We start from the raw sequence: 1153433 nt of genomic DNA on the forward strand, positions 1-1153433 counted from the left end.
ATCACCACATACCTGTACCTTATCTGAGTATCAGCACCTGAGCACATCTGTACCATGCCTGAGTATTGGTATCACAAACCTGAGCACATCTGTAGCATACCTGTTAGTATCTTCACCACGTATCTGTACCTTACCTGAGTATCTGCATCACACACCTGAGCACATCTGTACCTTACATGAATCTGCACCATAAACCTGTGAGTTGCGGAGAAGCCCACACTATTTTCATACAGGAACTGCTCTCTCTGCCAGTGAGGGAAGGAGACCTTAACTCACCTACAATCCCATCTTCTCTTTGTAAGTGTCCGTCTCCCCTTCCCTAATCCCGTTCGACATCATACAATCTCCTCAGTGGCTGGTACAATGTGAGAACAGGTCTCTCAGCATCCAGCCTGTATGGCATCGAGTGATCCTTGAAGATTGAACCCGCGTACCTGAGGGAGGGTGTCTTACCAAGGCCTTGAACTGCCATTGCTCCAAGACCAGCTCGAGGAGTCTCCAGTTTTGTGGGAGTCGGGCTGAATCCAGGACCCAAGGCGCCGCAGGTGCAGGGCGGGTGGGGGAAGTGGGTGGACTGGGAAAGCCAGCATTTGGAGGATGAAGCACAGAGCACAGTGAGGCTAGGCTAGTGGTGATGCCTGCTGCCCTCACTCTAAGCTTGGGGTCTTTACAGGCCTGGGATCAAGGGAGCAATGGGAGTGGTGTCACCCACAGGCACCTCCAGTGGCCCTAGTGTGTGGCACGGGAATGGGGACAGGGAAGCAGCAGAAGGTACTGGTGCAGGGGGTGTGGGTATGGGATTAGATGGAGATGTTGAATCCAACGTGTTTGTGAGAACCCAAGAAGTCACCTGAGCACCTGGATGTGTGGGGTTCACCAAGTGGGTTCTAGGGTCTGAAGGCCACTTGTTGCAAATTTGGGGTTCAGGGTCAGGGGACCGACATCACTAAAGCAGAACTTGGGGTCATGTGCTGGTGCTGTGTCACGAGTGTCGACATCCAGAGAGGCACCCAATGTGAAAAGGAGTGGAAATCCTCAAGAGACCCCTGTGGACCCTCCTGCACTGAGCTCACAAGGCCAGTCTCCGAGCCCCACAGATTCTCATCAGTGACGTCCTCATCCCTCCATCAAGCACCACAGATAAGAAACCCACACCCTTCCCAGGTACCCATATCCCAACCTGCAAGGTGCCCAATCACGGACACGCAGGGCCACCCAATTTCTGACAACCATCCAGAACCCAAATATCCACAAATGTCCCCCAAATTCTGGTTTGGGAAGCACACTTAGAAGGGGGGAGTGCCCTGGCCAGTGTGGCTCAGTTGGCTGAGCACTGTCCCATGAACTGAGAGGTCACCAGTTCAATTCCCGGTCAGGGCACATGCCCAGGTTATGGGCTCGATCCCCAGTAGGAGGCAGTCGATTGATGTTTCTCACAACCATGTTTTACTCTCTCTCCTTTCTTCTCTAAAAAAAATTAACAAAAACATATTTTAAAAAGGGGGGAGGGGCAGAAACAGCCTAAAGCAATTCCACGAGTGGCAGGGCCAAGGGTCATGGGCTGTCAGATCACACACTCACTTCACTTTCATGTTTGAAAACAGACCATAACAGGGCAGAGTGAATCATTAGTAAATGACAAAAACACGCCTCTAAACTACATTTGGATTTTTATGTTCAAAGTTGTTCTATGAAATTTAAACACACTCCTGTAAGAGGACCAATTATATCTACACATTTCCACAAGTGAGTCATACGGACAACCGAAAATGACCTCAAGGTGTCCAGAGCCCCTTGAAGCTCCCCTCATGAGCACATCAGAGATGGCCTGGGACAAGGGGAATATTGCTTTATTGCATACCTTGCATATTCAAATGAATACAATAAACCCCCTTTAAAAAAGTAAGGCACATGAAAAGCCTTCTGTGCAAGTTCTGTATTATTTTAAAATTCCTATTGGCTAATTAAAGTATTTCCACTATAGAATTGGAGCTACATAGAAAAGCACATGATAAGTGTTTGACATGCAGAATACCTGAAACATTATCATATCTTACCTCATGGCACAATTAAACAGTCCCAAATCAAATGTCTGTATCTGAACAGCAATATGACTATTGTTACAACTGCAAAAATGTTAATCAGATGATCCACGTATGTACAGTTGGGTCCCCAAGTATTAACTATATAAAGACAACAGCATTTGTGCTCCGTTTCACTAACGGTAAGAGATTTGGCATTTTCAGTCTTTTTTTTCCGTAAGTCATGTTGCTATTTATAAAAGGCCAGTGTTATACGATGCTGAAGACCATGGAGAGATACTGTTCATATGACACCTGAATCCAGCCGTCCTGATCTGTATCGTAGCGTCTGAATATATCTGTCAGTCTCTGAGGAAGAAAACCACAGGCATTTAGATCTTGATATTAAAGGAACAGAATAAATTTGGCAAAAAGACATTTAGGAACCCAATTTCAGCAGCACTCATGTTTCCACATTCCCTAACTGACAAAACCAGCACAGGGAGGCACATGTGGAGGATCTTTGTCTGATCCCAAGGCCCAGCAGGTGAGGGCCAGCGCACATCATGCAAGGGCAGGTCTCCCTTCGCCAGCTCAGGGTCCATCCTGCCCCCCACATCCTCCTGTCTGCCGATCCCCCACCCCAGGGCTCCACCTTAATTTATTCATAAGCCTGACCATCTAGGTCAGGTCAGGTCAGAAGCAGGAGACCACCAGTACTCAAAGGCAGGGACATTCAGGTAAGGGCTGCCCCAGAGGGCAGGGCTGCAACCACAACAGATTCTGAAGAATTATAATGACAAGATAAGAAAACAACGCCCAGGTTCATGACGGCCTTGGTGCCCAGCCAGCTGCCCAGGGCGGGGCCTGGAGAAAGGCTGGAGCCTGGCCATGTGGGCTGCGCCTGCCAGTCTCCTCAGGGCTCCCTCGGTGTCAGCCAGGAGCATCCCAGCATGTGTGCGAGACAGCGGCAGAAACCACCAGTGGCTTAACTCTGGCTTGAAGAACAATGGGCAATCTTTCTTTCTCCTTTTGATTTTTTTAAATTTATTGATTTTAGATAGAGAGGAAAGGAGGGAGGGAGCGAGAGGAAGAAAAAAAGAGAAAGAGGAAGAGAGAGAAAGAGACATGAATTGTTGTTTCACTTATTTATGCATTCACTGGTTGATTCTTATATGTGCCCTGACAAAGAATCGAACACACAACTCTGGCATATCAGGACGACACTCTAGCCAACTGAGCTACCGGGCAGGTCTGGGCAATCTTTCTTTATGTTTTAATTGTATTTTTCCAAGATTTCTACAAATTTTCATGTTATTTTATCAGAAACAATTTTTGAAAAGCTTTTTCCTTTTCGAAGAGGCAGAAGGAGGAATATATTTTCAAGGCTTTTTGCTCATGGCCCGCAGTTTTCTTTTCGATGCCCCACCCCTTTCCAGCATTCAGGGTCATTCTGGAAGGGTGGGTGGGACTAGAAACTGGCAATGAGGCCCTAGGCATAGCTGGAAGCCTGCCTGGAAGCAGTGGCTGGCCGGGGCGAGCTTCTCGGGGAGGGGCGGCGGGGGGGGGAATTCATCGCATCACCCCAGCTGCTGAGCCTACCAGTATATGCAGTAACCTTTGCTTAGGCAGAAATACAAAGATCAGATGTTTACTACGGGCCCTAACCTCAAATGAAAGTCCTTATTCTAAAGCAAATCAGATACCGACTCTAATGAGATTTTACACTGCATCTTTCCTAGGGTGTTCAAACTGCTAACACGTCACCCAGCCACACAGACCCCGAGGCAGAACGAGGTCAGGCTCTCCTGTCCCAGAGATCTGAAGCGTACGAGTTAATAAACCTGGGTCTGAAGAGACCAACACACCAGATTTCTTCACTGGTAAAGAAATCAGAAAAACTTCACTTTTGACTGACCTATCATTTGAACAGGAAAATTTAAAAATGTGAGAATGTTTTCAAAAATTTCAAATTACATTAAAAAACCTCATGCTGTTCAGTGGATCCTAAAGCTGACAAGATGGAACCTCAACTTGGATTCAAGTTGCAATGACTTATCTTCTAGAGATGGGCTCTACTGAAATATTAATGGAAAAACACTCTTTCCCCTAAGTGGAATTTGCTACAGAATAATGCCGGGTGGGGGTTACAGTTATAATAATTCAATGGCCATGGGTGATAATGTTGAATCTGAGACATTGGGTTCATTTTACTGCTGTCTCTGCTACTATTATTTTTGGGGGAAATTTGTCATAATAAAAATTTTTAAAGATATAAGTTTATTAGTTCTAAAGCTTAAAATATATGGAACTCGGATCCCTACCTAGAAACAGGAGCAGGGACCTAGAAACAGGGTGGGAACAGCAGCACAGGATCAATTACTGTTCTGTCTTAAGAGGGCGTCTCTGGGTGAGCTCGTTAAGCTCTGCACTTAGTTCTCTTAGAGGGAAAGAGTGAGACCATAGCATGGACATCTCAGAAAGGTGTGGGGAAGTGGGGTGGCCAGCGGTCAGCAACTCAAAGGTTCCACCAAGACCGCACAAGGACCCAAGGGTTTGGAGCCAGGTTGGGGACTTAGAGCTCACCTCACACAGGAAGGCAGGACAGAGGGAAGACCACATGCAAAGTTTACCCATTTCCTCAGAAAGAAAATACAACAAAAATAGCAGAGTAAACAAGTAAATAACCCACTGTTTATGGGAAAACAACCTCTTCTGAATGGACTGCTTTATAATATTTGCAGGTGGAGGAAGAGCACTACTGTTTACACCTCAGTGTAACAGAAAAACATAGATACTTCTCCAAAGACAAGACTTTTAGAAGATCCAGGAACTAATTTTATACGTGTCTGACTCCATTAAATCCCCGATTCCAGAATGGCCCTTCCCTTTCTCTCCGAGGAGCCCAATTACCTGCAAGACGATGCAGCCCTGGATGAAGTCGTCAAAGGCGATCTGTCCCCGTCCTTGTCTGTCAAACTTGCGGATGAGGATGTCATGAAACTGGTCAGAGAGCCGGTAGCCTTGAAAGGGAATCAGAGTAAATAGCGTGCCAGGGGAGGGCGCTTCCTCCAGGGCCCCGCTGGCCTCAGACACATGCCTTATCACAGCTCAGGATAAGCGGTCTGGGCTGGGGAGGGAACACACAGCACACATTCATTCCAACGCACTGTGAGCTCCGCGAGTCACCCAGTGGTGACCACTGCTGGCAGGCCAGGGCATCTCCCTGGAGGGGGAGGAGTCACTGGAGGCAGGACCACACTGCGATCTGAAGGATCCCGTGAACTCACTAGTTCGCATCACACCCGAACTCCGGAAGGTGGCTACTCTACAGACCACCCCACAGGGCAGCCAGGACCAGCTTCTTGAATGCAGCGCAGTGATCATTTTGAAAAGCCCTATAGCTAGCTGGGGCGTGATTCCATACACCAGGAAGGTTGTGGGTTCCATCCCCAGTCAAGGCACTCATGGGAGGCAACTGATCAATATTTCCCGGTCACTTTGATGTTTTCTTTCTCCCTCCCCCTTCCTCTCTCTAAAATCAATAAAAACATATCTTCTGCTGAGGATTTTTTTAAAGCCCTTTACCGACAGATTTTATTACAGTTATTAACCTAGACATGAACGTTCTGAATAATTCAGCTGCCCTGGGTTAACTCATCACTAGAGAATCTCGTTTTGAAAGATAAAATATCACTGACATCTTCCAATTAAACAAAATGTAAACCTAAGGAAACAGATTCAGTGATAGGTACTTCCCCATAGAAATGAATTGATTAGGAAACTGAACATTACAAGGAGTAAGGTAGCCTCACAAAGTTCAAAGCCACTACAGGTTCATCCAATGTTACGCAGAGGGTCACCGATTCCATTTTCAATTTACAAATGTGTCTTGAAAAGATCTCCAGCAGGAAGGTGGCTCTGAAGATGGGGGATACCCCTGGGGGCAACTAAACCAGGACACCTACTGCCCTCCCCTCGTCACCCCACTACCTGTATGACCACGGTATCCTTACTTAGTCAGGAGACAAGATCCAGGTGCCAAAATATTTTTACTGATTTTCAGTCTTGCTGCAGTCTTTGCAAGGAAATGTACACCCACTGTCTGAGTGAATTTCACAGTTAATTACCTGTATGAACACTTAACACTTTACTGGAAAAGATTCAAGCATGCAAGCATGTGATGGTACCTTTCTGAGTGGCCAGTGTGCTCTGCACGCCTGTGACTTACATCCAGGGTCCCCCTCCCTGCAAGCTGAGTAGAAGACAGGATGCCCGACTGAGTCAGAAAGAGACAGCTGCCACTCCTTCTGCCCCTATGATTCTCATCTCCTCACACCAGCACCTGTGCCTGTGGTCAGGTAAGACCGGCCAAGGCTGGTGAGGGCTGAACTTAGGACACAGTGACAAGGCCATGCCCATTCAGGGTGCAATGGTCTCCTGCCCGACTGGAAGGACAGATAAGATAGTAACAGTGACACAGTAACTCCGCGATCCACGACAAGGAAGCGACTTGTGTCACTCCTGGCATTAACTCCCAGTGTCCCTGGTCCTCAATATTACTGCAGGGAAAACAAAAGTGAAGGAAGTCAGACTAGAAAAATAAATGATGTACAAGCCGTGGAAAGAATATCTGAGAGGCCAAAATCTGGGAGCAGTCAGTTCTCTACGAGGTCCTTCCAGTGAAAACCCAAGTAACAATAACTAAAAGGAGGTGCCCTCTGCTCATGGCCCTGCCCCCACAGCCTGGGGCCCTGGTTGGGACTGGCCGCCCTTCAAATCTGGAATGCTGGCCCAGTGCCTCACCCTGACCTGTGGCTGAGCACCTTTCTGCTTTAGCATAAAGGGGGGGGGAGGAGGGGAATGCAGCAAAAAGATAAGTTCAAGGTTCATTACATTTTCACAAAGTTTTCATAATAAACACTGCACTGGCTCGGTGGCCGCCAAGGCCGCGCGGAGGAAAGGGGAGTTGGGCCCGGCGGAGCGGCCCCCGAGGCCTTAGTGCTGAGTAAACTCCGCCCCGCGCTGGCGAGAGTGAGGGCTGGGCCTCGCGCACCTTCTCCTTTCCAGGTCTCTGTTCATGGCATATGGCACCTACTAATAGAAATTTTTAAACGAATGGACTATCAAATCCAGAATGTGTGCTGGTCAGTCACACAGCGTTGCCAAGGTTGGCCTGGACACCCCCCTGGAGCTGACAAAGGCCAGAGGGCACTGAAGTGCTCAACCCCGACTCCCTCAAGCCTATGCCGAGCTAAAATCATCCCCCTCTGACCCAAGGCAAGATACTTATTGTTAGGGGTCAAGGCCGAAGGGAACGTTTTGCTTCTGTGGCACATTTCCTAAGTTACAACAGAAAATCTTCCAAAATAATCAACATGGGAAAATGACAACACTGTTCCTTTCACAGAAAACAAGGCTTTGGAGAAGCCCTAGAAAAAAAACAATCAAGAACCAATCACAGGAAGAAACTTTTTGGAATAACTGAAGAAATGCTGCGAAAGAGTATTTACTCTCCAGAAAAAACTCAGCAGTCAGGAAGGATCTCAGCGCCGACAGGAGGGCCCGCCAGCCCTGACGGGGGTCTCGCGGGGCCTGCGCAGCTCCGCCGCAGCTGCAGACACCCCGGGTCTGACCTCGACTGGGAGGCCTGAGAGTCTTCCCACCCGGAGCTCCGGGGACCCGGTGGTCACAGCACTGAGTAAAAAGAGGGCTCTGGGCCTTGCCAGGTTAGAAAATGCTGTTCGGTGTGTGTGATCTACCTGAGGTCACAGGGCTAGGAATCACTCCGAGGATCTGGGCTCCTCCCAAGTTCTCCCAGCCTGCAGGCCCCTGGCTGCTTCCCTAGGCCCCCATCAGTCTCCCACATAAGGGCAGAGCAAGATTAGTTGCATTCTGAGCTCCAACTCTAAGGACCTGAGGGCCACGTCTTGCCCAAACTCTGACCACACCTAGTGAGCTCCAAACAGCCTTCCTGTGCCATCAGACAGCCTCCCCCGGTACTATGTCTGAGCTCCTAAGGCAAGAAAAGAAAGCGACAGAAAGAGGAGACAGTCATAGTGTACATAGCCAGAGAAAAATGGAGCGGGCAGGACCATGTTCACCATACTATAAAACTCGCAACACCTAGAAAGTAGTACATTATAATCTAAGTTTTATTTTCTTCGGTTTCTTCGGGAAGGCATTTATAAGCAGCCTTTTAAGAAAAACACAGAGCCCTGGCTGGTTTGGCTCGGCGGATGGAGCGTCAGCCTGCAGACTGAAGGGTCCCAGGTTCGATTCCGGTCAAGGGCATGTACCTGGGTTGTGGGCACATCCCCAGTAGGGGGCGTGCAAGAGGCAGCTGAATCAATGTTTCTCTCTTATCAATGTTTCTAACTCTGTATCCCCCTCCCCCTCTCCCTTCCTCTCTGTAAAAAATCAATAAAATATATTAAAAAAAAGAAAAAGAAAAGAAAAACATAGAAGGGGTTTTGTAATATGGGCCCAGTGAACACTAAACCAAGTAAAATTGTCTCAAATTAGAATCTCAGTGTAACTTCAACCTTGAACAAGACCCCAACATTTCAGTTTTTCCTCTACAAAAAAATCCTAACTTCCCTCAGATCCATGCATGGGTATCAGAGGCCCGCTGACCCACTCTGGAAAGGTACCATGTGCACACTCCTCACGGCACGGCACACGCACACCCTGACACGCACTTGAGAATGGGAGCTCGTGCTGACTTTAATGTTCTACCTGAGGCCCTCGATATGCGCTAGAGCTTAGGGAATCGTTACTTATGGGTATTTTATCATCTTTCTGTGTATTTTGCTGTTTCATGAAATATGCTACCCTACACTATCTTTTTCACTTACTTTAAATTGTTTCAAAGCTACATTCTCAATGTGCTTGTGATGTCATTTCAATTCACAAAAGATAAACGATTGCATAGCCCCTATCTCATTTTGGATGAAAAACTGCATTTAAAAGATGCATAAAAGTCTCCTCCAATAATAACAAAATATAAGTCTGTGTAATGTAAACAAAAATTTCACAGAGTCTGGGTTAAAAAATCAGTAAGTTGAACAAAGTAAAAGAACTTCAATGGTACCTAGGTTCCAAAATGAAACATGCTACACAATCAAGGTAAGTGAATTACCAAAACCTGAAAGTGCTTGCTTGAGCTCGTTCTTGTCAATCATCCCCGAGTTGTCCCTGTCGTAGGTGCGGAAGACATTCTGCCAGTCCGTGATGTACTTCCAGACGCCTGTGAACTCGCTGAAGTTCACACCAGCCTTGTTCTCACGGTCAAACATTGCTGAGGAAAAAGGAGCATAAGTGGTGCCCAATGAATGGAATCTCGATGTTAATCAGCAAGAAGCACAGCCGCAGCAGTTACCTCCCCAGCATGGACTCAGCCAGCAAAGCCCTGAGTGCTGCTAATCATGCTCATTAGCTGAGTCAGGGGCAAGATCAGCTCTGCTGGGGTGGGCAGGGGGCCTGTCACCCAGCCACAGCCCCCCATGAAAAGGAAAATGGAAGCAAAACACACTATTAGAGCCACAATATAAAGGATTCTTTACACTAAAGTGGGTTCTACAGAAGCACGGCCACTTGCGGGTGCTCTGAAGATGCCAGGGCTAAGTGCCCCTTACTCCCAGCTCCTCGTTCTGGGCCTAGAACATGGGGCCCCCTCCATTTCCCAGGACCGACATCCTCCAGCGGAGGTCACTCAATGAGAAAGAGATTCTACTGGCTTTAATGTTTTCTTAGAACTGCCTTTCATTTTTTAAAATAATCATCCCAATTCCAGGTCCAAATACAAAATAACTACCACTACGCTTACATAAAATTGCAAAATGGCTGCCCTGGCTGGTGTAGTTCAGTGGCTAGAGCATTAGCCTGCACAACAGAGGGTCTCAGGTTTGATTCCCGGTCAAGTGCACATACCTGGATTGCAGGTCCGATCCCTGCCCCCAGTTAGGGCCCACGTGGGAGGCAACCAATTGATGTGATGTTTCTCTCTCTCTCCCCTCTCCCACCTCCCTTCCATTCTCTCTAAAATCAATGGGAAAAAATATATCCTTACTCCTCAGGTGAGGATTTTAAAAAATCTATTAAAAAATTTGCAAAATGGCTAAGATATATGATATAAAAACTGTATGAATTATTGCCATAAAGAAAATGATAAATCATTTGGTGTCTCTTCAGGCAAGGTGATGATGGAAGCCTATAGCCTGAATGCTCTCAGTTTGGTCAGAAGTACACTACATTCAGTGAAGCTTCATGTAATAAAAAAGCTGGGGATGGCTCCAGTCAGTGGTTACACAGGATAAGGGCTGCGTGTGGGGCGTGCAGTCCGGTGTGTTCATGAAATCTTCAGGGTTGGAAGGAACGATCGGATGTAAATTGACAGTAAAGAGTCAGTGAGGGGACAGAAGGGCGGGATGAAGGCCCACACCTGACTGGAGTTGGGGGAGAATGAGGCAGGAAGCACACGCTGCACCAGCAGCCCACCCGTCTGCCTGCACAGGCAGGACACCGTCACCCTTACTTACATATGATTGACCTGACAGTCACAGGATTAAATGGAGTCCAGGTGCCTGAAAACAAACAGGAACTAAAGTAAAAAAAAGCGATTTGTACCTTCACTGATTTTTACATTCAGTAAAAACAAAGTCAAAAAATGCTTTTAATGTGGAGGAAAGCCGTATCTCTGCCCATCCCCGACTTGTATAAAAAGAACCCTTTTTAAAATACACACACACACACACACACACACACACACAACTGTTTCAGTTCTGGGTGGGACATAGAGAGCCACTCTCGACCTCTGAGCTGCAGAGGGCTGGAGAGTCTGCAGGTGCCATGCTTCACACTTAGGGACACTGGGCCCTGCAGCACCTCCCAAGTGCCACTCTCACCCAACTCAGGGCTTGTGCAGGCTTCTCTCACCCTCACATGTACCCCTCCAAATGCATGCACACCCTCCACCCAACTCCTACCTCCCCTTTAAGCCTTGGGTGAAATGCTTCCTCAGGGAGCTTTCACTGAATGCCCCACTCCAGGTCGCTAAGATAACTCCATATGCTCTGCCCGCACCTCTGACTGCCCCTTCAGACACCTGCAACGGCCATTACTCCAAGGCCAGTCCTCCCAAGAGAATAGGGGCCACCTGTCCCCGGGCATGACACACGAGTGCTGGACAGCACCTGTCTGTAGGTGTCACAGACCTTTGGGGGGAAGGTAGGCAGGAGTATGTATAGAAAGGTATGAGGAAAAGTCAGTATTATTGGAAACCAGTATAAAAAGAAAACTGTTAGAGGAAAATTCCACATACAGGGGACTCTCACTGCTTCCCTCATGCCTGCTGCCCCCTCCCTCCTTTAGTGGCTCCAGGCACTGAACTGGTTTTCACAGAAGATAACCCTTCACTGACCAGAAGCCCGAAACCACAGGCACCCACTGGAATCCCTTCCTTCCGCCCTGTTCCCTCCACCTGATGCAGACCAAGTGGCCATAGGGGAAGAGCTGTGAGTTTGGGCTAAACTGAGCTGACTCTGCAGAGCTGGAGGGGTTTCAGAGATGAGGCTGCACCCACAGTCCAACCCAGGCCGTCAGCAAATGGCTTGGGGAACAAATGTTAAACAAGAGCAGTACAAGTAAACTATTAAATACGGCTGCAAAGTCACTCTCGTGGTGAGTGCACAGATGGAGCACCTCAGAGAGGCAGGCCCAGGGGACCCAACTGTGCGGGGGAGCCTGAGGATTGGAGGGTCAGGGGCTGAATCAATGACGTGACCTGGAAGGTGGAGCCAAGGCTATAGACATCCATTCGTCCTTGTTAACCAAATGGGACCTAACTTTCTACAGCAGTGGTTCTCAACCTTGGCTGCACATTAGAATCACCTGGGGATCTTTTTTAAATCCTGATTTCTGGGCCTCATCCTCCAGAAATTCTGTTTCTTTGTTATGGGGTGGGGCCACGACATTAGTAACAAAGAAACAGAATTTCTGGAGGATGAGGCCCAGAAATCAGGATTTTAAAAAGATCCCCAGGTGATTCTAATGTGCAGCCACGGTTGAGAACCACTGTTCTACAGAAACCAGGGGCAATAACAACAGCCAACAGGTAATTGACTCCTTGTTGCGTGTTAGTTCTGTGGCCTGGTTCCCAGGCAACATCAAAGCTTACCAACCCACAATGAAGCCTAAACGCAATGTGCAGACATTTCACATTTTGGTTAGATTAAACATTAAATGCACCTGAGTGTCAGCCTGGAAACCTAAACAGGTTTCTGCAGGAAATCACACTGCAATGCCAAGAAAGCAATTCCAACAGCACTTGCTGAAGGCAGAGGACACATCTACAGGTGGGTTTTGTCCACAAGCCCTTCTCCTCCAGCGAGCCTCTATCCCAGGTTTCCTGGGCCAGCTGCACATTCAAACATTCCCATCTGCTCCTCCCAGTAACCACCGTGTCCAGGAATAATTGAAGCGATAGATTTCCTGTCAGACTTTTCCATAGAAATGTAAGTTCACTGTATAAGTCTTGTCTCAACTTCATCTCAACCAAAGAAAATAGAAACATACTATTATTTCCCCTGTAAGGTGAATACTCAACATTTCACCGATAATTTGGGAACAGTACTAAAACCTTACGAAGCAATGCTGCACGAATGGTGTGCTTCTGGAACACGCTGCCATCTGCGGGGTGGTCGGTCAGTCATCACCGGGGGCTTCAGTGTTTTCCCACTTAAACTCCAAGTACATAAATGAGTTTAGGAATTTATATCTGCTCCCTTCTCAACAGGGGGAATCCCACTCTGCTCTGGGATAATATATTCTGTCTTTTTACTCTCCAAAGAGTTTTCTTTCTTGAAATTGTGTCCTATTTACCACAAATTTTGGTTGGTGTAGACTTTAGAGATGGTGAAGGGTTAAGTCCTTATAACATCTTGCATAGGAACAACTGAAACACCCAAGTACTTGGAATCTTTTCTGGGGGGAAACAGACTTCCCATCATCACTGGCGATCTCTGCACTTCCCTACAGCAGACCCGGAGTCCAGCTGCCCTGGGCTGTTTTGCCAGAGGAACTTGTGAGGAGGGGGTGGAAGCACCACAGGGTCCAGATGCGGTTCAACGCATGGTTTGCGAGGACTTTGGTGCCGCTTCAGGTTCAGCAAAATCCCACGTTTCACCAGTCATCTTCAAATAGCTACGACTGGAAATATGGCCTTTCTGAAAAGCCACCTGAAGACTGACCAACAGTACAATGCCTACACCCTTTGATCTGATAAATGCCCCTTCTAGAAACCTGTTCTATGAAACTCTGGGTCCAATCACTGCAGTAGTTACATTAATGAAAATGAAAACAATCCAAGTGTCTAAGGTGAACACTGTAAACTCCACTCCGGTAGATCCAACAGTGTCTTGCAGTTCTGGACCAGGCAGGGTGGGAGCTGGTGGAGATGGGCTTGGCTGGAGGGGAAAAGGGATCTCAACTTCCAGTCGCCCTGTTTTTACACCCAAAGACAGACCAGGAATGCTGTGACCTGCCCAAGTCCAACCCTTCTTGTTTCTATCTGCAACTCTGGTGGGTTTCTAGGAAGAGCAGATGTGACAGGCTGCACTGAGGGTGCCCAGGCCTCTTTCAGGCTCCACAACTAGCTAGGATGACAACGTTCACGGTCAGTTTGTTAGAGCAAAAGGACAGAGAGTAAGACCAGGAAAGGCATGAGGATAAGTCTGGGGGGGAACCAGGCACTGCTTCCAGAGCCCCCCGTGAACTCACACAGGACAACAGCTGACAACATACATGCAATGTTGTCCACCTGGGAAGCTCCCCTGAGCCTGGGAGTCTGGGGTTTCTTTTGGGGATCAGTCACGGAAGCTTCAGTTGCCAAGAGAAGTCAGGTGTTGCCATCCCCAAACTCTCAGTGTGAATTATCCAAGCAAATGGATGCAATGCGCTCAAGGCCTTCAGTGGGCAAAACACTGAACAGTCAGAACATTCCAGAGGCAGCCATCATCCAACAGACCCTTTCTGGGAACGTGCAGGCTCTGAGTAAGAGCCTGCTGAGTCAGCCTCACCCCCATGCAGGCAGATGGGGCTGGGGCGAATCTCACTCCCTCTGCTGCATCTGGGCGACAAGCATCATCACCCACGACACTGGGCTGGGGCAGGAGAGGGATGCAATGTAGGGGCTATCTGCTAGGATGGTCTCATTTCTTCAAATATGGCTCCTCAAGATAGCTGGAACTCTATTTTGGTAAAAATACCTTAAAAACATGAATTACTATTTTTTTATAGCATAGTTAAAAATGCCTCCTCAAAAAACATCAATATCTTATGTTAAAGCAAACCTTAAAGCACAAAAAAGGGACTAGAGCAAATTTTAAAAAAACACCTAAAAGTCAAGATAGTTTGTGAAAGGTTATTTTAAAACGAAGGCACAAGAACAGCCTTCTCTCTCTTCAAACCCACTGACCACACACGTCCTGAGAGCAGTCATTTTTGGAGGCTTTTGTACAAAGGACTCAGTGTGTGGGACCTACAAAAGCCCTTTTCCAAGGTGGTTTCAGCTCGACTTTAACAGAGAGCATGCCAAACCACAGGTCTAACTAAAGTGAGAGGCTATGCTGTTCTGTAATTTGTTTCCCACCAGCAATAAACTAATAAAAATGATTTTCTGAAATAGCCCAAAGTCCAGTTCTAATATGAAAACAAAACCCCATTCCTGCCCTAACCAGTTTGGCTCAGTGGATAGAGCGTTGGCCTGCAGACCAAAGGGTCCCAGGTTCGATTCAGGTCAAGGGAATGTACCTTGGTTGCGGGCACATCCCCAGTAGGGGGTTTGCAGGAGGCAGCTGATTGATGTTTCTCACTCATCGATGTTTCTAACTCTCTATTCCTCTCCTTTCCTCTCTGTAAAAAAAAAAAAATCAATAAAAAAATATATATATATAAAAAAAAGCGCATTCCTGGGAGAAAAATCAAAACAGAAAATAACTTCTATTGTATCAGCTACAGGAACTCAAGGAGGAGTGAAAAGAACCGACGTTGTCTACCCAGTAACCCGCTGGCCCTCATTTAGGAGACAGCTACAAAAATGCTTATAGGAGCAGGAGAGAAAGGAACACATAAAAGAAAAAGAAATGCTGTTCACAGGGGCACCCACTGATGTGGGAGGAAAGGGGTTTGAAGACTGGTGGGATGGGTGGAGTCCACCTCACAGCCAGGAGAGGCCGGCACTCTAAACAGAAGGAGCAGAGACTCGAGGCACTAGAAGCATTAGGTGGTCACCTACATGAAGAGATGGTGGGAAAGCACCAGGCTCAGTGAGGGCCTGACTGAGCAGTAAACCTGAGTGGAATGTGAGCGGCAGCCCTGCTGTGCACCAGCGCTGTGCCCACATGTAGTGGGTGTTCAGTAGGTGATAACCATCGTCATCACAGTCATTAGGAAAAGAAAAGCCATCAAAGACTCCAGCTGGCTCTTTGGCCAGGAACAGTGGCAGTAACACCACTATTCCCCATCCCAGCAACAACACTGAGGCTTGCTTTCTGCCAGGCTCACACCAGCGTTCTGCATGCATTTTCTTGATTTACCGGCCCATTAACTGTGGGACACAGATCCAGAAAGGTCAAGTCCTTGCTCAAGGCCACATTCCTAGAACTGGTAAAGCCAGGACTTGAATCCAAGCAAGCTGACCCCATGACCCCATCGAGCCCACCCCTTGCAGCAATTTAGAGTATTTGACCATCACTCTCAACTAAACAGATTTCACACAAACCTGTGCCGCACTCTCAAAACTTATAGCAAATGAACAAAAGGAGATGTCCAAATGGATCACAAATCAGTCCTCACTCACTGCAAAAAAGCTCAAAAGAAAAGCCTTACTCAGTAGGGCACTCTCACTGTGGTGGACAACATCTGTAACATCTGATCGCAATTAACATATGATGTGAAGAAATCACCCATTTTGGTCAACACTTAGGAAGTTTTAACCCAGGATTTGCTGGACTGTGGCCTGCTGGTTTTCAGTGCTCTGGATATCTCTCTAGATAACCCTGTCTTCTCCTGGGCTAGTGTAACTCTGATAGTACTTCCCCAATTAATCAAGTTGAAATGGGCAAGAACTCAACTCCATTGAGAACTGGCAACACATCACCCACAAGGGCTGTAACCCTCATCCCTAGCTGAATGCCTACAATTCTGCCACTGACAAGACCACCTCCCCACAGTCTGGTGGCCTCTGGGACCTTTGTAATCCTCTCCATAAAGGTCTCAAAAATTACCTAAGAAATTCAATGATCTTCAAGACATCAGAAGGGCATCTGTAGAAAGCTAAACTTCCTATCCCTCCCAAAAACCTACCCTCCAACCCGCGTTTCTCAGCCAGCGTTTCCCTATGCTCATCCACACAGTCGTTCCGAAAGGCATTTGGAGTGGCACTGACAAAAACCAAGAAACCGCTTGGCAAATAAATCAGAAGCACCTCCACCACGTGCCAATAACAACAGTTAGGTGTGTCAGGCTTGCAGTGCAGAAGTCCCGGTGGCCAGGTCCCACTCACCATTGGAGAGTGCCTGCTGAAGCTCATTGTCGGATATCACCCCGCTTCTGTCTTTATCAACCCTACAAAATGAAGACCAATTCAGCTGGTGATGAACAGGGTATGAGAAGCAAATCATGGCGAGCACAAACGCTGAACCCCACTGACCATCCTGCATTAATTCTGGCATGTTCCTTCCTGCCACTTCGTTCTGCTGGGGATTCAGCAGCCCCTGGAGCTCCTTCACTCCACCTGCTCCAGCCCGCGTCGGTTCTCCCCAAAGCGGCCTAGTCATTTTTTCACTCTCCTTTTCCTTTCCCAGGTCTTTCTCTTTGATTATCCCTTGACCTGAGTTATGCCTGCACCAGTTTCTCTCTTGTTCCTTTCTCTCAAGTCATTCCGTGACTATGAGTCACTCACTTTTCCTCATTCATTCACCGGAAGGACGGCCATGGTCAGAAGGAGCCCAGGTAAAAGATCACCTGTCCCGGCGGCCATCACGTTCCAGCTTCTTTCCTGACCGCTGGCATTTTAATAGCGCTGGAGCTGAGTCTTGTTTCTGTTTATCTAAAACTAGCATCGCCAGGAGACTGTCCCGGAGGAGCAAGAACCCGCCCCTCAGCTGCGGGCACTCGGCTGTTAGGGGGTAGGGGGTGAAGGCAGAGCTCCAGGGAGTCTACGGAAGGCGCCACACCTCGGGAGGGGCCGGTGCGAAGGAGGGGCCCGCGGCGAGGGAGAAGCCCTGAGACAAAGTGGGACACTGGGCGTGGGACAGGAGGGGAGTGAGCAGAGCGGAGGCCTCGGGAAAAGTTGGGGGGGGGGGGGAGTGGGGGAAGAATGGGGCAGGAGGCCAGGGGAAAGCTGGGGGAGGCGGAGCAGAGACCGGGAGACACGGGGAAGAGGAGAAGGTGGAAAATGGAGCAGGAGACTGCGGAGAGGCCGGGGGTGGCCCGAGTGCAGTCTGGCCGGGGGGATGGGGCAGGAGGCCGGGAAGAGGAGCGGAAGCCGGCAGACTCCCGTAAGCGCCCGCGCGCCCGATCTCACCTCTGGAAGACGTTCCACAGGAAGCTCTGGTCCGGCAGCGCCGCGCCCACGGGTGGGCCGGGGCTTGGGCCGGTCCCGGGGCCCGGGCGGTAGGGGTAAGCGGCCATGGGCCCAGGGGTGCGGCTAGAATGGGGAGTCAGAGGCGACACGGAACGCCTCGGGGTAGCTCCACTTCCGCCTCTGCTGGGGGCGTGGCCTACAGTTACGTCACTTCTGGGAGAAACAGGAAGTGCGAGTCTCCGGGAAGGTCACGGGGCCTGACGCTGCCAATCCCTTCGCGGCCCTGTTGCCAGGCAACTCCGGAGTCAAGCTGCTCTGGGGGCCAGCGACCTCTGGGTACCGCTTGCGTCAGCCTTGCAGAGCGCACATGAGGGGAGGAAGGAGCTCCACTCGGGCACGTGTAATTCCTGCATTCAAAAAAGGCGTGAAAGCGTAGGATATCGAGGGGAGAACGTGTGTGGGATACCCTTGCGCTTCTCAGGGTTTTCCAGTCCCTGTCCCCGCGCGCTTCCTCAGGTCGGGTCACCGCGCGCTCTTCCCGGGCCTCACCAGCGGCTCTCAGTGCCTGCGTACCCGGGAACCCTCACGCTCCCGGCCGGGCTTCTCCCCTTCTCCCGGTAATTGACACCGACCTCAACTGGACGGTGGTAGCACTCGGAGCGTTTTTAGCGAGGTCCCCGCTTAAGGGCACTCGCGTCCCTGTTCTGTGCGCCAGCCTCGCCCCTCCCACCCAGGTCCGGACTCTGAATTCGTTCCAGTGCTTCCGTAGACTTCCAGCTTCGCAGGTTTTTAAATTCTTGACTCAGTGATGGCTGACTTGTTTCATCCTCAGAGTTGGGAAGCATTTCTTACCAGAATGCGGAAGGACCAGGAGCCAAGGGCATGGCGCTTTATCGGAGGCACCTGAGACTTTGCTCCCTGTGGACAGGAATCCATTATTCAGCACCCTGGGCACAGCTGCAGCTCATTCTCCTAACTGTCACCCTCTGTCCCACTTAACACAAGGCTACACGCTGGAGAGTTCCTTCAAATCCTACAAAGAAATTAAGATATTGTGTGCCTTTGGCAGTCACCTAAGGCAGCGGTTCTCAACCTGTGGGTCGCGACCCCTTTGGCGGTCGAACGACCCTTTCACAGCGGTCGCCTAAGACCATCCTGCATATCAGATATTTACATTATGATTCATAACAGTAGCAACATTACAGTTATGAAGTAGCAACGAAAATAATTTTATGGTTGGGTCACAACATGAGGAACTGTATTTAAAGGGCCAGAAGGTTGAGAACCACTGAAGGTATTAATCCTCAAAACTCTTCAACAGTGTGGATTTTTTCTGATTCAGTGAATTAAGTGGTTTCTGGTTTTCTCACATTCACATCACTTGTGGAAGAGGCCTACCTTTGACTTTCCAGTCCAATTTGTAAGTGCTCCGGTACAGTATACATGGGGAAACCTCAGCAAGAAACGTCTGGGCGGCTGCAGAGGGCCCCTGCCTCCCTCCCTCCAGCGTCACTGGCTCCACCAACCCTTGGCCAAGTCTCCAGCCTGGATTGGCACAGCCAACACCATCTGTGGGGCTTGGAAGGACCCCATTCTACTTTCTGTTTAGTTCTACGGGTGGGAAACGATTCCTTCGTGGTAAGAACCACTTACTGGAAGCTTACACTGAGCTAGATTCAGTGGTTCTCAACCTTCTGGCCCTTTAAATACAGTTCCTCATGTTGTGACCCAACCATAAAATTATTTTCGTTGCTACTTCATAACTGTAATGTTGCTACTGTTATGAATCGTAATGTAAATATCTGATATGCAGGATGGTCTTAGGCGACCCCTGTGAAAGGGTCATTCGACCGCCAAAGGGGCCGCGACCCACAGGTTGAGAACCACTGAGCTAGAATCTACCCTAGTGTTCGTTGCTTTATGTAATCCTCATACCAGCACCTTGTAGTACCAAGGTCCACATTTTACTGAGAAAACTATGGCTGGCCTAAGGTCGAACAGGCAACTGATTCTGCCCTCTCTTCCTGCATTACCTCAGTGGTGGCAAGACTGACTCTTAAAAGGGACAGTACTAGGAAATAAAGGTTTCTATAAAAATCACCCCTGCCCCATACATATTCACCAGGCTAGTCCGGTGCGCTTGCAAACCAGGCAGCCTCAGTCCCTCCCATCACCGAAGCCCTGATCTCCAAGGAACCTCAGGCTCTGAGAGGCTAAGTCTGAGCACTACATGTGGGTTGCACTCCTGTGCTGCACTGCTCGGCACAATCAAGCCTTAAGGTCCTCACCATGGACCTTTGCCATTGCTGAGAGGTGTTGCCTGGGGTCCTGTCACCACATCACAAAGATGTACAGCACAGCACCAACAATGATCACCTTCTCCCAATAGAAAGAGGCAGATCATCTGCCCCTGGTCCTCCTGACTCAGTCACTTAAAGTATTGATGCACTTGCCACTATCTCCTTGCCTATCTCAGGATTCAATTCCCTCCTAACCAGGTCTGGTCTAAGCTTTCATTTAGGTGGTGCTCCTGGATAGAGGAGGAAATAAGCTGAAAGACAACACTGCTTTCTTCCCTACACTAATGTTTCTCTCTCTCCTCTCTCTCTCTCTCTCTCTCTCTCTCTCTCTCTCTCTCTCCTCTCTCCCCCCCAGAGAGTCCAATGGAATACTTAAAAAATAATAAAAAATAATAACTTTCTGGAAAAAGAAGAAAAAAGCCTGGCCACCTTGAGAATCCTTCCCCTCCTGGGAATGTCCCCCTCGCCCCCAATGACCCTCTCCAGCCCACCCCTGCTCTCTGCCCCATGCCTTCACCACCCTATAGTCTGTGTCCATGCGTTGATTGCATATATGCATACAAGGTCTTTGGTTGATTACCACCCACCCACCAACTCTCCCCCATCTTCGCTCCGAGATTCCACACTCTGTATGAATATTGTTGTTTCATGTTGTTCCACAGCTCTCTTAAGCTGTCCTGTTTTTTGTTTTTTTCTTTTTGGTTCTCTGATTTTTTTCTTCCCTGTCCTCTCACTCACTGATCTGATCCTCAGTTTCCCCTAATATACTGTGTATTCCTCCCAATGTGTTCTTTGTTTATGCTATCTTATTATTTCCATTTTCAGATTTACTGTATCTTTTCTCATGCTATTGAGCATCTTTACCAACATTATTCTGAACTCCATGTCAGATAAATTTCTTAACTCCATTTATCTCTTCTTCTGGAGAATTTTCTTGTTCTTTCATTTGTATTTTTTTTTTTTTTTTTGGTCTCCTCATTTTGACTCTTTGGGTTTGTGACTGTGTATTAGGTAGATCTGCTATGCCTCTCAATCTCTAGTACACTACGGTGTCAAACACTGTTTCTAATTAGATCAGGCAAAGACTCAAGAACTTCAGTGACTGCCTCTGTCTGCAGATTGATTGGATTCTATTTTGAGTAGTCCTCAGGCAGTCGACCCCAGGTATGGTGAGTTTTGTCAACAAGGTGAAGCAATTGATTCTGCCTGGAGGCTAATTGTTATTCTCAGTCTCTTAATGGGCCTCAGAAACTCCACACTGTGGGGCAAGGTGTTTTCCAATAGGGTGGGTCAACAGTCTTCCCCCAAGCAGAACCGATTGGATAGCAAATATCTGCATGAGAAAGATGACCTTCACAGCATGAGGGAATCACTCAGCACAGGAAACTGAGGTGTCTGCTTTCTGAGCTTCTACACCAGAGCCCCCGCCCTGGCTTCTGCTCACATAGCTCCGGTCTACTCTGCCCTCCCTCTGCCAGAGCACAAGGTGAGTGGCTGAACATGGAACTTTGTGTGTTGGCCCTTTCAAAGGGTGCCTGCATTTCCCAGGCTACTTTCTCTGGCAGACAGCAACCCTGCTGCTTTTCACAGCCAGATGTTATTTGGGCCTTTCTCAGTTCTGGTGCTCTCTGCTTGGTGGCCCAGCTTGGGGGATTAGACCCAAGAGTTCTCAGTGGCAGCCCCCCACAGCTGAGATCTCTCTTCCCTGGAACTTCAGGTATCTATGGGTTACTAGCCAGCCTTTCCTGCCTCTGTCCTTCCTACAAGTCTCTATGTGGTCTCCACTTTCTGGCCTTGGTTATCAGGGTTCTCTCCAGCTAGTCTTCAGTTGATTATTCAGGATATGTTTGGTGTTTTTTTTGTATTTTAGTTGTAATTCCAGTTTGGTCCTGGGAACATGTCTGTAGCATCCAGTTACTCCACCACCATTTTTAATCTCCTCTCAATTACCTCCTTCATGTTTGTTGGACCACATCATTCTGTGAAGGTGGTTTTCAAAGTGTGGTCCTTGGACATGTTAGAAATGCAGGATTTACTAAAGTTCTGGGGGGCTAACGACCCCTCAATGTGATTCTGATGCATACTCAAGTTCCAGAACCACTGTATCAGGGATTGCAAAGTCGCGATGTTCAAATCCTATCATTCCTTTTATTTACAGGAAATCCTCTGTAAAGAATTTTCACTAATCAACTATGTTATTCTGGATTGCAGTTTATAGAGAAAAGGCAGGATAATTGTTCATTTTCCTTTAATTGTCCATTTTCAGTGTTAGGAGTTAGTGCCCTAGTTACTTCCAAGAGTGACAATTACGTTTTTGTTTGGTTGGTTTGGCTGTTTTTATTTTTAAACTATTATACATTGTTTTTAATATGTTCAGTGTTTCAATCAGATGTGATCATTATTGTTGGCTAGCTCCCAGGCGCCTGAAATGGTTCCAGCAGTCTTTGATGGTGTCCTGGCTCTCTGAATCAAAAAAAACATTTTAGGCTCATGTTGCAACTGCCCCCCGCTCCCCCTTCCAGGAACCAGCAATTCTTCAAGGAGTCCTGGTTTCTTTCAGTGGGATATGATATGCAGGTCACAATCCAGGTGCTTGGGGTGTCCACTGTTACTAGGGCAGAGCTAGGAAATGTGTATTTTTTAAAAGAACAAAGAAAAGGATGAGTTGACACTTATTTCTGTGCCAAATTTAGTATTACAGGGTTTTCACCTGTTTTTGAACATTTTCTTTCTTAAAAAATTTAGTTTTAACATAACATTAGTTATGAGCTTTAACCCACACTATACAATTTCAAAAGATAAATACCAACATTACTACCAATAATGAGATTACTGATTGAAATTTAGGATTTCTTAGTGACTCTATTGTAGTTAATTTACTAAATTGTAGACTCAATGAACCTTGAAATAATGTTCTCCTCTGTGTGGCTGTCACAGCTGGATTTGCATTTGGGTTGCAGACACTTGATGCTGTCCCTCAGCACTCAGCCCCTAGCTTCTTGCTGAAAGAACCTGCAACTCAGCTGAGGGCTCTGTCTGGTGGTAGAAGTGTGGCATGGAGCAGGGCCAGGAGTTCTGGCACGCTGGATGCAGCCCTCAACCCATGAAACACGCCAGTCTCCTTTCTGGTTAGCTGTGCCGAGCCAGCTCAGCCAGGTTTGGTGAACCTGAGAGGGGGCGGTGAGGGATTGAGAAAAGACAGACAAGAGAATAAAGCTGGGTCTGGGTGGGATGCTGTCCTCTCTGATGGAGAGCTAGCGACAGTGCCACGGCCCGAAAGCCGTCTTTATTTTATAGCCAGATTCCAGGAGGCAAAGTAAGGGCGTGGTTACAATGTTCTTGTGAATTTTGAATCTACTCAATTACTTGCACCTGATCAAGCTTTGTTTACTTGCTGCACCTCCCTTAGCCTATATCACTCAGCCACGTGCGATCAGGTTCGGACCATAAGGTCAAGCTTACAACTATAGCCTTTGGCTCTAATTGTGCTGGGAGGTCTTTGCCCTCCAAGCTAGGACTTGCACGTGGCTTTGCCACGAGAGGACTGTGCCTTTTCATTAGTCCGAGGCTTGAACCTGTCCAAACGCTGTGTCACAGCCCTAAGAAAGGGAATTTGACAAAAGGTGACTCAGCAATTCTACACCTAGGACTCCACCTCAAAGAAACTGTCAATGAAAAACGACTTCACACACAGTTATTCACTGTGGCTTTGATTACTGGCAAGCCACTGATCTTTATTAAGATGGCACTCCTTATTCACTAGCGTACAGAATTTTATTTAAGCACGTCTGTGAGCTATTTATTATACATAATTACAAAAGCGGGTCAACTCCGGTCTCATCAGTAGGAGCGAATGGCTGGGGGGACTGTGGCGCAGTCAGACTCATTTAAAGTTTTGTCGATTACAGGTCTGTATTTCAGAGAAACCTTAAACAGAAGAGTAGGTGGTAAGTTGAGGCACAAAAATGTACTAACAGCACTATCATATGATCCTGAAAAATTAACCATAAAAGTAGATTGCAGACAAATATGCAGGCACTTAGATAAAATCCTGGATATGCTGTCATACTTAAAGTATCTCCGTACTGTGTATTTACTTCCATTGTATTCTACTTGCAAGTGAATATTTACATATACACACATAAGGAAAAAATTGTACACATTCACAAAATGAAGGAAATATTTCAAAATTACAATATTTCTAATTGGTGAACTTGTAAATGTCAATTTTCTTTATTCTTCTTGTACTTTCTAACATGAGCATGTATTTCTTTTATAATCATCAACACCCCAAACAGCCCTGGCCAGTGTGGCTCAGTTGCACAGAAAGGTCACTGGTTCGATTCCCCAGTCAAAGCACATGCCCAGGTTGCGGATTCTGTCCCCAGGCAAGGTGCGTGCAGGAGGCCAGCAATCAATGTTTCTCTCTCTCTCCTTCCCTCCCTCCCTCTCAAAAACCAGTAAAACAAATTTTTAAAAAATAGGGTTGTACTGGGAGAGGGAAGTCTGACTTCTTCCTATATAATCATAAAATAGCCTTCATGAAAAATTATGAAAATGACTGACTGCCCAGATTAAACAGTCATAGTGGGCTCTCTATATATGCATATATTTAATCCTCACCCGAGGACATGTTTATTGATTTTAGAGAGAGGGAGAGAGGAGGGGGAGAGGAAGAGAGGGAGAGAGAAACGAGAAAAAGGGAGAGGAAGAACACTGATCAGTTGCCTCCCACATGCACCCGACGGGGAATCAAACCCGAAACCTTTTGGAGTACAGAACAATGCTCCAAACAATTGAGCCACCTGGGTGTAGGCACTCTTATGTATTAAATGATGACCACAAAACACAACTTAATTTCTGTAGACCCAGATAAAGGATCAAGACTATGCTTACAAGCTATTAAAAGCTTAGGTGTAGCCCTAGCTGGTTGGGCTCAGTGGATAGAGCTTCGGCCTGTGGACTGAAGGGTCCCAGGTTCAATTCCAGGCAAGGGCACGACTGGGTTGTGGCTCAATCTCCAGTAGGGGGGGGATGCAGGAGGCAGCCAATCAATGATTCTCTCTCATCATTGATGTTTTTATCTCTCTCTCTCTCCCTCTCTTTGAAATCAACAAAAACAGATTAAAAAACAAAAAAAGCTTAGGGGTAAACACTTTGTATCTTAATTTCTACCTTAATGGTGACAAAAATGCCCAATGGGTAAGACCAGAAGCTTCTATTGCAATCTCAGCTGGCTCACCCCATCTGCTTGCTCCCTGAATCCCCTGGGCTTCCCGGAAGCTGCTTCCAGGTAGTCCAGCCAATGGAAGGGAAGTGGTGAGGGGTGTTTTCCTTTCCCAGACCCCACTCTCCATGGGCTCAGGTTTCACCATTTCAGACCCTGCCACCGAGTCATGGGGGCTTACTCCCTGACCATCGGCAATGCTGTGGAAGACCAGTCCTGCTGAATGATGCGGAGTTCTGTTTTCAGTGGTGTCTCAAATCTATCAGCAGTCCATTTAAACCCACGGTGCTTCTCCCAGTTCATTAAATGCATGTGTCACTGCACATATGAGCAAACCACATTCTCCACCTACCTTCCCAGTCCCAACATCAACATAGGAAAGGGTGTGCTTCCTCCAGTGCTGCTCAAATGGCTTCTTCTGCTGCCCCTGGATGGGCTTGGAATAATCATATTCATCAACCCGGTCCTGAGGCCAAGAAAGGAAATTTATTTCAGAAAGCATCGACAATTACATTCCAAATTCCTTACTGCTCTAATAGAGCAATAACCACAAAACATGGCAAACTCATTAAACTGATACATGAGAGACGGGTCTAATATGAACCCCACATCCCACTCAACGAGGAGGTCCCACTGTCCCAAGCAGACCTTGTTCAGACAGCCAGGACCTTCCTAGTCATGTTCTATCCCAGGTATGCCCCTCTACAATGAAAACCACTTGTGTACATCTCATCTAAAAGAACATGTAACACAGTGCAACTAAGTATCAGACACGGGAATGGAGAAGCGAGATGTGCCAGCCATTTATCAGCCATCAGCCTCAGTTACTGGTAAGCCCCTCATTTGGTACCAGCTCATCCCAGAACCCCACTTTACTTATTCCATTTCCACCACAGCCCAAGTCCTGACGAAGTCAAGATCCCTGAGGTCAGGCCACACAGCTGGGCAGTGGGCTTCTGCAGCAGGGAGGGCCCAGAGTTCGGTTTACGTGCTTTTATGCACTTAAACATTTATCAAAAACTTTATCTTTTTGCTCTGTACTCTGGGAGATTTCACCTTCTTTCAGCCTTTTTCATTTAAATGTTTCAATCTTAAAATTATATTAAAATTTTCCAAATCTCCTAAAGAGAAGCTATTAAGCACATGGTAATGGATAGGCCATACAATAGCCTCTTTATATAAAACCCCAAAGATCCAAACACTTGTTATTTCTTCGGGGTGGGGAAATGTGGGGGTGGGCAGAGGCAAGACCTTTCACCGAGGGGCAAGCGAGGCATAGCACAATGTCTTACTTCTAAACACATAAGGACAAGACTTGCTCTCCTGGGGTGAGTGGATTCTACGTGCTGACTAAATGAAATGAAGATTTCATTGCAACAAGAACTGCCAATCCACAGCCTGGAGAAGCTTCCAGTTCTCCCGTACACATGATGAATGTGCTTACCAATCTCTTACTTCACATCAGGTAAACAGCAAATTTAATCCAGCCCCAATCAGTACAGAATCAGTCAGATTCTCAATAAATCAAGATCCTCTTGCTGGGCCGGTGTGGCTCAGTGGTTGAACGTCAACCCATGAACCAGGAGGTCACAATTTGATTCCTGGTCAGGGCACATGCATGGGTTGTGGGCTCAATCCCTAGTGGGGTGTGTGCAGGAGGCAGCCGATCAATGATTCTCTGAGATCACTGATGTTTCTGTCTCTTTCTCCCTCTCCCTTCCTCTCTAAAATCAATAAAGATATATTTAAAAAAAAAAGAGAGAGATCCTCTTTACTTAGCCAATCTCCCACTAACCCTTTGGGTAGACTGGTAGGCTGTCAGCAGCCCAAACACTGTCCTAGACAAGAGTCTGTGTGCCTGTCTGGGGGAACTGGCCCACGGCTTGCTGATATTGTTCATCCTTAAATGGCACTTGCCCCAAGCTCCTCCGCCCACAATTTTTTGCTCTCATAAGCTGAGTGCTCTTTCTGGCAGAATCTGACAAGTGTGCTCTGCAGAAAAACCAGCTTCTTTAAAAAGGCTGTGGCCCCAAGATACGGACCCATAATCACAGGCCCAAAATGATGATTTATTCATCATTTTAAATCACTAAGGTAGCATTTTCTGGTCACAGTACTCGAGCTGCAGCCTAACCTTCGCCCTAATGAGGAAAACTCTACTCTGCTTAGAGATGCCACAGTTAGTAGCAAGAGATACTGACTCAAAGCCAGAAAAAAGTCCTGTGGTACAAATACCTTGAGAACACAGCTATGGAAGTTACCAGGAGGAAAGAAAAGCATGTTTCTCAATTTACTTCTCTGACTTTACTCAAAATGGAGTAAACGTGGAGAAACTGCAGGGTCAGTTAGGGGTGCCCTGGGGAGGACATGTGGTGCACGAGTGTGTCATGAAGGCGCACCTTGTAATCTTCCCGGGCATGAGCACCACGTGACTCCTTCCGGGCCTCTGCTCCATAAATGGTCTGAAGCGCACAGAGCATCAGGTTCTGCAGCTCCAAGGTCTCCAGCAGGTCTGTGTTCCAGACCATTCCTGGGGACACAGAAGCCACCCATGAGAGACCGCCAGGATGAGGCGAAATCATCACTGAATGGGAATCCTGCACCCCAGCTATGTGCAGGGGCCTGGGAACTGCTCACCTCTGTCAAACGTCTTCAGATGTTTTAGCTCCCCGTAGAGCTGGCTGATTTTCTCACAGCCCTCCTGTAACACACTGCCCACACGGAACACTGCGGCATGATTCTGCATCGACTGTAACACACAATGTCATCAGGCTATCAAACAAAGAAGCCATATCAAAACTGCTAAACCTTCAGATTTTCCTCCTGTGCATTTCATTTTCTGTAAAATATTTATGTAAATTAAGTAGAAAAACTAGGAAATTCAGACTGGTTATTACTCTGAACTTTAAAACGAAACTTTGTGAGATACCCTCTCAGCAACTTTCAAATGTGCGATAGTGTTATTAGCTAGTTACCATGCTGCACATCACATCCCCAGGACTCACTCACGATTCCGCATGAGAGAAACGGTAATTGTCTTTCTCTGACTTACTTCACTTAGCATACTTTCCCTCCAGGTTCATCCATCTTGTTGCACATGGCAAAAGTTCCTACTTTTTTATGGCTGGATAGTATTCCACTGTACATATGTGCCACATCTTTAAACATTTATCTGTCAATGTTTCCATGATTTGGCAATTGTAAATAGTGTTGCAGTGAACACATGAGAGCATGTATCTTTTTGAGTTAGTGTTTTTCTTTGGATAAATACCTAGAAGTGAAACTGCTGAATCAATAGTTCCATTTTAACTTTTTGAGGGACCTCCATACTCTTTCATAGTGGCTGCACCAATTATTTACATTCCTACCAACAGGGCACGAGGATTCCTTTCTTCACATTCTCGCCAACACCTACTTCTTTTTTATAACAGCCCTTCTTACAGGTGAGGCAATATCATATTGTGGTTTTGATTTGCATCTTTTCATGTACCTGTTGGCCATTTGTATGTCTTCTTTGGAAAAATGTCTATTAAGATCCTCTGCCCAATTTTAAATTAGATTTTTTTTTTTTTTGCTATTAAGTTGTATGAGTTCTTTATATATTTCATATATTAGTCCATTAGATATATGATTTGCAAGTGTTTTCTTACATTCCATAGGTTGTCTTCTCAACACATTTTGTTGGTTTTTCCCTTTCCTGTGCAGAAGCTTTTTTGTTTGATGTAGTCCCACTTGTTATTTATACTTTAGCTGCCAGGGCCCAACAATCTTCAACCAGATCAATGTCAAGGAGCTCACTCCTTTTCTTCTAGGAGCTTTATGGTGAAGTCTTACATTCAAGTCTTTAATTAATTTTGAGTTAATTTTTGTGAACCATGTAAGATAGTGGTTTAGTTTCATTCTTTTGCTTGTGGCTGTCCAATTTTCCCAACATCATTTATTGAAGACTGTCCTTTCCCCATTGTAAAATCTTGGCTCCTTTGCAATAAATTTATTGGCCACACATGCATGGGTTTGTGCTCCCTCTATTCTGTTCCAGTGAGCTATACGTCTGTTTTTATGCCAATACCATACATACTGCTTTGATTACTGTAGCTTTGTAATATAGTTTGAAATCAGAGAGTGCTATGCATCCAGCTTTGTTCTTTCTTCTCATTATGACTGTGGCTATTTGGGATCTTTTGTGGTTCCATACAAATTATAAGATTAGTTTTAAATAAAAATGCCATTGGAATTTTGATAGGGATTGCACTGAATCTAAAGATTGCTTTGAGCAGTATGGACAACTTAAAACATTAATTCTTACTATTCATAAGCACAGAATCTCTTTCCATTTATTTGCCTTCTTCAGTTTTAAAAATACATATTTTTTTATTGATTTTAGAGAGGGAGAGAAACATAAATGGTGAGAGACATCTTTGATCAGGTACCTCTGCACGCCCCCTACTGGGGATCGAGCCCACAACGCTGGCATGTGCCTTGACTGAAATCAAACTGTGACCTCCTGGTTCATGGTTTGATGTTCAACCACTGAGGCACACCAGCAAGGCCTTCTTCATTTTCTTTCATCAGTGTGTTATAGTTTTCAGTATACAGATTTTTCATTTCCTTGGTTACATTTATTCCTATGTATTTTGTTCTTTTTGCTGCAAATGTAAATTGGATTATTTTTTTAATTTCTCTGATAGCTCATTATTAGTATATAGAAACGCAACAGATTTTTGTATGTTGATTTTGTATCCTGCAACTTGAGTGAATTTATTTATTGGTTCTAGTAGGTTTTTTTTGGTGGACACTTTAGGGTTTTCTATATACAGTATCATGTCATCTGCAAATAGTGAGTTTTACTTCTTCTCTAATTTAGACATATTTTAGTTCTTTTTGTTGACTTACTGCTCTGGCTAGAACTTCTAATACTATATTGAATAAAGCTGGTGAGAGTAGGTGTTCTTGTCTTGGTCATCATCTTAGAGGAAAAGTTTTCAGCCTTTCACTGTTAAGTATAATGTAAGCTACGGGCTTGTCATTTATAGCCTTTACTATGTTGAGATATATTCTTTCTATACCCACTTTGTTGAGAGTTTTGATCATAGATGGCTGTTAAAATAAAGTTTTGATTAAAGCTTTTAATACATAGTGGCAGAAAGGACATAAGCTCTCTATCCTTGAATATCAGAGGAGACAGCAGCTCCATGAAGGCTATAGAACACCTCACCCCACTCACAAGGCTTGGTGTTAAATGTTACAAGAGCCAGTAGGCACCCCTTTGGTGAAACAAAGAATTGCTGAGATAATGAGATGGTTAGCAGTGAGTGCTGAGGTGGTAGATCACAAGAGGCCTGGGAACACTCACTGCTTGCTCTGTTGGTTATTCTGTAGAAGCTCCTCATATATTAAATACCTTTAGAGTGTTACCGTTTATGCTCATAAGAAATGTGATATGAAATAAACTTGAAAATTATTTTAGGCATGATGAGAAGTAGAATCTACCTGTTTCCTATCATTTACAGAATGACCTTTCATCACTCTTGAAAAACCCCTTTATCATATGCTAAATCCCCACATGTACTAAGAGGCCTATTTCTGGACTTGATTTTGTTCTACTGACTAGCTGTCTCTTCCTCTACCACTGTCAAAGTAATGTAGCTTTATAATTTAATTCCATTTAATAGGCATCTCACCTACTTCCTTAGAATGATGCATCAATGTACGATTATAATGTACACCACCAATGTCACTGTTCTTCAGGAAGAGCAAATGGAAAAAAACTGTCTTAGAATCTAGTAAATACTAGTTAATACATTCTTTATGTTCTCAGTAGTCCTATTTTTTTCACACCCCTTTTACATAGAGTAAAAAGGTTAGGTTTAGCCCTTTCTGGTTTGGCTCAGTAGCTAGAGCATCGGCCTGTGGACTGAAGGGTCCCAGGTTTGATTCTCAGTCAGGGCACATGCCTGGGCTGCGGCCGATCCCCAGTAGGGGGTGTGCAGGAGGCAGCCAATCAATGATTCTCTCATCCTTGATGTTTCTATCTCTCTTCTTCTCTCTTCCTCTCTGAAATCAATAAAAATATATATTTAAAAAAATCAAAAATAAAGGTTAAGTTTATTCAAGGTATTTTAAACTCTTTTGGCTGTACTGTGAATAAGATACTAACTTTTGAATGGATTATTGTTGGCATCTTGGAAAGCTACTGATTTTTGTAAACAAATCTTCTATCCAGACACATTATTTCATTCTTGCATTGTTTTTATTAGTTTTTCAGTTTATTTTCTTGGAATTCTTAGGTAATCATCTCTCTTCAATACTTAGCTAATTTCCTTTTTGTTTCTTATTGTATAAGTTGGAATCAGCAAAAAAACTACTCCCTGCCCCTCCCCCCCACCCCCAACTCAAATGTAAATTCCACCAGGGCAGGAATTTTTGTGTTTTGTTCAATTCCGACTCTGGCATCTAGAACACTGCCTGGCTCACAGTAGATACCAGTACATGCCTTCTTTGGTGGGAAGAGTGCTTCCTATTTCAAAGTCTCTCATGGATTTGCCATTTCCATTACCCATATAACACAACGGCACATCTGTCCTAGCTGGCCCCCTATCTCTGATATCAGCACCCTACAAAAGTCCTGTAGAGGATCACTTGACTGGTTTTCCATAAACGTACTTGTTCCCTCACTCACGCTATTTTCCTTACCAGTCCGTGAAACCTTCTTGAAGCCCAGTTTCACCTGAAGATGGAAGTTGCATGGCTATATGCAACTTTTTTTCTTTTGGTGGTATCTGTGTGTATATGCCACTGGATCCTTTCCAGAATATGACTGAAGTAAGGGCTTCTTTTCAGAAAATATCTCTATACAGAAATTCTTGCAAATAATTTCAAGTGGACAGAGAGTTCATTCATAGACCAAGAATCCCTGTACTAGAAGAATTGGATCAACAAAAATGTTATTTTTTACTGATCTAAATCTGTGTTATCCAATACAGTAACCACTAACCACATTTACCTACTTACATTAAATTAAAATTAGATCCATTTAAAATTTAGTTCCTTAGTCAGACTGGCTATATTTCATATGCTCTAGTCACATGTGGTTAAAGATAAGGAATGTTTCCACCCTCACAGAATGTTCCACCAGACATGCTGATCTAGAAGGTAAATACTCTAACAGTAATCAATGCACAGACTAGTTTCCATCCTCGATCTGTGCACACCTCTTCCTGATTTTATTTACAGCCATCAGTGGTCCAGTATAAAGACAGTTCCCAGAACTGCTGAAAGCTAGGTGTGATGATGAGATTAATTTATCAGCAATGAGATATGCTGGGCTTTCAGGAAGCCTGCTAAAAGGAAGCGTCCCGCTGTGAACTGAGCTTGGACCTTCCACTGTCCCTCCTCCTTCGGGCTGTGATGTATACAGAATGGCCAGAGATGGTGTGAGGAAGGAAGCCCACACGCAAGCATCCTGGAGCATGCGAGAGAAGGCTGAGTTCCCTGATGCTGCAGTCGCTATTCCTGCCCTTGGCACTCTACGTAGAAAGACATACACTTCTATCTTATTTGATCTCTTTTGTACTTCTACTGGATACAGCAAAAAGTATGTCCTTCTGCTACTTACCCCAACCCCCAGTGCAGGGCTGTCAATGCGGCTGGTCTGCTTACTGCAGTGTGTGTGAAGGTTCTTACCTTCTGCATGTTGAGTCGTAGCTCCGATGTTCTTATGCTTCCATCAGCAAATCTCAACTTGTCAAGATTCATGACAGATTCTTCCCCAGCATTTGCTTTAATAGGGGGAACTTTATCTCCTAAAGAATAAAAAGGCTAGAATTTAACTTCTGAAAAACACTGAGAAAAAAAAGACAAATTTAATGACACCAAATGTGTCATTAAAAATGCACCTGAAACTCTACCTGACCACCCTATACCCGAGGTTCTGTTGACTTGGGGTCAAAAAGTAAACATAAAGATAAAATGCCTGGCAAAGAGTAGGTGTCCAATAAGTAATTTTTGAATGCACAAAAGATAAACCATTTAAAACTTTGCACCATTATTCTGTTATGGGGGAAAATGGCATCCTCTGAATGGCGGTTCTCCGCAAATCTGCCAACCTCCTTCCAACAGGCCTGGCCAGCTGTGTTTATATCTCCTGCTGATCCTGACCCTTGTACCAACGTACCTAACCGATACCTCAAGGTCTGCTGTACTCGACTTTCTGAGAAGATAATGTTTTGAGAAATTTTAGGGCTTTTTTGGGATGACGCTTTTAAATGTATTTTCTTCAGCATGTAATATACACAGGAGACAAAGGTCTGCAAATCAAGCAGGGCACTGGCCTCTCTGATCTTCCTGAGCTCTTCTAGGCAGGCTGCTGTTCTGGTTTGCTTTTATGTTTTAAAAAATTGTCATTTAGTAAAATTGACTTTTTTTTCTTTAGGTGCATAGTTCTACACATTTTAATAAGCATACAGATTTCTGTAACCACCATAATCAGGATACAGAATAGGGTTTGAAAACTTTAATTTTTAAAATATTCTGAGGGAAGTAGTGGTGCAAACATTCTCTCCTTTCCTTTTTGCACTTTAAAAAGTAAAGTATAATTAAAGTACAATACCAGTTTTTGTGTGGAGTTTTTAAGTTTGGGCAAAGAGTTACATAGCCTTACCCACAACCACAAGCAGGATACAGTCCCTGGCAACCACTTTGCGGAATGTCATATATATATAGAATCATACACATGTAGTCTTTTGAGTCTAGATCAGTGACGGCGAACCTTTTGAGCTCGGCGTGTCAGCATTTTGAAAAACCCTAACTTAACTCTGGTGCCGTGTCACATATAGAAATTTTTTGATATTTGCAACCATAGTAAAACAAAGACTTATATTTTTGATATTTATTTTATGTATTTAAATGCCATTTAACAAAGAAAAATCAACCAAAAAAATGAGTTCGCGTGTCACCTCTGACACGTGTGTCATAGGTTCACCATCACTGGTCTAGGTCATAGAACCTAATACATTTGAGATTCATCAATATTGTTGAATGTATGGGTAGTTTGTTCCTTTCTATTGCTGACTTTAAAAACATTTTTAAAAGTGTGTATTGATCCTCCAGATATAAAATTATAAGGTATTCTTATAAAACTTCCTTTTTGTTTTTCATTTTCAAAGAGTGAGCCTCAAATTTTCTGCTATGCTTTTGAAGATTTGGTATCAGGTTCTCTGCTAGGAAAATGAGCACTAGATCTGGGTCAGACCAGGTGGGTTAATTCCTGCCTTTGACACAATGACTGGAGGCAAGGCCCTGCTTCTGCATTTCAGCCTGGAGTTGTGTTGGTCAGAGCATGGAAGTGTCTCTGTGAAGACAGACCCTTGGGAAGGTCCTGTTCTCAGTGGTATATAGTATTTTTTCCTCTGCAAATATTTAAAATTACCACACGGAGAAAATCATTGCTTAAAACCCATTTTATCACTGAAGTGGAGCCACAACCCCATCCTTTGTTTTGTTTGCATTCAGTCAGCCCTTTCTCCTTTAGCAGACTATACTTTTAGAATGGCCTAAATTACTTTTCTATAAGTACCAAAAAATTACATATTCACTTATGTCTATGATTTAAAATATTTCATTGCGCCCTAACTGGTTTGGCTCAGTGGCTAGAACGTCAGCCTGCGGACTCAAGGGTCCCAGGTTCGATTCCAGTCAAGGGCATATACCTTGGTTGCAGGCATATCCCCAATAGGGGGTGTGCAGGAGGCAGCTGATCGATGTTTCTCTCTCATCGATGTTTCTAACTCTCTATCCCTCTCCCTTCCTCTCTGTAAAAAATCAATAAAATATATTAAAAATATAAAAAATATTTCATTGCAAGCAAATAATTTATATCAGGCAAGTAATATGTGATAAACTTCCCCTCAAATTAACAATTTTCTAATAGAGATTTTTCTAAGCAGAACATAGTAATTGCAAAAAAATTTTTTGCCCGAACATGTTACTCTCATAACTGTTAAGCCCCTGACCCAGCCTACGTCCAGTCTTAAGTCTGCCACCATGTAAACCTCTGAATTTGTTTCACTTCCAGGGAGAAAACAAGACCACCGCTATATGACCACTAAGCAAATCTTCAATTACAGACCTTGACTTTGTAACCTTTTGCCCCTGAAACAAACTGGGTAGCTACTTGAAGAAAACATACCGGGTCTGCAGGACTCTGCGATACTCAAGGCACATGCCCGGCCAAAGACGACCAGGTCCAAGAGTGAGTTTGCCCCAAGACGGTTGGCACCGTGCACCGAGGCGCAGGCGGCCTCCCCACAAGCGTACAGGCCAGGCACAACCTGGTCCTGGCCGTTCACATGCCTCAGAACCTTCGGAAAAGAGGAACAGATGTAAGAGCACAGTCTGCATAGGCCCTTCCCTGCAAGGAGCAGCTGTGCTATAGGTCAGAGCAAGGACAGGACCTTCTCTGTCTGCAGGGAACCTCCTGTGCTGACCCCGTCTCTTCCCTCTGCCTCCGGATACTAGGTTACCCTGTGCTGAGGTCAAAGGACCCCAAATAGCAGCACCTGTAATTTCAATCCCACACTAATTCCCATCAGAAACCTCACCCACCACCTGATTTAACCTCCTGTATTCCCATTCTCTGATTCTGGATTCAGATAAAGGGAGCATGGCAGGGTTTGGGAACATTAAACTATGAGGTAGAAGACTTGAGTTGTAATTCAGAGTCTTCCAACTTATAACTCATCTATGAAGTGAGAATATAATTCCTACTCACCTCACATGAGGAGGGACTAAAAGCAACTGATTGAAAAGCTCTTTGTGAACTGCAAACCACCCAAACATATACATTATAAAGAACACACAATTTACAAGGTCACTGTAAAAATAACGAGATCATATAGGAAAAAACTGCAAATGATGGGTACGACTATTTACTAAGAAGGGACTAATAAATTATTAAGAATTGCTATTAAGGAGTGAACGCAGTATTGCTGTCCAGTAACAGCAATCTAAAGGAAGTGCAGCCTATAAAACAACAGGTACTTTTTTGAGAAAGACATCTGCCTTTTCCTCTAAGATCTACAGGAACAACTGTGAGGTGGGCCCACTGTCCCACCCTCTTTCCAGCTGTATAGTCACCTGTCCCTTGAAGTTGGTGGGAATGCCACCCATGTTATAGTGCACGGTGGGAAGGACAGGGATCGGCTCCTTGGTGACGTCCACACCCGCAAAGATCATGGCCGTCTCTGAAATGCCAGGCAGGCGCATGGCGAGCTGCTCCGGGGGCAGGTGGTGCAACTGCAGGTAGACGTGATCTTTCTCAGGGCCACAGCCTCTGGTAAAAAAGAACAGTGTAACATAAGGCAAAGAACAATGATTACAGAAAACATGAGATTACAAAATAATCGAAGCATATGAGGCTCCTCATTTTTTGATACTGAAAAAACCCATTCATTTCTCCTTTTCTAAGCACCTACTGTGGGCCAGGGTGGACTCCATACACTTGATACAGCCATGAACAACACACAGACACACATCCTGGCCTCACAGGGCTCACAGTTTGCTACGCTTTCCTTGGTAAGTGCATCAGAAAGCCCTTTTATGCCAAATACTCCCAAGTAACATTTGACTTCTCATTTTTTAATGGAAAAATGTAAAACCTCCAAAGGTCACACCAGCAGATATCTGATGTGTTACCACAGTATAGCAAAGTATCAGAATAGCCCACACACCGGAAGGTCCCCAAACAAGGGTTAAAACACAATACAACACCAAAGGCTCCCACACTATTTTCAGGTTGGGGGTGTCATGTCTCACTTCTCCAACACTGACTGTCTCTATCACATGCACATACTTTCACACACAAATTATGTTCCAAAGATTAAAAAAAAATCATCCTTGGGTGAGAATTTAGAAAAACAAAAACAAAAAAACTGGCTAACTTCTCAAAATATAACTCTCTAGAGCAGTGGTTCTCAACCTGTGGGTCGCAACCCCTTTGGGGGTCGAACGACCCTTTCACAGGGGTCGCCTAAGACCATCGGAAAACACATATATAATTACATATTGTTTTGTGATTAATCACTATGCTTTAATTATGTCCAATTTGTAACAATGGAAATACATCCTGCATATCAGATATTTACATTACGATTCATAACAGCAGCAAAATCACAGTTATGAAGTAGCAACGAAAATAATTTTATGGTTGGGGGTCACCACAACATGAGGAATTGTATTAAAGGGTCGCGGCATTAGGAAGGTTGAGAACCACTGCTCTAGAGAGACATAAGCTAACAGACAACAGTCAGAAGAAGCAGAGGCAAAAGCCTGCCTGCCTAGGCAGAGGTGGGGGTGGGTGCTGCAATTCACACAGAAGCCATACCAGCCCATGTTAGAATGTAGACATGAACAACAGCCCCGAAGAGAGAGGAGGCTCTGTGTGCCTGCATGTGCACTCAGGCCCATTGGGAGATGATCACAAACCTTCCTTCACGGATTTCCAGAGTCATGGACCGGGACACGACGTCTCTGGAGGCCAGGTCCTTGGCCACTGGGGCATAGCGCTCCATGAACCTCTCGCCTTGACTGTTAATGAGAATGCCTCCCTCTCCACGGCACCCTTCTGTGATGAGACAGCCAGCACCATATATGCCTGCAAAGAACCCAATTAATTGAGTATTTATAACCTGTCGATGCTAGACCTATCCAAGTATTTTCTAAAAGATATCTGGGGGAGTGGGAAGCAAAGGGTATGCAAAGGACATTAAAGTCAGAGTAAGACAGAAGAAAAGTTAAGGAATAGTAAGTACAAACTTTCTCAATAACAAAAGCACTGAGTGAGGAAGAAAGACAGCTGCAGTGCACAATGATACAGACCTGCTGAGTACTCTAATTTTAACTGCATTTTAACCTTGCAGCATAGCTAAGTGTATGTTAAATATCTCAGCTTTTAATTTTTGAACATCCTTTTGCACACTGAAATTGTGGTGACTAGTTGAGGTAAAAAAAAAATAACTTGGAACATTTGTATCTAAAGTAACCAAATACGTTACAATAGTAATTATTTTACAGTTAATACTTATACTGTACTTGCTATGTACAATTCTAAGTTTCCCAATGACTGCAGGTAATATTATCCCCATTTTTAGAAAAGTACAATTAAAGCTCAGTAAGTTGCCCAACATCCACCTGGGAAGGACAGAGGCCAAGTCATGCCTGGCAACACACAAGGTCTACACCAGGGGTGGGCAAACTTTTTGACTCGAGGGCCACAATGGGTTGGTTCTTAAACTGGACCGGAGGGCCGGAACAAAAGCATGGATGGAGTGTTTGTGTGAACTAATGTACATTCAAAGTAAACATCATTACATAAAAGGGTACGGTCTTTTTTTTTCTTTTTTCTTTTAGTTTTATTCATTTCAAACGGGCCGGATCCGGCCCGCAGGCCGTAGTTTACCCACGGCTGGTCTACACCCTTCACCTCAACTCGGTCCCTCAATGTAATGAAAATGAGGAATGCCACACCATGCTTCAGTTTTAACAAAGGAGAGAGATACATAATGTAATTTTACAGCTAACACTTTCACTCCGACATCGAGAGTCATCTTGCTTCTATAAGAATGTAAATTCCTGCGTGTTCCTAGTTTCAATGGCATTTTTTCCAAGAGTTTATTTCCCACACATTGAAAAGGAAGCATGAGAAATAGAGCTTACTCTTAGTTAAAATTAGTAATTATAAAACCACCTAATACATTTTTTTTATTTTTAATCCCTTTCAGGGATCAGAAAGAACATACTGATCAGAGCAAAGAGAAAACACAGGTCTAGCTCTTAGCATGGTGGCCACTGCCACCACATGTGAAGTCTCCTCTGTTGACAGGTCAGAAACGCAACTCAGAAAGAAAAGGTCAAGATGAGTTCATCCCCCAAGAGAGATTCTCAGATTCATTTATGGATAACATTTCCCCAACTCTCTCAAACCTGCAACCCCAGCCGAGACCACCCCCCTTCTGAATCCCACACCTGTACTGTCTGATGACCCAAGATGAGTTCATCTCCACCATGACTGACATCCTCACTCATTAGCACCTCATGGATCCCTACATGTCAGAGCTGCATCCTGATGGCACTCTGTCACTAAGGCAGCCTGATGTTCTCCCTAGAAACTGAAATCTGCCCATGACACATTTCTAGTCACATGTTCTTTCCCTCACTTTCAGTAAATACTGACTGAGGTCCTACCAGGTGCCAGGCACTGAGAACACAGCAGTAAATGAAACAGATCTGCCCCTACCTCCCGGAGCTGACAACCCAGTGGTAAGGGGCACTGAACAATTGCTGCTTTATGAGTGGGATAAGTATACCTGGGCCAGGTGTAGCTAAGACAGGACCTCCACTACCTTGGGGGAGCTGGGAAAGTCTCCTGAGGAAATGACAAGTTAGGACCCGAGAGATGAGAAAGCAGGGAAGTTTGTATAGGAACTGCAGGAAGCATTCCATGAGTACTGAGTGCTTATAAGACACAAAAGCCTCAGTTCCTCGAAAGTAGCCCCATCCTACCTGTGGGGTGGAACTGAACAAACTCCAAGTCCTGGCAGGGAAGGCCTGCCCTGGTGACCATTGCAGTGCCATCTCCGGTGCTAGTGTGGGCAGACGTGCAGCTAAAGTAGGTGCGCCCATAGCCTCTGGAAAAGATAAGCCAGCAGAGAGAGAGTGGTGACTGCATGCAGCACCCCATTGGAACCTCCTTTCTCTAACAGCGCTCAGTGGACAGCAGCCTACCCACCACCACAGGTGCCCTCTGCACACACCTGGGCAACAGTGAGGGAAGCCTGGGACAGAGAAGGTACTCTCATTTGGACTTCAGTACTTTTGTGCTGTTTGAGCAATTCCTCTTATGATAAGCATATATCACTTTTATAATGAAATTTTTAAATGTTTATGGATTCACCTTTTTAAAGAGTTAAAATAAGAGACTGATGATATAAAATGGAATCTACTTATTTTCATCAAATAAACAAACAGCATTTATCTATCTGAGAAGTCAGTATAAAACAGTATACATTAGCCTGGCCAGCATGGCTCTGTGGTTGAGTGTTGACCTATAAACAACGAGGTCACGGTTCCGTTCACCATCAGGGCACATGCCCGGGTTGCAGGAGGCAGCCGATCAATGATTCTCTCTCATCACTGATGTTTCTCTCTCTCTCTCCCTCTCCCTCCCTGAAATAAGTAAAAATATATTTTAAAAAACACACCAGTATCCATTAAAAGAGATATTATTCTAGGAAGTGTCATGTGACTCTCTAGGCCTCAGTTTCCCAAGGGTCCCCCCCCCTGCAAACTGTAGGACACTTTCTTGCCCACCATAGAAGCGGATGACATTGTTGCCCTCTTGATGGCCTGTGTCTGAACCACATGTCCAAAATGCCTCTACTTTTATTAGGATAAAGGACCTCTGAAACTCAACTTCCTTATAGAGAAATTAAATACAATAAAAATTAGATTCCTACCCAGTAGCTATAACTGTGTTCTTTGCTCTGATGCGGTGGATGTACCCGTCTTCTATACACAGTGCGATAACACCACGACATTCCCCATTTTCCATCAGAAGATCCAAGGCAAAATACTCCACAAAATAGCTGGTATCATATCGCAAAGACTAAAACAGAAACAAAAATAGAGCCCCCATTTAGGGTCTTAAACCAACATATAAGGCGATGCTATTTATGTGAACTGGTTGAAAACCTTGATGTGGGGTATGTAACAAAAAGATCAGGTAAACCATGGGAGAGTACCAGGCTGGAAACAAGTCACAGACGCCAACTCACATCAACCCAGTGCTGATACTATCATGAAACACAAAAGGGGCTCTACTCCTGGCTGTATAAACAAACCATAAAAAGGTGCACACACGTCAGTGCATGCAAGGAGGAGACTGACTCCAGAAGCGACTGGTAATGTGCTAACATATCCCTTATTTGTACACATCCTAATAGGCATTATACGCTCTCTGGCACCACATGCAGCTTGACACTAGAGTTGGGGCCCACGGACCACAGGGTCTCGATTTAGGCTGGGCTGAATTATACGGGATCTGTTGGCCCTATGCAGCCACATTTGTCTAAATAAAACAAAACTTTCAGCCCCTCAGAACATCAGCCACATTTGTGATGGTCACATGCGGTGGGAAGCTGCTGGATTGGACAGCCCAGATAAGCATATATCTATGGCAGAAGGTTCTACTGGACAGTGGAGGCCCAGACCCTGGATCTGACAGTCCTCTTGGCTAATGGGAGGGTCTCTCATGAAACTGTTAGCTTCCCATGTGACACATAATTCCATCGGATGAGCAGGTCCTGTTACATATTTGTCATTACACTTGGCCAGAAAAGCCGCTGGTGTTCTAATACTTGTAAATCAATGGCCTGTCCCATTTATAAACAAGAGTTCAGAATACTGATTATTCTGAATCAACATTATTCAGAATATTGATTACTGGGCCACGCCGAGGTTGATCCTGATTATCCAGTGACTGCTAGCCCTCAAGTCTTAGTCCAGTTTTAACAGTCTATTAAATCAATCAGTTCATGAACTCAGAGGTGGTAAAAGGGCCTTAAAATACGTGCTTTGCTCTTAGACTTTCAGTGTGACAGATTACAAATTTAAACCTGGTATGTAATGATTATCAATTCAGTTTTCTAAAATAGATACTTTCCAATTAACAATTACTACACATGGCCTACCGGTATTCTGTTGCTTTTTATGACACTCCTTAGGCTGACATTCTGATACTCTGACACATCCCCAGGGTGGCCTGTCTTCGGCTCATCACATGCTTGGCCAGGCTGGACCATGTCCCATCACCCCGGGCACCCAGGGCGGCCTCACCCTTCCATACAACGTGTGCAGCAGTGAGTGGCCGGTGCGGTCAGCGACGCAGCAGCAACGATGGGCTTGTCCACCTTTCCCAAACTTGAGGCTCTGTCCCCCAAAGGCCCGCTGGTAGATCTTCCCATCCTTGGTTCTGCTAAATGGCATGCCATAATTCTCTAGCTGTGAAACAAAAACAAACACCTATTACTTTAGAGGAATCAAGATACTCATGGCTAATTTATTCCAAGCAACTTAAACCTAAATCTGCAAACCCAACACTAATATATTCTATGAAAAGGTCAACACTTCAGAAAAGATAAAAATTTCCTTGTTAAATTAATTGAATGGTTAATAGCAGAAAATATTTCCCTGTTATATTGGCTCGACACCATCCTTTTCTGCTGACCACACCTGCCTCAATCCCATTAGAAACAGACTGTGAGCACCTTACCTCAATCACAGAGGCGGGGGCCTGCTCTGTCATGTAGTGGATGGCATCCTGGTCTCCCAGCCAGTCAGAGCCCTTCACGGTGTCATAGAAGTGCCACCTCCAGTTGTCCTCCTCCATGTTCCCGAGAGCAGCATTGATTCCTCCCTGGAAACACAAAGCAACTTTATGAGCTACAATGGGAGCCCCATGGCATCTTCCAGGCTCATCTCTCCCTGGCCCCTCCCCGGGAACTGGATTTGGAGGAAGCTGAGTACTTATGAGGTAACTATCCGTGAATGATCTGACTACAGACCAATCCCAGGACCTTCCTTAGCAGAGGGAGGCAGCACTGCATGACAGATTCCAAATCACCCTTCCTCCCCTTAACAAGCTAATGTTGTGGGCCAAGTTACTGCATCCCTCGGCCTCAGTCTTGTGAACGGGACTTAAAGCTAACCTCTTTGAAGAGTTATCTGGAGAACTAAGTGAGAGGTTACATGTGCAACCCTTCTTACCAAACCTGGCACATAAAAGGTACTCAACAAATCTGGATAATTTCATGACAAAATGTTTGTAATAGTAATCTGTAGACATGTGTTAAAGATGAGAAGCACTTACTGCCGAGTAATACACTCCAAATTCAAGAGTCACACTCCCCACATTCTCTTCCATTTGCTGTGCATGGTCACCCCATCCCTGCCTTATCCCCACTGCCCCCACCCCTCACAGGCACAGAAAACGTAGCACAGGGACAAATGTTAAGGCTCGCCCTTTCCCCCCACAACTTAGAATTGGATTCCTCCTCTTTAATCTTTTTTTTTCCACAAGTAAAGGCACATTTCCTAACTTACCTCTCTTTTTTCCAACTGTTATTCAATCGCAACTTTTGAACCAAGCACACCCACATTGGATTCCTTCTCCACTTGGTGCTGCTGTGCCTCAGTTTCCCAAATTATGCGTTAGGACAAAGTGACTCACTGCCAGACAGTGAGGAACCTTGTTACTTCCTCCCTCCCTTCTCCAACCCCTCCAACTAAAAACTCAAACGCAATTCTGATAAAATATGTTAAGTATTATAGTGCCAGGTACAGAAAGCTGGTTTAAAATATCACAAAAATACTTGGCCCAGTGCATGCGTAAGTGCTATTTATTTTATTGCTACTCTTTGTAAGAATCAGGGCCACAGATGCCTGGTCTTCTGGGCATTCCTAGTACTCTTCAGACTTTCTCAGGCCGTTGCCTGTCTTGTCCTTCAATTAAACCTCTTTTCTCAAGAACCAACATTCAAGTTAAGCTTTCCTTTCCTTATTCTTTTTATTAAAACCACACTACCTGAACATATTTTGTAATATTATTTAGAATTATCTATTTGTATTTTTCCTTTTAGACAACAAATTCTCCAAATTTATATATTAGTTCTTTAGTTTACAAAGCATAGCTTAGAACAAAGTATCTGGACAGCCAAGTTCCTGAAGAACGCTGCTGGATACTGAATACAGGCTGCTCCAGATTAGGGTGGCTTGATCCCCAGTAGGGAGTGTGCAGGAGGCAGCCGGTCAATGATCCTCTCTCATCACTGATGTTTCTATCTCTCCCTCCCTCTTCCTCTCTGAAATCAATAAAAAAAAAAAAAAAAAATATATATATAAATAATTAAAAAAAAGAAAACTAGCCTAGAGACAAACTCATTTCAGACGGTTAAGTGCAACAAAGAAAGTTAAACCAAGAAGAGGGGAAGGGATGTAGGTGGAGTGGTCAGAGAAAACCATGTGTGACTAGAGCAGAAAAAGAATGACAAGGTTCCAGGCAATGAGCAGGGGTCGTGTGGCCAGAGATCCCTAAGGGAGTGAGCTGAGTGAATGCAAGGGGCATGGTGGGAAGATGGCCTGTGGCAGGAAGTTGTTCAGGCAGAGTCTGGACAACACAGTACCTTGCAGGTGCCCAAAGCACTGAGAGAGTCCTTTTCTCTTACCTGGGCTGCCACAGTGTGGGACCTGGTGGGAAAGAGCTTTGTAACACATGCGGTGCTAAACCCTGCCTCAGAAAGGCCAAACGCAGCTCGCAAGCCTGCCCCTCCAGCGCCAACCACCACAGCGTCAAATTCATGATCCACTACTGGGTATTGCGTAGAAATCTGGAAAAGAAAAATTCACCTGTCAGTCACCCATTCAAATATGTCAAACACTGAGCCTGTAGCTGCAGTCAAAGATCTTAAAGCAGGGGTCCTCAAACTACGGCCCGCGGGCCACATGCAAATACAAATATTGTATTTGTTCCTGTTTTGTTTTTTTACTTCAAAATAAGATATGTGCAGTGTGCATAGGAATTTGTTCATAGCTTTTTTTTAAACTATAGTCCGGCCCTCCAATAGTCTGAGGGACAGTGAACTGGCCCCCTGTTTAAAAAGTTTGAGGACCCCTGTCTTAAAGGGAATGAAAAGAAACACAAAAGAGCAAATGCCCAAAGAGCCTCCCCCTGTGTGAGGCCGAATACCTACAACTTGTAATCCTGAGATGTGGTGGGCACACCCTCAGTGAAAGGGGCCAGCTCTGCCCATACCAAGTAGAGCCATCTATCCTGTGGAGCTAGGAAACCATCATTAACTGGAATGCTGAAAACGTAAAGGTTCACCTCCAAGCAGGGAGATGTATGGATGCAAAGGAAAGCACCAACACAGACCAAAATACCAATTCTAAAGTTGGCTTTTCTTTTTAATTATCATCTTACTTATCTTTTTTTAGTTATACCTATATACATAGGCTTAAATGAATCTGAGCTTATAATATGGTGATCACGATTTTCCATCTGTGATCTGTAAGCTTCTCATGAAAATGTTAAAATTAAATACTGTTTCCATGTAGATAAGCTTATCCCAGTTCACCTGGGTGACCTCAGAAGAACCAAGGAAACTCCATTTCAGGCCCAGGTTTGCGTTTCTAACTGAGAAGGTGCCAACTAGCACTCAGTAACTATTGTGAGGTTATGAGAAAAGAACCTGCAAGCAAATTTCCATCTCTTCCACAGAGAGCAGACGAACTCACTAAACAAAAAAGAGCCTTCAGGGTCCTGTGTGGAGTAGGGTGTCAACTTCCGCCCCTGTAAACACTGCTCATTTGTCATTTGTATTTTTTTATTTTGCTGCTTTACTTGATTTAAATTTTGGTCTGGTTTACATAACAGCTGTAAGAAAAAAATGTTAGTATCTATGTTTATAATACATTAACTACTACTACACTAAAAAATAATCTGGGCATGCACTGGAACGAGAATTTTTTTCTTTAAATAAGACCTGTGTATTAACCAAATGTATTAAAAACTGGTATAGATCACTATCCCTCTAAGCCAAGATAATAATTTATAATGTAACAAAAAGTCATGAACTTACTGAATCTGAAACTTTAGCAGACGACCTCTTACTCCCATCAACAGTGAAGTCAAAACCACGGGATCCCGATGATAACGGCCGCTGGTGAGAGAGAAGGATGGAGAGCACTAAGTATCTTGAAGAAACAGGGGACTGGTAATTAAATTTCCTCTCCTGAGTTTTTAACCTTTGTATGTACTTGGATGCTCCCCCTCACTTAGAAACCTCACCTGGGAGCCTGTACTGAACCTGAAGGGTAGAGCAGGGGCTAAGGACTCAGACAAGCCCAAAGGGGACCTGACACTTTAGGGAAACTACTTCTAGATGAAGCTGGTTCCAAACAGAATACTTACTGACTCAGCTAGGAAATGAACAAGGTATACTTTCACATTAATTTCTGAATTTATGTTACTTTAAATGGACAACGGGGAAGACATCTACATTGCGTAAGTGGTAGTTTTGCAAACAAGGAAGCACTTTTTTTGAATCACTGAAGCTACACCCGTCTGTGAGGCTTTGCGGTTCACTGGGTAGACAGGGGACCTTGTGGCAGATCAATGCTCTAGAACAGACTCTACTGGTGGCTGTGACACTTAGGCACCAGGACCGTTATCCCTGCACTGTACACTTGAGGATTCCAGGCCCTGCGATGCTTCGCCACTCTTTACATTGGCACTGGGCCTCAGCCACATCTCCTCTCATCTATCTACACCACAGCACCTGGACACTTGTTCCTGGCCGATCCCTAGGGAACCTCTACAATTCTCCAAGTCTCGGCTTAAAGGTCCCATCCTATAAACATTTACACAAAACTGGTATTAATGAAATCACAGCGGAGTATGAGAAGCAACATTCTTCATATACTAAAATGGCCAGCAACTGGCTGGCATGCTCAGTGGTTAGGGCGCCGGTCAGCACACGGGAAGGGTCATAGGTTAGATTCTGGGACAAAGCACATACCTGGGTTGCAAGTTTGATCCCCAGCCCTGGCGTGACCCCAACCTTGGGGCATGTGTGGGAGGTATCCAACCCACATGTCTCTCTTACATGGATGTTTCTCTCTCTCCTCCCTCCCTCCTTCCCACTCTCTCTAAAAATCAATGGGAAAAAAAATCCTCAGGTGAGGATTAACAAAACTAAAGAACAGTTTTAGAAAATAAGTACATTCAATAATGACAAAAGGGGATATGAGAGATGCCTTCAAGTATTCTGCAATTTAGAAGAGAAGTTATTTACTATGTGGGTTAAAAAAATTATTCTGTAGGGCAAACAAGTGAGGATTATAGGGAAGAGAATTTGACAAAACACAAAATGAACTCTCACTGAGCTGTTGTAAACTAAGTGGACTTTGCTCTAAGACAGTGGTTCTCAACCCTTCTAATGCCGCAAACCATTAATACAGTTCCTCATGTTGTGATGACCCCCAATTTCATTGTTACAAATTGAATAATAATTAAAGCATAGTGATTAATCACAAAAACAATATGTAATTATATATGTTTTCCGATGGTCTTAGGCGACCCACAGTTTGAGAACCGCTGCTCTAAGATGCAAGGACTCAGGCCAGGCTGGATGGCTTAACCACCTGTGAGGAAGTCAGAGGTGGCTTCTACCTTTAAAGCTCCCTCTAACCCTGAGACTGAATGATGACTGGCACATATATTTGAGTTTATTTTCATTGCTCCAATTACAAAGTAGCTTCTTGTATTTTCAAATAGAGATGAACTTACAAGAGCGATATTCTTCTCCAATTTATTTTTAAGCACATTTGTTTTTACCTACATAGGGCAATTTAGTTTTTTCCTTCAGAAAATGAATTAAAAAGAACAAAATTCCTCTGCTTCAATTTAATTTTTTAAATGGCAAAATCATATTTTAACAAAGAATTAAGTCACTGAAATAATTTTAGATATAGGTAATTAGATATCTATAATATAGATATAGGTAACAGTACCAATAAGAACGATACATTTTGTAATACAAAGTTAGAACATTGAGATTCCCTAAGTACTTATTCAGATGTTCATGTTAAATAAAGAAACACACTTAGCCCTAACCGGTTTGGCTCAGTGGATAGAGTGTCGGCCTGCGGACTCAAGGGTCCCAGGTTTGGTTCTGGTCAAGGGCATGTGGGGAGTGTGCAGGAGGCAGCTGATCGATGTTTCTCTCTCATCGATGTTTCTGACTCTCTATCCCTCTCCCTTCCTCTCTGTAAAAAATCAATAAAATATATTAAGAAAAAAAGAAACACACTTAAAAAGGGGCAGCTACTATAATGAAATCTTTAACAAATGATTACACTGTCTCCCTGTGGAAAATAGTAACACTAACTTTTGTATTTAAATCTGATTGGAGAATTTGGAGAGTCCAATTGTAATCCAATTTCTGCCTTTAGATAAAACTAATTTTGTGCCACTTACTAATTAATTTTTTTTTTAAGAGAACCATCAAACATTTTCTAACAGGGCAGGATGACGAATAGGGAAATCTACCTAAGGTATAACTAAAAGGAACACTCAGACCTTTTAATAGTATAGTGACTGAATTAGGAGGTAAAAGGGAGAGCAAAGAAAGGAGAAGAGTAGAGATACTGATATCATCAATCTAGCAAAGTGGGGGAAATCCTCAACTAATAGAACCTACAAATGATGAACAAGAAACTTATTTGCAAGTATAATCTATACAATTACAAAAGAAGCCAACAGAGGATCTGAAAAGTGATTGCATAACTATATTGGGAGAGCTGAGACTGTGGTTTAAGTAAACTAAATCCTTACCAGCAAAAGTCCATGTCTAAAATGGATAAAAATGCACCTGCATGTTAGCTAGAGAAAAGGAGGTAAATACCAAGAGTCAATACCAGAAACAATTCAGAATTGATTCCATTGGGGAACAGGTCTGTGGAAAGGGGTGGTGGGGGTGGTGTGTCTTACTCATTTTCATTTATAAGGCCTTCTGCACTGACTTTTTCTTTTTTTTAACAACTATGTGTAATTATTTTCATTAAAAATTTAAAAACAGGATGCTTAAAATACAGCTGACAAGGTTATAATATAGTTCACAAGGTTACTGAGCACAGGCTGCCAGCTGTGGGTCCTGGCTCAGATGAACACACACACAGATTTCACATATTACATCAGAGTCCTCATTAACCCCACAGAGAAACTGAATCTATCCAGGGTACCTGAGCTTTGGACTTGGGTCTGCCCGGCTAACTCCAGATCCTGTACTTTCCCTCCTATCTAAGGACCCTTGGGGGGAAAAAATCTCTGGAACTCCAAAGTAAGATGAATATCCAGGTTATATATAAAAGCCAAACCATAATTATTCAAGTGAATCAGGAAAAACATTACACACGACACAAAACTCTATGGGATTGGCACTCTTTTACACCAAGAAAAAAAAAAGTAATTTTAGACACACCATTAGAACATATTCAGAACAATAAATGCAAAGAAAATAAGTTAGCTTAGACAGGACAAGGGTCTCCAAGTCTGGGCAGTTCCAATTGTGTCAGTCCATTAGGACAACTGGAAAGGAAATAAAGGCAAAACAGACTTGATAATTCTGTAATGTGAAAGCATCTGTAAATATTAAATGACTTGGAAACACCACAGAATTGTACAAAATGAGATACAGAAAACTTCTCTGTGGACTTGATTCAAATTATCCTCATCATCTACTTTCCATGGACATGTCTCAGTTGGCATCATAAATTTCTCTTTCTTTTGTTCTGTCAAATTGATGCTTTTGTTCTTGACAGCCAGTCTTAATCTCCAATAAATATATTGTTTGAGGGCAGAATTAATTTCCATAGGAAAACCTATCTTCATCACGGCCATCTTTTATAGGCCTACCTGGTTCAATTTTACTATCTCTATGTTTCTCTATGTTGCCATCATGTTTAGAACCACCTAAACACGGGAGAGTGGTGAAGATTCAAGGAGAAAATGAAGGTAAGTAAAGTGCTGGCAGCTAATTGGTGACTTCAAAAAACATCACTTCCAATCAATACCAAAGATTTACACACACTGACCTCTTGTGCTTAGAACCTCACCCACTTTCAGCTATAAGCTGGAGCCAGAATTCTAGCCCAGCCCGGATAAAGAACAGCTTTTGTTTTCATAGACTGACACAGGATAGGTGATGAGTGAAGGAAATTCCACAGGCTGGAGGGTCTTAGTCTGCACAAGGAATGCAAGGGTTCAGGACAGACACTTTAGCCCTTTTTTAATCACCACCAGTTACCAATCTGCCATTTCACCTAAGAAGTAAGAAGCACAAGCCTGCTCATGTTTGGCCGACTAAAAATACTCCACAGACTATGAACTTCATTTGGACTCCCCACCTGTATTTTAGAGCCCAAAATGGGGGTGGGGGGGTGGGGGGTGCCTCTGGTCAGTAAGCACGTTGCAAGTATTTAAAATATTTTTGGCCCTGGCCGGTGCTCAGTGGTTAGCGCATAGGCCCTGGGACCAAAGGGTCTCGGGGTTCAAGTCTCAGTCAAGGGCACGTACCCCGGCCGGCCTATCTGGGGGGTGGGGGTGGGGGAGAATGTTTCTCTCTCTCTCCCCCTCCTCCCCTCCCATCACTCTGTAAAATAAAATAAAATGCTTCTTGTATTGGCAGGAAAGGATGAATGGTTGACTAAACCCTCTCATATTTAACGTCATTTTTTTAGTATATACCTTTCAAGAAGACAACTGCAGGTATAATTACAGGCATACGTCATGTCAACACTGTTGAATGCCTTGGTTCCTACTGGAACTTTTACGCTGAAATTAAATTACTAAGTAGGTGGGTGAACAAATTAATTTAAAAGAACCAACAACTAAATGCTCTAAATTTAGTGTGCTTACAGAATGCATGAAAGATGGACTCTGAGGACGGACTTTCAAAGAGCACGTCTGACAAACCCGGCACGGAGAGCAGCGGAAGGGACCCTCTGCAGGTCATCCGTACAGACCGGCAGGCTGAGCCATGTCCTTCCCGACCCTCCTCCGCAGGTAGCGCAGGAACACGAACGCCCGGCGTCCTCTCCCAAATGCGGTTCTGCAGTCCGTGTGTCCACATTCTTCGTCCAATTTTCAAACGTGTGCACAAAGGCCACGATACAAAACCCAAAACGAAGGGCCTAAACTTACTTGCCAGGCCTCGGTGTGGACACACAACTGCGCTTTCTCGAAAGGGGCCCCGATTTTGCAAACGGTTGCAAGGCAAGCCGAGGTGCGGCTGTTAGACACGCGTCCCACCTCACCCCGCCTTGGGCGGCAAAGATGGGGCCCGCGGGGAGCACGGGCTCGAACCCCACCGGGGCCTCGGCTGCAACATCGCCCCACCGAGGGACTGCGAGGATCAGTCCGGACTGTAGGCAGTGCCCCGCCCCGCCGGCGCCTCCGGCCAAACGCAAGGTCCCACCTCCACCCCAGTTCCTCGGGCCTTTGGGGATTCCGAGGCCTGGGGCACCGGCAGGCCGCTACCTGCCGGCGTGACCTTGGGCAGGCCCGCCTCCTCTCCAAGTGCGGGGTGCGGAGGCCAGGAGACCTTGGCCCAAGGGGCATCCACACCCCGGACAGAAGGGGATCCCGAGAAGGCTCGCGGGAGCATATGACCTTCACGGGGACGCGGCCCGGCCGGCTTCATAAAAAGTCCAGCTGCCGCCCTGATGGTGTCCGACCCTCTCGGGTGGGCCCCACGGATCCTACCCGCTCCGGTCCGCAGGCCGTCCCCAGCCCGTGCAGATCAGAGACGGGGGCGCGGGGTTCCAGCCTCTGCTCCACCCAGGCCTGCAGGGACCATCTGCACAGACCTCGGCCCCGCCCGCCCGAGCCCAGACGGACCGGGCCCGGCCCGCGGTATTGACTCACCGTCCCGGTCAGAGCCAGGCGTCTGGGGCGCAGCAGCCTCGACGCAACTCGGAGCCCCGACATGTCCAACTACCGCTGCGCAGTCTCACCAGTCCCCACGATCAGCCGCACCAGTCGCGCCTGCGCAAGTCGCCGCGCCCGAGGTCGAAGCGGGAGGACACTGCGCCTGCGCACCACGCTGACCCCGGGGTCCGGGCTGGAAGAGAAACTGCGCCTGCGCACCTGGCGGGGACCCGGGGCGGGGGCTTGTGTAGGGGCACCGCGCCTGCGCAGAGAAGACTCGTGGACCCTGCTGTACTGAAGTTCCTCGTTCGGCGCTCCGGGCTAGGGGGTAGGTTAGGGTTCCGCGCGCTCGGGAAGCTGGAGGCTGGGCTGTGTGCGGGGGCGGGCCGAGCCTCTCCTGTGGAAGCCCCCATGGTGAGCGGGTTGAAGACCCGACCGGGGTCCGGTTCGGCTCCGGGTTTAGGTGCCTTTACGCACTCGCCTGATGTCACCAGCGGTCCAGATGATGTTTCTGTTTTTTGTTCTGTTGTGAGATGTCTGAGACCTTTTGTGGAAGGAGGTGGCGGGGGAATAATAATAGCATACTCAGAAGTAGTATGGTCATCATCCCGCTTTTCACATAACTTTGGATTACTATTAAGATCTTTTTGGGGCGCAGTTGTGTGCAACGTAATTTTGAATTATTTTGAGTAAGTTTACAAGCGACCGTTCCAATTTTATTGACATTTAGGTTGTTTCCAAATTTTTGCTACTAGTAAATAAGGCCATGAAGAATATATTTGTGCCTAACCTGTGTCTATATGTAGGACTACGTTGCTTTTATTCGAATCACATGTTTCCTCAGGCCACAGGCCCGAAGGAATGAACACTGCATTTCCCACATGTTCTTTAAAGTCATGCAGTTCAGTATAACTTTTTTATTCCCTGTTACCGTAAACTTAACTTGAAGTCATGAGCCATATTTTTTGGCACCTCTTTATTGCCAATTAGAATTTAGGTTTTTAGGTGTTAAACAAGGGCTTATTGAAAAAACCCACTAAGATTTTTCAAAATCGAGTTGAACTTTTTCCTTAACTATCCTTTGACTATTTCTTTTGTCATCAGTCTATGATTTGTCACTGGCAGTCAACATAGAAACAGGCCGAAAGCCCTCATGACTGTATTTTGTGAAAATGCCCAACCTAGTGTAGGCACTCAGTGACGTGCCAAATGCATATTAACCAGCCTGGTGATGCAGAGAAACCAGCTTCCGGCAGAAAGGTCTGCCAGCTGCTGGGCTTCAGCCCTCAATGCCTGTCACCTTTCCTAAAGCAGCCAGTGTTTTGACACCTTCCTATTTACATGTCTTAATGTACCACCATAATTTTAAACATTTTTAACTACGGCACTTTCCTCCTTCTGCTCGTTATTTCAGTTATTGAGACATGTCTGTCCCCAACAATACTGTGAGCTGCTTTTATCTGAGGTCTTACTGCTTTCTTCTTTTGACCCTACAGGATTCATTGATGTGCAGCACATACATAGTCCGAATAAAATTTTCTGGAAGAAAAAAAAAGGATGCCTATGAGCCAAGTAGATGATAAAATTGTGACAGATGTGTTTTATTCCTTTTGTATGGTTAATGGTTTTATTGTTTACTTCAGGTATATCTTCATGAATAACTTAAATGACCCCCCAAATTGGAATATCCGGCCCAATTACAGGGATGATGGGGGTGATGGAAGCAAATGGAATTATGCCCTGTTGGTTCCCATGTTGGGATTGGCTGCTTTTCGTAAGTCACAATTTTCCTGAGCTGGATTTTCTGGGCTGATGGTGTGGAGTCTAAAGACCTGGGGCTTTGAGACCTGATAAATGCAAGTGTATGCCCAAGTTTGATCCCAAATGGTGTGTCTTGGGAAAATTACTCTCTGAGCCTCAGTTTCCCTGTCCATGGGAGGTAGCAAATCCGAATTACTTGATGTGTTGTGAGGGTTAAATATGACAAGATATTTAAGAGCATTTTGTGTGGCGTGGGTATTAATAACCGTTGTCTTCCTTTCAAAGGCTTTATTGCTCTGAAGCGGGTTCCCTTGCTTCAGTTGCCCTCATAAAGACTGGAGGTAGGGAAGATAAATGGGCCAAAAAAACAAAAGCCCACACAGCAGCTGTGGATGTCTGCTTAATGTTTAGCAGTCAGTCTCTGGCAAACTTCATCTGTGGAACCTGCTCACCTGGCCAGAAGTTCTCTCTGGTTTGAAGTAACTTTGCACCATTTTGGGGAAGTTACCTGTCACCAATCAGTTGTAATTATCACTACATGATAAACTGATATTTAGAAGTTGGTTTTATATTTTGTCATATCCCGTGGTTCTGCATTGGCATTAAGAATATGAGAAAATGGCCTGGCCAGTTTGGCTCAGTGGATAGAGCGTCGGCCTGCGAACTGAAAGGTTCCAGGTTCGATTCTGGTCAAGGGCACATGCCCGGGTTGTGGGCTCCATCCCCAGTGGGGGACTTGCAGGAGGCAGCCGATTCATGATTCTCTCTCATCATGGATGTTTCTATCTCTCTCTCTCCCTCTTCTTTCCTCTCTGAAATCAATAAAAATATATATAGATAAAAAAAGAATATGAGAAAATGAATATCCAAATAAAAGAAAAGCAAAGCTTCCCTCTATTAGCAGTGATACTTTTTGTGGAGAAGCTTTATTACAAGCCTGGATTTCTTGGGTTCATGAGCTGGCATAGAGGAAGTGGAGGTTGACAGGAGTAGAGTTTATCAACATCATTTATCTGCCTTTACTTTTAAACTATTCTGGGGGTCTAGTTAACACCCTTATATTGCAATATAATTTCTCAACCATGTAATTACACTTTGGAGAATCCTTATAAGAATACTCTGATCACATTACCTAAGCAAGACAACCAAGCAGAAAAAATAAAATATTCCTCAACCCATCTCAGGGACAGAAAGCATCATTTCAAAAGTCCCAGAGCAAGAAGTTCAAAAGTAAAGGTTTTTCTGAAAAGCTATAAAAGCTAGAGGTGAGTCTGAAAAACAAACGGAAAATGAATGTCCCTTCAGGGCTTCTTCCAGTTTCAAAACTAATTATTACATTAGCATTAGTAATTGTAACTTTAAACCTTTCCATTCACTCACCAAGTTCATCATCCTAGCCACAGGCAACAGGTAGTCTTTCCAAGCAGTTAAGTAGTGTTTTGCAGGATGGCAGGCTGGTGAACTTCTAAATGTCAACGCCTTAGGGCTGGATTTAGTCTCATGGAGAAGCAGGCACAGTGCAGATCACTGAGTCATAAAAACCACCTAATTTTGTCAGCTTTCATGAAAGTCAGTCCATGTTTAGTTTTTTAAGGAAGTGCCAAAATGTTTTTCAGAGTGGCTGTACCATTTTACAGTCTCACCAGCCGTGTGTGAGTGATCCGGTTTCTTGGCATCCTCGCCAGCATTTGGTGTGGTCGGTCACTTGTTTTTGCCTCACCCATTCTTGTAGGTGTGTAGTGATAGTCCGCTGGGATTTTAATTTGCATTTCACTAACGGCCAGTGATGTGGAGCATCTTTTCGCCGCTTACTTGCCATCAGTGTATCCTCTTCCATGAAAGGTCCGTTCCTGTCTTTCAGCCATTTCCTAATTGGATACTTATTTAATATTGACTTTTGAGTTTTTATTATATTCTAGATTCTAGTACTTTGTTGGATCTCTCATTTGCAGACATCTTCTTCCAGTATGTAGCTTGTCTTCTCAGCCTCTTAATGGAGTATTTCACAGAGAAAAAGTTTTAATTTTGATGAGGTCCAGTTTATTAACTTTTCTCTTATGGGTCATGCTTTTCATGCCAAGTCTGAGAACTCTTGCTTAGCCCTAGGTCCTAAAGATTCTCTCCTATATATTCCCTAAAGTTTTAGTTTTACATTTTATAAAAAAAAAAAAAAAGGATTAACTCAAATCAATTGGTTACCTCCTGCCCTTGCCCTGGGGGATCTAGCCTGCAACCGAGTTACAATGCCCTTGACCTGAGTCAAACCCAGGACCCTTCAGTCTATGGCCAACACACTATCCACTGAGCCAAATGGGCTGGGGCTACTGATTATCTTTTTCTAAGTCAATTTGAGATCTTCCTGATTCTTGGTATGAAGAGTGATTTTCTATTGAAACCTGAGCATCTTGGATATTATGTTATGAGAGTCGTTTTCATTCACACCTTTTTGCCTGGCTTCTTGGGCAGTGCTCTGGTAGAAGAAGGGTGGTGCTGCCTCCTTATTTTCAGGTTGGCATGGAAGTCAGGCTCACCACCCGGACTCTAGCCCATTGATACCATGTCTTGACATTGAACTTCTCACTCCAACTTACTTTTATGTACCCCTGTCATAACAATCAAACATTTGGGGCTTCAGCTATTTATTAGTGATGACCAGGCAAAGCTGACACATTTTAAAATTTACTTTAACTTGGCCAACAATATTTGAAGTATACCCATATTTATTTTTTTCAACAAATAACCTATATTAATTTTTAAACCTTGCCAATAGTACGTGGGGGCCCTGTGGCTAGAGTAGAGAGCGAAAGGAAAGCAGTGGGTTTTCTTGGCCATGGAAAATTAGGAGACTGAAAGGGGGACTCCCTGCTTTCAGCCTGTCATACTCATCTTTTGGGAGCCCTTATCTGATTTAAGAACTTTGCTTATTATATAGTTTCATACAAAGTGGTATATTTTTGTAACTCTCAGGGCGTAAGAGTTTATTGAAATCATGTCTTAGCTGCTTTATGTTTTCTTTAAAGATTACAGAACTTCAGCTCTGGGTTTTCATTATGTGTGTTTGTCTCCCTCAATTTACTCATGTCAGGTTGGATTTGGTCTAGGGAGTCCCAAAAAGAAATAGAAAAAGAGCGAGAAGCATACCGTCAGAGGACAGCTGCTTTCCAGCGGGATCTTGAAGCCAAGTACCATGCCATGATCTCAGAGAACCGACGTGCAGTTGCTCAGTTGTCTTTGGAACTTGAAAAGGAGCAAAACAGAACGACTAGTTATCGAGAAGCCCTTATCGTTCAGGGACGCAAACTGGTGGAAGAAAAGAAGCTTTTGGAACAGGAACGGGCTCAGGTCATGAAAGAAAAGCGGCAGTTGCAGCCCTTGAGAAGTGCGTATCTGAGCTGCCTGGAAAAGGAGGAAGACTGGCAGAGGAGGGCCCAGCTGCTGCTGAAAGAGTTTGAAGGCGCTCTTTCAGAAAGACAGAGTATCTACTGCAGCCTGGTTCTCCCTCGCAGCAAGCGGCTGGAAATAGAGAAGAACTTACTGGTCCGAGCATCCACTGACCCAGTTGCTGCTGACCTAGAAATGGCAGCTGGCTTGACCGACATATTTAAGCATGATACCTACTGTGGTGATGTCTGGAACACCAACAAACGCCAAAATGGGAGACTCATGTGGCTCTATCTCAAATACTGGGAACTAATTGTCGAACTGAGAAAGTTTAAGAAATTAGAGAAAGCCATACTAGAAGAGTAAGACAAGAATGAAATGGAACTTCTTTTAATGACTCAGGTCAGACTGTCATTGTGACATTCTGGGTTATCCGATGGTTTCTTTTTTCCCTTCCTTCCGTGCTACCTGTGTGTGGCCACATGCACTGAGGGGCCTTGCAGCCTGCACCTCTGAGCGGTACAACAGCCCTCAGCAGACACGGGGTTTCCTCCCCATCCCCACAGTTATTCAGGAGGCAGTTTCTCAGAAGCAGTCTTTCAGCTATCAGCATTTTATTCAGCGGAGAGTATAACCTCATATCTTAGCTTTAGGGTAAAATTGTTTTTAGGAAAGCGAAATACAATAGTGATCCCCACTATAAGAAATTTCCTGTCTGCTTTTATCACTCCCTAAATAAATACTGTTTTTCCCTCGAATCATTTCTCTTCCAAAATTACATTTAGAAGTTGTCAGGTAGTGGATTAGAACTGCCTAACAGATGATAATAGGAAAATACTAATATTGTCAAGGTTTTGTATTGTTTTAAAGATCTCTCACCAAAGGGAAAGGGGGTTTCTTGTATCCAGTTGATACCTTAGTGAATGTTTGGAATTTGACGTGTGTCTGTGTTCATTAGATATTGTTGACTGGTGGTGACATATAATAAAAGGTACCTGCAATTTAAAAAATATCACTTCTTGTGTAATTTTTTTACTCTTTACAAAATGTTTTTACATAAATCATCTCTATTTTTGCCACAGACTAATAGGTAGGCAGGCACTCATGGCCCTGTTGTTCACAAAGCATCCTTTAGTTTGATATGAGTCATCCTTTACTATGCTTTACACGTCACTCAAGTAATCCTATCCCCCATCCTGTGCAGTAATGTTACTGCCCCCCGAGACCACCCGTAGATTTGATGACTCAGCACAGAGCTATGCTTATAGCTAAGACTGAGTACATGGAAAGGACACAAAGAAAGGGCATGTAGGCGAAGTGAGATCAGGTGTAACCCCCACGTGAGTTGTTGCCAACCAGGGAACCAGGGACACTCCTTAGAGACAGCACCCAGGGATTCTGTTGAGGGTTGATCACATAGGCACCCTCTGCCTGGCATGGCACGTACCCAACAAATTCCACACTCCCACAGGAAGTGTTCAGTCCAAACTGTACAAAGTTTAGGCACAGTGAGCACTCTTACTAGTTAACGGTGGGAACTCTTCCAAAACACAGGACCCCGGATGCCAGCCAAGAGCCAACCTTGTAAGCAGACCTTTCAGAGGACCCCAGCCTCGAGCCTGCTGTGTGAACTCTTCTGCACGTCCTCATTCTACAGGGGAGGGAAGTGGCATGGAGGTCAGGAACGGTTAGCCTGCCCAAGGTCACCCTGGCGGTATGTTGGAGCCAGTATGAATGCAGGCAGCTTGGCTCCAGAGCTGCTGGTAACTTCTGTGCAATTATGGAAGTGGCCTTGCAGTGCCTGGGTTGAGGTCCATCTGGTTTCAAATCCTGCCTCCACCCTGCCTGCCTGCTTGTCTGTCTATGTGGCAATAAGACGTACATTAAAAACATTAAGCTTATAGGGGACTTCGGTTAAGTTGTAGGGTATAATCATTAGAGCTACTCTTCATTGGGTACATACCGCACACTGAACCTTACGTATTTTATGCTGACATGTTTAAATCTTCAGAACCATTTTAGAGATGAGGAAGCTGCCTCAGTAAGTTCCCTAAAATGGGTGCTGGGGGGGTGGGGGGTGGGGGATGGGAGATATCTGTAATACTATCAACAATAAAAAAACACATTTAAAGAAATGGGTGCTGGTCCTCTGCCCCTGGCTCTGCCCGGAGCTCCTGGGTTCTGGTCACTGTGGTCTGACACTTCTTTAAAGGCTCAGAATGTCTTTCTGCTATGTTGCCACCATCTGAGCAACTGATGCCTTCAGTGAAATCTGGTGCATATCCTAGATCCTGTTACTCCATTGATTTGTCACATGTCCTTGGGTAAACTGCTTAATGCTCTTCTCTTGGTTTTGACTTTAAGGAAAATACACCCAGGCATTTAGTAGATGAATGGGTTTCAAGGAGAATTGTTAATCCTCATGGTGTTTTCTAATTTCCAACATGCTCTCAGCCTCACCCCCTTCAACAGCTAGATATGTTCAGATAATTCAAATCAATTTAGGTTGTAAGATTAGGAGGACGAGTTTTCTTCAGAAAATTAAATTCGGCCATGTTGTATTTGCATGGCACCGCCGCCTTCCATCAGAAAACTTAATTGAGTGTAAATTTGAAGCCATCTATCTTCCTAAAATTGATATTAGGTTTGAAATGTTTACACAATGTTCAGGTGGCATTTGATGGCTTCACAGATGTACCAAAAGGTGTCTGGATAAAGTGAGATTATGGTGAAACACTATTGAACTGAAATGGTTTCAAATGGAGAAAAAGAACTGCCCAAGAGCCGTCTGAATATGTAAATAGAAAGGACGGTCTGGAACAAGGTCGTTAGGATGGACCAAGTGGAAGCCCCTGAGTCTGCGCCCTCTCTCTGCCAGGATGGGGAACAGGAAGTAGTGCTGAACTCCAGAGGAAAAACAATGCTTAATCCACCTCAGAGGACGAAGGGGCAGCATGGCAGTGTCCCGTGACCCAAATGGCGGTGCCCACAAGTCCAGGAAGGTTGACCCCCGGTGTCCATCACAGTGGTCCTTCAGTGTCCATCAGAGTGGTACCCCCTGGTATCCATCACAGTGGTCCTTCAGTGTACAGGATGGTAGTCTCACCACGTCCATCACAGTGGTCCCCACAGTGCAGGATGATAGTCTCACCACGTCCATCACAGTGGTCCCCACAGTGTACAGGATGATAGTCTCACCACGTCCATCACAGTGGTCCCCACAGTGCAGGATGATAGTCTCACCACGTCCATCACAGTGGTCCCCATGGTGTCCAACAGGGTGGTCCCATCAAGTCTCCATTCGATTCACCTGTCTGGTCCCTGGTACAGCACAGTGATTAGACATTTCTGGGTGCATTTTCTTATGCCCAGTTTGCTTTTGTGTGGGGGCCACATCTTCTGCTCCTGGACCCTGGCAGAAATCTACCACAGTTGCTGCCATATCAGGCGTTGTCAGAGCCACAAGGTGCAGGCTGAGCAGGTGCAATGAAAATCCTTCGTGGCTGGAAGTGGCACGTTCAGGGTCGGGGCTGAGCAGGTCCACAGGAACACGTTATTGCTGCACTGGGACTGGGCAGAGGCATGGTCCCGCTCAGGCTGCTCCTTTGGCTTCCTGGTGGCTCTCCTGAGCCTCTCAGCCTCTTGGGCTTCATAAGAATGGGTTGTTCCCTAGGGCCCCAGGGCACATTTGCCACTAGCAGACACCTGTGTGCCTGCCCTTCCCCAAATCCCAGGTCACCGCAGCACCCCTGGGCCCTTCTGTACCACAGCTGCCGGGCTCAGCCACACATGTGCTAGGGTCCCACCTGGCTGGCACTCAGAGGCCAAGTCTGTCATCAAGAGAATTCCACAGACCCAAACAGTGCAACCTACTCTGCTCTTCGCATAATCAAAGCATTAAAAAATTTGCTGAGAGCTTCTTACAATAGCAAACTCCATGTGCCTGAGATAGGATTCCAGAGACTACCAGCATGACGGAGCTGAGACATGCAGCAGGTAAGCTGAGAGCAGATCTGATGGGAGGTCACCCCTTCCCTCCCGCTTCTGCCCACTCAGTGGAAGGAAGGTTCCTGCCTCCCTCACCAGGCAGACCCCTGAGATGGCTCTCACTCTGGAGACCCAACCCCAGAGGCCCCACTCCATTGTGGGAGAAAGGCATGGAAGACACCCGGAGAAAGGGGCAGGAGTACCTGGGTGGGGACACACCTGGGGAGGGGCATACTAGGGGAGGGAGCAGCACCTGTTCATACAGTGATGCAAACCCTCATGGAACATTGGGATGGTTGTGGCATGAGGAGGATTTGGCCAGACCAGGTACTAGCTTCTATCGTGAGAAAAATGTTTTATTTCATAGGTTCCTTTAAAAATTCTGAACTTAAAAATCACATTGAAATTAAAATTAAATCGCATTGAAATTAAAATCATATCTGAATAAGACACATTTCTGTTTTATTTGTATTTAATCATCCTAATAATCACCTTTGCACTAATCAGAGCTCGTGGAAACCAAGTCCACCTGCGTCCTCCTCTCCAGCGCCAGGACAGCTCCCTTAGATCAGAGCAGAGCGTCCTCCTCAGGGCCCGAGAGTCTGAGGGCAGCGGATGGGGTCCTGCAGGCACTGTGGTTTCCCTGCGGCGGCAGACACCCTCCCAGCAGGCCCTGTGGTTCCTTCACCTTGTGCTCTCAGGCTCAGCCAGCAGCCGGGGCACTGCTCACCTCCTCAAAAGTAGACAAAAGCCATTGATAACCAAAGCCCATGGTCCATGCGATTGGCTGCTGTAAATATTCAAACAGACATCACCTTGTAAGCGTCAGCACTGTGGACAAGCGAGGGGGTGGGACAGCATGGGGCTCCCATGCTCTCCACTTTCACTCTTTTCCCAGTTGGGTGTGACATATACTCTCATTTCTTCCCTCTCATGCCAGCTGATGTCCTCTCTCCCACCTCCTCCTCGCTACCACTACCAGCCTGCACCTCGCACGCAGCGCGGGGTGCACCATGACCAGGACAGCCCCCTCAGTCCCCTGGTGCTTCTCTGTGCCCGCCGCTGTGATGGGTGCTTCTACTGACCCCGGGGCATTTCCCCTGCATGCCCGCTGTGCTCTGAGCCTAAAGTGACCTCGTGTCACATCTACGGGAAGGCAGGGCTTCATCTCCTATAGCGCCTAACAGATGCCAGGACTAAGAAATGCTTTGGATGATGGTAGTGAGGGTGCAAACACTGGGCCCAAGCTGCCGGCCCCGGGGTCACGGATCCATCGGCTGAAAGGTGAGACCCGCTGTGCCTGCTGCAGGGCCCACCTACTCCATTTGTTTCAGAGCCCTGGAAAAGTTTTCCAGGGCCGTTTTGAAAGCTTGCAGCAAGAAAACACCAAGTTCATTGCTTGTTTCTTGAATATCTGGGTCGAAACTTCCAAAGACTGGTGTGGAGACCTGGATGTCATCCCGGCCGGCCCTCAGCAGCACCCCACGCAGGTCCTCGGCAATGAGCTCGTATTTCTGCTGGTCGAATTTGGACATGGCCAGCTCGTCCTGGGGGTAGGCGGCCCCCTCAGGGTAGCAGTCCTTGGGCACCGGGAACTCCACCCACCGCAGCTTGGGGAGCTCACAGAGAGCCAGGAAGAGGCGCCTCAGGGCGGAGGCCGACAGCGGGTTCCCCAGGAAGCGGAGCTCCTGGAGCTGCTGGCAGGGGCTCAGGGCCAGGATCAGGGTGCTCAGGTGGCGGTCCTCGATGCCGCACTCCTCCAGGGTGAGCACCCTCAGCGTCTGCGCGGCCCGGCCCAGCAGCCTGAAGAAGCTCGAAGGGAAAAGGTGGATCAGGCTGTGCCCGCTGAGGTCCAGCACCTCCAGGTGGGCGGCATGGGTGCAGCCCGCCAAGAAGGCCATGTCCGCGTGGTTCAGGGAGCAGTTGGCCAGGTCCAGAGCTCTCAGCGGGGTCCTTAGGGGGCTGCAGGTGGGTGGAAAACAGCAGAGGTGAGAGGCTCCCCAGTAAGGAGCTCTGGGGGCGGTTAGGTGACTGTCCCAGGGGTCAGCAGCCATGACTGCAGGGCCAAATCCACCAGCTGCCTGCTTTCGCTCAGCCTGGGAGCTAAAATGGCTCTGAGAGTTGAACAAATCAAAAGAATAGCTTGTGACATGAGAAAATGATAGGAAATTTCAATTGCATGAACAAACTGTTATTGGGACGCAGCCTCACTCATTCATCTACTGTCTGTGGCTGTTTTGGGGCCGGAAAGGCAGACTGCAATCCATTTTTTAAAAAACAAATTTATTTTTTTAATTGATTTCAGAAAGGAAGGGAGAGAGAGAGAGAGATAGAAACATCAATGATGAGAGAGAATCATTGATCGGCTGCCTCCTGCACGCCCCCCCACTGGGGATAGAGTCCACAACCTGGGCATGTGCCCTTGACCAGAACTGAACCAGTCCGCAGGCCGATGCTCTATCCACTGAGCCAAGCCGGCCAGGGCCAGACTGCATCCTTGAGACAGTGGTGTGGCTGCGTGCAGTGAAGAGTTCACTTCACCAAAGACAGGCCTGGCCTTGTCCACAGCTCCTACAAGGATGCATCGGTTGTTCACCGCTCTCAGTGACCACAGAGGTCTCTGTAGAGAGGGTTTGCTCAGAAGCTGGCTGGGGCAGTGAGATGCGTGTGAACTGGCAGGCAATGAGATGCCCGGGTTTCATTCAAGAGCAAACGCCACACAGTTTTAGGGTCTTGGAGCCATCTAGTCCAGGCGTGGCCTTGCCTGGGACCTAACAGCTCTCCCTTTCTGATGTAGGTGGCCCCACAGCAACAGACAGAGAGCCGGGGTGTGACCCTGCTCGGGGCTGCGGTCCTCAGTCAGGAAGAGCATGCACCAGGGTCCTGTGAGAGACGCATGTTCTTGGTCCAGCCATACCCGGGACTCAGGACGTGCCTGGTGTCACCAGGTGAGCGCTGAGCACAGGAGGATGCCCGGGGTCCAGTTCTCTGTCCTGCCCATCCCCCTGCTGGAGCTGCCTCCCCTCCCACCTCCTGCACCTCTACTATGTGTGCGCTCAGTGCCTGGCGTCTGCCCATGGACCTGCACAGCTGAGCACTTGCTGTCTACCTCACAGCGCCCTCTCTGCATCCTTGCTGGGCTCCATGGGTGAATGTTTCTCTCATGCCACACCCACCCATGAGGAAATCCTGTCAATCCTCCCTCACATCAAGTCCAGGCCTGAGCTCTGCTCACCACCTGCCCTGCTCACAGATGGTCCTAGCCTAGTCCTCTCCTACCTGGACTGGCAGGGCCTGCTGTGTACCAAAGGGCCAACAGTACGGGCCTGACTGTCGACCTTGGGAGGCCTGCATCTGGGGATGGGACTTGGGGCTGGGTGGTCCCTGGCCCTGGATTGTTTGTACAAACAAGCTGGTTCATACCAAGCCCCTGCTTCCTTCTGGGACCTGGAGTCTGGGTGTGCGCCCAGCTGAAGAGCCCGCCGACCAACTCCCACAACACACCCTGGGCGTGGCTGTCTAATTAGCTCCCTGGTAGAGGGCCCCACACGGTGCTGAGGGATAAAGCGAGTCCAGGGACTCCACTGGGAGAGGACCTGGGTGCTCCTGCCAGGCCTCCCAGTCCTGTCCCACGTGCCTTTCCCTTTGCAATTGAGCTGTGTCCTTTTTCTTAATAAATCACAGCTGTGAGGACTACTCTGCGCTAAATCCTCCTAGGACTCACCAAACGGAGGTGGTCGTGGGTGCCTGACGCCTCCTACGTGGGTCTCCTTAACCCTCCACCCAGGTGCACTGTGTGCGCCAAAGAGGTCAGAGTGACCCTTGTCACACAGATAATACACACAGATCATCCACCTTCCTGCTCAGAACTTCCAGGACTTTGCTCACTCAGGAAAAGCTGGAGCCCTTCCCTCTTTGCCTCCTTTCCCCTGCCACCTCCCTCATACTGCCCTCTCCCTGCTGACCCCTGACCCTGCCACACCCGGGGTCCCCTCTCCACTACTGTGCAGAAGCCTGTTCCTCAGCCTCAAAGTGACCTCAGGAGGGTGCGTTCCCTGACCCTCCACACCTGGACCTTCCACGGACCTCAGGTGCTCAGCAGCCAGCCGGACTGAGGTACGCTATGGAGCACGGGCTCCACCCAGTGGAGGGTCAGGGTGTGCCGGGCGATGAGAAGGCAAATCAGGGGCTGAGCTGACATGACAGCCCTGCCAGGCCTGTGACGGGTCCCTCTGGCTGTGGGACATTCCCCCAGGACAAAGGCACATCTGGGCTGAGGACCAAGCCAGCCAAATGTAGGACTGTCCTGAAGGTCCCAGGGAGCTAGTCACCCATCAGAGTTTACTAGTACGTGGGCTTGGCAGCCACCTTTTCTATGTAGGAGATTGATGTCCTGTGGAAGCCAGGAGGAAGGGAGCCCTCAGTCCTCTACCTGGCAGACTGGGGTGGAGGAACAGAGATGGGTGACCTGGGGGAGCCGGGGTACCTGTAGGAGAGGAGAGGGAGTGTGACCTGCAGCCACCTGGGTTGGCAGTTCTGGGTTAACTTGCATAAAAGAGAAACACCTGTAAGCAAAGGGCTCCCTAAACTAGGAAAGGGCTCCTCACGCTCCCCGGCTCAAGAAATGAGAAGCTCTATTTTCTATAAATTTTTATAAGTATATTCATGGCAGGTGGCCCCACAGCCCCCCTGGTGCTCCCACTCTTGTGTGGTGACTGGCTCCTAACCCGCACAATATGCAAAAGTGAGGACACAGGAGAGGAGGACAGCCCTCCCCCCGGGGCGCTTTGGCTCTGGGAGGGCAGCGTGGGCGGGGGGCGGGGAGCCAGAGGCTTGTGGAGAGTCTGTGTGAGGGGGAGCCTAGGCCACCTGCCCGGGGCCACAGTGAGTGAACCTGGAGGCAGCTCGCCCACTTTTCCACCCACCAGGCCTTCAAGGAGACCACAGTCCACCAACAGCCGGAGACAGCCCAGAGGCAAGCTTGTTCAGCCCAGTGTTGGGGTAATTTGTTACCATAACAAGTAATAACACACTAATATAGTTACTTCTGTGTTATTGGTTTGCTAATCAGTAATTTTCTCTGTAGCTTACTAACTGAAAACAGTCCCCTGTGAGTTCCCAGTGCTCCACTCCCAACCCTTTCCCATGTCTGCCCCCTCCTGCTTTGGGCCTCTTGTAAGTAACAAGGTCCCATCCTCTATCGGGCTCTTGGTGCATCTTTAGCTTTAGAGGGTCCCGTGTCACCCTGACCCAGGTAAGAGGCTGTGAGCCGAGACTGCACCCACCCTGCCACCTCCCTCTGGTCACCCCAGACTCACCCGAGCAGTTTCTGGACGTTCCCGGTCAGTGTGGAGAAAGCCACACTCAGCTCCCTGAGCTGGGTCATCTGGCTGAGCTCCCAGGCGATGGAGGTGAGGAGGGGGTCCTCACCCTCGGGAGTTGGGGCGCAGGCAGGGGGCGTGTCAAAGGCCTTGGCAGGCAGGGTGAGCGAGACCAGCTGGGGGAAGTGCAGCTGGGCCAGCAGCTGCTGCACGTGGCCCGCGTGCAGCCGCACGTTGTGCACCACCTGCAGCCGGCGCAGCTCGCCAGGCCCCGCCAGACACAGCACCTGCAGGAGCTGGCTGGGGTCCAGGCTGTCCGCCCGGAAGGAGAGGCAGCGCAGGCGCAGTGGGGCGGGAGCGGCCGGCCCCAGGGCCTGCACCACCAACTGGAAGTTTCCATCCGTGACGAAGATATCAGCCAGGACCTTGACAGAATGCTGGGCGGCCTGGGGGTCCGCCCGCAGCTCGCAGCAGGTCCTCGCCAGCAGCTCTGTGCGGCCCCACCGGCCCAGCGGCCTCCCGCAGGGGCACTGTTGCACCTGCACATCTCGGACTCCCGTGAGGTCAGCCAACTGCAGCCGCCGCCGGCCCCTGCCCTGGAGCACGTGGTCCGCCAGGCCCCTCAGGCAGGCCTCCAGGCAGGCCCTGCAGGCCCGGTCTCGCAGGTCGCCTGCGTGGTCCGTGCTGGGCCCCAGCAGCGCGCCCAGCCGGAACTCCTCCAGTGGCCACCGCTGCAGCAGGGCGCGGATCACCTCCGCCCGCTCCAGCAAGTAGCTGGCTTTGAAGAGGAGTGGGTAGAGGTTGTGGGCCACGCTGTCCAGGCTCTGCAGGGCCACCTGGGGGTGGGACGCCAGGGCCTCGGCAGAAGCAAAGCGCAGTGACTTCATCCTGCCCACCTGCGGTGGCAATGGCAGGACAGGGCTCTCCCCTTGTGATTCTCCCGAAGACACGTGTATGCCCGCCACTATTTTTAGCTGCAGCTGCTGGAAGCAGCTTGCCTTTGGGAGGGAGGTGGCCGGCCAGCCCTGTGTCATCTGATGGTTATTTTGGTCCTGGAGGCCTGTTTGGTTCTGGGCGAGGTGTCTGGGGGCAGCTGGCATGTCTTCCTGGAGCTCGGCTGGTGAAAGCAGAGCTGAGTGCTTAGGTCAGGGAAGGTCTGGGCCCCAGAAAAGTGCCACCTGTGCCCACTGCAGGGGTGGGTGGCCTGTGCTTGGGAGCCGCAGTAAGCTGGTCCCAGGGCAGTCTCCTGGTGGAGCACCTCTGCCCCAGCTCTAACCCCGTCCACACTTATAGGAGCACAGAACAAGGTCAGCCTTGGGCTAACAAACCTTTCACAGAACCTCTGGGGGCTGGAGTCCCCCCTGGCCTTACTTCTGGGAACAGGGACTGGTACCAAGGATGGGGGTAGGCACCTCTGACAACTGTTGTGCCAGCCCATAGGCATCGGCACTTTGCTTCGTCCCTTCTCTTCATTTATTCTCTCCGAGGATCCGGTGCAGCCTGTGGCCTCCCCACTTCCACGGGAGGGAGCCATGGTCTGAGTGAGCTGGGAGGACATGCAGACAGTCCCTTGTGGGCCTGGCTGACAGCAGCTGGGAGATGCAGGCTCAGCACCCTCCCTCCCTCCCCTCTGCAGTGTCCTCATCGCTGACCCTAGACCAGTGGTTCTCAACCTTCTGGCCCTTTAAATACAGTTCTTCATGTTGTGACCCAACCATAAAATTATTTTCGTTGCTACTTCATGACTGTAATGTTGCTACTGTTATGAATCGTAATGTAAATATCTGATATGCAGGATGGTCTTAGGCGACCCCTGTGAAAAGGTCGTTCGACCGCCAAAGGGGTCGCGACCCACAGGTTGAGAACCGCTGCCCTAGCCTAGACCAAGGAGGCAGGCGCTGCTGCAGGTCGGGTGGGAGTCCCGGGAGCCATGCTGCCTCCCTGATTTGGAGTTCAACTCTCCACTCTGAAGGGTGGCAGAATACGATGTGCCAAATACGCCACGTTGGCATCAGGATTATTTTGAGCAAAAGGCACGTGAACAACAGCAGGTGCTAACCTCCCCCTTTCTTCCTAAAAGCAGGAGCTAAAGCTTCATGTGAGCCCGGCGGGTGTGGCCCAGTTGGTTGAACATCGTCCTGTGCACCAGGAGGTCGCTGGTTCAATTCCCATGCCTGGGTTGTGGGCTCGATCCCCAATAGGCGACGTGCAGGAGGCAGCCGATCAATATTTCTCTCATTGATGTTTCTCTCTCTCCCTCTCCTTCCCTCTCTGAAATCGATAGAAACATATTTAAAAAAATAAAATAAAGCTGCATGTAAGTCACCCTTCCTGCACCAGGAGGGAGGGGTCAGGCCAGAGAATTTGAGCAAACAGACCTCATTAAGTAACTTGTCTTCCTTTACTTTCCACAGTTGCCTCTACTCAACTTGATAGAGAAATGCTTGGGCTTATCCCCGTTGGGTCTTCGCTTCCTGTGAGGGCTCCATGTCACCTAAAATTATGTTACATAAACCTGTTTGCTTTTCTCTTGTTAATCTGCCTTTTGTTACTAAAATGGGTGGAGAAATATTTCCTCCCTACAAAGCCTGGGCATTGATGGCTGTGAAATAATTATTAAATGGCTATCTCCCTCCTATCCCCCAACACACACACACACACCGCTGTCATTTGGGGCAGGGCTGGAGCAGTTAGCTCACAGGCCATGTGGACAAGCTCTGGGCTGGGAGGGTCACATCTGGAACAGAGATAGAGAGAGAGACACACACACAGAGAAAGAGGACAGGAAGAGAGAGCAAAAGAAGGAGGGGGAGAGGCAGAGGGCAGTGGGAGGAAAGGACCTGCCGAGGTGCGTGGCATGTGAGGGAGTGCGTGGGGGGTGTGGACGCTCCCTCCGGGTCCTGCAGGCAGCTGTCCCCTCACAGCCTCCCTCGGGGGGCTGGGGGCGCCTCAGCTCCCAGGGTGGAACCCACCACAGTCAGGCAGGTGAGGGGTGTGTGAGCAGTGGGACTTCGCCTGACTTTACCAGAAGGTGTTTGGCGTGGATGTGGACCTCAGAGCGAGGCCCTGCTGTCCCGGCCACGTGCCCTCAGGTTGCAGGAGCTGGGCTTCCCGGTGACGTAGGTGACATATGCAGGAGATGTCCTTGGACACAACAGACCTTGTAGAAACACGCAGCCACATGGTAAAAACACATCCTATTTATTTCTGTACCTAAGTTTGGGACAAGTCAGCACTAAACATGTAACAAAACAGTCTCCACAGCTGGCAAATCACAGAGGCGTGGCCCCTGCCACCACCGCTCCTAGTCCTGGAGGTCCATGTGGTGGTGGTGGTGGCGGCTGGAGTGTGGGGTGTGGGGTTGGGGGGGGGGGGTGGGTTGAGATGTCTGCGGCAGGAAGCTCATTACGGGTCTGGAGTCTCCCAGGCTCTTCCTGCTTCTGATTCAACTCATCTGGTGAGGGGTTGTCTTCTCGGGCAATGTCCACACCAACCGACCTCCAGCACTGGCTCCTCAGAGCTGCAGGCCCACCTGCCGTGCCCTGGCCCCACCCTGGCGCCTACCTGGGAAGCAGGGTGCAGCCTCCACCCAGCCTCCACAGGCTCCCCCTGTGACCCCTGAGCCTGACTCTAGTATCGCTCTGCTGACTAAGTACAACTTGTTACACAGGAAACAGAACTGAGGATCCCATTGTACTCACCCTGCACCTGGGACCCCACCTGGGGACCGTCACCCACGGCCTGAATTGCCTGGAAGGTGGGGAGACACAGTCCCAGAGGGCTCACCCTGCTCTGAGGCCCACGTGTGTTTGGGCCTCCGCATGGGACAGGGGGTCTGTGTGCTCTGACCACAGTAAGAGAAGCTGGGCCGCATGGGGTGTCAGTGCTGGACGGAGGAAGAAGAACCATACAGGAAGGATGAAGCGGAGGCCTGGCCATGCACAGGCTGGGCGGGGGCGGGGGGTGCCATGATGGGAATGACTTAGGTCCCAAGGGGCATGTGACCAAGAACCCGTGGCTGGGGGCCGTGTGTCAGGAGTGCCCAGCTTGTGTTTCATCCTCAGACCTCATGTACAGGTCCAGGCTGAGGTTCGTCTGCCTGGAGTAGCCACATCCCATCCAGGTCTCAGAGCTGTCAAAAGAATGACCCTGTTACCTCCCCTGGCCTCCTCCCACCGGCCTTGAGCCCCCAGGTCTGTCAGAGCATTGAGTCCTTGTCTGTGAGGCTCTACAGGGGTCCTCACACCACAAAAGGCACTTGGGGCTCATGGATACAACTTTCTAAGAAGCACTTGGGGCCAGGCAAGGTCAAGGACAGGGCCCCATGAACGAGCCTGTGAGCTGACTTCTCTGTGGCAGGTGCAGCGCTGGTCTGAGCTGCAGGTCTGGGCCTGGATGGGAGTGGCTGCTGGGCAGCCCTCAGCTGGCATCACAGGGCGTCCATGGGTGAAAGGGTTTTGGCCCTGAAATGTGTCCGTCTGCGCTTGCCATTCTGATCCTGGAATGGGTGTGTGAGTTTGTATGTCTCACCAGCAGCTGCTCATATGAACTGAAATCACAGATGATTTCACATGTGTTTTGTGGAAAAGAGTCTATTTTATAGGCACAAAGGATTCACATGGACTTGCAGACTTGTCAGTGGCTCTGGGACCTACACACACACAGACGGTGGTCAGTGCAGGGAAACTGCGGGAGGCAGTGGGGATGGCGGCAGGGGTGGGCAGGGGTTCTTCTCCGGAGTCTGAGAATGGAGCTCAGGCCGAGATGTCCCCTGCACTCCTTTGTGCCCCACCCCCCCCTGCCCGGCCGGACACCGAGGCCTGAGATCTTGGTGGAGGAAGTGGCTTCACACCCAAGGAATCTGCTGCCACGTCCTCCTCCTGACGATTGGACTGTGGCTCCAACCCATGGCAGTGGTGCCCGTGCAGCACCTCGTGTCTGCTGCGACGTGGATTCGGTGTGTGCATGGAATTCCCGCACGGAGTATTGGGCAGAATGAGTGGCAGCCTTGTCTGAGGACAACTGCTGGCGAGGCACAGGGCACGGGCAGGTGGGAGTGGGCGTCAGGGAGGCCCCATTCTCAGGAGAGGGTGCCAGGTCCCCTTGAGCCACTGCTGATAGGGGGTGCTCTGAAGGACACCCTGGAGGCAGGGCGGGATGGGTGGTCTCCATGCCTTGGCTGGGCCTCTGGGGGAGACTATCTGCAGTAGGGGCTGAGGGCCTGGCCCTCCTGTTGGACAAAGGCCTGAGCTCTCCGAGCGGCCAATCCTGGCCTCTTGAGTCTGCTGGTCGCCAGGGGGTTTAGGCAGCGAGACAGAGGGCGGTCAGATGGGAAGATGGGGGAGCAGCCCTGTCTGGCCGGTGCGCCCTCTCGTGGTGCTGTCAATGCCGGCTGTGCAATCGCGATTTGGAAGCATCTGCAACAGGCAGAGACTGGGTCAGGCAGCCTGGGGGTGGCGGGGTGCCCAGGGCCTTAGGGAACACGGTGGGCAAGAGAACCCCTGGTCCGTGGGGGAAGCTGGGAAAACCGTTACTTACAGAGTGTTTTGCCTGCCACTCAAACCGCTGTCCAGACGCCGAAGACCTGAGGGGTGTTGTTCTGACAGAAAGGGAGGGAAGTCACTACAGAACCAGCGTCACTGGGCCTCACCAATGATCTGGGGCAAGGGAACTAAAGACTCGTTCCCTCGACTCTCGGCTCAGGGCACCCTTAAAATCAGACCTTCCCTTCTGAAGCTTCTGGGAGGCGGGCTGAGGGCCTCTCTCTAGCCCTGGGGATGTGCCGGCAGACGCACGGGGATGATGTGGGGTAGGCAAAGGCGCTGACCCCACAGGCCCAGCACGTCCTGTGAGAAAGGCCTCTTTGCAAAGGTAACGTGTATGCTGACTGGCCCCTCTCCTGGCCACGTCAGTCCCTCCCCTTGAGGAAGACGTCTGAGTGTACATCCCGGGCAATGTTCGGGGCCTCCTCCTACAACAGGCTGGGCCCCAGACACCCTCCCGAGATAAAAACTCACATTTGTATCAATTTGGGGAAACACTGATTTGCCAGGTATGTGATCCCTTCAGAAGGGCAGGACTGGGGGTCCTGTGAGTGTCCCAGGAGGGGCTGGACTCCAGGCAGAGCCCCTGCTGACCCTCCGCCCTGCATCTTCCGATTTCAGCTTGCTCCTCGGCAGGCTGCTTGGAAACGGCTTCTGCTGACCATCAGCCCTCTTACACCTAGGACTGCAGGGACCTCGAGTGGGGGCACCATTGCATGGAACCAGTGAATGCCCAACGATACAGGTCAGGCCTCCAGGTGGCCGGCCAAATCTCAGCAGTGAGGAGGCCCTAAAACTACCCTGGCTAAGGGACTCCAAGTGTCCAAGAACTGAGCCAGGCCTTTGGTTTCTAGACAGCCTGCCCAGCGTGCAGTGCTGGGTGCAGGCGGGGAGCAGATTCACGTGCATAATGACCCCTCGGGGTGGGGTCTGAGTGGTCCTGGGCGGCCCAGCATCACTTGGGCAGGTGCTGACTGCGCCCTAAGCACCTGGGCCTCTCGTGTGGGGTCTCAGAAGAGGGGACACTTACGGTCGTGGTGAACTGGCCTCTGTCAAGCTGTGGCTGCAGGTCCCTCTGTGGAAGGGGGGGAGATGTGCTCTGGGGGCCTTTATCGGAGAACAGGGGCTGTGACAGCTCGGGTTGGCCAGGGCTGCTGTCCCCCGACTTGCACGGGGAAGACTCCGAGCTCTTGGCACCTGTGGAGAGGAGCGGAATTAGGGCGGGTCCATCAGGGTGAAGCTGCCCGGCCTCTTCCATGCTCAGGGGCCTCAGAGCCTGTCAATCAAAAGCTAGGTGTTTTCTGCTCCATGTGCGAGCTTCTAGCAGCATGTGAGGCTGGGTCAGAGCAGGATGGTGCGGCAGGAAGGTAGATACCACCTATGCTCATGGACAAGTGTTTCCTGACCCGCTTCTCTGAGCCTGTGTAGCTAACAGACCAGGGTGGGTGGCGCCCAGACAACCTCTCCACCAGTAGGTGGTCTCCAGCTCATGCTGGGGGCTCCGTGACCACTGGACATGCAAGTCAAAGGGGAAGCAGGAACTGAGACCAAAGAAGGCCCCAACCCTTAAACAAGGAGCCAGAACAGGACAAACAAGACCTGACACCCTTCCCTTTCCCTCTGTACCCACCGCCCACCCCGCCCCATCTCCCCTGCAGGACTGTAGGGCCGGCCTAGCTGAAGCCACTGGGTCCAGGCCCGGGGTGTTCTAGGCCACTGCCTGGGCAGTCTCAACCTCCTGCATGGGTGGCGGGTGGCTTTCCCCTGTAATTCTCTGCAGGATCACGAGTGCTGTTTGGGCACCGAGCTGAGGATGGCCAAGATGAGCCCTTAACACAGGCCCTTCCACCTTGTCCTCACATCCGGGCTCCCCGGCCTCAGGCTCGGCCTTGACTGGAGGCTGCGCCAGCCCAGATGCGAGCTACCTGCAGTCCTGGAGCCAGAAGTATGAGTCCAGGAAGTGCAGTTGCTCTGAGCTGGCAATGCCACATGTTCCCATTGTACTCCAGGGGCCCAGCCTGCAGTGGCTGCTGCTGGTTCTGATCAGGTGTGCAGCATCTGCGCTCCCCGGCAATGCCTTCCATCGGGCACAGAGATGGCTTGGAGTCAGCTGCAGAGCCCTCAGATGTTGTCCTGCTGGGCTTGGGAAGGTACTTGTCCCAGGCAGTGTGGTTGAGGATGGGCCCCATCTGGGCAGGAGGCCACACGCCAATAACCAACCATGGTGAATTCCAGACACACCCCTTCCTCCGCGTGGAAGTTGTGCAAAATACTGCTTCATTGAGATGTAAGCAACACAAGAACGTGCACACCTCTAAAGTACAAACGGACATCTTTGGACATGTGTGTGCACCGTGAGGTTACATGTGTACACACCAGTCAGAGAGAACACGTGTGTCGCTCACCAAAAGCTGCTGGTGCCCATTATGTTCAGTGTGGTCACTGACACGCTGAGCACGGGTCCGCCTCTGACCAGTCAGCCAGCCCTCTGTTCTCTGTTCCCTCTTCTTCTTTCTCTACATTCTTTGGACTTTTTTCTTACAGTTTCATTTTGTCTCCTTGGTTGGTGTTTCAGCTGTCTCTTTGCTTTACTTTAGTGGTTGTTTTGGGTTTTATAATCTAACAGATCACAATTTGCCTTCAAGTGATATCACTCAGTTCACCAACAGCACAGAACCCCACGTCCATGGACACTGTGCCCCTCCTCCTTCTCTCTGCCTCTCTGTGTTTCCACTGATGTGCCTTCAAATTCACTAACATTTTCTTCTGTTACCCCATCCGGGCTCATTTTCATCTCAAATATTGCAGTTTTTGCCCCTCTATGTCCTTTCTTGCTGTTTTCATATCTTCCATGTCATTAATTAACTTCTTAGACATCAAGAATGGCTATAACAATGGTTTGAAGGCCACCATGGATAATTCTAACGTCCATGTCAGCTACGGCTGGTTTTCCTGGATTGGTTATTCTCATTACGGTTTGTTTTCTACTTCTTTGCTTGCCTGTTGCTCTGATTGGATGTCATAGAATGTGAACTGACCTTGTTGGGTGCTGGATACTTTTGTGATTCTATAAATCTCTAGGAACTTGGTCCTGGGATGTAGTGAGGTTACCTGGAAATGAGTCCTCTTGGGTCTTGCTTCATGATCTGGTGGGTGGATCGGGGGCAGAGGTCAGTCGAATGCTCCCTCCTCCTTGAGATAGGCCCTTCCAACGGCTCGCCCAGCACCCTGCGAACCACACGTGTCCTGTCCAGCTGGTGGGATAGGTACCGGTGTGACTGTGGAAAGTGCTCTCTCAGCCTTTCAGAGGTTCCCCAGCTCTGGGGGTTCTCACGTGCTGGGCTGACCACGTGATTTGGATTTTGGAGGGGAACCATCTGTCAGGCTCCCAAGGCCTCTTGCTGCACAGGCCTCACCTACCCCGTCCTGCAAACCCCGCCACCTTGGTCTCCTCCACGCGGGGAGTCTGTGCACCATGTCCGGGGACACTCAAGGCAGAAACCAGGGCAGCCGCAGGGCTCACCTCATCTTTCTGCCTCTCAGGGTCACTGCTCTTTGTTGTCAGATGTTCTGTGTTTTGAAATCTCTCATTCCATATACTTCTCCTGGTTTGGTTTTGTCTGTCTGTGTGGTTTTTTTAAAATTTGTTTTAAACTGTTACTTCATTTTGGGTGGAAGTGAAAGGTTGGTTTATTTAAAGTAAAAGAAACATGCTAATTTGTTCGAAAACATTGGAAGTATATAAAATCAAGCGAAGCAAATGAACACATACACTGGCCCCGAACCACATCAGCCGTCAGAGGCTGGAGCACAGGCGGCCACAGCGCACAGTGCACTCACGTAGCGCAGGCTGGCTCCCCGTCTCCTGCTCCGGCTCGTCCTCCTCGATGCAGGCGTGGACGTCGTGCGGCCAGGGCCAGTGGGCTTGGCTGGTGGACACGTGAAGGGCGGCAGAGGACTGGCTGCTGGAGGAGGAGGTGCTGCTGTCTGAGATGGTGGAGTGCGGTCTCTTGAAGGGGGTGGGGTGGCTACGGGCGGGCACAGCTGTGGATGTGTGGGCTCTTGACTCTGGAAGGAGACAGAAAGCAAGTCGTCGGCCCCTGCTGCAGAAGTGCAGCCTGGACGCCAGAGCCAGACGGGGCACTCAGGAAGACTGGCCAGGTTCTCTGCCTACAGCAGCCGCCCTGCTAAGTGCTGCCCTGGCGCTCTGGGCCTGGGTTCCAGCTGGCAGGGCAGAGTGCGGGAGGGCTGGGGCCGCCTTACCTGTTCCATTCATGTTGTACTCGGCAGCTTGATCACTTAGGGCTGCATCGCTGGGCTTGATGTCCAGGAACGGTGTGCTGCCCAGCCCCATTGACACTATTTCTTGCATTCTGAGTTCTGAAATAGAAGAATGTAGGACACTTTTCCAAGCAACTCCTTGGGTTTAATACCACCCTCGATGGTGTTCTGCACCCAACACCCTCAGTTCAGACCTGGCTCCCCAGAGTGATGATGGGGGGCCAAGCGACCTCACAGTGGCCTCTCCCAGAAAATATGGGGTGACAGAGGCCTCCAGGAGGCACATGGCCACAAGAAGGACACACTGACAGATATCTGTGTGTCTCTGAATACTGAGAGGAGACCTAAGCATAGGGTGAGAATCTAATAATGAATTACTTCTTGGTAAAACTAAAAAAGAAAAGCAAAGAAAGGAAACAATTATAGTTGGTGGGAGGATGTAGAGGAAAGGGCAGGAGCAGAGGAGCCTGGGGAGGGGATGGAGGCCCAGCCATGGGCCTTCCACTCCTTGTAAGGGCTGGGTCCACTCCAAGGGATCAAGGAGCCACCAGGCACCCTGAGCAGAGCTGCCTTGTGCAGCGTGAGCACATGCACATGTGCATGCATGTGGGTGCACACACATGGGGGGGTACATGCTTGTGCGCACATGTGTGTGCACATGTGTGTACACGTGTGCAGGGGTGGTCTATGCTTCAAAGGAGATGGCAGTGGGGGGCTTTGGAGCATCTCTATGATAGGTTAAGGCTCTGGGCATGGGACAGCTACTGAGGGGACAGGTGGCTGTGTTAGCCATTTGGATGTTAGAGCCTGTAGTGTTCCTCAGGCCCTGCAGGGTCCAAGCTGCCACAGGAAGGCCAGGTTAAGGGGTCGCTAAGAAAATGGCATTTATAGTGGCCAGACTGGATGGATGGCTACTTGTGAGTGTAGACAGAGGTGTCCCAGTGACGGAATCGGTGCAGAAGAGGGAACAAAGGGGTGAATTGAGAAGGAAGAAACCTGGTGGGGATCCCAGCAGAAGGGAAAAGGTACCTTATTGAGGAGGGGCCCTCATGGGCAGGGAGACCACAGGCTGACCATCAGCCCAGGACCCGGTCAGTCAGGAGCCTTGACAAGCCGGGCAGGGCAGACAGCTGACCTCCATGGCCTGAGGGGTTGGGGAGCCTATGAGGTACTGCAATGCAGGGTATTGTTTATATTTGTTTTAAGGAGAAATAAGTGTTGTGTGCTGATGGGATGGGTCCGGGCCCTTCCTGGTAAATGGTGCTGCCTGAGGCTTCCCGCGGCCCCTCCCCCCCCCCCCCCCACAACACACACCCTCTCGAGCCCCCTCGCCCACCTCTGTTCCTCAGAACCTGCCGCCACAGGATCTTCCCTATCACATCAGTCCACATGGCCTTGACCTCTGGAGAGCTCGCCTGGAGGATGTAGGAGTCCTGGGATTTCCGCCGCCTGCGGAACCAGATCTCAAATTTCACACCACTGTCCCCGACGGTCTCCGTCAAGCCGATTTCAGCCATCTGCAGTCACAGCATGGGAGTGAACCTCAGAGATGCCCTCGGAACAACGGACCCCTTTCGGGCTGACCCTTGACCCCAAGGCCCCTTCAGTGCTGTAGGCCCCTTCGCCAGGACACCAAATGGTGTGGACGAGGCCGGGTGGAGGGCAGCTCTGGACAGGACCGATCAAGTTTTCACCCCATCCACACTGGGCTCCCTCTTGGGGCCTCAGTTTCCCCACTGGAGAAATGGGGACAATACTGGAAGGTCTGTGGTGCCCTCTGGCTGTCACACACTGGGTGGGGTCTCACACCATCACACTCTGACATGTTCCTCAGTGCTGGCAGGTAAGGGATTATGGGTTTGGGCTCCTCCCAGGAGCCCCCAAAGCTCTTTACTCTCAGGGCCTCCTGTAGGGGCAGGAGGGCCACCCCAAGACCCACCAAGGGGAGGGCTTCTCTGGTGTTTGCTTTTATCAAAATCCAAAATGAACTGACTGAGGAGACACTGTTCTCCAGCCACTGACCCAGCACCCAGAAAGCCTGGAAGCTTTGGGAGTCACAGGTTTTCAAAACCCAGTCAAAGAACCATAGGAAAGAACATGTACTATGAAGACCAGCAGGGACCAGCCCAACGCCAGTGGCATGAGGCACTAGGCGGGCACATTACCTTGAAGGACTGCTTGTATGTGTAGATGTCGTAGCTTCCGTCCACCTTCCTGGTCTTGCTGAACAAGATGAGATCTTCGAAAAGGAAGACATGCCTCAGGTACTTCTTTCTTCCACAGTAAACAATGAACTCATCCCGGCATCTCAGTTGCCCCTGCTCCTTCAAATTCACCTGCAGACAGAGCAAGCAAGGCTCCCTCAGGGACCCTGGGTTTGATCTGAGGCCACCCTGACCTCTGGAGGTGGGTGGGGGGCGGGGTGGGGGAAGCTGAAGGCCAATCATCCAATCAGTCACACCGATGTAACGAGACCTCCACAAAACCCCATGAGGACGGTTGCAGAGCTTCCTGTTGGTGAGCACATGAAGGTAGGCGATGCTCTACACCCTTTTCCCTGTGCCTTGCCCTGTGCATCTCTTCTGTCTCACCATTCCTGAAATGTACCCTGTATAATAAACCGGTGATCCAGGAAGGGAGCTATTTCCCTGAGTTCTCAGAGCTACTCCAGCAAATTAATGGAACCCAGGAGGGGGTTGTGGGAACCTCCCGTCTACAGCTGGTTGGTCAGAAGAACAGGTGACAGCCTGGACTTGCGATTGATCAGCATCTGAAGTGGGAAGGAGTCTCCTGGACTGAGCCTGTGGGGTCTACGTCATCGAAGGGTAGGTGGTTTCAGAAGTGAGTGGAATTACAGGACACCCAGCTGCTTCCAAGAACTGCTTGGAGGTGTGGGAAAAACCCCACATTGGAACTGGGTGCAGAACCCTCCCGATGGGGTCCCCTCGTGCCCACATTCATGTTCATCTGTGTGGATGTTACAATACAAGCCTCTGCCTTCAATTTTACTAAACTTTCCACTTCAAAGCCCTTTTCTTCATTAAAAAAAATGTTTTCACTGATGTTAGAGACAGAGGGAGGGAGAGGGAGAGAAATATTGATGTGAGAGAGAAACATCAATTAGCTGCCTCCTGCATGCCTGCTACTGGTTACTGAGCTGTCAACCGGGGCATGTGCCCTAACTGGGAATTGAACCACCAACCTCTTGATGCATGCATCGGCTCAACCAACTGAGCCACACTGGCCAGGGCAGCCCTTTTGTTAATTTTAATGGAAACCCCCTTGTTGAAGTGCTGGAATCTCACTCACTGTGTATAAATGCCCAACATGGTGGCCCCAGGAGTTACCACACCTGAGCTGTCGCACACCATGGACATCCCTCTGAGCTGATACTTGGGGGTGTACCTGCTGTGCCCCAGCCAGGCTAGCGCTCTTTGTGGATGGATCCCAATGACAGACAACTTAGCACTGTCTCTCCTCTGACTTTCCCTCTGTGTATGGCCCTGTCCTGGGTGATGCCTGAGGATGCTGCTTGGATCCCAGTCATCCCAATTGCTCAGCCAAGTGGACTGGGAGAGTCTGAGGGGCTGTGGGTTCTTGGTGATGATCCCGTGGTTTGTTGCTCTGTTGTCCTCTTGAAACTCTTGTAAAAAATTTATCTTGCTTTCCCTAGCCAGTTTGGCTCAATGGATAGAGTGTTGGCCTGCAGACTGAAGGGTCCTGGGTTCGATTCTGGTTAAGGGCACATGCCTGGGGTTGCAGGCTGGATCCCCAGTGTGGGGCATGCAGGAGGCAGCTAATCAATGATTCTCTCTCATCATTGATGTTTCTATCTCCCTCTTCCTCTCCCTTCCTCTCTGAAATCAATAAAAAAATAAATTTATCTTTCTTGTTGAAAGTATTACAGATGTCCCCTCCCCCCTTTCATTGGCCCTTACTCCCCAATCCCACCCTCTTCCCAGGCCTTCACTGCACTATTGTGTGTGTCCACAGGTTAGAATGCTGCTCTTAGCAATGTGCCCGCATTTTCACTGTGATCTGGAAATTCTACAGCCGTCCATCTGACAACCAGAGACAAGGAATCCTGCCTAATCGGGAGTCTCCTCTTCCTGCCCATGTGGTCCTGCCACGCCCAGGTGTGGGGGATGTGGACGCCAGGCCTCGGCCCCCTAGTAGAGACCAGCCTATACATGGCCAGGCCAGGCCTCAAGCCCAATGGCCCAACTCAACTTTCATGCATCCAGTTGTTTTCAAATAGCCCTGGTACCTACAACTGTGTAGCATTTGGAGCCCACCCGATCTCACACCCTACTGCTGCTGCTCCAAAACTGGACACCGAGCTCCTCTCTGCTCCCCTCTCCCCCTTGGGTGGGGGCCTCTAGGGGGTCTAAGCTTTGGGAACATCCCTAAAGAGAAGTTCTGTGCTCCTGACCCCAGGCACGTCCTTCCCCTTGATCGACCCAAAGCCCTGAACCACGAGAGCCTGTTGGGGCCTCGGGGAACTTACGTGGCAGCGGCGAACAGCATCCAGGGCCAGCAGATCGTTGCCGTGGCGCAGCTGGAAGCGAACCATGTCCTCGGCGGCCTTCAGCTCCACCAGCTCCTGCTCGTGGGTGGGGCAGCGCCCGGCTTCCTTGACCAGGTCCTGCAACAGCAGGGCGTACTTGCCCATGCGCTGCACGGGCTTCAGCAGGTAGGAGGCCAGGTCCATCTTGTCGCCCAGTGCCTGCTGCTTGTCCTGCAAGGGCCGGGGGACAGGGTCAGTTTGGGCCAGGCCAGGGGTGGTGCAGCAGGCTGGTGGGCTGAGGGATGACCTTGAAGAAGGTGAGACCATGGCTGCAGAGCAGGGCATCCGACTGGGGCTTGTTCTTGCTGTAGAGCGCGTACATGCCAAATTGTTCTTCCTGCAAAAGGGAGGGCACGATGCACCTGAGCCGGGGCTCCAGCCAGAGCCTGGGCCGTGGCCCCAGTCTGCAGCTCAGTTTTTAACACGGTCATGAGAAAAGGGTCATGAGAAAAGGACACGGTGTTCCATTAGGGCCACCTCGGCTCCCCCTGCATGTTGAGTGCTCTGGGGTGCAATGCCAGAGTCCTGGATGGGTCTTAATACAGTGTTTGGGGGAAGAGGCATGAGGAGCACTCACAGGGTGGGCAGGGGAGGAGCATGGGAGTGCTGAAATTTATCAAAATGCAAAATGAAGTGACTGAGGCTGTCTCAGTGACCATTTTTGTTAATGGTCAAGAACCAAAGTTGTCCAAACATTTAAAATTCTTACAAATATGAAACACTAGAGGCCTGGTGCACAAAATTCATGCAGGGGGGGGTCCCCCTCAGCCGAGCCTGTACCCTCTCCAATCCGGGACCCCTCGGGTGATGTCCCTCTCTCAATCCTGGACCGCTGGCTCCTAACTGCTTGCCTGCCTGCCTGGTCGCCCCTAACTGCCCTCCCCCTGCTGCCCTGGTTGCTCCTCACTGCCTCTGTGTGCTGGCCTGATCACCCCTGCCTCCCGTTGCTGGTCAGGTTGCCCCCAACTGCCCCCCTGCTGACCTGGTCACCCCACACGGCCCCCGCACCAGCCTGGTCGCCCCACGCAGCTTGCTGTTCAGTCATTTGGTCGTCCCTCACTAACTCCCTGCCGGCCTGGTCGCCCCATGCAGCTTGCTGTTCAGTCGTTTGGTCATCTCTCACTAACCCCCTGCCGGCCTGGTTGTAGGCAGCCATCTTGTGAGGGCGTGAGGGTTAATTTGCATACCACCTCTTTATTATACAGGATTATACAAGTTGCACCTTATGGATAAAAGTGCCCTTTCAAAAATGGCTGAAAAGGCACAATGTGGACTTTCTGTCATCCATGGAGTTTCTGGTGGTCACTTGTATTTAACACCACCGAGGCAAACGTGTCCTCGCCCACAGCCCAGCCCAGTGCCTACAGCTGTGCCTCGTAGCTACTCGTTGAAAGAATCTTCTTTTCAGGGTGAATTAAGAATTTTATCAGAGACCCCAACAGGGAGCTATTCCATATTCATGGTTGAGAAGAGACTTAGCAAAGAAGGGCAGCTCCCTGCAGGTGGTCTGTGCACCCCGACCAGGTGCTCTCAGAACTCAGGCTGGTCCTGGGGTCTGTCTGGAGGGACCAGCTGGCTGGGCCCCAGGCAGGGGTCAGCTGGCTGGGCTGGGGTCAGCTGGCTGGGCCCCAGGCAGGAGGGTGTGAAGGGACCATGGGCTTCACCGTGCAGGAAGCAAACTGATTTTGGGAGTTCTTTTTGGCTGATTCGGTGAGGAAGTGGGGCTGTCAATAGAATTAAGTGGCCGATGTGGATGAAGCCCCCAGCACCCTGTGGCTTTCAACAAGGGTGCTGCCAGGAGACCTGGGAGTATCATGTCTGTGCTGTTGGACGTACAGGCTTATTGTCTGCTCTGGGGACACATGTCCTAAGCCTGGACTGCGGGCTCCCGATGGGCTGGAATGAGGGTGGGCTCTCCAGACCCTGCTGCTCCGAGGGCGAGCACTGACTGCCCACCACAGGGGGGGACTTACGTGTCTCAGAAACCCGCGCCCGGCGGCCAAGGGGCAGTGCCGGCAGCGCTCCAGCTCTGTGAGGAAGTGCTGTTGGTGGAAGTTGTAGAGCTTCTCCAAGTTCCCAAAAATGATGCTGCGCTTCCCTCGCAGGTCCGGCGGCAGGTCCACTCTTTCCATCTCTGGAAAATAGTTGTCGACGACATATCCTAAGGACCTAACATACTCCCTCTCCGTGGAGATCATCTCGGCCATTATGTGCTGCAGGCGGCTGCTGGAAGACACAGAGCAGGTGGGGTGCTGAGGGATGCACATGGGTGCACGGACTTTCTGGATAAGATTTCTGTCTTCGGCTGTGAGTAAGGTCAAGCCTGCCCCACACCTGAGTCATGCTTTGCCGGAAGCCAATTCCAGCATGTCAGCAGGGCTGAATCATCTGGAAATGGCTGAGGGCATTTCCCTAAACCTGAAAAGGATGCATAATGATTGCTTGCTGCCAGACAGCTGAGGGCATTTCAATTTACATGTTATTGCCTCCTACTGGCCAACACCTGAAGAGCTATAGGCAGTTTCTCCCAAATCTGACAATGGATTCTGTACACTAAACCCTGGCCTTTGAGACGTATATCTACCTTGCTTTAGGACAATTTGTGTTAATAAAAAGCAAGGGGTCCAGAGAGACAGTAGAACTTGGGTTCTTTAGCTAAGTCTTCTCTGGCTCCCCAAAATGCCTTCCAAAATTATGTTTCGTCTCTGGATTCTTTATTAATTTACACACAGCCGCCTTCTCCAGATTCCTGAATCCCTTCTAGATGCTGGATCAAGACCCCTGGCATTAATGCTTGGTTCCTGGGAGCTGCTTCCCTGATGTAGAGTGAGAAAAGGTAAGAGGTACAGGGGAGAGGTGTGTGTTCCCATGTTACTGGTCATGGCCTTTCCAAATGAAAATCCTTTAGGAAACGGAAAAGGGGAGACTCGTAGGCTCCCTGACTGAGTCCTGCGGGTTCTCATTCCCAGACAGCCTGGTGAGCGCCTGCTTGGGGGTGGTGGGGTGGCTCCAGCAATAAGAAGACTTGACCCTCAGCAGCGAGCCCTGTGCAAGGAAGGCTGAGCTGGAGATCAGTGAGAAAACGAGTTTCTGATGCACCCCGACTGCTAAGCTATCAGAAGAGATTTCTGAAAAACAAAACAGCTTTAAACTGCAGTGACGTCCCACCCAGGGGCTGAGGAGAAGCAACTGGACACCACGCAGGGCCTGGGGCCCAGGACAGTGAGGAGACAAAGCGGGGGAAGGGCTCCTGGCGCTCCTTCGGTGTGGCGAGCTAGCACTTACGTGCCACCCATCAACTGCACCAAAGGCACTTCATCAGGGAAACCAGAAGGGGTCTGTGGTGGCCTGGCCCCACCCCCTAATAGCAAGGCACGTGCTTTCTCCCTACTTGATAGCATGCTATTGTCAACTTCCTTAAATTACTGAATCCCACCCTAACCGGTTTGGCTCAGTGGATAGAGCGTCGGCTTGCGGACTGAAAGGTCTCAGGTTCCATTCTGGTCAAGGGAATGTACCTTGGTTGCAGGAACATCCCCAGTAGGGGATGTGTAGGAGGCAGCTGGTCGATGTTTCGCTCTCATCGATGTTTCTAACTCTCTCCCTTCCTCTCCCTTCCTCTCTGTAAAAAATCAATAAAATATATTTAAAAAAATTACTTAATCCCAATGACACTAATGGTGAATGGCAAGCTTTTTTGTTGTTGCTGTTTTTGCCTGCTTTACTTTTTTTTTTTTATTTGGAAAAATGTTAAAAGCAAATAATGATGTCAATACACCTGTGGTCAGAAATGTTCCTGACTGATCCCGTTTATGAGCCTTCCCTGTCCCCACCGCACATACCAGAATTTATAAACACTTATTGTTCCTAAGAAGGCAGCACATCTGGCCAGCCGAGGCACCTGCTGCCGGGCAGCCTGGACGTGCCCCTGGAGGTGCCCCTGGTGCACAGCACAGGCCTCGGAGAATCACCTCCTGCCAACACTCACAGAAAACAAGTGTTCTCCTTAAATGCTCAGACACACAATTAAAGGGAGAGTAGTCTGGATAGCTGGAACAAATTAAATGGAAACAGACTCATGAGGCCGTAATAGCTAGAAATTTCTGGGGAAATGATGCTGATTAGGTGACAGGAGCTCCCCCTGGACACCTAGCAAGTCTGGGTCTTCAGGAAAGAAGAGTTTGGTTTAATCATCACCCACAACCCCCGGGCCCTGGCATTTGAGAAGGACTTGCTCCCTCTCTGGGTATAGCGTGGACTCCTCCCTACTAGACCCCGGGGTGGTAGTCTGGGGCCTACGAATGGTGGGAGAGGAGACCTGTCCCCAGCGGCAAAGGCAAACCTGCTGCCTTCCCCACCCAGGATGTCCATTCCGGGTGACCAGGGGCAGCGCTTGTGAGTGGACGGCTCCACCCCTTCGTTCTGCTGCCCTGGAACTTTCTACAAGAGTACAGTGAAGCTGGAAGACCATCCACAAACCCGCGTTACCCACTGCCACCTTCCCATGGAGTCCAGCCACAGCGAACACCCCTGCACTGCTCCTGCCACTGTAAGAATGAGCCCTTTCCCTTTAACAGGCACACTGTATCTGCCCTAGGTTTAGACACTTAAAGGTGTGTTTCAGAAGAGTATTTTGTAACCATCTCAGTTTAGATGAAAGCTGCTTTGCATGAGGAGGAAACACAGGACAAACCAGCCAATAAACTGGGATGCCCCGCCTCCAGGCTGCAAGGCTCGCTGGGAAAGAGCAAGCAGCACAGTGGTGCTGTGCACCAGGCCAGTGTCACTGTCAGGCATGGTGGGGGGTGGGGGTGAGGGGGGGACGGTGAGGGGCGCGGAATTCCTGCCATTTTATCTAAACAGTTAATAAAAAGCATCATTTTACAAAACACATCTCAAAGATTAACAAGTTAAAATGGACATTTATCTTCATTTGGGCAATACATACACACTTCTGACCCGGGCACTTAGAGACTTTTTAAAAAGCAATTTTTAAGGTAATTTCTTGGTATTGTGGGCTTGATTTGCTCATTGTAATTTTCTATAAATGGGCTCCGAGTTACTAGACTTGGTTGTTTAACCATCAAAGTGGGTGTGCCAGGTCACCACATGCCGTGAGAAAGAAGGCATTTCCAACGATTCTGTTCTGAACACTGGAGGTAGTCAACAACTTGCTTAAGGTCAAACACGAGTCTGTCTGGCCTGGACAGGTCAGGGTAGCCTGGAGGGACATCTATTTTGCAGAGCAAATGTAATGGCTTTGCATTTCTACATCCCCACTGACCACTAGGCCCTAAGTCTGTAGGGCGTCCACCTCACCTTCCTGCTGGCCTCCTCCTGTCCTCCTCGGAGGCGTGGATCCTGGAGGGAGAGGACAGGCTCTGGTTCCGAGTGACCAGGGGGCTTTTGGCATGTGGCCTCAGGGGGGGCTTCTTCTCTGAGGCCACCGTGCTGGCCACCTCCAGGTCTTTGATGAAGCCTCCAGTGTGGGCTGGCCAGTGGGAGTCCCTGGGGCTACTGTCAAGCTGTGTCATCGCCGAGGTGAGTGTTTTCTTCATCATTTTCTTCAGGGGCTGTTTCCTGTGGTGGATGATGGGCATCTGGATGGGCTCAGAGGAGCAGGTGGAACTGTCGTCTGGGGTGTGTACACCTGAGTCCAGGTGCTCACCGTCCTGCCCGCAGAAAGTGACCTGTCCGGGGAGGCTGGACAGCAGTTGTGCCCGCTCCCCAGCGTAGCCCTGAGGGTCCATGAGGGGGGTCCAGGATGGCTCGCGGAGCCTCATCTCGGCCCCTTGGATGAGCTCATGCTTCAAGGGCCCCTGGTCTGGAGGGGGGGCACCGGGGCCCAGGGCAGCCTCAAAAAGGGCTTCTTGGGAGCAGAGGTGCATCTGCTGGCACTGTAGCCACAAGGCGTGCCACTGCTGCAGTGCCTGCTGGCTGCCCAGGCCCAGCACCGCCACGCTCGCCGACACCCCCCTGGCATCCTGGGGACAGCTCTTCAGACACTCGGCCACCAGCTCTGGGCCCAGAGGTTGCAGGCACTCACCGCTGTGCAGCATCCCCCTGTTCACCTGTGCAGCAAAGGGGGGTGCAGGTCAGTGCAGTGACGGGCTCGCACAGCCCAATGGCTCTGCAGGCCCCACCCAATGTTGTTCTGCCATCCAGGCACCCACATCGCAGAGCAGGGTGAGCCAGGCAGCCAGAGTGAGAGGAACATCCCTCTGCCCATGGGGGCAGCTGCCATCTGGACTCACCCAGAGGGCTCACACAAGTCCTCCACAGCCCCCAGGGCACCGTGACGGTGTCCCAGGACCAGGGGATGTCTGTGAAATCAGCTATTCCACATCTCCGCCTGGTGCGGGGGCCCCAAGAGGCACGGCAGCAGGCAGAGATCGCCTGCCTCTGCCCTGCCCTGGGCTGGCCTCCCATGACCCCTCGGATTCTATCAAGAGGGGCGGTGCTCCTGAGGGCTGTAGCCCCAGGGTCCCCAGTGGCCAGGCAATTCCAGGGTGCTGTGAGGTCACAGCCGCATGCTGTGCTGTGGCGATACTTTTGGGGACCTTGGCAGTAAGTGGACTTTTATAACTGAGCTGGTAAACAAGCAGAAAAGTCCACATGCCCATTTGGCCCATGTGTTCAGAACAATGACTGAACACTTCACAGGTCTCCTGAGAACCAGGGGCATGGTCTGACAGGAGTGCTGGCCAGCTGTCCCAGCGCCCCGCCCACCCAGACCAGCAGGGGACAGCACTCACTAAATGTCCGAGGAGTAAAGGAGGGCAGCACACGTGGGTCCCGGAGTGGAACTCCGCTGGGTCTCTTACCGCTAGGCAGAACTGGGAGTGGCGGGCCCGCTGGGCCAGCTCTCCCTCCGTCCGCTCCTGGCCAGCTGTGGCGCTCAGATACCCCCCGGCGTCCTGCACCGTGTCCTCTGTGCCCCTCGAGTTGTTCTCTTCCTTCAGCTGTCGTCCTTCCTGACGGCACTGCTGGAGCCCAAGGAATCAACCATCAGCACAAGCTGGGCACTTACTCTGGGGTCCTGGAGCGAGGACTGGGCTGCACCCACCGTCGGCCTGGGGTGCCTGGCCCGCAGCTCTGGCTGCAGCAGCTTCACGTTCTCAACAGGGAGCAGCTCCAAAGGGCTCGGCCACGTCTCGCGCTCTCCTTCAAACCATGCTTTGATCTACGTGGGAAAAGAAGATTTTACTTTCACACGTGTGAAGGAGTCCGGCTCTGAGACTGTGGAGGAAGGAGGCGTCAGGTGCCACCCCGGGGGCTGGCCCGCGCGTTCCGACACTCCTTCTCCTGATGCACACACGGCATCTCACTCGAACACTTGAGTAGCTACATCACAGTGAGGGCCACAATGAAGGCTCCAGTTTACAACTATTTTCATTGCTTGGAACTGGAAATTGAGATCATTGAAAAATAGATCCAGAACTCTCAAGTGTTGATACTTCTTACTACGCTAAACATACCCAGGAAATAGTCTTCAGGCTGGTGGTGCTTGGACACCGGCGGCAGCCCTGCACCTGACAGTGTGATGAGGTCCAGGTTTTCATTTTAGACACAGATTTCATGGCACTATCTTGTGGTTCAGACTGAACATGTCAGAGGGAAATGCTTCTTCCTCATTCACAGTTCTCACTGTGAGGGACCCCTGGATGCCAGGGACCCCTGGATGTTAGGTGCCCAAGAAGAGAGGTCTGTTATTAAAAACAGTGGGATCAGGCTGCACCATGACCACAAGGATTGGATTCAGTGCTCCCAGCTGTACAGGCAGAGGAGAGAGATCATTGGACATTATTTGTGGGGAGAGTCATGGAGAAAAATATCAAGACAAGAATTCTATTTTATTATTTGTTAATTTTTAACATCTTTATTGTTGAAAGTATTACATATGTCCCCTTCCTTGCCCCCTCCCCCATTGATCCCCTTCACCCTACCCCCACCTCTCACCCCAGGCCCTCACCTCCCCACTGTCTGTGTCCATAGGTTATGCATGTATTCATACAAGTTCTTTGGTTGATTACCTCCCTCCCACCTACCCTCCTAGATTCTGCATTCTGTTCCATGCTTCCATGTCTCTGGATTCACTTGGTTCATCAGTTTATTTTGTTACTTAGATGCCACATATGAGTGAGATCATGTGATACTTGTCTTTCTCTGACTGACTTATTTCACTTAGCATGATATTCTCCAGGTCCCTCCACGCTGTCACAAAGGGTAAGAGATTCTTCTTTTTTACTGCTGCATAGTATTCCATGGTATAAATGTACCACAGCTTTTTCCCCCTGACTCATCTACTGATGGACAGTTGGGCTGTTTCCAGATCTTAGCTGCTGTAAATTATACTGCTATGAACATAGAGGTACATACATTCTTTCTGATTGGTGTTTTCAGGTTTCTTAGGATATATTCCTAGAAGTGGGATCACAGGGTCAAATGGCAGTTCCATATTTAGTTTTTTGAGGAAACTCCATACTGTTTTCCATAATGGCTGCATCAGTCTGCATTCCCACCACAGTGTACTTTTCTCACATCCTTGCCAACACTTGTCCTTTGTTGATTTTTTGATGGTAGCCATCTGACAGGTGTGAGGTGATACCTCATAAAACAAGAATTTTATAAGGAAGCACCGGTGATGTCAGAGCTGCTGGGGGCAGGAGCAGGAAATGGACAGCATAGCAGAGGCCTCTCGGAGGTGGAGTGCGCCCTCCAATCATGTGAACAAATTTAATTCTAGTTGGTTTGAAGATTTAAATGAGAAAATTAAAACCATAAAGGTCGTATGATGGAATACATTAGTTATTCTGTAACCTTAAAGTAGAAAAGGCCATTTCAGTCATAAGCAAAATTAAAAGACAAATTATAAACCGGGGAAATTATTTGCAACATAATGAAAGGATCAGAAGAAGTGACACAATGAAACTATTACAAACAGTAGAGAAACTGACCAAGTGCAAGATAATGAAACTTATTAAAGAATAAATACAAATAACCAATAAATGCATGAAGACAGAGCTCCACTACAGCATAAAATCCCAAATGCAATCACTGGTGAGATCCTGAACTTGTACTCGTCAGATGAACGTGATGATAATCCACGCTGGGCAGGCTGACTGGGGCCACTTGCCAAATGTGTAAAAACAGTGCTGAGCCGAGGAATTTGTCCACAGTGAACAACCCAAAGAGTGAGAGAGGCAGGCATAGTGATGTTTATGACAGCAAAAAGCAGGGCTGCTCGGGGTACTGGGCATATAGCCCACCAGACAAAGCAGGTCAGAAGCAACTGTGTGCAGCATGATCACACTTAAAAAAAACAATCCTCACCCAAGGATGGATGGATGGATGGATGGATGCATGTGTGTGTGTGTGTGTGTGTGTGTGTGTGTGTGTGTGTATATATATATATATATATATATACACACTAGAGGCCCGGTGCACAAAAATTTGTGCACTAGGGGGAGGTCCCCTCAGCCTGGCCTGTGCCCTCTTGTAGTCTGGGACCCCTTGGGGGATGACCACCTGCTGGCTTAGGCCCACTCCCCGGGGGATTGGGCCTAAGCTGGCAGTCAAACATCCCTCTGGCAGCCCGGGAGCCCTCGGGGGATGTCCACTTGCCAGCGGGGAGCAGGCCTAAGCTGCAGTCGGACATCCTTAGCGCTGGTGAGGAGGCGGGAGAGGCTCCCACCACCACAGCTGTACTGGCAGCAATCAGCCTGGCTTGTGGCTGAGCAGAGCTCCCCCTGTGGGAGCGCACTGACCACCAGGGGGCAGCTCCTGCATTGAGCGTCTGCCCCCTGGTGGTCAGTGTGTATCATAGTGACCAGTCATTCCCAGTCATTCTACTGTTAGGGTCAATTTGCATATTACCTTTTTATTATATAGACTAGAGGCCTGGTGCTTGGGTGGGGGCCGGCTGGTTTGCCCTGAAGGGTGTCCCGGAGGAGGGTGGGGGTCCCGCTTGGGTGCCTGGCCAGCCTGGGTGAGGGGCTGAGGGCCGTTTTCAGGCTGGCCACACCCATTTCAGGGAGGGGGGGTCCTGCTCGGGTGCCTGGCCAGCCTGGGTGAGGGGCTGATGGCTGTTTGCAGGCTGGCCACAGCCCCTTCAGGGTGAGGGTCCCCACTGGGTTGCCTGGCCAGCCTGGGTGAGGGGCTGATGGCTGTTTGCAGGCTGGCCAAGCCCCCCAGCGGGGACCCTCACTCCATGAGGGTGTGGCCATCCTGGGTGAGGGGCTGATGGCTGTTTGCATGCTGGCCATGGCCCCCAGCCACCCAAGCTCCCAGTGGAGGCTGGCTGGAAGCAGGTATCTGGGATTTATTTATCTTCTATAATTGAAACTTTGTTGCCTTGAGTGGAGGCCACAGCTGGCCAGGGCAGGCGGGAAGCTTGGCTTCCTCCATCCCTGGGGCAACCAAGCCTCCTGCTTGCTCCAGCTCCATGGCTGCTGGCCGCCATCTTGGTTGGGTTAATTTGCATATAGTCATTCTGATTGGCTGATGGGCGTGGCTTGGGCATAGCAGAGGTGTGGTCAATTTGCATGTTTCTCTTTTATTAGATTAGATATATGATTGCTTTTTGGAGAGGGGGGAAGAGAGAAACATCAATTGATTGCCCATTGCACCACCACCACCCCCCCCGCCCCCACACACACACCATCCCCTGTACACACCTGACCTGACTGCAAACAGAACCCTCGAAACCTTTAGGTGCTCAGGACGACCACTGGCAAAGGAGCAACCCCCAGCCCTGTGGTCACTGGGGCCAAAGTGCCCCGAGGAGACCAAGGTGAACAGGCGTCCAGTGAGATAAAACAGGGCCCAGACAAAGGTCACGAGCAGAACAGAGAAGGATCCTCTACTGCAGCGGTTCTCAACCTGTGGGTTGCGACCCCTTTTGGGGTCAAACAACCCTTTCACTGGGGTTGCCTAAGACCATCGGAAAACACATATATAATTACATATTATTTTTGTGATTAATCACTATGCTTTAATTATGTTCAATTTGTAACAATGAAATTGGGGGTCGCCACAACATGAGGAAATGTATTAAAGGTTGGCAGCATTAGGAAGGTTGAGAACCACTGCGCTACTGCAATGCATGAAGGGAAAGACATGAAACGGTGCCTCCAAAATTCGGGAGGGAAATTTTAAAGCTACCGTGAAATGTGAAGGTGGAAAAAGACAGTCAGATATCCAAGATCTCAGAAATTTTCATCCCACCGTCCCTTTTTCTGGAAAATCCTGGTGGGTATTCTGTTCAAAACAACAGGAAAAAGAAAGAGGAAAAACTGGCATATGGGAAATAGCAGTCCCCACAGGACAGAGAGGGGACTCTGCAGGATGGAGGAGAAGGAAGCAGAGACTCCACAGGGCGATCCACAGGTCAGAGGACCCCAGGCAGGGCAGCCCCTTCAGCTTGGGGTGTCCCAAGTCAGCCATCCTCCGGGCTGCCACCACCCAGAGTCCCGGCGAGCTGGCTCACTCCTGTCTGTACCTGCCTTGCCCTGGCTGTGCTGAAGGTCTTCTGTCCCTGCCCCCTGCCCCTGCTGGCCCATGACTGGAGCTGGGGTTGGTTGTGGGGAGACTGAGAAGGGGAAATAGTAGCCACACCCCATCATGCCTGCTGACCACCCTGGGGCCCCCTGGCAGTGGCAATCCTCCACCCTGACCGCCCTGGGGTGATCTGACAACTTGAGGATCCAGGGACATTTTCCAGTCATCTTCACCTTGCCCTATACACCTGGCTGTGCAGGCTCCCGTCCTCACAGTATTTGCATGCAAACAGTGGTTGATAAAATAATAAGGATTTTACTTAAAAGTAGGTAGTCATGTGCAGCATAATGACTTTCAGTCACCAACAGACCACATATTTGATGGTGGTCCCCTAAGATACAATGGAGCTGAAAATCTCCTCTCGCTCAGTGACATCATAGCCATGGTAACTTGTAGCACAAGGCTTATGTATGTGTGCTGATGCTGGCTGACCTGGTCCCCTCCCTTCGGGAGCACTGACCTGGTCCCCTCCCTCCCAGATGCTGGCTGGCCTGGTCCCCTCCCTCCCAGATGCTGGCTGGCCTGGTCCCCTCCCTCCCAGATGCTGGCTGACCTGGTCTCCTCCCTCCAGATGCTGTCTGACCTGGTCACGTTCCTCCCGGAGCACTGACCTGGTCCCCTCCCTCCCAGATGCTGGCTGGCCTGGTCCCCTCCCTCCCAGATGCTGGCTGGCCTGGTCCCTTCCTTCCCCAATGCTGGCTGACCTGCTCACGTTCCTCCTGGAGTGCCCTCAGTTCCCGCAGACTCTCCAGCTCCTGGAGACACCTGTTGGAGGTGAGGACCAGCCTGTGCACCTCTTCATCCACTTGGTTGTACAGTCGGGAGGCAGCCTCAATGCTGTCTCTGGAAGAGAAGGCAGCTGTTTGGGGTCGCGTCCTGATCACTGGTTTGTTCACAGGCCGTCCCCTTAGGAACATGCTGTTGGCGACAACCTACTTAAAACACACAACTGCACTCTTCTTATGTCCTTCCCGTCTGACAAATGGAAGGCCCAGATGGGGCCCAGGGCCTGAGCTGGAACTTAAATGTACCTATAAGCGGTGACACCTGCTGGCCACATCCATGCAGGCACCTCCAAGGTGGGGTGAAATGTGGGTGGGTGGACACAGCACCCCAGGATGGAGGAAGCACTTGGTCAGGACTCAATCCCACTATAATGAGTTTTGTCTTCCACTCAAGCATTCCAAGGACTCAGCTAGTTTTCCTTGCAGTCCCTGAATGAGACGCGCTCTGGTCCAGTCAAGCCTGTCTGTCAGAGGAATGGAGGTCTGGGCCCCTTGGATGCTGCCTATGACAGAGAGGGCTTCCCCTGTGGGGCAGAATGCTGTGCTTCACCCCAGCGTGCCCCAGCGTTGACACTCACCGGCTGTCTTCACTGGCCCCTTGCTCTTTCCTCCTTAGCCGTGCCAGCACAGTGCCACCTTCCAGGCGGAGGGTGACCAGCAGTGCATCTTCCAGGACTCGTTTCATTATGGCCTTGTGCTCACTGATTAACTCTGTGACCTCCTGCGGGGGTGGGAAGAAATGTGCATAAAAACCCCCTCCTCCAGGCAGTCCTCCCAGGTCTAATGTTGGGTAGGAATTAGATGTGACCAATTAAGCTGAGAGCACAGCAGGGTGGCCACACCCACCACTCAGTCCTAGCAGGAGGATGGATAGCAGATTCCAGAATCCTCACCCAGGGGAGGGGAGTCTGAGACTGAGACTCATGGGCGGGGCCAGAGGGAAACTGAAACTCGGCATAGGAGAACCTGGTGTCTGGAGGGGCGCACACCCTGGGCATCCATGAGGTGTCTCCTGGTTATTATGGCCCCTCCGCCAGCCCTTCTCTATATTGTGTTTGAATTGCTTGCTCCCAGCAGCACTCACTCATGCCTTGCTGGCATAGCATCAAATGTGGTGGTGCTGTTTCTCTTTTTGGCAGGGTGGGGTTTTTTGGTCATAAGTGGGGAGGAAGTGGTCCTCTGGATGTTGTTTGCTAACCAAAAGGGATCTACAAATCCAAAGGGTTTGAGAATCTCTGCTATGGATGGTGGTGAAACCAAATATTAACTTTCAAGTTTTGACTAAACTTCTATGTTTCTACCATCAAATCAAATCAAATACCAAGGACCTACCTGAGCCGTGCGGAGGGTCCTGCGGGTGCTCAGGGAGCTGACTAACTTCTGTAAGAAAGCAATGGCGTCCTGGCAGTCCGTGACGAAGGCCTCCAGTTTCTATTGTGGTTTGAGAGGAAGAGACGGAAAAGACACAGTCTGTCAGAGGCTGAAGCAAGCAGCTGTGACGTCCTACATTTAAACTGACCTCAGGTAGTAAGCCTGTCATGGTGTCACCCAGAGACTCATGGCTGTCTCAGAAGCTGGGAGCAGCACCCTCCCCGTCCAGGGCTGGATTTTAGCGGCATTCTTAAGCCCGTGCAGCATGGTCGTTAGAAACAGGCTACAAATGGCACCTGTGAGAGGTGCGAGGCCAGGGGTGGCGATGCCCTTTCAGATTTGAGTAAAAACATCCATTAGGTGGAGTCCCCTGGTGACTGTGGTGCACGCAGCTGCTGTGAGCTGCTCCTTACCCGGCGGAAGCAGATCCAGTCACTGTGGCTGTAGGGAAAGGAGCCCTCGAGGTCTGCGGTCAGCTGGGAGCTGTCGACAAACTTGTGCAGGGCCTTCAGGGAGCCCACCACCTCACACTGCCAGGAGAGGGAAACACCGCTGGATGGCTCCTTCCTGGGGGAACCGCTGTTGATGGGTTCCGCTACGCTGCCTGGCTGGTGGCATTAATGGACTGTGTGTGGTTGGATACAGAATTGAAGGGAAGAAGAAGTGAAAGGAGAGGGTAGAAAAGAGAAATGAAGGAGAAATCCCATTTAAGAAAAGACAAAAAAAGGGGGGGGGGAACTGGGAAGGAAGGAAGGGCAAGATGATGAGGGGGAAGGGAAAAGGCAGGAAAAGGAAAGGAAACGTGAGGAAGAAAGTGAGGATGTGCTGTTTCTGGCAGGCAGAGTTGACCCTTCACAGACAAAACCACACACTCTGGGCAAAGTGCAATGGCAACTGTTTGAAAGCTCTGAAGGGGGAACAAAGCCGGGCTTATTGTGAGCAACGGAAAGTGGATGAAGGAACCAGCATGGAGGGAGCATCCCGTTTTTATGGCTTAGGCAGGAATGCAGGCTGCTAATGGTGAGACTGGAGTGGCTGAAGCTCTGATAGAAAATTGGCATCTTTCTGGCCCAAAGAACCAGAGGATAGATGGGGTGGAACGTGAAGATCAATTCTCACAAGGGAGAAAGTGGGGGAAGGGAGCTCTGGAAGTCTGTTAACTGACCCTGAACCATGTGTACACGGGAGGACTTTGAGCAACTGAAGGCAAAATCTGAACTGAACCTATGCAAGGGACGGTTTTCAGTTTAGAGCAGGGGTGGGCAAACTTTTTGACTCGAGGGCCACAACGGGTTCTTAAACTGGACCGGAGGGCCGGAACAAAAGCATGGATGGAGTGTTTGTGTGAACTAATATAAATTCAAAGTAAACATCATTACATAAAAGGGTACGGTCTTTTTTTTTTTTTTTTAGTTTTATTCATTTCAAACGGGCCGGATCCGGCCCACGGGCCGTAGTTTGCCCACGGCTGGTTTAGAGTCTAACCAAGTCAAATTCACACTACAATAGCACTGTGTGGAGGTTTATAACAGCATCTAGAGTCTTTATAAAAGAATGTTCACAATGTCTAGAATACCATCCAAAATTACTTGACACACGAAGAATCAGGAAAATGTGACTCATTCTCAAAGAAAAAGATAATCAACAGAGGCCAACACTGAGAAGACCCAGATTATTAGACAAGCACTTTAAAGCAACTAGTATAGCTATGCTCAAAGATGTAAAGGAAAAACACTTGCAATTAATGAGAGGATAGGAAACCTCAGCAGAGATTATATTTAAAAACCCACTGAAAATTTCATAGCTGAAAAACACAATATTTGAACTTAAAAATTCACTAGATGGGATTAATAGCTGACTGCAGATGAGAATATGGAGTCAGTGACCTTTAAGATAGACCAGTGGGAACAATCTGATCTGAAGAAGAGAGAGAAAAAACATTTTAAAAAAGGCATTCTCAGAGACCTACGAGATGGCATCAGTGTGTGTAACTGAAATCCTAGAAAGAGAGGATTGCCCCAAGTAAGCAGAAAAAAACATTTCAAGAAATAATGACTGAAAATTTTCTGAATTTGGTGACAAACATAAAATTTCAGCCATACCTAGTGGAATAAATACGATGAAAACCATACTTAGTCATATTATAGTCAATTTGCTGAAGAAAAAAAGAGAAAGTCTTAAAAGTAGCCAGAGGAAAATGTCATTTCCAATAGATGAACCATTACCTGAAATACCACAAACTTTTCATCAGCAAATAGGAGGGCCAGAAAAAAACAGAATAACATCTTTAAAGTGCTAGAAAAACAAACAAACAAACAAACAGAAAAACTACTGTAAAGCCAAAAGTCCATATCTAGTGAAAACATCCTTCAAGAAAGAGAGCAAAGAAGTTTTCAAATAAAAGAGAAAGAAGCAAGAAAGAAAAGGAAAGAAAACAACTGCGGTGGAGAAGAAGATCCGATTTTCAAAGTGTTCTGATGTTATGCTCTGCTCGGCTCCAGCAAGAACTGAAGGGCCAGAGACAGGTCTCCAGGCTCCTTTGTGGCTGAGACCAGAACTCACATAAATTCTTTCAAATGTTGTATCTCATCTGGGTGCCTTACTATTTAATCTTATGCATCACTCAAAGTCAGATCTAATGCTGAGGGTCTAAAACCATTACCTGAATTGCTGCATCCTTGTCAGGCCTGAATGCGGAATCTTTATCCACCAACAGCAAAATACTATGAATTATGGTTGGAGATATGTTCTGAAATAAGTAAAAAAAAAAATTACCTTTCTAATTTTTAACTTCATTGAGTTGACAGAATTGTCCAATTTTGATTGGTGCTACTTCCACTTTGATATTTTGCCAAAATATCTAGAATGCCTTTGCTCTAAGTGTAAATTAGTTGCCCTTATGAATTATTTAATTTATTCAGGTTTATTGGTTGTAATTTACATATAATAAAGTTCACCCTTTTTAGTGTACAGTTCTCTGAGTTTTGACATAACTTACAGTCATGTAACCACCACCACTATGAAGATAAGGCACAGGTTAGCATTCCCCAAATTTCTTCACACTCTTTTGCAGTCAAGCTCCTTGGCCCCTGGATACCACTGCTCTGCTTTCTGTCTCAATAAATCTACCTTTCCAAGTTGTCAGGTAACTGGGATCACACAAGTATTGGCTTCCTTCCCTTAGCATGGTGCACTTGAAATTCATCCATGTCGTGAATATCAGCAGTTCACCCCTTTTCATTGGTGAGTAGTATTCCACTGCACAAAGGTACAACCCGTGTTTGTTGTTCCATTTACCAGTTGCAGGACATTGCGCTGTTTTTAGCTTTTAGCAATCATACGTAAAGGCACGATACACACTGTGTGAATGTACGTTTTTATTTCTCTTGGGTAAATAGGTAGCAGATTGCTAGGCCCTATGACAAGTCGTGCTGGACTTCTGAAGAAACGGCCCATTGTTTTCCAGAGGGGCTGGACCATTCTGCATTCCCACCAGCAATACCAAGCCCTTGTTCTTGTCAAGTTTTGCTGTTGTGGTATGTGTATTACTCACTTTGGTTTTAAGTTGCGGTTCTCCAATGACTACTGATGTTGAATATATTTTCATATGCTTATTTGCTATTCGTACATCCTCTTTGGTGAAGCGTATTCAAATCTTTTGCCCATATTTTATTGGGTTGTTTGTTTTTTTGGGGTTTTGAGGCTCTATATATTCTGGGTACAAGAATATCAAATATGTGTTTTGCAAATGTTTTTTCACAGTCCATAGTTTGAATTTTCATTTTAGTAAGTGTCTTTTGAGAAATTTTTAACTTTTGATGAAGTTCAATTTATCCTTTTTTCCTTTTATGGATTATGTTATTGGGGTGAGAGGTAAGAAATTTTTGTGTAAACCAAGGTCATGAAAATGATCATGACCTTGTGTGACCTTCTGGTGGTTTTGTAGTTTTAGATTTTATATGTAGGTCTATGACCCATTTGTAGTTAATTTTTATATATAGTATGAGGTATATGTTGAGGATTTTTTTTCCTTATCTTTTGCATACAGATGTCCAATTGTTCCAATCCTATTGACTGAAAAATCTTATTTTTTGATGTGTTTATGATTTTAATCAAACCTCCTTGGTTTCTGTTTGCTATTATATTGAGGCCAGATTATTTAGCAATAAAGCACTTTTTATTAGTGCTTCTTCATTCATATTCTCTGAAGCTTTACTTTTTCAAAGTTTCATGTAGTGTGATAAACAGGTTTTAGGTAATTTCTTATGTTGAAATGAACTTACTGGATGGGCCTCAGAACTAACTGATATTTGTATTAATTTCATCTGATATACTTCTACTTTTGTTTAGTGGCTTCTTATGGAGGACATTTTATAAATATTTATTGAATAAATAAACCATAGAAAGCCCAAAGAAAAAAAATCATTCTTGCTTTCTCATTATAGAGCCATATTCTATTTCTCTCACTTAATTTAGCTAAACTTTTTGATTTATCATGCATTCAAAACAGTTTTGCAGAGTGTTTTATATTTCTCATAGACTCCTATTTGTTCTATTGCAAACAAATTAATATTAATTTTCAAACAAATGAGAACAGAATCAATGCTTGATAACAATTACCCCAATTAGTGTTTAGTAGTTATGTGTTGTGTGTGAGGGATGAGCAAATTCTTAGGATTTTCTTCCACCAAGGGAAAAAAAAATCATTACTTCCTTTTAAAATGGGATATTTTTTATGGTATTTGAACTTTAATAATTTAATAATTTGAAGTATAGTTACTTGAGGGGCTACCTGTAGACAAGGGTGAGTGTGGGGGGCTGGTCCCCATGAGGAGGAGACAGGCCAGGACCCTCCAGAGGGGCTTGGTGGGGCCATGAGCAGCTGTCTGCTTTGGCCTTGGGGGTTCATCAAGGCTTCCACTGGGGCACTAGCATTGGAGTGTCTGAAACCCAGGTGGGTCATGGGTATACCCAACCAGGACTTCCTGTGTGGCACATGGGTCTGGTAGCTCTCACAGCTCTTTCATGATTATAACACTTTTCCCAACAAGCTACATGAAGCAAATAAAAGGATTTCTAGGAATCTGCTCAAAGCTTCTGGTTACATTTTTCAAAATATTTGATCAATGGTGACATTTTAGTTTGGGTTTGGAGGCAAAACAAAATTGCTTTACTCCTAAGTTGCTATTTATATGGATGGTGACCTGATGTTATTACCTGAGGCATTCAACCACTAACTTTAGGGAAATGCATTTCTGAGTTATTAACACATGTTGTCTTATTGTCCAGTTGGCTCACAACCAACCAGGAAGTTCATATTAACAATCTTTTAGCAAAATCGAAGGACTCAGAGGACATCTTAGGGTCATCAACATTTCCATTACATCTTTAAACAGAACTTCCTTCAAAATCTTTCTGGAAAGCAATCATCTATCTATTCTCTTAAAAAACTTTACTTGGCAATTTCTCAGTCATTACTATTATATAAAACTGCATGTAATTACGGAAGGCCAGGATCTCTAAGGAATTTTCCCAGTCTTGAGCAGAATATGAACACAAAACTGGATGACAACCTGGTTTCTGACTTTTGAGCCCAACAGCTAGTTGACAGCAGGGGATATGAGCAAACAGATTGTATGCTTCTAAAATGTCTCATGGAAACTGAATTTTGTCACGTCAAACCTGTGGCTGTGTCAGAGGAGATAACGCAGGCTTTACAGGAATGCAATGTGAGCCTTTTTTGCAGAAAGCTAAGACTGAGCACGTACATCGCTCTAAAATGCAGACTCACCCATCAGGTTTGCTCTGAGACCCTTTCATGAGTGCTGGGTGGCCAGCAGCCTTGTTTCCCCTCCCAGAATCTGCTCACTGGCTTTTCTTCCTGGGTCAGGCCAGGAGCAGCACCACCGCCTAGATGCCCGGACCAGGGATGTCCCTGCTCCGCTAACCTGTCCATCCCGCTGCCTGGCCTCAGCTCCGGGCCTCGTGTCTCCAGCCTGGAGGTTTCCATCATCTCCCCAGTCTCTCTGGCCTGGCCTCACTGGCCCCAACACTTACACTCAGACATCTCCCAACCGCTCTTCCTGAGTCCTTCCTGGGAAGAACTTGCACGTGGCATCACTAAATTTAAGAAACTGGGTGAGAACAGCGGCTGGTTCTGTCTCCGCACCTTTAGCAGAGACAGAACGCAGGACACTGGTTTTGGCTCAGGGAGTAGCTAGGGCAGCTGGAGAAGATTCCAGGAGCCTCGATACTCAGTCCCCAGCACAGTGCTTGGCACACAAGGGGCCCTGTGTACATACGTCTGAGGGAAGCTGATGCTCTTTGGTTCCTGTCTAGCCCTGGGTACCTGGAACATCCCAGCGGTGCCTTTATCCCCGTTTCAGGGACTCCCCAATCCTCTCTGGATTTTATTCATAAACCAGAATCCAGGGTGCGGTCTTCCTGGGGGGGACTGTGAACCTGCTGGACAACCTCCTTGAACCAGTCCCAGAGGCACCCAAGGTCCAGGACCCTCATCCTCACAGCAAGTGGCAGCCACCCCTCCAGGTCTCCATCCTGTCTGGGCTGTACCCTGATGTAGCAGCTGTTGGATACAGACGTGCTATGAAAGGAAGGGGTCGTTACCATTCCTGCTGAGACAGATGACACCACAAGGCCTGCACAGGCTGAGCCTGCTGGTTCTGCTGTTAAGGTTTGCAGTGAGGACTAGGGGATGGGCTGGACACTCCTTCCAAGAGGGCTCTGTGCCCACGGCCCACCTAGCCCTGAGACACTCAGGCACTGAGGATGGAGTGACCCCAACTCACCTGCAGAGCTGCCAGGGCCTGGGAGAGGGCAGGGACGGCCAGACTCTTGCGTGTGTCCACCAGGATGACCAGCCCCAGGTCCCGCACCTCCTTCCTGGAGAGAGGAAGACAGATGGTGTTAACCATGCAGATTAAGTCTCTTCCCAGATGTGTTTCTCCATCTCTCAATGAGATGTCCTCACCCAGATCCTCCCGTCTTTAGAACTCAGAAGTCTTGACTTTACACATATCATTCTCTGCCTCCTGAGGAATCAAGCTGCTCATCGGTTGGAAGCAGGCAACAGGCTTCAGGTCCATCAGCATCTCCAGGCAAGGGGAGCTGCTGAAGTCTCAGGAACTGTCTTCCCACCACTGCTCCACTTCTCCTCCCACTGCACGTTGAGGTCAGCATGCTCTTCTGGCCCAGGGGACCTGCTCCCTTTGCACTGTCTCTGGTCCTCACACTCCTGACTTGCTCGATGCCACCAAAAAGTGGCCGACTGCCATGGGGCTGTGTGTGCTCTTCCTTCTACCTGGAAAGCCGTCCTCTTCTTGTCTGCACTCACCTTCCTCCAGGACACAGCACGTGGGGCAGCCTCCTCCCTTGCTGGGGATGCAGCTCCTTCCCAGCACCGTGGACTTGTCTTATGCCGGGAGCTGCGGTAAACTGGGTTCCCGGGTGTGTCTCCTTGAAGGCAGGAGCCATATTCTATTCTTTTGTATTTCCAGAGAAGCGTGGATGGATGGATGGATGGATTCCTTCACTGCATAGGTCGGATGAATGACAACCAACATTCTTCCTAATTTTAAGATTTTTGTGTATCTAAGAGTCTCATGGTGGTGCATTTATAAGGCACACCCACTGCACAAATGCTCCTCGTCACACACCTGCAGTAACAAGATACTGCTGGGTGCTTTTCCTAATAATGTGGACATCTCAAGTACCTCATTCAGAGAGCTGAAGGTGGGTGTCACGTCCCACGATGGTGAGTGAGTGGATTTTGGCTTCTCAAGGTGTAGTATTCTACCGAGATGCTAACAAAATTACGCTTGTAGGGAAAGAACCAGCCAAACCAGGGGCCCCAGAACGAGTTTGTCCTGGTGCTTTAGGAATGATCCTAACAGAGGCTTTCTCCCAGAGCGTCGTGGGCTGGCGAGGACGCCTTCTCTGATGAGGAGACGCGGGCTGCCCGAATTTGCGGTGGCAAGGCAGAAAAAGCAGAGCGCTCAATTTCCAGGTTCAAGTCCTGGCCCTGCTGACCCCATACGCACCCTCAGCCTCAACTCACAGATGCTTCGTTATAAATGGAGAACCCAGCACTGCTCACCAGTTTTGTGAGGCTAAGGATGCTGAAGGGCGGGCACTCCCAAAGCGCACAGCTCTCCACTGCGGCTCCCACTAAAGAAGCTTCTGTTAACAGAAAGCATCATTATCTGAAGGCTTTGGCGGTGTTTACCTGAAGCTTACAAGGTATAACTAAGGTGAGAGGGAGGCTATTCTCTTTTTCAGTGTAGTTTCAATATATATTGAAATCTGTGCTTAAGGACAAATTTGAAATCCCAGGCTCCCCCAAAGGCAGCGAAACTAGTGCCCTGCAGGTAACGGGGAACCTGCTCTGTGCAAGGAGGGTTAGGGAGAATATTTTAATTCTTTTTTCTACCTTAATGTTCCCGCACTGATTCTACTTACGCTGTTTCAGAAGAAATTAAAATAGAAAGCGACACACCGCCAAGAACATGAGATCACAGGTGATGATGCACCCCGGGATGTGCCCATATGAGCTCACATCACGTGATGGGATAGTGTGCCATGGAACAGGTTCTCATATCACATGGCCATGTGCCACATAACATGTGCCCCACAAGCTCACATGTGCATCACATGACATGTTTTCATATGTGATCACATCGCATGATGTGTGCTATGTGGCTGCCGTGATATGATGTGGTAGAAGACGATACTCTGGATTCAGCCCAGGTACATCAGGGAGATTATTTCTAAGCCTCTAACGGGCTTCTGAGGCAGCTGTCACCATCCTGTTTCATGCTCAGCCAGGATTTGGAGACGGGCCGGTGCCCTTATGACTGAGCCCATCCTCCTCTGGGGGTGCTTCCACCCGGCATCCCGGGGGACTCTTGGTCTGGCAGCCATGAGGACTATCCAAAGTGTGTCAGCATCTGATGAAATCAGGCGGGGGGGGGGGGGGGGAGGAGGGGGGCTAAATAACGCACTTGAACCATCCTGGGCTCTAGCTCTCCCATCTCTGTCCTTGGTCCATAGTCAGACCCGAAATCACCACCCCGGAGAAGGCCTCAAACATGCTGCTTTCCAGGCAGACCTGCTCCACACCGTGACCTTCCCAAGGACCCAGGGGGCCCGGTCCTCTGCGAGTTCTGTCAGGAGGGTGCGTCTCTCTTGAGGAGCTGGCACACTTCTTTCTGGCCTTTGGCATTGGCCGCTGAACGTAAGGCTCCATTAGCACGAATCGGTCTTTCCTCCTTCCTAGTACCAGGATCTACTCATTTGAATGATTTCTTCACCCGTTTATTCTAAATATTATCTTCATATCAGTTGATATCTTTATCCAAGGCCACTTCAAGTATGTTTTAGAAAGAGGTGGAGTATAAAACATGTAAGAAAGGAATGCTGACCAATGCAGAGCGACACAGAATTCAGGGCTTGAGTGTGTGACAGAGCCTCAGTTCAGAGGGCAGAGGTCTGGGGGGAGCAGAAGGGACTATGTGTGGGGGAGGGAAGTGGGGAGATGGGAGATGGGGTGGGGCAGAGAGCAGCCAGACAGCAGGACACTGAGGGGCAGGTGGGAGTGTGCTATCCAGGTCACAAGGGTCCCGGAGGCGACAGACCAAAACGCTTGCGTGAGGACACACACTTGCATGGGTTTGTCCCCAAAGGGGTCTGAAAGGTGGAAACCTGGCTCAGTCCCACCTGGGGATGCCATGGAGGTACTTCAGCAGGAGGGTCAGCTCGGCACTGGACATGTGTTGGCTGGACCAGAGTGGGCCTCTTGTGCAGACCTGCACTACTGCTCTCCCCTGGCGGTCTCGGGTCCCTGCAGGAATAGAGGGCATTGTGAAAGGGGGCAGCCCCAGTGGGGCACACATGGCTCCAGGCTTGAGAAATAGTGAGCTTGGGTCTGCAAACAGTTATTGACTTAGATGTGAGATCGGCCAGGAGAGGAGAGCCTGGCCTACACCTGGGCAGGTGAAGACCATGTGCACCTGAGAGAGCGATGGCCACTGTTATCATCTGGGTGTCCGTGTTCCCCCACATTCACATGCTCTAACCCTGAAGCCTGATTTGATGGTGCTAGGAAGTGGGCCTTTAGGATGTGCTTCCACGAGGAGGGTGGGGCCCTCGTGAGTGGGATTAGTGCTCTTATAAGAGATCCCACAAGGCTCCCCTGCCTTTCCCATCACATGAGGATAGAGTGAAAAGGGGCCGGCCATGAACCAGAACCTGATGTTGGCACCTTGATCTTTAACTTTCAGCCTCCGGACTTTGTGAAATAAATTTCTGTTTTTAGAAGCTACCCAGTCTGTGGCATTTGTTATAGCAGCCCAAACAGAGTAAGACAGCCATGCTCACCTGGGAGGATGACGACCCCAGACTGCAGCAGCTCCGAGTTGATCTCCAGCACCTGCCTGGGCACCTGGCTGGGCAGGTCTCCTGTGCTGGGGGGCTGTCCCTCATCCTCGGAACACAGCAGCTCAGCAAGCAGGTCAGGAGACCTGCGGGGGTCATGTCCTCGGGAGCTGCAGCCACCTGTGGGGACACCGGCTGGACAACAGAAAGAGACCTGGTCACAGATGAAGAATTGCTCTGGTTTGAAGGCAGATGCTCAGCTTGCTACAAACGTGAGGATAAAAACGTGAGTGGAAACAGTGGGTTTCCACGAGAACTTCCCCCATTGCTGGTGGAACTGCAGGCGTGCCACACCATCTGGGGCAGGTGTGCTCCTGAGAAACACGAGCAGTGAAATATTTCCAATCCACCGGGAGTGCTCACTGCCTGAAGACCTCAGGGAGGAACATTTTATGCTGGATGGTGTCATACTCATTTATTTTGTAATACAGTGGGGCCTTGACTTACGAGTTTAATTTGTTCCGTGACAGAGCTCGTAACTCAAATTACTCATATGTCAAATCAAGAAGTGAACGAGTGAGACACGTGATGCTGGGCTGATGTTGTGGCGTTCACTGTGACATTCGCTGCTCCAGCTAGCGGTGGGGTATCTGAAGCTGGCTCGTAACCCGAATTTTAGCTCTCAACTCAAAGCAAAAAATCGGCCGAGAGACGGCTCGTATCTCGAAAAACTCATTAGTCGGGACACTCGTAAGTCAAGGCACCACTGTACAGGCTTTGCTTTCCTGTCCCTAAGCCTCGTCCATAACTTCCTTCAGTGCTAACATCATGTATCTGCACAGCTTTCTCACTAGAGCTAGGCCTGAGAAGTCCACAGCATTCCTTTGTACATAGTGTTTTAAAAAAGCTTTATTGAGATATATTTTACATATGATAAAATCCATCCACTTCACGTGTGTACAATTCAGAGACACTTTACCAAGTCTGCAACCATCACCATAAATCAGTTTTAGAACATTTTTGTCCCTTGAAAAACGCCTATTTATGATAAACCTCTTCTCCCACCGCAGCTCCAGGACCTGCCTGTCTACCTTCTGTCTGTAAATCTACCTGTTCTGGATCCTTCATATCAATGGACCCAAACACGAGGTGGTCTCTTACCTGGCTGCTCTCAGTCAGCAGAATTGTTTGTGAGGTTCACCCACAGTGTTGCCTGTGCCAGAGCCTCATTCTTTCCCGTGTGGGTCTCACTCCACTGCCTGATGGACCAGTTTTGTCTATCCCTCCACTAGCTGATCGACTCCAATCGCACAGTGTCCTTGAGAGTGAATTTTTCATGTATGCTCACATGTTCTAGGACACATCACTGGCCAAGGGCAAGACCAATTCTGCAGCGAACCCAAGCTTTCTCACATGGACAAGGGGAGCAGACATCACCTTCATGTGAGCCTTTTCTCATTAGACATCATCCTAGTTGAGATGGTCATTTGTGTAAGTTTGTCCTGCATTCGGCTTGCCCCGCGAGACAGTGGGAGGAGAGGTCTGAGGTAGGGGCTATAATATTAAAATGGCAGGGAAGGGAAGGGAAGGGAAGGGAAGGGAAGGGAAGGGAAGGGAAGGGAAGGGAAGGGAAGTACCCACATGTGGCTAACGAGAAACAGTTGTTCAGTTACCACTGGTTGAATAAACAATGAATGATCTGAGTATAATATTCTTAAAATAAATTCTGAAATGCTAAATTATATTAATTTTATGTTTAAAGAGGAGACAAAGTAAAGTCTCAGGAGCTGAAGCAAACCAGAGCAGAGGAGGAGCAAGCCAGAGGAGGGGAGAAGCAAGCTGGAACAGGGGAGAAGCAAGCTGGAACAGGGAAGAAGCAAGCTGGAACAGGGGAGAAACAGGCTGGAACAGAGGAGGAACAAGTCAGAGGAGAGGAGGAGCAAGCTGGAGCAGGGGAGGAGCAGGCTGGAACAGAGGAGGAACAAGTCAGAGCAGAGGAGAAGCAAGCTGGAGCAGGGGAGGAGCAGGCTGGAACAGAGGAGGAACAAGTCAGAGCAGAGGAGAAGCAAGCTGGAGCAGGGGAGGAGCAGGCTGGACAGGGGAGGAGCAGGCTGGACAGGGGAGGGGCAGGCTGTGCCTGTGGCTACAGAAGAGTGAATGTGCTAAACGTCACTTGTTTAACTGAGGCGTCAGCAAGGGGTTCCACTGAGGCATTTTCCCATATTAATGAGCACACGGTGTCTGGGACCGCACTGCAGACTTGACTTCTGGGACAGCAGGGTGTGAAGGGAAGCAGGTACCAATGGTCCACTGGTCACTGGTTGGGTAATGAATGGTCCTGGCCCTCTGACCAGACCTTTGGTACCACTGTCCACCTCCTCATGGGTAGAAGCAGCCTCCACTTATTCAGTGTCTTCCTTCCTTCCTGGATGTTGGACACCACACAGGTGGGTTCTGCTTCATCAGTGAGGAGGGAGAGGAAGTGGAGTAAGTAGGGAAGGGGCACTGTCTCCAGGCAGTAAACTCTGAGGTCAGGTCCCCCAGACAGCCCTCGTGTTACCTCACAGGGAGTCTCTGGATAGTGAGTAGACGACACCCACTAGGCCTGAGAGAAATGATTATACTTGAGAATACCACATTTCTGATCATGAGACTTGAATCTTCTTAGATGTGCTACTCTACACCCAGGGAGTCAACTGGCCCCGTTTCTGCTCGGCAGTGCTGAGTTGTTTAAACTAAACCTGCCGCCTTCGTCACTGTGTGATATCATCTGTTTGTCGTCGAATGTCTGTGACCCTCGCGACAACACTGTCAGTGACGCTGTGCCTGGATGTCCATAGAAGCATCTGCACAGCCAGCATTTCTCCGAGGGGAGAAATTTACGTGATTATGTTTTACGTGGACACTTGGGGTGAAAACATAAGCTCTGTCTCCTATTGCGGCTCTGCTGCAGACAGGAGTTTTCATAGTGTCACCCAGTGTGTGTGGGAAAATGTGTGTGTTTTCTGTCCAATATGAATGGGAAAGGAAATGGACAATAAAGGACAGGCTAGGACCTAGAAACAAAGGTCAGGGAGTTACTGCTTCATTTTAATTTAATTTTAATTGAATTGCAGAGAGGCAATAGAATGTTTTCTGTGTCAGCCCTAAGTAAATAATCGTACTCTAAAACTTTGTAGTAAGCCAGTGTGTGTGCCATGCTATCTGAATCCTGTCAGAATTCCCGGCAGGAGCACACAGCCTAATTTCTGGAGAGGCCCTGTACGGGTGTGGCAGACAGTCCCACCCAGCACTGTGAGGACCCCAAAAGCCCTCGAGGCAAACAAGATCAGAGCCCCCACACTGGGCCAGCTGGGAGGCCAGGTGGGGAGACCAGCGAGGGGCCCTTACACCCATTACTGTATTTATTGTATGGGGCTGCTAGCACTAAACCTGCTGAGGCCTACGGCACGTTTATATTTTTTGCTTCTTTCCAAAGTCATTGTTTTTGTTCTCCACAGAACATTATACAAAGAAAGAGAGAAAGAAAGAAAGAAAGGGAGGAAGAAAGAAAGAACGAAAGAAAATATCTGACTTATAAATAGGTTGCCATTCTTTCCTTACCTTTCTTTATGCGCCTCACTCGCTCCTCTATATAATTATTTTCCCTCCAGAGCCTAAGGAAAAGTTCTCTAGGAATGGATGCTCAGAAACTTACTGAGGGCCTTCAGGTGAGTGTAATGAAGGAGCATAAAGTCATCGACCCGGTGCCACTAAAAAATGAACATTACGCCTGATTTACCTACACGGACAAGTATTAATACAACGTTGGGGTGTATGGTGACCACAAAAGGATGTGTCCACTCCCAGAACCTGTGAATGTGACTGTATTTGGAAGAGGGTCTTTGCAGATGTGAATCCATAAAGTTTAGGGTGGGTCCTAAATCCAACGACAAGTGTCCTCATACGAGAAAGGAGAGAGTCGTTTGAGGCATGGACAGACGGACAGGGAGAAGAGCCAGGCGTGCGCCCACAAGCCCAGGAAAGCCTGGACCCCCAGCAGCAGAAAAAGCAGAAAGGACCCTCACTTAGAGCCTGTGGCTCTGTGAAGCCAGACTTCTGGCCTCCAGGCTGTGAAGGGATGAATTTCTGTATCCTCAGACAGCATATTTATGGTACTTGGTGTAGCAGCCACAGGAAAGGAACACCTGTGAGCATTATTTTCTACCGTCAATAGGATGTGGAGACAGGCTTCTTTCTACTCAGCCAAGTGACCAAACTAAATGAGACAGGGCGCCGAGGGGAGGGGAGGAAATGAGGAAGAAAGGGGATAGTGGGGGAGGGGAGAAGAGCGTTTACCTTCCTCCTTGGTGCAGCCAGAGGGGTGGCTGCAGCCCAAGTCTCTGGTTCCCACAGCTTGTCCTCCTAGGTGACCTCTAGGTCCGGTGCTGGCCGAATGTGGGGCATCACCTCGGTAGCTCTTGAGGGATCGGTCCCAGGATTGAGACCTCCTGGGAAGGGTCCTCCCAGCGGCTCTGGGACAGCTCTGTCGTCTCCGGATCCCCTGGCGTTCTCCCTGGGGGCCGGGGGTTTCTTTCTGGGGCTGGCTGGACCCTGGCGCGGTTCTCTTGCTCCGGGTGCTGCAGGCATCATCCACGAGGGACTCCTCGGAGCTGGAGCCCAGGGGCATGGGGTTCTGCAGGGCCTCCATGTAGGAATTCCTGAACCAGCGTCTGGCCTCCACAGCGGCAGGAGCCCCAGGCGTCTGCCTGCTGGAGCTCAGGCTGCCTGCGTCCTCGGGGGAGGTGAGAGCCTGGGGGCCATCCTTCTTATCCATGGGGTCCAGTCTCTCTCCTGGTCCTTCAGGGCTTGCACGGGGCTCCCACGGGCTGACATCAGAGCTCCTGGGCAGGGTCCCGGGGCTTTGGCACTCAGCTCTTCTCAGGGAAGGAAGGTGGCTGGGCTGGTCACTGTCCTTGTGCCCCCCGCAGTGAGGCAGGGTCCGAGTGCTGCTGGCCATGGCTGGTGCTGGGGCCGGGGCCTCAGAGGCACTGCTGAGTGGCCGCTCAGGCCCGGGATGGCTGGAGCAGTGGGGCAGGACTCTTCCGCCGATGGGTACAAACACAGGGACTGTGACGTTGCTCCATGGGGTGCGGTAGACGGCAGAGCCTGAGGTCAGCAAGCAGTTTTTCAAGAGGACACTGTTGCGTTCCCTGTTCACCCGGTCCAGGAACTCTCCTGTGAAGACACAGCCATACATGGCCTCAGGCACAGCAACTTCCTCTGAGCCTCGTCCCAGCCGAGAGAGGCATTTTAAGACCAGCCTGGCTGACTGCTTCCCCACCGATGTGACCTGCAGGTAGAAGTCCCCGGGCCTGAGCCTGACTCCGCGCAGGGACGCCAGCTGCACCACCACCTTCCCGTGGATGCACAGTGGCCAGCCTTCGTGGAAGAAGATGAGGCCTGTGTACCTGGCCTGGACAAGAAGGGGAGGGAGATTAGCGGCTGGCATGGAACCTGTCAGGACCCCTGGTCTCCATGCAGCAGGGAGAGTGACCAGTGCCCCCCTTGTACCCCAGAACCCCAAATAAATCATCAGGGCTGAAAACAGGGGGGTTCTTTTCGATTCAGTGAAGTCAGTCAAAACCTCACTTTTACAGCGCCTTCTGGGAGGCTGGGGGAGGTGGGCAACAGGACAGGAGGAAGGAAGCCACCCAAGCACAGTCTCATGCGGCCGAGCCCAGGGGACCCTGCAGGAAGTGACTCCTAGGGTGGTCCCACTTGGACTTCAACACCCTCGCTCCCCAACCCCCACCCTCTGTCTAAACTCCAGAGGCTTCTGGGCGCCCATGAGCACCCCGCCCCCTCCACCCCTCCTGCAAAGAGCATGGCCTCTAGAATCACAGGGAAGGAGGCACAGTGAGAAAATGTGGGACCTGCACACGACACCATATCGGCCTCCAACTCCCACATAATGGAATGGGCGGTCCCTACTTATTAAGGAGTCAATGAAGCCTACAGCAAGCGGTCGGTTACCAGGAGAGTTCTTAAGCACTCTTGAAAAGAACTTGATCTAGAAAAGGTTTCAACTTCCGGACAGACGAGACACAAACATGGGCTACGTCTGCATGGGGCATGGGAGTGTCCAGCAGCTAGGGAACAAGGGGTGGGACCCTGACTTGTCAGAAGCTTCAGGTACACGTTCTAACATGAAACCACATTCCACGGTCAGAGTTTAGTTCCAAAATATTGTGCTTTGCAACTTACTTTTCCCCATCCCAGCACTGCCTTACCGCATACACGTTATTACAATAGAGAAAAGAAAAAGAAAAATCTCAACCCAATAGATCTCAAGAGATTTTAAACTTTTCTTTGCCCTTATCACATAGGAAATAACTTTTCTAAACTGTAACAATAGCGTAGATGTAATCTGACGTTCTCATCTGCAGTCACCTTAGCAAACATTTCTCTATGTCACTCTCAGTTACCATCTTGATGGCTACTTAACTGTTCCTCCGTTTTCCTAAATCTACGATGCTTCTTTTTCTATTTAAACAATAAATGCAAAGAACAATTACATGATACAGTGTCTTTTTCCTGTAAATGACTGTTTTAGGATATGTTTCTGGGATTAGGATTCCAGGATCAAAGGTTATGAACATCTTGTATGATTCTTCCCACTTTGACCAATTTGCCCTCAAAGGAGACACACTGTCAGCAGTGGCGCTGTAACAGGTTTGCCATCATTCAGCAGCATGAGGCTCTGCCATGAGATCATTATCTAGCCCGGCAGGTGTGGCTCAGTGGTTGAGCGTTGATCTATGAACCAGGAAATCACGTTTCGATTCCCAGTCAGGGCACATGCCCAGGTTGCGGGCTCGAACTCAGGTGACAGTGTGCAGGAGGCAACCAATCAATGATTATCTCTCATCATTGATGTTTCTATCTGTCTCTCTCTCCCTTCTTCTTTGAAATCAGTAAAAAAAAATACTTTTTTAAAAAAAATCATTCTCTAAATTGGTGTGTATACTGTGGAATACTGTTGCTTTAATTCACATATATGTGACAGTGAAGTCAACCCTTTTTTGATGTTTGTTTCCTGTAAATATTCTATATGTATTTTTGCTCCAATTGTTGTCTTGTTTTTGCCTTATGAGGTACTGTGGGTTTTTAAAAATTTTTAACAATTTTCTGCACTTCCCATTAGCAAATGTTTCTGTAATCTATCTACTGCTACACATATTCCTCCCAGTTCATTTGCTTCATGGTTTAGTTAAGTTCTTTTCCTCTCTATAGAAGTTTAAATTCTATGCAAGTTTCATTTCTTGAGTTTTTTGGTGATATCGTCTATTGCCTTAAAACTTAGAACTGCGTATCTTACCAAAATTTGCCTTTCACATTTATTTTATTTAGTTTTTCTAAGGGTTCAGGTTTAAAAAATATTTAATATTTCATATATCTGGAGTTTACTTTGAAAATTATATCTCAAACACACCAGTGTGTTCTTAAGCGTGAAGGTCTCATTAGATATGTCCCTGCTGACTTATGAGCTCGCTGTGCGCATGCATGTTACACAGAAAGGAGGAGCGGACGGTCTGGACGAGGAGCGGAGGTGGACGGCCTGTGAGGAGGGCAGCACAGGGCGCTTCTGATGCAGGTGCCGCTGGCATTAACCGGGCACCTGCCAACCGCCCTCACACCTGTGGCCACATTTGATTAAAAATTAAGATTTTCATATTGAAAAAAGAATACTGTGCATTGCACACTGGAGAATCCAGAAAAAAAGAAAGAATAAAATAATCCCAAGACCAACCCCCAGGTCAGCATTGTGGACATTTACGTGCTTCACTTCATTACTTTTTCTGGGCATTTTTAATGGTTGAGATGACATCACAAGTATAGCTGCGCATCTTGATTTCACATGTAACATGATTTCATCAGCATTTCCTGAGCCACTAGAAATTCCTCACACAGATCACTGCACTGCTGGATCCCAGCTCCCCCGAACTTTGCTCTGACAGGTAAAAATACCACAAACATCTCTGGGCTTGGAGCCCAGCCCAGATTTCAGATGCTCCCGTGGAATCTGAGGCCTCAGAGCAGATTAGAGAGTATGGTTACCTCCAGGTCCCTGGGGCGAGCCAGTGACCACTGGTGTGGGTAGCTGCAGATGTGGGCCCGCGCCTTGCTGAGTGACCAGTGACCTCCCACCACTGGACATGAAGACACAGGACACTGCCAGGCCCCTCAGTCAGCAATGGTGAGATTTCCAGCCTGGCAGTGAAGGGAACCCAGTGGCCATCAGAGAGAGAAATTCAACCTGAGGTGTGGCCTAAAGGTGTGCAGCTGGGGTCAGTGTTTTGAGCCCCAGGAATGTTCTTCATGACAGAAAGTTCCAGAATCAGAGGGTCCAAGGCCAACCGAGGTGACTCCTTTTTGGAGGGGCTGAGCAGGGCCGGGGTGGACTGCCCCTTGGTGGCCCATGACCGTGCAACCCTCACACCCCAGTCCTGCTGATTCCCCTCCTGGTATGAATTCAACTCCACTGTCCACATCCTGGGTTTGCTCCCACCACCCAAAGGGCCATAGACAGGAAGCTCCAAGGTGGAGGCGGAGAAATCTGGCCCCACAGGAGCAGGAGCTGGGCTGCCCTGCCAAGGGGAGGAGCCTGACATTTGGTGCTCCAGCCACAGGTCTCCTGTCAGTCTCCAGTCCAGTGAGAACCTCCCACACCACACGGGGCTCCCACACTCCTTTCCGACGGGGCGCAAAGATCCGTCCTGTGTGAGCTACGTCTCCTAGGTCTTGTAGGAGAGGCACGCATTTCCCCATCTTTGTGAGAAAGTTATTTGCTTTCAGCAATAAGCAATTGTTTAAAAGTTTTTAAATTAAGTATGAAGAGACACAAAAGAACGCTTTCATTATAGGAGATATAAAATATCACGATACAGCAGTCTAAGGAAAAGAATGTTGCCATCATCATTGAGGTCTGCTGCATATGCTTGTGACCTGTCAGAGGCAGGCACTTTCCCAAACTTCTTTATTAGTCCCCTTCTTTTCTTTGTATTTGCCACATGTTGACTCCGACAATAAATACTTGTTATGCATGTATCTGAACTTTACCGAAATGGAGTCACACAGTCTGTCTTTCTCCGACTTACTTGTTAATCATCGATACTGTCACACACGGCTGCAGTTCATTCATTTTCTTTGCTATGTAGCAATTTGACCTATTACTATCCCTAGTATAACCAACTATCCCCAAATTTAGTGGCTTAAAAACGCTATTTGGCTCACAATTCGTGAGTCAGGAATCAGGGAAGGGTTTGGCTGAGGGGTTTGTTTTGGACTCAGGGTGTGAGATGTATGATGCTCAAGGCCCTCACCGATGATTTTAGCGCCGACTGTGTGTTCTAAATTCCCTCAGCTCTGAGTGATCAGGACGGGTAGTTGGCTTGTTAAAGCAGATTATCACTCATAAGAATGGTCATACATCTCTAAACGTTTAATTTTTGCTTTACATATATAAATGCACATTCACACACCCATCCTGGTGGGAGCTAGGGAGGGGACCCCCTTTGAGGTTTCTTTCTCCTGGTGCCCCCCTCAGCCTCAGGGGCTCTTCACAGTTCTTGTTGTCCCTTTAGAGTTAATCCCATGTCATTAGATAATAACATTAATAACATTAAGCAGCCCTGATTAAATGTCTGTGTGGTTTCTGTCTCTTGATGGGACTAATGTGCACAGGAGGCCCAACTCCTCTCTGCTGACTTGGAGGGCTCCACTGTCTTCCTTGGGCTGAGCACACCCACACTGCCTTGGTACCTTCAGGGAAGACATAGGAATGTAGAATTCTTCTGGATTCCTCCTCCCCCAAATATCCCTGTCTTCTCAGCTGTCTTGCTTATACCTAATGTGACAGCACTTTTTAAAAATATATATTTTTATTGATTTCAGAGAGAAAGGGAGAGGGGAGATAGAAACATCAATGATGAGAGAGAATCATTGATTGGCTGCCTCCTGCACACCCCCCACTGGGAATCGAGCCCGCAACCCGGGCATGTGCCCTTGACCGGAATCGAACCTGGGACTCTTTAGTCCACAGGCCAATGCTCTATCCACTGAGCCAAACCAGCTAGGGCTGTGACAGCACTTTTCAAAGTGACATTTCATAAATCTTTGCAGAACATTCAACTTCATTTTCTCAGAAAAAGCTTTCTTTATGATTGCACTCATATGTAATCAATTTTAGGTTTCAATTACATTGGATTTATTTACCTCTTCTTCTCCTAGCTTAATGCAGAAATTTCAGTAATTAATATTAGAATCCCCCTAAAACTTATACATCATACTTTAAACATTGCTTAAATGTATATAAAAATTTTCTACATGTTGTGTTTCATTATGATTCAGTTACAATAATTTTCCTTGTGATTTATTTAAACCATGTGTTATTTAGAAATATGTTACTTAATTTCCAAATATGTTAGGCATTTCTAGTTATCTTTTTTTGTTATTTAATTCAGATTTAACACCACTGTGGTTAGAAAAAATATTTTGTATAATTTCTTTGAAATTAATTGAAACATTGATTTCATTATGAATTATGAAATTGTAATTTGCTCCATTATGCTTCAAACATTTTCATTCTATGTTGTTAAGTGTTTACAGATTTTTATGTATTCCTGGTTGTGACTGGTACTAATATTGAATGACTCTCTTTAGCCCTAACAATGTATTTTGCCTTTTACTATATTTAGTTATGAATACTGCGATATGAGTTATTGTTTGGTTAGAATTTGCTGGTCTACTATTTTTAATAACTTTACTTTCAACCTGTTATGTAAGATGTGCTTTTTATTTCCCATGTCTTTGTTTTGCTTACTCCCTCCTTTTATTATTTCTATATTCTTCATTTTCTTTTCCCCACTCCCCTCCTACTGCTTTCCCCTCTTAGTAGAAACATTCTACTTTTATATCTTTCCAATTTCTTTTCTTTAAACTTCTCCAGACATTTTCTGATCCAAACTCCAAACTGTGATGAAACAAAATTATAAGTAAGTCAATGAGAGATTTTAAGCATTTCTTCTATCTAGAGAAGAATGGTGGTCATTGAAATATTAGTTTAAAACAACTTATCTTAAAGGTAATATGATTAATAATGATTCCTAAGCCACATACTCTGACAATAGTGGCTAAACGAATAAAAACGGCTTTGAATTTATGTTAACTAAAATATATTTATGTTCATAGTTGTTAGGATATATTCATTTTCTCCTATGTCATAAAGATCAAATTTTATGTTCTTTATTAAAAAGTAAAAAGCTCCTAACCAGATAGCTCTGTAGTTGAGCATTGACCTATAAACCAGAAGGTCACAGTTTGATTCCTGGTCAGGGCATATGTCTGGGTTGTGGGCTTGATCCCCAGTGTGGGGCATTCATGAGGCAGCTATTCAATGATTCTCTCTCCCTTCCTCTCTGAAATCAATAAAAAAAGTTTTTTTTTACGTAAAAAGCAATAGCAATAGTAATATGCAAATAGTAAGGTTGTCTCTAAATTTCATTTTGTGCTTATTAAACACTTGTAAATATACATCCATATTAAAGGGTAATATTATTCACACTAGAGGCCCGGTGCATGAAATTCATGCACGGGTAGCATCCCTAGGCCGGGCCTGCAATCAGGGCCAATCGGGGCCTTCCTTCCCCGGCTGCTGCTGGGGCCTTCCTTCATTCCGCACTGCCCCCTGGTGGTCAGCTCATGTCATAGCAAGTGATTGAACTCCCGGTCGAACTCCTGGGGGGATGATTTGCATATTAGGCTTTTATATATATAGATGGCTTTTTTTCAGAAAATAGGCACTTTTGTAAATGAGAAGGGATGGCATGGTTAAAAAGAAAGAAAAAAACAAACTTAGAAGAATAAAGGCAAAACATTAGGTCAGAATAACTTTTCAAGTCAAGACACTCCTTAGAAAGGGACAGGTATTTTCTGATCTGACTTAAAGCAGACTGGTTCCCTGTGCTGCTGTTCACCTCTCCCGAGAGGCACCTTTCTCTACTGCTGCTCTATGCCAATGTGCAAAAGGTACAGAATCACAAAGGAAAATATCCTCTGGGTAAACTACCTCAAACAAAGAATCAGATTTAGGGTATCCTTGGTTATTTCTCTACCATACTCATTCTAGCTAAAAGGTCTTCAAAGAGTTTAATAAATCAAAGTAGCCCAATGGTAGTTGTTTTTTTTTTTTTAAGCTGTAATTCAATATCAATGGAATAATAAAAGGTGCTGATAAATAGATACATTTTTTTTAAGATTCAGCCATAATCTTTCCAGCAGTTCACTGCAATATACCCACAACTTGGCTGTCATTAATTTTAGCACTGTTTCCAAAATAACCTACGATAAAAATATCCCAAGAAATAAACTAAACATATGAGAAATTAATTAAACAGAGTTTATTTGTATGTATTGGAACTGCTCCAATAAGTTGGCTCTGAGATGATTACTCCAGAGTGTGACTTACTTCCTGTGTTCAAGTGGAAGCTCACTGGGGGGAGCCAGAGTGGATGCCTGTGGACTCAGTGGGCTCTATGCTCCCTGGCCGGCCCGAGAAGCCTGGCTCCTGGACACAGTCTTATTTCACCCATCATTTGGGACGAGGAAAAGGAGGAGCCAGAAGCTAGAAAGGAGATGAGCCAGTGCCTGATGGACCATCAAATAGAGGAGAGGGGGAAGATTTCTCCATTTATGTGTTTAAACTCTGTAAGAACATGGCTGAGGTTACAATACAGTTTTGTTTTTTCATTATGTCACAGCTTTTTTTTTTTTTTTTTGAGAGAAAACGACAAATGCTCACTTGGATTATGTTGGGTTTAATTTCTGGCTTAATTTCGAATGCTCTCCCTCGCCTCCATCAGTGGCATGTTTCCCTGGTTCTGAAATTCCACTTCCTCAGCTTAAATATTTTCCAGGTACCAGGTATCTTTGCCTGAATCTTCTCCAGGTAAAGACCAGTTAAGGTGTTCCCTGCAGGGGAGGTCTTCACACTGGATTCCTTCTGCAGGGAAGTCCTCACAGGGCTCTGTCCCCTGAGGGCAGGTCCTCACACAGGCTCTGTTCCCTGAGGGCAGGTCCTCACACAGGCTGTACCCTGAGGGCAGTTCCTTATACAGGTTCTGTCCCCTAAGGGGAGGGTCTCACACAGGCTCTGTCCCCTGAGGGGGTGTGTGTGCCTCACACAGGCTCTGTCCCTTGAGGGCGGTACTCATGCAGCTCGGTACTGAGGACAGGTACTCACACAGGCTTCCTGCTGCAGGTGCTGCAGGGCCCTCGTGGCAGGGATGAGGAAGTCAGTGAGGCAGCGCAGCCCATCGCCTCCGTGGAGCCTCTCAGCCACGCTGAACACCTGCCAGAGCACCGTGGCCGCCGTGGCCTCAAACGGTGGGTAGAGGTCAGAGAGTGTGTTCTGGATGTAGGTGTCGAGGGATTCCAGATCCTGAAACGAAAGAGAGGATCCTGTGTTATATTTGTGAAATAGGGAAGGTATAGGTGAGTCCTCGGCACAGAGGGAGTGGAGTCCCTGTTGGGGACCATCTGCTGTCCTTGGCGCTGTCACTCAGCAGTAGCACAGGGAAGTGCCCGCAGCTGCACTGGGTAGACTGGAGACCTCTGCCTCTGGGGGTGGCCCTAAATAACATTCTGTAAGTGAGAGTTGTCACCGTCACCACACGAGGCACAATCAGGTTTAGATTTGGGATAAGTTCCATCCCATCAAATTCTGAAATTTGCACGTTAAATGCTACATCTTAGGATCTTCCGTGGAGCATGTGAAATTTCCAGGGGGTCTTCCCCTGCCGTGGCTCCCCCCTCCCTGGCACACCTGGGTCTGCACATGGAATGGAGGGGCCTGTGGGGAGAACAGAGTTGGTCCACATACCATTTTATGCTTAGAAATAAGTGCTTCTGCAGCAAATACATTTAAATTGTATTGATGATGTTTTAAAATTTTAAATAGAAACCATTAGGGCATCCTTCGTCAAAAATCACAGAAGTGTGCCCTTTCAGTCATTCTGAAAACAGTATCACTGGTTCCTGATTCCCCTTTACATTTTTGGTACAACATGCTTTTATGTAAAGATGGAATGCTTTTAGTTTTTTTAAAAAAGTTTAATGCTATTTTTAGATGTAACATTTCCTGAGGAAATGCCACAAGGTTCATTTGTTTAGGAAATAAATGCAAGGCTACAAATAACAGTTAAAAGCCAAAGAGGTTAAAATTGCCAAGTGGATTTTTAAAGGGACAACGGCTACATCTGAGATTCCTCTGACCAGCTAATCATATCAATAATTTCCTAAGGAAATTGAAGATAAAACCTCGAATCCTCTGGGCCTGACGTGGGTGGGCTCAGGGGGAAGATGCCTGTCCTATCCGAGGAACCAGGCCGAACAGAGACTGGGCCGGTAAGTGCTGCAGTCAAGTCAGCCTCTAGAAACCACATGACGCCAGGCACACAGGAGCCAGCTCAGCTCCCACCTCTGAGTTACGGGGGGTGATGCTCTCTGGAGCTCCCACACCCCTCACAAGGCTTCCCATGCCTGACTGCTCCGTTTCCTCCACATGCCTGGCTCTCCTGGCTCTTCAATAGGAATTATCATAATACTGATTCTGTCCACAAAAGGCCAATGTGGTCTGACTTCCAAAAACTCAAATCACACCTGATTCAGAAGCAAGCATTGAGTCCATGAGAATAAGTGGCAGGAACCACCCTCCAGAAGCAGTGCAGCTCCTTATAGATATTTGAAGCAAATGCTAACTGTAACACGAGAGATTGCTGGGAAGGAAGTAGAATGAAATCCTAGGGGACATGTCTCTAATGACCTATGTTGGAGGAACTCAAATGCAAACTTTGGAGTCTCCCAGGGAGAGAGCTGTCCTTCCGCTGCTCAGATGCCCAAATCCAGGCCCATTCCTCTCCAGACCCACTGGGCAGGTCCTGACCTCTCATGTCCAGCAGCCTCCCAATGGTGGGTCTCCTGGCCTCCACCTCAACTAGTTTATCTTCTCAAAACTGTCCAACATTGAAGGAGAGGAGGAATCGATGTTTGCTGAGATCCTAGAGACAGCCCAGGGCACTCACAGGGCAGCCCAGCCTCCCTGGCTGCTTCTCTGTCCTTCAGTTCCCACTGGGACTGCGTTCGGCCCCCACACATGGCCCAGGTGGGGGATGCCCCTCCCCTGGATCCAACTCCCTGTGCAGCTGTCCTCACTAAGAGCCTGGTTCTGGCAAGAGCTGCCCAAGGGAAGTTGTCTGCTGGCCAAGAGGTCAGTTCCCAGGTCAAGTATGTTGAGGAAGCCTTGGGTAAGCCCAACTGAAACAACTTCAGCTTCTTTTTTAAAAAGTAAGAAATTTCAAGTACAGCTGACATGCAATATTATATTAGTTTTAGGTGTATAATAGTGGTTAGACACTTATATTAGTTATGAAATGATCACCCGATAAGTCTAGTACCCATCTCACAGCATGCATAGTTATTACACTATTATTCACCACATTCCCTACACTGTACTGTACATTCCAGTGACTTTTATAACTGCTAATTGTGCTTCTTAATCCTTTCACTTTTTTTCACTTATCCTCCTAATCCCCCTCCTATCTAACAACCATCAAAATGTTCTCTACATCTATGAGTTTGTTTGTTTGTTGTTTATTTTGTTTTCTAGATTCCACATATAAGTCAGATCATATAGTATTTGTCTGATTTATTTCACTTAGCATAATACCCTCTAGGTTCATCTATGCTGTCACAAATGGCAAGATTTCATTCTTTTTTTTATGGCCGAGTAATATTCCATTTCATATTGTACCACATCTTCTTTATCCAACTGTCCACTAATTAGCTTGCTTCCATATCTTGACTATTGTAAATATGCTGCAGTGAATATAGGTACATATATCGTTCCAAATTAGTGTTTTGAGTTTCTTCAGATAAATACCCAGAAGTGGAATTGCTACGTCATATTCTAGTTTTAATTTTTTGAGGAATCTACATACTGTTTTCCCTAGTGGCTGCACCAACTTACAATCCCATCCACAACTTGCTATTTGTTGATTTCTCACACCAGCCATTCTGACAGGTGTGAGGTGAGACCTCACTGTGGTCTTCTCTAGCCTCACATGCTAATGTGCCCTAACTGACATAAGAGGGCCTGGCCCAAACTTCCTGGAATATATTTAAGGCAGCTTCAGAAAACAGGAAAATATACAGTATATTTTAGAAAGGATTCCATAATAAATGCTTAAAAATGAGAACAATGTCTTGGCATCTTACAGGGTCCAATTCAATCATCTGGAACATTTACTCTGTTTGGCATTTTCTCCCCTCGTGTTTGTGTGAGAACCTGTGTGTGTGTGTGGGGGGGGGCAGTGTGTGGGTGTGTGGGAGGGTCAGTGTGTATGTTTGAGGCCAGGTGTGTGGGTGAGGGCCTAGTTGTATGGGAGGCCACATGTGTGTTCAAGGGCTGAGTGTGTTGAGGACCAGGGTTTGTGGACAAGGACTTCTGAAGGCGTGTGTACGTGAGTACAGAAGTGGTGAGTCGAGAGAAATATGTGTTGGCAAATTCTTAAAATAGTTCTAGGCCTTTGTGTGCAGAGGAAGAGAAAGAGGTGGACGCAGGGTCAGGACGAACGTTGTGTGAGCACGGCTAACCATTTCAGCCTGCCCTCACATTCACCAAAACCTCAAATGCCATCAAAACATGCAAAAATAAGAGGAGAGGAGACAGACAAATGTTGATGACTACGTTGACAGTAAAGCACTAATTTCTTTTCCGTATATAGCTCAGGATTCCCATTTCAACCAAACCCACACATGGAGATAGGCTGGCTCCAAAACGCAGAACCTTTGCCTGTTTACTTGATGATAAACCTTACCGTGACTTAGAATGGGATTATGTGCTGCACATGTTGGTGGAATGGCAGGTACAGTACTTGCATAAAAGCATTTAATCACCATTTGCTGATCTGTGAATTCAGTGTGTTATTTGGCCAACTGCAGGACTGCCTTTGCATTTTAACAACAGAAAATTTATGCCTGTAAAGACATTTGAAAGCTTCACTCTTCAACAACAGATTTATTTTCCCTATTAACTTTAGGTGAAATTTTATTGAAATGAGGATTTTTTTTAAATCAAGACCTTTTAAAAAATATATTTTTATTGATTTCAGAGAGGAAGGGAGAGGGAGAGAGAGAGAAACATCAATGATGAGAGGGAATCATTGATTGGCTGCCTCCTGCATGCCCCACACTGGGGATTGAGCCCACAACCCAGGCATGTGCTTTGTCCGGGAATCGAACTGGGACCTCCTGGTTCATAGGTTGACACTCAACCACTGAGCCATGCTAGCCAGGCTAAAGTCAAGATCTTTGTTTCTCATCATATCTCTGCTCTCCAAGGGACTAAGCATTTTCTTCCTGGCATTGGGCTCTCAGGAGATGATGGTCTCCATGCGACCCTCCAGGCCTCACATGTGCCAAATGAGAAGGCAGAGCCTGGGGTCAAAGGTCCATTGGTGCCCACCCATTGGAGGCTGGTCTCTGGAACTTGGGAAAGCCACACCCTTCCTCATAGGAAAGGTGTGGTTGGGGCAGGGGGCGGGTAACTCACTCACCGTCAAAGCAAAGGGAATTTCTTTTTTTTTTTTTAATATTTTTTTATTGATTAAGATATTACATATGTGTACCCTCTACCCCCCCCCCCCCGCTCATCCCCTCACCCCCCCCCCCCCCGTTGTCCGTGTCCATTGGTTAGGCCTATATGCTTGCATATAAGTCCTTTGGTTGATCCTTCCCCCTTGCCCCCACCCTCCCCTACCTTCCCTCCAAGGCCCGACAGTCCAATCAAAGCCTCTCCGTCTCTGGATCAGTCCTTGTTCATCAGTTTATGTTGTTCATTATATTCCACAAATAAGTGAGATCTTGTGGTATTTATCCGCTCTCCAGTTCCATCGATGCTGTGGCAAATGGTAAGAGTTCCTTTTTCTTCTTCCTCTTCTTAAAGAATACCTTTCAGCATTTCATATAATGCTGGTTTGGTTGTGATGAACTCCTTTAGCTTTTTCTTATCCGTGAAGCTCTTTATCTGACCTTCCATTCTGAATGATAACTTTGCTGGATAAAGTAATCTTGGTTGCAGGCTCTTGCTATTCATCTCTTCGAATATTTCTTGCCACTCTCTTCTGGCCTGCATGGTTTCTGTTGAGAAATCAGCTGACAGTCGGATGGGTACTCCCTTGTAGGTAACTGACTGTCTTTCTCTTGCTGCTTTTAAGATTCTCTCTTTATCTTTTGCTCTTGGCATTTTAATTATGATGTGTCTTGGTGTGGTCCTCTTTGGATTCCTTTGGGAATTTCTTTTTGAAGAGTTTGCTGACATACAGGAGGCCAGCTCCAGCTGAATTGGGCAGGGAAAAGCAGGGGTGCCCTGTCTAGGGCCTAGCAGGCTGGAGGGATGTGGCTGAGGCTGTCCCAGCAAGGAATGCCCATCTATGCTCACGTTTTAATTCAAGCACAATATCCTGAAGGGTGAGTGAAGGTGCACGCCCAGGACGGAGCCAGGGCTTCGGGAAAGGCTGTCAGCAGGCTGAACCTAGACCTCAGCACCCCTTTAACTGCTGAGAAGGTCTGCAGTGGCTTACTGAGCCCGCCTCCCCTCCCTGAGAAGGACACTTCAACATGACAGAATGCTGAAGAGTGAGGCATCACACAGACAGGGCTGGAGACCCTCTCCCCACCCTCCCTGCAGACACGAGCCGGTGGCTGACCCACCAGCTTGGGGACGTCCTCCCTGTGGCCACCCCCATTCTTGTGGGTGGTTTCTTGATGTTTGGGTCCCTGTGCCCCAGGGACAGTGGGGTGTGTGTAGGACAGGATCACAGGGCACTTAGGACAAGGTCCCGGGTAGGGCGAGGGGAAGACCAAGCAGCAGTGGTGGCGAAAGGTGGCACAGTCCTCTCCACCCCCCATCAGCGAGGCTAGGGGGCTCCTCTGGGACCCTCATATTGTCTCACTGTGAAAATCCACAGTAGGCTGACGTCAGGATGTAAAGAGCAGATAGAATGTGGGGCTGAGGCAGGGGTGGGCAAACTTTTTGACTCGAGGGCCACAATGGGTTCTTAAACTGGACCGGAGGGCTGGAACAAAAGCATGGATGGAGTGTTTGTGTGAACTAATATAAATTCAAAGTAAACATCATTACATAAAAGGGTACGGTCTTTTTTTTTTTTTTTTTTTTAGTTTTATTCATTTCAAACGGGCCGGATCTGGCCCGCGGGCCGTAGTTTGCCCATGGCTGGTTGAGGGCTCGATGGGAATGTGGGCTGGGATCATCATCCAGGAGGCAAGGCTTGGGCGGGTGGACGAGGGTGGGGGTGGCGGTCACAAAGGCCCCTAATCTGGTCTGGGAGCTTGGCTCCGCCTGCAGCCCCAACACCAGCCCCCAGTGATAACATGCTGCAGCCCAGGGGGAAGCCATCCTGAGTGAGGGGTGTGGTGGCGCCTGTCACCCAGACACTCCCACCCCAGAAGGTAGAGCCGCCTTTTAGTTCCCTGCTGTGGCCTTTGCCTCTGGCCAGAACTTATAAACAAAACCCAGGATGTGCACTGGAGCATCCTGCAACCCCTCCAAGCAGGACCCAGGTCCAAAGGGGCCTTGCGCTGCCCCACTTTCCATCAATAGCCGCTTTCTCAACTTTGTAGGCGAAGGAGCTCTGTGTGAAACCCACACTCCCAGGAGGCTTGCGCTGCGCAGCCAACCTGGTTAGAGCTGCTCAGGTGCTGTTAACAGGGGCCTCCTTCCTGAAAGGGCCCAGTGACGGCACCCGGCGTCCTGCCCAGGGGATCGATGGCCATCGCTGGTTTCCTGTGTGCACAGACCCAGAAACCACCTGTGAGTCCAAGACACCTGTCTAAAAAGGCTGGTCTCCTCATGGACTGGTGTGCCGGCCTGTCTATACCCGGTCTGTCTACATCTAGTCTGTCTACACCAGGCCCGTGCACATCTAGTCCAGCGACACCCATCTCCTATACCGGCCCTGCTTCCACTCACAGCTGCTGTGTATGTGGGACTCCTGACCCTCACAGCTGGAGGCTGAGATGTTTCTAAGGAGTGAAAACTCCTTTGTCCCAAAGCTGGTGCCCAGAGAGAAGGAGAAGGAAAAAAAAGTGGCGGTGCCTCTTTAGGTCTACGAGTCTACACACTTGGAAGAGCTCGGTGATTAATAAAAGCAACACACACTACTAATTCTGCTGAATGTAGAGATTCCCAGGCCCTGGTGAGAAGCCTCACCTGACACATAATTTTTCCAACCCGTAATTGGCACAGGAGGCCTAGCAGACACGTGAGACGCCAGCAGCTGGGGGCAGCTCTGGGGACTCCTCTATCAATGAGACTCTTTCTCTCCTGATTCCACAGCCTCCTTTTAAACCTCTCTGTTATAACGGAGCCTGGGGTGGTGACTGCTGCAGAAAGAACCCCACTTTACCCCTCTCACTCCAATGTCTGTACTCCCTAGAGCCCAGAAACAGGCACACCTGGTGCATCTAGGTCTGATGTCCAAGCCCCACCTGGACCACGCAGCCAGGACCTGGGGGTGGCCCAGGTGAGCCTCTAGGCCTTGTGGAGATGTTTCATGCTGGTGACAACACCACTGTGATCTGGCCAAAGCCTTCCTTCCCACACCAGGGAACGTCTGTCAGCTTAAAGTCCCAGGAAATCCCATGGCTGGTCCAGTTCACTTCTTCTGAGCCCCTGCCCAGGGTGACCCAGCCCTCCACTAACAGTGTAAGGGTCAGAGGACCCAAAAGGACTGACCACAGACCAGGGAGTAAGGCCAGTCCAGGGCAGGGTGAGAGCACAGACTGAGCAGACAGGCCAAGCTGGATCCAGGCCAGCTTTGCATAGACACAGGCCATAAACGTGAGCAAGGTCTCACTGGGTGGGCAGATCAGGGAAGGAGCCTTCTAGTGATTCTTTCTTCTTTCTTGCAGGGTGCCCACCCATCCCCTTTGACAGGAAGGGGCTGTATGGGCTCTCTGGAGCAGCCCACAACAGAGGGACAGAATGAGGCCAAGCAATTCGAATGAGGAACAAGCAATCCAGAATAGAGAGCCCAGCAGGCCAGGCAGGGTGTCTGTGGGACCAGGTTCCCAGGAGGAAGTGAAGATCTCTGAAGAGTCAACAGTGAGAGGGTGCTGTCCAGTGGACCCTGGAGGCTGACCCCATGGGCACCTATGGACTTCCTCACCAGGGCTGGCGCCCTCCTCCAGCAGAGAGAGCTAGGTGGGGGCTAAAGCTGGCTTTAGAGCCACTCAGCACTGATAATGAGTCCATTATCTTTAACTCCCACAGCCTGAGAGAGATGGGTCTGTGACAGCAGGTCTCAGTGGACAGCCTCAGAAAGCTGCACATTCCAACCTGCTGAGACGGTGCCTTGCACTTTGGTCTCCCTGCACGCACACGTGTGTGCACACACATACACAAACAGATGCACACACGCAGACATGCATGCACAAACATACACAGAGACAGATTCCCACATGTGTGTACACCCATACGCACAGGCACACACATGTACACACATGCTCAGAAAGTGCACGGAAACTCACCCTGCTCCTGCCTGTGCACCCCCTGGACTCAACCTCTCATTTTTTCGGCCTCACTGCTCACCCAGATCTGTTCTCAGCCCCTGTTCAACAGCAAGCATCAGAGTGAATCTCAGCACAGCTTGAAACTTGCATAGCAGTCGTGAGAAAAAACTCTCTAATTTGAAACTTATTTGTAAAGTGCAGTGCTAAATCTTCATTACCTGGGATACTAAATACTGCCTGCAGATTTTTCTTGCAAACTAAAAATAAATATATTAAAATAAATATGTAAAGTATTTAAGAACAACACCGTGTATTTAGATCTAAGTTGTTTTTTTAAAATCCCAAGAGCAAAATTTCTAAGGACTGGAACTTTCACCTGAAAAAACAGGGAGCTGGCTGTGGAGCCACCCGTTTCCTTCAAGGACCTGAACATAATTAAGAAAGAACTGCAACAGGCTATTCCCAGTGCTTTCATATTCAAACAAGGGTTCTTGACATTTTACAGCAGCTGAAAGGCAAATGCAGAGGAAGCCACTCCTTAAGCTGTGACTGCCCTTTCAGTCCCTTTCTCCCTTTTCCTGATACTTCCAGGTTAGGGTCCTGTAATGAGTGCCTCCTACCCTATTTCCCGCCCCCCCTCCCCCCGCCCCCACCAGCCCCACAACTGGACCTTCAAGCTATTTGTCAGTCAGTGACAGTGGTATTGTTAAGGTTACCAGCAGGCCTAGCAGACACAGGTCTCTAAACATCTATGGGTGTCAAGATGGCCTAAGGGCAGAATGATTCTGCCAAAGGCAGTTGCTTCCAGGAAAATTCTGGCCACTCCAGCAGATGTAACTCACCTCACACCTTCCAAAAACACTCTTGGCCTTCCTAACCAAGGTAAGGGCTTCTTTCTCAAGTTCAAAATTGCTCACTTGGCACATGGCTTCGTCTTCTTGTATGTCTTCAAAACCAGACTCTGCTTTCAGGCCCTGCATGTATACCAAGGAGTTACACAAAGGAGTGTTTACTAAACACTCAACCTGTGGGTCACAACCATCGGAAAACACATACAGCATATCAGATCTTTACATTATGATTCAAAACAGTAGCAAAATTACAGTTATGAAGTAGCAACGAAAATAATTTTATGGTTGGGGGTCATCACAACATGAGGAACTGTATTAAAGGGTCGCGGCATTAGGAAGGTTGAGAACGACTGGTTTAGAGGATTCTTAGAAGAGAGAGACAGGGAATGTTTGCCCAAGCGTCTACCACAAAGAAGGCCGGGCTCCAAAAAGAGTGTCATTATATGAACATGACTCTGAGGGACAGGAAATGCCTGGATTCCACTAAGGCACTGATCTGGCATCAGACAGAGCAAACACTGTGGTGGCTGTGTTGTTCATAGAATCCCTGCCCACTGGCATCAGGCATGGCCATGAGACAAAGAAATGCGGTGGCCGTGGCAGATGCTAGTTCTGGAATAAGCTTTTCGAGCCAGCACATGTGTCACCATTTGTTAGTCAACACCCCAGAGAGAGGCCTGAATCACTTGATGTGATGAGTGTGATGGCTGGGTAGCCTGAGTGGGTCATCACTGTGCTGGTCACCGAGACTCGGGGTCATTGGTTACTGCAGCATCACCTGCCCATCCTGACTGATGCTCTCCAGGGCCTGGAACATGGATCCAGGGGACACTGAACTCAGGCCTTCGCCCAGTAGGGCAGCCACAGCACACACCTTGGCACAGGTTACACGTCTACCGAGGAGCCCTCCTAGACTGAGCTGCCTACAGACATGTCAGTGCATCCTGAGCAGGAGCTGGTTCTCAGAGGCTTCCTGGATAGATCAAGCCCCACGAGGTAACTTGAGGAGTAGGACCTTGGGGCTCTGTCCCCCAACAGTTGGCACGGTGGCTCCAGGGTGAAAGGTCCATTTGGCATTTCTCGATCTTGTCTGTATTTCCAGACGGCTGAGACTGTTCAGAAAACAACTCAATTCTGAGTTTCCTCACCCACAGATTTTGCTTTTCCATGGTACGAATGCTTTACAGTTGTCAGGGCCAAATTAGGAGAATGCCAAAAGAAAGGAACCATTTGGGTCATTCTTCAGGGCTGTACCTTGTGTAACAGGCCCAAGAGGAGAATCTAGAAAATAATGTCTTCAAATATAACCCTGAAAACATCTTCTCTGAGTTTATACAAAACTTACTAAATATGAAACATACAGCCACCTGACTTCAGCAACTTAAAGCTGGTGTGCGGATTACAGTGGATTATGGGGTGCCAGGGATCACTGACAATGAAAATCCGTTAACAGTGCTAAACACTGAGCCCAGCCAGTCTCCACCGGCCAGCGTGTTAGAACAACTCCCCTTTGCAATCTTATGCCCAGAACCGTGCTGGGATGGTTGCCAGAGGGGCTTCTTTCAAGTTTATGAGCAGACTGAGGCAGTACTGCAACTTTCTTTTCTTTTCTCCCTCCTCAGATGCTCAGATCCACCTGGAGCAAGGACTTGCCAGGTGGCTTATGCCCCAATTTATTTTTAAACTGATCTCAAGTTCTTCCTTCTATCCCAGCTGCCCAGACTAAACTTCCTGTTGTGGAACTGGCAGGTGCAGCTGGGGTTAGACTGGTTTTTGTTTGTTTGTTTTAAATATAATTTTAATTAATTTCAGAAAGGAAGAGGGAGAAATAGGAACATCAACGATGAGAGAGAATCATTGATCAGCTGCCTCCTGCACGCCCTCTACTGGGGATCGGGCCTGCAACCCGGGCATGTGCCCTTGACCAGAATCAAACCCGGGACTCTTCAGTCCACAGGCCAACGCTCTACCCACTGAGCCAAACCAGCTAGGGCTAGACCAGTGATGGCGAACCTTTTGATCTCGGCGTGGCAACACTTTGAAAAACCCTAACTTAACTCTGGTGCTGTGTCACATATAGAAATTTTTTGATATTTGCAACCATAGTAAAACAAAGACTTATATTTTTGGTATTTATTTTATACATTTAAATGCCATTTAACCAAGAAAAATCAACCAAAAAAATGAGTTCGCATGTCACCTCTGACACGCGTGTCATAGGTTCGCCATCACTGGTCTGGACTGTTCTTTTTTTATTGTGGTTGCTTGTTTTTAATTTAATAAAGTTTTATTTTTCAAAATGTACAGCTGGTGGGACCTGTTGTTCACACATCTTCACCAGTAGCTGGGGCATCCCCACCCTTGGTGTTTCTGGTGTAAATTACGTGAGCTCTGTGCTTTGAAACTAGTGTAATGAGTCCTTTACTAAGGAGCTCCTGTAGGGCTGCCCTGGCCAAGGAACCACGGACCTTCAGTCTCTCAGAGACAACCGCTGGGTTTATGAGCTTATAGTTGGGAACTTCTTACAGAGCTTGTCAGGTGTTGCTTTGTCAAACAAGACTAGGTTGTTGAGCTTGTCCCGAACTTTGCCTTTGGACCACTTCTTCATTTTGGCCTTGCCCCAGATTTGTTCCCTGGGTCTTTGTCTTTCTTGGCCAACCTTCCAGCATCTTTCTTCTTCTTCTCCTTGGGCAGCACAGAGAAACTCAAAGAGCAGCTGCTACTACTGCAGCCTCAATAGGATGAATGGGTTAGGCCAGTGGTTGGCAAACTCATTAGTCAACAGAGCCAAATATCAACAGTACGACGATTGAAATTTCTTTTGAGAGCCAAATTTTTTAAACTTAAACTATATAGGTAGGTACATTGTTATTAACTTAATTAGGGTACTCCTAAGGCTTAGGAAGAGCCACACTCAAGGGGCCAAAGAGCCACATGTGGCTCGTGAGCTGCAGTTTGCCAACCACGGGGTTAGGCTCTTCTGAAGGAAGAACTCGGACCCTCCCAGGCGGCCATCAGGTCATCCACATACTGCCCACCATGTGGCCTCTGAACCTCCAAACTGTAATGCCACATCCACCATAGAGGTAACTGAGGGCACTTCACAGTTTACCACCACATTCACACATTTAACTTCTACGACTGGCAAAGCAACCCAGCCCCACAACTCTACATTAACTCTGCAATTACATCATCAGCCATTCTATCAAACCTACCTCCACAGAGAATGGGCCTTGACCTGATGGGGTTTTATCTCCTGGTGAATCTGCCTGTACCTGGCACACTCAGGATCTTCCTCTGGCTGTTCTTTGGAAAAGCTGCCTCAGGATCTCACCTGGATGTGTGGGGCACCCTGTGTCACCCCAGGTCTGTCCTTGCCACTCTCTACGAAATGCTCAGCAGTCGGCAATCTATGACCCAGTGGTTGAAATATAAACAAAAAAGAACACTAGTTTGTGGCATGAAAATTATGTGAAATTCAAATTTCAGTGTCCATAAAGTTTTATTGGCACACAGACACCCTCAGCCTATGGCTGCTTTTGTGCTATAAAAGGAGAGTTGAGTAGTTGTAATCAAGACCATGTAACCCTTCAAAGCCTAAAATACTGTCTGGCCTTTCACAGAAAATCTGCTGGCCCCACTCTCAGGGAGGGAATTCCTGTCAGGCAGCCGAGGGGCAGCCCCACCCACCTTCTCATCTGTTGCCCCCCCATGGTGTGGAGCTTGGCTCAGCATGACTGCAGTTCTGGGTGAAGGCGTGGAGAAGGGAGGGCTCTGCTCACACCATTCTTTTTTTTTTTTTAATTGTTTTTTTACAGAGAGGAAGGGAGAGGGAAAGAGAGTTAGAAACATCGATGAGAGAGAAGCATCGATCAGCTGCCTCCTGCACACCTGCTACCGGGGATGTGCCCGCAACCAAGGTACATGCCCTTGACTGGAATCGAACCCGGGATCCTTCAGTCCACAGGCCAATGCTCTATCCACTGAGCCAAACCAGTCAGGGCTGCTCACACCATTCTAATTCAACATTCAAGTTTCAACTAATTGTCAGTGACATGTGACCCTTCATGATTCAGCCTAGGACAGCTCTGCTCCGTGTGCTCTGAGGCTGGGCAAGTCGATGGTCCCAGCCTGCGATGGAGGGCATGGCCACCATGGTTCTGACTGTTGGGGCTCGCTCATTTTTACTCATGGTCAAGGAAATGGAAAGTGTCTAAAGCAGTCATTTAAAGTCTGTTATCCTTTTTTTTTTTTTTTTTGTATTTGAAAGCCTAATAAGCTACAGGAGAGTTCCCAAACGGGGGTGGGAGAGGGGGGCTATGAAAGTCTTGGGGTGTCCCTATTGTGTGGCATGTTAGGGAATGATGGCTGAATATGGGAAGTGGAGCACAACCCTCGCCACCTGTTGTAGGATCACTTGGTCTGTACACAGGACAAAAGCAGCTGCAGGAACTTTTTAACTCCCAGACCAAGGCCTGCCGTGGGCACAGGAGCCCATCACGCCAGCAGCGACCAGGAAGTGACTCCATCTTACAGTTCACTTGCCGATCCTGCAGTGGTTGGTCAATAGACCCAGTCCTGCTCTCAGCAGACAGAAGACAGAGCTGGCAAGATGAGAAACAGGCCACAGGGCCCAAGGGGGTCCGAATGGACGTGCCAATGAAGAGGAGGCTGGCTAGGCAGTGGCAGTGTCCCCAGGGCCGAAGGCAAAGGTGATGGTGGTGGGGGTGGCGGGATGATGACACCACATGTAAATGTCACCTGGAGTTCTATAGTACAAAGTCCCCAAGATTTCTGCACATCTGGTTTCTTCACTTGTAAAACAGGAAAATTACTAAAATAGAATTCATCAATTATTCCACCATGGTAACAATTTATTTTATTTCAAAAGGACTTTAAAGCTTTTTTTTATATATATATATATATTATTGATTTTTTACAGAGAGGAAGGGAGAGGGATAGAGAGTCAGAAACATCGATGAGAGAGATACATCGATCAGCTGCCTCCTGCACATCCCCCAGTGGGGATGTGCCCGCAACCCAGGTACACGCCCTTGACCGGAATCGAACCTGGGACCCTTCAGTCCGCAGGCCGACGGACTGAGCCAAACCGGTTTCGGCAGCTTTTTTTTTTTTTTTTTTTTTTAATACAAAAGGCAAATTGACAATGAGATGTTGGTTTTCAAGGATTTTGGCCGACTTTAATTCTTTTAGTTCTTTGAAGGTATTTGATAAAAGTGTACAAGACTGTTATTAACCACAATCAGCCCAGACTGGGTTTCTCCTGTCGAATGTAATTTCAGCTGGAAGTAAGAGTTCTGTCTGTTCCAAACCATGGCCGGACCATAAAGATTATATCAATTTAAAACATCTCCTGTACTACTAATTACACCAAACTTAACTTTCTGCACTGGGCCGTCCATCAAGGCCTGGTCTATTCTTTGCTGCTTCATTTACCTGAAAAGCCCTTGGTCAGGAAAGGAAAGTGCTCTTGATATGTGTCAGTGCAATGAGATGTATAGTTTCTCAAGCATAAAGAGCAAAACTTATTCTCATCCTCCAAGTGTTCTGTTGTCCTTTTTGGTTCACATCACTGTTAAAATGAGCCACAACAAACCACTTCAAAAACAGACTAAGTTCCCTTTTGTCTGAGTCCAGCTGCTTTGCCAGCGTCTGCCTAGCATCCGGTCTTCAGCCAGCACACCTGGCGTCCCCACACCTTTCCCATGCAATTTCCAACAGAGAAACAACGAATTCCAGTTGATATTCTTGTGGGAGGGTTGAAACTAATTTTTCTAAATTGTAGATCTGACAGCAGATTCCACCGAAATCACCAATTACAGGTGTGATCCTCCCCCACCCCCAACACACACTCTTTCAGATTACATGCCAACATATATAAAAAGGGCGTAGGTACAAAAACATTGAGTGGGGGTGTGACACTGTATATCTGCACTGCTAGTTTAAAAATGTCACCTAATATCTTTCCTAAGCATTCTGTGGACAGGGGTCCCGGCCACAGCTGGGATGTTACAGCTGTGACTAAAGTCAGGAATCGATCTGATTTGGGGTTCTTCAAAATGGGAGTACAGGAATCCTAGAAAAGTCCCTCTCAGACTGGCAGTGTTTCTCTGCTTAATGGTGCCTTTAAGGTACCTGGTACCAAGGTCCTAATTTGATTTTAACAATTAAGGTAAGGAGGACCCAATGTATGGCATTAATGGAAAGCACAGATGGGCATGCACTTTAAATTACCCATGATGCCTGTGCTTTTCCTAAAGGACCTCATGCTTTCGACTTAATCGTTCATTTTGGTGGGACAAGTGATGACTGCTGACCCTGGGCTGAGGTTGTCTGGGAATTGGTGCTGGACCTGGACTGAAGCACCTTTTGTTTTTTTCCAGAAGGAGGATGGAGTGAAGGCTTCAAAATTGCATGTCTGGCTGGGAAAGCTGTGCAGGAACACCTCAGGAGGTAGTATGGGAGTGCAGGAAGTGGCAGATGGTAAAGCACAATTTAAGGTATTTTATGGAAAATGCAAACTCTATACACATGATAATAACCAAAAGTTATTCTAATGAGAAACCTATGATGTATGTACTTGGAGTGCTAGGTAGTCCTTTGCATGGCCTCCCTGCCCAGGAAAGCCACCAGGCAAAGGCAGGCCTGGCACGTAGGCTGCACATAATGTGGGTAGGCTCCTGACATTTCCAATGTGGGGCACAAAGAGGGACCGAGAAAGACATGCGCAAAAAAACTGTTGGGGATCCTGAGTCTAAAGATGAAGCCAGAAAACCTGGAGCCCAAACCCACACTCAGAATGGGCATGGCAGGAAGCTTACCAACTGTTGGTATTCCAGAACAGGGGAACTCTGATGCAAGTAAGCAAAACACACATGGAGGAAAGGTGTTGGTGAAAACTGGAAAACCACTGACAGGAGGTGTATGCCCAGGGGCGGCCAGGCTCAGTGTACAGGCGGCCTGGACCTGGCAGAGACCTAAGAGTGGGCTGGCTTGTGAGGACAGAGGGGATGTCCACATCTGCTGGGGGCTGGCTGAATGCTGTGTAGTTGGCATGTCTGCACAGCATGGCTCTGAAGTGCTCCCACCGGAATTACAGCACCTAGCTTTGGAAGGGACTACAGAGACACCCAGTTTATGAGCACCCCCATCTACAGTTGGGACCAACCTTTACGGTTTACAATGCAGCACCAGGAGGAAAAGATGCCCCAAGTCACAGGGTTCCCCAGACAATTTGGGTTTTTCAACTGTGATCCTGGCATTACCTCTCTTTTCCCCCTTCAAAGTGTTCAAATTTGGACAATAAATAATATGACCACTCTGCTTATAAGATGTGGGCTTTCTTGAGCCCATAAGGTGGTAGTTTCAGCTCAAGTGACCACAGGTTAATTACCCCGTATTTTCACAATTTGCTTCTCTCCCAACTGGTCTAACCTTTGAATGAAGGGTGGGAGGCAAATGCCAATAGAGATGATTGAGAGGTAGAAGTGAGTAGAAGTGAAGGTGAGTGAAGAGTCAGGGTAAATGAGGGTAGAGGTGAGTGAGGGTGGAGGTGAGTGGGGAGGAGGTGGGTGAATGAGGGCAGAAGTGGGTAAGGGTGGAGGTGAGTGAGTGGTACAGCTGAGGGAGGGTGTCCTTGAGAAAAGATGGAGGTAAGAGGGAGGTGAGGGAGGGTGGAGGTGCATGAGAGGTGCATAAACCTACTGGCTGGGATTTTAAGGTTTCTCTGTGATGATGATAATAGCAACCTTAATGCCTCAATTAAGAAATTGAATAAAGAAATTTCATACAGCCACTTAAAATGAATGCAGATCTGTATAAAATGAGTGGCATCCATGACACAGTAAATGAAAAAAGCAGGTTATTAAATAGCATGTAGAGTGTGATCCCATTGTTAACAATGAAATATATTCACATGTACATAGAAAAAGCATGAATGGATCTACCTCATAATATGCAATTGAACTCTGAATAACAGATTTAGCATATCACTTTCTGTATTACTTGATTTATTTTTTCTCCTCTTCTTTCCCAGTGAAATGAGCATGCATTAGTTTAATAATTAGAAGAAATTTTCTGTCATCATTTTGAAAAATTAAATGCCTTGGAAAGAAAATGAAATTAAACATTCTACCATCGTCACCATCTTCATGGATTTGTGTTTGTATCTTTGCGATTGTGATTAGGAGATAGTCTAAAGACTGAGCACACCAAAGGGATATTCCTGTGGGTATTTCTAAGCATACCTTTTGCCACCTGCATAGATACTCAATGCATTCCTTAATACATCACACCATACACTGTAGTTGAACGAATAAACACTGAAAAGTGAGACTGACAAGCAAAATATTGCAAAAGATGAACAGTTTCATAAGGACTGGAAGAAGTCATAACAATGGAAAATAATAACTTCCAATTTCTTCTTCTTAGATTTGGATTAACTTGTGTTCAAGGTGATTCAATGGATCCTAGAATCAAGGCAGAGCAGGACAGGGGCTAAGTCACTGTGAGCAAAGTCCCCAAAAGGTGTTTCCCATTAGCTTGTCTACACCATATCTCTCCTCTTCACCATTGTTGCCTTTGGTGGCTGTCACAGATAGGAGGGCTGAATGATGCTTCCCCAGAGCACACACCATTGCTTTTTTGTCCGTTGCTTGTGCACTATAATAGGACTTTCCTCTAGAGATACGGAACAGATTACTGGTTCTAAGACAGGTTTCCCAACCTCCAACCTGGCTTTGATGACTTTAACCATGATTCAGGGGAATTTGCTCTTGGTCCATATAAGACAATGCCAATTCAGGGACCATTCCAAATTTAGCAATTGGATGTCACTCATACGAGAGGAAGGTTGGGATGCAAGAAGGCAAGACACCTAGATTAGCAGGAAGGCTGAACAGATTTGTCCTGACAGCTGCAATAGGTGCCTCAGTAGCCATGTGACAAATAGGAATGATCTAGCATTGGACATTAAAAGAAAATCAAACAAACATTCAGTGATCACCTACTCTGGTCCTCAGCAGGCAGAGTGTGAGGCAAACAGAGGCACTGCTGGTGACCTTCTGGGCACCACAGCCCGTCTGTTCTCATGCCCCTGAGAGGCAGAGATGCACCAGCAGCAACCCCATAGGCCTTCTTGGGAGCCACATTCAACCTGGATGTCAGGTAAACCAACAGACTAAAGAACAAAACACAAAGGCGGTCCTCAACCTAAACCTGGTTGGCTGCTGAAGGTGTTTTGGCAGAGCCTGGCTTCCCTGTTGTTCCTTCTGTAGCCTCTGGCCTGAATTCCTTCCTTGCTGCTAGCAGCTTATTTCAGCTCTAGCACAAAAGTTTTACCAGGAAAGTGTTTAGATCCCACGGAGAAGGAGGGACTGAATGTTCATTCTAAAGGGACAAACACAGTCAATTTAGGGGCTTAATTTCAGCCCTTACATGTGAACATCAAGCCAGGAGCTTTGGAGCAGAGCCTTTGGGCAATTTTTTCCTTGAGATCCATAGGGAGCTAAAATGGGGGGAAGAGAGGGATGGTGAAGAAATTAAAAAGATGAGCAGGTCTAACGGCCTGGTGACTACTTAGCCTAGTGGTCGGCAAACCGCGGCTCGTGAGCCACATGCGGCTCTTTGGCCCCTTGGGTGTGGCTCTTCCACAAAATACCACAGGCGGGCGCGCACGTACAGTGCGATTGAAACTTTGTGGCCCATGCGCAGAAGTTGGTTTTCGGAAAGGAGATAGACGAAACAAGTATACAAGACAAGTGTGGATGGGAGAGTTGGAAGGGGTCAACCTCAGCGAACATACCTCAATCAGATTGAGGATGTTTTTAGCAAAGGCCAGCTTAGGAGTACCCTAATTAAGTTAATAACAATGAACCAACCTATATAGTTTAAGTTTAAAAAATTTGGCTCTCAAAAGAAATTTCAATCATTGTACTGTTGATATTTGGCTCTGTTGACTAATGAGTTTGCCGACCACTGATCTAGACGAGCCTCAACTGGGCTGACTGGCCACTTCAAGTCTTTGCCACGTAACTGTTCCATGTCAGTAGGCTACCTCAGGAAATGTTCTCATGGAGATGACAGAAACACAAGAAAGAGCAAGGCCTCTTGAGTGGTAGACTTAGAAGCACCATACTTGCAATTCTGCTTCATTCTATTACCCAAAGCCAGGCGCATGGTCAAGTCCAGAGACAGAGGCAGAGGACACTTCAAAGTTAAATGCCCAAGGGGGTGGATGCAGAGAGGGTAAAAGATCATTCAACTCATCAGCAAGACCTATCAATTCTACCTTAGAAATACTTTCCACACCTGTCCAATACTCCTTCTATCTTTTGCTACCACCACTTCAGTTCACCATGATCTCTCTTACCTATCACCACCTGACTGCTCTGTCCAAATCTTTCTTGTCCATTCCTTCTCAGACCATTCTCAATGCAGCAACGAGAATAAACTTAAAAAGAAAACCTGCTCTGACCACTCATTTAATTAAGTCTGCCAAATGGTTTCCTATTGTTCTCAGGATAAAGGTGAAAATCCTGACTAAGGCCTGAATTGTTTTAAATTTTCAATTGAGGGGTTATTTTAAAGCAAATAGGTGAACTTGGTGAAAGGGAGAAAGAGAGTGAAGAGGGAGTGTGGGAAAGAGAGGCTTTGTAATGACTTCCACGTGAGGACAGCCTGGGACCCCCCTTTCTCCAACCTCATCTCCTTCTATCCTTTCTTTCACTTTATGGTTGGAACGCATCATAATTCCCCAAGTTGTACACTATTTCAAGCCTCTAGGGCAGGGATGGGCAAACTTTTTGACTCGAGGGCCACAATGGGTTCTTAAACTGGACCGGAGGGCCGGAACAAAAGCATGGATGGAGTGTTTGTGTGAACTAATATAAATTCAAAGTAAACATCATTACATAAAAGAGTATGGTCTTTTTTTTTTTTTTTTAGTTTTATTCATTTCAAACGGGCCGTAGTTTGCCCACGGCTGCTCTAGGGTCTTACTTGGACTTCTCTGTGTCCATGTAGATTTCTTTATCCCTCCTTTTGGTACGGATTCAAAACCCTCTGCCTTTCTCCTTTCCTTCTTCTAGGGAAGAGAGGAGAAGAGCCCTGAGTGGTCTGGCTCAGTGGACAGAGTGTCAGCCTGCAGACTCAAGGGTCCCAGGTTTGGTTCTGGTCAAGGGTATGTACTCCAGGAGAGTCTTTCTAATTACCTTTTCCTGTCTGTGCCAGGTCCTCTCCCCTGGGGCCCAGTGCTATCCTGTGCTTATCTCTGTCATGGTTCTAGTCATATTGGATGGAAACAATCACTCTGATCCTCTTTTCTAATTACAGTGCTTCTCAACCTTCCTAATGCCGTCACCCTTTAATTCGGCTGCTCAGGCAATAACAGTTAATGGTGCTTGCTATAGCGACATGATAATCCATTTACCAGAGATCTATTCAGTACATAACCCTATACTGTATACTTTATGAATCAATAAAAAAAATTACAATTTGTAATTGTAAACCTGTGTTTTCTATCAAAATTACTTCTTGCGTGAATTTTGGGACACCCTTATTTCGTAGGCTCAGGCTGAGTCATGTATCAATCCCAGATCCAATCACTGTGGAGACCATGAGAGGTCTCGAATGAGTCAAGTGCTCTTCTTATTCCATTATAAAAGTCAAGAAGACAGGGTCAAGTAAGAGAATGGCTGCTTCCAGACAAATCACATGACTGCGTTTTTGCTTTATGTGTAGGTGTGAGAGGAAGGTGGGGGAAAGAAAAAGGATTCCCCAGAGAAAGGGGTGAGTTATTAAGGGTATTTTCAACGAGAAGTTTACTGGGAACCAACAATCCACCTACTTATGTCCAGCAAAAAGATTAATAAAATCGACATATATATAATCCAACTCAGAACCTTTCTTTCCAAGCTGTTCATCCACCCTATTTCTGTTAAGAGAACCCCATATTCTCAGAATCTAAGGGCTGACTTTTTCACAAGAAGGACATAATGTCACCTTCCTCTCCCTTTCAACATGATTTTCCTCCTCTACTGGCAGGTCTAAGCAGTCTTCTCCCTCCCACCCCACCGTCAGAGTTTCATAAAGTCTTAGTAGATTAGCATTTCAGAAGGGAAGCTCATTCTTACAGGTGAGAGGAGATCCCAGTTCCTTCTAATTCAACCAGTCACACTGGAGTTGCAACAGGTGGGTCATTCCAAAAAGAAAAAGGGAAAAGAACAAGAGAAAGAACCATTCTTTTAAGGTTTTGTTTCTCCAATTGCTACCCATTCCCACTGAACCCTCTACCATCCATCTACCCTGTTGTTTGTCTTTGACCATCAGTGAGAGACTCCATCTAGAAGGAGTACCTCAGGGGAGGGGGCATTGCACTCTTTGTTTCTAATAGTTACACTGTGCATTTAACACATTACAGTCCCTGTAGAGTGGGTACAGTCAATGGTGAAGTAAAGGGGCAGGGAAAACTTCAGAGAAAAGCACAGCAAAATACTAGTGTTCTGAAAGAACTGCAATAATAAATTAGAGATTAGGATGAGATAATAAGTAGTCAATATACCCATCTCTCTCCCAATATTCTCTCCTGATGTTCTCACCATCTTTTAATGTAAATAAACATGTACACGTGGTTATGCTAGGGTGAGGTGATAGTAGTATACAGGTGTGACAACTCATCCGAGAGGTTTTTGAGCCTGAGTCTGAGATACAACTGTTAAATTGGCTTTGCAGAGAAGAAATCTAAGAGGATGAGGTCAAAGGAATGGGATGGAAAACATACACATGGTGCAACCTGCTCTCTGGAAAAGGACTATTAAGCGAAGACTTTCTTCCAGACCGAGGCTGACCAGAGATGCCTTTTAGTCCACAGGGAGCTATCCTGTTATTCTTTCAAAGTTTGAGAAGGCTTATCAGCAGCTAGGCACACATAACCTTATTCCCTGTCTCTTCTCCCCAGTTTTCTCAGGGGAATATTTCTGAATATTAGAGACATGGAAAAAAATGACATATTCTCCTTTTCTCTCTCCTCATGTAGGGATTTCACAATTTAACTACAGGGGCCCTCTGGAATTCTTTCTCTCTCAATGATCAACAAGAGGCAAATGTGAGTGCTTTAACCTCAAACACTGGTCTCAGCTGAATCTACCAGAAAGAAAAAGGTGTAAGAGTGAACTTTGTCCTATCACAATACTTTGGATCTTCACCCAAAACCAATACTTCCATCCTTGGAACACATCATAATTCCCGAACTTGTACACTATGTCAAGCCTCTGGGGTCTTACCTGGACTGCTCTGTGTCCAAGTAGAGTTGTTTTTCCCTCCATTTGGTGCGGATTCCAAACCCTCTGCCTTATGCCCCGCCCAAAAAAAAAGAGAGAGGAGAAGAGTGCAGATTGGTTTGGCTCAGTGGGTAGAGCGTTAGCCTGTGGATTGAAGGGTCACACGTTCGATTCCAGTGAGAGAGAGAGAGAGAGAGAGAGAGAGAGAGAGAGAGAGAGATTGATTGATTGATTTTTGTTGTTAATCCTCATCCCGAAGATATTTTTCCATTGATATTCAGAGAGAGTAGAAGGGAGGGAAGCTCCAACCACTGAAACCATACTGGCCAGGGTTGAGTGAGGAATTTTTATTAGTCACTAGTAAATTATTTGACCTGTGAACCCTTTCAGAACAGTGTGTCAACTGCAGAAGGCATGATCAGGCTTGCTGAACTCTCACAAGGATCTGGCAGGAATTCCGTAAATAATGGCAGCAAATACAGAGTGATGGTGGAACACAGTGCAGAGATGTGTGGACATGGGCAAGTTGTGAGGATGTAGAGATCACGTGCCTGCATCCAGGGACATTTGGGGAAACAGAGGTGTGTGCTTAGAACATGCACCTGGGTTTTCTGGTCAGTGCTGTCCAAAGCCCCTCTCCTCCCAGGGCGGGGGTGCTGTTCTCCCATCTCACATGCTGATTCACCAACAGTATTTAAATTTAAAACCAATGAGCACTGAGAAAGGTGTTGTCTATGAACAAAGTCTGGGGAGGAAAACTGAGAATGAAGCACTCAAATTAGAAATGAAGAAGTAAAACTGTCTCTTTTTGCAGATGATCTTATATATAGAAAATCCCAAAGAATCTACAAAAAAACCTACTAGGGCTAATAAATGGATTCAGCAAAGTTGCAGGGTATGTGTTTGACAGTAGGTTCAGGTAGAGGGGGTGCCTAGGCAGGACTGATACCCTGTGTTCTACTCGGCCATGTGAAGAGACCCATGCTGGCTGCCGGTGGTCATGGGGAACAGCCAGATGAGATCAACCAGATGCACTGATTTTGAGGCTTTGTGTTCATATTGCCCTTGGCCCCTTCTCAATCGACTTCCCAATGTCCTTGCCTTGGAGCTTGAGGTCGATGGCTCTCTCAAATTTGCTCAGAAGCTGATTATTAGAAATGGCCTGTCCATTCTTATAGTCTGCAATGACCTGTGGCTTCTCATTGATTTTCATCCCTAGATCCTTCTGCATCAGTCCCTGGCCCTGTGGATCACCCTGCCGACCTCCAGGGCCACCCAGTTGTGGTGCAGCTCCTCAGTCTCCTGGTCCGGCTTGGCATGTTCTTGGTGATCGAATGCTGTTTGTTCTGGCCGGCAGCCCATTTTGTGGAAGTTTCCACATCTCCTCTTCTCTGAGCCACTAAGATGGCCTGCCTGGACTTGGCATGTGCAGCTCTGGGGCCCTTCCTGTGCAGCATCTTCACTGTGTCCCCGTTGCTCTCAGCCATAGTAGGGCGGGCAGGTCCAGTGGCTCTGTGGCAGCTCCATGTTACATGTATTTTAACACAATTCAAAGAGTCACATAGTGTATGATTCCATTTACATGAAATATTCAGAGTAGATAAATCCACAGACAGAGAGCACATTAGTGCTGGGAAAGGGTGGAATCGGGGGAAACTGCTTAATAGGTGTGGGGGTTTACTTTGAGGTGACATAAATGTTCTGAAACTAGATAGGGGTGGTTTCGCAGCATTGTAAATGTTACTAAATGCCACTACACTGTTTGCTCTAAAATGGTTAATTTTGCCGAAACCGGTTTGGCTCAGTGGATAGAGCGTCGGCCTGCGGACTGAGGGGTCCCGGGTTCGATTCCGGTCAAGGGCATGTACCTGGGTTGCGGGCACATCCCCAGTGGGGGATGTGCAGGAGGCAGCTGATCGATGTTTCTCTCTCATCGATGTTTCTAACTCTCTATCTCTCTCCCTTCCTCTCTGTAAAAAATCAATAAAATATATTTAAAAAAAAATAAAATGGTTAATTTTATGTTATGTGAATTTCACCTTATAAATTATTTTTTTAAATTATTTATAGTACCTTCCAGAAATTGTGCTAAGATCTTTTTCCTCCTTTGCTGCTGTTGCTCTCTGTACCCAACCCTTGTACATGCTTTTCCTATGTAACGTTGTGCTTTGGGGACAGGTCACATTAGTCTCCGAGGATAGTCAGCACATGGCACTGGCCACTGTGAGTCTCTGTGCTACAGTCAAGGATGGTAGAGTCTCTGGACACACAAATGTCAGTTTGAGAATGAAATGCTCACACCTTTGCCCACTGTGGTGCTCCACACTGACCAAATGCTTGCTCCAATTAGGTTTTCTGTCTTTATCTTTTAAATATATTTTTATTGATTTCAGAGAGAGAGAGAGAGAGAGATAGAAACATCAATGAGAATCATCAATCCGCTGCTTCTTGCATGTGCCCTGACCAGGAATCCAACTGTGACCTCCTGGTTCAAAAGTCAGTGCTCAACCACTGGGTCACACCGGATTAGTCTCTGAATAATCCAGAAGAAAAGCTCTGAGACCTTGGAACCAAGTAGAGTTCATGGCCTATTGATTTGGGCACTTTCACAAGACATTTCTTTTTTTAAAATTGATGATTATGTTGTTCGAAACTGCACATAATTGCAATTATAATCCCTCTTCTCAGTTGATATCTTTGAATACAAAAATGCCTTGAAGATAACTTCATTGAATATTTTTCCTTAAGTGATTTGACAACAAATTAAAACTTAATCCTCTTTACCTCTTATTTGAGGTAAAATCTCTCTCTATATAGAATCACAGAATAGCAGCTAACATTTTTCAAGTACTGCAGATGCTCTTCTAAGCATATGGTAATGCTGTTTTCATCCCCATTCTAAAGATGGTGAGTGGAGGGGCTTGCCTGCTCACCCACTCATGGGGAAACCAGGGTTGAACCCAGGCCCCTCCAGCTGCACAGCCTACATCCAAACCACTGAGCCACTGCCTCTGTACCACACTGCCCTTTGTTTCATTCTAGCAGGGACAGAGTCAAGAGCTCTCAGAAACTCTTGAAATTCCAACCCCTTCACTCTCCAGGCAAAGTCACCTGATGGCCACAGCTCATTACAGGTCAAAGAGTTTGTACTAAGCCAAACCACATCTCCTCCACTTGACAATGAAGGGAGGGGTCATCCTCCTAGCTGCCCTTTCCATTCATTTGAAATTAATTCAGGCATTTCTTTTCTGCTCTGTTCACCATCATCCCCACCCCCAAAACACACACACAAAGCACACTCATTACGTCACACCAGGGTTTACCGAGCCTTTCTCTGTAATTGTCTTGGGTCGGCTTTGACTATATCCCACTTAGACAAACAAGGTTTCCCTGGCTGCTCCCTCAGGTCCCACAGGGCAGGCTCTGCATCTGTGTGGCCCAGAAAAATTGGGGGCTGGACAGAAGAGTGAAAGTGGGCTTTAGAAGAGGGGGAAGGGTCACCATCATGTGACACCTACTGTGTGCCATGCACTATTCCAGGCATCAGAGAAACAAGGAGAATGAAACAAAGCCTGGGAGACAAGCAATTAAGGAGAGCCAGACACTGGTGATTTTTAGACCCTCGTATGGAGAAGACCCACATATGGAGAAACCAAGCAGGAAAGGGGCTGGGCGGGGGAGGTGTGAGGGTGATGCCTACCAGGATTGGGGGTCCCTGGGTCAGGGGGCTGTGCGCAGGTGAGGTACATCTACTTATTACCTGGCTGACTTGACCAATTCTAGTGTAGAACTTGAAATTAGCTAATTCCTAACTGTTGTTGCATTAGATTTAACCCCATTCCTCAGTCTCAGAAACATAAGTAGTTTTAAAGTGACGTAAAAGAAATTCACCACAAGGTATCTTTTGCACAATCTGATTTTCTGAGTTGGGGAAAATTCTGTTAGGTCAGACACTTGTCTAAAAGTATCTGAATGCTCTGTGTTTGAGAATTTGGGCCCAGATGTGAACAGAGACACCTGGAAAGGTGTCCCAGATATCAGGACAGAGGCAGCTTTTAACTTGAGGACGTTTAGCTAAATGATGAACTGAGTTTCCTATCCAGAAGCATCTACAGATCCAATTTTAAATTAGACCCTCTGGTGCTCCAAGAGGTACTGGGGCCATGTGTTATTCCTATACACGATGCATGGACTGAAGCTCAGAGAGGCTGAACTACTGGGCCAAAGACCAACAGCTAACACAGGGTGGATGTGGATGCACACCCAATCTCTAAGACCCCAGGCATGTTCTCTGGTGCCTCTTTCCCTCTCCACAGGCACCTGTTCTCCTGGCCCTTTGTAAGGTACATAGTGAAGGTGGGATGCCGTCTCCTCACAGAACTCCAGATTCCCCACAAACCCCAGGATCAACACGTGTAGGACAAGACTTTGCACCTCTCAGCCCACCCTCTGCACCCCCACCTCCCTCACCCCAGCCTCCTCTCTTGACTCCCCACACCTCACAAGTGTGCTGGGTTCATTCTCCTCAGCTGGACCATGAGCCCCGGCCCAGGGATGCAGTGAGGAAGCCTCAATCCCGACTCCCCAGAGCTTCTGGACAGGACACAGAAGCCCCGAGCTCAATACTGAACTGTCACCTCACTGCTTTAGGGCTGCATCTTGGCTGGGAGACACAAGGCAGCAAAAAGCCTCGCTTTCCACCATCTGTAGAATGGGTATCCCACCTGGGTGGGCTGCTATTAGGGCCTAGCAGGTGCTATATCAGGGGTGGGGAACCTTTTTTTTTCTGCCAAGGGCCATTTGGATATTTATAACCTCATTCACAAGCCATACATAATTATCAACCTAACACATTGCGGACAGATCACGAGAATTCTCGTGTTTTCTGTTCTAAGGTTTGTGGCCTATCACGAGAATTCTTTAAAAAGATATTAGCTTGCAAGAACATGTAATAAATAACTTCAAAATGCAATGGGTATTTAATTTTAAAGCGTGCCTTTAACATTTATGTAAAATGTTTTTTGTACTTGTTCAATAGAAACTTAATCTGGGTAAAGCTAGCAATAAAACTACTGGTCCGCAATGTGTTAAAAATTAGCCGGCTATATTTGATCAAACATTTAATTAACTCACCCTTAATGCCTTGGCAGGGCCAGACCAAATGATTTCTCGGGCTTTACATGGCCCTCGGGCTGGAGGTTCCCCACTCCTGCTCTACATGACTGCTCTACAAGCATAAAGAGAGGACACATTAGTTTTGTGTGCAAGGAGGGAGGCAGTGGCATGTGAACTGAGCTGGAATGATTCTCTAAAAAGAAACACTGCGATCCAGGGAGCAGGGGACTCCTATGTTGGGTTGGATGATTCAACCAGTGACCACACATCTTAGCTCAAATTCAAGGCCGACTTTATTTCCTTAGCTTTCACAAGTATTCATGTGAGACCACCACCGTGAACGAACAGACGCCACAGACACAAAGGTCTTAATTTCACCAAGGCCATTTGGACTAGACCCACACCAGACCCCTCCGATGGAATCAAACATGAGGCTGTCCTGCTAGCCACAGGCTATCCAGCATCCAGGCCCACCACCCAGCGGGAAGGGCAGGACTCTGCTCTCTGGGGCCCATCTGAACAGTCCACTCTGCTCCCCACCCAGGCCTCCTGGCACATTTGCAGACTAGACCCAGCACAGACAGACCAAAACGCGGCCCCACCTCAGAAGCAAAAGTGGGTTTGTTGTCCGGGTGGCAGATGCCCAGCTCTGCCTACAGGATCCCATCCCGTGAATGGAAACGCGTAGTGGTTAAACATCTCCGCCTCCGAACATGCTTCAGAGAGCAAACATTTCCCATAAAGTGCCTGGAAAGTTCCTCCCGACCGAGAGACCCGGCCTCACTTCTGTCCACTTTGAACCCTGCACGAAGCTGAGAGGCTCACCCTCCTGCCAGCGCCGGATGCCCGGTTAGCACAGCCATCTCGGAAGGTATTAATTACGCACAGTTTCAACTCCATTTAATTTAATTTTGAATTATATGTTTTAATTGTTAATTAGACGCCCGAAAGTGCCAACTAAACTTTTTAAGTAAAAGTGCTGTTGGGTAACAGGAGTCGAGGGTAATTACTTCGCCGAAACTCTCCCATCTCGTTTCACAGGAAAAAGGGAAGCACAAACCCGATCCACTTTCTGCATTGCGCGCGGAGCCATGCAAGCAGCTTCCACCGCACTTTCCCAAGTCGGAAACGGCTGTCTTGTTTGACTCGTCAATGATCATTATTTAAATCAGCTGACCTCCCAGCCGGAGTCAATCCTGGCAGTTCTCTCGGTGTAGATTCTGTGCCCGGTGCACCGCCGTTCACCGGCTGGTCCCGCCGCTGGGCTAAGGAGTAACTTGGGAGATTCCCAGCCCCGGCGACACCCCCACAGCATCTTCTGGTCCCACACCCCCACCTCCGCACTCCCTCCGGACCCCGGGAACGCACAGCCGTCTCGGAAAGCACATTTTCCTCATAAATATTCATGAGGCGAAGGGAAAAGTTTGCTAAACTGCGTTCCAAAGACCGGAAAGCCAAGGTTCCTCCCCTGCGGCGGCGGCGGCGCCCAGGACCCTCTCCCCGCTCTCCCCACCCGCGGCCGGCCCCTACCTGCGCGCCCGCGCCCTTGTCGCCGGAGCCGTCTGCGCTCAGAGCCATGGCGGGGCCGCCTTTGTCCGGCCTCGGGGGCCAGTGTCCCCGCGGAGGCGGCCGCGGGAGCCGAGGCGGGAGTGGGGCCCGCAGTCCGCCGGCGGACCCTCCCGGCCGCGCCCCCGGCCCTTGCGGCGGCGGAAGCGGTGGGCGGGCCCCGAGGGCGGAACCTCACCTCGAGGGGTCTCCCCGGCGGGGGCGGGGTCTGCACCCCCGCACCCCGCGGCTCCCAGGAGGGGGCGGGGCTCCCTGGAGGGAGGGGGCGGGGCCTGACCTCCCACCCACCCGGGGGCTTAGCGGGTGCGGGGCGACCCGGAGTGCCAGCGCCCGGACCTGGCGCTCTCCCTGGGCGGGGCCGCGGGCTCCTGCCTCTTGGAGCTGGGGAGGGGGGCGGGGGAGGGGGGAAGAGCGGGGGAGGCGGGGTGGCGGGACGGGGGCATTTGCTTCTACTTTGTTCTCCCAAAGACTCGGGACTTGCCATCTTATTATCAGATTAGTGGCTGTGGCTCTGCACCCGGTTTCTGCCCGTGTAGACCCAACAGACTCTTGATTTCTAACAGTGAAGACTATTGAGCCCTCGTTTCCCCCAGTGTAGACAGATGGGCAGGGGAAGGCAGTTGGACCCCTGATTGCCACCGGTATAGATGGTGTAGATGAAGTGGACTTCGATTGCGGGCCTTCTCTTCCCGTCCCAGTGAGCACATGGCTTACGGGGATTCTCCACTGAGCCCTCCGGGCCTTGTCCCAGAATAAGGGGCTTGCCCCCCAGAGCAGGTGGCTTTGTCCCTCAGCAGCTCCTCCAGGATCCGGAAGCTGACTTTAGGCAGGTCAACAGTGACCTGGACCCCTGGTCAAGGTGCAGTCCTGGACTCTCATTCTTTTAATTTTTAAAATATATTTTTTATTGATTTCAGAGAGGAAGGGATATATATATATATATAAACATCAATGGTGAGAATCATGAATGGGCTGCTTCCTACACGCCCCCTACTGGGGATTGAGCCCCACAGTGCCCTGACCAGGAATCCAACCGTGACCTCCTGGTTCATAGGTTTACACTCAATCACTGAGCCACTGGCAGGGCTGGGCTCTCACCCTCCTGGAGACTGGGGCCTGCCGGTGGAGCCCGTCCCGCCACTCCTCTGCTGTGCAGAGGGAAGCTGGACCCGCACAGGGCAGGCCCAGGAGTCCTCCATGTGCTGCCTCCAGCCACAATATCTAGGCATCTGTTTCCTTCCTTGCTATGTCCACAAAGGCAAGGATGTTTTCTAAGAAGTTTGTCCCAAAACCTGGGCAACTGAGATGGTTTCATTTATTCAAAAGGTACTGACTGATCACCTACTTTTGGCTAGTTGCTGCACAGCCCCCGTCAGGTCCAATGGAGGGAGACAAATAGTAAACCAATGAACAGAGAGCATAAGTCTGGATCAAGCAGATGGTCAAGGCAGGGCAGACTGTGCAGGGACCGGAAGAAAGCGAGGGAGCTGCTTGTGCAAAGCCCTGGGCTGGGAACGGATCTGGTGTGCTTGGGGCAAGCTGGTGTACATAGGGGCACGGTGAATGAGGGCTCCTCAAAGCAGACAAGCTTGGAAAGGCTGCAGGGATAAGTAGGTCGTGGTTATGGGTTCTGTTTTATTCTGAGTGTCGTGGGAAACCACTGTGGGGAGAGTCTGGAAAGGAAGTGACACTATTTGATTTACATTCCAAATATCTCACCCCTGTCTGCAGTGTGGAGACCACAGATGGTTGAGGCAGGGAGTGCAGTCAGGAAGCAACTGCCACAATCTTGGTAAGAGTGATGGGGCTTGGTCAAAGTGGTGATGACAGAGGTTGTGAGAAATGGTCAAAGCAGGATATGCTTAGAGGCAGAGAGGATGGAGAGGACTGGCTGACAGCCGGCTGTGGAGAGTGAGGGAAAGAGAAGCCAAGGAGGACATTGAGAGGCATTTCGAATGAGCTGCGCGTGACCCATGCCCACTGCCTCTAGTGTGCCCTCCTGCACGCAGAAGCTGGAGACTGCAAAGCTACATGCCTCGGGTCACTTGCGTTTGAGGTCACAGATATGCCTGTTTTTGCTAAGACATGCACCACATAAGATGTGGAAGGAGCCACGGGAAGTAGTTGCTGTCACAGCTGATGGTGGTAGACGTGTTTGGTTTGTTTGGGGCAGTTCAGGTCCTGGTCCCAGCAGCAGCAGTGCTGAGCAGAAGGGAGCAGGCAGTGGGAATTTTCCTAACACAGTCCCACAGCATGGGCAGGTGTTTCTCCAGGTTGTTGATGTTTCTGGCTGTTCTTGTTACCTGGCCCTCCCATTGGTGCTATAATCTACATAATATCTTCTATTACATCCCTTACTGCATAAATTAGCTCCAGTGGATTCTCCCATCTGCAGGTGAGAATTAGCACCAAGACAGCAATTCAAGGATTCAGGGACTGATTGGCAGCTGGAAGTTGGTGTTACTTACTCACATAGGAGAGACTAGGGGGAAAAGCAAGTTTTGGAGGAGAAGACATATTAACATTGAGAAGCCTGTTAGACCTGTAGAGTGGACTAGTTACTGAATGAGCTTGGTGCTGGGAGGAGAGGTAAGGTTGGAAATACAGATCTGGAAGCATCTACACATAGCTGTGTAAAGAGATGAGGAAACTGAATGTGTGAACAGAACGAAAAAGGGACCAGGACTGAGCTGGGGAACATGCCAACACTTAGAGGTTGTAACAGTACATGGGCCTCTGCAAACTCCTCCCAAAAAATGCAAGAGGAGGAAACACTTCCTAATTTATTCTATGAGGCCAGCATCACCCTGATACCAAACCCAGATAAAGACACAAGAAAATGACAGACCTATATCGCTGATGAATATAGATGCAACAAAAATTTAACAAATAGATTCCAACAGTATATTAGAAGGCTTATTCACCATGAACAAATGAGAATTATCCCAGAAATGCAAAGGTAATTCAATATAGGAAAATTAATCAATGTCATACTTCTCAGTAACAGAACGATGGGGGGGGGGGGGTGGAGGAATGATCATTTCAATGGATGCAGAAAAGGCATTTCAAAAATCCAACACTCTTTCATAATAAAAGTTCTCAGAAAACTAGGATTAGAGAGAAAATTCTTTAATGTGATAAACAGTATTTATGGAAAAGACAGTTAACATCATAAACAATGATGAAAGAATGAAAGCTTTCTCCTTAAGATCAGGAACAAGACAAGGGTGCCTGCTTTCACCACTGCTATTCAACATTGTACTGGAAGTTCTAGCCAGAGCTGTTAGAGGAACAGAGAGAAAGAAAAGGCATTCAAGTTGGAAAGAAAGGGGTAAAACTATCTCTATTCACAGTGACATTACCCTATACATAGAAAATGCCAAAGAATCCACCACAATGTTGCTAGAACTAATGGATGAATTTAGCAAAATTGCAGTGTACAAGATCAACACACACAAATCAGTTGTATTTCTATATACCAGCAATGAACAATTCAAAAAACTTAAGAAAATAAATCCATTTATAATAGCATCTAAAAGAATTAATAGCTTAGGAATAAATATAAACAAGGAGGAGAAAGATTTTTATGCTGAAAACTAGAAAACATTGTTGAAGTTTAAAAAGACCTAAATAAATGGAAAGACCTGGTGTTTATGGATAGGAAAACAATGTTTTCAAGATGTCAATTCTATCTACAGTGATCTACAGATTCAGCACAATTCCTATCCAAATTTCAACAGCCTTTTTCATCAAAATTGAAAAGCTGATTCTCAAATTCACATGGAATTGCAGGAGGCCCTTAATAGCAAAAACAATCTCGACAAAAAGAACAAGGTTGCGGGACTCACACAACCTGAATTCAAAACTTAACAGCAATTAAAAGTGTGGTTCTGGCACAAGGACAGAGATATAAATCGATGAAAGAGATTAGCCCAGAAATAAACACTCACATATATGGTTAAATGGTTCTCAACAAGGGTTCCAAGGACATTCAATGGGGAAAGGACAGTCTTTTCAACAAATGGTTGTGGGAAAGCTGGATATCCACATGCAAAAGAATGAAGTTGGACCCTTACTTTATACCATATACACAATTTAACTAAAAATGGGTCAGAGACCCAACTGTAAGTGCTAAAGCTATAAAATTCTTATGAAAAAATTATAGGGGTAAAATCTTCATATCCTTGGATTTGGCAGTGGTTTCTTAGATGTGACACCAAAAGCACATGCAACAGAAGAAAAAAATACATAAATAGGACTTCATAAAAATTAAAAATTTTTATGAATTAAAGGATTATATCAAGAAAGTGAAAAGACAACACACAGAATGGGACAAATTATTTTTGAGTCATATATTCAACAAGGGATTAAAATCCAGAATATATAGCCCGGCTGGTGTGGCTCAGTGGTTGAGCATCCACCCGTAAACCAAGTGGTCACAGTTTGATTCCAGGTCAGGGCACATGCCCAGGTTTCAAGCTCACTCCCCCATGTGTGCAGGGGTGTGCAGGAGGTGGCTGATTGATGATTCTCTCTCATCATTGATGCTTCTTTTTCTCTCCCTTCTTCTCTCTGAAATCAATAGAAGCATATTTTTAAAAAAATCTAGTATAAAGAACTTCTAAAACTCAACAGAGAGACAAATAATCCAATTGAACAATGGGCAAAGGACTGAAATAAATATTTCTTCAAAGAACTAATACAGATGTTCAACAGCATCATTAGTCACTGGGAAATGTAAATCAAAATCACAATGAGACACCACTTCATACCCACTAGGATGGTTGTAATAAAAAGAGGAAAATAGTAAGTGTGAGGATATGGAGAAACTGGAATCCTCCTACATGGCTCTTAAGAATGTAAAATGGTTAATTTTACAGTTTTTTATTTCCTCAAAAAGTTAAACATAGAGCTACCATTAACCAAGCAATTCCATTCCTAGGTGTATGCCCAAGAGAAGTGAAAATATAAGTTAACACAAAAATTTATACACAAATGTTCACAGCAGCACTGTTTACAACCACCAAACGGTGGAAACAATGCAGTGTGTATCCCCAGATCAATGAATAAACAAAATGCCATTTACGAGGAAATATTACTTAGCCACAGGAAGGAATAAAGTTCTGACACATGCTACAGCATGGATGAGCCTTAAAAACATTTCGCCAACTCCAAGAAGCCAGACACAAAAGACACATATTTGTACGGTTCTATTTATATGAACTACCTAGAGTAGACAAATCCACAGCGATAGAAAGGAAACGATTGTTGGCCAAGGGCTGGGGAGAGGGCCTGATTGGTACAAGGTTTCCTTTTGGGTTAGTGAAACTGATGGAATGCGATAGTGATGGTGGTTACATCACATTGTGACTGTACTAAATACCACTAAATTGTACCCTTTAAAATGGTAAAAATGGTGACCTTGTACGCTATATAAACTTTACCTCAATAAAAATCAGTTGCAAGTAGATCAAAGGACTAAATATAAAAAGAAAAATCTTAAAGCTTAAAAAAATGACCATTATGAAGTTGGGATAGGGAAGTATTTAATAAATGAGATGCACAAACCACAAACTATAAGTAAAATGATTGATATATGTGACTACATTAAAGTTTTATACTGCTGGCTGATAAATTTAAAAGATGAGCCACACAATGGGAAATGTTTGAAACTCTTATAGCCAATTAATGACCAGATTCCAGAATATATAAAGAGTTCCTAAAAACTAACAACAACAACAACAATAGAGCCTAATGGGATATTTGGCAAAGGTTATGAATCGGCATTTCAAAAGACTAAACTCTAATGATCACTAAAAAATGTTCAATCTTTCCAGTAATTAAAAAAATGCAAGTGTAAACAATTCTCATTTTTAAACCTTTCCTTTGGAAAAGTGTTTAAGGCCTAAAAACATTTAAAATTTAAACATTTCTATAAAATAGAAAGCTACAATATAAATAGTTTAAAATATTAAGGTCTAACACTCCCAAATGTTTGCTGTTTGCTGAGAGTGTTGGTGGACGTGACCATGAAACTTCACATTTACCAAGTCCCCTGACGGGGCAGAGCGGAGAGGGACAAAGTCCTCACTACAGCACAGTGAAGGCCCAGGATGAGACACCTAAATGCCCACCCAGCTGGGAATGGAAAAGCGAATTGTGACACTTACACGAAGGAGCGCAGCAGGTAGAACAAATGAACACAGAGAGGCCTCAAAGGCCATGCTGAGTGAGAAACACCCAGCAAGTTACAGAAGGATCAGAACGGTGGCCGTATTTATGTAAGCCCTAGAAATACCCCAGGTTCTCTGGACTGTGTATCAGCACATGCTCAGACTCTTAAAGCATAAAATCGTGACAGAATGACAACACACGGAGGTTTATCCCAAGAGGGTTCTGTGAGATCGGCTGCGGGTACCGCGTGCAATGCTCTCCTAGGTGCGGGAAGTTTGCGCCGGTTCCGCTGTGGGAACTGCCAAAGGCTGGGCTCAGGGCTCCAATTGCTTTTCAGCCGCTCATTATTATTCTTTTTTTTTTCTTTCTTTTCTTTTTTTTTTTTTTATTAGTTAAGGTATTACAAATGTGTCCTCATCCCCCCACCCCCCAACCTCCCCCCCACACACAAACTCTGCATTTGCTCCAGCTTCTAGTTTTAGTGTTAATGAGTTTAAGTTTTAACCGGAGATTATGATGGGAAATATACTGTCACAGACAGCAATTACGTGTGCGATTGGTTGTTCTGGGGAGGACACGATAGCCCCCGCGCCTGACAAAGGAGGGTGGCCTTGGAGCCGCGCACAGTCGCGGGTGTGGAGAGTCGCGTGGAATCCGTGGAACCCGTGCGGGCCTTGGTGCGCTTTGTGGAGCTGCTGCCTGCTCCCAGCCCGCGCCAGCCCCATCCAGGTCCAGCCTTCCTCAGAGGCCTTTCCTCCCAGGCCCTCTCTATCCAATGAATTTTTAACCGTTTATCCCCCACAATAAAGGAAATGCAGAGAGCAGCAAGCAGAGGAAGTGTGTTGGGGAGTGAGTGTGAATGCAGCTCACCCATTACCCCCACACACACCAGGCCGGCCTGGGGTCGGCCTCCCAGAGAAGCTGCAAGGAGATGAGGAAGACACCTGTGGGCCCAGCACCTTCAGCTGTGCACCTGCAGCTCAGAGAGCTCTCACTCAGGGGCTCACCGCTCCGAGGCCTGGAGGCAGAATGGACACAGCTTATTGTGGGACTTAAGGGCTAGTGTGGCTGCCAGCGGAATGGGGTGGGGTGAGGGGCTGGGGACATGGCCTGTGTAGCGTTGGGCTGTCCTTGGGGAGGTGACCCTGGCTATCCCTTGGCTGTCTGTGGCAGGAAGAGGAAGTATCTGGGAATGGGGGGCTCCTTGGGACAGGGCTGTGGGCCAAGCTGCTGCTTGGCTTTCACTTTCGGAGCATTTAGGTTCTGCTGTTGAGCATATAGAAGTCTTACAGAGAAGTGTTGAGCAACCAGGACCCAAATCTGTTGTGAACTCTGTCCTTTACATACTTTTCATAGAATTTTTTTCCCCCACATTTTTTATTTCACAGATACCATTTAAATTTACAAGGGGCATATTCATTTCATGTTTTTCTATCCTTTGTTGTTCTCGTAGGTTACAGTAAAGAACAGGGGTCCCCAAACTTTTTAAACAGGGGGCCAGTTCACTGTCCCTCAGACCGTTGGAAGGCCGGACTATAGTTTAAAAAAAAAACTATGAACAAATTCCTATGCACACTGCACATATCTTATTTTGAAGTAAAAAAACAAAACGGGAACAAATACAATATTTGTATTTGCATGTGGCCCGCGGGCCGTAGTTAGAGGACCCCTGGTAAAGAATATAATAACAGAAAATGTTAGTTTTCCAGAGGAATGTTCCCACAGAAAGCACCTCTGACAGACAAATAGGAGTGCTGCTCACGGTCCCAGCAGCGCAGCGATCTTAGGCCTGGGGTCTGTCCCTGTCCCTGGCGGTGCTGGCCCCTGACCCCATTCACGGGTCACCGATCACATTGGGTATTCTGTGAGAAGGTTTGTCTCTGAGAACCCTTTTCACACAGCTCACATGGAGCCCGGAGAGGAACCCTTTATGCCCTCTGTTACCCGATTATGCTTGTTTTAAAAACCACTTAAATATGTGCTCAGTGCGGACAAAGTAGGTGCCAAGCCAATGCCTGTCTGAAGCAGTGAACGTCTCACTGATATACAGGAAGAGGGGCACCTCTTAAAAGTCTTGCTGTGATGTTTAAATAATTGTTCTCAAACTATTGGTATTTTGCATTTAAATATTAAAATTCTAAATCCAATGAGATAAATGTTGGTGTGACAAAATCTTTTAACATGTTAATTTGCTAATTCTTCTGAGAAACAAAAAGGAGCTATACCACTCAATCACTAGCAGTAAATCATGGAGCATATGAATTAAAATTGTTTTCAGTTCAGAAATAGTTAAAACCAAATCTTAGGAGAAGGTTTAGAAAAGCCACCTGTGCTAGTCCCGCACACCCATGGCCCCTCCAGGGAGCTCGGTGGGAGATGGGGAGCCGTCTGCGGCGGCTGCCCACACCGATTCCATTATACACAGGATTTCACTCGGACGGAATCGGGCAGCAGAACACAAAGGGAGACTCAGGCCCTGCCCGCCCTGGAATGTGAGTTATTTCAGAGCAGGGCCTTCTGTGTCTCCCCCCAGGGGCAGACCTGCCTGGAGGACAGAGAGGCCTGTGTAAATGAACACTGTGCTGTGGGCTCAGACGCTGCCGGCCCCGGCCAGGGCACATCAGCCAGGTCTGAAGAGCAGAGACAGGCGATGACCCACCTCCCATTCCTACAGAAGTTAGTTTACTGCCCTAAAGTCAGGTCTGAGTTGCTGGTCCTGCCAACTTTGGCTGCCATTAGTGCAGCATGAGGGGGAGGAAACAACTGGAAGGGCTCACAGAGCCTGCAGACCAGCACACTCTGTGACATGGGGACTTTGCATAGGCTGTTCCTGCTGTCCACCCCTGCCCTCACCCAACTGCAGGTCTCAGCTGAAGCTCTCTGCAAAGTACGCCCCGCCCCCCCCAACCAGCCTGCTGCAGTGGCACAGGCCTTGGTGTAATTTTGCACATTATTTCTGTTGTTGTCTGACTAACGCAGCGGTTCTCAATCTGTGGGTCGCGACTCCTTTGGCGGTCGAACGACCCTTTCACAGGGGTCGCCTAAGACCATCCTGCATATCAGATATTTACATTACGATTCATAACAGTAGCAAGATCACAGTTATGAAGTAGCAACGAAAATAATTTTATGGTTGGGTCACAACATGAGGAACTGTATTTAAAGGGCCAGAAGGTTGACAACCACTGGACTAATGTCTGCCTCCCCCTCTCGGACTTTGGCTCCAGGAGGGCAGCACCTGTCCTCCCTCCCAAAATCCCAAGTACTTAACGTGGAGGGAGGTGTGGCAGAAATGGAACCTTTGCCGTGTATTTTAAACACCCCCTCAGTTAAGAATGTGACCTGTTTGCTGAGCTCAGGGGGGAGGCCAGCTGACACCACCCCTGAGAGAGGGAGTTGAGAGAGAGCCGTCAGCCCAGGCAAAACAAAGCCCAGGTGGCAAGGGCGGCAGTGCCACCTTCCAGACGGACAGCTGTGGTCGGGAGGGCCTGACCCCTGACTGCAGGCCTGGGTACTCAGCCTTCTCCAGGAGCACAAAGGTGGGACAAGAGGCATCTGGAGAGTCAGACTTCACGGCAGAGGGGTGGGGGGTTGGGGTGGGGGCTGGGAGAGGGGGGACCTGCGTGTGTAAACACAGGAAGTGGCTCCTGCATAAGGGGCAGGGAGAGCTCACGTCCTGACTGTACAGGCTTGGCTGTGAGGAGCCAAATTCAGAGCCCCATTTTTGTCCCTGTTAATTATCTTTTCTCTTTTATTGTGACATGTCATGGAATCAAAAAAGTACATAACTCGATCCATACCTCCTCTGTTAGCCATCACTCAGGGGAATGCACCGTGGTCCCAGTTCCCTCTCCCCACAACGAGCCATCACTGTCCTCAAGGTGGAAGCCCTTCCTTACCTCCCCACCCACACATGCAGTCACACAGTAGCGCCCTCTGCTGTGTCTGACTGATGTGATTATGTGACATGGATGTCTATGAATCCACACTGAGCTGCAGCTGCTCCTTCCTCCTCAGTACCTGCACAGCCCATGATACGAGACACAACACTCTGTCCATCCTCCTCAGAGGCAAACTTGTGTCATTTCCATTTCTTGGTTGGTAAGAATAGAGGCACCATGAATACTCTTCACGCAGAGTGACAGACACCTCACTAGGGGAGGCCATGAGAAATTAGATTTCTGCACAGGACAGACGACTGCTCCTTGGAACAGGTGGTTTGAGAACCAACCACAGGACAGACAGAGACCAGTTGGCGTGGTTCAGTGGCTGAGGGTCGACCTATGAACCAGGAGGCCGCGGTTCGATTCCTGGTCAGGGAGGTAGGTCAGGGCACATGCCCAGGTTGCAGGCTCAATCCCCAATGGGGGGCAAGCAGGAGGCAACCAATCAATGATTCTCTCTCATCATTGATGTTTCTCTCTCTCCCTTCCTCTCTGAAGTCATTTTTTTTTAAAAGAAAGGGACAGAAAGGCTGTGGCTTCCTGCATGTTTTTTCACGAGACCAAAATAGTTTGTAGTGGATTTGGGATGATTGATTCTTAGAGGTTCTTTCATGGGGAAAGTGGTGGGAAGTTAAAATAGATGAAGAAGGGAGATGAGATAAAGGAGGAGGAAAGATGGGTGAGGAGCAGTGAGGTGAAGGGGCTGCTGGAGAAGGAAGTCAGGAACACACTGAAAATGACCTTGCAGGGACGCTCCGCACACATTCTGTCCACAGGCCACTCTGACTTCAAGAACGTATGTGGAGCCCAGACATTCATGTTGAAATTCTGTGGGAACCTGGCATTAGCTTCCATGACACAGTTGCAGTTTCTACAGTATGATTATAATGTTGTGAGTTCTTATCAAGTAAAACAGGTGCTCCAGGAAGATGGCCATGGGGGTAAAGGAGGTTAACAGAGAGATGCTACAAGCCTCACGGGGTGGACAATCCGAGAGGCATCTGGTGGCTCCCAGTGGCAACCAGCAGTGTGTCCTGGGGCCCAAGTCAATCAACACACTGATGTATACACTGACCTTCGGTCACTCAGAAGTCATCCTAGCTGGAAGCATGCACTGCGATGACCTCGGGTGAGGGAGTCAGGCCCTTCACCCCAGAGCAGGGTCTAGAAAGAGAATGCACCACAGCTGTCATCTGAAAATGTGTCAGCCACATTATAAAAAGGTCAACAGAAGTAAACATAAGCAGATGTGTTATAATTGAATAACGTATTTTATATAACATAACAGCCAAATAACAGAATTCAGCATGTGGTCAATACAGAAATGATTTAGCTCTTTTGTCCTGTTTTTCACACTGGATTTGAAAGTCCATGTGGCTCTTACATTCACAGCTGGGGCAGCCACACTTCCACTGCTCAGCAGCATGTGTGGCTGTGGCTTCATCCTGGATGCTGCACTTCAGATTGCCCATGACACTTGGCCTGGAGCCACAGAGGCACCCCTCGGCCATGCCCACCTGACCCATTCCTGCCTCCTGCTCTGCTGAGGGGTAGGGGTCCTGCCTTGACTTTAATCCTTGGTTGCGTACTGAGGACATGCCCCCCCGCCCTCCCCCCCTTCCTCCCACTGTCTGGCCTTGTCCCTTCCCCACTGCCAGCCTCCAGGATCCCACCTGAGCTTACTGACACCTGGTCCTGTCAATGAGTCAAAAAGGAAGGAATTTTCATGAAGCTACGAAACTACCTTGACAGTTCAATCTGACACTCTCAACTAAAATACAATTTAAAAGCCAACTCAGTGCAATGATTTGAACATTCCTACACTATAACCATTTTATTCATGAAACATGAGTTTAACGATTTTCATTAAAACCGTTATTGCGTGGCAATTACGTATGATGCTACGTGAGGAAACAACTCCTTTCTCTCTATTAATTCTTTCAAACAGTCCCTCTTGAACTTCTTGAACGTTTCTACTCTGGAAACATTGGTTCTAATTATGCGACGTCAACACTTCCCTCTGGATTTCACAACTGGCTCCTGTTTGAATGAAGCTAAAAAAAGAAGAAGAATGAAAAAAACTCTGCCGTCAAAGGCGGGACCGTCCTGTAGAGGTGCCCATTAAAGGTCCCAGAGATGGGAAGTGAGGCCACTGGAGTGATGATGGGACAGGAGCAAGAAAGGGACAGAGATGAAGCATTTGAACTTTAAGCTGCTGAAAACCTTTCCATAATCACGTGTCTAGAGCAGAACAGGCAAGTGGATCAGTATGCATTCCTAGAGCAACCACATCATGCAAAACATGTCATAACACTGAAAATCACCTCGGATTTCATGCTGACGGTTTGAATCAGCACCGTGCTGCTCTCCAGTGAACTGAGAAATGTTGCCACTGTCCTGGGTGGTAGTTTTGATGCTGTTTCCTAGCACAGTTTTCTCCCTCCCCCCACATGTACTGTTTCTTGCTCCCTTTCACAGGGCCCTTTATCCCCTCTGTGGTCCTGTCATCCAGTCTTTATCTTCACAACAAGCCCTTGTGGGTTCCTGAGTCTCTCACAGAAGCAGAATGCAGGCTAAGCAACCAAGGAAAGGCTTTGCAAAAAAAAAAAAAAAGTGTTCAGTTCTCTGCCCTGTTTCCCCTCTTCACTGTGGAAAACAGCTTCTTTCTTTGTTTCTTTTCTTAATCCTCACCTGAGGATATTTTTCCATTGATTTTTTAGAAGGAGTGGAAGGGAGGAAGGACAATGGGGAAGGGAGGGAGGGAGGGAGGGAGAGGGAGAAAGAGAGAGAGAGAGAGAGAGAGAGAGAGAGAGAGAGAGAGAGGGAGAGAGAGAAATCAGAGAGACACAGCAATTTGTTGCTTCCCAACCGGGGCCAGGAGCTGAACCTGCAACCGAGGTACGTGCCCTTGATTGGGATTTGAACCTGCAACCCTTTGGTCTGTGGGCCGAGGCGCTAACCACTGAGCAACTGGCCAGGGCAACAGCTTGTTATTTCTACAGAAGCTTCACCCCACTGCACCTGGGATCTACAGTGTTTCTTCTGACCCAGGGGCTTCTGCTGTCCTTCCCAATGGTGTTCTTCCCTCGATGATACCCGCTCCGTTCCTTAGCGGCACCTCCATGGGTCATAGTCAACCTCACGCTAGCCACTCCGCCGCAGAGCCCAGCCGGTGTGCCTCCTTTCGGGACATGCTCAGAAGCTGGAGGGATGCTCCTCCCATGGGGGTGGCATTGGCACGACCCAGTGCACCTCGTGAGTAGTGAGGGGGGAGGAGAAGGCCCAGACAGAAACAGAACCTGCAGACCCAGGAGGAGATGATGGGACCAGCGGGATGGAGCGACACTCCTGCCCAACAGTCCCTGGGGCCTGGGAAGACCAAGTGTGGAAACTTGTGGACGTTTTGTGAGCTCCAATCTGGTGGTGGTCATGTTTCCTGAAGGAAGGGGGCAGGGAGAGTCGGAAAGACAGGACAGAGATCTCCTGGTGAGCAGAGCCCGACAGGCTCTCCTTGGAAAACCCCAGTGCTAGCTTACAAACACGTGTTCTGAAGGCAAATCAATAAAATGGTGGGGAAGAAAATAGGACAAGGAAAAGATCAGGGCCCAAACAGAGAAATGACGAAAGAGCACAAATTAAGACTCTGCCCAGTTGTGAAGCCCCAGGCACATGTGCTGCAGCTGGACAGGCAGGACTGAGGCCACTCCTCCTCCCAGGCCCAGGCCTGTCCCAGCCCCTGGAGAATCCCAGCCCTCAGGGTGCGCCCTGCTGAGACCAAAGCTGCAGGGATGAAAAGCAGCACAGCTTTCTAGAACTGCTACAACCTACACCTTTTATGGGGCCTCCAGGCCAGGCCCACCCCGCTTTCAGCAAGGCTGGTCCCAGAGGCCATAAGGGGAAGACCCCAAAGTTCAGGGGCAGCCAAGCCAGCCAGGGCAGCCATGTGCTAAGGCTGGGAGCTGCCCCTCTCCAAAACATACACAGGGCACATGCAAACGTACACATTCACACAAATACACAAGTGCATACACAAACACACATGCACATGCAAACACAAATGCACATACAGATAGACGTACCTGCCCTCTGGGCTGGAACGTGGGGGGCTGATACCACAAACTACCATCCCCCTCTTTGAGTGGCCATCCTGGGAGCCCCACGTTGTGGGAAAGAAGCCATCCCCTCTTCCTGTCTTGTGTCTCCTCCCTCTTACCCTAATAGAACTGTGGGTTTCCCCTAACAGCCAGGTGTTGGTCTTATACAGACCACTTTTTGTGCACCGTCAGTTAATTCCCGCAACTCCCTTCCTGAGGAAGCGACAGGGGAGGCTCTGAGACTGTGGGCATCACAGCCAGAGTCTGAATGGCCAGCTGTTCCCAGGGCCTGTGCCTTGCCTCTCCCTGCACCAGACCCCCACCGGGCCCCAGCCTCCTCTTCTCACCTCCTCCTGGGTGGCTCCCCAGCACCCAGCAAGGATCCTGGCCTGAGAGAGTGTTGAAAGGTGTTAGAGCTGCAGGACTTAGCCATTTTATCATCTGAACCCCTCCTCTGAGAGATGAGGACTCCAAACCTGCACAACTGTCTACCCACATCAGGAAGGAATCTTTATTTTCTTGACTCCAGACTCAACACTCCTTCCAAAGGTGCCTTGGTTTGAATACCATAGCCCTGATTCTGCCTAAGCTTGCCCCACACTGTACCTGCAGACCTTGGATCACAGCCACGCGCCTGTGGGATCACACACAGGCCCAGCCAGGAGGCATGGGGAAGTGGTGACTTGCAAGTTAGGAAGGGAAGAAAGGCTAGATGGGAGGGTCGTGGCCCTGACCACACAGGCACCAGTTCCAGGAATGTTTTCTGGTGGGACAGAGCTTCGGGTCTGGCCCTGAAATGGGAGGTCCAGTGAGATGAGGTAGGAGCGGATGTCTCCCCAATCCCAAGAGGCTACAGCAGGGAGTGATGTGTCTCTTTAACTGGGTGACTTTCTCTCAGCTGTTTCCTGAGGCTGACTCACAGGAATGAAAACTGCAATGAAAACTAAGTTACACTGAAATAGGAAATACCTAACTCACTGCCTGGCACCTGGCCCACCTGAGGGAAAATCCCATTCCTCCCTTACCCAGGGATCGGGGGAGGCCCAGGATTCAAGAGTCTCCCCAAACTCCCCTCGATATCATTCACCCACCCTGGGAAATATCCTACCCCACAAAACCCACATAAATACATTGGCCTCCCTTAGGATCATGGATTTGATCATGTAACCACATGCACACAGATTCTCAGACACTGGCCCTCCCGCAAATCCCTGCCTCATATACATGCTAGACAAGCACATTCCTTAGACACTCCTTCATAGTAACAAGGCTTATAATCACCTCCTTTCACATGAGTGTGAAAACATGAGTGTGCAAAAAGTATGGAGAATTAGAAAGAAAAGAAATTGAGGGAAGTTAAAGCAAAAATAAACAAACAACAATAACAACACCAAAAACCCAGGACACAGACCTTGGGAGAAGGGGAGCAAGTCAAAGAAAAGACAGAACCCAGAAAGACTATATCATGTCGGGGGTTGGGAGAACAGGGAGGGCAACCTGGAGATTGTGCTGTCCTTGCGTAGACCTCGGGGCCACTGGTGCCCTCTCAGGGAACTCACCACTCTGAGTAACTTGGTTCCCAGGACAATGTGGCCGACACCACGAGTGAGAGAAATGGGAGACACAGGAGACAGGCAACCCCTGGCTCTCTAGCCTCACTGTAGCCCCAACGATCCCCTTGACCCAAAGTGCACTGTGCTTACAATCCCGAGGCAGCCTCAGCTTGCTGGCAGCAACCAACCAGCAGAGAATGTGGATGCCTTGAGTCACTGGTGAGAAGTACAGGCTCACCTCAGGTAACCAGCAGTGTGGACGAGAAAGGGGGCCACCTACTAAACCAGACAAACTCAGGAGAGGCCAGCATGGTGGGCCCTACAAACTCAAGGACCAAAAATAACTACATAGGATGGTCTTGTTGTAGGAGGTGGGAATGGCACCAGGCATTAGACTGGTGGAGTCAGACCAGACCTGGGTTCAGCAACCTCTGTACTTGAGCTCTGGCTAAGAAAGAATTCAGAGCCAAGACTTAAACTATAAAAAAGCATCCTATATAATAAAAGGTTAATGTGCAAATCGACCGAATGGTGGACCGACCAGTCGCTATGATGTGCACTGACCACCGGGCGGCCAACGCTCAATGCAGGAGCTGCCACCTGGTGGTCAGTGTGCTCCCACAGGGGGAGTGCTGCTCAGCGCTAAGGATGTCTATCAGTCCAACATCCCCCCAAGGGTTCCCGGACTGTGAGAGGGCACAGGCCAGGCTGAGGGACCCCTGAGTGCACGAATCTCGTGCACTGGGCCTCTAGTTTATTTATAAAATCACAGAGGTAGAAGAAGTAGCTTGTAGAAGAACTGGGTTTAGGAATAAATTATAGAAATAAAGGAAGTGCCCTTGGAGCTTATAAGTGAGGAAGATAAAGGTAACATGCCTGGGAGGATGGGAATGGGGAGGGGAAGGAGGAAGAAAAGGGGAAAGGGAAAGGCACCGGTGTGCTCCTGGGATGGAGAGCGCACTGGGTTCTTGTCCTAAGGGTTTTCAGGGTGGAGATTTTAGGGGAGGTCCCAGGGGAAGATCTCAATAGAATATTCAGCAGCTTTACAGGTATGTCCTTTCAAAGTCAGGGTCTCCACTGATTGACTGGTCGGTGTCAGGGCTGGGGGTCATTATTCAATGCAGCTGGTCCAGAAGTCAGCCTTGGTGTGGCTTATCTGGTTTTGCTTCTTTTCTGGGCCTGGAGCTGAGATACAACTGAGGCCTAAATGTTATCTCTAGGGAGGAAAGGTCAAGGGTTCCAAACCAAAGGACCAGTGGTATGCTAGGGGAGGAAAGGTCACCCTGGGGCTTTTGTTCTTTGCTAGGCACCTGGGGCTTTCCATGCTGGTGACCTTATGTACTTGGCCTATGTCCTTGCTCTGCTCATGTCTATCTAACTGCCTACCACACTACCACCCCCTGCGCCCCCCGCCTCACACACACACTAAAGGATCTTGGCTCTGAATTCTTTCAGAGAAAGGGGGCACAAGCTCCCTTTTGTAGCTGCTCCCTGATGAGAGGGTAAAGTTTTCCTTCAGAGCCAAGAGATCCTTGCTCTCTGTTAGAGGGACAATGAGGCCTGGGTACAGAATGAGGTGGCTATGGTGCCTAGAGGTGGTATTCCCTGAGTGTGAGTAGGACTTGTAACCTGGTGGAGACAAACTGTTATAAATTTTAATTATATTGGGGCAAAAGCTAGAACAAAAAGAATTTTGACAAATGGTTCGACACATGGAAAAAAGTTTTAGTTCTAAGTCAAAGAATGGGAGAAAAAGGAAGCATTAGTTTGCAGGGTTGTAATCAAATATTTAAGAAAATTAGAAAAATTCTGGATCCAGTTTACTTTATAGGTGAAAAATAAAGCTTTTAATTGGACTGGAGTCTTGAAAGGGCGAGGGCTATGCCCTCCATCTTACCCTGGATCCTCCATTTTTGGGCAGCAGCCCTAGCCATGTGCTCAGCAAGGAGCTTCTTCCCGGAAGCCCAAGCCTCTGCTAGCCACACCCAGGATTTCTTTAAACTAACCAATGACAATCAAGGGACGTGCGCACCATAGATATGACCACATCCTGTGTAACAAGACACCGACTTGCGCCCGGCCAATTGGCAGGGCCCACAGTCCTCTCTCCTCCCCTTACTCCAACCCCCCTATTAAAACCCTCTTCCCACAGGGCTCTTGCGCTCTCTCGGCCGCTTGCTGCTGCGTCGGCAAGTGTAGCTGACAGGGGGCCCAAACTAGTTTGAATAAAGACTCTCTGCTTTTGCGTCGGATTCGGCTGGCTCCCTGGTGGTCTATTGGGGATCTTGAAATCTGGGCATAACAGTCTAATATTTACAAGTTTGTATTATAGAAACTATTGAAACACAATTTACCCCTAAAATTACCCTCATTTTTATTAGAGCGAAATTAAGAACAATTTACTGCATTAAATCTAGTTTCAATTTGGCCTGATTATTTGCATGAACACAATAAGAATAGCAATTTATTATATAGGCTCCTTTAAATCAGCTTTGCTGGAATCTCATGATTAAACTTAACCTTTCAGGGCAAAGACAAGCCACCTAGTTGCCATCAGGTTTGCCTACAATACAGATAGACTTGGGTGAATTCCTCAAGTTCTTGAGGTTCCCAAAATGTCTTGAGGTTCCTTCCTTGCCATCTCTCAGGAAAATAACCTTCGCTTCTTATCTGGAAGGACTGTCATGAACCATATGACCAAGCAAGGTACCAGGCTGTTTCTCTAATCTAAGGGGCTTTTATTGGTTTTAAAGGGGTTTTTATTGGTTCATTCCTTAAGACTTTCTGAGGACATCCAGAGCCAGGCATGTCTTTCTCAGACATGACATTCCAGAAAAAGTCTTGGTTAATAAAACCACAATTGGAAGCCGATCTTATTGAATTCATGCAAAGAAACATATTGCCATAACTCACTCATTAAGATTTGCCAAATTCTGAAGGGATCAGGTAGGGAGAAAAATCCTATATAATAACAAAGAAACATGCAAATTAACCATCCCTCAGCTATGCTCAAGCCACGTGCATAAGCCATACCCATAAGCCATGCCCACCATCCAATGAGGAGTGAGTATGCAAATTAATCCAACAAAGATGGAAGGTAATTTGCATACACAGAGCAGAGTGGGAGAGCCGCCAGCTTGGGGGGATGTGGCTCCCTCGGTTGCTCCCTTGGTCGCTCCCTTGGGGGGACATGGCTCCCTTGGTCACCGGACGGAGAGCAGAGCAGGAGAGCCAGAGGCTTGGGGGAATGTGGCTCTCTTGGTCAGGGAAAACCCAGAGTGAGGGGAGCACCAGGAATGCTGGGAATCATAGTTCTGATGACAGCCCCAGGACCAGAAGCGGAAGCCCAGAGCGCAGGGAGCACCACTAATGCTGGGAATCGTAGTTCTCCTAGACACTAGAGCAGTGATGGTGAACCTTTTGAGCTCGGCGTGTCAGCATTTTGAAAAACCCTAACTTAACTCTGGTGCCATGTCACATATAAAAATTTTTTGATATTTGCAACCATAGTAAAACAAAGACTTACATTTTTGATATTTATTTTATATATTTAAATGCCATTTAACAAAGAAAAATCAACCAAAAAAATGAGTTCGCGTGTCACCTCTGACACATGTGTCATAGGTTCGCCATCACTGCACTAGAGCAAAGTGAGCCTGGAGCAAGCTACTGTTGCAGTTGGGGATGGAGAGAAAGCAAAGGTGAGAGACATAAGTAAAATCAGAGTGTCTAATAAAAATTAAAGGGAAGATATCCTAAAACTCCAGCAAATCTCCACCAATGGAGCAAAGTAAAAAAAATGCCTCTATTATTCTGTGAGCAACAAACCAAACTGGGTTGGGGGTCTCAGACAATTCGCTCATATGATTGCAAAGACAGACAGAAACTCCTGGATTGGAGAGGGCTCCCCTGAGGGCTCCCAGATTGGAGAGGGTGCAGGTCAGGCTGAGGGACCCCCCTTTACCCCCCCACCAACCCCCCCGACCAGTGCATGAATCTTCATGCACCAGGCCCCTAGTAAAATATATAATCTATAAATATATAAATTGCTTTAAGAAAAGTCTTCTTATAACTGAAAAGCTAGAGGAAAAGTCTTGTCCTTTTAACAAAACAAAACAAAACAAAAAAAACAAACTCTAATTCTGTATTAGTTTACTGTTCTTTATAAATTTATTTACTTAATTAAACTTATTATTCAGATTATTTTTTAAAAATTTTTTTTAATTGATTTCAGAGAGAAAGGGAGAGAGAGTTAGAAACATCAATGGTGTGGGATAATCTTTGATTGGCTGCCTCCTGCACCCTCCGCACCAGGGATCAAGCTCACAACCTGAGTATACGCCCTGACTGGGAATCAAACCGTGACCTTCTGGTTCACTGGTCAATGCTCAACCACTGAGCCATGCTGGCTGAGCATTCAGCTTATTTATAACTAGAGTCCTGGTGCACGAATTAGTGCATGGGTGGGGTCCCTCAGCCTGGCCAGCGATTGGGGCCTTTTGGGGCCATCTCACTCAGTCCAGAGGGCAGGACTGTGGGAGGTGGCTGTGGGAGTGCACTGACCACCAGGGGGCAGCTCCTGCATTGAGCGTCTGCCCCATGGTGGTCAGTGCACGTCATAGTGACCGGTCGTTTGGTCTACCGGTCGTAACAGTTGCTTAGGCTTTTATAGATTTCCTTTTAAGATTTTTCTTCATAAACCTTTCTACAACTCTGAGAAACCTTTCTATAACTTTTACAAACCTTCTTATCAATTCAGAAATAACAACTTTCTTCCTTTCAAAAAAAAAAAAAAATCTCCATACCTAATAACTTCTATCACCAAAATCATACAATTTATTTCCAATTAATTAGAATTCTTAATTCTTGGAAACCTTAATTTTTTTTAGTGCCCACTAAAAAGTAAGCAATTAGCATTTTTCAGATTGGCAAATATATTTTACAACTTCTAGAAACATACGTTTCCTCCACTAGCAAACACACGTTTAAAAGACACTTCTAATAAAATATAAGACATTCACTAAAAGCTCCAAATTTATTTTCTACAAAAGTAGGTGAACTTAAGACATGTCTAGCAATCAATATTTAACAGTTGAAATAAGCTAATTTGATTTGCTCAGATGGCTAAGGTTTTTTTGCTTTCCATAAGGTTTACCTCCCAGAAAATGGCATTTTAAAAGATGGTCCAGATAAGAGTTTTTGAAGAAGACCAGGTATTTGTATCTCGAAGGGACAGGGGAAGAAATGCAAGCTTTTCCTAGAAGGATGCTGGTTTCATAAAGACAATTATAAGCATTTTGAGTCAAATAGGGGAGGTGAAAGGATTTACTGAGCTTTGATGTTTTGGAGCCACAACTCTGGCCCTGTAAAGGCTTTATTTGTAAAAATAAAGGAAATTTATTTATAATACCTTAAAGATTGGAAAATGTTGGCAGAGGACTAACAAATTTATTCAGTCATTTTTGGAACGTTTCTTTCCATTTGGGCATATTTTTATTTTGGGCTTTGTAGCAATTATAGAAATCTAGTTTACAGGTAGCACATAGCTGGGGGTCATTTCTGAGAGCCATACAGCTTGCGTGTATGCAAGACACTTGGAGGCCTAAGGAGGTCTCATCCCCTGCTCACTTCCCCGGGGATGGCAAAACAGGTCTAGCTGTAAGATAGTCTGAGCATAAAAATTCCTAAGTGAAAGCAAGTCAGTGATAGTCACATCCTAGGCCTGTAGCTTCCTTGATAAAGGTCAATCTTTGCCTTAAGTGAGCCTGTCTACTATCCTTTTGCATCTAAGATAACATACCCTTGGAATGTCAGAGGGGGTCCCTTTGTTCAGGACCCCTCAGGGTACATCCACTGCACCAGAGCACCAGACCACAGAATCCTTCCTTGTTATCTAGTTCCCTGAATACCATCTCTATGCAAATGTTGTTAACCATCACAGGATAGTTACCCACCAATCTATATATATAAAAGGCGAATATGCAAAGTGTCCCCATGGGAGTTTGACCGGGAGACTGGGAGTTCGCTTGCTATGACGTGCGATGACCACCAGGGGGTGGTGTGGAATGAAGGAAGGCCCCAGCCAGCAGCTGGAAGGCCCCAATCAGCCCTGATCACTGGCCAGGCCTAGGGACCCTAACAGTGCATGAATTTTGTGCACCGGGCCTCTAGTATAAAATAAGCACATGTGTCTCCATGTTACTTTATCCAATCTCAGAGATTTCTCCATTTTGCTTTCTCCTGCCTTCCTAATCTACCACCAGTGAATTTCATATAACCTCCCCTTATATCTCCTCCTTTGAGCGCAATATATAAAGTAAGCTGCAAAACTGCCATGCCCTGGAGCATTTTCTCAATCTATTGAGATTTTGCTCCCCATCAACTGTCATCAGTTTGGCTCAAATAAAGTCATAAAAATCCTCTACAAGTCTGGAAGTTTCTCACATGGACAGCCCCCTCCATGTCCCGCCATTGGTTCAGCACATGCTGCATGTCCACAGCACTTTTATTTTCTTACACTGCACTGAGAGATGCTTACTGGCTACGGGGAGTTGGAAAGTTGTCTCCATTCCTTCAAACAGTGGGTGGGGAGCACCGTGCTCCCAGCGATGCAGCCTTTCCTTTGCTGGTAGACCTACCAGCAGGGACGCCCTATAATAAGGTCAGATTTTGTTAATTTTCCAGGCCTTTCCAGACCAGTTCTTTCTGACCCACGCAGTGATGGCACACAGTGTTTCTGCCTCTCCTAGGCCCTATAATTTCCACAGAAAAATGGATTCTGAGCTCCAGCTCCGCACCTCCACCCAGTTACAAGGAAAAGGGTTACAAGTTGCCTGGAGATGACCCTGGGGTTTTCTTCCCCAACGACCCCACACGAAGGCCGAGGTATTAGGCTGACACAGTGACCTTGCTCCACAAACTTCTGATTAGGAAGGCACACTGGCCCCCGACTTCCTCACCCCATGCACTCTGGCCTCAGGTCACCGCTCCCTAGGGTCCCTACCTTTCACCCTCAGGTCCTTCCGCAGAGACCCAGAGGAGCAGGAACCTGCGCTATTCAATCAGGTGGAAAGGAAAGGCGGTTGCTCCGAGGGGGAGGACGGAGGGCGGAGCTCTGGTCGTCCACACGGAGGTGGCCACAGAGGAACTGCTCTCTAGGCGGTCACCTACTTAGGGGCTTTCATAGGTGGTGGGAGAGTTCTGGCCCCTGGCCGCAGACCCTGGCTAGGGCCTCCTCCATGGGGGTTCCGGGCTCCCTACTCTCTTCTATAATGCCAGGTGCATGTCCCTGGGGGAGGGTGGGTCTCTGTGCATTCAAATCCCCACTCCATGAAACTCCCCCCGAACCCCTCCCTCCCGCCAGCACCTACCCCATCCCCAGCACAGCTCTGCTCCCCAGCTCGCCAACCGACCTGCCCCTCACCATCACCATTCAACCCCTCACCCCAGCCCCACCCTCCAAGAAATGACCTGGTCCTTCAGTCCCTAGGTCCCTGGGTCCCTAGCAGGGAGGGACTGCCTGACTCCCACGGGTTGGTGCAGATGCAGTGCTAGCGGGGCACGCCTGGACCCCTCAGGCAAGCACCGTGAGGTGACCTGGGCACACGCAGGAGTGATTTCCGAGGCTGGGTTATCAAAAAAGGAAGAGCTTCTGCCTGGCTCTGTCTTTTAGGGCCACTATGTGGACACAGTGAGGAAGGTCACGTGAGCCCATGTGGACAGGAACCCATGCTCCCAGCCAGCAGTCCGCAGTAACCCCCAGGTACGAAAGTGAGCAGGCCTCTGAATGACACTGCCTTCAAGCTGGTCTGCGAGCTTTCCTGATGAGGACTCACATCTGGGTCCCAGTGCAACCCGTCCGAGTTCCTGCCCCACAAAATCCATGAGCATAACAAATTGTGGTTTTACACCACTATGTTTTGACATAATTTGCTACACATCGTAAGTGGGACTCTGACCATAGCCAGCTCCGTATTTAAGTTCAGCCAATATTCAGTGAAAATTCTAGAGAGAAAAAAGTTATCCAAAAAGGAAAAGCAACTTATCAGTGCTTATTAAACTGTTCCACCCAAACTACCCCCAGGCAGAACGAACTGAGCAGACCCCCCTGTGAAATGGGGTTTTGTCCAGTATCTTTTTATTTGTTTGTTTTTAATCTTTACCATCAGGCCCAGCCTGTTCTCCAGGAATGTGCGCCATGTTGTTCCCTGGGAGGTCGCATTGGAGCACGATTACCTCAGTGAGGAAGCATGGGTTTGAATACCCTCCCTTCCAGAGCCATTCGCATTTCCATATCAGACTGTGCCTCAGAATAAACTGCCAACTGTAGTGTAATATCAAGGATGGGAAGGCATTCTGAAAGGCAGGTGTATTGTTTACTTTTCTGCAAAATCATGAAAGGGAGGCTGACACCCACTTCACTCCAGCATAGAGCACAGGTTCAACCAAGCCCTGGTGGCTTCTAATATGGAACAAAAGGAATATGAGCAATTATCAATCAAATTATTCTTGATTGGCAAATATGGATTATTCAGAATTAAATCTTTCTGATACAGTAAGACCCAATAATAACTTGACAACCTGAACCCCATATTTTAGGCTATCTAAGCTTGGTGAGAAACATTTTTAGTATCACTGTGTATATCGGGGACATGGTATTGCTGTACACATGGAAGATATACAACAAATAGATGCATATTAAAAGTATACAGCTTATTTTTTATATTTTATTTACTTCTTACTCAGTTTTACTGGACAATATCTTTTGGATTTTCTAGACATAGTCATATCACCAACTTGCTGTGTGAGCTTAGGAAGGTCAGATGACCTCTCTGGTTCCTGCCTACTCATAAAAAATAGGGAGTTTGTAGACTTACTGTGATGATCATTTCACATATATGAAATATCAAATCATTTTGTTGTACATGTGAAACTAATATAATATTGTATATCAATTATAACTCAATAAAAATAGGGCATCTGACACTATAGTTTTGTTTTAACTGATTTTGTATATGTAGCATGTATTTTTTTATATTCACTTCCTTTGGGTAACATTAGGTTTGAAGATTCATCTACATGTTTGTGTGTAGCTGTAGTTCATTCTTTTTTGTTGCTGTATAGTGTTCCATTTTAGGCTTATATCATATGTTATTGATCCTGGTGGTGATGGACATTTGGATTATTTCCATGAGCTAGGACATCCTCATGCAAGATGCTTTCCAGGCCTCTCCCAGCATGTCCCCTTGCCCTCTCCAAGCATGCTCACCTTTCATAAGCACTGGCTGTTTCACAGTTCTTCTTCCATTAAACAGCAGTGCGTTGGTGATATCAAACTGCTGCTCTATGCAATGGCTCTCAGCCCCCTGCCCCCGAATTTGGCACTTGAATCATATGGCAAGTCTACCACTGTGTCCAGGACCCAGACTTCGCCTTCACCAAAGCCACAAGAAGTCTCTGACATGGCCCCAGAGACAACCACAATAGAAAACTCTCCTTTGACTTTATGCCAGAATGAACTATATTCTGCTGTGTCATTTAGAGTGCGTTTGGCTGCAAATAACAAAATCTAACTCAAAGAGGCTTTCAATATCAATTTAGTAAAAATCCAACATAAAAATCTCATAAGTAGAATGGGCTCCAGAGCAGGTCAATATAGTGGTTTAACAATGTTATCAAGATGCAGGGTCTTCTGAGCTTTGATGTTTACTCCCTCCATAGGCGGGGAGCCAGAGAGCCTTGGTGGAACCAAACATCAAATCCAAACAAATTTCATGAGGAAGAAAAGAGAATATCTCCATCAGGGACTTTCTCTCAGGTGAGAGAGACCTTTCCAAGAACAATGCCGCTGGTCCTCAACTAGCAGCAGCAGCAGCAGCAGCAGCAGCAGCAGCAGCAGCAGCAGACTTCTCAGGTCTCACTGACCAGAATTGGGTTCTATGCTCTACCCTGAGCTTGTCATGGTCAAGAGAATGAGGGTCCCCTGGTTGGCTGAGACTAAGCATCTAGAGTGAAATGGATATTGGGTGTCAATTGTAATGCCCACTGTATTCCCCCTCCAGCTCTGCCTCAGTCTCTCCTTTCATAAGCACTGGCGGTCTCAGAGCTCCTCTTCCATTACACAGCAGTGTGTCGGATACCAAACTGCTGTTCTGTGCCATGGCTCTCAGCCCCGGGTACCTAGTAGAATCACTTGGGAAGTGTTTTTAAACATATTGAGCTGAGGCCTCACCCAAGATCATTCAATAATAATGGGATCTCTGAGGGTGAAAGAGATGATCCTAGTTTGTCCAGGGTTATAGCAAGTTAGGGATGGAACTAAGTCTCCTGACTCCTTGTTCAATGTTTCCTTGCTACTGGCTTTTACTTTCTCTGATCCCATGTAATTCCACATGGGATTGCAAAGTGATTTGACTAATAACTGACATTCCAAAAATCTTTCTTTCTGTGAGAATAAGAACAAAAGTCAAGTTTTATATCAACACTTTCCTCCTCAACTTTTCCTCTTTTTAGATTTTCTTCAGAAATAACTGAAGAAAGACTCCTACCTGATTCTGACTTGTGTTTGACAGCCCCCTAATGTAGTTTTACGGTAAATGCATCTTTTGCAACATACTTGAGTAGCAAGTTCATGTTTTACAGTAATCTAACATATTATGACATGCATAGATTCACCACTTTGTTGATAAACATGAAAAAAGATGTTCATTCCTTACTGTGTTTTTTTAAAATACATTTGTATTGATTTCAGAGAGGAAGAGAGATAGAAACATCAATGATGAGAGAGAATCATTGATTGGCTGCCTCCTGCATGCCCCCTACTGGGGATTGAGCCTGCAACCTAGGCATATGTCCTTGATCAGAATCGAACCTGGGACCCTTCAGTCCACAGGCCAGCGTTCTAACCACTGAGCTAAACCAGCTAGGGCCATTCCTTACTGTGTTTTAAATGAATCTTAGTAGCCCTCACCTTTGTACCATTGTAGGACAAAGAAACAAGCTACAGAATCCCTTCCAACTATCTCCTCAGGTGGACAATAAAGTAAGCATATAAAATCTTAATTTCATTTTGAAATCAAATATGGATTTTAAAATATCAAAAGTCAACAATGTTCTGCCCACAACACCTGATATGTTTAAATTGTTTATTTCAACTTCTATTTGTTATCTCACCTCAAGATAGGTATAGTTTACATAAAGCAAAAATGTTGAAAAGAAAAGGAGTACTATTTTGTAAATGAAAGTGAAAAGTGCTGGGCCAAATTAAAAAGAATAACATAAATAAATAAGAAGGACATAAACTGGGGTAAAGCATGCTATTTCATCCTTCTAGAACTCACTCCAAACCAAGAACACCTTCTGTAAGCGGATGGAGTTGTAAAAGAAAGGAGAAACTACTTCTCACTCAGGCTCGCCCAAACCCATGTGGGAGGAAGTTGCCTACTTAAGTAAAAAGCCTACTAAATATTTAACGAAACAAGTTTATAAAACAGTTTCTATCTTTACAGTTTTGATTGCTTCCTGCCTTTCGCTTTCCTTCCTTCCTCTCCTCCATAAAGAAACACTCCAGCTCACTAACTCTCCTACTGCTAAGCAGCTGGTCCCTGGTTTTACAACTGCCTGCTCGACCTTGCTTCAGCCTCTCAAACACAACTTTTCTTTTCTTTTTCTAAAAAATGATTCTTTATTGTTGAAAGTATTACATATTACCCCCCCTCCCCCATTGACTCCCTCCAGCCCGCCCCAGGCCCTCACCGCCCCATTGTCTGTGGCCATGGGCCATGCATATAAGCATACAAGGTTCTTGGTTGATTACTTCCCACCCTTCCACCCTTCCCCACCTTCCCTCCGAGATTCCGCACTCTGTTCCATGCTTTCATGCCTCTGGATCCACTCTCTTCATCAGTTTATTTTGTTACTTAGATTCCACATATGAGTGAGATCATGAAACACAACTTTTCTTATTAGCCAACTACTCAAGGTTTTCCTCCTGATTTTGAAGCCACTAATTGCCCCATACCTACCTACTTCTTCCTTATCCCTAATGCCTAGGTCTCCTCCCTCCTGCCACTGCCATCTGCCTAGGGCGGGAGTAGAAAATGAAAGGCAGGTACATGCCCTCCGCCTAGGGAGCCTGGCGTCATTCCCATCCAGTGCCCCCTGGTGCTCGGTGGATGGCCACCGGGCAGTTATTTAACCTCCCTGTGGCTCAGTTTCCTCATCTGCACAAGAGACATGGTATTCATAATAGGTACTCACCTCAATGAGCTGTTTTGAGGATTAAATTATATAACACACAGAGCACCAGAAAAGTAAACAGTAAGTGTTTGCTACCTTTTCAATGCGGGCCTTTCTGATTAAACACCTGAACCTCTGTACCATCCTCCTAGCTGAGCTGACTCCTTAATCTTTCCCCAATGCAATTCCACATCCCAAAGTTTAACCCTGCTAATCCCACGTCACTGCCCACAAGCTGTCAGTGGCCCCTGCTCACGGAGAGGCTTTGTTTACCCTCTGCCAGCAGCACCTACCACAGGCCCCATCTCAGTTCCAGCCACAGGTCCTTCAGCCAGCATCTGCCAACCCCGTGCTCGGGCTCCATCTAACCACAGCCCATTCCTTTATTTAACTGAAATATTTCAAGCAAATAAAACAGGACATAGCAAAGATATAATAAACTTAACTTCTACTCAATGCTATCAAGTCTAAATATTTTGCCACACCTGCTTCACATCTCTTTAAATAGATAAAATATTACAGATGCATGTGAAGTACCTATGTATCCCTCCCTTGATCCCAGGGCCCTGACAACCTCCCAGAGGTAACCAATGCCTGTGACTTCCTTGCACTTTTAAATACTGTTATTGACCAAGAACAGGAAAGTCTGAGGTACTGTCACAGCAAAGAGGAGCCTAAGAAGACGTGATGACTACTAATAAATGTAATATATGCTAGTTGGATCCTGAAGCAGGAAAAGGACTTTAGCAAATGGCAAAGAAAATGTCAATAAACTATGGACTTTAGCTAATAAGAATTCATCAATATCCATTCATTATTTGTGACAAATGTACCATGCTATGTAACATGTTAATAAGAGGATTAACTGGGCACAGGTATATGGAAACAATCTGCACTGTTCTCATAATTGTTCTATCTAAATGTATTCTAACATAAAAAGATTATCTTGAAAACATTACTACCACCTATGGATACAACCATTGACAGAATATAGCGCTGTTGTAAATGTTCCATATATCTTCTAATTTGTGTAAATTATATTATACTGTAGAATTATTTCATTATACAAGTAGCTTTTTTCAGTGGTTAGACTCCAGCTCTTTCCTTTAATTCCATTCCAAGAAGGTGACCTCCACAGATTGCATCTTCAGGCTTCCTTGCCTTCTGCTGCTGGTTGAAGAGAAACAACAGAAGACAGAAGAGTGGCAGAAGAGCAAGTATGATGTGGTAGCAAAATGATGATCCACTAAAGATGTCCATGCCCTCACCCCCAGAACCTGTGAGTATGTTACTTTATATGGCAAAGGGGGCTTCACAGATGTGACTAGTTAAGGACCCTGAGATGGGGACGATTATCCTGGATTACCATGAATGTCCTTATAAAAGGAAAGCAAAGGAGTCAGTTTTAGGGCGAGAGATTGGAGGATGCTACATTACTGGATACTTGGCTCTTAAAAAAAAATTATTGATTTTAGAGAGAAAGAGAGAGAGAGACAGAAACATCAATGATGAGAGAGAATCATCGATCTGCTACCTCCTGCACTCCTCCCACTGGGGATCAAGCCTGCAACCTGGGCATGTGCCCTGACCAGGAATTGAACCGTGGTCTCCAGGTTCATAGGTCGATGCTTAACCACTGAACCACGCCGGCCAAACCATTGCTGGCTCTTTAAGATGGAAAAAACCCCCCCATGAGCCAAGAAGTGCAGGCAGCGTCTAGGACAGCGGTTCTCAACCTGTGGGTCGCGACCCCTTTGGCGGTCGAACGACCTTTTCACAGGGGTCGCCTAAGACCATCCTGCATATCAGATATTTACATTACAATTCATAAGAGTAGCAACATTACAGTTATGAAGTAGCAACAAAAATAATTTTATGGTTGGGTCACAACATGAGGAACTGTATTTAAAGGGCCAGAGGTTGAGAACCACTGTTCTAGGAGATAGAAAAAGGAAAAGAATATATTCCCATCTAGAACTTCTAGAAGGAATGCAGCCTTGCTGATACCTTGATTTTAGTCCAATAAAACCTAATTTGGACTTCTGACCTCCATAACTGTTAACCGAATAATTTTTAAGTTTTAAGCCATTAAGTTTCTGGTAATTTGTTACAGCTCCTATAGAAAACGAATACAGACAAGATGTTTACTCCCTCCGCTATCTCCCTGCCTGGCTGCATATCTGGCAGTGGCTTCATTTTTGGCAGTCACCCTCTTCCAGCAGGTTCTCTTCTATGGCCTTAGCTCCACCAGGTTCCATTACCTCTAATCTCTCCCTTTACCACTTGAAGCCTAGAAGTAGTCAAGCCTTCCCTTTGTTACTAGTTCCCTAGTGTTTTACCAACCTCTTGTTCCCTTAACCCATCCACGACCTCTGGATATAGTCTCTTCACTGAATTATCTTCAATTAAACTCCATGAGAGTACCACGTTTTCTGATGAGATGGATATTTTTTTTCTCACTACAAATAATTTTATGGTACATCCATGGTGATAACATGAAGCTTTAGTTTATTTAATTTAGGAGGTATGTAGTATTTTATTGTATGAAACACAATGTAGATGGACATTTGGATAGATTTCAGTTTTATTCATTAAATTTTCTTGTGTATGTATACTTGTATATATAAAAGTCATGTTTTCTCTAAAGTGCAAAATTATAGGTGGAAATGCATGTTGATGACCATGTGCAATTTTCAGTTTTACTAGATGTGACCAACTTGATTTTCCTATGTCTTCTTTCAAATATGTATTCATCAAAACCCTCCCTATTCTTCAATGCCTAGCTTAAATCCCACCTTTCTGATGCAACCTTCTCTCTCAGTTATAATATATTCCATTTCCTTTGGATTCTCATAGCAATTTTATTGTGCCACTCATATGTCATTCACCAACCTCTACTTTTTTGTCCTGTTATATATGTGTGCCTCATCTCTCCTAAAAGTAAAAACCATGTTGTTGGATCTTTCCGCAAAAGATTACATTTGTAAACTGAGTATTAACTACCAGCACATCTTTTTTTCCAACTAGTTTTTCTTCTTGGCTTGTCTCTATTAATTCATCATAATTCTCCTAGTCCTAAAGCCTGAATCTTAAATTCTTTCCTTGCTAGGTTGTCATTTGCTAAGGACTTATGGCACCTATGGCTGGTGGCCATAAATCCATAGCATAAAACCAGCCCCTCATTTCATTCCCCTTTCTGCTCCCTTGGTCCAGGCTCGATTTACTTGTTATTTGTACATTTGGAATGACTCTGGACTGAACCCCAGCTTCACCCAAGATGATGGATTCCCCTTTCAAAGCATCCTATAGTAGCATCCTTTTCTAGCTCATGTACTTTCAGGACTCAAAGTGAACTGAATCTGAAACTCTCCACCAGGCATTCAAAGTGAACAGATCTGAAGGTAGAAACAGACAGCAAAGCAATAACAGTAGGAAACTTTAATATCCTACTCTCAACAATGGATAGGTCAGACAGAAAATCAATAAGGAAATAATAGACTTGAATTACACTTTTGATCAAATGGACCTAACAAACATATAAAGAAAATTACATCTAATAAGAGCAGAATATTCTTCTCAAATGTACAAAAAGCATTATCCAGGATTAGCATATGTTAGGTCACAAAAGAAGTCTTAACAAATTTAAGATGATTGAAATCAAGTCAAATACTTTTCTGACCACAATGGATGAAATTAGAAATCAATAACAGGAGGAAAGTTTGATAATTCACAAAAAATGTGGAGATTAAGCAACACAAACATGAAGAGTCAATGAGACAGAAAAGAAATCAAGAGGGAAATTAAAAAATATCTTGAGACAAACAAAAATGGAAACATAATATATCAAAACTATGGGATGCAGCAAAAGCAGTTCAAAAAGGGAAGTTCATGGTGACAAATGCCTACATTAAGAAAAAAAGAAAGATATCAAATAAACAACCTAATCTTATATCTCAAGGAACCAGAAAAGGAGGAACAAACTAAGCTCAATGCTAGCAGAAGGAAGGAAATAAAAAAGGTCAGAAAAGAAATAAATGAAATAGAGAAGAGAAAGGCAATAGAAAAGATCAATAAAAATAAGAGTTGAGTTTTTGAAATGATAAAATGGACAAACCTTTATCTGGACTAGGAGAAAAGAGATGACACAAATAAAATAACGAATGAAAGAGTAGACATTACAACTTGCACCACAAAAATACAAAGAATCATAAGAGACTACTATGAAAAATTATATGCCAAAAAATTAGATAACTTAGAAAAAAGTCTATAAATCCTAAAAACATAACTTACCCAAACTGAGTCATGAAGAAATAGAAAATCTGAACAGACAAATAATAAGCAAAGAGGTTGAATAAAAAATCTCCTAACAAATGAAAGCATTTCTATACATTACCAACAAATGATCAGAAAGAGAAATAAAGAGAGCAATCCTACTTACAATTACATCAAAAACAATAAAATATTCAGGAATAAACTTAACTGTGGAGGTGAAAGATTGGTATAGTGAAAATTTTAAGACACTGATGAATGAAACTGAAGAAAACACAAATAAATGGAGAAATATTCATGTTCTTGTTTGGGAAGAATTAATATTTTTTAAAGTGTCCATACTACCCAAACTGATATACAGTTTCAATGCAATCTCTATTAAAATTCCAATGGCATTTTTCACAGAAGTAAAAAAAATTATAAAATTTATGTGGAGCTACAAAAGACACTAGACAGCCAAATCAAAAACAAATAACTGAAAGAACAAAGCTGGAGCCATCACATTTCCTGGTTTCAAACTATATTACAAAGCTATAGTGATCAAAACAGTATGGTATTGACATAAAAACAAGAATATCAACCAGTGGAACAGAAAAAAGAGCCCTTAAATAAGCTCATTGGATATAAGATCAACTAATCTCTGACAAGGGCATTAAGAACACACACTGGGAAGAGCAGCCTCTTCAATAAATGGTTTTGGGAAATCTGAATATCCACAGGCGAAAGAATGAGACTGGATCCCCAGTCACACCTCTCACAGAATTTAACTTGAAGTGGGTTAAGGGCTGAAATGTAAGTTCTGAAAGCACAAAAGTCTTAGAAGAAAACACAGAGAAAACCTCCTTGACATTAGTTTTGGCAATGATTTTTTGGATAAGACACCCAAACCACAGGCAACAAAAGCTAAAATAAACAAGTTGGACTTCATCACACTAACAAGTTTCTGCAGAGAAGAGGTTAGGAAATTAAAGGCAACCTAAAGAATGGGAAAAAGATTTGCAAAACACATATCTGTTAAGGGGTGAATATCCATAATAATCCATACAACTCACTAGTAAAAAAGAAATAATCCAATTAAAAATTGGGCAAAGGACCTGAATAAACATTTTATCCAAAGAAGACTTACAAATGGCCATTAGTTACTTGAAAAGGTGCTAAACATCACTAATGACCAGGGAGATGCAAATCAAAACCACAAGGATATAGCACCTCACACTTTTGGATGATTATAAAAAAGACATAAGATAACAAATGCTGGCAAGAATGTGGAGAAAAAAATCCTTTATACACTGTTTATACAAATATAAAATTGATACAGCCATTATGAAAAACTGTATGGTGGTTCATAAGAAAATTAAAATTACAACTACCATATGATCCTGAAATCCCACTCCTGGGTATATATCCAAAGGAAATGAAATCAGATCTTAAAAAAATATCTGCACTCCCATATTCAGTGCAGCATTTTTCACAATAGCCAAGATGTGGAAACAACCTAAATGTCCTTCAAAGGATAAATGAAAATTTTTAAATTGTACTAAGTATATTTTTACCCATCCATAAAAAAAGAAAAAAATCCTGCCATTTGGGACAACATGGATGGGCCTGGAGGGCATTATGCTAAGCGAAAAAAGCCTGAGAAAGACAAATACTGTTATGGTAGCACTTATATGTGCAATAAAAAAGAAGAAGAAGAAGAAGAAGAAAAGGATGAGCTCATAGAAACAGAATGGTGGTTGCTGCCAGGTGCTCAGGGAGGGGGAAATGGGGAGAAGTAGGTCATCAAAGGTACAGACTTTGTTATAAGATGAATAAGTCCCGAGGATCTCTTGTGCAGCATAGTGACTGTAGTTAATCATAGAGATGCTATTGTAGACTTGAAAGTTACTGAGAGTAGACTGTAAGTGGTCTCACAACAAGAAAAAATAGAATAAACTATGTAAGAAGATGATTGTGTTAATTACCTTGACCTTGGCAATCATTATATATATCTCTCCATATGTTGTACACTTTGAAAACAAACTGCAATCATATTTTTCAATTATTCTTCAATGAAGTTAAAAGACACACACAAAAATACCTAGAGGCTGAACTCACTTTAATCCCTTTTCACCCAACCGTCCACAACTGGGCATTTCCTCCTTCTCCAAATGCGTTTCACCATATCCTGTACCAAGCCTTGATTCATGTTCGTTTATCTGGAAAACCCTCCTTTCTACCTGCTGAAGTTTTCCCTTCCACTAAGATATTTTCAAATGTCACCCAAGAAAGAAGGATTACATCCTGCTGGGCTCCACTTCCACTTCTGCCCAGAGCCATCCCCACTGGGGTTGGGTATCTCCCCTCCCTCCCTGGACTCCCCCAGCACCTGCCGCTTATGATTCCTTTTACAGCACTTTGTTTCTGGCCCCAGCATTGCCTCAGGTATAGATTCTTATAAATCCTTGTTAGTTTATTGACCACCCAAGAATATGTTTTTATTGATTTTTAGAAAGAGAGGAAAGGAAAGGGGGTGGATGGTCTCCATTTGCCCCTCCACAACCAATACTCAGTTGCTCACGGCATGGTCTGCAGGACACCCCGTCTCCAAATGTCCGCCTCCTCCCTGGAACTCTGGCCTGACCCCGCTCATTAGTGGTTCCCGGAGGAACCCTATTCCTGCCTCCTTGCCCTCTCATTCTATAAAACTTAATCATGAACAGCCACACAGACTCTGGGCTTTGCCGCTTTTCAGAAGAGGCTGACTGTGACTCAAATACGAAAAAAGGAGGAAACTCCTTTTAAAGGAACACATGTTGCCTATATTATTGTTCATATACTGTGGGTTTCGACTGTGCACAAGTAACTGAAGAACACATGTAGCTATGTACATATCAGTGTTTATGCCCTTGGGCCTGGAGAATGTATTCCAATTTCTTTATGTTCACGTGAACTACTCAGAGACTGAACAGGGGAAATTCCATTTCTACCTTGAGATTCCTTATTGGAATCCCAACCCAGTTAGCCCATTTCACATAGGGATCTAGACAATAAGGAGCTAAATGTATCTGAATCTAGAAGATAGAGCATGCGGTGCAGTAAATCCTCGCTTACTGTCCTCAAGAGGCTCTGAGGCTCTGAAACACTCATGTTTCTCTAATGAGTGTTTGCAGGAGAAATGTGTCTAGGTAAAAGGACATACAGGCAAACCTCATTTTATTTCACGTCGCTTTATGGCACTTCACAGATGCTTCATTTCTTACAAATGAAAGGCAAGACCCTTTACCACCAAAACGCCCTTTTTTTTTTTTTTGGTTAATCCTCACCCAAGGTTATTTTTTCCATTTTTTTTTTTTTTTTTTTTTTTTTAGAGAGCATGGAAGGGAGGGGGAAAGACACACAGAGAGAAACACCGATGTGAGAGAGACGCATCAACTGGTTGCCTCCCACATATGCCCCGACCAGGGCCAGGGATAGAGCCTGCAACTGAGGTATGTGCCCCTGACTATATGCAATTGGACCTGCAACTGGACCTGCAACTTTAGTCCACAGGGCAATGCTCCAACAACTGAGCCATATCGGCCAGGGCCCAAAACTCTCTTTATTGTGGTGGCCTGGAACCAAACCCACAATATCTTTGAGGTATGCCTGTTTAAAGAGATTGATCATACCATAGACTAAGTGATATAAACAAGAGTTAAGTTCTTACGGCATCTCATCAACATTTGAGCTAAACAATATTCCACGACCTGCTGTATATAATTGCATGAGTAAAGTTATCAACATCTGCTAATCATTACATTATTGTTCTTAATATCTTTGCTCTCACAACCAACCAACTCACAACATTCCACTAATAGGAGGTTTAAAATTCATCTGGTTAAATTCCTTCATTTTATAGATAAGGAAACGAATCCAGAAATGTTAGGTTGCTAAAACACAAAGCCAGATGCAAGCTTGATTTTATTTGGCTCCCAAACTAGTATACTTTCAAATCTCAGGAATCTAGCTCTCCAAAGAACAGGGGAACAATATAGCTTCAAGTCTTTATTTAATAGCTGGCCCTTCAAAAACCAAAGATTCATTAAGTTTTTCTATAAAACATATCTGTAGGGGAGAGTGGGAACAATGTGTTATATTACATTATGTAACGTACCACCCTTATAAAACACATAAAATTCTTTAAGTTTGAAGTGCTTTTTGCTATAGTAGCAAAATCAAACCTAGAGCCTTGTCCATGGAGTTTGCCTTGTAAAGGGAACCATCTTTTGACAGTAAGTGTGGCTACACATTAGCTTAAAATGGTGATTCACAAGGAAACCTAAGTACTAGTTACGGAATCTGTTGAGTGTCCCTCCGTTGAAGGCTGAGTGTCTGTGCGGTGAGCTGGCATCCCGGGCTCCGCACACAGCGTAGGGAGGGAGGGGAGGGCTGCGCTGGGGCCCGGGCTCTAGAGCAGGGCTGCTCAGAGCCGCTCCAGCACTTGGTGTGCTGCTAACACATTAGGGAGCTTCTCTGCGCCTCCATCTCCTCCTTTGTAAAGTGGGGAGACAACTGTGAGGATTAATACATGTAGGGTTGGATAGGCAATTAGTGTTTTAAAAAGTTATCAATTGTCGTGATCAATGAAAGAATCTGAACAGAGATCTAGGAGCTCACACAGGGGTTGTCTTTGGAATTACCTGTTTCTAAATTTAATGGCTGGCAATGAAAAGAAGTGCTCCAACGAGCCACTAGAGGGAGCACAGGGGTCAGACTGGAATTGCAGAGGCTGGTGTTTCTGGCTGCCACCCACAGAGATGCACAGGCGTTGTTGTTGGGTACCAGCAAACATAGGTCCACAGAGAGCACCCCAAACCCTGAGGCTGCGGCCCATGGATTTACTGATCAGAAGTCCATCCTGAGCCAAGGTTCCTGTGGTTCTCTGTTGTTGGAGTTTGTCTCTCCTTTTTTATTTTAAATATATATTTGATTTCAGAGAGGAAGGGAGAGAGAAACCTCAATGATGAGAGAAGATCACTGATTGGCTGCCTCCTGCATGCCCCACACTGGGGATTGAGCCTGCAACCCAGGCATGTGCTCTGGCCAGGAAATGAACGTCACCTCCTGCTTCATAGGTCAATGGTCAACCACGGAACCACACCAGCCAGGTTGTCTCTCCTTTTCAAGTTGCCTGAAGCTGGTCCCCACTGTTGTCAGGACTGGGTTTGAAGAGTGTTATTGATCATACACTGAGATACTTTGAAGGAGGTGGTGTGTGTGTGTGTCTATTCTCTCAGAAAGAGAGAGAAAAGGCAAGTCACCGCTACCACCCAGGGCCGGGGCAGGGAGAGCCATGCTCATCTGCAAATGGCACAGCACCTCCGAAAGGCACGTCAGCAGCCTGGGTAGGTTCCCGTGAGGCCAAATGTGCCTGTTCCCTCCTGATGGGGCGAGAGAAGCACCCTCGGCCAAGGCTGAGGAGGCGCGCACTGTGGTCCCGGCCTGCCGGCACTGCCACTTTCCTGCCCCCTGAGGCCCAGCCCCGGGTTTAATCACAGTTCTCCCCCCACATACCCAAAAGGTTGGGGGAGGGGGACCTGATTTAGTTTTTTCACTCTTCAGTTTGATTTCCGGATATCATTGGCTTTCCAGGAGCATTTGTTCTTTTTAAACTCAGCTGTAATTTTGACTTAAAGGTTATCGTGTTTTTATCGTGTCGTCCCTGCTTCTGTGGGTTTCTCAGCCGAAAGCAGGGGCGGGGGGCGGGAGGGGGGTGTTTCTTCGTGGAAGGCTGCCCTGGACTCCCTTTCTCTAGCACACCCTGTCACCAGCTCCTGTCCGCAGCTGGCTTGGTGGGTGGGTGGGCGGGTTCTGGTGGAGGCAGACGCAGGTCGCAAGCCCACTCCAGGCCGGGTTCAGAGCTTCAGGCGGCCTCTGACACAGCCTGTGCACCGTCATTCCCTCCGAGAGGGCCCACACCTTGCCGTGGGGTGAGGGGTCACCCGTAGCTTTCCACCCTCTAATCTGACGGCAGAACTTTATTCTCTGACGTGGCTGAACCTTTCCCTGCTGGCCTCACATCCAAGCTCTTTGACGTTGGGGCACAAACGCTGTCTGGGCAGCCACTGGCCTTTCACCCTGGCAGCCGGTCTCTGGGCTCTGCTCCCGGAAGCCTGCCTGTCTGTGTTCCATCTCCTCTCTCTTGTCCACACCCCGCCCCCAGCCTCTGACGCTGGGCGGTCCCTAGTACCCCTTGCTGGACCTATTCAGCCTCTCTTTGCCTCAGATAAATCAGTTTTATTATTATTTTAAACATATTTTTATTGATTTCAGAAAGGAAGGAAGAGGGAGAGAGAGATAGAAACATCAATGATGAGAGTCATTGATCAGCTGCCTCCTGCACGCCCTACACTGGGGATGGAGCCCACAACCCAGGCATGTGCCCTGACCGGAATCAAACCACGACCTCCTGGATCATAGGTCGATGCTCAACCACTGAGCCATGCTGGCTGGGCTAAATCAGTTTTTTAAAAAAAGCCAATTAACACCCTGACAAGAATTCCTCCCCAGTCATTAGTGTCCCTGATTAGGGTGTCCAAACCCAGTTACAGAGCCTCTTCCTCATGTTTCTCTAATGGGTGTTTGCAGGAGAAATGTGTCTAGTAGAAATGCATGTGGAGGACAACCATCCTCCTCCTCCAAAAGTCCTGATATCTCCTCTCGGGGTTTTAAAAACATCGGAACAACTGCATTGTTGACTGTTTGTTTCCAACCACACATCCTTTTTCCTCCTTCAAAAGCCACAACACACACACACACACACACACACACACACACGCCATACAGTGCTGGGTATGCCCCCCTCCCACCGCCCTGGAGGTAGGCCAGTGCTGGTGCTGTCTTATTTGTCTGAAAATCCCTCCATCATCCACCCTAACGGATGACCTATTCCCGGCCACTCTGGGATCCACACGCGGAGGCCAGGAAACCAGGGATTCTGGGCTAGAGCTAAAACAGTCCTCTTCTGGAAGTGGAACTAGCTCTGGAAAAAGAAAAACACGAACATTGAGCAAAGTGGACTTACTGCTTTTTTGCCTCAAGTAGCAGCTTACTGTCATTGATTTTAGGGTAGATAATTTTGTCAGCCTTTAAACCCCAGTTTTAACAGATGAGATGACATTGAGCACAACATTTTTGAAAGTATCATAGACGTCTCCTAGGCAGCCCCCAAACCGAGTGTTCTCTCTTTCCCTTTCAAAAGCTACAATGGCTCACTTCTGTGCTCAAACAGAATCACTTGTGGTCCACTCCTGGCCACAGCCCGCGGGGACAGGGCTCAGAGGCTGGGCGTTGTAGTGCAGCAGGGAGAGTGTCTGCTCCAGTTTGCAGGTGCAAGCCCAGCGTGGACACGGAGAGTGGGGTGACCTCGGCTGCAGGCGGTTGTTCCTAAACCTACGATACTTCCTGGTGGACCTGCTAAGCCTTAGGTTAGAAGCAACCTCAGAGAACATGTGGCCAAGCACACCCGTTTTCCAGGCAAAATGGCAAGCCTGTGATTACCCAGGGGTAGAGCGGAGGGTGGGAGCCTGCGCTCTGGTTCAGGCTGTCTGGGTTCAAGTTCAGACTTTCCCACTCTTAGCCGACGTGTGCCCTTGGCATGGTGCTTACGGATCCTGTGTTCAGCTTCTTTCCTTGTGAAACGGAGATCATGCTAACAGTGCCCCCAGAGGGCTGTGGGAGTGAGTCCATACATCGAAGTGCCCAGGGCTGGGTGAGCACTGGACACAGGGCAGAATCGATTCACTGTCCAGGCCTAGCATGGAGCAGAGTGCGCATGTGGCTGCTGCTCACTGGTCAGTCAGGCACGAGGACATAAGGAGACGAGGGGAGCGTACCCAGTCTGCAGATACAGAGGCGAGGCTAGAGGAGTTATGAGACAGACAGGGCTCCAAACTGAATGCGAGGTGAAGCAGTGGCCTGCGCCCAGATCCTGGTCCCCACCCACCACACCACTGTCTCCCTTGGGTGATGACCACAGTAAAACTCAGTGAGCGGGGACCCTGGAGGTCACCTCGACTCTGTCCTGCTGCCCACCCACACTCCGCAAGGCCAACGCCCTCCTCCCTGTGGCTCACAGGAGACTGTCTGCACATCTAACCCAGCTTTCACCCTGCTCCTGCAGCAGCCCCCGCAGGGCCAGGGCGAGCCACGGACACTGAGGTAGGAACCCCCATCTGCTCATCTCCAGCTCCGCCTCCAGTTTTAGACCCGAATTGCCAGCCCGCTGCCTCTGCTCTCCTGCAAACTCCCACGGGGCTGTCACAGAAGCCGGAGGATCCCCAGATCTTTGTTCTCTCTTTGTTCTGAAGGTGATTGTTTCTGCAGGGCCCTTCTCCCAACCCCCTCCTCTCTCCTACTCCTAATTGCTATTCTGATGAAATTCTCTATCTTCAAGAACAGGGACTCCTGCTGTGCTGTCCCCACCCCGCCCCCCCTTCTCTCTTCTCCTCTCACCCTCGGTCCCTCCCTGCCTCCCTTCCTCCCTCTCTCAGACATCACTTCCCTTCTTCCCTGGCCTGCTTTTCTCTGCCAGCTTCCCTTGACGTACTTTATCCCTCTGTGCTTCAAAGGGGAGGGGAGACTCCTTGTGATAAGCCAATGCATCTTAATCAAAGCAGACAGTCCTGACACCTCATCCTGGGACCATTCCAACCTCTGCGGTTTCACTCCGCAGCGGGCAAATTAAGGACACAGGCATCTGTTGGGAAGCATAATTGCCATTGTTCAGTTCCATTTTCCCAAGGAGCAGCTTCCTCTGACGTTATGGCGAGTGACCTTGAGCTGCCCAAGAAAACCGCTGTGTCTGTTCAAACCTTCTGGCGGCCAGAACTCCCCCAGAGGAATAGCTGGTCAAGGATGAACAGGATCGGGAGCAGCAGAAGTCACGCCATTCCTCCGGCAGAGAAGAGCAGTTCAGGCTCTGCTCTCTGCGATTAGGTAGCAAGTTTTTGAAAGAGAATTTCTTTCTCAGGGAGGTGAAGGTTAGCCATGTGCATTCCTGTTCTGTGATGATACCCTGGACGCAGGAAGCGAGATGGCCCAGGCCTGCTCCATTCTGGCTGTTTGGTTTTTTGGTGATGGGTGTGGCTAAGTAGAACCCAGGAGGCAGTGTCTTGGTCACACTGAGCCCTTTAAGTACAGATTTGTATTTTTGTAGCCATCGGTCTTGCTCTTCTGTCTGCTGTCTCCCCTGTTCTCCTCTGCCTCTTGCACCCTTTTGTTGCCTTTGGGCCACTCTCTCCTTCAAGCATTGCTGTGTAATGAGTTTACCTTTCTCTCTGGAATTGTTCCCTAGGCCTGAAGGGGAGACCTCTGATACAATAACAGATGGTTGTCCCAGAAACAGTGGGATCAATGCTGCAGTTCTACGGAGTGACCGCCAGAGGGCACCCTCTAAGCTCTCTGCCGATCAGGCGCTAGTGAGGATTTTCTGGTTTTAAACAACCACGGGAAAGCAAGCGCCAGGAGCGCTCACTCAGCCCTGTAGCCTCCAGGAAGGCGGAGCCCCTGCCTAAGAGAAGAGACCGAAGTGCCAGGTGAAGGCGAGCCAGGGCCTCCTGCCCAAGGTCGAACCGTTTGTGCCACGGCGTACAGTTTCTGCCTTCACCCAGGAAAGGGTCTTTTTGTAATGCACCCCCTTCCTTACATGCCTTTATGCAGTTTGCACAAAGATGCCATCTGTCTTTCATTGGCCATCGGTGGGTTATCAGTGGCCCTGGGGCAGATGGGGGAGAGGCTTATTTAGAAGTTCAGAAGTTTGGATGATGGGTGACTGTTTAGGATTTTCAAAAGGAGAGTGACAGGGTTGGATTTAGGTTTTGAATGATCCCTCTGACTGCAAAGGTTTCTACGGAGCACGCTGACTGACCGGGGTGTAAATGACTCCGCACTGAGAACACCGCCCTGGCTCCTGGGGCGTGAGGCCACAGAGTCCTTTCCCACCCCTGGGACCCGGGGTTTCCTCTCGTCCACTCCCAGAATGCCCCCCTGCTCCCACCCCCCATTCGTTCACATGCTAAGCTCTTTACAGGGCATGGCAGTTCATCTGTACAGCTACACTTACACAGAAAGGATCAGAGGGCCAGAGGGCTTAAGTAATGTGCCCGTGGCCACACAGCCGCAACGGCGAATTTGAAACCAAGTATTTTTTTTTTATTCCAAAGCCTGCACTGTACTCAATTGCCTCCAGGACAAAGCCAGACTCTCCTAGGGTTCCTATGTGATAAAACCCACATGGGGAATCGGAAGCACTCAATTTCCTCCTCAATTTTTCAGGCCACGGAAAGCTATGAATGAATCAAAGTTACATTATTAGATAGAACAGGACTCAAACTGGCTTAAGCCAGGAACTTACACAGCTTACGTAACTAAAAAGCCTGGTTTTGAGCCCATGGGTCACTTTCACTCCATCTCCGCTTTGCTTTCTCTCTGTGTGGCTTCATTCTAAGGTGACCACAAGGACAGACACTAGCAACTCCCGCTATAACGTACCTATCTTTTCTCAGCTGGAAAAATGCCTCGCACTGGATTCAGAGAGAGTTCCGGCCAGGGACCTCGTTGACCAGGTCTGGGCCCTGTGCCAGCCAATAGAGGGGGGATGCAGTCAGCCCATGTCCATCACATGATCTGAGAGTGGGAAAGTAGCACCCCTAAAAGGAAACCGAGATGCAGTTTCTAAAGGAAGAACTGGATAGTAGGCAGAGCAAACAGGTTTTGAGAGCCCCATAGAATCTTTGAATCTCTGCTATTTAGACCCGGTAAGATTACACTGGCTTCACTTTTACTATAAACTTCTAGTCCCCTCCAAATACAGTGATAATTTGAGACCCTACTTAACGAGAATTGCCAGCAAAGAATGTTTGAAATTCTCCTTTTGGTTTCATGTGCTTTAACTAAGAAACAAATTGATTTCATGGGAAATATTAAATAACGTTTTTAAATAGTTGGAAATTTAATAAGCAAGTAACAAACATGAAAGATGAGAAGATGATGTAGTTTAACAAAGATCTGAGGTCAAAGAGAATGAGCAAAGTTGAAGGATAGAAAGGAAAAGGAAATCCTTTTGGAAAATTGAGATGTCAGAGAAGGAAGAACTAGTCAATGATGGATGTTTCAAAAAAGCAGAAATCTATCAACTTAATCAAGATCTCTATGTTAAAGTTGACGAGCTAGTGAGTATGCTGCTTTTTCCAACATGACAGGTGATAGGATAAGCCAAACAAGAATGGAAAAGGTTTTACTAGCTAACTGGTTCCTCCATCACCATGGCAACATCACAAGGGGAAGCAAGTGATGGTGACAACGTCATAAATCTAATTATTTTCTCCACCTCCATTATTTTCCGTGTTCAGAGTGACGATAGTAAATTTTTTTCATTTACTTTATTTCACATAGATTTTTCCTACTTTAAAGTTGGTGGAAAATGTAGGTGTTATTCTGTTTAGTATTTGATTCAGAGATAATAAACACATTATTCAGAGAAAATTTTAAATGGTGTGAGAGAAAAATATTTTTTTCCATGATTAACAGCACTGTATCATTTGGGAGTAATTCCACCTAACTGTACAGGAAACATGGGCTCAGATTTGTCTGCTACTGTCCACCATAGAAGATGAACATTGCAGGTGCAGCTAGGATCTTTTTTTTAAAAAATATATTTTATTGATTTTTTACAGAGGGGAAGGGAGAGGGATAGAGAGTTAGAAACATCGATGAGCGAGAAACATCGATCAGCTGCCTCCTGCACACTCCCTACTGGGGATGTGCCCGCAGCCAAGGTACATGCCCTTAACTGGAATCGAACTTGGGACCCTTGAGTCCGCAGGCCGGCACTCTATCCACTGAGCCAAACAGGTTAGGGCTAGCTAGGATCTTAATATCTGATGATTTAAAAAATTTTAGGATAATAAAATAGGTGGTAATATTAATTCAATCATAATGATCATTATTTTTGAAATCATCAAAATAGCGACTGTTTGAAGTGCTTTCTGTGTGCCAGACACAGTATCAAATGCTTCCCGCGTCCCATTGCATTATATGGGGCACTGAGGCTTAGAGAGCGCAAGGGGATGAACCTGCGAAGCCACAAAACCAAGATTCACACATGAGGCTCCTTATCCTGGTTAGCACCCCACATTCCTGCAGGCAAACCATAGACTAAGTGCATATTGGGAACAATCAGCCTCCCAATATCCTAAGGCCAAGAGTTCATTCTTGTCCTTTGCCACCGAAGCAATTACTCCAAAAGAGAACTGAGCAAGAGCATGTTTTCGGCGACTAAAAGCCCAGCTCACGATGTGCACAGATGATAATCTGAGCAGCATCTTCCTTATAGGTGAGGCCTAATATATGATTATTTTATATTCACCAAATTATATTGTCTGGGAATTTAATGTATCGACTGCCCCTTCTGTGCAAGGTACGAAGCCCATCCCTTCAGGGACAATAAGTATGAGTTAAGATGGAGCCATCGTTTCAAAGAGCTTATAACATGGCGCAGGGGTGGAAAAAGTCCAGATGAGTGCTCTATGAGTAAAATCAGCCATAATGAGAAGAACACCATAAAAGAGCATTACTCCAAGTGTTACAGGAGGAGAGAGAGAGAGAGAGAGAGAGAGAGAGAGAGAGAGAGAGAGAGAGAGGAACCCCATCTATTCGTGGAAAGGCTTCACAAAGAATTTGGGATTTGATGTGGTCCTTGTAGATTTAACAGGATGTCAGCATGTACAAAGGATGGATAAGAGGATGCATCAGACAGAAAGAACAGCATAATAAAAGGCAAGCAACCATGAGTGTGTGCTCTGGCACACACACTCATAATGAGGTATCGTGGTCTGATTGGAGATAAATGTGTGTATGGGGAGCAATGAAAGGCAAGGCTAGAAACATAGGCTTCAGATATCATGCCCGACCTTAATGGCCAAACCAAAAACTTGGGCTTGGTTTGCCGGCAATGAGGAGGACATGCAGACTACCCAGCAGGGAGTGATCGTACTGGATCAAAAATCAGTTCTATTGGAGTTGATGTGATCAGGTTGTTCTGAGAATTAATAAGGCATTGAGGGCAGTGCTTCTCAAACTCTAACATGCTTAAGAATCACCTGGAGAACTTATTAAAATGCAGATTTGTATTCAGTTGTGAGATGGAACCTGAGATTCTGCATTTGTAACAAGGGACCAATGACGAATACTTCTAAACTGGAACTCAGAAACATTAAGTCTACACAAAATGATTTATTGGACAGTCTTAAGCATTTTGCCGTCAGTTGTTATTTCCAATTTTCTACCCAGACACTTTTTCATTATTTTGCATTTTCAACTGCAAATGCAAATTTCTACCTGCATCTCATCCTGGCCACCCCCTGCCCATTTTTAACTCTTTAAATACAATCTTGAAGAACAAGCAGCAGCAAGCAGATGAAATGAGGTCATGTAAGCCATTTTTGCTATGCTGAAAGGAAGTAGGAAACGTGGATGTATAAATAGAGGTGTAGAACACAAGTTCACAGAAATGTATTCTCTCCCTGTGTAAGGATGAGCTCACATTGAGAGCACAGGGCTCAAAGCTGATTGCCTCCGTGAGAAGAGGGATGCTGGTTACACTGAGGACAACCTGAGAAATGTAGGTCTTTCTGTCACTTGCTGTGGACCAGATGCTGGGGCATCGGCCTCTGGAGCAAATTAAACGGAAGATATTTAACAGCAACCTAATTCTTAACGGCTGAAATAGGAAGCCCAGCAAAGGACGTAAACTAGGTCAAGGAGGAAACTCTGATAAACCTCCTGAAATGGCTGACTTTTCAAAACATTATTCTTTATAGCAGTCATTTTCAAGAGGACAGCATGTTTTCCCAAGTGGTATCCTTCCTGACCCCCAAACAAGATATGTAGGAAGCCATGCAAGGAGAAATATAAGAAAAAATCCAAGTCTGCCATGCACACCTGGCCTCGGCACTGCCCAACCTTCCGTCCCTGCCTTTCCCGTGTTTTGCTGCCTCCTGGCCATATGGTGCAATGAAGGTGGGAACAAACTAACCTGGAATGAGAAACACCCATAAAGACACAGATTACTTCACAGTTTGAGGTCATTATAATTTAATCCCGTTTAGGTGGACTGTTGGACTAAACAGATGGTGACAGTGTCCATGCATAAGCTCACGCGTCAGTCTCTTGTCCTACGTCCACTCACACACCAAGGAAGAGATTAGCTAAGTGTAACCAGCAATCTAAAGCAAGATTAGAGGAGGTCTCACTAACATTTTTCAAAATCCCATTGGCATTCTCTCACTTGAAATTGTGTTCCTTTGTAAGTAAAGAAATAAAATCTTGCCTCCCTTTCTCTCCCCGCCCCACCCCCCCTCCCGAATATTTCCTTCAAGGAAGCTTAATGAATCACTAAAAGGAAATGTCATAAAGTGAATGAACAATCATTCTTATGTCATATTAAAACATATGGGACAAGACTTGTCCAAGCCATGGGCATTTTCATTGAAAACTGTTATTTATGGCAGTCATTGTGCAAGACTCCCTGTCCCTTTGAGAAAAACTGCCCCACTGAAGAAAGGAGCCCTGACCAGTAATTCCAGAAGGACTGGCAATGCTCAGGCCACATGACTGACTGGCATAGATATTACCAATCCCCCGATTGGCCCGGGACCTGTGATGTGGTCTTGCACAAAAACCTGTGAAAAGAGAGATGATGATAATTAGATAGCCAGCCAAACCTTCCTTAAGATATGGAATTGGAAAATGTGGAGAGAATCAGCAGCGGGGAAAAAGCCAGAAGACACAAGGATAAACAGAATCTGAGAACAGCAGAACCATAGGAAAGCCAGCGTACACAGTGAAGAAACCTTGCATGCTGCTGCTGAGGTGCCTGGGGGTGTGTGTGTGGGATCCAAACTGCTATCCTGACCCCTCCTATGAGGCTCAGTGTTGCCAGTCTTCCTGTTCTCTTTGTGGAGCCTGATGATTCAACTCTTCCTGAGTTTCCATAAGATCCAGCTAGCTATTGGCTGAGATTCCCACTGGCAAAACTTGAAACTCCATTCCCAACCCATATTAATAAAAGAGGACAAAATGCTTAACTAACTGGAAGAAAGGAAGAAAAAGGAGAGAAGGAAAAAAAGAGATAAGAATGAAGATCCTGAAAGAAAAATTCAAGTAGTTTCAAGAAATTGTTTGAGTAGATGTTCTATCAATATCTCTATCAGGCAAGACCCTTGCATTCCAGAGACCCCTCACTAAAACGAATCATTTATTGAAAGCAAAGAATAAAAGGGTAAATTTATGTTACTTGAAAAAAATCATTCCAGATTATTTTTATTATATTTTGAATAAATTTCAAAGTACCTTAAAAAAACCCCACAACTTTCTTTATTTGGCCTTCTCAGTCTCCTTTTTTGAACTCACAAGTCAATTTTATTCCATTTTTCCATGTCTTGTCATCCAGAGAAAAGGAAAGCTCTCTAAGATAAAAGAAACCATTATATTCCCACCCTTTTATAATTCTGAAAAACAGAAAAACACCCCAAAACAACCCACATTCATTTAGTTTCATGCCTCAATCTTCTTTCCCACTCAATTCATTCCCCAACTGGGAGCTCAGGGCAGATTTTTGTTTTTTTACCAGGACCTCAGAGGCATGATCGTAGTGAGAACAGGAAGAAAAGATAGGAAGTTCTCTCAAACCCCAGGGTTATTCCTAGTTCAAAGGAAAAAAATTCTTTACAAAATTCCTTTTCTTTTTTGTCACTCCATGACAGCGCCACCTTCTATTCAAAGCCATTAATGTCATTATCTGAATGCAGCCTGCATCATGGTGAGCCCTGTCATTGAAATCTCTCGTCGGTTGTCATGAGGAGAGGATCATCAATGAGTTCGAACACAATTGTCTCTGGCTACTGTGACTGTAGAGACCAGATTGCCATGGTAACATGAACAGGGCAAAGAGCAGTGTTTTTGTTCCCTCATGGGTGATGCTAGAGAAAAGGCCTTGAGTTCTCAAACTCAGCCTCTTCCATATCCTGTGAGGCTGGAAGTCACCCTCACCTTCCTTGTACCTAGACTGCATTCCCTGTACCACAAAATACTATATATAAAATAGATATGTCAGTGAGTCACCAGCTACTCATCTGAACATTCCTAAAACACTATCTAGATAGGCTTAAAACGGAGCCCTCTAAGAATTGGAAAGGAGGAATCTAGGAATTGGAAATCATTTTTCCAAAAGCCAATCTTTCAATTCCCTGAATAAATAAAAGATAGCAAGACCTTAGGTTTTGTGTGATATAGCATCCTGTTTTTAAGACTTCTCAAGATTTAAAAAAATTATTATCAAATTCCAAAGACTAATAGAGTTTCTTGTTATCAATAAAGAATGAACTGTGGTTAGGTGGAAGAGAATAGTGCCTACCTCTTGCAGTGAAATCTGAAAGAAACATAATTTATGTCTTCTCCTTTGCCTCAGAGAAAGCAAAATTTCCTAAATTGGCAAATCTAACTCAAAAGGGATAAGTTCCTCCTCTTATTCGACCTTCTAGCTTGGTATGAGACAGTATGGTATTGTGTTAACACCTAGCTGTGTAACCATGGTCAAATTAATAACTTATTAAGTCAGGAGGACAGGATAACTTTGGTTAAGTTACTAATCTCTCTAGATAGGACAACTCAGTTGTAACTACAATATAATCACTAACTCATAATGTGAGCATGAACAAATCAATCATCACAACTCATTTTCCACAATTGTTAAATTAAGGGAACACTCTTGCTTCCCTATTATCTTAAAGCCATACTCCCAGTCATTTTGTTCCTCAGGGTCATACTGTAGACAACAATCAGACCTTGGATATACTATGACAAGACAGTACAGCTCACCAAAGGGTTAAGCGAGTTAGACTACCGGTTATGCTCAATCCCCCCAAGTGCCATTAACTCCTCTTGCTGATACCAGATTTACCAGTGTGGTAGGAGCTTCTAAGATGGTCCCCAGTGATTTCGCACCTATTGGTATTCACACCATTGCATAATTCTCTCCCCTTAGGTGTGGGCTGAGCCTAGTGACTCTTTTCCAACTAGAATACAGAAAATGTGGTGGTATATCACTTCTGAGACTACTAAAAGCCTAGCATTGTCTTGCTCACTCTCTCATTTACTCACTTTGATAGAGCCAGCTGTCCTGTTGCTAATTGCCCTGTGAGGTCCATATGGAAACGAACTGAGCGAGGCCTCTGGCCAATAGCCAGCAAAGAATTGAGAACCTCAAAATCCATAAGGAACTGAATCCTGACAACCAAGTGAGTAAGCTTGAAAGTGAGTCCTTCTGCTCTTTAACGGAACCTTCAGATGAGACAACAGCTCTGCACAACACTCTGCAGCCTTGTGACAGACCTTATGGCAGATGCGCCTACCTAAGCAATGCACAGATTCTGATCCACAGAAACTGGGATTATAAATGGGCACTGTTTTAAGCCAACAAGTGTTGGGATAATTTGTCATATGCAGCAATAGATAACTAATAAACCGAATAGTCAGATCATGACAGAGAGTATTTGCACTGAAGTGGTATTTTTCAAATGTCCATGTCTCAAACCACTCTAATGGTCACGACTCAATTTAGTGAGCTAGTGAGCCTCAGTCAGCATTTTTTAATGAAATGGAATGGAATAGAATAAAAAAAAAATCAGACCTCATGGGTGTTAAAGAGAAATGTTACCTTATGAAATTTTTATTTCACAAATATATTTCAACACTCAGTCATGATGTAAAATGTATTTCTTAATATGAGCTGGGACAAAAATGTTTGAAAGATACAACCCTGAAGGGCAATTGTAAAAATCAAATGAGAAAATAAATTGAACTCTTACTATAGCCTCAATGTTACTGTCTCCCCAAATTCACATCGAAACCCTAAAGCTCAACATAAGGGTGGCAGAAGATCATGAGGGTGGAATGGGGTTACTAATCTAACAAAAGAGACTCTGTAGTTCCTTCTACCATGTGACGATACAACAAGAATTCTGTGACCTGGAACAGTGGTCGCCAACCTTTCGGACCTCAAGGACTACCAGTGGTCTGCGGACCACCAGTTGGTGACTGCTGACCTGGAAGACAACCCTCATCTGACAGTGCTGGTGCCATCATCTTGGACTTCCAGCCTCCAGGACTATGAGAAATACATTTTTGTTGTTTATAAGCCTCCCCGTCTGTGGCATCCTATATAATAAAAGGCTAATATGCAAATTGTCCACTCAGGAGTTCGACCACCCGCTATGACATGTGCTGACCACCAGGGGGTGGTGCAGAACAGCAGCCGGTAGCCGGAGGAAGGAAGGCCTGCCCAGCAGCCAGAAGGCCCTGATCGGCTCTGATTGCTGGCCAGGCCTGGGGACCCTACCTGTGCACGAATTTTGTGCACCAGGCCTCTATTTTTGTTATTGCAGCCAAAATGGATTAAGAGACTCTCTTTCCCTCTACATAGCCAAGTTCAACAAAATGTTAAGGCTTGGTTCAAGTCTTAACTCTCTAAAGCAGTGGTGCTCAACCTTCTGGCCCTTTAAATACAGTTCCTCATGTTGTGACCCAACCATAAAATTATTTTCGTTGCTACTTCATAACTGTAATGTTGCTACTGTTATGAATCATAATGTAAATATCTGATATGCAGGATGGTCTTAGGCGACCTCTGTGAAAGGGTCATTCGACCGCCAAAGGGGTCGTGACCCACAGGTTAAGAACCGCTGCTCTAAAGCCTCCCTTGACCATTCCAACCCACTGACTTTCTCTACCTCCTCTTGGAATATAAGGACTATAAGAATCCAGTGTCAATGGAAATTAGTTACATTAATTTGAGTACTTATTGCTGAGCATAGGGTAGTTCTCCTAAAATAGATGGCAAGGTTCCTGAGAGGAAGGGCTGTGATTTCGCGTCTCTGTATCCTCCATTGTATGTAGTGTGGTAGGAATAAAACGTAAATAAGAGGCTTTTGGTGATAGAGGTTTGTTATGAAGGAGCAGAGAAATGCAGAATAGCCATACAATTGTCTCCTTGTGTTGGGCTAGAAAGTGTCCTCCTCCCCCAGTGACGTCCATATTTTAATCCCTGGAACCTGTGAATGTTACTCTGTATGGAAACAAGATCTTTCCATCTGAGATTAAGCTAAGGATCCTGAGATGAGATTATCCTGGTTTATCATGGTGAGACTTAAATCCAATCACATGCATCCTTATAAATGGGAGGCAGCAAGAAATAGGGCACAGACAGAAGATGGAAGGCACTATATCCACAGAGGCAGAGATAGGAGTAATGCAGTCAGTGAGTACTGAATACTAACTACCTCTGAGTGTGAACTCTGGGTTCCCTTACTGGTAGCCTGTCACATGGCATAGGCAGTCTAGTGAGTCTCAATCAGGCTGCAAAAACAAACATGACCATCAATCAGTACAGCAGCAGTGGGATGATACTCAACTGAGAGAATGCCTTTAAAAAGCATTACATAAAGGTGGCAGCATGTTCTCGCAGGCCCGTGGAAGGACCTCTCTACGGCAGGTGAAGTCTCCTACCAGGAAGGCAGCATCTGTGGGGTTTGTGTACACTGGGATCCTTGTTTGAGCCCCAGATAAAAGGCATGATCCGAACATGGCCTAGGTGGAAGTGGGTTGCTTTGTTTGTTCTTCAGGCAGACGGTGGGGAGGGGGTGGGGGGGGGGCAGAGAAAAGTATCTGAAGAGGTGTGAACTCTGTTTTTCATGTGGGGAAACATGTGACTTGTAAAGCCTAGATTCTGATCACTTAAATCCAACACTTCTGAGCACGTCCTTGAAACTTGGAAAACACCTTGTGATTTTCAAACAGCTCTGAGACCTGCTAGACGCTGCATTTGTTGACGTCAGCTTGGTGCAAGGTCCTGGGCAGAGCCCGGGAACAGTGAAGAATGAAAACCATGACCGTAGTGGGGCTGGCCAGTGTCAGCAACCCCAGCCCACAACACCATCATCTCTGCGCTTACCCGGTATTTTCCAAACAGATTCTTAGACGTCACTGACTGGTTAAGATAGATGAGTGGAAGAGAGGGACAGACAAAGAAACAGAGATTGAGACAGACAGAGTCACAGACAATGACTGAAATAGCACTGCAGACTCTTTTTATTAGATTTAAACACAACAAAATATTTAAAAAATTATCCACTACAACCACAATTTAAAAAGTAAAAACCATTTGACTATCGAAACAAAAAGAAAGCACCTGATGTCAGAATAAAGGGTAGTCCTTTAAGTTGACTAGATGTAGTTTTAGGAAAAATTCCTAACCTTATGCTTACTTTTCCCATGTTACTTCCAATCAGCGCTGTGGCTCTGACAGGCACAGCTGGAAACTTCAGCTCCTTTAAGTGACCCAGTCACTCCTTTTAAGAGGCTCCCTCCTTCCTATATAAATCGAAATGAGCTGGGCTCCTTTTGGCCCAACACAAATCAAGAAAAAAATTAAACATCTGCCACAAATCAAAGATATCTAAAGGTCATGAAAACTTTTAAATCAACCACTCCCAACTCTAGTTCCTTTCTTTTTTCTTTTTACTAGCCTAGGAATTTTTCATTATCTCAATAGCTGCTAGGAAAATGTCAATAACCTACAACAAATTAAAGTTTAACTTTTGTTTTAGGTGTTTGTATCATTTAACACTTACAAAAATAAAGATGACGCTCAACATTTATTGAGTGCTTGACTACATGTCAGATGTTGTGCCAATGACTTAGGGTTACACATATAAATTTTCCCATTTAAAAATATTATGTACAATAAAGCTTAGACATTTTTACTTTGAATTCTAGAAGTTTTGACAAATACACAAGTTGTGTAACCACCACCACCACCACCACAATAAAGATATAGAACAGTTTAATCAAATAGAACAAATTTCCATCATCCCTCTGTAGTCAAGCCCTACCCCTACCCCCAGCTGGAAAACACTGATCAGTTTTTGTCCCTAGAGTTTTGCTTTTTCCAGAAGGTCCATACAATCTTCTCCAGATTTCCATATAAATAGAATCAATAGTATGTAGCCTTTGAGTCTGGTTTCTTGCACTTAGCATGGTGCATCTGACATTCTTGTTGCACCTAATTAATAGTTCCTCCTCCTCCTTTTTTTGTTTGTTAACCTTCTCCTAAGAATATTTTTCCATTGATTTTTAGAGAGAGTGGAAGGGAGGGGGAGAGACAGAGAGAGAAACATCGACTGGAAAGATACATGGATTGCTTGCCTCCCACACATGCCATAACTGGGGCTGGGATCAAGCCTGCAACCAAGGTACGTGCCCTTGCTGGAATCAAACCCAGGACCTGACGCTCTATCCACTGAGCCAAACTGGCTAGGGCAAGAGTTCTTTCTTTTTTATTGCTGAATACAACAGTTTGCGTTTATCCATTCATCAGTGGAGGCACAGTTGGGTTGTTTTTATTAGGGGGTAGAGAGACTAAAATAAAGCTGCTATAAACATTCACATACTTTTTTGTATGAATAAATTTTCACTTCTATTGGGTAAATATCTAGTAGTGGAACGTCTGAGTCTTAAGGTAAGTGTTTTTTGAAACCATTAGAAGGAGATCTGAGTTTGGATTTTGAGACTCCTGAATTTGATCTTGTCAAGTAACTTTTGGACTTTACCTTTTAACCAAGAATTTGACAATATGTTAGGATTTGTAATTAAATTCAAGGAGTCTCCACTTTGGTGTTGATTTATGCATTTTATATTAATATTTCCATTTGCTTTCTCAGCAAATCATCAGGGCTAACTAGACAAAATAAATTGCTGCAAAGAAAAGGATCAGATCTTAAGTGTTCAAAATATTTCCCAAGCATCTGAAATTAATGTAATAAAACACCACAGTAAAAAAATAAAAAGCAGTTTCTGACATGGGACTTTATGTATGATGGTGCCCTTACCCCAGCAACAGGAACCTCAAATGGGAAACCACCCGACTGGCTGGTGACAGAGGTACACTGGCTTTTGCCAAGTGCTGCCTCCATGTGGGGCCTGGACTTTCACAGCACCTTCTCTTCATATGTCCTCAACCTTGAAAATCACCTTTGCTCTCATAAACAAGAGAATCCCTTTGCTGCTTTGCTCCTCTTGCAACAAGAAAGGACTCCAATTAGATGGTGCATCTAAGTGCTGTGATTAGACAACATGGATTATAAAACCTAAAACATTTGACATTCTGTCTGCCAAACCAGAATTAGTTACTTCCATGAGTCACAATAACAGCTTTTAATGTATGAGTTTGCCAGTAAAGAAAAACATAATAGGGTAATATTATTCTCTACATTTTTACTTATTTATCTGCAGTCTGATTGTTTGGGGGCCAGTTATATTTCATCTTGAACCTTACCCAGAAGTATCTGTCACTAAAGGAGACTTTGGGGGAAAAAACATTTTCTCTTCCTTTTACCTAAAGTCCTTCCTCTAAGATCTACTTTCTTCAAGAAGACTATTGTTTGCGTTGGATCCTCTGACTAGGGTGACCATATAATTAATTGTCAAACCGGGACATTGGACATGAAAGGAGGCAATGGGTGCAAACCAAGACTTCCAGGCAAACCTGGTCCCCATATGCATGACATTGCTTTGATGACCTTGCTGTGTTTATGGCTTGCTTTATGAGCATCATGCATTATTAATTATCCTTTCAAGTATAAATTCTAAATCAAGTTGTTCTGGTTGAAAATAACTGAAACACCTTAAACTAGCTTAAGCCAAAAAAACAGAGGGGGAAGGAGATTTGTTTTACGGCTGTGGACAAGCCCATGAAATCCAAGAGAGAGCACAACAGAACCCACAAGATCCCCGTGAAGCCAGCGACCGGACGGGGCTGGGACCCAAGGATGAGCATCGGGCTGTGGTCTGAATATTCTCTCATCTACCTCTCCCTGCACATCTACTTGAGTCTTTTCTTTCTCTGAGCCCACAAGTAAGATAACGTGTGGCAAACTATAGGGTGCAAAACTCCTGGGCTCAGAATAATGCCGCCCAGGAGACACCTCCATGCTGGCTGCTTGGTGTCCTGACTGTTCAGCTCTTCATACTCAGCTATGAAGGAGACTTGAGTTTTTATTATTTGCTGATTTATTTTTATTTGTTTTTTAATCCTCACCCCAGGACATTTCCATTGATTTCTAGAAAGAGAGGATGGGAGAGAGAGAGAAACATTGATAGGTTGCCACCCATATGTGCCCCAACCAGGAATTGAACCTGCAACCCAAGTATGTGCCCTGACCTGGAATCAAACCCATAACGTTTTGGTGTACAGGACAATACTCCAGCCAACTCAGCCACCTGGCCAGGGCTTGCTGATTTATTTTTAAATAGTTGCTTAACTGCATTTCTTTTTCCCAAGGGGACATTTGGAAATGTGTACGGGGGCGGGGACATGTGTACGGGGGGGGGGGGGGGGGGCGCGAGAGGACTTGCTGGTACTTGGTGTGGGGGAGGGGCAGCCAGGCTACTCATTCCTTATTGCCCTATATAGCGAACTGCCCAAGTCCAACCCAGTTTCTCCCCTTCCCTTCTATATCCTCCCAAATTTCAATAGTGTTCCCATTGAGAGATGCTAAAAAAACATAGTCTGCTGTCTGCAGGAGCCTGGACGGTGGGGCTTGACATAAGAAATTGTAGGTCACTGGATTGAGACAAAGCACAGCACTCTAGTGTTCAGATTCTGTCAGCAGGCTATGATGTCAGAAAAGTACCTTCAGTAGTCCTCGGTGGAAAGATAAAAACTGTAGAAGAGATTTTTGTTATGTGCCCTTACAAACCAGGTAAATGTCACTAAGAAACATTTGTGGTTATAGCTATACTAAATGTGGGCCACTGTAACAAAACCTCGAATAATAGCACTGAGATTGATGTCACTCTCACACCTTCCGGACACTCTGACCTTCTTCAGAAAGCAAACGTTACAATCCCCGAGATTAAAGAGAGTGTCCTGTGTATGCTGACAAGGCACCGGCTGTTAAAAATAGCCTATTTTAGTCGCTGGGATATTTCAATCAATCTTATCAAAGCATTTTTAAACGTCAGAGGCTTCTATCACCTGGTTTTCATCAGCTCCCAATCTGCTATTTCCCACATTAATTTTAGGGGATGTTTGGTCTTATAAACCATAAATTTTTTTTAAAATATATTTTTATTGATTTCAGAGAGAAAGAGAGAGGGAAAGAGAAAATATCAATGATGAGAGAGAATCATTGGTCGGCTGCTTTCTGCACACCCCACACTGGGGATGGAGCCTGCAAACCAGGCATGTGCCCTTCACCAGAATCAAACCGGGGACCCTTCATTCTGCAGGCCGACGTTCTATCCACTGAGCCAAACTGGCTAAGGCTAAACTGTAAGGCTTTGACCCTTAGAATCTAGACTAAGTTGAACTGGTTTGGTTAGGAAGTCCAAGATGGGATTTTTGGCTTTTCATGTCCTAAATTCTAGAGCAGTGAGCTACTAAGCTAGGGCCCTGATGGGAGCTTGGAGCCTCAGCAGCGGTGCTCTTTCCACCTCCAGGCACACTGGCCTTCCTCCTGTGACGTCACTGGGCCCACCACATGGTTATGGCTGGAAACTTGGCTCCCTGCCCTGAGCAGATCCCTTAGGGATGACTTCAAACTGCTCATATCTTGTGTCAGGAGACAGGGAGGAGGTTTACATTGACATCTTTCGACGTTATCTAATAGCTTTCTTGAATGACGGAGGAAAAAGAAATCCTGAGGTATAAAAATAAAACTCGTCAGCATCATCCACCTCACAGCGGAAGAGTCTCTTTCCCCCTCTTCATTATTAATGAAATCTAAAGAGAGTCTGAAGTTTCAATCCAGTACGTACCAAGGGTAAATGTGTAAACCATCTTTGTCTACGGACTCAGGCTGACATCTGCCATGGCAGGCAGCTCCGTGTGTCAGCATCTGGCCTACATCTGGCCTGAGACCCAGGCCTGACATGGAAGCTTAGCAGCTCGCTGGCACATCTTCCTGGCAGAATTCAGTTAAGAACCAGAGACAGATGTGCACAGCCATAGAATTTTCTGGAATGTAACTGTTGGTGTCTTTCTCTTCTCAACCTGATAAGCACTTTTATTAACACCGAATTAAACTATTTTTATCTTTATCCCATGAACTCATGTCCTTCGGACAGCAATTGTAGTCATTGCTACCATTCAGTTCATTGGACAATTGAGATCTTTTGGCCTGTTTTAAGACAATGGTGTTGAGAAGAAAGACAATGTAGGTATTCAAATTTATTTCAGCTGAAGTCATGCTTTGTTTTTAGCTCTCCTATCTTTTTCTCTGAGTCAGACATCAGTACATTTTTAATTGCCTTAGTTAAAAATGCCTAATATGAAATTCATGGTACGTGAAATGTGTCAAGCCCATAAATGGAAACTGGCGGTCGTGCTCAACTGGCTCCTGATGTAGTAGTTAGAGCTAGAATCGAAGCTGGACTATGAAACATAAAGACGTATTTTATATGCATAAATCCATTGTTGCAGACATGTCATTCCTATTTAGAGGATTCCCTGGTCCCTCCTCAGTGGGTCATGTCTTTCCTGCAGGTTGAGCCTCCCATAGTGTCCTCTCTGCACCTTCTCCTGATCAGAAGTCAGTGAATGACTTGCTGGTGGAGGGGTACAACCTAGCTAAATAATAGTTTCTCTGAGTAAAGCTGGAAGGTCTCAAGGAGATGTTTATTCCCCAGCCTGGCATATTTAGCACCAGTGAGCTAACTGATGCAGAGACTTAACTTGCTCCATATATGACCACCTCATTCTCACTTTCAGAGCTGACCATGCTTCTTTAATGGTATCTAAAAATTGGCCAGCTAGATTGTTTTGAATCAAGGAAGTACAATTTAGGGGATCATAATCTAGGCGATGTTCATAGGTATTTCTAAAAAAACATCTTACATATGCTGTAAAGAGAACCATTTGGGTAATTTTACTGGTTCCAAAATACAATAAAAGGAAGGTGTACTGGGAGTAGAAAGTTTTTATTTTTGATCATTACTCTCTTTGCTCTGTGTCTTTTAAGTTACTAGTCTTCCCAGCATGGGTCTGGTGATATAATCGGTGGTTAGATTTGCACCAATCAGCCTTAGGGTATGGTGGCCCCGCCACGGTACTCTGAGCAAAGACATCGTGTGGGTGGGCACACTGCACGGCCACCTGGAAGCCAGGCAGTAGATCAAGGGTAGCTTTGGCTGTGTGTCTGGAGCAGTGCCCAGGAGACCTCTGCTGTGGTTCCAGCAACCTGGGGAGATCTGAAGCTTCAACTGCTTCTATGCTTTAAGAACTACTAGTCCAGTGCTTCCCTCAGCTGCCAGTCCTTTCCCTGCTTACCAGCCCATTTGGATGTAAAAAGTCTGTTAGCTAGTCACCTCAATATTAACTTCACTAGTTGATATTGAGGTGACTTCACTAATATCACCAGTTCACCTCAATTATCAACTTCTTTTAGAAAAGCTATTCTTAGGTACATGAAGAAGGCTAGAAGGTAGATGCTAGTACAAATCAATACTTTAGAATAAGATCCTGCTTAGGTATCTTGTCACTGAAACAGGAATAACAAACTTCAACTGAGTTAGGATGAATGGAAAATTGCACAAGATAACTACATCAAATAGGAAGAACCACCAGCAAATCCGCATATCTTTGCTCTCGTATATAACCTTTTACCCAACTCCATCCTCTCACCGGAGTGCCTTGCTCCCTGACCTTGCCAGCCAAGTATGAACTCAAGAGTATTTAAGAGAAAGTCTCAGTTTATTGGGTAAAGACCAAGCATGTCAAACTCAAGGCCTGCAGGCCGCATGCGGCCCACAATGAACATTTTTGCGGCCCAGCCAATATAACGGTATCTAAGAAACGTTTTAATAAAAATTTCATATCTTATTTTTTACAATATCCTGTTGTACATAATTATTAATAACAAACTACAACGTTCGCTAATGACTGATTACTATAATTGTGTTGCATTCATTTCCCTTACGTGCCTTAAGCGCAGGCGTCCATTTCTCTCCACTAATACTAGCAGAGAATATTTTAGTTGCCATGTCATTAGTCTTGTACTGACTTGTTTGGTGTGCGCGACAGGAAATATTTCACTTTCGGAGAACAAGAAAAATAGGTTTATTTGCGTTACACTTATTAATTTCTGCAGTTATTCAGTGTCTGGTAAGTTAATGTTCAAGAAAAAATATTAATTTTTATTAGCATGTTCTATTATTTTATGTTAACGATTACTCATTTATTTCAGCCCTTTGTATTCAGCATGTCTCTATGGAAACAAACCTACCTTTCTATGAAAATTGAAGCTTTTGTTTTTTTGTGGCCCACATAAGCTTAAACCTTGTTTATTTGGCCCGTGTTAGCCTTTGAGTTTTGTGCCGAGCCTTCACAACATTGAGGGGAGTTATGGACCTGGTGGCACTGCACGTTCATGATATGATCTTCTCTTTCATCACCCCCACCTGCTCAACTTCCCCAACTCCCCCCTCCTCCCCACACCTAGCCCACTCCTCTATCTCAAAGTGGTAGATTAGAACCATGGATGCTGAGGATTTACAAACTCATTGCAGGATGCGTAGTTGTGGAATAGTCTTGAACTCTGAAGTAAATTTGGCTTCTAATTAGTATGGAAGAAAAAAGTCACTGAGAGGATTTACTTTGTTGGCGCTTTAACAAGGAGCTAAAGCATGGCTTTCTAGTGATTCATTTATATCGCCTGTAGATGAAATTAAATACAATGAAAATAGGATATATTGGGAGACAATGATCCATGGTCACAGTCTCGCCTGTAACTTTGTACCTGCAGCTACAGCTAACACCAATTTGGATTTCTAGAGGCATGGAGCCCAGCCTGGTGCTCGGAGTCAGCCTTGTACCTTGGGTGAGAGGAGCTAAGGAGTTAGGGCCCTCCATCAGAAACTCCCAAAAAGGGACGAGCCATCACCAGGAACAACAGCTGGCCCAGGAGGTGATGGGCCATCCCTTCTCCACCAAAGTCTCCATTTGCTCCCCATTTTTACCCTGCCCGCTGTCTGTTATAGTGCCTGGAATTCAAAAATTAAAGATTCACTTTTTAGTGTATTGAGGAATAAATGATTTTAAGATTTCGTTGGGAGTGTAAGACCAACCAAAATTATTACTGGTTAAATACTTCCCCCACCAGCCTTCTGTGGGAAGACCTTTCAGGCTATTCTGCTTCATTTTGATGAGTAAAAAGGCAGAGGGTCCAGAAGCAGAATGATGAAGGGCAGAGGCAAGAAAATCACTTTGTGAAAAGGTCGATCTGGAAAAGGCTGGGTTAAAGAGCTGGAGGAGAGGAGCGGGAGGAGAGCGTGGGGAAATCAGCTGGGGGGAGAATCTTTAGGATCAGTTTCAGATGTTGTTTTCTAGAAAATGTTTCCTGCTCCTCATTTTGCCACTTTATTTGAGATTTCAGGAGACTCTTTCAAGGCTTTTTGTTGGGTTTTATTTCTTTTGAGAGAAATGTTAAGGATGGAGCAAAAAGGCCAGGTTGACTTCGGGTCTGCCTGCATCTTTCTCATCAATGGCAAGAGCCACCCAAGTGAGAGTGAGGTTTTGCCAAGATGGGCTGAGGCATGAAATGGGCTGAGGTGCTGGGAGGGAGTGTGAGTGGAAGACACCCCGACACACTCTGCCTGTCCCAGTTCTGCCCTGGACCAGCCCCACGAGCTCCTTGGTTTTGGCTTCTGTGCTCCCTTACTGCGTCAAAGGAGTACCCAGGCAGCTGCCACCAGGGAGTGGAGTAGCAGCAGCTGAGAGACTGGGCAGGAGTCCACGGGCTCGAGGCTGCCAACATTCGGGGCCGGCCCACCCTCTCAGCCCGCTAGCTCCTCATCAGGGAGTCAAGGGCAGACCTGAGTCCCCCCTAGCCCTCCCACCCCCCGCCATTGTCCCGAGGATGACCTCATGGGATGGTTCCCAGGCAGAAGCATGTTGCCAGCTCCTCCCCTGAAGCCAGCCTCAGGCTGTACGCTCCATGGTGCCCTCTGGACTAAGCCTCTGAGGGGCGGGCAGAGTTGACTTGGGAAGAGGACGTTGGCACTTAATGGCAAATCGTGCTCCCCACAAAGAGATGTATAGCCAGGGATTTCACTGCCTGTGTGGTGCTTTCATAAAACAGTTCCTGGCTTGCCTGAGGAAGAGGAACTTTTGTGGAAAATGCCTGTCATTCATGCTCCTGGCAGATCTGCAAGCGTTTTTACGCCACGGGGGTAGCTCTGATGATTGCTCACCCTACAAACGCAGGCAGACTCTTCGTCAGGACACTGCGTACGGTGTGTGCCAATTGGCAGACAAACTTGACAGGGCTCAGACTAAGAGCAAAGGGGAGGATGTGTGCCCTTTCCAACACTCCCTGATCCCACCCTGACAGTGTACCTTCCATCGTAAGGATAAAGTGCTTTCCCTAAAGGTCTAAGACTGGCAGGGAGCTAAATTTATTCCCAACGTTATGGGTTGAATCATGTCTCCACAAAAAGGTGCGCTGAAGTCCTGACTCCCAGCCAGTCCCTCAGGAGGTGACCTTTAGTTTGGAAATGTGTCTTTGCAGATGCAGTGAGTTAAGATGAAGTTGTATTGGAGTAGGATGGGCCCTAAATCTAATATGATTGGTGTCCTTAGGAGACAGAGAAGGAGGAGACAGCTGCGGGCTGGGTAGAGGCAGAGCCTGCAGTGATGCACCTGCAAACCAAGGGATGGCATGGATGGCCAGGAACCGCCAGAGCTGGGGAGGGGCGAGGGAGAACTCTCCCCTAAAGCCTCAGAGAGAGCATGGCTCTGCCTACACCTTGATCTCAGATTTCTAGACTCCAGAACTCAGAGAATAAATTCACGCTGTTGGAAGCCGCCCAGTTGTGGGTACTTTGTTACAGCAGCCCTAGGAAACGAGTCCCCCCCAACAGCGTGTGCTTGGTAACTGTCACCCCGAGCTGGCCCAGATGCCCAGGTAAAGTCGCGGACACCCCAGTGAACCCCCACCAGGAGCACAGGTACTACATGCACTCCAGGAAAACGCTGTCATTATTTTCTAGCTAAAGATGCTTCTCCTTCATGGTCCTTGGGGGGCTTTGAAAGCCCTTTTCATATCAAACAAAATAAAAGTGTCAATGGTTATCACCCTGTCCAATAATAAATGTGCTAAGTCCTTGCGCTTTTGCCCTGTGATTTTGCCTCGTGGAACAAGAAAACAGTCCTGCAGAGTAGAAACTCAATCATCACTTTTTGGTCTCACGAGGAAATGCCCCATCATTCTAGAACAAACAAATAAACAAACAAACAAACAAACAAACACCAACCTAGCTGCCTGGTTAGGCTCAAGGACTTGAGAAGCTGGGTTTTAGTTTTAGTCCCTCACTGCCGATTAAGGTTTTGGGCTAAATGAACAAAACCTTAACCTTTAGCCACAGCAGTGAATGACCAAGGCGACCCTGGCATCACTTTGGGGGTTAGATGGAGGGGAATTGTCTAGGGAGAATGGCAGGATGGAGCATGTGTAATCTGGGAGAGACAGCTAATATGTAAGCCAGGACAGGATGGTGACAGTTAAAGGGACAGAGTGGTTGCAGAGAAAGAAGCCACTTGCACATCAGGTGACAGACAGTTTCTAAAGACAGGCAAAATTCTGGATCTGGCAAGGAAATATTTAAGGAAATTTACCTCATTTCATCTAGGAAAGGGATGTTTTATTCAATTGATTTCAAAACATCTAGATTTCCAGAAATATCCCACGTACCTCATAGGACAATTAAGGATTAAAGAACAGACAAGAGATGATATAAAAGAGACACAGGGTTAGCTATTACCAGACACCTGCATAAAGGGAACCATTGCAGTTGAAAGCTAAGGCAAAGAGAGAAATAACGTACCCTGGCTTTCATTGCATATACATACAAATTCATCTGACTAACTTTTTCCTGGAAGAGACCTTGAAAAGATTTAACCCCATTAATTTGTACTCATTTTATGAGAAAAAAGTGATTATATATCATTGCCTAGGGATGTGTGTGTGTGTGTGTGTGTGTGTGTGTGTGTGTGAGATTTCTTTAAAACTCACTGGGCTAAATGAGGTTCAGCTTAGAGTTTGCAAATGGATTTTCTGACTTCTGTGTTTATCATCCTATTCTTAAGAAATACAAGGTATGTGATAAGGGGTCAGATAAAACGTACATATGATTTTATACATAAATATATCCTCCCTTACCAACTGTCAAGTCTTGGAGCCAGAGATATAGCTAGGGTGGTCACTGAAAGACAATCAGTCCCATGATTTTTCATAGTAAGAACAAAGATGGTACCTTTAACCCTCCCCCCCACCGAAATGTAATTAACCCATAAAAATCCCAGCTAGTGGAGAACTCTCTTTGCTATTATTAGATTTCTTTGCATTTGGGATGTAAATATATGCTGAAAGCCATTCCCTGACAATGACGGGTTTCTCTACTGGTGTGTTTGAAGTCTGAGCTCTGTGGTGATTAATTTGGTCCTTGAGCTCGGTGAAGCTTCATTTTGGCTCTTCCTTAGTGCAAAGCTTGATTTGGCATGGGGCCCCTCTATCTAGTTTTGTGTGTGTTCCCAGAAAACAGCAGGACTGTTATGGTTTCTCTAAGTTCAAGACTCTGTTCCACTGACTGTTCTTTCCTGTAACAGCTTCAAAGGTTCTTAGTGGTATTTCTTTTCTAATGTCATAACCAAAGTTGTGAATGCTACCTAGTTACCTGGTCAAAAGAAAGCACACTCATCATGTCACCTGATTTCATGTGACCCCTCCCATGTCCCCTTTGAGAGATAAATTCCCCAGAATCAACTGTTCCAACAATGGGCAAAACAACTGATCTGTAAGTCCAAAAGAATGAACAAAATTAAAGATGAGAATTTTATATGTAAATGAAATACATGAGCAGTGTTAATGGTCTCCTCTCTGCCTGCACCTGTACACATGCACTTATTGGCTAGAAATATAATGAAATTCTGCATTAACCAAATGACCAACTAAAAAATAATATGGGGAAAGACCCAACATGTAGTGGATAATGTTACCATTTGCTTCACCTCTGTAAACCAGGCATTGCATGATACTTTATGTACTTAATCTAAAATATCCAAAGTAACTCTACTAGGTAACTGCTATTACATTAATCTTACCACAAGGAAAGAAAGGCATTGAAAGTTTAAGTGCCTTGCCCAAATCTGTACATCTACAAGTACTAAAGCAAGAATGTGAGCTTGCATCTGCATTGTTTCTAAACTATTCTCTTTCTCTTCTATCATACACATTGACAGTAGCCAGCCAAATACAGAACAGACTTCTATAATACATATACTATATTATATGGATACTAGAGGCCCGGTGCATGAAAATCGTGCATGGGCAGGGGGCAGGGGGCAGGGTCCCCTCAGCCCAGCCTGCACCCTCTCCAATCCAGGACATCCCTCTCACAATCCTGGACCGCTGGCTCCTAACTGCTCACCTGTCTGCCTGCCTGATTGCCCCTAACTGCCCCCCCGCCAGCCTGATCACCGCTAACCTCCTCTGCCTGCCGGCCTGATTGCTCCTCACTACCCCCTCCCCCCCGCTGGCCTGGTCATCCCTAACTGCCCCCATGCCGGCCTGGTTGCCCCACGCAGCCTGCTGCTCAGTCGTTTGGTCGTCCCTCACTAACACCCCTGCCAGCCTGGTCGTCCATGCAGCCTGTTCGTTCGTGTGTTCAGTTACGATGGTTGCTTGGGCTTTAATATAGATAGATATTAATCATTAGGCTAACGATATTCACTGTAGCCACTTCAGAATTTACTAGAGCATAATCAGTATTGAGGCCCTTGTTCCCCTTTGCTAAGTCAAATGAGACTTGCTAAACCCTTAACCCAAGTAGTGTTTTCTAGCAAAACAGTCTTCAGACTGATGAGCCCACATCTTCTTACTTCTTTCATCCCCAGAGCAAGGCAGAGTTAGAGTTCACTTCCACTACCCATCCTCTGCTTTTTCTGGGTTTGAAAATGAGAATTTGAATGATTCACTGACCCACAGATTACTCAGCCTTGGAAAACCCTGCCCTTTGATCTCCCATGTCATTGACTTGGTACACTTTAAGCAATTGGAATTTCTCAGTGACCAGAAGAGAAACCAGTAGCCAAGCTGACCTGTAACATCAGAGGCCAACTCTGCTTCTTTTTGGTGGTTTCCTGAGACTATTGAGAAAATTGCCCTCAAGTCCTGGAACACCCTGCAACTCACCTACTAGTACATGCGTGATCACTCCCCAGACTGCTCCCTGAGAACTCTCATATTGCCGTAACCTGTGCTACCTTTCTTTCCCTCTTTGTGTTTTCTTCCCTCCCTCGTCCTTCCCCTCCCTCCCTCCTTTCTTCCCTGTTTCTTTCTTCTGCTCTTTTTCTTTCCTTTTTAAATGAACCTCACATGCACAGGATTGCCTTAATCATATGTCTCACTTTATGGTACAGTTTATGATCCGTATCATTATGAATCCCCACAAGGACTCTTTCCTGTTTCATATAAATGTCAACCTTCCCCTTTTATCCTGACCCTCATTCCTTTCTCCTCAGCCACTACAGTGGCTACAGTGAATGTCATTCACGTGGCTGATTGGTATCACTTGCAGATGTACATGTTTGTAGCAGGCACTGCTCCCTGTCCTCCTTACATACTAATGCAATTTATAGCAGGGTGCTCGCCATGACGACACCACATAATTTTGGCCAACGGGGTATGAGCAGAAGTGATGTATCAAATTCTAGGTTGCCCCGTAGGCAGAGATGTGTCCTTGCCTTTCCTTTCCTCCTTCTCCTTCCACACAGGAGCCAGAGCTAAAAGTGGAGGGTGGCAAAGCAACGTGATTGAAGCAGTTTAGGTCCCTGATGATTTGGAGCCACAATACCCCCGCTGAATTTTTACAGGAGAAAAAAAAATTATCCAGTTTAATCCACTGATATACAATTGAGTGATTCTGTTTTGAACGTTGATCCAATTTCCTAGATAGATACAGCATCTTTGCAAAGTATGCAGGAATATTTAATATGCCTGCACGTGTTTCAAACTTTAAATGGCATTGTTCGGTTTCATAGGTTTTTCACTCAGAACTATCTGAAAAAATCTATCCCTGCTGCAATGATCACACCTCGTTTTTGCTGCTAAGTGCTGCAGAAAAGGCCACTGCGGGCCTCTAGCATATTTTCATTTTTTTAAAAAAACTTCTAATATTTACTTTTTTTCAAATCAAAAGTTTATTTTGAAAGTCACAGAGGTGGACCTGAGCCAGCTGGGCTGCCTAGGCTCAGGAAACAAGTGACAGAAGCGGAAGAAGGGCCCTTGGAGCTTAGGAGAGAGAAGAGAAAAGGCAACGCCCATGGGGAGAAGAGGAGGAAGGGAAAGGTGCGGGCATGCCCCGGGTTAGGGAGAGCTCACCTCCAATATTTACTGTTCTCCCTGAGTTTAAAATGTAATGCATAACTGTCATGTAAAATATTACAGTGCTATGGAATATAGAGAAAGAAAATTTGCCTTAATGCCAGCTGTCCCTCATCCCTCACCATATTCCCCTCCCCCCTCCCAGTGATAGATGCCTAGATTGCTTCCACCTCCCACTACCATCAACACCACCATGGTGATATCTTTATGAAACTTTAAAATATTTTTTTTCTTGCCTATATAGAGAAGAGAACATTTGCTGGTCATACAGTGGTCTCCTGTTTAATTCCATGGAGTTTTGCCAAAACACTCTCCAGAACGGCTCTGTGAGTCTGCACCTCCATTAGCAATGTCTGAGGCTCCCATTCCTCTATATCCTGCCCTGCATCTTGTGTTATTTAAGTTTCTAATTTTTGCCAGTCTCAAGTGACTCATTTTTATTTGCATTTTATTAGTGTTTGTGTAACGGTTCATATACTTGTTAGCCATCTGGGCTTTCCCTTCTGTGAACTGCCTCTTCATACCCTTTTCCTAATTCCTGCTATACTCTTGATATTAATTCATGTTGGTTTTAGCTGCTTCTATTTATGATCTTTCAAGGCAGATATTCTTAGCTTTATTCATCAAGACCTTGTAACCATTTGATATTCATTTTCACATTGGTCTGCAACCCATATCCAGTTCCTGCGTGAGTGTGCACCCCCACCTGAAGCCAGTCATGCCCTGGACATTCCCAGTGGCCCTGAGCTGCTGAGTACCCTCAGCTTCCCACAGCTTCACTGGCAAACCACCCCCCCCCGCCCTCCCTTCTCTCTCTATTTTAGTCCCCACATCTGAATATGACTGTCAAATGGTGACCCCCTTCCTTTCTTGCAGCCACTTTGCTTGCTCTGCAGTTAAGGAGCAGAGGGGGACGGGGTGCAACTGGGATCATGCAGCCAGATGCTAACACTCAAATCTCTGCCATTTGGAAATGGGCACTTGGATGGAATTTGGGGGAGAAACTTGTGAAGTCCCTCTTAATTCTGAAACGTCGAGTCTTCAGAGGACATGTGGGAATTTATAGAGCTTTTCTTTTCCTTTTAAACCAAGAAGTTTCCGTTGGCTACACCTCTTGTTTCCAGCTTAATTTTCACTGACTTTCATCAAAAAGCCACTCTCCCTCTGGGATTTGGTAACACTGGCCTTCTGCACCTGAGCAAAGCCTGCTGCTACCTACATTAGGAGATCACAAACGCTGTCGAAGCTGCATTTCTCCTTTACAGAGTCACGGGAAAATGTCAGCTCATGCAATTCAGCGCAAAAGATTTCACCGCCCACTCACCAGCCAGGCAGGGAATAAAGCTGATTTCATTCTTGGAACAGAAAGAGGAAAGATGCACCCCTGCGAGGGCTGTTGGGCTGACCAGAGGCCCTTGTGATAGAACAGCCTCTTGGCTGTCACTTCTGGCCCTAATCATAGCTTATGGCCAAACTAATCTGTCTGGTAGTCTATGTGCTCAATGCCCCCCGCCCCCCTTTTTAAGGGCACGATAGCTTATTTAAAAATATTGTACCACACTGATCAGAATGACCAGCACACACATTATGATGGTTTTTCTGTTGGGTATTAACACTGCAGTATTTTTGTAGAAGATACTAACCAAGAACGTTAGAAAAATAAAGATCTTAAATGAAAATTAACATTAATAATTGTGGTGTCTAATCCCACAGAACTAATGTAAGCCCCTCATGAGTCAGAGAACTCTTAACGTGTTGACCCTTTATTCTCCTTTTCCTGCTTAGGAAAATGCCAGCGATGGATTAACTTGACGGCCCTCTTTCCTTGTTCCCATAGAGAAGCACTCCCGTTGAGCACCTCTGGCAAAGGCCATTCCATAGTGCTGACTGAGGCTCTTGACAAATTCATGTCCCCAACATCCACTGGGCTTTAAGTGAATACCTTCTTGAACTGCTGCCCCACCTTTCATCTGCTTCTTCTATTCAAGCTTCAAGGTATAATAACTCAGACATCCCCCTCCTCCAGGAAGACTTCCTTGATTTACCTGTCCCCAGACTGCAGCAAAGTTGGGTGACCGTCCTTTGGTTCTCCTACCATACAGCCTCTGTCAGAGCACTTAGCACACTGCATTATAACTGCTTCTCAGGACCTCTCCTTTACTAGAGAGATTCTCTGTTTCTTCCCTCTGCAGTCCCGGTGTCCAGCACAGTGACTGGTACTTAATAAAAGTTTGTGAAATAAATAAGCAAACAAACAAATGAACAGAGTCAGAATTCGTGTCTACATCAGCGGACAGGACCAAGGGTGCTTACAGTAACCTAAGAACAAGTCCAGAAGCTTGCTTGCTTAAGAGAAATAACAACAAAAGTGCCTGTGTCAGCCCCCGAAGGCTGTCGTGGTGGGCCAGATGTTCAGCAGGACAATTGTCCACACCAACCCCACGTGTACACTGTCCCTACTTGAAAGCAGGGTGCCCACCACCTTTCATAAGGAGCCATGAACTTAGTATAAAGACGTGAGAATAGTCAGCTGACCAGCCTAGAAAGCCCCTCGGAAAGTGGCTTTTCATGATTGCACAAACACATCCTGCAGAAGACAGATGTCAGGAAACATCTCAGAGAGGGCCCACATTAACACTTGACTGCAGTCGAATTGTAGCTAAATACAGAATGGGGAGGGTGTTCATGTGGGGGGAGGTGGACATATTGGGAAAAGGAGACAAGTTTTCATAAGATCAAGGGCCTTGTTTCTTCACCTCTGTATTGGTAGCCACTAGAATAATGCTAGGTATATCTCAATAAATATTTGAAGAATTATCAAATAAATCCTTGATTGGTAATACAGCAAAGTATTAACATTAGTTGGCTCTGGGCGTGGTATTCTGAATCTTCCCCCCTGTCTTACTATGTTTTTGGCTCTATCCACATTTTCCACATGAGCATGTATTCCTTTTATAATTCCTTTTATAGTCAGAAGCGTTTCATGGAAACAAAAGGAAGTGATTGTGTAATATGGCCTGATGGCGGCGGTGTGGTGGTGCAGGTGGTGATGCTAGCACCGAAAAAGGTCCTGCCCGCTCATCATTTCTTCATGCCTCACTCCTCTGCAAAAGAGTGTACCTTACACAGAGCAGTTCAGAATGAAAGGTCATTTTAGAAGCCAAAGCCTCCTCTGTGGTCCCTCCCTCCCTCCCTCCCTCCCTTCCTCCCTCCCTCCCTCCCTCCCTCCCTTCCTTCCTTCCTTCCTTCCTTCTTTCCTTCCGTCCTTCCTTCCTTCCTTCCCCCTGCCTGACCTCACCTCCTTTCCTCCCTCCCATTCTCTGTCTCACTTTCACTTAGAGAAGAGAATTGTGTGGGCTGCATGTGAAGATGGTAGAGAGACAGGAAAATGATAGGGGTTTTCCATGCATTCAAACAATTGTGTGGGAATCCATTCTTTCAAATCAAATGAGAAGTAATTTAAAAGACAAGCCCTGCTGAGAATGGTGCCTTTGGGTAGATCTCAGCACATTCCTAGTGTGTTCACATAAACTACTCCCCAGAGCCGCTGAGCGCCGAGAATCCCCGTGCACTGCCACTGAACTCGATTTAAAGGCCACTGAGTTGTGATGATACCACTGCTCCCCCAACATCATCATCAAACACTTGATACAACTGCCCGTGAGGATACAATCAGCAAGAATACTAATTCTAGGCAGGAACGAATGAAGCCACAAATTAAGGGATATGGGTAAGAGAGATAACTAAATGTTTGCAGCTGGAATTTGAGAGGAACTGGAGCTGGTGGGGGGTGGGGGTGGGGGAGAGATCTCACATGCCAAATCACAGGGGAAATTATCAGGTAAATAAGCTGTCATCAAATGGCCTGTCCACATCTGGGTACAAGCTTAAAGTCACCCCAACCCATTAGGATCCTTTGCTTTTATCTTCCAAGAAGCCAACAAGAGTCCCATCAATTTTCAGGTGAAGTCTCTCAGAAGGATGAAAAGGAGAATCCTCCCACTTACACATATCCGGTGCTTCCCCCAAATGAAATCTGCTTTTCCAACTATTCAAGAAACCAGCTCATTATCAACAAGATAAGAAATAACAAGTGTTGGCGAAGTTGTGGAGAAAAAGAAACTCTCATACACTGCTGGTGAGAATGTAAATTGCTACAGCTACTATGAAAAACAGTATGGAAGCAGTGGTACTTAACCTTCCTAATGCCGCGACCCTTTAACCCTTTTCGGTCCAACGTGGAGGCTGACTTGACAGACCAGGCACTAGGAGCAGGTCCAACGTCGAGGCTGAGGTCGACACCGCAAACTGGTTCAACATTCAATCCCGTCAATTAATTTGGATCAGACTGTTTGAATTCCAAAAATAAAATTGGACCGCAAAGGGTTAATACAGTTCCTCATGTTGTGGTGACCCCCAACCATAAAATTATTTTCGTTGCTACTTCATAACTGTAATTTTGCTACTGTTATGAATCGTAATGTAAATATCTGATATGCTATATGTGTTTTCCGAAGGTTGCGACCCACAGGTTGAGATACTATAGGGGTTCCTTAAAACAACAACAAAAAGAAATCAGTTCATCTGTGACTTTCAGGTCACCACTGCTGTCACCTTCTGCCACTAGTGTCTAAGTATGCTCGTTGGTAAATTTCCTAACAGATTTGAAAGGCATCTGCTTCCATCTCATTCCATTCCAAAATCACTGAGTTTACCCACATCCCTGACCAAATGCAAACCTCTTTTTCCCACTGTTGTTTTTGGTTTCTGCCCAGATTTGTCATCCATGAAATACTGCCTGACATGGGATCCCAGGGTAGGTTGCTCTCCTTATTCTTTCTTCCTAGTTTCCCTGGCCACTACTTTGGGATTTTGACACAAGAGGCTCAAGAAATACTGTGAATTAATAAGTTAAAAATTTCCTTTCGGATGATTCTTTTCTCGTTAACTTTTGGTGTCTTCCCCTTAATTCTTTTTTTACTTTTACTCAGTAAAGTGACTCTGAGATATTATATAATTCCCATAGTTTTCATTATCAACACTTAGGAATGTGAATGGCAGACTGGCTTGCCTACCCTGGAATTCTGATCTTCATCCAGTGCCTCCAAACTCCAGTCGCATTGCTCTGAGTGTCTCTCCTTCACGAGGTAAGCTCCTGTTCAAAATATTTCTGTAGCCCTCATGAGGCCGTTCTCCTCTCGCTCATTGTAGTTTTCGTCTCTAAAGTTTGATTTGAAAGACAACGTAGATATATTAACAATATATTTAATTATATCCCTTGTTTATAGATGTTGTTATATTGATTAGATATGTAGCTACATAACCATTTATCATACAGAGCCCAGAAATATTGCTGAAGTGGGCTTTCTGGAGGCTGAAGTAGAATAGCAGATTATGGCCAGGTACTGAGCTAAAATCAAGGTCTGATGAATTCCTACCTACAGACTTTTCTTTATCAAAGACATAGGCATACATCCATGGGTCTGGAAAAGGCAGGCTCCAGCACAATAGGAGATACCTATATTTGAAAGTCTAACCGTGGCTTAATTACTGAGACAAGCTGGCCTCCATTTTTTTCTTAAGATGCTTTTGAGTCATCATGCAAAGATTGCTTGCAGACCTTCATATCTCTGAGTGTGTTTCAATCCGTTAGCCCTCTGCTACACAAATATTAACACATAAATATTAATATTTGAGTATCTGATATATAACAGGTACCATATGTTATGTCAACCAATTGGCATTGGTGCCAATTCAGCGCTGACAGGAATCCCCAATTTGGGGTTCAGTGAAGAAGAGAACTCGATTCAGTGCAAAACAGCTCAATTGTGATAGAGCACAGCTGTGCACCAGAACGGCTGTGAGTTAACCCCAGGACCAGGCCCCTATCCCAACTCTGCTCCTCGCTGGTCTGTTCTGCACCAGCCTGCTCCTCCCTAGGGGGGTCTCCCCCACTCTGCTCTGGTGAGACAGTTTTGGTGTTTTCATCTTTAGTGTTTCAGCCCCAGCCAGGGAAAGGCGATCTGATATCCTGAATGTAAAGGATGGCATGTAGCTCAGGGTCTCTTGGAAACAGAGCCAGAGGCACGCAGCAAAGTGACAGTAGTTTACTTGGGAGGTGCAAACCTTTGGGTAGGAGGATGAGAAAAATAAAAAAAAAAAGGACGAAGGCAAAATGTAGCAAGTGGCTTGGTAGGGTCTTTCACTGCATAGGAACTCAAGGATTGTCCCGGTGGCCTTCAAGGGAAAAGCAGGCCTCAGAGCAGTCCAGGGAGAGAGAAGGAGAAGAAATTAATCAGCCGGGTTCCCTCCCATTTCTGGATTCCTAATGGTCAAACAATCCCATGGGTCAAAATTAATCCCCTGAACTTCTGGGTTGTGTCCTTTGACCCCTTTGGTGACCCCTGTGATGCCAGATCCTAGGCTCTGTGTGTTGTGTGTTTTCACCCAATTAGAAAAGCAGAGGGGCAACGCGCTGCCTGTGTGACTGGAGAGAGCGACAATGAGGCAGGTGAGGAAGGTGCTCAGCCCCTGCCCATTATACTAATGGACTTTCAGGGAAAACATGAAGTGATTTTCTGTTAGTCTCTTCTCTCCTTTGAATGACATTTTAATCTTTACACCCTTTAGCCCATGCCAACTTGTGATGTGTGATTTATAACAAGAAATATATATTTGGTCTTCTTCCCAGTTTCTGATACAGAGCTCCTAACACCCTTGGAATGCCCTGACAACAGCCGTGAAGGTGTCTTGTTATGGTAACAGGTGACTGGAAAGCACCAAAGGATGGGCACTGGTAGCAAGGGGAACCAGCCATGTGATTAGAGGACCGGAACCCCACCCCCTTGACCTCCAAGGATGGGATAAGGGGGAGATTGAATTGATCACCAATAACCACTGATTTAATCAATCATACTTTTGTAATGAAGACTTCATTAAAACCCAAAAAGGACGGGGTTCAAAAAGATGCATGGAGATTTGGAGAGTCTGGGGTGTCTGGAGAGGGCATGGAAGCTTCTGCACTTTCCCCATACCTTGCCCTATGCATCTCTTCCATATGGCTATTCCTGCATTACATCCTTTTATAATAAAACAATAACATTTAAATAAAATGTTTCTCTGAGTTCTGTGAACTGTTCGAGCAAAATCAATCGAACCCAAGGAGAGGGTGTTGTTGGGACCTCCAATCTAGGGCCAATAAGTCAGAAGGTCAGGTGACAACATGGGCTTGCCACTGGCATCCGAAATGTTGGGGAGGCAGTCTTGTAGGACTGAGCTCTTCACCTGTGGAATCTGATGCTATCTCTAGGTAGAATCTGACACTATCAGAATTAAGTTGAATTGTAGGACGCCCAGCTGGTGTAGGAAACCACACCCACCATATTAAAATTGGGTCCAGAACCCTTACGATGCCAATGGATGCCATGATGGTAAGAGCTGATCCTAGGTTTCCTCTGCTGCTGAAATGAGGCGATAGCTGGCTTCATCATTCCTTTCCTGCTTGGTGAAAATTGGCCACACATGTGATTCTATTGTTCCTTCAATTGCCTTTAGCCCTCACCAGGTCACCTGTTGCAACTTTGGTAGTAACATGCATCCCTTTGCGTAAATGTAATGCGTTAGAAAGGGGGTGGAGATTACTTGTGCTTTTTTGAAAAACTGAAAGAGGGAAAAAAAATAACTCCATGAGGTCTGAACAATGTTTTCCAAACTTTATGGCACATAAAAGTAACAAGAGAACTTGTTTAAACATAGATTCTGGATCTCACTCATAGAGATTCTTATTACAAAGACCTGAGTTGGGGCTTGATAATTGGCATTTCTAACAAGATCCTAGTTGATTTTGATGTCAGTTCAAAGGAACACATTTTGAGAAGTGCTGGTGTTGGAAGGAAAAGGATAGTCAACTATTAGTATCCTGACTTAAACCTTTACTAGCCAGGCCAAAAGGAGTACATTGCCTTAAAAAAATATCATAATCTAGTGAGAGAGACAGAAAGTAAAAAAAAAAAGAATTATGAAATATTAAGAAAAGAAAAAGCCATCATAGGGGGCCTAATATGGAGCTGCTCCTGCGCAGGGTACCATGTCATCAAGCTGACACTTAGATAACTTTTATGTCCCCATAGAGTTCTGCTTGGTCGGAAGTGCAGTATATTCAGTCAGCCAATCCCCAAACACCAAGCCAACTCTGGGCCTTCTCACCCCAAACAAGGTTGACTGTGTGGCCCCAGCCAATCCGATAATTTCTCTTTATCTCTTGTTCTTTATCCTATAGAAGCTCTTGCTTTCTGCCCCATTTGATGGATCAAAAGGAAACTGCCCAGTTCATGAAGTGATCAATGTAGCTTAAATCACCTGAGTTGTCTTCAATAATTTTTTTAGTTTTTTTTTTGTGTGTGTGTGACAAAGTACATTGTAAAACACCACAAAACTCCCAACCCAGTAGCATAGCCCTCTCAGGCATTAATTTCACTCCAAAAGACCCAAAAACTTAAAGTAATTGGAATCCTGAACTGACTGCACCACATCCCAGCACAGCTGTGGGCCTGGATGCTGTAGCTATCTACAGAAATGACAAAATTTTGTAAGACCGAGTCTAAGACCACCTAGGATCTAGGTCCGACCTACACTTACAGTGACCATTATGGGGAATGTTCCAATTGGATATGCACTTTAAAGCAAGGGTTCTCAAACAACATAAAAATGGGATACCTATTTTGACTGGAATGCAGAAGCCTCAAAAAGCTTCAAAATGCCAAAACAGCTTCATTGCAAAAGGCTAATGAGAAACTGATGACATGAGAGGAACTATAAGACTGACTTGACTCCTCCTACTCCTTCCCATCTTCCTTCACCTGAGTACCCACTACCCTCTTCTGAGTTGCCTTTCCACGCTGAGGAGACCACAAGGCAGTAAGCCAGTGGTTCTCAACCTTGGCTGCACATTAGAATCAGCTGGGCCTCTGGAACGAGGCCCAGAAATCAGGATTTTAAAAAGATTCCCAGGTGATTCTAATGTGCAGTCAAGGTTGAGAACCACGGCAGTAAGCAAAGCCACTCAGTTATCTGGCAGCTGCAACAGGTTCAAAATCAGAACCCTAAAAACACCTGGGCCTCCCGCTTTGCACGCTCCTATTCGTCCATCATCAAAACACTGGCTCAGAAATCTGTGTGTCAATTGCACTCAACCAGGATGCTGGAAAAAAGATCTACTCAAAGCTTTTGTTAAATCCTTTCACACCAACTAAACGCCCCCCCCCCCCAGCCCCCCATCTATCCTGGAAGGAGGGCCCCTCCCAGTGCTGGTGGCACTCCCAGGGACTCCCCAGTAAACTGCTATCATTTATGCCCTTAAACAGCCAGGGGGAATTAAAATGAAAACTAATGGAACATCTTGCCACATTCTGGTAGAGAGTGGGGCTACACTCTCTACTTTAAACCCCACTCACTTTGGAACTTGCACATGGGATCCTAGGGAAATGGCGGAAGCCATAAAAGGGTGAGAATTCTTACCAGAGTCAGCTCTTCGGGATCTCTGTAGTGTCGGGTTGAGAGAGGAAGGTAAAATTTCAAGCGGTCCCTTTCTTTCCAAATCCTGATCCACTGGTTGTTCCCCCCTTACTCCCCTCCAACAACAATTGCTTTTCGGCACAACATGTAGCCCATAAATGGAAACACATTTCCCATTCCTGTCTTCCACCCCCAAATGTAGCGCCTTTTCCATCTTAACTAAGCACGTATCATACACTGTGGTCATACCTTTTGCAGTTTGAAGTGCGACAGCAAAACGAGCACGAATTTTTTTTTCCTTCACCACAATTTCACAAATAGAAGACTCATTCTTACTGCAGATCTTAGCAACCTCAGCATACGATTTTTTTCTTTCCTTATCAAGAACTTTCACCTTTCACTCAAAGGAAGCACTTTACAGCTTCTCTTTGGCATATCTGAATTGCCCGCCTCACTACTCTTACACTTTGGGGCCATTACTAAGTAAAATAAGTGTTCTTTGAACACAAGCACTGCGACACCTCCACAGTCGATCAGATAACCTGGATGGCTACTAAGCGACTAAGGGGCAGGAGGGTACGTCCAGGAGACACGATTCACGTCCAGGGGGCAGGACAGGCCAGGACTCGCGAGATTTCATCACGCTGCTCAGGACGGTGTGCAATTTAAAACTCATGAATTGTTTATTTCTGGATTTTTTCATTTAATGTTTTCATACTGCAGTTGACCACAGATAACTGAAGCTGCAGAAAACAAAATTGTGAGTAAGGGGTGTGGGGGACTACTGAATCCTTAGTATTTAAGATTTGGGGGCTGAGTATTACATTTTTGCTGATTCCTTCTCGTTAAGACCCTAAAATGTTTTCTCAGATTGGGCTATGTCCACTGTTAGGTCGCTGAAGGAGGAACGCACGAGGCCAGAGTGGTGAGGGATTACGAACTTATTCGATCAGCCGCACCCCAGGTGGCTGAGCCTGGATGGCTCCAGCACCCAGTGAGGGGAGCCAGCGGCTTTTAAAGGACTTTTGGCGGGCTTTTTCTGGGCGGAGCATTCTTTGTGCACACCCGGAGGGGAGATCATGGAATGTGGTCGCTGCAAGTGAAATGAGGTCTCTGCAAAGGGAACGTCCATGGTGAAATGGCCTGAAAAGCCAGTTCCTGGGGGAAGGATTTAAACTCAATTGCTCCATCAAACCTAACATCCACTATCAACTTGGTGGCTTTACTTAGCAAATATTAAGCACCTACTGTGTACCAGGTATTGTTTTAGGAGCGAGGGATACCGCGCTCTCAGAGAGCCATGTTCTGGTGGGAGAGATAGACAGCAAACACACAGATGTGTATGCCAGTTTGTGAAAAGCATTATAAAGAAAACAGCAGGGGAAGGAACAAAGAGAGACGGACCAGGGGTGCTTCCCTTCCATTTCTCCAGAGGTCTTACTTTCCGTTTGTACCTCAGGACTGGAGCAAGTGGTTTCCTTGTCTGGATCCCCTGCCTCCTCCTTTAAACCCTCCCTTTTGCTTGCTTTCCTCTTCCTCTTCTTCATGCTCAGCCCCAACCCACCTCCTTAGGAGGCCTTCTCTGGGCTGTCAGGAGGGAGCAAGTTCTTTTCATGGAGTCACAGCGCCTGAGGTTCTTCCCAGGACATTCACAGGGGCGGGTGGATGAAGCCTTTAATGCCTTGTCCCCTCCAGACTGTAAGCTCGTGTGTGCCTCCTTCACTGTCAGAGGAGCTACCCAACAAAGAAATGTTCGCTGTCTGGCTAACTTGCAGTGTGCCAGACTAGTCAATTAAGTAGATAAGACCCTTCCCAAGCCTGTTTACAAAATACTGTGCTTAATCTTTTTTAAAAAAATATTTTAAAATATATTTCTTTATTGATTTCAGAGATGAAGGGAGGAGAGATAGAAACATGAGAATCACTGATCGGCAGCCTCCTGTACCCTCTCCCCCGTCCCCCCCCCCCCCCCCCCTTACTGGGGATGGAGCCTGCAACTCAGGCATGTACCCTTGGCCAGAATCGAACCTGGGACCCTTCAGTCCGCAGGCTGATGCTCTATCCACTGAGCCACGCCAGCTAGGGCTGTACTTAATCTTGTAGGCCATTTAAATGACTTTGGCCAATTTTTTTCTATAGGAAGATTAATCTCCATAATTTTGTTTCATTTGATTATGAATATCAATACTAGCTTATGATGTCATTTTCACTTCACTTTTACAATCTTTACTCTTGGAAACCTGTGCTGACTGAACTAGTTTTAAATGAATCATCTTTGATTTACAAAAGATTGAGTCATAAATAGGCAGAATCAACCCATGCTTTTATTTCCATTGCATATAAAAATTTCATATGAAGGTATTGATGTACAGTACTATCCCCATGGGCTGTAAGAGAGGCTAAGAAACCACTAAAAGAATCATCATTTATAATGCTCACACACAATTTACCATTCTGAAAACATTATCTAATGAAATAAAAAACAACTAAAATCAGTAAGGATGTGTTTTTGTAATTATAGTGTCCCCTTTGTACTGTTTAAAAAACAAAAGTAATCAAATTCCTTTGGGCCAGGGCTGCTAAAATCTACAGTTTGTGTCAAAACAAGAAAACAAAATAACAGGAGGCTCATTTTTCCTAAAAAGAGAATCTCTCCTTTCACTAAAGTCACATTTTCTGAGGGCTGGGCAGTAGTGGAAGAAGGTTTCATCATCCACTGTGTCATAGCGTTGGGAGCTGGCCATTGTGAAAGGTTATGTTTTAAAATTCTAAAGCAATATAAGTTTTGCAGAAACAAATTCTAGAGAATGATAAATCCTTTATGCTATGTCAACTAGTATCATATAAAACATATCTTGTACATCGTACACATGGACTCACATATTAAAAATTTGGTTGACTTCAGTTGAAGAAAATTTCCAGGGTTAAAAAATGACCTTTTTCATATTATATATTCTCTTAACATGACAGGAAGCTGACGAATAAAGGACTAACCAGCACTCGAGACCTTTGGCTCTAGTTTCAAATCAAGTTCATTTACCTATGTGCTCTAGAAGCTAAAAATACTTCTTATAATCACGGGACAATATATTTTCCCAGTAGTGTTTGAAAGTAGAAAACAAATGTGGCTAACTCAAGTAGCTCCTGATCAACAGATGGGGAAAACCATCACCATATAAACAATGCTGCTTCATGGCAAGAAGTTCTTAAGCTTGTATCTCAAAAGGGTCTCAGAATCTTCCAGAGGTTGTCTGTGGTTTTGTAAAATCCAGCTACTGCCAGAAAACCAATTGATTCAAAGCTTGGATGTGACATGCCCAGCCCTAGCCCCACCATAACCTTACTTTCAAATGCAGCAAAACAGAAGAAAATATTGGTTAAAGTTAAGGCACAGCCCTGGGACCAAAGACCTGCAGCTATGTTTTTTTTTTTTAAATTTATATATCTTTATGTATTTTATAGTTTTTTTCTTGAATTTTCCATAAACAAGCTCTAAGGTGACAAGACTATATTACAGGAGAAAACAAAATGTACAAGGAGTATGTATACACACCATTCATTCTCTCACCAAGAGCTTCCAAATATATCAGCACCATCCCATCATGGGATGATGTTTTAATAAGAACTGATAATTTACAATTAACATTACAATATGTACATTACAATAAATACATGGTTGTAAACAGACAAACAAGACTGTATTACAGGTAAGGTCATTTGGTGAGAAAAAAAATGCATGGCACAAAAAAATAAATAATGCATTCAAAAATTATCATAAAGCTTTCTGTGAAATCCATTTCATTCAAGTTTTTTTTCCCTTATCTGCAATTTGTTCTATCTACATTATTTTCTTGTGAATTTTAAGTGATGTAAAAGAAAATAAAATCAAAACAGCATTACTATGTTTAGTAACTTGCAAGCTGAAATGTACTGGTTATATGCAAACTTGGACATCTTTTCCCCATACAGTACCCAGATATTGCATTTTCTTATGGCATTTTAGGAAATGTAAAGCCACTTGTGAAAGGATGTTATTTTTAAAGCGGTGTATGATACTGAAGCACACTTAGGCAAGAGAGACGGAGATAAAGGAGGAGGAAGGGAGAGGATCAGCAGATCGTACAGAGCATTAGTCCCTGTCTCTTGGATAGTACGCACTTTCTACAATTTGATTGTCAATCAGTGGGTACCCTCACAACATGTGACCATTAAAACCCAACAAATGGGGGAAAAAAACCCTCTTTTTTTAGTGCAGTTATAAACCCTTTCAGGTCTGGATTTGTTTGTGACATATTGCTGCTTTAATTTTTTTTTGTTTTTCACTATTAAGATTCTAGGCACTCTGTGGGGAAAATACCAAGTATTAGGGAGAGGAGGGAATGAGACTATTTTGGAAAAAGGAATAAACCCTAGATTCTTTGTCATTTCTTCTAGACCTCCATTAGGGAGAAATGAAATTAAAACAAGTTTCCAAGTGTTCTTGTGAAACCATTTGGACAAATATAGGACTTTGTCTCAAAGGTTACTGTCTGATCTTTACAGGGAAAGGAGGGTGGAGATCTGATCATTAATCAGTTGATTCCTACTCTGCTCTGTGTAAAGATCGGAACTACACAAGTTTTCCCTCAGGGGATCTCAGGAGATTAAAACAGGAACTATCTTCAGCATAGGCCATTTTTCTGGCTGATGACTTTGTTATTCATCCTCAGAAGGCTTCCTGCCTTCCTAAATATCAATGTTTTTCAGGGTTACACTTTTCGTTAAGTGTTTATTTATTTTCCACTTAGTCAGACACCCCCCTTTAGTTCTATGCCAATTCTTAGATATCAATTTGAAAATGATTATTTGGGTTCCAATCTTTTCACAGAAAAGGTAAACACTTTGTTCAGAGCTAAAATGGAAAAAAAAAGTCCAAAGTAAATAAATGCCCCAAGATGCCAACTGATGATAAATACTGGAAATTAATCTCTAAAATTGCAATAGTTCTTGGTGCCAAATTCAGCCAAAAGTGATCTCTCATTTTTTTTTTTTATTTCAGCAGAATCTTTTTACTCGACCCAGTATTTTAGGAGGGCATTATATTACCAAACCACTGGTGCTCGTGGCATCATCAATGACTTTCCTTCAGGATATTACAGAAGTTCTCCTCTACAAGACCTACCGATGAACCAACGATAAGCAATAAAGCAATTTCTACATATTAAGTACTTGTCTATTAAGGAAGGGTAGTTCCTACATTTAAAATCACTTCTCCAGAATATTCCTTATATATAGTTCTTACTCCCATGGTAAAATCATGAAAACAAACACACATTAGTTGTACTGGTGGTGTTTGTGAATATATTCCGCTAATATTGTTAACACTGCCTAACTAGCTGTTAGCTTTTCTCTGTAAATCAAGAGTAAAAGCTAGTCATTCTACATGACCTCGCAGTAGAAATGAATGCTAGCCCTAACTTGACTATCTGCTTTTTCCCCATCAATCAAAATGGCAATGATATATTTGATAAGACCCTATCTAGTGAAGGTGGACAGAGGTTCAAACACACGCTAAATGATAGAGCAGCACAAGGGGCAAAAGTTTTTCATCCTATGACTGTGAAAACAATGAAAATGAGCATGACATATGTGGGTCATTACAAAGACATGCACTTGTGAAATGAGGGTCTACCGACATAGCAAAAAGTTATCAGAAGACACTACATAGGAAAATATCTAAAAAAGACTGACCATTTTAGCTACTGGGTATTTATATATCTCTCACTTGCTTCAGACAACACCAATGGATGATTGAGTGTGCATGAGGCTTAAGACACATTAGAAAGAACGCACATCAAAGTATTACCGAACAAATATTCACTTTGCACACCATGAAGAAAAACAGTGAAGAGCAACTCTGCTTATCTGAAAAGAATGAAACAAAAAAAGTAAATGAAGACCTACAAAGTTTCCTGCAACATAAAATTTGCTTTTGTTTTAAAATATGGAAGTCATTGGTATATAAAACAAGGAATCACTACAAATTAGTTAATTGCTATGAACTATAAGGTGCAAGTAAAATTTGTAAATTAGATTTATCCAGTGTAGCACAGATTGGTACTGAAAACTTGCAAGTTACTCCTTAGAAAAAAATAACCAGTGGCAGATGAAGTTCTGAACATAGTTTTTTTTTTTTTTAAATATAATACTTCAATACATTTAATAATAAAAGTAAGCTCTACAAAAATTCTGTTTTACATATCATACAAAATATAGAGGTCAGTGCAGCTCACTGAACCACACTATTCAGTCATGTATCAGGAAGACTTGAAATTAGAAAATTATGCAATTTCTGTGGCTCATCTTCCTCCTGGTAACAGATTCGCGCGGTGTCCTGTTCCTGACCCATTTGTTGTTTCATTCACGAGTTCACTCTGTCTGTGTAATACCTTCTTTCTGCTGAAAATATTGCAAACAAATAAAAAGAAAAGAAACCCCAAGTCCTATCGACTTCTGGGCTGCCTGATGAGCCACACTCCCTTGGAAATATTTTGGAATTGATTTTTCTCTGCTTTGTCAGCTCTACCAAGCTGACATCTTGTTAAAATGCTGTTCGTGAAGATGCCCCCCTCGGTCTGATGACATGGAGGTGAAAAAACTGGTTACAATATTCCTGAGCTCCAGACTGAGTAGTCAAGGTCAGTTTTGTTCAACAAACGTCCTGGCAGATGACAGTGAGGTGTGACCATGGTTGTGGCATGTGACATGCACTTTGGAAACAATTTTTTCTACTAAAAAAAAAAAAGGCATGAAGGTCCTTTGCACTGTTACGTGTCGGGAGAGCGATCATCGGTGACGCAGGCTTCGGGCTGGCTTTCCTCCTCATCCCCCACCGCTTCTTCTTCGACCTGCTCGTCAAGGGGAACCTCGGTCGACTCCGAGTCTTGGGTGCAGAGAGTCTTGGAGTCACTGCAGCTAGTGTCTTCTTCTACTTGACTTCCACTGTCCTTTTCAGTGTCGGACTCGCCATCCTCCTCTAACGTGAGTTCAAACTGGAACTTCTCAGTCTGGCCCTGCCGGCCCTCCTCCTGGTCGTCAGGTGCTGGGGAGGGGCTCTGAGGAATTGTGCTCTGGTACCATTCACGATTGTCCTCCAAAGTGTCCAAAATGTCCTGGGCATCAGGATGGACAAGGTCTGCCCACGTCTCCCAGAGGGGGTGAACGATATAGTCTATGAAGCCCACCTAGTTAAAAAGAAATCCAGTTTGAGTATAGGACTTGGGACGAAGAAACTATGGAAAAGGTTAACTAGATCCCACATATATATCCGATTTATATCAATTTATAGATATAACCTAAAATTTAAATAGAAACACATAAAATATAACATGGCCTGCAACTACAACACTGAACAGAAGACTATTTACTTTGGTAAAACAGTCACTGTTTTAGGCAACGGTGAAAATTAGCTTCTAGACCTTTTTACAACATAAAAATCCTACAGCTGTTGACATGGTAGGGCTTGGCTTGAGGCCTGGACTTCATTTTAGAATAGCCAGTAATAGGTAAATCGAGATAACTGAAATATTGTCATGTATTCCATATGAATTCATATAACCGAATTCACTTATAAATTCATATAAACTGTCTCTATACCTATGAATATACTATGTGAATAATAGTCATTAATGAATATAATTCCATAAGAACATATAAATGACTATAGGAATATAGAGCATATGAATAAAAGAGTCTTTTGAGTTGTAGAGACTAATGTGCAATTGAGCTTGCAAACATCAAGTACTCATGTGAAAACCACTAAAATACTGTGTGATGCGGGCACAATGGAATCCAATGTTCAAGCTACTGTTTTGCTCTCTCGGAAAGCTTTGTGCGTAGTGTGTCACCTGTGATTTCTCCACAGATGCATTGTGCTTGTCACACATGGGACTGATCTCCATGCCCCGCTCCCGCTCGCGGTCTCCTTGGCGGAAGAACTCCTCCATTATTCGGTCCGTCCACTGGCGGTACAGCTGCAGCGGCTTTGTCGGGTTGCTCAGGTCCGCACAGTGCACCATATTCTGGAGGACCTAAAACAGACAAATGCATTCTCGACTCAGCACCTGTTCCTTTTTTCCCTTTTTTTACTAGAAATTCACATTTAATGACTGCGACACTTAAAAATAGATGTTGTGTAAGACTCATTCCAAATAGTTCAACCATGATGTGTCTATGTGTGGTTCACACTTATATTAATAGTCCAAAGTTATGACACCTCTGCTGCATCTAAATACCAAGCGCTGTTTATGTGCATGGCTGATTAAACTCAGAGCTGCTTAAGTGGCTGGTTTTGTGGGATGTCAGGTGTGTTTTTTTTTAAGTGCATATGCAAATGAAAAGACTAAGCTGGTTAATTCATAAGTTGGGAAAAAGGAGACATAAATTTTATCAAAGCTAGACACACAGACACATGAGAAAATTCAAGTCATGCTTTACCTGAATTCTGTCAGAATAATTATCAAGAAGAAGAACTCCAGAACTGGTCACTTTCTTAGTTTCAACCATAGTTTTCAAATCAGCCAGTAGATTCATGTGTTTTGACATGTCTGTTGCAAGTACCTTAAAAGCAAGGAGTATTTTATTAAGTAAAAAATGTCCAGAGGAAAAAAGAATTTGCAAATAAAAGTACTATGCAGAATGTGAGAAGAAAGGGAAAACCACTCTGTCCTCTAACAGCGTGTATGGCAATTCTTTACTATGTCTTGGGGCAGAGTCCTTTACTCTTTGTTGTCAAGTTTTCTGGAAGCCCAGATATATGTGTGCAATATACAGAAATGTTAGGCACTGATAACCACTTTTGTGACAGAAAAAAAGGCATATCCATGATTAAGACATCATTACATATTTTTCCCATTCCTTGGACTAAAAAACGGTTAGTGAATGCTGATGAACTGATTCAAGACTGCTCACAGGGAACTTCAGAAAGAGAATATTCTGGGCAATTTTCTGCTTATTCAAGACAGATAATTCTTTCCTTTGTATATACAAAGCTTAAGAGAATGAATTTTTTGATAACCAGAGGTTTTCCCGTGTCTCGTAATCACTGTGAATAATACGCATAGAGAAAATATTAAAATCATGGATATTTTCTAAATGGCACTCTGATGGAGTCCCCCCGTTTTGAGTGGAAAAAATTCAAGCTATGGTCAGCACCCTCTCCTCTTGTAGGTCATCTTTCTGCCTTCACCAGACCTGAGGAGTTCAGAAAATAAAGCTTGAATTAGGAGAGTAAGCTGTCATTATTCCTTTTTAAAAATTTTTGTTATTGATTTTAGAGAGAGAGAGAGAAAAACATTGATTTGTTGTTCCATTTATTTATGTATTCATCGGTTGATTCTTGTATGTGCCCTGAATGGGATCAAACCCACAACCTTGGAATATCACAACGATGCTCTAACCAGCTGGGCTACCCGTCATTATTTTTAACTTTAAACTGCTAGAAGTAGAAAACCTATTACCGAACATCAGGGACAGCTTCTCAAACATAAAGGGGCAGCAACAGGATTTGAAATATACAGTTCCTTTCATTTAATATTCATTCCCCCCCCCCCCCCCCTTTAACAGTTTGCATCACAGCTTTCTTTTTTGCTTTTATCAGCTACTTACAATGTCAATGACCATTTTTCTTAATGATTGTCTTTGCTTTTTGGTCAAATTCTGGAAAATGTCACAGTTTTCTTCTTGAAGCAACTTAAAGCCCACGGCCAAATGATGGTTCTCCAAGACAGAAGAATCATTGTACATCAAGGCAAGTTCAGAATCTTAAAAGAAAGACAAGAGACAAGAGATCAGCAAAGCCATTTATTCTAAGTTTATTTTATTCTTCATATTCTGGGATAACTTTTGGTTTAGAGCTCAATTTCCCCTAAACATCTCTGCTGGCCTTATCATACATGACAACACCAAGAAGGCAATGTATCAGTTACTGTAACAGTGGCAAGAGCAATGGCATCGGGGGAGTGAATTCTAACATAAATGACACGTGGCAAGTCATTTCACACCCCGTGTGTCTCAGCTTTCTCTTTGCTAAAGTGAAAGCAGAACTGAACAGACAGTTCCTCCCCTCCAGATATGCCATAGGTTGCTCCATAAGCTCAGTGGAATATGGCATTATTCTTAACATTTGCAACATGCCCAAAGCATAAGGCGCTGTATTCCTGATAACTGTGCATCACCGACCCAGCATTTTATATAACGTAAGGATCACGTGACTTAGGATTGTTTGTGTTCAGAGAGGGGACAAGAACAGTTTGGAACACACAGAGAATGTTCGCTTTGTTCATGTTGTTCTTATTTTCATCCACAGGATAGCTTTGAAAGTAGAGGCTTTATTCATTTTTCCACTTTCTTTTCCAAGTACTGTGGCAGTCACTGTAAACAGGTATACTGCCCTTTCTACCTGAGCACTCGTGGCTTCACACAGAGAAGGATATCAGGCTGCCCACAGAACCGCACGGTGAAGATTCTGCCACCCTCACGACTGCCCTGGGCCTGTGTATTTCAGGCAGTGAGAGGTCCTGCCTCCTTACTAGTTCCTGTAAATACCTTTTAGACCCAGGTCTGTACGATAGTCATTAAAAAATTGGTGCTATTAACTGTTTCCACTTAAGTCCTTGTAAAGACTAAAAGTGCATGTGTTTGATCTTTTTACTCACTCATGCACAGAAAATACATTTGGAAATATATATTCTTTTCTAGGAAAGAAATACCCAATACTTCTTACTGAATATTTTAAAGGAGCGAGGGAGGAGAAGTGAGGTTCAAGATATATTTCTACTGTGAAATCTATGACTTCAATAATACTATAGAAATAGGAATTTACACATTGAAATATCTGTTCCCAACTACAAAAACAGAGACGTCTAGAGTACCAGGCAATGCATATGTATGGTATTACTTATTGTCTTTCTTTTTTTATTTTTTGACAAAGCAATAGTATTCATGTTTTAAAAGTCAGTATATGGTCAGTCTGACTTTTAAATAGTCTATAAAAGCATCTAATTATGAATATTTATCCATAGACAGTTAAACATATAGAAATAAAAAAATTTAAACTATAAAGGATCTTAACATATTATTGTTTCTATAGTGGAATCATATTAAATAACATATACTGAAAGGAAGTCACAATGTTTTCCAAGTGGAAGGCAGAATACATTTTCTAATTAATCTATTACAGTTCTTTTAAGGGGCCAAATGTGTATGTGGATCAGGGGATTAACAGAAGAACTGACCCGGATTAATCTATATGCCCTGTGAAGAAAGAGAAAAGAAATTCAGGCAATTGAGCTTGCAGAATAAAAGATGAGGAGCTGTTACTTGGAGGAGGCAGATCTGTGGTCTGAACTTTGAAACAAAGAATCTGAATTCTACTCAAGGTAAGGATGGCCTTTCACAGAGAAGGCTGTCTAGCTGCCCCCCAGCTTGCCTCGGTAGGCGGTTAGCTCCCGACATGTAACAAGAGTCCTGACTGGCCAGAAAGACCATGAAATGATTCCTAATTAGACTGGTGGGCCTCTATTGCCTCTCTAATCTCTGAGGCTGCTACAAAAAGGTGGCGGTGACTGCTGCGTTTTAAATGAATGCATGTTAGCATTTAAGCAACCTGTTTCTACTCTTCTTTGGAGCTGAAGGTGTGTGGCCACATCTAAAGGGGAGTAAGATTCTGTAGTTCTTGAGTAGGTTTTGAAGAAGCAGAGGTGTACACGGAGACTCAGAATCAGCCGGGGGAGGTCTGGGACCGCTCTACCATGCAAAGCCTGCAACCTCATGGCGCCTTTGCAGCCTCCTTCAAAAAGGGAAGGTGGCTGCCTCACTATGGGCTTATAAATTTGAGGATTAGAAGTCTCTAGGATTCTTTATTACAGGAAATGTAGATGAAACCTTTGGCACTGAACACGTTGCCAGCACCAGCTCTAGGGGGCTAAGTGTGCTAGTCTGAGCCGAGGATGCTCAATCCATGAAAGAGAAACATAAACTTAATGTCTACATAAAAAAGGGTTCACTGCAAACTAAAAATAATCACATAGTTTTGAGTGTATCTCACAAAGTTATTTATTACAAGTTCACAAGTTATTAGAGGGACTCATTATAGCAAGCTGTGAAGTTAAGACTTACAGTATTTGTGCTACTGGCTACTAGGCCTCTTCTGTTTCCGGAGTGGAGTGCTTGCTGGCATGATCCCTAGCCAGAAGCTAACTAGGGCAGTCATTCTCACAATGCCCTGGGCTCTGATCAACCCGGAGCTACTTCCATTACCAGGTGATGCTGCTGATTCATTCTCTCAGGAATAATATGGCCTCATCACACCCCACCCTCCAGGAAACATCAGTGATCAAAGCTCCTCTGGGAACGGTCCACCTCCCAGTGGTCCCACAGAAAAGAGATCATCACTACATTACTGAATAACAACATACTTACAAAAACAGGGTTAGTTATCCTTGGCCTCAAGCAAGTCATCAGCAAAATGACCTTACACAGACACCCTTGGCCACTGTCACTGTATTCCTACTTCTCCCCTAAATTTCTCCATTATCTGTCTCAGTGGGTCTCAAACTTTGGAGAGCATCAGATTTGTCTGTGAACTGAAGATCAGCTTCAGTTACAGACTCCACGGTACCCTGACGCTTGCCAGAGTCCTCCAGTGCCAGCCAAAGCCTGTTTGCCCTTTGAGGGTCCATAATAAAGAATAAAGCTGGTCCTCATTTCAAAAAAAAACTATCAGAATACTTGGAAACAGTGACTTTATTACCAGTTGTTTTATTTTTTTCTCTAATCTATTCTTCATTCTAATGTTATGATAAGGGAATCTACAATATTATATATAATAGGGTGAAAAAAACCATACCAGTCTGAATTTTGGCCATTATTAATTTAAATAAAAAATATGTATACCTTTCTTTAAGGCAAACATTAAATTTAAACAAAACTTTTATGAATGAGGAGCACATCAAGACACACCTAACAATCAAAATAATAAATCAGGCCAGGCTAAGGGAAGTACCAGGGCACAGTGCACTCTGTAACCCCCCGAGCTTCTCAGGAAGGACAGGGGATCCTAACCCCTGACACAATGTGAATGCAGGCAGCTGCATCTAATGTGAATCACATTTATGTGTTACTATTTAGTTACGCTTTGGTGGTTCCTGAAGGAACTCTATTATAGGTTCTTATAAGGTAGCTGGAATATGAAATGTTACCCTGTCTGATCTTGGATAAGTGAGTTCGTGAACCAAAACTCTAAAATGTACTGGGAAATCCATGATTTTCCCAATCTTCCTATACTAGTATATGAGTGAGTCACTAAAGGACAGTTTGTCATAGGGTAGTCCAGAGGCTATTCAAAGATACAAAAACAGAGCTAAATATTCTAAAGATCTGAGTTAAATCTCTCTAAGCAAAGCTACATTTAAAAATCTCATTTTAAATCTGGCTGCAGCACAGGCTGTGCAATGAAAGCTGAATGCATGGAGACTACTGAGCATGAGGAGGCTCTTATCCACAAACTCATGGCAAAAACAAAACAAAACAACAAAAAAAATCAGCATTACGCCCCAAGGGATACCATAATAATATTCAGAACTAAATTACATTAAGACACACTCTCATTAAAATGCATGTTTACACATTCCAAAAGAACTTAATGGCTCTGGAAATACCCCCAAGTACATAAAGACTCCCATTCTAAAGTGAAGATAAAAGAAATATTTTCTGCAAAAATAAATTTAACTCTACTTACTTGTATTGATCAGAAACTGATTGGACACACCAGGATGATCTACATCATGTATTGCACTGGCAAAAATTGCTGCAAGAATCTCCAAATCTGTAAACACAGCCTGGAAAATCAGACAATATAGATAACATCACTATTCTATAATAACACATATTCAGGTTTAAACAAATGGAAAATTACTTCCTAGAATTTGATGGAAAAATAAAATGAAATTTTGAAATATATTATGACTAGTGGCCCTGGGCACGGATTTGTGAACATTGAAAGGAAATTAATTAGAAGGTGGCCGGTGGGGCAGGACTGGGCGAGAGGGCTGGACACGCCCTGGAGCCAACCTCCTGCGGCCCCTCCTGGCGTCTGTGGAGTGAGCTGGGTCCCTGTGGCAGGTGGGGTCCCTTGGCTTGGCCTGTGGGGACCTGGCAGAAACCGGCTCTCCAACATCCCTCAAGGGGTCCCAGAGTGCGAGAGGGCACTCTGCAAAGTTGCTGTCATACAGGGTGTGGAACGCAAACGCAAGTGTGCGGTAAACCAGGTTGAGGGCCAACAGTGCCCCAGCAACAACATAACCCACGACTGAAGGTGGAATCACGCGGCCCCGCGAGGAATCGGGCTCCCTCCTCTCTGGTTTTGGGGTGTGTCACCTGAGAACTGCAGCTGCCAAATCACTGCAGCTCAGCAGTTCCTGCGTTGAGCGTCTGCCCCTGTTGGTCAGTGCACATCATAGCGACCGGTTGGACACTTAGCATATTAGCCCTTTGTATATATAGAAGATAATGTTTTGGGAAGAGTTCTATAGATAATGAGTTACTCGTGAACTTGGTAAGTGTGATCTTGGAAGAAAATATTTTACCTAATATTATAATTTATGATAAAAAATTTCCCATTGATGATATATTTTTAAGTATTAAAAAGGAATATCTGAAATTGTTTTCTACTCAAATCAGGGTTTCTCAACTTCAGCAGAATTCACATTTTTGGGCCAGATAATCTCTGTTATGAAAGGCACTCTGTATTAAAGGAATTTTAGCAGAATCCCTGGCCTTTCTCATGAGATGTCAGTAGCATGTACCCCTCAGTTGTGGCAGTCAAAAGTGTTTCCACATATTACCAAATGCCCATGGGGAATGGGAGGAGAAGGAAAAGGAAGGAATCACTCCCAGTTGAGAACCACTCACTCAAATGATGAAATATCAACATAGTTTTATGATGAAAACACTCTGAACTATCCTAGATAATAAAAGGCTAATATGCAAATCAACTGAACAGTGGAACAACTGGTCACTATGATGTGTACTGACCACCAGGCGGCAGACGTTCAATGCAGGAGCTGTCCCCTGGTGGTCAGTGCACTCCCACAGGGGTAGTGCTGCTCAGCCAGAAGCTGGGCTCATGGCTGGCGAGTGCAGCGGAGGTGGCGGGAGCCTCTCCCGCCTCCGCGGCAGTGCTAAGCTGTCAGTCAGACATCCCCCCACGGATCCTGGACTGCGAGAGGGCACAGGGTGGGCTGAGGGCTGAGGGCTGCCCCTCCCACCCCCGTGCACAAATTTCATGCACCGGGCCTCTAGTAAAATATATTAGAAAAAAAAGTATTTCCCCTAACAATTAAGAAAATAAAATTGCTTAAATAACAATTTAATGAAACAACTTCAAAGGATTTGGTAAAATTGAAGTGTTTCCTTGTAATCAATTCTATGAAAAACATCAATACATTGCTTATATTTTAAAATAATCATCCTTTGAACTATACATGTAAAAGCCTTCAGACTACATTCCAGAAAAACAAACAAACTAAAATGATATAAGCCAAACAGATGTGCTTTAAAGAATGTCCATTAGGTAATTTCAAGAAAGCAGTGTCATAAACAGATGAATCCCTAAATCGCTGGTCAACTTTCACAAACAAAATCATCAGACTATTTATTTACCACATCTTTTACTTTATAACTCAATATACTTCCAATGAAGCCAATTATTTTCTGCACTGCATACTCTTTAGCATACAAGTTTAAGGGCCCTTTATGAGTGACAAATTAGTGTTCTCAGTTTTAGAAACCAGATTTACCTCCAAAGCAGGTGTAGATAACAGCACATGCGTCGACTGGACCACGTCTGCAGCATGAATATTGTTGTGGTAGGCCACGTCAGCGTGGTAATGGTCTTCCAGGGTCATAAGGTATGTAACTAAAGTGTCTACTGGAATTTTAAATGTTTTCAATAAATCCCGTTCCTGAAGGAAAAGAAATTCTATTAACATTTGTCCTTACAAAAAAGGTTTTCCATAGAGTGTGTCAACAACAAAAAAATCACACCCAGAAATGGAAATAGCGCTCTCATAGTATCTAGTGAGGAAATGGAAATCTTTGGGAAGATCCAGGGACTTCAGGGATAAAACCAGAGTTGCGTTGTCCTTCTGAAGCCCAACAGTGCTCAACCCAAGATGTGTGGTGTGAGGAATGAGCTCCCAGTTCCAGAGTGTCTGTGTCCCGAGATCATGAAGTCAGCCTCAGTCTAGCGCCACTGACTCAGCCACTAGATCACATCAACTGAAATGTAACATCCTTTCTAGGGCTGGAATCTGCCGTTCCAGTCCAGGAGGTACCTACAGACTCAACTGCTCATTTAAATCCTAACCCTGCGCTGGAACAGAAGCAGCTCAACAAGAGTGAGAAACTGATACGGAGAGTTACACAAAACCATGAAGAAATTACGACTGGTGAGCAGAGGGGTGGATTCAGTTTTTATGGTTAGTATTCCATTCTCTGTGTGAGTCAGGGTCATGTGGATGACTTTTAAACTATTATTTTAATGAATTGCTTCAATTTTCCCACATCATATCTTTTCCTTAAATGGGAAAAAATTAACAACATTGGTTTATTTGTATTTTACCTACACTTCAACCTTCCTGTATTCTTATTAATCCCTAGGTAAAGGGGCAAATCTGAAAAAAGTCCAATATATGCAAAAGAGGGTGAGTAGTAAAGAAGACACAATGCATGCACAATTCACAGACTGGACATTAAGGCACAGAATGAGAGGAAAGGTGGTAGGACCACATTACCTGAAAGATGGTGTGCATGATAACAGTCAGAGGCCGGTTACCAGACAGCTCTGCTACTCTGAAAACGTGAAGACCCCATTTGTTCACCTCTTCTAGTTCCTGGGGTTAAAGAAAGACAGGAAAATTAGAAAGCAGAGGTAGAACATAATTTTACATATAATTTTTATATTCATGTAAAAATTACTGATTTTAATAAAAAAGATTGTTAAACTTAAAAAAAGTGATTCATTTTAAATATAATGGATGCACCATGTAATTAGGGGAAACTTTAGGCAGATTCACTTGAACATACTAAAAACTGAATAGCATTGCTTAACCTGGTGTCTTTGACAATACAACATTTTGACATACTTTCAATATAAATTTCAAAGCATTTCTTCAATAGATAACATCCAGTTACAAAAACCTTAACTATTCTCCTAAAACTGGAAGATTTAATAAATAGATTTCTAACTTTTTAATGTTAAACAATCAAACGTAGAAGCAAAAAAGGAAAGAACACACATCACAAACTACCTGTGTAAGTCCATGTATTAATAAAACCCAAATAATTTAGAAAGTTGTATAAAGTGCGTTCCTATCTTAATAAAACACACGCCATAAATTAATAACTTGTCCATTTACTAAAAGAGAAGGAATAAGAATTCATTAAAAGGCATTGTTACATACTGATGCTCACAATTCTTGACATTTTTCTTACCTTGGCAAGGACGTCTTCTTGTTCGGTTTTAACCCCAAACCTCGGGATGCTTGAATTAGTCAAACTGGAACTGTGCATCAACTTCTTGACCCCACTAATCTGAGACATTGGCCTTTTCTTTTTCTCCTTTTCCTTCTGAGTCGGAGAAGGAATTTCCACTTCATGTTGCTTATCTTAAAAACAGAGAAAATATTCTACACTTACTATTAATTCTACCTGAGCTTTTTGTGTTTTTTCTTTTAAAATGTAACATATATAACTAGACAGGTTTTAATTTATCATTATATAATACAGGAAATATTTCCAAGTAAAGATCCTTTTAGAGAAGTTGAATGTTTAAAACTTGATGTGGACTGAGTTTGATACTCAAAATAAATAAATAAATAAATAAATAAATAAATAAATAAATAAATCCCAAGGCAGAATAATTAACAGGTGTGAACCTGACAGCTTACTGAAATGGGTCCTCTGAATGACATAGATTGCATTCGCTATTTCACATTTCTATACTATAGTGAACTAGGTGTTATGACGTAACAAGGTTTTGTGGGAAGCATGGAGAATCTCCAATATTATCTGATAAGTGACTATCAGTTTCACAAAAGCTATTTTCAAATAAAAGACACAAGATGTATCTGTATATTCATTCCCTATTTCAAGAGAGTGAGCTCCCCAAACTCATCCTTGCACGTAGTGTGTGCTCAATAAATGTCTGTTTAGTGAATGTGCTATTAAGATAATCAGCAATTTTGTTTTGAAAGTAAAGCCAAATCAAGGATATGTTCAAGTTGTTGACTTTCACTTACTGTATTTTATTTTCCTCTGGGAATGGGCGGTGGGAGTGGTGTTGTCCCAGTACACCATACCCTTAGCTATGGTTATCAGTAAGCTTTTCTTTAGCATTTATATTCTATCTGCCTCACCAGTTTACCAGGTGTGGTGTCCATTAGGCTATCAATCCATTGAGGACAGGGACCATTTCTAACTTATCATTAAATAGCTAGTGCCCAGCAATGACTGGCACTTAACAAGAATTTGTTGAATGTATGTACAGATCTCAAAAATACGTTTCATAGGTTAGTACTTTGAAAAAACTAGCAGTATGCAACTTTAATTCATAAAACCCCCAAAGTCCTGAATAAAACGAAAAGATAAAAAAATGCATTTTGTCACTTTAGGTTCTAAAATTTAGAAAGCTTAGAGGCTCAAATTTTTAATATAATCAATGGAAGCAAATGAAATTCATAACACTTGTTTGGTTTCCAAAATCAGTTGGTACTTTAATTCACCTCCAAAAACAAACAACTCAAAAGAAAATTTAAAAGTTGCACTTTGTTATTCTCACCTAAGAACGTGTTTGATATATACTCCGACACTTGATTTCCAGATCTACTCATTTCAGAGAGATGGGTGAGCTCCCGATTAAGCATCCTTTTAAACTGAAAAACAGAAAGATAAAAAAAAAAATAGATGAAAATTTAAGTGTAAGAATATAAGCATACACCAAGATACAGAAAATATGCCCAAATAATTGTTAAACTGTCCTGACACTCAAAAAATTTTTATTTTTATTGATTTCAGAGAGGAAGGAAGAGGAGAGAGAGATAGAAACATCAACGATGAGAGAGAATCATTATCTGCTGCCTCCTGCATGCCCCCTACTGGGGATCGAGCCAGGCATGTGCCTATTTATCCAAAGAAACCCTGGAATTTACCTACCACAACATAGCATTCAACACCAGAATTCTCAGAGATGTTATGCTTTCCCATCCATCAACTGCTTCTCAATGTCTTCCTTTGACTCCCAAGATTTCCCAGTTAGCCCTTTTAAGATACCTTAATATGTCTCTTAACATACAGGAAAAAAATATTTTTCTATATATTTAGAGTAACTATACTATTAGATACTTGATCGAAAAAAATCCCGTGTATAGTTGCCCTTACAATTTTGAATTTCACCATAAATTATCATCTAAGTCTGGGGGAAAGACAGTAGTGAACTTATCATTTAGTAATGTTTAAAATATAATTCTAACTCAGTATTTAATCTGTTCATTAGAATTAAAAAATCTCACTTCTCTGCAATAATTCATACCAAGGTATTCTAACTCAAGATAATCTGGCAAATTACTTACAAAGTCAATCTTACTGTCCATCTAAATTAGGTATAAGAATTTATCACCACAAAGCACTGAAGAAGATCAATGAAAACATTTCAAAAGACTACTGGATATGAGAAATTCTTTTTTTTTTTAAATATATTTTATTGATTTTTTACAGAGAGGAAGGGAGAGAGATAGAGAGTTAGAAACATCGATGAGAGAGAAACATCGATCAGCTGCCTCCTGCACATCCCCCACTGGGGATATGCCCGCAACCCAGGTACATGCCCTTGACCGGAATCGAACCTGGGACCCCTCAGTCCGCAGGCCGACGCTCTATCCACTGAGCCAAACCGGTTTTGGCGTGGATATGAGAAATTCTTATTAGCATTATCCTAAAGCCAAAACTGAAGAACTGGCTATACCAATACAAATTCTTCTGGTTGTTAATTTACAGGTACAGGGAGTTGTTCATGCATTTGTTTTTTTAAATAATTATCTCTGATCATAAAATACATGTGATATAGAAATGTATATAGAAAAGTAGAAATCATGTATAGCCCCACTGCTCAGAGATAACCATACATAATTAGCTACATTTCCTTCTATGCATTTAAAAAATTTGTATGGACATATATCTTCAAAATTGGCATCATGTAGTATACAAGACATAGATTTCTGCTAATTTTTACTTAGAACAATATATTACGATTCATGGGGAAAAGTAAATTTTGGGGCCTTCTAAGAGTATTTATACCCTGGCTGGGTAGTTCAGTTGGTTAGAGTGTCATCCCAATACGCCAAGGTTGTGGGTTCAATCTCTGGTCAAGGCACATAGAGGAAGCAATCAATGAATGCATAAATAAGTGGAACAACAAATTGATATTTCTCTCTCTATATATAATCAATTAAAAAATTAAAAAATACTCAAGACATTTATAATAGTGTTCAAAACATTTTCTGTCATGTTTTGTAAAGTTATATTTTTTGAGTAAGTTATAGGCTATCAACTAATTAAATGAGCTAATAGGAAGTGTCTTGGATTTAGCAGCCTAGCACATCATAGATGCTCGACATTATTTGAGCTCTTTCTATATCCCTGGGCCTTTTATATTGATTTTTATTATTGTAGGAAAAATTTAAGATCTGAATATAGTTATACCCATAAAAATGCATATCTAAATATCTACCTCCTCTACTCATTCCAATAAATAACACATTATTCATGTAAGAAATGGTCACCATGCTTCAAAAATATAATAATACCATGCACCAGACCAAAAGTTAAGTAAATCCTTGCTTAACAAATAAAATTTACTTTAGAAAAAAATATTTTTTAAATTTATTTTTTCCTTTATTTTTTTATTCTTTCCATTACCATTTATCCCCCTATACCCTCTTCCCCTGCTCCTCACCCACCTCCCGCAATTAGCACACTGTTATTTGTCAATGAGTTCTTTACTTTTGTTTTTTTCCCCTCAATCCCTCCACTCACACCCCCACCCTAACCAGAGCTCTCTGCCTGCTCTCTATCTATGAATCTGTCTCTATTTTGCTTGTTAGATCAGTTTGTTCATTAAATCCCACACATGAGTGAAATCCTATGGTCTCTGACTGGCTTATTTCACTTAGCATAATGTTCTCCAGGTCCACCCATGCTACCGCAAAGGATAAAATTTTCTTCATTTCTACGGCTGAGTAGTATTCCATTGTGTAAAAGTACCATCGAAAAAATCTTTAGGCAAAACTCAGTCAAAAGAGTCTGCTGAACAGCAAATTCTGGCCTCTCTACAACCTATACAGGAACCACACTGTCTACCCGCCCTTCATTCATTTCTCTCAATGTAAGCTTAGGGGCGGGAGGTGGGGCATTAAAAAGTTGGATGGGGACCCAGTTTTTTACAGAATTCCCTTTCAACTTATAAGCAACCTGGTATAAGGAATATGTTGCTATACGCTAAAGCAGAAAAATGGCATGGTGCCTGCAGATGCCCCTCACAAATTCTTGACTTTATCTGGAAGAATATAAAGAATGAAGTATATAAAGAATGATGATTGCTTATATAAATCATCAAAATAGCCAGTTAGTACACATAACCAAGGCAAAAAATGCCAGTGAAAGTAATCTATTGTACTGACTGAAAAATTACAGATTGCACATTCCACTGATTATTTTTATATCATATATATTTCCAGACTACTCTTCCGCTTTTGTTCAAAACCCAGAAGCATGGAGTAGAGAAACCCGTCAGTGCGCACCTCTCTCCCTACAAGGCTAGTGAGGTGCTCCAAGGAAGTCCACCTTTCCTTTTAACATAGTTAGAAGAGACAATATTTTAAGCAGACCCCTTTCTTCCTAAGGGAGAGGGGAGGGAGATCTCCTAAGACAATCTTCAAAGAGTCAATTAAGTTATAAGGGCATTTTCTAAAAGGAATTAAAATCAACCCCCCCGCCCCTTTTTCTATTGATATAACACTGAGTCCAGGGAGGCTAAAATAATAACCACAAAAACTACCACCAGTGCTTTCTCAATTGGGAGTTGATATTACAATCTGGTTTTGAAGTGTATAGCTGGATATAAAGAAAATAAACGAGTCAACAATAATTTTTAAATGTAAGTGAAATTTTTCTCATTTTAAAGTTGATTAGAATAACTATATAAAATTACTATGAGGGGGAAAATAATTAAAAAAGGTAATAAAATGTATGTTATATTTTCTATTTACAGATGTAGAAGAGATAAAATATAGAACTGCTTTTCAAAAGAACTGACTGTAAAATGCAGAACAATTTAATTGAGCTTTTAGATATTTTAAAAAGTGACCTCTAAATATTTTCTGATGATGTTATTCTAGTTGTTTTTTATTTAAATAGTCTGAAATAACATGTAAGCATGGAGTAGACAAACCCTTCATGGGGTTGCAGCAAAAGAAAGAAAGAAAGAAAGATTTCCAAGTTAATGCTTTCAAATCCTTTGTTCTCATTGTGCATCAGAAAGTCTGAGTGCAGCATGTAAAATACAAAGGAAAGTGAAAATGCAGTTGAACTGAATACTGTATTTTGCTTTTTAAACTCCAGTTCCCCAATTTATATTCCACATTTAAGACTGTTGAGAAAGAAAAACAAAATAATTAAAAATTTAAATATTCTCAAATTTAATCCCTTTATTTCTGCATTCATGTCAGCGTTACTGGGGGCATTATATGGTCTCCTAGCATATAATTAAGAAGGTGGCAAAGGTCAAACATGAAGAAAATGCTTGCTCCCCCCCATAATATTCTATTAAAAATAATTTATATATGTTGCTCTGTCATACACTACAACTTTGATAGATAGCATTAAAAGCTAAAGTAAACACTGTACAGGCTGTATAATAATAAATCCTTTAACATGTATAAGACTAAATATAGTTAGCCTTAAATATAAAACAATTATGTTTGTGTTTTTGCAATATGAAACATAAAGCTGTCCAGCAAACATTTTTTTCAAAAAAATACACACTAAAATTCTATACTGAGTTCTTAGAGGTATTGTTCATAATCATAATACAAATGTAAAGCCCTTCAAAAAATGCACCAAATATGAACTGTCTAAAAGCTAAGAGATGGTTTCTGAGAGGATTGGGAGGGTTTCCTTTATTACCCTTTATCCTTTTCTATATTAAACAAATTTCAAGCCATGAAATGGTTAGCAAAATTTAAATGAAAATCTGCATAAAAAAAAAATCCAGACCATCCATAGATTAAAAGGGAGATGGGGAATCATAACTACTTGGACAATTACAACTGAAATAAGTTTTCTTAGACTGCAGGCAAATCTCCCAGCAAACAGTAACATTTCCTTTAAAAAGAAACAAAGAAAATGAAAACATATTTCAATCTGCATTCTTAAAGCAATGAAAAAGGACTCTTAAAAATAATGTACTGTGATATACTCAAATGTTCAAGAGTAAATGTCGACCTTGCAAGTGATGCTTCATTAGGACTGAAAAAGGTTTTTACCTCCTGCTTCTATTACAGAGACCACCAGGCTAGCAGCGGCCAGGGGCATGCAAGAAGCCTGCCAAGCAGGAACACAATTATACTAAAGTCAGTTATTAATTCATTTCTTGAGATGAACAAAAGCAGCAGTATCACATTAACATAATTTTTTTCAGCATTTACAAGTAATCAAGTTATCATTTTAATGGTATGTCACTTAAAAAGTCAAATAATGTCAATTTTTAATGTCATCTAGAGCTTTCCATCCAAAGGTGAAAAAAACATACCCTTCATCAGGTTAAACTAGTGCAGATTTTCAGAAAGAGCCACAAATTAATTTTTATAAACTTTAAGTGCTTCAAATTAATGGGAACCCATACATCAGCATAAGTAATTTTGCTCAATAATTCATTTCCAATGTGTTTATTAATTACCTTGACATTTACAAGCATAACTGAAATCCACAACATGACAAAGAACCCCCTGCACATTAAAAAGCAATTTTAACATGCAAACTATAACTATTAGAAGTTGTACAATTTCTCTTTAACTTGACTACTAAAAACACATATTTCTTCTGCAGTCATGTCTAAGGAGAAAAGATCACTTAGAAAGCTTAATTCCATTGTAATTTATTAAAACTATCAGTTAGAAAATATGAGTAATCAGGAGCTTATTACAAAGGCTAAATAAAATAAACCTTACCTTTATGTAGCCCCAAGACACTGACAGTAAATAGTTTGCTTCAGGCATTTTTGATTGATTATATAGAGACTGGATTCTAAAATATGTGTATCTTCAAAACCTTGATAGATTAACAATCTCCACTAGCCTCGGAGTGTGTGGGTTTTTAAAGATTATTGGGAATTAAGTATATATAAGAAAGCCTTGCATTAGATCCCATCCGACATCCAGCTGTCTTCCCATTGAACATATGCCACTTGTAAACCTCCAGAATGGAACAGAATTCAACGACTATTCTGAATAAAGAAAATTCATGTGATAAAGAAATATCTAAAGATCTAAGGGTCTGCATCTTTCTCTCCCTGAGATCCAGGGATTAATGAATAATGTATGCCAATATGCTTAGCTGCAAGAAAGATAAGTTCTGTCAAAAGCTACCAAATAAGGAACTGCAGGGAAGCTGGGGAGAGTGACAAGAAACCTGTCCTATAAAACCCCAACTATGCACCAATTGCACTCCATCCCGGCTTCATCAGGTCAGGAGGCGTGGACTAGGCCCAGGGTGCTTTGTGATTGGTTGGCAAGGGCAAACCTCTGGTAAACTTGTTTAAAAATGGTATTCCTGCAGTGAGGCTGCCCTGTGAATAGATGAATGGGGTTTCCCTCTCCCAGTGATGAATAACCACCATGAAACACTTCAACACTCATAGTTCATTCTTAAATAAGGATTACCAATCCTTCTGGAGTCACTTCTATGAATTTCAATATTCTCTGACTTCTCTTTCTTCAAAATAAAGGCTGCTCTGAAAATGGCAATCAGGCATTTTAATTGCTTTCTCTCTCAAACCCAAAACAAAACAAGTGGCTTCCCTAGTGACACAGATATAACCAAATTTTCTCCCTCCAACCAACATAAAAGCATAGTGTGATTATAAAATAATAGAGTTATGTCCAGAATTCACAAATGGAAGCGATCCATTTCCTCACTGGCATGGCATGGCTGTTCTCAGCTCCTTTTGTCATGTTGGGTAACACTGCTTAGGCTTTCACATTACTAATTTGCTATGAAGAAGGGATTTTAAAAAATAGATTTTCTGTCGATGCCACTCCTATTGTGCTATTTTAAAAACATCTTGCTCTAACCGGTTTGGCTCAGTGGATTGAGCATCAGCCTGTGGACTCAAGGGTCCCAGGTTCGATTCCAGTCAAGGGCATGTACCTTGGTTGCGGGCACATTCCCAGTAGGGAGTGTGCAGAAGGCAGCTGATTGGTTTCTCTCTCATCGATGTTTCTAACTCTCTATCTCTTTCCCTTCCGCTCTGTGAAAAATCAATAAAATATATTAAACACACACACACACACACACACACACACACACACACACACACACAAAACATCTTAGCCCTGGTTGGTTGCTCAGTGGTTAGAGCATTGGCTGCAGACCGAAGGGTCACGGGTTTGATTCCCAGTCAAGGGCATGTAACTTGGTTGCAGGTTCCACCCCACCCGGGTTGGGGTGTGTGGGGGAAGCAACCAATTGATGTGTCTCACACATTGATTTTTTTTTTCTCTCTCTCTCTCTCTCCTCCTCCTTCTCTCCCTTCCTCTCTCTACAAAAAAAAAAAAGAAAAAAAAGAAGAAAAAAAAAAGAAAAGACAAAGGAAAAAACATCCCTGGGTTTAACAAAAACAAAATAAAAAACCCATCTTAAAAGAATTTGACTAAAGTTCTACTAAGAACATAGACTCTGAATTTAAATCCTCTAGTGTATAATACTCAACAAATAACCTCACTTCTTAGTGTGTTGGGTTCCTCATTGGTAAAATTGGGTACTGCCGTAGCTGGTCTCCAAATATGCCTCTTTAGGAGTATGAGAAATGGCTCACCTGTCCGAATTTAAATGACGGACTTGGAGACAGAAGTATGGCGAAAATGAGACTTTTAATACACTCTCAAGAGTGGGCGTCAGTCCCATTGTACAGGGACATGTGTGTGTGTGTGGGGTGGGGGGACATAGCCTATTTATTTAGTCCCTCCTCCGGTTCCTCATTGGCTGAGTACTATAGGGTCATGTTTCCTCATGCATCGCCCAGGTCTTGCTGTCTCCCATTGGGCCATTTAAAAAAATTGGGCTGAGGCCTTTTTAGCTGCCTCCACCTCCCCTGTCTAGCTGAGGAAGACACGTTGGGGATTTCCACCTTGGTCTCCTTGAATGTGCTATTGGGATCCCTGAGTCACCCTGTGAGAATGTCTGACTATTCTGACACTGCCATGTTATGAGGAAGCCCATGCTAAATTTAGGAAGAAGCTGCTGGGAAAGTGACAGAGAGATGTGGTGGGGAGGACAGGCAGAGGAAGGAGGAAGGGAAGAAAGAGAGAGGGGGGTGGAAACGCTTACATGTAAAAAGTAGTTGTGTTCTAGGTTCAGATAGTCATATGTGAATTACCTACATGAATGGTTGTTGGGAGATGGAGGGATCCATCCTGGTAAAGATTACCCTGTGTATTCCAGGACATCTAGTCTCCCTGGAGTACTCCAGGAGTACTCTCCAGTAAGTGTACCCTGGAATTTCTTGAATGTCCCGCAGTGTTAAGGATTACTGTTCTAGTTGCTTCAATTACCTTGAACTGTGACTCCTAAATCAGGATGGAGGATGCTTGAGGCAAGAAAGATAGCTCATGCTTTCTTCACAGTTCTCAAAGTAGTTAGTCAACCACAGGCATAAGATTCAACTGTATGTAAGTCCCTAATCTTTTCCAGTAACGGAGATGACAATGATGATAACAAGAAATCTTTTTTAAAAGCTCTGACACAAACTAAGATTCATTTCATTTTTCCCATTATGAGAGGCAGACTAGATGCTCCTTCCCATTGCCATGGCAGTAGCAGCCTGCAGAAGAGTCTAGACAATGCAGAAGAGAAATGTGGATGGGGCCAGAGAGATACCACTCTTAACGGTCAGACTTGGCTTCTGAAAATGTTAATGAGAGCATTGTAATGGGTATGTCACAACATTTATTAAGCACCTATATGCACCAAGAGCTTTATCCATTTTATCTCGAATCTTCACAACATCCTGGTAAGATAGATATTATCCCCATGCTAAGGTGAAAAGACAGGTACTTGCCCTGTATGTGACAGGGCTGAAAGGCAAATCCAGGCTTCTGTGAGTCTGTGCTCTCCATGGTGTATGAATAGTTCACCATATAATTAGGCTGATGCAAATTCTATGATAAATGGCATGAATTTAGGAGTGGACCCAGTTATCCTTAATCCTGTGCTGACTCACAGTGTCTTGAAGTAAAGAACCACTGCTACCATCACTGTGGTCAGATCTCTGGACAGGGTGGATCTTATAACTGCTGTCAGGAAGCTGGTGCCCAGACACAGGCAGCCTCACCTGAAAGCGAGACCTACTTCTGCGTGGGAGGCTGTGTGAACAAGACAGAGATGCCCTCACACACAGGTAGAACTCAGATTCCCTGTCTGGTGACCTGCTGCTCTCAAACACCCAGATGGTTTTATATACCAACATGTGCACAGGTACTGAAATAGGAAAAGGAAACATTTCCTCCAGCACTTAGTTCTCTTTTCATGTCTTTCTCTGATAATACTCCCCAGAATCTCTAACGTCACCCCTCTTTTATTCTTCATTTTAACTGATACTTCAAGCAATCACCAATCTTTCTGGACTATTTTAGGATATTTAAAATTCTGCTGATGGAGTTGAGTCATTGATATAGTATTAACACACGCTGGCATCATTGACGTTGGAATAGAGGTCATGAGAGATAAGACACATTTTTGAATAAGGAAAAAGAAAAACAGACCAAATTATGAAGACACTGAGGCTCAGAAGGCCAAGTGTCTCCCCCAAGGTTACAAAGCCAAGCAGGAGAGTAAATCTGAACCAAGGGTGTCCGGCTTCAAAATATTCTAAATTGCCAAAAAGTATTTTAGGCATTAATCTACATTTAGCCTAGAGTCTACAAACAATATGTCTGTTAACATAATAAATTCTAATTTATACAAGATATTACTGTGCTTAAAATATTTAAGAAATATTATTTAAAATAAGTGTACTAACTCTTAGATTTCTCCAACCTAAGATATTTTCCCAGTAACAGCACTGTTTTTGGTATAATTTACACATTTGGAAAATAATTTATTCTATAATCAGTCTATATTTAATTTACACCTTTTTATTTAAGGCCAAAGTTCTGGGAGTTGTTATTAATCAAGAAGCAAATCTGCATAAAGTGGGCTCTCACATATCCAATGCTGTTCAGCTCAACACATGCAAATCTAATTGCTAAATGCTCCTTGAAGAATTCTGAGGCAAGGTTAAACTACAGATATTACATATAATAACTAGAGCATACCAGTGTCTTTTAAATCATTGAGTGTTTCTTCTACTTCAACTGCCTTAAAGTAGTTTTAGAGGCAGACAATAATCTAGAACTAATTTATAACCTATATTTTAAATAACAATTTTAAATCTATTTTTACATTATAAAAACTATACTTTCTTTAATTAATGCTAATAGTATAAAAACATTAAGTCAAGCAAGCCCACTAAATCCGTTTGTGTTTACTGCCCTCTAGTGATAATGGATCTGAATGAAATTTAAGGAACAGCTTTGTTCAAAAACAAAAACATATGTTACAAATACTACAGAGGTCTGAAATTAAGAGGAACTCGAGGTTGACGTTAGTCATTAGTAATTCTGGAAATAAAAAAAATTAAATCCAAAATGTGGTGCCACTACATACTTAGTAGGATGGCTAAAATAAAAAATACAAACAATACAAAACACTTGCCAGGATGCGGAGCAAATGGAGCCCTCATACATAGTTGGAGGGAGTGCAAAATGGTATAGCAACTTTTTAAAAACAGCTTGGAACTTTCTTATAAAGTTAATAAGTACACTGACTATATGATGCAACAATCCTACCCACCCTAGTTATTTACCTAAGAGAAATCAAAACATATATCCGTACAAAAACCTATATGCAAATGTTTGTAGCAATTCTACTCAATATCAACTGAAACCTGAAAATAGCCTAGATATCAGGTGGTGAATGGATAAACAAATTGTAATACATCCAACTGAAATACTAGAAAGCAATAAAAAGAAACAAATTAATACATGTAACATATTATTAGTGGATCAATCTCAAAAGCAATATTTAAAGGGAAAGAAGCCATTTACAGAAGGCTATAGATACACTATGTGATTTCATTCACATAAATTCTGGAAAGGACAAAATGTAGGGATATTCAGGTCACTGGTTGCCAGTGACTGGGGATAGGGGTGGGGAATGACTACAAAAGAGCAAGAGAAACCTTTTTGGGTGATGTAAAAATCTGTATCTAGATTCTGGTGGTAGTATCCAATTGTATACATTTTTCAAAACACATTCAACCATACCTAAAAAGACTACATCTTGCCATATGTAAGTTATACCTCAAAATCTGACTTTAAAAAATGAGATGATGCTATCAAATTATTTTAATTCCAAATTTGCTTAACTGTGCCTAAAGAGAAATGAAAAAAATTTCAAGCACAGTTACATACCATAAAATAACAATTTTCCTCTTTCAAAGAGCTCCACCACTATATCCCAGGCAAATAGGCATATGTTTGTCTAAAGTCCATGTTAGCTTTGAGTAATCTAATATATGGAAAATTCCTAATTAAGCAAAGCCTTTAGGCAATATAATAGCAGTTAAACTATCCTTATTAGGTATTAATATCATTGTTATTTTAATCCTTTGGAATAAAACATTCCCTGAAATGCCTTAGATATTTTCCTGCTTTCTTAAACCAACTGATCTTAATTCTTTAATGATGATCTTGGACCACATTTACTCACTCATCACTGAATAGTCAACAAATATTTATTTTATGGTATGTTTATTGTAGGCCAAGAACTATGCCAGCTGGTGGAAATTAAAAGCAAATATGGTGAAATGGGTAGAGCTGCTTGCAGAAAACTGAATGGTCCCAACTGATGCATACATTTTAAAATTCTTCTTTCACTTTTTCTTTATAGCAGTGATGTCATTTTTCATTTCTTCTTGGTTCTTCTTCATGTCCTCTTGGTTCTTACACATATTGTTGAATTTGTCTTCCATTCTTTTCATCCACCTTATGACCATTTCTCTGAATTCTTTCTCTGATAGGTTGCTTGCCTCCATTTTGTTTACTTCCTTTTCTGGTGATGCCTGTTTTTCTTTCATATGCGGGCTGTTTCTTTGTCTCCCCATGATCTCTCTTCTCCAGGTGTCTGGTTATGTAATTCTCTCTCTCCTTTCAGTGAGGGGGTGCAGGGCTCCTCCGAATCTGCGTGCTCGTGCCGCTTGGGGACCAGTGTTCCCGGGTTCACAGCTGTTCACTGGGTGCCGTTGTTGTAGATTCTCTTCTTTCACTTTTTCATAGGTTTAATTTTTGAGTCCTTGGTTGTCAGCTTTTTCTTCTTTTTTAAAAAAATATATTTTATTGATATTTTACAGAGAGGAAGTGAGAGGGATAGAGAGTTAGAAATATCGATGAGAGAGAAACATCGCTCAGCTGCCTCCTGCACACCCCCTACTGGGGATGTGCCCACAACCAAGGTACATGCCCTTGACCAGAATTGAACCTGGGACCCTTCAGTCCGCAGGCCAAAGCTCTATCCACTGAGCCAAACCGGTTAGGGCAGCTTTTTCTTTTTATGGTCAATAGAAATCAGCCTCCACATAGTCAATAAAGCATTCATTTTCTTCTTCCTATTACATTGGATTTTTGTCTAGAATGTGTTGTAAAAGCAGCTCTCATTCTCAAAGAAGACATCCAGTGTGAAATAAACTTCTGATATAGTGCTAACCTTCCTAGAGATTGTGTACAATAGCATATTAAAAGCTTTATCAGAACAGTAATGAAGAATCTTTCTAACTGTGTTTAACCTAGCATTTCTCAAACTTATTTTACTACCTAACTCTTTTCTTCCTTCACATTTATTAGCAAGCAGAAATAAAAATACTACGATTTCAATGAAAATTCTTGTGGAAAGTAATGGGCTTAAATATCAGATAATAATCACTTAAAAATGATTATTTACTTATTCACTTAACAAAATAGTAAACAGCTACTATGCATCAGCATGGCGATACAGCAATGAGCAAAAAGACAAAAACAAGCCTTAGACAAAAAAAAAAAAAAGTGACAAACATGCTATTAAGTAGTCAGGACAAGCTGCACTGAGAAAGTAATATCTGAGATGAGACCCTAATGACTAGAAAGCCAACCAGAAGATTTGGGGCAGAGCTTTCTGAACAAGGGCTGAGGAACACAGCCAGCATGAAGAAATAAGTATATCAGGTCAGATTAGAGGGGTCAAGGAAGGGCAAAGTCAAGAACAGGTAAGCTTGCCAGAGGGTGTGGAACTTAATTTACATTTTTAAAAAGTTGTCCCTGGAGAGGATGGTTTGTAGGGGGGAAGAGCAGATGGAAGAGGAAAGGAAGCACTGAGGAACTAACAAGACTTGAACTGAATGCTGGAAGTGAAGAGATAAGAATCAACGCCTAGATTTGTGACTTGAATAGATATTTGGAATCAACACCTCGATTTGTGACTTGAATAGATATTTGGGCCATTTGCTGAGATGAAGAAGGTTGGGGGAAGTACAGATTTGGAGGAGAATAAAAAGGAGAAGAGTCCTATGAATTGAGTGCAAGACAATTTAAAAAATATGAAGTTTTTTTTTTTTGTTTTTTTTAACTGTTGAGGGACATTTTACACCCCTACCCCCAATTCTTCACAGAGTTCTGGGTAAGGAAAAATGCCAGATAGTTGTTTTAAATATGTATTTACTTTCAAATCCTCTAATGACATTACACTCTGATAGAACACTTTCATCAAATTATTTTAAGATGTTTTCAGACTATCCCCCAAACCCTTTTAAGATGTTTTTAGACTATTCCCCCAAACCCATTAACAGATAATTTATTTTTAAATCCCTTCTTCACAGTAAATTAGTAATATAAAAGCCTAAGCAAGATTACATAACATAACCAAAAGCAGAATCCAGCATTTAAGTCGGCAGTATTTTTATTAAGGTACTATGCCTTATTTAAACATTTTAGTAATTAAGACTTTACTAAATGCAATCATAAGCACAATTTAAAATGGTGCAATAATGGGATTTTTTCCCCTCATAAGTGACAGTGACAGAGGAGTAGAGTATGGGAACTCTGAGAAGTACCAAGGTACAGAATGTAGGTTTCTCTAGTTGGCTTCACCAGAGTTAAAACCGTGGCCCTGTCTCTTATGAGCACTACAACATACAGTAAGGTCTTTAGGGTCTTTGGGTTGTGTGGAAGGAGTTGGAGAAATAAAGGTAATCCAGCACAGTATCAAGCAGATGTCAGGAGCCCAATGAACAATTTTTTTGTTGTTAATCCTCATCTGAGGATATTTTTTTTCCATTGATTTATAGAGAGAGTGGAAGGGAGGGAAGAAGGGAGAGAGAGAGAGAGAGAGAGAGAGAGAGAGAGAGAGAGAGACAGACAGACAGACAGACATTAATTAGCTGCCTCCTCCTGCATACGCACCCCAGAATGGGGCCAGGGATTGAACTTGCCACCCAGATATGAGCCCTTGACTGGAAATTGAACTTACAACCCTTTGGTGCCCAGGCCAATGCTCTATCACTGAGCAACACTGGTCAGGGCCCAATAAACTATTTATAGTGTGACCAGAAACACTGAAACTTGTCATAAGAAAGACAATCTGATTAAAACAACTGCATTAAGATTCCTGCAATAATATCTACCCAATAGTTTATGCAATCAGTGGTTTGTCTGCAAACTATTAGAATCATGGACACCAGCTGAAAATGCTTATGGAGATACCAAACAAATAGATATAATTTTTTCAGCATGCACTGACCTGACAAATGTAAAGACATCCCTATAATCCCAAAGGGCAATGTAGGTACAACTCCACAGGTGACTTGGGACCAAGGAGGTCAAGACCAGTACCAATGAGTATATGATGATGATTCTTTTAACTATGTGTTAGCTATTGCTTCAGCAAATCGTGTGAGCTTGCATTTAGTGTGTGGGAGACAAAATAAACGAGCAAGTGCAGGAGCCACCCCACTTCCTTCTAGTGTGCCTTCCTGAGCTGCAGAGTCTGGACAATTAAAAACTCTGTATCCCAGATGCCCTTGCTTTCACATGTGATATAATTTCTTTTAATCAGATGAACCCCTGCCACTTCCCACAAATTAAACAGCTGTCAATCTAATTTTTGTTTCCTTGTAGACAATCTGCCTCTTCTCTCTGGCTGTGCTGAGATCTATTTGTTTCTGTAGGAAATACCAGGATGTGGGTTTCTTTAAAAATTTTTTCTGCTTGGGATTCAACTGAAATCCTAGAATATTTCCTTGTCTCCATTCTCTCTATTCTCTTCTTCTGGAATTCAAATTAGATGCATGTTGCCACTTTGCTGGAAAAGGAAATCTTGCCATATCTTAAAAGTACATATTGTTATCCATAAAATACAGCATAGGTTAGATCATCATCAATAATTCTATAGCAGTCATTTTTATTCAAAATAATGCTTTTAAGCAATTTTTAAAATTAAATGTAACTGTTCTTATATCTTGAGACTAAATTACTGGCTCTAAAATACTGGAAAAACCAACGCGATTTATCTAATTGCCCCTAACATAAGATTCAACTATGTTTCTTCTAATAAATAACTCAAACTTGCCCTGGCCAGTGTGGATCAGTTAGCTGGATCAGTCATCCTGCACACCAGAAAATGGTGGGTTTGATTCCCGGTGAGGGCACATACTCAGGTTGTGGGCTTGCTCCTGGGTCAGGGTGCATGCAGGAGGCAACTGATGGATGTTTCTCTCTCACATTAACGTTTCTCTCTCCCGTTCCCTTCCTCTCTCTAAAACCAAGGAAGTCCTTAAAAAAAACACCCTCAGACCTAAAACATAGTTTAAAACATTATTTAACTCATATTTGTTCACACTTCAGGAAAAATGGTTGTTAATAACTACCTTGACATTTATTCTTCTAGGATACTGCCTAAGTTATATCATTATGATGGGAGAACATAAGTTTTGCTTCTGAAAATAAAGGTGATAGGAAAAGAGTAAAATAATACACTTATTTAAAAGTCTCATTTTGTCTATAAAACCTTTGGTGCAGATACATGTCCTATAGTTACCAGACCCCCCCAAAAAAACAAACCCCTATGTAAGCCTAAATACTGGATTGTGGTTAGCTGAAGCCAAAAGGCATAAAACAACGACAAAAAAAAAACCCTCATGATTTATTTCCCACATGAAAATGGTACCTGGTCTAGAAAATAGTCAAGTATGAAACACAAATAGTAAAGACACACCAGCCTAAAAATCTCATTCAAAAGTGATGATGTCAATAAAAGACCTAAATCAAGGTCATGTCTATCAACAAAAATTTTTGCCACAAGATAAAAGCCTTGACAAAAGTAACACAGGACTGATTTGTTCGGGGTGACTTCATCTTTTCCTGTACCTTGTTATGGCATCTGTAAAGTGAAGGAGGTGAATAGGTAGATCTCACAAACCTCGTTCACCTCTATATCCTTTCAAATTAAAAACCAAAAACAACTTTTATTAAGCAATGTTTGATTTCTCTGCAAAGTGGCTGTCAGCAAGTGGAGAAGGAAAGGCATCAATCGCCTACTCAGTGACTCATTTTCAACTCTTACAACAACTACACAGCTGGGGAGTTTCTTTTCCCTCCGGTATGGCTAGTATCAGACGATGACCAAGACTTCATCATCGGCTGGAACTAAGTTCAAGGTCATATCATCCACTCTTCTGTTTCTCAACCAGATTGTCATTTTAAATCTGTGCACTGATGAAAAGGTTTATTTTTGGTTCTTGTTCTTAGTTGTCCCAAGAAGAGACACCTAGTAACCTGATACTGATATCTGAATCATTTAGAGGGGCCTTAGAGGCCATTTAGGTAAGCAATGCACCGATTTTTAGACAAGGTGGAATGAAGATCTATCTACACGAGACCCTTACAACTCTAATAAAAGTTTCTTTTTTTGTGTGTCCGCCTTCAAATATATTCTTTCAAAGTCATCATAATTAAGTGGTCAGTGAGAGTGTAAATAAGAATATGCTATCATAGAGTGCTAGGTAACCGAGCTAAAACTAAAGTAAACAAACTCAGTAGGCCATCACATATGCAAGCTAGTGAGGTCCCATAAATCACCATGCTGAGTATCAGGATTTCAAAGGCACACGCTGTGGGCTCTGCCATCCAGGCGTGTTGATTCAAGCTCCAGTTGCATTGGGTTACTTATATGGCAGCATATAAAGTTCACCTTTAAGTTTAAAAATAGTTCCAGTCCTCATCCCTACTAAAGATAGGCCACAATGCCTACTATGTGTGTGCACCACACTATGCACTTGACACAAGTTTTCATGTCATTCTCATAATAACCATGTGAAGTAGAGTTTATTAGTCCTGATTCACAGAGAAAATAGAGGCTCAGAGAGGTTGAGGGAATTTAATTATCCAAGGTCATAACTCTAGTGTGGGGTGGATTTATATCCAGAAGATAAATTGTTAAGCTCTTTGGAATAAGGAAGATTTAAAGCGGAATCCAGATAGAGATCCATATGTGTCATTTGCTATTCTGTCCCGCCTTTCTCTTTTGGTATCCAATAATCACTCATGAAACACTACAGTGAATCAACCTACACTGATTTTGACACAGTCTCTCTTCACCGTGGTCCAGCTTATACCGTGCTGCCCCATGCTCTCCCTCCCAGGCAACAGGTTCCTTAGGGGGTAGCCCAGCAGTTGGATGTGACAAACCACCCATGCTGCTACTGGGCCATGACTCAAGGAGGCAACAGGTGAAGGAGGTGAAGCCAGCTATTGGTGCTAAAAAAGACTCAAGCCTCAGAAATACACTCTGTCTATAAATCTCCCCTCTTCAGTCAGAACTCCCACCTCCCTCATCCCCACAGCCAACTGTCTTCCCATAAACAGTCAGACCCTCACCTCAGGGGATTTCTTTTTTCCTTCAAGGCTGTCCCACAGGTTTATTCCAACCAGATTTCACCATATGAATCCTAGGTGTAAAGTAGGCAGGAACACAAACTGGTCAGCCTGCCTCCAGCCAAGGACAACTCTGATCCCAGGCCAGCGCAGTCAGATATTCCTCCTCCCACCCTTCTCCTTCACCACCTCACTGTCTAATACAGCTTTCTTCTACCTTCCTTTCCTTCCATCTTTATTTCTCACTCTAGCCACGAGTCCATCTTTCCTCTCCATTCCCCCAAAAGGCAACACCATAATAACTGTCTATTTAAAATTCTGACACCTGCTTAAACCTTCCCTACATTTATCCTATCTCCCGCTGATTGATCGAGCTTTATACTACCAATTCTACTCACCCAACCCTCCAAATCCCATCAGCTCAGAATCTCAGCTCTGCCTTAGTCAATTGGTCTTCTCATACCACTGACCCCCTCATCCTTTAGTTTAGATCTGTGGCCTGTTAACTACCTGCCTGCTAAGTTGACTCCCAATCTAATGCTGTCTCACTGGCATACTTTTCCTAAGAGCTAGGAGCTAGGAGCTAGGTCCTTTCTGCTCTCATCCCAACATGACACAGAGAACAAGGAAGGCAGACTAAGCCGCACAATAGGATTCCCTTACAGGAATTATATTTGCTGAAACTGCTCTTACAATTTTGAAATCCAGAGCTCACTGAATAAATTAAAAAATTATTAGGACATATTTTGCAAATGCAGCCTGAGAACAAACACTTGTTTTTCTATCTCCTTGTCCTCCCCCCAGATGTTACATTCAGAAAAATAATGATCTCTGCCTGTATTAAGAAGCATATGGCTCGTGGACAAGTTTAATAGAGCATCAGTTTTTCATCTTTAAAAATGTGACAGATAACATTAACAGGTTTGAACACAAGGTTAAGGTAACAAGTAAGTTTTCCACAGAATATTTCAAGTCAGTTTCAACAATATGCTCTGATGAGAATGACAATACTTAACATCTTTGGTATAAATTTGGATTTTCTGTATAATTCAGTATAATATATCATTCTTTAAATAGACTCATGATAATTTGATTTTTGTATAATCTTTGAAAAATCAGTTCCCACTGAAATGAAATATCTGTTCTTTCTCTGTAATGGGTTTACACTGGAATGATCAGGCAAAATGAAAGGAGAGTAACAAAAGGAGAACACTTCAATATATCCTCTCTAAATATTTTTGAGAATATTATTTAAGATACCTTTATTCATATTTAGGTCTAAAACAAAAACAAAGCACCAAAACACCGCTGTGCCCACCATGGAAAGCGGCCTTAAATCAGCCAGTCATTTTCTGAAACGAAGACGACAGTATCAGCTCACACTTATTCCACGGTGGCAGCCTCATCTGTGCCTGGTTGCCATGGACACTTCCCTATCAGGCCTGTGCTTTCTACGCTCCAGGCCTGCTTATGACAGACGGAGGTGTTTCCTGTTACGGTGCCTATGTCTGCACAGCACACTCCTTTCCAGTAATATAAAGCCGAGGCTGCCACCCGAGGGATCACCGTGCAGCAGACCAGAGACGCTGACGGAAACCCAAGCGTGCCTCAGGCAAAGCTGCACAGGATGCTCCCTAACAGGCAAATGCCAACCAGCACATCTTTTCTTCCCTGTGGGAAGGGGAAGTATTCAGATGTCATTTTTAGTTGAAGCAAACCTATAATAAGAATGTTACTGCTAAAGTAGATCCAGAGGAGAGAGGACTATTAAAGGCCACCAATATAGCCTGTATGGTTTTTGTCTGTATACTATAAACTTTTAATTTAAATGAGATTAGACTAATCTGAGCATAAACCATGCCAAAGTTTCTGAGCTATGAGTGTCTGTAAGCAGAACTGAGATTCTTAAATGGGAAATAATCAGGATTCTTGTCCGTGAAAGAAAAACATCTTTCTTGCAAGACATCAACTATAATGCACAGACTCCAAGGTGACAATAGCATTTACATGAACAAACATCCTGCATATAGTACTAATTTATATGGCCAATCACAAAATGATATATTGACACTCACTGGTTTTAGGTTATAAGGCCTGTAGAGGCTTCATAAATGCATGGTAGAAAATTTGCTGTTTATGAATTTAACCAGTTACTGAATCCATCTGCTTATCAGAAACATGGCTTGTATTAAATTCACACAAAGAGAAAAAAAGTGTATCTCTCACCCGTATTTTATGAATATGAGTTGAGAAAAAGGCTACACGGGTAACCCAAAATGATGCAGACACTCTAGGAAGTGAATTACATTAAGAAGCCAGGAGATTTCTAACTACACAGGTAGTACTAACACATCTCAGGCTTGGTTCTGAGATGAAAAATAGATAACAGTAACAATGATGCTTTGAAATATTGATCATGCTAAACACTACCGAAACTAGCAAAGAACAAAGTAGGCAGGAACAGATTATATTTTCATTTTATTAATTTATACGACTTCTACTCAAATGACATTACACAGAAAAATTAGGACGAATTTCTTCAATTCTTTGACCAAATGTTTAGTAATTCCCTTGGAAAAAGTCTGAAAAATAGTAAAATTGAAACTATTACTCATAAAAGAACTTTAATCTTCTAAGCCCTCTTAAGTAAAATTGACCTTAGTTCCTAAAATTGATCAGTAATGATTCCTACAGCAGAGAGCAGAAGCATTTAAAGGTGCATTTCAAGGATCACCACTACAATACCATTCACACAATTCATCCAATATTTATTGAGCACCTACTCAACAAGACCTTGTGTGTGATGTTACTGAGGCTGGAGAAATAAGACTAATGACCTAATGGACATTGTAAATGTATTAAGAATAAAAAAAGAAAGAAATATCGGACTAAGAGTTAAGAGAACCACTACAAAGTCCTGTGGAAGGTCAAAGGAAAGAGATTACATCCAATTAGGGGAGGCAGGGCGAAAGGCATGGGAGAAGATACAACAGAAAAGACTTCTTAGAGCAGGTAGCCTTCCAGATAGACCTTAAAGGATGATTAAGATTTGTTTAATAAACTTTTTGTTTTAGAAAAGTTTTAGAGTTACAGACAAATTGGGAAGATCAGTGCAGAGAGTCTCCATCTGCCTCACCCCCAGCTTCACCTATTACTAACATCTTACATTAGTATGGCACACCTGTCATACTCATTGAACAGTATGATGCATTATTAAACTAAAGTCTACACTTTACTCAGATTGCCCAATTCTCACCTAATGCTCTTTTTCTGTTCCAGGATCCCACCCAAGACAGCATGTTACATTTGTCTCCTTCGGTCCTTCTTGGCTGTCAGTTTCTCAGATCTTCTTCGTTTTTCCTGGCCTTGACAGTTTTGAGGAGTACTTGGTCAGGTATTTTGTAGAATGTCCCGCAGCTGGGAACTGCCTGATGTTTTTCTCTTGGTCGGGTGGGATCATATGCTTTTGCTAGGAAGACCATAGATGTAAAGTGCCATATTCATCAGATCATAAGTGTACCTACTACAACATGGCCTCACTGTGGATGTTACCTTTGACTGCCTGGCTGAGGCAGTGTGCGCCTGTGGGGTTTCTACAGCCTAGCGGTACTCTACTCCCTCCTTCCCTATTGCGCTTTTCGGAGGGAAGTCAATATGCACAGCACACTTGAGGAGTGAGTAGTTTTATGCTCTCCCTCCTTGAGGGTTAAGTCACTACATAAATTACTTGGAATCCTTCTGCACAGATTTTCCTATTCTCCCCATTTAATTATTTAGTCAATAAAGTATTTATGTCAATATGACCTCATGGATTTTTTTATTTTTATATTTTGGGTTATAATCCAATACTCACTTTCTTGATCGAATATTCCAAGCTCTGGTAATTGGGAGCCCTTTCACAAATTTGCTCTTTATGTCCCTTTGTAATGTTCCCATCAATGTGGAGTTTTACTTGAGTACTTCCTTACCTTCTGTCCCTACAACATGCTCCCAGTTTCAGAATCAGCTATTTCTCCAAGAACCTGTGACACCTCTGATTGGGCAATGGTATTAGAAACCAAAGTGAAGGTGCTAGGTGTATTCATTGCTACTGGGGTGTCACTCTTCAGGTCCCCTCAGGCGACTGAGCAGGGAAACATTTGTACATACACTAAGTAGTTAAGATGTTGAAAGGTGCAGTGAGATGCTTTGTCCTTAGTATATTTTTCTTTGCATTAAATATTAATAAGAGATTCTGTGCCTTTCAGTCTCATTCAGAAGAATAATAGGAATACATTCATTTATGAAAATAACTGGCTAAACTATTCTCTAATGCTATATGTATTCCTCCAAAAGTAGCACAGAGAGTTTTAGATATTCTGGCAAAACTTCAGGCCAGATTGATGGGCTGTTCTGTAAAATTACACAAGAAACAAAAGGTAAATTCCTTGAAAAGTCACTGATGGAAAGCAAAGTAAGTGAAAAATCCAACAGTCCTCTTCAGTTAGCATCACCATCATTAGGCCACCATTCCCTCTTCAAAGCTTGTAAGTGTGTACTAGTAGGTATCGGGACAGCAAAGAAACACGTTGTCTAACTCTCATCCCACAAAACAAGAAAAGACAGATGGTATTTCTTTATAGATAGAAATAAATGATTTGACATTACTGAGTACCTGCTATGTCTCTGACTCTGTCTAGACAATTTCCATCTTTTAAGTCATTAAATTGTCACAGCAACTATCTAACAGATGAGAAAACCGAAGCACAGAATTACAGTAACTTGTCCAATTTATATCTAATAAAGGCAGAGAGTGAATCCAACCCAAGGGGGTGCTCTAAATCCATAGACTGTTCTGCCTGAGGAATGAATGTCGAATGAATGAGAGATTTCTGATGATTAAATTTGGCTTTTTCTCTTCTAGTGGGGAGATCCCATTAATGTCAGAGAAGGAAAATCATAGGTTGTTTAAAACAAATTTTTCTAACCAACCATGACTCACCAAATTGTTCTTGTTGGCAATTTAGAATGGTATATCCAAAAGTATGCCAGTGTCTGTGAGTAGTAAGCAGAATGCTTTACGGTGGTGTAGATGAACATTTTCTCATTTTGTGACATATTAATTTTAATGTGTACTAGAAAAAATATAACTAGGACTTCAAATCCATGCTTTTATGTACATCCTTGCTTAAGATGAGGCATTCAGGTGGGTATTTGCAATAAAAAAGAAATGCTTTAAATAAAAACATTCAACCTGTAGCAATTGTGAATGGACACAGGAAGTCTGAGCAACACTAATTTAGACTGTTATTACAGAAGAGAAAGGTCATGTTTTCCTTCTAAGAAATATTATTTTCTTACATTGCAAGGAGTATATGGCACATGGTTTTCCTCAATCTCTTTTTAAAACACATTCTAGACATTGGAAAACTTACGTGCAATTTACTGATCACCCAGAATGTGCTATCCACCAAACTGAGCTTTGCATACATTGTTTGATGCTCTCAGCAACCTTTTGATTTTATTTTCCCCTTTTATCGTCTCCATTTATAAATGAAGAAACTGAGATTCAGAGAAGTGAGACATGTTTCCCAAAATATTAGGTAGGAAGCTGCAGACAGAGCTGGAATATGAGACCAAGATCATGTGACAAAAGCCATCTATGTTCTTTCCGCTCTACGAAGCTGCCGTAGGCATCACAGGTGTTCACGCCAGTCCAGGGAGTAAATGTCATTCATGCTCATCCAAGTGGACAAAGTGTAGCAAAATAATAACAAAAAGCCCAGAACACTAAGCACTAATAAAGAAAAGTATTTCATTAAAGATAAAGTATCCTCTCTAACCTACTGTCATCCCATTTAACTCATTTTTTAACGAACAGAGCAGAATTGTTTGTTGTTTAATCAAATAGCAAGACTCACTCCCCATCCCTGTTCAAGTGAATAAAAGAAAATGCCTTCCTGAAATGTCTTTTAAAACTAGTGTGAGTATTCAAATAAAGGGCAACCCATTTCTATATTGCCTAGAAAGATGACAGACTAATAGAGCCAATGAAACCATCACAAGTAGCCAGGTACCCCAATGCCACCCGGAGAGAGCTATGCCACCACAAAATAAGCCCCCCGCTATTTGCAGTTTTAGAGGGTTGGTCTCTTTCTGAAAAAGATCAGATTCTATATATTTTATGGATTAACTGAAAATCATAACATTTATAGCATTTCACATCTGCCAGACAGGTGTATCTTAAGTAATAGCTACAATTTATGTGACTATCAGAAATCTTCTTAAATTGAACAAATAAATGCGTTATCTATCATCCTTGCTATTTGGGGAAAAATGTGTTTAATCTATCCATAATGTTGGGGAAAGTTCTATTTTATGTTGGTCAAGGCTTTTGTTTTGAAATGAAAAAGAAAAACAAACACAAAAACACAAAACAAAACCCAAAAACATAGTTTATAACGCTCCAAGGCGCTACCTCTATCCGATAATTGAATCAAAAAGTAATAACTGAAAAGAATTTCTCTAGTAATGACTAATTTATTGAATAACAAGTTAGAAGTTTTTCGATAATTAAATTATTAGGGATATTCTCAATCCTTCATAAGAACTATGGCACACATGTAAACTACATAACTCTTCGCCAAATCTACTTTTATTAAGTAAATGAAAAAGCAAATTCAAAACATCAATAAATTTATTTTCTATAGATACAGAAAACACATTCTTTTAAAATTTGAAGTTTTCTTTAGGCATGTTTATTAATTCTTAACAATTCTCTTATGACTATGTCAACAAATTTTAGTATTTTAATGTAGAAAATGACTGTCACTTGATATTTGTTCTTCATAAAATTAAAGTACCTTTTCCAACTTAACTTCAACTTCCTTCTTAGCAAGGAAGTTTCTGTTCTGTAATACTCACATAATGCTGAAATACCTTAAGGTTTAGCTACCTCTATAAATATCCTATATTCATTCTAGCACCCCTTTTTCCCAGAATAAAATGTAAAAGCAGTTATAGAAAACTCTAGCATATATTTGTATGCACTGGCTATTAAACAGCAGCAGGGGGAGCAGACAATGAAACACTAAGAAAAAGCACCCCAGAAAGCAATGTAATTTATGGCAACAGAAGCACGAAAATTTCTTGAAAAACAAATAGACAAAATAAATTCCATAAAGAAGCAATAACCACGTTTGCAATGTTGGCCTATATACATCTGGAATGCACTAAAGAACAGCCTTCAGTCTCTTAGAAGGATGCTTGAATCCTAACTTCAAGACGTGCTTTCAGCTTGAAGCACAGTAGTTTCCAACAATGACAGGACAAGAAACTGCCCCAAAATTAGACAGAGGAAAAAACCCCATGTTTTTAGAGTGGCATATTTTGAGGAGAAATCAAAGTGATTTTGTTTCCTCCTTCAAACATTCCTGCACTTACACTGGTGAAGTGGGCCTTGTTAGGTCACAAGTGAATGAAGTTATAGGGTTCAAGTTATAGCATAATCCTTGAAACTCTGAGGCTTAGGCTCCTGGCCTGTCCTCCTTGAATCCTCAACTGACTTTTTATAAGAGAAGGTGACCAAAAACACTGTGAAACTACTTTGCATACAAACATCTGGCAGGATATTCTAGCTTTGCAAAATCTGTACAAAAGGATGGAAATATGCCCACCGATCCCAGATAGTTTTATATGTTCTAAAAATTAATAGGAACTGTTTTTTCAGTTATACAGTAAAACAAAGTGTTATTTGGCTTGTCTGTTTGGAATTCTGTAACTGGCACGTAAGAAAAGACTAAACTTCTAATAAGAACTTCAAAATGTTTATGTCTATATTAAACCAAAAAAGTGTCGATATAATTTAAGCATTTTTATAATACAGAAATGTACATTAAGGACAGTTATTTAATAATTATATTATGAGAATCCATAAACTTAAAATGTCAAGCATAAATTACAATTGAATGTTAAAAAAAAATGTTAGCCAAGTAAGCAACCAATTAAGTTTGACCTAAAACTCAAATAATAATGCCAACAACAACAGGTATAGTGCCTACTATTATCAGGCACTATTTCTTACCTAGCTATTTTATTCTCTCAACCTTCTGCATTAGCCTTTCAAAATAGATATGGTGTCCACCTTATGCGAAGGAAATTGAAGCTAAAAAAGTTAGTCAGTTCTCTGATGTAACTCAGTCAGCAAGGAACAACATTATGATTCAATTTCTAGGTCTGTCTACCTCCAGAGCTTTGAGACATCACCAAAATCTCCCTCAACTGTAGCAATGAGGTTCCAAAGGAAATCTGTACAAATCTCAAGCGGATTCATGTGTTTATGAGGGCAAATGCGATAGGTTTAACCACTCAAATTAAATGCCATCTGGAGCCTCTTACCCTACTTGGTACAAGCATCCTACATGTATTACGCCAACTCTGGCCTTGGACAAGAACTCAATAATTTTCCCATCTCAATACCATCAATAAGCATTATGCACATTACAACTCCCATCAGGAAATATAGCTAGTTACTTCTAAAACATCATTTAAAAACTGCTAATAATTTAGATTCTTTACATTAGGATTTTTAAAAACATATGAAGAATCTGTTAACCCAGTTAGCTAAACGGGTTTGAAGAATCAATTTCCTTCTTCCTGACACCCAAAGCCCTCTTCATAATAATCACCATAGAGATATAGTGATTATTTGCATAGCTCTCTATATAATCACTTACAAATCCTAGTCCTTACTAGTATTTTTATTATTTAAATCTATTAGAGTAACTTTTTTTTTTTTTTTTTTAAAAACAAAAAACCTCAAGAGAGAACAGAGAAAGATGTCATGACTTTTCAAAGCAAAAATAACCTGAACACATTGGTTGGTGCAACATGTAAAAAAAAAAAAAAAAGATGGTAAGAAATAACCCGAAGCTATGTTTCAGACTTACTCATTCATACTCAAGGGATATCAGACAACCTAGTGGACGTGTGATACAAGCTGTCACTATTCCATTTCTGACTTAGGCTCACTCACGGGGACCTTCAGATCAGCTGCTCCAACTCAGTTTACAGCTCATGTGGATGTGACTTATTCGTGCCCTTGCTATCAAACAGAAGGGTCACTTTACAACCTTTACTAAGAGCTCCCCCCCCCCTTTTATGCTAATCCTTTTTCATCTATAAAAAGTTACATGAGCTTAGCACTCATTTAGAAATGAATGGGTTAAAAAATGAATGGCTTAGACATTAAAAGTTTAAGCAACAGCTACATCTGAGTTGAAAAAAATGTAATGTTAAAAATAAGTGTCCCGTCAGTAATCATTCAACCATAAGGCGTAGACTGCTAGAATGACTATATTTTGAAGAAGTATTTTCTCAACCTAGATTGCACTTCAACCAAATAAACCTGTATATTAACACAGTCATCGTCTAATTTAGGGTCCTTCACAATGAAGATTAAAAAATAAAAATCCCTGTCTTATGGGGTGCCTTTAAAAGAAAGGAATCATTTTGAGTAATTATTGTGACAAAGTTTTATTTTTCAGATCTTAAAATGTGGATAAGGTAATTACTTGACAGTTGTCATATATAGTGGATTATTAGAGTTCATGTTAATTTTTAAATCAGAAGACAGGTTTCATCATAAGAGTATGGATTTTTGGGGAAAGTAATTGTAGCTGCGTGGGTTCATTTTGCTGAAAAATAACAGTCAAATCATCTTGAAAACATAAGCAACTGCCTTCAGGTGCCTTCAGGCTCTGCTCTTTCTTTTACTACACAGAATTAACCAGAGAAGAGAATTCAGAACGCAGGCCCACTGCAGAATGGTCCCATTCAGCAGCTAGGACAATGGAGATACCCAGCTTATGTCCACTGCTATTATGAATCAAATTATGAACAGACAATTTATGTTTTAGAAATTTAATAAATAAACTAGGAATTCGTAAGCCAGATGAGAACAATGGCACTGAATGCCACAGCGGGGAGTAGGAGAGCAAGAACCAATCATTTTAATGAAGAGTCATACCAAATTTAGAAATGAGGCCCAAATGACCAAAAAAAAAAAAAAAAAAATTACATTTGATCAGCATGCTTATGGGTAAGTCAGCATGCTTACGGGTAGGTTAGTGCCTGCAGCCAGCGACTGGAGAGTCCCTTTTATTTTATTTGCAGGTAATGTTTCATTTAAAAACAATGCTGTCTATGTAAGCATTATCGACAGATAAGACAAGTGGCTGATACGCTATGGTATTTTTAAAAACCGCGTGAGAAAAAAACAGGTGGGATAAAAACTACAGCAGGCTAAAAACAAAATAAAAAGCATCACTCTCTGAAAAATATGTGCACATAAACAGTAAAAACGGTATACACTTCCTGACCTTGTAAATAGGTGGCTCAAAATTAAGTATCTTTAAGAGAGTGTTACTAATCTTTGTGCTACTAATTGTCACACAAAGTTATCGAGTCCTTACTGGTTGAATCTCCTGGCCATTTGCATCCAACATCCTCCTTTCCTATCCCCTCAGCCAATACTCATAAAAACATACATAATCAATTATTTCCTTATACAACTAAAGACAAAAAAACCCCACAGGAATTCTGAGAAAAACAGCAAAACAGACAACACTCTACCTTGCTTTACCGCTGAGCCAGACTGAAGGTTACTTCTCATCCCCCCAAACTCCACTAACCACCAAGACCGGCACGTTAGCAGATATGGCACAAACACCCCATTGACTTTCCAAGACTCAAGGGAAGGAACAAGGTAAAGATCATAATGGTATTTTCTATCTTCGCTGACGTTTCTTCTGGACAGGTATGGCCAAGTGAACATACAAAGGGTCAGTTTTTACAGGGTACCCTGACCCCTAGATAAATGAGGGCTAAGGTTCCAAGTTCAGTTTGAGGGATGACATCAAGAGATTGCACTGACCTCCAGCCACTCTTATTTCCAGCTGGGAATCCCAAGAATACCCTTAAACATGCAATGCCCATGGACTCGACTGGGTTTCTGCAGCAAGGGCAAAGTGTCACGAGTCTTCCCATCTGCCACCCCCCCAAAAAAACCACTGTGTCCCGGAGGTACTGCCATCAACTATGTCAAAGCTACTTTTGCAAAATGTTTCCTTTATCTGGAGTGAGTGGAAGAGAGAGGGAAGGCACAGAATCAGGGACCTCCCTCGGAGGGAGCATAACTGCCAACAATCTGCATACATTTCCCGGGGCCACGGGAACCGGTGGCTTCACCGGCGTGGGAACCAGCCGCCTCCGGACCTCCGTGGGAGCGGAGCAGGGCCTTACCTTGTTGGAGGCCATCTCACTGACGGAGTGCCTGGTCTGCAGGGTCTCTAGCTGGTCCAGACACCAGTCCAGCTCCTCCAGGGTCTCGCTGGCCAGTTTCTGGTAGGCCTCCTCTGCGAAGAGATAGGGAAAGGGGGGCTCAGTTCTCAAGCGCTTCACGGGGCTGCCAGCGAGTTCAAAGGGGGCCATCCTGCCGTACCCCGCCATGCTCGGATGCCCGGTGCCCGCACATGGGGGCTGCTCCTTCATATTGCCGAGCCGGGCGCTCTGCTAGCGGGGCAGCCGGCCTCGGGACGGCACGGGCTCTCCAGCTTGGCGTCTCCGTTCGGCGTCCGGGGAGGGCGCGCGGAGTGCGGCGAGCCAACTTTTACGCGGAGGAGACACGGGCCAGGAGACCACGATGCGACTTGGAGACGGCGCGGCGGGTCGGAGTCCTAGTCCTTGGGGATGACGAAGGGGGTGGCGCGTGCGCCTCGGAGCCCGCCCCGCGGGGGAGCGGCTGGTCCAGCGCCCGATCGCCCCGGCGGCCAGCCCGCGCCGCGGCTCCGCGCCCGCCCCGCCGGCCGTGCCTCACTCGGGGCGAATGAATCAGCCGCGGCCACGGGTGCGCGGCCACCACGTTTCCTGTTTTCTTTCTCAACTCCGCGGGCGGCGGGCGCAGCGCTCCATCGCCGCGGCTTTCCGGGAACACTCCCCCTCACGCCCCTCTCGGCCCCCCGCGGGCCCGGCCCCTCCTCAACTCCCTACGAAACGGGCGCCTGCAGCCACAGCCCGGCCCGGCCCGCGGCATCCCCCCGCGCAGCCGGCGCGGCTGGCTTTGAAGCCCAGGCGGAGGGGCGCGGGCGCGGGCGCGGTGCCTGCGGGGCTGCGGTGGGTCCGCGCGAGGGGAGTGGCGGAAAACCCGGCGTGGAGCGGCCGCGGGGCTCCGGGGGACCTGGCGCGCACGCGCGGCCGCGCACCTGCCCCGCGCGGACCCCGAGCTCCCGCGGAGCCCCCGCCCCCGCCGGGTCTCCCCGAAAGCCAGAGCCTCATCGCCTCGGCCACTGGCAGCTGGCTACCTGGGGGAGTTCGCGGGAGACCCGCCGGGCTGCACCCGCAAGGTTACTTAGGACCCGCGCCACCGTTTCTGAGCGTTTGGGTTTTAGGGTGTTTGAACCTTCGTTTCTGAGGGTTTAGGATTTGCCTACTTCAATGAGGACAGGGTGGTTGTGGGAATAAAAGCATTTCTATCAAGACCTGACTTTGTCAGTACCCAGTCCCGGCTAAGCACCAGACTAAATGTTGGGGGCGGACATAAACAAGCAAACAGAAACATGCAAAGCTGTGGGTCGGGACGCTCAGACTTGACAATATGCTGTAATTTCATATTCAGAATCGCCCAAGAGTTATCTTAAAGCAGCAGCCGTGTGAATGCACCACATAGTACAGGCAATTGACACATGTCCTGCATACGTGCTCCAGTCGCCTGTGGAATTGAAAATCAGAGACCAGGATGGTCTTGGGATGCCAAGGGGAAAAGGCTGGCAGGGTATTTCTATTCACCATGCACAGAATAAACTACAAAGGTGAGAAAAATGAAAGCATTATATGTGAAAGCCGGTTCTATTTACAAAAGCTGACCTGGGGACCATGGGCACTCTCCATAAACACATCAATTATGGAGAACTTCGCTACATTAGCCTGCGGATAAGCAAACCTCTCGCGGGGAAAATAATCCAAACTCCCAAAAGTCCATCTTATAAAACTTTGTTATTTTCAGTTAGAAAGAACACATTGAAAAGCTTACAGTGAAGTTGGTGAGATGGCTTTTCTTTGTCTTGGAATCTACAAGGTAATATAGGGGAAGAAATTCTGCCTTTGAAATGTAGGCTCTGTATATGATCAGCAGCACAGTAAAGAATTTCACGGACTGAATCTCAAGTTCCTGGCATTTTCCAGGTAAGTTTTTATATATCATTTGTAAAAGTTAGAATAACTTTCAAGTATTTGTTACATGTACTGCGTGGTTCATTGTTATCAAGGATTCTTGAACTATTGCTATTCACTTTGAGAACTCTAGGTTAAAATTTGCCTCTTTTATTCTACTGTGTTTTTTGCCCCTCCTATACCAATCTCTGTAAATGTAGACTCGAGGTGAACAAACAACTGCCTAAACCTTGCCAGGTGAGTTATAAAGTGTAAGACTGGAGCTTTTATCTCTAACAAAAGGAACAACCTTAAAGATAATTTAAAATAGTAAATATAAAATATTTTATCTGTTATAGCCTTGCCCTGATTGATTATAAGAATATAAAAAACATACCATGCTTGTTATAAAAATTGAAACATTACACAAAGACATGATGTAGAAAGTCCCTTGTAATCCCATACCCTTAAGGTCATAAATTATAATTAAGCCTATGACCATAACTTATTTTCATTGTACTTAACACCTTCCATATGCAAGCACAGCAGTACCTAGTTGTGATGGTAGTATATCTACTATATGTTCCCACTGATTTAAGAGAGGAAAGGGGGGAGGGGAAGGAAGAAAGGGAAAGAGAATGAAAGAGAGAGGGACTTCAATGTGAGAGAGATACATCAATTGGTTGCCTCCCAAAGGAGCCCGAATGGGATTGAACCCACAACCTAGGCCTCTGTCCTGACTGGAGTCCAAACCTGAAACCTTTTAGTGTACGGGGCAATGCTCCAACCACCTGGCTACCCAGCCAGGGCTATATGGTTTTGGTTTTGCTTTTTTCATCTCTCTACTGTATAAAATAGGGATTTAGGATATTTTAAGAAGAAATTGACTTATTTTGGGTAATCTGCCCATTGTTAGCATGTCCAGTGGGTTAAAGATGCAAAAATCATTGTGTCAAGAATTTTTCACTGTCATCTTTCCAGTCACTGGTTACATCAGAAGCCAGGAACCCTCTCTCCATACCGCTAAGACTTGGCTTTCCATGTTCCTCTTCCCTGCACTCCAATTCTTCCAAAAGTCTGAGCTCCTATGTAAGTAATCCCCTCCCATCTTCAACTTCTCTAAGCTTTTCAGAAATACAGGCCTTGGGCCTAACAGGATGTGGCACCAGATATTATATTTCACTGTTTATTTTTTAATCATAATAGAAATGTAATTCTTGAGAGCCAATGCTTCAAAACATGCACTTCAACACAGGATTGCTCTTAAGAAGGAAGTACAGGGACAATGGGAACAACTTATTTCAGAAGATCTACTTTATGTCCAAATACTAGACAATCAACATTTGGGTGCAATCATAATGTAGTAATAGATGTATTTTAAGTTCTACCATCTTCTGCATGTACCTTATAAATCTGGAGAATGGAAAAAAAAAATGAACAGAGCCCATCTATTTACCAATAAGTAAGAAAATAATTACTAATCACAGCAAAGAACAGTTTGTTCTATAAAACTGTTACTCAAATAAAGAATTATGGTTGATATTAGCATAGAACTAATACTACTTTTTCCAAATTCCTAGGTTTATAGGCAATATGGTTAACCACAGTTTTTCAGGATCATTATTAAATCTTAACTTTTAGGAATTTTAACCCCAAATGTTCTAAGAAATTGAGTAACTGACCTTTTTATCCCTACTGAAAAGCCTTAAGGTGAAGTTGCCAACTATCTTACAGGAACTTGAATCACCACACTACACAAACACACCTAAGTGTTATCAATAGCAGCACACAAACAGTGAGCTTGTTTAATTTTGGATTTTACCAAAAGCACAAACTGTATTCCTTAATAAAATACTTGTCTCCCCAGAGAGTAGTATTCACTGTGGTACTCCTTGAAAATGTATGAAAATTCTTCTATTTAACTGTCCCAAATCTTGCTAAATCAAGGAACTAACTATAGGGAGAAAAATTCCCAATCAACAACTGTTGGTGAAATTTCTTAAAAGCTAGGAGAGTGCAATGGAGCAGCAACTGAGAAATAACTCGAGCCTTTGGAAGTCTCCTCCTACATGGTTTTCTTCAAGGCACCCTTGAACTATGGAACACCCGTGATTCTACTCGGGATCTTCTGTGAACAAACAGTTCTGAATTCTTTCAGGCTAGCACTTGGCTTCCGTCATTGTGATGCGATCAAGGGTTCCCCTGACACATGGCCTGAACCGGTGCCAGGGGCTCCGGGAGGAGATGCTGAAGCAGCAGCTTCCCTATGCAAAGGAAAAAAGGAATTGCCTCAGAGCCACAGCAGTTAGCGAGGGGTTGAGGTCGTTTTCTTGTGAAATGTTTAGCAATTTACTCTTACCCACAACTTAAGCATGTTGACCATTGAGGTAAAAAGATCCACTCTACGTGATGTGTTACTATGTGGATGTTGGCTTTACCAACGCTGGAATGACTAAAGGTCTGTATAAGTTTGTCATAATTCCTAGATAAGCCTATTGGTGTAAATGAAGAGAACAGCCTCCCCCCCCCCACCCCCCACCCCCCACTCAAATCACTTACTACGAACACCATTTGCTTACACTTAATTAAAAAATAAGCTATAATAGCTGATTTAGATTTTAATTAAAATAAAAAAAATATATCTTCCTAACCAATTCCAACTTCTCCTCCCCTAATTCCCACCAAAATTTTCTCTTTGTTCCTAAGGATGGAGTCGATGGTATCTGAAGTAGGCAAAACTGGAGAAAAATGATTTCTATTTCATGGATTGCTTTGAGCTAGTCCCTCCCTGAGTTTGCTATAGTGAAAGATTTGTGCAGGTTAGTTCTAACTTTTGCTGACGTTTCCCACCTCCTCTATGCCTTTTATCTGATGGGAAATACATGAAGGAGTTGGATTCATTTTCAATGTGTACATGTAACAGGTTTAAGCAGAGCTTGCCAGTGGCAGGCTGCTCTCAGGTCCAAGTATATTTCTGGCATCAAAGTTCTTGTTTTGAAGTATTTTAAAATCTTATGAAATATATAATATTTCACTTATTACTTCAAAAATCCTCCAAAGGGAAGATGTGCATAATTTTCTGAGTTTTTTCCTTCTAGCTTCTCACTATCTTATGCTTTTTTTCCCCCTAGTGCTTTGCCTAAGGCTCTAGTAGAACTTTAAAATGAAATAAATGCAAGATTGGGTTTCAGTGACTTCTAGTACTAACAGTAAGTCAACTTCTAGCAGCATCAGTAATGTATTTAGAATGAACTTGGTGTCATGTACTTAACAGAGTCTGTAAAAACAAGATGATTAAAAGAGTGTATCTTACCCAAGGAAACCCTGGGGTCTAGAATGGAGCAAATAGAAAGCATTCAAAAGAAGAAAACGCATGGGCTATGGGAGAATTAAAAAAACAGCTATTTAAATCAGACTGGGACAGAGGTAGAATGGGAGAAGGCTGAGTCCAAAAGAATGAAATAGGAGATAAGAGGGTAAGAAGGATTTTTTAGAGAAAAAAATATGAGCAAACATGCGGGCCTATATTCAGTAAGGTATGTGTGCATGTGTATTCGGAGAAGGGAACTGTCATGAGCAGGGCCTTGCTCAGGGAGAAAGAGGCTAGAGAAAGCCACAGACACTGGCCATGGAAGTGTTGTCAGGCATCTGCCGGTAAGGCCTTTGGCCTGAACCTCAAGAGTGGGAACTGCTGAGTGATTCAGAGTACTGTGTGATATGGGCTCTGATCTTAATTAGATGGGAAATTCTAGGGCTCTGGAATAAATAGGATTGAAGTAGGCAAGGCTGAAGTCAGTGAGACCATTATCTTCAGCCATATTATTGGTAGAGTAAAATTAATAATTTATAGAACATTTGCTTCTCTGATGATTCTTCTTATCTAAGACAATCTCAGAATTAAAAGTATACATAGGCATGTGTTCACAAGATATGTCAGGCATGAATAGAAAAGGACTTCCCAATGTGACTTGTAAGGGGATAGACTTCTTGCTCTTAAAAACTATAGTCTTCTAGTCACTGAAATTTTAATCATACTGTATTCACCATAACTTTTCATCAGAATTTCTTTCAGGGAGAGCCTGCCTGCAAGAAAGTGTTTGATAAGGTACTTATATAGAAGATGTGACTTTAAGGAGCTTTGGTTTGGATGGAACTAATCTGTGATCTCTTCTACATAGGACTATGCCGATTGTTTTAGAAGTGTGTGTGTGTGTGTGTGTGTGTGTGTGTGTGTGTGTGTGTATGTATAAGGAGTCAACTTGGCGGACAGGGTGATTCCACCCTATAAATCACTCTCTTCTTCAAATATTTAATAAAGTTACCGATGGCATAAAATCCTGAAATAAAGAGATTTTCTTTGTTTTGTTTTAACCCAGTGAAGGGACTGAGCTTGGAGGCCGAATTGGCCGAAATTGAAACGTCAGCCTGAGTTGACACTGAATAGACGATGCAAAGAAAGAGGAGAAAACTTGTGGAAGTCAGTGTTAAGAGCAGGGAGGGCTTTTGTCCAAGGAGCTGGGATTTGAGCCAAGGTTAATCCGACAATCTGGGTTGCAGACTCCACATGACCTGTGTTAGACTATAAGCAGTGTTATCCCTTGACTGACACTGGAAGAGAAGAGGGAAATTCCAATCTCTTCTACTACATACAAGCCATAATTCCTGGCACATCACTTAATCTTTCTTAAGCCTTAATTTCCTCACCTGTGAATTGGGGATAATAAAATGTACCTTATAGATTATTTTAGTTTAAGTGAGAGACCCTGAGTGAAATAACCTTGCATTGCTCACCCAATTGATTCTTTTCCAGGCACTGCATTAAATGATGGAGATTTAGCATTGAACAAGGTAGTTGAAAGCTCTGCCTAATTCTCAAAGACTTTCCACTCTACTGGTTATGATGATCTTCTTTTATTGAACACCTGCTATGTGCTAGATGTTGAGTGCCCAAAGGTAAGGAAATGACTTTGGGTCTCCAGAAGCTCATAGCCTAATGAGAAAGCAGGTATGTAAGTTGCCCACTAAAACCAGGTAGTAGGTATAGGTAAGCACAGGGCAGAGGACGGGGACATGGGAAGTGTCCTCTGCCACAGCCTGTGAGGGATCTGGAAACCTTTCTGAAAGAAGCAATGTTAGCTTCGAGTCTCTAAGGATGAACTGAAGAGTTACCTTATGTGGAGGATGGGAGGTGACATTTGAGATGGAGGGTAAACATGTGCCATTGCCAGTCGGAGAACCACTTACAAGGTTGTTTAAATAAGTTTTATCTGCAATAAGGCATTTAATACCTGAGAGGTTCCTTCTTCTCGGGTTCTCAGTCCTAAACCAATTACTATGTTTCTATCATCACCATGAACCCTCACATATCAACCAGCTCTGGGCTGCATATGAGTGAAAAATCGAAGATCTAGAATAGTCTTCACAAGACCACACCAAATCATGCAAAGTTACTATGTATAAAAAAAAATGTGGAATATATGTCATTGGCTAATGAAAGAGCACCACTTACTGTGGGTTTGCTGGGAGGCCCGTGCCAACATTTCCCAAAGAATGTTCATATGAACAGTATTCCTACAAGATTCTCTTTACCAAAAGAATTCTGTGGTTAAACAAGTTTGGGAAATGTTGACTACGTAGCCTCTTTGGCAGTGATTTGTCGTGGACATGAACTACCAAAATCTAGAAATTCTACAGCAAAGAGACCCATTTAATGACAAGTATAACCTAAATTTATTTGACATCAGATTTTTTTTTTTAAATAAAACTATCATTTCTTTTTTTTTTTAAATATATTTTATTGATTTTTTACAGAGAGGAAGGGAGAGAGATAGAGAGAAACATCGATGAGAGAGAAACATCGATCAGCTGCCTCCTGCACATCTCCTACTGGGGATGTGCCCACAACCCAGGTACATGCCCTTGACCGGAATCGAACCTGGGACCTTTCAGTCCGCAGGCTGACGCTCTATCCACTGAGCCAAACCGGTTTCGGCAAAAAACTATCATTTCTTAAAGCACACTTTGGAAAACTTTGTCCTGTACCATGCCAGGTGAGTCCAAAAACATAAACACACTACTTGAGTTCTGTAGGTTTCCATATATTCAAAATCCCACCTTCAATATCTTATTTCCCCTTCTCAGGCCTTCCTGCGCTGCTGAGAGACTGGTCAGAGGGTAATCTGCCTCTTTCCATTCCCTCCTCTCTTTCTTTTCCCCAGAAAGAGAGCAGTCAAGAAACCCCATACATATTTACTGAGCCTCTCTGATGTTCTCTTGCTTTGAAATACAAGAACATGAAGGATTCAGTGGCCTGGGCCTGGGAAGGAACTTATAATATCCTGCTGAGAAAACCAGACACGTGACCAGCTGCTGCCTAGAGACAGCGTAAGGTGACGTAGAAATCATTCAGCTCTGAGTGCTATTGTAGCCCAGAAGGAGGGGACTTGATGGACTGTAGTGCAGTGTACAGGGCTCCAGGAAGAAGGCGAACCAGGATGTACGTCTTTGACGATGAAGTCTGTGATTTGAATGGCTGTGGGAGGAGGGAGTGAGCTAGCATTCTTTTCAGGTAGAAGAAATGTCTGGAGCCTGGATAAGGGTTACATGTGTGGGCGGTAAATAGACTGGATGGAGTAGCCTCCTTGAAGGGAGGAGAAGGGGAGTAGAGTTGAATACTTAAATGTGTGGCCTTGAGCTAATGGAGATGGTGGGAACTGGGTAAGTGCACTGGTAGCAGGAGGGAGATCGGAATCCATTGCAGCAGTGCAGATGCACAGCAAGTGGTGAGCAGTGTTCTTGGGGTATCCACTTCAGTGGGCTGTTAGGACAGTTATGAGCAATAGAAAGAGCATGGCATAGGGAATAGAGGTCTAGGCTCAAATGCTGGCCTCTGCAACTTAGCAACCACGGGTGAATTATTTAGCTTCTCTGTACCTTGGTTTTCTCTTTTCTAAATAGGGCTAAAAATACATCCCACAGAAGGATGCCTCCCCCCACCCACCCCCCAGGCCATTCTTCATATTTTATTTGAATTTTAAGACTAACTTTAATTTAAAAATCACATATCCACATGCCTATTTCATTTTTGTTGGTTTGAATTCTACTTAAATGCATGACTTGTTAAAAATTATAAATATTTATCAAGTCTGTTACATGTAATACATAACAGCTGATTTTAACTGTCATTTCTCTCCTCCCCATCTTCCTTCTCCCTGCCTCCTCCTCCTCCCCCTCCCCCTCTCTTTCCCCTCTTCCTCCTCCTCCTTCTTTTTGGTGGGGGCAGTGCTAGAATCCATTTATTGCTTTCCATAAAATTGTACACTTCTCAGAAACTACATTGTGTCTAGCAAAACATAAAGTAAGATTTGCAGTGCCTCTTTGCTCTTAGAACTCGGTCTTGTCCAGTTTGGAGCAAATGATCAGTTGCCCAGAGTCCTTGGTCTCATGCAATGCCAGCCTTCCCTTGCCCAGACCCTCTCTCATACCTGGGCCCTGTGTAGCACTGCACTGGGGCCAGCAATGGTGAGTTGTCCCTGCCTGGCTGTGGGAACTTCACCAGTGCTTCAAGGGAAGGCCCCCAAAAGGGTTGATGTGTCAGTCCTCAGACGCACAAAGCAGTTATGACAGCAAATTGAATAGTGCTTCCCCCAGGGAGCACCGAGCTAGAAAAACAATTCTCTACATATTTTTGATGCTAGGTGTAGTCAGCACCTATATCTCACTGAAAATGAACACAATTTCAACTGCAGTTGTTTTATTAAGCAAGATGCATAAAGCATGCCATTCATGCTTTATTTCATTCTTAAGTAGCTTTTGAAGTGTCCACAGAAATCTGGATACTTCTTGCCATGCCTTGATCTTGTAAACCCAAATTTTATTTTGAGTATTCCAGGTTTATGCTTAAATTACAGCTCCTTGATCAGAGAAAGAAATTGCATAGCATTTTTCTTTCCATTGTCTGAACACATAATGGCTGTACATATCATATATATATATATATATATATATATATATATATATATAAATTTTTTAGCTAGAATTATTTAAGGTGTGGACATTTTGCACCGAGATCACTAGCTATTAATATGAGCAGAAGGTTTTTTATTTAAGACAAGTCTGATAGCCACTAAAATTAATTGTAATAGTATGTCCTTCTGATGACTATATACTATATTTTAAATAGCATTACATAGCTTAACTCTTGAAGTACAATTTTTAAGTTTTATGAATTTTGCTGTTTTGCTAACACTACTATGCTTTCCCACTATTTCACTGGAATGAATTTTTTTTTTTCATATAAATTTTTGTTGCAAATCTAACCAATGAAGCAGCTTCTTGATATTGGGTCCACATTCTAATTTCGGTCTTTATATTTTGTTTTCATAACTTGTTATTGCTGACCTAGTAATCATGGCTACCCACCTTGAAACTGTCCTTTCTTTATCAGTGTCAAGCCCCAGATAACCAGACCATTCCTTTTTTTCTTTCTTTTTTTTTTTTTTGACATCTTCCAAGCAGCAAAAATGATGGGAAACTTCAATGCCTGCGGAGACTGCTGTTTTCTTCTGAAGATCCAGGATGCGCCCATAGAATTTGGGGGGGAAGATTAAGTGAGATGAAGCAGTGGCTTTCAAATTTTTTAGATAGTGAGCCATTATAAGAAATATGTTTTGTACTATGACAAGTATACTGTTTCAAGTAGGTACAATGAATACTATTGTTAATTGTGCTCCTTTTTGAAGAAGTGTGGGTACTGACTCCAAGTATAAAAAATATGTACAATACAGGAATGCTTTGATACTTGTATTTGTTTAAAAGGTAGGGGAGGGAGTGAATTATATATTATAATAGCTATGGCAAAATTTGTTTATAGTCTTTGTTTAACAAATCATGAATTTAAGTGAAATAAATAAAAAGAAATATATGCAATATAAAGGGAATCTATATATAATTGAAATAGTATACACACATATATACTAATTTATATTTGATCAATATATACAGATAAATAATTGAAATAGAACTTACAATACATACTATTTACCCTTACTGCCGGGAGCTGGTCCATCCTTGCTGTTTCAAGGGACCTGGCATATATAGCATACTGTTCTTAATATGTTTGCTCCCCTTAGCGCTGTGTGTTTTAACCAAGGTCACCTCTCCGAGAAAGGTTGTTTCCCCAGGTAGGAATTTTTCCCTGAAGTCAGGGAGGGGATGCCTCTCCTAGAAAGGTTGTTTCCCCAGGTAGGAATTTTTCCCTGAAGTTAGGGAGGGAATAAAACCCCTCAACTAAGTGCCAGGCGGGTAATTAATCACTTTAACTATGAACAATCATGCTTAAGCTACATAATCTTTACTCCCTGGAATGGAGATAAGAAACACCCTAACCTTTGTAATAGAGATTGATAGGATTGAATCAACTGGTATAAATACAGATGTAATAAGACAGCAAGACACAGAACTTAGGAGACAGAAAGAAGACAGCACCTACACAGAACCTACAGACAGAAGAACTTCGCTGGAGAGAATATGGCAAAAGATCCTGGACTGAACCTGACTACAGAAATTGGCAAGAGAACCTGACTAGAACCTGGTGACTGAACCTGGCTGGAGAACCTGGACAGAACCTGGCTGGAGAACCTAGCAAGAGAACATGGACACAGAACCTGGCTGGAGATCCGAGCCAGAACTTCCCTGGAGATCCAGACCAGAACTTGGCAGGAGACCCTGACAAGAGAACCCGGCTATGATGATCAACTGAACGCTGCCTCCGTGTCACTCCTTCTTCGCCGACTCCGTCCACACCTTTGGGGACCCCTGGACCCGCTGGGGTTGGACCCCGGCACCTTACTATCTATGACTCAACTCTGATGTTTTCTATTTTACTTAATTTAAAAATCTTGACTGTGACCTACTAAATTGATTTTATAATCTCCCAGTACGTTTGAAAACACTAGCTGAGGAATCACCTAACTTAATAAAAGTTAGTCTCCCTCTTCTTTCTTCTTCCCACTTTATAATAAACACTCCCCTACTTCCCTACTGCAAGGACGAAGTAAGTAGAACACAGAGCTCTCTAAGGTATGAGCTGCTTAATATGCAGATAGTTTGTAAATCATTTCTCCAAACGTGTGAGTTTCCTCAGGGCACTAGAGGCTTCCCAGTTGAACACATGAAGCAGGTCAACCACTGAAGTGCCTGCAAGAGCCAGACAGGTCATGTGAATGAATGTTGTGGTTGGTGGGGGGTTGCTGGGACAGCAGGTGGGACCTCAGAGGGCACATGCGGGAATGCTGGCCAACTGTTGCCAGATCTTCAGATTTTTTCAACAGAATCCTCACATTTGGATATTTTAATGCAAAATGTATGTTTTCAAAATTTTGGCAACTAATTAAAAAGTTAAACATTTTAAGGACCAAACAAAAAAGTTTATGTCCTTAGCACAAGTGACAGGAACCTTCCTGAGAGCAGTGTTTTAGACAAGCCCTTAAAGACCTTACACATTCAAGGTAGAGAAATTAAGTGTTTCTGGAATCCAGAATGCTAATGTGGTGTCACGGAAAGACTATTTGATTTGGCGTCGAAAGACAGAGATTCCTTTCCTGGTTCCAACGGTTACTCAGGAATGGCCTTGGCCAAATGATCTCAGCTGTCCATGGACCAACTGGACCCTATGAAATGTCCTGTGAGGAACTTGGCCTGACCAAAAATATCTGACTCCAATGACCTAACAATTACTAATGATTCAACCAAATAGGGAGCACAGTCCCTCAAAGAGTGCCATACATCCTACTCTTTAATTGGCGACGAATAGGAAAAAATAAAATTTTCCATACAGCTCTCATTTTTTTGTCTAGCTTTTAAACTCCTACAAAAATATTACTGGGAATTCTAGCTGTTTATTTTTAGGGATCTTTTCCTCTTTCAGTCTCTCCTACATAACCTTATGTTCCCAAAGCACCTCTTGTACAATAATAATAATATATCTTCTCACGCAAGACCATATTCTGGATTTTTAATACCTACAGGTTTGCATCCAAACTTCAGTTAGACTCCTGAGAGCCCCTCTACAATCTACCTCACTGGACCCGTCTGTCCTCCCCAACCCTGGTGGTTGATGCCACCTACACATGCTCACCGCTGGTCAGGAAGTCTCCTCAGGGCCTCATCTCTGCATATCTAGTCATACTTGTCATTTGCTCATCGAGTCATTCCTACCCTCTTTCTTTTCATCTATTCTATTCCTGCCTTTCACGGGTTACTCCCTTCATGCAAATGCTCCTTCAAAGGAAGCAGATGACAAGCTGTCCTTAGGAGCAGCAGGAAAGTCTGCAATGGGGAATCCCGAGATTGCTCATGGAGGAGGGCACTCAGGAGGCGATTAAGGGTGATGGGTTCTGGAGATGGAGGGAATCCACATTATCTTTGTTTTGTTTTTCACCAGGGGGTGAGCCCCTTTCTACAGACAAAGTTAGGGAAATAGACATTGTTACACGATTCATACTTGTCAACTTAAACTTTGGTTCCATTAACTACCTAATAAGTATTGTTCAATACCTGAAGGGGTAATCTGGCACTATAAGAGGTGCTCAATGTCAGAGCTGAATTCAGATCTCTGGCTTCAGGGAGCCCACAGTCTAGAGTTTCTGATCAACAAGTGAACAATCCAGTGATTTGAAAGCAATTTGTGTGTGCTACGGTAGAGCATGTGCAGGGCGGGAATGTTGTGAGGGTCCAGCCCAGCCTCCTGGAGAGACTGCCTGCGCTCTCCTCCACCTGGTAACTCATCACCAGAGTTCACAAACTCGGCTGGGATTAAGGGAACAATGTGAGAACAACAGGAGGAGTGGGTCTGGTGGCTCGGATGGGGCAAGAATCAGCTCCTGGCACCAGGCACAAAACAGTGTTTTCCTTCAACTCTCCAAATTCTTTGCAGGGGCAGCCTAGGAGTGGGGGAGGAAAGGAGGCAGAGAGCTACCACCACCAGGGCGAAGGAGGAGAGGGTAGGCATGCGTCTCTAAAAGTGTAGAATATCAACCAACTAGAAGTGTATTGATGGAAGATCAATCATGTTTATTCAAAAAAAGACAATTAAGAAGGCAATTGTGGGAGGCAGAGGGAAAAAATTGGGGCTGTCAGGTAAGTGGGTGAGGAAAATATGATCACATTTTGCAGCTGGAATTTCCCACACGCTGCTTCCTCTGCCTGCCTCTTTCTCCCTGGGAGCTGGGCCCTCTGGCCCTGGGTCCTGTTCTCTCTGTGGGACAATGTAACTTTAGAAGTGAATTCATCAGGACAAGTAAGCATTGCTAACATAATTCTCCTTCAGGGTGAGATTGGCACCTGAATTTAAACTGGTCGGATTCTGGAGGAAGGAGTCTATTCTACCTGAATTAAGCCTCTACTCCAGCTTAGGACCCCCCCCCCCCCCCCCGCCCACACACACACACACACACACACACACACGGTCAGTTCCTTTCTTTAGAAAGAAGGCCAAAGGATCCCACATTTCTTAATCCTTGAGTGGATTATATACTGGGTTATTCTGGGCCAAAGATGGATTTATCAAGAGAATCATTTTTGGAGTAAGGTAGTCCTGGTTTCCAAACCTGAGCTTTGCCACTGACTAGTGTGAGACCCTCATATAAACTGACTTCTCTAAGCTTGTTCTCTAATTTGTAAAATGGGAGCAGTACCTACATCATGGGGTGATTTTGAAGATTAAATAGGATGATGCATGGAAAGCAGTGCTTGGAAAATAGTAAGTGTCCAGAAAATGATGAATTGAATATGCAGGTACACAGAGCATGCCTGACTGTTTCTTGAATTATTCCCAGCTCATTCTTCTCCCTGACTCCCTTATCCCCTGGCTGGCTGAGTCTCTCTCGGCTTTATCAATGTGATTGGGCACAGTAATCCTGGAGAGTGTTCTCAAAGTTTTTATCTAATTAAACAAGCAAACCTTTTAACCCATTCAAAATCTTTGTAGCCTGTCTCTGTTGATTTGGCCAGAAGAGCTCAGATGGTAGGAAAGAGCTTTCCAGGTGGAAAAATAAATAAATTAGCAGTCTGGAAAACAAGGCCCCCTGAGTTACACCCCCCTCTCTAACACAGCCCGCTCACCCTGTTTATTTTGCTCTGGTGTCTAGCATTAGTAGGGGACTAGGAAAATCCAGGTTACCACCCAGCAGGCATTCCCTCTAAAGATAGACTCTCGCAAATACCATGTTTGATGCGAGGCAGCCAAATCTGAAGTTAACTCTTCAAGTAATGAACTCACTAAACTATCACAATGATTTGTTTGCTAATAGGCTGAGTTTCTCCAGGGTTGTGACCACATCATATTTATTTTTCAATCTCTGGTGCTAAACACTGCCTGTCACAAACCAGGTATCCACTAAATGCTGGTTGAATTATCCGAACAAGCATGGGACATTCCCTTTATTAACGTTACCTTTCTGTAATGTTTCCAGAGCTGGTAACGCATCTGAGAATCAATAACTAGACTTAGAGGAATATTAACATGGTCCAGGGGCTTGTAAACCTCACAGTCGGAGATGTCACGGGACTAGAGTGGCTTTTGTGCTGGGGAGAGAAAGCCCTGGGAGAGGGACCCTTGTCTCCATTTTTCCTCCTCTGAGTGTCCTGCAGAACCATTTATTCTTTGACTACCTAAAAGCCTTATGACATTTATTTGTTTAGGTTTCTCTCTCTTATGGATGGGGGTCCATACATCCCATTGGTTTGGAATTTACCAGGTTTATGTCTGTTATCCCAATGACATTAGGAACAGCTGCCCCTCATTCTCCAAAGTGCCCTGGTTTGGATGCTAAATCACAGGGACACTATGTATGGGAGAGTTCACCTCACATCATTCAGCTGCCTAACTCCACTCCCTTGAAGGTCTGGGTACTCCGCCCTGCGCCCTGCGGAGACTTTCCTCTGGGAGGCACACCCCTCAATCACTGCATTCGGGGCTTTTGGTCCCCTCCTAAAAGAACAGACAGACGCCTCTCTTTGGAGAGACTCCTGGTGGAACAACTACAACAAAATCAGTTCTTTAAATTTAAGCCTTTCCTGTCATCGTGGACCTCTAATGAACACTAAAAACCAAAGACTCCCTAATAATTACATCCCCAAATTTGCTGAAATGTAGAAAATATGCCCATTTGGAAACTCTAACCTAGTAATTAAACTTAAGTTTCTCAGGTTAAACTGCACCTTTAATAATGCGGCTTATTTTGTCAAAATCAGTTAAGGCCCTCTAATGTGTTTTGGAGTAAATGGACAGACAAAAATTAAAATGTGGCTAGCCAAGGTAATCAAAAAGCTCCCTTTATTCAGTCAATAACAATGGCACGTTAATGGGTTCTTTTTACTATTGGGATGTAATTATGCGTGGCTTTAATTTCTTGTAATGATGGAACAAATTAGATTACCTCATACTTTTAGGATCATTTGGTACATCGTGTTTTTGTGCTTCCACAAACCCCATTGGAAATGAAATCAGCTCTGTGATTGCTCATTCTCCCTATATTGTGACATGTCTGCTCATGTCAGCAAAATGGCAACCGTTGTCTACCTTAATCCAAGGCACTGCAGTAGAGTTAAAAGAAATGATCTTCTCCCCTTTCCTTTCAGACCTCCCTATTTGTAGCTATCAAATTTTGGCATGCCTGCTGGGACATAATCTTGTTAGAACAAGCAGAGTAATTCTCAGGTGAAACTTCAGGACTCTTTCTATCATAAGTTCAAAATGTACCTGTGATTCAAACTTAAATAGAGAATGAGTTGGTAAGAACATGATGAGCATCACACAGTATTAAGAACACAAACTACTAGTTTCTTCTTCCCCTAATTCCAGGTGGACGTCATGCAAGCTTTGAGGTAGGGCATCTATGGCCACATATCATTAAAATTGATTAGTGATTAGTCTAGCACATTTAATCTTTAGGTCCTTAACCCAGCACAGGTAAGATATTTTAGTAAACCTAATGCAACTCCCCTGAACACTGCAGCGACTAAGCTCATACCGTAAAAGACCATACTATAAATGACATTGCAAATGCAGAGCGGCAGACTGACATTAAATATTTAAAACACATGCAACATTATTAATAAGCAACAATGTCGCAGAGACCGGTAGCTGTCCCCTAATATTGGTGCTCTTCCATCAGCTATATTAGTAGAGAAAATTCAAACTAGAGAAAATTCTCAGACTCCTATGTAGCCAGATGTTGTCACATAACTATGTTTTTGTAAATGGATTAATAGAAGTGTTATATGGAGTTTCAAGAGCTTTCATTAAAAGACATCTGTCATACATCTCATATCTGTCCTTCTTCATTCCTTTCTACTGATTAAAACGTGAAGTTGATGGATGGAGCAAGAGCAGCCAAATTGGGCCACGAGTTGAGTTTAGGCATAAAGGGCACATCTAACAGCTTCCAAATGGAAGGAGCATAGGTTCTTGAAGACTTTATGGAACAGTGTTGCCACATTAGCTCTAGACAGTCTACTTTCGGATTTTAACATGATCGAGAATGAACATCTATGTTCTTTAAGCCACTTCTATTTTAAATCTCTGTATTCACAGCGAAACACAGTCTCAACTAATACAAAGACCAAGAGCAACACTCCAATTTCCCTTGGTCTAGGACTATAGCTTAGTGTTGTTAAAAAGGAGTGTGTTCACATATGCCAGGCTGTACTGTGGAGACTGGACGACTGGTTGCCAGCTTACTGTAATTTGAGGATATTTTGTAGTGACAGATTGCTAGTTTAGAGCATCTAGAATGATCTGAAAAGGATTACCAAAATTAAGTGTATAGATTATGAAGCATAAGTCTCAGTTCTATTTGTTCATAGCAGTTTAAACCTGCATTAAAATTTTAGTAAATAAAATTGGCTATAAGAACTCTTTTGGGAGACACTATTTCAATGAAAGGATGATTACCCACAAGACCCCTGATCCTACTCAACCCATTTAGTACCTCCAGTGCCCTTTCACCTCTCTATTATGTACTGTGAGGTAGCAAGGTAAGGGCACTGTCTAAGTAGAAACTATTTCAATCTTTCAAAATCTGGGGTTATCTATAACAATAAAAGCATAATATGCTAATTAGACCAGGCAGCTGAATGACCTTCTGGATGTCCTTCCGGATGACCTTCCGGATGAAGCCGGGGCTGTGAGGGCTGAGCCCCTTTCACGAATTTCGTGCATTGGGCCTCTAGTTTGATTATAAAAGGAAAAACAGGATAAAAAATACAAAATGTTCTGTCTGTCCTAAAGAATATTAGCTAACCATAATGCCATTGATAAGATGCATCACGAAACAGATAAGATTTATTAAAGTAAATCTTATTTGTATTAAATCACCTATTCTCCCTAACGTCAGCATTTAGTCATTTGCCATATAGTGACATGACATGTTTGTAAATTTTAAAATGTTAGCGAGATGTCTGTTTTTAAAGATAGTTGAGCTGTTCTTTCTGGCAGTTTCAGTATCTGGATTAGAATTTGAGGTAAAAAGGTATAAATAAGTCATGCTGAAATATTCAAAGGCCATCAGATGTTTGAGACTGTATTGTCGTTATACAGAAAAGTGTCCTTGTTCTTGGGAGGTACTCATTGGAGGATGAAGGGCCAGGCATGACGTGTGCAGCTTTCTCTCAGGTGGTTCAGAGAATAATAATAGTGTGTGTGTGTGTGTGTGTGTGTGTGTGTACACAAAGAGAAAGAAGGTGCAATAAAGCACTTGAGGCAGAATGTTGACAATGGGTGAATCAGGGTGAGGAATATGCATGTGTTCTTTGTACTGTTCATGAAGCCTTCCATGAGTTTGAAATTATTTCCAAAGAAAACATATTTTTTAAAAGGCAATTGAAACAGAGACCACAAATAAATTATTTCATATTTGAGCACTCTTTTCTGCCCTCCCCATGTACAAACACTTCATACTCTCATAGGCACACTTAAGTGGCACTTCCCTGTACCTTTTGGCCTGCATAATGAGTGCTAGCACGTACACAATTGAGAAATTCAGTCTTCTATTCACGTATTCAAGCTCTAAGTGATTCTAAGAGACTTTTTAGACAATGGTTTGGTTTTTAAGGCAACAATTCTGAAGACATACTATAATGCCCTCCCTTACAAACAAGGCTGCCCTTTTGTCCTTTCAAATTTGGTTGAAACTGGCCCATGGAGTACAACTATCTGAGAACACATACTTTAAGGACAGCTGAGGCATACTGCCTAAACCAGGGGTGGGCAAACTTTTTGACTCGAGGGCCACAATGGGTTCTTAAACTGGACCGGAGGGCCGGAACAAAAGCATAGATGGAGTGTTTGTGTGAACTAATATAAATTCAAAGTAAACATCATTACATAAAAGGGTACGGTCTTTTTTTTTCAATAGTTTTATTCATTTCAAACGGGCCGGATCCGGCCCGCGGGCCGTAGTTTGCCCACGGCTGGCCTAAACCATAGACAATTGAAAATGTGGCCAACAGTGACTACTCTGCATGGTTGACTTCAAAAGTGCTGATGAATACAATGAACTGTGGAAGATGTATGATTTATTTTGCACACATTTACTATGATCAATGGTCCAGATTTGGCAAGTTAATTCACTGCCCATGGAGACGAAAGTTGCACTGCCTTGCCTCTTTCAATATTCTCGTTGAGACAGGTCTCACTCTTATGGCCAATGTACTAACAAATCTCTTTTAATTTGCATCAGGATGAACTTATTAGCTACGCTATGGATCAATGCTGTACATAATATTCCTCTTAATTAAATGTCCTTATTGCAAATGCCTCTGCAAATTTTCCTTCAGATGACCAAACTTGAAGACAAGAGTCGAAGTACCAACCAGTAATCGTGCTAGTCACATTTTGAGATGGGCCCGGGCCAAGGCCAGGGCCAGGGACAGAATTAGGTTAGAAAGTGTTGTATTATGCATGGCAGGTTATAAAACTGATATATGTAATCAAAACCACCAATAAATTGACTCAAAATATTCTATGCCTCAAGTTATTTCAACACCCAGAGCTTCAGCCTTGGAGCAAGCCAACTTCAATTACTGCCTTAAGAATATAAAAGAGAAGATAGAGTTTGAGATAATCGGTTTACTTGGTGGTGGCAGCAGTATGGGGAATGCAAAAGAAGGAAGTTGAAAAAAGTGAGAATAGTATAGTATCAATTTTTGGTATGAATCTGAAATCCTTCTTTTAAACTAATGAATATCATTCAGAAATACAAAAAGGAAGGCGAGGGAATAAGAATCCAATTCCAAGGTATCTCTAAGGAAAAGGGTATTTAAATTAAAAAGCTGACCTGGATTGTGGCCAGAATAACTGTTTTATTGTTGTTGTCATTAATAAAGAAACCTGAGAAGAATATATGGTTTCACTAGGAGAGAAGGGGAGAGGGAGAAGAAGGAAGAAGGGAAGGAAGGAGGAGAAAGAGAGGGACTGAGAGATAAAACCTGGAAAAAAAAAATCCAGCTTTAAGTCCCCAAATATGCTCTATTTCAGGTCCCCTTCGTAAGATCAACTGTTGCTAAAATATATTAGAAATGTTTCTTATTTCAAAAATCAAATTGGTAGGCCTATTAGCCAAGGTAACATTTGCATTCTTGTTACTCTTTGAAGTAAGTCCTGTGGGCTACCATTAGACAGTCCTAGCCACGCTCAAATTGGTGCACTTTGTGCGAGGTGGACTACTCAGCTCTTAAAGGAATCCATGCAGCAGCGCCAGCTCTGGCCCTCCTAAGGTCAGGTAGCCGTCAGGTCCTATGGCTACCCAGGCGCCAGTATTTTATCACAATGAACCATAAAACTATTGGCAGTAAATTTTCAATATCCCACGAAATTTGGTGATTTGTTAATTCAGTTTGGTTGTCTTTTTAAAAAATATATATTGTTATTGATTTCAGAGAGGAAGGGAGAGGGAGAAAGAGATAGAAACATCAATGATGAGAAAGAATCATTGATAGGCTACTTACTGCATGCCCCTGACTGGGGATTGAGCCCACAACCCAGGCATGTGCCCTGACAGGGAATCGAATCATGACCTCCTGGTTCATAGGTAGATGCGCAACCACTGAGCAACACTGGCTGGGCAGTTTAGTTCTCTTTTTAAATAGAGTTTTTTTTTACTTCCCTCTAAAATATCAATAAATCATCTGCTTTTACGTGCTTACCAAATAACTTTTTAAAGAATGTATTTAGCAAGAGTATCAGAAACCATGAGTTAATACATTCATTAGTGATGATCCCCTCTCCATGCTGAGTTTTCTTTTTAGGTCCTAGCTTTCTTCTATCCTTTCCAAAAATGACCTGACTACCAAGACTAAGGAGCAATTCAGTTGTAGACATGTCCGCAGGCTGCCCGGCTTTCATGATAGAAAGGGAGTAAGTTTCATTAGAGAAAGAAAAGTCAGTAGATTCTATGCTTGCCTTACACACTGACTTCAAGGTCATCAACACCTGATTTTCATATTTTGGAGATTGCTTTTTTTCTACACATAGGGCTCCTTTTATTTCCTGGCCACAAATGATAAATGTGGTCTACTTGTTCCATTTGTAATGAAAATAAAATATCACAAACTTTCCGTTGCAGAATAAACATCTTAAATCTAACATTTCCTTGGGAATTAGATCAGAAAATTGTCAAGAGATTGTACACCCATAAAACATTTTGTCAAAAAGTACACTGGAAACCTAGAAATCTTGTTCCCTCCTTTGTCTCATGCTATTTTAATCAGATGACTTCATTCATATCAATATTTAGAAGCTAATGAGACATTTCAACATAATATTATCTGTAGGATCTATGATTTGGGACTCTAACAAAGTCAATTTTACACTAATTTTTTTTGTTCCTTGGTAACTAGACCTCCTTTAACAGGATCTGAGAATTGATATTCCCATTTCATAAAAAATACAAAAGTGACCCAACTAGATGAAGTTTCAAAGGTGGTCTCTTTGAAGGCAAAGTACTTTTACCTCAACCAAACTTGTCCACATGTTGTTCCTATGTGTTTTTCAGATTCCCTATTAACTCCACTAATGAAAAGCCATTGATTCATTGATTCATTTCACAAATATTTGTTGAACATATAGTGTATACTAAACAATGGATAAGATGCTGGACAGTCAAGGATCAATAGACAAGATACTGCTCTTAAGAAGCTCACAATCTGGCCATGAATCGAGACCAACTAACAATCCTAGTGTACCACTGTGATAAGGGCACATACTGAACAGTGGCATCTAACTTGGTCTGGAGGTGGCGGGGAGGGCTTCATGGAGGAGGAAATTCTTGATATATACAAATGCAGGAGGAATTAGTTGCAGAGAAGAAGAGCGAGAGTGGAGTAAGGTAAGGAGTGGATAGGTGGGAGGGGGTCCCAGAGAGAATAACATGGACAAAGGTTCAAAGTCATGGGGACACAGTGCATTTGTTATAGCAGAGGGTGCATGTGCGGCAAACAGCGTGGGATGAGGCTAGAGAGGTGGGCAGGAGAGGGTCATAAAGATAAACGACTGGTGAAGGAAGCTGGTTATGTCCTCAAGTGGTGGGGAGCATGGATAGATTTTTATTTTTAAGATACTGATTCTTCTTTTTCTTTTTCATTCTAAGGAGAATAGGAGAGAAAATATGCCTTTATGGAGAGGTAAGTTGAAAGTAGAAAATAAGCATAAGTTTCTGAAGCGATATGAAAAGATATGTGATCAACACCCTGTCCCAATCAATACAGTTTTGTTTTGTTTTTCTTATTTATTTATAATATATTTTATTGATTTCTTACAGAGAGGAAGGGAGAGGCATAGAGAGTTAGAAACATCGATGAGAGAGAAACATCGATCAGCTGCCCCCTGCACAGTCCCCCTTGGTTGGGGATGTGCCCGCAACCAAGGTACATGCCCTCGACCAGAATCGAACCTGGGATCCTTCAATCCGCAGTCCGATGCTCTATCCACTGAGCCAAACCAGTTAGGGCTTGTTTTTCTTTTTTAAATGCAGTAAGTTATCACCTACTCTATCACATTTCTAGTCTGTATGTTGGCATTGAAATATTGACTAGGTTTCTGATATAGTTTCTGGAGTCTGAATGTCACTGCAGGGATGAATAAACCAAACAGATTGGTTTCATATGGGTTTGCCATATGACGGTTTTCCCCACATAAGATTAGAGGAAAAACTGATTTCATTCCATTTACTGCCTTACTTGGGTTAGAACTGAAGTCAGTGCTATCATCCCTTTGCCTCTTCTTTTGTATTTAAAAGCTGATGTGGGACTGTGCTGTTACAGAAGAAATAATTTAATACCTTCTGCTACATCTTATTTCTCAGGGGCTTTAATTTTTTAATAAAGGAAGAAAGTACATGAACGTTCTTCACAAAAAGCACACTATTTTTAGACTTTAAGACTTTTAAAACTTATCAAATAAACTCATTTATTATTTTTTATAATTATATAAATTATTAAAAAGTATGATAGGAAATGGTTCCACAAAGATGTCAACTCTTCTCTTTTATGTATTTTTATTTTATTGTTGACTCTATTATAGATGTCCCAATAAGCACATTTATGAATTTACTCTAATTACATTAGAATTATTTACAGGCTAAGCACCTTATAATATATGCAATCTCCTTATGTTACTCTTTTTTTAAAAATCCTCAATTGAGGATAAGTGGGTTTTTTATTTTTTTCCTTTCTTTATTGATTAAGGTATTACATATGTGTCCTTTTCCCCCCTTTGCCCTCCCTCGCTGATTCCCTCCCCACCACTGGTGTGAGAGGGGAACATCAGTTACCTCCTGTATGTGCCCCAACTGGGGATCAAACACACAACCTAGGCATGTGCCATGAGCAGGAATCGAACCCACAACCTTTTGGTGTACAGGATAACACTCCAACCAACTGAGACATTTGATTGCTCTTATGTGGTCATTTTTTAGTAACTCAACATTCATGAAAATTTTATAAGAGCAAAGGAACAAAGTTCTATTGTAGACCCTATAGTGACAAAACATGAACCCCACTGGCTTGAGACCCAGAGTTTAAACTGCCTGCTTGAGCTCTAGATTTTAAAAAAAGGTGATAAAAGCCAAAATCCAAAAGCTCTATAGATGAGTATTCTGAAATCTCAGTATCTTTGTTCATAAGAAAAGTAAAACTTGCCCCTAACACATACTAGCAGCATGCTCAGTTTCCTTTACGGCAGTGATGGCGAACCTTTGGAGCTCGGCGTGTCAGCATTTTGAAAAACCCTAACTTAACTCTGGTGGCGTGTCACATATAGAAATTTTTGATATTTGCAACCATAGTAAAACAAAGATTTATATATATATATATATATATATATATATGATTTATTTTTTTATTTTTTTATAAACCCTTGTGTCGAGGGCTGACTTTCAATAGATCGCAGAGAGGGAGCTGCTCTGCTACATATGAAACCCCAACCCAGAAGCAGGTCGTCTACGAATGGTTTAGCGCCAGATTTATATTTTTGATATTTATTTTATATATTAAAATGCTATTTAACAAAGAGAAATCAACCAAAAAAATGAGTTCGCGTGTCACCTCTAACACGCGTGTTATAGGTTCGCCATCACTGCCTTAGGGTATAGATTTCATTTGGGTTAGCATAATTGTTGATATTGGTAGTATATCTCACATGAGCTTAAGAAATCACTGTCTATTCAGACAATGGAAACAATGAAAGGTTTTTAAAAAATGTATTATTTTGCTAGGAGCTGGATCTCAGTCCTTCTGCTTCATTCATTTGTTAGTTTGTTTACTAATTAGAATATCATGGGAGGTTTCACACTGGAGGGAACATTCCAACTTAGTCTGGAAGAGCAAATAGAGTTTATCAGACAAAGTTTGTTAGGGTGTTCGAGAGAGAAAGAACCACCTGTGCAAATTCCAGTGGCCAGAATTAAAGTGGTTTCCTGGAGGAATGGCGAATAAATCTGTGCAGTTGAAACATAATGTTACCTAAATAATATGACTTTCTGTTTCTTTCCTTTAACCAAGGAAAGTATTCTAAAAATCAGCTCAAGTCCTTCTTTCTCCATTCTCCTGAAAACATACCTCTTTTATAATAACTCAGTGTTGGGAGAGTTGGTAAATCAAGATGAACAGATTTCACAGCATTGGACAAAAAGACAGATTAGTGAACAGCAAACATGTTTCATGTGAGACCCTGAATGCTCCAGCAGGCTCAGAAAGTGCAATTAAAGGATTAAAAATTGATCTAAGGATATTTCAGTGATGCTCCTACCATCATCTTAACCATTATTTTCGACCTTAATAAAAATCCATTCCTTATCACTCATTGTATTTGTGAATCTGGTTCCAGGGAGTTGTTTTTTCATCCAACGGGGAAGCCCTCTCCTTTTTTTTTCCTAGGAGATTCCTGAGCAACGATGAAAACAGCAGTCACTGTCAACACAGCTAATACTTGCACGGAGCCTCTCATCCATGGCGCTCGAATGACTCACACTTCCAGATGGCCATGCTAGCCTTCATCCAGATTCCAATCTTGGCGCTGTTAATCAGGTCTGGTTGTCTCCATAAATAACTATTATGAAGCTCAAGGTTTGTAAAAATTAAAAATGTTTACTAATATAATTTCTGAGTATAAAAGTAACCTTTTAAATTATAGATTACCTGGAAAAACTACAGAGGAGCACAAGAGGGAAAAATAGAAAAAAATCTGTAATCTTATCACCTATAATTCTATCTTTCAGAGATAACCACTGTGAACATTTTGATGCATTTCTGTCCAATCTTATTTTTTTCCTTAGTAGATCTCTAAGAGAGATTTACAAAAGGGGACTTACTAGGTCAAAGGGAATAGGATATTTTGTCTCTTGATGTGTACTGCCAAATTGTTTTTTAGAAATATACCAATTTCCACTTTTAGAAGTACTTTTTGAGAATAAAAATTCATGTGATATTCTCAACACATAATGAAATATTATAAATATGTAAAAACTGCAAATATATTATTTATTTTGTTTAAATTTGCATGTCTTATTACAAGTAAGAGTGATCAATTTTTAAGTTTAAATTTTCTTTTTAGCAAAATTATATAGGGGCATACAGAATTTAATAGTACTACAAAGATTTCTTAAAAATCTCCCACTCTGTATACATATTCATATCTTCCAGTCCCTAGAGGTAGCCACTTTCATATCTTTTGGCTGATGTATTTGCTATATTACTCTGTATCTCTAAATGACATACTTGCATTGCTACTTTCTAATATTTTAGTTTTAGGCATTGATTATTGCAAGAGATGACAATTTAGCTCCTGATCCATTCACACCTACTATCTTCATTCCTTCAAATATATGTTGTAATTTAGAGTTATTGTGTTTATATTAGTAGGACTAAAGAAACATTGTGAGCAGCCACACTATGTAATATATGTCAACTACTTCTTATTTTCTTCACAAGATGTTGTATTTATTTACTTATTTATTATATTTTTATGGATTTCAGAGAGGAAGGGAAAGGGAGAGAGAGGTAGAAACATTAATGATGAGAGAGAAACATTGATCAGCTTCTACCTGCATGCCCTACCTTGGGGATCCAGCCCACAACCTGGGCATATGCTCTGATTGGGAATTGAACCGTGACCTCCTGGTTCATAGGTCAATACTCAACCATTGAGCCATGATTGCTTTCCTTATAGTTGAAAATTCTTGTCTTGTGTTTCTTTATTTATTTCCTTGGGTTTCTACATACTTGTAAAATTAATTCTATCTCAAACGTGGTCCCACCTGCAAAGTCTCCTTTAAGTATGGGTTAAATACATTAAGAATTTTATCAAATTCATTTTCTTGAAGAAATGTCTCCCTAGGGCCTCTTCTAATCTGGATTGGTTATTCCCTAGGTTTGTTGCACAGCTGTCACTTTGGGATGTTTACTCCCTTGTTTTGTTGAGCATATTTCCAGTAGCTTCCTGAGTAAGTATGCATCAGAGGCAAATTTTTTGAGGCTATTTGCCGGGAGCCGGTCCATCCTTGCTGTTTCAAAGGACCTGGCATATATGGCATACTGTTCTTAATATGTTTGCTCACCTTCTTGGCACTATGTGTTTTAACCAAGGTCTCTGAGAAAGGTTGTTTCCCCAGGTAGGGATTTTCCCCTGAAGTTAGGGAGGGAATAAAACCCCTCAACTAAGTGCCAGGCGGGTAATTAATCACTTTAACTACGAACAATCATGCTTAAGCTACATAATCTTTACTCCCTGGAATGGAGATAAGAAACGCCCTAACCTTTGTAATAGAGATTGATAGGATTGAATCAACTGGTATAAATACAGATGTAACAAGACAGCAAGACTCAGAACTTAGAAGACAGAGCTTAGAACACAGAACTAAGAAGACAGAACCTACACAGAACCTACAGACAGAAGAACTTCGCTGGAGAGAACATGGCAAAAGATCCTGGACTGAACCTGACTACAGAAATTGGCAAGAGAACCTGACTAGAACCTGGTGACTGAACCTGGCTGGAGAACCTGGACAGAACCTGGCTGGAGAACCTAGCAAGGGAACATGGCTACAGAACCTGGCTGGAGAACCTGGAGAACCTAGCAAGAGAACATGGACACAGAACCTGGCTGGAGATCCGAACCAGAACTTCGCTGGAGATCCAGACCAGAACTTGGCTGGAGATCCTGGCTAGGCTGCTGATCAACTGAACGCTGTCTCCGTGTTATTCCTTCTTCGCCGACTCCGTCCATACCTTTGGGAACTCCTGGACCTGCTGGGGTCGGACCCCGGGGGCTATGTATCTTTGAAAGTGTCTTAATCTATGCTCATTCCTGATTAATAGTTTGGCTGAGTATATAATTCTTGGTTGAGAATCATTTTCCTTCAAAATTTAAAAGGCATTGCTCCATTATTTTCAATGTGAATCTTAAGAAGTCTGATGCCCTTTTGATATTTTCATTGAAGACTATGTAGAAATTTATTTAGAGTTTCTCAGAGATGGAGGGGGAGGGGGTAGACTTTATACATCACAGCAAAAACTTAAAAATCTTAGAATATTCCCCCTCCCGAAGTTCTACTCCATACACCAGTGGCCAATTACTTTTATTTTCTCATAAAAACATTGAAGATCTCCATCTTTCTCTTTCCTACTCCTCTCCTTTCATCTCCACCTTTAGTTCTTTTCCTCTACAACCTTTCATCCCATCACCTTGTAATTTAATCTTTGCTGTCATTTTGAATTTGCTTGTCCAGGTGGTGAAGAAGGAAAGAGAAGGTAGAAGGGAGGCAAAGTTGTGCTGGGGAAGTCAGCAATGGCTTTGGTTTGCTCTGGGCAATACTTTCATTCCTCTTAAATGAATATCTGTGTGGTTGTTTATTATTAAAATTATAAACCTGTTATATTCTTCAGCTTTACAATTGATCTGATAAAATTTTCACAAGTAAAATATTTTAAAGTAAAAAAATATCCCTCTCCCACATAGAAAAAAAAGTTATTTTTGACAATACCTTAAGCAGACCCAGGCGAGACTCCACTTAGGATCTGTAAGCATAAGCTTGAGTGCCTGTGTCCACTGCTCCTCCCGTGTTCAAGTGGGTTCTGCTGGAATAGAATTCACCACTGGCTCCAGGCTCTTCTATCAGGCCTTTCTCCACAGGGATCCTTAGGGCATGCAGAGACCTGGTTTGCCCTTCTCTGTTTCTTCCTTGAACTTCATGCAGTCCAAGAAAGCCATCATCGCCTGGTCAAACTTGTTAGACAAGAGAGCCCTCGGGCCCATGGTACAGAACAAGGGTAGTTCAGTGGAGCCTTCTGTTAAAGACTTCAGATAGGAGTGGTTGCCCCAGGGGATGAGTCCATACCTCTGAAATTCCTGACCAACTATGTTAGACAGGGCCAGGAGCAGCAATGCTGTCTGCCCCCAGGCTGAGTTAATCTCATTCCAGCACATGAGGACAGTGGGGAGGCAGCCCAATCTGAAGTCATTGATGACAGCCAAGGGGCCATCTTGGCGAATCTCAAACGTTGAACTGAAGGGGTTAATTTTCTCTAGCCAAGCTACCTGCGTCAGGGCATACCCCAGCCAGTTCTCCATGCTTCTCAGTTCGTCATGCAGTTCCAACTGTTGCCATTGCAGTTTACTGTAGTTCCTGTGATCCTGCCTTTCCTGCTGGTCCTGCATCTCAGTCTCTGCGTAGGCTGCCTCCAGGCCACAGCTGCCCTTTCTCAGTTCTTCTTCACTTCCTTCAGCTCCTGGACCAGCCTCTCTTCCTCCAGCTCCACGTCCTTCAGTTACTCGTGCAGTGTCTCCATCTCGTCCTCACTTATTCTCCTGCTCCTCTCCAAACAGCATCTGTAGCTCTGACTGTTAGATTCTGAGACAGGGAGCTGAGTGCCCAGCTGCTCCAAAAGATTGTCAGTACAGTCCTTACACAGGGGGTGGTTCAGATCTTCTTTACCAGAAAGGGTGTCAAAAATGCCCCTATTGACCTTCTGGATGTTATTGAGAGTTCTCCCAGAGCCCAGCTCCCCAAGCAGAGTGAAGTGGCTGGAACTGTACCTGGACATCTTGCCATCGCCAGGAAGGATCCTGCTAGAGGCACCATCTTGTAGTTTTTCAACCACTATCTCCACCCAGGTGGTAGAGCCTCATCTGGGGTTCTCCTGGCTCCCGAAGGGCTGAGGGGAGCTTTGAAGCTGCAGGTTCTTGGCTAGTGTCATGGCCTGAGGTCTCTGTGGACTGAGTCAGCTTCAGGGGCTAGAACATGAAGTAGATGGAGGACATGGTGGAGGTCTTGACTTTCATCTTTGATGTAAGTTTTTCCCGAGTCTAATGTCCTTTTGATTTTTGATCCTTTGTAAATGACCTGATGATGATCCTTAGAATAAGCTATATATATATGTATATGATTATTATTATTATATATCAATTATTTCCTCCTACAGTTTTCTTTCCAGAATTTCTGTTATTTGGATGTTAGATTTTTTGAATTGGCCCTCTGATTTTCTCATTTACTTGTTTTCTATTTGTCCATCTTTTTTCTCTATTTCCCTGGATATGTCCTCAAAAAGGCGGTCCAGCCGAAGCCGGTTTGGCTCAGTGGATAGAGCGTCGGCCTGCGGACTGGGGGGTCCCGGGTTCAATTCCGGTCGGGGTCATGTGCCTGGGTTGCGGGCATATCCCCAGTGGGAGGTGTGCGGGAGGCAGCTGATCAGTGTTTCTCTCTCATCGATGTTTCTGACTCTCTATCTCTCTCCCTTCCTCTCTGTAAAAAATCAATAAAATATATTAAAAAAAAAAAAAAAGGCGGTCCATTTCAACATGGCAGCTCAGTCTTCAACTGTACCTGCTGTCCCTTGGTCTAGAGACTGTTTTATGCCCTTCAGAGAATAAATGTCAAGTGTCTTGCTGGGGTGAATGAGGGACAGTCACACCACTCTTCAGAACATAAAATAGGATCTGTGGATCTAACAGCTTCCTTAAAAGTTTTCATATTTACCCCACTTTTTTAGGTACTGATTTTTGAGTCTTTGGGTTGTTTTGCACTAGTCATGGTGTCACTTTTTTGGCTTTCCCCAATGTTAGCATAGAATTCAACTTTAACTGTTCTCTAGGGCAGTTACCACTTGTCCATTTGTTTTCCAGCTTCCAGAATTCTGTTGTTGGTTTTCTTTTCCCATTTTCTTTGCCATTGTGTTTTATGCTTTAAAACTTTTATTTTATGGCTTTCTGAAGATAGAGCTGTTCAATGAATGTGCGAATAGCTCTATCATTAGCCAAAAGTCGCAATGATTTTTTAATGTTCTAACTTGTCATTTATTTATCTTCTTTTGTGAATTGTCTGAACATGTCTCTGACAATTTAACCATGATACCTTAGTGCTTTCCTTACTTATTTGCATGACCTTTTTCTTTCTTAGTGTATTTATCACTGACCTGCAATATCTATAGCAGGGGTCCTCAAACTTTTTAAACAGGGGGCCAGTTCACTGTCCCTCAGACCGTTGGAGGGCCAGACTCTAGTTTAAAAAAAAACTATGAACAAATTCCTATGCACACTGCACATATCTTATTTTGAAGTAAAAAAACAAAATGGGAACAAATACAATATTTATATTTGCATGTGGCCTGCGGGCTGTAGTTTGAGGACCCCTGATCTATAGGATGATTGATTTCAAATCCTACTGCATTATCTGTGGTTCCTGTGGTTTAGAATGTACACAAGTCACAAAATACTTAGATGGAGATGTGTTTACTCTGAATAGTTTACTAATATACATATATTTAGAATCACAAAAAAACAATCTTCAATTAGTAGGCTTTGAACTTGTGACAGGCAGATATTGATCTCTGTATTAATTCAATAAACTTCCAATGAACAATTGATATCTGTGAAGCACCATCCCTCTGAGAATACAAATTCCAAGGGTCTGAGTCCCTTACAGGATTTTCGGGAGAAAACAGATTCATAAATGATCATAAAACAATGAGAACTGATCTATGTCAGAGACACACGCTGAGAACAACTCACTTGGCCTGTGAGTTAGGAGGAATTGGGGAAGACTTCAGAGGTAATGAGCTACCATTTGAGGTGGATCTTAATGATGAATGGTGGTTTTGTTAGGTTGCAAAGGTGACAAAGGCATCCCAGGCTGAAAAAAGACAATGTGCAAAGTGTTGCAGATTTTTTTAGGGAATGGTGAAAAATCTATGGGGGTTGCCGAAGGTATAGAATAAAAAATAGAAACTGGAAAGGATTTTACAGAGTGTCCAGCCTAATCTACTGAATTTTACAGATTTGAAATCAGTCCTAGAGAAGTTATAAGTTGTCAAGATTCCATTCTTAATGAAAGAACCAGGACTAAGACATAATGTCTGACTTCTTTTAGAGAATTTTTTTAATCGCACACTTCCTTACTTCTCCCTACAGATACAGACTACTTCCCTGAGAGCTAGTATGAAAAGAACTGATCAGAAGATCTAGGGGACACAATTAGGATTCCATTCTAATCTATTCCTAGAGGTTCCTTTGATGTGAGGTCTGAGGTCTACAGATAAAGCACATTATCTTAATTATGTCTGTCTACCATGGGCATAGGATGGGAGAAATGACATGGAATAATATCTATGAACAGGAACCACCTGATGGGGAAAATAAGATGGAAAAGAATACATCATATGTAATTTATGACTATTCTTATTTTGGCTTAGTTTAAATGATCAAATTTATTCTTTTGAAAAAGTCATTACATTTTGGATTAGATTATTTAAAACCTCTCCCTTTTCAACGTTCATTTCTTTTTCCATTTTAGTTTCCTCTTTTAAATAGTGGGTATGCTTATTATTCAGTATTTGAGACTACACAAAACTATTCTTTAGTCACCTTGATGCCTTATGAGAGTCCATCAGTTTTTAACTTCCAAGTTATTGGTATGCACAATTGTTGCAAATAAAATTCACTATGTCAAATCTTGTTTATTTTGTCAATCAAGTAAGTAGATATTTATTAATATACTGCATTTTAAAAATTTATTTTGAGAGTACATATATTAAAGCTGGGGACAGTGAAACATGGTAGGGCTTAGGATAGAAGAAGCAACAGGAGAGAGCTAAGTAGGGCTGCTTCAGCTTTCTAGAAAAGTCAGAGAAAGGGGGCATGGAGATAGGTTCAGGGGTTTTATGGCCCACTGTTCCCCTTGTTGAAATTCCCTGGGGATCTTCAGAGGTTTTTTTTTTTTTTTTTTTTTTTTTTTTTTTTTTTTTTTTTTAAGTCTGTGCCTAAGAGAAGGGTATGGACTGCTCCAAGGAGGGCACACTCCAAAGAGTGCACACCAATATACTGCATTATTTTGTGTTTTGTTGTGTTAATTCTTACCTGAGGATTTTTTTCTCCATTGATTTTTTTAGAGAGTGGAAGGCAGGAAGGAAGGGAGAGAGAAAGAGGGAGGGAAGATGGGAGGGGAGGGGAAGAGGAGGAAAGAGGAGGGAAGGGAAGGGAAAGGAAGGGAAAGGAAGGGAAGGGAGAACACTGGTGTGAGAGAGGTTGCCTCTGTAGGCGCCTGGACCAGGCCGGGACTGAACCTGCAACTCAGGTTCTGTGCCCTTGACTAGAAATCTAACTTGTGACCCTTCCATGCCTGGGCCAATGCTCTAACCATCTAGCAACATTGGCCAGGGTTACATTTCTGATAAATGAAAAGAAATCAGATTTTCTTCAAACATTTGCTTGTTTGGAATCAGGTACATAAGTAGAAAAGACTTTCTATAACATGGCATGGTTTCAAAATCTATTATTACTTCCTACAAATATAGAGCATACAAAAGTTTCTCACCATTTTTCTAAGATTAACAATAGGGAGACAAGTGTTGATCTCTTAAAATACTACTTTAATTTTTCTAAATATTTTCACAACCTATTTATTTTTATCCATATTTTAAGGTTATAAATATCTGTTTGTATTGAAATTTTAAAAGACCAATATTATTTTTCTATGTGATTTAACCTAAAATGTCCTTCTATACTAATGAGGTAATTTATTTCTCCACTTTTCTATTTTCTGAGGCTGGAAGATCCTTCTAGAAAGCACTTTTAATAATTGTGCTTTACTTTGGAGCTCTTGAGCAACCACCTGAGAATTCTTGGAATAAACCAGAAGGAAGGCCAAAGAGACACAAGAACACCATAGCTCCCTTATGTTAATCAAACAGAATCCCCTGGTAAACCAAAATGGCCATTTTTACATCAGTAATTTATATTTTGCACAGTACATACTTTATACTGATATTTATAAGTAGGAAAACAACACATTTCTCTAGCTGTAAGTGGAGCCTCTTGGCAAATAAAGAGAAACTTATTCCCATTAAGAAAACATTGGAGTTGAAGTCTAGATAAAAAATATTTTAAAAATCGAATTTAAAAATTCCCAAATTTGCACTCTGTATAAGCTATTGGTTTGAGACTATTGCTACATAATTATAGAAAATACTAGTTAGACTGTTTGAAGTCTCCAATGGCAGCAAGAAAAACAGAAAAAAAATAACCTAACTCCATCAACAATAAAAATATGGAAATTGAGGAGCTCCTGGTGACCATAAATATACACCTTTATGAGCCTGACAATTTATATTCAGTTCATGCAATCAGCAAGTTTGATAATATGATTATAACTCTCAAGTTGAAACAAATGCTCTTTGCTAAGAGCAAAGAGTTGCTATTGAGCAGATGGTATTATTTTTTCTTGCCAATTTATGTTCACAGAGCTCAATCAACGCTTAGCCTTAAAAATGTCAAATAACTCAGATTTCAGGATAACACATACCAAGTAATCTGCCCGGTTTATCTCCACTGCGTCACTCCCTTCTTGAAAAGCTCAAACAAGATAGCATGATTGACACAAGTAAAAGCAAAAACCATATACTTCTTACTGCTGCACGGTCTTATCTAGAATGTAGCATTTCAATATCTTATAAAAGATACCATAATTCAAAGCAATTATGTTTCCCAAAGTACTAATCTACAACATATATAACATGGAACACTTTTTATTCTTGCTGGAATTGCTACCAATATAAAAACATTTGATTACAAACTAAAGTTCATTCCAGTGTGGTGTTAAGAGCCAACATTTTAAGTATGCAAAAACTTGGGTTCAAATTCTAGCTCTGTTACTTCTAAGCAATATGACAACTGGTCAACTTACTTAATCTCTTTAGTCTCAGGTTTCTTATTTGTAAAGTTTGATAGCTTTTATAGGGTTCTTCTGAATATTAAAAAAGCATTACCTGTAAAGCTCTTATCAAACTGTCTGCATAGAGTAAATATTTAACAAAATGATGATTAATATTGGTTCAATTATTGGTGAACTGAAGTTTTAAATACATTAAGAGTTTGTCCCTAATGTACAGTCAATGCAATCATGATTTTTAAAAATTCTTTTTTTAGGGTGGGGGGAAGGTGAAGAGGGTAAAGTGGGTCAAATAGATGGTGATGAAGGGAGACTAGACTTCGGGTGGTGAACACATAATGCAATATAGAGATGATGTATTATGGAATTGAATACTTGAAACTTATATAATGTTATTAGCCAATATCTCCCCAATAAAATAAAAAAAATTCTTTTCTGTTACTATGCTTTTCTAGGGAAAAAAATTTACCCCCAATTTTCTCAAACTTGTTTTGAATTATGCAAGGGCTTTGTAGGCATCTGAACCAGTTATACCATATTATACGTGCGCAAGACTGATAGCTGATTTTCAAGATTTGGCAAGAGTTCCTAACATTTTTCTTTTCTCAAATACACTTGAGGGCTACGATGCAGGTATGATCAGTCAGCTGTTGCAGAGGACTGCCGCAGGGCTAGGACAGGCAACTCCAGGACAAGAGCCTGTCCTTCATACCCATCACGCAGCTGCCCTGCCCTTCCCTCCCCTAATTGAGCAACCTTCTGGCTGTAGATCAGAGGAGTCTTTCTTTCTCCCCCAAAACACAAAGGCAAAAACCATATTGGTATGTGGGTTTTTACCCAAACTTTTTCTTAGGAGCCCCTGAATTCCTTTAAAATATCTCTACTTTACAGTAGAGTTGCTATTTCCTGAATGAACATCTTTTTTTCAATCTTTTCTCTTTTTTTAAAAAAAATATATTTTTATTGATTTCAGAGAGGAAAGGAGAGGGAGAGAGAGATAGAAACATCAGTGATGAGACTCATTGATAGGCTACTTACTGCATGCCCCACACTGGGGCTCAAACTCGCAACCCAGACATGTGCCCTGATTAAGAATCGAACCATGACCTCTAGGTTCATAGGTCAATCCTCAACCATTGAGCCACGCAGGCTGGGCCTGAATGAGCATCTGAATTTTTTGTGAGGTGGAATGAGACATAGAGGATGAACATTCTGTCCTCCAGAACCATTGGATTCTACCTCCTTTAAACTCTTCTTCTCTATGTCCATCTCCCTGTTTGTTGTCTTTCTTTACCTCTTTTTAACTAATCCACGGATCTAAAAATCAGTGGAATACATAAACAAGCATGCACTTCCATGTTCACTGCACTAGTTTGTAATATAAAAAGTCATAAATAGAAAAACAATAAAATATAAACTTTGAAATACATACTATGCTGCAGTTTAAGAATATTGGTATACATGTATATGTGCTGAATAACATAATCTTCAAAACATATTATATTCAAAAGCCAGTCACAGAATAACATGCGTAGTATATCACTTTAGATAAAAATTTTCCTGTAATTCTAATATATGAATATCCAGTTAAAATTCAGAAAAGATATACACCAAGTTGTATCCATTGCTAAGTGGTTACTTGCAAGGAGAACAAATCTAAAGGAGCAGGAAGAAGTTTTACATATTCTTAATGCTTTAAGTATTTTATGACATGAAAGTACTTATCTATTACTAATGTAATAAAACTATATATTTAAAAATCTCATGGTAGATATCTTAGGAAATACAGAAAAAGTTAAGGAAATGAAGAAAAAGCACATATAATTCTACAACCCAATGCTCATTACTATAAAAATTGATATTTTTTTCCTAATACATTTCTACACACATATGCCTGAATTCAATTTTTACAGCATAACTGGGTCTCATCTCATTCATCTGATACCCTAAAGAGCTTGAAATACCAAGAAAAAAAAATTCATTTCTATAAAGAAGCAGCACTAAGAAGTATTGGCTAACGTAGGCTGTGGCTTTTATCTGTATAGCTTAAAGCTCAACTGAAAACATGCTACATAGAAAAGGAATGCTACAGCCATATGTACACACACGTTTTGCTTTTTTCAAGTCCCAGTCGGGTCAGGGAAGCATAAGACTGCCTAGGAGACGGCACTGTCTCAAGCTACTGCCCTAATTCCTAGTGCTTGATTCTGGTGCATTTCCTGCATGCTCTCAGAATGTGTCACTGCAAATTCCGAAAGACAGCAGTTGCACATTTGGAATGTGGGTTTTGACACGTGGCTCAAGTAAATGTTGTGGAAATGCCACCGGAACTGTACGCCTCAGTTTCCTTATTTCTCAACTTGATCTCTCCAGCCCTTTCAGGGCAAGTCATCTGCAATTTACCAAAACCCACAAGAATTATGCCGAACTGACCACCATAATATGTCCTGCTCTCAGGCCTTAATTAATCTTCAAAGCCAAACTTCCTGCAAAATGACTTCACTTCTTTATTGTGTGGTATTTGTCTCCATGTTCCAGAATGCTCGCCAGATGGTGACTGAGTGCGTCTCTCCATCTCACAACATCTTCATTTTGCTTCTTGCCACTCACTACTTAAAGTTGTAAAACAAAACAAAACAAAAATACAGTGGAAGCAAGTACTTAGCTGAAAAATATAGTTTTCTCCTTAGGAAAAGGGCTACAGGGCAAAAACAGGGGCCGCAAACAGTTACCCTGTGAGAGCAATTATACAGATGCTCTTTGGTTTTGATCTTCTTTGAAGTTAATTGAAAACAAACTTGAATATGTACCAATCTTGACAGGCATGAAAGTCAGATTCACAAATAGGAAATGTGAAGCTTTCCCAATCTTCTATATAATCTTATACAATATACATGAAGGTCACTGTAATTCAAGATCTTCACTATTAATATGAAGGAGGTAGTACATAAACTCACAATCTTATTTCAAATATAATTCTTTAGGTAAAATCTTAAAAATAAAATCATGGTTTGATACTATTGACCATTGTGAGGAGAAGAATAACAAAGTTCTTCAACATCCCAAGAAGTTTGTGTGTTCTACCTTTCTAATAAAAGAGGACTAGATTGATTTTAAGTAAACATTAATATTCATATTATTGATTGTTTTTATTAGAAATTTATTGTCTATAGAACAATGAGGAAAAAGCATAAAGTTCGACTATATCCAAGAATTTATGCTTTGAAATGAGGCCAAGTCATCCATAGGATGAAAACTCATTTATTTGAAAAATTTTAAAAATCATTTAAGCAATATTTTATAGAAAGTACAAAACTGTTAAGAGAAATGACAGAATATATATAGATTGCTAATGTTCTCCATTTCAGAAAAGAAAGTTGAATGCTGTCTTATCTCTAGGAGTCAGAACTTCCTGCTGTTCAATTTTGCTTTTTATAAGCAGACATGATGAGCAGCAGAAAAATTGGTCTGTTCTGAGCAGTTTTGCATAAATTTTACTCAATATCAAAATAGATTTTAAATTGTATTGCTATCAAATATTCTGAATCTTATGGGCAAGAAGAAATCATATACAGAAAGTGGATTTGCTACCTCTTAAGTTCAAACCTCTTATATGTATTTCTTTTACCTTTGTCCATACAGTTATACAGCTATGACTGGGTGGTTGAATTATTAAACAGTTTTCTATATATTTCCCTCAAAATCATATTTATTCTATAATGGCATCCTATAGTATACAATTGGTCCCACAATTTTTTCCCCAATCACTCAACAATATCTGTACTGTAACCCATCACACTTATTAAAGAGTTGATAGTAAAATAGGACGCCTAGTACAATAAGAATAGAAGTATGGGTCCTTATCATGCTACTGAATAGCTTTCATTCAACATCTATAATTAACAACAAAGAAAATAAGAAACAAAACAAAGCTGCCCACTGTCTCCATAGTTAATGCAGCTCAGGAAATTCTAACCTAAGCAACTATATAAGAAAGCCAAATATGAAGTATAAATAAAAGAAGGGAGCAAAATTATATTTTCAGATGAAAATTCTATAACTAAAAATTCAGGAGAATCAACAAAATGTATAAGAAAGATGGAGCATTATAAAATATATATACACTATAGATATTTTATATACCAGCAATAACCAGTGAGAAAATGGAGAAAGTATCCCATTTACAATAATCATAAAACATATAAAATACCTAGAAATAAATGTAAAAATGTGAATATGTAAAAGTCTTGCACAAATAATACTATGTAACTTCACTGAAGGATATTTTTTAAAAACTAGAAAAAATATAAATATATTTAATTTCCTGGATGGGAAAACAATATTTTAAAGATAAATTAATGTAAAACATTTTTTTCAATTATTTTTGCCCTACAATATTGACAGATTTTTAATTATGCAAGTCTAATTATGATATCTACTTTCTTAGAACCCTGTGAAGACTCTAATTTAGGCTGCCTGTTTTCTAGGTCTGTTATTATCCTGGAATTCATTTTCATAAAACACCTGGGTTAGTTCCAGTACTTGCATCTTAGTACTTGCTGCGTCTTCTGTATATATTTTTTCTTTGATATCTTCAAGTAATTTTATTTTCATTATGAATCATCTGTAGGGAGTAAACTCTGTGAACTTGAGCCTTTATATGTTTAAATAAATCTTTAGTTTGTTGATAGTTTGACTATCAATTTTGGGTTCTAAGTAATCTTCCTTAGAACTTTGAAACATTGCCTGGTCTGTCCCATGTTACCTTTGAAAGATCCCTTTTTGTTTTCTAGAAGCTCTTAGGATCAATTTTTTTTATCTTTGGAATTCTGAAATTTCATCAGCATGTAAACAGTATGTATTTTTTACCCCTGTTGGGCAGTGGGTGAAACTTTTCAATCGAGAACTTGAATCATTCTTCAGGTGAAGTAATTTATTTTTAAAATATTTTTTCCTGTCCCTTCTCACTCCCCTACTGACATCACACTCTTCATGTCTCTTTACTTTTTCATTGTATTTTATATCCTTGTCTTTGTGCTCTACATTTCAGGAGATTTGCTTGACAAATTCAGTATTCACTAGTGTTCAGTCTTTTCTTCAATCTTCCAATTTTTTTTCCAGTATCTTGCTCCTATTTCACAGAAACTTAATCATAATTAATGTACTCTTGGCCTTACTCTCTCTGAAAATTTAATATTGTAAGAGTTTCTTTCTATACTGTTTATCATCTCTATTTCTTCTGAAAATAAATATTCTCAGAAAAATACACTTGTTTTGCTCATCCATTAGTTTCTTTTTGTTTGTGCTATTGGTTTCTTCAAATCTTTTTTTGATTGTAAGTACTTAATTTAAGAACTAAGAATTTTGTAGATGGTTTATAGGGGTTTCATAAAGTAGTTGTGTAGTACTTGTAAACTACTTAATTAGAAACTTAATGCAATTTTAATAAAAATACTAATGGAGTTTTTTGTGAGGACTTCACAAATAGATTATAAAATTAATTTTTATAATTTTAAATTAATATTTACAAATTAGCAAAACAAAGTAAGAATAACTGATAAAAATTTAAAAAATAAGATTAATTATGAGGGCACATGTTTTTTCAAGTACTAAAATGTATTTTTTAAATCTATAATAGTTATAACATGGTACTTTTGTATAGCAACAGGCTATAAAGATTAAAAACAGAACCAACCATCCTTAAATTTAGTAAAATCTAGAAGTGATATCTCAAGCCAATAAGGAAACTATGGATTATTCAGTAAATATTGTTCTGAAAATGTAGGAAATCTAGATAAAGAATATCAGAGCCCATAATTATTAAAATAAACTCCATATTTATTAAAGATTTAAAAATGTAATATAAGTTTATTAAGGACTAAAATAAAATATAGGGGTAGAAAAACTTGCTAAGGATTTACAAAGTATATTTTGTATTTTCAATATACTTATACTAGTATATAGACTATATAAATGATTTAAAACTTCAGTTTGTAAAATAAAATATCCATAAAAGTGAAACTATAAATGGGGATTGGGATGGTAGAAGGACAAAGAATAAATATTCAGAGGTGGCCAAAAACAACCCTCCTATATAATAAAAGGCTAATATGCAAATTGACCAAACAGTAGAACAACCAGTCCTATGATGCACACTGACCACTAGGGGGAAGACACTCAATGGAGGAGCTGCCCCCTGGTAGTCAGTGCGCTCCCACAGGGGAAGTGCCACTCAGCCAGAAGCTGGACTCATGGCTGAGTACAGTGGCAGTGGTGGGAGCCTCTCCCTCCTCTGTGTCAGTCGGACATTCCCCGAGGGCTCCTGGAGGGCGAGAGGGCACATGCCAGGCTGAGGGAACCGCCCCCCTCCAAGTGCACAAGTTTTGTGCACTGGGCCTCTAGTGTTGTATATATAAAACCATCCTGCAAGGGTTGTACACAGGAGAGTAAAAAATAAACAACTTAATGAGAAACGTGCTATTATTGTTCCCATTTTGCACCTGAGAAAACAGGCTTAGAAGGTTACATAACTTGCTGAGGATCACATAGCTAATAGTGGGGAGCCGGGATCTGAAGCTAAGAAGTTTGGTTTCAGAGCCCACCTTTCAGCCCTATGCAGTATTGCTTACTCCACCCAATCCTTTGGTATTCATTTTGTTTCTCTGCCTGTGAGACTTCTTAAAATGTTTCCAAAACCCAGAATCCATACTTCTTCCGTTGTGCCCTCACAGTTTCCTGTGTCTTTCCACACCCATTTCAACTAATACCTTCTCCACAAAATTCTTCCAGAAATCCCGGGTCCTTTTTGGAATGCTCTCCTTCCTCAGATTGGAGAACACCGCTCTCCTGATTTTCTGCCTACTCTTCAGTTGGCAGAAAATTTTTCAATTCCTTTGTTGGATTCTTCTTTTTCTATGCTTCCCCCCCCCCTCACCTCACTCATTGTCCCTGTGAGTAAATTTACCTCCAAAATTGAAATGTCTACCTCCTATGTTCTGAAAACTCCAGCTCAGATTGCTCTTCCTCATTCAGATGTCCACCTGAATGTGCGCAGACACCCCAAACTCCACATTTCTAACACTGATACTTACTCTGCCTACTAGTTTTGCTCTCTCACTGAGATGCCGCCGTCACTCACCTCCTCACTGAAGCCAGAATGCCAAGCGTGGGCATCGCGTCCCGCCTCTCTCAAGTCCAGTCTCCATGTTACATTTGTTTTTCTCCATAAATAGCCATTGAATCTTCCCCTCTCTTCCTAATTTCTTTAGTTCATGCTCTCTTTGGTTCTCATGTAATTATTGCAGTAGGCTCTGAACTGGTTTTCCTGGTGCCCACCTTTCTCCCACTCACTCCAATTCTATCTCCATATCAACATTTCTCAAGTTTGAGAAGTCACAGATTTCCAAAAACACTTTCACAACCCTCAGAGGCATACAGTGTTCATATGAGAAACTTTGCAGCAAAAGTTACATACTTGTCTTTAGGTAATTATGTGTGGTTAATGCAATAATTCATGTATTAATAAACACAAAGGCAAAAATTCAGGCGCATGATTCAGAAAATGTTTATATTCAATTATTTTTTAAATAAAAAAATAAAAACACAAAAAACTTACAAAGATTGCTTTAAATATGCAACTTAAAATTGTGTCAAAATTAAACAACATGATCAAGACTTAAGGCTGATATTTCTCCCATTGAATAAAATCTCCCCCGAGCTTAAAAAAAAAATCCTTATCCTAGCATGACATTCAAGTCTTCTTAGCAGTTTATGAAAGGTTGCTTCTCTTTAATCATCTTTCTCATTCCTTACTGATCACCACTGTGCCACATACTGCAACCTGTTTGGGGCTCTCTTGTGCCTTCCACACTGTAATATTTGCTTCAACATTGACCTTTAACCAGACATACCTCTCCTGTTCTAGCTAACTTCTCATCCTCAAAGCCCCAGCTCTGGGATTTTCATCACTGGGAGAATATCTGATTTTTTTTTTCCTCTTTTCTACTTTTGGAATGGTATGTGTGCACCAACAGCATGCTATGATGTAATTGACTATCTTTCTGTTTAATGCCCTTAGCTGTTCAGTCATTGAAATGTAGGTCTGTCTTTATCCGTTTTCTAGTTTTCAAGCCTAGTATAATTCTTTGGCACTTAATACATGTTTGTTAAAGAGATCAATGACTTCCATGTACATTTACCTTTCCTTCTTCTTTGAAATTCATTCATTCATTCATTCATTCATTCATTCACTGGTAACCATTTATCTGTCAGTTTGAGTGAACACAAAGATGCATAAGACATTGTACTGAGCCCTACAGAGCACTTCATTTTTGTGTCATTCACTTCTCTCCCTCTAATAGTTTAGTTATGTAGGTCTTTTCTTCAAAAGAATAGCAGGGATTCACCATAATATCTTCTCTGCTCCTCACAGTTCTTAGACCATTGTAGAGGCTCAATATGTATTTGTTGGATAGCCTAATTTTGCCTTTAGAGGTGCCTATTAATGCATACTTCTCTCAGAGGATCCTGCTGTGTGGGAACCCCATGTGCTAGACTTTAAGCAATTTATAGCTTTTCTGTCATAACTGTGCGAAGTGGACTGGGGGGACAGAATTATGAGTTCAGAAAAGAAACAGGACGTGATGTTTGATTCCAGGTTTTCAGCTTAATTCTCAGGGCAGTACTTATTCCATCAAGATAAATAGACTAATTTTCATTGAGTTTTAATCAACATAATATGTTAGTTTTACAATATTTAGAGATTATTTTTAGGGATTATTTATTTCTATATTTAAAAATGAAGAAATTAAAGCAATTCATCTAGGCTGAAAGGTATAATTACAAAATCATTTTTGGTCTAGCAATTCTATCTCATTATTTCTGGATAAACATGTTATCGCTTTCTGATACTAAAAAGAAAAATAACAGAGCTAAGATTTATTAAGCATTTATATTGGATAAGCTCAGTTTTGAGCCCTTTTATATGTATTAATTCACTGAATCCTCACAATAACTTTTATTATATTCATTTTATGGCTGGGGAAACTGAGGCCCAGAGAGCTTCTGTAACTTGTCCAAGGTAACTCAGCTGTTTAATGTGAAGCTGAAATTCAAACAGTTTGTACTTTTTACAGTTATATTATGCTTCCCACAGAAGGAGCACTGGAATGATTGTTACAAAACCAGGTTGTTAAATTTGCCATATAATAATGGAGTGAATTTAAGGGTGTCATTTTATCTTGAGTTTCATTGTTCTTGCATCCTTAACCACCTGTGAGGAGGAGGAGTCTTTTATAAACTAAAAAGTGTTATGAATTCAAGACTTTTTCTTTACAATACATTATTATTTTTAAGAGTCTGAAAAGGAGAGTCTTTCAGAAGGTCCACGTGAAGGTAGAGACAAGGTGAGGCACGGGCACTGAATGTTCAGACTCCTACTAATGATGTTAAGCTGCATGCATTATTGCTAAACCTCAGGGGGAGAGTGGGAAACAAGAGAGCATGAAGCCTGGACATTTGACAGTAATATAATTATTTTCTGATCAGTTTAAGAGCATTAAGAATTACAGAATAAGCAGAGTTAAAAAGGTTTCAGGAAGAAGTAAAATTGTAAGAATACAATCAAATTGTTAAAAATTATCAGAACCATTTTAAAGAGCGTAAACCATTTCATGACATATCTTTCTTTTTCATATTTTAGTGAGTAGTTATTAGCAATCACACAATGAACACAGCACATGTTTTATGCCTAGAACAGTTGACAGCATCTCTAGTGCATCTGGCATTAGCCTAGGAGGTAGAAAATCTGAGTTCTGTGCCTAGCTTGGTTCCAGGTCAGTAAGGAAGTGGCTATCAGGCAAAGGAAGGGGGACGCGGGGGTGGGTGAAGGTGGGCAAAGGTGGGGAAAATGGGGGACATCAGCAATAGTGTCAACATTAAAATTTTTTAAAAAATATTATACTCTGTGCCAAAACAGAAGTAGCTATCTCCCTCTGGGATGGTCTGTCTCCTCCAGTGATAAGGAACCTGTTGATGCACTTGCCTCCACTCCATTTCAAAAAGATGCTCTGAAGATTGGTAAGTCCATGTCTATTAAGTTCGTTGAGCTTTAAAGGCTAAACCATACACAGACATACTGCATGGGAAACACTACCATCACCTCTTCCATATATGAGAGTAACAATGAGGAGAAAGATATCAAAGGCAGTCTCAAATTATAAAAATGGTTGGCAGGGATGCAAAAAGTTACAGGATAGGAAACAACAACAACTGTGACACTGAATCCACATTAATATTTGCATTCTACATTTTACAGATTCTCAGAAAGGTCAGTCCTTCATTGAGTGTTACAGAGTATTATCAGTCTTTCTCATTGACATGTTGTAGCAAATATTTTAACTTATGTGGCCTTTGGTTCCCTTAAAAGTGCTCAAAAAGGCCTTTTATAAAATACTTTTCATGAAGAAGTACAATAACAAAACATTCAAAAATCTACTAAACACATGAAAGAGTGCTCACCCTCATTAGTAATCAGGAAAATACACTGATCCCATTATAGAGCCTCCATATTTAGAAAAAAAAATGGAAAGGCTGACAGTACCATATTTTTTTGGCTAGGATGTGGACTCAGAAATTCTCGTGCACTTTTCATACATGTTACCAAATACTTTCCCCTTACCTAGAAAAGTTCCAGGATTCCATTCTTTGTTACATTCCCCCCACAGAAATGCATGCTTATATGCACCAAGACGCATCATGACATCATATCTTTATTCATATTTCCAAATGGAAACTGCCCCACTTCATCCTAGGAGAAGACTGGAGGAATGAATTGTGGTTCCTTTACAGAACAGGACTCTATAATAGTCATGAGGCGGAGAAACAACAAGAACTCTCAGTCAATGCAAAACAAAATGGTGCGGCCACTTTGAAAGCCAGTGTGGCAGTTTCTTACAAACTAAACACACGCTTCCCACACGATCTAGCAGTGGCATTACTCGGTATTTACCCCAAAGAGTTGAAAACTCATGTTCCACGCAAAAACCTGCAGAAGGATGTTTACAGCAGCTTTATTTAGAATTGCCAAAACTTTTTTTTTTTCCTGTGGAAATTCATCATACTTTATTGGACGTGTTCTTATCTCACGTACATATATTCAGTGCTTTTTCTTCCCCTGATTTCTTTTTTTTTTTAATTCTTTATTAGTTAAGGTATTACAAATGTGTCCTCATCCCCCTCATTAAATCCCCTCCCCCCCCCCCCCCCCACCACTCATGCTCTCATCCCCCTGTTGTCCATGTCCATTGGTTTGGCTTATATGCATGCATGCATACAAGTCCTTTGGTTGATCTCTTCCCCTTGCCCCCTCCCTCCCCTACTTTGAAGCACTAGATTGTCCTTCAGTAGGTAAACAGATAAACTGTGGTACATCAAGGCAATGGAATATTATTCTGTGCTAAAAACAAATGAGCTATCAAGCCATGAAAGGACATGAAGGAACCTTAAATGCACATTACTAAGTAAATGAAGGCAATTTAAAAAGGCTACATACTCTTTGATTCCAATTATATGACATTCTGGATAAGGTAGAACCTTGGAGACAGTAAAAAGATCAGTGGTTGCCATGGGTTGAGGGGAGGGAAGGAAAGGCTCATAGGTGCAGCATAGAGTTATTTTAGGGCCACTGAAAATACTGTATATGATCCCCTAATGGTGGATACATGTCGTTACACATTTCTCTAAATCTGAGAATGAGCCCTAATGTAAACTATGGACTTTGAATTTGAGTGAAAATGATGTGTCAATGTAGGTTCATCAATTCTAACAAATATATCACTTTGGTAGGGTATGTTGATAATGGGGAGAATATACATGTGTGTGGGGAGGGGGCATTTTAGAAATCTCTACCTTTTGCTCAATTCTACTGTCGACCTAAAAGTGCTCTAAAAATAAAGTATATTTAAAAACATACATCAAAAACCTGAGCACTTGTGGCTTCTTGGAAGTTCACAAAAATTTTACAGTCTAAAAAAATTATGTTGAATCTTTGACTTCTCTTTTATCTATATAAGTGCTGATGAAGATCACCTGGTGAATAATTTAGAGGTTTAACATAAAGGGTCTTCTTAATAATATGCCTTTATTGAGAAAAATCACAAAGTCCCAACAGCAAAATGTTAGCAAGGGAAAGAACTGAAGACTTTTCTCTCTGAAACTGCCAAGCATGTCTGGTTTAATTGAAATTGATGGCAAAGACAACAGAGCACACGTAATTGAATTTTACTTTTAATGATCGCTAAGCCATGTTTGAAACATAAACATACATGTGAGAGTCTTTCAAGATGTTGGACATGAATCTGTTTTCATAATTCAAAAGCATACTTTGCTTATGAATCTCTTTTTAATAAGCTTTGGCTGGGAATCCTTTTCTTCCAGATGTTTGGTGTTGTATAGGCACAACATCCATCTTTCTGGATATAATTTAAACCATAGTTACAAAGAGTACATTTATATTATGAAATGGTAGAAGAGAATTCTATAGAATTATATAATGACTAGAGGCCCAGTACATAAAATTCATGCACTGGTAGGGTCCCTAGCAGCTGCAGGCCGGGTATACACCCTCCCTTTCCCTGGCCCTGCCCCACCCTCTGGTCAAACTCCCAGACAACTCCCAGTCGAGGGGACAATTTGCATACTATGCTTTTATTATATAGGATGAGTACCTAAGTCTCACAAAGTACTATAGAGGCATCTAGTCATCTGAAGTAGATTCTCTTAATACTCTTCAAACCTGAAAGAATTTTAAATTCCTTATGACATTATTAAATAGGCCAATTAATAGTTTTGGTTAAAGCCTCCTAAATCACAGACACATAAAAAGATTTTTAAATATATGCTTTCATTTAAAATCCCTCTTTAAGGTCAGCTTTAGCTCAAGTGGTTACTTCATCATGGCAGACACTAAAGTCCCTCTTTAAGCAATTTATAGGAGGCAGATAGTTTGGTGGTTGAGAGGATGGTCTCTGAAGTTAGGTCTGGATTTAAGTTCCAACTCTACCAATCACTAACTTAGATGCCGGGAGCCAGTCCATCCTTGCTGTTTCAAAGGACCTGGCATATATGGCATACTGTTCTTAATATGTTTGCTCACCTTGGCACTATGTGTTTTAACCAAGGTCTCCTCTCTGAGAAAGGTTGTTTCCCCAGGTAGGGATTTTCCCCTGAAGTTAGGGAGGGAATAAAACCCCTCAACTAAGTGCCAGGCGGGTAATTAATCACTTTAACTATGAACAATCATGCTTAAGCTACATAATCTTTACTCCCTGGAATGGAGATAAGAAACGCCCTAACCTTTGTAATAGAGATTGATAGGATTGAATCAACTGGTATAAATACAGATGTAACAAGACAGCAACACACAGAACTTAGAACACAGAACTTAGAAGACAGAACCTACACAGAACCTATAGACAGAAGAACTTCGCTGGAGAGAACATGGCAAAAGATCCTGGACTGAACCTGACTACAGAAATTGGCAAGAGAACCTGACTAGAACCTGGTGACTGAACCTGGCTGGAGAACCTGGACAGAACCTGGCTGGAGAACCTGGCTGGAGAACCTGGAGAACCTAGCAAAAGAACATGGACACAGAACCTGGCTGGAGAACCTAGCAAGGGAACATGGCTACAGAACCTGGCTGGAGAACCTGGAGAACCTATCAAGACAACTGGACACAGAACCTGGCTGAAGATCCTGAACAGAACTTCGCTGGAGATTCTGGCTAGAGATCCTGGCTAGGCTGCTGATCAACTGAATGCTGTCTCTGTGTCATTCCTTCTTTGCCGACTCCGTCCACACCTTTGGGGACCCCTGGACCTGCTGGGGTTGAACCCTGGCACTTAGACAAGCCATATTACCTCTCTTTTCCTCAGTACCTACTTCCTGGTGCTCTTACAAGGACAAAAATAAATATCCCATGTGAAGAACTTTGCAAAGCTCCAAGCACATAACGACCACTCTCTAAACATTAGCTCTTACCATCATTAGCACCTTCTAGAATCTTGCTGATCTTTTACCCAACTTGTTTTGTCCCATCTTTTTTTTCTACTCCAAGTGCTCTTCCAGGCCACCTTCCTCTTCAACTATGAAACCATACATGCTTATTTCTCCTTCTCTTTCTGAAACCTCTCCAACATGAAATTAAAGGAATAAAAACACACAAGTCCACAAAGGCATAGATAACGGGGAAGGAGAAATTTCAATTGATTTTTAGAAATCAGAGAGTAGATGGAGGGTTATAAACTGCCTTAGCACAATGGAGAAAATCATTACAGAGAGCAAATTCCAAGAGAAAGTGAACTAATGTGTTCTGCCAAACCCAGAAAGACTTTCTGCTGAAGAGGCAGCATAACTAAGGAAGGAAGGATTTTAGTGAGAGGCTGGAAGTACATTAAGATTATATGGAAACTTTGTAAAAAAAAAAAAAGATTATATGGAGACTTTGGATCCCAATGAATGATTTCCCTCTTATGCTGGAGACTGAATCTTTCTTTTCTAAAGAAAATAAACTAGAGACACTTCAAACTAAGGACATCAGGCACTGTGGCAAACAAAGTGAGGCCCCAGGCTGAAAATAGATGCTTAACTGAAGAGTTTCTAGTAATACCCCCAACCTTGTTATAGGCCATGCTCCCCAAATACTAGCAGATATATGCCCCTCAGTGGATATCTCCCAGGCAGGAATTGGAGAATCTTCTCATAATGGCATTGGAGAACTTGCCAGAGAATAAATCAACTGAACCACCAATAATGCTATAGTGAAACCCTACAGTTAGTTGACAAGTCTACCCATGTTCACAGAACTTTGATGGTGTATTTATTTATCTTTATGTTTTGGTAATCCCCACCTGAGGATATTTTTTCCCCAGTGATATTTAGGGAGAGGAGAGGAGAGGAGAGAGAGAGAGAGAGAGAGAGAGAGAGAGAGAGAGAGAGACATAGACAGAGAAACATCGATGTGAGAGAGACACATCAATTGGTTGCCTCCTGCATGTGCCCTGACCAGGACCAGGGATCAAGCCTACAGCCAAGGTATGTGCCCTTGACCAGAATCGAACCCACACCCTTCAGTCCATGGGCCGACACTCTATCCACTGAGCCAAATTGGCTAGGGCTTGATAGTGTATTTATTGTTGTCATCATTGGTATTGTCATTGACTATGTGTGTGTCTCACTTTTAAATAAGAATGGACAATCTCTTGAGGAAATTCTCCAGAATAAAGAAGAGAGACTAGAATAAGCAGACCATATAAACTGAATAAAGAAATCCACAGGAAACAGAAAGACAAAGGAAAACCTCCAAGGAACTATCATTTGTACCCCTAGAAAGGTAACATATTCCGAACATGAGAATAGTTACTATTAAAAAAATAACCAGAGAACAAGAGAGTATTGAAATTAGAAAATATATATGGCCCAAGTGAAAATTCTAATAGAAAGGTTGGAAAATAAATTTGAAGAAATCTAGAAGGTAGAATAAAACAACAAAAAAGACAAAAATGGGGGGAGTGGGGGAGTGAGGAAATGAAAGGATCTGATCTAGGAGGTCCAACTTTTGACTAATAGGAACCTCAGGAAGAGCAGGAGAGAAAATGGAGGAAGTAATATTACTGAAGGCTTAATAAAGAAAAAAATACCAGAATTAAAAGACCCAGATATCTGGAGTGTGCCCAAGACCCAGACCAAAACAATTGACCATGAAATGTAGAAACACTGGTGATGAAGAGTTCACAAATTTTTACAAAGAAACAGGTTTTGAGCAGATATCAGAATGTCATCAATGTTATAAAACAATGGAATGCTGCCTGCAAAATGTTGAGCAAATACATTTGTAACCTAGAATTCAATTGCAATTAATCCATGCCCAAGGTAACAGAGGGTTCAAATGATGGACTGTTGGAGTCTGAGTAGTATATAGGAAAGGTTCCTGAAGAGGAATTCTTAAAAGCTAGATTCTATCCTCAACTTTGAAACTAAATGTGGAGACACAGGAATAAATGAGGGGTACTCTTACAACTACTCCGAGAGTTTGAAGCTCCCGAGACAATGATTTCTGTTTTGCTTACATCATTAAGTGATGGTATCAAGAGGCTGAGTACAGTAATGAAGTCTGCCAGATTTTGTACATCTGAAAGCATGTACTATTTTTTTCTTACAGCTACACCTCTGAAGAGACAGCTCAGTGGGCAGTGTGCAGCAAGAAATGAAAGCCAAATACTCATTCTGAAGTCAGTGTTGCTTGGACTTGCTTATATATGTACACCCAATTTTTCAAGTCATTAAAAACATAACTAAGAGTGACCGTTTGCTATTAACTAATGACCCAGCATTCAACTATCGTGTATGACAAAGTGGAGAAGTATTTATTTTAAAAAATGTATGCTTATTGAACTATAATAGAAACATTTCATTAACAATCTCATAATATGGTATTTTTTTTATTCTTACCTAAATGGAATGGAACAAAAAAATAGATAAATAAACCAAGGAAGGGCGGGGGGGGGGGGGGTGGGGGGAGAAAAAGCACTTCTTGGTATTTCAGTATTCTTTTACAAAGGATCCAGGTTATCACAGTAATTGGCTCCCCTCTCTTACATTGGGGATATTACTATATTAAATGGCTAAAGGATAAACTTAGGTAACAGTGGAGCTATAGTTCTTTCAGAAATAAGATAATTAAATAGTAATGTGTGCCAAGAAAACTTTCTTTGAACATTTCTATTGTACCCTCTCATTATTTCTAGCTACCCGATTAGCAGTCAGTAAACGTGGGTAACTGCTTCCTTCTGATATCACGTCAAGTCTATTCTCGAGTTCTCCTAGCATCACTGCAACTACTGGGGAAAAAAAAGATATTTTGTTCACTATATATAAATTATGCTGAACTGTTTATAACATTCAGGGTTTTGTTTCTCTCGAATTCTCCAAGCCAATTTTTATAATTGGCTAAAACTGATATGAATAGATTAATAAGTATAAATAATTATAATAAACACTAGAGGCCTGATGCATGAACTTTGCGCACTGGGGGTAGCAGGGTCCCCCTCAGCCTGGCCTGTACCCTTTCACAGTCCAGGACCCCTAACTCCTTACCACCTGCCTGCTCACTGCTCCTTAGCACTGCCACGGAGGCGGGAGAGGCTCCCGTCACCTCCACTGCACTTGCCAGTAGTGAGCCTGGCTTCTGGCTAACTGGCTCTCCCCCTGTGGGAGCGCACTGACCACCAGGAGGCAGCTCCTGTGTTGGTCTTCTGCCCACTGGTGGTCAGTGCGCATCATAGTGACCGGTTGTTCTGGTTGTTCTGCCGTAATGGTTGCTTCGGCTTTTATTATATAGACTAGAGGCCTGGTGCATGAAATTTGTGCACTGGGGTGTGGGGGTGGGTCCCTCAGTCCAGCCTGTGCCTTCTCGCAATCTGGGAGCCCTCAGGGGATGTCTGACTGACAGCTTAGAGGAGAAGGCCTAAGCTGTCAGACATCTTTAGCGCTGCCATGGAGGTGGGACCGCCACTGCTGCTGCACTCACCAGCTGTGAGCCCGGCTTTGGCTGAGCGGCACTCCCCCTGTGAGAGTGCACTGACCACCAGGGTGCAGCTGCTGCGTTGAGCGTCTGCCCCCTGTAGGTCAGTGCACGTCATAGCAAGCAGTCATACCGCCTTCCAGTTGATTTGCATATTAGCCTTTTATTATAAAGGATTATTACTTAAAATAAGGAGAGTTTCCTGAAACTGAAACAGAATTCAGACTAAACTGTTGAGTAGGCTCAATGCATTCCGGATAAGGATAGATTGCTTTCTATTTCCCTCAAACGTTCTTTGCTCATTTCAGAAATATTTTTCAATCGTTTACCATGTACAAAGCCCTGTGCTGGTTACTGTGGAAGAAACCAAGGGGGGGAAAACATCTAGTGTTTTTATTCAAGATGGAGATGGGCAATGTGTTTGGGAGTTAGTGGTAGGGGCTCCTATAGAGGAAACTGCTGAATGGGAGGGGATGGAGAAAGTAAGGATGAGGAACTAAATTGTGCATTTTACTGAGTGGGAAAATACGTGGATAATAGCTGTTTAAGGGTGTGTAATATTCTTCACTATTATATTCCACAATGTCAAATTTTACCCTTTAATTGACTGAGGAGTAATCTCAAGTTAATAGGAGAAACAGAGTTGCCCATCAGTGAAGAGAAATATTTTAGTAAATGAAAGGTAAGCCTTAAAAATAAATTTCAAAAAGAAATTTTCTCTTTTTGAAAGTAGATATGGAACTGACAAATGACAAGGGTAGTAATTATTGACACATGCAAGTCAACAAGCAAAACCAACCCTTAAAGGAAAACATTTAAATTTGTGCAAATGAAACAGATTTTCTGATAGCCAAGAACACACATTTGTAAGACTGCCGGAGTGATATATGTTGACTAGTAATGTGTCCTGTTAGTACTTTTATTTAACCTCAGCAACGTTTGCTTTCCTAAAAATAGTTCCTGCACTCTAGAAAAGTACACTATGAAATTTCAGACTGGTGCTGGGCTTAACACACCGATAGAGCTGTAACACATTTTTGAAGTCCCTGCTCAGTAGGTTTCACTACCTCCACTCTTATTATCTCCACTCTAAACATACATGCAAACAAATCACATCACAACAAAGCATGATCACTGAAGAACATCATAACCTGCAAATCTGAAAAAGAGACTCATTGAAGCAAAACTGCAACAAAAAGAAATCAAAATTATCTTAGAAGAAAAAGTTTTCTTAAATGTAATTTTTCTTTCCACTGAGCATGCATAAAACCACCCAGGAGCACTCACATGGTTCTTTTTTAGCTTTTGCTTGTTTGTTTTATAGACAAGAGGAGAAGAATCTGCTTAAAAGCCAAATACACTGATAAATGTTTACCGATAAAATCTTCCAGATGGAACTACATTCAAGGAAGGTCAATTACAAGCCCTCGTGTCTCTCCTTTTAATGCTATCCTTTAATGATCCCCTTCCTCTCCCAGAAAATTAAGTTAAAAAAAAACACCAACTTAAGCAGAGAACGACCCAGTAATCCTCATAATCACATTGCAATGACAGACATGGAGATCAAAGCACAGGTGTACTGACATAAGAGAGGTTTCCATCCTAGTATAAAATGTGAACTTTGCTACTAAGATCAAAAATGCTTTTAGATCCCCAAACACCCAACAATTTCCAATATTTTTAAGATTCTGTGGTGTCCCTGATTAATAAACTTCCCTCAATTCTCCCAATTTCTAACAAAACATTGGCAATTCTTTACATATTATTCATAAATTCAATAATTAATTTTAGAAATTTCGTGAATTCTGTTTAGAAGATATACAAAGACAATCTGATGCCAATACATTGGTTAGAAATTGAATTAGGCAGCTAGTAGTGGCTTCAATAAGAGGTTTATTTTTGAATCATATTAAGAAATATCCAGAGATAGGCCATGAATGGAATAATGACACTGTTTTCACTGGAGACCTAGGCTCCTATTATCTTTCTCTCCATGATCCTTTACATATGCTTGGTATTCTCAAGGCCATGCAGGTAGCAAGATGGCCACTGGTACTCCAGCCATCCCATGAACATCAATACTGCAGGAAGAGTAGCAGGGTAAAAGGGAGGTCATGTAGGTAGAAGCTCTCTCTGCGTACATTTCATTAGCTACACCTACCTTTACAGGAGGTGGAGAAATACAATCTTTTGGTTAGAGAGGTACCACCCAGTATAATTCAGATCCATTTAGTGAACTTAATTATATTGGTCACTAACTAAGCAAATGTGTTGAGGGCATTTAGTCATCCCTAGCAGTTAGAGAAACTTAGAGCAGAAAGATGAAAAGGTTTCCCCCAAACTATAGAACCAATTAGCCAGAGAACTGGGAGCAGAGTTCAGACCTCTGATCTACCAGAAAAGATCCAGTCTTTTACTGACAAAGCAAACTCCAATGAGGTTAGCCCAGGAAACTCAGCTAACCAACATGAATAATAACACATCTTACTACCTGGGTCAGACCCCGTGACTCACACTTCAGGCTTTATGGTCATACTGCTCACAAGCTGTAACATCTACCCTCTTTGGTTACAAAGTGAGATTCACCATACTTACCACAAGTGACATACATGTTTTATACGGCACTAAATTACCAAGAAAATGAGAGCTGTGTTGTCCAATGTGATGATATTGCTGTTTGTAGGAGAGCAGAATGTTCCACACACATGAAGAGAAATTGGTACTTGAACTTTATGAGGGACTCTAGGTCTTTTACAGTGGTGGCTTTTTAAACACACAAACAAACACATTATTATGGTGTCTACTGAAATTGACATTCTGAAAATAGAGTCCACCATTATACAAAGGAGGTTCGAATGTTTGAGGCTTTTTTTTTTTTAAACCATTGCTCTTATCCTCTTATCTCTTTTTGGACTATGATCGTCACATCCTCACACTCTCCTCCCAGCCATATTCTCAACCCATCACAGGCCATGATGGTAACTCATATATTGTATGCTTTCTTGAAAGTTATTATTATTAGGTTCCTGCTTTCATGTTTTACTTATTTTATGTCTTAAGCTCTTTGAGATCATGGTCTATACCTTCTTCATTTTCCATAACACTCAGCATATGGTAAGATGCCAATTTTTCTTTTACAAAGTCATGCTTAGAACATTTGAATACTCTCTTAAACTGGTCTCCCTCCCTGCTTCCATTGATCCTCTTCTCTCAGCCCTACTTTGTCACCTGCCCCAACTAACTCACCTAATGATTTCTCAAAAATATAGAACACAGCAAGCCACACTTATACATAGTTGGGGGTGCACCACTGTCTGTAGATATAAAAAAAACATTTTAGGAGGCGATCCTAACATACATTAACATCAAGTCTTACTCCTTGCCATTCTAACTGTTTGTACCATATATACTATAAACTACTCAGAAACAGTCACCTCTTTTTCTATATGTCTATGATTTTACATATATTGTCCCTTCTTTCTGAAATGCCCTGACTTCTTTCATTTATGGAGAGGCCTCCAAGAAATGTTAATTACTATGTGTAAAACTATGCTATGCATATCTAGCATGTTCTAGAAGACAGGGAAGCTTGGACAACAAATTTGAGCACATCTTTACAAGTACTTGCATTATCACACCTATTCTATTAAATTTAGAAAACTCCATGAGTGTAGAACTGTGTTTATTTTAGTTCACGTCACTGTAGATCTCAGGTTCTGACACACAGGTGCTACTCAATAGACTGCTGAATGAATAAATGTCACTTTCCTTAACTAGACTTAAATAATTTTGAGAATCTACCTGTGACTATTCTTGTAGAATTTGGTACTTTATCCACAGAGGCTAGCATAATGTATAGATTGTCCCACTTCTTTTGTTTTTCTCAGTGAATCACTGTAGCCTTGAGCTGCCCTTTCAGGAGAAAATCCAGGCTTTCCCTCCTTGAAAACTCCTCCTCATTCAAATTGCCCAAGAATCTCAGAGATTATTTAGTCTAAAGTAGAATCTTGCTTCTAAACTTCAGGTAGAGAGGGTGGCTGATTAGCATAAAGGATTCCACTATTGCCATGTGGTTTCACAGTTGACCACGGGTCCTGAGAAATCTTATGTTCTGCTGCTTTAGGTCTCCATGGAATTCTAGGATGGCCAGACCTTGGACTTCAAGATTGCAGCTCTTTGATTTCATCTCCCTGGCTCACTGAGACAAAAGCCAGCCCTCAACCAACAATCTTAGGCCCAGGCTTTGAGCAGGCAACACAGGCTTCCCTTTCCCTCCCGATGTGCTAACCCCTCTAGTGCCTGTTGTATCAGCATTCTCTCCTGACAGCAGTCTACGTGGCCCTACCCTGATCCATTCTAATGAGTTTTCTTTATTTGTAATTACAGAGGGGAAATTGAGGTTCAATTTCTTTTCTCCTATTAGATTCCCAAAATTCTTAGATAATTTGGTCTACTCTCTCCTCAAATTTTACCAAAAGTAGGGGCAACTTTTAATGAAAAGGTGGAGATCTTGTCACACACTTTCTCTAGGGAAAGAGATGCCAACAGGCCTTATATTTACATTACTAAGGGACTGTACTTAGTGATTTCCCCCCAAAATAATAAATAAATGAACCCCCAGGAGGTTTTCCTATAACAGACTAGAAGTGGTGAGCATAGATTTAGAATTTGTGCCTCTCCAATCATCCTTTTACATATTCATAAAGATGCTTATTGAGATGAACAGAGTAATTATTTTCCAAGTTCTTTTTTCTTAAGAACAGTAATTTATGACAATCAGACAAGGTAGGATTAGGACAGCTGAGTAACACTTGTCCTAACTGTCCTTTCCTGAGTGGCCAAGGAAATAGTGAGTCTGATAATCAGCTATAAAAAAAAGGTGCATGGCCCTACCAATCCAATAAGACAAAAAGAGATTCATTCCATAAGTGAGGATCTGGCACTGCAGGGTCATATTTGAGTTTGAGGACAAATACAATAAAAATAGGTTTCAATTAGATTACAAAGTCAGCCATAGATCACTGTGGCAGCAGTATCTTCTCCACTAAGAACTGGGAAAGGGAGTCTTAAAATTCTTGTGTTTATTTAAAGAAGATACAATAACAATCCTTTCTTTAAATGTAGGCACCCAGTTGACTTTTATATAACATAATCCCGGAAAGATTACCCAAAACTGAGGCTTAACTGACTAAATTTCAGTGACTCTAAAAAAAGCACATATTTTCCCACATGTGTAATAACTCTCAAATACATGTGTCCTACAATCAATGGCATCTTGATTTTGATAAATTAATTAATCAAATATTTTTAATTAAATGAATGTAATAATGGACTACTTAAAAACTGTCCAAACATCCAGGTTCAAAAACTCAGAATGAGGATATTGCTATATTAGTATATCAAAGCAGAAACACAGACAATAGTGGTGGGTGAAGGTGAATTGGGAGCAAGGTGGTTCTCAAAGGGGGTTCCCTATCTAGCAGTCCATTAGCATCAACATCACTTGAGAACTTGTTAGAAATGCAAAATAATCAGGTCCCAGAAGTACTGAGTCAGAATCCTTGGGATATAAGGTCCTGCAATCTCTGTTTCAATAAAATCTCTGGGCATATATTTGAGAACCACTCCTCTAGTACAAAAGGAGACACTTAGCGTGTAGTTGGCATATCTGAGAAAGTGGCACTGTCCTAATATTTTAAGCCAGTGGCAAGGCTATCATAAAGAGAGGGAGATTCTAAGACCCAGTGCAGAAGAACACTTCTTAAAGTCCCCAATTTCCTAGGTTCTGACTCCATATGCACAAAAGCAGCTCCTGCTTAGGAGTGTGTTTCCGAGATGGCTGAATTACAAGGAAAGAATCAACTGATGAGACCAATATGGCATCCTAGTTCTTGGAAACATATTCCTCATTATACATTTCTTAACTGGCATGCTGGCTTTTGCATTGAGTTCTTGAGTTTTGAGCACCAGTAACGGCACCCAATCTAACTGTGTTCTGAGGAAATCAAATTTCTGAACCTGGGAAACTAAAGGTTAGTCCCTGAAATTTGAGTATATTGTGAAGACACTGACCAGAAGGATCCACTACATACCTTGGCCACTTAAATGGACTATTTACCAGGTCAAGTGAAGTGGAGAATTAAGGGCGATTAGGTCAAGATTGCAAACTGGCAGTCTTTTGGCCAGATGTGGTCTACAGATGTGGTTTGTTTGGGCCACACACATAGTTTAAAAATTGAGAAATTTCCATAAAATCTTGGATTTCTTCCTGTCTTATAAAAGCTAAGACTTGACAACAGGAAACCCACATCCTGGCACTTCAACAAGAGCCTGGAGTTAAGCAGAAACTGCTTCCTTCAGATGAGCTATTCCCTCCAGTTTGCCATAGTCCCTATGAGTCCTTATTGTCTTATAGCTGGCCAGCCTGTCCTCTGATATTACTCACCTGACCCCTAATGTATCTGAGTTTGAGAACCACTATCTGTGTAAGTATTTTTTCATTAAATAGATCATTGAAATGATTTGGATTACTCAAAATTAACTCATTTATGGTGTACTTTTATAGCTATTTGTATATACAGGATGTCCCCCAAAATATATACACACGTTGAATAATTATTAATTCCAATGGGTTGAATCTGAAAAAACAAAAAAAAGAAACATCAATTGAAATATCAGCTGTTAATGTGTGCATACATTTTTTGGGGGGATACCTGAAAATGTATACACACTTTAACAGCTGATAGCTATTAAGAAAATTAAGTGTATTTTAATGAACACTCCTTTTATAGCTATTCAAAGTGTGTTTATACATTTTTTTGGGACACCCTGTATATGTGTGTGTGTGGGTAGGGGTGTAGATATTATTTAAAAACAGACTCAATGCCGAAACCGGTTTGGCTCAGTGGATAGAGCGTCAGCCTGCGGACTGAAGGGTCCCAGGTTCGATTCCGGTCAAGGGCATGTACCTGGGTTGCGGGCACATCCCCAGTGGGGAGTGTGCAGGGGGCAGCTGGTCGATGTTTCTCTCTCATCGATGTTTCTAACTCTCTATCTCTCTCCTTTCCTCTCTGTAAAAACTCAATAAAATATATAAAAAAAAAATAAATAAAAACAGACTCAATGATGAAGGGCAAAGGTTGTTGTATAGAGTAGAAGTACTAGACTGGGCCTCTAATACTACATTTGAATCTGCCACTTACTAAATGTAAAATTATCCCTGAGCCTCAGTTTATATATCTGATATATAATATCTATTACACATAGGCCTTATCATGATAATGAATTGGATAATGTATGTTCAAATTCCTGACAAACCATAGACCCTCAGAAAGGCAATACAGCAATTATAGCAATACAGTGAGCTAGTATATCTCTCTTTTATACATAAAAACCAGGGCTCAGAAAGTTTAGGGAATTTACCCAAAGTCACACAACAAGTATTTATAAATGGGGTTATCTTACTCCAAAGCCTTAACATGTGAGAACTTTAGTGTTTCTCAAACTAGCCTGATTATAAGAATCACTTGAGCTGCTCAATGTAAGTTCTCATTCCTTCCCAAGCTTACTAAATCAGATTCGAAGCGTAGTAGCCTAGGACTCTGGATGTTGTAGCGAAGCCTCAGGTAATTCTTAATAATAGCAAGAAACACTGTTCAAGAAAGTTGACCAAAAAGTCAAAGTAAGCAGGGAAAGAACTGCTTTGCATCATACTCGGTAGAAGGAAGGAAGAATTGAAGGGAGGGATGGAGGGCAGGTGGCAGGCAGGGAGGGAAAGGGAAAGGATCCTGGAGTTAAGGTCTGTCTCATTTGAAGGATTATGAGAATGCACTTACTAGATGTGTGCTCTCTTTCTAACTACACCCGGGCTGTTTAATGCAAACACAGGAGCCAGCCAACAGGAAGCTCAACTTGCCACTGCAGAGGAGTAAAGCACTTTGAACTACAGGCATCTTGTACACCCAAATTACATGCTGTGATACACATAGTATTTGAGCTGTTCTGCAATACAGAAGCCAATTATTCTTGGCACGTACTTCTATCATACTATTCAAATCACCATCCCTCACATGTGGAACTGTGCCACATCAAATGCACCAAGTCATACATTCCTTAAACTCTTAGACATGAAATTCAAATGTTGGAGAAAAAGATAGTTTTGTAACTCACCATACAACAGAAAAGATATAAACTTAACTTCGTACTTCAGTTAGCTGGATCCATTATGAGAAATCGGGACAGCAAAACTCTGCCTTTGGAATTTGTCAGAGAGTAACCCAATTTTTTCAATGTAATTTAGCATAATCATTGCATTTTCACTTTTTGTTAAAGTTATTTCATTTATAATAATTGATTTTTCAGCCTCTCCCTCTAAATGTTTTTCAACACAGAGGAAAAAAAACAAAACAAAACAGGCATTGAAACAAAGAGTAGAGGCTGTGGGTACCATAAAATTCTGTTGGAATTACAGAAACTATACATATGTTTTGAATGATGGTATTATTTAATAATCTGACCAATTAGTTGACCCAATTCCCCATCTGTTACCTTTGCAAATCCTGAAGTTAAGAGAAGATTTAATCAAAACTGTAATGTGACATTAAAACAGAAATCCAATAATAATTGTTAATAGTGTAGAGAATTTAAAACACAAATCCTAAAAGGTGAAAAAACAGGAAATGAGGTATTAGTTGCAATGGTCCTGGGCTTCTTATACTTTAACTAGAGGCCTGGCGCATGAATTCATGCACGGGTGGGGTCCCTCGGCCTGGCCGGTAATCAGGGCCGACTGGGGCCATCTCACCCAGTCCTGATTGGGGCTGATGGGGGATGGTTGGCTGGGGAAGGGACCATGGGAGGTTGGCTGGCCATGGGAGGTTGGCTGTTGGAGTGCACTGACTGCCAGGGGGCAGCTCCTGCATTGAGCATCTGCCCCCTAGTGGTCAGTGCACATCATAGCTACAGGGCGGTCGTCCAGTCGTAAAGATCACTTAGGCTTTTATATATATAGATGTGCTTAAGAATCTTGTTTAAAATGCAGATTCTAATTTAGCAGGTCTGCACTTCTGAGTCCCTAGATTCTGTGTTTCTAACAAATGCCCAGGTGATGCTCACGCTGCTGGTCCAGGGATCACATGTGGAGAAGCAAGTCCCCCAGTTTTAAGAAAGTTTACTTGGTGAAGTTCCCAGAGAGAGGACAGAGAGTCTCCAGTAGGAGGTTGTAACATAATGTTAGTATTACCTAGAAGTAAAATACAAAGTTGAAAGACAGATGGAAGGGTTTATGTAAAGCTCCAATTTCTCCAGGAGAAATTGGTCACACATGAAAGAGAAAAATATCTTATTTTTTATTAATAAGAATAGTGTATGTAGATTTATAATAGATACATAATTGGGGTTCTTAAGCTTTAAAAATCTGTTGAGAGTACTGGACTATCTCCCCAGAAAAATGTAGATATGAACATGAATACACATTTCCGCATGCAATTTCAGAAGGTTCACTGAACTTCCTTCTGAAAGGCATGAGCCACCGAGGAGCCCACAAATCCCAATTTAAGACTACCAATGTACAAAGCTAGTGCAGGGGGAAAATACAGTTTTTTCCCTTTTCATTAAATGTATTGGGGTGACACTGGTTAACAAAATTATAGTTTCAGGTGCACAATTCTACAACATCAGCTGTACACTCGATTGTGTGTTCACTACCACAAGTCCAGGCTCGGTCCATCACCATTTACCTCCCTATACCCCCATCCACCTCTCCCCACTCACCTTCCCCCTGGCAATCACCACACTGCTGTCCGTGTCCATGAGTTCTTTCTATTTTTTCCCCTTTTTTAGCTCAATTTCAAATGTGCTTATATATTTGACTGATATTATTATTGTATAAAAACTAATGGTTCTTCAATCATTTCCATAAAATATATGCTGGTTGAAGTGTATATTTTTCTAAGGTAAGACATTAAACTTCTTCATGTCAGTAAAGAGGAAATCACATTATTAAGAAGTTAACTCTATACTCTTTGGGAAAAACACAAAACAAAGACCCCATATATTAAAATAACTGTATATAAAATGAGTTTCTAAAGATGTAAAGGGAAATTGTTGTTTTTTGCTATGCTCCATGTCAACTTTTTTCTCCAACAGTTTTAAGCATCTCACCTTCTATCTCTATATTAGTGAAAAATTATGTAAATATTTAGAGTTGTCATTTAAAAGACAGAGAGAATCCGTTTATTTTTAAAGAGTTACTGACTACCTAATTTTAGATAAGCAGCTTAGAATCTAGAAAGGTAGAAACAGTTCTGTGTGTGTGTGTGTGTGTGTGTGTGTGTGTAAAACACTATGCCAGGGATGATATGAAATACAGACATAATGCAATGAGAGTACTGCATACTTAGAGTACTAATAAAGGAGTGTTTATTTCCAGTATGAGGTAAAGGGGAAGTATCAAGGGTATAGTCACAGAAGGACCTTTGAGCTAAACCCAGAAGGATGGGTAAGATATCAATAGATGAAGAAGTAGAGGTGAGTGGGGTGTGGGGGGGGGGAGGAAAAAAAACAGAGGGAGAGCATTTAAGGTCATATTAGCAGAGCATTGCAGAGGTGTGGTGGGGAGAATGTGCAGTTTGGACCAAAGAGAATATGACATTCTGTTACACTTGTAATTCAACTTGTATAGTCCCCTCTCCTGAATCTGGGCTGGGCCTGGAACATTGGCAGTGTGCCCATTCTGGGCTTATGCATTAAGAAGTCCTGGCTTTTATGCTCTTGGGAGCTATGAGCTGCCAGATAAGGAAGTCTGACTACCTTGCTGGAGAGATCATTTGGAGAGACCACATGGAGAGAGAGGAAGGCCCTGAGACTACATGTGGAGAGGCAGAAGGTAGGGTCATCCTAGCTGAGTCCTCAGCCACCAGACAACCAGCCAAATGCAATCAGTCACATTCAGACCACATATAGCACGACCAGCAGTTCTGCCGAGGGAGCCCAGTGCAGAATGCAGAATAGAAGGGTTGGGTTTTAGGACACCACTTTTTGGAACAATTTCTTAGAGAACGCTGGAACAGTGTTTATCAACATTTAAATCAGTACTTTCTTTTGATAAATATAAAACACACCCATCTGAACATTCAGATGTAGCCCTGTCTTTCTACCCACACTAGTCAACACTTGTTTTGGACCTTAGTATTAGATTTTAATATACAAAATTCTAGTACTTTTTCTTTATACAGATAAAAGTTATTATAGATATTACAGGCTTTTTCAAACAACAGTCCCTGTGCCTCCCCCCCCCCCCAACCCTCCTTGACAGGGCATCTTAGCCAGATTACAGTGTGTGATGTGTGCACTGTGTGTGAGTATGTGTGCCTGTGTGTGGGTTATGTTGTGTTATATAGACATAGCCATCCTGAAACAAATTTACTTGAAGTAATTCCAAATGTGGGAGGCATGCTCATATTTTCTAATGTACTCAACTTCTTTTCTTACTGCTGGTTGTGATCTATTGGATTGGTTTCATAATGATGAATAGGTTGTGACCCTCAGTTAGAGAAACACTGTCCTAAGAGGCATTCATTATTTAATACGTATTCATCAAACCCTGTATGTGCCATGCATTATTTTAATCTGTTAGGAACAGCAGTGAAAAACCACACACAATTCCTTCTTTCCAAACAGTCACTAAATAGCAGCAACAAAATATGCACGGAGTCTGATTTAATTTCATTTGTAATAACACAGAAGGAAAAGTATGAGTGTCATGAAAAACTATGATAAGGAGGTTTCACTGATCCTGGAGCAGTGGAGTGGGTCTGTTCACAGATGCCAAAGCCACAGACAGAGTCTTCAGAGCATCTCCAGACTTTCTGGACTGCCAACGGCCAGCAGAGGAGGTGATCAGGAGGCGGCTACAAAAGCCAAGTGGGACCTAAGCCAGGCTGATGCTCCATCCAATCCTAATGGTGGTTTTAGGGACTGGTACATGCCTTCAGCCTGTTGGGCCCAGCTTGTATTTAACACTTTCCAACAATTTTTGGCTTGTTGGGTCTGGACCAGAAAATAGGCAACATGGAAATGAACAAGGTATAATTGTTCACCATATTTAAGTATTAAGTCATGAGACTGACCCAGGTTATGCAAAATCATCTTCAAGAGACTCCCCAAACTGGAACCTGAGAGAACCTGCTGACGGTGTTAGCGTATCAGGAGACATAAGGCTCCCATTCAACGGAAGGTGGACAGCAAGTCAATCCTAGAAAAAGGAGACTTAACTTGTGCTGCCCATGGGACAGAGTGCCTGAGCCCAGGGAGTGAGCCTGTCCTTCTGAAAAAAGCTGACCCTACTGCTCACGCCCATGTCCCAGCGCCTCAAAATCAGGAGACAGGAAACATTCGTATCCTATGCAATCCTGCCTATTCTCAAGCCATGCCATGTGGTGGTTTGGCTTTCTGAACTTGCCTACAGAGGGAGAATACGTGTGCTGGTCAGTCCGAACACGTATGGCTATTAAGGAATTAACTGATATTCTGGCTTAGGGCTCTTGTAAGCTTTGAGAGTAGGAGTCAGCACACTTGGGGACTGCGACAATATCGCCTTTCTAAGACCGCATGGCTGAGGGGCAGAGCCTGGAGTATACACTGCAGTTCATTCACCAAGAAAAATACTCCTCTGTAAGGACCTGTCTGGGTGGCCAAGGTCCTTCCCCAGGCAATAGTCCTAGGTAATTTCCTTTCCCGCTCCCTCCCCCCAACACCGTTTTTCATTTAACATTTCTACAAAGGTAGCAACTACAGCAGCTATGCAGCGCAACAGCAGCTAACTTTTGTTGAATTCGGCCCATGCACCATTGTGCCAAGCTCTGTGTAGATTCTCTTACTTAATCCTCATACGAAGGGAGTTGCTGTTATTATCTCTATTTTACTGCTGTGGAAGCTGGCGTTAGGAGGCCCGAGTGATGGCACAGCTGGGATTCAGAGAAGTATGATTCCAGAGCGGACACCTGAACCAAAACGTGATATTGCCTCCTGTGGATGCCCATGCACCAAGGGTTTGAGCTGTATTACAATGTCCCCTTGTCTCTCAAATTATGGTTTGAGAAGTTTGTTTTCTTTAAAGGGAGAAGACAGAACAAAGGCCCGCTGCCTGTGGACTTTGATGGCCTACACGCCTTTCTTGGGGTCTCACAGGACTTCTGTGTTTTCTCCTTTGGGTTCTCCAAGGTTTCATTCAAATCACGGAGAAGTAGCTCAGCTCCCTATCCGACTCCCATCTTTTCTCCTCTGGCTTTTCTATGGTCTCACAGGAGATAGTTCCTGCAGATTTTCAATGTGTTTCAGTTTGCCTCTTTCCAGTCTACACCTGTGTAAGCATGATCCTGAAACTAGAAAATGGTCAGCAAAATGTGGACTTATCCTCGGGGAACTTCCTATAATTTCTCAAGGTAATAATAGGAAGCTATTGTGAATCCCACTTTTGGATAGGCTCATTGCATTACCATTATCCCTCTGCATTGCTCCTATTGAAAAACCGCCCTAATGCAGGAATAGCCATGACATAAACCTCAATCAGTAACGAAGACATTATTTTTCCAAAAAACGTCATTCTTTCTTTCTTTTAAAATATTTATTAAGTGTGTGGGTGTTTGAACCTACATTTTTTTCTATTCTAAACCCAGAGGGAATGAGGCAGCCAGAAACCAAGAGCATAGCTTTCAGGGACCAAAGGACTGAAGGCCTCGATGTGCCTCATCTCCTAGCTAAACCTCTTGACTGAAGAGGTGGATTTGGTGATGAGAACAATGCTCTTAATGGGAAGCCAGTGAAGCCAAATTATCTGTGAGAGACACTGAAAAGGGTGGTTGTTGATTATTCAAGAATGTACTGAGCACCTACCATGGCTAAAGCATTGTTCTATATATACATATGTATACCAGTGAACAAATATGCAAAGATCCTTGCCCACAAGTAGCTCACAGTTTACTAGGGGGAGAGAGACTAAATATGCAGTAAACTATGTAACACACATGGTAAATTATGTGTTAGAAGTAAAGGCATGGTATGAAAACCAACAACCGGTAGAGCAGGAACTAGGAAAGGGGGTGATTCAGGATGCAGTGAAAAATAGGGTGGTCATGGCTGGCCACTTGGGAAAAATGAAACATGAGCGAAAACTTGAGAAAAATTAGGGAACTGGCCTGAAGTATTGGGCAGGCGGGTAGGGGTTGAGGGGGGAGGGGTAACACGACAAGTAGCAGCAAGGTCTTAAGATGGAAGTGTTCGCCGAAACCGGTTTGGCTCAGTGGATAGAGCGTCGGCCTGCGGACTGAGAGGTCCCAGGTTCGATTCCGGTCAAGGGCATGTACCTGGGTTGCGGGCATATCCCCAGTAGGGGATGTGCAGGAGGCAGCTGATTGATGTTTCTCTCTCATCGATGTTTCTAGCTCCCTATCTCTCTCCCTTCCTCTCTGTAAAAAATCAATAAAATATATTTTAAAAAAAAAAAAAGATGGAAGTGTTCGTGTTCCTGGTGTGCTTGAAGATCAACAAGATGTCGGTGTGGCTGGGACTGAGTAGATGAGGGAGGGAAAAGTGGGAAAGAAGACCAGAGATGAAACAGGTACAAAATTAGCTTGGACATTGTAGACCACAATAAGCACTTTACCTCTGAGGGAAGTGGGGTGCCATTACGAAGCGGTGAGCAGAGGAATGTCACGATCTGCATTGGCTCTGTCTTTAGAACAGACTGTAGTGCAGCAAGGGTAGAAGCAGAGCGACCTATTAAGAGGCTATTGCTGTTACCCAAGCCAGAGAAGATGGTGGCTTGCAATAGGGAAGTAATTGGGGAAGTGGTGAGAATGACTTAGGCTCTGGGGTTATTTTGACAATAAGGACTTTAGGAGTTTCTTATAGATTGGATATGGATGTGATAGAAAGAAGGGATACAAAGATATGTCTAAACTTTGGCCTGAGCAAGAGAGATGAGGAAGCTATGATTAGAGAACATTGTATAGGAAGAAGTTGGGAACATCTGGAGTTTAGTCATTCTTTCCTTTATCCCTTTATCTCTTCCTTCTTTTGCTCTTTACTTTATTCCCCTCTTTATTGCCTTTCTTCCACACACATCTGTAAATGCCAGACATTGTACCTAGAGATACAGCAGACAAGGCATCCTCACCAGGAAACAGACTGTGAAGACAGATGAGGTAGAGAGGTGGAACTGATGGTAGGGCTCGCCTATGTTCATTACTCACATCTTAAAATATTAGCTCCTGCTATTAGCATATTTGAATAATTCACATTTCTAATCATAACTTGAAAATGTAACAATACTTCCATATCAATTCTACTTAGGTTATTATATTAAACCTGAAATTAGGGTTCCACTGTTAATTTCCTGGTATATTTTTGCCTAACATATTTTGTCAAAAGCAAACACACTAGAATAACCACTAATGTAAAATGAAATATTCATTATTACCTAATAAAAATGGTGGCTTTTGTTTGTTTATTTCTCTAGCCAATATCCATTAGCGATCTTGACAACCTAGCCACGTTATTTACAGGTTTTATCCTAAGACGTTGAAGGCTAAGTGGTGCACTCCAGGAGAAAGGACTCCTAGGGCACAATAAAAGACCGTTCAGCGTTGTTGTGAGGAGGCCAGTCTTTGGAACAGACTTCCCAAGTTTGACTCCTGGCTCTGCTTCATATTTCCTGTGTGTCCCTGGGGTAGTTATTTAACCTCTCTGGGCCTCAGTTCCCACAACTAGAAAATAAGAACAATAATAGATCCAACCTCACAGATTTATGATGAAGATTATGCAAAGTCCTTAAAAGAGTGAAAGCACTCAATGGCATTTCTTATGAGCTACTGACTATAATTAGGCTAATTTTATGGCTAATATATATCCAAGGAATTATTTCCTTCCTTTCTAGTAGCTTATTTTTATACCTAATGTGAAATATCTTTTTTTTCCCCATTTCCATTGATCATTTCTTCCTTAAGGATAAAGCAAGGAGAGTCAGAAAATTGACGAAGATGATATACTAGTAAATGTTCAAAACCATTAGTTAAATAACACTATTGGCTAGAACATGAACTACAAAAATTATTTTAGAGGAGTGTATTTTGATAAAGAAAATGTTCATACTATTTTTGAATGAAAAAAAGTGTTATAGTGGTAAATGATCAAATGTTATGATTTCAATAAATATACATATATATGTATACACACGTATAAGTTCACAAACATATGAAAGGATATAAAGCAAATATCAGTTGATTTGTAGTTTTAATGCCTTTTGTCACTTATTTTGTTTTATTTTCTGAACAAATCTGATGTATTCAGATGACTGACTAGTGTCACCAACTATAAAGAGGAACACATTTAGGGGAAACACAATTTAATTTTGGATATGAAAAATTTGATAAACCTGTGCGATACTCAGGTGAGAATTCCAATAAATTGTTGGGTTTTAAAGCTTCATGGGAGAGGCTAAGATGGACCTGAACATGAATTTAGGGGTTATTAGCATAGAGATGGTGGTTAAAATAACAAAAATGCAGGAGTAAATCCTGGAGAACATGAAGAATGAGGAGAGCTGGGGACTGAGCATGGGATCCTGGGAATGGGATCAAGTGTTACTGCCCTTTTACAAAACCTACATAGTTTGTCGAACAACTTCATCAGTCTTCTGCAAGCCATAATCTATGATTACATAAATAATCAAAGGAAGGGAGGAGAAAGAGGAAGCTAGGAGGGAAACAGAAAGAATGTATAACCTCAAGTCAGGAAGAAGATAGTTTTAAGGAGGCAGACTGATAATTGCCTTAGAGAAACCTCGTAGGAAATGAGCTGACAAATATCTATTTTATTTGGCAATTAAGAGACCATAGGAATTGTAGGAATAGTTGCAGGGGGATGGTGGGACTGCAAGCTGACAGCAAGTGGGTTGAGTCATAAATGAGAGGAAAAGAAAATGGAGGTAGTGAGTATAAATGCTTCTTTCTAAAAGTTTGGGTGAGAAAATCTACAGAGATATTGGGGGGAGACACAGGATCAAAGTTGGGAGTTTTTTTTTTCCCCTTAGGAAGGTAGGAACTCAACCCGAGGGAGAAGCCACCAGAAAGTAGGTCAAAGAAAGAAGACGGAGAAGGGATGATGGATAGAGCAATATCCAGGGGAAGGTATTGAGAGGGATAAGGATTAGTTTGGGGGTTATCTTGCCCCCTTATTTTTAAATGCATAATATATATATATATATATATATATATATATATATATATATATATAATATTATATAAAAAACCAATAGTGATTGAGCAAAATATGTTAGTCTCCCCCCCCCCTTTTTTTTATGACTTGGTGTCATCTATTTGAAAGTGGAGTAGTGAGGGCTATGCTATTCGAGTTTTCTAAGACAGGTTCAGCCTATTATCCTATTCAAAAAGGCCCCAAACCACTGTGCTGTTGGATGATTTTGTTAGGTTTCTGCTTCTTTTGTTTTCCAGCCATCAACAGTCACTTGGTTACTGTCAGATGTGCCTTCCCCTGGAACCTGCTTCCCACTTTTTCTAACTTGGATCCACATGACCAAGTCTTGTATGAATCATCAGTACAACATGGCCATACATTTCTCTTGCTTGTGCAGTGCATTACTTTTAGTGGGTGAAATTATGAATATCTATTCTGGGTGCTCAGAGACTTCTGTTGCTTCCTTCCTGGTATTGATCTATATTACAAGATAAAGGGGACACTGTGGGGTGGGGGGCTGAGTTTTTAATAGTAGTATGTATATTGATGTTAATAATTAAGGTATATGTATATATCATGTTTGGCAAAACATAGTGAAAAGGCTGATGGAACACTATGAGCTTACTTATCAAGAGTTACTGCCTTTCCACAAAACCTACATAATTAGTTTGTTGAAGGATTTCATCAGAGTCATCTGCAAGCCATAATCTATGACATAAATAATTAACAATAGTTGTTAAATAACTTTGCAATGATTTTTGTTCTGTTTATATTCCCAACTATGTAACTCCCACAACATTCTGGCAGATTTGTAATTATTATTGGAAAACACATTTCTTACCTCAGAGAGTTGGTGAATTAATGCTTGCTGTAGTTCTAACTAATAAATATACAGCCCCAAAGTGTAAAAGTTCAGGCAATAAAAGGGGGATATTTGTTCAATTTATCAACCTGTTTTTAGCATGTATGGTACTAAGCTGTATTATAATGAACTTTTCATGGGCAAATATACTCAAGAAATTAAAATGGCATAAAGTAGACACTTACCAGTGTAGAGTCAGAATAAACAAGATGAATGGTTTTCAGAAAGCTCATCCCTTGGATTTCTTTTCAATGTATATGCTATATGTAATTTACATTGCATGATGAGGATACAAACCAATTTTTTGCCTTGTGACCTTGTTTTATTTCCCGAATTTACACAGCTCAGACCTGCTCAGACAGGTTTTGAAAACTGCGCTTGCCAAGAATGTGCAAATGTGCCCATGAGCATCTATGTACATGCATTTTACTGTGTTTCCTTTCTTTCCTCACTCTGAGTGCTTTTAAAGATCATAACTGCAATAAAAAGAAACCACCACTGCCCTATTATTGAATTACTAAGCAATGTGTGTTGGGAACACCCTTCAGAGTTTTAGGAGGGTCAAAAGGAAGATGCTCAGCACGTACTCCATGGCTGCAGGAATTCTGGTGAAAGGAGATACCAACCCAGATGACGGTGCAGGCAGGCAAGAAGCAGGAGAATGACTGAAAAGCTGGGGAAGCTGGATTGGCAGGCAGGACGGGGAGCAGGGGAGGGGAAGATGAAAGGGCAGAAAAGACAAGAGGGATGAGAAGGACTGCAGAGGTGCTGCTGGGTAGACCCCCTGCTTCAAGTGTCCCTGTTACAGTTTTTTTGAAGTTCTAAGAAAGACAATGTTCTGCAAGATGAGAGATTGCTTTAGGCACCTGGTTTTAAGTAATTAACAACAGTTGGTAATTATTCAATATAATCATTAGCAATAATAATGACAAGACTAAATACCAATAAAAATACTTTACAGTACACAGTGGGTCCTCGTGCCAACTCTTTCATCTGAACTCAATTTCTCTACAGTTAGGTACTATTATTTCTCTGCCTTCACCACGGCTTTATCTAACATGGCTAAGTTGAATTATTCTCACTTATATGAGGTAGGTCTCATTGGAATATTATTCTATTCTAGGGTCTCACTGCTATCAATTATTCATCTTATTGTCAGATAAATCTTTCTTAAATGCCACTTTTGTCAAAATGTGGCTATTCTCATCTGTGTTAAAAAATTATTAGTGACTGTCTCCAAACTTTCAGTTAATATCCAAGACATTTTAGTTTGACTAAAGTTTTCACAGCCTAAATCCCTTCTAACCTCACTCATCTGGATCCTCTGCTACCAGTCTGTCACACTTTTCACAAACATCCCTGATTCAATACTTGTGCATATCATTTGGGGTACCTGCTCCTCCCCATCTATACATTTTTTTATCCATATTACCCAACTCAAGAGTTACTTCCTCCATGGAGCATTTCCTGACTAACCTAGCTCTCAAAGGTATCTTCTTCCTTCTCCTGTTTATATCTATATGATTTATTGGTTCTATTATTTATTTGACATTAAAAATTAGAATTACTGTTGCAGTGATATGGTAGTACTGGATGTTGTCAATTATTAAATATTCAAGAATATTCAAGAATTTTGTGAAAGGACTGTTACACCAGTGGTAGGTTGAAATCAGCTATGGTGGGAATATTTACACCAATGCAATAGGCAAACACTGCAGATCATATTTTGTTTTGTTTGGTTGGTTTTTGGTGTGAAAGGGGGAATAGAAGAAAATTAGTTTACCAGAACACCACTGCAACTGGCCCTCTAATTTAATTATTCTTACTACAATTAAAGTATTTTATTAACTCTCTATTATAGCTAGAAAGTATAAATTTAAATACTTCTAGGATTTAGTAACCCATGACCTCCCAAGGAATTAAATTCCAACATGGACATGTATCCATGTATGTACATTAAATTATAGGCTACATAATAACTAGCTATCTCTCTATATTTTGCATTCCTTATGGTACCCAGCATAGTGTATAACAAAAAACAGATCCTTCTACCTTTATAGCTTCAGTTTCAAGGGTTGCCCATTGCCTTTTAACTTTTCGTCTCACGGAACCTTAGAGTGGTTCCTCAAACATATCAGATATTTCTTACCTTTGCAACTTTCCAGAGGTCACTTTCCCACTTTGGCTGGCTCAAACCTACTCAAATACTTCCTCCCTTTGAACGCCATTTGTGGCTTTAAAAACACTCCACTTTAAACATACTGTATATTAATTGTACATTGATGTATCTACCTCTTCAGTACATAGTAAGCTGATTAAATGTTAAATCTTATATTTTTCTCTTGTGTATCCTACGTCCAAGATGCCTGGCACAAAGAAAGTGCTCCAATATTTGCTGATGGTAACTAGAGCAATTCAGATAAATGAATAAAGTAGTTTATAGAAGGTAGGTCTGCTTTGGTAGGTCCACAGCATTGATTACTCTAAGCAATAGACCTCACAACTGTACTTTTGTTTGTTTGTTTGTTTGTTTCTACAAAGCAACCACCAGGACATCCATTTCAAAGAGGAGAAAGATTATTCACAACTCTATGAGTACCTTTAACTATTGCTTTCTTCTTAATCACCTTTCAGTGTGCCTGACCCCATTCTCCTGTCTCTTCAGGATCATGGTCTGGTCTTTAAGTTTAGATGTTCTTCCTTGTGTGCATGCATCTGTCCTCTTTTAGGCCATTGGACTTGGTGAGTGGGGATGGTGAAGGAATCAAGACAGAAAGGAGAAAAGATAGTAAAGCATGAGAGAAATGTATAAATTGGAGTGAGGAGAATCAAATAAAAAATGTTTGAGAACCAAATGAGGAAGCAATACTCCAAACTCCTTATTCAACTTACTGCCACCCTCCTTTTTAAAGGAAGATAGCAGCTGTTACCATATTCCTAAAAGTGAGTTTCTCTCTAAATTGCCAAAATCTTATTCTTTTCATTTTTAGATCCAAGAATCCTTCTCACAATGGGCAAGCATAAAAAAAAATTGCTTTTAGGAGAACCCTAATTAATATTAAATTCCAAGAAAGTAGAGGCAAGTTATGCCCTCTGTATAGAATATAGGGGCTATCAATGTATAGGTTTTGTCTACAGAAATATATTATTTGAAGAATTGAAATAATTCTTGAGAGAGTTCAGGAAAAAAAATTGTAACACCACAACAGAGGATATAGATTAATTATATAAGCCTGAATTTTGATGTTTATAAAACACTGGGCTGTCATTACTTTTTCCACTCTACCTCCAACATGCGTTTTTTTTCCAGTGGTGTTAATGTGACAAAGCAAATAACAGAAGACTACAATGAAGCTTAGAATTTAGTGACTTTCCTTTACATCAGTGATGAGGGAGAATCATTGAGCAGCTGACTCCTGCATGTCCCCACTGGGGACCGAGCCCACAACCCGGGCATGTGCCCTGACCGGAAATTGAACTGCCACCTCCTGGTTCATAGGTCCACACTCAATCACTGAGCCAACGCCAGCCGGGCGCACTAACACTATTTTCAATCATTGAGCTCTGCTCTAATTCTTAACATTGGATGTTCAATCATGCTCTGAAAGGGTTAAAGTGGAGACATCCTGTGATTGTCTTCAATTCCACTAACTTTGCAACGGTTCATATTCAAAGAAATTGATATCAAAGGCCTGAAAGAGAAAAGCAGGACAAAAGAAAATCCTACTTGTGATTTATAGGTCCACAGAGGCCAATGAGGAAAATGCTAAACGAAATCAAGCCAACAGCATTCTAAAATCAGAAAATGTAAAAATGCCTCCACCAATCTACTTAAAACATAAAACAGCTAACGGCACCTTTAATTTTGTTCATGATAGTGTCCTACTTTCCTTTAACATATCCCACAACATATAGTCAAACGGTTCACCCATGAAGTGGACGAGGACCTGGCCAGAACCATCCATTCATTCATTAATCAAACACATCTGATCCCAGTATGTGCCAGGCACTTTGAGTACTGGGAATTCCAACATCAATAACACATGATGTAAGTTCTCAAGAACATCACAGGCTTGCTGTAGCCAAAACCACTTATCTCCCCCCGCCCCGCCCTAATGCATAAAGCTGTATGCTGATGTCCTTATAGTGCTAAATTATTTCACTCTTTAAAAAAGAATAGTTTACTGAGGTGAGATTCACATTAAATAAAATCTAAAAATTTAAGGTAATTCAGTGACATTTATTACATTCACAACGTTGTACAACTACCACCTCTATCTAGTTCCAAACATTTCCACCCTTCCAATAAAATCCCTGACCCATTAAGCAGTTTCTCCCTCCAGGACCACTTTAAACTTTAGTGTGTAGGAAGGCTTTATAAAAAACACACATCTTGAAAAAACTTTTCTATGCCAATAGCCACTCAAACTTAAATAATGGAACCGAGAAAAAATATTAAAGTCAAAGAACTTTTAAAAATCAAAGACATGCTTCCATCTTAGGTTTTTTTTAAATGGCATTTTTAAATTTTATTTTGTTTTTTACTCTTTAAGTCTTTGTCAGTTTTCCAAATTCTCATTTCAGGAAGCCTAGAGATATCTGGTCCAGTGGCTAAGGCATTGTTGTACTGATAGCCTTCTGACACACCTAATGTTTAAAAATCAGCATGAAGAATTTTCATATCTGTGTGTTACTTATCCCCTTATGTCTCAGGACTTTATGTATAAAGCCCACATACCCTTCTTTCTATCTTCAGCTGATTTTAACCGTGTTTCTACTGTATCTTCTTTGTTTAATCTTTCATCAGCAAATTCTTCCTTAAATATTTACTTTCTATGCCAATTTCAGGTAATTTAGTTGATTACAAAAACCAAACTCATTCCAGGTAATCTTTGTTTCCCTTCCATAATCTGATATTTACAAATCCTCTTCATAATTTTGCTAAACATCTCCAATTCTTCATTTCTACACTGTTGTCTTGCCATCAAAACATTTGATTCCAAAACCTGTGACCACTCCGGTTCATTTAAAATACTAATTGCCAAGTTTCCTGCTCTTGACATGAAACCAAATGTTTTACCCTCCTCAGACACCCTGTCCCATAATACTTGTACAAATAGGAAATATGTATGCCCTTGTAAATTTAGAAACTTCTGGGTGCGGAGGCCTAAATGGCAGAAACAGACTGGAAAAAACTGCGCTGTGCAAGGAGCCTGTCCTGAGGCAGCATAGTGTAACACAATGGTTAGAAACATGCTTGTGAGAGTCTGACAGACTTGGGCCCAAATCTTGACTTTACTGCTTACAAGCCCCATGACCCTGGGCAAGTTGTTTAAAATCTCTGAGCATCAGCTTTCTCATCTGTACAATCTAAAAAGGCAGCGCTGTTCAATGGACAATCTTGTCTTTATACTACTTTTAGTATTTGTACAACTGTCAAGTCAATCAACATATTACCTCAGAAACTGTTGGAAAGGTGTAACTTTTGGAAACGTTCTCAGAGAGGAACAATTTTTCCTACTCCAAGCCCAGCTTATAATTCAGCCTTGATAGGTATCTATAAATCATAACACCTTTCTAGGTCTTCACTTCCTTACTTATAATCTAAGGGAGGTTGAGTGAGAATTTCTATTGGATCTGTGATTCTGGGATTTTATTTTACACATGAGGGTCGCTGAAGAGTAGAGAGAGGCAACCATGGGCAGTGGTTTGCTCAAGGTCACACAGAAAGGCATGCTTCAAACCCAGCTCATCCTAAACTGGTGCCCAGCAAGTTGGATTTCCGCTTGAGTGGATCATACTCTCTTAGCTCCCACAGCTGCTGCTCCTTCACCTCATTTATCTCAGCTCAGCCTGACTCTAAGCTTCTTTCCCTTCTACCTCCCTGGGTTTTGCCCTAAGAACTTTGCAGGCTACCTAGTCTCCTCCTCTGAGATCCCTTCTCAAAGTGGTTGTTCCATTAACCTTCCCGTATCAGTTACGTTACGACTATTGATCTACTGCCACCAGTCAATTAATGGGAATTATAAGGTGGAACAGGAAAGGAGAAAAGCCCAACAAACATATTATTAATTAGAAATTTTAAGCTGAAAAGTACTGAGTTTTTAAAAATCACAACACATTATTTATAAATGAATGTTTATAGTAAGAAGATAAGAATGTGGGTGTATAACTATTTTTAAAACAATTTAGGGCAGTGGTTATTCTGAAGAAAGGAAAATGGGGGTGGTGGGACAGATGTTAATATTTATTAATTATAAGTTGTGAATATATTTTTTAGATCTCTTGAGTTCCTGATATACATATATTTCTAAAAGATTTGTACCTGCTACGCAAAGAACTGAAACGTTTCAGATCTCTTGCTGAACAGTTCAAATGCTGGGGCAAAGCCTGTACTACAAATATGTGTAACCAAAGCCAAGGTGCTCTCAATGCTTCTAGTTTTGGATTACAGCAATTAGAGGAGATTGAGTTATTTTGTTTCCATGGCTCATTAAGCTAGGGTTAGACTGGTGTCCATAATCAGATTCACTGTATTTATCCTTGCCTTCTCCCTATGAAATGAGGCCAGACCTTAGGGAAAAGAAAGACTGAAAAATATCCCAATACCATGGTAATGCTGCCCAGAAAAGAAAAGTGTTGACCCTGACAGATACCTACTAAAAAGGGTTCCTGGTGGATAACTGGACTCAAAACACAAAACAAAATAAAAAAAAAAAACACAAAAAAACCAGCCTAGCAGCCATTTCTACACAGACACCTCTCATGCAAACTGCACTTTGGAGAGAAGTCTGCCTGCCCTGTTTCTGTCATCTGAGTCAGTCCTTATAAAGGAGTTCCTGGAATCCTATTTCAACCAGTAGGATGAAGACTTCCCCCATTCAATTGGAGTTGCACAGCTATAGCCCAATCAACTTCTTCACCGACCAGTCAGAACAGTGCTTTTTGGACCAATCAAACTGTGGGGATTTGGAGTCCTCATTTGCATGAGAAGAAACCAATCAGGGCCCAGCACAGGGACTCATGGTATATGTCAGCTTCCCTCTGGCTCTGGGAGCCCACTTTCCCTTTCCACACTTTTCTTTTTCTGCCAAAGATTCAAGACAGCGTTTCCTGACTGGAGCTGGAATACTGAAGATGAAAGACTGAAGATGTCTTATTGGAGCAAAGCAGAGCAGAACAGACCAGCCTGGAGCTGTCTAGCCAGAGAGGGGCCTGGCCCTAGGGCCTCCTAACTGTGTCACAGTTGAGATGTTTGCATTAAATAAAGTTTCCTTCTTCACAGCACCCCAAATTTGGGATTCCTACTGGTATTGAATTGATGTCAAAGTCAAAAGTAACACACCTGGAAAAGATTAAATTCTTTTTCCTTTTCTAAATAATCCCCTTCTTTAAGCTTCCTCTGTCAATTGACTACCAACCCTATTTGTTCATTGCCACCTTTCATCGGGTTCACTAGCACTTCCTGTTGCAAATTAGTGCTCAGTGAACATTAGCCTGACATCTTCAAAACACGCCCAGACCGGGGGCTTCCTGCTAGGGTGCCTAGTGCAAAGGGCACCCAAACATTGCCAGGGGACGATCAACTAACTGTGGCCTGGGAGTCAGCAAGGAATCGAGGCAAAAGGAACCTGTAGGTAGGAGGAAGAGAGAAAGGCTTTCTTCATTTTCCAGAAGAGGAATTATCTGGACGAAGAATAATGGAGAACTACAGAAGGGGAGAGGCGAGGCAGGATGGGGGGGATGACAGAACACCCACAGGAACAAAAACAACTTGCAACATAGCAGAAATGCCGAAGAGAATGGAAACAGTTGGCGTGTACTGTGTTGATAGGATTCATGTCAAAGTCAGTGCTTTTTAACCTTTCTGGGGACAAAGCCTTGTGCGAAGACTCATCCCCTGCCCACCCTGCCCTCCCCACCCAATGTGCCATCACACATGCAGGATCCTGCGACTGGAGAAAGGGCTCTGACCCTGTCAGACCTCAGGACTGCAGGTCCAGAACCTTCCTCTTCATTTTTGGCATTCAGAAAAAAGTAGTAATTGTAAAAAGAAAGGAAGGGAGTGAGAGAAGGAGGGCGGAAGCAAGGAAAGATTTCATACATAAGCGTCAGACAAAACCAAATCAAAACCAAAAACAAAACAAAACAAAAGTCGCCCAGTTGAGCCAAGTTACAGATTCATCTGTATCTTTTCAGAGGGTGCAACCCCAAATCCCACATGGATAATTAACCATCTCCCCATTATTACACTAAGCAAGACAGGTTAAATGTACATAGTAAATGTGCTTTGCTAAACTCCCTCTCCCGTTATTTACTTGTCACAATAAAGAGAAGAAGCTCATCTTGCCCTGGCCGGTTTGGCTCAGTGGATAGAGCATCGGCCTGTGGACTGAAGGGTCCCGGGTTTGATTCCGGTCAAGGGCACATGCCTAGGTTGCAGGCTCGGTCCCCAGTGTGGGGCGTGCAGGAGGCAGCCGATTAATGATACTCTCTCATCACTGACGTTTCTATCTTTCTCTTCTTCTCCCTTCCTCTCTGAAATCAATAAAAATATATTTAAATAAATAAATAAATAAATAAAGCCCATCTCAATATACTATTTGCTATATATATATATTTTTTTTTTAGAACAAATGGGAGGGAGAGGTGGGTTCTACTCCAAGTACTATTTGTGTATTTGAAAGAGGTACTGCTTCTTGTTTCTTCCTTTTCAAAAAGTAGCAGGTCTCTGAGAACAAAGAACTGCTATTGTGCTTCTCTCTCCGGTGGCTCCTCTGGTACCAGCCTATTTTAAATAGGAGTTTCAAATAATGCAGTTCATTAAGTCTACATTTCTGGGGGCCAGATTCTGCTTTATGTGCATATGTTCTTTTGTTCCCCTCCTAACATTTCCATGCTCAGAGACCATTCATTGTTTCTGGTATAGCTGAAGGACATGGGTATTAAATTCAGATCAGAAAAAGATCGGACGGACTTGGGAAGCTGCCAATCAATGCTGTAAAATAAAGCATGTTGTGCCCTGACACCTCAGCCTATTCTGCGTAGCTGTGATATTGCTGGAGTGAGGGTGCAGCTGGCAGAGTCATTGGGAGTAGGAAAGAGAATGAAAGGGTCAGATTAATTGTGGAATTTGAAAGTGGGGACAATCTACACTAAAGAATTGTTTTCACAGACTTCAGACCTCCAAGACAATTTCCAGTCTAGGTAACCTTTGAATTACAGCCGGAGGGATGTTCTTGGAGACGCCTCTGAGAGCTGAAATCGCAACCTGCCTGCAGTGTTCTCTCTCCAAACCCACAACTTTGTCATTTTCTCAGTCAGACACACAAACACTCAAGAGTCCACAGTAAAGGGGTGTGGGGGGGGGCGTGTCCTTGCTTTGTAGTAGCTCTTTTGAAGTGTTTAATTCCTTCTTTGTAATCTATTCATCAGCACACATTTCAAGCATATCAGTGTTAGCTCAGCAATTTCATTCTCAGAGGCTTTTGTTTTCTCCCGTGGCTCAGGGCCTCTGTCCAGCACCTGGGTGGCACAGTTTCTTTTATCTGAATTCAGAAATGTTAACTAAATTAAATTCTTTCTCTCTCCCATCCTCCCCCCTCCTTCCCGCCCTGCCTCTCCCAGTTCAGGCGATGGTACCCACTGAGGCCGAATGAGCAATTGAGTGCGCATGGGTGCTCAGGAGCACCCGTGTGCCTGTCTTTTTAAAGCACAGGAAATGCATAAAAGAAAGAGTTCAGCTAGAGCCATGGCTTCCCCATTTTTGCTTCTTTCTCCTCCTCCCACCTTCCCCTTGTTGCCCGCCCCCTCCCCCTCCCCCCAAGCACCAGCTTTTAATTTTCAAAAGCACTGCAATTGCTTGGTGTGGTTTCAAGTGCTGGGGTGCCATTCTCCCTGATGATGACTCTGCTGACGTCAATGGCATTCTTATCGTGCCTAGTGCGACATCAGAAACCAGCCCTCTGAGGCTCCTCTTATTCATGGTGCCAGGACTACAGTAAAACGTGGACTGGATTTCTGAAATGAAAGGGACTCACTCCTCTTTCCAGCAAGCCCTGAACTCAGCCAGACACCCGTCTTGTCTGTGGCAGCTTGCCAGTTAAGACTTTGTTCTCCCCCCCTCTCTCCTCAAAGACCCCTTGAAAGAGAGGACTCTGTGGATCCCAGAGATTCTCTCTCTCTCTCTCTCTCTCTCTCTCTCTCTCTCTCTCTCTCTCCCTTCACCAAGGTAAGACTGTTCAACCTACTTCTGATCATTCTTTACATTTTACTAAAGTCTTTGATAAGGTGATTTCCCCGTATAAGTGGACAAGAAAGACCCATTCGCTTTAAGTGCTCCTAGCTTACCCTCTGGGTCAGAACAGGAGCCCAGGTTCAAAAGACAAGCTCAGAGTCACTTCAGATTGCAGCAAGTAACCCCTTTCCTTTTTTTAAAAAAAAATTATTTAATTTGTTGGGGTGACATTGGTTTTAAAATCTGTAGGTTTCAGGTGTACAATGCTATAATGCATCATCTGCATATTGTATTGTGTGTTCACCACCCCAAGTCAAGCCTCCTTCCATCACATTTATCTCCCCTTTACCCTCTTCTCCCTTCCCCCACCTCCCTTTCCCGCTGGTATCACCACACTGTTGTCTGTGTCTATGACAGTGGTTCTCAACCTTGGCTGCACATTAGAATCACCTGGGAATCTTTTTAAAATCCTGATTTCTGGGCCTCATCCTCCGGAAATTCTGTTTCTTTGTTACTAATGTTGTGGCCCTACCCCATAACAAAGAAACAGAATTTCCAGAGGATGAGGCCCAGAAATCAGGATTTTAAAAAGATTCCCAGGTGATTCTAATGTGCAGCCAAGGTTGAGAACCACTGGTCTATGAGTTTTTTAGAGGAGAAGGGAAATAATCATAGCCGAATAATCAGAGCAATGAAAACAGCTGAGCACAAAAACTATCATTGAGAATTTAACATTTTCCTCTAAATATTCATGGCCTTTGAAGAGGCCTGATCTTAAAGGCTGAAGTTATAAGGTAGCCATGGGATCCTAAAATCCATCAGTCAGTTTCCACCCAGCAGTTTGGGGACAGCTGTTATGATGATGATGATGAAACTTTCTCTTGCAGTGGAGTTTATTACAGCACAAAACGACCCCAAAGCATTTCCGAAATATCTACCGTTCAAAGCGAGGTGTTTAAGGAGCCAGGCCATTTCACATGATGACAGAATGGTACACACCTAAGTGGGTTTCATCTGCCAATCTTTGAGAAAAATCAAAGTGTTCTTGGTATCTACCAACCAACTAACAAGTGTCACTTGAAGATCACTGAGCCACCCATAATAAAATTATTAGGAGCAACTACTCTAGAAAGAAGCCATTGAGCAACCTATGAAATGTACGATCATTAATTCCATCCAGAAGTACGTGGAATCATAACATTAAAGGGACATCAGGTTACTTTGGTATAACCCTCCCACCCTCCTGTGAGGAAACTGAAGCCCAGAGGTGGTTTTGTGATTTATTCAAGATCACACAACTATTAGTGACAGGACTGAAAAAACTCAAGCTGTTTCATTCTAAATGGTAGGCTCTTTCTACAACACATTGCTCCTGATTATTTAAAGCACAAACTCGTTTGCCTACGAAGTTTCCATTTTTCATACAAACGAATAATAATTTTGAATTTCTTGGTTAAAGTGAATGTTCAGGGATGTTTAGATGAACAGAGATCTAATAAATTTCATCCCCTCACCCCCAGTGTATTCCACAACTAGTGAAAACAGTATTAAATGAAATGGAACAAAATATGCATGAAATTCAGATTTATTTAATTTTTTTGAAGTAATGATGGAGTCTGGGAAGAAAGATTTACCTGTGTTCCAAATATGTGAGCCCCCTGCAACTCAGTCATCATCCTGCCTCATTTATGACCTAGATTCCAGCCATTGATTGTAATGTTGTGATACTAATGCAATTTATTTGCTCCTTAATTCAAACCACTGGCTTAATGTTTGCTCACTTCTACATCTGATTTTCATAGTTGCCATCTATACCCCTCCTCCCCAGGTTAGTTCTGCCTTCTCCTCAGAGGACTACCACTGCTTTTATAAATCACCTTTTGACACTCTCCTTTTGACAGATGAGTATCACATTCTGGTCCAGAATAGAGATGTTGAAAGATGCTGGCTTCAGAGTCAGACAGACCTAAATAGGAAACTTGGTTTTACCGCTTGCTACTATATAACTTTTACGCATGTCTTAACCTGTCAGAGCCTCAGTTTCCTTATCTATAAAGTAGGAATAATGATCCCTACCTTGCAGGGTTGTTGAAAAGGTTAGAGATAATGCTTACTGAGCTCCTATCACAACACCTGGCACATAAGAGAAACTCAGTAAAGGATAATGACACTAATGAAGATTTTTAAAAATGAGGAGAATCATCCCATTGGTAAGGACTAATGAAGTGAACAAGGGACAGACTATTTTCCCCCTCGTGTCCAGAGTTAGGTCTGAGAAGTGCTACTACAATCGAAAGGGCAATATTTCTTTAAAACATTTTTTCTCTAGGGAGAAACTAGAACCAAGTATGTGAGCATAGGCCCACATAATACATTTCTATAAACTGTAAGTGGAATGCATTTTACAGTGAGTGAGTGATTGATGTCAAGTAGCTACAAAACCTAATTGTGCTCTTAAAAATTCTTTAAGGATTATTTTGAAACTGGTTTGGGAAAGCTACTTTAAAGGTAAGCTATTGTGGGCTGAGCCCGTTTCTGGTTCTCCTGTCCCTGAGACAAACTGCCAATGCTCACCTAGGCGATAAGGAGCTTTGTGTGCACTAAGATAAAACCCAGAATTAACTCCTTAAACTTAAAGGCAGACTCGCATGAAGGACACAAGGGCTGGGAAATCCTAGCTGTCCGTTTGTGAGATAAGCCACAGTGCTCTGTAAAGAACGTTTTCACTGTATACCATTTTACCACAAAACTGAGTTCACTTCATTAACAAGAAAATGTATCAAAATACAAATACTTCCCCTTTTCAGAAATCAGTAACTTACTACAAAATAATAATAGTACCTAACTGAGAAAGAAATTATAGCCATACCTGTTTAAGGTGGCTCACCCAGATTTCATAAGCAAAAGCAGAGTGGTCTGAGTCAGTTCTAGGTTGGATATGAATCAAGGAAACCAAGAAGCCAAAAGAAGTATGTGTGATCAGAGAGGCGACTGAGTCCTGAACCAGTCATTCTGCCTCGGGCACTGGAGAAAACAGCTCTATAGTGGAATTGTCAGGTCTTACCTACCTAAGGACAGTTTTGCATGCAATCTAAGTCAACTTTGACTGATATCCCTTCCGCTTCACTCCAACAAATGGAAAGAAATAATTCAGTCGTATCTACTCCACACTAATAAGTAAAGTTAAAATGCAGATTTGATTATGTCTTTCCCTATTTTAAAATCCTTCACTAGCCACTCTCCACTCACCTAGCCATGCTCCAGTGTGTGTGAGTCGGGGGAAGGGGGAGAAGGGGGCTGTAGAAACCGGAGGAAGGGGCACCATTTCCTAATCCATCCCACTAAGGGGATGGACCTTTTGTAATCTAACTGCCTAGAGATTGTGCCTTTTGAAAGTATATAGAAGTTGCCTTAAATATACAACAGACAAGGGAAGTCCTTTCAGAGATAGCTTAATGCTGATTTGATTACGTATATGCTCTCACAAAGTTTTATTTTGCCTCCATGGTACTTCAGGCATTTCGAATCATTGTTTTTTAACTTTTTCCTGCCCTACTAGACAGTACTAGTAAAGTAGGAATTGTGACCACATGGTTCATCTATGTATCTCTAGCTGCTATTATAGTGCCTGGTATACAAGTTGATAAAAATTTGTTCTATAAGGTTGGGTTTCTATGTCATATTCAATAGTTGACATGTTTTTCACTGGGAGTTTTGGAGAGGACATGAAATGATCCTATATCCTGATGAATGACTTTATCACGGTCATTCCAAAACACCATAGACATGTGGTGTTCCAAAATAAAATCTTCCTGGCCCTTGGCAAAATAAAAACCAAACAAATAATAAGGTTAATGTGACACAGTTCTACACACACACACACACACACACACACACACACACACACACACGCCTGAATGAAAAGTTCCCACAGCCCTTTTTGGGGGGGATGACTGCCCTTTATGTCTTTTCCTATTTTTTTCTATTAAATGTATATGGGATATAGGACATAAATGTCCTGATCTGGAATCATGGTGCTAGGATATGGTACTTGTTCTGTTGAAAATAGTTTTATTGAGTTGATGAGGTAGTAACCCTATGTTGGGCCTCTCATTTTTTCTTCTTCTTGAAATTCTAGAGGCTAGGAACCATTAACTTAGATTTTTCCCATTGGTATGCAGACTTAAAGATTTTTGTGATGCCAGCTCTTAGGTTCTCATTGTGTTGGGCTCAACTTATAATCTTTCTTTTCCTCCCCACTTTTTATATTTTTCCTTTTCTGATACTCCCCATGACTATACCTTGCACTCACCCACAGTTCACTGGGATAATTAAAGGAAAAGCAAACTAAGTTTTCTTTAAATATGTTAGACTTCTCAGTGGTCTGCCAAGAGGTAGGGATCACAGTTGAGCCAAGATAGTGATTTCCCTCAACCCTTGGAACAAATGTGTGGGAGTCTGAACACACACCACATTCTTTATTTACTTTAGTATCCACTAGAAATATAATTTTCTATGTGTGTCATTTGGGAAACACTGACCTAAATGACCTCTGCATGATTCAATACATGTGTAAGTTGAAATTGAGAATACTAAATCTCAAAACCATTCAGAGGACCCTATTCAATGGGACAATAACATTTGAAATTTCATGTTTCCTTGCAGTACATTTTAGGGTATGTTTTTTTAAAATAGTTAATACAGGGAAGCGTACAATTAAAGAGCACATGAAAATAATACTAGCTTCATCCTTCCTTAAAGAAAGCTTCTTATTGCTATTTCTGTTACTTATACAGGCATGGGACTTCATGGCATGTTGGCATTATTAACATTTTCACTTGATTGGGGGAAGTGGTATTTGTTTTTAGCTCTGTCTTGATTAAGATGATGGAATGAAAATGCCCTTGTCGGTCAACCCAGAAGCTATAGAAATGATCATGTTAAATGTGTTCAACCCGATTTGACAATGGTAGCAAGACAAGTCTGCTCTAGTGAAGGGAGGCCCTCCTATTGCAGCAGGAATTTCTTCACTCCTTTTGTTAAAATGGGAATTGTGATCAGTGTATGTCAAAGAATACATTTGCATCAAACATTCTGCCCACCCACTGTTTTTCCATTTTCTTATTATTTGAAAAATTGGGAAATTCTCCACAAATCTCTCTCTCTCTCTCTCTCTCTCTCTCTCTCTCTCTCTCTCTCTCTCTCTCTCCCTCTCTCTCTCTCACACACACACACATGCACAGCTATGAAAATCTTGTCATGTGCATAAAACACAAAATAGCAAAAAGGTAGAGATTTTGTTATCAGCATGAAGAAGAGAAGAAAGAACTCTCTCCTCACTGCTAGAATTTATACTTTTCCAGTAGGGACAGTATAATAGATGCTGATCCTATGGCATAGGATTCCAATGGCTTTAGAGGGAAAAAGACCTGAGTTCAAATTCTAGCTTTGCCACTTCCACTTCCTAGTTATGTGAACATAACCAAGTTACTAGCCTGTTTAACTCTTAGTTTTCTCATCTATAAAACGGAGTTTCAGCAAGATAATTTATTTGAAGCATTTAGTCCAATACCTGGTGCAAATAAAGCACTGAAGCAACAGGAGATTCAGCACTACGCTGGATCAGGACATTAGAAAAGGTTAGTTTAATAAATCTCTGGTCTGATCCATGTAAACTCTGCCATTAAAATGTAGGCGAGCACACTGGGCCTCATCTATGGCTTTCCCTTGGGCATAGGTTGCTTCCCCAGCTTCCTGGCTGGAGTAGCCCCAGAAAGTCTGGGTTATCACTGCGACTGCCTCACCTTTCCTGCCTCCCCACCCTGGAGGGTCTGCCCTGGGCAACAGCCTTTGACTTGATAGGAATCGTTCAGCTATGTGTAAGATACATGCAGCCTCTGGCTTCCCCAGGGACTTCTGGGAAGGTCAAGGTTCTGTAGAGCAAACTGAGAGATGTGTGGGCAGGAAAAATTGCTCACGCTTTCTCCCCCAAGTGGAACGTTCTAAGACACAGTGGTTCTATACCAGCCGTGGGCAAACTACGGCCTGCGGGCCAGATCCGGCCCGTTTGAAATGAATAAAACTATTGAAAAAAAAGACCGTACCCTTTTATGTAATGATGTTTACTTTGAATTTATATTAGTTCACACAAACACTCCATCCATGCTTTTGTTCCGGCCCTCCGGTCCAGTTTAAGAACCCATTGTGGCCCTCGAGTCAAAAAGTTTGCCCACTCCTGTTCTATACAACCTCATAGGCAGTATCTTTCGTAACCTAGCAAGTAGCTGTGTTTCTTGTAAAGATGTGACAAGTTTCGTAATAAATTACCTTGTATTTACTCTCTTTTCTCCCCTACTGCTATTCCTTTACTCCCACTCCATTCTTGCTTCCTTGATAGTCCACGACTTGCCCTCCACATAAAGGTTAGAACATACTATCTCTAAGGGCTAGGACTGTGAGATTTAGGAGGAAAAATGAGGCAAGTAGAGTAAAAAACTGAGAGAGAGAAAATTCGTAATACTTGACACCAATTTTACTTATCTGTAACTCCTCGGGTTCCCTCAATAATGCAAGTTCTTAAGGCCACCTTATTAACAAAGCATAACTGATCAAATCAGTGGAACAAGGGGCCTTTGAGGAGACCCGTCATTCCTTTCCTTCCACAGAGTCTAATTTCAATTATAACCTAAGATAACATGTTTGAAAAAACTTAATGCTGTCTTTAAGGAAAGAGAGAGAGATTAAGAAAGAGTCTTTTCTCCTCGAAAAGTCATGTTGCTTTGTATTTAACCAAAATGTAACAGGATGTTAAAATGCAACTCTGGCATTGTTTTTTCCTTTAGAAATATGCCCACATTTTATAGAGTAAGCTGTATATTGAGGTTCCGCAAAAAAACCAAAATGCAATTTTCACATTAAACATACATTCTAATGTCTGGCATTTCTCCCAGTGCTTGCACGTAATTATCCATAATTGCAGTTTTTCCAACAGGGGACCCACAGTAGCCACTCTGATTCATTCCACAGTACATGACCCTCTCACATTGTGATGATATCTCTAATTCCAGTGGCCCTGGTTGCCATCTTCCTTCAATTTACATGGGACTGTTTTCCTCTTGTGCCTCTCACGACATCAAATATATGAATTCTAGGTCGTTACTCAGGCTGGTTTCATCCCCATTTTCTGCGAGTGTGTTTTTTTTATGACTGCTTTTTGCATAGGCACATTTGCTGAGTTGGCGCCTCACAGGTGGTTTGGTTTGTGGCATAGTTTAATAGCTATGAAACCATGGGCTCAGCTATTGGGTTGCAAAGAGTTGCACAATGCATGTGCAATTCAGTGCGCTAGCAAGAGGGTTTTCCTAGGACCCCAAGTGACCCAGGAAACTGACACAAGGAAGGGACTGCACCTCACCAAACACCCTTTCAAGAATGTGCTCATCCTGAAGAACATGCCCATACACCGAAGGATGGTGGTCTTTGGAGATCAGATCTGGTAATCCTCCAACTACCCTAAGGCACATTTATTTCTGTTGCTATTTGGTTCATTTTATTTTCGCTTGGTTTCTTTTCTCCTCTTAGTGATCAGGGCATTTTCTGAGTACTTGGACATGCAGTCATAGTTATTTTCTCTAGGAAATTTTCAACCTTTCAAACACAGCAGAGATGTTACGGTCATTATGAATTCCATTAAATGTGGTCCCCAATCAGAGGGTGATGGCCATGACCCTTTTCCTTTTTCTTGCCACTCCTGTTTAATTTATTTAGAACGGAGGAAGTAAGTGTGATGCTCTAGTGATATTATGATAAGTTGAAATTCTGGGCGTGTAAGCACAGCCTTCTCTGATCTGAGCTCATTTTCCACAATGTCTGTCATTGGTGCAGGAGAATAAATTAATCCACGTTCTACTTATCTCATTATTCTCATAGTTGATTCATTCACAGTATATGTTATCTTCTATGTGCCAGGTGATAGGGATAACATGTTGAGCAAGAACCCCGCCTTATGGTAAGAAGCCATGAGATTTTGTTGAAATATAGGTTTTGACATTTATTTTCCAAATCTTCATGCATTAAAAGGAGGAATAAGAAGAAGTAAGAACATTAATTTATTCAGACTTTCATTATCCACTCATTCAGAAAACATTTACTGAAGATCTACTATATAATAGATATTGTACCAAATGCCAATAAAGCAAGGATAAAAAATATAGAGTTATATGCAAACCATATGCAAAATCTGAATACAGATTCATGATTGGCAAGATATTTTGGTTGTAAATCCCAGAAGCTGTGGAAGTGAGAATACAAGCATTTCTTATGTTGGTGGTGGGAGTATAACTTGATGCAGCCTTTATGGAAGATAGCTTGAATATCTCTGAAATGTTTAAATGCAATTTTACTGCTAAATATTTATCCAATGAACACATCTCACACACAAAAATACAGAAATGTTCAGGTACAAAGAAGCTAGCAATGTCATTTGGGGTAGTAAAAAAACTGAAATGATCTACAAGTCTGTCAATAGAATTAAGGGAACTATTACACTTAACATGGGGGATGCTATGTGTCAGGTAATAAGAATGAGGTATAGATCATTATCAACATTAACACATACAAAAGAGCCCCAAGGTATATTGCTAAATTACAAAAGAGCAGAGTATAGAATATTTATAATACTACCTGGACAGATATGCAAGAAACTATTAACACTTTACTCCGGACAGCCATGCACAAGCAATTAGAATGGGCACCGGTGGCATCTCTTTGCTATCTTGATGATATCTCACATGATAACGTTTACTTAAGTAGGGCTTTCCCTGAGGAATGTGCTGATCCAAGGTCTTTGGATATTTGCCTACAGCTAGAATCAGGAAGAAATAAAGATTAATGCATGTTTTCAAAGAAATGAGGATGTGAAAAGGGAGAGAGAGAGAGAGAGAGAGAGAGAGAGAGAGAGAGAGAGAGAGAGAGAGGTAGCAGGGGTAGGTAGGAGAATCAAGTCATCACAGTTTGCCCAGGACTTTCCTAGTTTTTACCACTGAATGTCTCACATGCCAGGGAACTCTTCAGTCCTGGGCAAACTGGAAGAGCAGGTCACCCTAGCCCAGGGGTCCTCAAACTTTTTAAACAGGGGGCTAGTTCACTGTCCCTCAGACCGTTGGAGGGCCAGACTATAGTTTAAAAAAAAAACTATGAACAAATTCCTATGTACACTGCACATATCTTATTTTGAAGTAAAAAAACAAAATGGGAACAATACAATATTTGTATTTGCATGTGGCCTGCGGGCCGTAGTTTGAGGACCCCTGCCCTAGCCCATGTTATACATTAACTGTGCGCATAGGAGTAGCTGACTTACTTTCTTTCCTGTCCACATGCCAGCTTCCCTATACCTCTGCCTAGATGCCAAAGGGGACCCACAATTACTTGTAGCCCAAAGTTGCATGTCTATCCTTTACTGCAAGGATTTTGATGTTTGCTTTTTTGGCCATGTGACCTTTTGGATTAGGATTTATAAAAGTGGGGGTTTTCTGGAGCTTGTGTACAGTTTTACAGGGAAAAAAAGCTATTGTGAAAAAACTGTTGAGGAAAGGAATTTGGATATGAGGGGAAAAGTTATTTGTGGGGCTAGGAATAATACATCCAAAGAGGTTTTTAAGGTAAGGAAAACTTCGTGGTATGGGAGGGCAGGGGTAGAGCAGTATTTGTTAGAAAAAGTAAAATGGCATCTATGAAAGCAACTTAGATAGTAATGGAGGCATTTTAGGAAAAAACTTCCCGAGAACACCAACCCTTAGAACTACTGGATGTAATCAACAACTTAAACTCCCTGACACTTTCCATATGTCTTCTGGAGGGAATAGCTGATCAACAGCAGAAAACCTAAATTAGCCCCTGTGGCAGGTGCTGTGCTGTGTGCACACAATCACCCCCATCCACCCTAACAGGGTTAAAGGTCAAGTCCCTGGGGATCTCATTGTTTACAGTGTCCATGGCAAGAGGGAAGCCAAACACGGGACACATGTTACTTCAGTTTTGTCCCTGAAAGCGGGTACTGTTTCAGATTTGAGAATGGCATCAGAAGCATAGCTATTTGGTGCATGTGTTTCTCCTAACGATGTTGGTATTCCTCTCACATATGTCCCCACAGCAACCACTTACTGCAGGGAAGCTGAAGCCATTTGAGTGTGGTGGCATTTTCTAAGACTTTCTGCAGAAAGAAATCCTCAATATTATTTACAAGTGGTTTAATCTTTTGCCTTCAACATTTTTGCCCTTCTAAGGGGTGGCTGTGTTGCTTTTTACATTGATAGATCAGCAGCTATGCCACTTTTACAAAATCATATTCATTCTGCCCTTTGGTCAATTCATTCAACCGTGTCACCAACATTTGCTAGGAAATAAATGGGGGTTGGGGTTTCATAGATGAGTAAGACATATTTCACTCTCGGGAAGTAGAATACATTAGGGAAGAGGGGAAGACCAGCTAATATTTTGACATTGTAAGATGAAAGAATCCTGAGAAGGATTTTATGAAAGTACAGAGGAAGAAAGCTTAAACTCAGGAGGACTTCAGGAATCGCTATTTTAAGGGGAAAGTAGGTGCCCTCGGGGTTTCTGCAAGAGATGAGGGTGGAGAAGACTTACAAGGATAGCAGAACAAGGTAGGCAAAAGCTACAGAGGTGTGGGAGAACTTGGCTTGTTCAGGAAACTGAAAAATGTGGGCTGGAGTCCAGGAGGTACAGGAAGGCATGCCTGTGGGTGGAAGGAACCTGAAAAGATACATGCGAGCAGACAATGTGGGGAAGGTGGGAGAAAGGGCACTTACACTAACTGAGCATTTATTTTGCACCAGACATTTTATATTTGGTATTTCATATGATTCCTCCAATAACCGCCAATGTTTGTTACTCCATTATGCTGATGAAGAAACAGAAGATGAGAAAGGTTACACCTACGCTGACCCACAATTTGAGCCAAGTATATCTAATAACAAAAACCCTGGTCATTTTACTCCAGGACACTGTTTCTCAGTGAGAAGTAAAGAAGTTTAAACTTGACCTTGAAGGCAGGCACTGTTGGGTGTCTGTAAGAGAGTGATATGATCAGAACTGCATTTCAGAAGAAAAGTACTCTGGCAGTTCTACACAAGAGGAGGAACTAGAGGCAGGATAACAGGGGAGGAGCTTTTCCCAGGACAGAGAAACATTTTTTTCTCTTTCTTTTTGCAACAAAGGTCAGTGTCTAGAGCAGTGATGGCGAACCTATGACACGTGTGTCAGAGGTGACACGCGAACTCATTTTTTTGGTTGATTTTTCTTTGTTAAATGGCATTTAAATATATAAAATAAATATCAAAAATATAAGTCTTTGTTTTACTATGGTTGCAAAGATCAAAAAATTTCTATATGTGACACGGCACCAGAGTTAAGTTAGGGTTTTTCAAAATGCTGACACGCCGAGCTCAAAAGGTTCGCCATCACTGGTCTAGGGGCACGGACAGAAAAATGGAGGTTTCCTTAGGCTTTGATGCTTAGAAACAGGAAGTGTAAAATACAAGTTAACAAAACTGAAGATGATGGATCCCAGAAACTAACCCCTCTTAGAAGGGAGGAGGCTTGGGCAAGGGGCAGAGGGAAAATTAATAATAAATTTCCAAGATTGAGAAACACAATTAAAATAGAGGCAGATGCAAATAAATGGCTGGGCTGGTTAGAAGACATCCGCTCTTCTTAAGGGCAATAGCTAGAGATGCTGGGAGCAGATGAAGCAGTTGCAAGTTGCACTTGTGTAATTACCTCGGAGGGTTCGACTTCTGTTCAGTGATCCTACTGCTTTAGCAGTCTGAGATGATGCCTGGCCCAAAGCTTTCTTTAGCCACATGTCTCAGTGTAGCAATAAATTTCAGTCAAGTCACATCCTGCAAATTGGATCTAGTTAAAGAACTCAGGAATTGGGGTGGTGGTGGTAGTGACTGGCATATATACTTAGGTTTGGTGGAGTTAATTTAGTTCATGGATTGAAAATCTTATGGTCATTGTAATTCCCTCTGGGATTGAAAATATAGGTCCTTAGATATACTAGCACATTCATTTTGCATAACTGAAAGGGGTAAACAAAAAATCAGACAGTGTTAGACTAAGAACTGCTTTATCATAAGCTCTGGTAAAGAAGGCTAGCCTGTTTTTGAAAGAATTAAGAAAAAAAATTTTCATGAAGATTTTGCAGCTTCATCTTATTCAGAAATAAGAACAAGAGATCTGTATTCTATAATCATCGGTAAAAGTATTTGCACCAGAGGATCAAGATTTTGAGATGGCAAGCAAACATTCTTATCATAAAGATTTGGTTAAGGGAACTAGAGAAGCAGTAATATTCCTAGACAGGTTTCTATGATAAAAGGTTAAAACTTCTACTAGATTTTCCCCTGCGAGTCAATGAGATCGTCATACTCTGAACGGTGCAAAGGTCTGACTAGATTCAGGAATCAACAGTGTTCCTTTGAAGGTAAAAATTATACCTATACATACATGTTCTCCTTGTAAAATCAGAAAGAATCCTCCATCTATAAACTAGAAATGGTTCATACACACTAAAAATGGGTGTTTTACTTATATGGCAGAAGGAAAGTTTCAGGATCACAAGTGGGGAGAAAATGCAATGTAACTGGTAGACTAAATAAAAACCATTTGGTGATTTTTAAAACTCCTAATAAAAATACATTTTCGCCGAAACCAGTTTGGCTCAGTGGATAGAGCGTCAGCCTGCGGACTGAAAGGTCCCAGGTTCGATTCCGGTCAAGGGCATGTACCTTGGTTGTGAGCACATCTCCAGTAGGAGATGTGTAGGAGGCAGCTGATCGATGTTTCTCTCTCATCGATGTTTCTAACTCTCTATCTCTCTCCCTTCCTCTCTGTAAAAAAATCAATAAAATATATTTAAAAAAAATACATTTTCTATGAATGCTGTTACTTGAAAATTCACAATTGAATATTTCTTTATAGGCTTACAAAATAAAAATATCCCAAACAATCGATTATACCACAGTCTAAAAGGTTGTTCAGTTTCTTTTCTGTAGCTAACCTGCTTGCCCAAATAAGTTGTGGTAGCAGTTTTCAGGATGTTCACAACTAAAGCAGCCTTGGAAAAGTAGTTTAGGTGACACTTATATTTCATTGATTAGGCCCAGAGAGGTACAATATTTTTTCCCAAGGTCACGTAGTCCTTGTCTGTTATGAACAAGGTCAAGGCTATGGACAATTTCAGCATCTTGTGGTTTTTTGTTTTGTTTTGTTTTGTTTGTTTTTTTGGTGTTTTGTCGGTTCTGAGGATGTTCCTGAGGGGCTTGCCCTGAAAAGTAAATATGATAAAGAGGCAACCTGTGGGGCTCAGCCTCTTACCCTCCCATTTCATCTAGAGCAGGTCTGGGCTTTAAACAGACTTATACACTGGGCTTCTTTCTGACGTAACATGTATTTGAAGACAGACCTCTTCTGCTAAATGACATTTGTAGATGAGTGCATGCGGGACCACAGTGACACAGTGAGCCTGTCAGAAGAGAAGATGTGCCCTAGCCGGTTTGGCTCAGTGGATAGAGCGTCGGCCTGCGGACTGAAAGGTCCCAGGTTCGATTCCAGTCAAGGGCATGTACCTTGGTTGCGGACACATTCCCAGTAAGAGGTGTGCAGGAGGCAGCTGACCAATGATTCGCTCATCGATGTTTCTAACTCTCTATCCCTCTCCCTTCCTGTCTGTAAAAAAAATCAATAAAATATATTAAAAAAAGAAGAAAAGAAGAGAAGATGGTCTGGACATCGAAGGGCACTCTACATGTTTCGTAAGGCCAGAACTATGTCCTACTCATCTTGGAATTTTCCTCAGAATCTAACTTGGTGTCTTGGGGCCTAAAGGTGATAGGGTCTGGAGGTTTTTGCAGTTATATCTCCAGGGGCTTCCTTCTGACCTCAAATAGTTTCTAATTATCTCCTTGTTTTCATCCACTTACCCATGGGGTATGGTTAGCATATGTTTCTTAAGGCCAGCTGTGACTTTTTCCTGACATACCTAATTTCAGGTTAGAAACACAATCTCCCAAACTGTGCCCACCCTGCTTTCTCTGCACATGTGAAATTCATATGAATGAAGAATGAATATTAAGGTCAATAGCTACAGGGAAAGTGATACAAGGTAACTGAAAGGAAGGTAAATGAGTTCAATCTAGCTTTCCACTAGTCCTCTTGCTAGAAAAGCTTATGATTGCCTTCTCTCCTCTTTTGTTCGGTATTTTTATTCCTGAGATGTGCATCTCATCCTCTCCTGTCTATAAGGAGGCTCCACAACCCCCAGGCTCTCCAACCTCTCTCTTCCTGCTCTTTCAACTCTATATGCAAATTAGGTCACTGAGGCTTACAACTGTCTGCTGCACTATGTATTATTTCCATCCCAAAACCAACTTCAGGTTGTAATCTTCAAATTTAAAGTCCCTTTCACAATTTATTCTGGAACGCCTGACTTCAGGCAATTAGTGACTAAGTGACTTGACTTCTTGCTAAATCTTCCCTAAAGGTGAGCCCTTTCTGAAACCACACAGAGAGCGGAAACCCCGCAAAACAGCGGCTCTGAAACTGGGTTAAGGTCTGAGAAAACATTTTATATTAACACTTTTATATTTTTATATCAATGATTATTTTTAAAAGTTATGCTTCAACAGTTATAAAGACAAAAACCTCTTTTGCAGAGATCTTCACAATTAAAGGATCTTTCGTAAAATAAGATCTATTAAAGTCAATTTCTCAATCAGAGGTCTTCAGAACTCTTCCCTGAAGCTATTTTCTTGGGGAATCTGGAAGAAATTTCCCCCCATTCAAATGGGATTTCATAATGCTTATAAAGAATGATCTATAAGTAATGGATTTGGAGGGATTAGGTGGGGATAGAAAGTAGCATTGGGAAATGTGCTGTAAAATTTATATTCATAAAAACAACACAGTAATAGAGGTTCTAGAGAGATACTAAATTCCTTTTCCTTTCCTTTCTTTTCCCCATCCTTCCTTTCCCTTTCCTCTTTCCTTCCCTCCCACTTCCTTCCTAGAATCCTCAAATGCTCAGTTACCTCTAAACATTTATTCAAATGCAAACTCCAGTCAGTTTGATTGCCTTTTACAGTAAGAGTTCCATTTTGAAGAAAATGAAAATTAAATGTCACCATCAATAAATCAACTAAAGGATCAAGTAGATTTATAGCACGGGGCAGAGAAATCGATTTAACATAGGGATTAAGAGGTTACTGAGTCAGCCAGACCCAGACTGCACTCCAGCTCCACCACTCACTGTGCATGTCCCTGAGCGAGTTAATTAAGCAACACATCCTCCTATGAAAAACGGGACAAGATTATGTATCTTCAAGTGTAACTGTGAAGATTAAATGATAATACATACATGGAAAGCTTAGCTGTACCTGGAACATGGTGAGTACTCAATAAATACTATAATTAATATAATGTTACAAAACATACACTGCTGATATCATTGCAAAGCAATAAAGCAAAAGATATTCCAATATTCCACCTAATTAAGCAAATGAGTATTTAAGCAATAATTTAATACATGTGCTTCTAGTGTTGTTTACAATTATCTCATTCAAATGACATTTTGTAAAAACTGTTTGATGTTCCAGCTGCTTAGATCTTAGAACCAGTAATGAATTGCCAGGCTTTGAACTGAGGAACGCTCAAGTCTCAAGAATTCCACAGGGTTGATGTTGGTTCACAGCTTGTCACAATGTGTACCTCCAGGCCCGAAGCTGACCAGCAAAGCAGAATCAGGCAAAGGTGCTCCAACTTCCTCATAATCACATACTTCCACTTTAATCCAATCATAGATGTCAGCCACTTGTTTTATGTTTTTATTATTTTTACTTTTTAGCCACTTGTTTTAAAGATCAAAGATCCAAATAAGTGAGCCATTAGGAACTTCTCTATAGCCTATAACAGGGAAACATATTTTATGACTTTATTTGTCTAATCTTCTATTGATAAATAAGTCTCTTCATCCTTAACCAAGGCAGCTAGTTTTGCGGAAAGGCCAGGGTGCTGTGGGTCGGGAGATGTGAGTTCTGGGCACTAGTCAGCTGAATACGGAGACAAGCCACTTGCCTTGTCTCTAAAATGGAGCTTGCACTGATGATCAATGAGATCACTTCCAATCACAACAGCCTATGATTTCACACCAAGCGGTGTTTCCAGATGAACTAGAAGGCTGTAAATGGCATAGTCAGAGAAGACAATAGTGAGCCAAAGTTAAAAAAGGGTGTATGTATGTCCCCAGAAAGTAATGAAAAAGAATCATGAACACTAGTCATTAACTTGTTCAAAGAGAAAAAAGATGAGTGGTGTTTTGAAAATATTAATCTTCATGATATTTCAGCTGTTAAAGTTATCTTCATAGTTAACTGCATCTAACAGGGCTTTGTGTGTATTAGGCAAGCATTTTATGAGCATTGCCAGTGTCAAAATAATATATCAGCCTAGTTAAGTGACTAACCTGGGTTACAATTTAAAGAGTTTATACATTTTACACAGGTCTTCAGATTTCCCTTCTAGAGACACTCCTACTTTAACAATTTAAAACTCTTCTCAAAAAGCTACTTGTTGTTTTATAAGTCCTTGATCTTTTAGAGAGATGTCAAAACAATGTGTTGTTTTAATTGCAGAATATATACCCATTAAAGATATTCAGTTTGAAAATACAGAAAAAAGACTTTTTTTTTAATCTTAAAGAAAATAAAGGATGGATTTAATGGAATGACCATTTTCAAGTGCAAAGTATTATGGTATGTTAGGCACTCTCCATACAGTCTCATTTAATCTTTGCAATGAGACATGGTATTATCACCATTCTATGGGACAGATGATAGAAATGAGGCTAATGGGTGTGTAGTGATTTGCCTGAATTCACCAAGTAACTAAGTTGGGGAGGTGGAATTAAACCCCAATTCAGCAGACTCTGAAATTCTTGATCTTCCTTCCCATTCTCAGCGCTTCTCTGGAATCATGCTTGCAGCACATGGAGAGCAGGGGGCTGCTTTTATTGATCAGCTTGGGTTACTAAAAATGTACACCCATCTTCCCCGTATGATTTTAGAAAAACAGATTCCTAATAAATGAATTTTAAATGCAATTTTACATTCTCCTACAAAGAATGTACAACTCCTGTGTAGAGATATGAAATCTACTGAACTAATAAAGAAAAACTATGCCAGAGATGCAAAGGGTAAAAGATACCTTATATCTAATTTGATCAAGCCATAATTGATAATTGATAATTTCATTTAATAATTCCATGTCCAGGTGAATTATGCAGCATATATAATGAATATAAATATGTTTACAAACAGTTAAGAAAAATTTAAAATGTATGTCTGAAGACGAGCTTAAAAGGTTTAAATAAAACAAAATCCTGTTCTTATTTTTTAAAATTGTGAAAAAACCCCCACAAAAAACAAAACTTCAGGAAGCTTTTCTTTCCCTATAAAGAACTTTGAAAATATTAACCAAATACCTTGATGTGGCATTGAGGGGACGAGGAGGGATAAACCAAAGAACTTATATACTTAAATGCATAGCCCATTGGACACAGGCAATAGGGTAGTGAAGATGGGAGTTGGGTAGGGGCTGGGAGGAGGAGAGGAAAGGGAGGGAAATGGAAGATATCTGTAATACTACCAACAAAAAATATATTTAAAAAATAAAATACTAACTTAATCAGGGTAGACACTTTTTATTATGTTTTAAAATGGTTGCTAGAGAACATTTATTATGCTTGCATATGCAAAAAATGTGTTTACACAATACACAAGAAACCTAACATTTGATCCTTTGAGAACATGTTTTGAACTTTGAAGTATGAGAATCTATTATTTATTTAAAATATTTTCAATTATAAAGAAAATTCTAGATATGAGGGATAATTACTTTCGGTCATGTAGGATGAAAATGTAACACTTTTTAAGCCACTGAAGTAATTTCTTTAAAGGGAGTTAAATGAGTTAGTTGTTTCATCAAGAAATGAAAATGGTCTGATTCAATTTCCTCCAAATCAAATAATACAGTCCAGTGCCAATTGTTGAAAAAGTTTTGATACTTTTATTTCCAAATTGGATTTGAAGAAGTTCTTCTTATTTAGATTACACAGAGAGCAGAACAGTAGGACTTAAATTTATAATGTAATTGAAACAGGCCCTCTACAGAAAAACTGCAGAAAACAATTACTTATTGCTTTATTTCCCCAAATAAAAATTTTTATCTTAATAAAATAAATAGAAATGCCACACAAAAAAGTATATTCAAGTCAGAACTATCCTCTCCTTGAACAACTCTTTGTATCTCTGTCCATAATGTCAATAGGTAAGAATTCATGGCAGTTTCATGTAAATTTTAAATATTGAGTGTCTTTGCAACTTTCGTTTTAAATATTTCTTAAAATGAAAAAGAAGTAAATTCTATGGTATAGTTGAAATCAGGAGACAAAAATTATACTTACAAAGCAGAAAAGAAATACTTATGAAGAGTTTTCAGTTGAACTAGGGCAGTGATGGCGAACCTTTTGAGCTCGGCGTGTCAGTATTTTGAAAAACCCTAACTTAACTCTGGTGCCGTGTCACATATAGAACTTTTTTGATATTTGCAACCACAAAGATTTATATTTTTGATATTTATTTTAAATATTTAAATGCCATTTAACAAAGAAAAATCAACCAAAAAAATGAGTTCAGAGGTGACACGCGTGTCATAGGTTCGCCATCACTGAACTAGGGAGACTTTCTTTTTAAAACTCAAATAATGTCAAAGTCAGCTTTAAATAAATGAATAAAATTTATTGTGTGTCAAATTGCCTACATTTATCAATGAGATGGGCAGTGGTAGGGCTGAATTGGCTAACTTGGAATGCATTATGAGTGATTGACAATCTCATCTTGAAGTTGATCCGTGAACATCACAACTTTTGATTCTATTTAAATCTCTAGTCCTTTAACACATCTCTAAATAAATGACATTTATAACTTCTTAAGGCCCTGTTTTTGTCTCCACAATTCAAAATTTGATTTACAAGTATTTATAAGTAAACTCAAGAGCTTTAACCTAGTAACTACATTTCCTGTCATTGGTTCTTTTGTCAAAATTTCTGTTTCTCTCCAACAATGTCAAGTCAGATACAATATTTAAGTTATGTTTCCCATAAAATTCTATTATTTGAATAGCTTTCTTTTGATCTTCCTATTCTCTAGGCTCCCTAATATTCAAGTAAGAGACCAGCTATGAATATCACCCACACTAAATTATATTAGGCCACCAAAGTATAATTTATTGGTATGAGGAAATTTTTGAACGTCCTTCTAATTCAGCAGCAACTTTCATTATTTATATCTGAGTTATTTCCAGTGTTTCTTAGTAGAGGAATTTGGTACTCAAGCCAATAATCTTTCTTGGTGATTTTTTTAGTTATGTCACTAATGGAGGTATTTTTAATTAGAAAAAAATATATTTTCCTAAATTGTTGACTTTTACTTTGTTGGGATTTTGATGGCAGTGACTTTAGATCCTGGTTCTACAATGTACAGGTTGTGTGACACTTTCTGTTGAGGGTAAAGGAGAAAAATTATATTGGAAAAGTGGGAAAGAAACACAGGTCTAAGAGCTGAAGGAGACTTTTCTTTTTTCTTTTTACTGTAACTCCTCAAATTTTACCTAAAATCTCAATTTATTCTTCTTCTCTAAGCCTCTCTGTTCTTATCTGTATCGTAAGAGTAATGACACATCTGAGTCACATGGAATAGAGAAGCTGAAAAACAATGCAAGTAGAAAGCTTAGCTGAGCATTTGGCATAGTAAATACTCAGTACAAGATATCTGTTACTATTTTAATGGGTATGAATTGTATTTTACATATATCTTGCTCATCCTGGAATAAATCTATAACCAATGAAGACTTTCTAAAAGGTACTCCATAGATGATAGATTATTCATTGGACCATTATAAAAATATATTGGAAATAACATTTGCCAGAACCAAAATACATATACATAGCTATTAGGGTGTCCCAAAATTCACGCAAGAAGTAATTTTGATAGAAAACAAGGTTTATAATTAAAAATTGTAAATTTTTATTGATTCATAAAGTATACAGTGTAGGGTTATGTATGGAATAGCACATCGGGTAAATGGCCTCCACGGCTTTGCTGGCACATACGCAAAGCCGTGGTCTTCATTGGTCTTCATTGCCCTTGCTCCTGGGCCATAATTGCTACTTGGTAATGCTTATCAAATTGAAGGGATTGAAATCAAAGGGCAACCGATATTAGAATCTGATTCAATAAACCAAGTAAAATTAGGCTTTTATTTGTTGTTGTTGTTAATGCTCACGCAAAATTCAAATCTTGCGTGAATTTTGGGACACTATATATATATATATATATATATATATATATATATATATATATATATGTATATATACACACACACATATATATACATGTAATTTGTATATAGTATAACTGTACAAATATATTTTAAAGAATTGGTTTTGTTTTAAATAGCAGAAAAATATTTCTATTACTCTAAAACCACATGTGATTCCAATACATCAATGATGTTTAACTATTGTCTAAAGGAAAAGCTGACTAATATTAGGTTGTGGAATCCTGTGACGCTTCTGCTCAGCATGGGCCTGGGTATCAGGTTTATGTGTAAGAGATGCCAGACCTGTTTTTGTGGTGGTAGAGATCAATGACTAAACTTGGCCATCACCAGCTCATAGAATTTGGTGCTTTGAGTAATGGTATGAATTATTTCCTTCCCCTTTTCTTTAAGAGTACACTTTAAGAATACCATTTTCTCTTAAATTAACATACATCCTCAGGCTTTTAACTAGTCAGAAAAGCAAACACAGAAGAAATGATGGGCAAATGACCAGTGAATCTAAGTGAATACTCTGCATTTAAATCCCAAACCAATTTCCAACCCAATTTGATAGACACTATGTCCTCTTAATCGTTTAGGGTCAGCAGCAATTGCCAGGCCTTCCTTTCCAGAGTATTACGTTCTTTCACTAAAGGGCCAGGTTCCTTCAGGTGCTATCTTAGTTGGATTTTAATTTGTCCTAACATTCTTCCAAGAGCTATTACAGTACACCACATCCCTGTATTCCATTTAACTCCCAAACCACCAAGAGGCTGGCTGCAGCATCAAACAACACTATTAAAAATACCACAAAGGAACCTTGGAGTAGGAATTCCCGGCACAAGTTACAGCCTAGGGCTAAACAAAGGTTGTAAAGACCTTGACTACTATTGAAATGGGGATGCAAGAGAATTTCAGATTTTGAAAAACCAGTCCGTAAGCTTTTCATGTTAGGTTTCTAAGGTTGGCCCTCTAAAATTGTGCAGGTTAGTTAAAAGACAAGAGTCAACTTTGTCTCCCCCCATCGCCTTTAAATTTTCCTTGTCAAAAGATTTGGGATCAGTCATGACTCAGAATGGCTCAGCAGAGATGTCCAAAAGGAAGCCCCCCACCACTGCACATCTTGCAAAGGAACACAGACTCATGAGCATATAATTTTTTAAAAACCTGGATGTCTTTATTGTGCCTTCTAAGCAATTCCATGGAAGTCTTCAGGTGAAATCCCGCCTCTAAGGGTTTAAAGTGCAAGTACAGAAATTAGCACAGCCACAGCTGTGTAAGAGTCCCTAGGCATTTCAAATGGGAGTGAATGTTTTGAAAATCTAGCAGACTTAATGGATTAGTCTAGAGTCCTACCTCCTGGGAGGTCTAAAAGCAGAGCTTCAGAGCTGGGAGGAAGATGTTACAGTTGTGTCAGTGGAGAAAGAGGAGCCCGGTGCCTGCCTTTCAAAGAGACCTTCTCTGGGTGGGAGAAGACGAGGGAGAAAAGCCTATGGCTGCCGCTCAAGGTCTGGGTCTCCATGAGAATCATCACCAACTGAGCACAACAGAAGAAACGGCTTTTGGGCACAAACTTCCTCATTCTTCTTGATGGGACAATATGCCCCTGGAATCTTCTCAGAAGATTCAGTCTGCTAGACATAAGTCCCTCCCTCCCAACCCCCAAAGATTCCAGAAGCATGGGCAGACTGGGCTTCTTCTGGTCTGCCATCCTCATAGAGTTTTTCCTTTATATCACATACTTCAGTTTGGAGTTTTACATTTGGTACTGAGTATTTGATCACTTCATTTCTCCCTTCTCCTGGCCCCCAGACTACAGGGACTAAGGACAGGGATAATGCTTCTTCAGGTCATCATTGCATACCAAGGTCCTTGCTTACATCAGGCACATGGGAGGCCCCTAAGGAATTATTTGTTAAAAAGGTGCTGTTCATATTGTTAAACAGACCAGGTCTAGAGATCGAACCCAAAGGCAGGCAATTGACAGACTCACCAGTAGCCAAAGGCCGATAATACATAAATAGAATAAAAAAATTGTCTAATTGCATTTGTAAATTTGTAGGTTCCATTTAATTGTAATTGAGAAATTGCAAATAAAGTAACTGGTATCAGGAGAAGTAAAAAAAAAAAAGTTATCTTATATGGTCTGAAGTAAAATTTAGGCTAGAGAAGCTATGGCCAGCCATGCACAAACTGGGAAAATGATAAAGCAGAGATTATGAAGAGCAGAAGTGGGTACAGAAAACAGCCCAGATATGGAAACAAACAAATGGCAACATCTGAAGAAAGACACTATGCAAACCTACAAGCAAAAGATGAGTTGCAGGTCTCTAGAATTATGATGATTCCTCAAAACTTTTATACCCAAGAACCACGTAAGAATGACATTTATTTTGATTGAGTTATTTCTAATAACCAAGCTGATCTGCTGGCAATGTTTCTATTTGCTGATGAGGGGCCTTTGTGAATTAATGTTGGAAGAAAAGATGCTTACTCTTTGCCAGTAGCCTGGGAAGATGGAGTCCTTTCCTGGAATTCTTAGAGTGTTTCTAGGAAAAGACACTAAATTGGTTTGATTCAAAGAAATGAAACTCTCTGGTACTGGCTGGGTGAAAATATAGTTACTGTAGTAAAATGCAATTTTTTTCAAAGCACTAATATCCCTCAATGTTTACTGCAATTGAATTATACATAGAAATTCTACTTCTCTTTGATCTTGCAGTTTTGGAGTTGGTTTTTATCTGCTGCTTGGAGTTCACTTCCTGATAGTGATCATAGCGAGAGGCATTATCTTTTTCTAGTCACGAGAGAACATCTGGAGTTCAACAAAAACCCAATTTGTGAGATGTCTGGTGGGAATGAAATAGCCTTTTTAATCACTTCATAATCACACACGGAACTTCTTGTGTATGGGAGCAGAGTGACATAGGCTCTCCTTGAACATGTCCTTGCCTTGTCTGGTGCTTAAAACTGGGGTCCACTTCCATATTAGAGAAACAGATGTTTGGAAAGCAGAGATGAAAAATGACAAATGGGCTCTGGACCTGGGAGATGGTGCAGTGAGGAACGAGGAGATATGAGGGGAAAATGATGCAGGTTTAGGGAATATGGAATTAGTAGGGTGAAGAGGGTAAGGAAAGGGATGGGAGATAGGGAATTTGAGATCACCAAGAAATAAGGGAGGGAGGGGGAGAAAAGGGTGGGGGAAAAAGGCAGAGGAATAAGGAAAGGCAAAGTGGGAAAGAGCGTAATAAAGAACATGAAAAAAGGAGAGAATGTGGAAAAAACGAAAGTGAACTGTGATGAAGTGAGAGAGAAGCAATAGAGTATTGTTTTCAGGGTGTAGAATTTGAAATATTATTTCTAGGGTTTGAATCTCAGCTCTACAACTTTTCAGAATACTGACTATGAGCCTCAGTTTCTTCTTCCCTAAAAATTGTGTGATAGTCATCCTACCTACCTTACAAGGTTGTTGAGAGAATTAAACATGATCATGTGTGTCAAATCTTAGCACAGAGTTTGTGTTATTGCCCAGGTTAAAAGAGAGAGAAACAAAAGGGCAAAGAAAGGGAGAAGATGGTAGAAGTAGGAAGGAGAGATATTCAAATAATGGAAGAATAAAAAAGAGAGCAGTGAATTTCTGCTATTAATTTTAGCCTTACTTTTCCAATATTATATTACAAGTTTCTATGCCTACTGTATTATTTCTGTTTTAATGACACAGGAAAATAAGCATGTGTTGGGCATGAATACCTTTTAAAATGTATTTTTGTAGCCAACTAACACATAGTAGTTTGCATTTCCTTAAGAATTAAAACTATGCTCTGGAAATGAGTAAGATAAAGGCTAAAGTTAAACCAGTCATCCAAAAAATAATTTGTTTATCTTCCCTTCCTCTTTAATGTACTGTCAACCCAACTGATGGAATTAACTAAAATCACTGGTTATTTTGAAATGTGTTAACCCAGCTGTAGACAGTAGGGAAAATAGAGCCCCTAGTGTTCTTGGTGATGTATCTTTCCAAGTTTTTCTCCACAACACAAACCACTTCCTCTTGCTTGAAGTCAATTTGCATTTCTCATTAGTCTCACAGACCAGGGGTTAGTGTTGAGTGCTGAAGCAGCTCTAGGTCCAAGACCATAAAAACAACACAACAGAATTGGCCCAACGCATAAAAGGAAGGCACACAGAGTTGCCCTTCCCCTCTCAAGAAAAGAAAAGAGACAGCTAGAGGGGAAGGGTAGCAAAAGTATGAGAAATATATCATAGAGATATTTTCTGACTTTGGGGAGAAGGAATAAAACCAAAGCCCAAATCAGAAGGAAACTAACTCATTACACTCATCACAGAAACACTCCAAAGTACACTTGGCATGGAAGTGAAGACTTGTCAGATCACACACATGCCGCTCTACCGTTTCCACAAAGCTGATAAATAGTGTGCTCACAGACTCACCAACGGCAGTGGGACAAGAGGCCAACCGTCATAGACCATTAGGCATTTAAGGCTACCCTTAAATACCATTCAGAATAAATGGAAAGGCATTTTATCCTTTTCACAATAACATGTCCTTTTGTAAGGCCATGTGAGTTATTTAAAATATTGGCCAATGAAACAGGCCAGTAACAGTATTGCTTCTCACATTTTCCTGATTCTGTTTCAGAGGTATGACAATATGGAGAAGGTTATGCATTATTCACTGCTTTCAAGTTATTCTCTTCTATCAAAGGGGTTAAGAGGCACAGTTTTTTTCTTTTTTTAAATACTAGAGGCTCAGTGCACAAAATTTGTGCATTGCAGGGGAGGGTCCCTCAGTCCAGCCTGCGCCCTTTAGCAGTCTGGGAGCCCTTGGGGGATGTCCGACTGCCACAGAGGTGGGAGAGACTCCTGCCACCACTGTTGTGCTCGCCAGCCGTGTACCCCAGCTTCTGGCTGAGCGGTGCTCCCCTGGTCATTCGGCTATTTGGTTGATTTGCATATTAGCCTTTAATTATATGGGATATCCTTATTGATTTCAGAAAGGAAGGGAGAGGGAGAGAGAAAGAGAGCTACAAACATCAATGATGAGAGAGAATCATTGATCGCCTGCCTCCTGCACACGCCTTACTGGGGATCGAGATGGCAATCCGGGCATGTGCCCTTGACTGGGAATCTAACCTGGGACCCTTCAGTCTGCAGGCCAACACTCTATCCACCGAGCCAAACCAGCCAGAGCAAGAGGCATAGTTTTATGCCACTTTCCTTTTTGTTCAGGATAAAAAGTGTTCAATGTTGGCTTCTACTGCCCTATATTTTGTTTCTATATTCTACTTAGTATTCATTTGAGAAAGTTCTGAGAAGAGATAAATAAGGACCTTCTCAACTCTAGGTCTATTGGACACATGCAAATTGAACATGATGGTGTTGTAGCATCACACATTCTACTGTGAAGACACAACAAAAGGACTGACATATTATTGGGCAGCATGTTTGAGAATGAAGAGGCATAGACTACAATTTCTAGAACAATTTCATTAGAGTTATGTTAGAGGTAGGTATGTGGCTATGAAACCAGAGGAGAAGAGCCTGATGGTCTGATCCAGCCTTGGGAAGGGAGAGGGCTTGGATTTCAGGTGTCACCTTACCAAAGAATGAGGTAAAATTAGCTGGGCAATTAAGAGAGGGAGTGAGTTCTAGATGGGGAGAAGAGAACAAGCACATGCAGAGAATTGTGAAACATGTTTTGTTGTGAGTGGAAGAAGTTTTCAACTGAAACAGTGAGGGGGTAGGGAGTTTCCGGAGAAGATGTGTGATACATAGCTGGGCAGGGACCTTGTGTACCAATGCAAGGAGGTTAGATTTTATCCCGAGGCTGATGGGAGGCGTAGAAGGGTTTTAAACAGGGAAGTGACATTTTCAGGTTAATTGTTCAACTAGATCAATTTGGTTGCACTGTGGAAGGCAGAGCTAAGGAGCGTACTATTTAAGAAAGTGGTTCTCAAATTTATTTATAGTAAGAACTATATCTTTAAAGCAAAATATCTATGTATGTATGTAGTGATAATTTTATAAGACAATACTTATCATTGATAATATAGATGTGGTTTTATATTCCACTATTTTTAAATAAAATTCTATATAATTTTTTTTTATAAAATGCAAAATGCAACTGAATTTTCCAAAACACTATTTCACGCACTACTTCTGTAATGCAGGGAAAAGCTGATGAGTGCCTGAAATATTAGTGAGTTGGAAAAGAGGACAGATTTGAGAAGTATTTCAAAAATAAAATAAAAATATAGTTATTTATTTGAGGGCGTGGTATATGATCTCCAAGTTTCAGTCTTGTGAGACAGAAAAAACAGATTTTTCAAAGAAATATGTGAATCCAGCTTTGAATATATTGTACTTAAATGGTGGATATTATCAAGTATTGGACTTTTGTATGAATGAGTCTGATAATCAGGGAAAAGGTCTGAGTAGAGATAGAGTTTTAGGAATCTCCTTCACAAGATAGGAATAAAACTACTGAAGCACATAAAAGCATTTAGAGAGTGCACAAATAAAAAAAGCAATGAGTCAAAAATAACCTTCCAGAGTACTTATGTTTAAGAGGGGAGGAAGACAGATCATGAAGGATGGTGAGAAAGAGTGTTTGGGGAAGCAAGAAGAAAGTAGGATCACCTAGGAGAGAATGGCTCTCAATAAAGATGTGTTGAATAAATATTTACTGGGTAAATGAATGAGAGACTTTCAGAGGAAGACAAGGATGGAGAAAGCAAGTAGGAGCTCATTGGGAACAGTGGCGGGGCAGTTAAAGCAGAAGTGGTGTGAGGGTTGAGGAGTGCATGGGAGATGAGGAGGGGGGACAATCTGACTTAGAAGGGAAGGACAGAGAACTAGCTAAAGGATCAATAAAGGGTCTGTTACTGAACTTTACTATTGCTTTGTATTGTTTTTAAGATTGAGAGAGACCTGAATAGGGAAAGAGCCAGAAAAAAAAGAAGAGATTGAAGATATGAGAAAAAGAAAGGAAAATAGGTGAACCAACAACCTGGAGGTGCTGACAGGAGATAGAATTAAGAGCACAGATGTAGGGGGTAACTTAGAACAGAAAGGAAAAGGGACACATTATCTGCTGAGCCCGGAAGAAGAAAGAGAAGGATGGTTATGAAAGGCAACAGAGGATGTAGGTGCTGAGAAAGTCTTGACAATGAATTTTTTCATTAAGCAACAAGTAAAATCATTTGCTAAAAGGTGATGAGCAGATGCTGGGTGAGGAGGCTTGAGAAGGGGAGAATGTCTGGAATAGGTACCAAGAGGACTGAGAGAAAGCAAAGCAGGGATCAAGTGTCAAGTGACAGAGGGTCCAGCTGAGGTGAGTGATCTTGACTTTATTGGAATTTTAGCTTGAAGTGATGTGGGATTCCCCTCATCACTGTACCCACTCACCTGAGAAGTTCAGGTAAAGAAGTGGAGAAGGCAGATGACTTGATTGAGTGTTGGGTGTTCCTCAAAATGTATAAGAAAAACAGGATGGCAAAGAATTTGAGAGAGACCAACTGGGTGGGCAAGAACGAGAAGGAGAGGGTAGGAGGGGGGCTCATGCTTTATTTACCCATCTCCTTTGCAGCTAAACATGGCATATGGGTAAATTTGAGTCAAGGAGATGTAACACAGAAGCATTATGTGGGATTTTTGGGAAGACTCTTTCAAAAGGAGGGGCTGTGCTATTCTTTCTCTCTTCCTCCATCCTGCTGCTGGAAATTTATATGTGATGGCTAGAGCGCTCAGAGTCGTCTTGAACATGAAGGCAAAGCCCATAATCTAGGGATGATGAAGGAATTATCTCCACCCAGTAGCTGTGGGATTCTAATGATCTTAGAGCAGCCATACCAACTCTGGACTGCCCACTCTGGGTCTGTTTTCTAGAAAAGAGAAAGAAACTTCTGTCTTGATTAAAGCATAAATTTCAGGTCTTTTACTAAATTCTAGCTATTAGTGTCTACATAGCAACTGGAGCACTTACACGGCCACCTTGGAAGAGAATGTTAACCCTCCATCATGTCATGCATATGCAGAGAAAATATTTGATAGTGACCAAAGGAGCTTTGATCTTCCAGGAGATTATTGGTTGCTCTTGATTTGGTTGGACAGAAAACAATAGTCAAAGCCACATGGATGTTATTGTTTTTGCCTGTTACACCAACCAGTCAGTCTTCTTGGCACTTCTTATAAAGAAACGTATTAAAATTAATGACAACATTGACACCCAGGACTGCACATTTTCCTTGTCTTATACTCCCCGCCCCCCTCCCCGAAGGGTCAGAATTCTCATCAGTCAGCATAAAAGCCTAGTAAATCACTTATATTGCGTTGTTTTAAAGTGACTTAACAGCTGTAGTGTTCAAGGGCAGCTGAATCATCTGCCAGGGTCACATGTGTTTCACATGTCAAGTAATGTATATGGGTTCCACTCCATCCAGGATTGTACGGAAAAAGACATTTGCAAGCAAGTGACCTGAAGCCTTGTTTCCTAACAGCTGCTATGGTTTGAAGATAAGAGTTACTGTTGTAAACCATTTGAGTTTAGGACTATGTTTCCAATCACTCAAAAAAATTTTTATAAATCACAATGTTCACAGCAAGTTTCTGATCATAATGACTCTCAAGAAGTATTCAATCAAGATAAAAAGTAATAGTGTTTAATTGTAATTATCACAATGACCTGGTTCATGTGCAAGTGGGAAGAATGTGTTCTGGGTATAAAAACAACGCCAACCAGCCAGATCTCACTCATTTATGGATAATAAAGAACATTACAAACTGTTGAACAAAAATACACAGAGGCAAAGAAGGATTGAACAGACTGTCAAACTACAGCAGGAAAGTAGGGGAGGGTTGGGGGAGTAAGAGATCAACCGAAGGACTTGTATGCTTGCATATAAGCACAACCAACAGACGCAAGACAGTGGGAGCAGGGGCACAAGGGCAAGTGTGTGTGGGGGGGTAAGGGAGGCCGGGGGGAGGTCAGTGGCGGGGGTGGGGGCGGAAGGAGACATATGTACTACTATTTGTAATACCTTAAACAATAAAATAATAAAATAAAATAAAGTAATAAAACACCAACCAAACTCATAATTAAGATGGAATCTAGTTAAATAGCTGAAGAGAGAGGACTTCAAGTAAGGAGACTTCACTAATACTTCACCCTCTAATTCTTGCTCCAGGCAACACTGACTAGAAGCACAAGAGGTGACTCCGGGATGCTAATAACTTCCTTAACAAGCTGGAGTAATTGGTGTAATGGAGCCAGACTGATGGAACTGAGGGGATGACCTCAGTATTTAAAGAGTTTAGAAACAGAAAAACCTTTTTTTTTTTTTAAAAATCACATTTTAACTCAGAGCATAGTTACAGAGTATCTGGTTCCAACAGAGAGAAAGAAAGGAGTATTGATTTTTGTGAGCAGCTTTAGCACTGGGATCTCCTAATTAAAAAGATATAATTGGCTTTGAGTTCCTGAGTTCTCATAAAGTTGTTGGTATATGCTCTTCAAAGCCTAGGATCGGCCTCCCCATCTTGTTTATATTTACTAGTCCTGATGATCTTTCATGTGGGACATATGCTGGATAAAGATTGCTTCTGAGCATTGGACTCCTCTCTGTAGGTTTCAAGGTTAGTTGGCTTTTGTAAGTAAAATAATAGTTACGTCCAAGTCGGAGGAGTACGTAGTACAGACAGGCATAGACAGATACCCACTCTAGCTAAGTATGGGCTCCAGTCAAGCTGGAAAAGGTCTCTCAGCTCTGAGTCACTTATACAATTGAGTCCCTGAACATGTTTCTGTCACTAATATTTTGTTGCTCTAGGCAACCATCAAGTCCACGTGAAGACTTCTGCCAACTGGAGAGGATGACTAGCCAGAGGAGCCAGAATTTTCTTTTAACTCTTTGTTGAAAACTCAAAATAGCAAAAGTGTCAAGGGTATCTTCTAAAGATCCATATTGGGAAAAGTGGAATTCATACACTGACTTAATGTATCTTTTATCCACTTCTTAGAGAATTATAACTAAAGAAAATAAAGGCAATTCATCAAAAGCATGAATTAAAAAATAGTTAAACATTATGAAAGAGCTAGGTGGATCCTTACATATCATCTAATCCAATATCCTCCTCTTATAGAAGAAAAATCAGGTTACGTTACTGACCAAAGGTTAAGCAGGAAGTTAGTGACAGAGCTGGGATTATAGCTTTGGTCCCCAAACTCTGATGTCATTGCTCTTCCTATAAGTTTCATAAGCCCAGTGCCAGATGCAAAATGAAGGAATGATAATAAATCACAAGTAATCACCTCTCTTGTGTAATAACAAATGGCCTTGGATGAAAACCGCCACTTTGCGGGGTACTGGGAGCAATCCTGAGCCTCTGCAGCTAGGTGGTGATCATCCATGAACACACCGGTGTCACTACAAAAGTCTGGCCAGGCAGGATTTGGAACTAACTCGAAAGTATCTGGAAAATGTTCCAGGCCCATCATTGCTTATTATCTGAATTTGCTCTTTGCCTCCTCTGAATTCTTTAGACACTTACGCTCTGTGGCACAATCCTGAAGCTAGCTAAGATGCTTGGTATCTTTTTCTTTATCTTGCCAAGTTCGTAGGGGTGGGACTACGTTGTATTCACTTCTATTTTCCTGAAAGCCAACGTACGAAGGTATAGTGTTTTTTGTCGACTGATTGATGAGGAATCGATATTAAATTTATTAGCTCTAGTAGTACAGTAACAACCTACTTATTCAGAGATTAATTATCCAGGAACTCATACTATTCCACACCAGCAAATAGGTGAAAAGAACCCCAGAACAGTTCAGTAAAGGCATTTAAATTGCCAGTTATGAAAACTGTCACGGGGCTATAAAGTACAGCATAGGGAATATAGTCAATAACACTGTAATAACATGTGTGGTGTCAGACGGATGCTGGACTTACCGGGATGATCACTTTGTAAGTTATAAAAATGTCTAGTCACTATGTTCTACATCTGAAACTAATATAATATTGTACATCAACTATAATTGGAAAACATTTTAAAAGTTGTCATATGCATTAAAAATTCTAAAGCCCTGCTTCAGATATAAATCATCCCCAAACCCACTTTTATTGAATTAATTTGCTCTTCTTTTAGACTCAATGAAATGGCCTGGTAATCTGATTTGCCAAAAAGAAAGAAAAAAAAAGCAGCAGATCAAAAAGGATCCCGCTAAGGCCAGGTTCATCCATTAAAAATATCAAAGGTAACGATTGGGAGGAGCAGATGAGACATTAAAGTGCAGCAAAATTTGGGGATCTTTACTGTTGGGGAAATAAATCATGCACCATCACCTCCTTGGGGCACCTGTGAATGGCAGAGAACTATAAACGTGGATGTGAGTGGTGATGACCACTAGAATGACATTCAGTGCCCAGCTTTACGAGGTTAAGGAAGAGAATACCTTTCAAAATTTTCATTCCAAATTGTCAAAATAAGAACCTTGGTTTTCTAGAATATTTCACACATGGGACACTTTCTCCTTAAATAAAATATAGGTAATGTAGGCATGGAGATAATCCAGCCTTATATTTCACACTGGAATCCAGGTATTGACATATTTTTATCCTATATATATAATCCTATATGTACTACATCAAATACCAAGGATTTAAGGTTTCAGACATTGCCAGAACCATTTTACATCCACTCAATGAAATCATTCAGTTAGCAGTTACCAAATGCTTGCTACCCACCTGCCTTTCTTCTCTTCCTTCACACACCAGCTATCTAGCTATTTTGCTTGTGTAGGGCCGCCATTAGATCTTATTCTTGGACATTGCTATTGTCCTCTAACTGGTCTCTGAACTTTTAATGTTTTCTTCCTTCACTCTTTGAAATTTTTAGAAAGCTTCCCAGGTAATTCCAATAAAAAGACACATTTGTGACCCACTACTCTAGATGCTTAGCACACCATTCATTTGACTCTTAATTACACCCTACAATGGAACTAATTCCTTTAATGGCAGACACCATATGCCTGTGATTTCTGAGCTTAGCTGCTCTTCAAAAAATAGTTGTCTTTTAATAAAGTCACTGTTAGTGAAAAGTATGATCCCTTCCGTTTCCATTTTCTCCCTTCATTTATTGAACAATGATTTGTGAATTCTTAGGGGCCATTTCTTCCCCAAGACCTTCTGCTTCTTGCATTGGATCTCCAGCAAAGGGGTGTTAACATTTTCTCTGATCTTCTTTCTAGAGGTGCTGTACTTCTTTGCAAGGACACACAGTATCTACCCTTCTTTGAAGGTCTGATTTGGAAGCAGATTGGGCTACCTTTGCACAAAGATATTTTAAATGTGTATGTGTGACTGCCCAAAATAACAATACTTTAAACTTTACAGATCCTTCCATTAAATGATATCAAAACAATTCCACTTGTAAAGCCTTAGAAAGCTAGAGGACAAAATATCCAATTGATATATAAATGGGGATTTACTGCATTGACTGTGCTGGTGGTTTGTTTGAAGTCGCCAAGCAATGGAAGATTTAAGCAGAGCCCTGGCCGGTTTGGCTCAGTGGATAGAGCGTCAGCCTGCGGACTGAAGGGTCCCAGGTTCGATTCCAGTCAAGGGCACATGCCTGGGTTTTGGGCTCAATCCCCAATGGGGGTATGTGCAATCCCCAGTGGGGGGCATGCAGGAGGTAGCTGATCAATGATTCTCTCTCATCATTGATGTTTCTATCTCTCTCTCCCTCTCCCTTCCTCTCTGAAATCAATATATATATAGTAAATTTTCATATATATATATATATGTATATGAAAATTTAAGCAGAGAAAACTGCTTTCTGCAAGTTATATCTGCAAATAGTGACATTTAAGTTGGAAAATCTTTAAGGGAAGCTAATTCTTTTCTTTTTTAAATTTTTGCTTTATTTTAGTTAGCAGTTTGCAGACACTTAATTTGTGTTCAGACACAAATAATTCGCACCCTCCCCAAGCATTAGCTTTTATTTGATGTTCTAAAGTAAGGAAGCTCATTGGACAAAGTTAAATGGACTTTAAAAATCTAATTGATTTTTAAATGAACAAAATATGTCATGCAATTCTGTTTGATTCTTTTGGTTATTATTATTCAGACGTGTAGCCAAGTACCATGTTTTCTCCAAAAAATCTTACAAAACTAATCTTTTTCTATTTTTCTCCTGGCTTCATTCACTCCTTTTCTTCACATTTTCGTGAGCTCAAGACCACTAAGGTTCAGAGTGGAAACTGGGGAGCATTCCTATTTTCCCATATTTAAATCTCTTGTAAAGCAAATATTTGTTATAAGCAAAATGTGTCTGAGGAATGTTTATCAGACTAGGTTTTTATTTGGCTTTGTCCTAGAATATTAGTTTTTTATAATTTTTTAACCCCATTTCAATGGTTTCTTTGATGTCTTGTTTTGACCAGCTGCTGCGCTTTTTGTGGCTGTCCATTTACATCACTTTAAAAAATGGTACATAAGTGAAATTCGAACAAAATGAACAGTGCTTCCACATTGTTTCAAAATCAAACATGTTCCTAAGGAATCTGATTTGTGGCAGATGGAGAACAAAACCTTCCAGAGGGAGGGCTGTGAAATGAGTCTTAATTGCTTGCACATGAAAATATGGTGACTAAGATTGTGTGCACAATTAGGAATTTAAACATGGAGAAAAGAACTGACGTGGAACCAGGCAGACATTTTTGCAGGCGTAGCTAGTTTCTTGGGAACACAGACAATAGAAGACACATTAGTCAAGGAAAACAATGTTAAGAGAAATTTAGTTGTCTTTCCTTCATTCTTCCTTATGTCAGGCTTCCAACTCTAAAGATGATGCATTTGTCTCTAAAACTCACTGATGAGAGTGTCATAGTACACTCAAGGAACAAAAGGTTTATTCAAGAATTAGAATTTCTTTTCTTAGTTCCTACTGTGCACCAGATACTACTAGGCTTGGTGTTTATTCATCTCACTTGGCCCTTATAATGACCCTCTGAAAGAGTTGTTACTACCTACATTTTACAGATGAGAAAACTGAAGTTCAGAGATGAGCCTGTCCAAACTCAAATGGCTAACAAGGGGAAGAGTCAGGATTCTCTGTACTGATTTAGTGAATTCAAAGCTCACCCTCTTAGAATGCCTAGCTACTCCCCTGCGAAAAGACATGGACCTTTTCACAAAACTAACACTACGGTTGGCTCTACTTTCAATTTTAAGTCAATAATGCCTTCCCTTGCATTGGGTGACACAACATGGTGAGGATGGTGCACAGGCCAGAGATGGCTAGGTCTGCTCAGGGCTGAGGTGACAGATATAGAGACAGAGGCCAGGGCCTGCTACAGCTGTGGTTTAAGAAGTTTGTTCAGAGCATCAAGTGGGGAGGTCAGTGGTCAGGTCAGCGCCTTCGTGGCTCTGTAGGCAGCACCTGTAGGGGCAGTGAGGTCCTACCAGACCAGCTCTGCCCCAATGTGGGCCATTCATTCTGGGTCCCATGGGAGCTTTGGGATTGGGCCATCCTCCTTACAATGACTGACTTTCCAAGTGAGTAGGTTGCAAAGTGTTAGACAGTGAACTTCCATTGATCTTCAGAGACTTAAATCCATCTCACCCCATTGATAAATCTAAATGCCTTTTCTTGGGACCTCAAACTCTCCTTCAGATTCTTTCTCCTTTAGAAACCTGAGCATTCCTGGAATGGAGGTATACGATGGTTCTAAGGGGCCTTTGATGAATGCCAGTGTGTGAATATTCAGTGAACCATCACATGAATTTAAAAACCCAACTCATTCACATACTGGGGAAGGGGTGGGGGGTTACTTATATGTTCTTCTCAAAAAGCTGAGAGGTTTCCAAAAAATCCGTCTTTTTCTATTATTCTGTATTCCTTAAAGAAAATCTAATTAGGTAGTGACTTATGCAGTGGTCGCCAACCTTTTGGACCTCACGGACCACCAGTGGTCCGCGGACCACTGGTTGGCGACCACTATATTAAAGCAACATTTATATTACTATTAAATGAAGACCATTTATGTTACTATTAAATGAAGACCATAGGAGTGCAAATTATTCTTTGCTTTGATTCCTATATTTGTAAGTAAATCAGAAGCCATAGATCAGATCAGCTGTGGGCAAACTACGGCCCGCGGGCCGGATCCGGCCCGTTTGAAATGAATAAAACTAAAAAAAAAAAAAAAAGATCGTACCCTTTTATGTAATGATGTTCACTTTGGATTTATATTAGTTCACACAAACACTCCATCCATGCTTTTGTTCCGGCCCTCCGGTCCAGTTTAAGAACCCATTGTGGCCCTCGAGTCAAAAAGTTTGCCCACCCCTGCCATAGATTATGGCACCTGGTGTAGAACTAAGCATAAGGGAGTAATCAACAAATGTGTGTGGAGCAAATAATCAGGCAGTCAAATCATTTTTGTGATTTGGAACTGAGTTCGAAGGGATACAGTAATGAACAGGTGCCATCCTGCATCCCTAAGAACCTTAATATCACAAAGAGCAGTTTACTGAGAAATACATTAGCAAAATAAATAGTGTAGTGAGGCCAACCCTCTTATCTCACTATAATCCATGATTATTTTTGGCTCTTCAGTATTTATTTCCTCTTTTTAACAGCACTCTAGTTTCTTTCAGGAAATTACTTGGCATCTCCATTGGATAATTCTAATAACAGCAGAGCCCACAATGATCAAGTGCTTACTCTGTGTCGTGTATTGTGCTTAGTTTTTCATATATCCTCACAAATGATTTTCATGAACTCCTATGAGATAGTTACTATTATTATGTCTACTTCAAAAACAAGGGACTTGAGGATTCTGAAAGTTTAAATGAATTAAGCAGAAATATCTGTAAGTGGCAGAGCTAGAATATGAGTGCACATAATCTGGCCCCATAATTTAGGCTCTTACTACTACATTATGTTATATAGTCTGGCAGAACAGCCAGGAGCCCTGTTCTCCTTTAGCCAAGACCTAAAACCCAAACTAGACCAATTAGACCCCTTCATTGGAATTTGACTCTTAAACAAATTAACAAAGAAATTAAAAACAATTGCAGGGATCACTAGATTGCTCCTACTATGAGGCTTTCCCCTTAATTTTTGCCTTTCTGGTTCTCTAAAGATTCATAGACTCTGACCCTCAGCATCTCCACTAATTCTCAGATAACTGGAAATTTTTCCAATATTTTCCCATTAAATTCCATTTTGCTTATGTCAGCAGAGCTGGTTTTGATCCTGTAATCAGGGGATCATTGCTGATAGACCATTATCTAAGTAAAGGTGATAAGTAAGCCTTGGAGAGAATGATAGGGAATCCTCAAAGAACAGGGTGCTGTGCCCAGTCATAATTTAACAGACTCAGTGAGAGATAATGTGTGACAAAATGCCAGGCTAATTTCCTCTGCTGCCTTTTCTGTTGAAATGGTGAGGGCTTGGACATACCGGCCTTTTCCTTCATCTCCGGCACCCCAGCACTTCTGTAAATACAACCTGATGGTGAGGGTCTGTAGAAACAAACATTCTGAGGTGTGGTTGAAGGTAAAAAAATATTCCTACAGACCATTTCCCCCACAAACTGATGAGAATTCAGACCAAGCATGAATCTGCAGATGAAGCTCTCTCCTTCACAGTGTCACCTGGGAAGATGTATATATTTAGTCCATATGTTGCCATAACTCTAACAAACCTAGGACACTCTTGGAATTGCCTTCAGAGTCCATGTTATACTTCTTTCAAGTGCCTCAAAAGTCTTACCCCATGGAACGGATTCATTCCTAGAATTAGCCTCACTCTGGGTAATCCAACATCCTGTTTGGTGACTAAGGTTGATAAGCATATTGAAAATAATATTTTTGGTCAAAAGTGAAGTGTTATAGTAAGCCAATGAGATGTTTTTTTCTTGTATGGCATGTAAGTTGCCTCTAAGGCCATTTCCAGAATGCTTTCAGCAAGGGCAACAGGGCTAAGAAATATAGTTTACAAACAGGAGTACTTTGAGCGTAAAAATAATTTAATAACACAATAACCTATTGAAAGTTTTATAATGCTTATCAAAATATAAAGCACTTTTCACCTACCTATTAACAAAAGCTAATGTTTATTATTACTAGACATTGTGCCAAGTTTTTTTATATAGATTATATAATGTAATTCCTCAGAATTAGAAAGATATTTTTATTATTATTCACCTCATTTTAACTGAAAAGACTCAGGACATAGAGTAACTTGTCTAAGGTCACAAAGTGGGTGAGCCGAGAGCCAACAACAAAACCCAGATCTCCTGACTTCCAAGCCCTGCTCTTCCTCCTCTACATGGGTTCTGACTTATACAACATCAAGCAAATCAAACTTACAACAGTTTGGATTAAAAAAAAACCAAAAAAACAACCTTCAGGAAGAGTAAACCTAGGGCTATTTTATATATAATTCCAGTTAAATAGCGCAGCCAGTGCACAAAGACTTAAGGGGCAACTCACCTATTCCACAACCTACCTGTCTTTTTCTATGTCCCTCCTTGGTGATTGGAAAATATTGGTTCTTTCACTATTCTCAGTCCTCTACTTTCTCATGCTGGTAAACTTTCCCTATGTTCCCGAATTGGTTCCCCAGTCCCTTTCCAGTCTCTAAGCTAAATCCCAGTGTAGACAACTTCCCGCATCCTCTAGAGAAAAGACCCTACTCTATCCCATTTCTTCCTGCTTTCCTTATTGTATCTACTCATTTACTCATTCATTTATGAACCCTCTGTTTTCTATTTACTTAATGCTTTTTGACATTTAGTAGAACACATTTTCTCTTTCTAAATTCCATGAACCCCTAGAATAATGGTTCTCAAGCCCAGTGGAGGGTTTTATGCTTCACTGGGTCCTCAGAGCCCAAGCATCGCCTTTCACATTGCTGGAGAGGAATAAGTGAAGAAGCCGACCCAGGAGGGTCAATTCAGTGGGCAATATGCAAATGTCAGAAACCCAGCAGGAAAAGGTCATAAGCACCCATTTGTGTCACCAGGCTCATAGAATACAGTGACCTAGAAATATGTCAAGAGTGCCAACAGTGCCAAAAAGAACCACAAAAAAGAGAGAGAAGATGGTACACTCAAAATCACTAGCTACATAGACATCAGAAATACCTAGAGGAGATATTTAGGGAGTAGAGAGCTGGGAATTTCATCACTAGAAATGGTACCCAAGAAAAACAGAACAGAGATGAAGAGCCTATGGTAAGATCAAACACAGATGATGAACATCACCACTGGATGGAAACTGGTAGTTCAGGGTTAACAGTGAGTGGTCCTGGAAGCCAGGTGAGTGCACAGGTTTAAACGCTGCCTGACCCTCAGCCTTCTGACACACTAGCCTCACTTCTCACTCCAACCAGGGGGTCTCTCCTGGTCAATGCTTCTGCCCTGAGCACTCTCATGACAACAGGCATTTCAGAAGGTCGGGAAGAGCACTGTGGGGATTGAAGAATTCTACATCCCAGGCAGGAATCCCTTCTTTGGCTTCTATAACCAACTTCTTAGGTTGTCCCAAAGGGTTTCTCTATATCAATAGACCTTAGCCCCCCTCTTATCCTGCCCTCCATTCACAGACATTCTTAACAGATGACATAATTCATTTCCTGCTCTCTCTCTCTTAAGAAAAAGAGGGGGACTATCCCCAGGGATTAACTTTGGGGAGAGGCAGAGGACAGCAGATTGTGCATTTTTTTGGTGTATAGGTCAATACATTTTAAGGAGGGAAGCCTAACGTTCTGCCTTTGAGTTAGATGTAATCGATACTTTGTCATATGAAGCTATATATTGAATTATCACAAGGGTTAAAAGAGATTATGCAGGCCTGGCCGCATAGCACATCGGTTGAGCGTTGACCTGTGAACCAGGAGGTCACAGTTTGATTCCCCGTCAGGGCACATGCCCAGGTTGTGGGCTCAATCCCCAGTGTGGGGCGTGCAGGAGACAACTGATCCATGATTCTCTCTCATCATTGATGTTTCTATCTCTCCCTCTTCCTTCCTCGCTGAAATCAATAAAGATATATTTAAAAAATAAAATAAAAGCAGAACAAAGTATCACATCTAAAAAAAAGAGATTATGTAGGTAGTCTTTAGTACATATCAAATATCAGAAAATGTTACTTTTTGTTAATATTAATAATATGTCCAACCAATTTTTAAAGCATTGTCTGAGAAAGTAGAAGAAAGATGCTGTGAGTGAACTTCCCATTTATTCATAGAATTAAACAATTCAGGCCAACATTTAACCAGTAACATTTGGGAAATAGGACCCAAAGGAATTTTCATTGTTTTGCTCATCATAGTCTTATATTTCTGAGTATACCTAGAATATCTTACAAGGCATACATAGATGGAAAGCACTTTGTGGATAAAGGGAGTAACTTAAGAATGCAGCTTTTGTTGTTGTTGTTGTTTTGTTTGTTTGTTTTTGTTTTAAACAAGGAGACTTGGTAATGTGTCTAAGAAGACAAAAAGAATACAGTTACTAAACCTAACATTTCCCAAACTCACTCCCACCCCATACACAAACATGGACACATACTTCATTTTCTTCCAGGAGAGCAGCAAGCTGCTCTAACTAAAATCTTGTGTACACTTTGAGAGATAACAGCAAAGCCGGCTCAGATGATGACGACCATGATGACGAGCATTGCACAGATAATAATATCACCTTGTATTCTCTTCCACTAATTGCAGAACACTTCCCACATTATCTTGCTTACCCTAAACAGTGATTTTCCAACAAAGTACCAGCGATTCAATGGCAACTCTGTACATGGCAGTACTCTCATCTACTTTATTCAATATTCTATTATACTCCCAAATGTGGCCGATCACGGTTCACCTGGGAGAACTTGTTAATAATATATACTCTGAGCCTTACCCAAAGATTCTCTTCTGGACTGCCTGGGAATCTGTCTTTCTATGTTTGTTTTCAAGCATCCCTTGATCAGGCAGGTTTAGGAAATAAGGCCCTTATTTTAAGTCAGGGTAATGGGGAAGGAATACTGGCTGACATGAACTTTAGTAACATTAGGATCCTCTATTTTCATGGAAGTTTTTCTGATGTTGGAGGATAATAGAGCAGTCATGTCATAGGCTCAATAATCAATAGATAGAGTACTGCCCTATCTAAAGGATATTATTATTTGAAAATACAATCAGTTTTTTACTGTGGGACCCTAATGTTGAAATACACTAGGCAGTGTCTCATTAGTACATTTTTTCTCTTTTTTAATTTTATTTTGTTGTTTAAAGTATTACAGATAGTAGTATATATGTCTCCTCCCCCCCCCCAATTGACCTTCCCCTGGCCTCCCCTACCCACTGGCACATGCCCTCACCCTACCCCTCCAGAGTACCTTTTTCTTTAAAAAATAATTTTATTGATTTCAGAGAGGAAGAGAGAGCATGAGAGAGACAGAAACATCAATGATGAGAGAGAATCATTGATTGGCTGCCTCCTGCACACCCCCTACTGGAGATCGAGCCCACAACCCAGGCATGTGCCCTGACTGGGAATTGGACCCTGACCTCGTGGTTCATAGGTTGACGCTCAACCACTGAGCCACACCAGCAGGGCATTAGTACCTTTTTCTAGGTAAAAAGAGGTAAACAGACCACTGAGACCTGAGAAATCCTTACATGTTTGTCATTACGTACATTCTGTGTAAAATGGTAAAGCTATTTACCTTTGTTAATTATTAGTCAACATCTAAAAATGTCTTAAATTAATTTCTGACATTTCTCAGCAATATTTTTTTTCTGATATATCTCTTTGGTCAAGGGAATCAAAGGCAAACAATAAACAAATGGGACTATGTCAAACTGAAAAGTTTTTGCACAGCAAAGGAAACCATCAACAAAATGAAAAGACAACCACTGAATGGGAGGACATATTCACTAATGATACATCCAATAAGGGGTTAATATCCAAAATTTATAAAGAACTCATATAACAACACCAAAAAAACAAACAATCCAATTTTAAAATGGGCACAGGACCTGAATAGATACTTCTCCAAAGAGGACATACAGATGGCCAATAGACATATAAAAAGATGCTCAATGCCACTAATCATCAGAGAAATGCAAATTAAAAACATAAGAGACACCACCCCACACTTGTCGGAACGGCTATCAACAACAAAGCAATTAACAAGTGTGGGTGAGGATGTGGAGGAAAGGGAACCCTAGTGCACTGCTGGTGGAAATGCAGATTGGTGCAGCCAATATGGAAAACAGCATGGACGTTCCTCAAAAAGTTAAATTGTAACTGTCTTATGACTCAGTGACTCTATTTCTGGGTATATATCTGAAGAAACCCAAAACGCTACTTTAAAAGAATATATGCAGCCTATGTTCATTGCAGCGTTATTAACAATAGACAAGACATGGAAGCAGCCAAGTGCCCATCAAATCTGGTCTTTTTGCATATTATTGGGTATAATTCAGCTTATCTAAATAAAAGTATAGGAAGGTAAAACAAGTTTGCCAAACTCCATGCACTTAAACAACTCTTTTAGTTCATTGTTTTTCCTTGAAAAGCCTTTTTAAGGAGGGGATTTTTAAAAAAGTAATTTACTTTGGCTTAAAAATTTTAAAACACTCGAAGGTCATTAAATGTACTAAGTATAAAAGTAAAACAAGCAAAATCTCCAAAAAATTCAATGTATAAACCAGTCACATACACAAACTTTATTAATTTTTTATTAATGCTACTCAACATAATGTGTACTCAGCATTTTGCAATCACATTCCTAAAGAAGATACTGAGCACTCATTCTCTGCAATTATTAAAGAGGTGCCACAATCTTTGCTCTCATTAAAAGAAAAAATAAAGAACTAACCAATGAAGCTAGTGCCTGATAGTGGTTGATAAAGAGGGTGAGACTTCTGTGGCAAAGGCTTGGTCTCCATCATCCACCTTGTACTGTTCCAACACATTTTAGTTCAGTGTGTCCTCAGACCCTACATATATTTCTCATCTAGATCCCTTTTGCCTTCTTTATGTGGCTCCTGCTTTCAACTATATCTATATCTATATGTCTATATCTATATCTATACCTATACCTATACCTATACCTATATCCACAACTATATCTACATCTATATCTCTTTTTATATTACATACACTACTTGTTTTTATTACATACACACACACAGTTTTCAGAGGCAGACCTATATAAGGTTATGGTGTTATCATTATTGTCACCATAAAACAGATGCTGAGTGTCCTTTCTTTCATAAGCTCAGCGTATTAAATGATTACTCCAGATAATTGCTCCAGGTAAATAGCATTGTTGTTTTTCCCCCTTTGTTAGATTGTAGGAACCACTTTGTGCTTTAGGAGAACAATATATAAGATTAAGTTTCTTCTCACTTTTTGACTAGTTTTATTCAGTAGTTTACTTTTTAAATGCTCTACTTACCAACTGACTGAGTTCTATTAAAAATTCATTTTTAAGGAGTTATGAATATTCAGGGTAAGAACATATGGAGTGGAGCCACACACCAAATTATTTTGGGTCTAAAACTACTTTTGTGTTGATTTATGCTCGTCCTTCATCACATGTCTCCCTCTACAGGTAAAAAGTAGGTAATTGTACTCATTTTAACGACTTGGAGTGAACTTTTACTTTCTGATGTCAAAAGCCAAAAGTCTTTTGCCTTGGGCTGCAAATCTTTATTTGCCTGAGGACTTCTAGGTGAGAATAAATGGATAAAATCAAAACAGCTCTAAATATAAAGACCTATCTAGTGAGAAGAGATACAATATTTTCTAATTTTCAGGTCTATGTAGAAAACCCCAATCTAGTGCTCAGAAATTAGTGACCTTTAGTATTTCTTTTAGTTTCTCCAAAACGTACACTTCTATGGTGGGTCTGAAGGCTAACCTAATTTGATGGATGACTTCGCAGAGGTGTGAGAAGGTCCCTGGACTTAGAAAAAGGAATCCTATGTGTATTCCTAACTCTGCCTCTAAGTAACGTTTTCTCTCCCTAGGCTTCACCAGTCTCATCTTTAAAATAGAGAAGCTTAAATAAACGTTCTCTGACTTGCACTCTTATGTGAAAATTCTCAGTTTCAAAATACTTCCATAGAGCAATGGAAAATATGGAAATTAGCAACATTGAAAACTGGTATTGTGAAAACATGACAATGTTTCATGAGGCGGCTTTTCTTAAGTTTAACATTAAACATGAAATGCTCAAAATGACTAATGTGCCCAAAGAGACATGACTATACTTCCCCCCCAAAACAGCACAATGCAGGTATGGCTTTGGCATCTCTCTCTCTGCTGCCCTCTCATGTTTCAACACACCCTTTAGTTCTGTTACTCACTGCCTCGGGACCTGTGCAGGTGAGGCCGCTGTAATGAAGGGGTTCCTACACATGCTGCCATGGCTGCTTGAAAACAAAATCATAAATGAAATGTACTGGAAAGCTGACACAGCACCAATGCCCTCCTCCTCTACTATATCAGTTTTTAAATTAACGTTAGGAACACAAGAAGTCAGGCACAGGGTAGGGTTGTAGGAAGAAACGAAGAAACACTTGGTGAGTTACTCAGAGCCTGCTGAGCTCTGTTCTTCATCCAACTTCTCTCCAACTCCTGCAACAGCACAGAGACCTAGAGACTCCTGTCTCCCGTCTTCAAATGAGCAGGTAAAGCAAATGAGAAAGACGGGTTTACACTCAAGCTCCAAACGGCACACACCATCTTTGTCCTAAATCACACTAAAGAACAAAATAGCTATTTAATAGTACGGCTCTGTTATGAATGTATTTATATTTGGAAGCTTTAATGTAAAAGAAGTTGTTAAGTCATTCTACAGCTATGTATTTATCTGTTGTGCATGGGAAAAAACAAACAAACTGTTGTGGGACTAAAATGCTTTAACCCTGATGATATACAATGAAACTTTCCTGGCTTTACACATGTCAAATGGAATAACCTCAATGGGGAAAAAAGGTATTCTAAGTGCCAAGGGATTGAAGCGTTAGAAAACAGACATATGTACATAGTCAACATTCTTCACTCTTCTTTTTAAAAAATCAAGGAGTTGGTCTATAGAAAAGTTATGGAGTTATTTTTTTCCTTCAAAGAGCTGTGACCCAAAAGTAAGTTGTTAAGTTTTGAAAATAATCCCGAACAATAGTTGGTCATCCATATCATAAAGACACCAGTGTTGGTGGCTGTGGTGAGAGGAAGGGACCCAGCACTGGCAACAGTAGGAGGCCCCATTACGGACAGGCACACAGGAAGTGTTTCCATCTTGACCATTTGGGGCAGCGCCCTCCATAATTTTTACTCTTAGGACCCGCAATCTTGTCTTTCTCTCATTCTTCCCTGTATTTCTTCCATCTCTGATGTATTGAATGCTCACTCTGTGAAGCATGGAACTAAGTGCATCCCATCTGTGAACTCATTTAATTTAGCAACAACTGTAAGACATACAGTCACCAATTTATAAATGCGGAAACAGAGAAAGGGTGTGTAACCTGCCCAGGGCCACACAGCTATCATGATAGAGGTTGGTTTGAATTCTGGACGGGAAGAACACTCACAGTACACAATCTTCGGGCATCAGTGATGTTCCGTAAAGTTGCCCTCCAGGGGCACCCTGAACCTGGGTACCACAGCAGCCTTTTGGACCAGTCACGAACTTAACTCTATGCTACACTGTTCCTCTAGCCCCTAAACAAAATATCTAAGAAGGCCAAGTTCATCTTAAGGGATGTCCTACTGGCTGTTTTTAACACCCTTCCCTGCCCTTCCCAGGACAAGTACAAAGGTAGAGCTGGGTTCCAACACCAGGGTTGTAACGTGGTGGTAGGACCTGAGCAGTCAGCTGCCGAGGGAAGGAGTTCACAAGCACCACCTTTTCTGTGTGTCTCAAGTCTCCCATCAAAGTCTCAGCCACTATTATTATCATTATTCATGTTTTCAGGAGCCCACGTTTTCAGAATGGGCTCAGACAGGGGAACCCTCTCCTGCTGTGGCCCTCATTCCTGCCCCCACCCCCATCCACCTGCCTTCCCACCTGGGTTTGCTACATTTGGGCACTTCCATTCTCCAGTCAGTTAATGCCTGTTGTGCTTTGTGATGAACACAGCTGGACTAGACAGCTAATGGCGAGTTTATTGGCTTCCCTTCCTAGATCAGATATTTCTTTTTTTAAAAAAATATATTTTATTGATTTTTTTACAGAGAGGAAGGGAGGAGGATAGAGAGTTAGAAACATCAATGAGAGAGAAACATCGATCAGCTGCCTCCTGCACACCCCCTACTGGGGATGTGCCCGCAACCAAGGTACATGCTCTTGACCAGAATCAAACCTGGGACCTTTCAGTCCACAGGCTGACGCTCTACCCACTGAGCCAAACCGGTTAGGGAGATCAGATATTTCTATAGTTCCACTGTCCCTAGGCACCAGGCCAGGAGCTTGTGGGTACAAATTAGGCCATATTGGCCTTAATTCCCAGATTTTAGTAACTCACAGTTTTAGTAATTCACAGTTACTAAATTGTAGTAACTCACAACGCCCCCTGGCATTGCTCCTGTGCCTCCATACCATGTAACCATTCCATGAGGTCCCTCACACGTGTTTAAAACCAAGTCTGTGCCCTTTGGAGTGCAGCTACTCTCCCTTTAACCAGTGCCAAGCAACTGCCAGGGCAGTGGACAGCTGACTCGACCATTAAGTGCCCGCCACCTCTTGTTGGGCACAACAGTCTCCAATGCTACCTGCAGCTGCTCCTCTGGGAGGATGCTCCAGTGGGATGCCTCATGTGTGACCTCAAACTACAAAAGGTCTCAGGGACCAAAATAGCACTGCATTATGCTTATCACACAATGTTGGAGTCTTGCTTATTCCAAAAACAACAGGGGTGGGGAGGAGGGTTTGCCGCTCTTCATACGGGTCAGAACTAGTGCCCAGAAGCAGCACCGGGGACAAGGTTCTATGTAGTGTCTCTCACTAGAGGCCCCAGGCACATGCTCACACAAGCCTAGCCTGCTCATCCCTTAACATAGATCATGGATAGAAACAAAGGGTCTAGTTCTAATATGGCCTAATTTGTACCCACAAGCTCCTGGCCTGGGGCTTCGGGACAGTGGGACTATAGAAATATCTGATCGCCCTAACCAGTTTGGCTTAGTGGGTAGAGCGTCGGCCTGTGGACTGAAGGGTCCCAGGTTCGATTCTAGTCAAGGGCATGTACCTTGGTTGCAGGCACATCCCCAGTAGGGGATGTACAGGAGGAAGCTGATCAAAATATCTGACCTAGTTCAAATGTAAGCTAACTGACTTTTAATTTGGGTTTTTGAAGAAGAAATCTGTTACTCAAAGATGTTAATACACAGGAATTTCAGTTATTGTTCATCTCTTGATGACTGTCAAGAACAACAGTGGTGAACCAGATGTCTACTACGAAATGACAGTTGAAAGTCATCACCAATAAAAATCTTGAAATAAACATGGAAAAGAGAACCAATAATTTAATATTCACTGAATACAAGTCTCATTTGAAAAGACATTCAGGAAAAACCAGCTTTAATAAGTGCTTCAGAATGAACTCTGATGTAAAAATCACTAACAAGCCAGGTTGAAAAGTGCTGACCGGACGGACACTCCCTATAACTTAATAAGCTGCTACTCAGCGTATTATGAGTTGGAGTCCAAGGGAGACACTTGAAGCAAATGAAATATTGGTCTATTTTGGATAATATGTTAATTTCCTTCTGGTAACAATTTTAGAAAACATAGGTTTTCTTTCCTAGTCAATTATAATAATGAATCAATTGGGGTTTCAAGAAATGATTAAATGAATTCAATTCAATTTCAGGCTCAGTAAAATGAGACCATTTGTTCTGTTTCGGTTCAGTTGAGGTCAAGTCCCATGTCTAAAATGGACTAACAGGAATCGGGATAATTTTATTTTTCTGCCCTTGATGTCCCTCATACTTCTTTCCACTTTTCTTCCCCAACTTCTGCTCTGTTGATTCCATTGAACTTTTCTATATTGCATAATTCTTCTTCTCACTCCTCCCAAACTGAATTTATTCTCAACTCTGTGGGCCCAAATCAGGGACCACTGGCAGGGTGTTCTTTCCTACACACAACTGGGTTAATGATGAACCAGCAGGGTACCTTTTATTTATGCTTTCACTTGCATTAGACCAAGCTACCAAATAGTAACATCACACTGACAACAAAAAACTGGCAACAACATGGCCAACATTTTGAAGGAAATGCTATATCTCAAAATATATACGCCCAGAGCAATGCTCAATGTAGTACAAACTCACATTTAAACAGTTTAAAAAGTGGTATATCAGTGAAGATTTTCCAAGTAATAGTTCCAATGGACAGTTTGTGAGATCAATGAGAGAAATGATATATAGAGAATAAAGGATTAATTTCTTTAAAATTCTACAATTGCTGTATAAAATTGGTGTTAATATTATGTTGAATCTTGGGAAATATGGTTTCTTCCTCGACATGAGAAGAGTAAGCTCCCAGATCTTTCTTACCTGTTATGGTGGCTTTGTTGATGGACGGTTGATTGCACATGGGTGATCTTCTGACAAAGAGAGAAAAACACAAAGCAGTCAATACGGGCTGCTGTTGACTTGGTGACTCTCTGAGTCATTCCAGATATGCCATTTTAACTTACAGGATTATTTTTGTTAGGACATGCAAATAAAGATTTCTCTTCAGACTAGCCAGTGGAGTGCCAAGGTGCCCTTTGACCTAGAGCTCAGATCACACATGTCCAAAAAAGAAAAAGAAAACCCACCAGTTACATCTCATAGTTACAGACTTTGGGGTAAATAAAGCTGATGTAAATGTCACAGGCACATGATAGAAGAGGAAGTTCTTATTGGTTGACTGTATTCAATTATGCCAGGGCTCACAGAGCAAATACAGATTTTCTGAATTTGAAAAAGCAGTCAATATACAATTGGTTTCCCTAATACAGTGTTAAAAAGTTTTTATTTTTGGCATTCATGTTTATGATTGCCTGTACATTATCAGAAGTCAATATACTCCTTGTAAACTCTATAGCACAATTAGTGAAGCTACTTAAACTTTTTCCTTTCTATTTTCTTATATTGAGAAACACCTCTGATAATGTTTGTTAGAAAGCAATATGAATGATTCGTGCAAATCGGTGCTATAGAAACTTTAGAAATACTATAAACTAAATGTACTTAAGCAGATTCTACCTTGTATTCTCTAATTTTTTAGAACTTTGCCAAATTCCACAAGATGATTATGAATCCCTTAAGGTAATAAAACCATACTATCTGATTAGCCTGCATTCCCTACAGAGCCCAGTCTGATGTATGCAGTATTCAACCAGTGCTTAATAAATTATGTTGAAAAGAATAACAGTTATAGAATGTCCATTAAGTTTTTGAAACATAACTTTATAAAATTATTACATAAAACTGAAGCTTTCAAGCCTGGCTAGTGTGGTACAGTGGTTGAGCATTGACCCATGCACCAAGAGGTTGCTGGTTCAGTTCCCGGTCAGGGCATATGCCCAGGTTGTGGGCTTGATCTCCCCATAGGGGGCATGGAGGAGGCAGCTGACTGATGTTTCTCTCTTATCAATGTTTCTATTTCTCTCTCCCTCTCTGAAATTTATAATATATGTGTATATATGTGTGTATATAATATATATAACAAATATATATATATATATATACATATATATATGTATATATATATATATATATATATATATATATATATATATATATATATATATTAGAGGTCCGATGATCAAAAATTTCTGCACTGGAGGGGGGGGGGGGTCCCTCAGCCCAGCCTGTGCCCTCTCGCAGTCTGGGACCCCTCAGGGGATGTCCACCTGCTGACTTAGGCCCGCTCCCTGGGGAATCGGGCCGAAGCTGATAGTCAGACATTCCTCTGGCAGCCTGGGAGCCCTCGGGGGATGTCCACTTGCCAGTGGGAAGCAGGCCTAAGCTGCAGTCCTAAGCTGAGGAGGCGGGAGAGGCTCCCACCACCACCGTTGTGCTGGCAGCCATCATCCTGGCTTGTGGCTGAGCAGAGCTCCCCCTGTGGGAGCGCATTGACCACCAGGGGGCAGCTCCTGCATTGAGCGTCTGCCTCCTGGTGGTCAGTGTGTGTCATAATGACCAGTCATTCCCAGTCGTTCTGCTGTTAGGGTCAATTTGCATATTACCCCTTTATTATATAGACTATATATGTAACACACATATATATATATATTTTAAATGAAGCTTTCAAAATATAGTTACCTTAATTTAAAAAAAAGATACATGTAAGAATGTCTGAAAAATTTTTGGTTGGTTTTTGGGAATTATTTTTTGTACTTCTGTTAGTGGTTAACACTTAATAAGCACTTAATGTGTGTCAGACACTGTGCTAAGTGAACACTTTGGAAGAATTACCTGGTTGTGAGGACATCAAACCTTCAAGCAATTAGTCTCATTGCTCCCATTGTACCAATGAGGAAAACAAAGCTGTGGGAACCTGAAAGGTTTGTTCAAAGAGCTGAGATGTGAACGACAGTGATACGACCCCAGAGCCTGCGCTCTGCTCTGCTGCCTTATTGTCAGGGTGCTTTTGTGGAAGCTGGCCCAACAGCCACACGTCTGTGTGGGTAGCAGCCCCTGCAGAGCCCCGTTCCGATCTGCCGCCCGGAGAGGACAAAGCTCTAAGCAGGGCCGGGAGGCTCACGGGAAAGCAGTCTCGTGCTTCTGAAGTTCTCACTGCCCCGGTTCCACACAGTGTCTGGCTCTGTTCTTAAGTTTACGCATGTCAGTTTGGGACTGAAATTTTGTGTTTGATTGAAAAGGCACCAAAATTTCTTTCTGAATTATTTTAGTTCTTATTATGCAATAATTAAAACTTGACTCATGCTTAATAAAACAGGAAAGTTAATATTTTAAACTACTACTCTGAAATAGTTCTGGTCTATATACTGTTATCATCTCACTGAAAGTTTATTGTTCAAATAATTTACATAGTGGATATTCCTTTTTAGTTCTTGCTCTGTGGAAAGTTAGAAAGCATTGATTTGGTCTAGAAAAGCTATCAAATGAATATTTTAAAACTTTTCTATAATTGTGGAAAACCAAGTCATTGATATGTTACTTGTTATCTTCTCTTAACATCAATTCTATAAATGGCACTTGGGAACTTGATATTTCAACAAGAAACGGCAAACAGAAAATGTTAATTGTTTGATCCATGGCTACAATGATAAGTCAATTATGAAAAATGAGTGAGAACTCACTTCTGGGATGAAAAATCTTCAGGAATCAGTGGGGGGTTCACAAAAGCCAGGCACGTGCACCTGAGTACCCAGGGGGTCAGGGCTTCACTCTTTCTTGATTCCTCTCTCGTAGCAAACAGAAAGGTGGAGTGTGCCGGGGAGCACCCGCCTTCCACAGAATTCCAGAGTGAGCTTGGAAGTATTTCAGCGGCTCTGTGTGTGCCCAGGGTCATCACGGGACAAGGCAGAGTGACATCCACTTTGCTATCACTGAACGCAACAGAGCTTAGCTGTGTGTAGTGAACTTTGCTATTCTGATGTCTAAGGAGGCTGATTTGGTTTGAATCAGTAAAAGAAATACAAATCTGCATTGACCAAAGAGAGACCACAAAGGCCGTCGCTGTGAGTCTGTCCGATCATATTGTTTGGTTAGATGTCATCCTGTAAGTCAAGATCAGGCATAAGCTAGGACTTCCCATCTTCTGCTGGCTGCTCTTTCCCGTTTTAATCTGTTCTGTCACTGCCAATCAGCTGAAAACTTGTGTCCTGCATAGAATGGAACTCGGGTCCCCTCCTTGGATACACAAGGCCAGGCTGATCCCTTCATTCTGTCTGATCAACTGTTTGCCTCCCACAGGTTTAGATGCTGGTACCCAAGTGACCACATCTGAAGGAAGTGTAACAGGAGTTATAAAGTTTCTTGTTTACCACTTAAAACAATTTCCTGGATAAAACTTAAGACGGAAAAGGATTGGGAGAGATACCAGTAACCCATTCCTCCTGCAGGGCTCAGGCTTTCCGAAGAGGAGGTGGCTGAGCTGCCGAATGCCAAAGCCCCAAGGGTTCCTTGGAGTCAGCAGATTGTGTGTGGCCATGGGGCACAGAAGACCTGTGGCCATGACTAAATACCTCCGAGCACAAGGTCAGGTCCCAGGTACGGCGTCACCGCCTCGTTCTTCCCGACCACAAGCTCATGCAGAGTCACCACACCGCGCCGGGCACTGGGCCAGGCACAGGGAATACAAGTGTGAGCCACCACAACCCCTGCGACCGGAGACTGGCATTCTCAGATCACCGAGTTTAGACAAGCAAGCAGATGACTTGAGCACAGAGACATAGGAGCTGACATAGGAGGTGGGTACAGGACACGCTCACACAGAGACGGAAAGGCGTATCACTCAGTTTGGAGCCAGTGTGGGGAGGATGCCCCAAAAGAAATCATACTTCAGCTGTGACCTAAAGAATGAGTTACAATTAGCCCAGTGGATGAAGACAGGGAGAAGGAAGCAAGAAAAAATGTTCGGGCCGAGGGAACAGGGCTACGCAAATTCATTACCTAGAAAATAGGACCGTCAGCTGAAGCTTCTTAGTTCCATGCAATTATTTGGATTGAAGCATTTATACTGATTTCTAAGAAACCTTTTTATACCAAAGGAAATGGGTGCACAATAGCTAGAGCTTTTCTTTAAAAGAAACAACAACAAACAAAACCATGAAAAATGTGAATTTGGGAGGTCAATTTTATTATTATGGGATGCAAAGTTCAGATTTTTGTGCTTTTTAAGAAGTAGTAGCTACTATGAAATCTTATACACTTAGATAAATAATTCCAAACAAATTTCTACTTATTGTTCTCCTAATATTGATTTAAAGAAATGTTTTTTTTTCCTGGCAATTGATTAGAGTTGATATTTTAATAACATTTTATTATTAGTAATAGATTGTCAAAATAATGGCTATTTGAATAATTAACCAGTTTTCTATTTAATCTTAGAAAATTAATTTTCTCTTTTTAAATATTTCAATATTAGACCCCCCCACACACACATAATCATTTCCTATCTCAGCTTCCTTTTTTTCAAATGCTTCCCCTGTTATCACAGAAATTACAATTCTATTAATTGCTTCATGATGTGGCTGATCTGAGGGTTGGTAACAGGTGGCAGAAAAATCAACGATGTTTGCTATACTACGATGCTTCCCTCAGTAATCACTGACTTAGAATTAGGAGGATGACTTTGGATTGACATTAGGCTTGATGAGATGATTTGTCCGTGGTTAATTTATGAAGCAAGCCAAAACTATAAAGTTACCCTGAGTGTAAATAACTGGGTGGAGGACTGATTTTGCCAGGTGATTTCTGACAGGTGGAATCACCATATTTATTTGACATATTGCTTCAGTTCTGATATTATAACCGTCACTACAAAGTATTTATAGAAAATTAACAGGGCATCATATGACTTAGTGTAAATGGCTGGACAACAAGGCAAGGACTCAGAGAAATCTAATATATTGCCTCGAGTTCAATGAAACTGAGAAACAACACTGTATACAAGTTCAGGGTGAAGGACGGAAAGCAAAGGGTGACTTACTTGCTAGGTGCTCGATCTTGCATATTAGTTAATGCAGCAAAGTTGTTCCGTACAGTTCGCAGGCTGGCCAAGACCTAAGATAAAAGAAGAAAAAGATCCTTTAAACTTCTTGAAGTAGGGCCATCTTTCATGCAATTTAAAATGGTTTGGCAATTTAGCAAAATGGTTTGTTAAGTGAAAACTTGATATTGCTTGAAACTTAGTTTCATGTTATATTAGTAAAGAATCTCCATGTACTTAGTAAAGTTTACATGAGTCTGTGAAACCTAAGAGGCCAGACAGAAAGGATTTTCCAGCTACTTCTCCTCGTGGTCTGTGAACATGGGGACAGTCGCAGCAGTGTCCACGGCCACCAACACAATATCCCAAGCGAAATGCATATAGCATGATTGCATTTTTATGTAAATTTGAAACCGTGTAATAGAAAATATGACTAGAGTCTCACTTTAGAGGTAAAATTTAAAAAGATTACCCTCCAATTCTCTTCAGAAACTCACCAAGGATGTCATAGTTTCAAAGTCAACAACTAAGTGAATTTAAAAATGTTTTTTTCACCTTTGCTACATGGCTAGTCTAGCTAGTAAACAGAAATTATTTTCTTTGTTAAGATTATTTGAATCATGAATTATAAGGTATTCAGGGAGGCTTTGCTCACATAAAATCAGACCACCATGTTATGTGCACAGCGCCTGGCCCACAGAAGACACTCAATAAAATTTTGTTTAATAAATGCACAACATATCCACAACCAAAGGCAGGACCAATGGGTTCCACTATCTCAGAATTTTTTCTTGAAATTCAGTGAAACTAGAAAGTGGAAAAGAATTAGAAGTGAGACTTAGAAAAGTTACAAGAGCTCCTTACTTTCTCCTAGAATGGGCAAGTTTTCTCCAGGGTGAAACTCATATTAGGTGAGATTATAGGATCCGTGGTCGGCAAACGGCGGCTCTCGAGCCACATGCGGCTCTTTGGCCCCTTGAGTGTGGCTCTTCCTAAGCCTTAGGAGTACCCTAATTAAGTTAATAACAATGTACCTACCTATATAGTTTAAGTTTAAAAAATTTGGCTCTCAAAAGAAATTTCAATCGTTGTGCTGTTGATATTTGGCTCTGTTGACTAATGAGTTTGCCGACCACTGTATAGATAATCTGGGTGACAACCAGAATGTTCAATGATCTAAAACACAGATTACAAATATCCTGTTAGGTACTACATAACAGCTCAGACAGCGGAGTCTGCTATGTTTCCAATGTGTGAACTTAGAAAAGTCACATAATTTCTCTGTAGCTCAGTGTCCTCATCTATAAACTGGAATAGTAATACAGTATCTATCTCAAAATGTTGTGAAGATGATATGGAATGACAAGTTAGGTGCCAAGAACAATGCCTGGCAAAGGGAAGTACTCCGTGAATATTCACTCATTTTAGCAACATTCCATTTGATTAATGATTTGGTCTGAGCACAGGGAATTACAAATGCCTGTGATTGATAATATAAATTGATAATATATATATAATTTATACAAATATAATATGTCTAATTTATATAAATACTAGGGGCCCGGTGCATGAAATTTGTGCACTGGGTGTCAGGGGGGGGGGGGAGTGTCCCTCAGCCCAGCCTGCCCCCTCTCACATACTGGGAGCCCTCAGGCGTTGACCCCCATCACCCTCCGATCGCCTGATCGGCCCCTTGCCCAGGCCTGACGCCTCCGCCAGAGGTGTCAGGCTTGGACAGGGGACCCCCATCTCCCCCCGATCACTGGCTCTGGCCCCCGCCCAGGCCTGAGGCCTCTGGCCCAGGAATCATGCCTGGGCAGGGGACCCCCATCTCCCTCTGATCACTTGCTCCACCCCCCGCCCAAGCCTGACGCCTCTGACCCAGGCTTCAGGCCTGGGCAAGGGGACCATCATATCCCCCCAATCCCCGGCTCCGCCCCCCCACCCAGGCCTGATGCCTCAGCCAGAGGAGTTGACCCTCATCACCCTCCGATCACCGATCACCGGATCGGCCCCTTGACCAGGCCTGAGGCCTCCGGCAGAGGTGTCAGGCCTGGGCAGGGGACCCCCAGCTCCCCGTGGTTGCAGGCTCCGCCCCTGCCCAGGCCTAACGCCTCTGGCCTAGGCGTCCGGCCCAGGCAGCGGGGACCTGCAGTGGCAGCGGGGGGCGCCGCGATCGTGGGCTTCGCTTTAGGCCCAGGCAAGGGACCCCTAGCTCCTGGGACTGCCAGCTTCGACCGTGCCCAGCTCCCATCACTGGCTCCACCGCTACTTCCTGCTATCACTGGCCAGGGCGGCAAAGGCGCCTGATTCTCCCATCATGGCTGGGGGGCAGGGCAAAGGCGGCCCCAGGGTCGCCTTTGCCCTGCCCCCCAGCTCTTAGCTCCCCCCTGGGTTTCTGATCACTGTCAGTGGCAGGGGGCTTCTTCCTGCTTTCCCTTTCGCCTCCCTGCATTGTGCCTAAATATGCAAATTAGCCGCCATCTTGTTGGCAGTTAACTGCCAATCTTAGTTGGCAGTTAATTTGCATATAGCCCTGATTAGCCAATGAAAAAGGTATCGCTGTACGCCAATTACCATTTTTCTCTTTTATTAGTGTAGATTGTACTTATATTAAAGTAAATTTATAAAAAAAAAAATAAAGTAAATTTATAATTGCTCCAAGGTTTCCAGAATTGTTTTCAGATTTTTTTCTTCCCGTTTGGCCTGGACCTAAACAAAAGTCAGTCTGAATGCTTTCTAAGAAATCCTAAAAAATGAGATATTTTTTGAAGTTGGCATGAATTTGTGGAGGTCACGGGGTGCTGTTTATGCCCTGGGACAGTGACCTTCAGCACCAGCCCCCAAAGGAGTTAATGGTGCTTCCTAAGGTGCCAACCACGATTAACTCAGTCACTGGAAAAACCTGGCTCATTATCACATGTAAACAACTCTCAGCACGGAAAGGTCATGCTGCCTGTGACAGCGCATTCAAATAGCCTCCCGCTGACAGCGGACCGAATGATGACTTTCATTAGGCATGAAATCTTGAATGATGCAGAAATGAAGCCAATAAATCATCCCCTGCCACTAAATCATGCAGGCTTAATTTATGCTTTAAGAATGGAATATCAAATACATTCATAAAACACTTTAAATAAGATTATTCCACTCCTTAATCAATCCTTTCTCTAGGCAAAACTTTAACCTCAGAATTCTGAGAATTTTAATCTAATAAATTATACTAAGTGCACTATATTTGACAGCTGGGTAAATAGAAATTATACCACAGGTAATTCATGTCCTATGCTCATTTGAAAGAAAATATTGTCACATAAGATATTCTACAATTGGCTTTTGGTATAAAGGCTTTTGACTCTGTCATAACAACTATATTACATTACATTACTTTGTTTTGGTTTTAAATTTAATGTATTTATTTTTGTACGATTTATATCTTCAGGTGATGCAGAATTTAAACAGAAAAGGGCAAAAAGTAAAATGTCTTCCTCTCAATAACAAAGACAAAATTCAAAATTATTGTTATTTCTGAGAGGAGGCAGGAAGATGAAATTGGGGAAGAGTACTCCAGGACGTTAATATTGGGACTGTTCTATTTCTTAAAGTGTTGATTTTTGGTATTATTCTTTATATTTTTAGATAATCTCTACGTATGTTCTCTCTTATGTATATGTCAAAATAAAAGGTGGACAAAGACATTTCCCTCTCAGTGCCTCCTCTAGACATTCCGCTGTCTGTCCCCTAGACTACTTGGCTTTTAGGCTGTTTCCTAAATTTTTCCTTTGCAAACATTGCTGCAGAAAATAGCCTTGTAAATACATCGTCCCCTACGTGTGCAAGTACTAGGTCATTGTTTTTGTGGAAGGACAAATAATATTCTATAAATTTTATATTACTCTTATCTTCCACACGATGACACATAATACTGGCAGAAGTGAAAAGAAAAATCCCAGACAAATCTTAAATCTTTGACTCTAGGTATCCCCATCGCAAATGCAAATGCACTGTGTTAATCTTTTTTGTTGTTGTTAGTCCTCACCCAAAGATATTTTTCCTTTTTTTTTTATAGAGTGTGGAAGGGAAGGAGGGAGGGAGGGAGAGGGAGAGAGAGAGAGAGAGAGAGAGAGAGAGAGAGAGAGAGAGAGAGATGTGTGTGTGTGTGTGAGAGAGAGAGAGAGAGAGAGAGAGAGAGAGAGAGGTGTGAGAGAGAGATGTTGATAGGTTGCCTCTGCTCCAACCAGGGAGGGGATCAAACCCTGAAACCCAGGTATGTGCCCTTGACCAGGAATCGAACCCATGACCCTTTGGTCTGCAGGCCGAGATTCTAACAACTGAGCAAACCAGCCAGGGCCACTATTTTGGTCTTGTATAATCTCATTTGCATTGCAGAACCAAAAAGTGAGGCATCTGCTACTCTAGGCTGTAGGGGAGAACTAGAAACAGTTTGACTCAAGACACTGAGTTAGGGTCCAATTAGTTTTTGCTTCTGTTCTGGGGCAGGTCTCATTCCCCTTGAATTCAGCTCCTTATGAACTGCTGTCAGAGCTTCAATGCTCCGAATACTGGTTAACCAAAAAAGTCCCTAAGGCTTTCTCTCACACAGCTTAATGGCTAAAAAATTAAGGTTATTTCTTTCTCTTCCGTCCATCCAAGCAAAAGTGTAATAAGTCAAGGTAAAAAATATACTGGCAATGGTGAGAAATATACACACTTTGGGAAAGAAATTATAGTAGTGTTATGGGAAACTTAAACATAAAGATGGATCATGTACTAGCCCAGGAAAGGGTTTAAATGTTATTTATGCAACTCAGGTTTTCTTAGGTACTTCTGAACATTCACTGAAAACAGCAGGAAATGTGGGCTTCATTAAAAAGTTAAACAACTGAACATAACAGCCTAAAAGAAATGTATACTTGTGTAACAATAATTTATTGAAAATATTCAGAAATTTATTTTCCTTTTCTTTTTTTTAAAGATACAGCAACAATGTTACAAAAAATCCTGCCTAAAAAAATAACAAAGAAATGATTTTTGAGAATTGTGTTTTTCATTCCAACTACTCTTTATACCAATAGATGGCGCTAAAACACAGACCATGTGTTGCCACTGGCCTTGGGGGAAGTGGGAGGTAGAATACCTTGCCTTGACCTCCAGGAAAAAAACAAAACTGGAGTCAAATTATGATTATTTATAAGATAGAAAGGTCATTTTGATAGAAAATAAAACCTCTTTCCAAATTATGTGCTGGTCAAACCATACAAAATTGCTGTTTTTGTATGTCAACAAATATTGATTTATAGATTCCTAGAAGATGCTAGCTGCGATTTTATTTTTAAATGAAGGATACAGAAAAACTAACAGATAGAAGCAACTGAAATGTGATAATTATCTTCTTTCACAGCCTGGCAGGGTGAGCCTGGTGGAGTTAGCGCGTGGGGGACTGTGATGAGGCCATGGCTGCTGCTCCGTGAAACAGGGATCATGCAGGGGCATTAAAAACATTGGCAATGTTCTGTGACCAATGGAAGAGTAATCTTCCATAGGGCTGACAACTACTACATTTTAATAAAATTATCTGAGCTGCTTTATTTTGGTTAGAGTAAAGGTAAAATGACTCAGTTGTTCCTACCCTGGATTTTGAAATCAGTCATATCTCCTTAGTTTGCATGATGTGAGGGTCTAGCCAGGATCCAAGATCATATTTGGGTATTTTCTGTCTTTTCTTTGATCAAAGATACCACTTGCTTTTTTTTTTCTAAAATAGTTTGACTGATTTTAGAGAGGAAGGGAAAGGGAGAGCGAGAAACATCAATGATGAGAGAGAATCCTTGATCAGTTACCTCCTGCACACCCTACACTGGGGATCAAGCAGCAACCGGGGATGTGCTCTGACTGGGAATCGAACTGTGACCTCCTAACTTATAAGTCAACACTCAGCCACCGAGCCTTGTCAGCTGGGCTACCACTTCTTTTTAACTTCCAGATGAGAATTCCAGTTGACTTCGAGTTTTACAAGGTAGACATAACGAATAATGGGACTGGTGGGTCCAGAGGCAGCTGACTACAAAGTAGGGTTTCCTGCATTTTATCAGTGTTGTGCTTCCTTGCCCCTGCAAGGACTTTGGTCAAATTGTTCCTGCACTCTTGGGAGAAAGATGCCAGTTGCCAAGTGGTAGGACATGGCGTGGCTTTGGGATTCTTCTCAATATTTAGCCTTCGTGCCTAAGGAAATCCCCACACCAAAGATTTTAGCATGAACATAGGAGAATATTTCGAAATAGAAATAAACCCAATGTTTAAAGCTGTCACTTCTTCTGAAGATAAAGAGGATGCTGAGCTTACAAGGGAATAACATAATAAATTTAGAGTGGAAGAGAGTATAGTTTAAACACACCAGCAAGAATTTCTAACCCTGGCAGTGTTGTGGACAGGGGAGGGTTACTGTAGGATCCTTTCTGACGATGATATCCATTCAAGATGATTTGGGCTTCAGCCCTGTCCATGAACATGGGATATATCCTTGCATGACTTCCTAAATTCTCCTATAATTTAATAGTTTATTCTCTTAGCATCACAGGAAACCACAACTGGAGGAAAAATGGAGGGATCCTTTTGTGTTTTGGAGACACACTCAGGCATAGAAGAAATGAGTTCTAAAGAACAACAGAAGATGAAATGGGTTTGGGAGAAGACCTTTGTCCATGTTAGATAGTGGGAGGCTCATTTTAAAGACTTAGGGTAAAGCCCTGGTGGGTGGTCCAGTGGTTGGAGCATTAGCCCATGCACTGAAGGGTCTCCGTTCGATTCCTGGTCAAGGACACATACCTCAATTGGGGCTCCTGTGGGAGGCTACTGATCCATGTGTCTCTCTCACATTGATCTCTCTCTCTCTTTTTCTCCCCCTTCCTTCCTCCCTCCCTTCCACTCTTTCTCTGAAAAGCAATGGGAAAAGTATCCTTGGGTAACGGTTAACAAACAAATAACAACAAAAAGAATTATGGTAAAGAAAATATGCACAGAAAAATAAGCCTAAAGAGATATATATAAAAAAAAATGTCAATACTAGCTATTTTGGTGTTTGGAATTACAGGAAATTTTCTTTTCTTCCTTTTGCTTATCTATCTTTTCTATAGTCTCTATGCAAAAATAGATTATTTTGAAGGTAGAAAAATTTAGGATGACATTCCAAACCCCAAAGCATGCTGGGGAAAGCGGAGAATTCTTTGGTCTATTTGAACATGTCTCTGAGAGACTTGCCTAACATCAACTGTCTTCTGTCCATTGGCAAAAGCACTGTGGTATATTAGGCTGAATAATAATGGTATCACCTCAAGTGACATAAACATCTTATATTTTTAAGCATAATAATATTTAGCATTCAATGGTGACTATTCTATCTTGTATTGAAAATTTGAGGAGTTATTGGGTAGGTCCACAAAATAAGGTGGTTGTGCCTAATAGGGCTTAAGATAAGACTGCTACTAACCCTTCTTTCTTATCTGGTTTCCCAAAGATGCTCTATTAGTGGTGAAATTGGTCAGGGTTTTTAACATGCTTTTTTTAAAAAAAAAAAAATTCTACTGGAACTTTATAGACCACATATCCTAGAAAATTCCATTTGCGAAAACTATGTGGAAACCACTTAAAAAGAGTCTGCAGCCTTTGGGGCAATGCCCACCTTCTTCAAGGTGATATGAGTCATCAAGCTAATCATAAGCAAACTCTTCTAAATGCACTCCGGATTCCTTTCGGGCATCAGATATGCCTATATATTACCAAGTTGGTTTATCTTTAAAGTTCTAATTTCTGAGGGTGTTAAGTACACATATTTATTTAAACAGTTTACTAGCACAGACTAAGTGGTATTTTACACACATATATATTTCTCAGTGTACTGAAATTCTACTAGTTTTTTAGAAATTATAGAGGTACACTATACGAAAAATCTGATTATTTAAAAGAGGAGATTTCCTTAGAATTTAAGAGCACTAATGATAAAGACCAAGTCAAATTTATTAATATATATATATTAGAAATTAATAAATACTACTTGAAGCAAGAAGGTATCATGTGCAAAATATTTTTTCATTTTTTCATATATTTAGCTATATTCTTCTTATAACAATATCTAGAGATTTTAGTTAGAAGCAAGAATAGCTACCTGAGTAATCTCAGGTTGGGAGATTGTTTCTATATTTGGTGATGGTTATTTATATATTTTGCCTGATTATGTTTTCACTCAGTTCTCAGCTCTTAGAAAAAATTATGGGTTCTCATTAATAAGCAATTAAAAATATTTAATTTTCAATAATTTTGCTATCACAAAACATGATTAAAACATGTGAGCATACATTATTTTGAACATAGAAATATAGTTACTAGAAATAATTTATGATATCCAGTGAAACCTTAAGCAAACAAGACACGAACTATCTGAAAAGGGTGGTGGTTTTATTGTACTTTTAACTGCCTTCATTAATTTAAAAAAATTACTATTATACAGTTGTATTATTTATGGATTCATTAAATGTTTCATCTAAATTATAACCATTAAAAATTTCAGAAAACTTGAAAAAGTGAAAGAATTATACATAATTCTACTATCCAAACATTGTCATTAATCATTTTTTAAAACAACACCTAGTGTGACATTTTATAAGTGAAAAAGCCCTTACCGACAACACTAAACATTCATTAAGCATTTTGTTTTATAGAAATGATGCTACTTTACAAGCCTGGTATTATTTCAATCTCTTAACAACCCCATGAGGTGGGTGCTCTTGGCACTGTCATTTAGGAGGAAACCCCGCTTGGAAGAATTCAGTGACTGGCCCAAGGCCATTCATTTAGCAGGAGGAGGAGATGGGGTTTGAACGCGGGCTTATCATTATACAGCATTTCCCTCCAATTTTACCAACTGGAAAAAAGAAGTCTTAGAGAAGTTTAATTAGTTGCCCAAGGCACTAGAGCTAGTCTGACATGATTATTTTTTTATAATCTCTCTGGATTACCCATATTCCAATATTTAACATTTCTTGTTAACAGTCCGCGTTGGCTTGAAACCTGTCTCACGCCCCAAGTTAAATCAGTTTTACTCCATTCTGTCCTAAGTCTGCCTACAGCAGAGGCTCTCATCTTTTTCTGGAAAAATACTGGGCCCAGATTTTTGAATTCAATTGATCAGGGATGCAGCCTAGAATAAAAGCTTTCTAGGTGATTCTAATGTGTAGCTATGGTTGAGGAGCACTGGTCTATGTAAAAAAAAATATCTGGTCATCAACCATTTTATATATATTTCAAAATGCTTTAGATCAGTGGTTCTCAACCTTCGGCCCTTTAAATACAGTTCCTCATGTTGTGATCCAACCATAAAATTATTTTCGTTGCTACTTCATAACTGTAATGTTGCTACTGTTATGAATCATAATGTAAATATCTGATATGCAGGATGATCTTAGGCGACCCCTGTGAAAGGGTCGTTCGACCTCCAAAGGGGTCGCGACCCACAGGTTGAGAACCGCTGCTTTAGATCATTTTATCACCTTCTAGTATTTATGTCACGTGGTTAAAGTATTTTCATGATGTGTATATTTAAAAGGAACAAAGAAATACAAATACATCATTCAGTTAAATCTTTGTACAAATGACATGTAAAAAAAGGAGCACATAAAGCATGAGGCTGAATTGGAATATTCAATGTCAAGCACTGATCATGTACCTAATTATACTGAATGTAATTTAATCCATGATATGGCCTTCTGCTCCTAGTGCTCTGTCTGTTAAGAAAGCATGGTCCCATTTAAATGTCACTTAGGGAATCTGTGATTGGGAGCAAAGAACTCTTCAGGTGTATGGGTTTATAGGAAACAGACCAATATGGCCAAGAACTCTTCAGGTGTATGGGTTTATAGGAAACGGACCAATATGGCCAAGGTCACATTTTCTAGAACTGCCTTCGAATTACTTGAATGAACCATAGAATTTGTATTTGTACTTGTGTTTGATTGAAAATGAGGAACCAGAACTAATCCCCCAAATTAAATTTCCCATGAGAAACCTGCCCATGCACCAAACTGTGCTTACCTGAGCAAATGGAGTCACAATCAAGTCATCTCCGTGTCTGGAAAATAAAGCAAATCCAGTGTTAGAGGTTATCGACTAACTCTTTGGCCACTTTTGATCAATGTCCAATGGTAAGGTCCACTCTCCTAAATTCCCATAGAGAATTACAGTCATTCCATCCTTACTCTTCAGCACAAGCTCTTCCCAGCCACTGGGATGAAAGCATGTCTCCTGGGACGCTAACCATTGTTCAGTTTCCTGGGTGAGAAGGGGAGCTTCTTGACCATCAGCCAAGGTCACTGTTGCTTATTAAATAAGCACACAGGATACGCATTAGGAGAAACAGAGTTCAAGCAGCGGGGCCTGAGTTTTGCTCTTGGCCCCTCCCTGTGGATACCAGGAAAGGGTGCTGTGGAAGGAGCTAGCAGCGGCAGTGGCTTTGGTGAGAGGCCCCTGGTCCATCTACCATGTGAAGGGGATGAGCCTTGCGTGTTCCGCATCATGGTGTGTGAGTCTTGGATGGGCTGGGAACTGTAGATGACACGGGACTGCATCATACCCTAATAAAAACCCAGTGCAACTTTTCAACTGACTCACGTCCCAGCCGCTGTAATTACGGGGGAATGTTACCCCGTGTGTGCTGTTGCTGCAGCAACCCCCGCCACACTGTGCCTGGGATGCAAGAGCAAGGTGTCAGCCTGACGTGTCCCAGAGGGACAGGGAAAGGCAAGGAAAGTTGTGCAACTCGGAGGGAAGTGTGAAACCAGGGCCCAGAGCCCTTTTGTGGTATTGCTTAGCATGATAATTTGTGAGAAGGATTTCCAAAATCTCCATGGGACAGTTCTTGACCTGGCTCGCTGAAGCTCTTTAATCCAAAGTGAAGGCAGTTACTCGACACAGAAAGCTGGACATGACCCTGACTTAGAGCCCTGCAGCCGAACCGTTCAGTCACTCATGAACTGGGAGAAGGTCCTGAGTGACCTACAACAGCGCTCAGGAAGTCCGCTTCAGCGTGCGGGTGACGTCAGTAAACGGCTCATTACCAATAATTGGACCAGTTGTTATGATCGTCATCAAATTACACAGAGATCCTGAAATTCAGAGTGTGGGAAAGTTAAAAGCAGAAAAAGGTTGGAACACAATTTAAAGGAAACCGTGTTATTTTGCACCCCCTTAGTTGCAGAATTAACATTTTTTGAGGGGCACCTGTTCTTTGTAGAGTTTATTCAGATAGCCCAAACTAAGATAACATGAAATCTAGATATTTTCCCAAGGTACACTGTTTTCTTCCATTTTATTCTTTGCAATTGCTTGACTGCAAGGTTTATTGTCTAAGAACTAAGTCATCTTGACCAAGGCACATCACCCATGGGGATTAATCTCTGGAAATAAGTTTTCTAATTTTTTACATGAATAACATTGGTTTGAATCACTCCAAGCCCAAAGGGTGTGAATGTCTTTTAAAACACTTATTTCTGTCTTTGGTTGTATTTCATTCCCCAGCACTATAGATGTATTTAGAATATATAATATTTAAAATAATTTATCAGTCTTGCTTTCTTTCTCTGTCAAAGTACAGAGACAGTTATAATTTTAATGATGAAGATATTTTACTCTTTTGAATTACCCAGAAATTACTTGATTGTCTCATTTTAGTAACAGTAAAATTATTTCTAGCATTTCAGTGACAAATATTCTCATTAAAGGGCAGGTTATATACTATAATCCCTTTCTTTTCAAAATTATGTAATGCTTACATTATCTTTGAATATGTACTGAATATATAATTTTAAAATCTTTGCCTGAGTCTGCACCTTAATATTAAGATGTCTTATCAGGTCCTCTGTCACAAGTACAATAATGCATGTAAAATATATATTATTTTGATATGGAAGAAAACAAATATAAGCATATTTTAATTGTATCCTATTGAACCTGCCCTGGTTCCCATGTCACCTCCTCCAGCCTGGGTTTGAGGGGTGCTGCTTCTCCCCTACGCTCAGCAAGAAGAACTTGAATTACCCAGAAGTTGTCTTTGCCAAATACATCAATGGTCTCATTTTGGTAACAGTGAGATTATTTCTAGCATTTCAGTGGCAAATTTCTCAATAAAAGGCAGGTTACGTACTATGTCCTTTTCTTGCCGACTTCTTGCTGAGTGAGTCTGAGCCAGCACCACTGGAAGTAGGGGCATAGAAGGCTTCCAGCGCGCTATTGAATTTTCTGTTTTTCCAAAGTGGAATGACCCTGCAGTCAAGAATGATCCTCTGCCTTTGGCCATCCTTCTCCTATTTGCATATCACCTACGACTCTATTTTTCTATCCTGATTCTTTCTGCATGAAGAAGCCAGAAACGTTGGGAAAAACAAAAGGAGGAACATCCAACAGCAAACCCTCTTACAGAGACCTCACTGGGACCCAGAAACCTTTCCCTGCTTTATCATCACCAAACCAGAAGGAAAAGGAGATGCAATTAATTAGCAGAAAGTTTACACGTTACTGAGCAAAGAACCCCAAGCCTGTGATACAAAGAGCATTAGTGGCACAAAGTAGCTGCTGCCTCTGAACATCACGCATCCCAAATTTCAGCATGACACGTGGTCTTATGAACCAGCGCGCTGAAGAGGAGCCGCGGGCTGAGGCTTACTTTCTAAGTCCAATCTTGCGAACACTTTTTGATCTTCTGTGCTGCATCCTATTGCTATAAAATTAGAAAGAAGTTCGCCTCTGAGTTTGTCAATAGGATTAGGGAATTGGTAAACATATGGAAAATTGGTATTTTGAAATCCTGATGTCTATCTTTCCTTAGACGCAAAACTATCACCCATTTATTAATTCACCCTTGATCTACCCCTTTTAGAATTATAGGGAAAGAAGTAGGTTCTCATTTTTGATATGTACATACAAATGTTTCCAGGTGCCTAAGCTATTTGACAACACCCACGGATTAGCCATACCTACTCACCAGTCTCCACTCCCCTGTTCACTGAAGTACAGACCTGAAATAAACAAATACCTAACATAATGTACTATGAATCTAAATCTACTCTAAAAAGGAAAGTCTTAAAAAATTAAAAACCAAAAAATCATATAACTTTAGAAGTAGCTATGACCTTAGAAGTTATTAAGTCTTCTGAAATTTAAATAATTTGCTCACTTCTTATTAACAATTTAAAAATCAAAGACTGGCCTGATATTGGCCAACAAAAACCCTAAAACAAGACCCCTGAATTTTGGCCCACGTGTGCTCATATCACATACACCGATGATAAAGGAAATGAAATCGGAATTAATGCAATATAAGCAAAAAATTCTCTAATCTAAAGTATAATCTGTTCTTTACTTGTTCTCTAACAAAGCCTAAAGATTTAGGCTTTGTTAGAGAAGGTTTATGATGTCCATAAGTGCCCTCAAGCGTGCCAGTTATATGATGGCCTGAAAGACAAATTGTTTTCAAAAGTATGTATAAAAATATTTTCTAATTTCAAAAAGAATCTAATGAACAAAATAAACTGATGAACAAAATAGAACCAGAGGCATGGATACATGGAACAGACAGACAAATGTCAGGGGAGAGGGGAGTGGAGGTGGGGGCTGGACAAAGGAAGGTAAAGGAATTAGCCAAACAACATGTGCATAGCCCACGGACACAGACAACAGTGTTGTGAGGGCCAAGGTTGGGGGGCTGGGTGGAGGTGGGCAAAGTGGGAAGGAAATGGGGGACATTTGAAATAGTGTCAACAATATAAAATTTAAATAAAAAAACATGTCTTATACATGTGTGTAGATACACTCACTAAACATATTTAGTTATTTTGTTTACTAAAAGCCAACACAGTAGACTTCTGGAAGTGTTGATGTCACTGGTAACTGTCACAGAGCTTTGAGTGCTGCCTTCCATGGAGGGGAAGGAGGAGGGGAAAGGGCTGAATACACAGCAAGCATTCCCAAGTGCCCTCACTCTGTGTCCTAGGACCAGGCTCTTTCACTGTTTACCTTATTTCACAGGCCCATTCTTAGCCTCAGTGGCCCTGTTCTCTTTGTCTCCAGGATAGGTTTCTGGGGAGAAGATTTATGAGTAGCCAGTACAATAATGTTTTAAAGATCCTCATGTGGTAGATTAAAAGGAAGCGCATGATCAAGTAAAGAGTACAGAGTAGTGAGTGTGAGTGCAATACGTATATGCATGCCTCCTATGTACCAGTCACTGAGCTCTACCGATACACGGTATTTCATTCTGATGGCTCTGCATTAAATAGATGCTCATATTCCGATGCTAAGATAAGGAACTAGGCTCTGAGAGCTACAGTCTCCTTGGTGGTGCCCTTGGCCAGTGGTAGAGTTCATTGGTTTCCAATGCCATGCTGAGACTGGTGTTGCCCAACCGCACGTTCATTGGTCTGCACCAGAGAGAGAACAAACAGGGACCACGGAGCGAGGTTTTAAAAAAGCTAAATTCTTTTGAAAACTCTTTTATTCTGAGAATATACCCTTTATTTTTTACTTATAAAGTGATTGTGTATGTTGATGGAAATTTTCTTATTAGAATCCTTTACTTACAAAGTGAGCAGTTAGTAACCCCAGCTCAGTCTCCTGGATAAAGACTTACTGAGTCATGAAATCCTAAGGCATGGAAATGTGCAGTGGAGCTGGGTTTACATGCAGGCTTTACAATACTGTAGTTTCCACCACTTCATGCTGCTTTCTGCACCCTCACTTGGATTCAGCTATGCTGAAGCCACAGAGTCATACATATTCTAGATCTAGACTCTGAAACAGCACTGCCCACAGAAATTTCTGCAATGATGGAAACACTCTGTCATGCAATACATTATCCTCTAGCCACATGCGGCCACTTAGCACTTGAATGTGGCTGGTGCAACTGAAGAACTGTTTTTTTCTTTTATTTCATGTTAATTCATTTAAATTAAGAAGCCACTTGTGACTAATGGCTATCATGTTGAGCTGCACAGCTCTTGAGCAATCTTTACAAAACTTCAGTTAGATCGCTTCCAAGAAAAGACAGTATTAAAAATAATAATAAAAAATAACCCTCAAAGCGTGCAGTCAATACATGAAATCACCTCCATGATTTAATGTAAGAGGTCTTTTTATCAACTGCTTTCTTTTTAGCTTCTGTAAAAATATATTCACAACTGAAAATAGCCACGATTAGATGAAAATTTTATTTTAATGTACTTAAAAAAATCACCCAAGGGACCTTTAGGTAACATATAAATCAGAATGCTTATGTTCTGATTTTTCTGAAAACAAAACAACCCCACCAAAAACGAAAAACAATTAAAAAAAAAAAAAACAGCCAAAGAAACAAAACTGGCCATGGTGGAAATAACACATTTAATTTGAACTTCTCTAAGTCTCAACGCGGGCATGGATATGAGACATGGAAACATGAGATCTGCAGGCAGGCGTGTTCTCTGTGGAAGTGACACAATGGTCTGGGGATCATTCATAACATTTGCCAGGAGACAAAGTCCTTCACTGAACTGCGTCAGTGATTTCCGGTCCCAGTGCAGCCTCCCACATGTGCTGAGGTGCAAGCTGTTCTTTCTCTTTCTGCTTCTAACTTGTCTGTGTTCGATAAGAGGAAAGTAGGAACTAATGCCTTATATATGTTTAGACATACCTGCAGTAGTCAGGGACAGCAAATGAGTTTTTCAATCTAGTTAAGAAAAGCTCTGAAGTCTCAAGACCCTTAAGGAAACGGAAACAACGCCTGAGAGAAAGGGCCATCAGCAGATGGGATCATGGGGATGTTTCTTCAGCACACATGACCAGGACCTCAAAGCCCCATGTTCGCTATTCCTGACTTGGTTTTTCTTGAAGGCTCTCTTTTGCCATATCTGTGAAGCACATCTTTATGTCTCATATTGCAGGGATGTAGTGAGGAGGATTTAATACTCCCCAGCACATCTTGTGTCAAGAAACACATCACATAATTGTTCCAGCAGTGTGATTAATTTTTCTTATATGGCTTCAGAAACAATACAGAAGACATTAAGAACAATGCACTAAGGATCTAACACTGACAAGCAAATATTTAAAGTGATTGATGTGTAAGTGAAAATAGAGATTTATATAGAAATCTCTATATTGACTGAGTAAGCCTCCTTCTCTATCTATAATTTTTTTTAAAACAAAAGACAGAAATGCATGATCCAAACAAAACTTTTATCTTGTTTTCATGGATCTATAGTGTCTCAAACAATACACTGGCATAAATTAGGTGCTATCAATAATGCCTAAATGTGTAAGAAAATGATACTCATTAAAAATGCAGCCAATGAATACACCCCTCAGTTGGGAAAACATTTAGCAAATGATATGACAATCTTCTGAGCAGAAGCTAATGGGAACTTCTCCTCTGCTATATAGGATTTTTAGATGCTGAGTTTAGCCTTGTCCTGTGTGTGTGTGTGTGTGTGTGTGTGTGTGTGTGTGTAATCTATCTCCAAGAGTTGGCCACATATTTTCTTTATTACTTCTCTGACCAATCTGAGCTATTATCTTATTTTATTCTTAAAATATAAATGAAAACCAAATGTTCACAGTGACGACTAACTAATTTTGTCAATATATTTGGCCAACAGGTACTTCTGTTTCTCAGCAGTTTTCCTGCAATAGTGCATAGCACTTTGCTTAAGTGGCCTCATCAAAATAATGTTCTCCTAGAAACTATCAAAGTGTTTGTTGTATGTTTTGAAAAAGGTTAAGCTCTCAGGACCTTAGATCTCTCATCTGTAAAATGACATAACGAGTGTCCCTATCCATGGGACTGTGAAAAGTGCCAAATGAGAGAGCAGATGTGAAGCTACTTGGAGAAGTGAAGGGTGGCATATGCATGTAATGGACCTATGACTACTATTATAACCATCATGCATCTTACTTTCTCCTTGTGCCTCAGCTATGTAATGAGTGCCTATTTATAAACAATAAGGTGATGACATCCTGTCTATTAGGAAGTGATATTTTCCTTCTCACTTTCTCAATAAATTAAATGGTTATATTTCAATTTAAAGAGCATTTAAAGGTTCTCCAAAATATTCCATTCAAAGAGATAATCACAAACCTTCACTGGTACTGTTTGAATTTGAAATTTCTAAGGGGTTTTCTTAATAGGGAAGCGTAACTAGAACAACACATATAAAATCATCAAGAGCATTTCCTTTCATTCTCCTTCCCCACTGGCAGTGCCCCAACACACACACACACACACACACACACACACACACACACACACACACCCCGTTCTGTAAGCCCTTTGCATCTGGACCAGCCTCTTCATCCCAGCACCACTCCCTGCACCTGGGCCTCCTTCATATTTAACCTTTTTTTCTGTGAATTTCAACATGATCCACTTCCCTACAGTAACTCTGATATGTAATCATTCAACAATAGATCAATCAGAATGCAATGAAAGTAAGAATTTGACCATGTCAAATCCAGCTACAAACTATTGTGGCTTTTAGGTCCCATACACTGTATTCAAATAGTCTTTCTCTTCCGTCACAGTTCCCTACTCACACCAACCAGACTGTCATTCCTTAACTGAGCCATGATTTCTGGTGCCTCATGTTATGCAAAAGTTGCTCCTTTAGCCTGGCTTTCCCTGGATGGCAAACTCTCCTACTCCTCTCTGCTTCCATAGTTTAGTAAATGCCTCATAGATGGTGTTATAAACGTCATAAGTGTGTTAATTATGTGTAAGTGAATGACTAAATGTCTTAAGTTTCAAACCCAAGAAAGTGGGATAAAAATAACAGAGAAATAGAGCCATTGGAAAAAGGAAGTTGTTTTGGGATGAAGAAGAGTGGACCCCTTAATATAAGAAATTAATGATAAATAATGGGCAAAAATAGGTTTACAGTTGTGAGTACACAAAACAGTTTATTCTTGTATTATCCTTTATTAATTATTGTATTATTTTCCATAAGAACAACTGTAGACCTGTATGTACTAATTAATGAGTACAAAAAAGTGTCAATTTCCAGGATGCAATTAAGTGCTACAGATCTGAAGCTCATTTACGAATGATGAACATGTATTAATTAATGATTGTGAGACACAGCGGGATAAGAAAGTGCAGATTTATAGAAAGCGTTTAAGTGCTACAGAGGGTGAGGGGCTATCCTTTGGGGAAATGCAGTATGCTAAGGGGTGATAAGAGGAGCTGGTCAAGGAGAGGCCTGTGAGTAGGAGGGAACAGAGAACACAACAATGATAAAAGCTGGGAGATGAAAACCACTATGCACTTTGTCTAATAACTGGCAACATGCCTTCCACTTTATGGAAGTGGAATGTATTTATTTCAAGTCTTGAATGAATGGATTTTCAGGGGTCAATATGAATGGGAGATAGATTTCAGAATATTAAGGCAACACCACATGGTAAAGAAATGTAGAGGACAGATGTAGATCTTTGGGGAGATATAACTTATTGAAGAATTTTAAATGCAAAAAAAGGAAAAATGCATATCTTTTGAAAGATAGCATAGCCTTGTACATTATTAAAGTGGACAGTGAGATGCTTTCCCCTGTAGTCCATAAGGACACAAATTAGGGCTCACATACTGTCTTTTCCACTAACCATTTGATCTGAGATCTGTTATTTCACAGAATATGCATCGTTTGAAATCAAGAACATTGTTTTATGATTTTTATTATATTTCCTGCAATGCTTCACCCAGGGATAGCTACACAGAAAAGTTTAGTAATTCAGTATTTGAATAAAAATTGGTTGCAGTTTAGTTGCTCATTCCTAGGGAGACTAGAGCATTAATTGTATTATCACTTTACAAGTGTTAATAAAATAAAATGGCAACCCACAGCTATATGTTGTGAAAATGAGGAAAAGTACAATTTCACTTCTAAAGCCCTATTCAGACCAATAGGTGATCTGTTAGGATGCCAAGAATAACCCTAGACCCTCAGAGGCCTCATATATGTTAAGATGAATTGCCACCTGTCCTGAGTTTCTGAGATGGTGTCATGAGAAAATGGCAATGTTGTTAGATAAATATCTAGATGCAGATGAGGGAAGTGGGGATGATTACATACAGAGGGAAGAATTGCCACAGATGACAGTGCAAATACTGAGTGAGAGGAAGGTTCTATTTAGAAGTCTCCACAACTTAGAAAGCTGCAGAACATGACAATAAACACAGGATTGGATTGTGCTGAGAAAATGAGCTAATAATAGTGTATGATCTGCAAACCTGCTTATCAGTCTTAATTATTTTCTAAGCTGTACCATCATTTAAATGATATTTAAGTCTGTCTAATATTTTCTGTGCTGGCCTCTAGCAATTCATATTCCAGAAATCGTTTAATTTAAGCAACCCCCCACAAAGACCTCTCGAATGATCTGGCAAACCAGTGCTAACATCTGTATGGCACATCAATTGAGACATATTCAAAATGCTGTGCACTGTAATATCACAGGGGTTTTCAAACTGAGCTTAAAGTTTTTCGAAATTCTAGAAAATATGCATGTGACTGGGTAGCTAAAACTCAGGACCAATGTGAATATAAGCTAACTAGAGGCCCAGTGCACAGATTCGTGCACCAGTGGGGCCCCTCGGCCTGGCCTATGCCCTCTCACAATCTGGGTCCCCTCGGGGGATGTCAGACTGCTGGTTTCAGTCCAATCCCCACAGGCCAAGCTGAGGGACCCCACCAGTGCACGAATCTGTGCACCATGCCAGTTTTGGCCCGATCCCCGCAGGCCAGGCTGAGGGACCCCACCGGTGCACAAACCTGTGCACCAGGCCTCTAGTCTGCATATAAGATCTTTGGTTAATCTCTTCCTTCCCCTTGCCCTCACCTAGTCCCTCTGAGATTCATCAGTCTGTTCCATGGTTCCATGCCTGCACATTGAGTGTCTGCCTCCTGGTGGTCAGTGCGCATCATAGCTACTGGTCAAACAGTTGAATGTTCACTTAGACCAGCCGTGGGCAAACTATAGCCTGCGGGATGGATCCGGCCCGTTCGGCTGTTCTATCTGGCCTGCGGAGCCGAAAGAGCGGAGGGTTCTCTTGTTCTCCCCTCCGCTCCTTCACCAGCAGCAGTGTTAACATGGCAACGTCGGGAAACACAGCCGCAGCTCCTTCTTCTGAGTCCAGTTTAAGAACCCATTGTGGCCCTCGAGTCAAAAAGTTTGCCCACCCCTGACTTAGACTTTTATATATAGAGATTTTTAAGTGTAAATGTTTCCATTAAAAATTTAACTCTCACTTTCCCCAGACAATGTATCTGTGGGAAAATAAATGTTTCTTTTCAAGAGTGACAGTGTCCTCAAGTTAAATCTACCATTTATCTTCAGATTGCATGATTTCCCTCATCATTCTTTCTAAATTCTAGAATGATACGGCAAACGAATATCATTGGTTTTATGACATCATCAACTCTAGAGATAGATTAACTTGGTTTCCTATAGACGCTCCCTCTTCTCTTTGCCCACTCTTGTACTTACATATCACTGGCGATGGAGGAGTTCCGGGACATAGACTTTGGAGAGAGGTCATAATCGCTGTCGGATCGATACAGAAACGACTCGCGACGTTGACTGTGGACAAAGTTTGCTTGGAGAATTAGCCCAGATCCTGGGCTGGTCATGGGATCCAAGGGACTCCGTCCCGCAGATGTGCCATTGTCCACATCAAAACTGTAAAGGAAGGAGAAGAAATGGCATTGAAGTGAATACTTGCATGTTGACATTTTAGTAAAGGGAGATTTCAGTTTAGGAATTGACAGTAGGAAAATTTATAGCTGATTCCTGGTGTTAAAAAACAATAATACTACAATACACAAAAGTAAAGGAACACATTGACCTTATACTCTTGTCTTCCTAAGCTTTGGGATACTTGATACTTTTGTTAACCAACTCGATACAAGACATAGGTCTCTCTACCAAGGATGGGGAACATCCGGCCGGTGGGCTATATAAGGCCCGTGAAATCATTTGCTCTGGCCCTGCCAAGATATTAGTGGTGAGTTAATTAAATATTTGACCAAATATAGCAGGCTAATTTTTAAGTTGATAATTTTGTAGGCCCTCGAATGTTACAAATATTCAAATGGCCCTTGGCAAAAAAAAAAAAAAAAAAAAAGATTCCTCAACTCAACTTTAGTTAAAAGGAATCATTCTGAAAAGAATAATTCTCCTAAGTACAGAAGTCCTTAAAAGGACAAATACATAGTCATTGACTAAATATTTGGGTTCAATTCAACAAGTACTTCTTATATACCCAATATCATTGCTTCCCTAAACCTGGGCTGGCTTTTCTCCCTTTCTGCCTATACTTATCCAATCATCAATTTCTATTGTAGCCACTTCCCTCCATTCACTGCCAATACATTGAGTCCAGGGTTCCATCAACTCTCACCTACATTATTATAATAGCCTTTAAATTAGTCTCTTGCATCCATTTTCTACCCTGGACCAAGAGTGATTCTTCTTAAATGATAAATCTATGTCATTTATCAATTTAAAACCTTTCAGTAGCTCATTATTGTTCTCAGGATAAAGCCCAAATTTCTTGGCTAGAGAGAAAGAGTCCTATTAATCCATCTTCAATTATAGTTGACCATTTTCCCAGCCTCAATATGCAACTCCGCTCATATTGAGCCACCATGTCAGGCAACCACTGCCAAAGCTTCAGTGACCTAATTGTATCCATCCCTGAGGAGTTAGTCTTTGCTTGAAAGGCATGAGATGCCCTTCTCTGTGCTCCCAAGACACTTTCCCACTCCTTATCTGTAGCATTAACCAGGACTAGAAGGTCTTACTACTTGGTCTCCATTCCTAGACTGTGAGCTCTCTGAAAATGGAGGCTCTGAGTGTTCTTAGCACTTCAGAAACCATTACTAAGCGGTTTGAACAAATGCCTGAATGAATGAAAAGGCATTGTGCTTGGCAATACAGATTTTAGAGTTGAGGGAAAAAAGAACCACACATGCACAGTTTTTAACATCTAGATAAACGTTCCACAAAGAGCTTTCTAGTCAAACATCAACCAGTATTAAAATAAAGACACCTCGCATGTGTTCTTTCAAGACGAGGGTGATAGCTCAGGCATGTGGTTAAAGATTGTTGAGTGGATAAATAAATAAATGAATTCAAGTTTAGTTGTTACTAACGTTTTTTCTCAGTAGAACCTTTATCCAGACTATTAACCAGCTAATTTCAAAACATTATTTTATTTTATCCATTGGAATTGTTAATAAAGAGTGTTATAACACAAATATTAGAAGCCAAAGTGGAAGAAAAAGCTAGGGGTTGAATGTTACATGGATCACCTATGAATCTATGATTAAATAAGAATATTGACTCTAAATCAATCCACCTATTTTTAAAAAAATAGGAAAAACTCATAATGTAGCTTTACCAGTCACAGACAAGTCTCCCAATTTAACATTTTCTTAGAATTGTGTCACTTTATAAATGCATAGCTTTGGTCCTTGAAGGACAATGAGAGATTAATAGACTCATTTTATAGAAAAGAATACTAGATCCTAGGAAAGTTTGTTAATTGGCCAAAGTTACTGAACTAACTGGATTCAATCATCTATTGTTTCAGAAGTTCTTCCAGTTCTAATGTATATTATGTAAACCACAAATGTGTGCTAGTAACTGTGACACCCAAACTTGGGAACATCTGTTTCACCTAGAAAGGTGCCACTTCATGCATGTGGGAATTTTGGCAATCCTGAGGAAGGCCACAGGGGAGAGAGACCTCTAATCATTAAAGAGATGGATTGGGGGTCTCTGAAAAGCTCTTTATGGATATGCTTAATTAAATAAGCATTTACTAAGCACCTAATATGAGCACACCAAGATACAAAAACTGAAGAAGATAAGATTAATCCAGGCTGGGATATATGAAAAGTCTTATAAAAGAAAAGTATTTTATTTAAAGAGGGCTTTTGAAGGCATTGAGTACACATCTGAAAGGCATGCAAGACCTCTGAATAGGAGGAGGGTAGGAGGAGATTTCTGTTTTAAGACGGTAGTCATGGAAGCTCTTCAGTGTGAGGATGACTTAATCACGTGACCACATAAAAAAGAGTTATTTTTATTTCTCTTGAAAATGAAGATAGTCTTAGTGCTTTATTTATTGTAAATTTTATTATATTTATTGAGGTGACATTTATATATATAAAAGCCTAAGTGACCATTACGACTGGACAACCGGATGGCTGGCTGGTAGCTATGATGCACACTGACCACCAGGGGGCAGATGCTCAACACAGGAGCTGCCCCCCCCCCCCCCCCCCCCCGGTGGTTAGTGCGCTCCCACAGCCAACCTCCTGCAGCCAGCCAGCCAGCCAACCTCCCATAGTCCCTACCCCTGGCCGGCCCTGATCGGCCCCGATTGCAGGTTGAGGGACCCCATCTGTGCACGAATTTGTGCACCGGGCCTCTAGTTGGTTAATAAAATTATATAGGCTTCAAGTGAACTATTAAATAATACCTTATCTATACATTGCATTGTCTATAGCCATACCATCCTGAACACACACAATCTTGTCTGTTCTTCCATTAAAAAAAAGTGAGTATTCCCTCCTTGCTATGCATTATCAAAAATCAAGGAAATAAAGGAGTGCAATTTTTAGTTTAATTTTCTTCGTTCAATTGAGTAAATATCAATATAACCCCCAAATCAGCAATTTGTGTTTTTTATTATTATATTTTTCTAATGACATTAAGCAAGTCTTAACTAACAGAGACTCTCTACTATAAGATTTAGAAAAATACTGATAAATGTCTTAAAACAATTGACATTACCTATTAAGAGAAAAAATATTAATAGATCACAAAATGCTTAATATGGGATATTTTAGGGGCTTTGCTACTTTTCTTTGCAGGCTGTAATACAACACGTTGTCCACTAGATGGAGATCATTTTCTTAAATAAGGAAAATCTATTGTAAATTAACTTTAAGGCCTAAAGTTGTTCTTACAGACTCATGACAGACAGAGGGACCTAGAGTTACACTATGTGAAATAAGTCAGACAGAGGAAGAAAAGTAACATATGATTTCACTTATACGTGGAATCTGAAGAACAAAATAAACAAACAAACAAAATTGGAACAGACCCATAGATACAGAGAACAGCCTGATGTTGCCAGAGGGAAGAGGGGTTGGGTGGCTGGGTAAAAATGGTGAAGGGATTAAGAAGTAAAAATTGGTAGTTACAAAATAGTTACAGGAATGAAAGTTATAGTGTAGAGGATGTAATCAATAATATTGTAATAACTATGTATGGTGCCAGGTGGGAACTGCAAATATCAGAGGGACCACTTTGTAAAGTATATGATTGTCTAACCACTATGCTATACATCTTAAACCAATACAAAATGATACTGAATGTAAACTATAATTGAAAAATAAAATATAAAAAAGGCTCATGAAAACATCTTAAATGATATGCAAAAAATAAAATCTCACAATTTATAGGAAGTAATGACCAAATATTGATAAAATTATGTCAATCTAAAAATACTAGTGTTAGCTTTACCAACAGATTGAGAATACAGATCTAAAGAGGGTCACTGATATTTTATTAGACTTTTATTTAAAAAACAACAACAACAAAACCTTGAGAAGCCTTAATTGAATTTCCATAAACAAAAATGGAAAGCCTATTGTGTTGGGGTAAGGTAACAGCAGTATCACTAATGGTCTGGGGAATGACTCTAAATGTTGGTAACAACTTTATTCAGAATACAGTTTTTGGAGGGAGGTGCATCCAGGCTCTGAGGTTATTTGCAAGGTTGATTTCCATTACATTAAATGTTCCAATAATAAAAGTTCATTACCAAGAAAGAGTAATTCAGTAATATTATAGAATCCCTAGACAGAAGCATTAGCAAGTGCCAGTATTGGTGGATGATTTTGCAGAAAAACAGACTTTGCATTATGAAAGATTCAGTGAGCAAACTTTTATAGTTTCTCCTACAACCTTAGATTAGAATTTGAATAAATACAGATTTGAACATAGTACTTCTCCATAAGGCAATATAACATAAAGCCATAGAGAAGAAAAAGAACAAAACATGTCACATCTGTATTAAGTATTATCTATAATAATAAAATGTTAATATGCTAATTAGACCAGACGTCCTTCTGGACATCCTTCCGGATGACCTTCCAGACCAGTGGTTCTCAACTTTCTGGCCCTTTAAATACAGTTCCTCATGTTGTGACCCAACCATAAAATTATTTTCGTTGCTACTTCATAACTGTAATGTTGCTACTGTTATGAATTGTAATGTAAATATCTGATATGCAGGATGGTCTTAGGCGACCCCTGTGAAAGGGTCATTCGACCTCCAAAGGGGTTGCGACCCACAGGTTGAGAACCACTGTTCCAGACGATGCCAGGGCTGTGAGAGAAGCCCCAGTCCTGGGTGCCTGCCAGTGGCCGGAGGGAAGCTGGTACCAGCAGTTGGGGGAGGAAGGCCTACTCTTGCACGAATTTCATGCATCAGGCCTCTAGTATAAATAATAACTTATAAAATTGTGTTATATAGGCAATCAGAGAATTTGATTTAGACAATGAATATAAAGGAAGTGTAAGAAGCTGAAGGATATGTTTCCTTGAAGGGCAGATAAAAAATGTCCAGACAGCGTAGAGTTAGGGTGGGAACCATAGACGGAATATTTGTGTCTCTCAAAATTTATATGCTGAAATTTAATTCCCAATGTGGTCTTATTTGGAGATGGGGCCTTTGGGAAGTGATGAGGTCAGGAGGGTGGAGCCCTCATGAATGGAATTAGTGCCTTATAAAAGAGGCCCAGAGAACTCCCTTGGCCCTTCCAACATGTAAGAAGTGGGCCCTTACCAAACACTGAATCTTCTGGTGCCTTGATCTTAGGCGTCCCTGCCTCCAGAACTGTGAGAAATAAATTTCTGCTGTTTATGAACCACCCCGTCAATGGCAATTTGTTACAGCAGCCTGAAAAAACTGGGAGGATGGGGCGGAGGGTGTGTAGTACAAGTGAAGCAGCAGAAGCAAACCCAAGAAGGAATAAGTAAGGCATGTGTATAAAACAGGACGTTTAGTCTGGCTCAATTTGAGGGTTCATATTATTAAAGAATAGCAGGGACCTATAAAGATGGCAATTTCATATGGTTCAACCTAATAGGTAGGGCTAAGGACGTTTATAGAAAGTTTGGTGAGGAGTGTCAGAAAAAGAATCTTATTATACAGAAATACGTGGAGAGGCACATACCAACTTTTAACATTGACCTCAGGGGCGTGAGATGGGGAGGGCTATTTGCTATTCTTACAAATTTTTTATTGACTAAAATAAGCACAGTGATTTTGAAATGAAAAAGAAATCAATAAGTATAAAAATAAATAAATAAACCAAAGCCCTATCCTCTCCCCACCGAAAGGCTTATTGGCCAACTCCTTCAAATATTAGCACTAAGGAGCTCCCCTTGGGAATGGTTAGGTCTGGGGCAAAGCAAGGCAATCCTTCTTCATTCAGTGAGTAGTAATATCCGAGTATAATGATGGTGATAATAATGGCTAGAATGGCGAGAATGGTAATAAAACTCTTGGAGCACTTTCGATGTGCCAGGCATTGTGCTCTACGCTTCATATACATTATCATTGAATCTTCACAATAACCCTTTGAAGTAGGCACTACGCTTTCCATTTGACCCACAAGGAAGTTGAGGCATAGAGAAGTGGCTCTATGTTAAATGACGTGTTCAAGGTTATATAGTTTGTAAGTGGGTTTCCAGCTCAACCTGTGTGACTGTAGAGCCTGGGAGAATGGCCCTGTGTTTACGTCTCTATTGCACAAAACCATTAACCATCTCTTAGCTCCCTCACCTGGATGCAGCTTCAAATGCTAACTCTTTGAAAGTAACATTCTGATCAGCTTATAAGACCAAGGCTAATTCTGGGATGAGGTTTTAATGCAACCCCTGTTGGGAGGTGGGGAAGGACCAAAAATGTTCCCGTTAGGATGGGGGTTAGACAATGTAGGTTAAATGTCACCCCTTGGTTCTGCCACTTTCTAGTTGCGGGCTATGGGCATGTTTCCTGTACTTTTCTAAGCCTCCATTTCCTGATATCTAACTCTAGGCCACTATATGGATTAGAAGAGAAAAAAATGTTAGCCTCCTGCGTGGCAGCTAGTATATTCCCAGTATCTAGCAGCTATTGTTATTTTTATTGTGATTGCTCTCTATCCCTGAGGGGACTTGCCCTCTAGGTCATCCTCTCTACCTGAGTGCATCGCTTTGCGAACAACCCAAAGGGAGAGATGAGAGAGAAAAGGAACTGATCACTGGCCAGTCAGGTCCCCCGAATCACCCTGACCATCCATGAGGTGACAGATGCTGGAGTCAGATTGTTCAAGAAACTTTAGCTGCCTTTACATCTCCACCCCGCTCCACAGTTCCAGTGAGATAACAGTGGGCAGAGGGTGGAGACTGTTGATTTTTCTCTAGATGTTCCTCGCTGAGGAGAAAGAACAATTTCCTGCCGGGAACCGTGGAAGACATGGAGGTACCAGCAGCCTGGGTGGGACTCCACTGAATATAATGGGCAGAAACAGCCTCTCAGACCTTAGGCCTCCAGCAACTGGGTGTACCCTGGGGACTTCAGGTCACAGTTACACTGCTATTTATTTTCCTGTGCCCGAATCTCCCCTGTATAATGAAACCCCTGCAGTTGGTTATATAACAGCATCCATGTGGATGCTTGCCACTCAGGGGGAGGGGGGATGGTTCATCCTTAAGCTTAAGTGTAACCAAAGTTGGATAAATTACTAAAACATATGATTTCTCTTTATAATAGTTTATTTATTGTTATCAATGCCACAGAACTATGAAACCTGTTCCTAACTAGTGCCAGTGATATTTCTCATTCAAGATTTCCCTGAGGATCAAATAGCTTCTCTGGAATTAACAAAAACTGCTTCTCAAAATTCTTTACTTTAATATTTACTTTGATCAGATTAACCACAGAGCTGAGACTGTAGGAAATCGTATTTTACGGTGGTAGGCACAGATGGCAATCTTCCTTAATCAATAAAAATCTGCATCTCGAATTGAAATGGGATGCCCTGAGAGGACATGATATTTAGCCACGTCAGTGCATCATACAGGTGAGCGAAGTATGCATGGTAGCTTGCAGAATATATGAATATTTGCACAGAGGACTAACATTTAAGCACAGGAACATTTTACCCTTTATTTTCACAGATGGATTTTATAAACAAAAGCCTGGAACAAAGGTGCAAGGTGCATGCTTATTTATCAGTAGAAATATTAGATGATTTCTGGAAACATTTGTTTCTGACTCATCAGTGATGCTCCCAAGTAACATAAGGCAATAAAGAGATTCAAGATGAAAATCATAGCACGAGTTTGATATTTGGACTAGAAACCAGAAGGGACAAGCTGGACTTGCTTAGTGGGTTTTTGCCAAATGAGATGGGATACAGCCATTTTTTTTCCTCAAAAAATGCTTATGAGATCTAAAACTTTGAAAGCCCAAACCTAGAATTGTTTTATTTGAGGTTTATAGGTTATTTTTAAATGATTTTCTTAAATGAAACTTTCCTTAACAGAAACTCTGCTTAAAAAGGATCTCAAATGGGTCCTAATGTTTGCCTGCAGTGCAGCTGGGAGGCAGAGGCAAAGCCTGCAGCCAGCAGACTAAGGTCCATATTTGCAGCGATTCTCTAGAAATGATCCACAGCTCTAGTGGTAAATATACATTTAACTTGAACATGTGCTCACAGTGGAAAGTCTCTGTTTTTGTAGTTGTTGGTAGCCCTTCATTTATCTGAAAATTTCATTCAGGCTTCTCTGTGATTAGAATAAAGCAAGCAAGCATGCATTCCTTTCCCCTGCATCCTGTTTTCATTTGCAGATCTCACAGGAAGAGTGTGCATGGGAAGAGCAGTGCGCATGTGAGTTCCTGCTTACCGCCTCCGAATGGTTTCCCATTTTACTCAGAGAAAAAACAGTTGGGGCCAGAGCAGGCCATCCCCAAATATCCCACCAGAGCATATTGGTTACTTTGAAATAAAGTTGCTGGACTACCAGCTGATGCAAGAAGGGCACCTTCACCCTCCCTTGTCTCCTCAAATACAGGAAGTAAATCTTCCCCATGGAAGGTGCCCTCCTAGCTTGAGGGGGACTAAGAGAGACGCCCTTATTGCCAAACTTAAGCAATCCAGGGCAGAAAAGCTGACATAAACAAAAGCGGGTTATTTCTTTACTAAATTTACTATCGGAACCCAAACTTTGTTTAGATTTCTCACTAAGGAACACCCAAATCTAAGTGTCTTTGTCCTTTGTCATCTTAGCAGATATATTGTTTGCCTAAAAAGTATAAAAAGCTGCCGGTTCGCCCTGACTGGTTTGGCTCAGTGGATAGAGCGTCGGCCTGCGGACCAAAGGGTCCCGGGTTTGATTCCGGTCAAGGGCATGTACCTTGGTTGCAGGCACATCCCCAGTAGGGGGTGTGCAGGAGGCAGCTGATCGATGTTTCTCTCTCATCGATGTTTCTAACTCTCTAACGCTCTCCCTTCCTCTCTGTAAAAAATGAAATATATATATGTTTATATATATGTGTGTATATATATATATGTTTATATATATATATATATATATATGTTTATATATATATATATATATATATACATATATATATAAAGCTGCCAATTCATCCTTTCTTGGAGCATCATTTATAATCTCACATGCACACATATTGATTGGGTTTTCTCCTGTTGACCTGGTGTTAGGTCAATTTTATTATTTGTCCTGCTATAGGAATTGAAGAAGAGTAGAGGGGGAAATTTCTCTTTCTCTAACAATACAATGTCCTCACAGTGGATCAGGCCCATCCTGAGTAATGTGAGCCTCTGAGACCTCTCCAGTCTCATCCTGTACCTATACCCTCTTGCTCACTGTGCCTTAGGCTCTTACCTCCCTGTCTGTCCTTTGAACACGTGAGTATGCATCCTCCCCAGGGCCTTTCCACTTACAGTCCACTCTGCCTGGAATATTCTTTACCCAGATATCAGTTCAATGTCACCTTCATGGTGAGACAGTCCCAGGCTACCCTATTTAAAATTGTCACCTTAATCTCCTGGCACTTTCTAGCCTCCTAGTGAGAGAAACTGTTGTGCACTGTTGGTGGGAATGCAAACTGACGCAGCCACTATGGAAAACAGTGTGGAGCTTCCTCAAGAAATTAGAAATAGGACTACTATATAATTCAGCAATCTCAGTTCTGGGTATACCTTCAAAGGAAATAAAATCTCTATCTGTACCCTCCCCACATGTTCATTGCAATATTATCTACAAATAAGCAAGACATGGAAACAAACTAAGTGTTCATGAACTAATGGACAGATAAAGAAAAAGTGATTCACACACACAATGTAATATTATTCAGCTATAAAAGAAAGGAAATCCTGCCATTTACAACAATATAGATGAAACTTGAGGGCATTATGCTAAGTGGCATAAGTCAGAAAAAACTAAGACAAATACTACATGATCTCACTTATATGTGGAAAAAAACAAACTTGTAGATACAGAGAACAGGTTGGTAGTTGACAAGGTTTGGAGGTGGGTGTGGGGGAAATAGGTGAAGGTGGTTATAACGTCCAGTTATAAGATGAGTAAGTTCATGGATATAATGTATAGCGTGATGACTATCTATAATAATAAAAGTATAATATGCTAATTAGACCGGACAGCCGAACGACCTTCGGGACGTCCTTCTGGACGACCTTCGGGACGAAGCCGGGGCGGCTGTTGCAGCTGCGAGGGCCAAGGGCAGCTGCCGCGGCTGTGAGGGCCGAGCCCCTTACATGAATTTCATGCATCGGGCCTCTAGTAGTTAATAATACTGTACTGTATTATAACAAATTTCAAATTGCTAAGAAAAGAAATTTCAAAAATTCTCACCACAAAAAAAGAGTTGTCACTATATGAGGTAGTGGATCAGTTAACTAACCTTATTGTGACGATCATTTTGCAATATATACATGTATAAAATCACTAGGTTGTGTGCATAAAACTTACAAAGTGTTTTATGTCAATTATATGTCCATAAAACTGGAAAAAATAAAGTTGCCATTAAAAGATATAATTGTGCCCTGGCTGGTATGGCTCAATGTTTGGAGCCTCTGCCTGGACATCAAAGGGTTGAGGGTTTGATTCCCAGTCAAGGGTCTGTATCTGGGTTGTGAGTTTGCTCTCTGCCACCAGACAAGGTGTGTGCAAAAGGCAACAAGTCAATGTGTCTGTCTCACATCAGTGTTTTTCTCTCTCCTATCCCTTCCTCCCTTCCACTCTCTGGAAAGCAATGAAAAAAAATAATTTCCTTGGGTGAGGATGAACAAAAAAGTAAGATAAAATAATTGCCTTTTCTAGTCTCCTTTCCTTTTTATTTTTCTTCCCAGCATTTAACAGCTTCTGCTAAACTTTTAAAATTCTGTTTATCTTACCCAGGGGTCCTCAAACTACGGCCCGCAGGCCACATGCAAATACAAATATTGTATTTGTTCCCGTTTTGTTTTTTTTACTTCAAAATAAGATATGTGCAGTGTGCATAGGAATTTGTTCATAGCTTTGTTTTAAACTATAGTCCGGCCCTCCAATGGTCTGAGGGACAGTGAACTGGCCCCCTGTTTAAAAAGTTTGAGGACCCCTGATCTTACCCTTCTCATTGAATTGTAAGCTCTATAAATGCAGAGATTTTGATATACTTTGTTCATTAATGTATCCCAGCACCTAGAATAGTGTCTGGCACATGGTAGCGGCTCAATAAATATTTGTATTATGAATGCATTAATATCACTGGATTCAGCACTACTTACTACATCCTGGTTATTATTTACTATGGAAGTCTGTATGGCTCTACTTCAAATGAATGTTATTATTACTATTTTTTTTTATTTTGGCTAGGAATCACCTTTTTAAACAAAGAATCTTATCACCAATGAGGTTCATTAGTTTGTTTGAATGAATCATCTGGAAAGGCACTAAGAAGGCTGGCGTGTTAAAAGGCATTTTAATAGGGGTTATTCTGAATATACTCCTGTCTGACCACTAATCAGCCATGGAATGAAGGGTGGGTTCCAGATTTTATGGCACATGAAGGGCATGCAATTTGGAGAGTCCACTTTTCAAAATGCAAAAACATTTCTTACTTTTGCAAATTTTACAAAACTTATAACTATGTGAAGTGGCTACTACTCCTCCCTTCCCAAGCTTGGAAATAGCCTCTGCCAGTTAGGGGCCTGAGTTTGATCTTTATTAATTTCACAGTAAACCTGCATTTCTGACAATGCTAGCCAGGAAAAACAATGAAATGGCTGAAAGTGGAAAGGAGTACCATATTTTTTCCTAAAAGGTAAATTAGTATTAATAGAAGTTAATTTTCTTATTTCATTCCATCTCTCTCTCTCTCTCTCTCTCTCCCTAATTTCCAAAACCTACTCATATTTGTCAGAATTTTTCTTTATATTTGTACATTTTTATTCTTCCAGATCAGTGATTATTAACTTGTTCTGGAGGAGTGGGAAGTGATTCCAGCAGGTTGGATATTAGAGTCACCTTGAAGGTCTGAAGAGGGGTGTGCTTCAAACCACACCTGTCTCCACAAAGATTATGATTTTCTTTTTGAGGGGGGTGAATTTTTAAAATGTGGTTCTCAGTGTCACCCTAGCTATTCATGTATTTAGACTTAAGAATTAATTTCCAAATGACTTAATTGAATGAATAAGAATTATTAAATCATGAATTCCCTTGTGAAAATACTTATCATTTAAAATAATATGTAAAATAGATTAAATAAATCTAGGCAAGATAACTAAAAACAAAAACTGTAATAGTTCTACTATAATAGCCTTGAAAAATATAACAAATCTTATTCTTTCTACCCATGAATATGAAAACTCATACACATGTTTATCTCTGGGTCTGGACTCTCCCTCAAACAGGTCAGGAAACAATTCAGACTCTCTACTATTAAATCTATTTTGGAAAAGTGATATTACTCAGTTTCTAACCTCAAGGATCCAAGCAGAAGGGTTTTCTACTTCAGTGGGGATAAAAGGGAACAGAGAAGGGCTTCAGAGAGCTGTGTGGCCTGACTTAGATGTCATTTCTTTAGACCTACCAAGCTTACAAAAATCTATATATATAAAAGGCTAATATGCAAAATGTCCCCTTGGGAGTTTGATAACTTGCTATGCTGTACACTGACCACCAGAGGGCAGCGCGGAATGAAGGAAGGTTCCGGCCGGCAGCCTGAAGGCCCTGATCAGCCCTGACCACTGGCCAGGCCTAGGGACTCTACCCATGCATGAATTTTGTGCCCTGGACCTCTAGTTATAACAATTTTATCCTAGTCCATACTGCATGGCTCAGTGGTTGAATATCAACCTATGAACCAGGTGGTCATGGTTTGATTCCGGGTCAGGGTATATGCCTGGGTTGTGGGCTTGATCCCCAGTGTGGCGAGTGCAGGAGGCAGCAGATCAAAGATTCTCTCTCATCATTGATGTTTCTATCTCTCTCTCCTTCTTCCTTCCTCTCTGAAATCAATAAAAAATATATTTTTTTAAAAAGGAATATTATCCTATGACTTCCATAAACAATCATTTTCTTCTGGAATCTTTAAAAATATATCATGGAGAATAAAAACAAGGATATGAACCCTCACACTAAACAGTATACATCTTGTTCTGTTATGGGCACATTAAGATAAGCTCTCCTTGTGATTTCTTATATTGGGTGAAATATACGTGCTTGCAAATTATCCTTCAGAGGTTTTAGGACATAGGGGAGAGATGCCAAAGAGGCTGTGAGGTCTACGTCAACGATGATTTTGAAGAGTAAAGCTATTTTTCACATTTCCTTGAAATGGTTTTGTATACAATCCTGACTAAAGACAAATGATCTTGGAAAAGCATAGAAGTCACTAATCAGGACCATAAACATGGCAAGTTCTGCTTGCTGTCTGCCAGATTAGATTCTCCACTTGCTCCTGGGCATATAAGAAGTCCCCTTTTCTATGCTTCCCTTGCAATTAGACTTGACCATGTAACTGGATGTGAGCGGAAATATGGCAGCTCACTTTCAGGATTGGCTCATAACTCCTTCCATACTCCTCCCAGTGCTCTCTCCTTTGGTCGGCTGATGCCACAAGATGGGACGACCAGGTCCCTTAATGAGAGTAAGGAGAAGCACTTCCCTGTCATCCTCAATACTACCCTACACAATTACTTGGTGAAAAATGGACGTATTTTTTTTAAAGACACTTAATTTTGGAGGTTTATTTATCCGTACAATACTAGTAATACTTAATGCACTACATTACACTAAACTAAATTGGCAGGACTGAAAGTATATTCAACTGTCAAACATTTCACATTCAGTCTACCTCTGGACTGAAAAAAAAAAGTGCCCCACAGAGGCCCAAATGAAACCCACTGTTTCTTTAATTTTACCATTTTCACACTTGTTTAGCTTCCACCACCCCATACCATTTTCCTTGGTTACATATATTTTCATTAAAACATTTCTTACCATCCAAGTGCTTAATAAGCGTTAGGGAATACACTGATAACCACTGCACACAGTTGTGGTTGTTCTGTGAAGGGTGAAAGCCAGTCCAGTTCTGTTCCGCCTAATGGCAGTCGGCAAGGCTGGGGACACTTTTCTGGAAGATCAGCTCAAGCTTGACCTCTTCTTTAATCAACTCAAGTTGCAAAGCAATGTCACTGCTGACCTCCTTTGCTCAAACTTTAGCCATTAAAATTCCTTTTGTTTTCATGCAATGATGTATCTCGAATATTTGGATATATTTATCCATTTGGGCCAACTCATCTACTTTCCGGAGGATCAGCTCAACCACGAAGCTAAGGCACGAATTTGTCTCTGGATCATAGAGGAGACGCAGGACGAGACGTCACCTTCCCTCAGGAGGTGGACCCATGCTCCACTTGAGACAATGAGGTCTCAGAAGTAACAGGTCGAACGAGGCTTGCCGTAGTTAGAATGGGATTCTGGACCACATGAATGTGTACATTTCTAGGAGCAGGGACCGCAGTCTGTGGAAAAATCTAGAAACATTTCATAGCTTACTAGAACCACTCACCACTCCTCACTTATTTTTTATTTAGCTTATTTGCAATGGAAACAGGGCTGAGTTGGTTCTTTTGACTGAGGATGCTGAAGGTTGAATCAGATGCTAAAGGCCCTTCCTGTTCTGAACTCCTAGACTAATGCCCTCTAGTGCCAGGTGTGCTTCCCTAGAGGAAGGAAAGGGAGCTACCTGGGGCATTATCTTTGGCTATAGCTTCCGAAATAGTGGAGGAGCATGCGGTTTGTGCTTCCCTTCACTGAGCTTCACTGTAGGACTGGTCTGAGAAACATTATGTTGTCACCTTAGAAATAAAACTCAAATGATTATAGGTTGAAATGATGGAGCAGGTCGCAGAAACAAGTATACCCATTCCACACAAATATTCCTCAACCAGTGCTGTTGCCAGATACCACTGGGAGGGATACAGTTCACTGAGAAGACACAGGGCTATAGTAATTGCATCCAGCTTCTGCTTCTAAGTTAAAATAGGATTTCTACCCGCCGCCCTCTCCCCCCGGCCAACCAAATTCATGGTGAGACTGTTTATAAATCCTATTGACTTGCCAAATCCAAAGCTAAAAGAAATGCGTGATAGTTTTCTAAATACATTTGACCTTTTCTCTAATCATTTTAAGTTGGGAAGCGATGTCCTTGCTGACCTCCTTTGCTTAGACTTTAACTGTGTTTTCAAACTTCAGCCATTAAAATTCCTTTCATTTTATGCAATGATATATCTCAAGTATTTGGATATAATCATCCATTTGTGCCCACTTACCTATTTTCTAGATAAATTATGATAATTCAACTATGTGTATTTGTCTTTTTCTTTTTTTGTAGAAGTTATTCTGTAAAATCTTGGCTCTCATTTTTGGATTATTTCCCACTTATACTCCTTTTTAAAAATGACTTATGCTTTTTTAATGAGGAGTCCAAAGTACAGTGTAAACAAGGCCATCCATAATGGGACCGCCTTTCAACCCAGCAAAGACTTCTTCGCTCACTGGCTATAGATGGTCATACCAGAATCCTTAGATACAATATTTCCTAATAGACACAGTAATTGTTTTGACTTCTGGCCTGTAAAATATTTAGTACTGCATTGTACCACCATGGTATGTAAATAGAACCTTAATCTCCAACCTGCCTATATACAATGAGTAGATAATTTAACTTGAAAAGTACTTACTTTTACAGAACATGCACCTTATGAAACAAACTCTATTCTTTTATCATATTTTACTACAAAGACTAACAAAGGAATAGATGTCAGTTTTTAAAACTTAGTTTGGAAGGAGAAAACCCTAACATGACTACATACTTTGTTGACCTTTAAAATTTAATTCTGACCAAATTTTGAAAAGGTCTAGAGATAGCTATACTTCATGAAATCCAAATCAGAGTTTATATAAGCATTCAATCCGTGTGGGATCCTTTTTTGCTTTCCCCCCTATCTTTAGAACTTGAAAAAATCTTAAAACGTGATTTTACCCTTTTCTTTCTATTCCTGTAAAATTTAGAACTAGAAATTAAATGTGACAAATGGAAAAAAAAAATTCAAACCACGTCTATGCTTATTTTGCTCTTGGCTTCTTTGTGCACAGCTGTCCTTTAAACTTGCAATGTAATTATGAGCTTGAATTCCACGTTTGCCACTAATCCCACTCACGTACTTGCGCCCTCCCCCCTCCCCCCAGGCCACATGGAAATAATCTCCCAGGGCGCCTTGGGTTCTTTAGCAATTGGCTATGTCCATGAGCCACATCTGGGACTCTAATGATGAGTTGGACTATGGTGATCTGTCCTCTGGAAACAAAAACTAATCCTCCCCAAAGCCTTTCCCTCCCTTCCTCTCACAAAGCCCATTCAGAGCTATTGCTCAGTGGAATGCACACAGTGAACCTGAGTTAATGGGCAGTGGGGGAGGAGGGGGGGGAGAAGGATTCTGAGCCTCAGTGTCAGAGGAAACTGAAGCTGGGGGAGGGGGACAATGGTTTGCTCAGAGGCCCTCATTGATGTAAATGGCCAGATTATGACTCAACCCAATATTTCCTGATCTTTGAACTAAAGATGCAAATAGAAGATTGAACAATTGGATTAGTTTTAATTTAATAAAGCTTGAATCAAAGACACATTTTTGTTATATTATCTCCTATCAGAACTCAGAGATATTATCTAGCTGCCTTGAGCCCATGTTCAAAACCTTTGCGTAGAACATGACGTTTTGCTGAAATAAATGGATGTATTTACTTGTCTCTAAGTAATACTATGACAAAAACTGGAAAGGGATTATAGGAAGGATCCTCTAGTTTGGTACCCTTGTTAATCATTTTAACCATCTTGTAATGCCCTGTTTGGTAAATGTTTAACAATACTTGAGGGGAGGAAAAGTAAACAACCTCTCCTTTATAAACTAATTTAAATATATCAAAGACCAGTTTTGCAAGACAAAGGGGTTCCTATTTCATCTCCTAAGAAGTAGTTGAGAAAAAAGGGAAGTATATTTTTATAATTGAAATGTAAGAATTTACCCTGAGCTAGAGTACAAGGCTGGGAATTGGGAGCCCTGAATTTGCATTCAACTCTGCTAATAACTATTTTTGACTCTGGCAAACATCTTGACTTTTCTGTGACTTAGTAATTTTATTAGATGAAGAGATTGACAACAAGTCATCCTCAGTTACTGGTCTACTTTGAAAATACAGGCTTTAAAATACAGATGTGTAGGCCTCCGTTTGGGTCCTCTGAGTCAGTAGATCTAGATCTGGGGTGGGACCCAGGAATTTGTATTTTAAAAAAGCTGTCCAGGCAATTCCATGTGTTGTCATGTTGTGAACACTGGACTTCCTGATACCTAAGGCCCCTTCCAGGTTTAACGTTCCCGATTCTAACTGCACAGCACTGAACTCCGCTCATGTCCTGCACCCCATGCTCACTCCAGAGGCAGGGCATTCAGAGCCAAAGCTGTTTTCATGGGAATTGTCACACCGCGTCCTGCTGTGCCCTTGACCCTAAGTCCAACTGCGCTATATTATGTCTCCATTGCTGTTGGGATTTTGTGTGTACTTGAAAGGAAAAAAAATAAGGGAAGAGGGCAAGGAAAGGAATGAGGGAGGAAAAGAAGTGGAGGGGAGATAGTCTGGACTGGTGGAAAATGTGATTATGTTACTTCCTTGAATAACTATTCTTGCCTACAAAAGCAGGTTAACATTTTTTATCATGGCATTTAAGTTACTTTAAAATCTGTTCCCAGCTCCCTTCAAATCTCATCTCTGGCCCCTCCAAAGACACCTTTGCTCATGCTAATCTCACTATGTGGAATACATTTGCAGGTGTAGTTTCATCTGAGCCGTACCTCTTTCTGCCCATGAAATCTTTCTTATTCCTCAAAGGTCCACATGGGCTGATCAATCTCTGATATGCCTTCGATTCTGTCTCCTGTAATCCCAAACAGCTTCTTCATGTCCTCAGTAAAGCGTTCTCTGGGGCGACTGCAAATGGCTTTAGAAACACCACTGCCCTTAGTCACTGCCCCTCCCCAGCTGTTTGACTTTGGGAGGCTACATACCCTTCATTGACTTTAATCATCATAAAAATAACATTTATGTGTGCTTTACCATTTACCAAATGCTTTTACATCCATTATTCTACTTGCTTTTTATAACATTCCTGTGAAATACATATTATTGTCCCCCCTTATTTTATGGATGGTAAGACTGCAACTCAAAGAAATTTAATGGCTTGCTGGTAAGTGATGGAGCTGAGATTTGAACCTAGATCCTGTAACTTCCAATCTTACGCTTTTCCTACCCTGCCTAATAAGGAATTAGTAGATAGCAGGTGCTCAATAAATGCATATTAAGTAATTACATGAATAAATGACTGGGGAGAGGAGACATCACGGTGCGGGAAAATAACGGTTTTTGGTCACAGAGAAGCCCATGTTTGCATCTTGAATCTGCCACTTGCTGATTGGACAATGTTGGACAACTTAGTCTTTCTGAGCTTCTGTTTCCTCATCTATTGCAGGAAGAAACAATACTGCCCTCATAAAGGGGGTGTGTGTGTGTACTCAATAGTATTAAATGTACAAGGTTCTCCAGTTTGTGCTCGGAGCAAGTACTCATTATATGCTGACTTCTTTACTTTGGTGAGAGGCAATCATCGGATTATTAATTGTTCCTGAGTTCTGTGCCTATACCTGCAGAGGGTACCTTCATTTCTAAAAATTTTACCTTCTCTCATTTTCAGGGAAAAATACGAAGAGGCACGATACTGTCGCGGTTAAGAGCACATGGTCTAGAGGACATCTGGGTTTTGCACTTGTTACTCAACCTCTCCATGCCTCAGTTTCCTCTCCCATGTAATGGAGAGCACAGCATTTAGAACAGTGTCTGGCATGTGGTCGACATATGTAAACACTGGCAATTTCTTGTGTCATGGAGGCACTTAGCTTGCAAGAGGCGTGCTGAGTACAAGGAGGGAATGTTTGCCCACTGAGCTTCTCAACCAAATGTTGATAACTCTTGGAAAATAGGAACCCAAAGTAACACTTGTCATTTCCATTTGGGTTAATAGATAGTAGTAATTAGATAAGGGTTTGGACAATAGGTGAGAACTCACATGTCTAGATAACAAAGATATGGGAGTGTGCATTTTGTTCTCATGTACTTATAAATGGAATAGGAAAGTCAGTTGGCTTTTGGTGAGTAACTCCAGTTTCTACTTTGGATGTTTTCACCTGAAATAAAATCTGACTCTTGCTCTCCCTAGCCCCACCACCAAACAGAAAGAACTAAAAGGAGGAAAAGGTTGCCACACTTTAGAAACTGTTCCTCTGAGTCAGTTATCTTTATTGCATATTATATAAAAGGCTCTATTACACCTGAGAAATCTCGTACACATTTCAAAGCTGTAAAAACAAAAAAGATATGCTACCTGCAATGCCAAAACTATATCAAGCAAAATGTAATAATCCCTCTCTTTCTTTAGTCTCGCATATGGGTAAGAGCATACAGGGGTGAAGGAAGAGCAAAGGCAGTTTTGACTGCAGAATGGTAAGTAATGTGAGATCAATGTCCTTGGGAATAACTAGAAACCTGAGCTTTTTATTGCATGGAGTTAATATTTTGTGGATTCTACTGATGTTAAAATTACCTCAGGGAGATTATCTTTGGAGTGGTAGAGACTGAGTTGCTTTTGGAAGAACAGGTATTCTTGTTACCAAAATAAATACTGCCTAGGCAATGGCAAACACAGGAGAGAAACCACAGAAGAAGGGTTTTCCCCATTTCTTTGCTGAAATATTGGTTGGTAAAGTCAAATAGGCAAATAATTTTGGGGACCCAGCATTTAAATCTTCGTCATGCGGTCTATACGTCAGCACTATACTTGCTGTGTGTTGATGTACCTATGCTACCCTCTGGCTGCTTCAAACATTGGCGGATGTCCCTGAGAGAACGTGTGGTCTTTAACCTCTTTCATAGCTTTGGTAACACTGATTGCTTTGCTGAAATGTCTCTTCACTGGAGACCTGACTACATGTCAAGCTCTCCTTGACCCTGCTGCACTGCCCCCCGCCCCCCCGCCCCCCCCCCCCCCACACACACACCAATTCCCCAACAGGATGAGAACTGATATCTTAGCAGCTCCTAAAGACCAGACCTCCCCCATGGTTCTCAGGTAAGTAATTCATTGTCCATGGGGATCCTACTGTCCCTGTTCTACGGGCCTTTTTCCATGGGTAACACAATGATAACAATAATAATAGAGAATGCACTGTTCTCAGCATTTCATATCCATTGTCTTATTATCACTACATTGGATAAAAAAACCTTACTCAGAGACATGAAGTAATGTGCCTGAAGTTTGTATTTTTATCAAAGATACTTCATTGCTTCTGTAGGAGCCAGTGGTCCTTTATTGAACATATTGGTGCAGTTCGTCAAGACTAGGTCCCAAAAGGCTATTTAGCTCCCACAAATATCAAATCATAGCAGGAAACCATATGGGCTTTGGAATCAAATCTGATTTGAATACACTCTGTTTCTTGCTAGCTCTGGAGCCTTAAGCAAAGCTACTTAGGTTTTCTGAGCTTGAGATTCCACACTTGTTGAAAAGGGATTCTAAAGCATTCACCTTTAAAAAACCAAAGTGGGCTAATGAATGTCAAAGCATCTAAGACAGTGTTTTAAAAGTGGTATGGGTTCAGTAAATGTCAATTCCCTTGAAATACACACTGGAGTTTCCTATATATGTCTTTGCTATTTTAATAAGATGGCCATAATTTGGCTCCCTGCACGCATCTGGAGGCCAGTGAAGCACTCACTAATGAAATTATCATTTGCAGCCCTTCCACTTACTGAAACTAATGGCCAACATACAACTTCCTCCGTTTAGACAGCCCAGCTAGATTTTTAGTGAAGGTGGCCATATATTTATAGTTCCTAGCAGAACAAAACTCGGTTCTTCCTTTGACTCCAAGACTTTTCTTTTATGTGGCTCTGCCTTTGTTAGAGCAAGAGAGGATGTGACTTTGATCCTGGCTCCCGTCCAAAAGTAATCTCACCACAAACTAATTCATTACTATTGAATAGCATATTCCAATCCTTGCCTAGGGTAACACACCAGTTTTAGTAAGGTTTGATAAAGCTGAATGAAATATTTCAAATTGATGAGCTTTTTGCCCCTGAGCTCAACCATTTTTTATTTTCCTGCAGCTTTCCTAGTTCTCTGAATATTTGATGAGTGACTTTGAAAGCTACTATCAACCCCGTGTTGTGCCCTCAAGAAAGAAGTGGTCAGAATGTATTGGCAATGAGTGGCCCACAGGAATGAAGCACTGGTCTCTCAGCACTAGCCCTGCACCTCTTCCTGGTGAGCTAGCCAAGTGGTCCTACTAATAACACAAGTACATACTCCCCGAAGGTATGATGCAGATTCTTTTTCCCTGCTCAGATCATTCTAATACAAGTCCATACATATACAAGTCCAAACCCTATAGCAGAGGGAGATCAGATATTCCTTTAAGAATCAACTTGCAAACCTGCAAAAATGTAAGCCTTCGGAAAAAAATCATAAACATCACACACACACACACACACACACACACACACACACACACTTGGCTATAATTCTAGAAATTTCAGTATTGCTTAATGGTTAAGCCTGAGGATTTTAGAGACAGATAGCCTAGATTAAAACTCTTATTCCACTGCTGGATAGTTCTAGATCTTCTGCAAGTTACTTAACCTCTTTCAATTGCATTTTTCTCATCTTCAAAATGGAAATAAATACAGTACCTATTTTATAGGGCCATTTTGAGATTTAAATGAGATAAAGCATGTGAAGTGCTTAGCACACTGTGGTTTGTAAATTTTTGTAAATTTACTAAGTGCTTTGTAAATTTTTTTAAAAAAATATATTTTATTGATTTTTTTTTTTACAGGGAGGAACGGAGAGAGATAGAGAGTTAGAAACATTGATGAGAGAGAAACATCGATCAGCTGCCTCCTGCACATCTCCTACTGGGGATGTTCCCGCAACCCAGGTACATGCCCTTGACCGGAATTGAACCTGGGACCTTTCAGTCCGCAGGCCGACACTCTATCCACTGAGCCAAACCGGTTTTGGCTGCTTTGTAAATTTTTATTGTTATTATTTTAAGGGGGTTACCGGTCCTTAAAGCCTTTTTGTGGACTCCAGGTTAAGAACGTTGGCTATGAAATAGGGATAAAGTTCAAAACAAGTAGGGACAGTCCACTTATCATAAAAGCAACAAGAGCCTATTATAGGAATTATCAACAAAAGGGCATTAAACAACTAGGTCTGCTAGCCTGCCTGGCCCTAGCAGGCAGGACAATGGGTCTAGTCACGTCCCCGTTCTTTCTAAGGAGCACCAGCCTGTACCAGCCACAAGGGCTTGGCAGCAATGGCTGCTTTCTGCATTGAGCAAAACGGCTTCTTGGTGCCTGAACCTAAGAAGGTATTGTAATGTTCTTGACATGCTCCTTACAAGAACCTTGGTGTAAGAAAGGGCTGTTAGAAGGTTTTAATGAGAGAATATAGATGCCCAGTTTAAGGACTGACATACAAAAACCTCTAAATAAATGCCGTCCCTCTCGCTGGCTCAGGAGGAAGGGTAACTGGCTTGACAAAGTCACAGCTCTAGGAGAAATTCCACTGACATTCAGGGGAACGTCTAAGTTATGTAGTTTCAGTAAATATGACTTGAAATAAGTAGGCCTTTGAGAGGGTTTTTCTTTGGGGATTATACATAGATTTTGCTGGGGTAATGATATTTTCTCTTAAAACATTTGACTTGTGCTTTAAGGCACACTATTTTAGTCTAAGTAGATGCTTTAGCCAAATTAGTACTTTTTGAAATGATTGAAATATCTAGCAGCCAGCAATTTCTTTAGTTGGAAGTAGCCACAAATTGAACAGTGCTTAAAGGTTCTGTATTATATTGTTTTGTTCAGGAAGATTATCACAGCAAATGGTTGAGTAAAATTAATATATTCCTTTCTGTATTCCCAGCACCTAACACAGTTCTGAAACCATGTACAGGAACTTAATAACTACTCATTGACTGAATTTGCTATATATGAACTTTGTTACTGCTTAAAGAGATCTCTGTTTAACACAGGTTTTAGTGGTGAACCACATGGGCTTTGTGGAGGGGAATGTGCTGTGCTAACACGTGCTATGACTGACACACGATGCAAACTTTAGCCCCGCGGTGTCCTGGAGAGCCCACACTTCCTCATGGGGTCTTAGAGTAGATGAGCAGCAGAATCACTATTTTATTTTCAACAAGATTCACTGACACTTTTTCAACTGGTCTTACCAAACTCTTTGGGTAGCTCCTTCTGCTTCTGATCTCAATTTACTTTTAACTCCAGTTGTGTTTACGGGTGGGGAAAAGAGAAAGAGGGAAATATCTAAGAGAATTTAGCCATGTCGGAAGGGACTACAGGACAAATCACAATCAATAATCCACCAAAAAATGCCAGTCATTTAATATTAATTAAATTTGTCAATGCAGGAATGATGACATGGATATGATGCCCATGACAACAATGGGAGTAAGAGTTAGAGTGCTTTTGGAGTATGTACTATGTGCTAAAGATTGTATGAAATCATTTGGAGGGTTTTATTTAATCCTCATAACAATCCCAGGTGGAGGATACTAGTGTTTCCCTCCTCTCTTTATAGATAAGGAAACTGAGGCACAGAGAAGTTAAAGAAGTTACAGACAGAGGTAGAGCTAGTGTCAAAGCTTCAAGGCCATTCTTCATCATCATACCAATCTTTCTCTGTGTGGCCATAGACATCTACCTCAGGATTAACTGGGGTGCTTGTTAAAATAATTGTTCCAGGTCTTATTCAGAGCTACTGAATTAGCCTAGAGGATGAAGCCCAGGACTCTGCATTTTTAAAACACATTCATAGCATTTTTTATGTACATCATGGTCTGCAAACCACTCTCTGTGCAGCATGAATCTCATGGCATGCTATTCGTACATGAACCAGATTTAATAGAATGATTCTCATTTTTACTGTAGAGACCCGACTTATGAGTCAAAATATATCACCACATTTTAAAGAAACATTGAAATAGTCTCCCACCAAAAATTGCCTCAGCAATTAAAATCATTTCAACTGAGAATCCAAACTGTTCTACTGAATTGATAATATAAACGTAACTGCATTTGCCCACGTTTGGAAGACAGATTTTTGTACTACTCTGTTTTTAATGTGGATCTTAGGCCTTAATCTCCCAGAGGGAGAGAGAGAGAAAAAGAGAGAGAGAAACATTGACATCAACAGAGAGAGATATTGATTGGTTGCCTCCCACATGTGCCTTGACCAGGGAGGGGATGAACCTGCAACCAGGTACATGCCCTTGACCCAAAATTCAACCTGCTACTCTTTGGTCCAGGGGCCAATGCTTGAACCACTTAGCCAAACTGGCCAAGGCCACATATATATATCTATATCTATCTATCTATCTATCTATCTATCTATCTATCTATCATCTATCTATTATCTATCTATCTATCTATCTATCTATCTATCTATCATCTATTTTTAAAAAGTTATGCAGGAAATAATCAACGTTTTAACATGGCTATCCTGGATGCTGTGATCACAGGTTATTTATACTTTGTAACATGTATCTTTTGTAGTTCCCAACTTCTCCATGATGAATATGCATTTATTCTGTATTTAGAAAAACATGCTATTACAAAACAATTCAATGAGGAGGTACTTTTGGAAATACATGTGTGATGTAAAGTGAAGCGTGCCTGCATTACGGTCCTCGCGAACAAAGGGGCTTCTGAGTGCCTCACCTGTGTTCCCGCCAACAGCAGTTCTGGCGACAATTATGCTGTCAGGGGAGCTGCAAACTCAAATGCCACAATTATGAGGTTGACCACAGAAGGATGGATTGGAAGTGGCAGGCAATGTCGGCTTCCACCAAAATAATGGTCAAGCTAATGTGTGCTTTTGCCCAAAATGGAAAGTAACATGGCTGTAACTGGATATTGTAAATAAGTGGTCAAAGGATCCCTAAATAAGCAATATCACATAAGCCTCCTTGGAGCACATTTTTCCTTCTGGAATCCGTGTCAGGCTCATAGACATGGAGGCAGCCAGGAAACTTATCTGTTTACCTCTAATTTATTTTTATAACTGCACATACCAGCAATGAAAACATTTTGTAAAGAGAAAAATGAAAATGGCAATAAACCCCCTGAGTTCCTGAAAAATCTTAACTAACCAAATCTCTGCTTTCACTTAGTTGTCAAACCTAGCCTCATTAAAACTTTATTTTCAATTGAGTTTGCGTGTGTGTGTTGTGTGGGTATTGGAACCTTGAGACTTGGCGTCAAATCCTGGCTCTGCCAATAGCTTTGTGACTTTGGGCAGATTTCTTAGCCTCCCTGCTTCTTGGTTTTGCCATCTGTAAACGTGGACAGTCTTATGCCACACAGGCTGGGTGAGAGAAAGAGTAAAGTAGAGAGCAGAATGACAGGCACATTGTAAATACTCAGTGCAACTCAACTTGATCCCTTTCCCCACATGCTACATAAGTAAGATGATTTGAGTCCTCTTGGAAGCATTTAAAAAAATAAAGGAATGTAGTCAAACAAGTGTGTGTGTGTGTGTGTGTGTGTGTGGTGCACGTGTGTGTGCAAGTGTGAGACACACACACATATCTGTACACACAGATACACATGTATGGATAGATATATTTTTAATAGATTTTTTTTTTAAATTTCAGAGAGGAAGGGAGTGGGAGAGAGAGATAGAAACATCAATGATTAGAGAGAATCATTGATCAGCTGCCTCCTGCACACACCCTACTGGGGATCGAGCCTGCAACGGGGCATGTGCCCTTGTCTGGAATCAAATCAGGGGACCCTTCAGTCTGAAGGCTGACACGCTATCCACTGAGCCAAACCAGTTAAGGCTACAGATAGATATTTTTAAGGCTAGAAGAATAACTAGAATCTGTTTAGCAACAGCATGGATGGGCCTAGGATTGTTATGCTAAGTGAAATAAGATAGAGAAAGACATATATCCTATGATCCCACTTATATGTGAAACCTAATGAACACAATAAACTGAGGAGCAAAAAGAAAGGCATGGATACATGGAAGGGACTGACAGCTGTCAGAGGGGAGGGGGGAGGGGGGGCTGGATGAAAGAAGGTGAAGGGATTAGCCAAAGAACATACGTGCATAATCCATAGACACAGACAACAGTGTGGTGATGGCCAGAGGGGAGGGGGTAGGGGGCTAGGAGGGAGGCAGGCAAAGAGTTGGGGGGAAAGGGGCGGGGGAGGGCTGGGAGGGAGATGGGCTAAGGGTGGTGGTGGGGGGAATGGAACTATCTGTAATAGTGTCAACAATAAAGAAAAAAATTATAGATTTCTTTTAAAAAAAGAAAAAATTTCTTTATTGTCCCTGGTGAGTTCTGTTCAGGTGTTGATGCTCACCAGTCAAAAACAAAACAATCTACAGAGTCAGCTTTGTTTGAACGCCACCATGGCATCTATTCAGAAAGGTATCCACCTCTTTTCTTTTTAAATATTGAGGCAGGCCTCTAAGAGTTTCATTAAAGCCAATGGCAATAAACATGTTTCAACCTCTGTTATGCTTCTCTGTAGACTCTGTGTGTGGTTAGGTTATGAAACAAGAGCTTGACCTAACAGATATTTAAAAACAGAAAAAAAAATACACAGAATGATGTTAACTTAGTACTCATTATCCTAATAAAAAACACATAAATATCCAAAAAGAAAAATACAATTATCCATCAGACCTTCTATTTCTTATTAAATAATAGAGGTTAATGTCAGAGATCTAGTCATAACCAACTCGGACCTTAATAAATCTGATGTAAAAACATATTACCAGAGGGGCCTATATTAACCTTATATGATAGTTTCAACCATGATGACTGGCAGTGCAATAATTTTTGTTTAGGTGCTCTTATTGAGAGCAGAGTAACCATCTATGGAAGTATTCTACATGATTATTCCTCCTTGAAAGGAAGGCTAGATCTACATGCATGTCAACACACCCATAAAAAGTAAATATGCAACCAAAATAGTCAACAATCTGAAATCACAGTCATTTTTAGAGTTTTAGATGTTGATCTTTACCCAAATAAAGTGAGACTATTTTATTTTTTTGTCACAACTCTAAAAATTAAATATGTAAATCACTCAAATATAGAAGTAAATACTCTATCACAGCCTAAGTGTGTGTATATGCATGTACACATATGCATATGTTATGGGCTGAGAATCCAATTAGGTTTTGTAAAAAATAATTATAAGCATGATGCCTGTATTACACATCTTGTCTGTTAAACCACCTACACCCACAAACATATATACCCATGCACCATTATAATATGGCTTTTTAAATTACTTCATACACCTGACCTCATCTGAGCATAACAGGAACCACAGTCTATTTGAAATAAGTGCCTCTATCATAAAACGAAGTCAGTTAATTAGTGACTATAAAAGCAGTTGATTTATAGGCCTATCTATCCCACAGCCGTGCTAACTGAACTAATTAATGACACGTGTCATGCAAAGCTTGTTGAATTAATAAATGCTGTTACATTAAAAGGCATACAATAAACAACTCCTTTAAAGCACAACATTGTGATGAGTCAAATATTTCACTCAGATACCTAATATAGTGTTGTGGCAGAATGCACGGAGAACGATCAGCCAGCACTCTGAGGGAGGAAAGTTTAACCTTTCTTTCGCAAATCTGCTAGTCCAGGGGAATTCTGGATCCAAATCCTGAACTGAACTCGTGGGGAGGCTCTGGCCTCTATATCTCCTCCTGTGGCGGCCCCTGAGGGTCCCCGCAGCTTTGCCCAAGTCAGTCAGAGGGTGAAGTAAGACTACAGTTTTAATCAGATATTGAACTAGGTTGCAAGCCCCTCTCCCCTGTTTTCCTTTTCAATAGTAGAACAGATCATCTCTCAAATTTATACAGAAAACATGTCATATAAGTTTATTCTTGTTATTTATATACATTTTGAGAGTCCTTGCATATTAGCATATAGCACCTGTTCAATAAATATTACTAATGAATAAAGAAATGAAGGTATAAACATTTTACATTCTTATAGCAAACTATGTATATAAGTAAAATCTAGGAAAAAAGAAAAGAACTAATGTTGTTCATTTACCCATTATTTTAATTAAAAGTATTAATTTCCCCCTTTAATGTTATACAAAGGAAAAGCAATTTTCAAAGTATAAAAGTTATGGGTTTTATATTTTGTCATGGAGGTCTCTTAAAGAGCTAATCTCATGCTCTAGTATACAATAGATATTTAGTGGCTCCAGCTTGGATCACTGGCTATCTTAACAGAAATCAGAACACTTTAGAATATAGGCTGAAGTTTTAATTTACTTTCGACTAACACGCAATCTCAAATAAAGGTCACATATTTCAGAAGTTAAACTCTACATAAGTAGGAAATGTGATTCAATATTTTAAAGATAAATTTATGCTTTATTTTTCCTCAAATATATTAATCATAGAACTCAAAGTCTACCCTTAATTGATACCAAGTCAAAATGAAGAAAAGAAATACAAAGTTCCTCAACCAACAGCTAAGTAAATGCATCAGAGCATATAATCTTTGTGATGGTATCTTCTTGAAAACAGTATAAATATTGGGCATGATTTTTGTGAAAACAGAGGGAATTGCTGATTTTTATGTAATGCCTTTGTGTGTTCAATGCTTGTGGGCATCGCTTAATGCGGAAGAAGCCTCCACTTACCGAGTAAGACAAAGGAATAAGAGGCCCTGCCCATATTTGCTCCAGGCTAAGGGCAACCTCTGTCCTAGAGCCTCAACAATGAGCACTTCAGGAAAGGTGGGTTTGGGATAGTTTGACTGGATTTACTACAATGGCTTTTTATATTGATGAAACAGATTTTTATTGGTGGACATTTTTAAATACAAATGGAATGTAACCATAGGCCTGGGACATTATTAAGGATTCCCTTGATTATGCAGTAGTCACTTGCTTGAAAAATGAAATCTTGCTGGACAGGTGGCCTGGATGACAGTTTCTGCAACCTACTCTCTACTCCAGCATTGTCACTTGAACTTCACCTGCTGCTCTGACTCCTCCCTGTTCTCTAGAAATACTTTTTATTTTAAGCAGGGGCAAATTTAGGAGTCCTCCAGCATCAGTCTGAAGATGCTTTCACACCACCGTAGCCATAGTCACCTTGAATATAAGTCCCATCTCTGATTACTGGCTTCAGCTTTGATTCCTTGTGCCTGTCTTCCTTTCCTGAGACTCCAGTTTACATGACCTCCAGACGTGGGCTTGAGTTGCTTTGTTCCTATTCCACCCTGAACCACAAAGCTGGTATACAAGCCTTCCTGAGTCACATGATCAAGAGCAGCGATCTTATGGGAGAATATATTTCTACTAGTAAAAAAAAAAAGTACTTCTATCATGTATTTATTTTTAATAAGTTATATTCTTGTTTCCTTGTACCAAAATATTACCTATTTTACAAAATATACAACAAAAAGAAATTTTGAGAAGATGAGGAGACATATATTTTTTTTCACACTCTAATAAGTTGTCTTGTCCTCATCCTGGGCATATATTTCTAAGACTCACCTTCTCTGAGACACTTGTTAGGACACTGTTATATTCTGTCCCAAATATCAGTTGGTAGATGATCCTGCCACATGCCTGGCGGATGGAACTCTCCCCAGTGCCCACTGCTCTTGTTCTTGCCTCGCACCTCCACCCACCTACTACGCTCCCACCGATGTCTGCTTTATCCTAGTGCAGCGGTTCTCAACCTGTGGGTCGCGACCCTTTTGGGGGTTGAACGACCCTTTCACAGGGGTCGCCTAAGACCATCGGAAAACACATATATAATTACATATTGTTTTTGTGATTAATCACTATGCTTTAAGTATGTTCAATTGGGGGTCACCACAACATGAGGAACTGTATTAAAGGGTCACAGCGTTAGGAAGGTTGAGAACCACTGTCCTAGTGGGAGGGCTCATTCCAGGTTCCAATAGCGCTCCTATCGTCTTATCCTCGTGTAATGAACTAACTCCTCTCTGGGATAAGAAAGGATAAATGTTTTTCAGGGGTTACCAAATGGATACAAGCAATAAAAAGGTTTCAAAGGAAAATGTAAAAATAGACGATTATAATAGTTTGAATACAGTATGTTTCTATCAATGGGCCACACAGGTGTTTTTTGTTTGTTTGTTTTTACTGGTTTCTATTATGATGTTATATGTAAGATGTAATTTTACACCCAATAAGTGTAGACATGATAGATGATATACAAAAATTTACAAAGCGATAAATAGGAGATATTGAATAATGATCCTGAAACATATAGCTAACTATCTGGGAGTAAAATACACCTGGATCCTTATCTTAAAATAAATTTCCAACAGAGTAAAGAATTAGGTAAAAAATAAATCCACAAATAAAGAATATATAGCTAAATATTTATTTGCTCTTAGCATAAGCATAGGGGGAAAAAAACATGCCTTATATTGTTAAAGCAAAGAAAAAAGTTACTGAAGAAAAAAAATCCAATAAATTTGACTATATACAACACCATAAAAAAAGTAAAAGGAGAACTAAAAACTGGAATATATGATTATAATAAATGTGGGATAAAAAAGACTCACATATACAATATGTAAAGAACTTTTGCAAGTAAGAAAAACTATACAGTCACAGTAAAAAACACCCCAGCTAATAGGTAAGTAAAAAATTCAAAGAAGACAAAATGCTGATATTTTCACTCTTTGGAAAAATTTAGCAAAAGCCTAAATGTCCAACAATAGGCAAATAGTTAAATTATGAAAATTTTTAAGGCAGAATATTATACATACATATAAATAATGTTTTAAATGTTATCAAATGATATGGGGAAATGCTCATGATAAAATGCTGTTTTCAAAAGCTGGAAGTAAAAGTATATGGCCCATATGGCTGCTATTAGTCCTGTTTTGGCTTAGAAAAAGACTGAAAGCAAATACCTAGCACTTCACAGTGGTTATTTTGGGAAGGGGTGAGGTTATGAGTCATTTACTATATTTGTGTCTTTGTTTTTCTATATTTTTTAAAAGATCCTAGAGTGCACAAGGATTTCTTCTATAATAAAAAGTGTTGTAATAAAATAAAAGATGTGCAGTTTAATGTGCCTTCCCTGTAAATATTTTACCGATTCTATGGCAAGACATTTAAAGGTAGTAATGTTTTCCTATTTGAATAGAATATAAAGGAGTTCTCAACAACAGAAGTAGACTTGGTGAAATATATTTCATAGCTAACTTGGGGGCAAGTCACTGCTATGCTATACCTTATTGTATGAGGGCGGTTTCCCATGGGCGAGTTGTCTGCGAGGCAGTACAGCAGAGCTGTCAAGGGCGTAGGCTTTGTTGCCCAGCAGCCCGGGCTGATGTTCTCGCTTCAGTGAGTAAAGCAGTGCAACAGTGCAGAAGGCGAGTTTACCTCTGCAAGATTCATCAGGACTAGTCTTCCCTACACAGACCCACCACACCAAGCAGGAGGGGGCAGAAAATGGGGTCAACCTCATTTCTAGTGACTAAATAATGACTTCGTGGATTATTCATATCATCTAGATTATAAATTGAGAAGTGATCGTATGGAATGAATAGGATGAGATCCAAAAATAAACAATGCCCAGGTGGTTTCTTTCTCCCTCCCTCCTTCCCTCCCTTCCTTCCTTCCTTCCTTCCTTCCTTCCTTCCTTCCTTCCTTCCTTCCTTCCTTCCTTCCTTCCTTCCTTCCCTGGGTGCCTGTGCTCTCAGCATAACAGTATGCAAAACACAGTCCCAGCTCAGCCAGGGTCCTTAGCAATTGCAATTAGATCTTGATCAACAGTAGGGTCACATTCTCTAGCCGCAGTATACATAAAAATGTCAAAGCATCTTGCCTTTTATGAGGGAGAAAAGCAGGCAACTATGAAGTTTTACTACACAAAATTCTTTGCTAACTCTGTTGACATTCGGCAAATGAATTACTGGTTGCCTTGTGGTAGCAAAATCTCTCTGAAAAAAGATGCTGTGATTAGTCAGTGTCTTTTCCTCAAAAATAAACAATAGTCCTGCCAAAGGGAAAATGTATCATGATTTGAAAGGAATACATTTTATGTTGTAAGATATCCCCATATTTAAATAAAATAAAAAACATTAAGACTTCTCTTTAGCTATGATCATCTTCATAAATTAATTGTGCAGGAATAGATTGTTAATAGACAGGTTAATTGGAGTTGGTAGCATCTTTGTTAATTCCATCATTTATCCTCCATCCCCAAATACAGTCTTCATACTTAGTATATTCCTCATTCCCGTAGCAGGATGTAAACAATGATTGAAAAAAAAGTATTCATTTCTTTATCCATGGTTTTATTTCTCTGAAAAAGATGTTTTAGCTCTAAGGAATGTCTGTTTTATAAATTTCTGATAAAAGCAAATTATTTCATATTATACCTAAAGATTTAATTTTTATAGAACCTCTTCTCTACATCTTTCTTGATGTATTTTTAAACTAATTCATATTGATTGCTGACATTATCTTTTTCATTTTACAGAATAACTATGTGCCCCAGAACTAAGAGAACTAATATAATTTTCAAAACAAGGGTTGGTTAACACATGTTTTTTAAAAACAAAACTTTAAAGATGTTGAGCATTTAAAGGAGGGTAATTTATGGTTACACATCTGGAAATCATGCGTTCTGAGGCACTCCCTGGGGAGTGGTGTCATTGAAGTGTTGAATGAATAAGTGCTTAATGGATAAATAAGTAAATGCAGAAACGAACAAATCAACAAGCAAATGAACGTGGGCACTTTTCTATCATAAATAAGGCAAGCTAATTCAACCAAAGGCAGAAATCAGAATCTACTGGTGTGTTTAACACATAGCCACTATAGGTTTTGTCTGAAATAAATAGAAAAACTCATTAAAACAGCTGATGAAAGCACACTCAACGCTGTTTCAGAGCTACGCAACAGATGCTGTGCAGCAAGCATGGACTCCTTCTTTCAATTATCAACACACAACACGTGGACAGACGGTGCAGGGTACGGTGAAGGTCTCCAGTCCTGCTCTTTAGCACTGTATCGCTCACGCTTAATTCTGCTCCCCCTCCTCTTGTTTGTCAACCTCGCGATTCACTCAGATGCTCACCCTAGTCCCTTTCCCCTCCCATTTTTGCCTCTTATGTGGATTGGTTTGTATAAAACATTTGGGAAGTATTATTTTAGAATCAGAACTAAACAATGTTTTTGAAATGATACCTCGGCTCCTAAAGATAGGAGAGCAGACATTAAATTTTGCCCTAATAATTAAAAATGATGTCAAACTGGGCAGATGGCAAGAAGATGGGATGTGGAGCACTGACCACCGCACAGTGCAGGCTGACCCATAGGAAGCACAGGTCAAGAAGCCCCTGGCCTGCCCATCGTTTGTCAGCAGAGCACCAAGAAAACACATTTCTGCTTTTTTACATTGAGTCATATTTTCAACTGAAAAGTTAATCAGTACACATAGTAAGAATCTTCCAAATTCAGCCTTCTTTCACCTCAGATTCCCAAGCCTGTAGCCACCTCCTCTCCAAAGTCAGAAATGATTACCATTGTCTTGCATGCACATGCAGAAAAATGCTTGCAGATGAAAACAAATATTTTTAAGATATATTTTTATTGATTTCAGAGAGGAAGGGAGAGGGAGAGAGAGATAGAAGCATCAACAATGAGAGAGAATCATTGATCTGCTACCTCCTGCATGCCTCCCTCCCCAGAGGGCTTGTGCCCTGACCAGGAATCGAACTATGACCTTGTGGTTCATAGGTCAATGCTCAACCATGAGCCACATTGGCTGGGTGAAAACCTATTTATTTATGTCAGGAGTCTTTGTATATTTACATAAATGTGAATGGTGTGCCTTAACTTTTTCATTAAAAAATACACCTAGACTAAACTAATAATGATGCAGTTATTTGATAGATTTTTTTTTTCAGCTGTAAAACAGAATGAAAATATAGCCACATTGGAAAAAAGTACGAAAGTTAAACATAGAGGTGCCATTTGAAGCAGCATTTCCACTACTAAGCATATACCCAGCAGGAATGAAAATACAGGCCCCTACAAAAGCTTTACATAAATAGCCATAGCAGCATAACTCATAATAGCTAAACGGTGAAATAACTCAAACGTGTATCAGCTGATGGATGCAGAGACAATATTTGGTTTAGCCATACAATGGAATACTCTTTACCCATAAAAAGGAATGAAATGCCGGTACACACCACAACACAGTATAATCTTACAAACATTACACTATGTAAAAGAAGCTAGCTGTGAAAGGCCAGAGATTTTATGATTCTACTTATATGATATATTCAGAACAGGCACACTATAGAGCAGTGATGGCGAACCTATGACACGCGTGTCAGAAGTGACAGGTGAACTCATTTTTTTGGTTGATTTTTCTTTGTTAAGTGGCATTTAAGTATATAAAATAAATGTCAAAAATATAAGTCTTTGTTTTACTGTGGTAGCAAAGATCAAAAAATTTCTATATGTGACACGGCACCAGAGTTAAGTTAGTGTTTTTCAAAATGCTGACACGCCGAGCTCAAAGGTTCGCCATCATGGCTATAGAGGCATAAAGCAGATTATTAGTTTCCTAGGGCTGAGAGCTGGGCAGCTGATGGGGAACTGGAAGGTGATAACTACAGGGTACTTAATTTCCTCTAGGATGACAAAATGTTCTTAAATTAATTGTGATGATGGTCGCATGACTGTGTGAATATACTAAAAATCAATGAATCGTGCAATTCCAAAGGGCTAATTGTATGGTATACAAATTACATCTCACTTAAGATCCTCCAAAAAAGAGCAGAAAGCATCTTCATGTATTAATATACTATCAAGTGAAAAAAAATACAGTTATAAAATATTCCATTTTCGTTGTACATAAATTGTTCAATCAACCTCATACGGATTGACACTTAGGCTGTTTCTACTCTTCTAATTACAAAAAGCTGCTACAGAACATTTTTGTCCATATATTTTTGCACCTATACACAGCATATAGGTAGAGTAGATTAAAAAATGAAGTTGTTACATTAAAGAGAGACAATATACCATATTGTTAAAGTAGTGCAACAGAAGACTACTCCTTTAATTTGGTGATAGCTGTAGCTGCTGTTAAACTCCAATAGCGTTTAATTGCAATTACTGAGCAAAATGCATGTCTCTGAAAAAAATTAAATGAAAATTTAGGATTTACCCATTCTCTGTCATGAGAGCATTACAGATGAGGCACAATAAGCTCCTTTTAAAAGAAATTCAGACAAAAACCAATGGTTTATTCTATGTAAGCTCTGGAACTCAAGCAAGAGAAGCCTCCTTTTAATAGGCATGAATTTATTTGAATTCATTATGTGGTTTCCCAAATGCTGTGCACATTTAAACTGACCTTTCAGCCTTAAAGTAGGAGTCTCAGAGCAAAAGGATGAAGGGAATCTGTTTCAATTAAGATAAACATCAACTGCCAAGACTGGATCAGATTATTTGAATTCTAAGGAAACAAAATCCGTCATCTAAAGAAATGCAAAGCGTCAGGGACAGCAGTAAACTTGATAAAATGTAACCGTGTGATGTTTTCATGGTGCAGAGATATTACTGGGTGTTCATGGAACACAGGCTCTGTTGGGATGTATTCCTTCCTTTTCTTCCTTCCACCCTTTCTGGCTCATTTTGGAGTTGTTTTTGCATGATTCTGTTTAGTTGCATTATCACCTCTACTGAAATGAACATATCTGGGCAGAGTAAACTCTGTTCATTATGGTTAAAGAATGGTAGGTGATAACTAACAAAATATTATAGTCGATTGAATGTTAGTTTTCCAAAAGAATTAGAATGCAATATATTTCACACTAAAACTTTCATTTACTTATTTTTGGTTGATTCTATTGCTTCTGCCATTGTTTGTTCTTTTATGATTCACGAACTACTTGAGAACTTAGAGGATGAACACAGGATGATGGTTGTGAAGATGATCTGTGATGGGTTTTGGTTAACACAGGCCAAAGTGCATTTGCTGTTCAAGGATGATAGAAAGCATTCATGAACCCTTCAAGGTGGCCAGGGAAAAGAACACTACATATGGCAGGAACAGTCTTGTCTGCCAGAACCTCTGTCTTTTGGATCACTCATCTGTCACAGTGGGGACCCCCTACCATCAGCTGAAGGCAACATTATATCCTCTGGGAAGATTACTATAACCAGTTGGTGTAACCATTTTTTAAAAAAATCCTCACTCGAGGATATTTTTCCATTGATTTTTTAGAGAGAGGGAAAGACACAGAGAAATATCCATGTGAGTGAAACAACTCGATTGGTTGCCTTCTGCACGCTCCCTGATCAGGGCCTGGGATGGGAAGGACCCTGAAACTGAGATCTGTGCTGTTGCCTGGAATCGAACCCTGGACCCTTCAGTCCACAGCCGATGCTCTATCCACTGAGCAAACCAGTGAGGCTGTAAACGTATTTTAAACATACGTATTTTGTTAACTGATTACATTTCTGAACTCTAATCTTAACTAAATTTAGCCAATGGCGGCATTAGAACACTGAAATAGATGCACCCATAGCCAAGGAGAATTCAATATGGGTTTCCTCTTGGCAACGTGCTACCTAAAGTCAAGGTAAATTTACTGTGAGAAAATACTCTTTAAAGAGTGACCACAGGGCTAAATAGTTCTTAGTGATTTCCAAAAACTCTTTCTTTTTCTTGGTTGGGAGAGGCATTGAAAAGCAGAGTTATCTTTAGCCTAAAAAAATGCCCTTCCAGTCTAGCAAGTCAAATTTTGGCAAGCTCTTAAACTTCGATTAAAGAAGATAGATTTGCAGCATAGCATTCTGAGGGCACTTTTATTCCAGAAGGCTTTTTTTGTATACCTTGGTGAAGTTCACTTTCTCTGACCTTGGCCCATGAGGGATCTCGGGAACACATTCGTGCACCAGAAGTTGGGGCAGATAACATTGAAAACAATCTAGCCAAAGACCAACATGAGGACAGGCAGTGGGGAAACCATTATTTGAGGATTTCCAATTTTTCACTGGATATCTGAATGTGAGGGCCATATAAACGTAAGGTATTTAGAGAGCATTCTTCCATCTATTTTCTTTTTTAAATGACTCAAAAAGATGGTCTCTTTGCTCTTCATGTCTTCTGATACTCAAGCCCTTTGTACCTGCTGTAACGGTAATTCTGCTCAACTGGTTCTTTTAGTTTTCAGCTTCCCTGACTACCCTAATTAAAGTATATTTCCAGGACACACACACGCACACACACACACACACACACACAAATGTTAGCTCTGTCCTTTCTGTGTTCTCTTCATTGCATTTATTAGATTGGAAATCTTTTATTAACTTAATATTTTTGCTAAGTTAGCTCCATGAAGGGGGAAGCACCATTGTAACCCCAGTGGCTAGAACATAAGAGACTAAATATATATTTGTCCACATAGAAATATATAGAAACTACCCTATACAAAACTGTAGAATATTATCCTAAACAAAAATTTTCTCAAATGATTTTCTATAAAAAATCATATGTATCTCTATATTCTTGTGTCATCATTGTAGGTTACTATTAAAATAAAAATAATTCATGTGTATTTAAGAATTGAATCTAAAGTAACATTTCTAAATACTATAATATTGAGAAAATTATATTTATACACACATATATATATATATATATATAAAGGCTATATCAAGGAAGTCTCTAGTCTAGCTTTAGCTAGAAATGAAGTTGATTTCTTCCATATTTATATAAATTTATTTCATAGAATAATAAGTTTAGATTAAGCCAAGATTAAATGTATTAACCTTTAAATTAAACAATAATTAAGTTTTGCTTACAGCTGTAATGCCATTTTCTCAGTAAAATTTCCATTATTTCACATGTAAAAGATCTTATATGAAAATCATATACATGTCATGTCCTATACCATAGTAAATGGATAAAATTCTTACACCCTCAAATAGTAACTTGTATCAAAGAGTTACTTGTATCAAACTAGCATGAGCCCAGCTGGTGTTGCTCAGTGGTTGGGCATCAACCTGTGAACCAGGAAGTTATGGTTTGATTCCATGTCAGGGCACATGTCCGGGTTGCAGGCTCGATCCCCAGCAGAGGGTGTGCAGGAGGCAGCTGATCAAATGATTCTCTGTCACCATTATGTTTCTATCTCTCCCTCCCTTTCCCCTCCTCTCTGAAATCAATAAAAATATTTTTTAAAAACTGGTATGAAAACATACAAAAGAAAGTGTCAATAGGCCCTTTTGCCTCCTAATAATAATAAACTGGCTAATATTTATTTGATTTGCTATGAACCAGGCATTGTGCCAGGAAAGCACTTTCCATGTCTTCTTTTATTTAACCTACCGAGGAACCCCAGGGGCTATTTTTCCCCTTGTCCAAGATCACTCGGTTTGAACGTGGAGAAGCCTAGTTTTGAACTCAACCTGATTTCAGGAGTCACATCGTATCTCCTGTACATGTTGTTGCAATTCCAAGCTGCGCCTGAATTTCAATAGCTCAAGCCTATGATGTTTCCCTATGAGCTACAAAACAACAACAAAAACATACAAAGAAATACTTCGAATGCAGTCAAGAAGATAAGGTCTGACATCAAAATGATAACAAGGTTTACAACTAGCTATTAGCTTTTCCACAGAAGAAAAAAATATACCTACAAAGACATACAGGGCGGGACCATTTGCCCTACTCCCCGTGCAGGTGCAGGAAGCGTAAACAGGCTTCATCAAACTTTCTAAGTGTGCTTTTCTTTCTTTCTCTAAAATGGTTAAAGGGTTTCTTAGATAATTGAGAAAAAAGAACTCAATTCTGTTCAAGAGTACAGATCATATATTACATGCAACATAACTTTCCACCTACCCACCTATCAGTAAAAGCAACTCAGAGTTACTCAGAGTCCCTCCACAAATCTTTCTTAAAGCACCAGGCTTATTCTCAGGAATCGGCATATTTTCTATTACTCCGCTTAGTCACAACTCATGTAAAAAATATCTTCTCCTCCCCACTCGCATGCATGAATTTATTCTGGAGGCTATCCTAAGTCAGGAAATGCCAGGATTGAGAACAAACTTTATAGATGTTTTCATGGATTTAATTTTATTTCCCACCAAAAATTATTGGAATTCATAAGTTTCAACATGAGTTGATATGTAAGGCACTACTTTTTTTATTTATTTATCTGACTACTTGAGTCTACCCTATGGCAGCCAGAACAGATTGTCACCAATTTAAAACAATTATTCTGAGAGTCTTTGCTCCTTTTTCTCTTCAAATAGGTTCAATTTCTAAAGTTGGGCACTAATGAATATAGAAAATCAAAGAAGACTTTAAGGCAACTTTTTATTTAGAAATACTTCAGAAGACACAAGGCAGCGGTTCTCAACCTGTGGGTCGCGACCCCTTCGGCGGTCGAAAGACCCTTTCACAGGGGTCACCTAAGACGATCCTGCATATCAGATATTTACATTATGATTCATAACAGGAGCAACATTACAGTTATGAAGTAACAATGAAAATAATTTTATGGTTGGGTGACAACATGAGGAACTGTATTTAAAGGGCCAGAAGGTTGAGAACCACTGCATGAGGGCTTCATCTGGTATTCCATTAAGTCTTGCCTTGAAGTTGAAGGCATGCAATAGACTGACCCATTTTAGGGGATGGGGTGGGGGGAGCGGGAAGAGATTAACCAATGAATTTATATGCGGAGCCCTTGGACAGACAATAATGCAATGAAGGCCTGGGTAGGAGAAGGGAGCAGGGTGGATTAATGGAACAGAGTAGAGAGCTCTGAAACAAACCCATGCACATATGATCAAGTAATTTTCAACAAAGAAGCCAAGATCATTCAATGGGGAAAGGGCAGTCTTTTCAATAAATAATGTTGAAAAAACTGGACTGCCAAACACAAAAGAATGAAACTATTTTATACCAAACACAAAACTAACTGAAAATGGATTAAAAACTTGACTGTATGACCTGATACCATAAAACTCCTAGCAGGAAATAAAGGTGGTAAGCTCCTTGACATAGGTTTTGACAATGATTTTTTAAATCTGATACCCACAAGCAAAAAAAACAAAGTATATCATACTAAAAAGCTTCTGCACAGAAATAAAAACCATCAACAAACTTAACAGGTATCCTATTAAATGGGAAAAAATATCTGCAAAGCATATATCTGATAAGGAGTTAATATCCAAAATATATTTAAAAACTCATACAATTCATAAGTAACAACAACAATCCAATAAAAAATTGGGCAGACCTGAATTTTTCCAAAGAAGATACAGATGGCCAACAGGTACATAAAAAAGATGCTCAACATTATTAGCATCAAGAAAATTCAAATCAAATACTCACTATCAGCTCACACATGTTAGGATGGTTATTGTCAACTGACAACAACTAGAGAGCATTGGTGAGGATAGGAGAAAGGAATACCCTTGCCCACTGATGGCAGTATTATTTGCAATAGTCAAATATAAAGATAACCTAAGTGTCCATCAATAGGTGAATGAATAAAGACATTGTGATAGTGATACACACACCCAGAGGAATATTATTCAGCTGTTAAAAATGAAATCCTGCCATTTGCAATAGCATAGATGGACCTTGAGGGCATTATGCTAAATAAAATAAGTCAGAGACAGAGAAAAAAAAATATAGTTTGATCTTACAGGTGAAAACTAAACAAACAAACAAAAGCCCCCCAAACAAACAAAATACCCCTAACAAGCTCCTAGATACAGAAAACAAATGAATGGTTGCCAGAGGCAAGGGTGGGAGTGTGGGATAAATAGGGAATGGGAGTCAAAAGGTAAAACAAAACAAAACACACAATGGAAAAAAGAGACCCATAAAGTCTCATTACCTAGGGATTAATAACACTCTAGCTATATCACCCAGACATTTTTACACACATAGATACTCACGCACAGAGTATTAATATTTTAAAGTATTAATAAAATAAAGAAATATGACTGCACTCAACCATGATAATGATAAAATGAGCTCATTTAGAGAGCTGGCAAAAAAGCTAGTAGCAGTTATTTGTGGAAAGGAAAAGTTTATTTCTCCTATTGGTGAAACAGAGCCCTCAGACATTTTTCCAAATTTAACTAGGACCTATAAAGATAAAAGAATCCTAAAGATTATCTATAAAGATAGAGATTTTAGTAAGAAATTAAATTGAGTCAAATATTCATTTTGAGTTATTTTTGTTTAAGATTCACCTTTTTCCAGGTATTTTTCTGATGTTCCCTTCCTATAAATATATAACATTTTTCTAGTTCACATACTCTATGTTTAAAAAAAATTAAAGGCTAAATTAATCTAAATAAAAAAGAAATCTATTGTTTTTAAGGCTTGTATAAATATAAAACATTTAAATATTTAACTTGGCTGGCATAGCCTTATTAGGAAGTGATTAAATAAACAATTTATTTAGAATGAGAATACCTGTCTAGCCCAGGGAAAATATTTTGGTCTAAAAATAATCAAATATTCCAGATTTATTTTATATTACTCCACCCTAAATTCAAGTAGTGAGGTGTTTAAATTATTCTGTTCACCAGTAGATTTCTGAAAGCAACTGAAAAACACACTTTAAAAAAACAACAACTATAAATATACTTTCTTACCATGAAAGTAAAAAAAAAAACCCAAACATCTCAGGGATATAGTAGTAGGTGAAACTAAAACTCCTCTGTCCCACAGAAATATTTTAGAAAGTCACTAGATTGGAAATTTCATGAAGGCAAAGAGTACATATTTTGTCATTGTCTCTCTAACAGCCAGCAGGGTGGCTGGGGCAGAACTGGTTTAATAAATATTGTTAAATGAAGCAATGAAAAATGCACCTTTACTTTTACAACTAATAGAGAAGCTACAGAAACCCACCTCTCTCTCTCTCTCTCTCTCTCTCTCTCTCTCTCTCTCTCTCTCTCACACACACACACACACACACACACACACACATTCTTGCTTAAGGACTATGTACTTTAAGATAATGTTTTTGAACAACACTAAAACAAATTATTTCCTGCATGATTAAGGATTAGACCTTAATATTTTAGCATTTCAAAATACTTAAGTCTAGAGTGTGGAAATACTAAAAGCTAACTTAATAATGGGGAAAGTTCATAATACAGCGACAAACAGGAATGCTAGCCCTGACTTTGGAGATCAGAGGTTAACTCCTTTCTGGACAAATGTGACTCTTAGATCCAGTGTCCCAACTGTGAAATTTACCAGATGTGAAGCTATGTTGGCCTTCAAAATGCTCACATTGAAGCAGGAGTGAGCTTGAAATGGTGGCCTTTGTACTTACCCCCAACAGATCTCTTACATCACAAAATAATAATCATCCCATTGACAGAGTCAGAAGGCCAACCATGTTAGTGGGGTGATTAACACGTGCAACACACATGAGCATTTCTGAATGCATCATTCATTACAAGGTGATGGTACTGAGATGAGTTGCTCAGGCGGGAGAAAATATTGAGGAATACTGGGAAGTGTAGATTCTAGAATGTGAGACACGAGTATGGGGAGAAGTACTGAGACCAGAATCACCGGTGGAGGTGGTAAAATTAGGGTGAAAGCCACAGGAACCAGGCAAAAATCCTCCCAACATTACAACTCCTTGACATAGAATAGATGGTAAATTCTGTCTCCACAACTCACCCAGTGAAATACCTACCCTAGCAGAGAATCACCTATTAGAGGAAAATTAAAAATAAAAACAAATTGTCACACTCTCGCTGCTCTTCTCCATGCAACAATCATGTTGAAGACAGATGATGGGACAGGCACTACACTGGACATAGGGGCACAAAGAGAAACCTAGTATAATTCTTTTGTTATTTACATGAGAAAAACCTTAGAGTTATGGAGAAATTTCATGTGTATTTTTAGGAAAGGGTGTAATTACCATAGATATACTTACTGATCATATACAATTAGAGTCTATTTCTACAGGACTCAAATAAACAATTGGGACTTTTTTTTTTTCAAGCAAGAGACTCACAGAATCTTTTGTGGTCCAATTTTTTCTGCCCTCTTCTCCATTCCCATCCCCACTCCCGCCCATGTGCTTAACTCCACCCTCAATCACACCTTCTAACCAATGTAGTTGTCAATTATAACAACCAATGCTTTTAACACATTTTTTATTGGTAACTACTCATAATAAAATAAGTAGATGCCAGAGACTCGGGAATGCTTATTGTCTGCTGTCATTTAGCTACTGCATTTTCTACATTTCAAGCCACTATGCTCTACAGTTAATCCAAAAGCAATGCCTCAGGCCATAGGAACAGATCTAAGGAGATCTCAGTTTTTGCCTAGCATGACAAGGTACACTGAACACGATTCCTACTCAGTCTGGGGCCTGGTAGGGAGCATGAGACTCAGTATGGAGATAACAATCTGTGAATTACATAACCAAGAATGCACGTTGGGACTAGAGGAGCAGGGGATCTGGAGAGGTAGGGAAGGTCTGGCAGTGAGACGACAGCAAAAAGGAACCACCAGGCAGCCCCAAGCAGGAAGGTTACATGGAGAAACCCTTTACACGGATGCACCCAGGAATAATGCCCAAGCCCGAGGCCCTTTCTGTCAGACTAAACCCCTGCCTAGGACTGCTTCTCTGGAGGAGTCTGATCAACTTTTAATGAAGAAAATAAGAGGCATGTTAGCTTTGAATTGACTGCTTCTTGTGCTGCCACCTTCCCTATGCAGTTTACTTCTTTGACCCACCTGAACAGAAGTTTGTCTTTTTTGAATTACAGTGTTCATGGGATTTATCCCGACCACCTAGCTTTGTGTAAGTGCTTAGTTCTGAGAAGTGCCCAAGAAGACTGCCTTAGGAAAAAAAAGGTCTTGGAGAGTAAATGTTTTCAAATTTGTAGTTCTTGATCAGTTAAAATGTCCCACTGATACACAGATTGAAAAATGCATAATATAATCTAACATCTCCTGGCGCTCACAAGGAATTAGCCAATGTGCTAAGAAGCAGGCTTATTAACTCATCTGACCTATTCACATATATATCATAGCTACAGGTAATATTTTATAATTTTTAAAAGTACATGAATACATGAAATGTTCGTATTTGCCATGCAAGCTTAGGTAAACTAGTTTACTTCAGTAGGTCTCAGTTTCCTTATCTGTGAAATGAGGAATAACAAAAGTCACAAGCTTTACGATGAGGACCCCATGGGATAATGCTTGCCAAATGCACAGCTTGGGGGTGCCACACAGTAAACACTCAGTATTTAGCAACTGCCATTATTTTTAATTCTATTAAAAACTATATTGGAAGAACGGAGAGGAACAAAGAATTTCAGGACGTGAATCTTAGCTACTTAACTATGTGACTTCCTAAAGTTTAATGATCAGAGTGCAGTGTCTGGGAGAGGACTTTGATAAAAACAAGGTCTGGAATTTCCTTCAGGAGATAGCTAAGGTGTCATCCTCCATACTTCTTGCATAATCCAATTCAAGTTTTTGAGTATTCTCAAAAAATGACAGAATTATTATGGGATTAGTTAACTTCACAGACATAAGTTTAAGAATTGCATTAATGTCCCATACAAATTGTAATAGAACTGCCTTCATGCATTTGCCTGACAGATGAAACTTTAAGCTCTCTGTTTGACCTCAAATTTCATTTTTGACTTTTAAAAAATATTTCTCCAACCAAACCATTTGCCACATAAGCACTGGCATTGTTTCTAACACATTTTCTCGACCCTACTTGACCAGAAATCTCAAAGACTAGCAAAACTTTTTCCATTTCCAAAATGGGGTCAGGGGTGGGGAGAATTAGATTATAGGTTATTATCTGTACTCCCTTTCATTTCAAAGATTTTATGGTTCTACTTACTGGCCAAATGCCAGAAAGGAAGAAGACAGTGCAGTTTATTGTCTGAGCAGAGAGAGGTCAATAAACTGAACATGACAGGAACCAGCTCGATCCCTAAAGAACCGAGCTATGTCAAAGTCCATTTTCTATTTCTCCATACATCGCTATGGTCCCTGGTCAAAGCCTTGCATGTGAATCTTGAGGAAGAAAGCACACAAACACAGAAAGTAAACATGCTCTTGAGATGCACAAGGTTAAACGAAAAAACTTGAACAATCTAGAATAGAAAGGAAAAGTTGAAATAGTTGACTACTTTTTGGAATACCATGAGGCAAAACCATGTGTGGCCTATGTAGTTTAGATAGTAGAGAAAAGGAGATAAAACAAGAACAACAGTAACAATAAATGTGGGATTTCGACCATGTTATTTTCTTCAGCTCTATGATTGACAAGCTGTGTGACGTCAGCTAAATTGTGTAAAGTACCAAACCCAATATCTAACAGAATGCTCAAAATATTGTAGCTATCATCGTACCAGTGGTTACTATTCAGACTATCACTATGAACTTAGGACAGTGGTTCCCAACCTTTTTTTGGCCATGCCCTACCTTAGCACCTCTAAACTCCTGATGCCTCCTTCCCCCGCCCCTGTGACATATAATTCTTATTATTCAAAAAGTGAACTCCTATTCACATGGAGGAAGCCTAAAAGGCCATTAACTTGGTCTAAACAAGCTTCCAAAGAACGTGGCATTCATGAATGAGCAAAATAAAAGAACATAAGGACAACTAAAGTACTGAGGAATAACTCACTAAGAAATTGTTTAAAAAATATTGTTTACAAAATAATATGAAGTGATATGAAAAAATAGCAAATAAAGTTTCAAAACATATAATAGAGAACTGAAATGCATAAATGTCACAATATATATTTATATACGGTATATGAGGCCCCTAGAACCATAAGAAATGCAAAAAATTCACTGTTAATAACTCATTCTTGAATTGCCCCCCTTAAAAATAAAATTGCCGCCCCTCCCCCCTCTCCACCCCACCCATGGGGCGTGTGCCCCACTTTGGGAACCACAGACATAGGAGCTGCTGTTCTAGCTAGCTGGTGATCCAGTTGCTAATCAGTTACTTGATGTTCTTCGACAAAGTTGTAGTATCAGAGGAAAGATTACAGCAATGACTAGAATGCCATTGGTTAAGAGCTGACACATTTTGCAATAATTTACCCTACCTAAAACAGTATCCATCCTATACATTCCTTGACACAAAGAAAAAAGTCTGTCCACATTGCAATGGCATGAAATCATAGATGATTGAAATGATTATTGTCTGCATTTCATAGATGTGCAAATATTTCATGTTTAAGAATTTAAAGGAGTTGAATGTCTCACCTCATATGTATTTGAAACAGGAAGGAGAATTAGGTACAATGGGAATACTCTTCTGTGTGAAGCTTGACAACAATTACATATTGAAACTACGTTTTATGAAACATTTAACAAGTCACACTCATGCCATCTACTTTATAATTCAAAATGAGTATTGTGCGCTATGAAAGAAAAAAGACCATGGAGTTGTTTACTAGCCGCTTTCAAATGTCATAAAGGAGAACCTAATTATCTACTGATTCACTATCCGCACATCTATTGATAACTGGAAAGAAGTGGGTTAACATTTAAACAAGGGAGGTTAGTATTCCATATGAAAAAACCCCTTAATTGTGTGGGTTGTGAAGCATCAGGACCATTTCCAGTAAGGAAGCTCTGGAGGCTGCAACCCCGGTGTGCATACATTCTACACCTAATGTTCTTTCTTGTTCTCCCTCATGTGTAGAAGAGAGAAATGGAAGGATTGCAGTTGACTCCCTTAATCCTCTAGCAGAAGTTCTTGGGGTTGAGGTGAGGGGGAAATGTCTTCTACATTCAAGTCCATTCATGGCAGCCTTTGCCCAGAAGGTGGCAATGGGATTAAACAGGGTAGGGTGCTAGATGGTGGACGTCTGATTTGAAATGGGCTGGAGTTTTTCCAATATTGACCTCACCTCTGATCTTCCACACTTCTTCTGATCTTCCTCACAATTATTAATTTTTTTTCCTGACTTTTATTCTGAAGAACAGTTTACCTTAGGCTTCCACAATTCACATCCTCACCTATCACCCAGGATGCTCCTAGAAGAGCCAAACCCATGAGAAGGCCGAGGGTGGGTAATACATCTATGTAAATTATAATTCCTCTGTTATGCTAAGAAAGTACATCCATAGGTTCTGGGATTCTCCCTATTCTCTATTCTTTTGAAGTACTTTCTAGTTTAGGCCAAATGACCACAGAGTGAGGCATTCTGAGAATTAAGTATATCACAGGCATAGCCTTCCATTAGTTATCTTTACGTGGTTACACTTAACGGGACCTCACTTAGGCTCACTGTCTTTGTGCCCCTGTGGTACCCTAGCCCTTCCTGTAGGTCCTGCTCCCTTGTTAGATTTGGTGCTTTGGGCTAGAGGACACCTTACTTCTATTAACCATTTTCTAATATATCTTCAACCTCTGCTTGACTTCTTGAGAACTTGGATAATCTCTGGAAGGGCTCCTAAGAAAATCTACACAGTTTTTAAATTAAGACTCTGCTTTTTTTGTGACTCTATTCCTCATCAACCTAGTTAAATGCCTCCAGGTCTCATTCGTGTTACCTTTATCCATGCTTTACCAATTCCATATGTTTAATAATAATTATTACTCAGAATATCTATACCAGCCGTGGGCAAACTATGGCCTGAGGGCCGGATCCGCCCGTTTGAAATGAATAAAACTATTGAAAAAAAAGACCGTACCCTTTTATGTAATGATGTTTACTTTGAATTTATATTAGTTCACACAAACACTCCATCCATGCTTTTGTTCCGGCCCTCCGGTCCAGTTTAAGAACCCATTGTGGCCTTCGAGTCAAAGAGTTTGCCCAACCCTGATCTATACAGATCTTCCAGGCGTCTCTCCCTAAGGGAAATATCCTTGAAGACCTCATTAACATTTTCCCTCTTTTGTTTCATCTTATAATCTACTTTTCTCAATCTTGCTTTGACAGTTGGATGGATCCATGACTAATGATTCCTATACCCATGATTACATTCATGTCCTCATTCTTTCTGATTTAATTAAATTCACTATATGATTGGAATGACTGATAGAGGGAATAATAAGTGAGCTATTTTTTTTACCTCTCCTGAAAGGCAAGTTTTAGTGATGGGACCAAAACCATGGTAGGCCTCAGATCAATGGGGAAGTTACAGGTAGGACTATGTGTTGCACACACATAACAACAGTCAGTTTTATTCATGTTAGTTTGTACAGTGCAATGCTACCAAGGAATGTTGCATGGGGCAATGTTCTACAAACTTTATTCACCATTGACATATGAAACAAAAAAGGCTGATAATCCCATTTCGAAATATCCCAACTAAAGAAATCCCCCCCTTTTTTAAAGAACACAATACCAGTTCAGCATTTCTTTACCAACCGCCATACTGAATTGCTGACATGTCAGCTGTGCATACAGTACTTAATGAGTGAAGATTTTCCCACCTAATATAAGCGTAAAACAAATTCATAAAAAATGAGAAAGTAAAATTAATGTAGCTTGTTTTAAAATTAATGTATCTTAATTGATACAACTCTTTTGTGATTTCTTATAAATGAAAATTGCCCACCACTTTAAAATCTTTCAAAGTAGAAGTATTTGGACTATTGTTATTTGCATTTCCCAGGAAATTTAAGTAGCAGCAAATATGTCACAGTCCCCATAGGAATACAGAAAACACAAGACTCTCCAGCAGGAGGGTAGCACTACAGAACATAGAACTATACAGGATCTTCGTAGTTTATTAGCTTAGTGTTTTCCAAACAGTGTTCTTTGGAAGCCTAGGGCTCTTAGAGGTACTGCAAGGATAGAAATGGGGTGGGGGTAAAGGTGCAAACTCAGTGGCTGTTTTACTGTTATATTTTTACTTACATATTTCACACATGTGCATGTTTAAAATTATCTGTATATCAGATATACAGATAATTTTAAGTCCTTCATATGTAGTCATTTGTATTAGCATTTCATTTGTGGAAAGTACTCCATTGAAAAAACATGTCTGAAGTTCACAGATCTGTGTCACCTCCTTTATTTTACAGGAGAGTAGACCTGGCTATAGAGAGACTGGGTGGCCTCCGACACAGCAAGTTGGAAGTAGGGTGGAAAAGGGCTTTTTCAGGGGAATCTCATAATTTACAACTTTAAAGAGTATAACTACCTGAAATTCACTCTGTGCTTCCCGAGTTATATTTTAAATTCTCAAGGTATCTTAATCACTTCTCCTAAACACTATGCAACTCTAGGTCTGTTACGTAACAGCTGTGATACAAACTTAGGTAATAAGAAAAGAAAAAAATTCATCACATGGTAAAAACTCTGACCCAACCTTGAAAGCAGTCACTTTCCTAAGAAAGTCACAATGTATATTGGATAGGCTGAAAGCATGCACATTCCATTTTCCCCTTTACAAAAGCCTCTAAGACAAAACACACAGGATAGAATATGTTTCAAAGGTGACTTAAAACCCGATGAAACCTAATACAAAGCCTTACAGAGCTTGCAGAGAACAAAGTTAAACTTGCTAACTAATATAACTGGAAAGATGATCTATTCAAAACTGGGAGGCACTGACCTTTTGCTCTTTATTTCTCTGTAACAGGAACAGATGACCTTATTTTCTGCCAGTAGAGAACACACTAGCCTAGAGGCTAAAACTGCAAGTCTATCACACAGCCATGTTCAACAACCAACACCAGCCCTAAACTTCGTAGGCAATCAGACCTCTAAAACAACAGCTCCAATTTATTTCTTCAATCACTCAATAGCTAAACAAACATTCGAATGCAGTTAGATATAGTCACAAGGTAGACAGTTTTAAAGTGATTAAAAATCATAACTTTATAGGGATTTAATCAGGGCTGTAAATAAGTTAGTGTGCATTGACTTCTTCTCATATTGATTGAAGAGGGGCGGATAGGAAAAAGGAAAGGCAAACTAATCTAAAGCATTGCATCCTTCCAGAAGCCAGTGAGCACACTTCCAAAGGTAGCATCTGGCTTGGAGGCAAGTAGACAGTTTTGGAGAAAGTGGGCCAATGGAACAGAAAATAGATTTACATAAGATGAATTAAGATGTTAAAGCCAAAAGATAGGTCCCAAAGTATTCTAAAGTCCAAAATGAAATTAACTCATTGGGTAAGGGAATAAATGGCAAATCAGCAGGTCTCCCTCATGGGAAGTCAACTGTTAAAAGGATGAAGCAGATTTTGGCATTTGAAAAGAAATGGAGGTTGCGGGAAATGGGTAGTTGAGAAGTTAAAACAGAAAAAGTAGTCAGGAGAAGTCATTGTCCCATGAGCTTTCTGGGTCCTGTCTGTGCAGAGGCACAGAGAGAGAAAAGGGCTACTTTTATTTGTTTTTATTGAATATATATATATATATATATATATATATATATATACACACATACATATGTATATATACATACACACACACACATACACACATATATGAATTCATACACACATATATATTTCCCCTTTTTTCCTAATCTATCATCTATATAGATTTTACTATAAATATAAATAAATAAATGTGTATAAAGTATTTGAATGATACAAGAGATAATAAAATGGTAAAACTGTAATTACAGCAATTACAACCACAGGCCAGACAATTTAGAGGCAGCAGTGATATGCCCAATCCATTATATTATTTATAAGGCACATGTAAGATTAACAATGGGAGAGGTTTCTGTAGTATACAGTTAAATCTAGAAATCATTAGCATAAAGAGACATTTATTTCTTACATAAAAAACATTTTGACCCCAAACTACACAAAATATATAAAATTAGATGTAACAATATACATATTCACAAATCAATATTTAAAAAATATATTGTAAATTTTGGCCCTATTTATTTATGAAAATAGCTTACACAATTTGGAATAACAAAGTAGAATAGTTGTGGATAAAAATGGACTATGATAATCTCAGAGGAGTAGAGGATGTCAATATTACTAGTCTCTTGAAGTGGACTAATTATTGCCCATTGAACACTGAATTTAGAAATTAGTCTTCCAACACTTTAGGCAAAAAGAAAAATAGGTTGGTTAAATACTGTTTATTCAAGCATCCAATCCTGTTTTCACACAGGCAGGACAGAAATCACAAATGAGTAAAATTCATTTATTTTATAAATGTTGATTACCCACTTATGTTAGGGCGTTATACTATATGGTAATGAATATAATGTTTCTAAGTATGTCCCAGTATTTATTGCTTGACATAAAAGAACCATACACACTTTTCTTTAAATAAACTCTAAACTCAAGGAGGACCTTATTACATCTACTCGTTTATAAGGAATCATAACTGACTTAAGAGACAAAATCTACATCTATAATTTATTAAAACTCACAGAAATACGATTGAAGGGACAATTCTTGATTCTAAGCCACTGTAAAACACTAGTACAGTAACCACATAAGTCTGTGCTAAATTCCTTATGCAAAAATTTTGAGCATTTATGTGTGTTTGCCTGTTCATAAAATATATAATACTTTGCTTCTGCTTCCATCTTATCCCCAACCACCTGCCCTCACCCACTGCTTTTATTTCCCCCATCTGAAGCAAGATTACTTCCACTTCAAAGAGGTAATCTTAGTTATTTACAATTACTAAGATAACGTACGTTTAACTGCTGAAATAGCCATAAAAGTATTCTGTAAATAGCTATTTTAGACACAAAAGTTACTTTGTTGAAAAAATATTCCCTAAGGGCCATATGCTTACAAGCATATCAGGTCAATATAGGGGAAACAGTACCATAAAATATTAGAATATGTTGAAATTAATATACTTTTCATTAAGGTGAAAATACTAAAATGATCAGAAACACATAGTTACCAGGAAATATTATTGACAAAATAAAACATAAGCAACTTGATATGTATTGAGCCACATTGTTAAATTTGTGTTGGTCAGATGATTAAAATATATAACATTATTAATTTCTCTAACTCAATTTCACAACTGTGCTAAAAGCCAAGGTTATCATTTCTAAAGAGAATGACAAAGACTGTCAAACTACCAAACTGCTTTCAAGAAAGGTGAGAAATTAAGCAACCAAATCAGACAGTGAAAATAAGTTTTCATTTCTAAACTTCCAACATATTTGCAAGTTTCTTTTCTCCTCTCAAAACTACCACCAGATGAATCGCTCTAGTCCACATGGAGTTAAAAATATGAGCACCCCTGTGTTTAGAGCCGACAGATTGGACACAAAGGGGAGAACAAAACGGTCACCAACACCATGCTCTTTCTCACACAGCCTTCACATCAAACCTAATTCTCGAACCTCGTCAGCAATTACTAAATACTCAAGTATTACGTCAATCCGAAAAGGGAAGGCTGGGAAAGATGAGAGAAAAGCATGTTACCAAACTGCCTCTGTAGTCTTCAGGGAACTTGTAGACCGGGACCTTGGCTTCATAATAATACTCATTTTGGGAGAGAAAAAAGGAGGAAAGTCTTCTGATTAATACAGTTCAGTTGTCCTTCCACAAATATATTCCACTTTCCAGGGAGGCTGTTTGAAGAAACCCAGGGTTCCCGGAGCCCAGCTCCTGCCCAGCGTCCGGAACATAAGGAAGCTGCTAAGACACCGGAGTCCTTCCCTCTTTCTTACTGAATTCACTCCAGCACTTGGCTGTTCGGAAGTGACAGTTCTTTTTTCTGTTTGCATCGCCAAGGGAGGAACTGAAGTTTGAATCTATTCTTCATCTGGTCACAAGGGAAACCCACACAGTAAAAGAGCCACTCGATCTTGTCTTTTTTTGCAAATCCATAATCACAGGCTTAAAGTTCCCCACCAGTCTGAAAGTACCCAGGTAGAGTGAAAGGAAAAGAAAGTCACCGCCAAGCCCGCTAACACGGGAGAGCTGTCAGGGAAGTTCCATTTCAGCGCGACCACAGGAAAACACTCCTCCCCGGAGCCAAGAAGCCAGCCGGGAGCAGAGCTCTTCACTGCGCTGGGCCCGCGGTTTTACCTGCGAGTGTAATTTCAGTCCTTGTTGTCCCCCGCTTGGAATCTGACTCCAAGCCTTTGTGAATGAGGACTATCATTCAATCTCGCCAGGAAGAAACTATTCTTCAAGGCTTGTATGACGTCTGTAGGGAGGCAGTTCAAAACACCGCAGGGAAGTGAGAGAGGAAAAAAAACCAAAACACAACACCCAACCAGAGCGTCCAGCCCCGCCTTCTCCTGAATTGCTGAAACTTACAAAGCCAAGGGACAGACCAGCCCAGAGACCAGGACTGTAAGCCAGCCAAGCAGACCTCTCAAAACGTATAAACCCATTTCCTCCTCTGGGAAATGAGGTGTCTGTGTTATTCAGCGGAAGAATCACTGAGCACCTTTAGAAGGAACACACCCCTTTGCATGGAGTTGTTTGTTAATTACCCTCTTGCAAAAAAAAAAAAAAAAAAAAAGTCATTTTCTCAAAGTCCTGTACTCAAAACTCAAATTCTTTGTCAGAGCAGAGTTGAGAGAGCTTGAGGGTTTAGCAGCAGTACATGTGGAGCGCAGTTAATGAAATGCCTTGCTTAGGGGCTGGTTGTAGAGAGGCAAATTGCCTCTTAAAAAGTCACCATTGTAGCCGGCATCATGGCATCAGGTTGCGCCAGAATGTTTAACCAGAAAAACTTAATGCATTATTGCTGGACAAGTGGCTACATGTACTAAGCCTGTTCCCTTGCACAATGTCCTCAAAACCTTATTTCTTTTTGAAAATCATATGCAAACTTCATTGATTTCTATACACCAAGACCCTGAGTCTGCTAATTCTTAAGTAAGCTCTTCAGTGAGACATGAAGCTCACACCATTTCACCTTAACATCTCTTATTGTGAAGACCAATCCCTGCCCTACCTCCTACATCTAAAATAAAAGCTTTTCTATTTTAGTAGATATAATCCAAGCTGAATGCAATTGCTCTTAAGGAACATGTGACCACCCAAGCTATCCCTTTGAACATTTGTACAAAGGAGATATATTCATCTGGGTGTGTCAACTTCAGTTATTTTGGATGTGAATTATCAAGCGAAAATAATGAAAGCATTCTGATCCTTCAAATGACATTAGTTAGTACGTTGGTTCTCTAGTCTGACGTGAACTTCGTATTTATTTAGCATTTGTAGGCAGGATGTTGGAGTGCAGTTGTGTCCCACCCAAAGGACTTGGAAAATTAATGTCGTGAGGCATCCCGCCAGAGGCTCTGGCTGCTTATTAGAGCAAACCCTTCAACTCCTCCTCTGGTCACGATTTAAGGTGCAGTTGTGATTTCGTCTCCTCTGAGTGGCCCCCAGGCCTCTGGAGGCACATGCCAATCAACTGGTTTCCATAATAGCCCATCTCCTTAAGCTTTTCAGTTTTCCTATGATTGCTCAGGAGCTTTCATGCACTCTGAGCTCTGTTGCCTATTTAGCGTGTTGACGGCACTTGAAGGCAGGTTAACCAATCACATATTTTTAGGAATTCAGAGAAAGGTTTGTGAGACTACTCATGTTTGAGGGGAAGGAGGCTCACGGGAGGAGGTTTATCTTAGTTTCTTCCTGCATTTTTAACAAGGGAAACAGAATAAAAAAACAAACTGAATAAAAGTAAGCAATTACCATTATTAATTTGGAGCACTGGTCTCTTCTATGGAAGGTTGCTATTTCATGGGGAAGCAATGACAATGGTCATGGAATGGAATGTCTGAATATTATGCGTTGAACTCTCCTGAAATAATCAGCCCTGTGTTCTACCATCCCCCGGAAGGCTCTCTGTCCCAGGGAGATTACTTAGCTCACGGCCACTCCCTTCACTGTCCCTTCACTGTCACATACGCAGAAGAGGTAAGTGCTGCCTGGAGCGCTGTTCCTTACTTGCTCAATGTTCCATGCATTCCAAGAATCTACCTGTGAAAATCCTATTGGGTATCTCCTGAACACAGTATAACAGTCCCAGAAATACTAAAATATCACTTCTGTCCTCAAAGAAAACAAGTTTAAGCGGGGAATCTGATGCTCTATGCAACTAACCGGAATACTCAAAGCTTCTTGGATCAGTACATCACATTTGCTATTACAGAGAGAGATGGACAATATTAGCAGGCCATTAAGATTTAAGTTTTTAACATTTTGCTTCTTCTCCTAATACTCAAGGTAGTGACAGAATAATAATTTTAAAAAACCATGAAGAGTACTTATTCAATATTACAGTGTTTACTCTACGGCAATTTTTCACACAAACATTTCTGAAATAATGTTTTGTAATCTGTGCCATGTATTTTTTTCCCTTTGAAAAGCTGCTCAGAATGGAGCAGATAAGGCACTGCCCTCCACATTCCTCTTAGTACACAAGTGTATGATGGTGTGCAGGCTGACAAGGAAGCCCAAGGAAGCCGGGACCCAGGGAGGCTGGCTGTCAGGAACCATGTGGCCCTGGTCTGTAGGACTTCGAAGAACATGCATTTGATCCAGAGCTGCTATTACGGATAGCATGCCCTTAATATATTGCATTGTGTAATGCTGTATAAACTTCTATTTGACTACTGTCACCACAGCATTTATTTTTGTTTTGTGTTAATTTTTATTTATTTATTGTTTTTAGAGGGACAGGAGGGGGAGGGAGAGAGAGAGAGAGAGAGAGAGAGAGAGAGAGATCGATTTGTTCCACTTATTTATCCATCTGCATATAATTTATTGACCCAAACCACTATGTCACATGATATTCCCTGAACTTTAGGCATTTGGTCATGACATCTGCAGTTTTGCCAGGTTGGCATACCATCTATACTATTACTTGCTTGACATTTTTCTTCAATGGCTCAAACTTAAATAATATAAGTTCTTTTTAAAATATGTCTTTATTGATCTCAGAGAGGAAGGGAGTGGGAGAGAGAGATAGAAACATCAATGATTAGAGACAATCATTGATCGGCTGCCTCCTGCACACCCGCACTGGGGATCAAGACTGCAATCTGGGCATGTGCCCTTGACTAGAATTGAACCTGGGACCCTTCAGTCCACAGGCCAGTGCTCTATCCACTGGTTCATAGGTTGATGTTCAACCACTGAGCCACTGTGGCCAGGCTTAAGTACTATAATTTTAAAAGATAGCTTTATTATTTTGAAATGCTCTGCCCTCTTTCAAATCTGTCTTATTTTCAGACTACAAGAGATACTCTACACTTTTTAATGAGTCATGAGCAGATTTTTGAGAACCATGTCATAAACCTATAAAATATTCAGACCCATCAAATATGCTTAAATTCAGTACTGCCATTATTTCAAATAACTTTTTAGGAAAAATGACCATGGAATTGCAATTCTTTTTTACAGTGTCCTGGTATTTTACATTGTACTCTAACATTAATAAGGACAAGTTACTTTGGCCCTAGCCGGTGTTGCTCAGTGGATAGAGTGTCGGCCTGTGGACTGAAGGGTCCTGGATTCAACTCCAGTCAAGGGCACATGCTCTATTGCAGGCTCGATCTCCAGTAGGGGGTGGGCAGGAGGCAGCCGATCAATGATTTTCTCTCATCATTAATGTTTCTATCTCTCTCACTCTCTCCATTCCTCTCTGAAATAAAAAAAATTATATAAAAAAAGAAAAAGAACAAGTCACTTTGAACTCTTATAGCATTTCCTTGTTATTGAGGAATAATACATTTTCCTTCGAGCATCTTCTCTTATTATACTAGCTAACTATACAACTGGCTTCAAGGACTTTCCTATAGGCATGAACCTCCTTGGAACTAAATTCCTTAATTTCTGAGGAAAAGCCCAGGGTAATATTTTGAAGGCTTCTGACCTTCAGGTTTCCAACCTCTTTTGTAAAATTTCAAGTTACAATAATAGCTGTCACAATTTTGATGTAATCCCCTGCTTAATTTTGCTTTTGTTGCCTGCCTTTGGGTGTTATGTCCAAAAAAGCACTGTGAAGATCAAAGTCAAGCAGCTGGTCCCTATTTTCTTCCAAGAGTTTTATGGTTTTAGGGCTTATAGCATTTTACAATGTCTTTAATCCATTTGAAGTTACTTTTTAGGAGTGGTATGAAATAGGGGTCCAGTTTCCTTCTTTCGCATGTGGCTATCCAGTTTTCCCAACGCTACTTATGGAAGAGACTATTCTTTCCCCATCATATGTTCTTGGTGTTCCTGTTGAAGATCAGTTGACCATCTAAGCATGGGTTTTTTTCTGGGCTCTCTATTCTGTTCCATTGATCTACAGGTCTGTTTTCTTTTGTGTTGGTACCATACTGTTTTTATTACTAGAGCTTTGTAATATAGTTGGAAATCAGGAAATGTGATGTCTTCAGCTTTGTCCACCTTTCTCAGGATTGCTTTGACTATTCGTGGCCTTTTTTTATTTCTGTGAAAAATGTCAACGCAATTTTAATAGGTATTGATTTGAATATTTGCATGAAACTGAAAAGCTTCTGCACAACAAAGGAAACTATCAACAAAATTATTTGGGGTTCTGCACCCAATCCAATGTGGGGGATGAGGGACAGGGCACATTTCCAAACCAACAAGAAATTCTTGGACATCAGTAGGGTGTCTGAGAATTCAACCCAATCTGACACAATCTATCCAGAAATAGTATCAGATTCCATAGGGTAAGCTCTCAGTCCCAAAGGATTGCCTCTCCTCCTCTACCTGCTTCAGACACTAGCTGCAAGTCCATGTTGTTACCTGTGCTTCTGACAGACTATAAATGAGAGGTTCCTGTGACCCCCTCCTTGCGTTCCAGTAATTTTTGGCTGGCTCACAAAATTTAGAAAAGCCATTGACTCACTAGATTACATTTATATAAAATGATATAATTTAGTAACAAGCAGATGGAAAATATGCATAGGAAGGTATGAGAAAAGGGTATGGAGTTTCCAGCTCTCTCCTAGAATGTCACTTTCCCTCCCCTCTTTCCACATGTTCACCAACCCTACAGCTCTCTGAACCCCATCCTCTTGGATTTTTAATGGAGGCTTCATTACAGGCATGACTGATTAAATCATTGACCACTGGGGATCATTCTGCCTCTAGTTCCTCTTCCTTCCCCAGAGGTCCTGTAGGGTTTGGGGCTGAAAGTTCCAACCCTCTAATCACATTATTGGTTCCCCAGGCAAGCAATTCCCTATCTAGCTATCTAAGGGCTTTCTGAAAGTCATCATAGTAACTTAACAAAGGACATCTTTATGGCTCTTATCACAGGAAATTCCAAGGGTTTTAAGGGCTGTGAGCCAGGAACCAGTGGACAAAGACCAAATAATTATGAGAAATACAGTTTGGTCATCTGATGACGAATGAATACATTGATGTGCCACATAATAACCTTTATGTGACCATGGTCTCATAAGACAGTAATGGAGCTGAAAAATTCCTATCATTTAGTGAGGTCATGGAGCAATTCATTACTCACGTGTTTGTGCTGATGCTGGTGTAAACAAACCTGCCAGCTGCATGGAAGTATAGCACAGAATCCACATATGGCTGTTACAAGTCTCTTTTAGAGATTGAAAGGGGTACAATAAATTCATTACATTGGCATATTTAGATTCTGATTGAAATACTAAATAAATTTTTTTTTAAAAAAATGTATTCATTATTCTTTATTGACCCACCATTGAATTAAATTATACCCATAACAATCTTATTTGGCATATTGAAACAGATATGTTTGCTCTGTGTTCTTTTTTATTTCTTTTATTACTTAAAGTATTACAAAGGGTATTACATATGTCTCCTTTTTTCCCCCACCCTTGACAATCCCCTGGCCTCCCCTACCCCGCAGTGTCTTATGTCCATTGGTTATGCTTGTATGCATGCATATAAGTCCTTCAGTTGATCTCTTACCGCCCCCCCCCCTTCTGCCCCCCTACCCTCCCCGGCCTTCCCGCTGCAGTTTGACAATCTGTTTGAGGCAGCTCTGCCTCTGTATCTATTTTTGTTCATAAGTTTATAATGGTCTTTATTATCCATGAATGAGTGAGATCATGTATTTTTCCTTCATTGACTGGCTTATTTCACTTAGCATAATTTTTTTTCTTTATTGATTAAGATATTACATATGTGTCCTTACCCCCCATTACCCCCCACACTCCCATCCCCCCACTCATGCACTCACTCCCCTGTTGTCTGTGTCCATTGGTTAGGCTTATGTGCATGCATACAAGTCCTTTGGTTGATCTCTCCCCTTCCCCCCACCCTCCCTTACCTTCCCTCTGAGGTTTGATGGTTTGATCGATGCTTCTCTGTCTCTGGATCTGTTTTTGTTTATCAGTTTATGTTGTTCATTATATTCCATAAATGAGTGAGATGATGTGATATTTATCTTTCTCTGACTGGCTTATTTCGCTTAGCATAATGCTCTCCAGTTCCATCCATGCTGTCGCAATAATTTAGACAGGTGAAAACTTGGTGCTGGTTTTAGATGATAAAAATGAATTATTATTATTATTATTTTACATTGGCATTGTATAAGAAAATGACCTTAATTGTGTTGTTGTTGGGATGCATAGTTGAGATGTATAAGGGTAAATAGGATGTCTAGGATTTGTTTTAAAACATAAATAGAGGGATTGGGAAGGACAGAGGAAACCGATATAGCAAAATGTAACAGCCACAGAAACTGGGAGATGGGTATATGAAAGTTCATTGTACTCTCCACTTCTGTGCATTTAAAAATGTTCATAATAAAACATTTTAAAAGGTAGAATTAAAAAATGTATAGCATATACAATTATGTAGAGTACATATTTGGTAATAATAATAAATGACTATGTTACTGGTTTATGTTTTTATTACATTATATTTGTAAGTTATTTTAGAGTGTACTCTTTCTATGCATAAAAGTTTGGTGTTAAACAGTGTGCTGTGATAGGCTGGCAGCAGTCTGATGCATCTCTTGTTCATTGAGTCTCTTGATTGCATCATTTTCTCTTGTGCTTGATTTAATCTCATGTTGTTTTGTATAGTAACATGCTATGCAGGCCTATAGCCTAGGAATAGTAGGCTATACAATATGTCTTAAGTGTGCAGTAGGCTATACCGTGTAGGTTTGGGTAAGTGCACTCTATGATGTTAGCATAATGACAAAATCACCTACGAATGCTTTTCTCAGAACGTATCCCTGTCATTAAACAGTGCATGACTATATTTATTTATTACAAACTATAATATTGAAAAAATAAAAAGACAACCTGTGAGAAGATATTTTCAAATCATATATTTGATAAGATGTTAATATCCAAAATATATAAAGAACTCATATGACTCAATGGCAAAAAAATACAACAAAAAAACCCTAACCAACTCAAATCCCAAATTATATGATTAAAAAATGAGCAAAGGATCAGAGTACACATTTTTCCAAAGAAGACCATGGCTAACAGGTACATAAAAAGGTGCTTAACATCACTAATTATCAGGGAAATGCAAATCAAACCTAAGAGGAGATATAGCCTCATACCTGTATTGATGATGTGTATATAAAAAAGACAAGAGGTAAATGCTGATGAGGATGTGGAGAAAAGGGAAACCTTGGAGGCTATTGGTGGGAAGGTAAACTGGGATAGCCACTATGAAAACATCAGAGTTTCCTCAAAAAATAAAAAATTGAACTACCATATGATCCAGCAATTCTGCTTCTGGGTATCTATCCAAAGGAAATGAATTCTATATCTCAAAGAGATATCTACACTTCCATATTCATTGTAGTATTATTCACAGTAACCATGGTATGGAAACAACCTAAGTGTCCTTCCATGGACAAGCAGATAAAGAAGATGTGGTATAAAAATATAGTGGAATATTATTCAGCCATGGAAAAGAAGGAAATATGCTATTTGTGACAACATAGATGAGCCTGGAGGACAAGCCAGACAGAGAAAGACTGTACACCCTCACTTATAAGTAGAATCTAAGAGAGAGAGAGAGAGAGAGAGAGAGAGAGAGAGAGAGAGAGAGAGAGATTATAGAAACAGTGTAGAATGGTGGTATTCAGGACTGACAGGTGTTGGAAATGGAGAGATGATGGCAGAGGTGTACAAGCCTTTAAGAAGAATAAGTTCTGTAATCACATCATCTACACTAATAAAAGACAAAGATGCTAATTGTCTATACCTTCACTATGCCCTAAGCCATGCCCACCAGACAATCAGAGTGACTATATGCAAATTAACCCAACCAAGATGGCGGCTGGCAGCCAAAGAGCTGGAGCAAGCAGGAGGCTTGGTTGCCTGGGCGATGGAGGAACCAAGCTTCCCACCAGCCCTGAGCCAGCTGTGGCCTCTGCTAAAGGCAATAAAGTTTCAATTATAGAAGATAAACAAATACCAGATACCTGTTTCCAGCCAGCCTCCACTGGGAGCTTGTGTGGCTGGGGGTTGTGGCCAGCCTGCAAACAGACATCAGCCCCTCACCCAGACTGGCCAGGCACCCCAGTGGGGTCCCCCACACTGAAGGGGCTGTGGCCAGCCTGTAAACAGCCATCAGCTGCTCACCCAGGCTGGCCAGGCACTCCTATATAATAAAAAGGTAATATGCAAATTGACCCTAACAGCAGAACGACTGGGAATGACTGGTCACTATGACACACACTAACCACTATGGGGCAGATGCTCAATGCAGGAACTGCCCCCTGGTGGTCAGTGTGCTCCCACAGGGTGAGCTCTGCTCAGCCACAAGCCAGGCTGATGGCTGCCAGTACAGCAATGGTGGTGGGAGCCTCTCCCACCTCCTCAGCAGCGCTAAGATGTCCAACTGCAGCTTAGGCCTGCTCCCCGCTCCCGTGCTGCCAGAGGGATGTCTGACTGCCAGCTTAGGCCCAATTCCCCAGGGAGTGGGTCTAAGCCAGCAGGTGGTCATCCCCTGAGTGGTCCCAGACTGCAAGAGGGCACAGGCCAGGCTGAGGGATCCCCCCGAGTGCACAAATTTTTGTGCACCAGGCCTCTAGTAAGTTATAAAAATGTCTAATCACTATGTTGTACATCTAAAACTAATATAATATCTGCCAATTGTAATTGAAAAATAAAAAAGAAGTTCTGTGGCTCGAATGTGCAGAACTGTGACTATAGTTAATCCTGTATTGTAAATAGTACGCACAATTCACTAAGAGAGTAGATCTTAAGCATTCTCACCCCTCCCCCCCCCCCCCCCCCCCGCCACACAAATTGTAACTAAAAGGTAATGGATGCATTAATTAACCTGATTGTGGTAATCATTTCACAATGTATGGGCATATCAAACCATCACATTGTACACTTTATATATTTTAATTTTTTAATTACATTTATTGGGATGACATTGGTTAATAGGACCATAAAAGTTTCGGGTGTGGATTTCTATGTTACACGATCTGTATATTGCACTGTGTGCACTTTAAATACCAGTATATACAACTTTATTTGTCAATCATACCTCGATAAAGCTTGGGAAAGAAAATGAGAAAGACTGACAATATCTCATATGATATAATACCAAGAATCAAGAAAGATAACAGCTAATTATACTTTAACAGTCTAATAAAATAAAAATAAAAATGAGAGTATGAAACAATGACATAAAAACATATAAAATAAAAATCATCAAAGCCAAAAGCTGGTTCCTTATAAAGAATAATAAATCGACAAACACAAAGCAATACTGAACAAGAACTAATTTGAGAAACACAAATTGTCAGTATCAGTTTCTCTAGACATAAAAAAATGAAAATATGTTATGAACAACTTTATATCAATAAATTTGAAAATTTAAGCAATGTGGGCAAACTTCTTGAGAAACACAACAAAAGAAATGGAAAACACGAAGTCATTGTATTTAGATTAGAGATTGAATCTATAGTAAAAAATTAATTGAAAACAATAAAGTTTTTATAAATAAAAATAACAATAATCATGATTATGTAATAATCCACCTGCTAATTACTTTATATATTCTCTTTTAATTGTTCATCTCAACAATCCTGCACGTTAGGTGCACTAATACTGATTTTATGAATAAAGAAAGCCGGTGATTTGTTTCAAGTCACATCACTGGTGACAGGATCAGTATGCATGTGATGTGTGTGATGTGTTTGTGAGAAGGAAAGAGTGGAGAGAGAAGAGAGGAAAGAGAGAGGATGATTAAAAATTGCTACTATGTTTTTAGGAATGCTGTTTTTAAGCCATCCATCCTCTTCAGTTGGACAGTGGCAATGAATAAATATCCATTAAAATGGTGTGTGTGATTTTACAAGGGACATATTTAACAGCCAGAAAATTTTAGATTTTCCAGATATTCAGGATTAAACAGTCTGAGTTTACTGTCTTTGTTTCTAATTTTTAGGTTCATAAACACTATGATGAGGGTATATGTGATAATATCACGAATCTGTTCACTATACAATGTGATAAAATCTTTAGCCATACTCATAACATGAGTAATGGTGGTTGGCTCTTACCTATACAACAGATGGCATTTGATTGCCTCCTTAGGTAATACTGGCTCACAAATGATCATTTTGAAAGGTAACAATATGTGAGACCTCTGATAATGTATAATTTCAACATGTATAATTTCAATAAAGTACACTGTCTTTTATTGAAAGGTTCAGAAAACTAGTTTTTAAAACCAGCATAAACACTTCTGCATGGGATCAGTAATGTTGACAGGAAGTGCATTTTGTCATTGACTTTCAGAAATTTGTACTAATTCAAAATATTGGATTTCAAAGAAAACATTGTAGGCATCAAATAAAATAACTTATTTAACTTCAAATTTTACAAGTCCTCTTGTATTTCCTTTGTATTCTGTATTCATTACATATTTATGTGATGAAATAACTTTTTGAAAGAGAAAATAAAACTAGAAAAATTGCATATCTAAATGAATCCCTGCTTCTAATATTGTGCCATGAATTGAAGTTTTCATTAAGATAGGATTTGGAAAATAATCTATCAGAAATAAATACACACAGAATGTGCTTTTTTATTGTTTTAAGTATTACAAATAGTAGTACATATGTCTCCTTTTTTCCCCCATTGACCTTTCCCTGGCCTCCCTAGAATGTGCTTTAATGATAATTTAATACCTGACGGAATAGACAGTGAATAAAATTGACTTATTAAAAAAGCAAACATTCATCAGTTCGATTTAATTTATATTTGTTTTATAACATTTCCCCCTACCTATGTTAAAAGCAACAGTAAAATGATTCAGGCAACTCAAGCAATTTCCCTTTGACCACATACATTCCAAATAAATTTTATTTAATGTAAAAGGTCTATTATTTGAGACAATGCCTATTAATTTGGGAAGGTATACAGGGTCAGGTTAAACGTGGCCTTTGAGGCCAGATTGTGGGTGAAAATCCGGACTCCACTAATGACTAGTTGCTTGATCAAGTTAAACTTCTCTAAGCCTCAGTTTCTTCAGCTATAACATAAAGATACAAAAGAGTTTTATGAGGATTAAATGAGACATAAAAAACCTTGGCAAAGTGTCTGGCATATAGTGAGAGCTCAATAAATAATACCTACTATTAAAAATAAGTTTTAAATTCACTAAAAATTTTAAATAAGTTTTAAAAGAGAAGTTAATAAATATGGAGGAAAACAGGTTTAAAACTTAAAACTATCTATAATAATAAAAGCGTAATATGCTAATTAGACAGGACATCCTGCCGAACATCATTCTGGACGACCTTCTGGACGAAGCCAGGGCTGCAAGGGAAGCCCAGGTCCTGGGTGCCAGAGGGAAGCCATTGCTGGCAGCCAGGGTAAGGAAGGCCAACTCTTGCAGAAATTTCACACATCAGGCCTCTAGTACTAGTATTACTATAATACATTGATTAAAAATAATTGTTTTGTGTTTAATCTTAATTTAGAACCTGATCCCCTGACTCCCTTTACACAATACATTGTAAACAGTTTTCCTGCCTCGTGTCTTGCGCATCTAAGTTTTATTCTCTGTATTCTCTTTGGGTTATCTTTCAAAGACCCAAATGTTAAATTATTGATGTTAGATTAAATGTTAAATTCCCTACTTAACAACTTTCGGTAACTTCCCATTCCTTATAGAATCAATTATAGCCTTTTGTGTGTGTGTTAAATAAAAACTAGCATTTGGATGTGTACAGACTAAGTAGACCTTCTGAATACGTTTGACAATCCAATACAGAGTCACTGTCAGCCATGACAGTTATGTCAAGTGCTACGTCAAGACTGAGGTAATGGGGTGTAACGGGAACTCCCTTGGGAGGGGCCTGAAACACCCAAAACCACAAATCTGGATACTTGGATAAGAGCTCCATATGGACACTAATATGTGTGGGACTTCTGTCCACTGGGGGCTGTAAGAACTCAGAGCTCCGACCATTTGATGCTGGAGCTGTTTGGACCTCTGTTCACCCTCTTAGCCCGGCTGGACTTCCACTCCCACCAGGTGCAAGTCACCACTGTAGCTGCCTGGATTCAGACCAATACCTGCCTCTCCATCTGCAGACACTACCAGTGATCGGACTTCGTGCTGGAAGCTTGCCCTACTCCCTTCCATCACTTAAGCTCCCCCTCTCTGTGGGTAACCTGTAGGTTACTCTATTGGCTGACTGGGGGGGGGGGGGGGGGGCTGGGGTCTCCCTTAATAAACCTGGCGTTGTGGGAGAATGCAAACATGTGACTTCCTTGCTCCTGGCAATATGCAATCTATTGTTCAGCCTTACCCTTGATAACTAATTTTTCATACCCTATTACGGCAACCACACAATCGTACGTGCCTTGCCCCAAATCTGCTGTGCTGTTTCCTTTGCCTGGCGAGTATTTTACCTTCTAACCCCCTTCTCTGCGAGCAAATGTCCTACTCACCCTTCAAGATCTAACACAAGCAGCCAACTAACTCAAAGACAAATTTAGGGGTTTAGTCTTCTTGGTTTCACTCAATCTGTGAACATCTTTGGTTATTTTTGATTATTATGTTTTGCTTGGGTGTAATGTACTTACAATGCATGACAGCACATGGGATTAAATGAGAAGAGATGTTGTCTCATTTGCAATGCCAAACTATGACTTTTGGATCTTTGCGCATGCTTCACTGGAATCTCTCTCCTCTCTCTCTCTCTCTCTCTCTCTCTCTCTCTCTCTCTCTCTCTCTCTCTCTCCCTCCCCCCCCCCTTCCTTGTCAGGAATTAACTTAGAAGTCATCCTCTAGTCCTGCTGTGTGGCTGGCCGCCTCTGGCTTCTGGTGCTAATTCCTCCCAGACTGCCACAACAGGATCCCCTCCTCACCTGGCTAAGGGAGAGGGATCCGGGCTCCATAATGCTGTCTGGTCCTTCATAATGCTGTCCATGCCTTGAAAACGTGGGTGGAGTTTATTCATCTTCGTATTCCCAGTACCTAGCACAGTACCTGTCTCACAGGGTGCTTGCTTAACAACAGAATTCATCTTTTCTTTGGTCAACAGTGGCAAAAAAGCCTTTTACAATTTCCCCCAGGTTTTTTTGTGGCATTTGCCTCACCGTTGAAATTAGATTTCAAAAATTGAGGCTTGCCTGTCTTCTTTTTCATAAGCCTCTATCTCTAAAAGCTACTTTTGGCATCTCCTTTATGAAAACAGAGTTCCTATGTCCTTACAATAAAATTTTTTATACCAAAAAAAAAAGAAAGAAACTGGGTAAGAAATGCATTGGAAGCAGTCTTGGGCAGGCATTGAGCTGACCCTACGATCATTGTTTAGGAGGGAAAGATTCTCTCTGAGGTACTTAGGAGGAACAAGGCTTAATCTGGAGAAGCTCTTAGGCAATGTGCTATTCAACAGATAGGGTATTTGAATTCTAATAGGGACTTTTTGGAAGCTCAGTTCAAAACAATGGCTTTTCCAGGAAGAGTTTTCCTGCATCTTGGCAAGACAATGGGAGGGTGCTTGTGGCATCCTATAAAATCTGCCAGTGAGTCACCCATCTGCCTATAAATCAGACGGCTGTGTCTCTGGATGGGAAGGCTACATTCTGGCCAGTTCTCTAAGAACCTGTTTGGAGCTATCATAAGTATTTTACATATATTAGCACATTTACTTTTACATCAAACACATGAAGACATTACACCCATTTATCAGATGAGGGAACTGAGGTGCAGAGAGTGCTTCCTGGCTAGTTGAGTGGAAGAACTAGACCAGAACTCAGGCTGTCTGGCCCCCAAGGAAGGAATCTGAAAATGACAGGCAGAATTTCCACTCGGTGCGTGTTCACCGTGTGCCAGGCGCTGGGTCAGACGCTCTGCACACACCATCTCAGATATATTTAAAACAAGTTCATGAGCGAGGTGCTGTCATTTCCTCCATCTAACAACTGAGGAAACAGGTCTAGAGGAGGTTAAGTAGCATGCTAGGGGCCTTAAATTGGGACTTTAATTTGTCTGTTCAAAGAGCCAAATGTCTTCTGGGATAAACTAGGACCTCAAGAACTAAATAAATAGCATTAAAAACAGCATCTCAACAGAAGAATAATTTTTTTAACTCATTTAAGCAATTGTTAGATAAAGATGGTAGAAAGAATAAATTTATCACCTCTGGTCACAGGTTTTTTTTTGTTTGTTTTTTTTTGGTGTGTGTGTGTGTGTGTGTGTGTGTGTAGACATGACATTGTAATCATTAGAAATTAGTTATTATTTTCATTCTGGAAATTTAAATTTAAAAACGTTTCAAGCATTTAGTTACCAGACTTCAGGAATAATAAATGTGGTATTCAACCATAACTTTTGAAAGAAAAATACACATTTTACTTTTACTATGCTGGTTCTTTTCTCAAAATGAAGATATTTTCCTTCCTTAAGAACAATTTTCATAGGTATATTATATTTACAGTTGAATTTTGTCCTTGGAACAGATAGCTCCTGTATAAGGGAGAGGAGAGCAGACTTAGACACTATTTAACCTGACCTTGCATATCAATCTGTGCTCTTCTGGGGAGAAAGAGAGCCTGTTCATTCCAGACATGCAGTGAACTCTGAAAAAAAGAGTCAACAACACAGAACTGATTTTCAGAACTACTCTCGTGTGTGCCCTGTGTTCTTAAAGAGAGTGCTTTGTCTGATATTTTTGCAAAAAAGTTGAGTCTTGAGGCAGAAGTTGCCTTATGGAAAGTTGAAGGAAAATAAGCTAGAAGAGATAACGCCCAACCCACTCTACTTTCAGGGAAGATGGTTATTCCATATGAGGCAAGACTATGGAAAAGCTCTCCCACCCAAGTCCATGAAATCTAAGGCTTCATTCAGCTGACAGTTCTTCCTTGAGTCAGACTCCCCCAGGACCTACTTTACTCTTTGGTTGACTCACAGACTTCTCTGAAGATAGTTAATCTTTTTCTTAAGAGTTACCTTATAATAATTCTGAATTATAATTAATTACAGTGATTTACAGTATCAACAAAATACAAAATATAAATTTTTGCAAATGGGTAGTAGTCTAGGTAGGGCTGTTTTAACACCTTCATAGGCCTCATTACACATCATATCCAACATATTAAATTAGCCCCATTTCCCACTTATACAATAAGTTTGCTATAAAACTCTAGAAATGACCTTATAATTTTGCTTTTCAAATTATTTGGCTCCTACTAAACTCATTTTACTAATGGTTGGCCTGAATTCTCTGCAATCACCCCGCTTGCTTGTGAAGTAAAAAAATATTCATTCCCACAAGTTTTTCTTCAAATGCAATAAAGTTTTTATGAATATTTATTTGACAATTATTAAAATTGACATAATGTTACACTTTGAACATTCAATGAAACTTTAATCATGCTTTTATAGTTTTCTTTGGTATTTTGGAGTCAATTACTTTATTTTTCAGTTCTCAAATATTTTCATAGACCCATAAAAAGCTCACAGGCTCTGGACATTGAGGACCATAGTATGTGCCACAGGCAACAGAGTCCTGGACATGGGACTTGGGTGGAAAGGGAATTCTGGGAAGAAGTGATTCATACAGGAGATACAGTTAATATTTCCAGATAGTGTGTTATTTCCTGTACTATTTTGATAACTATGAGTTATGTTTTGCTTTGCTAGTGAGGTGAAAGAAGGCATTGAGCATTCACTGCACAGCTTACTCATGATGTAGCTCATAGTAGATATCACAGACGATAAAAAAGATGTGGTTGCAACCCTTGAGGGCATAATAGTTTAGTGGGGAGGAAAATATTACTCTCCTTAAGGTTTCCTCTATAGTAACTGAACACAGGAGATCGTTATAATCCAGGGTTTGAGTACTTGAATGACCAAACTAAGACAATAACACTCTTGTCTGGTTGTATCAAAATTATTTGTTAAATCTTCCTTTAAAATATCTGACTAGTGACTGATGAACTAAGAGAGTTGCTGGGGCCCCAGCGCTTCCCACGGTGGAGGAAGAGGTGTGAGAGTTCTGATGAGGGCCACATTTGTTTTCACTCAGTCCCAGAGATACAGTTTTGAACTGGGGTTAGGTTCCACGCAGTAAGAGAAATTGGGAACATGAAGAGAAGATTTTAGCTCTAAGAGAAACAGATACATTTGAATTTAACTCTCTGACTCCCATTCTACTCGATTGCTTCAGGGGATATGCTCAATAGTTTTTCTGTGAAGTGAACTTCGTTTTCTAAGAATAAACGGAATGTATTTGAAATAGCTGGGGACGTCTACAGAGGCTTCACTAACCAAATGCTTTCTTCACTCTTGTTGTTACCCAGCAGGTGCTGTAACAGAAATGACAATGGGTCAGTAATGCTGAGGAATTCCTGCTCTGCTGTAACCAGGCTTGAGCGACTGCCCTGACTCAATGGGAGTCATACCTCTGGGCACCATGGGGCTGCAGGGTCACCACAGTTCTATCAGAGGATGGTGAGTCACCACTTCCCTGTAGGTGCTGCCACAGCAGGCAAAGATCACCACCACTCTCTCCTCTCCCGGAGAAATAAACCAGAAGCAACCTGCCTCCAGCTCCGGAGACATCATTTTTGAGAATATTTGTCTTCAACTATTGCTTGACAGGACTGGAAGCAGAAGATATGGCAATCCAGAATTTCACCCCGAGGAAATGCCTGACAACTTTTAGATTATGTCAAATAACTAATTGTGGAAACTTAATGCTCATCTCTAATTTCCTAACGTGAGGAGAGACCTAAGCAGAAGCTGTTCGCTGGGGTGGCCAGCCTCACTAAGAATCACTTGAAACAATACCCTTTTGTGTGAGGGGTCATTTTAGCAGGGCTACCTTAAACAACCATTTAAGGTAGTTGTAATTATTCCTTATTTTGTGCTGGCTGTACATTGTACAAATACAAGGGGAAACCATTTACACAAACCACAATGTGAACTGTGTCTTTGGAATTATGCAGAATGATGGTCCTATCTTTCTGTTTCTCAAATGATGAGATGATGCAACTGTATTTTCCATCTTTAAAAAGATCCCAAAGGCTCAAGATCAGCGGTTCTCAACCTGTGGGTCGCAACCCCTTTGGGGGTCGAAAGACCCTTTCAGAGGGGTTGCCTAAATACATCCTGCATATCAGATATTTCCATTATGATTCATAACAGTAGCAAAATTACAGTTATGAAGTAGCAACGGAAATAATTTTATGGTTGGGGGTCACCATAACATGAGGAACTGTATTAAAGGGTCGTGGCATTAGGAAGGTTGAGAGCCACTGCTCAGGGTGAAGCACTGAGGCAAACCCACTGGGATATACAGAGGAAGCAGCATCCAATACCAGTAGTGGTTCGAAACACTGTGGAGTCAGAGTGGCAGGTGTAAATCCCGGCATGGTCCCACACTCCAGTCATGCTGCTTTACCCCTGTATGCCTCAGTCTGCTCATTTGGAAAGTGGGTGTAATCAGGGCGGTGGAGAGAATTATGTTAAGCAATGTCAGTAAAATGCTTACAACTGTGCTCAGCACATAGTCACGGACTCAATAAACGTTAACTCGTTACTTAAAATCAGTGTTTCTCTTTTGTGCAATTGTTAGAATTCTGGAATGAATAAAAAATTACCATGGCTGTCTTATTATGATTCTGCTTCAAGAATATTTATGGCTGCAGAAGGAAACATTTTCTGTGTGTCCTTTAAGGCTGAGGACTAGGAACAGTTTAACAGGATGCTTTTGGAGGAAATAAAAACCAGAATTTTATGACTATCATTAAGAGTTTTAAAATGTTTGTTGTAGGAGTTCTGTATGCTGGATGCTTTCAAATGTGGTTATCACTGAAGGTTAACAGAAACCAGAAATTATCGGATGTTGATGGAAAATGATAGGCATTCCCAAAATAAATGTGGGCCCAAACTACAAAAATAATATTGTCCCCTCCGTGTCTTTTTTCTTTCATCTGACACTGAAAGCACGTCAAGGGTCCACTGAACCATCTGAAGATTTTTATTGGGGAAATCACATGTCCATAAAAAGTCCCTCTTTAAGGAAGTATGGCTCATCCTCCTGGAATGAAAGCCCAACATGACTGACTTCTCTGATTTGTAAAGAGAAACTGAAAATTATATAAGAGGTCTTCTCATTTTTAATGTTGGTGCTAATCAAAATTAAAAAAAAATCTTGTCTGGCCCTAACCGGTTTGGCTCAGTGGATAGAGCGTCAGCCTGCGGACTGAAGGGTCCCAGGTTCGATTCCAGTCAAGGGCATGTACCTTGGTTGCAGGCATATCCCCAGTAGGGGGTGTGCAGGAGGCAGCTGATCCATGTTTCTCTCTCATTGATGTTTCTAACTCTCTATCCCTCTCCCTTCCTCTCTGTAAAAATCAAGAAAATATATATATTTTAAAAGTCTTGTCTGGCCAACATTGTGAAGCCAAACCAAATAGTTTTGAGGTGGGGGCTGTGCTACAAGATTTTCTTTCAACCCTGGCTTAGGACTTACTTACGGATCTCAAGGAAACTCCTTTGTGAAGACTGGTTAACGGAACAGTGGGCTGATTTCAGGTATTTTAATAGTAGGTATAGTAAATAATAATAACGAGCCACTGAGATTAATTAACAATGGCAAACATTTCAGGCCTTTAACAAGGAAAATTTTGGAGAATAAATTGCAATGAAATGGCAAGTGCCTATTCCATCCATGCATAAAACCAACCCTAGTGACTTAGTTTTTTTTTTTTTTTTAAATCTGCATTGTGACTCTTTAGCTAATTGTTAACCAAAGACTGAGTGACTAGTTGAATGAGTAATATGGTTATTTAAACAAGAGAAGGTAGAAGGAAACTAGCATTTACTCAACACCTACTATCTACTTGTTCCCACCCTACCCCCACCTTGGTTCTTTATATTTTCCCTTCCAAAATTCAAAACAACCATTTAAGGTAGTTGTAATTGTTCCTTATTTTGTAGCTGTAAGCTGATGTTTGAAGCGGTCATGCCTAACTCCTTTGAACCATGCTCTTTTTTTATACAATCAATGTTGATGTTGCCAAATATTAATTCAGGAGCTGGTACAGTTAGCAATCAGTAACACACACACACACACACACACACACACACACACACACACACACCAGGAATTAAAGGCAAGGTTAAATTCACTAGACAGGGCAGGGTCAGCTTCCATATGATAATTCAAAGGAAAGAATTTTGTGCTGATAAATAGAATATGTTCACCTTAATTTGAGTCATCATGTATCATTTTTAGGCACTGTATATGTATTGTATAAGGCATACATTAATGGGATCTCATACTTCTTTAAATCTATCACAAAAATCAATGAAGAGCTGGGAGCAATTATACATATTTAAGGACTTAACCTTTCAGATTTTATTAAAGGAGAGATGGAGGTCTGGGGTTTTTGAGTGGGAGGGGGTCAATAGAGATTAGGGGAAGATTAAGGGATAGCAAAATCTGCCTTGATTTCAAAGAAAGTTAAGGGTAGAAAGTTGAAAATAAAACTAGTTCAAATATTTCCATGACACCTTCAGTGTTAACAGCATCTAAGAGAATGTACCAACAAGGTGACATTTGTTAAGTATAACAGATGTAAAATGTGTAACATTCCACATGTGTAAAATGTTCCCTTCCAAGCAAAACCAACTGTAATTATGATATTATCAACTAATCCAACGTCTAATGAATCCAAAATGATGAAATACTATCTGAGTAGTATTACACACTTAGAAGATGGATCAGTAAAATTTGCTTCATGGAATTTACAATAAAAAAGAGGGGTGGCCTGGCCAGTGTGGCGCAGTGGTTGAGCACTGACCATGCACCAGGAGGTCACCAGTTTGATTCCTGGTCAGGGCATATGCATGGGTTGCGGGCTCGATCCCCAGCAGGACTGTGCAGGAGGCAGCCGATCGATGTTGATGTTTCTCTCTCATTGATGTTTCTCTCTATCTCTCTAAAATCAATAAAAAGACATAAGTAAAAATAAAAATAAAAGAAGGGTGCATAGTAAGAAACATATGCCCACGAAAAACACTACATTGTGTTTCATTCATTTCATAGGTCTTATAATATATTAAATTTTGGTGTTCTTCATTATAGACCTCACATGCTAGAATAGAACTTCAATGAGGGCAGGAATTGCCTGTCTTATATCCTCCCATATCTCCAGGAGGATATAAGCCAGTGATGGAGAACCTTTTGAGTTCGGCGTGTCAGCATTTGAAAAACCCTAACTTAACTCTGGTGCCGTGTCACATACAGAAATTTTTTGATATTTGCAACCATAGTAAAACAAAGACTTATATTTTTGATATTTATTTTATATAATTAAATGCCATTTAACAAAGAAAAATCAACCAAAAAAATGAGTTTGCCTGTCACCTCTGACACGTGTGTCATAGGTTCGCCATTACTGATAAGCAGTGGCTGGCCTATTGTCAGCACTCAATAAATACTGGGCAAATGAATGAATGAACATAGGCCACAAATATTCTGATAAGAAATGAAAGAAAAAAAATCCTCGTGGGATGAATAGTCAGGCATTTCAAGGAGAGAGGATTCTGGATACAGAGCTTGAGAGCTGGTAGAAAAGAGACCCTGTGAAGAACGGCATAGACCAAAAGGACAGGCAAGGCCTAAGAGATGTTTGCAGCAATGGAAAGTGTCATTCCACCAGGAAAACTTGATGAAGAGATTTTGAATTATATAAAGAAAATTTTTTTAACAAAAATGGAATGGGTTCCCTTGTGGTCAGTGGAAGAGGAATTTATGTGAGGAGAGATACTGAAGCTTTGGGTAGAAGAACACACAGCCAAAACGTGATAGTGGATAACCAGGCCCTGGGAAGGAGGTGGGACTTTTAAAGATCCCTCCAACCTTGGAATTCCAGGCCTGTGCGCCTTGTTCCTGAAATGATTTAGGAGAACTTCTTAAAATCGTTGAATGAGTCATAGATAGAACTTTGACTTTTTCTTCCTAAATCAAAAGAAAGCTCAATTAACGGCAAGGGCTATTTTATCTTTTATTTGGTGAAATCACATTTCAGCTGGTAGAGAAACCATTGTTTTACCACTTAGCTCTAGAAGTGGTAACTGAGAGTAACATTTAAGAAACATTTTCTACAGATTTCAGAAGGCAATCATTTTGCTTTGAAGGTTTATAAGTACGATGAAGTACTTTTAAAGCCCATTTTAATTAAATAGCTTGTAGAAAAATATCTTTAAATCTCATCCTATAGAAGGGCTTATTTCAAATGGTAGTCTATGGAAAACTTTAAGTAAACATATGACTGTACATGTGATTTTGTAATAAATTAAATGAATTTGTTTTATATGTAAGATTATCTTTGATGTTACATACTCAAAAACAATAATAGTTTTGTTTACGTTTTCAAACACATAGAACAAAAAGAAGGCCTGATTCAAAATAGTTGTATACACATGCAGGTGGAATTAACTCAGAGTCTCTGACCTCATAGGGAGGGTAGTGGTGCTATGTCCTCTTAACAACCACTTTTCAAAGCTGGCTATCCAAAAACCTGCAATCCCTGCCTGAAAGTTTTTTTTAACCTACGAGTCCCCACCTATGGGCTATTTCTGGCCACAGTTACATGCTTGGCCCCCCAAAATATAAACCAGAAGTGGTGGATTGTTAATAATCCCTAGAAACAGGTGACAGGTGGAGGAGCTGGTGAATACATATTCCGGCTTCCTCATCCCACGGAGGGATAACTCTGAGGACTGTTCCATAGCAACGCGTTACTGAGTGGGATTCAGCTCCCCTTTCCCACCACGTTACTGGCTTGATGATGAATAATTTGTGTCCTTCCATTCCCTGTCTCACTTCCCCACTTCTTTACTCATGTTTCATGAACTTTCTAAGTAAACTACTTGTACTACTTGTCTCAGGGTTTACTTACGGGGGAACCTAGACCAATATATGCCTCTTCTACTATTTTTTTGACACCAAAGATGACTTTTGATTGGGCTTGGAAATTATAAATAAAAGCTGATTAAAGTGAGATGGCTATGCCCTAGCTAATTTGGCTCAGTGGACAGAGCATTGGCCTGGGAACTGAAGGGTCCCTGGTTTGATACCAGTCAAAGGCACATGCCTGGGTTTCAGGCTCAATCCCCAGTAGGGGGCGTGCAGGAGGCAGCCGATTGATGATTCTCTCTCACCATTGTTGCTTTTAGCTCTCTCTCCCTCTCCCTTCCTCTCTGAAATCAATATATATATATATATATATATATATATATATATATATACATATATATATGTGTATATATATATATATACACATATATATATATACATATATATATATGTATATATATATAAAATGAGAGATGGTTATATTTGTTTGTTCTTTGTCAAACACTAACATGTTATCATTTTACTTCAATAAATTGTCAAGTTTTCTCAAGTCCCTCCTTTTTTTTTGTTGTTAATCCTCACCCAAGGGTATTTTTTTCTATTGAATTTTAGAGAGAGTGGAGGGGAAGGAGGTAGGGATCGGGGAGAAAGAGAAACATCAATGTGAGATGTGAGAGAGACACATCGTTTGGTTGCCTCCTGCATGCGCCCCCACAAGGGTGAGGGATCAAACCTGCAATCCAGGCACATGCTGTTCACCAGAATTGAACCTACCACCCTTCCATGCAGATGCTCTAACCACTGAGAACACTGGCCAGGGCTCAACTTCCTCCTTTCTTTCCACTATATCCCTCTTCTTTTTAAAGTTGTTTTTTGCTTAATCCCTTCATCCAGCCTCCAAACCCCCTCCCCTCTGACAGCTGTCAAGTCTGTTCTTTGTGTCTATTCAGCTGTTTCTCTTTTATTTGTTACTTAATGATGTTCATTAGAGTCCACATATGAGTGACAGCATATGGTTATTTGTCTTTGTCTGGCTTATTTCACTTAGCATAATGCTCTCCAGGTCCATCCATGCTGTTGAAAAAGGTAAAATTTCCTTATTTTTTAAGGCCAAGTAGTGCAAATGTACCACTGCCTTTTTATTCACTCATCTACTTATGGGCACTTCAGCTGTTTCCAGATCTTGGCTATCTATATATATATAAAAGCCAAGAGACCAGAATGATGGAATGACCGGAATGACTGGAACAACCGGTCTCTATGACATGCACTACGGTGGCGAACCAGCCCAATTGGGGCCCCAATCAGCCCCCGCAACCTCCTGGGGCACCTCCCCTGGCTGGCCCGGCCCCTGATCGTCTCCCCTACCCCAATCGGGGTTGGAGCTGGCTGGCCAACCACTCGTGGCCCCTCCCCTCAGCCAGCTCGGCCCTGATTGGCCCCCACCGGGGTGGGCCAGCAAGACCCCACCCATGCATGAATTCGTCCACTGGCCTTTAGTTGTAAATAAGCTGCAATAAACATAGGGGTGCATACTGGTATGTTCTTTTCAATTAGTGTTTATATCCCTCTTCTTTGACATTTGGTCTTTTCAGTCTCTGGTACACACCCATGACATAGGATGCCAAGGGGTAGGTTAGTAGGAAACATCAAAAATTATTCACAGTGTTTACCACATGAACCAAAAATACACATTATTTGTGTGTGTGTGTGTGTGTGTGTGTGTGTGTGTTAAGGGTTATATAGATAGATCGTATATTGGCAAGCAAATGTGCTATTTCTAAGAAAAATGGAAATGTTAATTTATTCTCCTGGGCCAAAATTGGTATTGCTCTGAATCAATGTATTTCCTGACAGTGTGAACCAACACACACACACACACATACACACACACACACACACACACCTACACATGTGCACATGTTTGACTTATGTGCCTTAATAATCTGAATACAGTAAAGGTGGTATCTCTTCACTCAATAATAAATCCTAAATTCAGAATTAATGTCTTAATCCTACCCATATCCCTTTTTAAAAAAGGGTTGATTGTCTTAAGTTAAAAAACAAACAAACTCTGGAGCTACCATAGACTCATATCAGGTTGGTCATTAGTTAACACTATTTAAACCAGATCTGACAGACTGGTTCCTGCATCTTCAATTACTTATAGCAAGTATTTTAACCTGAGGAGGGGACATGCACATATTTTTTTTTTTCAAATGTCTGAGACCAGTAAAGGATCTTTCTGACTTGTTTCCTCCCTAAATCCTTAGGAAAAGAAAAGTCCACTGTAAAATGGCGAGGCAGGGGGAGGGGGAAATAGAAATTTGGTGTGATTTTCATTGCCATTTTGCTAAGTAGGAATAAGGAAGATTTCAGAGGAGTTTTGAATGAGAGGGAGGGAGAGAAGGAGAATGAGAGCGAGAGAAAGAGAGAAGATTAGAGAAAAATAAAGTTAAAAAGTTTCAGACCTTTCACAATCACTTAACTATTTGATCAAAAGATATATAAAGATAATGGCACAAACCTCCACATTATGAATGCTTGTACCTTCAGAGGTACGGGGCTTTGCAATAATAAAGGCCTATTGGGGATCTGGATTTAGATTTGGAATTCAAATAACCATATAGTTTATGAAGTTTTGAAAATTAGGCTTTTATTTACATGTTTATGATCACTAAAATTAGTCCTTTTAAAAAATATATTACTTAGGTTTCTTCTCTGAAAAGTGAACGTAATTTTTTAAATGTTATAGACCTAGCTCAAGTAGTGAAGACAGGAAGAAAGCTCCTTGACATTGATCCTGGTACTCGTCTTTTGAAAATGGCATTAAAGCACAGGCAACAAAAATAAAATAAACAAATAGAATTACATCAAAGCAAAAAGCTCTGCACAGCAAAGGAAATAATCCACAAAATGAAAAGGCCATCTAGGAAACAAGAGAAAATATTTGCAATTACATATCTGATAAGGGGTTAATATCCATTATTCACTCAACAGCAAGAAAAAACCCAACAACAGATAATCTGATTAAAAATGGGCAGCAAACCTGAATAGACATTTTTTTCAGGGAAGACATACAAATGGCCAACAAATTCAAAAAAGGTACTCCATATCACCACTTAACAGAGAACTGGAAATTAAAACCATAATGAGATATCACCTCACACCTGGTAGGATGGCTTCTACAAAAAAACAAAACAAAACAAAACAAACAAACAAAAAAACCAAGAGATATCAAGTATTGGCAAGTGTTGGAGTAAAGGGAACCCTTATACATTATTGGTCGGAATGTAAACTGGTGCAGCCATTATGGAAAACAGTATGCAGGTTCCTCAAAAAATAGAATTACCATGTGACCCAATAATCTCATTACTGGGTATATATCCAAGAGAAATGAAATCACTATCTTGAAGAGATATTTGTACTCCCATGTGCATTGCAGCATTATTCACAATAGCCAAGATATGGAAACAACGTAAGTGTCTGTTGACAGATTAATAAAGAAAATATGGTACATGTGCACAAGGGAATATTATTCACCTATGAGAAAGCAGGAAATCCTGCCATTTGCAACAACATTGATGAACTTGGAGGGCATCGTGCTAAGTGAAGTAAGCCAGAGAAAGACATATACTGTATAATCTCATTTAGATGTGGAATCTAAAAAAGTCAAACTTATAGAAGCAGAGAATAGAACAGTAATTTCCAGGAGCCGGGGAGAATAGGGAAAATGAGGAGATGCTGGTCAAAGGGTACAAACTTCCAGTTTTAGGATTAATGAGTTTTGGAGACTGAATGTACAGGCAGCCCTCCCTCCCTCTCTCCCTCCCTCCTTTCCTCCCTCCCTCCAATTATAATGCTGTATTATAAACCTGAAAGTTGCTAAGAGAGTAAACCTTAAGTGATCTGACCACCCACGCCAAAAAAAAAAAAAATGGTAGCTATGTGAGGCAATGGACGTGTTCATTATACTGATTGTGTGTATGTGCACTGATTGAATGTGTTCTTTAGACTTCACAGTGTGTAGATGTATCATGCCATTACATTGAACACCTTAAATAAAGGGGGAGGAGCAAAAGGAGGTTCACAGTTGTGAGTACACAAAATCCAGAGTGTGTTCTTGTATTTATTACTTATTGTATTTATTACTTATTGTATTATTTTCCATATGAACAACTATAAACCTACTTTTGCCCCACTCTGCCTATGCAATTTTTGTTCGTCAATTATACCTCAATAAAGCTGGAAAAACTAGATGGTATGTTCTAGAGCAAGTGAGCACAGGTATATTTTGGGATAGAAATGGGGAAGAAATGGATTAGATGCTTCAGCAGGTTAAAGCATCATAAAACTCAGGGTAAATTGCCATCTTGCTGCTGATTTATACATAAACTGTACTCAGGTGGGCAGAAGGAGCAGTGGGGAAATCATTGAGGCTTATGTGGAAAAGGAAAAGGTTATGTCCAGTGAATTTTAAAAAAACTACCTATTCACCTATCCTCAGACACAGCTCTGCATAATGAATTCTGGAATGTGGTCAGTGTCAGCTCCAGCTGTGGATGGAGAACACAATCTTCCTCAAACTTAATTGAAGATGGCAGTGAAACCTGGCGGTGAAACCTGGCATAGTGACTGGACTGAGGTCCATAGATGCCACAATAACCCTTGGACACCTGTCTTTCTCAGCTCTGTGCAAACACCTGCTGTGTTACACATGCGCAGAGGAAGAGAAACAGGAAAACCTGTCCTTAGACACAACTTCAAGACCTGATGCCAGGTTCAAGTGCTGCCACCCTGTCTCAGTGGAGTATTTCCAAGTCTACTCTAGGGATCAAGACTATGGTCACTCAAGAAATGCTGGTCATGGCCTCAGTGCTACCGGCCAGGCACACACTATGCCCTCACCTGCCAATCCACCCTGGGAATTTGAGACCTAGCAGCTGGTGACATTCCCTGTTCACGTACCAGCTGTCTCTAGCAGGCCAGGACACATCTGAGCCGAAGGAACTGTTTCTTGCATTTGCCTAGACTTTGAGAGCATCTACTGGCTTGGTGGGCAGCAACTAGCAAGAAGGGAGACCCCCCTACCCCCCAGCTAAGGAAGGCTCGAGAAGACTTGTTCTTGCCCTTTGGAAGCTGCTGCATTCATGGCACTCGCTAGAGGCCACTGTGCATGTATTATCTGCCTTCACCAGTCTGTGGGAGGAAGGCCAGTTAAAGATTTTTCTCAACTCTATCAAAATCAATGAACATGTTGCTACACTGAGATAGTAGCACCTAGGCAGGGGACCAGCAGGCTTCCTCAAGAGCCTTTTTATTAAGGAGACTTTTTTAAGGTTCATCCGACTTTTCATGACTGCGGTATAACATGACACCCCGAATTACGGGCCTGCTAGTCTAACAAAAGGCCACAGGCCCTTCAGGCTCACAGAGTCAATTTATGTCTGACTTAATCTGTTGTTTTTTATTTTCATATTCATAAACTACTTAAGAGCTGGGCTCACCAGGCACAGATGGTGAATTAGCAGGAAGACTCGATGTGAGAACAATGGGGACCTGGGTGAGAGGAGGACAGGAGGCGCATTGCTCATAGGAAGTACTAGTAAAAAGCTGTAAAGTCCAAAGCATTTCCCTTCATTTTTTTCCACGTAGGTCCCTTGAAGTTATACGGCTGGACATTCTCAGAGCTGACAGTGAACTGGCTTATTATACACTGTTCATTCTACTTCTGATAGTCCCCAGCTCTCTGCTATGTTGGTTGATTTAATACTCAGTTATTCCTCAAACCAGAGCAGATGGCTGTCTAAGGTGTTCAATTCTAAAACCTAGGAAAGCATCAGGATTAAAGAAAGCCTTTGAGAAATTTTACTTGTCCCTGATCTTAATTCCTCCTTTAAAGAAAGTTCTTCTTTTTGTGTAAAATAGGCCTAATGTAAGTAATTGAGTTTTGTCAAGTGACAGAGGAAGAGAAGACTTTGTGAATCAGCTAATGGCATATACCTTAAGAAGAAATACATAATCAACATTTGAGTATAAGCCACCGTTTCTTCCTGTCTAGGGTACACTGGGAGGCATTTTGATAAATGTAACATGGTTTATTAAAAAAGCCTAAGGAATTGTTTCAAGTGGTCTTTTCTGTCATATTAGAGGAAGTTTTAGACTAAAAAAAATAGTAACAATAACAAACACAGACTTTACCCATCACTTACTCTGTACATTACCCACATTTTAGAGATGAGAAAATCGAGGTATAGTATAGGTGAATAATTTGCTTAGGTCACATAGTTAGAGACACATACCTATTAACTGGCAAGGACAGGAGACTAAATTCTTTTTATATGCAGTAATTAATTAAAATCACAAAGTTCTCAGCATTATCTTTAATTTTGAGAGACAAGATGCCTGTTCCCTGAGGGGCAGTTACTTATACAAAACAGAGTGGGTCGGTCAAAAGTAGAATTTTTTCACATACTCAATTGTGAGTATGTGAAACACAGAGTTTATTCTTGTATTATTATTACTTATTGTATTGTTTATCTGTATTACAACTGTAAACTATTTTTGCCCCACCCAGACTAAGCAGTAGAGTTAGGTTAAAATCCTTCAAAAAAATGAAAGAAGTCACTAAAGAAAGAAAATAAAGGTTCTGAAAGGGGAAAATTGTAGTCAATGAAATGGTGCTAAAAGTACATGTGCAGATGGGTTACAAATTATGGAAAGAGAAAACATAAAGAAATATGAAAATGTTAATTGTTTTATGGTGGTAGAATGACAGGCAAAATTTTTACTTCTTATTTTACAATTTCTAGATGCATTACTATTATTATTTTTCTTTTTATAATTAACAACAGTGTGTCAAAGAAATAGACTATGAAGTCCAGCCTCTTTCTGCACAAATGGCTGCTGTTGTCATAAAATTTTAGCCCAATATATATGCAGATTAATTTTAATGACCTTTTCATTCCAATCTTGGAGTTGGAAAACTCTATTTTCCTTTATTTTAAGACTAAGGAAGAACATAACTTTTCTGTCGATTTTGGGCAATCATTAGTGAAGACAACACTCAGGAAAAAACATGCTATCATCTATGAAAGGTATTTATTTAAAAAACCAAAGTCCCTGATACCAAAGTGTTTAGAATCTAATGAAAGAAAGTTAAACTCAATTGCAGATCCATTATTCAGTATCCAGAGACTGCACACTAATTTCAAATATGAGAGAGTATATAGCTCTATACCTATTCTTCCCCCAGAAAGCTTTCTTCTTGCTCATTAAAAAATACATATCATTTTGCCAGGGAAAAATAAAGAAAAGGAAATGGTTTGGGGCTGACTCAAAACTGTGAATATTTGAATTCTAATTTGGTCCTAAAGTCAGAAAAAAGTCTACCCTTCTGGTATAATAATTTTCAAGCAAATGGAAACCATCCTGCATGAACAACTAATCTCTGACTTTTACTGAAAAAAGTTTGAAACTCTCAGTGTGGAAAGGAAACAGAGATTTGCTCAGTCTGTAGACTCCAGCTCAGCTGACAGTAATTTTCCATTGTTGGGGAGAAAATCGTGGAAATTGCTATGGCTGGTTTTAGACTGGTCCTAAACTTCAGCCACAATTCTGCATTTTTCCTTTTGCAGGAGTAAAATATCAACCAAGTATGTATAAAAAGATGATACTAATATTTTTGAGGTTACATATAATTATAATACCTGATCTAGTTTTGTCTTTTATATTTACCAACATTGTATTGTATGCATTTGCAATACTTATGCAAGCACAGTCAACATTCTGCTGAGAAAAGCAATAAATATTCTATTCTGAAGTTCTTTGTACAAATGCTATAGTAATAAAATTTTTAAATGACCTTAAAATGTCCATATCAGGAAAAATTTGGGAAATGTATTTTTCCAAACGGACAGAAGAGCTTCTAAAATGACAAGTCAATTCTGCAGGAACAAAGAGAAATACCAAAATGTACAATAAGATAAAACTTTCCACATGATTTCTAAAGCAATGAAGCAAAACCTTTGCTAAGGGTCAGTGGAGGAACCACTGTACCCACACCCATGAATGCCTGGATAGTCTTGGTAACATCCCAAGCCACATCTTACTGAGATTTTGTGTTCTTGAATTTCATGATATCCAGAATCCCAACTGCTAAAGTAAGTGTGTGTGTGTGTGTGTGTGTGTGTGTGTGTGTGAAAACTCACTTGTTTGGGGTGAAGTGTTGATAAGGTCAGAGAAGTACCTAAGGAAGCAACCTACATGAATGAATACATGCAAAGCACTTAGAATACTTCCTGACATTCAGTCTGGAAACATAAGTAGCAATACATAATATCAAAAAGGACATTGCTAGTCTATTAAAACATAAAACATTATCTGTTTCCAGACTTTACAAACACTCTACTAAGTATAAGCTATTATTTATGAGAAAACTTTATATAGGGGGAAAATTAGGGTAAACTATTTTTAACCATAACAACTTATTGAATTTTAACTTAAAAACATTTACTTGTAATTATACTAGTACTTATTTAATATAACTTATTATCAATATTTTATCTCCAGCAATATGTTAAAAAGGACTTTAAATGAGCTAACATTGTTAATCATCTCTTTAAAATCCAAAAAACATATTATAAACACTAGTGTGCCAGTGCACGGATTCGTGCACACTGAAAGGAAAATAATTAAAAGAAATAGTTTAATACCGCTATTAGCCCTTTCTCTATAATAGAAGTGTCAACCAAATTCATGATCGACAATGACAGATCACAATACATGCGTGCAATTGGCGCCAGCAAGAGCTTTATATGTATTATGCAAGCGTGAGTCAACTTAGCCATATATATATATATATATATATATATATATATATATGGAATAAACTTGCTTAATTAGACCTGCTTTCGATTTAGCTAAACTTTTTCCAGCCCAGTGAAGCACCCCAACTTCCCTTTCAGGTAATTGTCAGCAACACAACAATAAATATCAATACGAAGCAGATTATTATTGTAGATCACGCAGGGAGAAAAAAGGGTAAAATATTTAACTACAGCAGTGCTTGACTATGTTCTGCGCAGTGAGAAAACCTGAAGTCATTTTCAAGGTCTGCCATTTCTTACTTCTTTTAAGTTGGGTCAAGTTTCTAAATCTCTGTTGTCTTGCTACTGAATATAAAATAGGATTCTAGTGAGTCTTCTATCTACCAGGACTTCTATGAGGATCAAATGAGATGAGGCACAGGAAAACGCTTCACAAACATTTGGTTGAACTGTAAAATGTTTGCACCTGGCTAAAAACAAGTTGGGTGCCTGGGGAGGCTAGTCGCTGGGGAGAGGAAGCTGGGTGTTGCTTAGTGACATCATTACCTGGTGCCCACAGCGACCGTTTCCGGGATGGGCTGGGCTGTGGGCTGCATTTTCTGCCATGGGGTCTTGACAATGTTGGCTGTGATTTGGTGGGGTGTTGCTCTGGGGTAGTGGCAGGGCCTGTGTACCCCTTGGGGGAATCTGAGTGTTGGTTTGTTGGTGCCAGGTCTGTGGTGCTGTTCATTTTTAAATGGCCAGTGCATGTCATGGCAGCACCTGTGTTGTGTGTCTGCCCTCTGGTGGTCAGTGTGCATCATAGCTACTGGTCAGAGCGTCTGCCCCCTGGTGGTCAGTGTGCACTATAGCTACCGGTCGAAGGGAAGGATGGACACTTAGCCTTATATCTATATAGACTAGAGGCCCAGTGTACAGATTTGTGCACCAGTGGGGTCCCTTGGTCTGACCTGTGAGGATCGGGCCGAAACCAGCTCTGTGACATCCCCCGTGAGGGGTACCGGTTTGTGAGAGGGTGCAGGCCAGTCCAAGGGACCCCACTGGCGCACGATTAGGGCGGGGAAGAACTACGGGAGGGCTCCAGGGAATGTCCAACCTGTCTCACCCAGTCCTGAGGGGCTGGACCCCAGCAGCAAGCTAAACTACCAGTCGGAGCATCTGCCCCCCTGGTGGTCAGTGCACATCATAGCAACTGGTCTAACATTCGAATGAATGGTTGGACACTTAGCATATTAGGATTTTATTATGTAGGATAGCACATTGAGATATAATTTATCTTATCTGTGAAGATTGAAAAAATATGGTATAAGATTTGTTAAAGAGCATACGATTTATTAACAATAAATACTGGCTTTTAAAAATAGTGAAATTTAGCCGAAACCGGTTTGGCTCGGTGGATAGAGCGTCGGCCTGCGGGCTGAGGGGTCCCGGGTTTGGTTCCGGTCAGGGGCATGTGCCTGGGTTGCGGGCACATCCCCAGTGGGGGATGTGCGGGGGGCGGCTGATCGATGTTTCTCTCTCATCGATGTTTCTGGCTCTCTATCTCTCTCCCTTCCTCTCTGTAAAAAATCAATAAAATATATTTTAAAAAAAAAATAGTGAAATTTAGCATATACTAGTATTTCCCTTTCTGATATCCCTCCCTCCTTTCCTCCTTTCCTCCCTCTCTCAGTTCTTTCCTTTCTTCCTCGTTTTCTCCCCCTTCTTCCTTTTTTCTTCATTCATTCGCCAAATAATGCACCAACCACCAATCCAGCAACAACGATTTGCTGAAGGCTGTTGTTCTAAGGACTCACCCCTACAGGAAAGTATTCAGTCAAGGTATGAAACACAGGGGCCAGTATCACTCATATTAGACTTGACCTGGTACCTTCTGTACCTTGTTCAGCGAAAGTTTATATCATACCCTTTCTCTGATTTCCCTCTAATTTGGCACCTCACTGGTTATCACAACATACCTGCTATGCTACCTAGACAATGTTTTCTCTCTCTCTCTACCTGGGAGGGCACTGCTAGGACTTGCCCTTGACCAGGACTTTCTTCCTTTGACAGGTGTAGTAATTAATCCTCAGATCTACTGCCCTGTCTGAATAAGATACTATGATCAGGGTTGGAATCTGATTTTTTAAGCACGATCCTTATGACAGCTAATATTTGAGGGTCTCAGTAGGATTTATTTTGAAAAGGATTAAACATAAATATATTTCTTAAATCTGGCCTCTTACTCATTTTCTTGTTTTTGTGTCCCCCCTCCTCTCTTCCTCTTTCTCATAGGCCTCCTTTGACAACAAGGAGAGTCTGCAATGGGAAAGTAGTCATGAAAGAGAAGCCAGAGCTTTGATCTGAAAGTCTATGGAATGGAGAGAAAAGGAGCAGTCACACATTTTCATCTTGGTGATGTGAAAGGGAACCTCAGGGCAGCACTGTGCTGGAAAAGGCACCTCTTTCTTCACTGTGTGTGGCCTTCTTGAGTCGCTGGTCATTGCTAGCAGCACAGAAGCCACAGAATAAAATAAGAAACAGTACTGAGTGGAATTTGAGAAGTACAGGAAAACAGGAAGTGAGCTCCCTTGTATACTGTATGACCATGTCACCCGTATCAATATTAAAAGATGATCTTCTCAAAACAGAGCACATACATATACATATACTCAAGCACCATGCGACTATGTGGGCTTGAGAATTTATGAATCAATTAATGCAATTAAAGTCATATATCTTTAATTGAGGAATTCAAACTAAGGCTAAAATCTCCTTCTTAGGTAGCAAGTATGTAGAGATTTAGACACAACACAATTTGAGAATGTCTTCAATAATGGGAAAATTATGCTACCTCCATGGGCCACATAGTTTATCAGAGATATTAAGACACAATAACTAGCACAATGTCTTAGCATGGCTTTCATAAATGTACCGAATTTTTGGAAGAAGGCCAAAAACTACACGTTAAGGAAAATACTGCAACCGTGTTTTATTGCTTTAGTTCTTATTCACTCAGTAGTGCTGGTGAGAGAGGTAATATCAACCTCTAATGAGTCCTAGAGCAGCGGTTCTCAACCTGTGGGTCGCGACCCCTTTGGCGGTCGAATGACCCTGTCACAGGGGTCGCCTAAGATCATCCTGCATATCAGATATTTACATTATGATTATTAACAGTAGCAACATTACAGTTATGAAGTAGCAACGAAAATAATTTTATGGTTGGGTCACAACATGAGGAACTGTATTTAAAGGGCCAGAAGGTTGAGAACCACTGTCCTAGAGGAATGGACTGACACTGTTACATGAGAACAAAGACAACTAATTGTGACCATGGATAATCATGAAGTAGCTGGTTCTAATTCTGACCAATAATCATTCAGCTCAATGAGCAGTTTTTGGGCCCATCTCATTCATTTGGAAAGGCTACGTACAAGGCATAAAGGAGGTAACTCAAATAGGGTTGCTGTCCTGAGTGTGTCTAAGAAGCCCATAGGGCACCCGTAGTTGAGAACCCCAGTGTTCCAGAAGGTTTGTGGCTGGTGGTCAAATCCTATGATATCTGAAATTCCTATCTATCCTTATGTCATGGATTAATTATTACTGTCAAAACTCACTGCCTTCGCTGTCCTTCTCCCCTTCACTGCCCCTCCCTCAATTATATTTGGCTTGGCCATTTTATGTATTTTGACCAACAGAATGTGAATATAAACGATCTGCCTGTTCTAAGCTGAGGCTTTGTGAGTTATGAAGTGTTTCCATTTGCCACTGTGGGAGTTGCCAACTATGCCATGACAAGAACAGGCCCTGGGAAAGCACTGATCCAAGAAGAAGGAGAAACACAAGGAACAAACATGAAGGCAAACTGTAGCCTGAAGCAGAGCCGTCCCAGCCTCCCAGCAGACCGACGAGCAAGAAACAAAGGCTTATTGTTACATGCTACAGATATTTTGTGGTTGGCTGTTATGCAGCATTACTATCTCAATAGCTAACTAAGACACTTTGCAAAGAAAGATCAACACAGGCAGTATGTATAATTTTCTCTCTTGGCATCCCAAAAGTTCTGACCAATTCAGCTAGCCCATAAACTTTATATTTTATTATACCCATTCAAATTTTCCCTAGCAACCTAGCCAATTACCATTTCTCAAACCTGCCTCATATAGAGTACAGTGCCACCACCCTTTGCAATTCACATCTGTCAAATCTTTATAGATTCAACTAAAATTTTGATCTCTGAAATTATGAATAATTTCAGATTCTCCCTCTCATTTAACCCTCAGGAAGAGGCACTCTAAACTTTACCCCTCTCTTGTTTTACTTAACATCTTCTGCAATAAATAATAGTACCTCGAGTACTGCCCTATATCACTTATTGGTTAATATATCCCTTACCATCTGAAAGTACTTTAAGAACAGAAAGATTGCTCTTATATTTCAGACAGAAGAGGCTCCCCAAACTCATTAGGCACAATTTAAGCCTATGCACTCCCCCACCCAAACAGGCTTCTCCTTTGTATATCATCTATAATAATAAAAGCATAATATGCTAATTAGACTGGACAGCTGAATGACCTTCCGGACGACCTTCTGGACAAAGCCGGGGTTGCAAGGGCCGAGGCAAGCCTTTGCAACTGCGATGGTCATGCCCCTTGCATGAATTTCATGCATCAGGCCTCTAGTAACTCAATAAATGCCATCTTCATCCTCATAGATAGCCAGAAATCTGAATGATCACTGATTCCTTCTTCTCCAACTTACTATTAAATAAGTCCTGATGAGTCAAAGCTCCTAAATGTCAATAAAATGTTTTCACCATTCTGCAGCTCCATCACAATTGCCCCCCGTCCCTCCCCACTCCCGGGATTATTGCAATTGGTTCTCACTTGTTTCACCTACTTTCAGGCTTAACCATATACAAACCAACTTCCCAGGCAAAGAGATATTTTTTTCAAATGTAAATCTAATTATGTCATTTGCTGCTTAAAATCTTTCATTGGCTCCCCACTGCAGGAGAAGAAAGTATGTATTTCTATATGACATTATTATCTACTCCAGTATATGCCGCCAGCCTTATTTCTGAATGATAGCCACCTTGTGCTCTATACCTTAGGCAAACTGATGTTCAGCATCCTCCCAAATCTACCATGATCTCTCTTATTCACATTCATTTGCACATGCTATTCTGTCTACCTGATACCCTCTCTCTCCTCCCACCAGCCCTCCATTGATTATCTCCTCTTGTCCTTTATATCTCAGGTCAGAAAACTCCTTAGAAATCTACTCTGATGCTCTCTTTTCCCCTTGTTCTGGCAAGCATGGTTAGGAGCCCTTCTTGTGTATTTATACAGCATCCTGGACTTACATGCTTCGCTGTAGTACTTACTACACTACACTGTAATTTCTGATTAACTTATAGCTGACTCACTCAGTGACCTAAACAAGAGTCATTTCTCTTTCTGACTAGACTCAGTGCATTTCAAATATCCACATACCTTTGTGGCCATGCACTTCCAGGGCTGTGGGCCTCAGCCCAAGACCCCATGAAGGAGACCCGATTATCTCAGCTAATCAGGAAAGCACCATTTCTGTGGTGGTTGTAATGCAGTTATGAACAACAAGACCATGAAGAGAAGCCAGGGAGAGTCTTCTGGGAAGGATGTTTTTCTCTATCTTGACAGAAAAGAAGGCCCTTCTTTTTTGCCCTAGACATAGTTATTTGCACTCACTACGTAGGGCATTGATAGACATTTTGAGATCATGGGAACAAGTCCAAAAAATCACCAACATGTGAGGATGTCACAAAGTAAAGATGGAAAGGACTCACTGAGTTACTGAGTGATGTGAACTTTCCACCTCAGGTGTAAGCCAGCTGGGCTATGGTTTTCTTTACAGCTGTAAGCATTCTAACACACTCACCTATCTTCCTCACTGCACTGATGTTAATAAGAATGCATGCTTGTCCATAGGAACTGTAAAATAGCCCTAAGGATTTAAAGAAAACGTCTTAGAAGGCTGCATGGTCTTCTGGTAATTGATAAGGAAAACTATTAGTGTGGTACCCGACAGAGAATCAGAACAAGCTTTTGAGGAAAAGGCTTTAGAAGGCTACTAATTTATTCTCTGGCCAGAGAATAAAATAAAACTGCATTTAGCCCTTTGAAGAACTGGTATGAAATGACCACAGGGGTCTCATTGTACCAAATTCAGAAGCCTCCAGAAACGTAACTGATTTTAGTTCCTTTTTCTGTTCTACCCCTTCCCTTTCTCTTTCATTCTTCTGCCAGCTCACAGTTTACTTCAAAAGCTGAAAAAGTTAAAAGGGGAAAACTCTGAGAGCATATTCACCTGAGTTCTGAACAAAGATCCAAGTAAAGGTCAAGATGATAGCCAAACCCGCATTTACATTAGCCATTTGTGGACTGGAACATTGAACAATGTAGTAGTCTCTTTATTTATGCAGAATTTCTTACTGGAAACAGGAATTTGAAGAATGACAAGGAAGAGATATCTTTTATTTTCGGTCTAAAAATAATTGGTGAGCTTCGATGCCTATGATAGGTAACTTCTTTCTACCTTCATGTTATACATTTAATATTATGTGTATGGCAGGGAGAACTATACAGTAGTGTAGTCTATTAAATAGCACCACTTGCTACTTATCAATAATAGAACTAACTCCCCATTTTCCTAAGGAAATAAAAGATAATGATAGTCAATATGGATGATGAAGATCATTGCTTAATCACATTAAAAACTGATTAACAATTAAATTTATATTAACAATTATATATATTAAAAAATAATAAAATAAGAATGTAGGATAACTTACCAACATTTTTAATTTTGATTACATGTTGGGATTATAATACTTGGGATATATTTAGTTAAAATAAATTCTTAAAATTAAGTTTACATTTTTTACTTTTCAAATGTGGCTACTAAAATATTAACAATTACATATGTGGTATGTATTCTACTTCTATTAAATTTCTGCTAATGCTGCAAATGGAACTGATTGCATACTTATGGATAGTTACTTATAAAATGAGAGATGATTTTATAAGGCAGAAATGATCTTTTTCTTGAAATTTTAGTAGAAGCATGTAGAACCATCGGAATCAATACTTTTGGTGGTTTGTTTTATTTACTATTTTGTGGGGGTAGAGAGTAAAATTTACAACTATGATTTTTCTAATGATTATAGGTCTATTCCAGTTCTTTTAATAACTTATTGAGTCAATTTGGGATGTTTTATTTTTGTGCTTTTAAATTAAAATAAAACTTTATAAATAAGCAATAAAAATACTACAGCTTCTAAAAATGTATAAAAATGTATAATCATTCCCATCTCCCCATGATTCTAGAGCTCTTCTGTCTAATAGGGTAGTCCCAAGCCACATGTAGCTATTGAGTACTTGAAATTTGTGTAGTCTAAATTTAGATGTGTCAAAAGTATAATATGTAGTCTGCATTTGAACATTTACTATTAAAATAAGAATGTAGGCCTCAGCCGGTTTGGCTCAGTGGATAGAGAATTGGCCTGCAGACTGGAGGGTCCCAGGTTTGATTCTGGTCAAGGGCATGTACCTTGGTTTTGGGCACATCCCCAGTCGGGGGCATGCGGGAGGCAGCCGATTGATGTTTCTCTCTCATCGATGTTTCTAACTCTCTATCCCTCTCCTCTCCTCTCTGTAAAAAAAAAAACAATAAAATATATATACATTAAAAAATAATAATAAAATAAGAATGTAGGATAACTTTCCAACATTTTTAATTTTGATTACATGTTGGGATTATAATACTTGGGATATATTTAGTTAAAATAAATTCTTCAAATTAAGTTTACATTTTTTACTTTTCAAATGTGGCTACTAAAATATTAACAATTACATATGTAGTATGTTTTATATTTCTATTTTCCTAGAACATTCATTAGTTCCTCTCACATGATGCCCTGCCTGCAGATATTGACATATGTGTAATCTCTGAAACATGATGCAAAAGGATAATGATAAGGCGATTTTAAATCTAAACTTCTCCCACTGTATTTAGCACTATTCTTTCCTCTTGGAAATTCCTTTAGAAATATTTATGGAATGAATGAATGCATATTATTCTGCTGTCTTACACATTAATACAGAAAGGGAAAATTCTCTCTCTACAAACACACACACACACACACACACACACACACACACACCTCCCCACCCCAAATTCTGGCTGTGAATGAATTACCCTGCTAATATTTCTTTTGAAAAACCGTGTTGTGATTCTTTAGCAGAAACTCAAGTGGCCATCTAACTGAATGGTCACTGGGTCCTGCAGCTAAAAATGCCTTGCTCCTCCTGAAAAATGGAAAATGCATTGTGATTCTAAGTAAAGAGCACTCTGATTTTAGCTGCCTTTGTCCTCATTGAGGCTTGTCTGGCTCAATAATGAGCAGTACAGCTCTGAGACTGAGTGAAGAAGAGGATGATGAAAACAAGTGGAAACGAGCGGCCTTAGAAAAGCAATGCACAGAGCAAGGGAGCGAGTGCTCCGGACCCGTCCTGTCAAGGTGTGCACCCACTAGGCTGGCCGAGATGTGAGAAGCTGAAAATCAGCAAACCAGAATCCACCGTTAACTTAATGCATTTTCACTTTCTACTTTAGTGAGGGCTTCTAAAATTACTCTGTTTCTCAAAAACTGCTTATCCCATTTTACTGGGATTCTTAAATTTCTTTTCATTCCTCCCCGCTAAACTATAAGAGAAAGACACGAGGAAACAAAGTCTAATGTATTAGAAAGACTGTCAGGCCAGGAGCTAGGAAATCTGATCTGGTTTTAGAATGGCTACACATTTGTGATGTGACACTGAACCAACTGTTCAATTTTTTAAATCAATTCATCTAAAAGTGAGGATGAAGTCCTGTGTATTCTAAAGCTTAGGAAGGGGATCAAAAGATAAGAAAAAGCAGTTACCAACATGGAAATGTTCTCCAACTGTCAAGTATTTTATACATAATCATCACAGAAGTCTTTTATGGCTAAAATCTGGTGATACTACATGTGGCCCTAGATCCAAAGGAGAAGACAAAGAAGAAACAGTTATAACAAAAATATCACATCTACTATTAGAAAGAGCACAAATCCCATACAACTATTTAAAAGCATGTGGTACGGTGGTCAGTTGTTCAGACTCTGGAGACAGACGAGTAGGATTTGAGGTCTGACTGTACCATTTACTAGCTGTATGATTTGAAACATATCACTTTACCTCACTGTTCTTTAGTTGTCTCATCTGTAAAATGGAAAAAAATAAAAGTACGTACTCCCTATCTTTACTGTGAGGACTAAAGGACTTAATACATATAAAACATTAGAACAGTGCTGGCGTTTAGTAGGTGGTATGTACGTGCAGCTGTTATTTAGGAGTTGACTCGATGGTGCTTTAAACTGTATGCATTTGTTTTATGCTGCTTGAAAAATAGGATACATTTCCCACATCAGATGCTAGAAGTATCACAAGCACATGCTGGGAGGACAAATAAAAGCAACTTCAGTACATCATGCACAAAATGAGAGCCTCGGTCATCTACACCTTTTTAGAGGGCTTATAAATATATGACGAAAAAAAATATATTCACATGGGACCTTGGGACAACTTGAGGTTCTCTTTATTTTTACATTTTCCCCGCATACTAAAATAACTAATAAAGGTGCCTCATATTTGCACTGTGATTTTAGAGGTCGCTTTCACATCCATTACCTCATTAGAAGTTCAGAGCTATTAAAGGTAGACAATGAATTTACTTTCACTCTCATATATCTCTTTGAGGAATCAAGCCAACTACCTACTTGAGAAGAAAGTACTTGAGAAAAAAGGTGGGCTTTTGGCCAAATACTTTCTGGCAGCTTCTAAGCCTGTGCTGTTCATCTGAGTCAACTGCAGGCCTGGAAGGAGCCAGAGAGGTAACTCATCTGCTCCGCAGACTGTGCTGACCCTGGACTGTGGCCGGGCCATGCCTTCCCCGAGCAGGCGTCTGTCAGTAAGTGACTATAATGTCCCAGAGGAAGGTTACTTTTGATGCTTCACCAAATCCAAGGGTGTGAGGCAGAGAAGGAGTAGGTCAGGACTTCCTCTAGGATGTTCACATACACTACACTAGGTTGTATTATTCTATTTGTTGGGTTCCAAGGTGATTTTTTTTTCATGAGACTACTAGAGGCCTGGTGCACCAGTTCATGCATGGGTGGGGTCCCTAGGTCTGGCCGGTGATCGGGGACCGATAGGGCCGTCTTGTCCAGTCCCGATTGGGACTTATGGGAGTCGGCCAGCCGGGAGGGGCCACAGGAGGGTGTGTCCGGCCATCTCGCCCAGTCCCAATTGGCTGGGCCCCAGTAGCAAGCTAACCTACCGGTCTGAACATCTGCCCCCTGGTGATCAGTGTGCATCATAGCAACTGGTCAAGTGGTGGACTCAACGGTCCACCAATTGGTTGGACACTTAGCATATTATACTTTTATTATATAGGATACTTACTTGAAAGAAAAGTCTTGGGCTGTTTATTACTTATTTTGACCAACTGTTACACTAGCACTATTGATTTAGAGCCCCAAAGCCCTGACTGGATAGCTCAGTTGGTTAGAGCTTTATCCCGATATGCCACGGTTGTGGATTCAATTCCCAGTCAGGGCACATACAAGAATCAACCAATGAAGGTATAAATAAGTGCAACAACAAATTGATGTTTTTTCTCTCTCCCTTTCTCTCTTAACAACACTAACATTTTAATTTTATCTATAGACATAATAGTCCCAAACACATTAAGGGAAGTTGATCAATATTAAATAACAACAGCAACAATGTTTTCCTTTGCAGGAACATAATGCTGAATTATAATTGTGCAAAGTCAAAAAGCAATCTACAAATTAATTACAGAGCATTATTAAATGAGGCAAAGTCATTCTAGAAATAAATAATGCAGTACTTTTCTAAAGGTTCTTGCTATTATGTGTAAGCCCTCGGGATGAAAACTGGAGACCTATTTTTATTATGTTCGTCACATTAATTAATGAACAATATAAACAATTTATGCAAGCACGTCATCTTAGCATTACTCTTGGGGACTAGCAGGACATTTCACTAACAAGAGCTAAAAGCAGGAGTACTCTCTTGATTTGGAAAATACTTCTAAATTGCTTGATTTTCCCCAAGGGGTAGTGTTTAAGCAAAATCTGGCACAGAGGTGAAACATGTAATCGAAGCAAACTTTCTCTTGGGAAGGGAAATATGATCTTTTCACTATTGTGAGATGGTTTGGGCCCTGTTCCCAAGATGACCCCAGGCAACCTATTCTTTACGGCACTCAGATCACCTCCTCCTGCACCATGTACTCTGACAGAAGGAGGGGGGCATGCCTTAATGCTCTGCCACTCCCACTAATGCCAATTACAATCTGTTCTATATTCATATTTGGCATAAGTTCAAATCATTTTACCTTTCTACAAAGTATTTGCCTATTTGGTCTTACCTCTGTGTAAAAAGACTCAACTGTAAACATTAGACATTGGGAAGATAGGATCTCTTAGTTTTCTTATTTGGTTTATTTGTCTGTCACTAAAACATATACAGAAATTTAGTGATAGTGTTTCAGCTACTTAAAAAGAAGCTACATAATTCATCCACTGGTTGTTCAAGCTGTAGCACTTCTCCGGTTATGGGCAACATTGGTTTCCTCAACCATCACCTCAGAGTCCTAATGTCTGACACACATCTCTGGCCTTCTGAGGGATGCCTCTGCCCTGAGGACCCGCCACCTCCTCCATGGAAACACAGCCACGTCCAGCCTTGTCTCCCACCAACTCACCATCCTTTCTCACTTGCCCATTCCCCAGTCTCTAGAGCTCTATTACGGCTGACCTCTTCATACTTCAGTGCAGCAGTTGCAAATTTCAGCGATGTTACACCTCTACAATGTTTCCAGAAACCACCTGTTTTCCTATTTCCATTTCTATGAATTTAGTTTATTACCTCATTACTTCATTTTAAAGCAAAAGTAATATTTGCTCATTGCATTAGTTTGTTAGGGCTGCCATAACAAATACCACATGGATGGCTTAAACAACACAAATTTATTTTCTCACATTTCTAGATGCTTCTCTCCTTGTCTTGCAGATGGCCATCTTTTACCTCTCTCCTCACGTAGTTTCTCTGTGCCTGTTCTGATCTCCTCCTATAAGGACACCATTCATAATGAATTAGTCCCCCCACCCCTCATATGACCTAATTTTACCTTCGCTGCCTCTTTAAAAGCCCTATGTCCAATTACAGTCACATGTTGAGGTGTGGTTAGGAATTCAATGCGAATTTTGGGAGAACACATTTCAATCCACAATACTCATATTTTTCCTATGGCACATGCACTCTTCCAAGAATGTCATTTTTAATGCCTCCAAACCAGTTTGATTGTCTCTAGAAAAACTGTGTCTACAACCACAGACATCCTTAAACAAAGTCACTCTCTTCAGAATCCGAGTCTGCTGTCCGTTGTTAATTTCTTTATCCCCTCATTTAAGACCCCTTCCATAACCCAAATTTCTCTTTTCAAGCTTATTTTCCTTTGATTCCAGTAAAACAGACGTTTTGGATTACTCAAACACAAGCCACTATTTCCTACTTTTCTTGCTTCTATTTGCATTTTTCTAAAAATGACATCATCCCTCCATACTTTAATGAAATGCCAGTATAATTTAGCAACACATTTCCTAAATCACATACATACCCTTCAAAACAACAATGGTTCCCATTCCTTAACCCATAGGTCATTTACCTGACCCTCTCTTATTTCATTTATTTTTTCTGTGCCAATTTCCTTGTTCTTTAAATCCTAGTACTCTTTTACAGAGGACTTGTTGAATCATGGGTACTGAGTAAACCATTTATTTAGTTGATTAAAGCCAGTCTATTTGACATTAATTGTTTCAGGGGTTAATATGATTAAATATCCCAAACGATTGTTATTTATTCTTGAGTTCATCTTATGGACATGGCAGAAATCATGGCATGATGACTAAGAGATAGCAATGGTTATTTTGGTTAATTATTTTTTCTCACCAAAATAAATAAATTTTTCACTCTAAACAATTATAGATTGTTAATATCTAGTTATCTGTATGTATATGTATTAACAATATATAATTATTATATATGTGTACATGCTTTCTTTACCAAATTTTTGTGACATTTTTGAAAATTTGAATAGTACTCTTATTATCTACATTATAAGTTAGAGAACCTTAAGTTCCATTATTAGTGACTGGCTTGCCTAAAGTTTTGTAAGATATTGCTTCAACTCACTTTTAAATAATTTCTAGTTTATTTTCCACCTACTTCACTCTTTTCAAAGTTTACTCTACATTTGGCACAAAGATATTAGTTCTTTCCTATCTTCTTGTCCTTGGGAAGTCTGAATAACTTAAAGCTTTTAAAGCAATACATTAACATAGGCCAAATGCAGCCAATTCTTTGAGAGCCTTGCTCACAGCCTTTCCAACTCCCTTAATCCTTGCTGCACTTATTATAGAGACTAGAAAGCAAAATATTAGCTTTCTAATCTCCTTCCCATTAGAGATGGCCAGATGGCATAGCTCCGACTAATGGGCTCTAACCTGATGTCTTTTAAGGACTTTGGTGAAGGCTTTGTGTTTCTGATAAATGGGATAGATACAACTCGAGCTTCCTTTTCCCCCTTTTCCCTTGCCCTCTCCCCATCACTGCATGTAATGCAGACATGATGTCTGCAGCTGCAAATGTCATCTTGCCATCATAAAGAAAAGATCAAGATAATTGCATAGATGCTGGCCTTCTGCAAATGGTGATAACATCATACAATAGTTGAAATGCCTCCAGTGGCCACTTACTTAAAAGTACCTCTATTTGTTGGAGCCATTGTAGGACAAGGTTTCTTGTTATTTACAGCCCAAAGGACTTAAAAGTAACCGAATTTAACAATTTGAGTTTTACACGAAGAAAAACTCTTCTATAGACACAGAATGTATTCCCTAATCAAAATCCAGTTACAAACCCACAAATCCAATTCCTTTGGTCAAAGGAAGCTAGAGAGAGTAAGTTGGCTGTTTTCACATAGATCACTCACCAGTAAGGGGATCTCTGTTTTCCTCTTTCTTTCCCCATGGGGATTATTATTATTAACTATTTTCTGCAGATTTCAAGAAAAGGAAAAGGTTACATTAAATTTAGATGGAAAGGAAGGGCTTTATGAGCAATCCACTGGGGAGGGGGGTGATAGTAGGGAGGAAAAGGTCAATGAGGTGGAGGGGGGAGACATCTGTAATACTTTCAACAACAAAGATACATCTATAATAATAAAAGTGTGATATGCAAATCAACCGAATGGCCGAACAGTGGAATGACCGTCCAGACTACCACGCTATGACACCCATTGGCGCCTGGCCAGCCAAGGCAGGTGCGATGCGATTGGTCGGGGCCTGGCCATCGCCCCATGATTGCCCCGAGGAGGGAGGCCCAGGCCACTGACTGGCAGGCTGCGGCGGGTCGGCAGGGCCTCCTCCTGCAGGGCGTGATCCATTGCAGAGCCCTGGATGGGTGGGCAGGGCCTACCTCTTTGGGGTGATCGATCACAGGGCTCCGGGACTGTGAGAGGGCACAGGCCAGGGTGAGGGACACCCCTGCCCCCTGTGCTAAAATTTCGTGTACTGGGCCTTTAGTAAAAAATAGAAATAAAGTAAAAGGAGGAAAAAAATTATTGTAATCTGTTTCTCACGAGTAAAGATGACATAAATGGCACAGAATATTGTTGCCCATCTGATGTATGTATGTATGTATGTATGTATGTATGCATGTATGTATGTATCTTTACATTTCCTGTAGAATTCCTCTAACTGCGATCCATAGTTGGAAAAGCATCCCACTCATTTTAAACAAACATTTAGGAAGCTGACTGTGCCTTTCTCCAGCTCATTATCAGAGCAATTAAAATGAACTGTTGCATTGCTGTTTTAAGGCTTCAGATTTTGTAACTTCTGTACCTGAGGCATTATTCATGTTTTTCAAAGAGATTTTGGTTCTAGTCCTGCCAAGTCCTAAAGAGTTCTAATTAAATATTCCTTGGGGAGTTTTTCCTTGATCTGTTGGATTCAAGATTCTTTAGTACCTAATCTGCTAGGATTATTTCTGGTGGGAATAATTTATCTTTAATTTTAATGCCTTAATTGTATTTTATACACATCATTAAATCCCAGGATAGTAATCTCATTTACAAAATTGTATGTATCATATTATAATGAAAACAATACATTGTTAAAGGATGTATACAAATCTTTAATACTGAAGGTCATATTTATTCTGATCCGAAGCTGAAAAATCGTTACATAAAATGATATTGCTGCTTATCTGAATACTGGAGGCCCAGTGCACAAAATTCGTGTATGGGTAGGGTCCCTAGCAGCTGCTAGCTGCCTGCCAACCCACAGACATTATTCAGATTTCACCGACTGCCCTACCTGTCCTCTGTAGTGAGAATATTTCAGGTCCAGGATCCAATCCAAGATCACCTGTTATATTTTAGTTATGTGTCATTAGCCTTCCCTCATCTGGATCAGTCTTACTCTTTCTTTGTCCTATCAACTTTGATATTTTGAGGAGATTGGGCCAGTTATTTTATAGAATTTCCCTCAATTTGGCTTTGTCTGATACTTCATTAGATTCAAGTTTTGCATAGATGGCAGGAATACCTCAGAAGTGATGCTATGTTCTCACTGATCCTATCAGGTGGCACATGACTATGACATGTTCCCATATTGGTGATGTTAACTGTGATCACCAAATCCTGGACATGTCCTCCAAGGTTCTCTACTGTAAAGTTACTATTTTCCCCTTTGTATTAAATAACTAACCTGTGGGGAGATTATTTAAAGTTATGTGAATATCCTGTTCCTTATAGTAACTGATGGCTTTTGTTTGAACCAAATTACGATAATGATTGCCAGATAGTGATTTTAAACTCTATCTTTCTGTCTGCATTTATTATTTAACAGTTTATTAAAAGAATATTTCCTTCTTTCTTATTTACTTCTTTTAATATGGATCTATGGATTCTGATTTTATTAAATGGGTTATAATACATTATCATCCTTGCTCATTTTGATGCTCAGATTGTCCCAGATTTGGCCAGTGGGAGCTAACTTCAAGCTGACTTCTGTGGCTGTCATTCTTTGAGCATAATCTCAGTTCTGGCACAAGATGGTCCAGGCTAATTCTCCCTGGCCCAGGGGTCTTTTTGCTGGGGATTGATATTTGAACCCAAGATCTGGGAACTACGTGTGCTCATTGCCACTGAGGTGTCATCACTCATGTCCTTCCGGTGGACAGACTAGAGAAAATTGTCATTTCATGTCATTCTTGCCTTTCAGTTTTATAATTGTAGCTACTTTCTCTCACTGCAAGAAGCCTGGCTCCCAAGAAAATCAATAAATTTACTCCTTTGCTCAATTCTACAATACATATACATCTGTTTCAGAATTACTATGTCCATACCACTATTAACAATACCTTTCTTAATGTATTAAGTCAAATTCAAGTTTTCTTTGCAGTTATTTTGGTCCTTTTATCTTCAGACTTAGAGGAGTGAAAGTACTGTAGCTAAAAGTTACTCATTTAATAAAATCAGAATCCATGGGTCCATTTTAACAGAAGTAAATAAAAGAGAAGAAAAGGTCCTTATAATAATTTTTTCTTTTCCATTTTTTTAAAACATGGTTTTTACCCATTTAATGTATAGTTAAGTTTGTTTTTAACTTTGAAGTAAAAAACAAACAATGTTGATTTAATCTTTAGCATTTTAATTATGATATATCTTGGTGTGGGTCTCTTTGTGTTCATCTTGTTTGTGATTTTCTGTGCTTTCTGAGCCTGGATGTGTGTTTTCTTCACCATGTTGGGGAAGTTTTCAGCCATTATTTCTTTAAACAGGTTTTTTATCTCTTTTTCTCTCTCTTTTCCTTCTGGGACCCCTATGATTTGAATGTTGTTATTCTTGATGTTGTTCCAGAGGTCCTTTAAACTACCCTAATTTTTAAAAGTTCCTTTTTTTTTTGCCATTTTAATTGGGTGTTTTCTGCTACCTTGTTTTCCAAGGTAGCTGATTGGATCCTTCACTTTATCTAATCTGCTGTTGATTTCAACTTATATATCCTTCATTTCTGACTGTTTCTTTTTTATGTTTCCTATCTCTTTGTTGAAGTTCTCACTGAGATCATTGAGCATCCTTATAACCAGTGTTTTGAATTCTTTATCTGATATAGTGCTTGTTCCTATTTCACTTAGTTCTTTTCCTGGAGTTTTGTCCTGGTCTTTCATTTGGAACATACTTTTCGGTCTGCTCACTTGGCTGTCTCTCTGTTTGTTTCTATGAATTAGGCAGAACAGCAACCTCTCCTGCTCTTGAAGGAGTGACCTTGTGTAGGAGCTACCCTTCACAGACTGTGTGTGTGCCAGGCATCTTTGGCAGGCCATTTGGAGTGTGTCTGGGCCACAGGGAATGGGAGAGGGTTGGAGCTGAGGCTCACCAGGGCCTGGAATTGGAGCTGCAGTTGGCTCAGGCCTCTGGTAGTCCCACGGGCAAGCCACACTGGGACCTGGGGCCAAAGCTGTAGCAGATGGGAGGTGTAGGGATTCCCAGAGGTAAGCTGCTGGGGATGAACCTAAAGCAGGTTTGATCTGCAGAAAGTCCTGGGGACAAGCCTGGGTGGGAGTTGTAGTTAGGGTGGTGCAAGCTGAGAGGAGTCCCTAGAGCAAGTCACTCGACTGAAACCTAGAGCGGGAGCAGGCTTCAGGGAGACATGTTTCTGTGTTCTCTCTCTCTCTCTCTCTCTCTCTCTCTCTCTCTCTCTCTCTCTCTCTCTCTCTTGTTTATTGTGCAGAAGCTGTTAAGTCAGCCCTCAGTTGTTCTTCAGGGGAGCTGTTCTGTCTGTAAGTATAAATTCCATGTGTTCCTGGGAGGAGGTGAGTCCAGGGTTTTCCTATGCTGCTATCTTGGACTGGAAACCAAAAAGTGGAGAAATGCGCTCCCAGGGTAGGCCTCCCCACTCTGCCTGAGTGTGAACTGACACTCTCCTTGGGAGACCCGGATGGGCACTCAGTGCTGATGTGTTTTATGTTTGTCTCCCCTGCTCATTTGTCAGGCTTCCGAGGGCAGGAACCATGTCTGCTTTATTCACCTCTGTCCAGTATAATACAAGTGCTGAGTTAATTTATCAGTAGTAAAGCACTCAGATTGCTTTCCTGGGCTCACAGATTGAAACCAGCCCTGAGATTACAACAGTAGGAGTCTTCAGATAGTAAAATACCCATTTTGCAGTGGAGACAGCTGTGAAGATTGGAAAGTGCCTAGACGCAAAAAAAAAAAAAAAAAAAAAAAAAGACAGCAAAGAAGAACTGCATCTATTTCACACTTTTGCTCAGGCTTTGCTATTGAAAAGAAAATATATTTGTTCCTAAGGGGAGGGGGCTTGTCAATGCTTACTTATTGTAACAAATTTGAAGGGTACAACCTGCATTCGTCATTTTTACCCAAGGAGATACTTAAAATAAAGAGAGACACAAGTAAATCATGATGAAGGTGGTTTTTGGTGTTGTTGTTGTTTTTTAAAGGATTCTGTGGTACCATTACAGGTGTCTCCCTCTCAGGGATGAAAGAAGAATTGCTTCTTTAAATAATATCTTTCTGTAAAACAATAGGGGAAATTCCTGAAGACGGAAACAGAAAAGCTAGATGGCAGCAGACTGCCTTGGTTTTATTACAAACTTCCCATGCCCTTATCAATGAGTAGGTATAAGTATGCTTACAATGAGTGGCAGTATTCATACAAATAACATAAATAGTTCAAAAGATTCCAGAAATAAATTCCTAAGCCACTCCCTGCCATTTAGAACAAGTATGGTTTGAAAATTTCCCCAAATTTGTAATACTCAGAAAAATGGTCTAGACTAGATATCTATGACTATATTCAGGCGATTCTTATTCAAAAAATGAGAATCAGAATAGACTAACTTTGTTACGGTGACACTGCTGGGAGAATAAATTGGCTCAAGAGGCAATAAAAAACCTGGGAAGGCACTTTAAGGTAATCAATTTAGTTGTATGGCTTTTTGGTGTGACTCTCAAGAAGGCTAATTTAGTTTCTGAAAGTAGTATCTTGCTGCCTGGAATTGGTACCCACAAGCATCAAATAAACTATTCCATGAACTTTAAGCTGCCCTTGACAGAAAGAAGGGCATGCTCAGCTCCAAGCCTTCAGGGAAGGTATAATTTCACAAGACCAGACAGCCAGAGAATGTGATCCTGAGAGGAAACCTTATAGGAAAATTTCCTTTTCCCTACCCATCAGCAACCTCATTGAAACTATTTTTATATTATTTATCATTATTCCTGTTTATGACTATTATCATATTTTTAGAAATATATTTTTGGTTGTTATCAGAAGCAGGTATGGTTATTAAAAGTTTAGCTGTGAAACCAGGCAGCCCTCGTTTGAAACCTCAGTTTACTGGCAATATGACCTTTAGCAGGCCACTTATACACACATAACTTCTGTTTTCACAGCTGTTAACAAAAGGTGATGTGTATGTAATAATAATGCCCACCTCGCAGAGTTGCTGTAAGGATTCACCAGTATACCACTCAAAATGCCCAGCACAAGAACAGGCCTACAATATGGAGCAAACTCATCTAAATCTCATTCCTTTTCTCTTTTTTAGCCCTTTCTTCTTCCTCCCCTTCTCCCTCTTCAGCATATCAGCCTTAGTAGTAGAAGATGACCTGGAGTACCTGTCAAGCCCGCTGCCCACCTAAGCTCTGCGGGCCTGATACAGGATACAGACCCTTTAGAGATTTAGTTGGTGTATTCGCTGTTCAGGTCACATTAGAATGCAAATGTTTCTGAGGACGGAAAAGCATTAATTCATGTCTAATTATTTATTTACTCTCTTCAGTCTTCATTTCGTTACAATTTATGGTGAGCAGATTCTACTAAGGAGGATATAGAAAGGACAAAGTCTTAAGGCTTGAGGAGCAGGGGGAGGTGTGGAGGGGACATAGGAAGGGAAGAAGGACGAAGGAAGAAAAAGATCTAAAAAGACAAGCCGCCTCCATCAGTCAGTCTGTTGAACCAGCCCACACGTTGGCAAATCAAGCCTACATGCTTCTTCAATTGTCTACTGTTAGATATTCATGTTTCACAGCCCAAATATTTAGGTATAACATTTTTTACATGTGGCACTGTTTTGCCTTCATAGGCATGTCTTATATATAATCAACCAAAAATTAATCCTTATCCTTCCTATCATAGTAATCTCATCCCTATTAAAATGTCTTATATATGGGATTCTTTGAAACTTCATTTCATAGCTTGGTACATATTCATAGCATTAGGAATATGGCAGCTATGTTAAAAGTTGAAAGCATGAAGTGAGGGCAATAAGTTAGATATTTCAAATATACAGATATAAAACAATAAGAATCTTATTTTTGAAAATTTAGCATATTACCCAAAGTTAAAGAATGTCCTACACTGAGATATTATCCAGAAAAATTCTGCTACAGTGAAATATTTTCCCCTTTGTTAAAATAAAAGAGTATTATTAGTATTAGTGACAGTTACCTACAGTATCTTTAGAGTAAGTTACTAGTATACCTATATGTGGCCAAGCAGATCAATTACTTGACTTATTGTGGTTTACAGATTCTAAGAGCCTCATCTTCTCCACCCTTAAAATATATCCAATCATTGTTATATTTTTGAAGTGGGCATATAATTTATGCTAAGTTTTGCATTACTTATGCTGAATACTTTCCTGAAACTATGTTTAATGCATTCTATAGGAATTTTATTTGTTAAAATTATGTAATCAAACAATAATGTTATTAAAGAGAAAATTTAGAAATCCTAAAATGCTGTTAAAAGTGCTCTTTTAACCATAAGAAAATTAACCTTAATATTCTGAGAAATAGACAGGAAAGTATGAAATTCATTGTTCATAGGTATGTATTAAGAATGACTCCATAGATTATGGTTGATCATGATTTTTAGAGTAAAAAGAAAAGATAAAAGAGTTTTAGGACTTTTAGAACCTAAGTTACTCTCTTCAAGTACAATCAGAGAATTGTGGATCAGTATCTTGAATTTAGCTAAAGTTAATTGCTTTGTTTCCTAAACAATATCTTGAGAAGCTAACATCTATGTAAACTCCTCTTAACTCTGAATACAGAAGTGATAGCTTGCCAAAAAATGGGGTCATAGCATCTATTTGTTCTATATTCATTTTTTAAAAATAAAACAAAGAACCATTTAAAACAATCTGCGGCTTTGCCAGAACAGAATCTGGTAGCCAGAAGCCTACTGTAGTTTGCCATTATCAGCCCTTTTATAGTCTCTTAATGGTAATACTGGTATATTTTAGTACAAGTATAAGGCATTCACAAATCCCCCTCTTTAATGATGATGGTTGCCAGTAGCAAACACCTGACATTTATGGGATATTTACCATATACCAGGTACTATATAAGTACTTTACATGATTATCTCACTAATTGCCACAGAAACCTTATGAGTTAAGTACTATTATTATTATTTTTTCACAGATGAGGACACTGAGGCAGGATGAGGGTACACAGCTGGTGGGTGATAGAATCAGCTAGTACACTGACCTGGTCTGACTCCAGAGACCAGGACTACATCTCTCTTGAATGAGCAGTTGAACTCAATAGAACGTGGACACAGTTATACTAGAACATTCAGATGAATTTCATAAGTTTGTTTTTTTTCCCTCCTCCAAACTGACTTCTGGAAAATATTAAGGGTGGCATGGAGAAATTTTAAGAGTCATATAGGCATTAGCTTAAAGCTAAGAATGGCATAGAAAGGGTGTTGTAGGGAAGGGACTTAGGAGAGTTCATAGGTGAAAAAATGAGAACCACTTGTTTCACATATGATTTTATGTGAATGCTTAAAACAACATCTCAAGGATTCATGAAGGTTCCATTAATCTTTGATGCCCACCAGCAAGTGTTGCAACCCATAATACTTTACATTCCTGCATTATTTCACAAACATTTGATTCTTACTGTAAACTTGTGAGATGAATAGGGAAAAAAACGAAAGTAGCCCTACTTTACAGCGGCAACGATAGGGATCCAAGGCTACATGGCACAGTAAAACACAACCTAAAACTTAGGGTCTAGATCTTCAATTCCCATCAATAATAACATTCATCAATTCAAAGGTCTTCTATTGTAATAGCCTATGGCTTGGTAAAAACAGTCTTCTCAGTAGACTAAATTTTGCACAAGGAAACCAAGGGCTCAACAATCTCATGTCCTTGTTTAGTGTATTTTAGAATTCATTGAAGTGTCAAATCTACAGGAGTTGATTATCTCAAAAGAGTGGCTAAGTAGCACTGAGAGAATGTATGTCATTAGCTCTTGAGACTTGTTACCACTGAGTTCATGTTCCTAAATTGTTTCTGTGAGGATCATATCTGGAATCCAAGATAATCAGAGTATGGTAGACATAAAAGGAGTATAATTAGGATGCTAACCAGGAGCTCGACTGGAACTTTGCAGTTTCTAAGTCCTCAGGGGACAAAATGAGTGCATAAGTGTCTCTGAGAAATGCTCAATTTCAGAATACAGAATAGTTGAATAACTTAAACTCTTAAAATATAATTTAACTCTATTTTAAAATATGTTTTTATTGAATTTAGAGAGAGAGGAAAGGAGAGGGAGAGAGAGATAGAAACATTGATGAGGGAGAAACACCAATTGGCTGACTCCTGGCATGCCTCCTCATGGGGATCGAACCTGAAACCAGGCCGTGTACCCTGACCAGGAATCGAGCTGGTGACCTCTTGGTGCATAGGTCGATGCTCAATCTTGAGCCACACCAGTTGGGTTAGTTAACTCTATTTTTCTACTGAAACTCTTAAAATTCCTCACTGCTGTAATAACTATTGAGACTGCTTTCGTGATCCTCAATGGCATTTTTAGCATAATTTATAGAAAAAAGAGAATAAAAAATAATGTAAATTAAGAAATACATTGTGAAATCTTTGTTCATTATGTAACTAGCACCTACTGTACAAGCATTTACATTTCTGGTGGTGATGATGTACTTGTTATCTTCCCATTGCTTTTCCAAATCCCAAGAAGTTCTTCAGAAGTGTATCTTTAATAGAAGTAAGCCCTACTCTGTCCAATGCAAACAGGCTCCTAGACAGTGATCTGTCTAAATATAGCTTTTATTGAATTTCTCTGGATCACATACTAAGAATAGAAGAATAACCAAGAAGTGTATCCAAGTGCATTTTTACATCCTAGGTTTGATACTCTGATTAAGCTAGAAGTAAGTCACCTGAATGTCAAATTATATATACACATACTAGAGGCCCAGTGCACGACATTCATGCACTGGAGGGGGGGGGTAGGGTCTCTCATCTGTGCCTGTGCCCGAGGGGTCCTTAGCATTGCTGTGGAGGCAGGAGAGGCTCCCACCACTGCCGCTGTGCTCACCAGCCATGAGCCCAGCTCAGGGCTTCTGGCACTGACCAACAGGGGGCAGCTCCTGTGTTGAGTATCTGCTCCCTGGCAGTCAGTATGCATCACAGTTGTCAATTTGCATATTGGCCCTTTATTATATAGGATTTTTCTGAATATTTTACATTTTTTTCTGGATAATTTATATTTTCTTTTGTATGTATATATTTTATTGTTGATGGTATTACAGATGTCTCCCATTTATCCTCCTTTACCCCTGTCCTCCCAGCTCCTACCTACTCCCTTAGGTCTTCACCACCATATTGCTCATGTCTATGGGCTATGTATATACGTATATAAGTTCTTTGGTTTATCTCTTCTTGTCCCCTGAGCCCCACATCAAGGCATGCCGGTCTGTTCCTGAATAGCCGATAATCAAAACAACATGGTATTGGCAAAAAACAGACACATAGACCATTGGCACAGAATTGAGAGCCCAGAAATAAAACCACAAATGATCTCTGATAAAGGAGCCAAAAACACACCATGGAGAAAATACAGTCTCTTTAATAAATGGTGCTGGGAAAATTGGAAAGCCACATGCAAAAGAATGAAACTGAACTACAGTTTTCCCCCAGGTACAAGGGGTTAATATATAAAGAACTCATAAAATTCAACACCAAACAAACAAACAAAAAAACCCCCACACCAATCCAATTAAAAAATGGGCAATGGATTTGAACAGACACCTCTCCCAAGAAGACATAGAAACAGCCAACAGATATATGAAAAGATGTTCACTAGCTATTAGGGAAATGCAAATAAAAAATACAATGAGATACCACCTAATTCCTGTTAAATGGCTATTAACTACACAAGTAATAACAGTATTGAAGAGGTTGTGGAGAAAAAGGAACCCGTTTTCACTGCTGGTGGGGATGTAAACTGGTACGGCCGCTATGAAAAACAGTATGGTGGTTTCTCAAAAAAATAAAATAAAATAAGAATAGAGTTACCATATGACCCAGCAATCCCTCTTCTGAGTACCCAAAGAACTTGAAAACATTTATTTGCAAAGATATATGCACTCCTGTATTCATTTCAGCATTATTCACAGTGGCCAAGACGTGGAGACAACCAAAGTGCATTTTGATAGAGGATTGGATAACGAAGATATAGTACATATATACTATGGAATATTAGTCAGGCATAAGAAAAGATTAACTACTGCCATTTGTGACAACATGGATGGACCTTGAGGATATTATGCTAAGTGAAATAAGTCAGTCAGAAAAAGCTAAGAACCATATGATTTTACTCATATGTGGGATATAAAACTGAAACTTATAGACACAGACAACAGTATGGTGGTTCCCAGAGAGAAGGGAGTGGAAGGTAAAGGGGGCCAAATGTATGGTGACAGAAGATGATTTGCCTTTGGGTGGTGAGCACACAATGCAATATACAGAGAATGTATCATAGAAATGTACATTTGAAACCTAAATGATCCTCTTAACCAATGTCACTCCAATAAATTTAATAAAAAAGTTTTCTTAAAAAGCAGGTGGAATTAATTTAATAATTTATTTTATTTAACCCAGTATATGCAAAATATTGCTATTTACACATGTAATCAATATAAAAATTGCTAATGAGATTTTTCACCTTTGCTCACACTATTTGAAATTTTCTGTGCATTTTACATTTACAGCCTATCCAATTTGTATTAGCCACAGTTCACTTGGCCTGTGGCTAGTAGCTATCATGGCAGACTGCACAGGTCTGGATTAAGAGTCGGCTTTCTTCTGAGGGCCACTTGTTTTTACACAGATACGATGTGTTTATTACTTCAGAGTTATTGCATTGGAAAGAAGAATTGAGAAGAAGGAAACCACGCTGTGATGTGGATATGGGGTGATCTACATGTTAATTCATTAGTTAAGTAACTTACATTCACAGAAGAGCTTAGTTGTATGCGAGATCAAATTATTACCTGTCATGTACCCCCAGAGTCTCATAAATGCCCAAATCACAAAAGCTAAGGGGTTATTGTAATTGTTTTGCAAGTATAAAAAGCAATAATAATGATTTGAAATGTAAAAGAAATTAAATTCCTTATACATGTGTTGAATGGCAATTACATAACACTTGGATAGGTCTTGACATTTCAGAATAGTTACTAGATATGAGCAGTGGCATGCATGCATGTACACACAGACACATATCCATAGATACACATGTATGCACACTTACACAAATGTATGTATGACATAAATCCCACCTATTTTAAAAGGGTCAGTGGTTGGTGGTTGTTACTTTCTTTTTTAAAATAACGGGCACTATAGAACAGAAAGCAGAGAATCAGTCTTGTCCATAAACAATCTTCCTATTCATACCTAAACTTACTTTCAATGGAAAGAAATTTAGAGCCTACTTTTGTGAATAATGATAACTAAGATGAGCAGGCACTGGTTTAAAGGCTATACCTGCATTATCTCGCTTTATGCTCATAGCAGTTAATGATGTAGGTGCAGAGGCAACTGACCAGACCATTACAAAAGTTTAATAAATTCCATGCAGCCTGCTAAAGGAACAGCCACAATTTGAACTCAGGAAACTCTGCTCAGTCATGAAGCTAAACTACTCACGCTAAATGATGTTCTAAACATTTTCATTCTAAGTAACGGTTTGTTATCTAACCTAAATTAGACACTTAAAAGCAATGATAATATTTCCTATGACTGAAGATCTTAATGAGAAAGAACTTTATAAATAAATAGTTTTATACTTAGCATAACCTCTCATTTTATTTTGTCCCAAGAGGCACCCAGGCCAAGATTCAGCTTCATTCCTTATCGCTGACAAATACCAGAATCTACGACATATGGCGCCTCTTATCTGCAACATTTCTCCCAGTGCTTGCATTTGTCTTTATTGTTGATATTTTGTGGGTTAGTGGCTCTTGAGAGATGACAAATACCTTTCTCCTTTGAACTGAAAATTACCATATTTGGACTTGCTTTTTCATATGATTTTTACTAGTTCCCTTTATTTCTCTCATTTACCTAAATTGAAACTTTAAAATAATGAAATTAACCTTAATAGTATCTAAATTTTTGTTTTGGTAATGTGACAGAGTTTATTTAACTCGTAGTTGCACATAAACCAGTTGAATCAAGTGGGCAAGGAAACAGCCCTTTAATTTCACACTAATCCATTTGAAAGTAGGCATCAGGGAGGTCTCTGTCTTAGAACCCCAGAATACATAATGTAAGGTAGGAACTGGTATTTATTTTCACATCCATCCTTTTGCATATACTTAGTAGCATTCAAAAGAATAATACTTATTATTCAGAAGCATAATGTTAGCAACAGTTTTACTTTTGAAAGTCTGCAAACCCCTGATTTAAATAGCATGTAACAGAGTTTAGAAAAAAAAATTTGGATTTCATATGTCTACCAGATTGTACCTATTCAATAGTGCTCAATATATACGTGTTGAATGAAAGACTCAATTGCACATAAGTTCATAGGAACACTTAACTATTCTTTGATCTTTCTGGTGCTTGGGGTTTATATCACAAATACATTCTTGATTATGAAGAATATTTAACACAAGTCCTGGGTCATTTAAAATTTTTATACCTCTATAATAATATTTCTATAAACTTACAGAGATTTAGTAATTATATAGTCTGTACATGTCATTTCACATGAGAAGGCTGAGGTCCAGAGAAGTCCAGTAACTTCCCTAATGTACAGGGGTGGGCAAAGGTAGATGTACAGTTGTGAGAATGTGAAACGCAGCTTATTCTTGTATTATATATTAACTATTGTATTGTTTTCCATATGAACAACTGTGCAATGAGCCAAGAATGGAAATCTAGTTCAGTTAGCTGCTGCTCTTCTGAGCAAAACTGGTATAGTTCATGGTATGATTGCCATATACTAGTAAATGTAACCTGAAGATTGCTGTCTGCTGGGACCTTATCATTATAATAATAAAGAAAATTTACACTAAACAGAAGAAAGTATATTTCTTGTGGTGAGTTATACAATAAATGGCAAGTAAATGAAGTTTGAGATTGGACTTGAATATTAAAAACTAGGTCTTCAAACAATACACAAAATGGTTTAGGGCTGTGGTTGGCAAACTGCGGCTCGCGAGCCACATGCGGCTCTTTGGCCCCTTGAGTGTGGCTCTTCCTAAGCCTTAGGAGTACCCTAATTAAGTTGATAACAATGTACCTACCTATATAGTTTAAGTTTAAAAAATGTGGCTCTCAAAAGAAATTTCAGTCGTTGTACTGTTGCTATTTGGCTCTGTTGACTCATGAGTTTGCCGACCACTGGTAGGGGAAAGACTTTATCACAGGTTGAACAAAAATACTTTCTATCAATTTACAATCCCTTAGTTTTCATTGTAAACTAAGGAATGGTACCGGCTCATGCCTTCCCCCTCGCCACAGTTCACTGTCACCAATAGTAAAGGATGAGTAAAAATGTTTGAAAAGTGGCCAGTGATTACTAAAATTTTAACATAAACTTTCTGATATTTCCAGTGCTATAGGATGACAGGCAGCTTTCTCAGAAGCATTATACATTTTTCTCTGAGAACAGTGGGACTGGATTTCAGACTCAGAATCTTAAATTCTTACTCTAGATTTGTCTTGAGGCTCTTTTTCAGTGGTTTAAATCATTCATGGGGAACAAAGATTCTTTAACTAACTTTTTGATGCAAAAGCAGATGCCCTGGCCTCCTCATTCTGAACAGCTCAAAAAAATGTTACATTCTCTTTCACACCCATCTTCCCTCTCAATAGTGTCCTCACAAGACTGTCTCTGTTTCTGTCAATTAAATCATTAGTAATTCATTAAAAGCTGCAGATGTCTATTTATTTTGAGAAATTACACAAAATATTTACAAAAGTCCCCATGATTTATTTTCAATGTCTAAATATTTTTGAGTGCATCAATGTATTATATTATGAAATTTGTACTATAGCAATAAGAATTAGGATTGCTTTTGAATTCTACAAAAAAAAGGACAATTAATTTTTGACTGATTTCACTTGGAGCCAGAAAGTTGTTATCTTATTTGCAACATGTACTTTGTCTAAAAAATTTACTCTAACATCTATTTCCTAAACCCCTTCTATTCAAACTGGGGTCTGAGGACCAGCAGTATCAGTATCATCTTGAGTTCATTAGATGCAGAATTTCAGGCCCTACCCTAGACCCACCTAATCAGAAGCTACGTTTTAGCAAGATCCCCAGGAGACAAGTGTGCACATCCCGTTTGAGGAGGCACTGACCTAAGCCACAGAATTTAATGTACCATTATCAACTGCCTTGTTCCCTTCAGCAAAATTGTAAGCTCCTCTGCAGTTTCTGGTGCTAGGCCTAAGCTAGATATATATTTAAATATACTAAAACAATTGAAAAAAAGAAGAAAAGAGAAACCTTTCCAAGGTAAAAATAAAGCCTGAAAAACACCATGTCCTTTGTTTATTTTCCAAAGTTTTATTTTGTTGCCAGATTCTTCTCTCAAGTGCCATCTCTAAATAGAGTTTCCCTGATGGAGGCGACCTTGATCATGTCTGGGGGGCTGCTCCATACTCAACGCACACAGGCCTCATTATCTACTTGGAGGGTGATCTTTGAACGTAGCAATCGCCCCTCTCTCTGAATTTTGAATATTTCTTATCCTGCTGTCACCCGACAGCAGGTCGGGTGATAAAGCTAAGCCATGTTGCTTTTCTTTAGTTGTTTTGCTAAAAGATTTGATAGTTTGAAATATTGGTTAACGTGAATTTTGTGGACTTTAATTTACCATGTCACAGTGCTAACATTTTAATTTATCACTGATGAAACAATGAGCCATTATAAGCTGGCATTCGTTATATATTGGAAACAATATGTTAGTGACTTGAAAGAATTAACGTGACTTCTAGTGGGGCCCAGAGAGTTACTCAGGCACTGGGAAATGTTGGTTCTGAGGATTATATTTTTAGGAAAACCGAATTTCTGCGGAATCTAAAAGTGAAACTCAAGTATAACAACTTCCAGAGCCCACTAATGTAGAGATTAAACTTTCAAAGAGAACATTATAAATCATTAACTGCATTCCCGATTTCTAAGTCAGGTGAGCGTTATACAGAAACTTTTACTTTTTAAAGTTCATGAGCTGAAGTATCTGTCTGGTAATCTGAATTATATATTGTTTTGTGTCATGCAAATTCTAGAATAAATTTATACTGCCTTATTTTTTTCTTTTTGTTCTAACCAAATTTGCCTCCCGTTAGAGAGCATGGATTTTGGAAGCTTCAAGAAATTGATGAATACAAAGAGGATTTTATATTACCAGAATTTTGACATAAAACAAAGACAAAAATGACAAAGACAGGGGGAAGAGAATAAAGGAAAAACTGCTTTAAATGCATGGGTAAAATTTTTTTTTAAAAAAGCAAAACACACTTATAGTATTCTGACTTACATTGGCTATGGATTTATTCATGTATTGAAACAAGTTCAGTTTTCCTAGGAAAGTCCAAAACAACTTTTCAAAGAAATAATTTATGGAAGAGAATACCTGATTTAAAGTGAGAGAGGATATATAACTAGAAATGAAAGTAGGAAATGTTAATGTTAAAATGGAATAAAAGATTATTAGTTGGTTTTGCTAACAATGATTATGTGCTATCCTTTTTTACTTGTTATTTGATATTTATTATTATTTATGCAGACAAATGAATCTTGATAAAATGTAAGACTAAGATCATAGATTTAAACTGAATATGGCTCAATGAGAGGGAAAATTCTATGTCTGCACAACCAGTCAAGTTCTCTACTATAGTCACTATTTTACAGTGAGGTACTATCCATCATGAAGAGAAATAGAATGTGAATGGCTCCTAGTACTCATACTATTCCTGGAGAAACAGGTCCTGTACACCAGAAGATCCATTTCCATAAAAAGGCATTATATTACATTGTTATTACTAAATAAACATTTATTAAGATGCTGTCAATGAAAATGGAATTCCTAGATGGCCTCCTCTTTGGTAAGGGATGTGGAAAATTAGAACACTGGAACACTGCTTTGGGGATTATAAAATTGGTACAATCACTTTGCAAAAGTGGTTTTAAATATTCGGCACTATCTACAAACATATGCCTAACTTACAACTCAGAAATTCTGCTCCTTGAGAAATAACCAACATATGTGCATGAATACAAACTTATACTCCATGCACATTTGTTTATCAAATGACATATCTTAGAATGTTCATAGCAGCCGTATTCATAAAAGCTTCAAACTAGAATACTGAAGTGTCCATTAACAATATAATTAATAAGTAATTTGCAGTATATTCACTCCCTGCAATAATCTATATATATAAAAGGCTAATATACTAAGTGTCTGACTATCCAGGTAATGACATCACATAGCAACGCCCGGCTTCTTCTCCCTGGTGACTAGCCTCCTTGCAGTTTCTTCAGCCCAGGAATATGACTCGCTTTATAGCCAGGTGCAAACATTTCACACTTTAACCAAATGTCTGTGAAGCATTTTTCCTGTGCCTCAGCTCATTTGATCCTCACAGAAGTCCTGGAATAGGTAGATAGGAGACTTGGTGGAATCCTATTTTCTTTTCATTAGCCAGAAAACGGAGATTTAGAAAGCGTAGAAACTTGACCTGACTGAAAAGAAGTAAGAAATGATGGACCTTGAAAATGACTACAGGTATTCTCACTGAGCAGAATATGGTGAAACACAAACACTGCTGCAGTTAAATATTTTACCCTTTGTTCTCCCTGCATGATCTACAATAATAATCTGCTTCGTGTTGATATTTGCTGCTGTGTTGCTGACAATTACCTGAAAGGGAAGTTGGGGTGGTTCACTGGGCTGGAAATAGTTTAGCTAAATCAGAAAGCAGGTCTAATTAAGCAACTTTATTCTATATATATAAAAGGCTAAGTTGACTCACGCATGCATGATACATATAAAGCTCTCACTGGTGCCAATTGCACACATGTGTTTTGACCTGTCATTGTTGATCATGAATTTGGTTGACACTTCTATTATAGAGAGAGGGCGAATAGCGATATTAAAATATTTCTTCTAATTAATTTCCTTTCAATGTGCACAAATTCATGCACTGGGCCACTGGTACTACAATAAGAATGAACAATCTGCGACAACACAAAACAATATGGATGTTTTCACAATGTTGACTGAAAGAAGCACAAGCAGAAGAGTTTATATTGCATAATTCCATTCATAAACTGTTCAAAAGCAGGGAAAACAAACCTAAGCTCTTGGAAATCAGAACAGAGGTTACTTCTGGGATCACAGTGGCTGGAAAGGAGCATTAAGGGGTATCCCTGGAAGCTGGTAATGTTTTATTTCTTGACCTAAGTACCGGTTATGTGAGGAAAAATGGCTAGGCTTTTTTTTCTTCCTGTCTCACCTATTTTCTCAAAGCAATTGACTTCTCATAGAACGGGGTAAGGGTTACATATAAATTAGTAGAGTTCCTTCCATTTTTTTTTTTTTTACCAATACTTGGAAGGCAAGATACATATTTTAAAGTCATATAGGGCTAGCACAAACATTAAGCCTTTTAAGTTCATTACAAAAACAGGATAATTTGTTTTCCCTGGCAATGCTATTTTTTAAAATTTTATTTATTGATTTTAGAGAGAGAGAAGAAGGAAGACAGAGGAGGGAGAGAATCATTGATTTGTTTTACCACTTCTGTATATAGGTTCTTGTATGTGCCCTGACTGGGGATCAAACCCACAACCTTGGCATATTGGGACTGAGCTACCCAGCCAGGGACAACCATTACTTCTTTCCCTTTCTTGACATTTCTGTAAATTAGCTTTCCCTAATGTTTCTGGTGTCTCAGCCCACTTGGATTTCTTTAAGAGGAGAAATCGGATGTTTTGTGTCCCTGAGTACCTCAGCCAAGCAAGACAAACTTGAATTTTCTCCCTCCTTGACCAGGAAGACAGGACCAACACATGCCCACTCGTCGTACCACTGGTAACTGTCAACCGCATTTGCTCAAGACATTTTGAACTTTATAACTGAACTTTATAACAAAGAGCTAAAGAAATTTATGTGGTTTTTATCTTCTTCTGATAAAAAAGATTTGCCTGATAATTTTCTAGGAAACAATAAAATATAGAAAGAAAACAGTTATATGAGCAATGAAATGTTTTCATCTTTTAGTTCACTTCAGATCAGGGCAGTGATACTGTCTGGAACCCATGGATGAGAGCTTTTTGTCAAGTACAACCCACAGATGGCAGAAGAATATTTTTGTTATGGTTTTCTTTCTTCTAAAGTGACCACCCTTTCACTAGAGAATGTACTTACGTCATCAAATTAATGTGATTCTTAAACAAGACATAAATCTTCCCTTTGGATGAGAGTGCTAATCAGATTCAGCTAGTTTTTCATGTTCTTTCTAAACACTTGCCACTATGTGAAAAGAAAAATTCCTAAAATCCAAGGATATTTTACAGAGTTAAATCTCTCCTCCTAACTTATCTATTTTGTTATCCTATATAAACAAATTCTGCCACTACATTCCTTTATCCATAGCAACTTCTGGTGGATAATTCACAAATCAAAGACAAGCCAATTGCCAAAAGGGATCAAGCAACAAGCATTAGAAGCATAATATTTACCGGCATCATGCTAAAAATTTATGTGTCAGAGAAAAGTTTGGGCTAGTAAGCTTTCCTTCTAATCTAAGATTTTAAATTTGTATGACTATTTTTGCTATTTTTGAAAATAAGTCCGTCACATAATTATTACGTAATTATTCTTAAGCCAACTATGTTTTGGGTCAGACTTGGACAGATATATCAAGCGAAAAAAAAAAAGGTACTACTATAGGACATATTACTGCTATTGAATTTATTGAATTTTAACTTCCAATTTTTAAAAAATATTTCTACATGTGAAATTTTGAGAATTACATAAAATAATGTAATACAATTTATATTGTAAACTGTTCCTGCTTTTCCTATTCTTTCTCCTCCCCCTCCTCATATGTTTTACAATAAAATGAAGCAAAAGCAAATTCACTCAAGAGAGGGGCATCTGATATGACCAAGAATACAGTAATGATATCAATATCCATATGGTTCCATCAACTTGATGCAATTCTGAGTTGGGCCGTGTCTACCTAGGACTCACATGTACTCATGGATGTGTGGAATGGATGTGTTTCAACGTATATGTAAATAAATTGTCTAGGCTCTAGAACACACTGCCAGGGTTCAAACTTGGGCAAGTTTCTTAAACTCTCTGTTTCTAGTTTCCTCATCTATCAAATTAAGGCAATGTTATATCCACCTTGTGGGGACGTGTGGAGGGATGAAATGAGATAATGCATGTACAACTCTTGAGTATGGCAAGTATCAATACAAATTAGATCTTATTATTCTTACTTGACTTTCTGGCCAAATGTGCCCTCTGATTTCTGAACTTCAATTATTCCTTTCTCATTTTGTGGTAACATACCAATCCTCTTGACTTAACTGAAAGAAGTAAATGAGAGAAGGTGTAGGGCACTAAAAACAAGTTATCACATCTGAAAATCTTTTTAAAATGCTGCACAATAGAAGGTATCAATGTGGTATTTAGAAAATTTCATCCCATTATATTGATTTGTTGTTGGCACTCATTTCCCTAAGACTTAAGCTCTAGTCCAGAATTTTCAAGTGGGTTTGTGAGGTTCATTCAATAGCCACTGATAAGCTACTGCTTAGTTTTGGTTAGTAACAAAGAATGGTTAAGAGGCCATATCTCCTGTTGTCCCAACTCATACTATAAACTCTCCAGCTCAAAACTGCAGATTTGAACATAACTTTCTAAGAACATAGAGAATAATTTAAGATCATCTAGGGCTTTTTGCTTTAGTAAATATTGCTTTATATTTTCATGGCCTGAATACCAGTTGTTCTTTTGATTCTAGATCTGATTGCTAATCCTCCTTTATACTGATCAGGCTGTTTCATATTTAAACAATTTACTTGTTAGTCCTTCTACAAGACATTTGCTCAGATGAGTTTAATTAGTCACCTATTTTTCAGCTTTGTTAAAATGCTGGGGGAGGGAAAGATGTTGAAACTATTGGAAAAAATGAGATTTGGAGATTTTACTGAAAATTTCATGATCCCTATTAGTATAAGAAGCAAGAAATCTACAGCACACATTCTGTGTCCGGCCTGTGGAATGCTATTGGAGTCCTCTCTGCCCTACACTTACGTGTACCTTGGATGACTTCTTCCGTTTGCTTGGCATCCACCCCATAGTCCTCACATAAAATGTCCCTTTTAACATCCTTTTCTGAGAAGACAGAAAACAGAAAGTATTCTTCTGGTTGGAAAACAAGACCATCACTAGAAGAATAAGTTTCTATTTAAAGTTTCCTTAAACATAACTATAATTTTAAACAATAACATTAAAAAACCCCAAAATGTCCTAGTGTTCCCTTGGGGAGTTATCAGAGTTCACCAACCTGCTGTCTTAACTCCTTGTTCTTTGCTTCTCAGGTCATTTTCTCCAATTTTTGAGGTACTATATTTAAGTCTCCAACATAAATTCACTCACATTTTCTTAAACCTAACAAGAGCAAATCATTTTCCCTCTTTCTCCTTTAAAACAGTTACAAGAGATGTGGCTCTAAAATAATGATTGGCATTCATTCTAGGGTCACAGAGGAAAACTAGCCTCCTTTTTAGGTAATTTTCTCTTCATCAAATCAAACTTGGCTTAAATATATTAATCATTTGGCTTTTTCTAAAATTTTCTTTATCCACATAAGATAAATATTTGTCACCACTGAAAAACTGCTTTCAAGTCAATTTTAAGCATCGTAATGGTCCAATGTTGTGAATATTTCTCAGGGATCAACACCCATCAAATAAATATGATTCACCTTGCATTTTGGAAAGGATCAAAACATGACCAAAGGAAAATAGCTTTGCCAGACCAAAAGGCAAGTTCTAACATTCTTTAGCACAACATGCCATTGCTTTCACTTTGCCCAGCAGTGAGTTATTCATGATATTTATGAAAATCAGACCTCAATGGTGAGAAGAGTCAGAGCCACTATCTATTGGTAATACACATAGCGAAGTTTATAAATCTTTCATGGGCATACAACATGGCACATACTAAGCATGAGATGCAAATAATAAGTATGACCTGTGCATTCAGTAGAATGCAAAGCATATGGCAGGTATGTAATTTCTAATGATAAACCATACTTAAACGGTACTTTTTTGTCTTGAAATAGAAATAAATGAAGGCACTACTTACATTTTTAGCTGCCAACTTTTATCTATTTCTTGTCAGAGTTTGCTTATGCATTGTTACTAGTGAGGTGTATAATTTGAAATTCCAGGGCACTATCTTCCATACTATCTAAAGCAATTAAGTAATTCTCATGAATTATTATCCAAATATTGAATGCTTTCTATTGAAATAAATCAGAATACATTTTAATCCAAATTTAATACACTCGTCTCTGTAGGCCCGGTAGTTTCCAGATATGTTGCATTTGGTCTAAATAAGAAAGACCTTATTCTGAAGATTTTGCAAACAATTTCACCTTGGTTTGCTCTTGCTGAAATAGCTTTCAGTGCTAGAGACTAACCAACCAGAAACATAAAGTGTGTGAGGAATCAATATTTTCCTGCTAAATACCTAGAATACTAATTAAAGCAAAGAAAGAAAGAAAAGAATTTCTCAGTGTCTCCTCATTTTTCTCGCCACTTGGTTAAAATAAGCTAACTTGGATGGAAAACACAGGTGTTGTTGAAGTCATGAGGTCAAGATTTCTCATATGATTTCTGTAGAAATAAAATACATTAACAAAATGTTTACTGTGGATTCATGGTGTCTGATTCTGGGCAATACTGAAACTCTAAATTATCACCTAGACCAGAGAGATCATTTCCACACCAACCACCACAACATACAGTGTTTGCTGTGGTGGTTGCTTGTGTGTTTAATCAAACAAGAACTACCCTGACAGTCAAAGGGTTAACTGAAAGGTAGCATGGCCAGTTCTGGCTGTATTAAGTTGATTAGGCATGCTAATGCACTTGTTTTCCAGATGACAGTGATAGGAATGCTTTTTTAAGCTCACCACTTAACTCTTGAAAATAGCTTTTAATTAACTTACTTCTTATTTCTCCAGGTTTCCACCTACCCCTGACTATTTTAAGGTTGACGTCTTCTTAGCTCACATTTTTTACACTGCCAATTTAATGCACTTTAGGAATAAAAAAAAAAAATTCAACACAGGGCTAAAGCTTATTTGCAGGGAACCTACAGCTACAGAGGATGATGACAAATATTCTTCCCAGCTATGAAAAGTAAAGAGCCAATACCTGTAGGACTTTGAGAAACGAAATCTTGATTTTGGTCTTGGAGATGGTCCTAGCACTGTGGCTCCCTGAAGATCCCAAACAGAAGCCATTTGCAAAGAAGGTGCCAGGATCACAGGAAACAGTGGGAAGTCAGGGTTGGTGCGGGGCCCTGGGTCTGGAGGGCCCCACACTGAGCGGGAGGCACTTGTGGCTGAGCGAGAGCATTTCCTCTGTGTGGTGGTATCCACTGATGGGAGGTGGCAGGTTGGCTGAAGGAGGGCTGGGGGGCGGGGGGAGTGGTGGGGGGGATGGCCAGGACTTCCTGCTGCCTGACCCCTTTGCGACAGAGCTTGCTTCACTCAGACCTTATCTCATTAATACCGCCAGTAGCACTCCCTTGCAAATTTGTTTTTAAATTTAGCCCTGATTAAACAGCACAGTCACCGGCCACTCCTGAAAAGCACAATACACGCATTGTGAAAGGTATGATTCAAACGGGCGAACCTTTCACATTAAGTGTGAAGATGGAAAACAAAAACAAACTTGGTTTAAAAAAATGAGAAGTATGTGTCTATGACTGTGAAATACGACCAAGTTTTCTAAATTGAATAGATATCATTTTCTTTACTTCAACTTCTTAATAACAGGATGAGCATCATTATGAGCACAACTTCCAGGAGGATGTAATCATCTGCAAATACCAGCACTTTCCCGCAAGTTAGTGGGAGAAAACAACAGGCAGATCACTTTCACAGCTTGTGGCAGCTTTTCCCTCAAGGAGATACTGTCACCTTGGAGTGAATCATAATGCCTGACTTTGAGAACAAAGATCAATTTTTTTGTCCACTTCCCATTCCCTAGAAACATTTCTTCACTCTCTGATAAACACCTTAAAACAACTTTCTTTCAAATTAAATAAATGATGAAAACCAAATAGGGCCTCTCATATGTTTTATGAATCCAGTACATTTTAGGGAGGCATATATTTCAAGATATTTGCTCAAGGAGTCAGAGGACCCCAATGCCGTCATCAGTCCTCACCGCTGAGTGGTATTTCATGTTAACAATGTGGCATAATGCCATCAGTCCCTGTCCAAACACTGCTCCGCCAGTGACCTCAACTGTAAACCAAGGCAGAGCTCCACTTGTCTGGGATAAGATTAGAGAGGCCTGGAGGGCCCAAGAGTGAATTTAACCCACTCTGAACTGGACAAAACCGATCAAGAGTTGAGCTTAGTGATCATCGCTATAACTGCCAAATGTTGAGTCTCCCACAACACAGAATATTTATCCAAGGGGTCCCTAATGTTCATTTAGTTTCATAAAAGCTCACAGCAATACACAACATTCCTTTTCACCACAGCAACCAGAGCACCAGGGGTCCTTGAGAACAGGACAGGTTCCATATCTGATTTGGGACTGAGTAATAGAAAACATTTTTACAGTTTCACCCCTTTGTTACCTGGCAGATGGGCTGAAAGAGTGGGTGAGTGATTGCTGACTGAACAGCAGCAACCCTGGGGAGCCAAGAGTTCAAAAATAAACACACTCGCTCTGAATCAACTGGCAATGCTTTAACGCTTCACAAACTATACCTTTTTGTTTTTGTCTATGAATCCACTGGGGCAAAATTGATGGTAAGTTTCCTGGTGATCTTTGAGAAGGATTTGAGAGGGTGCCCATCCCTATAGCAGCCTGCCCCTTTTGGTGTATGATATTCCACTATTATCCTTTTGTTCCTTTATAGGATTTAATTCCTATGTCAGGACAGCTCTTAGGAAATGCAGGCATTCCTGGCGGAGTTGACACAGAGCTGAAGAACTTGGTGTTTAGTTGAATGGCTTCATCCAAGACAGAGTCAGACAGTGTAAGAGAACGTGGAGTCTGGGTGAACAGGGAGATGTCCCTGAAAGCTGGAGAAATGGGGTGGATTGGTGTGGAGGGAGGGCTGCAGGAGGGAGGCACAAAGATAAGCCAGAGAGTAGGAGGGGAGGTACTGGCAAAGACTTATTTCTTTCACCTTCCATGCAATACAAAACCCTCATTCTATCCAGTGGCATTTCAGATTTTGAAGGTGAAACAGCATCACTGGTTTATGGAAATGCAAGCTGCAGTCCATATAGACAGCTTTGGAAGCAGAAAAATATAACTTGTATTGTTATCCTGATTGTATGGGTCAGGGCAGGATGGACCCTATCTTCCCATGCAGGCTGAGGCCAGCAACAGTCATTTTGACTAATGATTGTCTTTTCCCCCATACCAACTTACATTTTTATAAGAATGTCCTGTTAATTTTATCTAATTGATAAAATATAAGGGAATAATAATAAAACAGAATGAAGACACTATAGACTGCCCATCTTTTTCTAAAAGAAATGTGCACTGAAGAAGATGTGGAATTGTCTCTTACATTATTGCTAAAACATTTCTCGCCCCTCCTCCCCGCTTGCTTCTTGAAAGCAGCCATCTAGAATAGTCAAGATAAAAACAGTGAAACTATAAATGTGAAATTATAACCAGGAAAGTGGAAACTTTGGTCCTTTTTTAAAATGTGAAATTAGATAAAGACACAAGAAGTATTTGCCAGTGGTAATGTTATTTTTCCCTTAAATAATTCCTTACCTCCTCCTTCCCATTTCTTCTGTCCAGTTACGCATAATCCTCCTCAGGTCACGAAGCCTCAGCAAGGTCACAGAAATAAGCTGCTTATTTCTGAGATTAATCACAAGCAAAGTGAAGCCTTGATTTCAAGTATAAATATTAATGCAGGCATGGGCAGAAGTAGATTAATAATAAATAATATGATAATCAATACATAAATAATGATACAAGAATAAATTCTATGTCCCGTACTCACAACTGAAAACTCATTTTTGCCTACCTCCACATTATTCTGAGGGACAGGCTAGGACTTCACAGACTTGAGAATTTAGACAATTGGAAAAAATAAAAGTAAATTAAGACCTTTGCTAGGATCAACTTTGCTGTCATCTGTATTTCAAACATCTGTTTATAATCTTCACTTGACATATACTAACGGGTAGAAAAAATGAAGTAGAGATCTTTTAAATATTTTAATTTATAATATATTAAGCATTTGTTTTCCAGAAGAATTTTTAGTGAAAGAATGATTGAATGACAATGACGGAAGTTCCACCCCCGAGGCAAACTTTTCTTTTAGATGCTGGAAACTTAATTTATATCCTAGGGAAAACCAGATCCTGAAATTTGAACTTTGCCTCCACCCAATTGTTATCCACATAATTCTTAACTTCTCCAAAATCTCAACAACATGCCCATTCCTGCCAATAACTTAGATATTATGTTCTACAAAGCTCTAAATAAGGAGTCTTCTTTGCTTCTTGAATATTTCTGAGATTTTGGTTTTAAGATTCCAGATGTTACAAATAGCAAATTTGGGGTTTGGTGTCTGACATAGAAACTCAGAATTTCCTTTATTAGAAATAGCTACTATAACTCAAATTGAACATCCCCAATTTAGAAGTGGGAAAGTTTAAACATAATCCACATAGGCATTTACTTACAAGCCAAGTGACTATTTGACAGGTGGAGGAGGAAGGTTTGAGCTAAATTTCAGAGAAATGAACAGTTACATTGGCGGAGTTGCATTATGTTGAAATACATTGCCTCAGGAAACCCGAACAGGCAGAGATACGGGTCCAGGATAATGCTATATTTTGAAATAGTTACTAGTCACAGACTCAAAGGCAGCAAAAATTATGGTGGGAGCAAACAACTTCACTTCATTTTTATTTATTAGCTACATCTGATAAGTGTTTAATTACAATAATTCAATGATTTGTTGCAAAAGAGTGTGTTGGAAGAAAATTTTACAACTAGATGTGTGTACTTCTGAAAGCCAGTATTCACTAAATATAAGTAATTGTAGTCTAAGCAAGGCTATTTATTATATTAATACATTATCATGATCAACTAAAATTATTATTCCAAATGGAAATGCTGCAAAATAATGGTAGCCTTTTCTTGGAATTGCTTTCAAATAGTCATTCTCAATGTTACATGTATCTACTTGATTAAGAGGGGTCAATTATTTCATGTTCTGAAATAGAAGACAATTACTATTTAATGGTACCCTGTAGCCTTAAGAACATTAGGGAAGCATTCTCTGTGTAAGCTGCTGCAAATATATTCTTTATACATATATGTCCCAAGATACAAACAGAAATAAAATGTAATTGAAGAGCTTAAAATTATTAAGTCATAGGATAAAGCAAATGGCAAGAGGCATGATTAAATATAAGAACAAAAGATAAATAAAACTTGATTTTGAATCCAAATGCTTTACTATGCACTTAAAGTTTCCATCTAATTTAGAGTACGTTTTAAATGTTTAGCAGTTGGAAGATAATCAAGTCAATCCCTTTCTATCCATTAAGGCACCACATTTCTTCTACATACTTGTATAAACAGTATTAAAAGAGAGAATTCAAGGAAGTAGAAATAAGAGGGAAAGGGAAATACAATTTATGTTTATTAAGCATCTACTAAGTAATTGACAGAGTCCTAGGTAGTTTTTCTAAGTATTCAACAAGAAATATTTCTAGAGTCAAATTATTTAAAAAATTGAAATTAATAGAGGCTAATTACTTAAAATAAAAAAAAACTAAACATGATGTTTTTAAATGTGTATAAAAGTGTTCTGGGGTCAGAAATTGTCCATTTTCTGCATATGAAGATTTTTAAAAATCAGAAAAATTATTTATTTTTCAATATTGTACTCATTAATGCAGACTGAAAAAAATCCTCCTTAACTATTATCTAGTAAGTGAAAGGCTGAATGCAGAATTTCATCTGAAAACCACTTTCTCCAGGAAGCCTTCCCTGCTTTCCCACACCAGGGGAAGTCTCCACAGCACTCTGCACTTCCTCTTTGTCACTGGCAGCACATTTGTATTACCTTTTCAATATCTGGTTTCCCTGATAGACCTTAAACATCATTAGGACATTGATCATGTCTGCTTTCTCACTGAATCCCCAGTGCCTAGTAAATGGCCTGGAAAAATAAGTCACAATAATGGGTGTTTAATGAATGAGCAAATCAATAATCTCCCGGCTACTTGAAAATAAGATGCATCACCTACATGATATATTTCATGTTCCCCAATAGGAGCAAAAAATGTCACTACGGGTAATTTAGATAGGACTTATCTATTTTCTGTTTCTTTAGATGCTCTCTCTGACAAAGCATGATTGTAGCAACAGACAAACAAACAAACAAATAAAACCAGGGAAAAGCACCACCTCCATTGTTATGACCAAGTGAATTACAGAGCTGCCCCAGATTTTTTTTTTTTTTTTAATGAAACACCATTAGGCAAATATTCAGGGCAGAGGGGATCAGAGCAATGGTTATGCCATGAATTTGCCATGTGACCTTGAGCACTGTTGCCTGACCTTGCTACACTGCACTCTTATCCAAAAGAGAACCACGGCACAGAGTTTTTGAGAGGAATGAACAGGGTAATTTATATGAAACCACTGAAATGCCACACAAAATTTTAGGCACTGCTACTGATAACGTTTATAAGTATTTTGGGGGGAACTAGGAAAACTACTTTTATATTGTTAGAAACATTTCCAGTTTTAAAAACTGTCCTCTGAGATGGGTTACCTCATGAGCATAGTAAGCAGGCTTATTTTGCTGGTTCCAAAAGCAAAATGGCTTTGATAAATAATATTTTTTTTCTATTTGGGATCTTTTTATTTTAACTGTATAAGAACAGAATACCACGCTGCTATGTTTTAAAGTTTAATCCTATAACACAATCTTAATGCTTTATTTGCAGCATGAAAACCTTCTCTTGGTTCTCTTTGCTAGAATTAAAAAGGAAAATTAAGTGGCAAGGAATTCTACTAAAATTAGCGGATGGAATTTTTCTCATCATTCAAAATACTGGGTTTCACGTGAATAGAGAAGCATTTCTATTCATTTTTTTAAAAAACCTGGGATTATGAAGACAAGTTGCTTTAAGCTTTAGAAAAGCATATGCTGCACTGGCTCCAACTCATGCTGCGTGCATTGTTGACCACACACCAAATAAGGACAGAAATGGCCCCTTTCAGCTTTTTAGAGCTATGTTAACAAACAAGCAAAGGCAGTGATGAAATTGCCAGACTGAAACACACACAAACTCACTCCCTTGGGAGAAAAAGACCCCAAATGCCAAGAATCTCTAAATAACAACAATCTTATGCACTCAGCTTTGGCACTGTGAATTTTTCCATGACAGTGTTCAATATCTCGCTAAATCTGGATAGCCATTTATTAGAGCCAACATTCACAAACTTTCCCATTTCTGGGCACTGACTGCTGACCTGTACCCTGCAGGTCCCCTTTCTCCCTCTGCTACTACCTAGGCACTGACTGAGTTTGTGAAGCAAACATCACCATAAGCTCAAGGTATTTTTCTAATTCCTTATTTTTACTATGATGGTATCAATGCCTTATTTAGCACTTATTCTGTGATAAGGGCTTAACATATGTTGTGTTATCCTCACAATAATAAATCTACGAGCTTGGTCTTACCTTTATTCTGTTTTACAACTCAGGCATGGAGGCTTAGCAACTCGCCCCTAGGATCGTATAACCAATGAGAGGCAGATCTGGGATGCAAATTAAGGTATCAGATTATAAAACATATGCTCTTGACCAATATATGTCTAGAATATAAATGAATGAATTAATAAATGAGGATAGAGCCCTTTCTTTGGAGTTGAGTCAGAAAGTTTTGGATTTTCGCAGAAGGAATGGGATTCAGGTATAGTGGCTATATAATCTTAATTCATCTTCACCGACTCTCAGGTAGATATTATTATTGCCACTTTATAGATAAAAAAAAATCTGAGGCCTGGAGAGGTGAAATAACTTGGCTGACACTTCAAAATGACTAAATGATGTGAGTCCAAGTCATGTTGCATGTCTCGAATCTTGTCTTCACGGTAGCAAGCTTACAAAGCTTTTAAAATTCCTATTCCAGAAAACTGTGGTACATATACACAATGGAATACTACGCTGCGGTAAAAAAGAAGGAACTCTTGCCTTTTGCAACAGCATGGATGGAACTGGAGAGCATTATGCTAAGTGAAATAAACCAGTCAGAGAAGGATAAATACCACATGATCTCACTCATTTGTGGATTATAGAGAACAAAATAGACTGATGAAAAGGGAAAGACCCAAAGACTGAGAAACAGCGATCAGGCTATCAATACCCAGAAGGAAAGTAGGGGAGGGCGGGGGTAAGGGGAAGAGATCAACCGAAGGACTTGTATACATGTATATAAGCCAAACCAATGGACATGGACAACAGGGGGATGGGAGCATGAGTTTGTGTATGGGGGGATGTTGGGGGTTAATGGGGGGGGATGAGGACATATTTGTAATACCTTAACTAATAAAAAAAAAATTCCTATTCCAGGGACAAGATTGTTCTGTTGTTCGGGGTGGTCCTGAAGCTGTCATGGGGGCTGAATGGCTCCACTGTGATCATCAGAGAGTTACAGAGGCAGAGAGGAGGCCTGGCACAGTCTAGTGAGGCTTGAGGAAAAGGGATAATGTCAGTTTTTGTATAACCTGTGTATTGCTCTGCATTTTCCTTCTGCATATTTTACATAGAAGAGACATATAAACACTTTTCTACCCACCTTTCCTCTGCCAGTCTGTTCTTAACATGTTAAACTGGGAGGGGCGTAGGAGAGATGAATTTATAAAAAAATTCTTATTTCACGCCTGGTGCTGAGTGTGGGTCTAAGTCAGGGCTGAGGATACAAAAAAAGGGGAGGGCGAGGGGGTTTGGGGAGTGGACCTGGCCCCTCCTTACAGAGGCTTGCAGCTGGGCAAATAATCTCACACCATACAAACATCTCTGTAACCTAACCTGACCTAACTTAATCACAATGGCCGTGATTACCAGGAGCTAAAAGAGAAATCTGATATTTGAGTAACAGTGAAAGAAAACAGTTTATTTCAGTTATTTGTTTTCGTTTTCTAACAGGATGAATATACCGTAAGGCAGCATTAAGGTATATCCCTCAAGGCCACCTAAGAAGTTTGTAACAGACACAGTGAGAGCAGGAGTAAAAGGCAACAGCACAGCTTCTGGTCTTGCTTTCACGGCCATCACAAGCCTGACTTCTGTTGGTTCAGAGGAATCAGGTGACCTTCCCAAGTTTGGTAAGTGATAAGTGATGTGGTTTTCATTAAGACTCTGGCTCACCCCTTAACTTTTCAGGGTGAGACATTTCTAAATTAGGGACTTCCTCTATTAAACTTACTGCCTTTAAAATGTAGAAGTACATTTGAGAAAACACGGTTGTTTTTTTCATTGGTCAGATGATATCAAGTAAAATAATTGATTCATAGCAGATTTTTATATAAATTACATCTCTTTTAGTTTGATATAAAAGTTATGCGTGATTCAAGAAATTGAAGTTACATTTGAAAATGAAATATATTGTGATCAAAGAAACAAAACCATAACTGTGGATTTTTAAGCACTATTGAGCATTAGATAATGAAATGTTTGGGACAAGAGGCAGTTTTCTAGATATTCTAGAAGTGACCCTAACCAAATCGCAAGATTCTAAAAGATACGGTCTAGTAAATTAGTTCCCACATGAAATTTTATTAAACTGCTAATCCATCCTTCCTTGTTGCTCCCTTCTTTTTCCTTTCTGACCTCCCATCCATTCATAAATATATATCAGGTACCCACTATGTGTTAGGTGTTATGCTAGATGCATGCTGCTAATCAATGGTGAACACAATGCTCAAATGGAGCTTAGAGCTGAATGAAGTGAAGACTGAAACTCAAGGCTACTAAGAATTGGACTGGGCTTATATTTTTTAAAACATACCAGGGCAGAAGGAAGAGAAAGGATATACAATACTCACAGAAATGGAAAATTTCTTCAGTCCATTTATGGGAAAAAGTATATAATTAAGGAGAAGATGATTTTTTAGATGACCAACATTTGAAACAAGTCAAATGAGTTATTTTGCATAAAACATCTCTCCTCTGCCAGTCTGTTCTTAACATGTTAAACTGGGAGGGGTGTAGGAGAGATGCATTGATAAGTGAAATAAGCCAGTCGGAGAAAGATAAATATAACATGATCTCACTCATTTGTGGAATATAATGAACAACATAAACTGATGAACAAAAATAGATTCAGAGACAGAGAAGCATCGAACAGACTGTCAAACTTCAGAGGGAAGGCAGAGGAGTGGGGGGAATAAGGGAGCAACCAAAGGACTTGTATGCATGTATATAAGCATAACCAATGGACACAGACACTAGGGGCATGAAGGCATGAGCTTGGGGGTGGGGGTGTCCGGGGAGAGGTCAATGGGGGAAAAAGGAGACATATGTAATACTATATATAATACTTTAAATAATAAAGAATACAAAAAGGAATTCTTATTTCATGCCTGGTGCTGAGTGTGGGTCTAAGTCAGGGCTGAGGATACAAAAAAAGGGGGGTTGGGGAGAGGACCTGGCCCCACTTTACAGAGGCTTGCAACTGGGAAAATAATCTCACATCATACAAACATCTTTTTTTAAAATATATTTTTTATTGACTTTTTACAGAGAGGAAGGGAGAGGGATAGAGAGTTAGAAACATCGATGAGAGAGAAACATCAATCAGCTGCCTCCTACATACTCCCCACTGGGGATGTGCCTGTAACCAAGGTACATGCCCTTGACCGGAATCAAACCTGGGACCCCCCTCAGTCCGCAGGCCGATGCTCTATCCACTGAGCCAAACCGGGGCATACAAACATCTTTGTAAGCTACCCTAGTCACTGTTTTCTCAATAAAATGTATCAATAGTGCTCACAACATTGAAACTGAAAAAATGTTCCTTGGCATGTGTTTTTACAAATAAAGAAAAATTCTGCATGCCAAAAATAGGGCGGGCAGCTTGGCAATAGTGCAGAATGAGCTGAATCAGAGATGTCTAAAGCACAAACTTCATGGGACATATATCGTTTCAGAAAAAAAAACGGAGAAGATGGTTTTTGCTGTATTAAAAAGGTACGTTTCTTACAATAGTGTTATGAAAAATTTGAAAAATAAATAAAAGTTGAAGGGATTTTATAGTGATCACCTATGTGTCTGCAAGTAGATTTTCCCATTCTGTCAGCAACACTTAAGAGACAGTTTCTTAACAGGTGAGTAGTATATTGGACTTGAGCAATGAGAACTGTACTGTTACAAGATTCATCTGAATAATATTTATGGGTTGTATATTATGTTGAACCTAATTATAAACCTCTATGTTTTATTTTTTAGTATATTTTAAAGAGTGGACTTTGCATTAGAAAAAACAATATTGGTTTTTTTTTCCTATGTAAAGTAAAGAACATAGTAAATTTGAACTCCTAAATCTTACCGACAAAAATAAGTTAATGATGAAAAGTAAATGTTAAAGGTATGCTGAAAGGTTACAAATAATCAAAATCAATATCCATTTCAGTAATAAAACTGTCAACCATGAGGTTTTATTCCATTTTAGTCATAGGAAATGTATTCTGAATTATGTCATATCGGGTAATTCTTAGTAAATTAATGAGTTCAGTCAGGTGGTTAGGAATGGGGTGACTAGGATTATTCCATCGTTACTGATACTTTACAAAATATTCTTATAAAATCTTCAAGTCAGAAGATACTTCAATAAATAAGAACTTTTTGGTTTTTCTGTGGATTTTATCATTTGTTTCCTCTGCTTATATTTTTAAATAAATATTATGTAAATGTTATGCCTCGTTATAGACAAGAGATTCTACTTTTGTAATAAATGAAAAAACATCCCACTACCAATGAATCTATTTTTTTTTTAATTTTATTTTATTACTTAAAGTATTACAAAGAGTAGTACAGCCCTAACGGTTTTGGCTCAGTGGATAGAGTGTCGGCCTTTGGACTGAAAGGTCCCGGGTTCGATTCCAGTCAAGGGCATGTACCTTGGTTGCGGGCACATCCCCAGTTGGGGGTGTGCAGAAGGCAGCTGATCAATGTTTCTCTCTCATTGATGTTTCTAACTGTCTATCCCTCCCCCTTCCTCTCTGTAAAAATTCAATAAAATATATTTTTTTAAAAAAGAGTAGTACATATGCTTCCTTTTTTCCCCCATTGACCTTTCCCTGGCCTCCCCTACCCCCCAGTATCTTGCGTCCATTGGTTATGCTTATATGCATGCATACAAGTCCTTCGGTGGATCTCTTACCTCCCCACCCCCCAACGAATCTATTTTTCATCTACTATTTCTTACATGCCTTTGAAAAGCCAGCTTACTACCTACCTTCTCAGCAATTTGAGATGCACTCAAAATCAAATGACATCACAAGAGCAGCAGAGGAAACCTAATAAAACTTTAGTCTTCATAAAACTAAAGAACTCATACAAATAATTACTGAATTTTCAGTTCCTGTTTGGAATTGGATACTTGAAAAGGAATAATCAAGGAGGAGCAGGTCACCTTGAGGATCCAACTGATGAGGACCTTTGGGTACTAGAAGGACCATAGAGCGTGTCAGATTCAGACAATCAACTCTTCGGGCATGTTTGCAACTATAGCACCACCTGATTACGGCAGTTCAGTGACAATAGCCAATATAGCTAAATAAAGCATCATAGCACTTTCAAAAAGATGCCAGTGTTAATACTTTAAGAAGTACATATAAAGTACACACACGATAGAATATTATTCAGTCATGAGATAGAAGAAGAAATCCTGCCATTACAACAACATGGGTAGGCCCTGAGGACATCATGCTAAGTAAGATAAATCAGGCAGAGAAAGACAAATACTGTATGATATCACTTATATGTGTAATGTCAAAAAGTGAAACTCTTAAAAACAGAGAGAGAGAAATGGGGCTACCAGGTGCCGTAGTAGGGGAATAAGAGATGTGCAGTTTAACTGTATAAGTTTCAACTACTAGGTAAATAGGCCCCAGAGATCTAATGCATAGCATAGTGATTACAGACATCAATACTGTATTATGAAAGTCAACCTTGTTAAGAGCCTGAATATTTATTATTTTATTCGCAAAAGTAAATGATAATTATGTGACACAATACAAGTTTTAGCTAATGCTACAATGGCAATCATGTTGCAATATATAAATATATCAAATTCATATGCTGGTCACCTTAAATTTACAGTGTTTTGTATCAACTACATTTTAATAAAAAGTGCATCATAAAATTGCTAATACTAAGTTGAAAATAATTACTTCTGAAAAGCATTTATCCATTAATCTCAATTAATTAAAATATTGACAGTGTTATCTCTGGGTAGTAGGATCATAGGTGTTTCTAAACTTTTTTCCTGTAATATTCAAATTTTCCAGAACAAATGAGGATTGCTCTTAAAAATGTTTTTATTAAATTTAGAGAGAGAGGAAGGGAGAAGGAAAGATAGAAACACTGATGTGAGAGCTGAGAGCAAAACATCTGTCTGCTGCCTCCTGCACACTCCCACTGGGGATCCAGCCCTCACCCTGGGCATGTGCCCTGACTGGGAATCGAACTGGTGACCCCTTGGTGCATGGGTCGATGCTCAACACTGAGCTACACCTGTGGAGTAGGGGATTGCTTTTTTAATCAGATGAAACTAAATATAGGTTATTAAAAACTCAAGTAGTCAGATTTATTTCATTTCTTATCACCAGGAGCTTTAAGTTTTTAGCTTGATTAGATTTTAACCAAAGGTCAGGAATAAAAACTTGACATATTAAACTACACACTGCCTCACAGTTTACGCGTTGCTAAAGGGTCAGAGAGAGAAGAGCTGGGGAGACAGAGAAACATACACTCCATTGAAAGTGCTGTGACATTGAACTAAGGAAGACAGAATAGGCGTCCCCCAGAGGTAAGAAGAGCCAGGGCCGGAAAAAAGCAAACCGAGAAAGAAGCTGAGCTTTTTATAGTTTGAGAGACCCACTTCAAGCCAGTCTGCAAGGAAATACTCATCTTTGAAAAGAGCTGGGTGTTTGCACAGCGCCCCCTAGTGAAGAAAGAGTCAAGAGCTTCAACTAGCCATAAGGGGCATTTAGCCTTCATCGTCTGATGACTGACTTCCAATAGGATGTGCATGTGGGTGTGGGCGACATGCAGACTTGGTATCCCACTTCTCTGTTATTAAACGTGTTCAGACATATTCCATGTGCGTGTGCTTCTTAATGGTAATGCTTTAAAAAGAACTTCCCAGAATAAGAAATCAGTTTCTATGTTCGTCCCCACTACGGAAACTTGCTCTCTGGGTCTGATGAACACAGTTTCTCCATTTGACACAAAAACTTAAAAATTGGAGAATATATTAAAATATTTTTTTCAATTCATGTTAAAACAATGGAATCATTTATTTATACCTTGGAGACAGTGTGGGTCTGGTTTCAGACCACCACAATAAAGAGAGTATCACAATCAAAGTTAGTCATAATCTTTTTGCAGGTGGAGGGTCTTGCTTTCAATTTGTAAAAAACACAACATCTTGAAGCACAAACAAGTGAAGTGCAATAAGAGGAGGTATGCCTGTAAATGTTAGTATGCTTATGAGTGACATGTGGAAATGCATTAGTCACCTGAAACTTCACACAATAGCCACGAATAAAGATATTACCATTTTAGTAATGTGAGAACTGGAAGCATTTTTATGTGCTTGAATTTTGACTTTAATTAGAATAAAAATATTATTCATGTAAATGATTCTACTGATTTACAGTTATATGGATAACTGCTCAGCAGGAAAAATCAAATTCTCTGTTTCCTGCAAAGGGGAAATTACTCCAGAATATGATATAATATATGCAATAAGAGTGGTGCTTTATCTGATATTCTGATTCAAAATGTGAGACACAATAATCTATTTTCTCTTTCAGTTAAATGATTGATTGAAAGTGAGTGCAATCTCCACCTAGCCTGCTGCTGGCTAACTATGTCATACAAAACATGCTCTGAACCCAGAGCCAGCAAGTGGAAAAGTGTAGATGAGCCCAGACCATCATTAGAAAGTAATGACAATACCAAAGGATGGCTTGGGGTGGCGCTCCATAATCTCCACCAGTTTTTCCACGGTGACCCCACATCAACATATAAGAAAGTAAAAACAAAGTGCTTCCTATATAAAGGCAGAGTCAAGACAAGTCTCCAAGATCCCCTTCCTTGCAATCAAATTGTCATCACTATTCAAGCTACTACCAGGTAGACACTGTGCTGTGCCTTCTACTAAAAGCTCAGACTGTTCGTTGATGAGCATCATTGTGTCCATTTGCAAAAGAGAATATAAGGAAGAGAAGGGACAAATATGTGTAGAAACCTACCCATATTCAGATCTTGTGCAAAGGGCTTTCACACAGACTTGTAAAAGACTAATTGGCTATACTTCAATCCCTCACATTTCCCCTGATTTCCAAGATAGTATATTCACCTTCTTCTTGGATGTTGATATTGGGATGTTTAATAGCAGTGGTTCTCAACCTGTGGGTCGAGACCCCTTTGGGGGTCGAACGACCCTTTCACAGGGGTTGCCTAAGACCATCGGAAAACACATATATAATTACATGTTGTTTTTGTGATTAATCACTATGCTTTAATTATGTTCAATTTGTGACAATGAAATTGGGGGTCACCACAACATGAGGAACTGTATTAAAGGGTCGCGGCATTAGGAAGGTTGAGAACCACTGTTTAATAGCCTTAGGTTGAACTCCTCCCAGGCAAGACCCTGCAACGTGCTGGTGTGGGTACCTTCACTTGGAGAGGAGGCAGGGAGGCAATTGTAAGAAGTCAGGGGATAGAATATTGATATAGGAAGGAAGATAAGTCAATAAAGTGCGCATCAATAAGCTGGTGACCACTGTGAGCAAATGGAACTCAGTCTTCCTGGGAACCTTTGAGAGACCCTACACATGCCTCGGGGTTGTCTCACGGAAACATGGGGAGCACGGGGTGTGTGAGCATACCTTGGTCTCTCAATGTTTCAGGGTTGCCCCTGGGAGTATTAAGTCACAAGTCCTTCTGGGTCCCCCTCACACAGTCTAGCAAGCTCCTTTTTTACTGGAGAAGTTGCCCAGTGCCTGAGAAAAGAGGCTGACTGAGCATACAGGCACTTCTCACCACAGCTGCAGATGAACTCTGGGGTGCATCAAGGGGAAGAGGGTGGGGCTTAAAGTCTTTTCCCACAGAGGCCTCTCAACCTGCAGATGTCCAATCTGAATTTTTGGTTCGTGAGGATCTTTCCCCAACTCAGCAAATGGAAACATAAGGTTCTAATTTTTTTAGGCCAATACACTTGAATCAACCTTGACTCATTTCTTACCCTATGTGAAAGTCCATCATCAAATTCTGTCAACTATGTTTTCAAATTTCAGCCAGAATCTGGTCACTTCTCACCACCTCCTCTGCCACAACTCCAGTCCAGGTCACCATTGTCTCTTGCCCAGACTGTTGCAGTGACTTAGCCATTTTTTTCTTGCTGCAAGTCTGCTCACAGAATATTCAGAGTGGTCCTTTGAAAATGTATGTCATTTATCTGCTCAAAACCCTCTACTAATTTTCCAATTTACTTGTGAGAAAATCCAAACTCTTTACCAAGGTTTACAAAACCCCTCTCCTGTCACCCTGACCGATTTTCCATCTACTTTCCCATTTACCTACATTGTTCCATCTCTACTGGTCTTCTTCCTGTTCCTTGAACACAATGTACCTGCTCCTACCTCAGGACTTTTGCATTTGCTATTTCCCCTTCCTGAAATGCAGTTCCTTGAGGTATTTCCTACTTTCATTTTGTTAAGATCCCCCTGTCAGTTTAATAGAGAGGACTACCTATCCTGACTATTTAATCTTAAATAGCACTGCTATGAATCAATATTTTGTTCTGCATTATTATCCTTCAGAAAACTTATCATATATATTCTGTATGCTTGTGTATTTTACATTGTCTACTCCCCACAAAAGTGAAGTTTCATTAGAACAGAGATTCTTCTTTGTTCATTGCTGTTTACTAGCACCTAGAATAGGTCCTGTTAGTGGTAGGGGTTCAATATATATTTGCTAAGTGGATGGATTCACTGGTCTGACAGCCATATGAGGTAAATATTGATCTTATTAGTTAAATATTTCCTAAACACTGTGACTGGTATTGTCCAATAACAAGTATAAGCAACTGCTGCTCTTCAGAAGGTATGATATTCCAATACATGAGGAGAAGGGAATATGCAGCACATGGCAAAATCCCTGGAGCTCAGAGGGGGATTATTATGAACAGCAGTAGTTAGAAAAAGGTAGGGGGAAAAGGTTTCTATGAGACTCTGAAAAACTTTGAATATCATGTTAAGGCAGAAACTGTTGTTCCTTTTAGAAGTGAAAAGTCATCAAATATTTCTAAACAAGGGAGTAAAATAATGAAAGAAGAATTTTAGAACTATGAACATTTGATTCTATTTCAAAGGATTTGAGCAGGGAAAACAGGAGCCAGGAACACCATGTCATGAGTGTTTCCTCTTTATATCCTCCTTCCTATCAAGATATTGGCATATATATCTAACATATATTTTTAAATAGATGTTTAAATGATATACAAAATACTGCACATTTTTAATATATAGAATTTGAAGAGTTTGAACATATGCATACACCTGTGAATCAAAGTAATAGACATTTCCATTACCTCCACAAGTTTCATTTTATCTCTTAGTTTTTGGATTTTGTTTATTTGTTTCTTTTGTGTACGGTAATAACATTTAACATGACATCCACCATTTTAGCTATTGTTAACTATTGGCAGTATATTGCATAGTAGTTCTCTAGAAGTTATTCATCTTTTCAACATAGTTTTTAGACTATCATTCCATATTGTAAGTATTCATTTAGGAAGCTCTTTGTCCTTACTATGAATGTTAACTAACATGCTTTAGCTGAAAAGACTCTATCTGGCCATGGTTTCTCCGGAATTGAAAGTGAATCTTTTTCAGGTGTGAAGAGCTCAAATCACTCTTCTTCAGGTTATCTGAGAACTAATAAATAAAGTGGTGAAAAAGATAAGGTTGGGCATGAATGTGCCGTGGGCTATCTGGTGAGATATAGAAATGAGTAATGGGAATAAACATGTCAAAGACATCTGTAGTGATTGGCAAGGATTCTTTACTTCTTTAACTTGTTTCTTATCTAGGGCATAATGCATATGACAGTCTCTCTTTCACTGAAGGAATGTTGTGAAGAAAAAGAGTGCTATACATTCAGTGTTCTCATGGGCTGTGAACTTCCATGGGCCTTGTATCCCTGAGACTGCCCAGCACAGTATAAGCTAAAAATATATATGTTAAATGAATTGCTGAAATTTCTTAGAAAACAGATTCCAGGGAAATTTCATTATTTTCGTCTAAATTATGTTATTCCTTTGTATAATGAATATTTAATTCTGATTTGTTCCAAAAAAGGATTAAAGGATCCTGTATTTTCTTTGGTAATTAGTTTAGATAAAGCCAAGTCATCCATTTCTTGCCTATCCAGTGGACAATAGTTTATGCATATGTTTCACATCTTTATACCTTGATATGTTTGAGCATTATTTCATATACATAAAACAGTAAGTATCATTTGTGAATATAACCTAGTATACTTTAGAATGTCTGACATATCTTTGTAAAAAGTGACAATTTTGTTAGTTTATGTTAAAAGACAACTTAATTCAAAAGTTACAAATAAAGCGTAAATTGTATGGCAAAAATGAAGTCATAAGCGTTGTTTGATGACATTAGCTAGTCTCAATTCTAGTTTTTCAGTTAGCTCATAAAATAATTTTCCAGGTAAACAAGTAGACCTGGTTCTCAATCTTCTAGGTACTAGGGAATACAGCTCTAAGGAAACTTTAGAAATCCATAATGAATTAAAAAATTATTTTTTATAGCTCAGACTTTGAGCCTTGGCTCATGCCATGTTTACCCTTCTAGATATCTTTTTCAAAATTTTTATCTTTATTGTTCAAAATATTACAGATGCCCCCCTTTTTTTCCCTATTAACTCCCCCCTACCTGCTGCATCTGTCCCTCCAACCCTACCCCCCATGCCAGGCCTTCATCACACCATTGTCTGCTCATGGGTTATGCATATATGAATATAAGTTCTTTGGTTGATCAGATATCTTTTTATCCCTGTATTTTAAGCTGTAGTCACCAATCACCATGCTACCATCAGATATCTTTAAAAAAATAAAAAAGGAAAAACTGCATTTTCAGTAGTTAATTCATGATACTAAAAACAACACGAGGAAAGTCTGAACTGAAACTAGTGACAAGCTTTTGCTTTGTGCCAAATGATTGTGGCATTTTTGACAATATCATTGATGGGAATTCCTCCAGTGTTTTATGCAAGGCCATTCCTAAGGAATTCTGTGCTCAGGGCAAAATCCAACATAACATCCTTGGTCTCCCATTTCTCTACCCCTCTTTATATACACTTCATGAAATCCACTGGCAGGGAAAGGCTGCGTTAGAAGGCAGTTTTTGTAGAGGAGTGTGTGAGTGTGTGTGTGTGAGTGTGTGTGAGTGTGTGTGTGTGTGTGTGTGTGTGTGTATTTTTCATGTGTCCCGACTTATCACAGTCTAGGGAGTTTACAGGGAACATTTGTGCTTAATCTTTAAAGTGTAGGCCTTTCCAGCAGGCAGCTGCTTCCCTGGTCTTCCCCCACCTCTGTGCTCCCCTTAAAACCTTTGGTCTCATTGTCCGTGTTCAGCCATAACACGGAAAATGAGACAAAAGCCTATCTCACAGGCCTAAAAAAGGGACTACTGATGTGTCTGCTTAACAATCAATAATTCAGTTAAATGGATTTTCTGATGCATAAAATAATATTCTTTTCTTATAACCTGCTGACTTTTAATCACCAATGATCTAAGAATCATACCCCAAAAAAGTGCTGCGAAAATGCTGACATAATTTTCTGTTTGAGTAACATTTATTTTTTATTACTATATAGATGATGAATATTCATAGAGAACATTTGAAAAAAGCAGAAAAGTAAAAAAAATAACAAAAAAATCATCCATATCCAGAGATAACTATTGTAAATTATCAGGCTCATTTTCTTCCTTATTTTTTTATGTTTATACACATAATTATGCATCTGATTTTAACATTCAATTGAGATTTTAGTATGTATGATTTTGAATACTGTTTTGTATTTCATGCTTTACTATAAGAGATTTCCCATATCATTTAAAGTTATTTGAAAATATTTTTAATGGTTGATAAGACTCATTTGGCTGAGTCTAATATCAAAATTTATTTAAACATTAATTAAGTATAAGATTTAGAATATATGTAGGTTTTCATTTTTTAAGTACTCTTGTGGCAAATATCTCTGAATGTAAATATTTTTAACATCTCAAATTACTTTCCTAATCCAAATATTTATAAGAAGAATTACTAGATTAAAGGGAATAAGTATATTTAAGACTTGAAGCAGGCTCTTAATAATTCTTAATCATTTCAATGAAATGAAATACTCAAATTATTTCAAAAATCAATTTAACAAACTATATTTGTATGTATTACTTTATTTTGACTTATTTTAGAGATTAGTAAAACAACATAATTGAAACTAATTTGTTATTTACTACAAAGAGGATTTTCACCACATGAAAATCAGTCAGAACCTTTATCAATAAAAAAAAAAATGATTCTCCTCTTACGCGGTGGAAACAATATCACCATATAATTCCATAATTTTGGCCACATTTTACAACAAGGCAAAAAGTAAACATAAGAAAAAGACATATGGCTATTATCATAGCAACACAGAGTTGGTCAACCACTTCAAGTTCTTGTGGCCAGTAAGGTCACTGGGGCTGCAGGCCAACATTTCTGACAAATTATGCACATTGAGGTCACACTGCTCCACTTGAGGCAGTTTTTCATAATTGTAGTGTTCTCTCCACAAAAGGTCCTGGACTTAAAAATATCCTTTTGTGCCCTCTAGTGTTTAAATTCATCAAAACGTTTGAGATGTTTATTTCTTATTGCTAAACTATAATTAAACACCATTTCATTCCTCTATATATCAAGTTTTTGTCTATATCAGAAAGTGGCCAACATACATATGGTTGCCATATTTTTGAAGTTTATTTAAAATTTTTCATTTTGAAGGAAGTTAGAGCAGGGGCTGGAAAACTATCAAGGAGCAAATCCCACCTACCACCTGTACTCGTCATGCTCGTTCATGACAAATTGTCTATGGATGGCGATATTTGCTCTACAATGGCAGAGTGGAATAGTTAACCCCAGAAGCTGCAAGTCCTGCAAAGTCTAAGATATTTACTATCTCGCTCATCATAGAAAAAGTTTGCTGACCCCTGGGCTAAAGAATCTCTCTGATACTTAGATTGGATGAAGAAAAACAATAAATGCCTTTTCCTAAAGATGTCATGCCATTTTACAATGTCCTTTTCTTCTACTCCTTACCACCGACCACTAAAATACTAGTTAAAACAAAGAGAGTTATAGGCCTATTGTTTAGCTTGTGATTCAAGAACCAAATTTATATTTTTTCATTGAAAACATCTGAGATACGTTTGTAATGTCTACTCAGGATGACAATATTGACTTCATCTTGATGCCTTTTATACTGATATGATCATGTTGAAGAAAATATAATGAGATTAAAGTTCTTTACCCATCAAGACCAGGAGGTCCAAGAAATTTCTTGCCTCCTGTGCTACATCGTCTCTTATTGAGTAGCTAAAACTTAGACTAGGAGTAGATTTAATGCCCTCGACTATCTTTATTTTTACACATCTAATGATAAAACTTTCAATTACTTTTACAAACACATACAGTCTTTCAAGAATAAAATAAACATAGCATTTATAATTCACATGGTATTTATTTCAGTTTTATGTTTAATTCAAATCTCACATAATCATCTCTTTCATATATGAAAGAAAGCATAGTACACAATAATAAGGCCATAATCCGATGTGGGCAACTTAAGAGGCTACCTCCCTTCCCCATTAAAAATCCCACATCTTCCTAAGCCCCTCCGATATTTTATCTTTTCTTTGTGTATATAAAAGCTTCATTCATATTTCCTCCTTCTTATGTGAAATGGTTGATACATAGTTCATTAGAGCTTTTTTCCCCCATGTGGTTTCCAAGAAGTGATCTATTGTATTGCCTTCCAACTTAAAATTTCATTTATAGTTCAGAATGGTTACAGCTACTTTTTTTTTTTCAAAGATACATATCAGTAATACCATGGCCAGAAATTTTGTACCATAATGGAAGAGAGCATAAAACCACAGGCTTACCAAAGTGATTGGAAACAGTTTCTGGTTGATTGCGTTTGCTCACGAAAAGGCATCTCATTTTGTGACACACATTCATGGCCATTGTAGTTTATATGCCTGGAGCTGAAGGTGGCTGCCCTTCTCAGCCTTACAGTCTCTCACTGCATGCATTTTCTTTCTTTTTTCCATATATTTACCCACACCCTTCCTTGTACTTGACATAGACATCATTTCAACACAAACTCAAATACAAACCCTGCATAGACTTTCTTTATGGAACTACACACTTAAAATTCCTGAATCAAATACTTAAACCTGCAATGTTACCTTTCAAATATTTGCCTTTATAACAACAAAACACACGGGGAAACAAATCATTTTTCAGGCCCATTTTTAAAAGCAATTAAAATAAAAATGAGTAAAAAGAGACACCATACCTCTATTTCATAAGCAAAATAAATGATTTCCAAACTTACCTGCAAAAGAAAAAAGAAGAGCAATAAATATCAAGTCAGAATACATTTAATTCTTGTATCTATAGTAAATGAGGCAAAATTGTCATCATAAACATAGCTACTTCTCAATTATCACTGTGTGGATTATTTTTTGTAAGTAATGCGTTCTAGTTCTTGTAGATGCCAACAGGGCTGGCATGGCATTCTCTTAAGACCAATCTCATTGTGAATAGGGTCCTTTCCCATGTGCAGTCTGAACCTAGTAGATGATTTTTCACAAGCAACGGGGAGAAATGCTTCAGACTCAGACCGACCTGAGGTTAAATTCCAGTTTCTATGACAGCTTGGAATTGAAGTCGTTGTATATCCCTTGGTTATGATTTTAACTCCCCTTCCCTTGCACTGTCTTTTCTCAGCACTTTCTTTCTAACATGCTGCCTAAAACCATAAAACTTATTATGTTTATTTAGTCTCCCTAACACTAATGCCCTATAGAAGTTACACAAAAACATTGCTTCTGTACTTACTGTTCACTATTGAATACCCAGGACTTACAACAATGCCCAGCAAATAGAAGATATTCAAAAACATTTGTTTAAAGAATTAATATAGCATATGTAAAAGAGTGAAATATAAACATAAATAGTATACATATGTAATACAAGTATTTTATTTATATATTTATTTACATATATTTCTTTAATGCTTTATATAAATATACTTCTTATGCAAATATATATTTATATATTAATTGCATATATGAACATTTACCTAAGTTTTAACATAGAAGCAAGTCATTTCACTTTTACTTAATTTTTTAAAATATAATTTTGTATTGATTTCAGAGAGAGGAAGACCTAACTTAATTTTAATGAGAGGAATTGGGATAGTCATTAGAGCTGTTGGCAAGTATTTCTAACTCTCCACGTGACAGGCCCAGGAAGGTATACTTAAACCTCTGTGATTGGATGGGGCCATGTGACTAGTTCTGAGTCGTGAGTGACCAAGCACTGAATTATTGGTGAAACCCTCCACCCTTTCCTTTCTCTCTGCCATAGAGACCAGGCAATTCTCTGTGGCCTCTGACCTGGAATGGAGTGGCTGGGGACCATAGCTTTCCTTGGTGACATTAGCATGAGGAAAAAAAGCCAACCTTCTTGGTTATAAGATTTGAGGTGATTAATGCAGCTTAACCCAAATTCTTGTGATAAGTGGAGAAATTAGGTACATATAATTAACACATTACACACAAAGGTTTATTTTTAAAAAACCTTTATTTTTTGTACTCCCTTTGAATACCCTTTCCCAAATCATTTTGTTTCTGCTGGAATTTAACTCTATTATCTGTTCAATTTTTATTATAATACAGATTTAATTATCTTACATTGGTTCCCCCTTCCCTTTCTTTCATCTAATTAAATCACAATTTTTAGTTAAATTTGCAATCAATGTTTGGATATATTTACTATACATATTTTATTTACAACATATGTAATATGATTATATTCCCCTCATGGTATAAGTTCTATTTTGCTGAGAGCTAATAATTGCCTTTTTTCCCCCCACATGTGCAGTTTTCATTTACATTAAAGAATTTGTTCCTAATAGCTCATATTTGCCTGGGAGCATCTTCTGAGCCCTGATCCTCCTTTTGCCCTTCCTCTGTGATCACTTCCCTATAAACATCCTGCACACCAATCTCAGAGCCTGATGCTTCCCAGAGAACCTGACAGCAACACAGGCATCCCTTTCATCACTATTTCAGCCCCACACTGCAACCCCACAGTGTGCTACATATGGTCAATTCACCACCACAAATCAGAAGTCCATAGTTTTTAGGTTATTGGTATAATTGCTCTTCTCTATTAACATGGACTAAAAAAATGTTATCTATTAAAAGCGGAAAAAGGCATAAGAACTCTTCCCAAATTATTGCATAAAATACTCATTTTTTTTGAGATGTTAAGAGTTTAGTTAAATAATATACATAAGGAAAAGGCCAGAGAGTCAAATAATATGGAAAATGTTAGCTTGACAATTTTAAATATATTTTTTTACTGCAGAACTTATAAGTGCTTGAGTATAATAACTGGAATGCAAGCCACTATTCTAGAAGGTGGAGAGCATTTACAGAATAATTGAACTGTTCCCCCTGATATCAGTTAACATTAGAGTAAGTCATCTTTTAGAATACTATCTGGGAATTGATGCACAAGGCATCTTAAGTTTTACACCAATCACAGTATTTCTTTTTTTAAAAAATAAATACATTTTATTGATTTTTTACAGAGAGGAAGGCAGAGGAATAGAGAGTTTGAAACATCGATGAGAGAGAAACATCGATCAGCTGCCTCCTGCACACTCCCTCCTGGGGATGTGCCTCAACCAAGGTACATGCCCTTGACCAGAATCGAACCTGGGACCCTTCAGTCCCCAGGGCGACGCTCTATCCACTGAGCCAAACCGGTTAGGGCAATCGCAGTATTTCTATTACTCCTACAAGATTTCTTTTACCTTAACTGGGAAGGTAGAATGAATTGCTAATCAGTTGAAAAACAGCATGACTGTGCTGAGGAATAAAACACGTTAGCTCACTTCCAGGCGAGTGTTTTATCTGTTAGATCAGATTGCCTGCTAAACGAAAACTAATCATAATATTTGAATTATAGTCACTTAATGTAAAATTTCTTCTCCCAGAATAGTCTACACTAGAAGTCAATTTCTCAACATCTTGAAAATTGTTCAAGCAATCTGTGTATATTTTAAGTCTGTCTTTGCATCTCTAGTTCAGCTTCTGCCAAAATGTTCTCTGTGGCGTGCTATCCAATTAGAGACTCTGAAAACAAACAAAAAGTTCCCTACTTAATAAAGTTTGGGATATTTTGCATATAGTGTCGTTTTCCTAGAGATGTAAAATATTTATTTGGTCTGTTAAAGATGCTGGGAATCTTACAGTTACTAGTATACATCAGTTTAATTTTGTAAATCACAGCTTAATTGGACGTACAACAATTTTGCATGTAGTCCCTATTGACATTATACGGAACTAGCATTCCACAAAACCTAGTTTGGAACATACTGACTTAAGCTATTAATGATCTTAATAGCAAGAGATGAAAAAATATAAACTATTATGAATATCAAAGGGAAAAATAAGAGCACCAATGGCCCTGACCAAGAGAGAGGATTTTTGTGAATGCCCCTGATTTCTCAAAGAGAAAGAGAAAGGACACAGAGAACTAAGAATTGGACTATATTTTTGTACTTGGGGTACAGGGCCCTTTGCACAAACGTGTCAACCTCATACTGTTATGACTTCATTTATCCATGGATGTGGGTTCAAGGCTAAGCTGTAATCCAAAACATACCTTCTATTTTGGCCAGAAGATACATCAAGGATCTTTGACACACCATGAATAACATAAACCTAACATTAACATTTTAACTTTGTTGATGCCAAGAACTTTAAGACACTAAAAACTATACAGATTAAGATTTAGTGTAGGGACATAAACTATATAGCAAAATCATCATGATTTTATTCATCTACCTATTTATTTTATGAAATTATGTGAGGTTTGGGGGATAAAGAGAAAATGGAACCAAAAGTTGGTTTTCATCCCAAACTTTTTAGATCTTCCTTGTGTATTATGTAGGAGTTGAAAAGATGAAGTCACTGAACAGAACATGTGAACTACAGGGGAGTTTGTGAAGCACTTGAAATAATATGCAAAATTGTGTGTACATTTGCATTTCTCAGGGGACTTCTCCTCTTTTCTGTTCACAGTTATATAAAATTTCTAATGGAAGATGTCATGTTTATGATATTTAGTAATATCTTTGTCGGGACCTGCATTTTAGATATTTTAGAATTTTAGAAACATTGTAGAGTCTACAGTTAGTTCATGGGTATGAGTTAAGACATGCTTAATTATATACAATTTCAACATACTTTGTAAATTTTATTCTGCAGCTAGGGCATAACAAATCATTTTATCTAAAGATTTTACGTGAATGAGAATCTGAATTGCCCACAAGATGGCTCTCTATAATCTTGGATATGTGAATTGACCAAACCAATTTTTCAAGAAGCTATTCCTAACATCATCTTTTCACTTAAAATGAAGGATTCTCCATCATTGTTTTACTTCCATGCTTGAATATCTAGCAATGACTGACAAAGTGGTAATATTTTGGGGTTAATGGATTAATAAGCAGATGTTTCAGACATTCAAGGATTATTTACTGCATTAATAGTACATTATTATGTATCTGCTATGCATGGTGGTGGATTTTAAAAACAAAAGGAGTTAAAGTTTAAAGAGCAAATCATGGTTCCTATTTTTTTTTGGGGGGGGGGTTGGATGCGGGGGGGTGGTGAAGAGTTTTGTACCAAAACATTTCAGAAAAATTTTATTTATTTATTTATTTATTTATTTATTTATTTATTTATTATTGTTTTTAATATATTTTATTGATTTTTTACAGAGAGGAAGGCAGAGGGATAGAGAGTTAGAAACATCGATGAGAGAGAAACATCGATCAGCTGCCTCTTGCACACCCCCTCCTGGGGATGTGCCCGCAACCAAGGTACATGCCCTTGACCGGAATCGAACCTGGGACCCTTCAGTCTTCAGGCCGACACTCTATCCACTGAGCCAAACTGGTTAGGGCAAAGAAAAATTTTAAATGAAAGTGATTGCTATAGACAAATTATTGATGTACAAGGGAGAGGAGACATCAGTGTGGGGTTCAATTAGATAAAATACGCATGAGGTTATTCTGACATATAAAGAACTGCAAGGTTTCTATAAGTAGAAAGTAAGAAGAAAATATTCTAGGAAGGGCAAAGAGCACAAGAATAAGCTTGGGATTATATGGTAATGCCATGTAAGAAAATAGCCTCCTTGCAGTTAAATCGAGGTGATTTATAGAGAGTGCTGAAAGTTATTCCAAGGGGAAGGAAAGGCAATTAATATTTATGGAGGGCATACTGATTCATACTCTGATTAAGTGATCCCTCTGCCTTGATAATATATGCATGTGTCTCTTATTATGGTTTTAGAATTGTGATATTATATTTAGATATTTTGAGGGTGGGTGGTCATTTCTTAAAATCTAGTATACAATCACCCAGGATCAGAAGGAAATCAGAAGGAAACCAGAATTAAGAAACCAGAATTATAAGCAGCAGAGGAGATGAATCTTCTTTGCCTCGATTCTCAGCATCATGGGTGAAGACAGTGTCTGTTAGAGCTGTCTTGTGTTAAGGATAAAGATGGCCTCTGCTGCCTGGTGTGGAGCGGAAGCTAGAAGGGAAGCTTCACAGAAGGGATAGAGTCAAATTATCTAGTTTCATGTTGTTTTGATATTACACATTTTCTTTTGTCAGAAAAGTCTAGCTTAGACAAAGTTGCTTTGTCTCAGCTCTTGACAACAAAAAAGGGGGATTTTTTAAAACTATATTTAGTTCACATTGGGCTAATAGGAATAATCTCTCTCTAAAGAGTGATGATAAAGTGAAAACAAACATTAGGAAGGCTTCAGAAAAAATAATTCCTGTGAGGAAAAAGAGAGTTGAAGCACGTCTCACTCCAAATTGAGACTTTTCCTCCATTCCAACACTGAACTCCAAATTTATACATCAAATGACCTACTAAACATCCACTTATAAACATCTCAACTTATCATGTTCACAAAAGAGCTTCCAATTTTTCTTTTCCAACCCTTCCTTTTCTGATGTCTTGTCCCACCTCAGTTTGTGACAACTCCATTCTTCCACATGCTCAGCCCAAACCCTTGATCAACCACCATCATTTTTAAAGGTGAAGTGTCCTCATTGGTCTCCCTGCTTCTTTCCTTATCTCCCTAAAGTCTATTTCCTAATTAGTAGTCAGAATGTTCTTGTTAAAGCCTATTCAAAGCTCCTGGCTGGCTGATTACTCTACTCAGAATTAAGGCCAACGTCACTAATAATATCCAAAAAGCCCTACAGGAATTGCCATCCTCACCCCTTCCCTAACCTCCTTATGCTTCATCTCCAACTTCGTCTCCTCTTATTCTCCACTCCAGCCCCCAGGGCCTCGTTATTATTCCTCAGTCATGGCAGCAAGACTGCTGGTTTTCCTTCTGCTTAGGACACTCTTCCCTCACATACACATCTCCTTCATATATTTACTGAAATGCCAACTTTTCATAAGATCTTTCCTGACCATCCTACTTAAAATTCTACCACATACACACAACACTCAGTAACCTCTTTCCTGATATATTTTTCTTCTTAGCATTTATCACAAACTCAATCTCAATAGCTATCTATCTATCTATCTATCTATCTATCTATCTATTTATCTTTACATTATTTTTTCTTATCGTTTTCCCCCCCCCCAAAAGAATAAAAGTGTCACGAAGGCAGAATTTTTGTCAGTTTTGTTCACTACTGTATCTCCAACACATAGAATAAAGCCAGATACATAGTATGTCTTCAATAGATATTTATTGAGTAAATTTTTTTCCAGGTCTTGATTTCTATGTTTTCCTGAAAAATCAGGAAATCTGCCAATATTGGCCTATGTTTTCTCATGGCAACAACTTTTAGGAGCTTAGAAGTAGCTGGCAGGCAGATGAGGATGCACTTTCCCTTTGGCCAGGGTCACCACCTTCATTTGCATCACCTGCCTGACCCCTTGTTCATGGTGAGTTATGATCTCTGCTGGGAGAGTCCTGAATGGAGAATGACAGGACCAAGTGAGAGATTTTAATATGTCATCTTGGAGTAGGGGATAGGACTGATGTAATGTGCTTGGATATACAGTGAGTGTCTCTCGTCCACAGCTGAGAACTGTGTGAGGTTGACATGTTGGAGCATGACAAAGAGAGGAATCAGAGTTTGAAGGAAGGATTAATAGAACTTGAGGGTGGATTGAATATTGAGAATGAAAGAAAAGAAAGATTAATGGTGACTAAAATTTCTGGACTCATTGATCAGGAGAACGGTAGTTGCTGATGTTAAAAGAGAACTTGGGAAAGATAAACTTAACAGATCATAAGACCTACATATGGAAATACATATACTAATCTCAATCAAAATAAGTTGAGTTTGAAGACACAGATTTAAAAGTATTTGGTAACATAAAAAAACTTTGAGATTAATGTCAGAGACAATTAAATTTTGCATAGTGTTTATATACTGCCTATGAAAAGGCACATTATGATCAAGATCATCTCAGGAATAGAATATATAGAACAAGAGATAAAAATAGGGTATGGTAGAAAAGACTCGCAATTATATTGAAATAAGATTTAGAGGCAAAACTCCTTTCCTCTCCCCACCAAATGTACATGCACCTACATGAACACAAATGCTAATGATTTAGTGTTTAGTTAAAGCTAGCTGCTTCCATACCCATTCCATTTCTAAAATGATCTCATGCTGGTGAAGAAAAATTTCAAATGATACCATGGCTTTTTGAAGTTTCCCTTCTATTGCTTTCCTGACTTTGTATTTCCAAACCAAATTTACTCTGTGAAAACCTCTAAGTAAAATAGTTATATCTGGTTTTTATAATGTTAATTTTAAAAAAAGACTATCTATTTTTAATTCAAATACCCTACAAAATTCTTATTCAGCAAAGGTCATTTATCAAGTACAGGACCATGAATGTCACAGTGATCTCCTTTTCTTTCCTCTGATTCCTGAATAAAACTAAAGTTTTATAATTCCAGAAAAAAGTGGAAGGTAAACGTCATCAAAGTTTTCTCCAAGCTCTTTAAAACAAGTTCCATTTATATAGATTGGAAGTATTATTTTTATTTTGTTATGAAGGGCCCTTGCCTTGTGGGGTCTAATGTTTCAGCACTGGGATACTCATTGCTTTGAACTGAAGGTATCCTAAGGTATTTTCCATCTTTAATGCTCTGAAGTGATTTCCTGTGAGCTGCTAAAATATAGTCCGTCATTTTGGCTGCCAAACATCCCACAGAGGCCTGCTATCTGTATTGGCAGATAAGTGACAGCAGATGGAATCAAGCGTGCGTCCTGTCTCATCAGCAAGTCTTCAGCCTTAGAAGAAGGGATGTGCCCCTGAAGCGCTATGGGGGTTGTTTCACCAGCATCAGTGTCACTGTCATCGTTGGTGAAAGAGAAATTGGCAAATCACTATACAGAGTAGGCACAACGCCACCCTCACAATTCCTGTAGTCATATTTTCCTTACTCGCACCTTGTCTTCTTGCCAGGGGCAGGCTTCTGGGCCAGAATGTTTTGTCGTCCCATATTTTTTCTTTTGCTTGGTGTGTAGAAAGATAATTAATATTACCATTAAAGCAAATGCTGCCATTTATATTCATTCCATTAGTGCTAGCAATGTATGCAGAAAGATGTGTGTGTGTACACTATAATGTGTGTATATATGTATGCATACACATCTATATACATATATATGCACACATACAGAACACACACATATGTATATGTAATAGTTACATACTAACACAAAGTAAATACTCATGTTAGCTATACTATATTACAGGTTCACTATGCTATAAATCACCTTTTTTATTACTGTTAGTAGATAGTGCTTATCATAAGGTAGGTACAGTTCCAAAGCTGTGAAAGGATTTCAAATATATTAACTTTGAAAATCCTTACAATAATCTTATGAGCTTATTAAGCAGCGGGACAAATGCAAAATGGAGGTAATACACAAACCCCACTTTCATAGGCACTTGTGGTCCCATGAGGGACAGAGATATGTGCGTGGACAATGCTTGAGTGAAGGAGATGGGCAGAGATGGGAGGGGGCAGGTCAGAGATGAACGCTGCTGGAATGCCAGGCTGATGGTGCGGAGCTCAGGGATATTGCATTAAAATACTCCAGCTTCTCACTGGACTGTCTCTCTCCCTCGATGGAATCCATTTACATTTAGTTCTGCTGATGCTGCTCTTGCAGCTCTTGCTTTTCTCAGTTAACAGAAAAGAGAGAGGGGGCAACGTGAGGCCATCGGCCGCTGCTCCTCAGCAACGGAACTGTGCTGCTCTAGGGGGAAACGTCTGAACACTCTGAGGCTCTGCGTGCTTACTCCCTTCCCGGCACGCCTGCCTTTCAGGAAGCCTTGCAGTCAAATAGGCCAAATAAACTCGCGCTGAAAGCACTTCATTTGGACAAAGCACAGGACTTTTCTGTCACATCAAGGCGCCCTCATATCCTGTGTTCTGCCAACTATGCTGAAGGTCAAAAATTTCTTCTGGATGCTTCTGGGACAATGGGAGTTTTAAAGCTGCAATAAGCAGTCTGGGTCACAGTAATTCCAGGAAAGGGGTGATTGTAAAGAAGTCAGATGTATTCTGCAAATCCTTGCACAAAAGCCAACCTCCTTACCCCACCGTTTCACTCAAGTAGGGTCAAAAATGGCATGGAAACCATAGGTTTTATTTTACTCTATGTAAGGGGGATTATGGCCTCATTTAAGTGTGAATTCAGTAGCTCATAGTGACTTATTTTTACCCTATTTTCCCAGAGTATCTTGCTCACTAGTGAGAAGACTGGAGGTGGAGAGTGTCATTTAGAGTGAGCACTGCAGTAGGATAATCTAATATTCGAACAACGCAACTGTCTTCACTATCTGCAAACTCACGCACCACCAGTACGGAATGTGCTGGTTTGATTGGCCAAGTGCTCATGTTTCCTCTCTCCTGACAGGTTAGGGAAGCCAGCCTCATCCCTGCCAATAAAAAGCAGTCTTTGCTGTTAAGTAAGTGATGATGTTCAATTTATCAAATATTAACGGGGAAATGGAATATTCCACTCAAAAAATACCCATTTAATTGTGGTCATGCTAATAAACACAGGGCATGATCATCTTGGAAATTTGGTTGCTTTGGTTCCTTTTAAATTTACAAAGAATTAAGTTAATTTTAAAAAATTTGTACTACATAGGCCGAGAACAAGAAACAGGGGTCCTTTGTGCCACCCCCTCACTGTGAGTCTCCAAAACTCTTAAGTCCTGTCTTCTGGTATTTAACTCCATACTTCTGACTTTCCATTATGGACAAGGAGAAGTTCACATTCTTTCACCATCTCACTTCCCTGCCTACCTCCTTCTATCCTTCTAATATAATTACATAAGAATTGTTGGTTAAATTAATATTCAGGTTTTACCTTATTGTCCCTGAGAAGTAATGTTTACTGAGAAACCAAATAGTGTGTCATAATTATGTTTCATTTCTTGAACAACCTTTTGTATTTTTCTGGAGTTATAAATCCCATCCATTTTTATTGCTTAACTAGAGGCCCGGTGCACAAAAATTTGTGAACTCGGGGGTGGGGGGTCCCTTCAGCCCAGCCTGTGCCCTCTCGCAGTCTGGGACCCCTCAGGGGATGACCACCTGCTGGCTTAGGCCTGCTCCCCGGGGGATTGGGCCTAAGCTGGCAATCAGGGCTCACTCTGGCAGCCCTCAAGGCATGTCCACTTGCCAGCAGGGAGCAGACATAAGCTGCAGTCATACATCCTTAGTGCTGGTGAGGAGGCAGGAGAGGCTCCCACCACCACTTCTGTACTGGCAGCCATCAGCCTGGCTTGTGGCTGAGCAGAGCTCCCCCATGTGGGAGCGCACTGACCACTAGAAGGTAGCTCCTGCATTGAGCGTCTGCCCCCTGGTGGTCACTGTGTGTCATAGTGACCAGTCATTCCCAGTCTTTCTGCTGTTAGGGTCAGTTTGCATATTACCCTTTTACTATATAGGATAGAGGCCTGGTGCACAGGTGGGGGCCGGCTGGTTTGCCCTGAAGGGTGTCCCGGATCAAGGTGGGGGTCCCCACTGGGGTGCCTGGCCAGCCTGGGTGAGGGGATGATGGCTGTTTGCAGCTGGTCACACCCCCTTCAGGGTGGGGGTCCCCACTGGGGTTCCTGGCCAGTCTGGGTGAGGGGCAGAGGGCCGTTTTCAGGCTGGCCGGCGACTGAAGCTCCCATCCTCTCCTTTTTTTCTTTTTTTCTTTATTCTGGGATTTATTTACCTTCTATAATTGAAACTTTGTTGCCTTCACTGGTGCTCCCAGCTCTGAGGCCGCAGCTGGCTGAAAGCAGGTATCTGGGGTTTGTTTGGCTTCTATAATTGAAACTTTGTTGCTTTTGGAGCTGTTGCTTTCGGAGCTTAGAGCAGGCTGCAGCAAGCAGGGAACCTTGGCTTCCTCCATCACTGGAGCAAGCAAACCTCCTGCTCACTTCAGCTGCTTGGCTGCCGGCCGCCATCTTTGTTGGCAGTTAATTTGCATATCTTGCTGATTAGCCAATGGGAAGCATAGCAGAGGTATGGTTAATAACCCTTTTTGTCTTTTATTAGATAGGATTTCATGTTGGCATTATCACTAATTCTTCCAGAAATCTCCAAACTAATGTTTTAAAGGCCTTTGTAAAAATATTTTCTGCCTGGGTTAGACACATCAATTATTTTATCAGTTCCCTCACACTTGATTGATTATTTATTTGGGTTTGAAATTCTAGGTTGGAAAACATTTTCACTTAGAATTTTGAGTGCATTACTTCATTATCTTCAAGGCATTAGTGTGCTTTTGAGAAGATAAATGCCACACATGCCCCTATCAGAAATGTAATCTGTAGGTTTTTCTACCTTTTCAGCTTTTAGTACCTCCTATTTGTATCTGGTGGTCTGAAATGTTGAGATGTTTTTTGTCTAAGTCTATTTTATTTCATTGTGCTGGACATCATGGGGTTTTTCAATGAAGAAAAAATGTTCTTCAATTTGAAGATTTTTAAAAATAAGTTCATCTCCTCTTTCCTCTCTATTTTTGCCTTCAAACTCCTATAGTTAGATATTAGTCACAGAATGTTTTTTCCAGTTATCTTAACTTTTATTGTCCATCTTTTTATTATAACCTGTTGGTAGATTTCTAAAACTTTACCTTTCAGCTCTGCCATTGAAATTTTAATTTTACCTACAATTGTTTTAAAGTTTAGTAATTCTTTTATTCTTGTTATTTTTGTATGCTATCATTTTGTTTTATGAATATAATAAGTTTTTATCTGAGAATATTTTTTCTGAATATTCTATTTGTTTCTTACTTTGTTTTTCATTACTACTACTACTACTACTACTACTATTATTTTCATCTATTTGTTTTAGAGTTTATGTTAAGGGTTTGTGGAGCTCTGGTGGTCAATTTATATTAAAGAGGAAGGGGCTAAAATGCTGACTGAAAGGTCTGCATAACTTAGTGAGTAGAGTCTATTTTTGAAAGATTCTTGATTTAGCAGCTCAAGAAATATAAAAGTAAGTCAGGCCCAGGGTCTGACTATGAAAGGGTTTCATCGAGAGGGATAAGACCAGGAGTCTTTATCTTTCTGCGGTAAAATTTTGTACCATGCTTTAAAAGTTAAAAGATGTAGCAACTTCTTAATGGTTATTCTTTCAAAAAAAATTTAAAAGAATGTTTTCAAGGAACACTAATGTATCTCTCTCTCTCTCTCTTTTTATAGAATGTAGGCTTTCTTTAAAATATATATATTTTAGAGACGAAGAGAGAGGGAAAGAGAGAGATATCAATGATGAGAGAGAATCATTGATCAGCTGCCTCCTGCACGCCCCCTACTGAGGATTGAGCTGGCAACCAGGGCATGTACCTAGACTGGATACCACACAATGACCTCCTGGTTCATAGATTGACACTCAACCACTGAGCAACACCAGCTGGGCTTATCTTTTACAATGAATGCAATATTTCAAACTTTTATTTATTTTTTAAAATCATTTTTGTTCTCCAGAATTCAGACACATATAAAGGTTGCCTCTTATTACTTTTGCTTATGACCATTTCATTTCAGGGAATATAACAGCTCAACTTTCAACTGAGGAAGAACAGAAAATTAAGAATTGAGTATCATTGAAAGTGTTTCCCCCTCTGCTACACTTATACACCCACATCCACCCTCTCCTTAAGGCAAGCTGAGGGGTGTGGGGGTCAGGGCATAACTGTTTATAGAGAAGAGCTAAGAAGAGCTAAGCACCTGCAGCACATGACACACCTCAACCGCATCTGGCCCATGGCTTTTCTTACTTGGCAAACACATGGAGTTGAAGCGCTTGGCTACCTCTGTTGTTTCTAAGGGGTATTGATCCATGGAAAAATATTAATGATTAACTAAACTTAAGCAATGAGAGGTTGTTACTTTGTACTGGCAATCTTTGCCTTGACTGTCTATACAAGTTGCTTGCAGAATGAGTATAAACATTAAGTGATCATTTTATTTATTAATAAGCTATCCTGGTCCTTTACTAATATATTTTGCTCTAGCCTGGGACTCCTCAAAGAGAAGTCATAATCTGCTACCCCTGGAATATTCTGTGCATATATCTCCCTGCCCTCCCATTGGCTATAAGGGATTTTCTGTGTGTGTGAGATTAAGATTATCATTTATACAAGGTTCTCTTTACTCTTTGTCTTTTGTAGACAAATTTCTGTATTTGGGCATGACTGGTGCTGTATTATGGTACAGATGTGAAAATCAGCTGACCTTAAATCTGCTGATGTTGGAGAGAACCTGGGAAAAATAATCTAAATTTTATGATTTTTCTAGTCAGAACATTATTGCCTGCAGGAAAACCTTGTATATATTATGTATATGCATTACTTGTATTAGCAACAAACTGCTTTTATTCTTTTTTTCAAGAAAAAGGAATTAAAATGTAATCTCATTCTTGACAGCAATGCTATGCTGAGTGGCCTAACAAAAAAAATGCCATAGTTGTCATGTTTGAGGTATTCTTCTTCGCACCCCCACCTCCCCAGCACTATGCGATATCCTCTCTATAACTACCTTCCTCTTTCCTTCCCACAATCTCTGAATCTGGATACAATTGCATGTAGATAAAAACAGTCAGGTGATTAGCATACATATTGATCTAGGCAGAGAATTCACAGAAGTGAAATGTGGCAAAGAATAAAATTGAACAGATTTGGGAAAAATGTGTAAACATTGTTTTAATTTTCTGCCTCTATCAATTTAAGATCTGGATTGAGGGATTCAAACAGTCCAATTCGTAGCTCCTCATGAATAAAATAGGGGCATTATCAACTTCCTCATAAATTGGTACTTTCTGGTGGGAATTAAATGAAAGCATCTCTCTCTCTCTTTGGATCTCTATAAATATGTATCTGTATGTGTGCTCACAATTCATTTAAGTGTTAATTGTGGCCCAAACATATGTAGTCTAGTTGGAAATAAAGCATATATTTGTGTTCCAAATGACAATTAAATCTTCCAACAAATATTATTTTAAAAATTGCATCATTATATGCCCTATGATCAGACTGACAATAACAGAGCTCACACACTCTATCTGAACCCTCACTGAATGACAGTTCATACATATATTCTTCTTCTTTTAGCTGATGAGAGAGAGAGAGAGAGAGAGAGAGAGAGAGAGAGAGAGAGAGAGAGATTTGTTGTTCCACTTATTTATGCATTCATTAGTTGATTCCTCTATATGCCCTGACAGAGGATCGAACCTACAACATTGGTATATTGAGATGACACTCTAACCAACTGAGTTACCCAGCCAGGGCCATATATTAATACTCAAGAAAACCCTGCAACTTAGGATTTGCTACTCTAATTATATGAGGCTCAGAGAGGGTAGGAAAATTGGTTAGAAAAAGAAAAAAAAAACCCCACAGATCTACTTGGGCCCCAAGCCTAGCCTTTTATTCGGCCACATAATCCTGAATCTACAAAGTGGTGGAGTGCATGGTGCTCTGCAGATGTCAACATGGGAGAGGAATAAACTGGACCTGGAGGAAAGGGTAGAATTTGGGCAGGTCCAAAGGACAGCAGGGACACTTCAGGAGAAGGGATGATGTGAGCCAAGGCATAAAGATGGAAGCATAGAAAGCATATCTGTGAGTTGGTGACATACCTGTTTATCTAGACGTAAACTATGAGCGTGAGAAACAGGATTTCGGACCAGAAAAGTATGCTGGGGCAATTTTGGAAGGCTTGCATGCCAGACAAACGAATGTCATTTGCTGTCTCATACAAAAAAGGAGAATTTATTGAGGAACCATTGTGCTGTACTGTGTAGCTATTAAGGTATGAAAGAAAGAATGCAAGAAAGAAAGAAGCCTCCAACCAACAAAACCATCAACAAAATAGCCTGTCCTCATGGAGCTTAGACTCCACCTACCCCAGTGGATGGAATAATGCTCTGGGGCTCTGGTAGAATCCGAGCGGAGGACACAGCTACACAAGGAAGGGGGTTATCATTTGGACTTCCAATCGCTGGCATAGAAATTGTCAAGAAAGGCTTCATAGAGAAAACATGTCTATTCTGGAAGTGATGAGAAATGAAGAAATGGAATTACGGGATAAAAATACCATTTTCAAAAGATTGACTCAACAGTAGCTTACAACAGGCACAATATGAGGTAATGGTTAGACTAAGACACATTATGCACATCACTGCAGCTGTCCAGTCAAGCGGAGGGGTGGTGGCATTGGAAATGGAAAGGTAAGAAGGCAAGAGCTGTGACAGTGAAAATCCTGAGGTTTTTGAGGATAACTGACAAGGGTGATGAGAGAGAGAAGGGTTCAGTGATGACTCTGAGGTGCTGGAAATTTCTATGCCAATGACTGGAGGCCCAAATGAGAATACTCTTCCTTGTGTTGATATCTATAATGAAATAAATAGCATTGGCCTAAAGAAAATCTGTTCTGGAGAGCTGATTAAAAAAAACCCAAAAAGGTAAGTTCAGGTTAACCAGGCGGACAGAAAGATATCTAGGCAGTAAGAAATACAGATTTGGAGTAGGGAGAGCTTACATTTCTACATTTGGTCCAGCATCTACCTACTTTATAAACCCAAAAGATTAGAAGTTCACTTCTGCTTGACACTCAGACATGATATGGTATAAATTATAAAAGCAAGTACGTGAAAACAATAAAAACAACAATAATAAAGGCTAATATTTATTGAGGGTTCACTATGTACTAGGCGCTGTGCTTAGTATTGTATATATTATTGGTATGATTTCTTTTAATCCTCATAATAACCTGCTGATGTAGGCACTATTACTATCTACATTTTACATATGTGGAAACTGAAGCACAAAAAGAGAAATAAACTTACCCAAGATAACACAGTCACTGAGCAGCAGAGTGTGAATTAAAACCAGACAATCTAAATATGGACTGTCCACCAGCCACACAGGACTTTGAAAAACTAAATGGTTAGTCTTATTTAATTTTATTAATGAATACTCAAAATTAAAACTGATAGTCGATTCAGTAATTGGGAAACACATTTTAAGTATGTTTAAACAATCTAAGCAAATCTACATTTCCTGTTCTAATTTTTATGAAATCTAAATACAGATCAAGTATGATTGATGAAAAATTAGCATCTTAGTTGATATCTATAAAATAAGTTACATAGGATTTCAAAGACTTAGAATGAGGAAATAATTTTAAATACCTTATTAATAATTTTATATTTTAATTACAACTTGAAATGATAATATTTTATATATTGGTTAATTAAAATGTCATTGAAATTAACTTTACCTTTTATTTTTTACTTTTTAAATGTGGTACCAGAAAATTTTAAATTATAGATGGGGCTCACATAATATTTCTATTGCCTAACATTGCTCTAAATACTTAGAAATAAATGAGAGGTCAACTGTATCATGGGACAAATGACAGTAATAGGACAAGGTTATTCCTTTTACTGTTCTGGGGCCCTATTTTTTGAGAATGTCTGTAGAAATTGTCTTAATTCAATGGGGACAGTGAGCCCTGGACCTGATTCCATTGTTAATCTCCCTACTCTCTTGTCTGGGTCAACTCTTTCACAGTTTTCAGAAAAAGCAATAACTCTAACTGCCCTGTCTTATATATATCTTATATTTGTTTATCTCTTAAAGGATAATTCTTTTGCTCACAGCTACTTTATATATTTCAACCATGAGCTCTATTTTTATGTCAGTCTCAATCTAGAACTGATTTATCAGAGAATCCCAGAGGACAGCACAAACAAGAGCTCTTGGAGCTGTTCTGAGAAAAAAAAAAAAGACTAGAAAACTAGGAGTTATATCAAGGTACAGTCTTGTATGTCTGAATTTTTTTTTTATAAGGGATTATAGTCTTATAGCAAAACCTAAATGGTGTGTTTAAGAGCTGTTGATGCCGAAGCCGGTTTGGCTCAGTGGATGGAACGCCGGCCTGCGGACTGAAGGGTCCCAGGTTCGATTCCGGTCAAGGGCGTGTGCCTGGGTTGCGGGCACATCCCCAGTGGGAGATGTGCAGGAGGCAGCTGATCGATGTTTCTCTCTCATCGATGTTTCTGACTCTATCTCTCTCCTTTCCTCTCTGTGGAAAATCAATGAAATATATTTAAAAAAAAAAGAAATGTTGACAATAATCCAGACTTTTGTTCTTAGATGTGTGTGATAAATAAAAGGTAGATATTTAAAAATATATTTTTATTGATTTTAGAGAGAGAGGAAGGGAGAGAAATAGCAAGATACAAACATCGATGAGAGAGAAACATCATTGATCTGCTGCCTCCTGCACATCTCCTACTGGGAATCCAGCCTGCAACCAGGCATGTGCCCTGACCCAGAACTGAATATGTGACCTCTTGGTTCCTGGGTTGATGCTCAACCACTGACTCACACCGGTGAAAATTATAACTACATAGGAGAAAAAGGGTGATAGCTAAGCACTGTGAATCTCTGGGTATACCAAAATTAAGGCAGTGTCATTTAATAAGAAAATAAATCTAAACTTCTACCAATTTTCAGGCATTCAGTGTATATAAAGCAATATGACTCCAAAGTTAGAATCATCCAGATGTTTTAAATTAGTAAGTGTAAACATTTGATTCATCAAATCACCAAAGTCAGAAGTAGGAAATTCACATCTACTTCAAGCTAAAGAGAGTAATGCTTTTTTCCATTCTCTATGCCAGCTGTTGTTGCAGTGAATTTATAACCAAATGCCATGATAAAAAACTCTGATAAAAAATTGTATGTCCATGCCTTTATGATACCTGTGTAAAATATTTCAACTTCCAAGAAGTACTTTAATTTTTTAGAATATTCGATATGAAGTCTTAGTGCAACAGATAAACCAATCAACTTTACTACTTTTTAATTTCTAATTATTATTTTAAAGTATTGACTATTCATCCTTTGTAACAATACTTCATGAAGAGATCTTAAGCAATAAGTTATCCATAGATTTTTATTTATGTCATATATTATATATATAACATATTAAGAGTATGTATGGAATACCAAAGTGTCATCATCTATACTTTATTTATTTATTTATTTATTTATTATTTTTTTGTTAATCCTTGTTTGAGGATATTTTTTCATTGATTTTTAGGGAGGGTAGAAAAGAGAGGGAAAAACAGAGAGAAACATCTATGTGAGAGAAACATGCAATCTGATCAGGGCCCAGACTGGGGAGGAGCTTGCAACCAAGGTAAGTGCCCTTGACTGGAATCAAGCCCAGGACCCTTTGGTCCACATGCTGATGCTTTATCCACTGAGTCAAACTGGCTAGGGCATAATTTATAGTTTAGGTCAATGAGGTCCTTACATTATAAGGCAAATGAAAAGTAAATTCCCTGGCCAGGAGGAAAAGAGCATTTTGGAAAAAAAAGAAAAACAACTCCATTAAGGAGGACATTTAATGCATTTGAAACAGCTTCAATAAAATACAGAAGGTCCTGGGAATATAATGTATCTACTGATAAAACAACTTTCAGAACTACTAGAAGGGAATAACACATAAATACCCACATTTAGCCAAACAAGACAACAGTGTGCCTATTGAATTTTCAGTAAGAAATGTTTAGTAAAAAGAAAAGGTTATTTTAACAAGAAACACAATAGAAAATAACAGAATCTTATAGCTAATTCTCATTGTGTGGCCATAATCATACTTCTTTCCAATGACTGGTAATGGCATATTATTTTTGTTGGTTCCTTCTCCGTTCTCCTCTAGAATCCCAAAATTATGTAGTTCTAGCCATAGTCAACAGATCCCTAACCATAAGGCCAGTTTTGGTTGATTTCTGGCAACTGTGCCACTTAAACATTCTCACTTAGTGTTTACTGCTGAGAATTTAATAATAGAACAGATTGGTATAGGATCATCTGTGTTTTGTTGTTAAAGTATACTTCTTATAAGCATATTTTGGTTACAAATAATTTCAGAGTTCAATATGACAATTTTATTTGAATGTAATGGGCAGCTTAAAAATGAATGCCATTTTACACAAAGCACTTTCAACTTCTGTACCTTACAAGTTAGCCAAGGTCTGAGTGATCTCAGATAAAATATTTAGGAACGAAGTCTGATGTATTTTGGATTTACCTGTAAATTATTTATCTTCTATTCAAACTGCATTTAGAGGTCTGCAAGATACATTGCAGGGTGAAAGTAAGGTTCTGACTTGGAAACAAATAAACAAGGAATTGATCGTCACTTAAAAAAATTAAACTTTGTTGACTTTAAGTCTAACTCATAAATGCAGATGTTCTTTAAAGATGTTTGCTTGGCCCTCTTTGGTTTTCATCTCTCCAACCCTGACCTCTTCTTAGTCTGTTTCTTATTTGTTTGTTCATATTCATCTATTTGTCCTGACAAATTCTCAAAATCAGTCTATATATCACTAAGTCAATCTTCACTCTCAAAACTACAGCTCCTCTTCCTATTCCTTATTTCTGTTAACTGTTCAGCTCTTCTTCCAGAAATCGAAGGTTAATTGAGGTACCCAGGTATCGTCATGTAAACAATGTCCTTTTTTCCTTTCTTATGCAAGTTTTCAAGTCTTGGCAATTCGTCCTCCGTCTATCTCCCTCCTATCCATTTTATTACTATCATTATCAGTCCACATTAGGCCATAATTATCTGATCCCTTTTAAAAAAATCTTTACCTGATAATATTATATAGTCATTGCAGGAAATATCTATATATATCAAAGCCCAGTGACTGGAATGGCAGAACGACCAGAATGACTGGAACAACTAGTGGCTATGAGGCGCACTGCAGCAGCCAAGCAGCCTGATTTGGGCCCTGATCGGTGCTCTTGCCCCCCCGCTGGCCTGGCCCTTGATCAGCCCCCAATATCCCAATTGGGGGCAAGGTTGGCCGGCCAATTGCCTGCAGCCCCTACCCCTGGCCAGCCCCACCTCCGATCTGCCCCCATCGGGGTGGGCCGGCTGGACCCCACCTGTGCACGAATTTGTGTACTGGGCCTCCAGCAGAATATAAAAAAAATAACAAAAGTTAATACTGTGATGCATCATCTTGTGTTATACCTCCAGTGTAGATTATGCTGTAACTCCCCCAACTAGTCTCCTTACCCTCATCCTCAGCTCCTCTAAGTTACGTCTTCATTAATGCCATTTTATTCTTTCTTATGCAATGCTAAGATCATAGGACTCCCCTTTTACAAAATCTTCAATAGCTCATCTTAGCTTAGAAAATATTCCATTAGCTTTATTTTCATAACCTAAAAATACAGTTTCACTCTCTCTTTCAAATTTTATTTCCCATGATTGCTTCTCAAGTTAATTAAGTTTGGCCACACTCATTTTTTTCCCCTCCCATAAGTGTTCTCTTATTTTCCCACATCTATACCTTTGCCAGAGTCCCAACTCCACGGAACTGAATGCAAACTTCAAGACTAAATGCCATTTAGGCAATAAAGCATTCTGTGACATTCCAAATTAGAAGTAAACTCTCTTCATCAGAGCTGCCAAATCATTTTACTTCTACTTTGCCTGTACAGAGTATAAAATTCGGAGACATATGACTGGAGCGTGGGTCCCAGTTCCAGCATTTAAGAAGGTCTGTGGCCCTGAGCGAGACCTTTGAACCATGAGGGTCTCAGTTTTCTCTTTTGTTGTTGAGTGCCTTCAGGAGAACGCCTCATTCTCTTTTATGGCCCTATTTTAATGTCTAAGACCTTCCCTGAACAGCTCAGCTGGTGAGAATGTTTGGCCCTATGCACTCCTCGAGGGCTACTAAAGTGTATGTGGTTATGATTTTTTGGTTGAATTTTTATCTGAACAGTTAGACTTTGATCTTTTTTGATGGCTGGGAAATTGTCTTGCCCAGTTTTGCAATCCTAGCAGAGACCTCCGAGCTCAGTTCCTATTTAATAAATGTATGCTGAATGAGGGAATACATGAGTGAATCAGAAAAGAAAGAATGAATTTATTGATATCTGTATCTTGTGGAAGAGTTATTTATGTTTAGGGCTTGTCATCTCTCTTTACACTATGAGCTCCAGAGGGCAGGCTCTTTGTGTGATCCATCATTGTCTCCTTATAGCTCCATGTGCATGACATGAAGTAATATTTGCAAATAATTGAAGAGAAAAATGTAGCTAAGCTAGGTCATGAACGGGTATGCTCATGCATACAGATCTTTCTTGTATGACAGTTCTTGTTTTTTTTCCTGGTGTGCAAGCAATCTCAATATCTGTTTAACTCTGCAAATGAGGCTAATTATACTTACCATCAACACCAAAGTTTCTTCTCAAACTGAATACGAGGTTGTCTATAAACATACATATATCTTTTGATGATACAGTAATACAAACTTTAGTGGGGCCATATCTTACTTAGGTTAAATTATAACAGTAGCCCTTCCTTGTGGCAAAAATCTTGTATAGCTAATATTAACATAGAGAGTCCCTTAAATCACCCAAATCACACTATGGCAGGCTAATAAGAATTGAGCTGGGAAGAGAGCAGAAGATTCACATTTCCTACCTCTCACTTAGTGGACATAGATTTATTAAATGTGGTGGCAGATGGAGCAGTGAAATTGCCCTATTTAAATTGTGTTTCTCTCTCCGCTATCCCTCCCATTTTGCTTAGTATATATACTTAATTTTGCATTATTTTTAAAAATATACATTTTATTGATTTTTTTACAGAGAGGAAGGGAGAGGGATAGAGAGTTAGAAACATCACTGAGAGAGAAACATTGATCAGCTGCCTCCTGCACACTCCCTACTGGGGTTGTGCCCACAACCAAGGTACATGCCCTTGACCGGAATCGAACCTGGGACCCTTGAGTCCATAGGCTGACGCTCTATCCACTGAGCCAAACCAGTTAGGGCTAATTTTGCATTATTAAGTGCTTGGATGGTGCAAATCTGTTGAATTGTTTTTTTAAAGTATCTACTTAGTCATAATACAGGTAAACTTTTTAACAGCCTAGAAATATAAATGGGTCTGTATAAATCTCATTAGCTCCTGAGTAACTCAAATGCAGGTCTGAGATGAAGAGTCTAGTGTGGTATAGTCAAAATGACAATTTATCTTTAAAAGTTGTCAGTGATGTGAAGGTTAACTGTAGTATTCTTATTCTGTTTTGAGGTGATTCTGAATATATACTGGAGTCAGACACAATGGTAACTCCAGGGCTGGAAGGTCCTGCTTCCATAGGCCTCATCACTCTGGATATCTGGCATCTATCAGCCTTAGGCTTCAAATAATTTTCCCCCAGAGCAGGGGGAAAAACTCCATTGACAAAAATAAATATGAGGGAGAAGCAACATCCCTTGCAAGCCAAAATAACCAAGAACTCCCCTGCTACCAGAGTATGACTCCTACAGCAAGCAACAGAAAGGAAAAACTGGACTGAGTTACTCTTGGTGTCATAGCAACTGGATTCTTAAAATATAAAAGAAAGAGAGCGAGACAGAGCGGGATGGAGAAAGGAAGGAAGGAAAGAGAAAAGAGGAAGGAAGGGAGAGGAGGGGCAGGAAAGAAAATTAAAAAAAGAAAAGAAGTTAAAAACTCAAGGAGAACAGAAAGCTGCTGGTATACTTGATGTTCTTCTTATATACATGAGGAATTACCATGGTAACACCAGGATCACATAACTCAGCTGACATCAGATACCAGTATTCATGGTTCAGAATAACAGCACAAACAAGAGCACATCTTTTCTGTCAAGGTGGTTGGGGCCAGAAGGCAGTTACAAATTTGGGAAATGGAATGCCATCATAAGGGGAAGTTGAATAAAGTATTCGGAGACACTAAATACGTACCCATATTTCTCCCTAAGGTACATATTTAGTGTCTCTGATTACTTTCTTATTCCCAGCTGGAAAAGTAAATTTCCTAAGAATTGACTGAATGGCTACTATGTTCCAGGTCTTATACAAAGCACTGATCACACTGTGGTTTAAAACACAGGCTTACACCCGGTCCCCATGGTCCCGGGATTGAATATGGATGGAGGAACTTAGGCCAACAAACACATAAACCTGTGATTACAATGTGAGAACTCCTGAAAAGAAGATACGGTTCAAAAGAGTATATAAACAGGTTCCTAACATAGTCTGGGCATTTAGGGAACATTTCCCTGAGGATGATGAGGCCTGAAGGATGAATAACACCATACATATACTACCAAGAACCACATAAATGAAGCCCTGACCGTCTTTCAAAATTTAGAACACGTTCCATCTTGTCTGGGAAGCTGATTAACTTTCCCTTGGACAACTGCAGCTTCCTTCTCATCAAACTTCTCTCCAGGGTACCTCTCTTTATCACCCAAGGCAAGACCATCTTCATTGCCTCTCTTAGGGCTATAGAAAACATGGCCTTACAGATCAAATCCAAAGTCATCACTCTTATTTGAAAGGCTGTCAGTGGCTTGACTGTCCAGCCCTCTTTGCAGTCTTTGCTTCTGCAAGTTGCTATCCTAAGCCTGGGATACTTTGTCAGATTCACTACTTCAAAGCAAAATAAAAGGTGGTAATAGAAGCTTTCCCTTTGTAGCACAGATATATTTATGTAATATTCTTGTTCTGTGCAAGAGAAAAGCCAGAAAAACAACAACAACAAAAAAAGAATTTTTAAAGTTTCAAAGGGTGTTTAAGTAATTTAATGTCTCTAATTGGATGTAGAAATGTGACTAACACATGAAGGTCACTGTGATTGTGTAGAGGCCCCTGTAATTCACTGAAAGTAAACATCCAAATTATTCTAACTAGTTTCATTTCACCTGTTTTTGTTAAAGGGGAGATTGCATGGTTAGGTGATGGGTGAACACTAAACTGATGCAGGACAAAGGTCAATATTTGTGACGTTTTATTAATCCCTAGCAGTTGTCAATGAATTGGAAAATTGACCTTTTTAAACTTCAGTTGTAAAGTATTACCTACTACTTATTTGAATGTTTTAAGATTCCCAGTGATAAATAAGACACAAAGAATATGTTTTTAAATTGCACTTCCAATGACTTAATTAAGTAACCATTTAATGTTTCTCTCCCAAATGAAATGAATTATTTGGTTACTTCACTTTTAAAGAAGAGCATTCTCCCTCACATTATTTTCACCACTATCCTCCCTCCCTGGAGAGAAGTTTGATGAGAAGGAAGCTGCAGCTGTCCAAGGGAAAGTTAATCAGCTTCCCAGACACCTTATTCTTTTAGTTTCTTTAATGTTCACACCAGGACTTCTTTCACAGAGATCTCCATAGAACAAGTTACTACTCATTATCAGGCCTTGTTATTCCCAGAGAAACATCTTCCAAATACTCAGACTGTATTAGGTGCCTATTAAATACTCTTATTGGGTCCTTGTCCCCTTTTTGGCTGTTCTCACAATTGTAATCATGTATTTATGTATTTTGTAATTACACTGGAATTGTCCCTGTCAGGATTTTACACTGCTTGCTTCTACTAGGCTAGTTTATTCAGTCTTTTCCATTCCAATTTATGCTGAATGCCACGGCCAAATTGTTCTTCCTGAAACAGCTGTTTCTATCATGTCTCTCTCAAAGAGGAAGACAGACAGAAAATATAAAAATCATTGAGGTTCATTATGATAATGCTGTGATAGACATATAAGAAAAGGAACAACTGTCCTGACTGGTGTAGCTCTGTTGGTTGGAGCATTGTGCCATGCACCAGAAGGTCTTGGGTTCAACTCTCGGTCAGGACACATACCTAGGTTGTGGGTCAATACCCGGTCAGGGTGCGTATGGGAGGCAATTGATCAATGTAGTTCTCTCACATTGATGTTTCTCTCTTTCTCTCTACCCTTTCCTCCCTCTCTAAAAGCAATTTAAAAAAAAAGAAAGAAAAAGAACAACTTCTAGCTGATGAAGAAACTTCCATCTGGAAATAGGGAATTAGGAACAGATTATTGAAAAAGATCTGCAGGATGAGTTTGGGTTTATCACAAAATGAGGGTAGAGACAACTCCAGACAAAAAGAAAAAAAAAGGCTTAGTTAGGAGTGATTTTTACCTAAAATGCAGAATATACATAGGTTATGAGGGAAATTTATAAGGACAGAGAAATAGGAAGGAAATAGATTATGGTAATTTAGAATTGAGACTTTTATTGTTGATAATGAGAAGCTACTGGTGCAAATATGGAAGTGTCATGATGAAATTTTAGAAAATTAATCTGTGGTTACAGTCAGGAAGAGGAGGATAGTAGAATAAAGAGACCAATGATCAGGGTGGCAGTCTGATAGGCAAGAGAGAACAAGGGCCTGGCCTAGAATGATGTGCTGGGAAAGGCAACAAAAGGGAGGAGGGGGAATGCACTTGACACCATCTGGCTATGGGTGGTCAGGATGGGGGATGGGAAGCATGTAGGGTGACTTCTTGGTCTGTACCATAAATCACCAAGGAAGTGGAAGATGGTGAGGGACCCTGGGTAATTTTTGGTTTGAAATATATTGAGCTTGAGTCCTCTGGAAGACAGATGGATAGTAGACAGTTGGATATACAGCTCTGGAATTGAGTAGAGAATGAGGATTGAAAATAAAAATTCTAGTTCGAACTGTTACTGTCAATAATTTTTACTCAGGTTAAGGAAGGTTAGGAGAAATCCTGAGAATAATTGCAAGTTTACTTAGTGAGAAGAAGAACACACTTGCTTTTCCTCCAGAGTTTTCCCCTTATGCACGTGACTTATGCATTCATTCATGATGAATGGGCCTATACACATAGGCATGCGGACAGGTGGCAAGAACCCAACAGAGTATCATTATATAGTCCAATGGGGTGGTTGCTTAATATGCTGTATCTTCTGTGTAGTTTACTTAGTATTTTTCACTTTACCTTGAAAGGCAGATCAACGATTAGCACTTAGCCTGGAGCTACAAGAATGTAGTAGACCATTTATTCAGCTTTCTGCACTGAAATCTTAGTAGTACCTCTACTGAAAGAATAACAGGTCCTGACAATGCAATAAAGCACTAATTGAGACAAATCAGAAGACAGGAAGTTTGAAGCACCAAATATTTTAGAACATTTTAAAAGTGTGGCAATTGTCTATTTTTAATGTAGCTAAGAAAGCATGATCTAGTGGTTACCATGAAAAAGATAAGATAAAGTATTTTCGGAGAAACCAAGATGGCGGCATAGGTTAATGCCGGAGATTGCTGCCTCGAACAACCACTTCAAAAAACAAATAAACGACGGAACGGACATCATCCAGAATCACAGGAAGGCTGGCTGAGTGGAAATTCTACAACTAGGAGGAAAGAGAATATCATACCCAGACTCAGAGGAGGCGCAGTGCTGAAGTGAAATACTCAGGTGCGGAGTGCACGTGGAGCGGGCTGGCGGCGGAGGGCGCCGTTGTTGTTTTCAATCGGGAGGGAGTTTCAGACTCTGAGCTCCAGATCCGGGCGAATCTCTAGGGACCCAGACTCAAACGGGAGAAGCGGGACTGTCTGGCTTCGGTCGGAACTCGAAGGCAGCTTTCTCTCCGAGGTTTGCAGCGGTTGCTGGGACTCTGTGAGGCAGAGCCCCTAGGGACGGAACTGAGAGCAGCCATAACTGCTCTCTCCAGCCCGCCCTGTAGATCCCCGGGGACCCGCCCCGCCCAAGCCCAAGCCCTGCACAGAGCCATTTGCCAGATAGCCTCAGGCAAAGGCTAGATTAGCACCGCCCTAGAGATTCAGCACTGAAGATCTCCCACTGCAGACACAGCGGACTCTCATAGCCAGTTAGCCTGGAGGTCAAATCACCCCCGGTATTGCCAACAATCAAGGCTTAACTACAACAAGACTGTGCACAAAGACCACTAGGGGGTGCACCAAGAAAGCATAAAAAAATGCGGAGACAAAGAAACAGGACAAAACTGTCAATGGAGGATATTGAGTTCAGAACCACACTTTTAAGGTCTCTTATTAGAACTGTCTAGAAGAACTGTCTAGAAGCCGCCGATAAATGTAGTGAGATCCTCAAGAAATCTAATGAGACCCTCGATGTTATGATAAAGAACCAACTAGAAATTAAGCATACATGGACTGAAATAACGAATACTATACAGACTCCCAACAGCAGACCAAAGGAGCACAAGGATCAAGGCAAAGATTTGAAATATAAAGAAGCAAAAAACACCCAACCAGAAAAGCAAAATGAAAAAAGAATCTGAAAATACGAAGATAGTGTAATGAGCTTCTGGGACAGCTTCAAGCGTACCAACATCAGAATTATAGGGGTGCCAGAAGATGAGAGAGAGCAAGATATTGAAAACCTATTTGAAGAAATAATGACAGAAAACTTCCCCCACCTGGTGAAAGAAATAGACTTACAGGTCCAGGAAGCGCAGAGAACCCCAAACAAAAGGAATCCAAAGAGGACCACACCAAGACACATCATAATTAAAATGCCAAGAGCAAAAGACAAAGAGAGAATCTTAAAAGCAGCAAGAGAAAGAAACTCAGTTACCTACAAGGGAATACCCATACGACTGTCAGCTGATTTCTCAACAGAAACTTTGCAGGCCAGAAGGGAATGGCAAGAAATATTCAAAGTGATGAATACCAAGAACCTACAACCAAGATTACTTTACCCAGCAAAGCTATCATTCAGAATTGAAGGTCAGATAAAGAGCTTCACAGATAAGGAAAAGCTAAAGGAGTTCATCACCACCAAACCAGTATTATATGAAATGCTGAAAGGTATCCTTTAAGAAGAGGAAGAAGAAGAAAAAGGTAAAGATACAAATTATGAACAACAAACATGCATCTATCAACAAGTGAATCTAAGAATCAAGTGAATAAATAATCTGGTGATCATAATAGAATCAGGGACATAGAAAGGGAATGGACTGACTATTCTTGGGGGGGATAGGGGTGTGGGAGATGCGGGAAGAGACTGGACAAAAATCGTGCACCTATGGATGACGACAGTGGGTGGGGATTGAGGGTGGAGGGTGGGGCGGGAACTGGGAGGAGGGGAGTTATGGGGGGAAAAAAGAGGAACAAATGTAATAATATGAACAATAAAGATTTAATTAAAAAAAAGATAAAGTATTTTCATAAATACATAGAAAATATTGATTGTCTGAATATAAATAACCACCTTCAAAGTCCTTCAAAATACTCTTATTTGTTTACATAAGGTCTCTCAACCTCAGCACTACTGATATTTGGGGCCAAATAATTGTTTGCTGTAGGGGTTGTCTTATGTATTAAACGGATGTTTAACATCTCAGTCTCTACCTATTTGATGCCACTAGCCACTCCCACCCTCAACATGTGACAGTCAAAACTGTGCCTACACAGAGACAAATGATCCTGGGAGTAAAATGGCCCCAGTTGAAAACCATGGGTCATGATGATAATTAATTACATGTGCACTTAAAAAAGACTATGAAAGCAAATGTTGGTCTAGGCCCTGTTTGAATGATTATACATTCCAAATAAAAAAATGTTCTATTTAATGAAGATCTACTGTTCACAATGTGTAATTGTTTGCCTTTGGTCCAGAAATGAGAAGTAATTTTTATACTTGGAAATGCCTCACTCCTTCAGGTTCAGACTCATTAATGGAGTACATTTTTTATGAACATGAGGTCACTGATTATTCAGGAATCATAGTCCAGTTCCTATCTTACTTTACAGTCATTAGTAGTAAATCATTTCTATGGATACAATTTGCAATGCACTGAACTATATCACCCTGAAATTCATATGTGGATGCCCTAATCCCCAAGACCTCAGAATGTGACTGCATCTGACATAGGTCCTTTCAAGTGGTAACCAAAGAGAGAGACCTCTGGAGAAACCAAACCTGTTGAGAGCTTGACCTTGAACTTCCGGCCCCAAAACTGTGAGGAAATAAAGTTATGTTGTTTAAACCACCAGTCTTGAGTAAATGAATAGTTGGAAGATTGGTCAGCAATTCAAGTGTGCAATTTTGTATTCTTTCCCCAAGGAGGAAACAGACTGATTAACATAGAATCAAAGTCACTGTACGTAGTCATTTCTGATTCAAGCTCTTTGTACCCTGCTTTTCCTCTCGTAATAGGGAGAAAACACTTACCTATAAGATTTAGGACACCAGAGGCCAGAGAGTATAGGAAAAAAGCGGGTAGGAACCAGGGGGAACCCAGAGCAGAGTCTGCAGGCCTGCCAGCCAGACACACCTGGGAGAGCCACTGCCAGGTCCAGGTAGAGGCTGGGAGGAGACAGGCTGTGAAAGTAGTGTCCCAGAGTACAGATGCTCTCCTCTTTCACTGCTCCTACCTTTTGTTTTCTATTTTGCTAAAATGTTTTTTTGTTTTGTTTTGTTTTGTTTTTGGTGTGAGTTTTACATTGGAGCAGGATAAACAGAACTGGGCTTCTATAACATTTTATAGTTGCAATATTTTTTGCCCTCTAGCAACTTCCCTCTGTCCCCTCCCAAAGGGATTTTTTTTCCCTTTCTACTGCATGAAGCTTTACACATATATATGCTTATGAATCCAGAAGTGAATTTCAGGTTCTGCTTTGCTGACCTGGTAATAATAAAGCCATGGTCCTCAGCTACTTAAGCCAGTGGTCTAAAGGCGGTGGTGTCAATTGGGAAGGGGATTCAACTGATCCAGGAGAACAGCAGAGGCTAAAGTATTGCCAAAGATCCCATAGGGTGGCACCAGGAAAGTAAGATTTAGGCCTATGTGAAGGTGGGTAACATTTGCTTTCTCATCATTGACTTATTAAACAAACATTTATTTTCTGATCTGTGCTGGGGCTCTATGCTGGGCACAACAGATATAGCAACCAACATGACATGATCCGTAGCCTAACTGGGCGAGAAAGGAGTAAAAGAATAATTCGATTGGATTACTCAATCTCCATGTATTAAAATTGAGGCATCAAAAGTGCCAAAAAATTAAGAGACACTTATTTTTCTTGAAAGAGTACAAATGGAGCCTTAGAGTTTGTAGAAGCTATAAAAATTAAAAGGGAAATTTTTAAAATCACAAGTATACATAATTTTTAGGATCACAGATGGAAGGACTGTCATTCTCTTCAACACTGAACTTAATTAGATTTAGTAGTGTTAAATGTTTTGTTAATGTCTGTTTTGCTGCTCTTGAAATAAGAACTCAGAACTATCAAATGACTACGTGGTTCCACTTCTAATATAGCTTATTTTCAATTTGGAAATTACTTCCCTGTGTTCCAAGGCAACATGCTGATTCTTCAATAAGTCATTATTTTAATAAGGATACAATTGAATTGAAATTGAGCTATAGTTTGCATGATCAGAATTTTCTATTTTATTCTCATTTAGTGAAAAGCCAGATTTTTAAAAAAAATCTCATCTCAGTCTTATGCTTCACTGAAAACAAGGCATTTCTGAAGGTTTGGAAATGATTTTTTTAATCACTCAAAGTCTGAAAGTTACTTCATGTTTACAATAAGGTCAAATCTGGCAAAATGTATGCTTTACATGTGACTCTGAATGTGTGTAATTAGAGAAAGAAAAGAGGAAGAGGAAGGTAACAATGATCATCTTCAAGTAAAATAAGTTGCTTTTAGAATTTTGAGTTTTTATTCCAAGAATTCATAAACTTAGGGAGAACTGGCATTTTCACAGAGAGACTGAAATATCCTTATAAAATGCTTCTACAGTTCATTGTGAAGTACTGAATAAAACGATTTTGTATAAAACCAAAATTGAGGGATGATATTTAGACCCATTAGTCAGCCATGTCATCCCAATTCTGACACTAAAAAAGCTGGAAAGTGGAAAGGGTCTGCTTAGTGCAAACCGTCTTTCCTTGTCATGAAAACACTGAGCTCAGCTTTGAAATTTCTAGTTATACAACAAGAGTTTGCCTGTGTAGCGTGTGTGTACGTGTGTGTGAGTGAGCATGCTTGTGTATGTGTGTGTATGTGTGTGTATGTGTTTGGTGGAAGGTTTGTGGAGACTGTGAGTAAGCAGAATTCTGGAATACTGATCTAGAAATGACATATTTTTAGAGGAAAAATAACTAAATTTATTCTAGCCTCCATGGTGACCACATAAAAACTAGTGCTATTTTTGTAGAATTTAAACCTATTTATTGCACATTGGGAATAAAGCATGTTATGTATAGATTACAAGATACTGGGTATCTGGTATCGAGAGGCATCAACAAATATATTCACTATTTGACAGAACCCTCTTTCAAATATTCATCATGGATGATTCTGATGGTAATACAAGCACTAATCATCTCTCATCTCTCACATTTTAAAAATCTACAGACCCTGAAATGGGATCAGCTTTTGCTAAATAGCTAAACTACGAATATTTCCTAGCTCCTAGCTTCGGTTAAATTTTCTCGAACTACCCAGTATGATGAATTTTAAAACTAACCTCTCACCCTGACCCTCCCAGCTCAGCAGACCTCCAAAGGAGTTAGCAAAGGGCAACAAAACACGTTTCACTGACAAACAACTAGAAGAAAGGAAATCAGTTACCGTCTCCTCTGTGGCTTAATATCAATTGGCTTGTTGATGGCATAAGGCGATCCATGGACATAAGCACTTCGGAACCTAGCCACCTTCCCCAGTGTTAGGTACTCACAGCTGGTTGGCAAACTCATTTTATCCAAAAGGCAGGAAGTGAAAACAAATCTAAGTAGTCAGACCAGCATTCCTGGGAACGCTGGAAAGAATGAGTCGGGTAGTGGATTTCACACATATGCTGCTCACTGCTCGCCGGTGCTGCTTTCCTTCAAAAGTAAACGCCTGTTTCTCCGAGGCTGCATACGCTACCCTGTTTTCTGCTCGTGGATACAGGAAGCTTGTTGCTTATTTCTAACCAGAGTCGTACTCTGAACAATTATTGGCTGAGCAGATGAAGTAGAAATTCTGTAGCTCCACAAAAACCCATTTCCACTCAAACCAAATCACTGAGTAGGCAGCAAGGTTTAATGCATTTTTGTCTAATGTCTGAAAGAACATCGACCTAATGTAACAGTGGTTGCGAAATCAGGCTTATTTACCTATACACCAAGCATGCATCTGATAGGGTGAAAATAATCAATTATTTGCTATCTTTTCAAAATGGGGAAATTGCTAAAAGATACTTCGAAACTGAGATGGGCACATAGAAATGATGAGAGGTGTTTTTCCAATTTTCTGGTAAAAAAAAAATGTGGGTTCTTCTCATAAATTACTGTTCATAATAGAAGTGAATTTAGCCCCTCAGAAACATAAACATTATAAGCAAAGGCCTTGGCATATACTAACCTCTTTACTTTGATACTGATTTTTTTCTTACAGCCTCTCAGAAATCTGACCTCTATTTGCTTGTTTGATGAAGACCTATTGAAACATTGTTAGGAAGTTCTAATTGTTTGTAAGCTAATATTTCATAACAGTGAAAGGCAGATTGGATCAATAATTCTACCTAAGGCAGGAGAGTTTCAGAGAAAAGTTATAGCTTTAATTAGCCCACAGTTTTACTAATCCTCACCCCATTTCTTAGTGTTATAGCAACAAAAGCACTGAGGCCCTTGTGTGTAGCCTGACAATAGGAGGAGTTCAGAGGACTGGGCAGAGTAATTTTGATATCTGAAAAATGATTTCTCATCCAGGATTTGAATAAACACAACCTATTTATTTCAGAGTCCTGGAACCAGGGCAAACACAGTGTGCTGAGAGAAAGCTCTATATTATTCCACAGTGACCAAATTCAACAGTTTCAGTTTAAATAACAGACAACATTTAAACTCAGACAATTTTGAAGTTTGAACGGGAAGATATTTTTCCACTTGACAGTAAGCATTTCTATCCAATGATTCTCTTTTTAAATTATTTTATTACAAAATGATACAGGCGATATGTGCACATTTTAACATGTCGGAAGTGAATAAATAAAAAGGCCTATTGTCTTTTCTTTCCCATTAATCCCACCCCTTTTCTGTATGCTAATTCTATCAGTGCATAAATAGATGTATACATATATATGCACACACACACACACACACATGCATACAGACATATAGCCTAGTGCTTCTCCTTTTTTTGTGTAAAGTGGGCTTGTACTACACATAATCCTCTATAAACATTTTTGTACTTAAAAAATATCATGGACAACTTTCAGTTAATGCCTAGAGATCTAATGTGTACTTTTTAATAGTTACATAAAATTCCATAGAATGGATGTACCATTACTTATTCAAGTGATCCTTTATTGACAAACATACAATTTTGGATTTCTATAAACAATAAACACATTTGTTAATACGTTGTTACTAATTGGTACTTTTATTTCGGAAAGTGGGTTGTTAGATCACAAATGTGTGCAGCTTTAATAGTCTATGGCAGCCACACTCCTACAGGTCATGTAGAAAGATGACCATTTCCCCATACTCTTGACAACACTATTGACATTCAAATCCTTTTCTTTATAGCATAAAAATAAGGTAGCCATCTCTTCAAAATGCCCAGTGACTCCACACAGCTCTTTACTAAAATAAAACTGTTATTGAGGTGCCTGCAAAGGTAAGGATATTCTACCTGAACTGAAATATACTGGGCAGAAGTCTGGAACCTCACCAAAATGAGAGAACACCCAAGTAAAGCACAGTTAGCAATGAAGTTTTTGCTTGTTTCTACTCTTCAGTATATTTTTCTTATTCCGGATAATATTTCATAATTTAAGGAAACATTACATAATTTTACAATGTGGAGGTATGTAGTGCCTGATGACTGATTACTCCCTAACTGTGATGTGCAAGTGTGTATGATTTACAGTTTTTCTTTTTTAATTTAAGAGGCCCATTGGACATATCCCCCCCGCACCCCCATCTCCAAATCTTAAGAAAAAACACACTTTATTTTTATTTGTAGCTAAAATGCAAGAGGATATGACTCGCTTCACAGAATTTCTTATGAAGGGTAAAATCAAAAGAAAACAAAAAAACCCATACACTGAAGGGTAAGACATAAATCTCTCTGGGAGGGAAATATGTGTCCACTGATGGGTAAAATTCCTTGTTTTTCTTAGAAGGGACATTTTTGCTTGACCCTGGCAATGATTCACCATGAGCCAGGCAGGGTATGCTGGGGATTACGTGTACTTAAATTGGGATGAGAAGGGATTATTCTCAAATCCAACCTTCCAAGAATCTATAATCTGTTAGAATGCTGGCCAGTTAGTAGGACATGGCCTCTGAAGAAAAACAGAATCATCCTATTTTCCAAAATTCAGTTTCTCTGAGGCTGGGCAGAGGTAGCTGGGGACTTCACCTTTTGGAAAATAAAAATACACAGGAGAGCTTAATTTCATTTATAGATTAGAACCACGGTCTGTAGCAGGTTTACAGCAAGATAGGGCTCAACTCTCACTAAGGAATGGCCAGCCACGCTTACCCGATTACGCTTTGTTTGTTTTTACAGACTGGGATTTCTGTGGCAGACTGGCATGGAGTTTAGCACAAATCTCACTCATCATTCCATGATTCTAAGCTCGTGAGAACATTAAAACAAGGGCAGAAATCACATTAGGGTATCGAGAACACCAATTTTCTTAAGTATGCTAGAGACTGTGACACTGGTAATGTCCTTAACAGCAATTAAAAGCAATTGCTATCAAGTTATAGTTTGAACACAGAACTTTTTTTTCTAATAATGCCCATACTTATCAAAGAAGATTCTTTCAGCCCTAGCTGGTTTGGGTCAATGAATAGAGTGGATAGAGCGTCGGCCTGCGGACGGAAGGGTCCGAGGTTCAATTGAGGCCAAGGGCACATGTGTGGGTTGCGGGCTCGATCCCCAGTAAGGGGTGTGCAGGAGGCAACCGATCAATGATTCTCTCTCATCATTGATGTTTCTATCTCTTGCTCCCTCTCCCTTCCTCTCTGAAATCAATAAAATATATATTTTTAAAAAGGATTCTTTCAGCTGTTAGCTCTACCCTGGCATGAGTTTGGCAATTTGAAAAGCTGGAGGGATTCTTTCAGGATAGGAGGATACTCTGTTCATGACCATGTCAAAACACAAGAATCCATTGAATCATTTCCTCTTGCTCAGAAGGACTCCCTCCCTCCCCAGAACTTGTGTTCTCTGCCATGTTCTGACTAGGGAGCAATGCCGCTGGGTTCCATTGTGCCCTTGATCCCCAGGCTCATCTCATTTCTGACCTACACACTTCCCGGTGAATGCATCCAATCCAGTGGCTTCAAATCTCCACTATGATGAGAAACTCAGATTTCTGCAAGAATCCATACCTTTTTGCTACATAACCAACTATTAATAAGAACACTCCATTTGGAAGTCTCACAGGTACCTTTTCCAACATATATAATGTAATTCACATCAATTCTCTTTCCCTACCCCCCAAAAACACATTTTGTTCCTGTGATCTCTGGCATTGTTCCCATTCAGCCAATCATCTGACAAACACTTGTAGTCAGGCCACAAATACCACAGACATGAAAAAATATAATATTTTGACTAACGACAACAATAATTACTAGCCATAATATTAATAGTAACAATAGATTCCCACTAACATCGATCAGATGATTTCTATGTGGTAGTAGACGCTGTTATTGGTAAAAATTAACCCTTGTAATCTTCATAAAATTGGGTGATTTGGGCACTACTGTTATAGTCATTTTGCAGATGAGAAAAACAGTGCATGGAGGGATTGAGGTACATGCCCCAAGTCCTACAGTATTACACTGTGGAGTCAGAATTAGGAACCAGTTAGTCTGGCTCCAAAGACCAGAATATTTTATGCCTCTCTGCAGATTATACTTTCTTTAACATCTATTTTTTCATATTTTTCTTAGAGTTAATACTTTGGTCTTTTTCTCCTTAATTAGATTCTTCATTTGAATGCCATGTAGATAATTTTAAAAAGGAAATCTGAACATGTGATTCTCATGCTTGACATCATTCAATGGCTTCCCATTTCTTTAGTGATAAAGTTTAAAATCTAAGTACCCCAAAGCTTAGCACAGAGATTCCCTATGGCCTTACGCCGATATCCTCTGAGCCTTCACAGATGATAAGCCCTCTGACCAGAATTCTTTCTCCTCCTTTCTCTGTCTGGATAACTCCCTAAGTGTCATATCTTCAAAAAAACCCAAAACAAAACATTCTCTATTTCTCAGTTTTATTTAGATGCCTTTCATCTATTTCCCCCACCTACACATGACTCTAGCACATTGTTCCAGAGCTGTTCATACATTTATAACTCTTCCCCATGGCACTACAATTTCTTGAGGGCAGGCATTCTGCCTTATTTGACTTTGTAATTTTGGCATCTAGAACAACCCTTGCTTGTTACATAAGGTAGCTGAAATTATTACATAGTGGATGTTCCAATGACCTGTTTAACTCCCTCATTCCAAGCTACTCTTCAAGAATAATAAAAATATTAACTATTGAAATACATTGAAAGTAGTTTTAATACAGGGACAGAAAATTAGGCCTGGTCCCAGTATCATTTCACAGGAACAAGAAAAACTGTTGGTTTCAGTTTTCACACCTGACAAAATCCAATGACTACTGATAATCTTACTTTAACAAATCTATTATATATCCAAAGTTTAGGCTAAGTTAATATGGCAATAAAGTTAACTGAATAAAACAATGTTCAGTCAATGAAGTTTCAGGAAGGCCCACACAATTCATATCAACAAGCTTTTTATAAACTTTGAATATTAAACACAGTGACATTTTGCGTTAGGATGTATAAAAATGGAAATAAATGAGTTTAATAGACATGGTGGGCTTTGATAAAAGGACTTCTTCAACAGATGTCCTATACTACTTCCCACACTTTCATCCTTAAAAAGCACAGTCTCCTTTCCAAAATATAAACCGTTGGCAATATTCATCTGCTAAAGAATTTTCAACAGTAGGGACCAGTGGAAAGAATTAAAATACTTTTAAGCTTATTTCCACATAACCAAATGTCTTATGTCATTATAAAATCTGAAAGATAATATAATCACACTGTAAGTCCTTAGTCTGTCAACAAGCTGGGCAAGCAAAGAGAAGGTGTCTCTCGGTAAGGATTCTTCTATATTTTGATTGCTAAATGTTTTTTTAAATATACTTTTATTGATTTTTTACAGAGAGGAAGGGAGAGAAATAGAGAATTAGAAACATCGATGAGAGAGAAACATCAATCCGCTGCCTCCTGCACACCTCCTATTGGGGATGTGCCCGCAACCAAGGTACATGCCCTTGGCCATGCTCTATCCACTGAGCCAAACTGGTTAGGGCTGATTGCTAAATGTTTTTTAAAAATATGGCAATTCATTCTTCTACTTTAGCCAGTTAGCCAGCCAGCCAGCACGAGTTCAACATCTACCATGTATACACACAAGAAGTGGGTGGTATAATTCTTACGTAGGATAAAAATCATATAACCCATTTGATGTCCAATTCAGGCATCACGACAGGACTCACTTCAAATGCCCACACTATGAAATAGAAATAAAAAGTGGCACAGCATCTGTGATCCTATTTGAAACCTTGTGGTTGGCTAACATCACTTCAAATTTATATTCAACCTACCAGTACACCATCATTTACTTCCTTATATTGTATCATTATTATTTTCTCTCAAGTATTTTATAGACCGAAAGCAGCTCAAAGGCAAAGACTGAGTCTTACTAATTATTGGTTCTCTAAACCTATCTCTGTACCTCACTTCCTCAAGGGTCAGCCTGATGACACAACAAACAATATCACAGAGAAACTCATAATAGATTCAATCATATTGAATAAGTGTGAAGAGGAAACAAAGTGTAAAAGAGTAATCTGGTAGGTTAGACAGATAAATATTGACCTGGGCATTCTAAATTTGATACAAAAGTTATCCTCTGTATTAAAATCCATATAGCAGTGAGCTATCATTACCATTGTTAAATATCTCTAGGCCTCTGGGTTCATTTAGCAACATTCAGGAGTTATTTAATTGATGGAGAGATCAAGAATGAGGATGTTGGGCATGGCCAATGTGGCTTGGTGGTTGAGTGTTGACCTATGAACCAAGAGGTCATGGTTTGATTCTGGGCAGAGCACATGTCCAGGTTTCGGGCTTGATCCCCAGTGGGGGATGCACGCAGGAGAGAGCCAATCAATTATTCTCTGTCATCAGTGATGTTTTCATCTCTCTCTCATTCTCCCTTCTTCTCTGAAATCAATAAAATATATTAAAAAAGAAAAGAATGAGGATGTTGATTTTGAATCCAAGTGACTTTGCTTCGTAACCCTGTACTGCCAAAAATGAATTAGGTAACCCTGGAGGAGATACAACACCTTTATAGGATCAGTTTCTGGGACACTTAAGCTGTATTCATTCATTTAAAAATATTTATCAAGTTACTATTATAGGTGTTGGGAATCCAGGAGCAATGTAGACAAATATTCTTGCCTTCATGAAACTGAATTTCTAGTAGAGGTAGACAGATGGACATATAAGTAAGTAAAATAAAACATGTAAGAGAGGATAAGTGATATGGAGAACAATATACCATGGAAGGGACACAAGGCAAGGAGTTCAGAGACCGGGATGAGGAGGAAGACTGCCTCGCTAATGTGGAAAGCTTGCGGGTAGGGTCCGGGGTGTGTGAGATGACAGAAAGGCTGGTCTTTCTGTGCGGACTGAATCAAAAGGGGATGCAAGGAAAAGGAGACTCTAGGGGTGAGGAGGCAGGTGCAGGCTGGGAAGTGCTTGGTACAGTATCTGTTGAGTGAAAAAGTGAGTGAATTAATGAATGCCTTCAACAGATATCAGCTCCAATCCTGAGACAGCAAATCTATCACCCAAGGAAAAATCTAATGAAGTTAACATGCCCTAGAATGTAGCTGTTATTAAGCTTCTATAAGTCCCTAAACTGAAGCATTCCTCTTAATTTATGGAAGAGACCCATTTTTTTTTTCTGTCACGACTCATTCTTTTGTTGATAGACTATTGCGATGTTGGTCACTAGATGATTAATTATAAGCAACTGTGATTTAGCAACTGCTAGAATTTTCCTGTTAAATTTAATCCCAAATCCAGGTAACACAAAACATAAAGGCAATTACAGAAAACATAAAGTGTTAATAAATTTAAGAGTAAATCAGTTACAGGTAACATAGGCTCTTATTAACTACCCTAATTATTTAGCAACAGAAGCTGGTGAATAAATTTTTAACAGTTTTACCTTCTCTTTACTTATTCCCCTCAGACAAATACATTCATGTATTAGTCACTACCAACAATTATAGCTGCTATGTACTGAGCATTTAATTGATGTCATCAGGCAGTATGCTATGAACTTTTCATGTAATTTCTCATAATTAAAAGATTTATTAGAAGTGATTGGAGATGTAGTCTATAGTACATGAACACTCTCCAGGGGGAAGCTAGTACTTGGTCCTGCTGGAGACCCTGCTGGTATGAGAAAAACCTTGCTTCATGAGGCAGCATACCCATCTTTTTTGTTGTTTTTTTTTAAAAAAATATATTTTTATTGACGTCAGAGAGGAAGGGAGAGGAAGAAAGAGATAGAAACATCAATGATGAGAGAGAATCATCGATCGGCTGCCTCCTGCACACCCCCTACAGGGGATTGAGCCTACAACCTGAGCATGTGCCCTTGACTGGAATTGAACTTGGGACCCTTCAGTCTGCAGACTGACGTTCCATCCACTGAGCCAAACCAGCTAGAGCCAGCATACTCATCTTTGAGCAGATGCAAATATTGTGAAGTTCTTTGTACCAAACTAAATTTCATCTTTCTACAAGTACTATTTCTTGATCCTAGATCTGGAGTCATTAAAAAATAATACTGATTATTTTTTATTACAACAGCCCTGCAACTATCCAATGAGAGCTTCCATACTCTCCCTTTTATAGGCTATATAGTCTCAGGTTTTTTTTTTTTTATTGTTCCTCAAATGTCATAATTTCTACATGCGTCACCATCCTGCTTTCATGCTTCTGGGCTTACGCTTGCTTGTTGATTCCTCTTAAAGTGTGGTGTTTAAAGTTAAACTGATACTCTAGGTGAGCTATAACTATTGCAGGGTAGGGAGAGGTAACCAGCTTCATTTTTCTGTCCATTATAGATCTATCAATGAGGCTTATGACAGAGTTGTATTCATACCCTTATTCCATGCACCATCTCCCTTAAGAATTCTAAAATCCAATGCATATTACTTGTAAATTTAAACATGAACAATGATTTTGCATTCCAGTATTTTCACTACCACTTGTAAGTCCATTTTTTTGTAAATTGATTGAATGAATAACTTTCCATCTAGGTAAATATTTATTTATTTTTTATTTAGTATTCTTCACTTAAGCTTTTCAACTACACATAAATCTATTTAAACTGCCCCTATAGCCATTTTATATAAAATTATACCACAGAGATTTTTTCAAATACCTTACCAAAATAAAAATATGCTATGTCTACAACATTTTCCTGATTTACCAGACAAGTGATAGTAAGAGCATGACTAATTTTGTGTGAATTTTCAGACAGACATTTGAACTAGACATTTTTATTAATGAGACCGAATACTTTGTGAAAAAGAAGTAAAAGAAATGGTAAGTAGCATCTCGGAAGATCATTCAGATATTGAATTGACTTTGTAGAAAAACCAATGTAGTTGATACCAAGGCACTGTAACAGGTGGGTAACATCAAATAGCAAATACAAGTGGATAATAAAAATGTGGTTTGTCAGCATTAAGTGTACATAACAGATAATTTAGTGACAAATCAGTAAGCTAACAGCTGAATACAGAAGCAAGAAGGTCAAGCAGGATGACAAAAAGGATTGCAACATCAGGGAGGGTCTTTGAGCTCATCTACCTTTACAGACAACTAGATCAAACAAGAGACCTCCCTCAATTTGAAGAGTGACACTCAGAGAACATTCATAGGAGAATATATTGTGATTGAGAACAGATGTTTAAATAAATTGGTACCATTTTGCCTCGAGATGAGAAGATAGGGCTGATGTTTACTGTATTCCATCCTCTCTTAGGAAATAAGATGTGAATTTAAAGAGAAGCAGAGGGAATAGAAGACAGCAACATTGTAAGGTCTCCTGACGGTAAAGGGTTATTAAGAACTAGAGGCCCGGTACATGGTATTCTGCACTCGGGAGGGGGAGGCCCTCAGCCCAGCCTGAACCCTCTCACAGTCCAGGAGCCCTTGGGGGATATCTGACTGACAGCTTAGGCCCGCGGGGAGTCAGACATCGGTCAGTCAGACATCCTTAGCACTGCCTCAGAGCCTGGCTTTTGGCTGAGCAGCGCTCCCCCTGTGAGAACACTGACCACCAGGGGGCAGCTTCTGCATTGAGCGTCTGCCCCCTGGTGGTCAGTGCGTGACATAGAAACAGGTTGTTCCACTGTTTGGTCAATTTGCACATTAGTTTTTTATTATATAGGATGAGCATGAGGTGTTTGTTGGGAAAACTTTTCCAATGGCTCCAAGGACCTTTCCATCCATAACTTACTGCCATAGAGGTTCACTTGGAAAGAGCAAGCGAACAGTAGGCCATTTATACACCTGAATTAGGGATGGGTAGAAAAAGTCATTGACTCATACCATCTTGAACATGTGCCACTAGAAGCAATAACCTTTTTCTTTTACTTTTCTCCCTATTTTACAGCTTTAAAATCAATTATTTATTTTGCCCTTAGAAAAGCCCAGGAGAGTGGAAAACTTTGAGACACAAAAGGAGAACCAGATGGCCCCTGCCATCACAGAGCTTATAATATTTCTGAGAAAAGAGACTTCAACACATGAATAAATTTGCAGTCAGTAGGTGACAATACATAATGCGTGGCTCAAACACAAAATGTTGTAAGACTTCAGGGAAAACAAAATCAATATCCACCTTGACACAGACTCATTCAGTTTACAAAGAGACTCTTACCTTACATCATTCCAGATAGATAATAGAATCCCAGATAAAATTGATCGCAGAGTTTCTAAAATATGAATCTGATGCCCTAGCAGGTTTGGCTCAGTGGATAGAGCATTGGCCTGTAGACTAAAGGGTCCCGGGTTTGATTCTGGTCAAGGGCACATGTCCAGGTTGTGGGCTCGATCCCCAGTAGAGGCCATGTAGGAGGCAGCTGATCAATGATTCTCTCTCATCATTGATGTTTCTATTTCTCTCTCCCTCTCTCTTCCTCTATGAAATCAATAAAAATGTATTAAAAATATGAATCTGACAATTTAATAATTTCTCTTACGAATGTACACAAAGTAGTGGATTAAGACAGCAAATATTATGCCCAAATGCTTACATGTTATCTTCAAGGATGGCATATGTTTGCACTTTATTTTTTATTTTCATAAAAGAAATGACAGAATTCCTGAACTGCATGTTCCATTTAGGGAAAAAGCATGTACTTGGTTGTTCTCCATCCCTTACGGGAAAATCAATATGTGTGATTACACAGAGAAAGAAAAGGCTAGGTCACCTGAATTACCGATGCCATTGCTCTTATGAATGATAGAGTGCGGTATCTGAACTTTATTTAATATGATTATTTTGCTATCATGGACAATGTTAATCCTCAGGAGAACAGATGGTACAAGCATATTTTAAATTATTCAATGAAGTGTGTTTTTTAAACCACAAAAGGGTATATTAGCAGAGTGGATAAAGTTTGAATTTAACCCTTGCTTATGTTTTTGCCCTCATATATTTTAAGAGATAACCCTTATCAACAATTATGAAATATATCTTTTCTTCTCTTGACCTTTTGGATATTAAGCTGGCAAAAACAGGTAATGCAAGAAGAATCACCAAATTTAGCCTGAAGATGCAAAACAACCCAAAACACAACAAAAAACAAAATAGAGAGAGAAGAAAGGAGGAGGAGGGAGGAGAGAGAAAGAGGGAGGGAAGGAGAGAGGGGGGAAGGGAGGGGAGAGGGAAGGAAGAAAATATATAAATTTTTTTGGGTGGTAGAGCAAGGTAACACTGAAGAAGCAGTCTTTTCTTAGCAAGTTACTAAGAACTAAACTAATTGAGATCAAGTAAGAAGGTACCCAACCCCATATTCAATTTCCTTTCTTTTATGACAGCCTCTTCACATGGAATATACTTAATTTAAGCAAGTGACCTGAATCATTCTTAAAGGCTCACAATAGCCAGGCCGGGGTGGTTCAGTGGTTGAGTGTTGACCTATGAACCAAGAGGTCACTAATTTGATTCCTGATGAGGGTACATGCCGGGGTTGTGGGCTGGATCCCCAGTGGGGGGCGTGCTGGAGGCAGCCAATCAATGATTCTCTGCCATCATTGATATTTCTGTCTCTCCCTCTCCCTTCCTCTCTGTAAAATCAATAAAATCATATTTTAAAAAAGGGCTCACCATAGCCAGGGTACTTTGTCTTTTTGTTTGGGGCTATTAATTCTTAGAACATGATGAGAAAAACAGAAGAAGATTTGGGGTTTTGTTTTTACAGAGAGCAGAAGCAAATCGAAGGCTTGACTAGAGACCTCCGACCTTGCTCATAGCTGCAGATAAGTTGGAGTATAATGTTTATACTTAAACATAAAAGAAACGAAAGGAAACTCTATGGAACAAAAAAGGTGTAAGATGGAGTGGGTCAGTTGATTGTCCTTGGACCACCAATGGCTAGCAGGCCTGAGATTGGCCAAAATAGTGTTTGTTTGTTTTCCCTTTTGAACCAACATTTAAAACACACAGGAAATGTCACATAAAAGTTGAGATTTTAACTCCTTTTAAAATTTACAAGTCTAAAGCAGGAAGTCATCCTCATTTCCTACATGGTGAATGGGAACCAGAGTTGAGTATCAGCTATCTCCTTAGATGGGGCAGGCATTCTGCAGTTAGACACAATCCCCACCCAAGTTACCTAAGTAAGGTCAATTTCCTCCTAGCTTTTATAGACATTTGACTTGAAGACATTTCAAGTGAAACTTTGAGTTGGATGAAGTAAACCTGCTATCACCTGGTCAAATTCTAATAAAAATATTAGCCCTTAGCTAGAGTAATGCCTGGCTTTCCGACCACAATTTATTTAACATTCTTAGAGATTGTTTTAAACTCTTTACAAAGCTTTATGGGAGCTCTAGAATTAGCCCATTTGTATGTATTAGTAACTCTCTACTATATCATGAAAAAAAATGCTTTTATTTAGTAATATAGACCTGTATTTTAACCAAGATCAATAAATTCAGTCAATACTTGTGAAGGAAGAATCATTCAATAGCTCATTTTTCATTTACTCAAAAAACATATATTGAGTCAATGTCAGGAAGTCTTTTCCGATTGGGACTGACATGTATTGCTGGTCTGGTTTATGGTGACGTGTCTAAAGTTTCTGATAATTCTGTTGCCAACACTTATATTGAATTCGATTGACCCCATGCAGACTAAACTGCCTGAATATATGGATCCTGCTGCAATTTGTGTGTAATTGTAAAGACAGTCAATCATTTAATGAGAATTTAAGAAGACTGTCTACATGGCTTTGGTAATACCAAATGATTTAGTCAAAATCATATGAGATCATGCAGACAAAATAACACACTGAACAAATTGTAGCCTTTCAAATACACTCAGACAACATGTAGACATAGCTTAAATTCAGTCTTAATGCTTCAGGTACGTTAGCAGAAAATTTCGTAGTTTGAAATTATGTATGTTTATGTTGCTCATTCATGTATGCACATATTTGTTTATATATGTGTGCAAAGAGAACATACATCACTTTAGGAAAATATAATAATCTCCTTCTGTCTCATGATATAACTTATTTTCAATTGCTAGAATTACCAAACAACAGGAACTATGACACATAGCACGCAATATATATTTTATAGTAGTCTTTTGTCAATGACCATCTCCCATGGTCATATGTAGCTGTGTGTTGACTAGGTATAAAAGAAGCCCATTGGTTTAAAGCTAGAACAACCCCAATAATTAAATAATTTATTTAGCATTGATTCTAGATTGGGTTTCTGATATTGTTGAGGTATTTGCTTAAAAGCATAATATGTATCTTTAAAATTGAAAACATTTATAAAAGATTACATATATTCTATCACTTTATTTCCATTCATTTTTAGCAATTACTAAGTAAACTGCTTACAGAGTAATAAGAGTGATTTTTTAAAACATATGCGTCATATGCAAATTCATAAATGACTTATTTCAATGGATAAATAGAGCTTGCTTGCTGAATGAATAAATGAGTGATCACTATTAGGGCTAAAGATATTCTGGCATAACCCATTGGGGATTATCATTATAGACCATTTCCAGTGTGTATAAGAAAACAGTTTCTTGATTTTTATAGTCACTTCCCATTTTATCCCAAATAACACTAGATACTGGATCATCCACTTTATCAGACTTAATGCCAAAAGACTTTTGGTAGCTTCACAGAATCAGAGTCACCTTCAGCAAATGAGATGCGCCATCGATGAATTAAAAACGAAACACCCATGTGTTGCACACGCTCTGAAGAGAAGTTCAACAGGGAATCCCTGAAGCATGTGAACAATGGCAACATCCCTAGAAGTGGACAGCTTTGCACATGCATCATTTAGAAAGGCTCAATCTCCATTTGGTTAATGTATGTGTTCTAGTCAATCTTTCCCTCCTTTCCCTCTTTTTATGTATCTTAAAAATAGTACAGTAAAATATATGCAATTTCTAAAGTCAATGTCAGGTGTTAATGCTGTAGTTATACTTTTCGGTGTGGCAGATTTTAATTAAAGAGTAAGCAACTAATAAAATGTTGCATCAGAAACAGTGACAGTTATTGCTTTAAACATTCCTTTAGTGCCATTGCATCATCTGGGTAGGTGGATTCAATAACTGTTTTGGGTAGAATCTAATGAGGGTCAGACGTGTCAGACTGGGTATTACATGGGCAGCTGATTATCCCGGTTTTCTAGTGCTCTTGGATGGTTCAGATCCGCAGTGATCAAGCTTTAGGCTACATGGACTCTAGTTTTTAGGATGAAAAATTCAAGAAGACTTAATTCAACAAGACTACAACTGAATCCATCCACGTCCTTTTCCCTGGATTTGCCTCTCCACACTTTTCCATCTAGCAAACGCCTAGCCATTCTTCATTTCTATTCCTTTTGCAAGATTGCTTGTTAAAACGGAGTGAGGTGTGAAGGTGGAGAAGGCAAAGCAAACACTACCTCATTTATCAATACATGTTTCTTAGGGTATCTGTTTTGTGCCACACACACACTAGGGACTCCTAGATGAAAATTACATTGTTCCTGCTCTCAAAAGGAAAGAAGAGAAACAAGTAAACTATGCACAACAGTGTGTGTTAAGTGCTACCGGATAGATGTATGCGTTTGTAACCATATCTAAGAAGAAAAAGAATACTAATTTGTCAGAATGAGGAAGTAACATTAAGGATGGCAGTAGGGGTGGTGCACAGAATATGTCAAAAACTTTAAGTAGTTTCTGTAATTAGCTTGGAAAAAATATGACAGACTGTGTTAGTGTCAAAATATTTCATGGCTTTCTGACTTCATTCCTGTACAAGGATTATACTTCCTATCCTATGGACGCCAAGCTTGGCTGTGCAACTTACTTTGGCCAATGGCATGTAGTGGAAGAGATTTGTGGCATTGCTGAGCAGAAGCTTTAAAAGCTATTGTGTGGCCCTGCCATCTCTCCATATCTTCTACCTTCTCAATGTGGGCTGGTCTCAGAATGAGCTCAGGCTGAGCTGTTCCTTAATGAAGAGGGTAAGGATTAGAGCAACATCCACCAGCTCAGAACATACAGAGACCAATAGCAAGAAATGAAACTATGCTTGGGGCCACTCAACTATTAGGGTAGTTTGCTGCCTTAGCATAACCAGCCTGAATGGACTGAAACAAGGAATAAGGTCACAGTCATCAGGAACTGGTTGTCGGAAGACATTTTTATTTTCTGTATACGAAAGGAGTTTGAGTTGGTAAAAATATGGTATTTTGTAAAGTCAAATGGTGCCTTCTCTAATTTTTCATGATGTTTTTGAGAGTAAACTAAAAAGGTCTTCTGGCTGTCATTTGAGGTAAGAATCTCCATGCCCTGCTTCGTACTCCCTCAGCTGCACTGAAGAAATCATCCTATTTACCTTCCCACGTGCTCTGGGCTCTGTCTCCTGAGGGCCCGAGGGCCGCAGGTACCCCACTAGGACGTAGCACTTGGGGAGTGCAGGTTGAGTTGGGAATGAAATTCCTTCAATTTTCAACACACCGGGGCATCCTTCCCAGTACCATTATAACAATAATCCATGGAAATTCACAACTAAGTAATTGCAGCTACAATTCAAAAAACAGTCTTTACAGTGGTGGTTCTCATGTGGGTTTTTTCCCCCTGTGCCAACACAAAGAGCAAAGGGAAGGATGTTGTGATTTGGGAACACTCATTTTAAAAGAGAAAATAAAAAAGCCTTTCTCCTGGAGAGTTTGTTACAACCCTCTACCTCCCATGCACACATTGTCTCAGGGCACTAATTCCAAGTTGAGAGGTTGAGAGGTTGAGATGGTAAAGGTTACCAATCACACGACAGACAGTGTGCCAAAAGGTACAAATACGAATCCCACCTGCAGTCATGTGCTCAAGTGCTGACTAGCTTTACTGTGTCTTACCACAGAGTGGTCCACGATGCCCAGCACCTCCCTGGTCGGCCCGAGACAGCCCTGCTTTAGACCTGTTCCTGAGTTTGCTCATGTTTTCCTGTGAAATCATTAATAGTTCCCCTTTTATTCCTGGGTAGTGAGTTATCTGGACACTCATATTTAGGCTCATTACCAAGAAATGTGGAGCCCCAGACACGTTTTGCCAGAAATATTCCACAGTACTCTCTCATACGAGGCATCTGTAGTTCTCTTCCCATGTTGACCCCTTTTAAAATGAAAAAAAAAAAATCCAAACCCCCCAAATTTTGAACTCACTGTGTCAAAGTATTCCCTATTAACCTTGGAGACTTTATATAGATTATTCATGGTAAACTCTCTTATCTTACCTTCCTTTTCTTATCTAACACAAATTCCTTGCAAGGACACATAAGACCACATGTATCAAATGATTGGAGTTGGGGATTCAAAGAAACAAGTTTTTTTCAGTACTTTAAAAAGTGCCTATATTCTTGGCTTGGTTAGTTGTATAGGGTTTCTCAGTTTCACATCTCATCTTGTGGGATAGTGGAATGTACTAACAATAGCAAGAATAGGCCACCTGCTTCGTAGCTCATCCCACTCTCAAACTGGAGAATGACTTGATTTCCTTGAATCACTTCAATGTGCATGGCACTCTTTGCAGGAGCCCTTGCTTTTCAAAAGCAAAGATTTGCACTAGTACCTGCCATTCCAGTTACCCAAGAACACGCATATGTTCAGGAAGTGGCAGCTGACCGGTGGAATTTAGTTCCTATGTGGTGTTTGCCACTTGGTAGTTATCTTCCCCCCAGCTTTCTGGTTCTATGTACCATACTGACATCCAGAGCAATGCAATTTCTGGCTTATTTTAAGATAAAATGCTAAGCCAAGAGCTCTATTCTGACTATGCAAATGATCTCCTAGTGCCAACTAATTAGCATTTTTAAGGCAAAGAATTTGGATGAGATGGTATGTTATGCATATTACGCTTGGTGTGAAAGCAAATTATGTATTAACCTAAGGATTTTGTGGCACCACAGTCTTTCTCTGCCCCATAAACTGTGTGTAAAATAGACTGATGTGTTATTTAAGATTATTTAAAAAAATATCTTAATCCAGATCAAGAAATAAAAACCTCAATTTACCAATCTGTCAGTATTGGCTGGTAACAGAAATGACAGGATAGGTCAGCATTTTAGCCCAGGGTGCATCATTTCCATCTAGTGGCCAAAAGGGTGACTATGTAGAGAGGTTTAGCAGTATAAGGAATACAATGCAAAGAGGCAAGGCTGCAAATATATCTTAACCATAACCTAAGCACCTTACATACATTTTTAATTATGACAACTATTAATCAGATCTTTCTCCCATCCCCACTAAAGACTATAGCAAATGTTCTTTCTTCTTCTCAAACACTTGACTCCCCACTTCCCACACATGGCAGATGATTTTACTCCTCAAAGAGAAAATAATAATTATTAAAATGGAATATTTTCCATGTTGAGACACCAAACTGCTGAATTTATGTAACTACACCCACATTGACGAGCTCCATATTCCCTCTTATTCCACCTCAGGCAAACCCTTCCACCAATGTTTTAGATCTCAGTCCCTCTTACATTCTCAGAAACCCAGCTTCAACCATTATCCCCACACTATTATCTTCCTCTTTATTAAGTCCTTTCCATAAAAATTCAAATGGAATTAATATCTCCCCATCTTAAATACTCCCCTCAGTTCCCTCTTTTTCATTCAGCAACCTTCATACCTCTTCCTAATTCTGAGCCAAATTTCTTGGAATAATTTGTTTTCATATCCACTATTTAGATGCTCCTTTCACACTTACACTTAAACCACCTCAGTCTGGTTTCTGTTCCTACCATTATGGAAATTCCTCTCACCTGGTCACCAATTTACTTTTATTTTACTATATCCAATGAACATTTCCCAAACTGGTGGCCACTCCTTCCTTTCTGAAATATTCCTTTCTCTGGGCTTTTATGACACCCAATTTTCTTGTTTTTCTCCTTAATTCTCTGTTTAAGTCTTCATTTCACTTTCAGCCTCTTCCTCACTCTCTTTGAATGTTGGCATTTCTTAGGGCTGAGACAGGGCTCTCTTATTCTAATCTTGCCTCTGGTTGATCTCACTGATACAAATAACCTCCAATAACGTCTACAGACGGACAGCTCCCACTCGATTTTAGTTCCTATCTGTCTCCTGAGCTTCAGACACAGGGATCATGCCTGGCTCCCAGACAGCTCCATCAGAGATGTTCCACGCACACTTCAAGCTCAGCCATGGGATTCCTCCTCCATATTCCCTCTTGCTGTGAATAGCACCCCATCTACTTACATATTTGCCTTATTGTGCATTCTGGGAACAAACCTAACTAACTTCGCTCTTAATCTTGCGTCCTAGAGCTTATCAATTACCAAGACATGTAGACTTGGCTGGCCTCTTACCTCTCTTTCTCAAATTCATTCACTTTTTTTTTCTGGGTATGCATCATTCTGTCACCCCACCATCACCATCAGCAACAGTCCTAAATAGTTTTTTTTGCCTCCTTTCCAAACAGTTCTATACTGTAGCCACTGACTTTAGAAAATGCAAATACATGATACAAGCCAAATTAAACAAACAAAAAACAAAAACAAAAGAAAGAACCTAGACCACCTTCTTACACCCTATAAAAGAATAAACTTAAAGTGAATTAAATATTTAAATGTGAGACTGGAAATCATGAAACTCCTAGGAGAAAATATAGGTAGTAAAATCTCAATATTTCTCTTACCAATATTTTTTTTCTGATATATCTCCTTGAGCAAGGGAAACAAAAGAAAAAAATGGGATTACATTAAACTAAAAAGTTTTTACAAAGGAAACCATCAACACAATGAAAAGACTACCTACTGAATGGAAGAAAACATTTATCAATGATATATCTAATAATGGGTTAATATCCAAAATTTATAAAGAATTCATACAACTCAACACCAAAAAACAAACAAACAATCCAATTTAAAAAAATGAGCAGAAGACCTGGATAAGCACTTCTCCAAAGAGCACATTAATATGGCCAAAAGACATATGAAAAGATGCTCAACATCACTAATTATAAGAAAACTGCAAATTAAAACCACAAGGAGATATAACCTCATACCTGTCCAAATGGCTATTATCAATAAATCAACAAACAAGTGTTGGCAAGGATGTGAAGAAGAGAGAACCCTCATGCACTGTTGGTGGAAATGTGGATTGATGCAGCCACTATGGAAACTATATGAAGGTTACTCAAAAATTTTAAAAAGGAACTGACTTATCATCCAGCGATTCCATTTCTGGGTATATATATGAAGAAACCTAAAACACTAATTTGAAAGAATATATGCATCCTTATGTTCATTGTAGTGTTGTTTATAATATCCAAGATATGGAAGCAACCCAAGCTCCCAAAAAGGGAATAAAAAATGGTGGTACATATATACAATGGAATATTACTTGGCCATAAAAAAGAAGGAAATCTTAACCATTTGCAACAGTATGGATGGACCTAGAAGGTATTATGCTCAGTGAATTGAGTCAGACAGAGAAAGACAAATACCATATGATTGCACTTATATGTGGAATCTAAAGAGCAAAATAAATGAAGAAAGAAAATAGAAACAGACTCATAGATACAGAGAACACACTGATGGTTGCCAGATGGGAGAGGGTTTGGGGGGCTGGGTGAAAAAAGTGAAGGGATTAAGAGCTCCAAAGTGGTAATCAGAAAATTATTAACTATATACCCTATGTTGTATTTTGCATCCCGATTAGTCCTGAGGATGCAAAATACAGCATAGGGAATATAGTTAATAATCTCTCTATATAAAAGCCTAAACAACTGAATGACTGAACAACTGGTCAATCGGTTGCTATGATGCAAACTGACCACCAGGGGACAGATGCACAATGCACAGGATCGGGCTTCCTCCTGTCTAGATTGGGCCTGTGGGGACTGGGCTCCCTCCTATCTGGATTGGGCAGAAACCAGATATCCAATATGCCCCGAGGACTCAGGGATTGCAAGAGGGCACAGGCCAGGCCGAGGGACCCCACCAGTGTACGAATCCCATGCACAGGGCCTCTAGGCATATATATATATACTAGAGGCCTAGTGCACAAAAATTTGTGCACTCGGGGGAGAAGGGGGGGGGCCCTCAGCCCGACCTGTGCCCTCTCGCAGTCTGGGACCCCTCGGGAGATAACGACCTGCTGGCTTAGGCCTGATCCCGAGTGGCAGAAGGCAGGCCCAATCCCTAGGTGCAGCCCCTGGTCAGGCTCAGAGCAGGGCCGATTGGGGAGTTGGGGCGCCGCCCCCTGTCATGCACAGAGCAGGGTGGATTGGGAGGTTGCGATGCCACCCTCAGTCATGCTCAGAGTAGGGCTGATTGGGGGGTTGGGGCACCGCCCCCTGTCACTCTCAGAGTAGGGCCGATTGGGGGGTTGGGGCACCACCCCCTGTCACACTCAAGGCAGGGTCAATGGGGAGGTTGCGGCGCCACTTCCTGTCATGCACAGAGCAGGGCCGATCAGGGGGTTGGTGAGCTCCCCCCTGTCACGCACAGAGGAGGGCCCATCAGGGGGTTGGGGAGCTCCCCCCTGTCACACACAGAGCAGGGCCCATCTGGGGGGTTGGGGAGCTCACCCCTGTCACCCACAGAGCAGGGCCGATCAGGGGGTTGGGGCGCCGCCACTCTCACACTCAGGGCAGGGCTGATGGGGAGGTTATGGCTCTACCCCGTCACACACAGAGCAGGGCCCGTGGGGTGGGGGGGTTGGGGTGCTGCACCCTGTCACACAGAACCGCAGGGCAATCAGGGGGTTGGGGAGCTCCCCGCTATCAGGCACAGAGCAGGGCCGATCAGGGGGTTGGGGTTCCTTCCCCTGTCATGAACAGAGCAGGATGGATAGGGAGGTTGTGGCCCCGCCCCCTGTCACACACAGAGCCGCAGGGCGATCAGGGGGTTTGGGCATGTCCCCTGTCACACTGATCCCGGTGCCGGTGCCGGGAGGCCTCGTGGCTTCGCTGATCCCGGTGCTGGGAGGCATATTACTCTTTTACTATATAGGATAGAGGCCTGGTGCATGGGTGGGGGCCGGCGGATTTGCCCTGAAGGGTGTCCTGGATCAGGGTGGGGGCCCCACTGGGGTGCCTGGCCAGCCTGGATGAGGGGATGATGGCTGTTTGCAGCTGGTCACACACCCTTCAGGGTGGGGGTCCCCACTGGGGTGCCTGGCCAGTCTGGGTGAGGGGCTGAGGGCTGTTTTTAGGCTGGGACTGAAGCTCCCAACTGCTCCTTTTTTTCTTCTTTTTTTATTTTTTATTCTGGGCCAGGTTTAGCTCTGAGGCTTGGCTCCAGCTCCTAGGCCTCCACTGCTGAAAGCAGGTATCTGGTTTGTTTCGGTTCTATAATCGAAACTCTGTATCAACTCCAGCTCTGAGATCCCGGCTAGCTGAAAGCTGGTTTCTGGGGTTTTGTTTAGCTTCTATATTTGTTAAAATGTTTCAAACTGCAGGCTCAGAGGCCAGCAGCAGCAGGCGGGGAACATTGGAGTCCTCCGTCACTGAAGCAAGCAAGCCTCATGTTAGTTTCAAGCTGCCTGGCTGCCGGCTGCCATCTTTGCTGGCAGTTAATTTGCATATCACCCTGATTAGCCAATGGGAAGGGTAGCGGTCGTACGCTAATAACCATGTTTCTCTTTTATTAGATAGGATGCCTAAGCGACCAGTCAACTGGTCTCTATGATGTGAACTGACCACCAGGGCAGACACTCAACACAGTTCCTGCCCCCTGGTGATCAGTACACTCCCATAATGGGAGCACCACTCAGTTGACCAATGGGCGCCAGATGCAGGGCTCATGGCTGGACACCGCAGCCCAGAGACTGCAGTGGAGCAGCAGCGAGCCTACAGAGAGGCAGCGGGGCCAGGATGAACAGGAGCAGTAGGCAGGAGCGGCAGGTGGTGTTGGACTGCCAGTTTCGGCCCAATCCCCACAGGCTATGCCAAAAGACCCCACTAGGGGCCTCTAGTATTATAATAACTACGTACAGTACCAAGTGGATACTTGCAATATTGAGGGTACCACTTTGTAAAGTATATGAATTAGAAAGGAATGGGAATATGAAAAATCCATAGGAAGATGGATTAACATTTTAGTATGTAATTCTTTTAATAAAATTGTAACATACTTTCTATAAAAATTAGACAAATATGATACCAATTAAAAGAATGATTTTTTCATTATCTTGCCTTTGTAGAATACAGGGCAGGATTAGACAACACAACTTACTTGGAAGAAGATATTGCAGAAACCAACTGTGTTAGAAAATTAAACAGGGGTCACCAAACCAAGAAGTGATGCCAAGATGCCAGTTTTGTTACTATTCAACCCTATGCAAGAATAATGACTTAACCAGAAGAATGACTTATCCAAAAATGACCTTGATAGCTCACGTTAGTTGTTTGGACAATGAACTAGCTGTTGGCAGCTACTCCCTTCTCTCATCTGGAGAGGTCTCACCCACACTCAGCTTCCCATGAGGTTGGGCACTTTTTCCCTGGCTGAAGGGACGTGCACTTTCCCTAAGGTCTCTGGGGCTGGGCAGCTGGCTATCCTAGACAACTCCTCTAAGAGCTGGTGTCTATACCTAGAGAGTCCAGCACCCAAGTGGGTTGTCTGTACCCTCTCTGACAAAGTTCCTCTCTATAGTTGCCCTAAAAAGGGGGCAGCAAGAGGGATAATGCAGGGCTGGGGAACCATAGCCTCCTTTCTTCTTACCAACCCTGGATTCACTTGAAGCCTGTTCCTTAATCCACACTGCATACTACTATGTCACATGACCTCTTCCAGGACATGAGGCCACGTGATGGAACCCACATGCCCTTCAGGTGGAATGGGGAGGATGTTATCTTTCTCAGGCACAGCTAGGCATAAACTGACCCCAAATTTATGGGCTATTCTCAAAGATCTAGGGTGGGCTTCATTTGGGGTGTATAATGCTTTGTTTTATTTACAAATTCATAGACAGAGTAATGTGTGTATTGATGTAGATGAATAGCTAAGAAATTTTATGTACAAAAGTGTTTTGAAATCATATTGTAAAATTCCATTTCACTAAAAAAATTATATATATATATATATATATATATATATATATATATACCAAAAAGTCTATGCATACAAAACCTCTTAGCTATAGTTATATAAAGGAAGGGGAGGGAAGATGGCAAATGTGTTTTTTTTAATGCATTTTTATTGATTTCAGAGAGGAAGGGAGAGGTAGAAAGAGATAGAAATGTCAATGATGAGAGAGAATCATTGATTGGCGGCCTCCTGCACGCCCTACAGTGGGGTTCAAGCCCACAACCCTGGCATGTGCCTTGACAGGGAATCAAACTGAGACCTCCTGGTTCATAGGTGGACATTCAACCACTGAGCTATGCCAGCTCATGTTTTTATCTAAGTCTTACATTTCTGCTGTGTTTGGATTTTATTTTTTTTAAAGATTATAATACTTATATAATCAAAAAAGAAAGTACACATTAAAATATTAGAACTTCTTAGGTTTCTCTTAGAAACCTAAGAAATGTAATTTTTCCTATAGGACAGTATAAAATGTAATTTTTCCTATAGGACAGTATAAAATAGAATCATTTGGTAATTAAGAAATTAACTCTAGACCATTCTGGCTGCCTAGTAGGCCACAACGTTTTGCCTAAAAAACGTAGACTGAATTTTATATTTTTTTCCACTGGTTTGGTCATCTACCTAACTTTTTTTAGTTTAGTTAAAATGTTTTAATTGGTTTATTTGTATAGGCCTTAACTAGTCATTGCCTCAGATAAAACTAGACTTTTTCCTAAGGGTTGTTCTTTGGATCCTCAATTTATTTTTCCTAATATGCTATCTTATGAATTGAACAGATCTTTCTGGAATCTGGAGATCCTTTTCATAGGTTTTCACTAGAATTTTCCACTCTTGATCCTATATGGTCCCTATTTCTTGTCCATTTTTTGAGTTTTTAATGTAAAAATAGATGGCATATTTGCAATTTAATGCAAAAATTACTGTATTTTGTTAACAAAGATAGTAGCTTATGTGGCTGATATTTGCAAGCTTTCATTCTTAAGAGTTTAGCTATGCTATGATGGTCAAGTTAGGAAATGGAGGTAAACAATATAATACAGCATTCATAAAAACTGTTTAGAATGAACAAATTAACACATCAGTTAAGGCAATTATTTAATCATCAAGTGTTCTTTTTCTAGAGGTAAAGAAATAAACACTTCAGAGAGAGGTAGAACGACTTCACTTAAATTATCTCCATATCTCTTTCCTAAATTACTTTAATCTTAGTTATGCTATTATATTATGTACTTAATTGTGACAGAACAATTTATTTGTATTTTATAATTTACCCTGGTGATATTAGCTGGTGCTCTCTAGATGGCACCAATATATCCCAGGCGTGTCTTGGCTCAGGCTGCCAGACAAGCAGACTCGGGGGGCATACATTAGCCAAATGATGTGCTGCTCCTCTGACTTCCTCCAGCACATCAGAATAGCTCTGGGCATCCTGGGGTTTTGCAAGTCAGATGAGTGCAATTCCAAATTATCTTATTATTTTTTCTCATATACAATACTCAGTCCTTGTTAAACAGGTGCATTTTCCTTCCTAAACATCAAACATATTACACCAGCAACACTTCTTTGTCCAAACATGGAATTTATTTGTATATCCTTGACTTGTTTATGTTAACATCTCGAATTAAATCTACTAAATGTGGCTGAGAGCAAATAAGAGGAACCTGGACTGGTACATCCACGATATGTCTTTGGATATAACCTTTCCAAGGTTCCTATATGTAACAGATCAAACTGTATCTTTAATACGTGTAATTGACATTCTACTTTCCAGTATTCCACTATTGCTAACAGTATGCCATAACAGTATTTAAAAAATAAAAAAGCAGAATGAGTAAAGTGGGAAATCATCTCTAATAAGATAATTATAAAACAATCTTTAGACACATTTTCCTTTTACAACTAAGTATTTATTTAAACCTATTTATAGACACCTGTATTCTTTACTCCTATATGTTTTACATATAACTGTTTGAGTACCTGAAAAGACAAAAGTCTCTTTAGTTAGTCATTAAATTCTATTATATTTATTGTGTGTTCAGTAGGCATTGTCATAGTTCAAGGTTAACATGGGAACCTCCCATTAGGTATAGGATAAAATTTTACATTAACTGGACATTTACATTGGGAGGGATGGAGGACTCAGTTGAAATGACAGGCTGGAGATGCATTCACATCACACTGAAACATAAGCTTTGTTGTGGAAACATGTACTATGCAGTATTCCTTTATTTTCTCCATTTCCGATATGAATCTTTATTTGTTGTGGTAATCCATTATTTCAGAGGGTTAACATAGAAAGCCTTAAGAATAAATGGAAAATGGGGCTAAATTCACAAGCACAGCATCTCAAAGTAAGGTTTCGTGCCTGTGAAATAAAGCAAAAGTTTCTCATTAATATCCATGATTGGTGCTAATTAGGTTCACAGGATGTTGGAAGATCAAAAGGTGTGGTTGTCCCTTCACTGAATCACCTACTCATTAAGCTCTCTACTAAAGGCGGATGGTCAAAGGTTCATTTCTAATAACAAGAGTGCTCCAAGAGAATTATTACAATTATTCTATTGTTTGAATTTTCCATTGCTACTGCTGAGTGAAATTAGCAGAAAAATTTTGACACAAAATTATTTTCAGTTAATTGGGTCAAATAGGAAGTTAAACTTGGAAGTTTAAATCAGCATTCCTTTTTAAGTGTCATCGATTCAGAAAATAGACTCCGTTAGGACCTTAGAGGATCTCAGGTCATTCAGAAATCATATGTGCAAAATTAATGCAATAAAACACAACTATATGGTGAAAGAATCTATGTGTTTGCTATAAATACACATACACTATTTTCTTGCAAAAACATTGGAGGACAAGACAAATGTTTTCAAAACCCGAAGTTGAATATGTTATGGACCTCATCTTGTCACACACTTGAGCCTTTTATTGGCTTCCCATTGTTCTTAGGATAGAAGACAAACTCCTTACAAGGACCTACCCCAGTTGGTCCCGACTCTCCTCGCAAGCTGCTGTCTTCATTTTAGCTCTTTGAATCCCAGCCTCACTAGCCTTCTTCTGGAAAAATATACTCTATGTGCTGCTTTCCACCTCAGTACATTGTGCTTCCCAGATATTTATCTTTTATTTGCGTCATCCTTTTGCTGCTTCTTTCCACCACATCCATCACCACCACCATTACTACCAGCATCTCCCTAACCACTATTACTGCTAGATAGAACACACACACACACACACACACACCTTAAAACTCAGCTCACTTGCTACATACTAAGAGAAATATTTCATCTTAAGAGTAATATTTCCTGACATCTCCAAATACCCTCAAAATGACAGGTCTCCCTGTTACAAAATCTAATAGCACTATACATATAATGTAACACTTATTATTGCTTTAGTTTTACATATATTTTGAACCTTTTAGTTAACACTCATCTCTCCATGAAAGTTGGAACTCTATGCTTCTTCTGGTCATTATTTATCCAACATATTGCATGAAACCAGTATACAATGGATGCTAATGCCTGAGCATTGTTGAAATGAGAGAATGAATCAATCAAAAAAAATAAATCACACCTTCACGCCTTCTCTAAGGAATCCACTAAGCAAAATTCAACCTGAAGTAGAGATAAAGGAAAAGAACATTCGTTGAACTTAACTATTTTTCAGGGATTAGGCTAACTGACTTTCTTTTCGTAATTTAATATGAGCACTTGCTCAGTGAAGTAAGTATTTTGATGTCTTTTCACAGAGGGAGAATCTCACTCACTTGGAATTAGTAATTTGGCCAAGAATACACACCAAGTAAGAGAAAGCAACATAGTTAGGCTAACATTTGAATTATTTTTTTTTATTTTCTTAGGGTTTCTTAAAAAAAAAACCCACATTTGGAACATGTTGATAACTGCATTAAGTGAGCATTTGTATAAATTTGAATTTAGGATGAACCTGCTTTAAAGCACTAAAAGTACATTTGAATCCTGGCCTTAGAAACTGTGGAAATATAAAATGAAAGTATACAAACTGAATCAACTTTTTAAGTTTGAAAAATTAATGAGATTATTGTCTCAAATGTAAATTAGAGTGCTTATGCTTAGTGTTATTAGTAAAGAGTTAAGCGGGATTTCAGACCTTAAAGCATGATTTCAAAAATTAAAATTTATTTTAGTTTCCAAATACTCAATTTACTACCTTAGGACCATTAATGTGTTCATGACTTTACCCTCCAAGAACCTGCCTCTAGTTCTAAAGACTCTTAATTATTTTCTACAAATTGTCTTCTGTGGTATGTGCCTGGGTTGAATGCCCCTTACACCTTCATTCACCCATTTGCAGAGATCAGCATTTCCTTTCACCTGATTGCCTCTGCTGATGGGAATGCTGACAGGACTCCTGGGAATGAAGCAGACAGCTTGTATCTGACCACTGCCTGATCCCAAGACCTATGGTGTTGGTTTCTTTCTGTCAGGATAAGGGAGCCAAAATCAGTAAGAACTGACAAAAGGACTCTCACCTGGCTCTCTTACCCTATTCTTTCCAAACATATTAAACAAAAAATATTTATTATTTAAATTATGTACCCAGCCCTCAGTAAAGTAAATAAAACTTAAAATATGATCAGTCCTTGCCCTAGCTGGTTTGGCTCAATGACTAGAGTGTCAACCCATAAACTGAAGGGCCACAGGTTTGATTCAGATCAAGGGCATGTATCTCAGTTACAGACTCTGTCTGTGGCCCTGGTCAGGGCGCGTGCATGAGGCAGCCGATGAATGTGTCTCTCTCACATCGATGTTTCTCTCTCTCTCTCTCCCCCTTCTCCCTCCCTTCCACTCTCTCTAAACATCAATGGAGGGAAAAAAAATCCTCGGGTGAGGATTAACAACAACAAATATAAATATAAATATATATATATATATATATATATATATATATATATATATATATAAAATCAGTTTTTATCTTGGAGATTTGTATTCAAATTGGGGAAGACAGAACTAATTTACATGGGGTGTTTAGAAAATAATCAAGTGAGAGACGAGTGTACAGATGATAATGGGCTGAATTGTTCCCCCTCCCCGACCCCCTGAATCAAAAGCAAGTCTTTAGAGTGGGCCCTATTCCAATAGGACTGGAACCCTTTAAGAAGAGATTAGGACACATACAGGGGGCAGAACAAGTCAAGACACAAGGAGAAGAAGGCCATCTCAAGCCAAGGAGAGAGGCCTCCCTGAAAAAAAAAAAATGAACCCAGCTGACACCTTAATCTCAGATTTCTAGCCTCCAGAACCATAAGGAAATGCACTTTTTTCTTTAAGCCACCAGCCTGTGGTACTTTGTTATGGCAGCACCAGCAAACACCATGGATGCTACTGAAGGATGACTTCAGGGCAGGGATAAAGCAGTATGTGTTAATAGTTGAGGAAGGTTTTGTGCGGGATATGAGGTCATAACTGAACACAAAGATGAAGGGAAGCAGAGCCAGAGGCAGGACATTCTAGAGAACTCAGTGAGGCAAACAAAGTAATTGCAGAAAAAATAATTTAGTCACTGGTAGCAGCCTCTAAAACCCTTGAACCTTTGCAATTTGTTCATATTAAATGTTGATCTATTTTTATTCATATATTTATTCATTTATATTAGTTGGAAATTTCAATTTACATAAAATGTAATGTCTTATCATTAAAAGGACTACATTGACATTGATATGAACATATAGTTTTTAATCATACACTAGAGGCCCGGTACACGAATTCGTGCATGAGTGGGGTCCATTGGGGGACCTGCAGAGATCAGGCCCCAGCTCGTTCCCCCAGCCTCACAGCCACACAGCCATGCCTGGCACCCTGCCTTGGCCTGATGCTGCCCCCTCACCTGCTCCACCATCCCCCCTACAGGGCAATCAATTGGGGTCAGGACCCCTGCTTGGCTCCCTCAGCGCCGAGAGCCAGGTGGCGGCCCTGCCCCCCGTTGCTGCTGCTGGTCACCATCTGTGGGGTGATTGGTGGGGCAATCAGGCCCCTAATCACACCCTCCATGGCCTGGTGCCGCCCGCTCATCTGTTCCACCATCCCGCTGTGGTCCAGCTCTCGTCAGGGCCCATTGGGGCCGCAGCGCCTCCACTGCCACCCACTGCCAGCGTCACGTTGCCAACGCCTGCCATGATCCACACCGCCCCCTGGTGGTCAGCGCACATTATAGTGAGTAGTCTAGGGGACAATTTGCATATTAGGCTTTTATTATATAGGATGTTTATATTTGGAAATCCATAGCTAAATAATGACTAAGGATATGCAAAATACCATTGAGGCATTATAAATTCAACTATGTTTTATATGTTATTTGATATCTACAAAGAGCTATATATATAAAGAAGATATACGCAACATATGACATTATGCTTCTGTCTATTGTTATTTCTCTTTCATTATCCAGGTTATACCTATTCATTGTTAAAAGCTTTACTTTTTTTCTGGATGAAGCTTATGTATAAGTTGATAATCATATGTCACTGAAGTATTTAAGTAGATAACTTCATACCTATTTGTATAAAATTAAATACCAAAAATATTATTTTTTTCTATTTTTGGCTTCCTTTTAGATACAAACCAACAGACAACTCAACATTTCCCACATCTGTTTCCATATGGGATGTTCAGAAAATGTTTAAAAGCTGCATTTAGGGGAATAATTTCCAATCTGGGAAATGGCAAGCCAGCTCAGAACCATCAACTGTTCGTCTACTCAATAAGCAGGTGTGAATAAATATTTCATGAACATTCCTTGTAATCTTCTCCTTACTCTCAGAGCAATTATCCCTTCCCCCCTCAGCTTGTACTGTTAGTCCCTTCCTTAGAAAAAAAGAGGGATATTTGAACGACAATTTAAATTCTTACCGGTATCAGGTCCCAGGTCATTCTTTACTGTCCACATTTCCTTTTTATCTTTTGGTTTTTTGTGTATATTTATAAGCCATTTATTCTACATCAGACAGGTGCATTTTCTTTCAGCATAAGGAAGAGGGAAAAACCAAAAGTACTTACCTAAAAAAAAAACACAAAAGGAGAAAGATGAAAGTGAATTCATGGGCATGCTGACTGCTTAGCAAAGCACTGGGGTAGGGATAAAAACACCTCACGCATCTAATGGCAAACAAAGCAGGAGCAGCAGACAAGGATGTGCATGTAGGATGTGCACTATTCTGAAAGTTAAAAGAGCAAAGGGCATTCCTTATGAATTTTAAAATGAATAGGTAAAGCAAAGTTTTATTTTCTTTTTAATTTTCTAAATATGGTAGTAGCAGAACAGGTTTAGGATAACATTATCATAGACTCCATCCTGGGAAGCCGAATTTCTCATCTTTCTTTTGTTCACGGCCTAGAATAATGCTTTCATCATTGTAAGGCAGGAGACCTTGATTCTAGATCTTACATCTCCTCAAATTCAGAGCTTCAAGGTCATGTCTGCCAACAGCACCAGGAAGAGAGGACAGGGACATGCCTGACACTGGCAGGTTGTGAGAAAAACAAAGGCTTTGCTAACCGTTATTGTCATGACTATGAAACCACGGGCTTCCTTTGATCTGAGACCTTGTCATGCTGGTAAAGGGGTACACTTCGTGAGATTTTTGGGCACAATTAACATAGATGACGCCCAAGCTAACACACAAAATCAGATGCAGCGTACAGCAAAGAGTAGTAAGTTTTACACATAGCGCATTTAGGAAAAGCTACAGCTAAATCATACGTGGCAAACGTTTGTGGTTTTCATCAGTGTGTCAGCTGTTGTATAGCAGGGTGTTTTTGACAGTATTAATGCTCACAGGAAGCCCTCCCCACAGGAGAGCAGTGAGTGTACGTGGCATAGCTTTAGTGAGTGACACTTCTGGAATAGGTGGTAGAAGGCACAGGATATACCAGCTGAATAAATGTGTTCACTCTGCCAGTTATCAAAAGCCAAAGGAACAGTTCCTCTAGGAGAAATGATTTCCCCATTCCTTTCTTGACAGGCAAGAGCCGAAGAAGAGAAAGAGTCCTAAGAAAAGAATCCAAGGACTTGAGAGAGAAGAGCTCCCATTTCCAAGGAAGAGAGAACATCCGTCCATATGGTGGAGGTGGCACAGCTAGCTGCCTGCCCTGGTGCTTGGCTGGCAAACCAATGCAAAGGGTAGGGGCACAAAGAGGCATCCCTTCTGAAGCCTGCAGTGTGTCACCGTCACCTGGGCTGCTTGGTAAACACGTGACTTGCCAGGATCCACCTGGGCTTACTGAACCGCTGATCTGAAGGTGCGGTTTTGGAATTTCTAGATTAAATAAAAACCTCAGGTGAATTTGATGTACCCAGCCAGGCGCCAATCTACATAAAATATAGCTTTAGGAACCACATACTAGAAGGTGTGGATTCTCTTCTTCTTAAGTGCTGAGCTACATCTATGTCAGAATGAAACAAAAAAATCACGAGTTAATATAATATCAGAGATAGGAAATCTGTCTCTTCCTTATTTAATGTTTCTTCACTTACAAACTGTTGACTAAAACAACAGGGCATAACATGTATTATTTTAATTGGCCTGTGCTGCTTTCCATGCCTACAATACACTGATTCTTGCTAATAAGATGCATTCTACGCGCCCACTCATAGAGGGCACTGCTTTCTTGTTAGTTCATTCTGTTGCAGGCAGTTGGCAACAAAAACAAACAAAAGAAAGAAAAATACTCCCACAATTTCATCAGTGAATTGATCCATAGAATAGTTTTAAATATTGCAGAGTAAATAGAAAAATCTCTGTAGTGCAAACTCCCATGAATCTGAGTGAGCTTTACGTTAGTATCATTTATCTAGCATCGCTTGACCTATGATAGCTTCATTTCCACCACTACTACTTAGCTAGTGCTTGAATTATTTTTATCTGAATAATGCAAAATGACAAGTTGATTTCTTTTCCCCCCAGAAAATGTTTTGACTGCAATCTAATATTTCTTTGCTTTAGATGTTTAAAAATCATGACTTCACTTCCAAGATGTTGTGGTATATTTAAAAGGATGAAATAGTGCTTCACAAGAATATATGAAAGCTCATACTAGGTACAAAGAGATGCTTTTATAAGAGTAAGGTGCTCCGCTACTAAGTGAAATATAACTTAAAAAACCAGTCTTAATACTGTGAACTGACCTCAATATTAACATTTACACACATCAGAGGCTAAATGGAAATGCTGTTATATTTATATTTGCAGGTGAACCTGTACTGCCATTTAAAACATTTTGCGCATGTCTGTCTTGGCATATAAGCATTCATTTTATGTCGCTCAAACAAGTTAAAGGGCAATGAAGATTAAATGTAAGATAGTAATAGAACTGGCCAGAAGCTAGAAGACTTGGGGGTGGAGGGAGAAAGGAGGCTATTAGAACAATTTTAAAAAACATCTCCTATACTACAGAACATAAAAATGGAGTCAAGATAAAACATTAACTGACACAGGGCACAAAGCACCACAAAGCAGCACAAATGGCTTTAAAAGCTTCTGTAAATCCCAGGGATCATCCTAAGACTCATCCCTCTACATTTCTTCAAATCATGTTATTCATTTCTTTTTCCCTTTCCATTTGCACAAGCGACAACAGCTACAAAATGCATCATGCAAAAGAAAGATGGTGAAAAGGGCCTGAGGAATATGAAGTGACAAGCAGTCGGCTCTGACTCTGGTCTTTCTCTAGCAGCACAAAGAGTGCTGTCTCTTGTTCATTATTTTTAAGGTGGCAGTATACCAGTATAGCCCCAAACCTATCACCAAGCAGCCACGCTTCCAGAGGGAGCTACTTTGTGTTTAATGTAATTGGTTTACAGTACAGAAAAAAGGTTAAAAATAATAACTGGCTTTATTTCATAAGAAAGTATGAAATAAATGGTGAAAATATACAATTACTAGTAATATGACATACATAGGAGGCAGATCAGGCAGCAGGGAAATGAGAAAAACACAGGAAAAGAGAAGGGAAAGGCTATTTTTTTTCAAAAACAGAAATCACATGTTCCTTTAATTCTGAATATGGTCTTTGAAAGGACAAGGACTAATTAGGCTCAAATTAAGCAGCCTTTGTTCGAGTGTAGCCAGTTAAACTACAAAGAGCAAGAAAATACAAATCTCGAGTAAATATGCCTTTTTAGTGACGTGGCCACTGCCAATCTTATTGTTCAAAATCCTACCAAGTACGCACGAGACTAGACGCTGAATTTGGACAGCGTTCCTCATATGCAAAGGCTGACTTTATACTGAAAACGAAGAGGAAGAATCAAATAGTTGAAGAGAGATGTGCCACCAGGAACCCAGCTCCTATTCCAGGATGGTTTCCTTTGTTTCATACATGATATAAATCATTTCCCTGAAGGCAACAGCCCGTTTCACTAGCTGACATTGCTCTGGAACAGCCTGCTTGACGGGTAGCTTTCTCATTAGCTTTCAAAGACATCCTATCTGCGTCGGTCATCCCCTGAAAATGCATGGGTATAACCTTTCCATCGCCTTGACTTTTAATTTCCCCTTCAAAATAGGAATTTTATGAATTGTTTTGACAGGTCATGTAAGTCTCTCAACACAGTTCATAAAACCTGTCTTCCAAAATGCTTTAAAATTAAGATTGTAAGCCAGTGCCATATTATGATACTAAAGCCTACCTAAAACCTAGGCTGAAGACAGATCGCTAGCCATACCAGCCCTAATTAAAGTGCTAATATTTCACAAACTAACTAAAAAGTTATTGAGGAGTAGTACTACTTGTTAACAAGTTTTTTAAAAAAAATAAGAATTCTGACTAGATTTGCTCTTAACATACATAGAAAATCAGGACTAAAATCATATTACAGGAGAAGGATTACCTTCCTACTTACTGCAACTCCCCTCTTTAATCCCAACAGGCACAAAACAGGAATAACTTTAGTCAAGTAATAAGCATAGATTTTCTTGTCAGAGAAAGTCAAGTTCATGACCCTTAATATAGTTATATCCAGTTTGATGCACTCTATTTTATCATAAAAAAAGAAAGAAATATAGAAATAAAAAAATAATGACCTAGAAGGAAGGCTAGAATATATGTACAAAATAAATTGTATTTGTTACAGTGATTAAGGGCAAATTAGTTCAAGTACAAAATTAGTCCAAAATTGATCTAAAAACAGTCTAAAGAGCAAAATTCTAGTTTAGTTTTTTTGTGTTTTTTTTTTAAGTAAGTAAGAAATGCTGTGTAGAGCCTGATTATTTCTTGCAGTGTTAAGAAATGGATGCTGATAACAGAAATCTGTGAAACAACAGGCAGGTTGACATAACTTTGAAGTACTCCCTATAGTCAACTGGATTTAGTCCCTAATCTCCAATAGAAATAGACCCTATGCTAAACCTGTTCCCTGACAAGTGATTATTAAGCAGTAATGTGGGGTCTATTGCTTTAAAAAATTTATCATTGCACAATTAGTTCTCATAGTTTGAAAGTATTTCCTTATAACCTTGTGTTCCAGTGGGGTGCAAAGGGTCCTCTGTTTCATTACTTGTGGGAAATGCACTTTGAATTATTTTCTGTATCTGTTCCATCTCTTGTTTTCTCTTTCACTCTTTAGCATAGGGTATTCTCAAGACTGTTCTAGATCTTTCATTTTTCTATATGAAGTAGCTCGGTGAGCTAATTTACTCTCAGAATTTCAACAACACTAATGCCTCCCAAATATACATTTTAGACCCCAATTTCTAATCAAATCTTATCTCCTTAATTTTCAGTGGCTAGAAGAGAGACATCACATAATTCGTAATATCATTATAGCAATAATATTATGCAATTAACCCAGAAATTTTTGAATGATGACATGTACACGAATAATTACACCTAAAGCCTATAATTAATTGTAATATGTAGAATACTAGAGCCAAAGCCAGACCACTTCATATAATCCACCAATGACATTTTCCTTTCTATGTAAAATAGTCAAGAAGATGCTGTCAGAATTTCTATTTATTTTGCAAGAATGGCCATTTCTTGCTTGTTGCAGCTACCTGCTCAAAATTCTCCGGCTTCAACCAAACAGCTCTTTTTCAACCAAAAGGGCTTTTCAATGTCTAGATTTCCAGATCTTATGACTCCTGACAATATATCTGCATTTATTTCATATGTGCTTAAGAAATCTGTGAATCTGGAGCGCATCTGATCTGTCATCATCACTCTTCAATACCCTCAAGCAAATGGCCAGGCTGGAAGAACACTACAGACTATTCAGGATGCCCTACAGTGAAGTGCTAGAGGAAAATGACCACGGAGATTTGCCAAGTTTGTCATCACCTCCACATGTCACTCCGAGTGGGACAACAGGAGTCAGTACTGCTGAATAAAAAATGGAGCAATACAGCAATTATTCCTTGACAGTTCCCGTACAGAGCTTAGTTTGGAATTTATAGACAAAGCAGAATGTATTATGGATATTGTATTTACTCTTAATTCAATTTTTTCCATACAAGTTGATCTTGACAAGAGTTTTAAAGATAAGTAGAGAGGGGCAGATTCAGTTATAATTTAAATCACAGTACATGTGTTATTACAAGTATAGATGACCTAGGGTGACACAATACTAATAGGAGGGATTCAGTGTTATGTTCAATTTTTAAAAATTTCTGCTTGTATTTTTATGTGTTGAGTTCATTATATGCCATTGCATACCTATTTATTTTAAGTTCAGGTATATTCTATAATATAGTTAACATGGCTTAAACCTTTTATTCTTGCTTAATTGAAACCAAACCTCCAAAATGTTAGAAGAAATTGGAGGGGTAGTCTAGAAAAGAATAAAATCATGATTAATGTGTCTACCAGATATCTCCAGTTCTCCTGTTTCTGGGCACATCCTCCGCCCCTTTGATATCAGGCATAGGTATGTGATATACTTTGAACAATGGATTTGAGAAAAAGTAATATCTATCTCTTCTGGGTAAATGCTTTAAGATCCTGTGTGTGAGTAACTATATTCCATTTCTCTCTTAAGAGTAGAAGCTTGTGCTGAAATGGAGCATTAGTGACCCTAGACACCAGACTGACTGTGATGAGCAGAGCCTCCTTGCCAATCATCTTGAATATATAGAAAGGTAACAAATAAGCAATTGCATTAAGCTATTAACATTTTGGATACTGCAGAATAATCTACTCCATCCTGACTTGTACAATGTGTAACCAAAATGATAAAATACGAATAAATAAAGCCATGGAGAGTTTTATGCAAAAACAATTCATTATGCCCAGTATTTAAGTTCAGAAATAAAAAGCAACTAAAGCTTGACTTAATTGCTATCTTCAGGTAGAGAAACAGGGGTGTTTTCTTTTTCTCCCTACTAGAAAGGTGCTAACAATTAAAAAAATACTTTTATTTTATGAAAAGAATCTAACTTGCAGCAAGATAATTTGGGTTTGGAAATAAGAGAAAATAAACAAAATCCGGATGTCATAAAGCCAGAGGATGAAACTGAGGGAGGGTAATTGATGAAGGCTGTGCTTGGAAACATGCAGCACTCCAACCAAAAAGTCATAGAGATGAAAAACAAAACACCCCCAGCCAAACAGACAAAACCTAATCTAATGTGACAGAAGCCAGAATATTGGTTACCTTAGGCAGTGGGGCGGGGGGGGGGGGGGGAGGTGACTGGAAGATGGCACCAAGGGCTTTTGAGAGACTTGATAATGTTCTATGTCTTGATCTGGATGATGGTTCCATAAATATGTTCATTTTGTGGACATTGATTGGGCTGTATACTTATAAATAGGTACTTTTATGTATATAGGATATACTTCAATCACATTTGTTTTTTTAAAATGTTAACTGAGCCCGACTGGTGTGGCTCAGTGGTTGAGCATCGACCTATGAACCAGGAGGTCATGGTTCCATTCCCAGTCACAGCTCATGCCTGGGTTGAAAGCTCTGTCCCCTGTGGGGGGCGTGCAAGAGCCAGCCAGTTAGAGATTCTCTCTCATCATTGATGCTTCTACTTCTCTCGCCCTCTCCTTTCCTCTCTGAAATCAATAAAAATACATTAAAAAAGTAAACATGCTAACTGATTATAACATTTTTAATCAGTTAATGCCTGGTGAATGCCTGCAATACAGCATTTGCAAAATGCAAATATATGTACATTTTCTCTGAGATCCTTAACCTCTGGCAATTTTGCCAAATTTATTTAAATTTAACCCATTGGAATTATTCTCCTCTGGCACTGTTATATAAGTACTAGTCTGAGATGGGATTGTCTCTGGCTGGCAAGTTCATAATCTTGTTTAAAGCATTGCCCATTTGGCATTGCATTTGCCTGGAATATGGTTTTGGGTTGCATTCTTTAGAAAACCACATTGCATGTAGTCAAATGTCCATTTCTCCCCATCCTATAACACAACTAAAATCAACTCAACATCAGTTTCAAGATGGGAGAAAAGGAGATTTTATATAGAATCTATGTAGCCTATAATTAGAAAATAAACAACCTGCACTATATTTTAAATAAATCAAACTTTGAAATATTGCTTACAAACTACACTATTTAATAGCATTAAAATATATAACAACAAATCCTTTTAGGAGGTAATTGAATTAAATCTCACAATAAATTTCAACAATCTACAGACAAATATTCATTTTTTTATGCAACATAAAAAAGAACAATAGTCAGCAAATGCAAACCAAGGAACACAAAAATCATACCATTATTAAATTCAATAATTTGAATTTCTATTCACAGCTGATAGGAATATTTTAAGGCAGCCTTAAAAACCACCCACAGAAATTAAAATGAAAATATTAATTCTGCTTTGGAAAAAATAACTTGATAGTGATATTATGATAAACATTTTTATAACTTGCTTATTTCACTGACTGAGCAGCAGTGGCTATTACACTGATTTTACTCTCATAATATAATCATATAGGTATGATTTATATAATTCACTGTTTTATTCTTAAATAGTAAAAACAAAGGAACATATTAATAATACAAAGGTATTAAGAAAGAAATTTGGCCATACCCGGTTTGGCTCAGTGGATAGAGAGTCAGCCTGCAGACCAAAGGGTCCCGGCTTCTATTCTGGTCAAGGGCACGTACCTCGGTTGCAGGATTCTCCCTGGCTCTGGCCCTGGTCAGGGCTCGTGCAGGAGGCAACCAATTGATGTATTTTTCTCACATTACTATTTCTCTCTGTCTTTCCCTCTCTCTCTCTCTAAAAATCAATAGAAAAATATCATCGGGTGAGGATTTTAAAAAAAAGGAAAGAAATTTGTTCTCTTATATATCCAATGAAACAAATTAGTGAAGGCTAAGTCTGTATGTGATTTAATGAAATGAAAATAAATAAGATGTAGTTAGGCTCAAGTAATAAACTCTTAGAAAACTTAAAAATACTGGATTTAGAATTTATAATATGGACGTATCATATCTTAGTCTCTTTTAGGCATTAGTAATTTTTGCCAGGGTATTATCTAATTAGAAATGGTAACAATCTGGATAAGCCCAGACCTGAAATTTAGAGCCACATTACTTTTTATAAAATTTATCTTTATTGTTGAAAGTTATACAGATGTACTCTTCCCACCCCACCCCCCCATTGACACCTTCTAGCCCACCCCCTGACCCCACCCAGGTCTTCACCACACTATTGTCTGTCTCCATGGGTTATGCATATCCTACATAATAAAAGCCTAATATGCTAAATGTCCGGTTGTCCATTCAGCCAATCAAAGCGTAATATGCTAATGATATGCTAAGGCCGCTCAACTGCTCGCTCTGACGTGCACTGACCACCAGGGGGCAGGCATTTCAATGGGTAGGTTATCTTGCTGCTGGGGTCCGGCTGATCGGGATTGAGCGAGATGGGCTGAACATGCCCTGGAGTTCTCGCATGGTCCCTCCCTGGCTGGCCAACCTCCCATGTCCCTTCCCGGCCCTGATCGTGCACTGGTGGGGGGTCCGTTGGCCTGGACTGTGCCCTCTCTCAATCTGGGACCCGTCAGGGGATGTCAGAGAGCATGTTTCGGCCCATCCCAGGCCAGGCCAAGGGACCCCATTGGCACACAAATTTGTGCAATGGGCCTCTAGTATGCATATAAGTTCTTTGGATGGGAAGAGACACATTACTTTTTTAAAGATAGATTAAAAACAAGCAAACTAAATTTGGAAGTAAGATTTGCAGAGGAAATCTTAAAATTACCTAAAAGAACAACTTGTTTTTTTTTTTTATATATATATATTTTTATTGATTTTTTTTTTTACAGAGAGGAAGGGAGAGGGATACAGAGAAACATTGGTGAGAGAGAAACATTGATCAGCTGCCTTCTGCACATCCCCTGTGATGTGCCCGCAACCAAAGTACATGCCCTTGACTGGAATCAAACCTGGGACCCTTCAGTCCGCAGGCTGATGCTCTATCCACTGAGCCAAACCAGTTAGGGCAGAACAACTTGTTTTTAAGAATTTCTTACATATCTGTTTATATATAAAAAACTAGAGGCCCAGTGCATGAATTTGTGCACACTGAAAGGAAATTAATTAGAAGAAATATTTTAATATCGCTATTTGCCCTTCCTCTATAATGGAAGTGTCAACCAAATTCACGATCGACAATGACAGATGGAAACACATGTATGTGATTGGTGCCAGCAAGAGCTATATGTATATATATGTATATGTGTGTGTATATATATATATATATATATATAGAGAGAGAGAGAGAGAGAGAGAGAGAGAGAGAGAGTTGACACTCAATATTATGTTACTTTCAGGTGTACAGCATAGTACTTAGACATTTATATAACTTATGAAGTAATCTCCCCAATAAGCCTAGTACCCACCTGGCACCTTACATGGTTATTATAATATTATTGACCTTATTACCTATGCTGCATTTTATATCCCTGTAACTAATTTTTAACTGCCAATTTTTACTTCTTAATCCCTTCACCTTTTTCACCCAGTCCCTCAATCCCCCTCCCATCTGGCAATCATCAGTTTGTTCTCTGTATCTATGAGTTTATTTCTGTTTTGATTGTGCATTTATTTTGTTTATTTATTTATTTTTAGATTCTACATACAGGATGGGATAAAACTAGGTTTACAGTTATTCATATGGAAAATAATACAATAATTAATAAATAATAACACAACAATAAATTCTCTTTTGCATATTTACAACTGTAAATCTACTTTTGCGCCATCCTGTATAAGTGAAATCATAAGGTATTTTTTTTACTCTGCCTGACTTATTTTACTTAGCATAATACCCTCTAGGTCCATCCATGTTGTTGCAAATGGTAAGATTTAATTACTTATAATGGATAATATTCCACTATATATATGTACCACATCTTCTTATCCAATTATCTCTCAATGAACATTTAGGTTGCTTCCACATCTTGGCTATTGTATACAAAATATCCTTCTTTGTCCCTTGTTGTAGCCTTTGATTAAAAGATTGTGACAAATTTTAAAACCCAAAGATTAGACTCATCACATATAGTAAGAGTAGAACTTTGCAAAACTTTTGTGTTAGTTAAGTTTATGTGTGTGTGTGTGTGTGTGTGTGTGTGTGTACATATGCTGGGTGACAAAGTAAAATCTATTTCTGAACTAGACTGTTGAGCTGTCAGCTAATTGAAGTTGCTTATCCTTCCTTTTTCCACTGTCAGAAAACTGATAAACTTACATAATGTCAAAACAGTGAGAATTTATCCAGTCATAATTTTAAAGCATTGAATTTATAAAATATATCTTCTAATAGAATAACCATGGCATATATCTAGTAAATGCAGATTGTGTTAAGGAGGGTCATTAATGGGATAATTATTGCAAATTAATTTCTAATTTCCATTTCCTTTTTCTCTAAATATTTTACTGATGTGCTGTGGCATATAAATTGGTCTTCCTATTCACAGAAGATGTTTTTGGAAGTTGTATTTTTAATTGTTTTTTTAATACCCCTAATTTTTAACTTCATTAAAATAATTTCATTAAAGGCAAAATTCTCCAATATTTTTTCATGAGTATTTTAGTACTCAAAGACTTATGAGTTTTTCACTCAAATATTCAGTCATATTTAAAAATTTTTCAAGTTATTAAAATGGGTGGAATAACTTATTAAGAGAAAATGCTTTTTCTTTAGGCAATATTATTATCCAGGTCCTCCCTTTACCTCTAAGATTGAATCTTATATTTAAAGCGAGATGCCCTCTTCTTCCTTATTAAGGCTAATGATCCTTAACCAAGTGGGCAAACATCAGCAGTATAAACACTGAAACTGAACCAGTGTGGCAGAGTATCATTCTGTTTGAGTGACAACATAACTACATTTCAATCGGAAGGACACAATTTATTGGGGGTTGAGAACAGGCACATCCTGGTTTTCACTTGGTCTCTTCCCCTTATGGGGCAGTCCTGACTCATGGCTCTGCTGTATCCCCAAGTTAGGCTGTTCTTTCCAACACCCTCAACTACAAAGAATTCCAACTATGCAAAATATCTTTGAAGAATATGACTGGCAGTTTCTTAGAAGGCAACTCAACTCTGGTTCTCCAGGGGCTTCACATTTGCACATTCCAAGGCAAATGTATTTACTTTAATACCAGTACTAACTGGTGACTTAGTATCTAAGAAATAATATTTATGCTTTTATGCCAGAATGTAATGGTCTGTGGTTGTCTAGAGCCAACAACTTAGCATATCTTTATTTTTCCACATTGGCGCTACAGATGTCATATGGAGGGAAATGATTTCCCTGTCATTAAACTCTTTGACTATGGAGTTCTATACTTTGAGTCTAGCTAATACTTGACTACTTGAGACTTTGTGGAGTCAGATCCCATTTTCTTATTGTCTACACTCCATCATCACTCTAGGACAAATTAATGCTGTAGGCACACTGGTAATGCTTGTGCCCCTTCCATCAACCCATCCTTAGTTAACGGCAGCCACAAATACAAGACACTATATCCTCATTCCCACGATGGCACTTTTAATCCCTTACATTTCTGTGATACTAGAAAGAACATAAGATCACAAGTTAGTAGATTACAATTTAAGCCTCAGCTTTACACAAAATAGTTGCCTAGCTCTGGTGAAATCATTTAGTCATTTTCATTCATTTTCTCTCCTGCAAAATATAAAGAGTCAGCTCTGAATTTCTGAGAGTTCTAAAATTTCATGATTCTATGACTCATCAACCGCTATTTGACAACCAGTAATATCTACCATGATGCATGAGACCAAGTTAATAAACCGGTTAGTTGAGCAACCACCAAGGCAAACTCATCTCTGGTTTTGATCTCGAAAAAATATTTGAAGAAACCTGAGTCTCCTACAGACGCCTAGAGCCTGAGGATAATAGAAATAAGAGCAAATGATGTTATGGTAATGCTAGAAGCCCGATGCATGAAATTCGTGCAAGAGTAGGCCTTCCTTCCCCTGGCTGCCAGCACCGTCTTTCCTCTGGCACCCATGGGACCCTAGCTTCCCTCGCAACCCCGGCTTTATCCGGTCTAATTAGCACATTACACTTTTACTATCATAGATCTGACTGTGTTTTTATAGTCACTAGCATAGTGCTTAGTTCATACACAGTAGTTACTTTGTTATTGATTGATGGATAATAGATAAAAAAGATTATCCATATTACCTGTTAGTATTCAGAAAACTAAGGAATGACTATCTAGTACATTCAATGATTTGTGCAATGGGCCAGCCATCTGGGCTTTATTTTCACTATATGCCATTGTTATTTATTACAGGGTATGAATGATTAAGACACAGACATCTGGCCCTGCTTATATGACCACACACAAGCTTTTTAAAAGATATACCCAGGAAATTAACATTTATATTTGGACATAAATGTCTGGCTTAAAATTTGTTTAAATCCCTAACAATGAGGTTTTACAAAAAAACCTCTCTTTCCAAGAATGATGCCTGAAGCAAGATTTCTAACAAGCTTTGCAGGTGCGTATTTTTAGATTTATTATATAGTTACATATATTTAATGTAGAGCTATATACAATCTTCCTGCAGAATCTTTTTTTTTTCCTAGAAGAAATGCCCTGAATGAAGATCAAGAAGGGAAACTTCCAAATGCTTTTATTTTTGCATAAGATCAGAGCCAACTCTGTCAGAAAATGATTAATACTCAGCCATTCTCACTATTGTCAAAATAGTGCACAAAGGGGGCATTCCCAGCTCCCTAACATCAATTCATATCAATTTCAGGTAACTTGCTATGCCAGCTGCTTGACTCTCTCGGGTTCTGAGAATCCAATTCTCTTTAAAATGCGGTTGCCATCTGAATACTATCAAAGCTCCTTTGAAATATTGGTGGAGGAGTCTGAGCTTTTTTGAATGCCTTTCACCACCCCACAGCAGCTAGCCTGTAGAAAACAATAAACTCCTATTCTCCTTAATTATGACCACTATCATGATATACAATATTTCTGAACTCCATATTTTGGTTTAGAGTAGAGATCATCAGTGCCCTGTTAAAATTTGCCTCATATAGGTTCATGGATATGAATCCGTTGCGGACTCCATAATGGATGTGCCACCTCTGGGATTCTGAAAACAGCGTTGCCTAGGGAACCATTTTATATGATTTGTTTGCTCACCCATGATTTATCTCCCATCTTCACCTTCCCCAGCCTTTTCTCTATGTCACTATCTAATGTCACAATAGACTTTCCATGGCTGCTCTTCAGAAATAAGAAAGGCTTGCAAATATTTGAATTATCATCTTAATTATTTCTCCACTAACAGCTGTAAACTTTTCATCTTAGTTACTATAGATGTTTTTCTGTGTCATCTTAAATTAATTCTTTACAAATGAATAATAATAGCTAATGCAAATGACCATGTGCCCTACTCTATGCTTCATGAATCTCTATTATTTCAGTTCAAAATCACAGCACCTTTAAGATATAGATATTGTTATCCTCATTTTATTGGTGAACACATGTAGGCCCCTAGTTGTAAAATGACTTGCCCAGTGTTACACACAGCTTGCCAGTAGTAGAGCTGCAGTTTAGCCACATAGTGAGGTCAAAATGTCCGTGTTCTTAGTCATTAGTATATATTGCTTCACCTTCTGAGCATAGAAAGCACATAAAAGAAATGGTACATGAACCTTTAAAGAATTAAATCTTAAATGCCTCTGGCACTTACCTACAAACACTAGGTTATTATTACATGTTTATTGGAAGTCAATACTTAACACACGTGTTGTATTGGGGGAATAGAATGAAAATAATAAAATCTTTGCTCCCTCCACTGAGAACTAATTTATTTTGCAAAAAATACACCTTCTTGTTTATGCATCCTTTTCCTGTATAGGAGCTGTCTAATTCAAGAATGTTTAGAAGGGGAAATAGGGCTCATGAATCCACCATTGAAAAATCTCAAGATTATCCTTTTTTTGTCCCTGTGATCTAAATTAAAAGAAGAGAAACAAATAAAATCCTAGCCAATACAGAGAAGATGAAGAAAGAAACTTCCTTATTGATAATAGAAGGGAAAGCAGTCTCATAAGAGATATAGAAACGATGCTCTTCCAGGACCAAAAAAAAGGCTTCATGGGAAGGTATTTCCAACCTTTCTTGGAAAGGTAACTGGAGCTACTGGAAGTGAAAAGGAGCTACTGGAGGGGAATCTCAAGCAGAAATAACAATATTAAGTACAGAGAAATGGAAAGAACTGAGAAACTCATTTAAAAATTTCATTACAAATTCCATGTGCTAAGCAGAGACTAAAAGGAAATGAGCAAATGTGGCTGCAAGGTATAAACTGGAAGGCCAGTGTCAGGAGCCAGGACTGCCTCCCTTCACACTAGGGACTCCCTGTGTGACCTTGGGCAAGCCACTGACATTCAGCTTCCTCTGGGTCAATGATGCTATGAGCTTCTCATTTTCCTAGTTAGTTAACTGTCTACTAAATTATACACATCCTCTTCCCAAAGAAAGGCTTTTAAAGCAGCTTTTAAGGATACAGAAGCTAACATTAAAAAAGGTAGATCAGGTAGAGAAGAAACAGAAAAAGCACCAGAAATGAGACTAATACAAAATAAAAAGTGCATACCAAGAAGAATTATACCTTGGCTATGAACTTGACTGTAAGCTGTAAAGCAACAATTGAAACCTGGTGAGTTGCATAGCTCAGGAGGACAAATATCTGCCTCCTAGCAGTGTAAGATCAAGTGAGATCCTGTAAGTGACAATGTTAAATTCCCCCCCACTTCCTGTGCTCTATGCAAGGGCCCGTAAGGAAGGAAGCCTGCCAAGAAGGTTCCTGTAGAGAACTATCACAAGCACTCTGCCAGCCCACTTCCCCCTGCTCCCTCCCCTGTACATCACACACACTATGCAGACATACAGTGAGCATCACTCTTCCGCCCCACACTGCCTTTGTCCTGTGGGAAGGATTCTTGAGATAATTACTTAGGCTTGACTGTGGGTACCCCTGCTTCTTTCAGACCTCATCAGATCATTAACCAGTGAACAAACATATTATATAGGTCTTATGACATCAGCAAAAGCAAAATATAGTGTGTGTGTGTGTGTGTGTGTGTGTATTTAAAGTGCTACAACACTTAAAGCCTGTAGGCCATTCAGTCTATCGCAGTGATGGTGAACCTATGACATGCGTGTCAGAGGTGACACGCGAACTCATTTTTTGGTTGATTTTTCTTTGTTAAATGGCATTTAAATATATAAATATCAAAAATATAAGTCTTTGTTTTACTATGGTTGCAAATATCAAAAAATTTCTATATGTGACACAGCACCAGAGTTAAGTTAGGGTTTTTCAAAATGCTGACACACCGAGCTCAAAAGGTTCGCCATTACTGGCCTATAGCTCTCATTTCCCTTTTTAATCTCACATTTTTATGCTTTACTAGTTCCAAATAATTTGAGCTATTCAGCTCATGCCAGTTGAGGGGAAAGAAAAAAAACAACAGTGAAGAGATGTACATCTTGTAATATTTGGAACGCAGCTACTTAATATATCAGAAATGAATTTAGAATAGATGAGCTGTTTAAATACATATTCAAAATACCATTATGGGGAAACATCTCTTCTCTTTGCTATGTGTTGTTGCTTTTTAATAAAATCAGTAATGGTGAATTAGTGTGTGCATAGCAGTGCAAAGTGCTTAGCAGTTACATAATGCCAAGATATGCATTCATATAAAAATTACTCGATATATATTTGGTATAACAATAAACTTTTTAATAAAATATAACCACCGGGACAATCTCTTTATTTTTTAAGGAGACTTCAGAGACCTTTCAAGTCTGGCTGGAATATCCATAGCTTCAGGAAATTAGTATGCATTAAAATACAACAGTTGAATTATTATAATAAAGTATTTTGGATGTATTAGGATTAATGGTTCAGCGGGTAAGTAAAACTTAAGGGTGATGGGAGAGAGGAAGATGTAGAAAACATCTGTGCTTTCCAACTGAGATGAGTTTAAAAAGGAGAGAAAGGACAAACTTTTGTGGTAAATAAGCTTTGGGCTGTTTTCCAATCCAAACTGATTTCTTTATTTTAATATTAATAAGAACTATGCTAATGCTCACTCTGCAATTCCATTCGCCTCTTGGGGCTTATACTTACTTAAGCTCTTCCAGTTTTACAAAAACAAGCCTCTAGGAAATATTAATTAGCCCCTCTCCTGGTATGTCAGAACTAGTCTTTAATTGAATGCAATTAAGTTGATAAATGGAATTACTTTGTTTTTCAGACCTTCAAATTTCTAGGGCGAATCACATACAATGAATAAAACTCATATCATAAGGAATCCCCCTTGAAAAACACAGATTAGTTTGGTGTAAGAATCTGAAATATTTGTTATTTTAATGAAAGCTGATATGTGGAGTGTCAGCACTCTTTTTTCTTCCTTACTTTAATATTCTCAACATTTGAATTAATAAGATTTGGGGTACCTTAGCAGCAGGGTTGAGTCTCAAGGGAGATTTGACAATATCATGCATTTTCAGCTTTTTCCTCATTTCTTTATATTTTAATAACCTACCAACACTTCTTTCCCCATAAAGTTGTTTTCTCACATACGTAGTAATGACAACAGTATCCAAGACTTAAATTTTTTAAAAGTATGTGTTTAATAAAACTCCTGGTATTTCTCTAGAGATAATGGAATTATAATAACAGCATTGCCTTAATCAAATAACAATAACATTTTAATTGGTTATTACTGCCAGTGTAGCAAGAATACCATTTCTCAAATATTTGTCTATGTACTTAGACTCTCAATGAATGCCCACAAAAACCAGATACTCTTACAAGTAAGGTAAATTGATCCCCCTCCCCCGCCCCTTTCTTTTAAAAAATCAACTATGGTGCCCTAGCTGGTTTGGCTCACTGGATAGAACATCAGCCTGCAGACTGAAGGGTCCTGGGTTTGATTCTGGTCATGGGCATATGCCTGGGTTACAAGCTCGATTTCCAATAGGGGGCATGCAGGAGGCAGCTGATCAATAATTCTCTCTCATCATTGATGTTTCTATCATTCTCTTTCCCTCTCCCTTCCTCTCTGAAATCAATAAAAAATATTTTTAAAAATCAACTATGGAGTAAGTATCCCCTTGAAATATGTGTCCATATGCCAAATTAATATTAAGTAGCAATTGGCTGGACTTAGTCAAATAAAAGTATTAAAAATATTTAATATATTAGTTTTCCAACTTGACCATCACACATAAAACATTTTTAAGTGACCATACTAGATAAATATTGAGTAATTCATTTATGCTAATCACTCTGGCAAATGCTTTCAAATAAATGATTTCAGTTGTTCATATCAGTGCCATGACATAACATTATGATCCCACTTTATAAATGATGCTAGAGAGGTAAATGACAAATGTGGGAAAGAAAGAAAACCAACTAAAAATGGTTCTTAACTTTGAAAATTCCATTCAGAGAATATATGCTTAGGCACAGGATTTAGACCACTTGCACGTGTAGCACTGCTTATTTGCTACACTCTACATCTGTCATTTTGTGCATTTCTTTATCCACCTACGTGTGTGCACTATAATGACTAATACTATTAAATTGAACTAAATGAAGCTATTATAACCAAATTACATTGTTCTCTTGATGTGGTACAGAAAGTAATTGAACAGGTGAGCATATAATACTTTATTATGCACCAAAAATTAATTGGCAACTGATATGTTACCACAAAACTAAAAGGTCCAATCATTTCCCACACCATAAAGCAGCTCTACAGAGTATGTCTGCATTGGGGCTGTGAGTCCCTTAGAAAACACAGAGAAAGTGCCTAGCAGAGTGAAAGAACATGAGCTCCAGAGCCCATGAATGGAGGATCCAATCTCTGTTCCAGCTGAGCAAATTCAAGCAAGTTCCTACATCTTTCTGAGCTTCCCTTCCCTCAGCTTGACCATGTAGGGGCTAAAAGGTATTTCAAGTATATCCATAATATCTTACTTATTTCTAAAAATTATCTGACGTAAATTTACCTTATGATAAGATGGTTAACATTTGTTACTTCTGGGCAGTTATTATATAGGTGATTTTATATTGCTTTCTGTAACTTTCTACTATCTCATTAAAAAAGAATATAATGAAAAAATAAGTAGCATGAAAATTGATAATAACTACTTCTTGGGGGAGGGCTGAAGTGAACTTTAAATCAAATATCATATAAAATGTATAACACATAGTAGGTCTCTTTCAAATATTAACCCCTCTTCCCCTTGCAATTACTTTCTTGTCGACACACAATTAACTTCTATCTCACCAATTTCAATTACTAGCGAAGCAGGTCAGTAGTGATTGATAAAATGCCAATTAAATATCTATTACACAGGAAAATCACATAAAATTGAAAGAAAAATTTATTCAAATTGTTTAGAAAATTTCTGTACTCTCATTTCGAATAATAATTGATATGCAGGTTATGTAACATTCAAATGTTTTTGTCAGTATTTGTCTGGAAAGATGAAATAAAAACTTAACAGTATTTTAACCCTGTTTAAATGTGTGTATATATATATCCATACAAATTCAAAAAGAAATTCAGAATTCAGATACTTTATTTCTTACTTTATCTATCTAATTTTAACAATAAATGCTATAATTAAATATAAATTAAATAAATAATATTATAAAAACTGGGACAGATTGGTTCCAAACTATAGTTTTTTTTTTTTTATTTTATTGCGTTTTTACAGAGAGGAAAGGAGAGAGATAGAGAGTTAGAAACATCGATGAGAGAGAAACATCGACCAGCTGCCTCCTGCACACTCCCCACTGGGGATGTGCCCGCAACCATGGTACATGCCCTTGATCGGAATCGAACCTGGGACTTTTCAGTCCGCAGGCCGACGCTCTATCCACTGAGCCAAACCGGTTTCGGCCAAACTATAGTTTTTTACTTCAATAATTTATTTAAGGCCTATTGGCAAAAAATGCAAATTAAGTGTTAGGCACAGTTACTTTTTTGGTATTTAAATTTTTAATTAAATTTATTGGGGTGACATTTATTAACAGGAGATATAGGTTTCAAGTGTACACTTCTATGATACATGTATGTTGTATTCTGTGCCCACCACCCAAAGTTCAATCATCTTCCATCACTATATATTTGGCACTCTAATAAAGAGAAACTTTTATTTTTGCAGGTAGCTATAATCCATTGTAAAGATTTAAAAGATATTGTGAATTTATTGAGAAATGATAAGGCCTCATTTTTTTCATCTTCTCTTATTCTAAATTTATATTACCTATTTAATGACCAGAATCTCATCCAGTTATAAATAGAAATTAAATATTTTTTTCTCTAGTAAACAATTCATGTTATAGAGTCCAAATGATAGGTGTCCTTGGTGATTTAAATATATAATTGCGAGTCTTAATGTGTAGGTTAGATATTAGGACAGAAACTGAATGATTAACTAGATATCAATGTGGCAGGTATTTCAGGAGACACTATAATAGGCGATAAGGCTGATTCTATGTATTTGTGAAAATACATCATTGTGTAAGTTGGATTCATGAAAACACACAATCTCAGAAGGACATTGGAGCATTAAGGAAGAAGGTAAATCATGTATCTGTGCTTAAAACAGTGATCTGATCACATTGGACCACACTACAAAACAGGTCTCTTTCCCCAGTTATACTAAAGACCACTTCAAAAATTAACTGGCTTTATGGACAGGTGTGGAAATAAATTAGAAACAACATGAGCTCTGCAACCTTGGCTTTGACCCTAGTAACCCCAATTAAGATTAGAAAAATACTTCCTTTGACACTGTCCAGCATGACACTGAAAATGCAATGCAACCTAGTTAGGCAGACAATGTAAAGCTCTGAGTGTTACTACTTGGCATCATATCAAAAATATAATGCAACCCAGTGGGACAGACAATATAATGCTCTGAGTGTTACTACCTGGTGAGTTCAGACCAGCAACATCAGGGGGGAAAAAAATCTAAGCTGCCAGAATTGTTTGGGCTCCATTTGTGAATGTTGCCACGTGTCAAACGTGTGATGAAGGAGCTTTCCAGAAGTTTATTGCCATTAAACTTCTGAGGCATTGTCATGTTGGTATAAGGATGGATTGTAGATAGGAAAAATAAATACTAGCTAGAATTAGGGTACAAATTCAGCTCAGGAACACCCGGTAGGGAAAGTCCGTGTCTTCATTTGACAGGAATATCAGCTCTGTGAACCCAAGGAAAAACCCTGAAAATTTCTTCCTGATCTATGTGAACTCTTACAGAAGATGAGACATCAGGAGAAAGTTAACCATAGCTTTAATTTCATTAGGGTGCTTTATATTCTTCTTTGTCCAAATGTGGCAATCTTTTTCTTCGTGGTTTTCATTAATTATTACAAAAATAATTTGTGATAAGGTATCACAATACTCTTTAAAACTATTATTAACTATCCCTAATCTCCATATTTTAAGAGACCAGAGAATGTTAATATCTAAGAATAGACCCTACGCACCTGCAGTAGGACTTTGTAGCACACCAACCAGCAGCCTGCCTCCCACAACACACACACAGAGATATCACTTAGTGACTGAGAAAGACTTTGAGGTACACCCAAACCTTGTTCCTCACTTGGAGCCTCACTTGCAATAAATGGATTTGTTCTAAACATTTCTGTAACCAAAACCTAGTCTCTGAACACAGTGTCCTGTGTTCAAATCTCCTTCAGGCAACTCTGCAATTACCAATGAAGGCAGAACAATCTCTGGCTGCTACTTTTGGCAGTATGTTCTCCCTGCTAGGTACAGCCCAGGTTAGCCTCGCCTTCTCCACCAACAATTACCTCCCAATGACCTTCTCTGGGTCTTCTTTAACCATTGTGATATTGTGAGCAAATCCATGTACATTCTTGATGACTTCTGAAGATAACTTGTTCATTTCCTTGATCACACTGAAATCAAGCTTTCTCCTGATGGCACCAACTTTCCAAACATTTTTATCAGAAGTGGTTTCCTTGTTTTTTATGCTTTTTGGAGTCTGTTAGCTTAGCTCCACCCATCAACAAAGCTTCCCCTTTGTAAACACATCACATCTACTTATCCTACTCTCTGTGTATCCATTATTTATCAACTTTTGAACCTTTTTTTCTAATTTTCATGGTAAAATTTATCATCAAACTTCAACAAACCTCATCACAAATCCATTCCAATTCCATCCTTGAGAAGCATAGACACCTCTCCCAATCTGATCTGACTGGCTATGGTGTCAATTCAAATAATGAAGTTCATAAATTTTAATAATTCCATTTCTCCTTTGGTGATCCTTTCTGATCTTCTCTCTTTCCTCATTGTATAGCTTCCTATGCTGGGCCAATTACTTTCTTCCTTATTTAACTTAGACTCCAGAATTCAATTTTCCAACCATATTTACATTAGCACTTTTGAATATCTTTCCTACCCAATGAAATCCACACTCCTTTTCCATTATAGCATTCTTCCCAATAATAATAAAGTAATTTCTTTCAACACTTGTTACACATATTTTCCTTAGTCTGTTTGCCTTATAATTTTGATTATGTTTGCTCATATAGTTGTTGATTTTTAAAAATATTTTTGGGCCGAAACTGGTTTGGCTCAGTGGATAGAGCATTGGCCTGCGGACTGAAAGGTCCCAGGTTCGATTCCGGTCAAGGGCATGTACCTGGGTTGCGGGCATATCCCCAGTAGGAGATGTGCAGGAGGCAGCTGATCGATGTTTCTCTCTCATCGATGTTTCTAACTCTCTATCTCTCTCCCTTCCTTTCTGTAAAAAATCAATAAAATATATTTAAAAAAATAAAAAATAAAAATATTTTTGGGTAGCCTAATCTGTCAGTCTTTTATTTCCAGTAAAAAAAATTCAGTAGCATATCCTTTACCTATGTCTGGACATAGGTGTTACACAGATAGATTTGAAGTTCAAATATGGTCACTTCGACAAAAATTTGTTAAACACAAATACACTAGGCAGGGTGGAGGTATTAAAGATTAGCTCTTGATCTTAAGGAGTTTGCAATCTTTGGTAAAAATAAACACATAAGCAAATTTCAATATTACATAGCAAATGCAATGAGAGATGTCTATCAGCATACAGGAGCACAATATTAAATGATTCTTGGAAGGCAAGAAAGTGAAGGGATGCATTAAGAGGTAGATGGAGTTTGACTTGAATCTTAAAAGTCAGAAAGTGGTATCTGAGAAAGAAAGAAAAAAGGCAGAGGTTCTAGAAGGAGAAAACAGCAGGTTGTATATAAGACAATAAAAGTTGCTAGACGTACACAAAGAGCACCTATGTCCTGTCACCTTTTGAACTTGAATTTCTCATATAAAAATAGCTCCTGCATTTATTCTAAAAAGCCCCTGTTTCAATAACAAATTAAATCATATTAAGAGTATTAAAAGGAAAATGCTGAAAGAATTCATTTGGGGAAGTTATTGCAAACCTTCCTACAGTTTGGGGACCCTATCCTGTAGTTCCTTGAAATCCCTGAAGAGTCATAAGCAGAAATGTTGCCTGGTTAGTTTTATGGGTTTTTTTTAAATATATATATATATATATATATATATATATATATATATATATTTGTATTAATTTCAGAGAGGAAGAGAGAGGCAGATAGAGATAGAAACATCAATGATGAAAGAGAATCATAGATTGGCTGCCTCCTGCACACCACCACTGGGGATCAAGCCCCACAACCTGGACCCATGCTCTGACCTGGAATAGAAACCTGACCTCCTGATTCATAGGTGACATTCAGCCACTGGGCCACACCCACCAGGCTAGTTTTATGTTTTGGTAGCTTTCTCCAGTGGCTGTGTGAGCAACGAATTTAAGTGGAGAGAAAATTAGAAAAATGGAAACCCGTTTGCAAGCTATTACAAGAGTCCAGTGAGAGCTGATGAGGATCTCAATGAGGATCTCTTATCATAATAGAATTGATAAGAAGGGAAGGACTTCAGAAATATTTCGCATATAAAATCAGCAATTTGGGTGACTGATTTGATGCACTCGCTAACTACACTGAGGAAATAATGGAACAGCAAGAGGTCAGGGAAGTGATGTGAATTCAGATTTTGACAGGTTGTGGTTGAGTTGCTCATTGGAATATCAAATGGAACAGACAGTAGAGAGTCTAAATTTTAAGGGAGAGCTTAGGGATGGAGATGAAGCCTGAAGAGGCATGATCATGTTCTGGACAGCTAAAATTCTGAAACTACCTGATTTTCCCCAGTAAATTTCAAAGTACCTTTGGAAACCTGAAGAAGATGTCTTTCTATTGATCCCTCTATCTCCTAGCACTGGTGCTCCCCTCTACACAGTGGTCCCCACTTATTCACCAGTGATACATCCCAAGATTCCCAGTGGATGTCTCAAACCATGAATAATATCAAACCAGGTCTATTTCTTTTCCTATAGATACACACCTATGATAAAGTTTAATTTATAAATTAGCCATAGTAAGAGATTAACAATAAACTAATAATAAAATATAATAATATACTGTAATAAAAATTATGTGAATGTGGTCTCTCTCTCTCTCTCTCTCTCTCTCTCTCTCTCTCTCTCTCTCTCTCTCCTCTTACTGTACTTACCCTTTCACTTAAAGGAAGCACTTATGGCTTCTCTTTGACATAAGTGAACTGCCAGCATCACTACGCTCGCACTTCGGGGCCATTATTAAATAAAATAAGGGTTCCTTGAATACCAGCCCTGCAACACTACAATAGTCAACCTGATAGCTAATATGGCTACAAAGTGACTAAAGGGCAAGGAGTGTGTACAGTGTGAAGACATGATTCATGTTCAAGATGGGACAAAGTAGTTCGTGCAAGATTTCTTCATACTACTCAGAAGAGCATGCAATTACAAAATATGATTTTATTGATTTTGATTTTTAGAGAGAGAGTAAGGGAATGGGAGAGAGGAATAGAAACATTAATGATGAGAGAGAATCATTGATCAGCTGCCTCCTGCATGCCCCCTAAAGGGGATCAAGCCCATTACCCGTGCATGTGCACTGACTGGCAATTGAACCATGACCTTCTGGTTCATAGGTTGATGCTAAATACTGGGCAACACCAGCCGGGCCTGGCACACAATTTAAAACCTATAAATTGTTTTTTTCTGAATTTTCTATTAAATATTTTTGGACAGTGGGTAACTGAAATCGCAAAAAGTGAAACCACAAATAAGGGGGGGGGGGCTACTGTATTATAATTTCTCTGAGGATTCAGGCTATCCTTTCTTCATCTCTATATCCCTTATAGAATAATACTGTATCTCTTAGAAGAAAGCATCACTTAATAAATTTTTATTAAATTAAAAGGTCCTTAATAGTAAAGAATATCATTTCAGTCCACAAGTATTGAATGGGTTAAAGTTATGTGGAATACCGGAGGACAACAAAATACCACAGCCCGACATGCATATGTTCCACTGACAGATAAGTCAGAGACTAGAAGCCAAAGCAAAGAAAAAGAGGTCAGACTTGCATGGCTCAAGTTTCAAAGGTAAAACACCACCTAAATAATTGCCTAAAGAATATACCAGTGTATGTGTTTAATCACCTCCAACCTGACAGAGTCAAGTCTCAAAAATGTGGCTCAGGTTCAGAAAACTATAAACTTGGGCTCTGAACATTAGAATTTTCTTCAGTATACTTCCACGAATTAAAATCTGGAGTGGCCTGGCCTGTGTGCTCAGTGGTTGAGCCTCAACCTCAGAAGGTCATGGGTTTGATTCCCCGTCAGGGCACATGTCCTGGTTGCAGGCTCAACCCCCAAAGGAGGCATGCAAGAGGCAGCCGATCAATGATTCTCTCTCATCATTAATGTTTCTACCTCATTCTCCCTGTCCCTTCCTCTCTGAAATCAATGAAAATACATTTAACAAATCTGGAGTGAATACTGAAAAGATAGAAATGTTTTGTTCAGTTTGGGGACAAAGAAAATTAGGCGAGGATAGTTATATGAATGCAATTAGGAAAATTGAAAGCACTATTATTTTCCATTTAGATAACTTCTTTATTCCCAAATGTGTGTTTTTTTTCTTTTCCCTTTTTGTTTTCCATCTTATAAGATATTCCTTAGGAATTTTTCAAGAAATTTTCTCTTTACATAGATATAGAAACTGAAACCTGGGGAAATTCCAGTGAAAAGGACATGCTAGCATCCGATTCCAAACTATTTTTAATCCTAAATCACAAAACATTAATGAAACAGAGGTGTTTTCTAAAACACCAAAAAAGCCTTAATTTATTTTGCTGATAGAGCTTTTATTTGACTGTATTTGAGAGTAGGTCTTTTAACTGTTATTTAATTATAGTGAAACTTCTGTATTAGGGGAAAATAATCCAGAAGAGCCGAAAGACAGCATATAGCATTCAAACATAATTCAAAAATGGTCCTGCTGCTGAACACCCCTCATTTCAGTATCATTCAGGGTAGGGAAAGGAGGTTAGACGACAATCGTCTGGAATGTTAATTTCATGCTCTGGAGCTCTTAGGTAATCTTACAGAGTGTGGCAAAGTGATAAAAGTTTGTTAGGTTCATCATCTATGACCATTCCTGGAGAATAACCGGAAAAACTGCAATTAGATATTCTCAGAAACTTGTGCTTTCAAGTAAAAGGAAAATGAAATCAGTAAAATAATCACTCAGTGAGGCTGATGGATGTCTGGGGGCAGATTCCTCTTTACGGAGGTACTCGCACCACGATTGGTCCACACAAAGGTTCTCATGAAACCTGAGACTGCACAACCATACAATGGCAACGCTGTCTGTCCAGTGATAACGTGTAAGCAGTACAACCAGATGACGTCTGTTCTGAAGTACTTAGGTGCTATGATCCACAGCTAACTATAAATGACAACTGGCCAGTGGGTTGGAATGCACAGAGCAAGGTTTATTACAAGTTCAACTAACTTGAGGTTTTATTTCTTCACTTTCAAAAACGTTAGAGTTTATGTCCTCAGACTTCTCCCACTGTGTTTTGCTGTGAATTTCAAGCTTGGTTTCATCCTGGATTATGACCTTTTAGTGAACTGTAATGCAGTCCCAAGTACTGTGGGTTAGTCTACCAGGCAGAGAATGGGATTTACTCTCTTGATATGAAGCAACGTTTTCTTTGGGGCAGAACTTTATAGTAAGGTATGTGATGAAAGGTAAAACAAGAAGCAAATAAGGCATTGGTGGCTTTCCTCAACATCACAATGCATGTATTTTGTTAAAATATGTTTATTTATAAAAATTCTGGAAGCCTAAAGCAAGATTATCACCCGATATATTAAATATACTTCTCTACTAGAGACCTTATAATATTGCATATCTGTTATTGTTCTGTATTACTCATTTTCCAAAAACTATGGACTACTTAAGGCAAAAACAAATGTTAAACTTTTTTTATACTGAATCTGGAATATGTTGGGGGAACAGCAAAATATTTATTGAATGAAAAAAAGAAATAAAAATAAGCAACCAATAAATATGACAAGTGATAGGTGCAATGTGTACCTCCTACTCTGAGAGATACAGAATTACATAGAGTCCCTTCGAGTCCCAATACTGCTTTGTCATTTAGTTGTTTTTAAAAGTTACATACTATATTATTTCATAATATAATTAGATCAATACCAGGTATACATATATACACACATATACATATTTGGTAACCATCCATTTTGCACTTTTTAGTAAGAAATGGTATATTATTTTAAGCAATTTTGAGCAAACAAGATTTTTCCTATTAATATAACTGAAATTCAGAGGAAAACACAACATTCCTATCTAAGGAAATTTGGTTAAATAATGTGTCAATTAATAGAAATACATGCTTTTAAAAAGTTACCCTAGTTCTCAGTCCTAGTAAACATTGGTTTTGTATCATTGTTGTCCATTATTCTATTCTCATACATCTTCTTCCCTGTAATAAAAAGACTCCATTTTTTTATGTTTGCTGACACCCTTATATCTCACCCCTCCTGCTTTACCTCTGCCCTACATCTGCCAAACTGGGAGAAACTCAAACCACACAAGCCTCTACCAAGCAACACTTGCAGCTTGACTCCACCCCTTAAAATCCATAAAATCCTCAAGCCAGTCAATATGGCCTGATCACTCCTAAAAAATTATCAATTATGTACGTAATAGATGATTTATTAATGTGTGTGTGTGTGTGTGTGTGTGTGTGTGTGGTGTAGGGTTATTAGTCTCAAATTCAAACCAAATTTTGGGTGGGCATTCATCTAAATCTACTTAATGGCTAAGGAAGTCTAATATTCTATATGTTGGTATTTGGTTTTCCTCTTCTGCTCCTTTCTTTTAGCTAGAATAACGTGTCCCCAAGTTACACTGAGAAGCTAGCCAAAAGGAACTGCAGCTTTAATACAGTGGGGCCTTGACTTACGAGTTTAATTCCTTCAGAGACCGAGCCCATGAAGGAGCTCATTAAGGAGCTCGTTAACTCAAATTACTCTGTCAACTCAATGCAAAAAATCGGTCCAGAGACAGCTGGGATCTCAAAAAACTCGTTAGTCGGGACACTCGTACGTCAAGGCCCCACTGTATAGCAAAAACTTAGAGGAGAGGATGGAAGTGATATTATTATTAGCAGAAATTAAACACATTCACCTGCCTAATTCTCAATTGGCTCCTACATCAACAGTCTTCTAGAGTATGCTCAAGCAGCATTGCTAGCAGAAGGTGCTGAGAGAAGCAGGAAACGACTCTTTTTACACCTAGATTTGATCAGCCTCTTGCAGGGCACTAATATAAGGGAATGCGGCAGCATTTCCAAAACTAATGTTAAGGAAATTAATACAGACAGGGGAAAAGTGGATTTTCCACATTTATATAGCACATTCTCAAGAAGAAAGAATAAGCCACCTATGACTTATTCATAACACAATAGCTATTTAACATACAACTTAGAATTTACTATGTGCCAAGTATGGTGCTACGCATTTTACACACATTATTGCATTAATCATTATACAAATCCTATTGATTAGATGTTCTTACTTTGAGATATATCCACATCCAAAATCCATTACATGGCTTCAAATCTAACATTGTTAAGGCTATGAGTTTTCTTGCTTTCTAATATTTTTTTTGAAGTATTATTGGCCTTTATGGAGCTAATCAACTGGCAAGTTTGACAAAGGAGAACCTTTTTATACTGTGATGTAGGGAGACAACATTATCCATCACAGTTGACTGATGAAATATATATATATAGATATAGATATAGATATAGATATAGATATAGATATAGATATAGATATATAGTATGCTTTATTCATTTCAGCTACACTGCCCTAAAAAAGTAGAAAGAGATGTAAGTCATGCTGTTGACTTCAACATATCTATAGTTACCTGAGGAGATAATATGACACCATAAGTTTGTGTAGTTTTTAATAATTTGAAGTGTTAATTCATTACATTAATACAAATGTTTTACATGACAAGTACATTTTCTAAAGTATTAATGTTTAAATATTACTTTTAAATTTCTATTGACCTGAGTTATTCATACCCTCTGTCTTTGGAAAAAGAAAATGGTTCTGTTTAAAATAGCTAAGAATGTCTAAGAATTCATCTTACAGCTAATTATGTATAACCAATAGGTATATAATTTAAGTAGAAAACAGCAGGGGGAGCTCAAACACTGGTTGGACAAATTAAAGATTGACTTCAAGAGTATTGAAAAATTATAAGACAATTTCGAAGAGTAGAAAAAGTTAGAATGGAGATGCACAGTGAAATTACTAGCTGGCCTTTCATAAAGGCTGGAATAATTACCAGCAAACGGTAAACCAGCTGCACGGAAGAACACTTTCTAGCAGAAAACACTTCAAAGGGCTGGGTAAAAATGACTATGAAAAAATGATTAAACCTGCACAACATCCCTAGATCAGGAAAATGTAAATGACAGTGACATACCACTATAAATCCATCAGGATGGCTAAGATGAGACTGTGGAGCAACCAGAAAAACTGCGACAGGATAGATTGAAATAGAAATTGGAAAAACTAGTTGGGAAAACTGTTGGCAGTTTTTTAATTTTAAACTGAAAAGCTCGCCCTAACCGGTTTTTCTCAGTGGATAGAGCGTCGGCCTGTGGACTGAAGGGTCCCAGGTTCGATTCCGGTCAAGGGCATGTACTTGGTTGTGGGCATATCCCCAGTTAGGGGTGTGCAGGAGGCAGTTGATCGATGTTTCTCTCTCATCGATGTTTCTAACTCTCTATCCCTCTCCCTTCCTCTCTGTAAACTGAAAAGCTCATGTCTCATGATCAAGCCGTTTTATTTCTGGCTATCTCCCCAACACAAATGTACACTTACATAAACAAAATTATATGTAGAATAATGTTCAGAGCAGCATGATTTGTAATAACTTCAAATAAAAACAAAACATGTTTATCAGCCATAAAATGGATAAATAATTTATGGTGTATTTATGAGGCTAAAAATGAAATGTGACCATATATATCAAGACAGATTAATTTTCCAAATGTAATGTTGAGAAAAAGAAGAGAAGCCAGACACTCAAGGGTACATGATCTTTAGTGAATGATATCACCTATGGTCAGGATAGCAATTACTCCTGGGGGGCAAATTGGTAATGCAAATAAAATGTTCCCTGGTATCATTATATCTAAATATATTAAAGAAATTTATTATCTTTGGCTTCCCATTTTCATTGAAATGTGCCAGACTAATACACTTATAAATAGCTTCTCTTCTGGTCAGTATTTTTAGCAGGTTCTAATTCACAGGCATTCAAATGGGAGGTGCTGGTATTTAGCTCCAATTATCTCATGATTTTGCCCTAGTGATTAATTCTCTTACCAGATTGAATAAATATCCATATTTTTTTGCTCGTGGCAAAACAGTGATTTTAGTTTTGCAAGCAAAAATAATGTTTACTCTCTGTTATCATTATTTAGTTAAAAATGTAATCATAAAGCATGCTTAGGTTTTTTTTTTGTTTTTTTTTTCTGTCTGAATACTCTGGCCCCAACCCTTATGGTGTAGGTGAGTCATGATGAAAATAACAAATGGACATTATTAATTGTCTGTTATGTCAGTGCTAGGATGTGTAATGTGGTGGTTGTGTAAGAGAAGGGGGAATAGGACTTGATCCCTCACCTCAAGGAGCTTATATCAATTTACAGAGAGATAATTAAAAGATCCCAAACAATGGTGAGTCATATCAAATAGTTTGGTGTCAATATAGGATAGGGTACAGGAGTCTAATAAAAAATAAGAGAGAAGGAGGTAAAGAGGGCAGTAGTCAGGGAATACTTCATGAAGTAGGAATTGCAATGGACCTTAAAGAAATGTAGAATTTTTCTAAGTCAGTCACCCCTCAATTTACCAGTTTCATATTTTGCCATATCCATATTTCTACTTTCTGATTTTTGTCGTATCTGATTTCCCCCATACCATTATCTATTTTTAAAATTCTGAAGTAGAATACTTTTTGAAAACCCTACGCGCCTTTATTTAAAGGGACTCTTTATAGCACTACCATAAATGGACAGGCCATTCCACTCATCATAAAGTAGGGGAAAGTATCTGGAAATAAATAAATGCGAATAGAACAACCTTACTATTTTCTATCCAGGGAATGCTACTTTCCAAAAGGTTCTGGGCTAGAGGCCAGTTTTGCCTTTGTTTAAAAGAGATATTAAACAGATATTAAGAAACGTTAGAGACTTCTACTGATATGAGACTTTCGCATGTTCTTCCTTCCTCCCTTTCTCCTTCTCTCTTTCCTCCCTTCCTCCAAATGACATAACTTCCTGGTGGATTCTAGAAAAGTTATCTGTCCTAACACCATCCCCTACCTCTCCCTGACCGAACACTGCACTCATGTCCTCCTCATATTGGTCATGAGGCAACCCTCTCACCCCTCTGTTATAATTGTTGATGCACTTGTAATTCTACATCTGTCTTCCCCAGGTGGTAGAAAAGTGCATGGTAAATAATAAGCACTTAAATATTCATTAACTGTTAAGGCTGAATGTTGACTACTGATGTACATGAAGATATGAAAACAGTAGCTGATAGTTTATTGAGAATATAAAAGGTTTTTTATATTAATTTACATTTCATATAAAGTACTGCTGGCTCTAAATACATTAAAAAGGGTGCTGAATGTACAGGAACAAGTTTTCACTAAGGCTAAAAGAAGATTGTATAATCTCCCACATTCACAAATTTAAAAAATACAGTACATTTTAACCAAGCCAATGATTAAGGTAGAGTATATTTCAGAATCAATTCAGCTCCATAGAGGAAATAGATTTAAAATTTACTTGGAATAGCCATTAAATGACTATCATTTAAATATTTGAACTAAGAATAGCCATGTAGAAATGTGAGAAAAATTCAATACAAAAGGGTATTTATTTGGATTGTAGTTTTAAAACAATCCCTCTGAATCAAGGTCAATATTCATATATTTGTGTTCATGATACTGGAGTGCACTTTATTCTCCTATAAAGTCAAGTCTCAGATACAGTTGCTAGCCACACACAAACAGCTTCACTAGCTACTGTTTTATGCAAATGGCAATCAAGTAGCCAGAGGTGATCCTCTAACATTGTTACTTCCAGGTGTGTGTCAGATGTTTAATCTGCACATTAACTCATTTAGGCTTCCAGAGTAACTCTTAATATACCAAAGCTATAATTTGATGAAAGGACCATTTTATTTCCAAGAGAACTGGAGAAATTGCCAACAATTTTTAACACTTGCATATTAAAGTGTGAATTCCAGGCAAAGAATCTTGTGGTCAGGTCAGATTGCTTTATGCCACTTGACATTAACAATCCACAGGATGTGATGCTGAAATGCCTGTTATTTTCAGAGCATTGCACATGGAGAACTTCCCCAGTTGACAGAGGGCCTCCATTGTTCCTGGGATGCATTTCAGTTAACCTGAGTGAGAATTATCCTTGAAAGGGACAGGAAGGTTTGGAGCAGGGCAACACTGAATTTTCAACATTCACAAGGCATAAGGTTTAGCAGTATTTGCCTTGCAACAGAAAAAAATCTTCCATCACAGTTAATATGAGTATGTATTAAGCACCATCAGTAGGCTTAACTCAGTTCCTGCCCAATTAGCTTGTAATTTAATTACTAGTCCTAAATGCAAATCCTCTAAATTGGGGTAGTTGGCTTTGGAAATTGAAAGCAACCAATACTATGATTGTCAGTGGCTCTGTAGTGTCTGCCTCTTTCTTCCTTTTTTTCCCTTTTACCTTAGTCATACATTGTGCTCACACACATCCATCCCTCCTTCATTTTTTCCTCACTGAAAAGATGTAAATCAAGATTACCTATAAAGGCACAAACCTTGTGGCACAAACATAAACGTTTAAAATCCATACTACAATTTCGCACCTGTGCATGTTTATAGACAATCTAACTAATTTATACAGTTATCAAATATTAGCTTTGGACCATGAAAACATTCCTAGGACTTTTGTACAAACTGACAGACTTTTGGGTTTGTTTCCATATACATCCCACACATCTGGCTTTCCTATACAGTTTCTGAGAGGGCTCCATATCTGACCATTGCCTAGGATGTCTGACAGGCTTAGATGCTATACCTTATTCTGCACTGCACTCTCTCTTGGTCCCTCAGGTGTAGTAGGATCATAGAGGGTCACTCACTGAGATAGAAAATGGGAAAGTGGCTGCCCCTAAGAAAACGACTTCATAACTAGAATGAGCTGCTTTGTTAAAAAAGAAAAAAAAAAGATACACTCCCCTTTACCAAAACAAACTCTTGTAGTCCACAAATATTTTCATTTTTTAAGAACTATGAAAAATAGTTGTACAGCAAAAATGCCCAACCATTGCTTCCTGTGTGCTGTGCCCCACAGCGGAGCCTGTGGTGCGGTACTCATCTCCAGATGAATGTCCTTCAGCAATGTCACAGGGCACACAGTCCCACGGAAGCTGACTGCACAGCTTCAAAAAAGCATATGCTGCAGCCTGGTGTACAAAGCACAACGAGGCAGGGAGGAGACATGCACCACCACTTTCAGTGTCAAAGAGTGTTTCTTTGAAGCCCTGAAATCCCTATCTGGTTCTTTGCAGACACGAGTCAATGACAACTAGGGGACCAGGCAGGGGAGACACAGACTGACGGCCACGACTCGCCATTCTCTTGGCTGTTTGACTACGAAACATTAAAACTGGGAGCTTTTGTTAAAACAAATAAGTTGATGCTTGCTTCAATGCATGGTTACCTCTATTGTTATTTTAGATAAAGTCAGGGAAAGCTAAACATGTATATTTTTATTATTTATTACAATTACTGTTTTAGGAAGTCAGCTTCTCCTGTTACCCAATACCACAGGGAATCTGCATGTCGGCTGGGCTTGAAAATGGCCAAAAGAATCTTTTCCCAGTGCTTAATTTTATTTCTTAGTTCTCCTTTTTTTGTTTACTAAGCCATTCCCCTATGAATATTTTATTCATTTCCACTTTTCTCTATTACAAAGAATGTTTTGGGGAAATTTTTAGTTAAAAATATATTTTTCTTCTTATGTCAAAATGAGAGCTTATAAGAGAAAATTCAGAAGAACAAAAAAATGTGAATATTTAAAATTATTTACAATCCTACTTAATCTGAAATAATTGCTGAATGGTTTGGTGGTATGTATGTGTGTTACCAGTGTGTTCATATATTTATCCTTTACTCTGAGAATAAACATATACATAAATTTGAAATTTTACATATATGTAAATAAACAAAAGCATGGATTTATAAAAAATGAAAGGTACTATACTCTTAGTAGCATGCTTGTTTTTAATCTTGTGAGACTTCTGAAGTACCCAAAACAGTAACAATCTTCAGCAATATGTTTACAGTTTGTATTTTAAAAAATATTTTTTTATTGATTTTAGAGAGGAAGGGAGAGAGAAAGAGATATAGGAACATCAATGATGAGAGAGAATAATTGATCGGCTGCCTCCTGAATGGCCCCCTACTGAGGAACAAGCCTGCAACCCGGGCATATGCCCTGACCGGGAATTGAACCATGACCTCCTAGTTAATAGGTTGACATTCAACCACTGAGCCACACTAGCCAGGCAATTTTGTATTTTTTTAATCACCAAAGAAAAGTGTAATATAGCCAGCAAAAAATAGAGCGTTTACTTGAAAGTTATCCTCATAACGTTTGAGAGAGACTAGAATGAAAGAGGCCTTGATGTACTTGATTTAAATGCGATAAAGTGAAATCTAACTTCCAACATTGAAGTCTTCTTTACAAAGTAGAATAGGCCCATTCTCATTCTTTCAAAAATGTTATATACTTAAGGAGTTGTGGTGTCTCTAGCTGAAAGGAATAATTTTATAACCTTGCTTCTAAATTGTATACAATTCCACCTGTTTTGATTCTGCTGTCACAGACATTTAATTAACAAGAGTCACTGTAGCAAGGGGTTTGGCTATAATTTGACTGAGTCACCCATTTCTGAGTCATCTACTTCTGATTTGTTTTAAAATCAAGTGCAAGATACTTGGCTAATATAGAAGCACCACGGGCTAGGGCCTGAAAAGAACAAACCAACTATAACCTCCTTTGATGCACCCCTAGCTTCATTCCAACCTTCTATTTTGCTAACAAAAGTTAATTTTTATTCATTAAAAGGCATTTCCTAAGCACCTTTCTATTATATCTCAAACACCAAGTCCCCAGCTCACCCTTTTTATTTAGTCAACCATCAACAATCATCCAAAGCCTATAATATTAATTGTATATTTAAAAATAAGCAAAATTTTACAAAGGAAATAGACCTTTGATAACAGAAGTTTGTAATTAGCAGAGGGATCATAATTAAGTGGCATATTTAAGATCACATCTATGTGTGTCAGAAAATAAATTAATACATAGTAACATAAGCAACCGAGATCCTAAAAGACATAGATAAAACTTGTTTAAGAAGAACTGAGGGGGAAGTGACAAACTTTATAAAGAAAAGGGTCTGGTTGGGGAAAAGAGTAAGATGACTTGGAGCTGGGAAGAACAGCTAACAGAATGGATGACAGAATCAGGATATAAAAAGCGCTTAAAGGCCCCAATCTAACAATAAGGAGTTAAATATGACACACTTGAAGTCTTGCCCTTTGGTTAGAAAAAACAAACAAACACACACACACCTGAGTGATAATCAGGGGGAAAGGAGTTGGTGGCTAAGCTGATGTGTTTGTCAATATGACAATACAAAGAGTCTATGTGATTTAAAGTCATGAACTTAGATAATGTCCAGGATGAGGCAAAAAAAAAAAATCTGTGATGCTCTGAGTTCCTTGAGTCACATTAGAAATACTTTTTTCATCTCTGGGCCATAAATTTACAAAAGGAGGTTGTGAGGTAAGAGTAAACCTAAATGTGAGTAACTAGGAAATGAAATGATAGATGCTGTAACATAAGGGTATTTAACGTAAGGAATAGAACCCAGAGGGGACAGACATTATGGTTAAAGATTCAAGAGAGTGCCATTTCATTGGCCTTGTGGGCCTCCAAGCTGCAGAAGTAGGAGCAATGCTACTTGGGAGCTTTGTAGAGGCAGAGGTTGGTTCAGTGAAAGCAAGAACAAGCCAACAAGGCAGAGCTGGCCATGCACAGAAGAGCTGCTGGGAGAACGGTGAGTTCTCGGTGTGAGCATCCACAGCAAGAGCATGCGCTGGCCTTTGAAAGGCCAAGTCACGGTTTGCACTAGCTCTGAACCAGAGGGCATTCGTGTCTTCCTCCAACTTGCAAATTCTGATTCAATGAGTGGTTTGTACTCTTCTTTGCCTTATGCTGTCTTTTCAATTTACCTTCATTTGAACTAAATTTTGGTACCCTTTACCCCTCAACTTGAACTATTATATCTTTAAAAATATGCTGACCAACTTAAGGTTTTGAAATATAAACAATATATGGCCAAAGATTTGCTAAACTCTCATAGCATAACACTCTACCTATTTCCCTGGAGCTATCCCCTGAGGCATGAGACAGTAAGCACCCTGGCTGAAAATAGCTCTTTATAACATGATATACTAAGAACTGAATTTAGAATAGTGTCAGTTCCTATGGGCCTGTCAGGATCTAAAGAACATAAAATACTTGGCAGCATGCTTCATACTGAGAGTTCAAGGCACTGCCCCCATTACAGTACCTTTTACATTTAATATGCATATGGATCACCTGAGATTTGGGAAATTGCAGATTGTAACCCAGTAGGTCTGGGGTGGGGGGTCTAAGAATGTGCATTTCTACCAAATTCACAGGTGACAGCATGCTGCTGGTTTATGGACCAAACTTTGAGTGGCAGATAAGGCATATTTCCTGTGAAGCATCATTGCAGTAAGTACCTGGGTATCTTTTTGCTTTATATATTAGTATATCTACTGACACAGATAATATTCTCCTTTCAATAAACATTAAAATATATGGTCCAATAAAACAAAAAGAATCAGACATCCAATTTTAAGAGGTACTTAAGAAGATGACTATACAAAAACCACTGACTTGGTCTTCTTAACCAGATTACTTGGAGATATCAATGGACAATTCCACCAAGATTAATGGCTCAGACTGCATTGGATTAGTAGTTGAATTTTATTTATTGAATATGAGAGAGTCTTTGGTAATAAAGTAATTACAATTGCTTTCTTTTTCCTGGCATTCAACTTACAATAACAACACTTCAGTATCAGATGGAGTCTGGGATCCCTTGTAGTGCAGTGAGCTGTCGGTGGAGGATGATGTTGAGTAGATGGTTCCAAAGAAACTAGTCTGAACGTCCCCCAAGTTGTTTGCTTTAGACCGAGTTTTAAAGTATCTTTTAAAAAAATGGTGCAAATTAAATAGTAGTGATTTTTTCATGTATTCTTCAGAAAATATGAAAAGTGACATTATTTACACCAGAATGTTTATATCATTATAGAAAAATCAGACTGTCAACTTTTGAGTTTTGAGACTTCACCGAAATTATCAGATATGGTTCCTGGGGGCAGTTTGGACATTTGGGAATAGTAATTGGTCTTTAGATGTTGATATTTAAGGATCTACACAGGCAGGGTCATTGTCCTGTATTGAGACACTTTGGCTTCCTATTCTCTCTGTCTGAAACAATCCTGGCCCTCGCCTCCTTCTAGTCTTTACATAAACGTCCAGGTGGAAGGCGACTCTGTCTACAGTTGTGTCCACTCCGCATACTTCCCTGATTTATCTTCCTTCTTAATACTTACCACTATGCAACATACAATATCTTCCACTGATTTTTCTCGAATATTGTCTGTCTTCCTCTACATTAGTTTTCTATTGCTGGTATGACAAATTACTATAAACTCGGTAGTTTAATAAAAAAAATTATTATTTATAGTTCTGTAGGTCAGAAGTCTAACCAGGCCTCACCGGTCTAAGATCAAGGTATTGGCAAGGCTGCATTCCCTTCTGGGCCCTGTGGGGAGCAACTGTTTCCCTTTCTTGCCACCACTGCTTGGTTCCTGCACCCTTTCCTCCATCTTCAAAGTCAGCAAAGCTGCATCTTCCTGACCCTTCTTTTGTCATGAAGCCTGTCTCTAATAATCAGAAAACAGTCTCTGCTTTTAAGGACTCATGTGATTAGCTTGGGCCTACCTGGATAACCCAGGACAATGTCTCCTTCTCAAGGTTTCAGTCACATCTGAAAAATCTCCTTCTCCATGTAAGATAACATAGGCAGAGGTTCTATGGAGTAGGGAGTGTCATCTTTGTGGGGGCTGTCATCCCATCTACCATAGCCCTCACTGGAATATAAGCTCTATGAGGCCAGGAAATCTTGTTGGTTTTGTTGTATCCTAGCACTCAGAACAGCATCTGGCACACAGTTTGCAATCAGTAAGTATTTTTTCCAATTAAGGAATGAATAAAAGCCACATTTGGTTGGTGATGAGTGTGCATTTGAAGTGTATATGCTAGAACACATACTTCTGTTTGCTGTGCTTGAAAAGTACATCATCTGAATTGAATAAACCTTAGTGCTTATTTGAAAAACGAGATGACCACTTTGTCCAATTCACAGAGTGATTTCGAGTCAATATGATTACATTAAAATGGTTTGAAAATTCTTAAATAAATATAAAGTATTAACGACTATACTTTTTAAGTTGGTCTTAGGATCCTTCTCTAAAAATACATGTTTCATGTAGCCATGCCTCTGTTTCTCTCTTGTTCATTATGACAGCTGTCAGAGGCAAGCAGGGAGAGGGGGACTAGATGAAAGAAGGTGAAGATTAGCAAAGAACATATATACATAAGCCATGGACACAGACAACAGTGTGGTGATGGCCAGGGGGAATGGGGAGGGGGTAGAAACTGGGTGGAAGGGGACAAATGGGAGCGGGGGGGAATGGGCACATCTGTAATAGTGCCAACAATAAAAATAAAGAAAAAATAATGAAAAATAAAATAAAATAAAAAATATACATTTCTCCAAGCTCAAATATCAATCTCAAAATTTTGGTTAGAGTTTCACATGCCAGATGTTTAGAAATCCCATCCAAGATGCCAAAAAAGGATATTGGGAAGATTCTACAGAGAGGTTGTAGCCTTCTTTGGTTTCTCCTCCTGCCAGACATGCCATCCTCTGGGCCATGGCCCCAGGCTGAGTGCAGCGTGCTTGGACCATCTTAGGTGCTGACGGGGTAGCAGGAGGCTATAGGCCTTCCATCTCCAAACCTCAGTCTAGTCCAGGCTTTTACCACTTTGGGCATACCACTGCATTTCTCCACGATTCCCTTCTACCTAAAGCCTCTCATTCTCAGTAACATGTTACTAAGGATGTTGGCACTACCAGCCTTCTTGTTTCATTTCCTTAGGAAAGGACTAGAACATGATTCGTCCAACATACTGTCTTCATATAACACAGGTTTATAACCGGTATCACAGTAAAGATAATAACATGCCAGCAAAAACTTACAGAACTTTTTCGTTAATTTTTTTCTAAAACTAGTGGCCAGAACTTTTACCATTTGTAGAACACCTGTACAAGAAAATGAACTTCTCCAACTTTATTGACAAAACTTATGAACTAAAAAAAATCCAATATACCTTTAAAAACAGTGGTTACTGGGAACTCATATTTACCAGAAAAGTAAGTCAAAAGCTTCAAGATAGAATCTTCTGTTGTTTTTATAGAAAAAAAAAGATCTGTGATGCTAAGATTAGAAAACACTTATTTTTCTACAGTATTGACTTAATTAAACATACCAAAGTAGGTCAAAACAGCAGCAACAACAAAACCGTCTTAATATAGATGTGTTTGCTTCTGTGGGTCTGTGGCTATATATGGATATTAGGCTGTTTGGTGGCAATCAAGCTATTCACTATTGGTCAACAGGTATATGCACTGTAGTGAAAGCTCAACTGTTAAGCTAGTGCAGTGATTCTCAAAGTGTGGTCTCCAGACCAGCAGCATTGGTGTCACCTGGAGATATCTTAGAAGAACACCCGGGGTGCTCACCACAGATCTACTGGGTCAAAAACTGTGGGGAAGGGACCCAGTAATGTGGGCTTAACCAGCCCCTCCAGGTATTCTGGTGCTTACTAAGGTTTAAAATCCCTGGGCTAATGTCATGGTGAATGCCCTTTTATTTTCTTTGTTAAAAGATGAAAATTGGACCCTGGCCAGGTGGTTCAGTCAGTTGGAGCATCGTCCTGTACACCAACAGTTCTGGGTTTGAGTCCTGGTCAGGGCACATATGTAGGTTGTGAGTTCAATCCCCAATCAGGGTGCACATGGGATGCAACTGATCTCTTCTCTCTCTCTCTCTCTCTCTCTCTCTCTCTCTCTCTCTCTCTCTCTTCCCATTTAAAATCAATAAAAACATATCCTTGGGTGAAGATTAAAATATGTGAAAATTGCTTAGCTAACTCATATCTAAATATTATGTAGGCAGATTATTTTGAAAACACGATAGAACCTCCCCTGCAACCCACACCAAAATTCTCAATTATTCTTTGCCAGTTTATAGAAATAACTCGTGCAAAAATAAACATTATTTATTACATTAAATACTTTTCAGATATTAAGAGAAAGCTGGCATATTTTATTGGAATTCTCTCATAATTTAGATACATTTTTCAGAGATTAATCCCCTCTCTCAACAAGGATCAAAGAGCCTAGGAGTGTAAACCTAAAAAAGTAAAATCAAGCAAACAGAATTCTTTTATATGAAACTATATTCTAAAACCTCAAGAATCTTTGAAAAATATGGGTATTTTCTCCTGTGAGTTAAATAATCACAAAGCACATAGATTGTTTTATTTTAGTAACTGGAGGTACCATTTTACCTACATAATTGCTGCCATAAAGGTGAAGCCACAGTGCTAAGAGTGCCCTGAGAACACAGCAGATGGTTCTTCCTCGAGAACCAAGGAGAGTGTCCTGGAAAAGTTACTGTGGAACTGGGTCTGGATGGTACGTTTCCAGAGTATGGAATGGGGTTGAGTTTTTCCACAAGAGAAATTGTGTATGCACAAGAGCACCCCATCATGATGGGGCCTCGTGGGTGAGCCTGCACACAATAGAGTTGCACCACACAGGATGTCCTGTGTTAAGGGTTTGGGTTTATTTGCAGGTAGTGGAGAGCCAGGAAGAGTTTCTGGGCTTTGCCTCTACATAACCCAATCTCCTGTTAGGAAGATGTGCTCTGGCAAAAGCGGGAGCTCTGAACTGAATCTCACAGAGACTATTGTGAGAGAATTCTGGCAATTTCTAACTTGGCAAAAGGATGGAACTGGAGAGCATTATGCTAAGCGAAATAAGCCAGTCAGAGAAAGATAAATATCACATGATTTCACTCATTTGTGGAATATAATGAACATCATAAACTGATGAACATAAATAGATACAGAGACAAAGAAGCACCAAACAGACTGTCAAACTACGGCGGGAAGGGCTTGTGGCGGGGGGTGGGGGGTGGGGGGGTGGTAAGACATCATCCTAAGGACTTGTATGCATGCATATAAGGATAACCAATGGACCAGACACTGGGGGGTGAGGGCATGTGCTGGGGGGTAGGGGGGACGGGTGGGAGGTCAATGGGGGAAAAAGGAGACGTATCTACTACTATTTATAATAAATAAATAAAGTGAGCAATTAATTAAAAAAAAAGGCTGGGCCAAAGCAGGGGTGATGGTGACAAAGACAAGAACTGGAGAGACATTAGAGTTGCGTTTAAATGTGATGGCTGAGGTGGGGGGACAAGCAGGAATCCTGAACTTCTTATTAAGTATTTCTTAACATGGGGTGTGATGCTTATTTTGCATTAATTATCCACACAAACTGTTGAAGGATGAATACGGCATTTATGCTTGGATTGGAAGAGGGGCATGCCTCGCATGTACCCAGCTGGTTGAAATGATCATTTTCAAAATGACAGGAAGGGATGGAAAGTAGCATCACTGGGAAATAAGAGTAGGTGTGGTGGACACATTTCTTAACCAGCAGTTCTGTGAGTGGATGCTGGTGAGCCTTTAAAGCATTGGACTTACTGGGGACATTGAATATACTGTTCCTTGTGTCCTGTCCCTAGAAATTCTGATGTCATTGCTCTGGAGGTCTGTCCTGGGCATGAAATTTTTATAAGTTCCCCAAGTGATTTAGGTGGGTGATAACTACTGCTTGAATTTATAAGTGAAGCCTTTTCCAATTGGATAGTGTAGCTTTAAATTTTCATTCTGTTGATTTGCATAATAATAAGCTGTGATGCTAATGAAACCAAGGGTCATATACTTGCTTCCTAGGGAATGATGTAAAAACAAAGAGATAATATATGTGTGAAAGTACATTGAGCTGATATGTATTATGAGCACCAGTGTTTCAAAAGTTTCTTATAATTTTTGCATAAATCACAAGGAAAATACAACAAAGTACCATAATTTCTTCACTTTTATCTTTAATGTGTAGGCTATAAATATTTTGTAAACCTCATGTTTCACAACTTACAATAAATACATCCTTTTTATTGACATAAGATGAGAGGCTTTTAGAAAAGGCATTAGAGAGCTATAAATGCAAACTGGATTTCAACATGCATTTGGGAGGCTTTAACTTTTCCTCATAAAATCTTATAAGTGGCAGATTCTATAAATGCTAAAATGCCTAAGTTGTCTTTGCCTTGTGCATACTAACTACTCAGTGAAGATTCTGTGAATGCCTGAACACCACCAGCACAGGTGGTGCTGATATGTTATACTAACACATTGGGACTGAGTTGTGCTAACAAGTTGATCTCCAAGCCTTAAAGAACAGTGACTGAAACAGCAGCAGCAACATCTGGGCAGAGATGAAACTGCAATGCTCTAAAATAATTAAAATGCTGGAAACAAAGAATGAAAATATTTCTTTAGGGCACTGATGTTAATAATTATAACAAATAATTTTAACGATTTTGAGAAGAAGGGAGCAATAGAGAAAAAGAATAAAAAATGTTGATGTTGGGAAGAAATGTTCAAAAGAAAAAAATATATATAAAGAGGATAAATAAAAGTAAAGGGCTTAGTGCATAATATTTTTAAATAATAAGGATACAAGACAAAAGAATCCATCATGAAAATAAATGATCATTCTGAATACACAAATGTAGAGTAGTATATCATATACAGATAAAATTCTATCTGTAATATGTGATTTCAAAGGGTAGCTTTACCTACTTCTAAAGGTTTTCAACATGAATGTTGTACTATCTAAGCTTAGGCCCAATTAAGATTTCATAGCTCTGCGCATTTATATTTTACTCCCCCCCCCCCCCCCACCGACACACACACACACACACACTTTTCAGTCTCTTAGATTTCATCTTTTAGGGCACGTTTCTAAGGTCTTTATTCAAATTAGTATTGCAGGCTTTTTAAAATAAACTTTCTTGAGTCTAATATAAGGTTTATTGCATACCTACTGTAGTGAATGGCATTATGGAAAAACATAGATATGCATTCTTTGTAAGTAGCTAATCTAATTTGGGATATTCCAAGTGAAGTAAGACTTCAGCTCTAAGTATAATACTGCTACATATATTAAAGTCCAATATATAGTTGGCATATGAACCATTTGGTAAGCACAATAAGAAACATCCATCCCAAATTTAAACAGGCTTATTCTAAATTTACAGGAAATATAACATAGTTTATTGTATAGTTAAATATGTGTCATGTATATGTGTATATGTACTCAAATATACATGGTACATATTTTACTGAGTGGCTAAGACAAAGTTATGATAGGGTATGAGGATTAACACCGTATTGACTAGAATAAAGCATTTATTAGAAAGAATAAGTTTTCTGATGACCTGATTAGGACAAATACTTCAGGACAAGAAAATGAGAAGACAAAAGACAAGATTTAACAGCTTTGACCAGCTCCTAACCTATCCAGCTTTCATCTGTATTATGTATAAGCAGGAATTTCAAATTTCAAATAGAAGGCTCCTAATTATTAAAAACAGTTTACATGTAGTACATCACGGAAGGAGATTTAATTGTCCACTTAACAGACCAAAGTAATGCAAGTGTTTAAGAAGAATGCGTCAGCAGAAATATACATGCCTTCTAACTTTGCTACCTTGGTAATGGGTACCGCGCAAACATTAATGGGATTTTCATCATTCTCAATGTTGTTGATGATAATGCCTGCTCTTATTATTCCTAAAGGCTAGTTGAAATTTATGTTTAAATATTAATTTTTCTGACAACTTTTGGTTTCTCAAAGATAAAATAAATTTAAAAGTTAAATAATTATGGAGAGAACTTTGGGGAAAAGTTACAGAGAAGTTTATAATTTCTATGAAATTTGTATTTAGGTTTTAGCAACCATTACCTGTTCATGCAATTATTTATTTATTTATTTATTTATTTATTTATTTATTTATTTAATATATTTTATTGATTTTTTACAGAGAGAAAGGGAGAGAGATAGAGAGTTAGAAACATCAATGAGAGAGAAACATCGATCAGCTGCCTCCTGCACATCTCCCACTGGGGATATGCCCGCAACCCAGGTACATGCCCCTGACCGGAATCGAACCTGGGACCCTTCAGTCCGCAGGCCGACGCTCTATCCACTGAGCCAAACCGGTTTCGGCCATGCAATTATTTAGTAGATAGGGTACCCTCAACCTCTTTTTTGACATGACAAAAGAAAGCTTCTAACATTCTAATTTAAATATTTTATTTGGAGAACACTTCTATAATTTCATTATAAAAATTTTAAAACATTACCCTTTAGCTATTATATTCACCTATTTGTTTTTTAGTGTTGCTATCACCAAACAACAAATCCACAGTAAATGTATTTATATTTTACAGTTACAGGGAAATTATACATGATGTAAATGAGGATAAGACTATTTAAATTTGGGTTAAACCATTCCAATTCTCTCATATTTTCTCTTGTTGAAATAAAATACCAATCAAAAGTTAATATGTGTGGTTAGTGGTAGGTATGTTTCATTGAGCAAATCAAAACGCTTTCTAGGATTTTCTGTAGGAACATCCCATGGCTCTAAAATGCACATAGCACTTACAACTGGCATCAAGAGTGTTGCCCAGGCACTATGAGGTTAATCAAGGACTGGAGTGAGAGTGACAGTTCCTTGGCTCTAGTTTCTGATAAAACATTCGGAAAGCATTAGTGGGGACAGAGTAGGCTAGAAGAGTCCAGAGCATTTGCACTACAGGCCTATATTGCATTGCCACCAGTTTATTCATCATTTCTACTTGGACAACCGCAGAATTCTAAGACTCAGCATGCCCAAAGAGAATGTATCAACCCTTTCATCCTAAAACCCTGCTACCCTTCCTGTGCCCCTAGCGCAATGAATGGCCCATCGTTTTTAAATCAATCTCTCTCTCTCTCTCTCTCTCTCTCTCTCTCTCTCTCTCTCTCTCTCTCTCTCTCTCTCTCTCCCACACCTAATAAAACACCATTGAATTTACTTCCTAAATAGCTATTTTCTAAATCTTTTCACTTTTCTTCATTCCCACTTGCCACGGGTCCAAGCTCTGAGTGCTTGTCTGAACTAGGACAATGGTGTCTCTACTGGTCTCCCTTTCTCCAGCATTATGCTTCCCCAGTCCAGTCTCTAAAATGCAGCCAAAGCCTACAACCTCAAAGGCTTTCCACTTCATTGGAATAAAGTCTAGAATCCTTAGCATGGCTAGCAAGCACCCCCCTACCTTTGTTTTCTGTTCCCTGCATTCTTCTCCGGCTTCAACTCCTCTCTCTTTCCAGAGCCTTTGCCCCCCAAGCTCCACCAGATGGAGCCAAGAACTCGGTGCCTTTTAACTTGGCATATGCTCTTCTCAGTCTGCCCTTGTGTCATTGGGATAATTTCTACTCAGCCTGTAAGTTCTAGTGCCTCTTCCACGAACCCTTCTGGACGATCCCATGCCCTCAAATCCAGAAGAGCTGCTCTCACAGCATCCTAGACTCTGCCTCATCCTGAAATTTACTACACTTCATTGCAATTGCCTGTTTAATCATCTAGCTTTACCAATGGACCTCTGGCTTCACAAGAACCATGGTTGTAATCTTTTTACTCATTTGTCCAAGCCTGGTGCATTATAGTGAGAAGCCTATGGTAGGTATTCCCCATATATTGGTTAAATGAGTGAATCCAAATGGAATTATGTACAAAGGCCATAGAGTTCATATTTCTGTTGATGCCCTTAGCTATCTGGTCAAAGTACTGCAGGAAATAGTACATGATAATTAGCTGTCGGCTAAAACAAAGTTACTTCCCTGCTATACAGTTTCACCACCTTCTCCCCTCTAACATCCTCCTAAAATCCAATCACTAGCTAAGTTTAAACTTATTTGACTCTACTTCTTTCAGCCTTGGTAAGAACTGTAGCAACCATCATCTTTAAGAAAATTAAATTACTAATATCGGTCTACCCATTTCTCCAAGAAAATGAAATTACTTCTCTACAGAATTAAAACACCATTTCCTTGAACTTGATGAAGCAGCCAATTTTCTTTTGTGTTTCCTGCCTCAAAAAAGAATATGTGTCTAGACAGAATATTAGTGAAGTTTTTTTTATGACATAGCCTTTTCTACTAGAACAAACTCCATTATTCCTACACAATTACATAAATAGCTCACTGTACCTCTTTGCTTACCTCTTAATTAAGAAAAAAGAAAACCTAAAACTAGGTGATAGAAATTCTAATCCATATTTCCAAGCATAAAATTCTGCTTTTAAAAAATGGACATATGGATTTATACACTCTTCTCCAAATTTCTAAATACTGTCATAATTCATTTTAAAAGTTTAGTAATTCTGCATTTGCTATGTGGTATTCTTTGTAGTATTGGTTCTCAGATTTTAGCACACACCAGCATCTCCTGGAGGGCTCTGTAAAATTCAAGCTTATAGTAGAGAAGCGCCCTTTATCTCTGTTTATGTAGTTAATAGCATGACATTTTGACATGTACTATTCCACTCTATCTCCCTTTTTATTTTTGGTCATCAGTATCTAATGCAGTTTTGCTGCCTAAATACATGAAGTATGTACTCAGTGCTGAAATATAACAGCACAAGGGTACGCCATTTTCTTAAAAAGGAAAAAAAAAAGATATCTTTATGTAAGTTTAAAATTTAAATGTACGCCGAAACCGGTTTGGCTCAGTGGATAGAGCGTCGGCCTGCAGACTGAGGGGTCCCAGGTTCGATTCCGGTCAAGGGCATGTACCTGGGTTGCGGGCACATCCCCAGTAGGAGATGTGCAGGAGGCAGCTGATCGATGTTTCTCTCTCATCAATGTTTCTGACTCTCTATCTCTCTCCCTTCCTCTCTGTCAAAAATCAATAAAATATATTTTAAAAAAAAAATTTAAATGTAAAAGAACAACCTGAATATTGCTCTAAGGAGGTTTTACCTTCAACAGCAAATATGTTTTGCTTCTTTATTCAGGAGCCAAGCTGGCAATTAAGCTGATACAAGGAGTAAGAGTCATTTGTTTAATATGATGATACTATAGCCCTTTGCAAACCCTGGAACAATGAGGGCCCACACATAAGCTCACTCCAAATTCTAGTTCCTTCTATGCTCTTGCTCGCCAAATAGTGGCTGCTCATTTTGAATTCTCAGAACCACAAAGGGGGAGATTTTGAACCTTGTCCCATCCTCCCCCATTTAAACCATTTACTGTCTTAACGTACAGGACCAATCTTTTCTTTTCTTTTCTTCTTCTTTTTTATTGCTTAAAGTATTACAAAGGGTATTACATATGTGTCCATCCCCCCCCCCCGCCCTAGACAGTCCCCTAGCCTCCCCTATCCCCCAGTGTCTTATGTCCATTGGTTATGTTTATATGCATGCATACAAGTCCTTTGGTTGATCTCTTACCCCCCTACCTCCTGCCCCCCAAACCTCCACGGCCTTCCCGCTGCAGTTTGACAATCTGTTTGAGGCAGCTCTGCCTCTGTATCTATTATTGTTCAAAAGTTTATAATGGTCTCTATTATCCATGAATGAGTGAGATCATGTGGTATTTTTCCTTCATTGACTGGCTTATTTCACTTAGCATAATGCTCTCCAGTTCCATCCATGCTGTTGCAAATGGTAAGAGTCCCTTCCTTTTTCGAGCAGCATAGTATTCCATCGTGTAGATGTACCACCGTTTTCTAATCCATTCATCTACTGATGGGCACTTAGGCTCTTTCCAGATCTTAGCTATGGTGAATTGTGCTGCTATGAACATAGGGATGCATATATCCTTTCTGATTGGTGTTTCTGGTTTCTTGGGATATATTCCTAGAAGTGGGATCACAGGGTCAAATGGGAGTTCCATTTTTAGTTTTTTGAGGAAACTCCATACTGTCTTCCATAGTGGCTGCACCAGTCTGCATTCCCACCAGCAGTGCACAAGTGTACCTTTTTCTCCACATCCTCTCCAGCACTTGTCGTTTGTTGATTTGTTGATGATAGCCAGTCTGACAGGTGTGAGATGGTACCTCATTGTTGTTTTGATTTGCATCTCTCAGATGATTAGTGACTTTGAGCATGTTTTCATATGTCTCTTGGCTTTCTGAATGTCCTCTTTTGAGAGGTGTCTATTTAGGTCCTTTGCCCATTTTTTGATTGGATTGTTTATCTTCCTTTTGTTAAGTTGTATGAGTTCCCTATAAATTTTGGAGATTAGGCCCTTATCAGATATGACATTGGCAAATATATTTTCCCACACAGTGGGTTTTCTCGTTGTTTTGTTGATGGTTTCTTTTGCTGTGCAGAAGCTTTTTATTTTGATGTAGTCCCATTTGTTCATTTTCTCTTTAGTTTCAAGTGCCCTAGGAGCTGTGTCAGTGAAGAAATTGCTTCGGCATATGTCTGAGATTTTGTTGCCTTTGGATTCTTCTAGAATTTTTATGGTTTCCTGTCGTACATTTAAGTCCTTTATCCATTTTGAGTTTATTTTTGTGTATGGTGTAAATTGGTGGTCTAGTTTCATTTTCTTGCATATATCCGTCCAATTTTCCCAACACCATTTATTGAAGAGACTATCTTGGCTCTATTGTATGTTCTTGCCTCCTTTGTCAAATATTAATTGAGCATAGTGGTTCGGGCCGATTTCTGGGCTCTCTATTCTGTTCCATTGATCTATATGCCTATTCTTGTGCCAGTACCAGGCAGTTTTGAGAACAGTGGCTTTATAATACAACTTGATATCTGGTATTGAGATCCCACCTACTTTGTTCTTTTTCAGGATCGCTGCAGATATTCGGGGTCTTTTTTTATTCCAGATGAATTTTTGGAGAGTTCGTTCTAGATCTCTGAAGTATGCCGTTGGTATTTTAATGGGAAGTGCGTTGAATTTATAGATTGCTTTGGGTAGTATGGACATTTTAATGATGTTGATTCTACCAATCCATGAACACGGTATGTTCTTCCATCTGTTTATGTCTTCCTCTATATCTTTTTTCAACGTCCTGTAGTTTTCTGAGTAGAGGTCTTTTACCTCTTTAGTTAAGTTTATTCCTAGGTAGCTTAATTTTTTTGGTGCGATGGTAAATGGGGTTGTTTTTATAATCTCTCTTTCTGAAAGTTCACTATTGGTGTATAGAAATGCCTCAGATTTCTTGGGGTTAATTTTGTATCCTGCTACATTGCCAAATTCATGTATTAAGTCTAGTAGCTTTTTGATGGAGTCTCTAGGGTTTTGTATGTATAATATCATGTGGTCTGCAAATAAAGACAGTTTTACTTCCTCTTTTCCAATTTGGATGCCTTTTATTTCTTCTTCTTGCCTAACTGCAATGGCTAACACTTCCAGTACTATGTTGAACAGGAGTGGTGAGAGGGTGCATCCCTGTCTTGTTCCTGTTCTTAGGGGAAATGGTTTTATTTTTTGTCCATTGAGTATGATGCTGGCTTTGGGCCTGTCATATATGGCTTTTATTATGTTGAGGTATGACCCTTCTACTCCCGCCTTACTGAGAGTTTTTATCAAAAATGGGTGTTGAATTTTGTCAAATGCTTTTTCCGCATCAATTGATATGACCATGTGGTTTTTTTCTTTCAATTTGTTTATGTGATGTATCACGTTTATTGATTTGCGGATATTGTACCATCCTTGCATCCCTGGGATAAATCCCACTTGGCAGGACCAATCTTAAGTGATCTTCTTTAAACAGTGCAGAACTTACCATGAAGTCCACCAACAAAGTGGTGCTTGTGGACTCTCCCTGCTCCAAAGGCTTTCCGTTATTTCTGTGTTTCTCTGTAACATTACTGTGCTGAGGAGAGCAAGTTGAAAACTGTGTCTGGAGTTGGGCTTGGTAGGAGGGTTTATTTCTGTCTTGTAGACTTGCTATTTCAGTCTTCTTAAAAAGAATAAATGTCTTAGGAAGTTCTGCTTCTCATCAGTTTTGGCATGAGCTGAGTCAAGTAAAGGGTATCAGAATTTTGAAAAAGTGATGCCCTTAGTAGCAGCTTCAGAAGAAACAAGGCACACTGAGCTGTAACCATTACAAGGTGCTACTTCAGTTCCCTCTGTTGCGAATGTTTTTTTAGAGAGTGGAGACTGACTTGCTCTCTGCTTTATCCCTGCAACTTAAAAGTGTCCCAACATAGAAAGCACTCAATATATAATATTTATTGCCTGATTGGCTCTCACTACAACTATTGTAGATGATTAAATTTTAAAAGTGTAACATGACACTAAAGTTCATAAACTAAATAATATCAAAATAGAGATTGCTTCTACAAATGAAGGAAATTCATTGGAAGCTGTCTTTTTCATACATAACCTCTTCTAACCCCCAGTCTACAAATAACATCCATCCCTAGATGTCTGGCAAATGTTCAAAATAAATATGCATTTACATTTCAGGACTTAAACCCCTCGTTTTATTCCCAGACAGTGCCCAGATTAGTAAAACATTTTTCAACTAAATTGCCTGTTTATAAGTGTAAAGGAATTCCCCAGAAGACATCCTTCTTAATATAGGGGATACAGTTTTGGCTAAATACTTTCTCAGAATTGTATAAGATGGACATATAATAATTATTGCCATTTCTTTTTAACACCAATGGTTTCCTCAAAGCTTCTTCTCCATTTTGCACTTATATCAATTTATAGGTCTTCACAGCCCTGTCAGCTAAATCTATTCACTGCAGCCTCAGCCTGTGTGAGTTCAGGAAATGATCCCTGCCAGGGAGGGGTCCATGACAAGAACTTCAGCTGCAACTAGTTTATGCATCTCTTGATCTGTATCTATCTCCAGGTCAACATGACCGCTGGCTCCTGCACCATCTGCTCTTCTTCCCAGATTACCCAACCCCTGAGGTCTACCTCATGGACACTAGACCTCATATCAGACATTTAAATTAGGATAGCCTTGTATCACAGTGATTTACTGTCCCTTCTACCTTTGGATCTCCTGTAACCCAAGAGAGTCTAATCCAAGTCAAGCTCTCTTATTCCCTTTTGATACTGTTCCTCTAATGAGTCACAAGACCGGCCCTCTAGGGACAAGCCAGTTGTCCAAGGTCTCATCTAGCATCCATGTTCTAGTTTTCTTTCTGTCTGGTTCTAATTTCTTTCCTAGTCCCTGTTGCTAAAATCCCATTGAACCTCTCATCCACCCCGTAAATCCTGGCAAGGTACAATTTTGCTGTCTTAAGTTCATTTTCAGGGCTCAGGATACAAAAATAATTAGTCAGTAGTTACTATTGACTATTATTGGTCCTCAATAAGCATTTGCACTAGAGGACAGAAATTGGGGTAGAGGAAGGGCGTAGAAGAGGTCCTAGGTGCTGAAACATTTTTACAGAAAAGTCTAGTTGGTGAATTCTCTTACCCAGCAAGGATCAAACTGATGTACTATTTTAGCACTCCTGTCATTTCTATGCAGAATTTTATTTCATTGAAAAGTTCCATGATTTTTAACATACTATGTCGTCCCTTCATGCCAAGGCGTCTCGTATTTTTAAGAATTATAAATAAAATTCACTCATTGAAAATTTTGGCACACCATGTGCTATGTATTACATATTTATGTATCTTAAAAATCCAGAACAAATCTCTCTTGAGGTTCTGTTCAAAATACAAGCACAGTCAAGTATGCTAGAAAAATAGAGCATCAACCCCCAGAAGACCAGCGTGCCCCACAAGTGCTGTAATTTGAAATTTTATTCAAATTGATTTGAAAATTAGTTATGCAGCAAGTAAGAACAAAGGCAGGCCATAATATTTTCTTCTATTGGGCAAATTTAAGCCCCAGAAAATGTCCCAACCTCTTCTAGAAATAAAAATCGATTGAGAAGAGCAGCCCAGAGTTCTCATTAAGCCATCAGTCTGCATGCTGCCAGCTAACGCACGGTCCATGACAAGCAGGGCCACGTGAGGGTTATTTACGTTTGTCCTTCTGGTTTAATAGAAGTGACGAGAATGCAAAGAATCTGCTGAGTCACATCGTGTCTGACTGAGGAGTGACAGAGGAGTTTTCTTCAATTAATAGCCAGCTGCATACCTTGAGCTAAGGCCAGCTGGGCTTTCGTCATGAAGTGACACAAAAATAAATTATTCTGTGCTCAGGCGCTGGCTGTGATGCAGTGAATGAATCCATCCAAAGTTGGAGGAGGGAGAGCAGCAGGCGCTTATGATGAGTTTCATGAACCTATTTTGGTGACTGGTTATGGATACAGAGTTTATGCTAACTGTTCAACTTGATCCATTTAGGTTCAAATACTTGTTTGAATAAACAACTTGTTAGAAGGGAGGAACCAAAATGGATAGAAATGGCCTCATCAAGGGTATGTTAATGTCTTTCACTGATTAGTGAAATCCATAAACATATTCAGGTGACATGGTTAAAGGGCGGTAGGCAAAAAGGTTTTACGAAGGGAGCCCATATGAGGACATTCTTGAGGCGGGGGGGAATGATGACTACAATTATATAAAAGAATCCAGAATAGGTTTTAAAAAGTCAAATGCCTGCTAGTACATTCAGAAGCGATGAACAGGCCCAGCTGCTGGGACTTTTCTAGTGAGGTGCCTGTCCCGGTGGTCACAAGTCCATGTGTCTCCTGGCTGCCTCGCCACATTCCCGTCTGTCTGGATGGAAGAGTGCCCACCCACAAGCCAGACCTTTTCATTATGGGAAAGTTTCTGAGGTTCCCATGTGTCAGGCAAACTTTGCTTACCCATCATTTCATGTAAACACCTCTTCTAAGGGGACTTCTCACAGAAAAACCTACGTGAAAGCATCTTCTAACCAAAGAAATGAAGTTCAGGAAAAGAGGAGTCTACCAGGAATCTAGACATAAATAAGCCCCCGGAATGAGGAAGCGGCTGTCGTTTGACCTGTGAATTCTTTGCTATCTGTTTGCTCCCTCAATTTTCAAACTGTAGCCCTGGAAATATAAACACACAATTCTAAACATCCACAGGCCCGCGACTGCAAAATGCCACAGGCCAGCTCTACCACTGGAACATGCAGACCATGAATCCTGTGAGTGCCAGGAGGGGAGGTGCGGAAATGGATGGTCACCATTCAGCAGCCGGCACCAAAGAAAACTGGGCACAAGAAAGAGGCAATTGGCAGCCAATTCTTGGATGCTCTCATTCATTGAAGAAGGAGCTCAAGGATTGAATTACCCAGTTGACGCTGGTTATACCCACGTCAGAGGGCAAAAGTGACATGCCTGCCAAAGGCCATGGTGGCTTTGGATTTAGGCAGAACCGTTTGGTGTCCAGTGTGGACACAGAAAGGAAGCCTGTATGGAGAAGTGCAGGGACAGTGACTCCTGACCACGTCTGGTAATGAGCACTCCCATTCGAACATGGATTTTAGAGAAGGACGCAGGGGACAATGATCATAGGATTTGACTCTTTAAATCTGTCAGCAGGAAAGAGAAACCTAATCTGGCCATGTGAGCCTGATGAGAAACAGTCTTTGCTTCTGGCAACACAGAAAGAAAAGGGCAAAACAAGAAACCCATCGCTATTAGTTACAGAGCAACAGAGAGAGTCCCACAGCCACATGGCACCCTGTTCCATTACGGCTGGGGAGCCTGGGAGGCCCTATTAACTGAAAGCTATCTGCACAGTGAGTACTGCGGGAGGTGAGCTGTTAGGAAGCCGAATTAACAAGTTCTTTTTCAAATGCCATAGAAAGCGTCAATGGGTGCCCTGGGTGTAACTCCTTTCCAAGTCAGCCATTTACAGACAGATTATAGGCACAACTTCTAGGTATGAGGATCACATGACCAAGCTCCCCAAGCATTAGTGTACTTCTTTCAACAAACTGACTCTTTCAACAAGAAGCACTTTAGTTCATTTGCTAGCACTGTCTACATCACAACCAAATGTATGAATAATAGAAACAGAAAATTCTAATCATTAATGTTTAAGACTTTGTTTTTATAATCCCAGAATAGATACTTCTATACTGGGATTAAATGATACAAATGAATGTGTTAACAGACTCTCTTATTAAAACATTAGAGGCCCAGCCGCACCGGTTTGGCTCAGTGGATAGAGCGTCGGCCTGCGGACTCAAGGGTCCCGGGTTCGATTCCGGTCAAGGGCATGTACCTGGGTTGCGGGCACATCCCCAGTGGGAGATGTGCAGGAGGCAGCTGATCGATGTTTCTCTCTCATCGATGTTTCTAACTCTCTATCTCTCTCCCTTCCTCTCTGTAAAAAATCAATAAAACATATTTAAAAAAAAAAAAACATTAGAGGCCCAGTGCATGAAATTCTGCCCCCTCTCACAGTCCAGGAGCCCTCAGTGGATGTCCTACTAACGGCTTAGGCCTGCTCACCCCACAGCGCAAGCAGTCCTCTCCCGCCCATCTGCACGCGCAACCTCCTCCTGAGCTGGCCGTGACCATTACGGTGTCCCAGCTAATTTGCATATTACCTCTCTCTCTCTCATCTCTCTCTCATATATATATATATATATATATATATATATATGAGAGAGAGATGAGAGAGAGAGAGAGAGAGAGAGAGAGAGAGAGAGATTATATAAATATATATTTCACATGCCCCTTCTCCATTCCATTCAGGGATTGATTTCTGAATTTGTGATTCATTATTTCTTTCATCTCTTCCTTTGACATGTTCTTTATGAGAAAAAAGGACTGACAGAATTGGAACCTACTCTGCAAAAAGCATGTCCCAGGCTCAATGCTAGATGACTTTTACACATTTTTGTCTTTAAAACCAACAGCCTTCTGAGGTTAATATCCAATTACATGTAGAGCAAAAGAAGCTCAATGATAAAGAGACACTTCCTCCAAGATGGTTTACTTGGTGAATCACCTTGTTTAAGAGATTCTCATACACCCTCATTTTATCCGTACATTTTCCATCATTCTCTTCATAAGCTTTTCATCTGCCTGTCTTCCTTTTAAATTGTGATTTCCTGGAGGGTGGGGACTACATGTTATGTATCTTTGTATCCTCAGTGCCTTGGTTGAGAGAAATGCCAGGGATAAATATAAGCCATACAGCAACAGCACTGGGTTTTCAATCCAGAACGGTCTGATTCCAACACCTACCAAGTCAAAAATGTTAGAATTTATTAGAGATGTTTGGCAGAAAAATGGGTCTTGAGATTAGTTTATCCAGTTTCATTCTAGATAGTTCATGACCAAGACAGTCTCAAAAAATATGTCTTAACAGAATTCATGTACCCAAGTTAGCTCTGTTTCCCAAACTATAGATAACTGGGAAATAAGATTCAGGTAAAAGTCAGGCTCAATGGAAGGACTGTTTTATTTTTTTATTAAACATATGAGTGAGTATTTATACTGTTAAATAATATGTTAGCATTTCACCTGGATTACAGGAAAAAATATTCCAACATCAATTTTATTTCGAAAGACAATATTGAGTAAAACCCTAAGTGCTCTCTGGATGAAAAGGTCTGTTTTTTTTTTACTGTACAAATTCAGAAAGTAAATATAATCATGATGGCATTTCCTTTCACAGCATAAGCATATAAAAACACAAACTTTTGAAAAACAAAGATTGTGACAAACTTAGTAAAATAACTTTAAAATCTCTAGAAAAAAAAGGCGGTAGGCATTTTTTTTTTTTAAACCTGAGAAGGATTTTCTCATGTAGCTTTTGCTGCTGTAGTCCTAATACCCATTTATTCCAGCTCCCATTCCAAACCCTGGCTCCCCTCCTCCCATCCCATTTGTAGCAACTAATGTTACTAATTAAAACCTTTGTAAACTAAAAAAATGAACAACAGGCAGACAAGAGTTGTGAGACTTAAAATGTAACCATTTTACCTATGACAGGACAGCTTAGCTTCTCCATAGTATGGTCCTGAAGTGTACATAGGGACCACAGAAGTCACAGTATGGCTATTTTTAATCTTTGTAAATTTGCTATGGCGATATTATTTGTTGGTATGCTAAGGACACAGTAATACTGTATGCATTTCATTTCTTCTTTCATACCACAAAAACCCCTCAAAAAACATTGAGAATTCTTATAATATGGAAAAGAAAATCTTACAATATTGATTAAATATGGATAGGGTATCAATGGATATCAATCAAAAATCCAATTCAAGTGGGCCATGAAAGAAAAGAATTTCCTAGGGAGCTTCTTTTTCCCTATCTCAGATATTTTACCTGGAAAGCAACAACTTAGAAGTAATCCCAATCTCAGAGGAATGAAGAAAGATGAACTACTAGAACCCAGTGCCTTCATAAAAATAGTAATTTAAAAATGCTTAGCCACAAAGTTTCTTTTTAAAAAAATATATTTTAATATGAGAGAGAGAGAGAGAGAGAGAGAGAGAGAGAGAGAGAGAGAGATTAATGATGAGAGGGAATCATTTATTGGCTGCCTCCTGCACACCCCACACCGGGGACCGAGCTCGCAACCAGGGAACGTTCCCTGACCGGAATCGAACTGTGACCTCCTGGTTCATAACTTGACGCTCATCCAGTGAGCCACAGCGGCCAGGGCAAAGTTTCTTTTCTTTAATATGGAGTTAGCTGGTTCAGTTGAGCAATCCCTGAATCTAGGTGGCTACTTTGGAATATAGTCCTGCCAAACTGCTGAGTTAGTACTGAATTAGTAAGCTACAGTAAGTGAGTACTCAGTTAGGAAAAAGACTGGCATCAAAGCTATTATGAGGAATGCCTTTCTCACATGGTAAAACACAATTAATATTGCTCTATGTGGCCATTGTGTTTTCATGCCAACCAGGCCATATTTTGATTCCCTGATAGCTCTGCCTATAAGTTAATTCTATGTTCATCCATTAATAGGATATCAACTTATTACATTAGCTCATTCTTCCTCCAGCTCTAACTAATCTATATACAGGATAAAGAAGAAATGATGAAGAGTGGATAGCAAATGCCTTTAGTTTTGAATCTTTGTTAAGAATCTCTTGTTATGGAAACAGGCAAGAAATAATGGCTGAAATAAAGTTTTAGTATTAACTGTGAGTTACATTTACCCATGACCTTCTTTGATTTTATTTTTATAGCAAAGAGAAGTAGTAGTATATACACAATGCAAGTTTCAATATTTGGAACAGATAATTTTAGAATTTTTAGTGTATTATCTTTTTTTCTTTCAGTATACTGAGTAGTCTCTTTAAAAATATAGAATTGAATTAGAATTTAACACCTTGCCTACATGTGATTAATAAAGCAGAATTAGATAGTAAGAATTATTAAGTTATATAAGAAGAAAACAAGTAATTATTTAGCTTTTTTAAAAAACATGTTTGTCCCCTTTTCAGTAAGTTGGGAATAATATCACATTTACCGTGTAGGCAGACCAGTAGAAAGGACCTGCCACTGAAAACAAAGCAAAAATTCATTGTTCCTTTTCAAAATATCACTTGCCTAATTAGGCTGTTAAATATATAACCATCTGATATAAGAAAGTAGAACACGAACTTCAAATATTTAGAAATTCTGCCTCATTGTAATGAGAAATTATTTAAATATGACTTATTTTTCTGGTCACAGTACATCCCTGCATACTTGTTAGGCATACGTCCCTTCTTATTCTGATAACAGGACTGACCTCCATTGCTGGGATGCCCAAAGGCCTGGTCAGTCACATGGTTGATTCAAGGCTGGCATTTAATCCAAATCTACCCATTTCAATTCAGCCCTGAGTCTCCATTGGAACCATTGGGAAATATATGCTCTCTTTCCACTGAATTAATACATGCAGAATTATTCCTGGTGCTGACTGAGCTGTCATTACCACCACACAGGAAAAGCCAGAGAAGGACAACAATGCGGGGGATGGGCGTCAGTGGGTGGTGGGGGTGGTGGGTGGGGAAAAGGCAGAGGCGAATGCCTTAATTACATCTCAGGAGCGCCTGGAGTAGATCTTGCACCCATGAAAACCAGCTTTGGATTTCCCAGTTCCCAGTTTCAAGATCCCATAAATTGGCTTTCTGTTTGTTTAAATCAGTTTAAATTTGGCAACTAATGGAGGAGAAAGCTCTGACTAATACACCATATTACCACGTGGATCTTTTCAGCGTTAAGGAATGCAGTAGAAATCTTGATGTAATGCAAGCCCACTCTTGTTACCTACCCCTCTCTTTGCTGCCTTTGTATTTGATTGACAATAAGAGAATCCAATTGTTTCTTGTTGCACCATTGAGGAAAATTCATTCATTTATTCACTCACCAATTCATTCAACAAATGCCTACTGTGCATCTATTATGTACCAGGCACCCACTGAAGATTCATAATTGAACAAAACAGACAGATAGTCTACTTTCATAAAATTTACCATCTGGTAGGAGGGAGTTGACATTGAATAAATACATATACCATGTAAATACATTGTAAGCTACATGTGCTACAGAGAAAAGAATTCAGGCAAGTGGACAAAGAATATCTGAGCTTGATAATAAGTTTTGTTTTGTTTTTTTGTTAGATGGTCAGGAAAGGTCATATTGAGAAAATGATATTCTAGCAAAGACCTAAAAAGAGTTCTTGACACAAAGTATAGTAAGGCTGAACTCAGTAGGGTGTATGGAACATGTTTCTTAGAGGAGTTTACCTATTTACACAAGGGAGAAACTCCCATCGATGCCTCACTGGAACCTTTTGCTGCTAGTTCTCTGAGGGAGCGGGCATATTTGTTTTGTTTCACTGGGCAAACAGAAACATGGGTTAGGGGTGGCTGTAGGTCCCATGAATCATTGTAATTTTCATTGTGTACTCTCAGGCATAAAGGCTGTGATGTGAATTGCTGACTAATTTTATAAAGCACCTGGAGCTCCTCAGGGCAAAGGCACTATGTCAACACAACATTAAACAAATAGCAATAATTGACCCAATCCTCTAGTGGTGTAAGGCAAATAAGATATGTTCCCTCTTGGAAGTTCATGACGTCTTCCAGGCTTACCACTTGGCAACCTGGATTAAGCAAAGTAGTTTTAGAAAGCCACTTTTGCTACCATTGTCTATGGCGTCCAAACAACCTCTGTGAAATGCTGAGTATTTAACAGCAAATTAAAACTGAGTACATTTTTATTTCACCATCACAATAAGTTACTGAATAACCACTTGAAATATTATTCCTTATCATTGTCTGGGTAATTTCATTATTAGTTATAAATAAGAGAAGAGTAATATTAATTAGATAGCAAAAGCAGAAGTATTTTCCACCAGTCTGTACAGCACATGCAAATCTCCATCTAGCAAAAGAACTTTTAAATATTGCATCTCTTATAGTTTCTCAATATGAATTTTGATTAAAGAAACTTTCCATAAACCAGAATGCTTTTTATTTTTCCAGATGGTAGATAAAACTCTAAAATGTATATAACATATTAACACGATTTCTTTGGGTTCCTAAGGATTCTACAGGGAAACTACCCAACTTAAATGTAACTCTTTATCCACTTCACTCCACTCCATGCCAAAAAAAGGCATTTATAAAAAAAAAAATGTGCAAAATATGTTCACAACTTAGAAACAAACATCAGGATTTGAATTTTAAGTAAAACAAGGGATGAGTCAGGATAAAAATGGTTTTATTCTATTAACTCCAAAGTTCAATTGAAGAAGCAAATTAACTATTTTCTCAAGGTTATTAGCTATCATTGCTCTTAGAATTATAGGATACTTTTGCTGAGACTTTAGGATTAATCTAGTATGACTCATTTATTTCACAGATGAAGATACTAAATCTCAGAGAGTTTACTTCACGAGGAATATAAAAATGAACTATAATACCTATATTACCTTGAGCCATAGCAACACTTGGTATTTTGCAATAACCCCCCCCCCATATGTTTTCGTATGATTTACTGTGTGTGTGTGTGTATGTATATACATTTCTTATTTGTTGGATTGTTTATATATTTTTAATTTCATATACCATGCCTATCTACCATGTTAAAAATTACCCTTGTACAATAATAGTTCATCATATGCATGTACCTTGATAGATTAAACTAATCCCCATTGCTGGATAGTTGGCTCGTTTTGAGTTTTCTACTATAATACACAATGATGTAGCAAACTATTTTCATACATTATTAATTACTTCCTTAAGATAAATTATTAGAAAAGAATTGCTGGTTCATAGAGTATTTTTTAAAGGCTTTTGACTTATTATTGAATTGCTTTCTAGAAAGGCTATTCAAAAATTTTTTTTTAATATATATTTTATTGATTTTTTACAGAGAGGAAGGGAGAGAGATAGAGAGTTAGAAACATCGATGAGAGAGAAACATCGATCAGATGCCTCCTGCACATCTCCTACTGGGGATGTGCCCGCAACCCAGGTACATGCCCTTGACCGAAATCGAACCTGGGACCTTTCAGTCCGCAGGCTGACGCTCTATCCACTGAGCCAAACCGGTTTCGGCGGCTATTCAAATTTTTACTTTCACTGCTAGTGAGTGAGAATGTTCCAAATTGAATCAATATTTGATATTATCTGTGTTTTTTAAATGTTTAACACTTTGATTAGAGAAAATGTTGGCCCTTTAATTTGCATTTTAAGTTTGGACTTTTATTCTTGTTACTGGAAAATTGTGTTTCTTTTCTTATGAACTTATTTGTGTTGATTTTTTTATAAGAATGGTCATCTTTTTTGTTGACCTGATTTTTAAGGATTTTTTTAAATCCTCACTTGAGGATGTGCTTTTATTGATGAGAGAGAGAGAGAGAGAGAGAGAGAGAGAGAGAGAGAGAGAGAGAGAGAGAGAGAGAGAGATAGATTACCTCACATATGCCCCTGAACTGGAAATCAAACCAGCAACTTAGGTATGTGCCCGGACTGGGAAATCAACCTGCAACCTTTTTGGTGTTCAGAAAGACACTCTAATCAACTGAGCCACCTGGCTAGGCCTGATTTCTAAGGATTTTTAAATGTATTAAAGTTAATGTCCCTTTAGCACTATTGGAAATAGGTTCCCTGGTTTGTCATTTGTCTTTAAACATTTTATTTGCTGTTTTCTGATGTGCAGAAAGATTTGGCTTTTTAAATGTACACATGTCTATAAAACATTTTCTTCATGTTTTCTAACTCTGGTGATATGCTTAGAAATACCACCGCACTTTGAAATGAAATAAATATTCACCTGTATTTTATTATAGTAATTTTAACTAAATTACTTTTTAGTTGCTACATTAATAAAATTATGTATTATATTAATAGTATTTGTACTTAATCAAACCTTTCTTAATATATATTTTTACATAAAGCATAAGGAAAGAATCTAAGTTTATAGTATTTTCCCAAATGATTAGCCCTTGCCTCCACACCATTTATTGCATAAGTAAACTTTTTCTCATTGTCTACACTGTTACTTTAATTACTCAGTAAGTATATATCTACACGTATGATTGCATTTGTGTATACATACACATATATCTTATGTGGAATCTAGAGGCTTTTCAATGATATCTCTATTTGTTCATTTGAACCACTGTCCCATTATACTTCTTTTCAAGGTTTTATTAAATTTCTCATGTATTTATTCCTTTAGATGAACTTCTGAAATATTTCTTCAAAATAAAAAATAATACCTCATTGGTATTAAGTGTAACTTAATAAATTGTGTAGATTAAAAATTGGCTAGAACTAACATTTATAGCACCTTATATAATTCTCCCCATGTCATAGTGAGTAAGAGTGAAGTCCAGAAATAGTCTGTGGACATTCAAATCCTAGCTTCAGCTCTTACCAGCTCTAAAATCTTGGACAAGTGGCTTAATTTCTCTAAATCCTAAATACCAATTTGTAAAATTGGGATAACACTAGCTACTTCATTGGATTGTATAAAATTAACAGGTGGGAAGCACTTATATGCTTAATTAGTATGAGATATTATGATTTCTCTAAGTTTTCCATTAGTTATGATTTATTATTTTCTTCACGAAAAAAATACTTCTGATTTCTTATTTCTCTTCTTCATAGGTATAGCATATTTTTGTGACTAGAATCTTGTGCTATTTAAAAGGTATATTATTTTTTCAACTATAATTTCTAACTGATTCTTCTTCTTCTATAGAATAGCTAATGATTTCCTTTTATGCATTGTATTGGGCACTTTATTGAATCTCTGCATTATTTCTAATAATCTTTCAACTAAATCCTTCATTGTTTCTATGTAAATACCAAGTTATAGTCACTTTCCATTTTGTATATAATGTTTCAAATAACTGTATTAACTAGAATTTCCCAAACAATATTACAAAAGTATTTTAATACTACATGATAGTGCTTATAATTAGGGTAAATTTTTTAAAGTATATTTTTATTGATTTCAGAGAGGAAGGGAGAGGAAGGGAGAGGAAGAGATAGAAACATCGTTGGTGAGAGAGAATAATTGACCAGCTGCCTCCTGCAACACAGGATCAAGGCCACAACCTGGACATGTACCCTGACCTGGAATCCAATCTTGACCTCCTGGTTCATAGGTTGATGTTCAACCATTGAGCCTCGCTGGCCGGGCTAATTAGGGTAATTTTAATAGGAAAAAATCACAGTTAAAAATCTTTTTAGTATTGAGATAGATACTATATCCTTCTGCTGCTACCTTTTCATTTGTGTCCTTTTATTTTTGAAACAATGAATGGATGGGTATTAAACGGATATCAGATGCCAATCTGCCATCTGCCATTGCTTTCTCTTTTAATCTATTACTATGATGGGTTCTATGAGCAGATTTACTCACAATGAATCATATGTATATTTATGGAATTAACCGATGTGACAAGAGCATGATTCTTTTAAGAAAATGCAGAATTCAATTTACTAACATTATACTTAGTATTTTATCTCTTTATTCAATAGTACGATTTGTTGAGGAATTTCCTATTTCAGTTGGTTATGGTTCGTACAATGAATTCTATAGTTGACTTTCTTTTTGCTACAGCATAGCTGGACCTAGAGAATATTATGCTAAATGAAGTAAGCCAGTCACAGAAGACAAGAACCATATGGTTTCACTTATATGTGGAATCTAATGCACAAAATAAACTAACACAATAGAAATAGACTCAGAGACAGAGAACAGACTGACATCTATCAGAGGTAAGGGGAGAGGAAGGGGTTTGGGGGCTGGATACAAAGGTGAAGGGATTAAGCAAGAAACAAACAGACTCATAGACACAGACAATGGTATGGTGGTTAACAGAGGAAAAGGGGTGGGGAGGTAGAAGAGGGTAAAGGGGGAATAAATGTGATGGAAAGAGATTTGACTTGGGGTGGTGAACATACAATACAATATACCGATGATCTATTATGGAATTGTACACCTGAAACCTTGGTTGCAGTTGGTTGTGGTTCATACAATGAATTATAATCCTATCTAATAAAAGAGAAACATGGTAATTAGCCATACCTCCGCTACACTTCCCATTGGCTAATCAGGGCAATATGCAAATTAATTGCCAGCCAAGATGGCGGCCGGCAGCCAGGCAGCTTGAAGCAAACATGAGGCTTGCTTGCTTCAGTGACGGAGGGCTCCAACGTTCCCCTGCCTGCTGCTGCCGGCCTCTGAGCTTGCAGTTTGAAACATTGTTACAAATATAGAAGCTAAACAAAACCCCAGAAACCTGCTTTCAGTGAGCCGGGATCTCAGAGCTGGAGTTGATACAGTGTTTCGATTATAGAACCCAAACAAACCAGATACCTGCTTTCAGCAATGGAGGCCTCAGAGCTGGAGCCAAGCCTCAGAGCTAAAGCTGGCCCAGAATAAAAAAGAAAAAAAAAGGAGCGGTTGGGAGCTTCAGTCACCTGCCAGCCTGAAAACAGCCCTCAGCCCCTCACCCAGACTGGCCAGGAACCCCAGTGGGGACCCCCAACCTGAAGGTGGTGTGACCAGCTGCAAACAGCCATCATCCCCTCATCCAGGCTGGCCAGGCACCCAAGTGGGACCCCCACCCTGATCCTGGACACCCTTCAGGGCAAACAGCCAGCCCCCACCCATGCACCAGGCCTCTATCCTATATAGTAAAAGGGTAATATGCCTCCCAGCACCGGGATCAGCGGAGCCGCGAGGCCTCCTGGCACTGGGATCAGTGTGACAGGGGGAAGCACCCAAACCCCCTGATTGCCCTGCAGCTCTGTGTGTGACAGGGGCCAGGGCCACAACCTCCCTATCCGCCCTGCTCTGTTCATGACAGGGGAAGGCACCCCAACTCCCTGATCAGCCCTGCTCTGTGCCTGATAGGGGGGAGCTCCCCAACCCCCTGATTGCCCTGCGGCTCTGTGTGTGACAGGGTGCGGAGCCCCAACCCCCCACCCCCCACGGGCCCTGCTCTGTGTGTGATAGGGTAGAGCCATAACCTTCCCATTGGCCCTGCCCTGAGTGTGACAGTCGCGGTGCCCCAACCCCCTGATCGGCCCTGCTCTGTGGGTGATAGAGGGCAGAGCCCCAACAGCCCCCCACGGGCCCTGCTCTGTGTGTGACAGGGGGTGGTGCCCCAACTCCCCTATCTGCCCTACTGTGAGTGACAGGGGGGGGCTCCCCAACCCACTGCTCGGCCCTGCTCTGTGAGTGACAGGGGGGAGCTCCCCAAGCCCCTAATCGACCCTGCTCTGTGCATGACAGGGTACAAAGCCTCAACCCCCCTGATTGGCCCTGCTCTTTGCGTGGCAGGGGTGGCGCCACAGCCTCCCCATCCACCCTGCCTTGAGTGTGACAGGGGGCGGTGCCCCAACCCCCCAGTTGGCCCTACCCTGAGCTTGACTATGGGTGGCATCGCAACCCTCCCAATCCGCCCTGCTCTGTGCATGACAGGGGGCGGCGCCCCAACTCCCCAATCAGCCCTGCTCTGAGCCCGACCAGGGGCTGCACCTAGGGATTGGGCCTGTCCTCTGCCACCCGGTAGCGGGCCTAAGCCAGCAGGTCGTTATCTCCCGAGGGGTCCCAGACTGTGAGAGGGCACAGGCCGGGCTGAGGGACCCCCTTCCCCGCCGAGTGCACAAATTTTTGTGCAACACGGTCTCTAGTAATTTTATAATTTATATAAATGATATAATTTTATTAGCCAATATCACCCTAATAAATGCAATAAAAATAAAGTTCACTTTCTTTTCATAAACTCTAGAAGAATTTAAATAACATATTCTTTGTTCTTTAACATCTGTAAGCACTTTCAAAAAAATTCTTTGGTCCTGACGTCTTTTGTAGTTGTCTTATAAAAGCACCTTTTCCAAAAGATATTGCTTTATCAGGTTATGCACCTCAATTTGTGTAAATTTTGGAAATATATATATATATATATATATATATATATATATATACATATATACACATATATATGCATGTGTGTGTTTTATGGAAAGGCACCATTTCATTATAATTTTTGGTAAATATTCTTATTAATTAATTATATATAATTGATATAATTAATATAATTATCTCTCTATATATCTTATATGTATGTGTATGGGTGTGTGTGTGTGTATAACTCTTTCACTAACTGTTAGGTATGACTCTCATTTTCTCTCACAACAGAAAACTGGGAAGGACATATTAGGAGGTAAGAAATAAAGCCTCCCCTCTCAAGTTTTTACCATCTCCCAAGAGAAACACTATCACCTGCCTTATAGATGAGTCTACATGCCAACAGTACACACCTCTGTGATGATTTTTCCTAATCACTCAGAAGTAATTTTTCACTTTCAGCTTTTAAAAAATTGAGTAGGGATCCCCCTCCTCATAATCTAGCTGTAAGTGATTTGAGAAGTATTTCACAAAATTCAAAAACTGTGGTAAGCTTTACAACAGAAGCACTTCTTCACTGTTTGTCTCCATTCTCGTAGCCTGGCTCTGGACACAGGGAGTACTTTAGGACTAATTTTGGAAAGAACATGTACTTTTTCCATATTATATAACATCTTGAGAACATTTAATGAATGCTTAGTGAGAATTTTAAAATAAAGATTTAAAATATTTTTATGCCACTGACTGAGAAAGATTAACATAATAAACTAAACTATCAGCAAGGTGGGAATTGAAGGATCATACCTCAACATAATAAAAGCCATATATGACAAACCCACAGCCAACATCATACTCAATGGACAAAAACTAACACCATTTCCCCTAAGAACAGGAACAAGACAGGGATGCCTACTCTCACCACTCCTGTTCGACATAGTACTGGAAGTATTAGCCATTGCAATTAGACAAGAAGAAGAAATAAAAGGCATCGAAATTGGAAAAGAAGAAGTAAAACTGTCCTTATTTGCAGACGACATGATATTATACTTAAAAAACCCTAAAGACTCCATCAATAAACTATTAGACTTAATAAAAGAATTCAGCAATGTAGCAGGATACAAAATTAAAGCCAAGAAATCTATGGCATTTCTATATACCAATAGTGAATGTGCAGAAAGAGAGACTAAAAAAGCAATCCCATTTACCATTGCACCAAAAAAACTAAGCTACCTAGGAATAAACTTAACTAAAGAGGTAAAAGACCTCTACTCAGAAAACTACAGGATGTTGAAAAAAGAGATAGAGGAAGACATAAAGAGATGGAAGAACATACCATGTTCTTGGATTGGTAGAATCAACATCATTAAAATGTCCATACTGCCCAAAGCAATCTATAAATTCAACGCACTTCCCATTAAAACACCAATGGCATATTTCACAGACCTAGAACGAACTCTCCAAAAATTCATCTGGAATAAAAAACGACCCCGAATAGCTGCAGCGATCCTGAGAAAGAACAAAGTAGGTGGGATCTCAATACCAGCTATCAAGCTGTATTACAAAGCCACTGTTCTCAAAACTGCCTGGTACTGGCACAAGAACAGACATATAGATCAATGGAATAGAATAGAGATCCCAGAAATCAACCCCAACCAATACACTCAATTAATATTTGACAAAGGAGGCAAGAACATACAATGGAGTCAAGATAGTCTCTTCAATAAACGGTGTTGCGAAAATTGGACAGATACATGAAGAAAATGAAACTAGACCACCAACTTACACCATACACAAAAATAAACTCAAAATGGATAAAGGACTTAAATATACGACGGGAAACCATAAAAATTCTAGAAGAATCCAAAGGCAACAAAATCTCAGACATATGCAGAAGCAATTTCTTCACCGATACTGATACTAGGGCATTGGAAACTAAAGAGAAAATAAACAAATGGGACTACATCAAAATAAAAAGTTTCTGCACAGCAAAAGAAACCATCAACAAAACAATAAGAAAGCCCACTACATGGGAGAACATATTTGCCAATGCTATCACTGATAAGGGTTTAACCTCCAACATTTATAGGGAACTCATACAACTTAACAAAAGGAAGATAAACAATCCAATCAAAAAATGGGCAAAGGACCTAAATAGACACCTTTTGAAAGAGGACATTCAGAAGGCCAAGAGACATATGAAAACATGCTCAAAGTCGCTAATCATCCGAGAGATGCAAATCAAAACAACAATGAGGTACCATCTCACACCTGTCAGAATGGCTATCATCAACAATTCAACAAATGACAAGTGCTGGAGAGGATGTGGAGAAAAAGGAACACTTGTGCACTGCTGGTGGGAATGCAGACTGGTGCAGCCACTATGGAAGACAGTATGGAGTTTCCTCAAAAAACTAAAAATGGAACTCCCATTTGACCCTATGTTCCCACTTCTAGGAATATATCCCAAGAAACCAGAAACACCAATCAGAAAGGATATATGCACCCCTATGTTCATAGCAGCACAATTCACCATAGCTAAGATCTGGAAACAGCCTAAGTGCCCATCAGTAGATGAATGGATTAGAAAACGGTGGTACATCTACACGATGGAATACTATGCTGCTCTAAAAAGGAAGGGACTCTTACCATTTGCAACAGCATGGATGGAACTGGAGAGCATTATGCTAAGTGAAATAAGCCAGTCAATGAAGGAAAAATACCACATGATGTCACTCATTTCTGGATAATAAAGACCATTATAAACTTATGAACAAAAATAGATACAGAGGCAGAGCTGCCTCAAACAGACTGTCAAACTACAGCAGGAAGGCCGGGAAGGGTGGGAGGGCAGGAGGGGTGTGGGTAAGAGATCAACCGAAGGACTTGTATGCATGCATATAAGCATAACCGATGGACATAAGACACTGGGGGGTAGGGGAGGCCAGGGGATTGTCAAGGGCGGGGGAAAAAAAAGGAGACATATGTAATACTCTTTGTAATACTTTAAGCAATAAAAAAATAAATAAATAAATAAAATAAACCAGAAAAAAAAAACTATACTTAATATTTCAGGAACCAGTGTAGTAATGCAGTGTTTAAAAATATAAAAGTCAAGACAAGCATTACAAAGTGAAACCTGGAGGAACCAAAGCTTCTAAAATGATTCAACCTTCCCTCCAGCAGACCCTCATGTAGTGCACTGACATTTGGGGAGTTGATAATGAATGGAGACAAGTATGAAACTTAATAATAGCCACAGCTTCTTGAACACTTGCCACATACCTGGCACAATGCTAGGTATTCATACACATTAGCTCTTCTCATGACTGTGGGAGGCAGAGCAGAGGACAGCTAACATAGCATTCGCTTTCTAAGACCCAGGAAACTAGGTCCAGGCGTTCTTCATAGGAGTCACCTCATTACATTTTTGCAACCATCTTACAGAACAACTATTATTGTCCCCAATTTTGGGATGAGATCACTGAATCTCACATCCCAAGGTCACAGCCCTAATAAGTGACAAAGAATAAGGTTGCAGTTCATGCACCCTTTACATTGTGCCACTGCTTCAAGTTTGACTCAGTTTGTTTCTGAGAATAATGACTGACTTATCTCATTACAACATGCCAGACACTTTTCTAAGTGCTTTATGTGGACCATCTTCTTCTTGAATCTTCACAACTGTATAAAGTAAGGATGATGATTGCACAACCCCCACTGACTTAATGGAGAAGGGAAATGAGACTTAGAGAATTTGACCTACCCAAGGTCACACAGCTGGTGAATAGCAGGGCCAGAATATGCACCCAGACTATTTAATTCTAGCTTTAAGCTTTTAATCACTGCACAGGAATGTCCACCAAGAAAGATGGCTATATTGGGGAAATAATATTTATAAAATCTAAAGGAGTATGAATAAGTTAGCAATTGGAAGAGAAGGCTATGATTTTAAATTCCAGGATGGGCAGTTTTCCTTAGAAGTCAACATCTATTCTGATCCCCACTGAGGAAGGAATACAATGAAACACAATTGAAACTGTGACAGGAAAGTTAACCGTGAGACAACTGTAGGCAGTCAAGTCAGAGCAGGTCTCACTTTTCCTAAAGAGGTCAGTCACACTTGAATACAAAGAGTTTAGGGTCCCGTCTTCATGTTCAACGCAGTAATTCAGAAGGACACAGTGAAAATAAGCAAAAACACAGGGTAAATAACTACCTGAATGAAAGTGTTTTCTGCTGACTTTTGAGGGGGTAGGAAGATGAAACACACAGAGCAAAGGTAAATTTACTTGTGGAAAGTACAGGGGAAAGAGCAAAGGAAGCACTGGTCCCTGGCACCCAGTGTAACCCCCTTTTTAAAAGTCTTCCTCAACCCCAACTGGTTTGAAAACCATAAGATGACTGACTCTCTGTGAACTCTCTTTCTACCCAACCTCTAGGCGCTGAAGCAAAAGGAGGCCCTGGCACCACTGACATTTTCAGATTTGAGGTGTGTATGCAAATTAATCCCTGTCTCTTCTGACGCATCTATCCAACTGGAATGAGGGGACTGACGGTGAATGAGGCTGTCCCGCAGCCCTCGCGCCTCCTGTGAGAGGACGCCTCACGAAGCACACTGACCTTGTTCTCAGCTAGCGCTGAGATGAGCAATGGCTCATGAGAACATGATACTCTGTGGCCCCTGGGGTCCTAGTCGCCTCAAGTGATTTTCTAGAGGAGGTGGAAGGGGCCCATTTAAGATGACATACAGCTCAGGTTTCCTTAATTTTTCTAAATGTATTCTTATGTTTTAAGTACTTTCTGGCTGGTTTCCAGAGTTTATGAACTATGAAGCCTATGTCGATTAAGAAAAAAGCTTTGTACAAAACATAATGTAAAGCTATTTTTTTTCACTTTTAGGCCTATGCTGAGTTCTCTTGAGGGGTAGTACCAAAGGCCTGCAGAGTACCTTTTAAGCACCTGGCCGAACTGTGAATTCCTACCCTGTGTCATAATGTTCTGATCCTGACTTTTTATTCAAATTCTTTCTCATTCTCTCTGCATTTATTTTGCCCACACTAGGCGTCCACTGTGTTAAGTGCCTCTCATTTAAGCAGCACAACACTCCTAGGAGGGAGATACTTTTCGCTGCCAAATATTAGAACGGAGAGATCTGAGGTGGAGAGAGGTTAAATGACTTGCACATGGCCACAGCCATGACTTGGGAATTCTGCTTTGCTATACAAGGCAGGGGTAAAGGCATAGGCTGCTATAGCACTCGTTGTTCTTTATCTAAATAGTATGGCACAAGAAAAATGTCTTCCCTGAGAAATGGATGTTGTGTTCTTCTCACCTAATATTTCCCTTAATTCCTGCTAAGGTTGGCCACCATGTAGCTATGAGATAGGTTTCTGGGCTCCCTCAGGGGAAACACAATGGACCTTACTACTGGTATATCCACTTTATCTTCATCCAATTTTCCCTTTTAAAAATTCTGAATTGAAAAAGTAAACTTTATTGCTTTGTACTTTTATAAGATATTGCAAATCCTCTTTACTCTTGATCTTAGCCAAAAGGTGAGGAGTGATTGCAAGTCCTTCTTGTAAATCTGCAGGGCGTGAATAAATGAAGGAAGAAAGGAAGGAAGGCAGTATTCAAGCAATCAAGGCGGCAAACATAAATGACTGCCATTTATATTTTTAGATGATTATGAAGTTTGTTTTCTAACAAGTGAAACCTTAACAAAATGTTATGCAGCACCACTATTTCTAGAAATCCTTTATATAAAAGTTTATCGTACAATGAATATAGGAGTAGGATGCTGAAATAAGTGAAGTTTGTGGCAGGCAGAGCAGTCTCTGATCTGTTTCTGGTTTACGACCTCTCAAGAGTCCCCAGAAGTAAACATAGACCACAATGAGTTTGTGAAATCTAGTATCACAATATGGCCTATACTAACACTAAACTTTGTATGCCTGAGATTTATACTTTTATCTACAAGATTCTTTGTAACAAAACAATGCTGTAATAATTATTAAAAATACCACATTTTCTTTTTTCAAAAATTGATTTCAGAAAGGGAGAGGGAGAGGTAGAAATATTGATGAGAGAGCATCATTGATTGACTGGCTCCTACACGCCCCCTACTGGGGATCGAGTTCACAATCCAGAAATGTGCCCTTGACCAGTATGGAACCCTGGGCCCTTCAGTCTGCAGGCCTACACTCTATCCACTGAGCCAAACTGGCTAGGCCTACATGTTCTGATTTTACACCAGTTTGCAAATGATATTATCCTTCCTCACCGCCTACTTGGTAGATACCTGTTACAAGGATGCCTCATGGTGAGTGTTATTTGCTGGCCATGTTGGCATTTTGGGATTGAGAATCTTTACACCACAGCCCTGCCATCATTGATGACTGGCTGAGCATCTAAAAGCCACAGGGACACTGAGCAGAACTGAAGATTGCAGCCAGCCTTTCTCACTTTGTCAGATGTTTAGAATACAATGATGGCTTGTAGAATATTTTTTAGAAATAATTTGGTCAGGTTTATGTCCATTATTGCATGTTCTCTGGGCATTTTACACTAACGCTCATGCACCCCTGTTTGAGTGGCTGACATCCTGAGAGAACAAGCATTTTATTTTTGTTTTTTTTCTGTTTTATCTCTTTTTTTAAAATTAATAAATCTTTATTGTTCAGATTATTACAGATGTTCCTCTTCACCCACCCCCATAGCTGCCCTCCAGAGAACAAGGTATTTTAATTAAAAATGAGCTAAAATAGCAAAGTGAAAATAAAGAAAATAAACACTGAATCCACAGGATGCTAAACACGGATCAGCACTGCTCTATTTGCAACTGAAATCAGCTAGGGACGCAAGTGTATCCCGACAAGGCAATGAATGCATCGGGGACCACGAGGGCCAGTGAAAGGAAAGGCCCAGCAGTACCTCACTTCAGCTCTTTCAGTTGGAAAGACAACACCAGGGTTCTCGCTCACGAAAACCCCACCTGTTTATAAAGGGGCATACATTTAATACGGAATGTTATTGGTGGCTCTAGAGCCCATATACTTGGTTGTGCAAAAACCATAGCTTTAGGAATACTATAAAAAAATGGAGAGTTTCCAGATTGACAGCAAGAGAAAGTTAACCATTTTTCTTCCTACAAAACTTATTTGAGCATCTGCTTATTTGAGCATTTGCTATATCTGCTAAGTGTAGTTCTACGCTCTGGGGATATAACAGGAAACAACACAGACCAAACGCCTTTTATGGAGTTCATATTCTAGTTGGAGGCATATAGACATTAAAATACAGAGGCAAATTTTAAGATATATTAGAGAGTGATGAGTGTGATAGAGAAACTTATAGCAGGGGAGTCTGCAGGGGTGGGAGTCAGGAATGGAACCAGTAGTTCTCAAACAGTTGGCCAGCAAAATGCTACACTGAGGTGAAAATAAACTAACAAGCAAAATAAATACAAACTCATAGTTGGCAGAGGGGAGGGGAGAGGGGCACTGAGTGAAAAAGGTGGAGGGATCACACACAAAAAATAAACAAACCTCAAAGACAGACAACATTGCTGTATGGGGGTGGGGAGAGGCAGAGAGGGTAAAGGGGGAATAAACAGTGCGGAAAGAAACATGACTTTGGTGGTGAACATACCACACGATACACAGATGATGTGCTATAGTACTCTTCACCTAAAACCTATATCATTTTATTAACAATGTGACCCCAATAAATTTACCAAAACAAAACAAAACAAAAAAGACTTGAAGGAAGCAAACTGTGAGGATAGATGGTGGAAAGCAAACCATTTCTTCATTTGGACATAAGTGTGCTGGGCGCAGGGAAGGAAGCATTTTCTATGCTCTAAGACTGTGCCTCTCAAGCAGCAGCACTGAGATGACCGAACAGCAGAAGGGAAATCCAAGCCAACATTAGGAGAAAAATAACATATTGCTATGTTAAAAAATAGAGAAAAGTAAAGGATCACAACACAGAGATTTTTAAGACAAAACCAAAGACATTAAAAAGAAAATCGTACTTGGCAGCATAACTCCAGGCCACTCCCGCTGACACCTGGCATGCTTGATTTATTCTGGCATGAAAAGTTCCAACGGCAGAGTGGGAGAAGTTTTCTCTGCTGGGAGAGTCATGTCAGGGTGATAACTGTGTTCAGGAGAATTCAAGGATACTGCTAATCACTCAGACATCATGGACACATGTGTGCTGCTCCCCATCTCAGGAGTAATACACAAAGCACGTGCATTTTCTGGAGATCTAAGCCACACCACATGGGTGAGAAAAGTCCATGAATAGGGTGGGAGGATTATGAATCTCGAATTGCAAGCTGGTCACTTAAAAACAAAACAAAACACCAAGTGCAGCCTTGACTGAAGACAATAGGGGGGAAGAGAAAGTGCGTGAGCCCAATATGCCCATTTTCAAATAAGATCATGGCTGTGTCTTCTGTGGTCATGAGGAAAGTGCTTAATTTGTTATTAACAATCATACATGGTCCCTAACATTGTGCCTGTCCACACATCACCTAATGAGACTACCTAATGGCTCAATATCTTTTAGAAAAAGACATTCATTGAAGAAAGTCTTAATATATGTGTGCATATGTTATTTATTATTAAAGTTTAAATTTCTTTAAACTTAAAATACTATAATGCTTACTCTATATGAGCCATGTTACAATTTCCGGCAATTTTGGAGCCATTGATATGTATGATTCATTGAAATATTGTTCAAAAGAGATAATTTCATTTATCACATGAACTTTAAGAAAATAAACAGAAAAAAAAATTGAAAGTTTGTTTTGGAGAAGTTTTATGCTGCTGACTTCAAAGTACCTCAGCCTCCAGTGACCTTCTTGAACATAAGCTGCAGATATGAGTGTGAATGACGCTGATTGTTCTACATAGAATTTCCTGTTGTAAAAACATTCACAAAGTCATTTTCAGAGTTTACCTGTAATGTCAAAGGTCAACTACAGCTATAGCTCATGAATATAGTCCCACAATACTAAATATACATTGTTAAAATAGGCTTTAAAGACTTTCTGATTCAGAAAGCTAAAGCTAAAATAAAACTTTTCCTAGAATTATACTGAGTATTTTGAAAAGTTGCTTACAGCACTCACAAAAAGTTTTTGCTTATTTGTTCTTGTCTTTTGGAATGATGTCCTCATGGATCAGTAACATTCTTTAAGGGCTAAGTATATGCCCCAAATTTCCATTTTTCTATTCAAAGCACCTGGGGATAATGTACAAATAAGTGAAGAAACATGCCAACTTTTAAAAATATCAGTTTCTTGATACATACTAGTGGTCTAAAACTGTAGTCTAACACTATTGTTGTAATTTTAAGTCCTTAATAGAGTCAAAGTTAAAGGAATGACATGTTATTTGTAAGTTTCCAAAGCACAGATCAGCTCTGATTTGCAGACAATGTTTCTTTAAATATTTAGTTTAGGATATGACACCAGAGACCTTAGGAGAGTATACTCTGAAGAAGTGTAAAGCTTAATAAATCCATGAAAATGATTTGGTTTATGGGTGACTCCATGTTTTTAATCATAGTATAATGTATAAAGTCTAAAGAAAATAGAGATGAAAAAAACTATTCCTAGTGATAAATGTTGAGGTAAATTCGACTCTCTTAAAACACTTTTTGTATGATAATCTATGAAATATCCATCTTAGGTTCTATAGACATACAATATAAGAAAAACATACTACCCTGAAGAATATGAAGAACTGGGAAGCTCTAGTTGGTTTGGCAGTGGATATGGCGTCATCCTGTGGACTAAAGGGTTCTGGGTTCAATTCTGGTCAAGGACACATACCTTGGTTGCAAGCTCGATCCCTGGCCCTGGTCAGGGCGCATGTGGGTGGCAACTAATAGATGTCTCAACTAGATGTTTCTATCTCTCTGTCTCTCCCGCTCCTTTCCACTCTTTTTAAAAAAATCAATGAAAAATATTCTCTGTGAGGATTAACAACAACAACAAAAAAAGAATTGGGTAGAGTAAGACAGGTGAAATTCATTCATTCATTCATTCCTTCATTCATTCATTCAAAAGTACATATTGAGCCAGCCCTATTCTGGATTAGATACTCTTTTGATGATATCAAGATAAGTTGTTCTGCATATATCCTTTCTAATTTGTATTTCTAGTTTCTTGGGATATATTCCTAGAAGTGGGATCACTGGGTCAAATGGGAGTTCCATTTTTAGTTTTTTGAGGAAACTCCATACTGTCTCTTGGCCTTTCTTCTGTCTTCTTTCGAAAAGTATCTATTTGCAGCACAATTCACCATAGCTAAGATTTGGAAACAGCCTAAGTGCCCATCAGTAGATGAGTGGATTAAAAAATTGTGGTACATCTACACAATGGAATACTACGCTGCGGTAAAAAAGTTCTTACCATTTGCAACAGCATGGATGGAACTGGAGGGCATTATGCTACGTGAAATAAGCCAGTCAGAGAAAGATAAATATCACATGATCTCACTCATTTATGGAATATAATGAACAACATAAACTGATAAACAAAAACAGATCCAGAGACAGAGAAGCATTGATTGGACTGTCAAACCTCAGAGGAAAGGTAGCGGAGGGTGGGGGTAAGGGGGCGAGATCAACCAAAGGACTTATATGAAGCATATAGGCAGAACCAATGGACACAGACAACAGGGGGGTGAGGGCATGAGTGGGGAGAATGGGGGGGAATATGGGGATAAGGACACATATGTAATAACTTAATCAATAAAGAACTTTTTTTAAAAAAAGGTGAGTTGCTCTGGTTCTTGTTCCCTAGTACTTTTAATATTTACTAGGGAGAAGAGACAGGTAAACAGCTCATTACTTGTCTCTCCCAGTAAGAATGACAATAAAGCTCAGAGGATGAGCCAACACAATAATCCAATCCTCAGGTCTAGGGCCTGGAGTAGGTGGGTATCATTGTAGAAGAAGAATTACCAAAGGAGACAGATGGTGAGTCTAGTTAGGGAAGGGTGATCCCCGCAGATGAAGCCAACTGTGCAAAGGTAGGAAAAATAAGCAGGAAACAGAGAACAGTAAGTTCATTGTTCCTAGAGAGAGCCTTATAGGACACCGCAAACAGAGAGAGGGCACTGGTGAGAGAGGAGTCAAAAGGCCAGCTAAAGGGTTTGTTTTATCTTGAGGGCTCTGGGAAGATGTTGAAATATTTTAATCAAATATTTTGGAAAACATGGCAGCGTAAGAGGATACTTTGATCCTCATTTTCAAACTAAGTTTTGAAATTTCCAGTTTTCTTCTCTTTCTGACCCCCATAGAATTGTGCTTCCCCGCCTCCTTGAAGTTAACAGAGCTGCATTGCTTTGAAAACTGAAATATGATTCCTTTTGTTGTGGGTGGAAGCATTTATCACTCCTGCTTGGATCTCTAACCCCTTCCTCTGTGGTGGGGATTGTAGATGAAGGTGTTTCTCTAAGCAATCACTGGAGACTGCTGGCCTGAAGGGTCACTAGGTTCACAGTGGGACTGTCTGTTACTGCAGTGTAACTTTGCCTACCCTTCCCAAGAAATGGGGGATATTCTTATAATCAATAAGCTATTGCCGCTGATTTGCAATTAGTTCAATGAAAACAAGTTATATTCCATCTTAACACTGCCCACCTGTCAATAGTAACTTTCTTCCACTGCTACATCCAATCACTTCTCCCAGATTTTGGAAGTGACATTTAATAGAGCGTTTGCTTATCTATTTACTTATAATTAATTTTTGTTTGGAAAATTGAAAAATGCAGAGTAAAATGAAGAGGGTGTGCATTTCTTTTCATAACTTTTACCAAGCAGCAGTACCTTGGTAAATGGAAGTATTAAATGTATAAGGATAGTTTAAATCCTAAAAGGAAACACTGTACATGTTTGCATGCACTTTATTCTTTGTACTTTCTGACTGCTGCTTTAGGACATGCCTGCTTCTCAGCACCAATTTATGTCCATCTCATATGTCAACAAATGTTTTAAAATGTTGAGGAATACAGAGGAAGCCAGATTCTTCTTTCTCAGAGGTGCATCTAAACCTTAAAACATGGGAGAATTCCCTGATAGGCCATTCATTGGATACTGTTAAGCCTTCTGTACCAGCCAGATATATTATTCATATCACAAAAGGGAAATTGCTTATCCTTATGCTTATAAACTCAGATAATTCAACGGCTGTAGAATGTTACATGGGTTTGGTCTCAGGAGAAGAATATACTATGTCCATATATTATACAAATGAGATATGTTTAAAAACATGGTCGTGAAGGAAACACTTCCTGAAAGGACAAGTTGTAAATTTGCCTGTAAAATCAGAAGGCCTTCGCTAACCCTTTGAGAGTTGGCCAAGATGATCCCTTGGGTAAGGAATCTAACCCTTTCAAATTGCATGAAAATTAGAAGTTAAATGAAGATGTTATGGATGGAAAATCATTTCTAAATAAACCACTGGGATGGAAAGCATTAGAATAATGGCTTTAAAAAAATATTATTTTTTTATTTTTCTATATCACTCACAATTATTGTAAATGCATGCACTTTAAAATAAAATATACTCATCTAGTCCTCTTTTAAGAAAATTCCGTAGAGGTTTTTTTTTAATAGAAAAAAAGTAATACTTTCAACAAAGCAGAACCTTAACACAAAGCTGATGTTAGTGGCCAAGAAAAGCATGTTATCTTACATTTTCTGTGTAATAAACAGAGAGAGAGAGAGAGAGAGAGAGAGAGAGAGAGAGCGAGCTTACTTTTCACTCTCTCTCATGGTAACTATGTCTCCTTAGATCTGGTCTCTTCAGGACACCAGAGCATGTTATTGCCTTGGCTGTTTGGTTAAAACAGAGACAGCGATTAGGCCAGAGGCTCTTTCTCATTTCCTTTTCAGTGGTGTTCACTATTGAGAAATATGAAACTGCGTGATTTAGTTGCCCAATTCAGGAAAAGGAGTTGTCCATTTTATGATTCCAAACTGTGTTGCCAGAGGGGTTCCAGGCAAGCATTGTCCACTCTGCCCAGAGGGCTCAGTTCACCGAGAAGTGGCTGGTGGGGCTGTAGCCAGCGTCAGCCTTGCTGCAGCTAATGATCTCAACAGGCCTGAGGACAGAGAGAAAGGTTCCCCTGGATGTGCTTCGCAGAGAGCCCAGAGGAGTCTCAGAGTCAAAGCAGGTGGAGCAGAAAGAGGTGTCACACCATCCCTGTTCCGAGGTTGGAGCAACAGACCTTTCCAATAAGAATCCAACCCTCTGCAGCCCGTAGCTAATGAGAAGATACCCTGACACATTCAGTCCACGGAGGCTTAGAGACATCATCAGGGTGCAGAGGACCCCACAGGCTGTGAGGGAGTTAGAATGAGTGACGCGTACTGAGGAGGCATTGTGTACCAGACACACTGTTAGTGCTTCTTGGGCATTCATTTATTCAAACTTCGCAACCACTCTCGGACATCATTATTATGACTTGCCACATTGTACAGATGCAGAAATGGAGGTGTAGAAAAGTGAAGGAACTTGCCAAAGGTGATACAGCTAGTCCAGAGGAGAGCCAGATATCAGCGAAGAGCCTGCCTCCAGAACACACACTCAGCCACCAGGCTCTAACGGCTCTCAGAGAGAGGCAAAAACAAAGCAGATAACTCCAAGTCTTTGCTTCCAAGAGGAGGTGCAAGTTATATATCACATGAAAAGATAATGAACAGGAGAATACAGAAAATGATAGGTGCCAAGTGAGTGCCAGGATATGTATAGTTGTTGAAATAGGTCCAAAGGAAAATAGATTATAAGAAGGAAAATAACTTAAAAAGTGGGTCCTTGAATTGGACGTGAATAAGTAGGGACAATGTAGTGTGGAGAGAGAGGACATGCGTGGGCCAGCCTCACAGAGGCCTGAGTTCAAATCCCAGCTCTGCCACTTACAAGCTGTGAGCATGGTAAATTACTTAGTTCTTTGTGCTCTAGTTCCCCTATCTAAACGACAGTAGAACCTATTTCAAGGAATATTCATGAATTTAAACAAAATTTGTTAAGTAGAGGTCTTAGCATAGTGCCTGGCACAAGGTAAACACTTAATATTTTTATTACTATCCAATTGAGGGCTAATAGGAAGAGGATTTCAGACGAGGGGAAAGGCCTTTGAAATATATCTGTAAAAGCCAGAAACACACCTCTGTCTGCTCAGTTCAAGCTGACTAGATGGGGGTTATATGTCTGAGTTGAGCTGAGAAGTTAGAGAGAAGCTCCCCTCAATGGTCACTAGGGGGTCTCAAATAATCTGAAAAGTTGCATGTGGTCATTTTGAACAATAAGTATTATGGGTTTTGTGCAAAGATGTGAGTATAGGAAAAGAGTTGGAGACGCCTGAATAAGCAAAACCCATTTTGTATTTGGTGATACAGTCTGGCCTGGAGGACACTCATGAGCTACAACTTAGGATAATTGACTGGAAGAGCAGAAAATAGGAATTAATTCAGTAATCAAAGAAAGATTTGTCAGATACCAAGTAGGAGTCAGCTCTAAGCTGGGTTTCAGGGTATACAATGAATGAGGTAGAGATGACAAGGAGCCCCCAGGAAACTCAGTCTTGTGATGGAGATAGATAAGAAAACAGCATGTACAATCCTATTTGAAAAGTGGTATCTGAAAACCAAAACAAAAAGCAATGCACAAGCTTCAGGGGAAGCACGGAGACTTAGGATACAACACAGGGGTGGGGAACACTCCCAAGAAGAGATAATTCTTCAGAGGAGTCTGGAAGGAAGAGGCAGGGCCCAATGAGCAGATGCGGGTTGCGGCGGGGGGGGGGGGGGGGGGGGGGCGGAGAGGCTGTGGGGAGGAGGCATCTGATCAGAAGAAACAGCATGGACAAAGCCTGACAACTGGAATCAGATGAAATATTTAAGGAGTTCCATAACACTTCCCATGAGTAGGGTGCAGTGGGGTGTGGCACAGGAGGTTGAGAAATAATGTGCTAAAGACCCTAGAGACACATAGAAGAATGTGTGGGGGAGGGATGGGCTTGGCTTTCCCCTTTGGAGAGGTCCCTCTGGAAGGAGAGGGAAAGAGAATGAGGTAGATGGTGAGACTGGAGGCCTTTAAACGATTTAGAAAGCTATTTCACAGCGCTCAGGAGAGAAATAGTTTCGATGTCACTGGATGACAAGAGGAAGGACTCAATGGGCTATAGCATAAGTGTAATGAGCAAAGGTAAAGCTCCAGACTCTCCTTGGCTTCAAGTACAAATGGCAAAGCGACCCGGCAGGTGAAGGCCCTAGACCAGGGATGGTGAACCTATGACACGCGTGTCAGAGGTGACATGCGAACTCATTTTTTTGGTTGATTTTTCTTTGTTAAATGGCATTTAAATATATAAAATAAATATCAACAATATAAGTCTTTGTTTTACTATGGTTGCAAATATCAAAAAAATTTCTATATGTGACACGGCACCAGAGTTAAGTTAGGGTTTTTCAAAATGCTGACATGCCGAGCTCATAAGGTTCGCCATCACTGCCCTAGACAGATGCCCAGGATGATAATAGTTGCAGAAAGCCTAAGCACAGCTGGCCCTCTCTATTGTTTTCTCTCTCTTATCCTCTGCCACATTAGTCCTTTTCACCCCCTGGGAGGCCTCCCTTTTTCTCATAATTGGGAATGGACGTGGGGTGCATGGCTATTGGGGAGACAGCCAAGACAGCAGAGGGCAATGAAGAAAGAGAAGGAGCTGAAGAACAAAACATAGAAAAAACTTGAGAAGACAGGCAGTGCTTTTGCTAATGTCACTGGTAAAATAAAATGTAAAAACGAAATGTTATATATAAATGCAAACACATGCCTATGTGTGTATGCATTAAACCCTCTCAGCCAGAAGAATCTTTTCTACCACATTAAGAAATGGAAGTGTTAGAGGCTTGGAAGGGGGACACTTGGTTTTCCCCTTTGAATGATGGGTCATATTTTGATTTTTAGAGGAACATAGATAAAGAGTGCATTCTTGATTTTGGAAATGCAGTGGCTACCCATCATTTTTAGGATAATGTAAGGGTCTTGAGCATGGCTCACAAGGCCTAGATGGGCTGGCCCTGCCCACCTGCTTGGCCTCATCTCCCATCTCTGTGCCAGTCTACACCCTGGTTCTTTTGGCTTCTTTTACATTCAGCACTCATCACTCATGTATTCACTATTCAAGGTTCTCTCTCTAATCTTTCCTTTCTTCTCCTGGTTCTTATTGATCCTTCAAGTCACAGTATGAACACCGATTTCACAGGGAAGCCATTCCTGATCTCTCTGATCAGGTCAAATACCCACTCATAGATTATTTTGAAGGCTTGTGCTTCTCTTCCACAGCACCTGCCCTCTTATAGTTCCTGTGTGTGTGTGTGGTGTGTGTGTGTGTGATAATTTGATAAATGCTTCTCTGGTTGTAAGTCCATGTAGGCAGGAACTATGTCTGATTTTACATAACATTTAACCTTCAATGTCTACAAATGCATGGTAAGCAGATATAAGTGTGTGTAGTCATGGGACAATGATGTCAGAGTGTAGTAAAGGTTTGAAGGAGCCGAACCTGAAAAGAGGTGTCAAAGATCAACTCAATCTGCCACCTATCCTAAATATTATCTTCACAATATATTTCTTACTTTTGGACTAAATGGGAAATATGACTTTTAAAAATTATATTTAGTTGTATGTGCTTTTTAAATTTTTCATGGGATTCTAGACTACAAAAAAAGGCCCTGCTGGGTAGTATAGTTTTTAGAACACAAAGAGAAGTGAGGGTTCTTGAGTCATAACTTTTACATTACAGATTTTCTATATTCATTTTCAACCTAACATAAAATTAATGCAGCTATTTTATGCAAGATCTTACTATTAGTTTCTCTAGAACATTCATTGAAAGTATGTCTCATTATTGAAAATCCATCCTTCAGTGTGTTTCCAATCATCTAGCCACCTCAAAAAAGACAACATCTGAAGCCAAATCCCTGCTTTCCTTTGTGATTACAAGGACAACCAGTAAATCAGAGCGCAGTCAATGCCAATTGCTGAAGGTGGGTCCTACAAGTTACTCTTTGTCTGTAAGCTACTTGCAGGAGATGTCCAACATGCAGTTCTTTGGTATTTTCCCAGGAAGTGCAAAGGTTTATAGGTAAAATTCAAATTAGTCCATTTTCTTACTACAGATATAGTTCTCATGTAGAAGGTATGCTTGTTAGGAAAAAGGTTAAGCCAATAAACTCAAATTGTGGAAATATCTGAGAACTTACTTCATCTATAATACAAATTACTATGAGCAATATAAAGTTGACTATCAATCATTATTTACAGAAAAGTATCTGAGACCCTGACACTATTTTAAAGTCATAACTTTGCAGGGTAAAATTATTTGGGGGGGGGGTAGTAATACTTACTTTTATAAGACTTTAAGAAAGTTCAGCTTTTATTTCTACATTTCAACTTCAGTCAGAATAAATAGAACAACTCTACCGAGAGTGAACAATGGTGAATGGTGAGAGTTTTCTCACTGTTGAAGTGGGAGGTTACAAATAAGCAAAGGGATGAATCTGGAAGGATCGATGTCAGCGATTTTCAAGGAATGCACCACAAGAATTTTTAAAACATGCAGTACCTGACTTTTAGTCAAGGGAGGGCACTGACCTCTTTGCCCTTAGATTGTCAAATTAAAAAAAAATGACAACAGCCAACACAACAATAGCCATCTGGTGTGAATGAATTACAATTATACCTACTTTTTTGTCAGATCGGCAAAAAATATATATTTTGATATGCCACAGAATTTTAGTAATTAGTTTATGTGAGCCATGAGATAAAAAAGATTGAAAATTGCTGATATATGTTGTAATGAATTAAAGTTGAAAGCTTCAGTATAAATTCATGCTTTTAAAAATCTATCTTTCTGTCTACCTAGCCATATATACAGATAGTAACATATAGACATATTTGTAGATATGCATATATTCACAGGTAAGTATACACACATATGTTTCCTTGCTCTGACACCCAAGCAGGCCTAGAAGCAATGACATCTAATAGCAATGAACATACTTAGGGCCCACATCTTGGTTTTTAATATAATTCTCCCATGAAGGGAAACAGGGTTTCTTGGAGCAATGGCTGAATCTAGAACTGAGGAAGGAAAATGTATAAGATGAGCCTGCATCTTGTAATGGCAGAAAGTAAGAAAATGCTGAAAAAAATCCCACAATAAGAGGGATATGTCAAAGGGACACACATGCCAACTGAAAGAACTCCCAATTGCCAAAGCTGAAACAAGTTGAGCAACAACATAGTATTGAATTATGACCTAAAACACCAAATACATATTCATGGGTCCATACTGACATATGCAAAGGAGTGCATAAATCATTAAATAAATGTAGAATTGACAGATCTCCTTTGGAGAAGAATTACAAATATTTTATGTGGATACTCAGCCTTCAAGGAGGTTGAGCCTAACTCCCTCCTCATTAAGGGCTGTTTATAGTGACTTCTTTCCAAAGAGTAGAGTATGAAAATAGGGGAAAAGAATGAGTTTATAGTGGAAAACAAGATCTATAGATATGTAGATATATAGACAGACACTAACCTGTGTATATACTTACATCTACAAATATATCTGTATGCAACTTGGTGGTCAGGGTTAACATGAATAATCAAAAGTCATTTTGACAGTGTGATAAAAATGGCATTTTTACCCTATGAAATCTTCTTCCTCAAAACACAAAACCCCATTCTAATCATGAGGAAATACATCAGAAAACCCCAATTGAGTGAAATTCTACAAAACATCTGACCAGCACTCCTCAAAACTGTCAAAGTCATCACAACAAAGATAATATGAGAAACTGTCACATCTATGAGGAGTATGAGGAAATGTAATGTGTTTTTCTGGATGGGATCCTAAAACAGAAAAAGGACATTGGATAAACTGAACAAATACAGCCCAGCCAGTGTGGTTCAGTCGTTGAGTGCCAATCCATGAACCAAGAGGTTATGGTTCAATTCCCAGATCAGGACACATGTCTGGGTTGTGGGCTTGATTCCCAGTTGGGGGCACACAGGAGGCATCCAATTGATGTTTCTCTCTCATCAATGTTTCTATTTCTCTATCCCTCTCCCTTCCTCTCTCTAAAAATCAATAAAAACATATTAAAAAACTAAGTAAATACAAACAACATATGTATTTTAGTTAATAAAACTATATTAATATTGTCTCATTCATTGTGACAAAAGTACTATACTTATATAAGATATAAATAATAGAAGAAAGTGGGTATGAGATATCTATACTAACTCTGCAAATTTTCTGTAAATATAAAACTTTTTAAATACAAAAATGTTTACTTTTTAAAAAACCTAAAGTCTATAAATTTAACTTAAAGTGGTAGAATTAAATAGTAAGATCTAATCTTACTGATATAAGCCAATATTTAGTTCTTTTAAACAAAAAGACATAGTTTTCTTCATATATTAACCTCTATGACCAATTGCTTTCTCTATAATTTTTTAGAAAATATTAGATCATGTTAAACATCATCAATTAAAACCAGGTTAGAATGTTCTGGAATTGATAAACATATCAATATGCATTATCTATATGGGTATATTTTTCAAAAGACTAGTTTTTAAATAGCCAAGGTTGGTTTACTCTTCTAAGATACTAAAAATCATAGGGCAAAATTGGGAAGAATTATAAAGTTGAATCCAGGCAGAATAAAGATAAACCTCAGCAGATCATTTATTCATAATTTTAGACCCTAGTAAACAATGCAGTGCACATTTATCCGTCCCTACTCCTCCACCTGGCCCATGCAAGTTATGTCACTGAGATGCTTCTTCTGACCATGAGAACAGCCACACCATTCTGGGATTAAATGTCTGACTGTGGGTGCACCTACTAAGTTATATTTGCAGCTAGAAAGAACCAGCCTGAAAGTGTCTCATGCTTAGAAGACCCCAGAAAATGCTTCCTTCCTTTCAGATTCACTTGACTACCATGAGGCGCTTTCAGGCATATTATCGATTACGTCACAGATGTCAGTACTAATTCACATACCGTCTTCACAACTGTTTCCATATACAAGTACTACCTGTAGTATTTGTCATGTATGTTATGTTTTCCTAAATTCTTAATAAACTTTTTTTTTCTCTTAAAAAAAGAAAGAACCAGCCTGATCCAAGCAGCAGCCTTCAATTCCTGAATCATCTCTCTCTTTAACAACTGCAGTGATCCAAGCACTTTATATGTGACAAGGTGTGCGTTTCTTCCAACCTATCGCTCTCCTCTTTGTCCTCTCCAGAATGTCTGCTGCCCAGAAGTGAGCACAATCCAGCTGAGATCTGGATGATGCAGGGTCAAGCGCACTCATTACCTCTTTATCTTGGGAAGTTCTAGTTCTATTAATGTACCCTAAGTTGCTATGTGAAATCTCCAAAATAGGTATCATAGCTTACATTCAAAACTGGATGGTAGATACAAATACCACATTATCTGTGATTACTGTGAATGAGGTTAGCACATTAGCATTTGTTTGTGAATATCAGACTTGGCTGCCTAGAGGCTGCGAGTATGCGTGAATCACAGCCTCCTCGGATGACACAGTCAGTGGTGCCCTCAGATGACACGCCTTCCATCATTCCCTTATTCTTAAAAACAAACAAAACCACCTTCTTCTTTTTGCTCTGACTGCACAGATATAAAGTCAGAACTGAACATAATGATGGATAGAGAGTGCTCTTTAACCTAAGTGTCTAAACTCTTGGTAGTTTCTGTCTATTTAAAATATATGTACTCCTATGAGAAGTATTACTGCCTATCTAACAAATAATGATGTCATACAAAGTTAAGCAATTAATAATTCAAGAACGCTTTAAGACACAGGTGCCAAAGAATATGCTCTCCTAATCTTTGTAAAAATAGGTAAAATAATATAAAATTTCATTGGTAAATTGTGAAAACTGTTTTGTAACAAAGTGACTTTCATGCAGGTGATAGATTTCCTTAAAATGCACTTAACATCCTATTTCTGCTCTATCAATTCTACTGACCAAGATAAAGTTATTTTAAACATTAATGCTCTCAGGAATATACAGCAATGATAAATATGCCGAAAAAATGACAAATCTCCAAGAAAAATAAGTAATGCAATGCCAGCCGAATTTCTATATGAAATAAGCTACTCAGTGATATTAGTATATTTAATTGAGAAAGATGAATAATGTTAATCTTAGGAAGTTTATTTATAGTGGACTTAGATTAAGTAATACAATTAACAGCTATAGAATTTGTAGATCAGAATCAGAGGAGAAGAAAAACATTAATTAATAATTAGTCAAGATTACATTTGAATAAATTAGCAAAAGGAAAAATATCCATAAAAAACATCTAATTTTTAGTTCCTTACAAGAGAAGTGGTACTGTTTGCTTTACAGACTAATTTATAAAAATACCCAATAAATAAGTACTCATTTTCACTCCTCATATAATATACAAAACAACAATCTGCTTCCCTCTCTGAAGTACTTTGATTTTTTAAAAAGGAAACACAGGAATGAAGGAGATTCTTTTCCATGCTAAACAAAGGTTCCTAAACACATAATTTCATTCATGCAAAGCACAATTGGAAAGGCACTAGGGACCTCAATTTAAGAACAATAGACATAAGACCGATGTATTGGTTGCCTCCTGAACGGCGTACTCAGCAGTTTTGGAGCACTTAGCAGTGATGAATAGGCATGAAGAATCAGGTACTGAGAAGCCATTTCCTTGGAAATGAAATCTTTTTTTTCCTTTTATCTTTTGCCTGTCTTGGAAGCTCTGAAGTAACCAAGGATACAGAGGAGTGGGGAAAGCATGCAACTGAGATTACCCAAAGGAGATGCTCATGATGAGGCTGAATAAAAATAGATTCTGGGGAGAGAGAGGGGGGAAATGGCCTTAATCTTCAAAATTCTTTTGATGTGTTATTGCATTCAGAATAATGGATTTTCTCAAGGTAAAATCCAAATGGACTCATCTGTCAATTAAAGATATTTTACTCATAGACTAGTCGAACATTTGACTATTATTAGAATCAAATTCTAATATTAAAATCAAATTCTTATTTTCAGTATGTAATAGCCAATTCTCCTAGCTGGAAAAAGTAAAGGGAGAAATGATAGGAAAATAAATAAAGGGAGTCTTTAGATGCTATCTTTATAGAACTCCATTATTTCTGGTTTCATGTAGTATTTTTTAAAACTATCGAAGGAATTGTTTTTGGGGGGGAAATCCATAACAGTCATATCTCACATTCTTGAAAAAAAACCCCATAGCTTTTTGACCCGGCCTCCTATGTAAGGAATTTCATAATTTCCAGAAGCCTTGGCACTTGTCTGCATCCTCTTTCCAGGCTGCTTGTCATTTCATAATCGCTTTCATGGTTCCCGTTTTCCTTATTACCTGAATTTGTGCTCGAAATATTTCAAGCACAGGGAAGCATCCTGGTGAATCGACAAGAATTGACAGATGCCATTAGAAGCAGCCCCGCTCTTAACTTGGACTTTAACTTCTACTCTTACACAACAAAAGTCCATATACAGACTCAACATTTCCCTCTAAGAATCATATATCCTTAAGAGTCACGCAAGGATGTATCACTCTACTACTGCTGCCATCACAAATGGAGCAGGACTCGGGAGTCAGAGTCCCGGTGCTATGATGGGCTATGGAAAGACTCAGCACTTTTTTACTTCAAGATGGTAACTTAGAAAGATATAACATTTTTTTAATAAGGAACATTTTTATTCAAATTATTGTTTGGATATGAAAACTTCAATAATTTTCATTGTATTTAATGAGGTTTTAATGAAATCTGGTATATGGGTTTTCTTTTGATTATTAACTAACAATAGTATTTACAATTTTTAAAAATATGTTTTTATTGATTCTAGAGAGAGAGGAAAAGAGAGGGAGGGAGGGAAAGAGAGAGAGAAACATCTATGTGAGAGAGAAACATCAGTTGGCTGCCTCTCCCATCCCCGCTACTGGGGATGGAACCTACTACCAAGGCGTGTGCCCTGACTGGAAATCAAACCTGTGACCTTTTGGGGCATGGGACAATGCTCAATCAACTGAGCCACACAGGTCGGGGCAATATTTATGATTTTCAAAGATCTTTCAAATATACTACAATCTTCACAGAATTTTGGGGGGAAGGAAAAAACAGGAGGCAGAACTAAAATGCATCAAACATCTTAAGTATATCAGGGGCTATCATTTTTATATATCTCATTTTTCTTTATGCTCAACTTTAGGACAAATTTCCTTCCAATCTCACTATTAGAAGTAGGCGTGCTTCCACTGAGCCACTGAGTTGCTCATATCTAATGGACACTGAGATTTGTACATTAGTACCTGATTTATACATGGCTCCGAGGAAACTTAGCATGACCTTAGCATGAACCTAGAAGAGGGAGGGCCCTCTGTGTCCCTTGAGAACATAGGTTTAAACTTTCCAACTTTATAACCAGCTTGAGTCCCCAAACTCAGCTTTTGATAGGTGATCATTTCAGGGAGGCAGGGCGTTCATTGATCTCTCTTGCTAACATAACAAGACTCTTTTTTGATTTGCTTACCACCAACACCACCAAGTCACTTCAAGCCTTCCTGAGACTTATTGATAAAGCACTAGTAAGACCCACATGCATTGGTGATCTTTTATTTTTTCCTCCTGTCTGGGGAAGGGTCGGTTGATGGACTGAGTACACATTGTTCTCAGCCTTCCTTAGGCTTCTCCTCTTCCTTTCCTCTCCTCTAGTCTCTCTTCCTCATCTCCCCGCTCTGGTTGCTCTGAAGGACCAAATTCTCCCTTCGTGATACAGAGCAGCTTTCACCCTCAGATCACAGGAACACCTGCCTGCAAACAAATTCTCAAGGGACTTCCTACTCCAAGAGCATCTTTAATACGTATCTCTTCTGAGAAAGGTATTTCTCTTCCCAAAGAAGATTTTGGTGCTATTTGTTAAGATAATACTTTTCTTTTCATTTTATTACACCTGTGTGTGAGTATTAGCATCATACCTTATTTCCAATTGCCTTTCCCTCATCACTCTCTTCTATAAGCTACATCTTTGCTGGCTGCCATAAATGTTTCCTAGAATAGGACAAGGTTTAACAAACAAATAAATAATATAACATCTCACTGAATGCTGACAGCAAATCTGGGTGATTAGCACTATTGTATTTTTCTTTTATGAATGAGGAAAGTGATCATAAAAGTCAGATAAGTTATGCTCAAGATCTGCCAGTCATAATGAGAATTCGATTTAAACTTAGTTCAATATAGCTCTAAAGCAGTGGTTCTCAACCTTCTGGCCCTTTAAATACAGTTCCTCATGTTGTGACCCAACCATAAAATTATTTTTGTTGCTACTTCATAACTGTAATGTTGCTACTGTTATGTGAATAATAATGTAAATATCTGATATGCAGGATGGTCTTAGGCGACCCCTGTGAAAGGGTCGTTCGACCGCCAAAGGGGTTGAGACCCACAGGTTGAGAACCGTTGCTCTAAAGCATGGGTTCCTTCCCTTGCATAATACTATCTGCTAAGAGAAATGTGTATGGGACCCCGCCCCCCACCCCAGCTCCCGCAAATGCTTTGTCAAAATACACAGGTCACCTATTCTTTCTACCCACCCCTCCACCCCCAGATTCTGATACTCCTTGTTAGTGAGATGGGAAGATGAGAACTGAAAGGATTTGTTGCACACATTATTGTAGACATGTCTGAGACAACTACCTTCCCAACTCTCACCATTCCTACCATAAGGGAACCAAAGATCTAGATTCTTAAAATGTTGACATTTGAGTTAGCTTTCTAGAGTGTGCTCTCATTTAAAAATATATAAATGTATAAAATAGTTTTTGAAGTTATTTTACAATAAAACAGAAATAAAATATTATTTTAATGTACAAAGAAATTTGTAGTTTTTAATTGTCATGTTAACTATTAGATATGATTGATCTTTTAAAGGAAATATGAAAACAATGGCATATTATATCTATTTCAATGGCTCAACTGATAAATTCTTTTACATATAAAGTTTCAATATTTTTAATATGTCAAATACCAATATTTTTCTCCATTTGTCATTTAATGTCTTATCTTGAAAACATCTAAAATCAAAGCAATAGCAAAATGAGAAACTAAAGAAGGGTAATAATAAGAAAAGTCTAAGAAGATATTGATAACTTTAGAATCAAATGAATCTGGCAGACCCTGTTAAGTCCCTACTTCTGAGGAGAACTATGTTAAAAATTTTACATACAGTATCTTATTTAATCCTTATAGCAATATGATAAGGTAAGATTAATAGCCATGTTTTCTAGATGAGGCAAATAAGAAGTGCAAGTAAGTTACATAGTTGCTCAAGGTTATACAGCTCCTAAAGGAAGAACAAGGGTGCAATCATGATTGTCTAACTCCAAAGCCCATGGATCACCAGAGAGCAGATAAACAAACATTAAATTGTACATCTTCCTTATGTCAATGAGGCTTTAGAGAAGTGAGCTATCTGAGGTCCAAGAAGGTTTATGGAAGAGATAAGCTGTTGAAGATAGGGGGAACTTGAAGGACGGTTAGGGTTTACATCGGCAGAGCAGAGGGCAGACCATCCCCTCTAAGGAAATCAGATGGGTGTGTTTGGGAACACTAAGAAGACTGAAGTAGTAATTAAAGAAGAGAAATCTAGATTGGGAATCATGAAAATTGAATCATGAGAACTGAAGATAGGTCAGGTAAGACACAATTACAAAGAGCTTTGAAGGTAAAATAGAAAACTATCCAATGTTAAGCCATTCACTCACTGCACAAAGATCTATGGATGCCCACTCTATGAGCCAGGGAAAGGGAACAGAATAATAGAGAAAGCCCTGGAGAAAGAAGTCTATTCACAGTTCTGTATACCCCCTTCCCCAATCAGGGACATATTCTCTCTGCAACAACACACTGGTAATATCCTACTCTTAAGCATAGGCAAACATAGAGTCCTAGTCTTAAGCCTTACCTAAGGCTTTTCTTGCTACTCCAAGAATTAATTTATTAGAGTAGCCATCACCCAATGAAGAATGGGGGTTGGAGCATAAATTCTCCAGTGTCCTCAACCCTCACGTAGGACAAATCTGAAGCAAGTCCTACTTCATTTCCCAGAGGCCCCCAATGGGATTGAGTTGCAGCATGCTTTCCTTTCCTGTTTTACTTCCCCGCTCTCCCATTGGGGTTTCCCGGTATAATCTCCCAAATAAACCATTTGCACTCAATTCTTTCTCTCAGAGCTTGCTACTGGGGGACCCCAGTTCAACACTGACGCACAACAGTTCTAGAAACAACTAACCATGGTAGAACACTTCTAGGCCAGGAGCCTTTATCAATTTGCTCATGTCACAACGTTTCATTCTCACAACAGCCTATGAGGTGCAACTGTTATAACCCCTCTTTTGCAGTTGAGGAAACTGAGAGAGAGTTCCAAACTTGCCCAGGAAAGCTTGAATCCAAATTTGAACCAGGAACTCTAGCTCAGCATCAGTGCTCTTAGACCTAAGTCAGCTGCCTCTCTGCACATGGAAAAGAATTACTGTACAGCAGAGGTGGGGAACCTTTTTTCTGCCAACGACCATTTGGATATTTATAACATCATTTGGGGGCCATACAAAATGATCAACTTAAAAACTAGCCTGCTATATTTAATTGGTCAAACATTTAATTAACTCACCCCTAATGCCTTGGCAGGGCCAGACCAAATGAGTTTGTGGGCCTTTCACAGTACATGGGCTGTATGCTCCCCACCCCTGCTGTATAGCAATTCAAACCATATTGTAGAAGTACAAGGAGCTCTAGGAGAACATATGGAGGGATTAACTCTACCTGGACTTCAGAGAATATCAAGCAAACCAAGTTCTAATGGATTAACAGGAGTTTTCTATGGAAAAAGGCAAAAGAGTGAAAGAACATTCCTATACAAGGTTCATCACACAGCAGGGTGAGTCTTCAGACATCGTAGAGTCCCAACAAGGGTACTAGAGAAGGGGGTAGAGGGAGTCATGTGGGGTCTGTTGACTAGCCAGGTTCCAGCTTCCCTAGTCTTTCTTCAAAAGTGTAACACTGATATAAAGTTGCTCCTTTATATCATACCTACTTTACATATAAGTCACTGCCTATACTTTTGCTTGGAGGAAAGTTCTGTGCTTTAAAAATATATGTTCCTAACCTCTATACTAAAGGATAGTCTAACAACTCAGATATGCAATATGTATGGTATAATAACGAGGCAAATAGCATTCATACTAATAGTAGCTATCATTTATACATGAAATTAGAAAGGCAGAGGCTAGGTGTAGCAGGTCCTTATGCTGACCTTATGTGTATAATACACAGTCAATAGATTTTCTAGTCATGAGGAGATATATGAAGTAGATAATGCTTTTAGAGCTTAGTTTGACAGTGTAAGATACATGAAAAAGGAGAGATGTGCCATACATAGAAGAAGTTTAGTTCTCCAAGCAGTCTAGAGCTGATCGGAAGGCCATGGTTAGCATGAACCTGCCATTGAGTAAACTAGATTATCCTAGGCAACCTGGTTAATCTTTCAATTTACACAACAGCAACAGCTACCATTGATTAGTTACTTACTGAGTGACAGGTGCTCTTCCAAGCACTTGACAGGTTTTCTTATTTAATCTTCACAGCAGTCCAAGAAGTGAGAACTACTTATTATCTCTATTTTATAAGTGGAAAAACTGAAGCACAGAGTTTAGATCACTTATGCTAGTTTACATCCTTAGTAAATAGATAACACACCCTTGTCATGGATTTGGGGGAGGATTAAATGAAATAATGTAAAAAACTTAGTCTATACCTGTCATTAATAACCTCTCAAATGTGATATTTACTCTTATTATCTTTATTATTTTCATAGCATGGCTTTCTGTGCCTTATCTCAAAACCTGGGAGGACAACATTATTTAAATAATGCAGAAAGATATTTAATTAAATAATTCCCTAATTATATACATTTTGTTACTCATCCTTTTCTTTGCACATATTCTCTGAAGAAAAATTTATAGAGTACCTGTTAGGTATAACATTGTACTTGGTGCTGGGGATATAAATGAGAACAAAGTAATCAAGCTGGCTACTCTCACGAATAGGATGAAGTATGATTTGTTACTATGAAGTCTCAGGGATTAGCTTGGTTACAGAAAGTTCCTTGAATTAAAAAGATGTGCAGTGAAGGTGTGGCAGACGTGGTCCAATCTCTAAAATGGTGATATTTTGATCTACCATAATATTTAAACTCTCTCAATGTATTATTTCGCAGCACTTCCTTTCATAGAAGGGCAGTTATGTTTAAACAAGACCAAATGGGTAAATTAATAAGGCACAGAACCATAGATTTTTATAGCATCGAAGAGGTTGAACTAAAAAACATGAGCACAGCCAGCATGGCTCAGTGGTTGAGTGTCAACCTATGAACCAGGAGGTCGAGGTTCGATTCCGGTCAGGGCACATGCCCAGGTTGCGGGCTCGATCCTCAGTGGGGAGGGCGTGATGGAGGCAGCCGATCAATGATTCTCTCTCATCATTGATGTTTCTAACGCTCTCTCCCTCTTCCTTCCTCTCTGAAATCAATACAAGTATATTTAAAAAGAAAAAGAAAAACATGAAAAGTCAAAGGGAGGGAAAATGAAGTATCCTTATAAGTGACTAAGACTGCCTAGTATATTATATGGAGATTTGGAGGTGCAGCAGAAATTCTACAAAGAAAGCCATGTCCAAAGAAAGCCATGTCCAAAGAAAGCCGGGTCCAAAATAATGGTGAGCACCGAACGCCAGGATATTAAAGGGGAAGTTCTGTAGATCTTGCAGAAAGTGCTGATGACTAGAAGAGATCAAAGGAATTCATAATATCTCCTATGTTAATCGTACACTACAGGGTTTATAATTATGGCCTAAAAATTATAAGGTTATTTAAAATTTCCCTTTAATTACATCTTATATTTGTCATTTCCCACCCCCTGAGATATCATGGGAACATAAAAGAGAATTTATATTTAAACTACATTATATCAGTTCTGGTTAAAGTCATCTTATGTTTTGTTATTTTCCATATGTTTCTCAGAGACTGGGAACCCTTTCAAGTAAACTTCAGAAGGGGTTTGAAGGAATTGTTGGAAAAGCAGGTAAAATACATCTGGATTTGTGACATTCCAACCTAAACCACAGAAAAGTTCCTATTAAAAAAATGAGCAAAGATGAATCATTTAGCCTTCTCTTCCAACTGTGATTTTTATTCATTTGAAGATAAAATTCAAAGGGAACATCTTAGAACTTCTGTTTGTCACCCTAGAGTTATTTCCAGGCAGCCTAGGAAATCACCTATTTCCAAAATCAGGTCATGAAACTGGAACTGCAATCTAATTAATATGTTCATAAAACAGCTCCACCACTACCAAACAGACAGCAACAATAAAATCAACTGTGTATTCTTTGGAATCCCCCAAACACAGCCCATTGGAGGAATTCTAATTACAAAACACTTTCTAATTTAGTAATTAAGAATTCTAACATTTCTGTCACATGTCTGCCCCTTTTCCTGACAAAATACTTGGTGTAAGTAATTTTAAAAGTGAAGTGAGACATCCTTTATTGACTTCGTATATTCATTCAGCATCACTGACTTTTTCCAACTTTATAGACACTGACATACTTCTCTCTTCAGCAGCTTCCTAATACCCACAGAAACTGTGCCAGAACCTGACTCTCCACCTGCCCCTTTGTGGTCCTCCCTCTGAGATACGATCTTAAATTGTACCTTCAGAAAAAATTAATCTCTACATTATCTGCATCCATCCTCCCTCCCTCTCTATCTTGGAAGAATCCATATCCTTCACTAGTTGTCCAGATCCCCTATCTAGACACTTCCTTTGGGACATGTTCCCTGACCCTTAAAAGTACCCCGTGTCTTCTCTAACTACTGGCTTGTCCTCTTTCTTCTTTTTCTCTCCCTTCCCCTCCTCTTCACCCCTCAATCTGTCCTTCTTGTCCAAAATTTTGAAAGTAATGTACACTACTTGTCTCTGCTTTTATAACCCCTAAAATATAACTTACCCCCAGACACTGCCTTACATCATTTTTCAAAGTGTTGCCAATAACTATTAATTCTCAAAACCATTGGCTATACTTTTAGTTCCCCAATTCTAGACTTCTATTATGTAGTTGGAACAGTCGGTTGTTTCTTCCTTTGGACTCCCCTAACACTTTGTATATACCTATATTAATATGCTCTCTACTAAACTTATTTCCTTGGCTGTTCTCCTCAATAGTATATGGTTATCTTCAAGGCAGTACTGTTATTTAGTTATCTGCAAATCCCATACATTTACATGAATCAGTATGTTCCAATCCAATTCACTATGAATAATAATTTTCAACAGCTCAGATATTGGGTTATTTCGTGATTAAAATGTTTCTTTGGCTGTTTGGCATTCATTCTGATGAATGAAAAAGTTAGTAGTCTTTACCTATGCAAAAAATAATTTTAAAGACCTATAATTAGAACATTTTGAAGAAAGTAATAGTGATGGTAACTGAACCCCAAAACATGTATGGTCTTTTATTGTTGACAAAGCTTGCTCAAAAACACTTCATCTGACTATCGAAACTGCCCTTCATGTGGAACTGGGAGCCATGTCAAAGGAGGGTCAGGCTGTGCAGTTTGATCACTGCCCACCAGAGCCTTGCAGAGATGATGAGTGAAGCTGAAGTCATATGCTCTACTCGCCCAGTGCGTGCCCAGAGGATGGGATGCCTTTTGCTTTGCATGGAGACTGTCCATCCACGAAGCACCACAGTCTGCATTTCGAATCCATTTGCCTGAAGTGGGGCACTTTTCCTAATAGAGCTGCTCAGGTAAGGATGCTATAGGTCAAAGTGGCCCTGAGAACATGGTTCACTTCAAATCCTTGTAAAATCCTTCATTCTGAAAACACTCGCTCACACACACACACACACACACACACACACACACACCCCACACATACACAGCTGATGATATGGTCAAAGTATACAAGTCACAGTGCTAACAGGAGCAGTGAGGGTTTCTCAGGGAAAGGCCATTGACACTCACTAGGCATCCCATGTACTTTCCTAACGTGCTAGCTAACAGGTTGAATCTGCTTATTTTCTATGGTCTTGCTGCTCATCTGTTTTCCTGAAGGTCCATGGCCAGAGTGCTAAGACATTTGATACAGAACAACATGGAAAATAAAAAAGCACCGGGCTTTAAAATAGGCCTGCCTTGGTTTTGAGTGGGTCGGCTTCCCTAAGTAAGATATGTGAACTTGAGCAAGGTATTTACCTTCCATGAGCATTACTTTCCTCATCTGCAAGCATGCATTCAAAGAAGACCCGCCTCCGAAAGTTACAGTTGACATTAAATGGTGTAATTTATGTGAAAACATGGGGCAGGGATGGGGGAGGGGGAATTCAATTAGTGCTGGTCTGTTCCCTGAAGTATGCAATGGTTATATTTGTTGCCTATATTTTTGAAAATTCAGCCAGGAGGTTTCACCATGCCATTGTTTAATAGTCTAAGAAATTATTATTACAAATATGCTCTGAGAGTTTCTTTAATAGTCTACTCTTGAACATGAAGCCTGCAAATATCGGTTGCAATAATTTTCAACAGGTGGTGAAGAGCTCAGAGAGCTTTCCCAAGGTCAAGGTCACCAAAGCATTAACACCCAGAATTAGAATGAGAAAACTGTGTGGGGGAGGGAGGTTGTTTTGTTTTGGTTTTTTTTTTTCCTGAGCCAATAGCCTGATTATATAGAGTCTGGAGTAACCATTTTAAAAACCAAATATATATCCTAAAATTTTACACAATATAGTCTCCAGTTGAAGTATGTTGTCTTGGGTATGTTTATAGGCTGGTACTTCTCTAACAGCTGGAAATACCATCCAATAATCCATCAAATGATAATAGTTGTAGCAGGTAACTTATGGCTTAGAGACATTTTGGAGCTAAGGTGAAAAGGTGGGGCGAGGCTATTAATGAACATTAATGCTGTGGGGGTGTGGCCGAAGGAGGGAATGAAGAGGTGAAGTGTGGCTATTGTTGGAAGGAAGGGAGGGAGGAAGGAAGTAGGGAGGGAGGGAAGGATAAGGAAGGAAGGAAGGGAGGGAGGAAGGGAGGGAGAGAGGAAGGAAGGAAGGGAGGGAGGGAGGGATGGAGGGAGGGAGGAAGGAGAAAGGATCTAGCCTGTGGTGAGTGTGAAACTGGTTAAGTTCCCTCCTTGGGTTCCTCTTCCTCTAAGAGTTCTCAACTATTTTTTCCCCTTACGTGCCTTTTATTCTCTGAATCTGGGTACCTTAGCATTAGTGACTATAACTCAGTTATAGCCACTGAAAGGGGTGCAGGAACAAGGGGGCAGAAAATGAAGACTTTAATAAAAGCAAAACATCCCCAATTCATAGCTAATCATTTTCACATGACAGAATATTTTCTACTTTTTTTCCTTTTGTAGGAATTACCTAAAACCTCCCCGGCTTGGACCACCCACTTAGCCCATTGAGGATGTATCCTGTCAGCAGTTTAAAGTGCACTGTTTTACTACAGGGGAAAGTCTGCTGGGACCAAAAATTATATTTAATTTCCGTAAGTTGTGGGCACACTGGTATTGCAGATGGCAACTTTTCTCCGCTAGGATACCATTCCTTAATCAAATATTTAAAAAGTAACGCAAAAATATAAATTTTTATTTTCACCTTAAAACTGTAAGGTATTACTAAAAGGAATTAAGGAGGATACAGCTAGAGGCATTAAAAGGCAGTAAAATAGAAAGCCATGAGAAAAATTATATGTTAAATAGTGTTAGTAATTTAATTTAAAGGAAAGTTTTCGCTGTATCATATCTAAACCTGAACTTCTGCCTTAAACAATGGCTGACTTTACATTGAGCCCAGGGATTTGTAAACAAAAGGAGTTTTATAATTATGAGCTCTATTCCAAATTATATTGTGTTCACAAATAAATTGTATTTGGCCATAACAGGAATTCAGAGTCAGCTGAGAATCTGGTATTTGTGTTCTAAAATTGCTAGGTGGTTTTGTCACTTGGAGGAAGAGATGGTACAGAAGCAAGGTCAGCAGCGACCTGAAATCTCATTAGAAGACAAGCAGACACTGGCAGAGTTTTAGGTTGACTGAAAGGAGCAGAGCTCCCTTATCTTGCATGAGACTTAATACGTTTTGTCCTTCAATGCATTGCACAGGCGTCAAACTCAATGTTTCTCCCACCCACTAAAATTCTCATAAGAGAAGTGAGGTCATTATATTAGCCAAAACATAAACTCTGCAAAATGCAATTCTGGGGTGAGTTCCTTCAGTTTCAATATATGAAGAGCAGAAAAACTTAAAAGCTGAAACTCTAAGAGGCAAGGTAAAAAGGATTATCCTTTCAGTAAGAAGCAGGCCATCTTGCTTTTCTCTGATGATGTAGTCATTGAATATTTTATTGAATAAAAGGTATGAAAATAAGTACATACATGCATAATATTACTGATATATCGATTGATATCTTGCTTTATTCCATAAAGGATTTTGATCAAAGAAAACAAAACGGGTTAGTAAATTAGTGGAACCCTAGGTCGATAGAGAAAACAATTGTAGTGTGCTTTGCTAGATTGAACCTCATCAAGAACCTGCAAAGGGAAGTCAGTGCAAAGACGTGGGGCCTAGAAAAAGGGAACAGAAGCCTCAATGTTGAGTCAAGGTATGGAATCGCCCTATTTTGTCTCTTGCTTCAAGTCACCTCTCCTCATTACGAAGAGGGTTCCATAAAAGCACTCGGGTATATGGGCTTTAAAAAATGAAATTATAGGCAACAAATAAACAACAGTTAATCACCATCCACCATCACTAGTCCCGAGTCTTCCTCAGGTTCCCTCCAAGGAGCACACTGGGGGCCGCCCTAGACGGCTTGGCCTTCAACTCCTGCCTCCCAGGGTCCTCTCTCTGTGTCATTTCAGTCCACTGTAAAAAGGATGCAAAGGCATTTGAATAAAATGCCCTCCTACATTTTGTAAATGTAAAATTAAAAATTCAGTGGCTTTCAACATGGCCCTGGTGTTTCTGGCATGAAATTACAGCATTTTTATAAATCAGATCATACGAGGTTGTTATATATCTTCTAAGTAAGTCAAAAAGTTACAAACATATGTTAGGCACACTATGGTACGTCATCCTTTTGAGACCCCTGCATAATCCCACGTCATCACGCGTCTAGAGCATCATCTTAATTGTTCCTAAGTGAAATTTAAATTCCTAGAAAGCTGACTTGTATTTTCCTTTTTTTCAACCAGGCAAGAAGATCTGATCCCAAATTCCCAGGCTACCACTATATTCTCACAACTAGCCAGAATACAATGTAAGAAGAGCTATATGGTACTTATTCACCTACCGAGGCAAACCCTTATCTTTGTTTGGGTTGGCAGTAAAAAGGTCAAAAAACATAATAGAAAGAAGCTTTTGCAATAAAATCCTCCAGCAAATCTTTCTAATGTAGCTATAAACAAGAAAATCACATTCTTCCGACCACTTTTTAAGCACTCGAGGGGTAGTGTTCTATTAAGACAAGTAATAAGACCACTTATTAACTTTAACTTGTAACCAGTAAACAATGGATTTGTAAGCCAGCCCGAGGACAGGGGGATGAGAGTCCAAGTGGGAGCTTTGCACATAGGCTTCTGTTGGAACCATTGCCTCTGATAAACTTTTGAAGATTCCTCTGTACCCCCTGTATCTCAATCCCCCTCCTCCTTGCCTCTCAGAGAGCAGAACAGAAGGAGAGCACGCATCCCTGTGTTCTGCCTATCCGAAGGGTTGCCTTCATAGAGACGAGCTAGAGCTCATAAAACCAAAGCACAGACCTCTTTTAAAATGTCTATCCTTCCCTAGCCTTGATTGGTCTCTTGCCAACTTCTGATCTGCACCTTTGTTGAAAAAACCCCACAAAAACCTGCATGTAAGAATGAGGAAAAGGGAGTCTTTGGAGATGAAAATGAGGACAGCTTGGCAAATCCTTTCTCCTTAGCATGATAATTCATGAGCATGGAATCTAATCCAAGAGGGACTCTTACAGTGGGACAAAGGGAAAGAAAGGGGAAGGAGGTTTTCTGTCAACAAACACCGAGGATCTATGGCTGCAGTTGAAAGGTGAGGTTATAAACAAGAGAAAAACAACAATGGGAGAAGTTGAGAACCATGCACACCATTAATTAGGTCACCTGGAAAAAACCAGCACCTTCTTCCAGTTCAATGTCTTATTAAAGGATCTTTCGAAGGGGCCCAGGTGAGAATAGATACACGGAGCACTCATACCCCACGTTGGCTCAGATTGGTTACAACAGTAACAAATTGGCACACCATGCAGTGGAATGCATGAAGGGTTTCCTAGCTTCAGGCACAAAAGAAAACCACCAGGACTCCCAACTTCTCTCTACAGCTTTCAAACATTCATATTTCAGATCTAGAGAAGCATGAATAAGCACATTTACATTCTTTCAAAAACTACAAAATCGAAGGGCTCATTTCTTTCTAGTCAAAAGTCGAGGTGAGGTAAATGCCACAGCATAAAAGATGGCTATACTGGTAGGCATTCAAAGAGTACATGCATCCTACCAATTGACAAATAAACAAGTGGACCCAAACAACAGAGCTTGCACAGAACAAAAACTGTTGCTTTATAGCTAGGTACACTTTAGAGAAATGAGAATAGTAATCCCCCCCCCCCGCCCCCCCCCCGCCAAAAAAAAAAAATCTTAATAGCTACAAAATTAACCTTGACTAAGGCCTAAGGAATAGAAGGGAAAAAATAAATACTTGATCAATGCCTACCATGTCCTAGGGCCTGTTTCCGGGACCTTTTTATCTTAGGGTTAAAGACTACTTATGTGAATGTATTTGTAAGAATGACATAAACCTTATTGCTGAGGCCTGACCCTCACCGTCAGGACCAGCAAGGCGATGGCACCAAACCTCCCCCTGAGTGGGGAACTCTGGTATGCACTTGGATGTGGGCCACTGAGGTTTGCAAGCATGTCACCCAGACGCCCTCCCCAGCACAGTGGAGAGTGGGGACGGTGGCTCTGGACAGCAGAGAAAGAAGATACGCCACAGCTTCGATCTGGGATGTATCTGGTGTTGACAGAATGTGAGCACCGGCCCAGAGTGAAGGAGGATGTCACTCACCCCTCTCTGTTACTGATTTTCAGCAAACAAGCTAAAACGTCTGTAACAAACCAGCAAGTGATTTTGGTGGAGCCTTAAGATATCAGAAATCTTTCATTTGAGACACTGTCATGAAGGCAACTGGAAACCCTCTGAAACCTGTATTTTAATATCTATTACTTATCCGGAGGCCAGCCAAATAATTTACTTGGGAAATATACTTTCAAAGCAGACAGACTGCAGAATCCCAAACAAACCATGTTAGTAGCCATAAAACCTTAAAATGTGCCTTTATCATGCATTCACAAAGTTTCTGCTATGAGAGATGGGACCCAGTCAACCCTAAAGGTCTGGTAAAAACAAGCAATTTTAAATAATGAGCTCTGCTCTTATAATACCTTCAGCAATTAATTCCTACACACATTTAGTCATAAAACCTAATAACAAATGGTACGTGATGTCACATGTCCAGGAACCTTAATACATTGCATTGAACCTTAATACATGAGCAAAATCAACGCACTATGCAAGTTCCATGAGAGTCTGTACACTTCATGATTCATGTGTTGGAATTCTATTTAATTAGTTCTTCCTGGTAGAAACATTTCTTGAATACTTAAAATATTCCTTAATGTGAGGCACCAACACATCTTAGTATTATTTTAAAACTCAGTCAGCATTCTAAGTTTTTTCTTAATTTCTTTTAGAAATTCAGAAAGACCTAAGGACAGGCAAATTGATATTAGATGTCAGAAATACATATGTCCTTCCCCAGGGAATTTTCAAATAAAAGAAAACAAAAGATCAAAAAACAAATCCCAAACCTCCCTTTTTCTTTTAGTTATTAGTTAAATAGTTGCCATTCTCAAAGTTGTGCTTTTTCTTCCCCTCCATGAAATGCTAGCAATTGCAAATGTCCTCAGACTTGACTTTTTATTTGGGGGATGCTTTGATATTAACAACTAAATTGTTATTGCATAACCATTACTTTCTCAGACAACATTTGGTCTTAATGTTTTACATTTCATCCTCACTTGATACCAATATTCTTGTTCAAGACAAATCTGTCTCTGGCACTTGCCATGGAATTTTATAATTTTGAGTGGTACGAACTGAAGGGGGTATATTGATTACTCACCAGATCCAGGAATGCCTTCTAAAGGGGAAATTATTCACGTGCATCATATTTGCAGGTCTTCTCTCATCAAGATTTTCCTGGGCTCATATGCTACATGTAGTGATTTTCACAGATGAATTCCAACTCTCCTGTTTGAGCAGCTATCATGGGCAATTATTGCAACAAGTACTGAATTCAAAAAAAAAAAAAAAAGCACCCCTCCCCCCCAAAAAACAAATAGCAACAACAAAAGCCCTTCCAGGATCTGAAGGAAGAAACATCACAGAGCACTGCCGGTATGGGTCCATCCATTTAGGTTCCACTCATTAGTCAAAACACTAAAATAACCAGTTCAATCGTTTATCCTAAATGGTGGCAAATATTGTCCTGGTAAAAAATCCAAGCGCCTAGAGTGTAAATTAATGCATCCTCGTAGGAAGGACTCTGGAATGTGGGAAAGGGGGAGTCAAAAGACAGTTTCTGGTTATCCTTGTTAAAGAAGTGTTAGAAGGGAAATGGAAAACTTCAGGTTGCTTTGCCATGCTGTCCTTTAGAAATGAATATTGCTTTTTCTTCTTTCTGAGGCACATATTCCTGTGTGGTCACTTCAACGCAGTGCTGCCTTCTGAGATGAGTCGGACAAAGACCTGGGCAAAGGGGCCCGGCACCATGTATAACCAAAGCCAACTTCTTCCCCCAAAATCTCAGAACTGCCGGTTTTCAACTGCAAAAGTAGGAAGGCAGGGAGCAATTTCTGCTTTGCAGGACGGAATTACCTACCATCATGACTTCAGAAGGTGCTGTCATGAGGAAATTCATTTCAGATGCCTAACCCCATAATAAGGCTGCCTGCTCTCTTGACGTAAAATGACTAAGCTATTGATCCTTTCACGGCAGAAACCCCTTTAATTTGTTGTTATCAAAGACCATGTGCGGGCTTCTCAGATTTTGCCTTGGAAAGAAAATGAATTTCACAGCCGCGAGTCAGACGTTCTCTAAGAATTTCCTCCCCGCGGTCTTTCGTTCTCTCTCGGTCTTTACCCCCAATGCAATGCCCCAATAGGTGTCATTTACTCGGATGCTCTGACATCTTCTGAAAGATCCTCATGCCCAAGCCATACAGACCTTGCATGCTTTTAAAACACAATGGCAACAGGCTCCTGCTGGGGTCCCCCAGCGCCGCGGAATTTCCAGCAGAACCTTTGGAGTCTGTCTTCGCAGCCGCCGTGTCCGTGTCCGCCCTGGGCTGCGCCGCCGGCCGAGCAGCTCAGGACACTCGCTGGAGGTACAGTACATTAACTCTGCAGCAGCCCTGCCCGCTGCGGAGCGCTGCCTGACAGGGGATGTGCTGGCGTCAAGGGGGCCCTCTAGGTGGGTTCCCAGACACTGCAGCACGCCTGCCTTGCTCGCCTCCCTGGAGGAGCCAGCGAGCCAAAGGGGTTAAAGGCACGGCTCCTCCTGAAAACGCAGATTTTAAGTAAGTAATTACCAGGCAAGACAAGCAAAGCAGTAACACACACACACACACACACACACACACACACACACAGTAAATAAGCTCACAGACATGCTACACCTTGGCCAAATAGATATTAGAGAGGCGGGGAGGGTTTTTGTTTTTGTTTTTCCTTTCTTGCCCAATGGACAGAAAGGAAATAAAAGAAGTCAGAAGGAACTGGCATATGACAGGGTCAGGGTTTGGTCACTTTGAGTCCTCTTTTTTTTTTTTTTTTTTTAAACAAATAGATTGGGCTGGGGCTATCTTACTAACTTGATGGTTTGCATTTAGCTCCAGATGACCACAAGGTAATTTTGGACAGGAAATCCTGTGGAAGCCAGTTGTGCGGAAGTCAGTTACACTTCAGTGGCAATTGCGCCTGCTGCAAAGCTGCTTGTTTGAGGAGGGGCGTGTGGCTCAGAGGAGTGCTGCGATAAAGCCTTGCCATGCCTGCTGTTGACATTTTGCTTCTCCTCAAGCTTGCCCCTTTGTTGCAAAAATTCTGTTCAACAATCCCCTGAAAGCACCCCTTCATTGTTGATGCCATTTTGGAGCAAGAATAAAATAGTAAACTCTGGTAATAGTAGGTTGGCATATAAATGGTGTTTGTTGGAGATCAGTAGGTAAATGGACTTTATACCGTAGCAGTGCACTTAATATTAATGTATCACGTTAAACTTAGGTGTTTAAACAGCCTGCGGTGCAACTGCTTAATATTAAATGGAATACTGGCAACATTTAATATGCCATGCTATTATCTTCAGTTAGGATTTCCCCAGTGAGGCCCTGTCATCGTAGAAAACATTAGCCAGAGGTGGCAGTAGGGTGGGGGTAGAGTTATCATAAATTCAAAACCAGGTACAAGGAACTTTAGTCTTGAAAACTGCCATGGTTTGGGGAGGTTTCATTTTAATCAAATGATGATACTGATGGAAGTATTTCTGGAGGAGGAAGAACTGAGTGATTCCTTTAAAAGCAGTTGGAACTTGGAGGTTCAGGAAGATGGTATCACAGCTTAGAAGGAAGCTGAGCATATGTTGGGATGCATGTAGCCTCGGCAGGGTCCTTGTGACCTCCTCTTTCTACGGGGAATAAATATCTCTCCTAAGTGCATTTGCGATCTGAATCAGAAAACTTTGGTCTGAATTGTGTTTAACAGCTTTGAGTGCTTTGAATCAAGCATCATAGAGTAGTTCAAAATCTGATATTATGTTAGATGTTTAAATATTAGTATTAAGGGCAAGGAACACCCCAAATGTCTTGGGCCCTGTACTAAGTGCTTTACATTATTTTATTTAATTCTCACAACAACACTATTATGTAAGGATTGTTATTAGCCCTGTTTTACAGATGAAGAATTTCAGACATAGGGGGATTAAGTAGCTTATCCAAGGTCAAATGTCCAGTAAGGGTCATTATTTGAACAAAGAAAGTCTGCTCCAGAGCGTGCATGAATTACCACTATATTATAGTCCCTCCAGAATACCACCACCTTGCATTAGTGTTGTGCTTTCTAAAAAATTATCTTTACAGGTATTATCTTAATTTAGCCTCACAGAATCATGCTAAGGAAAGGTTGACACTTCTGACAATTTTGGAAATGAATCTCCAAAAGGATAGTATTTGTTCATCATCACGTGTCATGTTAGCAGTAGATCTAGAAGAGAACTCAGATTGTTTCACAGGTTAGTATTCCTTGATGAAGATAATGATGATGATGATGATGACATGATAATGGACATTAACCTATTTTAAAACCAATACTTAGTTCTTATACTTTATAAAAAAAAACTAGAGGCCCAGTGCACGAAATTCGTGCATGAGTAGGGTCCCTAAGCCTGGCCAGAAACCAGGGCCAATCAGGTTGCCTGCCTCCTTGCCTCCTCGCCTCCTCCTTCCCTAGCTCCCTCAGCATCCTGCCGCTGCCACTGGTCACCCGGCATGTTCTGCACTGCCCCCTGGTAGTCAGCACCCATCATAGTGAGCAATCAAACTCCCAGTCTCCCGGTCGAACTCCCGAGGGGACACTTTGCATATTTGCCTTTTATATATATAGATTATGTAGAAATTCATTTTCTCATATGATAGACATCATTAATTTGAAATTTTTTTATATTTTTAGCCTATTCTACTCCTCTCTCTTTATATGCCAATGTGATACCCGTGGTGATGTGACACCAAGAATATTTCTGACTATTTCTTAATTACCACACAGTTCAACATCCAGTACTTGAAAGCTATGTTTCCATTTGTGGGCAATGATATAAGCAAAGCCCTTTATAAATAAAACACAAATGATTCGGTCACTAGATTACTAAGGGAGATATAAATTAAAATATATTTAAACCAAGAGGAAATTTCAACTGAATATTTTTAAAGTGAACATTTTTGGTCTTCTTATTTCTATTTTTATATATGTGACTATCTAGAGCAGGGGTTGGAAACCCTCCTCCCCCCCATGCATAGGCCATATAAGGCCCTTGAAATCATTTGGTCTGGCCCTGCCAAGGCATTAGGAGTGAGTTAATTAAATTTTTATCAGCTTTTAAGTTGATAACTTTGTATGGCCTGCGAATGATGTTATAAATAACCAAATGCCCTTGGCAAAAAGAAAAAAAAAGGTCTCCAATCTGATCTAGAGTAAGGTATAACAAATTAGAATGAAAGGACACACAACTGAGAAACCATGATAAATAGTAGAAAAGCCAAATTTCTGCTAAAGGGATAAAAAAGAAAAATGTAATTTATTCCACAGTTCAGGGAACCTATGCATTAATAAACAATTCTAAATTGAGTATTTTGAAAATGCAAGGCACTTTTATTTCACACATATTAGTAGCAGGGTCTTCAGAGTTATGGCCACTATTTTACAAACTGATGCTTCACCAGACTTCATATTTTACAAATGTGTGGTCTTCAAGAAACAACATCTGAGCAGAATTAATAGGTTTGTAATTTAAGCTTACAGATGAAAAATGTTGATGGTCTAGGGCTGTGGTGGGCAAACTGCAGCTCACGAGCCACATGCGGCTCTTTGGCCCCTTGAGTGTGGCTCTTCCTAAGACTTAGGAGTACCCTAATTAAGTTAATAACAATGTACCTACCTATATAGTTTAAGTTTAAAAAATTTGGCTCTCAAAAGAAATTTCAATCTTTGTACTGTTGATATTTGGCTCTGTTGACTAATGAGTTTGCCGACCACTGGTAATACACATCTGTTTCTTTCTACAAATGTTCACCATCCTTTCAGGAAATTTCTAAGAAATATTAGAGATGAAAGATTACTTATGGCTGATCCCAGGGCTATCATTTCAAAAAATAAAGGAGTGCTAATTATTTGCAGAGAACCACAGGTGGCACATACTTTGTGAGAGAGCCTCAGCTTCACTGGCACAAAGGCTGTGTTTTGATCTTTTTAAAAGTTTTAACCATCCTCATATGAGACTGACATTAGAAAAAAAATTTAAAAACCACACCAGAATACCAATGTATTGATAAAGTGAAAAGTACAAGCTCAGAGCAAAGAGTAATACTCTAATCAACATTTCAATGAAAGATCATTTATGTTAGTGCACTCAGAATGAGAGAAGTATTATCTAGTCCCCATGCCCTTTTCCAATAATTAAAGTCCTTTTCTGCCATTGCTAGTAGGTTATGCTTGTAAGGGTGATGGTTTTCAAACTAAGTTCCTAGGAACCCTCTGGTTTTGCAAAGTTGTTATAGGACAACTGCAGGGCAAAGGAAAGGCCAGGTACCTAAGTTTCATTTCAGAGCCCCTCTGCTTTTACCTGTTTTATTTCAAGGTTTGCTTTGAAAAAAGGGAGTCTGGTTCTTAAGAAAATGTTTACAAAAACATAACTGTAGGTATAAGAAGTTAACACTTTCTAAGCAAATTCTTATCTTTGTATAGTCAGTTTTAAGACTCATTCTCTTCAAACCCTTTCAGTTTACATGCTTCCTTCACAATGAGTCAAATACAGATGATTAGGTTATATCTTTATGCTAATCCAAGCATAATAGCACAATGAAGACACACCCTAGCCTCTGAACTTGGGTGTTTCCTAAACTCTTATCACTTATCTGCTATAGAGGGTATAATAACATACGTCATTGATTCCCAGAGTTCACTTTTATGTTTTTGTTTTTTAATTTTTAAAATAAATTTTAATTTACATTTTTAAAATTTATCTTTATTGTTGAAAGTATTACAGATGTCCCCTTCTCCCCACCACGACCCCCTTCACTCCATTACCACCCTCTCTGCAGGCCTTCCCCGCACTATTGTCTGTCCATATGCATACAAGTTTATTGGTTAGTCTCTTCCTGCCCCCTCTGAAATGCATTTCTCTGCTGCATGCTTCAATGTCTCTGGTCCTATTTTGTTCATCAGTTTATTGTGTTTATTAGATTCCACATATAAGTGAGATCATGTGATACTTGTCTTTCTCTGACTGGCTTCTTTCACTTAACATAATACTTTCCAGGTCCCTCCATGCTGTTTCAAAGGGTAAGAGATCACTCTTTTTTACAGCTGCATAATATTCCATGAGGTAATACTATCCATTCATAGACTGATGGGCATTTGGGCTGTTTTCATGACTTAGCTATTGTAAATAATGCTGTTATTAATATAGGGGTGCATATATTCTTTCTGATTGGTGTTTCTGGCTTCTTAGGATATAGTCCTAGAAATAGGATCACTGGGTCAAGTGGCAGTTCCATTTTAATTTTTTGAGGAAACTCCACACTGTTTCCCATAGTGGTTGTGTCAGTCTGCATTCCCACCAGCAATGTACTACAGTACCTTTTTATCCAGATCCTAGCCAACACTTTTTGTTTGTTGATTTATTGATGATAGCCATTCTGGCAAGTGTGAGGTAGTACCTCATTGTCATTTTATTTTTTTTTAAATATATTTTTATTGATTTTACAGAGAGGAAGGGAGAGGGATAGAGAGTTAGAAACATCGATGAGAGTCGATGAACTGCCTCCTGCACGCCCCCTACTGGGGATCAAGCCCACAACTAAGGTACATGCCCCTGATCAGAATCAAACCTAGGACCCTTCAGTCTGTGGCCCAATGCTCTATCCACTGAGTCTAACCGGTTAGGACTGTCATTTTGATTTGCATCTCTCTGATAATTAGTGATGTTGATCATTTTTTTTTCATATGTCTCTTGGTCATTTGTATGTCCTTTATGGAGAAGTGTCTATTCAAGTCCTCTGCCTACTTTTTAATAGGGTTGTTTATCTTCCTTTTGTTGAGCTGTTTGAGTTCTTTATATACATTGAAAATTAACTCCTTATCAGATATATCATTGACAAATATGTTCTCCCATACAGTGGGGTTCCCTTTTCATTTTGATTCTGGTTTCTCTTGCTGTGCAGAAACTTTTTATTTTGACCCTGAATAGCTGCAACAATCTTAAGAAAGAAGAACAAAGGTGGAGGGATCACAATACAGGATATAAAAATATATTACAAAGCCACTCTAATTAAAACAGCCTGGTACTGGCACAAGAACAGGCATATAGATAAATGAAGCAGAACAGAGAACCCAGAAGTCTACCCAAGGCATTATACTCAATTAATATTTGACAAAGGAGGCAAGAAAATGCAATGAGGTAAAGACAGTTCCCTCAATAATTGCTCTTGAGATAATTGGACAGGTACATGCAAACTAATGACACTAGACCACCAAATTACACCATACACAAAGATAAACTAAAAATGCAGGAAAGACTTAAATGTAAGTCCTGAAACCATAAAAATCCTAGAAGAAAATAGAGGCAGCAAAATATCAGACATCTCATGTAGCAGAATTTTCATTGTTACAATGCCTAGGGCAAGAGAAACAAAGGGGAAAAAATAAACAAATGGGACTAAATAAAAATTAATTTACTTTTACATATGGAAAAAGAATTGCAGGAAATCAATAAGCAAAAGATAGCTGGATTAGCTATATTCATTTTAGACAAAAGAAATTCTCTGACCACAGAATTATTAAGGCCATAGCACCACATGATGATAAAAAGGTTCAGTGCAGCAATAAATTGCTACAACTTCAAAACTTAACATGTCTCAAAAAATAAAAAGAAGCAAATATTGCCAGAATTGCAGAAAGAAGAGCTCAAATTATCATCATAAGATGTGTATGTGGAGGGGTAAGAGTTCAATATATCATTCTCAAACAAGAAACAAGACAAATCATGTAAACACCACCACCAACAAAAACCAACTATGGAAGGAACAGCATTTTCTTCTGCGTATTTATAACACCAAAAAACAATGTTGACACTCAGTAAATGTTAACTGATGACCATGTTGATAGGGATGACTTCCCACTTCTTTCAAGTTCTGGCAAAATTGGAAAGTGTGTTGTTCAGAACATTTAAAACAGAAATAAGAGGAGCTCTTCATGAAGCCATGGTTTCAATTGCTAAGCGTCAGGGAGCTGCATCATGTTTCAGCAAGGTGCTGGTACATTTAATTTCTACTTATTCTTATAACCAAGGATACAGCCACCAATTGAAAAGTGAGAAAGATATTTATTAAATACCTATTTGGATCACCTAAAACCAACATATGCTTTGTTGGAAATTTTCATGATTTAACTAATATAACGAGTCATTAAAAAAAGGTATGTTTTTCATTGATTCTGGAAAGAGAGGAAAGGGAGAGGGGGAGAGAGAGAGAGAAACATTGATGTGAGAGATAAACATCTATAAGTTGCCTCCCCTACATGCCCCAGCCAGAGATCAAACTTGCCAGCTGGATATATGCCCTTAAGGAGAATTGAACCTGTGATACTTTGGTGCACAGGACAACACTCTAACCAACTGAGCCACATCTGTCGGGACAACAAGTCATTTTGGATCCTACTGCCTAAGCTTAAATATTATTTAAAATAATAAATATATGCATTTACAGGAAAAACAATTATCACATAATGAAACACAATACATTTCATAATTGAGATAATTTAAAATTCTTGCTCAATGCCACTTTTAATATTTTTGGAAGTAGAAATACTAAAATTCCTAATTTATTGATAAATATTATAGCAGTGAATCACCATTAAGTCCTGGCTTTTAGTGCTTTTTAAATTGTGATTGGGGCAGGGGTGTATTGTCATAGTCATTTTAATAGAAAGTCAGAAGAGGCTGCGTCAAAGTAAAAAAAAATCAGATGCTTTTTAAAATCCAAAGACTTCAACTACTACTTCCAGTGCATACTCATACACACACTCATATACCACTGACAGTTAACAGAATTAAGTGAAAGGAAATATGATATTTGCAAATTATATATATTTATAATATAGATATTACATACACATGTATTTCAACATTTTGTATTTACTATGTGGAGACATCTCTACTCCTCGCACCCCCTAACCCAGTTATCTCTGAAACAGATGGTTAAAGACTATCCTTAGAATGTGAACTCCATAAGGACACTGGAACTTTTGGTCTGTTCTGTCCCTGCTGGATCCCAAGTACTTAGAATAGTGTCCAGTGCATGGAAAATGCCCATTGAAATATTTGTTGAGTCATGACTAGCATAAATAAATAAATAAATCACTATATCAAATGTAATTATTTATGTTTGCCTACAATTCCCTCTATGGAGCTTCCTTATACCCTAACTTTATAAAACCTTGACCCACTGCCACCTGACTCATCCACCGGGTAGAAACATTACTATTCCATCTTTGGAATGTGAATGGTCACAAGAAAAACAGAGACCCTAATCAGTTCCAGGTGGGCTTAACCCAAAAAGTCATATAGTTTTGCCATTTTGGGTCAAGTAAAAACTGATAGCCAAAGAAAATCTGGCAATTACAGAGAGAAGTTAGCCAGGAGTACAAACACCGGGACAAACAGAAATGGACCATTAGATTGAGTAGTTGCTTCAATTTTCAAGCTTTACAAATCCAAGCAGGCTCAGTTCTAACCCATTTCTGTGAATTTCTGTATCTTCACAGTATTCCTCTTTTTTATACAGAAGTGCATGTGAGTACATTAATTGCAATCAAAATCTTGACTAGACAAGTCACCATATAAGAATATTTTTTTTGCTATCATAAATCTTTTCCTTCCCTCCACAAAGAAAGCAACTTAAAAATTAATCCTACATTGTAATATTGAGTAGCCACAGTGAATTAGCAGGCCATCGAGTTAATGATTTCTCCATCAAGAGGCTTAAATACTCTCTCTCTCTCTCTCTCTCTCTCTCTCTCTCTCTCTCTCTCACACACACACACACACACACACACACACACACACACACACGAGCTGACAATGTACCAACATGTACATCCACAGCCAGAGGTCCTGGGAGAGCACTCTTTTTTCTCTGACTGATGTCTATTACACTTCCAGTCAAAATATTAGCTTCTTAGTTTTCTCAAGCTCCTTTCGTCACTTTCTTCACTGAATATTAGTTTGCTTTAGAGAGAGATTAAGAAAGGTGGGGAAATACTGTGATTTTTATTAGGTTTATGGAGCAAGAGAATTTAGTCCTCAAAAGACATAATTCCTTTTTTAAGAAGGAATAAAAGGACATTCATATGATTATTTAAAAATAATCTTTTAAACATTTAAAAGTATTGAAATGCATTAAAACCAGAATTCGATATTTTAGAATGATAGCTTTAAATTCATGTTGATATAATTAAGTAAAAAATTCCTTTTATTGGAGTGCAAATAAAGTCAGGCTATTATTAAATCCTAGTTGCCTATTACAGACAAATACCCTCTCCTTCACTTAGGTTTTAATACCCTCTGCTCTGCTGTTTTTAATGTTTGGATGTGGGGATGAATCCATAATGCTGAGCACTTGCAACTATCAAATAGCCTGCCTCTCTTTGTAATTGGCAAATCCCTATAACCAATACTATAGACCATACAGATCACTTAATAGATACAAATGGAAAAAAACATAAATAACACATGTCCCAAGCTGGATGAGACAGAAAAATGTTACTATGAAATTCTCTGGCCTAGCTATTTGTCTTATACTTTTCTATACAGAAATCACGTTATAAGTGGGAAAGAATCCAGTGTGGAATATAACATGATTTCATCTGTTGTTCTGAGTTCCAAGGTGTGTAAAATGGATGAAGATACAAAGGACTTCAAAATTTTCCACAAAAGAAACTAACAAAGTTGACCAAACAGTAAATTTACTTTTAGGATTTCTCCTCTTTTCTCATTGCCCTTCCTCTTTAAATTGGTGATGGGACAGGGATCCAAAAAAAAAAAAAAAAGCAGGGAGCATGTGGATGAGCATTGTGTTGTCGGCCTCACAGGTTTCCTTGATTTTTTGCAACACTTGCCTCATTTTTAAAAGGATGGAAGTTATACAGGAAGCAGGAACAAAGTTAATGAAAATCATAAACTTCTCCCCTTTCTCCTTCTTCCCAGTAATTACCCACTCATTAGAGACAAAGGCTGCTGGAGATGAGGTTGCCCTGTGTCCTACCGGGGATTAAATATTTTTCTTCTGGAAAGAGAAGACTCACGCAACTGTTGCAGCCCCAAATCCCTGGTGGCCTCTCCTCATTGGTGGTGGCTGTAATGAGCAGATGACAGTCCTAAACTCTCAGTCCCAAGGTGTCTGAAGGCATGAAGGGATGAAGAAAGGATGACAAGGGAAAGGGAAAGACAGTGGCATGGGACAGAAGAGCACTACTATTAATACTAACTTTCCCAATTCCCGTAGTTTCCATAATGACCCATTGCTTCCTACACCTTGAATGCAGATCTACTTTGAGAGTCTTCTACTGGAGCATAGGTGTTTTTAAGATCAGAACATTTGCCCACATCAGTGTGGCTTAGTTGGTTGCAGGTTCCATTTCTGGTCAGGGCACATGCCCATGGTTGCGAGCTCAATTCCCCGTAGCGGAGTGCAAGGGCAGCCGACTGATGTTCCGCTCTCACATCCATCTTTCTCTCTCTCTGCCTCTCCTATCTTCTCGCTCTAAAAAGTCAAAATATACTAATAATAAAAGATCTGAACATTTGCTGGAAGGTGTAAATAATTTCCCTTGATTTTCCTCTCAATTTTTAGAGAGAGAAAGGAGAAATATGCAAGGAGAGATACAAATGTGATGTGGTACTGTCAGGATGCTTTAAAAAATATTTGTAAAAGGGTATCAATATAGTATTAAAGCCACTGAAAACAAGGACATGTGATATGTCTTTAAAACCCATTTTATTTCAGTTTCTTACTACCCCGTTAAGTTTTATTTATGGAGAAAGTCTTGTGACTTTTCTGAGCACTTTCAGGCAATAGAGAGCTTCACATTTACTTTAAGCTATCAACAGATTCCATTCATAAATTAGAATGTCCGATCCAAACTATACTCCCAAACCCCAAACTAGATTTAACTCACATCTTCTCCCTGCTCCCAGCTGGGCCCCCAAAAGACTAGCTGCTTTCAATGGGATCAGTGGGCAACGCGGGGGTTAGGGTTTACAATTCCCCTCCCTTGCTGTCCTGACTTGCCAGTTGTTGGGACTGAGTATGACCTGGAGAGCATGGAGGGAGACTATGAACCGGGGATTTCTCCCCCTTGGATTGTCATTGTCGTAAGATGGCATCTTGTGTTCCTGGCAGATGTTGAAAGTTTCCTCTTTGTCTCTTGGGCACTTTTGTGGGTTCAGCAGCTGCATCCCTGCTGGGATCCCTGGCTGCAGCTCCTATGACTCAGGCGGTGCTGTGTTTTCAAAGTGCTGCTGGTTCATCAGCCCCCCAGCAAGCCCCTGGTTTCCTAGTGGCCAAATCCCTGCGAACTCTTGCTGCTGGAGTCCAAGTGTTTCTTCCAGATGTCCCTTTGGGAAGGACATACGATGGCTCTAGGCAAGCTCTCTCACTCTGTGGTGTACATCTGGTTCATGAGAAAAAGTATCCCACCAGGGCAGCCTCTGTCTCTTGGCTTGATGTGAATGAGATTAGTGCAGCCCCCTTTGAGGGAGGGCACGCTAGGACTCACAGCACTACCCAGTTCTCTTTCTTAAAAACAAAAAGCAAAATAAAACACCTTTTCGTAAACTAACCTTCCTTTTCCCTCTGGACTCTTTTGTAGTCTCCATCTGAGTTAAAGGCATCTGTGTGAAGGGCTCAAAAGTTATGAACCTGATTCATGGCCACCTGTTTTGAACACTGGAATTCAGGACTGGCACCCTACTGTGGGATGCAGCTTCTATGGTATTTCACTGCCTTTGCTGAACCTTTGGTTTTAACATTGGTCATGATCTGATTAACATCATGGTTCCTTTATCATTGTTGGTAATCCACTCTCCTTTCTACCTAAATGGCAGATACCCAATTATTTTTGCAGAAATTTATTTTTGAAGCTGCTAAGTACTTGGAGACAGTGACACCATACCCAGCTCAGGGGTAAATCCTGAACAGTCTAATCCCATTTGCTGGCCAGTAATTCATTTATGTCTTAAGACCAATGAGATATATCTAGCCAACAAGATATAAAGGGAAGTTGGCTGAGATGATTTCTGGAAGAAGGGTTTCATGAAAATAGGAGCAAATGGAAGAAAGGGCTCATTTCCTGCCTTTGGACTTTGTGCCTGGCTAGGGCCATCATCTTGTGATAATGAGGGGAGTCCCTCTGAGCAAAGGACAATGTGCTAAGATGGCAACACAAAACATAGGTGTTGTGTCAGCCTCTGAATAAACATCCCTGGAACAGTCTACTTTGAAACTTCATTTTATAAGACAATAAATTTTCCTTATTTGTTCATAGTAAGCCATTGGGTTGGGAGCTCCAAATGACATCACCATGAAATATTTATTACAACCCAAACATGGGCACTTCCCAATAGGTAATCAAGTTAGACAGGCAGGAAAGCGTATGTTTTCTCCCGTTTGTTTCTTTATTGAATAGCTGGTGGGTGAGTTCATCTGCCACAAAAGCACTTTAAAATCAGATGTTTAACCTAATTCTCAAAATCGCAATGACTTATTACTAAACTGAATCAACATTTGTGATGACACCTGTTATAACAAATGTAAATAAAAACAAACAAAAGCTATGTTCAATTGGAAAGTCCATCATTTAGCAGTAGGCTTGGATTTCCCTTGGAGTTCCTAGAGAAACCAGAGATTTCTCATATTACATGATACTGTCAACATTCAGGGCAATGATAACATGCTAATCTTAGGAAACAGAAGAGGTTTGCATGCCAAAAACCCCATGAAAAGCACATCATTTTATGCTGAATTCCATTTAGAGGATCAAGCAAGGACCTATTTTGCCATTCCATATTATGATGTGGGTGTGCTTATATTAAATCACTCAGAGAAACACTAGGTGACTAATTTATGACAATGATATGTTTGCAGACTAACACATTCATAAGAACAGCAGAATGATGAGCTAATTTGTAAAGTACCAGATGGATTACTGAAAGCTGGTAGCTTAAGCTATCATAATTGTCCCTTATACTCCAAGAAGATACTTCTAGTAATCTTACTACCACATCTTTGCTTTTGGATAAACAGGCCGAGCTATAACTAATCCTCTTCCCACAAAGGCAAGTCTCTTGTACTTGAATACACTTGCTACTGGGAGAGCTGCAATGTGAAACTCTGCTTTTTTTTATAACTCCACTGTCTGAATGGCATCCCACAATGAGGGGCCATTAATCTTAACTGTTCCCCAGTCCATGTTGTTGTTGTTGCTCTTTTGATGTTCTTTCTTTGATAGTTCACAAACATTGGGGTCAGATTTATACAGTGCTTGGGCTGTCTCTTTTTCCTCCCTCTGCATGCTCCTACTCACTGATACAGGCATTGTATCTTCAGTACTGTTGAGATTGTCTTTTTTTATTTTTAACGTTTTTTCCCAATTCAACCCAGGAATTACTTTATCCCTTTTGTCATTAGACTCATCCTCCCTCCTTTAGTCCCCACCGAAGCTTGAGATTGATACGCATAAGCCTCAATGTTGGCATTTTTGTATTACATCTTCTCAGAAATTAATAGCATTTTTTTCTGAAGAAAGCATGGTTTGGTGGAGGGGCATAGGATTTCAGTGTCCCTGAGGTCTCTTACCACTTCATTTACTGTGGACTCATTTCCCAACCTTCACTGAATCTGAAAATATCATTTGGAAAACAACAATGATATATATTTCTTAGATTTATTTAGGATAATATTACAAGGTATAGGTTAACCATGTGGCACATGTAATATTTGTTTTCTTTGCCCTCTTCAAATGTTTGTCATCTAACCTGCTGACAATAGTGGAAATGCTACATTAGGGAATAAGGGAAGCAGTGTAGAAATATGAAGAGGCTGAGTAATATAGGCTTCTCCAACAATTACTAATGCAAAATAAGTTGGCAAAGTGGGCTATAACCATAGCCATGGTGTGATTTTTATATCATTTGACTTAATAAGAGTTTCTAAATTAATGAAAATAAGACCAAAAATACAACAACAAAAAAGAAAAAATGAGAAATCGATGCAAATAATATCACAGAAGGAGAACTACAAATAGCCAATGGTCATTTGAAAAGATGTTCAATCTCATTGGTAACCAAAGGAATAAGTTAAAATGACAATGGACTATTTTGTCTATCACATTGGTAAGAAATAAAGACTAAAACTGTCCAACGATGAACGAAAGGGGATGGGAAACAGGTACACCCCTCCACAGTTGGTGGCAACTGAGGCTGGGAAAGACTGTCTTGGAGTACAATTTAGCAGACTTCTTAAAATGTAAAACATATATGCTATTTGATTTGCAGAAGTCTATCCTACAAAAGTGAGTACACACACACACACACACACACACACACTCATTTCGGCATTGTTTATGATTTTTTAAAAATCCTATTTCCGTCTCTCTTACCAGATGCTGAGTTCTTAGAGAGATGATACCTTTCTGCTTCCCTTGGAACTTCTGAGCCCACAAATGTATAATAGAGGTGAAGATGCTTAAAAATGCATATTGACTAACAAATGATCAAAATAGTTTATGTGTAAAGATAATGAGATAGCCCGGCCACTGTTGCTCAGTGGTTGACACTGACCTTTGAACCAGGAGGTCATGGTTCGATTCCAGGTCAGGGCATATGCCAGGGATGCGGGCTTGATCCCCAGTGTAGGGCATGCAGGAGGCAGCCAACCAATGATTCTCTCTCATCATTGATGTTTCTATCTCTCCCTCCCTCTCCCTTCCTTTCTGAAATCAATAAAAATATATTTTTAAAAAAGATAATGAGATAGATGTATAAAATTTTTAGGTGAATTGATGTTTTCATGTGTTTAATAATCCAAAAGTTTATTCTTTTTTCTATTCATTTAAAAATTATTGGAATATGTTATAATTGGTTATTACCAACTTTCTAACCCTATGTACATCGTATTTTATATTTTGATTTACAGCTTTTATATTTTGATAATTTGTTTCTAAAACTTAACATGTAACTGTCATTATAAGCCAAGAGTTCTCAAATAAGGGTTTTTAAATGCCTGTTGCTACAACTCCTGGGTCACGGTTTTTCAATTAGAATTTAATTTTCTTGCAATATGGGGTGGAGAAAGGTAAGATGGTGTCAAAGACCATGCTCCTGATATCATCTGAAGAGAGCATCTCTGGGTCACTTTGACCAGTGGTGGGATTGAGCCTCTTTGGTCACATCATCTAGAACAAAGTGTCATGGGTTAGTGAGTTGTCTGACAATGAAACTAACCCAGTGGAAATTCAGCCCAAATTGGCTACTTTATAACTAAAAGCCAACATTTTAAAGTGAAATAATACCTTCTTTTTCAAGGAGAACAAAACTATATAAGGCAGCAAACATATATAAAACTTCCTTTATCAGTGTGAGCCCCAGATCAACCTGGAGTAAACATTATACCTACATATCTCTAGCTATGTAAAAAGAGCTGAGCTTCTCAAAAGAATGTATTGATTGAATCATTAGCATAAGAAATTAATTAGTTTCCTTCCACAGGACATTTAGAAACATGCAATAATACACTGAAAACAAATGGAACAGGGTAAATAAAATAAACATTTTTTGAGTCTTTCTTCTGGGGAAGATTTAATGTATTGGGTTTTATACCGAATTCTTCCTTTTAATACATGCAATAACCCCATGAAGTGAGTATTGATATCTCCCGTTGTACAGATGAGGAACCTGAAGAATCTCGAAGAGCTGGTTGTTGCCCGGGGTTCTAGATATAAGTGGTTGAGCTGTGACTGGACTCCAAAACCTACTTTGCCCACTACACCATGGGAACAGCCTCGTTCTGTGGATTTAAGACATGATCAGAGCCCAGCTAGCATGGCTCAGTGGGTGAGCCTCGACCTATGAACCAGGAGGTCATGGTTTGACTTCTGGTAAGGGCACATGCCTAGGTTGTGGGTTCGATCCCCAATGGGGCATGCAAAGAGGCAGCCAATCAATGATTCTCTCTTATCATTGATGTTTCTATCTCTTCCCCTCTCCCTTCCTCTCTGAAATCAATAAAAATATATTTAAAAAAAAAGACCTGACCAGAAATGACTGCTTGGGAGAGGGGTATGATTTTAGAGACAGCAGATGGGGTATAATGATCAAAATGGTAACTAGCAAGTGCCAGACCTTCTGCTAAATACTTGGCTTGCTTCTCCCCATTTAAACTTCCAGAGAAGTACTGCTAGCTTCACTGTTCCCACCCCCCTATTTATCTCTTTTTACCCCCATGCCTACTTCTTTCTTACAGAGAAGAAAAAAACAAGTGACTTGTTTATAGTTTATTGATTTCATATACCTTTGGGAGTTCTACCACCTTTTAGATAAAAAATAACCCATGTTTTTCCCCATCTAAGGATAGTTGCCAAAATGCTATTTGGGGATACTGGGAGGCACTTTACTGAGGTCCTGCTTATGTAAACAGAGAAGCATAGAAATAGGCTGCAGTTTGATTCCTCACTCTATCAATGACTTTCTAAACCTTCATCCAAAACATCTTTTCGTTTCTCTATATGCAAAATTAAAAGAGCCAGGTGTCTTTGCTTAAAAATGCAAATATATAATTTGGCAAAGGCTGATAGCTTATATTGTCTCCTTGGCTGGTGCTTTGGGGATTATTCATCCAGCACTGAGTGAACGCCCAGCGCCCAAGCCCCTCCTCTTTCCTATTTGTTATCAGGCTGCTGCAGTGCAGCGCCGAGACATCTGACCATTTAGATCATTAAAAATCAACCCAATGACCAACCACGTCTATACATTTTAGAGAAATGACAAAAAGCACAGTATTCGATTGCTATTAATCTGCTCTGAGTTTTCTTTTTACAGCTGCCAGGAAAGTCATTTGGTAAAATTGATTAAAACAGCATGCCAGGAGGAGCGAGAAAAAAGAGCAGAGAAATGTAAACAAGCAAGCACGGAGGGAAGGGCCATAATATCTTTCTTGGGAATAAAGTGAGCTGTCCCTGGAGGAGGCAGGGCAGGGCGTGTAGGAGGAGAAACCTTGCATATAGTGAGCGTACTATAATTTGGGGTATAAAACATTTAAGATGGCAGGATAAAAGCAACCAAAATGCAGAAACAATGAAGAGGCAAGCTACCCACGTGCTTCTAAGAAACTGTATGCATTGGTCACACTAAAGGGTTTGACCGAATTAATCCAAGAGACATCTTTGGGACAATAAGAAGCCAATGTGAAGGTTTTAGTAAAATAAATTCTGTCACTAGCAGGAGACAGCATGAAGGAGTGCCTTGTTTCCTGCACAGCAGGGTTTATTTCTGTATGAACAATTAATAAAGGAAAATAAATCTCTGTACCTTTGCTCAATAAAACCATGAGTGCATAAAAATTCACACATGCATTCCCTTATTTGTTATTATAATGGCCATATATATTCCCTCCTTTGAAATATAAACTTCCTCCTTAAAAAGTATATTTTCCCTCTAATATCTTTTAAACAATTTCTTGATTAACCTAAAAGAAATACTGGCATGTGGAATCCCAGAATGCTGGCAAGGACAGATTTTAATATGGGGTTTCTGCAGCCATGCCTCTATTTCTAATTCCTCCTACAGTCCTATTTAAAGTCACACTTAGTTCACACAGCCCATGCTTCTGTAGAAAGGGGCAGGAAAAACTATCACGTATTTATTTGCTACATATTGTGTCTTCTGACATTTAAATTACAACAACTCCCTAAACACAAGTGACTTAAAAAAAAGCATTTAAAGCATAAATAAGAAAAATGTTATAGGGAAGAGTGAATGTATGTCCTTGGATAAGGCACAAGAACCAATTAATTGCATAGAAAAGGATCAACGCTAGTCTAAATGAAATGACCTCCTAGTTCTGAGTCATATTTGCTCTGTTTCAGCTGCTTGGCTGAAGCTGAGATTCAGAAAGCATTTACTTGAAGCCATGGGCTTACATGGGAGAGGAGTCGGCTTCTTGAAGGAGAACAGTCACGAGGCTACAAAATAGCCCCCAACCACCCTCCTCTTGGTATTCACATCTTTGTGAAGTTCCTGCTCCCACAATGTCCCAGGGCTGATCATCCAGCAAAAGGTAACGGGATGTCACTTTTGAGATTAGATTATAAAAGACGGTGGCTTCTGTGTGTCTGGAAATGGCTCTTTCTCTCTGATCTCCCAGTCCGGAGGATGTAAGCCACCATATTATGAGCAGCCCTACGGAGAGGCTCACATAGCTAGGAATGGAAGCCTGCCAACTATCTGAGTGACCTTAAAAGCAGTGTAGCCTTAAGATGACTGAAGCCCAAGTCAACAACTCAAGAGAGACCCTTAGCCAGAACCACAAACCACTATGAGGAATGTTAAACCCTTTACATGACTGAAGAGTGTACATATAGAGATATGAAAAATTCATTTTAATGCAATCTACTTTATGCCCACAGGCTTGGAGAGTAAACACTGAAAAACCAATCACTTTATTATTTATTTATTATTAACTCAGTTATACATTTATTATTATTTCTTTATTACAATAATCCATTCTATGTCTACACTGTGTCATGCACCAATACCTGGCTCTAACTTGATCAGGTCTTAACTTTAGCATCCTTTCATCAAAAGCCTCATTTCAGCCCAGAACAGTTTAATCTGTTCTCAACTCTTACCTGTTGTGAGATATTGTATACATAACATTATAACATAGCAATTACATTTTAGATGCACTGGCCTATAATTCAGTGTAAAAACACGGTACCTGAAGTAAGTGGTTCTGCTGAATTAAAACTTTGCACCTCTGTCCATTAGGCTTTTTGATGGACCTATGTCTCAGAGACCCATTTAAACACCTCAGCGAAACAAAATCCAGCAAGGGGAAGCAGGGATGAGGAAGGTGTTTAGTGGTGAGAAAATGAAGCCAGTAAGGCTGGAGAGAGGAATTCAAATGTGTTGTTTTTATTTCAAAGTTGGAGATACTTGATAATGACGGGGAGTGGGGAGTCGGTGGAGAAAAACAAAGCATTGGGAGGAAAAAACAAGTGCTAGGGGTCCACGATCTCTTAGTGGGAATAAGTGGGACCCAGACCTCAACTCTGCATGTCCTACAGAGGATTCTCATACATAGCTTACTCAGATACTTCATGGCTTTAGTATTGCACTTCAAAGTGACTTTTTCAAGGCACCTCCAAAGTGACTTCTTCACAGCACTCTTTTTTTAAAAAAACACAAATGCCCCTGTCATTCTCACCACTAGCATTGTCCCATTTCCCCCTTCTAGCCCTCACCACAATCTGCACTCTGATGTCATTGTCAGCATGTCTCTCTCCCCTGCTAGGAAAGAAACTCTAGCAGGGCAGGGGTCATATAGTCATGGCCCCTAGCACAGTAACTGACACACATGAGATGCTCCATAAATATCTGTGGGTTGAACAAATCAGGATAGGCACAAGACCGCACTGAAGATGATATATCTTCACTGATTACAATGTCAGTATTGCAATTATTCTGATGTCTCTTTGCTTACCTGCTGTTCACACTTAAATGACATCCTAGAAGGAGCTGCTGCCCAGTAGTCCTTATACCTTTGTAAAATCTCATTGATATTTGGGGGCTTTCAATCTACTTTGGATGGTATAGCAGCTAAGTCTATCCACATCACTAAACCCAATCAGCCAGACTGTCATTCTTACTCTGACGCTATTTAGAATGTATAATGAGCCACTGGATTCCACTTCCTAAAAACTAATTTCCCTGGAGCTTTTGCTCTATTATTTCATCATTGCCCCTGAGGTCAGAAACTATGATTTTTTTCTCTCTCTCCTGAACAGCATGATGTCTCATTAAAACTTCTTCCCATAAGCCTGAGTATTTCTTTAGAAATTCAAGAAAGTTTCAAGGATTATAAAGGACCTTTGGTTCAATATCAGCTATATTTAGTGCTTTGAGAGCAACAGCACAGTCAAGTTCATTAATGGCCTAGAAACAATTAATTCAATGTATTTCTGATTTCTTGATTGAAAGTGATTTTTTTTAGATTTTAAAAAATCAGTGTTTGTTCAAGCTTTTAAAAATGCATAACTGTTTTACATATCCCAACAAATCCAGCTGGATGACTATATTTACATATGACTATGGGCAAGTCTGATAACCTAATAATTTAGATTTTTATGTACCCTGCTACTTCTTAAGGAGAGAAAGATGGGCAGTGATCATTCATTCATTCACTCACTCATTCAACAAATATTTACTGACTACCACATTTCTAGGAACCATTCTGGAGGCTGAGGATAGACAGTGAACTATGAAATAGACTAGGGGCTTTCATTCTACTTGGAGGAGGAGGGTCTGGAAATAAACAAAAGGAGTAAGTAAAATCTGTAGACATTTATATGGTAATAAGTTCTAGGGAGAAAATTTTTAAAAGTAAAGGAGATAAAGTGTTCCAGGAACAGGGATGGTGTGGATGCAATTATTAAAAAGGATGGACAGGGAAAGCCTGACAAAGGAGATATTTGAATAAAGAATGAGAGATGTAAAGAAGTAAAAATGGGGGTACCAGGAGATGAAGGTTCTGGTCTGAAGTAATAGAAAGCATAGGCCCCTGATGCAGGACTGTTTTTAGAAAGCTGGAACAGAAAGAAGTCAGTGTTCCTGGACCAGAGGAGAAGTAGTAGGAGATGAAACCTAGGTAACAGAGACCATCACATGGCAGGCTATCATGAGAGCTTTAATTTTGATGAAGATCAGAGATCACTGGAGGGTTCTGAGCAAAGAAGTGACAAGACCTAGGTCTTTGCAGTACCATGCTGATATGTGGGAATAGGTTGAAGTGGAAAAAGGTTGAGGAGGGACACTGGTCAGAAGGCATTGTGCAATCCAGGTGAGAGCAATTGGTGGCCAGGACCAAGCTGGCAGCAATGGAGCAGGTGGTCAAATTCTGGGTTATATTTTGAAAGATAGCTGGCTGGATTTGATGATTGGATTGGATGGGGATGGTGGGAGGTAGAAAACAGAGAAGAGTCACAGGTAACATTTGGCCTGAGATGGGGAAGTCCACAGTAAGGGCTGGTTTGAGGAAAAGAACAAGACTTTGGTTTTGGTTTTGGTTTTGGATGTGTTAGGTTTAGGTACAGACATCCAAGTGGAAATGGCAGATAGGCGTTGAATAGTAAAGTCTATATTCAGGGGATAGGTCCAGATTGATAGAAATTTGACAATGACATAAGGACTTTAAAGTCCTGTGTTTAGATGAGGTCATCGAGGAAATATGAGAACAGAAAAGTCCACAGACTAAGCTTAAGATATAGTAATGCTAAAATTTGAGGTGCTGAGGAGAAAACAGCAACATCTATGGAGTGATCAAGGAAGAAGGAAGAAATCCAGGAAAATGAGGTGCCCTGAAACCCTGGGGGACTGAGCATTTGCTCTCCGAATGCTCCTGAGCAGCAGCAAGGAGATACCTACTTTGTAAGTTTATTTGGTCACAGAATTCACATGCCAATAAAATTTCATCTGAACAAACATATTAAATTCAGTTGCATATTTTGGAGAGTCAAGCAACTGATGAAATAGAAACGAAAGAGGAAGAAAGGAATGCCAGAAATTATGAAATCTGTAAGATAATTATAAATCAGTTAATCAAAATTAAATTATATTAAGATAACCATACAATGATGTTAATAATGCTACACAATACAAATTATCTTAATCTTTGTCTCAACTTAAAAAAAAAACAATAAATGATTCAAGTTACAGTTTATTAAGAAGGAAAATATTATCCATTAACATTTTGCAGCACACTGTTAAACTTATTTCCAGGCAACTTCATAATTTAAATAAATTCTAGCCTGCTTCTTAGTGTCTGCCCTGATGGAACTGTCCTGAACATGGAACACACATTAAATTTAAAGAACATTCTGTACTTATATTATTACCCCTTAGAAAAAAGACCACTTTATGGAAACTAAGGAGAAAATAAACAAATGGGACTACATCAAAATAAAAAGCTTCTGCACAGCAAAAGAAACCATCAATAAAACAACAAGAAAGCCTACTACATGGGAGAACATACTTGCCAATGATATTTCAGATAAGGGCTTAATCTCCAAAATTTACAGAGAACTCACACAAATTAACAAAAGGAAGATAAATATCCAATCAAAAAATAGGCAAAGGACCTAAATAGACACTTTTCGAAAGAGGACATACAGAAGGCAGAAAGATATATGATAACATGCTCACAGTCACTAATCATCTGAGAGATGCAAATTAAAACAACAAGATACCATCTCACACCTGTCAGAATGGCTATCATCAACAAATCAACAAACAAGTGCTGGCAAAGATGTGGAGAAAAAGGAACCCTCGTGCACTGCTTGTGGGAATACAGCCTGGTGTAGCCACTGTGGAAGACAGTATGGAGTTTCCTCAAAAAGTTAAAAATGGAACTCCCATTTGACCCAGTGATCCCACTTATAGGACTATATCCCAAGAAACCAGAAACACCGATCAGAAAGGATATATGCACCCCTATGTTCATAGCAGTACAATTTACAATAGCTAAGATTTGGAAACAACCTAAGTGCCCATCAGCAGATGAGTGGATTAAAAACTGTGGTATATCTACACAATAGAATACTACGCCGCTATAAAAAAGAAGGAACTTTTACCATTTGCAACAGCATGGATGGAACTGGAGGGCATTATGCTAAGTGAAATAAGCCAGTTCAAGAAAGATAAATATCACATGATCTCACTCATATGTGGGATATAGTGATCAACATAATTTAATGAGCAAGAATAGATCCAGAGACAAATGGCAGGGGGGATGTTAGAGAGCAACCAAAGGACTTGTATGCATGCATATTAGCATAACCAATAGACACTGGCGGTGGGGGCTTGTCCGGGTGGGAATGGCTTTGGGGGGGGGGGGGGCAAGCAGGGAAAAAGGAGACATATATAAAACTTTAGATAATAAATAAATTTTTAAAAAATTAAAAAAGGCCATTTTACAATGTAAATATGTAGAATTAGGAAGTAAGAAAATCATATTGGAGTAAATATCTTATTTTTGGAGAAAAACTGGAACCAAATTTTATGCCAAGTTTTGTGTTATAAAAGGAATTATGTAGTTTTGTCTTACTAAAAAATAATTCTTGCATGTATAGGAAAGATGAATTTAAAGATAAAATGGGGCTATATGGGTATATATAGCATTGCTCCGGTTGCAAATAATCACAGCTTAGGGCTATACTACAGTATATATCCCTGCAACAAAAGCAACAGCATTCAGAGTTACACATAATTTCATTTTTCTGATTTAAAAATAAAGACAGTAATACCATTCCTACTTACCCAATCAGATGACATTAAATATTTTAAAGCATTTTAAAAGCTACAGAATATTGAAGAATATGAAAGGATTACTTCAGAACGACTTCCTTTTATTGAGTGAAAATTTTGAAAGTGCCAGTTGTTATCCATTCACTTGAAAAGTGTTTTTCACACATTTGTCTTCAGGCCACTGGGCAGATACTCAAATTGAGTTAGTCAAAATGTGGTTTTGGATATAGTTAATGTTGAATATTCTCATTCTAGCCACACACTCCTTATCTGGATGTCATGTTAGACTAGCACTTAGAGTTTAGAAATTATGAATCCACTCTGAGTTTCCCTAGATATATTAGACCAGTGATTTTCAACCTGTGTGCTGCAAGAATTTTTAAAACAGGCAATACCTAAATATTTAGTTAGGGGCACTGACCTCTTTTCCTTAAGATTCTCAAATTAAAAATATGACAATAGTCCACACAACAATAACTGCCCAGTGTGAATGAATCAAAATTAGACTTTTTTTTTCAGATCAGGAAAAAAATATGTTTTTTGGTGTCACGTGCCGGAGAATCTTAGTAATTAGTTTATGTGTGCCATGAGATGAAAAAGGTTGAAAATCACTGCATTAGACAAATGAAATTGACCCCCAGAATGTTTGAATGTTGAGTATTCCTGGTACATTATCACAGTCTGGTTCAGAGATAAATGCCATAAATGGCCTTATAGACATTAAGGCTTCCTGGAAATTCAGTTCCTCACTATGATCTTTTGATGAGTCTAGTGCAAGTGAATCGTAAGCACATGGATTAAATTCCGCATGAACTACTCATGGCTATGAGACACCTTAGGAAAAATTGTTGGCAAGGAGTCAAACATGCTTTGCTGACCCCTCAGTATTTTCAGGAGACCCAGTCAGCATTTTCAAAATGGATAAAAGTGACCCAAAGTGCACACATTGGCTTGAAAATCACCAGTCTTCATGTTTCTTCAACTTGAGGAAAAGAAGCTATTCAAACATTATAGTTCATGTGGCATCTTTGTGAACTGGGCTAATCTGACCTCTTGGCTTTGCTATGGGCTTATTTTGAATGTGACCATAATAAGTTCAAAAATTTTTAGACTACCCATCGTATACTCTTTTTTTAATTTTTTTATTGATTAAGTTATTACATATGTGTCCTTATCCCCACATTACCCCCTATCCCCCCAACTCATGCCCTCACCCCCCTGTTGTCTGTGTCCATTGGTTATGCCTATATGCTTGCAAAGAAGTCCTTTGGTTGATCTCTTCCTCTTATCCCCACCCTCTCATACCTTCCCTCTGAGGTTTGAGGGTCTCTTGACTAGCAAGTTAGCTAAGCATAAATGAGTTTAGACCCAAAGAGGACTATCCTATGAAATAAACTGAATTCTACTCCTGAAATTTTTAAGACTTGGTAAAATAGTTCTTACTTTACATGAAGTTCTTCTCCTGTCCCTGATGCCTTAAATCAATGCCCAGTGAAAAATGATTATATATTTATCCTTCATCCATTCAGAATCAATTGAATATTTGACTGAGATAGTAACTATCTTATGGGTGAAATGATTTTATAAAGAGAAATTATTAGTAATTGAAAGGCCGTAGAGAGGATCTAGTTTATACTTGTCTAATTTAACCCAGTCTTTAGCAAAATATAAGGAGTTTCCTATACTAGCAAGTTATTGCAGAAATCCTCAAAATGGCCTACCAGGGCCCAGAAAAAGTAAATATATTTTCTGTAAGCACCCACAGCCTGTCTCAATCGTAAAACCAAGCATAAGGCTTGCTAACTGCCTATGCAAGTGAAATGTCTTGGCAAACATGCTGTTTTTCAAACAACCAATATTTTTGGCTATAATTTACCATGGAATTTAAAAAATGCAGTTATTTCCACCAGTTTTATTTTTATTTTACTTCATATGCATACCAGTTGTTTTTCAGTTTTAAAGAATTCAACACTGTCTATCCATTTTGAAAATGAGGCAAGTGTTGATGTAATCAGATATATGACTCCTCAAACTATTAGACATTATAACTGTATGATAAATATAATATAGAAATTTTCCAAACTGGCAACTCATATTGAATTTAATAATAGGAATTACCTATAAAAATGATTTCCATGTCCCCTATATGTCTGTCTCTAAGTATAATGATGCTCCCTAGCAATTGTCCCAAATAATGAATTAGTCATTGGCCTTTGTCTTTTCAAATATTATCTGTGAAAATGAAAGTACACTGCTGAAGTTAATCTAAAATTTAGTATTCTGGCAAGAACCCAAAATAATTTCTTCATTTGGTTTTTGGTATAAAGTTGCTTCCCCCAAAGTAGATAATTCTCCTTATTTTTAATCAATGCATTTCAAGAGCTAAAATTAGGGTAGGGAAGAGAGGCTTCTTTTATATGTTTACTAGAGGCCCAGTGCACGAATTCATTCATGGGTGGGATCTCGCTGGGGGAAGGGGCCATGGGTGGTTGGCCAGCCGGCCCCGCCCCCTTGTTGAACTCCTGGTTGAACTCCTGATCGAGGGGACAATTTGCATATTAGCCTTTTATTATATAGGACTAGAGGCCTGTTGCATGAAAAGAATTCGTGCAATTGGCCTTCCCTTCCCCTGGCTGCCAGCACCGGTTTTCCTCCAGCACCCTGGACCCAGGCCTTCGCTCCGGCCAGAGCCGCCTTCAGTCTTTGCTGCTCTGGCTGGAGCCGCCTTCAGTCTTCACTCCGCTGCTTCGCGCCTATGTATGCAAATTAACTGCCATCTTTGTTGGCGGTTAATTTGCATATCTCACTGAATAGCCAATGGGAAGCGTAGTGAAGGTGCGGTCAATTACAATGTTTGTCTATTATTAGATAGGATTCCAACCAAGATAAATAAGGGTTTAACTTAAAGCATTACTTAGACCTAATAATGATATATATGTCTAAGATTTTAAAGTATTAGATAATACAGGCACATAAAATTTTGTACTTTCTTTTTAACATTATCCATTAGTTTTCTTATCTCCAATTGCTGAGGGCATAGATTGTCTTCTTATTTGCTAACACCATTATGACCGAAAAGTACATCCTCCCACATGCCTTAAAGTTTTATTTTACATAGGTAGATTTCAAACCTTACTTCGCATACTAGTATGTGTAAGTCAGATAAAGAGATAGTTGCTGTGATGAAGATCTTGTCCCCTACTCCTCACTGTGGAGAGCACAATTTGGAAATCAGTGCTGCAGTCCTGTATAATGAGAGTCATTACTTCTTTTCATGGCATCATGATAAGTATTACACTACAATGCAGACTCTTCAATAAGAGATTAAAAGACAGCATTGATCTATGTACGTCTGACAATGACAGCACTATGCATGAATTGAAGCATCTGACAATACTTCATTAATTTCCACTTGTTATGAATTGCATTGTCTCCCCAAATTAATATGTTGAAGTCCTAACCCCTGTACCTAAGAACATGACCTTAATTGAAAATAGGGTGGTTGCAGATGTAATTAGTTAAAATGAGGCCCCTAATCCAATATGCCTGATGTTCTTCTAAAAATAATGCCACCTGAAGAGACAGACATGACAACAGAGGAATGCCATGTAGATATTAAAGTTTTGCTGCTAGGGGTTAAAAAAGAGTCCTTTCATAATGTCTTTCAAGGGAGCAGACCCTGCCAGCACCTTGATCTTGGACTTTTAACCTCAAGAACTGTGAAACAAACTGTTTACACCAACTTAGCTTGTGGCCCTTTGTTACAGCAGCCCTGGCAAACTAACACACCACTCATCTTTAGTTTCCTTCATTCTGGCTCAACTCCAACCATCCCAATAAGAAGCTTTCTGCTAAGCAATGACCGCTGGTTTCTGGTCCCTCAGATCATTCTACTTGCCGGAAGCCGATCCATCCTTGCTGCTTGACACAGTCACTGCAGGAAAGAAACATCTGCACAGCATATGTTTCAAGGGACCTGGCGTATATAGCATACTGTTCTTAATATGTTTGCTCCCCTTAGCGCTGTGTGTTTTAACCAAGGTCACCTCTCCGAGAAAGGTTGTTTCCCCAGGTAAGAACTTTTCCCTGAAGTCAGGGAGGGGATGCCTCTCCTAGAAAGGTTGTTTCCCCAGGTAGGAATTTTTCCCTGAAGTTAGGGAGGGAATAAAACCTCTTAACTAAGTGCCAGGCGGGTAATTAATCACTTTAACTACGAACAATCATGCTTAAGCTACATAATCTTTACTCCCTGGAATGGAGATAAGAAACGCCCTAACCTTTGAAATAGAGATTGATGGGATTGAAATCAACTGGTATAAATACAGATGTAAGAAGACAGAACGAGGAGAGACAGAAATTGGCACAGAACCTACACAGAACGCTCTCTAGAGACAGAAGAACTTCGCTGGAGAGAACATGGCAAAAGATCCTGGACAGAAACTGGCCTCAGAACCTAGAGACAGAACCTAGCGAGAGAACATGGCAAAAGATCCTGGACTGAACCTGAATACAGAAATTGGCAAGAGAACCTGACTAGAACCTGGTGACTGAACCTGGCTGGAGAACCTGGACAGAACCTGGCTGGAGAACCTAGCGAGGGAACATGGCTACAGAACCTGGCTGGAGAACCTGGAGAACCTGGCTGGAGAACCTAGCAAGAGACCATGGACACAGAACCTGGCTGGAGATCCTAAGCAGAACCTCTCTAGAGATCGAGACCAGAACTTGGCTGGAGATCCTGGCTAGGCTGCTGATCAACTGAACGCTGTCACTGTGTCCTTCCTTCTTCGCCGACTCCGTCCACACCTTTGGGGACCCCTGGACCTGCTGGGGTTGGACCCCGGCATCTACTTATAGCTTCTGACCTGTTGATCACCCTTCTGTAAGCTTCTCTACCATTACTTTCTGAATGTTTTCCCTAACATTTCTGAATAGTCCTTTTTATTTTATTCCTTCAACAGTCACTGAGAGTGTGCTACGTGTCATGCAAAAAGAAAAAAATCTGCAATGAATAAAAGTCTGCACTCAAGGTGTGGAAAGTCATGGGGGACAGAGAACTAAATTGATGAGTAGAGAACAATCTTATACTATAAAAACAGAAGTCTTGTGCTGTAAGACTATGTCGGAAGTCTTCCTAAGGCCATCCTGCAGGTGTAGGCAAAGGTCCTCCTAGAAAGTGATTCAGAGGATGGTTACTGAGGCAGCAGTGGAAAGTTGAAGACTTGAGACTAGGGAAAGAGGGCACTCTATGCAAAAGGAGCAATAAAGACTTAGGGACAAGAGGGAATTATGAACCGTAAGAACTGCAATCAGAACTGTTTGCAGAAAGCAAGGGAATGGCCATGGGGGTGGGTTGTCAGAGCAGAATAAAAGTCCAGGTCAATGCATTTGAGGAAGGCGAAGATGAGAGAAGAAGGCTGCGGTTTAATCCTGGTTGCACATTAGAATAACCTGGGGAGCTATAAAATCTCCCAATACATTGGCCCCAGTGAAATCAGGATCTCTATGGACAGGACCAAAGCATGAATATTTTTTTAAAGTTACAAAGGTTGAGAGGCACAGAAATCTATTGTTGCTTGTTTTGTCTAAGTGGATTCCCAAGTCACTCAAGATGATGAATTACAGGGATATTTTTGATTTAAAATTTTTACTCAAGAACATATTAGGAAGATGAGGAGAATAGCAAAATAGCCAGCATAGGGAAGTACAAAGAGTTCCAAATGTTCTTAAGTAGTTTGTGATGTATATTAAAAGATAACTGGAACTAGGAATGTATTGTCAGACTTCTTTATTATAGGAACCTAGAGAAACCTCCTACACTCTCATTCCTTCTACTCCCCACTTGGGAGTTCAGACATATTCCCACCTTCTTTCTTTTTAAAAGTTAAATCAGGCAAGTTAGAGCTGTGTGCCTGTAAACACTCCTAGAGTCAACCTGCAGTCACTATCCTGGACTTCATATTGGTGTCTTGGATTTCGTTTCTTTGACTGGGGCCTGCCCTGGCTAGTTTTTCAATCATTACCAAACTCCCAGAGACTGGAGAATTGAACAGACCCCTTGCAGAGGTTGCAGATTAGCATTACCCTTTGCTTCACAAATAAAAGCTTAACATTAGCAGATATCTTAATGTTTCCTGAAGAGAGCACCTTCATGCAGATCACACTGAACAGGAAGCCAGCTGAGTTCTTCTTGTCACCATGGTGACCTCCGCATCCTGGAAGTATAGGTTTTCATAGGAGTTCACCAAGGTGAAGGCTTTAAATATGATAATAAAGCACATCTGCTAGGCTTATAAATAATGCCTGTGCTTATCAAAGCAGCAAAATAATGATGGGGTTTTCCTTGGCACAGTGGCTAATTTCTAGTAGTTTCTTAATGAATAAATCTGAGGGTTGTTTTCTGCATTTTACTTCCTACAGTGACAGAGTCCCGGGCCTTTACCCCAGAGGTCTAGAGGTCTAGGGTTGCAAAAGACCCTTGCTATAAACAGAGACACTCAATCCTTCTGTCCTATAGTCCCGAGCAAGTCTAGTTTTTGATATGTCAAGAGTTCCAGAGACTCAGGCATCTAAATTATTTTACTTTATGTTTTCCCTACCTTTTGGAAGCCAAATTTCAAAATTTGTCTTATCTAATAAGTAAGGAACATTCAGAAGATAGACTCCCATAGGTAACAACAATGACAAATTTGTATCCCTTTCCAATTCAAAATATTGATATTATAGTTTATGTTTTCATATATTGTATTTCATCTGATCTTTACAACAGTTAGGGCAAATATTGCCTCTTTTAAAAGAGAGTGACTTATGAATAGAGGAAGCACAAAGGACTTTTAGGGCAGTGAAAATACTCTGCGTGATATTATGGTGACGGCTACATGTCATTATGCATTTGTCCAAACCCACAGAATGTACAACACCAAGAGCTCACCCTAAGGTAAATTAGGGATGTTGGGTGATGATGATGTATCAATGTAAATTTATTCCTGGTGAAATGTATCATTATGGTGAGTGAAATTGACAATGGGTGAGGCTGTTCATGTGTGGAGCAGGAGTTATGTGGGAAATCTCAGTTGTAAGCTTAAAACCTATCTAAAAAAATTAAAACTGCAGAAAAATAAAAGAAAGTGACCTATGGAGTCAATAGATGAAACTTTTTTTAAAAAAAAAAAATCCTCACTCAAGGATATGTTTGTGTGTGTTTTTAATTGATTTGAGAGAGAGAGAGAGAGAGAGAGAGAGAGAGAGAGAGAGAGAGAGAAACATCAATGATTTGCCTCCCATATGCACTGGAATCAAACCAGCAACCATTTTGTGTCCGGGAGATGTTACAATCAACTGAGCCACCTGGCCAAGGCAGATGAAATTTTAAATCTGAAATAAAGTAGCACACTAGAATTTAAGTTCAAAATCAGATATTTTCACTCAGAAAGCAGAATTCCTTCTACTACACCATTTTTATATAAATGTATATGCATGCACACAGATATACTATCCTATATAATAAAACACTAATATGCAAATCAACTGATGGCGGAATAACTAGTTGCTATGATGTGCACTGACCACCAGGGGCAGATGCTCAACACAGGAACTGTCCCCTGGTGGTCAGTGTGCTCCCACAGGGGAGCACTGCTCAACCAGAAGCCGGGCTCATGACTGGCAAGCGCAGCAGCATTGGCAGGAGCTTCTGCCACCTCCGTTGCAGCGCTAAAGACCCCTCGGGGGATGTCTGCTTGCTGGCTTAGGCCTGCTCCCCGAGCCTAAGCCAGCAGGCAGACAACCCCTGAGCGGTCCTGGACTGCAAGAGAGCACAGGCTGGATTGAGAGAAACCCCCCCAGTGCATGAATGTTGTGCACTGGGCCTCTAGTCTATCTATATGTACATCTACATCTGCATGTACATCTATATCTACATATGTATATTTTTTAGAGAAAACAAACATAATTCCAGGGAAAATGTATTATGGTTAGTGTCACTAATCATGCAAAATGAATTAAAAGGTCATAAATAAAACTTACTATAAGACAGAGTTAGTAAAGCATCAACAAGCAAAACACAAAAAATTCAGTTCCTGCCCTAGCCGGCTTGGCTCAGTGGATAGAGAATCGGCCTGCAGACTGAAGGGCTGCAGGTTTGATTCCTGTCAAGGGCATATGCCTTGGTTGTGGGCTCAATCCCCAGTAGGGGGCATGCAGGAGGCAGCTGATCAATGATTCTCTCTCATCACTGATGTTTCTCTCTCCCTCTCTCCCTCTCCCTTCCTCTCTGAAATCAATAAAAATATATTTAATTTAAAAAGTTCAGTTCCAATCTGACATATATGACTTTGCTGAATCTGTACTGAGCAGCTCATTTCTATCCTCGTTCCGATGTCAGGTCTAAGATAGTGGCAACCTTGATGTTGGGCAATTGTTATCTTAATCATGACAACTGTTTTTTCCTTTGTGTTGGGTGCACTTCTTTCTCTCTCTTTACTGATTTTCTACATCTAAATGAAGAGAGCTATCCCTCTAACCCAGGGGTGGGCAAACTTTTTGACTCGAGGGCCACAATGGGTTCTTAAACTGGACCGGAGGGCCGGAACAAAAGCATGGATGGAGTGTTTGTGTGAACTAATATAAATTCAAAGTAAACATCATTACATAAAAGGGTACGGTCTTTTTGTTTTTTAGTTTTATTCATTTCAAATGGGCCGGATCCGGCCCGTGGGCCGTAGTTTGCCCACGGCTGCAAACCCTTTCCTCACCATGTTCAATCTTAAGAAAGCCATACTGTAGTCTGGCAAAGCCAGGAAATTGCTCAACACCACCTGGGAGAGTACTTTAAAATTACTTAGGTCCTTAGCCTGAGACTCACGATCAATAGAAGATCTGAGAATCTTGAATCAGGTGCTATGAACATGAGAAAGTACTTTGAACTATTGGCAATACTCCATTTTCTGACTGGTATCTTGGAGTTAGCACTTTCTCCATTTAGTTCATTTGGCATTGTCACTACATCTCCCATTCTTCCTGCCAAACTGATTCTTTATCTTTGTGGTCAATACCCAAGATGAAAAACCTTTTGGCCTTGTCCTAACCATATCTCATTGATATTGAGATGCCCCTGATTATGAGATGCATCAGCAAACTGTTAACAGTTTTTCAGGAAAAATATGCCAACCTTATTAAATGAGCACATCGGTTGTACCACTTGTCCTACTTTCAAAAATGTTAGAATAAAAATAAAAATAAAAATAAAAGAATACTTCAAAATTATCAAATACAAATTGTCCTTGCTCATATCTTCATTCAACATAGTTTATTTCTGCAATAATATTTCTGTGGGACCCCATACTCTCAAGTCCACTGTAACTCCAGGATGGCACTGTGCAATAGAATTTTCTAAATAGAGATGTTCGAAAATCTGTGCCATCCAATATATTAAAAATGTGTCTATTGAACATTTGAAATGTGGCTAGTGTAACTTGGAAATTGTTTTATCTTAACACGTAAATGGCCACATGTGGCCACTGTATTGTTTGGCACTGTCCCAGAATCCCAGATCTAGAACAGGCTCCATTAAATGGATACAACTTCCCTTGAAATTCTCAAAAATGAAATTGTTTGCTTCTCTTGTGTTACTGGAACAATCACCTGCCTTTTCACTGCCCTTCAGTCTACAATTTGATCAGCTTCTGTCAACTAATACCACCTTCTCTGGGGCTCACACCACCTGCTGGGTCCTGATAGCCAGCATCTCCTTTCCCCAGAAGCATAAGAATCTTACAAATGGGCCACACTTTTTCTTACTATCCTAGATTGTACGGTTACCCTCAATAACAACCTTAAGCATAGTAAAAGCTTCTTCATAATCAGCTCCACTGCACTTTGGAAAGCCAAAGTCATAGAGGTTGTCATCTCTACTCTACTCTCTAATATTTTAAAGTCACCCCTCCATCTTCAAGACTTAAAACACCGCCACAATTTCCAGCTCTGACTGAAGTTTAATACTTTAAACTTTCTAGGTTTCTGAACTTGGTGTGCACCCTCATGACAGCAACCAGGTCCCCAGACATTTTTAAGGCTTAATGTTCATTGCTTTCTCTGTACCTTCAAGGGCTATTAAGCATTATTAGGAAAAAGAATAGGTGTTGTTGACTGGATGCTCCATGAATAATACTGTTTAATTTTACCAGGGATGCAATGCTTTTCAGCAGTGCTATTATTAAACAAGTTATTAAAAATCTTTATATTCTATTAGTCAACAAGTTATTAAAAACTCTTTATATTCTATTATTCAACAAGTTATTAAAATCTTTATATTATTTTAATTCTACAACGTACTTCATTTTCTTTTACTGTCAGTAGAAACTAATAAAAACAACACTAAAAATAGCTAACACTGATAATGTGTCATGCACTATTTAAGCATGTCATATGTATTATATCATTTAATACTCATAAATATTATTTGGGCTGTGTTCTATTGGCCCTACTACTTTTTGTTATTTTACAGAGAGGAAAATATATGTGAAATATCTCACTGTAATGCAAGAGCAGAAGCCACCTTACATACATGGGCTCAACATCTCTCATCTGAAACCACTCCTCACCCTCTTCCCTTTTCCTGGGTTTCAGAGAAATAAGATTTCTCTTTTCTAAAATAAACCTATTTGTGCAGGCTCTTAATTCTATCCCCTTTCTATCTTACAAGACCTTTCTCTTGATTCCATCCACACTTTCCTCCTTTGGGACCTTCTCCTTCTCTGGCATTTCCAGTCTATTCCCCTTTCTTACATACAATGCTGAAAGGATGAGCATTATTTTGCTTAGCTTTCAGTGGTAACATATTATGATCCAAATCATGTTACAAGCTATTTGCAGTATGAGAATAGAGTCAATATTTTGATTAAATAAATTAAGGTAATAACCTTAATGCACCCTGAGCTAAAATACCAAAATGGAGTGATGAATGGAGGCATTTTGAGAGCCTGTGAATGTATATGCTTCCCTTGCTTCCCGTTCCTAAAACATAAATAAGATCTTTACTCTACATCTTAAGAATTATTCCTGATATATATTTCCCAATTTTGCTCTGCTTAGTTCCACCATCCTCAAATGACTGCTTCTTTAGGAAAACAGCTTGATAGGCCTATCATGAAGTTCTGTATTTTGCATATATTTCGTTTTTACACTTTCCCTGTTCAGTTGACACTACTCTGCTCTACAACTGCATTCAGGTCATAAAAACTCAATTATGTATGAACTTAGAGTCTAGCCCCTTCAATAGTATTTACAGATGGTTTTGATAAATATGCCTGGCTCACTTGACACAATCAATTTATGTTTCTCATTAACTAATGAATGAATTAATTAAACTGGATGATGACGACTTTGGTGACATCAACGGCATTACATTAGGAAATAACCCTGAGACCATCTATTCTTTTTAGGAAACTCACCAAGTAGGTGGCGTTAATATTCTGCTGCTGTTCAAATAAGAACTAAAATGATAAAAAGCAATAAAACTATTAAAACTACACCGAATTCTAAGAATAGTTTTCAAAATAGGAGCATATACTAAGTTCATTGTCACATGAATTTAATATTTTATTCTCATCTAGGCACTGAATTTTATGTAAACAATATCCTTTCTATGACTTTCTAACTGCATTTTGTATTGATTATGCCCTCCCTCCCTCACCCTTTTATTTAGCAGGTGATGTCATTAAATCCTTACATAAGCATGTAAGGGATTTAGTCATGTCTTTGAAGATATTCTATTGCCCTGAAGCACCAGACAGATTTTTATATAAAGCTAAAAAAGCTTTCATAAAATTCTTTGTGTGTGTGTGTGTAGATTGCTATTCATAGGTATTGTTCTCACTGCCAACCATGAGAAATGTTCAGTAGCTTTAGAGTTGCTTCCTAAGAATGAAATCCCACAGCACTGCTTACACCGACAGCAGAGGCTGGACAAGGGTGGTGAAAATCTGCACACTTCCTGGGGTTGAGCAAAGAAGTGAGACCACACATAGGCGCCTGCTGGTTCCTGGCTAGCCACACCCGTACCTGCACCCACTTTTATCCTTAAACAAGAAATAGCTCAATACTGTCTCCTTAAAACTTTGTTTCTCAAAGAGCCATTAGTAAGTTTGGTAAAACAGAGTCTGTAGATTAATCATCTACACCCACCTCTTACTTATCTGAATAGCAAAGAGGAAAGAAATTAAAATAAAACATTGCTGCTGCAGAAACCACAGCAATTATGTTAATGCAAGTCTCGAGACAGCCCCTTTACAGCTTATTATAGCTTCAGCTTATATTTTTAATTTAATAACTGAAGAAAAGAATGTGAGCAATATACCTGAGCCAGAAGGAAGACAAACGAAAGGAGGGCGTGACCCATGGCAGGAGAGAGCAGCCATGCAGTGCCGTGTGATGGAATTCATTCTGGCAGCACTAGCTCATTTCGGCATTATCTCTACTATCCCATCGATGCTTCCATGGTCCTCTCTCCATGTCCAGCAATGTCTTATAGAAAGTTCTGCAATAATGAAAATGTTCTATCTCTGCCTGTCTAATACAATAGCCCCTGAAGAAGAGTGGCTATTTAAATTTATTAAAACAAAATTGAAAATTCCACTTATTTCCCATGTGGCTAGTGACTAGTAAGACATGATTATTGGTACAGAACTTGGTTGAAGATAGTTTTAGTACCTACCATTTATTGAGCCCTGATCTTAAGCCAAAGGGCTTACCTTCCCCCCTCCCGAATATTTATTGGGGGTGTATTTTACAGCAGGTAACATTTTGTGTCCCAGCTTAGACTAAGGAGTAAGACAGTAAGTAAGATCCAGGCTGCATGGAGATTTCAGGCTAGTGTGGGAGGCAAAAAAGGAATAAGAAAATAAATCATTGTGTGTTTTACTCTAATGTAAGTTATAAATAATATGTAGGCCAATAAGCTGAGTATGTTGGGTAGGGGTGAGAATATTCTTAGAAAAGGTGGCCAAGCACGATCTCTCTGAGAAAGCAACCTTGAAATAGTCTCATGGACTTTGTGGTATGTTGTGAACTTGTCTTAGCCCTGGCAAAGCAATACAAGTAGAATTGGATGGGCAAGCTATGAGAATTGTGCATGTTATTTAATCCCCAAAGTTATCGTATGGCAGTGATGGCGAACCTTTCGAGCTCGGTGTGTCAGCATTTTGAAAAACCCTAACTTAACTCTGGTGCCGTGTCACATATAGAAATTTTTTGATATTTGCAACCATAGTAAAACATAGACTTATATTTTTGATATTTATTTTATATATTTAAATGCCATTTAACAAAGAAAAATCAACCAAAAAAATGAGTTCGCGTGTCACCTCTCACACGCGTGTCATAGGTTCGCCATCACTGTCCTATGGGGTAGGCGTTGGTTTCCCCATTCCTCAGATGAGACTAAAGAGATTAAATAATCCGCCGGAGGAAATTTAGCTGTTAGGTGACAGACAGGACAGAAACCGGAGCTGCCCTGACTGCTCCGCCTGAATGTCCTCTTGCTGATACCCTCTTTGGCTGCTTTGACTTTTCTTTTCTTGACTCCGCCCACATCTGGCTCAATGAAAATTAAATAATTAATTCTGTCTGTAAATTAAATTAGACCTTAAAATAATGGCTATTATGTAATATGTCACTTAAAATAAAATTTAACAATCTAGCATAAATATCATATTTGGCTTTTTTGTTTAAAACTAATTTTATTATATAAAAAAATCTATACATCTTGGCCTCCTAGCCATTTATCATATATATATATCTACACTAATAAAAGAGAAAAATGGTAATTGGCGTACGGCAATACCTTTTTCATTGGCTAAGCAGGGCTATATGCAAATTAACTGCCAACTAAGATTGGCAGTTAACTGCCAACAAGATGGCGGCTAATTTGCATATGTAGGCACAATGCAGGGAGGCGAAAGGGAAAGCAGGAAGAAGCCCCCTGCCACTGACAGTGATCTGAAACCCAGGGGGGAGCTAAGAGCTGGGGGGCAGGGCAAAGGCGGCCCCAGGGCCGCCTTTGCCCTGCCCCCCAGCCATAATCGGAGAATCAGGCGCCTTTGCCGCCCTGGCCAGTGATAGCAGGAAGTAGGGGTGGAGCCAGTGATGGGAGCTGGGCACGGTCGAAGCTGGCAGTCCCAGGAGCTAGGGGTCCCTTGCCTGGGCCTAAAGCGAAGCCCACGATCGCGGCGCCCCCCGCTGCCACTGCAGGTCCCCGCTGCCTGGGCCGGACGCCTAGGCCAGAGGCGTTAGGCCTGGGCAGGGGCGGAGCCTGCAACCGTGGGGAGCTGGGGGTCCCCTGCCCAGGCCTGACACCTCTGCCGGAGGCCTCAGGCCTGGTCAAGGGGCCGATCCGGTGATTGGTGATCGGAGGGTGATGAGGGTCAACTCCTCTGGCTGAGGCATCAGGCCTGGGTGGGGGGCGGAGCCGGGGATTGGGGGGATATGATGGTCCCCTTGCCCAGGCCTGAAGCCTGGGTCAGAGGCGTCAGGCTTGGGCGGGGGGTGGAGCAAGCGATCAGAGGGAGATAGGGGTCCCCTGCCCAGGCATGATTCCTGGGCCAGAGGCCTCAGGCCTGGGTGGGGGCCAGAGCCAGTGATCGGTGGGAGATGGGGGTCCCCTGTCCAAGCCTGACACCTCTGGCGGAGGCGTCAGGCCTGGGCAATGGGCCGATCAGGCGATCGGAGGGTGATGGGGGTCAACGCCTGAGGGCTCCCAGTATGTGAGAGGGGGCAGGCTGGGCTGATGGACACTCTCCCCCCGACACACACACCCAGTGCACGAATTTCGTGCACCGGGCCCCTAGTATGTGTGTGTATATATATATATATATATATATATATATATATATATATACATATACACATAACATAATATACATATGTAAACATATACATGTTCAGACAATTTTTAAATTTTAGGTTAAACAGTAATATGTAAAATCTATAATTCTCATCTCTTAGTCTTTTCTCCCACTGCCTTCTCTTGTCTTTCCTGTGTCCAGGTTTACACTCTTATTTTATCTTGCTTTGGAAGAAATAAGATTGTTCAAAGTCATATTTGCCCGAGGGCAGATAATGCCCTTGCTAGTGAATGAGTGTGCGTGTTTACAGACCCTCACCTTTGTCTAAGAAGCTCTGACGTTCCCTTCTGGAGACTGTGGAAAGTCCCTTTTAAAAATATGTTTCTCACTTTCCCTCCTGGGAATGGGGGCGAGGTGGGAGGCAGCGAGCCATTATAAGAAGACGATCCAGGAGTTGTTTTGCTCATTTGGTGAAAAGAAACCACTTCAGTGGGCAGAAACATTTACCCAAACGAGAAAGACTTCTTAAAAAGGTTCTAAATATGGCCTTCCTTTAATCAAGCACTGCCATCTGTTCCCTGAGTGGCAAGGTCACCACTTCTGTAATAAAAGTAGCATCCAAAGCTAGAAATGAACATACAGAAATATAACTGCTGCCTATCCTAAGTATGCCTACCTCTATTCCAGGAAGTATCTAGATACAGGTAATGGATATATAGATAGGTATAAACATAGTCATTAGTTTCTGCTATGACCTTCACAGAAGGTATTTTGGTCCTGTTCCCGCTACTGACAAGTTGTAAAACCTTTCTAAGTCATTGAACTTTCCCCAAACTCAGTTATAATTCCTTTGTGTCATGTCTGTGGTAAAGATAATGAGGTCACGTTTGTGAAGGAACTTTGTTGAACTGTAAAATGATGTGCAAGCAAAAGGCTTACTTTTTACTAACTGCACAAAAGGCTCTCAGAAAAATTAAAAATGATTTAAAAATATCTCTTTTGAGGACCAAGCACACTACCGATCACTTTCCATGGCTTTATCTCACTCTATCTCACAATGACACGATCAGTTAAGTACTATTGCTATTACCACTTGCAGAAGCGGAAACAGGTGCTGAAAGGGCTTAGGTGAGTTGCCTAAAGCTCCCCAGCTAATAAATTCTAGAAAGTGGATTTGAGCCCAGGCTGTCCTCACTCCAGAGCCTATTTTCCTTTTTTCTTCTCTTCTCTTCTCTTCTCTTCTCTTCTCTTCTCTTCTCTTCTCTTCTCTTCTCTTTTCTTTTCTTTTCTCTCTGTTTTTTTAAATATTTTTGTATTGATTTCAGAGAGAAAGGGAGGAGAGAGAGATAGAAACATCAATGATGAGAGAGAATCATTGATCACCTGCCCCCTGCATGCCCCCTAATGGGAATCAAGCCCGTAACCCAAGCATATGCCTTGACCTGGAATTGAACTGTGACCTCCTCAACCACTGAGCCATGCTGGCCAGGCAGAGTCTATTTTTCTTAATAACAATTTCCCTTCACCCTATGCTCCCAAAAAAAGGTGGATTTTTTTTTTTTACTTAAATACTGAGGTGATTATTTTGTTTTTGGGAAAAAAAAGAATTTTAAGATTCAATGTTAATTTTTAAAATTCTAAGCAAAAATAATAAAATAATAAAGTTTACATAATATATACATACATCTCTCTGTAATAGAAAATCAATGATTATAGCAAAAGCCCTAAATATTATTGGAAGTGGAGTGTTTTAAATAACACTCTCCTTTACATTTCAAAGACCTATCTTTCAGATATAGCAAGTTACCATGGAAATTCCATATGATTTCATTTGTGGGATCTAATAAAACAAAATGAACTAACAAGAAGAATAGATAGAGACTCATAGATAGAGAGCAGATAGACAGCTGTAGGGGTAGGGGTTGGGGGTGAGGTGGGTGAGGGGATTGAGGAAAAAAGAGAAAGTACTCATGGATATAGACAACAGTGTGGTGACTGCTGGTGAGAAGGGGGTGGGAGGAGGTGGAGGAGGGAATAGGGGGGATAAATGGTGATGGACAGAGACTTGACTAGGGGTGATGAACACACAATACAGTGTACAGGTGACATGTTATAGAATTGTGCACCTGAAACCTGTATAGTTTTGTTAGCCAATAAACTCAATGAAAAATATAAAATAATAAAAAAAGAAAATACCCAAAGTGCCAGAATTAACTACTCAGCTGTCTTTTTCGAATTCTCCACCAATCTTTTTGTGTCAATACTTACATCAATAAATAGCTCGCTCATATTGCTTGACCTGATGTCACTACTTATGCCAATTATATTTCATAATATGAAAAAGATATGGGTGTGGGGGAGGAACAGATGGGAAACAACAAAGATTTTTTTTTTTTTTTTGAGAGGAGGTTAAGGTCTAACCTCTTTCTTTTTCTGATGATGATTACGATATTTATAGTGAGGCAACTGGTTATTATAAAATGGAAAATAAACTCCTAACATATCCCATAGAATGTAATAAAAGCATTTCTGTAAAAATAATGAATAGTCCCATCAGTGTCAACCTAGACAAATTGCAAAGCTGTGTGCATTTGTGTGTGTGCGAGTGTGGTGTGCCCACGTGTGCATGTGTGCACACGAATATAGGGCCTTGGTCTCTCAAACTTGCTGAGACTTGTATTAAGACATTTGATTTTTATCAAGGCTATATGTAACACCAGATTCCATCACCATTAAAATGACTAATTATAAATGCTACTTATGAGACAGCGAATGAGCCAAGACAAGTGCTTGGGAATAACTAACTCCTCTCAGGAGGCTTACTTGAGACACAAATACAGAACCAAACAAGGGAGGCAGCAGGGCTTTGCCGGTCTCCGCCCCTCCCCACAATCTTTACAGGATTCTTTTTCTTTTGGGACATTTAGGATTCTTTTTTTTTTATTCTTCTTATAAACAACACTGCAGTAAACATATTTTAAACATATATCTTAGCTAATTTATCTGAGTATGCCCTAAAGTTAAATTCCTACAGAATAAAGGCTTGTGCTCTGGAAAGGTCACAGGTGTTTTAGAACAACAGTTTTTGGGAGGGGCAATTTGGGGGATACACTGGTTGGGGGAGAGGGGAGACTAAAGATGAAGAAGCCCAGAAACTTAAACTCAGGAAATGGCAACAGAAACACACATGACGGGAGCACAAAAGATACTTTGAAGGTGGAATCAACAGGTTGGGAGGTAGAGCCACATGGGGCAGAGGACAAATTTCAGGAAAGAGAGAAAATGAGAGTGCCCTGAAGGCTTCGAAATTGAACAACTAGGGAGTAGATAATGAGTTCCAAGTCGAGCATGCTGAGTTTAAGATGCCTTCAAGGTATCCTGGTAGAAACAATCAGTGGACTGGACACAGTAGGACCATTATAGAATCCTACGACAGAGACCTGCTCAAATCTATACCTATAAGACAAATACCATAATATCTAGTTTTATTTTACAATTCTTGCCCTATTATCACATGCCAATCTGCTTGCTCCATTATGTTCTCATTTCACCCCTCAAATTTTAAAGATATAATGTGTGTGCAGTGGGGTGGGGATTACTCAGGAAAGTATCTTTGGTTATTGTCTGAAGTTACTGAATTTGATGTAATAGCTTGCTTATTTATTTATAACATTTACACCTTAATCCTAAAGATAATGTGAATCTTATTATAGGGAATACCAATTGAGGAAATAAAAAAACTGTAGTTTAAAAACCATAGAACATCTGGAATTAAAAAATGTTATTAGAAAGTAGCCTTTGATATATTTTGAAAAATATTTACACATGTATTAAGACATTTGATTTTTATCATAACCTTAGATGGTATGTAGGTTTTTATTACCATGGGTCTCAGGAAACTGAGGTTCTAAAAAGCTAAACAAATTTTCTTTCTTTTTTTTTTCATAACTAGTAAATGTCAATGTTGGAACTTGAACCCTGGTCTTCAAGGTTCAGAGTTCTCCAGCACCAGAGTTCTCACTATCTTTCAACTGCATCCATTTTTTTTCATTACTGCCTCTTCCTTCTCTTTCTCGTTCTCCTCCTTTTCCTCCTTCTAATCAAGATACTCTGATTTAAGGTGTTAATTCAAAATATTTCTCATTGTAATAGCAAAGAAGGTCTCAAGTCATTTCATGAAAATTTATAATAGTGCCTTTGTGCTACATGGCTGAGCCAGTGCCCAATACTTTCAGGCAGTCCCTACTCTGAAGATCAGCTTGCTGCCCCAGTGGAACAGAGCTTAAGCCCTAGCTGACTTACCGTCTGTGTCTGCTACTTGGTATATTTTCCTTCTACTACATTCTTTAGTCATCTTTGACTCCATAAATCATAAATTCTGCCTGGTAAGTGTGGGTGCAACCAAGTCATGCTTCATTTTGGAATCATTAAAATGTGCCCTCTTGCCCTGGCTGCGTGGCTCAGTTGATTGGGCATTGTGCCAGACACCAAAAGGTTGCTGGTCAGATTCCCAGCCAGGGCACATACCCAAGATTCAGGCTCAGATCCCTCGCAGGGGGCTTGCAGAAGGCAACCTACTGAGGTTTCAGTCTCACATCACATCTATATTTCTCTCTCTCTCCCTCTCCATTCCTCTCTCTCTAAAACTCAATTTAAAAATGTCACCTCGCTCAGCTGGCTTGGCTTAGTGGTTGAGCATCAACCTATGAACTAGAAGGTCATGGTTCGATTCCCAGTCATGGCACATGCCCGGATTGTGGGCTCCATCCCCATTAGGGGGTGTGTAGGAGGCAGCTGATCAATGATTCTCATCATTGATGTTTCTATCTCTCTCTCTCCCTTCCTCTCTGAAATCAATAAAAATATTTTTTAAAAGTCACCTCTTGTAATATTAAATGTACATTATTTTTAATTTAGAATTCAGTACTAAGGAAATAAACAAGTTAATAATATCAACAACTTAGGGGCAACATTAACAAACTGGTTAACTTTGTCATATTTCATGCATATGATGGAATCACTGGAGGCCATTTAAATGGTTACATTTATTTGAATGGATTATGGTGCAAAGAAAAAGAGGAAATGAGAAAAGAAAGTATCACAGAATGATTTATTATCTTTGGTATGGAAAAATACTTCTAGTATGTTTGTTCATGGATTAAAAACAACTCTGGAAAAAACTCTATGGCACTGAACAGACGTTCTCTCTGAGGGTGGGAGTAAAAGGACAGTAATTTCATTTCACACATATATGTTTTAACTGAGAAATACTATTTTTATTATTTAAAATATTTTCATTTAAGTAGTAGTATGTCTAATATTTTCATATAGAAAGTATATAGTTTTCAATATCTCTGTAAACATTTAGCTAAAAAAAGTGTAAGACATATACTACAAAAATGGTGACAGTCATTCCATAGTTAGAAGTAATCTTTTGAACTATTTTTTGTTAATGTGGATTTTTCTAATGTTTTTGGCAATGATCTTTTCTAACTTTTATAGCGAAATACTTTTAAAAATGTCCTTTGCTTAAGTAAAATCAATAGAACAAAAACATCACTTAGCGAAAAAAAAGTCAATCTCTTAACTGTACTTCTTTTCAAATGCTGACTATGACAAACAAATATAGATGGTCCACGGGAGGGAGATGTCTGCTTCCTGAAAAGACGGAGTGAAAGGGTCAGGTTTACACGCCCTCATGAAAAAATTGCAAAACCAGATACAATATGTGAAACAAACATTTTTAGACATTAGGCACCAGGGTGCACAGGACAGTGAGTGGAGACAAGGAAAACACCTTAGGTGAGGCCTGTGATGCCCCTAGCTTTGTGCTCCCAGACATCAGCATAAGAGAGGGGGAACCCAGCCAGGGCCCCACAGTGTCCATGCATGGATGAGATGGAACTGGGAATCTGGGACGGTCAAGGCAGGCAGAGTTTGCTAAGCAGGTGACAGAGGAGAGAGCAGCAGGCACACTGCACTGGCTCCCCTGAGGCTTCAGCTGAGCACTGGTCAGCTTGGGAAGGAGGGGTTTCTAGGGAAGGGTGGGAGTGAGAGATGACAAAGGGGAAAAAGAAAACTTTTAGGAGTGAGAGCTATATTTATTTTCTTGATTTTGGTAATTTCTTCCCAAGTGTGTACACATATATCAAAATTTGCCAGATGGTGTTCTAAAATATGTGCAGTATATTATATACGGTTTCATCTTAGTGACGTTCTTAAAACAATTTTGTAAAGAAAAAAAATATGGTTAAAAATGGACTGATGGGATAGGATATTGGTAAAACTAACTCTTTTTGTATGCACAACACAACATGTCATCAGTTTACATTTATATCTGTATCTCTTCATGCTATCCAATGACACCCTAAGAAAGCGAGTAAGGATGCTACCAAAAGACCTATATATTTTGAATCCAGATGTAGCAAATCATTTTGAAAAATCTTAGTGGTTTTCCCTATAGGGTCAAAGTTTTCCTAACATGTGACTACTTGATCATGACTTACCAGTCTAAGAAATCATAAATCCCAATTTACACAGAAGGCCATAGAATAGAGTTTGCTCCCCACTCCCTCCATAATACTGATAATACTAAGTGTCTTTAGACGATATCTAAATATTATTAATTCCAAGAAGGAAAGTAATTCATGACAACATAGATGCAATCATGCATGGTAGAGTACAGAGAATTTAGAACAAGCCTTGGTTTAACTGAACATTTACAGCTGTTCTTGAACTAGGACATTTGTAAGAAAATAGGAGAGGAGTCTGACTATAACACATGGGGCTGGCCTGAACTATGTCTAGATTGGGGCTGGATATTCCATGTTCCATGAATCAGCAAATTATCAGCAGGACAAATTTATTTATATTGACTGCTCTCAAACAAAGTGTTTGAGATAAAATAGTATATTGACAGTCAATAGTGAGTATTTTGGGTATTGCATTGGGCTAAGTAATATATTATTGATCTACAGTTAACTGGTCTGAAGTTTAAACTTCTAGGATTTCTCTGTCTCACATTCTGGCTGTATCAGAGGTTCCTGACTCATCTTTAGCCAGAATAATAGGAACAAACCCAGTGTTACAATATGTGGGTGCAAATACAACAAAATTAGTGCCTCTATATTTGCTTTGCAGATTGTTCTTGAATTATGGCCCCACAGTCATGCATTGTTCACTTGAAGTTTCTATATTGAGAGAGAACTATAAAAACACACTCATTTACACTGAAACTTGGTCCAAAGGTTCTCATAACTATTTTTTCAGGTTTTTCAGATAAACTACCCTACCTATTAATATGTGAGCTTATGGAATTTTTATTCCTTATGTACCTGTGTGCATGTTTTAATCAGTCAATGGTGAATTCTCAGCTTCTTGAGGATTATTCTGAAAAACCTAAAGGACAATCCAGGTCATAAATAGCATATTCTATTCACTGAATTGAGTTTTCATCCCGTTATCACACAATTCCATTTGGTGCTTTAAAATAAACCACAGGGAACATTTTGCATGAGAGATATTACTTCTTTCTATTTAGGTCACAATACTGGGAAACAAATGAACATTTAAAGCTTACTGGAGCCAAGCTTATTCCCCTCTCAGAAACTGTGCTATCAAGTGACTGGGGTGATTAAAAGAAGTAGTGTAATTTGTGAAATATTGGCCATCAAGAAACTTCTAGAGGAGAACGCATAAAAATAACTTTTATGAAATATCTGAGAAATGGTGGTTCAATTTCTAGGAAAAATAGAACTATTTTTGTATCACTGCAAGGCCAACTTCTTAGTTTCCTTAGGCAGAGTGGTTTTCTGTGGTCTAGAAATTTTGCTATCATCCATAGATTTGGGTCTATCATGAAGCTAGGAAAGGTTAAACTTTGGGGCTTCTTTCCAAGGCACTGGGAGTAGCTCGAGTCCTTGGTTAACATGCTTGTAAAAGTTAAGATATTTTAATTGTAGTAGTTTAAGACCAATATCTAGTCACTGGTTTTGTCTACTCGCTGATGCTTTCCCTAAGGTTGAGTGGCATAGAAGTAACTGTGTGCCTTTTGGGGATTTGGCTAATTAGAAGTTGAATTAGAGATGTGTTTGCCTGGCTGGTGTAGTTCAGTGGCTGAGTATCAACCTATGAACCAGGAGGTCTCAGTTCGATTCCCACTCAGGGCACATGCCTGGTTTGCTGGCTCCATTCCCAGTAGGGGGCGTGCAGGAGGCAGTCAATCAATGATTCTCTCTCATCATTGATGTTTCTATCTCTCTCTCTCTCCTTCCTCTCTGAAATCAATAAATATATATATATTTTTAAAAATGCATTTAGTTTTGGTTTGGTGGGATTATTTGGTGGTTCTCAGTCTCTTCCACATATCCTCAGGGTATTTCTAGCTGTCCTGGTCTAGGCATAGCTCCCAGGAACACTTCTGATAACGTCGGTGCCAGTTCACAGGGCACTGCAGCATGAAGGTACAAGGCCTGAGTCCATACTGTGACATGGGTGTGACCAGAGCTGCAGACACCACAAGTCTATGTGAAATGGAAACTAAGAAGAAAATAAACAAATGGGACTACATCAAAATAATAAAAAAAAAAAACTTCTGCACAGCAAAAGAAACCATCAACAAAAAAAAAGAAAGCCCACTACATGGGAGAACATATTTGTCAATGTTATCACCAATAAGGGTTTAATCTCCAATATTTACAGGGAACTCCTACAACTTAACAAAAGGAAGATAAACAACCCAATCAAAAAATGGGCAAAGGACCTAAGTAGATACTTTTCAAAAGAAGACAGAAGGAAGGCCAAAAAACATATGAAAACATGCTCAACATCACTAATCATCCAAGAGATACAAATCAAAACGACAATATGATACCATCTCACATCTGTCAGAATGGCTATCATCAACAAATCAACAAACTACAAGTACTGGCAAAGATGCAGAGAAAAAGGAACCCTCGTGCACTGCTGGTGGGAATGCAGACTGGTGCAGCCACTGTGGAGAACAGTATGGAGTTTCCTCAAAAAACTAAAAATGGAACTCCCATTTGACCCAGTGATCCTACTTTTAGGAATATATCCCAAGAAACTAGAAACACCAATCAGAAATGATATATGAACCCCTATGTTCATAGCAGCACAATTCACCATAGCTAAGATTTGGAAAGAGCCTAAGTGCCCATTAGCAGACAAGTGGATTAAAAAACTATGGTACATCTACACAATGGAATACTACGCTGCTGTAAAAAAGTAGTTCTTACCATTTGCAACAGCATGGATGGACCTGGAGAGCATTATGCTAAGTGAAATAAGCCAGTCGGAGAAAGATAAATATCACATGATCTCACTCATTTATGGAATATAATGAACAACATAAACTGATGAATAAAAATAGAGCCAGAGTCATAGAAGCATCAAATAGACCGTTCAACCTATGAGGGAAGGCAGGGGGGAGGGTAAGAGATTAACCAAAGGACTTATATACATGCATCTGAGCATAACCAATGGACACAGACAGTAAGGGGGTGAGGGCATGTGCTGGGGGGTGGGAGTGGCTGGGGAGAGGTCAATGGAGGAAAAAGGACACTTATTTAATACTTTAAATAAATAATTTAAATTAAAAAAATAAAGAAGATTATTAATTATTAACTTATTTTAAGGCTATGGAATAATAATGACAAACATAAGAAGTGATAGCAACATTTGGACCAAACTGACAGCAAGCCTTCTTGTGAAGTTTTATGACCAATTTTTATATTAGAGGTACAGCAAGACAAGAATGTGAAAATTTTCAAAAAGTCTTCCACCAGAGGAATTATTGAAGCAACTTGGACATCTAACTCTAAACAGAAAAGGTTTAATGGAGGAGAGTAGGGCTGTGTTCTGTTGTATTTTCAAGGCAAAGAAAGATTATTAGAATTATTTTGTATCTTTCCAGTGACATGCCCCATACCAAGAGAAGGAGGTGGTAGAGAAACAGACTTCAGCACAAAGATTAATTTCCCAAAATGAGTCTTCTGCAATGAAGCAAGGGCATGCCTTTGAAGTTGACTTTCTCTCCTAAAAAGGAGATTCTAAAGTATCTGAATGCTCTGAGATGGATCAGTACACTGAGTGGGAACTTGGATTCTTGTATGTAGGAAATCTCTATCTATACTTAGATTCTGTGGTTCCATGATTTATTAAGAACTAGAGACCCGTTACATGAATTCCTACATGGGTGGGGTCTGGCCAGCCCACCCCAACGGGCCGGACCGGCGGGGGGGTGGGGGGGGCAGGGGTGGAGAGGGGCTGTGGGCAGTTGGCCGGCAGGCCCCACCCCCGACCAGGGTGAGGGGGCCAATTGGGGTGGGGGGCCGATCAGGAGTGGGGCTGGCCAGGGGAAGAGGGGCCACAGGTGGTTGGCCAGCTGGCCCTACACCTGATCAGGGTTTTGGGGGCTGATCGGAGGCTGGGCCGGCTGGGGGGCCAATCGGGGCCCAAATCAGGCTGGTTGGCTGCCGCAGTGCGCATCATAGCCACTAGTTGTTCTGGTTGTTCTGCCATTCTGGTCGCTGGGCTTTTATATATAGATAGATAATTTCTTGCTACTACAGAGGACACAACCTGACAATAGGGCATCTGTCTAATGAACATCCTTAGAGAGCTATAGGTGAATACTAAATGTGAGGCAAAGGGACAGAGAGGTCAGAGGTGACACACGAACTCATTTTTTTGGTTGATTTTTCTTTGTTAAATGGCATTTAAATATATAAAATAAATATCAAAAATATAAGTCTATGTTTTACTATGGTTGCAAATATCAAAAAATTTCTATATGTGACACGGCACCAGAGTTAAGTTAGGGTTTTTCAAAATGCTGACATGCTGAGCTCAAAAGGTTCGCCATCACTGGTATAGAGGATGTTGTACATAAAACACAGGATTTTACATTTGCACTAACAAATTTCAAACTACAGCTCACAAACTTTCTTCTCTGAGAAGGTATGAGGGAAAGATTAAAGCTCTTCAAGGCAAAAGCAGAATATAAACCCAAAGCATACTCATACTTTGGAAATGTGCTTGGATGTAGCAGCATGAGCAAAGGGAGGAATCAGGGGTAATAAGGAAAAAGGTGTAAGAGTGGCCTCTCAGATAAGAATAAGTAATTTGAAATTGGTTAGGAAAGCAAAGGGGAGCCAAGAGAAGGAATTGAAAGGATGAGTAATGGGAAGTTAGAAGATTAGAAAAGCAACATAGATTACCTCTAGAGGCAGGATTTTGAAGTGATTAGAGAGTGTAATGTTTAAAGAAGAGATTACAGAATTGAGATAGGAAACCAAAAGACAAGGATGGAAAGACTATTCCCAAAATAGGAATAATACCTTCATGAGGACTCAGGAAGGCAGTTACTAAATAACAAAAATGGCATTAATCCCAGAAATAGCATATATATGTGTCACCTACTTGGCATCTATCAGGCAATATTTGTTGCATGAATAAAGAAGAGAGTTTTATTTTATATAAAACAATAATTTAAAATAATCACTTTGAGAAACAAAAGCTGACCATCGGGTTAGAAAATGTTGGTTATGCTACAGAGTTTCTTTTAAAGAACTGTTCAGATGAAGAATATCAATTCTTAATTTCTGAGACTGAAAACAAACTGAATTTGTTTTCACTGTACAGCAGGTTTTTATAAGAAAAATATAGTCAAGTGAACATTGCAGACATGTAATTTCAAAGAGGAACAAAATCCAGCACTTTTTCTCCCATTTTCAAATTAGATTAATTTGATTAACATGGATTAATTTTTATTCACATGTTTTTACAACTAAGATGACTGGATTAGAAGAATGGTTCAATTTAAAACATTTTTTTCTTTTTGGCCTGGCTGGTGCCTCTAAGTGGTTAGCGTCAACCTCTGAACCAGGAGCTCTCGGTTTGATTCCAGGTCAGGGCATGCAGGAGGCAGCCAATCAATGATTCTCTCTCATCACGGATGTTTCTCTCTTTCCCTCTCCTTTCCTCTCTGAAATCAATAAAAATATTTTGAAAAAATAAAATATTTTTATTTTTTGTTAAGCCTAAATGGTTGTTGATAAAACAATCATTCTTTTTAGTTACAGAAAAGCCTTAGGCATTTCTCAATGCCTGCTGGTGCCAAAATATCTCATCAATTGTAGTGGGTCCTATGATTATAACAACCCCTTCAAGAATGAATGACTCATTGCCCTTCGTTCAGGAAGTGCTCTCAGATGTCAGCCCTTTTCTCGAATTGCCTCAGCTTAGGAGGGCAACCTTGTCAAGCATCTAATATCAAGTCAACATGAGGGTACCAAGGCCCAGCTCCAGGGTTGTTGAGGACAACTCTGAAGGACGACACCAGCTTCGAGGTGGTCTGCTGAGGCCCTCTGTGAGGCTGCGTTGCAGACCAACTTTTTCTTCTCCCTCTTCTTCTGATTCTGCTTTCTTCCCACCCCTGTTATAGGTGGTGGTCCCAAGAATCTCTTTCTCAGAGTCTGCTTCTGAGGAAACCTAATCTATGAACCAAACAATTAGAATGTTGAAGGTATGCAGTTAGTCCCTGCTTCTAACCACTCATTCTTTTTTTTAAATATGTTTTCATTGATTTTTAGAGAGAGAGAAATGGAGAGGGAGAGTGAGATAGGAACATAAATGATGAAAGAGAAACATCATCAATTGGCTGCCTCCTGCATGCCCCCTACTAGGGATCAAGCCAACAACCTGGGTGTGTGCCCTGACAGGGAATCGAACCAGTGACCTTTTGGTTCCTGAGTTGATGCTCAATCACTGAACCACACCAAGCCAGCCACCATTCATTCTTTACATGTGTTTACTACTTAAATTAAGCCACTAAAAATGAACCCTAGAAACATTTTAAAATTCTTCATAATTTCTCTTATATACATCTCCATTTATATGCCACATAAGCATTCACAGGTACCAGACCAGATTCTTTGCACAATGTGTTTGTGTTGTCACTCAGAGTATGTAATGATGAGCACAAAGAACCTCCTGCAAAGCATATGAATGTCTCTAACTAATGTTGATACCTATTTAAAATAGACATCAGTGTTAGCATAAGTAAGAGGTATACATTTCACTATGGCCTTTTTAACTTCGTTATGATTGTTTTATTTCTCTATTAGACATCTCAGGACTTTATTGTCTACCCGTTTTTCCCCCAGCACAGCAATGACAAAACTGTGACTTTTCAACCTTTCTTCAAATATCAACATTTCCATTAATTGGGGACCAGAAAACACTCATTTAAATATAGCAATTCAGACCTAATTGTATATTAGTGTTTTAAAAACTTCTATAATGGAAACTGTCAGAACTATAAATGCATGATTGACAACCAAGAGATGCTGAATTCTCTTCTTTGGTAAGCTGGCGACTCTCCTGCTGGGGAAGCTATCGTAGATAGTACACAATGCATAAACAGCAATTACCTGACTCTGCTTATTCAAAACAACTTCATGGATAGTTAATGATAGTTATTAGATTTGAAGTGTCACAATCCAGAAACATTTCAATGCAAAAAAAGACACTTTATAGAAATATCCATTTTTAAAACCAGAAAATATTATCCCACATTTCAAAACTGAAGCTAATAAAATACATCTATTGTTTAGGTTCACATATCTGCATAGTAAGCTGACTATTATTTATTTAAATGTTAGGCAAAACAAATTTGAAAAGGCAGTGGTTATATGTGAGATTATAATAGGAGTATACATTCTGTTCCCAAGAGATCTAAAACCATGGTGAATGTGGTATTTGTATGTGGAAGGGGAGAGAGGCGGATATGGGAAGAATCTAAGAAGAATATACCAGGACTCTGTAGGACTAGAGATGCAGCCAAAAGTCACAGAAACAGGAAAGAATGAGGGAATTCCTATGTAAAATTCATCCTATTAGCAATTAGGCCACAGAGGATTCCTTCCACAACTCTGCACTTTTCCTAGTCTTATCTAAGAAAATACCTCAAAATCATGGAAGCAAAGAAAACAGTTACTTCAAATGTACATTCAATGAGAATTCTACATTAATTTATCACAATAAAAATTTATGGGGGAAATTGGAGAGAAATGGAGAGGGAGGGGGAGAGGGGAAGAAAGAGAGGGAAGGAAAAGAGGGTAAGAGAATGGGAGAAGAGAAGAAAAGAGAATGACTCTTCACACAGCATTTCTGCGTGCCTGCTGGCTCCAGATTTTATTGCCATATATTAAGCTATTGAGGCTTGTTCATGTACTCCCTACTGCCGGTCATCCATACTTTACAATGGCATCAGCTTACAGGCAGACTCTGTGGCTTGGAACACTTTGTTAGTATAACTGCCTTATCCTGTCTGTGTTTGTTCATTTGTATCAAGGAAGGTCATGACTTGCTCCTCCCAGAACTACTGGTACAATAAATGAGGAGTGTTCACTACTTAGGAAAATCGTTCTGTATTTTAACAGTTTTATCAAGATATAATTCAAATACCACACAATTCACCCATTTAAAGCATATGTCAATGGTTTTTTGTATATTCACAGAGTTCCACACTCATCACCATAATATCATAACATCTTTTATTACCCTCAAAAATAAGTCACCCACCACTTAACTGTCAAGCTCCAATGCACCATTCCCCACCTCCCCCACCCAAGGTAACCACTTGCACACTCTCTTTCTGTATGGATATGTCTATTAGGGGCCTTTCATATATATGAAATCAGGTAATATGCCTTATGCTGTTCTAGCTTCTTTGACTAAGTATGTTTTCAAGGTACATCCATGTAACAGTATGTATTAAACTGAGAAACTTTTTGATGTCAAATAATATTCCAGTGTATGAATATACCACATTTGTTTATCCATTCATCAGTTAATTAATATTTGGATTATTTCTACTTTGAGGCTATTAGAAATAATGCGTCTACAACGTTCATTTACATGTTTTTGTGAGGACACATGTTTTCAGTTATTTGGGGTATATACCTAGGAGCAGAATTGCTGGATTGCATGGTAACCCTATGTTTAACCATTTGAGAAATGAGTTTATTCTATATAATTTTCATTTATTCCCATAGAGCTATAAAATACGTATGTGAAAAAGTCACTGCTTTATTCTAATATATAACAGTTTGTCACCCCACATCTTAGACCAAATGCCCTAGTTAAAATGGCCTTGGTTTTTCATGAGTTAACCCTGCAGGTGCTTAATAGCCCAGACATTCACTAGACATGAAATTATAACAGCTTAAGTCTTTCTTCTTTATACAATACAAGAGGCCCAGGGCACAAAAATTTGTGCACTCAGGGGGCAAGGGCATCCCTCAGCCCGGCCTGTGCCCTCTCGAAGTCTGGGACCCCTTGGGGGATGACCACCTGCTGGCTTAGGCCCGCTCCCTGGGGGATTGGGCCTAAGCTGGCAATCAGACATCCCTCTGGCAGCCTGACAGCCCTCAGGGAATGTCCACTTGCCAGCGGGGAGCAGGCCTAAGCTGCAGTCCGACATCCTTAGCGCTGCTGAGGAGTCAGGAGAGGCTCCCACCACCACCGCTGTACTGGCACCCATCAGCCTGGCTTGTGGCTGAGCAGAGGTCCCCCTGTGGGAGCGGACTGACCACCAGAGGGCAGCTCCTGCATTGAGCATCTGCCCCCTGGTGGTCAGTGTGTATCATAGTGACCAGTCATTCCCAGTCTTTCTGCTGTTAGGGTCAGTTTGCATATTACCCTTTTATTATATAGGTTAGAGGCCTGGTGCACGGGTGGGGACCAGGTGGTTTGCCCTGAAGGGTGTCCCGGATCAGGGTGGGGGTCCTGCTGGGGTGCCTGGCCAGCCTGGGTGAGGGGCTGATTGGTGTTTGCAGGCTGGTCACTCCCCCTTCAGGGTGGGAGTCCCCACTGGGGTGCCTGGCCAGCCTGGGTGAGGGGCTGATGGCTGTTTGCAGGCTGGTCAAGCCCCCCACAGCGGGGATCCTCACCCCATGAAGGTTGGCCAACCTGGGTGAGGGGCTGATGGTTGTTTTCTGGCTGGCCACACCCTCTTTATAGTGGGGGTCCCCACTGGGGTGCCTGGCCAGCCTGGGTGAGGAGCTGATGGCTGTTTGCAGGCTGGTCAAGCCCCCCACAGTGGGGATCCTCACCCCATGAAGGTTGGCCAACCTGGGTGAGGGGCTGATGACTGTTTGCAGGCTGGCCACACCCTCTTTATAGTGGGGGTCCCCACTGGGGTGCCTGGCCAGTCTGGGTGAGGGGCTGAGGGCCGTTTTTAGGCTGGCCAAGCCCCCCAGTGACAGAAGCTCCCAGCCTCTCCTTTTTTTTCTTTTTTTTATTCTGGAATTTATTTACCTTCTATAATTGAAACTTTGTTGCCTTTAGTGGAGCTCAGAGCTGGCTGCAACAGGTGGGAAGCTTGGCTTCCTCCATCACTGGAGCAACCAAGCCTCCTGCTCGCTCCAGCTCTGTGGCTGCCGGCTGCTATCTTGGTTGGGTTAATTTGTATATAGTTGTTCTGATTGGCTGGTGGGCATGGCTTAAGGTATAGTGAAGGTATGGTCAATTTGCATGTTTGTCTTTTATTAGATTAGATACCATAGATTACCAATACGAATTGACTTTAAAAATTCCTTGACAATAGAAACACATAGGAATAGATTATTTTTTATTACAACATCCTTCATGTTATATTGTTGCTCTTGAATTTCAATATAAAATATATTGGAAAACAATGCCACCATTAATAAAATAGTCAATATTTTACTTTTATGTAATATTTTACATTTTATCAGCAACTTCAACATGAACATTACTCATTTAAGCCTCATAGTGTTAAAGCTAAAATTTTTCTTCTTCCAGAGAAAAGAAAACTAACATTCAACAGTCTAAACTGCTTCCAAATATTAAATTAACTAGTTACAAAGCTGGGTAGAACTTGACTCCAAGACTCCAAAGTTCAAATCCAGAACACTTTCAGTTATAATTGCTCTAGTAAAATAAAAACTCCCAGTTATATTTATTTGCTCAATCTATTCTTGCCTTGCCTTTCTACATTCCATCTCTCACACAACAGACACAATAGTTGAACCATTGAATCAATCTACACACATACATACATAAGACACATATACACACATGTAGACATATAGTAGACATATACATATAGTAGACACATACACACCTCACACTCAGCTCACAAACACACAGAAAAAAACACATTTACACACCTCATATATACCCCATAAACACCTCACAAATACACAGAACACACTCATCATATACACTACAAATATCACTCACATAAACATTTCATGCACATGACATTCATATACACTCTCACCACATACAGCCCGTACACACATTTAAACCTCTCACAGACAAACTCTCTCTCTCACACACATATACACACACACACACAAAAGGGAAGAAAAGTTGTCAATTTAATGCATCTGATTTCAAGGCATTGGGTCCAGTTCTCTAGGGCAGGGACACAATGTGATAAGGGGATCTACTATACTTTTTCTTTTCTTTATTTTATTTTATTTTAAATATATTTTATTGATTTTTTACAGAGAGGAAGGGAGAGAGACAGAGAGCTAGAAACATCGATGAGAGAGAAACATTGATCAGCCGCCTCCTGCACATCTCCTACTGGGGATGTGCCCGCAACCCAGGTACATGCCCTTGACCGGAATCGAACCTGGGACCTTTCAGTCTGCAGGCCGACGCTCTATCCACTGAGCCAAACCGGTTTCGGCTATACTTTTTCTTAACCATCTTCCCTCCAGTGCTGACCAGGTGGGTAGAGTCAAGGTGTGCCATCTCTCTTGCTGGAAAGCACCTCGAAAGTCCATGTGTCATGTGGGTGATAAAAAAGCAATCAGAGCCAAAGATTTGGACCTGGGCTTTGGGGACCCATTCCTCAAACCTAACTGTCTAGGATTCTGAGAGGTCTAAGCCCTTAACCATACCTTCTTCATGCCAAAGAGTGCTAATACATTTTGTATGTTATAATAATACTTTTTCATACTTTTATTGTGTAATCACTGTTTAACATTTAGCAATCTGAATCTAATCAGTATTTTTATATTATTCCTCTTTGAAAATCAATACAGTCCTTATCATTACAGATACAAAAATATTTGAATATGTTTATTACTTAAAAATACACATTGACTTTAATAACCCTAGGTATCTGTATGAGCAGATTTAGGGAAATGTTAAATTATTCTTTGCTATATTACCCTTAGGCTGACATTTAATGTTTATTAAATTAGAATCAACATAAAAAATACTTGCAAATACCATTTATTAAAAATTAAAAACAAATTCCACTTACTGATTGTTTATTCTATTCCGGGTATAATAACCAATTTTAATGTATCATCTTATTTAATCCTTAATATAATCATATGTAAATTACATCATTATCTGTACCTTATAGATTTAAAAAAGGAAGAAAAACTTGAAGCTTATAAATATACTAGAGGCCCAGTGCACAAATTCGTGCATGGGTGGGGTCTGGCTGCCTGCCTCGATGGGGGCCGATCGGGCCAGGCTGGCAGGGGGGAGGGGCCGTGGGAGGTTGGCTGGCCAGCCCTGCCCCCGATCCGGCTGGGTCAGCGGGGGGAGGGGCTGCCCCCCCCCCCTTCCCCCAATCGGGCCAGTTGGCCTGCCACAGTGCACGTCATAGCAATCAGTCATTCTGGTCATTTGGCATTCTGGTCGCTTGGCTTTTATATATATAGATTCCTTAAACATCTCACACTTAGCAAATGTTGGTCCTGGGTGCTGGGATTCTCGGGTCTGCTGAATTCAAACCCCAAGCTTTGAGACTCTAGTCTGTATCCCTATTTATTAAGTAGGGAAACAGACTAGACAGCTGGATTTTCAAATGGGCCACTAGCTATTTAATGGTGCCTGAATGACTCCAGTGGTTCATAAAAATGCCAGTGCCAAAGATTCTCCTTTACTGCATAGTTTAAAAGGTATCCTTGTAATTTTTGTTTTTAGAAAATGTTGATGCAACTTAAATATTTTAGCACCAAGTGCTCACTGTATAATCAAAAGCTACAAACACCCAGGGAGATCTCTATGCTAAGAAGAGATGTGTTTAATCATTAAATAAAAACAACTTGTGCACATTTCAAACAAATGTCTGATGAGTGAAATTGCTTAAAAGTGAATCATTTAGGTGGGTGAACAAACTTACCATTCCTCATTGACAAACATAAGGTGAATAATGTCGTAATCTTTCCCAGAAATAAAAGAGAACTTTGAACAGAAGGGAAATAAGGATCTAAAAAATAATTGTGTCACACAAGAAATAGAAAGACACAGGCAAAAAAGACTTCTAAAGCTAAGCAGCTAGGGACAGAATAAAGAGATGTGACTAAATGCATTTTGGTTTCTGCAAACTGCTGAGCGGGGGGGAATTATGATGAAAACCAAAACCACAGCTGAGAAGTGCTTTTCTTTTCAAAGTGTAATCTCTGGGCCTTTCCAGCAATAATGCTGTGAGAGAAGAGAGTAAGCATCTTAACAGGTAAGAAGTCTTAAGGACAGTCTATCTAAAAATAAGGCCTTTATACTTAATACTTTTTTTCCAGCTGTTTTCTTTCTCTGACAGTGTTCAGCTACACGAACATCTATACCAAACTGCCGAGAGAGTTTTAAGCATATCTGAATAGGTCATTTATGATGAAGTCCCCTTCCACATCCATCAAAGGCTAGCCTATGGAGTCTACAACACATGGTCTGAAACACACTTTGCATCCCTGAGCTCCATATGCATCCAGACATGGGCCGTTAGAAGACTCCCACTCCCTTGCAAGTGTCTCTTAACAAACTTGATCTTTTTCTAGAAAAATTTGCATATACAGTCGGTCCTTGGGTTACGTCGGAGATCCGTTCCTATGGCGCGACATAACGTGATTTTCGCTATAAGTCAAAACCCACCTACATAAGCACCTACGTCACTCACATGGAGCTCATACACAGCAGTAACTTGTTTTGTATGCTTGTTAAACTATATTATCACATAAGCATTGCTGCTATTGGGACAAACAGTGACAGTTGATTCGGGTCATTTGAATGTCCACTGTCTGTTTTAATTTGTATGTTCATTTTGACTCTGTTATATGCTCAATCTTCAGTGGAAGTCATGAGAACCTATTATTTTTGCATGCTCCCTCCTTTACGTTGGAAATATTCTTTTTTACCCAGAGGGACCTTAACTTTGATGTAAGGGATTGTTTCCGTTGCCAACTTTTTTCTTCCTTGCCAAGTAAGACAGTTGTGAACTCTTCAGTGATGCCTTTCCCAGGATATTTGCAGATGTGGTTGGGAAAAGTCATTTCATCCCCGACCTTTCCATGTCAGGTGCTGGGGTGCCTGAGTGTTGCCTGGCCTGTGCCCCGGCTCGCTCTCCCTCCGATCGCCATGGGGACCACGGGGCTGCAGGCCAGCCAGCAACCCTGCCCCTGAGGGTCCGGGGTTGCTGCCTGGCCTGTGTCCTGGCTCTCTCTCCCTCCGATTGCCATGGCGATCACGCAACAGGCAGCTGGCACCCCTGGCCAGGGGGTGTCGCCTTGCCTGCTGCCGGCTTTCTGATGGCAATCACTGGCTGGGGGGTGATTGCCTGCTGCCTGGGTTTCCGATCACTGTTCTTCCATCCTTCCCCTTTTGCCTCCCAACATTGCGCATATGCAAATTAACCGCCATCTTTGTTGGCGGTTAACCGCCATCTTTCTTGGCAGTTAATTTGCAGATCGCCCTGATTAGCCAATGGGAAGCGTAGTGGAGGTATGGTTAATTACCCTTTTTGTCTTTTATTAGATAGGATGGGAGATGGTGACATAACCACGAAACGACGTATGTCAAGTCCAACGTAACCCGAGGACTGTCTGTACTAAAATATGCCTCACAGTTATATGAATGGGCTACAAGCTGCTAAAACAGTGCTCAAAGCAAGTGATCATAAAGTCTGAGTATTGTAACTAAATTCACAATGAAAATAGCTATTTTAAAAGATACCATTCATTATTTCTTTAAGCTCCCATCCACCACTCTAAGATCTGAATACCTAAAGTAGCCCCTACTGCCAGTGTACTTTATGGCTAATGCTACAAGGACGCAGGAGAACAGATGGCTTCACTCGATGCAGGGCAACCACAGGAGCAGTTTTCTAACATTGCAATTTTTTTGGTCATCTAACTCCTGAAGTGATCCTCCAGAAGATCTTAGCATGTTTTACTTTTACAAAATCAGGTTTTAATAAATATAGTAGAATTTTTAAATTTCTGGCTATTTACACATCAACAGATAAAACACAATTTTCTCAAATATTTTTCCTTGGTATTATTTTCTGAAGAGGTAAAATTATCAAAGGACACTTCATTATAGCTAGAACACTGGTCCAAGTTAAGGAGCCAGACAGGTAAAGAACGAAAACTGTCTCTCTGTGTCCATTGGTTAGGCTTATATGCATGCATACTGGGGGGGTGAAGGCATGAGTGGGAGGTAATAGGGGGATAAGGACACATATGTAATACCTTAATCAATAAAGAAATTAAAAGTCAAAAAAAGAAAAAAAGAATGAACACTGTGAGCTCATGTCATTGCAATGCTAACTTATATGAAAAATAAACTACAGGCAAAGTAAGCAACATGTTGACATATCCAGCCCACATGCCATACACTTTGTTTACTTACAAAGTGACAAATACGACTGGATTTTTGCAGACACCCAGTTTTCTTCCATGTTCAGGTTGTCAGTAATTGACTTATACTCCCTGGCTAAATAAACTTATGCATAAGCAATTTAGCTTGCAACCCCATTAATTTTCCATATCAATCAATATATTGGGAAATGAAGCAAATTCTAGACAGAGTCTAGAAAAAAATCACTTGTATAGTGATATTCTCACTAATTCCTGAACCACTGCATCCCTCCTCTCCTTATAGGTCTATAAAAATCAGGTTAAAATGAATTTAGCAGTTCATTTTAGATAGAAAAGAAGATGTAAGGGAGTATTATAGCATAGGAGGAAGCTGTGGCTTGGGGGTATGCATTTTGCTTGCCTGCCTTCTGGGGGTTGCCATATTTATGAAAAGTACATGTTGTGGTAGATTGCATTGCTGTTCTCAGCAACTCACTCCTTTCTCTATAAGATTTGCTGAGTGAATGTCTAGGTCTTCTGATAGAAGGAATACGTTGCTTTGCCATATTGTCTGGTTGGCCACATACTTGTTCAGGTCAATGGAAAGTGAGTGGAAGTAACAGTCATTTCAGAGCAAAAACTCTACGAAGCATTGTGTGCCTCTACCAGCCTCTTGCTCTTCCCCCTCTACCACAAGAACAGCATGCCCCATGCAGAGGTTGCTCCTAAAGCCTGGATTCCAGAAGGAGAAAACATAATGAGCAGAATTGCCTACTTGCAGCCACCAACATGTAGCATAAGCAAGAAATACAATTTGGAATTGTAAGCCACTGAGATTGGGGCTGCTTGTCACTATAGCAAAGCTGACAGCTACATAAATATTTATATAACTATTGGGTGGGGAAAAACAGCACCAGCTTAAGGGGCCTGCTTTTCCTCTCCACTAAATATAATCTTCTTTTAATTGGGCCGGGAGTCCATTAGGGTTGGCTTAGCAGCTTGCTGACAGCAAGAGTAGCAGTTGCATGGTCTTAGACGCAACCAGCTGTACCCTGTGGAAGATTAAATTGGGCAGCCCTCCTCCACTTTCTTCAAATAAATATAGTAATCCAACCTATTGAATTGACAAGAAAACAAGAAAGTACTTTTGTTGGAGAAGAGCTCCTTTATAGGATCTCAAAGTCAAGCCAGAGCAATTCAAATTTCTTTTTGAAAGTCTTAGTTGTGAATGGCCAATGAACAGGAAAAAGAAAATATATACTGCAACAGCTAGGCCTCATTTGTGCCAACAATGGAGCAGATGGAGTGATTATCTGTAGCTGTACCCGCCCTGACCCTGAATATCGGTTGTTTATCAAAAACAGTTTGAATGCTTTTAGTTTCAGTTTCATACACACATGATCATGTTTCTCAGAGAGTTTATTATTTGAAAAGCTTAAAATTAGAAAAAGCATGAGAATTAAACACTGAGGTTGCTATTCCTAAAATAATTTTATAAATTTAAAAGAATGAAAAGCATTATTTTAAGAAAGCTACCTTCAGCCTCTCCTTTTAATTGAATCTGAGAAACCAGACCAATAAACATCATTGAAAAGAAGTTAAACAAATAGATACTTATAATATTATATTTTAATTTTATAATATGTTACTAGTGGCCCAGTGCACGAAATTCATGCACGGGGGCAGGGGGTGTCCCTCAGCCCGGCCTACACCCTCTCCAATCTGGGACCCCTGTGGGATTGGGCCTAAACCGGCAGTTGGACATCCACCTCGAAATCCGGGACCGCTGGCTCCTAACTGCTCACCTGCTTGCCTACCTGATGCCCCTAACCACTCTGCCTGCTTGCCTGATCACCCCCAATTGCCACACTTTCTGACCTGATCACTCCTAACTGACCCCCCCCCCCCGCCAGCCTGCTCGCCCCCAACTGCCTCCCCACTGGCCTGCTCGTCCCCAGCTGCCCCCCCACTAGCCTGCTTGGCTCCAACTGCCCCCTTCCTGCTGGCCTGATTGCCCCTAACCACCTCTGCCTCAGCCCCGCCACCATGGCTTTGTCCAGAAGGACATCCAGAAGGTCTCCCAGTCTAATTAGCATATTACCCTTTTATTAGTATAAATATGTGAAGCAATGGACTAAATATGGATGACGGGTAGAGCAGGATGAGAGAGATTCTAGATTCTGGGAGGTAACTTTTACTTCTGCCATTTAGTATCTTTTTTAAATACATTTTTATTGATTTCAGAGAGGGAAGGAGAGAGAGAGAAACATCAATGATGAGATAGAATCATTGATTGGCTGCCTCCTGCACGCCCCCACTGGGGATTGAATCCACAACCCATGCATGTGCCCTGACCAGGAATCGAACTGTGACCTCCAGGTTCATAGGTTGATGCTCAATCACTGATCCATGACAGCTGGGCCTGCTATTTAATATTAATTTTCTTCCTTCAAAACAAAGGTTATAGATTGCAGAATTTCTCATTCTACCCAAACCCTTTTAATGAAGGAGATATTTGTACAAATAGACATTTAAAAATTTTTATAAATAACTTTTTCCTTTTTATGGACTTTATTGAGGTAACACTGATTAACAAAATTATACAGATTTCAGGTGCACAATTCTACAATACATCATCTGTACACTAGTATTGTGTGTTCACCATCCAAGTCAAATTTCCCTCCCTCATTATCCCTATACCCTCCTCCATCTCCCTCCACAACCCCTCCCCCTGGCAATCACCACACTGTCATCCCTGTCCATGAGTTTTTTTTTCCTCTATCTTTTTAAATTTTTTGCTCAATCCCTCCACTCTCCCACTGTCCCCCACTCCACCCCTGCAGCTGTCAGCCTGTTCTCTATCTATCAGTCTGTCACTATTTTGCTTGTTAGTTCAATAAAAGATTAGATTTTAAGTTGGCAAGTGTTAACCCTACGCTTTAAGAAAAAGTATTCAGTATGAGTTAGTACTTCATATTAAACTTCACTGTTTGTCTCCTTAATATTTTAGAACAGATTTATTTATTTCGTAATCACCTAGAAAATAAGATTTAGAAATTACCCATTTGCTTATTTATACTGATATTTTCAAACAGAAAATCAACTTTATCTTTTCCTTGCCATATGCAACAAATATTGAATAATCACTTTATTTAATCTGTCTGATGCTTGCTTAGTTATATTTTCATATTTCTAACAACTTATGTTTTTCTGAGAAAATAAACTATTTTCACCATATGTTCAATCTCTCATAGAACCTCATATAATCTCCTAAATAATGACATATATGAAGCAGGAGGATCTATTTATAAATTAATTTCATTTTCAGTGTTGTTATTGGCAACATATTCCTGAGCAACTGCTATGGAGATAGAAAGTATCAAAATATACGGCAGAAATTTGAACCGTGTCGAGCCAGAAGGGCACCTGACAAAGGTTAACAGGATAACATAACATCCAGTCCTGTTCCTCTCTTAAGCTCCTCTCATCTCAACACATATGCAGGAAATGTCTCCTTTCCCCACCTCTGTCATATAATAAGGAGGATGTGGAGCTTTGTTTTAAAATTGAAGCCAAAGCAGCCAAGGTTTGCCTGTTTTTAAAAACATTTCCTTCGTACTGGGGTACTTTAGGAACACTCATGTTTTTGATAAAAAATTTGTAGTGTCAATGAAAGTTTTGATGCTACTACCAACAATTTATTCTTTTTTGCTCACTAAGTTCTCAAGGACTGTATATATAAATGCTATAGACACTTATTATGCATTTTAATTCCATTCCCTCCAGGAAAATTAATTATCTTTATTTGACATTCTTGTGGCGAGAGTGATGTAGACATTTCATGGCATATAGTCTGGCTGTCATATCACCCCTGTTGAGCCTACAACACAAGTATAACAGTGACTGACCAAGGCACTACGTATTAATACATGTTTTTAAAGTACAAATCATTTAATATTTAGACATGTGTAAATCATTTCATAAAAGCTTTCATACATATTATTTTAGTTTAGTTTTGAGAAGTAGTCAATGTTTAGTTCATGAACAGCCTTGTCTTCTTTATGTTAGGAATTTAGAGTGTTTTCTAATGTCATTGAGAGCTACTAAAGGACTTTAAAAATGTAGGTTTATTTCAGAATGATTCCTCTGATAGGCATAGAGCCAAAGTGGGGGATGCACATGCTAGAAGGTAGTCGAGGCCATCCACAGGGTATAAGAAGAAAATAGAAGAGTGGTGTGTGGGGACCTGGCTGGTGGCTCAGTTGGTTGGAGTGTCCTCCCATACACCAAAAGGTTACAGGTTCAATTCCCGGTTAGGGCGCATACCTAGGTTGTGGGTTTGATCCCTGGCTGAGACAACTGGTTGATGTTTCTCTCTTACATTGATGTTTCAATCTATCTCTCTCTCTCTCTCTCTCTCTCTCTCTCTCTCTCTCTCTCCCTCCCTCCCTCCCTCCCTCCCTCCCTCCCTCCCTCAATAAAAACATGTCCTCAGGAAAGGATTTAAATTTTTTAAAGTGATATGTATAAATGCAAATATATAATAAATATATATGTGTGTTTCTGTGTATACAATCCTATTTAATTTTGACATTTGTCTGTTATAAATTTATATATCAGTATTTATATATAATATATAACTTCATAAACACCTAAACAAATATATTAGTAATTCATGTTCAATCTTTTTTTTTCCTTTTCTGATAACATATGAGATAAAAAGTTTAGAAACTATTTGCAAATTAATCAGAAGCAGAAAATCAGTAAGGGGCCTAGAAAATAGTCCAAATAGTAAAAAAAAAAAAAAAAAAAAGTGGGGCCTGATGTAAGACATCAGAAGCAGAGGAAAGAGATACATGCATATTCTTGTGATAAAGAAATGATAAGGATTGACTAAATTTGAAGACAGCAGGACAAAGGGGAGTGAGCCTGAGGTAAGGGGTGGACAGTGTGATGGAGCTCAGACTCAAGGAGACTTATCAAATGGGAACCACAGGCTTGAGAATTCAGAAAAAAAGATATTTTGGTAAAAATTTGGGGGAAACTGTAGCCATGAGGGGAAAGATGGAAGGAGAAAGATGAATGGGTGACTTTCCAGACTCACCCCTGCCCTAACTCAACCATAGTGGTTCAGTTTTATCTGTTTTACATATGAAATTCTGTGCAAGATTTTATTTATAGAAAGAGATTTTCTGATTTAAGAAAAAATAAAATTAGAGGCCTGGCTGGTGTGGCTCAGTTGGATGGAGCGCCATCCTGCACCGAAAGGCTGTGGGTTTGATCTCAGTAAGGGCACGTGTGTGGGTTGTGAGTTCAGTCTCCAATTGAGGTGCATACAGGAGGCAACTGATGGATATTTCTTTCTCTCTCTCTCCCTTCCTCCCTCTCTGAAGTTAAATAAAACACAATTAATTAATTAAAATTAGAAAATTACTTGTGTATGGTTGGCGACCTAATTCTGAGAAATCAATATTTACTAGAATGGAAAAAAACGTGCAAAAGATAGAGACTATCTGTAAATAAAGATCACATAGCTAACCTATTTATACTTAAGCGAAACCATCTTTTTAATTGACAAAGTCAGGCTAAGATGAACATATTCCTCTCATTATTAGTCCCTTTAGATACTACCAATTTTCTGTGGACAAACCTTTCTAGAATGCCATCCCATCTACAAAAAGGATATTATTAAAGGCTAAAACCCCCCACAAGTTAATGGAGTCATACACCTAATCACCAAAATAAAGTAGCTATTCATTACCAGGACCTCTTGCCCCTCTATAGCTTCTATGTACATAGTTACCTGAAATTGATTAAATATAGTCCCAAATCTTTTGGAATTTTTCAATAAGTAATAAAGGATCTGTCACAAAGCAGGTTTTAAAAATAATATTCTAAGAAGAAGCCAAACAGCTTGTATTTGGATGTAGCTGCTGTGCATTTTTTTCATAGAAATGCATAGCATGGCTTGCTGTTCCTGAGAAAGACTCCTGATTGTCTGATTTTCACAGAGTAAGCAACTGAATTGTGCAAGGTCCATAATCCCTTACGTGTTTTCTCCCTGAACCCTCCTGAGTTTTGGATTCTAAGAATGAAAGCGATGGCTTATGATTAGCCTAATTGTGTTGGGGTGTGACAGATGCTATTGGCCAGCCCTGACGTCAAAGTGAAATCTATGTCTGATACTCAAGCTCTTTTCTGCATGATGAACTGCAGTAACCTCTTCCAGATCGCCAGCATTTGATTTCATTGTATTGCCTTAAGCATACATGTGTGAGGCAGGGCCCAGATGAGTGCAGATAAATAATGTGTTTGTCTGGGTCAGGCTACAGCTTAGGAAATGCCGAAATGAACAGCAAAGCAGAATAATTCCATGAAACAGACAATGTGAGTGAATATTACATTCAAATGTGAATGTGTCCAATTCAAAAATTTGATTTGCCAAGTGAGGGCTGATTAGCAGAACACACACATTGCCATTTCACTAGACTCGCCAGCTCCCCTGCCAGACATTTTCATTATAGCTCAGAAGACAACTTGTCTTTGATCCAGCCCTGCTCTGGGGGCTCCTTTACCTGGAGGCTTTGGCAATTTCACAATGACAAGAATCAAGTTCAAATAGACACTTTATATTTTTATCAGTTGGCATGAGAATAAATGTATCTTTTTAAAATCTATATTTTATTGATTTCAGAGAGGAAGAGAGAGGGAGACAGAGATAGAAACATCAATAATGAGAAACATTGATTCTCTGCCTCCTGCATGCTCCCTACTGAACCTGGGCATGTGCCCTGACTGGGAATTGAACTGTGATCTCCTGATTCACAGGTCAATTCTCAACCACTGAGCCAGGCCGGCCAGGGCAAGAATAAATAATCTTTAAGACTATAGATCAGTGGTTCTCAACCTTCCTAATGCCGTGACCCTTTAATACAGTTCCTCATGTTGTGGTGACCCCCAATTTCATTGTTACAAATTGAACATAATTAAAGCATAGTGATTAATCACAAAGACAATATGTAATTATATATGTGTTTTTCGATGGTCTTAGGAGACCCCTATTGAAAGGGTCATTTGACCCCCAAAGGGATCACAACCCACAGGTTGAGAATTGCTGCTATAGATGATCACCACAGCAGCCCAAATCTCTTTGGCATTTATTAACTGATACTGCACAAATATTTCAAGTATATGAAATTCAGGTACTCCTCTGTAAAAGGGAAGAGAGGACAATACTTTCCCTGACTCTGTGATAGAATAATTAAAATTAAAATTTTAAAGCAGATGAATATGTAAAAGCAAGTGTAAAGGCTAACATGCTATGTATAATGGAAAGCATTATCTTCACACTTTTTAATGCTACATATTCACAGTATGCTTATAAGGCATCCTTCTGAGATTCTACTTATGTTTATCACTTTTATGGTCAATGCTGGTGATTGTCCATTAAAATTCGTTCAGCTACTTAAAAACAGGCCTACTGAAGGTCACTGACTTTTTTGAAATATGGACGCAAATTCAGAAGACATGATAGAATCAGACACTACTTAACATATTTAGTGAGGGTCTGAAAGAAATGAAAGACATTAGTTGTAATATCAAGGTCTAATGGATAATTCCCTTTATTTGAAATATGAAGTATTAAGTGCTAAAAAGCAATGTCCTAGGCCAGGAAGCTCAGCAAACCATTGGCAATCTATTGTGCCCAGCTTACTACAGCAACACTCTTGAAATAGTTGAATTGGAACAATTTTGTGTAAAACTAGCCTTGTAAGGAATAGCCAGGGGACTTCAGCATGAGTCAAAGAGCAATTCATCGATCAACATTTACATAAGAATTTATTTCAAATTATGCGTTTATATGGAGTATTTAAATAGCAATTAACTAATAAGCAGTTTCTGATTCTATTAGGCCTCCCAATTTTGCAGTGTATATGGTGACCATATATGGGTTCTGGAAGAGAAACATAATAAAGAAAATGGGGAAAAAAACCTTCTATGTCAGGTATTAATATTAATATTTTTGTTTGACTTGGTCACTGCAGTGATCAACATGGCTTTTTTAGTTACCATTCTAGTGAGAATTTCAAAGGGCATACATGCACAAGCTTTCAACACATACTTCCTTGTACAAAGTATTTCCAAAGATAGAGTGAAATGAGGTATGAGCTCTGGCTATTTTACCTGAAAACTACAGCAGAGCTCAATACTGACAGTGATCCTGTCCTGGTTCACATGACCCTCACCAATTGTCAATCTAAGAAGCAATGCATACATTGAGGTCAGGTTCCCATCCTAGGTAAAGCTCATAGCAAGACTCTGACCAGCCTCCTTTGAGTTGGGAGATCAAACAAAGAAATGAGCAGAGATCCAAAGAGCAACCAGGCAGCAGATCACTATGTGAAAGACCTGGCAAGTCCTCTCTCTCAGGGAAGGACAACCCCTGCGTGGCTGGTGTGATTCCTTTATAATTCTGGAGCTGAGTGTGGAGTGAGTGAATAGTAGGAGACGAAAATGCAAAATAGTACATAGGGGTTGACAAAGACAACCACCATGATAATTAGTTGTCTTTCCAAACAATAAAGAGAAACCACATATTGCTTATTATTTTCCTATTAAAAATACCTTTCCCATTAAAAGCATTACCCATGGACTATCCAAACAAATGCTAGAATTCCTTGTCCTCAGATATGTTATGAAGGAGTAAAGCCTTCATTTCTAAGAGAACTTCCATTTAAGTATAGCATTCCTAAACTCACGATCTTTAAAAGATCTGAGTTACACCATATTGCTAAAGCACACACTTGGAGATAAGTTGTTTCAGATACAGACTCTCCCTAAATCTTGTCGAGTCTTCAGGCAAAAAGGCAAAGCCCAAGATGAGGCAGAGCATCATTTCTGCCAGCAACATCAGGCCTGGCCATGCCTAACGTGTTTGCCAAGACCACACAGAGGCTAGAGATGGTAAGTTGGATTTAGAATTCTTTTTGCAACTGGAAACCATTCTGAACTTCTGATTAAAGTTGGAGAAAGGGAAGAGGGGCCAAAACCAGAAACCACTAAAGCTCAGAGATAATTATGGAAAACCAACAAGCATTTATCTAGTGAGTCCCCAGAGCCACTCCTAAAAGAAGAAATAAAAAGTTTACACCACCCACAACACAAGGATTCAATGCAGCCAATAAGCCAAAGAAGGAAAACCCAGTTCTGAAGTTTGATAATAACCTGACACTACTGCTTTCAAATGTCTAAATAGTTGGCTACATTATTATAAAGATTTATAATTGGATTTATGCATAGATCCTTAAAATACTAACAAATTAAAATTGCCATTCTTAGAAACATTGTTATCAATAATTCTTTTTTTATAATCTATTTTAATTTTATTACTGCAGATTTTTATCTCTAAGTTCACAAAGGGAATTGTTCAACATGATGTGATACAAAAAGTCTAATATGCATACAAATTCATCTCTCTAGGATGTAATCACTACATATGTAAAATGAAAGGGTTATATGCGGTGTTTAAAATCCCTGCCAGCAGTAAAACTCTGTAAAACAGTAATTTTTTCAAGTGCCAGAAGAGAAAGGGAAGGACATTTAATATTATGAGCTAGCAATTCCTCAACTGCCCAAACTGTAGCCATTGATCCTATGCATTTATTGACAAATAGCTTTGAGATCGTAACATGAAAATGAGCCACAAATGCAATGTGGCTTTGGCCTACTAATGTCTTAAGTACATGAAATAGCTACATCCATATTTCCTCCATCTCTAAAAGAAGGGCATTGAAAAATATCCTCTGAGTCCCTGTTAACTCACTTTTCTCACAGTCTGCACTTTTATGTAAGCATGAACAGCACTTCCTACAAAGAAGTCTTCCACTCCACCTTAACAAGTGTTAATTTTGCTCAGGAAGGTTAAATGAACACTCTACACATCCCTGTATCGGAGGGATCTGGCAAGGCTTTTTGGGTGGCCCATGACTGAGTCCCTCTGACTGGGCAGCATGAAATTTATCTTTTTCTTGTTTGCAGAAAATGACTATGTAACTTGACAACACTGGCCAGTATTTCTATTCCTTAACACATGGCTCATTGACTAGAACCAAGTCTTCCAAGCAGGTGAAAGATGTTCCCGGGTTTCTGATGTTTTTAAAAAGCAAAACAGATCTCCTTCTAAATTACCTCCTAAAGGCATACTTCACAGTTGTCCTAGTAATGATTTTCTTGATATTGCTTACAAACCCGATCATTAACCCCTTTTTGAATGCAAAATAATATGTGCTAATTGTTGCTTTCATGAATTTAATAAGTCAAAACCCTATGGGAAGTACAATTGTCTCATATTTCAGGCTTCTATGTGATTGCACTTGCAAATTCCTGAGCAGTGAATTCAATGGGGGGAAATGATGCCATCTAGTGGCCAGAAAGGAAATTACATCTGTGCATTTTCCTCTAGACCAGGGGTACAGTATTACACTAAGGAATTCTGTACTTAATTCAATACACATTAGAATTGAAAGAAGGGAAATCGAATAGAAATCACTTAGGCAGGAACTTTACCCAGTTATTTTCTATGTACAACATTATTCGTAGTCATTACTGAAAATGTGGGTTATAACAATATTAACATCGCATTCTCACTTTCCTATGGTCATTTCTTAACTTCAACCTATTATCGTTGTAGTCATATAGTTTCCAAAACAAATGTCTCTACATGTAACATTTAATATCAAGGAACCATGTCTTTGGTGCATTAAAAATTAATGAGATTTTTGAAACATAATGCTAACTATTGCACTGTAAAATATATTTACATACCCTGCTAGGATGCTAGTAAAATGTTGAATACTTAAAAATACAGAAGAAAAAATTAGATGGCATACTAATAATGGCATGCTATTTAAAGAGTAAAGCATTCCTCCGCATGGAACCAAAGTGTTCTCATTGTCAGAAAAAAGTATCTCACCGTATATCTAGTTTTATCATAGTATAATGCAGATATCAATAAGATAAGGTACGCTTTCCTGGGTCAGTTTAGATGCCCACACTGTCCTGGAAGATTTTGTCCAGGTTTCCCCCCTTGGAAAGTTCTACAAAGACAAAGAACATTGTTCAACAATTGGCTGAACAATTTGGATAACTGGATATGCACATGCAAAAGAATGAAACTGTACCCTTTCCTCATACCATTTGCAAAATTAACTCAAAGTGGATTAAAGACATAAGAGTTAAAACTATAAAACTCTAAAGAAAGCACAGGTGTAAATCAGTCTCCGTGACTTTGAATTAGACAACAGGTTCTTAGATATGACACCCCAAAACAAGCAACAGGAATAAATAGATAAATTAGGCTTCGTAAATTTTTTTTTAAAATTTGTGTTTTAAAGGACACTCCCCAGAAAGTGAAAAGAAAACCCATAAAATGGGAGAAAAATATTTGCAAATATAGAGCTGATAGAGCTAGAGCTGGCTGGTGGAATTGGTAACTTAGGTCCATAATACTACTGTCTCCACTTGTGTTTATGTTAGAAAACTCCCATAAAAAAAAGTTTCAAGTAAAATTATATGATCCTATTGGATAGATTTGTTTTCATATTCTTAGTATGCATATTTAAAATGTGTAAATAATTTCATTATATAGTTTTATGACAAATTGTAATGTTAATATCTCTGTCATAATTTTTGTGAATATATGAAAGTACCATATTTTAAATTGTCTGCTATTAATGTATACTCACCCCCAGATATTTGACAATTATCAATAAGTCATTAATAACCATCCTTATACAATCATTTTCCCCACTTCTCTCATTACTACCTGATGATAAATTCCTTAAAAAGAAGTTGCTACATCTAAACTGTATTCATATTTCAAGTCTTTTGATATGCAGGGTTAAAATTACTTTTGTGAGTGTATCCAATTTATAGTCTTTAAAAAATACATGTGTGCCCATTCCGTTAGTCCTTACTTAGGCTGGGCATTACCGATCTTTCTAACGTTTCCAGTCTATTTCTGGTAATTTTTCAAATTAATCTCAAAGAAAACTCAGAAACAAGCTTGTTTCCTTCATTTCTTTTCTCTAATTTGGCAACAAACAACAGTAATAGAAAAATTCAACATTTATTTTTAACCCATGATATGTTACACGATCAGCTTCTCTCCTAACAACACAATTCCTATTGGTACAGCCACATGCTAAAGAGGGACAATAACGTTTAATTCCAAAGCTGCCGACCCAACTGAGGAATATTTTCTAGGCTGGAGTACTTGAGTATCGTGGTAACAATGGTTTAAAGGAAGGATGTTTTTCCATACCAACTTAAATATAACTGATTATCTTGATACAACTATTATTTTTCCATTTTAAAAAGAAAAAAAAAGACACTTTCCTGTTTATTTTATTACTTGTGGCCCCATTAGAAAGAGAAAGAAATTCCATTGCAAGTCCTCCAAATACGTAATCAGATTCATCTGTGGTTATCTTGCCTCCATAAACATTTCCTGATGACTGTGCTAACGATAATCCTGTAATACAAACCCTCTGGATCTTACTCTCACAGAAAGTCCAGATTATTCGCACTCTGGACAAAGAGCTAACTGTCAAGCTGACAGCCACCTCACTTCTGTAATCAAGTCCCTGCCAAGCTAAGTTGAGACAAGTGATATATGAGAGATAATCTAATGGCAAGGCTGAAAAGCCATCTGGCCATGTATAATAAGTAAGCAATTTCCCAATATCAAGCCATCAGGCCTTAAATTCCTAGAGAAGTCCTTACATAGGGTAATGGTTTAATAGCTAGATTTATATCGAGACTAAGTATAAGAACGCTTGTATTTACTCATAGTGAACAAATTATGAATAATATGCCTTTGTGTAACTTCCATAAAATTGCTATTAAATACATTATTGCTCTGTTTTCTGAAGTGATACCAAGAAGTAATGAAAAGTCTTAGAATTAATTACAGGATTTTTTTCTCATGAAGACACAAATATTATCAAGGTTCCCTATTTACCATGTTTTTGAGGAAGCTCAGATTACAAGTTAACTTCAAATACAAAATATATTCTTTTACATTGTGTTTTGTGACTTAGTTTTCCATAGTCCTTGTCTTAGGACAGCCTAAATATCTTTTTGTAATAAAAGCATGAAAAAATAAATATACAGATAAACAATGAGATGATTTTAGGTTTCAATTTTGATCAACCACACTAATGAAAATGATATGAGGTACAAATAACCGTATCAAATGATATCAAAACCCAGAAACCCACACATGTATTTGGAATTCATTCAGGAATATGTTTGAAAATGCTCATGCACCAACATTTATCCTTACTTTTTCCAGATTAACCTGAAGTTTGGTCCAAGACAGTGCTGAGCAGATATTCCAACTAAGTCAACCTACAAACAGTGGACACCTACCTCGGTTGGGTAGTTAATGGTGCTAGGCAACTCTTATTGTGGTAACAATGAAATTATTAACACCATGTTTTAAACATACAAATAGAAATTGACAACACCCATATTGTTTGATTCAGTCCTAGGTGAAACAAACTTACAAACGAAAACAAATTAACTGAACCTCCAGCCAACTTTTGTTTCTAAATATATTTTTTCTACTTAAAGGAATAAGGAATCCTTAGAAAAGTAGCTAACTTCAAGGCTGGGACAGAGAAAAGTATAAGAGTCTTAGATATCTTGTGCCAAAAATTAAGAAAATGTTCAAGGAATTCTAGGAAGATGTCAAATGACAATGAAGCCAAGAAGAAATAGCTCCTACTGTCCAAATATGGGACAGTATGAGCATCAACATAAATAATGATATTAACTAGTAATATTAAAGGGTTATAACAGTGGTTCTCAACCTTGGCTGCACATTAGAATCACTTGGGAATCTTTTTAAAATCCTGATTTCTGGGCCTCATCCTCCGAAGTCCAGAAATCAGGATTTTAAAAAGATTCCCAAGTGATTCTAATGTGCAGCCAAGGTTGAGAACCACTGTGTTATAATATTCTAAACACAAAGTCCACAAGTTTATGCGAAAAAGACAAACAAATGAACAAACAAACAGGAAGAGAATGCTCTCCCAAATAAACAGAAAGCCAACTAATCAGTGAAGAAGAAATGACCACCTTTAATACTGATTCAAGCAGGAGTCACCGAAGAATTCTAACTATTGGATAAAAATCTGAGGACTAACAGGATATTTCCATGGTTTCAAAGCATCGCTCTATAAGTTACTTGTTAATTACAAAGGGGAAAAATTGTAACTTTATAGTGGAGAAACATGGCAGATCTCCCTTTAACCACATGATGAAAATTAATATTGCAGTAATGGAACTAATATAAGATACAAGAACTCAGAATCATTCCTATAACATTCCTCCCAAAATTGTATGAAAGCATCGTACAATTCACAAGGAAATATAAAACTCAAACTGAAGAACAGCCAACAAAACAATTAGCCTGCATTCTTCAAAAACATCAATATAATGAAATCAAGTGTCCGAAACTGTTCCAATTTCAAGGGTATTAAGAAGACATGACAACTAATTTCAAAGCAATGTATTTTCTTTTGCTATAAAGAATATTGGGGCAATTACTGAAATTAGAAATAAGGTCTTTAGATTAGATAATAGCATTGTACCAGTGTTAATTTGTTGACGTTGATCATTGAACTGTAACTATTTAAGATAACTGCATGCTTTTAGGTATTATTTAGGTATTATAAGCTTTTCAAAATGTTATCTAGCCATAGAAAAACATCTAGTATAAACACAACTTTCAATAATTATTTTGAACAATTAGATAATAAAAAACAACAAATACCATAGGAAAATACAAAAAAAATCACAAAATTTCAAAGGAGAGCCAGTAATCACTAGCCACTTGCTTGTCCAAATCATGAAGAAAGTAACAAGTGATTTGGACATGAGGAATGAGTAGGATGTGGATCAAAAATGATGGTGGGAGAGGGATTGTAACAGAAAAGGAAGAACCGAGAGCCAGGAGCCTAAGTGTGGTGGTCACAAGAATGCACTTTGGACCTCTAACCATTGAGACCATAATTGGCCAGAGACCCCCAGCTGCTGGCTCAGAAATCCACTGCAGCTTTTGAGCTATGGCCATTCCTCCCGGGACCTGCTCCAAGGCAACAACAGAGCACAGTGGAGACAGTGAGGCAGATCAACTCCCAACAGACACAGGGCTCCTTCGATAGTTGATTTTGGCTTGAGGACTCCCAGATGGCTTAACCCAATCTACGAAGCTTTCACCTAACATCTGTCATCTATCTATCTATCTATCTATCTATCTATCTATCTATCTATCTATCTTTCTTTCTTCGCTTAGGGTAAAATTTGTATCACTCAACATTATCTGGCTTCCTCTCTATTTTCTTTTTCATGAGGGTTTCCTAAAAGCCTTTCATTTCTAATCTCAATTTAGCATGGCTTCTTGGGAGAATAAGAATAACAGGGTATAGAGTACATATGGTATAACTAGTGGAAATTGAAGCTGGAGGAACAAACTTGGGCTTTATCATTGAGAATAACTAGTCAATGTAATACTTTGCCCCAAGGCAGGATAAATCTTAATTTCCTAATACAAATAAAATAGTCTTTATAGTTTTTAAAATTCACCAAAGATCTCATAAATTCCTTGTGTGAACTGTTTCAAAGCTTGATCATCTTTCACATCCAACTTAGGTCTATACTAGATCTCTTATTGGGATTTAAGATCATTTATTCCAATTCAAGCTTCTATGCAGCTAGATTATAGCCATCTATAGAATACTATATTAACTACATGAACTCTCGCTCAATACAGGAGTTCTCAGTGCAATGTTCTGCACACATGGTTTTGTGGGACCACTGACCACCTTTTCTATTTGGTACAAAATTATATCTCATTAATATAGTCTAACCATGGAATAATTGCTCCTTATGAACTGGAAAAACAATGACTCCCCCTTTGCAAACAGAAAAATAAAGTCTGTCTCTTTTCTTCCGCGAGGTTTTTATAATTGCTAATAAAGGAAATCATTTTTGCTATTCTAAAGTCTTTCAAATACTCTGCCATTTGCTGACAGAGTAAAAAATCTCAACCTTCAATTATTATGTTAAATATAAAATGTTATCCAATTTAAAATAATGAGTATATATTTTTTTCTGCCAATGATTTGAAAAGGAATTGGAATGCATGTGGGAAATGCTGTTATCTTTCCAGATCCCTGCTTGAATTAAATAAATTTGTCTGACTGTGACGAGCACATTGTCTGGTCCAGGTTTTCCAAGTATGTAAATCAAAATGAAAAGCTCCAACAGCAAGACTTACCCCATCTGCATAGAACTTCAAAAATAGTGACGTACTTACCTAAAATAGAAGGAGAGATGATATTAATGACATTCATCACAGCTTAGACATATAGTGAAAAACACATTCTAGAAGGCACTCGGGGCATCTGTTCCCCTCACCACTGCCAGACCCAGTTTTAGGGTTTTTGTTTATAACACAACAGTCCAGATCAGCGGTTCTCAACCTGTGGGTCGCGACCCCTTTGGCGCTCGAACGACCCTTTCACAGGGGTCGCCTAAGACCATCCTGCATATCAGATATTTACATTACGACTCATAACGGTAGCAACATTACAGTTATGAAGTAGCAACAAAAATAATTTTATGGTTGGGTCACAACAAGAGGAACTGTATTTAAAAGGCCAGAAGGTTGAGAACCACTGGTCCAGATGGTGGTGTCTCTCTCACTGTCCATGTTTACTTTGAGTACACTTCATGGGTATCTGCATCTATTGAGTGCTTTCTTACCTGCCAAACCAGAACAATGTGCTATATTTGCTTTTTCTAATTTACTCTTCAGAAGATGCAAGTGTGGTGAGTGCTATTATTATCCCCATTGTAAAGATGAAATAAGTGAGGCTTAGAGATGCTCATTAACTTGCCCAAAGTAACATCAGATAAAGCATTGGAGCTGGGATTTTCATAGGTTCTCAGATTCCAGAGCCCAGTCTCACAAGCTTTATGCTATACTCCCAAAACCCAATGGGAAAGAAAGATAGACCCCAGTTCTTTGTTTCATAATAAATTATAAAAATAGAACAATTGCAATTTTAAAACTTAGAAGAATGAACACCTGTGGCATAGAAGATGCTAAATAATATTTGTCCAATGAATAAATAATAAGCAAATGAATATTGATATTTAATAAATGTACTCAAGTTTTATCCCAACACAACAAATATTTGCACAACAAATACTCTAGCAGTGGTTCTCAACCTTCTGGCCTTTTAAATACAGTTCCTCATGTTGTGACCCAACCATAAAATCATTTTTGTTGCTACTTCATAACTGTAATGTTGCTACTGTTATGAATTGTAAATATCTGATATGCAGGATGGTCTTAGGCAACCCCTGTGAAAGGGTCGTTCAACTGCCAAAGGGGTCGCGACCCACAGGTTGAGAACCGCTGCTTAATGTAAAGGTTATTTCTGTCTTCCTTCAAATGGCCCTGTAACAATGCTTCATTATGCTGATTATCTACAGAGGTGAACTGAATGCTCTTAAGTAACAAAGATAAGGGATGGATCTTGTACAAGCCAGGGAAACTACAAGAAAAAGAGTTGTCTACCCTCAAAAGGCATGTTAGTCTAATGTAAAATCCTTCAATTGTCCAAGAAGCAATTAACAAACACTGTTGAAAAGTTCATTTAAAAAAAATTTTTTTGGTCACTCTTATATAAGATTCTCTTTTGCAACAAAATAATAAAGAAAGAAGTATCTGAGAAGGAAAAGTAATGAGGAGCTGGATATTTGAAAGAATATGATAATTAAAAAAACAAAAATAAGAAATAACTGAGGTCTCAAATTCATGAAAAAATAACCATCATATATTCTCATGTTTTATATTCATAACCTACCAAAGACAACACCAAGAGCAAATTGCCTCTAGAAAATCAAGTCTCTGTTCTCACAAGCTAGTCACATAATAAAATAAACCAATGAAATCGGAGGCACTTCACACAAATGTCCTGACTCTTTACCAAATAACTCTTAATTTTAATATTTTATATGAAAAATATTTATACTTATGGATGATTTTCACTGTTTTTTCTCAGCATTATTTATAAATTTTGGCTTTTTTTCTATTATTAGACTTTTATGGAGGTATTTATTAAATATGGTTATTAAAGTTAAGTCCCCCCTCCAAATAAGAGATGATAAACCTTTAAAAAATGTTTTAAGCTGCATTTTCTATTTGTTTCAAGGTCAAACTGAAGTAACATAAAATTCCCAAGTCTTTGCACATTTTAGTGAAACAAATCAGTTTTATTTTGTATTCATGTTTACCCTTAAAGATAATTGGACTCAATGGTATGAAACTTTAATTAGGAAGCAATTAAAAAAATGCCTTTGGTTCCATTTTGATAAAGAGTCTGGAGAAGTTCGGTCTGCAGAGCAGTTATTGGCCCATCTACTTCCCTGTGATGATATTAACATTCAGTCACTCAGTGAGCAGATAAAAGTAAAGAGCCTAAATCAGATTCATTTTCAATAAACTCAAGTGTTCTATGGGTTAGGATTTATACCGCTGTTCTAGGATTAGTTCTAAGTGATAAGTGCAAATGAAAAGACATCAAAGTTAGCTGCCTTAAGTGCTGAAATAGGGGTAACGCAAATATGGATAGCATTTGAATTTCTGCCTGGGGCAGGGTGGGGGGAGGTAGGAAAGCCAGGAATACCCAAAGGACAGTATTATTTATTCATCAGACTAAGGCAGCGGTTCTCAACCTGTGGGTCGCGACCCCTTTGGCGGTCGAACGACCCTTTCACAGGGGTCGCCTAAGACCATCCTGCATATCAGATATTTACATTACGATTCATAACAGTAGCAACATTACAGTGATGATGTAGCAACGAAAATGATTTTATGGTTGCGTCACAACATGAGGAACTGCATTTAAAGGGCCAGAAGGTTGAGAACCACTGGACTGAGGCATAAATTTTTCCATCACTGAGTTGTTGCATGATTCTTTACCCTTGTCCAACCCCAGCATCCACTCCCAAACCTATTGGTCATGTAGCAGTTTCTTAAAAAAAAATAACAACAAACAAACAATTGCATCATCTTAATGGGAACCTAGTGAATTCATTCACAAACTCCCACTAACTCGGGTGTATTTATACCTATATAAAGTACGTGCAGCTCAGAAGAATGAGTTCTATGCCAGACTGGCCTTCTTTGCTGGAATGATTGGTACGTCCATTTGAAGTGAAGTTAGCGTTCATGATTCACTCCATGTCTGTGCAGTGAGCACTGGCTCTTAAAGGAATTTTTAAAAGAAACCTTCTTAGGAAGGCAAGACATTCATACTTGAAACAACTATTAAATGATGCAAAACAACTTATAATTAAATGCAAATTACATGGTAGAGACATCAAGTGCTACAGGAATTTAAAGAAATGAGAAAAGGATGTCCCAGCTGTTGTGTGGGATTACAGCAATATTCTGCTACTGGGTGGGAAAGCATCAAGAGGCTTTCGGACTTGTGATATGAATGCACAACCAGTACAAGCTCGTCTGGCCAGAGAACAGGGTAAAGCTCCAGCTTAGGGATTTCGGGATCAGTAGGGAGGCTGCTGCAGAACAAGGCAAAGGCTCAGAAGGGACCATGTGTCCAGTGAATTTTGAGAAGCAGGGTCTATTCTTAATCTCTGTGAACATCTGTACCGATGTATCACATATTGGTAATTGACTGTAACAAGTAACACAAATAAAAATCTACCTTTATTTTTTTTTTTTATTTTATTTTTTTTTTTAAATTAAATCTTTATTGTTCAGATTATTACATTTGTTCCTCTTTTTTCCCCCCATAACTCCCCTCCTCCCAGTTCCCGCCCCACCCTCCGCCCTCACTCCCCACCCACTGTCCTCATCCATAGGTGCACGATTTTTGTCCAGTATCTTCCCGCATCTCCGACACCCCTTTCCCCCGCAAGAATAGTCAGTCCATTCCCTTTCTATGTCCCTCATTCTATTATAATCACCAGTTCATTCTGTTCATCGGATTATTTATTCACTTGATTCTTAGATTCACTTGTTGATAGATGCATATTTGTTGTTCATAATGTGTATCTTTACCTTTTTCTTCCTCTTCCTCTTCTTAAAGGATACCTTTCAGCATTTCATATAATCCTGATTTGGTGGTGATGAACTCCTTTAGCTTTTCCTTATCTGTGAAGCTCTTTATCTGACCTTCAATTCTGAATGATAGCTTTGCTGGATAAAGTAATCTTGGTTGTAGGTTCTTGGTATTCATCACTTTGAATATTTCTTGCCACTCCCTTCTGGCCTGCAAAGTTTCTGTTGAGAAATCAGCTGACAGTCGTATGGGTATTCCCTTGTAGGTAACTGAGTTTCTTTCTCTTGCTGTTTTTAAGATTCTCTCTTTATCTTTTGCTCTTGGCATTTTAATTATGATGTGTCTTGGTGTGGTCCTCTTTGGATTCCTTTTGTTTGGGGTTCTCCGCGCTTCTTGGACCTGTAAGTCCATTTCTTTCACCAGGTGAGGGAAGTTTTCTGTCATTATTTCTTCAAATAGGTTTTTAATATCTTGCTCTCTCTCATCTTCTGGCACCCCTATAATTCTGATGTTGGTACGCCTGAAGCTGTCCCAGAGGCTCCTTACACTATCCTCGCATTTTTGGATTCTTTTTTCATTTTGCTTTTCCGGTTGGGTGTTTTTTGCTTCCTCGCATTTCAAATCATTGACTTGATTCTTGCGCTCCTCTGTTCTGCTGTCGGGAGTCTGTATAATATTCTTTATTTCAGTCAGTGTATGCTTAATTTCTAGTTGATTCCCCAATATAACATCGAGGGTCTCATTAGTTTTCTTGTAGATCTCATTAAGTTTATCGGCGGCTTCTAAACAGTTCTTGAGAGACCTTAAAAGTGTGGTTCTGAACTCTAGATCTTCCATTGACAATTTTGTCCTGTTTCTTTGTCTCCGCATTTTGTTATGCTTCCTTGGTGCACCCCCTAGTGGTCTTTGTGCGCAGTCTTATAGTTAAATCTTGTAGCTAATTCCAGGGAGGGTTTGACCTCCAGGCCAAGTGGCTATGAGAATCAGCTGTGTCGGCAGTGAGAGAACTTCTGTCCTCTAGGGAGGTGCTAATCTGGCGTTTGCCTGAGGCTATCCGGCAAATGCCTCTGTGCAGGGCTTGGGCAGGGCGGGTCGCACAGGATCAACAGGGTGGGCCGGAGAGAGCAGTGATGGCGGCTCTCAGTCCTGTCCCCAGGGGCTCTGCCTCTCTGAGTCCCAGCACCCGCTGCAAAGCTCGGAGAGAAAGCTGCACTCGCTCTGACCTGACCGAAGCCAGGCAGTCCCGCTTCTCCCGTTTGAGTCTGGGTCCCTAAAGACTCGCCCGGATCTGGAGCTCAGAGTCTGCGACTCCCTCCCGATTGAAAACGCCAACCGCGCCCTCCACCGCCAGCCCGCTCCGCGCGCCCACTCCGCACCTCAGAATTTGACTTCAGCACTGCGCCTCCTCTGAGTGTCCGTATGCGTTTCTCTTTCCTCCTAGTTGTAGGACTTCCATTCAGCCAGCGTTCCAGTGGTTTTGGGTGATGTCCGTTCTGTCTTTTAGTTTCACTTTTGAAGTAGTTGTTCAAAGCAGCAAACTCCGGCGTTAACCTAGGCCGCCATCTTGGTTCTCCTAAAAATCTACCTTTAAACTAACTTTATCAAACATTACCATGAGTGAGTTTTTTGCGAAGGATGTTCACATATTCAGAGATGACCAAAGGCCCATGACTGTCAATTTGTATTAAAGGCAGGCCCTCCCAGTAACACACATCTGAGCAAATCTCCAAAGTCTCTAATCTTCTAGGATCATTTTTGTCATCAAAATTCCATGAGCACCTCAAATCCCTATCTCATATTTATCATAGGACCCACACATCCAGCCTCCATGATCTATACTTTGGGCGAAAACATAAAACAGAACATGCTAAACTCGGCCCAACTGAAGGATCATCTTTTTTTTTTTTTCAATCCTCACCCAAGGATATTTTTTCCATTGATTTTTAGAGAGAGTAGAAGAGAGAGGGAAAGTCAGAAAGAGATATCAATGTGAAAGAAACACATTGATTGGTTGCCTCCTGCATGAGCCCCGATCAGGACCAGGCCAGGGGAGCCTGCAACCGAGGAAGGTGTCCTTGACCAGATTCGAACCTGGGACCCTTAGGCAGACACTCAATCCACTGAGCCAAAATGGCTAGGGAAGGATCCTCTCTTCTTTTTTTTTTCTTTTTTAAAAATATATTTTATTTATTTTTTACAGAGCGAAAGGGAGAGAGAAAGTTAGAAACATTGATCAGCTGCCTCCTGCACACCTCCCACTGGGGATGTGCCCGCAACCAAGGTACATGCCCTTGACTGGAATTGAACCTGGGACCTTTCAGTCCACAGGCCAACGCTCTATCCACTGAGCCAAACCGGTTAGGGCGGATTCTCTCTTCTAATGAGTCTTTCCACTGATTGCTACCCTAACTCCTCTCCCAAACTTAAGGGCCCCTCTCTATTCTTAGCTCTGCACAATATATTACAATTGCTCCCACAAAAAGAACCTGCATCATTTATTGCTATCTTACCAATGTCATTGTGTGTAAGGCATGGAAGGTATGTAACGTTTGTTGAAATGACTGAATTATTTCATTAGCTTAACTAATGTTTTATAGATTAACTATTCAGACCAAAGCCAATCCCACTCTGGTTTGTGATCTAGTGACTCTCTGCATAATATATACAGAATTCTGAAGTCCTTTCAGATGAATTACATAGACTGGGGATATATTTGAGAATGGTGTCTGTTTGATTTTATTCTTGTTAAACTGCTTTCAACTCATATTGCTAGTATTAATCAAAGTCATTCAACTCAAAGTGTAGACTCATTACGTTGGGAACCTATGTAGTAACACTTGTAGTTATGGTCTTTAAAAATGGGAGAATCAAGTATAATTTACGTGCACGTGGGAAAGAGTGAATTGACTTTACACACAACCAATAATCATTATTAACTATGGGCTTGAAGCTTTGCATGTACCATGAATTTTATTCTCCCAACAACCCCAGGAGGTAGTAAAGTATGGCAGGATATGCCTCCCTCAGATATGCCACTTTGGCACAAGAACTCTTTTGAGCTAAAAGCACCTGCAGAAACACCAGATACAAAACCATGCTCTTCCCTATCCCTTTTCTTCCAGAAAGCAGGAAATAAAACTTCTATGTGAAAGATGGTCTCCTTATACCAAGGAGAAATAAACATTCCTATCACAAGAGTCGAGGAGGATTCTTTACAAACAGACCTTGTAAAAGTAATTCTTACCTTCCTTCAGCCTCCCTACATCTACTTACTTGTCCACAATCACCTCTCTTTGTACAGCTTCCTATAAAGAAGTAGTCTTCGCCACTCATTTGGGCCTCTGTTTCCTTATGAGGAACGTATATTAATTAAAGTTGTATGTGTTTCTTTATGTCGAGTTAATTCTCAAGCCCAGCAGGAGATCCTAAGAGGGTAGAGGTAAAGTTTGCCTCCCCGATAGTAGGTACATCTGGGAAATGAGAAGCTTGAAATAAATCATCAGAGATCATACAGCTGAGAGTAAATTCAACCTGGGCCATTTGTCCAGTTTAGGTGCATAACTGCTAATCCCTATTTCATTTAATAAATGCATTCAGCAAATATCCACTGAATGGCTACAATATATCAAGTGCTCCCTCTAGGGCAGTGGTTCTCAACCTTCCTAATGCCGCGACCCTTTAAGACAGTTAGTTGTGGTGACCCCCAATTTCATTGTTACAAATTGAACATAATTAAAACATAGTGATTAATCACAAAAACAATATGTAATTATAGATGTGTTTTCCGATGGTCTTAGGTGACCCCTGTGAAAGGGTCGTTCGACCCCCAAAGGGGTCATGACCCACAGGTTGAGAACCGCTGCTCTAGGCCTACATCCGTGACTAACAAATCCTGAACCATACAGAGCTTAGATTCTAGTGGTGTGAGATAGACAATAATAAATAAGTACATTATATTAGTATTAAAAAAGGAGATAAGTGCTATGGAATAAATTGAGTGGGGAAACTGAGATAAAGAATTAAAAGGTAGGGAAACACATTGCAAGAATAAAAAGTAAATTGGGTGGTCAGAGTAGGCATCGCTAAAAAAGTACATCTGAGCAACAAGTTGAAGAGGTTATTGTTGGCACATTTACTTGGTGAGAAACCAAGAAAGGTTGCGGATATATTAGAGAATACAGTAACTATTACAGAAAGAATCTGGGTCCAGTGGAGAAGGCTCTGAACTTTGCATGGATGCTTCTGGGAGGAACTGACCTTTGACCTGAAGATTACAGAGGAGCAGCAGGGTGCTGGGGGAGGAAGGAGAGGGAGCAGCATTCTCTCTAAGGACCGAGAAAACCCCTTGTTTTTCAAACTGTGAGTGGTTGGCTGATGTGTGTATGGGTACTTGTTAAAGGAAGGGAAATGGCTCTGTTTCCTCATTGGCAGATCACCCAGTAATCACATTGGCCCCTGACTTTCTATATTGTATAGATATTTGAAAAGCCGACTGCGTTGTGGTTTACTCGCTCATGGACCCTTTGAAACCATTACCAACATAAAGGGGCAGATGAGAACAGAGGCAGGAAGTACCGCGTGCATACACACAAATCCTGGCACAGGGAACTTCACCTGTAAACTTTATTCTTGTTTGAAAACATTGTAACACACTGTTAAAAGAATGTTGGCCCACATATGGTGCTTAGAGATATTTGGATTTACTATTTTTTTTAATTTATTTTTTTTAGGTTGGAGATAGCAAGAACATGAAGTAATGGGATATGCTTTATAGTCCAAAAGCAAATCTATTTAGAGCAAAACCATAATTACATATGCAGCTTTTGTCACAGGGATGGCACCATCAAATCCACAGTCTACTTCTGAAGACCCACAAGCATTTGATTCAAAGAACCACCTTCCTTAACACAGACTGTCACTAACTCGTCACAGATTTAGATCAGTCTAAAAAAAAACAAAAAAGATCTCTGCATCTCTAAAAACCGAAAACCACCCAGGCAGGCTCCTAATTTCCCTGAGAGCAGAGGTTTCACTTGGCACATAGGACGACGAGAGGCCTGCAAGTAGGCAATTAGCTGGTGGGGGACAGGGTACACTCTGTGCCTCTCGGTCCCCACATCCTCCACCAGCCTCCAGCAGAACAGGAGAGCTTTCAATGTCAATGGCTTTTACCATTTGAGATGCAGAAACAGGATTTCTTAACCCATTCATTTCTGTTTCTCAATTGATGGGTGGGAAAAGGTATGATTCTTGTAAGTCTGTAATGAAATTGTAGTTTCATGGAATGCCAGAAGGAGGTATGCTAAATTATCAAACATATTTTAATGGGGAGAAGGGAAGAATAAGAATCAGAAATATCTGTTACAATTTAATGCGATAAATGTGGCAGTAAATGACAGCTATATAGCTGGTGGTTATACGTACCTCATTTTTTTTTAATTTAAAAGGTTAACTCTTCTGGCATCACCTACCAAAATTATATAAACCAGTACCAATAGGAATAGAACTTAGTGAGTCTTGATTCAATTTTCAAAGCACAACACCAACTTTTTTTTTTTCCCTGTGGGAGTCTCTGTGCTAAGAGGAAGGTGCTATGAAGTGGTCATTGAAATGCAGGCTTTAAACCCAGAAGGGCTGGTTTAAACACAGGCAGACCTGAGCATCCAAGAAGTGACAGTGATTTGTGAAGGTGAGGTGATAATGCTGATGAGGTGATGATGCTGACTGCCAAGACTGCCGCAAAAATGCAGTTGGGAAGGATGGTTTGGAGATCCTTTGGATGGTCAGTGGAGCCTTGTCTATGGGCTGATTTGTCCCACTATCCTGCTAAATACTTACAAAGCAATAATACAAACCAAGGGATGTTTTACATCTCCATTGTTCCCCTGCTGAATCAAAAAGCAATTTAGTTTTTCAGAGTCTTCCTAAGTCTAGAGTGATGCCAATTAAGTGTCAGTATATCGCTCATTTAAATCACTGTCTACCAGTTATATCCAATTTAGACAGTCTCCCTCGGAGAGAACTGCTAATGGCTTCTCCTGCACGGGGACTATAGAATATTGATCAGACAATCAGGCAGGATCCCTTGAGCTTGAGCAGTAGGTTTCATCTAAGCGTGGGCAGAAATTCCAGCAGCAGCTCTGCAGGGATCCCTGGTTACAAATTCCAATACCCTGCAAGAGGAAGCTGCATGACAACAGCTGAATTGTATGCAGTTGTCAACTGGGAATATCTCGAAAACCAATAAAAGGGAGAACAAGACATTCAGAACGGCAGGGCTGCGTGATTATAATCTCTATTGGTTCTGGCTTCAAGTGAAGTCATCAGTTAATTGTAAAGAACCTCGTATAATTTTGTGGTAGTTAGCGAATGAGAAAAAACTTCTGTGATACTGTATCAGTTTATCAGCATCCCATATTTGGGCAACCATGCCTTTGATATTTTTATTTTCCTTCTGTAAATCATGCCACTAAGGTTAAAAAACAGACTATTTAAAACGGAATAAGAATGTAATGCTGCAGAGGTTAAATAGAAAGGGTCATCACTTCATGAATAACATTTCTTGTGTATCAATAAAAATATGGGAGAAAAAAATCACTAGATGTCACACCTATATTTATATAATACTAGAAGCCCGATGCATGAAATTCGTGCAAGGGACTTGGACCCGGCCTCCACCCGCCACCTCCACAGCCAGGGGTCTCTGCCGTCTCTGCCTCGGCCCCCGCCTACTGTGGTTTTGCCTGAAGGAAGGACGTCCGGTCTAATAAGCACAGTATGCTTTTATTATATAGACACCAAATAAGTGAGCAAAGACTAATAATAAATAGATACATGTATCATATAAATGTATACATGAGGTGTTTGGATATTTATTTGGTTATAGTTATTTGTCTGTTAGATTTCCCTACGCTCATTTTTGACAGAACTTCAATCCCCTTAATATCTCAAAGAGCAAACTCCACCTGCCAAGAAACCTCACCTTCTTCTGTATCTTATTTATCAACTACCAATAAAAGACTGGTTCCCTTCTCCAAACTACACTCACACAATATGCTTATTACACCTATTAAGCATTTGTGGAATTAGCATCCTTGTCTCAGTTGCTAGAACCACTAACCTCGCTCATGCCCATGTGATGTTTTGTCTATGTAAAAGCAGAACACACCATTTATACTCGCAGTCTCCAGTCTGGTCCCTTACGTAATTTTTCTTTATTCAGCCTCTAGGGTCTGACCGCACTCCCCAAGTGCTTGGATACTTCATGATTACAAGCTGAACATAAAAACCTTAACTTGACAGCCCTGGCTGGTGTGTGGTTCATCATAGGTCAACGCTCAGTGCCTGAGCCACACTGGCCAGGATACCATTAGTAATTACTCAGAAAATATGGAGCTACAAGGTGTACCAGGTAATAATGTGGATTTTTTTTCAATAGATGGAGTTACACATATGTTGATATATATGTGATTTGATACGTATGCTATGTTGTTGTATTGAGAGCAAGCTTCAACACTTCATATGTCAAATTTGCTGAAGGTGTTAACATCATAGATGTTTTTACACTTAAAAATGTGGAATTTCATGCCAAAAAAAAAGAGCATTTGCAGGACATTTTAATTCATTACTTTATTTTGAAGAAAAAGTTATAGTATACTTCAGGAAGCTTATGGTGAGCATGCTCCATCTCAAGATACTTGTGAACGCTGGTTTAAACACTTTAAAAGTGATGATTTCGATATGAAAGACAAAGAACATCCAGGTCAACCGAAAAAGTTTGAAGCCCAACAATTACAAGCATTATTGGATGGAGATGCGTGTCAAACTCAGAAACAACTTGCAGGAAGATTAACTGTTGCTCAGCAAACAATTTCCAATGGTTTACAAGCAATGGGGAAGATTTCAAAGGAAGGAAAATGGGTGCCACATCAACTGAACAAAAGACAAATGGAAAACCGAAAAGTCATCAGTAAAATGTTGCTTCAAAGGCACGAAAGAAAGTCTTTTTTGCATCGAATTGTGACTGGCGATGAAAAGTGGATTAATTTGAGAATCCCAAATGCACAAAATCATGGGTTGATCCAGGTCAACCATTAACATCGACCGCAAGGCCAAATCGCTTCGAAAAGAAGACAATGCTCTGCTTTTGGTGGGACACGGCAAAGTAATTTTGCTTCATAATGACACACCATCACACACTTCAAAACCAGTTAAAGACACGTTAAAAGATCTTGCCTGGGAAGTATTAACCCACCCGCCGTATTCACCAGACCTTGCTCCTTCAGATTACCACTTGTTCCGATCGATGGCACACGCACTTTCTGAGCAGCACTTCAAACGTACAAAGAAGGGGAAAATTGGGTCTCTGAATGGTTTGCCTCAAAACAAGAAAAGTTCTGTTGGGACGGTATCCACAAATTACCTGAAAGACGGGGAAATGTGTAGCTAGCGATGGACATTACTTTGAATAAAGCACTTTTGATGTTTCTCTTGAAATTATTGTGTCTTGATTACAAAATCTGCATTATTAACCGGTACACCTAGTATTCTTGATACTGATGCATCAGGCAGAAATGTTTCCTGGGTCCTCACAGATAAAACGCTCTGAAACAATGAGCAATAGCTTTACCATAATGTTTTGCAAATGCAGGATGATATCAAGAGTAAGAAATTGATCTTGGAAACAAACCTTAGAATAATCCACTAACAGCTTCCTGCTCTTGACCATGAATGCACACAGACACATCATTCATGTAAATCACAGAAGATGGTCTATTTCACATCATATTTTACATCTCACGTTGCATATGTCACTTCAGCCTTGAAGCACAGGTATCAATAAAAGAAACTTGTCTTATTTTTCAAAGCTTTTTATTATTCATAAAACAATGATTAACACATGGTTAGTATCACCCTCTATAGAGGAAGCACCTTACACCTCAAATAAGCCTCATGAGAAGAAAAGATGATACAGACAGACATATACGACATTACAAATTCATGATAATTCAAAGAAGCAGTACCATGTAGCTTTTACTTGAGAAGAAATTTCCCTTTGCCAACTGAAGGGGGATTTGGCAGTGTTTCCTTAGTTCCCAGCCGACTTGTCAATGAAATGTTTCCACTTTGCACCCTTTGGGTTCAGTTGTTCAACCGGTTACAATTAGTTAGATTAGTAACTGGTTGAACAACTGTAACCAAAGAGTACAGATTGAGATGCTGAGAGCTACTAGAGAGGCGTTTGCTAGTGGTGGTCAGCAGAGCTCTGTCTGTCCTCTTCAATGTTTGCATGGATGACTTGAAGCAAGATACATACATGAAATCCATTAAACATCAATTCAGCATCTAGTATTTGCCTGCTATTGTGACAAGGACTAAGGATAACTGAGAAAACATAAGTTATATGTTCCGGAGCTCAAGCTGGTAGGGGAGGAGGTAGAAGGAGAGAAAGAGGGAGAGAGGATGAGAGGGAGAGAAAGGCAGACTATATTACACAGGAAATTTAACACTCAACCTCTAGATAGAAATATTTGAATGAAGAAAAATATTTCAAGGAGTGTAAGGGAGACAACCCATACAATTTACAAATTTCTCATTAGACTCAACATTCAATCATTGTCAATACTACCATATTTTGGATTTTACCTTTATTTAGTCAAACTCACACAACATTATGCAGGTGACAAGTTACCAAGTCTTACTTAACAACACAAACAAGAAAACATAAAAGCCCTGCTTCATTCATATCACCTCACCAGGGCCTCAGCCACTCCCTGATATTAATTTGGATACTTTGCAGAACTCATTCTTCCAAGCACCAAATGTTTGTTTATTGTAATTAATGCACCATGCGTGGACCCTGGCTGTCAGTGCTAGTTATTCCATTTCCTCACTCACCTAATATTTCTGCATTGGGGTACACCTAGCTCATTTTGTCATCAGAATTGTGTGGATTCTTTTTCAATTCTTGAAGTTGACTGTGCTCAACCTCGGTAAAAACTGGAGATAACGCAATTGAGTTCCTCCTACTCTCAGAGGATTCACTCATCTGTAGGGTTGCTTTGGTACAACTCATAAACCCAGGGAGATTAAGTGGTGGGTCTTTTCTGCTGTTCAAGAAACTGATTTTTTAATTTTAGTGACCATCAGCAATGCACATTTACATAATCACAGTATGGTGTCTATGAGCAAGGCATGCAGTGAGGCCCAATAAGGGCTTAAGTGGTATCTCGTAGGTTTCAGACTAAGCGACAATGTGGACATAAGAGGACCATAATTCAAATGCATGCAAGATGGAACAAAGTGATGCTGTTGGGCCAGGGTATTTCAAATATTTTCCTTACAATATATAAATGTCTTTCCATCAGATTTATTTAAATTTTTGAAAACTTTGTAGAACTTAATATACCAATGACAGATGTTAGTCAAAGCTGTTTGAAACCAGACTTCCCTTATTTACAAAAAAAGCAGTTTTTTTACAACTATCAAGAATAAACACAAAAGAAATGGAAACTTTTCCATTTCTAGCAATTCATCCGAGTTAACTGGCTGTATACTGGACACAGCTGTTTCTATGAGAGAGTTTCCTTTCTTTGGAATTTAATAGTGACTGTGCACTTGTGGTATAAATACAGCAAATGAAAGATTGTTCTGGGCTTGATAAGAGAAACCAGAAACAATTGCTCCCCCAGGTCTTTCTTTGCCTTAGTAACCAAACTCCTATCTGGAGACTCCTGGGTAGAGGCCATCATTTGTCATGTCAATTACACACAAACAAAACGTTCCTGTACTTTTCTTGCCACCTTCCTTAAACTGAGGAAGACACATCCCCAGCCAGGAGGCAGTTATGAAGATAAAGTTGAAAGTAAGAAGGCAAACCTAAAATATAAACACAGCAAAGAGCCTCATTCCCTGTACTTCTCACTGTTCAACCATTGAACGCTGTTTCTCATTGAATTCAATTCTTCAGGTGGGGTGCGGGGGGAAACAAAAGAAGAGTTTTCCCAGGCTGTGGTACACATGTCTTCTTGTGCACTTAGTCTTTTGTTTAATAACAATACTAAAAAAATGAGATGCTGCTTGCAATGTATTGAATAAATGAAGACTTCCGTGTAATTTTCCCAGAGCCTATCTGGGTTATTAATAGGAATAGCTACATTTTATCCATTGCTTAACTTTGTGCCAGGGATTATACATAGCACTGGGTACGCATTATGGTATCTATTCTTCCCTACAGTTTCATAGAATAATTCTGGGCATATTTGATCTCCACTTATCCTTTTGTGGGGTCAAACTATCTCAAATGTTGGTTGAATAGCACAATGTTAAAAGTCAGTGCTCTGGACTAGGTGGTCCATATTGGAATCCCAGCTGCAAGAAGTTGGGCAAGGGGCAAAAGGAAGAGAGTAAGTACTACCAGTTTCATAGTGTAAATCTGGAGATTAAGACTGATCATCTTAGTCCATCTCTGGAATGGTACCTTGACCTCTGGTACCTTCCAAAGTTGTTAAACCTGCAGAAATGAAATACAGACTTAGACTCTCACATCCTCAAAGACACCAGTGCCTTGAAGGCTAGCCAGGAGGGTTGTCAGGTTCTACTGACTTGGTTATGAATAATGTTCTTCATCCAAGCTAATCCCTTTACAAAAGTTCATTTCTGTTCTTTTTCCTGAAGCGTCTCTCTGAGCCAGGGAAGGTGAGGCCAGCAAGGATTTCATGGTTACTGGTGCACCCAGTGGGTACCTTAGATCAGGAAGTGAGTGGGTTGAATAACAGGGCCAATGACCATCATTTCAACTACTAGCTTAAGGCTAACTAACCTGACATACTAATAGGTCCACCTTCTTGAGCAAAACTGGGAATTCAAACAATTAAAGGCTAAGTTATCAGAAACAGTGTGCTTGAACCAAAGGGCTCGAGTAGTGGAAGCCTGGCATTCTGTGCTTAAGTCATAAGGATATCAGGTGTGAGGACTAGAAATATCTCTCCTCCAAGCCAGAATGTGAGCACGGCTCTACCTGACCCAGGTCTTTCTCTCAATGTGGCTTACAGAGGGTTGTGGGAGTTTAACATCTTATTATGGATAATGCTCCATGGTTTAGGAAGAGATGAAATCTAGAAAGCATCGTTTGCTAACAAGATATAACTCATTTATACAGATATTTTCAATATGATAGAGCTAGAGTTAGGGGTTGGAAGAGTACAAACGTTTAGCTTTTTCTAGTTTTTTCTCCTTAAACACACACATATACATATTTGATAAAAATAATGGTTCTTAATAAATATTACAGAGTAGTTTTTAAAAACCTAAAGAAGAGAATATGCATATCAGTGATGCTCAATTGTTTTTTATTATAGACAACAAAAAACAAATTGGATAAAGCATACTGAGAAACTTTCAATGAAACCAGTAATACAGACATGGTGCCCAGTAAAGTTTATAGCAGAACATCAGCAAGACAGCAGGAACTTATCACATAAAATATCACTTCCGCTTTGTTGGAGAACTTCTACTTCTTGATGAAATAGTTTTGTTATTATCAGTAACATCATATTTTTAAAATCTGTACATCTCCTTAGCTATCCTGAGAGTAAGGCATAACTGATCAAAGATTGTAATCTAAACATCTTCAGCTAAAAACAACATAGCTCATGTTCAAAGACAAAAAAATGGTAAAACAATGGATTGATTATATACCTCTTCTGTGAATTAATTCTTTTATTGTGAATTAATTGAAAAAACATTTATTGAGTTACTGTTTATCTAGGCACTGGGGGGAGTTGGAGATGAAAAGATATACTCCTTGCCTGTCAGGAGCTCCCACTCACAGAAAATCATCCACAAGTTGCTCACTTCCGATGTCGGTGTAGTTGTAGGGCTCAGAAAAAACTCTGGCCCTCAGACCATAACAAATCCAAAGCCTGTTTGTGAAATAAGATTTTACTGGGACACAGCCACGCTCATTACATACTGCCTGAGGCTGCTTCTGTGCCTATGAGGCAGATTTGAGCACTTATTGCCCCAAAGCTTAAGATATTTATTGGTTTGGCCCTTTTGAAAAAAGTTTTCCAACCTATTCTCATGAATAATAGCATTTAGCAGTTTTAAATTAGACTTAATACTTTCAAATTGGGAGTAATCACATGATCAAATTGGGAGTAATTGCATGATTAACTTGAGACTCCATGGGAAACACAAATGTTGGACATGTAACCAACACGAGTTGTTCTAGAAATAATAAAATACAAATTGATTTATAAATTATAAAATATATTTACAATAAATATATTGCTGACAAAAGCTGCTTTATATACATTGCTATAAAAAGATATCCAAGAGGATTTATATATAAAACATAAACCCAAGTTACATACAGTATTTATAGCATGTTCTTATTTATGTAAAAAAAGAGGTTTATCTATATATTTTTGTTTTAATATTCATTGACTATTTCTGGAAATACATAAAGACTGACATAGTCTTATTCCTAAAAGGCAAATACCACTTGATACTACTAGAAATTTTTATTACATTGTTACATAGCCTTAAATCCGTGGCTCCCAACGTGGAGCACGTGCCCCACAGGGGGGCAATTTGATTTTTAAGGGGGGCAATTTGAGAATGAGTTGTTAACAGTGAATTTCTTCCATTTCTTATGGTTCTAGGGGCCTCATATACATTATATAAATTTATATTGTGACATATTTATGCATTTCAGTTCTCTATTACTAGTATATGTTTTGAGACTTTATTTGCTCTTTTTTTCATATCACTTCATATTATTATTTTTAACAATTTCTTAGTGATTTCTTCCTCAGTACTTCAACTGTCCTTTTGTTCTTTTATTTTTCTCTTTCATGGATGCCATGTTCTTTGGAAGGTTATTTAGACCAAGTTAATAGCCTTTTAGGCTTCCTCCACGTGAGTAGGAATTCACTTTTTTAATAATAAGAATTATATGGAAAAAAGGGGGGGCGGTAATCAGGATTTTAGAGATGCTTAGGTGGGGGATGGCCAAGAAAAGGCTGGGAACCACTGCCTTAAATATTATATTTCAAAGTACTTTAGAGTAAATAGTGTAGAGTGTGTGTGTGTGTGTGTGTGTGTGTGTGTGTGTGTGTATGACGGAGAAGCAGAAACAAGAGAGAAATAGTTTTATTCTTCATTTTAGGGGCATCTTAGACATCTGAAGAATCTACTATGGACTCCACACTCTAAACATGGCCCTTCACAAGGTAAACTATTTTTTCTCTTACTTATTGATTGATAACTAAAATATTTGTTAATCCACATAATGGATTATAAAATTCATTTTTATAGGTGAATTGAATGGTATTCAAGAAATGTGGGATGAATAAAAAATTGTATCATTACCATTGATGAACAGGGATATAGGACTCTGAATGGTGTCCTAAGCTATTTGGGTCTTGTATCCTGTCCTGGATCTTAAGTGGAATATGTTGCCTAATCAGACTAGAGAGGTAGCTAATTCTGCCTCAAGAATATTGTTACAACAACCTGGTGTGAGTCTTCCATATAAGACACTTATCAGAATGTCTAAGGAAGAGCTGGGAGTGTATGGCGTTTATGAGAACAATTTGCATCTCACTGGTAGCAAAAGCTTGTGGGTAAATCATAATTCTGTCCAAAATTTGCTTTTCATATTACCTTATACCTGGTGGCTTGCTTGTGGAAAGGAGACCTATGTTCCTTATCCTATTCTAATTAAATGTAGGCTATGGTAATCACCAAAAGAACCTGTTACCTAGGAAGGGTAATTACCTATGTCAAGTCACAATGACTAATTCAAAAATAAGTAATTAATCTTAAAAAAGAGGAATTACCTAAGCCTCAATTAATGAATGCTTCTCCTGTTTACTTATTCTTAAGACATAAAGCCACCCTGATTGGAGTCAATAGCATTAGCTCACAAGTTTTCATTTTTCATAGGGCTCCTTTTTGTTTTATTTAATCAAGAATATTCCCAAATATATTTTCATCAACACTAACGCTAAGTCTTATCTGGTGTTGAGAAACTGTGGATTTAATGTTAGAGTCATAACATTTTAGGCTTAGAAGGTGCTTTAATGAGCATCTATTTTATGTGTCCACTCTACTCATCATTTTACGCATGGGGATATAGAAATCCATGGAATTGAAGGAACTTGACTAAACGATCAAGCTAGAGACTGAACCAGAATTAGATGAGTCCTTAACTCCCAAATTTCCCCCCTGCAGACCCAGGGAAAAATTAATGTTGAGTAAATAAGGAATTGTTTAATGCTTACAGCTAAGCACAAAATTCCTAGGAACTCTTCCTTCGAAACAGAAAATCTAAACTCTTCAAAATAATAACTCCTTTTTGCTGTCACACAGTATTTGATGCTATTTCACAGCTGAAAGCCGAACACTGATTCCTGGGTAGTTTTATGAAAATAGAGCTCTTTGTGGGGGGAACTAACATTCCAAGGAAGAATATGGAATTAGAGAGAGGCAAGGGGCTGCTGGTGCCAACAGCCTGCTACTCTGCTGAGACGTTTTCAGATAACAAGAAACACAGCAGGGAGTAGAAAGAAATGAAAATTACAGATGAAGTTGCTCTTCAGACACAAACTTGGTTTCTGACAGCTTTTGTTGAAAAAACCCGGGAGCAACTGAACAGAAATATTAGTCCAGAGGCAGCCCTGGGGCTCAAGCGCTCAGGGCTCTCCACCTCAGTATAAATATTGCAACTTCCTCTCATCCTCTCCTACTGGGGGAGGAGGCTGACCTCTGAGAGCAAAAGACTGAGAGGCAGCTGCTAAGTGAGAACTGCTCAGTGGTGTGCAGAAAATAGCATGGTTCGCTTGGATCCCAACAACTGCTTTTCAAAAATAAAGGAAGTAATAACCATTCACATAATGAGAATACAAATCCCAAGCCTCCATTACTATAGACAGAGCTCTGTGGGAGACACCTGAGGGAAATGTGGGGGGAAGGGAGGCTCCAATCAATTGCAGCAGGTTTACCGAATCCCTTCTGTGGGCACAGCGTGGCCTTGGGAGTTATTAGACAAGGAGGAGATGTGCTTTATTTCCTTGGAGTTTTCTGATTCTGGACGGGATAAAGTAAATATGTGCATGTGAATCCGGCACAGTATGTAAACAATTACACAACTAAGCAGAGCTGTGCTGTCTCACTCAGTGAGGGATGTGGGAAGAGCTTAAGACGTGGGCTGGAGACAGGGATGAGGCAAGAACAATTTTATGGAGAATTTAGCTGAGTTTTCTAGCTGAGAGGGGACGTGGTTTAGCTGCAAAGTGCGGGAGGGACTTACACTTAGTATGAGAGACAGAGAAGTAGGAAAACCTTTACTTAAAATAAAAGATTCAACGAAGGTTTTGGAAGCCTTCATTTCTGTAGAGAACTCGTTCTTTATCCAAAAGGAAGTGTGGGGATTCTGGCAAAAAAACACACACACAAAAAAAAACAGAACACTAGAATTCTTCACATTAATAATTCAGTGAGAATGTCTATTACACACTAATCTCTCAAAGTCTCATTAGTAACCTAATTGTACTTGTTCTCATAACAGGGCAAAGAAAAGGCTAAAGTCACAAAAATATAATATTTAACTTAATGTCATATTAAAAATAAAGCAAGAAGACCCAGGCTAATAACATATTTCACAGAGAGCAGAACTGCTATTGCGAATCCTATAAATGTCACTTCCTGACTAACCTTTATGGAGAAGAATATTGCATTTTTGTGTAGCTCTACTACTGTTTTTGAGATACAGCAACAAGTTCTCATCAATATTTCTCTTCTGACTATTGTGATATTTAAAGGTCACAGAGACTACTTTCAATTACTGTGTAAAGCACTGGGTTAAGTGATAGCTTCCCTCTATGGAGCCCTGGCAGCCCCAGGCATATGGTAACCATTTTATATAGTTTTATAATTGATACTAACAGTAGCCTAGTAAGCAATCATAAATCTATGCATATCTTACAGGCCAGGAAACTCAGACTCCAAATCAGAATGTACTAACAATTTGATCTGTTGCCTCTCAGAATTCTCTAGTGTGTAATGGGAATTACAGATGAAAACAGTCCACAGTCCCACCCTGCTGTTCCTCTTCAGTAACTAGGAAATGTCTCTCACACTGTTTTCTATGGGTGTCTTATCCATTTCTGTATGTCCAAAGGGAATTCGTAGTAACTGCATTTGGGATTTTTTCTACATACTGACAGATCATACTCCCAGGAAATTTTTCTTGATAAAAAAAAAAAACCCAACAACTTTATTTTGTTCTAGGAATTCCCCTAATTGCCTTTAGCATTACCCCTTACATCTCTTTCCCCTGAAGCATTTATCCTCTTTTAAGAATAAAGAATGACTATGTCCATTCATTTATTTAGCCAGGCTGTAAATAATCTTCTGTTGCACAACTTTCAGTTCTTTCATCATACTTTCTTCTGCTCTCTCCACTCCCTTCAAATTGTCTGCATTTTTCCCCCTACTAGGATTGAGCTGCTGTGCTCTGCCCAAAAGCTGGTTGGGAATCACAATCAGATTGGATTGTTATTCATTTGCTACAACCTACCCACACTTTCTAGATTTTTTATCTAATACAACCTCTGTTCTCATGTCTTCATTACAGTCAATGCTGAATTATTCCAAAGATTTTGTTATTGATAGCATATTATTAACACATTATATATCTTCATTATTTTGTATATTATGCTTGCATTACTTTTTGTTGGCATCTCAACGAGGGAGAAGACTTGAGGAAAATGCTTATAAATCTTATAGAATGGGTTTGTTAGAAATTGTTATGAAATTTTGTTGGGTAAGAAAGGGAAAACACCCCAATGACATTTATGGTTATTTGTGGACTTTATGTATCCATGCATTCTTTCATTAGCTCTCATATTTGGCCAAAATTTCCTTTGTCAGTTATGTGATAAAAATCAAATACATTTCCTTCAGGCATTTTTCCCAAGTCACATTGACAACATTCAGATAGTATAGAAACTGATACTCTTTTCCTGCTTCTATCAGATGGCTGAAATAACAGCAAACTGGGTCAAGCAGGTCCAGGCCATAGGTAAAGAACAATCATTTCTCACTATCTCAAATGGTTTGGCATGGATATTGTCATTTTGCATTTAGTCCTGTGACATAACCACATGTTTTAGGAACATATATGAAAGTTATAATAGTACTGTTCAAATTAGATGCAAGAACATGGAAAAATGTTAATGAACATTTGTAAAGATACACAACTTTGCTAGCAGTAAGGATTTTAAAAAAAGAATTAAAACAGTAATGACATGTATCTAACAAATAGAAAAAAATTTAAATCTGGTAAAACTGTGTTGCAACAATGGGCCAAACGTAGCTCTCATTCCCTATCAGAGAATAAACCATTACAGAGACTACATGAGCATGATGTAGGGACAATGATATTCCTATTTCCTCTAAGACCCAGCAACCCCACCTCTGGTCATGCACCTCAAACAAACTCTCTAAATGTGCATCAGCAGATGTGACTGATGTCACTGCAGTATTCAGTCATTCGCTTTTCATTTCATAAATATTCATTGAGTGCACAGTTCCATTTGCTTGAGATGATCTCTGAGACTGAAACAGATGACTCTCCCTGCCTTAATTGGAATGTTCCAGGGCCCTGTTTTTGATACTAACATGTTTAAAATGAGCTAAATGACCATCAATGAGCAACAGATAAAATAGTGTATAGTCAGAGAATGGAGGGAAAAAATGTGAGTGTGGGGGGGAAGCAGGTTGCAGAATGCCAACTGCGTAACATAATTTACATAAAATTTGAAACCATATAAAATATTGTGTAATATTTTATACTTGTATGTGTGTAAAAGCAACATAAATCTGAATAGGCAGCACACATACTAATTGTATGCTAGTGGTTGAATGCATATGGGAAATGGGACCAAGATGCAAAATAAAGAGAACTTAAGTTTTCTCTATCATCTTTAAAATATAAAATAAATATGACAAGATCATAATGTGATTGCAATTGGTCTGCATGTATAATTATATTAATCTTTGATTTTTTTCAATTATATTAATCTTTGATTTTTTCAATCTTTGATTTTTTTCAAAAGTTTAAAAGTTTTTAAACTTTTTTTATTATAGCCATAAAATTACTTTTTATGATTGTATGTAACCACATTTTTATAAATGCCTATTAGAGAAATTTGCATAAATATTACTTTGGCCAATAACATAACCTAATTAGTTTATCACAGGGTCATTGAAAGCTTATAGTATAAATACAGCATAATGAACCAAGGGAAGATGAATTTATAGCACCTAAGTAGTTATTACAGAATCCAATCAGCTAACTAGAAATTAGTAATACACAGTAGTGCTATCTTCTTTACTTTTTTTTTTAAAGAAGTTCCATGATGAGAAAGGACTTGCTGAAAGGACACAGTGAAAAAGTCTCATCAGGTGCTGCTTCACTTAGCATCTAACATTCCTTAAAGCCATGGAAATAGGACATGTTAAAGGTTCAGCCTTAACGCTGCCTATATGTTTGTTGATTTAACCTAATGGACCATAATTAGATGATCTGTTTACTGGGGCAATACAGCCATTTACCAGATTTTCACAAACTTTTATAAAGACCTATTTGGATCACACGTACAGGGCTGTGTGGCCTTGGGAAAAGTACTTAATTTTTGTGTCAAATTCCTGGTCTGTAAAATGTGGATATGAATAGTAGCTCTCTAAAAGGTTTCCCTGTGATTTGCTATGTCAAGCACTTGCCCTCTAGTTTCTCTGTGCTACATACTGACACAAAAATCAATGTTTTTTTGTTAAATAAATAAGCAAGCTGATCCAAAAACCATGGTGTTTATAAATTGATGTACCCCCACATCTAATATCCTTTCATAAACATCTTGAATTCTATCACAACACATTTTGTTTCATATAAAGCACATCAAAATCCACTTACATTCAAATGTTTATGTCATTTTAGAAAAGATCTGATGAGTAATTATTTGAAAAATAAATGTCTCGATGTCATCAATAGGCCATTAGGATCTATGAAAAAGTATTAGCTTTGGCAATTCTAAGTCATCACCATTCATGCAAAACACAAAACTCTAATAATAAACAAAAGGTCATTTATTCAAACACAATGCGACTCAGACCTGTGTGCCTACTACGCACATACCAGGAACCACAACCAGGCTGGCACTCTAATTCCGAACTCATTTTTTTCCATCGGTTTTCTGAAAGCTTGTCATGGAGTCAAGCATACTGTCATTAGGCACTTGATAAAAAATTTAGCATAGGGAGAGAGTGAGAGGAGAGCCCTTTTCTTTAGAGATAAAATCCTGTCATCTTTGTTCTCATTAATCTCATTTCCAAGTGCAAATAATGTGCACGTTACTAATAGAGTGGAAAAAGCTGGAGGAAAATGCTCCCCGCCCTCATTCTCTCCCAGCTGAATCACATTAATTGATCCCTGTAGGTTTTCTAATTTTGCTGCCCTCCCTGCGTCAAGCCTTCATCCATTTCATGACCTTCAGTGTGCCTCCACCAGCATGGTCTTCACCTGGAGAAGCGCCCACTGTCCTTAGAGGATGCACACATTTCACTTGTGGGGCAGCACCCTCAGAGATGCATGCATTTTCCATGCCTCAGAAACTGCTGGGGAACCCATGTAAATTCATATCTCATATTATGACTCACTGTCACCCATCATTATTTTTTATTAAGCCCATTTTATAAGAATATAAAAATTGAATTCCACATGCAGGATAAAGACACAATCACGATTCTAGAATGACATCTAACATTACTGAAGTCATAAAAATAAATGTAAGCCTTTCAGAAAAATAAAGTGTTTTAACAAAAAATTTGCAAGTGCAGTAGGAAACTATGGAAAATTATGAGCATGGCTATTCACTATCCCAGATGATATAAAACTAGAGGCCCAGTGCAGGACATTCATGCACTAGGGGGGGAGGGGCGCCTCAGCCTGGCCTATGCCCTCTCGCAGTCTGGGAGCTCTTGGGGGATGTCCGACTGATGGCTTAGGCCTGTGGGGAGTGGGCCTAACCTGGTTGTCGAACACCTTTAGTACTGCTAAGGAGGCAGGAGAGGCTCTGCCACCGCTGCTGCCCTCGCCAGTCATAAGCTTGGCTCAGAGCTTCTGGCTGAGCAGTACTCCACCACACCCCCCCCCCCCCCGCCCCCGTGGGAGCACACTGACCACCAGGGGGCAGCTCCTGCATTGAGCATCTGTCCCCTGGTGATCAGTGTGCATCATAGCGACCAGTCATTCTGCTGTTTGGTGCATTTGCATATTACCCCTTTATTATATAGGATGGAGGATAGCTCTTCAGCTGTGTGTGGGCTTCATGATGGTATTTAAGGCATGTGATAGTTGCAGTGATTAGAAGTGTTCTAGCTTGTTTCCATTCCAGTTAGCACTGATAATCCCTAGACTAAAGTAACAACGGCAATAACAAGACTAGGGATAATAAAATAGTCAGTGATATAGCACTTCCTCTAAAATAGCACACTGTTCTAAGCACTGTACAAATGTGATGTAGTCCATCCTCCAACAACCCTACTTTTACCATCTCCATTTTACAGTTGAAGAAATTAAGGCAAATTCTCAGTTACTGTGTCTAAATCAGCAGGTTATAACTTCAGCGTGCATAAAAAAAATCTGAGGACCCTGTAGAAGAATGCAAATTTTCTAACCATTCTAAACTCTACTCTGATTCAGTACAATTTGTTAGGGTAGACAGCCAAACATTTACTGTTGCCAGCTCCATTCTCAAGTGGTCTGAGGATGGAGCTTGAAAGACACTGCTCCAGGTTATACCTTTCTCAAGGACACTGCGAAGGACCTTCAAGGCCTCTCTAGAGGGCCTTGTTTTTATGGCTCTGAACATTCTATTTTCATTTATTTCAGAGTAAGAATATTTGTTTTGATCTCAATGGACTTCACTACCTTCATCTAAAGTTTAATCAAAACAAGTGAATGGATATGTTGACGCCTTAATTACGCCAGCTTGAATCAAAACCATGGCACTGTCTTTGCTAAGCCACATTTCTCTTTTCACAACAAATCTGTCACATCCTAGTGAACATACTTCTTAATTCTGAGACACCTTGAAAGGGAAATTCTCCAGAATCCTATCTTAAATAGATGCCTGCTTAAGTACAGGTTATCATTCTCAAAGGCGTATCTGAGAAATTCAAAAATTTCTAAAGAATACTCAGCCACAGCATCGTGCACCAACATAAAACGACAGTTATGAGGACAGTGTACTTCCTCTGGGCCCTTGTTAAGAGGAAGATGCTTCGACTTGTTTTAGCAAAACTATACGCTTAGAGTAAAACCTACATTGTCAGAAAGGAGGCTGTTAGATCTTGAGATTGTTCTTGACCAAACAAAACATTTCATTTTCTCATTTCCACAAAGACAAAGAATGGTTTTATACAGTGAAATAAACCATCCATGGCTACATTTCCCCTGGCTTTTAAGACAGATTGCAAATGTCTTTCAAATTTTAGTAATTTGAAAAGCTGCAAAAGATAATAACATAGAAGCATATTCATCAGACTTTGGAGAAAAAATGTTTTTTTGATAAAGGGTTGTGAGATGTTTTGAAAGGAGTCTAAATTGAAGTACACAAAACGGCACCTGTTCTCTGTTCTTACAACTACAGCAGTTCCCTTGTGGAACTTAAAAGGATCCTCTTGTTTCTAGTCTCACACGGGGAGATATGGGAAGGGGGTTCATGCTAAACCAGGCATTACTGAATGAGCTACCTTTTGAATTATGCCATATACCAAACTGTATCTCTACCCTAAAACAATGGGAACTTCCTATACCTGTAGCCCCTGGTGAGCTGGTAAGTATTAATGTGTATCAGCTGGCTCTCCAGAGAGAAAAAAAAAAAAGCCCTGATTTGTAGGGTTTGGCAATTTCCATGTTATAACTACCATTATCCTGTCTCATTTCCAGCTCCCAATGTAATGCCACTGAGTGTGGACTTGGCAAGAGATGTGCAGTATCACTTCTTTCCTTCTGTTTCTGACACACAGACACATGGACCTACCCTCAAGAGCATAGGTACTAGTAAAATATAGTAAAATGATTAGGAAGTAATGGGTTTTAAGAATAGATTGCTTTTACTTTTCATATAATTTATTTAATTGCAAGTTTATATTATTTACCAATGGCTATCCTAACAACTGGCTCTCACAATCCCTGAAAATGTAACAACTGGCTCTCCTGAGCTGGTACTACTTGGCCCCAGCCCATCACTGCTAACCTTGAGGAAACCTGTCACATACTGACCCGTTTTTACACACAGCCATTTTAAAATAAATTTCTATTTTACATAAGATGTATTTTAATATTTAAGTAAAAAATTATTTATTTAGGAAGCATGATCACAAACTGTTAAATACAATTCACTACCTATATAACTTTACAAATGATAGCGCTACACAATTTCAGTGTTAAGAGATACTTTAGAGGTATAGTCTGATCCTATTGTCCCTAAGACTTGCTATTAAGACTATTATGGGGTACCATCTTTACTCACACCCCTGCTCCAAAATTGCAAGGAGTCACATTGAATTCACAAATTCTCTGACTGCCCCTCAGGGACATCCATAATTTTACCCTCCCTAACCTATGTTTTCCCCTAACTATTTTCAGCCAGTATCCAGTGTACCAAATCAATGGTCTTCTTGTATTTTTGTAAGTGTCATGTTTATTCTCCCTTCTAAAGCTGTTTAGAAGGCTCGATCCCCAGTGTGGGGCATGTAGGAGGCAGCTAATCAATGATTCCCTCTCATCATTAATGTTTCTATCTTTTTCTTCCTCTCCCATTCTCTCTGAAATCAATAAAAACTTATATTTTTTTTAAGAGAGAGAATGGTAGACTATTTACATGCTTGCCACAGATGCTTATTTCAACCACGGAATAAGAATACCTGAGCAATGGAACCTAGAAATCTGCAAGAAGCTCAGGTGGTTTCTAAGCTCTCTAAAGTTCCAAGATCAATTGATTTACTGACTATTAGCAAATGTTAACTTGAGACGAAGAGAACAGTAAATGCAAGATCAAGTAGTTTAGAGGATATAAAACAGCAAACACTTAGAACTCAGTGTACTGGGTGCTACAGCATAAGAGGGTTCAGGGTCAGCATTCAAATAGGATGATGAGACAAGCCGCGGACTAGGAGAAAACATTTGCAAAACACATACCTGATGAAGGATTGCTATTCAGAACATACAAAGAAATCTGAAAATTCAACATAAGAAAACAAACAACCTGATTATAAAACAGGCCAAAGACCTTAATAGACACCTCACCAAAAGAAGGCATTCTGATGACAAGCAACCACATGAAAAGAAGTTCCACATCATATGTCACCTGGGAAATACAAATTAAAACAATAAATGGGCTACCACTACAAACCCATTAGAATGGCCTAAACCTGAACACTGACAACACTAAATACTGGCGAGGATGCCGACCAACAGGAAGTCTCACTATTACTGCTGGGAATGCAAAATTGGGCAGCCGCGTTGCAAGACAGTTTTACGGCTTCGTAAAGAACTAAGTATATTCTTACCTTACAATACAGCAGTGGCACTCCTTGATTTTTACCAAAGGAGTTGAAAACTAATGTCCACACAAGCACCTGCTTATACATGTTTATAAAGACTTTATTCATAATTGCCAAAACTTGGAAGTAACCAAGATGTCCTTCAGTAGGTAAACAGATAAACTGGTATATTCAGGCAATGGAATAATATTCAGTGCTCAAAAAAAAATAAACTATTAAGCCATAAAAAGACATGGAGAAACCATAAACACATATTATTAAGTGCAAGGAGCCAATCAGAAAGGATGCATTCTGTACAATTCCAAGCATATGACATTCCGGAAAAGGCAAAACTAATGACAGGATATATAAAATAGCAGTTGCCAGGATTTGAGGGTGGGAGAAATAGATGAATGAATAGGTGAAACACAGTAACAACACTCTGTATGATACTATGACAGTGGATACACATCTTCATGAATTTTTCCAAACTCATATAAGGCAACACCAAGAGTGAACCCTAATGTATGGACTCTGGATGACCATGATTGCCGATATATAGGTTCATGCATTATAACAAATGTACCATTATGGTGAGGGATGTTGATAATAGGGAAGGCTAAGCATGTGTAGGGCTAGCTGGGAGTATAGGAGAAACCTCAGTACTTTCTGCTCAATTTTGCTGTGAACCTAAAACTACTTGAAGAAAAAACGCCTTACTATGCAGCTGTAAAAAAGAAGTATCTCTTACCCTTTGAGACAGCATAGAGGGACCTGGAGAGTATTATGCTAAGTGAAATAAGCCAGTCAGAGAAAGAAGAGTATCACATGGTCTCACTTGTATGTGGAATCTAATGAAGAAAATAGACTGAAAAACAAAATAGATCCAGAGACATGAAGCAAGAAACAGAAAGGATCCTCAGAGGGACTGGGGAGGGACGAGATCAACCAAAGAACATATATGCATATATGAATAATCCATGGACACAGACAATAGTGGAGTGAAGGCCTGGAGGGAGGGATGCAGGGTTGAGGGGGTCAATAGGGGAAACAGGGCATCTGTAATACTTTCAACAATAAAAATAAATTTAAAAAATCAGAGTTTTAAAAAGAGAGAATGAAGAACACTTATCAGTAAAGGGAGACTTCTTCACAGAGGTAAGAGGTAAGTGCTAAACTAGGTGCTGATGAAAGATGTTCGTTCCATTTTGTTGTTTCCCAAGGTTCAAAGACAAAGGTGGCTGCAAATAAAATTACACAGAGCCTAAAAAAGGACCTAAATAAGTTTGGATTTCTCTAACATGGAATTTCCACTGTTAGATAAAAATAACATGGGCTTCATACAATTGCATATTCCTAAGCATGCTACTGTTATAATAGAGATTCTGATTTAGTAGGATGGAAAGAGCTGGGAAGCCAGCAGTTTTAACTTAAGAGAAATTTCTATAAGAGCACGGAACATAGAAAAGTCTTATATAGGGTAGAATCACTTTCAGATTTAAATTTCAAACTAAAATTTCTAAATCTTTTCAGTTCCGTCCAAATTTAGCACTCAGTGAATCTTATCTAGTTATTAAAGTTCAAAGCGGTCTCTTCTTTCTTTTACATGTCATTGAACTTGGAGTTTGAATTATACAACCAATCACTTTCTATGCATTATTTATTTTCTTCTATTGCCAGCTTGTAGAAGTAGAAATAGTCCGTCTTGTTGTATGCTTCACAATGCCTCATGCAGGTATAGGCACATCGGTACATAACAAAAGTTATCTGTAATTGCTTCTATGGATTCTCAGTAGTTAATCCTGACTCTTTAGACATATCAATTAGTAATATAATAAAAGCTAATGTTCAATGACTGCTGATTATATGCCAGGTACTATTGGAAGTTCTTTACATGTCTTAACTCACTTAATCCACTCAACAATCTTATAATATAGATATCATTATTATCTCCATTTTACAGATGAGAAAACAGGGGCTGACATATTTTTCAAGGTTGACTAGGTTCAGATCCCAGGCCCTCTTTTACCAAGCTGAACTGTTTCCCCCCACTATGGCACACTAAAATTATGTTTAAACACTGAATATGTAACAAAAAAAAAGCTATGATGAATTTACATTTAATAGCAAGAATTTTAAAAATAATTATTCTGAATCCTCCATAAAAGATACCACTATAAATGCTAAGGCAGTGTTAAGAGAGACTTTAGAGATATTGTCAGAAATAGTGTAAATTCCCAGGCTGAAATCTGCTTGTGCCAGTTATGCATCACTGACTATACATACACTGTGGATTAAAACCCTCCTGTGTGCCTTCATATTCCCAGCACAAGTCACAAGTCAAGAGAGGTGTATCAGCAGAAGCGATAATAATATATCATAGCCTTAAAATCTAAGACAAGCCCATTCTTTTGATAGTCTAGCAAAAGGGTATGCGTCTTGAATATTATTAAATGTGTCACAATCTTTGTTCCCCAAATACTTGCTCCCTTTGGGATAATAAAAGAGCAGAAGACACTATTCAGGACAATAAAATAGGTTCTAATACTCCCATACCCTATAATTAATCTTTATTCAATCACAAGCATTTTTGCTTAATTTCTTGCTTAAAATAAAATGCTAATAAGGCAAGAAGACATGACTCTAGGACAATGCCAGAAAATTGTCTCATTTCCCTTCTTTTGACAAAAATGAGATCCTTTTGATCATATCAATGGATGAGAAATGCATAAGTCTCTAATACATAATTTAGTTCAATTATATCCACCTTGGGAGATGAATAACTTAAATTTAAAAGAATAATTTAGGTTGGAAAAAAAAGTCAAAGCACATTGCAACTAAAAGTCTAATCTTTTGATATAAAATATTCTAGAAACTTTAAAATATTCATTGTCACAAAATTTCCCTCTTTTTTCCAGCTCCTGCCATTTCCTTAATTCTACTGTATACATGTTTCCACTATAGTTCAATTTATTCTGGACTTTAAATATTTTTTTGGATGCTGGCTGCTATCTATTAGAAACTTAAGGAGAACAGACTAATCTGTCAGGTTATATTAAATATACCTTGTTAGGATTCATCAATCATCCCCTATGCAATTACTGACCAGAATAAAGAGCTCATAGGAAAGATCCATAATGAGAAAAAATTTTCTATATTGAATATTTAAGCTCCTTACTGCCTAGAACATTGTTAGGCATTTGACTTGAATCTAAATGAGCTCATATATTCCCTGTAATCAAAATTCTTGCCTTTCAAAGTCCATAGTAGCAACGCAGTACATGGAATGAATGTGTTTCCCCTTCAGTGCTGTCGTAAGCTTCTGGAAGTTCAAGGGATGGATATGAATACTATTTTTATTTTTCCCAATTGCTGCATTGTTATATATCCATAGTTCAGATTCTTAAAAAAAAGAGTAATTTCTATAATATGCTTTCAAAGCTGATCAGAATATGACCCAACACAATCAGATACAGATAGCACTGAAGGCATTTTAAAGCCAAAGCAAACTTCTGCCCCACAGATCAAGGCTGACGGGGAGCACAGGAAAGGAGCAGCAGCTGTGTACAGCAGGTCCTGGGGTTACCTCCGAGATCCATTCCTAAGGCGACTTAAGACGATTTTCGCTGGAAGTCGGATCCCACCTGCATAAGCACCTACATCACTCACATGGAGCACATACACAGCAGTAATGAAGTGAAACAGTAAAAAAAAAAAAAAAAAAAAAAAAAAAAAAATTAAAAGAAAGATAACAATTCCTGACCTTTACTTGTGGTAAATAAATAATAAAAAAACATAAAGCACATATGTACATATGTTGAAATAGCGGAACTTTTTTTTAATAAATAAATGGGAGATGGCGACGTAACCATGAAACGACGTACGTCGAGTCCGATGTAACCCAAGGACTACCTGTATACCTTTCATGTTCTTGCGTGATAGAGAGGATACCTTGACAAGCAAGCATATGAGGAGTTTGCTAGGGCAGTCAAATTCCAGAATTAAAGCTGGGGAGTAATAATGAAACATTTGGTTAAATCTCCTGGGTCCTCTGGCTTTTCCATGACCGGTAGTCTGAATGTGGACAAATTACTTACGTAGCTAAACATGTTTTCTTACCCTTACAAGAAAAGGAAAGTAAATACCACTTAGGATTTTGTGAAGAATAAAAGAGATTGCATGCAAAGTATTTAACACGGAGCCAAGCACAGTAAAGGCCCCCTTAATATGAACTAGTATATTATTCCTAGGGGATTTCTTTTTCATTAAATAGGATAAATACAGATATGGGGAAATAGAAGTTGTGATGTGTGAGACTTATCATTTACATACTAATAGCTATGGGGGGAGAATGGGTATGGGTGCATTGCCCTTTGCAGGAAGGACATGAGTCTACTGGGGAATATACTTTATGCTTGAATCATAAAAGATATCCTGTAACCAAAATACCCATATGGGTTTTCACAGTGGAAAATATTTGAACACTTCCTTTTGGAGATGCATTTTGAGGCCCACTTAAGTCACTGTTCAAAAGAATACTGTACGCATTTGACATGACAGCTGGGTTTGGAAAATGCTGTTAGAGGAAACAGAAGCCACTGATTAACTTTTCTCCTAGCAGTTAAGTTATATTAAATAATTTTACACAGAGAAGAGAGAAAGAAGCTAACATCCAAGTCACACAGTACTCTGTCAGTCGTTTTGAAAATTTCCCCCCCCTCATGTAGCAGAAAATCACCGGCTTACGGGCCAACCTGGCTATGCTTTTCAAACTCCTTTTATTCCTTTTAAAGAATATATTTAATATACTTTTTAATATTTTAAGTATACTGTATGTGTTTCAGAGAGGAAGGGAGAGGGAGGAAGAGAGATAGAAACATCAATGATAAGAGAGAATCCTTGATTGGCAGCCTCCTGCACTCCCCACACTGGGGATCCAGCCAGCAACCCAGGCATGTGCCCTGACATGGAATTGAACTGTGACCTCCTGCTTCTTTGGTCAATACTCAACCACTGAGCCATGCCAGCGTGGCTCCTTTTATTCCTTATACGAAAAAAGGAGTGATCATGGGATGGGGATAATAGGAGACAACATTTCATTATTCTTTAGTTTTCTAAGACCTAACGGAAGACTGTTCCAGAGTAAGGTATTGGCTGAGGTTCCCAGCAAAATAACCATTAGAAACCCAGAGGCAGCAGGTTGGGGTGTTATAATCCCCTAGGTATGGAGATTTCAATATCCAAAGAGCCAAAACATCACTGGCTACTACAGGGATCATTTAGACATGAAATCCAACCTAAAGAATGCAAAATCTCAGAATTACTTCATCAGGATTTCCAATTATTCTGAGGAATAATGGAAGAGAGATGATTTAAATAAGACTGAAACAGAATGGGCATTGGTTAGAAAGTAAATGTTTTTATTTGCATGTAACTATGCATAATTTAAAATGCAAATTATTAAGTCATTATGCCAGCAAATGTTCTCAGTGGCTTGGGGGCAGATGGCCTTTGTTCTCTAACCCCCTTCCCTTGCAGTGGATGTGAGTGTCCCACCAGGTGGTTGCACAGGGAAGTGCCTGCCAGGAGCATCACAACATTTCTCCAGTGAGGAAGAATTTTGTCAGAATGCCAAGGATTGCTAGAAATAACTGCACAAACACAGGCATACTCCTGGAGCTTTACTGCACTTGAGGTTTTGTTTTTGTTTTTACTGAAGTTCAAAAAATATATATAACTAGAAGCTCGATGCACAAAATTCGTGCAAGAGTAGGCCTTCCTTCCCCCAGCTGCCGGAACCGGCTTCTCTCTGGCACCCGGGACCCGCGCTTCTCTCCGGTCCTGGCTACGTCTGGAAGGACATCTGGAATGATGCCCACTCTAATTAGCATATTACCCTTTTATTATTATAGTAGAATTATAATAAAATACCTCTTATGATGTAGGATTTAACATTTCTGAGTCAAACTTTCATCAAACCCCGGCTCTACTTCTTGTTAATTTTGTCACGTTGGGCAAGTGACTTCACATTTTTGAACCTTGTTTCCTGGTTCATAAAATTGGGATTAACAGCTATCACGGAATATCGGAATGGCACGCTGAAACTCTGACTACCTCAGTCTACCTCTCCAAGATTCTTTCTTATTTTCTTTTTTTAAAAAATTCCGTATTGTTTAAAGTATTACATATAGTATTACATATGTCTCCTCTTCCCCCATTGGCCATCCCCACCTCCCAGCACATGCCCTCACCCCCCTAGTGTCTGTGTCCACTGGTTACGCTTATATCTTTCTCACCATCGCCTGGGATTTCCCTTCTTTCTGGTTTGCCTGGGGGATAAACACCCTCCTCCTCAGGCAGAGGTGCTCAGCCTGTCCCTTTGTGCTAGTGCCAGAACTCACATAGCCTTTAGTTTCTGCATTCACCACCCTGTTCAACATTCAATCACTTGTTTCCTGTGTGGTGTTCATCCCGGGACTGGAAGGACTGGTCCATATAATGGTGCATTTCCTTATGTACCTGTGAACGATGCCCACCACATCTACACACTGTAGATATTCAGTGAATGGTTGTTGAATATATATTTTTAAAAAACAGCAAACCCCCTTGAAATAGTATGAAACAAGAGTAAGCAAAAACAGTAAGAAAACTTTCTGGAGAAGTTATATTCATTGCCCAAAAAAGGAGACATATCACTGGGGAGAAAGTGTGAAGTTCTTCTAGTCAGCTTGCAAATATGACTATTAAGATCACTGGATACACTGCCTGTAAAAATTTATTTATAGCTCTGGTTCTCTGCAAAAGTTAACAGTAATTCTAAATGTTATTTGGAAAAAAAAGTTAGCATTTGAGTCTTAAGTGCTTAACTTAAGTCATTAAAACTTATACTGCATTGCTTTTTATCGGGATCGTTTGGACTTAGGAAACAATTAGAAATCTTAAGGGTTTTACTGGATAAGCAGTTCCCATAAACATCAAGGTTAGTTGTTTTTTCAGGTAAATAACAGGTCAAGCCCCTACAAGATGCCTTTTTTTGGAAACAGGAAGACTTTGATTTGAGTCCATTTCAAAGGCATTATGTGACCCTGGCCAAGTTAGTAAACTTTTGTGAATTTCAATTGACCTGTAAAATGGTTGATAAGACCATTGTAAGGGCTGTTGCTGGAGTAATTTAAATACTTCATTAAAAAGTACCTAGCGCTGTCTGCCATTTCTTTTTTCCCACCCACACCTGTTCCCAATATATATGCTTTCTCTAAAATTAGTGCTTTCTCAATCAACATTTTGTACCTTAAATGCTATAAAATATTAAATGCTTCTTGGGAAAGTAATACTTTTCAATACTTTGATTTTTAAGTCATTTTCCTTTATTAGAGGACATATGAACATTTAATTATGTAAAGTATTTTTTTCCATTTTTGGTATGACTCATAGCTTGAGACTATCTTATCATAAGTATATAACCTATACATGTACTAACATAGCATCATTTTAGTTATCAATTTAATGTTGATGTAACTTTAGTTAAAGGAATAAAATCTGCATGAGCAATAATATAACTTTTCCACAATATGAAGAAACAATTCTCTTTTTTCATAAATACATACACTTGACACACATATATGTAAAATATATTTTGACTATAAATAATATATATCACTATATACTTTCAACTAATTAACCAATTAATTCAACAGATTTGTTGTCTGCCATGTGCCAGGAAATTGGTTAAGGACTTATAAATAAAGATGAGTGAAACACATTTTTATCCTAGAAGAACCCATTATTCAATGAAAGAAAAAGACAAGACATAAGGCAAGTAATAAGGTGTGATAAATGCCATAACAGAGAGTACAATATATGTGTAACTAATATAATATAAAACTTAGAACTGTTTTTTTTTTCCCCTCCCAAATCTACCTTTACTGACTTTACCTAGTTTAATCCAAAAATTGTTCCCTGACATTTTTTACTTAGGGAGACTGATTTAGGAGGCCTCTAAGGCAGAACAGTTTTTTACCTTAAAGTCAAATACACCAACAATGTTAGAAGTGGAAAGGAAATGTGATTCGCCAAGTCTTCGTTTCTCTCACTTTAAATGGAAGTAGACAGTTGTTTCAACATATGTTGATTTCTTAAAATAGGGAATAGACTTTCCCAGCAATATGTCTCAGGGAAAATAAAATGAGTGGGCTGGTTCATTCACTTATATTAAAAGGAAGTTTCTAACTGATGTTTGATTACATACCTGAAGAAAAAGAAGACAGCAATGAGACAGGCACAATGACTTCTTGCTCAGGAGCAAAGATTCCTGGGTTTACCAACATTTAAGAACTTATTTCAAATTAGTGATTAGAACATAAAAAAAAAAAAAAAAGGGAAAGATGTCAGGACAGAATCCTTGGAATAGCCACTAATGCTGAGGAGATACAGCACATGTTTTAAGAAGCAATAGCCTATTACCCGTCCTGGCTCTGATGTTTACTACTTGACATTGAATATATTTCTTATCCTCTCTGAGGAATATATATATATATATATATATATATATATATATATATATATCCTATCTAATAAAAGAGAAACATGGTAATTAGCGTACATCTGCTACCCTTCCCATTGGCTAATCAGGGCGATATGCAAATTAACTGCTAGCCAAGATGGTGGTCGGCAGCCAGGCAGCTGGAAACTAACATGAGGCTTGCTTGCTTCAGTGACGAAGGAAACCAACGTTCCCTGCCTGTCTTGCTGGCCTCTGAGCTTGCAGTTTGAAACATAGTTACAAATATAGAAGCTAAACAAAACCCCAGAAACCTGCTTTCAGCAAGCCAGGATCTCAGAGCTGGAGTTGATACAGTGTTTCGATTATAGAACCCAAACAAACCAGATACCTGCTTTCAGCAACAGAGGCCTCAGAGCTGGAGTCAGAGCTAAAGCTGGCCAAGAATAACAAAAAAAAGAAAAAAAGGAGCAGTTGGGAGCTTCAGTCACCCCCAGCCTGAAAATAGCCCTCAGCCCCTCACCCAGACTGGTCAGGCACCCCAGTGGGGACCCCCATCCTGAAGGGTGTGTGACCAGCTGCAAACAGCCATCATCCCTTCATCCAGGCTGGCCAGGCATCCCAGTGGGGACCCCCACCATGATCCAGGACACCCTTCAGGGAAAACCAGCTGGCCCCCACCTGTGCACCAGGCCTCTATCCTATATAGTAAAAGGGTAATATGCCTCCCAGCACCGGGATCAGCGGAGCTGAGAGGCTTCCTGGCACTGGGATCAGCGTGACAGGGGGCAGCGCCCAAACCCCCTGATCGCCCTGCGGCTCTGTGTGTGACAGGGGGCGGGGCCACAACCTCCCTATCCGCCCTACTCTGTTCATGACAGGGGAAGGTGCCCCAACCCCCTGATCAGCCCTGCTCTGTGCCTGATAGGGGGGAGCTCCCCAACCCCCTGATTGGCCCTGCTCTGTGCGTGACAGGGTACGGAGCCCCAACCCCCCTGATGGGCCCTGCTCTGTGCGTGACAGGGGGCAGCGCCCCAACCCCCTGATTGGCCCTGCTCTGTGCGTGACAGGGTACGGAGCCCCAACCCTCCTGATGGGCCCTGCTCTGTGCGTGACATGGGGGAGCTCCCCAACCACCTGATGGGCCCTGCTCTGTGAGTGACCAGGGGGGGCTCCCCAACCCCTGATGGGCCCTGCTCTGTGCATGACAGGGGGTGGTGCCGCAACCTCCCCATCGACCCTGCCTTGAGTGTGACAGGGGGCGATGCCCCAACCCCCCAATCGGCCCTACCCTGAGCGTGACTGAGGGTGGCATTGCAACCTCCCGATCTGCCCTGCTCTGTGCATGACAGGGGGCAGCGCCCCAACTCCCCAATCGGCCCTGCTCTGAGCCCGACCAGGGGCTGCACCTAGGGATTGGGCCTGCCCTCTGCCACCCGGGAGCAGGCCTAAGCCAGCAGGTCGTTATCTCCTGAGGGGTCCCAGACTGCGAGAGGGCACAGGCCAGGCTGAGGGACCTCCCTGCCCCCCCCCCCCCCCCCCGCCGAGTGCACAAATTTTTGTGCACCGGGCCTCTAGTATATAGATAAAATCCAAATTATATTAGTGTGAAGTTCTTTAGCAAATTTCCCTCTGAAAATGTTATCCTATTCTCACACAAAATATACTCAAGATGTCTACAGCAGTTTCACAAACAACAGATTTATTCATCCTACATTCAAGAAGAGAGAAGGCTCATTCTGGAAGCATCTTAGCCTGACACATAAACCTTCCTACACTGTGTGGTTTCTGCCAGGAGACCATTCCCATTCATGCTGTTTATTGCTTTCCATATTTAGTTTTCCAAAAATTTAAAGCTGGAAGACCTGCCTTAACTTAAAGCATTTACTACAGCATCTCTTCCAGTGGTTTCTAATACCAAAACTCCTTGAAAAATTTTTTGCCAGTCCATATAGTAGAGGGGGAAAAAAGAAACAGTTATATATACACTGAGTGGCCAGATTATTGACCACCCCATCAGTACTTCATTGGGCCACCTTTTGCCTTCAATACTGTGGCGATTCTTCTTGGCATTGACTCCACGAGATGTTGAAAGGTGATGCGAGGAATCTGACACCATGCCTGATGAGTAGCACTGTCCAGTTCTGTGAGATTTGATGGTTGTGGAACCAGCTGCCTGATGGCTCTTTTAACTTCATCCCACAAATGCTCAATTGGATTGAGATCTGGTGATTGTGGGGGCCACCTAAGCAAGGTAAAGTCTCCCTCATGTTCTTGAAACCACTCCTGCACAATATGAGCACCGTGGCATGGCACATTGTCTTGTTGGAAGAAGCCATCTCCATTGGGATACACCATCAACATGATAGGATGAACTTGATCAGCAATGATATTTAGGTATGTTGTGCTATTCAGACGTTGTTCCACATGAATTAAAGGGCCCAAATCATGCCAGGAAAACATGCCTCAAACCATAGCACTGCCCCCACCAGCTTGAAGGGTTGTACTCATGCATGTGGGGTGCATGCTTTCATGCTGTTTCCGCCAAATTCTCACTCTGCCATCTGCATGATGCAACTGGAAACGTGATTCATCGGACCACATGACTTTTTTCCAATGCTCGACTGTCCAATTCTTGTGTTCCTGTGCGAATTGGAGATGTTTTATCTTGTTAACTACAGACAGCAAAGGTGTTCAAACAGGCCTTCAGCTGTTTTGCCGATACTCGCTCCATGGCTCTGAAGGCCAACAATCATCCCACGTTCAAAGGCTGTTAAATTGTGTTGTTTACCCATATCTTCAGAAAAAAATCACTTCTACTGTCGTGGTAAACAACCTGCTTCCCTATTTATAATGGTCTGGCCCTCTAGCAACTTCAGAGTGAAATTATAGTTAATTTGCCTACAAACTTCAGGTGGTCATAATAATCTGGCCACTCAGTGTGTGTGTTATTGAGCTACGTGAGCATAATTTAAGATACTATCCTTTACTCTGATGTGATCTTTACCATCTTTTAAAATTTAAAATACCTGTGATTTTATGAAATGATTAGTAGAGAGTAGATCTTTTTTAAATCTTATATCACTTGGAAAACCAGAACTAGGCAACCTAATATGTGTCACTACCATATTTTTAAATCCATACTTAAAAATACAAAGGTCAGGAATTAATGGTCAATCCATATATGCTTACTAGCAGAGTCACTATTACAGTGACTAAAATATCTGTTCCCTCTAAGTACATATTAATTTTAAATTGGAAAAATATATATAAAGGTGGATCTCCAGGATAAAGGAGTCACTATGCAATAAATAACTTAGCATCTTATAAAGGCTGTAGAAAAAAAATGATAAATCTGCATAAAACAGATAAAGATCTAGGAAGGAGAAATGGCATCAATTGTTAATTATTGCATTTTGAGATTAGTATCACAATGCTTATGAAAATGTAGAACAAAAGAGTAGCAAAAGCCAGATCATTATTTGAGGTTATTGTAACATAGTTCAAAATGAATACAGTAAAATCACTGGCACAAAATTAGTTTTATTTCAAGCCTACACGGACAATAGTATATGGAGAAAGCAGAAAGCATATAACTATCATTAATTACTTGGTCTCATCACATTCTGTTTGGAAAATGTCTATAATGAGTGAGGGAGAAGGTTCTCATTGAGAAAAGAGGCGACATCTCTGAAAAGGGGAGATGAGTCAAGTTCCATTTTTATGCAAATGTCTGTCCTCTATTTTTTAAATGAAAAATGAATCCCCAAATATATGGATAGAACTTCTGTGGAAGACTAGCAGTAATTATTAAAGCTTAATCTATCCATACCCTGTAAAGCAGCAATTCAACTCCTAGTTATATACTCAACATAAATGAGCACATAGTTTAACCAAAGGGTATGGACTAAAAGTTTTACACCAGCAGTATTTGTAATAGCACCAAACTTATAAACTACTCAAATGCTCATCAACCACAGAAAACATTGTATTTATTTGCACAATATAATATGAATAATTAGTTACACAAACTAATGTTGATCAAAAGAAGATAGTTAATTAGCCAAGCGCATATTGCATGATTCCATTTATATAAAGTAAGAAAAGAGGCCAAATAATTCTACGCCAATGAAAGTGAGAATAGTGGCCAGCCTTGTAAGGAAGAGAACTAGAAGACAGGAGGAGGGGAGCTTAGAATGAGGGGTGGGGCCCTACAATGTTTTGTTTCTTAATCCCAGATTTGGTTTCCTGAGTGTGAAAGTTGCTCTATTCTTAAGATATGTATAATTTTCGATACATAGGCTATAGTATAATGCAAAGTTACCAAGAAAAACGAATCCCTAACTAAATAAATGAGTTGTCAGGAGGTAAACATATAGCCTTTTCTAATACAATGATAATATGATGCGTTTTCTAAGCCAAGAAAGCAGCTAAGGAATTGGGGAAGGGAAAATAAGATCAGAAGGAGATTTAGAAAAGATCTAGCATTTACAATACACTGTATCTGAAAGTACTAAGCACTTTTTCAGATATTCAGCATGTCTCATAGAGGCCATTACTTTCTATAACATTCTTTATTAGAAAAAGAGTATCAACTCATCATCAACCCTAATCCTAGAAAATTTTTGTATGTATCTCCTAATGTTAGAATAATCGATCTCATTCTATTATGGTCCAGGTTTGGACTAAAACTTCAACCTTGGAGAAAGCAATTTTATAAATCATTTGCCTGGTGTACTTAGTAAGTAATTGACATTTTGGAAGGCGTGTTAAACTTCTTAAGCAATCTATAGATTTGACTAAAATATGGGCTTGTCAGAAGATCAGGTTCCAGTACAATCACTTTGAATCTAATTTTTTAGCTGTTTTGACATCGTCGAAGAGATTGCACAGCTGACTGCTCATCAAAATCCTTTTCTTCTTGGGCACATGACAAGATTTCATTTCCCAGCCTCCTTTGTCATTAGGTGTGATCACATGATAGATTTCTATGCAGACTACTCCGTGCTGTTTCTCATTTCTGGCAGTCTGAAATGAAGATGTTCCCAAGGTCGACTATGGAAATCAGGTGTTAAAGATGGCAAAGCCACCCCCATGCTAGTCCCTGGGTGGCTGGATGGAGGAAAATAAGACCTGATTGCTTATATTTGAGCTATTACATATTTTTGTTGCAAATACCAGTCTACTCTAGGGCATATACACTGGGGTTTCGGATTAAAATGGATAAATCATGGTTTACAAGTGTGAGACAGTCAAAGTTCTCTGTCCTCTTTACTCTTTGTGCTTCTGCATCCGTATCCCTGATGGAGAGGTGGAGGATATTTTTGCAAAAACAATGAATTCATATAACATGAATAAGTAGTTTCACCAAAAGAGACTGTGCATTAGCTTTATTTCATCTTTAAGAAGGATGGGGTTGGAGGGTGGGCTAGGGATATAAAATAAAAAGGAATGAGAATCCCATGCAATAACAAAGAGATACTTGGCAAGACTTTTCTGGATTCCAGACTATTTATGGCCCTCCAGGAGTAAATAGAATTATCTTTGGTAATGGCCAGTAAATGATGAACCCTTTCAGATACAACAGGGAATAATGGCCAGATTCTCAAAGGATGGAAAAAGAAATAGCTGCCGTGCAAGCATAAACAGAAGCAAATTAATGACAAGGAATTTATTTCTTCAGATGAGAGATATAAAACATTGAATTTCATTCCCTCTATAAATTAATGCGAAATATCAGCTTTAATGTCTTTGGGCATGGAGGCACTGCCATGAGACCAATTCTTTATGCCCCATAAGACCAATTCAAAGGTCAAACATCTACATAATATAGTCTTTTGCACACAATTGCAGTTAAAGCCCCAAATTGAAACCTGTTTGTGAGCCCTCAGATAGCTAAGACCTGAAATCCTTCACATTCTCTCTTGGGGGCTTAGGATAGCAATGGCACCTAAGAGGCACTCTGCAAATTATGAAATGAACAGATCCCAAGTTGGTCAACACTTAGAGTGAAGTTTGCTCTAGTACAATACTTCCCAATCCAAATGATATTGCAGACTAAGTAATGTAATTTGTTCTGTCAGAAAACTCTAGGAATGAGTGAGCTGGAGAGGGGAGGAGAGAAGCCAACACGTCTATCCCTGGGAAGGGAAGCAGAGGAAGCAGGGATGACACACTAAAAGGTGCAATGGCTGGTAGACATTGAACTGGGGAAAACCCAGTTAAAGAGAGGTAACATTTTAGCTGTAAACAGAGGCTATTTCTGCCTCCAAATCAGAAGAATTAAAAAAAAGTAGAATACAGCCTGGCCGGTGTTGCTCACTGGTTGAGCATCAACCTATGAACCAGGAGGTCATGTTTGAATTCTGGTCAGTGCACATGCCAGGGTTGCATGCTGGATCCCCAGTAGGGAGCATGCAGGAGGTAGCCTGCCAATGAATGATTCGCTCTCATCATTGATGTTTCTATCCCTCTCTCCCTCTTCCTTCCTCTCTGAAATCAATAAAAATATTTTTTAACTTAAAAAAATATAAATCAGAATAGAATTACTTATTTAATAATATTAGATAGTGGTTGAGATAGACATTAATTTTCCAGCTCCAGCTTTAAAAATGAAGTTACTTTAACTACAAACTTTTATTTTCAGACTCTACTTACACATATATGGAATAGTGGAGAGTTAAAACATTTGGCATTTAAACTAGCTCCAACTTTGAGATTCATTTATCAAGCTACTTAAGACCAAAGGGGAATTGAGAACTGTTGTCAGAACTGCCTCATTCTGCCCTTTGGTTTTTGTCTATAAATAGCCAGCAAATCTGTCCACTTGGTATATCGGCTGCTTTCAGAGTTTGGTTTTCACACTGCGTGATAAAGCAGGGTCACTTTGAATTAAAGATCAGAGAGACTCCAGTTCAATTAGTTTAGTCATGTGCCCCATAGGCTTTGTGCAAATTATGCCAGACCATTTGTCTATGAAACAAAGGAGGTCTTTATAATGCAGAAAGTGAATGCCATTAATCTGAACTTAGCTTTGTTTTGGTTTTAGATTCCTCACATAATTGTATACAAGTGATAACACCTGATTTTTTGTTTGAAAGGCCTCATTTTATTTTCTTCCTCACCAACCTTGGGCACTATATAAGAAAATCTATCTTTCCTAATAAGTTGAATATTGCTTTTCATATTCTCATCAGCTCTTTGTTTTTCCAATCCCATCAAATTAGCTCTATCTGAACTATGAGTGACAGATATTACTGATTGCATATCCAATATCCATTCTCTTTTCCATTCTCATTTATACAAGCTCAATACTGTTCACCCCAAAATATATCCAGTTAAAAACACAAGCTTTCCAGCCTCTCCTGAACCTAGAGGCAAGTATGTGATGCTATTCTTCTCAAAGAGGGCTCCTAGGAAATGCTGGATTCTCTGTTGTATATGCCTCCTCCCTTTCTGCTTCCCTTCTACTTTCTTTCTAAATGCCCTGCTTGGAATGAGGATACAACGCTGGAGGAGCACTAGTCACACCACATGTGATCGTGAGGTGACAAGCACAGGATAGACAGGACAGTATGCTGAGGATGGCAGAGAAGAAATAATAAAAGGAAACTATTTCTTTGAAGATATCACAGGATCACTGTGCTAGCACTGGAGTGCTAGCTCTAGACACTCTTGCATAAGACAAGCAGATCCTCAGATGGTTAAACTGCTGTTTTCTGTTACTCATAGCTGAATGCATTCCTAACTGATAAAAAAGGCTCTCTAATCTTTTTGTAGTAAAGACTTTCTAGACACCTGCCATACTTGTAAAATATGAGCATTCTAAAGGAGTTGGTGCCAGACTAATAATTCAAATAACTGCCTTCTTCCTGTTATTACATCAGGACACATTAATTTAGCTTTCATTGGAATTAATGTTTCCTTCAGTCACTTCTTTGCATACAAGACATTATTTAAAGTAAATATACACAAATTACCTATGTTAGAAATTTTGAAAAAGCAGAAATATTTATAAATCATCTCATTCAGTTCTTGCTTTCTTTCCTAAAGAATTAGTTCTTTTTGTATAAAATACATTATAATTGAATGACGTCCCTATTGTATTTTATGCATACTGCTTGTCATGCTAATGTGCACAAAAGGTTTTATCTAGCATGAATGTATCAAGTAAATCCCAATCCTTGCCACTGCAAATGCTGACAGACCGAATAAAATTGCTGACAATTTCCAAAATCTGCCCACATAGCTCACTGCTATGCAAAAATCATTGCATGCCCTGGTAGATAAACTAATGCTTTCACATTTGATACTTGTCTTAATTTCAAAATAATAACAATGTATTATTAAATTATATTTGTGTGTTTCCTATAATCCTCTGGTATTCACTGTACAGTGTGAACTTCAATAAAATTCACTCTCTTTTTTCTATATGTGGTTTTGCTGACACTTAAAAATAAACCCATCAATTAACCCATCCCTCTCTGGAATCCTATATTGTAATCTATGCTAATACCCTTAGGAAAAGGCATATTTTTATGATTTTATTAATTGTTAAAATTGCACTGCATGTTTCAGAATGTCAGCAAGGAGAGAGAGAGAGAGCGAAAGAGAGAGAAAGAGAGATAGAGGAAGAGAGAAGAAGAACAAAGAAGCAGAATTTGCCCCTACCAAAAGAACTCTGTTTTTATCAGAAAGTTTTCTGGATTAATTGAACAACTTAATTCACAAATTAACAAAACTCCACTATGAAGATCTGATTGAAAGAGGAATGGAAACTCCTGACCTTTAGGATTCTAATCTCCTGATTAGCTTTTTCCTTATCTCCCCATTAAATGCTGAGAATGATTAGTAGCAGCTTTCAGATTTAGGCAAAGCAGCTAAAAGCAAAATCCTGCCTTGTGACTAAGATGGTGAAGGGGAAATTGGGGGTCATTAAATAATAAAATTGCTTTATAGAGGCTTCACTTCTAATTTCTGTTGGATGAACAGAAAGTAAGAACCTATTTACTGTCAACTAAAGGCTTCATCAGGCAGAACTGTGCATTATGTAAATATGACCTTTAAAGTCATATCACACTCAATGTAATACTTTGAACAATAAAGAATTTTTTAAAAAAATTAAAGTCATATCACAGCTATAATGTGAATAATATACACATGAATAATTGAGGATTTATAATGTTTAATATTTATTAAGTACCTTTTTAGACAGATTTGACTGAGGTAAATCAATTCTATGTAACCACTGATGGTATCCACTTAGTGATTTATTCAGCCTCTAAACACAATGAGTGATGTTCTGTGTAAGAGAATGTGTTAGAAATAGCACAATGGAGATTTCAAGATGGGTGGGACACTGTCCTTCTTTTCATGTGCTAAGCTCCTTAAAGAGTAAATAATAGTTCTTCACAGAATGGAAAGGTCAATCCCACATTAGAAGATAAGTAACTAGAGTTTAAAGTAATGTTTGGGTAAGGCCCCAGGGATACGTTTTGATAAGTGGTGATATCTAGCATAGGGAAGGGCCAAATCAAAGGTCAATGAAATCTCAGGAAGTAATGCTACTGAGGGGGAACATATGCAAAACAGAGAGAAAACCCTGGGCAGGTAGAATGGAACTAGAACTTCAAAGAACTCATTGAGTTTAAATTCCTTTGAGAAGACAGTGAGTCTTACCTGAGAGAAAAATAAATTGATGAGATGTAGTGTAATCAGGTTCAAAGCCTCTCCACAGAGAACTAAAACATGTTAGGTTAGATTTATTTCTGCTTCTCTCTGTGATTACATGCAGAAGGGTGTTACCTACTATGTTGAAACAAAACTGAAATCTTACTTTAACTTTGATCACCTGTTAAGTCTGATTTCAGAGACCATTTTACCAAGGGCCCCAAAATTGAAATGTCGGATTATTTATTCCCAACTATGAAATTGCCTTCGGAGTGGAAAGATGCTATCATTACCACCCGACCCTTCCTCTTTCTACCCTTCCTATTCACAGTGTTTCGTTTCCTAAACATTTAAACTCTATGAGTGAATATGTAGCACATAAAATGGAAAGTGCCAATTTTATCCATTTTTAAACGCTAAGATTATGATTTTTTTTAATAAGGCTGTATGGGAACCACTTTTGATTATTGTAGTAAAAGTAAACTTGAGTTTTGAGTTAAAGAGTTAAGGATTAAATTTGTATTAATTTAATAGGGGATTTTTATGGATTTTCATAATCAGAGTCTAGGGAATTGTAAACTTTTACCTAGTGAAATAGATATTCTGAAACTCTGTTCCATTTCATGGTCTGGTGGAAAAAAATATTCTACCAGGAGTAGGCAGAGGCAATGCTGTAATCCTCAAATCATATATTTCCTGCCTTGGTACTGATTTCATTTAAAATATCCTTTTTTTTTTTCTTCCTAAAACTATGCTCAAACCCTGGTGTAAGGTTAAGAAAAGAATAAATAGGATAGAATATAGTATCCTGTATTCACAGTAACAGACTCTAATGGAGTAGTTCCTACACACTATCTGACTTTGGGCTTTTCACATATGTAACAGAAAATTCTATACAAGCTGTAAATTATACAACTGTTCCACCTCATTATATTTGTTTGTCCTAAGGATTTACAATAAAAAATAAGTTCCTTCAAGCTGACAACATTAACAAGTGCTGCATTACTGAGGCGGCCCAAACAGGAAAGCAAGATGTTTCAATTTTGCCTGCTCGGGTCTCCTGGTAGCGCTGGAAATTAGAAATGTAAAAAATGATCAAATAACTCATACACAAAGTAAAGTCCATTTTTTAAATCAGACATCTTCTAGATACAGGTAAAAGAACTCTCAAAAAGTAAGTACAAACATTAAGAAATTTCCACATATCAATGCATTGCCATTTCATGGGATAATACCAGAGACTCATCTCTCTCCTATCTCTTTGCCACCCTCTCTCTCCCACTTCTTCCTATCTTTCCGTTTTAAAGAAAAGTCACAGCTAAAATCACAGGGTGGAAAAAGAGAGAAAGAGTTGGGGAGTAATGTGAAGACAAGATGAATAAAATTCTCTGCAGTTGACCCAGAGATTAACATGAGGTAGTTAATCTAATCACTTTCCAAAGCTTGTGGAGTTCCAGTCTGCAATGCCTATGATTGAATCTGCAGCTGGCTTCACAGATTCCCAGGGAGAGCATGCCCCATGATGGGCTCCACGGTCATGTGTACGGAGGAACTCCTTAGCAGAAACTGCATACTTTCATAAGCACTGTGCTCATAAAATCCCTTAAACTCCATTAATCCTATATTGAGGTTTTGAGCTCCTTCTACACAGAAAACCTCATATTTATCCACTGCCCACAGGATATTTGTGTAAAGGTAATTCCTTTCAATAGGCCCTGTTTCCTGAAAAGTCTTGTGAAAGAGGTTATTCATTTGGATGCCAATGGAATAGTGGAGTACAGAATCACTTTTATGCATCATAGATTGATGTTGCAATTAAAGAAACATAAATCTTAAAGCTGTGAATCTGGGAACATAAACAGACTTGGAGATTAGACTTGAGATGAATATAAAGATATAATCACTAATGTCAGGGAAGGTAACTGGAGGAAATATTTTGTTTTCTATTCACTCTATTCAGAAAGCCTGTACCCCCAGAGTTTGGGTTCTAAATTGCTTACTTAATATCTTAAAAAACTATCAAGCAAATTCTAAGATGTTACAATGAGGAGAATCTCTATTTTTTAAGTCAGGGACAATAGGACCTTTCAAAAACATTAAACTAGGATATTAAACAGGCCTTGCAAAACAGAAAAATTATATGTTTTATAAGGAATACTGAGATAACATAACTCATGTTATTTACTAAGTATATTTCACGTGGAATATATTTAGTTTTTCTAAATATAAATAGCAAACATACTGTAATGTAGAATATCTGTCATAGAAACAAAACTTTATAATAAAAAATTGATAAACTAAAGTAAAAAGCAAAAGATCCGGGAACAGTTGTTTCAAATAAAGCAATCAAATCTATGTGAAAAATAAAAAAGGAATATACATGTTTAAGAAACAATCATTAAGGTCCACTAGGTAGAAGCTGAAAGAATCTGAGCAGAGATGTCAGACAAAAGGCATTACAAAGGGAAGGAAAACAAACAAACAAAAAATATTGATCTTACTGAAAATAATCTTGAGTTAGAATTTTATGCCATCTAAATAGGCAGACTTTTAAAAAAAATTATAGTATTTAGTATGGTTGAAAATGAAACAATATTATTGGGAAATGTAACCTGTTGTAAATTCCTTTAAAAGCAGTATGACAAAGTGTAGCAGAAATTATGAAGTAAGCAATCAGTTCCAGACAAGTTAAAAGACATGTGCAAAAAAACCCCCACAAAAAAACATGTTCACAGCAGCTTCTTCTGTAGCAGCAAATATTTAGAAACATTCCAAATGCATTTGAAGAACAATTATTTCAAAGGTGAGATTACCTTTTTGTTTAACTTTCTTATTTTCCACCTCAGAAAACTAATAATAATGCCATTTTTCTGATTTTATTTTTACTAGTAGATTCAATTATAATGGGCAAATAATATAACAACACTTTTTTTCTCTCCTATTCATGGGGATTGGAATCCTATTTTTATTCAAAATTTATCATTCCTATATTGCATTTTCCTATACTTGCAAATCTGATTAACAACAAAGTACAGTATATGAAAAATATTTTGAACAAGCATCACATGTGTCCCATGCATGGCTCATTGTATTGATATAAAATACAGACATTTATTTAAAAAGTCTTGGTTCCACCCTAGCTGCTTTGGCTCACTGCATAGAGCGTCGGCCTGCAGACTGAAGGGTCCCAGGTTCGATTCCGGTCAAGGGCATGTACCTTGGTTGCAGGCACATCCCCAGTAGGGGGTGTGCAGGAGGCAGCTGATCGATGTTTCTCTCTCATCAATGTTTCTAACTCTCTATCCCTCTCCCTTCCTCTCTGTAAAAAATCAATAAAATATATTTTAAAAAAATAAATAAAAAAATAAAAAATAAAAAGTCTTGGTTCCCAAATCTATGCATATTTTATTTGATATATGTAGATATTTGAGGCAATATGTGTATGTCATAGTAATGCTGTCCCTTACCAACTAAATTTAAAAATATTCTTTCAGTAGAAGCAGTAGCAGTAATGAATCATTACTGTATAATAGGAAGTGGTAGTACAGTAAGGCTCTGCATACATTCTGTATAAAAATGTGGTTTGAGAAACATCATTCTGTCTGACTCTGTCTTGGCACAACTAGAGAGCAGTAATATTTGATTCTATATAGTATGTTATATGTATGTGTATATCTAGTTATTTATCTATAGAGATTTTTATGTACACACATTCACTTGTATTCATTATAAAAATGGCAAAACCCAAATAATGAGTTAAATATTGGGTCAATAGCAAGTTATTTGATGTATATAATTTGATATATATTTTCAAAAAATATATACTTTTAAATATATCTATTTAAAATACATAAAGTTGGTATCATTTTTAGTTTTTATCTAAATATTAGAGGCCTGGTGCACAAATTTGTGCATGAGTAGGGTCCCTCAGCCTGGCAATCAGGGCTGATGGGGGCGGGGGGGGGGTGGCCGGTTTGGGGGCGGGTATTGCAGGAGGTTGGCTGGCTGTGCAGAAGGACCGAGGGAGGGTGGACAGCCAGGGGGAGGACTGCGGGAGGTTGGCCAGCTGGCTTGGGGGCGGGACCTGGAGAGGTTGGCCAGCTGGGGGGGTGGGGAGAAGACCGTGGGAGGTTTGCTGACTGGGGGGAGGGACCGTGGGAGGTTGGCCAGCCAGCCCCCAGATCAGGGCCGATGAGGGGGTCTGGCCAGCCATTGGAGGTTGGCCGGCTGTGGAAGGTTGACTGTGGGAGCGCACTGACCACCAGGGGGCAGCTCCTGCATTGAGCATCTGCCCCCTGGTGGACAGTGCACATCATAGCAACTGGTCGATCGGCTGTTCAGTCATTCGGTCACTTAGGCTTTTATATATATAGATTTGAAATTTTATAGATAGACTAACACTATGCTTGCCATATTGTGAAATGTATTAAATTTAATGAAATATTTTTATCATTTTCTTAGATTTATAAAGTTGTTTTTCACAATACTGTGATATATTAGAGTGCTAAGGAATTATGTGTTAACTCCTTCATTATACAGATGTCAACAATGACAGAAAGGTTAAGTAACTTGCCCAAGTTTTTAATTTTTAAAGATTTCACAGCTGTCTCTCTGTACTTTCTACAGTCTTCAAACAAAATATATAGAACTATTACTTTGGTAATCAAAAAATCTGTTAATAAAAGTTTAAAATATAATATATGCCTAATGAAGAGTGAATATAATTATGTTGGGTTGTGGACCTTTTCCCACAGCAATTAGAAATTAAGAAAACAACATTGTTATATGTTTAAAATTAATTTTACTAACTGTATTTATGTGAAAAAAATTGATTGTTTTATTTGAAACAACTGTTCCCAGGTCTTTTGCTTTTTACTTTAGTTTATACATTTTTTTATTATAAAATGTTGTTTCTATGACAGCTATTCTACATTATAATATGTTTGCTTTTTGTACTTAGAAAAACTAAACACATTCTATCTGAAATATACTTTAGTAAAAAATGCAGGATATGTTATCTTAGTATTCTTAATAAAATATATCATTTTTTTTGTTTTGCAAAGCCTGTTTAATATCTGAGTTTAATATTTTGAAGAATCCTATTGCCCCTGACTTAAAAATATGGTTGAATAAATAATATAAATATAAATTCATGTTATGGAAGTTTATGGAATAATATAGGAAAATATAAAATAATTTAAAAATTGAACTTGAATCTTGCTTTACCATTTTAAAACATTAATTTAATCAATCCCTAACATCTCATTCGATGTTGAAGGTTTTAATCCTAATTATTCTGGCACCATGCAACTGCATTGCAAATATTTCCTCTTTATGCACCCGTAAGAACAAGAATTAGTTCACCTCTAGAGAATTTGTCCACATGAGTTATTTATAAAAGTAGGAAATACTATATTACTGTTGGTATCCTGAAACTGAATAATGAATTAATCCATAAATCATTTAGTACCTTAATCTCTATTGCCCATTTATTTTGTTAAGTACAGAAAATTATTAGTAGTTGGACCTTCCAAATACATACACCTCTATCATTTATTCCTTGCTTTTTAAAGTGCCAATATATGTAAACTATTTTCAATAATGACCATAAGTCTACTCCCGTGTATTTACCTAAATATTCATCTATTTATTCTTCCTACTGGTATTTTCAATCCAAAATTGAAAGCATGTGGAAAAGGATGAGGAATTATTTTATAAGTATTGTCTTCAATATACTTTACACAAATAGGCAGTTCTTATAAACTTTTATATTTCTGACCCATTTATAACTTGGACGGAAACAGTAAGTAGTGGCACAATTGTGTGGAATTTAGATGTAAGAGGTTTTCCTTCCTTTTTACCATTACTCAATTCTTTGAATAAAAAAATTTCACATGAGGCTATGGAATCTATGAGATAGATATGCCTGGATGAAAATAGAAACAATAGCGTAATTAAATTAGGAATTTCCTTTCTTTCCAGTTTTAGGGGAATATACAGTCAGTAGCTAAGAACCAAGCAACTATTGCTGCTTCAGCAATATATGGAATTATTGAGTTAAAGATGGAAAAAAGCAGAGCATTTATTATTGTACAGGACTTCAGAGAGAAACAATTCAACACACCTTTTATATTTTAGAAAATTAAGCCAGTGAGAATCTATTTATTTTTTATATTTTTAAAAATCTTTATTGTTGAAAATATTACATATGTCCCCTTTGTTCCCCTTGACCTATTCTGGCCTGCCCCCCTACCACCCCACTTCAGGCCTTCACAACCCTATTGTCTGTGTCCATGGATTATGCATTTATGCATACCAGGTCTTTGGTTAATCTTTTCCCACCCACCCACCCTCCCCTGACTTCCCTCTGAGATTCCATAGTTTGTCCCATCAGTATTATGTTAAGCCAGTGGTTCTCAACCCTCCTAATGCCGCGACCCTTTAATACAGTTCCTCATGTTGTGGTGACCCCCAACCATAAAATTATCTTCATTGCTACTTCATAACTGTAATTTTGCTACTGTTATGAATCATAATGTACATATCTGATATGCTATATGTGTTTTCCGATGGTCACGACCCACAGGTTGAGAACCGCTGTCAGTTAAGCGAAATAAGCCAGTCAGAGAAAGACCAGTATCGCATGATCTCACTCATATGTGGAATCTAATGAACAAAAGAAACTGTTGAACAAAATAGATCCAGAGACATAGAAGCCAGTGATAATTTAAGCAATTTGCCTGAGATCACTCAGTGGCTGGTGGCAGAGGAGGAACAACAAAGGTCTCTAGATTTACATAAAATTGACCTGTTTGTTCATTTCTTCATAATTACTTCTTGCATTCAAGGCATTTAGTGTAAGTCAAAATTCGGTATGCATTCCAAATCCAGGGCCCAAACAAGAGAAAAATAAATCAAATGTTAAGAAAAACAAACAAAACAAGTGGCCACTGAGCAAAGATGTTGAATAAATGACAAGTTCTTTCCACTTTCCTTTTATCCCCAAACTCAAAGGCTCTGGGTCAGGCTACAAAGAACACGGAACTGCATCAATTAAACTGCATTCTAGGTCTCACATTGCCCTAATGTGTGCCCTTTGGCACTTTTCTGTACCACCCTGGATCTTGGTTTTATCCTCAGGTCAAAACTCAAGATGATTTCTCTAAGTCTCTAAGCAGCTGTCTCCCCACCACCCCTGCCCCCCCCCTCCCCCCCGCCAATGTCCAGGCAATAAGCTCTCCTTAAAGAAATTTCTGCATTTACTATTTAAAAGTAAAAAATTCCAATGGATTTGCCTAACAACAGGAGTTCTTAATAACTATAACTGTCCTATGAGCATTTTGGTGTTTAAGTATTACAGCTCATGGAGAGAGAACAATGAGTTATGGCTTGAGAAACTTCTGTTGGATATTAGTTTTAAATTTCATATATTTTCTTTCACAGAACCTGCTTTCCTTCTTATAAGTTATAGGATTGAAGGAACTTTTAATTTAAAGATGAAAGCATCACATGAAAGTGACTAATTACATCCCCCCAAAAAACCATCTTGAGATATCCAGGTTCTTTCCTTTCAAGCAACCTAAAATTACATTCTCCAAGCAGTAATAAAACCTCCACAGTGGGTGGAATAAAGAGGAGACTAGGAGAATAAAAAGCTGACTTGAGAAAATATTTCTAACAGTATGTCATCTAAGTTTAATAGTTTTCTGGTAATCTTTTTCAATGCTTCAAATGAATTAATAATTTCAATGGGTTTTTTATACAACATAGAGATTAGGAGACTAGCCAGGCTGTCTCCAGAATGCATATTGTGTTGGCATGGACTGCTTGAAAGAATGTGTGTTGCACCAGCAGGAATTTCTCTCACCATAATTATCATTTCTGTTACTGATAATAATGATCACTATCATCATGTAATAGTGTATAAAGTGTATCCTACAAATGATCATGTTTAGTCACTTAAACAACCTTCTGAAACTTTTCTTACATGGTATTTAGCCCCATTTAGCAAATTAGAAAATCATGCTCAAAGGAATTAGGAGACTTATTGAATCTCACAGCCAATTTATAGTAAAGCCAGGCCTTAAACAACCCCATCCCAGAACTCCTATCTTTCTATCTTACCGTAAGATGATATCATTCCTCATAGGTACAATGGTTTTACATCTCCCTAGGTCTAGGGCTGCCAGAAATACTCAATTTAGTCCAAGAAGCACATTTACATAAATGTCCTGAAATAGATAACTTTTTTCTTTATGGAGACACTGATCATTTCACTTTGAAAGAAGAATCATCCCATTATGTAAAGGTCAAAATCATTCTTTCACACTGGCCTCTCATATCACTAAAAACATCTCTCTTTATTTACTCCCTTAAAAAAGGAATATTGTTGGGAAATATAGTTAAAATTATGAGAAAATAGAAAACAATAAAGTATTTTAAGCCTATTTTCCAAATATTTAAGATGTATTAATAGCTGAAATTTACCATTTAAAGTAGTGCAAACAAACTCTAACAAGATACCATTGCACTCAGTATAATCCTTACAGTAGTAGGTGCGGCCAATGTGGCACTCAATAAGAAAGCCTACCTGAAATTTGCAAACCTTACTAGTTAGTATATGATCAGTTAGTACCCCATAAACTGAAGTTCCCACTGGCCAAATAAGCTGGATGGACCCTTTCCTTATTCCTCATATCAAAACAAATGACACATGGATCAAATATTAAGTATAAAAAATAAATATTAAAAGGATAAAAGGTGAAAAGTAATTTAATTATTTTAAAATGGGATCACACTCCTCAAACATGGCATAAGCCCTAGCCAGTTGCGTTGGCCGGCAGACTGAAGGGTCCCAGGTTGGATTCTGGTCAAGGGCACATACCGGGGTTGTGGGCTCGATCTCCCATAGGGGGCATGCAGGAGGCAGCCGGTCAATGATTCTCTCTTATCATTGATGTTTCTCTCTCTCCCTCTTCCTTCCTCTCTCTGAAATCAATAAAAACATATTTTAAAAAAACATGGCATAAAAGCAGCACATGCAGGAAGGTTTGCTAAATCTTGCTGTATTAAAAAAATTTTTGCCTGGCCCTGTGGCTCAGTAGTTGAGCATCAACCTATGAACCAGAAGTCATAGTTAGATTCCCAGTCAGAGCAAATGTCTGGGTTGTGGGCTTGATCCCCAGTGTGGGGCAAGCAAGAGGCAATCAATCAATAATTCTTTCTCATCATTGATGCTGCTATCTGATCAATGATTCTTTCTCATCATTGATGTTTCTCTCTCCCTCCCTCTCCTTCCCTGAAATCAATACAAATATATTTAAAAAATAAAAACAAACAATAAAAGAAATGGCAAATAATTCAAAGATACTAAATTCACTCAAAAATCTGAATAGTAAAATAATGTTATATTTTACACACAAAGTGATGAAAAATAAAAATAGGTCATATCCAGTGATTGTAAGAGTGATAATGAGAAGTTAATAGGCCCTCCAACACACTGTTTATAGGTGTGTACAGTGATAAAACAATTTTGGAAGCAAATTTGCCAATATCTTTTAATATTTAAAATTAATGTATCTTTGGAACAATGATTTCACTGGTAGAAATCTATCTTACAGGTATAGTCTTGGTTTGTATTGAGAATTACATGAAGTAATCCCTGAAAATAACTACCATTGTGCTTAATATATGTAAATTAGTCAATGTTATCAATATTTTTATTATATGGACTTGAATATGCATAAAATATTTTTGAGATGCTATACCAGACAGTGTTAAGAGTAGGAACCCAGTTAGAGCAAACAGAAAGCTTAGAGGGATGAGGAAGGGCATAAGGGGATTTCCACACCATTATGTTTTGTAAGAATTTTTACCATAAACGTGTATCACATTTATGGTTTTAAAATGCTAATTATAGTCACTGAGAACAAACCAAACATTCATAAAAAAATTAGAAAAACACCCATTCTTCTTCTTTCTGAACTTATTAGGGCTACAATTTTCCTTCCTCCTCTCAAGAGAGCTCTATATACACTGAGTGGCCAGATTATTATGACCACCTGACATTTGTAGGCAAATTAGCTATAATTTCGTGCTGAGGTTGCTAGAGGGTTAGACCATTATAAATAGGGAAGCAGGTTGTTTACCATGATAGTAGAAGAGATTTTTTTCTGAAGATATGGGTAAACAATGCGATTAACAGCCTTTGAACGTGGGATATACATATAGTATATCTCTTTTTCTCATCCCTTTTACCAGCCTTTAGGAGGAAACACTGACATAACTGCACACCCAGTGACCATTGCAGTTGTCTACTTGAAGTTCTTGCGTTCTTTTTTTAAGAAGCCCTATTGCCTTAAGTATTTGAGCTGGAGTCCTCAAGAGCTGTTGGTGTAGTCAGAAAGTATTAGCCATATGGGCATGGCCCAGACCGCATGCCATCTGGATGGCTTTCTCAGGGGCTCTCCCAACGAGGCATATCTTTAGACATTGTGATGGGCTGAATGGTGGTTCCAAAAAAGATATGTCCACATCCTAAACTCCAGAAACTGTGACTTCTACCTTATTTGGAGAAATAAATAAGGAACTTGAAATGAAAACATTATCCTAGATCAGTGGTCGGCAAACTCATTAGTCAACAGAGCCAAATATCAACAGTACAACGATTGAAAGTTCTTTTGAGAGCCAAATTTTTTAAACTTAAACTATATAGGAAGGTACATTGTTATTAACTTAATTAGGGTACTCCTAAGGCATAGGAAGAGCCACACTCAAGGGGCCAAAGAGCCGCATGTGGCTCGAGAGCCACAGTTTGCCAACCACAGTCCTAGATTATCCAGATGAGTCCTAAATCCAATCACCAGCATCCTCAAAAGAGACACACAGAAAGAGTGACACAGAGGAGAAGGCATGTGATGGAGGCAAAGATTGGAGTGATGTGGCCACAAGCCAAGATCAGGAATGGAACAGCGTCTCCCCTAACATCTCTGTAGAGAGGACAGCCAACACCTTGATTTGGGACTTACAGTCTTCAGAATTGTGAGCAGATAAATTTCCGTTGTTTTAAGCCACCAACTTTATGATAATTTATGATGACAGCAGCACTAGGAAACTAATTCAGATGATTTTCTCTAGAGGACATTTGTCTGAAAACAAATTTTTTAACACTGACTCTCACTTTTACATCATTCCTCTCATACATTTCATTTATTAATTTATTTTTATTGAATTTATTGGGGTGACATTATTTAATAAAATTATATAGGTTTCAGGACTCGCTGATAATGCCAGTTGGTTGGGCATTGTCGCATGCATTGAAAGATTGCCAGTTTAATTCCAGGTCAAGGCACATGCCCAGGTTGTGAGTTCAATCCCTGGTAAGGGGCATGCAGGAAGCAGCTGATTGATTAATGTTTCACTCTCACATCAATGTTCTCTCTCTCTCTCTCTCTCTCTCTCTCTCTCTCTCTCTCTCTCTCTCTCTCAAAATCAGTAAAAATATATATTTTTAATTATATAGGTTTCAGATGTACAATTATAATGTATCATCTGTATATTGTATTGTATGTTCACCACTCCAAGTTAAGTCTCCTTCCATCACCATTTTTCTATACCACTATACCCTCCCACCTCCCTTCCCCTCTGGTCATATGTTTTTGTAATAGTCTTAACAGTCAACATGTCACCATGGCACTTAAATATTGAAAAGACATCTCTTTGGTAGAGAGTGATTACAGGAAATAATCCATTTTTTTTAACATTGCCACAATTGTTAATGTGGTTGAGCTGAACTCTGTCCTAGAAATCTGTAATTCTACAACTTGAGGTCCATGCACTTGAGTCACAATGACTTTGCTATCTTCCAAAACCCCTATTAAAATGTGAAACTCCCTAAAAGATATAACTTTGGGGGGGTGAAAGCTGAAATATTTCAGGGTGTCCTCTCTGCTACTAGATCTGAGAAGGGGGAAGAAAAGAGTCCAGAAAAATTCCACAAAAGGTCTCTGAGTACTGAACATGTTTCCTAAAATGGTTGATCAAGTTCTTTAAGATATCAAACTACCAGAGAAAAAATTACCCACCATATCCTGTGCTTTATTTTGTTACCAGAAAATAAATTTCAAAGCCTAAGTCACAATTGTCTTACCAAACATTCATAAATGAGATTAAGGAAATGAAACAATGACCTTTTCATCATTCTTAATGTCATTACCGCTTTAAATTATATATTAGAGCCACCACGGTTTCTAGTGAAAATATTCAGGGCATGACAGTGGAGAGGAGGTTTCACCAGGGAAGGTTAGCAGATTGTCTCCCAAAAGGCCTTGAAGGCTGGCAATACCTTGGAGAAATTAATAGGATTGGAATCTGGCACTTAGTTTTGTAGACTCAAAAACTGGAATCTCTCAGCACATGAGAGCATCTTCATCTCTCAGGAACAAACCCATTTCAGACATGCTCAAGGAACTGCTAAATGGAATTCAAATGCCATTACTTTCTTTTCTCTGAGCACTACAATCATTGTACAGAGTATAATGCTTGACCATCTAACCCAGCACTTTCCTTCACACTAGCCAGTCCTCTATAACAATGAAGACAATAATCATAAGATTGCTTGGTGAACATGAAACTAGAACAAAAGATATAGATAAATAGCTGATAGATTAGGTAGACAGATACATAAAATGCTATTAGTAAGATTATTAATATAATTTAAATGTTTAGTGTCCTTCTGTTAACCAATAGTTCTTCTCTCCTGGACAAGGTTTGAAAACACTGCCAATTGTTTCTTTTGTGATTCTCCTTAATGCTTATTCAAATTCTAACCAACCCTATCATCTGATCAGTCTGTAAGCTCATCACTTTAAAGTGTTGCATCTTGCCAGAGTAATTATGAACAAAACACAGCAGAAGAAATAACATTGCAGAGCATTTTAAAATATTCCTATATTGTAGCCTAGAACTTCTGATCACTTTACAAGGTCAACCATCGTTTACTAGGAATGACAGTAACCCAATGTCTACAACAAGAAGTTGATGACCTTAACTTTCCAAGTGGCCCCTGGTATAAAGCTTGACTTTGATGTGTCTAAACAAGCATAAATACAGAACTCATGACGAGGTCTATTAGGATTATAAAATCATCTGAGACAAAGCTGTCTAGAGCTGCCCTGCTTAAGAGTTTTAAAAGCAGAGAGATCAAAGCACATGTCACTGAAAATCCTGCTGGTTGTCATGAGACAAGGAGTAAAATTGCAACTCATTCAGTTGTATCCATTATTGTAATGACTTAGTATAGACAAAAATGAAGGGGGAGTAGTATGGAGCCACAATAAAAGTAATCACATGCCATGTGCCACTGACACTGAGCTTTCTTTTGTACAGCAAAGAGAGTTTTGTATTTTTTTTCTAAATAGCTATGGTAACAGGTTTTATTTTTGAGTGTCTGGCTTCCTGTCTACAAACCCACACGACTGAGTAATAAGGCTATCCCAAACATTTATTAGGATAGTGAGGATGAGTCAAAAAACAAGATGGACATATGCCAAAAGGTTTCATGCTAAAAGTAAGATCTATTTATCCACTGAAATGCCAAAATGAATTTTGAGCAGATAAAAGCAATCCTGTCTCATTATACTGCATCTCCTCAGCTCTGACACCTTATACTTTCTTTAATGAATACAGAGTTAGGATTATGCAGATAGGGAAAGAAGAGGCAACGAGATATGCCTGCTTTTCTAGCATGCAGAGAAGCAAAGTCTGCAATAGAGGGAGTTCTCTTTCCCACATAAGCCACTCTTTAGCAGTTAGAGTTACATACAATTTGGGGGAGGGGAGAGTTCATGAGTGACGCTTTTTATAACGTTATACTCTGTGAAGGATTCGGTTGACAGGGTATTTTTTTTATACTGCTTCCCTTAAAATTCAGTCCTCTGCAAATTGATGCTCTTCCTCTTTTAAATGGGCCACCCTGTCTATTCCGAATGAGCTTTTTCCACTAAAGAACTGTGTTGATGTAAATCTGCGTTGGCAAGAGCGTCATCAGAGTCAGCTGGGAGTGACAGGCATGTCCCAGCCAATTCTGGATGGTGTGTTGAAATATGCTTCCCAGGCTACAAGAGCAAATGCACAAAAGCATGCCCACGTATTCACAGGAGGTGACGTGCTGATCAGCAAAGCCACAGCTCTGTCAGAACATAAAACACATACCAGGAGCATTTCTTGAAGAAAAGCCAACCACTCAATCACAGCAAGAGTTACATAATACTGACAGGTTAAAGGGTGTCAGGGCTTGCCCTTTCCCTCAGGGGAAAAAAAAAAGTTTGCACATGTTGCTTTGCAGGTTTGCAGGGCACACTCCTAAGTAAAGATTCTATATCCTAATTACAGCCAGCTAGCTCACATAATAGAAATTCCAAAGCAGCAATATAAACCAACAAAGCAAAATCCCAAGAGAAAGCCATGTTCTACCAATTTCATATTTGTTTTGTTCACAATTATGATTAGGAAAACATTCCTCTGTGAATGTTAAAATGTTGCATAGTCTTCCTATTATTAAAGACATTGTATGTCTACATGTAAAGCCAGTTTATTTAATAAAAGCAGTATCATTGTAATAACTATATGTATGAGCTATTTTAGCAAGTACAACATACATTTTTTCAAAAATATTTTTCAGTTCTTCAATATCTAGTTTTACATTGTGTGTTCACCACCAAAAACACACAATGCAATATAAAGGTGATATATTATAGAAAAATACATTTGAAACCTATCCCATTTAATTAACCAATGTCACCCCAATAAATAAAATTTAAAAAATAAATTTAAAAATTTTCTAGTTTTAACATCTTGCTTAAGAAAAGGATTTTTACCCAATGCAAGGAAAGTAGAGTAATTTAATGTCAGAAAAATCTGCCCCAGGGCCATACATCTGGATGCTAGCAATTTCCCAATCACCTTTCTGCATCTTTCACCACATCTCTCATCCCTGGAACATGAACTTATGGTAAGAGGTGGGAAGAACATAGCTTTATCAGACAGAAATGTTGGACTGAAGACTACAGGACAGATCTGGCCTGCCTAGTTCCCATTGCCTCTCCTCCATGTCTGTAAATGCACTGCAGGTAGAATTAGCATGACCAGAATGAATTAAAACAGACAGACCCGAGAGAATGACCATCCAGTCAAAGAGTTGTGTTTCTCTAGCTGCAGAGCCTCAAATGAGATTCTTGTCTTTGACATATAATCATCACCACAAGAACCACAAAACACCCAGATTCTCAGCCCCAGATGGCTCTGTAAATCCCCTAGCTCTGTGGTCGGCAAACTGCAGCTCGCGATCCACATGCGGCTCTTTGGCCCCTTGAGTGTGGCTCTTCCTAAGCCTTAGGAGTACCCTAATTACGTTAATAACAATGTACCTACCTATATAGTTTAAATTTAAAAAAATTGGCTCTCAAAAGAACTTTCAATCGTTGTACTGTTGATATTTGGCTCTGTTGACTCATGAGTTTGCCGACCACTGCCCTAGCTGACTTATGTCCCCAGCCTCCCCCCCACCCCAGCCTGCAATCTCTCCACTGTGATTTCTATCTCTCATAGCTTGTCATCAGTAAAATATCTTGTATTCTCAACCTACGTCCTCTGCTCTGTTTCTAGCTCTAACACTACGGGCTGCCCATTGAGGGTTCTGATTGACTTCAGTTCTCTGAAGTGGTGGCTATTCTTCCTTCCACATCTTGGTTCCACAGCCCCTAAAGGGGAAGTAGGTGTCTTTTTTGCTTTTCTCTGCTGTTTGTAGAGAGAATTGTGACCTTTTTTTTTTTTTTTAACCACCTCTCCTTTTACTACTCTACTCTGCACCACCATTATATCTCACTGGATTATTACAACAGCCTATTAACTGGCCTCCTTATTTTCATCTTTTCTCCACATCTGTATTTTCTACAAAAAAAAGCTTAAATGATTCTTCTCAAAATTAAGTCAGACCATGTGTATATCCCTGAAGCAGACACCCACGCTGTTACCCTTTTCCTTTCAATATGACATAGTAATAACAAAAACACCCCAAATCTCTTACTACAGCCTCAAAAACACTGACCCCCTTTTATGTTTCTGACCTCCTTTTCTATAACATTCTCCTCCCTCAAACACACCAATCACATCCTCCCTCATGGCCTTTGAATTTGTTATCCCTGCCTGAAATGCTCTCCCCCTATTTAGTCATAGAGTCACGCAGTCATCTCCTTCAGGTCTCTACTCAAATGTCACCTCCTGAGAGACCTCCCCAAACAGCTTATATAAAATTCTCTATCTTCTGACCCTGCTTTATTCTTCTTTACTGTACTTGTCATTCTCTGACCCACTGGAATATTTATTTTCACATGGTCTTCTCCCCTATTAGAATATACACTCCATGCTACATCACCAGATATAGACACTCAAATTATTTTTTGAATGAATGAAAGGATAACAAGAGATTTAGCTCTTCACTCCTATCCTGGTCAACCAGTCATGAAATAGAGAAATTACCTTCAGTGCAAATTGGTAGATGTGTTCTAAGCACTACATTCCCATGCAATTTAGTAAAAAGGCAGGCACACACCTCACATAAATAATGTCTCTGTTCTACGCCTTGGCACACAAGTGGCACCAGAGAGGTTAACACTGATTCAAATAGAAATACAACTGTGTGTCCTGCTGTTTCAGAAGGATTCCTAGAGAGGCATTTCTTGGCTGAAAGATGGTATAGATTGGTCTAATTGGACTGAATCTCAGATCCCAACTATTGAGAGTGTTCTATGTATATACCTGTGGTTTAGAGAGCTTAGCAGGGGATAACTCAAAATGTCACTTCCTTTTATTTGCAGTGAAGCTGTTAAGAAAAATAAAATTGATTGTTTCATTTAAGCATATAAACCCCTGGTGTGTGTGTGTGTGTGTGTGTGTGTGTGAGAAAGAGAAAATGAGACTCTTAGTTTACCTTCAAAACCTGATTCTAGCCTACCTTTATGGGGGTGGCTCCTTGGGGATATCCAGCTATACTGAAAACTCGTCTAAACCCCATGTAGTCCCCATGCTTGTTCATGCTGCTCCATTGGTTAAAAGCACTCACCTCCTTCCACTTCCTCTCTTTCCATTCTTCAGTCCTCTTCCTACTGAAATCATCTATGTGTTATGTTTATATCAAATCTCTAAGCCCCACTGTTAACTTTGTAAAATGTGATAACGAGTCTACACCTAAGTTGCAGTAAATATTAAATAAGGTAATCTAAGGAAGTGCTCAGGCCCGTCTTTGTGACTAATCCATGTCATATTCCGTCTCAATCTTGAGCGATTCCCACAACCAGAAATCCCTATTTCCTATAAACTCACATCATTTTTGTAATTATGGCAATTATTATTTTAGTAATCACATTCTATGCTCATCAGGTCCTAATTCTTGAGAGCAAAGACAATAGCATCCCATATAATAATTTGCACAGAGTAATCACAGTATGTGAGGTGAATTAAATTCCTATATTTCATGCCAAAACCGGTTTGGCTCAGTGGATAGAGCGTCGGCCTGCGGACTGAAAGGTCCCAGGTTCGATTCCGGTCAAGGGCATGTAACTGGGTTGCGGCACATCCCCAGTGGGAGATGTGCAGGAGGCAGCTGATTGATGTTTCTCTCTCATCGATGTTTCTAACTATCTATCTCTCTCCCTTCCTCTCTGTGAAAAATCAATAAAATATATTTAAAAAAAATAAAAAATAAAAAAAAATAAATTCCTATATTTCAATAGATTCAGATCAATCTGTGTTCCACCAATTCAATTTTTACAGTATATTTTATTAGTACTTTATTATTTTCAAAGTTTTTTATTACATATATCATTTGAACTTTTTAATAATTCTATGAAGCATGTATGAATGAGTAATAGTTACATTTTACAAATAAATTTAATTGTGGCCTGTGGAGTTTAAATAACACCCTACCCCTAAGATCTCTCACTCCCCTAAAAGTGAATAGCAAAGTTGGACCAGGCAGTATGTTTCTGGGCCTCTTTCTGCATCACTGTATTGCAGTATGTGCTAGAGATGCAATAGTGAATGAGAAGGAACTGGTTCCTCCCTCTACAAAACTTACCCTCTAGACCAGTGGTTCTGAACAAGGAACAATTTGGGCCCCACAGGAAACATTTAACAATTTGGAAACATTTTGAATTTCACAACAGGGTGAATATTACTGATAACTAGTGGGCAGTAGCCAGGGATCCTCCTCATATCTATCCTATAATCCACACAACAGCGCAGGTAGTATTGAGCTTGAGAAACCCTGCTTTGACACAGCTCTAGAATGAATGATGGTGAAGCATTCATAGGGAAAACACCAGATAAGGTTGTGGAGACAGGTTTAGAACTGATGCGAGCGACTTAAGTGCCAGGTTGAGGAGTATAAACTTTATCCTGTAAACTAGCGATAGGTGAACTATGGCCAGTGGAACAAATCCAGCCTTCTATCCTTTTTTGCAAATAAGGTTTTATTGAACACATGTATGCCAATTTAAATATCTTGTGGCTACTTTTGCACTATACCTGCAGAACTGAGTAGTTGCCAAAGATACCGTAGTGTTCACAAACCCTAACATTTTTACTATCTGGCCCTTTACAGAAAGAGATTTGCTCACCCCTGCCCTAGACAGTGGGCAGCCAAAGCAGAACTTTGGGATAATGAGTGAGATAGCCTAAGGAGACCTTCTCAAGGGGAAGGGACAGATTGTGGCACATGAACAAGTTAGTATGTTAACTGAAATAGCCCAAACACAAGGCTAAGTGCTAAAATAGGTGACAGCAGCAGGAAGGGACAGAAAAGCAAGATATATTAGATGAAATAATCTCTCCCTGTGCAGAGGGAGGGCAAAGCAGAAGTCAAAGATGATTCAGGCTGGCTCACTGGGAAATCCTGTTTCATTAACAGACAGAAAAGCCAGAAATGGGGAAACCGTGAGCTCATTTTTGCACGTTATATCTAAGGTTAGAGATTTCCCAAGAGGAAAAGTCCAGGGAGGCAGATGGAAGTCGAGCCAGGTTGAAGAGTTGGATTTTGCTAAATGGAGCTAACAGTTGAAGCTGGGGCAGAAGTCAGGCTGATGGTACAGGGGGCATATTGCAGTAAGGTCAGGCTGACGGTACAGGGGGCATATTGCAGTAAGGTCAGGCTGATGGTACAGGGGGCATATTGCAGTAAGGTCAGGCTGACGGTACAGGGGGCATATTGCAGTAAGGTCAGGCTGACGGTACAGGGGGCATATTGCAGTAAGGTCAGGCTGACGGTACAGGGGGCATATTGCAGTAAGGTCAGGCTGACGGTACAGGGGGCATATTGCAGTAAGGTCAGGCTGATGGTACAGGGGGCATATTGCAGTAAGGGCAGGCTGACGGTACAGGGGGCATATTGCAGTAAGGTCAGGCTGACGGTACAGGGGGCATATTGCAGTAAGGTCAGGCTGACGGTACAGGGGGCATATTGCAGTAAGGGCAGGCTGACGGTACAGGGGGCATATTGCAGTAAGGGCAGGCTGACGGTACAGGGGGCATATTGCAGTAAGGTCAGGCTGATGGTACAGGGGGCATATTGCAGTAAGGGCAGGCTGACGGTACAGGGGGCATATTGCAGTAAGGTCAGGCTGATGGTACAGGGGGCATATTGCAGTAAGGTCAGGCTGATGGTACAGGGGGCATATTGCAGTAAGGTCAGGCTGATGGTACAGGGGGCATATTGCAGTAAGGTCAGGCTGATGGTACAGGGGGCATATTGCAGTAAGGTCAGGCTGATGGTACAGGGGTACCAAGAAAAAAAAGACACCTGTGCCCGGCAGGGCGCTCCACTACTGATGTGTCCAGGGCGCCAAGGCAACCTCCCTCCCTCTCCCTTGCAGAAGGGCTCAGTGATGGGTTAGAATAGATGCTCTGCTGTTGTTGTTAGGAAATTCTCAACATTCTTTTTAAGGAATAATCCTGCATCTTCATCTGATATCAGGCTATGCAAATTATGTAGCCTGTCCTGTGTGGGTGTTCTAGTCTAGAATTAAATAAATTCATAAGATTACAGAGTTTTAGAAAAATTGGATTCCTCGCTTACCTCAGCTTTCACTCACTTACACAGAAATCCTACACTTTTGAAAAACGTCCCATGTTCATGCTGTTCAGAAGTAGAACTTGGAAGCTACCATTAGCATGTACAGTATTTTCCATGAACAGTTCTGTGCTTCACGACATATGTGTAGCTACCAGGTAGGAAATTAATAAGTATAGGGTGGTGCTAAAACAGGGTGCCTCTACCTCACTTTCTGCTTATAAATAGAATCATGCAACCCAAGTTCAGTGTGCTTACCTTCAACTGAGCAATTACAATCCCAAGAACCATTACAAGAACCAATATCCTTCCAACATTGAAAATATCAGGCTTCTCTGGGTTGGTATATTAAATGGTCTGACACTACAACAAGATAGCATTAAATATGTGATGTGAGTCACTGAATTTTTAAATATTAAATTAAATAATGAGAAGGTTATTTTCTATCCAAATCCCTCTCAGTCACTCTTATTCCCTTAAGAAAAAAGATTTCATTGGTCTTTCACATCTCTGTAGTACTTTTTAAACAGAGAGAGAGCACACAGACCTCAGGCTCAGAGTCCTTAGGAGATCACAGTATCTAGCTTGCCTCTATTTAGCCTTTTTAAATTGTATTTTAAAATTATCTTCTATGTATTATAAATAACACTAGAGGCCCGGTGCACAAAACTCATGCATGAAGGGGGGTCCCCTCAGCCCAGCCTGCACCCTCTCCAATCTGGGACCCCTCGGGGAATGTCTGACTGCCGGTTTAGGGGATCGGGCCTAACTCGGCAATTGGACATCCCTCTCACAATCCTGGACCGCTGATTCCTAATTGCTCACCTGCCTGCCTGCCTGGTCACCCCCAACTGCCCCCCTCTGCTGGCCTGGTCGCCCCTAACTGCTCCCCCTGCCAGCCTGGTCACCCTTAACTGCCCTCCCTGCTGGTCTGGTCACCACCAACTGCCCCCTCGCTGGCCTGGTTGCCCTTCATGGCCCCCCACCGGCCTGGTCACCCCACGCAGCCTGCTTGTTCAGTCGTTTGGTTGTCCCTCACTAACCCCCCTGCCAACCTGGTCACAGGCAGCCATCTTCTGAGGGCATGAGGGTTAATTTGCATATTACCTCTTTACTATATAAGACTAGAGGCCCGGTGCACAAAAATTTGTGCACTGGGGGTGGGGGGGGGTCCCTCAGCCTGGCCTGTGCCCTCTCGCAGTCTGGGACCCCTCAAGAGATAACGACCTGCTGGCTTAGGCCTGCTCCTGGGTGGCAGAGGGCAGGCCCAATCCCTAGGTGCAGCCCCTGGTTGGGCTCAGAACAGGGCCGATTGGGGAGTTGGGGCGCCGCCCCCTGTCATGCACAGAGCAGGGCGGATCGGGAGGTTGCGATGCCACCCTCAGTCACGCTCAGGGTAGGGCCGATTGGGGGATTGGGGCATCACCCCCTGTCACACTCAAGGCACGGTCGATGGGGAGGTTGCGGTGCCACCCCCTGTCACGCGCAGAGCAGGGCCAATCAGGGGGTTGGGGCGCCGCCACTCTCACACTCAGGGCAGGGCCGATGGGGAGGTTATGGCTCTACCCTGTCACAAACAGAACAGGGCCCGTGGGGGGGGGGTTGGGGTGCTGCACCCTGTCACACACAGAGCCACAGGGCGATCAGGGGGTTGGGGAGCTCCCCCCTATCAGGCACAGAGCAGGGCTGATCAGGGGGTTGGGGCGCCTTCCCCTGTCACGAACAGAGCAGGGTGGATAGGGAGCTTGTGGCCCCGCCCCCTGTCACACACAGAGCTGCAGGGCGATCAGGGGGTTTGGGCGCTGCCCCCTGTCACACTGATCCCGGTGCCGGAGGCCTCTCAGCTCCGCTGATCCCGGTGCTGGGAGGCATATTACCCTTTTACTATATAGGGTAGAGGCCTGGTGCATGGGTGGGTGCAGGCTGGTTTGCCCTGAAGGGTGTCCTGGATCAGGGTGGGGGTCCCCACTGGGGTCCCTGGCCAGCCTGGGTGAGGGGATGATGGCTGTTTGCAGCTGGTCACACACCCTTCAGGGTGGGGGTCCCCACTGGGGTGCCTGGCCAGTCTGGGTGAGGGGTTGAGGGCTGTTTTCAGGCTGGGGGTGACTGAAGCTCCCAACCGCTCCTTTTTTTTTTTTTTTTTTATTCTGGGTCAGCTTTAGCTTTGAGGCTTGGCTCCAGCTCTTAGGCCTCCGCTGCTGAAAGTAGGTTTCTGGCCTTTGCTTACAATGTTGCAATCCTGCTGGCTGAAGCCCGGTGGACTAAAGCAGGTTTCTGGGGTTTTGTTTAGCTTCTATATTTGTTACATAGTTGCTTAGAGTTGCAGCTCAGAGGCCTGCAGTGGCAGGCGGGGAACGTTGGAGTCCTCCGTCACTGAAGCAAGCAAGCCTCATGTTAGTTTCAAGCTGCCTGGCTGCCGGCCGCCATCTTGGCTGGCAGTTAATTTGCATATTGCCCTGATTAGCCAATGGGAAGGGTAGCGGTCGTATGCCAATTACCATGTTTCTCTTTTATTAGATAGGATGGGTTTTCCATTTAAAGTAGGATATAAAGCCATATTTTTAAACATATGGGCCTTCAAATAAAAATGTAAATCCACCAAAAAGTATTAAATATAAAACAGTTCAAGTGATCCACATATGTACCTTAAACTGGAAGGTGACACAGGAATGATCGTGCTGTTGATGACATAGCTATTGTTATTCATACGAGTGCTTTACCAACGGAAGCCAGGCTCTATTCAGAGGAGCCACAGCATTCCGCCTTGTGCGTCATCAGCCTCCCATTCATATATGTTTTAGTTATTACTACCATAAATCATTCACTGTTCTGTTTGGCAGTCTTTCAATAGAAAGCCATTAAAAAATCAGACTGCACAGAATAAAGTGAAGCAAAATAAACACTATAAACCTAAAGAAGGTAAACAAGCAGAAATGATAATCCAGGTAACCGCATTCGTCAGAAAATGGCTTAATTCAAAAGGTCAACAATACACACTCGCCATTTATAAATGTAAATGTGAAGTCAGCTGCATAAAAATTTAAAAAGAAAAACATGTACCCTACTAATAACAATTTTCAGAGGAAGTCCCTTTATTTTAATAATAGCTAATTTGATCAGAGGGCTATCTCAAAAGGGTAATGGAAAGGAAATTGGTTGATCTGAAATCACCACAAAGTAAAAATGGATATAGATTGAACTTTGGACAAAATATTTATGTTAAAAGAACACAAATCTGTAAAATCTCTTCAAAAAGGTTTTCTATTATTCAATTTTAGTTATTCTGAAGCTCTGTTTTAGAGGCATGGTGCTTACTTTCTGCCAGTGCAAATTCCTTCAAATTGTCATTCTAAAAAAGAAACTATGGAGTGTGTTTTTTCTTTTTCCCCGAAAAAATCTTGGCATTCCTTGTAAAAGCTTAGTTCTTGGCGTATAATCTAACCACTATGAATTCTAAGAGGTAAGAATTAGCCATCAGAGTTTAACAAGATATTCAGTAATTTCCTAAGAATCATAAATGTACTTAAATGTGTTTTCCAGATATGAATTATTTTCAAGTATAAACTAAATATTATTAAAATACATATATTTAATAAATTAGTGACACTATCACATAGTGGCTCACTGAGATATACTAACATGTAATAGAGTCAAATTATACTAGTCTAGGTGTCTGCAAACCCAGCGCGCGCGCGCGCACACACACACACACACACACACACACACACACGGAGTCATGGTGACAAAGTCCAGATAAATGATTAATCATTAAGTTTAACATTTCTTTCTACTATGGCGATCAAATACCACATCACCTGGACTTCTAGGCTGAAAGAGTATGAGTCTCCCCAGGTGTTCAGCATAAGAAACACAGCAATGGAAGGTATGTTTCTCAATCAAACTACACCTTTTTATTAAGTGTATATTATATAGGCAGCGCTTGTGAATACAAAGATGGATCCATATGGAGTTTCCTACTTTTTAGGAAGTTACAGTCCATCTAAACCAGGGGTTGGCAAACTTTTTGACTCGAGGGCCACAATGGGTTCTTAAACTGGACCGGAGGGCCGGAACAAAAGCATGGATGGAGTGTTTGTGTGAACTAATATAAATTCAAAGTAAACATCATTACATAAAAGGGTACGGTCTTTTTTTTTTTTTTTTTTAGTTTTATCGGCCAGTGGGCCGTAGTTTGCCCATGGCTGATCTAAACAGTCAATACATAAGCATGAAATTGAAAAGATCATAAGGTAAAAAGTGTCAAATAAAAGGCAAATCTCACTATGTGAAATCAGACAATTTGGCCCTGTACATATTTGTTAACGAAAACCAAAAATTCAAGCCACTAATCTCAATGTTTTCATTTTCTTTCCTCTCGTTAAACCTTACATTTTATTTATGGTGTTTTGAACTGCCCCCCCCCCCCCCGAAAAAATAATCTCAGAAATGGCATTTTATAGAAGACAGACAGCATTTACTCCTGGTCCCAGAGATATTTCTCTCCTAAAAGCAGATATCTTGCTAAGGCAAAGAGGCTATTCCATAATGAAGGGATTGGCAAAAGGCTGGCAGACGAATAGATTGTTTTGAGGTAAGATGGGCTTTGGTCCTCCTATCTAGCCACCCGGTCATTAGCAGCCAGCCTGTGAGTCAGGCCAGCTCTGGTTACCAAGCAGTTTGCTGCTCTGTTGCTTAGTGACTTGAGGCTGCAGACCATCATTTCCAGCTGGCTCTTCTGGAAATAAACCTTAATAGATTTCTGACTTGCTCTTTCTCTTTAGATCTCAAGCCTTTTATGCCCTTTTCTTTGAATTGTTGAAAATAAAATTATCTGGATTTGTTTTGCTTTTATGTCAGTCTTACTTAAAAAGTACTCTGCATCAGACATATATTTCTCCTATCCACACACATATTTTTATCAGAAAAAAAAGATGTCTACATTCATATAAGCCACATATGTAAACAAATAACTGAGATTTCATGCCCAGAAAGAAATCTTTTCCTACCCTTTTGATAACTAAACACTATTTCAGCGGTTCTCAACCTGTGGGTCACCATCCCTTTGGGGGTCGAATGACCTTTTCACAGGGGTCGCCTAAGACCATCGGAAAACACATATAATTACATATTGTTTTTGTGATTAATCACTATGCTTTAATTATGTTCAATTTGTATTTTCAACATCCTGCATATCAGATATTTACATTATGATTCATAACAGTAGCAAAATTACAGCTATGAAGTAGCAACGAAAATAATTTTATGGTTGGGGGTCACCACAACATGAGGAACTGTATTAAAGGGTCGCAGCATTAGGAAGGTTGAGAACCACTGCAGTATTTTGTAAAATCATTGAGCATTCATTGTTGTAGCTTTGATATACCTTCAGAGTAAAGTAATAAATGTGAATGTGACTTTTAGCCCAAAGGGAGGTGATGCTGAAAGAACACAGGATGGAGAGTTAGTCACTCCTAGGTTCAAGTTTTAACTCAAACTAATTTCATCTCTGCAGAACTGAGCGATCTTGGGTAGATAATGATTTTTCTGGGCTTCAGCATCAGCATATGTAAAATACAGATAATACTCAAATTCAACCTTGCTTTGAAGAGTTGATATACATAGAATACCTGACACATAGCAGGAGCTATATTGTTAATAGCTATATTATAATAAAACATTATAATAAAGTTTTGATTCCAAAATGAAATCAACTAATTTCTTCTCATGTTAACTCAAGATCTCATTTTGAGAAGTACTTCATCTACAGTAGTCAGAAATCACTTATGTCCTTAAAATTGAGCACAAAATGATGTTTTAAAATCGAGGGGTGGGGGAGGTAGAGGTGGGAAAAGGGGGGTAAATGGAGGCAAAAAGAGACTTTGTGTAGGCCGATGGGTGCATGATGCACTGTGCAGATGATGTTTTGTTGACTTGTACCCTTAAAATCTGTATAGTTTTGTGGACCAATGTCACTCTAGTAAGTTCAATTAAAATTTGTGTATACAGTAGAAGAGACTGATATAGTAAAATAATATACAACTGAAAATATAAAAGAATTTTAAATTAAAATTTTAAATTTCATTATGTATAGATTTTCACATTTCCTACCTAAAATCTTAGCTTGCAAATTGTGTCCGAGAATGAACCAGCAATACTTTCATTCTGAATGCCCTGCAAACTATTTATGAGTCACAGAATTATGAAAGAAGTCTGTCCCCTATGCAGCATCACTCTCAACAGCAAGTTGGAACTTGTTTTTAATTACTTATCTTAAATGTACTGTAGTGTGTTATCACTTTGTAAATTTAAGTAGTCATTTCTTCACTTGTAAATATCAAATGCCTTTATAACCATATGACTTATGAATAGAGTCTACAATCCAAAAAGGTTGAGTAACTAAGGTCAAATACTAAGTGGCCAGCAGAGCTGGAAATATGTGACTTCAAACTAAATAAAATCCATCAGAATTCTAAAACACGACTTTTTTTTCAAAGGCAAAAACATTAAAAACAATGAAATAATTTTGTTGCACCGATAATAATAAAGCTTCTTCCTGAAACCATTACTTGAAAAACAATTTTGGTAGCTTCCTGTAAAAATCTACACTAATAAAAGAGAAAAATGGTAATTGGCGTACGGCGATACCTTTTTCATTGGCTAATCAGGGCTATATGCAAATTAACTGTCAACTAAGATTGGCAGTTAACTGCCAACAGGATGGCGGCTAATTTGCATATGTAGGCACAATGCAGGGAGGCGAAAGGGAAAGCAGGAAGAAGCCCCCTGCCACTGACAGTGATCGGAAACCCAGGGGGGAGCTAAGAGCTGGGGGGCAGGGCAAAGGTGGTCCTGGGGCCGCCTTTGCCCTGCCCCCCAGCCATGATCAGAGAATCAGGCGCCTTTGCTGCCCTGGCCAGTGATAGCAGGAAGTAGGGGTGGAGCCAGCGATGGGAGCTGGGCAAGGTCGAAGCTGGCAGTCCCAGGAGCTAGGGGTCCCTTGCCTGGGCCTAAAGCGGAGCCCACGATTGCGGCGCCCCCCGCTGCCACTGCAGGTCCCCGCTGCCCGGGCCGGAAGCCTAGGCCAGAGGCGTTAAGCCTGGGCAGGGGCGGAGCCTGCAACCGCGGGGAGCTGGGGGTCCCCTGCCCAGGCCTGACACCTCTGCCGGAGGCCTCAGGCCTGGTCAAGGGGCCGATCCGGTGATTGGTGATCAGAGGGTGATGAGGGTCAACTCCTCTGGCCAAGGCATCAGGCCTGGGTGGGGGGTGGAGCCGGGGATTGGGGGGATATGATGGTCTCCTTGCCCAGGCCTGAAGCCTGGGTCAGAGGCGTCAGGCTTGGGCGGGGGGTGGAGCAAGCGATCAGAGGGAGATGGGGGTCCCCTGCCCAGGCATGATTCCTGGGCCAGAGGCCTCAGGCCTGGGCGTGGGCCAGAGCCAGTGATCAGGGGGAGATGGGGGTCCCCTGTCCAAGCCTGACACCTCTGGCGGAGGCGTCAGGCCTGGGCAAGGGGCCGATCAGGCAATCAGAGGGTGATGGGGGTCAACACCTGAGGGCTCCCAGTATGTGAGAGGGGGCAGGCTGGGCTGAGGGACACTCCGCCCCCCCCCCCACACACACCCAGTGCACGAATTTCGTGCACCGGGCCCCTAGTAAATAAATAAATAACAAAAACAGTGCTTAGGCTCATTTAGTTCTCTTCCCTCACAGGAGTTTGCTATTTATAAAGAAGTGTATACAAAGAATAACTTTTAAAATTAAAGCCGTGATTTAAAAATTATTTTAATGAACTTTGAGATTCAACGTTTTAATTTCTCCTCATTCAACATTTCTAGCATTTCCAAGAAAGACTTCTGCTTGGAGATATTTTCACCGCTAGTAGCAATAGCTTCAGCTGGTTATCTTTCCTTTTCTTTAAGGTAAATGTCAAAGATTACAGGAAGTACACACACATCATGAACTGCCAGGTCATTTCCATGTTGTCACATTTTTACCTTTGTAATTTCTTTCTTTCTTTTTTTAATCCTCGCCCAAGATTTTAGCAAGAGAGGAAGAGAGAGAGAGAGAGAGAGAGAGAGAGAGAGAGAGAGAGAGAGAACATCAATCAGTTACTTCCACTATGCACCTGGACCAGGGATCAAACCACAACTAGGTATGTGCCCTGATAAGAAATCGAACCCATGACCTTTCAGTATATGGGGTGATATTCTAACCAACTGAGCCACACTGGCCAGGGCCCTCAAGTCAATGGACAAGTTCTATAAGAGGAATGTCTTTCTGAGGTCTTCTGATTTTAGTAAAGGCTAACAAAAATTTTCAAAACCTAAAAGCAGCCTTAACTTGCACTGCCCCCAAGATACCCCTGAAGACACACAGCCAGCTACGCCAAGGACACAGTTAATACTTGGCCAACTGGCCTTGCCCAACCTGTTGGCATAACTTCCTGTTGTTCCCACCAAAGGATTTCCCCTAGAATTACACTATGACCACAGCCCACCCCTGGATTCCCATCTCCAGAGAGAGTACCAGGAGGCCCTTAAACGGGTATCCTCACACAAGGGACAGAGATAATGATAACCTTAAAGTTAAGTAGGGCAAATATATGAACAGCAGAGAAAGAGTTTTCAAATAGAATCACTAAATAATGTATTGAAAACCTACTCAGCTGTGTGTGTGTGTGTGTGTGTGTGTGTAATGTACACATTCCTTTTTTAATCCTCACTCGAGGATATGTTTATTACTTTTTTTTTACAGAGAGGAAGGAAGAGAGAGAGAGAGAAAAGGGGGGGAGGGAGGGAGAGAGGGAGGGAGGGAGAGAGGAGAGAGAGAGAGAGAGAGAGAGAGAGAGAGAGAGAGAGAGAGAGAGAGATATCAGAAAGAAACATTTATTGGTTGCCTCTCATATATGTCCTGATTGGGGATCAAACTGGCAACCTTTTGGTGTAGGGGATGACCTGAGCCACCTGGCCAGGGCAACCTACAAATTCTTTAAATGGATGAATTTCTCCTTTACAGACGCTAAAGGTTAACGTGAAGAAATGTTTAGTAAACTTCTTTCTTAAATAAGTATAAAAGCAACTATAGTAGCTGAAGAAATTTTGACTCAAGAAAGCAAATATTTACTTCTAAACACAAGCAATTTTATATCTAGTTCCAATGCCTGGTAAAGAGAAATTTGTAAGAAGCAAAAAATATGTCCAAAAACATTTTCTAGCTCCCTAAACTTTTTGAGATTTTCTAAAAGTCTTAAAAGAGGCATTTCAAAAATCCCCCTACAGAAACTATTTTGTTGTTTAAGGATGCTACAAAGAGCTTCTTCTACTTTGGGTATGTTAAAAACACACACGCACACACAGAAATTATAAAAATAAGACAAATGAGTATTATCTGAATACCCCCTTACCTAAAGAAACTCTATTGCCTAATTTCACCTAGGACACTTTCCTTCATTTAGTGCACAGAACACAATGTGAATTGAGGAGAAAACTTGAAAAACATAAACATTTTCCTGACTGATTTTCTTTACCAGAGATTCCACTGCGCTTAGAATTCCTCCTAACATCAGTGGGAGTCCCCTACTCAGATGAAAGCAGAGTTTATTCTATAATCATTATATTACAAGGTACTGGAGATGAAGCAAAAATAGTAAAACAGAGTGGTGAAAATCATGGACAGGAGAGGGTTCTAATCTAGCACACACCAGATGTATTCAGTAAACATCAGCTAGTGATATAGTTATTTTAATAAGCATTGAGGGAATAGCAGAAGGAAGATGTGCTAGAGATTTTGAAGAAGCAGTGGGTTATTTCCAGTTGAGGTAACAGGAGAAAGCTCTCAGGAACTGAGGGATTTGAAAGACAAAAGGGATAGGAATAGGCAGAGAAGAGGCACCAAGTTCAAGGCCTGTGCCTCAGCAATACCTATCCTTTCTTCCTCTCCTTTCCCATGAAACTGATACACCCATCGTTCCTTTGAACTCTTGGTCTCTTCGCATATATTCTCTTTAGTCCATCCATCTACGAACAACTTGGCATCTAAAAATTTAAATAGGATCCTAAAAGTGCAGGCAGACCAAACTAGAATGAATATATATATATTGCATAATAAGGAATATATTAGTTTATAGTGACACTAAGTGCCTATCTTCGAGCAACACACTATAATTTACACAGGAATATACTTAATAAAACCATCACGACCAATAGATAGTATTACTATTCCCCAAAAAATTGGGTAACAAGGAAATTGAGACATATATTAAGTATCTTGTTCAAAATCGCACAATAGATGGAAAGTCAGAATTTCAATTTAAGTAAACTTGCTGCTGCTTAGATGCTTTCCATAAAGTCACCCAGCATTCGGAGTATTGTGTCAATTTAGTGCCCTACTCTTTAAATGGGCCATGAAAATCCAAAAACAACCAGGATCAACCTGGTAAACACAACATGTAAAGGTGAAATAACTTAGGGTGTTTGGTTAAGAAAAGTGAAGATTTTTCTACAAAGCATGCTAACTTTGGAAATATTGATTAATGGGTGCACCACCAATAACAGGACAGGGCCCTGGGTCTCTGGGGTGAGTTACTCTAAGCCTCTTGCATTTACAGCTGCATTACAGATGAGAGGAGAGATCCAAGCTGCGATTTTCAAAGCAGATCCTAGGTCCCCAGTGACAGTTACAGAGAAGAAGGCTTCTACCATATATTAGGAAGGACTTCAAAATCAATATGTCAAAAAATAGAATTGCTATGTCTGATCCTCATCCAGGAGGTGTGCAGAGAACATCAAGAACTGGTCGTCATAGGTGTTATTCTATGAATTCAAGTATGGGATGGAGGGTGAATCTGGTAGCCTTTAATATACAGTGACTGAGATGGGTTATCTGTTCACCAGATCTGTTTTGCCTTATTCCTGGGAACAGATGAGATAGGTTTCCCAGCCTCCTTTGCAGTTAGATGTGGCCAAAGAACTAGTTCTAGCCAGGGAATACTGGTATGTGATGTGTATACTTCTGACCTGCCTCATCAATACACATGCCATCTTCCATGGTCTTTTCCTTGATTCAGCTGAGCCTACCACCTGGAAAATCATGTGTTACAAGTAATGGAACCACAAGATGGTGAAATCCCATGTCCCTGAAGCACCCCAAGACATGCTACCTCCCCTTGAGAAGCAGCAGCAATAAATAACCATTTACAGTGTCAATGCACTGAGATTTGGGGAGTATATTGTAGAGCAACATGATTACCTTAACTAAAATAGATGCCTTTCAATATGACTTCTTTTTGTCAACTAGAGTGTAAATTATTTGAAACAAAAAAATAGCTCTTGTTCAATTTTGTGACCCGTAAGTACAAATGAAACATTTTAAACTTAGTAGGTATTGAATATATACATATCAAATGGTAGAGAAATCGGGTGTAAAACCCAACATTCTAAGGCAAAAAAACACCAGGGGAGTATTTAAATGGCTAGTCACCTAATTGAAAAGGAGCAGAAGATTTGAGTGTGGTGGTAGTAACAGCAGAAATATATATATATATATATATATATATATATATATATATATATATCAGAACAATTTGGAGTAGTTTTTTTAAATTATGTATAGTGCTTATGAAAGCACAGATGAGATATTTGTCAAAAGATAGTATAAAAATCTTGGAACTCATTGAATCAATGTGAAAAATATGAGGTACTGTTTTCAACTCTCTCGCTGAATATGTTTATTCCATGAGGACTGTTGTTTTCCTTTTGAGGTACGGAGAATTAATATCATAATTTTTATTTTTTTATTTCCATTGCTCTTTTGATGCCTCCCTGATCTGGCTGAGACCTGACATACCAAAATGAAATATCGGCAGAAATTGTGCTCTTGGAGTCTCTCCAAACAGAACCAGAAAAGGAAGTGCCAGAAATTTCAGAAGAAAGCCTGTTTTCATGAGATTTCCTGCCTTCATTACATCTCAACATGTCCAAATAGTTCAGATAACCTCCAGTTGAACTCTAGGTTGCTTCACTCAGATAGAGATCAAGCAGTTGAGTTGTACCATTGTTGAATGGGTACAATTTAGGAACCCTAATTTAAAAAAATAAAATAAAAAAGCATCTCAACCAAAAGCGATACTGGATACCAAAATTCTGGGCCTGACTGTATGAACTCTAGCCAGCTTCCCTGCTCTGGCACCTGATGCCTGGTTTCAAGCCATTCCTCTTTCTCAAACCATTTCTCAGTGTTTATGCCTTTCATTCACTGCTTATTTCTGACAAAAATTTTCAACAATTTCTTCCTCTAAGAAAAGTCATCATTTTCCCACAATTTCTTTAAGCCTGAAAAATCCAATGTTTGTCTTACCCCTCTTATGAGCATTATATCTAACTTAGAAATGCCACTGAGTTAAAATCTTGGGACTAAGAATACTTCCCCAACCAGAGGTCTAGCTATTGGAAATTAAAATCCTGAGGTCAGACATTTCTTTGGCCAGGACATGCCTTTTATTTCCTTTGTCATCTATTTTCATCTCTGACATTAATGCAATCCTGGGAATGGCCCTGTTGTTGGTGTAGATTTTGAGTCTCCCTAATTGCTACTTCTTTCCTAGAAATCTTATTTCTGTCTTGTTTAGCTTTCCACTCCTGGCATACCCTTTGATTTTCTATAGAAAAACTATAAAAATCATTCAATCAGTTTGTCAACTAACATGCTCATTATTTCTTTTTATTCTGCTTGCTTTTATCCTACTTAATATTCATGTTACCATTATAGCCTGGAATTGCTTATTCTGGGACAGAAACACCATTATAAGTTCACAAAATGGTTTATCTTAATATTTGTTTTGACAAGAGCATGAAAATCCCAAGAGTCATCTAGAATAATTTATGGAAGCACATGCCTAAAACAAATGCACCCATTATAAAAAAGATAGAAATATGCGGAAAGAAAATTAAAATATTGACACAATATTCAAAGAATCCAAATTCAAAGAATACCAAGTGCCAGACTACAACTTTCTGCACAGAATCCCTAAATCCTTTCTTCTCTCCTTTTGAAAGGCAGAGTTGAGATTACAGACATGTTAAAGCCAGTAGTGAGGAGGGGTTGTAGAGGAACACACCGTTACACACACCACACACACACACACACACACACACACACCTCTGTTCAACAGGGGATCATGCAGAAAAGAGAACAAATTACAATTTTCCTCCTGTCCTTTCTGGCCCTTTCTTTCCTAGGCTGTGGTAGAACCTGGCAGACACCGTGGCTTAAGAAATCAAAGAAACGCCAGCACATCAGCATGGGAGTAAAACTGCATTCTTATTGACATCTGGGATCCAGTGTTCTTGTAGGAACTTGCAATAGGAATTGAACTTTGAGAACCACCCACCTCAACCTCTCCTATGACCCATCTCCAGGCTTCCTGCCCTGAATGGACATCCGCGGGACTGACTGTTAAGGTGCATTACTTATGATAAATCACAGGTGAGGGAAGATAAGGGTGCTCCCTCCCCGCCTCTCAAGTGGACGGCGGGAGGAGCAGGAGTCATGGGGGGGAACAGCCACCATTTCCAACAATCTGTGCAAACCTTACCACGTATGTGCCACCGTGAAACGCCGCTGTTTGGGGATGTTGCTATTGAGAAGCATCCTGCGCAGGAGCCTGGGGGAATTCCTGGGAGAAATCACCGGAGAGAGCTTGGGAGAAGCCGATTTCCTTGCTGTCTTGGGCTTCTCGTTCTGCAACAGGTTTTCGCGCAAGGATTTCACCAGATCCTCATTCAGCCAGGGGTTTGCACAATGCGGATTATCCACTTCGGGCACGGCTAAGGTGTCCGGGCTTGCCGCCTGCTGAGCCATTTTTCCCGGGCAACTTTGTACAGTTGGCAACAGTCCAGGGCAACGTGGTTCCCTGGCCTCTTTCCAGTGATCGCTTCGCTCAGAGTCAGGGGAAATGTCCAGGGAAGCAGGTCGGATCCAGCTGCGCTTCGTGCATTCGGTGGCCTGCCTCAGTGTCTCGGTGGCGATGGGGCTGGGTGCAGAGGGGGAGTGCACTTCTCTGCAGGAGCCTAGTAAACGTCACCCCTCCCCCGCGATCCCTGCCGAGACCGTGCGCAGCTCCCGCAGCAAAGGAACATGGAGGGAGCCGCGCGCTGGCTGGGCTTTGTCCGCGCCACGCAGCAGCCTGCTAAACTATTGGAACTAATGCGCCGCAGCTGCTCCAGTGACTTCTGCTTATGTACATAAAAAGTCCCGGGGGAGGGCTTAACCATCAGATGCCTGCTGCTCAGTTGTTTGGCTGGTCTTTCCATTTGCTGATTCCTGAATCCAAAGGAAAGAAAAACTTTGAACTTGACCTTCCTCTCCAGCAGGGGTATTTATCTCCCTTCAGTCCACGTTCCTAAAAGAAAACTGCCAGCCCTTTGGTTTTTATAAGGGAAGAATGAGCAAGCACTGGCTAGACGAGGAGAAATGTTTTCCCTGGTCCTAAACTCAGTCTGATAGGTCTTTAAGACATCTCAAGAGAATAAAATGGACTCGTGTTAACCCTCTCTTTCTGCCTTGTTAGAAATCAAACAAAAAGTTTTAAAAATACTACACATGAAAAACATTACAGGTCGCTGTGGTGGTGTACAAACTTGCTCATCATGGCCCTTGCATAGCATGAGACCACACTATTGACACCCGCAAATGGTATTTGTTACCTCTTTGCATTTAAACTAATGGCCCCCCAGGGGGACAGACTGTTTTCATAAGAGGAGTTAAAAGTTTTAACTTTTAAAGTTTCAATTATTTCTCATCGTATGTACAATTTTATGTATTCAACTGTAAAATAATAAAATTAATCTAGCTTTTCATTGTTATTTTCTCAGCTGTCATTTAACCTAACATTTTCATTTGCAATCAACATAGCTCAAAGAAACTGATTCAGAGGTGGTTTAAAATAAAAGAGAATAAATTATTATTTTTTTTGCCTATTTAGTTTGCAACTGGAAAAATATGTTAATGCCACAACAATTGAAGTAATTAAGTGATAAAGCCTGTTGAATCTTATATTGTCAATTATATTATACACTAGAAGTGCAAACATTACTACTGGATTGGAAGGCAACCCAAACCTTTGAACAGAGAGCCTAGTGATGTACAGACAGTTCAGGATTAAATAAAATAATATTTCTCAGAATCTATGAATAATTTGATTTAAAAAAAAACACAAATTAAGGAGTTTAAAAATGTATCCAGATAAAATGAAGTCTGGAGTAGTCTGATTCAATTATTTTGGAGGATTCTATGATTACTATTAGGTCAGTCCTAAAAAATTCGCCTATCTCCCTCCCTAGTTGCTCTACCTCAGTGATTCCCAAACTTATTTGGCCTACCGCCCCCTTTCCAGAAAAAATATTACTCAGCGCCCCCTGGAAATTATTTTTTTTTTTAATTTTAATAGCAATTAAACAGAAAGATATATGTATTAATGTTTCTACCTTTTTCGTAAGATATAGTAAAGAAAGGTGTAAATTAGAAACATTGAAGTTTGAAATTATGAAACTGTTTATTGAACTCAGAATAGAAAGGTAATACAAAAAAAGCTAAAACAAATGCACCTGTGGCCATCACCGCCCCCCTGGATCGCTGCAGCGCCCACCAGGGGGCGGTAGCGCCCACTTTGGGAATCACTGCTCTACCTTAAGTTTTAATTACTTGCCTTTAAAATGTTACAGAAAAGGACACTCTGAGGTTCTGAAGCAGTTACCGCTTGATGTACCTGCAATGATGTGATGAGACATATGTGCCATGACTTACAGGTAATCAGAAAATCTGCTATGGAAATATTCAGATTTTAAAAAATCACGGTGCGTTATTCTTTTTTTTCATCTTTATTCTTGAAAGTATTACAGATGTCCCCTATTTTATTTTTCCCATTGACCCCCTCCATCTCCCACCCTACCCCTTTCTAGGCCTTCACCACACTATTGTCTGTGAAGAATTGTCACCAGTACAAAAGGTTTCATCACTGTGCAACACTAAGTGGCAAGGCCCCTTAAATTTAAAGAATATATATATTCCTTTAAACAGTAGCCAACTTATTTAGAGTAGGTGGAGGGACTGTCAACTGCATCAGGAGATGTGCAAACCAGGACCGTAATGCTTTCCCCCAAGGAGCTCGTAATGTAATGACTTAATGGAAAGGGCTGGGCAATGCTCAGGAAAAGACACCAGAACAACTAAGAAAGTGACATGACCAGGTGCAGAAAAATGCAATGAACATGCTGTGCATAATGGATGAAAGAATGGTGATGTGGAGAACAGTGTAAAGGGGGAAATGCACACCAGAATGAGAAACTAAAATGTGCAAATGAAGAAGGAAGCAAATTCTGTTTCAAAACAAAAAACTCAGGAATCAGTATGTATACAACTTGTTTAGGTTTGTGAAATAAAAATTCAAATAACAGGATAAAGTGAGGAAAACAAACAGTAGGCAGTGCACTGACATGGTATTTAAAAATTAGAAAATTTTCACATTTTCTGAGGACTTAGTTCCACTCAACAAACATTTATGGGCATCTATTTTGTTCGAGGCACTATATTGGGCATTCTAGGATATTTAATATGTTTTTTAATATGTTTTTATTTATTTTTTAGAAAGAAAGAAAGGGAGAGGAATAGAGAGACAGAAACATCGATAGAGAGAACATCCATAATATCGATCAATTGGCTACCACCCACATGCTCCTCACTGAGGATCAAGCTTGAAAACCGGGCATGTGCCCCGACCTGGAATGGAACCCGGAGACCTCTTGGTTTATGGGCTAATGCTCAAACACTGAGCCACAAAGGCCAGGCTGCTGTGGGCTATTTAAAGAATAGCTTGATGCTGTCCCTGTCCTCTCTGAGTTTATAATCTAGCAAGGTAGATAAAGTACAGAGCAATTAGCATGATAAAGTATAGCCCAAGTAACCAGATGAGAGCCTGGAAGCTGGAGATGTTTAAATGTCTGGCTTGAAGAAGAGAAAAGTGATTCTCAGTGACAAAATAAAAGACTTTATATGACTAAGAATGATATGGGCCTAGTACTGGGAAAGTCATTGTGTTCAGGGGATTCCAGGTTCCGGTTCTTGCTCTCAGCGACCTTCTTTGAGGGGGAGTAAACTATTTACAAGCTTGTGCTCTCATAAATAGCATGTCATGTGGATGCTCAGGGAGACAGGACACTTGTTGGCAGTCACAACTAAGCTAAAGCAGAAGCTATAACAATATTCCATTAAAACCTCGTCGAGGGTTGTGGTTGAACACAGGCCCAAACTGAACAAAGGCTCTGTGCAAATCTCCCATTGCTTTGGAAATGTTAACGATTCCATTGTAGAGCAGAAGTGGCTGCCTCTTTACAGGGTCCAGTAACCTACCATTATTTGTTTAATTTCCTCATCTCTGCAATTCTCCGCCTGAATCTCACAAGTGATATATGGCATGCATGCTGCTTTTTGAAAATAAAATTACTTTTGATCTGAGAATTCTTTGCCACCTCCTTGAAATAATTGAAACACCCCCCAGTGTTTCTGGCTTTGAAATCACTGCTTTAGGAGGCAGGCATTGTAAAGTTCTGAACATAACCAAAGGTGGGTGAAAATTGACAATTTTCTTTATAATAATGCAGAGGGTCAGAGGAACTCTTCCAACAAAAGCATTATGTACACATCTTGCCTTTTATTAAAACAAAATCTCTTTAAAATTAGCTGCCAGAAACTTTTCTGAAAAACACAGCACTGTAAGTGACAGCCAAATAAGACCTTGGGTTTAAACAAGTGGAAATGTAAAAGTGGGTGGAATGTTTTGATAACGTCACCCACATCTAGAAGAACAGCAGATAACATTTTATAACTTCATAAATGTTTTCCTACATAGCTTTTTATGGATTTTCACAATTTGCATTTTTAGATGACTCGGAATCTTTGAAAACATGTATTTAATTATTCATACGCAGCAAAACAAATAAGAAATACGATTTGCATAGGTTCTGGTACAAGGACTGAAAAGTATGCCCTTGTTTAGGTGGGAATAAGCAAGGCTGGATTCCCCACAATTGAAAGGGAGCAATGGTGCAGCTAATTCAAAAGCACTGATCAATTAAAATGATTTATATTTGTCTATGGAATGTATTTGCTGCTTCTTCCAACTCTGTTTTAAACAGTGTGGTAAATAGTGTGTTAACATAAGGCTGCTTTTTAAATTGCCCATTGGACATGGCCCATAGGAATGATGTAATAGTGGTACAAGTTATGTTGTCTGATAGGTAAGAATGGTGTGTTTGGAACCCAAAAGCTTGTTTTGAACTCCAGCTATGATACATACTAGCTGCATTACTTTACTTGTCTGTGGTTCAATTCCTAATCTCTTAAATAGAATGATAAGCATAAAATAAAATAAAATAAAATAAAATAAAATAAAATAAAATAAAATAAAATAAAATAAAATAAAATAAAATAATAATATCACTTGTATAAGGATACTGCGAAGCTTATATGTGTTAACATTCATTCTGTAAAATGTTTAGAAGAGTGCCTGGTACAGAGTAAACACTCAATTAAGTGAAACCTGCTACTAGTTGATACAAGGAACCTACAAAAATTTACCCTTAGAGCCAGGCATTTCTCCATTTTATTTCATTTAATTCTTGCAATAACTCTTCAAGTGTTACTTCATACCACTATTTTGCTGATGAGGGCTTTAGAAAGTTAAATAGCTTTTCCAAAGACATATAGTTCAACATTGCAAACTGAGGTTCAATTGTCTATGAAGTGCCAAAGCCTTTTACTTCAACTCTCTACCAAACCATCCCCAAAAGATAGCTTATCCACTATTGAAAACTGATGATAGATATTTATATGGAAAATAGTAGAAATCTGACTACCCTGAGCTCATGATCTAGTTAACATTAAAATCTGTCCTTGGCTCCACCTGCCATACACTGTGACAACCTGTGAAGCCTGCCAAGCCATGAAATTCTTACAGAGGCATGGTATTCAAGTAAGGGCAGCTTGGGGTGGAATTCCTGAGTTCTTTTTCATCTATACGTCTGTACTCCTTTAATCTGAAGGGGTTTTAATAAAACTTCATGGTAGTTTTCATTATGCAAAATAACATTATTTTATTTAAACTTTATTTTATTTACAACAAATATTTTGTTGTAAATATTTTTATTTAAAATTTATATCATAATAAATTCTGATGATAAATTATATTATCATTATATATAAAAGCACACTTGAACATTGTAGAACAAGGCTTTTCAAATCATAATCATTACTGAACATTTATTAGGTAACTAGAGGCCTGATGCATGAAATTCATGCAAGAGTAGGCCTTCCTTCTCCCAGCTGCTGACACCAGCTTCCCTCTGGCACCCAGGACCCAGGCTTCCCTCCAGCCGCCAGCGGGCACCCAGGACCTGGGCTTCCCTCGCAGCCCTGGCTTCATCTGGAAGGTCGTCCAGAAGGACGTCTGGAAGGACATCTGGTCTAATTAGCATATTACGCTTTTATTATCATAGATGGGCTGGTTGGCAGAGATAAAAAAAATAAGTATGTTTATTTGAAAAGATGTATTTAACCTTCCAACAAAGAAGATAAATGATAAATATATAAGTAACAACAGAAACAATAGATGCCTCAAGGGTTTAGAGGATATATATATATATATATATATATATATAATCAATGTAAAATAATTCAAGAAGAAGTAGGACTTGAATTAGTCCTTGAAAGAAGGTACATGTGGAAAAAATAATCCATTTTGGAGAGGTAGGTTCTTGGGAAGGTAAGAGCTAGTGAAATCCCATGGAAAAAAATCATTAAAATTTGCCTGTGATAAAGGTAAATAATATATAGAGAGGTTTAAAGAATATTAACTTAGTGGCAATATGTGCTAAAATTTGGAAGTGGAAGATTCTGAAGACTGTTTATTTCAACAATTTTATTTCAATATAATTTTATTAGAGGCCTGGTGCATGAATTTCATGCACAGGGGTGGGGGAGGCGTCTCTCAGCCTGGCCTGCACTCTCTTTAATCCAGACCACTAGGGGGATGTCCAACTGCCGGTTTAGGCCCAATTCCAGGATTGGGCCTAAACCGGCAGTTGGACATCCCTCTTGCAATCCAGGACTGCTGGCTCCTACCCGTTCACCTGCCTGCCTGCCTGATTGCCCCTAACCACTCTCCCTGCCTGCCTAATGCCCCTAACTGCTCCCCTGCCTGCCTGCTCACAACTAATCGCCTCTGCCTGCGTGATCCCCCTTACTGCTCTCCCCTACTGGCCTGATCACCATAACTGCTCTCCCCTGACAACCTGATCCCTCCCAACTGCTCTCCCTTGCAGGCCTGATCGCCCCTAACTGCCTCTGTCTTGGCCCAGCCACCATGGCTTTGTCTGGAAGGATGTCCGGAAGGTCATCTGGAAGATGTCCAGTCTAATTAGCATATTACCTTTTTATTAGTATAGATGTAGAAATAGGAGAGAGGCTTATCATACAAGAATTAGAAGGATTTGTTCATGGGCTATATTTGAGCATGCAAGTCAAAAATAGATTGGACATTTTTTAACATAATCAATTATCCATTTCACCTAATTAAGTATGATTCACCTAATTAATCATCAAAAGTCTGATAATATAATAAAAGTAGCTAGGATTTATTGAACAAAAAAATACATCTGTCTTGGTTTATATTAGAGCTACACTTTGAGCACAGTGTGTTCTCCTAAATTCAATTTGCTTTAATACAAAAATTAATATTTTTTCAAGATTAAATTTATTTAAATGGAGCTTTTTGTAGATTAAAACTAAATGTTAGGGATCTCCCCATTGAAATAGTCAACATCTCATTTAAAAGAAAGGTTAACATTTTATAGTATACAACCTATAATAGAAATGTTAAAACAGCTTATTTTATTTCTGAGAAAAAAATCCAATACAATTTACACCAGGATCTTTCATTCTGATACATCCACTTAAAAATGCTCCAATACGAGAACAGAACTCCTCTTGATAACTTTGCTCAAATGAGACAGTAGAATGCCTTCTCTAAATATTAGCCAAACTTCAATAAAGACAATGGGTTTTGATGGGCCATTCAAGTGTACTACTCAAAACTGAAACACTAAGGAACTTATTTCTCAGCTCTCTCTTTCAGCTTCTGTATTCATCCGCCACCAGCCCAAGAAAGGACTTTTAGAGTCTTTCTCAAATTCGCATAACATAACGGGAAAGCCTCCCTCTGATGCTGACACACAACATCTGTTTCAGTCATTCTGGGATTTGGAATGGTTTTATGAGACAAATAGTACATTTCACTGAGACTGTCCATAGTTCACAGGGTTATAATTGTAGCTGGTAATTTATTTTCTAAAGTTCAATATGTTTAGAGAATGACGCCTCAAAAGCATCATACTTTTAGGGGTAACACTTTTCAAACCTAACTGTAAGGAACCTTCTGAGACCTAGTCGTTTTTGTGGAATGCTTTACAAAAGGCTTTACAGAAAGCAGAGTTTGACTGCCAATGCTGTAATTAACTAGCTAGGTCACCTTGAACAAGTTCATTCAACTTCTCTGGAACTCAGTTTTTCTGTAGAAAGTCCTTCAATTTAATTAGAATTTTATAACTTGAAAAAGGAAAATATATGCTGTCTTTGCAAGTTTAAGTTGCTATTTGAGAAAAACGATTATCAAATGCATCCTGAGGCAACATGGTCTCTTCCAGTTACGTGTAGTGATATGTTCCACAGATGATGCTTTAGAAAGAGAAATGGAAAATATATATTCAATGTTTAAGAAATTGGAAATGGAAAAATCAGAGGATGCTGCACTAGGTAAGTGCCTTACTAATGTTCTTACGGCCCTAAAAGTTATGAGAATCCTTTTCTAACTAGGTTAAAAAAATCATTCTGACATGAGTCATGGCTTGGAGACAGAGTGGGAGAGCAATGTCTAAGTTAATTTAATATTTGGAATCAAAGCATTGTTTTACTTCTAAAATAGTAAAACTACCAAGATAGGTATAAGCACTCTTAGTCAGAATTTCTAAAACTTCAGAGCTTAACTTACCTTTTAGGCAATAACAGAAATCTCTGTGCTCACATTTCACAATGAGTGCCCACCAAAGAGTACCCACTTTCAATGTGTTGCAGGAAGAAAAAAAAATGCATTTTTTATTTGAAAAAATACTTAGCTGGGTCAAATACAATTCAAAAGGTCTCCTTCCACCAGGGTCTCTTAGTCTTTTAATTTGCTAATGCAAATTTAAGATGCGGCAAAAAGGATTTCATTTAAGTTGAAACACAAACTCTTTTTCAAGTGTCATGAAATTATTTGCCTATTTTTATATCATTACTTAAAATTAAAAGGCAAACCTTATTTAAAACTGTTTCTGGGATATAATTTAATTAATCTAAAAGCATTTATTTTTTTAAAAAATATATTTTATTGATGTTTTACAGAGAGGAAGGGAGAGGGATAGAGAGTCAGAAACATTGATGAGAGAGAAACATCAATCAGCTGCCTCCTGAACACCCCCTACGGGGGATGTGCCCACAACCAAGGTACATGCCCTTGACCAGAATCCAACTTGGGATCTTTCAGTCCGCAGGCCGATGCTCCATCCACTGAACCAAACCGGCTAGGGCAATCTAAAAGCATTTAATTGGACAAACACTACGTGCTAGGTTCTTTAGATATAACGAGGATGCTGATATTTGTGTATCTGTAGACACAAGATTAATTCTGTGTTCATGGGTAGCTAGGACTTTCAGTCTAGTCTACTGTGTAGGAAGCATTATCAAAAACACTCATCATCAAGATTTACCACCATGCTATTGAACTATCTTTGATCTAAAATATTAATCAAGTAGTTGTGCTTCCGTCAACCTGATGCACTTGCTTATGAGAAATTAAATATATTAAACTTTAGAAAATGAATTGTTAGCTACAATTATAAACCAATAGTTTATAGTCCCACAGTAAGTCTATGCATAACTGTTTAAGCAGATATATGATTTTCTTTCTCATGTTTTCCATGAAGTGATGCTGACCTGGAAGTGCTCAAATGATTGCTAAAGTGTATACACCAATCCGTGGTTTTCCTAAAATCATTAATTTTCAGCCCTAATAAAATAAATACAGATAACTATTACGCTAATATAAAAATATACATTCCAGCTAGTCTAATAACCACCATTTATATTCTGTAATTATATAAGCATTGTATAAAGCCATCCAGTAATTATTGAATTGGTTTCAAAGGTTAAATACATCTTTTCAAATAAACATACCTATTTTTTTTTTTATCTCTGCCTACCAGCCCATCTATAATAATAAAAGCTTAATATGCTAATTAGACCAGACGTCCTTCCGGACATCCTTTGGATGACCTTCCAGACAAAGCTGGAGCAAATGATTTGTACAGTTGGTTTAGCCCTTTCGTGTGCTTTTAGGTTGTTAACAGCCTGAAAGAACAGCGTATCCAAATCAATTTACTGTGATATACCCACTAAAACAGGGATCCTCAAACTACGGCCCGCAGGCCACATGCAGATACAAATATTGTATTTGTTCCCATTTTGTTTTTTTACTTCAAAATAAGATACGTGCAGTGTGCATAGGAATGTGTTCATAGTTGTTTTTTTTTTTAAACTATAGTCTGGCCCTCCAACGGTCTGAGGGATAGTGAACTGGCCCCCTGTTTAAAAAGTTTGAGGACCCCTACACTAAAAGTTTAAAATGTTTTAGAAATCTTATTTTTAGGTATGCTTTGATCTTATAAATATATTATTTTTTAAATTATCTGGATAATATTAAATCCATTCTCACTGTAAAATTTTTAAAAGTCATCCAGAAATCTAAAGTTTCTATAGACCACCATCCCCAAACTTGACCCTCCTCACAGGGAACCCTGTTATCAGCTGTGTTTATCTTTGCTGACCTCTGCTATCCCTTACCGTAGCCACTAACCAAACAAGGCTAATGTAACTGAGGAAAATTTTATTTTTATTATTTTTACTAACTTAAATTTAAATAGCTTTCCGTGGCTAGTGGCTACCATATGTGACAGGAAAATTCTAGCCCTCCATGTGATTTCATGAGTAATTATGTGCTTGTAGATACATATATTAATGTTTCCTGAGGTGTTTTTTTTTTATAAAACATAGTATCATGCTTGATCATTTGACAACTTGCTTTATTCATCCAACAAAGACTTCCCTTGTTATTCTTGGCCAATGCCTAGTATTCCATAGTATGGCTATTTCTCAGCTCAATTAGCCATTTTTTCAATTGATGGGCATCAGGTATGCAGCAAGTCACTGTTACATCCAAAGCACAGCCTTGCAAACTCTTCTTTGTGCATGCATTTTAAGAGTTGTTTTTACAATAGTATCTAGAAGTAGGATTGTTAAAAGATACAAGCATTTTCATTTTAATAAAGACTGCCATATTGTTCTTCAAAGGGACTGATTCAATTTACACTCCTACCAACAGTGTTTGAATTTCCATATATTTTCTCCTCAAACAGCCCTATGTTGCCGTCCATTTCCCTGTACTAGCTGTCAAAGACTTTTTTCGCCTTTCCAAAATATCTCCTATTTTTTAGTGTGGGAGAAATTAAGCACATCAATGTTCAATTTTTAGCTTTTTAACCATTTTAGCTGACCAAGCATTTCCCAGGAGTGTCTCCAGTATGACAACATCTACACATTATAGAAGGCTTTTTCGAAGGAAAAAGCATTAACTTACTTTTTCAGTAATGTTCTGGCACTACTCAGTAAAATATGTTTTCAATTGCTTTTTCTATAATAGATAGATTGTGCTGAGCATTTTACCTTCTTGTCTAGTCCTTATTTTACATGTTGGTGTGCAGTTTTTCAATGACTGACCAGGACTCTATTATTATTTTGTAGAATTTTTTCCTTGAACAAAATTAATGGTCTAGATAAGGACTGAAGTGTGTGTGTGTGTGTCTGTGTGTGTGTGTGTGTGTGTGTGTGTGTGTGTTGTGCTTTCAATTATCTTAATGCAGTTAAATAATTTTTGTTTATTGTTGAATTTATTGGGTGGCATTGGTTAATAAAATTCTACAGGTTTCAGGTATACAATTCTACAATACATCACCTCTTCATCTGGATTCTGGTCTGACAGTAATGTCAGTGCAGTATCCTTAAATACATAGTTTAGTGTGATTGAGAGAGCCCTTGACCTAGTCCTGACTACTACTACATGTCCTAGGGCTTGAGGCAAGTCCTCCACTCTATAGGTCTCAGTTTTCTTATCCGAAAATGACGGTGATGGAATAGATGACTACAGAGGTCCCCTTAATTAATAAAATTAACTATTCCTAAGATGGATCACCTAACACTTAAAGTATGAGTTAGATTGTGGTTGTATCTGAATGAAGAGAAAGAAGTCATTAGGAATGGTTTTACGTAAAATCAATACACACTCATTAATAAGTGAGGCCAAATACATATGCTCTGCAAGAACACATACACTTCATGCTGTTCTGCCATTCTGGGTATTCAGCACAAGCCCTCACACCCATTCTTCAAAGGTGAGGGTCACCTTCTTGGGAAAGATTTCGAAATCACAGAGAGGGGCAGAGGTACTGGAAATTTGCAGACGTGTTTTAGAGCCTTATATTCCAAAGACAGAACAGAAGAGAGTTTCCCCAAATTAGGGTCTGGTAACTTCCTTACTAATATCTGGCAAAATCATGAAAAAAATATTTAAGCAATGAATCATGAACCTCCTATGATGCAGGTAGTAACTTGCAGAAGTCAAATAGATTATTTAAAATTTATATGATTTTCTTTCCAGAACAGGTGACTGTGTTAACAGGTCAGAGAAATAAATACTTGTGTCATATTGTATCTGATTTTCATGAAGAACTTTGAAAAGATCTTTTAGGACATACTTGTAGGTACAATGGAGCGCAATGAACCACATGGATGGGTTCATGAAAAGACAACTGTTCCCAAAAGATGTGGACTAATAGAATCATGTCATCCTGAAGAGTAGTCACTGCTACCAGATGTAGAGTTATAAGCATTTTAAGAAACAGACTTTAAGATATATGCTTCATGTTTATCAAATCTGAATGTAATCCAGAGCTGAAGGGATGGCTGAAGTGGAGGATTAGTATTTTCCCAACTCTGATTAATTATAATAATTTTCCAGGAGGGATGTTAGAACAGAAGTCAGAACCCCAACCCACAACTGAATCAGAATCAAAGTAAATATTTTAAAAATAATAAATATTTTTAAAGCAAATAAATCATATTCACATGGTGGAATGCCGGGAGCCGGTCAATCCTTGCTGTTTCAAGGGACCTGGCATATATGCCATACTGTTCTTAATATGTTTGCTCACCTTCTAGGCACTATGTGTTTTAACCAAGGTCACCTCTCCGAGAAAGGTTGTTTCCCCAGGTAGGAATTTTTCCCTGAAGTCAGGGAGGGGATGCCTCTCCTAGAAAGGTTATTTCCCCAGGTAGGAATTTTTCCCTGAAGTCAGGGAGGGGATGAAACTCCTTAACTAAGTGCCAGGCGGGTAGATAATAACTACAAACAATCATGCTTAAGCTACATAATCTTTACTCCCTGGAATGGAGATAAGAAACGCCCTAATCTTTGTAATAGAGATTGATAGGATTGAATCAACTGGTATAAATACAGATGTAACAAAACAGAGAGAGAGAGACAGAACCTAGGCACAGAACCTACACAGAACGTTCTCTAGGGACAGAAGAATTTCGCTGGAGAGAACATGGCAAAAGATCCTGGACAGAAACTGGCCTCAGAACCTAGAGACAGAACCTAGCGAGAGAACATGGCAAAAGATCCTGGACTGAACCTGACTACAGAAATTGGCAAGAGAACCTGACTAGAACCTGGTGACTGAACATGGCTGAAGAACCTGGCTACAGAATCTGGTGACCGAACCTGGCTAGGGAACCTGGAGAACCTGGACAGAACCTGGCTGGAGAACCTAGCGAGGGAACATGGCTACAGAACCTGGCTGGAGAACCTGGAGAACCTGGCAAGACAACATGGACACAGAACCTGGCTGGAGATCCTGACCAGAACTTGGCTAGAGATCCTGGCTAGGCTGCTGATCAACTGAATGCTGTCTCCGTGTCATTCCTTCTTCGCCGACTCCGTCTATGCCTTTGGGAACCCCTGGACCTGCTGGGGTTGGACCCCGGCAGTGGAAGAACAGATCAGATTTAAAAACATTGAAATCAATTTGGATAAATGTAAAATTAAAATGTCAACAGTAATTCAGATGTATGGCTAATTCAATTGCTGCAAAGATCTAACAGAATCAACAGAAAACACTAACAGAATCAAAAGCAGCATTTGTGGAAGCACAGGCCTATACTCCCAGTCTGTATTATATGAAACGAGAGGCCCGATGCATGAAATTCGTGCAAGAGTAGGCCTTCGCAGCCCCAGTTGCCTAGGCCCTCACAGTCCTGGCTGCCCCCACCCTGTGATGGGCGATCGATCATGGAGCCCCCTCCCCCCACTCCATTGATCACCCCGCAGAGGGTGGTGGCAGCAGGCCTCCGCCCTGGCAGCCCCAGCTTCATCGAGAACTGCGGTTCTCAACTTGTGGGTTGCGACCCCTTTGGGCGGGCGAACAACCCTTTCACAGGGGTCGCCTAAGACCATCAGAAAACACATATATAATTACATATTGTTTTTGTGATTAATCACTATGCTTTAATTATGTCCAATTTGTAACAATGAAAATACATCCTGCATATCAGATCTTTACATTATGATTCATAACAGTAGCAAAATTACAGCTATGAAGTAGCAATGAAAATAATTTTATGGTTGGGGGTCACCACAACATGAGGAACTGTATTAAAGGGTCGTGGCATTAGGAAGGTTGAGAACCACTGATCTAGAAGGTCGTCCGGACAGACATTCTGCTGTTCAGCCATTCGGTTGATTTGCATATTATACTTTTATTATTACAGATGCTACAAAGATAATTAGAACTGGATCACTGACCTCAGGACCCCAAAGGGAATCTGATGTTATATTTCAGCCAAGGATGGTGAGCTACTGAAATGTCCTTTCACTTTCTTGGTCTTATTTAAGATGAGGATGAGGATGTGTTGCTGTTGGTTTTGCTTAGTAGACAGACAGGTAGCTGTTTTAAGAGCCACTTTCAGGCAAAACAGTGTGGAACAGGAATTATGGAAAAGATGTCAACACAATTAAATTCTGAATGTGCTTTCTTTTTGGAATGTTGATATGGAATTTCCTATTATTTTTTTTAATGATATCATGTATTTAAGAGAGGGTAGTGCCAAGTTTTTGCAGCTTATAGTCTCACATTCTGCTCTGCAGAGTAAAGAATGTGGTTTACTTGTGATGCAACTCTAGCATTTGTTGCCAATGACAACGGTTGTTTACTTGATTAGGTTTCATGTGTTTGGTCAGGTTATGTCATGAGAATTGTATTAAGGAGAATTATGGGTTTGATGAGTGCCAGCTCTGTGCAGTGGAAATGGTAGTGGGTGAAGGTGGGTGCTGGCAGTGTTTATTTTGGCAGGCGATCGAAAATGCAGAGTCCTGGGCATTCAACATGAGCCTTTTCACATCAGCTGGTTTCTCTCTCCCTCATCCTGGCAGCTATTTTCTAGCCTCTGGAAAAGGGCATATGTGGGTCCAGAAAGTACCATTGATCACCAGCTCTCTTCTGCAGCACTCCATGTTTCTGTGACTTTGAGAAACGCTCAGCTGCAACCTCCTTCTCTCAGGATGTGTCGCTGAGAACAACTTAAATCAACTATAATTTTCAACAGATTCTGAACTGGGATTTGGAAAGATAAGGTGGTTATTGAATTGAATTATAATAAAACCAGGCTGCAGTCCAATTGCCTCCAGCTCTTCTCCTCCCTCTGTGGGTTAACAAGTGTTTCCAAAGCCATGAATGAATCCTGAAGCAGCTAATCAGCCGTGCTGATCCACATCATATGAAACATGTGGATTGCAGGCAGCTGGGAAACCTCCATTTCCTCGGGCATTCTGAATGATGATGGAGCTCTTGGAATTGCATTTTGACATTCTGCTCCCTGCCTGTGGCAGAAAATACCCTTTCAAAAGGCTTCTAGGCCAGGATAGTATTCTGGGTGTAAAAACAAAACAAAACAAAATAAAACAAAACAAAACAAAAAAACACAAAAAATCAAACAAGCAAAAAAACCCAAAAAAGTCTCATTGCTCTCACTATGAAAAAGTGAATGAACATTTCCTCATGTTCAGACTATGACTCACAACTGGTCTGTTAATGGGCAAAATATGCCTGGGGCATTCTCCTAACATATTGTCCAACCAAATTAAATGCGGGATTGGTGAGATATTGAGTTTCATAGCTTTGGATCAGTCATCTTCCCAAAGGCAGATAAAACCTAAGTAGAGAAGGTCCCTGACAGGCTTTTTCAATTTTTTCTATTTCTACTTATTTAAAGATTTCATCAAGATAAAAAAGAGGGCCTGTCTACTGCATCTCACAGTTAAAGAAACAAAAGCAATAACAAAAAGCTTAGCATTTTTCCCGAACCTTGGGCAAATTGATATGAACCTGTTTCATCTTGCATGAATCCAAGTATAAGGTATGTGCTTTATTAATAAAATAGTCTGTCACACTGACAAAGAAAAGCCTTATCTCTTGCCTCCAGTTTATAGTCCATCCTGCATAAGGTTACCCTATATAATAAAGTGCTAACATGCTAATTAGACCGAACAGCAGAACAACCATCCGGATGACCTTCCGGAAGAAGCTGGGGCTGTGAGGGCTGAGCCCCTTGCACAAATGTCATGCATTGGGCCTCTAGTAAAAAATATCTGTCTAAAACATGTCATTTCTCTACTTGGATAACCTTGGTATATATATTTCAATTGCAGATAATATGCATATTTCTTATATTTTTTATGCTACTTATGCCAAAAATTTTACTACCAGACTCACATCTTGGCAACATCCTCTCAGGGTACCAGGGAGGGTGTTGCATACTCTCATGCTGTAGCTACAGAAATTTACTACTCAACTTGCCATGTCCTTTCAAGTCTGTTACCCACAGAATCACTGGATGAATTCTTTGTTCTTTTTGAAGGTGTGGCTTAAGTGTTACTTGCTTTGGGAATCATTCTTTCTCCTACCAAAGAGTAGGAATCGCATCCTCTGTTGCTTTTATTCACTCTTCTATCATCCATATCACTAGGATAGAGACTGGAGCTTACATTTTTATCACCCATATTTATATTGTCCCTAGAAAATCAAAGAAGGATGATAGATGACTTGTTGAGGAAGAGATAGGGGGATGGATGCATGGTTAAAATTAGGCCATTGAACTAGACCATACCTAAAGATTGTTTCAATTCTATAATTAATTTTATATAATTTCTTCTTAATGAGGAGGGTTTGAATGATCACAAGTAAATATACCAGTTAGCAACTGACATTGATATTCAGTGACATTTGAAATTATAAGTGATATTCTAATTCACTCCTTAAGTATGTGTCTGTCTTTTATACAGAGACCTCATTATAAGGGCTATGGAAGATCCATAGGCTGAAATATAAAAGCGGGGTTTATAAGCAATTAAAATTTGGTGTGATGTTTAAAAAGTTAAAGATTCATTTTAAAAATGAATACCTAAAGCCCAAAGCTGGGAATACTGTGAACAAATTGAGTGGCATAATTAAGATATGAAAATATCTACACATGCTAAACAATGGGTTAAGAGTATTATAGGAATAAGGTCAAGTAAAATATTTGCTAAAAACAATTAACTATTTATATAAGCCAGTATTCTCAGCAATAGCAAAATGTTCTGTATTTTATATCAATAGGATGGATATTATGGAGGAGTTTAAAATGATGGCTTTGAAGAAAGTTTAATGATTTGGTAAAAAATGTTAATGGTTCATTGTTTCTTTCAAGAGGACCTAATCAAAGTGTATTTGCAGCGGGGAGGAGCCAGTGGTTTCCTCAGGGAACTCCTTCTACAATGGAAGGAGCTGGGCCCAGTAACAAAGCCTCTGCTCTCAGAATGGAGAGCAATCCTTAATGGGATATGGTGGCTGTTACTTGAATGCATTCCAGAGAAGAATCTTTGGGTTCTGAGAAGTGTAGAGAGCTGTAAGCAAGGGGATGTCACCTATAATTCTGTATGGTATCAGAAACAGAGGGAGAAAGGTTAATGTCAGTGGAGTAGCTGCAAAGTAGAAGCACAGCCTTTTGGTGTCTGCCTGACCCCCTGGGTAGCAACAGAACCTGCTGAGCCTGGGGGACCTGCTGAGCAGTGGCTCCAGTGAATGGAGTCTTGCTCGAGACACCCAGGGAAACTCCCAGAAATAGGTGGGTGGATTTTCTAAGAGAGCCACTTCAGCAAATGTGGGCCAAAGCTAGTGAAACTTAAATAATTAAAGTTAACGTAACCTCATTTGTTGTCATAGGTCTGGCAAAATGTAGGATAAGGATTCTTTTTTAAACATTGTGTTATATAGGAATAAGTGAAAAAGATTTAGAGTGTTCATTTATCTTAAGCTTATGATATGATGTGGGTTTTGTAAAAATAAAATGAAAATGAAAAAAAGGAACAAAATCCCAAATACTAGTAAACCCACTAAACCCACTATCTTTTTAGACCCCTTTGACCTCAACTGTGAAAAGACTGTCTCATAGGAGACAATCAGTGCACTGTTCCCCGGGCTGGGTCAGAGTTTGTCTGATGTGGGTAACCACAGTTTTCATAGGAACATGGGTGCTGATGAGTCTAGAAATCTTTCACAAGGGAAAGGGTTCCAAAACCAGGAAGTAGAACCTAAGGAAGCATAGGCTTAGAGAGGACACGCCACTTGTTCCAAGTGTGAAGGCCATTTCCAGGGGGAAATGGTTAGGAATCTCTTACTCGGAGTGAAGGACAAGGGGTGGGCAGCGCAGAGGCAGGCAAACAGCTCCTTCTCAAGCCCAGCTTCCGAATGGCCAGGCCACTCCTGACACAGCAAGGCCTTGAAAGGCAACACCGGTTAGGTCACCCTGTGCTCCCAGGAAGAAGCTATCAGATCTGTGATCGAGGCGGTCTCTGCTGGCTGAGAGATTAGGCGAAATGACGTCTATGGTCCTTTCAGTGCTAAGATTCAAGATTCTCTGGGCTTTGTCTGCTGAAAACAGTATTACGTACTTGGAATTATTGTCATTTTCTTGGCTTCCCTGAACTCATACAGTGTATTTAATTAGTCACTACATTTTGAGCTTTATACAAGTATTTCATCTATGCATGATGAAAGTGGAAAATGTGATCTGAGTGGCTATAAGCATTATTTTATTCCAGGTTAAAATTGAAATCCCTGCCTTAGTCCCATGAGTGTTGTAGATCCCAGGAAGTCTTCACACTCCGTGGCTGAAAATGAAGGGCAGTCGGGATTCTGCGTAACAGGCGCTTGTGGTCAGTATCCTTGTGGGAACAGAATCAGATCCAGGTAAAATTTCACCCAGAACCAAAGTTATGTTCATCTAAGAGCAGGGGACTCAGAGCTGCAGCCTTTGAGCTAATATGATTATTCCATTCAGTGTGATCAATGGGAAGTAAAAGGCAGGAAGAGTTCTTTATGCTTCTGTTTTGTTTTTCACTGGGTGGGAGTGCCCTGGGAGGGGGATTGGCCGGGAGGAACTGACTCATTTCTATCTACTTTAGGCCACACCTTGTGAGGGGCACACGGGGCTTCATGGCATCTCAGGAGAACTGAAGAGGCTGGGGGCATCTTATTCTCCAGAGGAGAAACCCTGGCCTTCCAGGTGGCAATAGTTCATTCCATTGTTGAACCCCAATGAAAGCACAGCTCTGGCGAACCTTCCCAATGACTCCACACAACAAAATAGTGACAATGAATATTTCTAAAAGCTGGATTTCAATTATTTTAGAAGGAAGCCACTCCTCTACATTTTGGAATTGTTAAAGTGGCCCACGTTGAAAATTAAAATGGGAAGAGTCCAGGCCAAGTGCATTATTTTATCTATTTCAAAATATGCTGGGCTTTGTGCGAAAATAAAGCCTCATAAAAATAGACCTCGGAGATTGAGAATAAGAGCAGATAAGCAATTTCCCAGTAAAGAATGAGTGCTACAGAATCATTGTGGAGCATATGGAAACTTCAAAGGGCAGTGAAATGCACTCTGATGCCCAAAGTGAAAAACAGGATGTGTGACTAAAGCACTGACCTACGACCAGCTACCTCACCTCAGAACGTAGGAGCCGCTGACGTGGCCTTTCGTTCTTTCTCTTTCCTCTTCCTCTCTTTGTCCTTGTTTCTCATCCCACCCTCTGCCTCAATTCTGCTTCCTCCTCTTCCATTATTTGGCCTCATATCTTCCACCTTTTATCTTTTCTTTAATTGACCCGACTCTGAGACTCACGTAGTTGAGAATTTGTTGTATAACATGGAAAACTTCTGTCTGCCACTCTTCTTCATGTTCAACCCAGGTAAGTACAATCTGTGTCTTTCTCTGGTGGTCATCGCACGTATATTGTGCTCTACATTGATTCTCCTGAGCCAACCTCCACCCTGCCCCTGGAATGTGAGCCAGGGAGGCGCGAGTGCAGGGCCCATCCTCGTTGTGAGAAAGAAAATGTTTCTGACCCCTGCTTTAGGGATACTCACTGGTGCGCAGGCTCAGAGTCAGACGGCACGCCCAGCATCACGCAGAATGATATCCGATGGCATGTTATCCGAGCAATGTCAATAGAAAAATGGCATCCAAGAGAATTCAAGTAAATCTCTTGTTTAAACTTTTTGCTGTCACCAGAGCTTAATACATTGTAATGCAACACAGTCTAAACCTGTTGTCCTTGGATGGAGAACACTCAGTTGTTTAAAGCCCAGAGAATAAACATTCTACTTGAGCTTAGCCAAAGGCTAAAATGCTATGGATACAATGGTGGGGTTCACAGTGTCCCAGAGCCACACAAAGCCACTTTAGAAAACCTACAATGGGAATTCTAGTTCCTCTCCGCTGATGGCTTTGAATGCTTCCCTTAACCTCATGATTCCGTGTTAGAATGAAGACCTTGTGCTGTTTATCCTCAGAGACACAGGGAACCTGGAGGAGAAGCTGAGCACACGGTATCCTCGCCCAAATATATAGAGACCTGACCCTCAATCTCTCCTGAAATAAGTTTACCTACACTAATAAAAGAGAAAAATGGTAATTGGCGTACGGCGATACCATTTTCATTGGCTAATCAGGGCTATATGCAAATTAACTGCCAACAAGATGGCGGCTAATTTGCATATGTAGGCACAATGCAGGGAGGCGAAAGGGAAAGCAGGAAGAAGCCCCCTGCCACTGACAGTGATCTGAAACCCAGGGGGGAGCTAAGAGCTGGGGGGCAGGGCAAAGGCGGCCCTGGGGCCGCCTTTGCCCTGCCCCCCAGCCATGATCAGAGAATCAGGCACCTTTGCCGCCCTGGCCAGTGATAGCAGGAAGTAGAGGTGGAGCCAGCAATGGGAGCTGGGCACGGTCGAAGCTGGCAGTCCCAGGAGCTAGGGGTCCCTTGCCTGGGCCTAAAGCGAAGCCCACGATCGTGGCACCCCCCGCTGCCACTGCAGGTCCCCGCTGCCTGGGCCGGACGCCTAGGCCAGAGGCGTTAGGCCTGGGCAGGGGCGGAGCCTGCAACCACGGGGAGCTGGGGGTCCCCTGCCCAGGCCTGACACCTCTGCCGGAGGCCTCAGGCCTGGTCAAGGGGCCGATCCGGTGATTGGTGATCAGAGGGTGATGAGGGTCAACTCCTCTGGCTGAGGCATCAGGCCTGGGTGGGGGGCGGAGCCGGGGATTGGGGGATATGATGGTCCCCTTGCCCAGGCCTGAAGCCTGGGTCAGAGGCGTCAGGCTTGGGCGGACGGTGGAGCAAGCGATCAGAGGGAGATGGGGGTCCCCTGCCCAGGCATGATTCCTGGGCCAGAGGCCTCAGGCCTGGGCGGGGGCCAGAGCCAGTGATCGGGGGGAGATGGGGGTCCCCTGTCCAAGCCTGACACCTCTGGCGGAGGCGTCAGGCCTGGGCAAGGGGCCGATCAGGCGATCAGAGGGTGATGGGGGTCAACGCCTGAGGGCTCCCAGTATGTGAGAGGGGGCAGGCTGGGCTGAGGGACACTCTCCCCCCCCCCCGCCCCGCCCCCCACACCCAGTGCATGAATTTTGTGCACCGGGCCCCTAGTGATATTAATAATGTCTCTAGTACTCACTTTATCTGCTCCTTCAAAAATATGTATAGAATACCTTCTTAATTATAGTCAGTCACGGGGCTGGGACTTATAAGGGTTGCAAAATTAAATACTGAAATACAACAATATAAAACAAGTTCTGCCCCTAAGGTTACAGGCCTGGGAGGGAGGAGACAGCTTCGGGCTTAGAATTCGGGTCTGCCTTTGGCCACTTCCTCCCTGAGTGACCTTAGGTAACTCACTTAAGTAACTCACATAAGCCTCTGGCTCTCACTGACCCTTTCTATAGAACAGGGATTATGGCCACTGTATAGTATGTTGTAAGAATAAGTGAGAGATTTGTTCCCTGGGTACTATGACTACACAAAACTAAAGCATCCTACCCAAGGCCATAGCACAGGCTAGTATAGACTTCAAGGTATGGTTTCAGGATACAATGATAAAAATACAAGAGGTACCTCAAAGAAGCAAATGAGGATTTTCCAAAGGCCTGATAGTAGAAACCAGTGCTACGGGCTCAGAGGAGAGAGAAATCTGTGACAGGTGGGGGCACAAAAGGCTACCCTGGGGAGAAAATTGTAGAAAAGAGGAACTAAGATTAAAAATGATTAATATGTTGTTGGCATTTTTCCCAATGTGTTGATGTGGAAACTAAGGCTCAGAAATGCTATATAACAGCCCGAGGCCACACTATAATCAGAAGTGGTACTGGCAACACCTATTTTTAAAAGGAGTTTATTTGTTTATTTTTTAATTATAAAGTTCAGACCTTTGAACTACTAACAAAAAACTCTGAAGGACGAAAGTAAGAACATCATGGGGGAAAAAAAAACACCTAACAAGGAATGTCTCATGCAAATGACATGTTTGAGGGACTGCGACTAAAAACTCCAACAGGCATGAGGTTTGCATAGTGAAAGAAGAAGAATCGAAGCAGAGAAGGTTTGTTGTGACTTGTTAAATATGCAAAGAAGTTTGAACAGTTTCCACAATGAAATGAAGTCTCATGGGAAGTCTTCAGACAGGTGTGTGAGCTAATCCAGGTGGTTTTAGGAAGGTTGGCTTGGCACCAGGTGGAAGAGGTGACTGGAGAAGAAACAGGGGAGAGGCAGGCTGTTAACATGGGGGACTGTGGCTCCGGCTTCCAGTGCAGGAGATGAAAGAAAGGAACAAATTGGAGGGAAGAACTGAGACAACATAGTGACTGGAATCGGGAGTTGAGGAGGTGGCTGTGCTCAAAAATGACTGTAAACTTCAAGCTTAGGTGGCAGAATGATGCCTGCACTAACGGAAATGGAGAAATCTGGAGGCGGTGGTTTCGTAGGAAAGAGAAGTCTGCTAACAAACATAAAGTGACAAGACAGTCGATGGAATGTCCAAAGAGCAGCTGGAGTAGGACAAGGAGGCTGATGAGCCTGGCAGTCTCCGCAGGAGTCGTAGCTAGTGCTGGGGGTGCGTGATTTCCATGGAAGGAATAAACTCAGGGACAGAACGACTCAAGGACCACCTCTTGGGAACTACCCAGGGTCCAGCTGTGAACACTGAAAGCGTTTGTCTGTAATGATGACAAATATTAACTCTGGAATTTTTTTTTAATTTTTTTTTTTGCCTTAAGTAAAACTTGAAAATAGTGGCCAGGCACCAAAAGGAGACAAACTGATGATATTATTTATTTATTTCATGCTTCTTTGATAATCAATATTTAGTTAATAAATGTCCTCAAATAAATCAGAATTTAATCGGAGACTTGCTTTCCTCCTAACCAGGTGGCGAGATTGTAAGGAGGTAGCTAACTGTCACCATCTCAGACTTCCCTGGCAGTTATAAATGTCCAACAAAAACAACCCAAACATGTTTATAACCATATTAGCTTAAGTCAGTGCCAACACAGTGGAGTCTGAGCATCATTTAGCCTTTTAAGGAATAAAGATTCATTCATAATGGCTCATTCCCTCAAAGAAAGAAACAGCCTCTAGAAATCTATTACAAGTACCCTTCATGGCAAAGGAAAGTTCTAGACAAAGGATTCATCACTGGAGCCGTTCCCTTCAGGAGGATGGGGAACCCACAGCTTCTGAGGCACATCTGCCTGTTCAGCAGCTAAGGTGCACAAGGGACATTTTTTATATTATTTTTTCCCTTAGGACAGTGGTTCTCAACCTTCCTAATGCCGCAACCCTTTAATACAGTTCCTCATGTTGTGGTGACCCCCAATTTCATTGTTACAAATTGAACATAATTAAAGCATAGTGATTAATCACAAAAACAATATGTAATTATATATGTGTTTTCCGATGGTCTTAGTTGACCCCTGTGAAAGGGTCGTTCGACCCCCAAAGGGGTCGCGACCCACAGGTTGAGAACCGCTGCCTTAGGGGCTCATTCATCTGATAACAGAGAGCAATTATATCCTTAAAATATTACAGCTTAGGTATACATCGTGTTGATATGATTTAATCCCTATTCTGGTGAAGTATCATGAAAATACAGCAATTTAAAAAGCTCATATGTTAGGCAGTAGGTGACCATGTAGTGTCTGCCAGTGCAGGGCTTTGTCTGTGTGTATGCACACATGTGCAGATATACACACACAGAAATGCACACGGACACACAGAGCTGCACACACAGACACAGATACACACATACGCCCCCAGCTATCTCTACGGCAATTCAACATGCCCTGCAGCCACACTCATCTTCCTTTTCAGAACCCTTGAAGGGCAATCATATTTGAGGGAGAAAGGGAATGAGTCACACTGAGATAAAAAGGTACATAAATGTGCATCTTCAAAATGGGCAATACACTTATGTGACTGAAAATACAACAACCATTCGCTGAAACGCCATCTGTGATGGTGGCTCAGCAAAGCCCAGTGCCCTGGCTCCCAGGCGGCAGGAGAAGCTGCCCTCCCGCTCCTGGTCCCACAGCCCCCTTTTCCCGTCTTTCCCTCTGGTCTTATGCTCCGCTGACCTACAAATGCGCACTGCAATTACACCGACTTTCACCTCCTGCAACCATCACCCTCTCCTTATCCCTGTCTATTTTTTAAATTTTGTCTTCAAAATAGCATGCTTTACAGTAAAAACCTCAAGTAAAATACACAATAAAACAAACAAACCATAGCTAATTAAGGCATTAAAAATAACTCAGTAAAGAGTTCTTAAACGTTACTTAATTACTAAATAATTGTACAAAAAATGTAGCTGATGTCATCTCTACTCCTCATGTCACTTTTTTTAGTTGCTGGGAAAATCCAAAGAAGAATGAAAGGATGGGATGAGTGAAAGTGAAACTTCAGAGAGGCTGGTCCAACAGGGAGTGGGCAGCATAGCTCTTCTACTGCCTGGAGCAGAATCACTGAGAGACTAAGGTTGTACTCAACTCCCTCCCCTCCCTTCGCCCCCCCAGAATCAACCCAGGACTCTTCAGTCCCCAGGCCAACACTCTATCCACGGAGCCAAAGTCACACAGCTAGTAAGTGGCAGAGGCCTAATTCAGGACTATAGAGTCTGTCTTCAACATCAAGTCTTACTCTGAGAAAAAATGATAAGGAATAGAAAAACAAACATTGGGACTTAAAAACATATTCTTCTGAATGGGCAATACACTTACGTGATTGAAAATAAAAATTACATTCATATACATGTATATGCACATATGTGTCCACACATATGTATTTATATGCATGTATGTATGTAATCATATACACAGAGATAAAACTCTATATACTTTATCCCAATTTTGAATTGAGTTCTCCTTTGCCCCAAAGGTAAATAATTATCATCTTATTATCTCTCTAGATAAAAGTCTAATATGCAAATTGTCCCCAGTTCGACCAGGAGACCAGGAATTCGATCACTCACTATGATGTGTGCTGATCACCAGGGGATGGCGCGGAATGAAGGAAGGCCCGGGGTGGCGCAGCTGGCATCTAGGAAAGGGAGGCCCTGGCCAGCAGCCAGAAGGCCCCAATCGGCCCTGATCGCTGGCCAGGCCTCGGGACCCTACGCATGAACAAATTTCATGCACTAGGCCTCTAGTCTTTTATATAAAAATGTAGCCTCCTATACACACCATTTTGTGACATCCTTTATTCACTGAATATTTTTGAATATGTTTCCATATCTATTTATAGATGGCATATGCTTCAATTGTATGAAAGTATAATTTATTGAACCAGTCACCTATTGATGGGCCTTTATGTTTTTTTCAAGCTTTCACTATCACAGATTGTTTTCTAATGAACAACCTTGTACATAAGACCTTTAAAATGTGTGTAAGTAACCTGTAGAATAAATGCATAGTGGTGGAATTGCTGAATCAAATGGTATATGCATTTGTAATCAATAGATGTTGCCCATCACCCAGTTCACAAGCCCCTCAGGAAATTCCCCATGGACTCACTGACAGAATGTTACCAATCTTTTAGCTTTTTTCCAGTCAAGTAAGTAGAATCTGGTATCTTTCTGCCACTTTAATTTTCCAAAAGCTGAAGTTTTCACTGATGGATAACAGCATAAACAATAAAGTGTAATGCTGGTTTTTTTTAGACAATTAAAGTCTCACAAAGAACATATACACCATATTATAAGCATTGTATGTCCTATAGCACAAAAATCTTACTAATTTCTTTGCCCTGTTAATGTTTTAAGTATTCACCATTTACTTTGTAACGTGTTTGACTAATATTTGTGAGTGGTAGATACTTTCATCTAACCCAGCAATTTTTAACTGGTGAGCTACAAGGATTTTTAAAACTTACAATACCTATTTAACCAGGGACACTCACCTCTTTTCCCTTAGCTTGTCATATAAAAAAATGACAACAGCCAACACAACAATAGCTGTCCAGTGTGAATGAATCAAATTTTATATCTATTTTTTTGTCAGATCAGCCAAAGATATACTATTTTCTGGTGTGCTTCAGAATGTTAGCAATTACTTTATGTGTGTCATGAGATGGAAAAGGTTGAAAATCTCTGAACTAACCTACCAGAAATGGAATTCTAGAACTCCAAAGAGAGAAAAGACTATTAGGTCCCTTCATGTACATTGGAAAGTTGGGAGGAAGTATTAGACTGTGAAAAGGAAATAGTTTACAGACTACCACAATGTGAGTGGCTCGGGAGAATGAACAGAGAGGAAAAAGCGACATTGATGAGGCCAAGACTAATGCACCTGGCCACCCCTGCCACCATCTCCCCACTGTGTTCTAAACAGCAATCATTGGGCTCCAGCAATGGTGGCCGAATGGACTCCCAACATCTATACCCCTCCAACATCCACATCCCCCTCCCAACATCTATTCCCCACAGCACAGCCAGAATGATCCTTTAAAGTAAAAATCTGATGATTCTGTTGCCCCATTTCCTCCCTTTTCTGATGTTTCCTGTTAATGACTTGAACATTTGTATCCTCCCAAAATGCATATGATGGAACCCTACCCCGGTGTGATGATATTTGGAGATAGGGCCTTTAGGGGGCCATGAGGGTCAAATGAGGTCATGAGGATGAAGCCCTCGTGATGGGCTTAGTTCCCCTCTAAGAAGAGACACCCGAGTTTTCCTGAGCACTCTTTCTCCCTCCCCTTCCCATCTGCATGTGAGAACACAGCAAGAAGGCAGTTGTCTGAGAGCCAGAAATTGAGCTCTCACCAGAAACCAACCCTGCCGACACCCTGATATCAGACCTCCCGCCCAGAGCTGTGAGCAAATAAATGTATGTTGGTTGTGCCACCAGCCAAGCCCATGGCATTTTGTTGTGACAGCTCAAGCAGGCAGTTCTTGTCACGGTTTCTCAAACTGCGGCATGCCCTTCCTTCATCAGGATTATCAGAGCTTAGAAGTCAACACGGACAACTGTGATTTTCGGTTCTTCACCAGAGTGTCAGCTTCAACAATGAAGGAACTGTATTTATTTTTTGCAAGTAAGTGTTCACTAATTATTCGGTGGAAACCAAACAGAAATGGACTCATACGTACAGAGAACAAACCAATGGTTGCCAGATGGGAGGAAGTTGCGGGGGAGGTGGAAAAGGTGAAGGGGTTAAGAAGTACAAATTAGTAGTCACAAAACAGTCACGGGAATGTAAAGTACCCTGTAGGGAACATAGTCAATAACACTGTAATAGCTCTGTATGGTCCCAGGTGGGTACTAGACTTGTCAGGAGGATAGATGTAGAAGTTATATAAACGTCTAACCACTATGCTGCACACTAAAGCTAATATAACACTGAATGCCAACTGTAACTGAAAAAAATAAATTAACCTTTTGTAATCTTTGATTAAAATGCCTCCTCCTCCCCCAGCCCCCCTTCCTAATAATTGTTGAATGATAAGACAATGTAGAATTTCCAAATCAAATATAAGTTGAAGGCAAAATTCAGTTTGGTCATCCTAACCCATGTAAGTTTGCACACACACACACACACACATACACATACACACACACACATACACATACACACACACATACACACACACACAGCTTTTATAACCAAAGGTATATTCTTTCTATCAAGGGTTGGGTACTAATAAGTGAAAGGCTATTTTGTTCTGCTGAGCGTCTGAGTGGGTCTGGGAGTTAAAAGGTGGATGAAGCAGAAGAGAGGAAAAGTGCTAAATCCCCTGAAGTGAGAAAAATGTGGAGCTCCTATGCACAATTTTAAGAAACTAAGGGAGAGAGAGGGCCGGTTGCAATGGCAGAGGGCTAACATCTTTTTTTTTTAATATATATTTTATTGATTTTTTACAGAGAGGAAGGGAGAGGGATAGAGAGTTAGAAACATCGATGAGAGTGGAACATCGATCAGCTGCCTCCTGCACATCTCCTACTGGGGATGTGCCCGCAACCCAGGTACATGCCCTTGACCGGAATCGAACTGGGACCTTTCAGTCCGCAGGCCGACGCTCTATCCACTGAGCCAAACCGGTTTTGGCGAGGGCTAACATCTTAGTTGTAGAAATAACTGGGTAACTTACCTTTTATGAAAAATATGGTTTTACGGATTTTTAGAGAGAGAGCAAGGGAGAGGGACAGAGAGATAGAAACATCGATGAGAGAGAAACGTCATCAATTGACAGGCTCCTTCATACCCCCTACTGGGGATAGAGCCCGCAACCCGGGCATGTGCCCTGACTGGGTATTGAACGGGTGATCTCCTGGTTCCTGAGTGGAAGCTCAACCACTGAGCAACACTGGCTTGGCAGGTAACTAACTTTTTAAGAATATAAATGTCTAAATACAATTTATAACCTTTCACATTATTTGTGAATGTCAGTAGCTTTTATTTCCTCAAACCATCAATAAGTCTGGTCCATCCAGAAATATCATGTGTGAACAGGCTTCTTTTCATGGGGAGAGCAAAGGCTGGTGGCGGGGAGAATGGAGGGAGAGGCTCCATTCCAAGGTGGCCTCGGTGGGAAAGGGGGATTGTGATGGTGCTGTGAGCTATTTCTAAAAGGAACTGATTCTACTGAGACGGGGAGTTGGGGCTTGGTGTGTGTGGGAGATTTTTCACAATCTGTACAATGGGGTTTGGAGCCAGTTTTATCTAGATCTTAGGAAACGGTGAACTCAGTTGACCCCTATGAAGAAAAATTTCCGTATCCCACAAACAATGATATTTTCAGCTAACGTTTAAAGTGGTAGCAACCAGAAACCAGGCTTCCTGTTGTCCTTAAGCAACTGAAAGTTCATACTCACAACCCAACCAACCACCTCCACCCCCACACTGGGCAGATGAACAAGTCAATTGGTAACTTTGGGAACTGATTCAATCTCGGATCTCTGTTAATGGCAGAGAATGATTTGCAAAGGACTGGAAGAGAACGTGTTATATAAATGCTTATGCTCAACAGTGAGATAACTTTAACGCAGTAGGAACACATAGTAATATTGTGCAGAAAGAATTCCTGGAGAACGTGAGACGTAGGGGGACTTGATTAATTGAATAAAAAAGGGATGACATCTCATTTTTGATTGGGCTTGTAAAGAATGAGAACCAGAAATACAGGTTTGGTTATGAAAGTGAGTTAATTAAAAAAAAAAAAGTGTGATATTGAAAGAATCAACATTCATTGGGGAGAAAACCAGGAAATTGCTGACTTTTAGATTCCATGCTTGGGTAACTAATAACAAATATAATTTGGTAAACCTTTGGACCACATCATGCAAAGAGTCTCTGTGAATGGATTTTTGTTCATTCTGCTTTTGCTAGAGAAATCAGACAGCCCAGACAAAACAGAGAGGAGACTTCTATGGGACGGTCCAGGGTGGCTTTGTAAAAGTTGGGCAATGTGATATCCTTAGCAGACAATGCTATGGATAACAAATGTGGTATAGGGGCACTCTGAAATTTACTTCTAGAAACAAATCCCAAAATGTCCCCTACGCTGCAGCACAGGTCTAAGCTACTGGCGTGCTTCCCCAGAGCACATTGTGCAGAGAAATCAGCCTTGCTTGGCAGATCAGACTGAGCTATCACCAAGGCGGGACTTACAACACTCTATCATTTAAATAAGGCCAGGATGGAGGGAAACGAACTGTTCAATAAGGGGTGTTGGGAAACAAGGGACTCTACAGAACCAAGAGAGGTCTAGTCACTAAAAATAAAGAAGACGCAGATCACTAAGAGGCCTTGCTCTGTGCCCAGCAGGAGAAAACAGCTTCCCTGTGCATGAAATGTTTCCCAGCAGAATCATTTTCCAGCCAGGAGCATACATGGCATTACTGACTAAAGACTCCCCTCTAGTGGCCAGAAGGAAGAACTACAAACACTGGTAAAGTATAAATACTATGAAAGAAAATGTGATAAAAAATGAAAAGATCTGTTTAACTTTCCCTTAGTACCAGAGAAAACAATTGATCGCGCTATAAAGTAAATGCTCAAACAGTGTCAGCTGTGCCTGTTGTTAATTACTCTTACAGCCTAGATGAGGAGGCAGGGAGTCCCAAATGCATGTTTAGGTTTTGCTGTTTACAATCTAAATACAGCACCAGTATAGCAACATTTCTACCAGTGGCGAATTGACAGTAAAATATAAAACTTTCTATAAAGGATTAAAATACAATGGCTATGAGATTTTTCTTATATTTCTTTTTAAAATATATATATATATATATATATATATATATATACACACACACACACATATATAGCCCACGTTTAAAGGCTGTTAAATCGCGTAGTTTACCCATATCTTCAGAAAAATATCACTTCTACTTCCGTGGTAAACAACCTGCTTCCCTATTTATAACGGTCTGGCCCTCTAGCAACTTCAGTGAGAAATTATAGCTAATTTGCCTGCAAACGTCAGGTGGTCATAATAATCTGGCCACTCAGTGTATATATACAGTTCATTTAATATATATATTAGCATATGATAGATATATATATATACTAATAAAAGAGAAACATGGTAATTGGCATACGACCTCTACCCTTTTCACTGGCTAATCAGCGAGATATGCAAATTAACTGTCAGCCAAGATGGCGGCTGGCAGCCAGGCAGCTTGAAACTAACATGAGGCTTGCTTGCCTCAGTGATGGAGGATCGTTGGAGGAAACCAACGTTCCCCGCCTGCGACTGCAAGCCTCTGAGCGGGCAGTTTAAGAAACATTGTAACAAATACCGCCGGACTTCAGCCAGCAGATTCGCAACATTGTAAGCAAAGGCCAGAAACCTACTTTCAGCCGCGGAGGCCTAAGAGCTGGAGCCAAACCTCAAGGTAAAGCTGGCCCAGAATAAAAAAAGAAAAAAGAAAAAAAGGAGCAGTTGGGAACTTCAGTCACTCCCAGCCTGAAAACAGCCCCTCACCCAGACTGGCCAGGCACCCCAGTGGGGACCCCCACCCTGATCCAGGACACCCTTCAGGGCAAACCAGCCAGCCCCACCCATGCACCAGGCCTCTACCCTATATAGTAAAAGGGTAATATGCCTCCCAGCACCGGGATCAGCGTGACAGGGGGCAGCGCCCAAACCCCCTGATCGCCCTGCGGCTCTGTGTGTGACAGGGGGTGGGGCCCCAACCCCCTGAGCAGCCCTGCTCTGTGCCTGATAGGGGGGAGCTCCCCAATCCCTCCCCCTCAACGGGCCCTGCTCTGTGTGTGATGGGGTAGAGCCATAACCTCCCCATCAGCCCTGCCCTGAGTGTGAGAGTGGCGGCGCCCCAACCCCCTGATTGGCCCTGCTCTGTGGGTGATAGAGGGTGGTGCCCCAACCCCCTGATGGGCCCTGCTCTGTGTGTGACGGGGGCAGTGCCCCAACCCCCTGATGGGCCCTGCTCTGTGCGTGACAGGGGGTGGCGCCGCCACCTCCCCATCGACCCTGCCTTGAGTGTGACAGGGGACGGTGTCCCAACCCCCCAATTGGCCCTACCCTGAGCGTGACTGAGGGTGGCATCACAACCTCCCAATCTGCCCTGCTCTGTGCATGACGGGGCGGCGCCCCAACTCCCCAATCGGCCCTGCTCTGAGCCCGACCAGGGGCTGCACCTAGGGATTGGGCCTGCCCTCTGCCACCCGGGATCAGGCCTAAGCCAGCAGGTCGTTATCTCCCGAGGGGTCCCAGACTGCGAGAGGGCACAGGCCGGGCTGAGAAACACCCCCCCCCCCCCCGAGTGCACAAATTTTTGTGCACCGGGCCTCTAGTATATATATATAATTTCAGAGAGAAAGGGAGAGGGAGAGAGAGATAGAAACATAATTGAGAGAGAATCATTGATCAGTTGCCTCCTGTATGACCCCTACTGGGGATCGAGGCCACAACCCAGACATGTGCCCTGATCAGGAATCCCATGACCTCCTGGTTCATAGGTTGACGCTCAACCACTAAGCACACTGGCCAGGTGAAATTTTTGTTTTCTTCACAATCTCTCACATCTCTCTCCGTTATCTACTCTTTGGGCAGCTGGTGTAGCTGGTAGAGTAGTCATTTCAGAGTCAGAAAATCTGGGTGCTCCCTAGTTCCACGAACTCCTGACTGTTTGATCCTAGGATATTTACTTAACTTCTCTGAGACTCACTTTTTAAAAATATGCATTATGTAAATTGTTGCTCTTCCAGTCTCCCTTGGGTTTGTGGCAAAACATAGTGAAATACTTATCAAAGTGGTTTGTAAATGCCTAATGTGCTACATAAATATTGGGCACTGTTAGTCTTGAAATCTCTAGATGAAGGTGATGAGATTGGTGAAACTGATGTTTGAAGATGCTCTTTAAATTTATTTTTAAGTTTTTAACATATTAGAAAATTTAATAAGTCATCTGTTCTAAACTATCACTGTTAGTTTACTAAAAATATGTTTAAGGAAATTGAGTATATGAATTTTCAAGTTTATCTTGCAAGTTTATACATTGAATCAGTAACTGAATTGAGAACAACTGTTTCATACTGTGATCTGAAGTTTATCACTCTAGCAATCCTATTAAGTGGTTAATATTCTTTTCAGCCGTTTCAGTAAGTAATGTAGACTGATTGCTCTAACTTATTAACATGGCTATAGATAAATCAGAACTAAATTTCACACCATGTTTAATTGTTCTGAGATATGAGGACCCAGCCTTTAGAAAGGATCAAAAAGAAGGGAACTAACAGGTTAAACCTAGTGACACCATCATTTATACTAATAATAGCCTACGTGGCATCATGCCCTCACGCATCACGCCCTTATGTCATCACAAGATGACCGTCACAAGATGGCCACACACACAGCAGAGGCAGGGCCTGGCAGCAGCTCCACACAGTGAGGCCTGGGAGTCCTGCAGGCATCAATCAGGCCAGCAGGGGAGCAGTTAGGGGATGATAAGGCAGGCAGGCAGGCAAGTGGTTAGGAGCCAGCAGTCCCAGATTGTGAGAGGGTGGCAGGCCGGGCTGAGGGACACCTCCTCCGTGCATGAATTTCGTGCACCAGACCTCTAGTTACTTAAAAAAGAGCTATTTGCCTGGGTTTGTTCTCGGGGCTATTTTTTTTTTTTTTTTTTTATCTGGTGGCATCTATCTATCAACTAACTTTTGGGAAGGAATGAAAATCAGCTGACCTTTTTACAACATCAGTTAGGTTGGAAGTAACTAGCTTCAAATTAATGAAACATAAGCTAATTTCAAGTAGCATCATTTTTTAAATATATTTTTATTAATTTCAGAGAGCAAGGGAGAGAGAGAGAGAGATAGAAACATCAATGATGACAGAGAATCATTGATCGGCTGCCTCCTGCACACCCCACACTGGGGATCGAGCCCATATCCCAGGCATGTGCCCTGACCGGGAATTGAACTATGACCTCCTGGTTCATAGGTTGACGCTCAACCACTGAGCCATGCCGGCTGGGCAAGCAGCATCATTTAACTGAAATAAATCTGTTTCGTTTACCAAACCAACAGGATAGTAGATGGGAGCTCATTGCACTTAAAATGACATGGCATTATTACAAATCTTACTGTTAAAGTTGTCCTTTGACTTTTATGTATAATCCACATATATTAAAGGCTATGCAACCATCTGACTGTCTGACCGGTAGCTATGATGCACACTGACCACCACAGGGCATACAATCAACGCAGGAGCTGCCGAGGTGCGGTGACTTGGCAGCAGCGGTTCTCGGGTGACACACCACAGAACCAGAGAGGAGGGAGCCCGATTCCAGGGAGCGTCACCCAAGAACTGCCCTCTTGCAATCTGGGACCCCTCGGGGGATTCCGGAGAGCAAGTTTTGGCTCGATCCCTGCAGGCCAGGCTGAGGGACCCCATCTGCTGGAGGGACCCTGCTCACATCACAGATGCCCTTCTAGCTGTGGTGCTGCCCCAGGTGCCAGAGAGGGACTGTGGGAGGTTGGCTCCAGGGGTGTCCGGCCAGTCTTTCCCAGACCTGGCCCACCAGCCACCTTCTAATTAATGTTCTTTCAATATGCATGAATGTGTGCACTGGGGCACTAGTTGTTTTATAATGGGAAAATGTCCCTGGAAATTAGGGGACTGTTTCAAAATGAATCGTTCCAGGGATTCTTATTAAAAATGCATAGTCCTAGACTACTTCACCCCCAGACTTCTCACTAGAGAGAAACCCAGGACCTACATCTTCCTCAGTGCCCCATTTGATTCTGGTATTTTGAGAAAACTGGCGATGCCACCTGCCCTCTACTTAAGAAGTTTGTAACTTCTAGTTCACAAGCAGACTGTTCTTCAGACACTCCATGAATGGGGCGGACAGGTCCTGGATCAGTCTCTCTTCTGTATTCATTCCTAGCCTCCTAGGAATTTATTTTCAAGGTGTAAAGAGAATGGTTCAGAGGCAGATATTTTAAGCCAAATGTGTATATTTTGAAAATTAAATTTCACTCAGTAAATGTTCAAAAAATGACCATAATTTTTAAAAAGTGAAGCAAAAATGAATTGAAAAGATCAAAAGGATTAACAGTTATGTTACTTTGATAGGTTTACACCCTCCTCCTAACTGGTGGTTCTGTATCACTATGGCCTCCATTCCCCCATGTACCCCGTGCAGCTGCCATGACTTGACTGCACAGAGCCCCAGATGTGTAAGCCCACACCACACAAACTCAACAGCTGGCAGGAGCCCCTTAGACATCATCAGGTCTTTGGGAGGCAGAATAATGGTCCCCGAAGATGTCGGGTTCAAATCCCTGGAACTTGTATGTTACCTTGCATGGCCAAGGGGAATTAAGGTTACAGATGGGATGAAGGTAACTAAAGCTTGGATTCGCCAAATGGGTTCGATCACAACCACAAGGATCCTACAAAGCGGATCAGAGAGATGCGGTGTTGTGGCCGTGAAGATGGAGGGAGGGGGTCATGAGCCAAGGAATGCTGGAGGCCTCAAGAAGCTTCAGAAACCTGCTAGAGAAATGCCATCAACATCCACCAATGCCTGTGTCCTCTGCCATGAGGAAAATCCCATGGCTGGTGTCACCAGGAGCTATAATAGATCCCTCAGCTTTCATGCCTGGGGTCTCAGCCTCGGTTGGGAATGTCACCCCAAGTTAGGGCCGTGGCACAAGCATACACCGTGGTGCCACAGGGGCCCATCCGAGGGCTTTTCGGAAGAGCAAAGTGACCTCCATGGTCACGGACTTCCTTGGAATGACATCATATGAGGTTGACCACCATGGCATCACGTTCACTGAAGTAGAGACACTGACAGTGCAACATGGACTAAAACATTGTGGCTGGGAACCACTCAGGAGGACAAAAGTCTTAGTGAAGGTCTTAAAATAGAAAACGAGTTATTAAAAACATACCGGCCTGGATAAGTAGCGCTGTTAGTGCACGTATGCTGCCTTTAGATACCACGAAACACTGACAAACTTAGATTTTGTTTAGGGCTTGTTACATTTTAGACAGCTGACATGACTATCCCTCGTTTCCCTTTAACCCCTAACTCTTTATTTCCCCTTCTTAAAAAATAAAAATACAAAACCACAGAATGAACAAAAGATAACCACATGCAACAGCATGGGTAGATGTCACAAACAGTACGTTGACCTAGAGAGGCCAGACACAAGGGTCTGTGGAGGAGGACCTCGTTTACAGAGAGCTTGAGAACAGGACAAGGCCAGCCACTGTTAGCACTAGTCCGGCCGTGCGTAACTGGGGGGTCAGTACCTGGAAGGAGGCTCCAGGAGTCAGTCTCCTGATCTGGGTGCTGGCGACCTCAGCACTTTGTTAAAACTCAAGCGTATAATTGGTGCCCCTGAGTTTATGTACGCTGTGATACAAAGGGCAAGGAAATGCAAGAATAAGGTTAATGCTGTGTTAGTATCTGAAGAAGTCAGGATGCCCTCACTCTGGCATTTAAAGACATGACAGAGGCTGGGCGCTGCTCTCGGTGAGCGCTGGGGAAGGTCCATGGCGAGCCATCCATTGCAGTGAGTGGACAAGGCCCTGTGCGTAGTACTGTTTGGTCCCTGGGAATGGTCACTCTCTCATGGCCCTGGGCAACTCCTTCTGGCCTCCATGAAGACGAGGTTAGGACAAGGCAAAGCTGGGAAGAAGCTGAGATTTTGTACACAGCCTGATAGTCATTTGGTGGCCTGTGCCTGCAAGACATGCATTCTTCCCATCTATCAGGCCACAGGGCTGCCCAGACGTGGCCACCGTGTCCAGCCATGCCCCAAGTCCTGACATGATGCTTCCTTGATCCTTTCCTTCCATTCTACCCACTTCTCTTTTCCTCCTTTTTTGTTTTTGTTTTCATGAAACCTACTTGTTCTTGTTATTATACAGAATTTTTTATACATTAGTCAGTTCTTTAGATTGGTGCGCCTCAATCCTGGAGGCCCATTTGTATTCAATCCTAGTAGCCCACTTGTATTTCTTGAAAGTTTTCTGGACTCACAGCAGACCAGTTGCACAGAAATTTATGGAGATTGCCCCTCAAAGAGAGGATATCATTTCATACTAATGCAGTACTTCCGTAAATCTCCTCCTCCCCTCAACCATCACCTCCCCAAGCAACAGCAACGGGAAGGCCAGAGGTGAGCGCTCTTATGTGGCTTACAAAGGTGGCAGCTCATCTCTTATGTGACATCTCTCCCTCAGGCCACCTCTGGACATTGCTGCAGCCTAAAAGGCTCCATGAAAGGAGTGACTAACCTAACATGTTGTCCTCCAGCCCAGGGAGCACAGGTTCCCAGGGCTGGGTTGAGACTGCAGGACACTGACCAACCCTCCTAGCTGTGGGCACAGACTTCCCCGGACACAGCCCACGCTTCTCTGGGAACCAGGTTAATACTGGCACAATTTGATGTCCCCCCCCTGCCCCAAACAATATTTCTTTTAAACAAATAGAGTTTTGAGTCACTTACTGAAGAGCTAACGCTGTGGTCATTGTCCTAATGGATTTTTAGTGACGTGTGAAGTTCTCAGCGGACAGTCAACAAGGTATAAAGTTTTATGGAAGTATTGCTTTAGTATGAAATTGTATCTTCTCTTTGATTCAAACTCATTACTTCTATATTCTAAAACCTAAGAATCTTAAGTGTGAGAAAGATGTCAATTAAAATTCCTATTTTCTTTTAAAGGACTGTTTGAAGTGGGGGGGCGGTGGAGTATTTTTCCTTGATTTTATTTGGTGGGAAAGTTATGGAGGCGGGAAGGGAGGTGGGAAGGGGGTAATAAAAAGTCGGGGTTTCCCAGCTGGGCTGCCTTGACTACCCCCAGTGCGGCTGGAGGGGTAAGAACCTCACAAGTCCCTTACTCCTCAGTACTGCAACGTCAATGCTCCACAATGTTGGGGCCTAAGGTCCGGGTTCAAGCATCTTTTTACCAGGGTTCACTATCCCCCTTAGACAGGGCAAAAGGAAGACCTGCTTTGGGGAGACTCAGAGGGTTCACTCTGCCATTCTCCAGCCCTGCCCATTCCCCGGGACCTGGGCACATGCCACCAGGAGCCCACCCCCTCCTTTTCGACAGTGACCTGGCAATTGAATTCTTTGAATGCTTGCCCACATGTGTCAGGCCGGCCAAAGGGCCCAGGTGGTCCCCCCCCCCCCCGCCCCATGCCCTCTAGGGGGCAGACATGCCATGAGTGTGCACAATCCCAGGCCTTTGGGGGTGAGTGTGGATGGTAAAAGGTCAGAGATTAAGCCTGTGGCCTGGGCTGTTCACACACATGCACTGAGGTGCCTCATGGTTCCACGTGGAGCCAGATGGAAAGAGATATGTGGGTGGGCCATGGGATCCTTCCCTCAACACTGAGAGACTTGAAAATTCTACCTTTAAACCTGGCCTGCCAAACTCTTAGGGGGACATTTGTTAAGGTCGGGGGACAGACCTTTGACACTGAGGCAGAGGAGAAAGCCTAAACATCGGGGCTCTGTAGTTGAACTTGACCTTCCAGGTGCAGCTTATTTGTCAAGGAAGGAGGCTCAAGCTGCTTAAATTAACGGTCCGTTATGGTGATCTACAGCTTTTAAATATTTAGGCACATGATATCTGGTTCTCCAAATGTATGCTTATTCTCACAAGTTTCAGAAGCAGCCCTTCTCCAAGCCCCGCCCTAGGCCCGCTGAACCAAAATATCTCAGGTCGGGCTGGTACATCTGAGTTTTAACAAGCCCTCCAGATGACTTGTGCCCACGGTTCATTCGCCAACCACTCACTACTAGGCCCTTATCTCCTCTCGCATTTTTTAGACTAAGCCCATGTGTCAACAAAGCGGCGGTGAGTAATTCATCAGCAAGCGATGAAAGCAGATAAAGGACCACAAGGCCCAGACCGAGGCCAACTGCATTCTGTTCAGGAAACAGGTTCACACAGCCCCGGGGCCCTGTGGCTTCCATTCCGACATTTCTCAATCCAAGCGCGCTGGGTGGGAGAGCTGGGGTGGCCACTCCGAGTTCAGCTCATTTCCCCTCAGAGGCAGAATTCTTCATATGTTAGGTTGCCCATTCTTCCCCACTGGCTTCTAAGTCTCTGACCTAATACCCATTCTCTTCCCTAACCATCCCTACTCCTCAGTGCCTAGGATTTTTGTTTTATCATACAACTGTCTAGCCCAGAGCCATTTACTAGTAGTCTCTGCGGTAGGTGAGAAAACAGTTCTTGCTACTACCCTGGGAGCACAGCAGAATCACCGTCGGAGCCTCAAAAACCCAGAATGGACCCCATTCTGACCAATTCAATCCTGATATGAATAGTGTGGTGTATGTGTGTATGAAAGCATGGGGAACAGGTGAGTTTTCATTATTCTGCTCACACGTCAAAATGTCAAAGAACTGCCCTGACTGGTTTGGCTCAGTAGATAGAGCAGTGATGGCGAACCTTTTGAGCTCGGCGTGTCAGCATTTTGAAAAACCCTAACTTAACTCTGGTGCCGTGTCACATATAGAAATTTTTTGATATTTGCAACCATAGTAAAACAAAGACTTATATTTTTGATATTTATTTTATATATTTAAATGCCATTTAACAAAGAAAAATCAACCAAAAAAATGAGTTCGCATGTCACCTCTGACACACGTGTCATAGGTTCGCCATCACTGGGATAGAGTGTCGGCCTGCAGACTGAAGGGTCCCAGATTCTGGTCAAGGGCATGTACCTTGGTTGCAGGCGCATCCCCAGTAGGGAGTGTGCAGGAGGCAGCTGGTCGATGTTTCTCTCTCATCGATGTTTCTAACTCTCTATCCCTTCCCCTTCCTCTCTGTAAAAAATAAATAAAATATATTTTTTAAAATGTCAAAGAACTCTTTTCCCCCCAGATACCCAGAGATGGGGTATTCGATGATTGTTTTACAGCCCTAAGCAAACACTGGTTATTAACATAACTCCAGCTTTTCTAGCCTGCCCATTCCCTTAACGCCTGCAAACGCTGCCTCCAGGAGTGGCATTCCACCAAGAAGCAGTCCAAGAACTTCTGTAAAAAAAGTATCACGGCCCTAACCAGTTTGGCTCAGTGGATAGAGCATCAGTCTGCGGACTCAAGGGTCCCAGGTTTGATTCTGGTCAAGGGGCATATACCTTAGTTGCAGACACATCCCAGTAGGGAGTGTGTAGGAGGCAGCTGGTCGATGTTTCTAATTCTCTATCCCTCTTTCTTTCTCTCTATAAAAAATCAACAAAATATAATTTTTAAAAAAGTATCATGGCCAAGGATAGGTAGCACCTACAGCCCACTGTCTTCCAGGGCTTTAGACAGAGGCTGAATTTAGCTAACGCCCCAGGGCCTCCTGGGTTGTCAGAGTGTTAAGGGAGTGGATACTTGTTTGTTTTGCTTTGGTGCTATTATAGAACATTCTAATGACATCTCCAGTCCACACCCTGCAATTTAGAAATGTAATGTGTGCACGTGGTTCACAGAAGGTGAGAAGCTGTACTTGAAATTCAGGTACAGGACTTGGTGGAGAGTCGGCCGTGGCCGAGGACACATCTCCCTCACATGGAAGGCCACGGAGCTGAGACCTTGTAGCAGGTATTACTGTCAGGTGATTCCTATTCCAGCCATTCCATACAGACTCCACACTGTCCAAACTTAATTAGGGGAAGCACACCTACACGAAGCCAAAGCAGCTGATATGGACCCATGTACCTTGGGATTTAAAAGTACTGCTTCCAGGCAACGCAATAAAACCATTTTGCTAGTTGTGCAAGAACTTTTAAATCTGATCCTCTAATTTTAAATTGTTAGAACAGTTTCCAAGTACAAATCTCAGAAAATGAAAAAAATAAATAAAATCAAGGGAATGATGACTACCACAATAACCCATGTCATTTGTCAAATCCACCCTGTGTAATTCGTATTTTCTCAATTTCACCAAAGAGGAGTACTTTGAGGATACGGTATTACCTGCCTGGATTGTAAGAATGTGCCAAGAGGCTGAAGGCATATCTGAGAGGCACAACTCCAGACTGTGCAGGTGGAAGCCATGCTGGACTTTGTATCAAGGTCAGTTGTAGCCATTCATCTATTGATGAAAAATGGACCTTTTAACCCCCACCAAGGAATAGAGAACATTCAGTTCTACCAAGAGAGCTTCTCTGAATAGCTCTGTTCCACTTCAGACTTAGTTTCAGAGTCTGAAAGCCCGGGTTAGTATTTCCTTCAAGCTATTAAGCTCTATCCTGGGGCCAGGGTGCCCATCTCTGCCTGGAGAGTACATGCGAACTCCTGGACTGGGCTACGGTAGTGTTTATTATTACAAGGACTAGAGGCCCAGTGCACAAAATTCGTGCAAGGGAATATGCTAATTCTAATTAGCATATTATGCCTTTATTATTATAGATAGTTCGCACTAGAGACAGTGATACATATTGAATAAAAATTATAGTTGGGAAGTCCCCACGCACCACCTTCTCCTCTCCTCCCTAGTGTTGCCTACAGAGGTGGCAACCATCTCCTACTTGGCACCATGGCTGCCCTTGGACCCCTCCTGAAACCCAAGGTTCTAAAAAAGAGTCCAGTAAGTTCATCCGGCACCAGTCAGACCGATATGTCAGAATTAAGCGCAACTGGCGGAGACCCAGGGGCATTGACAATAGGGCGCACAGGAGATTCAAGGGTCAGGTCTTGCTGCCCAGCATGGGTTACGGGAGCAACAAGAAAACAACGCTCCTGCTGCCCAGTGGCTTTGGGAAGCCCCTGGTCCACAGCGTCAAGGAGCTGCTGATGTGCAACTGATCTTACTGTGCTGAGAGTGCTCCCCACGTCTCCTCAAAGGAACAAAAGCCACCGTGCAAAGAGCAGCCCAGCTGGCCATCAGGGTCGCCAATCCGATGCCAGGCTGCACAGCAAAAAAATGAATAGACAGATTGTGCGCACATTGTATCTCTGTTAATAAAATCCTAACATTCTGCAAAAAAAAATGTGTAAGGAGGGAAAGGAGAAATAGGGGCCCCAGAAGTCATGTGGGTTCCTAAGTGATTATTATGCTTTAGGAACTGAAGGAGGATTTAGTTCCATTAAGAATGGTAAAAACAATACACCTTACTCCATTTGGCTGCTCGGCAATATTTTCAGTAGCCACAAGGTGGCGCTCACTCCTTAGAAATACAACTTTATATTGAAAACCTGACTCCAAGGAGAACCAGAACAGTGGACCATAAAAATGTCTTTTAATAAAACGGTAAGTCGGTTTTCACAGTTACCGACCACTACACATTAAATACACGAGCAGTGGTGTTCACAAATGTGTGGGATATGGAACACAATGCTTCCTGCTCATTTTTACTTGTTTGAATTTATTTCTCCTTTAGGCTCTCTATGTAAATTAGCATATGTTGATTTCTCTTTTATATGTTAAGTGCTGCACATTATTTAAAATGATTATCCTTTTCTACCTGGAACTTACAACAAAGAGATACTCAACAGATTGAAAACCTCCCGGGACATCTGGGTGGTCTGGCTGAGCTATTGAGACAGGAGGACCATGCCTGAGCCCCTCCCAGCATCACTCCTCCAGCCCAGGCCTTGTCTGAGGGCCTGGGGTCACTCTCCTCTCAGACCATCTGGTCTGCAGAGCCTCAGGCGTTTTGCCATTTTCCTCCACAGCCCCATCAACTTTTCTGTCTTAAAGAATAAAACTGTGAGAAGAAATAGTTATTGCATTTTTTTAAAGGCGTTGCATTTTTTATGTGTATATACTTGTGGGTTTATGCAACAGTGGAAAAAAAAAAAAACCCGGAATGATTTCTATGTTGACTGACCCTGAACCAATGCTGTAAGATAGACATATCTAGCTGAAAAATGTAAATGCACCCAGTACTCGCATGGTCTCTTTTCCTGAACACACAGTGGAACAGAAGTTGACATGAGGAAGTGGTATAATAAGAATAATTTTGAAGGAAGTATGAAGGGGCTAGAGAAGAGGCTGCAGACTGTGGAGTGAAGATGAAGATCTGGGGTGGGGAATCGAGGAGAAAGAAGAGAGAAGGAAACTAAAGGGAACTGAAACCCAGGAACATTTGAATTTGTTCCAGAATGTCCTGAAAACTTTGTACTGTCAGAACATGTGATATGGGCTGTATCCATGGAGAGAAGCATGATGTTTCCTGGAGAATCGTAGACAGATCAGAAAGCCTCCTAAATTCTTGCCTTCTCAATCCAATTAGCAAGCAACCTACTTTTCCCACTTCAGCTCCACTCATTTCTGCTGGAGACTCCACACCAAGATATCCAAGCCTACTCCAGACCCATTCTATCTCACTTCAGCAGTGATTTTAATCACCCCCAAGGAGTTCTCTCTTCTAGATGGCTGTTTCAAAACTCTGTCTCTCTTTTCAAGTTCCCAGACCTGGCTGAACCTGCACCCAAGCCATTAGATCAGCGGTTCTCAACCTGTGGGTCGCGACCCCTTTGGGAGTTGAACGACCCTTTCATAGAGGCCACCTAAGACCATCAGAAAACACATATATAATTACATATTGTTTTGTGATTAATCACTATGCTTTAATTATGTTCAATTTGTAACAATGAAAATACATCCTGCATATCAGATATTTACATTATGATTCATAACAGTAGCAAAATTACAGTTATGAAGTAGCAACGAAAATAATTTTATGGTTGGGTCACCACATGAGGAACTGGATTAAAGGTCACGGCATTAGGAAGGTTGAGAACCACTGCATTAGATGCTTTTACGACCGACTTCCCTGGCCCTGAGCCATTCACCAGGAGCTCACATTAACGGGGAGCATCATCGCTCCCGTCCTCCCTCACAGATGATCCTCTTCTGGTCTTCGGCTAGCCTCCTATCCAGATGCAGGAGGCAACCGGAAAGAATAAACACTGAGCTTTTAGACTCAGAAGCTTTGAGTTTGAAGCCTAGTGAAACAGGAATTTAGGGGTAAAATAGGACAGGTTTAGGAAATATTAGAAATTTTGGAAATTAGGGGGACCATGGAGGAAGCACTGGGCTGCAGAGCAGCAGGAGGTATATTTCCATAGAATGGGGGAGCTGGAAAGCTGCAACAGGTACATTTCCATAGAATGAGGAGCTGGGAACAGCAAAAGGTCTATATTTACAAAATAAAGAGAAGGAAGCCCTTCATTCAGAAGGAGAAGAAGAAAGCCCAAAGGGAAAAGGAAAACAATAAGGAAGGGGGGGGGAGGGTGGAGAACTTCACATGTCCCATGTAAGGCTCAACCTTTGAGCTCAGGAGTTACTATAGTAACCAGTCTGGGGGAATAGTGACCCATCAGAGGGGATATCAAGGCACCAGGATCTGCAGCCTTTATAAGCCATAGGGAAAAGGAACTCAGAGAGACCCTTTTCCCCCTCCCTACATGGGAGTCCATTCTGTGGGACTCTTTCCCTCTCCCCATGTGGGAGTCTGTACTTATTCAATAAATCTCCACCTTTGCTATACCACTCTCTATCCGTGGACTCATTCTTCAATTCCAGCGCACGAAGGATCCAGGTTCCAGTCCAGAAATTCCGTATCACTAGGGCTTTCTAATTACATTTCCCTGGGCAGAATACACCATTTTTCCAAGATGCTGTTTTCTCGTGTCTAAAACTTGCTATAATAATGCAACCTCCCTGTGATGCTTTGAGGGTTGCCAATGAGTTATTTGTGAAAGCACTTTCCACACTTTCCTCAGCTCTCTGTCTGTTGACTTTAAAATGGAAGGATTTTACTCCCATAAAGTATGATTCCTTCCCAAGTCCTCACCCACCACTGCCTGCCCTGATGAGACCACATCTTTCTCATTGTTAGGCTGCTCTCTTATTCTGGGACTTAGCTGTGAGCTCCACCCTCTCCATCACCAGCCTTGAAGATCCTCTGCACTGTGATCACTGGGGCCTTGGAGAAGAATGTGAAGTTCACCTCTCCAACCCTGAGCTCATCACCCCTCAGACCCCAGTCATGTGAAGGCATGTCTGATAGATGGTCAGAGTCTGTTTTATAAATTTGTAGACTCCATGTTAAGGCTTTAGGACATTCTCACATTTAACAAGTAAATGAAAAATTGTAAAGAATGCAGCTTATAAAGAAAGGTATTACATTCCTGCAGACAGTGAAATGCGATGTGTTATCTTCAGCCTGAAGCACAAGCTGGTAGTATTTTGCAGACTCCTCCTTAGCAGCCCCAAGTGGCTCTCTCTGGAGGTGATATAGGCAATGAAGGGATGTCAGAGAGTAAGTGCTGAATCTGATGGACGGAAGAAAAACCGGTTACCTGTTTCGGACAGGTCAGGCGCCTGTCTTCCATTTGAACTAGGACACAAAGTAATATTCCTAAATTCTGAGGCTGAGGGAGCCCTCTCCTCTATGCATGTGAAGTTTGCGGCTAAGATTCCCGGTCATTTGTTTCTAAGCACTTCATCTCCATATGAAAGTGACAATTTCCTGGGCACTTACTTCTGGCCCAGGGGCTGTCAGTTTGGTGCTCAGTTACTCCTATTGTTAAGCAAACCTATCATGTTGTCTTCCTCTACTATCAGAGTTTTGGCAAAGGTTGCTCAGCAGGTCAAGTTTGCATTGGTTCAGGCCTCTCCTACATTAATACCATCAACAACTGTCAGGCGTGTTTGAGGCACTGACTCCTCCCATGAGCTCTCAAGGAATATGTCTGTGTGTGTATACATTATAGACGATAATGATTGCCAGCCATTATCAACTTTAATGTTTTCCTTCCCAGCTAAATTCCTTTGGCTGTTCAACTTGCACCTACATATACATATGTTCGTACACACACACACACACACACACACACACACAAATAAATGTGCCCATCACTGGTTACTATCTGCCCAGGGAATGAAAATCCATTTGAATAATAATTCATTACGGCAAATGTATTTGCTTTTAACAGACAAATATGAAAAGAATTCCTAAGAAATTATTTTTACGTCCTCCAGCTTTCTGCTTTCCCAACAATGACAAGAACATTAGACTAAGAGTCTACCCGGGGGGGGGGGGGGGGGGGGATTATGCACAAACAAGAACCGTGTGGAAAAACGGCAGGCCTGTGAAAGGGAACGGTTCAATCAAATAAAATGCAGATCTCCACGGTGGCCAACGCATGCCAGGAACACAAACATGGGGCAGGGTGATCTCCTCTTCCCAGTCACAACACCCGGGTGTTTACCTCTATCTATGACTGCAACCATCCTCATGGCCTGAGGGAGGCGCTGTCGCTCCCTTAAAGTATCTCAGGCAAAGCTGAAATATTTTAGTCCCCTCTAAATATCTGCAATAGAACAAAATGGAAAAATAACTCAAGATAACAAAAAACTAGATATTCCGGCTCAAAATTAATTTCAGAGATTCACACTCCCTAGGCACAGGAGGTTATTTATTTACCGGACTCAGGAAAGAATTAAATAAATGCAAGACTTGGAGAAGTGGTGGGTGGCACTTTTCTCCTTCCCTGGGTCTAGTCCGTATTTCCTCCTTCTTCCTTCCTGACACCAGGGAGTGGCAAATTAGAGACCCATGGGACCGAACCCAGCCAGCAGCCTGTGTCTGGAAATAAAGTTACAGTAGAAGCCAAGCCACGCTCATTTGTTTGTTCATTGTCTATGGCTGCTTTCATTCTGTACCAGAGTGGTATAGTTGATAGAGAGACAAAGCATCCCATAAAACCTAAAATAATTGCTCTTGGCCCTTTAACGTACCTTTGCCCTCTCCTGTCCGCGAGCTATATTATTTTTCAACAAGGGATACAGAGGTGACAGTGGTAGATTTGTATAAGGATGTGTGTCTGGTCAGCTGGGGAGGGGGAAGGGGGGGCGGGTGCCAACTTCTTCAAATGCATGTCTGCAATATGCTGGAATTACCATCTGCCAGCCACTGGCAGTGAGTCACATGCAGGCAAATGGGAAAAGGCACTTGGAATGCGTATTCGGAGACTACACACCACGGGCATGGACCCTGTGGGGACAGAAGTGGGGTTTTCTTCTCTGCTTCCAGCTGAGAGTTACACCAAGGAGAGAAAAAAGAAAACCCCAACCCCCTGCCACACAGCGGGGCGGGGCTGCAGGCTCGGTGCTCTGGGCTCTCCACTGGGGACAGGCTGCACTTTACAATCCTAGAAAGCCTGTGTCTGTTCAGAAATGTAATTCCCAATCTGATCACAAGAGCTCAACGCTGAAAATGTGGCACAGAAGAGAAAAATGTTCGGATAAATGGGGGGAAAAAAAATGAAGGGTTTTGTGCAAGAGAGAAAATTACAGGAAGCAGTGAAGAGACATTCATTCGTATGAGAAAGGACAGGGAGGTGACAAAAAACAACACATCTCATATATCGACATTTTTTTTTTTTTTGCATAGTCTGGCTAATAACATACATGAGAGGTTTTAGTCCAATGACACTGTGTGCATCCGGGGAATAGACACCCATGGGGAAATTCTCCAGGCATGGGAGGAGTGTGGTAGAGGAGAGATCTATGGATGAAAAGCAACAAAAGAGCAGAAATAATGGGTGCCAGACACCTTCCAGGGAACTGGGAAAAGCTGCGATGACTCAGGCTGTGGGAACAGGATTGCTGATGATCCCAATCCACAAGATCTTAGCCTTTTCAAAATGAGGGACAGGGTCGTGTGAGAAACTGTGCTTCAGGTGATCTGGTATTGGTCCTGAACACATGTCAGAACTGACTGACTGACAGATGGTTTTGAGCACAAGAGGGTGAAGTGAAGCTCGGGAGGTGGGGGGGTGGAGAAGGGCAGCATGATTCACAAGGACTCGTGTGTGGGCAGTGTGCCACGCAGCACGAGAGGCGATGAAATGCGTCAGCCCTGGAGCGAGGCTGCTGGCTCTGAGTGGGTGCTACCGCGTCCTGGCCGTGTCACCCTGGGCAAATTCTGGAACTTCTCCTTCGTGTTTCTGGTTGTCAGTGGACATAGTAATAGCAGAGGCTGTTGTAAGGAGTGAATAAGTTGATGCAGATAAAGGTCTGAAACCCGAGCCTGGCTCAGATTGGTGCTATGTAATTCATCATCCGCTCCGACCAGGGACATGGCCGTCAGGCCAGCAGCCAGCAACATGCCACAGCCCGGAATCAAATCGGATTTTAGGAAAGCGCTTTACCAACTCTCACAGGACACCACCGAGGACCGACGGATAAGGTCGCCTGAAGAACAACACAGATGAGAAGATGCAGACCTGGTTTCACAACTACAATTTCATTCCGCTTGATGAAACCTCTCTAAATCCAAGCCTTGTCATTGTCTTCAGTCCTGCCCTTTTCAACATTCCTTATTCACAAGACCTGAGATTATTTTATTGTGAAAAATTGAAAAATGTTGTGGAATATTCCAAGTTATAAAAATAACTTTCAACATTCAGAACTAACAAAACAAGGAAGTATCATACCTAAAACACTAGTGATTTCTCACTTACTGGACATATCCCAATAAATATGGAGAAACCTCTTAGTGAAGAGATAGGAGAGAGTCCTATGAGGCTCAGGTTGAGATAAACCTTGTTCATTCTTTCAGTTCATTCTTATGTTTATTAAGGATTTAATATATGTTAGGCATTGTCCCAGGTACCTGGAATTTATTGAAAGAAAACAAATCATGTGTCTTTGTGAAACTCACATTCAGATGGGATCCTTACTAACCAGAATTTCTATGAATCATGACATCTTGGTTTCGCTTAAAAATTTTCCACAAAATATGCATAAACTTGGCAAACTAAGTTTTTCTCATCTATAAAATGGCAATAAAATACCATCACTGCATACCATGATTTAGAATCATTCACCCCATCAACAAGCATCCATTACTTTGTGCTAGGCTCAAGCAAATGAAGGAGACAAAGTCCCTGCCCTCAGGGAATGTCAACCTTTTATTATTGGGAAGATAAAGTCAGATAGTTAACATTCATACCAATATTTATATACAAATTTAAGCTGTGACTAGTAGATCCTATCATATGAACATGGTTCCTGAGTCTCTGATAGGCTTCTTGGAGATATCTGGTGTAGGTTTGGCTGTCACCTAAGTCATGTATCAAAATCATAGCCAGCGCCTCTGGTAGCATCATTGATGCTGTGCTCCACACTCTGACAAGTAGCAGGAAAATGCTAGGACTTCCACAAAACCTAGAAGGAGCTCCTTCCTAAGAAATATCCAGTTTTGCTGCCAAACAGTCTCTTCTCCTACAGGGAGGCCTGGGGTAAGAGGTGCTCTGCGTGGGAGGAGCTACGCCCAGAACCTCAGATCCAAATGGACATTCCTAGATCCACAACATGACAAGGAGGAAGTGCACTGCGGTTGGTCCCTGGAGGTGGAACCAACATTAACTGGCAGAAGGTAATTTCCTGGGGTGAGGGATGGGCTAAATGATCAGGGGAGGAGTCATTCCTCAACTGAAAGTCTGTTCTCTCTATCCGCTCTTCCATTCCCCTCCTCTGGTAACCATAGAAGCCACGCCCTTATCCTCAGGTGTGCTCCACAGGTGGCAGTCTGGTGTGCAAATCCACCTGCTTCTGCCCCCTCCCAGGAAGGGCTCTGAAAGGTGACATGCAGGCCACAGGCTGCCTACAGCGTCCACTGAAGGGACCAAGAATTTACTCAGAAGCTAAGAGTGGCTCCATGAGTTTGGAGATTACATGAGATAGGTTCCTCCTCTCCCTCGTTTAGGCCACACATATTTTCCAGTACATAGGGGAGAAGAGGGATCCTTTCATTCTTTATTCATCCAACAAATACGTACTGAGCACCTATCATGTGTGAGGCAGGTTCCTAGGAGGCAGGTGGGGAAGACACACAATAAACACATTAATGTGTGTTAAGTATTAAAAGATCAGCTGGGTTAGCGCTATGGACTAAATTGTGCCCTACCCCAAATACATTTGTGGACATACTAAACCCCAATGCGACTGTATTTGGTGATGGAACTTTTAGGAAGTTATTCAAGTTAAATGAAATCTAATGATGAGGTCCTAACTCCGAGGAATTGGTGGTCTGGTAGCCTTACAAGAAGCAGAATCTATTTTTCTCTCTCTCTATGTCTCTCTCCATAAACATTCACCAAGGAAGGGCCATGTGAGGGAAGAGTAAGAAGGCAGCCACCTGAGAGCTGGGAAGAGGGCTCTTACTACAACCCTCCCACGCTGGCACTGGGATCTTGGACTTTCAGCCTCCAGAACTGTGAGACACTACATGTCTGTTGTTTAAGCCACCCGGTCAATGGTACTTTGTTATTCTGGGCCAAGCAGATTAAGACAGTCAGATAGTGATAAGTGCTCAGAATTAAAACCAAGCACAGAAAAGGGACAGAGAGAGATGACAAAGAGATAGGAAGACCTTCTGAGGGGAGACTTTGGACTGAGAGCTGAACTGAACGAAGCTAAGATTCATTCAAAGGCCCTCCTGGTCTCAGGTTGAAGAATGGTCGCCATCGGGATATGACAGGGCTCATCAGTAGGAGCAAATGAGACCACCCTTTAGAATATTTTTGGGAGGAAATGTTACACTAGTTAATCTGTGTTTCCTTGGGCTACTCCCTTAAACCCCGTGCCATGTTTTCTGGACTGTGACATGAGGACAATAATAATTTGTAACTCATTCGGTTGTTGGGAGGTTAAATGAATGAATGCACATGAACCAATGCCTGACACACAGTCCACGCATAATAAACACTAGCTATTATTACTACCACCCCTACTACTATATCTACTATTATAACAACTACTGCCATTATTATTATTATTATTATTATTATTATTATTACTGGAAAGCCACAGACAGAATATTAAAAAAGAAATTTCAGCAATGGTACCTGGCAATTAAACCTCCTCTGAGCATCCTCGCCCTCACCATCGCTGGGATATTAACTTTGCTTGTCTCTCTCCCCCCAGCTCCATCAAAGGAGCAAAAGCAATGATGACGCCCTTGGGCCGTGAGCTTGGAAGTCCGCTACATGAGTTCAAAGCCTTCAGTGACAAAGGCTTCCTCCTGATGGGACACATTCATTCTGCTCACTGAGACCAGAACACTCCCGGGTACCTGTTCTGGTCCTCGCATTCCTCATAGGTCAGGCTGCAAACCAAACACCTTTAGCAAGATGAAGACTCCCTTTCAGGTGCTACTGAGGAAGAACAAGAAAGATGGAAACAAGACAAAAGAAAACAAGGAAGAGAGAAGCAGGAGTGGAGGAGAACTGGAAAGAAAGGTGAAGTGGGGAGACCATGAAGGCCATTAGGAATTCACTGTTGACTCAGTTGTTGACACAAGTAATCAACATGGGACTGGAGAAAGGAATTATTAGGTGGGCAGACATTGTCCACTTGGATCTACTTGTCTCATAGGTAGGTATTTCAGGGAATTACTTTGTAGAAAGCTTGAGTGCATTGAAATGAGTAAACGATCCTGACAAATGTTTCACCTAGGCTTTGTTTTTATAGAGGCGTTTTTACAATTACATAAAGTGAAGAGAAATTGCTTTGAACCTGCCAGACTGTAAGTTTCCTAAGGGAAGAATCTGTGCATGTGGTTTTCTTTTGAGCATCTTTTTCTTCTTCATGCCTGCTAAAACCAGTTGCACATGTACTCAATTAGTGGCCCTCTGAAAGGTTTTGGACACCTTTTTGCATGTTTTTCCCCCAAAGTACTCCAAATCCACTAGTTTCCATAGACTTCTGATTTTTCTTTCTCATTGTTCAACAAAATTATTTTATTTTTAATTTTGAATATGTCATCAAAATTTTATACACCACAATGTTGTCTGTCAAAGAGGCCTATTACTCCTAAATACTGACGTTATTCTTACATTATCAGAGCTGTTCTTGGTTTTTAAAAAATATATATTTTATTGATTTCAGAGAGGAAGGGCAAGGGAGAGAGGGAGGGAGGGAGAAAGAGAGAGAAAGAAACATCAATGATGGCAGAGAATCACTGATTGGCTGTCTCCTGCACCCCCACCCACTGGGGATCAAGCCCACAACCCAGGCATGTGCCTTTGACTGGAATCAAACCCGGGACCCTTCAGTCCGCAGGCTGACGCTCTATCTACTGAGCCAAACCAGCCAGGGCAGCTGTTCTTGATTTTAATAATATTCTGTGGAAACCAGGTGATCTGCATGCACCCCCCCCACCCCCCAGCACCCCCTCCATCTTAAATACAAGCAGTAGTTTGTTTAGAAAGTCACAGAGGTAGATGAAGTGAGCCAGCGAGGCTGTGTGGACTCAGGAACCAAGTTACAGAGGCAAAAGAAGGGCTCTGAGGTTAGGAGAAAGAAAGCAGAGGTACCCACCTGGGGGAAGGAGAGTAGAAAGAAATGCATGGGTGTGCACAAGAGAAAGTGATAGCAGCCCTTATATGGCTTTTTTAGGAAAATTTGATGTTAGGCATTAGGTATGAGTACAAAGTCTTACTTTGGTTACACTGAGAATCAAATGAAAACCTAGAGGAGGGGTGGATATTTTTTTAAGTCAAGTCCTTCAGCAAGAATATTTGGACAGTTGTTAGCATGCCCCTTAATAGCTATGGAATTAAGGTGGGAGTGGAGCTGGTAAAAAAGAACCAGGGATTAGGAAGTTTTAAGGGAAGTGAATACAGATTAGAACTGCTATAGAATGTGCTGATTTTTGTCTGAGGTAATTTCCCTTGAGGCAACAGGGGTATTTGGAAATGACCATTGGATTAATCATCAGAAGATATGTGTTCATTTTCTGCTACTGCCATATACTACCGGTTTACCTTTAATAATCATTTGACCTTGAACAGTCCTTGGCCTTGCTCTTGTATGTAAAATGACTGCAAGGTCATCTACATCCCACAGTGGATAATAAGGAAGCTACAGACAGGTGCTCTGTGAACAAATCTAATATTTATATATCTCTCCCAGTATTTATATCTATATTTCATGTTCCTGCCTTTTCCCATTTTCTAAAATCTCCAATACAATGTGATTATTTCTTAGTATGTGAATTTTCGGCCCTCTGCCCACTTGTGTCATTTATTATCTATTTGTTCATTCATTCAAGTGGTTATTACAGGCTGTTCTCCTAGGTTCATGAATAAATACTCTCCACAGGGTATCCCCGAATGATGGCAAGTCAGCTCAGATGAGGATAATGTTTTCTGAACTCCAGACACCTCTTCTCTCATTTTTCTTTCATTTCTGTCCTATTCTTGACATTTAGAGAAAGAAAATTGCCTGGATGCTAAATGTTGGAATCAGATGCGCTTGTTACAGACAATCTTGGTTTCTAAGTAGGAAGTTTTGTGAAATATTCTTGCCCCACTTTCAGATGGGTCTCTTGTGTTTCCTGAAGAGTAATCATGTGACCAACTAGCCATCAAGGTGCCAGTGGAAAAAATCTTTCCTCCTTTGATAAGACCATGTAGAAAAAATCTTAAGGGAACATTTTAGCTCTTTTGTACAAAAAGAAAAATCATTCTTATGGATTTCTACCTACTGGCTCAGTAGTATTCACCTCCCAATATCTATAGCTTATTCCAGGTATTAAATTAACATTGAAATATTAAGTTTACTTTTGTGTTTAATGTCTTAATGAGAGATAATGACTTATAATTTGGTTAGAGTTTTTCGTAATTTATAAAATACGCCAAGAACATCTAAGCCACCATTCTCTAAATTAAATCTAATTTTTAGAAAAGGAAGTGAATTGATATTTAGTTAAAATATAACATTTTAGAGGAAAATGACATGATTAACTCTCATATCATACTAAGTCAGTGATGCTTAAAAAATAACTCCATTTTAAACCAATCATGGCTTGCTTATTTACTTATTAAAAATTTCTCACTTTTAAACTGAGACATCTATTTATACATTTATATATATATATATGTTTCATTCACCAAATGTATGCATTATATCACTATATATCTTTTACACCAGAAAAATCCTCACTCATTATCTCAGATAGCTTTTGCTGCAGAACAAACTCCTCAGTTTACTGGCTTAAAGTCACCACTATTTTTAGTTAGGTCAGAATTCTCTTCCATGCACCAGTAGCCAGCTGGCAGGTGAGCTAGTGACCAGGTGATCTGGGATGGTCTCTTGTATGTATCTTTAGGTTGGCAGCTGCCAGCTTGGGTGTCTCATTCTCCTTTGGGTGGCCTTGCATCCCTCAGCAGGCTGACAGGCTCACTCTAATGCTGGTCTCAGGGTTACAAATGCACCAAGAGAGAACAGTGAGTGATATTCAGGTCTCTTCTTGTGTGATGTATGCTAATGTCCAATTGGTCAAAGCAAGGCAGCCGTGTGCTAAGCTCATAGTCGGTGTGGAAGGGAACTACGAAGGCATGATTCCATCCTGGGAATTGTTACAGCCATTTTCTGTAAACAATCTACCACACCCAGTATCAGCCAACACCTATTTCTGTTCAAACATTATTTTCTACCCTTTTAATGTTAATATTCCTACTTCTCGATTGTTTTGGTTCACTTCGCTTTATATGTCTTTGCCTATTTCTTTGTTTCCAATGTACAAAAATAAATTTTAAGTTATGTTTTCCGCAAATTGTTTATGGTGATTTGTGTGTGCATGTGTTTGGGAATGGCGGGCTTGCATACACACTCATTTATTTGTTAATCCAATTTGATATTGAGCGGGAGAAATTGGCCCACTTATATTCAGCATAATATCATCTCACTTTATTTTTATTATTTATATGTTATTAAAAAGGGCTTACTTATATTGCTACACTTTATACTCCAGGAACTAGAGACAGGGAATCACCCTTTTATGAGCAGTCAAGTAAATGCAGACAACTCCCTCTAATGAGACAAACACCTCGATGATCTTGGTGAGAATTATGGAATTATGTTTTTCTAATTTTGTTTTCTATCTTTATTATATTCGAAGATAGATAGACCTCACTTTGTATTGAGGGTGATGATTTTGCATTAGTATTTTTATATTAGGATGTGTCAGATTTCATTTCATTTGTACTTTATATCTCCTCCCCCTTTTTAAAACTAAGTGATATCTGACATGTTTTTTAAAAAGTGAGCATAGAAAGGGAAAAAGTAGACTAACTAAAATGCTGAGTTTTAACATATTGAATAAAGCCAGGGTGGTGTTTAACATGTTGCTGTTAAGTAGATTGATTTTTGTCATTCCAACTCAAAGACTCTTTCCCCCAGATAAGAAATTTTACAAGGACTGCTACAACTCTAGCTGGCCTGGCTGTGGGGGGAATACAGTCTGTGCAGACGTGTGCTATTCAGCTTCTACTACAGGGCCCAGACTCTGCAGGCCCTAAGTGCATGTTTGTGAATTGAGTGTTTGGCAGCTGCAAATATCACAATCAAGGGATAACAATTATCTCAGACTATAGCCCTCTCACGGGTCCTCATGGTCCCCAAGTGGCTGTTTAGCAGTGGGATGAACAATGCTTGCCTCAGCAGGAGGCTGACTGCTGAAATCTTGGCTCATCTAATTACCATTTTTCCTAAAGGCCTTGTCACCTAAAAGAGTTGTGCTTCGGGTTTACAGGATGGGCAATCCTCCATGCCAATCAGTGTTTTTTCACAAAGCATGCTTGATTTTCTTTGGCTATGAAGCTGCTGTGTCTTCTACTCTTTCCAAGACTAGCCAAAGCTTCGTCAGATTTGTCCAGCTTCAGGCAGCCTTACTTCTCAACTCAGGCCCCAGAGGTTCTCAGAGCTTTCAAAAAGAGTTTCATTTCTCAGCTAAGACTCATAAAATCAAACTCACATCTCTCATGCCCCTGTTTAATGCCTTCCCGTACAACTCTCTAATGTGTAGACTTCAGCCAAGGGCCAATTAAGCAATTTCCCCCACTTTTTATGATTTCCTGCTTATAATGCTTCCTCTTTTTCTCATTCTTTGACAAAACAACATTAACAATGATGCTTTTAGTTTATCTTCAACAGCTTGCAAAAGCAAGAATGGAGAGAAGGGCAGAAGCTTGTCCAGCAAAGCTCAGAGGAAAAGGAGTGTGACGGCCCCTCCCCTCAGAGACCTCGACAAGTGATGCATAGTACAGAAAACGATAAATACACAAAGAATCAGGTAAAGATCAAAATATCATCTTTGTTGTTGTTAAATCTGGATTGGACATTGTGAGCAAATGGTTAAGGACAGGTCCCAGCTAACCCAGAACTGCGGGGAGAATCATCTCAGAGTCTGGACACAACAGAATAGAGATACATGTAGAATGTTATGCCCACCTTATCTGCTATACCTGGGCAGAGGAGCTAGGGTGTGGCATGGAGGCCCGGGCTTCTATAATTATAAAGTCCTGCAAGGTCAGATGGAACCAAATGACACTTACTTCTGTGTTAAGGTGACTCCCACGCACTTCGCTCCTGTATGGTTGCTGTGGAGCAAAAGAAGCTGCATATTTGGCAAGGTGCTGGGCCACCTCATGACATGAAGATGCTTTACCTGGAGAATTTTGTGCTCTGTATCCTTATAAGCAAAGATAGTATTAAGTGAAAACCTACTGTGTCTTCTGGGTTTGACAACTTGAAACTGTAATACCTACAATATCAGAGCAGAGACCTTTAGCCACCCTCTCAAGTCTTAGTCCTGAGACACAGCAGCAAGGGCAGGCTACTTGCTCAGGACAATTAATCATTGTTATATGATAAGGTGAAGTTCCCCTTCTTATGCCCCTCTGAAAGCCAAAAGAGTGAAGACAAAGAGAATAAGACCTCCTGTGCTCAGGGCTTGGTCCATTGAGAGAGGAGGTGATGAGAGTGAGAAACAAGAACAAAGAGAGCAAGGTCACATGTGAACAGGGCTTCTCATGCATAACTTTACCCAGTTGAAAGGCTTGGACAAACACATGTCAAATTCTTCACCGATCTAACTAATCAATCTTTTCCCCATGGATAGGAATAACTCAGGGGTGGAAACAATTTGTGTTTCTCTAAGACAAATGAAAAAGAAAGAGAACAAAGAACATGGGCATGGGTCTGCTAACATACTGCAAACATGTCTCTCTCCGGCAGACAGCTCACTCCTTAAAATCTGGGCCTAGTCGACCTCTGTATCCTAGCTATTGGCTGAGTGCCAAGAACCCAAGAAATAATTTCAATAACAAATGAATTATAAATTAATGACTAATCAATCTCCAACCTTCAATGTATACACTATATAAGTCTTTAACCAGTTAACTGCCATGATATTTTTAATTTAATTTAAAAAGATCTACCACTTGTGTCTATAGACGCTTATGGCGTACAAATGGTTAATAAAGGTTTTAGACTTTACCTACCAAATCTTATAGTAAGGAGCCAGGTAAACAGTACATATACAGTATTAGAATTACATTGTTTTTTTCCTCTGAAGACTTCTGAGCTGTGTACATGAAGAACATTTATGAAAAATTAATCTCATTCATGTTTTTACTGATCTCTAAAGTGAGAAACATAGTCAGTATTAGAAAACTGAGACCATTTTGAAAGAATGCCAAGTACCAAAGAGGCTATTTCAATTGTTGTAACTTCACACAAAAGCTAAATGTGTTGGGAATCTTAAAGACCAGTTTCTTAAAGGCACTTAACACAGAAGTCAATTCCAAGCAAGGGAGTAGAGGCTGGGGAAAAAGGAAAATGGATAGGCTACTTTCTTTTTAAAAGAAAAATACCCACAAAAGGAAAAGCTATTGTTAAATTAATGCCAAATAGGAATAGACAATGGAGAGATTATTTGAAAAATCTGACTGATAAGGCATCTAAGAGCTTTTCCTGACATGATACTTAGAGCAATTACCATTTAACAGGAACAGTTTCTAGGAATGAATAGCAAGGGAGAAGGTTAATGGAGATGAGTCTAAACAGATAAAACCATCTAGCATATTGTTTAATCCAAACTTTTTGAGATACTGTTAATTTCCCATCCAAGTTTAAGGTAAATTACCTGACTTGAACTTTTAATTATGGTCAGATAAAAGGTTTTGATACCCTCTTTGATTGAATTGATTTTTAGCTTAAAAAAAAAAAAAAGAGGAGGTCAATTTCTGTCAAGACAGGCCTAAAGTATACTGGGTAAAAAGATAAGGCAAGGTGAGCAATAGTAATTAACACTGGTTGCATAATGGCCTGACTTAAAGCTAAGCACCTATCCTGTAAAAACCATAAGATCTGAGTCAACCGACAAAGTAGTTTATAAGCAAAATTTTCCTAATGCATTCAACTACTCAGTTTTGGGTAAGATGAATTTCACAAAAATGATTTAAGTTCCCTGCAAAATTATTCTATTGCAGCAGCCTGAAAGTGTTAAATATTGTAGCATATGATATTAAAGTTAATTTTCAGTGGTTATGTTTTACTTTCAAGTTCAGTTGCACAGCATATTCCTGATTAAGTAAGCCATCCAATATCTGTCTACACATTTCACAATTTTGTCTGACCCTCACTCAATTTTACTGTCCAGTAAGAGGATGCTAATTTAGAAATGCAATATACTCATCAAGAAATTATGAGTTAGAAAGAGAAGACCAAAAACAGGAGGAGGCAGGTTAGGGTGTGATCTTATTCTGAGAGGAGATGCTGGGTGTTACAGAAAAGATTGGGGCAGCTAGATGTCCAAATAACTCAGCCTGACCTTCACAAAATACCTCCATTGTTTTGTTTGAAATAGTGTGGCTAAAAAATAATATCATAAAAGCTCACATTAAAATGTACATATGAAAAACACATTAAAATAAAAATTAGACTCTTGGAATTATCTGTGCCATTTCTACTTGTATTAGGACAGTCAGTTGAGGTCTTAATGTATTTGTTAACTTACTACCCTCATATAATGTTCATGATATTAGGGAAAACTATGTACCTAATGGGAAATATAAATACTTGATTTTAGTTGGATGGGGGAGAAAAGTAAAAAAAGAAAATGGAAAGAAGAAAAAAGGAACAAAGAAACAATGAAGAATAAAGAAAATGCTTTATAAAAATAATCTGAAACCAAATAAAGAAAATCTGGTGAGTGGCATTTTAACGATCTAAACAATTTCAAAGTCAAAGAAAAGATGGGACAAACAGGAAGATTCTAGAAACAGAGCAAAATGAAACTCAAAAAACATTGGCACAGAAATGTAAAACTATGAACCTAAAATTAAAACTTCCAGATATATGTTATAAAATTATTTCTTTTATTTTTTATTTTTATAAAGACCTAAGGATCCAGGGAATAATCATACTCTTGAAGATAACCAAGAAAAAACATGGGTATAAAAGGGATTTTTTCATCATGCTTTTTATGTGTTTCAATGACCCATGGGAGGTGGACTTCTACTTTAATGATGTAGCCATGCCTCAAAATGAGTCTGGGGATCCTCTTCCAGATTAATCTTCAGAGTCTATTAATGTTATTTTTATACCTTTGGGTCTTTCATTTGGGGCAGGCTCCTATCACTAGTCTTCAAGCTGGAGGGCCTTCAGACTGGTAAGTACTGGCAAACCCCAGCCAAATCCAGTGTTTTAAGAGGGAAATAATGCCGGCTAACCCCATCCTGTATCCTGTTCTATAGTGCTGATAAGGAACCCAAGGAACAGAACTATATGAAGGGTATATCCATGAACTCAAGAAGATACAGCACTGAGTACGGCAGTGGGGTAAAAAGCAAGTTATGTCTATAAAAGGGTTGGCAAATAGGCTCCATTTCAAGTGCCAGCTGTGACTCATTGCCAGTGGCTGTCTGGAACACTTCTTCAGGAATAACTGCTAGGCTAAGTCTCAGATTAGAGGGAAAAATACAGAAATACATGAATTTATAATGTGGGAGTAGGAAGAGTCATACATATCTGATGCACACTGCCACCCTTGACATAAAAATATATTTGACACCCCTGATATAAAGAGTATCTAGAGAGATTTTCTTGTTCATGGAGTGGCTCCAAAGTGGTTGTAGCAAGAAATTAAGCATATAGTAACAGAAAGACATACACACATATATATTCACACATGCACACAAACACTATTTACAAGGGTAGGCAAAAGAAGGTATACAGTTGTTCGTATGGGAAATCATACAATAATTAGTAAATAATAATACAAGCATAAACTCTGTTTCACGTACTCACAAATGTAAACCCACTATTGCTTACCCCCGTATTATACACACACATAAATAAGACAAGAGATGAAAAACATTATTTTGAAGAACAGCACACACTGGAATATATAATTTTTGCTTTGTTAAAAAAAATCAGGTTCTTTATTGAATAATCAACTGTTGGTAGATTAGATTTTCCTACATTAAAAGAATGACTTAGGGAAAAATTCATTTTTATATATACCCAATTATGTAAATTACTTAACAGTTACACAATTATGTGGATTACTTCCTCACTCTCTTCACAATTAATTATCCTTGAAGCCAGCTGTGTAGGGGGTTGGCATCCTCCTGTTACATCACAGCTGTTTTTTCCCACATCCAAGCAGCACCATCTTCCAGTCTTTCAGGCATCCCACAAAGAAAGGAAAGTAACTCTCTTTGCAAGAAATGTTGAGATTCTGGTTAACCACAAAAACTAATGGCCTTATTTAAACGCACATCTAATGGAAAAGAATCCAAATTCATCAGTTATACATATAAACATTTTGTCAGTGCCTAAGGTAAGACATTTTAAAGCGCTTCACAAAATTGCTCGTATAATCGAATTAGATAATTATCCCTTAATTGCACAATTTTTGACTATTCTATTTAAGTAGTTTTAAAATTTGTTATTTGCATTTTTCTTATTAATTAAAAGTAATAGCACAAAAAGAGCCAATAAACCTGCTGCCACATGCATCTAATGGATGAATGCGCAATTAGAATTCATTCTCTCTCTTTAAAATACTTTGGAAAGATGATTTTTTATTTTTTTTATTTTTATTTCTTTTTATTTTTTTAAAAATATATTTTATTGATTTTTTACAGAGAGGAAGGGAGAGAGATAGAGAGTTAGAAACATCGATGAGAGAGAAACATCGATCAGCTGCCTCCTGCACATCTCCCACTGGGGATATGCCCGCAACCCAGGTACATGCCCTTGCTGGAACCGAACCCGGGACCCTTCAGTCCGCAGGCCGACGCTCTATCCACTGAGCCAAACCTGTTTCGGCGATTTTTTATTTTTAATTAGAAAAACTTATTTAGTGTTTGTTTCTTTTTAAAATCCCGAGGTAAGAGGACATATATCTGAAATGCTCAGTGTCACACTGTGACTGAGAGCTCATTCTTATCTAGTTACCTGACCAAGACTCTGTTTACAACTATAGCCAGCTTCAGCAGGAACGTCAATAGAAGACTCAATATGAAGCTCATTCATATTGGCAAGAAGTACATAATAGAGAATTGACAGATCTTTTCTATATTTGATTCAAATGACAAAGCTGAAAGATAGCACATTTTCACCTGTAATTGGATCAAGAAAGGACCCCAGGAGAGGGAGGCTCCCCTGCTGATGTCCCAGCACATGGTTTGTTAGGCACCTCCCCCTTACTTAAAGCAGTATCCACTGGGGTGTGACAGGATTAAAATATTTTGAGCTTTATGTAACTTCTGTGTTATTTGTAAATCCAAACTGAGAAACATACAATGAAAGGTTTGAAGAGAAGGCTTAGATTTTCAGAATTAGCAATTTATAAAAAGTCCAGGATTCAAGCATAGAAAAGGAAATCTATTCTAAACTCATCTTTCCATCATCATCCAATAAAGCAATATCTGCATTTTAAAATATGTAATTGTGTGTGTATATGTACAAGGTGGGCAAAAGTAGGTTTATAGTTATAATACAAATAAATAACACAATAATTAATAAACAATAATACAACAATAAACTCTTTGTTTTGCGTACTCACAACTATAAACCTACTTTATATATATATAAAGGCCCCACATTCTCTGGGTTATATACTGTTTTAAAATGAAAGTGAAATCTTAAGAAGCAATATAAGAAGAAATCACATGATCATATCAATAGATGCAGAAAAAGCATTTGATAAAAATCCAGCACCCATTTATGATAAAAACACTCAGCAAAGTGGGAATAGAGGGAACATACCTTAACATAATAAAGGCTATATATGACAAACCCACAGCCAACATCATACTCAATGGGAAAAAAAACTAAAAGTGTTTCCCTTAAGATTGGGAACAAGACAGGGATGTTCCCTTACACCACTCTTATTCATTATAGTATGTTGGGGTCCAGCCCCAGCAGGCCCAGGGGTTCCCAAAGGTGTGGATGGAGTCGGCGAAGAAGGAATGACATGGAGACAGCGTTCAGTTGATCAGCATAGCAAGGTTCTCTCTCTATTGTACTATTACATCTATATTTATATCAGTTGATTTTAATCCTATCCATTCTATTCCAAAGGTTAGGGTATTTGTTAATCTAGTTCTGTTGAGTTTAATTCTGTCTAGGTTAATCTCTGTGTTCCATTACAAGGGCTATTTCAAGGTCACTGTTCTACTGATAGGCTACAAGGAAGTGACTGAAGGAGATTATCCTACCCAGTAAAGGTTATGTCCTCCCAGCCTCACTGCTTGCCTTCCCTGGGACTGCCCTGTGTTGGTGAATCTCCAGGGGTATAGGCTTTGGTGCTTTCCCTGGTGGGCAGACCCCTGGGGATGTGGGCCCAACAAGTCCCAAATTTATTGCCAACAGTCTTAGTCCAAGTTCTTCATAAGTAGTATATGGTATTTCTGTAACACTAGGGGGTTAACTCCATGGAAAAATCCCTACCTGGGGAAACAACCTTTCTCAGGGAGATGGTCCTGGTTAAAACACATAGCTCTAAGAAGGGGAGCAAACATATTAAGAACAATATACCATATACGCCAGGTCCCTTGAAACGTATGCTGTGCAGATGTTTCTTCCCTGCAGCGACTGTGTCAAGCAGCAAGGATGGACCGGCTTCCGGCAATAGTACTGGAAGTCCTAGCCATAGCAACCAGACAAGAAAAAGAAATAAAAGACATCCAACTGGAAAGGAAGAAGTAAAACTGTCATTATTTGCAGATGACATGATACTGTACATAGAGAACCCTAAAATTTCCACCAAAAAACTACTAGAACTGATAAATGAGTTCAGTAAAGTAGCAGGATACAAAATAAATATCCAGAAATCAGTTGCACATATATACACCAATAATGAACTATCAGGAAGGAAAATTAATAAAATAATTCTGTTTACAAGTACATTAAAAAAATTAAGAAAAAATTTAACCAAGGATGTAAAAGACTTATACTTGGAAAATTATACTAACAAACAAAACAGAAACAGATTCATAGATACTGAGAATAGACTGGCAGCTGTTTCAGGGGAGGAGGGTTGGGTGAAAATGGTAAAGGGATTAAGCAAAAAACCCCCAAAACTTGACACAGACAACAGTATGGTGTTTACCATAGATAAAGTGGGGTTGTGAGAGGTGGAAGAGGGTAAAGGGGAGATAACTGGTGATGGAAGGAGACTTGGATGGTAAGCACAATACAATATATTGATGTTATGTTATAGAATTGTGCACCTGAAACCTATATAATTTTATTAACCAATTTCTCCCCAATAAATTCAATTAAAAAATAAAGCACAGCTGCCTAGTAGTAAGTCTCCTGGGAAAAGTGATCCTGATGCAGTATAGCAAACTGCAAAGTAGATCAGACAAAAAGAAGGGCCCAGATTATGAGGCCTTTTGACTCTGCAACATAAGGCAGCACAGGAAAGGGTCTAAATGAGACAACCAAGAGAATGATGCAAAACAGAAACATGGCTGCAGCACAGTGACACCAGCAGCAGCCATTCATAGAGAAAGACAGATGTACCTGAACATAAACTTAAGTAAACACTGGGGCAGCTCAAAGAGTGATGGTAGCCACCTACCTTTCCTAGGGATTTCATTGCTAGAAAAGACCACTCATCTGGCAGGAAAAAGTGTGGGATCTAAAGATCAAATAACATTAAGACATTTCAGGACAAAGCCTGAGGTCAGCTCAGCCATCGCCCGCTATTGCTCAAATACAAATTCATAAACTTTCCTAGACCCAAAGGAGTACATTCTGGTGCCTTGGTGAGGATTACCTGTGCTTGCTTCTGCCAAACTGCCAAATCACTGGATTCTGAGTTCCATGTGGAAACCCAACCAGGCAAAGTGTGTGCTTCATAAAAAGATGTTGGGATCGTGGAGAAAAGGGATTTGAAAATGCATCAGGATTAAAATGCTTTTTATTAAAAGCTATTTTATGACACCAGGAAGCAAGAATCAACAGCATCTTAAACTGTGAGCAGCTTCAGTGTCTTCCTATGCTGGTTCATATGCTGCCTAAAGCAACAATGGCCATTCTTTTCATGGTCATGAATCTCCGTGGCTTCTATTGAATACATATACTATAAACTATATACTGCATACTATGTATTTTATGTGTCATTCATTAATATATATGTAATTAGTGAAATTTTCAACAACTTAATAATTGCTAAAATTAAGGTATTACAAAAAAAAACACACACAACTAGAAATATTAATAGCCTAAACATTCATGTAAATAAAACTTTTATTTCATTTTTAAAGTTTGGTAGTTTGTATTATGTAAATTAAATGTGGATTGGCTGTCAAAGGACTTCTGTTGGCAACTAACATTGAAAAAATATTACGGGCTCTTTGGCTCTATTTTTTAGTTTTCTAAAATAAGAAAGAATAATGAGTATTTTTTGGTTGAGAAACCCTAATTCCAAGTAAATCTGACTAGATTTCCAACATATAGAACAGATGAAAATGAGTCCATTCTGATTGAAGCTGAAAAAAAAGTAAGAATGAGGTCGATCACTTGGAGGGGCCAGTGAAGGTCTTGACTGTAGAAGAGAAGTCTCAGTGAGAAGTGGCAACTAGAGAGTGAGCTCTCTGAGTAGCGATTTTGGAAGTGGAGCTGTGTTGCATTTTGACAGCTATGGCAAGGGCGAGTGTGCTGGCTGCTGTGGTGGAGAGAAGGACTTCTCTTGTGAAACAAGAAGCTCAAGTGATGCAGGGTAATGAATAGATTTTCCTGTGGAATAAGCTAAGGTGAAGAGGAAGACTGGCTGATGTGGAAGATTCCTGAAAGACTGTGGATGACAGCCCAGGGAGTGAGGAAGGGCAGTCTACTTAGCATCAGCCACCAAGGAGGAGAGGGAAGAACAATGGGGAAATGGCCATGGATGAAAAAGAGGACCCCACTCAATCTCTATCCCTCAGGTCAGTGGGATTTGAAAGAGTAAGCAGCAATCACTGCTGAGATCTACAAGGAGAAAGAGTTTTAAAGTCAAATTTCAAAAGAGTTTCCAATCCTATCTAATAAAGACAGAATATGCAAATTGACCATCACTTCCCGACAAAGATGATGGTACCCACAGTCAATAAGGAGGGAATATGCCAATTGACACAACAAAGATGGTGGCGGCCGGGCCGGGATGCTTGCATCATTGTCATGGTGATGACGCAGGCATTCCACCCCTCTCCGGCCTCTAGGGTCTATGGGCAGCATGCAAAGGTGGAAGGCGGCTCCCGGCCAGAGCAAAGGTGGAAAGGCAGTTCCAGCTGGAGCGAAGGCAGTGCCGGCAGCCAGGGGAAGGAAGGCTTATTCTTGCATGAATCTTTGTGCACCAGGCCTCTAGTTTCAAATAAGACAAGTTCAGAAAGAAATTTCTGAGAAAGCATTGGGAACATGAAGATTTACTGATGTTTGAGAAGAAATTTCCTCTGGAATGATTGAACAGTGGCAGTGTTTCTACTTCAGGCATTGTCCAATGTCAAATCTGAGATTCATAGTCGTTTCAGGCTACATTGTGCAGAAGTCTTGGCCCATACAGCCTGGTGTTGGTGGTGTTGGTGGTGTTGGTGGGGTGTGTGTGTGGGGTGTGTGTGTGTGTGTGTGATTGGTATGATGTGTGTGTATGTGTGTGTGTGGTGGGCAGGGGTGTAGAAGAGAAGCTCAGAAGCATTCTTCTGGAATAATCACTTGAAGGATTACAAAAACCATTCTGCACAAGGCTTACATATAAATATTGAATATTGCACATTATAAATATAAATATGATTTTCCCCTTCTATGTGCCAATTGATATGCAACGTCAATAATTTCAGCCAAGAGAGACAGACAACAGAGTTCTAAGTGAGCAGATCTGAAACAATTTTATGTCAGTTTTTAAGTGATAAGGAACCAGTAACTGTTTATAATTAAAGGGGGAAAATCAAAGTTTTTCATGATGAAGCTCTACATCAAAATGATCTGGAAACTGTGCTACAGAATGAAATATTCATAATACCAAGTTGTATTTCCCTGAAATACTCAAATACAAATTCAGTCTCCCTCTCTGTATAAACAACTACACATTTCTCTGTGTAAACAAATCCACCTACTATAAAATGAGCCAAAAGAATAACAAAACTATGCCATCAATATAAAAAAAATGACTTTATTGAACACTTACTGTACTTATTTGTTTTATTATCCTAAGCTAATGTTCTTCCACCTCCATTTTCCATCTTATCCACACAAAAAAACATGAGGTACTGTGGGAAAGGAGCATGTTTTTGCTGAAAGCTATTACAGAATATTATTGGCTGGACAGTATTGACATTTTTACATGCATAAATTGATGATAATAGCTGCACCAGGATAATCACATTAGTGAAGGTTTAAAAGGAGACCATTGTACAGGGACCTATTTGAAATGGAATGACTATATTTTAATGTGACATCTGACCATGCAAAGTTGTAAATGGAATTCAGAGTCTGTGTGGAGTAGTAAGGAAGATCAATGTGCCAACCTGTGAAACATCATCCTTTGTAAACTCCAAATTCAAAGGCTAAATACTAATTTGTCATGCTTCATGCTCTTTGATCACAGCCTTTGAGCAAAGAAAATGTTGACTGAGCACTGTTCCCCAGTGAGGCTTGTGAAAATCAAATACATTTGTGAACTGTAAATACAATTTCATAGGTTAATAGTCACTAATAGCTTGTAATTAATGAACAGCCTGCTAGGTAAGTAGGTCACTTTGAAATTTCAGAAGTGCTGGGGTTCTCTTCTCAAATACTCTCAAGGGGGTGAAGTGTCTTGATGATATTTTGCACATTTTACCATCTACCAAAAGTTCTGTCCAGTTGCCCCTTTCCACCTTCCCATGAAAACTTGCTTTCAGAAAAGGATCTACAAATACAAACACACAACCATACAATTCTTGTATGTTAAGTGACACAACTAGCCCATACCAGCAGGCAAACCAATGCAACTTAGTGGAAGGAAGTGGTGCAGGGTTTGGAGCCACATTGGCCTAGGTTTGAGTCTTTGCTTTGCTCTTTCTGGGATACATGTTCTTAGGAAGTACCTGCATCCTTCTGATATTTAATTTCCTCTCCTGTAAGATGAAGATAATCATTTCCAGGGCAGCACTAACATCTGTGGAGGACTTTGTGCACCTTTGAAAAGGCCTTCCCTCTGGAAAGATGCATTCCCTCAATACTTGGATTAGCAAGAGGAGTGTAGACTGGAGCCCCATTCTTGCCCTCAGCCTAATGCATTTATTCAGTGCACAAACAGCACTATGGTACATGCTGTCTACATAGCTGGGCTGTGCTCATGATTAAAGGAAATGTTATGCACGAATGTGGCTTATCCCAGTCATTCTAACATTCTCAAACCCATTTTCTGATAGCCCTTGATTTCATCATTGCACACACATGAATGAACACCTGCACTCACACTCACTGAATAAGTTAGATAAAATAATAAATGTAGCCCAAACAGGTTTGGCTCAGTGGATAGAGCGTCGGCCTGTGGACTGAAGGGTCCCAGGTTCGATTCTGGTCAAGGACATGTACCTTGGTTGTGGGCACATCCCCGGTGCAGGGCGTGCAGGAGGCGGCTGATCAATGTTTCTCTTTCATCGATGTTTCTAACTCTCTATCCCTCTCCCTTCCTCTCTGTAAAAAAAAAAAAATCAATAAAATATATTTTAAAAATAAATAAATAAAATAATAAATGCAATTGATAATTGACTAGTAGATGGTAATAAACTTACTTGAAGCATTGAGACTCTGTGGGGCAGGCCACATCCAAGTTAAATCATTAGGATCATTTTGCATGTAGTGTCTGTGTGCAAGTCCAGAGAATGCAGGTGTAGTCTTGCCTCATGTGCTTAGGGTAACTTAGTAGAAAATTACATGAGGAACAAATAGCACAGTGGCTTATTTATCATTCTGTGTTAGTAAACAGAAGGTAAAGCCCTAAATTAAAGTTATGGACTTAACAGGCCAGAGCCTCATCCCAGGAAGTGTCTGTGTGTCCTAGCTTTGCTTACAATGTAATAACTCTTGATAGAGTGAGTTGGTGTATGGTTTTCTCCATTAAGAATATAGTTAGTTCTGTTTGAGGCCACAATGTGACAAAACATTGGGCAGCAAATAGTGCTGATGAGAGAGAGAGACTATTCTGTACCACACACTCATGGGCATTCTTTGTACTATGCACTCTCATGCGTGGATAAGTCTTGCTTTCTGGGAGGATGTGAACAAGCGTACTTTCTATTTCAGAGGACAAAATAAATAAAGTGATGTTAGCTACTTGCTAAGAATACAAACACAAAAACACCCACACGTATACAACTATGATTAGTTCAATGGAATGGAGACTTCAAAGATTTCAAAATAAAATCAATAAAGTTTAGTAAACTGAGGATTTTTTGCAACTCTAGGAAATTTGAACCAGCTAAAAACAATGGTTTAAAGTCATATCCACTCCTATGATTTGTATCCTACTGAACTCTGAGAGCATAATGTGGAGAAATTCTCTCAGGCTGCACAAGATGAAAATTGACCTGTACGCCATCTTTCTCCCTCCCAGAAAGCTCCTCAAGACTACTATTAATATTTTTAAAATGTAATACACTATGGCATATAAATCAGATGTGAAAATAAGGCATTTTAATGACAAGAAAAGTATTAGGTTGAGAAACGATGACACCCATGTAACAGTATTTGAATGCAGACTCCATTTACATATGGTAAAGGGGGAATTATTGTCTCAGTTTGCTCTGTCAGTTTTCTGTCAACCAAATGACCAGTTGAACAACAGAGTCTGGAGAAAAAAACCTTGGTAAAGTTAACCTTGCAGAGGGAACAATGTCAACTTGTGGAAATAAAACATTGCATTTCAAATAAGAAGGATTATGAGAGAGGAATATTCCTCTAAAACGTATTTGTACTATTGTTCCCTCTGGTCATTTGTTTGGGAAATTGGTTTTGCTGAATTGAAATGCTGAATTGAAATCACAAGGAATGACCCTTTGTTGAAAGCTTTAGCAAATGCTTTAATAACATCTAAATTGCAAGCTCTCTTCCACTTTTCCAAGTGACAATCTCTCTCTCTTTTCCTGTCATGGAGGCTCAATTCATTTATCAGAGCTACTTTGGATCATTAGGACTTTGCAGATTTTTACTTTATGTCCATCCCTGTTTCAACTGACCATGGCAAAGGATAAGGGGGAAACAGCATCGTGTGAATGGAGAGAAGGTGGTTAGCTGGTCTGTGGGTCTCCCCAAGGGCTGGCCAGTCCTCTAGAAGTGTCTACTCACTCAGTGGGCAATGGCTAACCTGGTAACCACAAAACGTTCCATCTTGTGCTGCATTATTTTGTTTTGTTTTTCTTAACAACTAAAGGGTTTTGTTTTTAACTAAAATTTCAGAAATGACATGACTAACACTCACCATAGTCTCTGATAAAAATGCCAGGACTTTGAACAACTTTTGATATTCAAAACATGTAGAAAGAAGTTTGACGTTAAAAGTCACCTAGTTTTGAAATTTCACTTGTCCCAAGCGCCTTGTAAGTCTGCAAATTAAAAGAGGTTCTTTTTCATCGCAAAGGAGACACACACAGCATGTTTTTAGCACAAAGAGCTCCTTAGTCCACTTGCTTTTAAATATACACCGTTCATCAGCTATTTTCAGGCAGCAGTCACAGGAGGGGTTTAAGTGTCACCAAAATAAACCCTTTTTGTCCCCAGTTCTGGGCTGTCTTTCCACATTGCCCTCATTGAAAGGCTCCCCCCCACCACCCCTAGAGGTGGTCTTGGCAGCAAGAAGCCAGGCAGTATTGCCATGGGGCACAGAGCCAGGGACCACCTTTCTGGGGGCGGGGCATAGAGACAGATTGTTTATCTCTTACATAAAGGTCACTGGTGATTATTTGCTGGAGTCTGTTTATGGGCCTTGTGGTTAAGAACTCCTGCTGGCAGACAGTGCTGGGTTTGAAATCTGTTTTCCCACTAACTCTACAAATGGGGAACAGGGAAGAAAACAGTTTTCATCACCTGGGGCCAAAACAGGGTTGAAATTTAGCTGTACCTATAAAGCTAGAGCCTGACTCCCTGGGTCATATCCATTGTGTGATCATGACCATGTCACTTCACATCTTTTTTTTTAAAATATATTTTATTGATTTTTTACAGAGAGGAAGGGAGGGAGAGATAGAGAGTTAGAAACATCGATGAGAGAGAAACATCGATCAGCTGCCTCCTGCACATCTCCCATTGGGGATATGCCCGCAACCCAGGTACATGCCCTTGACCAGAATCGAACCCGGGACCTTTCAGTCCGCAGGCCGACGCTCTATCCACTGAGCCAAACCGGTTATGGCACACTTCACATCTTTGCTTTAGATGCCACATCCATAATATAATATTAAATAAAAGGAAGGGAGGATTAATAATACCTCTTGGGTTTGCTGTGAAGATTACAAGTTAATATATATGTAAGTGCTTAGAACAGTGTCATGTACACAGTCAGATATGTGCTAGTCATTGCCACAATCATCAAAGGCATTGTTGTAACACTTCGTACAGTTATTATTTATGTAACTGGGTTCTAAATGATAGTCCTCATCTCTGCTGTTATTGTTTCCCAGCTTATCTGTATCTCCTAAATTTTCTGTAATAAATATGAATTCCTTTGGAGTGAGAGAAATAGAAGTTATAATTACAAATGCTGGTTTTAAATTATTTTTGTGCTGAGAAATAGACACAAAGCGTTATGAGAAATAATCTCTCCTGCCAAGGATGTGAATATGCGGATGGGGAGTCGAGCACATTATGAACAGATCAAAGGCAGAGTGTAAACAGGGAAATGGTTCTAAGTCTTAACTCTGCCTTTGGCTTTGCTGTACATACACCTCCAGGTCACACTCAGTACTTTGTCACAATCCCCCCCTCCAACCCCAGAGGAAAGAGTGGTGGCGGGACCCAAAACAGGTTGAATAACTAGGTTTTGCTAAGTGTTTTGTGTTGATGTGGGAAGAGGAGGGGTGTGGACAGATTCATGATCAATTTCCCATTGTACATCCTGGTGTCTCTGTAGTTTCTCTCCTACTCAGAGGCGTCTGGGCTCTCTCATATGCCTCCCCACATACCTCTCAAGGATTCACCTACGATCTCTCTATAGTCTCTATTATTTCTCCTCTTCCGCTAAGAAGGCATTCCAAGAAACAAACAGAAATGTCTTCTCTGTCAGCTTCACACTCCTTAGAAGGGTCAGGCAGATTTTGCAAACAAAGACTTTCAACCTGATTTCTAGCCTCGTAATATTTGGCAATTCAATTACTCTTTCTGGGCATAACTTCCTTACTTAAAAAAAAACAAACAAAAAACACTGAGATACGACTTAGACATTGTGAGTGCACAGATCCTAAAATTTGATCAATTTTGACAAATATATACATGAGTATAAAGCATGGCCCTAGCAGGACATAGAACATATCCATCAGTATAGGAAGTTCCTTGTGTGGGGCCTTGTTTAATATGCCAGATGAGTATTGAACAATAATCCTAACTAATTAAAAGGGTTGTCGTGAGAACCAAATGAAATGCTCTTCACAAAAGCACCTTGTTGCCCATTTATTTTAAGGTGTATTAGCACCAAATGAGCAACCAGGAATTCGTGTAATCGGAAGAAAGAGAGAGCTGGGAGAAAGGCGTCACACAGTTAAAGGCCTGGTCAGCGTAGCTTGGTCATGGTTTGATTCCTGGTCAGGGCACATGCCCGGGTTGCGGGTTAGACCTCCAGTGTGGGATTGCAGGAGGCAGCCAATCAATGATTCTCTCTCATCGTTGATACTTCTACTTCTCTCTCCATCTCCCTTCCTCTCTGAAATCAATAAAAAATATTTTTTTAAAAAAGTGGAATCAGAAAGGAACACATCATGTTCTTTGCACAACACATTAAAAATTGAGACTTGAGTAGAGCCCAGAAGCTGTGTTAAATGTCATGGACTGTGTAGCAGGGCGCTAGCCACATTCCAGAAGCCACAGCTGCCACGGGAAGCTTCCCTGCCATCCTGTGGTAGAGATCAGTGGAAGAACTGGCCACACCTGATTAGCAAGTCCTTGGAAAAAAGTCCCAGGCCAGTGAGGTCCAAGTGCATGGCCAGATGGGAAGGAGGGAGCACTGCCTGGGCATAGCACTACCAGATCCAGTCTCTCCTGAAATGGGGACCCCCTTCATGGTTCCCAAGCTTCTCCCAAGAGAAGGGACTATCTCAAAATCTTGCAAATCGATCACAGAACACACAGCAGCACCTATTTGAAATCTAGCACAATGTCAGAATCACGAATACCTGAGCTCCAGTCCATACACAAGTCCCCACACTCTCCTAACTCCGAGGTGCCCGCAGGACACTATCTCTATGTCACCATGTCCAGCGGTGGCACCATCAGTCCTTTGGGACATTCACTAGATAAATATTTGACTCCTGGCTCTGCCATGTTTATTAGCATCTATTGCGTGCAAGGCACTGCACCACCTTAGATGTGGGCAAGCCCCTGGCCCTCCCATGACCTCCACCATAAAACTAGGAGTCTCCAGGGGAAACTTGCTCCCTGACTTGAGGGTGGCGGATGTGACTCAGTGGCCTCAAGTGCATTCCCAGAACAGAGTTGGGGGTGGGGTAGCACAGAAAAAGTACTCCCCTGACATTTTTTCCTCTCTTCCCCTCTGGTCTCTCCCTCTCTCTCTCTCTCTTTTTTTTTAATATACTTTATTGATTTTTTACAGAGAAGAAGGGAGAGGGATAGAGAGTTAGAAACATCGATGAGAGAGATTGATCAGCTGCCTCCTGCACGCCCCCTACTGGGGATGTGCCCACAACCAAGGTACATGCCCTTGACCAGAATCGAACCTGGGACCCTTGAGTCCGCAGGCTGACGCTCTATCCACTGAGCCAAACCGGTTCGGCTCTCGTCTCTCTTAGACAGCCTCCTAAGCACTTAGATTCATTAACCCCATTTACTGCTCACAAACTCCTATGCTTTAAAGTAGATGCTATGTTATCAGTCCCATCTGACGGATAAGCAGCCTGGGCACTGAGAGTTAGCTGCCTCGCTGAAGATCACCGGCTACTACTGGCAGCCCCCGCATCCACCCCAGGCAGTCTGGGCCCAGGGACCCTCAGCATCACCCCCTTGCTACACAGCCTCTCAAAAAAACAAAAAAAGTACCCTCTCCACCCCAAGAGTTGATACTCCTGTCTTATTTTTTCACTTCCGCTTCCTGCTCAGTATAGCCTATGTCCAAATGCAATTGATTTTCACATCTGCTCCTTGGTCTGTATTCTGCCTTCACTGAGCCACGGCCATCGGATCCTCACAGAGGCAGTCTGGGAAAAGCTCCTGACAGGTCTCTGTGCTTCCAGACTCCCTTTCAGCAATACGTTTTCTTGGCACATGTTCATACCTCCCACCCTCAGCTCCAACTCTAAAACCTCTATCTTGAACTCAAGACTGTCTTCACCTTGCCTCGTTCTAAACCCCAAATCCCTTTTCTATTACTGCCATGTGTGAATTGCCTATCCAGTCAGTCCTGATTTTTCATTTATTCAACAAATATTTATTGAGAAACTACTATGTGCTAGGCACTGAGCCAAAGGCTATCTATCCAGTTCCAACCCTTGTCCAAGGCCTACCCTAGTCCAACTACTATCTGCCTCCTCTGAAAATCCTTTAGCCCTGAGGTTCATACCACCTATTTCGCCCTCTAATTGTGTGTGTCGACATTTTACTTCCCAATTGGATTCTAAGCTCCTTGCAAGACAGACACATCCTATGTCACTAATACTTCAATATACCACCTAGAATGTATGCTCTTTTAGGGCTGGGATGTGTGATGCCTGCCTTGTTCCTGAGGAATCCAAGTGCCGCGACTGTGCCTGTTCCATGGGAGGTATACGGGAAACATCTGCTGATTGATGAGTGAATCGCCCTCTGCACTTGGCAGGATGCTGAGCACACATTATGCGATTTAACTCAATATCAAAATATTTGAGCATTTAACATTAATTATAAAATCCTTCCAGAACCCCCCCCCCCCCCGAGTAAAACAAAACAAAGCAACAACAACAAAAAACATTTGAAGAGTTCAAAAAACCCCAGCTTTTGCACTCAGGGACATGCTATCAGACTCCAGAGTTTCTGGGTAGTTGTGGCAAGAACTAATAGAGCACCATAGTTTCTTACAAATGAAAATGCACCAATCTTTTGAAAAAAATTAACAAAATGAACTCATTATTTATACTACACATTATCCATAGCCTATCATTAGTATGCATTGCTCGTTGATATTTTCTGCTTGCTACAATTCAGTTAATTCTACTGCTTTGCCGTTACTACCTATGCTCAGTAATAGGGACGATTTGTTAACCTTTCGAGAGAGTTGTATATCACTTACATATTTTAATTAAAATGTTAGATTCATAAATTTTAGAGTTGAAAGGAACCTTACTCCATATGTCAACACGCTTTTTTAAGTATAAAAAGTATGTTTTTCTTTAAATTAGGATCTTACAAAAACTCTGTATAAAGAGGGGAAAAAAAGTGGAGTTTTTCTGGTTGTCTTGGGGGAAGGAGAGCAGGAGAGAGCCCAGAGGCCCATCCTGTGGGGGGGCCCCCTCCCCCTCACCGCTCTCCAAGGCACAGCTCCTCGATGCTGCAGAACCTCAACTATGCAGGACACAATGTATGCAACGCTGACCAGGAGTGGCCCCTTAATTAACACAGAAGAAATGAGACTCAAATAGGGTAAGAGACCTGCCAAATATCGTGCAGCTGGGCAGTAGAGGAGCCGTGTGAGATTCCTGGCCGTCAACCCAGGGGTGTTTCTATCACCCTGTGCTGCCCCTAAACCAAGGTCATTACTGACAATTCCCATTCTCGCCTGAATCCTTCCACCTTCAAGAGTGTCTATTTCCCTCTTAACAAGGCTGGCATTAAATCCTCTTTCTAGTTGCCCTTGGTTTTTGAATCCCATTTTTAGGAAATGTCAGATTACCAGGCTGTTTAACCATTTCTTTCCATGACCCCTACGTTGCTTCCTGAAAGTTCTACCATGAAAGAAGTTAGTTACCACTTTAGAGAAGGTGTTCTGGTAAACTAGGTAGTGCCAATAGAGTGCCTTTCGCTGTTTACCGGGCAACTTTCATGGCTGAGAGGCGTAGGCAAACATTCACATATGTCGGTCCATTTACAAGGCGGCTTCATTTCAAGCCCCGTGCCTTTTAAGCGGCACCTTTACAAACAGATATCTATACTTTTTATTATTGTTATACATTTGCACAGACACAATATAAGTTCTTTATTGACATCCTGTTTATTTTTATCTGGTTTTAATGCTAGCTGTGAATGTCACCATAGAACTGTCTTCCAGAATCCCCACTGATGGGGAAGAGGGAAAGGAGGGAAGAGCTCAGTGCCATCTGGGAGAGGAGCGGCCTCAGCATCCCGCTGCCTGAGCCTGCACAGCAGATGCAGCTCACAGGGGAAGCTGAGGCCCAGGGAGGGGGCTCCGCGCTTCCTTAGAGAACTCCATGCTGTAATGGAGCGTGGGAGTCACCCTGAGCTGTCAGCCCTGAGGCCTGACTTCCACCGTCCAGAGAAAAACCAAACCCTTGGCTGCTGGAGGGAAGGCAGTTAGGGCCCTGGAAGGTGGGACACCAACATTTAATTGGCTCAAACTAAGTTAAGTACCGACAACTCCCTTTCTCCCCCAACTCCTACCTGGTTGGAGTGATCATTTTTTTTAACTTTTGCGGGGAGAAGGTTAGATTTAATTTTATTCTTCTCATTCAATTTTGCTCTGGGAGGAAAGCTTTCAAGAAAAGCATTTTCAAGACCAGCCAGATGATCACCTTTCAGTGACTGACTGCATCTCAAATATGTGATTTTCCCCAAGCAGGGTTGCTTTTGACTATGTATTACTTTTCATACAGTGCAAATGTGATGTGAATCATTTTAATAACTCCTTGCATCACAGCCACCTACTCCCTCTATTGTGCAAGGCACACCAGGCATGTGAGTAATGCACGTCAAAGCACATACAGGAAATCACAGTGCGAACCAGAGGCATAACGTGGCTTCCAAGAAAAAATAAAAGCCACGTAATGATGGCCCGCATTAACAGAAACGCAGGGCCCATTTTAAGGAGAAGTTATAAACGGACTGCTTCAGTCAGACTATATGTGCAGCTGTGTGTTCAGTATGTGCAGGCACATTTTAAGATAATATTGAAATAAAGTCATTTAGAAAATGATCTGGATTTCATGATGGGCTGATGGGCTTTATCAGGCTCATCCCCAAAACTCTCCTCCTCTGAGTATCTTTTGTTCCTAAATAAGGCCTGGCTCATTCCACCCAGAATACTTCGCTCACAGTTCCCCCTCTTCAACAACTCCTCCTCTTCCATGCAGGTTATTTCTCCTGCTCATCAGTACTGGAGACACTCTCCCTGACCACCAAATCTAAAGGACATGTATACGCACAGGAGCACGTGCACTCGCGTGCACGCATGCGCGCGCACACACACACACACACACACACACACACACACACACACACACACACCTTGTCACTGGCTCATGCATCCCTGTGTTTTCATCATGGCATTGGTCACTATCCGAAAGGATGGTGTGTGTGTGTGTGTGTGTGTGTGTGTGTGTGTGTGTGTGTGTGTGTGGTTTATCATTTGCCTCCCTCCACTACTCCTCTGTAAGCTCCATGCAAGAAGAGGCCTTATTTGCTTTGTTGTCTCCTGTATCACAGTCCCAGAACAGTGCTGGCACATGGCAGAAACTCCATCAGTATCTGCTAAATGAGTCATAAATTAATGAAGAGAGTATGCCTGGTGTCAGCTGCCCATGGTGGTGAGAGTACAGAGACGGGTTATTGGAAAAACTACTGAAGCAAGTAGAGTTTTATCCTGGGAAAGAGGAGGTGTAGAGAAGCCATTATAAATGTCATAAACTATCTGAGAGATTGCCACAAAGAGGAATTGGTGAAGTCTGATGCAGGAAATCTGGGGTTGTGTTGTTCTGTGATTACCCAAAGGAATTAAATACTCGTGTCCACAAAAAAACCTGCACACAGATGTTTATAGTAGCTTTGTTCATAATTGCCCAAACTTGGGAGCAACTAGGATGATCTTCAGTAGATGAATGGAAATATAAACTGTGATACATCTAGCAATGAACTATTAGTCAGTGCTAAAAATAAATGAGTTATCAAGCCATGAAAAGACATGGAGGAACCTTACATGCATATTACTAAGTGAGAGAAAATCTGAAAAGGCTACATATGGCATGGTTCCAATTATATGACATTTTATAAAAGTCAAATTTATGGAGACAGTAAAAAGATCAGTGGCTTCCAGGGTTTTAGAAGAAAGGGATATATAAGCAAAATATCAAGGATTTTTTATGGCAGTGAAACTACTTTGTATGATACTATCATGGTAGATCCATGCCCATGGGATGTACAATACCAAGAGTGAATCCTAATGTAGACTATGAACTCTGGGTAATCATGACCTGTCAGTGTAGGTTCATTAATGGTAACAAGTACACCCTTTTGGTGGTGCACGTTGATAATGAAGTGGGGGCTGTGCCCCTGTGAGGGCAGGGGGTATATGGGAGATCTTAGTGCTTCTGCTCAATTTTGCTGTGAACTGAAAACTGCTCTACAAAAATAAAATTCAGTTGAGGGAGGGAAGGAGAGAGGAAGGGAGAGAATATCTGTGAGATCCTGAGAAGGTAGAAGTGAAAGAACTTAGAGATGATTACATAGAGAGTAGAGGAAGGAGTTAAGGGTGATGCCCGGGTTTCTGAAGTGGGTGACCAGAAGGATGGTGATATTTTCCCAAAGCTAGGTAACGTCAAATGTCAGAACAGTCTGGGGAAAGGCAATCTAAAGAGAGGTAAGTTTTAGAGGAAACACTGCACCTCCTTAAGACATACGTTTATTACATGTAGAAACTGTTTTCTACTCCTAAATATACCTCCCTGAAAAGGGGGGAACAAAGTGTCAAGTGATTTGGTGATTTGTGGGAAACTAGGGATTCCTTAGTTGGAATCCTGATTTTCATATAATTTTCTCTGTATGTATGTTTCTATCTCTTAAATAGAATATACATTTCTAGGAGCTTTATACCAATATGTTTGCATTATGCAAACATGTTTGAATTGAAATGGTCCCTGCTGTTAATAATTATGAAAATAAATTCACTTTAATTTTCACTTGCCACAAAATAATTTGTCCCATTATCCTATAGTCACAGCTTGTACACACACAAGAAAGTCACTAAATGTCAATTAAAGTAATATGTAGTAAGTGTTGGAATGATTCTTGTCAGTTTAATAAGTCTGTTTATTTCAAATTCACATTTCTAAATTTAAAGAGAGTTTCAGTAGTTATCTGTGTTTCATTTCTAAACTCTTTCTGAATTCTGCCTTTTTTCTTAATGGTCAAACTAGCATCACAATAATTACTTCTAATTATATTCATAAAATGTTCCTAATGGCTTCACTGATCAAATAGTTAAAATAACTCCAGTTTCTAGAAATCAACATTTTTAAACTGCATGGCCCCCAAATTATTATTTTAAATTATTTCTTATAAATTGTATTCATATTTTACTAAATATATTTAAAAAAGAAAAACCTTAAAAAGTATAATTTTTTTTTTTTTACCTCAGGAGACATATGGTGTAAATGCTTAAGGAAATGTGAGTCATGTTTTTGATGAGGCAACTACTGAAAAATCAGCTCCTTCTGCTACAGTATAAATAGCATGATAAGCCCTATCAAAGGTCAGAAATCTAATTTTAAAATATGTATTTTAAGAGTTTTATTCTAGCCACCTTGCCATATATTATAAATATGTTCTGTCCAGTGACCAACTCAGTTTCCAGTGCACTTGCTTTTCATTTTTTGAAGCAAGAGAGATGAAAAGCCTAATTTCATTATTTTTTGACTCAACGATCCATGAGATATTGCAGTGCCAAAAAAGAAACAATCTCCTCTGCTCATCCTCTGCCCTCCTCCCCCAAGAAAAATCCTTTCACCTCCCAAACATCTTCTAAAAATACATTTTTATTTTATGTTAACTGCTCTTTTGAAACTTGAAAATGTTTCTGAAGGATTTGGTTGTCAGTGCTACTTATTTCCAAATTGGCTCTCAAAGGACTCTTCCCTCCTCTTCCCAAAGGAACACCTCAGGAAGTTGTAATGGATTTGGCAATATGATAGAGGTGATGCCATTTATAAAACAGTACTTGGCATCTCCAGCCAGCTCTCCCTACCTGTGAGCTTCCAGCCCAGTGGGTGCTTGGTAAGTGAAATGGATTAAATAACTACCCGGGGGGATTGATTGACAGATGAAGTTCCAGTCACTTATGTATTACTTGCAATTGAATCCTGTGACAAACTGAATTTCACTCTCCTGCATGTTTAGACATAAGTGAACTGAGGTAGAGGGAGGTTACTTGCTTTAATACCCTCAGAATTTGAAGAGCAAATTTCCTGCCCGTTGTGTAGTCAGGAGACAAACCTGGATAGGTCTGGCGTACCTGTCTCTTTGGCTGAACCTGGACTTCATTTCCCCTGACTGGTCCTCACCTTTGTACAGCTCACGTGCAGCTAATTCCTGATCTTGCTTTTCCACTTGGAGCACCAAATTTTCAATTAACTTTAAAGAGAACTGTGCTTAGATTTATTTGTTTTTGCAAGAGCTGCAGATATGTTTTTAAGTAATTATTATTCTTACTAGAGGCCCGCTGCATGAAAATCGTGCACTGGGGGTGGGGGTCCCTCAGCCCAGCCTGTGCCGCTGCACTCACCAGCCATGAACCCAGCTTCTGGCTGAGCAGTGCTCCCCCTGTGGGAGCCACTGACCACCAGGGGCAGCTCCTGCATTGAGCCTCTTCACCCTGGTGGTCAATGCACATCATAGCAACTGATTGTTCCGCCATTCAAATTTTTCATATTAGCCTTTTATTATCTATCTATCTATAAAACCCTAATATGCAAAGAGACTGAACAGAACTGAACCAGTCGCTATGACATGCGCTGACCACCAGGGGGTGCACGTTTAATACAGGAGGCATCAGCAGCAGGAGGCAGAGTGCGGAACATGGCGGGCATCAGCCGCAGCAGGATGGTGGAGCAGGTGAACAGGGGTGCCAGACCAAGGCTGGGCACCATTTGCTGTCATTAGGGCGAGACTCTGGTGATTACTGCAAATTCTTTGCTCCTATGCACCACGGTCCCACTGGGTGCTTGCACCTCCTGCCAGCGCCCGCATCCGCTGCTGGCACCGGCCCTGATCACCCCTCAGGGCTTCTCCACCTTCCCCTGCTCCTGAGGGGTGATTGGGGCCGGCAGCCGCCTCTCATACCCACTGCCGGCGATGGCCCCACTTTGCACCCACTGCCGATGTTGGAGCTACCGCTCGCACCCACTGCCAGTGCCGGCCCCGCTTGTACCCGTAGCCAGCACTGCCTCTTGCACTCACTGCTGGTGCCCAGCACCTGTCCCAATCACTTGGAGCCATCAGCGCCTGGGTGTGTCTGTGTCAGGGAGTGGGACTGCGGCAGACAGGGGACCAGGGCCTGTGGCGGAAGGGGCTGGGCAGGGGCATGGAGGATGGGCTAAGACCCGCCCCTGTGCCCACAGCAGCCTTGTGGCCCATAGTTCCTTTCAAGGTGCAAGAATTCGTGCACTGGGCCCCTAGTATAGGATAAGAGAAGTACATATTTATTGTGGACAATTTTAGAAATAAGATATAAGGCAAAGAATTTCTAAATCATTCATAGTTTCCCACTCATAAATAGCTGATATCCATAAACCCCCACCAGATCCTTTGCTAGTAGATGGATGTATTTGCTTCTAGTCATTTAAAATATGTATGTATGTTTCTAAAACTGATGCCATGTAACATAAACACATACCCTGATATTTCACATTTAATATATTGTTTATGAAGTTTCTATATTTCAATATTTTGAATATTCTTTTTTCTTTTAATTCCTTTTGGAATTTTTCTTAAACTCTTATTTTCAATTACAGTTTACATTCAATATTATTTTGTATTCGTTTCAGGTATACAACCTCATGGTTAGAGAATCATAGACTTTACAGAGTGGTCTCTCCAATATTTCAAGTACCCACCTGACACCCTATATAGTTATTACAACATTACTGACTATATTCTCTATGCTGTACTTTACATCCTGAAAGCAGGTGCTTCACTACTTGCATAGCCTTGTATGCATGGGTCATTAAACCCAGCAAGCGTCCCTTTGTTTTCTATGGATAAAGCTCTCCTTTCCTAACTTGACCTGCATGGTCTGGTCTGGTCTGGTCGGCACTCCAGCCTCCTCCTCAGACACTGAAAACCACCATACTTGCATTTAGTGGTTCATTCTGCTTAAAATAGCCCTCCCTGTGCTAGGCACAGTTTTAAGATGGCCCTCAAGATTCCTATCACACACATACCGTGTATAATCCCCTTCTCCTAAATGAGGACCTGACCTATGAGCATGAGATACCATGGCCCAAATTAGATTACAGTATTTGGAGAAAGTAAATAGATTTTTCTGATATAATTAAGAGTCCATATCAGTTGATTTTTGAGTCAATCAAAAGGGGGATTATCTTAGGTGAGCCTGACTTAATCAGGAGAAAGTTCTTAAAAGAGGGAGTCGGTCCTTCCTGGAGAGAGACATTCTCCTGTTAGGCTTGAAGAAGTCAGCTGTCATGTTGAGGAAAGGGGTGTGAGAGGGTAAGAAACTGCAGGTGGCCTTGAGCACCTGAGAGCAATCCCCCCCCCCCCCGAAAGCAGGAATCTCAGTCCTAAAACCAAAAGGAGCTAAATTCTGCCAAAAACCTAAGGGAACTGAACAAAGATCTCAGCCCCAGAAACGAATGCTCCTTGGTCACCACCTGCCTATTGCCTCATGAGACCCTACCTGGTGAGAACCCCACTAAGACGGGACCAGGAAAACTGTGAGATCAGGAATGCTGTTTGTGAGTCACTGAGTCCGTGGTAGTGTGATATTTGGGGATAGAAAATGAATGCATTCCCCTTTTCTCTTCCTTTGGCAACTTCCACTCACCTTTGAGGTCTGAGGTTTGAGGTCCCTTCCTTCAAGGGACTCCCGCCCTTTCTATTTATCGTTCTGGCTCCTTTTTACTTCCCTCCTCAACAGCAATCACAAGGGGGATTGAAGTTGCCCGTTTTCTCACCTCCATACCCCTAACGCAATAAACAAGTAGGAATACTGGGGCTTGGAGAGGTGACAATGTATTTATCTGATGGCCAAAATTCACAGGGACATCTGAGGAAAAGCAACATATCTGAACCACGTGTGAACTTGAATTTTAACAGATTTATCAACACAGGATGTTGTTTGAACCCAAATATAGTGATTTGACCACAATGTATAATATTTAATGTATTGTCTGAAAATGGATACACATCAAAATGACTCAGAAAAACCCACTGACGCAAATTTCATTGAATAATTCATGTGTGCATTAGCTGTGTTGTTACAGAATCTGAATCTATATACAATTTGTTATAGAACTTTGTCAGTTTTATGTAAAAATCAGAGTGAATAAAACTATACATTTATGGCAATTTCTCATGTATTGATTACCTCTGAAGAAAACACACAGTTTTCTTCACTGGGTTTCAAAGCCAGGTTAGCTGACAGCATCCCAGAAGCAGTTCTGTGCTGGGGTCATGGGCTGACTCATCTGTGAGATTACAGGAGGTAAACAGGTCCTAAATGCTAATTACATCAGGCTGAAATCCTTCCAGATACTAGGACTAAGAGATGTAAGATATTTTAATTCAACATTAAAGAGAGGGGTTTACATGATAATACATCCAAAATAAACATGAAGGGCCAGTGATCCCTGCCTTTTTACGAAGACTAGGAAAGAAAGAAACCTTTTCTGCTACATACAAAACTGTGGTATTTATCCATCTTCCCTACTGCCACATCTGAACTAATGCTGGACACTCACTGAAAAAGGTCAGCATTGATTGGCTTTTGACAAGGACAAAAATTTGCATCTTCAGCATTGCTGGACTAGTGAGTGAGGATTATTTCTAAGGCCCATCAGTTTCCTCTAATTCAGTGGTTCACAACCTTCTGGCCCTTTAAAACAGTTCCTCATGTTGTGACTCAACCATAAAATTATTTTCATTGCTACTTCATAAGTTTAATTTTGCTACTGTTATGAATCGTAATGTACATATCTGATATGCAGGATGGTCTTAGGCGACCCCTGTGAAAGGGTCGCTTGACCGCCAAAGGGGTCGTGACCCACAGGTTGAGAACCGCTGCTCTAATTGGATCTGCCAAGCCATAGAGCTGTTGGATCCAGAAAATGTTCAATAATTCTCAAGCTTTATGTTTCATAAAAATCACTGGAATGCTTCTGTAGTATTCAGATGTCCAGTCCCTTCCCACAGAAATTCTGATTCCTTTAGGCTTGAAGTGGAGGCCTGTGTATGTGTTTTAAACAACCCCAGAGGTGATTAAGATACAGGTGGTTTAATGCTCATACTTTCAGAATTATTGAGCGGATCCCTAAGATATTTGTGGTCATTGCTTCTCTAAGGACTTGCTCCTAAGAATGGATAGGTGTTTGCTTGGTGCTCTCTGCTCTGTATTAGAAAGGCCCCTTCAAAGTGTATGGAGGTCCCTTTTCCTGGTAGAACTCCTAATCCAGTGAGGGGTAGGAAACTCAGATGCCTTTTGGGGTTAAGCAGGGATACAAAAGCAATCAGGTGAGGATTTCGCTGAGACGGAGAGAGTGAGCTCTAAGGAAAAGCCACTACTCAGCGTGCAGCCGTCTTGGCAGGCGGCAACCTGAGCTGAATGTTGCCAGATTGGCTCTTTTCAAGAGAAACTGAAAATCTGATTTTTATGGAAGTTTTTTCTCTGATTTTTTTAAAACAAAAATCCATTATTGGGCTAAGAAGCCTAATTTTCAACCTCTGCCTTAATCCATCAGGAAGATTCGCCATAATAAAGAGATCATTGACAGTGGTGGTGATGTTCAAACATGACCATGAACTTCATAGATGAGAAACGGGAAGGAAAACCCATCCACATTATGCTCCTCAAGGAAAGAGAATTGAGAAGGGGCTGCCTTTTCCACAGAGGAGACTGTGTTTTCTATTGTTCGGCACATGAGAACTCGCAAAATTATATTTCTCCTCCCCTGTCCCCCTTCTTCTCCTCCTTGTCCTCTTCTTCCAATAAAAAAAGGTTTTTAGATCTTCATTCTCACAATGCTCCACACTTAATCACCCACAATACTCTGAGTAGATACACTCAAGGTTGTATGTATAATATATTAAGATGCTATAGACCAGTGGTTCTCAACCTTCCTAATGCTGCAACCCTTTAATACAGTTCCTCATGTTGTGGTGACCTCCCAACCATAAAATTATTTTCGTTGCTACTTCATAACTGTTATTTTGCTACTGTTATGAATCGTAATGCAAATATCTGATATGCAGGATGTATTTTCATTGTTCGCGACCCACAGGTTGAGAACCACTGCTATAGAGTAAAGCAGATGTCCGCAGCTGCCCAGGACTCAACCTCATTCTGTAGGCTGGCCTGTAGCTGATGTCACCTTGGGCTGCAGGAGTGCTAGGGGTGAAGTGCATGGAGAAGGGGACAGAGGTCCCGTTCAAGTGAGGCTGGGGGTCAGACTATGAGCTGTGCGCCAGTGCTAACAGAAACTGCCCATGCTGATGCCAGTGAAGTTCCTCATGAGCCACGATCTCTCTCAGAAATGTTGGGAACCATCTAAACGTCCCAAATAGCCAACTTTACTCCTTCCCCTGAGGTGTCAGTTTCTTCCAAACACATGGTCTGTGTTTGGAGAAAATCCTGGAGAGCACAGATAATTCCTAAATCAGGCAAACAACCAGGAAAACCTCTATAATCTGAGCCCAAAAACTCCATATGGCAAATTTGACAGAAGTCTGCTCTAAAAGTCCCTCCTGAAAGCATCGGCTTGTGCCAGCTTATACAAAAATCCAGGCCGTGCCAGTTTCCCTGCCCCTAAACCACCAAGACCAAATCATCTTTTGAGCTTTCAGCACTCCTTAGTGTGAATATCATCATTGCAAGAATACATCTCCTATGGGGGACAGGAAGGTTCAAGTATTTTATTATAAACCTTTTACTTCAAAATATAGAATTGGGATCTTGATAATGATCTCAACAGGATATTTTAAGATCCAATGGTGAGCATTATAAAGAATGATTATCCAGGGGAAATCCAGGCTTAACTGAACTGTGAACATGTTAGGTTTTCAATGATAAAATCTGGTTGGCTTAATACCTAAAGATATTTCCTCTTTTAAAGCCTTTATTTAAAAGAGAAAGAGAGGGAGGTGAGGGAGAGAGAGAGAGAGAGAGAGAGAGAGAGAGAGAGAGAGAGAGAGAGAGAGGCTGGTCATCTAATTACAGAAGGGAAAAAATAACTCCAGTGATAAATTATTGCTTTGGGATATTCAATAGGTTAAATTACTTAATGCTTCTTCTTAATTTTGTTTATTGTAATTTCAACTGAATTTAGTGTTTAAAGAAGTTAATATAACAGAAGGTATTATGAAAACCTATCTGTTTCATTGTATCCATAGCACTACTTTTGTTTGAGGCTAGAATCTACTTTTTATTATGATTGCTAGTTCATTAAAATCCATTATTTTAGGTATGCCAATATTCAATTAAAAAATTATATATATATACACATTAGACTATGTCCTTGTTAAGTTTTTACATCCACTAAAAATAATGCTCACAAATAATTTTTATTGACAGAGGAAAGTATTATAATGCTGTTAGATACAGATTGTTAAACTATATATACTCTATGTTCCCAATTATGCATAGGAAAAAATATATCCTAGTATTAACAGTAAATAACATTTAATGATTAAGAGTGAATAAAGCAAATCAAAACCACATGATGCCACTTGGCATCCATTAAAATAGCTATTATCAAAACATTTTTAAATAAAATAATGGATGAATACAAATATCATCTCTACAGCAGAAAACACATAAATGTTTAAAAACTAAAATGTGTTTAATTCACACCTTTTGACAGAAGGCAGATGAGAAGAGTAAGATAAAATAAATGACTCATTAATGTGAACCTATTATAGTAAAGAATCATCTGGAAAACAAAAAAAAAATTATAGATTGTGTTCTTAAGAAACAGACCTTTATTTAATAGAGATTATCTCCAGAGTAGTGGATGGTGTGGACCAGGAGCTTAACTGTTTTATTTCATAATTAGTATTAGCATCTTACAGCTTCTGACACCCCAGAGGATAGGTGAATCCCAGCCAAGGGGATTAACATCATTCCCCCACACACACACCTCCCCACCAGAGGGAGGAAGGACTGGCTTTTCCATCTCCCAGGGAATCACTGGTCTGTTCCTCACAGATTACCAGGTGGAGGAAGAACCAATAAAGGCAAAATTCTCTGCTGGGCACATGTGCAGTAGGAGCCAAAATGGCAACCACAGAGGCGAGGTGTCTAGCTTGGGAAAGGGATCAGATTGGATGAGGGGATGAAACCCAAGAAGATCTAGGAAAGAGATTGGATGGGTAGGAGGACACAACATAAACCCATGAAGAGCCAGGAAAGAGATTGGTTAGTTTGAAAGAAAGCGTACCCCTTCCCAAGCCCAAGGTAATATAACTGAAGCTTAACAAAGGCCCCTTCCAGTATCACCTGTTTGCCCCATTTGCTGGTTGGCACAAGTTCTCTCCATAGCAGCTGCACAGGCCCCAGCTTGGGTGGGCTCCAAGCATGGGCCTGGGTGCAGCAGCACAGTGCAGGCCCAGCCTGAGCACAGCCAGCAGCAGAGACTAAGCTAGCCAGAGGGAGCAGAGACCATGCTGGCCTGTGGAGGCCTGACCCTCCTGGTGGGCACTTACGCTCATCAGACCCAGGACTTACTCCACAGTGAGACGGAACTAAGCCATGTGGTGGTGGATGAAATATCAGGCACCTGGACACAGTTCTTCGTGTTTGTTTCAGTGCCAATAAATCTTACTATGCTTCATCCTCCCATGCATGAGTTCCCAAAATGCTTTTCTCCTGACTCCATGGAAGAGCCCCATTTCCACTGGCAACAATGCAATTTTAAATGATTGAGGCATGGCTTTGATAATAAAAACAAAAATTTTTGTTACTTAAGTAATAAACAGATGTGAAGTTTAATTCTAGTAAAATACAAATAAATTGTAAAGAAAAGGAGTTCATTAAGCTCATTGTTTATATACATGGGCTGCTAGAAGGCATGAGTGTCACCCACAAGCTCCACTCATCTCTTATTTATATTATTAATTTACTTGTTTTAGATAATAGAAAGATGAGCTTCATCCTGATTTTCTAAATGTCAAATTTCTTGAATTATAATCAGTGAGGTTTTGCTAATGCTAAGGGAAATGGAAATAGATGTATTTTTCAATTTTCTGTGAAAACTGAGTCTAAACCATATGCAGTACAGACAGATGAGATTTCATACAGGGTCTCTGAAGTTTCATGGTGTTTTTGTTAAATATATCAAACATTTCCTTTATGATTTCTGCCTTTGAAGTTGTGTTTGTAGGTGGTTACTCCAAACATCCAAGATTATTTTAAGTATTCAGCATCTTTTATTCTGGATTTCTGTTTATTCCATTTGTATACTTAGTTCTCGAAAACTCTATAAATGACCCTTATTTTGAAGTATTATATGAGATTAGATTCTAACTTTTGTCTCAGCAAAGTTCTTCAAAAGTAAATGTATTACAGAATCAATGCACAGTCACATAGATAAGAGACAAAGTTCTAAAATGCCAAATGTACTCCCAGTTATTATCATTTTATTCGACCTTCCCCATTCACCCTTTCTTTCCATTCAATTGCTCTTTCTTGCCATCTTATTTTATGTACTTGTTTGTCTGTGTGTGAGAGGGTGGTTGCCACGTATGCCAAGCACCAAACAAAGCACTTTTACATGTTCACGTAATTAATCACCAAAATAGACTCATGAAGCAGAAATTATTAAAGGTACTGAAAAAGGGACCTGGAGAGATTGGGGTGCTGCAGACAATAAGAGATCAGTGCCTGACAAATGGGAATGTGTATATGAGGTCCTGGCAACATTAAAATACAGTTTCTTACTCAGTAAGCCTAGGAGGGGCCTAAGAGTTTCCCATCTAATCAGCTCCCAGGTGATGCTGATGCTTATTCTGATGGTCCATGGGCCATACTTTAAGCAGCAAGAACAAAGATGACAACAGAAGGTGGAACTTGAGATACAGTTAGGTGTCTAAAGACACCTGTTTCTTTCCACTCTTCCATGCTTCCTCTAGCTGCTGTCAGTACACATCTGTGCTTATCTTTCTAACAAGTTCCCCACCTGACAGAAACTCGGTTTCTCAAGCCCCATCTTTGTTTACAAGGATAAATAGTGTTACAAATACTTCAAAATTCTGAAAGTGAGACCGAGTGATGAATAGAAAATCAGAAAACAAAAAAGCAAAGCATTTATACCACATAAAAAGTTCCAAGCCCACTTTCCAAGGAAACTTGTGGAAGTACCACCAGTAAAACTAGTTTTCACAGAAGATCAGAGAATTATATTCCAAAGAAAACCCAGAAGGGCTGAAATATTCAGTTCGTATTCCATAATCTACCCATTCTATAAATACAGAACATTCATAATTATTCTTCAGATCAATGTCTATTGTGGATGTCTTTGAAATGAGAACATTCTAGTCCTACATCCAATGTATTCTTAGGAAACAGGAAGAAAAAATGATCACCATTCAGTATGAGACTAACATTTTTTAATAGCAAGCCTGCAAAGGAAGGACATTTGTTCAAACAAATACATATTTTTGAGTCACATAATTATGGTATCTACAAAAGACTTAATTTGAACTTGACAAAAATAATTATTTTAAACTATGAGGCAATTGCCCTTGGAGTGAACAAGAGTTACATATGATTCAGGCAATTGATTTCTGGATTGCTCACTAAACTATGACAACTGTAGGACATTCCTTAGCTTAGGACTAAAGGATCAAATTAGAATTTTCCATGTGCCCCCAAAATAAGACAGAAATCTAGTGTGAAAGCTTGATTTAACACAGAGTTCATCATTCCAGTTCAATACCACTACTTCCTAGTAAGAAGTAAGAATGATATCATTTTTAGCTGAAACTTTAGAGATTAACTCACTCCCTTTTCTTGACAGTGACTTTACTATTCGTTTTGCTTATCAAAGGTGGAAAATAATAAATGGTATTTTTCTTTTGTCATTGGAATTCTACAGACAGATATGTATTTGCTCTTCCAGATAACTGAGCCATTATATGTTCATACATATAATGCCGATGAAGAAAAGACTGTCTACAAGCTTATTATTTTAGCAGAAGAAAAAGAAAGTCAGGATTGAATGTCATATTAATGTGAAAAAAGTGTATTTCTGTAGGAGCATGTTTCTCCCATCAATGAGTGAGACATTGAAAGCATAAATCTCCCACACATCAATGGGAGAAAAAACCTTGTAGTGATGAGTACATGAAAGATTTCCCTCCGAACGGTGGAGACTACACAGTCACAGTAGCTGCAAGTAATTTTGTAATAACCTTACTCTCTTACTCATGTGGCACCTGATAAATACACTGAGACCTTTTCCTCTTGTCACTGGATTACACATTTCATTTGCATAATGTGCCTAAGAAGAAATATAATGGAACTGCCTGAAATTTCAACTGAAATAAATCATGGGGGAAATGCAGAAGCAGGAATCTCCCTAAAATATATTGCATTACAAGGGAAGTCAACATGAAGTCTCAAAATGTTCATTTCCAAGTACTGGAATTATGTTATTTCCAAACTCCTATAAACAAATCTTGAATACTTAGCCCTCTTTTAAAAGTATTCTTCAAAACATAAAAAGCAGATTTCAAAGAAAATGTGTCTTCCTAAAATTTATTTTTTGCAACGCACCCAGTTGGTAAAAGGTAAGAGTGCTTCATTTTATGTAATAGCACTCTTTAGCATTACTGATGGGAAAATGTGAGGAATGGAACAATGCCCTAAAGCTAAGAATTTTCCTGTATAAGAGGCCTGGTTTCCAAGATAATCTCCTTGTCACCTGTCAGATCTGTCAGATTCTAAAACTTATTCCAGAATTCAGAATCAAGAACTACCCAGCAGGGCTTCAAATTCAGTGACCACCTGATAGCCAACATAAATCAAATTATCTTTAGAATGGTTGCTGGGGATACCCTTATGGCCTTGGTCCATCTGAATATACACATCATGCACTTGCCTAGAGCAGGGAACATCTGTACTCTGTCTGGTATAAATAACAATAATTTGTTATTGTCATTGTGCTTCCTGGGAAATCACATTTGTTTATCTGGTTTTTGAGCAATTTATAGGGGCCTAACTCCAGAGAAGTTATTCTTTTTTATCTGTTTTAACAATTCTAGCTCCCAAAAATACATCAAAGGCTATTATAGTTTCATGATATATGAAAAAGAATACTTGAAATTTTCTTCAATTCAGGTATTGAAGTCATCTCTGAATATAACATGGAAGGGATTATAAATAAATTATGACTAAGAGCTACCAGGTTTATTTCCCTGATGAGCAAGTCCATTTCTGAATCAATATTTATTTTTGAGCACTATCGACTACTAACAAGAACTAGTAATATTTCAAAAAGATGGAACTCTTGAAGCCATTCCTCAATGGGTTTGATGCACCAATAAATCTATCAGCCAGACTGTTTCTAAGACCCCTAGAACATATGCTAAGGTACATGGGTGGGAAAGATCTATAAGTATCATATGGACCTCATAACTAGTTACCCAAAAGATCAGAATTTAAGAAGGTCACAGAAGGAAGGAAGGAAGGAAAGAAGGAAGGAAGGAAGGAAGGAAGGGAGGGAGGGAGGGAGGGAGGGAGGGAGGGAGGGAGGGAGGGAGGGAGGGAGGAAGGAAGGAAGGAAGGAAGGAAGGAGGGAAGGAAAGCTTAGTTTCTATTTGGAACTGTTTTTCCATACAGAAACAAATATTTTAATGGTTCTGAGTTTCACTTGGGGCCATAATAAGAAACAGGTACATTTTCTAGATAAATGGATATCTGAGAGATGAATATTTTCCTGCTACACTTGTGAAACTGCTAAGACTGACCCTGGCATTCCTTCTTGATGCTCTCATAGTTAACCCTGAACTATGGTGTTTATATGAAACAAAGGGAGCAGAAAACCAATTTCCCTCTGTCTCACATCTCTGTGGTAGGGTGCATCATTTCTTCATCCTTTTATCCACCTGCTTTACCATGGAACTTGGCTGCAAGAATGAGAGAACCTTACCCACTCCTTAACGTTGCCTTCAACCATAGGACATCAGCTAATGTAAGAAAAGAGGCTGTAAAGAGTGCTTGTATATTAACTTGTTTCCTTTAACCTTGACTACATCTACAAGAAGAACACTCCCAGTCAAGTCCACATTTCCAGGAAGAGGATGAGAAATAGATGGAATAGAGCCATTGCCCACCTACATAGATATTGAATCTAGCTGATGCTCACAGAACTAGCTACAAGTTTAACACCAGTTGACCATCAGACATGCTAGAAATAATAAATAATCGTTGTTTTAAGCAACAGTAATAGCTAACCCATAAACTCTCTTGGTGCCTTCATAGGGGGGAACCTAACAGAATTAGTTAATTTTTCTATGGGTATCAGTCTCAATGGGACATCATCCCTCTTTGTCAAAGCAAAAGCTCACTCAGGTGAAACAATGAGAAAAGAAAGGTAAATTATATTTTTCACAAGGGTCTCAAAGAAGAACTACTGTGTGCTGTTCAATATTAATGAGGCTCCAGAATAAATATTTATACAAGTACTAAAGCTATACTGAAATTCATTCTTTGATGGTAAGAAATAATTGTTACAAAGTCATTAGTGTTGTTGCCTGTAAAGGCAACTGAAAATATCTATTATTTAAATGGATACCATTTATAATCTTTAGTAAGTGCCTGTCTTTCCCAAAACAGGTAAGAAGTGCATCTTTAATTTCCTGGGGAGAACCAATTCAAGTAAAATTTCAGGCTAATACATCAACAAACAAGAACCTATTTGTCAGTAATTGCCACCTGGGTATTTTTTATAAAGATATGAGAGTTGTCTCATTTTTTCATCTTTGCCTGTACTGCTTGCTAATGGACAGTTTTATGTTTGATGTCAAAATAGGAAATGGAAGAATAAAGAGGAGGCAATATCTAATGGACACATTGCATCCATTCATACTATTTTTACTGTCTCCATCGCTTTCTGTCTGACAAAGCCTCGGAAAGAACTCCCTCTTGAGAGGCATTCAAAAGAACAGTTAGTGCTCACTTCACATTGCCCATAGGTTCTTGGAAAGTGTGACTTTAAGTGAAGCAATGCAAAATAAAGCCAATTTCATCACAGGCTAATTGATATAAATGAGGTACGTTCCTACAGTATATTTCCAGGCACGAGACCATCAACACTTCTAATGTTAAACATTGAAATAAATGTGATCTATACATACATGTAAGAAGGATTAATAAAAACAAGTAAGATAATTATTTCCCAACCCATTTAAAACAATTCAAGGTCATGGGTAGCCAGAGCCAATCTGGCAGCTCAGGGCACAAGGCAGAAACCCACCCTGGACAGGGCACCTTTCCATGGCATGGTACCCTGCCATACACCCACACTCACTCAGACTGGGACAATACAGCACACCGACTCACCTAATGTGCACGCACACCTTGGGGCTGTGGGAGGAAACTGAAGAAAACCCTCTCAGATGGGGGAACGTGCACACTCTACACAGAGAGTGCCCCCGGCTGGGAATAGAATTTATAACAAAAGGACTCTAAATGAAACCACATGATTCCAGGACTTGCTGTAATTCTAAGCACTTCAAATGATAGCAGGTGTTCTTGCTTTAGCAACTCTCTGAAAAAAAACAATACTAAGAATATATGTAAGTTTCTTTATAAGGCAAGATTATTTTATGATTTTTTAAAAAGTATGTGTAATCAAGTTTTCTAAACAGGATGATAAATAACCAGCTAAGTTTTACCAGTTTTCATAAAAGCAAACTGACATAAACTTCTTTAATTTGTGCTAAAAATATTTGTGTTTCCACTGCTGGATAACGCAGTGTGTGATTAGCAGTATCATGGTAGATTCTTCACAAGTGAGGCACTCATGGAGATGGTACGTGGAGCCCAGGGGATCAAGGAGAATGAGGTATTGAGTCTGTATGGAAGAGCTTAACAGATTGGGCTTGGGTTCCTAGACTTCAACGTTGATCAAGTTTCAGGCCTGATCAGATGGGTCCACTACAAGTAGGATGACTACTGCTAAAGGTGGACATGCAGGGATTATGGTTGGAGAGGCCAGAATCTTGAGCCCAGCGGCATTGAGGAAAGATGGGATACTTGATAGGTAGGATTGGAGCTTATTGAGTCATGAGTGGCTCCAACTTGTTAGGCATGATGAAAGTAAGACGATGGAGAAAGAGATGTCAGTGGTAGTTACAAGAACCTGCAGAGTAAGAGGTGCGGGTGGCTTTCATGGTCCCAGTGAATTGGGGATAATGGGTCACATTTCCAAAAAAATAATGAAGACTCTGGTAGTTTTTTTACTGTGGGAATAGATAGTTGATGTAGAAGATGTGTTAATGGGGATGAGCTTGGGGTCCATGGAGAGGGATATTGTGAAGTAGATGAATGCATAAGCTTGAAAACTTGAGACATTGCAATAACTTGTTATTGATTTATCTTCAAAAGATACAATGAATTTAGTTAAGAGCACTTTCTTAACTGAGAAATTCTATGAGTAGGAAGCAATCTTTAACTTTTTTCATATGCACACACTCCACTGAGTTTTATTTTTTACTGAATATGTTATATAATAAGGAGTAATTACTTTACTTATTGAAGTTAATAGTTACTATTGTTAGTAATAATTAATATTCAACTTAGTGACAATATGTAAGCGAATTGCTGAACAGACCATTCAAATGAATCACTTTTAAAATATATAATTTAATAATAAAAATAGTTTTAAAACCTGTAAGTCTATACCAGGGGTGGGCAAACTTTTTGACTCGAGGGCCACAATGGGTTCTTAAACTGAACCGGAGGGCAGGAACAAAAGCATGGATGGAGTGTTTGTGTGAACTAATATAAATTCAAAGTAAACATCATTACATAAAAGGGAACGGTCTTTTTTTTTTTTTTTTTAGTTTTATTCATTTCAAACGGGCCAGATCTGGCCCGCGGGCCGTAGTTTGCCCACGGCTGGCCTATACTCTAATGAAAACTGATAATGAAATATAAGTCACATTTAAGTAGCTTTTAATAACAGAGTAACTGTAAATGATAAGTGTAAATATAATTGCAAGTAAAATATAAACTCAGGCCCCCCTAAAGAATCCAAACTATAGGTTTTTTTATTGTGAACTTATTTTACATTCAGAATATAATCTATATTTAATTTAGCAATATTTTTGTAGAAATTTGGGGATCAAGAAGCCCAATTCGTTTTTTAACCCAGCAACAATTTACTGAGTTACACATTTTTTTATTTTAATTTTAATTAATTTATTTTTTAAATATATTTTTATTGACTTCAGAGAGGAAGGAAGAGGGAGAGAGAGATAGAAACATCCATGAGAGAGAATCATGGATTGGCCGCCTCCTGAAAGTCCCCCACTAGGGATCGAGCCCACAGCCTGGGCATGTGCCCTTGACCGGAATCGAACCTAGAACCTTTCAGTTTGCAGGCCGACGCTCTATCCACTGAGCCAAACCGGCTAGGGCTTTAATTTTTATTTTTTAACAAAGCCTAAAGCAGCCTTAGCTGGAAGAGTTGCCAAACCTTTTTGTTAGCCAGCTAATAGACACAAATGCTGAAATGGTAAGTAGATTTCTATTTCTCAGTAAGGTTACTAAATCTCCCCCATTTGCCAAATTATCAGTTCAATTCACTAAATTAAATCAAGCGACCATTCAAACCTGTGGGAAAATAATCAATTTGAGTGGCTCTCAGTTGCATGGAGAAAAGGAGAGGGGAGGAGTAACTGTTCCATTTTTTCTTGTTCTATGGCTAATGTTCTTTCTTCCTTATTTCCGCCTTTGTCTCAGAGTGATGGGCACTAACTTCATCCTGTGAAGACATATGTTGCAAAGGGTTGCCCTTCTACCTGTGAATTGCAGCTCCCCGGGGAAGACCATAGTGTTAAGGATGGAACACGATGAGTGCGGGGATCTGAATGTGCATTTTTGAAAATTTCGTTAAAGCTTGGTGAAATCAGGGTTGTTTTCCTGTTGCTCAGAGGCTTAAAAGTGGTAAGAGAGCAGTTGGCAAAGGCTTGACTAGAGCCAGTCTTGAGAAAACTGGAAAGCAGTCCAAATTCTGAGTTGCACTCTCAGTCATCTTAGAGTTTATTTAAGCAGCTTGCTTGCCCTCTTGTGAGTTTGGCAGTCCTGTGTTTGTGGATTATCTTCTCACTGCCCAGAGGACCACTCAACCCTACAGGCAGCTGAGTGCTGCTGAATGCAATGCCCACCTGGCTATACCTTGTTTTTCAGGACATATCCAAGACTTTATGTCCCTAGGCCAAGCATGTCAAATTCAAAGACTAACACGGGCCAAATAAACGAGGAATGTGGCCCGTGGGCCGCGAGTTTGACATGCTTGCCCTGGGCTATCAAAATAATATCTGTTTTGCTGCTTTACTTCAGGGCCTTCATCTTTAAGTTTTGACCAGCTAACACATTTTAAGCCATCAAAAGTTCATTAAGTTTCAATTCCATTTAAAATTTTTATGCAGAAGTAATACTTGCTTAAAACAGAATTGGAAAACTCAGCAAAAAATGAACATGTCTTACATAATCTAACTGAGCATCCTCTGCTTATTCTGGCCGCTATAATATGTTATGTATTCATGTTGTATGTGTTGTATATGTGTCGGCAGGAATGTGTGTTGTTTTAGCCTCCACTTCTGGAACCAAATTGGCTGAACTTGAATCCTGGCTCTGCAATCTTGGGCAACTCACATGGCCTCCACAAAGGCTAGTTAGTTCACTGAAACTAGACTAATTTAACTAATTTATCCTTGTAGACCTTATATTACTTTTGTGTCCTTGTTCATTCTTCATTATTTAATTGACTGTATCTTCTAAGTGTACATGTTATTTTAAATATATATTTATGTTTTTATTGATTTTAGAGAGAGAGGAAGAGAAAGGGACAGAGCGAAACATCGATGAGAGAGAAATGTTGACCGGCTGCCTCCTGCACACCCGCTACCAGGGACTGAGCCCACAACCCAGGCATGTGTCCTGACTGGGAATTGAACTGGCAACCTCTTGTTACATGGGACAATGCTCAGCCAACCAACCAACACCTGCTGGGCAGTATACATATTATTTTGATACCGATCTCTGTCCATTGACCTGAGCTCTGATGGGAACGGCAACAAATGTAAGGTATTATTTTAGTTCCCTAAGCACCACATTTTTTAGCTTAGGATTCTTTTTTATTTTTTTTAACATAGCATGTCTGTGATAGTGTCAGCATTGTGACTAGGGGAGGCCTTTTACCCATCCTGAAAAATCTACATTATTTTAAAAATATCCCTCCATGACACTGATGAAATCCTACAGAACTATAAGGATGAAAGGGATGCTGCAGTTTAAAACCCTGACTGGTCCCCGGAAGGGTGAGTCACTGAGCCTTGCTCTGTGCACAGCATTCATGGGAAGAGCACACGGCACAGCAGCATTCTTTGGAGCTGGCAGGGAGCTGAAATTAACCAAAATGCCCTCCTCTTAGAGGTTCTTCAGAAAAGAACTTGCTTTCTATTCAATAACCTCATGGTTCACGCAGGGCAGCCATGGCTTCAGTAGGATGTGTGTACGGACCTTCTGCAGATGTCTTAGACGAGCCATGAGTCCAGAGGATGCTAAGCAATGATCAGCAGAGGATCTGACACCTTCCAGAGCTAAACATTTTAATCAGACATGGTAGAGGCTTTAACATTTTTAAATACGCACATGAGTCCAAAAACATGTCATTTTGCAATTGAAATTGTAAAATGTGTGGCCCTTTTCCCCCTTTTGGCTGTAACGTGAATGTGAAAGAGATGTCCTATGAATTGATTCTGACAAATGCTTTTATTAATTGATTTGAGAGAGAGAGAGATAAATATTGATTTGTTGTTCCACTTATTTATGCATTCATTGGTTGCTTCCTGTATGTGTCCTGATGGGATCGAACCCACAACCTCGGTGTATTGGGATGATGCTCTAACCAACTCAACTACCTGTCCAGGGCCATTCTGACAAATGCTTCTAAACACCTGTCTGGCCAATCAACAGTTTTCAGAAATTAGACTAGCTCTACTTTATATTTCATGTTGCCCTCTACCCTTTCACCAAGACTTACTCAATGTTGGCTAATAATTAATTGTCATGTAAAGGGGTATTTCAATGTGCCTTGTAAACAGCTGTGCACATTTCTAAAGCGCGTGGCGTGTGTCTCTGAATGTCCACAAAAGGTTGCCCTCTGAGTTTTAATGTGTTATTTCTGGTGATGCCATTTCCTGTGTAGCTCTATGAGAATAACAAACCCGACAGATTGGCAGTATGTTTTCTCCTTAGATGCCTGTGGAGCTTGTCCTTTGGACAATGCTTACAACCAAGCCCCGTGGGGTTTGTTCCTTTGAAATGTGGGAAAGAGGCGGGCCTGCTGGGAGGATCTGCTGGTACAGGCCGGCACATGACCTCACTCCCACCAGGTTCTCCAGTGAGCCCCGCTCAGAGCTGAGCAGGATGCTGACAGGCCGCCGCGGAGGACACAGTGCCCAGAACAGCAGCAAACATGGTCACTGAACGGCAGCTCCGCTCCGGGTCACCGAACACTCTCCCTCTGGGACAGGCTCGGCAAGAAATGATAACTACCTTGTTATCAGGAAAAGGCAGCACGCTGAGGCTTTCTGTGAAATAGCCTCGTATTCTCTGCCTGTCTCCCTGGGGAGGAATTGGTGAGATATATGCAAAAGGAAGGTGAATGCTCAAGGCCCAGAGCAGGTGGCCTTTAAAACGTAAGTGAACGACTCAGGTGGAAAACATTTCTTAGAATTCTTCAGTAAATAAAACTTAAAAACAAGCTGGATTTAACTAGTAGACGTGGGGTTTCTATTTAAAAAAACTAACCTTAAATTATTTATAAATGACACATATAGTTTGATAGTTCTTCTATGTAAAGTAAATCATCACAGTAATGAAAGGGCTCTAACTGAAAGTGAGATCTGGGGGTTAATCCCAGTTAACCCCAAACCTGCTACCAGAAAGGCAGAGGTGCCTTGGGATTTACGCAGGGCCTTTGCAGGCTTCTGTGGAGTCAGGAGGAACCTGGGTTCTTTTCCCTCACACCCTGTGGCTAGTCACATCCAGAAGAAACGTGACCGTAAAGTTCTAAATCTTCATAGACCACTCTTTATTTTGAAACAGGGTGAATATAGTACACATTTATTGTCACCTAAATTGTAATTTCTTTACATTTTTATATGAAGTTAACTATTTGACCATTTTTATATCCAATTTTAAATGGTGGCCACTTACTATAGTAGGAATAGTGATAAACTATTATTTACTGAGCGCCATCTTACGCATGTGTCTCATGATCCTTCTCCGCTTTGATTCTCCCGCTGCAAGGTAAGCGTTGCTATTGTCACAGATGAGGAGACTGAGGATCAGAGAAACAAGGGAACACTAAAGCCACACAAGTAGTCCGTGTGTGGTGCACAAAGTCCAACTGTAGTCCTCAGACATGTGATTGCTGCTAGCACACCTTCCTCCGGTACTGTTGGGTCACCTGGTTTCCTTTAAGTACTGTATATGTTCTTTAACTCTGAGACACTATGAAAACGTCATTTACTAATAATTGATCAGGGAGCAAGTTTATGGTTAAGCAATGGAATTAAATCAACAATTCTATGTTCACTCTCCACTGTCTTCTCGATCATTCCTGCCATTTGTTTAGAACAGTTGAAAGAGTTAAACAATGACAATTAACTATATTTTGCCAGAGAACCACTTTAAAAATTTACGGCAGAGTGGACTCATATTATCTGTATTTATTGTTTACTGAAAATATTAGGATCTTAATTCTCTCTGATTATACTATAGGTTTCATCTGTGCCTACTTTATCTAAAGCAATATTTTCACCTAGGTTCTGAGGCATAATTGTTGAATCCAAAATATTGCACTCTAGTAAAAAAATGAATAAATGGTATTTCCATTATAGATAAGAAATATTTTCTTATTTTTTCCAAATTCCAAAAATGTGTTGGGATAAACAGAACAAAGAGCAAAACTGCTTATTCCATCCCAGATAAAACCCAGAATAAAGGGAATATCAAACATTTCTGTAAATTTACATACAAAGGTACATGAAAACACAGCTAAGCTCTAGTATCAGCAATATCTCTAAAACAGAAATAGCCATTCCTTCCTTTTGAAAGTCTTTCTAGATTTTGAGGAGTCTCTGGAGCATGGATGACAAGCAAAACTGAGGTTGTCACGATCCGCTTAATCAAGTGTCTCTTCAACAAGTATCCATGGGGAGTAAACAGTGTCTAATGAGGTTCTAGGAAGATTTGTTAGATAAGGTTTCCATCAGACATGGAGTTCTTTAATTAATTATGATAGTCCCCCCAAGAGACTGACTAAGCAGTGTCTTCCTCTCTTAAAAAATGTCCTCCTAAATACATATGAGTTATAAAGCAGAAAGTAAAGGCTTCCTCTACTCCTGAAAGATAACATGCAAATGAAATTAAACAAGATAGCAAGGGTCACCTATGTTTGGAATCCTAAGGATTCTTCTGATTTCTGAGGACAAGACAGGAAGCTAAGTTAATTGAGGAGTGCAGAGAGAGAAGGGTCTGAGTGAGGAGTAAGGCATGAGGCCTGGAAGCTGGGTGGGAGGTCTTGAAGAGTGCACTGCTGTGACCTGGCAATGGTTGGAAAACATTGTATGTGAAAAGAGAACACATTTTTGGAGACGCATCGGCGTCACTGAAATAGAAAGGATAAATATGTTGCTCCATGTCCCTTCAGCTAACAACAACAAAGAGAACAAATTCATTCATAAAAATTGAAAGTACAATTAAATGTTATTTTTAACTTTTCTAGCAAATTCTAACATTTTTATAGTGGGCTGTATTATAAAATATACTGAGAATAAGTAGAACTAATCATGGGAGGGTTAATTTGGTATAACTCTTTGGGGGACAATTTGGTGATATCTATTAAATTTAAAAATATATTTACCCCTGACTTAGACATTTCAGCATCAAATATTAATTCTATAGCTGTATTTACTTTATATGCACAAATAATTATGTAAAAGGACAGCCATCCTAACACCACCCGGCAAAAGATGGAAACAACCTGACCATCTCCCAATAGGAGACTGATGAAATTAATTATATCTCATCCATATAATGGTAAGCCCTGAGAGCCCTGTTAAATGTACTGTGGTATCTGCATGCACAGTTAGGAATTGATCTCCTTGCTATACCATTAAGGGAAATAAGCAAGAAGCAAAATGGGTTCTATTAGATCCTTGTATATAGGTGAACACATCAAAGGTATCTGTCAGGAAATGCAGGAATAGAAGTCACTTGGAAAGGGAAATGAAACATTGAGAGAATAAGGGGTAAGGCAATTCACTATTCATTAATATCTTTTGCCACTGAAGAGATTTTTATTCATGTGCTTGTATTACCTATTCAAACTGATTATATTACCTATTCAAACTTGTAGAAAAGACAATGAAAGGAGAAGTTATCTAAAAAGAATCAGGTAGCAAAGTCAGGTAAATGTGGCTACCTTGCATCAATAAGGTGGCTCTGAGAAGTTGTTTTCAAATATCTTGGTCTCAGGATCTTTGCACAGGGTTAAAAAATATCGAATACCCAATGAACTTTTTGTTTTTGTGAAATAGTCCCCACATTAAAATGTAAAAGTAAGATATTTAAAGCATTTATTTACTAATTCATTTTTAAAAGCAAGAATAAACACATTTTTACAAAACTAATTGTTGTTGTTTTTTTTCAAAAAAATTAGTGGGAAAAGTGCTGTTTTCCACTTTTGTAATGTCTGGTTGAATAGAAGCCAGCTGGATTCTCATATCAGCTTCTGTATTCAGTCTTTTGTGACATTACTTGCAACACATTGTATACCTCCTGGATAACTCCACCGAGAAAATGTAGAGGGCAAAGGGCATGTTGGTATTATTATTAAAATATTTATGGTCCTGGGACCATGTTTTGAAATCTGGTCAGAATGAAAATAGAATATTACAACTTAGTTGCCATGTTAGAAAAAAAAATTACCTTCTTTAGCTGTAATGCACTTTCCAGAATTGTAACTCCATCAGTAATGCTTACCTGTCCTAGCACAGGTTCATGAAACTTAAAGAGAGCACAAGTGCTGGATAAAAACAATACTCTAGGGACAACAGCCTACCAAGTTCAATTTTCTAATAGCGTAATCCTAGCAAAATATTCTTCTTCATGCAGTAGAGTTTCCAACACTGGCCAAATAAGATGTTCTCTTTGGAAATAGAAATCTAGCTCTAATGTTTTAATATGTTAATTTTAAAAATACCAAATTACTTCCTCATTTTCCCTAAAACCACCATATTCTCATTATTCAATCTCTGTGGAATGGGAATTGTAGCATCTAAGAGAGGAAATCTGTAGACGTGAACAAATGCCTTAATTAGTGTGGCAATAAATAATAGCAGTGTATCCTTTCAGTAACTTTTTAATTGAAAGTGTACTCTGCTCATTTACTGTGCTCTGGGCTCTACAGTAGGAAGCTAATAGTCTCACTGATAGCCATGAAACAAAACGTCTCATACTTTACTAACTAAAGAAAGTAAGCTCTGAGAGCACACTATAGGCCCTGCCACCCATCAAGGTTTGGGGAATTGAGAACATATTCTCAGAAGTGAGATTTTAGCCGTGATCTGAAAGAAGTATAGCAATTGGGAGGGAGGGGTTCGTCCAGGCAGAGGAAACAGCATGTAGAAAGACCAGGAGGCAGTCTTTGTACATGCTGGTAGGTTCCAACTGCTAAAGTGAGGTCAGTGTGACGGAATCGCAGAAAACAATATCAAGAATGACACAAGATAAAGCTGTCAACACAACACAGACAGGGGTCAGGTCAGGGCCTGCAGATTCTTGAATGCCATGCTAAGGATTTAGATATTTACTAGTATGCTGAGAGCAAAAGGGAGCTGTCCAAAGGTGTTATAGACACTTGTTAGAGTTTTATTGGTATGTTTACTGAATGCAAGATAAGGAGGCTTTGCATCCAGCCTAATGGTTCATTTCCTTGCACCCCGATTTCAATCAACAACATGTGCTATAACATCCTAGGTCTTCACAGAGAGTTTTACTTGGAATTTTCTTTCTAATTGCTATGAAAAGCTCCAAGAAGTGAATTTTCAAGATGACTACCTAAGAAATGTCTTTATATACCTCCAAGACTCAGATTCTATGAGTTTCATCCAAGAATTGGTTAATAACCAGAATTTTCCATAGTAGTTAATTACTTGGGTCACCTGCCCTGAATTCAGATTCAATGTTCCGCCTTAGCTTTCACTAAAGGCAGTTATAAGAAAACTAGAGGCTTGGTGCACAACATTCGTGCACTGGGGGCTAGGGGGTGGAGGGGGGTGGGGAGTCCCTCAGCCCAGCCTGTGCCCTCTCACAGTCCAGGAGTCCCACCATCAATTGCCCCAAAGAAGTAGGCCCCACCCACACACCACAGCCTGCTGGTTGGTGACCTGGGCTCCCTCTTTGGGGCGATCATGGAGCCCCCTGATTGATTGATTGTCCTGCCATGCGGTGGCCTATACAGGGCAATCATGCAATGATGGCCAGACCCCAACCAATTACATCGCACCCACCTCCAGTGGGTGTCATAGTGTGGTCGTCCGGATGGTCGTTCCGCTGTTTGGCCATTCAGTCAATTTGCATATTACACTTTTATTATTATAGATATTCTATATCTGCATTTGAATTTGTTGCCACCATGCTGTTAGGACAAGGTCTATTATATTATCTAGAGTTCCCCATAAAGTCACACATGGAAAAACATGTAGTACCTGAAAACACAATGTTTCCCCCAAGGAACTGAGACATTTATTCTTTCGCATAAATGAGAACAAAATAATTGCCACATTGGCCCAACTGTGACTGTCAGAGTTGAAACTTAAGTTCAGTGGCATTAACTATGATGACTCATGTGCTTTTTCTTCTTTGCTTCATTCCAATTAAATTCTGCTTATATTACACCAACTTAAAATCTATCTTGTAAGCCACACCTAATCCTTTCATGGTGTGATCAGCGGAACACATATACACACATATAACCAACCTATGCCTTCACTTCCAGGAAATTTACCCAATATATTGACAAGAGCTAGGAAAATAGGTCTACTGTGACCATGTTTTTTTTTTTTTACAGACACCTTTTCACCTTGCTGGGGTAGGTAGGACAAAGAAGGGTTAATATCTATCTGCACCACTGCAAGAATGACTGAATGTTACATAAAATTAGTAAAAAAAAGATACTTAAGGAGAGACTACATATTTAGCTTATTTATATGTTTTCCAGGCTGGTGGCATCACACAAATGGGCCATGGCTTCACTCCAAATGGCTGAAGCACATTCTGGATCACTAATGATTTACAAGGGCTCACTCACCATTGCTGCCAAGACAGGGGGAATGCATTGAAATGTGCACTTCAGAGCCAAATCTAGTGTTTTCTTGTCTAAGAAAGGTGAAGTCAGGACAGGATGCCAGAAAAGAGATATGACAATAGAAGTAGAAAACTTTCAAGGGAAGAAATATCAAATAAGAAGGAAAGAGGTGTAATTGTCACCTGTTTATGGATACTTGTAACTCATTATCTCCGTACACACACACACACACACACACACCTGCATAATCATAGAACATAATTGTGGTAGGCAGAATTTTAAGATGACCCCAATGACCTATTCCCTTCCAATATTCTCTCCCCTTGAAAACGGTTAAAATCTATAACTTGCTTTGAACCAGTATGGCAAAGGTGGAAGATTTTTCAGGTGTAATTAAGGTCTTTAATCACTTAACTTTAAGTTAATGCAAAAGATCATCTTGGGTAGGACTTTCCTAAGCAGGTGAGCCCTTCAAAGGAAGTCAAGAGACTCTCCCTCCTGCTGGTCTTGAGGAAGCAAGCTTTCATGAATTTTGCAACTGGAAGAATATAAATCCACCAACAACCACATGAACCTGAAAGGGGAGCCTAAGCCTGTGACGGGACTCCAGACCTGGTCAACACTTGGTTGAAGCCTTTTGAGACCCTGAACAGAGCACCCAGGTAAACCAAGTCCAGCTTGCTAACCATGGAAATTGTGAGCTAATAAATGTATTGTATAAAGCTGCTAAATTTGTAGTAATTTGTTATGCTGCAATGGAAAACTAACAAAATGATGTAAATGGCATATATGTTTTTTAGTACAATTTCAGTATTTGCATATAACCAGAAGAAATACCAATGAGTATTTACAAATGCACATACATATGTGTACAATCTATGCAGACTCAGATTTGTCAACAAGGGAGAAAAAGCAAGCTTGCTTTATTTACCTTCACCCCCAAATTTACTCTATCGTTTGTTCTACTCGTCTTTGTTAAAGGCAAGTACATTCATTTGGTGGTCCAACTAGAAAACTGAGAATCATCATTGACTATTCACAACTCCAGATCCCTTCTGACATAATATCACCAAATCCTACCACTCCCTTTAAAAAATTTTCATCACATTCTTCAATTCTGTCTCTACTGTCACTCATGAGCTCTTATTTGGGACAAATAGCCTTCTATTTGATCTCCTTGTCCAAAATTTTCTCACCCCCTCCCCAAGCCTTCTCTTTTCTAATCTTAGATGTGATCCCCAGAATAGTCAATGGCAAGGAAGCGAAGGAAGTAGAGTAGAACTTGGTTGTGAGGTGATGGGGTGGGGGGCAGAGGAGAGGGAAGAAAGGCTGCAGACGAGACACCAGCTGTGCATAGGAAATCATAGATAAATGTATAAATTGAAAAGCAATAAGAAACCATTGAAAAATTTATGACAGAAGAGTGATTAAAAACAAAAATTAAAACAAAAGCAAAACTAAAAAACTTAGCATAGTCTTCCCTTGCAGAAAATCATTCTAAATATGAAAATGAAGCTTCTATCATGAATCAGCAACTTTCTTAAGAGGAAAACCTGCTTACTAACAGAAACCTTGGATAGATTAGTTAAAATTTGGGGGTGAAGTTAAAATTATAATTTTCAGCAAGTTGGGAAGAATTTGGAAGTTGAAATAAAAATTACTGTAAGGGCCTGGCATCATAATAGTTCAATTAAACTTAGCTCTGGTTCCTTCCCTTCCCCTTGCTCAATGGTGAGACGTGCAACTGCATTCATTCTATCCATTAATGTTGCATTCAAGCTTCCTGAGTGAGTTGGATCTCAGGGAGTGGGCACATGTAAAATAGCAACAAAGATAACATCCAACTAGCAGCCAGTGAAGTAAATTAGGATAATAAGAAGGCCATGCTGTCAATAGGGAATGCTTTCATATTTGGACATTTGACTTAGTACAGCTCAGTAAAGTAACGCCTACCTACATATATGCAATGACATAGAATCTGTGTCCCCTCAATGCAAATGTAAGGATTTCTCATATGCCTTCTCTATTTCCCCAACTCTCAACTGCAAAGAAACACCTAGAGACTATATCTGTCCATTCCAAAATATTCTTAGGAAAAATGGTAGGCACATTTAGTCAGCTTCTCCCTATATAATTTGCCAAAGATACATTTCTGGGGCTGAAACACTACACTTGTTCCACTCCTTCATTTCATATCCCTTCCCATGCCTACAGAACACATTTTTCTTTTTTTTTTCTTTTTTTGGGGGGTGGGGGGGATGGTGAGTGGGGAGGAGGGTGGAGGAAGGGAACATACTACATCAACTCAATCAGAAAAAAAGTCCAATTCCAATTCTCTAGTTTGTGGTTTGGAAGAACAATTTCTGAGAATTTAAGCAGAGAACAAGAGAACATCCTTCTCATTCTCTATACCCAGATGACACATTTTTTTAAGGAAGACACAGTCAAGGGGATGACCAGGCAGATCGTGAAGCAATCTGGTGGTCACGTTGGAGCAGCGTTTTTCAAGATCACACTCACATTTTTGGGATGTGGTTGGTTGAGCTGTGTAGGAAAGCATCAGAGTACTAACTGAACAGCATACCAGGTGCAGGAGTGGGACTGCCACTCCAAATATGCTCAACCCGAGACTGAGCCAAAAATCTAAAAGGAGAAATACAAAGAGGGTTCTCTTCTCCAAGGCCGAAAAGGGCAAGAAACTCTATTGGGTTGAACCATGTAAAACTGGCAATACTTGACACATTTTACCTACATAGGTGGTTCAAAGTAAAAAAAGAGAGCTCAGCCGTCATGGCTCAGTGGTTGAGCACCAACCTAGGAACCAGGAGGTCACGGTTCAAATCCTAGTCAGGGCACATGCCTGGGTTATGGGCTCAGTTTCCTGGGTTGTGGGCTCGATCCCCAGTAGAGGACATGCAGGAGGCAGTCCATCAATGATTCTCTCTCATCACTGATGTTTCTATCACCCTCTCTCTCTCCCTTCCTCTCTGAAATAAATAAAAATACATTTTTTTTAAAAAAGAGATAAGTAGCTTTAAGATATCAGTTTGATGGCCCACATATATTTCTAAACCAAACTAATAAAAGTACACAAGCAGAAAAACATATGCTGATATTATCAAGAAGCCATGACTATTACATTCCTTCCAAAAGATGTTTTTTATGTTTTCAAAATCTAGTAACTTATGCCAACACTTCTAAAAAATGTTCTTACATAGATAAAAAATTTTGTTGAAATTTTTAAAAATTAAGTAATATAATACAAAACAGCCTTAATACTTGATTCACATCACATTTATAAAAGGCAAGATTCAGAGTTGTTTATCCCGGTGGAATGTTAGTATTCAGATTATGCCCCTTCACTCTAGTTCTTGGCATCTCCAGGTTCCTTGCATAAACATGTCTATTTCCACTATACTACATAAAATTTTATCACATCCATCCTTTACCCATACTTTGAAGTAAAATTGAAATATGAAGACTGGTGAATTCTAATTGCACCAGAAGGGAACTTCAGCTGCCAAAAAGGTGTGCTTATTGTCGAGATAATCTTCACTTAACATGATTGAAAGGACTGTGGGTAATAGAGTAGTAATCCAAGAGGGTAATATTTATTGAAGGGAATAGACTTAACTGTGTTTCTTTTCTCTCTCTACTGGTTATTTTTTATCCATTTTTAAATGAACTAAAAATACAATAATTAGTTAAGGGATGCCTGAAATAAAAAGATGTAAAATGTGATGTCAAAATATAAAATGTGTGTCCTAGCTAGTTTTGCTCAGTGGATAGAGCATCAGCCTGCAGATTGAAGAGTCCTGTGTTCAATTCTGGTCAAGGGCACATGCCCCGGTTGCAGGCTCGATCCCCAGTGTGGGGAGTGCAGGAGGCAGCCGATCAAATGATTCTCTCTCATCATTGATGTTTCTATCTCTCCCTTCCTCTCTGAAATCAATAGATAGATAGATAGATAGATAGATAGATAGATAGATAGATGGATGTTGGGAGGAATAAAAATGAAAAATTTTGAAATGTGATTAAATTTAAGGTGTTATCAACTTAACAGACCATTATGTACATAGAATGTTATATGTGAACTTCATGATAACCACAGAGCAAAAACTTACAGTAAATACATCAGAAAAATAAGATGAAAAATCAATATAACACTAAAGAAAGCCATCAAATCACAAAGAAGAGAGAAAAGAAACAGAGAGGAACTATAAAAACACTAGAAAACAATGAACAAAATAGCTATGCTATAAGTACACACTTACCTATCAATAATCGCTTTAAATGTGAATGATCTAAATTTTCTACTCAAAATACACAGATTGACTTAATGGATTAAAAAAAGGATCTATCTATATTCAAAATACATAAAGTGCTCATAAAACTCAATAACAAAAAGAAAAATGGACAGAGATCCTGAACAGGCATTTTTACAAAGAAGACATTCCATTGGTCAACAGGCACACAAAAAGATGCTTGTCACTAACGATTAGGGAAATGCAAATCAAACCATAATGAGATATTACCTCACACCTGTCAGAATGGTTATTATAAAAAAGACAAGAAATCAGAAGTGCTGGTATAGAGGTGGAGAAAATGGAACCCTTGCACTCTGTTGGTGGGAATGTAAATTGGTGTAATCACTATGGAAGTTCCTCATAAAATTAAGAATAAAAATACATATGATCCAGCTATTCACTTTTGGGTATTTATCCAAAAAATATAAGAACAATAATTCAAAAAGATATATGCAACCTTATGTTCACTGAAGCATTATCTACAGTAGCCAAGATATGGGAACAACCTAAGTGCTTGTTGTTGAATGAATGGATAAACAAGATGTGATTATACATAATACTATCTATAATAATAAGAACATAATATGCTAATTAGACCAGACATCCTTCCTGGACAAGCTGGGGCTGCAAGGAAAGCCCAGGTCCCAGGTGCCAGAGGGAAGCCGGTGCAGGCAGCCAGGGGAAGGAAGGCCTACTCTTGTACAAATTTTGTGCATCGGGCCTCTTAAAAAGAAGCCATAAAAGAGAATGAAATCTTGCCATTTCTGACAATATGGATGAACTTTGAAGGTATTATGCTAAATAAAATAGTCACAGTGTATACAGATGTTGAATTTTAATGTTGCATCTGAAATTTATATAATGTTATGTACCAATTTTACTTCAATAAAAAAAGTTTGGGTAATCAGGAAGTGATAAAATACAATATGATATTATTGGTAAAAAAAAAATACAAGTGATGAAAAGCAAAAAAAATAAATAAAAAGAAAGAAAAAGCTTAGCCAAGTTTTCAAATGATTTTAAACATGAAGAAAAAGGTGGTACTATTTCAAACAAGCACATACATGTGCACACACACAGAGAGATACACACATACACTAGTGTTTGAAGGACTTCCTGGAATAGATATGTAGAGAAATAATTGAGATAAGAACACAAAAGCTGGAAAGACAGTTGTAGCTGATCCTAGTTAGAAGGAGGGTGGGAAGGAGGGAGGGAGAGAAAAATGCTATGAAGGAAAAAAGTTCACTATCTTTATGATGTCTCCTAAAAGGAAATAGTTTGAAGTGCTGTTATTCACCTTTTTCAAATGAGTTGAAAAAAAAACAATTTAACTAGATTAACACAATTAATAAGTGATGATCTGGAATAGAATATATCTACCTATGTATTTATCATCAAAAATAAGTTGTTATGTTTACTATAATGGTATAAGTGATTTATCTAAAACAACAACAATGCAAAGTTCATCTGCAGACAAGTAGTTTAAAACTGTCTTACTAATATTTCAATGTGTCCCCCACCTAAACAAGCTAAAAATGAGAATGACTGCAAGAAAACAAAAATGTAAGAAGTTTTAAGTATCCAGAAAATGATGGATTTCTAATTATACATTTATAAAAATACAATTATTAAAAGTTATTTTATCTCATAGCATTAAGACAATCAACAAGTCCCATCATTTCTATTTATAAAATCTCTCAACTTCATTTCTTCTTTTCCATTCTTTTTTAAAATTCTTTATTGTTTAAAGTATTACATATTAATCCTTTTCCCCCCATTGACCTCTCCCCCTCGTTCCCACCCCTGTCAGCACATGTCCTCACCACCCACTACTGATTGTGTCCATGGGTTATGCTTACTGACATAGCCTCAGTTTCAGACTACATAATTTATTCCTTATCTGGCTTGCTGCAATAAACACCTAAATCACACCTCCAATTTCTTCCCACTCCATGTTCTGTGTATCTGCCAGCATAAGCTTTAAACAATTCAACGTTAATACATAATTTCCCTGCTGAAAAATCTATCGGGGCCTCTTTAACATCTTCAGAAGAGAGTTGAGAAATCCTTAGCAAAGCCTAATTTCCGTCTTCTCCCATTCTCCCAGCCTGTTCCACCCCACATAGCCTAATGTCCATGTGTATTGAACCACTCTTGGACTAGTACCTTAGAAAATACTGTTACATACTCTTGCCTTTAGCTATCTATGTAACAATTCCAATTATGTAATAAAAATCAGATTACAGTAATATCCTGGCAAACAAACTGGTAGTGGGCATTTGAGGAGACAGTTTTCAGATTGGTCTTCTAATGTTTGTAATTTGCTTGCATTTATTTTTTATAAGCAGATTTTTATAATAGAAGATGCAAAATACTCATTAATTAACTACATCAAATATTTAAAGCAAATGCTTAGACACAAGCAGCATCCAAAGCAATAAACAGGCTGCCAGACTGGTTGCGGGCCAATGTTGGTTTATCCTATTGCTTTTTACAGACTTTTACTATGTCCTCAAGAGCTCCTGGATGGGTCCAAACATTTCTGAAATTTTTCATGACTTCCCACAGATGTTGTGACAAACATTCAAAGGAGTATCTGATCCAATTTGTCAATTCAACCTAATCAACCAGTTGAGGGGTCTAGTTACTTCAATTGTTCATAGAGTCACGTCTCAGAGCTAGTTAAGGGAGTAGAAGTGTTTTTTAAAGTATTTAAACATATGATATACCAAAAAGCATACTATAGTTTCTCCATCCCATGTCTAATGAATGAGATACATAATCATTATATTTGAACTCCCTAAAAATGAAATAGCACTCCATCAGAGAGCAAAAGGTAATATGGTTGAGTCTAGTGAGTGGCTCTGTGTGAAGGCCATTAAAAACAAACACAAAATTGTTTTCCCTAAGTAGATTTTTCTGAAATATTACAGTAGTGTGATTAGTAGACATTTATATTACCTATTATTAATGATACTTATTACACTTCTTTGTGACTTTGGCTTATAAAATATTCCATGTCAACAAAAGTAACGACTCATTAACAGCTTCCTGCTTTGCTACACCAAAGGTAAAATTAATACGCAAAGTATTAGGACAACATCGATGAAATTAAAGCATCATTTTGTCAGAACAATTGTGTTTTATTTTACTCTTAATTTTCCCCCATGATTGTTACAGTTTTTAGACCATCTGAATTACCTATTATATTCTCAGGCAAGAAATTTATGTATTTTTACTCTTGAGTTTTCCTATCACAAAGAACAACTAGGTGCTAAGCATTACAGACACTTTATGCTTGTTCGAACCAGATTAAACATAATAAATTTTAGGTAGAATACTTAGACTCATTTAGTAAATTTTAAATTATGTATAAACCATCAACACTAAAATAAGTTAACTATAAAAAGTAGCATTAAAATTAGTAACTAATGCCTTTATTTCAATTTTATTTACAAGTCTTTAAAAATAAGTCTTCTAGTCCTTGCCCATTTGGCTCATCTGTTCATAAGTGCAGATAATCTTTTTAAATAAATATCATCATTACTCTTTCTTCCTTTTTGAATTGCCTCTTTACGTCCTTTGTCTACTTTTTATCCTCTTTTTAATATTTATTATTAATTTCAAGTTTTTTTGATGGTTTGAAGGATCTCTTAAATTTCAATAAACTAATAAACACCATATTTTAGATAATTTATCCTAGTCTCAATGATTTATAATGCTGGCCTTAGTAAATCCTAAGTTTTTATATATTTACATATACACTAGTATATATATAATATTTGACATTTTATTCAGTTCCATCAAAATGTCAGTGTATTACACAGTTTGAATTAAAAGACTATATGATCTGTTCTGATATCTTATGAGGTAAAACATCTTTTACATTTTTCTTTTTTAAAAATGTCCTTTACTATTTTTATACCTATTTTTAATCAAATTTTGAGTAAATTAATTCCCCCAAATCCCACTGGGGATATATCATCTATATAATAAAGACCCAGGGTCATAACGACCGTTACCACCAAAGGCTCAACCAGCACTGACTGCCTATGGGGCTGCGGATCAGGCCTGGAGAGAGGCCTACAGAGAGAGAGGCAGGGTCTGATCCTCTGTGACAGCCATTGATCAGAACTTGCCTCTCTTTCTCTCCCCGCCTGACTAATAGCCATGCCTCCATTTCTCTCCAGGCCTCCACTGGGGCTGCTGATCAGCCCCATCTTTCTGATCAGGTCCTGTTGATAGGCCCAGAGATGCTGACTGGCATAGAAACTGACCAATCAGAACCAAATCTGGGTCAACTGTGAGGAGCCAATGGCTACTTAAGAGGTGGAGCTTTTGACGCTGACTGGCAAAGAAACTTACCAATCAGAACCAAATTCACCAGCAGAGGAGGGCAGTTGAGGGCAAGATCAGGCCGGCAGGGGAGGGCAGTTAGGGACAATCAGGCAGGCAAAAGCAGTTAGGGGCAATCAGGCATGCAGGCAGAGGCAGTTAGGGGCGATCAGGCAGGCAGGCAGGTGAGTGGTTAGGAGCCAGCGGTCCCAGATTGTGAGAGGGGTGTCCGACTGTTGGTTTAGGCCCAATCCCACAGGGTCAGACATCTCCTGAGGGGTCCCTGATTGGAGTGGGTGTAGGCTTGGCTGAGGGAATCCCCCTCCTCCGTGCATGAATTTCATGCACCGGGCCTCTAGTTTTTATGTAAGCCCATGGTTTTAACTGGCTAAAGTATTGCATATATCTAACATCCATTTCAAATTGCTTACTTTCAGCACTCTAGTGAGAATATTATTCCATTGACATAAGATTTCCTAATAATCACTCCCTTAGTGAACTAGCCAATGACTTAGTTCACTTTTGAACTGTGCCTTAAAAATTGTGAATCATGGGCTCATGAGGATCTAATGCAGTGGTTCCCAACCTTTGGGTCGTGACCCCTTTGCTGGTCAAATGACCCTTTCACAGGGGTCGCCTAAGATCATCGTGCATATCAGATATTTACATTACAATTCATAACAGTAGCAACATTACAGTTATGAAGTAGCAATGAAAATAATTTTATGGTTGGGTCACAACATGAGGAACTGTATTTAAAGGGCAAGAAGGTTGAGAACCACTGAATAAATGCTACCCCCAAAATGTACACCCACCCCCAATGTAATTAAAGACAAAGAACCCAAAGTTGAGAATTGACTCTATAAAGGCATCTCTCTAAATAAAAAAGAAGACTTTATTCCATCAAAGTTATTTTTATTTTGATGTTGCTTTCTTTTTTTCTTTTTTTAAAATATATTTTATTGATTTTTTACAGAGAGGAAGGGAGAGGAATAGAGAGTTAGAAACATTGATGAGAGAGAATCATCAATCAGCTGCCTCCTGCACACCCTCTACTGGGGATGTGTCCACAGCCAAGGTACATGCCGTTGACTGGAATCGAACCTGGGACCCTTGAGTCCACAGGCCGACGCTCTATCCACTAAGCCAAACCGGTAAGGGCTTGATGTTGTTTTCTTACAAGCTGGATCCAAACTTCTATCTCCATAATCATTATAATTTATCTCTGTCTACATAGTATTAATTACATGATGGGCTACTTCTAATCTGATACCAAGGCATATATATCTCACAGTGTGATGAAAAGACCAGAGTTTGAAGGCTCAAGTCTGAGTTCTATCTTTGAATATATCTCAGAAAGTCAATATTTCCTTTGATCACCTATAAAATGAGCAAAATATCACCATCCCTTTTTTTTCATAAAGATTATTAAAGATTCAAATTTATTCTGTCTGAGAGAGCACAAACTGAAAAGACACAGTTTTTTTTTATTTCCACATTTAAAAGTTCATTATTTTCTGAGGATCTATATAAACCATATGCTGTGCAAGATCTTAAATATACTTAATCAGGGAGACATAAAATTGCAATTGGTAGCTGCTGGAGCAGCAAGAATTTTTAAAATATGCAATACCTGACTATTTAGACAGAGGCACTGACCTCTTTTCCCTTAGACTGTCAAATAAAATTACAACAGCTAACACAACAATAGCCATCTGATGTGAATAAATCAAAATTATACCTATTTTTGGCCAGATTGGCAAAAAATACATTTTGGTGAGTCACAGAATATTAGTAATTAGTTTATGTGTGCCATAAGATGAAAAAGGTTGAAAATCACTCAACTAGAGTATAGATATATACAAAATGCTATGTGAAATCCCAGAGAAAAATAATATTCCTCTGCTTGTAAGACTATCCATACAAGTGGCAACATATGAACTAAGTTTGTGAGTTTCCCAAACAGATAAGGAGGGGGTGGTGCAGGGCATGAGAAAGCAGTCTTGAAAAAAGAAACAGCTTCGGATGGAAAGAGGCGTCAAAGAACACAGAGAGCTCAGCACATGGCACAACGTTGAGAGAGGTGGTTCCATGGGGATTACAGAAGACATTCTCTGAGAAAGAGAGACAGAGCTAATAGTTTGAGGAGTCAGAGGAATAAATTTCGATTTTTATCTTGCAGGCAAAAAATAATCATCCAAGGCTTTCAGACATGAGGACGATGTGATATTGGTTGGCCTGGAGTGTAAAACAGATTGGCATCAGGAGAGATGGGAGCTGGGGAATGGTCATGGGATGTAAAGTACAGCATAGGGAATATAATCAATCTATATATATAAAAGGCTAAGCGGCCGGTAGGTATGACACGCACTGACCACCGGGGGGCATACACTCAATGCAGGAGCTGTCGAGTGATAGCAACTTTGCAGAGTGCCATCTTTCACTCAGGGACTCCTAGGGGGATGTCAGACTGCCAGTTTTGGCCCCATCCCTGCAGGCCAGACTGAGGGAGCCCACCTGCTGGAGGGACCCCGCTCACTCCGCAGATGCCCTTCGAGTCCCAGCGCCACACCAGGTACAGCTGGCCGGGGAGGGACAATGGGAGGTTGGCTCCAGGGCGTGTCCAGCCCATCTTGCCCAGTCCACCCCATTGGCCACCTTCTAATTAATTTCCTTTCAATATGCAGGAATCCGTGCACTGGACCACTAGTAATATTATAACAACCATGTATGGTTCCAGATGAGTGCTAGAATATCCAGGGTACACCTTGAAGTATATGATTGCCTAACAATTATGCCACACACTTGAAACTAATACAAAATATTATATCTGAACAATTCTAATTGAAAATAATAAAAAACTGTGTGTGTTTGTTGTTGTTGTGTGTTTGTTTTTTTGTTTTTGTTTTTTTTTTTTGTTTGTATTTTAAGAAGGCTACGAGTGTTTAGGGGACCATTATAAAGACCTGAACTAGGGAAGTGGCAATGGGAGAACATAACAGATATTTCTGGGTAGAATCAAGAGATACTGATTGTCACTGAGATGTGGGAGTTAACAAAGAGGAGGAGTCTAAGGATACCACTGGCTTGACACCACTGGATGAATGGTGATACCACACACTGACATTGATCAATACAGAATTATAAATGCTTATTTAGATGACAAAGCATACCTTATTCCTCATTTAATGTCCAAAATGATATGGTGAAGGTCATGGTGATAGTGTATGTGTGTGGAAGGAGTCAAATCAATTTAGCTGATGAGTTTTAAAAAATAATGTGAAATACCCTCTTCTCTGGGAAAAATTAGATTTCCTATTTTTAAATGTAGAAAAATGTTCTTCTGGGTAAATATAACCACAACATCTTTTGAAATATAATAGAGTTCTATTTGGTGTAATCCCTTAGCAACATTCCTGCTATGAAGTAGGACTAACAGCATTCAAGTTATAGATTCACATATTGTATATTTTGAAACTTGTAAATGAAGAATAAGTTGTGAGAGTGACATAATTTTATCAATGTTAGATTTGAAGAATTTGAACAACTACCAAAAGTTGCTGGCAGTCTTTTTAGATTATTATTGTCTGATTTAAAAACTCTTCTCAAGATACTCTCCAAAACCCACATTAAAGTTAAGAGATAGAAATTAGTGACCAAATCATCATTTGTGTGTGTAAATGTGTGTGTGAATATATCCAAGTTGGAAGGTGAAAGGATGTTTTCTTTTTTTTTTTGAAATAGTCTCTCTTGCCAATATTTGAATAGCCCATTTATTCACAAATGCTTTTTTAAAAGTAATTTCCAAACTTTTGGTTTCCGGCTATAGCCTGGAAAATGGGGACAGTGATTGTTAAAATATAGCCACAATGAGAAATGTACAGTAATTGTCAGGAGATATGGAAGACATAAATTGTAGTTCTCATTCTGTCAGTCAACTATTGTGTTCAATAAATTAGCCCCTCAAGATATATGTTTCTTCAAGTGTAAAAGGTGGCTTAGATTAGCTTCGATCTAAGACCCATGGTGCTCACATGGTCTTATAAAAATGTGTCTTGTGGACATTGGTGGTTATCTATTTCCCTGTTACTGCTCCATAAGTGGGCAACTAAACCAAGATGGTCCCATGAAAAGGAAAGGAGGATTTATGTATATTCCATGCTTGGTGCACAGGTTCTCATCTCTCTTTCCCTTCTACCTCCTCCCTCCCAACATTTTCCACCCCCCATGAAACATGGGATGCACATAATTTCAGAATCAAAAATATAAGAAGGTGATAGAGCCATTATATATTTCTTCTGATACACCAAAGTATCAGAACACACAAAAATGTTGTAATCAGTATTTTTTAAGTCTACCACTGTTTTGGCAATATGTAGAAAATATAAAATATATGAATTTTGCTAAACATTTTTGCTTTTTAAGTATCCTTAATGGCCTTATTTATTAAAATTTAAAGATGTTAACCTTCTGCCAGTTATCCAATATTTTATCAAGGTGTTGTTTCCTAAAATACAAAGTATTGGATTCACTGATGTGGACAATTTAAATAACCAACTTTTCAATCAGTTATTTTGGCAATGTAAAATTCAAATTTTGCATCATAAACTTAGATTATCACTGCATCTAGTAATGAAAAAAAAAATACACTGAAAACTGATAAAATCAATGAAAAACATGGAGAGCATTGTGCTAAATAAAGTAAGACAGTCAGAGAAAACAAGATCCATATGATTTCACTCATGTGAAATCTAATGAACAAAATAAACTAACAAACAAAATAAAAACAGACTCATAGATACAGAGAACAGACTGACAGTTGTCAGAGTGAAGGGGGGTTGTGAGGCTAGGTGAAAAAGGTGATGGGATTAAGCAAAAATAAATAAATGGAAAACAATGGAGAAATATTTTTTATAACCCAGAGTAGAAAAGTAAAAATCTGAATTATTTTTAGTATTTACATATTGCAATATAATATTTCAATGTATTTAAAAAGTGAATGTCAAATAAATATTTCATAATATGCATGATATTTATACTGAGTGAAATTATAGTTTTTAGCTATTGTTCCTTCTAAAATACATCAATGTTGCCTTCTTGATATTTACAACTATGCCATCTAGAATGTCTTTATAGTATCCAAAGAATAACCTCTGCTATGATATTTAAATTTCCAAGCTACACTTGTTTATTTTTCAATTTATCTAAATTAAAAAACAACAAAGAACAGTTCACCCATTTCTCCAATTCCTCCACTCCATCTCGAACAACTACTAGTCTCTCTGTATTTTAAATTCCATGTGTAAGTGAAATCATATTTTTCTAATATATTTCACTTAGCATAATACCCTCTATGTTCATCCATGTTGTCACAAATGCCAAGATTTTATTTTTTATGACTGAATAAAATTCCATTATAATACCATTTTCTTTATCCATTCATTCATAATAGATACTGAGGTTGTTTCCATATCTTGGCTATTGTAAATAATGCTGCAATGAACATGGGGTATGTGTGCATATATTTTTAAAAGTTAATGTTTTCAATTTTCTTTGGATAAATACCCAGAAGTAGAATTGTTGGGTCATACGGTAGTTCTATTTTTTATTTTTTTAGGAACCCATATACCGTTGTCCACAATTTATATTCCCACCAACAGCACACAAGGATTTCTTTTTCTTCACTTCCTCACTAACATTAATTTTTTTGTCTTTTTGATAATAGTCATTCTAACAGTTATGAGGTGATATATCATTGTGGTTTGATTTGCTTTTCCATATAATTAGTGATGTTGATAACTAATTTAGTGATCCCACTTCTAGGAATATATCCCAAGAAACTAGAAACACCAATTAGAAAGGATATATGCACCCCTATGTTCATAGCAGCACAATTCACCATAGCTAAGATTTGGAAACAGCCTAAATGCCCATCAGTAGATGAGTGGATTAAAAAACTGCAGTTTGTTTGGTACATCTACACAATGGAATACTATGCTGCAGTAAAAAGGAAGGAACGTCTACCATCTGCAACAGCGTGGATGGAACTGGAGAGCATTATGCTAAGTGAAATAAGCCAGTCAGAGAAAGATAAACACCACATGATCTCACTCATTTGTGGAATATAATGAACAACATAAACTGATGAACAAAAACAGATCCAGAGACAGAGAAGCATCTATCAGACTGTCAAACCTCAGAGGGAAGGTAGGGGAGGGAGGGGATAAGGGGGAGAGATCAACCAAAGGACTTGTATGCATGCATATAGGCATAACCAATGGACAGACAACAGGGGCGTGAGGGCATTAGTGGTGGGGATAGGGGGTAAGGTGGGGATAAGGACACATATGTAATAACTTAATCAATAAAAAAATTAAAAAATAAAATATATAGCTTGTACAGATTTATAAAAGCACAGTACTGATAAAGAAAATATTGTGTTGTATAAAAAGAAGTAAAAAATAATTTATCATTTATCAGTTCAGTAAAACTGTTGTTACATTTTGAGGAACTATCATTTAAAATGACTGATTTGATATATATTTTTAAATGGTGTTTTAACTTTTTAAAATACTTCATTTGGTTCTCTTGGTAACATAGAGACTCCTTCCCCTGATAATTTTATTATTTCAAATTTCTTCTATGTTGAGATTAAAAGATAAATCTATCTTGTTAGATTTAATTTAATACAAAATTTATTTAACATACCTACATTTTTATGGAATCAAAAGAACTGACTATGAAATGTCTGAGGGTTGTCTCTTTTTATGCAGATTTTTTTCATTAAATCAAGTATACCTCTTTCCCACTGCTTCCCATACTGTAACTAATTCTTAAAATTTCAGTTAAGATAATAATATCTGGAAATGCTACTATACATGCTAATAATAACCTTTTTAAAGACATAGATTTTTTCTTGATAATCCACAGGGACTCATTCATCTATCCATCCATGTGTTTTTGTTGTTGTTGTTGTTTGTTTTTGTTTTAAGACATTAACTTGGCAGACAAGTTAAGCCTTTTTGGATGATGGCACACATGTGCACACATACACATACACTTTGTACATGTCTCACATCTTCAGTTTTAGAAGATCGCTGAAAACAAACTGCAGCTTTTTGATTAGCTTTAATTTTCTGAACACTGTTTTATGTTTATTATTATATGCATTGCACAAATTCAGCAAATACACTGGTTGGCTTCCATGGTGATCACTAACATTAGTGTAACAGCTAGGATTTCAAAAGTTAAAAATAAAAGTTAAAGTCTCTCCTTACATCCAGAGCCTAGGCTATCTGTCACTCTTTCAAAAAAATGGATTTAAACCATATCTCATTTTTTGTTTGTTTGGATTTCATGTCCCGTAGCATCAATCAATATAAGCTTCATGCTTGGTTTTATATATTTCTTGATGCTGCCAACATGCCCAGGCTCTGCACACATTTATTTTAGGAACACCCACTGCTTTTGTTGAGCAGGAGACCTGGCTTTCAGTCTTAGCTCTGGCACTCAGAGTTGATGTGCTACTGAATAAGTGACTCCCATTCTCTACAGCTCAGTGTTCTTATCTGTAAAATGGAGATAATACCATTTCATCTCAGTGTTGCTGATGGTTTCAAATAACTTAGTAAATGCAGTGGGTTTTTAAAAATACATAATCTTAAAGCATTACTACTGTTCTCTTTAAAGGATCAAAGAAATATGCATGCCCTCCTTGAAAAATACATTTACTTGCAAAAGCACCTCTCTTAAGGAAAAGCTTGACGTGCATTGTAGGAGTGTTTGGGAAATACATAAATGATGTAACAAATTTTAAGTCCAAGAATACCTATATGAAATGACTACGACTTATCAGATGAGCCACGGTGGAAGCTATATGTAAACACTACACAACTTAGTTTTCTATGAAGCATTCAACTAACAAATCTCAAATGGAACAATTAATCAGTGTGGAGCTCACAGCAAAAAAATAATTTCAAATCAATGATGCGACACCTTTATTCCAACTAGCTTATTTTTCCCCTCCACTCTTCCAGACATACTCTATTTCATTAAAATGTGAACTTAATTAAGAGACGACAAAGTAAATCAACCCACAGATTAAGCTAGAACTCTTGTTCTTACTTAATGTTCATTAAGTGCTCAGTTTTACAAAAGTTTTCTATTAATAGGTCAAATATACAAAGTGTCACGCTTGCCTTTTTCCCACCATCAGACCCACATGCATGATACTCAACCCACCTCTTCAAAACAAAGGGTAAAACTGGATGTGGGTGTTAGCACTATGGGTTGTAAAAATGAAACTTGCATATTAATTTGCGAATGCCTGCAAATCACACCAATCTTCAATTAATCTGACTTGATATTAACTACAGTTATCATTCTTTGTATCTAACAGGTACAATGACATCAGCACAAAAAGTGTCCAGTAAGTAGGGGTATGAGGAAGGCAAAGGATGTGAGGATCATGTGTGTACATCAGGGTTGGGATGTTCTATTTGGATGGCTTTCCTTTGGCCAGAGTGTCTGCAACACACACACAGAAAGACATGCTCATATAAGAAAGGAGAAAGAAAGAAAGAAAGAAAGAAAGAAAGAAAGAAAGAAAGAAAGAAAGAAAGAAAGAAAGAAAGAAAGAAGCACATTTGAATACTATTAAGATTTTATGATAAATCCAACCTACTATCAATTAGAGGTGGACAATCTCAGCGCAAGGTTTTCTTGCTTCCACACCCAGACCGATCTACTATTTACAATTACCCACCATCCAAATATACGACTTGAACATGTATCCCATCAGTGCTTGCCCACATCTAAGCTTAGATGGTGACAGCTCTACTTTGCCATTAGGCATACCAAGATCAGCGGCTCCTGAAATCTGTGTGTGGGGGCAGGGGGACGGGGGGAGGGGGCGGGGGGGGGGGAGTTCAGGCGCACACGCGGTTCGCTCAAGCACTTGTGTGGGGGAGGGGATTCTTGGGTTTGGAGGATCTGGGTTTCCAGGAAAGAGACCCAATGCGGGCCCAACTTCCACCTCCATGCCGGAGGTAAGAATTTGCAGCTGTGATTGCTCCTTTACACTCATGTTCTTGGAAAAGGAGCGGTCAGCATCTATAAACTCCGGGGTGACAAGCCGCTGCCTTGGCCCGTCTTCCGGAGCACTTTACATTAAGGAGAAATCACTGTGATCAAATCTCTGCGTCTTGCCGGCTGCAAGGAGGTGCTTTCTTGTTGGGACTTCGCAGAGACTCCATACACACCACACACCGGCACGGTGTGACTCCCCCCGCGTCCTGGTTCCTTCCCCTCCAGCTCTCCTTCCTTCCTTCTCATAAGGATGCTGAACATTTTGCGCCAAACTCTCCAAGCCACCCACGTGTTTGTTCTCCCCTTTTGCTGTTCAGTTTACTTCCTGACTTGACAAAGAGAAACTCTAGTAGTTGTTCTCGGGCTTTTAGGCTGTAATCCTGGGATCACAGTGTCTCACCCATACCCCACCCCCCACCCCAATCAGTTCTGCCCCGCCAAACCGCCCCGTGGGGGGGGGGGGGGGGATGTACAGATTACCGAGTATTTCTCTGGCTCAGCCTGCCCCCCGCCCCGTTTTTCTTCCTCCTCCCCCAGAGCAAACTGAATTCGCCTGTTTAGTCCCACTCCCAGAGCGGAATGGGAGTGGGTGGGGAAGGGGGTGGTGGGTGGTATAGATACTGGGTCTCTCTCTCTCTCTCTCTCTCTCTCTCTCTCTCTCTCTCTCTCTCTCTCACACACACACACACACCATTTAAGCTCCACTTTCAGGATCTCTCACACACACCTGAACACTAGCCTCTCTAACAAGGACAGACACGCCCCTGCTCGCCCTCCCCAATTCCCAGAATAGAATGTGACCCTAGGTCCAGGATTGCTGGCGATAAACAGACCACCAAGGAGAATCTGAGAACTGGGGAGGTGACCCCTGGCCTGGCTGGGGGAGGGGACGCTCTCCACTCACCGTCTGAGACCCTGGAACGACGAGGGCCAGGACATCCTGGATTTCTTCAGGCCGGGCCGGTGGCCGGTTTCCACGGCGTAGGAGGTGCGGTCCATGGCTCCACAGTACAGGTAGCGCTCAGTGTCCGAAAAGCCACGATGCCGGACGCGGCCGGTGGCCCCGCTCGAGGCGTAGCGACCACGAGCTGACCCGGGCGGCGGCGGGGGCGGCGGCAAGGGGGGCGGCGGCGGCTGCAGTGGGCACTGGGGCTGGGGCTGGGGCGAGGGCGGCGGTGGAGGTGGCGGCAGGTGATGATGGGGGTGCAGGAGGCGGACCTGGGGCTGCCGGAGCGGGTACTGATGGTGATGCTCGTGCCTCCAGAGGTGCTTGGGGGCTTTGAGCGTGGCCCCGCCGGCGCCGTCGCTGCCCTCGCCTTTGCCCGCCCGGGCAGGCACGCTACTACCCTCTGCCTCCATCCTGGCTCGCGGCGTCGCGCCCTGCTGCCCAGCCGGGTCCACCGCGCTGGCCCGCCCGAGCGCCTCCCTTTGCTGCCGCCGCCGCCGCTGCTTCTGAGCCGTGCGGAGGCTCGGCTCAGCTTCCTACTTGAAGCCACGAGACGCTCCCGCTCCCGGCGGCCGAGAGGGGGCTCTGCAAGCGGGAGGGGTCGCAGAAGGCGGCGGGGCTCCCTCCGCACCGGTTGTGGCGGGGACTCGTCCAGGGCTCGGCAAGTCACCAGGAGGAGGGCGTGCGGCGCCCGGCTTCACCAACGGCGGGTCCCGCCTTCCTCCTTTTCTTCTTCCCCTGCTTCCTCTGGGCGCCGGCGACGAGCCGGAATTGTTCGCAGCTGGGGATGCAGAACCGCAGCAGCTGCGGCCCGGCAGCCGCCGCCTCTGTCCGAGGCCCCAGGACACTGATCCCGGAGCTGCTGAAAAGTTGGACAGCTCCCTACTGGCCAGCCGCAGCTGTGACTTTCTCCAAAACCGCCGCAGCCAGTCAGGAGTCAGACCTGTCCTCCTGATCCTCCCCTCGCCACCCCCGCCTTGCCCCTGCCTCCCTCCCCTCTGCTCCCTCTCGCCCCCCCTCCCCACCCCCCTCCCCCGGTTTCCTCTTCACCTGCGCTGGCCTCCGTCCTCTTGGAGAAATGCAGTTTGGTGGTTCCTGGCAGGTTTTCAGAGCTTGTTGATGATGAGCCCCATGCTGGGGCTTCCAAAGATAAGAGATGTCACCTGGCAAAGTTGCCCGGAATGGAGTGTGTGCGCAGCGCTGAAAAATTGGATCTTGGTGAGGATCCAATATTAGGATTAGCCTGGTCTCTTGCCCTGACATAGAATTAAATGTTGTGTGGATCTTTCCCATAATAGGGCGGCCGCCCAACGTTTCTTGTTGAGGATTTTCCTTCAGCTAGTATATCCTTTCGCTGCGTCTGTGATTAAGGTCCCCAGGAGTGGTCCTAGCTGGAAATCAAGGAGAGCCTTCACCAGGGTTGAGCCAGCTGGTCACTGTTAAGATTAGGGCACCTTTTCTATCACAAACATCTAGTTATCTTCAGTGGTTTCTACTGTCAGTGCCTTCCTGCAATTTTGCCTTTCTTCCACTCCCGGCAGGAGAACACAGCTCAGTTACCCAAGTGTTTCAAAACATGTTGTACCATCATTATTCCGCAGAAAGTAGAGTCGCATTTGATGCTAAAATCCAAATTTAATTTTTATTTGCCTTCTTTTATTAGTGTTTTCCCTCAATGTTGAATGTATTTTAGGAGCCCAGAGAATTTCAGCACAATACATATACAGATTTTTCCTGTATCTTTTTTATTACCACACTGAAAAAAGATCAAATGTCACTTACTCACTGTTAAAAATAATTCTAGAATTAGACTTTGTGGGAGTTACCACTGTACCTTTTATTATTTGAAATATAAATATATTTCGGACTCTCAATAGCTTGTTGGCAGTGTAATTATTCTATTCTTTGCACACACTCAATGTTAAGATAATTGGATATGTACATTTTCTGTACATCATATAATGCACACTAGAGTACAAGAATCAGGAACCATCTCTTGAACTCTCCAGAGTGCTAGAAAGCGAATGCTCTCAATAGAGTGAGTGCTCAGTATTGATACCATTCGGCAAATAACATCATTGGAAATAAATGTTCACTTTGTTCATTAGTAAGAACAGTCCATGAAATGCACAAGTGTCTCCTCTAAGTGGGAGCAATTACATTTAATATTATGCAAAACGACCCTTGGCATCTGTTCATGGGTTTCTTTCTTTTTATGGTAGAAAACATCCTTTTCTCCAAATTTCAGTAGTGGAACTCCACTGAAATTTGTGGCCCATGAACAAAACCTGAGAAAGGCCATGTCTTGAGAGGAACAAAGCAGTCTCCCAAGCACAATTCTGTCAGCATAGGACTGAACACGTACTTGACTAAGGCATGTTCCCCTTCACAGACACAAGGGTGACTAATGGCAGAGGCCAGAGCATTTTTCATGCCTACAAAGGCATTGAGCTGCTATCTTTCCAAACATGAAAAAAGAGAAAAGGAAGTGTTATACAGTGTAAACTGCTTTTTAAAAATCTTTTTAAATTCATTGTATTATTAACATTTGGAACCATTTTAAAGAAGTATACAAATTTCTTCTGTCCTCTGAAATGCTTGCATCTTTCCCCTCAATATAATGATGGCAAAATACCTCTATCTGAAACTCTTTTCACTTCTCAAACACTAACAGTATAAGCCAAGGGTGGGCAAACTTTTTGATTCGAGGGCCACAATGGGTTCTTAAACTGGACCGGAGGGCCGGAACAAAAGCATGGATGGAGTGTTTGTGTGAACTAATATAAATTCAAAGTAAACATCATTACATAAAAGGGTACGGTCTTTTTTTTTTTTTAGTTTTATTCATTTCAAACGGGCCGGATCCGGCCCGCGGGCCGTAGTTTGCCCACGGCTGGTATAAGCACTGTCTGATCTTTTTTCCCAGAATAAATAGAACAATTCAAACCAAACCTCCTTCTCACTGTCAGTTCTCTCCTTTTAATTCATGAACACTTTCTTTTTCCAATAATTTCCAACTATTTCAAAAGATGCGTTTGTTTTTATGATATAATTACAAGTCATTTGCATTTTTAAAAATTTGTATTTTTATTATTGAAAGTATTACAGATGTCCCCTTTTTTTCCCCATTGACCCCCTCCACCCTGCACCCTCCCCTCCCAGGCCTCCACCACAACATTGTCTGTGCCCATGGGCTATTCATTTATGCATATAAATTCCCCTGTTAACCTCTCACCCTCAACTCCCACCCCTACCCCTGCCTTCCTTCTGAGATTTGTCAGTCTGTTCCATGCTTCTATGTCTCTGGATCTATTTTGTTCATCAGTTTATTTTGTTCATTAGATTCTACATATGAGTGAAATCACGTGAGACTTATCTTTCTCTGACTGGCTTATTTCATAATACTCTCCAGGACCATCTATGCTGTCTCAAATGGTAAGAGATCATTCTTTTTTACAGTTGTATAGTATTCTGTGGTGTAAATGTAGCACAGCTTTTTTTTTTTTTTTTTACCCACTCATCTACTCATCGACACTTGAGCTGTTTCCAGAGCTTAACTATTATAAATCAGACTGTTATGAACATATGCGTGCATATAGGTGCATTTTTAAATATAAGCAAATCATTTGATTATTTCTAACATGCTCTCAACATTAAGAGTTTTCAATTTCTTTTATAGTTACAAAAGAATATTGATATTAGTCATTTATTATGTGACTTTTGAGGTAAGATAGCTTGAGTTCCAATCTACCACTTCCAATTCATATGACCTTAGGTAAATCACTCCCCTTCATGCAAAGTAGTATTATTATTGCCTACTTCACAGAGTGTTGTGATTATAACAATGAATCACTACTTAGTACAATGCCTTATACACCATACATGTTTAAGAATAGTTACCAGTTTTAATTATTCATGCCAGATGTGTAAGAACCCCAAACATCATTTTAAGCAGTGGTTTACGATGAACCTAGGGCAGTGATGGCGAACCTTTTGAGCTCGGCATGTCAGCATTTTGAAAAACCCTAGCTTAACTCTGATGCCGTGTCACATATAGAAATTTTTTGATATTTGCAACCATAGTAAAACAAAGACTTATATTTTTGATATTTATTTTATACATTTAAATGTTATTTAACAAGGAAAAATCAACCAAAACAATGAGTTTGCCTGTCACCTCTGACACACGTGTCATAGGTTCGCCATCACTGACCTAGGGAGTATCTCCAAGAGAACTTTAAAAACTTGTGATGCTGAAGCCTCGATCAGTGATTTCAACTTCTGATGTTATCAGAATCACCTGGAGAACAAGTCTAGACTGTAAAGGCCTTTAGATAGGATAGGGTAGGATAGGGCTTGGACTGGTTTCACAAGGTGATTCTGATTCAGACTGAAGTTTTAAAATCATTGCCCGGCCTAGACAAATGAAATCAGTATTTCTGCGGGGGAGGACCCAAGCAGCAGCATTGAAAAAATTCCTTAGGTAATGTCACTATGTCAATAACCACAGATTCAGACCTACTCCCTCATTATGTGGTTGCAAAAACACTCTAGTCTAGGTGCTCTCAGTTGAATTGTGGCTCAAATATTTTCTGGGGGAAAAAAAACAGTTCAAGAGGCCAGGTCTTATGAAAATATATACTTGAACTATTACTCTAGTTCCTTTAATGATCAAAGAAAATTTTGTACTATAGAAATTTGAGCACTCTCAGTCTTCCACTTAATGAGTTTCGACCCATTGGTTTTTCATGCTTACATGTTAAATAAATTATCCATGTTTTTTCCCATTGATTGACTATAGATGTTGGTGTTTTATGGGCATAGTTGAGAGGCTTCTTATGAAGTATTGGGTTCATATGAGGCATCCTTGAAAGTTTTCCCTACTCATCATCAGCACAACTGGATAAAAAGTGACAATTTTAGGTAAATAATCAGTGCATTTTCCCTGAACAAACCGAAGTAAGCAGTTAATTGGTGCCATTAGCGTGAGACAGAGATTATCATATACCAGCACCACCACTCTTTTCTGCCAACGCATTTCAAATTTGCCCTGGAGATCCAATCAATCTCTCAATGTACTGCTGGGCTATTAACAAGGAAGAACATTCCTGTCAATAATGATAGAGCGTTCTGGCAGACATGATGTCAGTTTAAAGCTAAGAGAGAGCAAGCACCATTTCTAACCACAACACAGAATCTAATGATAAGTTATGATAACTAAGGGTCCATTTCTTATTTGGTGATGGGAGGAAGATTTAAGTGAAACTTTCTTTTGTATATTCAAACACACATGTGTTATCTTATATGTCAGGATGCATCAATTTGATGCTAACCAATCAATATGAAGTTGTTTCATTGTCAGATATTGGCCAAACTGCTGCCTAGTTAGAAATAGCCAAAGGATCCATAAAAAGCCTTATATTTCACGCAGGTCTTCAACATTTGTAGAAACAGGCTGAGGGTTTTCCCTTAAGATATATGAAGGGCTCATAAAGTTGTAAAAAAAGATACATATATTAAGTAATATTGTCAATCTTACCACAATAAACACCAATACTAAATTGTTTCCAATATACTAGGTCATTTTTTTCAGCAATTTTTTTCTCTAATATAAAAGAAACAGCAGAAAGCGATAAATGTTAAACTAAGAATTGATGCATTTGAACATATTTGCCTTTGACTAGCACGCTGATGTAAATTCAGCAGCCACTGGTTGTTTGGCACTATGGGTTTGGTTACTGCCAGAGACCAATTCTGTAACTTTCTAATGACTCCACTCATCAATTCAAGTTAGAAAATATTGCTTATATACTATATCAGCGATTTTCAACTGCTGTGCTGAAAGAATTTTTAAAACTTGCAATACCTGAGTATTTAGTAAAGGGCACTGACCTGTTTTTCCTTAGATTTTAAAATAAAAAAAATGGCAATAGCCACCAGAACAATAGCCATCCTATGTGAATAAATCAAAATTATATTTATTTGTTTTTGTCAGATAAGCAAAGACTTTATTTTTTGGTGTGCCACAGAATTTTAGTAATTATTTTATGTGTGCCATGAGATAAAAAAAGGTTGAAAATCTCTATTTATATGTCAATTTCCATGAAGACTTTGGTATTTCATTGAGAGACATGAAAAAGAACTTGTCCTCAGTGAGCTTAGTGTGTTGAAAGGAAAATAAGCATAAATAAAACATAATCAATTATAATTCAGAAAGAGAGAGAGAAAGAGAGAGAGAGAGAGAGAGAGAGAGAGAGAGAGATGGTGTTGGTAGAGACGTGTATTTTCTGCTATTGTAAACACAGGAAAAACATTCAATTCTTAAGCCTCAGTGAGACTTCACAAAGAGAGTGGCATCTAAACTGAGGCTAAGAGCTCAAGTACAAGTTGAAATTAGCTAATATCATTTTGTATTAAGATATATGCTTGACTGTGTGTCTTGGGGTGCATCAAAGGGTAAAAGCATTTTGGGAATAAATTGGCACCAAGAAAAATCCCACCTGATAGATGGGTTGTTGGACATTCAGAAAATGGCAAGTATCCTGTAAATCTGTGAGAAGGACAAATGGGAAAGTATGCTATCACCTGATAATGATAATCACCTCATATGAAGGGATTCCTCAGCACAGTATGGTGACTGTGGGTAAATTACCAAAAGAGCCCCCTTCTGGGTGGATCATGTTTTAAGTAAGGTAGGGTGCAAAGAGAGAAGAAGTGAAGGATATGAGAAGAAAAAGGAGAATTATAGATAGTGTGCTGCCCTTGAGAAGGAGAGGGTGGATTGAACTCTAAGATATAGATGGAAGGATTTGTCCTTATCTAAACAAAAACCAACAATTCTGTTGTGACAGAAGAAAAGAGGGAAAGGATGAATTTAGATGGAAGTATGTTTATTGCATTTATTGAACATTCAACTTTTGGCATTCTGCTGAACATTTTTTCTACATTATTTTATTTAATCCTTGCAACAGTGCACTTCTTTATTTATACTTTAACATTTTGAAAATCATAATAAGTCTTTTAACAGAGACTGAAAGGACTGTGCCAGTCTCCTGCAGGTGTTGAATATAGACTATGTGGCCTTAACTCTACATAGAAAATGCCTGTTCAGCTGATTGTCTCAACATTGGTTAATTCATTCAAATATTATTGAACACTTAGTGTATGCCAACCACTTAATTCTGGAGGAAAAAAAGGAATAAAACTGAAAAGCTCTGGCTCTCCTGTTTTAATTGGAAGAGAGAAAATATACACTCAAATCTACACTAATAAAAGAGAAAGATGCAAATTGACTGTACCTTTGTGATGCCCACCAGCCAATCATGAATGAGTATGCAAATTAACCCAACAAAGATGGTGGGTTAATTTGCATATACAGGCACTGAGCAGCTGGGGGTGGAACAGATGCTTGCGTCATCACCATGGCAACGACACAGGCATTCCACACCACCCCAGCCACTCTGGGCCTCTGGGCAGCATGGGAAAGCAGAAAGGTGGCTCCAGAACAGAGTGAAGGCAGAAAGGCAGCTCTGGTTGGAGCGAAGGCAATGCCATCAGCCAGGGGAAGGAAGGCCCATTCTTGCATGAATCTTCGTGCATCGGGCCTCTAGTAAATGTATAAATATGTCAGATGTAGCTAAGAATTATAAAGTGAATTAAGAAAAGCATGATGGGGGGGTGAGGGCAAGTGCTGGGGGAGTATGGGAAGCTGGGAGGAGGTCAATGTCGGGGGGGGGGGAAGGAGACATATGTACTACTATTTGTAATACCTTAAACAATTAAATTAATAGATAGATAAAATAAAAATGAATAATAAAAAAGAAAAGTATGATGTTTAAGAGTATAGGGTGGTCAAAGAAGGCTTCTTTGATAGGATAGCATATGACAAGAAACCTGAAGGAAATAAGGGAATGAGCCAGCATTTTAGCTATGGAAAAGGCAAGTACAAAGACACTGGCATAGCATTGAGCTAGTTATATTTGAGGGATACCAAGCCTACCAGTGGCCTGGGGTGAAGTAAAGTGGAGGCTATATTTGGAAACAAAGAAAGATAAAGGACAGCCAAGATGGCCATGGTAAGGATTTTGAATTTGTTACTTGTATTCATAGAGTGTACACATAGTTGAATTTTAGACTTAAATATATCATATGTAGATGCCTAATGAACTTAAACTTTTTTCAAAAGACTGCAGTATAATGCCTCACTGAAAAGATAAGGTATTCTGTATATATAAAAAAATGAAAATATGCCTGGAGACAAAGATTTACTCCAAGTGAAGAAAATATTTCTTTCAGGTTGAAATATTATACTTCTATATTTTATTATAAAGCAACAATATATTCGTAAGTACTTAAGATGCATATTGTTTTATCATTGAAATAACTACCAAATTGTGACCAATCAGACAGGAGTAATACACTTAAAATGAGTACATATTATCAAATTCCTCTGAAGGGATTTTGAAGAACTTTCAAAGTGACTGATTCTTGGAAATTTAAAAAATATATATATATATATGTATTGATTTCAGAAAGGAAAGGAGAGAGAGAGAGATAGAAACATCAATGATGAGAGACAATCATCGATTGGCTGCCTCCTGCATGCCCCACACTGGCATAGGCCCTGACTTGGAATCAAATGGTAACCTCCCGGTTCATAGATCAACAACCAACCATGAGTCATTCCAACTGGGCTAATTCTTTTTTATAAATATATTTTTATTGATTTTTTACAGAGAGGAAGGGAGAGGGATAGAGAGTTAGAAACATCGATGAGAGAGAAACATCAATCAGCTGCCTCCTGCATACCTCCTACTGGGGATGTGCCCACAACCAAGATACATGCCCCTGACCGGAATCGAACCCGGGACCCTTGAGTCCGCAGGCCGACGCTCCATCCACTGAGCCAAACTGGTCAGGGCTGGGCTGATTCTTAGAAATTGAGGGATGATTACTGGGGTGCTAAATGTTCATCTGTCAAACTTTCCAGCTGACTTTTAAGAGAGGATGCTAAACTTCTAGTGTTTGATAATTAAATTTAAAAACTTAATATACCTTGAAACCACACTGTCAATTTCAAAGATGCAAAATAGTTTATAAGAAGTAGTCTGGTTTTATGAAATTAGGCCTAACTATCAAAGGCCAAAAAATAGTTAAAAATCTTTAGATTCAGAATGTGAAGAAGACTTAATCTTACACCTTGAGATGCTGAAAAGTAACATGGTAGGCCTTGGTATAGCAAAATGCATGCATTTTTCATTCACTTAAGAAAATGTAAATTTAAGGTAATATCATTTTATAAAGTTCCTATTAAATAGAGTTGAATATTGTAATTAAGTGGTTTCTTAAAATAGAGGGTTTTTTTTTTTTTTTTTTTTTTTTTTTTAGCATTAACTCCATTTTGCATACACAGAAGTGAAAGCTAAGATAAACAGTTATTTGCCTAAGGTTGGGTGCTTGTTCGTTGTCAAAGCCTGGATTTGAGCCTTGGCCACACTGAGTCCAAAACCTGTGATCTTGCCTGGATGATGAAGGGAGAAACTAAACATAGATCTTTTGAAATTAAAATGTCAGTGGATGAGTTGATTAATAATATCAGTGAATGGGTTGGTTTAACATAGAATTAGAGAGCTGGAAAAATATTAGTTAAATATTAGAAATACCCTTTTCAATGGATAATATGCAAATGCTCATTATTAATACTTCTAATGTAAGTAAACTGCAGATCCTAGACAGTGCCAAATTACAAGAATCAATTGCTCTTCCATTTACCAGAAACTCATAAATGTCATACATATCCACACACACATATATATATATACATACATATATTTTTAGGAAGAGACATAATAAATGGTATCTAAGAGCTCTATGGAGAAAAATTTTAAACTTTAAATTACTTCTTTAAAAGACCGAAATAAGTAGAGAGAGATACTATTTTCATGAATAGAAATAATCAATGTGATGAAGAAATTTTTCATAAAATGATCTCTTAGACTCAATGATATTCTCATCAAAATTCTAAGAATATATTTTAAGAAACTTTAGATGCTTAGAAAAATTTTATATAAAAAAGAACAAATAGCCCTAACTGGTTTGGCTCGGTGGATAGAGCGTCGGCCTGTCGACTGAAGGGTCCCAGGTTTGATTCCAGTCAAGGGCATGTACCTTGGTTGCGGGCACATCCCCAGTAGGGGTTGTGCAGGAGGCAGCTGAAAGATGTTTCTCTCTCATCGATGTTTCTAACTCTCTATTCTCTCCCTTCCTCTCTGTAAAAAATCAACAAAATATATTAAAAAAAACAAGTAGGTGAGGGTACTTTCCCAATTATTAATGTTTATAAATCTGTAGTAATGAAAACAGTAAAGTATTAGCACAGGATGCATAAAATGTTCAATGAAGCAGATTAAAGACTCCAAATATATACCTCTATAATATGTGAAAACTTGACATTTTAGAGAGATGACATTACCCCCTATTGGGAAAGGAACAATTATTCAATAAATGGTGCTGGGACTATCGGTTAGCCATAGGATAAAAAACAAATCTTGACTCCCACATCACATAAAAACAGAACTCAGTTCTAGTTGTATTATTTAAAAACGAAAGCATGTATTTAAATATTTTGAAGGAAGTATTGCTGAGTGCTATTGTGATATTTGTACAAGGAAGAATTTCTTTTTTAAAACTTACAAAAGGCACCCTAACTGGTTTGGCTCAATGGATAGAGGGTCAGCCTGCGGACCGAAAGGTCCCAGGTTCGATTCCGGTGAAGGGCATGTACCTTGGTTGCGAGCACATCCCCAGTAGGAGGTGTGCAGAAGGCAGCTGATAGATGTTTCTCTCTCGTGGATGTTTCTAACTCTCTATCCCTCTCCCTTCCTCTCTGTAAAAAAAACCAATAAAATTATTAAAAAAAAAAACTTACAAAAGGCACTAACAGGGAAAGAAAAGATTGATAAAGTACTTTAACATTTAGAACTTCCATTCATCAACAGTGATCATTAAAAGTGAGAGAAGTCATAAACTGGGAGAAAGTGTTACAACACATGTAACTCTCAAAGGGCTATTTTAAAAAATAAGTACACCTACAAATCACTAAGAAAAAAACAGTGGAAAATAGGCAAAATACACACAAAAAAAGGCATTTCAAAGAAGAGGAAATCAGAATGGTGACTTGTAAAACAAGAATAATTAATCAATCTCATTAGTAATCAGGGGAATGCAAGTACAGACCATAGAGAGGGCGTGTAATGTCTGCTAGGTTGGCAAAAAAAGAATCCTGATGATACCATGTGTTGGTAAAGATGTAGATCAGGGGTAGGGATCCTTTTTCTGCCAAAGGCCATTTGGATATTCATAACATCATTCTCAGGCCATACAAAATTATCAATTTAAAAATTAGCCTGTTATAGTTGGTCAAACATTTAATTAGCTCACCCCTAATGCCTTGGCAGGGCCAGAACAAATAATTTCAGCCTGCAGGCCGGATGTTCCCCACCTCTGATGTAGATGAATGGGAACTCATACACTGCTCACGGGAAAGAAATTTTCATTACATGGTAAAGGTGACTATTCACATACATTATCCTTCACAATTTCAGTCCTGGATATTTGACACAGAGACCATCTTACACACACACATCAGGAAACATGTACCTGAATGTTTATAGCAGGATTATGCATTATAACAAAAAGCTGGATATAATCTCAATGTTTAACAATAAAAGAAAAGATAGATTCTGGGATATTCACACAAATATATCATGCAACCATGAAAAACTATGCTAGGCAACTTGGAGCAATCTTAGAAATGCCCTGTTGAGTTAATGAAGCAACAGGCAGATGACAAACGCTATACCATCCCATTGGGCTAAAAAAACAAGAAACAAATAAGAAAAAAATCTAATGAACTAAAATAAACTCATAAACAAAAAAAGAGGCATAGATAAATGGAACAGACTGACAGCTGTTAGAAGGGAGGGGAGAAGGGAAATGGATGAAAGAAGAGAAGGGATTAGCCAAAAAAACATATATGCATAGCCCATAGACACAGACAACAATTTGCTGATGGCTGGTTTAGGCCCGATGAGGGCCAGAAGGAAGGGAGGTAGGGGGAATGGGGACGTCTCTAATTGTGTCAACAATAACAATAAAGTAAAAAATAATAATAATATATTTGGAGCAGAGCTCACCCACCTAATGTGCATATGAATCTCTAGGGGATTTTACTGAAATGCAGATTCTGGTTCAGTAGACAGGGGTGGGGGGCGGGGGCGCGCAGCAGGGCTGAGGTTCTGTATGTCTAATAAGCTTCCAGGTGACCCCAATACTACAGGTCTGCAGACCACACTTAAGTTACAAGGTTTTAGAGGTTACATAGATATGTGACATTTTATGAAGTTTTAAAAAATCGATTGTTACAAAATTCACAAAATTTAGGTTGTTATTTGGTAAGCAGGGAATGAAAGATGGTCAATAGTTGAAGGAAGAAGCTCACAGATAGATGCAATGTGTTGATAAGATTGTGGTTCATAAATAATATGTTCTATAACCTATACACTCCAAAAATTATTTTGTATGTAATGAATATAGTATAATAAAAACATAAACATCCACAGGCAATGAATCCACATTATGACCAGCAGAACAGATAAAACTGAGGGGGGTAGGAACAGGCAGTGGGCATGTGGAACAAATATTCCATCTGCAGAAGAGAAAGCTGCAGGCCATTTGTAAACACTCTGTATTTGTAAGCTCCCCAAATTAAGTCCCTAGATAAACTCTTAAAACTGTGGCAGCATAAAAAAATATAGGGAATCCAAATAGAATTCTGAGCTAAAAATAATTGCAAACTTCTTTAGAATACAATTGATCCTCATTTCAAAGTTTAGCTTTTAAATTAACACTGAATTTGGGTAAACATTTTTGTGAAAAGGTATGTGTAGTTCCAAATGCAAAGTGAATCTACCCTATTCTTTCTCTATGATTTGTCCTTTCTCAACACACATATTATTCCTAAATACAGGGTCCCCGCAAAAAGGCATAAGCACTTTAACAGCTATCAGCTGAAAATGAAATGTATTTTAGTAAACACTGCCTTTATAGTTATTCAAAGTGTGTGTATACATTTTTGGGGACACCCTGTATTTACCCCATATATCTTCATTTCCAGGAAGTTTCCTTCCTAAGATCCGGAAGGATTTTAATAGTTCAAATATCTTCCATTAAAATATAATGTTCCTCATCATCTATCATTTTAGCAATCAGCAAACATCACAGCAGGGATTGGTAACAACCAATAAGAACTCTGGATAGTTGCCTAAAGATCAAGAAGTAGAGATAGCAGAAAAGAAAGCAGAATTAAAATAGTTTAAAATAAAAGATGCATGGGGCCGAGAAAAAGATGTTCTATCTTCTCATTCTCCAAACTGTTTTGGTGTATAAAAAATGTGATACATCACAAATCAGGCCACTCACTTAATGTCTAACTGCTCTAAGAGGTAAAATTATCTATACTAATAAAGGGTAATATGCTAATTAGACCAGACATCCTTCCAGACGTCCCTCCAGACAAAGCCACAGTGGTGGGGGCCAAGGCAGAGGTGGTTAGAGGTGACCAGGCCATCAGGGGAGGACAGTTAGGGAGACCAGGCTGGCAGGCAGAGTGGTTAGGGGTGAGCAGGCAGGCAGGCAGGTGAGTGGTTAGGAGCCAGCAGTCCCGAATTATGAGAGGGATGTCTTACTGCCGGTGTAGGATCGGGCCTAAACCAGCAGTCGGACATCCCCTTAGGGGTCTTGGAATGGAGAGGGTGCAGGTTGGGCTGAGGGACCCCCCTGCCATGCACAAATTCCATGCATTGGGCCTCTAGTAAGACAATAAAGAGCAGAATACCTAAATTTCAGTGACAACTAACACTTTTGTAGTTTACTATGAGCCAACCGTAGTTCTGACTGCTTTTCAGGATTTAATTTATGATCCCCACTGTACATATAAGGAAACTGAGACACATAGGAAGTAGTAACTTATCCAAGGTCACAAATATATCATGGGTAAAGCCAGGGTTACAATTCACACTGCGGCTTGTAGGGCTCTTGTTCTAAACCAGTGTTCCCTGCAGCCTCTCTGAAGTCCCAGGATCTTACCCTCTATTCTCATGTCCAATTTCCTCACAAATAAAATAGAACATAGGGTTAACAGGACATGTAAAGGAATGAATTAATTTGAATCTCCCAAAGTTGTGTGATTTGGGGGTGAGTTTTGAAACTTTGCTAAGCCTAGTTTCCTCATCTATGAAATACAACAGTGACAAAATAAACATGATAGCATTTTGTAAGAATTAAATAACGTAATTCAAGCATTTAATCCAAGGCCTGTCATTTTATGCACTCAGTAGAATTTGCTGCTACTGTATTGTTGCTATGATGATGATGATGATGGTGATTAAATGAGATTATAAATTTAAACCCAGGTTTGTCTTTACTCAGGATCTTGTACAAAATACTGCACAATTCCATATGCACGCATGCACACACACACACACACACACACACACACACATTTCTTTTTTATTGCTTTCTCCCTCCTTTATCTCCCTGAATCAAAAAGCAATTAAGTTTTGGAAACACAGTGAAAGAAACTCCAGCAGGCACCCAACTCTCAGGTGCCCAAAATAGAAACCTACAATAGATAAGGGAAGGGGAAATTGCTCCCACTTTGCAGGAATAAAGCCATTCTAGGACTGACTGTTCAAATTTAATTCATTAGTCTCCAAGGGGTCTGAAGATACTCTTAGATAATTATCCAAGACCACCAAATTCAGAGCCTACTGTAGCTATAGCTGATATTAATTGTAAGATGAATAAGTTCAATTTATTAAATGAAATGGCCTTTTCTCAAGTGATAACTAATATATTATTTTTCAGCAGTATCATAAATGACTCTTAAGACCTGAAGTAAACAAGACTTCCAAGAAGCTGCTTGTATTGAGGGAATACTAGTTTCCTAATCTGTCCTCAAGGAATGCCTGTTCCTTCCCTGTGGAGCACACTCACAAGCTAACTTGAATTGCGATCAGTTATTCCCTTTCATTGGGAATGCAAAACAAATGAAATAATGCATTAACGTTTGGGGAAAGGATACTGTTTCTTTTGATAGACTGTAAAAATGGAGTAGAAGAAAGTAAGAACCAGGAGAAGAAAAAATACAATTCATAATTACAGGCAGGCTCTCCAACATGTTATTAACATTTTTTAAATGTTTGCTTGCTTACTCTATCTTCCCAATGACATGAGATTTTATTTATTTTAAACAATGTAGTTTTGACATAGTATTTGGAGGGAGAAGAAGAAGGAAATGAACCATTATTTTCCTCAGTATGACACCACCATTTTAAAATAAATGGAAAATTTATGGTCTAATTTACTAAGGCTGAGTAATTTCTCTCCCCACTGCCCACCCCTGGCTTGGTGCATGGAAAACAGCATATTTTCTTCATGCATAAATAATGGAAATATCAACTTCTGAACACAATGAATTGTTCAGAAAGCTTTGGGGAGTAAAGCAAATGTAGATCTAGATTTATGGGCAATGGCCACCATGCAGGTTCAAAGATGTGGACTGATCGACCAATTATAAACCATGCATGGGACTTATTAACTCAGTTCTTCTTGGACGTTGGTCGAGTAACCCATAAATGATGAAGGCGTTCAGTCAAAATGGCCAAACCAATAATCTTATTGCATTGAAATAATATTTTTATTTTAAAAAGTATGTCATTCATCATCATTGTTAAGAGAATGGGCAGACCACCAGAAAGCCCTGAGTTTCAGTCCCAGCTCTGAGACTTTAGATGTGTAACCATATGTAAGCTACATCAAGTGTCAGTTTTCATCTATAACATCGGGAGGATAATAGAACCAACTTTGCAAAGTTACTGTTAGGATTAAATGAGGTAATAGATGCAAAATGCTCAGCTTAGTATCTGGCACATCAGTAATACATGTATACATAACTATACACACATATAGACGTTATTTTACATATGTATATATGCAATACTTATATGCACATACAATGCATATAATTTATAGATAATTAAGAAATGAGGAAAGTAAAGAAACCAAACCCATCACAGTATCATGTTAGGTGCTGAACACTTAAAAATTACGAGCTACATCCAAGTAGTAATAGGACTGTGCCTTTAAGTCAGCAATGAGTATTTTAGTGAGAAAATACCTGCTATACCTTAAAACTGAAACTAGTTTTGCCTATTGCTCTGCTTTGTTTCTATTTTTATTTCTGCTCTGTATCTGTTTTTTGGCATATGGAGAACAAGGAAGAAAACTAACATTTACTGGGGACCTACTGACACGTTCTAATAGGCATTTCATTTATACTCAGCAATTGATAGGCGGGCCTTTTGATCAGGTCGGTATTATTAGTCCTACTTCATAGATGAGAAAGAGGTGCCCTAAACAATGGGCCAAAATGTTACACAACTAGAAAATATTGCAACCCAAATTCTGCCCCTTATTTATCTACTTCTTTTACGTTTTTAAAGAAATTTACAGATCTAGTATTTGTCAGGTTCTTATCTGTTTTTAATTTGGAATCTATTTCTTTAGGGAAACTAGGCTAGATAAACTAGCTAGCTCATTAGCCAGGAAAAGTGGTATTTTTCTAAACCAGCCTATTAATCCATAATAAAAATACCGTATATTGCAATAAAACAGAGATTGGCAAACTATGGCTACAACACACATCCAGCTTATCACCTGTTTTAGTAAACCAAGTTTTATTGGGGCACAGCTACATCTGGTCATTTACTGATTGTCTACAAACGCTTCCATGCTGCAATGGTAGAGTTGAGAGGCTGTGACAGAGACTGTATATCCTACAAAGTCTAAAATAGAGGGGTGGACAAAAGAAGTTTACAGGTGTGAGTACATGAAACACAGTTTATTATTGTATTATTATTTATTAATATATTATTTATTTGTATTGCAACTGAATTGCCTTTACCTACTTGTATTTATTGATTCTTTATAGAAGCAGTTTGATGACTATCAATTAAACGTTAAAAATACTAGATAAAAAGCTATGTCGCTAACAAACCACCATTTCTAACATTCTCTCTATGAGGAAATACTCCCTGTTGTGATTGGGCAATAGTGAGGCAGGTCCCCGAAGATGATTTCAGTAGCTTCCAAGTCAGCCCAGAAGAGACCGAGTGGATGAGAGGCTGTGTGAAATCCAGGGCATATTTCTGACTTAGGCTGACCCCAAAAGAAGAGCTTATTTGCTCACAACTCCCAGCTGCCCAGTGCAAATGAAGATACTGCTCGCCTTTTGTCTTTGGACTTTCCTTGCTACACCCTTTTCCCCTGAGCTAAAACTTCTCCCAGGTCCTCCTTCTTTACTGGACTTCCCCCATCCCTTTTAAAAGATCAAAGCCTTCCCACCTTCAAACCAAACAATCTTGCAAAGCGTTAAGGAATGTGATTATTACTTACCCTTCACTGAAATGGATTTATTTACAATATTTTAAGTTTTCAAAGTTCTTGCTTTATTTTTTCTTTCTGTTGGTGAAACTAACAACTTTGAAATTATGTACTTTTAGGCCATATCCATGTGAAAGAAACATTTCCAGTTCCTCATGCCACATTATACCTCATACTAACTCTGAAGGTAATCTATAAACATACTTAGATAATATTAACTAAAAGGCCAAATAATTTGTTCATGTGTGTAAAGGAAGGTATGAAACAAAGAAACTCAACATTTTTTAAAGAAAAGATGGACTTACTTTTGAAAATGTTGCTTTTGATTATTGGTTACTGTTTCAGTGGAAGCACCGTGACTCCAAAATTTTCATCAACACAAAACTGAAACACTTCTGGTAATTATTATAATTTCTACTTAAAATTTAATTTTCCTTTTATCTTTCTTCAGTGCCATTTCTGATAGCTTAATGAATAAGCTAGAACCTAAAAGTAAAAACCTTCTCAAGATTTTCTTCTGGGTTTGTCCTGGAAACTACCTAAAATATGGTCCATGATTATATACTTTACTCACTATGAACTGTAAATACAGTAACTACATTGTCCAAACCAAGAATTGAGGTTCATAGTCTGACAGGTCTCTAGGAAATGAAAACTATTATTATTTGTTATTGAGATAAATATCATTATATTAGTTTCAGGTATGCAGCATAATATGTACATATTATAAAATGATGACCACTATAAGTTCAGTTAATATCCATCACCACATTTGGTTACAATGTTTTTCTTATGGTAAGGACTTTTAAGATTCAATCTCTTAGCAACTTTCAGACATACAATATGATATTATTAACTTTAGTCACCATGTTGTACATTACATCCCCAGGATTTATTTATTTTAAAATTGAAAATTTGTACCTTTTGATCATCTATACCAATTTCGCTTGCTCAACCACCCCTTACCTATGGCAACCACCAATGTGTTCTGTGTATCTATAAGTTCAGGATGGATTATTCATACTTAGAATTATTTTCCCAAGTTTAGAATGTAGGACAACCATAACTATAGAGTTATTCTTATATATTCCCTACAGTTGTTCTTTTAGATAAATAGGGAAGATTTGTATAATCCATGGAGGAGGTCAAAGGAGGAAAAAAGTGACAGACCTCTGTAATAGTTTCAACAATAAAAATAAATATTCTACATCTATTTTCAAAAAATAATTCGGGAACCTTGACTAAGAATTAGTTCAATCCATGATGCAGAAAATAATCATTAGAATATATTTAAATATAATACAAAGTGGTGGATTTTTCTTGCATTTCTTTTTTATCTACATGTATAATCACATTCATTATTTCTTATTGTATTTTATCCTTAGTTCACATTTGGCCATTATCTTTTTGTTGTGACTCTTTTAAGTGAATTAATTAACTAGGACATGAACTTGTATAAACAAAAATTACCAAGTATGTTGAATTAAATACATTGATAACAGCTTAGACTATTTCTTCTCTTTGATTTCTTATATCTAAACATTTTTGAGTCTTATCAACTCTTCGTTAACTATATCTTCTACAGTCATCACTTATTTTTCCTTCCTACTTCCAAAATTATAGTACAAACCTTCACCACTTCACTCCTAGATTGTTGTGATAGATTTCTAATTTAGTATTATCCAAAAAGTGGTCGGAAAACCACTTAAATCAGAATCATTTGTTAAAATGAAGATTAAGGGCCCTCTCCAGACTTAATCAGAACTTTGGGGTAAGGTCCAGGAATCTGCAATTTTAACAAGCTACCTTGGTGGACTCTTAAGCACATTAAAGTTTAAGAACCAGTTTTCAAACTGCTTTCTTCCTTTCTCATCTCTCTCTAGTTTCAAGAAATCGTGCACATTTTTATCAGAGTAATCATTCTAACATATTGTCCTTGTCCTTCTACTTCCCTGTAGAAAACCATCCATGATTCTTCATCATTCTCAGAACGAAGTCCAAATGTCTTAACCTGCCAATCGAGGATCTGCACAATATGGTCAGGAACTCCTTTACAGTTCCCCGCCACCTCCCAAAGATGATAAGCTAATTTCTAGTTTCATGCATTCAAATCAATTTTGAACCACCCCCTGCCCCCAGCTTGGAACAGCCTCCACTGATCCAACTCGAACTCATTCATAATTCAATCCAAAACAAATCAATTACAAGTGTTTCCACAGTGACTTCTTTAGTCTTTATAAACTCATATCATTTATTGTTCATACTATTCATATGAAACTTAATCATAGACTGCCTGTGCTGCCTCTTGAATTATCATTTAAATTTTAATGTGAGTATGCATGTCTCATTTTGTACACCTTGATCATGAAATTTCTGAAGGTAAAAATACTGTGTATCCAACTGTGTTTTCCAGTATACCTATAAACAATGAATAAATGCTTTTGAAATGACTAAATGAATAAAAATTGGCTAAGACTCCTATGATTTAAACAGTTATATGGCTGATTCAGCTGATTGTTTTGGCATTGCATATATTCAGCATTAAGAGACTCCCATATTTTATGAGCTTTCACTTCTCTCATTTTCATATGCCAAAGAGCTATTCATGACAACTGAATTAACTCCAAAATACCAGTAATAGGAGCATCAGCAGTTTGGTTCAAATATTGTATAAAGATCTTGCTGGATGATTAAATGGGGCTGTAGAACTTGAAGTTTTAAGCTTCATTCTGTCCATGCTATACCTACTCACACAATCACAAAATGCCTCATTTCTTTGTTACTCTCAAGACCCCAAAGAGATGCTGGTAATGTACTTACATGACTTCCATGTAACCACAGACCCCAGATTCCCCATTGGAAGCACTTATATCCATGATAGTTACCAATATCTCCTTGCCTCCAAAAGATTTCCATGTTCAAAACACAAATTTGGATTTTACAATGTAGTAGAATCCTGGAACAGAGCTGGGGTCCTCACCAGCATCTGCCAGGGATAGCAAGATAGCTGGAGGATTACCATAGCAGCATTGATGGACGTTAGGACTGGCTCATCTGTCTATCAGAATCTAAGGTCCACTTTAAACACTTTAAAACAATTAGAGCTATCTTCATGATTCCCTGGACAGTAATTGATAGATTCTATATCTGAATGGTCATTTGATGAGGTCTAATTTATAATACAATCCGTTTTTAGATGTTTAAGTATATTATGTATTTATTGTATAACAGTAATGTACATGTACTTATTTTCTATGCCCACATAGCCAAACTCTACATTTGAATGGGTAATTTATTTTTTGATCAATTGTAACTCTTTTAAAGCTTTATAAGGCTCACAGTTTTTTATTATTACTAAAATTTTCATAGAATTTCCCCCCAAGCAATAAAGTACAAAGGGAGGCTTTGGAGGAATAAAAAATTTATGTTCAAATTTCAACTCTGCCACTATCAGTGTGAATCTGTATGCTGTCTTCACTCTTCTGAAGTAATTTCTCTAAGATGTTATTTTAAAAGGAATAATTCCTACATCAAAGAATTGTAATAAGAATATAATAACACATGAATGAATTGACACAGCACTTGCCATGCACATAGTTATTTATTGTCTGCTTCTCCCCAAACTCAATGAGAAAAAAGTCTGATGCATAGTAGGTGCTCAAAAAAATTAATTGAATTAATGTAACTAACCTGTGTTTCTGATAAGAAAGATTGATTTTCTATATTTTAACATAACTCATGTAAAATACTTAAGCAAAATATTTCATTAAAAGGAAAACATCAAGAAACCAGTCTTTTCCTTTTCACATGTAGGAAAGCAAGATGGTACTTGGTAATGGGAGGTACATGTCAGCAACAAACTAAAAAACATATTGTGATTAATATGTTTATCACAGAGTAGTCTAACAAGATAAAAAAACACCTGGGCATGTTACCCTGATGGCCTATGAAGATCAGGTCAGGTAACCTAGTGTTTGTTTAATGACCCATGATGAGCCTGGAGGGGATCCCATATTTGTTGGGTTCTACATTCTTAGGTCCCTCTTGGTTTTTAATCATTTATACAAATATGAGAAGTAACAGGGATTATATTCATCCAACAAATAATTATTGAGTACCAACTAACTGCCAGGAAATGTTTTAGTCACTGGGGATATAGCAGTGAACAACACGATCAAGGCTGTAATGTAGTGAGATGAACAATAAACACGTAATAAATATAAAAGCAAACACTCCAGAAAGAAGACAGTGAGGCACACTACTCTGAGAATTCTACATAATGGATATGCTAGCAGGTTACTGAAGCCTGCTTTAGATTGGGTTGCCAGGGAAGACCTCTCTGAGCAAGTGACCTTTAAGCTGAGACCAAAATGACATGAAGGAACCAGGGATACAAACATCAGAGAAGAATAATTATAGAGGGAACAGCTAGATATGTATGGCAGTTCTAAAGAAGGGCTTGGGAAGTTTTAATAAACAGACATCAAACCACGGCAGATGAGGGTAAATGAAACCAGCAATTATTCAAGGGCGTGAGGAATATTTCAATTTTTCTTATTGTTATATGAAAGGTGTTAGATGAGATAATTGCCAAGGATCATTTTCTACTAAAAGTGTTTTTTCAAAATTTCAGTGGTCAAGATGTTTCTTTTAGTCCCAAATGAAATCTTGATGAAACACTCTGTTTTTCAAGTCCTGTCATAGGAAATCCCCAAGCCTGAGCAGCTGCACTTCTGACCCCATGAGGCTGCAGATGTGGCAGTTGGTATAATACTCTATGTTTAGAAAAGCCAAACACGGCTTCATCCATGTGTGTGAGAGAGCCAGACAAACATGTTTGAATTTTGTATTAATAGACTTCCATTGGAGAGAGAAAAAACGAAACACCCAAAGATATAAAAATGTAACACATAAAAGTAAAGTAAAGCTTATTTTCTTTCCTGTAGTCCAGAACCTTAATTATAAACATTAGAGGCTTTGTGGAAACAAGTCAGGTAATTAATTCCGACAGCATTAATTTTCAAAGAGAGGGTAACAGACATGGCGCACATATGTTTGTCTACCTGGGGTATTACATGTATATTTATCTATAAAAATTCTGAGTTAGAATTGATATATTGGCTCCCACTTGTGCAAATCATCTATAAAAATAGCTTAGTTGTGCTTTAAATACTTAATATTTCAAAGAGAATATAACATTTAGTGGAACAAATATAAAATGTTAATGCTGGGATAAAGAACAATAATAGCCGTAAAGGATGATAACAGGAATGTCAGGATTTTTTTGTCATGAAGTAGTAGTTTTTAAGAGACATAATTTGTCCCCTACTATATCCACTGTCAAAAATCATATAATAATAAGCTATTAAATAATATTTCTATTACATCTTTTTAAAATATAGTTTAAGGATAGGCTGGGCTACCTTGGATATAATGTATACCATTTTCTATAGAAATTCATAGTTAGACTTGACATAGCGACTCCCACTTGTGAAAATCAGCTATACAAATAATTTAATTCAATACTTATTTATTGAATAAATATAATCACTACATGTCCTAGGTACTAGAGTATGTCATAAATATAACAAAATTCTGTCATTCTTGGAATAGACAAATAGCAAATAAACATATATTCTATCAGGTGATGATAAGTTCTATATAGAAAAAAAAGGTGTGGGGAATAAGGAGTGTAGGAGAGCGGAACATGCAGTTTTATATAATCTGGCCAGGAAAGTCCTCTATGACAAAGTGGTATTTGAACAGAGCTGAGAAAAACTAGGAAAAAGCATTCTAGGTAGATATAGTTGCTTCTGCGAAGTCCCTGAGGCAGGGCAGGGCAGGGCAGCAAAAAGGCCTGTGTGATGGGAATGGGCTGAGTGAATGAGAAACCAGAGGAAATAAGGTTGGGGGAAGGACTGCGTATGTTTTGGGGGAGAAGTTTTGGCTCTGACTCAGAACGAGATGGAAGCCTTTGACAGCTTTTGAGAAGAAGAATGACATGGTCTCAGTTACAGCCTAAGAGGATCACGCTCTGGCTGCATGTTGAAAACAGACTGTGGAAGGCGCAAGTGTGGAGGTAGCAATACAAGGCAGGGAGCTATTCCAGTGATTCACCTGAGAGATAACTGAGACAAGGCGGAAGAAATTTAAGGGAAGCAAAAGAAGGTAAGAATAGCTAAGGGTTAGGTATATGTTGATGAATGTCTGTAATGTGTCGAAAGAGAAAAGAAAAGAAGTCAACCCTGTTTGGTCTTAGCTACTGGGATTGCGGTGCTGCTGTTTAGGTGAGGCGGGGGGAATGAGGGGACAGCAGATTTTGGGGTTATAAATCTGGAGTTTATTTTAGGGCAGATTAAGTTTGAGATACCACTAGGCTTCTAAGAGGAGTATAGAAGATATAGTGCACTTGTGTTTGTCAATGGGTGATATATCTACACTAATAAAAGAGAAAAATGGTAATTGGCGTACGGCGATACCGTTTTCATTGGCTAATCAGGGCTATATGCAAATTAACTGCCAACTAAGATTGGCAGTAACTGCCAACAAGATGGCGGCTAATTTGCATATGTAGGCACAATGCAGGGAGGCGAAAGGGAAAGCAGGAAGAAGCCCCCTGCCACTGACAGTGATCGGAAACCCAGGGGGCACCTAAGAGCTGGGGGGCAGGGCAAAGGTGGCTCTGGGGCCGCCTTTGCCCTGCCCCCCAGCCATGATCGGAGAATCAGGCGCCTTTGCCACCCTGGCCAGTGATAGCAGGAAGTAGGGGTGGAGCCAGCGATGGGAGCTGGGCACGGTCAAAGCTGGCAGTCCCGGGAGCTAGGGGTCCCTTGCCTGGGCCTAAAGCGGAGCCCACGATCACGGGCCACTGCTTGGGGGGATATGATGGTCCCCTTGCCCAGGCCTGAAGCCTGGGTCAGAGGCGTCAGGCTTGGGCGGGGGGTGGAGCAAGCGATCAGAGGGAGATGGGGGTCCCCTGCCCAGGCATGATTCCTGGGCCAGAGGCCTCAGGCCTGGGCAGGGGCCAGAGCCAGTGATCAGAGGGTGATGGGGGTCAATGCCTGAGGGCTCCCAGTATGTGAGAGGGGGCAGGCTGGGCTGAGGGACACTCTCCCCCCCTCCCCCCCCCCCACAACCAGTGCACGAATTTCGTGCACCGGGCCCCTAGTATCTATATAACTGTAGAAATTCTGAGTCAGAACTGACATATTGACTCCACTTGTAGTTGGGGCTGGAGAAATACATTTGTGAATTGACAGTCAATGGATAACCAGCTGGGGAGGACTAGAGACAGGAGAAAGTCTGGAGGCAAATTGGACAAATTAGAAAGAACCAAAAAAGGACAATGGGGAAAGGCCAGTGCATAGGAAGAGGGATAAAAAATCACCCTGGAAACCAAGGGAAGGGATAATCCAATTAAACATAGGTTATTTTGAAATGTACTATTAGTAACTGACATAAGGTAGTTGCTTGCAAGGACCCAATAGCTTGCTGAGTCTACACTTAGAGAGCATAGGGAGTAAGCTTTGCAGCAGCTACCGGCTTTGGCAGGCCTCAGAAAGGAAAATGGTTTGCCTTCGTATTGCTTGCTTTAGGCATGAAGTATTTTTGGGCATGGATAGTCTTGGGGGCAAGAAGACCACAATTATATGTGATTTCTGGGATGCAATACAAATAATAAGTATTGTTCTTGCTGTTTTCCTCACAATCATTTGAGATTGAACATCGACTCACACATTTTACCTCACGAGGAACTACGGTATATAGCATTGCATTGTGTTATGATTATATTGATTTTTCCCTTCATAGTTGTGTGATTTACTCTTAACAGGAAATATGAGTACAGAAGATATTTCTCTGAAGGTAATTTTCATTTTTTTATAACACTAATCTCTTTTTGGTGATGTGAATTATCTGGAATATCATCACTCCAGAAGAATAAAGTGTATTTTTTTCATCACATTGATCTAAACCTGAAACACATAATACTATTTCTCTGAAATACTTTCATGTAAATAATTTATCCCCATACATTCTTTCTTTAATTTTCTACTATCCTGACCTCTCTGTAAACATTTTTTTAATATTCTTTACCTCTCCTCATCACCTCACACTGCCCCCAAAATATGTGTAGTCAACTACAGAGTATAATCTATGAGAGAGATTTTTTGGAATTTTTATATTTTGGGGAGAAAAGGGTAATGGTAAACCCTTTCCTGGAAACCCTGCCTCATACACCAAGACTTAAGCTAAATTAAAAATAATCTAGGCAAAAAACTCACACATCAATTGAGAAATACTAATTGGCAACTTGCATAACAAGAAAACAAACTACATGAATTAAAAGAATGAGTTATTCTGCTTTTATTATATTTTATCTTCACTTTTTTTAATATGAGGAAATTTTACTTCATGCAACCAATTTCATGCAATTTTTTTTTAATCCAGGCATACAGTGAACATAAGTAACTGTGGTCAAAATAATATGTGCCAAATGCACTTGTCAAAAGGTAAACTGTGAGGTCTTGGTCAGGTGGTTCAATTGGTTGGAGAGCTGTCCCATTTACCAAAAAGTTGTGGGTTCGATTCCTGGTCAGGGCACATACCTAGGTTGCAGGTTTGATCTCTGGTTCGGGTGTGTATGGAAGGCAACTGATTGAGAAAACAAAAGGCAAACTGGGAGGAAATGAGTTTTCCAAGTATGAAATGAATGCATTTAGTAACTGAAATTTGACAAGCCAATTGAATATACATGTAATTCAGTTTTAAAACCATTAATCAAATTGTGGTTTCACTGAATTGTTAACATTGATATTATGTGTGAAATATTTCTAAAAGATGGCTCTGGATATTACCAATGTTTAAGAAACGTTTTATAGAATCGCCACAAACATATTGCGAATAGAGTAATTTTTGTAACCCTATGAGACTAAACAGATGACTTCTTGAAGATGTCTTTTATTACGTTCTGCTAAAGAGAATAGGTGAAGGTCAAATGAGAAGGGAAAACGCAGTGTATAGATTGACGTCTACGTTGACATCTATCTGTGACATGCTAGCATACTTCAGTAGGGCCTGGTGCTAATGAGGCCAGGCTTGATTTTGAAATATGTCAATTAACTTCATTCTGTTTCATGTTTCCACACTGCAGTCTAACCATCGCCAGCTGACTCACAGCAAAGCTGGTCTCAGTGGGGACCAGGCCTGAGAGTTTGTATGGATCACGCAGCTAGTTCCGGAAAAACAAGTTTAAAGGGTTCTGCCTCCTTATAGCAGTCCATTAATCACCTTCTCTAAGAAATGAAGGGCAATTCATTACTTGGGAGCCACAAAAGGCAGCGAAATGACATTAAACTTTGATATAGAATGTGTGGGTTCCAGTCCCAATTCTAGAGTCCCTGAATTTGAGACCTGAAGTATATCAATTAAACTCTCTGACTCTTAATGCTCACATTTATTAATTATTCTATATTTAAACGCATTTAGCCTTGCTCTGAATACTGTATTAAAAATACCAAATAAGATGTGACTTGGTCACCCTTGTGTTTTAAGCTTCTAGAAAATAGTTAATATTTGCCAAATAAGTATTTACTGGATAAATTATTAGAATGAATTTGGAACACTGGAGCATACTATTCCAGTGAAACTTATTTAACCTAAATAAGTTTGTATACATTTAAGATAATCTAATATACTTGCCAATATATTATAAATTTTTATATGATAATAAATATGTAAAATTTATTAAAATCATATAAAATAAAATGTTACATATTGCATCTTATTTTAATAAATTCTATAACTATTAATGTAATTGAATGTGCTTATGTAGAAGAAGAAAAATACTGTCTTCTAAATTTAATCACTTTCTAAAAAGTAGTCTAATAACCTATGATTTTGTTGTGTGTGTGTGTGTGTGTGTGTGTGTATCTTCAGTTCTACAAAAAGGAGAAAAATGTGGGATATATTTTTAAGGAAAACAGCATTATATAAAATATTGCTAAAAATATAATTTTCATTTGAAAGAAAATTGTTTTCCAACATGGTCTGGAAAATAAATAACATTAGGAATAAAACCTTTATAGTCAAATGAATTACAGGGATACTTTTTGTCTCTTCTTTAAAATATATATGTTTATGTATGTTATATTTTAAAAAGACACATGATTTTGCAGCAGTTAAATGCCATTTGAACAACCAATTAAAATCAATTATCTTCTTACCTGAAAACTTTTTTAAAAAATATATTTTATTGATATTTTACAGAGAGGAAGGGAGAGGGATAGAGAGCCAGAAACATCAATGAGAGAGAAACATTGATCAGCTTCCTCCTGCACACTCACCACTGGGGATGTGCCCGCAACCAAGGTACATGCCCTTGATCCGAATCTAACCCGGGACCCTTGAGTCCGCAGGCCGACGCTCTATCCATTGAGCCAAACCAGTTCTGGCATACCTGAAAACTTTTTAAAAATGCTTGAGACTAGAACAGATTTTCTTATTAGGAATGTGGCAGGCAGACCTTAAAGTAGCCCCCATCATATTCACAGCTTTGCATAACTCCTTGCATCCTAAGTGTGGGCAGGAACTGTGACTTGCTTCAAACACAGAATATGGAAAAGGTGATGGGCTCTCTCTTTTGTGTTTGCTTACATTATATGAGACACAGGCATGTCAGCAAACTTTCTTCTTTGAAGAAATGAGCTGCCATGTTGTATGGAGAGGATGATCTAGCTAGGAAGTGAGGATGACTGCTAGGAGCTGATAGCAGCCTCTGACTGCCAGGCATGAAGAAGCCAGGCCCCTCATTTTTACAGCTGCAGGAAATACCCAATAAGATGAGTGAGCTCAGAAGTGAATCCAGTCCCAGTCAAGCCTCCAGAGGAGAACTGAGTGAGCCCTGGCTGACAATGTGTTACATAGCAATAGAAAACTAACACACGGAATATTTGAGGAAGTACAGTAACAACAACACCTCTTTGAAAAACTCACTGAATTCAAGTAAAAAAACATCACTCTCTAATTGTTTAAAGCTATATGGATTCCACACACTACTTCCTAAGCTGATTGATAACATCTTCATGGGCTTAGTTTATACACATGAAAGAGCCAATTGCCAATATCAGTCTATGAGTTTCAGCTTGGCTTTCAGATGTGTATTTAAAGTAAGGCTGTAATAAGCCAGGCAATGAAAGAAAAACACCCCATGATCTCACTCATTTATGGATAATAAAGAACATTATAGCCTGATGAACAAAAAGATAGATACAGAGGCAGAGAAGCATGGAACAGACTGTCAAATCACAGCAGGAAGGCTGGGAGTGTTGGGGGCGGGGAAAGAGATCAACCAGAAGGACTTGTATGCATGCATATAAGCACAACCAATGGACACAAGACACTGGGCGGGCGAGGGGGGGTGAGGGCATGTGCCGGGGGTGGGTAGGGGAGGCCGGGGGAAGGTCAATGGGGAAAAAAAGGTGACATATGTACTACTATTTGTAATACTTTAAACAATAAAAAAAAGTAAGACTGTAGAAGTATTCTTAACCCTGGAGCAAGCTTATATTACTCAATTTTCACTTTTCTTCCTCTAATACTACTCTTTTCTAGGGACCAGTTAAAATCTATACCATATAATCTGTGTAAACTTTCCAGGAGGTTATTCTTTTATTAAATTTGCCAAAGCCCAATTACCAAACAAATAGGATTAATTATAGCTGCGCTTTACTAACAAATACCCTTTCTCATACTACTCATTGTTAAATTTAGATCAGCTCCACATCCTTCGAAAGCCATCACTGGAATTATTCTGTCTGGTCAAATTTAGGTATTTTTCATCTGAACTTGAAGAGCATTTAATAGAAATCACTGGACCTGGTAACCAGGCATTTAATGCTCTGCTTCTTACTTCTTCAGGGAGAGACCTTGCCTCATTTTCTCCTCCCCTCAGCTCAGTAATTGGCAGGGAGTCCACATCTAATGAACATTTAGGAACTTTATTTTTCCAAAATGGTTCTACATGTAAATGCACACACATTTAACCCCACAACACCCAGGTGGTAATCTTGTAAAGATTAATTTGTAAATGTATTTGTCTCTTTGGTGATAGAGCAGATGTTTTCTGTAGCAATATTGCCCCTTTATTAAATGAAGCATATAGCTATTTCTGCATTGCACCTGGTGAATTTTATTTTTTTTTTTTTTTTTTTTTTTTTTTTTGAAAGTTAAACAATAATTTTATTTTATTTTATTTTTTTTTTTTTTTTTTTTTTTTTTTTTTTTTATTGCTTAAAGTATTACAACGGGTATTACATATGTGTCCATTTTATCACCCCGCCCTAGACAGTCCCCTAGCCTCCCCTATCCCCCAGTGTCTCATGTCCATTGGTTATGCTTATATGCATGCATACAAGTCCTTTAGTTGATCTCTTACCCCCCTACCTCCTGCCCCCCAACCCTCCCCGGCCTTCCTGCTGCAGTTTGACAATCTGTTTGAGGCTGCTCTGCCTCTGTATCTATTATTGTTCAAAAGTTTATAATGGTCTCTATTATCCATGAATGAGTGAGATCATGTGGTATTTTTCCTTCATTGACTGGCTTATTTCACTTAGCATAATGCTCTCCAGTTCCATCCATGACGTTGCAAATGGTAAGAGTTCCTTCCTTTTTACAGCAGCATAGTATTCCATCGTGTAGATGTACCACAGTTTTCTAATCCATTCATCTACTGATGGGCACTTAGGCTGTTTCCAGATCTTAGCTATGGTGAATTGTGCTGCTATGAACATAGGGGTGCATATATCCTTTCTGATTGGTGTTTCTGGTTTCTTGGGATATATTCCTAGAAGTGGGATCACAGGGTCAAATGGGAGTTCCATTTTCAGTTTTTTAAGGAAACTCCATACTGTCTTCCATAGTGGCTGCACCAGTCTGCATTCCCACCAGCAGTGCACAAGTGATCCTTTTTCTCCACATCCTCTCCAGCACTTGTCGTTTGTTGATTTGTTGATGATAGCCAGTCTGACAGGTGTGAGATGATACCTCATTGTTGTTTTGATTTGCATCTCTCGGATGATTAGTGACTTTGAGCATGTTTTCATATGTCTCTTGGCTTTCTGAATGTCCTCTTTTGAAAGGTGTCTATTTAGGTCCTTTGCCCACTTTTTGATTGGATTGTTTATCTTCCTTTTGTTGAGTTGTATGAGTTCCCTATAAATTTTGGAGATTAGGCCCTTATCAGATATGACATTGGCAAATATGTTTTCCCACACAGTGGGTTTTCTTGTTGTTTTGTTGATGGTTTCTTTTGCTGTGCAGAAGCTTTTTATTTTGATGAAGTCCCATTTGTTTATTTTCTCTTTAGTTTCAAGTGCCCTAGGAGCTGTGTCAGTGAAGAAATTGCTTCGGCATATGTCTGAGATTTTGTTGCCTTTGGATTCTTCTAGAATTTTTATGGTTTCCTGTCGTACATTTAAGTCCTTTATCCATTTTGAGTTTATTTTTGTGTATGGTGTAAGTTGGTGGTCTAGTTTCATTTTCTTGCATATATCTGTACACCTGGTGAATTTTAATTAACAGTCTCTGATCACAGAAGATACAGATAAAACTAAATGAATTGGGATTATAAAAAAATAAACTTTTATTTTTAAAATGCTAAAAACATGCTCTGAATCCATAAATAAAATTCAGACAAAATCCTAATATTGTGTTAGTGTCAACAGTCTATGCTGGGGCATTGATGGGGAGCAGAAAGAGATGTGTCACTTTTGCCTTGGTTCTCATCTACATATAACCCTATAATCAGCTCCAATATCCTATCCCAGTTCAAAACCTATATAACCCTATATGGCCCTCGACAATAACTAATAACAAAATGGATTAGCTTATTATAAAAAAACTGAAATTGTTATTTCTGCCACTTTCTAAGCCCATAGTTTGAAGAAAAATAACTATATTTATATCATAATCACTATTTTTTTAAATATATTTTACTGATTTTTTACAGAGAAGAAGGGAGAGGGATAGAGACTTAGAAACACCAATCAGCTGCCTCCTGCACCGCCCCCGCCCCCCGAAAACAATCATGCCTTTGATTAGAATTGAACCTGGGACCTTTCAGTCCACAGGCCAATGCCATATCCACTGAGCCAAACCAGTCAGGGCACACACAATCACTATTTTTGTTCCTACATACTATTCTGCCACCCCATGGAAATGTTGAAGCACTGGATATATAGTTCTCCTTTAATGTAAATGGGTTATGTTGAGGTATTTTATATTTGCTACAAAAAAATACCCTGGAACAACTTCTTGAGCTAAAATAGGGAGTGTTGTGTTCTTTTAATCTCCCTGGTTTAGAAACAGCAATATGTAACGTCGAGAGTAAGTTGGAAGACAGACTTCATTGCAGAATAGTGGTTAAGGGCATAGCTCTAGGAGTCATATTACCGAAGTTTGAACCCTGAGTCTACCACTTACTAGCTGTTTGACTTTTGGTAAGTTACTTAACTTCTCTGAGGCTTTAGTTTCTTCATGTGTAAAGTTTAACTAAAGTGCCTACCTCACAGGGTTGGTGAGAACATTAATTAAGGTAATGGGTGTATAATGCTAAGAAGACCGCCTGCCATATTAAAAGCCCTCACTGAACAATGGCTACCATTAATAACCCATCCCATACTTAGTCCCCTCTGATGTCAACATTTCAAAGTGGGCAGCATATCAATGTAATAATTCAAACATTGTCATTGTTAGGGTTACTAAAGATCTAAAGATTTAAAATGACTAATATATCTTATTGATAATCTGAGAAGTGATTTTATTACAAACATTAATATTTAGAAAAGGGCATTACAGCTATACTGAAAACCCAAAACAATAAAAACAAAAGTTAAAACAAGACTATAAAGGATAAGGAAAATGGTAATGGACAAGGAGAAGACTAATTTCCTGAAAAAGATCTTGGATAAACTAGAAAATATGAGAACCTACAGAAACACATAGAAAATAAAAATGTAGTTTAATGTTATCAAATCACACTTTCAAATAATCCTTCTTAAAGCATTTTGACAGATATTTGAGAGAAAAATAAAAACTGATATTTTTAATAAGAGCTTACCTTTTATCTTCCAAAAAAGGTATATTCTATTTCATGGACATGTTGTCAGTATTAATAAAAATTCAAACCCTCAAGGAGACTAAGTATACTAAATTACACAGAACTGCACTTCCTGAATTTATGAGCACTTTTCCCCATTATAATCATAAAATGCTTACACTGTACCATTATTCTGAGCTCTCAGTAGCGTCTATTTTGGACTGTTTCGAGGCAAAATAACTGAAGTCTATACTGTTGAGAATTTATTAATAATATTTAAAAGGAAGTTGAAGTAGAGGTTAGTTTCATAGTGATTTTTGGCAAAAGGATCATAATTTCAAACATTTATCACATATTTTTCTCTTACAGAAAACTATCCCAAGGCCCCAGTCCAAACACCTTCTTTACAAATTACAGACATATTTCATGTATAAAAAACCTTCAAGATATTGTTTCGTGTTCAAAATAATATAGGCACAAAATTAATATATTTTTTCAAATATATGAACTTGTTTCTCTACAGGAAAGGAGACAATAATGACTATCTATATAATATTTATAATGGTGTTCATTCTCATTAAACATAAGGCCCAACTATTATAATAAAAACTTGAGGTTATTGTGAATTTCAACAATATGATGGAGGTTGGATGGTGGACCATTATTACCAGACTTCATAATATGTGGTTCAATAGGCACGAACTTGGTGATAAAATCAATATTGTGGAAAGGTGCAGCTCAGTGGGAAATATGCACAAACTAACCTCCTGTGTGGCTCACTTGCCTGCTGAGGTGACTCTATGAATCCGACATAGAATTTCTGGGTTGGAAGTGACTGAGACAATGTTTTCCCCTTTGTTTGTGTTCCATTTCTTCTTTTGAATGTATATTTCCAAATGAGCTATAGGTACTGATTCATTAAAAATTCCAGGTGGAAATTACAAAAAACAACAACAATAGAAAATGGTATAGATTTGGAGACTAGAGTCTCAAATATATGATATTGGTTTCCGGAAGAAAAATATAGGTTATTAACCGTATCTGATGGAATTTCAAAAAGTATGCTATAAACACAAGATAACACTTAGAACAAGTCATGTTAACCTCAATCCCTTTTTTGATAGACTTGTAGTTTCAGGGAAGTTTTAAGATTTATTGATTTCATTATGATCTTGACAGCTTACAATGACATCCTTATGAATAAAATTATAAAATGTGATGTAAGTGATAGTGCTCTTAGGTTAATTAATTGCTGGTTGCTGTTGTATTCAGATAGTATTACTAAATAGTTTGGGACCAACTTGAAACATGACTCTAATGAAATCCAAGATTTCAATTCTATATGTTTGCTTTTAAAAATATGTTTTTATTGATTTTAGAGAAAGAGAGGAAGGGAGAGGGATAGAGAAATAGAAACATCAATGAGAGAAACATCAATTGGCTGCTTCCTGCACAGACCCTACCAGGGATTGAGCCCGCAACCCAGGCATGTGCCCTGGCTGGAAATCGATCCAGTGACCTCTTGGTTTATAGGTCAACAATTCAACATTTAGTTAAAAATAAAAATTTAAAAGTATAAGAAGAGAGAGAGAGATCTTGCGATAAACATTTGATAGAAAAAATGCTGACCACTAGGTGATATAAATTAGAGTATTCTGCAATGATAAGTAGTTGGGCCATCTTGGGCAGCATTCAAAGAGAGAAGCATTCAAATTGGATAAATGGTACTTCCCTGTGCTCTATGTTAGTCAGACTATGTCTGAATTATTATGGTTATTTTTCATTTATCCTTTAATATTAGAAAACTATGGACAGCCAGGATATAAAAACCCCAAATTTGGAAGGATAATAAAAATATGCACACTTGTGTCTGGGGTTTACTGGTTCTAAATACATAGGTATTTGATGGTTTAATAAAAGGAAGGCAGGTTCAGAAGAAGTAGAAAATATGAAATAAAGAAGACATTAAGGGTGTATATATTGAAGAGGGAAATTATCAGGAAAAGGAATTATAGTTATTCCTTTATGCATTCATGGAACCTGATGAGCAGCTGCAGAAAGGAAGGCTGCTGTAATTCCAGAAAGGAGCATTAGTACCAATTGTGGGACATTGCTCAGAGGCAGATGAATGGGACAGAAAGAAGGATCACATAACAATCAGTGTCCTTTAACAGTGGGTAAGGCTGCCTGCTGAAGTAATGAGTCATTGGAAGTATTCAAAGAGAGGCGGGCTGGCCTTCAGTATAGGAATACTAGAGGGTGAGTCATGAAAACCACAGACTCTGCCTTCAACTGGTGGGTTGGAAGACAGATTTGCAACAATTAGAAAATACACAGGTAATTGCTATAATTGAATATGGCAGTATAGAAGAAGGAGGCTCCAGTTTACATAGAGTTGGAAACACTTGAAATAGAGGGATGAGCAACTTTTGATGATGTGATGACACTCTGCATTTGAGAGCATTTGAGCTATGGTGTCCCCTGCCTATAATTATCCTCCTCTCCATACAGTGCCCGACTCCACATTTTTTTCCTTCCATTTCTATCTAACCTCCCCGCAGTCTACTTTCTCTTTTTGATCTCTTAAAGCATCCTTTTAGACACAGTTCAAATGTCCCTTCAAATGTAAAGCTTCACTTAACTGTCCAGGCCTCCTTTAATTTCTCATTATTCCAAAACCTAGTTAGTGAAACTAATTCATAAACATAACATGTGAATGTGGCAAATGCCATCCTGCATTTGTTCAATGACGTTCTTATGCTAGAATGTAAAGGAGCAATCCAAGTACATTGCAGTATATTTGAAGTTACCAGTGTGGTTAATATTTATAAATACCAAGGGAGAGTATACATAAATTCTTGTACTTTAAGAAAGCACATAAACAAAGTGTATTTTCATACCTAATTGCTAAAAATCTTAGAACTTGGTACTATTTTTTCCCTTCCCAGACTGCTTGACTTGGTTTGATTCAAGTGTTGCTTCCTGATTCAGGTGCAGGTGCTAATTAGTATCAAGACACCTACATCTACATAGGAAGGTAAATAGAGAACATATGGAGATAGAAATGTCACCAAAACAAAGGTTCTTTTGATGACATGCATGGCGCTTAAAAAGTTTCAACGTCAGAATGCAAGCTGTTAAATTAGAATGTTTCACATCCCTCAGACTGAAATAAAGCCGCCACAAAGAAGCATTTATTACTAAGAAATGTGATTGTCTAGTTGTTCGCTGCTTGAATATTTATGAAGTTTATAGTTCGCATGTGGCATTTCCATAAACTGCCTTGATTAATGAATTTAATTGTAAATGTTATGAGCTGGTTTCTTAAATTGTATTTCATTTTGTTTATGTGCTTGGTATAAAAGTAAATTTTCAGACTGAATAATGCTTAGTGGATTTGAATCAGTTGACAACGTAGTCAAGCTGTATGACGTGAGCATGCGTAAGTGAATGTGTCTGCACGTCTGTGGGATCTGACCAAGGCAAACGTGTGAAGGGCTCAGCCCCACACTTCCTGCGCTGATAGATATGCTCAGCTGACCCACAAGTCCGTCCAGGGGACTTGTAAGACCACATATTAAAAATGAAGAGACTGATATGAAATTCTCCTCCAAGGACAGTTCTTTGAATATGCAGGATTTTGATGGAGAGAAAATGTCACAACTTTTGAGTTTTTGAACTGTAGGAAGGGATAAAGGATGAAAAAAATGGAAGCAGCCTATTGATCATCTGCCCTACTCCTTTGAATTCTATTTTGCCCTGCAAAAGGATGAAATACGACTCAGATGAATGAGATTGACATCTGGCCACAGATCTTCCATCCTACTTCTGGGACCACTTCCGCCTCTTTCTTTATCTTTTCATATAACATTTGGCACCCTCAAAAGTTTGGGTCTTAAAACAATTCATCTTCATTTATTAGATCAAATATCCTTGCTCACTTTTGCAATTACCAACCCCAACTCAGAGAAGAGTAAAATAATTTAGTAGATATAAATCTTTTGGCTACAGTAAAAGAGCTTAAATAAGGATTCTCTTCTAGGGCATGAAAAGACAGGTGTGCTAAAGACTACATATCCATATATGTATATATTACATTTTATATATAATTTTGAATTTTTATAATCTGCAAATGTGCTAATTTTTTATGTACTAATATAAAAATTAATCTTCTTTTAAAACTCTTGCTATCAGTTTTTTATACCAGCTTAGCTTAGTACAGGCCAGAAAATTATAATCTTGAAAAGGTTTAAACATTTTACTGTGCCCTCCACTATTCTCAGGTAAATTATAACATTGGCTTTAGCAATCTCTGAGGAACCTCATCTATACTCTCTTCTTTCTGGAGATTTCGTCCTACCTTTGGGTCAATTCTTCTGTATCTCAAAACATACCATCTTCATGCACATTCCACTTTGATTCAGCTGTTAAAAATGGCCCTTGGTACAGACTTTTAAAACAATTTAAGGATATTGTAGCTATAATCTTTTCTATATTTAAAATTGGTTTGCTCTCTGCCTCCAAAGAATCCTAAAAGTTATATACTATATTATCTTTAATGTTCTTTGACCTAATATATTAAGTATATGAAAATATAAAAAGTTTTAGGTGTCTCTGAAAATGTAAAAAGATTAAGGTAAGCACACGGACTCAGGCCTGTGGTTAATAATATGGAAATGCATTTGTCTATGGAATGCTTTGCATATGTATTTATTTCCATAATTTCTCTAACACAGCATCTTGATGGACTATCAGTGGACTTGGCTCTAGGCGTAGTTACTACACAAGCCACGCCCACCTTACAGAAAAGGCCAGAGAAGGACAGGACACCTTCTCTCTGGGAAAACGGTCTCGTCAGCGTTAATGAATAAGGAAGTCCTGGCTATCTCTTTGAAAGCCATCATATAAATTGAAGCCATGCAATCAAATAGTGTTGAAGAATGTTGGCTTCATGCAAATACAGTCTTTGTGCCTGGTGTACCCCTGACTGGAGTATATTTAGCCTTAGTCCAAAGGAACCTGTAGTGCAATGGTTCTCAACCTTCTGGCCCTTTAAATACAGTTCCTCATGTTGTGACCCAACCATAAAATTATTTTCGTTGCTACTGTTATGAACCGTAATGTAAATATCTGATATGCAGGATGGTCTTAGGCGACCCCTGTGAAAGGGACATTCGACTGCCAAAGGGGTCGCGACCCACAGGTTGAGAACCACTACTGTAGTGGATTGAAAATTGATGCCATGAAAGATATGTCCACCTGGAACCTGTGAATGTAAACTTATTTGGAAAAAGGATCTTTGCAGATGTGATTACTAGTAAGTTAAAGATCCTGAGATAACATCCTTGATTAGGAAACACTAAATGCAATGCTGCGTTTCCCTAGAAGAAGAGAGGAGAAACACACAGAGAATAGGCCCTATGAAGACGGAAGCAGGAAATTGGGTCATGCTTCCACAAGCCAAAGGATGCCCAGAGCCAGGGGACCTTAGAAGAGTGGCAAAGAATGGAATCTCCCCTCGGCCTCCAGAACAAACATTCCCTCCCCACACTTTGATTGCAGACTTCTCGCCTCCAGAATTGTGAGAGAATACATATTAGTTGTTTTAAGTCATTCAAATTGTGGTGATTTGTTACAGCAGCCTTACAAAGCTAATATAGAGCCAAACTAATTCTGGGGTCTGAACTCTTCCAATGTTATCTGTGCTGGGGAAGCAGAGAAAACCAGGCAGAGTAGATACACCATTGCTCAGGGAGAGGATGCTGTTGCTGTACTCAGAAGGCAAAACTGGAATTTTATTGAGATTAATTGAAAGACATGATCATTTTTGGATAACACTGTGCAGAAATATAACTGAACAAACCTTCATCTTTATATTAAAAGGACTGGCAGTTTTAGGTTCCAGGCAAGAGAAGCAAAGTAAAAGGAAAAAAAACAACTTTATTCAGGATCAAAAATTACCATGAAAAAATGTGACAGATTTCTAATTCTTCAGGGATGCCTAATTTTGTCCCTCTATTTTTAAAGCTTTCAGAAGAAAATAAAAGACTGCACTGAGGCGAAATCTTCCATATTTACAAATTGGGCACTAATAAGGAAATATAAATTTTAATCTATGTAATACTTTCCAAGAAGAGGGAATTTGCAAAATATTTACTTACCTTTCCTATTTTGTTTGGAGACATGTTTGTATATGGCAAACTTTATATATGGAAATCTTAGTTTAAATAATGCTTAGAATCATTTCCATATATTTTTTTAAGATAATGTTTATTTAGCTTTATTTTGTTAGGTAAAAAAGTAAAATAAAATATGTTTTTTATGTTGAGTAATTTGATTTACATAATTCTCTGATATAGTTATACATTCTAAGTTGTAGCATTAAAAGCTATTTTACTTTAATAAAGCATCCACATTCAGGCAAATTGCATATTAAAAGCATGGTCATCATTACTTTTATGATAATCTAAATAGAAAAAGGATTTTAAAAGCCACAGCTGTCTCCTGTCAAAAATGATGTTGAATTCAACAGATAACTTGTTGGCCATGTCTAAGACAACAACAAATAAACATGCAATGGCTACTGCGAATGTTTCACATAATGGGCCAGAGAAATAGCAGTGAGAGCTAACATTTGCTGACAACTTATTACATAGTAGTAGGTCCTGTTTAAGAATTGTATATGCATAATCACCTTTAACCCTAACAGAACATCATAAAATAGCTCCTATTAATATGCCCATTTTATAGATGAGGAAACTGGTGCAGAGTGGGGTTAAATAACCCTGCCCAGGGTCCAACAGCCAAGCGGAAATCTGTCTTTCAAGTTCAAGCTTGAAGGCACAACACTATACTGACTTCCCCACCATGATCAGTAATCAAAAATTCTGATAAGTGCTTTTATTTTTATGCACAAGAGATACAGAGGAGGAAATGGTGATTTATGCCAACTTGGGGGAATCTGAAAAGGCATAGGTACCAAGCTGCTTCTACATTGGATTTTAAAAGACAGAGAGAAATCTCACACATGGAGGGAAAAAAAAGAATCTTAGCTAGAGAGATCAGTGAACATAATTGGGAAATTTCTAATGAGCCCTTATTGCAGAAGGATTTTGTGCAATTCCAGGGCATAATGGAAATTTCCACATCCCAATTTCCAGCAATGATCTCTCACCTTCTGAGAGTGGCTAACCCATCTAGAAACAATGAGATTTCCTCCTTCTGAGGGCAGATTAGACCTCTGGAGACCTGCTCAAACTTGATGGGACTCAGGCCTGAGGTCTAGGTCCCTGTACCATTGCTCTTGCACAGGATTCAGAGAATTTGTAACTGGAACAGCTCATACTGCACACATACTGCCTCAGATTCCAGTGATTTTCCTCAGATCCAAAGCTCAGATTAATTCCGTGGTTTTGATTGCTAGCACTAAGGCAGAGGAAAACATTACAATTGAGAAGATACTTCTTTAATTACTAATATGTCTCTAAACTAATGTGTCATTTACTCGTAACACTGAAACTTTTAAAGTCCTGATTTCCTGTCTCCTCAATTAAGGGTAGAACTCTATGGAAATGACTCCGGAGTAAACATGATGATATTGGGAAAGGAAAATCAGAGTATCATATAGCTCTAGGATCCTGCTATAAACATTGTACCCAATTTCAACGTCAATAAAACTGGCGGGAGTAACCTTTTTGCGTTCAATGAATGTTTCAGATGTGTCCTAAGAGCAGGGCTCCTGCCATGTGCCAGGACTCTAAATGATTTTATAGAAATTGTCTAAATCCTCACATTTTTATGAGGTAAATAGTATCATTTTTACATTATAGGTCAGGAAACTGAGGATCCCCAAGGAAAATGATTTGTCCAACGTCACAAACCTCAAACACAGTGGATTAAAAATGTGAACTCTTATGTTTGTGATGAATGAAATGTTTGAAGCTATGGTCTTTTCTCAAATATGTTTTCAACTTAAATGGAAATTAACTGAGACACCTACAAAAATAAGTGGATAATAATTGTGCCTGTCTCATGGTACTTTGGTAATAAAAATTAATTTACTTTGAATTGGTTGACTCAAGACAACTTCAGGACTACAGAGTTCCTCTAAGGAACAGAACTGCTATCAAGAACTGCTATTAAGCGGAAAACACTTAAAAACCTATTTGATTACGGACGATGAGATTCTTTTACGTATGACCTAGACAAGCAAGGTTTAAACAACAGCAAACATGGGGAAACATTCTGCACGAAGTAAAAGAAGTTAAACTCTGGCATTTGGGGAGAGAGTTTATGACCCTGGTAGAAGAGATGGGAGAGGAATGGTCCAGGGATAGGGAGCCCCATATCCACCGAAGGGCTCAAAGAGGGGGTGTCCAATAAATGGTTAAAACTGATTCTGTCCTTTGAATTTCCGGGAACTCCTGCTTATGCTATAGTTAACCTGTGTTACCCCAAAACTTTCAGGAAAAATCTTTTACTGACAGTAACCTGCTGTTATGGTGTTTTGGGTAATAATAATAGAGAAGAGGCTAAGTCTGGCAGTTTTAGACAGTGGCCAACAGAAAAAAAGCAGAGCTAGGAGCAGCTGCCAGGGTGCGGGTGAGTGAAGAGAATGAAATTGCAAGTAAACTGGCTCAGAACAGATATGTGGAAACCCTTTCCCTAAATGTAGCAGAGGAATATGAACCCGTAAGGCAAAAGTGTCAGATTCTGTCATTCCAAGGGATGGGGCTTGAATCATATTCTTTGGATATTAAAGAAAGAAGTGATAGCAAAAAGCTGGAGGATGTGGGACATCCAAATGGCAGATATTTTATTATCTCTATTACACAGCACAGTGTGAGGTGTCAGCCAAATTGCATAGAACAAGAATTGTAGCAGTGCAGAGGAGGAGGAATCCCTTTCAGGCCGGGGAATACAGAATATACCACAAAGGAAGTAGCATTTCCTGTGAACCTTGAGCGATATATAGCATTTTGATAGGCAAAGATTGATGGAAGGGCTTTTACTTCAGAGGAAAAATGGCATGAAGCCTGAAAATGGCAATGCATACTCTGGAAACAGGAGGATTCCGACCAACCACATACTTAAAAGCGATAGAAGATACTGGTAGAAAAATAAAGATTGAGATTGGAGGGGGGCGGGGGGGGGTTCAATGTCAGAATGGGGAGTTAAATATTTCTTCCATAGTAAACAACAAGATAAAGTGTCGACAAAGACAGTAAAATAACCTGGTGGCTATTGGAGGATGGCCTGGGGTGTTGAGGTAAGAAATGTGAGGATTTTGCTTTGAAATGTGTTGAGTTTGAAGGGCTGGTAGGTCTTAATATCTAACCCGTTGACCATGCAAGGCTAAAACTTAAGAAAGCCTTCAGGATGAAAGATATTGATCGAGGAGTGAGTCCGAAAGTGTGAATTTGTGATTGACTCTGAGGCAGTGGATGGAGTTCCCAATTAGACAGGACGAGAAATGAAGAGATAGATGCTGGAGAACAGGAATCAGGCATGACTTAGCCAGTGAGAACTGAAAATTTAAGAGAGTTTAGATCAGAAAAGCAGGAGAGCTTTGCAGGAAGGCGAGGTGATTTAATGTGGTATGGAGGATAAAGACCGGGCAATAAACTCAAAGGAGCACCACTTTCCCATTTGTTGGAAAAGGAATAGAAAGTAAAACCATTGCGAATGATTTAGGAATATACAACATATGGAGAAGCAAGTCAAATCATTTAAATTTAAAATGTGTGCAATTAATGTCTTAACAAGTTGGCTTTTAAATTTTTTCCATTTGTATTTTAAAAAATCTTTCATCCAGAGTGCATTTGAGTAAACCCAATAATAGATACACAAAACAACAACAACAAAAAAACACAAAATAATCTTCAAAAATCACTATTGCTAAAATCATCTACATCCTTGCTGCACCAAGAGTGGTCTGAGAACCAGCAGACTCAGAATCATCTGGGAGCTTGTTAGAAATGCAGAATTCCAGGTCCCATCCTAGACTTCCTGAATCAGAACCTGCATGATAACATGCACCTCAGTTGATTCATTCATTAAAGTTTGAGAAGCAGTACTGTGCTTTAGTACTCATTTGTCTATACATCAGCTTAGGGATACACGTCAGCACTATATTCCACAATATGCTTATAGATTCCTCACTTCACATTGTGAGGTAATAAATAGGCTGTGAGAGTAGTATTTCGTTCTCAAGTCTGCTACTCAATAGCTGTAAGAAAATCTCACTCTCAAGCCTTCAGTTTCTTGACAAAAGCAGTAGTCTCATTCAGTCCCATAAATCTGTTACTTAAATAGATAATGGAGAGAGGGACACGAAGGGCATGCATTAAACAAAAGCAAAAATGCACAAAGCAAATAGCTTGCAATAGCCAAATAAAGATAAGAATGACTTAGGAAGGACATTTTTCAGAGTTCTAAGTTCAAGGAGAAACTGTTACTACTCGCTCCTCCAAGCAGCTCAAGGTCTTCTTTAGAAGGCAAATTCTTACTTAATGCAAAAGGAAAAGCTCTGCAAACATCCACTGGTGACAGTGAATAGCACACGTGGGTGCTTCCTGTGTCCAGACATATGTACATGCATGTTGTCTTTAATCCTCACGAAACCCTAAGAGGCAGGCAGCACTATGACTAGTATTATCCCTATTTACAGGTAGAAAAACTTAGGCATAGAGAAATTAATAACATGGACAACACCATACAGCTTATGAGTTGAGAGTCCAACCCAGATTTGTCTGACTAGAAAAAGAATCCTTAAGTCTGATACTATCTAATGAAGGATTAGGAAGGAAAATATAAACAATAGCTATATTACAGTAAGTACCAATTATATGCCAAGCATCATTTCAAAAGCTCAGTCTATATTAATACATTCAAGCCTCACAAACACACTATCAGATAGGCACATTATTATCCTCTTTCATAGGTGAGTGTATTAGTCAGCTCAGGTTGCCATAACAAAATACCCAAAATAGATTGAGTGATTGAAACAACAGACATTTATTTTCTCAAAGTTCTGGAGGCGGGATGCCTGAGATCAGGGTGCCGGCATGGTCGGTGTTGGTGAGAGCTCTCTTCCGGCTTCTCAAACAGCAGCTCTCGTGTGGTCACACGGCCTCTCTGGGTGTGTGCACAGAAGGAAAAGGGGAGCACCCTCTCTTCTTATAAGGCCACCAATCCTATCAAAATTGGACCTTAACTTTATGGTTTCATTTAAAAGAGCCCTATCCCTAAATATAGTCACATTGGAGGTTAGGGGCTCAATATAAATGTTTCAGGGAGCACAACTCAGTCCATAGCAGTAATGAATCACCATATGAGCATGATTAAATAATTTTTTCAAGGTCACCCAGTGGTGAATGGTGGAGTTTCAATTTAAATCTTGGCAGGCTGGCTCTAGGTACCACACTCAGCCACTATACTATGGTCTAAGGATCAATAAACAGAGGGCATATTAAGCATGACTTAGTTATCTCCATTACTGGTTGCTCTGTGGTCAATACTCTATTGTCATTTTTGGTTAACAAACACTTTTATTCAAACATAATTTCTCTCCAATATCTGTTTCCTGTTAGTGGCACTGTAGCAGCATGACTTTCCTTTTTCTTTTCCAAAGCCAGTACAACTAATAAATGTAAGATGAGAAAAAAATAGGTTAAATTGTATTGACTGTTACTAGCTTCTAGGGACAGATTGACATCCTTCAATGGCAACCAGGTTTTCATAAAACCTATTATTCTACATTAGCCTTTCCTTTGTATCATTGTTTTGGTCTCTCCACTCAGTTAAGACCTGAAAGTACCAAGTAAAGGTGAGATTAAAGCACTCAACTCGCAACTTGGCAAGGGTATTGGTGCTTCCTTGCTCGTGGTTTGCAAGTGAGGCTGAAAAGAGGGATTAAGTCAGGTCCAGTTCTTTCTGGACGCTGTGCTGAGAGCCAGGGAGAGAAGCAGCTGATGATCTGCAATTTTATAAATAAAGTACAGCTGAGGCAAGGTGACTGAGATGTTGAAAGCGATATACTAATTTTTTTACTCTGAAGATATTTGCACATGGTGACCAAAATAGTTCAGAGAGGAGCATGTATACTAGTATGCTAATGGTCAAAACTGTCACTATGGTCTTATCTCCCATGATCTCTCAGCACACACTCTCAACTCAGTAAGGCTGATCACTCTTCACTGTGACCTACACACAGTGTACCTTTTTCATTATGTTCATGCTATTTCCTGTACTTGCAAATGCTTCCTCACCCAGACTATTCAAATATCATTTTTTAGCCCAGTTCAATGATATCCTCTTGAGTTTTTCTATAATTCCTTCAAATTCAATTTGAATTGTAATCATGCACAGCTCTATACTAATATGACAGTGGGGAGACTTTTGATGGTCATGCGTGCCTGGGTCTTCCTTTTAGTGCGTGAAAGGATGACATTTCCCTGACTCCTTTATTGACAGGCAGGGCCATGAGACTAATTTTGGCTAATTGATTATATATAGAGATGAAATATGTCAGCTAGGGCTGGAGTATTTAATTACCGGTGTAAAATCATTCTTGTCTCTCCCTTAAAATAGACAATGTTCTAAGTGGTAGCCTCCATCAGTCTGGGTCTCAGAATAAAATGAGATGGAGCAGAGTACACTTTTAAAGCACAAATGGAATGCTGCATGAATGAGAAAACTATTCTGATTTAAGCTTCTGAAAGTTGTGAGTGTATACGGCTTTGTGGGTGGGGCAGATGGGTTAGCAGAAAAGGTTATTATAACAGAACCTCGCTTATTGCAACAAATATAGTATCTTTTTGCTTTGAGGTTACATATATATTATGGTACTAAGAGCCTTCAAATTGAGCAAAAATTTACCATAGTATATACTGTGGGCCAGCCAGTACCTAGGCATGGAGGACACAGTGATGAGCAAGACATCTAAAATCATTGACCTCATGGTGATCATGGTCTAATGAAGGAGATAAATGTCCATCAAATAATTCCATGAACAAATATAAAGTTGAAACCAAAATCAGTTCTATAAAGGAAAAGCACATCTGACCTGGTTGAGAGGACTGCAGTGAGTTCTCAGGAAAAGACTTTCGGGGAAAGTGATTTTTGAGCTGAATTATGCAGACTAATTAAGGGTAAAACTAGGTAAAGAATAGCAGGTGTGAGCAGGACAAAGGATATTTCAGGCAGGGGTACAGCAGGTATATGTGTCCTTAGGGGGGGAAGTGGGGCAGTAGGAAGCATGAATAATGTGAAGTAAGCAAAGAAATCAGTGAGATGGGGACTGACCATACTTTGTAGGACAAGCTGAGGATTGTAGACTTTGTCATAAAAGTAAATGAAACAGAAGCTGTGGAGAAATATTAAGATGGTATCATTGCATCCTCACTGTAATGTAGGGCATTCCCTCCCAAGGTTAAATTCTCATGTAAACATTTATGATGTTATTCTCTTAGTGTAATCAAATAAGGATGAGTTACTCCCAAAGGTGGGGAGTCTACCAAGGCAAGTGAGAGGACAGCTCTCTGGGAGAAGGTCCAGAACAGAGGGACAGAGCAGAGTGAACAGGCATCTCATGAAGAATTCCCTCCAGTGGCACCTTTCTGGCACAGAATTTTGAAAGAGGCAGTCAGAGTAAGTGTGTGTTTGGGGTGGGGGTGAGGGGCAGAAGAGGGACTGTGCTTTATCATGGCGTTGAAGAAAGTGACAGCCCAGCCAGCATGGCTCAGTGGTCGAGCATCCACCTATGAACCAGGATGTCAGGGCTTGATTCCCAGTGAGGGGTGTGCAGGAGGCAGGCAATCAATGATTTTCTCTCATCATTGATGTTTCTATCTCCCCCTTCCTCTCTGAAATCAATAAAAAATATATTAAAAAAAAGAAAGTGACAGACACAGGCAAGACAAGACCTTTACCACCCCTTTACCACCCCTTTACCACCATTAGAATGAGCTTGAGCTAGTCTCTTAGAAGATGGTGAACCCACATGGAGAGAAAGGCACCAGCTATCCCAGGTGTCCCAGACCACACACATCAGGCCAAGAGATTGCCAGCACAAATAAAACATCACTGGAGGTGCAGGTTTATTTCCTATGGTCTCTGTAGAGGGGGAGCATACAGCATGATTATTTGAATTTCAAAGGATTTTTCTGGCAATGCTATAGAGATTGGATTGTACACTAGTTAGGAGGGTGCTCCTAAATTGGGCACCAGTTAGAAGGATTTTGCAGTGGTCCAAATGAGAGATGATGATAGATTAGACTAGAGTACTGGTGATGGAGGAAGAGAGAGGGCCTGGGATATAAACTGCTCTGCAAACAAATACAATCAAATTGTGGCTCCTTTGAAAGAACAGTCTCTGAGTTCAGTATTCAATATTTGTTCTCACTCCAGCAGGGATCCTCTCAGCTATCATTCCCTGTCCTCTCCTAAAAATTAGCCTGCAATTTAGCCTGTGTCTTGATTCTTCCCCCAATTTCACCACAGCCTCCACTGTCCTTCGAAGTACTCTAGGCTGAGCTTCTCCATGCTCTGTTGCAAATTAAGTCAGTTCCTTTGGGAAGATTTAAGCACTTTTTATTTTATGGGTGGCTTCTTCTCCTGAGCAAAATCTCTAAATGAGAGCTCTGAAGATGGGGGTGAGGACAATGCAAGCTTCTCTCAGTGATTGAGTGACGTCCCCACTTTAGAAGCTGAGCTTATTGGGGGTTGGGGCAGCAGCCTGGGGTCTTCCAGACTTGTCTCTCCTGGAACAGAACCACCACTTCAGGAGCTCAGGCAAGGGTGATGAGGACCTCAACGTTCTGGTCTGCTATGCCCAAGGCAGTGTCTCTGTCCCACGATTGAGGCAAGATGGAAAAGGGAGCCTCCTACCTCTCAACTGCACTCACTCAGTGCTTAGCCTTAGCAATAGGCAACTGGGGTCAGGAAGAGAAACACTGAAGATTTGCTCCTCCCAGGAAGAGATCCCTCTGGCTGGGAGCTGTGGGGAAAGGGAGCCTGTGTTTTTGCTTGTACTGATGGGGAAAATAAGACACTGGGGGGGGGGGGGGTGCGCGGCACTAGCAATCTGAATCTGTGCCAGTAGCCTAATGTACATTCTTGATAGCCTATAGTCTAGTCACTGCCCCTTCCTTAATTATCTGGTCTTGCAAGACCTGTTTACCTAAATACTCACATTTCACAGAGGCCATAAACCATGAACAACACACAACCCCCAGAGGGAGTTATCAGCACTGGCGCCAGGCCAGGCCTTTAGGTGTGGTCTCACAGCCCCCATAGGTCTGGAAGTCTGATCCATATATGGAGGACAAAGAAACCAAAGGGTATAAAGAGAAAGCTTCCTCCATATTGGCTTACCCAGGATTTGGAGAACTGATCCCGAGTCACTGTACTAGTGCATGTGAAACATCTGAAATAAATGGGTTTTTCCTGTATCTTCAGGTGCTCCTGTGTAGTTTTCAGTCACCTGTTAAATTCTGTAACAGTACCAATCTGCAGCGGAGCCTCCACCTCACTGAACAGGGAAGGGGGTGAGAGGGAGCTAGCTCTCTTGTTTCAATGCCACAGACCGTCACCTTCTTAACTGAATTTTTACAGTTGTTCTCGAAGAGATGTTTCTTCATTTGCTGTTTGTCCTTAGGACCATTTCCAGAGACTCCAACATTTTTTTACGTTTTCACCAGCTTCACTGGGGTGGAGGGGAGGTCTATGGATGGAGCTTCTCAAGCTGCCATACCAGAAGTTGGTCCCCTTCCTATATCTCCATCTTGCATTGTCCCCTGATTCCAGGCCTTGGCCAAGAGATTGCTAGCAAATGTGAGATAAACAGACGTTTGAAAAGTGCTTGTTCTATGAAGCTTGCCCTCTCTTGATAGTGGCAGCCCTTTTATCACCATTAGAATGAGCATGAACTAGCCTCTTGGAAGATGGTGAGTCCACATGGAGAGAGGTTCCAGCTGTCAAAGGTGTCCCAAACCACACATATCAGGCCAAGAGAGAGTGTTGTTAGAAAAGCCAGGAGAATAGAACATTTCAAGGCAGGGATTCTGCTGAGAGATTAAGAGAAGGATTGGAAAGTTCATTATATTTAGAGGTATCAAAGTTATTATTCATCTGAATAAGACCATTTTATTAGTGAAATGGGGACAAGAGACAGAGTAAATAGTTTCATGAATGATAGGAAAGTGGGGAAATAGAAACACTGAAAAGAGGCTAAACTATGGAAAAGTGTGGTTTTTGCAGAGAAATGGGGCAAATAATGAGCAATGGTTCTCGATTGGGGGTGATTTTCCCCCCATGGGATATTTGGCGATGTCTGGATACACTTTTGATTGTCACAAATGGGGCTGTGGGGAGTATTCTTATGAGTAAAGGCCTGAGATGCTGCTAAACATCCTTCAATGCACAGAACATCCCCACATTAATGAATTATTTAGCACAAAATGTTGAGAGAAACCCTAACATGGAGGAAAAAGTGAATGAAGGTGTGGTTTTTGGATTCTTTGGTTTGTGTTGCTTTCTTTGTTTTAATCACAGAAGATGTTTGAATACAGTGGGGCCTTGACTTACAAGTTTAATTCGTTCCGTGACGGAGCTCGTAACTCAAATTACTCGTATGTCAAATCTTAAAGTGAACGAGTGAGAAACGTAATGCTAGCCTGATGTTGTGGGGTTTACTGCGACATTCACTGCGCCAACTAGCGGTGGGGTATCTGAAGCTGGCTCGTAATCCGAATTTTAGCTCGCAACTGAAAGCAAAAAATTGGCCGAGAGATGGCTCGTATCTCGAAAAACTCGTTAGTCGGGACACTTGTAAGTCAAGGTCCCACTGTATGCCAGAGTCTCATGGAAAGTATCTAGTTGAGAGGAAGACGTTGCAAGTACAGAAGACAGAGAATTATAATTATCCTTTTTTATAGAAGAGGATACCGAGTCTCTGAGAGGGTAAGTGTTCTGTCCCAGGTGAGGAAATCAGTAAATGGTAGAGTCCAGATTCATACTTCGGCCTATACTCTAAGCCATTAGCTAAAAGAGCTCTTAGTCCTGCTATAATGCCAACTGCATCAACAACAGAAACTAGACTCATATTAAGGGGTTTCTCCTACCTGCCTTCTGAAAGCTCTACTCTTACCCCTGACCTGATTTTCTTTACTGAAACATGTTTTTAACTTATTATTAAGGCTGAGTATATCATTTAGGGAAGAAGAGTTTCACCTGGAGCTCAGGCTCCGATCCTTTTAAGGTCTATTTGCAGCCATTTGGCCTCTGCCATCTGGCAAGCATCTTTTCCTCTTGAGGACCCATCTGTCTAAGGTTCATGTGCAGCACAGAAAAAGGGACCGACGCAAATGAAAACTAGACTTTGGGCTGGATCTGATTCTGTCTCAGGGGTTCTGATTGGCCCCTCCCCCTAAGGAATGATGCTGCAGAATTCTAAGCATTATCATTTATTGCAGCCGAATATCTTAATCATACAGTAACAACAGTTGGGAGCTAGAAGCACTTACGCTGTACCCCAGGGACTATTGTGGAGGAATAAGGGAAGTAAAAAAATGAATGGCAAATGAGGAAATGCACAGAGGAAAGCCCACTTGGAGCCAGATAATGCATTAATTTATGGATATATCTGTGGAAGAGACTTTAAAAACCTGCACCTCTGGGGCATAGCCCAGGCAGATCCTGAAAGTGTCCAGGTCTTGCTGTCTCCCATTGAGCCATTAAAAAAAAAAATTGGACTGAGGCCTTTTTAGCTGCCTCCACCTCCCCTGTCTAGCTGAGGCAGACACCTTGAGGTTTTCCACGACGATGCTGGCCCACGTGCACAGTCCTTTGCTCCTCTTCCTTCCTCCCTACATTCTGTTTGCCCTGGGGAAATTCGGTAAATTCCATCAAAAACCGACCATGGAGATGGATCACAGAGGTCCATTTCCTACAACGTGCCCACTTCTTGTTTTAACAGATTCCATATCTGAGCTATTTTTAAATTTCTTTGGAAAGATTTTACAAACTCCCTCTTCTACTTTTTCCAGTTTTTAATATTTGGTCATTTCAGTAAATTCTTGCATTAGGATTGAATCTAATACTTCTTGTTTGATTACCTTGCAATTCCCTCCTGAGATTAAGGTACCCTTCAGTCCCATTTGTAAGATAAACCTTTGTAGACTTGAGGCATTTCTTCTTCCTCTTTCCCATCTCCTTTCTACATACCTTCTTTCCTTTGATCTCTCCATCCATTCTTCTTTTCTTTCTCCCTCTCTTCCTCCTACACCGACCTTAACTTTTTCTCTGCAGTTTTCTTAGAATTTGAACCTAGGCATGTTTGACACAAAATCATATATATATATATATATATATATATATATATATATATATTCTCCACTCTAGACTATAAGGATATTTTTTTATTTAAAATATGCAGTCTTAAATAAAAAGATATCTTTTTTATTAAGATAGTCTATCAAAATGTTAAACTGCAAAATTTTCTATAATATTCTCAAATATTAGAATATTGAGAAGCAATATATAACACTAGTATTAATTTGCCAAGTTTTTCAATGGCTGCTTTTGAAAGTGTTTAGAAATAGCTTAGTTAACATCTCCCAGTTTCTATGTCTCCACACTGCATCACTGGAGCAGAAGAAATGGCTGAGATGGCAATTGGCCACAAAATTCTACCACTTTGAGAGGAGTGTATCAGGAGAGAATATCGCTTACTGTTGACTAAAACATTAATAGATAAAATAACATTTGAATCAAGTGCTTTTCATGAAAAATCACTAAAAGCCTACCACAAAATATTGAAAATACTTTGGATCACAGCCAAACCTTATATTTCAGAACTTGAATGACTGTTTGGAGTTTGTGCTGTTTTCCATAGAGGCCCAGCCTAAGGAAGGCAGGATCCAATGAAGATCTGGGATCCTGTAATCTGAGGATATTTCACTTCTGGATAGTGACTGAGACAAAGATATGAACAATATATATTTTATATTTCAATATGAAATTGAGCATGGAAAAGTCACCCTTCTATTTCTCTTCCCACTCCAGGATCTCTTTGCCAAGTGTTGCTTTCATTCCCCTTTCTAATATTTTCATAGTCTGAGCTATAATAGTGACCTGGATGAAACATAGAAGAGTCTTCCATATGGGAACCATGTCCCAAAGCCTAATGCCCATGAAGTGCTCAGGGGGAAAGGCGATCAAGTGGCCGTGAGGAGTGCTATAATAAATAATTTGGAGGCTCTGGACAGACTGATTCATGGGCTCCTTTCTTGCAAGCTTAATGGAATGACCCAAAGCTGGTTTGGTGGGGCTATTTGCTCATGCGATCTCTTTATGGGCAATTGTGTAGCACTAATAGCCCTGAGGAGTCAGCAGAGAGCAGTTTGACAACCTAATCACTGCAAAATTAAAATCTGAGATTGATGGCCTCACAAAATAGCCACCTCTCTTTTTTCAAGTGAAAATGATGAGGAACAGCTTAGCAGACTTTAACGTGTGGTCACCTGGACAAACGGACGCAGGTCTAAGCCGCCTTCCCCACTGTAGGTGGTTCCAGAGTGGGCACAGGGCAGCATTCTGGTTAATAAAGCTCATTATTGCCAATTTATAGATTTCTGTCACCCTGCCCTCCAATTGCTGAGGCTATGAAATCTTATAAGTTCCTGAACTGTGATATGCAGGTATTGATGAAGAGGAATTTAAACCTTCCAAAGTCATGTTTAAAAGGAAGATTATTTAGGTGACTGATTTTCAAGGATATGGTTGCATATCAAACTCAAAGGCTAAGCGGGCCAAATAAACAAGACATGCTTGCTTAAGAGTGACTCCAAATGTAATCAAGGTGGTATTTTGTAATGCTTCAGACACTAATAAAGAGATGTAAAATATAACTGAAATATTAGCTTACTAGTAAGTGTAGTTATAGTGCCAAAAATGCATTGTGATTGGAGCTACTTTATATAAGAATGGTTATACAAACCTAAAAATAAACCTCACTGTTGAAATGTTCTACCAGGTTTTCCTATGGGCACATGTTATATTCCTGGGATGATCACATTGGAGCCTGGATTATGCATGAATTTACATAACAATAAGCTAAATTATAATGGATTTCTTTTGTGATTGAGTAATACTGTATACAAATTCTCTATCTGGAGAGACCAAAGCTCAATGAACTATATTATTTTCTTCACATTGCTGAAATGTAATAGGAAATTCATGCTCTTCTCTGGGGAATTACAGAGGAAGGAGTCGGTGATTGTGCACTGTGCAATTCTAATTTTGTAATGGCTGATTGATATTATATACTGAACTACTGAAGAAGGAATGAGAAATATAAAATGAATCAAATAATTTCAGATTGTATATACTGCAGTAAAAGTTCATAAATACCGAGCCCCCAATAGCACTAAAGCCTGTGGTTGATGGGGAAATCACTAACGCATGTCTTTAGCCTTTGGGATGCTACAAAAGATATACACAAAAATGTACATTAACTGCCAATTACTGAGACAGCTTAGTGTAAAGAAAAGAACACTGGGTTGGGAATCATACATGAATTCTAATCGGGATTAGCCATGATCTACTTGAGTAACCTTGAGCATGTCATGATCTCACTGGGTCTCAATTTTCTCACCTAGTTATAGGTAACATTTATTGAATGTTTACTATGTATAAGAGGCATCTAACACATATTTACTCATTTCATCCTCAAAACCAGCCTATGAAGTAGGTAATATTATTATATTATTGGTTTTCATTTTACTGATAAGTAAACTAAAGCAAAACAAGTTGAAGTAACTTGTCCAGGATTATACTGCTAGTATGTAGTAGAGGACTTAATCTTATATTCTCAAACAGGAGAAGGTTGGAGCAAATCAGAATGGCGTGTGTGTGTGTGTGTTGGGGGTTGTATTACATGATATATGACATCACACACATAAAAGAATTAGTAACTATCAGGACAAGTTATAAGACATGGCAAGGTTCTGTTTATATCCCAATAGAGAGAAGATTCCTTGAGCCTATCTCTATGTGATCTGATTTTTCAGTTCAAATCTTTAAAACATAACCATGTTAAGTATATATATATATATATATATATATATATATCAACATTAAGAAACAACTTTACCATAGAAAGTTACCTGATACTTCTTTTTATTTGAGATGACATGAGAATTATGCACTCACTAAATTCAGCACACTTGTTTCTGTATAGACCTGAGTTAGAAGAATTTTTGTTACCTTATGCTATATGTTGTAGACATAGCATAAAACATTTAGTACTTTTCTGTTGGTTTGTTTTTTGTTTGTTTGTTTTGCTTGCTTTATATTACTTAAAGGAGAAACATGTAGATATCTAAACTTAAATCCACTCTGATGATAGCACAAAAGTTATGTGTTTATATATGATTAATAAGCATTTTAACTTATTTTCATTTGTACTGGCAACTTCAAATATCAGAATTAAAGCTTCTTTAGGTAAGATTTTCAAAATGGTTTAAGCAGAGTACAGTACTGTTCTAATGGCATCTAACTTAAATGTTATTTGCATTAACAAATTTTGAAAATTTTGGTTCTTTTTCCAGAACTTGTTTTAAAGATAATACTTTTCTCCTTTTTGCTCCGCATATTTCACAGTATCTTTGGATAAAAGACACACATCGCTGATCTAAGACCACTGACCTAATTCAGTATCTTCAGCCCCATAGCTAGGTAGTTAGCACTACCATTTTGGGGACAATGGCAGATAAAAATATGAGAGAATTTCCATCTGCTACAATTATACATGATTATATAAACCCAATTAAGAAAATTTACATTTTTATATATGATTTATTTTATAAGTTGGTTCTCAGTAAATATTTATGATTGTTTTAAAATAGATGCTAGCATCTATTTTTCCTGAACTGGATGTGAATATCTTATTTGCTTTTGTGTCTGTGGAGCACAGATACTTAATTTTTTGTTGAAATAATAAATTGATGAATAGATGAATAGGTAGGTGAGGATTTAAATCAAGAAGTAAAGCTCAGGTTATCAATTAGTATAACCTGGGCTGCCCTGTCTCTTGATTGTTTTAGTCTAGACTGTAAGGTCAATAAATTCTTCCTTCTTTATCCATACCTATGTTTAGTTAAAATTTATTTTGTCATTACCTTTGGCTTTCTTATAAACTGGTTTTATTTAGTAATTGATATATTTTTCCTATTTTTTCTTTTGCTTTACTTTACAGTAATGTAAAATTAAATAGGTAACCAGGGACATGGACAACAATGTGGTGAGGGCTCAGGGGAAGGGAGGGCGGAGTCTGGGAGGAAGAGGGCAAAGGGGAAGAAAGTGGGGAACATCTGTAATAATGTCAACAATAAACATAAGATATAATTAAAAAATAACAATGAAATTAAATAGGTAAAGTAATATTACACCAGTTATTATTTAAGAAACAACAGTTAATCCTGCTTAAGTCTGAATAAAGCAATACTGTGTCTGGCTCAAAACACTCAAACCATGGCATAAATTGGTTGGTACAGCAGAAGAGCAATTTCAAAAGAATCATTACCAATATCTTCAACAGCAACTTTTATTGAGTTTATACTATGTGCCAGGCCTAATTTGAAGTTCTTTATTAGTATTAACTTTTATAATTCTTACAACAAACCACTTTGAGACAGATTAATACGGTGCTCTATATTTTCATGTAGCTTCAGCTTTAGTAGTAGCTATTGTTAGTAGATAGAAGAAGAGAATAACTTAGCAATAATCCTTTGAAATTATAAGAAGTAAAGAAAGTATTTTCTATGCATTCAGGTAAATTAAGATCATTTTTACATCCAATATAAATAAAAAATCAAGTGCAAAACAATTGAAATATTTATACCAAACATATTTGCAATTTATAAGAGCATTTTTAAGTGTTTTAGAAGCTAATTTTTTATTTTTCCAAGAACGGACAGTAAAAATCCAAAATACAAGTACCATCTACTATCACCATCATTTAATTTAAAAAAGACTATTTGAAACAAAAAATGTTGGAAGGATGTAATTACATAATCTAGGTCATTTCCTTCATTGAATAAATTTGCCTTTATGAAAGATTCATAATGCTGTCTATTTTCTGATGTCAGAGCCTGGCAATGAAAATTTTACCATGGACTGGCACTAGACTTTATACTGGCATTTGAGAACCACCAAACATTATGAGGCCATGACAATCACATTTATGAGTAAATTTTTTGAAAGCAGATGTACCCTAGATTTGGCAGGCCTCTGCCTTTCCCTCATATGTACATTGAATCTATATTCAGCAACTTATTGCACCTTTTCAAAAAATAAATCCAACCCTATAACTCATTTGGACATCATTTTCTCTAAAGATTATAAGAATACAGAAAAACAATTTTACTTCACGTTACCATAATATGCCCATATTTACTTCATAAATATGTCCTAAAACACCTCTGTTCTTCCCTCAAAGTTCATTTCTGAATGCCATATGCCTTACCTTCTCTCTCTTCTTCCACCCCCTTTATATTCACAATCCATAAAATCCTTACATAACCACCTCCTCTAATCACCTCTGGTCCTAAACTTCCATGTCCCACTAAATAAAACCCTAATCTGGCATTAGCTAAACCTACCCCCACCTTCCATAGCAGATTGATTATTCAAATACGGATATATAGATCTTATGCTAACTGATGTTGGGTACTACAGAAAGGCAGGTGCTATGAATCTTGGAGAAAGCTTATGGCTGATATGATTAATAAAGCATGATTGAAGTGATTCTCTGTAGTTTCCAAGGCTAAGTCAGAAAAAGGGCATTGCTTCTAACAGGCTCTCTCTCTCTCTCTCTCTCTCTCTCTCTCTCTCTCTCTCTCTCTCTCTGTTTCTCTCCCACCGCCCCCCCCTTTCCCTCTCAATGTTTACGCTTAGATTCCAGCTGCTATGCCTTGAGGAAGCTCAAACTAGCCCTGAGGGAGAAAATGCACGGAGAGGAGCTAAAGCTGCTGGCTCAGAGTCTGCATCAACCACCAGACACGTGAGTGAATGGTCTCTGAGATGGTTCCAGCTCCCAGACCTTAGAGTCTTCAGCTGAAGCCTTAAACATTACAGAGCAGAGAACCTGCCCTCTTCCCTCTACCTTCTTTAATTTCCTGACTCACAGAAACCATGAGAGTGAATAAAATACTGTTGTTGCTTTAAGTCACTAAGTTTTGGGGTGTTTTGGTATGAAGAAGTAGATAAGTAATATATCTTCTTAGAAAGGAGCTCCATTACCATCTATTATTACTTATATCTTCCCTTTGGGAAGGTTAAGAAAGTGGGCAGGTAATGTTTCAGCATCTTCTTCATTAAACTGTTTTGAAAATATTCACCAAAGAAGTGTTCGTCTTATATAATCATAATGTATGATTTGTTCCAGCTACTTATATGGAAATGTTTATAAGTCTTTAAGAAATGTTCTAATGTTTATAACAGGAACATGAGATTTGGAATTATGTCCTAGCTATGCAGAGGAGAAACTCTGTAAGTGTAAATTATATTTTGGTGATTAAATACATTAAAACTATTTATTTGTTCAATATTTATATTCTGTGAAATTTTAAACCATAAAAATAAAGCAGTTAGACTATCATTTTAAGTTTAGTTCATATTTTCACAAGAAAAGGAATGACAACTTTATTGAAACTAACTAAATTTCTAATTAACATTCTCTTGATAAAATTGGAAAAAAGACTGAACTTTAATTTGATCATAAAAGCAACCCTTAATGTTATAGAATATATTTTTAAATAAGCTTGGAAATCTGCATTTCCTAATGTAATTTTTCAGTTCTCAATCTATTCTTGGCAAGATATTACAATAGCTGAGCAGGCCTAGTGCCTATCAAATTATTTAATTTGCTCACAATATTACAAGTTACAAGGGATATTGTGAACATTTGTAATGTTATATAACACTTCTTTGTAAATGATAACTGGAAAGGAGGCAATACTTTCTCACCCACTTTACTTATACAATTTAAACTGTACATATTGTAGGGTAAGGGAAATACTAGAGACAGATTTACTAAAGTCATTCAGTCAACAGTCATACTGAATGAAGATCTCACTAAATGCTCAATTCCTTGGAAGGTATAAAAATTCCTTATTCAAGAAAGGAGAGGAATAGCAAGAAATTACATGGTGAGGATTATAACTATCATAGGTTTAGGAAGAATCCGGAATTTACAAAAAGGAGACCTTTTCAAACATTATTTTAGCATATGAAGCCAATTTCCTGGGTCAGGATTACTGAACTAAAATTTAGACAGTTATATGAGCAGCCTTCAGCATGAAGGAATGTGTTCATGTGGGAGCTTCAGACCCAAGGGAAATGGGAAAAAGCAGGACAGACTAAAAAGTCAGAAATGGCTCTTATTAGAGATGACAGATCTGAGGGTATTTTAGCCTTGACTGTGACACTGGCATATGGAGTAAGAATTCATTCTTTTTTTCTGAAGCCCCAGCTGCAAAATGCCACTGCCCTGAAGGTGCCCTCTGTATTTTCCCCAGATTTTACTATAGTACCAGGTAAGAGATCACTTGTTAGACAGATTCAGAAGAATGTACCATAAGCCCTTTCCTTGGTGGTTCCCATAGTGAAGCCTAGTGAATACTTGCATTACGTAAGTTTATGCATGTGAATGACACACAGGACAATGCCTGGAATACAGTTAGTGTACAAGAATAGTTATTTAATCTAAATCTCCTATCAGAAATCATGTAACATATATCTGGAAGTCATAACATTATTTGTGTTAAACCTATTAAACTTAGGATGTTCGTTGTCAAAAAGACAAGAGCTGGTGTGGGGGTGGAGAAAAGAGGACCCTTGTACATTGTTGGTGGGAATGTACACTGGAACAGCCACTATGGCAAACATTATGGAGGTTCCTCAAAAAGGGAAAAACGGAGCTACCATCTGATCCAGCAATCTTATATCTGGAAAGTACATATATCAAAAGGAAATGAAATCATTATCCTGAAGATATATCTGTACTCCTATGTCCATAGCAACAGTGGTCAAGCTGGAAACAACCTAAGTATCCCTTGACAGATGCATGGATAAAGAAAATGTGGTCTATCTATAAGTGGTGATGGAAGGAGACTTCACTTGGGGTGGTGAACACACAATACATTCATTTGCCTCCTCTAAAAGCATCACTGTAAGTATTTAATAATTGAAAGTAAATATGCTAGTGCAGATGATGTGTTGTAGACTTGTGCATCTGAAACCTGTATAATTTTGTGTCACCTTAATAAATTCAATAAAAAGAGAAAAAAATTAAAAAGCTAAAATTATTAACAGTTAGTACCCATCAGACACAGATGAAATAAGCTAACCTGTATATGTAAACTTGTAAATCTATAGGGAAACATGGGAACTGGGTTAAATTTGGAACTTTTTAAAACTTGAAGATTTAGCTAAATTATCCCTTATATAGTTCCTCCATTTTAATTTCTGTACATTTCAAAAAACTTCTGAGTCAAAAAGTATGTGAATAATTTTGTATTCTTATTTTGAGTTATTAGTAATACTTAATACTATAAACATCATAAAGCTCATTAGACCCAGAGGGAGAATTTGAAAAGACTGCTATAAACCATTTTTCACTTTTTTTTTACAGTGTATTATCTTATTTTCACTAAAAGTTTTTTTTTTGTCTTACCGTGGAATAAAAATTTATTTCCTCACGAAAAATATTAAAGTTATTGCAATCATTACAATTAAATTAACTTTTATTTGCCTACTCTAAAAGCATCAATGTAAATATTTAATAATTGAAAGTAGTTAAATATGCTAGTGTGTGCATAGACTCTATGGTGCTTGTGCCTCAGAGGAGGGACTAGGGCACTAGGAATCTGAGTAAGAAAAGGACAGAGCAAGCATGTCAAACTCAAAGGCTAACATGGGCCAAATAACAAGGCATGCGGCCCGTGGGCCATGAGTTTGACATGCTTGCTCTAGTGCATATTCCTCTTGCTTAAATTTTCTATCATCTGCACATAACATTTTTAAAAATTAAAACACTATGTATGATAGCTGACATTATTCAGTGTCCAATCCATCTAGCTAGTGATCATTTCAATTTTAGCAGGTATTTCCCCTGGCAACGTCTGCTTGGCAATTCAGTTGGCATGTGCAGCCCAAGTAGCAATCAGCTATTCTGTTAAGTGGTGCCTGCCAATTTGCAGGAACATGCTGCCCCATCTAAGTCCATTCCTCTGATCAGAATGGGGAGGGAATCCCTGGGGACATCGCAGAAATTAGCCTGAATCTGCTCAGGCTTCCAGCTTTCAGGACACTGCAGAGATTACTCAGCTCTCGTCCAAGCCTGAGGATTCCACTCAATATAGCTGAGGGGACTTTCCTGTTTAATATTCTGTCCCAGTCATTTCATCTACGACAAGAGCCAGCTATGAAGACTGCCTCTCTGTAGCAGGTGAGGCTATTTCGCATAGCATTCCTCTTTCTAGGACAACCATCCTCTTCCTCCTGCAGGAGAAGGTACTCCACTACACAGAGCCACCTCCTTCCTTTACAACCATCCTTCCCACCCACCCGGAGGTCCTTTCATTCTGATATCCCTTCTCTATTGGAAGATTTACCACCAAATAAGATCAACAGGTCCTCCTTGTTGTTGCTTATTAAAAGGAGTAATTGAATGTCCTTGCTCCCTAAGTTCTTTTTGTGTTGCATTCAGAGGAAGTCGTGCTTCACTGTAGCATGGACAAAGTTTTCTAAGACTCTGCCTGGAAGAAAAAATAAGATTTCACTTCTAAGACCTCTGTACTTGTAGATCCCACAGGCAAAGGTGGAAAAGCAATGGATTCAGTTCTGAATTAGACAACAGTGCAAAAGCAAGAGTTTCAAATCTAGGTGAGTGGTCTAGGACACAGATGGCGGAAACACTGACTAATAAACCCAGGGGTCACAACACCAATAGGATGTCGACTTATGGGAGAAAATGAGTTCTGGGTGGGCCCAAAGAAACCATTGTGCCCTGTGGTTAAACTAATAAATAGCCTGTGGCCTATAGGACAGTTCTGTGGCCCTGACCACTTGGAGACTAGCTCTGTCCCTTGCCCTTCCTCACAAATACTCCATCCAGCTCCCTGACGGCTCCTCCCAGAGCCTATCAGTCCAGTGCTGGAGACTTCATGTGGCTGAGGCTATGCCACAACCATAGCAGAGGCTTTGTTTTAGAGTAATGTGTTATAAAACCTTTCAATAACACTATAGCACCCGCTCACATAAACAGATGAAAACACACACACCAAGCAACAGCATGGGAGTGTGTGTCGGGAGGAGGTGTTGGAGAGAAAGAGGAGGAGCATAGGGGGGTTTCAGGTGAAAGTAATGAAGCTTAAGCTGCAGGGCTCCTGCTGGCATAAACACCTTCTAAGGTTCTGAGAGAAGCCTGGCAATTGTTTATTTAGCCCTATGCTTTTGTAAAATTTGTAAAATTAAAAGAAAAATTCATACAATATCAAGTAATGAATTTGGAAAGATGTTTTGAATGTTTTAACAACAGTTGAGAAATCACTGACTTCTGATTTGTACATATATGGAAGATATTTTTTTATAACCCTTAACATTTTATTTCAAGAACTAAGGAATAAATAAATACAGAAAAACTTTCTAATGCAATTATTGGAATATAAAAAATGCAATGAGACTGAATGATTGAATCAATAGATATTATTCAGCTATCAAGCCGCAAATTGTAAGAATTTTTTTCAGATCATCTCAAATGTGGTAATTTATTAAGAGGAAGCGATCGATTTCAAATAGAAATGATGAATTGGCTCTTGGATTGCTCAACAACTGAATTAATGAAGAAGAGTAAATCAAATTAACACACTTAAAACTTTTACTTTTGGGGAGGATTTCACATAAAATGCTAACATTAATAAAGATGCTCTAAAATTCATGTTCTGACACTTTAATGAGGACCTCAGTGACGAAGTGTTAAGTTAGTTTAACCAGGAGTATATAAAATTAGTCAACACACACACACACACACACACACACACACACACACACACACACGGCCCAAAATCTTACCACTCATATGTAAGAAAACTTTACTTACAAAACAGGTGTCAGGCAGGATCTGGCTGTAATGTGCCAACCCTTGGTCTAAGTTGTTTTTCTGAATCTTAACTCATCTTCTGAGCAGAAGAACACGAAAACCAAAGAAGAAGCAAAAACGATACACCTGTCCAGGTATGTAGGTTTAGCCCTACCCATTGTCTCACAGGTTCCTTCATCATTCACAAGTGAGGGCCTCACCCATTACTCCTACTTCTCCACTATATCTTCAGGTCACTTGCAGTTTACTACATAATACTATTTTAGAAAGACAATTAGAGCCAACAGTAAAGATAAAGAACAGAAAAAGGAAGTCTCTCTACTTGAGGACATCACATGGTTTTTACCCCCAGTATTCCTCAAGTGGCATCACTGTTCCATGTCCGCTCCAAAGAAAGTATATTAGAATTTTTCTTTTTCTGGAGCATTATTAGAAAGATAAATTCATGAGGAAAAAAATACCAATCCTTATCATTTCTTTTCAGAGGTGTTTTACTAAAACCCATATTTTTAAATTTTACAGATGATATATTTCTCCCTCAGGTGTATAGGTCTATGTTACTCAAAAATTATTTGTTTGCTTATGCTTAAAAAATGCTGCCATGGGACAATTTAAATGCAAATTAGAAGCCACCCAAAAACAACTTTATTTTGATGTGAGGGTAATCAAAGTAGTCAGTTATTTTCCAGAATAAAAATTTCCTTTCAATAAAATAAATGGTACAAACATTCCAATTAATGCTAATTTTATATTTTGCCAGTGTCATCTGATTTTGGTCTTCCATCAATTAATAGACTCTAATTAAAGTTATGTAAAAAGTCGCTACACTAAAAATAAGAGTTTTCAACTTATTAAAGCAATGATGTGTGGCAGTTTAATAACAGAACTTGGTGTTACATGATGATACATTATATTGAATGGGTAAGGGTTTCAGTTAACAGTGGAAATTTATAACAATGAAATCTAACTGACCATTGTTAAGGCTGATTTTTATCATGTTTAAGGTATTCCTAGGACAGATCTTTTATATTTATTCCTGGTGCATTAACTCCTTCAGACCAAAAAATCTAAGGCCATCTAGCACTAAAGATACAACTTTCTATTTATAAACTAGGTTCCAGACGGGGGGGATCTTTATGGAGAGCTGCCCTGGAGTTTTCTCAGGATCTCAAATGCCCCGGGAATCCTAGTGAACTCCAATCCCTTTCATACCAGGTAAAGGTTATTTGACATAATAATCTTCACCTCGTGTCATTGTTTCAGATAATTGTAGATGTTAGTAGGACATTCTTTAAAAACAGGGGAGTGATTTGGGGCAGATATCAAAGGAAGTTAAGGTGTCCTCAAGGAAAGAGTGAAGTTTTATGATGGCTTTTATCTATCACTAGAGGCCCGATGCACAAAAATTTGTGCACTTGGGGGGGAGGAGGGGGTTCCTCAGCCCGGCCCGTGCCCTCTCGCAGTCTGGGACCCCTCGGGAGATAATGACCTGCTGGCTTAGGCCTGCTCCCGGGTGGCAGAGGGCAGGCCCAATCCCTAGGTGCAGTCCCTGGTCCGGATCAGAGCAGGGCTGACTGGGGAGTTGGGGCACCACCCCCTGTCATGCACAGAGCAGAGCGGATCAGGAGGTTGCGATGCCACCCTCAGTCATGCTCAGGGTAGGGCCAATTGGGGGGTTGGGGCACTGCCCCCTGTCACACTCAAGGCAGGGTCCATGGGGAGGTTGCGGCGCCACCCCCTGTCACGCACAGAGCAGGGCCAATCAGGGGTGTTGGGGCTCCGTACCCTGTCAAGCACAGAGCAGGGTCGATCAGGGGGTTGGGGAGCTCCTCCCTGTCACGCACAGAGCAGGGCTGATCAGGGTGTTGGGGAGCTCCACCCTGTCACTCACAGAGTAGGGCAGATCAGGGGGTTGGGGCACCACCCTCTATCACCCACAGAGCAGGGCCGATCAGGGGGTTGGGGTGCCACCACTGTCACACTCAGGGCAGGGCCGATGGGAGGTTATGGCTCTACCCCATCACACACAGAACAGGGCCCGTGGGGCGGGGGGCGGTTAGGGGTGCCGCATCCTGTCACACACAGAGACGCAGGGCAATCAGGGGGTTGAGGAGCTCCCCACTATCAGGTACAGAGCAGGGCTGATCAGGGGGTTGGGGAACCTTCCCCTGCCATGAACAGAGCAGGGCGAAGAGGGAGGTTGTGGCCCCGCCCCCTGTGACACACAGAGCCGCAGGGCAATCAGGGGGTTTGGACGCTGCCCCCTGTCACGCTGATCTCAGTGCCGGGAGGCCTCGCGGCTCCGCTGATCCCAGTGCTGGGAGGCATATTACCCTTTTACTATATAGGATAGAGGCCTAGTGCACGGGTGGGGGCCGGCTGGTTTGCCCTGAAGGGTGTCCTGGATCAGGGTAGGGGTCCCCACTGGGTGCCTGGCCAGCCTGGGTGAGGGGATGATGGCTGTTTGCATCTGGTCACACACCCTTCAGAGTGGGGGTCCCCACTAGGGTGCCTGGCCAGTCTGGGTGAGGGGCTGAGGGCTGTTTTCAGGCTGGCGGGTGACTGAAGCTCCCAACTGCTCCTTTTTTTTTTTTTTTCTTTTTTATTCTGGGCCAGCTTTAGCTCTGGCTCCAGCTCTGAGGCCTCTGGTGCCGAAAGCAGGTATCTGGTTTGTTTGGGTTCTATAATCGAAACACTGTATCAACTCCCACACTGAGATCCCGGCGGGCTGAAAGCAGGTTTCTGGGGTTTTATTTAGCTTCTATATTTATAACAAAGTTTCAAACTGCAAGCTCAGAGGCTGGCAAGGCAGGTGGGGAACGTTGGTTTCCTCCATCACTGAGCAAGCAAGTCTCAATGTTAGCTTCAAGCTGCCTGGCTGCTGGTCGCCATCTTGGCTGGTAGTTAATTTGCATATCTCGCTGATTAGCCAATGGGAAGGGTAGTGGATGTACACTAATTACCATGTTTCTCTTTTATTGGATAGGATTGGCAGTTGTGAAAATTTGGGTAAAATATAGAAGTATAGTGAATCTCAGATTTGACATTCTGGAATATCTTGGTTAAGACCAAGGATATTCAGATCTTTGTTTATATATTGGTTCTCAGTGACATTGGAGAAAGTATTTACCTTCTCCAGGGTTCAGTTTGTTTCATCCAGAAAAAAAATTAATAATGGTATTAATAATGGTATGAATGTTGTTTAAAAAAATAAAACATATCCAATGCTAATATAGGGTCCGGCATGTGGTAATATATTATTCTTTATCCCTCAAATTTAATATCAAAATTTTGAGATGGAAGATAAATGACACAGAAGTTCTATGTTCATCAAGAAGAAAAAAATAAGCACCATCCTTACTATATAGTAATTTCCTCAACATTGTTATTGCCAATGCTAGAATCTGTTTCTAAACTATTCCAATTGCAAATTTTTGTTAAACCAACCAATTTTTCTCAGCTATAAGAAATAGTACTGATATGCTTTGATATTCTTAAGAACTGGAGAAATTCAAATATTTAGCCATTCCTCACAATTCCACTATTAACATTGGAAAAAGCATTAAGTTAATTGAAATGATTCCTGTCTTGTGAAGAATGGCCTTATTAAATCCTTTCTACTTGACTAGAAGAAACTGCATAAAGAACAGATATTTTATAGAAGGGAATATGAGGGAAGAACACAAATTCTGAAGTATCCTATCTAATAATAGAGAAACATGGTAATTAACCGTAACTTTGCTACCCTTCCCATTGGCTAATCAGGGAGATATGCAAATTAACTGCAAACCAAGATGGCGGCCGGCAGCAGGCAGCTGACGCGAACAGGAGGCTTTCTTGCTCCAGTGATGGAGGAAGCCAAGGTTCCCCGCCTGCCTCTGCTGGCCTCTGAGCTGCACTCTAAGAAACAATGTTGCAATTATAGAAGTTAAACAAACTCCAGAAACTTGCTTTCAGCCAGCCGGACCTCAGAGCTTAGAGCGGCAGTGATGGCAACAATGTTTCAATTATAGAAGCTAAACAAACCCAGATACCTGCTTTCAGCCAGCCACAGCCTCAGAGCTGGAGCCGAGCCTCAGAGCTAAAGCCAACTCTCAGCTCCAGTGACAGCCATAGAAGGTAAATAAATCCCAGAATAAAAAGAAAAAAGAAAAAAAGGAGAGGTAGGGAGCTTCAGTCGCCTGCCAGCCTGAAAACAGCCCTCAGCCCCTCACCCAGGCTGGCCAGGCACCCCAGTGGGGACCCCCACCTTGAAGGGGGTGTGACCAGCTGCAAACAGCCATCATCCCCTCATCCAGGCTGGCCAGGCACCCAAGCGGGACCCCCACCCTGATCCAGGACACCCTTCAGGGCAAACCAGCCGGCCCCCACCCGTGCACCAGGCCTCTATCCTATATAGTAAAAGGGTAATATGCAAACTGACCCTAACAGCAGAAAGACTGGGAATGACTTGTCACTATGACACACAGTAACCACCAGGGGGTAGATGCTCAATGGAGGAGCTGCCCTCTGGTGGTCAGGGCACTCTCACATGGGAGGAGCTCTGCTCAGCCACAAGCCAGGCTGATGGCTGCCAGTACAGCGGTGGTGGTGGGAGCCTCTCCTGCCTCCTCAGCAGCGCTAAGGATGTCCGACTGCAGTCTAGGCCTGCTCCCCGATGGCAAGTGGACATCCCCAAGGGCTGCCGGGCTGCCAGAGGGATGTCTGATTGCCATCTTAGGCCCAATCCCCCGGCGAGCGGGCCTAAGCCAGTAGGTGGTCATCCCCTGAGGGGTCCCAGACTGTGAGAGGGCACAGGCCAGGCTGAGAGACCCTCCCCCCCCCCCCCGAGTGCACAAATTTTTGTGCACCGGGCCTCTAGTATACTTATAAATGAGGTTAAAAGCTGTGCATATAAATAAGTTAATGTATTAAGTAGAAACAGGGTACCAAGAAGAAAATGAGTACACTCAGGGCATTCTGAGAATGCTAAGGTGACATGTCTGTGTCCTCTCTGCCAGGAGTTGACCTTGCAGATTGAGTAGGTTTTGGAAATTATGCTCATGAAATATTTCTTCTGAAGTACATTGCATATATGTGTACACATACACACAAACAACAACAACAAAAATAAATAACTTCTAAAGGACAAGGACATCTATAACATACATTTAATCGACATTTTCTCATCTTTCTTCACCATTGTCTTCAAAATTTTATATCAGGAACCACCTCTGATAAAGTTAGTACTAGATATAAGGAACATTTACATAGACATATGTTTTCATATTCAAAGGGAGGTCTTTCTCAGTAAACTAACAACAATCAGAGCTAATTTTCCTTCACGAAAAAAAAAAAACTTATTTTAAAAGAGAGAGAGGGGCAGAGATGGGAGGGAGGAAGAGAGAGAGAAATAAAGAAATAAAATAGTACTTATAAAGGAAGAATATTCTCCAGAGAAAAAAGATGTGGGTTTTGTAATTAAAATACACTTAATTAATAGCTCTGGGAACCATTCTCATTAGGAGTCCATTGTAATGCTTGAACAGTCAAAAGGAAGTAATTATAAGAAAGCCCAGTCCTCGCCTCCTTCCCAGGAGCTTGACGAACTTTGCCAGGGACATCTCAAGAGACTCTAATCTCCACCACTCTCCTTTTTGTTAACCTTTTATGCGAAAAGAATCCATGGAAATGAAAATTCAATTTTTCCCTTTGGTTCCTCCTTACTAATTTTTACTACTGATTTTACAATTAAAGTTCTCAAGCAATCCTTACTTTGTTTTCTAGAATGGTAGATCCTCACACTAAATTCATTAAGGGCTTTGTACTTAAACAAAAAACAGAAATAAATACTTACGAACTAAATTAGGAAGTAGAACGGGTCAAAAGAATGTGAAATACAAGTCAATGGAGAGAGAGCTTGAAGAACCAGACTTGAGCAGGATCCCATGGAGGCATGAGCAGCCAGCAGGAAACCACAGATCCGTCTGCCTAGGACCCTGCTGCTCACCACATGGGCAGGTACCATCCCTGGTCACACTGCCAGCAACCACATCTATCATGCCACTAATGTTTCCACTCAATAGTGACCCATGTGATGGTGGGTCTGAGCCATCTCCTCAAGATTCAAGGTCCTAGCTGGGAGCATCAGATTGACCATACTGGGGTCTAACTGCCAGAAGGTGTGGGAAGGGGATATCTGCCCCCTGTAGCTTTCATAGTGGAGGGCTGAACCCTCTCTCCTATCTCCTACCCAGAGATTCCTCCCTAACAGAACAGTGTTGCAAACTGACAAACCAAACCAACTAACGGCCTGTTCATCAAGGCTCGCCTTAAGACTCTTACTTCACTTTAAGACCCCATTAATCCAAAGCTACTAGGTCCTTAAATTCTTCTCAATCCAAACCATTTTTGTATCTAGCAAGATCAGACTCTACAACCTTATAAATACATTTTCTTTACTTCTGACTTAAGAAATTATTTAAGTTTAAAAGTGGTGTTCTTTATTTCAGTGAAACTAATATTTATAGTTGCTTGATCAATAGGTTCTGCTGGTGACCTCTCGGGCAAGTCCGCTGCCAACAGAGGCATAGTTGCCCAAGATGATCAGATCTCTGAAAGACCTAACTATTCCCCCCTCACATAATTTCAATTGAGTTACATGTGATAAACAAAATACTGTTAATTTTATTTTTACCTATTCATAAATATATTCTCAGCACCTAAAACAATGTCTATCATATTCCAAAAGCTCAATAGAATCTTGGATAAGTGAAACTGAAAGTAAATCATAGATGTAATTTTTAGGTAGTTTTACTGAGTGGACAAACATATCCTCATTAATAGAAATCAAGATGAGAGGGAAAAATAAGCACAATACTATTATGGAAAAACATCTAATTATTTTCATATTGCTTTCCAGCTCTTAGCCACATGCAGGCATATATTTTTGCAGTGCTGTAACTTTAATATGGATATACTCATGGATTTTGCTTTTCTTCCCAAAAGGCTTGAAGTACTTTAGTATTTCCATATAGTTATCATAATGATCATCTTAATGACTAGATAATGGTCCATGAATGTGAATTTTCATTATCATCCATTCACTGTTTGCCAACTGAAAAGTATGTCTTTTACTTATGGGTAAATTTTATAGAAACACTTAATAAACTTAAATCCTTAAAAAAATTAAACTTAAAAAATTAACCCTCACCTCAGTTTTTTTCCCCCCAGTGGATATTGAACAAAACATACCAGATATTATAAATCAAAATAAGATTTGAGTTCTGGTCTTTATTTGTTGTAGTAATCCTTTGAAAATTAATTAAACTTTACGTTTCTTCTTATGACAAAAGAAGCTCTCTCTACTTGGGTCTCAGTAGAATATAATTAATATCTTTTGCCAAGGCATTTTACAAATATGATGTACTCCACAGTTGCTAAATTCTAGTCACAAATATTTAGTTCAGATAGTGAGGATTAAAGCTAAACAAAACAAAATGACCCCCACAAAGTCACAGAAGTGACCAGAATAAAAAATTGTGTTTGCAGAGTTATCATATGAAAGTTTTTAGTCTCAGGTCTCAACAATGCAACTCTACCAAGTACTTGTAATTTCAAATTAGCATGAACACAGTTTGCTGAAAGATAAAGTCTGCAAATAATATGCTACATCCAAGTTAAGTGAAAAACCATATGCCTTAAGATCATATGCCCTAGGGCCACATTAGTAGCCCCATTCTGGAAGAAAGCTTTCTACAAATAGAATTTGTCTACATAGAATTCAATTTCATTCGAGACTTTACAGCTACAATTAGCAGCATGACAAACTGGGTTAACATTTGAATCCCAGAAATGGTATGTAAGAATATTTAAGAAAGTATGATTGTTTAAGACAATGATCATTTCTAACAAAGGAAATTCTTTTAAAGAACTATATATGCTAACTTAAAATACCTAAGTTGTTTTTACAATTGGCAAAATAATTAGAGTTAAAAACAAAAAAAGTTATTTAAAATAGAATTATACTCTGACTGAAAAAATAGTGGACATTACAAAACATCAGATCCTTCCCCATAGTCCACAGACTTTAATAAATGTAGGACACAGCTGAGGAACTTAAAAGATACAGACTTCACCAAACACCAGAAGCTGCTGCTGTTTCCAATAGACTAAGAACCAAGGAATACCATTGTGGATCTACTTATTTGGACTAGGACAACCCTCATGGCCTTTCTGAAAAACTTACTAACTAGGTTCCACTTCCCTCTCCCTGAATCCATCCGAGAGGACAGGTAGACCAATTCTGGAAAATGTTTTGGAATGCAGCTATAATGATTATGCCTCAGAGAACCTCCTGTGATAGTTATCCCTCTCTTCCGGTTCCTTATCTCGACATTGCTCTATGATTTCTCTGCCCTGTCCACACCCCCACTGTCATCCCTCTGACATTTTTCATTTAAGTTTTCTTGCAACACTTGGCCCATGGTAAATGGACTTGCATTCATCCTCAGCCTGGACACTGAACAGTCACCCTACACCCAGCCTTCTTTCACACTTGGCTCTTTGTTGGGAACCTCTCTTCCCCGCAGTGCACTGGAGGGGGCGCTGCTCTTGTTCTCTCCTCCAAATATAACCTCCTGTCTTTCAGTGTGTTCAGCTATTCTGCTTTCACTTGCTTGACATCATAGAGACTTCTAAAGACCTTAAGCCCATTTTATGTCTGTACCTTTTTATATTCACTCATTTTCATGCCAAGCTTAATTGCCACAATTCATCACTTCTTTTATTATGTTATCAAATCTCTTTCCCAATTTTTCTTACATTGTACCCTGACTTTGCAATTTGGGATCGATCAAACTTCTTGGTGCCTGTGCCTTGGCTGCTCACACTACTGGAGAATATTCCAAAGCTTCACATATTGGTTATAAAACAAACAAACAAACAAACAAACAACAAAAAATCCTCAATCCAGATACGTTAAATGAATGACATAAAACAACAACTATATAGCATACTATTTTGATTACATTCCACAGAATAGAACAAGTCTAAAAATGCCTGGCTCCATCTAATTCTTCAATTGGATTGAAGAGTCCAAGCAAATGAGATAAATAGGTTTGATAAATTTAATAAAAGAATCTAACCAACTAGCCAGGATTTTCAGCAAAAGCAAAAAAAAAAAAAAAAAGTTTCACACAGGAAGTTATACATTTTTTCTATACTTCCTTTTCTGTATATAGTTTTATTTTAAAAGAAATCTCGTTGCCATCCTGTAGTGCTCATTTGGGAGGGGTAGGGGAGTTTAATAACTTCATTCTTTCCTGAATTTCAGCTGAACACAATTTTCTTGTTTCAGATTTCTCCAAGTAATACACTTTGGTCAATATTAAGTTTGAATCAGCATATATATTTATGTAGCACATATTAATTAAATAAAAAAATTCCATCAAAATGATTTCATCTCCTTTTTTCCATAAACACAATATTATTGCAAGACAGAAGAACATGACTTTTAAATAAGTGTAAACTGTCCCTACACACTTCAGTGATGAGTAATGCTGGGTTACATAAGAATGGTCAAACAAGGCAGTGGTTGGATGGCAGGGGCAAGGGGGTGAAGCTACCTGGAGAGCTGAAAAATTATGACTTCCTGATGGAAATAATTAAAGTGCTTTTTTTTTTTTCAGTTCTGCACTAAGCCATGGCATCATGTTCTTTGATCCCCTTTCATAGCAAACTAAATGCTTCAGAGGATTCAGTTTTAGAAAAATATGAAGTCCCTAACTAATATATGCTATTAAATAAGTAACATTGGCATAAGAAAGATTTGGAAACAGGTACCAGATGCTCTGGCATGGTAAATGCACAGGCTGCCACTCTTGGTAATGTTTTTAAGAACATGGAGCCTGGTGTTACTTTACTGATACACATACAGAGAGTAAAATGCTGCAATATTGTATCAGTCCATTTGGGATATTCTTAATAAGGATACCAGAAAGTACTACAAAAATGAAAAGAAACTACAGTTGTCTGAAAAAGAAATTGGAGTTTAATAAGTACCTTATCCTTTTGTAAATTTAGGGCATGACAATATCATAAAGCAGTCAGCATTATTTAGCTGTTTACTCTAGATTGGTTCCATGAATTCTGGAAATAAGATGTCATGTGTTAAGAGAACACATAGTAAAGATGAAGTGTTCCATTACTCCTGGAGTCTAATTTTGATCTACAAATTTCAAAGCAAAAAATAAAACTAGATTGATGAAATCAGAGTAAAAGCTTTAGAAACAAAAGTTTTGCAGTTTTTTGGGGGAAGTTTCAACAAACACTATGTCAATAAATTGCATTTAAATGAGTCAACGTCAGAGAAATCCAGTTTCTTTTATGTAGCATATACCTTCAAGATTATTGGAAATATTTCTTTCCAGTTTCTTCACAGTGATGGTTTTAAAAGCCAAATCTAGCTCAAGAATATTATTTCACAATCACAATTAGGTTTGCCCATTTCCAATTTGGAAAGCTTTGCCTGGTGGCTTATAGATCTTCCACATGCTTTTCTAGGAGAACTTATCAGTTAAATCTTTTGAAACTTGAGCACATACCCAATATGAAGGTGCAAGTCCCATGGATACACTGTGAAATAGAACACTTTAGCTTCATAAATCCTTATATTCAAAATATGTCCATTATGAAATATTTGAATACTGTTAATACTTTCTTAAGTTACAAAAATCAAATATGAAAGATCAGGCATGTCTGCTTTAATGAAACTTCTGTTTTCCTTTCCTTTATTTTCTGTTTGGATTTTTATTTGGTAACATAATGTTGAAAATCACCACTTTTATGTTCACTCTGATGTACTGTGTATACTCAAGAACACTAGGTGATGGGTGGTTGATCAGGGAATCTAATGTCTAACCAGCATCAGGGACCAGCTCCTCTGAGAATGACATATAACACAATGAAATATTCCTGGAAGATTCTTGTAAAATGAAGTCTTATTTGACTAAAGTAATCCTTTCCCCTATGTTTGGGAGTTATTTTATTCCAAAGAGTGATTGTTTCTTCCTTTAAATTATTTTCATTTTATTTTTTTACTAGAGGCCCGGTGCATGAATTCATGCATGGGTGGGGTCTGACAGACAGGAGAGGGGAGGAGGGAACGCAGGAGTTTGGCCCGCTGGCACCGCCCCTCAATCGAGGGGAAAATTTGCATATTATGCTTTTATTATATAGGATAGGACATAGTAACACAAATGTACATAGTGCACTCTTCAGATAAGTAATAGGCCACAAGTGATGAAAAAGTATAATATTCACTACTCACACAGATCCTTGAATATACATCATCCAGAGGTGTGTCATCATGTCACCAGGGGACAACTTGCTCCTTGGCTGTCATTTCATTATAGCTGGTGCAATAGTGAAACATAGCTAGAGAGATTTCATATCACTCCCCGCCCCCCACCCCCCTTATCCTCTCTCTGCTCCCATCTGTGTGCAGGGAGCAATTTCCACATGTGTGGCAAGCTAAACCCTCCTCAGAATATCCTGGGGCACATACATGGACCACCCAAGGAAAGTAAACTATGTTAGAGCTGGTATAAAAAGGAGCTACTAATTCCCCCTCAGGATTCTGAATGGGAACTAAGCAGAATCCAATAAGGGCTGTTAACAGAAGTAGAGCAAGGAGGAAGTAAGAGTAGAGAGGTCCTCCATTCTCATTCTAAACATAATGAACAACACATGAAAGCAGGGGATGTCTGTAGACCGAAGTCAAAGTGAGATGCAGATTTCTTAACACAAATGTGACAAGTCCATAATAACCTTAGATTTCTGAACCAGGAACAAATTTCTGGTTGACTCCTAAATCTACTAGAGATAGAAGATTTAGAGACAGTAGAGGATCTCTGAAAATGATTCCAATAAGGAAACTAATAAATTCAATAAAAACAAACATGATTTGTTGCAGTATTTTCCCTTATAAGCATAGTATTAAAGTGGTTGTGGTTGTTATATATTAAGTACCTACAGTATGCCCAAAACAGAGCTAAGTGCTTTATCTTCCCAACAAGTCCATGAGGTAAAAGTGGATACTCCCATTATTCATATTTTAGCCCTTGAAGAAATAGGAACTGAGGGTGGTTAAGTAACTTTCCCAAGGTCATATAGCCAGTAAGTGGTGAGGCAGCACTCAAATTCAGAGTCCCCACTCTTTTTTTTAAAATATATTTTATTGATTTATTACAGAGAGGAAGGGAGAGAGATAGAGAGTTAGAAACATCGATGAGAGAGAAACATCAATCAGCTGCCTCCTGCACACTCCCCACTGGGGATGTGCCCACAACCAAGGTACATGCCCTTGACCAGAATCAAACCTGGGACCCTTCAATCCACAGTCCGACGCTTTAGCCACTGAGCCAAACCGGTTAGGGCGGAAGTCCCCACTCTTAACACCCTTGTACTCTGCTATCTGCCAACAAACATATTGTCATTTCGTTCTCACTTTTCTTTGTCATTCCCCTTAGCACCTGGTAGTCCTATTTGACACCATTCAACATTCAAGGTATCAACTGTCCTTGTCTCTAAATAAAATTGTCCTGTAGGTTAAGTGTCATTCTTGTCAACTCTTTTTCCTTTATCAATCTGTGTCTATATATACCCTTTCTATTTTTTCTCCACATGAACACTTTACTCTTTTCTTTTCACTGTTTCCTTCTCTCTCTGCTTATCCTTCTCTTTTCTACAACCTAATTTTATTGCCATTCTCTTATCCTCTCTCGTATCTCTCACTGACCTTTCACTCTGACACTTTTCCTTTTGCACATACACACATACAAAACACACACACACACACACACACACACTGAGGGTGGCTGAGATTACCACCATACTAAAAGTAAATGAAGTAAAAATGCAAGTCATGTTCTAAGAGAAAATATTCATTTTACAATGCATATATCTAACAAAGAGAATATATAAACATTCCCAGACATCAATAAGTAAAAGAAAAGCTGGACAAATATTTAAATGGTATAGCACAAAAGAAGATAGGCAAATGTTTAATAAGCATATTAGAAGATGAACAATATCACTATTCATCAGGATAATATAACTTAAAACCATAGTAAGATATCACCATACATTCACCAGAATAGCTAAAATGAAAAACACTGAGAATGCCCAGTATTGGTGAGGGTACAGAACAACTCTAACTCTGACACAAAATTGTTGGGCAGTAATAAAAATATTTTCTTACCTTTGAATCAGAAATTACACTTCTAAGAGTATAACCAAGATGAATGAGTGCATATGTCCACAAAAAGACATGTATAGCAATGTGTACACTGACTTTATTCATAATAGCCCCAAACTAGAAACAACCCAAATATCCATCAACGAGCATGGATAAATAAATTATGATATATTCATATAATGGAATACTATGCTATAATAAAAAAGAACAAGCAACTGATACATAGCCAACATGAATAAATATCTAAAACATTTTGAATAATAGAAGCCAGACAGAAGGACCACATATTTATATGATCCCATTTATATAATGTTTAAAAGGAGGTAAAACTAATCTTTAGTGATAGAAGTTAGGAGATTGGGTGGCAATTAATTACATGAGTGTATAAATATGTAAAAATTGATCTAGATGTATACTTAAAATTTGCAGATTTTACTGCTTGCAAATTATACCTTCATAAAAGTTTTTTTAAAATGTAAATGTATAGAAAACTACTTAGGAGACGAATATAGAAAGCTCTGACATTCCAAATTGCTTCACTGCCAAGTTCATTACATTTAATGCCGTTAATGGATGTCCCTCTTACTTCAGTGAGAGTCAATAAATGGCCATGAAGCCTGAGTGATCTCACTCTACCTGGAACCCTAACTGGCACATGAAGTGAAGGTTCTCAGCACCCCAACTCTTACAGTTCTGCTTTGTGATCATTGAACGTTTCTAAAGATTGTCAAATCACAACACACACAACTTAAGGCCTTAGTCATATTCAGAGACAATTGTTGAATAGTGTACATCTGAACACATTCATATTGCTTGGGAAAAACCTTAAGTATAATTATGGATGGGCTGATTTTAAAAAGCCCTCTTGAATTCAGTCTTGTGACCCAAGCATTTCATAAGGAAGCTAATAATTGCCTTTCATAACACTCATCGTTGCAGGCCAAAGTTCCCCGCAGAAACCAATTACAATCGGGGCCACACTGAGGTTTCCCGAAGGGATGGCGCAAGTCGCTAAACCACCGTGTGACACTTGAAAGAGCTAGTGTCTGATGTACTGATGCACCAGAAGAAAGAGCAAAAAGTTATGATCTTAATAAAGTAAGAAAAAATAAATCCAAAGCCCATGAAAAGTCTCCTTTCTTATTAAAGATCTACAATTGCCAGTGTCTCTGTGTAGGTTGACAATGGGACCTGGGGGCACGCTAACCTTTAATAATGTGTATCTGGGCTGTAGACAACTCTCGCTAAATGTCCCACTAGTTATTTCTGATAGCTTTGAAGGAATTCGTGGTTCTTAGTTAAGGGAAATGGCTACAGAATATAACCCCTACTTTTACCTTCTATCTCCCTTTTAAAGTTTAGGAATTCCAGAAAATTATACTCTTAAACTTTCTATTTCTCAAATACTCAATTTACAAATAATTTTTTTTTTGCTTTCTAAGATAACAGCAATCCTTTTAGTACATCCTGAGTCCTTGTTTTTGTTGATTGGCCACCCTCACCCATAGTTTCTCCTGGTTGCCTAGAAAAGTATTCTTGTTTCATCTCTCTAGAACACAAATTCTCTCCTCCAAAGTATTGAATAAATTAGCAAATGATAAACACAATTTTGCTAACACTTGATTCTTAGATTTTTAGAAATGTTTTTATTGATTTTTAGAGAGAGAGGAAGGGAGGGGGATAGAGGCAATGTTGAGAGAGAACCATTGATGGGCTGTCTCCTGTACATCCCCCACTGGGGATATTGGATTGAGCTCACAAAACCGGGTATGTGCCCAGACTGGGAATCAAACCCATGACCTCTTGGTTCTTGGGTTGACACTCAACCACTGAGCAACACTAGCCAGGCAATTATTAGGTTCTTGATTAAGAAGGAAACAAAGTTGGAACTAACAAAAGTACTATCAAACAGACAATTCTGAAGCTCTAAGTTCCTTGGCACTTGGAGACGATTTATTTGTTTTCAACAACACATTTAAATTTAATTAAATAAGCTTAACTTTTACTTGATATTTTTAATTATACACATTGCCCAGTTACACAGAGATATAGTGACTGTACTACATCATTTTCTTTTAAGGGCACGTGAGAAATCATATTTAGCTACCACATTTTTTAAGATACCAAAATTAATTGAATTCATCACAGGATTAAATTAGCTTTTTATTTATTTTAGTTATAACTTCTTCAAATGTAGAGAAAAGAAGGTAATGATTCTAAGATAAACCTGCTGTGCAGAAAAGTTAACATCAGGCCTGAGACTGTTATCTTTAAAAAAGCCTGTTTAAAAGGGTGACCCTTATATGGCATCTATTTTTATTTTTTGTATTTTGTATTGTTTTTCACTGTGTTATGAAGTCTACCCTCTTGGAAAGTCCTTCAGTGAACAATATAGTAATGTTAACTATGGGCCAGTGTTGTATAGCGGATCTCTAGAGCTTATTCATCCTACATGCCCACTGAATAGCAATTCCCCATTTCCCTGACCCCCAACCCCTAGCAACCACCATTCTACTCTCTGTTTCTATGTTTGACTATTTTAGGTAACTCATGTAAGCACTGATTCTGCAATAGGCTTCCCAGGTAGAATGTCTCCCTGGTGAACACATTTCACATGTGTTGTCACAACTGATTACTAGTGCATCCTTCCTGACTCCACTGGAAGAGGGGGCTCTAGGAAGCTTGGGTCTGATTTCTTCCAGATTTTGCCCCATGTGCCTTTCTCTTTCTGGATTTCACCATGTATGTAGTCTTTTGCTGTAGTAAATCCTAGCAATAAATACAACTATTTGCTGGATCCTGAGAGGTCTCCTAGCAAACCATGGAGTCTCAGAGTGGTCCTGACCACTCCTGATACATCTGGTATCTCTGAATCCTGCCCTCCACACAGATGAATGGCGGTGGTGTTGATCTCAGAGAGGGGAAATCAGTTTTTTTAGACTATTTTTCAAAGAACATTCAGATCAAGCTTCCATAGAAAATCCCCACTGCTTTAGCATGTCGGATCAATAGGTGGACACTCTTCTTTGTATGCATGGTTCATCCAAAAAAACAAAAACAAACCTAAACATTTATTTCCTCTTTCAATTGCTTCAGAGTAAGAATTTGCTGTCTTTTTATTTATAATTTCCTTATACCTTTTAATAACATAGGTCCTTTGAACTGGTCTGTAACAATTCAAACAGCTAAATTCTATATCTTAAAAGACAGTTACTGGCCAAATTTCTTCTGCTCACAACTTTTCCAGCAACTTTTAGAAAAATCCAAAAGGTACCTTCTCTAGACATGCCTTGAACTTGGCAGAGAACGAATTTACAACATGTAAATTATTTTGTTTTTATAGGCTTAGCAAATGTTCGATAGTCTGTCCAAGTACGGTCTACTGGCTTCCTCTTCTTTCTTTTCTATTCAAGCTTCTTAAAAATGCAAATGTTCTTTGGCCAAAAGAACAAATAATGTATGTGCCCACTATCCTCAGCTTCTTTCACAGTTGTTCACCTGGTGACATTGCTATGAATGAGTAAAACCTCACTGGTAAACAGAAGAATAAAAACACAAATACTCTGCAAAGTAGGAAATACATATGGTGACATAACTGTGTATGATTCTTCTATATTTACTCATGCCAAATACGACCGCTGTATGCTGGAAACTGAAATAGTATTCTGGTAAGCAATACCTCAAAATGTCAAAGGCCAAATTATTAGATTCATTAATATAATTGCATATTTATTTCCTTTGATTCTAAATACAGTACAATCTATTCTTGATTCTAAATTTGCTTTGTATCAGTGAACGTTGCTTACTGTTTCCAGATATTGTACGCTTTTGTGATAATTTGTCCATGAGTTCTATTTGTTAAGAATTTTCTATGAAATTATATATGATCAATATTAATTCTGTAAGTCCAAGTTCTCTTTTCCAGATGCTTATTATCCTTCACCAATATCTTTCTCTCCTCATAAAACATTTTAACTAAAACATCTATTCCTGCAGAGGTAGTGACTTTACCTGAGAGAAATCACCTTTCTTTCCTTTGGCTCTAGAAACCCCATTTTCTTCCCACACAAGTCAAGCAGTGAGCCACAAAGTCTCAGAAGACCACAAAAAGCATTCGACATCCAAAATATAATATGGGGAAATGTCGCCCACGGGCACTCACCCACTAGAGTCTGCAGAAGTGATAGCGATCAGAGGCAGGATCTTCAGGGGGAGGCTGGTGGGTCTTTGCAGGTTCTCTGATTCACTTTTCAAGTCAGCTTGTTCCAACTGTCTGAAGGCAAGAGGGGGAAGCTGAACGTTGCGGCACGAGAGTCTCCGTACAAGATAGGGTTCCATGCCTCGCAAAGGGTCTTCCTCTTCATTACAGGAATGCAGCGTTTCCTCAGAGGCCTAAGGCAAAAGTCCAAGAAAGTATATGTAACCAACCAAAGCCCTGTCAGTTATCATTACGTGATGGCTTTATACTTTTGGAGAAAGAAATGAAAGGAAATGTATACATTAAAAAATGCTAAAAAAAAAGGGGGGGGCAATGACATAACAGAACAATATTTGGTGAAAAGGTTAGAACGAATAACTGAAATCTAGATTTATTTTTAAAATAGAAAATTTGTTCACCAGTATATTTAGGGTGGCTCAGTTGTTGCAGTTAACTGACCTCTTTAATAATACTAGATTATATAAGTTTTGTGCATAAATTCTATAAAATAGAGACTAAATAAAAATATTCTCTATCTTCCATGAAATCAATTGCAAAAAAATTCACTGTAATATATATATTTTTGACATAACATACATGCCTATGAAGAGAGAGGAAGAAAATGAGTCCTATTTTTTTTCTTCATACTTAGGACCATATTTATAACACATATTTTCATATGTCTCATGTTACTTGAATATTCTTTGCAAATGTTTACAATAAGATTTTGTGAGGAGAATTTTTTAAAGGGACATGAAAAGACTATCTGAAGACCCAGTAGAACATTATTTAAATCACAGCTAAATTTTTCAAATTTGATCCATGTTAACCACATGCCAAGGCAAATAAAGTTTAGAATAAAGTAGAAATTTTGATAATTTGATTCTAGTTGAAAAACATTTACTGCTACATGAGCAATAATTATTTCCAAGTGATTGGAAAGTCTACTCTAGTAACATTTATTACATCCATGTACTCAGAATGATTGAGTCACCAAATGTTATCAGATAACATGCTGGCTTTTAGAATCCTTGCATTAACACTTTGCTAGTTGTGTGCTTAGAGTGTTCTTAATCTCTCCAAGTTTTCTGTTTCTTTATTACAAAAATGGGAATGATATTTACCCACAAGAATGAAATGAGATCATGCATGTAATGTGCATAGCTCATTACCTGCATGCAATATGATAAGCAATCATAAATGGCAATTGCTTTCCTTTTTAGTTTTACAGGTGAAGATACTAGCCCAGGGAGGCAAAGTACTTTTCCCAAAGTGTAGTGATTTTGTAGAGTTCAGATCTAGGTTAGAATCCTTGCTGCACTGCTTTTTATATTATTACCTTTTGGCAAGTAACTTAGGCTCACTGAGGTTGGTACCACATCTGAATACTAAGGATAATAATATATACTTCTCAGGTTCATTGTCTGGAGCAGAAATATAAAGTATTTGAAGCACCAAGATTTGGCACAATTTTCACTCAAGAAAATAATAACTATTGTTTATTATTATTATTATTATTATTATTATTATTCATGCTAATTCCCTTCATCATTTTGTAGCACTATGCTGTTTTGGCTAGTTCATTTATCCATACTGATTTAAAAAAAGAAGTATTTTTCTGACTTATATACTGAAAAATGTGAAAGGATATGCAATGGTGGACTCTTTTTAGTCTTGGATTTATTGTATAATTTTATGGATAAATAGGATAAAAGGAGGGCACCCAGAAGATAAAGAATAGGTCAAAACTAAAAACCAAGTTCATTTACTTCAAATCCTAAACATAAAAACCTAGATTCTGAGAACCTGTGTTTTGAGGAATCTACTTGCTTTGTAAACAATATTAATAATGACAAGAATAATGGCTTAAAAAGTGAGGAAATCCTTCCATTGTGACAATAGGGATGGACCTTGAGGGCATTGTGCTAAGTGAAACAGAGAAAAACAAATTCTGTGTGATCTCACGTAAATCTATATATATAAAAGCCTAGTGTGCAAAGTGTCCCCTCAGGAGTTCAACCAACTGGGAGCTCGATCACTCGGTGGCACGGAATGAAGGAAGGCCCCAGCTGGCAGCCAGCAGTTGCTAGGGACCCTACCTGTGCACAAATTTCATGCACTGGGCCTCTAATATAAAATAAAGACTCACACACAAAAAAAAGAGATCAGATTTGTGGTTACCAGAAGTGGGGATGGCAGGAGAAGAAATTGGGTGAAGGTGGTTAAAAGTTACAAACTTCTAATTATAAGGTAAATAAGCAGAAGAAGGATATAATATACAACATGATAACTATAATTAACATTGATGTATGGCAGTGGTTCTCAACCTTCTTAATGCCTCGACCCTTTCATACAGTTCCTGATGTGGTGACCCCCAACCATAAAATTATTTTCGTTGCTACTTCATAACTGTAATTTTGCTACTGTTATGAATCTTACTGTAATTATATATGTGTTTTTCGATGGTCTTAGGCAACCCCTGTGAAAGGGTCATTCGACCCCCAAATTGGTTGCGACCCACAGGTTGAGAACCACTAATGTATGGTATATATAAAGGTTGTTAAGAAAGTAAATCCTAACTGTTCTTATCACAAGGAAAGAGTATTTTTTTTCTGTTTTTGTATTTCCTTTTATTTATTTGAATGAAAAAAATTTTAATTTAAATATTTGTAAGTCAAATCATTATGCTGATATACCTTAAACATACATGGCTGTATGTCAATTATACCTCAATAAAACTGGAACAAATTTTAAACAAGAATAACAGATACAATAATTGAATCCTTATTAAATGGTACTGTGCTTTACATATTCCATCTCATTTAAAGTCCATCTCATTTAAATGAAATCCTCTGAGTTAGGTCCTATTACTTTTCCAATTTTACATGTAAAGAAACAGACCTATCTATAATCTATAACAATAAAATCATAATATGCTAATTAGACCAGACGACCTTCCGGACGAAGCCAGGGCTGCAAGGGCTGAGCCCTGTGCATGAATTTCGTGCACCGGGCCTCTAGTAAAATAGAATAGCATGTCTTGGTCACACAGCCACATGGTTAGTAAGGTGACCAAAACTTCCAGGTTGCCTGGGCCTTTCTGACCTTTGCACTGGAAGTCCCATGTCTGGGAAAGCAACCCAGTCCTGAACAAAATAGGATGGTTGATCAGCAATAATTTGAGATCTCAAATCAAAACTGAGCTTGAGCTAAAGCTGGAGCTAAAAACCATCATGTTATACTACCTCTAACAAGTATGGCCCCTGGCAGGGTGCAGATAACTAATCAATCATAACTTAGTAAGCCTCACATTTTCATTTTAAAAGAGAGCAGAACTGAGATCAGGACAGTGCTACATCAACATTGGAAATTAATTATAATCCTTATTGATTGAATCAGGAGCTAAATATTCAAGGCCCAACGCTACTACTAACTACTTACGTGGTGTTAAAAAGTCATTTAATCTTTCTGGGTTTTAATTTCCTGAGACATAAAATCAAGAGGTTGTACAAAAATAAACCTTAAAACCAGTTCCACTCATGAAATACTCTGAGTTTTTACAATAGCCAATAGCAAAATTAATGTTTAGTGACCTGGAAAATACAGAGAATAAAGAGAAAATGTACATATGTGGCATTCTTAACTTTTAGATTAAGAAAGTGAGCCTCTGTGTGTGAAGCTCAGTGTATTCATTCAAGGACAGAACTGCAAACTGGACCCATGCTCTTGGATTGCTATCAGGTCATAAGTGACTTCCCATATTTCTCCAGAGAAGTTAATGACTTAAGGGAGTAGATGCCCTTTTTCAGGATAAACATGAAAAAGAACAAAGGTTGAGTCTATCAGAGCTGAGCACTGAATCTAGATGACCAAAGTTAACATCTATAATAATAACCTATAATAATAAAAGTGTAATACACTGATTAGACTGGGTATCCTTCCAGATGAAGCCGGGGCTGCGAGGGAAACCCAGGTCCCAGGTACCAGAGGGAAGCCGGTGCTGGCAGCCAGGGGAAGGAAGGCCTACTCTTGCACAAATTTCATGCATTGGGCCTCTAGTTGTTCTATAAGTAGTTAGGTGCTCACTCTGGTGATAGCATTGCAACTGCAGAAATGGTTTATATAACCTAGGTTACCTAATAAAAGACAACGTTTTGACATTCTCTTTTAGATAAACTACTCAAGAAGTAACTTTTTTGATAGAAAACCTCTATTGAAAACAAAGTGTAGTATTTTTTATCTGGATTATAAAAATGATGAAGCAGTACATGTCGGTATTCTAACGTTTCTATTAAAAAAACAGCATAACAAGTGGCTTTTAAAAAATTCCAGATCAATATGTACCAATTATATTTCAAAAATGAGTAGAACATTTTTAGCAGGTACCAGGCAGACTGTTAAATAGCCTTACTATGGAAAGAAATGTAAAACTGAACACCAAGGCAATATGTACCTTATTTTATTGCTGTAAAATGGCATTTTTGCAAGGAGTTGAGGGAAAAGATAATATTTATAATATCTTGAAGGGCATTGTTTCTCAAAACGTGATGCTCAAACTCCATGCATGAGAATCACAGAAGGTGCTTGCTGAAAGTCAGACTCCCAAACCTATTCCAGATCTGCCTAACCAGAACCTCTGTTATTAGGGCTTGGGAGTGTGAGTAAGTCACCGGATGATTCTGACGCATACTCAAATTTGGGAACTAATGGTTTTGACATTTTAGATATAGTCCAATAAGATTGCCAGGCAAAGATTCAACCACAAAGATGTTCACTGTAGCTTATTTGAAATAAGGAATAACTGAATGTAATCTACTTGTATTGAAGGATTTGCTTAATGAATTGCAATACATCATTTTATGAAATCCTATGAGATTGTTAAAATAATGCAGAATATGTGATTATGTTTATGATATAATGTTGAGTGAAAAAACAGATTACAAAGTGATCTCATTTTTCTAAAAGGAAACAAAACAAAAAACTAACATGTTCTATTAATAGAAAATTTCTGGGATGACATTCCAATTCTCTAACATGACTTTCTCTGGACAATAATAAATAATTTTCATATTTTGCTTATTACTATTTTCTATATCCTCTATTAAATGAAAAGAGAAAGGGGGTTATTTTTAGATTAAAAAGTAAAATAAAAACAATACTAATAAAATGGAACATTCAACTTGCTATTGATGGGACTCAGAAATATCTCTAATTCAGTTTCAAGATATGCAATATGAAATGAGAAAAAAAATTTGAATGAGTTCAATGCAAACCTGTTAACTTGTAATAAAATATAAATCCGCTTTAGTAATTAACCAACTTATTTGAAGAAGTTGACAGAAAAATAACTTTAATTCTTTTCACTGCTAGGACAATTACCTCTCTAAAAGATATACCTAAAGAAAGTAATTCCACAATAACTGACAGTTAAAATGAATGAACATTAAATATGTTATTATTATTATTATTGTTTTTCTTTTTGTTTACTTCAACTTCTATTTAAGGTATTTAATGAATCCCTTTATTCTCTTTTTTATTCTCCCAAAGTCGTTAGCAAACCACTTAACAAGGCCTTGAATGCCGGGACATACCTACAACTGGTGTAATAAATTACTATGGCTGGTAATAATCTCACATTTGTTGATATTTATTTCATATGTGTATATAAAAATGAAATTTTCTATAGAGGAATTGTCTTAAAATGTATATAAATTGGCATTTAGAGAGAAAATTGACTGGGTTGCTAAATTGGTTAGAGCATCATCCCATACACCAAAAAGATTGCAGTTTCAAGCCCTGATTGGGGTCTCAGGGTGTGTATGGGAGCAACCAAACAATGTTTCTCTCTCACATTGATGTTTCTCTCTCTTTTTATCTTTTTCTCTCTAAAATCAATAAAAACATATGCTTGGGTGAGCATTAAAAAAAATACACAAAACAATTTGGGCTACATGAGCCATAAATAATTTTCCATTATCATACACCACTAAATTTTGGGGTTTCCTTGTTGCAGCTAGTGCTATATTATATACATAGTCACATCTCTATTATCTGAGTTCAATTGAATGAGGCACTGCCTTTCTCATAAGTATTTATAGTCCGTTTGAGAAAAATAATCACCAGTGTGTGGTAAGAGCTCTACGAGAGGACTCAGAGCTCTTTAGGGGGACATAGTGGGCTGAACACTTCTGTGAGAGAAAGGTGATGCTAGCCAGAAGTGACATCAATAAAAAAAGAAACTTCGAACTGTCTCAAGCAAATTAAGATGTATGATTACCTCGTAAATCAGGCTTTTCTTTTTGTTTCCTGCATACTACACCAATCAGTTCTGTTTAGTCCCATTGCTAAATCCTCTGTTAATTTTCTCTTAAATCTAGACCTTCTCCAAGATGTAATCCTCCAGTTCTCTTCTCATGTTACACACTGCTGATTCAAAACCTCCAGAGCTTCCAGGGTGAAATCTGAAACTACCTCCATAAATGGAGGACAAAGAGAAACCAAAGAGAGAGGCAAGCCACTCCAGGTTGGTAGGTGGCGGGTTTAACAATCAAGGAAACTTACATAGAAGAATTGTGCTGGGCAGCCACACATGAGTAGCTCTCTGTACCTGCCCACCAAAATCTGAATTGGGTTTAACCGGGTTCAGTCACATATACCATCCTGACGATCTCCAACCACAGATTGCTTTCTCCAGGCTGCATCCTTGCAAATGGCTCCTTCGAGTCCAAGGACAGAGGGGGAGGGTGTGGAGCCTCCGATAGCCGGGGCCCCGCTTGAGGGTCAACTGGCAACAGTGTTTTCTTGAGGATCTCCTTCAGCACACACTCATGTCAAAAATATTATGCGTGACATGAATACAAATAACTTCTGCCTTGTTATTCATAGCCACCGGGAAGCCTTAGGCCTTGTGTTGAGAAGTGATTTGTAGTGAACTGATTTGCTTATATATCTGTTCTCTTTGTTAGCTAGAACACATTTGCGAGCATGGGAGTGTGCCATAACAACGTTTGTACCTCTGACACTCAGCCAGCGCCTGGGCTAAAACATGCAAAATTAGCCTTACTGTAGAAATGAATGAAGAAAATAGACAAACGACTCCCTTTCTTCAACAACAAGAAACTGGGAAATGGGGTAATATCATTAGGTATTGGTATTACTCATAATGTGGTATTTGTAAATGTTAATATAAGTTAGGTAGAGGCTACATCAGTTAACAAGAATTTTTAAAAAAAATTCCAAGACTTCAGCCACTCAAATAGCTTTGGTCTATCCCCATGTTTTGTTTCAAATATATATAATATTTTTACCTAACTTTTCTTAATAAAAATAAATTATTTAAGCACTCAATGCTTTCAGAGTACATATTCTATGCAGAACACTATAGAAGTTAGCATGTTAAGTAGTTGCATAAGTTTTCAAAATTTCTAAAAGAGGACAGATTGAGCTGAGGATAGGTTTTTAGCACTTCCAATGTTGCATTCCTTTTTCCTGTGTAATTAGTTTTCTGTAAACTAATCCTCTGAAAAAGTAATTTTTTCCTTTCTGTATATAGGAAAAAGAAGACATATATAGTATAGAGAAGACAATTTCTGATAACTGAACTAACTCTTTAATGTATAGTATATAATTTAATAGGTTGCTATTGCAAAGAATTGAAACAATACAATCCAAAAGTACTATATTCCAACAGTAGACATTGTCTCTGTATTATTATTTTATGTTTCTGTGAAATTGTTCACAATACACTAAAGCAATAATTAAAAATCTGCCTTAAGATTTTCTAAACCTTATGCCAAATGATTTTCCCCATATCTCATTACTCATTATATGTGTTTTGTATTAAAATCCAATGCTAAGGTTGCCTAAATAATCTGAGGAAACTCACTAGTCAAGGCAATAAAAATAAATACCTGAATTCTTTTTATATTTAAAAGGACATTGTACTGAATTAACACAATCCATTTTCAACTTGATATTTGTACTGTAGGTCCTTGGATTACATAGGAGATCCATTCCGGCGTAAGTCGGGACCCACCTACATAAGCACCTACATCACTCACATGGAGCACATACACAGCAGTAATGAAGTGAAACAGTAAAAAAAAAAAAAAAAAAAAAATTAAAAGAAAAATAACAATTGCTGACCTTTATTTGTGGTAAATAAGTAATAAAAAACATAAAGCACATATGTACATACATTGAAATGACAGAACTTTTTTTAATATATAAATAAATGGGAGCTGGCAACTTAACCACGAAACGACGTACGTGAGTCCGATGTAACCTGAGGACTGCCTGTATATGCTATAGAAAATGCACTCTTGCAAAAGTGAATTCCAAATGAAAATTTCCACTCCAGGTTAACAAAAAGATAGCAAAGATAGCAGATAGCTCTCAAATATCCACAGAATTTAATCCCAATATAGGCTCTGATTTCAAACTGATAGAAGAGACAGAAATCACTGAAGGTTCTTTCTCTAAAGCCATTTCCTATAATTTACTCATCAAAACTTCTAAAAAGTTCATAAAGGAAATAGAAAAAGTTCTCATTTAGTAATATTCTACTATACATTCTCATCAAGAAGGTTTGTTTGAAACTGTAGGATTCAATTAATTTTCTATAAATATCACTGTTGCTTTCCTGGGTGACCTTGAAAAATGAAGTAGATTCTATTTTATTAGCAAAGGAAGGAAAGATGACTTAAGAAAAAACATGACTTCTATCAGTGATTTCTTTCACAATGATATTTAGTAACAGAATCACAACTGCTAAAAAAAAAATAGGAGCTTCCATTGTTTGCTTGACCCCTAAAAATCATGTTTTTCTAGAAGAGTGGATTGAAACAGCTGGCTTAAACAACAGTGGGAAGTCCGGGAGGGTTGGTGGGGTGGGGGGTAAGAGATCAACCGAAGGACTTGTATGCATGCATATAAGCATAACCAATGGACACAAGACACTGGGGGGGTAGGGGCGGCCAGGGGAAGGTCAAGGGGAGAAATAAAAAGGAGACATATGTAATACTCTTTGTAATACTTTAGGCAATAATAAAAAAAGAAACAGCTGGCTTATTCTCTGTGTTTTGAAAAATCTCTCACTTGACTAATTAGGTGCCAAACCACAACATTAGGGGAAATACAAAGATCTATGATCTCCATTTTCAAGTTTTATTTAAATACCAGCATCAATCAAAATATATTTATAAACATAAAAGCAAAAGCTAAAACCATAATTTAAGAGAATGTATATTTATAATAATAAACTAGGTCTGTAATTCTGGAACAAACTAACTGAGAGAAAAGAGGAGACAAAGTAATGATAAATTCCCTTTTTCCATAGAGAGAGCTAGGAATTATGACTTTGCTCTTGGCTTTGATGTTCAGATAACCATACAGTACTTAATTGATAAACAAACTATGGATCGAAGAATATTATTATTAAATCTAAATTCAATGTTATAGTTGATAGTGAAACATAATGTTTATTCTTATTAAAGTAAGTAATAATACAAGAATGCTCCTCATTACTCCTTTATTCAGCATCATCAATAATATTTGTTGTATTACATGTGCTGTATAAGTAGCTACTTATTCCTCATAAAAAACTGCATGAAGAACTGTTGTTATTCTCATTTTACGGATTTGGAAAATGAGGCTTAGGGAGGTCAGTTTGCAACTTAACTCCCACTATAAGGAGATTACAATGACACTTAGTAAGTGGTAAAGCAAGGTTTATAGACTAGGTTTACCTGACACCAAAGATCATAATTTGAACCCAAATGCAGCATTGCCCCTACTTTTCAAGAACTACTGGCCAATTTAGTAATGTGGGAGATAGAAAGAGGCACAAAGTTATGAAGAAAATAAATTGTTATTTGATTAAAACCTTGTTTAATGTAATAAACAAAAAAAATCAACTGGAAAATACTTGAAGAAAGAATAATTGGGTTTGTCCAGTTATAAGTTAAAATATGCAAAGGATTTTCTTTTATAAAATGAAAACACTGCTCGTTAAAACTACAAGGAAAAATGTCTAATTTATAAAAAAATACATTTATGAGTAAGCTTAAAAATACATGGATGGAATCTGTATTAGGAGAATTACATGAATTTCTCAAAATTCACATAAGCAAGCCTGATATTGCAATTATTTTTTATCTTTAATGTTATTACAAAAACAAAAACCTTCATTTTTTTTCCCTTTTTGAGGGTAACAGAAAGGCCTTCAACTACAAAGAAAAAAATAGATGAGAATAAAACTTTTTTTAAATAAGTAAGATGAGGGTGATTGTGCCATCTATATATATAAAAGCCTCAGTGACCGTTACAACCAGTTAACCGAATGACTGGTTGATTGGTCACTATGACATGCATTGACCACAAGGGGGCAGACGTTCAATGCAGGAGCTGCCCTTTGGTGGTCAGTGCGCTCCCAAAGCCAACTTTCCACAGCCAGCCAACCTCTGGCCCCGATTGGCCCCTATCAGGACTGGGCGAGACTGCCCCGATCGCCGGCCAGGCTGAAGGACCCCACCCGTGCATGAATTCATGCACTGGACCTCTAGTATTCATATAAAATTGTACTGTAAAACTACAATAACAAAACGGTATGGTACTTGAAAATAATCAACAGAGAGATCAGTGGAACAATAAAGTGTCCTTTAAATATTTCTTAAAAAAATATGTTTTTATTGATATTTTAGAATGAGAGGAAGGGAGAGGGAGAGTGATAGAAACATCAATGATAGAGACACATCAATTGGCTGCTTCCTGCATGCCCTTCCCAAAGACTGAGCCAGCAACCCCAGCATGAGCCCTGAGAATCACACCTCTTGGTTCATAACGTCAATGTTCAACCACTGCAAAACACCGGCTGAGCTAAATATTTCTTGTATAAGAATCTAATATGTATTAAAGGAAATACTATCAACTAATAGGGAAGGAAAATTACATAAGTGTTGATGAAAGTAGACTATGTGAGATGGAATAAAAATATTAAATACCACAAAATAATAAATTTTAAAAGTAAACCATAGAGTGATGTCAGCAAGATGGTGAAATAGAAGTTCCAGACTGCATAACCCCACAGAGCCACAAACTTAACAGAAATAAACAGTCCCAAACGGCTGTATGAGAACTCCAAAAATCAGTTAAGTGCAGTATTCCAAGCAAGCTCAAAGTCAAGAAGAGCCACATTGAAATGAATAAGAAAAGCCATTCATCTCAACCATGATAGTTGTTTTCCCAAGAGAGCACAGCTTGACGAAAATGGGATTAAAAGTCCAATTCATGGGTTTTCTCTGGGGAAGGAAAGAAAAAAGTGGAATGTATATCCAATATCTCATATTCTCAGGGTATCCCAAGAGAGTGGTTTCTGTCTCACCTGACTCAAGCACTGATGGGAAACCAGACTGTTTGGATGTATAGGGGCCTTTGAGAACAAAAGGGAGCTCCGAGTGCTAGAGAACCTGCAGGACTGTAGACAAACACCAGAAAAGGCAGGAGATTCTAAACTCCTGAAAAAGGAATCCGTGAACCCCACTGATTGAGAAATTATAAGCACAAGTCCAGAGAAGATACATCCCCAGAAAAGGATTGAGAAGTCCCCCAGAATTTCTAGCTATGCTGGCTGATGAAGGTTCTTACCTTTACAAAGCCTGCCTATGAAGACTAGCAGAAATAGTTGTTTTCAAATGTACAAATCCCAGAAGAAAAAAAAAATAAGGCACATGAAGAAACAAGGTAAAAGACCCATTCAAAAGAACAAAATAGATTTCCAAAATTGACATTAAAGAAATGAAGATCTCCGGCCCTGTCAAGGTGGCTCAGTTGGTTGGAACATCATCCCATTAGCCAAGTGGTTGCAATTTCAATTCCTGGTCAGAGTACATACTTAGGTTGCAGGTTCAATCCCTGGTCAGGATACACATACGGGAGGCAACTGATTGGTGTCCCTCCCGCCCCCCTCCGGTCTCTTTCTCTCTCCCTTCCTCTCTCTAAAATCAATAAACATATATTCCAGTGAGGATTTAAGAAACGGAAGAAAGGAAGGAAGGGAGGGAGGGAGGAAGGGAGGGAGGGAGGGAGGGAGGGAAGGAGGGAGGAAGGAAGGAAGGAAGGAAGGAAGGAAGGAAGGAAGGAAAGAAGGAAGGAAGGTCTTTGAATGACCTGGCCAAAAAATAATAATAAAAATAGTTGTCTTAAAGAAGCTCAATGTGCTACAAGAAAACACAGATAGACAAATAAATAAAATCAGAAAAATGATATATAAACAAAATAAGAGTATCAACAAAGAAATAAATACAGTACTATAGAAAAGATTAAAACAAATTCTGGGAACTGAAGAACTGAATTGAAATATTTACTAGAGGGATTTAATAATGGACATAATTAAACAGGAGAATCTGCTAACTCAAAGACAGATCATTTGAAATTACTACATCAGAGAAACAAAGAGAAAAAGAATATAAAAACAAGTGAAGAAATCGCAAGAAACTTATGGAATATCACAAAATAGACTAGATTATGCATTAAGGGAGTCCCAGAAAGAGAAGCAAGAGGAAAAAGGAACAGAGAACATATCTGAAGAAATAATTGCTAAAATCTTCTCAATTCTGAAGAAGGAAAGAAACATTCAAATCCAAGAACAAATGTACCCCCAGGTAACTTAAACTCAAAGAAGCCTATATTGAGACAGGTTCTACTCAAACTGTCAAAAGTGAAACAAAACAAACAAACAAACAAACCCAAATTCATAAATTACTAAGTATTCCTCAGCGATAATAGTTGTGTATATTTAACACATGATGATGATGATGATGATGATGATGATGATGATGATGAAGGATTCTAAGGTTTTGTGGTGCCACCCTTTGACAGAAAATTTTCTGTTGTTCATTATCTACTAGTATGCTGTAAAAACAATGATTTATAGATATAATCCCACTACTAAGTATACACTAACCTTTACACAATTAGGTGCTGCTTTTCTTTCTTTGTCCTGAAGCTAAAACCTCAGAAGAAAATCTTATCACTTATAAATAACACTTAGCAAAATCAATTTACCATATCCCCCTCAAATAAACTGAAAGTTCCCTGAAATGTAATAAGCTATTGTTTTTCATAGTTAGCATACACCCCCTCAAGACAGTCTAAACACATTCATCCCAGGCATTCAAAAATCAGAGCTTTAAACTCTTCTTCAAGGTTATAAAGTAATTTATCCTTTTTCTTGTTTTGAGAATACTAAAATTGCTAGCACTTCACAACAAAAGGTGCATTGAAATTTTACAACAATAATTTAAAAACTAGATATTTAATTGTGCTCCTTTGCCACATTTTGGCCTCTAAACATTATTTTCTAGGTTAGTCACACAATTCTTTTTCAGCATTATCACCTTCATTAACCCCCCTAAACAATGAAAATTGAAATCAGTTCCCAGTGGTCTGATTTGTTATCATTGGTTTTCTTGAAAGAGAGAATAACAAATCACTCCAAACCTCAAGGTAATATGAATAAGATAGATTAAAAATATCAGAGGATAAAAATGAATTTTTATCCTATAAGGATGATTAAGCATTTCTAAGCTAGCACAAAACAGCTGAAAAGCACAATAGACACAGACATCAATATGAATATAACATATAGCCAAAGATCAGAAAAATCTTAAGCAAATGGTTATTTCAATTAAAAAAATAATTTCCTGTCCACATCAGAAATACCTAATTGTCCGAACGCTTCACCTCTCAGGTTACTGAGGAGATATCAAAGGGAGTTAGGTGGTCAGGAATCGGGACCATGCGGACAGGGAAATAGAAGTGGGAACCCAAGGAGGTGGGGTTACTCAGGCACCCCCAACTGGTGGGGAAGGAAGGGCATGCTCCAGAGGCAAGAACTTTAAAATGTATGGATATGGCTAAGACAGGCTTCTTGCGGGTCACAATCACAAGACAGTAAGGCATAGAAACCAATCCCAGGGATGTTCCTAAGGCAAAATTATTTGAAAGGATCAATCAGGAACTAACAAGCATATACACAAAAAAAGCACACGTTTCCTCTGCTCTCTCCCCAGTGCACTGGACGCTCCTATGGCAGGCGATGGGTTCCACTGCATCCACATGGCTTATGGCCATGGGGGCCTCCACACATGGTCTAATAGACTTTAATTGGCTTGGATGCTAAACTGCTCCCGACTGTACATGGAAAGGAAGCTCTGGACCCTGGCCTGCTCCTGGAACCCCAGCTGCACCTTTTCCAGGACAGGATTCTCGCAATAAACTTTGGTTCCACTAACCTTTTTTGGCTGCCACTTCGTTCTTCAATTTTGAGAGACAATGAACTCAGACTCAAACATCCACATTTTGGTTTCATTACTACACATACACATTTTACTTTTATTAACTTTAATATTTTATATAAAATAGATAATCTCATTCCATGTCACTTTCCTGACTGACTCTCAGGATTGGAAGTGACTTTAAAGGCCATCGAATTCAATATTCCCCTTATTTCATGACACTCCATGTGTATAGCTAATTGATTTTTCTTATAGCACTGACAAATAGACCATGATTCTACCCTTGAATACACCTACAATTGTGGAAGCTGCAAATATTTCATGAGCATCAACCATGTGGCTGAACAGATGTAGGTACATGGATTCACATGTAAACTAAATGACCAAAGATCTTTGGGGAGGGTGGGGGTAAAGGGGGGAGATCAACCAAAGGACTGGTATGCATGCATATAAGCCTAACCATGGACGCAGACACCAGGGAAGGTGAGGGCATGAGTGGGGCGGGGGGGCAATGTGGGGATAAGGACACATATGTAATACCTTAATCAATAATAATAAAAAAAGAGCTTACATTCTAGTAGCTCCTGGAATGGAATTCGCCTCTTACACCTATTTTACTTCATTTATTCAATAAGTAATCACTGAGTGCTAATATGTGTCAGAAACGCTTCTCTGTACTGATAAACCAAAAATGAATAAAATACAGCAAGTCTTAGATCACTATGAGAAAGTTATTCTATATATTTAATGGGAATTTTCTTCTCTATAATTATCTCCCTGTGTTTACCTCTCTTTAGGTCACACAGATTGGGTCTAATCGCTCTGCCCCAGGAAAGCCCTCCAGATATAGTTGCCTCTCTAGCACCTCCCACCTTGTTTTAGAGGCCATTCCCCAAGGCTTTTTCCTTCAGGTGCTAAGCATTCTATGTGGACCACGAATTTAAAGACAATGAGTGGCCTGGCTGGCATGGCTCAGTTGTTGAGGTTCAACCTATGAACCAGGGTTCAATTCTGGGTCACGGCACATGCCCAGGTTGTGGGCTCATTCCCCAGTGTGGGGCATGCAGGAGGCAGCCAATCAATGATTCTCTCTCATCATTGATGTTTCTATCTCTCCCCCTTCATCTCTGAAATCAATAAAATTATATTTAAAAATAAATAAAACCAATGAGTGAAGTGAGCTGAGAGGAGTACAAAGACAGGATCACTGCTTCTCCATGGTTGGTTTCCATGTAAGAGTCTAAAATATATATTATTAACACTTAAAAATATCCCTTTCCAATGCCTAAGATGTATTAATAATCAAAATCTTTAAAGGAAGCAATGACTTTTTGTAAGGGGTCTAATGGTAAGAAAGAAACCATGCTCCCAGCAGGAACTGCATGAATGTGAGCATCTTTTTTTTTTTTTATAATGAATTCCATTTTATTGATATTTCTGTCTGTCAGCTTATTTTTTTTCTTTTTTTTTTTTTTAGCTTTTTCCCTTTATTGAGCGTCTTTTTTACAGAAATGTATTTCTTTAGAATCTCACTCTAAATTTCTCTTTTTTAATGAAGAACCCCTATTTTGCCTAAACATGACTTTAAATGATTCTGTTTTATTCTATTCAGAATATTTCAATGAAAAATGAAAGTACTAAGAGACTTTGTAAGCTAGCATAAGCTTTCAAACTGAACTATTAATCAGCATGAAGAAAGATAAGATGTTCAGAAGGATTCAGAAAACTCTTGACTTCTGTAACTGAACCTCAGAGATGAGCATTGCTAATTTCAATTTTCCTCTGGATGACAACACATTTAAAGAAGAAAATTGCTATAACCAAAGAATGGACTATTCTGCAGTTGAAACAAAAGATGGAGAAACAGCAGTACTTTTTTGAGCCATTTGGATATTACAGATGCCTTAGACAGCTTTATAGTCTGATAGTGTCGCGTGGGAGGCCTCTCCTCAGGGAAGCAGTATATTCCCAAACAGAATGATGATTGAAATAACTGAAAGGACAACTAGAATTTTATAAAAACTTAAAAGAAATCCAACTATCTGTCCCATCCCTATTCTAACCAGATGTCTTTTTCTACTTGTGGGTCAAGATTTGCCCATATACTGAACCAAATTTCCTCTTTGGCTGCAATAAGGTTTAATGTCTCTGACCTTAACTTTGAAAGCTATCAAATTTCTCTCTTGCCTGTGGAATCTGTGAGCATTTGCCTAAACATACAGTCTGTATTCTGACTCTTGATTTCCTGAGCTCCTGGTCTATGTCCGCTATTTCTGTCTGACTTCCTAAGCTTTTATGTCTGGTTTGGATCAAGAATATCCTGACCCTGACTTTTTGAACAACATAGAATCCTGACTTCTGGTTCCAATCTTCATCATCATTGTGCATTTCCTGCCACTTTGAGCCCTAATTTCAAACTCTCATCTACACTGGCCAAGAACTAATCTTCCCTTATGTCCACCTGCCCTTTTACATTTTTACCTTTAATCACCTTATGCACGCCCTGGTTTCTGATTACTATCTGGTCCTGACATGGTGAAACCACAGTCAGTCTGTTCAATATCTGACTGCTGTTCTTCCAAATACACCACTAAAATGTAGTAACTATTTGCTGAGTACTACTGTGGGTACTGTGCGTGTGTATGTGTGCATGCATCTGTGTGTATCTGCTTAGGATTCTCACAAAAATCTAGTAACTTTTCATTTTATAGGTTGCAAGCAAGAATCCCAAAAGTACAGTGATTTTCCCTAAGCCACACAACTAATAAATGTTAGAAGAAGACAACAAATCTTTTTCTGTCAGGCCAGAAAATTATTCTCTGTGGGAGACAGTTACATGAGTGTCCCTCAATAAATGCTACCTCTTGTTATTCCTACCCTGATGCAGTCTCCCTATGCTGATTCTGTCTTACCTATGGGTCTTCTTTTGGCTAACGGGACATCAGCAAGCAAACATAACACCAGCAAAAGCTTGGTAACCAGTTTCACATTGGGTAAGTCTTATTTGTTTAAAACACCTGCTCCTGGAGGCAGCTACTATATACAAAGTCTGACCAGTCTGAGTCTGCCCTGCTGTAAGAAAGCCCAAGCTTAGTATATGTAGAGACCATGTAGATGAGCATAGAGATGTCAGGTATGCAAGTGAAACTTTCTTGGACCTTCCAGCAAAGACCAGACCAGCTACTGATAAAATATAGCCAAGTGAGTGTGACCTAATTTTTCTCAGGGAATTCCTGTGCATAATAAATAATAAATTGTTGTCTTAAGTCACCAAGTCCAACTCAGGACTTGCTGGCTTAGAAAAATAAAATATTTCTCATTCTCAGCCCCTCCAAAGGCAAAAAGGTTCTCAGAGTAAGAGATAACCTCTGATTAAGACCAAAGAGCTACTAGTCAAACATGGCCTCAGATTAATATGAAATGAAAAATGTGGCAGTAAGGTATCTCTTAAAACCCATATAAGAACCACTCAGCTAGAAGATAAGAACTTCTAAAAATCTTAAGGATATTGCTCCATAGCATCTTGACTCTCAGTCTAAAGTAGAAAAGTGTCTGTCTTAAAGGGATTGTGGAAGTAGATTGATTTTACTTAATGGAATGAAATATGATTGGATACATGGAAAAACCACAATGTGTGTGTGTGTGTTTTTTTAAGTACCATCTTGCACTAAAAGGGAGAGAGGCTGACAAAAAATTGAAAAGAAGCTTCCAAATTTTACTGGCATAAAAAAGGCTAAAAAAGTTACTCAGCTACAAACATGGGCCATTTCTTATGGGAAAGGAAGGATGACTTAGAGGACACAGCCAAGAACAATGGAATAGAAAAATCACATTTAAAGACTGGGGACTTTTCAAGAAATATTCCTTGCCCATAGATTTGAGGCAATTGGTAGCATGCTCCCAGTTGGATTTCAGAATTGTTATTCAACAGTGATTGCTATGTGCTCCCTATGTCCCTTCTATTGAATGGCCAAATTTATTGCCAGAGATACAATAATCTTCATCTCATCATGGTGTATTGGGGGAGAGGGATGTACAGAGATTATATTAATCTTCTAAGAGATCAAGTCTCTGAATCAAGAGAAACTATACCTGAAGAGCTCCAACTTCAGATGTACCTAATTTAGATGGTAAGATCTTGGACCCAGAACCTGAAAACTAATGCTATAATGTGATGAACTTTCAGAGAAGAGAGACATGAATTGCTGTGGCCAGAAGGAAGACAGTAATGTTAGTTACCAAGCATTCCTCCCCTCCTTTCCATATATGCTGCTCCTCACATCATGAAATAGATCCTATTTTTCTTTTCCTTAATTATGAAATAGACCTATGACTTGCTTTGACCAATAGAATGCAACACAAATGACGCCCAGTCTTCATTGAAGACTTCAATGGTGCAATTTGTGTGGTAACTGGTCTAGGCCACAGCACACAGATATTTGGACAAACACATCTGGATGTTGCTTTGAAGGTATATTTTAGATGAGATTAACATTTGATTAAATGTTACTCAGTAGACTTTGAGTAAAGCAGATTATCCTCCATAATTGGGTGGGACTCATCCAGCTAGTCAAAGCCCTTAATAAAAAGATCGATATTCCTAAGGAATAGGGAATTCTTCCACAGCCTGCCTTCAGACTTGAGTTGCACCATTTAACTCTTCCCTGGGTCTCCAGCTTTTGATCTTTCTCTCTCTCTCTCTCTCTCTCTCTCTCTCTCTCTCTCTCTCTCTCTCTCTCTCTCTCTCTCCCTCTCTCTCATTAGTTCTATTTTTCTGGAGAATCCTCATTACCACAGAGAGAGGAAGAAAGACCATGCAGCAAAGCCATGAGGCAGAATTAGCCAAGTTGATACCATATGAAATAGAAGAATCACCCAAACAATCCCTGTCCAAATATCTGGCCCAACAAATTGTGAAGAAAAACCTCAATAACACTGTCAGCCACTAAGTTTGAGGTTCATTACAGAGCATTAAGTCAGTAAGACATCTTCTTTACTTCCAGCCATTCTCTCTCCCATCCAGGCATGAGCTTAACCTTCCTCAGAGCTTCAGCTCCGACAGCAGTCCAAGGTCAGGCAATAACTGGGAATATGTCAGTCTCCAATCAGTAGAGCCTCAATTTCCTTCAAACCAATTATTTGGAATCATGTTTTCCTCTATATAATAAACATTTTTGGATTTTTAATCAATAAACCGCTCTTATAAACATCTTATAGCTTCAGCTTTCATTTAAAGGTCTATTTATAAAAATTAGAAAGGGGACTAAGCCCAGACAAAGATACTCTAAGGGGGAAAGGAAGCTCAGCCCTTTTACACAAAGTCCTCTTGACCCTTAGGGTCTCTAAATCACAGTAAATTCAGAATTGGAGTCATTGGATCACCAGAAGTGCTGCCGCAGGTGTCACCGAGCCACTCAAGGACAGTGCTACAAAAATAATTGGATACAGCTTAAGAGAACAGTATTTGTGAATGGAAACAGCCACAGTAGCCTCTGAGAACTGAACAATAATGAGGTCAATTGAGTCTTGCTTGTCTCTGTTCGAGGAAAATGTCACGCTGCAGCTACCTTGAGACACAGGCTCAGGGCACAGGCAGTGCTGGAACATGTGGCAAACAACAAGAGTGGATGCAGAGTGCTGTGCAATGCTGCTCAGAAAAAGAATTCACTGTAATTCTGAGTGTGTGATCCATCTGTCAATGCAGAAAAATAACACATTTGAGGGTGTGTTGATTTATGTGAAGAGGGCAAATCCTTATTAACATACTGAATGAAAATCGAATTGCAAGTCAGTTTTCTGGGGCTCTGTGATAGATGCAGGAGCACAATGTACAGCAAGTATACTTGTTATTAACCCTTCTGTAAGTTTAGGCATTACTATTCTTCCTCCTCCCTCCCCCAACAAAAGCAAGCAAGCAAGCAAGCAAACAAACAAACAAACAAAAACAGGAGTAGACTCTCTTTAATGTGTCCTGGTGGTGGACCATTTCAAGTTCATTGTCCAGAAGTACATATTAGCAGTGAATATTGAACTTTTTGTATAATTAATAGGACCATACATGTCTCCCCCTTTACTCCTGGAGCTGTGTTAATGGCTGCTGCTGCCCTGCAGCTGTGGTTCTGTGAAAGAATTCCCTTTAGATATTTAAAGACTGGATAGAACAGCCTGGAAGGTAATTATGGGAGAGGTTCTGGTAGTGCATTTGCTCCCTCAAAAAGAGCTTCTTTGCCAAACCTACTTAACTTAGAAAATGGCATAAAAACTTTCTTCCGACTCCTCTGCCATCCCTACCCTCTCCTGTTCCCTGTAATTCTTGAATAACAATAAAGTCACAGGGTTTATTGGATTCCCAGACTATGAGAAATATTGCAATAGGAGAAATGGAAAATTTATTGAAGATATGGAGAGTATCTAGACTCAAAAATTTTAGTCTTTTAGATAAGGTCTGAAAATGCTTTCCTTTTATCACAATCCACTGTAAAATGTGCAAAGCAATTGTGGCTGCAACTTTCTGACATATGTAGCACTTTCTTTTTTTAAAATATATATATATATATATAAAATATATATATATATATATATATATATATATATATATATATATATATATATATTTCAGAGAGAAAGGGAGAGAGTGAGAGAGATAGAAACATCAATGATGAGAAAGAATTATTGATTGGCTGCCTCCTCCATACCACACACTGGGGATCGAGCCTATAACCTGGGCATGAGCCCTGAGGGGGAATCATACCGTGACCTTCTGGTTCATAGGTCAGTGCTCAACCACTGAGCCACGCTGGCCCGGCATCTCTTTCTATTAAAGACAGACACAGCAAGTGAAGCGCCTGAGAGCATCCAGCTCTCTTTTTAAGAAGTCATAGTTACACCCTAATATCTTCCTTCTCTTCCACGCATGGCTGCAAAGCTGACAGAATCCACACAAATGTGTTTTGTTGCTTGTACAGGGCCCTCCTTCCTATTTGGTAATTATTTATTTCTGCCTTAGTTGTCTCCCTCTCATATACACCAAAGAGATTATTCCAATTCATGCTATTTCCCTAAGGAGTCTCTTTTGTGTCCCTGGTGCTCTAGCTGGATAGGCATGTCTTTCTGTATCATGTGGAAACCATCAAATTGTCTTTGCCTCCCTCTTCTCCATTTCAAAAACTATTATGTTCTCATGCATCCTCATCTCATTTCTCCTTCTGATGCTGATTTCTTAGCACACCTGTAATTTCATCCCTACCTGTGGGCAGCTCAGAGACATGAATGCTCCATGGACTGGTCACTTTCTAGGTAGTACGATGGAGTGGTGAAGAGCCAGCCTTTGGAGCTAAACCTTCTGGGTTTAAATTCTGACACCATCACTTGTTTGTATGACCTTGAGCAGATTACATAACCTCCCTGTGCCTTAGTCTCCTCATCTAAAATATGGATAACAGTAAGGTAGTTGTAGGCTTTTTAGGAAGAGTAAATTAGTTAGAGCATTTAGGACTCTGCCTGTACACAGTAAGCACTCAAATATTGTTAGTTGTTACTACCGTCAACCCTCCTTAAAGTCTGTCTCTGCCTCAACTGTTTCCTTAATTCTTTCATGTCCTTAAACATCTGTGCTTTTTGTGTTTATTACTTCAATACCCATCTTTTGAAAGAGTGATTTTTGTTTACTGATGAACTAGCTCATAGCTTCCTGACTCATTAACTTCTGGCAATTTCAGCTCCACTCCCCATACCAATAATTTTCTAGACTTTAGCTCCAAAGACTTTTTCTGTTCTCTTTCTTCACTTCTCCACGGACCACGGCTTTCACTGTAAACCTTTCTTTCTGCCTCACCGGCATCGCGCTGGATGCTCCTGATTTTCCGGTTATCTTTCAGACTTTTTCCCCTGATTCTCTGGGTCCGTTCCTTCCCTCAATTCTTAAATCAAGGTGTTCTCTGAGGTTTAGTTCTGCTCTCTCCACATTTCTGCTGCTCATGCTGGGATGCCCCGCAAGGCTGTATGCAAAAGCACACCTACAGCCTTCGGAAGAACAAGGTATGTTTGAGCATCTTGGACAATCATTGTATTAATTTATTTGACTAAAGTGCCCTTAGACACAAGCAGAATCCTACTTTCCAGCAACTATAGGTCAAAATTTGCTACTAGGTCAGCAAATTTTATTTGTTAACCCTTGAAGAGAAAATATCCACATGAAGTGAATGATTGGAAAATGTGGTACTTTAGAGTTGTTGGAGAACCAAGTGTCACTATCACTTTAAGAGAATCAAAGTGAATGTAGGCACTAATGTGATCACAGGTGGAACTAATAACTCCCTGCCTTAGGACTAGAACATCTCTGGAAGAGTAATTTTTTGAAAATTCAAGTGTGTGTTTTTAACAACCCAGTGTGTTTTCTTAATTTCATTTTAGATTGATAACACACACATACACACACACACACATCATTGGCTCCCATAAACTGGTTAAAATTCCTACCACAAATGTATTTGGACAAATGTTCTACTTACAAACATAAAACTATGTTTAGTTACATTTCCCTTTGAAGTTAGTCTGAAAACAGCAACAAGTCTAGAGATTCTAACTTTAGAGAACTAAAGTGCCACTATCTATTGTGTCAAAATGTACTTGTTTAAAATTATAGTTTTAATTGAAAATATTTAAAGGTCTTTACAAACAGTACTGTTCGGCGCACAAGCCTGTATGTGATGACAATGCAAAAGATAACAAACAAAAATATCCAGAACCATCTTGAAGTAGAAGGTGCATCACAGAAAATCTGGTGGCTGGAAACACCACAGCACAGGCCCCAACCACACCTAGCGAACTCTAAGTGAGCCTGCAGGTGGCTATAAATTTGCAAGGTGTGTTTTAATGCTCATTTAAAATCTAAATGTTTAATCACTGTGGAGATGCAAATGAGCCTAACTTGAGAGCCACTGAATCGAAACTCCTGAGAAAAGAGCTCCATGGAAACACCTCATTAAAAGATGCAATATTTTAACTAATTTTGAAAACAGCTTGAAAGTTAAAAAGCAAGAGAGAAACCTTGGCTATGTGCAATGCTTCAAAAGCACAATCAAACAAGCAGAGGAAAAATTGCTTAAAGCATCATCAAGGTTAGTTTCAGAATCCCTGTGGGAGGAAGGACTGCTGAGACAGGGGCAGGTTGGTGGAGCACAGCATGGCTGGGTAGGTTGAATCTGTTTTGATTCAAAAGAGGCAGTTGAGAGGATAAAGGGTATTTTTTTGCAAGGCGAAGAATCATTGAACAGTCAAGAATCTGAAGATAAACTGTGTTTCTTTTTACCTAATGTTAGGATGAAAACACAGATATGAATGATATAAGCACTTTATTAGTCATCTACACTTATAATGTAGTCTGCCCAGGCATGCTATTTGTCAAAGTTCTTGAAGGTAACACTGGCGAAGAAATTTTCCACAAGATTTAAGCATTTTAGTTAGTATGATATTAACTAGGAAAAATTGCTGGGCTCAAATCTATATGAAACAAACCTTTTGAAGCATGAGGATGCATGAAAGACATTATGCCCCTGACTACTCCAGCAACCTCTCTATTGTGTCAATCACTATGCTAGATTCTAGGGATGCTACTCTGAACAGAGCAGGCATGTTCCTATTCTTATAGTGTTCACATTTACCAACAGCCAGCTTCAAGTTTATTTTTTCCCTTGATTTTTTCTCAGGGTGTTGAACAACTGAGTAAAACTGGTATTATTTCCGATAAAATTGTAATAAATGAAAAGAGACTTAGAAAGCTTTCACTACTACCTAGATATCTAGATGTATTCTTGATAAAACAAAAAATAGTACTCATGGTTAGTTTTCTGATTTAGACATAAAGTAGTTTATATCCATCTAAATAACAAAGACATCATGATAAATCAAACAATAAAACCTATATATTATGAGTTAATTTGTTGTTCACACTTAAAACAAATTGTGGATCCCATGGGTTTGTTTATCAGCAGATTTTCCCACCCTAAGTCGGAATACCCTCATTCAATGATTGCAAGGTAAAATTGTAGTGATGGTTTTTATAGAGTGCAACAAATAGTAACATGGCATAGAAGTTTGATAATTGGATGGAGATATCAGAATATGAATAATTTGAGGCTCAGTTCATTTATATGTGACAAAAATATAGCAGTAGTCACAAAGCAAAGATCATTATTTGCTTTTTTTTTTATTAAAAATGACCTTTCTGAATATTTTCATGGGAGTATATAAAACTAACCAGTGGACCAGAGACTCTCTTTGTTCACTCCACATAGACAAGTGAGTCAGCAACTTAGTAAGTAGATGAATTCATTAAAATTTTTGGCAAGAGCAGGCTGAGAACATGACATCATCCTTCCATTTGTGATTCTGGCTTGGTCCTCCTGTGGGATTCCCTGTACACAGCTCCTGTGTTTAAAAATGACTTTCTGAGTACCCACATGTACTTGTGAATTTGTTTCCTAAGAATAAGGTAACACCAAGACAGGGAAGAAAAGACATGCTGAACCCAATATAACCAATTAGCTGCCTTTAGTTCAGTCCAGTTACACATGAAAGCGATAAACTCAAGGAATAAAATGTAGGGGGTCACCTTTTGGTCATTACTTTCCCTCAACACCAACATGAATCCATCAGCCATTTCCTTCCTCTCTTTTCCCAGTTTTTATCTCAGGATCCATGCAACCCATTTTCCACTCACAGGAAGAAGAATCGTTTAAAAATCTAAATAAGATTATTAATCTGCTTGCTTTAAGGCCTCAATACTTTGCTGTGGCATTTCAAATAAAATTCAGTTCTTGGCTTATTCTTTCAACTGCATTCTGTGCCATAATTCCCTAACCTCCGTTCTATTTTCCCTTGTAGCTTCCTCACATCTGAGGGGCTTTACACATATGGTTTGTCTTTGCCCAGGTGACTTGTCCCCAGCTCTTGACTCTATGACTACATTTATTCAACTACCTGTCTATGGTCTGTCTGCCTCTCACTAGATGGTAAACTCCAAGATAGGCTTTGTCTGTTTCTGTCACCGTTGTATTCCTAAAGACTAGTACATGCTGCATACTCAGAAAAGAATTGTTGTTTAAATAGATGAATCTCAATATAGCATAAACTTATTAATGGATAAATCAGGAAGAAATTTAAGTGTGACTAGATCATAGAGTAGAATGAAGAATCTACACATTTTTTTAAATGAAACACGTGATATTAATAAATCTTGCACTTTAAACTGTGCTACCAAATAACCTGGGTTATAACTTTGGTCTCCTCTGCATAGAAATGAATTGGAAACTTCGCAGGATCTGGGATCTATATTCTATCTCTGATAATATCATGGCCTCAATTGTCATTCATTTCTGAGCAGAGGATCCTTAAATATTTCTCTCATCTCTCATGCTTTACGGCCCAAACATCACTCCTCAGAGCTAAACCCTTTTCCTCTGCTCCTCATCTCTGAAGGATGGCAGCCTTCAAGAAATTATGTTTGCCTCTTTCCTCTGTAGTCTGTGTTTCATCTCTTCCCTTTAATAAGTACCTTGGTAAAATCCTTCAAATTGATCCCTTTGTCTCTATAGTCAATACCTTGAACCAGAAGTCCCTCACTGCTTGCCTAATCTACCTTTAAGCTTTTCTAATTAGTCTTCCTTAGTATAATTGTTCCCTACCTCCAATCTATCCATCTCTAAATCATAGCTCTACTTATTTCATCCCCCAGCTCAGAACCTTCCACGGTTGTCATTGACTACAGAAAGTAATCCCAACCTCTTAACATAAATGTGATCACACTCCATGAAATGCCCTTGATCGGTATTTATAGTCTATAATCCTCAACCACCCACTTTCCTTTCATAATTTTTTGCATTCAGAACTCTCCATGACTCAACACTATACGAATAGCTTCAGTATTTGTTTCATCTCTGATTTTTGCTCTCAGTAGTTTCTCTACCCAGTATGTCCTTCCCATGATCCGTGCATTCTTGGTCCTTTATACACGTTGATTTGCTGAGTACGCTGAGTAAATAAACCCGTGCCTTTTTTTCAAGGTCAAGCCTATGGCAAATTCTCCGTGAAATCTTTACCAATTCCTCCAGTCAGATTACTCTCACCCTCTAAGCATTTACTGTACTTGGCAGTTCTATTTTAGTATATTTCACATACTCTACTTCCTAGTAATACTTGTTGGACACATATCTATCCTTCCCACTAAATTGAAATTTTCTTAATGGATAGGACTATTGTTAATTCCTTAATAATTCTTCTATAGTATCAATTAGGTAAATTGAAGGTGAAGTGATTGAAGTTAGGATGAGGGTGAAGCGTCTGTGGCAGTGGTGGTGATGGTGATGGAAAGGAGGTGGTAGATGAATTGTGTATGTGACAATGGTGGTATGGCGGTCCCAGTATCATCCTCAGGGATGTCAAAAATTCTCAAACTGTGAATGAATTATAATTCCATATTTGACTAACTAAAATCCTTCATGAAACCAGGTATATGTTCCAAGAAGTTCTTATGCCATGAATGTAGGTTATATGAGCATTCCAATCATCACCCATTAATGTTTAAAGTGCTTGGTTAAAATATTGGTCAGAATTCAAAAGCAATTGATCTAATTACTTCTCATATATTCTCATATCCTAAAGCCCTAATCACACATCTTCCCCTCAATAACAGTGGCCCAAACTGTGCTGAAAGAGTTAGTTAATAACCAGGATTAGTAGAATAGAAAACTCCAAACCAATACTTCCAGCAAAATATACATTCCTATACTCAGAAGAAAAACATTATTCACATTTTGAAGTTAGCATAAACCAAACTTTAAACAGCTATGTAACTTTAAAATAAACACACTCCACAATCAGATTTTCTTCATAGGTAATGTGGCATCTTAAAATTTAGTATTTTGTCAAAAAGGGATATCAAATAATGTAGCACATGAAAATGCAGTGGACAATTCAGAAGCCTTCACATTTTATTTCTGAAAAAGAGACTATTTCCTTATATTCAGGGAACATGTATTTTCCCTGACATCTTCAGCATATTTTGACATCTATTTGCAGAAAGGGGTAGGGAAGATCACTACCCATGATTAAAGAAACTCTGCCCTATTCCATAGATTAGAAGACTTTTATTTAACAAACATTAATAAATAAAAAAATGTAAAGGTCTTCCATGTGGCAAATAGATTGTAAAGGAGATTAAACATTACAGGGGCTACTTGCTTTCCTTTATTTCACCTCCACATCAGTTGCCATCACATCCTGCCATTGTAGAGTAAATCAGAACAAGAGCTGGGAAAACACAGTGGCCAAAACATTGGTGCAAGCCTTCAGGCTACTGCAGAAATTCTGAATAGCAGTAGCTAGAAGCCCAGGGGTACTTTACATGTTCATTCTCTCTCTCTCTTTCAGTCAGCTAATCCTGCCTCGTGGGGAAAAAAAAAAGAAGTTTATGTATCTACTGCTAAACCACCAAGTATTTTATTTAAATCACACATTCAAAATTTATAAGATATATATGGTAAGAATATTTGACTACTAAAATACTGATCCAAATTATACCAAATTTGGACTTATAATGAGGATAAATAAAAGCAAAAGGTATATTTTACAATGAGAGAGAGACAAAAATGATCTATCATTCACTACAGGGTAATAAAACTGGAATTATTTAGCTCACAGACAATATGGTCAAAAGCTGATGTAATTATATAGAGAGAAAAATTGTACAATAGATTATCAGTGAAGTTGAAGCAAATCGTAAGTAAGAATAATAAAAATCAGCTTTATTTTCTGGCTATTATCTGGAGAGGCTATAAGAAAGCACTTCATTATCAGCTGGTTAGTGAGAGACTAAATTAAGTTTTTAATAGAATTTAGAAATAGAAGAATTTAGGGAAATACAGTAAACTCTTATTATAAATTAAGCTATATTTAAGAAAAATGATGAGTCTTGAAGATTGTAACCAATAGAATTAATGACTTGCTGGAGAGAATCTATTTCTCTTTAGACTGGCAAGTTGACATTTATGCATCTCATTTGATCAATGTGTATACTGAATAAATAAGGCTTTTTGCTTTTGTAAAATCACATAATTTCTACTTTCCTATAATGTTCTTATAATAATACTATTTTTTTTTACTTCTCCTGGAGGACCTCAAAACACTCCATTTTCTAAGATATTTAGAAAAAGAGTAAGACAGTTTAGATGTTCAATTGTTCTAAACAGGAAAGATGTGCATTCCTATGATATGTTACGTTGGTGTTATATAAAATACCTTGTGGGCTTTGGAACAATACCGACATGTGTTCAAATCCTACCCTTTCTAGGTTCATCACTAAATCTCTCTGTGCCAGTTCCTTTAACTATCCAATGGGGGTTAATTTACTGAATGAGATAGTTATAATAGATAAATGAGATAACATACATGAAACACCTGCCATAGAGCTTTCCATTGAGTCGTCATTTAAAAAATATTATTTCCCCCTTTGCCACTTTGTCGTTGGTCCTTTTAGGTGAGGATGTAAAGCAAAAGACCCTGCACAAACATGTGAAATTTTGTTCCTCTTCAGAACGCCTCACAGAGGAAAACTAAGCCCACCTTTCTTTTAAATCCGTACTGCACATTCTGAAGGACCACAGCTCTTCTTCTTGCAAAATCTTTCTGTCTTTGCAGACAGGTCAGCATAAAACTTAGTATGGCATCATTCCATGGATAAGTCATGGTTGTTTCCATGTGATAAAACATCTCTGTATCATCATCTGACTCTCCTGAAAGCGCCGGTTGTGATGAGAAATCATCTCCAGACTTGGTAAAATGAATGTCTGTGTCCGGGGCTGCACGCAGTCTCTCTCTCCCAATATACTTTTTAAAAAATATATTTTTATTGATTTCAGAGAGGAAGGGAGGTGAGAGAGATAGAAACATCAATGATGAGAGAGAATCATTGATTGGCTGCCTGCTGCACACCCCCCTCCCCACTGGGGATCAAGCCCACAACCCAGGAATGTGCCCTTGTCCAGAATCTAACCTGGGACCCTTAAGTCCACAGGCTGACTCTCTATCCACTGAGCCAAGCTGGCTAGGGCCCAGTATACTTTTAATTGAGATCTACATGTCACTGGGAAAGTGTCTCACCTTCCATCTGTGCTGTTTTTAGGAAGGCACTAATTTTCCTTGAGAGACTGTAAGCGTTGCCTTCACTGTCAGAATTCTTTTTGGGCTTGCATACTGAGAACCCAAATACAGAAATTCCCAGCAATCTATCTCCAATGTCCAATAACCACCTAATAAATGATCACTGTAGGTTTAGAAGAGCTTTCGGTAGGAATTCTAAAGGAAAGCTGTGGAAACCGTTCTTTAAAAGCCAGTGTTGATGGTTCCACCAGAAGGAAGGCATATTGGTTTTCCTACCCTATTTTACTCCAGGAATTCAAAATATACTTTCAAAGAATGAATAAGATGATGACTTTTATGTTGTGCATTTTTCACCATCATAAAAAGAGTGAATGATACTTAGCTAGCTGTGCCATCTCATTGGTAAAAGTTAAGTAATTGCCATTATCCTTATCCAATAACTTCAGTATTAATTAATTTCACCCACCTGACAGGCAGATGTGCCTTTCATTCTTCGTTCCCTTCATGATACCCTAAGGACTTAAGGATTCTGCCCATTAGCATGTTGCAAACTGGTATGGACTTTTTGGAGGGTGCATTTTGGAACCATCTGAATGAGTCAGATCACAGTTGTCAATACAATTGACAGAATCAGTGTGGTAAAGTAAAGCGTAGAGACAAAGTTGGAAATTGGCATGTAAGGGGAAAAACAGTGTACTCCTAGTTTTATTTTTTTCCAATAATAATATTTCTAGAGTGTAGCTCTTGGATGAAATAAAAATAATACATGCTGTTACCTCAGAATCCTTTTGATGATAAAAAACAACAACAAGGTTTTGTTTTTATTTTATAGATAAAGGACTACAAGTTTTCAGAGGAGATTAGGACTCCTTTCCTCACTAGCATAATATATCTTAAAAGTTCTTATTCTCCCTCTCAGAGGATAAGTGAAAATGTTCTAGGAAGAGAAGCTGTGAGAAGCAATAAAGTGGCAGGTTGGGAGGAGTGGAGAGCAAGAGCATATATGCAAAAGCTAGAATCATGCAGGTAAAGGATAATTTCAGGGGAAGGTAGAGAGTTCAACCTATTAGTAGAGATAAGGTTATAGATAACAAATGTATTAGTTTCCCATTGCCTTTATTCTCTTACAGTTCTGAGGGTCAGAAGTCCAAAATTAGACTTATAATGCTCACATCAAGATGTCACAGGCTGGTTCCTTCAGGAGATGCTGGGAGAGGTGGAGGTGCCATGAGCAATCCATTCTTTCCCTCTCCTAGCTTTATCTAGGGTATTAACATACCTTGGATTATGGTCACATCACACCAATTCCTACTTCTGTTGTCACACGATCTTCTTCTAGCTTAAACCTTTTTGCCTCCTTCTTAAAAGACCTTTAATGATTACATTTAGACCCCACCTGGATCATTGAGGATCATCTCCGCATCTCAAGATCCTTACATCAATCACATCTGCAGAGTTTCTTTTGTCATATCAGATAATATATTCACAAGTCCCAGGAATAAGAATGTGAATCTATTTGGGTGGCCATTATCCAGTCTACTACAGGCAATAATAAAAATTATGATAATAGCTATCATTACTAAGTGTTATTCATTACAGTAGGCACTTTACATGCATTATATAGCCATCTTTCTCTCTCACTCTCTGCAAGATGGGAATTATTAAGGATGATATTTAAAATATTTAAAAACTTGTACATCAGGGCTGTGTAACTCTTCCCTTGCTGGATGAGAGAGCTCCGCACGGCCCCAGGAAAGCCACCTGGAAGGTCACGTTCTGCATATTGGAGAACACTGATAGCATTATCAGCCTTGGTAGTAGCTTACTGAGCATGCCCTGGAGACAGGCCTTCTGCTAGTTTTTGTTTTGTTTTGTTTTTTGTTTTTTTTACATCTGTTATCATATTTATCCTTACTTTAACCTTGTTGGGAAAAGATTGCTACCTCTGTTTTATAGATGAGTAAGTCTGAGAGAAGTTAAATGACTTCCCCATGTTCATATTGAGACTCATCATGACAGCCAGGAGCCAAACTGTATATGACTACCTGGTTATAAACCCCCTTTTCCTTCCCGTACGTTACTGAGTCTTATTCAAAAGTCTAAAGTAACAATACAACCTAGAGGTACTTAGGGATTATCAAACCAATGTGATAGTCCATAAAATAAGTTAGATATTCTATTTGTAAAAATAATGCAATGGGCCTTTCCTCTACGAGGGAAGTCAGTGTAGCATCTCTGCTCCCCAACAGAGTGGGTCTCATCATCTGAAATCACTGACTTCATTCTTAGGAGGGGCCCCGACAGGCTTATGCCAATGGAATTTAAGTGATAATATATGGGCTTCCTGAGCATGAGGCTTGGCAGAAGAAAATCTTTTATTGTCTAATATCCCTACCATGGCTTTTCTACCAGCGCCACGATTACATTCCAGATATTCACACTGTGATTTTTAAAGTTTCACAACAGTGAAATTAATTACACCTTTTCAATTTGCTTAGGCCTATACAATTTAATGGCCACCAAGTACATAAGACATTGACAGATGAGTTTCAAAACAGTCTGGCTAGAAATATTACTGTTCTAATCCTTCATCATTACTTGGAAATATATTCATTTTTGTTTGATATGCATCAAGTTAATTTATTCATGTGAACCTGAGAGATTTTTGTTAGTTTTCTGGAAAAAAATTATTTGGAAAACTATAAAAAACTAACTAAAAACTCATAAAATAAACATAGTTTAAAATATTTCAAATAATGTGTTATCACTGTTTTCAAGCACAAATGTCTTACAATTCAGGCACACACTCTTGTAATAACACACAGCACATAATGGTGTAAGGGCCCACTAAACAGTGCCTAAAAGGAGGATTTTTTGTTTATTTTTAGAAACATCTGGCCTCCTGAAATATAATAATTTCAATATTAGAAAAGAAGGATATGAGCTCATCAGCACATTGAATCACAATAGATTAAACAGGGTGGCTAATGAGATAGTAAAAAGGTGCTAGTAAATTTACATAGTCCATTGACCTAATCATTTATTCAACTTTCGCTGCAAATTTCCATGAATATATCCCAAAGGCATATAGCCCTAGCCGGTTTAATACAGTGGATAGGGTGTCGGCTTGCAGACAAAGGGTCCCAGGTTCTTTCCGGTCAAGGGTATGTACTTTGGTTGCAGGCTCTTCCCTGGCCTGGGCCCTGGTTGGGGCACGTGCAGAAGGCAACCAATCAATGTGTTTCTCTCACATCTATGTTTTTCTCTGTCTTTCCCTCTCTCTTCCACTCTCCCTAAAAATCAATGGAAAAATATCCTTGGGTGAGGATTAACAACAAAAAAGGCAAATATACTCATACCTTCAAGATAGTGTTAGAAAACATTGGGGAATTCATAAAATACACAGAATTTGGGGAAATAAAATGAAGAAGTCCTGAGTATCCTTTATAACCTAACATTGGGGTTGGAGTTGTCTCCCTATCAAACAGACCTGACAAAGGCCTAGCTACCCTCATGTCCTCACAGGCCTGGGTGCCTACCTCTGTGGGAAAATTATATCTAGTAAATGAACCCTGACTTGGACACTTAAGGGTCTATAGGTTTAATCAAACCAAATAGTGTTTGTTTATAAATGGTCTTACAATTTTATTCATGCCTTTGAGGGTAGAGGCAAGGGAAGGATAGAGGAGGAAAACATGAAATACTTACAAAATCCAAAACACATACTTTTTCTAAATATTATATCTTCTAATAAATATTAATATCATCTCTGGCTGCAAGGATGGTAATTTATTATGAGATGTTATCAGAGACCAGAAGAATCCCATGCATTTCAATTAACTGCATGCTAGGTTAATGCAAATAGGATGTTACATACGGTTCTTCATCACAGCACTAAGCCAAAGCAAGAATAGATATATGATGATACTACCTTGAATGTAGAGACAGGGTGGGGAATAGGCCATTATAAAATCCTGAACGTTAGGGAATCAGAGAATACTATAAGCATTATAACTTAAAATGTTTAGCACCTATAATTTCATTTGCAATAGATGTATACAGTACAGAACTAAAAAGCTAACTTAAACATTTTTCCAAACCATGCTCATAACATTTCAATGGAGAAATAACAAACACTGTTATTTTCATTTTATAGGCACTAGTTCTTTACAGAAAATTTCAAGATTTATAAATTATCCCTATAATGTTTTGGTTTTAAATTAGATATTAATTTATAATTGGCTCTCACTAATACTTGCAATATATATTTTCTAGTCTGGGCTCATTTATTCATTGATTTACTCATTCATTTGCCCTGTTAATATTATGAGTACATACTCTGTGCCAATAGCCAGGCTATGTCTCAAAAATTCAAAGGTGGGCCAGAGGGGAAATGCTCTCTGCTCTCATGAAGTTTTCAGTGAAGCAGAGAAGACAGATATTGGAAAATGACTCCAAATATAATTGATAAATTAATTGAATAAACAATATTATTAAAGAAGATATATAGCACCTTATGAAAGCATATAAGTACAATATATTTCAGTTGAAGAAATCAAGCTGGTACTGATATATGGAACATAAAGGGACAGATTTTCTTCTGACACTTTATTTTTAAAGTAATTTAACATTAAAAGATCTTAAGATGACTGCTTTGTTTTAGTGTTCTATATATTAAATTGATACAAAATAACATTTATATTAAAAAGTAAACATAAAATCAAAATGAAATATAAATGACATATTTATATCATCATAATTTTGAGGATTGGGGAAAATTAGCTCTACTTCTTTTTGCAAGTCATATCTATTTTTCAAAAACAAGGTTCTTAATATCTGTGTCTAAGATGTCTGCGGCCCTGAAATCATAATCCTACAGTGGGGCCTTGACTTACAAGTGTCCTGACTAACGAGTTTTTCGAGATACGAGCCATCTCTTGGCCGATTTTTTGCTTTGAGTTGTGAGCTAAAATTCGGGTTACGAGCCAGCTTCAGATACCCCACCACTAGTTGGTGCAGCGAATGTCACAGTAAACGCCACAATATCAGCCCAGCATCACGTGTCTCACTCGTTCACTTTAATGATTTGACGTACGAGTAATTTGAGTTATGAGCTCCGTCACAGAACGAATTAAACTCGTAAGTCAAGGCCCCACTGTATGTCTTTAGTCTAATCCACACCAAAATATTTATTTATAATTTCTGGTTTGTAAGATGCTTTCTAGGTTTATCAAAACCTCATAGATGTCCTTCCTCTGCAGTAAAATGGAAAGAGCCACCACGAGTAACTTCTGCTGTCGCATAAAGGCTCCTTTCATTCTGTTTTGGATGATGACAAACAGCCAGTTAAAGCACAATGGCTGCTCAGGCTGCTCCACTGAACACTCTTGAACATACTATTTGCTGCAGGAAATAAATTCTGATTACACTGTAAGTTAGATATTTTTATCATGTGCTTAGAAATAGACTTAGATTTTGAATGCCAAATCCTCTCTACTTGCCAAGCTGGAAACACTTTCTCTTTCAAGTTGCATAAGGTTTTTATTTCTTGAAGTGAATTCTTTAAATTCCACAAGTACAAGAACTCCAGACTCATTTTTCTATCTGCAGCTTCCATTAACCACAAGTTTCACATTTTATTAGGGTATAAGCAAAATCCTCTTGGAGTTTTCTAATATTTGTGTTTTGCCAGGACAACGTTAGAAACTGATTACAACTTTAGTGCTAACATTTGAAAACAGCTGAATTTTAAACTAGTGAATGCTCATCAGAGCTTCATTTGCTTTCTCAATTTAAAGTATTCTCTCCTAAATAAGCTTATTTTTCTCTATTTCAAATGCTCTTCCCTTGCCTGGATATTTCTAGCAAAGGGAAACAAAACAAATTAAAACAAAACTGTAATAAATAAAGTGTCCAGAATGCTGTAATAATTGAGCATTAAACAGAGTCCAAGAAACAACCAACAAATATGGAGATAATTATAGATGTAGAGTTATTATCAAAGATTAATAAGGAGAAAAAGGTTCATTTAAGACATCACAAAGATCAATGGCATCAACAAATATAGCCACACATTCTAAATCGCTTATCACTCCACATTCCCAGAAGATTGGCAGCTCCCAGAGGGCAGGGACCAAACAATATACCTGTTGATTTAGCAGGATTATATTACATTGAACTATTGATTTCAAATATCTATTAAATTTAAACATCTGAAGAAAACTTAAAAATCACCAAAAAAGTATTACTTTTCAAATGAAGTCTCTGCTGACACACAGGTACTTCCCTCCACTACCTCATATAAGCTCCAGCCTTGCAGCAATAGTGACAGATTTTCATAGGAGTCCAGGTAGAGGAGGGACATGGGGAATTCAGTGTAACCAAATTATAAGAATGAAGTATACTCATGTCTCTGTGGTTGATTTCCTCATGCCTTTCTTCAAATCCAAGATAAATAAATTCTAAAAATTGGTTAGAACAACCCAGCCCATTCGTCTTTCCATTAATATTAAATGGCTACATTGTAAGTATTATAACTATAATATATGATAAGTATTATATATGATATATATAAGTATAATAGGTATTATATATGATGTCTTATAAATATCTCACATAATACATTATTATGAAATAAATGTATGTAAAGTAAATTACACATATAACATATTACAACTATTATAATACACAGGCATGACTTCACATATATATGCATATATGTATTAGAAATAACTAGGTACATGACTCATCCTAAACACCTTTAAATATTATCTAATTTCATCCACATAATAACTCTAAAAGATAGATACTATTATCCTATAGGAGATAAGATCATTGAAAACCTTGAAGTTAAGTGACTTACCCAAGGTGACCCAGTTAGTAAGTGGCAGCGCCAGGATTCAAAGTCAAGAAGTTTGACTACAGAGCCTGGTCTGTTGACCTATACTCTATTCTGTGTTCATCTTATAGCATAGGATGGTAACTGTAAGAAGCAAAATCACTTACAAGAAGGAATTAAAGGGAGGAGGGGAAAAGCTTAACAAAGAAGCCAAGAGACTTGGATGCTAATTGTGCTATCCAAGAAGTCTTTATTTCTTGGGGAGAAGAGTAGAAAGATGAGAAAGAGAAGGGTAGAAAGAAAGTGAAGAAAAACAATACATAGATACTCATAAAAGAAGGAAGTAGCATGAACTTCTATGTCCCTGTTATACAATTTTCCTAATGAAATTGTAGGGAAATGAGAAACCCTTCAGTAACTGCTCATTATTTTTCATCTCATCTCAGCATAAAACTTGGGTAACTGCCACATCAAAAAACTCATAAAAGAAAATACCAATTTACACATGAATCATACTCCCACTTCTACCCGCCAAAATTGCCTGATTTCTTTATTGTAAGTAATATATTGGGTCTCCCTTGAATGAACCCATCACAGCATTTTGTATCTCAGCTTAAAATACAAAAGATAACTGTCCTGTACTAAACAGCCTGTCCAAATCCGGCTTGTAGGCTGCATGGAGAATCAGAAGCACTGACCCCAAATGGAAGTTTATACCGAGAATCGGCTCAGATGTCTGTCATAATGAGTGACAGAGGAAAGGGGGAAGCAGCAGTAACAGCATAATCTGTCAAAAAAAAAAAAAAAAGCCTGGGTAGCCACAGTAATCAGTTTTTGTGCAAAAGAGAGTTCCCCTGGAAAAGAGACAGCAGAGTGTTTTAGTTTTGGGGGGTGGGCACTTGGGGGATGCTGTAAATGAACTCTGGATAATCGCAGAGTTTTGACTTTTTCTATGGTTTCATATCTATAATTTGAAAGCACAATGATCTATTTCAAAAGAAAAGTTAAGATGCTCACGTTCTGGATTCTGCTCTGAATCTTGGGCAGAATTGTATCGAGCCTTTCTGGGCCCGAGTTTCCATATCTTTAAAATAAACTGTCCTTTTCATCGTCTGTAAACTGTGACTTCTTTTGCTGTTCACAAATACTTTTGGTGATCACCATTTCACACATATAAACCAACATGTGCATACACACACACACACACACACACACACACACACACACACACACCCCAATTCTAGCTTTATACCATTATCGCTTTCTATTTCCGGTTGAATTATACCAATTTTGTTCAAGATCAGTGTTTACCTGACCTAAAGATTTCTTGGATAGCACAATTAACATCTTACTAGGAAACCTATTCCATTTTCTAATGTCAACTGAAAGGAATTGTCTCACATAAAAAGCAATTGCTTTAGAATTGGAATTTAAGCCATATATTTAGGTTAATAAAGATGTTGAGTGATTTTAAACTTAGATAGGTAATTATGTGCCAGCTTATATTTGATGAAACCAAAGTCTTTGCACAGAAGAAATTGCAGACTGCGAGACTTTAGATAATAAAGCAAAAGCTGGACCAAGCCAGGGTTATCGGTGAAGATGTTATGTAAAATAGAAGTAAAGACCACTAATCAATCCAGCAAATATCCATAAGGTTTAAAACTTGAGACGTAACAAAATATAAGTGGTGGGATATGCTTATCTTCCCATAAATTTACACAGTTTCCTGCAAGGTGGCATCTGAAGGCTCAGGTCTCAGGTCTTAGAGGCCTAAGTTATGCAAGTCCCATTTAGTCATGAAAACATTTTTAGAAGAGTGATGTGGACCAATAGAACTTGGCAACAAAAATGTGTCCAAAACGATCCTGTGACACCAGGAAGGGATCTTCTTGCGCCTAGAACATTACTCAGGGATACTCTTCTTTCACCCATCTATTAAAATGTATTGTTGCCAGGATCTCACCCACATAACGTCACTCACTCTTACAAGTGCAACAGCAGCTTATATCTGATGCCTTCTACATATGCACCTCCAGCTGCAACTGGTACATCTCCAGGCCTGAGTCTCCAACCTGTGTATCTTCCAAGAACCTCAAAGGCAACATGCTCAGATTTAACTTACTCTCACCTCTGCCCGAATAGCTCTTTCTCCTATTTCATTATCTCCCTTGAAAATATGATCATCCATCCAGGAAAACAAGTTAGAAAAATAGAAATCACTCCTGGTTCTTCTCTTTCTCGCTCTCAATATCCCCACATCTACCACGTCCTGCTGATTTTTACTTTATATTTTTAATCTAATTTATCTTCTCCTCATTCTTACTACCTTTATACAGGTTCTTTCCTGTAACCTTAGCTATTAAAACAACATTTTAGTTCTTCTTTTGCCTATGAAATCTATTCAACAGAGTGATCTTTGAAAAACCCACATACATTCACTTCCCACCCCTACCGCAAATACTGGAAGCTTCCAAGGCCTTTTAACTTTTCTCACCCTTAGCATTGCCTATGGGAATGTTCCCTTTGATCTGACCCATCAGCCAATCCCTCCAGGCTTATCTGTCTTACTCCATGACTCACAATTGTTTTGTTTTAGCAACACAAATACTTAGATTCCTCCACACACCTGGCCTTAGCTAAATATATCTGTGATTCCAATATGCATTTTTTGCAACCCCCCCCAAAAAAGTTATGACCTTCTTGTTTAATTTTTTTCCATATCAACCAAAATATGTCTTTCATATATTTTAATACAAGACCAGCAATGCCTCCTCTCAGAAGCTTTTCCCCATTCACTTCTTCAGCACTATCTCCAGTGCTTCCCAGCCGTGTGGAACTATCTGTGTCTTATACTTACAATACTGTATTGCTCTTATTTTTTTTTATTCCTATGCTGGCATCTCTCATTGGCTACGTATCATATCATTGAGGTCAGAGAATATGCATTATTTGACATGCACAGTGCCTAGCACTTCATAAATACTGAGTTAAATAGCTAAGTAATATAAATATGATACTGGACTCCATTCTCTAGTGTCTTGTTAACATAAACTGTATGTAAATGAGATTGGGATCTAGGTACTTATGACTGAAGCAATTTTTCATTTTAACGAAATAGATGCCATATTCAGAGATGTTATATAATTCCTGTCTCTGGGTTTGGAACACAATATTACAACTGAGTGCAATCCTGTTAAATAGGAAGAAGAACTTAACCTTGGTTATATATAGAACAGTTGATAGTCTCTTAAAATTGTATATATTTGTGCAAGTATGACTACTTTTGGAGAAAACTTAATAAGATTCACAAATCTGCTGCTTTATAGTTTGTTGGTTATAAATCCTCTTTTGAAAATATAGAAAAATGACAAGAAAATACATTATATTTGACCCTCAGGTTAACCAAACTCATAGAAAAGCAAGATGCCAAAAATTGATATTTAAAAGGACACTTGAAAACAATGGTGAGATTTTAAAGAGTCCTGAATACATAACTACAGTTTTGAGCATTTTGAGTTATGTTGATTATTCCCATTCCTGTTTCTTCTTAGACTCACACTCTCCCTTAGCATGAAAATATAAACAGTGTACTAAACTCTGGGTCTTCTTGCTTTTCTGTTTTGTTTTGGGGGTTTTTTGCATTTGATTTGTTGATTTTATGTTTTGATAAGAGAATACTATTCTATAAGTGGTCTCTCAAGCAAAAATAATGAAAAGTGAAAAAACATAAGCCTTCAGAGTTCAATGATAACATCTGCTTAAGAATTATTATACTTTTCAAAATCTTCATATTTTTCTTTAAATGAAGGTAGTATCCCCAGGAAATATGATATATATTCTTAACTTGTCTCCTGGGGAGAGAAGATGAAATAAACTTAAGAATTGTTAAGAACTATTTCTAAGAGACTCTTTTATGAAATGAAGCTAAGTGAGAATGGATAAAACAAAGATCACAAAAGTTAGAACATCCCCATAATCACATCTGCAAATTAACTGTTAAAATACAGTAAAAGGCAGTTTATATTGCAAACATTTAGAGAAAAAAGCAAAAGGCAGTATTGTCATCCATAAAATAGGTGCCATATGCTAATACCATAATATGAAAATTCCCCTTATTCATTTTTATGAAGAAAAATAAATCTCAAATTATAGTTACATATTATTCTAGAACTTTAGGTATTGATGTTAATTCAATATATATATATATATATATATATATATATATATTTTTGAAATATATATATACATATATGTATGTATATATATATAAATTATTTTTTGAAAGTTGGCACCCATATGGGTACATTGCTTCTAGACTCTTCAGGAAACTGGAACATCAATGAAATGTTGTTCTATCTATTTAAAGCTCTATCTATTTAAGCATTGTCTAATATATACATATTCAATAAAAATGTGCTTTCTCTATTCTGCATGATACTCTAAGGTTAGATACATGATATTATGCATTGGCAAATCCCATAAAACACTAAAAATTTTGCTAAAAATTGCCCATCTTTGTGCTATGGGCATCTGAGAACACTGGTAGCAACTTCCTGTGATGTTTGTATTTCCTCCTTTTTGGAATTTCTAGTAGCAATTTCCCTGATTCCCTAACTCCAAGGTCTTGGAATGACTGTGAAGCTTCTAATTGCTTGTATTATACACTGTCTTTTGTGAAATTTCTAGAATGGTTTCTGCTTCCCTGACTAATATGGCCATATGCATGTGTTACCTTTTCCATCTCAGTTACCACTACAGGGGAGAAAAGTACAAAACCATGCCAGTAAGGAACTAGAACAGATCATCCGAAAACAGATTTCAACAAATTTACAGGAATCAAAGCAGATAAAAATATAATAACCAATCCAATAGAGTAAACCACAGCTGGAAGTGTCTAGAAAGGAGAGAAAGAGAGAGAAGGAGAGAGAGGGGGAGGAAGAGGGAACGAGAGAGAGAGAGAGAGAGAGAGAGAGAGAGAGAGAGAGAGAGAGAGAGAGAGAGAGAGCCTTGTGCAACCAAAAAGGCTCAGAATTCCAAAACACAAAGTACAGTGAGTCGGGAAAGAGGACAGGAGTGAAGAGGGGAACTGACAACAGCAGCTATAACTGTAAGGCTCTCTAGAAATAGAAATAGCCACTATCCATCCTTGTAGAAAAGTGTGCACCCCGTGGTTAAGTGTCTCTGCCATGGGGAAACATTGAGGACTCTTCACTAAAAAATAAAAATAAGTAAATAAATGAAAATAGTAATAGTTTCAGACAAAAGACCTCCACAATCTGGCATGTGCTTATCTGCCCCCCAAACTGTCAATTCACAGCTCTGTCACCCCAACGCAAAATACAAGTCAGAGTCCATTCAGCTTTTCATCCCTTGAACTTGAATAAAAAGATGAACATGGTCATCAGGACTCTGAAGAAAACTTGCCTTGAAAGAGATAGCCAAAGATACATAAACAAGATAAAATAACCCCAAATAAAACATAACTTGGAGGCACTTTAATACTTCTAATTACTACCCTAAGAGAGATTTAAGAAAGCAATGCTTCTATATAACAAGAAGATGTCAGGATAATATTAACAATTAGAGAATAAGAAAGAACTAATAAAATTACAAACAGGATTGCTAAAACAAAAGATTTAATATGGAAGGGTTAGAATATAAACATGAGTAAAGTTCCTAGAAAGTTGAGTTTTTTAAAGATGAAAAATAAAAAAAAAATATTATAGGAAAGATAAAGGACAGTGAAGATCATCTAAGAGATCCTACATCCAACTATTATTCCTGGAATGAAAAAATGGAGAAAATTGAAGATGCTAAGTTATAAAAGCAATACTATATAAGACAGTTTCCCAGGGCTCATGGACCCAAGCCTGGAGATTGCAAAGACCCACAGCAATGGGCAAAAGTTGCATCAAAATTCTAAGGCTGGAACTGGAAAGCATTACACTAAGTGAAATAAGCCAGTCAATGAAAGAAAAATACCACATGATCTCACTCACTTATGGATAATAAAGACCATTATAAACTGATGAACAAAAATAGATACAGAGGCAGAGCAGCATCGAACCGACTGTCAAACTACAGTGGGAAGGCAGGGGAGGGTTGGTGGGGGGGTGGTAAGAGATCAACCAAAGGACTTGTATGCATGCATATAAGCATAACCAATGGACACAAGACACTGAGGGGTAGGGGAGGCCGGGGGAAGGTCAAGGGGGAAAAAAAGGAGACATATGTACTACTCTTTGTAATATTTTAAGCAATAAAAATAGCTAAGTCACCACAATGAAAACTGCACCTGCTACAGAAGGAAGCCATGTGAGTCAGGTGTCATACTGAAGACCACTGCAGCCACTGCTTTATTCCACTCCCCGGGAATCATTCCAATCATTCTTATGAGTTTAACCATAATTTCTACCTGATGACTCCTGAATGTGTATCTCCAGCTATAACTTCCATATCTCTACATGTCCTAGAGAAACCTCAAATGCAGCGTGTTCAGGTTTGAGTCACCATCCTCCCACACAGACTAGATCTTTCTCCAGTTTCTTTATTTCTCCTGTTTGTTTCCCTTGATGGGACTCTCATCCCTCCAACTAGAAATTACTTTGCTTTTTCGGAGTCATCCTTTACTCTTCTCTCTTTCTCACTGTTAGCATTTGAACAACCACTGAGTTGTGCCAATTTTACTCCCTTTTTTTAAAAAAATCTAATCTATTGCATCTTTTCAGTTACTAGCTCTATGTAGATTTATATAAATTTGCAGTAATCAAAAGTAATATTGGCAAGACACTAGACAAATTTATTATAGAACAGAAAACAGGTCAAAACCACACCACATATAATGGAAACACTACAATAATATGGAAATCTTACCACAACAAACATGAAATTTCAAAATATTTTAATGGAAAAATTGGTTATCCATTTAGAAGAAAATAAAGCTATAACCCTTTTGACATAATCATGATCACTATTATAGATGGATTTAAAACTTAAATGTAAAAAAACCCTCCACAAATCTATATCCACTGATAAATTCCCAAAAATGGAATCACTGGTTCATAAGGCAGTTCCATTTTCAAATTTTTTTACTCCTCACCTGAGGATATTTTCCCACTGATTTTTAGAAAGAGTGGAAGAGAAAGAAATAGTGATGTGAGAGAAATACATGGATTGGTTGCCTTCCTGCATGAGCTTCCAGCAGGGCCAGGGGTCAGGAAGGAGCTTGCAACCGAGGTATATGCCCTTGACACAAATCAAACTCGGGGCCCTTCAGTCCACAGGCCAATGCTCTATCCACTGAGCCAAACTGGCTAGGGCCCATTTTCAATTTTTTTTGAGGTAATTTCATACTACTTTTCATAGTGGCTGCGCCAATCTGCATTCCCACTAACAGTGCACAAGGCTTCCCTTTTCTCCACATCCTTGGCAACAGTTATTGTTTGTTGATTTGATAATAGCCCTTCTGATAGGAGTGAGGTGGTTGTAGAATTGTGCACCTAAAACCTATATACTTTTGTTAACAGTGTGGCCTCTCCCAAAATAAAATAAAATATCCTCAGGTGAGGAGTAAAAAAATTTGAAAATGGAACTGCCTTATGAACCAGTGATTCCATTTTTGGGAATTTATCAGTGGATATAGATTTGTGGAGGGTTCTATCAAAAGTAGTAAAATAAAAGTAGTTCCTACAAAAGTAGTAACAGTAAAAAAATCTATAATGAAATGAAAAGAATGAAAAAGAAAAAAATGAAAAGAAATGAAATGAAAAGGAATGAAAAGAAAAAAACATATTATATTATAGGACCTTGGATTAAAGACCTTTTTAACAGTGGCGATTAGAACAATATGATATGCAAACCAATGAATAAAAAACAGTATAAGATAGACTACTACCTTCCTTCTGGGGTATAAACAATAGTAATTATGGAAACTGTTTATAAGTAAGCTTTCCCTAACATACTATTTTTCTTCGTTTCATTGTCCTTCTCATACCCATTCCATTAAACTATTTTATAACCTTGTTTTTATTCTCTGAACTTCTTCATCCATATCATTACCATCTTGATTTTCAGGCTTAAGTGCTCCAAATTGTGTCAGCCATCACCTCCATGGAAGGCTCATGTAAACTCTTTATCCATCACAAATAGTAACTCACATTGAGTTACCTCATTTAGCACTCTCTGTAGTTTAGGCTTTGTGCCCAGCACCTTACGTACATCATTTTAAATCTTCAATACAACTTTCAAGAGAGCTTTTGTTATAACCATTTTGTCATAATTGCCTCAATCTCAAACTCTACCTCTTAAGAAAACCACTTTTCTAAAAAATTGATATATACTACCTTAAAAAATTGACATAAAAAGGAAAGAATAATGATGCAAGTAAAATTAACAATTTTATAATCTTACTAATAGAAATAAAATATTAGGCAAACATGATCCCAGACATCTTTCTAGAAATGTATTATAATAAATGGTTTGGGAAAGATAGATAGATGATAGATAGATAGATAGATAGATAGATAGATAGATAGATATGAAAGACATATTTTCCTAAAAATTTATATTACTTGTTATTTAAAATTATAAAATTTAATTGTAATTGATGTTAACAGATGAAAATAACTTGAAGATAGAATTGTTAAACTTTATGTAACTTTTGTATTAGAAAAAGATCCTTCTAGGATTAAAAAAAAAGATTATAAAAAATTTGAAGACATTGGGATTATTTTTCAAACTATTTGAATTTCAACCACTCACTATCCTCTTGGACAAAAGGCTATTTTAGCATTTTTACATTATCTCCTACCCTCTTCCTTCTTCCTATCCTTCTCACTCTTCTGTTATACTATAATGACCAGGTTTACAACATGCCTAGTTTCTCTGTAAGCGTAGTTCCTATAATTGTTTAAGATTCACCATATAGATGAATTTATTAGAGAAATTACTCTGGGATGTTCCTTATAAAAGATACCACATGTACACATGTGATTATTTGATTAGTGCATTATTTTTTCCCTAAAGATTTAAGTTCTATCAAAGTAGGCACCCTGTTCCTCTTTGTTCACCTCTGTTACACTCCACCCTGCATGGTACCTGACACAGAAAAGGTATTCAATAAATATTTGTTGCATGAAGAAGCAAGTGTGTGACAAGCCCCATGAAATGTATATGTAGAAGAATAATAATGGGATTGAAAGAGCATTGGTTTTGACAGATGATGGTGTCACATGTCAATTTATTCTTTTTTAAAAAAATATATTTTATTGATTTTACAGAGAAGAAAGGAAAGGGATAGAGAGTTAGAAACATCAATGAGAGAGAAACATCGATCAGCTGCTTCCTGCACACCCCCTACTGGGGATGTGCTCGCAACCAAGGTACAGTGGGGCCTTGACTTACGAGTTTAATTCGTTCTGTGATGGAGCTCATAACTCAAATTACGCGTATGTCAAATCAAGAAGTGAATGAGCGAGACATGTGATGCTGGGCTGATGTTGTGGCGTTCACTGTGACGTTCTCTGCGCCAACTAGTGGTGGGGTATCAGAAGCTGGCTCGTAATCCGAATTTTAGCTCGCAACTCAAAGCAAAAAATCGGCCGAGAGATGGCTAGTATCTTGAAAAACTCGTTAGTCGGGACACTTGTAAGTCAAGGCCCCACTGTACATGCTCTTGACCAGAATCAAACCTGGGACCCTTCAGTCTGCAGGCCGACGCTCTATCCACTCAGCCAAACTGGTCAGGGCATGTCAATTTATTCTTATTTTAGGAGTGGGATGGAGTAGGAATCAACAGGGAATTGGCCCAGTAAGATATGTGCATGATGTACTTTTATACATTATGTGATTTTATACACAGAACACTGTCTGTAAGGATACCTGAATGTTAATTGTAGTTATCTGAGGATAAATTTATGCCAAATAACTTTTCTCTTCTTTCTATCTTTTTTTTAAAAAATATATCTTTTAAATAATAAGCACATATCACTTTCATAGTCAGATGAAAAATAATACAGTTATTTTAATTTTGGGAAAATATAAGTCCACAAAACTATCATCTAGGTAGGGCTTACCTTGTCCTAGAAAATGCTCTAATTACCTTAACAATACTGATTCATTTTATATTTGAAACAAAACGGTAAGTTTTATTGTTGTGCCTATGTTATGAATGAGAAAAGTGCCAACAGAAGAGAAGTGAAATACTTTGCTCAAGATCACGCAGCTGCTAAGGAGAGGAACTGGCATTTGAAACCAATATGTCTAGCTCTAGGATTATGGCTCTTTCCACAGCTACCTTTCGCTGCAAAGCAAAACTTCAATGATCAGAGCTCCCTGTGTACTATTTCCAACTAGAAGAAATGCAGGCAGTATTAATGATAGGCACAGGCAGCCATCTCGCTTGGCAATCTTCTCATGGTCTGCTCTTCCTCTTTAATATTTCTAACATTGGCCACCAACATCAAGCCACATGAATAGCTGATATCATGCCATTAAAAATCTGTTAGCATGCTCTCTCCTGAACACGATGCTTATGAAACCAAACCCCTCCTGTATTATTCCTCCATCTTTATGCTTAGATTGAATCAATGGATAATTCATCACCTTTCGTCAAAAGACCACTTCCAAATCCTTCAATTATATTGGCATTTCTGCCCCCAGTATAAATGTCATGCCTCATCAGGGTCAGATAATGAAATGTGATGTCGCCTATTTGCCTGATTTAGCAAGGCCGTTTGGTGACTGCTGTTCTGTACCCCTCATCCATCATTCTGCACAGCTGTGACTACAACAAGAGTAGGAATAGTGAAGCATTCCTAATAAACCTTGAATACACACTTTATATTATAACTTTTGGACCTTTTTAATTTCCTTTTTTTTTTTTTTTTGCTCAACCCACAGAGTCTCAGGAAAGCAGGTTTTGAGTTATAAGCCTCTTTCTCCTAAGAAGCTCTTTTTTTAAAAAAATATATTTTATTGATTTTCCACAGAGAAGAAGGGAGAGAGATAGAGAGTCAGAAACATCGATGAGAGAGAAACATCGATCAGCTGCCTCCTGCACGCCCCCCACTGGGGATGTGCCCACAACCAAGGTACATGCCCTTGACTGGAATCGAACCTGGGACCCTTCAGCCTGCAGGCCAGCGCTCTATCCACTGAGCCAAACCGGTTCGGCCTAAGAAGCTCTTTATTCTATTATTAAGAAATTGAATAAGTCACATAGAATCTAAGCTTAATCCTGAGTCCTTAATAGCTAGATTATTGCAAATATAGTGTGTACATCTGTATGTCCTATTTTTTCATGTATGAAATTTATGTTTTATAGGCACATTCTGTATTCTATATTATGGTAATTAAATGTATGAGTAGGTTACATCACCTTAAACTTTTTATCAATACTTTAAAAAATATTACATGTCCCTACACACAATATACACTGAGTGGCCAGATTATTATGACCACCTGACGTTTGTAGGCAAATTAGCTATAATTTCGCGCTGAAGTTGCTCGAGGGCCAGACCATTATAAATAGGGAAGCAGGTTGTTTACCACGACAGTAGAAGTGATTTGTTTCTGAAGATATGGGTAAACAACACGATTTAACAGCCTTTGAACATGGGAGATATATATATACACACACACACACACATATATATATATACATATATATATATTCTTGCATGATAGCTCCATTTAGTATGTGGATATGCTTTCTTGATAACAGAGTAAAGTTTTTACAACCAATTCATTTCATTGGAACAATGTAGACAATTGACCTGGAAAATAGAAATAATATATTCAATTTGGGGTCTAGAATCATTTAATTCAACTAATAATATATTACATCTCTTTGTCTCATTTTGTAATGTCTGGCTCCTTCCTAAATCATAAATTCACCTCAGAAATATGACCAAGAAAATTTAAGATGAAACAACACTTTCTTGCTTATGTTTTTATTAGGTGAGTCATCTCATCTGTAATCATTATTCTGGGTTGGTCTATCTCATTTAAGTTCCTTCTTTTAACTAATCTCCTTTGCTTCCATCTATGCTGATATGTTTTCTCCTGCAAGTCGGTGAAAAATAAAATTGTTGTGCTTTTTATCTATTCATGTGTTCTTTCTATCATCTGGCAGGGAGCTCAGTACTCAAGACAGCATTTTCCAGTTACACGATTATGTCATCACCGTCACCCATCTACAATTTCTCTAGAGAAATTACTCTGCTTCTCTGTAATTTCTGATGCTTCTCCAATGAGCACAGACAATCCTATATAATAAAAGGCTAATATGCAAATAGACCGATCAGCGGAACAATCAAAACAACCAAACAACTGAACAACCGGTCGCTATGATGTGTGCTGCCCACCAGGGGGCATGCGCGGACATCAGCTGTGGTGGGATGGTGGAACAGGTGAGCAGGAGTGCCAGACCAAGGCAGGGCACCGGACACTGTCATTGGGGCGAACCTCTGGTGGTTACTGAAAATTCTTTGCTCCTGTGCACCATGGTCCCGCCTGATGCTCGCACTTATTGCTAGTGCTGGCCTTGCTTGCACTCACTGCTCACACCTACTGGTGGTGCCCAGTGCCAGTCCCAATCACTTAGCGCCAACAGCAGGTGCGAACAGCAGCTGCCAGCCCCAATCACCTTTGAGGGCTTCTCCACCTCACCCTGCTCCTGAGGGGCAATTGGGGCAGCAGCCATTTGCACCTGCTGACTGTGCCAGCCCTGCTCGCATCCGCTGCTGGCACCGCCCCCAATTGCTCTGCGCCTTCAGTGAGTGTGAGCGGGGCCAGTGCCATCAGCACATGGGAACAGCAGCGGCGGGAGCGGGGCTGCCAGCAGACAGGGGACCGGGGGCCACGGGTGGGAGGGGCCAGGCCAGGGCGCGCAGGATGTTCCGAGACCTAGCCCTGTGCCTACTGAAGCCTCAAGGCCCACAGTTCCTTTCAAGGTGCATGGATTCGTGCACTAGGCCCCTAATAACATAAAAAAAAGAGGAAAATGAAATTTCAAAAACAAGGCAATAAAAGGACAGCATTCTCTGCCATCTTTTACATAACTAGGTTCTGTTCTCTGATATCTGATATATGCATTCATACACAACACATTTCACTTAGTCGTGTACCTCAGTGCCCTTAATCCTGAAAAAACGCTGAGCTGTCCAATATGCTCCAGTGCAACTCCATTGCTGAGATATGACGTGTGTAGCGGCAGACTAAGTGGCAGACCAGGAGAGCAGGAAATAAGATTGGATGGGCCCAGAAACAGGTCTTTCTTTGTCCGTAGCTTTGCAAATACAAACTAGGATCGAAAGAGGCAGGGAGGAAAGTGCAGTCTATTTTTTGAATGTCAGATAGAAAGATGTACTAGAGTTCACCTTTCATTTGCTTATAAATTGTTCTATGTCTCAAAGTAATAAATGAACCATATTAGTAATGTAAATGTAAGAACATGCCCCAAATTTAGAAAATCTAATTGAGCTCAAGAAGAGAAAGTATATACCACTGTGTCTTGAGAGGTGCAAAATATCTAACATTTTGATAATTTTAGCACCTTGCTACTCTAATTTAGTTAGCCTGGTTTTCCAAACCTCCTCTTTCTAAAAATGTTGTAGTTTCTTTTGATGACTGATACTTTGATTACTTCAAAGTAACCCCTTAAATAGATTTCTCCTTCTTCTTCCTCTAAGCATCATATATCAAGTTACTAATGCATGTTCCAGGCATAATCCTGGATGCATGTTACTTTATTACCTCTAATTTTTACCAGTTCTGGGAAAAAAAAAGTATTGTTCATTCTCTTTTTCTGGAAAATAAAAGTGTTGGAGAGGTTCTATCATTTGTCAAGTTCTGGCAAGTATAAAATAATGCAGTTCGCAAGCTTGTGCTCATTCTCCAATTCCAGAATGTATCAGTAGGCTTAACTGTACTCACAGAGGCTTCCTCCATATCAATAGAGAGCCTTGTCACAAGATTGGTTAGAGTTAGGATTCCTGAGGTAAGCAAGGAAATATTTCAGAATGAACTTAAGTGTTCAATGTCACAGAGAAGTTATGAATCCTGTGATACTGATTATAAACATAGTTATCCTAACTGTGCTTAAATGGAATTTGAAACATGGCTATTTGCTATAGTGACACCAATTTGTCTGAGACAATTTGCACAGCCATTGTCATTTTGAGAGATAGAATGAAATTTTATTCTTAGGATTCACAGTTGGTGGAGTTAAAGGGATGGGAGTAAGAGATAAGAGAATAGTGGGTGCTATGAACTGAATTGTGTCCTCTTAAAAATTCATATTTTGAAATCCTAACCCCAATGTGAATATATTTGGAAATAGGACCTTTAGGAAATATTAAAGTTCATTGAGATCATAGAGATGGGGGCCTAATCCAATAGGTCTGGTTCCTTATAAGAAAAGGAAGAGATACCAGAGTGCCTTCCCTCTCTCTCTCTCTCTCTCTCTCTCTCTCTCTCTCTCTCTCTCTCTCCCTCTCTCTCTCTTCCTTCCTTTTTCTTTCTCTGTCCCATGTTAGGACACAAGAAAGCAACTACCCAAAAACCAGAAAGAGAGACCTCACCAGAAACCTGAACAGGAAGAAACCAGTCTCTCATACTTCTAGCCTAAAACTATACGAAAATTAATTTTGATCATTTAGGTCATTCATTCCATGGTATTTTGCTGTGCAGCCTGAGCTGACTAACACAGCAGGGGTATGAGGAATGTCAATGTATCTGCCACCTTTCTTAGCTCTTAGCCTGACTTGATAGTTGAGATTTTAGCCCAAATGGAGAGAGGGGTTAGAGTTACATGACCAAGTAACTATACTCATCTAAGACCAAAAACAAACAAACAAACAAACACACTAACTAAGATATCTGAGCAAAAACAGTTCTGCTTTGTGGTCTCGGTCACAAAATACAGCATGGAGTTGGAGAAAGGGTCAATTCCTTTCCCACAGAAGGGCAGTAGAGACCACAGATGCACTGTGGGATCAGAGGGATGGGCCCCACCAGCGTGGTCCTGTCTAGGACAGCCCTCTCCTATAGGGCGGCAACCAGAGGAGCTGGGATGAGCAAGATCAAGGAGCACAGTTATCTTCAGCACATTGAGAACATCAGGGGCTCTCGCATAGAGTGGGGGACATCTGGACAGGAGGGGGAAATGGAGAGGATGAAAGGGTGTGAGGTGCTAAGACATTGCAATTAGGTCGCCGCTGTGAGTGTAGTCTCACAGGCTTTGTGAGACCTGGAGATATTTATATTCAAATAGTGATATTTTATAATATATATCAATGCCTGTTCTTTATAACATGTTTATCATAACACTGACTTTTAAAAGTTCTCCCTGAAATACGGTAATAAGATAGTAATACTAAAGTAATGGGATTCTTTTCCTTTTCCTTTATTTAGAGAAGAGACTTTTATTAACTATGTCACATAGTTTTGCCTGATATTTTACTCTGACATGCTACTAAAAAGCACACATTCTTATTTTAACTTCTGTAAATGTTTAGTTCAGTCAGACATTTCTCTGCTTCTAGAAATACATGTCTTAATGCAAAATGATCTTCCCAGGGAAAAAATTGCCAGAAAAACTAAGTGACATGAGACTCACAAGGCCGGTACCTCTAAGAGAAGGCATAGAAGGAGTCTGACAAGATACTGTCAGGTATCGCACTTAAGAAATACTCACTAAAAGACAGCCACATCAAATTCTTTGACATAGCTGCAGTCAGTTTTAAAGCAAATGATTTAAGCTTTCAGGTTACTTCATATCCATATCCATGCTTCAGCTAAAATTAACTCCTCACTACTGAGCATCTTAGACAAAAGACCATAGTAGGAGAAGACAATGGTCTCAGGGGCCTTTGAAACAGCAGCATCTGCAGGGCCCAAGGAGGGAGAAGTCCCACTTCCAGAGTGGTAGATAGGGGCATGAGGAAAGGAGGAAAGCTTTGCTTTGATAGGCAGTGTGTGACTCAAGCTACTGGGAATGGCTAAGGACCACTAGAAGATAAATTGGCTCTATAAAAACAAATTAATTTAAAAAATAACAGAGAGAGAGAGAGAGAGAGAGAGAGAGAGAGAGAGAGAGAGAGAGAGAGAGAGAGAGAGAGATCCAAATGCCCCTTCCCTTCATCTCAAACTTGGCCAGATTTCCCTAAGGGCTTCCTTGCCCTTGCTGGTCAGAATGCACCTTAGGGACACTCTGGGCCCTAGACTGGACTAGGATTCAGATTCCCATTCACTGCAGGGAACAGAATGATGTCAGAAGTCCCTTCTTCAGTTAAGGGCGTCAGAAGTGGGAGGGCACAGACCTGCTTCTATTTGGGAGTAGGGATAAAGGTTCTATTCTTTTATTCCCTAAGACCCTCCTTTTTGGCAACAGGGAAAGCAACCCTACTGTGGGCTAATACGGCCTTGTAAAATAGGTGCATCTTAGAGGTGATGCCAGGTCCTGCAACCCCTGTTCTTCCATGCCAGCCTGTCAAGCCATCACTTGCCTTATGTAGGTAGGAATATCCCATCTTAATAATCTTCCCAATTCAGTGTTAAAATATAGGATAACTGCTTGCCTGGGGACAAGCTCAGCCACTTCCTTGCCTTAGCTATTTGTATTAAAGAAACATGGCTAACCTTGTAAGGACACCCCATTCGTTGGCGTACATGTTATCAGCCCTTATTGGAAGGGAGAGAGAGAAGAAGGTCATACTCCTCTCTCTTTAATGTGCTCTGAACTCTTGTTCTCCAACCATTTTTTTCTACTACCCTTCCACATCCAGCTGTTAACTATTTATTTTTAAAGGTTTTTAGTTCAATATTTTTTTTACTTTATTTAGGTCTAGATTTTTTTTCTTAATCTCTAATTTAAGTCACTTTCATAATTAAGTGCCATATATAAATAAGTATACATGAATGGGAGGAGTTTCATTATGGAAATAACATTAAATCCCTTGAAATTCTGATACATTCCATGGAAACGTTTACCCCCAAAACCCAGTGATGCTGTGATATGAAAAATAAATTTCAACTGTCGATCAGCTTTAGACTTGAAATTGGTCCCCATTTTATTTTGTTAAAAGCAAAGAATTTATAACCATTTTTCTTGCACAAAATATTGTTACTCAATCCTTACAGTTATTCAGTATTTTAATACCATTACCAAGATAGTATTTAAATTGTTACTTTCATTTATCTTTAAAAAATTATAGATTTTCCCTGGCAATGCCCCATAGTAAAATTATGGGTGGGGAAGAGGTGAATGTTTATTTTGTAAAGTGGAAGAGGGACAATTATGAAAAGGGGAATCGGGAAAGGAGAACTTGCAACTCCATTTGACTGGTTCTCAGACAGATCTGTTTAGGAAAGGTAACACCTGTTAATTTAGAGTTTGAAAATGATGTTCTTCACATTATCCCCTCTCAGGTAACCTTTGTAATGCCTTCCCATACCCAGTTTGAAGGCCACAGATCAATGTAATGTTTCTTGTCTGACTTTAGGAAGGGGATGCAACATGTTAAGTCTTCCCAAAGACATTCACGGGGGAAGGTTTATTAAATTCCCAGGTGGGCCGCAGGCACAGCTCCACACCAGGTGGAGTTGGACAAATACTGCAAGATGAGGTCACCTGCCTTCTCAATGGGGCCACAAGATTTTGAGTTCTGATAATTAGGCTGGCCTTGAGCCCCTGGGAGATTTCTCAGTACCCAGGAAAGTTACTAACCCTTTACTTTTATATTTATTTATGTATGTATGTATGTATGTATGTATGTATGTATGTATGTATTCCTATGTGGCAATTAGAGTCTGAGAAGGGTCACGTCACTACTTCACATCCTTTTCTTCCTTCTCCACTTTGAGGAAAGGTTTTCCCCACTCACCCTCCACCCCTCACTACAGCAGAACCTGCTCTGACATAACACAAAACGTTTTGACCCCTCAGTTCTGCCTCTTTAAGAGACCCTTGTCTCTCCTTCCTGACCTCTGTTCTTCTCATATGGTGCCCAATACCATTTTTTTCTCATTGTTTTTCTGGTGGCTAGGAAGCCCCAGTCCACTGCAGAGGCTATCTGATCCATGACTAGCCTTCCTTTTAAGAATTGGCTAGAAAGTTGTATTCATCAACTCACTGGCCAGACCTGGCAGCATGGCCCCACCAACAGGGAGCCAGGAATTACGGTCTGCCCTAGTGTCCAGACAGAGGCGAAATGTCACATGCCTAGTGACTGCACAAGGGCTGCCACAATGCTCTATCTTCATTTCATGTCATTCTCTCTCCCGCTCATTTAAGCCATGCTCGTTTCCATCAGTTTCTCAGTTGACCTTTGTCCATGCTGCTCCATCTATTGAGATTGTCCTTCATCCATATTTGCTCACACCTTCTCATTCTTCAGCTCATAGCTAAAATATTTCCTTCCCAAAGAAGTTTTCTGTAACATCTCCCCTCTCTCTAGCGGCAGTAACCCCTTCTATTACTTTTTCAAAGGTCTCTGAATTTTTTTTAGCTTATGTACACTTGTAATTGTATGGTTATTTGTGCACCTGATTAACTCATGTCAGCCTCCTCCATTTAACCATAAATTTTCTAAGAGAGGACATCAAATCTATTTTGTTCACTACTATTAATATAGCTAATACCTAACTTACAATTGTACAATAAATATTTGTTGAATAAGTGAATGAACCCAGTGCCTTTTAGAATTTCACCTCAATTACCTTTGGAAAGAAATTTCTCCCTCACTGCATACCAATAAATTGTGTTATTTTAGATACAAAATGTGGGGTTAGTGCTACATTTAACAAGATGTGTTGAATATCAAAAACAACACAAAACAAATAACGAAAAAAATAGGCTAGACTAGAATAGAAACATACAAAGGGGAAAAGTAGAAGAAGCTACTCATGAGTTTAATAAAGGGAAACTCTACAAAATTGCATATTCTTTCTAAACAAACTCAGTACAATATATTTATATGGGAAAACCTGAGCTTCATCATCAGATGTAATAAGCAAGGAAGATTGGAAACATTATGAAATATTGAGTCCTAGATTTTCATGACCAGATGTAACACCCAAAAAGTTTACTCTCATTAACTTTTCAAAATAGAATCATTGGCTCCAATTTGTGCAATCCTTACTCGCTGATTACCTGGGCCCTAGGAATATGCTTTCATATTGTGTAGCTTTTCCTAAAAAATGTCAAGACAAATAAACACACATAAAACTGTTTAAGGAAGTGCCCCTAGAACTGTTTAGGTTTTAGTCTTAATAACGGGCTTGTTTCTTACCAATTGTTTCTCTTTAGTAACTCCAAAGGCATGGTCTACCGTAGCAGGGGTCAAAGGTTAGACTTTCCTATTTGTCAAAGAGACAGTTCTGACCTCATTTTGTCTTCAATCTTTTGGCTTATTACACACTCTCTCTAAAGTTTCCGCTAGTTTTCTTCATTATAAATTACAAACTGAGACTTTTATGTTTGACTTTTTGGTTTAGTGTTCTATAAAAGAAATAAACAAGCTTTAGGCCCAATGATCTTTGATGTTGAGCACTGTGTCATCACCTGTGGAGAAATTACTGAGAACTAATACAAGAATATGAATAGCCTTTACCTGTGAGTTCATGTGAATTAGAATTGGTAATGGATTAAGCTAAATGGATACAAAATAAACCCCTTATTTTGATCATTGATATGGTTGCAAGAGTAAACATGGAAATGGCATAGTCATAAGAGAGAAACTTTCAGTGAGGTACCACTGGCACATGCTATGACCCCACTCCTTTTTAAATTGTAAGTTAATTATGTGACACTACTCTTACATGATCTTGATGTATTCACCACCATTTATAGAAGTTACAAATATGACATTTTATGACAGTGATTCTTAACATTGTGTGTGTGTGCGTGTTGTGTGTGTGTGTGTGTGTGTGTGTGTATCAATCGGTCCATTAGAGAACTTGGTAAAAGTGGCTGGTCTTCTGGGGGTGGGAGGGGGGGGGGTCATACATATACCATTTACCCATCAAAATTTCAATATAATTTCATGGTGCTCAGTGACCTATTTGAAGTAAAAATAAACACAAAGACAAGATACAGAGCAACTGTTTTAAAGGTGCATTATTTTTGGTGGATGTCCCAAACATTTAATTCTCTTAATGTCAGTTATACAGAATTTATTCTCAAAAGAACTGTTAAGCCTGTGTGTGGATGAAACCAAGAAGAGGTAGGAGACTGATGGCGAAAAAAGTCCAATTAATAATGAGGTCAGTCTCAGAGGTTCTGGCTCTACAATTACTTCTTTTAGTTATGAGTCTTTAGGTATCCTCCCAGCTCAGATAACTAATACATTGTCATCATCATTATTTTTATTATTTAAAAGCTTAAACTGCTTTCAGTTGTATTTCTATCACCTGCAACCAAAAAAGTCCTGACTAATTAGGAAGGTAAGGCTAGAGGCCATATCTATGTAACTAGGGGTCCTGAGAATAATGCAATTATTTGTGACAGGATACAAAATGCTAAACAGGTGGGAGAGCTTGCCAATATTAACACAACAAACCTTACAGCTCTCTGTGATCACTTTTTAAATCAAGTGCTCTAATAATTCCTAATTACTTAACAATAAAAGGCATGAGAACCACTTAGTATACTCTGCAGCTTAGAAATGCCACATTTATTTTGATAGCCAAAACACACACACACACACACACACACACACACACACACACACACGATTAGTTAAATGTTAGTTAAACTAGAAAAAAACACATATTTAAAAATTACATTTGTTAGGGTAACATTGGTTAATAAGATCATACAGGCTTCAAGTATAGATTTCTATGATAAATGATCTGTATATTGCAGTGTGCCTATTACTAAAGTCAAATCATCTTCCATCACTATATATTTGGCCCCCTTTTCTCTTTACTATTTCCCATTCCCATTCCCTCTGGTTACCACAGACTGTTGTCTGTACCTATGAGTTACAGCAGTTTTATATCCCACATAGGAATGAAATCATATGGTTTTTAGCTTTTTATGACTGACTTCTTTTGCTTAGCATAATATTCTCAAGGTCCATGTGTGTTGTTGTAAGTTTTTGACAATATATGTTAAAAAAGTCTTCAAGATCCCACATGCAACCATAGAAAGGCTGAGGTGGAGTGTCTCAAATACCTTTTCCAGTAAGAAAGAATATATGGGAGCTTAATTTTTCAAAGAAGCTATGGGCTTTCTGACATAAAATCGAACAACAAACCATTGATTTGATTATTAAGCAATTTGTTACTGTATCTCCAAGGAGCTTCAGAAATGAAAGAACTGTTCAATAAAGCTCTTTTACCTGTGACTTTTTTTACATTTCAGAATCTGTATCCTAGCCTTTCTAATGACTAAACGAGACCACGAGTGCATTTTATGAACCAGCACATAATTATTTCCATTCAGTAGAGAGAGTTAGTGAGCTTCATAGCACTTACTAAAAGCTTTAACCATGAAAGGAATCTTCCATAAGAGTAGAAAACTTGTCACAGTGATTTTTAAAAGTAGATCATAAGGTAGAATAGGGACAAAGAGGTATAAAGTAAATGAGCTGCAGTGATTCCATCTGCTGCCTAATGCAGACACACAACTGCAGACTCAGGAGTGCGTGGGGGGCACTAGGAACAGAGTCCGGACCTTTGTACTGCAGAACAACCGTAAACAATTGCAGTGGAAACGCCGCAGAGATCTCACTCTTGCTGGTAGTAAGGTTTCTTTAACTCCATTCCAGTGAGGGCTACAAGTGAACCACCAGCTCCTATCACCTCCAGCTGGACCAAGGCCAGATTAATGTGAATAGACTCTCGGGCAGTGATGGCGAACCTATGACACACGTGTCAGAGGTGACATATGAACTCATTTTTTTGGGTTGATTTTTCTTTGTTAAATGGCATTTAAATATATAAAATAAATATCAAAAATATAAGTCTTTGTTTTACTATGGTTGCAAATATCAAAAAATTCTATATGTGACACGGCACCAGAGTTAAGTTAGGGTTTTTCAAAATGCTGACGCGCCGAGCTCAAAAGGTTCGCTGTCACTGCCCTAGGGCCATTTACAAGCCTTAGAACAAGACCCATGGGCCTGAGCCCTTAGTGCCTCTGGGGCTATTGTAAACACACACCTCTGTAAGGGGGGTGTTATAACCACTGAGCTACTGTGTTCAGGCAAGCCAGCGATATCCTGCCTGATTCCAGCATTTCATCAGGACTGAATCCAGGCTTACCACACCAAAACGTTCAGAGTCAAACCGAAAACACCAGCTCACAAGTCGTGAAATGTCAGACAGATCTAATGTGTTTAGAGGAAGATATCAGGGTTAAGTGTGTAAGTGACATAACATAAAAGGACAAGATAGTGAGGCAGGTTTGATATTTCCCTGGAGGGTCCTTGGAATGATCTTATGATGAAACAAAAAGAATGTGTTGGGCACAGATCCTGTCCTCCGTTCTGTGCTGGGTGCTATGCATCTGACATGATTTAGGTCCCAAGTCATCCTCTGAAAAAATTCAATGGGTTCTCGAATTTTTCTAATGTCTAGATATGGTTGCCATGGACATCATACTCTTCTGGGTTCTTCTCTTGATATTCAAGAGGGAGACCAAAGGGTTTCTGCTTGTTTCTGCCTCAGAATTTTTGGAAGGCTCTTCTTCTCAGAGATGTTCCAGTTTGTTGTTGTTGTTGTTGTTGTTTGTTTTTTTAAAATATATTTTATTGATTTTTTACAGAGAGGAAGGGAGAGAGATAGAGAGTTAGAAACATCGATGAGAGAGAAACATCAATCAGCTGCCTCCTGCACATCTCCTACTGGGGATGTGCCCGCAACCCAGGTACATGCCCTTGACTGGAATCGAACCTGGGACCTTTCAGTCCGCAAGCCGACGCTCTATCCACTGAGCCAAACCGATTTCGGCGATGTTCCAGTTTTTATCAAGGCTAATTATTCAAATACCTTCACACGTGCATAGAAGTCCTGGTTTCTGAGATGAACTGGAAAATAGAAAAAGTGCTGGCTGTTGCCCCTGCCCTCGTCCTGTCTTGGGCATGAGTAGTCCTTGGGACTCTACAGCTGCAAGAGCAGAAAGTTAAATTCCAGGTGCAACTGTACAGGCTGGTGCTTTATTCTCCAGAAGAATGCAAGAAGGAAAAGAATTCTTATTTTAAAATATTTACAAGTAATTCTTCAGCAAAATTTGGGTGATTTTTAATTGGACAAATGATTCAAGATTTGAAAACGTTTTTGCAAACAACTTTCAATACCATGTGGAATTACATATGGAGTTCTACAGATATAAATATGTAAGCTGAACTCTAAAAATATTTGTACATGCATTCTGAAAGTAATGTGCAAATATTTTTTATTCTGAAAGTTAATATATTAAAGTTATTTCTGGATGGTGAAAGTATAGGTAATTTTAATATTCATTACTATAATTTTGGAAATTTCCCCCCTAGATTTTCTTCAGTAAGTACCTGCTATATTTATAATGAGGAAAATAAGTATTTTTATTGAAAAGATACATAGCAAATGAACATTTCAAAATAGGCTATTGTTGGCCATGCAAATAACATTAACTTCAGAGTCAACCAGATATATATTTTAAACTCAGCTCTGCCACATAATAACTGTATTACTCTAACAAGGCTATTTCCATCCTTCATGTGTCTCAAAGTATG

The 1153433-nt window shown here is 40.2% G+C and overlaps 7 protein-coding genes, 1 long non-coding RNA gene and 4 pseudogenes across 17 annotated transcripts; 3 read left to right on the forward strand and 9 right to left on the reverse strand.

The window, feature by feature from the left end:
* Positions 1 to 1653: 1653 nt before the first annotated feature.
* On the reverse strand, positions 1654 to 17789 carry PDCD6 (programmed cell death 6). 3 transcript variants are annotated; one of them, XM_081089005.1, is made up of 6 exons: positions 17608 to 17786; positions 16585 to 16646; positions 10562 to 10606; positions 9163 to 9321; positions 4935 to 5044; positions 1654 to 2390 (listed from the first exon to the last, which is right to left on the reverse strand). In XM_081089005.1, exons 1-6 carry the CDS (start codon positions 17712 to 17714, stop codon positions 2292 to 2294), a joined length of 582 nt encoding a protein of 193 aa, XP_080945131.1. In that variant the 5' UTR covers positions 17715 to 17786; the 3' UTR covers positions 1654 to 2291. The 3 variants fall into 3 exon arrangements, with proteins under 3 accessions (XP_080945131.1, XP_080945132.1, XP_080945133.1); XM_081089006.1 differs by having other exon boundaries at positions 9169 to 9321; positions 17608 to 17783; XM_081089007.1 differs by lacking the exon at positions 16585 to 16646 and having other exon boundaries at positions 17608 to 17789.
* A 5811-nt stretch (positions 17790 to 23600) lies between these two features.
* Positions 23601 to 51803, reverse strand: SDHA (succinate dehydrogenase complex flavoprotein subunit A). 2 transcript variants are annotated; one of them, XM_081090154.1, is made up of 15 exons: positions 51668 to 51803; positions 45822 to 45902; positions 44409 to 44570; positions 42458 to 42601; positions 42022 to 42186; positions 40644 to 40792; positions 39691 to 39815; positions 37615 to 37783; positions 36268 to 36463; positions 35321 to 35492; positions 32818 to 32936; positions 27772 to 27883; positions 27534 to 27664; positions 25487 to 25600; positions 23601 to 23834 (listed from the first exon to the last, which is right to left on the reverse strand). In XM_081090154.1, exons 1-15 carry the CDS (start codon positions 51728 to 51730, stop codon positions 23748 to 23750), a joined length of 1989 nt encoding a protein of 662 aa, XP_080946280.1. In that variant the 5' UTR covers positions 51731 to 51803; the 3' UTR covers positions 23601 to 23747. The 2 variants fall into 2 exon arrangements, with proteins under 2 accessions (XP_080946280.1, XP_080946281.1); XM_081090155.1 differs by having other exon boundaries at positions 50660 to 51734.
* Positions 51747 to 57816, forward strand: CCDC127 (coiled-coil domain containing 127). 2 transcript variants are annotated; one of them, XM_081090157.1, is made up of 3 exons: positions 51747 to 51998; positions 53314 to 53444; positions 56517 to 57816. In XM_081090157.1, the coding sequence occupies exons 2-3, from the start codon at positions 53324 to 53326 to the stop codon at positions 57176 to 57178; spliced, it is 783 nt and encodes a 260-aa protein (XP_080946283.1). In that variant the 5' UTR covers positions 51747 to 51998; positions 53314 to 53323; the 3' UTR covers positions 57179 to 57816. The 2 variants fall into 2 exon arrangements, with proteins under 2 accessions (XP_080946283.1, XP_080946282.1); XM_081090156.1 differs by having other exon boundaries at positions 51939 to 51998; positions 53167 to 53444; positions 56517 to 57810.
* A 4299-nt stretch (positions 57817 to 62115) lies between these two features.
* On the reverse strand, positions 62116 to 67007 carry LRRC14B (leucine rich repeat containing 14B; the record flags this gene model as incomplete). The annotated part of the gene is made up of 2 exons (XM_081090608.1): positions 62116 to 62761; positions 66118 to 67007. 2 exons carry the CDS (start codon positions 67005 to 67007, stop codon positions 62116 to 62118), a joined length of 1536 nt encoding a protein of 511 aa, XP_080946734.1.
* Positions 67008 to 75459: 8452 nt separating this feature from the next.
* PLEKHG4B (pleckstrin homology and RhoGEF domain containing G4B) lies at positions 75460 to 128268 on the reverse strand (the record flags this gene model as incomplete). Its single annotated transcript, XM_081089682.1, has 22 exons — positions 75460 to 75731; positions 75927 to 76043; positions 77281 to 77461; positions 78110 to 78280; positions 80452 to 80682; positions 80759 to 80848; positions 82485 to 82737; positions 85831 to 86582; positions 87336 to 87497; positions 87542 to 87694; positions 92775 to 92913; positions 93434 to 93576; positions 94188 to 94286; positions 94640 to 94756; positions 96889 to 96975; positions 101036 to 101129; positions 103962 to 104085; positions 104622 to 104813; positions 108957 to 110073; positions 117901 to 118098; positions 127091 to 127273; positions 128248 to 128268. 22 exons carry the CDS (start codon positions 128266 to 128268, stop codon positions 75460 to 75462), a joined length of 4896 nt encoding a protein of 1631 aa, XP_080945808.1.
* A 1155-nt stretch (positions 128269 to 129423) lies between these two features.
* On the reverse strand, positions 129424 to 133388 carry LOC308518123 (small ribosomal subunit protein eS25-like; annotated as a pseudogene). The gene is made up of 2 exons: positions 133355 to 133388; positions 129424 to 129831 (listed from the first exon to the last, which is right to left on the reverse strand). The product of its transcript is annotated as a small ribosomal subunit protein eS25-like (transcript).
* An 8063-nt stretch (positions 133389 to 141451) lies between these two features.
* Positions 141452 to 141884, reverse strand: LOC308518124 (endothelial differentiation-related factor 1-like; annotated as a pseudogene). Its single transcript has one exon. The product of its transcript is annotated as an endothelial differentiation-related factor 1-like (transcript).
* An 86527-nt stretch (positions 141885 to 228411) lies between these two features.
* LOC308518423 (3',5'-cyclic-AMP phosphodiesterase 4D) lies at positions 228412 to 734050 on the reverse strand. 2 transcript variants are annotated; one of them, XM_081090153.1, is made up of 15 exons: positions 733844 to 734050; positions 425304 to 425495; positions 414834 to 414870; positions 404751 to 404824; positions 399638 to 399687; positions 271022 to 271134; positions 242254 to 242347; positions 240909 to 241081; positions 240209 to 240307; positions 239213 to 239377; positions 237154 to 237253; positions 233022 to 233176; positions 231852 to 231974; positions 231263 to 231445; positions 228412 to 230599 (listed from the first exon to the last, which is right to left on the reverse strand). In XM_081090153.1, the coding sequence occupies exons 1-15, from the start codon at positions 733888 to 733890 to the stop codon at positions 230183 to 230185; spliced, it is 2022 nt and encodes a 673-aa protein (XP_080946279.1). In that variant the 5' UTR covers positions 733891 to 734050; the 3' UTR covers positions 228412 to 230182. The 2 variants fall into 2 exon arrangements, with proteins under 2 accessions (XP_080946279.1, XP_080946278.1); XM_081090152.1 differs by lacking the exon at positions 733844 to 734050 and adding an exon at positions 478066 to 479089.
* On the reverse strand, positions 299448 to 322527 carry LOC308518047 (beclin-2-like; annotated as a pseudogene). Its single transcript has 2 exons — positions 322429 to 322527; positions 299448 to 300713 (listed from the first exon to the last, which is right to left on the reverse strand). The product of its transcript is annotated as a beclin-2-like (transcript).
* A 75969-nt stretch (positions 734051 to 810019) lies between the features above and the next one.
* On the reverse strand, positions 810020 to 1016692 carry LOC308518427 (3',5'-cyclic-AMP phosphodiesterase 4D-like). Its single transcript, XM_081090160.1, has 2 exons — positions 1014186 to 1016692; positions 810020 to 810990 (listed from the first exon to the last, which is right to left on the reverse strand). The coding sequence occupies exons 1-2, from the start codon at positions 1014638 to 1014640 to the stop codon at positions 810987 to 810989; spliced, it is 459 nt and encodes a 152-aa protein (XP_080946286.1). The 5' UTR covers positions 1014641 to 1016692; the 3' UTR covers positions 810020 to 810986.
* On the forward strand, positions 932827 to 933252 carry LOC308518048 (large ribosomal subunit protein eL32-like; annotated as a pseudogene). Its single transcript has one exon. The product of its transcript is annotated as a large ribosomal subunit protein eL32-like (transcript).
* On the forward strand, positions 1013733 to 1035165 carry LOC308518430. The gene is made up of 4 exons (XR_013995946.1): positions 1013733 to 1014295; positions 1017570 to 1017662; positions 1031849 to 1031916; positions 1033688 to 1035165. It is a non-coding gene; the product is annotated as an uncharacterized lncRNA (long non-coding RNA).
* The last annotated feature ends 118268 nt before the right edge of the window (positions 1035166 to 1153433 follow it).

Source organism: Myotis nattereri (genome assembly GCF_964212035.1).
Source record: "Myotis nattereri genome assembly, chromosome: 4".
NCBI lineage: Eukaryota > Metazoa > Chordata > Mammalia > Chiroptera > Vespertilionidae > Myotis > Myotis nattereri.

What these genes read in the sequence shown, in the direction of transcription:
- PDCD6 (XM_081089005.1), bottom strand. Translation starts at nt 17,714, where the DNA reads ATGGCCGCTTACCCCTACCGCCCGGGCCCCGGGACCGGCCCAAGCCCC. An exon ending in GACTGTCAGGTCAATCATAT is followed by an intron (nt 9,322 to 10,561) that starts GTAAGTAAGGGT and finishes CTTTTTCCTCAG; the next exon opens with CAATGTTTGACCGTGAGAAC. An exon ending in AGGGCTGCATCGTCTTGCAG is followed by an intron (nt 2,391 to 4,934) that starts GTAATTGGGCTC and finishes TTTCTTCCTCAG; the next exon opens with AGACTGACAGATATATTCAG.
- SDHA (XM_081090154.1), bottom strand. Translation starts at nt 51,730, where the DNA reads ATGTCGGGGCTCCGAGTTGCGTCGAGGCTGCTGCGCCCCAGACGCCTG. An exon ending in AACACAGTTATAGCTACTGG is followed by an intron (nt 39,816 to 40,643) that starts GTAGGAATCTAA and finishes TATCTTTTCCAG; the next exon opens with AGGCTATGGGCGCACCTACT. An exon ending in CCACCAACTTCAAGGGACAG is followed by an intron (nt 35,493 to 36,267) that starts GTGACTATACAG and finishes TCTTTTCCGAAG; the next exon opens with GTTCTGAGGCATGTGAACGG.
- CCDC127 (XM_081090156.1), top strand. Translation starts at nt 53,228, where the DNA reads ATGCCTATGAGCCAAGTAGATGATAAAATTGTGACAGATGTGTTTTAT. An exon ending in GTTGGGATTGGCTGCTTTTC is followed by an intron (nt 53,445 to 56,516) that starts GTAAGTCACAAT and finishes TACTCATGTCAG; the next exon opens with GTTGGATTTGGTCTAGGGAG.
- LOC308518423 (XM_081090152.1), bottom strand. Translation starts at nt 478,130, where the DNA reads ATGAGTATTATTATGAAGCCAAGGTCCCGGTCTACAAGTTCCCTGAAG. An exon ending in TTGTGACTCCATTTGCTCAG is followed by an intron (nt 404,825 to 414,833) that starts GTAAGCACAGTT and finishes CTTTTATCTTAG; the next exon opens with GTCTTGGCCAGCCTGCGAAC. An exon ending in AAGAAGACGTCCTTGCCAAG is followed by an intron (nt 240,308 to 240,908) that starts GTAAGAAAAATG and finishes CTTTAACCCCAG; the next exon opens with GAACTAGAAGAGGTGAACAA.
- LOC308518427 (XM_081090160.1), bottom strand. Translation starts at nt 1,014,640, where the DNA reads ATGGAGGCAGAGGGTAGTAGCGTGCCTGCCCGGGCGGGCAAAGGCGAG.